Source organism: Schistocerca nitens, chromosome 2 (assembly GCF_023898315.1).
Source record: "Schistocerca nitens isolate TAMUIC-IGC-003100 chromosome 2, iqSchNite1.1, whole genome shotgun sequence".
Lineage (NCBI taxonomy): Eukaryota > Metazoa > Arthropoda > Insecta > Orthoptera > Acrididae > Schistocerca > Schistocerca nitens.
In genome coordinates, this window is record NC_064615.1 from 943,921,438 (window position 1) to 945,074,870 (window position 1,153,433).

Sequence of the window (1,153,433 nt, forward strand, 5' to 3'; positions counted from 1 at the left end):
GGTTCCTTTGAAAGGGCACGGCCGACTTCCTTCCCTGTCCTTACCTAATCCGATGAGACCGATGACCTCACAGTTTGGTCTCTTCCCTCAAACAATCAAGCCCAACCCTACTTGTGCTTCACTTCTCTGTACACTTTCAATATTCCTTGTTAGTCCTTCCTGGTTTGGGTCTCGCACACTTTTGCAATATTCTAGAATGCATCACACAAGTCATTTGTAAGGAAACTTCTTTACAGACTGATTGCATTTCTCCAGTATTTTACCAAAAAGCAGAAGTCTGCTACCTGCTACACCCACAACTGAGCCTGTGTGAGCATCCAATTCATATCCCTACAAAGTGTTACATTAATGTATTTGTATGAGTTGGCCAATTCCAACAGTGTCTATTGATATTATAGTAATAGGATACGACGTTTCTTCACCTTGTGAAGTGCACAGTTTTACATTTCTGAACATTTAGGGCAAGTTGCCAATCTCTACACCATGTTGAAATCTTATCAAGATCTGACTGAATATTTACGCAGCTTCCTTCAGGCAGTGCTTCATTATAGATAAATGCATTAGCTGCAAAAAGCCTAAGTTTACTATTAATATTGTCTGCAAGGTCATTAGTATACAACATTAACAGCAAGGGTCCCAACCCACCAGGTTAGCTGAGAGCGCTAATGCACTGCTTCCTGGACTCGGGTAGGCACGCTGGCCCCAGATTGAATCCGCCCGACGGATTACCGATGAAGGCCGGTGTGGCGACCAGCCTAGATGTGGTTATTAGGCTGTTTTCCACATCCCACTAAGTGAATACTGGGCTGGTCCCTACGTCCCGCCTCAGTTAACGACTTGCAGACATCTGAACATGTTTGCACTATTCCATGGATTACACTAGATGCAGACAGCTGGGGTACACTAATTCCATCCCAGGGGTTACAGGGTATTGACAGGAAGGGCATCTGGCCATCCCTTAAATTAACCTTGCCAAATCCGACCCTAACCATACCAACCCTGCAAAAGCACAGGACAAAGGCACAAGCAAAAGAAGATTAACAGCAAGGGTCCCCAACACACTTCCCTGAAGCACACTTGAAGTTACTTCTACATCTCTCAATGACTCTCCATCCAAGATAACATTCTGCTTCTTCCTTACCAAAAAATCTCCAATCCTGTCACAAATTTCACTTGATACCACGTACTATCATACTTTTGATAATAAGTGTAGATGTGGTACTGAGTCAAATACTTTTCAGAAAACCCAAAATACTCTATCTACTTACTGCTTTGATCCAAAGTGTTCAGTTTGTCAAGTGTAAAAAGTTCAAGTTGAGGTTCACATGAGCAATGTTTTTGGAATCCACATTGACTAGCATCACAGAGGTTATTCTGTCAGAGATACCTTATTATCTTTGAGCTTAGAATATGTACTAAGGTGTCATGGATACTGGATGGTAGCTTTGGGGATTGCATCTCCTACCAATTTTGTAGATGGGTGTGACCTGCGTTTTCTTTCAACTACTTGGCATGATTTTTTGTTTGATGGATCTACAACAGATTATCTACTTCTGCATCTACATCTACAGCTATACTCTGCAAACCACTATGAAGTGCATGGCAGAGGGTATGTCCCGGTGAACCAGTTATTAGGATTTCTTCCCATTCTCTTCATATATGAAGCGCAGGAAGAATGATTGATCGAATGCCTTTGTGCATGCAGTAATTATTCGAATCTTATCCACATTATCCCTATGTGAGTGATACATAGGGGGCAGTAGTATATTCCTGGAGTCATCATTCAAAGCCAGTTCTTGGAACTTTGTTAACGGACTTTCTCGGGATAGTTTACATCTACCTTCATGAGTCTTCCAGTTCAGTTCCTTCAGTATCTCTGTGACACTCTCTCATATGATCACAGAACAAGTTTATTGCGGCATTCACAAATTTTCAACGTTTTGCAATATATCACGATACAAATAGGTACTGATACAATCACTGAAAGATTACACGGAAGTAACGCGAACAGTAAAATATGCAAATCTAGAACTTTAAATTGGCACACAAATCTTGTACACTTGGTCTCACACAAAGCAAAATTCCAAATTTGGCTTTTATATGTAAATAAATGTGAGTATTGCATAGTTAAAAGAGGGTCTAACACAGCCACAAATTCATTATAGTGCGTGATACGGATTTTTATCTGTTCTCATACCTTTACACACTACCCATTTATAGAAACATACAAGCCCCCCCCCCCCCCGGTCTTTTTTTGCTTGGGATTTAAATGTTACTTGATGAAAAATGTATATGGCATATCTTTATCCCGTATGACTTGGATTTCCTGAAAATTTTGGTCATGGGGTGCAGAAAAATGGTTCAAATGGCTCTGAGCACTGTGGAACTTAACATCGGAGGTCATCAGTCCCCTAGAACTTAGAACTACTTAAACCTAACTAACCTAAGGACATCACAAACATCCATGCCTGAGGCAGGATTCGAACCTGCGACCGTAGCAGTTGCGCGGTTCCAGACTGAAGCGCCTAGAACCGCTCGGCCACCGCAGCCAGCTTATGGTATGCAGTCATCATGGCATTGGCGTATGCAAATTTGTGAGATTACACTTTCGCTACTTTAGTTATGGGCAGGTTAAACAAGAGAGCAGACAATATTGCCTCCTGTGTGAACTTATTGGTCACGGCACAGTCATACCACATATGATGGTTGAACAGCTATACAACTAGCCCACAGCAAACAGTTTACATTTTTGTCTCATGAAAACCTTCATTTAAAATTTAAAAAATAACCTACTGTCGCTAGAAATGGATATTACTGGGCTTATGCCGCATGAAATGCTGTTTGTAGAAACCTTCAATATTCAGACAGATAACAAGCTAAAACAGGGTCCGAAAGTCACACACCCAAAAGCTCACTTCATGGTCATAAAGGGTGTTTGTACAAAAGTTAGATGAAGAGCAAAAGTTAGTGTCTTCATCTTTATGTGTACCTATTCACCACCTATTATTCCCCTGCAGATTATTGGTTGGATTTCATCATTTTTGTCTCAAACATGTGATAATCTTGAATCAGCTCCATTTTTCCAATGTATGGTGAATGAGCAATCTGTGCTTATTTCTGCCTAAATAGGTGTCTTTGTTTGTAATCTGCTGTAAACCCAGAACTTTCCCAGTTAGATCATTCCTAAATCTGGTTGATCTTTCTCTTCATTGGACCATCTCTTCTCTTGCCTCCAAGTTCTTTCCCAAATCATATTTTAGCTCTTTTTTGTGGGCCTGTTCTTTTGAAGCTACCACAACATGTCAGTGTGGCCCCTGTACAGGTATTATTAAGGGATTGATTCACTTGGACAAGAAGCTGTAATTGGTAGACTATTATTATTATTATTATTATTATTATTTCTTTCTTTTCTCAGACATTAAGTCTGGTCAAGAATGGAAAGTGACGTGGACGCTGATCAAGCGTGACTTCCTTTTAACTGTATGTTATATGTTATATTGCATTTAGGAACTTTCGGGTAATTGAACATGTATCAATAATTACGGATTTCTGTAGTTGTATATATGAGTTTGGATGTAGCTGTATTACATTGATGTACTGGTGGATATTGTGTGGTATGACTCCTGTAGTTGATAGTATAATTGGTATAATGTCAACTTTATCCTGATGCCACATGTCCTTGACTTCCTCAGCCAGTTGGATGTATTTTTCAATTTTTTCTCCTGTTTTCTTTTGTATATTTGTTGTATTGGGTATGGATATTTCAATTAGTTGTGTTAATTTCTTATTTTTATTGGTGAGTATGATGTCAGGTTTGTTATGTGGTGTTGTTTTATCTGTTATAATGGTTCTGTTCCAGTATAATTTGTATTCATCATTCTCCAGCACATTTTGTGGTGCATACTTGTATGTAGGAACGTGTTGTTTTATAAGTTTATGTTGTAAGGCAAGCTGTTGATGTATTATTTTTGCTACATTGTTATGTCTTCTGGGGTATTCTGTATTTGCTAGTATTGTACATCCACTTGTGATGTGATCTACTGTTTCTATTTGTTGTTTGCAAAGTCTGCATTTATCTGTTGTGGTATTGGGATCTTTAACAATATGCTTGCTGTAATATCTGGTGTTTATTGTTTGATCCTGTATTGCAATCATGAATCCTTCCGTCTCACTGTATATATTGCCTTTTCTTAGCCATGTGTTGGATGCGTCTTGATCGATGTGTGGCTGTGTTAGATGATATGGGTGCTTTTCTTTTTCCAATTTACTTTCTTCGTATCTGTTGATGTTATGTGATCTAAAGGGTTGTAGAAGTGGTTATGAAATTGCAGTGGTGTAGCCGACGTATTTATATGAGTGATTGCTTTGTGTATTTTGCTAGTTTCTGCTCGTTCTAGAGAGAATTTTCTTAAATTGTCTACCTGCCCATAATGTAGGTTTTTTATATCAATAAATCCTCTTCCTCCTTCCTTTCTGCTTAATTTGAATCTTTCTGTTGCTGAATGTATGTGATGTATTCTATATTTGTGGCATTGCGATCGTGTAAGTGTATTGAGTGCTTCTAGGTCTGTGTTACTCCATTTCACTACTCCAAATGAGTAGGTCAATATTGGTATAGCATAAGTATTTATAGCTTTTGTCTTGTTTCTTGCTGTCAATTCTGTTTTCAGTATTTTTGTTAGTCTTTGTCTATATTTTTCTTTTAGTTCTTCTTTAATATTTGTATTATCTATTCCTATTTTTGGTCTGTATTCTAGATATTTATAGGCATCTGTTTTTTCCATCGCTTCTATGCAGTCGCTGTGGTTATCCAATATGTAATTTTCCTGTTTAGTGTGTTTTCCCTTGACTATGCTATTTTTCTTACATTTGTCTGTTCCAAAAGACATATTTATATCATTGCTGAATACTTCTGTTATCTTTAGTAATTGGTTGAGTTGTTGATTTGTTGCTGCCAGTAGTTTTAGATCATCCATGTATAGCAAATGTGTGATTTTGTGTGGGTATGTTCCAGTAATATTGTATCCATAATTTGTATTATTTAGCATGTTGGATAGTGGGTTCAGAGCAAGGCAGAACCAGAAAGGACTTAATGAGTCTCCTTGGTATATTCCATGCTTAATCTGTATTGGCTGTGATGTGATACTATTTGAATTTGTTTGGATATTAAGTGGGGTTTTCCAATTTTTCATTACTATGTTTAGGAACTGTATCAATTTAGGATCTACTTTGTATATTTCCAATATTTGTAGTAACCATGAGTGGGGTACACTATCAAAAGCTTTTTGGTAATCAATGTATGCGTAGTGTAGTGACCTTTCTTTAGTTTTAGCTTGATATGTCACCTCTGCATCTATTAGTTGCTCTTTACATCCTCGTGCTCCTTTGCAACAGGCTTTTTGTTCTTCATTTATAATTTTGTTCTGTGTTGTATGTGTCATTAATTTCTGTGTAATGACTGAAGTTAATACTTTGTATATTGTTGATAGGCATGTTAAGGGGCGATATTTAGCTGGGTTTGCTGTGTCTGCTTGATCTTTAGGTTTCAGATAAGTTATTCCATGTGTAAGTGTATCAGGGAATGAGTATGGGTCTGCAATGTAACTGTTAAATAATTTATATCTAAAAACAAAGATGATGTGACTTACCAAATGAAAGTGTTGGCAGGTCGACAGACACACAAACAAACACAAACATACACACAAAATTCAAGCTTTCGCAACAAACTGTTGCCTCATCAGGAAAGAGGGAATGGAGGGAAAGATGAAAGGATGTGGGTTTTAAGGGAGAGGGTAAGGAGTCATTCCAATCCCGGGAGCGGAAAGACTTACCTTAGGGGGAAAAAAGGACGGTTATACACTCGCGCACACACACACACACACACACATATCCATCCACACATATACAGACACAAGCAGACATATTTAGATGTGAATGTGTTGAGGTGAACTTCTTTAGCCAGAAATTTGCTATTTTATCTTTTCCAGGGGCTTTCCAATTGTGAGTAGAATTAATTGCTTGGGTGACTTCATGTTGCAAAATTATCACTTCAGGCATTTGTGGTATCAACTTGTATGTGTCTGTTTCTGCTTGTATCCACCGTGCATGCCTGTTTTGTTGTACCAGGTTTGACCATATGTTGCTCCAGAAGTGTTCCATGTCTGTTATGTTTGGTGGATTGTCTATTTTAATGTGTGTGTTATCTATTGTCTGGTAAAATTTCTTTTGGTTTGTGTTGAATGTTTGATTTTTTTCCTTCTATTTTCACTTTTTTTGTATCTTCTAAGTCGTTTGGCCAATGCTTGTAATTTCTGCTTCTTTTCATCTAATTGCTCTATCGCTTCTTGTTGTGAGATTTTACCTAACCTTTTTCGTTTTTTTTTCTGACATTTCATTTCTTATAAATTGTGTTAGCTGTCCAATGTCTTTTCTCAGTTTTTCTATTCTGATCTGTAGCCTGTGTTGCCATGCTGGTTTTGTGGGTTTCTTCTGTGTGTTGGTTGGTTCTGATCTCTGCCTAGTGTGTATATTAGTGTAGTGAGTGCTTATTATTATTTACCACCTACTCTCAGACATTATTATTATTATTATTATTATTATTATTATTGTTTGTCCCTCCTCGTTTTATGAATCACAGCTCTTAACAATGGCCCAAAATTCAACTGCACAAGATATAGGCCAGATGTGGGTTGAACAGGTGTACAACTGATATACAGAAAATAATTACAGTTTTAATCCCATGAAAACATACATTTCAAAGGAAAAAAAAAGAACCCCAATCGAAACTATATCAATCTTTAATACATTCAGCTGCATCGTATGGTGCTGAATGCTTCAACAAAAGAACTGGAAGAACAAGCTGCTGTCATCAAAATGAAGATGATCAGGTGGACATCTAGGTTAACACTGCATGCTCACATCACAAATGATGGAAGTTCCTAACTTATACAGAGTAATACCAATAGTAGGCAAGATGAGAAAAAGCTGTCTATGGCATTACACCAATGTTCTTTGAACATACAAAACAATAGTGACAAATACTGGTTTCTGTCTGAGAGTAGGTGGTAAACAGCCAGCAGGATGACCTAAGCAGTGATAGTTTGACACCCTAAATGAAGATCTCAGGCCTGCACCCTGATCAGGCACAAGAGCAGACGAAATGGCGGCAGTCAAAACAGTGGACACGGCCAGCATTCAGGAAGAGGAAGAAGAAGAAGAAGAAGAAGAAGAAGATAGTTCCTAAGAACTTCATCTCCGCTGCTGAGGAAGAAAAATATGATGGTTCTTAAGAACTCCATCTCCACTGCTTAGTCACATTCTCATATTACTGGTATGAGTAAGTATTGACGCTTTTGCTTAGTTACCTGTATCACAGTCAATACCAAATATTCAATAACTGCATGAAGTCTGAAAAGTCATCTTGCCTATAACTAGGTTGGGTATCAGAAGTATCAAATGATGCGCATGACTTAAACCCAAATGATGATCAGGGTGTTTTTGTTCAAATTCTGGTGTAGCTTGCTAATTCATTTGTTAACATATTGTCCAGCATTGATGTTGTTGCTAATTGCACCAAATCATTTCTCACATCCTTTGTACTTCCATGCCAGAAGATTTTATAACATTTTCACAGCAGTTTAGTTCCAGTCCATTTGCATATGGGTCAACATACAGACAAACTACTCTAGAAACATATGCAGCCAGCACAAATAAACTGCTTACTAAAGAAAGATGATTGGTAAGACAGTATAGTACTGAGGTTTACAATAAAAGCAGTTTAAGGTGAACTGTGATTTACAAAATTTGATTCAAACAATAAAAATAATTTCCATGTAGATTTTGTACTTTCACCTGGAGTTCATGTTCTGTTTTCTACTTCAAACTTTCAATAGCAAATACTATAAGACAAAAATTAAGAAATTAGGCATTTGTACCAACTTACCTGATTTTCTGTTGTTTCTACAAATTTATCTGATTATCTAAATCCAGCAATTGAAAATTTGTATTAGTGGTATATATAAATATTATTATTAGTTATTTATTTAGTTTCTGTTCCAGTGATTCATGTCACGAATACCTGTTGTTGTTGTTGGGTCTTCAGTCCTGAGACTGGTTTGATGCAGCTCTCCATGCTACTCTATCCTGTGCAAGCTTCTTCATCTCCCAGTACCTACTGCAACCTACATCCTTCTGAATCTGCTTAGTGTAGTCATCTCTTGGTCTCCCTCTACAATTTTTACCCTCCACGCTGCCCTCCAATGCTAAATTTGTGATCCCTTGATGCCTCAAAACATGTCCTACCAACCGATCCCTTCTTCTAGTCAAGTTGTGCCACAAACTTCTCTTCTCCCCAATCCTATTCAATACCTCCTCATTAGTTACGTGATCTACCCACCTTATCTTCAGCATTCTTCTGTAGCACCACATTTCGAAAGCTTCTATTCTCTTCTTGTCCAAACTGGTTATCGTCCATGTTTCACTTCCATACATGGCTACACTCCATACAAATACTTTCAGAAACGACTTCCTGACACTTAAATCTATACTAGATGTTAGCAAATTTCTCTTCTTCAGAAACGATTTCCTTGCCATTGCCAGTCTACATTTTATATCCTCTCTACTTCGACCATCATCAGTTATTTTACTCCCTAAATAGCAAAACTCCTTTACTACTTTAAGTCTCTCATTTCCTAATCTAATCCCCTCAGTATCACCCGATTTAATTTGACTACATTCCATTATCCTTGTTTTGCTTTTGTTGATGTTCATCTTATACCCTCCTTTCAAGACACTGTCCATTCCGTTCAACTGCTCTTCCAAGTCCTTTGCTGTCTCTGACAAAATTACAATGTCATCGGCGAACCTCAAAGTTTTTACTTCTTCTCCATGAATTTTAATACCTACTCCGAATTTTTCTTTTGTTTCCTTTACTGCTTGCTCAATATACAGATTGAATAACATCGGGGAGAGGCTACAACCCTGTCTCACTCCTTTCCCAACCACTGCTTCCCTTTCATGCCCCTCGACTCTTATAACTGCCATCTGGTTTCTGTACAAATTGTAAATAGCCTTTTGCTCCTGGTATTTTACCCCTGCCACCTTCAGAATTTGAAAGAGAGTATTCCAGTTAACGTTGTCAAAAGCTTTCTCTAAGTCTACAAATGCTAGAAACGTAGGTTTGCCTTTTCTTAATCTTTCTTCTAAGATAAGTCGTAAGGTTAGTATTGCCTCACGTGTTCCAACTTTTCTACGGAATCCAAACTGATCTTCCCCGAGGTCCGCTTCTACCAGTTTTTCCATTCGTCTGTAAAGAATTCGCGTTAGTATTTTGCAGCTGTGACTTATTAAACTGATAGTTCGGTAATTTTCACATCTGTCAACACCTGCTTTCTTTGGGATTGGAATTATTATATTCTTCTTGAAGTCTGTGGGTATTTCGCCTGTCTCATACATCTTGCTCACCAGATGGTAGAGTTTTGTCATGACTGGCTCTCCCAAGGCCATCAGTAGTTCTAATGGAATGTTGTCTACTCCCGGGGCCTTGTTTCGACTCAGGTCTTTCAGTGCTCTGTCAAACTCTTCACGCAGTATCTTATCTCCCATTTCATCTTCATCTACATCCTCTTCCATTTCCATAATATTGTCCTCAAGTACATCGCCCTTGTATAAACCCTCTATATACTCCTTCCACCTTTCTGCCTTCCCTTCTTTGCTTAGAACTGGGTTGCCATCTGAGCTCTTGATATTCATACAAGTGGTTCTCTTCTCTCCAAAGGTCTCTTTAATTTTCCTGTAGGCAGTATCTATCTTACCCCTAGTGAGACAAGCCTCTACGTCCTTACATTTGTCCTCTAGCCATCCCTGCTTAGCCATTTTGCACTTCCTGTCAATCTCATTTTTGAGACGTTTGTATTTCTTTTTGCCTGCTTCATTTACTGCATTTTTATATTTTCTCCTTTCATCAATTAAATTCGATATTTCTTCTGTTACCCAAGGATTTCTACTAGCCCTCGTCTTTTTACCTACTAGATCCTCTGCCGCCTTCACTACTTCATCCCCCAGAGCTACCTATTCTTCTTCTACTGTATTTCTTTCCCCCATTCCTGTCAATTGTTCCCTTATGCTCTCCCTGAAACTCTCTACAACCTCTGGTTCTTTCAGTTTATCCAGGTCCCATCTCCTTAAATTCCCACCTTTTTGCAGTTTCTTCAGTTTCAATCTGCAGTTCATAACCAATAGATTGTGGTCAGAATCCACATCTGCCCCTGGAAATGTCTTACAATTTAAAACCTGGTTCCTAAATCTCTGTCTTACCATTATATAACCTATCTGATACCTTTTAGTATCTCCAGGATTCTTCCAGGTATACAACCTTCTTTTATGATTCTTGAACCAAGTGTTAGCTATGATTAAGTTATGCTCTGTGCAAAATTCTACAAGGCGGCTTCCTCTTTCATTTCTTCCCCCCAATCCATATTCACCTACTATGTTTCCTTCTCTCCCTTTTCCTACTGACGAATTCCAGTCACCCATGACTATTAAATTTTCGTCTCCCTTCACTACCTGAATAATTTCTTTTATCTCGTCATACATTTCATCAATTTCTTCATCATCTGCAGAGCTAGTTGGCATATAAACTTGTACTACTGTAGTAGGCATGGGCTTTGTGTGTATCTTGGCCACAATAATGCGTTCACGAATACCTATGACTCAACATATTTTCTGTACGGTTAGTAGCAGTTTATTATTTTCATAATACTGTTATCAATAAATACTAGGCATTCATGGCTCCACACAGTGTAGCTATTGGATCAATTGACACATTTAAGGAAGCTGTACTTTGAGTACCTGGTTTATGTGCAGGTGAACTATACCAGTCACACATAACATGGCCTGTACATCTCACAGTGGTATGCCAAAACCTTTGGGATGTAGGATACTGCAGAGGATTGGGAATGTAAGGCTGAACTTTCATTAAAATTAAGTACAAACACTGCAGTCTTCTACATGTAATGATTTTCATAATATTGTTAACTCCCAGCATACCATTTCACAGTGGTTACTGAAACATACCCAAAGTTTAATGTGCCACGTTATCTTAAGGCACTTAGCAGTGCCCTGCTCAGGAACTTGTGTTCTCTCTGTCCATACCCTATCTTTACTGACTGTGTCCCTGAGGAAAGTGTACAGGACAGTCAGAGATTAGATTTGCAGTACTGAAACAAAAACAGTACTTCAATGTCTCATAGCCCATGTCCTCAAAGTACATGCTCACAATAGATTTTAGCCCCTATGGGGAAGTGATGGGGAGGGGGGAGGTAGGAGGAGGGGTGGCTGTCACGAGGGGATTGTGGCACAGTGAAAGTAGGAATGCCACAATGGCTCTAGGGTCCCATGCTTGCTATACACCCACCCATGAGAAATGAGCATGAGCTCGCTGGAGGAGTAATGTGGTTTTTGTAGTGTTGCAATGCACCATCAGAAATCAAATCTTACACTTGCAGCAAAGTGGAGTGTGTGCTTCTTTTAATGCTTTGAAATGAACTATTTACAGAGTGCACAAAAAAAACTTTACATTATCCTTACAAGCTGCATAATTTTTTTTTTATCAGATACTTCTTCCTCAATAATCTTTTGACCACAGGCATACTAAAAACAGGAACATGTGTAACAGAGGTAAAAGCATATCTGCAATAACATTGCAGTACAGTCTGCAGTGTCTCCAATGGTGACCAGGACAGTACAGCTTAAGTATACTGTACAGTCATAAAACATGCATTTAAGGCTCATTTCAAGCTCAGACAACATGTGTATTGTAAATTTATGGATTGTAAGTACATTAAGCTATCCATCAAACTGATGTACACCACAATGACATTATTCAACCACTACAACGAGAAATGAATATTTGCATCATGATAGCTGGCTGCGGTCAACAACACTAGCTGACGATCATCACCTGCAAATTATAGCTTGTCAGTGCCCTAGGGAGTATTCACCGGGACCTGCACTGCCTTTTTGGAGACAGCTGGCTAGGCTGTGTCAACCAAGACGGTACTCTACTATCCCCACATGGTTCCAGAATGACATTCTGGAAACATCCCCCAGGCTGTGGCTAAGCCATGTCTCCGCAATATCCTTTCTTCCAGGAGTGCTGGTTCTGCAAGGTTCGCAGGAGAGCTTCTGTGAAGTTTTGAAAATAGGAGACGAGGTACTGGCGGAAGTAAAGCTGTGAGAATAGGGCGTGAGTCGTGCTTGGGTAGCTCAGATGGTAGAGCACTTGCCCGCGAAAGGCAATGGTCCCATGCTCGAGTCTTGGTCCGGCACACAGTTTTAATCTGCCAGGAAGTTTATTATCTCCACATGATCCATCAGACCACTAGACAGCATCACAAACATCACTACAAATCTTCCCTTTGCCACACCAATGGAACACCTCCAATGGAACCTAGATCAATTGCATCACAATCTCTTCACCCAAGAATGTAGTATTTTCCTACAATTTTGCTGTGTAGGAATTGTATCGTAATTTTATGGTTGAAAAGACAACGAACAATGACAGAAGTCAATCGCAATGCATTGGCTTGAACATCCAGTGATGGGAGATCCTAATTATTAACTTTTTTTTTTCTTTCATCAGCAACTACACAGATAATAGGAATCAATCCCATTGCAGTTTGAATACGCTTTTGTGACATGGTAAAATGTATACATGAAACTTTTGAATTACTTGCATCTTTAAATGTTGCATAACTGGAGGATCTTTCCTTTGGTGTAACTCACACTAACTTGAAGGCACATTTCATTGTACAAGCTAGGCTGTGACTTCGTGGACTTACACCGTAAGGTTAACAACTGTAGGGTCATGCTAAATGGGTCAGGTGTGTACTACACATCAGAGGCTGTTACCCAGGGGGCTGAGTGTGTATGTAGTGCACAATAAGGTGACTCTCCATCCCGTACAGACAATAACAGCTGTAGGGTAACTTGAAGTATTAAATCAAGATTCGAAGAAATAGCCCCCATAGAATAAACAACTAAAAACTTAGTAAATCAACTGCTAAAGCATTTGCAAAAAAAGTACCACAGTTCGACGCAGTTCAGAAAAGCAGTGGAGCTCATATGATGAGAAAGTTTGCTAAAATATATAATTGACAGCAGTGAGTTGTTTTAGGTGAATCTAAGAGTGTATGTAAAGTCTTTCTGATGTCTGCACTTGATTAACTACTTACAATATTAGAGACTGGTATAAGGTGGCAGGGAACCTCGTGTTTACACAAACTTTTCACCATTGGAAGGACAAATAACTGAATGTAAATAACATCCAGGTATCAAAACTTTTCTTTGCTTTGTTCTTCTAACCATATATTAAGTTGTCTCTCTCTCTCTCTGTCTGTGTGTGTGTGTGTGTGTGTGTGTGTGTGTGTGTGTGTGCGTGTGTGTGTGCGTGTGTGTGCGTGGTGTGTGTGTGTGTGTTCCTGTTCACTTTCTTTCTGAACATACTACATTCACACTGAGGCCATTTTATGGCAACTAAATTATGACAGGTCCACTTATTTCTGTTTTGAAATACATTAATTTCCACAATATAAGCATATTAATGTTTATGTAAAGGAGTAATTCCAATTTTGAACATGAAAGATGTTAACAAACCATTTATTTTCAACAGGCATAGCATACTTTATTTACTGAAGTATAAATTGAAGTATAAATACTTATTATTATGAAACAAAACAATTACTTCACAGTCAATAAAAATCTCTTCAGTGCACTTCATGAGACATAGTCTCAGGTAACTCAGCCTTACAGTCAGCAGGATTTGGCCTTGCTTCATATGTACATATTGTTACTCCATGCCTGTGTGCTTCTGAATACTCTCCTCTTAGTCCGATGTAGTATATTTTTGTGGTTTCGCTTCCAAAATTCTTTGGGAAATGTAGAGTTAAATGATGAACAGAAGAGAACTTCACGACTCTGGAAAAAAAAGAAAAAAAAAAAAGATCAGATTAAAACTAATAAAAGCTCTTATGATTATTAGAGTATTGTCAGACCTGAATATGGATTTCAATCACTTTCTTTTATTTTATGCTTGCCTTAAGAGCATAGCACAACTCATCAAGTTGGTAAAAATAATAAATTTCACTTAACGAATAACTTTCTCACATAATAATCCAGTTTTACAATGTTGATAGTTGCATTTGAATTATTCACTAGTTTTAAAAATACAAGATCTCTGTCAAATTAGTCATTTCATTTACTATATGAAACGCTTCCACAAAGTTCCAGCTTATCTGCTGTTGAAGCAAGGTAAGTTAAAATAAAAAATAAAAACAGAAACAAATATGGATGACTAAATTATATGCTGATATTGAAAGAAACTTTCTTTCTGTGATGAAGTTAAAATGTTAGTTACAATTTAAACTCTGTACTCTGGTTTCAAAATGTGGTCTAGCAGATATTCTACTTTTACATCACTGTCGACAAACTGCGCTTTGCGCCACCAGACCTGAAGATGATTTAGAGCAAAAATTGAATGCAGTAGTTGGTAATACAAAGCTGTGATGTAGATGATTTCTGTCTATTTGTTATAACAAAAGACACATGATTCCCAACAAAAGGCATAAAAGTTATCAGACAGAAACTTGTTCACTTTGTATTAACCTAGTACTAAAGAAATTACGTGCAAATTCAACTCGCAACAGCAAACTCAAGTAAATAACAAAAGTATGTTATTATACACAGGTTTCATGTCACTGGGTGGGCAGCACTAGAGTGAAAAACATTCTAAAAGGAAGATGGGAGGCTGTTACTTATAAAGTTAGATACGCATGTAATGTGTTCACAATGGCAGGCTATGTGTAAGTCTGCGGCATAACAACGCCCCATACCACAAACCACAAATAAAGTAAAAAATATCAAAACAGCAGAAAGTGCTACAAAAACAAGAACAGGATGACATTCACAAACGGCAGCTAATATGAGCTAAAACCACAAAGACTGCACAAAAAAAAGAGTAGAAACAGGTACAAAAATAGACATTTTCATTAAAAAATCTAAATATAATTAAAAACATTACAACACTGGATGCAGTAAGAGTCTTCTCAGAAAGCAACTGAAAACAGAAGGCAGCAACAAAACAATCTTTGCATGTATTAACAGGTAAAATGGAAGAACTGAAAGTCAGAAATCAAGGAACGATCATGTACAGCACATGCATTCCAAATGTTCGCAGACATTAAAGCAACTGAGATGGCTTATGGTCTCCAAGCCACTCTGTTCTTAACAGTTTCTTGAGTCACTGTATTTGTCAACGACAAAACATCTCTGCTGAAGGTGGCTAATGGGAAATATGCAAAACCTACAAGAAGATGTACCATTCGTGTAGGTATAAATGGCCATACACAGCCCTTAGAATTCATTGTCTTACAAGAGTGTAGTCATAACGTCATTCTCGGATGGGACTTTTTTGAAAGCTTCTCAAGCAATTCTAGATTGTGGTCGCTCGAAGATTATGCTAGACGAGATGAGATACTGTGGACAGGAATATGCACATCCAAGTGTGTTGAGACTGTGTGTGCTGGATGAAGTGATCATTCCTGCAGTCAGTGCTAGAAAGGTAACTGTCATGTGTCATGTCATGCACAGGCCATGGATCTTGTAGTGGAATGTAGGAGAAACATGCCACTGAAGAATAACTTTAACACCCCAGCCTCTGGCGTCTCGTTTAAGAACAGATTCGGTGAATTGTGGTTTGTTAACTGTCACCAAGAACTGCAGATCCTTCCAAGACGCATGTTCGTAGCAAAAGCTGAGGTTTTAATTGCAGAACAGCTGAGCGTCATAGAAACTTCTCATGCCAAATCTGTGGGTGAAATTAGCGCTACCACTACGAGACAAGATCTTCTAGCTTGACTCTCACCAGATCTCACTAAGGAACAACAGAAGAAGCTACCTGTCATTCTTCAAGAGTTCTCTGAATGCTTCAATCCACAGGTGAAGAGCAAATTGGACAAATCAACAGTGAAGCACCAGATTAGCACTGGAGACCATCAACCAATAAGCCAGAGAGCATACTGCGTGTCAGCAATGGAACATCGAATAATTCATGATGAGGTAGAGAAAATGAAGAAGAATGACATCATTCAGCCTTCGCAGAGCCCATGGTCATCACCAGCGGTCCTCGTCAGGAAGAAGGATGGCAGTTGGCACTTTTGTGTTGATTACAGGAAGCTTAATAAGATAACTAAAAGGGACGCTTACCCTATTCCACAAACTGACGAAACACTAGATTTTCTGAAGGGGGCTAAGTTTTTCTAAACCATGGACATGTACTCGGGATACTGGCAAATCGAAGTAGATGAGGCTGATCGTAAGAAAACTGCATTCATCATCCTTGAGGGCCTGTATGAGTTTAAGATAATGCCGTTTGGTTTGTGTAATGCACCAGTAACTTTTGAATGGATGATGAATAATCTTCTAAGGCACCTGAAGGGTACAATGTGTCTTTGTTATTTAGATGACATTATAGTGTTCTCAGAGACATTTATTGAACATACAAAAAACTGAGGGCTGATGAAATCAGCAGTATACACCGGGGAAGCCTACATTCAAAGACTGAGAGCTGTTCTTAAGTGTCTCCAACAAGGCGGTCTGAAACTTAATCCAAGAAAGTGTGTCTTTGAAGCAAAAGAAATCAAAATACTTGGACACTTTGTGTCAAACAAAGGTGTGCGGCCATACCCAGTGAGTAGCTTCCTCCGATTATGTTCTTATTGCCGTTGTTTTATCAAATACTTTTGTATCAAAGCCAGGCCACTCCAAGAGTTGTTAAAAGCTTACGCTAAATTTATCTGGGCTGGTGCTCAACAAAATTCTTTCGATGTGCTCCGAAGAGCTCTGACGACTGACCCTGCACTTGGTCTGTGTGATGAGAGATCACCTACAGAACTACACACAGATGCCAGCGGGTATGGGATCGGTGCTGTTCTGGAGCAAATTTCGGATGGAAAAGAGAAGGTTATAGCCTATGCTTCTAGGACACTTACAAAAGCCAAGAGAAACTACTCAACTACAGAAAGAGAATGTCTTGCTGTGATCTGGGCCATGTGCAAATTTTGACAGTATCTCTATGGAAGGCCATTCACAGTTGTTACAGACAATCATTCACTTTGTTGGCTGACAGGTCTTAAGGATCCAACAGGACGATTCGCCAGGTGGGCACTACATCTTCAAGAGCAAGACATTACCATAGTGTACAAAAGTGGAAGAAAACACCAAGATGCCAACTGTCTCTCAAGAAACCCTGTGCAAGACCATCAAGACTTTGATGAAGATAGTCACTATCTCTTTGGACTCCAGGATCTCTCTGCTGAGCAGAAGGACGCCAAGATATCTCAAATTATGCTTGCCTTAAATTGGTCAGAGGATGTGAAAGGACAATTTAAAGTAGTTAATGGATTACTTTGCAAGAAAAACTTTGATCCATTTGGAAAGAAGTGGCTACCAGTGATTCCTAAACACATGCGCTTAGATGTTCTACAGAAATTCCATGACACACCTGAGGCTGGACATTTAGTATTTATTAAGACATACGATAGAATTCGCAAGAGATTTTTCTGGCTAGGTTTATTTAGGAGTGTCCATCACTATGTGTCGCACTGTTGAGAGTGCCAGGGGAGAAAGGCAGTTCCTCAGAAACCACCTGGCCGACTCATACCAATTCCACCAGCCGAAATGCCTTTCCATCGTGTTGGGATTGACCTCCTCGGACGAGTTCCAAAATCTGCTAGTGGTAACAGATGGATTATTGTTTGCACTGACCATCTGACATGCTATGCCATTACAAAAGCCTTGAAAACAGCTTAAGCATGCAAGGTAACCAAATTCATCGTGGAAGACATTGTATTACAACACTGTGCCCCAAGGTTATTAATTACAGATTGAGGGAAATTTTTTCAATCGAATCTTGTGACAGAGATAAACCATCGGTGCAACATTACCCATCACATGATGACTGCCTACCATCTGCAAACTAACGGGCTTACTGAATGCCTTAATAAGACCTTGGCCAACATGCTATCAATGTTCATCAATGTTGAGCAGAGCAACTGGGATGAGGAGCTATCTTTCATGATGTTTGCCTACAACATCACCAAACAAGACACCACAGGATTTACACCATTTTTCCTGGTGCATGGGTGTGAGGCGACTACAACGATGGACACTGTGTTTCTGTTACATCCTGATGATATGGACAATGACTACATTAGCCAGGTGTTAACCAGAGCTGAGGAAGCTTAGCAGTTAGCTTGACTCTGCACGCTGCAGGCTCAAGAAAAAGATCGCCAAAGGTGTGATGCGAGCCACTGCCCTGTTGTCTACCAGCCTGGTGACCTCATCTGGATCTTGACTCCAGTTCAGAAGGTTGGTCTCTCTAAGAAACTCCTCAGGCACTACTTTGGACCTTATAAGGTTGTAAGACAGTTGTTGTCTGATGTTACTTATGAAGTTGAAGATTTCAGCCCCAACACAAGATGACGAAAGATCAGAGATATGGTCCACATCCTTCGAATGAAGCCCTATAAGGATCCTGCAACCCTGGGTAAATTCGAAGCTCCAGTGACAGGCAACAAGTAGAAAGGTGACAAAGAGCGTAGTGGCAAAAGAAGTTCCAAGAAGATCACCGCCAGGGTGAGAATCAGTCATCAGCAGTCAGAGTATGCAGGTCCGATGACTTGTTCCCAAACTAGGACGATGTAACACCAAGCCACTGTTCTCTTAAGGAGGGATAAATGTCACAAAGAAGCTGAGTAGCACCGTGGTGTAGTGGTTATTATACTGAACTGCTGCATGGAGGGTCATGGGTTCAAAACTCACCTGGACTGTACAATTTTAATTTCCAGTACATTCTAGAAGTATCCACAAATTTCAAGAATCATTGTACTGGAATGTTCTGTAGCTGTATATATACTGTGTGTGTTCTGGCCGGAGGCAGTTTGCTCCACGCTCTTGTATGTGCAAGTGCTTAATAAACCTTCGTTAAGTGAAGTTAGTGTCTAATTACACCTTCTTCTACATGACAATATTATCTCACATTATGATAAGTAGTTCAATACCACAAAAAATGAAGCAATCAAACTAGCCTAAGAACTATTGCTCAATTGCACTACAAGTTCCTTAAAATACAATCGGTTTAGTCTTTCAAAAACTTCCTACTGAGCAAGTTGGATTCCGACCAAGATGGAGCTGCACTGATCAAATCTTATCTTTAACAACATTTATTGAAGCAGGATACCAAATGAAGCATTTTGGGATCACGTTAGATAGGACACTTTCTTATAAGGAGCATTTAACTCAACATCAGTTGCTTTCGTTGATCTAAGTGCAGCATATGAGACAGTTTAGAGGCATGGATTGCTTTATAAATTATCACAACTTGTCCAATACAGACGGATAACAAAACTAATTGATAACATGTTAACTGGAAGGACATTTACACTAACTACAGGAAAAGACACTAGTTGTCCAAAAGTATTGAATAATGGCTTACCACAGAGACCAGTTGTTAAATTTATATTATTTATTTATTTATTTATTGTTCTGTGGGACCAAATTAAGGAGAAGTCTCCATGGTCATGGAACGAGTCAATACAGGAAATTATAACACAATTGTAGAAACAGATAAAATGAAATATAAGAAACATATTCAGGCGACAAGTCGTAAGTTTAAACAAAGAAAATCAACAATGTAACACTGGAATTTGCTTAATTTTTTAGCTCTTCCAGGAGCTCCTCGACAGAATAGAATGAGTGAGCCATGAGGAAACTGCTAAGATTTTTGAGTTCTTGTGGTAGCTTATTGAAAATGGATGCAGCAGAATACTGCACTCCTTTCTGCACAAGAGTCAAGGAAGTGCATTCCACATGCAGATTTGATTTCTGCCTAGTAGTAACTGAGTGAAAGCTGCTAACTCTTGGGAATAAGCTAATATTGCTAACAACAAACGACATTAAAAAAAATATATACTGTGAGGGCAATGTCAAAATTCCCAGACTATTGAATAGGGGTCAACAAGAGGTCCTCGAACTTACACCACATATAGCTCGAACAGCCTGTTTTTGAGCCAAAAATACCCTTTTTGAATCAGAAGAATTACCCCAAAAGATAATACCACGCAACATAAGCGTATGAAAATATGCAAAGTAGACAACTTTTCATGTTGAACTGTCACTTATTTCCGATACTGTTCTAATGGTAAATAAAGCAGCATTTAGTTTCTGAACAAGATCCTGAACATGGGATTTCCACGACAGCTTACTATCTATCCGAACGCCTAGGAACTTGAACTGTTCCGTCTCGCTTATAATATGCCCATTCTGTCTGATCAAAATATCGGTTCTTGTTGAATTGTGAGTTAGAAACTAAAAACTGAGTTTTACTGTGATTTAGCATCAAATTATTTTCCACAAGCCACAAACTTATTTCATGAACTACATTACTTGATACTGTTTCAGTATTACACACAAGATCCTTCACTACCAAGCTGGTGTCATCAGCAAACAGAAATATTTTTGAATAACCTGTAATACTAGAAAGCATATCATTTATATAAATAAGAAACAGCAGTGGCCCCAGCATCGACCCTTGGGGAACGCCCCACTTAACAGTGCCCCATTGGGACTAAACATCACTACCACTCTCAATATTGCGGAGAATTACCTTCTGCTTTCTGTTCTTAAAGTAAGAGGCGAACCAATTGTAAGCTAATCCCCTTACTCCCCAGCTTCAGACAGTGTTGGCTTCGGTCACACAGCTTGAGGCTGTTGCCAATGGGCATCACTGTGGGGGTCCGGATGGGGGTTTGTCGGGGACGGCCAGCTCGTCCCACGCATCCCCCGATCGGACTAAGACTGTGGTTGCCCGGGATACTGCCCGCATTGAGGCTGATCCCTCACCTGTGGTAGAGTGGGAGGTAGTCTCAAGGTGTGGCAGGGGGCGAAAGACATTCCGGAGGGCTGAACGGAAGGCCTCTCCAGTTTGTCTGACGAACCGGTTTCAGGCTCTGTCTCAGGCTGATACTGATCTTCGGCCTGACATGGCTGCTTGTCCTGTTCCAGAGGTTGCCCCTCAGTCTGCAAGATCCGCGCGGTCGCAGAGGGTGGGCTTACTGGTAGTTGGGAGCTCCAACGTCAGGCGCGTAATGGGACCCCTTAGAGAAATGGCAGCAAGAGAGGGGAAGAAAACCAATGTGCACTCCGTGTGCATACCGGGGGGAGTCATTCCAGATGTGGAAAGGGTCCTTCCGGATGCCATGAAGGGTACAGGGTGCACCCATCTGCAGGTGGTCGCTCATGTCGGCACCAATGATGTGTGTCGCTATGGATCAGAGGAAATCCTCTCTGGCTTCCGACGGCTATCTGATTTGGTGAAGACTGCCAGTCTCGCTAGCGGGATGAAAGCAGAGCTCACCATCTGCAGCATCGTTGACAGGACTGACTGCGGACCTTTGGTACAGAGCCGAGTGGAGGGTCTGAATCAGAGGCTGAGACAGTTCTGCGACAGTGTGGGCTGCAGATTCCTCGACTTGCGCCATAGGGTGGTGGGGTTTCGGGTTCCGCTGGATAGGTCAGGAGTCCACTACACGCAGCAAGCAGCTACACGGGTAGCAGGGGTTGTGTGGCGTGGACTGGGCGGTTTTTTAGGTTAGATGGCCTCGGGCAAGTACAGAAAGGGCAACAGCCTCAAAGGGTGCGGAGCAAAGTCAGGACATGCGGGGACCAAGCAGCAATCGGTATTGTAATTGTAAACTGTCGAAGCTGCGTTGGTAAAGTACCGGAACTTCAAGCGCTGATAGAAAGCACCGAAGCTGAAATCGTTATAGGTACAGAGAGCTGGCTTAAGCCAGAGATAAATTCTGCCGAAATTTTTACAGAGGTACAGACGGTGTTTAGGAAGGATAGATTGCATGCAACCGGTGGTGGAGTGTTTGTCGCTGTTAGTAGTAGTTTATCCTGTAGTGAAGTAGAAGTGGATAGTTCCTGTGAATTATTATGGGTGGAGGTTACACTCAACAACCGAGCTGGGTTAATAATTGGCTCCTTTTACCGACCTCCCGACTCAGCAGCGTTAGTGGCAGAACAACTGAGAGAAAATTTGGAATACATTTCGCATAAATTTCCTCAGCATGTTATAGTCTTAGGTGGAGATTTCAATTTACCAGATATAGACTGGGACACTCAGATGTTTAGGACGGGTGGTAGGGACAGAGCATCGAGTGACATTATACTGAGTGCACTATACGAAAATTACCTCGAGCAATTAAACAGAGAACCGACTCGTGGAGATAACATCTTGGACCTACTGATAACAAACAGACCCGAACTTCTCGACTCTGTAAGTGCAGAACAGGGAATCAGTGATCATAAGGCCGTTGTAGCATCCCTGAATATGGAAGTTAATAGGAATATAAAAAAAGGGAGGAAGGTTTATCTGTTTAGCAAGAGTAATAGAAGGCAGATTTCAGACCACCTAACAGATCAAAACGAAAATTTCTGTTCCGACACTGATGATGTTGAGTGTTTATGGAAAAAGTTCAAGGCAATCGTAAAATGCGTTTTAGACAGGTACGTGCCGAGTAAAACTGTGAGGGACGGGAAAAACCCACCGTGGTACAACAACAAAGTTAGGAAACTACTGTGAAAGCAAAGAGAGCTTCACTCCAAGTTTAAACGCAGCCAAAACCTCTCAGACAAACAGAAGCTAAGCGATGTCAAAGTTAGCGTAAGGAGGGCTATGCGAGAAGCGTTCAGTGAATTCAAAAGTAAAATTCTATGTACAGACTTGACAGAAAATCCTAGGAAGTTCTGGTCTTACGTTAAATCAGTAAGTGGCTCGAAACAGCATATCCAGACACTCCGGGATGATGATGGCATTGAAACAGAGGATGACACGCGTAAAGCTGAAATACTAAACACCTTTTTCCAAAGCTGTTTCACAGAGGAAGACCGCACTGCAGTTCCTTCTCTAAATCCTCGCACGAACGAAAAAATGGCTGACATCGAAATAAGTGTCCAAGGAATAGAAAAGCAACTGGAATCACTCAACAGAGGAAAGTCCACTGGACCTGACGGGATACCAATTCGATTCTACACAGAGTACGCGAAAGAACTTGCCCCCCTTCTAACAGCCGTGTACCGCAAGTCTCTAGAGGAACGGAGGGTTCCAAATGATTGGAAAAGAGCACAGGTAGTCCCAGTCTTCAAGAAGGGTCGTCGAGCAGATGCGCGAAACTATAGACCTATATCTCTGACGTCGATCTGTTGTAGAATTTTAGAACATGTTTTTTGCTCGAGTATCATGTCGTTTTTGGAAACCCAGAATCTACTATGTAGGAATCAACATGGATTCCGGAAACAGCGATCGTGTGAGACCCAACTCGCGTTATTTGTTCATGAGACCCAGAAAATATTAGATACAGGCTCCCAGGAAGATGCTATTTTTCTTGACTTCCGGAAGGCGTTCGATACAGTTCCGCACTGTCGCCTGATAAACAAAGTAAGAGCCTACGGAATATCAGACCAGCTGTGTGGCTGGATTGAAGATTTTTTAGCAAACAGAACACAGCATGTTGTTATCAATGGAGAGACGTCTACAGACGTTAAGGTAACCTCTGGCGTGCCACAGGGAAGTGTTATGGGACCATTGCTTTTCACAATATATATAAATGACCTAGTAGATAGTGTCGGAAGTTCCATGCGGCTTTTCGCGGATGATGCTGTAGTATACAGAGAAGTTGCAGAATTAGAAAATTGTAGCGAAATGCAGGAAGATCTGCAGCGGATAGGCACTTGGTGCAGGGAGTGGCAACTGTCCCTTAACATAGACAAATGTAATGTATTGCGAATACATAGAAAGAAGGATCCTTTATTGTATGATTATATGATAGCGGAACAAACACTGGTAGCAGTTACTTCTGTAAAATATCTGGGAGTATGCGTGCGGAACGATTTGAAGTGGAACGATCATATAAAATTAATTGTTGGTAAGGCGGGTACCAGGTTGAGATTCATTGCGAGAGTGCTTAGAAAATGTAGTCCATCAACAAAGGAGGTGGCTTACAAAACACTCGTTCGACCTATACTTGAGTATTGCTCATCAGTGTGGGATCCGTACCAGGTCGGGTTGACGGAGGAGATAGAGAAGATCCAAAGAAGAGCGGCGCGTTTCGTCACAGGGTTATTTGGTAACCGTGATAGCGTTACGGAGATGTTTAATAAACTCAAGTGGCAGACTCTGCAAGAGAGGCGCTCTGCATCGCGGTGTAGCTTGCTCGCCAGGTTTCGAGAGGGTGCGTTTCTGGATGAGGTATCGAGTATATTGCTTCCCCCTACTTATACCTCCCGAGGAGATCACGAATGTAAAATTAGAGAGATTAGAGCGCGCACGGAGGCTTTCAGACAGTCGTTCTTCCCGCGAACCATACGCGACTGGAACAGGAAAGGGAGGTAATGACAGTGGCACGTAAAGTGCCCTCCGCCACACACCGTTGGGTGGCTTGCGGAGTATGAATGTAGATGTAGATGGTCCAACTTCTGCAGTAATATTTTGTGGTCAACACAGTCAAAAGCCTTCGTTAAATCAAAGAAAACACATAGCGTTCGCAACTTTTTATTTAATCCGCCCAAAACCTCACAGACAAAAGAGAATATAGCATTTTCAGTTGTTAAACCATTTCTAAAACCAAACTGTACATTCGACAGCAAATTATGTGAATTTAAATGCTCCAGTAACTTTGTATATACAACCTTCTCGATAACTTTAGCAAACACTGATGGCATAGAAATAGGTCTAAAATTGTCAACATTATCCCTGTCTCCCTTTTTATAAAGTGGCTTCACTACTGAGTACTTTAACCAGTCAGGAAACTGATCACTCCTAAAGGAAAAGTTACAAATATGGCGAAGTACTGGGCTAACATACATAGAACAATACTTCAGTATTCTGCTAGATACCCCGTCTTATCCATGAGAGTTCTTGGTCTTTAGTGATTTAATTATTAACTCAATCTCCCTTTTGTCAGTATCATGGAGGAGCATTTCAGGTAACAGTCTCTGAACATTTTTTTCTAAGAGCACTATATGATTCCCTGTTCGGACTAGGTTTCTATTTAGTTCAGCCGCTATATTCAGAAAGTGATTATTAAATACTGTACAGATATGCGACTTATCAGTAACACGGACATTCCCACTATGCACTGATTCTATATCCTTGACCTGTCTCTGCAGAGCAGCCACTTCCTTTACGACTGACCATATAGTTTTAATTTTATCCTGAGACTTAGCTATTCTATCTGCATACCACATACTTTTTGCCTTCCTAATAACATTTTTAAGCACATTACAATACTGTTTGTAATGGGCTGCTGCATTTAGATTTTGACTGTTTCTAACGTTTTGATATAATTGACACTTTGTTCTACAAGATATTCTTATCCCTCTAGTCAGCCACCCAGGCTGCCTGTTTGTGCTAGTACCCTGTTTTGAACGTTCTAACGGAAAGCAACTTTCAAAGAGCATGAGAAAATTCTTGAGAAAAGCATTATATTTATCATCTACTGTATCAGCACTATAAACATCTTGCCACTCTTGTTCTTTGATAAGGTTTACAAACGTCTCTACAGCAACTGGATCAGCTTTCCTAAACAGTTGATAACTATATTTAACATTTGTCACAGCACAAAAATCTTTTAGAGTTAAAATTTGTGCATCATGATCTGAAAGGCCATTCACCTTTTTGCTAACAGAATGCCCTTCTAGTAATGAGGAATGAACAAAAATGTTGTCTATGGTTGTTCTACTGTTCCCTTGCACTCTCTTTGGAAAGAATACAGTTGGCGTACGATTATATGAATTAAGGAGGTCTACCAGCATCCTTTTCCTTGCACAATCACTTATACAATTAATATTGAAGCCACCACATATAACAAACTTCTTGTATTTCCTATAAAGTGAACCAAGAACCTACTCTAGCTTTAGCAAAAATGTTGTGAAATCAGAGTCTGGGGATCTATAAATAACAACAGTTAGAAGTTTAGCTCCACTAAATTTAACCACAGCTGCACAACATTCAAACACCTTTTCAGTGCAGTACTTTGAAACATCAATTGACTCAAATGGGATGCCGTTTTTCACATACATGGCTACTCCCCCACACCGCAAAGAGCTCCTAGAAAAGCTGCCAGCCAACCTGTATCCTGGTAAAGGAAGCCTCTGAATTATCTCCTTATTTAAGAAGTGTTCAGATATACCAATAATTTCAGAGTCAACATCTATAAGCAGTTCACTAACTTTATCTCTAATACCTTGTATATTTTGATGAAATATACTAATTCCCTCATTACTCGGATACCTAAGCTTTGTCAAAAGCGGTTCCTTTGTTAGAGAGACTTCCCTTAAGCAGGAATACCTATCAGCTGACTTCAATCTAAAAAAGGTGCAGCTCCAACACCCACTACTGCAGGAATTTTCCCGTGAGTGATCCCACCATCCCCACCTATGCTGTCACCTATAAGCTTTGCCAACCTCCCCTTCCCACACCTGTTGAGGTGCAAGCCATGTCTAGTGAAACCCGTCCTGCTGATAGACTCCACCGACGCCACTGAAATGTGACCCATGCTTTCTGCCATCAGCGCACCCCCAAGTCTCGTGTTATTACGCCTGACGGCTGTATTAAGATGAGGCCGATCGTGATGCTGAAACAGTTCCACGAAATGCACATTTGTGTTGCCAGTCATCTATGTCATACTCCCCATCCCTATCAATACTATTACCAGCCCCACCCCCAATCACTACCTGATCCTCTTTAGTAAAATCCCTACATAGCCCCCCTATGTTAACAGTCACCTGAGCCAATCCTGCATTAGGCTTCACAATGCTGGTGACCTGGTACTCACTCCCCAACACTTCCTGCAACTGCTGGCCTACACCTCTGCCATGAGAACTACCTAACAGCAGTACCTTCTTCTTTCTCTTCGACTTTGCAACTGTCCTAGCCATCGCAACTGCTAAGGTCTGCTGCATACTTCCTACATCTACAGCTACTAAAGATTCCTCTCCACTAGACTCTGACAGTTGGTCATATCTATTGCAAAAACCAATAGTAAAACTGTCTGAAAATCTCCTCCTCCTAACAGATCTCTTGCCAACAGCCAGTTCCCATTCCCCAACCCCCTTCTCCCTCCTCATCCTATGTAGCTCCTCCAGTGCGTTTTTCAACTGCACCTGATGGGCACAAATCTCACGCTCCTGCTCCTCTATCAACTTACTCTTGCTACATAACCTGCAGTTCCAGGAGAGGATCTCACCAGAATGCCCACTGGCTTCCCCACTGCATTCCCCCCAGTGAAAATACTTCGAACAAGTCTCACACCGCAATCCACTACTCACGAACCTATGGCAAAGCCCACACTTCTCACTCATGGTAAAATTTTACAGTTATTGAAACAAGAAAATACTTTATCTAAGTTCCACTATGACAATAAGAACATGTTAAAAAATTGACTACAATAATCACAAACTTACTCTACAAGGGAAGTAACTACTATTATTAACAGTATTAATCAACAACAAATGAGAATATAACAAAAGACTAACACAGAAAGAAAATCAAACGTCTAATGAGACAGTAACGAAACTGAAAACAGTTCCCAAAAAGTTCTTCTTAAATTATTTCACCAGAAAACACCAAGAACACCGGTTGAAGACTACTAAAGTTCCTAAATAAACCACTATACACAAACAATTAATTAGTACTTAGCTTTCAATGCGCCGCTACAGCTGCAACTGGTCAGCGCGGAATGTAAACACAGGTAAGAGGTTAAGTTGCTCGATACGAAACACTCACAAATATCAGATCACAACACAAGAAAGGCAGAGGTGAATGAAGAAACCACTAAAAGTCACTTATATAATAAATATTATCACAAAAACCATTAAAATATGTATCGGAAACCTAAAAATATATAAAAACTTGGAGAGCGATCTCACACACAGTCACTCGCTTATGACGTCACACCAAAGATTCAACAAAATGGTCCAGACAGTTTGGCTATATGGATGACTCAGTCTTAGCCATACAACACAGGCCTTTGAAACAACTGAAGAAATCCTAAATTCTGATCTAGACATTTTAAGCCAATATTTCCATAAATGGAGGTTACAACCAAACTCAAATAAAACAGAAGTTGCCTATTTTCATCTGTCCAACAGATTGGCACACAGAGCTCTTGATTTCTATTTTGAAGGGAAAAAATTTCGACAGGCAGTAGACTGCTCCATTTGCACCATCAACAGAACAGACTCTGCTAACGGTATACTATGCCTTCCACATCGCTGGCAACGGGTTCTACACAACACTGGTGAATACTTTGATGGACAGTAACAGGTGCAAACATGTAACTCTTTTGTATCAGTTGTGAATAAATAGTTGCCACTATTTAAGTTCCAACCCTCGTATAATCAACAGTAGAGTAGTTTGCACCTGTCTGGCTTAATAGCCCACAAATAAAAAAGGTAGGTGTGCAAATCAACTAGGCTATGAGCATTGTTAGTAGGTCAGTACAATCGGCTCCAACATAATGGTTACCTATCTTAAGACACATTCCATCTCCTGATGTCAAATGGAAGAGTATGCTACTGCTTGAATACCAAAAGACTGCTAATAACACTGACACCCATACACTGAACCATGTGTTCCCGCATAGTGAAAAAGACTATGATCAAGACATCCCACTCTTCTCACAGCCACGACGCTCACGGAAACTGAATTCAATACCATCAATGAATAAAAATGCAGCTGGCAACATAACTGTCCTCTACACTGCCTGAAACTGCCATGCATCTGGACGAAACCCCTGGTTTTGACCAGCCTTGGACAATTTTGGATTACCCTGAACTGCATCTGAACAGGCCATGGAATATGTGCAGACACACACACTCACTCTAAAAGTGGGGGAAATATTTATCACCATCATTTCACTGTGGTGTGGAATGGCAGACAACTGCTCATGTCATACCAACATGTCCCATCCACGCCTACAAGAGTCCTTTTGAAGATTTCCTACCAGCATTGAGTAGTGTGATAAAATACACAGAACACTTTGATATCCATATAAAGCCGTTGTTATTTGTGCTATTTTATGCTGGAGAGCTGTGTTTAAATGTTGGTATGGAGTTGTTCTGTAATCTTTGTATATGTATTAGCATACGATAAATAATAAGTAATAAATTGAATGAGATAATGACTCAGATTCACTTTGTAGGAAGTACCAAAAAGTAGTTATATGTGGTGACTTCAATATTAATTTTGTATATGATTGTGCAAGAAAAAGGATGTTGGTAGATCTCCTAAATTCATATGATCTGATGCAAACTGTGTTTTTTTCCAACTAGGGTGCAGGGGAACAGTAGCACAGTCATAGACAATATTTTTATTCATACTTCATTACTAGATGGGCATTCTGTTAGTAAAAGGGTGAATGGCCTTTCAGACCATGATGCACAAATTTTAACACTAAAAGGCTTTTGTACTCAAACCAATGTCATATTTAATTACAAACTATGTAGGAAAGTTAATTCAACAGCAATAGAGAGTTTTAAAAAACTTGTCAAGGAACAAGAGTGGCAAGATGTTTATAGTGCCGATAATATAGACGATAAATACAATGCTTTCCATAACACATTTCTCATGTTCTTTGAGAGTTGCTTTCCATTAGAACATTCTGAACGGGGTACTGGCAGTAATGGACAGCCCGGTTGGCTGACTAGTGGGATAAGGATATCATGTAGAACAAAGCGTGAATTATATCAAAATGTTAGAAGTAGTCACAATCAAGCTACAGTAGCCCATTACAAACAGTATTGTAAGGTGCTTAAAAATGTTATTAGCAAGGCAAAGAGTATGTGGTATGCAAATATAAGAGCTAATTCACAGGATAAAATTAAAGTCATGTGGTCAGTTGTGAAGGAAGTGTCTGGTCAGCAGCAGAAAGTCGATGACATAAAGTCAGTTCGCAGTAATAATATCTCTGTTACTGATAAATCAGATATTTGTACAGTATTTAACAATCATTTTCTGAGCATTGCTGGTGAATTAAATAAAAATTTATTTTCTACAGGAAATCATATAAATTTCTTAGCAAATGCCTTTCCGAGATTGATGACTGAAATACTCCTCTGTGATACAGACAAGAGGGAGATAGAGTCAATAATTGAACCACCGAAGCCTAAGGACTCTCATGGTTATGATGGAGTGTCTAGCAGAATATTAAAGTACTGTACTGCACATGTTAGCCCTGTATTTAGCCATATTTGTAATTTTTCCTTTAGGAATGGTCAGTTTCCTGAGCGATTAAAGTACTCAGTAGTAAAGCCGCTTTATAAAAAGGGAGAAAGGGATAATGTAGATAATTTTAGACCTATTTCTATGCCATCAGTGTTTGCAAAAGTTATCGCAAAGGCTGTGTATGGAAGGTTAATTGATCATTTTATATCACACGATTTGCCATCAAGTGTACAATTCGGCTTTAGAAGTCGTTTAACAACTGAAAATGCTATATTCTCTTTTCTCTGTGAGGTACTGGATGGGCTAAACAAAAAGTTTCAAACGCTTGGCGTATTTTTTTATTTAACTAAGGCATTTGACTGTGTTGATCTCACAATGTTGCTCCAGAAGTTGGACCATTGCGGAATAAGGGGAGTAGCTCACAATTGGTTCACCTCTTACTTTAGCAACAGGCAACAAAAGGTCATTATTCACAATGTTGATAACGGCTGTGATGTGGGATCTGAGTGGGGTACTGTCAAGTGGGGGGTGCCCCAGGGATCAGTGTTGGGGCCGCTCCTGTTCCTTATTTATATAAATGATATGCCCTCTAGTATTATGGGTAACTCTAAAATGTTCCTGTTTTCTGATGACACTAGCTTGGTAGTAAAGGATGTTGTGTGCAACATTGACTCAGTTTAAAATAGTGCAGTATATGACCTCAGTTCATGGCTTGTAGAAAATAAACTAACGTCAAATCACAGTAAGACTCAGTTTTTACAGTTTCTAACACACAATTCAACAAAACCTGACGTTTTAATCTCACAGAACAGCCATATTATTAGTGAAACTGAACAGTTCAAATTTCTAGGTGTTCAAATAGATAGTAAGCTGTCGTGGAAAGCCCACGTTCAGGATCTTGTTCAAAGACTTAATACTGCCATTTTTACTATTCGAACGGTATCAAAAGTGAGTGATACTTTGACAGGTAAATTAGTCTACTTTGCTTATTTTCATTCACTTATGTCATATGGTATTATGTTTTGGGGTAACGCTTCCCATTCTAGAAGGATATTTTTGGTTCAGAAACAGGCGGTTCGGGCAATAAGTAGTGTGAGTTCACGAACCTCTTGTCAACCTCTGTTCACGAGTCTGGGTATTTTGACATTGGCCTCTCAATATGTATACTCCTTATTGTCGTTTCTTGTTACCAATATTAGTTTATTCCAAAGAATAAGCAGCTTTCACTCGGTTAATATTCGGCAGAAATCAAACCTGCATTTGGATCGGACTTCCTTAACTCTTGTGCAAAATGGTGTGCAGTATACTGCTGGATCCATTTTCAATAAGCTGCCACTCAAATTCAAAAATCTTAGCAGTAATCCACGTGCTTTCAAATTGAAATTCATGAGTTTCCTCATGAGTCACTCCTTCTATTCTGTCAAGGAGTTCCTTGAAAAATTATCTGATTCTTATTGTATTGCTGATGGAGTTTACTTAAACTCATGGACAGACTTTTTTTCAGGTTCATGAACAATTATTTTTGTGTGTTATTACTTTTATGTTGTAAGTTCATGTACTGACACGTTCCATGACCTTGGAGATTTGCTCCTCAATTTGGTCCTATGGAACTGTAAATAAATAAATAAATAAATGGCAGAAAAACCTGAAGAAGACCAGATGAAAGCAATGGTGTTCATGGATGACTTCATGATCAGGGGAGACAGGGAGGAGGAGATTCAGGAACAGCTGCATTATGAGGAAGAAACTATGAGACAGAACGTAATGAAATTTAATGTAAACAAATGTGTGGTTGTGGTTACAACTAGAAAGAAAGACAGACCAACTAGTGCAGTAAGGACTGGTGGTGAAAAATTGAGAAAGGTAGAAAGCACCAAGTACTTGGGAAATATGACAGAGGAAATGGGAAGAAATGAGAAAGAGATAAGTGAATGTAGCAGGTGGGCAGAAGCATTTCAAGTGTTAGGAGCCTGCTTGGGAACAAAGATGTCCCACTAAAAACCAAAGAAGTAATATATGGAAGTTTTTAAATCCCAATACAAACCTATGCATCCAAAACTACATCCCAACACTGACCTATGCATCCGAAACATGGGTAATTAAAAAGAAAGAGATGTAGGCAGAATTATGGGCATGTGAAATGAAGTTCCTCATAATTAAGATAGGAGTGAGAAAGAGAGAGAGATTAAGGTATGAAAGGGTAAGGGAAATGGTGAAAGAGGAACCCTAACAGAGCGGGACACAAACATCACTGCTAAGATGGTATATGCACTTAAAGAGAATCGAAAACAAGAGGACTCCCAAGAAGATACGTGAAATGGAGATGTGAAGGAAATGACCATGAGTAATACCAAGGGATAAATATAGTGCAATAACAGGACTAGACAGCGAAGCTTGTGTTTCTAACAGACCTAGCCTGGGGCTGGAAACTATTCAACATGATGATCATTCCCCCGCATTTTATAAGCAAATAAAAAGATATTCTGCTGTTGCAAAGAGGATGAATATTTTTGTATGGTGAAAATTAATAATTCAACCAACAAATGCACTACAAATTAATATATAATGATGTTTAGAGCAAAAACGAAATCTACTGTCCACTAAATTAATTTACTTTCTCAAGTAAGAGCTAAAAATGCATGAAACACATTTTCTTACTTAATTGAGTATTCTAACGTTCCGTTCTGGTCTGGATGAAGTTCAAATTCTTGATCAGGCTCTGCACTAACATCATCAAATGACATATTTGGACGATTCTTGTATCTGCAAAATAACAAAAACATGCATTGTACCATGTATTGATAAATTTTCATATGAAGCGTACAAAAAGTATACAAATAATGGCAAAATAAATAGAAACTATTATAAAACCTAAACTGTGGTCACAACATACAGCATCCTTTTTTGAAGATTGGGGAGGGGGGGAGGGGGGGGGCACAAAAGAGATGAGATCATTAAGTGCCTACATCTTGGCTTGAACTGGATTGTTTTTCAGGAAAAGCACTATGTTGTTCTTGAAGTTAATCAAACACATAAAGACATAAGTGGCATAATGAATTCTGAAAGTGAACTTAAAATGCTTGTTAAAGGCTAACAAAGTAGAAAGGTAAAATTAAAATTACAAAGTTCATCCTTTCTTATGAGGCCATTCAGTATGAATTTCAAGGATAACTGGCATCTGTGCTCGAAAATTAAATCTCCTTCACCATGTTACTGCAGCAAGTAAAGAATTCTAAAAGTTGTACAGTTATCAATTGAAGAGATAAAGTCTGAAAATGAGTCCGTAATCATATTTTTGATACTTTATTTTACAGGTCCGTCTTGATCACACAAACTTTTACACTTTACTATTACCAGCTTGGGCTACTGCCATCTTCGAATCTGTTACAAACAAAAACAGTGTGTAACCAACTAAGTTCAGTTTGCTGATGCTAAATCTATAAAAGTCCTGGTGCTACATAAGAAAGATAAGACGTGTTTACATGATTAACAGCCATGTATACCAGACATACATACCATAAAATATTCTGATGTTGTATAAATGTCAAACTAAACATGTAGGTACATAGTAAGTGCTGGTGATGCTCAGAATCTGTATAGTATTTATACAAGGAAACTGAGGCCAGCAGAGGTCATTATAGTTAGGGTACATGATTAACCAGTATCACAAATGTAATGGTTAAAATCCAGTATGCTTAGCCATTAATTAAAATTACTTCACACGGCAAAATAAGTGTCTGACAATAAAAGGTGTACTGACATACTACACAAGAAATTGGATCCATGCTTAAAATCCACCTAAAAAGTGCAAATACTAATAATGTGAAGCTCCTTGCCTGTCAAGGTAAAACATACAATTGCATAAAAGCCAGTATAAAAAGTATAAGATTAAAAACATCTATAAAATAAAATCTTCCAGCCTGACAGATCAATTACTGTAAATGTAGTTGTACAGTAATTAACAAATGGTAAGGTAATTAACCTGTACGGGATCTGCTAAAAACTTCAATAGCTAGATGACAAATGTACATTTAAGTCTAAGGGGTTAAAAAAATTAACATTGTATTAGAACGCAGTGCACCATCAGTGATTCGATACAGTTAGATAAAAAGCAATGTGGGGTTGCTTAACAGATGACTATGGTTGAAAATACTGCCCAACACACAATTTAGTGTGTTCCTACATTACGGTAACAAGTGTGGTGTACTTTGTACTCCATATCAATTTGTCACTTATCCATCACTTCAATAGAGGTGTATTTAAAAATACCTCATTTATTAGTATGATGTTATTATTTCAAGTTGCTTAATCGACAATCTTTGCTACATATGGCATGCTTGTAACAGAATTACATAATGGGATCCTTAATACATAAGTCTGGCAGCTGTATGAGATAAAGTATTTTGGTTTAATATTTATAATTAGATGGTTTCTTTAGTTAAGATCACAATTTCTAACTTTTTTATAATAAACAAAAATGTTTTATATTTTTTTTTTCTTGTGACATTGCAGATTCTCTTCCATTTACTCTGTCTATTTGTGAATCATGGCCACTACAGACAATGGTTTCTTCTCCTTCATCAGAACTGCTTTCATTCCCTTCTGAATGCTCTGCTTCAGCATTGGAATTCGTATTGTATAGTTCATAAAGTTTGTCAGTTGTCATGTTTTTATGCGATTTGAACAAGAAAAACATATTTTGTACTTTACAGACTATTTGAAATAAAACCAGGTGCAAGACAGTAGCTATATTGGTGAAAGTAGAAAAACTGAAGAGGAAATTCCACTTAAGCAACCAGATTTTTTACGTGAAATGTGACACACTCACTTCTAAACTTCTCACAGACGCACTTCGGGTGTTTGAGAATGCACACAACCGATCAGCACAACAGTCGAAGCAGTAATGAAGGAATAGCTGTTTGTCCAGACCTGATGAAGGATGTAAGCTCACAAAAATTGAACTCAGTTTTCATATGGCATACTTTATATGCCAGCATGCCCATACTGTCTCCTCATGACAAGATGGATGAGAGGAAGTTACCCTAGCCATAGAGAGGGATTTAATCTCCCTGAGGGAAGATGACCATCGTTTGTGCCACTGTGATAGAACATTGCTATGTATAGCAACACTGAGAACATTCAACGAAACAGAACAGCTAAAATGCCTGGGTAGTAAAGTTGCAGCCTTTGCCGCAACATTAGCAGCCTTCTTCCTCAACATATCCCTTCTCCCTGTTACATGATTTTTGGTGTTCCTTTTTTCATCCGCAGTGATTGAATGTGTGTGACCTTGGACTGTTAGAAATAATTAAAAATGTTACATGAAAGTACCTTTGTAAGAATGAACTGCTTTTGTTTCAAAGGAAATTATTTTCCCTTTTTCTGTTGTCAGGGAATGGCAACAGGGTTTCGTCATTGCATCTTTACTGTGTGATAGCTTATTCTACTTTTAAATGTGCCAATTTCCTGTTCAATACCTTTTCTATCTGCATCTACACCTATAATCTGCAAACCACAGTGAAGTGCATACCTATAGGTTCTTCCCATTGTATCAGTTATCAGAGCTTTTTCCCACTCCATGCATATATGAATTGTGGGAAGAATGATTGATTATACCCCTATGTGTGCATTGTAATTAGTCTAATCTTCTCATCATGATCGCAATAGGAATGATACATTGAGGGTTGTACTATATTTCTAGACTCTTCAGTTAAAGTTGATTCGAGGAACATTCTAAGACAGCTTTCAAGGTATATTTTGCATCTGTCTTCAAGAATATACCAGTTCAGTTCTTCCAACATCTCTGTGACACTATCCCATAGGTCAAACAAATCTGTGACCATTTGTGCTACCTACTTTGTACACATTCCTGTTAGTCCTATTTGGTGCGGGTCATGCACACCTGAGCAATATTCTAGGACTGGTCACACAAGTGATTTGTAAGCACTCTCCTTTGTAAACTGATCGCACTGTGAAATTTTACCAATAAACTGAAGTATGTCACTTGCTTTACCTACAACTGAAGTTATGTGCCTATTCCATTTCATATCCCTGCAAATTGTTATAACCAGTATTTGTACGAGTTGATTAATCACTGAAATCATAGGATAGTATGTTTTCTTCAGCTTATGCAGGCAGCCTTTGCACCACTTTGAAGTCTTGACAAGATCAGACCGAACATTTGTGCAGATTTTTTCCCCCTCAAACAGTACTTCATGACATATAACTTTATCATCTCTGCAAAGCCTATGGTTACTATCAATATTGTATGCAAGGTCATTAACATAAAACAAAAACAGCAAGCATCCCATCACATTTCATTTGGGCACACTTGAAGTTTCTTCTGCAATTATCGATGACACACTATCCAAAATGACATTCTACTATTACACCAAGAAATCCTCAATCCAGACACAAATTTTGCTTGGTATCTCATATGATCATATTTTCGACAACAAGCTTCGGCATGGTGTGTGAAATGCCTTTAGGAACTCAACAAACACTGCATCTACCTGACACTTCCCCCATGGTTTTCATAAAGTCGGGGGAGAAAGAATGAGTGGGTTTCAGCATGATCTGTTTTTTCAGAATGGATGCTGGTTGGCATGGAAGAAGTCATTTTGCTGAGATAATTCACTACATTTGAGCTCAGAATATATGCTGAGGTTCTACAACAAACGGATGTCAGGTATACTGGACAGTTGTTTTGTGGCTCAGTTGTGCTGCTCTGCTTGTAGATGGGTGTAACTGTTTGCTTTCCTTCAAACTCTGGGAATATTTTTTGTTCATAGGATATTCAGTATATTATGGTTAAAAGATGGGCTAACTCAGCTGCAAATTTGTTATAGAATCTGATACAGATTCCATTAGGCCTCTATGTAGAGAGTAACAACTACTAACCTGTTTCACACTGGTGTTACAGCATTGTATATATTAATATATTACTATGTGATGCCTCCATACATAACTCGTTCTTGTCATCTACCGTTTTTGAAGATGACTACAGCATCTTTGTACTCCTTTCGTAATCACACTTTAGTTGGACAAAAAAACCATGCACACAATTTTTTTCACATATCTATTTTAGATCCTTCAAGCCATATCTTCATGTCAAACATGCTATCTCACTAAAATTACTCTTCTTTCTTTTTTTTTTTTTTTTAATAATCTCTATAAAGGCATTATTTACCTCCTCATTCCCCCTCAAATAAAGCCTTTTTCTGTGTGGAACTTGTCTTTCTATTGCTGTTCTGTGTTGCTGAAATGAAATTAATCATGGATTAAAATAGAAACCTTAATGCACAAGCTTTTCGAAGTTAATTATCAGGTGCATTAGCACAAAACCTTACGCAAGCCACAATTTACATGAACATGCTGCATGTATCAAATTGTCTTTTACAGAGACAAGCTCCGTCTGTACATTCAGACCATATGCAGAATTCAGACAAATTTATTCTTATTCCTATTGTAAGTCCCCAATTGGCACCTCATTCAATTGCTTTTAATGCAGGATGTTCCAAAGGAAAGGAGTATTAAGGTTTAACATCCTGTCGACTTTGAGGTCACCAAAGACAGCATAAGCTCACAATGTTTCAATGATGGAGAATGAAGTCGGCCATGCACTTTTAAAGGAACCATCTGAGCATTTGCCTGGAGTGATTTAGAGGAAACACGGAAAACCTAAATCGGGGGGGCCTGACACGAGTTTGAGCCATCGTCCTCTCAGCACTGCAAACAGTTCTTCCCATTGTAGTTAGTTAATCATGTAAAAACAGCAGGTAGAAATTTCTCTGCAAACATTCTAAAAAGAGCCACTGAAACCATTTCCCAACAATCACATGAAAGAGGTACCACAATTAACGCAAAGGCCTTGCATAGAGATTAATGGAAAGGGTTCTACAAATAGAAACAGCCCCCCCTCCCTCCCCCCCCCCCCCCCCCCAGGGTGTGCAAAACCAACGGATATTATGCAATGTACAATCTTACTTCCACAAAACATTCAAATGAACAAATAATTAATTAAACAGAATAGCAGCAGTTAAAAAAACATGGCTCAAACCAGAATCCAGAATTTTTATGAAAAATTTCAATGTAATTAGAGATGATGAAAATAGATCATAAAGGAGGATGTGCAGCAAACTTTCTAAGAAATACTGATACCCATCAAAAAGTGAATTTCAGTACCATAATAGAACTGTAAGCTGCAGGGGTGTACATAAGCAAACCAACGAATTCTTCACCATTTTAGGTGTAGGCCTATGTTAACTACCAAAATTAAATGAGCATACAAGAAACACTGGGAATATCTACTCAATTCTGTGTGGATGACTTACATTATAAGCCACAACTTTAAGGCCCACCATATTCCATGGGAATTTCCATACAGAGATGCTACTGGAACTAATTCATAACTGTTATATAGGACAAACTGATTAGTAACAAGGAGACTTCAGAATGCAGAGATCATGTGTAGAACAAATCTTTAATCTGAAACTGGTAACTGTGTATCAAAAACAGAGGAGCAAGAATTTCGTACTCACATTTGGAGAATTCAAGAAAGTCTATGATTTAGTAGATAGATAACACTATTCCAAAGTTTGGAGGAGATGAGATACGACAGAAAATCCAGTGAACTAATTAAACAAACTTTAAGCAATACAACATCCAAAGTAAAGATCAGAGGAAAGCCTTCATAAACCTTAGACCTTGAATATCAAAACTGGAGTCAGGCGGGGAGACGTACTCTACCTTTTGCTCTTTAACTGTATATTTGATAAGGTGAACAGGGAATGGTCAATGGTGAGAAGAAATCCAAGGACTGATGGAACAAAAATCAGATGAAAGGAAAAAAAGGAATAAGGTTGATTGCCTGGCATTCACAGACGATACTGCTACACTGTCTGAATCATTTGATGCAAGGAAGGAAAAAAGATAAGAACTCTACGTGCCATCAACAGTGAGACAAGCAGCTGAAGCACTCCTATCAATATCTATTGATAAAACATTGTATATGACAAACATAAAGGCAGCTCTTAGATGGATAACAATAGGACGAGGGAAAATTCAAAAGGTGAAGAGATTTAAATACTTGGAAGAATGGGTGAAAAGTGGTCTAGCATAAAAACAGGCAATGAGAGCACGAATAAATAAAATGATTTTAGCATACAAACTAACTAAGAACGTCTACAATACGAATAACATTTGAGTCAATGCAAATTGAGACTTACCAGACAGTGATCCGTCCTGAAGCCTCATACATGCCATAAAGTCTGAATCTGGTAAGAACAGGCGTATTTAAGAGGTTAGAACCATGGAATGAAGGATACCCAGGACAACATAAGATACATCCAAGAACAGGAGATGCTCAATATAGAATGCAAGTGAACCAAGAACTGTATACCTACATAGAGAGAATCTTGGATATCATCATACAAAGAAGCAAGCAGCATGTTGTTTAGACACATTCTAAGGACTGACCAGGGAAGGCTGACACATCAAATAATACAGTTTCTGTTAAACAAGAGAACCAAAGTACATTGGATCTGTGAGATAAAAAGGCATCTGGAAGAAAGACGAAAACAGGTAACAAATATTTACAACATGGTGATTTTCATATAAAAATTTAGGCTTTCACTGTTTTCCAGAACAGAATTAGACCCAGGGCAACATCATCATGTACAGAAGAGCACGGAGTGTTGCACAATATGAGAATGAAGGAATACTGGACAAGGATAAAGACCAGAAGAAATGAAGCTAACATGAATTAATTAGGTCCCCAGACAGTCAAAATGAAAGTAGAAGGATTATAATATGGTTATAATTAATAATGGCTAACCAATGGTGATCCCTCCTGCAGGCAGAAGACCAACAGAATTCAATCTCATATTCATGTCATGAGATATTAAAAATGTGGCAAAATGAAAAGTATAGTTCTACTTCTTAAAATCAGATCACTATACTCAAACATTGAAGTTACAAGTGAGGCAACATTATTCCATAAATATTTAGCAACAGCAGTTGGAAAACTGGAAATACAAGGCATGTTTTTTAAGTAAGTACAGTTTTGCCACACCGCGGCCGCAGCGCTGCGGTCGGCATTCTGCGCATGCGCACTGGGTACCTACATGTGTTGTCTACACACTAACACCATTACAGTCTGATTCTTCCTTGTTTACATTGTGTACCGAGTGTTTAAGATGCCTCCAATAATCGTGAGTCTCACTGACTGTGAAGTATGGGCTGTTATAAGATTTCTTAGTGCTAAAGGCCTAAAAGTGATCAATATTCATCATGAGATCTGTGCAGTTTACGGAGAAAACGTTATGAATGATGGAATGGTAAGAAAGTGGGTGAGAGCATTTAAAGATGGCCACACAACTGTGGATGATGAACAACGGAGTGTGTGTCCTTCGGTCATTAATGAAAGTTTGGTGCAGAAAGTGGACAATAAGTTGGGAGAAAACAGACGCTTTACGATTTCCTCCTTGCGGGATGACTTTCCTAATGTTTCTCGTAGTGTTTTGTATGGCATTGTGACCGAGCACTTGAATTACCGAAAATTATGCGCACGTTGGGTACCGAAAATGTTGACTGATGTGCACAAAACCAAACATTCAGACATTGCATTGACTTTCCTTGAGTGGTACCACAACGACGGTGATGATTTCTTAAGCCAAATTGTTATGGGCAATGAAACATGGGTGGCCTATGTCACACCAGAATCAAAGCAACAGTCCATGGAATGGTGGCATTCAGATTCACCCAGAAAAGTGAAGTTTAAGCAAGCAATTTCTGCCGAGAAAATCATGTGCACAGTTTTTTGGGACATAAAATGATTATTGCTTCTGGAATTTCTGCCTCATAATGAGACAATCAATGCAGCAGCTTACTGTAAGACATTGTACAATCTGCGCTGTTGAATTCAAAACAAAAGACGTGGCAAGTTGAGCAAGGGCATCGTTTTGCTGCAAGACAATGCCCGTCCACATGTGGCGAATCAGACCAAAGATCTCATCACATCTTTTCGATGGGAAACTCGAAATCATCCTCTGTACAGCCCCGGTCTTACACCCAGCGACTACAATCTCTTCATGCACTTGAATAAACACCTGGGCGGTCAGTGTCTTCAAGACAATGACGAAGTCAAAACAGTGGTGATGCAGAGGTTAAAAAGTCAGGCGGCAGACTTCTATGAGGAGGGTATTCAAAAACTGGTACAACGTTATGACAAGTGCCTCAATATTGACGGAAATTATGTAGAAAAGTAGATTAAGGTACAGGCTTTCATGTAAAAATAAAATTATTGAGATATCTTAGCAAGTCTTTTTTTAATTTCAAAATGGTACTTACTTAAAAAACACACCTCGTATTATAGTAACAGCAGTTGGAAAGTGTTTGGGAGAGATACAGTAACATTATGCTAAGTTAAAAAGAATCTGGAGATTGTTTTAAACACTACAGTACTTTACTAGGCATGGCCCTGTTTCAGATGTTATGTCCTTCTAACTTTGAACCGACTTAACCAGCCAGTTATAGGAGAGCCTACAGTTTGACATGGACTCTGAGCCAGTGTGCAAAATCACCATTTTTCACATCAACAAACATTGCCAGAGGTGAAAGAAGTGCTAAGTGAAGGATAAAAATCCTAGGGTTCATTGGGATCGAACCCAAGACTTTTGGATTTTTAATCTGTACCTTATCACTGAGCCAATGGGCCACATGTTATGTTAGAAAGAGAAAAAGCTGTTTATCTGACAGTTTCTAGTCAGGAATGCTATAAAGAACTACCCACTGCAACTAACAATGCTGCACACAATTCTACCAAGACAGATAATAGTAATCGCAGACAGAAAACACGGAATACTCTGAGGGGCTCTACAGCTCAAAGATAGTAGCATCACAAAGACTTACATTAAGGTCCTATAAAAATCAACAAATCTTAGAAAATTATCCACTATACAAAGAGAAAAATGAAGGCTAAGTCAGCTATTAGAGAAGCATAAACAAGATCTGTGGGTTACTTGCTGCAACAGTAACATTATGAAAGTGTGGAAAAATTAATAGTGTTATAAAAGTGCTGGCAAGAAGATAATACTGATTCAGAGAGAGAGGATGTTCAGACAAAATATTAGATGGAATAGCATCTCCTCCTCTAGAAAGAGGTCCCATTACACATTTGACATGACAAGAACATTGGATCCACTTCCCAGTTGCGTGAAAAAAGTTAGAGTAGCCACGAATGCTATACACAACAGTAGCACCTGGTTTTGACGAAATCCACTACTCATTCATAATGAAATACACAACTCGTTGATAAGACATTTGCCCCACATAGCACCTGACATACCTCTTAAAGTTTTTAACAAACAGTGGAAAACAGAGAGAGTCATATATTGGAAACCATAAATAACATTGCCAATCTTGAAAAGTGGAAAGGATCCAAGTAATACCTCCAAATAGAGACCCACTGCTTTCTCACCATGTACTGGCAATACTCTGGAGAGAATGGTCAAACAATGATTAAATTGGTGGACAGAATTAAATAGATTATTCCCCAGAACACAATTTTCATTTTAAAGAGGGAAAATTGTTTCAGACAGTTTAACATTATCCTCCTCAGACAAAACTGCAGAGATAACAAAAGAAAACAAAGAGACTCTGTTGTTCTCTGATAACAATGGGGCCTACGATCATGTACAGGTTCCAATCTTGTGACAAAAATTCAGGTTATTAGGTTTTCCAGAGATAATTCATTTGTAGAATAAATTTGTATCTCATAAACTGTAAACTGTTTGTTAAATGCAAGCACTGACAATCAGGATTGAGATTAGGAACATGGGACTGCCCGAAGGTGCCACACTAAGTCTATTAAATTTACATAGGAGGAATAGAGATGTTAGTTCTGCTATCATCACATACGGGAGCCAAGTTTCCAAGTTGAACTGTTGTATTTAACCATGAACAGCGATGTCCTCAATATGTTGTAAGCATCAGTCATGGTCAGAATAGTGTTCTGTGTAGTTGCAAATGCATTATGTTGGAGCTATGTGAAGTCGAATAAGGGTAAACTGTTAGTGCTCGTATGGTGGATGCTTCTATAACCAAGCTCCAAGAGGCACCATATCAAAGACTTATATCGGATACAGAGAAAGTAGACAAACATTATCTGCTAAGTCACAACACGGAGAAAAGTATCTGTTGACTTATCATGACAGACAGTAATGGAAGAGGATTGTGGCAGAAAATAAGAAGACAACAGTTGCACAAGTCACTACAGAACTGAACATCGCACGCACGAACCCTGCCAGCGCCAAATCAAATCAACACAAAGGGAACTCTATAAGCAGGGAATTGAAGAGTGAGCTGGAATTCCAAAACCGCACATCAGTGATGCAAATGCTTATAACAGGAAAACGTGGTGCTAAAGTCATAAAGTCTGAGCTATGGGGCAATGGAAAAATGTCATTTGGATAGGTGAGTCTTGTTTAACACTGTTTCCCTGTTCTCTCTCCCAAGAGGGGAAGAGAGATCAGGGTAGGGGTAGGGGTAGGGGTAGGGGTAGGGGTAGGGGTAGGGGTAGGGGTAGGGGTAGGGGTAGGGGTAGGGGTAGGGGTAGGGGTAGGGTTAGGGGTAGGGTTAGGGGTAGGGTTAGGGTTAGGGGTAGGGGTAGGGGTAGGGGTAGGGGTAGGGGTAGGGGTAGGGGTAGGGGTAGGGGTAGGGGTAGGGGTAGGGGTAGGGGTAGGGGTAGGGGTAGGGGTAGGGGTAGGGGTAGGGGTAGGGGTAGGGGTAGGGGTAGGGGTAGGGGTAGGGGTAGGGGTAGGGGTAGGGGTAGGGGTAGGGGTAGGGGTAGGGGTAGGGGTAGGGGTAGGGGTAGGGGTAGGGGTAGGGGTAGGGGTAGGGGTAGGGGTAGGGGTAGGGGTAGGGGTAGGGGTAGGGGTAGGGGTAGGGGTAGGGGTAGGGGTAGGGGTAGGGGTAGGGGTAGGGGTAGGGGTAGGGGTAGGGGTAGGGGTAGGGGTAGGGGTAGGGGTAGGGGTAGGGGTAGGGGTAGGGGTAGGGGTAGGGGTAGGGGTAGGGGTAGGGGTAGGGGTAGGGGTAGGGGTAGGGGTAGGGGTAGGGGTAGGGGTAGGGGTAGGGGTAGGGGTAGGGGTAGGGGTAGGGGTAGGGGTAGGGGTAGGGGTAGGGGTAGGGGTAGGGGTAGGGGTAGGGGTAGGGGTAGGGGTAGGGGTAGGGGTAGGGGTAGGGGTAGGGGTAGGGGTAGGGGTAGGGGTAGGGGTAGGGGTAGGGGTAGGGGTAGGGGTAGGGGTAGGGGTAGGGGTAGGGGTAGGGGTAGGGGTAGGGGTAGGGGTAGGGGTAGGGGTAGGGGTAGGGGTAGGGGTAGGGGTAGGGGTAGGGGTAGGGGTAGGGGTAGGGGTAGGGGTAGGGGTAGGGGTAGGGGTAGGGGTAGGGGTAGGGGTAGGGGTAGGGGTAGGGGTAGGGGTAGGGGTAGGGGTAGGGGTAGGGGTAGGGGTAGGGGACAGTGAAACGCTGCTTGTGAGAGCATAGAGGAACGTGGTGGGGAGAGAGTAGGACAGCTAGGTGCAGACAGAAGGCAGGGGGTGGGGGCAGGAAGGAGAGAAGTCAAAGTATACTGTGGGTGCATTGGTGGAATAGAAGGCTGTGTAGTGCTGCACTGGGAGCAGGGAACAGGATAGCTGGGTGATGGACAGGGACGAGCGTAGGTTGAGGCCAAGGGGTTATGGGAACGTAAGATATACTGCAGGGAGAGTTCCCACCTGCGCAACTCAGAAAAGGTGGTGTTGCCAGGAAGGATCCAGATGATGCAGGCTGTGAAACAGTCACTGAAGGGAAGAATGTTGTGTTGTGCAATGTGATCAGCAACTGAGTGGTCGAGCTGTTTCTTGGCCACAGTTTGTAGTTGGCCATTTGTGCAGACAAGCAGTTCATTGGCTGTCATGCCCACATTGAACGCAGCACAGTGGTTACAGCTTACCTTGTAATCAGATAACTGCATTCGCAGGTGATAGGGATAGGTGATTCTTGTGACCAGACTGGAGTGGGTGGTGCTTGGAGGTTGTATGGATCAGGTCTTGCATCTAGGTACATTACAGGGATATGAACCATGAGACATGGGGTTGGGAGCAGGGGTTATGTACACTACTAGACATTAAAATTGCTACACCACGAAGATGACGTGCTATGGACGCGAAATTTAACCGACAGGAAGAAGATGCTGTGATATGCAAATGATTAGCTTTTCAGAGCATTCACACAAGGTTGGCGCCGATGGCAACACCTACAACATGCTGACATGAGGAAAGTTTCCAACCGATTTCTCATACACAAACAGCAGTTGATCGGTGTTGCCTGGTGAAACGTTGTTGTGATGCCTCGTGTAAGGAGGAGAAATGCATACCATCATGTGTCCGACTTTGATAAAGGTCAGATTGCAGCCTATCGCGATTGCGGTTTATCGTATCGTGACATTGCTGCTCGTGTTGGTCGAGATCCAATGACTGTTAGCAGAATATGGAATCGGTGGATTCAGGAGGGTAATACGGAACACCGTGCTGGATCCCAATGGTCTCGTATCACTAGCAGTTGAGGTGACAGGCATCTTATCCGCATGGCTGTAACAGATCGTGCAGCCACGTCTCGATCCCTGAGTCAACAGATGGGGACGTTTACAAGACAACAACCATCTGCACGAACAGTTCGACGACGTTTGCAGCAGCATGGCCTCAGCTCTGAGACCATGGCTGCGGTTACCCTTGACGCTGCATCACAGACAGGAGCGTCTGTGATGGTGCACTCAACGACGAACCTGGGTGCACGACTGGCAAATCTTAATTTTTTCAGATGAATCCAGATTCTGTTTACAGCATCATGATGGTCGCATCCATGTTTGGCGACATCGCGGTGAGCGCACATTGGAAGTGTGTATTCGTCATCGCCATACTGGCCTATCACCCAGCGTGATGGTATGGGGTGCCATTGGTTACATGTCTCGGTCACCTCTTGTTCGCATTGACGGCACTTTGAACAGTGGACATTACATTTCAGATGTGTTACGACCCGTGGCTCTACCCTTCATTCGATCCCTGTGAAACCCTACATTTCAGCAGGATAATGCAGGACCGCATGCTGCAAGTCCTGTACGGGCCTTTCTGGATACAGAAAATGTTCGACTGCTGCCCTGGCCAGCATATTCTCCAGATCTCTCTCCAATTGAAAACGTCTGGTCAATGGTGGCCGAGCAACTGGCTCGTCACAATACGCCAGTCACTACTCTTGATGAACTGTGGTATCGTGTTGAAGCTGCATGGGCAGCTGTACCTGTACACACCATCCAAGCTCTGTTTGACTCAATGCCCAGGCATATCAAGGCCGTTATTACGGCCAGAGGTGGTTGTTCTGGGTACTGATTTCTCAGGATCTATGCACCCAAATTGTGTGAAAATGTAATCACATGGAGGGAGACTCAGTGAAGAGATTCAGAGTGGGCTTAAGGATTTTAGGAGAGACTGGAGATCCTGTTGAATTCCTGGAATGGGGTCACTGAGGCAGGGTTTGTAGGTAGACAAATCTAACAGCTGGCGGAGTCCTTCCACCAAGTAATCCTTGTGCTTCAAAACCACAGTGGCAGAGCCTTTGTCTGCATATAGGATTATAAGTCAGGATGGTGAACTGCAGTTTTTTCTGTACATGTAAGGTTAGCTTGCATGCTGAAGGATTTGGGGAATGATGGAGAGGTAAGGTTTGAAGTCAAGAAATTCCAGAAAGTTAACAAGGGGTGATTTGGGGGCAGTGGGGATGGATTACATGTGGATGGAGGAGTGAAATGAGCCAGGCGGGTTAACTATAATATTCTTATAACATGAATAAAGAGTCTTGTAAACTTAATTACACTATAGGAAGAGTCAGTGCCGTGGGTAATTTATAAATCTGCATATTGTGGACTCTTTACAGGGAGTGCTGTTCTATGGCTGCTGACAATTATTTTTTTATTTTATTTCTGGTATTATACTAGTGCTAATCAGAATATATGTTGGGGTGCAGTCTCTTAACAAGCAATATGGCTTTTAGAATATATATGTTTAGCATGGTCAGACACAAATTTTTGGAAACAAGGTATGGCACGATTTCTTATACCACATTTACCCAAAAATAAGCTACACTTTTCAATCCCAATTTCAAACTTGAAAAGTTAGAGTGTGGCTTATATCCACTGCCTTGTCTTGTTACAAAGAATAGGTGTATAAAAATTAAGCTCATTTGCAACAGTGCAAATAGTGTCTGCAGCCAAAACTAGTGAAGAAGCACTTAATTGCACAACAGTGAGAACTTTTACCAGTGTTTTATTGGCATTACCATTTTGTAGGCCTATCAATATTGTTTTGTTAGCTTATAATTCAGTTTCAGTTGAATACTGGTAAGAAAGCCTGATTTATGACATTATGAGTGATCAATTAGAATGAAAAGCATTATCAAGCCATTGAATTCAGTGTAGTTACAATGCAAGCTTCAAACTTACAGTTGTGTGTTATGCCAAAACTACAACCAACAGAGAGGCCAGAGGAAAGTATGGACTGGATGAATCTATTTACAATGTTGGGATGCTTCAGAAGAAAAATGAAAGAAAGCAGTTTCAATGAGAAAATCATTCAGGCGACTGTAATGTGGCAAGTGTCCGGAACTTGAAGCTAAGGTTCTTTCATGCATTTAAGATAGGCAGGAAAACAGGATGCCTATCTCACGGGAAATCATCCAACTCAAGGCCTTGGAAATCACAAGAGTCTTAGACATGTCCCAATGAAATTATCGTGACAGTACTGGTTGGTGTCATTGGTTTATGGATAGAAATGGCCTTGCTCTCTGATGAAGTACTACATCAGCACAGAGAATACTAGCAGATTTCAAGGAGAAGCTAGTCAACGTCAAGTGTCATCCAGTTGCAAAAGTGTCACTCATAACCTTTTCATCAGATTGGGAATGCTGATGAAATGCCAGTATTTTCTCACATGCCGAGCAATATGATCATAGACATGAAAGGGACAAAAAGTATCTCATTAATAGGAATGGAGGAAAAACAGAATAATTGTGATGTTAGCGGTTACAGCTGATTGCGAAAGTTACCCCCTTATATCATTCTGAAGAAAAAAACTATGCCCAACAAGAACTTTCCTATGGGCTTAGTGAATCGCTGACAAGAAAAGGGCTGGATGAGAATGGAACTGATGGTGGACTGGTTGTCTACTGTCTGGAATCAGAGACCTGAGGCACTACTTGCTAAGAGAGCCATGCTAATTTTGGATGCTTTGAAGGGACATCTAACTGCTGAAGTAAAAGACTGCTGCACAAAGGACAGATCTTGTACTGGAGGACTGGCTTCAAAACTAGAGGTACTAGATGTGGCCATAAACAAACCCTTCAAGGACAAGCTTCCACAGTTGTACTCAGATGGACACCTGGAAGATGGCCATGCCCTCACACAGTCTGGCAACATTAAGAAGCTACCAGCCACACTTTCATGTGAGATGGTCCTCAATATCATCAGACTCCATCATCAGGGGGTTCAAGAATACTGCATACTGGATGCGCTAGCTGTCAGTGAGGATGATATACTATGGTAAAAGAATGAAAAAAAATGACAGGAGTGAGAGTGAGAATGATGAACTGAATACTGATACTGATAGTAATGAGAGCAAATAAGACAAAATACATTGCCAATGTACTGCGTCAAATCTCTGAACAAACGTTTATGGAATATACCTACATCTTACATACAAGTATGAACAAATTTTTGGTGACTTTCCTCCTCTCAATCAGTGTGCAGCTTATTTTCATGCAAAACCTCTTTTTTATTTCCTCCTAAAAATTTAGGGATGCAGCTTATATGAGGTGATGGCTTATTTTTGGGCCAATATGTATTTAGCTCTACATGTGAGCCTTACAGACCTTTTTCTGTGGCTAATTAGATCTGATTTGTTTGCTGCACCCAAATTGCTAATCCATAGTTCAAGAGTGAGGATAATAAAGCATGGTGTGCAGTCATCAAGACAACTGTGTCTTTGCAAAACTAGCTAATCATATTGATTGCAAATATATTCTTAGATAAACTACATTGAAGAAAGTCAACATATGGGTCACATTTCAGATTGCTTTCAATGGTTAAACCAAGGAATTTTACACTAAATTCTTTTCATATCATTTCATTGCCTATATGTGGTTTAATTTCATCACTGAATCTAAGTGTTGTTGAACTCCATGAGATATGTCTTACTGGTGGTAATGTTTATAAAAATAGGAAAACAGTAGATTGCTACTCATCACACAGAGGAGGCATTGCAATGCAGACAGGCACAATGAAAATCCTACTAAACATTTAAGCTTTCAGACAAAATGTCCTCCTTCCAAAATAGAAAACACACACACATTCATGTGAGCACAACTCACACACAAATGGCTACTGTCTCCAACCACAGCAGACTGTGCCTGTGTCGGACTTGTGCAGCAATCTGGGTGGTTGGTCGATAGTAAGGGGGAGGCATGGGGGTGATCAGTGGGAGGGACAGCACTTCAGGGGTGAAGGAAGATGTTCATCATGGTTGCTACTGGTTCCTGATATGGGGAGAGGAAGCTGGCGTCATAAAAAGCTCCTGATAAGTTAATGGTGAGTGGGGGGGGGGGGGGGGGTCATACCTCAATAATGACTTCTCTTTCCTCTCAGCTGGGACAGACTAGCTGCAAACAGTATTTACCAACAGTTTTTAAACATCAATAATTTATGTGGAACAATATTCATATAACTAACACACTTTGTTTTATTAAGTATTTTAAAATGTGTGATTTATAAAACTCAATAAAATTAAATTTCAATGCTAGGTTAAGAACACCTAATTCCCTGAGATTTTAAGAAATTCCTGAAATTCCGCAAGTTTTCCCAGGTATTTCCAGGTAAAACGTAATTTCCTGTGAATTCCAGGTTTTTGCAGAAGAACCACCACATGTTCTGCTTGTGCAAAGGTGCGAAAACATGGTGGGGACACGATGGACCGCTAGGTGCAGAGTTGGGAGGCTATGACTCAAAGAGGGGGTGCGGGGTGGGAGGGGGGGGGGAGGGAGGGAGAGTAAAGATGGAAAGAAAGGGAAAAGACTGCAGATGTGTTGGGAGAATGTGTAGTGAGAGAGTGGAAGCAGGTAAGGTGATATATATGTAGGGGAAAGACAAGGACTAGTGAAGTTTGAGGCCAAGGGGATTACGGGAACAAAAATTTTGTTGTAGGTAGAGTTCCCACTTGTGCAATTCAGAAAAGGTGGTGGTGATAGGAAGGATGCCGATGGCACAGGCTGTAAAGCAATCACTGAAGTTGCTTGGTTGGTTGGTTGGTTGATTTTGAGGAAGAGGACCAAACAGCGAGGTCATCAGAACTATTGGATTAGGGAAGTATGGGGAATAAAGTCGGCTGTACCCTTTCAAACGAACCATTCCAGCATTGGCCTGGAGTGATAGGAAGGATCCAGATGGCACCGGCTGTAAATTAATCACTGAAGTTCTTAGTTAGTTGATTTTGGGAGAGGGGACTAAACAGTGAGGTCATCAGTCCCATCGGATTAGGGAAGTATGGGGAAGGAAGTCGGCCGTACCCTTTCAAAGGAGCCATCCCGGCACTGGGTTGAAACAATTTAGGGAAATCAAGGACAGCCTAAATCTGGATGGCCAGATGTGGGTTTTACCCGACGTCCTCCCAAACGCGAGTGCAAAGTGTGTTAACCACTGCACCAACTCACTCAGTAACCACTCAAGTGAAGCACATCGTCAGCATGTTCAGCAACTGGGTGGGCCAGCTGTCTCTTGGCCACAGTGTAACAGTGATCATTCATGCAAACAGACAACTTGCTAGTAGAAAGCAGTACAGTGGTTGCCATTTAGTTTGTAGATCACACGACTGCTTTTGCAGGCAGCCCTGGAGAGACAAAGCGCAGCGAATCTGTTTCTGAACAAGGTCTCTGAAGTATAATTTCAGTATGTGAAGGCCTTCGTGAGACCCTTGGCATATTTGGAAGGGGACTGCTCTTCACTATAGATACGATGACCACAGCTGACTAGGATCTATGGAAGGGACTTCCTGGTATGGGACTGGTGGTAGCTGTCAAATTGGAGATACGGCTGATAGTTGGTAGGTTTGATGTGGATAGAGATACTGATTTAGTATATGGATCGAGATACTGATTTAGCCATCTCTGAGGCTTGTTGGGTTGTGGAGAATAAGGTAAAGTGACTCGGGAAGAAGCTATTGAGATTCTGGAGGAATGGATAGGGTGTCTTCATCTTCAGTCCATATCGCAAAGATGAATCTGAACTAGGTGAGGGGTTTGAGATTCTGGGGGTTAGAAAGGACTCCTCTTGATGGTCCATGAAAGGTTGGCAAAGGATGGTGCCAGGCAGGTGCACACTGCTGTACCACAGACATTTTTGTAGGTGGTGGATTCAAAGGAGAAGTAATTGTGGATGGTGACCTGGAAGGCAGTTGTAGGTTTGGAGTCAGTTGGGGAATGAGGAAAGGGAAGAAAGAGAGAAGGAACACAGAGAAGGAGAGAAGACTATAGACACAATAATACCTTCACTTTGACAGCTAATACCCGTCCCACACGACGAAGTCCCTTGCTTACAACCTAGCCACCTGTGGTCGTCACACCTGTAATGAGGAGAAGTTCCTCTCCAAGCATGAAAAGAGTCTCACTGAGGTCTTCACAGGTTGAATTACACTCCCAACCTTGTACAGAAAAGGATTTCTCGTGCCTTTCCTTTCCAGTCACCCACCACCTCCCAAAGTCCCAACATCCGACCACAAAGGAGCATTTCCCTCATGACTCAATACCACTCAGAACTGGGGCAAGCGAATCACATTGTCTACCAGGTCTTCACTAGCTAACATTGTGCCCTGAAATGAGGTATATCATACCCATTATCCTCTCCACCCCTCCCACAGTGGTATTCTGCCACCCCAAACTGTGGCCAAGAGACAGCTGGACCACCCAGTTGCCAAACATGCTGATGATGTGCTTCACTGCAGTGACTGCTTCACAGCCTGTGCCATCTGGATCCTTCCTTACCACCATCAGCTTTTCTGATTTTCACAGATAGGAACTCTCTCTACAACATATTCTTAGTTCCTTAGTTCCCTTGGCCTCAGCCTTCCCTAGTCCCTGGGTTTCCCTTACGTATCCATCCCCTTCCTTGCTCCCACTCCAGCATTATACATTCCACCAGCATATCTCCATTCCTTTCCCCTTCTCTATGCCTCTCCTCTCCCCTCTCCCATTTGCCTCTCCCCCCTCCCCCCAAATTGCTGCCTCCCTGCTCTGCAACTAGCAGTCTAACAAGCAGAACTACACCTTTCCCTCAGCCCTACCCTGCAACCCTTCCAGTTCCCACCCCATGCTACCTCCCTACCCTCCGCCAACCACTCCAGATTGCTGCGCACGTCCGACACATACACAGTCTGCAGTCAGGCCCCCATGGCTACAGACAGTAGCAATGTGTGTGTAAGATGTGATTGCTTGAGTGCGTGTGTGTGTGTGTGTGTGTGTGTGTGTGTGTGTGTGTTTTCTAGTTCAGAAGAAAGACTCTTTTTTCCTGAAAACTTAAATGTTTAGCAGCCTCTTTGTTGTGCCTGTCTGCAACTCAATGTGTGCTCTATGTGGTGAGCGGCAGTCTATCCTGTCATATTCATCCTGGACTTTCCACTGTTTAGTGCTTACTTTTAAGTGCCTTTCATTGAAGTACTGCACAATTTCATTGGTCACATTATTACTGTGAGCCTTTAGTTCATTAAATGATTCCTTTTTACACATGATTGACATTTCATCTGCTTACAGAACTACTCTGGAACTAAAAGAGCAATATTTAATATCATTCACATAAATCAAAAACAGAAAATCATCCAATACTGAGCCCTGTGGTGCCCCATATTTAATATCAATGTTTTTAGCATTGTGAACACTACTTTCAGTTTTAAGCAGTACAAAGTGTTTTTGGTTACTGAATTAATTAGGTCATAAGCTGTGCCTCTTATACCAGTATTCCATAGTTTATCCAATAGGATAGAAATGTTCATGTAGTCAAAAGGTTTCCCAAGTTTTAGGTATATAAATGTAACATGAATTTTGTTCTTGATGCCACTAATATTTCTTCAGTTAACTGAGTTGCTGCTATGGTAGTTGATTTACATTTTTGAAACCCCTTTTGATTTTCAAACATTTGATTGAGCTTGTAGAGAAAATTTATAATTCTATTATTTATGACTTTTTCTACTATTTTGGAAGAGACAGGATATATTGAGATTGGTCTGTAGTTTTCTATTTTGCATTCGTCATCTTTTTTAAAGATTGTTCTTACATGGGCTACTTTTAGTCTGTCTGGGAAGGTACCTGATTCTGTTGTATTATTTATTACTGAAGACAGAGGCACAGAGACATTATGTGTATACACTTTTAATACACTAAAACTGACGCCATCATGCCCTGCAGAACTGCAGGCTTTTACAGAGCTAAAGATATTCATTATACCTTTGCAGTTTGTGGAGGGCTAGATATATGCTATGCAAAGATGTATTGCCTTTAAAATTATACTTCAGGTTTTTTTTGTTTGTCACTGACAGCTTTCCTTACCGAAGGAAAGTATTCACTGCAGATGCTTGCAATTTCAAGTTGGTCTTTTATGTACATCTCATTGTGTTTAATATTAAAAGATATGTCTCTGCATGTTCTAAAACTGTCACTTCCCGGACACCAGCAGCAACACTGTGTGAAGATTGACACTTGTTTGCAACATAATTGCTCCTGGTCTGTATCAACATATTTTTATAGCACTCCTGAAAAGTTTGAAGGCTTCCTTAAACTCGAGATTTCGTTCAACAGTTGCACTACAGAGTAACTAATGTCCCCCTCGCTTCAATGAAAATATTATTAATCCAAAAGGGAAACATTCCACGTGGGAAAAATATATGTAAAAACAAAGATGATGTGACTTACCGAACGAAAGCGCTGGCAGGTCGATAGACACACAAACACACACACAAAATTCAAGCTTTCGCAACAAACTGTTGCCTCATCAGGAAAGAGGGGAAGGAGAGGGAAAGACGAAAGGATGTGGGTTTTAAGGGAGAGGGTAAGGAGTCATTCCAATCCCGGGAGCGGAAAGACTTACCTTAGGGGGAAAAAAGGACAGGTATACACTCACACACACGCACATATCCATCCACACATATACAGACACAATCAGACCTATTTAAAGACAAAGGGTTTGGGCAGAGATGTCAGTCGAGGCAGAAGTGAAGAGGCAAAGATGATGTTGAATGACAGGTGAGGTATGAGTGGCGGCAACTTGAAATTAGCGGAGATTGAGGCCTGGTGGGTAACGGGAAGAGAGGATATATTGAAGAGCAAGTTCCCATCTCCGGAGTTCGGATAGGTTGGCGTTGGTGGGAAGTATCCAGATAACCCGGATGGTGTAACACTGTGCCAAGATGTGCTGGCCGTGCACCAAGGCATGTTTAGCCACAGGGTGATCCTCATTACCAACAGACACTGCCTGCCTGTGTCCATTCATGCGAATGGACAGTTTGTTGCTGGTCATTCCCACATAGAATGCATCACAGTGTAGGCAGGTCAGTTGGTAAATCACGTGGGTGCTTTCACATGTGGCTCTGCCTTTGATCGTGTACACCTTCCGGGTTACAGGACTGGAGTAGGTGGTGGTGGGAGGGTGCATGGGACAGGTTTTACACCGGGGGCGGTTACAAGGATAGGAGCCAGAGGGTAGGGAAGGTGGTTTGGGGATTTCATAGGGATGAACTAACAGGTTACGAAGGTTAGGTGGACGGCGGAAAGACACTCTTGGTGGAGTGGGGAGGATTTCATGAAGGATGGATCTCATTTCAGGGCAGGATTTGAGGAAGTCGTATCCCTGCTGGAGAGCCACATTCAGAGTCTGGTCCAGTCCCGGAAAGTATCCTGTCACAAGTGGGGCACTTTTGTGGTTCTTCTGTGGGGGATTCTGGGTTCGAGGGGATGAGGAAGTGGCTCTGGTTATTTGCTTCTGTACCAGGTCGGGAGGGTAGTTGCGAGATGCGAAAGCTGTTGTCAGATTCTTGGTGTAATGGTTCAGGGATTCCGAACTGGAGCAGATTCGTTTGCCACGAAGACCTAGGCTGTAGGGAAGGGACCGTTTGATGTGGAATGGGTGGCAGCTGTCATAATGCAGGTACTGTTGCTTGTTGGTGGGTTTGATGTGGACGGACGTGTGAAGCTGGCCATTGGACAGGTGGAGGTCAACGTCAAGGAAAGTGGCATGGGATTTGGAGTAGGACCAGGTGAATCTGATGGAAACAAAGGAATTGAGGTTGGAGAGGAAATTCTGAAGTTCTTCTTCACTGTGAGTCCAGATCATGAAGATGTCATCAATAAATCTGTACCAAACTTTGGGTTGGCAGGCCTGGGTAACCAAGAAGGCTTCCTCTAAGCGACCCATGAATAGGTTGGCGTACGAGGGGGCCATCCTGGTACCCATGGCTGTTCCCTTTAATTGTTGGTATGTCTGGCCTTCAAAAGTGAAGAAGTTGTGGGTCAAGATGAAGCTGGCTAAGGTGATGAGGAAAGAGGTTTTAGGTAGGGTGGCAGGTAATCGGCGTGAAAGGAAGTGCTCCATCGCAGCGAGGCCCTGGACGTGCGGAATATTTGTGTATAAGGAAGTGGCATCAATGGTTACAAGGATGGTTTCCGGGGGTAACAGATTGGGTAAGGATTCCAGGCGTTCGAGAAAGTGGTTGGTGTCTTTGATGAAGGATGGGAGACTGCATGTAATGGGTTGAAGGTGTTGATCTACGTAGGCAGAGATACGTTCTGTGGGGGCTTGGTAACCAGCTACAATGGGACGGCCGGGATGATTGGGTTTGTGGATTTTAGGAAGAAGGTAGAAGGTAGGGGTGCGGGGTGTCGGTGGGGTCAGGAGGTTGATGGAGTCAGGTGAAAGGTTTTGCAGGGGGCCTAAGGTTCTGAGGATTCCTTGAAGCTCCGCCTGGACATCGGGAATGGGGTTACCTTGGCAAACTTTGTATGTGGTGTTGTCTGAAAGCTGACGCAGTCCCTCAGCCACATACTCCCGACGATCAAGTACTACGGTCGTGGAACCCTTGTCCGCCGGAAGAATGACGATGAATCGGTCAGCCTTCAGATCATGGATAGCCTGGGCTTCAGCAGTGGTGATGTTGGGAGTAGGATTAACATTTTTTAAGAAGGATCGAGATGCAAGGCTGGACGTCAGAAATTCCTGGAAGGTTTGGAGAGGGTGATTTTGAGGAAGAGGAGGTGGGTCCCGCTGCGACGGAGGACGGAACTGTTCCAGGCAGGGTTCAATTTGGACGGTGTTTTGGGGAGTTGGATCATTAGGAGTAGGATTAGGATCATTTTTCTTCGTGGCAAAGTGATATTTCCAGCAGAGAGTACGGGTGTAGGACAGTAAATCTTTGACGAGGGCTGTTTGGTTGAATCTGGGAGTGGGGCTGAAGGTGAGGCCTTTGGATAGGACAGAGGTTTCGGATTGGGAGAGAGGTTTGGAGGAAAGGTTAACTACTGATTTGGCGTGTTGTGGTTCCAGGTTGTGTTGATTGGAATTTTGAGGTTTTGGAGGGAGTGGAGCTGGAAGTGGGAGATTGAGTAGATGGGAGAGACTGGGTTGGTGTGCAATGAGAGGATGTTGAGGTTTGCTGGAAAGGTTGTGAAGGGTGAGTGAGTTGCCTTTCCGGAGGTGGGAAACCAGGAGATTGGATAGTTTTTTGAGGTGGAGGGTGGCATGCTGTTCTAATTTACGGTTGGCCTGTAGGAGGATGCTCTGAACAGCCGGTGTGGATGCAGTTCCAAACTGAACAATCCATTGCCCTCACCCACCTAATCCTTCACCTACACATCAACTCAGCCAATGAACACACCCGTCAACTCCTATCCTTAATAAAAGTCCTTAATCTTTCCTCTCCCACATCCACACCGGCTGTTCAGAGCATCCTCCTACAGGCCAACCGTAAATTAGAACAGCATGCCACCCTCCACCTCAAAAAACTATCCAATCTCCTGGTTTCCCACCTCCGGAAAGGCAACTCACTCACCCTTCACAACCTTTCCAGCAAACCTCAACCTCCTCTCATTGCACACCAACCCAGTCTCTCCCATCTACTCAATCTCCCACTTCCAGCTCCACTCCCTCCAAAACCTCAAAATTCCAATCAACACAACCTGGAACCACAACACGCCAAATCAGTAGTTAACCTTTCCTCCAAACCTCTCTCCCAATCCGAAACCTCTGTCCTATCCAAAGGCCTCACCTTCAGCCCCACTCCCAGATTCAACCAAACAGCCCCCGTCAAAGATTTACTGTCCTACACCCGTACTCTCTGCTGGAAATATCACTTTGCCACGAAGAAAAATGATCCTAATCCTACTCCTAATGATCCAACTCCTCAAAACACCGTCCAAATTGAACCCTGCCTGGAACAGTTCCGTCCTCCGTCACAGCGGGACCCACCTCCTCTTCCTCAAAATCACCCTCTCCAAACCTTCCAGGAATTTCTGACGTCCAGCCTTGCATCTCAATCCTTCTTAAAAAACCTTAATCCTACTCCCAACATCACCACTGCTGAAGCCCAGGCTATCCGTGATCTGAAGGCTGACCAATCCATCGTCATTCTTCCGGCGGACAAGGGTTCCACAACCGTAGTACTTGATCGTCGGGAGTATGTGGTTGAGGGACTGCGTCAGCTTTCAGACAACACCACATACAAAGTTTGCCAAGGTAACCCCATTCCCGATGTCCAGGCGGAGCTTCAAGGAATCCTCAGAACCTTAGGCCCCCTGCAAAACCTTTCACCTGACTCCATCAACCTCCTGACCCCACCGACACCCCGCACCCCTACCTTCTACCTTCTTCCTAAAATCCACAAACCCAATCATCCCGGCCGTCCCATTGTAGCTGGTTACCAAGCCCCCACAGAACGTATCTCTGCCTACGTAGATCAACACCTTCAACCCATTACATGCAGTCTCCCATCCTTCATCAAAGACACCAACCACTTTCTCGAACGCCTGGAATCCTTACCCAATCTGTTACCCCCGGAAACCATCCTTGTAACCACTGATGCCACTTCCTTATACACATATATTCCGCACGTCCAGGGCCTCGCTGCGATGGAGCACTTCCTTTCACGCCGATTACCTGCCACCCTACCTAAAACCTCTTTCCTCATCACCTTAGCCAGCTTCATCTTGACCCACAACTATTTCACTTTTGAAGGCCAGACATACCAACAATTAAAGGGAACAGCCATGGGTACCAGGATGGCCCCCTCGTACGCCAACCTATTCATGGGTCGCTTAGAGGAAGCCTTCTTGGTTACCCAGGCCTGCCAACCCAAAGTTTGGTACAGATTTATTGATGACATCTTCATGATCTGGACTCACAGTGAAGAAGAACTTCAGAATTTCCTCTCCAACCTCAATTCCTTTGTTTCCATCAGATTCACCTGGTCCTACTCCAAATCCCATGCCACTTTCCTTGACGTTGACCTCCACCTGTCCAATGGCCAGCTTCACACGTCCGTCCACATCAAACCCACCAACAAGCAACAGTACCTGCATTATGACAGCTGCCACCCATTCCACATCAAATGGTCCCTTCCCTACAGCCTAGGTCTTCGTGGCAAACGAATCTGCTCCAGTCCGGAATCCCTGAACCATTACACCAAGAATCTGACAACAGCTTTCGCATCTCGCAACTACCCTCCCGACCTGGTACAGAAGCAAATAACCAGAGCCACTTCCTCATCCCCTCGAACCCAGAATCCCCCACAGAAGAACCACAAAAGTGCCTCACTTGTGACAGGATACTTTCTGGGACTGGACCAGACTCTGAATGTGGCTCTCCAGCAGGGATACGACTTCCTCAAATCCTGCCCTGAAATGAGATCCATCCTTCATGAAATCCTCCCCACTCCACCAAGAGTGTCTTTCCGCCGTCCACCTAACCTTCGTAACCTGTTAGTTCATCCCTATGAAATCCCCAAACCACCTTCCCTACCCTCTGGCTCCTATCCTTTTAACCGCCCCCGGTGTAAAACCTGTCCCATGCACCCTCCCACCACCACCTACTCCAGTCCTGTAACCCGGAAGGTGTACACGATCAAAGGCAGAGCCACATGTGAAAGCACCCACGTGATTTACCAACTGACCTGCCTACACTGTGATGCATTCTATGTGGGAATGACCAGCAACAAACTGTCCATTCGCATGAATGGACACAGGCAGACAGTGTTTGTTGGTAATGAGGATCACCCTGTGGCTAAACATGCCTTGGTGCACGGCCAGCACATCTTGGCACAGTGTTACACCATCCGGGTTATCTGGATACTTCCCACCAACACCAACCTATCCGAACTCCGGAGATGGGAACTTGCTCTTCAATATATCCTCTCTTCCCGTTACCCACCAGGCCTCAATCTCCGCTAATTTCAAGTTGCCGCCACTCATACCTCACCTGTCATTCAACATCATCTTTGCCTCTTCACTTCTGCCTCGACTGACATCTCTGCCCAAACCCTTTGTCTTTAAATAGGTCTGATTGTGTCTGTATATGTGTGGATGGATATGTGCGTGTGTGTGAGTGTATACCTGTCCTTTTTTCCCCCTAAGGTAAGTCTTTCTGCTCCCGGGATTGGAATGACTCCTTACCCTCTCCCTTAAAACCCACATCCTTTCGTCTTTCCCTCTCCTTCCCCTCTTTCCTGATGAGGCAACAGTTTGTTGCGAAAGCTTGAATTTTGTGTGTGTGTTTGTGTGTCTATCGACCTGCCAGCGCTTTCGTTCGGTAAGTCACATCATCTTTGTTTTTATATATATATATATATATATATATATATATATATATATATATATATATATTTTTTTTTTTTTTTTTTTTTTGCTTGTTTAACTTTTGTACCTAACACTGGGCATGTGCCATCAAAACAGTAGTAGTGGTAGGCAGCAAAGCTATCTATCATTGTCAAACCATGGTGTGTGTGCTAATATAGTTTGTTGTTGTTATCATTATGCATAAAAATATCACGAAAATAAAAAAAAAAGTGGAAGAGTTTTGATGCTTTCAATAGCAATAGTTAGTGAGAAATTTGGCATTTGTCTGCCTGATCACTATATAACCACTTGGACAGAAAATCTTACAGTAAGTGGTTACAAATTAGATGTATATTCACGTAGATCCAAAATGGATATAAAGAGGTAGTTGTCATTTTCAGAAAAAATTACAAAGAAATTGGGCATGTGCAAATAAGACTTGCACACTACAGTTCCGTACAAACTTAATTATGTATATAGATAGTTCATCCATCCCAGGAATCCACACTCTTGGCCCGTTTTGCATGTTATCAGTGTTGATACTGGCAAAATACAGGTCCCGGGAAGTCCACGACTGTCCCAAAATTTCTACAGTAGTTCCTGAGACTAACTCAGACATACAAAAAGAAGCAAGCAGGGGGCTTCAGTTGATGCATGCAGAGAGAGTAGGTTTAATAAAATATTTCTTATTTACTTACTGACATGACTAAGACTTGCTTTTATGTTTGTGTGCAGTAATATTTGTATATTATGCTTTTGATGGATAATGAATTCAATGTAAAGCTCTAGATATTTTTACATGATTGTTGTTGTTGTGGTCTTCAGTCCAGAGAATGGTTTGATGCAGCTCTCCATGCTAATCTATCCTGTGCAAGCCTCTTCATCTCCGATTAACTATTGCAACCTATATCCTTCTAAATTTGCTTATTGTATTCATCTCTTGGTCTCACTCTGATTTTTACCATCCTCACTTCCCTCCAGTACTAAATTGGTGATCCCTTGATGTCTCAGAACGTATCCTACCAACTGATCCCTTCTTCTATTCAAGTTGTGCCACAAATTTCTGTTCTCCCCCATTGCATTCAATACCTCCTCATTAGTTACATGATCTATGCATCTAATCTTCAGCATTCTTCTGTAGCACCACATTTCAAAGCTTCTATTCTCTTCTTGTCTACACTGTTTATCGTCCATACAGATACTTTCAGAAAAGACTTCCTGATACTTAAATCTATACTAGATGTTAACAAATTTCTTTTCCTCAGAAACGCTTTCTTGCCACAGCCAGTTTACATTTCATATCCTCTGTACTTCGACCATCAGTTATTTTGCTCCCCAAATAACAAAATTCATTTACTACTTTAAGTATCGGCAAACCTTCTTCTCCATGGATTTTAATTCCTACTCCAAATTTTTCTTTTGCTTCCTTCACTGCTTGCTCAATATACAGATTGAATAACATCAGGGATAGACTACAACCCTGTCTCACTCCCTTCTCAACCACTGCTTCCCTCCCTTTCATGCCCTTCGACTCTTATAACTGCCATCTGATTTCTGTACAAATTGTAAACTGCCTTTCATTCCCTGTATTCCAGTCAACATTGTCAAAAGCTTTTTCTAAGACTACAAACACTAAAAATGTAGGATTATGTTTCCTTAACCTATCTTCTAAGATAAGTCGTTGAGTCAGTATTACCTTGCATGTTCCAACACTTCTACAGAATCCAAACTGAACTTTCTCAAGGTCAGCTTCCACCAGTTTTTCCATTTGTTTGTAAAGAATTCGTATTAGTATTTTGCAACCATGACTTATTAAGCTGACAATTCGGTAATTTTCACATCTGTTTTCACCTGCTTTCTTTGGGATTGGGCTCACCAGCTCATGGGTTGCTCTCCCAAGGCTATCAGTAGTTCTAATGGAATGTTGTCTACTCCCAGGGCCTCGTTTCAACTTAGGCCTTTCAGTGCTCTGTCAAACTCTTCACGCAGTATCATATCTCCCATTCCATCTTCATTTATGTCCTCTACCATTTCCATAAAATTGCCCTCAAATACATCGCCATTGTATAGACCTGTATATACACATTCCACCATTCTCCTTTCCATTCTTTGTTTAGGACTGCTTTACCATCTGAGCTCTTGACATTCATACAGGTGGTTCTCTTTTTTCCAAAGGTCTCTCTAATTTTCATGTAGGCAGTATGTATCTTATCCCTAGCGATATATGCCTCTACATCCTTACATTTGTTCTATGGCCATCCCTGCTTCGCCATTTTGCACTTCCTGTTGATCTTATTTTTGAGACGTTTGTATTCCTTTTTGCCTGCTTCATTTACTGCATTTTTATATTTTCTCGTTTCATCAATCAAATTCAATATTTCTTCTGTTACCCAAGGATTTCTACTACCCTCTCCTTTTTACCTAGTTGATGCTCTGCTGCCTTCACTGTTTTATATCTCAAAGCTACCCACTCTTCTTCTCCTGTACTTCTTTCCACCATTCTTGTCAATAGTTCCATAATGCTCTCTCAGTAACTCTCTACAACCTCTGGTTCTTTCAGTTTATCCAGGTCGCAACTCCTTAAATTCCTACCTTTTTGCAGTTTCTTCAGTTTAAGGATACAGTTCATAACCAATAAATTGTGATCAGAGTCCACATGTGCCACTGGAAATGTCTTACAATTTAAAACCTGGTTCCTAAATCCCTGTCTTACCATTATATAACATATCTGAAACCATCCAGTGTCTCCAGGTCTCTTCCATGTTTACAACCTTCTTTCATGATTATTAAACCAGGTGTTAGCTATGATTAAGTTATGCTCTGTGCAAAATTCTACCAGGCGGCTTCCTCTTTCATTCCTTACCCCCAGTCCACATTCACCTACTACTCTTCCTTCTCTTCATTTTCCTACAATCGGATTCCAATCCCCCATAACTATTAAATTTTCATCTCCCTTAAATATCTGAATAATTTCTTTGATCACATCACACATTTCTTCAATTTCTTCATCATTCACACAGCTAGTGGCATATAAACTTTTACTGCTGTGGTAGGCGTGAGCTTCGTGTCTATCTTGGCTACAATAATGCATTCATTATGCTGTTTGTAGTAGCTTATTCATGTTCCTACTTTTTTTTTTTATTCATTATTAAATCTACTCCTGCATTACCATTATTTGATTTTGTATTTATAGGCCTGTACTCACCAGACCAGAAATCTTGTTGCTCCTGCCACTGAACTTCCCACTATATCTAACTTTAACCTATCCATTTCCCTTTTTAAATTTTCTAACCTACCTGCCCGATTAAGGGATCTGACATTCCATGCTCCAGTCCGTAGAATGCCTGTTTCCTTTCTCCTGATAACGACGTCCTTCTGAGTAGTCCCCACCCGGAGATCTGAAAGTGGGACTATTGTACCTCAGGAATATTTTACCCAAGAGGACGCCATCATTGTTTAACCACACAGTAAAGCTGCATGCCCTCAGGGAAAATTACAGCTGTAGTTTCCCCTTGTTTTCAGTGTTCGCAGTACCAGCACAGCAAGGCTGTTTTGGTTAATGTTACAAGGCCAGATCAGTCGTCATACAGACTGTTGCCCTTGCAACTACTGAAAAGGCTGCTGCCCCTATTCAGGAACCACACGTTTGTCTGGCTTCTCAAAAGATAGCCCTCCATATAATAGTTACCTATTTTAAGGGTTGAAAATGCTTCTTATTTCCACATAGGCACCATCTTGGTCAATGCATTTTTGTAGATATTGTGCAGTTTTTCAATTCCCACGTCATACCAGCTCACAACCAAGTCCTTGAGGAACAGTGGAATCTCACCTTTCATCTCATCATCGGAGCAGAGCCAGAATCCATTTAGATCTTCCTTCAACTCAGGTAACAGCTGGTAGTTTCTCAGTGTCAAGTCAGGAGTCTATGGTGAGGGAGTGACAACATTCCAACCAATGTTTTGATGGAGATCGACAGTTTAACAGGCAACATGTGGGCATATGTTGTTGTGGAGAATGCTTATGCAAGGGCTAACTAACCACTTAACTAACTAATTGCAAACTAACCAACCACTGATCAATCAGTCCACAGGTGTTCTGCCAGTTCGTAATGTCCAACGGGCACAATATTTCATCAATGAGATATGTCACTATCATCAAATGTGCTGATGAACCGAGCTCCTGAGGGCACATAGCCGACTAATATCCCCTGTCGCCATCAGACACTCCATCCAAGGTCTGTGCTCACACATCAGCAGATGCGGAGACACTAGCATCAGCATCTGTAAAGGCACAAATGTAAGTTCTCTGTCCGCCCTATTCGCCAGATCATTTTGTTTGCTGAGAGTCTTCTTAATCAAACTTAGTCCTGCCAGCAGATATTAGTTGGCCGCACACCCTCAGTAACTCAGTTTGTCAGCATGCCTGGCAAGGGCAACATGACCAATCATCAATATATTTGCCCATTGGACTCTACGAACCAGCAGTACACCCGTGAGCTATTCGATCAAAAAATATGCCAGAGAAACTGAAGAATCTAACCAACCACTATTTTTTCTCTTACAGTTTTAGAACCCTTAGTCTGCATTGTTAATTAACTATGCAGACTAAGGGTTCTAAAACTGTAAGAGAAAAAATAGTGGAGTATGCTATACTATGACCTAAAACTCACCATAAAGAACAGTATAAACATCTCCAATAAGATACAATATGTACTACCAAATCTCTAGTCACAATTAAAGCATTGCAGTGTACAAAAGATAGCTATGTGTGAGAGATTATTATTTCATTGCCAGACAAAGCCTACTAAAACATTTCACATTCACAATTGAGACATTTCTACGAACAGACACACAATAAATATTGCCCACAAGGGAGAGAATGTTGGAGGAGAGGTAAAAGTGTAGACTTCCTGTGTGCAAAAGCTCACTAGAATACAGAATTGATAACATTATTAAACAAGCTGCCATTATTGGTATTATTATTCACATTTCACACCTGATAACATGACAATAATAGAAAAAAGCCATAACAAAATGGAAAGATAAATGAACAATAACAACTAAAGAGTTGTATGAACACATTCAACCTAATATTACAAGTATCCCACATGGTTCCACAATGTTCTGGGGATTGTGGACACAAAACACAGACACAATTAAACTGTATAAAATGGTTGTAAGAATAAAAATTAGAAGCAGTAGTCAGAGTCACTGTAGAGAATTATCTAAAAAAACTGTGTATCCTTACTGCACCAAATGAGTACATCTACCAATCTATTGTGCTTATCCATTACTAAGTATTTCACTAATAGTTCTATGTATAATCATGGGACAAGAGCCATTTTGGACTTACATTTACCCAGGAAAAACAAACAAAAAACTCAAAACAGCAAAACTCAAATATAATAAATTGCCCAAGCAGATGAAAAAAAATCACTAACATAAATCTGTTTGAAAAGGGTAATATTCTTCCTAAGTAATGCATGTCACATATTTAAAGATTACCTGAAGCACTCAGAATAGTGATTAATAACGAAAGAGCATAACTACAACAGCCAGTCACATTACAATACATGTTAACAATGTAATTCTTTTGCAAGAAAATCATGTGCCAAGATCAATCATGCAAGACAGTTATGTCTTGTCATTCTCCTGAGCTCAACATCTCACTCATTATACAGGGATGCTGACTCAGTTTTTCATGCGGACACAGAAGAGGACATGAAGTTGTGGATGGGTCACAATTGCATGTTAACATTCAGTTTTTCAGTTTTCTGAGCAAACTGGAGTCAGTGCAAGGGACTTGGCAGCATTTTCATGGTCCAGAAGTCACCAGCAAGTGTTGTTCATGTGAGGAATAATGAAGTGCAAAACTATTTTTCTTACTACAAGTCTCCGTAGCAAATTGTTTGTAAATCAAAAGAACACTGTATAATAAGAGCCAACAGAATGAGACAGTGCAGTTGTTAAGAGACTGACCTCATATCTGGGAGGGCAGAATTTGCTCTGTCTGGTCATGCTGATTTAGGTTTTACAAAGTTTTCCTGAATCATTTCAGGCAAATGTCAAGATGGTTTCTTCATCAAGGTCACTGCCAGCCTCCTGTCCTATCATAAAAGCACACCGATATATCCAGTGTGGATGTATATTTTGAGCTATTTATTTTCATTGAACAATGATGACAAATCTTGTATCATTGTGAGATGATCCTTGGATCAATAAATACATAAACAGCAGGAAGATTATAGCATCAATAATCAGTATGCAAGTCAATCATGGCGCTTTCCCATTTCACTTTAATTCACTGAAAATAAATGACACCAGTTTCTGTGACAGCAAAAATAGTCATTTGGAGATTTAAATCAAATTTTCTGCATTAATTGACTGTTTCATTAGTCATTAGTGGAATGTTTTATACATAACAAAGGAAAAAACACACACACTAGGTTTACAAACTGGTTTTCAGCTGTTACTTCACTCTCAGGTACAAACAAATATGAGTGACTATGAAATTTTTGTGCGTTCAAAGATTTTAAAATAATTCACCTAGATAACATCTAAGTTGGTTGCCAAAGATAACATTGTTAATGTCTGATTTAGGACTAAAATGAGAGGGAATTATTGTAGTGAAAATGTAATGTAAAACTATTTGGCTCAGATAAAATATGTGACACATTAAATAATTAACTGCATGACAAATTACATATAGTAAATTCTGGTGACATGTTAAAATAATCTTGTTCTTAAAATGTCCAATATTACAAACAGGTAAAATATTACATGTGAGACTGAACAGATAATTGAAACAGCTGTAATTATACAAAGTAAAATTTTGTAATAGGCAAGTGGAACAACAGTAACCGAAGAAAAAGAGGTCATGTGAGAAGCACAATACATACATAGTGTCCTGAATGGAATTATTAGCAGTATCTGCAGTTATCAGAACACTACTTAATCATTCAGTTCAAAGCTTGAGCAAGTGGACACATGTACTGTGCTGTAGTTTGCTGGACAACATCATCCTTATGTGATTGTAGAAGGAAGAAGTATACAGGATAGAGAAAATTTCTATTTGGAGTTACAAATTGCAGCTTGCTGTAAATGTAGAAAAATCTAAGTTAATGCAAACGAGTAGGAAAAACAATCCTATAATGTCTTAATACAATATTAGCGGTGTTCTGCACAACACAGTCACATCAATGAAATATGTGTGCATAACTTGAATGAGAATGAGCACCACAGGACAGTGGTAGGGAATGTGAATAGTCAACTTTGGTTTATTACAAAATTTTTAGGAAAGTATACTCATCTACAAAAGAGGCCAAATACAAAGCACTTGAGTAACCCATTCTTGAGTACTGCTCAAATGTTTGGAACCCTCACCAGGTTGGATTGAAGGAAGACATCGAAACAACTCTGAAGCATGCTGCTAAATCGGTTACCAGCAGAGTCAACAACACACGAGTGTTGTGGGTTGCAGAGATACTTCATGAACTCAAATGGGCATCCCTGAGGGGAAGACAACGTTCTTTTTACGAAACACAATTGCAAAAGTTTAGAGAACACATTTGCAGATCGCTGCATGACAATTCAATTGCTACCAATGTACATTCCACTTAAAGATCATAAAGACAAAATAAGATGAATTAGAGTTTCAATAGAGCTATATAGACAGTTGTTTTCCATCACTCTATTAGATGGTGGAATAGGAAATGGAATGAATAGTAGTGCTAAATGGTACCCTATGCCATATAGTGGCTTGCAGAGTAAGTATGTAGATGTAGATATGTTAGTTAACTTCCATTATTTACAGCTAGTTCATTTTCCTCCAATTTTGGATATTATGTAAGATTTTGTGTTGCATCTTGTAATTTTGAAACATATTTTATACACACAACACTACCGGAAACTTCTTACCCAATAGTAAAGACAACTCTTTTTGCTTTGGAAAACAGAAGAAAACCTCCATACACTTCTACATAAGTTTCCCAGTCATACTGTAATCATCAGTGGAGACTTTAATCATCCAACAATTAATTGGGAAAATTACAGTTTTGTTAGTGGTGGACATAAGACATTCTGTGGAATTTTATTAAATGCTTTGTCTGAAGACTACCTAGAACAGATAGTTAGGAACCCCACACATATTGGAAATACACTGGATCTAATGGCATCAAATAGACCTGACGTCTTTGAGGTTATTCACATTGAAACTGGTATCAGTGACCAAGACACGGTTGTGGCAGCAATGATTGCCAAAGTACAAAGGACAACTAAAACAAGCAGAAAGATAAATGTGTCCAGTAAACATGATAAACATCAGTAGTGTTATATCTCAATGATGAACTTGAAACTTTCAGCACAGGGCAGGAGCATATAAAGAAACAATGGCTTAAGTTTAAAAGAATAGTTGAGCACGAACTTAACAGATATGTACCCAGTAGAATGGTTCATAATGTGAGGGAACCTCCATGGTTTACAGTTACTGTAAAGAGGCTTCTAAAGAAACAGAAATTACTGCATAATAGGTGTAAAACAAAGTGTAGGCCTATAGATGGAGAGATACTGAATGAAACGCATTTGGCTGTCAAGAAAGCAATGTGTTATGATGCCTTCAATGACTACCACAGAATGACATTTCACAAAATCCAAAGAAATTCTAGTCATATGTAAAAGCTGTTAGTGGCACCAAAGTTAGTGTCCAGTGCCTAGTGAATGAGAGAGGAATTAAAATTGAGGATAGCAAAGCAAAAGCTGAAATGCTTAACTCCATTTTCAAATGTTTCTTTACAAAGGGAAACCCAGGAGAATTACCCCAATCCAATCCTCATATCACTGAAAGGATGAATGAAATAAGTATTAGTAAGTACTAGTGGCAGTGGTGTTGAGAAACAGCTAAAATCGTTAGCATTGAACAGAGTTCCATGCACCGATGGCGTCCCTGTCAGATTCTATACTGAATTTGCGGCTGAGTTAGCCCCTCTTCTAACTATAATCTACTGTAGATCCCTTGAACAAAGAACCATGCCCAGTTCTTGGAAAAACTCAGTACCACACCTACATTTATTGTCAAAAGTACAATCATATGGGGTGTCAAGAGAAATCTGTGACTGGATTGGGGACTTGTTGGTAGGGAGGCCACAGCATTTTACCTTGTATGGAGAGTGATTTTCAGATATAGAAGCAACTTTGGGTGTGCCCCAGGGAAGTGTGTTGGGACTCTTGCTGTTCATTTTGTATGTTAATGACCTGGCAGACAATATTAATAATAAAATCAGGCTTTTTGCCGATGAAGCAGTTATCTATAATGAAGTACTGTCTGAGAGAAGCTGCATAAATATTCAGTCAGATCTTGATAAGGTTTCAAAATGGTGCACAGATTGGCAACTTGTAAAATTTTGCCCTTCACAAAGTGAGAAAACATAGTATCCTATGAATATAATATCGGTGAGTCACTGCTGGAATTGGCCAACTCATACACACACCTGAGTGTAACTCTTCATAGGGATATGAAATGGATTATTCACAAAGGTTCATCATGGGCAAAGCAGGTGGTAGACTTTGGTTTATTGGTAGAATACTGGAGAAGAGCAATCAGTCTACAAAAGAGATTGCTTAGAAATCACTTCAATTTGTGGGAGTGTGTCACAGAGTCAATGAAGGAAATGGACTGGCAGACTCTTGAAGACAGATGTAAACTATTCCCTGAAAGTCTGGTACTCAGGTTTCAACAACTGGCTTTAAGTGATCACTCCAGGAATATACTACAACCCCCTATTCATCGATCAAATAGGGATCATGAGGATAAGATTAGAATGATTACAACATCCACAGAGGCAATCAAACAGTCATTCTTCCCACAGTCCATACATGAATGGAACAGGAAGAAACCCTAATAACTGGTACAGTGGGACATACCCTCTACCATGCACATCATGGTGGTTTGCAGAGTATAAATGTAGATGTAGAAGAATTGTAATAGTGGCAAATTCTATAAAGGCCAGTCTGGTAGGACAATACCCACCTATTTAAAGGATTGCCATAATAGCTGGAGATGTGGAAAAGGAGACTATTTTTGCAAAACACCTGATTAAGGAATGCCACAATTACAAGGCGCATTATGAAGTCTTACATTCATGAATGCAGGAAGATGAACTACCATGAAATTATAGAAATTAATAAACATATGTCCACTTGTCCAAGCTTAGTACTGAATGGTTACACACAGTTTCCCTACTCGTCAATTACAACTGCAGATACTGCTAATAATTTCATCCAAACCATTTTGTAACTTAAACCATCCTACTCATATGCCATATTTTTCCTTTATTTCAATTACTGCAGTTTCAGATGCCTGTTGGTTGGTTGGTTGTGTTGGGGAAGGAGACCAGACAGCGAGGTCATCGGTCTCATCGGATTAGGGGAGGACAGGGAAGGAAGTCGGCCGTGCCCTTTGAAAGGAACCATCCCGGCATTTGCCTGCAGTGATTTAGGGAAATCACGGAAAACCTAAATCAGGATGGCCAGACGCGGGATTGAACCGTCGTCCTCCCGAATGAGAGTCCAGTGTCTAACCACTGCGCCACCTCGCTCGGTTCAGATGCCTGTTAAGAAATTTTGTTTTGTACAATTACAGTTGTTTCACTAAGCTGCTTAGTCTCTCCTGTAGCATTTTACCTGTTTGTAATACAGACCTGCTAAGGACGATATTACCTTGTTCAGTTAACTCCTTGAATATGCCACTGAAGCTTACTACATGCCTGTATTGTTCCCCTTATTTTTCTCCTCAGAACAGTTGTTGTAATGTGTCATGTAGTTCATTATTGAAACTCTTTTTACCTGCTGATGACATGACGGCTGATAAGTGATTTGTAAAATAATACAGTTTGTTAAATATTGTAGAATGTTACACCAGTGTAGTGTGTTTTCTCATTCATAAAAGATTATTCTTTTGCATTAATAACAAACTGCGTACAGAGAAAATAACCTATAAAAATTGTGTATCTTGTTCCCCATAGGTTTAAAGTGAGTTTAAGAAGAATCCAGATCAAAGGTCTAGATTATTATTCCTACTACAAATCTGACAAAAAGTTACTGTTTCTTCTGTCCTTTTTCGAAAAGATTGCTATTTAACTGCCAAAAATGAATTCATCTCCCTTGATTATCACCAATCTTTTATAGCTGTAAAAGAGTCTTTCATTTTTTTTTTATTTTTTAAAATACTGTTAAACTGAAATTTGTACACATCAGAAATCTATGTGCTGTTTGTATATGTTTACAAATCTTTTTTCTCATTTTGAACAAAGCTGGGTTTTTGCTCAATGTAACATTGTAAGTGGCTGAATAGTCAAGTTACTGCAAGAAAAATAAATGATGCAAAAATTCACTTGCAAATCAGTGAGAGAGAGAGTGGCCTCTAGTTCCATGCACTACCTGTCAGATGATACTACAAGACCACTGCATACTGTGGACTAAGAAGACAGCAAAACCAAACAATCAACACTGGTTCCAGAATGAAATTCTCACTCTGCAGTGGAGTGTGCGCTGATATTAAACTTTGTGGAAGACAAACTTTGTGCCAGACCAAGACTCAAACTCAGAACCATTGCCTTTCATGGTCAAGTGTTCTACCGACTGAGCTACCCAAGCACAGCTACCGACCTGTCCTCACAGCTTTACATCCACCAGTCCTGAGTGAAGAGTCTCAATTTGGCATACAGTTTTAACCTGCCACAAAGTTTCTGATCAACATTTGCGTTCATACTATATGCTCATATCAAAGCACAGGTATACAATTTCATTGATCAGACTTTTTGCTTCAGTTGGGGTGATGTGATAATTCACACATAGTATTCAATACCATATTTTTAACTGTTGCAGTTATCTTTGATTGTACTTAATTAAGTGTCAAAGTGAGGTTGTCAGCGCTACTGCTGGTTAACTGAGCAACATAGACTTTACTATGTGTCTGTGTCTCTTTGTGTCATTTCAATATGTGATTTACGAATTTGAAATAAAACATAAAATACAGACAAGTGTAGTCTCTTCTTTCAGTCTAAAACTATCATAAATATAACATTAATAACAAATAGTTTGTTGTATTAAAAAATCACAAATATCTTACATTCTCAGTCGTGAAGGATGCATGTCTTGTTCTCCTCCAATAACAATCACTCCCTTCAGTTTTACATTTCCTGTAAACCTGCAAAAAAAAAAAAAAAAAAAAAAAAAAAAAAAAAAAAAAAATTGCTATTAACTATGCAGATCTCACGCATATCAACAACAGCATAAAATATTTGTTGGAAATTAATCATAAAACACAATACAAGCACAATTCAGTATTGCATAGAGTTTACCACGCCAACAGAAATAACGCATGTGGACAAATCAACATATGAAGAAGAATATTCTAATTCTCAGGTGTATATACTGATAAGACCCTTAAATGAAAGTCATTGTAACAGTTCTTCTGAAAAGTCTAAGCTCAGCAATTTTTGTGTTTCAGATAATATCAGATTGAGGAGACAAAAATGTCAATATAATTACTTACTTTTCTCATTTTCATTCACTAAAGTCTTATGGCAATACATTCTGGTGTAAGTCATCACTGAGGGAGAAAGTGTTTGTTTCACAGAAGTGTAATGCAAATACTACATGGTGTCCACTCTACAGCCCCTTGTAGACACATCTTTAACAATTCAGCATTTTGACACCAGCTTCACGGTATACTTATTCCTTCATGAAGTTTGTTGTCAACAATCAATTACAATTTGAAAACAACAGAAATGTTCACAAACATAACATGAAAACATGATTTATACTATCCATTACTCAGCCTTAGCTTCAAACACAAAGGCATGAGGCATTCAGCCATAAAAACCTTCAACCACTTACCCAGTGGTGTAAGAAATTTAATACAGACTACAATTAACTTCAAAGGCAAACTGGAATAATATCTGCTTGACAGTTCCTTCAACTCCACACAAGAATTTATGAATTTTTAGTAGTAGTAGTACATGTTTTTCAGCTAAAATCTTTTACATACCTGAAACTGGACTCAACACCATTTATGTCAACAGCATAATTTCAACTGCGCATTGCAAAAGAATGTGCAGTTTATGTACATTTGACTCAATGCAACCATTTCAATCTGACATTTCCATGTTAACAATACCATTAGGTACTGATTAGTGTTTCATTTGCATATAAGTCACAGGACTCCTGACAAAGCAGGTACCATCATTCATATATAAAGCCATCAAAATGTATCACAAACACAGAAACAACAGGCATAGCAACAGTCACATGTAACTCAAGATTCTCAGAGACATTTGAATTATTTGAAGGAACAGACACCACACAGATCCAGCAGCTGTGAGTCACTATATGTAAATAGGGGATCACTGCTATCAGCTGCAACGGATCATTAATCAGAATCAGCGGCGACAAGTGAAAATGTATATTGGACCAGGGTTCAAACCTGGGACCTCCTGCTTACTAGGCAGGTGTGGTAACCATTGTGTCATTGGAGAGACAGCATTATTTCAACTGCACGGACTATCTCGGTATGCCTCACGGCCAATCCACACTCTCATCGAGTGCCACCAATCTGTTGTCCCAGTCCATTATGCCCCTGTTTGCTACTTAGAGATTCCCACAGGAGGTCAAACAGATTTGTGCATTCACACTGAAGAAAGTGGATTCACTGCCCAGCTAGGCTTATCAACTATTTGGATGCACAGTGTCTGTTCATTCGAAAGAAGAGACACAACACAGATCCAGCAGCTGTGTAACACTATACGTAAACTGAACGGGGTACACTGCTATCTGGGACTTCAGATAGGTGGCGCTCGATGGTAGTGTGGATTTGCCATGAGGCATACTGAGATAGTCCATGCAGTTGCGATAACCCTGTCTCTTTGATGGTGCAGTGGTTACCGCAATTGCCTAGTAAGCAGGAGATCCCTGGTTCGAATCCTGGTCCAGTACACATTTTTGCTCATCATCACTGATTCTGCTTAATATACCGCTGCAACTGATAGCAGTGTTCCCTCTTCTATTTCAATTTACATATATACTTAAATTAATTTTAACAAAGAGAACCAGTAACAATTAAAACTTGAAAATGTCCAACAAACAGTACTGCAAAATTGTTCCTTCTGGTACCAAAAGGCAAAAACCATATGCTATGCACAAAAAATTCAAAATTCCAATAACAAGACATTAATGATTTGTAGAATTTTTAAATGAGAAACAAATACTCAACACGGCAAATTATATTCAACTCCCAGATGACAGTAACAGCGAGACAGATGATATTAAATTCATTCCAAAAATTCTTCCTAAAAAACGTTACTGTAAACACAGATCCAGTTTTTGTATACACCACCAACATGCATCAGTTTAGCCAAATCTCTAGCACATGAGATCTCAGAAATTGTAACAACACTAAAAAGAAGTACTCTTTCGGCTATCATAGTATTTCAACGGCTGAAAGCAAGGGGAAACTACAGCCGTAATTTTTCCCGAGGGCATGCAGCTTCACTGTATGATTAAATGATGATGGCGTCCTCTTGGGTAAAATATTCCGGAGGTAAAATAGTCCCCCATTCAGAACTCCGGGCGGGGACTACTCAAGAGGACGTTGTTATAAGGAGAAAGAAAACTGGCGTTCTACGGATTGGAGCGTGGAATGTCAGATCCCTTAATCGGGCAGGTAGGTTAGAAAATTTAAAAAGGGAAATGGATAGGTTAAAGTTAGACATAGTGGGAATTAGTGAAGTTCGGTAGCAGGAGGAACAAGTCTTTTGGTCAGGTGAATACAGGGTTATAACTACAAAATCAAATAGGGGTAATGCAGGAGTAGGTTTAATAATGAATAAAAAAAATAGGAGTACGGGTAAGCTACAACAAACAGCATAGTGAACATATTATTGTGGCCAAGATAGACACGAAGCCCACGCCTACTACAGTAGTACAAGTTTATATGCCAACTAGGTCTGCAGATGACTAAGAAATTGATGAAATGTATGATGAGATAAAAGAAATTATTCAGGTAGTGAAGGGAGACGAAAATTTAATAGTCATGGGTGACGAGTAGGAAAAGGGAGAGAAGGAAACATAGTAGGTGAATATGGATTGGGGCTAAGAAATGAAAGAGGAAGCTACCTGGTAGAATTTTGCACAGAGCATAACTCAATCATAGCTAACACTTGGTTCAAGAATCATGAAAGAAGGTTGTATACATGGAAGAACCCTGGAGATGCTAAAAGGTATCAGACAGATTATATAAAGGTAAGACAGAGATTTAGGAACCAGGTTTTAAATTGCAAGACATTTCCAGGGGCAGATGTGGACTCTGACCACAATCTATTGGTTATGAACTGTACATTAAAACTGAAGAAACTACAAAAAGGTAGGAATTTAAGGAGATGGGACCTGGATAAACTGAAAGAACCAGAGGTTGTACAGAGTTTCAGGGAGGGCATAAGGGAACAATTGACAGGAATGGGGGAAAGAAATACAGTAGAAGAAGAATGGGTAGCTTTGAGGGATGAAGTAGTGAAGGCAGCAGAGGATCAAGTAGGTAAAAAGATGAGGGCTAGTAGAAATCCTTGGGTAACAGAATAAATATTGAATTTAATTGATGAAAGGAGAAAATATAAAAATGCAGTAAATGAAGCAGGCAAAAAGGAATAAAAACGTCTCAAAAATGAGATCGACAAGAAGTGCAAAATGGCTAAGCAGGGATGGCTAGAGGACAAATGTAAGGGTGTAGGGCTTATCTCACTAGGGGTAAGATAGATACTGCCTACAGGAAAATTAAAGAGACCTTTGGAGAAAAGAGAGCCATTTGTATGAATATCAAGGGCTTTGATGGAAACCCAGTTCTAAGCAAAGAAGGGAAAGCAGAAAGGTGGAAGGAGTATATAGAGGGTTTATACAAGGGCGATGTGCTTGAGGACAACATTACGGAAATGGAAGAGGATGAAGATGAAATGGGAGATACAATACTGCGTGAAGAGTTTGACAGAGCACTGGAAAATCTAAGTAGAAACAAGGCCCCAGGAGTAGACAACATTCCATTAGAACTACTGACAGCCTTGGGAGAGCCAGTCCTGACAAAACTCTACCATCTGGTGAGTAAGATGTACGAGACAGGCGAAATACCCTCAGACTTCAAGAAGAATGTAATAATTCCAATCCCAAAGAAAGCAGGTGTTGACAGATGTGAAAATTACCGAACTCTCAGTTTAATAAGTCACAGCTGCAAAATACTAACGCGAATTCTTTACAGACGAATGGAAAAACAGACAGAAGCCGACCTCGGGGAATATCAGTTTGGATTCCGTAGAAATGTTGGAACACGTGAGGCAATACTGGTCCTACCACTTATCTTAGAAGCTAGATTAAGGGAAGGCAAACCTACATTTCTAGCATTTGTTGACTTAGAGAAAGGTTTTGACAATGTTGATTGGAATACTCTCTTTCAAATTCTGAAGGTTGCAGGGGTAAAATACAGGGAGCAAAAGGCTATTTACAATTTGTACAGAAAGCAGATGGCAGTTATAAGAGTCGAGGGGTATGAAAGAGAAGCAGTGGTTGGGAAGGGAGTGAGACATGCTTGCAGCCTATCCCCGATGTTATTCAATCTGTATATTGAACAAGCAATAAAAGAAACAAAAGAAAAGTTCGGAGTAGGTATTAAAATCCACTGAGAAAAAATAAAAACTTTTAGGTTCGCCGATGACATTGTAATTCTGCCAGAGGCAGCAAAGGACTTGAAAGAGCAGTTGAAAGGCATGGACAGTGTCTTAAAAGGAGGGTATAAGATGAACATCAACAAAAGCAAAACAAGGATAATGGAATGTAGACGAATTAAGTCGGGTGATCCTGAGGGAATTAGATTAGGAAATGAGACAGTTAAAGTAGTAAATGAGTTTTGCTATTTGGGGAGAAAATAACTGAAGATGGTTGAAGTAGAGAGGATATAAAATGTAGACTGGCAATGGCAAGGAAAGCATTTCTGAAGAAGAAGTCTTTTCTGAAAGTATTTGTATGGAGTGTAGCCATGTATGGAAGTGAAACGTGGACGATAAATAGTTTAGACAAGAAGAGAATAGAAGCTTTCGAAATGTGGTGCTACAAAAGAATGCTGTAGGTTAGGTGGGTAGATCACATAACTAATGAGGAGGTACTGAATAGAATTGGGGAGAAGAGGAGCTTGTGGTACAACTTGACTAGAAGAAGGGGTCGGTTGGTAGGACATGTTCTGAGACATCGAGGGATCACCAGTTTAGTATTGGAGGGCAGCGTGGAGGGTAAAAATCGTAGTGGGAGACCAAGAGATGAATACACTAAGCAGATTCAGAAGGATGTAGGCTGCAGTAGGTACTGGGAGATGAAGAAGCTTGCACAGGATAGAGTAGCATGGAGAGCTGCATCAAACCGGTCTCAGGACTGAAGACCACCACAACAACAACAACAACAACAACAATAGTATTTCAACAAAGGTACTAAAATCTTGTGAAAACTTGATAGCACTACAGTTGAGTTACGTTTTAAAGTGGTCGAAGTGTATTTCCTGAAAGACTGAAGTATGTAAAAGTAACACCAGTTTATAAAAGCAGAACTGAGCAAATGATCTCTAAATATAGTCTCATCTCCTTCCTTTACACATTCTCAAAATTTCTGAGAACATGGACTACAACAGAATATTGACCTATCTTTCCTAGAATAATTGTTAAACAACATCTCAGTTGGCCTCCATAAAGACTTCTCGAAGGAGAAAGCAATACTGCAATCTTAGTGTAGCTATGGGTAGTGATAATGTCAGGTAGTAGCATAACAAACTTGGCTGACTCTAAGGATAATGACTGCAAGAGAATGTGGCTGCAACCTTGAAACTAGTATCAAAGAAATAAATGAAATCAATAAATAATAAAAAAAAAAAAAAAATATAGCTGTGGAAACACTAATTCCAGAAAGATATATATCCTACAACTGTTTCTCTTAAAAATAAACAGGAACAATTACCTTTTGTCATTTTCTGCAATTGTAGATCATAAAATTCCACTATGAAAACTAGACTGTATAGCGATAAAGCCATTCCATTTTCAAGGACGGAGGCTTATCTTAACAACAGAAAAAGTGTCACATTAGCATTTGACGTAACAGGAATAAGACAAAACTAAACTCACAGTGGGCACATATTAAGGTCCAGTGTTTTCCTCACTAGTGTTTCTGATCTCATATAAATGATGTATTCAAGACCCTGGAGGAGTCTTTCAAAAACTGAATGTCTGCTGATGTCATGAGTATATTGCATAACTGATTACATGTTGTAGAAATTAGGATCGGTTTTGTTATAATACATAAACAAACACTGTCTGGATGACTTCTTTTATTACCAAACACTGGTTTCAATCTGGGCTGCAGAACATTGTCAGGTCTAGTTGGAATAGTAAAAAAGAGGCAATAACAACAAAAAATGTGAAAGTTTGATGATGTAATCACAACCATCAGAGTGAACAATTAACAAGAAAATATTATAAGAACCAAAATGTACCTGCCACTGCCAAGTGCAGTCTGTCAACTAATGTAAAATACAAAGGCTGTGGGTGGGGCAAAAAGTTTTAATAGTCATGTGACATGCACATGTGTCATAGGCTCATACATTAAAACAGCTTCAAAAGGATTTCTCCGTCACAAAATAAAATAGCTAATGAAATTAAGAATTAAAAAGACACTATTATTTATGGTGGTATCTGTGGGTTCTTATAATATTTTGTTGTTTATTGTGCAATCTCTGGTGATAGTGGTTGCTAATACTAAACTTTTGGAAATTAATGTTTTTTTTTTTTTTGCCCCCACCAAACCTGAAGATTATTTGCAGCACAGGTTGAAATCAGCAGCCGGTAATAAAAAAAGTCATCCAGATGAGTTTGTTTGTTTTATTGATAAGAGGTCCAAACAGATCCGTGTCAGACTAAGGAGAATAGTGGAACCAAGTTACGGCAGATTCAAACCAGAGAGCTTAATTTTTCATGTGCCAAACCTCATATTATGCAATTCCAAGAAAATCAAAATTATTTACGGGGATCAGTAGTAAAGATTGAGGGGCATACACTGGATGAGCTGCAGCATGTGAAATTCTGGGTGTCATGATGGATAATGAACTGCCATGGGATCAGCACTTGCATAAATTAACCAAAAAGCTCAGTTCTGTCCTCTTTGCACTTAGAAACCTTTATCACTGTGTTGACAGACAGAATTGCTAGCAGACTTGCAGTGAGTACTGTCCTATGGCATAATCTGGGGTAATACAGCCAAGATAAAAAGTATATATTTATTTTATAGAAGTGTGCAACAAGAATATTGTATACAATCAATAACCAAACATCTTGTAGAACCCTCTTCATGTATCTATGTATTCTTAGACTTACATGTCAAACGTGATGACTCCCTAAAGATATTTGTGATTAATAAGAAAAGTGAATTTAGGATGAACTCTGCAATTCATAACCACAATATTACAGGTAAAAGTAATTTTCTTACAGACCTTGCATCACAGCCTAGGATACAAAATTGAGTTTTATACTCAGTTGGGAAATTGAAAATTTCCAAAGAAACACAAAACAAAGTAAAAGAATACCTGAGTTTCTACTGTCCCTGCAGTTTATCTACATCAACGAGACTACTCTGCAATTCACTCTTAAGTGGCTGACAGAAGGTTCATCAAACCACTTTCGCTGTAATTGTCTACCGTTCCACTCTCGAACAGAATGCGGAGAAAATGTAGATTTATATCTCTCCATGTGACCTTTGATTTCTCTTAGGTGGGCACCAACAAAATGTATTCACTTCAGGAGGAAAAAAGCTGGAGATTGAAATATCGTGAAAAGATGTCACCGCATTGAAAAATGCCTTTGTTTTAAAGACAGTCACCCCAACTTGCATACCATATTTGCGACACTCTCCCCTATATTTCACAACAGTACAAAATGAGTTGTTCTCTAAATTGTTTCTATGTGCCCCATCAGCCCTATCCGGTAAGGAACCCATGCCACATAACAACACTACAGCAGAGGACACAAGCTTAGTGTAGGATGTCTCCTTAGTGGATTTGTTGCAGCTTATAAGTGTTCTGCCAATAAAATGCAGTCTTTGGTTCACCTACATCACAACATTATCTATGTGATCATTCCAATTTAAGTTGTTTATAATTGTTATCCCTAGGTATTTAGTTGAATTGACAGTCCTTAGATTTGTGAGATTACCGTGTGACAGCTCATTAGATTACTTGGACTCAGGGATGTAGAATCTGCAGAACTCTCATGTCTGTATTGAACAGTATCTAGACTACATCAACTGATAACGGTCTGTGTAAAGTAATGTTTTGTTGGAAGTATTGGATAAAAACAGTCACAGAGTAACATAAGAAAAGGAGCAGTGGCTTTTTCCAAAGCAGCTGTTTTTTCCATGATATAAATATATAAAGTAATCCAGAAGTAAATCCCATAATTTGTCAATGTGAGCAGATTACACTAGTCATAGTTTGTTGCAATATAATTCACAAGTAGTCAATAGTGGCTGCTTCTGCATGTTAGCCAAGGGACTTGTCATGTTGGTAACACTGATTCCTGCCCTATCAATGATGTTAAGCAATAGTGGGACTGGCAAGTGCTTCAATGGGTGATCATCTGAGGGAAACTGGATGCTGTTGGTTTTAATAACATGCAAGTTGCTGAAGTGGCATCCAATTAGAAGACTTGCACTAAATTGTGCTGCCGCATGACCTTTTCCTTCTGCGTCATGAACTTGACCACTCCTCATCTCTGAAGGCTGTCCTTCCTGACGGGATTTATGGAACAAGATGTGTGAACGAATGAATGAATCTAAGAGGACTTTTTTTCCAATTAAACAAACATTAACACACAAAACTGAAAGTCTATCAATTTTTGTAGCTAATATGAAATGAAGAGTTCTCATTAAAAGGTGTGTAGTTAATCACATAGAAGAGGCACATAAAAGAAAGTAATGGCGTCTATCATTCTATGTTCAAAAACTAAAAACAAAAATCGCCAATGAAAGAAATCTGAGATGCAATAATGTTAGTAAGGTAAGATGGATGATCTATCACTAGAATAGATGGAGTACATATATTTGTGTAGATTGTGCTGCTTTCATATTTGCTGTTTTCTTTCCTAATATAATGTGGCATTCCTCTGGGTCGTGCTACTCACTAACTCAGGTGAAATGCTAGATCTGAAAATTCAGGCCAATTACTTTTTCAGCATAATGTTTCCATAAAACCTAAAAATGAAACTGACCTTAAAAAACTACAGCAGAAGTAAAAGAGAAAAAGAATAAAACTGCTTCCAATACCATTTCTGAGATTTTGTTTAGGAATCTGTTGCGAAGTACACAAACATAAATCAATAGCCATCAAAAACTGGATAATACAACATTGCTCAGAACAGAAGCAAACAAAAGCACTTCAGTAGTTTACTCTTTGTTTGTTGCAACCTTGCATTAATGTTGTATATCTTTTACACAATGAGCACATAGATCAGACTGATAAAACAGATCGTGTAAGATTAACAGATATGCAGTAAAATATGAGCCTACGCATAACATTGTTTGACAAATAACAGACTTGAATTATTTTTCCAATATAATCTTTTGGCAGAATAGATAACCCAATGGAAATTATTATTGTTTGTTGGCTGCTTTCCCTAGCAGGTGAGTCATAACTACACTTGTCCCTTTCCTCATTACATTAGCTGTCTTCCTCCAATCCCAAGTGGAGTTGTCTCTGGGATGTGTAAACAAATCAAGGATGTACATTTAATTTAAGTGCAGTAACATTACATTACTATACTGCAGTGTTAATTCTAAATATACATTAACTTAAAACATTAAATTTAAGTGTTTCAGTTAAAACAGGCATAGGACGTTTCCAAAGAAAATTCCCTAATCCAGTCTTGAACTTCACTACATTACCTATGCAATGTTCAATAATCATGTTCTGGCAGATCACTGAATAGATGTACTCATGTATCTCACTACTTTCTGTACTAATGGTAATGCCCTGAGGTCTTTGCAGAGGCTTGTTTTTGTCCTAATGTTACATTAATGCTTTCCACTATATTTGTGAGAAGAGAGTTATTAGTAATGATAAAGGACATTAATGAATACTTGTACTGTGAAGTAGATGTCAAAATGTCCAGTTCTTTTAAAGATGACCATGTAATATGTTTTTGAGTTGACACTTGATTTAATTCTTCTAATACACTGCTGTATTCTGAAAATTGTGTCCCAATAACTTGAATTTCCCCAGAAAATGATTCCTTAACTCAGTGAATGGAAATATGTAGATTAAACTAGTTTCTTCACTTTTAATTCTCTATAGCACAAATTATGCATACTGTAAACACAGCTGAACCAAGGTGCTTTATTTATTCTACGCGGGGACATACGCAAATGCAACTACAATTGTGATAAATGTTTGAATCTTCATTTACTACATGGTACTGAAATTTCAGTTCCTGAATATTACATTCCACTCCTAAGTATGATAAAAAATAATAATTAAAGAAGCCTACCTGGGGACACACCCCTATGTTTTTCTGTATTTCTTTATATTATTTATTCCTGAGGCATTTTCTTCCAGTTTTATGCAGTAATAATGTGGGGAATATTTCAGCAGTCATCCATGGAAAAACTCAAAATCCTAATGAAAGTTACAACTCTCTGATAGGGAAACTATGCCCCAAGGCAATATTCATTTTCGCAACTGCTGATGAAGTTTCAGCATGTGATGCTTGTTTAGTATACAGTTGGCTAATCTTGGCAGACTAAGGACTCTACAGAGGCCAAGATTTGATACATGAGCTTTCACACTGTTGGTTTTGGAGGAAATCAATAACAGGAGAACTGATGCAGCTGACATTATTGTTACTCAATTTGAAAATCAGGTTAAACTAAGAGGGCAAGCAAAGAACACAACACTTGAGGATGAAGAGGAGACTGCATATGGTTTGCACTAGTTCACCCAAATAATGTTAGACCCAATACAAACACTGTCAAATCTTTGATTCAGATTTCCCATAAGTTTCATTTTGGCAACTTTATGTACTTTTTCCTCACAAACCACTGATATTATAGAACTTAAGTTTGGCATACAATTAGTCTATACTATAGTGAAACATTTTGTGGTTGTAATTTTGATTTATAACAATAGTAAGGCATTTAGGTATGAGAAAAGCCCTAAGGTTTTTTTTTTTTTTTTTTCACACAAATTTGAAGAGCTACAAAAATCTAGCAAAAGAAGATATCAATATTCTGTTCCACAAATGTTTGTAATAATGATATATCAATCCCTGTATAAAAATACATTAATTTTGTTCAGATAGATTTTTCAAAAAAGAAACATTTCTATTCACCTGGTTGAAAAACTTTCAATTGTTTGTAATTAAAAACTTTTCACTTCAATAAGCATGAAAATGTATGTGTGTATCTACTTAACATTCCTTAACAACTGTGCCAAATCTAGTTGCACTGCCTTGAAAAACTTTGGATTGTATTGCAACTGCGCATACACCCGCTTAACACTTTCTACTTTTTGTATTTAATTATCTGACAAACTTATTTTTATAGTTTTTGCAGTCCTGTGAGAAGTACTGAACTGTTTATATGGAGTCTTGTCAAAATTAAATGATAATCCAATTGTCTTGAACCATCTGCTGATGTTTTCAAATATTTCATTAGCTGTCTTTTCAGTAAGAGTGCTGGTACTATTTTCTATTGCTACAATTGTCATATCTCAAAAATTGCAAAATTTGCATATTCTGAAACTGTAAGTGGAAGATCATTTATGTACATCACAAACAACAAAGGATCCAAAATCTATCATTGCGGTACACCATGTCTGATTGCTTCAAATTCTGAGTGCCTATCATTATGTGATTAATAAAAAATTTCCAGCAATGCATAATTCAATCATGATTCACTTTCTTACACAATGTATCTTCTTCAGACTTGAGGAAGTTATACTGAATATACTTCAGGTGAAGCATCTCAAGAATAATTTAACAGAAATACCCCAATACCAGGAAAATTTTTATTTTTCTGAAAAACATGGTTTTGCACTTTGCTATCAACAGTTCATTATTTTCAGGTGTGCGTTTGCTTACTGAATATAATACATTAATTAAAAGATAGCATCCTGGGTCAGGAGGAATATTCAATACTAATCACTGGCTTTGACCACTAATATAATGTTAATTGATGCTGTGACATCATCTTTTGTAACATATTTTCAGAGCTTGATTGTTGGTGAAGCCAATGAATGTGAAAGCAAAAAGAACCCGGTTGTGGCAACAGACTGATCTGTAGTTTTGCCCAAGGTCTAGGATAGGTTTGAAGGTGAGAGTCTGGTTGTGAATTGGTGAAGCCAACAAATATGAAAGCACCAAACATCAATGTGGTGACAGACTGATCTATAACTTAGCCCCTTTGAAAAAATAGCCACTGATATCATGTTATAGTCACCATGTTGTTTACATCTGTTACATGTTTCCTACATCACTGGTCAAAGCCAACAACTAGTACTGAATACTGCTCTTTACCCTGCATTTTCTGAGGTAACTCCAACGTGACTCTGCTATATGTGATGACAAAAATTAAAAACAAATTAAATTTCAACTGCATTTATGACACAAATGTTGCACTCTAAGAGAAAAATATTTACTTGTTATTAATCAATACAAAATAAACTCCATGGAGGGGACGGCTTACATTAATTAAACTTTGAAGACTGAATTTTGTGTACTTACGGAATTTTGAACAGCAATTCTTCGTCAACATCACTTTCAACATACTGAGGGGAAAAAAAGAGAAATATTATTAGTGTGGAAAAATTAGGGATGTGGTTTTTACGTCACTGTGTGTGTGTGTGTGTGTGTGTGTGTGTGTGTGTAAAAAATTAAATATTAACTATATTTGTGACAAAAAAGGCATCTCCTTATGAAGTGCAAAACAGCAAGACTGACATGTGCAAATATGTGCAAATTTAAAAACTGCTTGAAATATCTGTTTTTCATTCCTCATTATTCTGACAAAAAAGTTTATTAATTCTGAAACAGATTCAACAGTACTTTTAAATGAGTGACCACACTGTAGTTAATAATGTTTCAGAAGGAGGTATTAGATGCCAATCTTTTGTCACATATACTCTTATAGTGTAGCTGTGAGAATGATGTGCACGGTAAGCAATCTGAAACTTTTACTATTTACATGTACATTGATATGTAGACTAACACTGATCACATCACGAAATGTACATGTTGTGTTTCCCATGATACAAGACATAAACGAAAGTTTCATAAAGACTAATGAAGCTCAGTTAACTGTGCCACAACATTTGTACTAAGTTTTTAACATAGTAATAGAAAATATAACATAACATTGACAACTTAAATATATTTAAAAATAGAGCATTCATATATCAAAATAATAACTGTTTAGGTTCAAACAGTTGCGCACAGAAAGCAGCCAAGGTAAAACAAACGGGGTCGACAGCAGCTACATCATTAAAAATTGTACAGAGAATAAGCACACTTTCATAAATACGTGCCTGTTTTTATCAAAAATGCATATTGTAATATAAAAATTCCAAATTAAGATTTCACCCACACTATAACAACCTGAAACAACTCAGCAGTAACAATCTCTACCTATTTATTTTGCCTGCACTATTATGTGAAATACCAAAGCAAACCACATTTTGTATTTGTTTCCTGAATACTCCATACAACTACAATCTTTAATCAATGAGAATTAAGCATGGCACATGCGAGCAGGCTATACTTTGCCTTGTGCATAGGAACTATATCACTATATTAGAGAAGGAAAGTTGCTACTCACCATATAACGGAGACGCTGAGTCGCAGATACACACAACAAAAAGATTCTCACAATTATAGCTTTCGGCCATTAAGGCCTTTGTCAATGATACATGCAAACCCTTGCAAGTTTTGTGTGTGTGTGTGTGTGTTGTTGTTGTTGTTGTTGTTGTTGTTGTTGTTGTTGTTAACAAAGGTCTTAATGGCTGAAAGCTATAATTGTGAGAATCTTTTTGTTGTGCCTGTCTGCGACTCAGCATCTTCGCTATATGATTAGTAAGTAGCAACTTTCCTTCTCTAATATTGTTACATTCCATCCTGGATTTTCCATTGTTGGAACTAAATCACTGATATAACTTCATTACCACCAATGTAACAGTAGACAGTACTTCGTTCTGTTCACAGACATTCTTATATCAACATCTAATCACATCATTGCAGTTTTGTGATAATGACACTTAATTTAGATACTGGACAATTTTCACAGAGATCTGCAAATTCTGTGCTTTCACTGCCAAGTTACTTTCCTCCTGATTTACACACTAATGACTGTAACTATGGCAATACCCAAGTGTAAAACATTATATGCTTACATTTAATACAATTGGTAATAGCTAATGTTTACATAACATCCAATTACAAGTCATGCTCACACTCAACTGGAGAAAAGGCATACATTTTCTCAGAATTTTCATGAGAATGTGTCATCCCGAACAAAATTTGTAGACATATGCCTTTCAGTTACAACACGGTAATATCTGCCAGGTCTGTTACAACAAACCAACATTTCACAGACACCCTTTCCTATTTCCTTCCTCAACATTTCCCATTTCCCCACTCACTCAATACATGCCTCCCTTATTTTAACAGTAGTTTGGTTTGTCTACTTTGACACTAATAAAAATGATCTACACAGTGATTTAGTCCCCAATGCACACTGCCTTCACAATGACCAAGTGATCATGCTGTCTTAAAAGGCACTTCAACAATTTCTTACACCTACTGCTGCAACACACTTACATCATGCATTTTCACATTACTCCCAACATAAACATTTACCATTAAACTTTCTATCCTCCTAGTAGCCTATATAAGATATCAAAGAACAGAACACAATTCATGTTACAGTCCAAGTGCCTCAAAATTAATATTACGAAAGTATACATTCCCAGTTGCAAGCACAGAGTGTATAAAATAGGTAAATGACATCTTTTTCCTGCAGTAAAACTGCTAGCCATCTAACACACCTGCAACCTTTTAACACTCCATCTACTCACAAAGACAACACTCCCAATTAACAAACTCAATGGAGCTTGTACCAGGTAAAGCAAATATACAAAACCTGTTGGTCTTTAACAACTGTTCAGTATTACAGACTAATATCTGTTGGTTTCTCTGTAGTTTCTCAGTGATAAATTTAACAAATATATTGTAGTAATGCCATCATTCGTCTTAGGAGCACATCTCACATTTCTAAATCAGGTAATACTTCAATTGTAACTATAGCCAAACAATGTTCGTGATCAATGATTACTGTTTATTCTGTTATTCTCCATCCCTTCCAAAACCTACCTATTGTGTGCCTCCCCCCCCCCCCCCAAGGCAAGATCACCCCTGGTTTTACACATTTTCATTCAACTGTTGCTTTTACTTCTCATATTACAGACACCTTCTCAAATGTGAAGCAGCTACACATCATTCACAGGCACGGAAAAAAAAAACACCTTGTGTATGACGCATTTATATCATACAAGGGTTATTCAGAAAGTAAGGAACGATCGGTTGTGCAATGGAAACCACAGTGAAAATCTGATGAAGTTTTGCACAGGTGTGTTGGGTAGTGTCCCTAGTATGCCCGTCAATCACATTACATTGTTCTTTTTAGTTCTGAGCACACAGGGAACACACAAAGATACCTAGAACAATAGTGTCTCCCGAGTACAAGGGCCTGGTGAGAAATTTCACCTGAAGCTATGCAACCAACACAACATAACTGTAATGCGTTTTCTTCAAGACAATTCTCAGCCGCATTCTGCAGGGGCAACGAAGATTCTCCTGCATAGTTTTCAATTGGAAATGTTTGATTACCCACAATATAACCCATAATTGTCTCCCTCCGAGTTTCATCTCTGCTCACATGAACTGCAGGCTATGAAGAAACATTTTGGCACAGACAACAAGCTGTAGGCCAGCGTAGAGAATTAGCAGAAAGCACTGGCAGCTGCCTTTTTGGTACAACGCAACAACAAACGTCTAAGTCAGATTGGCGACCACGGAGATATGTAGCTGGAAGTTGTAGCTAACTGTTGCAAATGAAACAGTTTTGATTTTCAGTGTGGTTTCCATTTCACAAGCCATCGTTCCTTACTTTCCGAATACCCCTCATAATATGATTCAGTATTGTACTGTCAGAATGCAATATAGATCATCTCTACCAACAACATAATTTCAGCTTCCTACTTGCCTCCAAACTACTTCAGTCAACACCATCCCCCCTCATATCCCACAATGCACACCTAATCAGAGACCTATGCTGCACCGCCCTCCCTCCTCCTCCTCCACACAATTTACAATTGCTTGTACATGCCTTTTGTTCCATTAACCTTTTCTTTCAAAGAATCTTACCTCTTTTCCTCATCTTCCTTCTATCCTAATAAGTCAATTGGATGCCTCAGAATTGTGGTACCCTTTCTCCTTGCTATTGATACAACTTTCTTGAAAAAATGGTGCCACTATTAAATAAAATTTTCTAGTTTCCTCTTGGCAATATTACATAAGTAGGCCATTAGCTGTTTTTGCCCCCTGCAACGTAATTGCTGACTTGAAACTCTTTCCTGGCTGTCTAAAATAATATTACAGGTCAATGTAATATTGAACACAAGCAGAATTGGAGGTAGTAAGTCATAACTCTTCAACAGAATGAGACAGTAAATAGTTTCGTTACATGATACTATAGGTGATGGGGAAACCTTATACAGCAGTGTTCTTTCATGTATAGACGTTGCAAAGCTCTATCACTCATTAAAATGATGAACATGCTGTTCCTAAATTCGCTCTTCAGAAGATATGTGCACACAGAGCAGATAACAAGACAAAACGTTTTGTACTACAGATAAGTCATGGTATAATTGACAACAGCTGACTGTCAATTATTCAAAGCATCCTCTCCAAGTTAGTTCAACTTTAGTCTCAGTAGACCACATTCCACAGAAAGGAAAATAGAAAATTCTGATACATCATCAGATCATTTACACTAACTATGAAATAAATATACCACTGATATTGAGATTCTGAGAGATTTATTTGATGCTGATAATGAATCACATACTAGTCGTCATGATGAATGTTTGTATGAGAGGGTGGGGAGAGAGAGATCCTTGTGTGCAGAATATTTTTAATATTTTTGAAGACCTGTAAGCAGCTATCAAAAGATCCAGTTCCAAGCCTGTAAAAAACCTGCACAGTACCAAATCTGAAATCATTTTCACACTACACTACATTTTTCCTTCCCCCGAGAGCTACGGGGGTCGGTGCCACAGCCCTCAGGTAATGTGAAGTTACCACTTGTTGTGTAAGCCTTTTCATCATACTGGTATAATACTGTGCATTCACTAGGTGTATCCAACAAAGAACTTAAGTTTTTCTTTCCGTGACCAGTCCAATGGGACAAGCAAATCTGATGTGTGTTTCACTCAGGCTGTATATAACTTAAGATTCAAAATATATGGAGATTTTATCACAAACAAATACAAAATTTTACTTTAAGCGCGCTTTTATATTTATAATACAACTGCATATACAGGTTACTCTTACCCAAGAGTTCCGAATAATTTATCTGTACTATTTACTAATTATCTTACTGCAAAATTACTCTCCCTTTTGACAATGTTAATCGTGCAGCATACTCAGTTCATAGTAAGTACAACGCAGAAGGAAGATTTAACCAGTGTACTTCAGCATTAAATTTATTAAATATTACCCAACATTATTTAAAAATGCTTATTTGGGCTGTGGCGCAGTGCCAATCTCAACTTCTAAACTCAATCGAAAAACAGCCGCAAGTTAGATTTAACATAAAATAGAAATAGGGATCAACAGGAATACGTTCCAAAGTGGTGTGGACTAATATATTAAACTGACATATGTCTTCCTTTAACGAAACTGTTACAAGACATCAAATCAAAGTACAGACTTGAGTACCGAAAACGTAAGCATTCTATTAATTTTATCTCTCACGTCATCTTAACGTTCCACACAGCCAGCTGATGAAAGATACTTATATAGCAATATTATTGATAGATGGATAAGGATCAAGTCTCACTGGAAGGTTACAACGACCACACTGTTCACACATGGACATACATATATATAGGAAACTTTTTATTGAGAAATCTAGGCACAACATACAATTTAATTCTGATGTGAGAGCGCTTAAAAATAAATATATTTAGTGTCCGCACTTGTACGTTTACGAGTCAATTAGCACGGGGACATTTACGGCAGCCAAAGTGCACTTTTAGTTGAATTTAACAACATAAATATAAGCACGGCTTCATAAATTTTAATTATATCTCGCGTAGAACGACAACTGATGCAAATTTTATACCTTTTCGTAATCTAGTCTGTCTTCCCAAGCTTTAAACACAGTTTTGCCCGACCCTTCAACCTTTTCATTCAAGCATTCCAGATTTTCTGTGTCTATTTTAGTGTAAAGACTATACTGCACTCCCATTTCCGGATTATCGTCAATTTCATGATCATGATCGCCACTGCAACTATGCGAATGCCGAGACATCGTGTTTTAGTCGGACCACGCCACCCACCCTGACACTCACAACATTCGTAGCCCTTCACAGCCAACATACACTATGACAAAGCACTCTCGAAGAGTCAAACAACCCATACATCTCGATTATCGCCAAGGATGTCATTATGTACACAGACATACACGTCTGTGATGTATGTCTGTGACCAATATTCTCTGATCATCTGTGACTGACACTTCGCTTGCGTCAAAATGTTCAAATGTGTGTGAATTCCTAAGGCACCAAACTGCTGAGGTCATCGGTCCCTAGACTTACACACTACTTAAACTAACTTATGCCAAGGACAACACACAAACCCATACCCGAGGGAGGACTCAAACCTCCGCGGCACCCTGCGCGGCTCGCATGAGACCTCGACGTCAATAAAAATAATATGTATATAACTGCGAAAACGAGACTGATATGTATTTATTAACTCATATGTCGCCACAAACAATAATTGTGATAATAATAAAATAAAAGGGTCATTCATTCCTACCGTTTTAAGCATTTGAGATAAAACAAGTTAAAACAATACACCACTGTGTGAAACATGTTACCTCAATACACAGCTGATAAATAAGCCTATAAATTCTTAGAAATGCTAGAACCACTCATCATTAAACCACAGTATTCTTCTAAACGCAAATATGTTTCGAAATTTTGAGTTTTGGAATATAGGCCATAGTCCTATCGCCGTCTGATTCCGATACGTACTGGTAGAAGCTTCTCCAGCTACCTCATAAGAAACCGAAGGAAACTTCATAGAGGATATTCTTTATCAATTGTGTGTGGTAAATCGCTGAGAAGTAAACCGACGTTTCAAAACATCGACGTTTATTTGTTACCGGTAGCGAAAATATGTACATACAAACACATCAGACAATATTTACAAGGCCTATTTACCTCATCCATTACGTTTATTCCTCTACATAGGAAATAACGTAATAAATAACTGTAATTTTCTCCTTCAATAAAACTGACTTTTTCACTCAGAAAAAGATAATTTAACGAAAATTGCTTCATCAATTTACGTCCTTATTTATGAACAGTGTAACCGTCAGCTCTATTCTGTTATTGTAAAACCTAAATCATTTTTCACTTTCATATTTCTTGTCTCACTTATGGAAGATCACTCAGGAAAAAATATCCAAGTTGTCACAGAAGATTTGCATTTTGTCATGAAAAAAAGAAATATAATGCACTAAAGATTAAGAAGAGTCAAAAGCACGAAATCTATTTAACCTATATTACTAAGAAAATATTGAGAACCCTGAACCACTTGTATGTTGCCTATCTAACACCTCCCAGGTGCAACAAAAATTTGATTTACAGTATTTCATGACATTAATGACCGAATTTAGAAAGTTTTAAATTCCTTCGTAATCTACTCAACAAGAGATATAATCCTACACTCTAATACAATAAGACGAATACCACAGTTAGAAACTGTGTGCTTATCTTGAGGCAGCCTAACTGACGGTGCGCAAATACCCTGACTGTCTTCACCCAGTATTTGAGAATCAGAGCACTTAGCGACTTCTAATAAAGTTTGCACATAATATCAAACCTTTGCAAAACGGTTTCTCGCTGACTTCCTTACAAAATGATGAAAGAAAAAGTTTGTCGCTTACTACGTTTTTGCTGTTCATACAGTGAAACTTCATTATCAAATATGACGTTTTAATTTATTACTTCTTTACTGCTGTTTCTATTTGCGATACAGTTTGCAGACAGTATCCACATATATCACTGAATGTACCTGCAAAATTACATCATTGTGCGAAACATAGTTTAGGAGACATGACGTTGTAGACTTTCGATGCGCAAAAAACTAACTTCTGCTTAAAATGAAGCGCAGTAAATCTTCAACATTAGGCATGACGTTTTAATATATTACTTCTTTACTACTAACTCTGTTTACAGCATATTTTGCATCTTTACTACTAACTCTATTCACAACATATTTTGCAGATAATATTTATATACATCGCTGAATGTACCTGCAAAATTATATCACAGTATGATACATAGTTTAGGAGGGTTGACCTCATAAATATTGAGATACGTGAAAAAGTTGCTTTTGATTAAAATGGAGTGCCAATTACCCAGACTATATTCATCATGTGTGTCACAATGAGAGCACTTAACGATTTCCAACGAACATTAAGTAAACTTCAAAAAATTTCTATCACAGCAACTAGTTTGTAAAGTAATCAGGCGTTTGAAGATATTTTACACATGGAAGTTAGATTCTTTAGAGAATCTGAGTTTACTGATGGACTACTGTAGCAGCAGTGAATGCATGGAAAATAGGTCAGCAGATGACAACACAGCTCCTCCACAAACGACACAAAGCTTGATGTGACATGATGTGTGACATTGACGGCCTAAATGAAATTCATAGTCGAATATTTTGACGTGATGTGACAGCAAATGTGATCAGAGCGTCCCACCATATTTACCATCTGAGCCTGCCTGCGGCTGACTGCTCCGTTCTGTTGTCCCACAATGCAGGAATGGAGTGCGTGAGCCACGGTGCGCCTTCGAGGCGTCTTTGAGCACAAGAACCAACAGACCTTGTGTTACAGGGAGATAGCATTGGGAAGGCGGGAAGAACTGACAACACAAGTACGGATTTGCTTTCTGAAGTGTCAGCACCACTCTGAGAATCATGAAGGTTTGATATGCTAGGAAGAGGGCGTTCTTGACCCTTTGTAAAGAAAATAACTCGTAATGCTTTTAAAATTATGATGTAACACAGTAATGCATAATACAAGAATGAACATAGCAGAAAAAAAACTTTTGTTTGTTTATACAATTCTTGCTTTCCTTTTTACAGTTCTTCATCCACAGTTGGAATATCGTCTAGAAATGTTCCAACCATCAATTTGTAACCCCTGTTTACTATTTTCTTGTTTGTATAATGTTCATGGGTCATTTTCCACAAACAAGGTCTTTCACTGTAGAAGTTTATAAGTTTTTCGATGTAGGCATTGGTTGACTCCTCCATGTGCTGCTGTCACATGAAATCAACGGAAAAACTCAAGGACTTTCTGCAAGTGGTTCTCACAGAAATCTGCAAGATAGCCAGTTCTAAAAGGTGCAGCTGACGACCTCAAAGTCGTGTCTCCATTAACACACAGGCATACATAGACTTCAGGTATTCCAGAATCCATTGGAAATATCTGTGCCCTTCGCTAAAATCCGCTTGTGTGTGGCCACTTAATACAGCCCTACACAGACAGTTCAGTGCAAGACACTGAAGCGTCCAAGTGTAAGCAACTCCCAATTATTTTGGTTTTCTTGTCAACGCTTTCGGCTATTGTGAGGCCAGACATGGTCTACTTCCAGGAAGTGGTTACTAGGATAGCGTAAAACATACGGTGTTCACGTCTGATTTTTTTCCTTTTTTTAAGGATACAAAAACCTCTCTGAAAGCCCACTAAGATGGCTTTTGAGTCCGGCCAGAGTAGCACTCGTCCTTGGATATCGAATAAAGAAAATGTTGATATAACATTAGTTAAATGCAGGAGCGTCTATGGCAGAGTCCCAGAATTAATCTCGCTTATAAATGATAACAATGCCCACATAGTACTAGGGACAGAAACTGGCTGAAAACAGAGGTTAACAGCAATGAAATTCTAAGCTCAGACTGGAACGTTTATCACAAAGATAGACTGAACTCTGTTGGTGGAGGCATGTTTATATTAATAATTAGTATAGTAATTTATGAGGTTTTAATTTACATACAAGCTATAGACTGGGGGACTCAAGTTGTTACGAGGGACAGCAGGGACAAATAATCAAGTGAAATTGTTAATAGAGCCTTATCGGAAAATTGTATTGAATAGTTCATCACAGAACCACCTCATGAAGATAACATCTTAGACCTGCTTGCGACAAATAGACCCGAACTTTTCGACTCAGCATAGATCAGGGAATCTTGAATTAGAGAATCAAATAATATGGCTGTTAACAGGAATACAAAGAAAGGCAGGAAGATCTTTCTGTTTAGCAAGAGACAGATATCAGATTATCTGACAGGTCATCACGAAAATGTTATCTCCAACACTGACAATGTTGCGCTTGTTCAGAGAAGCTGTAGAAATACAAAAACACGCGAACAGTTTGAACAAGAAAGAGGAAAGCCTTAAGGTCAACGGATCCTGGCTTCCCGTACTGCAGCGAACGACCGTCGCAGGTAGCAAGAGGAGAACCGCACCGGAAATGACCGCGGAGAAGCCCACGGACGTTGGCGCGCCAGGTACATACAGCCTGCGGCCGCGAGCTCGGCTCCAGTTCACCACCGGCAATGGAGGGTGAAGCTTTGACAATGCCAGCCACTCGTGCTGGCGAAACGTCAGAAAAATCATTAGATGAACGTCGGCCGAAGAACCCGAGACAGAAGCCAATAGGCAGTTTGTCAACAAGTGGCCACGAAAGCCTCAACAATTTTGCATCTAGAAATTCTTTTAACTTATTTTTAAATGTTAGTTGGCTATCTGTCAGGCTTTTGATGCTGTTTGGTAGGTGACCAAAGACTTTTGTGGCAGCATAATTTACCCCTTTCTGTGCCAAAGTCAGATTTAACCCTGCATAGTGAAGATCATCCTTTCTCCTGGTGTTATAGCTATGCACACTGTTATTACTTTTGAACTGGGCTGGATTATTAACAACAAATTTCATAAGTGAATATATATACTGTGAGGTTACTGTGAGGATCCCTAGATCCTTAAATAGATGTGTGCAGGATGACCGTGGGTGGGCTCCAGCAATTACTCTGATTACACGTTTTTGAGCAATGAATACTTTTCTACTCAACGATGAATTACCCCAGAATATGATGCCATACGAAAGCAGTGAATGAAAGTAGGCATAGTAAGCTAATTTACTGAGATTCTTATCACCAAAATTTGCAATAACCCTAATAGCATACGTAGCTGAACTCAGACGTTTCAGCAGACCATCAATGTGTTGCTTCCAGTTTAACCTCTCATCAATGGACACACCTAAAAATTTTGAAAATTCTACCTTAGCTACAGACTTCTGTTCAAAGTCTATATTTATTACTGGAGTTGTGCCATTTACTGTACGGAACTGTACATACTGTGTTTTATCAAAATTTAAAGAGAGTCCGTTTGCTGAGAACCACTGAATAATTTTGTGAAAAACATCATTTACAATTACATCACTTAGTTCTTGGTTGTAGCGAAATACAGGAATACCTTCTGAGGATCGATGCTTAGAACTGGGAGTGACTGTTGACCCTCAACGTAAGCAGCTGTAAGGTATTGCATATATATTGACATTTACTGTACGGAACTGTACATACTGTGTTTTATCAAAATTTAAAGAGAGTCCGTTTGCTGAGAACCACTGAATAATTTTGTGAAAAACATCATTTACAATTACATCACTTAGTTCTTGGTTGTAGCGAAATACAGGAATACCTTCTGAGGATCGATGCTTAGAACTGGGAGTGACTGTTGACCCTCAACGTAAGCAGCTGTAAGGTATTGCATATATATTGACAGGAAGGCTATTATATGATTACACAATTTCAGAACAATGACTGGAAGTAATTACGTCCACAAAATCTCTAGGGGTATGCACACAGGGCGATTTCAAGTGGAAAGACCACCTAAAATTAATCACGAGTAAGGCAGATGCCAAACTGAGTTTCAATGGCAGAATCTTCATGAAATATAGTCCATAACAAAGGAAACAGATTACAAACACACTTTTTTCGAACAATACTTGAATATTGCTTGTCAGAATTGGACCTGTACCGGTTAGAACAGACACAGGAAAAAAGAAACATGTTTCGTTATAGGTTCATTTAGTAAGTGCAAAAGCGTCACGGAGATGCTCAGCCAAATCCAGTGATAGGCGCTCCATGAGAGGAATTTTGTATCACAGTATGGTGTACTGCTAAAAGTTCAAAGAGTGTAGATTCTCAGATAACTCGCCAATGCTCCGTACTGTCTCTGTGAACAAGCGGTTATAATAGAGGGAACAGAAGAGAACACTTGATACTTGAAAATTTCTCTTCATTCTGGCATCTGTAACACATAGGATTGATAAAGAAAATACAGACGATTCAAAGAAGAGTGGCATATTCCATTACAGGTTCATTAGTAAGCGCAAAAGTGGCAGACACTACAAGAGAAGCAATCTGCATCGTAGTATGGCTTACTGTTAAAGTTCCTAGAGCATACGTTCCCAGAGGAGTCGACCAGTATACTGCATCCTCTTGAGTATATCTCAAGGAAGGACCATCAAAATAAAAGTAGAGAGTTTCGAGTCCACACAGAGATGTACCAGCATTCGTTCCTTCTGTGAGTCATACATAACTGGAGCAGAAAAAGGAGGAAGTGACACTTGTAGACAAAATACCCTCTGTGACACACCATAAGGTGGCTTGTGCAGTACAGATGTAGATACAGCCTGAACACATAATACGACAAATGTCTCCAGTGGTCATATTATGGAAATAGACTGCTGCATATTAAATAATGAGAGGAAAAATACAAGTTAACTTAAGCTGGATTTGCCAATACATCCTGCAGTTAGACAGCTGGATGACTTTACAATTGCTGGGCATACGCTGGATGAACTACAAAGAGAGACTGAATATCAGAAGAGAAGTTCCTTCAGCAACTTCTCGTTAAGTCATTACTCTTTTTCGATTTACATGGGCCCTGAGGTAGTGATTATAGTAGTTATATGTTGCCTAAGTAAATACTATAAACGTTGCAGAGACTGTCTTAAATTTGTGTTCAAGACAATGAATGACGATTGTTGTCAGAAAATACGTGTTAGGAAGACTGTTGTAAATCAGTGCTCAGATGGGGATGTGGTCAGGTATTGTCCTACTAGAAGGACATCAATAGAAGTGAGAAAATGATTTTTGATAGGTCTAGAGTGCCTGGTAGACGTGTGACAAGTCATGTCAGTGGTGGTGTTCCTTCTAGTGGCATAGCAACAATGGACAGACACAAAGTACTTTTCACCACACACCGTAAGGTGAAGTGCGAAGTATGCATGAAGATGTAGATTACTATTATTATTACTGTAATTATTGTTATCACCATTATTGTCACATATACATACATATCCAACAGCAAAGGTCCTGTACATGGGTAGGGAAGGGGAGAAAAGGTTGTTGGATACTGCTTACAACAACGATAATGTACAGGAGGTCGAGCGGTCAGGACTTGTAAGTGGGCATCCAGGGCTAAAAGGGCGCGCCTAGGGAGGAAGTTACCTGATTTAGGGCAGTCTAGGAGGTCGAACAATTAATTGAAATGGACAACGGAATGGGAAGCGGTTCACGTTAATTGATGTCGGTGGCCAGTCATGGATCGCAGAGCCAGAGGCTCTGTCTCCCAAGCCGGCCGCTGTGACCAAGCGGTTCTAGGCGCTTCAGTCCGGAACCGCGCTGCTGCTGCGGTCGCAGATTCGAATCCTGCTTCTGGCATGGATGTGTGTGATGTCCTTAGGTTTCAGTAGTTCTAAGTCTAGGGTACTGATGACCTCAGATGTTAAGTTCCATAGTGCTTAGAGCCATTTGAACCTTTTTTTCTGTGTCCCAAAAAGACGTCTGTTCTGCTCGAGGTCTGGATCACAAGAGAGCGAGGCAATTATGCTCTGCACTGCAGGATCCTCCAGCGTTCACACACGTGACCTGTACCTCAAGCACGCTATTGGCTAAAACCGATGATGTGAATTCGCTAGCAGTTTCAACAGAGGGCTAAAGGCGTCTCTTGTCAGCAGCTTTAACTGGACAGAACGCCTCGGTTCTGGAAGACAGGCAGCTTGTGTCACAAAGGCACAGCGTAAGTTGTTCTGGGAGAAAACTTACAAAAATTTCACTGGGATTTTGAAATAAATTTTTTAATTCAATTCCCTAAAATATTCCTTGACTGTCACCCTGCACAGTCCTCCCAAAGTCCAAGGATTAGAAAATGTATGTGAAAGAGAAAATAAGTTTCCCCGAAATTGGAGGAGGGAACCTATACTCATTTGAAAAAATCAGGAGCTAGTACAGTATGGCAAAATTTATCATGGGTTGTAGATATTCAATATAAATCTGTAGTTTTTCAGAGTGTAGTGGTTGTTGCAAGTTATTAGCTTTACCTGATTCCAGTACTAGTACCCTGCTGTGACACTTGAATACCTTGTAAAGCTTCTCCTAATAGTCAGATCAACTGTAGTAACAACCTTCCAGTATCAACAAAATCCATTGTCCTGAGAAATTTTCAAAGAATGTGTGCATGAGATCTGAGACATTCAGCACAGTTGCAGGAGAAGGCTTTCAAGCTCTTGCACAGACACTGCTAAAATACAGGAGAACAGTACCCGACTGCAGGTACAAGAGAAGTGCTTCCTCTCCAATCAACAATTTCTCACAATGTAATAAAAGTACTGTATAAGAGCTATTGTTGCCTTCAGTGCAATAACCATTGCCTTAGGACCGTTCTACAGTATACCCTTGAGGACAAATAGTTGCAGGTATATTTTCCAAATTTTTACGCACCATTGGAAGCAATGAAAAAGTCATTACATATTTAAAAAGAAGTTGGCCATGTGAAAGATGCACTGTTTCAGTGCAGGCCAATTTACACTTGCCATCCCATCACGTTACATCATGTCATCATGTCGAAACATTCTATGTGATGTGTTGGTAGCTGAGGTGGCCACTAAATACAATCAGACGTTTACAAAAAGGTAACATATTAATAAGTTTGATTACAATATGTAGATTAAATAACTGAGATATATGTAACTTGGAAGTGCTGTAAGATTTTCTGTGACGCTATGTTATATACAGTGAAAATAATGTTCTTGATAGAAACAAAGAGTATTGACTGCTGATACAATAAGATAAGACACAGTAATGCTCGATAACATCTTACTACATCAATGTAATTTCTTCACAGCAGTCTTCTGTAATAAGGTTGGTAAGTTTCTGAAGATTCACTGACTCTAGGGAGAAGCTTTGACTGGGGCTGCTTACAAAGATGCACCAGGCAGTCAGTGTCATAGGTATTGAGCGTATGCGAAATTCGCATCCTCTGGTGGCGTGTATACATGGCACACCCTCATCGGAGACAGCAAGCGATGGAAGAACAAGCTCTCCAGTGGCATGCTGGTGGGGTGTTTAAATGTGCCATCTCCTGTGTAGCTGTGAGCATCAAGCCAGGTGGAATCGATAAAGGTGGCATTGACACAGAATTCCAGACTCCAAAATTGAACACCGTAGTCTCAAGTGCCAGCAGACTTCCTGCACTGGTAATACCAGTTCCCATCAGATGAGCAAAGTTAGTCCTTTCGGACTTGGCTAGAACTTGGGTGGGTGACTGCCCAGTCTGCCAAGTGCTGTTGGCAAATGGGTTGCACTCAGCTTTTATGAGTCAAACTCAGGAGCTACACAATTGACAATTTGTGGCTCTGGTATCGTAAACTAATGTGCAGCCAGGAGAGTGATGTGCTGACCACATGCCCCTCTATATCCGCCTATATCCGCATCCAGTGAGGCAGAGGATGACACGGCAGCCGGTGGGTATCGTTGGGTCTTTGTGGACTGTTCTGGTGGTCATTAATTTAGTTCCGTTTTTTTTTTTTTTTGTTTTGTTTTTTTTAGTCCCGTAGTGCTGGTTCGGTCGACGACGAGGGGAAGTCTGTGTTACGCTGCTGTTGATACAGTTGGTTGTGGTACAATGTCAGATAGTGCCAATCAACCTGCGTTCTGACCTGACATTCGTCTTGTGAACCACCGAGAACTTATGTCAAAGGCCAGAGGTGGGATGTCCATAGGATGGCACAGATGGGTGCAGCACTGACCCTGCTGAGGACGCAGAAGGTTATATGGCTGACACAGATTCAATGTCCATGACTGCCGCCACTGCGAATAGTGACAGGTTGTAACATGCCTCTTCAATGCTTAATATTCAATTATCTGTCTTCAAACCAGACACTGATCATTATTTCGAAGTACACTGTATCGAATCCTGCACCCACATAAAAAATTCTAAGTTATTCTGATTATCTCGTTGTGGGTCTCATTGTCTTCTTTAGCGCATTACGCTGGTCACAGATCCTGTTCCCATATGAAGAATCATTAACTGATGAATGGGTTTTGATACTCAAGTGACTTCCAAAGATTATTAAATAAAATAAATTTTCTGAACATTCATGTAATTAGATTCAGTAAAATTTCACACTCTGAACTAAAAACATAATGTAAATCTGTCTTCAGCAGTTCTACAAATGCACACCAGCTTCATTTGCAAGAACTTCTCACGAAGACTATCCACTAACAACTACACTTCCTCCAAGATTGTCAGTTTATCACTATATTTCCGCCAAAACAGTCCATTTAGAACTATACTCGCGCCAACGAAGAAGAATGGACATAAAACATCTAAACCAAAATTTCCCACTCCGAATTCGGAGGAATTTACATTGGTCACAGCGTCATAATTCCCTCCCATGGTGGTTTTTGGGTCCTTGGTGTCATTCTCCTTCTGCTTGTTGGGTGGACCTGCAGTCGGTCCCGATTATCATTTGCCGCATGTTCGACTAGACTGCCAGCACATGGAAGCCCTGTGTGGAATATGCAACCAGTTGGTCCATTTGGCAACCATATGTGACAGTTGGCTTGCCACAAGCCAGTTGTCGGATGCACCTGTGTTTTCACTGGATTCTAGGGATGTTCTGGACGCTCTGTGCTGGTTGCCCTGGCATATGTTGCTGTTGTTGTTTGTGGATGGCATCCAGTCGAATTTCAAGTAGACACCGGTGCGACTATCACGAATTTGGATATGCACAGGCCCTTGGAGTGCCTGGAATGGCAGCATCTGCTATGTCAGGTTGTTTCTTATAATAAACAGCACATTACTCTGTAGGGGCAATTCACTGTCTCCGGGTATTATAAGAAAGTGGACCGGGCAGAAAGTTGAGAGGAACATGTTTCTACTAAGCCGCCAGTGGTAACTAAATTTTGTCGCACCTGCCCTGAGTAAGTGGGCCACCACTTTTGTAGTGATTCAGAAGCCTGACAGCACTGTGTATCTTCTCAAAAGTTTTAAACAGACAGTCAGTGAGCAATGTATTGTGGATTTGTATCCAATACCGCGACCGATGGAGTTGTTGGAGGACCAGCATTTTTCATGCATCAGTTTGTGTAATGCTTGCCTGCAGTTGCCTTTGGACACAGTTTCTCAGACCTTCTTGGTCTTCAACACCTCATTTGGGTATTTCCAGTTTAATCGCTTGCCTTTTGGAATCTTGTCTGCGCTGGGAATTCATCAATTGTACCTGAAATAGTTGATTAAGGAGAGTCCCTGTTGCGTCGTTTACCTTGCTGATATCTGGGTAATAAGCCCTACAAGAAAGGAGCATTTGCGAAACCTTCATTTGCTTTTCCAGTGGCTCCTGGAGAATGGTCTTCGTTGCAGGCAGGAAAAGTGCAGCTTTTTCTTCCCAGCAGTGCATTTTTGGGTCATGTGCTTAGGAGAGATGGGCTGGTCCCTACAGACACTCCACACATCAAAGCCATTGTCAATCTGCCAGCGCCCAAGAACCAGAAGGAGATCCAGTAATTTTTAGTAAGATTTCACATTATGCTCAGTTCATTTAATGGGCTGCACATATCTGTCATCCTCTTTACCAGCGTCGCCAAAAGACATTTAAGTTGGTCTGTTCTGCACACTGTCCATGATCTTTTCAGTTTCTCAAGCAGTATTTGTGCTCCACTCATCGTCACACTTCTTTTACGCCATGTAAACCTTCAAACCTGGCCTGTGATGTTTCCCAGTATGGTATTACTGCAGTCCCGCCAGATCAGCAGCCCGAATTATTCACAGGTGGAAAAGTACGCGCTACCTGTTATTTTCAGGGTTAAAAAGTTTCACGTTTCGTTGTATTGAGCCAGGTTCCTCCTCATCACTGACCATAAGTCACATACTTACTTACTCACTGGTCATACCGGACTCGAGAGTCCATTACTGCAGCAACGTATGTTCGCCATCTGTCCCTGTCTTGTGCTATTTCCTTCCATTCACCTTCAATACCTAGGCTCCTCAAATCAGCTTTCACATTGTCCTCCCATCTACGCCTCGGTCTTCCCACAGGACGTTTTCCTTCTAGGTGCCTTAATTGGCCCTCATCCCAAGCTGCCCAATTGGACTGCCCAGCAACTGTAGAGGTGGCCCTCTTTCTCAGTAGCTATTGATATGACATTCGTTTCTACTCCACCACCCAGCATGCCAATGGCGATGCACTATTGCAGCTACAAGTGGGGCCCAGTCCGGTGTTCGATCAGCAGGAAGCTTTTGTGTTTGCATTGGATGATTGCTTGCAGCAAACGCTAACGGATTTTCCACTGACAGCATAAGAGGTCGCGATCACCACAGCCAGTCACCTGCATTTCTGGAAAATCGTTTTGGTGCGACAAGTTGGTTCTCCAGAGAATATAACTTCGGGTGTGGATCTGGTTTGGCATACGTTTTTTTCTCCTGTATGATAGATTCAGTGTTGTGTATGAGGTCCTCATGCTTGTCACAAAGGAACTATACTTTTGAGTGGTCGCCGGCCCAGCGTTGTGTCCTCACATACTCCAGTTACTGCGTGTGTCACACTGCAGTATTATTTGTCTGAAGACACTGGTGCAACGTCATGTCGACTGGCTTAGTCACCAGTCGTGAAATCGAACATATAATGCTGGTTTGTGGGCCCTGTGCACAGGACCTGACTGCATCCCACAACAGTGTTCTCCTTGGCTAGTTCTGGGACACGCTTGAGACAGGGTGCACTTCAGTTTTGTGGGTCAGTGTTTTGGCAGCATGTGGTTGTTGGGGGTCGATGCTTTTTTCAGTTTCCCATACATGCCAAGCCGCCCTCTATGTCATCGACTGCCACTGTCCATGCGTTTTCAGTTATTTTTGCCTCTCTCAGGAACTCGTATCCAATAACAGTAGGCAGTTTGCGTCACGTTTGAAGATTTTTGCATTTTCAATGGTATCCGGCAATTGATTATCATCCTGTTTCACCAGGCTTCATACTTAGAGGTGGAGTACTTCATGCATATGTTCAAGACCCAGATTAAGAAGTCCGTGCCTGTCTCTTCCCACAAGGATACACTGTTTGGGCACAGTCATCCAGCTGGAATCATGGGTGGCTGCCAGGTGTCATTATGGTCTCCTGGTCAGCTGGGAGCCAGGATTGGTCTCATCGATGTTCCAGGAGGGTGGGGCGGGGGGGGGGGGGGGCTCCCACATCATGCAGCAGTATGCCTCGCCATTCCAGTCCTCTCTAAGCTTGTGTTGTCCTCCTGTCGCCTGCAGCCGTGGGCTCCAATGAGGCTCATGCCTGCACCTGTTGCTGTGGAACTCAAAGATTTTGATCCACTCTTCTCCACCTCTGCCTTCTCCTCACTTTCATCAGTGGTAGTGGCCTCACCTCTCCTGCTGCCGGTGGACCCCCTTTTGCTTCAGTCTCCGTGCCCTTCCACACTTCTGGTGGAGCCAGCAGTATCAGCATTACCTCATTCAGTAATCAGTCCACTGCTGTATTCTCCATCTGGTATTTGGGGCCCAAACCTGCCCAGTTTCGGCCCTACTGTCCTCTTCAGTGGGGGGATTTAGAACTTCACAAGTAGACATCACAAAGGAGGCAGATGAGCTGGCATGTGTAGCACAGCAGAATAAGAGCAAAAACCTGCCATGGATGGTGCATGTGACACATAGTATGAACAGACTTGCTAGCAGAAAGCGTTTACCTGTGGGTGGCAGTAAGCCAGGCAGGACAGTGGTTATGCTTTTCTCAACTACTGTGGACCTCACCTTGCATTTCGTGCTGAGTGCTCAGATGTTAGCTGTCCTTGCTAGCTGTGGGAGGAGTTTATCACCTTGCTCTTATCTATTTCCTGTAGACTGAAATGCATGGCACATTTTCATTTCCTCTCAAAAGGTTCTGTTCTCTGGTTATTACCAGGACACCACCAGGCCATGGAGTACCCATGTCGACATTGGAGTGTAACGGCATTGGCAGGCCTATACGGATAGTATTGAGATAAAGTCCCACTTTTTGCCTCAGCAAAAACTAATTTTTAGTTTGTCCAGAAAAATCCTACTTTTATTTTTCCATTCCAATCCGTGCCTAAAATAATATTGTCATCAACTATGGAATCAGAGGACACCCTTAAACAACCATTGTTAATTTTAAATTACAGTAATACTTGTTTTTTTCTTACTGCTTTATATATCTCCCAGTAGTTCATCTAATTTTTACCCCTATAACAGGTAACAAAATTTGGGCTGTGTTTAACTCTGTCCCTCAGTTTTTCAAAGATCTCACAGATGGGACTGCCAGTGTCAATTAAAAAGTTACTCTCCCAGTTATCAGTTTGAATGAATATGTATGGACTCTCTTGGATTTCACAATCACTTTTGTTTTCAGTTTCATAAAGAAGCACTTCCTGTATTATCTTGAGCTCTAAATTCTTTACCTCATATTTGGTTTTAAGAGCTTCTAATCTTGGTGACATGGCAGTCACAGGCATATAAATTCCCCTAGTTAATCTGAATCACTTTTTATGTTCCCCACCAGTTTCATATGTTCCTCCACATAGTTTTTGTAATTTAATTAATTTAGCTGTTTCAGTTGTCATTACTACAACAGTTCCAAGATAATCTCAATATTTCATCATTTATGGATTTTATATATCCCTTTTCATTCTTGAAAGTGTTCATGGTTTTACTGACATCAACCAGTAAAATCTGACACTCAAGTACATTCCTATCATTGTTCTGGCCTACCCTGATAGTTTCACTAGTTTCCATAATTACCTTCCTGCTTTAACTTCCACATAAATCATACTAACTAATTCCTCCCCTATTTTCAAAATCTTCACCACTGACCTCTTCACTATTATTATTACAACTCCCCAGTTTCAACATTAGAAGTGACAGGTTCACTCACCACTTACAACACTTTGTTATTCGTTAACATACATATCCCATATTCATTAAACTTAATGGCAGTTACTTCTTCTCCCACCAGAGCTTCATTATATGATTCACTGTAAAAATTTGTTAGCGTTTCTGCATCCAGTTGCACTTCGTCATTGTGAATAACTTTAATTTCTTTCTTCCCACACACATCAATATTTTCCTAGCAAAATATAGCATATTTTCCTAGCAATATATTTCCTATTCAAGTGGTATTCTCTTCTGTTTAGCTGTCATTGGAATCTCGAATTCTTCTCTTCTGCTATTCTTTCTTGTAACTTTTTACCTGTGTTGGTTATTTATACTTACCCCAAACTTACAGTCCCCCAATGGGACAACGTCCAATCACCATGAACATTTCCCACCCTCTTGTCTTCTGTTATCAAATGGTCTATTATTCCCTTCCCTTCATCTATTCCTGTTATCATGCTCTCTACACACACTGCTATTTCTGTCATTCCACTGAAAATATCGTCCCATACCTCCACCCTGATAAACGTTTCTAAAATTTCCTATTTCCCCTCCCATGGTTTGCCCCATTATAATTTTGGATCCAGCCCCATTATGATAACTATGACAATCAGTCTGACTTAAAGTATGTCTTTTATGTCTCTCTAGTGCCCCATCCAGCTTGTCAACATATTTTAGAAACACATCCTTACACTGATATTGTTAAAGAGGAAAATGTTTCACAAACTGACCAAGAACTGGAAACAAAGACTCACCTCAAATTACCTCAAGTGCTGAAATTGTGACCTTACCATCAAAGATAACATCAGCTGCAAAAGGAGAGGGAACATATTCTGCAAAGAGGAGGTATCAGCCACAGGATTACTAGTGTTTCGTGCATCAACAGCAACAGCGGTGCTGTTATCACAATATTTTTGTGCCGTGTACAGTTATCCATTACTTTATCTCTAAGCTCGGGCACTTTGCAAATGATATTTCCCCTATTTGTTTCAATTTTTCAGCCGTTTAAGTTGTTATGATTAGGAAATGTATATTGCAGCAAGCTAATGATATTTACAGCCACTTTTGACGCTGTTCAGATGTAGCCATGCCCTTGTTTTACTGTGCAGCATTCCTTGTTCATCTCCTGTACCAACTATTGTTTTGATCCTGCTTTTAGATTTGGCATTTCCAGACGCAACAGGAATCTTGATTAGTGAGTCTACATTCTGTTTGGTGCTTAATAGTGCACTTTCATATGTATGCTTGCATTCTTCAGCCACAGTCTCAACATTTTGTTTTTCCCTGCAATACTCATGTAAGTTTTTGCTTCATTGCCAAAACATTTCGTCTCTTTTTCCTGTGTACTTGTATAGGTGCCCCTGCATGTTTTGCAGAGTTTTCGTTACTGCCATCTGTGAGATTGTTTGGATTTATTTAGATCATAAGAATGATTTTTTTAAGTTTCATTCGATTGATTGCTGTTTACATCTGGATAGTATGTCACTTTAGAAGCGAGTTTTTGTTTATTTGAGAAGTGATTTGTACATATTAAGTCACTGCATGCATTTGTTTTAATTTTGTTGGATTATTTTCTAAGTACATTTGTACAACATCCTTCTGCACCGTTTTATTGTTGGCTGACAGTTAAATGTTTGGGATAATCGCTTGCTATCCATAATGAACTATTTCCTGAGGCTTGTTGATGTCTTGAGACCGCCGATGTACAACACTCTCTGCAAAGAGGTAACACCAGCAACTGCAGTGCATATTGTTCAGCTAACATACCTTCTCAGCGACCAATACAACCAATAATGCCACACCCATACTCTCCTTCACCTCACAAAGGAAAAGTCTCTCAGATGCAAATTACAGATGAACATAGATCTGTGGATGGTATCCTTAGTTTAATATTGACTATAATGGCGCAAACAAAATTAATGGCAGGTGAAAATACAGAATTTCAATAAATCGGAAAAACTATTGAACACCTTATAAAATAAGATTGCATTTGAAATTTTACAGCGGAATGCACGATTAGTAGTACCCAATAAAGAAAATTTGCTACAAGAACTACACTGAAATAAAGAAAAAGTCGCAGCACTCTCGGAAACATGATGTAAGTGTACTTCACGTACAGGATTCCCAGCACACAATGTCATAAGAAGGAAGAATGGATGGATGTGGAGGTGTAACAATTCTTGTCCAGAAGAATATTTATTACACAATTTAACCTATACAATTACCACTGAACGAAAAACTTCAAGTTGTAACAGTCAGACCTCAATCACATATGCACAGTTTCTCGTTAATCTCCGGTTACTGCCCGCCCAGAACTAGAACCCAGGAGAACATGGAGAAATATCTTTACTCAGGTGTAACCACAATAGCTGTTGTGTGGTGACTTTAATGCATATAATGTTGCATGGGAGCAGAGATATAGACGGATAAGGGAGACATCTGGAAGAGATAATTGAAGATTATGTGCTAGTACTACTTAATGATGGACACCTGCCATAATATCTAATCTGGATAGACTGCAGACAGCGGTAGACCTAACCATATATCCACCAGAATTAGCTGCCGTAGCTCAGTGGTCAGTTCAGAGTGATACACTCAGTTCAAATCTCCTCTCAATAGAAATTAAACTAGGAATAACCCCTGTAATAGACAATAAAGTAGGTGTAAGTAGGCTGTTTAGGTTTTTTTATTGGTAACGCCACCTCAGTATGAAAATCACCGGCTGTGCCGTGTGCAGTCTGTGGCTGCTTTGCATTGTTGTAATACTCAACCATTGTAGTGTTAGGCAGCTGGCTGTGAACAGCGTGTAGCGCTGGGCAGTTGGAGGTGAGCCGCCAGCAGTGGTGGATGTGGGGAGAGAGATGGCGGAGTTTTGTAATTTGTCATGATATCAAGGTAAATACATTGTTTGTTCTCTATTAATATCTTTCATTTGCTAACTATCCCTATCAGTAGTTAGTGCCTTCCATAGTTTGAATCTTTTATTTAGCTGGCAGTAGTGGCGCTCGCTGTATTGCAGTAGCTTGAGAGCGAAGATTTTTGTGAGGTAAGTGATTTGTGAGACGTATAGTTTAATGTTAGTCAGGGCCATTCTCTTGTAGAGAATTTTGAAAGTCAGATTGCGTTGCGCTAACAAAATATTGTGTGTTGAAAGTCAGATTGCGTTGCGCTAAAAAATATTGTGTGTCAGGTTAAGCACAGTTGTAAAAAATTATTAAAAGGGGACGTTTCATATGTCGACCCTTAGCCTAGGATACCTCACTGGAATCTTCTGATTTTTTCTTGTAGTTTGTGTAATTAGTGTAGATTTTGTTTATTGCTAGCGCGTAATTGTAGAGAGAATTTCCATTGTAGTTGTAGTTTTTCATTGTTGTACAGTAGAATAGTTGTGGCATGCATGTAGATTTGCACCAAGTATTTCGCAGCTGCAATTAACTAGATATTATTTTCAGTGTTATGTTAATGTGTTCTCTTATTTTTGCTCTTCAAATTGAGTTTTTCTGTGTTGTCGTGTGAAATACTGTGACAATAATGGCGTGTGAAAAACGTAACACTAGGCTCCAAAGTAAATTGAGAAATGACAGTGAAGACGAAAGCAATATGTTAGCGCCGCAGAATAATGAATTAACTAATGTTAAAAGTAGTAATTTGGTAATTGCGCATAGGGAAATGGAGCGGGTTGCAAACAATGGTGTAGACAGCGAAACAATTAGAGAACAGGGAAGCATTATCGATCGATCGGTCGGCAATAGCGCGGCTCAGGAATCCGAAATGACACGAGACGATCTCACAAATACTGTAGATTCAGGTTTTGGATCCTCACCGTTTTCTCAAATAAGTCAAGACACATTTTCTGCTTGTCAAAATGTGAATGTTTCCGGTGCAAATTCACTGCCGAAAAGCACTGAGGAACATGTTTCAGACACCAATGCATTGTTATTACAATTAATACAACAAATGGGACAAACACAGCAAAAGCTTCAAAAGTTAGACACAGTGGAACAAAATCAGAGACAAACACAGCAACAGCTAGACACAATGGAACAACACCAGAGACAAACACAGCAACAGTTAGACGCAATGGAACAAAATCTTCAAAAGTTAGACTCATTGGAGCAAACTCTTGAACAAACACGTGAGGATTTAACTACTGAGTTACATCACATTGAATCGAAATGTCAAAAAGTCTGTAATGACGTAAAAACACAAATTTGTGAGCATTTCCAACCTATTTTTTCGCGTCATGAAAATGCACTACAGAATCACGAAGCAGCCATAAAAGAACTGCAAACTACTGTTCATGAAAATCATGAGACCTTGCAAGCTAAATTTGACTCAGTTGCATCTAGCGATTCGGTTACGCAACTTGCAAAAACTCAGGAAAACCTGAAGGACACAGTAGATTCGATTTCAACACAAATGGACACTCTGAAACTTGGTTCAGAAAAACACACTGAGGAAATGTGTTCACTATCGGAGAAAGTAGCCGAACTTTCGGATCAGGTCACTAACTTATCTACAAAGGTAGATGATGATCTGAATGACACAAGACCTGTAGCCTTCACTGACACAGAAGAGTATGAACAAATTAGAAAATTCAAACAAAATCAAAATCAAATCAACACACAGTACAAAAGAGAAATCCGGGAAGTACAAGATCATTTGGCACAAGTAATACAAGAATTACATATTTCAGAGGACAATCGCGCTCCAATACAGGAAGAGGGACATAGAAATACGGAACAACCACAAAATAATAACACAGGACACTTCGGAAATTATAAAAGAAATTGGCAAGGCACACCGAATTTTGAGATGGAACCGCCGACACGACGTAACAATGACCGATATGCGACTCGCCGACATGATGACTTTGACTATAAGCTGTTCATTACTACACGTAAATTCAAAACGTTTAAAAATTCTGCCAACGACATTCATCCACAAGCGTGGCTCCATCAATTCTCTCATTGTTTTCCCCCCAACTGGTCATTAGAACACAGATTAGAATTTATGTGTGGCTATTTAGAGAATGAACCAGCTGTAAGAATGCGTTCGGTCATTCACGATTGTCATAGTGAAGGAGAGTTTTACCATGCCTTCCTCTCAGCATATTGGTCTCAAGCCACACAAGACCGAGTAAAACATGGCATCATAATGATGAAACATTTCGAACAATCTGAATTCTCCAGTCTTGTGAAATATTTTGAAGACATGTTGCACAAGAATCAGTACCTGTCAAACCCATACAGCCCCTCAGAACTCATCCGCATTTGCTTAATCAAACTACCTGAACATTTGCGACATATTATTTTGGCAGGACGTTGCAAAGACGACATTGAAGCATTTCAAGGACTCTTACAAGAACTGGAAATTGACACTGACAATCGCGGAACGCACGAGCACAACAATTACAGATCACATCCGTCGCAATTCCGCGATGAAAGAAATAATAACTGGACGCGACAAGGCTATTCTCACAACACAAATCGTGACCGAAACAGACACCACCCGTATAACAACCGTTGGCAGAGTAGTAATAATTACAGGGAAAGATCACCTCTCCGCGGTAATGACTATCACAGAGACAATCAGAGAAACAGACAATATGGGAACCAAAACAATTATTATTACGAGGGACAGAATAACTTTAGACGCAACGGTCCAGCGCGCAGTTACGATTCAGGGAGAAATTCTCCACCACTTAACCGACAAGAAAGAAACCACAGAAACTACCAACATGACGACAGACGATGTGATCGTAACGACAGACCTGAATTGCATCAGAACTGGCGGGATTTAAACAGGGCAGGGCCGTCTCGTCACGGTGAATTTGTAGAAATTAGGTCTCCAAACCCCAATAACGACGCGCGCCAACAAAGAGACAATAGGCAGTGACTCATACAGCTGGCAGCCACGAAACGCACGTGTGACACTAACGACGCAGCTGCCGTAGCAAGTAATTACGTAAAAATGGAAGACATTAGGGACATCTTACTCCAAGAACACGACGTAAAACATAACAACATTGCATATCCTGTGATTCACATTACAGTAAATGACGTAAAATTTACGGCAGTACTTGACTCTGGCAGTCCCATTTCAGTAATTAGTGAAACAGCTTTTAGAAAATGCAACATATCGAACGATTGCCCCACACTTCCGTTACGTAAGATTAAATTACAAGGTGCAATCTTTGGAAAAAGTGTAGATGTACGCCAACAAACCAACTTAGAATTCTTTTGTCAAAGCCACAGTTTCTTTATGAACTTTCTTATTGTTCCATTATTGTCGACGGAAATTATATTGGGAGTAGACTTTTTGAATGAATACAAAGCAATCTTAAACTTTCACGATGCTGAAATAAGTTTAGAAAAAGAAGGTAAGTCACTAGCTTTGAAATTTGAAGATTGGCTCTCAAACCATGACGAGGAAATTAATCGGCTTTACCTTCTGTTAGACAACAGTTCGGAATTTTCTACAGAACTAGACACTAACAATCACTCTGCAAGTACTGACAGGGGTGATATCGACGGCGCATTTGATACCTATGAGTTAATTCAGAATAAAATTCAAACAATTGAGAATTGTAATGACAATGATAGGCAAGACCTTTTTGAGATTTTACAAGCACATTCCACAGTTTTTACTCATAAAACAGGAACAATCAAGGGATTTCAATACCAATTTCGTGTTCGTGAGCATACTAAATTTTGTGTTAGACCATACGTAATTCCGGCGCATTATAGGGACCGTGTTAGAACAGAAATACAATCTATGCTTGACGAGGGCATTATTGAGCCTGCAGTAAGCTCATACAACAATCCATTACATGTTGTTGAGAAGAAAAATGGATCAATCAGGCTTGTCTTAGATTCGAGACAAATTAATACTATCATTATTCCTGAAACAGACAGGCCGCAAACGTTGGAAGAACTTCTTCAAAATTTCAATGGTGTAAACGTGTTGTCTTCCATTGATCTCAGATCCAGCTTTTATCAGATCGAACTTCATCCAGAATGTAGAAAATACACAGCTTTCCTTTGTTTCGGCGTTTGTTATCAGTTTCGGAAACTTCCTTTTGGTTTGAACATTTCTTCAGCAGCATTCATTCGCGGGCTAAATTCCATATTACCTGAGTTCTTAAAACGTCACATCACCTTATATGTGGACGATATTCTAATAGCAGAAGCTTCATGGGAACAACATAATCGCATCCTCAACAGTTTGTTACGTATTTTTGCAGAATCTGGAATTACAGTTAACTTGGAAAAGTCTGAATTCGGTAGGTCAAAGGTGAGGTTTTTGGGACATATTATTTCTTCTGAAGGCATTCAGCCGGATCCTGAAAAGTTAGAAGCAATCAGAGCCATTCCAGTTCCATCCACAAAAAGACAAGTCCGCAGTTTTCTAGGTCTCGTAAATTTTTACCGTCGTTTTCTGAATATGCAAATTCTTGTTACACCAAAACTTTGTTCTCTCACTGGAAAAAATACTATTTGGAACTGGGACGAACAAGCACAGTTGGAATTCAATTCTTTGAAAGAATCGCTACTTAACGCGCCAATTCTAGCTCATCCAGATCTGTCACAAGATTTCTGCCTTAGCACGGATTCTTCTAAAGTCGGTCTTGGTGCCCATTTATTTCAAGAAGCCACAGAAAATGACACTACTGTTCAGAAAACCATTGCTTTTGCTAGCCGAGTGCTAACAAAATCTGAAAAAAATTATTCCGTTACTGAATTAGAAGCTTTAGCTATCGTTTGGGCATTTAACAAATTCCGTTTCTTTCTTTCTGGTAAGCACGTAAAAGTATACAGTGATCATCGTGCATTACAATTTCTTATGTCTTCAAAATTAAATCATGACAGGTTAAAACGTTGGGCATTGTTTCTGCAAGAATTCCACTTCACAATAGTCTACATTCCCGGCAAAGAGAACATTGTTGCGGACGCACTGTCACGCGCACCGGCTGGGCTTGAGAAAAGTAACACAGAAGGCAACCTCGAGAAAAATTTCAGTATTCTTTACATTCAGAAAGTCGCCTTTGAAAACTTCATCACCACATCTTTAAAGGACATTGCTCATGAACAAGATAAAGATCCGATTTGGAAAGATATCAAAAGCAAATGGCATGAAAAGACACACACACAGATTCGGCATTATTATCTGGTTAGAAACAACATACTGTTCAAACGCTGCACTGTTGATGACAAGCTATGGGTACTTTGCATTCCTGACGATTTTGTTAATAAGCTCATTTGGTACATTCATTTCAGCTACGCACATTTTGGTCCACGAAAATGTTATCATATTCTTCGAACGACTTGTTATTTTAACAATATGGAAAAGAGAATTCGAAGAGTCTTGTTTATTTGTAAACTTTGTCAAAAGGCGAAACCATCTACTGTCTCACATTGTGCTCCGTTGTTTCCTATTGTTCCTTCTAAATTAAAAGAATTTGCTGCAGTTGATCTATTGGGACCCCTTGTCAGAACATCGAATGGATTTTCGTACGTTCTAGTCGCTGTTGAACTTACTTCCAAATTTGTTTCTTTCACTCCGTTACGTAAAGCCACTGGACGATCTGTATCCAACGCCTTTGTTAAAAATTTCTTACGTGAAGTTGGCCACGTTGCTAAAGTCATTTCAGATAACGGACCGCAATTCAGATCTGCTGTTTGGTCTCGCATGCTTCGCAACCATAAAATCAAACCTGTTTTTATTTCATTGTATTCACCACATTGTAACCCATCCGAACGGATTATGAAAGAAATCAATAAGCTTTGCAGACTTTATTGTCACAGAAAGCATCAGCATTGGGACAGATATTTACACTTATTTCAAAACGTGCTGAATGAAATGCCTCACGACTCCACTGCTTTACCACCTACTCTTGTACTGAAGAATGAAAAACCACCGAACAGAATCAGAGAACTTGTACCTTTCCCGAATACACGTAAACTTCGACACAAAGACATAATTGATTTGGCTCTTAAAAATATAAAATCTGCAGCAGACAAAAGGAGAAAACTACACGGAAAAGCAAATGCAAAGAAATTGTATATGGGTCAGAAAGTTCTCATTAAAGCTCATTCATTGTCACATAAGAAGAAACACTTGAGCCACAAATTCTTTCTAGTTTACAATGGACCTTACAGAATCCGACGTATACCACATGATAATTGCGTTGAAGTTGAAACTCTGCGTACTAGGAAGAGTAAAGGTTTACACCACATTTCACATGTAAAACCGTTTATTGAAAGATAATCTGCTTTTTTTTAATGCAACATTTTGGTTTACTTGCAAATACATTATGGATTCAAGGTGGTTTCTGAGAGATACCAGATGATACAGTGGTTAGTTTATGTGACAGCTACACGATGTTATCACGACGCTACTAATGAGTGACAGTTTACAATGTTGCTTTTGAGGTGTTTCTGTTTTATATTTGCACAGTTTTCTGAATTCTTTTGGAAAGTAAAACATGTTTTAGTATTTAACTTTTGTGGTATAGCAACAATGAGACAGCCTTTTCCGTGGCACAACAATACGTCACAGCACAGTACTTTCCTCATCACAACAATAAGCGTAATAACTAAGATATCTATACGCAAAGCATTTCACTTTTGTTTATCATCAGGTAAGTACATTGACTTCTGCAGAACTTAGCTTTCGGAGGACGATAATTACGACACTTCCACAGAATTATCTTACAGCAAGACGCACATTTAGCGCTACAGGACACGCATTTGAGAGATTAATTTTGTACTTAAGCCATTTATTTTCCAAGATTTTTGAATTGCAAAGAAAGTTTTCCGTGATACATTTCATTCCATTGCTGTAATTTGTAACACCTGAGGGTATAATTACATTTATCCTCAGGGGGGTACACGCTTACTTTGTGTACCATGTGTGTGGCAACCACAAGGAACCCTAGCTAATATGGTATTTGCTTATACAACTTTACACATCGGTACCATATTTCTCTAACACAGAATTACACAGCTATCTGATTATTTGACAGAGAGAGACAAACATTTTTTTACTACGTCAGTGACAGATGCTTACGTAATTACACAGTTTGATACCTTCACACTTATGAAATTGTATTTTGTCTGTACTTTGTAAATTGTTCATATTTTTTGGAACCATTGTGATACTATGAAAGCTTTGAATGATGTATTTGGTAAGGGAGCATGGTTTTAAAGTACGTTTGAGGCAGATGACACTTTTGACATGAGCAGAGAATTTTTTTTAGGTTTTGAAATTAGAAAGCTACGACGATTTTGAGAGTTGACTGAGGTGTTATGATGTTATTATTACGATGACTATGTGTATTATGCTGTTGCAGTATATTTATGATCAATAAGCTGATGCTATATGAGGAATTTGATTATGTGTCGACGATATGTATATGTATAATAAGGTAAGGAGTAATGAATAGTGATTAGGGCACTCTGATTTGTGGAAAACGTTGTTGGAAACCAAGATCGTACTTTAAAAGTTATGAAATGTGTGTAAATGCGTGAATGTATCACAATGCCGACGAAAATTTTTTTGGACACTGTTATATCAATAAGATTTTGTTTCTACAGATTTGCAACGCTAATTCTTGACCTGTGAAACATTTTTATATAAGACTGCCATTGTAGCAAACTGCTGTCGTAAATATTTCCGTACGAAAGTTAAGTGACCACCTGCACGTAATACGTCGTGGGCACACAGCTGTGTCAGACACCTGGGCGACGGCCGCCCGGGGGGGGGGGGGGGGGAAAGGCCATTAGCCTTCCAGCGGCACAGAACGACGGACGAACTTGAAAACGATGAGAAACATTTCACGGCTATTGTCGTGCTAATTGAGAGAAATGCCATATGGCGACAGAAATGCCTAATGAAATGACGAGAAATATTTTTACATCTGCACACCTGATTACGACAAGCGTCTTCCTACGAGAGTTGAGAGAATTTCTAACTTATGAAATGTCACATGACTATTGAATGATATTTTTATGCTTTGGTTTGCGTAATTGCTTATTTCATTTAATATCTAGTTTCTAGCTGCACTGCAGCATTGGTAAAAATAAAATTTTATAGATGTACTAATTTAAATATTTTCTGTCTACAGATCTATTAAATAATAATTTTGTAATCCACATTCTTAAAAAAAAGGAGCACTTGGAAAGGAAAGAACAATAAGAAGGGACTAGTAACAGTAACTGCACACATAATTTTCTTTTCAAGTATATGGTAATATTTTTTTTACAATAAGTTGTTGTGGTGCACCACTTTAATTACTTAGACATTAAGATGTGATTATACATTTCCCTTATCTGCATTGTTACCTTTAGTGTACTATTTTTTCTGCTTGAGCGTTGTCATGTTTAGATATAATTTATTGCTTTTGCTTCTGCTGTTTGCCAGGCATAATGTTACTGAATTTGACTTTGTATTACGCTGTTAAGCCAGTTTTACTAATGATTATTTTATTGTTTGCTGCGCATTGCCTCATATTAGTTGTAATGTTGAATTGCTTGGTAATTTAGATTTACTGTAGCTTGCTTTGCCAGTTTGAAATTTTTGTCATTGATGTTAATTTGTTATGTGCTGCTGCATTGCCTCGTCCCTTAGTTTAATATCTGAGCTCAGTAGATTTAAGTTAGCTTAAGAGGGAGTAGACTATATAAGAAACTAACTATGATGAATTGGAAGCAATGCATTGACAAGGTATATAAAAAAAAGATTTGGGCCTAAATGAGTATTGTACAATGAGCCATATTTATTTTGAAAGACTTATGGTTGGAATACAGAAAAGAGGTACAGATAGGACTTTTTGGGAATAATGATGAACACAGGGAGATCTCCAAGAACAAAAAAGGTTTTGTTCGCACAATACTGCAGTACCAAAAGTTACACTGAAAACGAACCCTATCCATTCCTTTTGTGTCAGCCCTCTATGTGTTTGTGTACCCTTGTGTATTTGTGTTTTTCCTGTCTTTATGTGTTTAGCTGATTAGAGCTATGTTGTAGAATTTTTCTAATACTATGTTATTTACTTGGTAAATTCTGTTTTGTTGCTCATATGTGGAGGTGATGTTTCAAAAGTTATTCTGATCTTTATGTAAGTACTTATGTCATTATTTTTGTAACACTGATGTATATGTTTATTTCTATTCTTTTGTAAAGCCCCTATTACTACGAATGTTATCTCTACTATTATGTTTTTAATGATGTTTTCTGTACCCTTGTAATTGTATTCTTATATTATAAAATTGTAATTGACACCAGGTCATCAAATTAAGTAACTTGTAAGTTACATTTCACTGCACACGTTTCTGTTGGTCATAGTATATGGACAATATGTGAGAAGTAGGGACTGTTAGTGTTTGTATGTGTGTTAATAATTCAGCAAGGGACTGGATGACAGCATTGCTGGTTCTAAGGACAATTCCAAAAACTTTGTGAGTGCACAAGTGATGGTTATGGACTTGCTACATTATCCGCAAGACTCTTCGATGGTGATTGTGCACCTGCACAGTCACAACAGATGGTTGCTGGCCATCTCTACAAGGACTACAGTGGGTCTGCACCTATGGTGGCCCACCAGTACCGTCATTTCTACAAGGACTACAGTGGGTCTGCACCTCTGGTGGCCCACCAATACCATTATTTCTACAAGGACTACAGTGGGTCTACACCTTTGATGACTCACCAGTACCATTATTTCTACAAGGACTGCAGTGGGTCTGCGCCTCTGGTGGCCCACCAATACCGTAATCTCTACCAGGACTACAGTGGGTCTGCTCTGTGATGACCTACCAAACGATACTCTTCAAAACTTCGACTGACTCCGCTGTGGGTTTGCTCTGTTGTGGCCCATTACCTGTCAGCATGTCAAGAGTCAGCACTGTCTTTCCGTTGGAAGGACAACGATACTTCTTCAAGACTGCATGGAAATACACTACTTCCGTGTGCATTTTCTTTTACTGCTCAGACTTTGAGAAAAACACTGCAATGTGATGAATGATCAGGACTGTCTTTATGGACTGTGAGAAAATTTTAGCTTTTGACCAACATTGTATCAATAAATGTGTGCATTTGATTTCTTAGTTATTGTAATTATGCAAAAATTTTTTCAAATCTGTATTGGGCACTGCCCAACCCAATTTGTGAAATTTTTTGTGGGGAGCATGGGGGCTATGTAAGTAGGCTGTTTAGGTTTTTTTATTGGTAACGCCACCTCAGTATGAAAATCACCGGCTGTGCCGTGTGCAGTCTGTGGCTGCTTTGCATTGTTGTAATACTCAACCATTGTAGTGTTAGGCAGCTGGCTGTGAACAGCGTGTAGCGCTGGGCAGTTGGAGGTGAGCCGCCAGCAGTGGTGGATGTGGGGAGAGAGATGGCGGAGTTTTGTAATTTGTCATGATATCAAGGTAAATACATTGTTTGTTCTCTATTAATATCTTTCATTTGCTAACTATCCCTATCAGTAGTTAGTGCCTTCCATAGTTTGAATCTTTTATTTAGCTGGCAGTAGTGGCGCTCGCTGTATTGCAGTAGCTTGAGAGCGAAGATTTTTGTGAGGTAAGTGATTTGTGAGACGTATAGTTTAATGTTAGTCAGGGCCATTCTCTTGTAGAGAATTTTGAAAGTCAGATTGCGTTGCGCTAACAAAATATTGTGTGTTGAAAGTCAGATTGCGTTGCGCTAAAAAATATTGTGTGTCAGGTTAAGCACAGTTGTAAAAAATTGTTGAAAGGGGACGTTTCATAGGGATAACTGCAGAATGGAGAATGAAAGAAGCACAATGGGAAGAATACAAGACATGGACTCAGTATCTAATTTCTGAGCAATGTATACATCACAACATAGAGGATGATTACAAATCAGCAGCTGAAACAATCATATTGGGGAAAATATCGATGAAACAACTGAAAAATCCAACCTTTTGTGGGATAGAAAATGTTCAAGAGCAGCTGTAGCAAGAAAAAACGCTTTGAGAGAATATCAGGCAAGTCAGTCACTAGATAAGTACTTACTATATAAGAAAATAGATTCAAAAGTGAAGCATCTTCTACAGAAAATGAAAAAAACAGTCCTGATCAGCATTTTGTAATTAAATAAAGATACTAATGTCACAGATACATGGGTATGTATCAATATAGAGACCAAGAAATTATCAACGTCAAAAGGATGCATGAATCACTCAGAGACACATTCCTAGACGAAGTAGCATCACCATCACTACCGCGAGAACATTTGGTGCCCAAGAATAACTGTCACATCTTTTTCTACTTTCACTATTTACAATAGAAGAATTATCGATCGCCTTAACTCATTCATAGAATACAGCACCAAGAGTGGACAACATTTGTTATACAACCCTGCAGAATTTATCTGAATCTGCAAACGGAAAGCTGTTTGAAATTTGCAGTCGAATATGGTTATATAAATCATTTCCTGAAGCTGAAAACAATCCTGTCAGAGGAACATCTGCAACTGAGCATTATAGCTGAGGTGGAAAATACCGCTTCAGTTGTAAGGCTCTTTTTATTTAAAACACGACTGGTGTCAGGCTCTTATATGCCCATCATCATCAGGTGTTGTACTGAAAATAAACAAGAAACCAGAGCTAATAATAGTTTTTACACGCAGTAGTACACATGAAAATGCAAAAAAGAAGTTCCATATAGCATTTTGGAAACCAGTGGTCGGGCTAGGTGCGGTAAAACCTAAGTCAATGACAAAATGACACCAGATAATACTATAGACGACTGCCTGCATAAAAGAATTTGCAACGAAGACCAGGACGCTTACACTTGGTGCTGCGATCCCGAGCGCAGCTGTGGGCGAGTACAGGACGCGGTTTATCACCAGCGAGTGCAGCGCACTGAGTTGTGTACACAAAGGGGAGAGCAAACTGGTAAACCAGAGTGGCAGAAGTACTGCCATGTGTTGACGAGTTGCCGAGAAGAACAACACGGGGCCAACTAGACCAGCTGGTCACAATTTGAATTAGTGATTTAATTCAAAATTTAAATAAAAACAAGACATTGAAGTTTACATGAGAAATGTGAAGAGTGGATTGTGAGTGGTAAAGAAACATATTCAGCAGGGGCAGTACAGAATTGTAGTAAAACTAATTGGAAGCTGGTGACATAAAATTTATGTATAAATCGTGAAACACAAATAAATTTTTCCCTTTTGACAAGTGGCATGCAAGTGTTTAATATATTGGTGATGCACATGGCTATGTGGAACAAGCACCACAGTCATGATTTAAAGGAACATATGTCTGTACCATTCGTATTAAATAGCATCTCTCTACTGAACAAAGTGGAAGGTAGCAAAACCTTACTGTCCACACTATCAAAAACTACTACACCAATTGATAGCTAACAGCAATAACAGTAAAGTGACAAATTAAAAGTGGGATCAATTTAACACCTGGAAGCTAAAAGCCGACAACTAAACGAGGCTTACATAAGATAAGACCTGAGACAAATTTTACATCATGAAAGACAGGTAAATTTTAAATTAGTCATAAGATAAAGAATTAAAAATATACAAACTTTTATTAAAAGAGAACATTTTACAGCTATGTAAAATAAACTGGATAGACCTTGCACAACTCACTATAGGAGATGGCATATGCTGTATGGTCGCTAAGCCTAATTAAGGATCACCAAAGCAATGGAGAAAAGCAATGACCCATTTAAGAAGTATACATGTGTAATGTACAATAATCAGAAACCAGAAGTGGAAGGAAATGAACCTCGACGCTGCTTCAAAAAAGAAAAGTTATTCAGCAGGACTGCGTGCTTAAGCTCAGTTTGCTCATTCAAAATGCCTGATGGATCACGATGTAGATAATTTATATTTCTTCTGTAATGTTTTAAAAATTGACCTTATATTGAACACGGAGAATGCTGCAATCCATGTTTGTATTTCAAATGAAATGATTATGATCCTTCAGGTGGTTAGTGAGGATGGATTTAGAATTGCCTAGGTCCTGATGCTCTCTGAACAGTATACTAAAGGAGCGGCCAGTTTAGCATACATAAGTGAAAGGACACCCCGTACACTGGATGCAATAGACATTCAAGTGTGCTTAGCGATTGTCTTCTCTGGTTTGATGGTGCCCAACAGGTGGCCAACTATATGGGGGGGGAGAGGGAGGGGGAAGGGAGGATGTAGAAGGCAGGAATAACCCCGATTTTTCTAAGCCATTTGCCGATCCTATCGGATATAACACCTACATATGGAATCCTGCTACAATTTTTTTAGAGTTATCATTACTAGTAGATGATAGGGTAATCCAGTACTGATCATTAGAAGCGGCTTTCGATTGTATTTCCTAGTGAAGGACATCAACAACATTTGGCTGGTAACTATTAGCATGTGCTATAAATTTAATAATATCCAACTCAAGCAGGTAATTTTGGTTTAAGAGAGGAATTCTATCCACACAGTAAAGCACTGCATGAAGAGCAGTCATGTTTTGTTGCTTTGATGAACTGAAGAGCAAATAATAATAGAACTAGTTGTGGCTGGTCTCCTAAATATATTAAATTAACTTTACCGTCTTGTTACAAAATTTCCAAATCCAAAAATGGGAGTGTAAAGCCAGAGTGGTAGTCCATCACACACTGAATCTTCGGGTGCATTTTTTTATACGAAAGTATGATGTCTTTGATGTATCTTTTGTAACATATGACTCTTTGAAGATGTTGTGGGTGGGCTGAAAAGAAATCGATGTCCAATGTGACTGATATAAATATTAGCTATTATACTGACAATGGCGAATCCCATGGCTAACCTGTCAGTTCGTCCTCATCTGGTGTCTTTGAAGGCAAAGTAGTTACGGTCCAGAACAATTCCAACAAACGAATTTTTTGTGAATCTAGACAAGAGTACAGTCATAAGTTGGATTCAATAATAGGAATCGCCTCTTTAATGGGGGTTTTCGTATATATACTTAAGATGTCCAGATTAGTTAGATTTGTGGTACTGTTACAGTCAGTCGTTTGAGGTGTGTAATTAACTCCTCTCCTGTTCGTAATGGCACAATCATCATGGAAAAAATAGTGCCTATTGAGGAAACTTTGCAGTTCCTAAGCCAATAAGTTATCTGCGACATTAATAGTGTTAATAGTTGGCCTTAAATGAGTCTTCGGCTTTTGGAGCTACACCACACCCCTTAAAGTGGATGTTCTCGGGTTCACTGGCATCAAATAGGGAAAATAATGCATCTGTTTCTTTAAGTGCCATATTAAATCTCTTAACGAACTTAGTTGTGGGGTTAAATGAGTATGTTCTGAAAATAGAGCTGGAAGGAAGTCCTGTGCTTTTTGTTTGTATTTGGCCTCATGTAAAACTATTGATGTGCAGCCCTTGCCCACCTGCCTGCCCACCCAGCTTCGTTTTCCTGAAGCTTCCTATTAATGTTGCACAAAATGGATTGGTCACACATGTGGACATACCTCTTATGGGGATTCCACTGTTCCTGATTTTGATGTTTTACTGTATCAAGTTCTACTGGAATGGCTTTATTCAGCTTTTGAGAGATGGAATTTTTTGTGAAGTTATCACATTTAGACTGCTCCAGGATAACTGTAGTATGGGCCACCAATGAAGAGGCCACATTTTGATTAAATGGGGAATCAATACTGTGGGATTAGCCCTTTATTTATAAAGCATATTTCTTTGCGAATAACAAAGATGCTAGTTTCTCAAACGTATGGTAGAAACTGAAATCACATTTAGGAGCTGCTTCTAAAACAGAGTCAAACCTCACACCTAATCTTTCCAGTTTCTTGACATGAGAACTAGTAACATTATCCTATAGGCAATCAATGAGATATATAATTTGCGCAAATGCATCGTCAAAAATACTGATAGAAAAAATGACCTTCAAGTATTACTTGGTTCTTTCAACTTGACATCAGTTATTGATTTTCCTAATCGGGTAGTACAGGAAAGCTGCACACTGACAGATAATGTTTTTATAGACCAAGATAAATTTAATCAAATAAAAACTTTTCCTGTGAAAAATTGTTTTTCTGATCATGGTCCACAGATAGTTACAGTATATAATGTACCTCTATAGATTAATGCGAAACAGTCGTCCAAAAAAGTGCATTCAGTTAACGATTTAAGAATTGCAAATTTTAAGTAAAGTTTGCATCAGTTAGACTTGGATGAGGTATGAAGGGAACCTGATGCTAATTTAAAATTTAACTTATTTCATGATACCTTTACCCCCTAAGAAAACAGAGAAACATAATTGTAAGAAACCACATTAAAACCTGTGGCTTACTACAGGGGATAAAAATATGTTGTAAACAGAAAAGGGAAATGTATCTTACAGCTAGAAGGAGTAATGCTCCAGAAACTGTCAGACATTATAAGAACTATTGCACTGTATGAAGAAAAGTTATTAAGAAGTGCAACTATATGTGTGTTATATCTGAAATTAGCGTCTCAGATAACAAATCTAAAACAATTTGAAATATTGTTAAAACAGAAACAGCGGAACCAGGAGCTCAGAAAGATTGTATTTCTATCAGAATCAATGAAACGTTTGTTAACAAAAGACAGAAGTAGAAAATATCTCTAATAAGCATTTTTAAGTGTTGTAGAGGAAATAGGATCCAGCTGTTCCTTAGAAAATGCAAGGCCATTTACAGAAGAGGCAATAACTATGCAATTTGATAAAGTTGAAATTCTACCATTCTCTCCTACTGAAATTAGGAAAATAATAAAATCACTCAAAAGATAAAGCTTGTATGAAATTGATGGCGTTTCCAACAGAGCACTAAAAGTTTGTTCCCAACAGATAAGTAGGATTCTCAGACATATATTTAGTAGCTCATTGAAACATGGCATTTTTCTGGATGGACGACAATATACAGTTGTTAAGCCATTGCTTAAAAAAGGTGATAGGCCTGATGCTAACAACTACCGCCCAAGCTCAGTTCTGACAGGTTTATCGAAAATTCTTGATAAAGTCGCTTCACATATTTGCAAAAATGGAGTCCTAACACAATGTCAGTTTGGTTTCCAGGAAGGTTTTCCAACAGAAAATGCTATATATGCTTTCACTGATCAAGTACTAAATGCTTTGAATAACTGAACATCACCATTGGGATTTGTGTGATCTCTCAAAGGCTTTTGACTGTGTGAATCGCGAAATTCTTCTAGATAATCTTAAGAATTGTGGTATGAGTGGGGCAGTGCACACATTGTTTAATTCATATTTAACTGACAGAATTCAGAAGGTTGAAATTAACAGTACAGATAGTCTGCAAAAATCAGCAAAGTCCTCTAACTGGGGAGGTATCAGGAATGGTGTACAGAGGGTTCAATCTTGAGCCCCTTATTGTTCTTAGTGTATATTAATGACTTGTCATTCTACACTCATGAAGATGCGAAGCTAGTTCTTTTGCTGATGATACAATTGTGGCAATTACACCCAACAAACAACAATTATCTGAGGAAATTGTAGATAATGTCTTTCAGAAAATTATTAAGTGATTCTCTGCAAATGGACTCTCACTCAATTTTGAGAAAATACAGTATATACAGTTCTGCACAGTAAATGAGATACCACCATTGATAAAAATAGACTTTGAATAGAAGCCTGTTGCTAAGGCAGCATTTTCAAAGATTCTGGGTGTGTGTGTTGATGAGAAATTGAGTTGGAAGAAGCACATTGATGATCTGCTGACAAGCTTAGCTTCACCTCCTTATGCTATTAGGGCTATTGCAAATTTTGGTGATAAACATATTGGCAAATTAGTCTACTGCGCCTATTTTCATTCACTGCTTTCATATGACCTCATATTATGAGGTAATTCATCATTGAGAGAAAAAAGTATTCAGTGCATAAAACTATGTAACCAGGTCCTGGATCCTACCCATGATCACCTTGCACAAATTACTTAAAGGAACTAAAGATATTCACAGTAACTTCACAATACATATAGTCACTTATGAAATTTGTTATTAATAAGACATCCTATTCCAAAGATAACAGCAAAGTGCATAGCTACAACACTAGAAGAAATAATGATTTTCACTGTTCTCAGTTAAATCTGACTTTGGCACAGAAAGGAGTGTGTTATGCCACAACAAAGGTCTTCAGTCATTTACCAAATAGCATTAAATGTTTGAGAGATAGCCAACCAGCATTTAAAAACAAATTAAAATAATTTCTGAAAGACAACTCATTCTCCTCAATAGATGAATTTTTAAATACGAAGTAGTAATTGTAAAAAAAGTTATACCATGTAAAGTGACCTTATGTTAAACTGACACACTTTAAACATAATTAACAAATGCCATAGTCATGATCCATAGAACAAGTATTACTTTAATATCATGTAATATCTCTTTAAACAAATGGAAAAACTGCAGGTGCAGAATAGTATCGATCTGTTCAATTACACTTAAATACAATTGTGAAATGAACAAGGTAAATTAATCTGAGTCATACATGAGGTCCTGCAACCAAAAAAGAACTTCAACCTGTGCAATCCATAATTGTGCCCTTGTAGGCCAAAAAGCAGGCAACTTGATATTAAAATTCCTACTGGAGTCACTAGGAATTAGCGAAAAAGTTTTGCTAGATATGGCTGTTGCTGATGGCTCCAAATTCACAGCTGTGCTTGTGATGGTATCCATTATGCCACTCTGAAGACACATTAAACTCGCTCAGTATTGGGGTCTTCTCTGCCAGCGGACATGCAGAGAAACCTGCGCAACACAGAAGCCCTACCACCTTAGCTGTATGGATTACCCAAGATCCATAAGAACAACGTTCCACTGAGACCGATCGTTAGCGCTCCTGGCTCACCGACATATAAACTGGCAAAACACTTGGCCTCTCTGCTCCAGCCACACGTGGGGAAGAACGACACATACATTAAGGACTCAGGACATTTCATTGAGGTGCTGAAGGAACTGAAACTTGCACCAAACGACATACTGGTCAGCTTTGATGTTGTTTCGTTATTTACGAAAGTGCCACTCAGGACGCTCTGGAGCACATCGGTTCCATGTTCCCGCAAACCATCAAAAAGCTCTTCCATGCATGTCTCACCACGAGCTATTTCACGTGGAATGGTGATTTCTACGAACAGCTGGAAGGCGTCGCCATGGGTAGTCCTCTCAGTCCAGTGGTGGCCAACTTCTTCATGGAACAATTCGAAGCACAGGCACTGGACTCGGCGACTTGCAAACCTAAGGTGTGGTACAGGTACGTCGATGATACTTTAGTGGTGTGGAGCCATGGTGAAGAACAGCTCGTTGACTTCCTAAGGCACTTGAACAGCCTCCATGCCAACATAACATTTACCATGGAAGTAGAAAAAGACAAGAAACTGCCATTTCTAGATGTGCTGGTCACAAGGGACGGCGAAAACCTGGGACACAGCGTGTATCGAAAACCGACACACACGGACCGATACCTGCACAAACTGTCAAACCACCACCCGAGCCAGAAAAGAGGCATGATTAGTACGCTCGTAACGAGAGCAGGACGAATATGTGAGCCGCAACACCTCAAACGAGAAATGCAACACCTGGAAACTGTTCTGAGGAGCAATGGGTATTCCACAAATTACATTAGAAGTGTAACAGAGCCAAACACTCGGCGAAGTAAGGAACCAGAAAAAGAAATGTCGGGTACGGCCTTTCTGCCATACATTCCCAGAGTGACGGACAGAATCGGCCGTATATTGCGCAAACATGGCGTAAAGACGATTTTCAAACCGACAAGGAAGATCAAAGAGTGTCTTAGATCGTCGTATGAGAAATGACCGCGGAGAAGCCCTCGGACGTTGGCGCGCCAGGTACATATAGTCTGCGGCCGCGAGCTCGGCTCCAGTTCACCACCGGCAATGGAGGGTGAAGTTTTGACAATACCAGCCACTCGTGCAGGCGAAACGTCAGAAAAATCATTAGATGAACGTCGGCCGAAGAACCCGAGACAGAAGCCAATAGGCAGTTTGTCAATATATACTATACTGTATGTATCAAAATACCTAATAGCTTTTCCTAGATTATTCAATTTATCAGACGATCTCAGTCTTACATTTGATCTAGTGAATACTGCTATAAAAATAATTGTACCTTTGTTATTGTCCATATAATAGTCCTTGAAACTACACTCCATCTGAAACACATTGCTATTAATAAAAGTTGTATTTATATTATCAAATCTATCACACAGCAGTATCTACTAAAATTCTTGCAAATCTCTAACAGACTCAGTTTTACTCATATTTCGTCACTGTCCAAATTTTCTCAAACGTGAATTTAGACATATCTTAGCAACAGCTTGTTTTCCTGGATTTTCTTTTATCTTATCATTATCAAAGTAAATACCTATTTTTTCTTTTATATATTTTATATACATCATATTAGTTTACAACTTGTGGGGACTGGATTCTAATTTTATTTTCATAAAGCCTTTCACATAACTTTTAGTGACACTCGGCTTTTATTTCTAAAATTCCGTATTTTGTAGATATCCAAAACTTTATATCCTTTTATTTACTTCATTGGGTGTCCAAGTTCCAATAAAACTTTCTTCATCATCACTGTGGTCACATTTATTCATTTGATCTTTTAAACATTTTACATATAAAGGAAACAACAGTTTTTCATTTTTATTAGTCTTCATTCATAGTGGTAAAACATGGTGATATAATACTGTAGAAATCAATACTTTACATTTTTAAGCCATTACCATTTTTTCCAATACCATTATGGCTTATGTATTTTTGTTGGGTGACCTACAGAATAATAATCATAATATTGTACAGTTGAATAAGGACTACATACATCAATATATTTTATTTTGTATTAACACTATGTGCTTTAGCTCTTTATGTTGGTGTATTTGTATGACCACCATGAAAAGCATCTCTTGGATTCAGTGGTTCGACGACTTCATATAAGTGTTTTAATTTCTTAAGTCTTTTGTACACTGCTGAGATAGTCCAATTACATTACCACTTCTCTACGAAATCATATCCAAAATTTTGTACTCCAGTTATTCTCGTTTCTGTCTTTTGATATGAGTCATCCACAGATTCCCGATTGTTGTTGTTCATCATTTCACTTTTAAAACATTTTTACAACCATGCCAAAAACAGCCAAGACATTGATAAACAGTATTGGATTCTTTATCAAAGCAATCTACTTTACCTCAGCTATATTTATTTCAGCATCCTATTATTTTTTTAAAATTTTTAACGAACCTATAACTTCTTTACTGTATTTTTCCTATTGTTCTTTATCCAATACAACAATTCCTGTATTAGGTGAATCTGGAGATCTGTATATAGCCACACAAACTTCGGCAATTGTTAAACAACAGACTGGATCTATATTAGTTATTTCTAGGAACTGTTTTCTTGCTTCTAAACAACATCTTCATAACATATCTACATCAGAATTACAGTATTCATTAATTTCTTTCTTCATATTGAACATACAATTTTCTATAGATTTTTGACTTTGGCCTTTGAGAAATAGTCGCTAATATTTCGATTCCATAGCTTCAGCCTAATAATATTTGATATCAGGAATTGGTACAACATAATTTTTATTTTCCTATGCATTCAATAAATAAATGAAGTAAATTTTATTTAGTTCATTCAGATTATATGTTTCTGGAAATTTACTTCGTTTTCTTGTATTAAATTCCTGCTATCTATATTTTTATGTGTAATTGTTGTATCTCCAATAACATTAATTTAGTTCCTGTGTAAATAGTATATGATTTTATTGGATTTTGACACAGTACTTGAGAATGAAAAGCGAATCATAATCATTAGCATAATGAGCAATATAGGTATAATTATTATGTTTATTAGATACCATCCACCTACAGAATTCATCATTTTTTTAAAATTTATCAAGAGTATCTCCAATAAAACAGTGATGTATTATGAGATTTGGAATATGTATTCCTTTTTCTTGTTGAGCTTCATAACCAAACCACGTGTATTTTTCAGCATAGGTACAAGGAATTCTCTTTCAGAATCCTTTTCTACAACACTTAAACTGTTTCCCTGTTCCTACATTATGAGACTTCAAACATTCAGAAATATAAGAAATTTTTAATTGTCATTTAAAAATAACATCCACTTTTACTACATTTTTTACAATCTTTGTGTATTGTTCACCAAATTATCTTTCACATACACCACCTTTTTAGATTTTGTTTTGTATATAACATTCATAATTTTCAATTTCTACTTGTAGATTACAGTCTGTGCATTTTTCGTATATGTTCTTTAGATCTCAGACAAATCCTTTTACATTCTTCCCATTTATAAGCTACATCACAGACTTCTTGTGCGGCTTTCATAATCACTCACTACTTCTCATAAGGTTAAATATTTAGACATTAGCCCTTTAAGTAACTCTGTAAATGTCTCATGTGGTCATGGACTTTCGATCAGAAGAGCATTCCCATTCGGGTTACTGAGTGAAACCGTTGAAAACGTGGAACAAGGCTCATTTAACCTTATCTTCCACCCAGTAATTTACAAAAATTAATTAAAAATTTAAATAACAGATCTGACATTGTCTTTATATATGGTGTTCTTGCATTTATTGAGTCGGCTAAATGTGAAGATGTCTTGGTAGCGACGTCAGCATGACGTCTGATGGAAGTTGCAGGACAGGTGTGTTTAGAGATGGAAAATGACCCACGTGGTAGTGTATGTGGCGTGGTAGGGATGGTCAGGAACATGGTTGATTCTCAGGTAGGAGAACGGCTGGACCTCATAGGGCCTCTCACAGGGCAGTGATGTGTGAACATGTAACACCCCAGAACAAGTATCAGTGCTAACCATTACTGATGAGAAAGTTCTATGAGAGTATGGATTAGTGCATATACTCTTCATTCTCACGCTACTGGTCTGAATTTATTGATTTGGAAGAAGTAATATAAATTTTATTACTCAATATTGAGATAAACTTTAGCCACAAATATCGATTCTTTTCTCGTTTATACATTTGTTTATCAATATCTGTGTACCATGTCCACACTCCTTGGTAAACTCTAGTGATAATTCTCGTACATGACTTCACCTTTTTCTCCAATGAAGCACAAAATCGTTTTCGAATATGATGCCCATGAGTATATCCTTGCTTATTAGCACACATATAACAACTCATGTGTCTCATCACTAGTTTATTTTTATGACACTGCACCAGCATGTGTCCATAATTTATTTTGTACCTGGAAACACACAAGACTCCACGTGAAGTGTGTTGCTGTTCACGGAATCCATCACTACTCTGCACTTCTATTAGTCTGCGAAATTAGCTTTAACCTGTAAGAATATAATTACGAATTTATCTACTTCCTCCCATTCTACACAAATTCATCCCAGTCTTTTCTCTTCATCATTTATCATACTTCAAATAATTACGATTTAATACCAAACACCCCACAACGTTCACACATATGGCTCTCAATCTGGTCCAGCATTGTCCTTCCAAATACTTTCGTTGGTAATTTATCTCAATAAAATTTCCTGGCACTCCACCCAGTGAACTGACTTTACTCTTTAAAATAATTAATCAGCTATATTGTTGTGTCATTGCTTTGAGTGTATATATATATATATATATATATATATATATATATATATATATATATATATATTCCTATGCCTTTAACATGAATATTTCCATGTACCTATTACTAACAACTACATGAAAATTGAAACAGATATCCAATGTAACCATAATTTTTACTGAAATTAAAAGACATCATATTTACTTTTCCTTAGGAACATACAAAACCACGTTGCTGAAAGGAAATATATATATTTACATTATCATTATAATTCATCTCTTATGGATCCCTGTTGACCCGTCATAATCTTACCTGAAATTATGAAAAAATTACTTATTTTACTATTAGAAAAATTATCTTCATTTTCTTATATTTCATCATTCCCTCAGGAATGAAACTTTTTTAAATCGTGATGTTGGCATAATCCCTTTATATTTCTGGTCTCAGGATGTTCTAATACATATGCTCCTGGATTTTGTGTCCTCATCACTTCAAATGGCCCTTCGTATATAAATTGCCACTTTTTATTTGTCTTCTTTAGCAGCAACACATGAGTATGTGTACGTAACAACATTAATCTTTCGCCAACGCCAAAGGATTGTCTGCGTAATATTCTGTCAAAATCTACCTTCCTCTTTGTAGCACTTTCGGTCAGATTTATTAAAACTGTTCTTATCTTATCTTGCCATTGGATTTCTCCTTCTGAGATCTTTGGAATCTTCTCTATCCATTCATTTCTTCCTCTTCTCTCGAACACTAGTTCAGCAGGTGTAACGTTTGTGGTCATATGAGGCAAATTGTTCATGATTTCCTCAAATGTATCGAGATATTCTATCCATCTTGTCTGCTTGAATCTACACTTCTGGAAATTGAAATAAGAACACCGTGAATTCATTGTCCCAGGAAGGGGAAACTTTATTGACACATTCCTGGGGTCAGATACATCACATGATCACACTGACAGAACCACAGGCATATAGACACAGGCAACAGAGCATGCACAATGTCGGCACTAGTACAGTGTATGTCCACCTTTCGCAGCAATGCAGGCTGCTATTCTCCCATGGAGATGATCGTAGAGATGCTGGATGTAGTCCTGTGGAACGGCTTGCCATGCCATTTCCACCTGGCGCCTCAGTTGGACCAGCGTTCGTGCTGGACGTGCAAACCGCGTGAGACGACGCTTCATCCAGTCCCAAACATGCTCAATGGGGGACAGATCCGGAGATCTTGCTGGCCAGGGTAGTTGACTTACACCTTCTAGAGCACGTTGGGTGGCACGGGATACATGCGGACGTGCATTGTCCTGTTGGAACAGCAAGTTCCCTTGCCGGTCTAGGAATGGTAGAACGATGGGTTCGATGACGGTCTGGATGTACCGTGCACTATTCAGTGTCCCCTCGACGATCACCAGTGGTGTACGGCCAGTGTAGGAGATCGCTCCCCACACCATGATGCCGGGTGTTGGCCCTGTGTGCCTCGGTCGTATGCAGTCCTGATTGTGGCGCTCACCTGCACGGCGCCAAACACGCATACGACCATCATTGGCACCAAGGCAGAAGCGACTCTCATCGCTGAAGACGACACGTCTCCATTCGTCCCTCCATTCACGCCTGTCGCGACACCACTGGAGGCGGGCTGCACGATGTTGGGGCGTGAGCGGAAGACGGCCTAACGGTGTGCGGGACCGTAGCCCAGCTTCATGGAGACGGTTGCGAATGGTCCTCGCCGATACCCCAGGAGCAACAGTGTCCCTAATTTGCTGGGAAGTGGCGGTGCGGTCCCCTACGGCACTGCGTAGGATCCTACGGCCTTGGCGTGCATCCGTGCGTCGCTGCGGTCCGGTGCCAGGTCGACGGGCACGTGCACCTTCCGCCGACCACTGGCGACAACATCGATGTACTGTGGAGACCTCACGCCCCACGTGTTGAGCAATTCGGCGGTACGTCCACCCGGCCTCCCGCATGCCCACTATACGCCCTCGCTCAAAGTCCGTCAACTGCACATACGGTTCACGTCCACGCTGTCGCGGCATGCTACCAGTGTTAAAGACTGCGATGGAGCTCCGTATGCCACGGCAAACTGGCTGACACTGACGGCGGCGGTGCACAAATGCTGCGCAGCTAGCGCCATTCGACGGCCAACACCGCGGTTCCTGGTGTGTCCGCTGTGCCGTGCGTGTGATCATTGCTTGTACAGCCCTCTCGCAGTGTCCGGAGCAAGTATGGTGGGTCTGACACACTGGTGTCAATGTGTTCTTTTTTCCATTTCCAGGAGTGTATTTAATTCGCGAAAAATTCTCTCGATCAGGTTCGCGCCCGGGTTGTACGTGAATGTTAATATTTGTGTGATGTTGGCTCGAGCTAATGCATGCCTCCACCTATAACCAGTGAAATTTGTAGCATTTTCAGATAACACTGCGTTCGGCTTTCCAACACGCAGAATGAAGTAATTGAATAATCGGTTCAGAATTAGCACTGCTGTAGCAGTGCTCATTGCATAGAATATGACATATTTTGTAAATATGTCCACGAGAGCTACAATGTAATTTACAGCCTCCTCTAGCCCTTGGTAATGGTCCATATACATCCACTGATAAAGTAGCTAGCGGCTTTTCCGGAATAATGGAATGTAACAGGCCTTTATTGCCTCTGTTACTTGGTTTTGTTTTCTGACATATTACACATTTTCTCAGTACTTTCCATACTTTTCTACTTAAATCTGGGAAGTAACAGTACATTCTCAGTTTGTTCACACATTTTGCAGCACCAAAGTGTTGTGAGTATATGTTAGTAACTTCTCCTCATATTCCTCAGATATACATACACACCAATTCTGACTCATATTATGCTGACTATGGAAGAGTACATCATTCACTAGTTTATAGTACTGGTTTATTTTACCTTCTTGTGGATCTTCTAATTTCTGTCGAATCTTTATCCACTTTGGATCAGTTTGTTGGAGTCTCATCATATCACCACGTAACTCTAAATAGTATCTTCGGTTTACTTGATCTCTCATCAATAATATTGGAAATTCATCTTCATTTTCGTCCAAGATGATGCGTTCTTCTAATTCTTCTGGAAGATGGGACAATGCCTCTGCTATTATATTCTCCTTCCCTTGTATGTACACAATATGAAAGTGGTACTCTTCTTCCTAATCTTGCATGTAATAGCTTACAAGTTTGTAAAAAGCTAAGAGCTTGATGGTCACAATACACAGTGGTTCTTGCTTCATATAAATAATAATTTAACTTTTTGAATGCCCGCACTACTGCAAGATCCTTTTGTTCCGTGGTAGTATACGATCTCTCGCAACTTGACAGTGCCCTACTAGCGAAAGCTATTGGGCAAAAGGTGGGCTTGTCATCTATTTTTCGAATTTGGAACAAATAAATGCCCAAACCAACACAAGAAGCATCTGTCCAAATTCCAAGGACATATCAGGATGGTACAGAATCTTTGCATTCGACGAAGCTTGCTTGATTGCTTTGAATGCTTGTTGACATTCCTCAGTCCAGTGCCAATGTACATAATTCCTTAATAAATTTAGTAACGGCACAGAATTCATCGACCGATCCTCTATGAACCGACGAAAAAACGATGCAAGACCTAAAAATCCTTTTAACTGCCTTTTCGTTCTAGGAACAGGAAAATTGTGTATCGCACATATCATCTTTTCATCTGATAAGACGCTTCTTGAATTTATTAAATGCCCTAAGAATTTTATTTTCTCCAGGCAGAAATGTGACTTTTGGATATTAGCTGTAATTCCCACACTATAAAATCTTTCTAATACTCATGTCAGTAGATTCAAATGTTCTTCTGAAGTATTTGTTGCTCTCAAGATGTCATCTACAAACAATGTAAGCTGACTCCTTTGCTCAGGTCCTAATGCTGGATCCAGTACAGATAAGAATACTCCTGCACTGATATTCAAACCCAACAGAAGAACCTTGAAATGATAACTTCTTCTGGCATATACAAATGCAAAATACCTTCTCAACTCTTCATATAACTTGACCTGCCAGTATGAATCACGCAAATAGATTGTTGTAAAATACTTCACTCCACTGAACTTTTGGTTTAACTAATGGATATTTTCTGGGTGAGTACATACTGGTACAATGTTGTTGTTGTTGTTGTGGTCTTCAGTCCAGAGACTGGTTTGATGTCGCTCTCCATGCTACTCTATCCTTTGGAAGCTTCTTCATCTCCCAGTACCTACTGCAAACTACATCCTTCTGAATCTGTTTAGTGTATTCATCTCTTGGTCTCCCTCTACGATTATTACCCTCCACACTGCCCTCCAATACGAAATTGGTGATCCCTTGATGCCTCAGAATATGTCCTACCAACCGATCCCTTCTTCTAGTCAAGTTGTGCCACAAACTCCTCTTCTCCCCAATTCTATTCAATACCTCCTCATTAGTTATGTGATCTACCCACATAATCTTCAGCATTCTTCTGTAGCACCAGATCTCTAAAGCTTCTATTCTCTTCTTGTCCAAACTATTTATCGTCCATGTTTCACTTCCATACATGGCTACACTCCATACAAATACTTTCAGAAACGACTTCCTGACACTTAAATATAAACTCGATGTTAACAAATTTCTCTTCTTCAGAAACGATTTCCTTGCCATTGCCAGTCTACATTTTATATCCTCTCTACTTCGACCATCGTGAGTAATTTTGCTCCCCAAATAGCAAAAATCATTTACTACTTTAAGCGTCTCATTTGTTAATCTATTTCCCGCAGCATCAACCGATTTAATTCGACTACATTCCATTATCCTCGTTTTGCTTTCGTTGATGTTCATCTTATATCCTCCTTTCACGACACTGTCCATTCCGTTCAGCTGCTCCTCCAGGTCCTTTGCTGTCTCTAACAGAATTACAATGTCATTGGCGAACCTCAAAGTTTTTATTTCTTCTCCATGGATTTTAATAACTACTCCGAATTTTTCTTCTGTCTCCTTTACTGCTTGCTCAATATACAGATTAAATAACATTGGGAATAGGCTACAATCCTGTCTCACTCCCTTCACAACCACTGCTTCTCTTTCATGCCCCTCGACTCTTATAACTGCCATCTGGTTTTTGTACAAATAATTGTGTTAATTACACGAGCATCGAGTACAAGACGTACATTTCCACCTGGTTATGGCACAATGAGAAGCGGACTGTTTGAAGGTTCAATTAGATTCCAATCTAACATCCTCTGTATTTCTTAGTCTACTGCATTGCATTGTTTCCAAGGAATGGGATAGAAACTATGGCACTATGTTCTGTGTGGCTTGACATTCAAATGACATATACAGGGTGTTACAAAAAGGTACGGCCAAACTTTCAGGAAAAATTCCTCACACACAAATAAAGAAAAAATGTTATGTGGACATGTGTCCGCAAACGCTTAATTTCCATGTTAGATCTCATTTTAGTTTCGTCAGTATGTACTGTACTTCCTCGATTCACCGCCAGTTGGCCCAATTGAAGAAAGGTAATGTTGACTTCGGTGCTTGTGTTGACATGCGACTCATTGCTCTACAGTACTAGTATCAACCACATTAGTACGTAGCATCAACAGGTTAGTGTTCATCACGATCGTGGTTTTGCAGTCAGTGCAATGTTTACAAATGCGGAGTTGGCAGATGCTCATTTTATGTATGGATTAGCAAGGGCAATAGCAGTGGCGCGGTACGTTTGTATCGAGACAGATTTCCAGAACGAAAGTGTCCCGACAGGAAGACGTTCGAAGCAATTGATCGGCGTCTTAGGGAGCACGGAACATTCCAGCCTATGGCTCGCGACTGGGGAAGACCTAGAACGACGAGGACGCAATGGACGAGCCAATTCTTCGTGCAGTTGACGATAACCCTAATGTCAGCGTCAGAGAAGTTGCTGCTGTACAAGGTAACGTTGACCACGTCACTGTCCTTCTCTCGGATAGTTTCTAATCCGAGAACACAGTCAACTATTAATTTATCTACTACTAGGAACGTGCATGTTATCGCTGCATTTCCTAGATCCAAATTTAGCATCGTCTGTGTCTTCACAAGTTGTTATCGTGTGCCAAATGCTCCTAGTGTTTTACAATGTTGTTTTATTAAACTCATTGATATTGCGTTTACTGATGCGCCCGTATCCAAAACTACCGTTAGTAGAATACCCTCTATTTCAACTTTCATAGCAGAAATTAGTATTCCGCCATACATTTCGTTGTGTCAGCACAAAGCTCCTCTTCTATTAATCTTCCTATGCTGTACTTCATCATATTTACATTCTTCTCATAGCCCCTATAACTTTCCTCGACCGCTCCTGCAGGGCACGAGTCGCTCGGAATCAGTTTTCCGAGTGTGATTCATTTGCATGAACTGTGCCCTCTCTCACTTCTGTAATAACTGGTGATTGTTGCCTCCACTCATTATCCATTGGCACAGAAGATTGTGTTTGCCTATTATTGTTTTGCCAGTTCGTAGAATTCGAGTTCACATTATAGCCTGGGTTGTCGATTCTATCTGTTTTTCCTGTATCTGAAATTGTTTCCATTACCGCTACACGGATTATGATGTTGGTCGTAATTATTGCAGTGCGGCGGAGCGTGATATGCATTTGTCTCCTGAATCAGCTGATTGCTCGCACAGCTGCCGTAAGTTTTATTCGACTGCTAGTATGTGCTGTGTCTGACAGTCTTGCCTTAATATCTTCTTGGATCAAATCAATGGAATCCAAGACTGACACGAATTCTTCTAAATTCTCCTCCGATGCGAGTATTAATTTCCCTCTCATCTCAGTCGGACGTTTTGTCTTCAGAATCCGCAGAATATCCTTCTCAAAGTATCGCCGTAGACTTCCTGTTTTTACACAGAACAGCGCCAGGTTAAAGACCTCTTTTCTTAATTGTTCCAGCACACCTCATGAACAATACCTAGCAAGAAACGACTTCTCAGATACCTCGTATGTTTCGCATGTATCCATCATATCTATGGCCCATAACACACCATCACCTTGAATATATCCTGAAACGTAACTGATTTTTTTTGCTTCAGTCCATGCCCTCGGTAGTACTCCACGATATCCTCCTATAAATAATACTGGGTTTATGGATTTCCTGTCAGGTGAGAATGTCTGAAACTGCCTATGTTTCAACAATTTTTCCTCCATTAGCATTGCAGCGCACACATTATTAGCTTGCGGCTCTGCATGCATACCGTTATAATTTATATTTCCCTCCAGCGAAGCACGTCCATTACCATAAGATGATTCATGGCTTGAGCCCTGTGTTCGCTCTACTTCACGTGGCTCATTTCTACAATCTTTTACTGCACCTCGCATCTGTTCCATATCTCTGGACATATTTTCAACAGAATGGACTATTTCGTCCTTCCATTGTTTAAAATTCGTCCCTAATTGTTCTTTTATCTCTTCAATGTCTTATCTAATATTTTTGGCAATTGGTAAGATGTCAATAGGCAATTTGCTTACCGTATCTTTTATACTTGTATCTACACATAGCATCACCTGGTTTTCCTTAGTGGATGCCTATTCATCTAACTTATTTGAGAAATCCTGTTGATGTTTACTGAAATTCTCTCATATCAATTGATCACATCCAGAAGCTATGGTAGTCACAGTTTCTGTTAATTCCACCACTAAAGTTTCTACTTCCTGCAGCTTCGATTTCATGTTTTGCATTTCTTTGGTAATGCTTTTGATTTCCAAAGGAAACTGCTTTTGCGTATCTTGCAACTCAGTTATCTCATTTGAGATTTGTTGTTGCTGGCTAACTAATGCCTGAATTGCAGCTGGCATATCTATTTGCTTTTGACACGAGTCTGCTTGCTTTTGTGATACTGTTCACACTACCAATGACATATCAATTTGCGTTTGTTACATATCTTCCTGCTTTTGTGGCACTGCTTGTACCACACCTGACACAGTCGTTACCGATACTGACAAAAGTCTTAGTTGTTCTAAGATTTGTGCCATAGGATTTGTCTCCTGTTGAGACAAAGCTGCTATCTCCTCTACACTCATATTTTCAACAATTTCCTGAACATCTAACACTTTCTCTTTATCCATTTTAAATTGTGATCTAGTTTTGACCATAACAAAATAAGAAGACACAAAATACCCATATGTTTGTACACACTTAATTACACTATATCATATAAAAATTCCTCCTGAAAAGAATGCACCAAATAAGTGTCTATGACTACTTCTGAAGAAAATATGGAAATGAAGCGAGTGTAGAACTATATTACACTATAAAGATTGAGACTATTCGGCTTAAAAGACCAGACTGAAGGGAGATTGCTGATAGTTGTGTGTGTTTGCCTCATCCACCTTGCAGCAATGTGAAGTTCTGCGGTGGGGAACAGGACTGCTCAGCTGACATGACTCCACCAATTATATTGTACATCGTACACATACACAATATATGGATTAGTACATGCACAAATTTATGAAATAGACACTCTCACACACACACACAGATATATATATATATATATATATATATATATATATATATATATATATATATATACACTCCTGGAAATTGAAATAAGAACACCGTGAATTCATTGTCCCAGGAAGGGGAAACTTTATTGACACATTCCTGGGGTCAGATACATCACATGATCACACTGACAGAACCACAGGCACATAGACACAGGCAAGAGAGCGCGCACAATGTCGGCACTAGTACAGTGTATATCCACCTTTCGCAGCAATGCAGGCTGCTATTCTCCCACGGAGACGATCGTAGAGATGCTGGATGTAGTCCTGTGGAACGGCTTGCCATGCCATTTCCACCTGGCGCCTCAGTTGGACCAGCGTTTGTGCTGGACGTGCAGACCGCGTGAGACGACGCTTCATCCAGTCCCAAACATGCTCAATGGGGGACAGATCCGGAGATCTCGCTGGCCAGGGTAGTTCACTTACACCTTCTAGAGCACGTTGGGTGGCACGGGATACATGCGGACGTGCATTGTCCTGTTGGAACAGCAAGTTCCCTTGCCGGTCTAGGAATGGTAGAACGATGGGTTCGATGACGGTTTGGATGTACCGTGCACTATTCAGTGTCCCCTCGACGATCACCAGTGGTGTACGGCCAGTGTAGGAGATCGCTCCCCACACCATGATGCCGGGTGTTGGCCCTGTGTGCCTCGGTCGTATGCAGTCCTGATTGTGGCGCTCACCTGCACGGCGCCAAACACGCATACGACCATCATTGGCACCAAGGCAGAAGCGACTCTCATCGCTGAAGACGACACGTCTCCATTCGTCCCTCCATTCACGCCTGTCGCGACACCACTGGAGGCGGGCTGCACGATGTTGGGGCGTGAGCGGAAGACGGCCTAACGGTGTGCGGGACCGTAGCCCAGCTTCATGGAGACGGTTGCGACTGGTCCTCGCCGATACCCCAGGAGCAACAGTGTCCCTAATTTGCTGGGAAGTGGCGGTGCGGTCCCCTACGGCACTGCGTAGGATCCTACGGTCTTGGCGTGCATCCGTGCGTCGCTGTGGTCCGGTCCCAGGTCGACGGGCACGTGCACCTTCCGCCGACCACTGGCGACAACATCGATGTACTGTGGAGACCTCACGCCCCACGTGTTGAGCAATTCGGCGGTACGTCCACCCAGCCTCCCGCATGCCCTCTATACGCCCTCGCTCAAAGTCCGTCAACTGCACATACGGTTCACGTCCACGCTGTCGCGGTATGCTACCAGTGTTAAAGACTGCGATGGAGCTCCGTATGCCACGGCAAACTGGCTGACACTGACGGCGGCGGTGCACAAATGCTGCGCAGCTAGCGCCATTCGTCGGCCAACACCGCGGTTCCTGGTGTGTCCGCTGTGCCGTGCGTGTGATCATTGCTTGTACAGCCCTCTCGCAGTGTCCGGAGCAAGTATGGTGGGTCTGACACACCAGTGTCAATGTGTTCTTTTTTCCATTTCCAGGAGTATATATATATATATATATATAGGGTGTTACAAAAAGGTACGGCCAAACTTTCAGGAAACATTCCTCACACACAAAGAAAGAAAATATGTTATGTGGACATGTGTCCAGAAACGCTTGCTTTCCATGTTAGAGCTCATTTTATTACTTCTCTTCAAATCACATTATTCATGGAATGGAAACACACAGTAACAGAACGCACCAGCGTGACTTCAAACACTTTGTTACAGGAAATGTTCAAAATGTCCTCCGTTAGCGAGGATACATGCATTCACCCTCCGTCGCATGGAATCCCTGATGCGCTGATGCAGCCCTGGGGAATGGCGTATTGTATCACAGCTGTCCACAATACGAGCACAGAGAGTCTCTACATTTGGTACCGGTGTTGCATAGACAAGAGCTTTCAAATGCCCCCATAAATGAAAGTCAAAAGGGTTGAGGTCAGGAGAGCGTGGAGGCCACGGAATTGGTCCGCCTCTACCAATCCATCGGTCACCGAATCTGTTGTTGAGAAGCGTACGAACACTTCGACTAACATGTGCAGGAGCTCCATCGTGCATGAAACACATGTTGTGTCGTACTTGTAAAGGCACATGTTCTAGCAGCACAGGTAGAGTATCCCGTATGAAATCATGATAATGTGTTCGATTGAGCGTAGGTGGAAGAACATGGGGCCCAATCAAGACATCACCAACAATGCCTGCCAAAACGTTCACACAAAATCTGTGTTGATGACATGATTGCACAATTGCGTGCGGATTCTCGTCAGCCCACACATGTTGAATGTGAAAATTTACAATTTGATCACGTCGGAATGAAGACTCATCCGTAAATAGAGCATTTGCACTGAAATGAGGATTGACACATTGTTGGATGAACCATTCGCAGAAGTGTACCCGTGGAGGCCAATCAGCTGCTGATAGTGCCTGCACACCCTGTACTTGGTACGGAAACAACTGGTTCTCCTGTAGCACTCTCCATACAGTGACGTGGACAACGTTACCTTGTACAGCAGCAACTTCTCTGACGCTGACATTAGGGTTATCGTCAACCTCGTCGTTCTAGGTCTTCCCCAGTCGCGAGCCATAGGCTGGAATGTTCCGTGCTCCCTAAGACGCCGATCAATTGCTTCGAACGTCTTCCTGTCGGGACACCTTCGTTCTGGAAATCTGTCTCGAAACAAACGTACCGCGCCACGGCTATTGCCTCGTGATAATCCATACATAAAACGGGCATCTGCCAACTCCGCATTTGTAAACATTGCACTGACTGCAAAACCACGTTCGTGATGAACATTAACCTGTTGATGCTACGTACTGATGTGCTTGATGCTAGTACTGTAGAGCAATGAGTCGAATGTCAACACAACATGGAAATTAACCGTTTGCGGACACATGTCCACAAAACATCTTTTCTTTATTTGTGTGTGAGGAATGTTTCCTGAAAGTTAGGCCGTACCTTTTTGTAACACCATATATATATATATATATATATATATATATATATATATATATATATATATATATATATATATATATATATACAGGGTGTTTCAAAAATGACCGGTATATTTGAAACGGCAATAAAAACTAAATGAGCAGCGATAGAAATACACCATTTGTTGCAATATGCATGGGACAACAGTACATTTTCAGGCAGACAAACTTTCGAAATTACAGTAGTTACAATTTTCAACAACAGATGGCGCTGGGGTCTGGGAAACTCTATAGTACGATATTTTCCACATATCCACCATGCGTAGCAATAATATGGCGTAGTCTCTGAATGAAATTACCCGAAACCTTTGACAACGTGTCTGGCGGAATGGCTTCACATGCAGATGAGATGTACTGCTTCAGCTGTTCAATTGTTTCTGGATTCTGGCGGTACACCTGGTCTTTCAAGTGTCCCCACAGAAAGAAGTCACAGGGGTTCATGTCTGGCGAATAGGGAGGCCAATCCACGCCGCCTCCTGTATGTTTCGGATAGCCCAAAGCAATCACACGATCATCGAAATATTCATTCAGGAAATTAAAGACGTCGGCCGTGCGATGTGGCCGGGCACCATCTTGCATAAACCACGACGTGTTCAAAGTGTCGTCTAAGGCAGTTGTACCGCCACAAATTCACGAAGAATGTCCAGATAGCGTGATGCAGTAATCGTTTCGGATCTGAAAAATGGGCCAATGATTCCTTTGGAAGACATGGCGGCCCAGACCAGTACTTTTTGAGGATGCAGGGACGATGGGACTGCAACATGGGGCTTTTCGGTTCCCCATATGCGCCAGTTCTGTTTACTGACGAAGCCGTCCAGGTAAAAATAAGCTTCGTCAGTAAACCAAATGCTGCCCACATGCATATCGCCGTCATCAATCCTGTGCACTATATCGTTAGCGAATGTCTCTCGTGCAGCAATGGTAGCGGCGCTGAGGGGTTGCCGCGTTTGAATTTTGTATGGGTAGAGGTGTAAACTCTGGTGCATGAGACGATACGTGGACGTTGGCGTCATTTGGACCGCAGCTGCAACACGGTGAACGGAAACCTGAGGCCGCTGTTGGATCACCTGCTGCACTAGCTGTGCGTTGCCCTCTGTGGTTGCCGTACGCGGTCGCCCTACCTTTCCAGCACGTTCCCAGTCCGTTGAAATTTTTCAAACAGATCCTTTACTGTATCGCTTTTCGGTCCTTTGGTTACATTAAACCTCCGTTGAAAACTTCGTCTTGTTGCAACAACACTGTGTTCTAGGCGGTGGAATTCCAACACCAGAAAAATCCTCTGTACTAAGGAATAAACCATGTTGTCTACAGCACACTTGCACGTTGTGAACAGCACACGCTTACAGCAGAAAGACGACGTACAGAATGGCGCACCCACAGACTGCGTTGTCTTCTATATCTTTCACATCACTTGCAGCGCCATCTGTTGTTGAAAATTGTAACTACTGTAATTTCGAAAGTTTGTCCGCCTGAAAATGTACTGTTGTCCCAAGCATATTGCAACAAACGGTGTATTTCTATCGCTGCTCGTTTAGTTTTTATTGCCGTTTCAAATATACCGGTCATTTTTGAAACACCCTATATATATATATATATATATATATATATATATATATATATATATATACAGGGTGTTTCAAAAATGACCGGTATATATATATATATATATATATATATATATACATATAAGGAAATCTTTTTAAGAAAATTCTCTGCTTCTTATTTATTTTTGGTATTTTTAGTTATGATTTCCAGTGATTTTATTTAGGTTTTAGCTTCAGTCTTTTAAAAGCTAAAGAATGTAAGCCTTTGGGTTTAAATACCACAGGAGAGCTTGATATACGTCCTGCAGCATCGATCTCACTGATATTCCTCGTCGAAAATGCTCCACCTGAAATCTCTGAAATGATTATTTCACTACAAGGATCGTTCGACACAAATAGATGCTAGGTTGTGTGATGCGTATGGATTGATGTGTCAAACTTTTTTATCAACGAAAATCTTATTGCCTCTGAAATACTCTCTCGAAGAATAATGACCGTGAAAAGATGCAGGCTCGCACTATCATTCCACACTACACCTCTAATCGATCTACGTTAGGTGATATCTGAAGAATGTTTGTCTAATCTTTTATAAATTGATAAATACACACTCTGATTGCGTATTATTTTCTTGAATTTATTTATTGTGCCATTGACTAACTTGACATTCACAATGGAGCTTAATAGCGTCACACAACAACAGAAAAATCTCTCCATCATAAAACACCTCCGATCTCTGTAATCACTTCACAGAGAGTCCTCAAATATACATCAACAACGCGTTGGTAGAATCAACGAGGAGGGTTGAAAACATGTGTCTGACTGGGATTTGAACCCAGGATCTCCTACTTACTAGGCAGGTTCTCTAACTCCTAAGCCACCGAGGACACATTTTCAACTCTCCCCATTGATTCTATCAACGTCCTGTATACAGCTGATGTTCACTGTAATTTCATTCTTCATGGCTGTCACTTTCCACCAGGGTGTCTGCTCTTTCAGACATGTCCAAAAGAAAAGACACCACACATACAAATAATTTCATTGACTTCAATGGTGCTACTGTAGCAGTTATTCCAGAAATGGTTTAATAAAATCATAACCTTAGTAAATAATGAACAAAATATAAATCTATCAGTTCTACCCATTCCCTGTAAACTGGAAATCAAAAAATAATCTAAATATTCCTAAGCAGGATACAGAAATTAACATAAATATAGGAGATGAATACTTCATCCTAATCATGCTCAGTTGTACGAGAACTTCAGTATTATTGGTGCTAATCGTACAGATTATCCAGCTTATGACTGAAAATCTAACAAAAAGTTTATTGATAATTATGTGGCAAAGCTAGTTGATTTTATAATCATAAAAAAGGAAATAATATAATGCCTAGAATAAAGCATATTTTTCTTTCATCATAAGCTTTGTTATACTTGACTTTATATCTTAATGTATGGACATATACTTCACAATGGTAAAACAAAGAGTAAGAAAAATAAAAGTGATTTATCCACTGAATATGCTCGGTGGTTTCTTTAGGAACTATAAAGAAATTTTACCAGAAGGGGATCTTACTGTAATTCTTGCTTTTAGTTCCAGTGCTGAAGATGCTCTTCTTGGATGGGCTGACTACAATGATTGTGCAGTTGAAATAAAAGATACACTTCCAAAGAAGGTGAAATTGTAGTAGAATCTATTGAAATTCTTGTTTGTGTTGTTAGATATTAACCAAATTATGAGCTTGAACAACAAGAAAATATACTGAAAAATCCTAAAATTCCAATATTTTTCTATGAACTGTAAACAGCTGAGGGTATCAGGATTAAGTGGGAAGAAAAATTTCGAGCTAGATCTCAAGAAATGGTACGACTCAATAAAATTTGATGTACCTTATTTCATTTTTGTTATGTTTCAGACTAATCGGAAAAATAACTAGTTGGCTGGTTTATCACTATAAGATCACATAAAGCTGCGTAATCTTCATTTGAAAAATGGAAGAAATGGAGTATTTTCTCAAGAAGCATGGAATTTAGAACCACCAGATAATGATTGGAAAGCCTATGATTCTTTTCTCGATTTTAAACTAGTTACTCACCTGCAAGGAGGAGTTAATATAAATTCTTCTACTTTCAAAAAAAATTATTCAATGTGTGTGATTAACATGACATGTAGAAAAAATATTGTTAATAGTCAAAAGACAACGATGAAATTGGTGGGAACATTTAATGATAAGGTGCCTAAAGACACAATTCTCTATAGAGTCACACAAAGTAAGAAAAATTTGACATGGGAGTCTCAACATAGTATATTAACTGAGAATTTTTAAACTGAAAACTTATTATTTTTCTGTATAGTCTTTTGCATGTAGATTATGTTAGCATTTTGAATTGATAACATTGGTTACTATTTGGCTGAGAAATTAATGAAAAGTCATTTATTCAAAATGGCTCTGAGCACTATGCGATTAGCTTCTGAGGTCATCAGTCGCCTAGAACTCAGAACTAATTGAACCTAACCAACCTAAGGACATCACACACATCCATGCCCAAGGCAGGATTCGAACCTGCGACCGTAGAGGTCGCTCGGTTCCAGACTGTAGAGCCTAGAAGTGCACGGCCACTCTGGCCGGCTCATTTATTCAGCCAGCTGGCTGACAGAAAATATTGTGTAGCTCCTGCCTCTAGAGTGGCTAACGACAGACTGAATTTTTTAGTGCTATCCACAGATGTCAGAAGGTTGCGCCGCACTCTCAAACTACAGTTTCCTGGACGTCTTTACCAGGTGGAGTTGGTCTAGGTAACTACTAACAGATGTCTCATTTTTGTTCTTGAATTAACTTTGCTCCTCAAATACCAACTGTATATACGATTTATTGACGTTATTTGCTTGCCCTGCAGGGGACAGCTGAATAGCTACAGGATTGGTTCGACCAACTGGTACTTTTGTTATGTGCTATCGTCATCCACTGTTCAGGCTCATCTGGAAGCAGATGAGGACATCTGCTGTAAGCATCTCCATCATCAACATACGTTTTTGTCTAGACGTTGCCAGAAGAAGAAGTTGAGTGCACACCGGTGAGCATTCAAGTCTAACTTCAACAGCGACTTTCAGCAAAAAATAGGTGGTGGGGTGAAATGAAATAAAGAGAGTTGGTGGTAGGGTTGCTTGAGGGAAGAGACCACACAGCAGGGTCATCGGTCGCATCGGATTAGGGAAGGATGGCGAAGGAAGCCGGCCATGCCCTCTCAAAGGAACCATCCCAGCATTAGCCTGGAGCGATTTAGGGAAATCATGAACAACCTAAACCAGGGTGGTCGGACCCTGCTGGTTTCCCTTCAAAAGGCTACAAAAGGTTTTGCTGGAATATTGTTGCCACTAGATAAAGGGAAATACACTCCTGGAAATGGAAAAAAGAACACATTGACACCGGTGTGTCAGACCCACCATACTTGCTCCGGACACTGCGAGAGGGCTGTACAAGCAATGATCACACGCACGGCACAGCGGACACACCAGGAACCGCGGTGTTGGCCGTCGAATGGCGCTAGCTGCGCAGCATTTGTGCACCGCCGCCGTCAGTGTCAGCCAGTTTGCCGTGGCATACGGAGCTCCATCGCAGTCTTTAACACTGGTAGCATGCCGCGACAGCGTGGACGTGAACCGTATGTGCAGTTGACGGACTTTGAGCGAGGGCGTATAGTGGGCATGCGGGAGCCCGGGTGGACGTACCGCCGAATTGCTCAACACGTGGGGCGTGAGGTCTCCACAGTACATCGATGTTGTCGCCAGTGGTCGGCGGAAGGTGCACGTGCCCGTCGACCTGGGACCGGACCGCAGCGACGCACGGATGCACGCCAAGACCGTAGGATCCTACGCAGTGCCGTAGGGGACCGCACCGCCACTTCCCAGCAAATTAGGGACACTGTTGCTCCTGGGGTATCGGCGAGGACCATTCGCAACCGTCTCCATGAAGCTGGGCTACGGTCCCGCACACCGTTAGGCCGTCTTCTGCTCACGCCCCAACATCGTGCAGCCCGCCTCCAGTGGTGTCGCGACAGGCGTGAATGGAGGGACGAATGGAGACGTGTCGTCGTCAGCGATGAGAGTCGCTTCTGCCTTGGTGCCAATGATGGTCGTATGCGTGTTTGGCGCCGTGCAGGTGAGCGCCACAATCAGGACTGCATACGACCGAGGCACACAGGGCCAACACCCGGCATCATGGTGTGGGGAGCGATCTCCTACACTGGCCGTACACCACTGGTGATCGTCGAGGGGACACTAAATAGTGCACGGTACATCCAAACCGTCATCGAACCCATCGTTCTACCATTCCTAGACCGGCAAGGGAACTTGCTGTTCCAACAGGACAATGCACGTCCGCATGTATCCCGTGCCACCCAACGTGCTCTAGAAGGTGTAAGTCAACTACCCTGGCCAGCAAGATCTCCGGATCTGTCCCCCATTGAGCATGTTTGGGACTGGATGAAGCGTCGTCTCACGCGGTCTGCACGTCCGGCACGAACGCTGGTCCAACTGAGGCGCCAGGTGGAAATGGCATGGCAAGCCGTTCCACAGGACTACATCCAGCATCTCTACGATCGTCTCCATGGGAGAATAGCAGCCTGCATTGCTGCGAAAGGTGGATATACACTGTACTAGTGCCGACATTGTGCATGCTCTGTTGCCTGTGTCTATGTGCCTGTGGTTCTGTCAGTGTGATCATGTGATGTATCTGACCCCAGGAATGTGTCAATAAAGTTTCCCCTTCCTGGGACAATGAATTCACGGTGTTCTTATTCCAATTTCCAGGAGTGTATAATGAGTTGGAATCTCAATTATTTTAAATTAGCTCTAGTGCACTCAAAATGTTCATTATTATCAACTTAAATTTTATTTCATTCTTGTGGGCTCAAAATTGTCCTGGATTTTGATACATAGTAATAAGTGGGTGCACTGAGTGCACTTGGAATGTTTTATAATGTAATACAATTAATTTAATTAATTCATAAAAAAGCTTATGCAATAAAAACGTGCCAAGGGCATCCAGTGTACTCACTATTATTGAGCTAGCAGGATTAAATAAAAAGAAAGATTTTGAGCTTGATATCGTGAATTACTACAATTCAGTAGACTCTGATAGGCCTTATTTCATTTTCGTTGTGTTTCAAACTAACCGAAGAAATAATAGTTGATTAATTCTTCGATATATGACCATGTTAAAGTTAAGAATATTTATATTAAAAATGGAAGAAATGAAATAGTTCGTCAAGAGATGTGGAATTTGGATCTACAAAATAATTATCTGAAGGCATATGATGCATTTATTTAATTTAACCGAGTTACACAATTGAAGGACGAAGTAGACGTAACTCCATTTCATTTCATAAGGAATTGTTATATCTATGTGATCAACATGACTCACAGAAAGAATATTGTTACCAGTCAGAAAACTACTATGAAATTATGTGCAACATTCAACTATAAAATACTGGAGGACACAATCGTTTACATAATTATATATGATAAGAAAAATATCACATTTGATAAACAACACAATTAACTGAGAATTTTTGAACTGAAAAATTAACTACCTAATGATATCCAATTTTATTCATCATTGTTTTTCTGAATAGCTCTTTTTATATAGATCATGTTAGCATTTTCAATTTTTAAAATCACCAATTATTAGCTGAGAAATAAACAAAAACCGATCTATTTAACTGTCCAGGTGGCAGCTGTTGCCTAAACTCTAACCTCTAGCAGATCTCTCAACTGTGTGAGCTGGAAATGGCTGACAAGGATCTCCAGCCAAACCTTCTGCTTTCCTCCCCCTCCTTATCACCATTCTTCACACAGTAGCTGTTGCTTGTCACACAGTTGCATTCACAGCACTGGCACACAAGGAAGTGTTTTAAATTATGATTACCAGATGTTATCTGCGTACTGAAGTTTAATACATGGTTTTTAAGCATATTTTACCTATTTCGTAACTGATATTATTGGTTTACACTTTTAACAATCACTATTTAAGTGTTGTGCTATCATTTTGTAAATGGTTAAAATTCATTTTGATAAGTTAAGACATACCATATATTTCGAGTGGCACAACGTTTGTAAACAATTTTTTCACTTATTTTTAATCAAGATTCACAATTTAAACTGAGAAACTTATGCTATTTAAGTCTGTTACTATCGTTTGCAATGTGTGCTGCTTGAGATATAAATGAAATTAAAATTATTGTTGCCTTTTGCAGATAAGCCCAGTGCCAAGGTGGATTCACTCATTCAGAGTTTCCTAGTGGCACATCATGGTTCGAACCCTGATCGAATAGTTGGTATTTTTTTAAAATCCTGGGTACAGTTGCCCACGATTTCTCTATATGAGACAGGAGGTTTTGCTGAATAAAAGAGTGATTTGAGTAGTAAATTTTGAACTAAAATTTTTTATTCGTTATGTTAATATTCCTTCTAACAATTTCAATTATTTTGAAGATGATAGTACTAGAAATGAAAAAGAACTTCAAAAAATTATGATAATGAAATTCATAACCTGCAATTTGTTTTAAAATTAATTCTAGTGTACTCAAAATAGATGTGGGTTTAGATATATAAATACTAAATGGGTACACTGAGCACAGATGGCATTTTATTGGACATTCTGTTTTGCAAAATTAATTTATTAAATTTAATTCCATATAAATTAATTTAAGAAATTTTATTTTAATTTTTAATTTATTTCATTGGCGAAAATTGAAAGAAAATTAATGTAATTAATTCATACTAGAGCAAAATTAATTTAATTAACTTGTCAAAAAATGGTGTGCAATAAAAAAATGCCAACTGTGCTGAATGTTCCCACTTACTTTTATAATCCTTCTGACACACCTCAAATCTAATTATATGGATCTTTCCAAGAAACAATCCATATTTGAATAAATACACTCCAAATTTCATCACTGTTTTAGAACTGTCACCTTTATATAACAAATCATCCTCAATTTCTTTGAAATTATGACCTCAGAGATTTACTGTTATTTTTAATATCGTCATCTACATCAAACTCACTAAAGGTTTTCGTCAGTTCAACTATTCTCATCTGTTTGATACTGTTCACCACTATGACATTTACCTTTCAGTTGTTTTATAAAAGTGTAATTAATTCTAAGTCAATAATTAGGATACAGCGTTCTATACACATTGGTAATCATTTTACCGAAGTTCTTATCTTTACTAATATTCTGCCATAAAAAGAAATAATTGACCTTTTCCCGTTTTAACAAGCAATCTACCCTCACTATAATGCCCGGTAACTAAAATATCAGGATTCTCACAGGTTCTATGGTAAGAAATTAAATTACAGCATTCACTGGCTGTCACGATTTCATTAATATTACTTAAGTCTTTAACAGTATCCTTGTGTATTTCCACAACATTTTTAGAATTACTAATATCCTCATCAATTTACAATGCCCCCGGTTCCTCTTTAAAACAAATATAATATTTCACCTTGTCATCATCTACCACCAAGTCATTATAGTGACCATTTCCCCTAATATCACGAACATGATCAGTAACTTCTTTCCTTACACTTTCAACATTGCTTGTACATCCAGTTACATTTAAATATTCTTCAATTAACATGGTGTTCACATCTTGCTTACGTTGTTCCTTCATCAGCTCTTCAGTTTCTAAATTGTTGTGCAAATCAGTTAATATTTTCTGACAATTGATAAGTTTCTACCCATCCATGAAATTCTGGAAAGGTAATCACTTACTCATGTTTCTCCTTAATAGATGTGTGTTCATTCCCTTTACCTGCATCATTCAGTTTGATTGCTTGATGCATTTGCTTTTCAACAGACAATACATTGATAGTGTGGTACACACTCCTTAAATAATTACTGATTATGTCTCTGGAAGTTTTATGTTCTACATTACTATCGTTGTTTCATGTATTACTATGTTCAGTCAACCTGTGGACTATTAATAGAGTGGACATTGTTTTTTACTGTTTGATATGTTGAGTGATATCTTCTTTCCATCTCATTGCCTCCCTGCCACTTTCGTTCCTATTATCAAAACCTCTGTTCCTTTTCCTATCCCAATTATTTCCCTGATGTACCCTTGGATAAAAGTTACTACCATTATAATTATTGTGTTCTCCTTTGACATGATTAGCGTTTCCCAAGGTTGGTTTCCTCACCTCTGTGGACAATTGTAGTGGTTGTAACGTTGTTTGTTCATTTTCTCCATAATTCTGTGTCGTCTAGCACATACACTAATTCTCACTGTATCTTGGATGGCAACTGTCTTTTCAAAGCATCTCTTAATGTTAACTCAACAGATGGTTTAAGTGTGCTAACTTCTTTTTTTTTATTTTTGGAAATCTGTTTTATGTTATCACGTTCTCCCTATAATATGATCCATTCGGAAATTCACTTTTTGTCTCAGACAGCATAGTTTATGATTGGAACTAATATAAGAACCCTTTTTCAAATTATGAGTAAGACATGTCTACAGAAAAATTTTAATTAGCTTATGACAATGCCTCATCCTCCAAATATTTTTGACAAACTTAATTTTCATTCTGTCACTCATATTAGGGACATTATTTTCATTACAGTTGTGTAAAACTTCGACAGTGTAAACTATTCTCATCTGTAAAGTTTTTCGCTAGAATGTTATGCCACATAGAACCAGTATTGTTGAAAAGATTTAAACTTGACAATACATCATCTTTAAGTGCATCGAATTTTTTAGCAAGCACATCCAAGTTGGACATATTATTTCTACTGGCTACTTCATCTGTTTTTTACTGTTTCACTAACTACTTTTACTTTTTCATCAAGATTACTGTCGACTGCTAAATTTGTTTCAACACTTGTTTCAACCTTATAAATGCAGGTTTGTACATTCTCATCAACATTTTTAATTCCTATGTAGTCATTTTCAATAGTAATTTTGTTTTTATGCCTATCGGTACCTATTTCGTCTTTCACTTGTTTTATTTCACTACCCAGGCTAGATTTTATTTCTCCCGTGTTTGTTTGTACATCAAAAACTTCTGTTTCCTCACTCCCAATTTGCTCCCCAAATTTGCAGAATTCATTGTGTAATGTTTCTACATATTGTCTCAGATTTGAAATTATTGTAGAATCTTTCTTTTGTAACATGGTCTGTTCAAACAGTAGTTCTATTGCTCTTAAAATTCCTCGTTTTTGAAAGTGGTTGATTAACTGTTTTTGAGAGTTCATCATTCCTTTTTTTCATAACTTTTAAAGACTGGTTTACAGACTTGACAGCTGCAGTTTGAGATGATTGTTCCATCATTTGCACCATGCTTTTTATGTCTGAATCCCTCCATTCTGCTGATTCAAACACCATATCTCCTTCACATGTTTCATCCAACTCCCACATGTCTACTATTTTTAAATTCCCTTCTGCTATAGGTTCTAACTTCAGGTCTGTAATGGTCATTTCGAGTAAAATTTTTCGTTACAAGTAAAATACAATAAAGAAACTATAAGAAAATATCATTTTGTCATAAACTTGTCCATCTGTTGCTGTTGACAATGTCAGTCTCTTTATTGTTCAGTATATGTCTTATATTTGCAGTCAGGCACCTCAACAATAATATTTTTCATCAGTTATTCTTGTAATACACACAGCATTTCAGTACATTTATACATTTATATCCCTGATGATGGCCGGCCATTGTGGCTGAGCGGTTCTAGGCACTTCAGTCCGGAACTGCGCTGCTGCTAATGTCTCAGGTTCGAATCCTGCCTCTGGCATGGATGTGTGTACTGTCCTTAGGTTAGTTAGGTTTAAGTAGTTCTGAGTCTAGGGGACTGATGACCTCAGATGGTCCCATAGTGCTCAGAGCCATTTGAACCCTGCTGACACTCCGTATACAAACCTGCTTATCTCATGTCTTCTCATTGAAGGTGGCAGTTTTTTTATTCAAATCTCACAATTTTGATCTTTTCATTTGTTTGTGTGACGTATATTAGCAGAAAGAGAAAAAGGTAGAATTGCTCATGTATTATTTTTGTAGTGAGAATTAGTTAATAATTATTACATTACTTAATTAGAATTCTTGATTCAGTGTGTTTTTGTTGTTGCTCAGGATCTGGTAGTATTCATCTGCTTACAGGAAGCTGTGTTTTCATTTTGAGATCTGTGCTCTGGACTGAGATATTATATACATCACTAAATATTTAATTTCCATACTGAAATGGCACATTCAGTTTCCCAATATAATAAAACTTCCCAGAACAACATTGCACATCCAGACCACTATATTACCGCAGTACAGCACAGATGCCGTACTACTACTTTTAAAGCATGCAAACAGAACTCACATGCAAAGTGGTCAGTGATGCTCATGTTGCATTGTCACTCACACATTATAATAACTAGTACATCGAAAGTTAAATTTATTAGCCAGTAACACTTTATAATATTTACATCACATACTTGCTTCAAATTATAATCCACTATTTATTTAAATAGTAACAACAACAAATTTGAAATATTTCAAAAGCTCTTTCAAAATTTGCGTGAACACAACTTTTCAAATATTGAAATATTTTTATATTATTCAGTTTAGCATACCAGCACATAAATTAAATAATTTTTTATAATTTGCTGAAATCAAAATTTATGTGGTTTCTGATGCATTTTTGTGTATCAGATAATCTGGTTACCTGACTGTACTGAGTATCCTAAATATATGCATGTATAAGGTTCTCTACATATTTGTATGTATTGAGAACTCCAACAGTTTGTACTGTATGTAATGCAAGTTTCAGTTTGTGGTGAAACTAGAGTCATTGACCAATCTCTTTACATTCCATATTTTAGGAGACGATTTTCGATTCTCTTCACAGACCTGCACATTCTGAAGCTAAATATGCTGTTCAAATGGCAACAGAGAGGTATGTACAGCCATCCTTAAACATGACTGCCACTTGCAGGTATCAGCTTGCTTAGTGTGCCAAACGGCTAGGGTGGATGCCATGTGCACAAGCCTGTAAGTACCTTCAACAAACTTACACAACATTTCATTCATATTGATACTGATTTGATAGGTCCCCTAGTTCAAGTGAAGGATTTCAACTACATTTTTAATGGAATAGACTGTTATCATACTCACTGTGCAGAAGCCATAGGAGAGGTTGGGGTAACCTGAACTTATAGATTAATTAGACCATTACATTAATAAATAGTTCTGGAGGGAAAATTATTTCTTCATGCCATAAATTTGTTGTCTTAATTTGGAAGTACTACTTGAACCTGTATAATTGCTGAATGTTAGCTAAATTTGCGGAATATAATGAGGAGCTTCACAGGAACACCTGCTAGTTTTCCAAGAATTATCATATAACACAATGCAGCATTGTAAGGATGACATATCCTTTGTCTTTTACTTTCTCCAACATCTTGAAACGATTTAGTGTCAGTGGTATTGAACCAGTCAATTCAAACATATTTACTGACCAAGATTTTTTTGTTATCAAATGCAATGGACAGATTTCTACCAATTTCGCGGCAAACAGCCGATGAGTCACTGGCAGAAGATGCTAGCAAACCTGCAGATGATAACATGGAGAATATAGGACATCAGACAAGACAGCAAACGAAAATTACACATCTGTGGAAGTTTGGGCTTATTCTAAGACTGGTGCAAGGAAAACAACAAGATAATTACACCACTGGCCATTAAAATTGCTACACGAAGAAGAAATGCAGATGATAAACAGTTATTCATTGGACAAATATATTATACTAGAACTGACATGTGATTACATTTTCACGCAATTTGGGTGCATAGATCCTGAGAAATCAGTACTCAGAACAACCACCTCTGGCCATAATAACGGCCTTGATACTCCTGGGTATTGAGACAAACAGAGCTTGGATGGCGTGTACAGGTACAGCTTCCCATGCAGCTACAACACGATACCACAGTTCATCAAGAATAGTGACTGGCGTATTGTGACAAGCCAGTTGCTTGACCAGATGTTTTCAATTGGTGAGAGATCTGGAGAATGTGCTGGCCAGGGCAGCAGTCGAACATTTTCTGTATCCAGAAAGGCCCATACAGGACCTGCAACATTCGGTCGTGCATTATACTGCCGAAATGTAGGGTTTCACAGGGATCGAATGAAGGTTAGAGCCACGGATCGTAACACATCTGAAATGTAACGTCCACTGTTCAAAGTGCCGTCCATGCGAACAAAAGGTGACCGAGACGTGTAAGCAATGGCACGCCATACTATCACGCCAGGTGATAAGCCAGTATGGCGATGACGAATACACGCTTCCAATGTGTGTTCACCGCGATGTCGACAAAAACACGGATGCGATCATAATGATGCTGTAAACAGAACCTGGATTCATCCGAAAAAATCACGTTTTGCCATTCGTGCACCCTGGTTCGTCGTTGAGTACACCATCGCAGGCGCTCCTGTTTGTGATGCAGCGTCAAGGGTAACGGCAGTCATGGTCTCTGAGCTGACAGTCCATGCTGCTGCAAACGTCGTCGAACTGTTCCTGCACGTGGTTTTTGTCTTGCAAACGTCCCCATCTGTTGACTCAGGTATCGAGACGTGGCTACACGATCCGTTACAGCCATGCAGATAAGATGCCTGTCATCTCGACTGCTAGTGATGCGAGGCCGTTGGGATCCAGCACGGCGTTCCGTATTACCCTCGTGAACCCACCGATTCCATATTCTGCTAACAGTCATTGGATCTCGACCAACGCGAGCAGCAATGTCGCGATACGATAGACCACAATCGCGATAGGCTACAATGCGACCTTTATCAAAGTCGGAAATGTGATGGTGCGCATTTCTCCTCCGCACACGAGGCATCACAACAACGTTTCATCAGGCAACGCCGGTGGACTGTTGTTTGTGTATGAGAAATCGGTTGGTATCTTTCCTCATGTCAGCACATTGAAGGTGTCTCCACCGGCCCCAACCTTGTGTGAATGCTCTGAAAAGCTAATCATTTGCATATCACAGCATCTTCTTCCTGTCGGTTAAATTTCGCGTCTGTAGCACGTCATCTTCGCCGTGTAGCAATCCTAATGGCCAGTAGTGTAATTTAGAGAAATCTGTTTCAGTTTACTAATATTTAATCAAACCAAGACCGGTTTTGGGATTTTAAAATCCTGTCTTCAGGTGTATGAAAGTATAACATACAAAGGAGAGAGAGAAGAAATATAATGCAACATACATGTAAAGATCAAAAGAGTAGACTGCTGAAACGGGGCGACTTACTTATTGTATTCAGTAATACATGACATTGGATCAGACCAGTCAGTGCTTCAATAATCGCATGTTGCTAGAATTAGAAAAAAGAAAAATAGGGAGGGGGCACTAATCAAACAGGCCTAAAAGGGTGTTAATAGAGGGGAACACAGAATGATAGCAGCGCCTCTAGTGGTATGGAGATGAACTAAAGAAAGGGCCAACATTACGGTTTGCATACCTCCTAGCTAATGTACGTTGTAGGTTTTTTTTCTTTTAATTTTAATCACAGTAAAAGAATTTAAACACAGCTATAGCACATTGCTGTACGGCAGTGACATACCCATTATACAGGAATACTTGTAGTCCAATTTAACTAACACAATTTTATTTACCTTCAGTTATTTAAACTATAAGCTTGTTTCGACTTGCTGTCAGTTTCAAGTGTTGCATCTAGTTCTTATGACGCACAAAACATCCTGGAGCTTTTATATGTTGATAGAAATCAATATAAGTGTGTCAGTTAACAAGTCTATTTTTGATGTTTGCGTCTGACAATCGCTGCTCCTATGATGTTTTCTTCAGCAGCAACTGACACACTTGTATTGATTTCTGTCAACATATAGAAACTCCAGGACGTTTTGTGCGTTATAATAGCTAGACACAACACCTGAAACTGACAGTAAGTCAGAACAAGCTTGTATTTTATATCACTATACAAGCTAAATAAAAATTGTAGCAGCTAAATTGGACTACTAATATACCTGAACAGGTATATTTGACATCTTACAAAAAAAATCTATTATTAAGAGAATAATCGGCAGTTAAAGAGGTTCAATTAAGAAATCTTTATGACAGTGTTAATTAATGAAGAATCATAAAATTTGTTACTACTATGTTCAGGACTGTAATCTCAGCAATTGCCCAGGAAATTTGCACTACTGACCATTAATTAGTTAAAAATTGTTCCTACATCTTACGACTGCACATGCTTCATCACAAAAAAGAAGACATCAGTATTAAGCACCAAAAATAGTAAAGGTGGATAAAAACAGTGACATGAAAACAGAACTTATTTTTTATTTCTCAAGCACACAGTAAAAATTTCACGATTAACAATGGTTTCATCAGATTCACTAATGATATTAGCAATTTCACAAGGAACACCTGCCACATGTTTTGGAAGCACACCCCCGTTTAACTTATGCCTAGTTTTATTTATAAAATCTTCTTCGAAAAAATGATTTTCACAAACAAAATAAGTAGCACAGTTCACATCAGGTGACAGTTTACAAACACTTTTCCACTTCAGAAGCAATTCTTGAGGTTGTTTTGCAAACCTGTAGAAATGCTTGTTGCTAACTTCCTCTGTTGAACCCATGTAATATCCAGATGAACAGCTGAGGAATTTACAGGAGTATTTTAACGTCAATTTGTTGTGTTGAATATTCTGAAAAAAACATAAAATTCTTCATTAAATAAATCTACTGCTGACATATCGAAGTTATTTAAATAAACAAACGGAAACCACATAGCTTAATTCACGATAGAAGAATATGTTTCATTTATAGGCTAAGAGATTATTTACTGAAAATTAAATGTCTTACATTAGGATTAATTGTGGACATTTTCCAGCAGGAAATCTCTTCAATTCCACAGTGAACTTAATGAAATTTAAAGCAAAAAACCTGTTTACAATGGAGACCAGTAGTATGTAAATAAAATAGTATGTAGTAAAGTAGTATGTAAATACAAAGACGCCTGTAACCGGCTAATTCAGTACGGAGCAAGACGATAGAATATCAACAACCGCCGTTGGACAGTTCTCATTGGTCAATTCCAGCTTCGTTTGACCCCTAGCGTCTCTAGTGGTCTGGGAGAAACTACGTGGCTTGTTACCTTTTCTCCCATTTAGCTTTCACCTCCGTGGAGAGAATATCACGACAATACAATGCATGCGTTATACACGAATGTACATGCACGCAGGTGAAACATACCATTTTCCCATTGGTTAAACATAAAATCTCTTAGATCCCTGAGATAGGAAAAAGATCCTGCAAGAATGGGACCAACGATGACTTTAGAGAATCGTTCAGCATGACAGAAGGGCAACCCTTCCACAAATTGCTGCAGATTTCAATGCTGGTCCATCAACAAGTGTCAGCATGCGAATCATTCAATGAAACATAATTGATAAGGGCTTTCGGAACTGAACGCCCACTCATGTATTCTTGATGACTGCACGACACAAAGCTTTACACCTCGCCTGCAGCCATGAACACTGACATTGGGCTGTTGATGCCTGTATTCATGTTGCCTGGTCAGACTAGTTTCGTTTCAAATTTTATAGAGTGGATGGACATGGACAGGTATGGAAACGCCCCTACGAGTCTGAACCTGCTTGACAGAGGGGAATGTTCAAGCTGGCAGAGGCTCTGTAATGGTGTGGGGCATGTGCGGTTGGAGTGATGTGGGACACCTGATATGTCTTGATATGACTCTGACAGGTGACACATACGTAAACATCCTGTCTGATCACATGCATCCATTCATGTCCATTGTGCATTCCTACCAACCTGGGCAATTCCAGCAGGATAATGCGACACCCCACTCATCCAGAATTGCTACAGAGTGGCTCCAGGAACACTCTTCTGAGTTTAAACACTTCTGCTGACCACCAAACTCCCCAGATATGAACATTATAGAGCAGATCTGGGATGCCTTGCAATGTGCTGTTTGTAAGAGATCTACACCCCCACGTACCCTTACGGATTTATGGACAGCCCTGCAGGACTCACAGTGTCAGTGTTTTCTCCAGCACTACTTCAGACGTTAACTGAGTCCACGTCATGTCACGTTGTGGCACTTATGAGTGTTTGTGGGGGCTATACTTGATGTTAGGCAGGTGTACCAGTTTCTTTGGCTCTTCAGTGTAGGAGTGAATGTGTGTGCGGAGGAATTTCGACAAGTAACGTCTGAAAAATATTGATGAATCATTTTTAGCAACAACAGGTTCCGTTAAATGGCAGTATTTTATTATTTAATGTGACAACTAAGCATGAAAATATGGAGAATTTAATACACTGTATTTTATAGAATCAATACAGGGCTATACTTACCACAATCGTTTCTTTCGTTTTCACCCGTGTCTTCAAAGCCATCGTTTAATTCATTAAATACCTCTGTCCAAGCATTTCTTGTAACTATTCAGTCCTTATTACATTCTTGAGATTGTCCCATAAAGTGGGTCAATCACGTATTAATGTAATTAGTTCTACCAAGTCTACTTTCACCACAAGAAAACAAATAAGAAGAAGTGTAATTTCTCACGAAAGTACGCGGAATGACTGCTATGACAACAAACGTCAAATATTGCCACCAGATGTGAAAGCCAACAACGCCCTGCACCCACCCATCCCTTGGTCGGCTTGGTTTTCCGTCTCCAGCAGCACGGAATAGTGTGTAGATACACTCTATACAGTGCCGGTAGCCGACTGGTGTAACTGCTGGCTTCCTCACCAGCAGCACGTACGGGGTTTGCCGTTTAGCCGGCCCAAGTGAGATGTGTCTCATTCAATGTGCCTCCTGACAGCCGTGTACCGGAGCCGTTTACACTTCTCCAGTTTCGTTTGATAGATACCATTTTATTGTAAAACCGTAATCGAATCGAAAGAATAAAAGCGTTTTAAATGACGTTAAACTTAATTGATTTAGAAAGGCTACTTATTGACTCGATAAAGTATTGTTTGTGTGTAATTTTACTACATTGATGTTGCATGAAATATCTAGTGTCTTGTAGTGCTTGATTATCAATCTTATCGGATGTTATGTATATCTTTCAGCTATAAACGGCGGCATGTAGCCGTTTTATGTGGAATGAAATGAGTGCTAGGAGTAACTATGCCTACATAAGAACGCTTCTCAAACGTTGCATTCGCGTACTTGCAGTTTCTCATGGTAGCGTGGCTCACTTAAGAATCCACACTGTCCATAAATTTGTAGTCGTCTGCTTGGGACATTGTCCTTCAGTCATCAGTGATTAGTCGGGTCAATATTATAGCATGTAATATAGATTTATACTACGAGCTTAATTTCAATTTCCCTAGAGTCTGTGAACTATTATGTACACTATGAGGTTTGTAGAAGCGTTACTTAGGTATATACGAGTTTATTGCTGACAATAAACATTTAATTATTTTCTTTCGCTTCCTGAAAAGGAAGTGGAGAGCAAGATTTTGTACTTGTGCTGATAGCGAACGGCAGGAAACTGCTACTCATGCCTATAGACTCGAATTGCCAACAGATGTCAGGTGCAACATGTTATGCAATCACGTTGCTATGATCCTTAATTATGGTAGCGAAAACGGAAACGACAAGGGGTTGTGCACTATCCCCATGACGTCGTCCCATCTCTAGCAGAGCGACCAATGAGCATACATAACTGGGTTGCCCTTCTGTCATGCTGAACGATTCTCTTCAGTCATCGTTGGTCCCATTCTTGCAGGATCTTTTTCCTATCTCAGGGATCTAAGAGATTTTATGTTTTACCAGCTTCCTGATATTCACAGTACACTCGTGCAATGGTCGTACAGGAAAATCCCCACTTCGTCTCTACCTTGGAGATGCTGTGACCGACAATAACACGATGTTCAAACTCACTTAAAACTTGACAACCTGCCATAGTATAAACAGTAGCCGATCTAACAACTATGCCAGACACTTGTTGTCTTATGTGGGCGTCACCAATGACAGCACTGTATTATGCATGCATTTGAATGTGCATGCCTATACCAGTTTCTTTGGTGCTTCAGTGTATTTATACTGTGAAGCCCAGTTAATGTTCTCGTGCTGTTAAGAGCGTCTTTCTTTAACAAAGTTGTATAGAATATCACACACCTTAACAATAGCAATGGCAAATTCGGGACACAATGTACAGTCTACATACGTTCGAGCCCTCAAGTGGCGATGGCTACAGATTCTTTTTGCAGTCATAAACTGTTATCCAGCAAATGGTCAGAGAAGGTGCATGTGCACTCAGAATACTTCATTAAAAACTAAAAAGTATGGTATCTTGGGAATTTTTGTGACAGGCAGACATTTATTAATATTCAGCAGTGACTTACACAGTTAACTTACTTGAGATATTGTCGAGTTACTATATTTACCGTAACTGCCGAAGCAACGTCGATAAATGGATGTTGTGAGTCAGCAACAGCCATTAACACTACAGATGCAAGTTCCTTGTAGTTGTAACAATGAATTACTCGGACGGAAAATACGAATACGTTTACTGTGGACAGCTCGAGCATAGTGAGGTAAATTAGTCCGTTGTTCAAATTTTTCAGCAATTTCCTTCCAGTGATCTAATGTGGGTACAGGGATAATTCGTGCCACAGAGACTGGAAACCATGACACATGGGAGTACACAGCGAGGGGCAAAGGGGGGGGGGGGGGGGGCGCGGCTGCCGCCCCCCCCCCCCCCACTAGAAGATATTCGCAGTTTTTCACTAGTTTGCTGTTTTATTTAATAAGAAATGTTGCATGTTTTCTCGGATTGTACAAGTGCATTCTTGTATTTAAAATGTTTATTAAAAGCAGTTTTTCACTGGTTTACTGTTTTATTTAGTAAGAAGTGATGTTGTCTCGAGTCCTTGTTTCCTGATACTAGTATGATCTGGCCCCTCCTAGTTCAGATCCTGGGTACGCCCTTGCCAGGACATACACTTCTAACAATTTTGCCGATACTGTACATATCGAGTTTGTAACTTTAGTGAAGATCTGTGATCGTACGTACAACCGTGAGCCATATATCTGATACAAACGTTCCAATCAATACAAAATGAAATTTATCAAACTTTGCCCAACAGGCATCATACAATCATTGTAAAATAGTATCGTTGCATTATTGAAATAATATCACAAGTAATAATGAGTAAGTCTCTTCCCAGGGCATGCTGTCATGAAGAAGTGGAAGAATGTCCCTTACTAATTACAAAAGAGTGAGAAGAAGCGAAGGTCTGCAAAACAGTCTTCTGGAACCAAAAGGAAGCCACCCAGAACTTAAATTTTGGGGGCAAACAACTAGAATTTTTGAAAAAACTATGGACTGCCGATCCACTGACCACAGCTTTACATACGATGCTCTAACGCCTACTGAACATTTTGAAAATGACAGTGAAGTAATACATCATCCCACTACAAGCGAAACACTCGAGGAAGAGACTGAAACATTTAAAAAACCAACAACCAAAAACGAAAAATGGAAACCGGAACCTGTTGAAGTAATTAGTGGTTCGAAATGAAAGCCATATCGGCAGAAGTCGTTTTTTAATGGGGCAATTCCATCCTTAGACGGTTTCGGCTATGATGAAGCAATGGAATTCTAGCTGAAAGTGCGACAAATAGTTTCTGAAATTAAAATGCGAAAAAACCAGTAAGTGCAAGTGTGGCTGCTTATGCCAACACATTCCATGGATGCAAATCACCCATAGTAGCCAGCACAGTAACCTATGTCTGGGTTTCCCAAACTATTCATCTGATGCAGCATTTTGAGACTCCTGGTACTTTGATGGTACAACATGATTATTTGGGAGGATAATAAAATTTTGAAAAATGAGAAAAACATGTTTTATTCGATCAGTACCCGAATTTTACATCATTACTAATAACAGTGAAATTATAATAATTTTTAAAAAAATTAGTATCTTCAAAACTTCGAAAAAATAAAACGCAATATTATTAATAGTTTTGCGGGGCACTTATTCACACCAGTGTTTTGTGGAGCACAGTTTGGGAAACTGCCCAACAGTCCTGCTAATGAGATTTTGCACATCTCTCATGTCATTTTGAAACCTCATCACTTGATTCACTGTATTTATATATCAAATATTTAAAGATTTTTTTTCTTAACCATCATTTTGCATTTGAGAGTTTTTCCTATTACAATATAGTATTTTAATATGTAACTCTTTTGTTCTTAAATATCTTTCAAATACATTGTATTATTAAAGTCTGTTGAAACTGGAATAAAAATTACAACAAAACTGAAAATATTTCGTTTCTTTTCACTAGGTTGGATAAATTCTCAGAAGGATGTGTTGGAGCATTGTACTGAATGCTTTGTTCTTAGGTGCAGATTGTCAAAAGTTTGCATACTGATCCTAAAATGGTTACAAAATTAACACCATAATTTCTCAAGTCCTAAGAAAACAGAAAAAATGCCTGAACTTCGTCTCTTCTCATGTTGATTGGCTGAACCCACGGCATCCTATTTCTCCTGGCTTCTCCAAAAGTCCACCTATGCCAGTAATTTGTTGCAACCCATTTGCTTCAAACTTTAGGAATGTCTGTATAAGTATGAATGTCTGACAACATTTAATCGTCGCTGCGGCCTGGGTGACCTGCCGGCACGTACTAGCATGCTGCTTACATGACATCCATGCAGATGTGAAAAGTGTCTACAAGGCAGCTGTGCACCCAACACCACTCTGTGGCAGCCGGATGAGTGTGAAACAAGTCTAAGGTTCTTTTATCACTTTACAGTTTTGACCGTACGGCAAAAAATCGAGCGGCGAAGGTCCTTTAGTGGAGTGAAGAAGAGCACGGCCCCTTTCACATTAGATGGTGATGGCAAAGTGCTGTAATCGTGACATGTATGAGCCATCCATTGCCACTGCCATCTCAGCGCCCGGGTGGCAACTGATAATGTTATGGTGTGTGTGACCAAAGAGACTGATGAACCTAAACATTACGATCAGCTGCTTAACAGTTTGGATCTCTTTTGGAATGAAATATATGACTGATTCTTCATATCAGGGATCCGACAGTTTGCTGGTAGAGTCTGCACAGAATATCATGGACGGTAGATGCACACAGATGGCAGTGATGTGTGGGGAGAGCGGTAGTGGTGGGAGTTTCGGGAAGGCGCTGTAGGGAAAGTGCCGTTCTAAACTGAAGCCTACACTCACATTTTTTGTAAATAGCAAGTGGGACCCCTCCACACCCACACTTGTGTGCTGATCATTCAAAATGATTTGTTACCTCTGTTTTGGTTAGTATCTAAAAAGATTTCTGCTGAAAATGCAGCGTTATTTTCATCTGACTATTACTAACTTTCAGAGAAGCATCATGCGTGGCGAATATTGAGTAAAACCTACACATTTCTCAAGTTGCCTCATTAAAAATTGCTTGTTTTGCCAAAACACAGCTAAGTTTACACAGTCTCACCTCACTAATATGTAGTGCACACGCAGTTGCAAGACAGTTCTGGAACAGTGGTTTATTAACTGTACTAAACGACAAAGAGGAAAAGTAAGGTCAGTACCTATTGAAAAAGCACATCCTCGGTACAAAATAAATGTATAATGTCTTCGCTTATGTTGTTCCAAAACCCATAGCATTCCTAGTTTCACCAGCTATCGATGGCCCTTAAAATTTTTATTCTTTCACCGAAAAAGTCTGTAGTTAGTGGAATAACGAGTTAGATACTGAAGGTTTGCGTAACAACCATATGGAAAAATACTTTCCTCTTTCATCAAAATTTCATTTCGATATCTCAAACTGTTTATGAAATACGATGAATGTTTTAGATGTTTTACTGTGGCTTTATTGCTGGTATGGTGCGATCGCAAATGAGTGTGCTACATCAGATGAATTTTCTGGAGATCAGTGAGGGATAGAGGTCTCCACCCAAGTCTAAGGAAAAAATGAATATGTTACCCAAATTTCATATGTAGCAACATGTTATGTAATATGAACCAAACGCAAAATCATAGCGACAACTAGTGACGATTTAACGAAACAATGGGCATATTATCATGTACCTGGCATATAAAGCTACAAGCAAAGCGAAAATGAAATCCTTTAACTGAATCGTTTCTGTTAAATTGTTTGGGAAAGATTGCATGGAGTGTGTCATCTCCAACCGGCCGGAAGGTGGCAGTCACTGTTGGCCTCCCCTTCAGATCATACAAATGAACTTGAGCAGTGCTTCTTACAAAAACTGGTCACTGCGCATCAGCCACCATGTCCTACACAGACTCTAGGTTTGTGGAGGTATGTGGCATTAGATGTTTATGCATGGGTCATGTAATTCACGTAAATAATGGGCCACTGATTTGTGTATGCAGTGATGGCACCCAATAGCAACCCAGATAGGTTCCATGGGATTTACAACAGGCGAATTTGATCCCTGAGATATCAGTGTGAAATTACTATATGCTCCTCAAACCACTGTAGCACTGTTCTGGCTCTAAAGTACGGACAGTTATACTGCGGAAACATGACATCAGCATCAGGGAAGACATCAAGCATGAAGGGATGCAGGTGGTTTGCAGCTGTCAATGAGCCTTCAATTACTACCACAGGTCCCATGCAAGTACAGGAGAATGCCTCCCATAGTATATATAATACTTCTACCACCAGCCTCCATCCACAGTGCACTGCATGTTCCGAGCCACCATGCACCTCAATCTGACTGATTTCTTGCCAGTATCAATATCAACAGGAAGCAGAAATCACTGAGATTCTCAATTCACAGGATGGATGAACTATCTATATACATAATCAAGTTCCTACGGAACCCTTATAGCACAAGCCCTACTCACACTTTGCCAATTATTTTTTCACTGGTAGTCCAATAGATTTCATTAATACAGGGATCCATTAATAGGTTTCCCTTTCCTACACTTGAACTCAAGCTTACTGCATACAGTGCAGCTGCATATTTCAAGAATCATAAAAATATATAAAAACAACATGCTGTGTCTGCATAGGCCACAGAGGATACCAGAAGTCACCTTTCAATCTCAGCAATCGTTTATCGTATCATGGAAATGAGTGGATGGAACAATACATAAAATAAGGGGAAGGGGAGCACTACTATGGGCTTTTGGAACCAACATGCAATACAGAATCAAGGGATTGGGGAAACTCTACCATCACAAGAATAAAAATAATATTCACACTACAGAAGAAAGCCATTATAATTATATTGAAAAAGAAGCGCAAAGAATCTTGTAACATTGTTTCAAAGATCTTAATATTTTTAACTATTCCAACCCCGTAAGTATATTCAAGACCATCGTGACTGCATTATGAGGTCCCACAACACTGGAGACCAATGAGACAGTTCATCTTCAAACACAAGGAACAGAAAACAAACATACATCTTCATGTATTCTCCGCAAACCACTGTGAAGTACACGGCAGAGGATTAAGTTAATGCAAGCACTGCCACGACAACTACAAAACAGACGATGTTCCCTGAGCCCTAATGAAATTTCTAATAGAAGAATAATTCTACAGTGTGGCCAATAACATGAGCAGACAGTGAGCAAAAGTTCACCCTGTGTATGATTAATTATCATAAGAAATTAGTGTCAAAAAAGTAAGGTAGAATTCAACAACTCGTGTAGGCTACAAACAAAGATAATATCATGTCACAAAACTGTAGTTTTTAAACTCTAGTACTGTAAAGCATTATGTAATGAAAATCATTGTGCACTATGTAACATTATGACATTATGTATGTGCTGTGCAAGCTGTTACAAGTATTTACTTTGTAAGCTGTTATATGTACATATTGTCTAGATTGTGATAATAATGATGTTTCCTATGTTACAACTACACTCCTGGAAATGGAAAAAAGAACACATTGACACCGGTGTGTCAGACCCACCATACTTGCTCCGGACACTGCGAGAGGGCTGTACAAGCAATGATCACACACACGGCACAGCGGACACACCAGGAACCGCGGTGTTGGCCGTGGAATGGCACTAGCTGCGCAGCATTTGTGCACCGCCGCCGTCAGTGTCAGCCAGTTTGCCGTGGCATACGGAGCTCCATCGCAGTCTTTAACACTGGTAGCATGCCGCGACAGCGTGGACGTGAACCGTATGTGCAGTTGATGGACTTTGAGCGAGGGCGTATAGTGGGCATGCGGGAGGCCGGGTGGACGTACCGCTGAATTGCTCAACACGTGGGGCGTGAGGTCTCCACAGTACATCGATGTTGTCGCCAGTGGTTGGCGGAAGGTGCACGTGCCCGTCGACCTGGGACCGGACCGCAGCGACGCACGGATGCACGCCAAGACCGTAGGATCCTACGCAGTGCCATAGGGGACCGCACCGCCACTTCCCAGCAAATTAGAGACACTGTTGCTCCTGGGGTATCGGCGAGGACCATTCGCAACCGTCTCCATGAAGCTGGGCTACGGTCCCGCACACCGTTAGGCCGTCTTCCGCTCACACCCCAACATTGTGCAGCCCGCCTCCAGTGGTGTCGCGACAGGCGTGAATGGAGGGACGAATGGAGACGTGTCGTCTTCAGCGATGAGAGTCGCTTCTGCCTTGGTGCCAATGATGGTCGTATGCGTGTTTGGCGCCATGCAGGTGAGTGCCACAATCAGGACTGCATACGACCGAGGCACACAGGGCCAACACCCGGCATCATGGTGTGGGGAGCGATCTCCTACACTGGCCGTACACCACTGGTGATCGTCGAGGGGACACTGAATAGTGCACGGTACATCCAAACCGTCATCGAACCCATCGTTCTACCATTCCTAGACCGGCAAGGGAACTTGCTGTTCCAACAGGACAATGCACGTCCGCATGTATCCCGTGCCACCCAACGTGCTCTAGAATGTGTAAGTCAACTACCCTGGCCAGCAAGATCTCTGGATCTGTCCCCCATTGAGCATGTTTGGGACTGGATGAAGCGTCGTCTCACGCGGTCTGCACGTCCAGCACGAACGCTGGTCCAACTGAGGCGCCAGGTGGAAATGGCATGGCAAGCCATTCCACAGGACTACATCCAGCATCTCTACGATCGTCTCCATGGGAGAATAGCAGCCTGCATTGCTGCGAAAGGTGGATATACACTGTACTAGTGCCGACATTGTGCATGCTCTGTTGCCTGTGTCTATGTGCCTGTGGTTCTGTCAGTGTGATCATGTGATGTATCTGACCCCAGGAATGTGTCAATAAAGTTTCCCCTTCCTGGGACAATGAATTCACGGTGTTCTTATTTCAATTTCCAGGAGTGTACATAGCTGTAGAGCAGGTAATTTATAGGACCAATAAAAATCACGATCACTCATCTATAGTGGACTGATGTGTGAAGCATTGAAATATTAACAGAAAACAGTACAATGAATACTACTTTCTGTTGCATGTTTCTATGCTCCACACATCAGTCCACTATATGTGAGTGGTTGCCTCAACAACCAACTTTTAATTTTTGGATCATACCAAATGATCACTCTTTGCATGTATTATCAACTTGCCATAGCGGAATGATATAACACACATTATCACACCAACCACCCCAGGTAACTGACTTACACTGTCTGGTTTCTCCTGAATCTCAAATGCTGAGGGAATTAGGACCATCATAAGGGGAAGAATGCGAGCTTCCAAACTCTGCTTCCTCCTACCAAAAGGAACTACTCAGGTGTAAACAATGTCAACCTGCATTTGAAACGGGTTGGGGTTGGGTTGTTTGGGGGAAGAGACCAAATAGCGAGGTCATCGGTCTCATCGGATTAGGGAAGGACAGGGAAGGAAGTCAGCCATGCTCTTTCACAGGAACCATCCCGACATTTGCCTGGAGCGATTTAGGGAAATCACGGAAAACCTAAATCAGGTTGGCCAGACGCAGGATTGAACCATCGTCCTCCTGAATGGAGAGTCCAGTGTGCTAACCACTGTGCCACCTCGCTTGGTGCATTTGAAAACTTGGAAGCTTAAACAGTTGGCAGACACCTTGGACAAATGTCAAATCCAAATCGTAGCTCTAAGGAAAATGTTTCCAGTATGAAAACCATGTTGATTCACTAAAAGATAGTGTTTATGAAGGTAAAACAGCCTTACAGGCCAAAGAAAATCTAACAGTACCTGAGACCACCTTTCTGGTACTAAAAAAGACAATTATAATGCCAGTTTTTGATTTTAACTTCAAATAGGAAAGAATCTCAGCACTTACTGTAAAATAAAGCACAAAAAACTTGTATTGACCAGCATTCACACCCCATAAAAAGTTATAAGAAAAATGCAGATAAAGACAAAGACTTCAGTGTGTTCTTACAGGAGACCACCAGGAAAATCTCAAAACATCATGTCAAAATCTTATTGGCTGATTGTAAGGTCAAGTGGACAGAATAACATGCCTTCCCACAGGACAATGCAGAACAAATCAAAACAAAGAGCATCTTATAGCTTTTTGTAAAGCCTTTAATTTGAATCTCTTGTTTGTGCACTTTGCAAGACATGCAAATAAAAAGAAAACTTGGAAATCATCAAATACTTTACCAGGTTAATTTCAAATTCGTCATTTTGCAGTCTCCAAGAAAATAATGCCTGAAATCCAAAATGTCAGAGATCAAACAGGAGTTTTTTAACTTGGATCATTACTCAATACAAATCAAAGGCCAACATATGTAGAAATAAATGCAAAGCGTTCCAAGTTTACACACTTAGTGTCTCAAACTGGACATCAGCATTCTCTTACAGGACATATGTAAGCAATATCTAAGATACTGACCATACCTTCCAACACACTATAAACATCAGCTCAGAAATTGAGACAGTCTCCATGAAAGAATAAAGACAGATGGTGTAAGACAACCTGTAATACAGAGATAGAGGACCAAATAAAAGTGAAAACAGTGGAAGATACGAGACTTTTCTAAAGAGACAGAAAATGAACTTCAAAATAATCTGCAAGGAAAAATTAACTTACAACAAAAAGGTTGATATAAATAGAAGGGGAACCTATCTCATTACCAGCCTCAAACAGTCTGTTTATATCGAGCTAATGGAACATTAGATATGAACAGTAGAGCGATTTGGATGTAACTGGCTTACTATTTCCACGACTTCCTCAACTGTGTTCCAACAAAAGAAACTTTGCCTTTAGAGAAACCTGTACCAAATCATGAATCAGAATCCCAAGAATAAAGGAAATAGCAGATATTGTCACATCACTTGAAAACACCAAAATAAGCAATAAGATGTGGAAGTTAGGAGGAATGAATTATTACAGAGGATACAAGTGTTTAATAGAGATAAGAGAAACTGGAATGATATCACAGAACTGAAAGCTTGCATTCATCCATTACCTACACAAAAAGCCGATAAGGCAGGCGGACCAACTACAGAGGCCTATCTCTTTTGCTGGTCACTTATGAAAGATTAGATTAGATTAGATTTACTTTCATTCCAATTGATCCGTTTCAAAAGCTCTCCTAAACTGTTGGAAACAGTTGACTTACCATACAACTGGCATCTAGCAAATAGGATTAAAAAAGGGTCGCTCATGTTCAGAACAGATATGAAGGTCAAAGACAGTATTAAGTATTCACCAATGTACCAGCATAGTTGTTGCCTTTGTGGAATTTAAGAAGGCCTATGACTGTCAATATGCAGATTGCTTTTGACATGATAGAAAGGCTCAGAGTGAACAGGAATATAAGAGAATTAATTTTCCAGATTCTTACAAATACACAAGTAAAATTTGTTCATGGAATCTCTTGAGGCTTTTGAGATACACACAGGTGTTCAACGTGGAGACTTTCCACCCTTACATCCCTGTCATTTAACTTAGTTCTGGGCAAAGTTACAAGAAAATAGCAAAAGGATGCCACAGGTATTAAATATAGGAAATTCTGGATGCCAAATCAATGTTAAATGTTTTGCATTTGCTGGTGATTTAGCAGCTGTCACTAATACTAATGAAGAAACTATATGTGGCACAGAAAAACTATGCAAGGTAGTGACAATGGCAGGCTTTGAGATATCTTATGGGAAAACCTATTATATAGACAATCTACCTCAATGTAGCAGGAAAGTTTCAATAAACATGGAATATCGTACAATTTTACAGGTTTCTTCCTTCAGCTACCTTGTAAATATTTTTATTTTGCTGGGAAACCATAAGTCGCACTCAGTATTTTATTGGCTGGTTTGGTCTTTAATTTAACAAGAGGACCATCAGAAACTCTGGAATTTGAAGTTGAAATACAAAAGAATGGGATAACACATATTTCAGAGACTGATACCTCTCTCTTCTGGAGAACCTGATACTAAGTCACTATATTTATGCAAAGTAGGTAAATGAAACGAGAGCATGCTGTAACCATGCTAAGTGGCTGATTCAAGATTGTTTACATACTTCCAATGAAATAATGATCATCTGTAATTGAATGTAATGAAAAATATTTTTTATACAAAATGACATTCAATGGACATAAAACAAATATTTAAACACCCATTTTTAAAATTCTTGCAGTACAAGACTATTAGTTCTTTCCATTTAGTTTAATGAAAACACCTAGGAAATATTTAAGCAACAAAATCTGATCCGTACTTAACACGTTATTCAATTTTTCAATATATATTATTGTGCAACCATAGTTTCTGTGTTTTGGCTATGTTAAATGATTTATTTTGAACTACATGTTATTCTTGAATGTTTATCCTGTTTTTAATCTAAATTATGTAATTTATTCTCAAAAAATGTAACTTTTAATAGAAATTATGAAAATTAACATTTAAAAAAATGTAAATTACTAGATTCTGATTGTATTATTAAAATCTATATGAGGAGATGCTGCAATAGCCACAAAAGAGGCCAGTCATTGGTTTATGTTTGCAAGATCAGAGTGTCATGACAATAACCAATTTTTCAAGAAAATATTTCATTTCGGCTACATCATTTCTATAGAAGAGGATTAACTGTGACAAACACAGTCTGAAAATTATGGCAAGTCCAGGATCTAATTTATGGGTGGAGCAGACTGCAGCAAACAGATACTCCCACATCTTCAACATTAAAACTTAAAAGCTGAGTCTAGTTTTACATGATCCATTTCAGTGGTTACATTTTACAGTTTAAAGTACAGTAGATGCGTGATTACATTTTATTAAGTTATTCACAAAATCATGGTACAGGATACAAGTTACAGGAATTGTTGAAGAAGTCTATAGTTTTTTGTTGTAATGATTTTTTTTTCTTTTTTTTTCTTTTTTTCAAGCACTGTAAAGTACAGAATATAAATATATTTTCAGTACAATATTGATTGATTGATTTTTATTTGGTCCCATTTGATTACATTTTGTACAAAGTGTGTGCTTGTAATATAGCACAAGTCAACTTAAACCTATTTTCTTGCAATATTTAACCTATATGTTACAATTTAATACATCAAAGTGGGAATACTTATGATAATGTTGCATACATATTTCACCCATTTTTTAGGTGTGGAAAATTATTTCCATACTAAATTATACTCATATTTACATATTTCTCTCAGTATTCATGTTCTGAAGTTATTTACATATCACAATATGTTCAATTAGTTACAGTACCTCTATAACGGTAATAGTAGCATTTTTCATCCATTGATACATTTACTCCTCTAAACTACAAAATTCTTTTTTCTATTAAATAATCCTTTAAAAGTTTTTGCAATGTCTTTTTGCTCACATTTTACTGTAAACTCTTTGGAAGGCACTTTATGAATTTGACACCTGAGTACTGAGAACCTTTTTCAGCAACTCGCAGTAGGTGTTGAATAGTTCTCAGTTGGCCTTAATTTCTTGTTTCGTATGTATGAATGTCTGCATTTCTTTCTAGTACTCAATTTCCTTTTATTAATGATATTATTGTTTTGGAAATGTATAGAGATGGAAATGTCAGCATTTTCAGACTATGGAAAACAGTTCTGCATGAGTCTCTCTGTTTCTTGTTCAAGATGGTTCTAACAGCTTTTATTCTAATGTAAATATTCTTTTTGTATTTTTGCTGCTGGAGTTTCCCCAAACAGTAATTCAGTATTGTAGGTATGGCTTAAATAGAGCATGGTAGCTTCTTGTTGGCACAATGTGCAAGCTGTTTCATAACAAATATTGCGGTGCTTAATTTACAGCAAATGTTACCTATATGTTCGACTCCACTGGAGCTTATTGTCAACTGCAATAGCCAAAAATTTAATAGAGGTAACTTATCCAGTCTTGTTTCATCTACGAATATATCTGTGTGTTCTTCCTTTTCTCTATATGTGAACACAATGAACATTGCCTTTTTTACATTTAAATTTAAGTCTTTCTGTATAAGCCACAGTACTGTGTTATTTATTGGCATAAACAAACTTCTTTCCAGTGTTTCCAGACTTCTTTCTACATTCATAAGCGTGATGTCATCTGCATGTAGTATTTTTTTTTAATCTGTCTCGTCATCATCATCATCATTTAAGACTGATTGTGCCTTTCAGCGTTTAGTCTGGAGCATAGCCCCCCTTATAAAATTCCTCCATGATCCCCTGTTCAGTGCTAACATTGGTGCCTCTTCTGATGTTAAACCTATTACTTCAAAATCATTCTTAACTGAATCCAGGTACCTTCTCCTTGGTCTGCCCCGACTCCTCCTACCCTCTACTGCTGAACCCATGAGTCTCTTGGGTAACCTTGCTTCTCCCATGCGTGTAACATGACCCCACCATCTAAGCCTGTTCACCCTGACTGCTACATCTATAGAGTTCATTCCCAGTTTTTCTTTGATTTCCTCATTGTGGACACCCTCCTGCCATTGTTCCCATCTCCTAGTACCTGCAATCATCCTAGCTACTTTCATATCCGTAACCTCAACCTTGTTGATCAGGTAACCTGAATCCACCCAGCTTTCGCTCCCATACAACAAAGTTGGTCAAAAGATTGAACGGTGCACAGATAACTTAGTCTTGGTACTGACTTCCTTCTTGCAGAAGAGAGTAGATCGTAGCTGAGCGTTCACTGCATTAACTTTGCCACACCTCGCTTCCAGTTCTTTCACTATGTTGCCATCCTGTGAGAATATGCATCCCAAGTACTTGAAACCATCCACCTGTTCTAACTTTGTTCCTCCTATTTGGCACTCAATCTGTTTATATTTCTTTCCCACTGACATTACTTTCGTTTTGGAGATGCTAATCTTCATACCATAGTCCTTACATTTCTGATCTAGCTCTGAAATGTTACTTTGCAAACTTTCAATCGAATCTGCCATCACAACTGAGTCATCCGCATATGCAAGACTGCTTATTTTGTGTTCACATATCTTAATCTCACCCAGCCAGTCTATTGTTTTCAACATATGATCCATAAATAATATGAACAACAGTGGAGGCAGGTTGCAGCCTTGTCTTACCCCTGAAACTACTCTGAACCATGAACTCAATTTACCGTCAACTCTAACTGCTGCATGACTATCCATGTAAAGACCTTTAATTGCTTGCAAAAGTTTGCCTCCTATTCCATAATCTCGTAGAATGGACAATAACTTCTTCCTAGGAACCCGGTCATATGCCTTTTCTAGATCTACAAAGCATAGATACAATTCCCTGTTCCACTCATAACACTTCTCCATTATTTGCCATAAGCTAAAGATCTGGTCCTGACAACCTCTAAGAGGCCTAAACCCACACTGATTTTCATCCAATTGGTCCTCAACTAATACTTGCACTTTCCTTTCAACAATATCTGAGAAGATTTTACCCACAACGCTGATTAAAGAGATACCTCTGTAGTTGTTACAATCTTTTCTGTTTCCATGTTTAAAGATTGGTGTGATTACTGCTTTTGTCCAGTCTGATGGAACCTGTCCCGACTCCCAGGCCAATTCAGTTATCCTGTGTAGCCATTTAAGACCTGACATTCCACTGTATTTGATGAGTTCCGACTTAATTTCATCCACCCCAGCTGCTTTATTGCACTGCAATCTACTGACCATTTTCTCCACTCATTTTCTCCATCATCATTCCTATCCCATTCTACCTCGAAATCTGAAACATTACTGATCATATTTTCACCTACATTGAGCAATTCTTCAAAATATTCCCTCCACCTGCCCAAGGCATCCAAAATACTTGTCATTTCCTTCTTACCTCCCTTTCGAAGACTGCTAATTACACTCCAGAATGGTTTTCCAGCAGCTTGACCCCTAGTCTCCAACCTGTTTCCAAAGTCTTCCCAAGATTTCTTCTTGGATGCTGCAATTATCTGTTTGGCTTTGTTTCTTTCTTCAACATAACTTTCTCTGTCTACCTGAGTTCTAGTATGTAGCCATTTTTGATACGCCTTCTTTTTCCTTTTACAGGCTGCCTTGACTGTGTCATTCCACCAAGCTGTTTGCTTCATTCTACTTTTACACACTACTGTTCCAAGACATTCTTTAGCCACTTCTAGTACTGGATCCCTGTACCTTGTCCATTCCTTTTCCAATGACTGTAATTGACTACATTCAACTAACTGGTACCTTTCTGAGATCGCTGTTATGTACTTGTGCCTGATTTCCTTATCCTGAAGTTTCTCCACTCTTATCCTCCTACATATGGACCTGACCTCCTGCACTTTCAGCCTCACAATCCCAATTTCACTGCAGATTAAATAATGATCAGTGTCATCAAAGAATCCCCTGAATACACGTGTGTCCCTCACAGCCTTCCTGAATTCCTGATCTGTTATTATATAGTCAATGACAGATCTGGTTCCCCTGCCTTCCCAAGTATACCAGTGAATGTTCTTATGTTTAGAAAAGGAGTTTGTGATTACTAAGCCCATACTGGCACAGAAATCCGAGAGTTGTTTCCCGTTCCTGTTGGCCTCCATATCCTCTCCAAATTTACCCATAACCTTTTCATACCTTTCTGTTCGATTTCCAATCCTGGCGTTAAAATCACCCATGAGCAGAACACTGTCCTTGTCCTTTACTCTCACAACTACATCATTGAGTGCCTCATGAAAACTATCCATCTTATCTTGATCTGTCCCTTCACAATGCGAATATACTGACACAATCTTAATTTTCTTGCTAGCCACTGTCAAATCTATCCACATCAGTCGTTCATTTACATACCTTATTGCAACTACGCTGGTTTCCATTTCTTTCCTGATGTAAAGCCCCACACCCCATTGTGCTATTCCTGCTTTGACTCCTGACAGGTAGGCCTTGTATTCTCCCACTTCCTCTTCTTTCTCACCCCTTACCCGAATGTCACTAACAGCTAAAACGTCCAGCCCCATCTTACTTGCAGCCTCTGCCAGCTCTACCTTCTTCCCAGAGTAGCCCCCATTGATATTAATAGCTCCCCATCTCATTACCATTTGTTTGTCAAGTCGTATCTTATGAGTCCCTGGTTTGTCAGTTAGAGGTGGGACTCCGTCACCTCCAAAGGTCCGAGGCATTTTGCTCTGACTGTTGCCAGCATCATATTTAAAGTACCAGGGAAGCAGGTTGCTAGCCTTACTTGGGTTTTACCCCAAACAGCTGAGGGACTAACCAGTGGATTTGGTAGTCTTTGCCGTATGAGCACAAAGGTGACCACGACTCAGAATATGTCCGAGATGCCCAGCCTTATTGCAAAGTAACTGGTATCCCGACTGTCGGGACCACTTACTTGGCCACTCATACGTTGCCCGTGGTTCATGAACTAGGACATGACTACAGGAACCCACACCATGAACCACACTGTCTCACTGACATCAATATTGTTTACAAACAGGTTGAGCAGATGAGGTCCAAGTACATATCCTTGAGGCACTCCGTACTTTATATTTCTGATTTCAGATCTGCATCCAGTTTCTGTTGCTGATGTATAATTTTATCCACTTGGCTGCACGTCCACTAATACCATAGCTTTCAAGTTTTTCTATAAGTTTAGTATGAGTGATTGTGTCAAATGCTTTAGACAAATCCAGAAACATAACACTCGCACACACACACATATCCATCCGCACATATACAGACACAAGCAGACATATGTAAAGGCAAAGAGTTTGGGCAGAGATGTCAGACATGTCTGCTCGTGTCTGTATATGTGCGGCTGGATATGTGTGTGTGTGCGAGTGTATACCTGTCCTTTTTTCCCCCTAAGGTAAGTCTTTCCGCTCCCGGGATTGGAATGACTCCTTACCCTCTCCCTTAAAAGCCACATCCTTTCGTCTTTCCCTCTCCTTCCCTCTTTCCTGATGAAGCAACCGTTGGTTGCGAAAGCTTGAATTTTGTGTGTGTGTTTGTTTGTGTGTCTCTCAACATACCAACACTTTTGTTTGGTAAGTTACATCATCTTTGTTTTTAGTATTTTTGAGAAACCAGAGACTAAAGACACTGGTCTCTAGTTATTTGAATTATTTTTGTCACCTTTCTAAAATATTGTTACTACTTTGCTTACTTTTAATTTTTATGGGAATAGTCTTCCTCTAAATATATTGCAATATCCAAAAAAGAGGTTTGATTATTTATTCATTCACATGTTTTATGAAATAATTTTATACTTCATCTTCTCCTACAGACTTTCTGGTTATTAATTTCTGGATTATTTGTATGAGCTCTGTTTTTGTCACTGGTTCCAGGAACATTGAATGGGATGGTTGGCCAAGTGTTGTAGCATGCTTCAACCACTGACGATTTGTTTCCCCCTTTAATTTTTGTACGGCATCTATAAAGTTGTTGTTTAGTACATGAGCAATTTTGGTTCCATCTGTAACTATGTTGTCATCAATTTTCATTGACTTAATAAAATTGCATTTTTTACACTTTTTTCACTATATCTTTCACTGTCAATTATATCCCATGTTGTTTCACTTTTTTATTTGAATTTGCTATGGCTCTTTTTCATTCAAATTGCTTTTGCTTCTCTTATTAATTGCCTGTACTACTTTCTGATACTGTTTGTGTGTCTCCATACCCCCTGCTTCTCTGAGTTCCTTCACTCTAGTCCTGAGTTCAATTATTTCTTTCGTAATCCATTTCTTACTGTGACCCTGCTTTTTTCGATAAGCTACTTAGGGGGGAAGACTACGGGAAAGTAATGCATCAGTGTGTTAAGAAATGCGTCATACTTCCCATTTGTCCCTTGTGCTTGCATTGTTTCAGCCCATTCTTCTTTCCTCAATGTTGTTTTGAAAATGTTCATATTCTGTGCATTGATAATCCTGGCTTCTTTCTTAACTTGCATTTCTTTTGTTCTTGAGCGCCTATTTATGTAAATGTGAATTATTAATTATTAACCCGTGATGGTCAGAGATTCGGATATATAGAACTTTTGCTTCACATTTACTATTTTCAATATTTGTGATTATGTTATCAATGATGGTCTGACTATGATCTGTCACTCTTGTAGGTACATCTGTTATTGTTTTCATGTTACACTATAACAATGTCTCTTTCAATTTTTGTTTTGTTTTTGATTCTTCACCCATATCTACATTATAGTCTCCACATATTACATCATCTTTAATTTCAATCTTCACTAATAATTTTTCTAGTTTTTTCTGAATTAGTTTCCAAACAGAGGTCGCTACTTTTAATTATACATATATTGCACAGAAAAAATATTATTACATTGTCAGCACAATTTAATAGAATCTTACCTTAAAGATAGACAACAATGCACAGAAGTTGTGTATGATAATGGAGAGGTAATTGCAAAAAGAAGATCAAAGATAAGGAACATAAATTTTGGTGTGCCACAAGGCTCTATCTTGGGCCCCTTCTTGTTTATTTGCTACGTGAATGATTTCCCAAAAGTATTAGACACCAGTCATCATATTACTATGTATGCTGATGACACCTCTGGGGTTTGCTGGGCACGTAGTAATGATGACCTAAATTCAGTGGTACAGAATTTTGTTGAAAAAGCCCAAACACATTTTGAAAAAGAAAACCTGAGGGTCAATATTAACAAAACTAATTTAATTTATTTTAAGACAAGTAGTTCAAATAAAAATACTGTTCTAAATGAGGACATTCAGGAAAATACCTGTTCAGAATGTAAATTTCTGGGGATATATATAGATGACAGACTTTCGTGGAATCAGCAAATAGATCATGTCTGTGGTAAAATAACATCTAGTCTGTATTTACTAAGGAGATTAGTTCAATATTTAGATATCGAAGCAATAAAAATAGCGTATTTTGGGTTGGTGTATCCCCATCTATCTTATGGAATTGTATTGTGGGGTGGGTGTAGCCAATACAATATAAAAAGGGTATTTGTATTGCAGAAAAGAGTAATAAGAACTATGGCAAAAGTAAGACCCAGAACTTCATGTAAAAACCTGTTTATTAAGTTTAATATTATGACTATCTATGCAGTATATATGTTCCAATCAATATTATTAGTGAAAAAAGACAAAAAAGTGACAAACAGGAATATGGAAATCCATGATTACAATACAAGACAAAAATCAGACTTTCATATGGTGAGCAGACGATTGAATCTAACAACAAATACCCCATTCATTAAGGGAGCAATATTTTATAATTCTCTGCCAAACAACCTGAAACAGCTTTCTGGTAGAATTTTTAAAAACGAGTTAAAAAAATGGCTTGTATTGAAGTGCCCATACAATATGGTGCTGACATGATTTGACCCCAGGAATGCTATATTAAATATACTTCAATGATATTTTACTTAGTAGCATGTAATCTATTTATATTGTGTATCAACAATCTGAATGTAATTATTATAACATTGCCCATGCATGTTAAATACATGTTTCGAGCTGTAAGATAAATAAATAAATAAATAAATAAATTAAACTGCTGCGAAGTGCATGGTAGAGAGTACGGCACATTGTGACAGTTATTAGGGCTTTCTCCCCTTCCATTCACATACGGATTGTTCGAAGAATGATTGCTCAAATGCCTGCGTGCATGCTGTAATTAGTCTAATCTTGTCTTTATGGTCCCTATGAAAGCAATACATACATGTTGGAATATATTCTTAGATTCATCTACATCTATACTCTGCAGACCACTGTGAGGTGCATGGCAGAGGGTGCATCCCACTGGACCAGTTATTAGGGCCTTTCCCCATCCCATTCATGTATGGAGTAATTATTCTTATCTTGTCCTCAAGATCACTATGTGAACGATATTTGGGGGACTGCAGTATATTTCTACAGTATCATTTAAAACTGGTTCTTGAATCTTAAAGTTGGTTCTAGAAACTTTCTAAGTAGATTTTCAGGGGATAGTTTGTGTCTATCTTCACGTGTCTGACAGTTCACCTCTTTCAGCATCTTCGTGACATTCTCCTGTGGGTCAAATAAACCTGCAACCACTCATGCTTCCCTTTTTTGTATCAATTCAATATCCTGACATTGATATTACATGAGACATAAACTGGTCTCCATAAATTCAGCAACAGAAAATAAAAAATAGCGAGGGCATTATACTGGTAACATTCTTCTCGAAGAAGTTCTTGTTATTATTAACTAAACAAGATAATTTATAACAGAGTATTCTGCCTATGTGCATCACACTGTCATGGCATTTACTCAGTCTCTGACTTGTCAGATGAATGTTACCACAAGCATGGATGTGGTGATTATGCAGGTCATTTGTTTCAAAGACATGGAGATGATTATTTACAAATGAAACATCCACTATGATGTATATGCATGGAACAGGTAAAATTGCTAGTTCTATTTGCAATATAAAATAATGAATGAGGTGTGGGCCCATGTAGATACTAGACAGGAGTATGGGAATAGCTATTATGGATGCTATGGTAATAATAAAATAGCCACAGGTATTTTTGTGACCACTCTTTCTAATGACATGTATCGAAAATCTCATCATCAGATTCAATGAAGGGAACAAACACCATACAATGTACTCAGTCAACTTATGTGCGCCGTATTGAATAGGCATTCACACCTACTCAGTAAAGCACATGTAAGATGACTCAGTACATTGTACCGTGTCTGTTCCCTTCATTGACTCTGATGATGATACTTTCGAAACACATCATTATAAAGAGTGGTCACAAAAATACCTGTGGCTATTTAGCTATTGTCATACCATCCGTAACAGCTATTCCCATACTCCTATCTATTTCCAGTTCTTTGAAGATTGGCTTTGGTAAGTGCATGTGGTGACCGTTGTATCATGATCATGAAAATTCTTTTTTGCATAACAAATGTTTACTTGTGTATTGACTGCCTGAAAGGAATACCATTTGAAATGACTGAGTTAACCAGCACAAAGTAAACAGCTCTAATGGCAGTCCTGTCACACCCCTGAATGAGAATGCTAAAAGCATTGTAGGGGATACTTAGTTTGCGCAGCAGTTTATCTTGATGAATATTATATTGTAGTGTCAAACAATGGAAAGTCCAGGACAGATAACAACAACATAGAAAGGATAGACTGTTACTTGCCAGAAAGAGGAGAAGTTGTGTTGCAGACAAGCAGAATAGAAAACAATACCACAAATGTTTCAACTTGAAAACAAAGGCCTTTCACACAATCACACAACAATAACTCACACACAAACATAGATACTGTCTCTGGTTGCTAAAGCCTGACTGTGACTGCGTCTAATGTGAGCAGGGAGTGGGTGGGTGGTGGAGAGAAGGAAGTGTCATGCAGCAGGGAGGAGGAGGGATAAGGATAGGTTTGGGGAAGATGCTAATGCCACCCATGGGAACATACCGGGATGTGGTGGAAACAGAAACAAGGCTGCTATGTGCAGCATAAAAGCTGAGGCTGGTGGGAAGAATCCAAATACCACAGGCTGCAAAAAATGTCATTAAAGTAAAGCACTTAGTGTAGGGTGGCACATTCAGCAACTGAGTTGCCAGAATTTGGGAGTGGATATTCATGTGGACAGACAGCTTGTTAGCACTCATGTCCATGTAGAATGAGGCACCAGCTTGTTAGTAGTCATGCCCATGTACAATGTGGTACAGTGGTTGCTACTAAGTTTGTAGATCACATGGGCGCTTTCACAGGTGACCCGGCCTTCGATAGCATAGGAGATGCCACTGAAAGGACTAGAGTAGGTATTAGAGGGAGTATGTATGGAGCAGGTCCTGCACCTAGGTGCATTGCAGATATATGGAGCAAGGGGTGTTAACGACCGTTCCGAGATGGTTACATCAGTTCCCATTACATCACCAAGTTAAGCACCATCAGGCGTGGCCAGTACTTGGATCGACGAGCATGCAGGTATGCCACTCACTGTTGGCATTTTCTCCTTTGCTCTTACGGTAGAGGTGACAGGAGGGGTGGTGGCATGAAGTCCTTGATCAACAGTCTTTGCACCAAACTTCTCCACAATGTCTCATGAAGTGAGGGCATGTGACACCATAGATGATGATCCATCTGTCGGATCGGGACGTTAAGTTCAGCGGCCCCCTTTGTGCGTTTTTAGAGTAGGAAGCTATGTGTAGGTAGCATGTTTAACCCTCTCCCATCTCTCATCATCTTCAACATGAATACGACACTACACTACACATGCACACCCGCCACAGTCATCTACATTTAACATGTACACTTACATACATAGCTCACATACTTCATGAAGGAAAGGTGCATACAGGCATGAAGGATAGAGGAAAACCTTTCCAATTAAGCAGCTGAATCTGCCCTTTGGGGTCACCCAGGCATTCATGCTATACGGCTTTAGTTTTACTTAGGTAAGGTGTTATGAGAAGGGGCAGAGTAGGTATAGACAAGGTTACTGCATACTTTTGGTGGGCAGCAGAATACCACTGTGGAGTTTAATATCATAAGCCAGTACAGAAGCCATTCATTGCTGTCAATTAAGTCCACTCTCATCAACTGTGCAGAAATACTCCAAGAGAAGACATTTACTACATCAATGAAAATAATCGATTTTTGAAAATATAATGTAACTGGACAGAAAAAAAATCTACTCACCAAGTGGGGGCAGGAGAAAACATATATGAAGGTTTTGTAAATGTGCAGGCTTTCGGAGTCAGCAGCTCCTTCCTCTGCCAGAAATGTTGAAAAGGAAGGAAGAGGGATGTAGGAAAGGGTGGGCAAGCTTATGGAAATGCGGAGAGTTCAGAAAAGTTGCCCACAACCTCGAGTCAGGGGAGACTTAACGGAAGGGATGAGGAGTGGTGTCTCCCTTCCTTCCCCGTCAACCTTTCTGTCAGAATAAGTAGCCACTGGTTCCAAAAGTTTGCACATTTACTTAATCTTTATAAATGTTTTCTTCTGCATTTACTTGGTGAGTAGATTTCTTTTATCTATCCAATTACCTGATAATAATACAGGAGGTTTGCATCATCAGTGAATAAAACCGTTCCCATTGCGGGTAGATTTTCCAGGAGGTCATTAGTAAAAGAGGAGGAGGGGGCTGGGGCAATGTTTGAGATCTGTGGGACTCCTTAGTTGGCTCATATTATACCTCTATGAGTTGTTCTTCCGTCATGTGTTGTTTTTTTGATCATCTGTTCCCTATTTGATAGATATAACTGAAACCACTCATTACAGGCTCATCTTTTATGATAAGGATCTAGTTTGTACAGACGTTGAATGAGATTGGCTAGATTAGATGCCTTTCTAACATCAATATCAAATGTAGTGTTTATTATTATTATTATTATTATTATTAAAGGCATACACAATGTTATGAGTAAATGAAAAAGATTTAATTTTCAAAAGCTGAACTGCTACGCGGTTAGTGGGGAGTTAATTATAAAAGATGAGCTTACTCGATTATACACTTTTTTTTTTATTTTGGATACAGTTAAGAAGGGAGGTAGACTGATAGTTGAGTTCATGCTTGTGGAATTATCTTGGAGTTCTTGACACTGACGGAAAATGTTAGTACTCGTGGGGCAGTTCATTATATTGGCTACTGGTAGTGGTTGTATTATTTCATTATCAACCTAGATAAAATACCAAGGCCAGGCAAGAGGAAGTTTTCCATATTCCTAATAATTAGCAGAGCCTCCTTGAGAGTTGTAGGCATTAGAAAAAGTTTCTCAGATCCTGTACACTTTCGAGGAAAGATTTTCATGATGGAGAGTGACAAGCTGAAAGACTGCTAGCTATACCAAAAAAAATTATTAAATGTGTCACAAATGTGTTTGGTATTTATTATTTGATCGTCATTGCACTGGGGAGATTCTGTCACCAGGTTGGGCAGTTGCATAAACTTAGAAAGAGTCATCAGACTTCAAAAGACATTAAGATCATGGGAAACCATTCTAACAAAAAAGCTATATTGCTCAATGTGAAAATGAAACAACACAAAGGAGTTCTTTTACTGGAAGCACTATATCCACGAGACCATATTTGTCGGAGATTGAGGACAGCACTCAAAAATTCGTAGGAAAACCGCTGACCTTACACTAGAAACTGGAATTTGGTGGTGGAGGCGAAAATCTGACCGTCAAGCGCTAATAGTTAGGTGTACTAACAACACATGCAAGTGACGCTTGTAGTTCTACAGGCACGTTCACAATATATCATCAACGTTTTGGAAACTACCGATAGTAACAAAGAACAGATTCACAGGAAAACTTCAAAGGAAGACTGGCGCGAAATAAAAGAATGGGGAAAAAAACTGACCATTCACGACGGTGCTTTTGGAGGCTAAGAAGGTAAAGACCATCAAGCCAGAACACAAGTTTAAAGCGCTCCTTGAGTGGGCGAAATGAAGACCAAATAACATGACGACTTGGGCTCTAAATCACAGCTAATAAGTCTATCCACACAGGATAGACGAGGAGGGCGGTTTGCAGCAGTTACTTTACGCAAGGAAGAATTACAAAACATCTAGTTCGCATAGTCTTCAGCTTCACCAACATATAGGAACGGCTGTTTTTTTTTCAGCTTATGAGTAAAGTTGAAGGTCTTTCTAACGAGCTTGCGTTTTCTACAACATCAAAAAATTTGTAGAGTTGCTTATCGTTAATTACACACAACGTTAATACTATCTAGGGATTCTCTTGTGTCCTCCAATCAAAGAATGGCTTTCTTGCTCTGTTCTACGTGCGCGTTAGTTGCTACAGATCATATCATTAAAACGATACATAGATGTTTTCTTTTAACCAGTAAGCTTCTCCAAAAAACGCACACTACGCAGCAATACGATTTTACCATAGTTTGCAAATCATATCATAGGTCATGTTAGTTGCCACACTGAGCGCTAAGGACATCCAAAGATGGGTTCCAACACAGAGAACATAAATATTTCAGCAAATTTTGGCATTTAAAAATTTTACTTCGTCAGAGAAGTTACGTAAATCAAGAGACGCGCAATTTATGACAGTGCCAATTACTTTGTTTTGACGAAAACAATAAATGCACATGATAGAGGTTAGGGTTAATACGCGAATATCGCGGCAGAGGGACACGTTGTCTTTGTTGTTGTGTAGATTTGTTAGTACTGTTGATACTTCCGCAAATCTGTCATGCTAAACTGTTCTTACATCAAACCAAAATGGCGTTTTTGTTTGTGACAGTATGTTTGGAGAGTGGCAGATAAAGAAATAAACAAACACGCATTTATCAGATGTACAAAACGATTACTTGTTTTAGAATAGTGATTCCGTCTGATTATGTTTAGTGCTGAAAAACTGATTTTGCAGTGTCAGGTTTTTGTTAATATATAAACCTAATGGACTGTTGCACCCACCTGAGGAATGGATCTTTGCGAAGTTAAGTTGACAACAAATATTAAAGAAAACTTGTCAGCATGATGTTAATTTGAATGTGACGAGTTGTGGAGAATAAGTGAGCCGTGTCTGTCCGTCGCTTGCCGCATGTAAACAACGATAGTGACCAAGAACCCAGGTGTTTAACGCGAAGTCAGTTTCTTCATTGGGAAGAAGGAGTAAACCATAATTATGGCCTTCAATGAGGTAAGGATAGCATACGTTTCACAGTGTGTTTTATCGTTAAAAGCAATGTAAATATTTTTCAGATGAAAGTGTGTGCATCTCCCCCTGTAGTTTCGTACTCCCTGTGAGAGAAAATTATCCACAGTTGATCGTGTATTATACTCCATGCAGCTATTGGGAAACACTGTGTGGCTGTCATTAGATTTGGCATTTTGTTATTACTGTTGTAATACACAAACTTTACTTAGGTGCGCTTCAGAGGGGCAGAAGTGACTTCTACCAGCATTTTTAGTCTCATAATAAACAGTTCTCGTAGTCGGTGAGTATAAGTGGAAAAGCCATTTCCATTCCCACAGAAAACGTAAGATTGGCGGTTAGAGTGTGATATTGGAAACTCGTACCGTCCCCACCCCTCCCTGAAAGATTAGTGTCGATCGAGGTTTAGGTTGGGTTGAAATGTTATTTGGTTGTCATTTTGTGAAGACGACGGATATTGAATGACAAAAAAGGCTGCGGTAATAGATTGACCTGTAGCGTAGCCAACTGTTTACGTTCGCACCATATTTAAACGCACTATTCCTCATCAAAACAAATACTGCAAGATACATTCAGAAAATGTGTGTTAGGTAATAGAGAAATCTCCGACGACTATGTAGACCCACATATGTCATGTACATGAACAACGAAAAATGTCGAGGAGTTCCACTACATAACTTTTGTTTTTCTTCAGAACCATCTGTCGACAATATTGGCCTTTTATATATAAGCAACTTGTCTATACTAGGCCTACTTGTCTATGTTGACAAAGTTACACCATTCATTTTGCGGAAGTGGTTTGTCAAGTACAGGCTGTTTTCTTCTAGGGCCTATATTTCAGTACATGGTGACCCTGAACTGTTTGCTGTGCAATCGTTACTTAGGTCTACTTTATAATAAGGAAGTACAAAAGAATAGTATATGGATTGTCCATTACCAGGATTGCCTGTACCTATGTAAGTAGGTACTGTTTTGTGCATTGAAGATATTAATCCCAGGTGAGGCTGTAACACAAATGCTCCAATTATGATTTACCCTCTCAAATAAAACCTCAAACAAAACTAAAACCAGAGCCAAATCAGATAAATAAAATTTTAAGACAGTAAATTCAAAGTTCTCCCTTGTCCCCATCTAAATATAAATGGAACCAAAACAGAACAACTAAACCAATGGCTGAAAAGAGCATAAACTCTCTCATCAGCTCACTCTCCCTTTCAACAGTGAGAATGAAAGATGTACATACATACATTCATTAATCCTTGTTCCATAGATCATGAATACGACATGTTTCATAATGACGTGGAACATGAAAAAAAGTACATTGTCTCAGCGTTTGTCCGCCCTGTCTTTTACATTAATTTATGTAGCGAAAGTAAAATTATAGATAATGTCCCTTTGTAGATATTCGAGTATCTTATATCTCGTTATCATGATCCCCAAATAATGTAGGACTGTGCAATGCAACTAGAAAAATTGTTAGCCTACTTATTTTTGTAGCATTTGTAAATTTTCTAGACAATTCCTGTGTCAGTAGCCTATTTTTTTTGGCCAGGGTGTTAAATAAAATACAACACATTGTCTACCCAAAAAATTCAGTCTGTAAATTTACCCATCAGAGTTTAATGAAAACAATGTTTCCTTTCTTCCAAACATTCCCATATAACTTACATGAACATCTACTTTCCACTTGTGTATGGGCAGTACTGACCTGTTACTATCCTAGCAGTGCCTCTTATTTCGTTTAGCATCTGCTGTCAGATGTAAGTGACAACAATTCCTGAAAGCTTGGAGCATTAAGCTACTCTAAAATAGATCACACTGATGTCTTACTTGAGTTTTCCTTAACACATGTACCACAGTTTCCCAGAATCCTCCTGTGCAGCATAGCACTACTGGATGTTTAAATAGGATTTTAATTTTACCATCTCCTATTCTTTATGGGCATTACCTTGCATTTTTGAAAATTATACTAAATCTGCTATTCGGCACCTTCCTGCGTTTACAATCATCCAGGAACAATATTTCTCTCTAAACAGCACCAGCTTCAGCGAGCAGTTTCTGTGTGCCTGTTATTTAAATTATCCTTGTACCATAATTATTTAAGCTGAATAATTTATTCTAGTAGCATTTGATGCATATTAGGCCATCCAATGTCCATCAAGTTATCAGTTTCTCACACAAATTTGTACAATTGTTTAAGCCATGTAATTATGTTAATTTACTAGTTGGTACAGTTTTTGTCATATGAAACTTTACAGCTGTTCCTATACAATTGTTAGAGGGTTGGAGTTGCCTTGACAAGAGACAGGTACAGGGTATGGGGACAGTATTGAGTGTAACATTAGGCTACAACAGCTAAGATTCAAAATTTTTTAGCTGGTGACTATAACTGGAAGTTTCAGATAGCCAAGACCTAGTAAGAAATAATTATATCACATAATAAAGAGTAAGATGGAAGTAACATTTGAAAGTACAATAGCATGCATATAATGTCACTGTTTAACAGATAAAAATGGAAACATTGATCACAAAAAAGTATAAATGCACCATTCTAAAGCAAAATCTGTAGAAGTATTGCAGTAGATGGGAAGAAAAGTAAGAGAATGCTGCGGAAGAAAAGTAAGAGAATGCTGCAGTTGTTCTAGTTTATCTTAAATAGATACCCTGTAGCAAAAATTATAATTGTTTCATTTCTTTATTTACTTTTATTTGTCTTGATTTGTCCAAGTATCATCTCACACTGACATAGGATTTGTCAAGGTAATGCACCGAAAATCAGTAGGTCACAATGTTCAACATACAGCATACATAACATGCTCTGTATGAGGGTAGTGGTCAGCCATGCCTTTAATTGAGGCACCATCCTGACGTTTGCTTTGGTGATCTAGGAAAAACCATGGTAAACCCAAATCAGGATGGCAGGACTGAGCAACTCAATCATCCTGAATATGAGGTTAGGGTCAAAACATCTGCATGGCTTCATTCGATAAATCCCTATTGCATAATGTTCCTTGATTTACAAACAGTTTGTTTCAAGTAACTTGTATTATAAAACATAGTTTCGTTCCTCACTTCTATGTAGCAATACACACACTGAGGACACCCTCTTAATTCTCCTGGATTGTGTAGATGCTGCTGTGCCCCCTCCACCAACTCCAGACTCCACTCCCACCACGTTCAACTGTGCACCTCAGTGTACCTGAAAAACTGAGGCTGCAAAGATTACTATCATGCATTTTGCATGTTGAGACATGATTTTGTTGTGAAAGCAGTAAACCATGATCATGTATGGAAATGCAACAAGGTGTTCTACTTATCCCCTTAGTACCCACAACTCTAACTCCTGTCGTAACCTTAATTGTATGGTATGCATTACTCATGAAGAACGTTTTAGTTACCATTTCAAACAGATGTGTTTTAGTAATGTACTTTTTTTAAATTTTATTTTTAATATAATTCCATATTGGCCCATGTTCTATGAGTATTTGTGGAACTATTTATGTTTTTCATGATATGCACTACAGATTGGTAGATTTAATCACTTGGTGCATCAAGGAATATCATTTGTTAAAATCTTTTTACAGTGAACCCTACTACTACTACTTCCAGTAATTTTTCCCACAGCTCTTTTCATCAGTTCAAAAACATTGCCCTTTTTTAAAAAAAATCCCCAGAAAATAATCCCATATTTAAGAACCGTGTGTACGTAGGCATATTATGTCACCACAAGACGTTGGCTGTTACAGGCTGATGCTAACACCCTAAGAGCATAACATTCTGATGACATTCTTTTTTCCAGTATGCTTGTGTGTTTATTTCATGATAGCTGACAATCAGTGTTCATCCTTAAAAATGTTGTGTTTTTTACAGTCTTTCATACCTAAAAACTTTGTGTCTTTTATATAGTCTATAGGTTTATGATCTCTGCCAAATGTGATAGAATTTCCCTACTGTATTCTGAAGTGCATGCTAATTGTGTTCTTTATGTTCAGCATTATTTGTCATTAGCAAAACAAACTTCTTCTGCATGTCTTACACTGTTTGGAAAGTGCATTCCATTCTGAGCTGCCAGAGATGGTGGTCTTGTGTGCATGAGGTAAGCTTGTGTGTGTGAATTCATTCACACAGGCAAGCTTTGTTAAGAACATAGTTGGACCATGTACACTGTCCTGAGGAACACCTGTGTTTATGTGTTTCTTGTCTGACAATTGTTTCATTAAAAATTTAGGATCAGCATATGTGTGAGCTATCTCCACCTTTAGCATCCTTTCTAACCACTCAGTCACTATTCCTCTTACAACCAGCACTTCTAGCTTAGTAGTATTTTGTAGTCAACAGTGTCAAGAGCCTTGGACAAGTCTAACACTCATCCCTATCAAGAGCCTCAGGTACCATTTTTATGGACTCTAATGGCTGATATTGTACTTCTCCCTCTTCAGAAACAAAACTACACTTTGTTAAATTATTTTGCTTAAAGCTCTAGCAATCCCTAATCTGCAAGTATGCATTATAATTACAAAACAGTTGATTTGCTTTTACAACACATTAAAATTTACATTGAATATAAATAATAATAATAATAATAATAATAATAATAATAATAATAAAGATAAACCTGATAAATTTGCTGTACCTGGGTTACTTGGATTGAGGTAAAAGTAAGGAACAAGAGGTTCCTTTGACACATTAATAAATATTATGTAAATATTTACCAGAGGTGCCTCTTTAAACCTCTGAGGGAACAATAAAGGTGAGCTCGAAAAGTGGATTGGTGGTTGTATCATACTATAAATCACAGAACACCATGCCCAGTACAAATCACAGTGAAATAAAAACTAGTATTACAGTGGGGTGCCAGACAAATATGCTCATTGTTATGATATTTTTATTGTGTAATCACATTCTCTCAAATAAGAGAAATGTAAATGCAAATAAGTTCTAATTTTTTAAATTAAAATATTTAGTTAGACATTCTCCAATACAGGCAGTTCTCTCCCGCATAACAATACACTTGGAGCTTATTACAATGAGTATTTTATTTTTATTTTTTTATTTATGTATTCGTTCTTAGACCACCCATTACAGCCGTTTTAGACATATCAAGAGTCATTACAGTACCAATATATACATATTTAAAACATGTGCTAACATGTACAAAGTAATATGGGATTAGGTGAGTATAGGGGAAATACTACACAAGTACTAAAATTCTCTCTTCAAGATATCTCTCCTTTGAAGCCAGGTAGTCATCAGTCTTCTTCTTCCCTCATTATCCCACCCCAGTATCATGTTTATTGTTCTTGGTTCCCCACTTCATCTTATATGTCCATACCATTGCAATGTTCTTTGATGCTTCATATCATATATTCCATCTTCCACTTTTTGAAATACGTATAGAAAAATGATACCATAAGATTTACAATTACATTATTGTACCAACAGATATGGACTATACAGTAAATAGTTTGTTCTTGTGATATAAAAATGGAGACATAATAAAGATAAAAAACAGAGATGTTAGTAAACAAGATATTCATTTTTCTTCATCATTGCAGAGTCCATTAATAATGGGCACTCTTCCATTTATAACTGGACACTGATTTTAATTCGGTGGTTAGATGCCCTTACTGTCACCTCAGTTCTCAAGTATTCTGATGAAGAAAAGTTGTCTGTACTATTCCTCTTTGAACAGTATAATGTTTGTTCCATGTTTCTTTCATGTCTTAATAGTTTCTCTTTTGTTTCTGAGAAAATCAGAATTTGCAACAGAAAATTATGTTTTCTCTCCAGTCATAAATGATCTCAGTCGGCATGCAACATCACTTAAATTGGAAAAAAAGTCTGCCAAAACACTTTTGTGTAATGTGCTTCTACATGGTAATGAATACAGAAAGTATTAAGGCGAAACATGTGTAGTCTGTATGTTCAAGAAGGTGCTGAGAAATGAATTGTGTAGAATAGAAACCAAATGATGAAGTGCTAAAGATTATATATGAAACAGTGAAATAAATGCTGAAAATTGACACAACTAATTACCCAGTATGTATTTGAAGGCAAATACTTGGAAGGAAAGTGACAGTGAAGAAAACAACCTCGAGTATGGCATATATAGAGAATTATGGACCCTCATGATACGAAATTGTAAAGACAGTTGTTTTTCATGAAGAAGAGACTGGTTGTGCATGACAGGGCATACCATTGTGAGTTTGGGGATGAATTATTGTTACAAATGATAAATGTAATAGTCAAAATTGTGAGTTTGGGGATGAATTATTGTTACAAATGATAACTGTAATAGTCAAAATTTGCCTGTTGGCATCTGTCTTTGGTTCTTCGGCTGACATTTGTTTGATGCTTTTTCTGGCATTTCACCAGCACAAGTGGCTGGCATTGTCAAAGCTTCACCATACATTATTGGTGCCAACTCACAGCCGCAGATTATATGCATCTTGCGCGCGAACATCCAAAAGCTTTTCCGTAGTCGTTACTGCTGTGGTTCTCCCCATGCTACCTGCAGTGGTCATTTGCTGCAGTACGGGAATCCATGATCCATTCACATAGAGGCTTTCTTCCTTCTTGTTGAACCTGTTGTCATGTTAGTGTATTTCTATAGCTTCCCTGGACATGCGAGTATGATCTGGATTTCAGGAAAGCAGATCCATAAGTGAAGCTATTTTCGTTTCTTTCTTTCTTTTTTTCTGACTGGTTTCATGTCTCACCACTAATTTCTCTCCCATGTCAACCTCTTTATTTCTGAATAGCAGTTGCACTGTATGTCCTCAATAATTTGCTGGCTGTATTTCAGTCTCTGTCCTCCTCTGCAGTTTTTATCCTCTGCAGTTCCTTTTATTACTGTGGGTGTTATTCTCTGATGCCTAAACACATATCCTGTCATCATGTCCCTTCTTTTTGTCAGTGTTTCCCATGAATTCCTTTCCTCACTGAATAGGCGGATAACTTCCTCATTCCTTATCTTGGTCTACCTGATTCTTCTGCAGCACTACATCTCAAGCACCTTGATTCTTGTTTGTTCCAGTTTTCCCATTCTCCATGATTCACTACCATACAATGCTTTCTCCAAATGTACATTCTCAGAACTTTCTTCCTCCAGTTATGGTCTATGTTTGACATCAGTAGACTTCTCTTGGCCAGAAATGTCCTCCCTGCCTGTACTAGTCTGCTTTTTATTTCCTCTTTGCTTTGTCTGTCACAGGTTATTTTGCTTCCTAGGTACCAGAATACCTTAAATTTGTCTACTTCACGACTCTAATTTTGCTATTAAGTTTCTCACTGTTCTCGTTTCTACTACTTCTCATTACTTTTGTCTTTTTCCAGTTCATTTTTAAATCATATTGTGTATTCATTTGAGTGCTCATTCCATTCAACAGATCCTGCAATTCTTCACTTTTCCTGAGGATAGCAATGTCACCAGTGAATCTTATCATTGATATCCTTTCACCCTGAATTTTAATTCCTCTTTTGAACCTTTCTTTTATTTCCATCACTGCTTCTTTGATTTGTAGTTTGAACACTAGGGGCAAAAGACTGCATCCCTGTCCTACGTACTTTTTAATCTGAACACTTCGTTCTTGCTCTTCTAATCGTAGATTCATTCTTAGTTCTTGTACATATTGTATGTTATCCAGATTGACAAAGCCAAGGAGCATATCACCCATATTGAGAAATCCAAGGAGCATCTTAATTTTTCTTTGTGTTGCTTCCATTATCCTTTGCAAATTCATAACTGCCTCTCTGGTGTCATTACCTTTCCTAAAGCCAAACTGATTGCTATATAACAGATATTCAGTTTACTTTTCTCTTCTCCTGTAGATTGTTATTGACAGCAGCTCGGACGTATGAGATGTTAAGCCGATTGTGTGGCAGTTTTCACATATATGTGTCCACGCTGTCTTTGCAAATGTGTGGATGATATTTTTCCGAAACATTGGTAGTACGCCGACAGTCTCATAGATTGTAAACACCAACGTGAATAGTTGTTATGTTGCTATTTCCCCAGATGATTTTAGACTGCATTATAAGCGTGCTTAATGAGAAACACTCTTCTCCTTGTCTCTTTACATATCTCACAAATTAAGTTTTTGATATTGTAAATAACTCTCCATAAGCATATGAAACTAGAGGCTTCAGCGATGAGTGGTTCTGCTCATCTGTCTCCAACAGGAAGCAATTGGTTGAACACACAACTCAACAAGAAAGAAAGTTCATTCAGAGGAAGCATTAGTAAACTGTGGTATACCACAGTTCTCCACCCTATGATCTCTCCTCTTCCTGCTGTACAGCGATGACTTACTCAAAAATTTACTATCCACAGTTCCTGTCTTAGTTGCTGGTGACACCAGCCTGCTCTTCCAGAACATCTCACTGGAGGTTATGATAACTGACAGCAGTGGAAGACTCCTGTTCGGGCTGTATAAGAATGAACTACTGCTAAATAGTATCAAAACAATACTCACGGTCTTTGGCCCCTTACGGGATCCACACTGAGCCCTTATCTCTTCATAATGAAGTAGCAGAGCATGTAAATGAAAAACATTTCTTGGGCTATGGGTAGACAACTCTCTACAGTAGCATGTGCACAAAGATAAGCTACTTAAAAGAATGTGCAGCTTTTGCCATGCCTTGCTACTTAAAAGAATGTGCAGCTTTTGCCATGCCTTGCTACTTAAAAGAATGTGCAGTTTTTGCCATGCCTTAGGAGTACTCCATCAAGGCAGTGACTTACTTACCTGTAGATCAGTTTATTTTGCTCTACTGCATTCTGTTATAACTCACATTCTACCCTTCTGTGACTATCACATATGTCAGTTTTTATGATTCAGACAAGAATCTTAAAGATAATTTAAAGATAATGAAAAATACACAACTTCACACTACTACAAGACCAGTACTCAAGGCTTTAAATATTTTACCTGTTCTGTATATCTGTATTCTCTAGATAATCTCGTTTGTAAAAAAGAATCTGCATAGCTTCCAATTGAACAGTGACATTCGTTGCCATCTCACTCAAACCCACAGTAACACCCACCTAAAAATTCACAGGCTAAGCAAATTTCACAATAGTTTGAGATATATTAGGAGCTTGCTTTATAATAAATATCCAACTTCTGTAGCAAGTAAAAGCTCTCCTTTAGGAAAATTGTCACAAATTTACATCACCAACTTAGTTTCTACTCCCTGTATGACTACTTGATGCCATTTTACGATACTGTGATGCTGTTGTTCTGTCTTACAACATATAGTCCTTATTTATTCTTATGATAATATAGTCAAAAAAGTGAATACATGTGCAATTGTTGTTGTTGTTGTTGTTGTTGTCTTTAGTCCAGAGACTGGTTTGATTCAGCTCTTCATGCTACTCTACCCTGTGCAGGCTTCTTCATCTCCAAGTAACTACTGCAACCTACATCCTTCTGAATCTGCTTAGTGTATGCATCTGTTGATCTCCCTGTACGACTTTACCCTCCACTCTGCCCTCCAATACTCAATTGGTGATCCCTTGATGCCTCAGAACATGTCCTACCAACCGATCCCTTCTTCTAGTTAAGTTGTGCCACAAATTCCTCTGCTCCCCTATTCTATTTAGTATTTCATCATTCGTTACATGATCTACCCACCTAACCTTCAGCATTCTTCTGTAACATCACATTTCGAAAGCTTCTATTCTGTGCATGTCTAAACGATTTAACGTCCATGTTTCACATCCATACATGGCTACACTTCACACAAATACTTTCAGAAAAGACTTCATGACACTTAAATCTATACTCAGGTTAACAAATTTCTCTTTTTCAGAAACACTTTCCTTGCCATAGCCAGTCTACATATTGTATCCTCTCTACTTCGACCATGATCAGTTATTTTGCTCCCCAAATAGCGAAACTCATCTTCTACTTTAAGTGTCTCATTTCCTAATCTGATTCCCTCAGCATCACCTGATTTAATTCGACTACATTTGATTATCCTTGTTTTGCTTTTGTTGATGTTCATCTTACATCCTCCTTTCGAATCACTGCCCATTCTGTTCAACTGCTCTTCCAGGTCCTTTGCTGACTCTGACAGAATTACAATGTCATCGGCAAACCTCAAAGTTTTTATTTCTTCTCCATGGATTTTAGTTCCTACTCCAGATTTTTCTTCTGTTACCTTTACTGCTTGCTCAAAATAGAGATTGAATAACATGGGGAATAGGCTACAACCCTGTCTCACTCCCTATCCAACAACCGCTTCACATTCATGCCCCTCGACTCTTATAACTGCCATCTGGTTCCTGTACAGATTGTAAATAGCCTTTCACTCCCTGTATTTTATCCCTGCCACCTTTAGAATTTGAAAGACAATATTCTAGTCAACATTGTCGAAAGCTTTCTCTAAATCTACAAATGCTAGAAATGTAGGTTTGCCTTTCCTTAATCTATCTTCTAAGATAAGTTGTAGGGTCAGTATTGTCTCGTGTCTTTCAACATTTCTACGGGATCCAAACTGATCTTCCCCGAGCTCGGCTTCTATCAGTATTTCCATTCGTCTGTAAAGAATTCGTGTTAGTATTTTGCAGCCGTGACTTATGAAACTGATAGTTCGGTAATTTTCACACCATCAACACTTGCTTTCTTTGGGCTTGGAATTATTATATTCTTGAAGTCTGATGGTATTTTGCCTGTCTCATACATCTTGTCTTTTTACCCACTTGATCATCTGCTGCCTCCATATTTCATCTCTTGAAGCCACCCATTCTTCTTATACTGTATTTCTTCCCCCATTCTTGTCAGTTGTTCTCTAATGCTGAAACTCTCGGCAACCTCTGGTTCTTTCAGTTCATCCACGTCCCATCTCCTTAAATTCAGATATTAGTGAATGTAAAAATGTGTATTCACTTTTTCTGCATCTAGCCTAATTTTATGTATATATTGCAGTACAGATCAGAGACAAAACTAATGTTGTGATCCTATAACACATAATTATTCCACAGTGACCCACATTGTAATGCATTTTAAATGTTAATATGGTTTACTGGACTAATAAACAATAAATAACATCAGAATATTTGGATTCAGGAGTGTAAATTTTGCCTAACCTAATATTAGTGTTGGATAGATTCTAATTGTGCCGGTAAATAGGTGGCTAATAGTGGTCTTTTAATTTTTTTTTATTATTTTATTTGAGAAATGCAGCAGCTGATTAGTAGAAGAGGAGGATCAGTGTTGATTTTTTTCTCACAAAATAGCTATTTTTCTCCAAATACACATATACAAAGGAATCTAGAAATAATTACACCAGGTGAACAAAAAATCTTTTTTGTTAGCTGAATGAATGATGTGGAACCCTACTAATTTGGACTCATATAAAAAATTGTTATAGTTTTTTATTAGCTGTTGTTTTGGGGATCACAATAATATAATATCACCAAAATGCAATATTTAAAAATGTTGTGTGAAGCTATTGCAAACTGTCTGAATATTTCCAGAATGAGATTTTCACTCTGCAGCAGAGTGTGTGCTGATATGAAACTTCCTGGCAGATTAAAACTGTGTGCCGATCCGATCCGGCACACAGTTTTAATCTGCCAGGAAGTTTCATGTCTGAATATTATTATTTTAAATGAAAATGTGATTTTAAACAAACTACATTTAACTTAATAACATATGTGCATATGAGAACAAATGAATACATCAAACATAAACATGGGCTCCTAAAGATGGGGTGCTTTCTCTTTGCTTGTCTACTGCGATCTTGTTCTGGGGCAGCTTGTAGCGATGTCCAACAGTAGTCTTCAAGCATAGAACAGTTCAGCTGTTCCTGATATCTTCATTCCATTGTTGACTTACCTTGGTGGAACCATTCATAAAAGTCATCATCAATGCACCAATCTTCCGGAAGATAAATCTAAAAGTGAGTGGAGAAAGTGCATTGTCAGTAATATGTTGCAGCCAAAGTGATGATACTTGTCCAGCAGGTTGTTCACCAGCTCAGGACAAATTGCAGATCTTCTTTTGCCCAAGACACCATGCACAGCACTTTTAAGTACTTCCCAAGCATGTTTCTGTTTGCTGTGGATGACTAATTTCAAGGCCAGTGAAGATTCTTTCCTTCAATTTCATCTTGCTCAACTGTGGAAATTTATCTCTCAGATACTTGAAATCATCTCCATCCTTGTTCATACCCTTAAAAAGTTCTACATGAGGCTAAGTTTGATGTGTAAAGGTAGCACAGTTAGATCTATCTACCAGCAGACTGTGCCAGATGGTCTCCTAACCAAGTCATAGTGTTTCCCTTGGAAACCAGTTTCTTCTGCTGTAATATGTAGATCCGCCCAGACTGCCCCATTCACATAGAAACAGCAGTAGTTTGTGTATTCCAAGTGCATGGCCAGCAATATTGTAATCAACTTGAAATCTCAACAGATTTGCCAGTTGTGGTCATTGTACGTAATGGTTTTCAGACATAATTTCATATCTGCACGTTTTTGCGTAAATGGACAGCATTGCCTACAGGAATTGAAGGCATAAAATTTCCATTAGGCATATTTGACAACATAGCTTTTAAACTAAGCATTGATGTATTGTGGCAGGTGATAACAAATGGATTGAGTACCAAACAGATGATAAATGACAGATTATTGCATGGGTAAAATGTAAGAATTGAAACATATTTACAGTCAAAATGAACTCTTATCTTTTGTTAGACAACATTGTCTTTGAGATGACTGTGTATCAGAGTGCACATACATTTCTGTACATTGATAGAACCAATATTTTTTTAACACTTGTGACGAAATAGACTGTCATTGGTAAAACATCTCGAGGCATTGTTCAGTAGAAACTCTTTCTTTTAGCACTGTTCATAGACAAAGTTTACGAACATATACAAGAACATTCAGATTAACTTGAAGAGTATAACTGGTTGTTTCTAACTCTTCTCACAGATACTATTCTCACTGCTTGCTGTGGTATGTAGCCTAGTGGAGAACTGACCTTGTGTCCATGCATTGGTCTGTTCCAATGCTCCAAGACAGGCCACAGACGGTGGTGCGGAGAACTTTTGTGGGTTTGTCTAACTACTCCCATCTCGCTGATGTATCCTGCCGTACTCCGATAGCAAGTAGCCCCTTAGTGGTGTCGATAGCAGGTGCCAATGCTACATCACGTGATGCATTGATAAATAACCTCCATTCTTCTTATCTTTGTACATTCAAAGCTGTCTTCAGACATTCAAGGTGTAGCAGACATTTAGATTATCCTTTTTAAAATATTGAATGAAATATGTTTCCTGTCTCCTGTATGTTGACATATTATTGTGTGGTTCTAGAAGATTTCATTGCTTCAGCCTAGAACCTAGGAGCCCAGTTTTGTTTTTTGGTAGGTCCATGTCTTATATTAAATCACTTAGCTCACCTTGAGTTAATCAATGTGGGTCACTACCTGATTCAGCTGCAAAACCAGTATCCTCTGATTTTGAAGCAAAGGGTTTTGGAAGGGGTATTTCCTGCATTTTATTTAATTAATATTTGCCCTCAGACTGTAATCCCCCGGCCAATTCAGTACAGGCAGATGATCCCCACATGAAAATGGATGGATAGCTAATGGGATATTGGGGTATACAATGTTCAGCCTCTTCTTTCTTGATATAACATTGTGTGAATAACAGGTATCATGGAAAATTGTAGTTATCTACAAGATTGATCAGCTCCCTCTATATCACAGGGGTGCCGAAGGGTATTGAATGTCCAGTTTTATTCATGCATCCATGTATATTTGCAAAGAAAGGAATTGCAGCAAAAGTGAGATGTGCACCATTGGTCGTGACCACCTAATTTCACACCAAAATAGTGGTGATAAGCTGCCTTCAGGAGTGAAGAAATAAAATGCTTCTATCTGGCAAATGACCCATATCCTCAAACACAACCAAATTAGTCAGAATGGTTTACACATTTACATGATATTATAGTGTTTTAGTTGAGAGACCGAGCGAGGTGGCGCAGTGGTTAGCACACTGGACTCGCATTCAGGAGGATGACGGTTCAATCCCGTCTACAGCCATCCTGATTTAGGTTTTCCGTGATTTCCCTAAATCGTTTCAGGCAAATGTCGGGATGGTTCCTTTGAAAGGGCACGGCCGATTTCCTTCCCCATCCTTCCCTAACCCGAGCTTGTGCTCCGTCTCTAATGACCTCGTTGTCGACAGGATGTTAAAAATCACACTAACACTTTTAGTTGAGCCTGCTCACAAATTCAGACCAAAACAACAAAAGAACATTTCTTCTTGTAGAAATAGTAAACAGCCAGTCAGTTGAAAATTGGAAGGTTTATTAAAACCCCTTCACCATGTTTGCAGTGTTTATAAAAAGTCTTCTTCAGAAGGAAATGTAAATAATTTTATCATGTTTTATGGCAGAGGCAGGCGAAAGGTGTCAGTCAGGTATAAAATTTCACATCCATAATAAATTGAAACATATACAACATGGTTGTTGTCATTTGATATTTCCCCATCCCCAATGTACACATAGTACCTTTGCCACTGATTGGATTAGATTAAATTCAGTTTTTGTTCCATCATTTGTCGGGAGAGTGTCAAGATGTAATAAACATGTTACAGCAAAATGGAAATACTAATATTTGCAAAATTAATACCATGTCAGAATGAAACATAGTTACACACTTTCAATAAACTGACCATACACAAAATACCTGATCTGGACTGTTGTGACCAAGTACTGTCAAATCTGAAATCTAACAGATATTTTTACTTAAGCTGGTCTAACATTTCCTGTTAAGATATTCATCTATAGAGTAGAAGGAGTTGCCGCCAAAAAGTCGTCTAACTCTGCTTTGTTTGACACCAAGTTTTTAATGGTTGCTGGCAATTTATTGAAAATGTTTGTTCCTGAATGTTGGACCCCGTTTTGGACCAAGGTAAGTGATTTTGGGTCTTTTTGTACGTTTTCTTATTCCTAGTATCGATATTATGTTTTAAGCTTTTGCTTGGAAATAGACATATTATTTGCAACAAATTTCAGTAAGGAATAAATTTGCTGAGAAGCTGTAGTTAGAATACCCAGTTCCTTGAAAAAATTTCTACTTGATGTTTTCCAATTTATATCACAAATGAGACTTATTATGCACTTTTACACTCAAAAATCTTTTGCTCGGTTTGACGAGTTACCCCAGAATACTATCCTATATGACATACTAGCATTAAAGTAAGCAAAGTATGCAATTTCTTTTATGTTTATATCTCCTACATCTGACATCATTCGCCTTGCAAATACCGACTTGTTTAAGCGCTTCAGCAATTCTGTGATGCGCTCTTCCCAACTGAATTTACGTTCAAGTTCCAGCAATTTAACACTATCAACCTCTCTTCTACCTGTGTGTTTTCATATGTTATACACAGGAAACCTCTTACAGGTTCTGAACTGATGGATCTTTTCAAAGTTTAATGAGAGAATATTAGCATCCATTTCTAAATCAGTACTTGACTTGCTAGTTACTGCATTGTAATCCAGTTGTCTGTATTTCTTCTGAAGGAGATGCTTTTAAAACCATGGTAAATGGGTTTTAATAAACCTCCCAATTTGCAGCTGATTGGCTGTTTACTATTTCTACAAGAAGATTTCATTCTACAGTTGCTGCTCCAACCATGTTCAAAAATTTAAAAGGAAATTTTTTTGTTTCAGTACAAGCAATCTGAAAACAAATAATTAAGTCAAGAAAGGTATATGTAAAGAACTAAATAAGGTATACATGATATTTTAACATAGTGTAGTTCCTCATGTTTATGTATTATAAAAAGAGAGTTATGTACTGTATATCAGAAATAAGAGCTAATGAGGCATTTTAAATATCAAATTCATTTTTTTTACAGTGGAGTCAGATTTTTATTGTTGTATGTGTTAAAAGTTTGAGTAGATTGGTGCTAGTCTTAATTTGTTGCCAATACACTTTACAGAAGTAGCCAGCAGTGGCTGCTTTGGCCTGTTAATGTATGAATTGACTCATTCTACATCCCTGAAGGCTCTCCTTCATTATGAGACTGACAGAACACAATGTGTGAATGAATGAATGAGTAACTGAATGAGTGAAGTTTTTTGAGTCTTGAAGGCTTATCTTCAGCTGCTTGACCTATAATTTTGTCATTATTTAATACATGGTAGTTCACTTCTATTAACAACACAAACCTGAAGTGCAGGTAATTTATATTGTAAAATCATAGATTTTGGATACTACATTGGATTTTCTGTCACTAGTTAACATTTTGAACACTTCTATAATATTATATTTGAAAAAGTACAGCTGCTAAAAAAAAAAAAAAAAAAAAAAGAAAGAAAGAAAGAAAGAAAAGAAAAGAAAAAAAAGAAAAAAATACTACTCCTGTAACACTATTCAGCTGCTGGTTTTATGTAATACTTCAAACAGCACATTGTCATACCAGTACTGACAGAGTTAAAAACTGTTTAATACAAACATTAGAATTTGCATAATTTACAGCCCTGAATTCAAATGTTCTTGTAAATTATAGAATGAGTAGCTAATAAGATACTCTATTACTTTGCCTTTGAATAGCCGGGGATTTTCAATTTGTTGCGTGTTATCGTTCAAGGCATACCATGATGCCAGTATATTGCTTGTACGTTGTAGCTACATCTGTATCTACATGCTTACCCTTCAAACCACTGTGAAGTGCATGGCAGAGGGTAGTTTGCCTTGTACTAAATTTGGCCTCCTCCCCGCTCCATTCATGTATAGTGCGAGAGGAATGACTGCTTAAGTTTGTAAGTGCATGTTTGTAAATTAGTCTAATGTTGGCTCTGTGGTCTCTACACATAAGGTGGGATATGTTTGGAGAAAAGTCCATTGTTACATAGACACAGCTGTTGATTTAGCAAAGAAAGGTGTATAAACAGTGCCCGCACCACTTCCCTATTACAGAAGCAGTGATAATATGAGATCAATGTAAACAGAAGATAAACTTAAATAACATTTGTCTTCCAACTGAACAACCGAAATCCACGATAGAGAAGTATAGTAAATATTGTAATGTGTAATAGATTCCTACTAAAACAAAGAAGGAAGCATTTTAAATATCAAATTCATTTTTTACAGTGCAGTTAGTTGCCAGTAATATGGCTTCTGCCCCTTAAAAGTACTGCAAAAACCATGAATTAATGATCAGCAGATAAAGTACGTGTCGGTAGCAGCTACTGTATCAAATGGGAACACTATTGTTAACCAAATGATCGATAGTCTAACTCTGATTAGCATACAAGTGACTAATGTGGGCAGTATGCTGCTGCCCAGATATGCAATGCAGCCGTAGCAGCAACAGCTATGTTGTTCAGTACTGGATGAACACACATGTTCTCTGTTAATGTGCAGGGTTGTGTTCACTTTGCAGGAATATGATGGTGTTATAACTTACTACTCAGTTTTGCTTAGTAGCTTCAGACATCGCTTTGTACAAGATAAATGTGCTGCACAGAGAATAAATTTCATTGTGAATGTGAATCAGAAGTTGAGTTACCAGTGCTCTCTACATCTGATGATGGTAACTGTAATACGATGTTGCAGGGACATAACAACAATGCAGAAGAAGAGAGGACATGAACAGTTTCATCCTGTGAAAGGTTGTTACTGTAGTAGCTGACTTGTAAGAAATTAGCTGTGTGTCTGTGTGTTATTCTTATCCAGATTTAATTGCCTCTTGGCATAAAAATTAATATTTGTTATTAAACTATGCTGATTTGTATGTCTCTGTTGCAAACAGTATTCTGTATTTTGTGTTTTTTTATCAAAAGAGTTTTTTTTCACTATATTAATAACTATTCATTAGTTTTTGTTTTCTGCCACTTCCCAGAAGGAAGTACACGGCTCAAAAAAAAACTCTGAACTGCTCACACAACTTGGATAGTTTGTGGTTTTTTTTTATCGGAATACTCTTTCTCTATACTCCTTCGGCCACAAGAAATCACTACATACAATCACCTATAAATGGTTCAAATGGCTCTGAGCACTATGGGACTTAACATCTATGGTCATCAGTCCCGAATCACCTATATAACTGAGTTATAAGTAGTCCTGCAATTGTGAATGGGTCTGTGCTGTTTAAGTATACGAGGGGCGTTTGAAAAGTCCGTGCAAAGTGCGAGAGATGGCACCACCGGCACATATCGAGGTCATTTTTAGTTAGTAGCATCTTTGGAAGGAACACACCTGAAATTTCAGCCAAACTGGTCTATTTCTTTGTGTTTGTGTGCGAATCAAGTAAGTCGAGTAACTGTCAAAAAATGGACAAAAAAGAATTTCACGTGGTGATTAAACATTACTTTATGAAAGGCAAAATGCCTTAGGAGACTAAAGAGAAGCTTGATAAACATTACAGTGACTCTGAACCTTTGATTAGAACTGTTTATAAGTGGTTTCAAAATTTTCAGAGTGGCCATGGGGGCACAAAAGATGCTGAACGTTTTGGACGTCCTGTGGAGTTTACGACTCCAGAAATCATTGATAAAATGCATGATATGGTGATGGATGACAGAAGAGTTATGGTGCGTGAGATTGCTAGTGCTGTGGGCATCTCGAATGAACGGGTACATAATATTTTGCATAAACATTTGGGCATGAGAAAACTATCCACAAGATGGGTTCCGCGATTGCCCACACTTGACCAAAAGCGGAATCATGTGAAGTGTTGCAAGAATTGTTTGCAGCTGTTCATGAAGAATCCACGGGACTTTAAGTGTCGTTTTGTCACTGTGGGTGAAACATGGGGTTTACCAAGGGAGAATCTGCACCAAGAAAGGCGAAGACCATTCCTTCGGCCGGAAAGGTTATGGTGACTGTCTTTTGGGTTTCGCAAGGGATAATCCTCATTGACTATCTTTAAAAGGGTAAAACTATTACAGGTGCATATTATTCATTGTTATTGGACCGTTTGAAAACAGAGCTGCAAGAAAAACGCCAATGATTGGACCGCAAAAAAGTCCTTTTCCATCACGACAATGCACCAGCGCACACCTCAGCAGTTGTGGTCGCAAAATTAATGGAAATAGGATTCCAACTCGTTTCACATGCCCCCTATTCTCCAGACTTGGCTCCCTCAGACTACTATTTGTCCCCCAATTTGAAGAAATGTCTGGCGGGACAAAGAGCTTATTCAAACGAGGAGATGATAGCAGCAATTAATAGCTATTTTGCAGACTTGGTCAATTCCTAATATTTGGAAGGGGTCAACAAATTATAACAATTTTGGGTGAAGTGTATAAGTCTAAAAGGAGACTATGTTGAAAAATAAAAAAGGTTTACCCCGAACACATAATTATTTTTTATTTTTGCACGGACTTTTCAAATGTCCCTTGTACAGTTCAGTATATTAACATGTTTCAAAGTATCATTTCAAGCTTAGGCTATTTGTGCATAGTCACTTACAACAAAAAGACCTCTTAGCATAAGAAGTTGCCTTCAGAATTGGCATAGAACACAGCATTGTAATTCAGACATTCATCCACTGCCATTAGATGTCTTACAATGAAGACATGCCTCATTCTCTTCACCTCTGATCAACACCTCCAGCTGATGACTATTGTCCCAAGCAGAATGCAACAGAACTGTGCAGTGCATTTTTTCCAGGCAACTGGGTGGGATATGTCAACCTTGAAAGTGGACAACGTTCTCCATACTGTCAGTCTGATCTCTAGGCATCCAATGCAAACAACAGTACAAACCCCAAACCTGTGGTGCATGAGTATGGTGGGCAAGGAAACACCTAAAATAGACAAATGGCATAGTGTTCCATTTACCATGTACAGAATTTGTCTGGCAGCTGATGATCATTCTAGACAAATGTAAAGGCAGTGAGGTACCAGGCATGTAGTTGTGCAGGTTCAGCCTGAAGATGGGACTGTCAAGTTTTGGGCAGATATCATGTGTGATCATTCACCCATTCACAGTTTGACAACTGTGCAATATTGGTAAGGATCCCCCAGTCTATTGCTCATTCCTACAGTGAACGTTTTATATAATTGCGTAGGTTTCCGCGGCCAGAGTCAGTCGACATAAAAGTTTTCTGGTTATGGTACCGCGTCATAATGTATAAAATTTTTCGGCCGTGGTTGCAGCGGCCTTCTTCTGGGTCTACTGGTAGACCCAGAAGGTGGCTGCTGCAACCGTGGCAGAAACGTTGGCTTTTTTTCTTCAGCAGCAGTAGTTTTATACATTATGACGCGATACTATACCCAGAAAACTTTTATGTCGAATGAACATTTTGGTGATGTGTTAGCCTTTCAATGTGAGCTTACCATGCCCACCACAGGAACACCTACCTCCAGGAGGTGGGAGTCTGCTGACATGAACCTGAGGATGCTTGGAATCACTTGAAACTTGCAGTGTGTTGTCGCATTTATTCCCTTCACAAGCTGGATGATGTCAGGAGGGCTGCCATCGAAGAGTGGGACATGCTTGACCGGCAATATATTGATCACATCGTGGACAAAATGCTAAAGAGGGTCCAAGCCTTTCACACTGCACAGGGTGGAGCAACACTGTATTGAATGATACCCAGCAGGATGATGATGATGATTATTAGTGTTTTAGGGCGCACAACAGCGAGGTTATCAGCGCCCGTTACCCAGCAGCAGACTTTGATTTCGTAGATGTGCCCTTTCGAACAGACTCCTTATTTTGGTTATTGTTTTGTTTTCATTTCACAGTAAAGATTTTTAAATTTTATTTTATTATTTTATTTGGCTTGTTTTTTCAGTACTGGCTCCTTTTAAATCTAGTCCCACACGTGTTCACAGATATAAAGCTGGCGCAAAACTTCTTTTGAATAGTTCAGTTTATATGAAAAGTGTTAGTAGGTGGACATTTGAAGTGACTCCGAAACTGCAAAGTAGGCAATGAAAAATAGCAGGCAGCACATTACAGTGAATGAAAGTAATCTTTTAACCAGACAGAATGTGGAGAATTCTCAGTGTAATTTAACTTTACTCTATAAAACCCTTCATTCAGGCACCTTTGATTTTTCTCATCAACATCTTTGGTGTTGCTGTGCTAATCAGATCATTTAATAAATACATCTCCACACTCCTCCCTGGGGTATCACGGACCTTGTAGTGGTAAGGTGGCTTGTGTATGTCAGTTATACTAACAGCCTTACCATAGGTGTAAAATGATAAGAGAGAGACCACACTAACATATGCTGCTTTTTCGGTAGATAAAAAGAGCAACAATCTACATGACTCACTGATCTGATCTTTCAAAATCTGTCAATATGACCATTCTGTGTTCGTATACAAATCTTATACCTAGGTGAATGAAATCATCATTAAACCATACAGTAGAGTTTCATGTCCTCAGAGAATATAACAACTCTTTCCCTAGGAATTGCATCTCTCCTGTATGGTTTAATGGTGATGTCATTCCCCTTCATAAATGATTCCAGAAGTAAAATCGTTCTCCATGTGGATCTTTTGATTTGAAGTACTCAGGATGATGCAATCACTGTAAAAAACAAATCTGTCATTCTGTAGATCCGATTGTGGATTGTCAGATCCCTTAATCATGTAAGTAGGTTACAGACATTGAAAGGAAAATGGGTAGGTTTAGTCGGAATCAGTGAAATGTGACACCTGGATGAATAAGACTTCTGGTCAAGTGAACTCAGACTTACCAAGACAAACCCAATTAGGGCCAATGCAGGAGGAGGTATAATAATGAACATAAATGTAAGACTGCAGGTAAACTAGTATAATCAGCATAATGAACAGATTATCACAGTGAAGATGGATATAAAGCCATGTTGCACCATTATAGTGCCAGCATATATCGTACAAGCTCTGCAGATACGACAAGATTGAAAAATTGCTTGATGAGATAACGTACATTATTCAGTAATATATATTATGTATATTATTCAGTAATAAAAAATTTAATTCCGGTAAGAACTGGAATTCAGTAGTGGAAAACAAAAGAAAAGGAAAAATAATAGGAAAACGTAGACTGAGGGAAAGGTATGAAAGTGGAAGATGCTAGGTTAAATTCGGCAAAGACCATAATTTAATCATTGCAAAGAATTGTTTTGACTATCATGTATATGTAGAAGAGAGTAGGAGACTCATGGAAGTTTCAAATGGATTAGTAAAGACATCCAGATTTTAAACTGCAAAACAATTCCAGGAGCAGATGTGGATTCTGACCATAATATATTGCTTATGAAAAGAAAATTTAAGTTGAAGGAATTGCAGAAATGTAGAAAATTATGGAGGTGGGCCTTGATAAACCTGATGTGTTCCAGAGTTTCAAATGGAGTATAAAGTTATGGCACACTGAAATAAGCAAAGAAACATGGAAGAAAATAAAGGAAGAAGCAATGATAAAAGCATGCCAGTTTTGAAAGCTGCTAAATTTCCAAGGTTGGTGACGCATTAACAGATGCTCAAAACTTTATATGGACCTCAAAAAAGCTCTATCCCAAAATCTGGCAAAAAATCCAGAGAGGTTCTTGTCATCTGTAAACTATGTAAATAGCAAGATGCAATCATTATCTGTGTTGTGTGACAGCAGTTATAATGTTACTGATAACAGTGCCACTAAAGCGGAGTTACTGAATGCAGTTTTCCTGAAATCTTTAACCAAAGAAGATGCAGTAAATGTTTCAGAACTTGGATCAGCAACAGCTGCCATAAACATGAGTAATTTGGAAGCAAAGCAACAAAAGTCACTAATAAAGGCAAGTCTTCCATTTCAGATTGTTTGCTGATAAATTTCTGTCGGGGAATGCTGATGAAATAGTTCCATTTTTAGTAATCACATGAAGGCCGGTTGAAGGCCCAAGTGACACAAACTGCTGCCTGTGGTACCGAGCTGTGAGGTGCACCAGAGATGACACAACTGTAAGATTTCTATACAAGACATATCATAATTAGTAGCAGCCACATGGGGCACCAAGCTGAGCTGCAAGATTTGTATACAGTGTGTAATTCAATTACTAGTGAAAACTGACATGGGTGAAAGTGTACAAGGGAAAAGGGGGGGAGGGGGCTTGGAAAAATGTCTATTATTGATGTTGTCTTGTGGTAGGCTTTTGGAAGATTCTGTGTTCTACCATTATGAAATACGTAGAAGGGAATGTTCTAATGACACATAACCAGTATGAATCCAGAAAATATAATTTTTGTGAAACACAACTTGCTTTTTATTCACAAAAAGTAATGTGTGCTATCAACAGAATATCTCCAATTGATTCCATATTTCCGGAAAGCTTGTACTCCATTCCTCACAACTGATTTCTCATCAGATTGCATGCTTACAGAGTATCATGTTAGCTGTCTGAATGGATTCATATTTCCTGCCAGAAAGGTCACAGTTTGTAATAATTGACAGGAAGTCATCTGATGAAACCCAAGTTACATGTGGTGTTCCCCAATGAAGCATTATAGGCCCTCTACTGTTCTTGATCTAGATGAACAATTAGGAGACAATCTCATCAGCTACCTTAAATTGTTTGCAGAAGATGTCATCGTTCACTGTCTAATAAAATAATGAGAAGGTTGAAATTAATTGCAAAATGTCTTGGAAAAGACGTTTGCAAGGTATATAAAGTGGCAATTGAACCTGAACAGCAAAAAGTGTGAGTTCTTCACATGAGTATTAAAAATATTCAGTTAATGTAAGTTATATGATAAATAACACATATTTAATATTTGTCCATTCATCTAAATACCTAAGGACTGCAGTTACAAACAACTTAAATTGTAACAGTCATACAGAAAATGTTGTGTGGGAAGTGAACCAAAGAGTGAGTTGAATTGGCAGAATACTGAGAAGATGCAACAAATGTGGTAAAGATATTCACTACACCATGCTTATCCGTCTTGTTGTGGACTGTTGTTGCATGGTATGTGATCCTTACTAGGTAGGATTGACAGAGGAAACTGAAAAAGTTCAGCTAAGGGCAGATCATTTTGTATTCTCACATATTAGGGGAGAGTGTGTCACAGATATGATGAGTGAGTTGCGGTGGCAATCATTAAAACATATACTATAGGGAAAAATGACCATCATAATAAAATAAGAGAACTGAGAGCTTGCACTGGAAGTTCATTTTTGCTAAATTCCATTCGAGACGAGAATGGTCAGAAAATGGTTCAGTGAGCCCTCTGCCAAATACTTAAGTATGAATTGCAATATAATCATGTTGATGTTCGTGTAGAACAGTTAGCTTTTAGAGGTGAACTAGCGAACTTAGCAGAAGAATAACTAGGTGCAGTAAGAATCATTGGATAATATACAAGATGTTAAATGTCAAACAGTAGAAAATCCGGGATGGAATTTAACAATATTACAAAAAGGAAGGTTGCTGCTCACCATATAGTGGAGATACTGAGGTGTTAAATGTAATTGATAAAAGGAGGAAATACAGAAATGCGACAGGCAAAATGTAATACAGAAATCTACAAGATGAGTTGAAAGATAATGCAAAATTGCAATGATAGAATGACTAGAGAAAAGCAAAGCTCTAGGAGCATGTGTTATTATGGAGAAGGTAGAAATTAAATAAACCTTTGGGGAAAACATATACAAGTGTATGGCTATCAAAAGCTGAGATGTCTAGCCAGTACCAAGTAAGGAAAGATGGTTGGGAATATACAGAAACACAGTTGAGGGTGTGAGAGGTATAAATGCAGATATTTTTACTTGTGGTATTTTAATATGAACACACATCAGTGTGCTGATTCCCCCCCCCCCCCCCCCCCCCCCCTCTGTGTCAGATGGTCTTCCCACAAGCATGTCACAAACTTTACCACCTGGTATTTTCTGCACGAGCATACTACTGTACCACTAAGGGTATAGATTGACCATTTTGTGTCCACTCTTCAACACTTGACCTGCTGGCCAATCATTCAGTACACACTGTCCTCAATCACCAATACAAATATCTCCACTTATACACATTACACCCTGTATAAAGCAAATAAGCTTAAAGATCAGTGCTATAGAATGGGAAGAGGAAGTAGATGAGATGAGTTATGCAGTGCAGTGAGAAGAATTTGGCAGAGCTCTGAAACATTCTAAGCTGAACCAAAGCACATGGAGTAGATGACATTTCCCACAAGTATTGAACTCCTTGGGAGAACCACTATTCCACTTGGTATGCATGATATATGACACCTACAAAATATCTCAGACCTTTATCTGTAGTAGTTGTAAATTTAGAAAAATCTTTTGACATTATTGATTAGAGTCCACTCTGGAATTCTGTAGTTATCAAAGATAAAATATAAGGAACAAAAGGTTATCTAGAATTTTCACAAAAACCGACTGCCGTTATAAGAGTCAAAGGACACGAAAGGCAGGCAGTAATTGAGAAGGGAGGGAGACAGGGTTATAGCCTGTCCTACATGTCATTCAGTCTGTGTATTGGAGGAGGAAAGGAAGGAAGATTAGAGTTTAAAGTCCTGTTGACAGTGTGGTCATTAGAGATGGAGCTCAGGCCCGGATTACAAAGAAATGGTGAAGGAAATCGGCTGTGTTCTCATCTAAGGAACCATCCCTGCATTTACCTGGAGCGATTTAAGGAAGTCATGGAAAACCTAAATCTGGATGTCTGGATGGAGATTTGAACCATTGTCCCCTTGATCTGTACATTGACAAAGCAGCAAAAGAAATTAAGGAGTGCTTTGGAAAGGGATTTACAGATCATGGTGGAGAAATAAAAACATTCATGTGTCCCATCACATTGTGATGCTGGCAGAGATTGCAAAGGAATTTGAAGATCAGCTGAATGGAATGGATAGTGTCTTTGAAAGAGTATATTAGATAAAAATTAACAAAAAAAACAAGGATATCTGAAGCAAATCAGGTGACATTGAGGGAATTTGATTGGAAACTGATACACTAAAGATAGTAGACGAGTTATGCTACTTGGGCAGAAAAATAACTGTACAGGATGGACAAGTGCCAAGAGCTACATTAAACCGGCCTTCAAACTGAGGCCAACAACTGAGAATGCCATTTTGTTTTTTGGAAATACATATGCATAAATACCACTTCTGCCACATTTCTGTTCATAATAAACAATTACTTTAATCTCCACGTGCATCCACATCTTCAGTGCATGCACTTGAGTCATCATGATAAAAGTTTTTACAGGATGGATACACACTCCATGGAAACCATTTGCTTCAGGCTACTCATGGTATGTGGTGATGACTCTTTTATAGTTATCCTTATACATTTCAAAAATGTGCCTTACTTACATGATTTGTAATACAGGCAGCCGTTAACCTGGGAGCTGTGCTCTTTACATTCTTGGTATATGGTCTTAGAGTGAGATAAAGAAAACTGCAAAATGACTTTGTAACAAATAGTCAAGATTTTATCACAATAATTCTTTATTTTATCATGATCAATTTGTATGTCATGTATTAATGTTTGAAATTAACATATCTCTCACTTAGATAAAATGTTTTGACTCTAAAGTCCAATGCATTACAGTGCAAATAAAAGGTCACGTATTTACCATCTCAAGAGTTTGTGTAAACCATCATAATTTAGACTTGAGCATGAACACATCTCATATGAGAGGTGTCTCTTTCATTATCATAACAACAGACGCGTTTCAAAATGATATTACACCCTATATTCAGCAGGTCAAAATAAGTCTTTGTATTTTTTGAACTGTGACTGATTGATGCCTTTCATTTCCAGTCTGACTGAAACAGAAATGGAGCTCTGTACTCATCATAGACCACCATCATAATGATCATTTCCTTCTATTGCTTTTCAGACCATGGGGCAATTACATATCTTTTCTTTTCAGCTCAGTCTTTTTCAGAGGCTTTTTTTGGTTTTGACTTCTTTCCAGGATTCTTTTGAACTGGCATTGATTTCACTGTACACTTCATTACTGTTCACAAACTACGTCTTGGAATCATTTGGTGGTGAAAACTTTGTTCAGTGTTGCTTATCCTAACTTCATTCTCTGGATGTAAACTTCTGAGAGTACTGTTCTGTAGAATCTGTTTCCCTTATTTCTTCTCTTCTTAAATATCCCCATTGGTGTGATCATATTAAAGAGAGAAACATAACTAAATATGCAACAAGTCCAAAAACACACAATGAACGGTGTAAAGTGCCTGTGGATGATATGACACATTATAGCACAAAAAGGAAGTGATATTACAGCAACCAGTGTAGCCGATATGTACTATAAATTAAGACAAATCACTACCTCCTAGAGCAAACAGTTCCTGAGTTGTCTTGTTGCAACTGAACAAGTACTCATGGAACCTGTAGAAATTACTTGCACAGTCAATTATTTCAAAATAAATTAAAAATACTTACTGTCACCCAAAATCGATGAAACATTCATCAAACTAAAGAGAAAACTCCAAACAACAAGTTTCCACAAAAAAAATAAAAATTGACATTTAATACCTATGCCAACTTTTGTACTCCCCTTAATAGGGTTTTTTACTAAGGTGCTGACATACCAAGCCAAGAAATTGGAGGATCCCTAAATTCAGTAAAATTAAATATGTATTTTATTAATAACTCTGTCAACAAATTATCTGTGTTGTATGTACAATTTCCCTGTCCTGTTTTTGATCATTTAACAGAAGCTGCTGCAGTGAGCAGAGGAAGCAAGTTCATCCAGCACACATATTGTAACAGGGAGAGGAGTGGTGCTGGGGAGATTAATTTCACTTACCTCACAACGTACGAGTAATACAAATGTACAATTTGCTTCATACCGAGTAGCTAAGAAAGCAGAAGTGATTCACATTTCAGTACATGTTGTAACCCTCCTTTCCTAATGAGTGCCCTGGAGTGACAAGTAAAAGCTTCGTCGCTCATTTTGAAATTAACAAACACATACTAGCAAGGCCATTCACACAAGAATCGAAGGACATGAAATGGAAGCAGCAGTTGAAAAGTGAGCGAGACAGTGTTGTAGCCTCTCCCCAGTGCTATTCAGTCTGCTCTGAGCAAGCAATAAAGGAAACCGAAGAGAATTAAATGTGAGGAAACAGTCGTTCAAACTTTGCAGTTTTGTGACAATATTATAGTTCCTACAGGAATGGCATGGGACTTGGAAGACCAGTTGAATGGAATGGTTAATGTCATGAAAAGAGGCTATAAAATGAAAGTCAACTAAAGTAAAACATGGTTAATGTAATGTAGACGAATTAAATCAGGTGAGACTCATAGAACTAGATTAGAAAATGGTGCACTAAAAGTGGTCGCTGAGTTTTGCTATGTGACCAGCAAAATAACTGACCATGGATGAAGCAGAGAACATATAAAATGCAGACTGGCAGTAGCAAGAAAAACGTTTCCGAAAAATAGAAATTCGTTCCATCGATTACAAACTAAGTGTTAGGGAGTCTTTTCTAAAGGTATTTGTCTGAAGTGTGACCTCGTATGGAAATGAAATGTGGACGATAAACAGTACAGACAAAGAGATAATGTGGTGCTACAGAAGGACGGTGAAAATTAAATCTCTGCATATAAAACGCAATGTCCTGATTGATTCACTGACTGTCTGACTTACTTGTCATCGCCCGGCCCAAACCGCTAAGGATAGAAACTTGAATTTTGGAGAAGGTAGGGATCTTATACTGTAGCCATTGTTTAAGAAGGGATTTTACGAAATTCCAGCCCAAAGGAGTGAAATAGGCGATGAAAGGATTTTTTTAATGTCGCTGTTAACCCTGTGGTGCATGAATTTCACTGCAGTGGACAACCTTTAATGGTCAATTCTCTGATGTATTCAATCAGTCATGAGGCTACAAATGCATGCAGGACATAACACCAGTAGGGAGTGCCCACTGCAGTGAACTGTGTGCATTTGCAGCCTCAGGACTGACTGAAAATGCCAAAGAAACGAACATTAACAGCTGTTCACTGTAGTGGACGCTATGCGCCACAGGGTTAAGGCAGTTTTGAAGCTACACCTACTAAATTGGTATTTGGTTTCTCGGCCAGAAATAAACATGTATTTCAGCAGTTTTGGAAGTTTAACCATATGAGGGAGAAATAGTGCGTGAAAGCTTTGTTTGAAAATACATCGTTATTAAAGAACTACTAACGTATTTTTGAAGTCACATCTATGAACATTGGAATATGACTTCTGGGTTACAAATAAAAAATACGTCTTTCAGTGTTTTTTGGAAAGTGAACCCCAAAGGTGATGAAATAGAGGATGAGACTTTTTATGACAATATTTCATTATGAAAGCACCTTTAAAGCTAAATCTATTAAATTTTAATTTTGGCTTCTCAGTCAGAAATAAAAAAAATACGTGTTTCACAGTTTTTCGAAATTCTGTCCCTGTGGTGGCGAAACGGGGGATGAAAGTTTTTATGGAAATAATGACATGAAATACAGATGTTACAAATGTTTTTGACAATGACGCTTAGTAGAAATTAGCTTATCGCACGATTAATTAAACATCGCATTACAGCCTACTCCGGACCATGTTTACGTTTATTAAGTATCTGGAGGCTGTGGGTCCCCACCTATACAAAATTTTATGGAAATATTTTATCGTGCAAACATTTTTGTAGCTAAATCTATGAATATTTGTGCTTGGCTTCTTTGTTAGAAATAGAACATACGCACGTCACTGTTTATGCAAATTCAACCCCGAAGGGAGTGAAACGTTTTATGAAAATATTTCAGCACGAAACCATTGTTCCTGGCTTGTCAGCTAGAGATAGAAAAATATGTGTTTCACTGTTTTTGGAAATTCAACCTCTAAGGAGGTGAAATAGCGTCAGATTGAGCCACTGACTCATCCTCACCCACACCAAACCGCTAAGGATAGGAACTTGAAGTTTGGAGAGGGTGGGGATCGTATACTGTAGGCATTGTCTGAAATTCCACTCCTAAGAGGGTGAAATTGGGGGTGAAGGCGTTCTCAAAGTATGTCGGTATGAAGGTAATATTGAAGCTAGAACTACGAAAACTGGTATTTGGTTTCTCAGTCACAAAATAAAAAATCTGTGTTTTAGCATTCTTGGAAATTCAACCACTAAGGGGGTAAAATAATGGATGAAAATATTTTTACAAAAAAATAATCACTAACTGCTAATGACTTTTTAAGGATACGTCTATGACAATTGCTATTCGACTTCTCTGCTAGAAACAAACAAAAAAAAAGTGTTTCAGTATTTCTGGAAATCAACCCCTAAGGGAGTGCAAAAGGGGAAGAAAATTTTTATGAAAATATTTCTTCTTCTTCTTCTTCTTCTTCTTCGTTTCACCCAACTTTGGGGTACGTTGAATCAATCACTTCTGTGTGTTCTGTGCCTTTCTTTTCGCCCAGTACTGCTTCATTCTTTCTGATCTTGCTTTTCTTTCCTCATCAGAGATGACAATCGTTCTTTTCTTCCTATTTTGGAGCTGGAATCCCTCTTTTCTGTCTTTGCTTATCATTTTTGCGGTCCTGTCTGTGAGCATTTTTTCTGTGATGTGTAGTTCTCTTAAGTCTTTCTCTGTTTGGATAAACCAATTTGGTTTGGATTTTTTATTCCTGAAGTAGTCAAACATTCTTTTTGTAAGTCTATTTGGGTTCATTCTGAGAATGTGCCCATAAAACTCAATTCTTCTTTTCCTCATTGTATCCGAAAGTTTTTCTGTGGTTTTGTAGAGTGTTTCATTTTTGGTATGAATTAGTTTGTCGTTATGAAATTTGGGGCCTAAAATTTTTCTCAATATTTTTCTTTCTTTGATCTCTAGCCTTTCAATTGGGCCATGGTTAGTGATAGATAATGTCTCAGCTGCATATAGTGCTTCTGGTTTAATGACAGTGTTGTAATGTTTTATTTTTGAATTCCATGAGAGGGACTTTTTATTATAAGTATTTTTAGTAAGCTGAAAGGTTAGTTCAACTTTGTTTCTTCTTGATTCTATTGCTTTTTTCTCAAGGGCGTTCCAGCTAATCCATTCACCAAGATATTTGAATTCTTTAACAATTTCGATCTTTTGGTCTCTTACTTTAAGATATTTCATTGGCTTTTTTATATTTGTGATTATTTTGGTTTTTTCAAAAGAAATTTTAAGGCCTATTTTCTCTGCTTGTTTCTGTAATTCGAGGATCTGTTCTTTGGCTTCTTCCCATGTTTCAGCTAGTAGGGCCATATCATCTGCAAATGCTAGGCAATTAACCTTGATGCCTTTGTTTTTTGTTCCTAGTCGGATTCCACTATTGATTTTCTTGTTCCATTCTCTTACTATTTTTTCTAGGGCACAGTTAAATAACAATGGAGAGAGTCCATCACCTTGTCGTACTCCAGTTTTTATCTCAAATAGGTCTGAGAGTTCTCCCATAAATTTAATTTTGGAGTATGTGTTGGTGATGGTTTCTCTAATTAGGTTTGTAGTTTTATTGTCTAGGTTCAATTCTTTTAATATGGAGATTAGAGATTCCCTGTCTATGGAGTCGTACGCCTTTTGAAAGTCAATGAATGTGATGACATACGCTTTTGCTCTCGATTTTTGGTAGGCCATAAGATTTTTGAGGTTTAGAATTTGTTCTGGGCAGGATCTTCCCTTTCTGAAGCCTGCCTGGTATTCTCCAAGTTGACAATCTAGCTGGGGTTCTGCTCTGTTCAAAAGGACTTTAGACAGTATTTTGTATGTTACGTCAAGGAGCGAAATCCCTCTGTAATTGTTGGGGTCTGTTCTGGATCCCCTCTTATGAATTGGGTGAATGAGGGCCATCTTCCATTCATCCGGAATTCTTTCTGTTTTCCATATTTCTTCAAATATGTTTTGGAGAGATTCTATGGCATTTCTATTGACATTTTTCCGCAGTTCAGCTGTAATTTGGTTCTCTCCCGAAGCCTTATAGTTTTTGAGATTCAAAATGATTGATTGTAGTTCCTCGACGGTGGGTGGTTCTGAGTTAGGACTTGTTGGAGTTGAGTTGCTGAAATCCATTTTTTCAATTGGTTCTTTACAGTTGAGAAGGTTTCTGAAATATTCCCTCAAAATTTTGCAATTATCCCTGTTGTTGTGTGCAATATTACCATTTTTATCTTGTAATTGGAGTGTCGGTGGGCTGTACTTGGTTATTTTTTGTTTAAACGTTCTGTAAAAGCTCCTAGTCTTGTTTTTGTTGAAGTCTTCGTTGATCTGCAAAAGGAGTTGATCTTCTTGTGCTTTTTTAATTCTTTTGAGGTTTTTACTCACTAGTTTTCTTACACTCAGGAAATTTTGCCTATTATATTCATTTTTCTGAGATTGCATCTGTTGCCATGCTTTCTTTCTTTGCTCAATAAGTTTGTCACATTTCTCTGTCCACCATGCGTGTTTTTTGATTTTGGTTATAGGTGCTATTTGTTCAGCTTTGGTTAGTAGGCTTTCCTTCATTTGATCCCAATTTTGGTTCCTTATATCTTGAGTCGCGTGGGGAAACTCCTTCGAATTCATTATCTTTTCTGGATCGTATCTTCTGCTTTTGGGTTTACTGTTTCTATCTTTCCTTTTGGGGATAATTTTGAGTTTTATTTTAGAAAGATAGTGATCAGAATCCAAGTTTGCTCCTCTGAGTACTTTGACATTTTGTATTTCTGTATGGTGTTTCCATTTTATCGCCACATGATCAAGTTGAAATTCACCCAAGTGTGGGTTTGGTGAGGTCCATGTCTTCTGTTTTCTGGGTAGTCTCTTAAAGGCTGTGGATTTCAGGATCAAGCCATGCGCTTGGCAGAGTTCTACTAATCTGACTCCATTTTGGTTAGTTCTATTGTGCGCTGGGTAGTTTCCAACAATATTTTTGTATTTCTTCTCTTTTCCTACTTGAGCATTGAAGTCCCCCGTAAGTATGATGTTGTGTTTGTCTGGGATCTTTTGCACCGCGTCATCTAGTTGTTCCCAAAAACGTTCCACCTTTTCCTTATTTTTCCTATTGTCTTCATTTATGGGGGCATGTGCATTCACAATTGTGTATACTCTATTAGCAGATTTAAAAGTGAGTGTGGAGAGTCTTTCCGATTGTGATTGAAAGCTGATAATGGAGTCTAAAATACTTTTATCTATTATAAAGCCCGTTCCGAGGTGGGGTGTGTTTTTCATTATTCTTTTGCCTACCTTTCCTTTGTATATTCTGAAACCTCCGGAATCAAAATTGTTTTCATCTATGTATCGAGTTTCTTGTAGTGATGTTATGAGTATTCTATGATGTTTGAGGGTATCTGTAAGATGTTTTAATTTTCCTGTTTTTAAAAGAGAGTTTACATTGAAAGTAGCTATGTAACTTGTTTTTTTACATTTCAATTTGCTTGATGTCTTATCATGTCCCGATTCATCTCTGTGCAATGCTGCAGACTCCCCAGAATCCGATAGTCTGCTTGCGCACCTTGGTGCGGTGGATTGTCCACCTGGGGTAATTTGTTTCACATTACACTCTTCCATGATTGATAGTATTATGTAAGGGGTGACTCTTCGAGCCACAAATTTACAACCACGGTTGTTAGCCCTGGAGGTTTTTCCCAGCCGCCCCTGACCTGGGGAACAGACGCTGACCAAAGACCGCCCAATGTGAGACAGTCGCCTTTGGATTTCTGGTCCTGTGTTGGTCCACGGGTGGTATTTTATTTCCCACGTACCCTACATATCTGTAGAGCTTTCCCCTATCCGCCACCTGGGGACGCGCCCGGTAGGGGAACAGGTTCCCCCTCGGGGAAAATATTTCGTTACACTAAAAAAAAATTTTTAAATTAATTTTATGAATGTTGGTATTTCACTTTGTGGTTAGATGTAAAGAAATATTTGTTACATGAAAATTGCTATGGAAATACCTCCACAAGAACACAAATCGCACGACTCACAAGAACTTTGCACTCCAGCTACCAGAATCGCTTTTTGGTAAGAAGTACATTCGGAAAAGACCTGCTTATATGGCCTTAATTAGCGTGAAAAACTTAGAAGATGTTCCAGTTTGTGAACAACATAAAAATCGGTTAAAGAAAACCAAAACAATCTGTGCAGACCATGCATTAGGAAATCAAAGAATAGTTATTTAATTAGTGGAAGTATGTGTGAGGGCAAAAAATTTTGTAGTCGAAGACCTTTGGCTTGAATTCAGCAAGCAGGTTCAAATCGATGTTGGGTGCGGTATACCTGCAGATATGAGAACATTTGCACAAGATAGACTAGCGTGGAAAGCTGCATTAGAGCATTTTTTGAACTTACAACAACAACAGCAACAACAAATCCCCTTGATATGGGTATTGCATCGCCGAGCAATACTTCAGTGTCACTGCCTGACAAAACGAAACACCCAAAAGACATGATCGGTTGTCAGTGTAAATTTGAGGTAGAGAACCTGGGGTCGGAGAAGCCATCGTAAGAAGATAATAGGAATAAAATCACATTGATGTGTACTTTTTATTTACATTAGTTACAGTTAACAGCAAATACCATCACTGACGCAATGAACGTACTATTTGTACTGAATCTTACAAAATGTGCTGAAACTGATGGCCATCAAGCTCAACACAAGCATGACATCGGCGAACAAGTTTCTGACTCACCCTGACAAGTATCCGGGAGTGTTTCGAATCACATCACAGGCAGCTACAAATCTGGCAACTAATTCAATCTCCATATCCACTTGGGTCTCATACACAAGTGACTTTCGATATCCCTATAGGAAATAATCAAGGGGATTCACGTCAGGTGATCTCGCAGGCCATGGAATGGGACCACCCCTTCCAATCCAGCGACCAGGAAATACAGCATTTAGATGGTGCGGTGCACCGTCCTGTTGTATCCACATCCTCATACGAACAGGCAAGGGTACGTTCTCCTGCAGCTAAGGCAGAACTCTTTGTACCAACCTCAAGTACAAATGACCATTCAGACGGCCAGGTAGAAGATATGGCCCAGTGAGATTTTCGCCTGCAATGCCGGCCCAGATACTCACAGCAAAACATATTTGATGGTGTGACTCGACTATAGCGTGAGGATTTTCCTCATCCAAGACATGGCTATGCCTGCTATTCGAAATGCCATCACGATCAAATGAGACCTCCTCAGCAAACAACACGATTTGTAGGAAATCTGGTCGATCACTCCATTGTTGGAGCAACCATTGGCACATTGAGACCCTTGGTGAAAAGTCAATCACGAGCATTACATGGACTCGTTGTGGATGATATGGGTATAGTTGTTGTTCGTGGAGTACTCGGCACACGCTAACATGTGCAGCGTCCATTTCACGTACAATACGGCGAGTACTTGTAGTGGGATCCGCTGCGACACGTTCCAAAACTTCCTCTTCAAAATCGGGTTTGTGAGTGGTCCTCCCTCCCTCGTCGATCGAGAGCAATACACTCTCTTCGTCCTGGATGGCGCCTGTTAGGAAATCGTTCCCTGTACGGCCTTTCAGCAGCGAGAGAATTTTAACGTACTTCCCCATACACAAGGTTCATTCAGTGAGTTCTGCGAAACCGTTCCGGTACTGCTCCATCGAATTGTGCTGTACGTCTCTGTATAGGACTGAGTAATGAATGGGCCTATCGTTGATTCATAGCACGTTCTGTCATGGAACTATGTAAATAAGATACAATATAGCCACCTTATGGACAAGTAAAGTAAACAAGGCCTCCGTCATGAGTTCCTAGTAACTAGGATCGTAGTCCTTGTTTCATTGCAGGAGGTAAAGAATGCACACGTAAAGAAACAGCACACAGTACATGTTAACTTGTATGCATGTTACACTGAAGCGCCACAGAAAGTGGTGTAGGCGTGCGTATTCAAATACAGAGATATGTAAACGGGCAGAATACGGCGCTGCGGTCGGAAACGCCTATGCAAGACAAGTGTCTGGTGCAGTTGTTAGATCGGTTACTGCTGCTACAATGGCAGGTTATCAAGATTTAAATGAGTTTGAGTGTGGTGTTACAGTCGGCGCACGAGCGATGGGACACAGCATTTCCGAGGTAGGGATGAAGTGGGATTTTCCCGTACGACTATTTCACGTGTGTACCGTGAATATCAGGAATGCGGTAAAACATCAAATCCGTGACATCGCTGCTGCCGGAAAAAGATCCTGCAAGAACGGGACCAAGACGACTGAAGAGAATAGTTCAGAGTGACATAAATGCAACCCTTCCGCAAATTGCTTCAGGTTTCAGTGCTGGACCATCAACAAGTGTCAGCGTGCGAACGATTCAACGAAACATCATCGACATGGGCTTTCGGAGCCGAAGGCCAACTCGTGTACCCTTGATGACTGCACGACACAAAGCTTTCATGTTGCCTGTTCTGACGAGTCTCGTTTCAAATTGTATCTAGTGGATGGACGTGTACGGCTATGGAGACAACCTCATGAAACCATGGACCCTGCATGTTAGCAGGGGACTGTTCAAGTTGGTGGAGGCTCTGTAATGGTGTGAGGCGTGTGCAGTTGGAGTGATATGAGACCCCAGATACATCTAGATACGACTCTTGACAAGTGACACATACGTAAACATCCTGTCTGATCACCTGCATCCATTAATGTCCACTGTGCATTCCGACGGGCTCGGGCAGTTCCAGGAGGACAATGCGACAAGCCACACGTCCAGAATTGCTACAGAGTGGCTCCAGGAACACTCTTCTAAGTTTAAACACTTCCGCTGACCACCAAACGCCGCGCGGGATTAGCCGAGCGGGCTGGGGCGCTACAGTCATGGCCTGTGCGGCTGGTCCCGGCGGAGTTTCGAATCCTCCCTCGGGCATGGGTGTGTGTGTTTGTCCTTTGGATAATTTAGGTTAAGTAGTGTGTAAGCTTATGGACTGATGACCTTAGCAGTTAAGTCCCATAAGATTTCACACACATTTGCACATTTGACCACCAAACACCCCAGACATGAACATTGTTGAGCGTATCTGGGATGCCTTGCAACGTGCTGTTCAGAAAAGATCTCCACCCCCTCGTACTCTTAAGGATTTATGGACAGCCGTGCAGGATTCATGGTGTCAATTCCCTCCAGCACTACTTCAGACATTAGTCGAGTCCATAGCACGTTGTGTTGCGGCACTTCTGCGTGCTCCCTGGTCCCCACACGATTATTAGCCAGGTGTACCAGTTTCTTTGCTTCAGTGTATTTGTAAATAAGCTAGAAAACAGTAATGCTAGACAAAGCGATAGCCAAATTTTTACTTCCGTATCTTCTCAGGCTGGTTTCTCTGACGCCAGGTTCCCTACCTCGAATTGTTCATTGGAGCAGTCTCTGTGCCCTCTTACATTTTTGCACGCTCTTACGGAAAGAACCTGTATAACAGGCGTGCAGTGTCATATGTTGAATGATTACTGTGAAGGACGTGGAGATACTGCGTACTTATGTGAGACAGCATTATCAGCACCTGGCAGATGGCCAAAGGGGACTCATTGTGGATCTCCATCTGACCGACAGGACGAGCCGTGCAATATCCAGATTTGTGGGGCATTTGGATGTGACAGTGGCCGGATGTTGGACTGCATGGGAACGTGAGGGTGGACATGCTCGTCGTTGAGGTTCTGGTCGACCATATTCGACCACCACAGTAAAAGCTCGCCGCACTGTGCACCAAGCCCATCGCAATCCCTTCACATCTGCACCTGCCATCCGAGAACAAGTAATGAATTCCAAGCAACATTCTTGTCATCCCGTACCGTTGGTTGGAGACTAGCAGCGGCCGGACTAGGTAATTTCCGTCTCCTGCGAAGGCTGCCGTTAACATACCACAGAACAGCATCGTTTGGAGTGGTGCCGTGACGCGGGAAGCATGGTGTGCTGACTAATGGTGTTGAATTGCGTTCACTGATGAATCGCGGTTCTGCACTTCCCCGCATGTCCGTCGTAGGGGAATATGGCGGCGAACTGGGAAGAGGCCCCATTCTTACGACTTTTTGGAAAGGCATACAGTGTTATTCCTGGCGTCATTGCGTGGGGAGCCGTCGGCATGACTTCGCGCCATGGCTGGTACTGATTGCGGAAACTCAGACGGCACAACGGTACGTCACGGACATCCTGCGTCCTCATACGTTACTTCTCATGCGGTACTATCACGCTGCCAATTTTCAACAGCAAAATTCTCGTCCATACATGACACATGTCTCTGTGAACGGCCTGCGTGATGAGGCACTCCTGTGTTCAGCAAGACCGCGAGATCTGTCCCCGAAAGAACATGTGTGGGACCGGCCCAGACGTGAACACCGTCCCAGAGCCATTATCCGGGATATCTAGGACTAGTTGCAACAGTTGTGGCCCAGATTGTCTCAGGAGAGGATACAACGGCCTTCTGACACCTTTCCCAACCGATTCAGTACGCGTGTAGAGGCCAGAGAGGGCGCAACGTCGTAATGATAGATGGGCTCATACTGCCAGGTTCTTTGTATTTTGTAATCAGTGAAATGATATCCTAAAATCTCTCAACCTGTGAAATTTCGCTTCTTCTCTCTTCCTCGATACTTCCCTTTTTTGTCGGGTATTGCTCACAGATTCGTCATCCAACAAAGAAGACTTCATGATACGTTGTTCACTGCTTTTGCAGTCGAATGTGTTCAGATTTGTTATTACTTGTCATTATCGTTCTAATGAACGTCAGTGACAGCCGCAGTGTTTCAGAAAAAGCGTCCTATCACAGTTAACGTTTATCCAACCGTGTAGCGGGTGCTAACCTGCCCTTGCTTCGTCGAACATGTTTCATTGCAGACGGAGGACACTCAGTAACTAAAAGAGGAAAAAAATGGTTCTGTCGACATAAGTCAATAAATTTTGAAAATGTCGAAGTTTATTATCACTCTGTAAAATTAAATTAAATATTTAGCTATGATGAAAAAGAAATGAAAATGTCTGGAATAGACATTGAGTATACTCGTGAATAGTATGCAGAACAAATGCGGAGCGTGCTGCGCCTCTTCCGAAATGTATAACGTTTTTGAGTGTTCTTCAACTAGACGAACTACTTCATTAGAAGCTTTCTCTTTTGTTAGCAACGCGTCAACGTTGCTGATACTATTAGCATTATGAGAACGTATAACATGTTTAATCTTGCGATTACTAGAAACTTTAAAAATGCGTAAGATTGTAGTCTTTTTTCACACGTTATTAACAGCGTTTATTGTGTGTGTTTGACGCGTTGTGATTAGCTGGTTTTCCTTTCCGATGTCGGCAAAGAGATTAGAGTGGAATTTGCAATACACATCCACTGGTCATACTTCTCGGCTTTGGTAAGCCCGTTTGAACAGTTACATTTTCTTAGTTGATGAACTTTATATTAACGTGGTAAGTAACTGTATTACTGTTTATAGTCACCTAAACGTAAAAAAATACATTGTAGCCAATATATGTCCGTAAACCTGTATCTTGTTGGGCACTGCACATTCCTCATTGACTGTTGGCAGGTAACAAAAACACTAAAGACTAAAATACAACATTTGCCAGTGTTTTAGGGTGATTGTTCCAAGTGACATGAGATCTATGTCTATGTTCTTTAGAGCCTAAACTTCAAAACCCTTATAGTAGTGAAATAAAGAGACAAAATTATTTCTGTTGTGGATACCAATAAAATAAAGAACACCCACAACTTCAGGCAGCTATCACTGAAAATGGGCGTCTTTTGTATTTGTGTTCTAGTCATTCTGCTAGCTAACACCGAGCGAGGTGGCGCAGTGGTAGCACACTGGACTCGCATTCGGGAAGCCGACGGTTCAATCCCTCGTCCGGCCATCCTGATTTAGGTTTTCCGTGATTTCCCTAAATCGCTCCAGGCAAATGCTGGGATGGTACCTTTGAAAGGGCACGGCCGACTTCGTTCCCCATCCTTCCCTAATCCGATGAGACCGATGACCTCGCTGTTTGGTCTCTTCCCCCAAAACAATCCAATCCAATCCTAGCTAACAAGTATTTTTAAAATAATCCTGAAGATGAGCGTTCTTCGTTGCCAAGAAAAAGTTGTTAAAACAAGTTACTATGACATGTTTATTTCCTCTTTGTTTTTAATAAACCTCAGATAAATAAAAATAGTCAGTCTGCCACGGAAGTCAATAAGCATTTTCTGAGCGCTTTAGCGACTTGCTGTTGTTAAGACACAGTGTTCGTAATCGGGAGGAGTGGGTTTCGAATCCCCATTCTGCGACCTGATTTGGGTTTTCATGAAAAGAACTTTTAAGTATAGCCCGAACCGTTCCTTAGGAAAGCGTTGTCTCCATACTTGACCAACAGAGCAAGTCACTGGTGATAGCAAAGAGATACTTCATTAAAATTGAGAAATATTTTCCAATTAACTCACTTTCCGTCGTGTACGTTATTTACGCACATAAATGATTTCTGGTGTACACGAGCGTCAGTACATCTTCATTTTACACAACCTCCGAACTATTTTCTCCGTTCCTAAAGCCGGGGCCATAAATCTGATGCATAGCTCCGAGCCTGCTGTAATATGTGCATTAGTTGTAAGCACAGATCTTATCGGTGCTGCCGCGCATGCAGGGATTCAGACGAAATTTATTGCTTCTGTAATACCTTCCAATGCAGATGAATCGTAGTCGGCAGTTTGCCATGAAGAAGCTCCTAAATTAGATGGTGGTGGGATGTTAGAGTGAATTCTCTGACAGACTATTTTTGTAGACAAAAATGTTACTTTTTTTACTCTGAAATGGAAGTTGCTTCTCGTGTAGAATCAGAGAAAATGATAATATGTATCATTGTGTGATATTCCTCCTATTATCACTGCCTCAGGTGTGACTTTGTGACTTCGTTGTAGTCTACTGGCCGAAACAAGCAGACGTTTTCCCGCAGCTACTCTGTCCTTTGTGTGTGTGTGTGAACGCAATATATGTCAATAAAGTGTTCCTGCAACTTCAGTGTGTCGCATAATTTCTGTTAAATCAGTTAGCTTTCACGATTACTTCCAAAATGAAAAGGATGGAACAGAAAACCAAAACTAGAGTTGTTATAGGGAGCACAGTATTGCCATATATTCCATTCACGCAAAAAACAAGCGAGACTAGCAGCGAGAGAAAGTCTGCTTGTTTCGGTCACTAGACTACAACAAAGTCATACAACAGTCTAACACACAGTCATGCTCATTTTAGTTATACAGTGCAACAGCAGAAAGCTACCCTTGCGAATACGATATCGAATGAGTGCAAATAGTATAGCTTATAGTGATTTGTAACATAATTTTTACAATAGGGAGCGTCTGTAGTAGCAAAAAAAATCGACGCTAACTAACAAATGATAACACATTTGTCTGTCTGTAGTTTCCTAAGGACCGTGCGAGACACGAAACGGTATATCACAGGACACCTTATTTACGGTTCTGTTGTAATGCATAGATATTTATTGAGGAATGTCGTTTTCTTCTAAGAACAAAAAAAAGAGGCTACCAAGAAGCAGAAGACCTGACCTTTTTGCGGACACGACGTATATGTACTCACTTAACGTGAAGTTTTCGTCATTACACTTCCAGTCAAATCTGTGTATGTGGAACGTAGGAAACTTGTATACAATGGAATACCTACATTAGTCGACGTACCAAATAAGCCACCACAACTGTAGCTGAGAAGTTGTTTGTATTTGGTGGTCCGCCTTCCTCGAGGTGACTTGTTTCACTCGTCTAGCGCGTACTTCCTCGGGGAGTAGGCCAATCACAAATTTAAATGGTTCAAATGGCTCATGAGCACTATGAGACTTAACTTCTGAGGTCATCAGCCCCCTAGAACTTACAACTACTTAAACCTAACTAACCTAAAGACATCACACACAGACTGTAGCGCCTAGAACCGCTCGGCCACTCCGGCCGGCGCCAATCACAGTACACATTTCAGCGAAATATAGGGAGTTTGAAAGAGGTTCACCCGATCTTATATATGAGTAAACTCAGAAACTTCGGATGAATTTTAACTTACGTTTGTTTTCGAAAGAAGCAGCCGATTTTCCACGGTTAAATTTTGCCTTCATATATATTCAACTTTAAGGTCCTATTTAATACGTGAAGACGAAGGTTTTCATTTACTTTCACGAATGTCCAATATGCCCTTCACTAGAAGCAGGTCCAACATCCAGCTAGTAATTAAACCTGTCCCATACTTTTGTGAACATGTGTGGAGTTAACTGCATTAGCTGCTGATGCTATGCGACGTCTCATTTCAGCCACAGTTGCTGGAAGAAGAAGCAAATGGTGTGTTTTACTATTTCCCTCCCGTCCCCAACAAAAACAATACTGTAGGATCATGGGGTCTTGGAGACGAGTGGTACAGTGCGAGATCTGTACGCCCCTTACCTTGTAGGAAAAGGATGTCAAACTCAGAGGCTGACACTGGCTATATAAACAAGGTTCAAGTTTAGGCAGGCTGCAAAGAAAAAGGACTTCAAGTTCAGTTTTCGTAGAAATGTGAATTCATTTAGAAAAAATATAGAACAAACCACAAGAACAGTGGTAACATTCGTTTTCTTCCTTACACTTGACGTCTCTTTTCTGCTACTATTTACCCAATTTCGGGCGAAAACGTATTCGCAGTAATTACTTTCGAAACTGCCGGCCGAAGTGGCCGTGCGGTTAAAGGCGCTGCAGTCTGGAACCGCAAGACCGCTACGGTCGCAGGTTCGAATCCTGCCTCGGGCATGGATGTTTGTGATGTCCTTAGGTTAGTTAGGTTTAACTAGTTCTAAGTTCTAGGGGACTAATGACCTCAGCAGTTGAGTCCCATAGTGCTCAGAGCCATTTGAACCATTTTTTGAACTTTCGAAACTGACTCAAGGTGAATGTCTGACGGTTTTGATCTGGCAGGAGATTTACTTCCTTTCATTATTGAAAATAGCTATTCCAAACATGGAAATAGTTTCTTATACAAATTTTTAAGAATTTTTAAACCTGACAGGTAGATATTTATAAAATTCAGGTACGCCAACATCACTAACTAGATTTGTTCGTGTTGCAAGACGAACTCTTCATTTATCAGCTGTTTCTTTTGTCGATAAAACTGTCTTACGTGCGAATGTTTTAACGTGATGACACATGTTCGTGGTGATCTGATCTTTTCCTTGAAGTTTCAGATTCAAATCATATACGGTCAATATGGGTAATTTTTTACGTCAGGGTATCTTTGTACCACTAACACATGGCTGATGTTCCACCTACTGGCATTATTTGGTTCTAAAAGTAATAGTTTTATTACTTCTGTGACGTCTAGAACAAAGTGATGCCAATGGGTGGAACACCAACCTTTGACACAAAAATAGTAAGTGGAACAAACATATCCCGACTGATAAAAAGTTACCCTGATTGATTGTAAGCATTTTATTATATCATTAGCATAGACACCATTTCTCGCCACACCTACTGCTGATTTTTTGAGCGTGCGGTACCTATACACCCGATTTTTTTACCTTTCCCATTGCATGCAAATGTCGGACGATGGTGCAATTATCACAGTTCATCACATTTGCCATTTTTCAAGTACACTGACGTGGGTCATTGTGAATTAACGCGTTTAAACGATGTTCATCAAACCCCGAAGGTTTCCTGATCGTGGAGAGTCACTAATGTCAAAACGATTCCCCTTAAAACGAGAAAACCATTTTCTTACCGTGCTCTGCCAAATGACATTATCCACATACACGGCGCGAATGTTTCTGGCGGCCTCCGCTGCTGTCATCCCTCTATTGAACAGAAGAATATGTCGGAAATGTTCCGATTTCTCCACTTGGTACGAGTCCTCCCTCGGGCATGGGTGTGTGTGTTTGTCCTTAGGATAAGTGTGTAAGCTTAGCGACTGATGACCTTAGCAGTTAAGTCCCATAAGATTTCACACACATTTGAACATTTTCTCCACTTGGTACTCCCTCTTCTAGCGTCCACAGCTCCATTCACTATCTCTAAATGACAGCATGTAAACTCAGATAGCAACAGTGAATTACGGTTCGAATAGAAATGACAATCTATAAATAAACCCATAGCAAGCGGGATACCAACATGCAAAACAAAAACACTACGAACTTATGCACCACCTAATACATTTGCTATTGTGCCTCCAAGTAGTCTGTAGTACGTGTATTATAATTCAGTTTGGAGCTCGTTTCTTTAATCATATTTACATTTCATTGCACAGCACATGTGCCTGTATGTTATTAGTCAACACATGAAATATTTATTGCAGGTACTTTCTGTGGTTGATTATTAACCCTTTACATAGTTACACTTTGGTCTATTAATAATATAAATGTATTAAATGGAGGTTGTTCGTGGCTTACTACTTCTAAAAAACATGCACAATAACGCATGATGATCCATATCATGTGGTTGCGTCTGAAACTATATACGCATTTCAGGACAGAGAACTGTAGGTGCCGCGAAATTAAGTGGATGTGTATGTTTTTGTATTGTTAATGCCGGAAGTTTTTTCATCAGCCCTTTAAAGACATTCGAACCCATTGAACAAATGTTTGCAGTGATATGATCTTTGTGCAGTTTCTTAATTAGATCTTACGCAAAATACTCTGCAAATACGGTATCAGAGGTAGTTGACAAAGCGCTGTTTCGGTTTTGTTAATTCGGTGCTAACGTGGCAAGTTTCGCTGTGCAAAAGGTTGGCATTCGTATTTAGCATGTTATGACTACCTCCTGCGAGAAGTGTGACTTAAAAAGCTAACTTCGTTTCACGATAATCCTTTCTTGTGCTCTTCAAAAAGTACATTTTATGTCTTTTTTTTAAATATTGCTTCGGTACATATGGAAAAGTGTGACGGTACCGCCACATAGCTGCTTCTGTGCGTACTCTCTCTGTGAAAACATTACTTCGACATCCTGCGAATTTTTGTGAAATATTAGTAGTGCCCCAGTTCACCTGCGCATTTAGCATGTTGCATGCATTATCTGGTGAACGAGAAGGGCAGATATCAGTTGTTCAGCGCTGGACTCAAAACTGCAGTTCATCGCGATCATTCCAGCCTATGACCTTTGGCCACATGATGCGTAACTGAGACATGTTCGTGTAACTTCAGCAGTTAGTTCATCAGTTTTGTAAAAGTTTACTGCCCTAGACAGGCTTCAGATGATATTAATTAGCCTATTTGATGTATAATACTGTACTCGTTTGTGTTTGTAAATGGTCACATCGTGCGTACATAATTAGTAAGATCGTCTAGCCGTGTTGTAGGTAACAATATCGCACTGACGTCGAGGCGGGACCATTTGTTGATGTAAATTTTATTTATTTCATCTGAATATGCATAGCGGCTTCGGTGTATCGCTATTCCGCCCCATTTATTCCCGTGACAGCGCGTTACCCGTTCACCGCAATAAAGGTATTCCCTACGGTCCTCATTTAGGCTGTACGGCGGTTATCCGAAAAGCTCATTTCGGGCGAACATAACATTTGTCATCTATTAAGGCGTTAGTAGTTCTTGTACATATTGTTTCGGCCTTCGTGTCTGTACGACACTTAAACAAAAGTATTACAACTGCGAACAACTTAAATTGGAAGGAACACAAAGAAAATTTTGTGGGGAAGGCTAACCAAAGACTGCGTTTTATTGGCAGGACACTTAGAAAATTTAACAGACCTTCTAAGGACACTGCCTACGCTACGCTTGTCCGTCCTGTTTTAGAATACTGCAGCGCGGTGGGGGATCCTTACCAGGTAGGACTGACGGAGTACATCGAAAAAGTTCAAAGAAAGGCAGCACGTTTTGTATTATCGCGAAATATGGGAGAGAGTGTCACAGAAATGATACAGGATTTGGGCTGGACATCATTAAAAGAAAGGCGTTTTTCGTTGCGACGAAATCTTCTCACCAAATTCCAATCACCAACTTTCTCCTCCGAATGCGAAAATATTTTGTTGACACAGATCTACATAGGGAGGAACGATCACCTAGATAAAATAAGGGAAATCAGAGCTCGTACGGAAAGATATAGGTGTTCATTCTTTCCGCGCGCTATACGATATTGGAATAATAGAGAATTGTGAAGGTGGTTCGATGAACCCTCTGCCAGGCACTTAAATGTGATTTGCAGAGTATCTATGTAGATGTAGATGAAAGTCAGAAAAAGTGGAGGATCTTATCAACAGACAATAGAAGGAGATATGAAAAGAACGATGCACTTTTTGCAGCAGTTGATCTCGCTCTCGTAAAACTGGGTTTATCCCGTTTTAACTTACCAAATATTTGACATTAAATTTTTATTTCGTTAACAGTAAACTTTTGATTTGAGTAACGGGTGATTACGACCTGCAACGAGCCAGTGCAAAGAAGTGCCTGCCGCGGTGGCCGAGCAGTTCTAGGCGCATCAGTCGGGAACCGCGTGACTGCTACGGTCGCAGGTTCGAATCCTGCCGCGGGAATGGATGTGTGTGATGTCCTTAGGTTAGTTAGGTTTAAGTAGTTCTAAGTTCTAGGGGACTGATGACCTCAGACGTTAAGTCCCATAGTGCACAGAGCCATTTGAACCATTTTTTTTCCCGAAATTTACAGTTTTCGTAGAATTGCTTGTAAGATCATTGAAGAGCATTGTGGAAAGGTCATTACCTTGTCTTATTATTATTATTATTATTATTATTATTATTATTATTATTATTATCATCATCTTTACTTTCTCAGACGTTAAGTCTGGTTAGGAATGGAGTGACGCGGACCTTTATCAAGCGTCACTTCCTTTTTGCTGTACGGTATATGTTATATTGCATTTAGGAACTTTCGGGTAATTGAACATGTATCAATAATTACGGATTTCTGTAATTGTATATATATGTTTGGATGTAGCTGTATTGCATTGATGTATTGGTGGATATTGTGTGGTATGACTCCTGTAGTTGATAGTATAATTGGTATGATGTCAACTTTATCCTGATGCCACATGTCTTTGACTTCCTCAGCCAATTGGATGTATTTTTCAATTTTTTCTCCTGTTTTCTTTTGTATATTTGTTGTATTGGGTATGGATATTTCGATTAGTTGTGTTAATTTCTTCTTTTTATTGGTGAGTATGATGTCAGGTTTGTTATGTGGCGTTGTTTTATCTGTTATAATGGTTCTGTTCCAGTATAATTTGTATTCATCATTCTCCAGTACATTTTGTGGTGCATACTTGTATGTAGGAACGTGTTGTTTTATAAGTTTATGTTGTAAGGCAAGCTGTTGATGTATTATTTTTGCGACATTGTCATGTCTTCTGGGGTATTCTGTATTTGCTAGTATTGTACATCCGCTTGTGATGTGATCTACTGTTTCTATTTGTTGTTTACAAAGTCTGCATTTATCTGTTGTGGTATTGGGATCTTTAATAATATGCTTGCTGAAATACCTGGTGTTTATTGTTTGATCCTGTATTGCAATCATGAATCCTTCTGTCTCACTGTATATATTGCCTTTTCTTAGCCATGTGTTGGATGCGTCTTGATCGATGTGTGGCTGTGTTAGATGATACGGGTGCTTGCCATGTAGTGTTTTCTTTTTCCAATTTGCTTTCTTCGTATCTGTTGATGTTATGTGATCTAAAGGGTTGTAGAAGTGGTTATGAAATTGCAGTGGTGTAGCCGATGTATTTATATGAGTGATTGCCTTGTGTATTTTGCTAGTTTCTGCTCGTTCTAGAAAGAATTTTCTTAAATTGTCTACCTGTCCATAATGTAGGTTTTTTATGTCGATAAATCCCCTTCCTCCTTCCTTTCTGCTTAATGTGAATCTTTCTGTTGCTGAATGTATGTGATGTATTCTATATTTGTGGCATTGTGATCGTGTAAGTGTATTGAGTGCTTCTAGGTCTGTGTTACTCCATTTCACTACTCCAAATGAGTAGGTCAATATTGGTATGGCATAAGTATTTATAGCTTTTGTCTTGTTTCTTGCTGTCAGTTCTGTTTTCAGTATTTTTGTTAGTCTTTGTCTATATTTTTCTTTTAGTTCTTCTTTAATATTTGTATTATCTATTCCTATTTTTTGCCTGTATCCTAGATATTTATAGGCATCCGTTTTTTCCATCGCTTCTATGCAGTCGCTGTTATCCAATATGTAATCTTCTTGTTTAGTGTGTTTTCCCTTGACTATGCTATTTTTCTTACATTTGTCTGTTCCAAAAGCCATACTTATATCATTGCTGAATCCTTCTGTTATCTTTAGTAATTGGTTGAGTTGTTGATTGGTTGCTGCCAGTAGTTTTAGATCATCCATGTATAGCAAATGTGTGATTTTGTGTGGGTATGTTCCAGTAATATTGTATCCATAATTTGTATTGTTTAGCATGTTGGATAGTGGGTTATTATTATTATTATTATTATTATTATTATTATTCGCAAAGCTCCCAGAGTGGAAGACGCTAAGTAAAGATTGTTCATTTTCTGTTCTTCTGGTTCTTTTTATTTGCCCACCAGTTTTTCATTGTTTGCGAGAATTTAGCTCTCCTTTCTTCGCTCCATTTTGTTCCAGTTCTTCAGGCTTTTGTCTCTGGTTTAACCTCCAATTTTTCTAATTTTATTCTGAAATTGTTCCTTACGTCTATTTCTTCTTTGGCGATTTTGGTTAATCCCAAGTCTTTTTTAACATTTTGGATCAATTCTACTCCATTAGCTGGGGACTCTACGTATTTTACTCTTCTTTTCGTTAATCTGTGTTCGGGAAGCCTCATTATGATCTTATGATCTGATCTGTGTTAATATTCAAACAGTCGGCTAATTCCCCATTCACTCTCGCTATCGCCGTGGAATCTGCCAAGGCTACCTTGGTAACAGAAATATGTTAGGATGGTATGCCAAGCTGTTTTAAATTTTCTAACATCTCTTCCCTAATCAGACTATTGAAGCCCACGTAGATATTGTTTAGTTCTATATTATCTTGTCTGAGTACGAATATCTGGCCCACGCTTTATCAGTTAAGCCTAAAGCCACACTGATAACCATCCAATACATCTTCCACATATGGGACTCGTCTGTTGTACAGGATTCCGGATAAAACCTTTTATGCCACATTCAACAGCGTGATGCTTCTGTAGTTGTACATTGTTCATTATAAGAAGAAACCTGATGTAAAGTTACACCATGTATTCGTCCGCGTTTGCTGGAATCTCATTGGATTTCATTTCACATGGAGGTCAAGCCAAGCTGCCTCGAGTACAGTCAAGTACCGTAATACGGATACGTTTTGTGCTGTGTGTTAACGCGCAACGAGAGTGTGATAATACGGGACAAATGGCGTATGTAACGTGGACAGCACTAGCTAGCCAGATGGTCCAAGTAACCTACAGTGACGTGAGCAGTTAAAGAGATGAATTAGGAAATTATATAGCTTCAATGCCATTTAATTTTTAAACAGAATAAAATAATATTCGGCAAAACTCTACCAGTACCGCACACTTCTCAGGGGACCAGACGGAAAGCACAACATTCTCTCGTTCGTAGCTAACATAGTATTGTAATTAAAAACAAGAGTGACGAAAATTCCTAACTAAAACACAGGATAATTTCCCTGTGTGAAGTATGTGTGACACAAAAGCATATTGGTAGGTTTTCACCGTATCGTTAAATATTGAAACCGCTTGAAGGTATTACAATCAGTCGCATGCTTATCTCTCAATTCTTTCCATATACGAATCCGAGAAATACCTTTCAGCACTGGAACTGTTATCTGCTGCATTGGCAACGAATCCATGAACAACAAGATCCACAAAGCCATCCAAGCGCTACATTTTCTTCTCTTCTTTTATGACGTGCCGTTCTGTATCCCGCCAGCGTTCGACTCTGACGTGTGACAAAGCTTCGTGCGTTAGTTCCAGTGCTTCTGGTAGCTAGATGTCTTGTTATTTCTTGCGACAGATCTCTTGACTGGGCTCCATATTAGTTCTGTTGGGTTCATACGGCAGTGGTTCGGTGATAACAGTAAAAATGCAGCTTTGAATGATGTAAAAATTATTGTTGTCCATGTTTTCACGACGCTTATTATCCTGCCTCGTATGAGAGCACATCTGTGGTATAAAACTATGGACATAGAACAAATGAAGAGAATTTGATTTCTTATTTTTATTCTGAAATTCTAATTTGTTATGTTTTCTTTTTTAAAACTTTTATTAACAATCTTTTATAAAATATGCAATGAAAACTGGAATTTTGCGTGCAGTTAGAAACAAGGAGACGTGCATTTTTCATTAAAATGATTAGATATGTGTTAATTAGCATGTATTTGGTGAATTTCGCGTTTAAAGCGCGTAGAACACCAAATTGAACGGAAGAAACAACCGAAGTGAGATTAAACCCACGATCCATGGATTACTGCTGGATTACCATTCTATGACGCTACCATTTCAGTTGTGCACCCCGTGTTAAACACTTATTAATTTTAGTAAATACAGTTCCACGGAAAAGTTCTGTAAACTTGCGAAAAACATTAAGAACAATATTTTTGTCGCCATTTTCTTAACGGTTTTCCGTGCACTTTTCACTACGAAGCAGGAAGCAACGTTAGCCATTTTCGTACTACGTACTAACAGCGTGACAATCGGAGCACAATAGTGCAGAGACTGCGACTTGATACAATTTTTTAAATAATAACTACATTGTTAAAATATGATTACGAGAAACATTGATGGCCGTCAATACATTAGAATATCTTACAATTTCATTTACTTTAACGTAGTAATAAAATATCTAATACGTAAGTAAAGCATACTTCCAAGAACACACCAGTGTACGTGTGTTGCTGCTGCTGACCAATCATAGCGTTTGTGTTTGTTTACATCAGGTTTGTTCTTATGATGAACAAAGTATAGAACAACATGCTTTGTCGCCTTTCTTTTTTTATGGGCTGGTTTACATGTACAATCCATTCTTCTGGAATTCTTTCTCAATTCTAGACTAAACAGATAAACTTATGTATCAGTTTGTGTAAAGTACAGTCTCCTCTTTAGGAGCTCGGCAATTACTTCATCGTTTCCAGGAGATTTTTGAGAATTCAACATTTTCTGTTCTTATACAAGAGTAGGATCTTCATTTTCGTTCTGCTGTGGAATATATCCGTTGCTCCCAGTCAGTGCGATCACCCTCCAACATATCTTTAAACTGTTACCGCTATCTGTCATCGCTTTCCCCTTTTATGTCAGCAAGTTTCCTCTTTATCCTCGCAGCCTATTATATTAGGTCTATACACTTGAGGTCCTTCGTTTAACTTATAAAAATTACTATTTTTATTCCTATTGTAATGCTCTTTCATATCTTGTATCATACTTTTTAAGGCTTTTCTTTTCCATCTTTTGCCTGTCTTTGCCGCATGTATCCTCTTTTAGTTATACGTAGCATGGTTAATTCTCTTATTTCGTGGGAGACATCTTAAGCTTGCTTCTTTCTTCTGTTGCACCATCTGCCTAAATTCATCATTATGCCATTTCTTGGTCTTGTAGATCACCTTATTACGTCATTTGCTCAGTTATTATACTGTTCTTAATAAAGTCCCATTCCTTATCTGTGTCATTATTGTGCGCCACTACCTGTAATTTCTATTTAATTTTTCTTCATTCCATTTCAGCATTTTCATAGTTTTCGCTTTATAGTTTATACGTCATAACAATCCGTTGCCTCATTTTTTCAGCTACAAGGTATTGCTCCGAGTCTGAGTTTGCTCACTGGAACGTGCATACATTTCCAATGTCACGTGCACTTATGTTTGATTTGTATCCTTCGTTCCAGGAATTTTCCAGGTCCCTTTTTTAAATATTTTTCTTGGAAAACATGTGCTATCTGCTTTAAGATCATTGGCAGTCGCGAACTAGACAACTGCCAGTCCACGAGTAGGCCTATTTGTTTCCTCATGAAAGCTTTCCTTAGCAGGGTCTTCTTTCCTACGCTTTGCGTTATAATATCCCAAGACTATTCTTGAATAATGTGCAGGTTCCTTACGCAGACTGGTGTAGTTGATAGTGGAACTATCTCCCAGATCCCCGTCGGATCCTCCACTTGGAGTATATATGTTTACAAAAGTCGTCGTATTATGGATTCTTCGTTTTATTCTGAATGCGTTCATTGTATGGCGCAAAGGCAAGGATAGATTTGCTCAGTTTTTTTGCTACAATGAGCCCAACACCATGATTCATCTTTCCCAGAGCCATGTAATGTAAAATTTTGCTTCTGAATCTCTCCTTTACTCTTCCGTCCGATCTCGTGGAAGACAACCAGTTCCAACACGCACTGCTCCCGATTGCAAAAGGGTTGTGTATATCCCACGCTCCAAATTTAAGAGTACTATTCGTATCCTTGTTCCTGAACTTATTTCGTCTTCGTGAGGACTCTCCGGCTTTCTGTTTTCAAGTTACTCGCAACAATAATTTTTTTTTCCAAGGCGGAGGTGTTGGCAATGCGCTCAACCCGCTAGGGCCATTTCTCCAGTTCTCGTTAGTCCTGACGACGTTTCCCTCTGGGGTTGGGTACTCAAATCTTCCACGGGGTTGCACAGCCTCTCAGGGTTCGCCATCTTGGAGGTGAGAGACGTGGTTGAGCAAGAGAGGCTATATGTCTTTATCCTGTCTAAAGTCATGTTGTACGCATCACTACCCCATCTGAATCCCAATCAGGACTAAGTATGAGTGTATAAATGAAATCGTTGATAGCGTGGCGTGCAGCATTTTCCCTGAAACAACATTGCCCTGTCGTAACATACATGCAACTACCAGATGAAAGCCAGGCAAATCCTTTTCCAGTTAACTGAAGTCGATGCAGTTTTGAGAGACATCTGAGAGTGGCAGTTAAACTAGTAGACTTGCAACCCGAAAATTCGGCAATTTACATAAATACAGAGTTCATGAGAACAGCAATCTTGTGCACATGAAGTAATTTTGAAAAGCTAGTTTTAGGATATATTCATCGTTGAAAATTTCCAGTTTCAGGCGAACTTAAAAAGACGATTGCAGTTTAGTGACTGATAATTTACGCACATAATGATGAAATCCTTCTGGCGAGAATTCTGGTGCGTAATGGTGTTGATGTTGATGAGCACACTCGGCTGTTCTATTTGACCATCACGAACTTTTTACACCAAGTTGAGTGTAATAAGCATTGTATTTCTGTGTAACGCGTCCTACAAACTTGGGTGAGAGATGGATCCCCACGGATCTTCAGAGATGAGATTTGGTGCGCATACTGCGGGAGCACCTGTGTCGTACACCGTTGGCCTATTTGGTAAGAAGTCAGCGTGGATGCCGGTGTTCGCAGAATGTTGACTTCACGGACAAAGGTCTGCAGCGATGTTGATGTCCGTGAGTGTATCCACAATAACGATTACATTGTGGGTTAAAGTTGAAGGACTGTGTCCATATTACGATTTTCGTCTGTTTTTGCGTTACAAGTGAACGATAATAACCATTATTATTGTGTAAGTCGTCGTTGTTATCCATTCGGGGCGGAAAGTCTCTATATTGGATTGAATCCGCACTATCCTGGAAACTATAGATGCATTGTTGAAATCTGCAGGATCTGAAAAAAGCGGCGTTGCGATCTTTTTTATTTTTGGCACAATTACACGTACATCCAGCTTCCTCCGTAACAGGTGATGCCTCTGATTCATTCCTGTTTTGTTTACATTGACGCCATGTACATAATTACCGAAAGCTGCCACAGAGCAAATGGAAAGCCGTTGTAGACACTCCAACCAATGGAATCTTCGCTTCATATTCCTACGTATGTGTTGCACATACGACATAAATTATTGTTCAGCAGAAACTCAGTGATGTTATCTATATTTCTCTTAAAATATTACAAGTGCATAATGCAACTCTTATTACATTGAGTAGAGCACCACGTTAACAAGATTTTACATTACAGTGAAATAACGTACAGGTGATAAACGAACTGTATGGCTAACATTTAACAGATGTAAGATACAACTTGTAACATGACTTTCATTTGACGTCCCAGTGTTCAGAAAATAATCTGCCGAAAATTTCACAAAATCCATTTCAGTAGTTACGACAGAAGTTGTAACTTGAAGAACCTATCAAGAATATGACAGACAATGCTGTATTGAAATGTTGCGGTGACCGGCGTCTACAGTGATAGCGTATGAAATTTGATCTACGAGATTCTACATTAGCTTACGAAAATTCAGGTCAGGTGCAGGCCTACGTCATATCTCCTGTGTGCCGAACTGGTTCAAGTGGTTTACAGTATTTTAATATCCACAGATTCGGTTAAAGTATTTGCGGCTACGGATGTAGCTCTTGCACATGCGGTACGAATAACATTTTTCTGTTCCGCACTAACCTCTGCCTATGGTTACGACGACCTAATTGAATCAAGACAGTAGCGTTTCAGCCTTGAGAAAAACAGAACCGCACTGCACCGTGTCGGGACGAGTCGCTGTCGCCCGCTGACGCACTCTTGCCCCTGGAGCAAGCGCATTGCAAAGCGAGTGACTGTGTTGTAAAACGTGGTGTTATTGTGCGGGCTCATGTTCCCGGCCGCTATTGTATTACAGGCAGTCATTAACGGATTTTTGGCTATCCACAACGTTAGATATTGCAGTATTTCATACCGTAATTCATCAATGGATTTCTTTATTCCACCAGCAGAGGAAGGTCGCGTACCATCGGATAGTGGATTGTATTGGACAAGAGCTGTTTTCTAAGCTTGATCGCTAGTGACAGCTCGTGTCGCCTCCCTGCAGTGCGAACCATGGAGGAAGCGATACCACATAATGCCTAATTCTGAATCTTCCTGTAACTAGTTATGTCTCCATAAGCGAAAATGTTGTATCCGACCTACTTAAACCAGCTAAAAACATTTTAAATAATTTCGAGAATGAAGTACTAAATATTAGATGGCTGTATGGGCATAGACCTAAAAGCCAATAAATAATCTTCATCTTCTCTTCAGGTATTAGGCAGGAATTGCCTGTTACGGTACCCATCTCTGTCGCAGTCTTCCTCTATCTCTTCTCCCATGACGCTTATAATTTCTTGCCTTTAAGGGAAGTCTCTCACTCTCCATTCTTTAGATGTTCATTCCATTTTCTTCTGTAATCTCGAATTTTATCATTGAGGCTATAGATTTCCAGTTCTTCTCTAATATCTTGATTTCTTAGCCTGTCTTCTCTTGTGCAACCATTAACACTTCCAAGTAATTTCATTTCTTGTGCCTGAATCCGGCTTTCTTGCTTCTAGGTAATCACCCATGTCTCACTTCCATAGAGCAGTGGCCGGCCGGTGTGGCCGAGCGGTTCTAGGCGCTTCAGTCTGGAACCGCGCGACCGCTACGTCGCAGGTTCGAATTCTGCCTCGGGCACGGATGTTGTGATGTCCTTAGGTTAGTTAGGTTTAAGTAGTTCTAAGTTCTAGGGGACTGATGACCTCAGATGTTAAGTCCCATAGTGCTCAGAGCCATTTGAACCATAGAGCAGTGTGGGAACTTTAACAGTTTTGTAAAATTTAATTCGAGTGTCTTTTCTGATTTTGTTTTTTAGGTTCCTGTTTATTGTTCCACATACCCGACTGAATGTACTAAGCTTAATTTCAATATCTCTGCTGTAGCCATATATCATTTCACATCCGAGGTAACTGAAATGGTTTACTTGCTCTAAAATCTGATGTATCACTGTTTTGGTTCTTTCCCCATGAAGGCCATTGTCTTAGTTTTTTCTTTTGAAATTTCCTTTTTGCACTCATTTGTTTTAGCAAGTAGATTCCTTTCTGAAGGTCATCTTTCTTATCTGCTAGGATCACTGCATAATCAGCATGTAGTAAATTATTTAAAAGTATGTTCCTATCTAGGTAGATGCCTTTCTGAAATTCTGATTTCCATATATGTATTATTTCATTAATGTAGATGCTGGACAAAGTTGGAGAGATGCAGCAGCCTTGTCGTACCCCTTTGTTAGTTGGTACCTCATCAGTTGTTTTACCATTGAGATCTAGAGTGATATTTGTGTCTTGATATAAACTTTTTTTCGCATTTACTAGATGCTTTGGATATCTGCGATTCGTCATTATTTCCCAAAGTTTCTGTCTATTGACATTGTCAAAAGTTTTTTTTAAAGTCAATAAAAGCAATGTGTGTTTCTTTATTATACTCTCTCCGTTTTTCTATTATTTGCTGTAGAATAAAAACTGCATATATTGTGGAGCGTCCTTTCGTAAAACCCATTTGTTCCTCATGCAGTACTGCTTCTGCTATGTTTTTAAGTTTTGTATTTAAAATCTTAGCATACACCTTGTATGCTGAGTCCAGTAAACTTTTTTATCTGTAATTTTGCATAGCCTTTTATCTCCTTTTTTAAAAATTGATATCACTCTAGCTGTTTTCCAGTCTTTGGGAATACTCTTCTTCTTCCAACATTCATTGAAGAGATGTAGGAGTCGTTGGTGAAGCATCATTCCTCCATATTTTAATAATTCAGCATTAATGCCATCTTTTCGTGTTGCTTTTCTGTTCTTAGGTGCTGTTTCTGCAGATGTTAATTCATCAGACTGTATTTCATGTAATCCTTTCTCATCTAGTTGTTCAATTTCAGTTTCTTGTACTGTATGATCATACCACAATTCGCTGTAGTGATTTATCCACTGTTCTTCTTCAGTACTATTTGTTTGTATCTTCTCTCTTTCTGTTGTGTGTAAGGTTTTTAAAACCTTATATGCCATTTGTTGTCTTCCGTGGATATCATGTTCGATGTTAGAAATAAACTTATCCCAGTGTTCTTGATGTGTTTTCCTTACTACGCATTTAGCGTTATTTCTTAGTAATTTTCCATTTTCATTACATATTGGTTCTCAGTAGTGGGGTAGCTTAAGTGTTTTATATATGCATCATGTTTTCTTTGACTGCTTTCATTATATCCTCATTCCAAATTTTTAGGCCTTATCTTTTCCGTTTTCTTTTCTTTTTTCTAAGAGCTTCTCCTGCTATTCTGCATGCAGTATTCTTCAGAGTTTGCCATTCTTCTTCTACATTGTTTTTATTTTGTAAGTTTGCTAGTTCTTCATTTAATCTTCTTTGGTACAGGTGTCTGATACTGTCCTCTTCAAGCAAGTATACCTTATAAACGCTTTGATCTTGTTGGTTTGTTACTTGTTTAGTTATTTTCTTCCATTTTGTAAAAACGTCTATTCTGGAGATTAGTAAGAAATGATCTGATCCTATATCTTGTCCTCTATAAACTCTTGTTTCCCTTACTTGGCCCACTAGTTTATCATCTACTAAGATGTAGTCAATTATTGATCTAAGGTCTCTGCTGACCCAAGGATACTCGTGTATATCCTTTTTCTTAAAAAGTGAATTTGTGATTTTTAAATTATTATAAGTGGCAAAATCTCGTAGTAATTTTCCATTTTCATTACATATTGGTTCTCCAAACGGACCTATAACGTTTGTTACTGGGATATTTGCTATTCTGTTATTGAAATCACCCATCATAATAATCTGATCAGTAGCACTGTATTTACTGTCTTCTGTAGTTCTTCATAGAAGCTTTCAGGTTCATATTTCTTCCCTTCTTCAGGTGCATATACACTTATAAAGGTGGCGTTACCCCTTATCAGTTTCAGCCTGACTGTTAGTATTCTTTCACTTACATATGTACAATCTTGAATGTCTTTTTCTCATTTTTTATGCAGGAGTAGTGCTACACCTTTACTTGCTCTTTTATGTTGTTCAGCACCACTATAGAATATAATGTAATTCCCTACATATTTATTTCCTCTTAATTTCTTTTTAGTTTCTGTGAGTGTTACAGCATCGATATTCGTGTCGCTTAGTATATTTACTAATTCTACCTCCTTTTGGGAAATTCCTCTCACATTCCAAGTTCTACTTTGATCTGTCCATTTATCCATTTTCGTTTGTCCTTTTTCATAGCCTTGTCATTTACCTTTGAGACCATCCTGTTTCCGAGGCTCATTTGGGTACTGGGAGTAGTCTGTGTTTTCTGAGGGTTGGTTACCAGCCATCTGCTCAACCCTCTTCTAGAAGGACCAGGATTTTCTTTCTGGGTTATCTCCTTTAGTCGATATGTTCCGGTTATTTAAAGGCGCCGGAAATAAGTTCGCCTTTCATCCTCTCCCATTGGCTTTGTAGCCTGTATCAATTGTGTGTCACACATTGTCTAGGGGTCTCAATACTCATGCCTTCTAGGATGTGGGAGTAGGGTTTGTTGGCAGAGCTGCATTGAAATCCTTAGGTCTGATTGATTTTTCAAATTTCAGTGGACATTTCCCAGAGTTTTCTTCCTGCATACAAGTATCGGCAGCCTGGGCAGACTCCAGGGTCCTTTGCCAACCTTTGATTGTTGTAGAATAGAAAAGAGAAATGAAAGACACCCTCAGGCCTCGAAACCTAATACGATTGGGATCGAAAGAGTAGGAGTTGGTCAAGGGAGGCCATAGGAAAGAAAACGGAAGAAGCATGAGACAAGTAAGTGGAAGTAATGTCAGACTTAGCTAAGGGCCCATGTGGTTGCCACCCACATACTCCCAAGACAGGAGCCCCCTGGGTGGACTACTCTTTGTGTGGAATCTCACCAACTGACCTGTCTGGCATGGGTGACCCTACCGGGAACACAGGCTCCCGCCAGCAAAGCTCAGTGGATCACTGATAAACACAAACCTCCCCCACCAACATTAATGTGGTAGTACTTGAGGAGAATAAATAAATAAATAAAAGAAGACTTAGAGAACAAGAGCACTCGCGCGACTTTGAATCCAAACAACAGGTGCGTTTCGAAGAGGTAACAAATCAGCTGTTCCTAGTAGTGAGCTTTTTAAGTGCGTGAACTTCGTATTGGAGTATTGTGTTTTGTTCGCAAGTATATCACATTTTATTGTTTTCAAGATTCAATTGATATTATTCTCTATATTGTTGGCTCTGCAAATGTCTAGCTCAAGTAATAGCAATATGGGTGCTAAACTATTACTGCGGTGCGTACAGATTGTATCAGGGAAAAAGCAATTTTGGGTTGTACCGGACAAAACAGCATACAACTTTATTTTTTCGATTTTTTTTAAACGGGCTCAGATGCTTATTTCAGGACATAAATTAGATGAAAATAAAGCAAAAGGAGCCGTATAAAGAGCCAGACTTTTTGAAATGACAGCTCGGGAAGCGAGTGAGAAATATTCAGTTTCAAGAAATACACCTACAGCTTCACTGTATACCGAAGAAGTACCCATGAAACCTCTTGTGGGAAATAATAAGCTTTTATCCCAGAACTTGCAGTGATTAGAAGGAAACAGTATTGTACGATCGTATTAAAAATGTAGATAGCTAGCTTGTGCCTTTGAGTAACGATGTCTTCTTAAATGTAGTGTACAAATAGGCAGACCATCTGAAAGTCAAGCATCGATTCAACGAGACAAAAATGAAAGCTAGTAAAGACTTTTAGTGTAATTTTATGAAGAGACATGAAGACAAAGCGTGAGGACAGCTGAATCCATAACTTTACAGTTGAGCAGTAGGTTTCAGCCAAGGAATAAGTTGACAGATTCTTTGACAAAGTGGGTGAGCTGACGCACAAGTTCTAGTTCATAACCGTTTAAAATCCAGTTAAAACTTTTTATGTCAGTGGCTATTTTTTACTCTTTACAACTTAATGTTCGATACGACACTGCAAAAATTTAAACGCCCAAGATGCTTGGGGTGAAAAAAATATTAAACAGTTAGCGAACATATATTCTTATGACCTTTCATAATTCAAACAAGGAACGTATTATAGTACTGTTTAGTGTGAAGAATGTTCCAATAAAACCTTCAGACAATCGTAATTTCGGTAATGCTTACTCGTACGAAACTACCCGACCTTCCCCTATCCTGTCTACGGCAAGAATTAAACATTTTTTGAAGTTTTTCCTTTGGAGTTTTTTGTTTGTGAATAGCTGTCATATTTCATTATCGTTGTCTTTTCATAAAATTCTCATTAGTTTACCACCAATGTGACACGTTAATTGAAAACGAATGTAGATGTATCTCAGTGTGAAATATGCGAGGAACGTTTTTAAGAAGTACCTTTTTTTAATTTGGCCACTGCAGCGCTACGGCCAGCAGCCCGCCATTGCACGGTAACATTCGAAGCTGTTGGCTATCCACGGACGCCATAACGGAAACAATCTTACTTATTTACGTTTGTGAGTATATATTTTTAGAAAACCCCAGTTAATTGGTTAGTTTTCTGAGAGGACGTGAAAACAGTTGTAATACATCGCCGGATTGGCGACGTTTAGAGAGAAAACGCTAGTATCGATTTAATCGTAAAAAATAGCTTATTTGTTAGTTTATGGAAAAATGTAGAATCAGAGCATCTACAGCCGTCTAAATTTCCAATTATTTTGTTTTAGCAGCCAGAGTCAGCGCTACATTACGCCATCTTCAGGATCCCTGACCGACGTGCAGGAAAAGTCCCACCTCTTGTCCAGTCAAAATAGGGTCCAGCATTCAGTGACTGGTATCCGTAGTTTTATTTTCTTCTTGACAGTGAATCGATATGTGAAGAAGAACAGTTTTCAAACTATTCAAGATAAATGTACAAAAGTGACATTCGAACACGTTTTCTTGAATAACTCGATAACTGTGGCTCCAGTGAAAAGGTATTTTAGTACAAACTACATTAAATTTCTTACAAAAATGTCCCGTTCATTTTTTCTGTAGGACTGATACGAGGTGTGATTGGAAAGTTTTAAGAATGGGCTTGTAATTGTACAGTGGTGTTACTTACATGTTACTGTGATGCATCTCCTTTAAAGTAGTCTCCGTCTGACTGAACAGGGCGACTCCAACGGTGTTTCCGCTTTTGGAAACATTCTGGGAATTTTTTTCTTGAAGTGTGTTAAGGACGCTCTCCGTATTTGCCTGGATGTCTTCAATCGAGTCAAATCGCTTCCCTTTCAGTGAAAATTTCAGTTTAGGATAGCCTACAAGTAGAAGTCCGCAGGGGCCAAATCAGGGGAATATGGCCGTTGTGGAAGCAGAGGAATTTTGAATTTGGTCAAAAATTCAACGATGGAGAAGGCACGATGAGCCGGAGCATTGTCATGGTGTATCACCCAACTCCTGTCTTTCCACAAGGCAGGCGTTTTCTTCCGCACCTTTTCGCGCAAACGCCCAAGGACGCATTTTTAGTATTCCTGGTTAATCGTCTGTCCTCCAGGGGTAAATTCATGATGCACAATACCGGTAAAATCGAAAAAAATCACCAACATTGTTTTCATCTTCGACCGACTTTGCCGTGCTTTTTTCGGTCGTGGTGAACCTGGAGTCTTCCACTGCGAAGACTGCACTTTGGCTTCAGGATCATATCCATATACCTACGATTCGTCACCTGCAATTGTCCTACTTAACAAATCTGGGTCATTTGTAGTCCTATTAATCAGTTATTGTCACACTTCAAGTCGGCATTGTCTCTGGTCACTTGCCAACACTTGTGGAATGAATTTTGCGGACACTCGACGCATGTTCAGATCTTCAGTTAAAACTGACTGAACGGCATAGAAACTTAAATTGAATTCATCAGCCATCTCCCGAATTGTAAGCCTACGATCAGAGCGCACTAAGTCGCGAACTTCACAACATTTTCATTCGTTTTTGAGGTGGAAGGACGGCTGGACCGTGGTTCACCTTCAAATGATTCGCGGCCATTTTTACATGTGTTGAACCAGACAAAAACATTTGGCTGGCTCATACAGTTATCTCCAAATGCTGTTTTTGATAGTTCGCAAGTCTCAGAAGCTGATTTCCCGGTTTTAAAACAAAATTTCACACAAACTCGTTGCTCCGTTTTTACGTCCATTTTCACGCAGACAGAATCCGGCAACAAGCCCTAACAGACCCGCTCTCAACCAGCTGCCACAACGAACTGAATAAAGGAAACGCAGTTTTCTGTCAGAGGGTGTTCAAGGACAAGGCAATGACTCGGTCCCCACCCTCCGTGTACCTGCCCGCCAAACCAGTAAGCAGTAACGGATCCATTCTTAAAACTTTGCAATCACACCTCGTAGAGAGCGAGAGAATATGAAAACCTCGCACGAGGTTTTTGAGGTGTTGCAGGTTGCATAAAAACTATCGGTAGGGGCAGCTGTATATCATTTTTATCTTTGTTCTGACATAGAAAAAGCGGGTGTTTCACCTCACTTGCACCAGTATGGTGCAAAACACTGCTGTGTTACATCGTGCGGAATAAGGTAAAACTTTTCAGCAGCGTCATGTAATTTTACGATTTATTTGTGAAAGAAGAGTTTACAGTAGGGAGTTACAAACTGCATATGTACTTAACAACTGTGAAGCGCTCCAGTGTATTAACTTGTGAGACAGATGTACGACAGTTGTCGGATTAGTCTACACCGCGTGTTCCTGGCTTGACACCTGACCGTTTATTTGACTTCGATCCCGAGGGGAAGTGACTGGACGTGGATGTCGCCCCTAACTGCCGGTGGGGCGTTGTGTGCAGCAACCCCTCGGAGAGAGTGCCTCGGGTTGCGTGGCGCACCCCCTCCCCCCTTCACCCCTCCCGCCGCCCACATCCGCTTAATGAGCCGTGCAGACTCCGCCCTGCCCCGCCCACACAGCCTCGGTTGTTTGCCAGGCAGCCCTCTGAGCGCGCCAGGCTGCATCTCTAGCGCGCTGCCTCCTCTGCTCCAGCCGTCGCTGCTGATACTGCTGTCTCTCCTCTCATGCGGCTCACTGCTCATCTGCTCTTTCTACCGCCTTTCCCTATATATATACTGTAAACCACTCTCAAAGTTCATGATAGAGAGTACGTCCCTTTGTATCAGTTATTAGGCTTTTGCCACGTCCATTCATCTATGGAGCACGGGAAGAATGAACATTTACATGTCTATGTGCGTGCTATAATTAATCTAATCTTGCCCTTACGATCTGTGTGAGACCAATATGTAGGGGATTAAAGTGTATACATAGCGTGATTCTTCAAAGCCGATTCTTGAAACTTTGTATTGTATGTAGGCTTTTTCGGGGTAGTTTACGTCATCTTCAAGTGTGTGCCAGTTCCGATCTTTCAGTATCTCTGTGAAAATCACCCACGGGTCAAAAGAAAGCTGTGACAAATCGTGCTGCCCTTCTCCGTATAAGTTCAATATCTTCTGTTAGTCCTTTTTGGTTGAGGCCCCACATACTTGAGCAGTGTTCTACGATGGTTCGCACGAGTGATTTGTAAGCAATCTCCTTTGTATACTGATTTCATTTCCCCAGTATTCTACCAATAAACTGAAGTCTACTACACGCTTGATTCACGACTGAGCCTATGTCATTGTTCCATCTCATGTCCTTACAAAACATTACACCCAAGTATTTGTACGAGTTTACCGATTCCAGCTGTGACTCACTGATAGGTTGCTAAATTTTTTGGCTTTGTAAACTGCACAGTTTTACTTCTCTGGACATTTAAAACAAGCTGCCAATCTTTGCACCACTTTGAAATCTTACCAAGGTGTGACTGAATATTTATGCAGCTTCTTTCAGACTGTGCTTCATTGTAGATAACTGCATCATCTGGGAAAAGTCTGAGGTTATTAGTATTATCTGCAAGGTCATTAATATACAATGTGAATGGTACACCCGAAGTTTGTTCTACCTCTGTCGACGCCTCTCCATCGAAGGCAACTTGCAACGCCCTTCCTACCAAAAAATTCTCGATCCAGTCACAAATTTCGCTTGATACCCCATACGATTGTTCTTTTGGCAATAAGCGTAGGGGTGGTACTGAGGTAAAAAATGTTCGGAAATCTAGAAGTACTACATCTACCTGACTGCCTTGATCCATGTCTTTCAGTATGATATGTAAAAAAAAACTGCGACTTGGATTTCGAAAACGTCGAAATCGATGCTGGATGACACGGAGGATGTCATTCTATTCGATATACCTCTTTATGTTTAAGCTTAGAATATGTTCTGAGATTCTACAATGAATGGATGCCAAGGATATTTGCACGGCAGTTTTGTGGACAACTTCTGCTGCCCTTCTTGTAGATGGGACACCTTTGCTTTATTCCAACCACCGGGCAGTACTCTGTGTTCAAGGGAGCTACGATAGCCACACGGGATTAGCCGAGCGGTCTAGGGCGCTGCAGTCTTTGACTGTGCGGCTGACTCCGGCGGAGGTTCGAGTCCTCCCTCGGGCATGGGTGTGTGTGTTTGTCCTTAGGATAATTTAGGTTAAGTAGTGTGTAAGCTAAGGGACTGATGACTTTAGCAGTTAAATCCCATAAGATTTCTCACACATTTGAACATTTATTTTTTATTCATTTATTTATTTTTGAGCTACGATAGACATAGAAACGGTGTGGTTACCAGGTATAATTTGTTTTCCTCCTAATTCGTTTGTATAAATAGTTACCAACCCATATCTCACGCTAGACATAGAAACTCGAAATAAATTGGGCTGGTTTATTCATTATTGTTCCCACAGAATAGACACTGACTAGTATTTTATTGTTATGCTGAAAAAAACATTTTGTTCTTTAAAGGATTAAAGGAGGGACTAGCTCAGCCTCAAGTCGAAAAGGTGTTTCAGAGGGCCCTGGGCTTTGTTCAGTTTTAACGAGTTCAGTTCTTTCTCAACGCCACCGATACTGATACCTATTTCAGTCATATTTTCAAAGGCACGAAAATTAAATTGGGGCAGTTCTCCTGGGTTTTTATTTGTAAAGGTGTATTTGAAAACAGAGTTAAGCATTTCAGCTTTCTCTTCACTACCGTCAATTTCAGTTTCTGTCTCATTCGCGAGTGACTGGTCACTAACTGGTGCCACTAACAGCCTTTACGTACAACCATAATTTCTCTGCGTTTTGTGAAAGATCTTTTGACAACATTGTGCTACTGTAGGGTCATTGAAGACTTAACGCATTGCTCTCTTGACAGCCAGAGGCGTTTTATTCAGCATCTCTCTATCTATAGCCTTATGGTTGCTGTTAGACCAATTATACAGTAGTCTCTGTTTGTTTAGAAGTTTCTTTACAGTGACTGTATACCATGGAGGGTCCCTGCCATCATGAACTGTTCTACTGGGCACATACCTATCCAGCGCATGCCAACTACTCTTTTAAAATTGAGAAAATTGAGCTGTAGTTCTTCTACATGTTACTGTCATGAGCTAAAAGTTTCCGGTTCCTTGGTGAGATACAACACTACTGCTTCTTTGTCTAGTTTGATGAACATAATAAAGCTTTCTACTTGTTTTAGTTGCCCTTTGTACATTGGTATTCATTGTTACTATAACAGCCTCATGATAACTGATACCAATTTCGATGCCGAAATAGTCAAGATGGTCAGATCTATTTGTTGCCATTAGATCTAATACAGCTCCATCATCAGAGGGTTTCTGTACTCTCTCTTCTAGATAGTTTTCGGAGAAGGCGTTTGGTAATGTTCCACATGATGTTTTGTCCCGCCCACTACTAGAGAAACCGTAATTATCTCATGATTAAAGTCTCCAAATGATTACAGTGTGTTTGGGAACTTGCGTGCAAGGGAACTGACGTTTTCTCTAAAGTTTTCATCTACATCAGGAGGTGAGGCTGATAGTTGATAGAAGGATCCGGTTATAATTTTATGACCATTCTTGATGCTGAGTCTTGCACAAGCTCACAAGCAGTTCGATTTCTGTCTCGGTGGATTTGAGTTTCTCGTCTACTGCGACAAATTCACACCTTCATTTTCCAACCTATCCTTTCGGTATATACACTCCTGGAAATTGAAATAAGAACACCGTGAATTCATTGTCCCAGGAAGGGGAAACTTTATTGACACATTCCTGGGGTCAGATACATCACATGATCACACTGACAGAACCACAGGCACATAGACACAGGCAACAGAGCATGCACAATGTCGGCACTAGTACAGTGTATATCCACCTTTCGCAGCAATGCAGGCTGCTATTCTCCCATGGAGACGATCGTAGAGATGCTGGATGTAGTCCTGTGGAACGGCTTGCCATGCCATTTCCACCTGGCGCCTCAGTTGGACCAGCGTTCGTGCTGGACGTGCAGACCGCGTGAGACGACGCTTCATCCAGTCCCAAACATGCTCAATGGGGGACAGATCCGGAGATCTTGCTGGCCAGGGTAGTTGACTTACACCTTATAGAGCACGTTGGGTGGCACGGGATACATGCGGACGTGCATTGTCCTGTTGGAACAGCAAGTTCCCTTGCCGGTCTAGGAATGGTAGAACGATGGGTTCGATGACGGTTTGGATGTACCGTGCACTATTCAGTGTCCCCTCGACGATCACCAGTGGTGTACGGCCAGTGTAGGAGATCGCTCCCCACACCATGATGCCGGGTGTTGGCCCTGTGTGCCTCGGTCGTATGCAGTCCTGATTGTGGCGCTCACCTGCACGGCGCCAAACACGCATACGACCATCATTGGCACCAAGGCAGAAGCGACTCTCATCGCTGAAGACGACACGTCTCCATTCGTCCCTCCATTCACGCCTGTCGCGACACCACTGGAGGCGGGCTGCACGATGTTGGGGCGTGAGCGGAAGACGGCCTAACGGTGTGCGGGACCGTAGCCCAGCTTCGTGGAGACGGTTGCGAATGGTCCTCGCCGATACCCCAGGAGCAACAGTGTCCCTAATTTGCTGGGAAGTGGCGGTGCGGTCCCCTACGGCACTGCGTAGGATCCTACGGTCTTGGCGTGCATCCGTGCGTCGCTGCGGTCCGGTCCCAGGTCGACGGGCACGTGCACCTTCCGCCGACCACTGGCGACAACATCGATGTACTGTGGAGACCTCACGCCCCACGTGTTGAGCAATTCGGCGGTACGTCCACCCGGCCTCCCGCATGCCCACTATACGCCCTCGCTCAAAGTCCGTCAACTGCACATACGGTTCACGTCCACGCTGTCGCGGCATGCTACCAGTGTTAAAGACTGCGATGGAGCTCCGTATGCCACGGCAAACTGGCTGACACTGACGGCGGCGGTGCACAAATGCTGCGCAGCTAGCGCCATTCGACGGCCAACACCGCGGGTCCTGGTGTGTCCGCTGTGCCGTGTGTGTGATCATTGCTTGTACAGCCCTCTCGCAGTGTCCGGAGCAAGTATGGTGGGTCTGACACACCGGTGTCAATGTGTTCTTTTTTCCATTTCCAGGAGTGTACTTAAATTTTCCCCTCTGGTACATCGTTGTGAATGCTTCGTCAGTTAACCTCTAGGATTTTAATAGTCTCGCGTGACGGGGCTTTTCTTTGGATCTTACACTGATACTTCTGGTTTGTATACAACTATCGTTATCTGGATTGGCTGAGGCTCTTCTAATGTGTGAAAAAGACACCTTGTGCACCCCACACATTGTCAGCTACCTGGATAGCAGCCTCTGTAGTACACAACTGACCTATTTAGGGATACCCTACAGTTCTTAGCCCTATGGTGCAAATCTAGGAAATCACAGCCTAGCTTGTCACAGAATCTTTGTAGTCTTTAGTTCAAGCGTTCCTCTTGGCCCAGAACCAGAGCGCCACAATCTGTTCTGGGGACAGTGCTGCAGATCGTGAGCTTTGTTGAAACTCAGTGAACAAGGCTGGATTCTCAACCTTATCCACTAGTCACTGGAGTGGTTCAAGTATGACCTCGGAGCACAGAGGACAGGGATCGTTAATTCCAGTGTGTGTGCCGCTATCTGCAGTTGGTTACAGTCTGTTCGCTCAGTGGCTGCCGAAATAGCCTAATTCAGCATGCTAAATAGGCTCCCAGACATACAAATTAAGTACTCCTGGTGTTCCTTCCACCTCTTGCTGCCATTTCCCTGAAGAATACCATTATTCGTTGTGCGTTTGAACTGCCGATAATTAACATACCCCTACGCATTTGCGTCTGTTTCCCCTTGACATAGGACACAGCAGGTTTCTGAACAGGGAACGTTAACCACGCTGGCTCAGTCTCGGTTTCAGCATAAGACAGCTCCTCGAACCTGTTTGTTTGGTGGATGGATGTAACATACTAAGTTCTCTCTGATCCCTGTGTCCCATGTACAGGACGTCTAGACCTACCATAGACATGCCACTCACACTCAAGTGGAAAAATAATGATGGGTTATGTATTTCCTGCAAAGAGACAGTATTCACAGGAGGGGGTAACACTTGAGCTACCCATTCAGAGCAGCTGCTAATCGTTTTACTGTAGTCAGGGCGATTTCCAGTTGCTTACGAATAGCAGCCAACTCACCCGACGCCTGATAATAGCAAACACTGTGGGCCTGCATTATGCTTGATATAATATCTTACAAAACAGAATTTATAGAGCCTAGCAAGAAGTGTGTGTGATTAAATATGTAGGTGATTGTGGGATACACAGGGTGCGAAATTTACTACGAAGAGCTGCCATCTGACTCGCATACGGCTGGGCACCAATTCGAACTGAGCGCGGACGACAAATACGCGTTCATTGTTCCATGCTGCCACATCTCTGTATCAGAGTTCATTGAGCCACTCGCTCGCCAACCCGTGGCGAGATGTTTTCAGTGCGTGAGAGATCGGTGAACGTGCTGGCCAAGGCACTAGCCAAACACTCTCGGCATCGTGGTAGGTGAGGACAGCATAGGCAACTTGCAGTCTTGCGTTATCTTGTTGAAAGATAACGTCACAGAGACCTCTGGAAAAGTACCGACCTGAACAAGTCAGAGATGTAACGGCTGCTGTCCAAATTACTGTCTCTTCGAACTAGAGGTGATCGTGGTGTGTGCCCAGTGGCACCCCAAATACAATCAAGCCAGATGATAGATCCCTATGATGATTAATTAAATCTGGCAGCATTTGTTCCACTCGGAGTCTTTACACATGGATAAGTCCATCGTGATGCTACGGATAAGTCCATCGTGATGCTATACGCAGAATTTAGACGTGTCCGAAAGAACAGGCACCACATATATAATTGTATAGATACGGTTTCACGGGTCTACGACTATTTCAATGCGAATGCATACCATCGTTCGTCTCGTTACAGGAATGCTGTTTGGCTGCAAGCAATGGGTAAACATCAGTGGTGAGCGGCATTGGGGAATTTGGGTCGGATGTGAAGTGCGTGTGGCTGCCATTCTAGAGAAGCGAGCATCCAGGTTCGAGTTCTGGTCCGGCACAAATTCCTAAGTGCAGCTGTTGAATTATTTCAAAGCCCAAAGCAGTTATGTCATACCCTTAACGTTAAACTGTTCTCGCCTCGCCTACCCATGTTACTGTAGCGGGTATTGTGCTTTTGTGTCTGTACATTTATTGAATTTCTATGTCTCAAATCACACAAAATAGTATTATGACCGGTTTCGGCTTCTTAGTAAGTCATTATCATCATAATATAATTAGATTATCTGCTTAAAAAGAAAGAAAAAGGCCTGTAGGAAAATACTAGGGAATTAATTTACTGATCAAATTGTCTTATATACACAACTATACCCACTTAAATACTTCACAGAGTAACTCGTCACTGAACAATAACAGTAATAGCTGAAACAGTGAAATAATCATTTCCATTGAGAGAATTTTTTTCATTATTTGGATTTTAGAAGAAAGCAAGAGGTAGAACAAAAAGCTACGGATAATATTATGTAGACGTTTATTCTTGTTGCTCTGCTCTTACGATTCTTCTCTTATTTCAGTTTCCTTCAGTTTTTACCATAAGATGATCTACCTCTGTGTCCATACTCCGCAAGCCGCTTAATGATGCATTGCGGAGGTTAGTTTGTGTAACATTGTCAATTCTTCATCCCCCGCCCTTTCCTGTTCCTGTCACAAATGGTGCGCGGGAAGAACTGTAGTTGGTAAGCCTCCATGTGAGCTCGAATCTCCGTAATTTTACCTTCACGATCGTTTAAGATTACGTGGGAAGAAGCAGTATATTAGTTGAGTTTCCTAGGAACGTGCAGCTACGCTCTCCGAATTTTAACAGTACACCGTGATGCACAAAGCTTCTTTTGTTGCGTCGGCCATTGGAGTTGGATGAATAACTCCGTAACGAAACGCGCTACTCTTTTTTGGAAATCTCTGTTTCCTGTATCTATCGTGTCTGGTACGGATCCCAGACTAACGAGCAGTATGAAAGTCTTGGTCGATTGATAGTTTTGTAAGCTACCTCTTTTTCGAGTGGATTCTTCCAGTAAATCATCCTGGCATCCGCCTTACCTGCAATAGGTTTTATTTGGTCGTTCCATTTTAAATGGCTCCGTACTCATAGTCCTAGATATTTTATGGGTGTGACTACTTCCAGTGATTGTTCTACAATCGTGTAATCGTACGCTGCCTAACAGAAAAGTTAAGCGCACAGAAGACATGCTCAGATGTCATTGTAACGTCGTACACGTATACACCATCCGCGGGTATGTAAATGTTTAGGTTTGCAATTCTCTGTGACAGGTGGAGCGGTCACCACAGTTCATTAATGGAGTTCCTGTTTAGTGTTGTAACCAGCCACTTTTAAAGTATATAAGGGGCTGCGAACAGCGTCAGAAGTTGAGTGATCCCTGTGGGGGACACAGAGATCCTGCATATTCTTGTGAGACAGCGTTATCAGCACCTTACAATTTGAAAGGGACCTGATTGTGTGTCTCCGTTTAGCCGGCTTATCAAATCGTGTAAAATCCAAATTTGTGGGTCACAGTGACTTGATGTTATTGTCTGCATGTCTTTCTATGTTTAGCTACAGTTTTCTAGCGTTGCGACTTCTATAGACATCAGCATCAACCACGAAAACCTCATGGAGCTTCCTACGTTCCACTGGTGAGAAAAGAAATGGTTCTGTGAACTCGTGCTGGAGTAACTCTCACGAGTAAAAATTTCTGTCCACCGTATTGTATTTCGGTAGGAACTTTCAGTCCAACAACCAGGTCACATAGCGGACCTGATATTACGTACGCTCATATATTGTTCGTTTACGAATCTGTATCGAACATCTTCTGGAAGAGAAGGAAAACGGCTTCACTGTGGGCTCGGGTATCTTTTCCCTTCAGAATCTTTGTCAAGAACATCCTTATTTTCTTCTTCTTAATCTTCTTCTTCTCCTGTGCCTTCGTCTCGCATCGGCGCTGGGTTGGCATGATTATTAACTGATTTGGCATGGTTAATTTAGGGGTAAGTGGGATACGCTTAGAATGCCGCCCCATTACCTCCCGGGTGTAACTGAGACAGGACTTGGGTACCAGCCCGTTAATCACCTAGTGGAATGCGGGATACCGCCTAAAAACGACATCCAGGCTTGCCGGCACACCGACCCTCGTCGGTAATCCGACGAGCGGATTCGATCCGGGGCCGGCGCACCTGGTGTCGTGTATTCTCCGCACTGTGAATTTTCCGCCCTGTGAAATTTGCGCCCAGAAAAGGTCGAGCAAGGGCCCATTAATCCCTGGGGATGCGAGCTAGCATGCTCAAGCTGTACGGCACAAGCCATACTATATGTTGCATATAACAATTTCAGTGTTATTAGTTCTGATATGTATATGTTTTTACGTAGAGAGTTCTTACTGATTAAAAGTAAAAAAAAAATGTTTCTATTAATTTATGCAGAAATTTGGTTTAGAACAAATACAAAGCGACGTTACCCAAGTGTAGCACAAAATAAGTAAATAAATAAAAAAGTAAGTTGTGGTCATGTTTTTGAAGGGTCATTCGTTGGCTGGTTCAATGCTGAAATTTGTTAAAATTACGTCAGAGAAGCCATCGACCCAGAGGATATGAAAGGAGGCGCAAAAATATTAAAGTTCAAAAGTGAATTTGTAGATGATTAAAAAATTGACGAGACTAACAAAAATGAAGAACCTATTGAGGAGGTCGTTCTTGATAAAACTGAAGGACTTAAACAAAACGAAGAAAATCTTACACATAACTGACATGCAAAAGAAGACAGTGTATTAGTTGAAGAAAGAGCGAATGGAGAAGAATCCAAAGAAAGTACTAGTAATATTTTCTTTTCTGACATGCCAGTGATCTTTGACTGTCTTGGAAATCTAACAGTTGAATCATCAAAATAGTAAGTGACAAAAAATTTAAAAACAAACATTACTCATTCGTTCTTGTTTAAGAGACAGTGAGATAAAAAAAGCGTTAACTAACAGTTAACGTCTGACTCCTTCTATATCAGCCACAGCGTGCGAATGTTTATAGAACTTGGATGGCACATTCAACTAAAAATCACAGTTTGTACTATTGTTGTTGTAGTCTCTTTACCACAGGCACGAGTTTGAACAACGCATATGTTGTTGTGGTCTTCAGTCCTGAGACTGGTTTGATGCAGCTCTCCATGCTACTCTATCCTGTGCAAGCTTCTTCATCTCCCAGTACCTACTGCAACCTACATCCTTCTGAATCTGCTTAGTGTATTCATCTCTTGGTCTCCCCCTACGATTTTTACCCTCCACGCTGCCCTCCAATGCTAAATTTGTGATCCCTTGATGCCTCAAAACATGTCCTACCAACCGATCCCTTCTTCTAGTCAAGTTGTGCCACAAACTTCTCTTCTCCCCAATCCTATTCAATACCTCCTCATTAGTTACGTGATCTACCCACCTTATCTTCAGCATTCTCCTGTAGCACCACATTTCGAAAGCTTCTATTCTCTTCTCACAACGCATATAAATTTGTTAAAAGTTTTTAAGCGTGGACAAGTCTAACTGTAAACAGAAATACCTTACCTAGACAGCACCTCAAACGGAAGAATGGCCCTATCGGAATTAGTAAATAAATAAATGATTTTGTGAGGATGGTAATTGGTGAGGATGACAGAAGTCCGCGTTGGGTTCCAAAACACACAGCTAAACCTCTGCGTAAATGCCAGTTTGCAGCAGAACAAAATATTCGACGTGTAGGTAACAAAATAGGAAATTAATACGATTCTGCGTGAGCTCGAAATTGATCACGCCAAATATCGCCAAGTCATTCAATAACTTAATATTTAAATACCTCAAGAGTCTCATCTTTGCATTATTAGTGCGCGTCTTTCTAAAGTGAAAGGGAACTCACAAAAAGCAAGTTTACATTCCAAAGATATGCTTAATTTTAGCTCAGTTTGTGATCATTTGAGATTTAGATTTCGCTCGGATTGTTGGTTACGGGAGAGGTGGGGGTGGTGGGGGAAGCTACTAGGACCTCTTTAAGGAACCTTCACAGCATTTTCTTAAACAGGGAAAACCAAATACAGTAGACTATGGACGGCCAAGTGATTGAGCCCTGGTTAGCCATTGCGCTAACCCGCTTGGTACGATAAAAAACAAATAAGACAGTGGATAGAACAAAATAAGACTTCACAGAGACTTTAGAAAATTTCAGTACATAAAGAAGATTCGGTTCTTTTCCAGCACCAGACAGTAGTCATTGTCAATAGACATATTTTCATAAAGGTGCACTTATTAAATACACGGAAATATTAAGTGGCATTATGTTCACAAATGTATAGTGTAGCTTAATTTTAACTGTTAATTTATAAACACTACTGTGGCATGTGACTAGTGGCGCTTTGGGTTTAGATGCGTTAGAAATCACATACCTAAACTTTTAAAAATAATCTGATTCCCATCGCACTTTATCCAGGCTTTGGACTGGCTAAATGGCAAAAGTAATTTTATTGTCATTTAGGCGTTTTTAAAATCACCTTATAAGCTTCGTTAAATTTTTTTTATTTTTTTGTATTTTTTAAGATTGCTATTTACATTTCATATATTTTTTATTTATATACATATTTCGATACATTATGTAGTCTAGTTTTTGAAGGTAGGAGATAGCCTTCAAGCAAGTCCTTATGTCACCATCATCCTCTTACTTTTTTCAGTATTTCCTCCAGCCTTTCATCCCGTTTCATGTACACCGTTTTCTTTCTTTTACCTTCCATACTCAGCTCTGTTCTCATTAATGCGCACGCTGAATTTTCTGCTTCTGTTTTCATGCAAGTGATTACATCACTAATTTTATGATTTGGTTTGCAAACCATATTATTAATTTGTTCGATGGAGCCGTTTGTAGCAGCTCCAATGGCTGATAGGGTTTTCTTCATTTTCCAACCATCTCTCTACAAAATAGTTGAAAAAGTCAGAAAGCCTACGAACATCCAGTGCCTGTGAATGTATCTCCAGCCAGCCATCACATACATCTTCAGGCCGTAGAAACGCCAGCGCAGCACACATGCGAATTTGTTGTCTCACTGCTTCATTTTCTTTATATTCGCGAGTGAGTCCAAGATCCTGTACTTTCTTCCAGAGAGACTTTCTCATGTGGCAATAGCATCCATGCACTTAGGAAGTTGGTAACATATGTATAATTGCAGAAATCGCTGCTGACTCAAAATCTACAGTCACACTTGCACGGTTCCATTCTGGAATATTTTCCAGCACATTTCTGAAAAGTCGGATGTATGTCTCTTTCCTTTTATTTGGTAATAATGCTGATGCTACTGGGTAGATATTAGTCTCATTTTTATTACTTCCAAAATCTGCATGAATTGTATATATCTGTGAAAACTGTTTGCTACAGCACTTGAACGTACCATCCATAAAAACGTCTCGTTTACTTCTTAGAGCCCCTTTCCCTGCTCTTCCACAGAAAACTATTATCCTGTGTCCTGATTTATCGTCGCTTAACAGGGAACTGCTGCCATCATTCATAGTTAATAGCTCTCCTTTAAGTTCAATCTCTTCTCTTGTCTCTGGATCCCTCTCACTTCCCTGCGACTTTGTCCTTTGCTTCTATAACACCCTCTTCGTTGTTCGCTGCTCTGGCATTTCTGTCACAAAGTCGTACCCTCGATTATGCAAGCTACCTAGCTCCTCTGAATAGCTTTTGGAAATAGACGTATTTTCCTCTCGTGCCCTCTTCTTTGCCTGGTTCAGAATCATCTGTACTTCCAACCTTGCGTCATTCGGAGCTCCACATTGATGCTCGTGCGTAAAGAGCACTGTAGAATCCTTGGTTTTAAGCTTTCCTCTGCAATACTTCTCTTTCTGTTCCGAACAGCGCAAAAATCACAGTCCCATCTTCCTTCGTTTTCTTCACTGTGTAAGAATAACCTTCATAGTGGCCAGTAGGCTTACCACCAGTTGTCGTTGAAACTTCCATATCACAACCATTGAGATGGCAATATCCAAGTGGCACGATGTGAAGTCTACGAAAACTAGAGCGATACTAACAGGCAGACGGGACTGTGCGGGCGGAGTTCGGCTGAGTACAGGGAACAGCTAGAGCAAGGTGATGAGGACGGTCCAGCTGCAGGTAGGACGCGAAACAATGGACGCATGTACAAGGCGGAGAGTTAGCAGATTTCTAGTGGGGCGGAAACTTCGCAGGGCGGAGAATTCATACATTCGACGCACCTCCCCGCCCGCCTCCTTGAAAGCTGCAGATGATGTCTTTCACACCGGATATCATATTTTCGTTAGAAAAGTTGTGCATTTCGTGAAGACATCATAGTTCTAAAGCTGTTTGAGAAAACTGATGAATGCTAGTTGATCCCCTACTCATCTGACATGTAACGTTTTGCATCTGTTATGATCTCTCAACGTGCCAGTTCCTATTCTGTACGAATTTCGTGGCATGCGCGCGAAGAACAGCTATCACCGGGACGTAAGATACGGGCGCTATTTCTCGGAAACGGCGCATCCGATGATTGAGGGGTGAAACGCCATTAAGGCAAACCAGTATCGTGATCAGAATGACGAACCTTATTATGCCTGGAAGCTGCTTTAAAACTGAGAAAACTATTTCTAGAATTATACCTGAGTAAATGGGAAAACGTTACTACCGCCGAAAAGTTCTCTCGAAACTAAACAGTTTTTCATCGAAAGAAAACATTCGTTACACGTTTCCTACGCAGACCATGGTTTCAGTCTAGCTTGGAAATCGGGATCTTAAAGTTCTAATCGAAGGGTTCGAGGTCGTATGTCATGTTCTCGGCGACTCTAAAATAGAGGACTTTGTAGCCTTTCCGCTAAAACTCGCAAGACATCCTTTGGCTCATTCTTTCATTTAGGTTTTCCTTAAAAAAAGATAGACGTTAAAATTCTACATCTACATCAGTACCACGCAACCCACCTGACGGCGTGTGCCCGAAGTGTACATCTGGTTCCACTATCTTTCCCACTCTTGCCTGTTACGCCGGCCTTGGTGGCCGAGCGGTTCTGGGCGCTACAGTCTAGAGCCGCGCGACCGCTACGGTCGCAGGTTCGAATCCTGCCTCGGGCATGGATGTGTGTGGTGTCCTTAGGTTGGTTAGGTTTAAGTAGTTCTAAGTTCTAGGGTACTGATGACCTCAGAAGTTAAGTCCCATAGTGCTCAGAGCCATTTGAACCATTTTTGCCTGTTACATTTACGGATAGTACTCGGGAAAAATGGCTGTAGATAAATCTTCATTTGGGCTGTAATTCCCCTGATTTTCTTGTCGTGCTCACTTCATGTGACAGATGTGAGAGGAAGTAATACATTGTTCTACTGTTCCTAGAACATACGCTCTCTGAATTTTAACAGCAAACCTCCTCGTAATGCACAACGCCTCACTTGTAATACTGGCCACTGTATTTTGTTGAGCATTCTCCTTAGCGCTCTGGCGCCGACAAAACGATCTCGCGACAAAAGGCGCCGCTCTTCGTTGTCTCTACGCTATCTCAGCTATTAATCCAACTTGGTAAGAGTCCCAGAGTAATGAAAAATACTGAAGAATTGGTCGAAGCAGTATTTTGTAAGTGACGACTTTCGTCGATAAATTACCTTTCCATAAGATCCTCCCAAATGGATATCAGCTTGCATCTACTTTCCATACAATTTTGTTTTATCTTGTTTTTCCACTTAAGATCGTTTCAGATGGTTGGTTACTCCTAGGTATTTTAAGGTTGTTGCTATTTTCAGTGAGTTGTCGCCAGTAGTGAAATCGAACAATATGACCACTGTATCCGATTATTGCAGAATTAATAGATGTCACAAAACCTCTCATGCAATATGTTTACATGCTCTCTCATATCCGGTTTCCCGTAAACCAGTACAGCTTCTGGTTGGCCATATAAAGGCTCCAGTAGAGATTTTGAAAACGTAGGTTGCCTGCCAGATTTCAGCTCCTGCGGTCAATATTCTCTCCATGTAAACGCTCTACTGCATTTTAGGGATGAAGCGGTGTCAAGTTGTGCCGCGCGGGATTAGCCGAGCGGTCTCAGGCGCTACAGTCATGGACTGTGCGGCTGGTGGTTCCGGCGGAGGTTCGAGTCCTCCCTCGGGCATGGGTGTGTGTTTTTGTCCTTAGGATAATTTAGGTTAAGTAGTGTGTAAGCTAAGGAACTGATGACCTTAGCAGTTAAGTCCCATAAAATTTCACACACATTTGAACATTTTTGTTGTCAAGTTGTTTTTTAAGATGTTGGGTAATGTGGACGAAGTGATTTTGCGTGGAGTGCAAGAAAAAATCATAGTGCTGAGTGAGTTCTTCATTTCATTCATTTAATTTAAGCATATTGTACCCACGAACTGTTACATCACATTACGAAGAAATACACTCTACGGAAAGAAGGACGCACCACGAAGGAATTACCCGAATGGGTCAGCAATCGGTAGATGTGATGTACATATGCAGACAGACAAATGGTTACAATTTCAGGATAATTGGATGATTTATTCAAGTGAAAGAGCTTCACAATTTGAGCTAGTCAGTAACGCATTGGTCGACCCCTGGCACTTATGGAAGAAGGTATTTGGCTTGGCATTGATTGATAGACTTGTTGGATCTACTCCTGACGGATATCGTGCCAAATTCTGTCCAATTGGCGCTGTAGATTGTCAAAATCAAGAGCTGGTTGGAGGGCCCTGCCCATAATGCCCCAAACGTTCTCGATTGGGGGTAGATCCGGCGATCTTGCTGGCCAATGTAGGGTTTGGCAAGCACGAAGACAAGCTGTAGCAACTCTCACCGTGTGCGGGCGGTCATTTGTTGCCGTGTGGTACTTTCGTATACAGTTGGTCGAAATTTGTCCCAGGAAGACGCAGGAGTTCCATACGTCAGTATAGATGATATCGATGTCAGTGATAAAGCAACATTAGTTGTAGTGACACTGATTCTCATACGTGGTAGATAACTTAGCTTATTTCTCATTACCCTTTGGACATTGAGGTGCCGTTCGCATGTTTCACTTAGGGCAGAGCATGTATCCCCGTTAAAGTAGTTGTACATTCTGGGGTCGGCGGCTGCTTTGATGACATAATAGTAGCAGGTACGTGCATGTGATAAGATTTTGGTTTCATCAAACATGTGTTGGTGAAGAAATTTGTAAAACTCGCGGTATTTAATGTGCCGTCGGTGCTGTGTCCAATGTTCTGAAATAGTATTGCTGTCGCATTCGCGAGGAATTTTAAGAATTTCAGGAACACGGAGACCAAAGGTTTTACTGGGCCACGAAAAGTACGTTCTCACATATCACTGTTCAAAACTGCGCTCGCGTGTGACCACGCGACGGATACGGCGACAGCACGCGGCACGCTTGCCGTTGCGACACGGCCTGCAATCTCCGGCTAAAAAGGGCCCTGGCCGCGCCTCGCTTGCATCACGGTCGGGAGCCGCGGTATTCGCCGGCTTGCAGAACAAGCGGCAGGAAATGATCCCGCGGCTGTAGTCAGCCTCGGAGCTCATTTCCTCCGGGCTTCATTATGAGCAACGACTTAGGTGCCGCCTCAGCGTTATTAATACTGCGTGAGCAAATACGTGGAGCTCGCCGGCTTGGGGTGCGCACGCTTGCACTCGCGTGTCCTTGACCTACAACACCGCGAGAGATGGAGTGAACATACGAGGGGACCTGTGCGTCACTGTTCGCTTAGATACGCCCTGATTTCTGCTCGAGAGACCTCCACTTGCTATGTCCAGATCCCTACACTGTGTAATGAACTTAAATGAGACATGAAAATGAAGTCTTTACGCAGCAGTAAACAGTTCATCGGTTGACCAAAACTCATTGCGGCTCGGTGGCTACTGGGTAAGTGACGAACTTCAAGGATGGTTATAAATGTCCCTAGAAATGGCGAAAGTGGTGGCTAATGTATTGTATTCGTACATGTGGTTACATATGATAGTACAGTTGAAATGTACAGGGTGATTTTGCTGCCTCTGTCTATGAGATTTCCATTCTCTCTCGTTCGCTACGTGCAAACTGTTATTCTTCAGGAAAAAAATGAATAGAACCTCTTTGTAGGAAATTTAATGTAGTTAAATTTTGCACTGGGATAAATTTTCGCTGGAGGCCATTGTTTACTAATTATTCAAGAAAAACGTACAAAAATGACCTTCGAACTTGTTTTTGTCGAATAACTCGAAAACCGTGGCCTCCAGCGAAAACGTATCCTACTACAAGATTTAACTTCATTAAATTCCTGCAAAAAGGTCCATCTCATTTTTTTGTAGGTTTAATAGTTTGCAGGTAGTGAGCGAGAGAATACGAAAATCTTGCGCATGGATTTTGAAGGCGTTGCAGGTAGCGTAAAACCCATAGATAGGTCCAGGTGAATCATCCTGTATATTCCACATGCCTCCCTTCCATGTCGGTAGACAATGACGGTTGTTCTAGCGAACTGTAGTGAACGCTTCACAATGTTTCTTCCATTATTTACGGGAAAGTTAAGGTAAATGTAAATTTCCTATGATATTGTTGGCTAGGATATCCCATGGGATAGGTTTAGCTGCCTGTTGGTGTTTTTCCTCCGGGCACATTGGCCCTTTCCCTTCAGGTATGTGAGATTTGTGTGATATGTGTATTTGTAGAGAGTAGTTGAGTGTAATGGATGCATGTGTAGTTTCTGTTGTATGACGATGATGACAATGATAGTGATGATGAGACAAGGTAGACTGTGAAACATGGTGCTGGCGCACTGCTTACTCCTCTCGAGCTTAACGCCCCCATCCGACGGACGCATCACCATCAACAGTGGCATATGCCCTCACTTCACTTTGTTGTTTGTGAGCAAGGACTACCGTGATAATCCAAATTAAACTTTGTTGGCAATTTCTTCGAACCGACAAAGCTTGTACCACGAAGAAGACAAGGAAACCAACATAAAACCTGCTAAGTTCGTGGTTTTGTAATTCATCACTGTGAGAATGACTGTTTTCAGTCCTATTGAAATGGAGTTATCTGCGTTCTGTGCGTTCATCGAAACTGCGCGCTACGTAGCGAATGGCGCAACTGGTATCCTACAGGATAATATCAGTCCGTTCCTCCTTCGTCAGTGAGATTTCTTTTCAGTTGGTTCACCTTCCTGAAAACGAACAGCCTCCATCATTCATTTGGAGACTTACGAGCCACCCTGTTCAAGTCCAAAGATACGGGTACAATCTCCAGTCGGTCGTTAGATAATTTTTTGTCACTTTCGCTTCTTTCATCTCTGGCGGTGATTTGCTTAAGTGAAAAATCCCTTCCTAACCCTGGCTTGCGGCCAACGTGAGAGGGTTAGTCCCCTTATAACTGGCTGGGTCAGTCAGTTCAAAGCTAGGTGAAAGCTACTGTACTTAATAAAGCACTGAGAAAGGAAAAAAAAAAGTTTTCTGAAATAAGGAATACCCTCCAGTTTAGAAATTTTTAGTGATACGTCAAAATTTCCCTTAAAAATATCTGTGGAAAACAATACTACACAGCTAAATGCAGACAGTTATATGGTAAGAAATTGGTTTGGAGTGAAATGAAACCTGTTTGAATAAAATCACCAATTAACACCATATTAGTTAGCAAAATAAATGTTTCACTCTGCAGCGGAATTTCGAAACTTCGGCTCAGCCACGGAACTTAACCGTTTCTCTGCCAGTTCACTTACCGACTAAGATACGCAGCAAGATTCGCAGCCAGTCTCACAGCTTAAGTTATGACAGTGCGTTTCTCATACGTTACAAGTGGCAAGGTTCCGGGTCCTATTTCCGGCCCGGCACACAGTTTTAATGTGCCGCGAAGTTTCAAAACAGCACGCATTCCGTTGTAGATTGAAGGATTCGTTCTGGAAAGGCAGTGACCGAGCGAGGTGGCGCAGTGGTAAGACGCTGTACTCGCATTCGCTAGGAGAGCGGTTCAAATCCTCGTTCGGTCATTCAGATTTTCCGTGATTTCCCGAAATCAATTAAGATGAATGTCGGGCATGGTTTCCGTGAAACACAATGACCGATTTTCTTCCTCAGTCCGCGTTTGTGCTCCGTCTCCAATGACATCATCGTCGACGGGACGTTGAGGCCTAATATTCGTTCCTTCCTACGTTGTGGCTAAGCCATTTCTGCGCAATATCATTTCTTCCAAGGGTGCTAATTCAAAAGAGTATGCAACTGATCTTCCTTGAAGTGTAGAAAGTGGAATGGGGAGGTTAGCTGAAGGTGCGAGAGCGGGTCGTGACTCGTGCTTGCGTAACTCATCAGTCGGTTAGAGCATTGCCCGCTGATGGAATGGCTCCGGGTTTTAGTCCACGTCATGCACTCAGTATAATTATTATTGCAACCAACAAACCAACCTACAGATTTATCTTTATAATTGATTTTCAATAATGAAGTTACGTTCTAACTGTAGGGGGAACCTCACAACGCTGTTTGGGGTTATCACTTTTAAATACGTATCTTGTTTCTCTTTCAACATTGCACTTAACCTTCACAAATGTCACCATTACTGCACTTACATAATTTTGAGTCCAATTACAATTCAGAGTATTTTCACATGAATACATTACTAAATTTCAGAACTCAAAATCTAGAATAGAATTGCTTCACTGTGTTTCCAAATAAGAACTCACTCCCATTCGTCAACTGTACATCTGTTGTTCCTACAAAAGTGCATTAACAAGCAGTTCAGAACTTTTCTCGCGAAAAAGAGTAATTTTCTTAGTGAAAACTCACAACAGTTACGACGAACTTTAAGTAATACTAATTTAACTTGAAAGTATCGGACGTGTGCTAAGGACGTTTACGTCATTTACTAGTTCTTGAATTTGTTAAAATGTAAAAAATCTTTCTCCAAAATTGTTTTAATTGCCTAGATCGCCTCCATATATAAAAATTGAAATATGATGACTTGACTAGTTTGTCATATCATTCTCGTATTAGATACAGGTTGAACAAAAACAGGATTTACCATTAATAACCGTACCATGCAGCACCTTTCACTTGTACAAGAGGCGAGTTAAGTGAAAAAAAATTTTAATTGTGTCAGCACAATGAAAGTGAGATTGGTTCTACACGATTGATGATGAAATCGTAGTCAAACGTAAAATATAAAAAGGCCGTTGTTACATCACGCAACTTGTCGACAGCAAAATAAAATGTTTGTGTCTCGAGTCGGATTATCTTGACTCATACGTATTACGAATAAATATACAGAAAGACTCTTTAATGCATGAGAACAAGATTGTAGAACAATCACTGGTTGCCGTTACTTTCATAAAATATCTAGAAGTATGGTACGAAGCGATTTGAAGTGGAACGACCATGTAAAATTGAGGCATTTAGAACCAAAAAAATGGTTCAAATGGCTCTGAGCACTATGGGACTTAACATCTATGGCCATCAGTCCCCTAGAACTTAGAACTACTTAAACCTAACTAACCTAAGGACATCACACAACACCCAGCCATCACGAGGCAGAGAAAATCCCTGACCCCGCCGGGAATCATTTAGAACCATAAGGGCCCAAATCACAAGCGTAAAGTTTTGAGAAAAGTGTCCTTGAAAATCAAATTTGTTGACAAATCGCCAGTCTCTTAGGACTGACTTGTTTTTTTACCAAGTATCAACACCATGTATTTCCTGCGGAAAATTTATGTACCTACTTTATGTTATGAAATTTTGATTAATGTTAAGGATCATATTAATTATTAATGTTTTTCACAACATTTTCATATATAGGTTTGCGACAGAAGTGTTTTTTTAAAGTTGCAAAGTTTGTTCAGAAATGTTCAAGTGTGTGTGAATTCTTAAGGGACCAAACTGCTGAGGTCATCGGTCACTAGACTTGCACACTACTTAAACTAACTTATGCTAAGTACAACACACACACACACACACACACACACACACACACACACACACACACACACACATATATATATATATATATATATATATATATATATATATATATATATATATATATATGCCTGAGGGAGGACTCGAGCCTCCAGCGTTAGAGGCCGCCCAATCCGTGACATGGTACCTCGAACCGCGCGACTAATTCGCGCGGCAATGTCTGTAAATAATGGATAACTAGAATCCCAAAGTAAAGAAAAGATGGTAAATGTACCGCACACATAATTATGATCTGTTACAATACTTCGCGTTTCTCGTTATTTTCATTAGGCACAATCTGTGGCTTGCGGATCAGATAAAACTGCCAATGTACATCCGGTTACGAAGTACTGCTACTGCTTACATGATGTAGTTACGAAATTATGTTGGCAACCCTAGATAACAATTGAGCAATACAGAGCAATATACGTATGCTTTGTCCTTTGGGCCCAAGTAGTAGTGAATATCGGAGAAATTGGTGAGACAGCTTTTCATGACTGTTCATGTGTGCAGTGTGGTCCTGCAGCATAGATGAAACTGGATCACCTTACGATCGAGGATGTTAGGTGCGTGCATACTTGTTACACTGTCAAAATAAACGACGGTGTGCTTTAGGTCCTCATGTTTATCAGTGTCTCTGTTAATCATTGGTATGACTGAGATTCTTAGGAAGAATCCTCAGAAAATGCAGTCTATCAACAAAGTAAGTACCTTATAAAACACTCTTTCGACCACTACTTGAATATTGCTCGTCAGACTTGGCTGCGTACCAGATAGGATTGATACAGGAAATAGATAAGATCCAAAGAAGAGTAGCACGTTTCGTCATAGGTTCATTTAGTAAGCGCGATAGCGTGATGGAGATGCTCAGCCAACTCTAGTGACAGACGCTGCAGGAGAGGCGTTCTGCATCACGATGTGATCTACTGTTAAAGTTCACAGAACGTACGTTCCTAGTAGAGTCAAGGAATATATTGCTTCCTCCTACGTATATCTCACAAAATGACCTCGAAGATAAAATTAGAGAGATTCGAACCCACACAGAAGCTTATCAGCAACCGTTCTATCCACGAATCATACGGTACTCGAACGGGAAAATGAGGAAGTGACACTGATACACAAACTACCCTCCGCCACACACCAAAAGACCGCTTGCGGAGTATCGAAGTAGATGTACATGTAGAATTAGTAAATGTTACTACTATGAATGTACATCTGCGAATCGGAATACTATCAGAAGACAATGGCATTCAGCCAGCTGGCTAGACCCGATGCATTACACGGTGCGCAAACAAGCAGCGCATTGAGGTTGTATATTATTCTCCCCCTCTCCCCTTATTGTTGTTGATGTATAAACCCTGTGTGGTGTTTTTTAATCACAGTTAGACCAACATAATTTTAACGGTACTAAGCGCTGATGCATGTGAGAAGTCTGCCGCTGTGTCACAAAGGGGACAATCGGCCAACCAGTTGCCTGTATATGCAATGTTATTGAGAAAGTAATTTCCGGCGCGGCGTAAAACACATCTCTGCGTGTATTGTTAACCAAGCGAGGTGACACTGGTCATGGCACATAACATACATTATGGACGACCTGGTCTCCAGTACCGTCCCGGACATCTAGATTTGGGTTTTCCATGGGTTTGCATCAATCGATAGTCGTATTTTACGGACCATAAGACACACTTTTTTCTTCGAATAATAGTCTCCAAAATTCAGGTGCGCCTTATACTCGAAATCAATATAAAAACGTCCTGTGTTCGATTTAAAATTCCCACCAGTCCTATGAATGGCCATAAATTCGACGCCGCGGGAAACCTACCTCTATCTGGCAACATTGGATTCAGCTAGCAGCAGCAGTGCACCGAGGCGACGAACATGAGTTGCGGGGATCCACAAGCTTGCTGACACTGTCTCGCTCCCGCCCCGCCATCGCAAACCGAGAACACTGTCTAGCCTATGATGCGCCATTGCACTCTACGGTGCCAGTTAGCTTGAACTGAAAGTGATTTGTGTTATCGGTAACAGTACAATATGTTTGTTATTAGCTATATTTGTAATGCAAAAAAATAAAAGGTATTCATATGATGCGGGTTATAAATTGAAGTAATAACATGGAAACAGAGCAGTTGAGCGGCATTTCGGCCCTCCACCAGCAGAAAAAAAATTCGCGATTGGCAGGCTGGTAAAGAAGGGCTTCAAAAAAAATCTGAGGTAAACCAATGTGCAAATAGAATACTGAACGCAAAGTGGCCAATACTAGAAGATGACATTGAAATAGATTCAAGGACATTGCAAGCTAGTGCTCCAGTGGAACCTAACAGACCTTAAAGTTAGAGTTGGTTGGTGCTACAGATTTATGAAGCGTCATGGACTTAGCATGCGAACCAAAACGAAAATATCTCAGAAAAAGCCGCACGAGTACGAAGAGAAAATACTATCTTTTCATCGCTTTATTATTCAACATCGAAAGAAAACCAGTGTGGAACTAACCCAGATAGCGAATAAAGACGAAAATCCTCTGACATTTGATGTGTCGAGTAACAGAATTGCTGCCATGAAAGGTGCTAGAACTGTAACTATAAAAACAAATGGACCTGAAAAAATGCACTACACTGTTGTGCTTTCGTGTTGTGCTGAAGGTATTACTAAATCCAATGATGATTTTCAAGTACAGAACAATACCAAAACCTTCTGAAACACCGCCAGGTGGTGGTGTTCACGTACATGACAAGGATGGAATGGACGAGGCTGGTATGAAATTATGGATTACCAGTTTGTGGGAGAGAAAGGAAGGTGTTTTATTGAGGAAGAGTTCTCTTCTTGTGCTAGATCAGTTTAGAAGTCATTTGAAAAATTCTGTGAATGATAAATTGAGACAGTAAAATACAGAGGTTGCTGTTATTTCGGGAGGACTTGCTTCACAATTGCAACATCTTGATGTCTCGATAAATAGACCGTTTACAGTGTGTAGAAGAGAGGTATGGAATAATGGATGGTGGATGAAACCCAACATTAATTCAAGCCGAAGGGATCCTTAAAACGGCTTCCAGTCAAACTAATGGGTCAGTGGATAGAACAGTCGTGGTCTAGAGTGAGTGAAGACACTATCGTTAAATCTTTCAAGAAATTAGGCATGAGTAACGCTCTCGATGGCAGTGAAGACCATCTTATACATCAAGAGGACAACGATGATGAGGAAGAGAAAGACAGGAGGAGGAAGAAAAAACTTCAGACGACGATTTCTAGAGATTTTAAAGGTCAGTTCGGTTTCATAAACGAAGAATTTTTTCTTAGTCTTGTTTTGCAGTCTACTAATAAAAATAGTAAAAATGTCATTTTTTTTAAAAATGCTTACTAATTAAGTTGTGTCCTATAGTCCGTAGTGTATTATAGTCCGAAAAATACGGTAAGACGAATGCTGGAGCGGTCCTTTTGAAAAAGGACACGTCTGATTATCTCTCTGTTCTCGTTCGTTCTGCGCTTTGTGATCCACCGTAGCTTCGTACTTGACGCGCCTTTAGCCCTAATCTTACTATTGATGAAAATGGTAGTGTGAGATGAGTTTCTGTACGTCTACGACGCAGAAATATGCCACATGTAATTGTAAATGTGTTAGTTGTATTATTATGATATTTCTGAAAGCTACATATAGAAATCGTCATAATGATGAGTGTGTTTTTCTGATCGTATCGTCATTCGCCTACAAGTCTTAGTCAGTCACTTTTGATGGTCGTTCTCTTGGCGATCTGCGTTAAGAATAATGCTTTGGTTGAAGGGAGACGGCTTTGTAGTGCCGTGACAGTAATATTATTAGTACGTATAGAAAAAGCTCCTGTTTTTACAACAGTGTTTCACATAATTTTGCCTTCATAATGCTGTATCTTTGTTCACTCTTTATACGTTGTAGCTGTGCTGTCTCCGAGTTTACCTTACACGTTCTCTGACTACTCAGACCTTCGGGCTTTCCAAGTTCGTGCCACATGCAACATTTGGAAGCACATTTTTAAGAAATAGAATAGGTATGTTGCGCGCTGCAAACTTACCTCCCTTATTCAGACTAGTATTGCCATTTATTTCATCGGTTTTCTGTCGGGCTTACGCATTCCAAAACATCGCGAATTTCTGCGCACTGTCGGCACTTGAGCAAAACGTACATTTTAATAGTGTTTTTTGTTTTGTAGGATTAAAGGCGAATGTTTTAGGTTAGGCTTTTCCTTGACCGTTATTGATATCGAGTGAAACGATGAGTTTACTGTACCTGGTCACAATTTATTTTATGTTCACTACACATTTTAGAGATTTCAACTTTTTTTTGGGGGGGGGTGGGTCGTGTTGTGTGCTAAAGTGATATGGCCTTGATGGCTGGATTTCATGGGTGACAGGTAAATTGGCAATCACTCTTTATTTAAGCATAATAAGGTCTGTGGGCCCTTAGGGGTTCGTCAGTCCTTCTGGGGTGGGGTTGAAGCAATGTGAGGTGTGGATTGATTTCATTTGACTTTCTTCAATCTTTTATCGTGACGCCTAGGCGATGACTCGAGGTACCCGGATACTGTGCAATTGTGAAGGGGCGACTGCCCCTGTGTAGCCCAAATGTTTTGTCGAAGGCCTCAGTGCATCCACTTCGACCAAACGTTTGCGTGTGTGAGAGATGATAAGTTCTTGGACAGTCGACACGTCGGGTCCCTGTCATTAGTCACGGACCCTGCCCCACCTGGGTGCCCAAACGAGGAGCCGACGATATCGATTTTTGTAAAACCTGAACTAGTTTGATGTTGGATACACACGCCGTCCCCCTAGGTGGAGCACCCACCCAACATGGTCGGAAGAACATGCCTTTGTAGAGGCGGAGTTTTGTACAGACTTTCATATGCTTGCTGGCCAAGAGTGGAAAGATTTGGTGGATCAGTCTAAGGATTTTCTTTCTCCTTTCAGTCAGGTGGAGTATGAAGAGGAACTTGCTGTCGAAATGCACACCGAGATACTTGACGCGGTTTGTCCAGGTGGTTTCTGTTCCGCTCAACACTTGCCTGTCCCTAAGGTGAGGTCTGCGACGTGTAAACATTATGGCCCACGCTTTTTCGACATAGAGTTGAATGAAGTGGTCGGCCGTCCAGTTTGCCAGGAGGTTGAGTTGGTGCTGCATCTGTTGATGACGGTGGTGTACATCGTTGACGTAAATTGTAAAGACTGTGGAGGACAGCGGTGAGCCTTACGGAATTCGTTGCTGCAAAGCCTTGATGGTAGATCGCTGCCCCTCAGTCTGCGCGTGGGTCTGCTCCTGAAAACTGAAGGGTAGGCCGAAAGTAGGACGCGAGTAGGAGCAGGTGAGGTAACAATCTCGGCACTGTGAATTTTAAAATTTTCGCGGCGAATTGACTGTTCAAACAAACTTCGGGCTCACCTGAAGATGACTGGCAGGGGCCCAGTTGAAATATCGTGCGAAGTATTGAACGACGACCGGCTGCAAGCCCGAAATTTGTTTGAACAATCTCGGTACTGATTTTAACGTAAAGGTACATCTAATAAAGAATATTAGTCAATGACAGATACGTAACGTTTGTTAAAGATGAGCACGTAGGAGCGAAGCCGGATGTATCAAAGCTAGCACATGCAAAATCTGTAGTGGCTCGCCCCCCTATGAAGAGGAAACAATGTTGGTAGGTCGTCAGTTCGCGAACAAATGGGCTGAATCTGGAGCGGCGCTCGTAGTGCTGCACAGCGCCAGCTAAAGGGCGCTGTCGTCGGTGTCGTAGTGCCAACCTAAGAACTTTTACCTACACTCTGGCGTCATAGCTATCGATACCACATATACTATACACCGATGCTGTATTGTTGGCACGGTTGAGGTTGTGGGCGATGTTTTCTGAGAACAGCAGCAGTTGAAGCTCGGAAGAGAGGGACAGATGGAAGGCAAACTGGTATACTGTCTCCAGTGGCATGGCTTTTTTTACATTACGTGCATCATGACGTGCACTTCGTACGTACAGTCCCTCTTCAGTTAACTATTCATTCATTCATTGTCATAGTTTGTGAGCTATTTTTCAATCAGGAGAACGCTCTGTACAAAGGAAATATAGACGGTATTGCGCAGAGCGATATGGAGCGCGCCGTTCAAAGCTGTGGCTTCTCGATTTGCGGATGGGAGCGACAGATAAGATAAGCAGAGCGCCGCAGCGGGAGGTGAGTGCGTCACCCAGTCGGGCCTAGCCCTCGTTCAGCGAGCCAGCAGCCGTGCCGCGCAACGCTACCAGAAGCCATGGGCGTCGATGAAGCTGTGCGGACCGCCACTTCGTTCTCCGCGCCCGCTAGCTCTGCTCCCACTCTGTCTTCCAGGAAGGCAGACCCTCGAGCCCTGAAGTATATGACGGCGCCGCCAAGCGGCCACGGCCACAAGGTGTGTGTGTGTGTGTGTGTGTGTGTGTGTGTGTGGGTGTGATAAGCAGTGCTACCAGTAGCCATCAACACCTTTACTTAAACGTCGTAGAACTTGGTTTGTCAAGCACACAGTGGAGAACATTGTAGAGCCAGATGTTGACTGTCTGCGCACATTATCGATAGATTTCACAATCGTTAGCTTATCTGTAGGAAAAAGTTTGCCGTTTTGCAAGAGTGCCCAATGGGTGATCATCACGCCTTCTAGATTGAAGTGAAAAAATAAAATGTCAAAACTCGAAATGACGCCGAGCAGAATATTGTTCTTTACATTTGCATGCTATCTAGGGAACAAATTTGTGATTACACGCCGTACCACCAACACGTCGTGAGTCATGCCGAAGAAATCTGAGATAGCAAATAAATGGAAAAAAATAGCAGTTAAGAGCGGTGAAATGAGTCTGAACGGTGGTAGTTGCAAACTAAAAGAATGCTTCTATAAAAGTGCTGTTTCATTTATTACGTTGCGAGTTGGGTTGCAACGTAGATTATCATCATAAGCCAACGGCTGACTGCCACAAACAATATTTGTACCATCTGTATTACACAGATATGCTTCATAAAGTTTAATTAGTTTTCGGTGCACTTATTTACACTCGAGACTTACGTTCCACAGATGGGATACATCATTTCAGTTCGCCTTAAACCGACAATGTTTGCACGCGTTTAACATTCGCAACTTTCGTTTTTCCAAATTTCATGTGCGGTGGAAACACTCCACTTATGAAAGTTCTATTACTACGTATGCGAAGACTTCACAGTAGTGTTTGTAAAACCGTCATGTATCATTTTCATTGTAATGTAGTCTATGTACAAATTCTTTTTCCATCTTCAGCTCTTGTTGTCCTGTCGTCCCCAGTGGCGTATAATGTTACTGTATGTTGATAATGTTTTTCCTTATGGATCGTCTAATTACAACTGAGTGAAACACAATTTTTGTGCCGTACGCGTTTCGCCTCTATTCTTTGCAAAGCATCTTCAGTGGCTTGGAATACGTACGTATTTTTGTTTATACTCTTTAGTTTACATTTGGGGCGATGTATATATAGGTTATAGACAGTTCTGGCAATTTGCTTTTGTATTGTATTATTACTACATCAAAGAAAAACAAACTGCCAGAATTGTTTATTACTATATATACTTCGTCCGAAATGTGAACTAAATAATATAATCAAAAATATGGACATATAACAGACGACTGAAGATGCCTTGCAAAGAAGAAAGTCGAAACTCGTATTGTACAAAAATTGTGTTTCATTCAGTGGTAATCAGACGATCCAAAAGTAAAAATTATCAAACAACGGTAAACTGTTTTCCCTTTATATCTTTTTGTCAGCATAGTAACTAACTCGAAACAGAACAGCGTTATTTCGTTGTCAGCGTGTGTTTAAGTCAGCCGCCAATGCGGGCACATTCTAGGAAATCTTGCCATATATAGAATCGTGTGAAAATCGAAAAACTCGCAACTCCATGGACGCAGTGTACCGTTGTGCAGAGAAATCACTTGTTTACATCAGTGAAATAAAGGGTAACAACAATATCAGCTGGGCGAAGGACTTGCGTGAGAAGGCGACGATTTCGTCCGCCCATTCAAAACGTAAACAGTAAACAAGAGAACCGGAAATGGCATAAAAACAGATATTCATCTTGATAGTCAAATAGCTGTCGTTTTACGTGATTAACATATGAGATACGAAGATCAAAGATTATTGAGTGAAAAGAAAAACAAATGGTAGACAACAGAAAGAAGGTGAAAGCAGCCGGAAATACAAATAGTCATTGACAAAGCTAAATCAAGCACGTTGCAGCATAAATTGGCGTTATCGTGGAAAGTGTAAGACACGCTTGAGTTAACCATTCGTGATGTGTGTGGTTTTTTTTTTTTTGTTTTTGTTTTTTTTTTTTTTTTTTCTTCATAGCGTAGTGCTGATATAGTCCAAGTGCTGCTAACAATAAAAATAAAGGAAAAGCTCTCGCGCACATAAAAGTATGTTTCCAGGAGATCAAAATTTGACTATGACACACTCAGAAAATATACTACAAGTTCTGTATACTGGTCTCCAAAAAGCGCACGTGGCAGATGATGTGTAACAAATAGGACTGTGCTGCTGTGTTTCATTAAAAGCGCCATCTTGCCTAGTACATGTCCGTTAATTATGTCCATGATCGCTTTTGGTGGTTCACTTACAGCTAAGTTAACGGTGTCGACTTTTTTGAAACAGAATACATACATTTAAGCTCGCTTTGTGCTACATTTGACAGCACAAGGCGTTCACCTGCCAGTGACATGGATCGCGAATTTCGAAGGTGCAGTATGCTGCTAGCATTTGAAACACAAAACGCGAGGCACACATTTCGATTTAATCACGTACTAGTAACAGTTTGTTTCATACGTTGGTCCGTGCTTATGTATCCACTTCAAGGAGTTGAACAGAAGCACAGAAACACCGCGAAAAGTGCATACTTCAATATACAAGAAGATGCAAGCCAAGTTGGCTGATTGCGCTGTTGTATTTGATGACCACGAACGACACCTGTGCAATGTCCTCAATACGTTGCAAGTCTCAGTCGTGCTGAGAACAGTGTTCTGTGTTGTGAATGCATTATGTCGCAGCTAAGTAAATTAGAACTTGGGCAGTTTGTTGGTTCTCCTATGGAAAGTGCTTCTGTAACCAAGGTAACCAAAGTGTTCGATGTTTTAAGAGACACTATATTGAAGATTTATACCGCATACACGAAAAGCAGAAAAAAACATCATCCGCTAAGTCACAACGCGGACGAAATTAAGTTCAAAAATGGTTCAAATGGCTCTAAGCATTGTGGGACTTAACATCTGAGGTCATCAGTCCCCTGGACTTGTTGTTGTTGTTGTTATTGTTGTGGTCTTCAGTCCAGAGACTGGTTTGATGCAGTTCTCCATGCTACTCTACCCTATGCAAGCTTCATCATCTCCCAGTACCTACTGCAACCTACATCCTTCTGAATCTGTTTAGTGTATTCATCTCTTGGTCCCCCTCTACGATTTTTACCTTCCACGCTGACCTCCAATACTAAATTGGTGATCCCTTGATGCCTCAGAATATGTCCTACCAACCGATCCCTTCTTCTAGTCAAGTTGTGCCACAAACTTCTCTCCAATTGTATTCAATACCTCCTCATTGACCGATGACCGTAGCAGTCTGGTCCCTTTAATCCCCCAAACCAACCAATACCTCCTCATTAGTTATGTGATCTACCCATCTAATCTTCAGCATTCTTCTGCAGCACCACATTTCGAAAGCTTCTATTCTCTTCTTGCCTAAACTACTTATCGTCCACGTTTCACTTCCATACATGGCTACACTACATACAAATACTTTCAGAAACGACTTCCTGACAGTTAAATCTATACTCGATGTTAACAAATTTCTCTTCTTCAGAAACGCTTTCCTTGCCATTGCCAGTCTACATTTTATATCCTCTCTACTTCTACCATCATCAGTCATTTTGCTCCCCAAATAGCAAAACTCATTTACTACTTTAAGCGTCTCATTTCCTAATCTAATTCCCGCTGCATCACCCGATTTAATTCGACTACATTCCAATATCCTCGTTTTGCTTTTGTTGATGCTCATCTTATATCCTCGTCTACTTAAACTAACTAACCTAAGGACATCACACACATCCATGCCCGAGGCAGGATTCGAACCTCCGCCTAGAACCGCTAGGCTACAGCGGCCGGCCGAAATTAAGTGTTCATTGAGAGTGACGGACGTTCATTGAATATGATTGTGACGAAAAATAAGAGGACGATAGCAGCAAAAGTCAGTGCAGAATCGCAATCACGAATCCAGTCAGCACCAAAACAACACGATGGCAGCTCCAAAAGCAGGGAATTGCAGGGCGAGCTGGAATTCGCTAACAGCTCATCAGTGATTCGAACGTGCGTAACAGGAACACGTGGTGCCGTAGACGTAAAAACCTGGACTATGGAAGAAAATCACTTGGTCGGATGAGTCTTGCTTCACACTGTTTCCGACTTTTGGCCAAGTTTACGTCCGAACAGTGAAACATACCGGGGGTTTGGCGATGAGGTGGGCAGCCATATCGCGGTTATTAAATGGGCCCCATGATTACTCTAGAAAATCGCCTTACTGCCAAAGATTATTTGATCTTTTTGGCTGATCCACCCGTCCCATGGTACAGTGTTTGTTCTACAGTGATGATGTGTTCCAAGACGACACGGGCCCTATTCGAACAGCTCATGTAGTCCAGGATTGGTTTTGTGGGCACAAGAATGAATGTTCGCATCTCCGCTGGCCGCCACAGTCACCAGATCTCAATATTAATGAGCCATTGTGGTGTGCTTTGGAGAGAAGGGCGCATGATCGCTATGACCTCCATCATTGTTATCTGAACTTGTCACAATTTTGCAGGGAGAGTTGTATAAGAAGATTCCCATGAAAACCACACAGGACATGTATTTATGTATTTCAAGGCGACTGTAAACTGTTTAATGCGCCAGCGGTGCTGTTTCCTACACCACTTGGTGCAGGGAGTGGCAACTGACCCTTAACATAACAAATGTAAACATAACAAATGTAATGTATTGCGAATACATAGAAAGAAGGATCCTTTATTGTATGATTACATGATAGCGGAACAAACACTGGGAGCAGTTACTTCTGTAAAATATCTGGGAGTATGCATGCGTAACGATTTGAAGTGGAATGATCATATAAAATTAATTCTTGGTAATGGGGGTGCCAGGTTGAGATTCATTGGGAGAGCCCTTAGAGAATGTAGCCCATCAACAAAGGAGGTGGCTTACAAAACACTCGTTCGACATATACTTGAGTATTGCTCGTCAGTGTGGGATCCGTACCAGGTCGGGTTGACGGAGGAGATATAGAAGATCCAAAGAAGAGCGGCGCGTTTCGTCACAGGGTTGTTTGGTAAGCGTGGTAGCGTTACGGAGATGTTTAGCAAACTCAAGTGGCAGACTCTGCAAGAGAGGCGCTCTGCATCGCGGTGTAGCTTGCTGTCCAGGTTTCGAGAGGATGCGTTTCTGGATGAGGTATCGAATATATTGCTTCCCCCTACTTATACCTCCCGAGAAGATGACGAATGTAAAATTAGAGAGATTCGAGCGCACACGCAGGCTTTCCGGCAGTCATTCTTCCCGCGAACCATACGCGAGTGGAACAGGAAAGGGAGGTAATGATAGTGGCACGTAAAGTGCCCTCCGCTACACACCGTTCGGTGGCTTACGGAGTATAAATGTAGATGTAGATATTAGGCATGGTAATGTCTTGTGTTTGAGATGTTTCCATATTTTTGTCCACAACTTGTTTGTAGTTTCGAGGAACTAAAATGACAACCTGTAACTTACTACGTTTACTATCAAATGTTGATTCATTAACAACAGTGAAATGCAGAGAGTTGAGGGAGCCATTGTATTAATCACAACAGGTTTTGTGACTGAGGTAGGTGAAGTTACATTGCAAAATGAAAAAAAAGCCCTGGCGATGTATGATAAGAAACAGTATCAGCTAAAAAGGAATCCATTTATTACACCTAGGATTCCAATGCTGTTAGTGTGATATTAATCTGCAGCAAAGAATTTAGGCTTCGGATTTGTTTACATGTAAAGAAGTCAGACTTTATTTCATTATCGCCAGCGGAACCCGACGGGCACTATCCAAGTACCTCCGTTTAAGATAAAATGGCGTGCTCATGTTATATAGAACACAAAATATAAATAAAGAAAATATATGCATGGGGGTAGGGACCTACATTGTTGACTAAATTGCAAAAATTTCTGCCAGTATGAAAATTCTTCAGCACCTAGTTGTTAGAAATAATGGCAACACGCTGACTCCCATCCAAAAGTAAATCATTACAGAGTTCACGGCTATCGTCCTAAATAACATCAAATTAAAAAGGGGGCCAGTTACTACAAATCTAATCAATTTGAAGCTTTCTTGTCACAAGCACAACAATAGCGTCATCCTCTCTTACCTGTGACCGAGCGAGGTGGCGCAGTGGTTAGCACACTGGACGCGCATTCGGGAGGACGACGGTTCAATCCCGCGTCTGGCCATCCTCTTCCCCCAAATCAACCCAACCCTTACCTGTGCCGAACAGCAGTTTTTGTCCTCAACGTTTCGAACTAAAAACAATTCGTAGCTATGATACATTCCACCATCAGACTTCGTTAATTTTAAGAAACTGGATTCAAATACCATCAATTATTGTTTGGTTTTCCGTCTTGAGTTTACTGTAATTAAAAGAAGAGTATTCTACGCAAGAGGCGTTTAGCTTTTATATATGTAGTGTGTGTGTGTGTGTGTGTGTGTGTGTGTGTGTGTGTGTGTGTGTGTGTGTGTTTAGGTGGGGGGGGGGCAGCGAGAAAAAAATGTGCGTTGGTGGGTGCGTGGATATAAGTATCGGTGTGAGTGAGTGTTGTAACTAGTGAAGATGTCTTTCAGCAGAGAGTGTAGGAGGGGTTGAAAAGTTTTAGAGATTGAGCTGAATTGGAAGTAACACCAATGCAGCGTAAGAAAAAGAGGTTTTATAAATGGCGAAAAACCGTCAAGAGTGAATGTGCTCTAAGTTTCATTCGATCTCGACCGCCGCCAACAACGAAGGAAAAGGCACTGGTTTGTAGAATATGTAACCAACAGCCAGAAACACCTTGAGTGAATTGCATGCCAACTTTATAAATGAATACTGCTTCTAATCTATAAAATCAAAATGTTCAAACATATTATGTATCCATATTTTCAGAATGAACACAAAAGATTCTTTGTAATAAAAGGGATCGCATGTGGTGTAAAGAATGCTCTTTAATTAGTTTCAGTAAACTCAAGACGGAAAAAACCAATAGTAATTGATTATAACAGCTGCTGCGGAAGATGACCATGCAAACAAACATATTATATAATTGTTATCTCTGGAAGAAATTTCTTAACATCAAAACCCTGTATTTTTTAAAAAAGAAAGATGTTTAAAAGCCTTCTTAGATGAAATTTATTAATGGGGACTGGTTTTTGCTACCTTAAAAAATTATGTGGTTAGTAATCTATGCCCCGAACTTTGCTCAATAAGGAAATTATTATCTTTACCAATGTTTGAACGAAGACATTATCCGCTCTGGGCTGTAAATTTCTTTATTTGTTTGTGCGACCGTCCACTTCAGACATTAGGCCATTCTCAACCGAAACCACCTATATGAGCACAGCCGGCTGCAGATGTAAGGAGAAGCCATCGAACTGTGCTAATTCATGAAAAAACTAAGAATTTAGACGAGAGACTGCAACACCAGATGAACAGATGCAACAACTTGTCGAATATGTTCACCTGATGTTGCAGTTTCTCTTCTGTGAAGTTTTAAAATTCATTCCATAGACAAGTTGTCTCAAGTGACTTCTCAGTATACTTACAGAGTACTTCACCCTAATGTTTCATTGAGAATGACCGGAAGGTCAAAACTGGACAGTGGCATATAAAAAATAAGAAATTTAAGTACTTTCACGTGAACATTTCATCGGGACTGTGGAACCTTGCTTAAAGAAAATACTTGTTACGATTCTTTTCTCTAACTAGTGTGGAAAACTAAATTACCTACACATCTCATAAACACTCGACGACTTGAGGATCCATAACGCATATAAGGTGGCATCTTGTATCTATAAAGTAAAATCATAACCACGTTTTCAGTGGGGTTATCAGTAACACAAATGGAAGGCTCTTTTTCAGAGATAAGACTGCTATTGATATGACAACTTAATGGCTCGAATTTGAGTAATGTCTGTTAAAAAAGTTGTGTTGCGAGTGAAAAATGTGTCACTTCATTATTGTTCCCTCTCCTATATTTTTCTTTAGTAACTGTTACCGTGTCGACTGTGAGGGAATTGCAAATGAATTATTTGTCTCAGTATGCTGCAGTTCGGGTACATAGGGACTTCAGAAAGTAGGTGACACATTTCGTCTCACTCCAATAGTGTCGCGGAACAAGATTGGCGCATTGGCAGAAGAGTGTACAACCCATGTTCCGGGCTCCGTACAGAGACAGTTCTGCTGCGATACGGATAACAGATGCATCATAGTGTAGGAGTGAAATGGCGCGGTAACTAGATACGTACTCCGCAGTTGAAGTACGCGGGATAGTACTATTCTTGTGCACAAAACATCTAAATTTGACAGATTCACTATAAAATTGTGACGATATACACACCAAATGCAATGTCGCATCCAACTGTAGTGAAATTTACAGGCTGTTCGTCGAAGGAGGCCCCGATTTCAGAATTAAGTGTATCGAAAACTTAAGATCGATATAAAAGTGCAACAAACTGTATGTTTATTGTGAAAGGTGTAAGAATTTTATACAGAAATTTCGAAACAGTTAGGAAGGCAGCTAGCGGATAGCGCTGTAATCACAGACTCTACCCTGCATTCTTGACCTCCAAGATCGCCAAACATGACACCATGCGAATTTTTCTTGTGGGTTTGTGTGAAGAAAAGTGTGTCCGTCTGGAAGAAAAGTGTGTTCGTCTGACCTTTATCTTGTGACTTAGGAGAAGTGAAGAACAGAATAACAGCCGCCATAACTTCTGTAAAAGCAGATACAGCGTGTAAAGCTTATGACGAATTTAGCTATTGTCTAGATGTTATTCGTACTGCTGCTGATGGACACACAGAACATTTTTAATAGAATAGCCCTCATCAGAGGACCAAAAGCCGGCCAAGGATTCCAAGACTGCTATGCACAGCAAATGGCTGAAATTTTTGTAATATATTCCTAAGATCCCCATCTGAAACAACTTTGAAAATTTTCGTGGTATCATTATCCGTTTCCAAGATATAGGCTTAAAATTACCGTACTTGTATACGTAAAATCCGCAATGAGGCGAAATCTGGGTAATAAGTAACCGCAGCAGATTGCTCAGATTTTAACGTTTTTTGTCCAGGTGTTTATCTCCCCCTTTTCAAAAATCTTTAACTGTTATCGAGAAACTCCTAAGAACTTGGTATTTGGCTACCAAAACCCACCCACGGATTCCGAGACGGTTATGCACAGAAAATGGCTTTAATTTTCACGGCGTATTCCTAAGAACTTGATCTCGAACAACCTTGAAAATTTTCTTCATATCTTAATCCATTTCCGAGGTATAGATCAAATTTACTCAACTTGTACAAGTAAAATACTTACTTAAAATCCGGTGTGAGGCGAAAATGTAGTTTATATCGTGACATGTAACGGAGAAATATGCTGTAAACCATCTACTCTTGTTATCTGGGAACCTCATGTTAAGTACAGAAGCACATGCAAATTGTTTTTGCACGTAAAATCCTGTCTGAGGTGAGCGGTGAGGAAGGGAGGGAGGGGGGGGGGAGCATAAAGAGAGAGAAAGTGGAAGTACGTGAAAGCCAGTGACAATGAAATCAAAAGTATATGACAGTGACAATGAGGAAGAGATGGGTAATGACAGTGAGAAGAAACAGCAACAGTAGTAAGGAAGGAATGAGATTGCAGCAAGAGGGAGAGTGTGACAGTGAGAGGAGACAGGAGGAGTAGGACACCGTTCGGCTTTGTCTGTGATACAGGAGTTAATATCAGAGAGACACAAAGAGATAATGACAATGGGTTGGGGTGAAAGATTGAGTATGGGCAACTGGGAGGTGCTGGGTGTGAAGATTTACAGCAACGGATTAGTGGGTGTGTGTAAGTTACAGTTAGGGGAGCTTGTGGGAGATTGAGGTTAGTTGCATGTTTAAAAAAGCATAAATATCTTTTCATGCCAAAATTTTTGTGAAAGATGCTGAGGAAGGTAAAATGAGGCAACTGCTACCCTACTTTTCAGTCTTTCTTTTAAATAAACAGGAACATACTTGCATTTTTTGTGCTCCGATAGGAGCATTCTTCCGCTGGTTTGTAAGATCTTCGAACTTCTTAAATGTAAAGTCGTTGACCGTGACCTCTGTTTTCCTGTGTAAACCCGTTGGTTGTTGTCAAAAGTTTGTGCTTCGGAAGTTATTAACATATACTGCAAAAAAGACAGAACATGGAAGTACCAACATAACATGGAAGTACCAATATTTAAAGTGGTGCATAATACACAGTTAAAGTGTAAAAATCGAGATATTTTTGTAAAATATGTGATTGGTGTAATGTGGAAATGGCAAGAGTACCACAGCTGTATGTAAATACTAAAATTCTTCACGATACATGTCACTTAGCATCTGTTTATTCATCATCATTTTATTTGTATTTTATTTAAACAGCGATTTCCAACGTTGAGCACTGAAACGTGTAATTGAACCTAAACAGCCACCTGAATGGTGCAAAAAACCACTTGAAGATGGCACAAGCTCGAAACCTGTCGCACTTTTAAATGAAGTCACCTTCTGTTGTGACTGCTGTTATTATTCTACACCCTGTTTTATGTATTGATTTTTAGTCTGCGCCATACAGCCAGCTCACTCCTACAGATAGCATATATTTATTGATTCATCACACATTACTTCTGTAACGATACTTACATACTTACTTTGTTTAAACATAGAAGCGACTATGTGTGTTTGATGTGGATGTACACTTACATATCAACTTATTTACGCCGCAAGGCACTATACGGTGCGTGGAAAGTACTGTACTTCATACCACCGACAGTATATCCGAAGAGCGCGTTACAATATCTGTGACCATGTGTTGCTGTCAGAGTTATGACACAATTTGGCAAAGGATAACCACGTCTTAAGCGCCGTAGTGGAGACAGCATAAGAAGCTCCATGACAGTTTGCAGCACTGTCGTCAGGATTTAACTTTGACGGTAATGGCTGAAGGCTAAAAAGTAATCGTTTACAGAGCTGTGACAACACCGAGGTGTTGCCATAGAGAGGTTTATAAAATCGCGATACATTATTGGTTGAAGCAGGCCCACGAAGCAGCCGCGCCCTGCCCACTACAGGGCTCAACGTACGCAGACTCAACTACAGGTACAGAGCATCCAGTCAACGGGCGGAGAGGAAGCTGTCGTTTCATAGTAGCCATTTGTCGAGACACGTCTTGCAACCCCGTACGAGAACAGAATTTCTCTCCCGAGAGAATGGACAAAGACCAGTTGTAAGGCGATTCCCTCTTTCTGGTCGTGAGCAACGTATTCATCCGTATTCTAAACTTTCCAGAGTCCATGCAAATGCGGAGAAACTTCGAATAATGCGATTATACTGTCATTGCTACGTCCGTAACAGTTCAACAAGGTCGTTAAGTGCTAATGCACAGTTCCTCGTCCTTTGTTACATTGTTCATGTAATTTTTTCCAAAGATTAGTATCAAGTAGCCACTTAATTTATTGTGTTACATGCTAATGCTCGCATGGTGTTTCTAATTGCTCCTACAGGGTGTTTCAAAAATGACCGGTATATTTGAAACGGCAATAAAACCTAAACGAGCAGCGATAGACATACACCGTTTGTTGCAATATGCTTGGGACAACAGTACATTTTCAGGAGGACAAACTTTCGAAATTACATTACAGTAGTTACAATTTTCAACAACAGATGGCGCTGTGATGTGAAAGATATAGAAGACTACGCAGTCTGTGGGTGCGCCATTCTGTACGTCGTCTTTCTGCTGTAAGCGTGTGCTGTTCACAACGTGCACGTGTGCTGTAGACAACATGGTTTATTCCTTAGAACAGAGGATTTTTCTGGTGTTGGAATTCCACCGCCTAGAACACAGTGTTGTTGCAACAAGACGAAGTTTTCAACGGAGGTTTAATGTAACCAAAGGACCGAAAAGCGATACAATAAAGGATCTGTTTGAAAAATTTCAACGGACTGGGAACGTGACGGATGAACGTGCTGGAAAGGTAGGGCGACCGCGTACGGCAACCGCAGAGGGCAACGCGCAGCTAGTGCAGCAGGTGATCCAACAGCGGCCTCGGGTTTCCGTTCGCCGTGTTGCAGCTGCGGTCCAAATGACGCCAACGTCCACGTATCGTCTCATGCGCCAGAGTTTACACCTCTATCCATACAAAATTCAAACGCGGCAACCCCTCAGCGCCGCTACCATTGCTGCACGAGAGACATTCGCTAACGATATAGCGCACAGGATTGATGACGGCGATATGCATGTGGGCAGCATTTGGTTTACTGACGAAGCTTATTTTTACCTGGACGGCTTCGTCAATAAACAGAACTGGCGCATATGGGGAACCGAAAAGCCCCATGTTGCAGTCCCTGCATCCTCAAAAAGTACTGGTCTGGGCCGCCATTTCTTCCAAAGGAATCATTGGCCCATTTTTCAGATCCGAAACGATTACTGCATCACGCTATCTGGACATTCTTCGTGAATTTGTGGCGGTACAAACTGCCTTAGACGACACTGCGAACACCTCGTGGTTTATGCAAGATGGTGCCCGGCCACATCGCACGGCCGACGTCTTTAATTTCCTGAATGAATATTTCGATGATCGTGTGATTGCTTTGGGCTATCCGAAACATACAGGAGGCGGCGTGGATTGGCTTCCCTATTCGCCAGACATGAACCCCTGTGACTTCTTTCTGTGGGGACACTTGAAAGACCAGGTGTACCGCCAGAATCCAGAAACAATTGAACAGCTGAAGCAGTACATCTCATCTGCATGTGAAGCCATTCCGCCAGACACGTTGTCAAAGGTTTCGGGTAATTTCATTCAGAGACTACGCCATATTATTGCTACGCATGGTGGATATGTGGAAAATATCGTACTATAGAGTTTCCCAGACCGCAGCGCCATCTGTTGTTGAAAATTGTAACTACTGTAATTTCGAAAGTTTGTCTGCCTGAAAATGTACTGTTGTCCCAAGCATATTGCAACAAACGGTGTATTTATATCACTGCTCGTTTAGTTTTTATTGCCGTTTCAAATATACCGGTCATTTTTGAAACACCCTGTACATCATACATCATTTTGCATATATACCATCACGTAGCCTGTGTTCTGCACCACATGGCGAAGTATTTGTAAATCTGAAATCCGACATACCTAATAAAGCAATGAACTATATACAGGGTAAGTCGAAAAGGACTTTACAACTTTGGAATGATATAGAAATGTATCGAGATAACTTACAGAATCGGTAGATGTGTGTCATTTTGTAAATGACAGCCTCAAGTTTCACATTAAAGTGTCAGATGTCTTTTTGTTTCGATGTGACTACCATTTGTGATGAACAACCCAACGGTAATCAGTTTCTTCCCAAAGTCATTGCAGGAGATAGGGTGTAACTTGTGCAACAGCAGCGTAATTTGGATTTTTAAGGTCAGCTAAATTGTTTTGTATTGGAGGAACGCACTGTCTTTAATGAAACCCCAGAGAAAGAAATCCAGTGGTGTCAAGTCTGGGGAGCGAGGTGGCCATGCGATTGGCCCCGCACGGACATCCATCGACTTGGGAAGCGATTATCGAGGAAACCTCGAACTTCCGTGAGGAAATGAGATGGTGCGTCGTCTTGCAGGTCGTAAACCATTCCATCTCGGTCATCTTCGTCGATCTGTGGAATTAGAAAGTTCTTGAAACCAAAACGACAAAGCGAGCACGCTCCGTATATGTGAAAGTTGCCATTTTAACTGTACACTACGCTGGCGCTCCTGGTGGCGAAATGGGGTACTGGTGCACTACCTGAATCAAACTTGAGGTAGTTTGCTACAAAATGACACATCTACCGATTCTGTCAGTTATATCAGTAAATTTCTGTATCATTCCAAAGTTGTAAAGTCCTTTTTGACTCATCCTGTAGTAAGTACGCTTTCATTTCCAGTACTTTACTGGGTTTTGCAATGAATTCTGCTCGTGATTTTTTCTTAATTTCAGTGTCCACTAAACTCCTGTTAGAGATAACGATGGTATCTGCCAGAAGAGAGAAGTAATATGATGCACTCGGTATAGGAAATGTAGTGCGGCGAAGGAACCGCCAGAGCACAAGCTGAAGCAATTGGGTGGAGGGGGGGGGGGGGGGGAGGCTGTGTCAGCAGCGCTGACAAGTCGCCGACTGACTGACACGTGTAATTTAAATCGGCTTTGCGCGGGGGGGAATCGTTAAGAGGCCATTGGTGAACTACGGAATCTGCGTTTTGCCAGTCACTCAGCCGTCTGTCTGACCGTAAATTCCGTCTCCTGCCTCAGCGGACACATCTCCTTTACCTGCCACATCTCTCTCGCCCCACTATTTCCTATTCTCGCTCGAACACCGGTCACAGAAACTTAAATAATTTACTACTTTCGTCATTGTAGTTTATCTGACAGCTGCTTAGTGTCATTTCGCCAGTCGACTCTTACCTGCTTTCAGTTTGACATAGACTGCATTCTGGATTGCACCTGACCCGCGTACACTCTGAGAGTATGAGTGTCACTTTAAGATTACTTCTGATTGTGAATCTAGCGTACAGTGATGCAAACATATTCGAAGGTTGTGAAAGAGGAAAGTTTCTGTCGTCCAACAAAGCATTGTTAGTCGATTCTTAGGCTTTTACATTAGGTACAAGTGTCAAACTTTTTGCTTTTTGTAAGATTTTTCTCCAGTTGAAGTGGCAGTTGCGAATTTTCCAAGCTTTAGCCTTTTATTTCGTCCTATTGAATAAATCTAAAGTCGCGCATATTAAACGACGCCATTGCTCATACACAGTGCAGCGCATACAAACTGAGATAAATTATATAACAAAAACATAATTGGGAGGCGAGTCTCTACATGTCTGGGTGGTATTAATGGAAGACTGTCTCCTCGTTGTAAGTCAAGATGAATAATCGAGATGATTAATCATGATTAAGTGCGACATCGGTGATAAGTAGTTGGCTACTTGCAGCACAAAACCTTTCGCTTCCTTGTGACGATGATTGACAGATAAAATCCCTGAAGCAGGAAAACCTCTATCGTCTTTACAGTACGTCGTTGAACTGCAAGTCCAACATCTACAATCTTATAAAAATACTTTCTCGGACACTTATGCTCACAAAAAAGTGACTAAAGACCTCTCATTTCACCACCATAGGGGATTAATACAGAGACGAAAATCGACAAATTTAGTCAGATCAAGTTTTCGTTTCTTGTTTCAAAAAACCGTTATAGCATTTTGATGGTACCTATGTATGTGAATGTGCCTTGCTGTCTTTGTTACTAATTAGACCGAGGCATTCAGAAAACATCTTTTATGAACTGAGTGCTTTCTGAACTTACCACTACTGATATATTGGAAAAGAGCGAACGCAGGCCAGCAGTCAGATGCCATAGATCTGTATTTCTGAAAGGTATTCGATACCGTATCAAAGTATCCACTGATTAATAAGATACGATATCTTCGCAAATGCACGATTCTCTGGGAAAAAAATATTTGATAGATAGGGTTCTCACAGAACGACGAGGATTCATCAATAAACTAAAGGAACATTCTGGAGTGCCAAACAAAAAGGAAAGAAGACTGGGTTTTAATGTTCTTTCAATGTCGTCGTCACTGGAGACGGAGCATAAACTCGTACTGGACAGTGGATGGGTTAGGAAAAAACACCCGTGGTGTTTTGAAAGATGTTACCTGGGAATTCATCGTACGTTATCTAGGAAATCTCATGAAATGTAAATGTGTGTAGCTGGACTGGGGTTAAAAGCCGCTTCTTCAAAATGTAAGTCCAATGCCTTAGCCACTGTGCACTCACTCGACTGAAGAGTAACATGGAAGTGTGGGTGGATCGCTGTTGTTATCATATGTAATATATCCAAAATCTCTGAAACACTGTGAGCAACGCTTCTGTTGCTTGTTTACAGGTCTTGCCCTCTTTACAGCACAATATCATCGTCGATTAATAGTAGGATGTGTTGGTTCATCTTCTGCATCTACACCCATAAGCTGCAAATCACTAAGAGATGGCCGACAGAGTGTACTCCTCATAGTAAACGTTTCTTGACTGTACCATTGACGTATAGAGTGCGGGAAAAATTATTCCTTGAATGGCACTGTACGCTCTGTAATTAATGTTACCTATGGGGCTGTAAATATTCCTAGATTCCTCATTTAATTGTGGTTCTCGGAACATAGTAACATTTCCTTTGCGTTGTCCCGTGAGTCAAACATGTGATCAGTCGTGCTTCTCTTCTTTGTACACGTTCACTATTTCCTGTTAGTCCTGTTTCTAATTAGTTTCACACACTGTAGGAATAAACTAGGTGGGCGCTTTGTAAGCAGTCTCATTTGTAGACTCATTGCATTTTTCGACTCTCCTACAAATAAACCGAAGTCTTCCACCAGCTGTACTGAAGTGTGTGCCTCTGTGGTCATTCCCTTTCATTTCCAAAAAAATTGTTATACCTGGATATTTGATTCCACTTCTGACTTATTGATGTTGTAGTAATAGTATGTTATTTTTCTCCGCTATGAAGTACACATTTCACATTTGTGTATATATTTATCAAGTTGCTAATCTTTGTACTACTTCTGTAATCAAGAACTGACTGAATATTCGTGCAGCTTTCTCCGGATTGTACTTCGTTACGCATCATCCTCTGTAAGTCTGAGGTCACTACTAATATTGCGGGCGGTCATTAATATACAATTTGAAAAGCGAGGCTACCAACACACATTCTGGGGGCACTTCAAAATGTACTTACCTATATGTCATTGATGATAATAATAATAATAATTCCATGCTACTCGACGGCCAGGTAAAGGTCCTTCAATTGGACGGCACTTCTGCGACTTGTGTGTCCCTGACCTACACCAGTAATCCTACCGAGGAAAGGATACCTGCAGTTCAAATCGATTCTGAAGTATGTGTCGTTTCTAGCAAATGTTCACATCGTTGAGAGGTGAAACCCAGGTTAAAAGCACATTGAAATATTCCGCTGTCCGACTGGGATTCGACCCCCTGACCTTTCAGTTTTCGGGCACGTGCCTTACCACTAAACCAGCAACCCCAACTACATGTGTCGATGGCTCACTATCCCAGATAACGTACTGAATCCTCCATACCAAGAAATCCTCATCCCAGTCACAAATTTCATTTAGTACCCTGTATGATCATAAACCCCTTAATAACGTTGGTGTGTACTGTTTCAAATACTTCTTGGAAATCAAGAAATACTGCGTCCGTCTGACTGCCTTGAGCTATGTGAGAGAAGCTTGAGTTGAGTTTCATGGAACCAATGTTTCTGGGATGCGTACTGGTTGGCTCAGTGTTCGAGATACTTCATTACCTACCTACATACCTCAAAGCATGTTCTAAGGTTCTACAAGATTTCATTGATATTATATTTCGAGGTAGATTTAAGTAGTTTGTACGTGATTAATTTATCTTTGTTACAATAACTATAATACTAGTCAAAGGTGATGCTAAATCGTTGGTGCGAATGTGTCTCCCGCGCTTGTTTTATATGATTCGATTTTATTCTTTCCTTTGGTCGCATTGGTGTCTGGATGTGGCCAGAGAGCTGTACGCAAATTTTTGTTGCTGCAGTAATCGTAAGCATCTAGTCGTACACATGTTAAACGATGGTGAATGGTATTGAATAGCTCCAATATAATTAATAATTCGTCGTTACTGATTTGTAGTGCACCATAGATTATCCATTGTTAATTAACACATGTTCTTTACTAAAACATTCATAATACACTGCTAGAAAAAAAAATGCAACGCCCTAAGGGATTGTACTCAGTGGCACCAGAGTAGAGTATGTGCATACTGAGCGGCTGTAGTATTAATGATTCATTTGTCACCGTCGTCGACGATCAGATGGCACTCAGAAGATCTGTCTGTGCATCCTCGAGTTTGCTGGGAGTAACTCTACTGAGATTAGAGGTGAAGAGGTTTTGCAACATTTCTTCTAGGGTACAGACATGCAGCGCCGACTAGTACGTGCTCTTGTTGAGCACCTTCAGCGTTAGAATGGCGTCGCATTGTGTTTCCCATCTATAACGAAATTAATTTCTATGTAACTCATATTTGCGACTGGGACAATACTGCTTGATACTCCTCTGTAAAGGAATATTTGAAAAAGGAGTTAAACGTTTCTGGCTTCGCTTTGCTTTCCTCTCTGTTTCGGATTATTTATCGTCCTTGTATCAGGATACCGAAGCGATTTCATCAGTAACGACTTCCTGTCCGTTAAAATTGGACGGCTAGAGGGGAAAAAATACTTGTATCATCGCCAAATGTAAACCACAAACTAGTCCGCTGAATCTGAATTCCTCCTTCCAAAGTCATAAGAAAATAAATCTGACGTACTTTCTGACCGAAGTTTCATTGTTTGCTGACTTTCTACTTTTTAGTTCCGCATGAACTTTTGGATTTAGTTTTGATACAAATTGGATGTTTTCCATCATCTCCAGATTAGCAACGAAATGTCAGAAAGTGTTTAACAAATCAACAGAGGAGGCCGGTGGTCGTGCAGTCTCGCAGCATAGATACCTTCGCAGTGCGACATCGTTTCCGCTGACCTAGCGACCTACTGCAACGTTCACCGTTCCCTTATAGTGCTAGTGATATCTAGGAGAGATAATTCTCAGTAGTTTCTGCGTAGAACGACCTTTCTGGACTAAAAATATGTATTTGATAGTTAGATGACTCACCATAAATGAAAACCATTCACAATATTTAATTGAAATACGAAGACAATATCGAATGAATTTAGGAGGCTAATTGTGTGTCACTCCACGAAGTATCTCGACTGTCACAGGACAGCCAGACGTAATCTACAATGTTGCCAAGTCCCAATCATTCTCGCAGCAGTTCAGGAGTAAAGCTTGCGCTTCAAAGGCTTAGCGGAAGCATCTCGCAAATTGGCAGATATCCGAAATACGAAAGGTGCAAGCAAATGTGTGAAATTGAACAGAAACAGTACACATTAAGAGCTGGGGAAATGAAATGAATGGCCTTACTCTTCATAGCTGTCATTATTTTATTTCTGTTTCATAGCTGTCATTATTTTATTTCTGTTTCAGTCTGTAGAATAACATAATATTCGTATGACAATCATCGAGGAGTAAGTGTTCGAAACGACTGGTAAATCAAGCTTATATAGGAAACTAATTTAGTGGTCTTTCTAATAAAGTACTTAGTGATAGCAAGTCCTTAAATAAAAAGAAGTTAATTAATTAAAGTACAGTTTGTTTACACACCGCGACTCACAGCATCATCTGGATACGATGCGACTGCAGAAATGGGCAGATGGTGCTGAAATCTACTGTAGATCTCTCACATACTGTGTAATCACAGCAATACACGCCCTATGCTTACACTTTTCTGTAGACGATTTAATTTCTTCGTATTGGAGCTGATAAGTAAGAGTTACAATCTCTCACAATATCATGCACCTCTTGCATCCCCAATACCCTGCCCACCGCCTACCTCCACAGTGGATTTCTTATAAATTATGATCCCACACACAGGGACACAGCAAAGTTTTATCTTCTCTCCGCATTCGAAATAAATTTGACAGTTCCGTACGGATTTCATATTTCTGTCGTGTCGTTGAAGACAGCCTCTGAACTCTAGTGTATGATCTACTCATTTTCACCTATCAGATCTGTAGGTACTGTATTGTCGGCTTTTTTATCACCCTGGACTTTTGTCACTGAAAGCACTGCAACTCCCCCATCGCAAATATTATAATATTTCCGGAAAACCCTCACATTAAGTAGAGAACAGACGACAGATGTACCAACTTATTATTAATGGCAGTATGCAAATGAATACATCCATCTTGCGTACCCTGAGCTAACTCGTTTAAATTACTGAAGCTCTCGCAGGTCGTCCCGTTGTTAAGTGAAATCACATTTCAGCTACGAAGAATAAACAACTCGGGAAGAATTTTTCTCCACCCATTTGTTCTTATAAGCCTCTAGATGAAATTTTACAAAGTAATTCGGCATTATCAAAGCAGTCAACTTGCTACTCGCCCAACATTCTGAATCGTGGCTGTCAGGGGACCTATGATTTGTTTTCAGTATAACACGTCATACGTGTAATTATTAGTCAGTAACTCTCGGATTTTGACCCAAAAGCCAGAAGAACCTTTTCCTACTTCGTTACAAATTTATCAGAATCCCCGTGGCACGAATTCTTTTCTGCCAGTTTCAGTTAATCCGATGATGCCAACATATGAAACAATAGAAAGTCATTCTAGGCTAATCAGTGCCGCGCATTCGAGGCTTTCTGGTGGTTTCAGCGAATTTACTCGTTACATGGTGGGGTAACATGCTCCGACGTGAATTGCTTTGTCGTTACAGTGGTAAATCATCATAAATGGTTGCAGATTTATGCCTAGAGTGCGGGTTCCTTGTTATCAGATTTTGCCGCTGGGAGTTCTCCTTTTACTCTGAAAATTAAGTGAACAGCTAAGGTAAAGGAGAATGTTGCGTGAGATGAACATCAAAGCCGGCCGCGGTGGTCTAGCGGTTCTAGGCGCTCAGTCAGGAACCGCGCGACTGCTACGGTCGCAGGTTCGAATCCTGCCTCGGGCATGGATGTGTGTGATGTCCTTAGGTTAGTTAGGTTTAAGTAGTTCTAAGTTCTAGGGGACTTATGACCACAGATGTTGAGTCCCATAGTGCTCAGAGCCATTTGATGAACATCAAACACATCCACCTTTCCAGTTCGACATAAAAAAAATCGAAAATAAGCGAGTAAGACTTTCTAAGCAAGAACAAATAACAGCAGTAATAATATTATAGTAATAATTAATTAAGTTTGGCATATTCCAACATTCAGTCTACACAAAAACTGCAATACGAAATGAGATTTTCTTTGAGACGGCATTACTGAATTTCATTGTGGTTCTTTCGAGCTGTGTAGGAGAAGGGACAATACAAATTATTTTACACAATCCAATTTTTCAGCGATGCTCCAGCTTGCTGTAAAAGTTGAATTCGCACTAGAAAACAAACACGATGTCACAGAGCTAGTGAAGCGCCGATGCGTAGAACATTCTCTCAGTGCTATAGTAACAGTTAACGCGGGAAGAATAGCATATTGTTGGCAGGGCGAAAGGTAAGAGGAATTGTAGCAATTTATAAGTAAAATGACTTTCTTGCAGTCACAAAATTAAATTTTCGCATTGTCACTTACTACGTTCAGAATGTTGTCACCTTTATGTTCAGAATGTTTCTTCAAAATTACAAGAAAATAGGCAATGAATTTGGAAGGATTGTTCAAGTCTGGTTCCGAAAGTTAGTAGACGATCACGGAGACGCCAAAAAAATCTTGTGATATTTCGAAGTCTCGGCTTTTCCAACAGGAGAAATCTCACTCTAGTGCTGCTATCCAAATCTGTCTAGGTGTATGCTACCAGACATCATATTGTGGGCAAGTTTCATTCAGTGTATATACCGAATACATTACTGACTTCACGTCGATTCTGCTTGATAATTAGAATTGTCTATGTTTATTGCCATAGAAAACATTGTAAAACTAGGTAAAGTACCCTGTGAGTTATGTAACAGTGTTGTTGTATGTTTATATGTGTAGTTGTGTAATGAAGATATAATTACGTCCTGATAATTACAAAGTTGAAAGCTCTTACGTAAAATTTTTGGAATGAGCCTTTCTTATGGTACGGATAGTTTAGCCACATATCTAGGGCTATAAAACGTCTATATCTCCAGCATCTCGACTTTTGCCAGTTTTTCTAAGAAACAGTTCACGTAAGGTAGAGCTAGTGCTTTGCAAGTGGGCCGCAGACAGAAAGAAATCTGAAAATTGCCTTGTACCATTGTAAAAGTTCATAAAGTATGAACTAATAGTGAAACGTAAACACCAAAAATGTGAATTACTATAGACACGTTGGTACTCAAGAATTACTTCGGACACACATCTGCTGTCATCTTACTGCAGTGCCCCCAGGGGCTCAGCATTCATTTGCTGGGTACGGGCTTGGCGACCCCGGGGTTCCTGAGCTGGGGACTGGTAAGCGCCGCCAGTCCCCTGTCACCGTAACCTCTGGGCATACTTCAACGACCACCGTGCGGCGCGGCGGTGGAACGTTGTGTGTCTCAGGGAATGGGGATCTTGGCTTGACCGCCCGGATCGCGAGGATGGAATTAACCTCTATAAAAAAACCCTCAATCTCAAGGTGTGCTGCGCGCCAATGAGATGCATGGCTGTTGAGGTGGAACAGTCGATAGCGGGCAACCTCTGGGGAACCTGCCGCACCTCAGTTGTATAAGGCTTACCTAGGCACGCGGGGCTCTGTCTAGGTGGACTTCTAGTTCCCTAGCTGCTCGTGGGACCGAGATGGATCCTTCGAAATCCTCTTTTCTTCCTCCCAGCGGAAAGGGTGGGCCGCTGGAAGGTTCTAACACCCAGTCTCTTAAGAGGGCCCGTGCAGTCAGTCCCCCTGACTCCGGCGCTTCTTTGAAAAGTCCAGTCTTAGGTAACAGAATGCATTCTGGTAATCCGAATGTGTTTCTCATTGTGAAACGGAAGGAGGGTAGTTTCGAGAAGGTTTCGCCCTTCTATATTCAAAAGGGATTGGAGGGAATCTGTGGCTCCTTAAAATCGGTGAAGCGCTTACGTAATGGGACCTTGCTAGTGGAAACTTCCACTTCTCAGCAAGCAACTAACCTCCAATCTGCTAAATGCCTTGGGGAGTATGCCATAGACACTGAACTGCACAGCACCTTGAACTATAGCAAAGGTGTTGTGACATGCCGGGATCTAGCTGATATTCCCAAGGAAGAACTGCAACGTGAGTGGGCTCCGGAAGGTATCGTTGATGTCCAACACATCATGAAGAGAGTTGATGGCACTATTGTCAAATCCGACTCCTTTATTCTGACCTTCAGTAGCACAAAACTTCCTGAACATGTTAAAGCTGGCTTCCTTCGCCTTGGTGTGAGGCCTTATTTCCCGGCCCCAATGCGCTGTTTCAAATGCCAGCGTTTTGGGCATACCACCTTAGGCTGTAAAGGTGAAGCGACTTGTGGAAACTGTGGTCAGACTGCTCATGAAGGAGTTGGTTGCTCGTCTCCGGCTAAATGTATTAATTGCTCTGGGAACCACCCTGTTTGGAGTAGGGACTGCCGCATATTTTTAGAGGAACGCAAGGTCCAGGAAATAAAAACAACCAAGCGTATCCCCTATGGTGAGGCCAAGAAGATTTATAAGTCGATGCAACCTCCCACATTTGCTACATCTTTTGCATCCCTGGTACAGAAGCCTACTCCAAAAGTCGATGCCTCAACGCAGACTGAGGTGGTGAGTGTTGGCACTAACACCTGTAGCTGTCAGTGCACTTGCAACGCAGCCAGTGTTCCGGAGCCAGTAGCCCCTCCTCGCACGGCAGACAAAGGTACAGTGGCGGACTTGGTCCAGCCCCTCGCGCCTCCACCAGCTGAGGTTGTCCCCAAGCCCAGTGCGCCAATTACCACTCCCACATCCGCTCCCCCAAAGTCCACCAAGCCACAGAAAGCTACTGTGCAGCAGCAACAGCGGGTCAAATCCCGTGGTAAACCATCTGACCATGCGGATGTTGTTTTACGCGAGGCTTCATCTGACTCTTCCCCAGAGTTGATGGAGTACGATGTATGTGTGGGGCAGTCATCTCGTCCCACGCCTGCCCCTCCACCTGCTGCGGTCTCCCCACCCCGTCGGAGAGACAGGATGAAGGTGCTACCCCCAACATAGATGGCTCCCATACTCCAGTGGAACTTGCAAGGGTTCAGGACGCATGTGGAGGAACTTCGTCTACTTTCTCAGGGTAGCCCACTGTGTCTCTGTCTCCAGGAGACGTATTTCCATCCATCATACCCCCCTGAGATACGAGGCTATACACTCCACAAAAAGGACGACCTGAGTGGAGAGAGAGCTAGAGGAGGCGTAGGTATTTTCGTCAGGACGGACTACCATTCCTCGCCTCTCTCACTTACGACGACTCTACAGGCCGTCGCTGTGTCCGTGCACGTGCGTCATCCATTGACTGTATGCTCACTTTACTTGCCCCCACATGATGCTCTTGATGAAGCGGCCCTCACCGACCTTCTTACACAGCTCCCCCAGCCATTCATTATTTGTGGTGATTTTAATGCCCACAATGTGCTTTGGGGCTCTGCAATTACCTGCCCCAGGGGTAGAGCAATTGAGAGGCTTCTTCTGTCATCCTGTGCCTACTTACTCAATGGAGGACAGAGTACTCATTTCTGCACGGCGACCGGGTCGTTCTCTGCCATTGATCTCTCGCTTTGCTCTCCAGCTCTTGCCGCCAGTGCTCACTGGGAAGTGGTTGCTGACTTGCACGGCAGTGATCATTTCCCAATCTGGATTCACCTGCCTGATGGCGTGGGGCCCGACAGGAGACCACCACGATGGGTGCTCAGTGGAGCTGACTGGACACTTTATAGCCAGTTGGCCCGATTCGAACACTGTGCGAATGTTGAGGTGTGGGTGGATCATATTACCAAAACGGTCCACCACGCCGCTGCAGCATCCATTCCACAGTCCACAGGCCACCGGAAAAGGCCACCTGTGCCTTGGTGGAGTGACGAATGCCGCTCTGCAATCAGGACCAGGCGTGCGGCCCTGCGGCGGTTCAAGTGTCGGCCGACTGCTGAGAATCTTGCAGCCTTTCGGGTGGCGAGGGCGAGATGTCGCCGCATTATTCGTGAGAGCAAGAAGAGGTCGTGGCAAACGTTCCTGAACACCATTAATCGTTCCACCAAAAGTTCCATTGTGTGGGAGACCATTAGGAGAATTTCTGGCAGAGGAGGGAGGTACCCCATAGCTGCTGTAATGAATAACGGCACTCTCCACACAGATCCGCGAGACATTGCCCAGACTATGGCGGCATATTTTGCGACAGTTACTGCCACAACCAGTCGGGATCCAGGTTTCCAGCGCCATAGAGCGGTTGCTGAGAGGTGTAGTCTGAACTTCCAGCCCACCTCTCATGAAGTTTACAACTGCCCTTTTTCTATGTGGGAACTGGATTCTGCATTGTCTGGAGCTCGTGACACTTCCCCTGGTCACGACAGGATCCATTACAGTATGCTATGGCACCTCACAATGCGCAACAAAGAAATCCTCCTCGCACTTTTTAATGCCATTTGGGCGTCGGGTCACTTTCCTGACGCGTGGCGTGAGGCAGTTTTAATCCCTTTTTTAAAACCTGGGAAAGACCGCACGAGCCCAAGTAGCTACCGTAGTATTGCCCTCAGTAGTTGCATAGGGAAGACCTTGGAGCGGATGGTCAACCGCCGCCTTGTCTGGATGTTAGAATCCCGGCAACTCCTTAGTCGCTTTCAGTGTGGGTTCAGGAGGTTTCGTTCCACCTTCGATAACCTTGCCCTCCTGGAGGCGGCTATACAACAAGCTTTCCTACGCCGTCATCGCCTTATAGGTGTATTTTTCGACATCGAGAAGGCCTACGATACCACTTGGAGGCGTCTCATCCTGGAGCAGCTTCACGAATGGGGTTTTCGTGGTTGTCTTCCTCTTTTTATTCAGTCTTTCCTCTCGCCACGATATTTTAGATACCGAATTGGTGACGTCCTGTCTGATCGCTTTGGGCAGGAGAATGGTGTCCCTCAGGGTAGCGTTTTAAGTGTGACTCTCTTTGCCATCGCTATTAATAGCATTACGTCCATAGTGAAAAGTCCTGTCCAGTGTTCTTTGTTTGTGGATGATTTCTCTTTGTTCTGCTCTTCTTCAAGCCTTGCAACGACAACTCGTCAGTTGCAACTTACGATTAGGCGTTTGGATGACTGGGCGCTGAAGAGTGGATTTAAGTTTTCCACCGAGAAGTCTGTATGTGTTCTTTTTAACCGTTCTCGTTCGATTTTCACCTTTCCTGAGTTGCGCTTGAGGGACACTATTCTGTCTTTTAAAGACACGGTGAGATTTCTGGGGCTCATTTTTGACTCGAGGCTCACGTGGTTACCTCATCTTAAAGACCTGAAACGGCGGTCGCTTCAGGCTTTAAGTATTTTAAAATGTCTTAGCCACAGTACATGGGGAGCTGACAGGACTTGTCTGCTCCAGTTTTACAGGGCGTTTGTGCGATCTCGGCTCGATTATGGGTGCACGGTGTATGGGTCTGCGAGGCCTTCTTACTTAAAGATTTTGGACGTTGTGCACCATGAAGGGCTTCGGTTGGCCACTGGGGCATTCCGAACTAGCCCCATACCAAGCCTCTGTGCAGAGGCTGGTGAACCGCCACTTCATATGCGGCGACAGCTACTTACGGTCCGCCAGGCGTATAAAACTTTGTCCACACCATACACCCCTGCATACCATACCGTTGCTCAGCCTCCTCTGGCACGGTTATTTCATAACCGGCAACGTGCGACGCAGCCCTATGGGATTCGCGCACAGGATTGCCTCGCTGCAATGTCTATGGCTGGTCTTCGTGTTTTACGTCGCGGTTGGAGCAGATCTCCCCCTTGGCTCCTCCGGAGACCCAAACTTATTTTAGATTTGACTCGTTTTAAGAAGGATGGCACGCCAGATTTTACATTCCAGTCACTGTTTTTTAACATTTTAGATGTGCATCACGGTTTCACTGTCGTTTATACTGATGGCTCAAAACAGGAGACTTCCCTTGGCTGTTCTGTGGTGTTCCCTGATCATGTTACCCGGATTCGCCTCCCTGCTGAATATACCGTTTTCGCAGCGGAGCTCCACGCGATCCTGAAGGCACTGGAGCAGATGAATCGTGTTCGGGGCGATCGATTTCTTCTCTGCTCCGATTCTCTTAGTGCCTTACAATCACTGCAGAACCTATACCCGACTGAGGAGATGGTCCAGCTGATACATGACCAACTGTACTTGCTCCAACGGCGGGGTAAAGAGGTATCCTTCTGCTGGGTGCCTGGTCATGTCGGCATATGGGGCAATGAACAGGATGATCGGGCTGCCAAGGCGGCCTGCAGAGAGCAGGATGTGGTCCAGTGTCCTATCCCCTTGCAGTCGGTCATCGCTGCCCTCCACAGGAAGAGCATGGAGTTGTGGGAGGACGAATGGCTGGCGGTGACGGCCAATAAACTGCGGTCGGTAAAGTCAACCACTCGGCCGTGGCGTTCCTCCTGCCGGTTGCTCAGGCGGGAAGAGGTGGCCCTCACACGTCTGCGGATCGGGCACTGTCCTGTGACGCATAACTATTTATTACGGCGGGAGGATCCTCCGTTTTGTGATGCCTGTGGTGTGCACATCTCTGTCCGGCACATTTTAACAGACTGCATTTTATACCGTGATGCAAGGGCAGAAGCACAAGTTGATGGTGATCTGCCCTGTGTTTTAGCTAATGACGAGACGTGTGTGTCTCGGGTTTTTAAGTTTTGTGATGTGTCTGGACTCTGGCCTAAACTTTTAGGCTGGAGGTTTTAGTGTATTGCAGAGTGGCTGACTCCTCCCTTTTTTTCCTTGCGGTCAGACAGCCACTTGCATCTGCTACATTGTTTTAGCTCCCTCTCTCATTTTCTTCCTGTGTTGTCCATGTTTTACTGCTGACGCCCTGCATCATCCCACGCTTCGGTGTGGGTGAGCACATATTTTCCAATTATTGTTCCCCGTGTTTTATGTTCCGTTTCATGTCAATGTTCTGAACTTTTTTTCTTGACACCCGTCTCACTAGGATACTGAACGGGCGCTGAAGACCTTGCTGTCGTGCGCCCACAAAACCCCTCTACTACTACTACTACTACTCTTACTGCAGTGGACAAAAGTTCCTCATTTCAGCATAAGCGGATAGACTTGTAATCCGTCAAATGTCACCATTTTTCGCTTTTTACGACAATATTATCATTAGATGTAAGCTGCCTAATTTTGTTAAAGGCAGATAGAGCTGTAATCCACAGTGGCTTAATTTATTTGTTCCTTAAGATAATATAAGTGATTTTTGAACACTAGTTTTGACGTCTGTATGATAGGACATTAACGCCATCGTGTCTTCAGTCATTGTTTTGTGACAGCGCAACCTCACGTAGAAACGAAAAAAAATATTCAAATGTCTGTAAAATCTTATGGGACTTAACTGCTAAGGTCATCAGTCCCTAAGCTTACACACTACTTAACCTAAATTCTCCTAAGGACAAACATACACCCATGCCCGAGGGAGGACTCGAACCTCCGCCGGGACCAAGCGCACAGTCCATGACTGCACCGCCTAAGACCGCACGGCTAATCCCGCGCGGCTAAAAACGAAAATGAATCAAAGTAAAACACCTGTTTATTCAAACTACTGGTCATTAAAATTCAGAAATTGAAAAAAAATATTGTAATGAACTGGCTGCTCATATAAATAGCTACTGGTGAATAAAATTCGGAATAGCTGAAAAGATATTGCAGTAAACTGATCATAAAACTTATCGTAACACACAGAGCCTGAACACTGACTTATTTCAGTTGACAGCAGACGATACGATTTAGTCTGCAAATATCTGCAGATTCAACATATAGTATTGTAGTCTTCTTTATGAGATATTGTTATTTGCCAAGACCGCCAGGAAGGGTACATCGACTACTGAAGCACAAACGTGTTTACAGTTTCAAAGTAAAAAATTATAGTTTTGAATTTTCGAGTTTGGAATTGTAAATATGATTGTGACAAAGCGTTGTGTTTCAATAGTCGGTGTGGGCACGGCTTTTTGTTATGTGACCTGAAGATGGCCATGTTACTGGTTGAAACTAAAAATCGATGCATCCTTTCGTGCGATCTTGACAAATAAAAAGCTATCATAAAGAAGACAACACTCGATTTAACATACTTACCACAAACATGAATTCTGCTGTAATTTTAATCGCATTTACAGCACAACAATTGAGATTTACGTTCGCTAAGTGAGATTATTCAGTTTGATACTGTCTTCAAGAGACGTCCTTTGAAATTTGCCTTATGTGGTATTTTGCAAACAGCGATAAAAGACTTATTTCCAGTATGAGAAATATTTATTTGTGTCAATTATTATGAAAAATTATTATTCATGGCATAAAAGGCGTAAATAATCCATTATTTAATGAAAAACCATGCTCTTGGGGTAAAGCTTGTGTCTTGGCAGGCTGTTTGAATATTACGATTTGCAGTAATTCGTACTTAATTCAAACTGAAGTGCAGTATGCACTACTGTTAAAAAAATTTGAGAAGTTGGGCAACAATAACGGGGAGCACCTGGATTGTCTACTGTCTGTCATTGCATCAGTTCGACCATAAACACACCACGACTTCGTCAACGCTCGCGACCGCGATCTCAAGCTTGCAAAGTGTCTCCAGAAGGACCACGGAGCTGTAAGGACAGTAGTTGGCATGTCTGTTTGTCGTTCCGACTTTGCGCTATTTGTGCGACCCCAATTTTCAGATAAAAATTAGCTGATCAACAGTATTTGTAGACTTTTTTTTACTACTTTTGGACTTGTCTAACATTTCAGGAGTTCAGATTAAGCAGTTTGTCCACATAGAAGTGACAAGCGTTTTTTACATCTCTTCATCAAAGCTAAAACGGTGAAATATATTCACATATCTGAACATTAATTTGCGTTCAGAGTAATAATTTATGGGAAATGCACAGTCGAATTCCGAAGGGGGGTAGTGGGAGTGCACAGTAATGCGATACCCTGTTGCTCGTATCACTTCCACAACGAAATGACAGTCTGCTGTGGATGATATTAAATCGTCTACCGAAAGGTGTAAGCATACAGCGTACTGCTGTGATGAACAAGCATAAGTGTCGGTTGCAACATAAAGTCGCGCAGGAGCCGTACAATCAGGATATGTATACTGAAAATTAGCTTCTCATCACTTTATGCGGTCGCTAACAACGACAAAAATTTGTTTATACGTTAAAAATTTGTTTATGCGTTTCAGGCACAGTCTGCCAACAGAACTTGATATAGAAGGACTTGATACAGAGTGCCATCCCACATTATTTCAGTCTTAACGTTGATGGTGAATTAAGATCGAAGTGACGTGAAACGATCTTACAGTTTGTAATGAAAACAGTCTAACTCTAGATCTTTCAATACAACAGACATTCGATAATAAAATAGACACATTGATGCAGAAAAAGTTATGCATTTGTACAAAAGCGAGACTTTTACTGCTTCTCAACATAATCCCCTCCAATATTAATACTTCTCCCAACAAAGAACTATTTCTTTATGACCTGATGCAAAGAAATCTTTGTTTTGTTATTTGAGTCACTTTCCCACAGATCTTTGTTTCATGCTTTGCCTTTTGGATTCTGGTTCAAAATGGTGAACCGAAGTTTGCCAACGTGAATAGAGAAACGTCGCAGTTAGATCATAGGCTCAAAGCGCGGTCCGTCGCGATCACCTGGGCTGACGCTACATCTGTAGAGGAAATAGAGTGCAAAACACCAGTGCAACCAATTCTAGAATGCTGCTCAGCGTTGGGGGCCCTTATGAAGTAGGCGTACCATCAGCCAACGAACGAATTCGAAGACACTGCTAGTATCGTAACTGGTCGGCACAGTCCTTACTAAAGTGAACAGAGGCATTTAGCGAAGTGAAAGAGAATCTGTGGAAGAAAGAGAACATTGTTCTTGCGAAACATTGTTGGGTAAATTTAGATGACCTGTATTCGAATAAGACTGTGTGACAATCCTGCTTCCAGCGTCGTACATCTCGCGTAGGAACCATGAGAGCAAGGTAAGATTGATAGGGCACATACAGAGGCGTAGTACGAAGCACCCTCCATCACGCGTTGTACAGTGACTTGCGGAGTATGTGTGTAGGCAGTGTGATATCGACACAATGGTCATATCGTGCGATCCACAAGTAGGATCACATCGTCCCCTAAAACAGTTCTCTGATGGCGAGAATTGCCGCCCGGTAAGGTGAGGAATCGCTATCTATACTTTCACACTCGGGAGCAAACGGCCGAACGGTCTCACGCGTGACCTTAAAATATGGAAGTCCGTAATTGTGCCTGTCTGGATTCTAGTCCGCCCCACCAGGTGGGCGCAGTGACATGGGAACATTTCATACACAAATGAGGGTTCTCCGTGTTTCACGTTCCCACAAGAATAAACGTCGTTCATTAATCGTAGCATATCATTCGCGATACATCGCTGAAATAAACATAATTCTAGTAAATTTTCCGTCGGTGCTTGACAGAACATGAAAACAACATTAAATAGGGAACGCCTTCCTAATGTTCTGCAAAATTTTGCCGCGATAAACTTCAGTGATTGGTCAAAGATGTCGGCTAACAGGTTTGATATGAACCAATTACTGTCTCCAATAACCGCGTTGCCGAGTGATGTGTTAAACATAATGTCTGTCATACTAGATGCACTTAACAGTGATGTTTAGTACGCCCAAGTTATCGTCAGTGGTGGCTTGTGGTAGAGTGGCATTCATCTCAAGGATCGATATAACCCTTATTAAGTCCTCCCGGAATAACAGCCGATACGTTGGTTATTTTATTGCGTATGACGCGCTAACATACCTAGAAGGATTTTATTGACACGATCGATATCACATTTCATCACCGATATGGTAAGGTTTTATAAATGACACACAACACTTTTCCACTTAATAATCATTCACACGTACGGTTTAGTTCTGGTAGTGGGAGATTTGTAATGTCTTTCTGTAATTTTGCCACTTCTCCTGTATAAGTAGTTCTTCTTTAAGGTCGGGAGCAGCTGCCTCGGATAACAGTGTGTGTGTGCATGTGTGAACTACTTTACATGGCTATAAATATCGTCTGTTTTCATGGAAATAATTACACAGAGACTCGCACCGGTCGTTGATTGAAAACCGATACGCCCCTTCACTCTTGGCACAGGTGCTTCAAAGCTAGCTCGCTCTCTCTCTCTCTCTCTCTCTCTCTCTCACTCACTCACTCACACTCACACACACACACACACACACACACACACACACACACACACACACACAGCAAATCTCCACCGATGTGACAGGCCACCGGCTCTCTGCTGCTACTCGAGCTGTGAAATCGTTTGATAAGCGATCCAGCACGCATTATTGTGCCTTCCGCAGAGCAGGCCTAGGAGCAGGCCGCGTGTGTGATGGCAGTCGCTTCGTGAAGGGCACCTCACTCCATGTTGGGGGTGGGGCACGCACCCTGACCTTCTGCTTTAGGAATGTTTCCATAACCCGTGACAATTACATAGGCGCAGTGCATGTCGTTTCCGATCTTTTAGTATCAGTCTTATATGGTACTGTATTAGAGCTCAGCATAGTTACATTTTTTCTTTCCTGTCTTGACCATTCGACCTCTTTCGTTCAAACTTTAGGAATTCTCTAACCGATGCTCTGTCTGGGCAAGACACACACTGTTTGATTTTTGCCACTATTTCTCTCATTCTACTACGAGGGTCACTCCAAAAGAAATGCACACTATTTTTTTAAAAATCCATCTTTTATTCTACATATTTGAAAGTTTTACAGTGTGTAGATACATCCTTTAGGAACAATATCTTCATTTCTACACATAATTTCCATCCCTCTCAACTGCCTTAACGCCATCTTGGAACCAGCGCCTGTATACCCGCACGGTAAAATTTTGGGCTAACCTGTTGGAGCCACTGTTTGGCAGCGTGCACAAGGGAGTCATCATCTTCAAACCTTGTTCCACGAAGAGAGTCTTTCAGTTGCCCAAAGAGATGATAGTCACATGGTTTTTTCACTGACATGTGGCCGTGCATTGTCGTGCAACAGCAAAACATCCTGATTTTGCCGATGTGGTCGAACACGACTCAGTCGAGCTTGAAGTTTCTTCAGTGTAGTCACATATGCATCAGAATTTATGGTGCTTCCACTTGGCATGATTTCGGCAAGAAATAGCCCTTCGGAATCGGAAAACACCGTAGTCATAACATTTCCAGCATAAGGTGTGGTTTTGAATTCTTTCTTTGGTGAAAGAAAGCACTGCACGGTAGCTCAGCTTGTTCGGTCAGAGGGTTACGTGCACTCTGTAATAAAAAAACTGAGTTAATCGATCATCAACGAACTTAAACGGATGTCTTACGACGTCCGCCCCGAGCAGACGCAACAAACAAAAAGCGAACAAAATTAGATTTAGAAAAAAAAAATGGTAAGGCGACCGCTGGAAATAAGCGCGAAATCCGAGTTCGAGTCTCAGCCAGGCACAATAAAAAAAAAAGAGGAAGTTCCATGCGGCTTTTCGCGGATGATGCTGTAGTATACAGAGAAGTTGCAGCATTAGAAAATTGTAGCGAAATGCAGGAAAATCTGCAGCGGATAGGCACTTGGTGCAGGGAGTGGCAACTGTCCCTTAACATAGACAAATGTAATGTATTGCGAATACATAGAAAGAAGGATCCTTTATTGTATGATTATATGATAGCGGAACAAACACTGGTAGCAGTTACTTCTGTAAAATATCTGGGAGTATGCGTGCGGAACGATTTGAAGTGGAATGATCATATAAAATTAATTCTTGGTAAGGCGGGTACCAGGTTGATATTCTTTAGGAGAGTGCTTAGAAAATGTAGTCCATCAACAAAGGAGGTGGCTTACAAAACACTCGTTCGACATATACTTGAGTATTGCTCATCAGTGTGGGATCCGTACCAGGTCGGGTTGACGGAGGAGATAGAGAAGATCCAAAGAAGAGCGGCGCGTTTCGTCACAGGGTTATTTGGTAACCGTGATAGCGTTACGGAGATGTTTAATAAACTCAAGTGGCAGACTCTGCAAGAGAGGCGCTCTGCATCGCGGTGTAGCTTGCTGTCCAGGTTTCGAGAGGGTGCGTTTCTGGACGACGTATCGAATATATTGCTTCCCCCTACTTATACCTCCCGAGAAGATGACGAATGTAAAATTAGAGAGATTAGAGCGCACACGGAGGCTTTCAGACAGTCGTTCTTCCCGCGAACCATAAGCGACTGGAACAGGAAAGGGAGGTAATGACAGTGGCACGTAAAGTGCCCTCCGCCACACACCGTTGGGTGGCTTGCGGAGTGTAAATGTAGATGTAGATGAATTTGCATGATGCCACTCCATTGTTTGCCTCTTCGTCTCTGGTGAAAAATGATGTAGCCATGTTTCATCACCTGTCTCAATTCTTCCGAGAAATTCATCTCCACCATTCTTGTACTGTTCCAAAAGTTCGCTGCATACCGTTTTTCTTGTTTCTTTGTGAGCCACTGTCAACATCCTTGGAACCTACCTGGCACAAATGTTTTTTAACGCCAACACTTTCAGGATTCTGCAAACACTTCCTTCCCCTATCCCAACGTAGCGTGACAATTCGTTCACTGTGATGCGTCTGTCAGCAGTCACCAATTCGTTAACTCTCTGCACATTGTCTGGAGTGTGTGCAGTACGAGGCCTGCCGCTGCGAGGACAATCCTCAATATTGCCGTGCCCGCTTTCATCACGTAACCTGCTTGCCCATCGACTAACTGTACTGCGATCGACAGCAGCATCTCCATACACCTTTTTCAACCTCTTGAGGATGTTTCTCACTGTCTCGTTTTCACAGCACAGGAATTCTGTGACAGCACGTTGCTTCTGACGAACGTCAAGTGTAGCAGTCATCTTGAAGACATGCTGTGACGGCGCCACTCACGGGAACAGGTTGAACTAAATTTGAAAACAAGTGGGAAGGATGTATCTGCACACTGTAAAACTTTCACACATGCAGAATGAAAACTGTATATTTACAAAAATAGTGTGCATTTCTTTTGGAGTGACCCTCGTAATATAATTAATATTTCTCTGGTTGTGTGTCACGTTATTGCTGGCTGGCAATATAAACAATGTCTTTCGCGATCGAACCTTTTTCCTTGTAACTTAAAAAACGAGAAAAACGTGTTGAGCATACGGAGAGAGGATCAGGGATTAACAGCCATCCCAACTCGCTTTGTTCTTGCGGAATTCTCAGGAATTTCCTCCGCTCCTTAACTTCATTGTGATTATATTGAGCTATAACACAATAACACACTTTTGAGCCTCCAAATGAGTCATGAAAACCATGGAAACTTGTCCGCGATGTGTCAGTTAATTCGTGCCCGAATTAGCCTGTAAGCATTAAGTAATTAAGTTGCGAAGCCGCTGCAGGTTCTAACGGAACGTGGAGATTGCGAAGATACACCCCGATCGTGATGTACGAGGTGCGGCTAGAAAAAAACCGGACTGATGCTGGAAAAACATTTATTTACAATTATTTACAATTTCATGTTATCTCCTTCAATGTACTCTCCTCCTTGGTCTCTACACCGCTCCATACGAATTTTCCACTGTTCATAGCAATGCTGCAGATCATTTTCGGTAAGTCCATACATTACTTCCGTCGCTTTTTCTTTTACTGCTTCAACAGTCTCAAATCTAGTTCCTTTCAAAGCTGACTTGAATTTAGGGAAAAGAAAAAAGTCACAGGGGGCCAAATCAGGTGAGTAGGGTGGATGATCTAAGATGGGAATGTTGTGTTTTGCCAAAAACGTCTTCACTGACAACGCACTGTGAGCTGGGGCATTGTCTTGGTGAAGGATCCATGACATTTTTCTCCACAAATCATTCCGTTTTCTCCGTACTCGCTCACGTAGGGTAGCCAGGACGCTAATGTAGTAATGCTGATTCACTGTTTGTCCCTCTGGTACCCAATCAATGTGCACAATCCCTTTGATGTCAAAAAAAAAAACAATCATCATTGCCTTGAATTTCGATTTTGACATTCGTGCTTTTTTTGTCGTGGAGAACCAGGAGTTTTCTAATGCATCGATTGGCGTTTAGTTTCGGGATCGTAAGTAAAAAACCACGATTCATCGCAAGTAATAACATTTTGTAAGAAGGTGGGATCACTTTCAATGTTTTCCAGGATGTCAGAACAAATCATTCTTCGGCGTTCCTTCTGTTCAATTGTGAGACACTTTGGAACCATTTTTGAACACACTTTGTTCATGTTGAAACTTTCATGAAGAATCTGCCTAACACTTTTCTTGTCAACTCCTGTTAACTCAGACACTGCTCTGATTGTTAAACGGCGATCTTGTCGAACAAGTTTACCGATTTTTTCAATGTTTGCATCAGTTTTTGCTGAAAATGGTCTGCCAGTGCGAGTGTCATCACTGGTGTCTTCGCGGCCATCTTTAAATCGTTTAAACCACTCAAACACTTGTGTTCGCGATAAACAATCATCGCCGTACACTTGTTGTAACATTACAAACGTTTCACTTGCAGATTTTCCTAGTTTGAAACAAAATTTGATGTTAACACGCTGTTCTTTCTGTACACTCAACATTTTCCGACGCACAGACAAAACGTCAACTACTTAAAACAGACGCCACGGGCAGACTGAGTGCAGGAGGCAGATGAAACTCGAGCAGTAGGCGGAGCGAGAGTCACGTGACAGGCCACGCGACTTTCAGCCTTACTGAATTCGTTTTATTGTTTCACCAGTACTAGTCCGGTTTTTTTCTAGCCACACCTCGTATGTTACCCATCTCTCGTGTTCAGCTCCAAGCGAATGTGACGTTTTTTCCTACTTCCCAATCCCCCGTCTCACCGACGTCACTTTCGACAGAGTTCAAACCATTTCTTTCCAAGAAAACAATCATTTTTCTTTTCGTTTTATCCTGAAAATTTTTAGAATTTTCTTCCACGTTCGGAACACATCGTCATATTGGTCAGTTTTACGATCGTATGAGAGATTTCTGACAATGCTAGACAAGGATCCCGTCAGTAGTTACATAGCTCTTGATCTCGCTTCTCAGTGACCATACATTTCGTGGCATGAACAGTAGGATGGGGGCGACATAACGCACCGCTGTTATTCTTCGTTTTCTTCAGTGTCAAATTTGGCTTTCTTCGGGATCCCGTCATTAATATTTCTTTTTGAATGAATTTGTAGAAAGTTGATACACTCATATACGGGTCGTCTTTGTCTCTTCCTCTAGCCAATCACATTGCTACTGTCAGGAAAATAATTTTTATGTTTGTATTTTATCCTCCTCCGATTCCAAGTAATGAACTGCTAGCTACCCATGGCCCTCAGGAATTTCGTGTCGTGCGGTAGGGCGTAGCGTCCGATCTTCACGCGGAGCCGGCAGGGTTGCGACAATTACTATGTGAGAGTAATACTGTACTGACGATGTCTTGTGGTTTCTGGTGTATGACCTCTCATCAGTTAATCATTAAAAAAATCGTTTGTGTAACTATGTCACAGAAGCAAAATAAACGAAGTCAAGATACGACAAGGCTTCAGAAAGTAATTTACACATTATTATGGCAGGCCATGTAGCTCTTATTGAATGCTGCATTACTCATCAAAATGACACAAACACAAGACACTATTTGGTCACCATGTCTATGTAAGTAACGGTTGGAACGTTCTACCAGTCCTTCAGTTCCTCGACGATAGATATCTGTTCGTTCATCACGGAGCCATTCGAGAACCACTGTGTGAACGTAATCGTCGCTGGGGAATGCGTTTCCCCCAGATTTCCTTTCGGCTTGCCAAAAAAATGGAAAGGACATGGTGCAAGACCTAAACTTCACTATAACCATCACACACGTCTATGCGGCCTTGGTGAAATTGTTGCCACCATTTCACTCTGGCCCGATGCGACGTGGCATTTGGTCCGTACACCGTTAGAATTTCAACGTAAATATATGTGGAGTTGGGACGTTTTATCCACAAGCATCGGGCTGTCCCGCGTACTTCCACTTTGGAGGACGTTTCCAGTTGCCATGCCATTTCAGTTGTACGCTGTGATGTACCTGTTATCCATACAGCAGTAGAACTGCGTGTGCAGAAAACACGGAACATACGCACATTGCGCCGCTCTTCTTGCCTAATAGTCTTAGCATATAACGACATGTGTTACTTCCTTGCCGAAGCCCCTACGCATAAAAAAATCAACAGTTTGAAGTGGATGGCGGGAGATAGACAGCAGCATTCTAAAGAACTGCAGATTGGAAGAAAATCAATCAATTCGCTGATGTCTCTGTTTTAGTGCTATGCCAGGTGCTACAGTTATACACTGGTGTGCAAAACTTAAGGGGCGAAATTTACTTTCGCATGATGTCTCACTGCCTAATAACATAGCTCGACGAAACTTGGACCATACATAGAAAGAGGTGCTACAGTGTAATACAGAAGGTAACTTGGGGGGGGGGGGGGGGGGGGACCGAATTGAGACGAACAGAAACGACCCAAAGACAGTAATTACGCTGAAGTCACCGCGATTTATGACATCTACATCTACATACATACTCCGCAATCCACCATACGGTGCGTGGCGGAGGGTACTTCGTACCACAACTAGCATCTTCTCTCCCTGTTCCACTCCCAAACAGAACGAGGGAAAAATTACTGCCTATATGCCTCTGTACGAGACCTAATCTCTCTTATCTTATCTTTGTGGTCTTTCCGCGAAATGTAAGTTGGCGGCAGTAAAATTGTACTGCAGTCAGCCTCAAATGCTGGTTCTCCACCCGAGTTCCTGAAGCATTTCTGTAACACTCGCGTCATGATCAAACCTACCAGTAACAAATCTAGCAGCCCGCCTCTGAATTGCTTCTATGTCCTCCCTCAATCCGACCTGACAGGGATCCCAAATGCTCGAGCAGTAATCAAGAATAGGTCGTATTAGTGTTTTATAAGCGGTCTCCTTTACAGATGAACCACATCTTCCCAAAATTCTACCAATGAACCGAAGACGACTATCCTCCTTCCCCACAACTGCCATTACATGCTTGTCCCACTTCATATCGCTCTGCAGTGTTACGCCCAAATATTTAATCGACGTGACTGTGTCAAGCGCTACACTACTAATGGAGCATTCAAACATTACGGGATTCTTTTTCCTATTCATCTGCATTAATTTACATTTATCTATATTTAGAGTTAGCTGCCATTCGTAACACCAATCACAAATCCTGTCCAAGTCATCTTGTATCCTCCTACAGTGACTCAACAACGATACCTTCCCGTACACCACAGCATCATCAGCAAACAGCCGCACATTGCTACCCACCCTATCCAAAAGATCATTTATGTCGATAGAAAACAACAGCGGACCTGCCACACTTCCCTGGGGCACTCCAGATGATACCCTCACCTCCGATGAACACTCACGTACTGGGTTCTATTACTTAAGAAGTCTTCGAGCCACTCACATATTTAGGAACCAATCCCATATGCTCGTACCTTAGGAGTCTGCAGTGGGGCACCGAGTCAAACGCTTTCCGGAAGTCTAGGAATATGGCATCCGTCTGATACCCTTCATCCATGGTTCGCAAGATATCATGTGAAAAAAGGGCGAATTGCGTTTCGCAGGATCGATGCTTTCTAAAGCCGTGCTGATGCATGGACAGTAACTTCTCTGTCTCAAGGAAATTCATTATATTCGAACTGAGAATATGTTCGAGAATCCTGCAACAAACCGATGCTACGGATATTGGTCAGTAATTTTGAGGATCCGTCCTTCTACCCTTCTTATATACAGGCGTCACCTGCACTTTTTTTCCAGTCGCTCGGGACTTTACGTTGGGCAAGAGATTCACGATAAATGCAAGCTAAGTAAGGAGCCAGTGCAGTAGAGTACTCTCTGTAAAACCGAATTGGAATCCCATCAGGACCTGGCGATTTATTTATTTTCAACCCATTCAGCTGCTTCACAACCCCAGGGATGTCTATCACTATGTCGTCTATACGGGAATCTGTACGAGACTCAAACGGCGGTATGTTTGTACGATCCTCCTGCGTGAAAGAGTTCTCAAATGCTATGATGATCCCCAAGACATTACAGAAGGCCGGACATGGTTCTTAATAGATTGTGTGAACACCACGGACAGTAAAACATGCTCTACAACGTGCTCCCATCCTCACTGTAAGGTTTTAAGGAGTTTTTATGATAGGACGTTCCCTTTCTTCACCAGCGTGGTTGGCAACGGCTCGATGGTCGTTGGAACATTTGCACGTGCTACGGTGCGTCACCCCAAAGCATCCCAAACTTCGCTCGATGGGACTGAAGTCGGGGGCAGGAGCAAGGCAGTCTATTCGCAGAATATCCTGTCGTTCTAAAAGCTGCACTGCCTACGCTTTTCGATGCGGTCGCACGTGGGCATCCCTAAAAATGAAGTCAGAGCCAAATGCACCTCTTAAAAGACGCATATGTGTTACAGTTAACGCGTGAACCGTGTTGGAGGTCAGTACATCCATGCAACATTATGCCTCCCCACACCGTAACACCTAGACCACCAAAACAATCATGTCCGACAATGTTGTTGGGTTCATTACGTATTCCCATCTCTCACCATGAGAGGTCACGTCCAGAATCACTACTCAGATTGAATCTGCGCTCATCCGAGAAGAGCACACGATCCCACCCCTTGTTGATCCAGTCTCTATGCTCTTAGCACCATCGCAAACGGTGCTGTCGATGTGCGTGTCTATAGAACACAACGCACTGGCCGTCGGGCAAAGAGACCACCCCCATGAAGTCGCCGCGCCACTGTGGAGCGTGAGACTGCGTACTTTGCTATCTTTTTAAATGCGGTTGCATTTGCTCTTTTGCACTGTTACACGATGTAGCGGCCATCAACTGGTGAAGTTGACTATAGTCGACAACCTCCTCTCCTTCAGGCAGCGATGTCTCTGATTCGGAACGTTCCCCTTGCATCTGAGTTGGGTTGGGTTGGGTTGGGTTGATTTGGGGATGAGACCAAACTGCGAGGTCATCGGTCTCATCGGATTAGGGAAGGATGGGGAAGGAAGCCGGCCGTGGCCTTTCAAAGGAACCATCCTAACATTTGCCTGAAGCGATTTAGGGAAATCACGGAAAACCTAAATGAGGATGGCCGGACGCGGGATTGAACCGCCGTCCTCCCGAATGCGAGTCCACTGTGCTAACCACTGTGCCACCTCGATCGGTCCCCTGCATTTGAAACACTGCTGTGAGCAATACACTCGTCGCACTTCATCTTTACTCCAGCTTTCCGATGCTTCTTTCCTGTGTGAAGTCATTCATATGTTGTACGCTGACCATGTTGTAATGAACACCACCCCAGTGCACAGTAATTGCCCGCTAATTGACACACATTGTCTTTTCCTGTTCCTTCAACTGCCTTGTTTTGCAATTCTTGCCCCATGTGGCGCTGTAGTTACGCTGACCTCACGCCATGTGACGTCCAGCTTTCTGTACACGACTGTGAGACCTCTGGCAACATGCTCCCGTACTTTCATTCATGTCCACCGAATAGTTAATATGTTAATTTACTTTATCTAGCTCGTCCTCAAGTTTTGCAGGGCAGTGTATATTACTACTTTAATCTTCCACTATATGCGAGAGTCACTGAGAGACGCGAGAAATGCGTGAGGTGAACTGCCTGTGGCCGCTCGTTAGTTCTCGAGTTAGGTGAAGCTTCTTACGGTCTGTAGCGGTGAGATCTCAGATTGACAGCTTTCTTGCATTGTTCCGTGGCGCCCCGGTTCTAGTCTTGCACGGACGAAACGTTACTCAGCAGCTCTGAGTGAAACGCATTCCTTCCGCTTCAGTTGAGTTTGCCCTGTAACGCAATAGCGTTACTGGTACGGGCGCCAGCTTGTTGCGCCAGCTTCCTGTGGGTGGCGTCTGCGATGACTTAGGTGAACCAGCTGACATGTGCCAGTATTATGAACTCGCATTCTGCGGTTTCTCGAAATCGGTTAATGCGAACGCAACCGTGGTCTTGTCCAAGATTATTTTGAAATCAACAAACTGGTCGACGTGGCGCAATAGTAAGACACTGGAATCGCATTAGGCAGGACGCGGGGTCACCGGCCTTCCAGAGACTGCTTTTCCGTGGTTACCCGAAAATACTTAAGGTGAACATAGCGATGTGTACTTTGGAAAGGAGACAGGAGATTTTCGTCTCTTTCCTTCAGCCCGGCTGTGATCTCTCTAATGACCTAATCATCGATCGGACATTAAACGCTATCTTTTCTTCGTTAAGGAAAAGAAACAAAAAAAGTAAAAACTCAGAACTTGAAAGGATTTGCTAATGTGAAGAGCTAACTAGTTTTTTTTCGTAGATACGTATTCTCGATGCACACCTATCTGGAAATAGCTTAGAACGCAGAAGCATACATATCACAGGATACGCAGACTGCATGTACAATCATGTGGGAGCATGACATTTGATAGATGTAAGGACATGTCATGTTCAACGATTCACAATGAGAATGGGAAGTTGCTTCAGTGCCTATCGACGCTGAGCACCCTTACCCGAGCATTACTCAGAGAAGAGCAATATCCGAAGGATTGAGTGGTCAGTGAATTCGGTGACTAATCTTACAAAACAAGTGCAGACAGTCGGGCTTGCCTCGCTATGTGAGTCACAGATTACTCTCGGGAAATTTGAAGACAGACAGCAATAGCAATGGTTCAAAATCTTTGTAACAGGCTGCCTGTGTTCAGTTTTTACTTTATCTGAAACAAGAAGTTTCATTGGTTCAGTCACTGCTTAGTGTGTTTGGTGCTCACAAAAGTGTAAATGACCCATGTTTCTTTCTGAATCGTATACTTTCATTCACATTTATTCTTTAATTTTTCAGGAAAACTGTGTTATATTCCGGGACTATCTAAATGTGTTTGGGCAAGGTACTTTGTTTAACAATGTCGTGGGCGATACTCGTAAAATGCGTGTTAGTGACGTCATTCTTTTTGTGTCTCGTTAGAGTGCAGGAAATTGCAGTTAGTCACCACGTTCTCTTTAGAGATGTGTTCAAAGGACTTGTTCTATCACACCGTAGGTGCACCAATGTCGCTTCCTGTTAATAGAAAACATTCGTTTCAGAAGGTCAATACTTTGTATGCTTGAATCCTGATGATCACTTTTCTCACGTAGCTGAAAAATTTTCATTCGTTAGACAGCGGTGAGCTGGTTATCACATTTCAGCCCATTGCTGTTACTGAGAAAGATAGTGGCTTTTGTTCCAATTTTATCGGCGCTGTTGTGTGTGAGTTTTATTTATTCGTGTTCCTTTAGGTGTACCTTTGTGTCTTAGAATATACGGCACGGAGTGCAACTACATCTCACTTCTGCAGACAGCGTTGTTGTGTGTTGCGGAAGATAATGCATCACTTCCGTTTCACCTCTTTTCATGTTCCATTCGTGAATGGTGAGGAAAGCACTTGCCGGTAAGTCTCTGTATGGGAATATATCTGATTGAGCGTAATTTCGTCGGATATACCTAGAAGGAAGTAATATGTTGCATGGCTGCGTGGAATGAACGTTCTCGGATTTTTGGCAGTACTTAAGTTCGGTTTTCACACAGCGGTCAATATTAAGGTTTTTTTGCTGGGTCTTAAAATTAATGAATGTGCGGTATAAATGTGAAGTTGCGTAATGGCTCGTATTGCACATTAGATTGTAAGTCTCCACGGGTGTTACGTATATCGCAGATAAGAATGCAACGGAATTTTGTTTCTTTCAAAAGCTTGTTTAAGCACAGACATGTGTGTCTTTGTTCTTCCTGTCTTGTAATACGTCTAATTAACTTTCTGCACTCTAAATCATGAAACTTCATGCTGTACAAGCTTCCACTCTGTTGTCCCCTACTGCGAACGTCTGTGAAATATGAGTAGAGAAGCATGTTTGTCTAAGAAGTGAAATACATTTCATTTGTATAAAATCAGTTACAACTATTCTTTTCTGTAAGACAAATAGTCCTGGTCGTGCAGCTTATTGCGCAACGCACAAGTTGACGCCGCGTCCACACCGGACGCGCCGCGCACAGACCCTCAGCGCGGAACGGAGCGGTGTGTTCGTAGGTGCGCAGCAGTGTTCCAGTGTACGCGCACACGCCAGTGTAGTAGTAGTAGTAGTAGAAGTAGTAGTAGTAGTTGTTGTAATAATGGTAATTTCATTCACCAGTGGATCACTTTTCCAAGGATATTGGGCATGTCTTAGAATTAAAATTTAAGAACAGTAAAAGTAACATAATTTGTACATACACCCATTTACATACTTACAGATCAAATTTGACAAGACGAAACTGAAAGAAGGAACTGAAAACTGGAAGATGAAACTGAAAACTGCAAGAGTTGCTTTTATTGTGTTTATTATAATCTGAACAGGGACAAACGTAGAAAACATCGTCAGTGGGTGACACCAGGACTGAAAATTCGAAAGATACATGGGGGAATATAGCCTTTAAGCAATGTATGTATCGGTAGTGATCAGTAGGGTATCAGTTATAAGTTTCGCTAACGACATAGTTATCTACGGCGAAAGCGAGGAAGTCTTACAGGCTACTGAGTACAGATTAGATTAGTGAAAACTTACCATCAAGGTTGTGGACCACGAAGTAGGCGAAAAGAAGAAATTCTGCTATCATGGAAGCAAAATAACAAATGATAGACGAAGCAAGGAAGACATAGAAAGCGGACTATCACAGGCGAAGAAGGCATTCCTGGCTAAAGGAATACTGCCAGTATCAAAAGTAAACCTTAATTTCGTGAAGCAATTTCTAAGGATGTATACAGTGTGATCAAAAGTATCTGGACACCTGGCTGAAAATGACTTAAAAGTTCTTGGCGCCCTCCATCGGTAATGCTGGAATTCAATACGGTGTTGGTCCACCCTTAGCCTTCATGACAGCTTCCACTCTCGCAGGCTTACGTTCAATCAGTTGCTGGAAGGTTTCTTGGGGAGTGGTAGCCTATTCTTCACGGAGTGCTGCACTGAGGAGAGGTATCTAAGCCAGTCGGTGTGACCTGGCACGAAGTCGGCGTTCCAAAACATCCCAGAGGTGTTCTATAGGATGCAGATCAGAACTCTGTGCAGGCCAGTCCATTACAGGGATGTTATTGTCGCGTAAGCACTCTGCCATAGGCAGTGCATTATGAATAGGTGCTCGATCGTGTTGAAAGATGCAATCGCCATCCCCGAATTGCTCTTCAACAGTGGGAAGCAAGAACGTGCTTAAAACGTCAATGTAGGCCTGTGCTGTGATAGTGCCACGCAAAACAACAATGGGTGCAAGCCCCCTCCATGAAAAACACGACCACTCCATAACACCACCGCCTCCGAATTCTACTGTTGGCACTACACACGCCGGCAAATGACGTTCACCGGGCATGCGCCATACCCACACCCTGCCATCGGATCGCCAAATTGTGTACCGTGATTCGTCACTCCACACAACGTTTTTCCACTGTTCAATCGTCCAATGTTTATGCTCCTTATACCAAGCTAGGCGTCGTTTGGCATTTACCGGCGTGATGGGTGGCTTATGAGCAGCCGCTTGACCATGAAATCCAAGTTTTCTCACATGCCGCCTAACTGTCATAGTGCTTGCAGTGGATCCTGATGCAATTTGGAATTCCTGTTTGATGGTCTGGAGAGATGTTTACCTATTATACATTAAGACCCTCTTCAACTGTCAACGGTCTCTTTGTCAGTCAACAGACGAGGTTGGCCTGTACGCTTTCGTGCTGTACGTTTGCTTCCACGTTTCCACTTCACTATCACTTCGGGAACAGTGGACCTAGGGATGTAGCAGTGTGGAAATCTCGCGTACAGACGTATGACGTAAGTGACACCCAATCACCTCACAACGTTCGAAGTCCGTGAGTCCCGCGGAGCGCCCCATTCTGCTCTCTCATGATATCTAGTGACTACTGAGATCTCTGATATGAAGTACCTGGCAGTAGGTGGCAGCACAATGCACCTAATATGAAAAATGTATGTTTTTGGGGTGTCCGAATACTTTTGAGCACATAGTGTACTTTTGCATCTCATTATTGTATGGGAAGTGAATTATAGACTGTAAGAAAATCGTAAAAAAGAGAATCAAAGCGTTTGTAACGTGGTGCTACAGAAAGATGTTGAAGTTAGGTGAGTTGATAAGATAAGGAATGAGGAAGTTGTGCGCAGAATCGGCGAGGAGAGAAAGACGCGGAAAACATGTAGAAGAAGATAGGACATGATGATACGACACATGTCCTGACACATGTCCTGACATGTGTTAGAACACAACGGATTAAACTCCGTGTTACTAGAGGGAGCTATAGACGGTAACGTAGGTGAAGACAGAGATTGGAATAAATCCAACAAATAATTGAGGAAGTTGGGTGCAAATGGTGGTCTGGGGTGATACAGAATTGTAAACAGGAGAGAAATTCATGGCGGGTCGCGTCAAACTAGCCAGAAGTCGGTTGATTCCCAAAAAACTGATGCAAAGTTTGTAAATTTTTATCATAAATTGACAGAAGACTTCGAACACTTGATCAGAAAATAACAATATTATCATTGAAGACGGAATATTATTAATTAATATATCTCTAACCTATAAGTTACATTAAGGATAGCCCACGACTTAATGTCGACGAAAAACGTAAGTTACATACTTCTTTTCGGGACACTACCTTCTAGTTTTGGTTCGGTAGCGAGAAGTCTCTTCCAAACAGAGCGAGCACGAACGAGCAGATGCTATTGATGTACCGACGCTGCGCGAAAGCTGTTCGTAGTTGCGCAGAACGGCGCGGTTTGCCGTCCACACTGGACGTGGCTTCCCGAGACAGGGAGGTGAGCTAGGCGCAGATGAAATTTGCACGGTGGATTAACGACCGCAGATCTGGTTCTCAGGCCAACCTGATAGTGGCTTTTAGGTGTTTTTCCTCGCCTAAGGAAATACGATACAGAAAGCAAAATTTACACCAAATACAGACAGACATGCACATTTCATCACTTGATTAGATTAACTGGCGACTGTGGAAGCAGGAATGTCATCCGGTGACGAAGTTAGATAAATTTGATAGGCTGTGAAAACATCAAATAGACCCCGTACGACGGAATAAAATCTAGGAAAGGCAGAGATCTACACGATAAACAACATAGCTTCCGCTCTTGCTACAGAATGCAGTACTCACTCACAAGCAACCCCTTAAGCGCAAGATCGCAAGTTCAATCTTCAGTAAGGCTCATTTGAAAGCGTTGTGTTAACAAATATGACAGGAAAAATATTAGCTGCTAATGACAAAAGATGAGTGACCAGGACGTGCAGACATCAATCTTCGATGGGATGTAGGTATTACACTTAAGTAAATGTACGTCGTCGGCATTGAAATAAACAACTAACTTGCATCATGAACACTGAATGAAAAATGGCGCGCCATACTGATCATAAAGGGTCACATCATCTAGATCGTAGGCGAACTCCGTGGGAGTTGCAAATCACGCAGAACGTTCATCTAGGTATCAATTCCTAAACAATGTATATGGAATCATATTGATGTTACGGGGTGACGAAAACTGATGGAATGTGTTAACTTACAACCAAATGCGAAACAGACTTTCGTGAAGCTTATCGTGAAACTGGCTATTCTTTAAGGCGTAGTTACAGATAGTGCGATAATATGTTTTGTAAGCACGGAAAAAAGAAACATCCAGAGTCTGTATTTGTTCATTGGCTCCAGGTAGTATGAATTGCAACGCACATACTTTTCAGGAGAGACAGTTTGCTCTAAAAGAGTGTCATTTTTATACGCAGATCAGAAATCAAGCAAAAGTAAGGTATTTTGACCTGCTAATGGCCAAAAGTAGCGATCATACTATAGTTGTTGTTCTCTTACGCCCATGATTGCTGTGACGTGAAAATTACCTAATGCCGTTGCAAGATCACGCTAACTAGAAAGAATCGTAAATCGTAGGGGGCAGAGCACCTCCAACTTCCCGCAGCACAATAAATAACTTTCTAGCCAAACCATCCAGGTTAACATCGGTACAATTATACAAATGCTTTAAGACATTGATGTTTGGCGGCGTAGTTGTATACGAAAAGACCTTGGTGTTAGTTGATCTTACATACAAATCTCTTGGTACCTCTAATTTTCAGGGCTCCTTTCGTATGCATTTTGTTATCAAATCCCGATTGATCGGAGTTGAAAACAAATCCGTTACTGAACAATGGGATAAGTTTGTTTATCTCATCTACAAATTTTCTGGCAGATTCCACACTTTGCTGTGCTTTGTTTGAAATTTTGTCATCTTACGTCCTCCAATTCTGTATAGCAATGTTCGAAGTTATGAAACCATGGGCTGATAGCCTTGAAATCACTGTAATCTATGTCGCGCCCAATTTTATGTGCATAACATGGTAGGTCACTACCACGCACATCCTGTAAATTGTATCGAGTATCCTTGTAACGCGCGAACACCAGTTTCTGTAACAAGTGCGCTTTGACTTCCCTTGGATATCCGTAGTTTTTCTTATCCATATTGCTGCGAACTTATTCGAAATCTGTTAATAATTGTTTTTTAACTATACTGTTGATGATCTATGTACGTAATTATGTTTAGTACCCGCTCCTTGGACAGCAATTGTTCTTTACTACGTTTCACTGTGGGTGGGACTTGTGGCTCCCTGTCCGACAAGGATGATGAAGTGCATGGCTCGACACCTGTTTCAGTATCACTTTCACTTGTTAAGCACGTACCGTCGTCATTGTATTCCTCAAGTTCATTGTCCACACAGTTAAGCGGATACGACACCACACATTCCACTGAAACGTTAATATTTCATTTGCCACTTCTTTCTCACTCTGCGTAATTCCTTGGGTTCTTTTCTGACGAAATGTCAACTTCGGCAACTTGTTGTGAATATAATGCAATGTTTGCTTAGTTTATCGTTGCCATTAGCAGCCAATATTGTAGTTGCATGGTAGACAATACGTAGTGTGTGTCATTCTAATTTGAGCATATTCCAGGTGTTGCAAACTGAACTTGTAAATAGGGCAAATTTCCTCCGAAGTTTTCACTGTTGAAAGTGCGTGGTGGTGTATACTTAAATAACACGGAAACGGTGTTCAGTAAGGTAGAAGCATATAACTCAGCGTGGTTCTCGTATTCCGTTAACACTGAAATTTGTTACGCCAATAAAGGAATATCTTTGTTTTGACAAGTTCTTATTTTAAGAATTTTTGCTGCGTTGGAATACAAACCCAAATCTTTGTGTTTCGCGAATGTTACTCAATGATGCGGTGTAACTTGTTCATATGTAGTCGTGGCTGCACATACATTTCTCTTGCTGCCCTAAATTAACTCTACCACGTCAAAAGGAAAATTAAAAGCATAGGTTGTATAGTATGACTTGTTAATTACTGCCATATTTCGACATTACTGTTGTTCGTCAAAGTTCAAAACCGCGTAATTTCGTGTCGCTGTGAGAGAGGATGTTTTTTTTTTTTTGTTTTTCCAATTTCGGTTGGAATTAAAATTCACGTCTGCGTGCAATATACGTCGCCATTCCCCTTGCTATTTCGGCGATACTCGGTGTTTTTCAGTTTTTTGTATTTTCAACAGATGTTAATTTTGCATACTGGTATCGTCACCACAAGCACGTTTGCTGGCTTTAGAGAATATTGCTTGCATAGAAGCCCGCGGTATTGTCTACTGAAGTTTGACAACGTCCCAATTTACCTTTCCCCCTCTCTCACTCAGCGGGAAGGGTATGGCACAGAAATAACAATAATTCCACCCTATTCACTTCTGGGATTTCATTTCTACGCGGCGTAAACAAATAGACGAGCGCTTTGTAATATAGTCACAATCGTTCCAAGCGAAACTGATTTTGTTTTCTGTCTGTTAACATTTATTGTTACAAAAATTACATGTTAAATGCGTTTGCTTTTATTAGACGCCCATTTTTTCACAGAAAGATGAAGAAAAATACTGCGTAAAATTTACAGAATATTTTTTGTTGTTATGAGCTGTAGCAGAACAGAAATTGATGTTAACCCACCATGAAAGAAGCACAATGCGAAAAAGAAAGGCCCATCGACGACGGCCCAAGAGCTGCGGTCGCACAAGGATAGCGAAGGAGATCGGCCCCCATCTTTTTTGGAGCAAGGCTCGGGGAATTCTCGTGGAGTGGCTAAATCCCGGTCCTGGGTAAGACCTTTCTATGTACTGCTGAATTGCGTCTAATGACGGACGCAGCAGCTGCAAACTGAAATCAGTGGCAGCCGCAGAGAGCTTGCAGGGAAGGTAATGATCTTCCGTGCGGAAACTGATTTGGTGACGGTATCCACCCTAGTCTATTTTGTGTCTGTCTGTGCGTAATCCCCTAATGCAGCCTACATCTGTTTGAACCAGCTTCTTGCAGACAAGTCTTGGCCTCTCTTTACAGTGTTAACCCCCCCCCCCCTCTCCTTCCCCTATTACCAAATTAACTCTTCCCCCATATCTCAGATTTTGTCTTGCCAGCCTATTCCTTTCACAAGGCTAGTAATGCCATAAAGCTCTTTTCGTCTGGATTCGATGAATTATGTCTTCATCCATCCCATCTTATCTTAAATATTCTTCTGTAACACCAAATTTCAGAGCTTATGTTCTCTTCTTGTTTGTACCGTTGCTGTCTATGTACCACTTTTATACAAGTCTGAACTCCAGACAATACGAATACTTTCAGTAAAGAATTAGTAACATTTAATTTTTTCCAATGTTAACATATTTATGTTTTTCAGAAAAGTTTTTCTCGCTATTGGCGGACCTCCACCCTTAATTATGTGGCTACTCAACACCTCGCCTGTTGCTTTAAGTAACTCATGTCATAATTCCCTCGGCAATACTAGATTTATTTTAACTATGAGGGTTGCCCAGAAAGTAATGCACCGCATTCTATTTCTGAGCCGAAAACAATTCTGCGAATGCGATACGTTACGTATGTATTACTTGAAGTCTCCTGAGTGAGCGCGCTAAGTTTCCGTCACTTCCGACAAATAGCGTAGCTGCAGCACAGTTTCAGAATGGCGTCTGAAGGTGATATGCGTTATCAGCAACGTGCCGTTATTGAATTTCTCACTGCAGAGAAAGAAACTGTGGGAATATTCACAAACGCTTGTGCAAAATCTGTGGAGCATCTGCTGTCGACAGAAGTACAGTGTCGCTGGGCACGGAGGGTGAGGTCATCAGAAAGCGGTTCGGCAGAGTTCCACGATTTTGCAGCGGTCGGGGAGACTATCCACGGCTGTCACACCTGACATGTTGCAGCGAGCTGATGTTGTCATTCGGGAGGACAGACGCATTACGACTCGGCAGTTGGCGCTGCATCTGTCAACCAGCCAGGGAAGCGTGAATGCAATTATCCGCACTCTCGGATATTCAAAAGTGTGTGCAAGATGGGTCCCGGGGTGTCTAACGATGGATCACAAATCGCACAGAAAAAACGTTTGTCTTGATTTGTTGCAGTGTTTTGAAGCTGAGGGGGAGGCCTTCTTATCCCGGATTGTAACAGGTGATGAAATCTGGGTTCACCATTTTCAGCCCGAAACTTGACAGTCGACAGAACAGTGCCATTCCGACTTCCCATAGAAGAAAAAAATCAAAGCAGCTACTTCCGTGTTCTGGGACTGTGAAGGTGAGATACTCATTGAAGCGGTACCATTCATTCAGAAAAATATGTCAACACGTTAGCAAAACTCAAGACGCGCTTCCTGCGACTTCGTCACTACAGCAACCCAGGAGATGTTTTGCTGCAACACGATAGCGCTTAGCCCCACACAAGTCTGAGGACTGCTGAACACATCGTAAAACAGGGTTTGGATAGTGTTACCCCATCCACTCTACAGCCCTGACCTAGTCCCATCGGACTTCCACTTCTTTAGGTCGTTAAAGGATGCAATTCGTGGAAGACATTTTGAGGACGATGAGGATGTGATACACACAGTGAAGCACTGGCTCTGCCACGAGGACAAGGATTGGTACCGACAGGGCATAAAAGCCTTGTTTCGCGCTGGAGGAAGGACACAGAACGGGATGGAGATTACGTGGAAAAATAGGGTGTGTAGATAAAACACCATTTTTTCGTGTGTGTTATTGTTGTTATGTTCAGTAAAGAACAGGTGAAGAAAAAAAATGCGGTTCACTACTATCTGGACAACCCTCGTACAAAGCGACATTAAAAATGACAGTTATTCATATATGACGTGAGACTCGATGACAATACTAATCATTATTGCTGACTAACCATAAAGAGACGTGATGTAACACATCAGCCAGCCACTATCAGTGACCAAATCTGAACTTTAAATTAGGTACACGAGGAAAATTTCTGTATTGGACCAGCGCAACTATCCATGAACTTTGGTTCCTGTTAACTAATCACGTAAGCTGTTGAATATGGTTTCATTCCCGAGTAACACTCATGAAATGACGTGATGTAATTGTTGGATGGCGATTCGAACACAGCACCTAATCAGATTATTATGTAAGCATAGAGTCCATATATCCAGGTTTCTCAACAGTCGCGAGATGTTTGAAGCTGCAGTGACGAGAAAAATGAATAATTTCTGCCTTCCCAGGATTCGAACCAAATCCTATCGCAGTTGTTCTCTAGCCACGAATGAACATTAAATATAGGTTTCTTTCACCAGAAGTGAGATGTGCGCATGTTTGAACTAAAAATGACGTGACGAAGAGTACATTAATGACCGGGAATCGAACCCCGCACATATCGTTGTTAACTACAAGGAAAGACGTTAACTATAGAATTCTTTCCCACCAGTAACTAGAAATGACATATTTGAACTTGAAATAATGTGATGAAAAGACCTGCGTCTCTCTGGAAGTGGAAGCCGTCACATATCGTTACTGCCAGTGACAGAAGAGACGTTAAAAATCAAAATAAATTTTGATCAACATTTAGGTGTGCTCTTGGTGAAGTCTGAGAGGACATTATGAAAATTTCTGTGCCGAACCAGGATTCGATCCCTGACGGGCGCCTTACGTGGAGAATTTGAGGAGTTTGAAACCTTGAGTAAACAAAGAATTCATTGCACTGTGTGATCTCGAGATGATCAAATTCCGCGAAACCAGAACCAATATATTCAACATCTCAAGCTAAAATAAGAGATAGAATACGTGCCCTGAGACCTTACATTGCGTTTGGTTCTTAACTAAAATGAAAATACTGGTGTAACAAAGGTTACTGGTGGCAGAGTTTCTATATGCTAGCACCCACGCCTCTGTAATGGCCCAACCTAACCTGGTAGTCGTAGCGAAGGGACATTACGTTTAATGTGAATTTGGAACCATGTGAATTTGGAACCACGGTGAAATCGTATGTTCGTCATTTGCATAATCGGTGGTAAGTGGGATCTACTAGTGTCTATTAAAAAAACTTCCCCTGAAATGGGATCGAACCCTGACCCTACGTAGGCCAACCTAGTATCAAGCCCCCAGAACACGGAACTGGACGTTTGGCTGAATCATGATTTTGTCGTAGCAGTGGTGCGCCAAACTGGGTGAGAATTCTGGCTTGCTGACTCCCTTGAGTGAATTACTTGATTTTTGAATCACTGAAATAATCGGTGATGTTCATTTTATTGTCTCTTTTTAAGACGCCATCCATTCTTTTCGACGTATCTTCCAAGTCATTTGGCGAATTTAATTCACACATGAAACTAAATCACTTCATATATATTTAATTACACCCAGAATGTGCGATTTTCCGGCTTAGCAACCTGTAATGTGGAGCAGTTTAGTATCCTCGTGAGAGGTAGTTAGCTGTTATCAGATATCTAACGTTAAATTACACTGCTAAACACTTTTTTTGCCAATGATTTTTAATTTCTTTTAGGAACACTTCGTATTGCTGAATGCGAATATGCCATCCGTTCTTGTACATTGGCTCCCGTTTTGTGGCAATTTAACGTTTATTCTGAATATAAACATACAGCAATATCACGTGTGAGTAGGCGTATTCTGATCACAAGTCACATTATTACTGCCTCAGATAACACCAAAATAACATGCTAAGTACTGTAATTAACTAATTATGTTGCATTACTTCATAAGAGTCAGAACAGTCCCTACATTCCGTGAGACTATAGCAATTACTCCTTCCTGAAACGATGTCTGTCTGATTTTCTTCTGTGTTGGTCTTCAAGACAGTCGCGTTGTAGGCACCGACAGTAGTCGGATATCATGTGTATTGTCCAATCTGCCTTGATAGCTGTCTTCCATAATCTGAATTTTTTCGTGGGACCTCTCCCCTTGCCCCACGCTGTAATCGCCTAAGCTACCTGGAAATCTTGATAAGTGTCTGTGGAGGAAATGCACTTCGGTACTCACATTAACACTCTACTTTTTAAAGGCTGTCAACATGTTCTTCACAATTTCTTTGTAATTGTCTGCTTTATGATTACCTAAGAAGTTTTTTACAACTAAGATATAACAACGCCAGGCTGACAGTTCAAAGTCATTCGTGAAATTTGTCACGTTGGAATCATTCGTGAGTTTGCGAATCTGTGGCCTGTCAAATACACCCAAAAAAAAAAAAAAAAGAAAAAAAAAAGTTTTGCATCTCCCTGGTTCTCAGAACTCCTGAAGATAGACGTTGACTGTGGATATCGTACCCAGGCATAGTCCCTTTGACTATTAGGAGGTCACTAAACCCGCCCAAAGATGTAAACAACTACGCATGAGCAGCGCCTATTAACGGAGGGGGTCCGACAGCCGATCAGTTCTAGTCATTCCACCAGGAAGGAGGTACACGGCTCGTGTTGTCTGTAATTCAACCATGCCTAGACGGTCAATACCGCGGTTCGATCGCGTCCGCATTTTTACCTTGTGTCAGGATTGGCTCTCAACAAGAGAAATGTCCAGGCGTCCCGGAGTGAACCAAAGCGATGTTCAGAAATGGAGGAGACACAGAGAGGCAGGAACTGTCGATGACATGCCTCGCTCTGGCCGCCCTTTGAAGGACTACTACTGCAGCGGATGACCGCTATCTACGGGTTATGGCTCGGAGGAACCCTGACAGCAACGCATGTTGCATAATCCTTTTAGTGCAGCCACAGGACGTCGTATTATGACTCAAACTGTGCGCAATAGGTTCCATGATGCGCAACTTCACTCCCGACGTCCGTGGCGAGGTCCATCTTTGCAACCACGACACCGTGCAGCGCGGTACAGATAGGCCCAACAACATGCCGAATGGACCACTTAGGATTGGCATCATGTTCTCCTCACCGATGAGTGTCACATATGCCTTCAATCAGACAATCGTCGGAGAAGTGTTTGGAGGCAACCTGGTCAGGCTGAACGCCTTATACACACTGTACAGCGAGTGCAGCAAGGTAGAGGTTCCCTGCTGTTTTGGGGTGGCATTATGTGGGCCCGGCGTACGCCGCTGGTGGTCATGGAAGGCGCTGTAACGGCTGTACGATACTTGAGTGCCATCCTCCGACCGATAGTGCTCCCATATCGGCAGAATATTGGCGAGGCATTCGTCTTCATGGACGACAATTCGCGCCCCCATCGTGCACATCTTGTGAATGACTTCCTTCAGGACAACGACATAACTCGACTAGAGTGGCCAGCATGTTCTCCAGACATGGACCCTATCGAACAAGCCTGGGATACATGGAAAAGCATGTTATAGTCTTAGGTGGAGATTTCAATTTACCAGATATAGACTGGGACACTCAGATGTTTAGGACGGGTGGTAGGGACAGAGCATCGAGTGACATTATACTGAGTGCACTATCCGAAAATTACCTCGAACAATTAAACAGAGAACCGACTCGTGGAGATAACATCTTGGACCTACTGATAACAAACAGACCCGAACTTTTCGACTCTGTAAGTGCAGAACAGGGAATCAGCGATCATAAGGCCGTTGCAGCATCCCTGAATATGGAAGTTAATAGGAATATAAAAAAAGGGAGGAAGGTTTATCTGTTTAGCAAGAGTAATAGAAGGCAGATTTCAGACTACCTAACAGATCAAAACGAAAATTTCTGTTCCGACACTGACAATGTTGAGTGTTTATGGAAAAAGTTCAAGGCAATCGTAAAATGCGTTTTAGACAGGCACGTGCCGAGTAAAACTGTGAGGGACGGGAAAAACCCACCGTGGTACAACAACGAAGTTAGGAAACTACTGCGAAAGCAAAGAGAGCTTCACTCCAAGTTTAAACGCAGCCAAACCCTCTCAGACAAACAGAAGCTAAGCGATGTCGAAGTTAGCGTAAGGAGGGCTATGCGAGAAGCGTTCAGTGAATTCGAAAGTAAAATTCTATGTACCGACTTGACAGAAAATCCTAGGAAGTTCTGGTCTTACGTTAAATCAGTAAGTGGCTCGAAACAGCATATCCAGACACTCCGGGATGATGATGGCATTGAAACAGAGGATGACACGCGTAAAGCTGAAATACTAAACACCTTTTTCCAAAGCTGTTTCACAGAGGAAGACCGCACTGCAGTTCCTTCTCTAAATCCTCGCACAAACGAAAAAATGGCTGACATCGAAATAAGTGTCCAAGGAATAGAAAAGCAACTGGAATCACTCAACAGAGGAAAGTCCACTGGACCTGACGGGATACCAATTCGATTCTACACAGAGTACGCGAAAGAACTTGCCCCCCTTCTAACAGCCGTGTACCGCAAGTCTCTAGAGGAACGGAGGGTTCCAAGTGATTGGAAAAGAGCACAGGTAGTCCCAGTCTTTAAGAAGGGTCGTCGAGCAGATGCGCAAAACTATAGACCTATATCTCTGACGTCGATCTGTTGTAGAATTTTAGAACATGTTTTTTGCTCGAGTATCATGTCGTTTTTGGAAACCCAGAATCTACTATGTAGGAATCAACATGGATTCCGGAAACAGCGATCGTGTGAGACCCAACTCGCGTTATTTGTTCATGAGACCCAGAAAATATTAGATACAGGCTCCCAGGTAGATGCTATTTTTCTTGACTTCCGGAAGGCGTTCGATACAGTTCCGCACTGTCGCCTGATAAACAAAGTAAGAGCCTACGGAATATCAGACCAGCTGTGTGGCTGGATTGAAGAGTTTTTAGCAAACAGAACGCAGCATGTTGTTATCAATGGAGAGACGTCTACAGACGTTAAAGTAACCTCTGGCGTGCCACAGGGGAGTGTTATGGGACCATTGCTTTTCACAATATATATAAATGACCTAGTAGATAGTGTCGGAAGTTCCATGCGGCTTTTCGCGGATGATGCTGTAGTATACAGAGAAGTTACAGCATTAGAAAATTGTAGCGAAATGCAGGAAGATCTGCAGCGGATAGGCACTTGGTGCAGGGAGTGGCAACTGTCCCTTAACATAGACAAATGTAATGTATTGCGAATACATAGAAAGAAGGATCCTTTATTGTATGATTATATGATAGCGGAACAAACACTGGTAGCAGTTACTTCTGTAAAATATCTGGGAGTATGCGTGCGGAACGATTTGAAGTGGAATGATCATATAAAATTAATTGTTGGTAAGGCGGGTACCAGGTTGAGATTCATTGGGAGAGTGCTTAGAAAATGTAGTCCATCAACAAAGGAGGTGGCTTACAAAACACTCGTTCGACCTATACTTGAGTATTGCTTATCAGTGTGGGATCCGTACCAGATCGGGTTGACGAAGGAGATAGAGAAGATCCAAAGAAGAGCGGCGCGTTTCATCACAGGGTTATTTGGTAACCGTGATAGCGTTACGGAGATGTTTAATAAACTCAAGTGGCAGACTCTGCAAGAGAGGCGCTCTGCATCGCGGTGTAGCTTGCTGTCCAGGTTTCGAGAGGATGCGTTTCTGGATGAGGTATCGAATATATTGCTTCCCCCTACTTATACCTCCCGAGGAGATCACGAATGTAAAATTAGAGAAATTAGAGCACGCACGGAGGCTTTCAGACAGTCGTTCTTCCCGCGAACCATACGCGACTGGAACAGGAAAGGGAGGTAATGACAGTGGCACGTAAAGTGCCCTCCGCCACACACCGCTGGGTGGCTTGCGGAGTATAGATGTAGAAAAGCGCTGTTTATGGACGACGTGACCCACCAATCATTCTGAGGGATCTACGCCGTTGAGGAGTGGGACAATCTGGACCAACAGTGCCTTAATGAACTTGTGGATAGTATGCCACGACGACTAAAGGCATGTATGAATGCAAGAGGACGTGCTACTGGGTTTTAGAGGGACCAGTGTGTAGAAAAATTCCGGACCATCACCTCTGAAGGTCTCGCTCTATGGTGGTACAACATGTAATGTGCGGTTTTCATGAGCAATAAAAAGGGTGGAAATGATGTTCATGTTGATTTCTATTCCAATTTTCTGTACAGGTTCCGGAACTCTTGGAACCAAGATAATGTAAGACTTTTTTTGATGTGTGTAAACCTGCTTTCAATGTTTCAGTGCTCAGTGCAGAAAAAATCTACAAAAGTATTTGAAGCAATTGCCTTCTTTATCTATGGCCTTGCTTCACCAGTCCTAGCTTTATGTGCAATGGAGGAAGAATTATTTTCTGTCTTAACCAACGGCTTCCGAATGATGTTGGCTGCACCTACAGGAAGACTTCCCCTTAAAGACCATGTCACTTTACTTTGCTCCAGTGATCTCGTTTAACTCTGCCGTTCCATAAGCATATAAAACAAGGATACTTTGTGTATCCACACTGATGCTCAAGCAAGGTGTTTGCCATCTTCAGATCACAACAAATAGACCATTGATGTTCATGATAGCGTAATTTTTGTAATATGATTTGGTAGTTTCATATTTCTCTTTCAGTTTTGTTGAATGGTCAGTGGGAATGGATGAAAAGATGTTGCCGTTGTGGAACAAGACACGTTTCAGACTTCTGGTGGAGTTTTCTATAAAAAGCAGCCAGTCTTTTGGTCGATATTCCTGTAACCCCCATCTGAATAAGTAGACCGGGAATGTTACTGTAATGTACATGTTCTTCGTCATGGTTGAAGTATTGCAGAAGATCAGCTTCCCTCGTACAGTAACCTGAAATTTTCGCTCCTGGACTAAGGCCTGGCCTTAGGCCTGGATGCCAGAAGTCCTGCTCCATTCTTTGACAAATTGAGATCTCGTATCAGATCAGTTACTTCCTCTTGAATGAACAATTTAGGTATAGAAATTTCTCCTCCATATTCACTTCCGCTGCTGATGCTATTTTTGCATTCCAAATCCCATACTTCTTCAGGTTATGACACATCACAAGTTCACTTAGTTCAGTAAACACTAGTATAGGAACTTCTTCACCGTGTGCCACAATTCTCCTAGCTGATTCTAAATTTAGATACTCCCATTTACGTTTTTTGAATCGATTGAAACCTTTGACATCTACAACTCGAAAGTAACAGTCATCGTGGTGGTTTTTTGGCTCTCGCCAGACCATTGTCACACTGAAATTTAAACATTCTCTTTGTCCACTTGACACTGTCGATGACGCTGTACACAATTTTAACAGACATTGTAGTGATCCCATGATCTATGCAAGATATACCCTCTTTACAAAACCTGTGATGTTCCGTCTTTGTTTCTGTAGGCAGTATTCATCACAAATATAACATAACACATTGGGGTTATTTATGCATCCTCTTCGTGAAGAACTAATATTTTCCTGAAACATAAAATAAAAATATAAAATAAATTTTAAAGAATTTAATAGAATATTAATTGTGAAACATTAAACAGTGTAAAAAGTTAGAGGCAAATAAAGATCAATGATACTGACGGAAAAGCAGCATCTATGGGAACATTTACCTAAAATCCAAAAACATAACTACCCTTAAAACCAGAGTTAATTCGGGAAAAGTAAAGCCATGTTTGGATTGAGAGCATCTGAAATATAATAAATGTGTCCGAATATCTTTGTAATAATTTTTTTTAGTGCTGTGTTATAATTGTGGTTTGATAGTGATGTGATCTATTTGTCAAGCTGTTGGTAAATGGATAAGCTTGGCCTGTTGTACCCCTGTCTGAGACAAAAAATATACAGGGTATTACGAACTTCTGGTACTTGCAGAGGGGAGCGAGTAGATAATATTTTGAATTGGAAACTATGTTCGGAAACGTTTTTACAATTCCACTCATTAATAGCCAAAAAATTACTCGTGTACTCGTTGTTGGGTTCTCTTCAATGTAACGCAATACGGCCTCTTCCAATTCGGGTGTGCAGCGTCTCCATGGAGCACCACAGTCACACTTACTGACGGTCGAGGTCCCTTTTCTGGAAACCGTTGCATAATTGTGGCGAAAGGGGAATGCGATGGAGTCGGATGTTCAGTAGTACGACCTTGATAAAGGCGACGAGCAGCTGTTCCATTACCGTGAGCTTCCTCATTCAGAAGAATCATGCCGTTGTATTCTGCAACCGTGTACTGAACCATGTTGCTCTAACACTCATAGGCACGTGAATGAGGCTCGAACCTAGTCAGAGTGTTAGGATAGACGTCAAATGACAGCAGCCGCTTCGACGTAATCACACCCCAAGATGACTACCCTGCCGCATACCTACCCAGCAAACATGTTGTCAAATGGCTGTAGCACGGAAACGGCACGTTTCCGGACGTGGGTTTCCATTCAAAATATTATGAACTCACTCCGCTCTACAAGTCCTAGAAGTTTGTAACTGAAATTTACGAATACCCTGTATAATTGTCACAGCTTGGTGTCGCGACGTCCCTCTCTCTAGTTTTGTGGTGACCCCATACCCTCCATACCACATCCGAATGACGCCATTGGAAGAGGATGACACGATGGCCAGTCGGCATCGCGTGATCCACTGGGCCTGACCTGGTCTAACGACATTAAAAACATGACAAACATCTTGGGATATTCGTCTAACCTCGCAACTTCTTCTGATGCCAGTTGGCTGGCACGGCGGAAAAGCAGAGCAAGGATTGGTGCTCGATGGTGCGCCACCATACCTAAACTGACTGACGCAGTGTTCACATTCCAGGCAGCGTAAATGGAAAGAACTTGCCACAGCTAGCGGGCGAAATAAATGTCGGTATCTCAGGTTAATACCCTGACCAGTACCAGACCACGGGAAGGCATTTACGACGTCCCTACATGCAAGGAGCCACTAATTTGTGTGGACACTGGAGAAATGTAGAAATCGCAACACAAATAAATGTAAGATCTATAAAATATAACAACAGAGATGTATTCTGAAGTCAAAACAAAACATGGTACTCTTAACCGAGGCCAGCCTCCACTGCCATAAACACATTCACAAAACGACAGATAGAATAATCATTGAATTAGAATTACACAATCTAATCGGAGAACACATCGGAAAGAAATTACTGAGCCGTGAGAACTATATTTAGGCAACAAAATGGCAGGGTGGGGGAGGGTTAGGAGGTGGCAGGCCTACAAGAACCTTAGTGCAAGGCTGGCGCTGATGTTCTCCAGTTGTATCGCGAAACACTAACGATCGCCAAATGACCGAAACGGCGACCGAATCCGAGCGTCATTAGTAAACTTTGCCCGAAGTAACAAACAGTTAAAATGTACTGCAGCATTGCAGGTGAGTGCCTGTAGCAAAGACGTTTTTGCAGATGAGGCGGCAGTTGCTGGTCCTTCCAAGATGATGTTGCAGAATGACCTGGAGCAGCGGCGTTCAGGGGTTTTGTTAGATGGCTCGTGCTTCACACTAGTAGTATGCCTATGGCTGAAAAAAAGTGGTAGTGCCAACATGATGGGTGGTCAAGCGGCTAGCTCTCGCCGGCTATGCCATCGAACTGGCCGCTTCCTTTTTGCCCCAGAAGTTTCCTAACTTGGGGCAGCCTCATCCGTTGGAACGGTGAGATTTTCCGTGTTAGTGCGCGTTTCAATACCAACAAGACGCCCGTTTAAACTGGATCTTTTTAACGGCCGTCGCCATGTTGAATAGTTTATTAATTCCTCTCGTAGCCAAAATCACTTTACTTATTTCGGTTCCTCTGTATGGAGGAAATTATTATTATAAGGTTTCGTTCCTTTTTGTAATTACTTTGATGCTTTAATTCGCGGCTGAATTTTTAGATACTTCAAAATAAAATTGATGCCCAAATTATGTATACAGCAGCAATTTGTTCCTCATTAAAAGATCCCGAAACTGTTACCTGATTTAATACTCATTAATTACTTCTCGACTCATATTCTGTTTTCGGCATTGCGCGGCCGCCCTCGTACTCGTCATGGCAGTGGCGTTCTCGGGAGGGTTCCTGACACGATGTGTTACAAAAGGTTAGCAGAAATCAACTTCCACGTAATGAATAAATGTCCTATAACACACGAAGGATAGAGACGGGTATAAATGTAGACGTTGCGCTTGCAGTAATGTATGGAAGCAGCCGGAAGACTCGTTCGTCGCACATGACGGGAAATGTTACACTTACTGGCCATTTCATTGTTACTTTTTAAGTTCGGTTGGACTTGTGATTGAAAGACGGAACTGCTCAGAGCAACTAGGATATAACATTAAAAATGCGAATTGGGCGTTCCAACGAGATGATATCCGTCGCCAAAAAGTTGCGGGAACATGATTTAACGTTAACAGAACCCCGTGGCTACTTCCGAAACAACTCCAAAAAGTCATCTACGCCCATCCTGTGGAGCGTTAGCTTTGACAGATATTAAACACAGAGTCCACGCAACAACAAAAGCTTATCAAATGTATCTAGGTACCGTAGAACGAAACAAAAGGCTGCAGTTGTGCAGAAGAGAGCAATGAGAAAAGTTTGTCGAAACCAAGCTTGAATAAACGTCTTGAGAACGCTGTATGAATTTCCAATTGAGATATTAAAAATTTGAGCCGTGATTCCCACCCCGAAACGACCTGATGGGAGCATAACAACATGCTGGAAGGTCTCATTAGTATATTACTCCTCCTGACGACGAAGTCGACGACACCAGTCAAAATAGGACACAAGTCGAAGGCGTATGTTACAAATTGTCTTATAATTTCCCGCATGCAACAGGAGGTCGGTGTAGCAATCACATCAATGAAAAACAAAACTTGATTGTACATGTGCATATTATTTAAGAGGCTGCAATAGGAATTGTACAGGTACTGCCAGTGCTCTGTAATGATCCGTTTTAATATGCACGAGTACCTTTGATATGTAAAACAGTGGATTTTGTTGTCAGAAAGCGATAATAATACGGAACCCTCAAAGCACCTAAAACTTAAACGACTGGGTCATAAGGAACTGTGTGGGTTTAATAGCTAATAGTGTGAGCTACGCAACGAAAAGTCGTGGGAAATGGAATTAATAAACGCTAATCCTCGTAACAAGAAAATATTCACTGGTCGTTATGATTGATATTCAACTGCGATTAACAACCAGTGGTATCTGCTGCTCTTTGCCAAATTGCGAGAAATGAGAATTCCAGGTTGTCTATGCAGTAACCTGAAGCATCACTACAGTTACAGAGTCGTGGGATTGGTCGCTCCGGGATACTCAAGGGACTTGAACAAAAACAAATGCCTTACAAGCCCTCGACGTATAGCTGCCAGTACGAGGCATGGCGTTAAAATGCGACATTTCGTTGAAAAGAAACCCAGCGTCCAATCTACACAAAGGCAGTTTTAAAATATGCAGTGGTAACTAGATATCTAGGCATTACTTAGGGTACAGACTATAATTAAAAGCTCACAACCATGTCGAATGTGTGAAAGGAACCAAAATTATGGTTATCATCGCCACAGTAGCCGATGTGAACAAGATTTCTCGTGGTGTACTACGTCTATACCGTGAGCAGTAACTAGAAGAAACGTTCACAATCATTCAGGGGTATAATACACTTTACCTTTGGTCATTATTCATATCCACTGTACTTACGCTAAATAAACAAATTTACTCGCAAGTACACATGTAGTGATGTCGCGACACCAGAGAACGTGATGTTTCCTTGCAACGATTGATATAATTGCTGACATGAAAAAGAACTTCAGTGGCAAAAATCTCTACCACACTCTGCGCCATAGTGAACAGTGTGAAGTCCTAAGCGTTCTAATAAACAAGCATCAGACTAAGAGATTCAGCTCCGCGTGGATTATGGTCCTCGTAGGAGTGATAATGATCAAGTGTCACATTTTCCCGGGTTGAACTTTAATCCAGAACCGTCAGTTATAATCAGAACTCGCACAGAATGCAGCACCAAACGCTGATCGTTTCTTAAGAAGGTCGACGTTCACAAAACATAGTGCTGAGACCATGGAAGGAAAGTATTCAGTCATTTGTTTTCGTTAGACCAGACTACACTGTTCTCCAAAACTTAATAACGAAAATAACTTTGGCATGATGCATCACTGCCGGACAATACATAAAAAGAACTGATACAGCATAATACAGAAGATAACCGAAAAAAATACACATTGAGACGAACAGAAATTTATTCAAAGATAGTAATTACGCTGCACTCATCGCGATTCATTTAATTACACAACAAAACACCCCTTATGCGTGTTCACCTGTTTTTAAACCACACTACCTAGATCTCGGATGGTAGAGTTCAAAGTTAACTAGCGAACTAAGTGGCGCAGTGTTCAATACTCTGGACTAACACTGGGAAGGAGTGGTGCTTAAATTCCTGTGCGGTCTTACAGTCAAGAGTTTTGCGTAGTTTCCCTAAATGTCCGGGGCAAATGTCGGGATGGTTGCTGTGAAACGGACCCTGCCATTTCCTTCCCCATCATTGCTCGAGCTGTGTTTTCCTTATCTAATGACTTCATTATTGACGGGGTGTTCAACCCATATCTTCCATAATAACTGCAGAGCAGTTGTGTTGCAGCCGAAGTGCAGACGTCACTGACTGGGCTCTTTTTAATTGCTGTACGTCTGCCCAGAAGCCACTGAGCACAGGTTCGCATGCCCGACATGGCTTAAAGTGGTTCTAACATTGTCTGCCTGGCGAACATTAATCACTTGAGGATGTTTTGGCGGTAGTGGTTCAAATGGTTCTGAGCACTATGGGAGTTAACATTTGAGGTCATCAGTCCCCTAGAACTTGGAACTACCTAAACCTAACTAACCTAAAGACATCACACACATCCATGCCCGAGGCAGGATTCGAACCTGCGACCGTAGCAGTCGCGCGGTTCCGGACTGAAGCGCCTAGAACCGCTCGGCCACTGCTGGCGGTAGTGGAATTCGATGTGGAGGCGTGGTTGTCCGAAGCCGTTTCTTATTCTTTTTGCCTTTGACCTTTAGTTTTAGTCATTGGAAACATTGACGAAGACGTTCCTTAAACTTTTAAGACTGTGGAATTCTTCCCAAACTGCGGCAGCTGTTTGCAATCGGGTATTCTCTGAATCAACATAGCTCCTCTTCGTGAGACAAATACCATTGCATCGTGTTTGAAGAGAATCTGATGAATTCCCTGGACTGACAAGCTCAAAACTCTCACCTGAATTACGTCCATTATCTTTGGATAAAATGTGTCCCAAAACCCGACAAGTTTTCTGCCATTCATTTCCAATGAGTTCTGCCTCAGCGAATAACAGCTTTGAGGACTGCCCTCGTGAGAATTAAAGGGTCTAGTAGTAGCAAAAGAAAGTCCTGCTTATTTTTAGTTAATACCAATAAGTGTCAATTCTTATTCGATGACGGTTTACGGAAAGCGTGTGTAAATAATAGCCGAAGCTCATTATTACTAACCTCCATCAACGGAAACTAATTTTTGCAGGACGTACCACGAACTGGAGATGACTGGATGCTGAAACTATTGCAATGTTTCCTGCGCATGCACGTACACTACTATTAGAACTAGTCGGAAACAAGTCGTGTTTCGTACTTTGTGTGTTGCAACAAAGAAAGTAATCTTTCTCTCTTGTGTGCAGTTAAGCACATTGTAAGTTTGAGGAAAACTAGAGATTGCTTGTGAAGCCTTTTGTCTGGTTTCTGCGAGAGAAACGGCTCTTTCCCGCGCTGTGGTGCATTATGCGGGAGGCCGTATTCAGCGACCGCATTGTCGAGGCGGAACCAATCGCGTGGCGCTTTTCTGCCGCCATGCTGCACAATAGCTGCCCGCGCAGAATTTCAGCCTCCGCCAGGAGGGACCTGGCACGCTAACCGACAATATTCCGCAGGACGCTGCTCTTTATCCGCGCCATAATTTTTGCTGGCATTTTCTTGAACAACCTTTGGCTTTTCTTTAAAATGTCGGCATAGTGCAAGTACGTTGGACTGGCAAATACGTTCATTCAGTTTGCCTGACTATAGATGAATAATTTTTAACTAGAAATTGGTTTTAATTAAAAAATGTTACTTCTGACCTCCACCGCATTATACTGAGATCGAAGACTTTCCATTGCAGACCGTTTCTCATCGTTGAATGATTCTCAGTTCACACAAATCTGCAGAATTTAGTAAACTGATAACGCTAGTCCGCATGGTATCAGATAACTGAAATTTAATGTGTGTTTTTAACTCCATTTCTTATCGTGTTTCCAGAACGGTTCTTAGTTTTTATATAACACGTACAGTTTTTTCGCTGTGAAAGCGGGTGCATTTTACGGACTTGGATAGGGAAACTTCACTCTACAGATTTGCAAGTCGTTGTGTTGGCGCAACTGGACCAGTTGTTTGTTTCTTTACTTTTTGCTAGTCAAATGAATGCAGTAGTATTTCTTGCACAGCAGTGATTGGTGTGTTTCCTCGTGGGAAGGCAGTTCTTTATACAACTTTTCTTCTAGAGGTGTTCTTTATTTTACTTCTGTGAAATACCTCTCCTACGTGTGATAATCTCGACTCGCAAATGTATGAACAGCCCTGATATTTTCTGTTACATTTGTGGAAACTTCACAGACTTTGTGAAGAAAGATTGTTACGCTTATTTTAAAGAAAGTTTGCTGTTATTGTGTTGAGAATTTGAGCTTATGGATTAAGGGAAAGAAATCATGCATGCCATTTGTAATTCCTTTGGTTTGGATGGAGCCGAAAGAGCACCTTAATGACTGTTACTTCTGTGTAGTCAACGTTCAGGGATGCAGTGCGAAAAATAAGAAACACGTCGTGTACCCAAATATTCCTTTTGCCATTAGGCCCTTTCCACATGGAGAGGATCTGCCTGCCCCTCTCCCACCAGTTGATTTTGAGACCAGACGGTTCTGAAAGTGATGCCGCCGAAGGTGGTCCTGGTAGTAATGATGATGACTACAGACCTCCACACGACGTTTAACACCACGACAGTTCTTCCAGAGTGAACTTAACGATCTAGTGGGAGGACTGATTTTACCTAAGGAATCTGTCGAATTACTAGGATCTCGGCCAAAAAGTTAGAATCTTCTGGGACCAGAAACAGTTTTCATGGTACAGACAGAGAGAAAAACACCCATATTCCGTTCATCATAAGAATAAACCTGATGTAAACAAACACAAACGCAATGATTGGTCAGAAGCCATAGCACACATACGCCGGTGTTGTTACGCACTTGGAAGTAAGTCTTACTTAAGTATTAGCTGTATCATCACTAAGTTAAGTTAAATGAAACTTTAAGAATTCAATTGTACTGACAGCCATCAACGTTTTTCTTAATCACGCTTTAGCTATGAAGTTTTTGTTTCAAAAATAGTGTACAGTCACAATGCCTGGAACTGTTGTGTTCTGATTGTCGCACTGTTAATAAGCAGCATGAAAACGGCTGAGTCTACTTCCTGTTTCGTAGTGAAACAGGCGTGTCGAACACGGTTAAAAAGTGCCGAGAAACTGGCGGTTCTCAGTGTTTTTCATAAATTTACAGAAATAATCGGCTTTGAAGTTTTTCGAGGGCTATGGTACATGGAGTTGACACATGCGTGCACATTAAATGCATAGCAGAATCGGTAATTTAGTAGATTAATAAAAAGTAGCTGGTTCAAATCTCGCCAGAGTCACTTTTTTTCTCTTTCAATTTGAAATACCTACCTATCCTAATTATAAAATTCATCATCATTTTTTATGAATAATGCACGTCTTCTTGTTTCTAATATCATATCGCACGCATATTCATATTTTCATTTCAAATATAAATTCTTAACTATCGATATTTTATGAAAGATTGTTAATAAAGCTTGCTTAAATTAAGGAAACAAGTCTAATTTTAAGGTAAAAATTGAAAACCAAACACTCTATATTTTGACTATGTCCATTGTTTTATACCACGGATGTACATAAGTGTCGTAGAAACATGAAAAACAATCATTTTCAAAGCATCGAGCATACCACAAAAGAAAAAAAATGGCTCTGAGCACTATGGGACTTAACATCTGAGGTCATCAGTCCCCTAGAACTTAGAACTACTTAAACCTAACTAACCTAAGGACATCACACACATCCATGCCCGAGGCAGGATTCGAACCTCCGACCGTAGCGGTCGCTCGATTCCAGACTGTAGCGCCTAGAACCGCACGACCACAACGGCAAGCATACCACACAAATGCTACATTTTTATATTTGCGGCTGTACCATTTCAATACGAACCCAACAGAACTGATCTAGAAGCGGGTTAAGGGATTTGGCCTGAGAAGTAACAAGGCTGTTAAGTTGCCATGTGTACTGGAACTAACGCACGCAGCTTTAACCCATCTCACTGCCGAACACTGGCGGGATATAGAACGGTACATCATAAAAGAAGAGGAGAAAATGTGGCGCCTGATAGGCTTCGTGGATGCTGTTGTTGATCGACTCGTTATCAACGTAGCAGATGACAGTTTCAGAAGTGGAATATATTTCCCGGATTCGGATAAGGATGGAGCTAAGAGATTACCAGGCAACTGACTGCAATTAATACCTTCAGTGATTTCAGTATCCAACAGTACGGTGAAATTCCTGCTGTATGCTTTTGCATCAAACATAGCTCGCTAGAAAAATTACTCTGTGTTTAAGTTAGGAATTTTCATCACTCTTGTTTGTAATTAGAATGCTATTCAGGTGAGAACGATAGCATTTTATGCATTCCGCCTGGTCATCTAAGAAGTGCGTGGTAGTGCTGGGGAGTTTTGCCGAATATTATTTCATTCTCTTTCAAAATTAAATGACATTCGAAGCTATATTGTTTCTTTGTTCGTAACTTTTTACTTTTGAACTGCAACTGATCACATCTTTGCAAGTTAGTTGGACCGCTGGCTGCCCCGTGCTGTCCAAGTTTAATACGCCAGTGAAACTGTTGTCCCGCATTATCGCTCAGTCTGTGTGCGTGTAACACAGCATAAAACATATCCTTATGATCGTACTTGACTGTACTGGTCACAGCTTGGCTTCCGCTCCACGTAAAACGAAATCCAATGAGATCCAAGCAAACGCGGAAGAATACATGGCCTGATGTTTACATCAAGTTTATTCTTATGATGAACAGATTATAGTTCCTTTAATCTCATATAAAAATTCTTTAGTGTACTGCAATTTTAACAAGTTAATGCAGTCCTGTGGAATTGAACATGACTCTAATCATTGTAGACTTTTTATAGACTCATCGAAGAGGAGCCTCAAGAGTGTGTTACTTCGCAATGGGAATATTTATCGATCTCTTCCTGTGGCTCATTCAGTTCTGATGAAGAGACATTTGATAACCTTGAGGTAGTTTTAAGAAGTATTAAATATGAGGAACATGAGTGGTTTATCTCTGGTGATTTCAAAGTTATAGGACTGCTATTAGGACAACAGGCAGGATATACAAAAATGCCTCGCTTTTTATGTGAGTGGGACAGCCGAGCGGAACAGAGGCATTGCAGTGAGAGAGATTGGCCAGAGCAGAGGCATTTCACTCCTGGAACTAAAAAAATCCTACACAGACCGCTTGTGGATCCCAAGAAAGTTTTGCTTTCACCACTACATACCAAATTAGGTTTGATGAAGCAGTTTGTAAAGGCTCTACCACAAGATGGGCCCTGCTTCAAGTATATTTTAATGAAATTCCTCCTCATCACACGAGAAAAGGTAACCGTCGGAATTTTTGTTGGTCCTCAATTTCGTAAATTAATGAGAGATGAGGAATTTGAGAAGACAGTGAATGAGAGAGAAAATAATGCCTGGACTTCCTTCAGATCTGTCACTGAAAATTTTTTAGGAAATATGAAAGATCCAAATTACAAGGATATTGTTGAAACCATATTCGAAAACTTCCAGAAGTCGGGCTGCAATAGGAGTGTTAAGCTTCACTTTCTGCACTCCCGTATCGATTATTTTCCAGAAAATCTGAGACACTACAGTGAAGAGCAAGGTGAACATTTCCACCAGGACATTAAGGAGACGGAGAAAAGATACCAGGGAATATGGATTGAAAATGACTACTGCTGGATGTTAAAAAGAGAGACGGTAAAGGCGGAGAAGACGGCGGGTACGCAAGGAAGTCAAAAAAGAGACAATTTGAAAATTAATGGACATCTTCTCTTTGCACTCTGTTAGCCCAAAAACAAATTTATAAATATTGTGGCTTTTGAATGTCTCAATAATGTTACGCGGGAAAAATTGGCCATTTTGTAACATGTTCGTTTGAAAAAATTAGTTCAATTCTTTGAAATTTAACTTCTTATTTCGTTTAAAAACCTGGCGTGATGGAACAAAACGGAAGTCATTTCTGGAGTCAGCATTAACAAATGATTCAAAAACACCTAATAGTGGCAAATCATCTGAGAAAAGTTCAAAAAATGCAGACTAGTGTAATCGGCTTGTACATTAGAATCCGATTCAGAGCACTAAAGCAAAACATTGCAACAAAAACTGATAGTGTCCTAAAAAATACTTAACAATATTCCACTTAACTATCAGTCCGTGCATACTTTGGTAGCGTACGGGGTGCTTATAACTACAGTTCCTCTACTTGAGAGGGCCCCCATGAAAAACGGGTGATCGTAGAACAGTGAAATTTTGTGGAAACGTTTGTAAGGCCTTGTGGGAGAGAAATAACGAGTAAACAATTGAAAGAAACACATTTAATTTCCACATGAAAGGGTAGCATTTGTTAATTTCATTCCACGTTTACGTTCCAGGTTACAAACGTTGCTCAATGCTGCGACCATCTGCATCCACGACATCCTGTAACAGCACTAGAAATTGCTCTGCTGCTGCCCGGAACAACGGTAGACCATGGAATGTTCAGCTGTCGTGACACAGCTCGTGCACTGCTGAAGGTCGCACACTGCGTCGAGAATTCCCAGCCACGGCAACAGTAACTTCTTCAACAACTCGTGGCGCAGTTGGCCGTCGGCCTCTCTCAGGAGCAATTACCAAACCGCCAGTTAGTGCGAACTTCCGAATTATGATCTTCAACCCCGGTGAGGGAAGAGGATCTCTCCGTATCCCTTTAATGCGTCGTTACTCGCGAAGAGCAGAGGCACTATTGTTGTTTGTTTTGATACAACAGCTTTACGAGTAAAGTCATGCTCACCTTGTCAAGACGCTTGTTGACTGCAACTGTAAAGCACATTGATGCTTGAATTTCGACCCCATGTCGCCGCATCAGTAGGGTCGCTTAACGGCTCGTCATGGCACTAATATTACTCAAAATTGTAACCCGACAGCGGACAGTCTGAACACCATTCCTATACACACGCTGGATCAAGTAACGAAAACTTAATTATAACCACCTTGTAACTGTTTCAGACAACTAGGTATTGCAACGGGTGACGTCTTCGACGAGGCCAATATTTCTACAGGTTTAACATTCAGTTACTTTGAAGGCACAATTGCAACGAGAGAGCGCTTCGTAAGGAAATTAATAGTCTCGGTAGGCAAGACTACGACGACCCGTCTCTGTTTATACATTGAGGTGACAAAAATCATAGGATACCTCCTAATATTGTGTCGGACCTACTTTTGCCCGGTGTGGACGCGGCATGTACTTAACAAGTCGTTGGAAGTCTTCTGCAAAAATTTTGAGCTATGGAGCCTTTATACCCGTCCATAATTGCGGAAACGTCGCCGGTACAGGATTTTGTGTATGAACTGATATCTCGAGTACATGCCATAAATGTTCGATGGGATTCAAGTCGGATGATTTGGGTAGCCAAATCATTCGCCCGAAATGTCCAGAGTGTTTTTCAAACCAATCGCAAACAGTTGTGGCACGGTTTAGTGGCGCATTGTTATCCATAAACGTGAAATCCATGAATTTTCAAACATAGGAATCACACTGCCAACCGATTCGCCGTGTGATTCTCATGTTTCAAAATCATATTCGTTTGCTGAGAGACCGCCTTGTCTGAAACTGTACTAAATCCATGAATGGCTGCAAGGGGTCTCCAAGTAGCCATCGGTTCAGTTGGACCAGAGGACTCAGGTCATTCCTTGTAAACACAGCCCACTTCATTATGGAACCACGACCAACTTGCACAGCGCCTTCTTGAAAACTTGATCCATGGCTTCGTAGCATCTGCCCCACACTCGAATCCTGCCATCAGTTCTTGCCATCTGAAATTCGGACTGATCTAACCAGACCACGGTTTTCCAGTCGTCCAGGGTCCAACCGATAAGGTCACGAGCCCAGGAGAGGCGCTGCAGGCGATGTCGTGGTGTTACCAAAGGCACTTTCGTAGGGCATCTGCTGCTATAGCCCATTGACGCCAAATTTCGCCGCACTGTCCTAACGGATACGTTCCTTGTATGTCCTACATTGATTTCTCCGGTTATTCATGCAGCGTTGCGTGTCTGTTAAAATTGACAACTCTACGCAAACCCAGCTGCACTCGGTCGTTAAGTGAGGACCGTTGGCCCGTGCGTTGTCCGTAATGTGAGAAATTTGGTATTCTCGGCACACTCTTGACACTGTGGATCTCGGAATACTGAATTCCCTAATTATTTCCGAAATGAAATGTCCCATGCATATAGCTCCAACTACCATTCGCATCAAAGTCTGCTAATTCCCGTCGTGAGGCCGTAATCAAGCCGGATACCTTTTCACACGAATAACCTGAGTACAAATAGCAGCTCCGACAATGTACTAGAGGAGTGGCTGGCAGTCGGTGAAAATAAGCTGCGTCTGGTCAAGGCCACCACGCGGCCATGGCGTACGTCCTACCAGTCATGCAGGCGGGATGAGGTTCTCCTCACTCGCCTCCGCATCGGGCACAGTCCCTTCACGCATGGCTTTTTACTCCGGCGGGAGGACCCCCCAATCTGCAGTGCTTGTGGCGTCCAGATTACTGTCCGCCACATTTTACTTGACTGTCTTTTATTCTCTGACCAGAGGGCGGTGGTTTCTTTGCCACCGGATTTGCCCTCTATTTTACAACATGACGCAACTACTGTAGTTAAGGTCTTACGGTTTTGCGTCCTGTCCAATTTGTTGCCTCGGATTTTAGGGAGAGGGTTTTAATGTGCTGCTGGGTGACTGGCTCACCCAGGTTTTAGGTAAGAGGTCCGCCAGTCACGATTCCCTCCTTGTTTCCCTTTGGTTTCTGTTCTCTTTTCCTTGTTTCCCTTCCTTTTTCGTGTGTTCCTTCTCCTCTTGTTTTGCCTCTGTATGTGAGGATTTGAAACTGCGTCAGGTCTGTCTCTTTTAGCCGTACTCCTTGTTCGCTGTCCGTCTTAGTCCCTTCACTGCATGTGTTCCTGTTTTTATGCGTTTGGGCGCTGATGACCCCGCTGTTTAGCGCCCGTAAACCTCAAACACACACACACACACACACACACACACACACACACACACACACAATGTACTGTCCTTTTATACTTTGTGTGCCCGATACTACTGCCATCTGTATGTGTCCATACCACTATCCCGTGACTTTTGTCACCGCAGTATGCATTTTTGTGTATAACTAGACATGTCCAATCAGTACTAAGATACCAGGACTAAAAAAAGCGCAGTGTGTTATTAGTAGATTACATGGATTTTCTGTTTTTCTTCAAACATAAGACATTGCAGCTCCAATGATCAGTGTATGCATTGTTGGCATGCTGTCCTATCGGAAGAAAGTAGGTAGTCCCGATTCGTGTGCTGACGGTTAAGAAATCTCAGGACATAGTGCCTGCATGCGGAAGATACTTTCAACGGAAGTTTTTACGGGAGAAAATCTCCACTGCAGTCTGAGGGTAGCAGGAAATCACGAGAAGGCCGGGACCATTTGCAAACTGCTTGCGGAGCGTGGATGCGTGCTGGCGGACACCGTGGGAGAGCGAAAAGGGAGATCCGCGCCGCCGGACGAGGCGACGCAAACTGCCTTCGTTACTACAGACTCACGCGGGCGGCAGCGTCACGAGGGGCTACCGCAACTGCCCGCGCCGCTCCATGGCAGACACCCGCAATGACTTGCCCGCGGAATGCGCTGCGTGACATTAGGCACGTGTGTTATTGCGGGTACCACGCGGCAGACACTGGGCACGAATGAAGACGTCGTTTCTAGAGCATGGTTGTTTAGCACTCAGAAACAGTCACATGGAACCTAGCGCCTACATGATTCCCGACCGCAGCTCTCTCCAGCGGTTGTTATCAGGCAGATCTGGCAAAACAAATATGTAGGTTTCCCAAACGAAAGTGGACACGCACTAAATAACTGCGTTAAAATACGAGCTAACCGAGTTTTCGACCAGATGTGTAACTGGATTCAGGACTTCATAACAGGTAAACTCGAAGACGTCGCCCCTTACCGGAACAAAAGCGACGGGTGTAGAGGAGTACCCCGAGGGTCTGTGATTGGACCGTTAATATTTACAATATGCAAAAAAATAAATAAATAAATAAATAAATAAATAAATAAAACAAGGAGAAAATGAAATGAAACTTCACGAGTCGAGAGGATTTGTAAGGTTATTACAGTATTTACGAAATCGAGTGAAATTTACAAATGACTTTGGTAGCATGAGTCCACATATCAGTGTGACGTTGCGCCTCCACTGGCTTGGATGCATGCAGTGATTCAATGGAGAAGGCTCTCATAAAGGCATTGTATCCTCTCCTGAAGCAAGCAACCCCACAACTTTTGTAACTGGTCCTTGATATCCTGGAAAGTGGTCCCATGCATTTCTATCTGACACAGATCTAATGAGGATCGTGCCGACGACGGGAGTGCTTCAGTATGACGCAGGCGGCTCATTGAGACAAGTGTCATAGGTGAACGAGCATTGTCCTGTTGAAAAATGGCATCATGATATTAGCGCCTGAGAGGTAACACATGAGGACGCAAGGTACTCGTGACGCCCCTGCGTGCCGTCATACTTCCCTCAGTCACTACCAGCCATATTAAGAGTGGGACCCCTCCACAGGTCGCCGCCATGCTCGTCGACGATGGTCGTCTGGGGAAGCGCAGAACCGCAGTTCATATCTGTACCCAATGCAACGCCTTAATCAGCGGACCATGTGTCCCGACCACGGCATCACTCCAAACGGAACCACTTGTATTGGATTGTTATATGCAGCTTACGCATGAGACGATAATTTCCTTTTCCGGCTGCTATAGGTGACCTACTAATGGCGCGGGACGACACAGAATGTTGTAGAGTCCATTAATGGTTCTCGGCTGGCAGGACCAGAAATTCAAGGGGCTACAATGGTCTTCGTGCACAAAACGGCGACCCTCCCTTGTGGTGGTCAGGCGTGATCAACGGAACCGTGATGACGAGTATGTCTGTCCGAATGCCCCACGAATCTGTATATTACACTATTAGACCAGTTTGCCAAATGGAGACCCACAGTGAGGCGTCTTTCAAACTATCTTGCAAACTCACGTCAGTCATTTGCTGATAATGCTGTCTCTCACGATTACGCGGCATCTCTGTGTCCTTCACAGTGATCACTCGACATCTGAAGCTCTTGAGTCCGCTTAATGTACCCTACCAGGCGTGGTCACAATAGTAAACACGGAAAACACTAATGCACTCTGGTGGCTTCTCTGTATGTTACAGGGAATTGCAGCTCTAACCATTTACGTACCCGCCGATGGTATGTATGTATGCGAAGTTACATTGACATCCAGTGATGTTTTCAGTGTCTTCACTTTTTTTATGTAGGCAATGTTCTTAAATTATGTAGTGGATAACGAAGGAAATTCCATGAAGCTGTGTGCAGATGACGGGGTTGTACATTAGAAGATAGCAGTGCGAAGAGACTGTAGCGAACTCCAGGAAGAGATGCTGGGGATTGATGATTGGTGTCTGAACTGGCAGTTTACTCGCAACTTAAATAATTGTAACGTACTGCGCATAAGTAAACGAAGAAATCCGCTACTGTACAATCACACAGTTGCTGAAAAATCACTGAACACAGTAACCACCAAAAAATATCTCTTAGTAAATGTCCGGAGTGACCTAAAGCAAAATGGCCACATGAAACAAGTAGTAGGGAAAGCATATGACAGGTTGAGGAAAATCTTAAGAAAATGTATTTCAGAAGTGGCTTACAAAACGCTTGTTCAGCCAATTCTTATGAGGATTGCTCATTAATCTGGGGCTCTTACCAGGTTAGAGTAATACAGGGTGTTACAAAAAGGTACGGCCAAACTTTCAGGAAACATTCCTCACACACAAAGAAAAAAAATGTTATGTGGACATGTGTCCGGAAACGCTTACTTTTCATGTTAGAGCTCTTCTTATTACTTCTCTTCAAATCATATTAATCATGGAATGGAAACACACAGCAACAGAACGTACCAGCGTGACTTCAAACGCTTTGTTACAGGAAATGTTCCAAATGTCCTCCGTTAGCGAGGATACATGCATCCACCCTCCGTCGCATGGAATCCCTGATGCGCTGATGCAGCCCTGGCGAATGGCGTATTGTATCACAGCCGTCCACAATACGAGCACGAAGAGTCTCTACATTTGGTACCGGGGTTGCGTAGACAAGAGCTTTCAAATGCTCCCCATAAATGAAAGTCAAGAGGGTTGAGGTCAGGAGAGCATCGAGGCCATGAAATTGGTCCGCCTCTACCAATCCATCGGTCACCGAATCTGTTGTTGAGAAGCGTACGAACACTGCGACTGAAATGTGCAGGAGCTCCATCGTGCATGAACCACATGTTGTATCGTACTTGTAAAGGCACATGTTCTAGCAGCACAGGTAGAGTATCCCGTATGAAATCATGATAACGTGCTCCATTGAGTGTAGGTGGAAGAACATGGGTCCCAATCAAGACATCACCAACAATGCCTGCCCAAACGTTCACAGGAAATCTGTGTTGATGACGTGATTGCACAATTGCGTGCGGATTCTCGTCAGCCCACACATGTTGATTGTGAAAATTTACAATTTGATCACGTTGGAATGAAGCCTCATCCGTAAAGAGAAAATTTGCACTGAAATGAGGATTGACACATTGTTGGATGAACCATTCGCAGAAGTGTACCCCTGGAGGCCAATCAGCTGCTGACAGTGCCTGCACACGCTGTACATGGTACGGAAACAACTGGTTCTCTCGCAGCACTCTCCATACAGTGACGTGGTCAACGTTACCTTGTACAGCAGCAACTTCTCTGACGCTGACCTGAGGGTTATCGTCAACTGCACGAAGAATTGCCTCGTCCATTGTAGGTGTCCTCGTCGTTCTAGGTCTTTCCCAGTCGCGAGTCATAGGCTGGAATGTTCCGTGCTCCCTAAGACGCCGATCAATTGCTTCGAACGTCTTCCTGTCGGGACACCTTCGTTCTGGAAATCTGTCTCGATACAAACGCACCGCGCAACGGCTATTGCCCCGTGCTAATCCATACATAAAATGGGCATCTGCCAACTCCGGCCGGCCGAAGTGGCCGCGCGGTTCTGGCGCTGCAGTCTGGAACCGCGAGACCACTACGGTCGCAGGTTCGAATCCTGCCTCGGGCATGGATGTGTGTGATGTCCTTAGGTTAGTTAGGTTTAACTAGTTCTAAGTTCTAGGGGACTAATGACCTCAGCAGTTGAGTCCCATAGTGCTCAGAGCCATTTGAACCATTTTTGCCAACTCCGCATTTGTAAACATTGCACTGGCTGCAAAACCACGTTCGTGATGAACACTAACCTGTTGATGCTACGTACTGATGTGCTTGATGCTAGTACTGTAGAGCAATGAGCCAAATAACACAAGCACCGAAGTCAACATTACCTTCCTCCAATTGGGCCAACTGGCGGTGAATCGAGGAAGTACAGTACATACTGACGAAACTAAAATGAGCTCTAACATGGAAATTAAGCGTTTCCGGACACATGTCCACATAACATGTTTTCTTTATTTGTGTGTGAGGAATGTTTCCTGAAAGTTTGGCCGTATCTTTTTGTAACACCCTGTATAAGAGATAGCCAAAATCCAGTGGAAAGCGATGCATTCGTCAAAAAAATCATGTAGTCGGCGGGCGGGTATAAGATAGTGGTACGAGAAGTACCCTCCACCACACACTCAAAGATAACTTCCGAGTGTAGATGTAGTGTAGATGTAGATGAAGAACTTCATCAGATATTCTCAAAGATAGTGGAGATAATGAAGGAAAACATTGAGGAGGTATCAATTCGTTCGAAGGACTTAACAGGTTGAAAAGTGATCTTTCATAATATTCGCTTTATTCCCAGATGAAATACTGTTGTTAACATATTTCAACAAGTAAACTAAGTTTCGAACATTGGTGAGTAGTTAATTTTTTTCCCGACCAGGAACTGAACATAGATCCCTTAGATCCCTCATTGAGCAAGTAGTAAGTTATCAATTGCACTATGTATTCACATAATATAGTCGTTATCAAAGAGATTAGTTTTACCTTGTTTGTCTCCATAGCTCCCAACTTCATGTCAAACGAAGTTTTCATTCTCACATAATCAGCGGAGATGCCCTCAGACAATGGTTCTGTTAAACATCTGGAGCGGTATGCATTCCCGCCTTATACATTTATACCTAAGTATGGTAACATTTTAAACCACCTACCTTCTGTTTCGCAACGTTTATTATACCGAATCTCACCAAAACAAACTATCAGAGAGGTGTTTTTAGGAACTTTGTATTAAGAACTCGCGAAAGAATGCGAACTGCACTTGGAGAGAAACGTAGGACTGGAGTGTTTTCCCAAAGGGTAACTTAAGTGACACAAACAAAATCTTTATCTCGATCATTTTATTTCCTCTAATGCAAATTATTTACCTAAGCATATGCCTGATTGTAATTAACTCCTCTTCCATTTCGACTAACTTATTTTCAGATACTAGGGGATGTGAAGTTTTTGTCTATTCAAACTTCTTGCAGCAAGCAAGGTGCGAGCGTGGAACTAACTGAGCGTGCCCCATGGTTTGAAACCACTGAGTTCCATCAGTTCGATAAACCCAACTTTCATTTACCTCGGCCGGAGTACAGACGTGGCAATAACTCTGTCGTGGCACTAGCGCCTTCAACAACCCTAGCCATGTTACACTAGCCAGTCAGGGGCTGAAGAAATTGACAAGACCCGTGATGAGTGCGAAGTCTCACATAACAGTACCAATAGCAATTTCAGTTTTGAGCTGAGAATTTTTAATTCTCATAGCCTGGCGTCAACACACATTGATCACACAACAGCCGATCCTTCAAGTCGCCAGTCAGTAACGCCGTTTTTAACACTTGCGTCAGCCAGTAGGTCTCCAGTAATACATTTCGTCGCGAGGGTTGTAGCTTCGAACTCTACACGTTGACTGCGGTGCAAATAAGTGAGCAGCCATCCACATTTGCTGGGCGTAATGAAATCTAGGAAGATGGTTACCATATGGGTACTAACGGCTCAATGGTTTGAACGCCTAGATTGAACTTCGAGGTCTATCGCTGGTTGGTTCCCTTAATCCCCCACCCCCTCTCGCCTCGTCCCCACTCACAGATATCATGGCGGAGACAGCTTCTGCAGCTACGTATGACAAATAAGTCTCGAGTACTTCAAAGCTTCAGCGACCAGTTAGTGTATTTCGACGTTTGAAAATTCGAATAAAATCTCTAGTAGTAACAATAATGTACGTAAGTAAACACAATGATTAGGGGCTCTGTTGGCAGTAGCTGGAGTCTTCACACCCTAATGCATTCTTAAAGTCGGGGATCAAATATGATTCTGCAGTAGTAGTCAATTGTGCATTGTGCTGTACCTAATTCGTGGTATAAGGTTACATGTATCGTTGCTATTTTCACGATTGTCCCAAATCTTAATGTAAGTAGGTGGTCATCATTGTACAGAAACTGAACAGCGAGCAGTGCTTGTGGTGTTGGAAGATGTCTTTAGAGGAAGAACCCCTTAGCTGTCGCACAGAAAGGTTCTCTGGCTAGCAGTGGAGAGCGAATTGTGATGATATACGATGATTCTGTTGATGTGCGTTTATTGCAGTAGTTACACACTGAGGTGACAAAACTCTTGGGATACCTCCAAATATCGTGTCTACCTCATTTGGTCCTGCGTAGTGCAGCAACTCAACGTGACATGGATTCAACAAGTCGTTGAAAGTCCCCTGCAGAAATATTGAGCCGTGCTGCCTTTGTAGCTATCCATATTTACGAAAGTGTAGCTGGTACGCGATTTTATGCACCAACTGACCTCTAGATTATGACCCATAAATGTTCTATGGGATTCATCTGCATGGCCAAATCATTCGCCCGAATTGTCCAGAATGTTCTTCAAACCAAACACGAACAGTTGCGGCCAGGTGATGTGGTGCATGGGTATCCATAAAATTTAAGTCCACGAATGGCTGCAATGGTCTCCAGGTAACGGAACATAATCATTTGCAATCAATGATCGGTTCAGCTGGACCAGAGGATTCAGTCCATTCCATGGTAAATGTAGCCAACACCATTATGCAGTCACCACCAGTTTGCCTTGTTGACAACTTGCGTCCATGGAGTCATGGTTTGTGCGCCACACTCGAATCTAACCATCAGCTCTTACCATCTAAAATTGGGACTGATCTGACGAGGCCACGATTTTCCAGTCGTGGTCACGAGTCCAGGAGAGGCCTGCAGGCGATGTCGTGCTATTAGCAGGCACTCGCGTTGATCGTCTGCTGTCATAGGCCAGTAACGCCAAATTTCGTCGCACTGTCCGAATGGATACGTTCGTTGTACGCCCCACATTGACTTCTGCGGTTATTTCTCGCAGTGTTGCTCATCTGTTTTTGAGAACTGTGTCATCACCGATATAAAACGCGCGCTGCGACGCAAAATGAGTGAGGATGATGTTTATTCGGTTTTAGAACGATAGTGTGGGCAGTCTTGGTGGTCCTCTACAGTGCCCAGAATGATGCTGCCACCATCTCCCGTCGATAGCTTTATATATAATATATATATATATATATATATATATATATATATATATATATATATATATGCCTCTGCAAACAATTCGCAAGAAGTCACAATAAGAAAGCATTATTCCTCTTGCTCAGAAAAATGAACAAGAAAATCGTAACGAATGTGCGTCAGCCTTGGTGCTCCATTGTGCCTTTAATCTGCAAAAATAGATTGTCCAAAGTGTCTCAGTGACACACATTAAAAGTTCAAAATCGTATATTTCTGTCTATAAAGTGTTCCATATCAGAAGAGTTGTTGATTTTCTGAAATCATGTACGTTTTAGCGGTAGTTAATAGATATTTGTGGTAACAAATCTTAACATTTTTAGATATTAATGACTTGCGTGAATGCCTGTCCACATTTACTTATCTACCAATGGTCAAAATTTAGTAATATCTGCCGGTCGGATTGGCCGAGCGGTTCTGGGCGCTTCAGTCTGGAACCGCGCGACCGCTACGGTCGCAGGTTCGAATCCTGCCTCGGGCATTGATGTGTGTGATGTCCTTAGGTTAGTTAGGTTTAAGTAGTTCTAAGTTCTAGGGGACTGATGACCTCAGACGTTAAGTCCCATAGTGCACAGAGCCATTTGAACCATTTTAGTAATATCTACGATGGGTCCTTTAACTCACGTGATCCATAAATATTTACCATAATAGGTCATTCAGTTCTAGATTAACTAAAACTTCCCATCTCATGCAACATTTGATAAACTGTGCTGACCGAATCGACACTATTGTAATGGCGGAGAAAAACTGCTCAGATTAATTAGCGCCCACAGAACTAGGTTTCTAACATGTACAGTGCATTCACATTCAGCATGCGTAATCTGGCTAGCCATACTATTTACTAAGAATTAAGCTCTCTTGTTTCGGGTGACAGCGATATTCTTCTCAGCAAAAACATTCTTACTTTCGTTACGGTGCGATATCTTTATCAGCGTATTTGGCGAGCTCTTTCCAGATGGTTTCAGAACGATTCATTATTGATTCGTGTGGTGTTGCCATGCCATATCGTTTTTCGATAACGGAGTGACGCAAGGTTTAGGAATGTTCTTCAGCTGCATGTAGAGTTCATCGACCCCTACGCACAGTGTTGCAGCTCGTGGTCCCAATTAAAACTAAGACACCTCTAACACTCTTAACACCATCTTACTTTCATGATTCTTTTTTTATGCTGTCCATTGCCTTCCCAGTAGTTACATATTTCTCCAGTAATGGTTTTACTAGGAATGACTTGAATCATTCACCAGTAATCAAACTCGCAACCCGTACTTTACCTAATCCTTTACGTAACTTTTCGCGTGGATTGTTTGAAATGTTGAAGGTATCATCAGCTACTTCCTATTCCGCAGAAAACTGATTGTAAAAGCAGTATTGAAGTTGGTATACCGCTAATTGATGTAGAAGTATGCTTCCTAGCGGATGTGCAATAAATGATACTAAGGGCTCGTGTGTGCCGAGAACTGATGGGTAACTCCTTGTGTGTGGATCTCTTGGGTTGAGTTCTTCGTTTTATTATTTTTATTTCTGTTGCATCAGGAATACCACAACCCTGGCATCTGCTTAATTCTCAGGTAAAATCTGCTAAAAACCTCGGTAAGTGTCTGATTTGCTTCATAGTGTGGAAGCAATCTAATTTATATTCTTTATGCAGTCAACACGTGAAAGGTCCTCATGATATGCCAGGGAAGGGCAAGTGTGGTTGACTCAGAGCATTTCAGCTCTGACATTTATGTCGACCATCGATACTGTACCGTCTGTAATTTTTAACTTCTCGGACTTGAGATGCACATAAATATTATCTTTCGTTTTGTAACTTTTATAATCAGTAATAATTTTGTAAGTGTCTTTTCTGAAGCTATGTAATTATGTCTTATGTATGTACTAAATTGTAACGAATATAACTGGGTCATGTGTAGGAAATGTGATATTGTATAAAATAGAGAAGCTGGAAGGAAGTGCCTTCGCTACGGAACGTTTTAGGAGTGAATGTAAAAGATGTGGCGCGAGAAGTCTTTGTGGCGTATACAGACTGTGGCTAGCCTTCGAAGAGTCAGAATCCCTAGTGCTCAGTGAGGCAAGAGTTTCTGGGACAGTAGATTAAATAAGTCTCGGATGTGAATTGTTATTAGTTGTAGTACCATGACATTTATTAGAGAGCTCTGATACCTGAAATTCCGACGCCAAGACGAAATGTTCAGAGCATAGTACATTGGGAGCCATGATTGCATCATACGACATTATTCTATAGCCAGAGGTGATGGTCAGTACACCACCCACTTTCAGGCAAAGTTTCGTTTTGTGTATACTTCCATGGGCCAGTATTTATTGAAGCGTTCACATTATAGTAATTGTATACTAGATTAACGCCCGCTGCTTCGCCCTCGTGTATTGTATGGTCTGCACAGATCGTTTTGTTTTTCTTCAGTCGATTTTTTTATGTTCTCAAATTGCAACACCTTCTAAACTTTACATGTTAATTGAGGCCTTAGAAGGATGGTCTATTCCGAATGTGCCTCTGACCAAAAAGCGATTTTGGTAGCTAGAGTCCAAGGTTGGTGGGCCACACCTTTTGCGTTGATGTGGCGATATTTCCATAGAACTTTCGTGCCCTAACACATATTTCTTTATATTTAACCGAGATGTGAAACGCCAGTTTTCATAGATTTACGTTTCAATTTTTTTAATATAACGAAATATCTTCTTAGAAACGTTCATCCCATGTGTCAACCCAAGGAGGTTTGACTTTTCAAAAACAGTGAAACCCTTTTTTTTTCTCATTTCTAACCGCGAAGCCAAATACCAGTTTTCATAGATGCAGCTTTAATAACTTTTACTTTAAAAAAAGTTTACCCACTGTTTTGCTCCCTTAGTAGTTGAATTTCCAAAAATTCTGAAACACGTATTTTCTTTAATTTCTGAGTGAGAAACCAAATACCAATTTTCGTAGTTCTAGCTTCAAAATTGCCTTAATAAAGACATATTATCAAAAACCTTTTCACCCCCTATTTCAGCCCCTTAGGAATGATATGTGATACAATCCGTTCTTAAACGGTGCCCATAAGTGTAAGTTCTACACTCTCTCCAAATTTCAAGTTTCTGTGGGTAGCGGTTTGGTCTGGGCCATGATGAGTCAGTCAGTCAGGACATTGCCTTTAATACAGGGTGTCCCACTCAAACCTCCCTGATTTCAAAGACCCAGGGAAAAAAAAAAAAAGACCACAGTAGATACGACAGTGAAAAATGCACCACATTGTAGAGCATCTCAAAGAATTACTTTATTTATCATCAATACACCTCTACATGTGAACCATTTGTAGCACGAAGAATATCGAGTGTATATTCAATTTCTTGGCAAGTTCTTTGTAACATTTCCTCTGTTATTGTTGCAATCGCATTAGTGATACGATGTCGCAACGTAGGAATATTGTCCACTTTGGTCGCATACACGCGGTCCTTCATGAATCCCCACATAAGAAATCAAGTGACTTAATGTCGGGTGAACGTGGCGGCCAGGCAATGGGTCCTCAGCATCCGATCCAACGATTGCGAAATTTCCTATTCAGGAACTTGCGAACAGCCGTTGACCAATGCAGCGGAGCTCCATCTTGTTGAAAAATGATGTTGGGTTGCAAGTCTTGTATCTAAGGGTACACAAACTGCTCCAACATGATCTGATAACACTGCCCCATTCACTGTTTGTTCCGCAAAGAAGAACGGTCCACCAATCCTGTCGTGCATTAGCCCGCACCACATAGTTTAGTGTTATCACGAACATGTTCAATGACAACGTGCGGATTCTGTGAACCCTTCCTGATAGATGAAAGGTTGCCTCATCTCAGAATAAACTCCTTTCAGGAAGCTGGCATCCATGTCAATACGCCGCAGTATATCCGCAGCAAATTGTTGTCGGCGTGATTTGTCGTTCGGCGTCAGATGCAGATTTTGCACTTTGTAAGCACACAGACGAAGACGCTGGTGAACTACACGATGCATTGTTGATCGAGGTACATCAAGTTGCCTAGATGCTTGCTGAATTGATGTACGTGGGCTTCTGAGAAATGTTTGTCTGATGCCCTCCACTGTCTCTTCTAAAACTACATAACATGCACTGCCAGAATGTTCCAGAACACTTCCTGTTGCCAGAAACTTCCTGTACCGTTCCTTAATTGTTTTCACATCAGGTGGATCACATTCATACACACGACGAAAATTTCTTTGCACAGTAATCGGCGATTTTGTTTCTGCAAACCACACTACTGCTTACGCGCGCTGCTTTGGAGTCGCCATTTTCACTTCATGCGACCATGCTGCACTCTGGCGACGATACTTGGCACTTCTGACGCGGAAATATAAATCCTTTGAGATGCTCGACAATGTGGTGCATTGTTCATTGTCGTATCTACTGTGGTTTTTCTCTCCCTTGTCCTTGAAATCAGGGACGTTTGTGTGGGACACCCTGTATATTAAACTTTCTATAGGAAAGAATATAAAATCACCCATAATACAGTGATAAGTAAATCAATACTGGGCCATAAAAGCTTAAAGGCCTACAACATTTCAACTTCTGTAACAGGTCTGTAAATGGCGCTTTTGTGTGTTTATGTGTATATGTTGTTACAGTTTAGTGTTGAAAGCGTTAGTCATAAAGTCAGCTAGTAGAGAAAATAGTTTTAGGATCCTCCTGTACGTTGTCAAGTGCATCAATAAAGTGAAGGTTAGTGTAAAGCAGAGTTGACTATTCTTGAAATTTTTGTGCTCTTGAAATTATGAGGTGCAGTAACTTTCCTAAGCTGTAACAGATTCAGCCCCCCCCCCCCCCCCCCACACACACACACACACACATACAACTCATGAAGTGCGCAGTGTTAAGGCTTACAACCAGACAATATAACTGGTGTCTGTATTAGTTAAAATGATAGCTTGGGAACTATTTTAAATTTTCTGTTTTTCAGTAGTGAATTTTAGGGCTACCGAAGTTTTACTGCTACCTCACATCCTAACTGTCAGTACTTTTCTCTGGTTAAGTGGCATATTGTAATCAGAGTTATTCTTCACACGTTAATGCAAGTAGTGTACGTTAGTGTAAAGTAGTTTGTTGCCATTATATTTAAACAAAAAGCCGATAAGTTCGTGACTGGTTACTTTCCCAATGCAATCTAACGTTTATCGTATCTAATTACCTGATAGAGCCCTTGTTGAAGTAAAGATAATTCAGCAGCTAATTTTTATTTTTTGCTTCACGTTCGCTTGAAATCACTTTCGCCTAATTAGGCTGGCGACCGTTTTTAAATTTGCGTGACCATTTATTTTATTTCTTCAACTATATGCCTTAGGTCCTATTCCTACTGGAATAATATTGCATCCTTTCAATAAATAACCTTTCAGGATACAGAATATAGTCCGATTAGTTTCCATTGTCATACACGATCACGATCAAACATCAAACATTAAATCTTGTCAAAGGGGTAGATAGCATTGTAAGTTGGGATCACTAGTATTAATAACCCCCTGAGGTGTTACAAAGCGACGAAGCTGACTGGATGTTTATAAGGTGTTGCCTATCAGGAGCAGAGAAGGCACTGGACGAACATCCACGCCTCACACAAGAGTGAGCGGATTTGAAACGAAATTAGCAGCGCCAAGTGGTGGTTCCGGCAGATATTCTGTATGTATGCGTTGCCGGGGGTGTGCACAAGTTTTTCGGCCCCCCTCTTTCACTGCACGCTGTTGCAGATGGGACGCTACATTTGTCACTACGTTGTCAGTTACGATTGCATTGCGGCCGGGAACATAGTTGCTCGCGTCATGGTGGAGTGGATGCGAGTTTTCTGATTAGACAGATCATCTGGCGAGATCACATGACATGAGCTATGACTGGCTTACAAAAGCGCGTCGCAATCTAAATTTCTATGCTTCGTAAAGTAACATGAGTTGTTTAGTGGAATTCGAATTTATACCTTCGTAACACGAAAATAAGCAGCGTACATGCTGCTGCACATTAAAGATCTTTCGAAGACTTGTTTTTTTTTTTTTTTTTTTTTTTTTTTCTCTCGAGTTTCATTTTCTAAAGTGCTCGGAAATTCTTTGTCGGTGTATAAAACCATAAACAGTCAAAGGATTGATAACTTTTACAGTGCTGAGGAAAAGTATACTGTCACTTAACACGGAAAAACAGCATTTTCACCCGGGAGGAAGTGTATTTTCAATCGGGAAATCCGGGAATTTTGTTTCCTTGTCCATGTATACACCCTGTATGAGTACTGTGTACCTCCATTCATAGAGACATTCATCGAGAGCGTAGAAGAGATTTATATTGGCCACTCAGATTTTCTCCACAGAGCTGTCAGCAGCATTTCCCGCATTTCAAGTAAAAATTATCCTGCTTGGAAGACAGTTTCCTAGAAACCTTTTTATATCATACAATCAAAACAATTTCTCAGGTGGAAAGTATGGTGTGTGTGTGTGTGTGTGTGTGTGTGTGTGTGTAAGTGCGCGCGCCATTATATGTAGGCCTAACTATCGATAAAGCACGTAGTTTTACATTCTCAGCTGTGGGTGTAGCACTAGGAGTCGTTAAATAGGAAGGGAATAGAAGCTTGTGAAATGTGGTGCTAAAGAAGAATGCTGAAAATTAGATAGGTTGATCCGATACACTAATGGAGTAGTACTGAATCGAACTGTGGAGAAAATAAATTTATGACGGGCACAACCAGACCGAAAGAAGGGATCGCTTATAAGACGCATACTGAGGCATGGAAGAATTGTCAGTTCGGTAACGGAGCAAAGCATGGAAGATGGAAATTACAGAGGGAGACCAAATCTTGACTACAGCAAGTAGGTTCCATGTTGCAGCAGTTACGTGGAAGTGAAAAGGCATGCACGGGATTGACTGTTGTGGAGAGCTGTATCAAACCAGTCTTCAGACTGAAGGTCACAACAACATTATTTTCATAGTTTTGAATTCCATGTTGCTCCCTATCCGCGACAAATCACACACCCAGCTCGTTCCATTTGTCTGGATTATACCGCAGAGATGACGTATTTCTTATCACTTGGCGCAGGCAATGTGACGTTTTGGTAAATTAGGAAAGACATCGTTCGTAGCACTACTTCAGGGCTTTCACGATGTGCAATTAATCTGCTGTAGCTGTCTTATTTTAGGAATGTATGACATTTTTTTGGGAACGAGGAATACAGCCAGGAGCCCAATGCAGAGCCATTGAAGGGTTGTCAGTGTTAAATTTCTGTATTAAAAATGTGTATCGGAACCCTGCCAATTTTCCTCGTCATGTGCGCGCGCTTATCGCTTTTGGCTGCAACCACAAAAGGTGCAAGCGCGAGAATCTTGTTGATCCTCGCTGGCAGGAAGTCGCGCAGCACCTCTAAACAGAGGCTATTTGCACCGTGCACATGTCGTTCTTAAAATGAGAGAACGCTCTAAGGTTGGCCAGTCAGTAACATGTCTCTGTGGAGAATCCGTTCATGGAAATGTTTACTATTTTTTGTTGCCCAGTACGCGAGAATACCACCTGCCGACGTATGGAAGAAAACACGGTGCATCACAGGAAGATCAACTGAACCAAGTCTGGTAAGACGCGTAGACGTTACGTCAGTCGTGTCCTGGCGGCCTACTTCGGACTCTTATTTCGCAAATGCTGCAGTCACCTGTGCGTGAACTAATACGATAGCGATTCCGTTCCCGGGTCGAGCCGGCTTCGTTCACGGACCTCTGTCTACCGCGGTACCTCGGTGGAAAATTACACCAAAGTGCAAAATAACTTGCTCATCTCCGAAATTTTAAGCCAGATACTAAGGCAGAGTTAGCCGTGTTCGTCTTCGGTGTTCGCATATCGATATTCGTTTTAAAGCAGCAGCTGACACTCAAATTTCCACCCCAAAACCATGCCATTCACCATCTCAGATTTTTCAAAATTATCGTACCGTCGAGGACCATGATGTAAGATGTTCGCTGCAGTTATGTGACTGATGACCATGTAAAATAAGTTTTTTGTTTGGCTGTTTCTGCGCAGTGATGGCTTTGGAAGAGAATTCACTCGTGACGTTCTGCGACAGGCCTACTACTAACCACTGCTGTGTTGAGACCACCAGATATCATTATAAATTTTAGATGCATATTATTAGCGGAATTGTCGACTTGGAGAGCCCGTGCGAGACCGCGAACTGCCTATGTGGACGAAAAGGCATTCAAATTCCGCTTGGGTTGTTCATGTTTTCCTGAACCGCACCAGATGCATACCTGGACGATTCTTTGTAAAGTGTCATTGCTTTTTCCTTTCTTCATCGTGTTTAAAATTGAATGGCATCACAACCCACTAGTACCAATTTATTTCAAGCAGGTGTAGCAAGTAACTGGATTTGCTGTCTCAGACCATCTTAAAATAGGAGCGACAGTAACCTGTTAGTATGAGACTGACGTTTACGTTTATAGCCGAGGTGGATGTCCTGTCGGAAAAAACGTCGATAGAAATATGAATAGGAAACGAGTGTCGTTGGCACTGCAGTGCTCAAGTCATGGGAGACGGAATGATCGTCACACGCCAGTGACGCTGTAAATAGATACAATGATTTAGACGGCGACCTTTCATTGTTGACCGAGAACGAACTCAGAAAAGTAAAATAAAGTGTAGGATTTGTACTATGAAGGCAAAGCTGACCTCAACCAAAAGGTTGGGCTGGTCACCGCGGTGCTTTATTGGCATGACGCTGTTGGAGATACTGCTCTTGTCAGTATCTGACCTTTGAACTGATTCACGTATTCAGTGATAGGGGGACCTATAACTGACAGCGGTTTTCGCTGTAACAGATTATTGCCAGAGGTGAAAGAAGTGACAGAAAATATTTGAAGACGAGCTGGGGATGAACAGCATCCCTCTGTTTTTAGCCTGGCTTCGGGCCACCTAACCACCTGTAGTTTGGATCCGTAACCATGTTTATGGAGTTTGCAAGTTCATATATTTCTAACTGATATTTTATCGATTATTAAGTAAACATCTTACAGTCATATGTTGTGAATGAAAGTCGTGTAAATAGTTTTACATCAACGTCATTACGTTATGTCGAGCAAGACTGGAATCTCTTCATTTCTAAATAATGGGCATATTCTAACAATTCATCATATAAAATCAGTTTTCATTGCTGTGCTGCAGTTAACGATGTTCCTGTCATATAACTGTAATCCGATGCTCGTCAGATAGACGGTTTCTCTCTTTCTTTGTCTCTTTTTATTTTTTTCCTGTTCGGGAAACTCGTTCATGGCTTGTTTATTATTTGCTACCAGCCAACGCGCCGCTGCATGTACCTGCTTCTTTTCTCCTCGCCCTAGAAAATGAAATGTCAGGTTCACGGGACTTCTACGTTACTCGATTACTTTAGACTTTTTTGCGCGGCTTTCAGGTTCACGATTGCTTTACCTTCGTTCTCAGCAGTACGCGTCTGCATTCTGCTACTGTGGTTGACAGTGCAATCTATATTCATTTTAAAATAAAGAGAACCATTTCTGATTTTTGTTTCTTTATTTGTTGCAGGTAAGCAGGCACCCAGTTACATGCTGGTGGGTGAGTTTAAAATAATAATTTTCCATTACAAAGACTCGTCGATATTAATGAAGGAACATTCGATGTTATTGTTTAGTGCACGTTGTTTATGATGAGCATTCTTTTACAGTTGCAGTGTTGTCACATGTTAATTATGTTGTACTTTCATTTGTCAATCATATTATTTTAAACAACTAGTGGTACTAAAAACAAACATAACTGCAAAGCGGATGTATCTTAACCAAGCGCGTGGGCTGGATTTGGGTGGCTAATGTACTGTAGGTACGAGGTTGTTAACACCTCGTAGGAAATCCTACTTGATCTTAACAGCGTTATAATTTAATTGATCTTAGCGTATTTCTTATTTGTACCAGAATGAATCTTTTGCACACTGAACCGGACCATAGATGCTGCACCAGATCTTCGCCACCTTACGAGGAACACTTAACCACGTGAGTCATACAAGCCACCCAACTTCAGGTTTCAATCCCTCTTTCGTTCTTTACCAAAAATCACATCACAGCGCCAAACCTGTCATCTGTTCTCCAGTTCCACGAAAGTGAGTACCATCGAAAAAGTGAATTTTCACCGCCATTATTTGTGCGAGCATGGGAGATGACTGATAAGGAATCCCTTGAGTGTGAGGTCGCAAGATTCTTCAGTAACGCTCATTTGAAAGTGTTAACAATTACGAAAGAAAAAATTAACTGCTAATGACTCACCATTTGCACCAGGAGAGCCACAGAAAATGAGTGTCCAGGAGGTGCAGCTATCAACCTTCTGTGGGTTGTAGTCATTACACTTCACAAAATGACGGTCGTCGAAATTCAAACACACGACTGACTTGCATCATGAACACCGAATGAAAAATGGCGCGCCAGAGTGATCACAAAGGTTCGTACTATGTAGATCGAAGGCGAACTCCACAGGAATTACCAACCGTGTAGAACGTTCGACTAGGTATCCATTCTTGAAGAATGCATATAGAATCCTATTGGTATAACGGGGTGATGAGAACTGACGATATGTGATGGCATGCAACCGAATGCGAAACAGTCTGTCGTGGAGCTTATCGTGGAACTGGCTAGTTGCAAATAGTGCGATAATTTGTTTTATGAGCACGGAAAAAAGAAACTTCCAGAGGACAAATTTGTTCATTGGTTCCAGATAGTATGAATTGCAATGTTACATACTTCGCAGGAGATACAGTTTCTTATAAAAGAGTATGATTTTTATATGGAGATCAGAAATCAAGGAAAAACAAGGTATTTTGATCCACTGTTGGCCAAAAACAGTGCTCATACCATAAATGTAAATGAATTCCTTACTGACCGATTGGATGTGTTTGCTTATCTCATCTACAAATTTTCGGGCAGATTCCGCAGTTTGCTGCCCATCATCAAGGCGACACTTACTTTGAAATTTCGTTATCATACGTCTTCCAATTCTGTAGCAATGTTCGAAGTTACGCATCCGTTCACTGCTTCCCTTCAAATCACTGTAATCTATGTCGCGCGCAGTGTGATGCGCATAACGTAGTAGTTCACTATCATGCACATCATGTAAATTGTATCGAGCATCCTTGAAACATGCAAATACCAGTTTTTGTAACAAGAGTGCCATGTCCTCTCTTGAAGACCCTAGTTTTTCTTATTCACTACACGATCATATTGTTGCGGAGTTATTCGAAAACTGATCATAATTTTTTTTTTCTCTCCATGCTGCGGATGATCTTCCATGTACGTAATTATGTTATTGGAGAACGATTGTCCTTTACTACGTTTCATTGGACGAGGGATTTGCGGATCGCTGTCCGACAAGGATGATGATCTACGTGGCTCGACACTTGTTTCAGTGTCACTTTCACTTGTTAAGCTACTGATGACCTCGCATGTTAAGTCCCATAGTGCTCAGAGCCACTTGTTAAGCACGCATCGTCATCATTTTACTCGTCATGTACATTGTCCTCAGAGTCGAGCGTATACGACACCACACATTCAACTGAATGATATTTGCAGAAACGCTAATATTCCATCTGCCACTTCTTTCTCACTCTGCGAAATTCCTGGGGTTCCTTTGTGACGAAATTTCAACTTCGGCAACTGTTGTAGATATAATGGAATGTATGCCATGTTTATTGCTGTAACTGCTCTGTTTTGTGTCAACACCACTAGCACTGTAGCGCTATTGTGCGTTACTCGTCGGCTAAGCAGTTCAACTACGCTTCTTAGCTTCAAGCTGTGCTCACCATTGGATACCTTCAGTCCCACCCCCTGTTGCCATTAGCAGCCAATATTGTGGTTTTATGGTAGACAATATGTTGGACGACGAATGCCGTAAACATCATTGGCCTTTTGCGACCTCGCAATCAAGGGGTTCCTAGTGAGTTAAGTCTCCGATCGCGTCTCTGTTACGACAATGTCCTATGTTAAATTGCAAATCTCTCAGCAGTGTCTCATGGAATAAGGGTGATACAGTTGATAGTGATCCGTCTGTGGGCTGGCGACTTAAGCTCGGAGGTTTGTTACTGTAGGATTATATTATTTGCCGGCACCATTTGTACCGCCTGTCTTCCTTTTTATGTACTCATCAGTCAGCCACGCTGAGAAGATATGCCACCGAGTGAGGCGGCACAGGTGGTAAGACACTTCAGTTGCATTCGGGAAGACTGCGATTCAATCCCCCGTGCAGACATGCAGATTTAGATTTTCCATAGCGTCTCCAGATCTTTTAAGGTGAATGCCGGTATAATTTCTTTGAATAGGGCACTCGATTAATAGTCAGTGGTTCATTCAACTTGTCAACCTTCAACTCAACAACTCTTGTATATCACAACGCGGTATACAATGACATTTTCGTCGAAGCTGTCTTAGTCAACATCACTGCCACATTGTATTGATCTCTGATATGGAGCTCGAGTGGCACTTGTATGGATTCAACAGGGGTAGTACGTACTTTGTCTCGTTAGCTTCGGGTCTTTTGTTGTGCACTAGTTCCGAGAATTGCGTGTCCAACTAGTCAGAGTTGTAACTGGTAAGTGTCGGTTGCTGATAAGTGATGGCGTCAACTGTAGTGTAGGGTTTCTGTTCTTTTTAACTATGATGATGAAGATGATTGTGGTGGTGTTGGTGGTGATGCGCGGAACAGGAGAAGAGGGGAAAGGAGAGGTTAAATCCCGACAGTGACACTTGGCGTACATCTGTCGTTAGCACACGTGGGACAACAAGCTCAGTGATCCATCCAGCGGACGGACCCTCCTTATACAGGTTGACATGCTCTCATAAGACTACAGAGACATGCGGGATTTTACGGACGATATTGGCGCGCGATCTAGTGGTCGGGAATAAACTGTCATCATGGTCCGCAGCTCGAAGTCGTGCGGTAGCGTTCTCGCATCCCACGCCCGGGTTTCCGGGTTCGATTCCCGGCGGGGTCAGGGATTTTCTCTGCCTCGTGATGACTGGGTGTTGTGTGATGTCCTTAGGTTAGTTAGGTTTCAGTAGTTCTAAGTTCTAGGGGACTGATGACCATAGATGTTAAGTCCCATAGTGCTCAGAGCCATTTGAACCATTTTTGAACACACACAACCGCGCGCGCGGCTGCATCGATGCTTTCAAAATACACACGTTTCATACACAGTATTAACCAAAGACTATTGTATCTTTCCGCACAAGATGCGAGTCAGCGTCATTTACACAGTTATTATAGTCACAGAAATCGGCTTACATTAGATAAGCTTCGTACAACATTGCGTGAAGCCGAATTTTTAAAATGTTGTCAGTTAATCGTTGCAACTGGGACACCAGAGTCATGATTACAGCAGCCTTTGGCAGTGTAATGGCATGGCGTAGAGGTTAGCGTATAAACCTGACGTGTTGAGTGTCGAAAGTTCGAATCTCGTCAAATACAGCGAAATTTTTTATTTGTTACATCTAATCAAAAGACTTTGCTTATCATTTTTACACAGTTAACTGGTTTAAATGTAATATTTCTATTTCTAAAATTTTTTCTGTATAATTTACTAATAATAATAACACTTTCCCACTTCTTTTTTATCATCATATTAACTTTTTTATTTGCTCTTACATTTTCCTGTCACTCTTTCGTTTGGAATCTGCTTGTGTCGCATATAATCTGCAATCAAGTGCCAACCAGAACTGCTCATCGGTTGGTAACGCGGCATCCCGTGTTGGTAGTGTGAGGATAATTTCAGGTAGTCAGTGACAGCGAGAGATTATAGTTTGCTTTAAGCGATAAAACAGAATTTTTTCTGTGGAGGATGGCTATGCAAACAAACATATTATGAATTTTTTCTGTCTTAAGTTTGCTCGTAGAACTTAGCCTTAAACGCCGTGAACAAAGCGATCGTGGTTTTAGTTCTGTCGCAGATTGTTGATCGCCGTTTTCTCGGGTACATTGCACATAAAAAAAAGAGGTTGCGATTAGCTTATGATATGAATTTAAATCCAGGGCTAGAAAACGCGTCGTCGCCGCAGTTTAGTCAGCTATCAACAGAGCATCTACCATTTCCGTCATACATTGAGGCAGCCGCTTTCAACATTTCTCCTCGTTACATTAACAACATTTGTGAAGTGACCCGAAGTGGTTTTGTATTGCCTATAACCGAGCGGTAACAGGCAGCGGGTGTGGCAACGTTATAATGACAAGTGAAAGAAGTCAACAATCGAATAATTTTAATCGGACTATAGTGAAGAAAATTTCTTTTGAGCACCTTGATTCGAACTGCTCGTCTCGGAGTCGAGCGCCATGTCTCGACCGTACGTTAACGAAATCAGCTAATAGAGGCGGCTAAAAGAAAAAGTGCCTTTCGTAAGCTTTTAAAACCACATTTGCCTTTTGCGCTACATTTGATGTTCCTAGTACATGTGGTACCTAACAAGAGAAGTGAAAGACACAGAAGACAGCACACGCCCTCGGCGGGTATGTAAATTATTAGGGTTGTGTTTCTTTGCGACTGCCGGCCGAAGTGGCCATGCGGTTAAAGGCGCTGCAGTCTGGAACCGCAAGACCGCTACGGTCGCAAGTTCGAATCCTGCCTCGGGCATGGATGTTTGTGATGCCCTTAGGTTTAACTAGTTCTAAGTTCTAGGGGACTAATGACCTCAGCAGTTGAGTCCCATAGTGCTCAGAGCCATTTGAACCATTTTTTCTTTGCGACTGGTAGGACGACTACCAGATTGGATTCGTGTTGCTCGTGTTTAATGTTGTTATCAGGCCTTTTAGGGCGTATAAGGGATATGAACAGCATAAGATCTTGAGTAATCGCTGGAGGGACACGAAAATCAGCAAATGACTGAGCTTGAAAGAGGCCTTCTTGTGGGTAGCCATTTGGTCGCTTTGTCGAATTGTGCAATATCCAGATTTGTGGGACATTGGGTTGTGACGGTGGCCCGATGTTGGACAACATTTGAACGTGAGGGCAAGAATTATCATCGTCAGGGTTCCGGTCGACAACATCTGACCACCATAAGAGAAGAGGGCCGTATTGTGCCCCAACCACAGCCCGTCACATCTGCTCCTGCACCCGAGAACTAATAATGCAACATCCTGTACCAGTCCCTACCACTAGCAGCAGCAAGAGCAGGAAATTTCTGGCCCATGCGCAGGCTGCTGTTAACACAACACAAAAGGCTGCTTTTGGAGTGATGTCGTGACTGGGAAGCATGGACTGCTCATGGATGGCATTACATTGGATTCAGCGATGAATCGCGGTTCTATGCTGTCCCCATGACCATCGACGGCGAGTATCGGAAAATGTCATTTTATTTCAAAATTTTGGAGAAGCACAGTGGTTTTACTTCTGGCGTTATGGTGTAAGTGCAGCTTACAGTGATTGAGGGAATTATGACGGCACAGCGTTACGTCATGACATCCTGCGTCCTCACGTGTTATCTCTCGTGCGTCAGTATTGTGGTGCCATTTTTCAACAGATCAACGCTCGCCCACACACAGGACCTGTCTCTGTGAACTGCCTGCGTGATGCTGAGGTACCCCTGTGGCCAGCAAGAGTCCCAGATCTGCCCTGATAGGACCAGCTCTGTCGTCAATTTCGTCTCAGTGGCAGTTCCAAGGACCAGTTGCAACACTTGTGGGCCATCTTGCCTCAGGACAATATGCAATGGCTTTATGACACCTTTTCCCAACCGAAACGGTTCATGCATCCACGCCAGAGAGGGTGCAAGGTTATACTAATAAATGAGCTCATACTACCAAGTTCTTTGTAAATTTGTCTCCGTTTTGTAATCTGTGTAGTAACATCACATTTCCTTTCAACCTGTGAAGTTTCATTTCGTTTGTCCCTCCCCTTCTGTATGCTTATCATTTTTTGTCAGACAATGTATTCGTTGGAGCATTCAGCGAGGACCTTCACCGAACTTTCATAGTATCGCCCACGGGGAAGACTCTTCAGTCATCGCGTTACCTACTGTCTGCACGTCAGACAGCGTTATCTGCTGGAAACCGCTGAAAAATGTAAGATGCATCGTTGGTTGGATAACGCCCTGGTATAAATTTGGGCTTGACATCCGTTTTATTGAATAAGACGATACGATTTGAGCTATCGTTTCAGACCGAGGCACAAAGAATCCTTGCACGGATACCCTGAAATGAATATTAATGTTATCGATGGACAGTTCTTTTCATCTGTAAAAGCATTTTCACACTCCGTAACTGTGGTGCTAAAGATTGACGCGAAATTTTATCCACAACACATTTCGACCTCCGAGAACTACTACTTCTTTTTTCAGATGCATTTATGCGTCAGTGGGGCTATTATTTTGAAACAATTTCAGGATGCATGGACGGTCCCTTTTAAAGGATACAACCAGTTTCATTCTCCTTCCTTGCCCAGTATGAATTTTACCGGGCGCCTAAGGATTTCGACGTCGACGGGGCAGTAAACTGCACGTCGGATGATGCGACGGGGCAGTAAAACATTGCACTTGCAGGCAGCAGGAACGATGTTCAGATAAAGCTCCGGTTGTTCAACTTACAAGGGTTTATTTTGCTTTCCGGTATTTTCCAGAACATCAGATCTTCCGTGCACCGGAGATGGGAGAACTGCATCTCGGTCCGGGTTCGTAATTTCGAACACCTACTTTGATAACGGTCGTTGTCTGTTTTTATTCGTATTTCTTGGTTTCTGCTGCACTAAGCATAATAAACACGTTTTCTCCTCCTGTTCATGCCCTTCCTTTTTCATGTTTTGTGTCGTGATCACTGCGCATGGAAGACGCTTCCGACCATGCATTGCTATGTGATTTTCCATCATCTAGACGTACTCTATTTCTCCTGAAGGTTTGTAATACCCTGTACGTCAGTCCATTGCACGTGGCATGGCCCAGTCGCCTTCACATTGACTCCCTCTATTTTATATGATGGAACAACACCTTATGGTTAATAGGTGGCGAATTGCATATCTGGCAACGTATATGATGGAACAACACCTTATGGTTAATTGGGGGCGAATTGCATATCTGGCAACGTTCTTCGTTGACGTTGAAACTATCTCCCACACCTTACCATACTGAATTTCTGAATTTAAGACTGGGGGCAAAAAGGGCGTGCACGATCTTATTGATTAGGAAGCCCTGTGGGTGGTTGAGGTGATGTGACTTCTCCATTTTTTAATACCGTCCGTGCCACATGAATTACGGAGGGATATTACTGCAGTCATCCAGTTGATTTCAGTATCTCCTTAACAACTCGCAAGCACTAATGAACGTGGACGTTAGTGTTGTTAACATGTTGGTAGTGGGGCGAAATTTTCAGTGACAAGGCACACTAAGGCTTACGAACTCGGCTACCAAGTCTTGTAGCATTACGCCTCTGCCAACACAGTACTAGAGACTGACGGAAATGGTCTAGACTATTAAGGGACTCAAGACGAGCGCAGTTCAAAATACCCGTCCGGCGTCTCCAGAGTAGTTTTTCCTTGGTTTCCGTAAAACAGCTCAGGCCAGTGTCCCAATTGTTCCTTGATGTGGCGACACTAACTACCCCCCTAATCCTTTTTCGCCCCTAATGACCTTGCTGTCAGTGAGGCTTTAACCTGCTCTGCTTTACTATTCTGTACAACACTAGTATATCGTTCGGCAGGCTCCATAAACGTACGTGGAGAATTAACAGTGGCCATAGTGCCACATAATTTTTTAAATTAATGTATTGCTGTACGTTTCAAGAATGTTTTACTCATATAAAATTTTTGAAAACATTATCAGCTATCTTTATAATTAAATATATATAATTAAAAAACAGTCTTGATCGCAAATTTCTTTTACCGGAGTGACCGGTTTCAATCCTTAAGGATCATCTTCAGACTCCAGAACGGCAGGTGGACTTCCATGGAGCAACCTGCGCCGACCACGACTCTGAACTGACTGCTCAGTTCAGCGTCTTGGGTCGGCGCAGCTTGCTCCATGGAAGTCCACCTGCCGTTCTGGAGTCTGAAGTTGACCCTCAAGGATTGAAACCGGTCACTCCGGTAAAAGAAATTTGCGATCAAGACTGTTTTTTTAATTATATATATATATATATATATATATATATATATATATATATATAAGTTTTATTCATTGTTGTTTTTTTGTTGTTGTTTGTATCTGAAAACAAAATATACCGAAATATTCTAACATTAAAAACTGGATAACCTGTGAATTATGTCTAGTGTAATATTGACACAGGGCGTGTAATATTGACACAGGGCGAGAAAGTGACGTCGAATAATGTTGGTTGTAGTGCTAATAGTAAATGACGACGATGTGATACTGGGCTGCATGTCGTTGATTGTGGAACTTCACGATACAGTTTGGTGAACACGCAAAGACACAGGGTGTCTACAAAATATCTTTATATCTTAAGACTTTAATACCTTTAAAACTATACTAGATATTAATTGATGGTTTTCAACATGTCGTACGATAACTCTTAAAGTTTCGTTTCCTCATTCGTACACATCAGTGTGTGCGCGCCTTTAGTGGCTCGGATAATGTCTAGTCTGAATTCCGTTTCTCTGCACGGACGATTGAAGATCTCCACGGTGACATGATCAGATGCATCGCGATTTTGTGCCGTCAAGTCGTAGGTCTCTAGCCTCGGTTCGGTACACAAGGTGCTCAACAAAACCACACTGGAAGAAGTGTGATTGTGTGAGGGCAGGGGATCATGGCGCCCATATTGCCTAGCATATCCACTGCAAACTGTACCTGCGAGGTTCGTCCATAGGCATTAATGCCTAAAGAAGCTGCACCTCGTAGGTATATAGCAGTATCCTCTTATGCAATACGTTGTGTACTGTTAATCGTCTCATTTGCAACTCTTTGGCCCAGTCCGCTCCTATTTTGTCGGACTCTCTGCTAACGCCTGCCGTACCTTCTCCACGTTGGCGTATGAAACAGATGGTGATGCCCTCTTTTGAAGGGGAACACTACCCGTTTTCGTAAATGACGTATGCCAAGCCCGAATAGTTTGTCTGGACGGTGGTTGCCTTCCATATCGTGTTCAATAGTTTCATTACACTTGGACATCGGACGTCGTCTGTATGAGCCAGACCGGACACTGAGCTTTCTCCTGTGGCGTCCACTTTTTATCAGGTTTTCAAGTTCAATTTCCCTTCAAAATTGTGTCACCCGGAAGGTAAAAAATTAAAAAAAATTGTATTATCAAATGTTGAAAACCATTTGTATCTATTATAGTTTTGAAGTCTGAGGTTGTAAAGATACTTTGTGTACACCCTATATTTTATGACTAGTTAGTATGTCGCACAAATTATTTAACAATCTTCTACACTAATAAGTCTCTAATAAACATCTCTTTCGCTAGTAACGGCCTTATCCCATTAGTAACACCGGTTTCCGTACGATCACCGAAGTTAAGCATCGTTGAGTGCGTTTAGTACTTGGGTGGGTGACCTTTCGGGGAAAACAATGTGCCGTTCGTTTTAGGGACACGCAAGTCCGAAGTGGCGCCAGTTAAAAGACTTGCACCAGGCCGTAATCCCGCACGGCATTTTCTTCCCTCTTTTTGCCATTGTTCGAAAGAAACAGTAAACGAAGAATGGTAAGACGATTTGCACCTCTTTACACGAAGTGCAGGATGGGCAGGAGCCACCTTCCTCCACGGCTGTTTGCAGCCTGCTCGACGCGGCGCGATGCTACGACAGGGAGGCCCGGCAGACGCGTGCCTGCGCGCGCACGGCCGCCTCCGCACGCAGCTCGCAGCACGCCGCGCGTGCGCCGCCTGCGTAGGCCGCTGCGTGGCGGACGAGGCCGCGGTCCCGAGATCGATACCTGGCGCACTGCACCAGCCTACGGCGGCGCCCACCCACTGACGAGCTGCCCCCTAAAGATTTCCTGCACCCCTGCTTGCCAGACAGCGGGCTGCTTGCCTCGTAACGAGACTTAGTAGCGGCCGGCACTACTGTGTGCGGTAGAAGCGGTCACGTGACGGAAAATTTGCCAGCTCATTTTGCGATCAGCATGGTGACAACTTACGCGTCACGACTGTCTCACTCAGTACTTTCGCATCTTAAGATCATGTAGCGCTGCGTGGAAATCAAACTGTTGTATTCTGCTTCATTATTTCAGTGACCATCGCCGATTAATATTACATCGTCAGTCAGCGTTTTCCTTCTGGTTTTGGAAACCATCTAGGAAAAGACAAATGTAAACGAGACATTCGTTGTCCGCGTATCATATACACTGCCTGATCAAAAATGTTCAGACACCTGTCAGTGAAGGTTAATATGGGCTCTGTCCACTCCCCTTGCCTTATGACGGCTTGAACTCTGCTGCGTCACTTTCAATGAGATGTCTGAATATATGCGAAGAAAAGGCAGCCCATTCTTCCTTAAGAGCCAAAACCGTAGAAGATAGTGATGTTGCACGTTGGCGTCTGGAGCGAAATCTATGCTGTAACTCGCCCTAGGGGTGTACAGTTGGATTCACGTAAAGACTCTAGATAGGCAGGTCCTTTTCGGGAATGTTATTGTCCACAAACCTGTGCCTCACACGTGGAATGAGCATCGGTGGTCGCGAGACCCCTCGCGGGGCGGTGCGGCCGCCACTCCACAAGTTCTTTAACGCCATTACGGCAACTTGCGAGTGAATGAGAATGAAATGATGATGAAAGACACACTACACCCAGTCATCTCGAGGCAGAGAAAATCCCTGACCCCGCTGGGAATCGAACCCGGGACCCCGTGCGCGGGAAGCGAGAACGCTACCGCAAGACCACGAGCCGCAGACTGCCTCACACGTGCTGCTTAATAACAGGGTGCATGGTCATGCTGTTACAAACAATTATCGCCTCCGAACAATTCCTCTACTGTTTGTAGTGCACAATGCTGTCGGATGTATACTACATATTCACCAGCATTTGGCGTTTTCTTATGAGCATTAACGTTATCACACCATAACAACGAAAAATATGCCCATACCGTAACACCACCTCCTCAGCACTTCACTGTTGGCAATACATATTGCAGCAGGAAACCGTCTCCAGGCATTCACCGAACCCAAATCCTTCCATCGGAAAGTTACAGGGTATAGCGTGATTGATCTTTTCAAATCACCCGTTTCTAGTCATTCACTTTCCAGTGGGGGTCACACTGTACACCACCTCAAGCGTCACTTAGCTTTAACTACGGAAATGGCTTATGAGGACCTCCTCGACCATTATATCCCATTCTTTTTAACTCCCTACACACAGTCATTCTGCTAGGTGGGCTGCTGGTAGCACTCCGGAACTCACAACTGATTGCTTCCTCTGATTTCGTGCTATATTTTACAGCTACCCTTCGCGGTACACGACGATTCCTGTCCGTCAGTACATGAGATCTACCTGGGCTTGGTTTGACTGTGGTTGTTCCTTCGTGTTACCAAGTAACAATCACATCACCAACAGTCGACTTGGGCGGCATTAGAAGAGTGGATTTCTCACTTAGGTGACCTCCAATGACAAGTGCACTGAACTGTCCTGACTGACCCATTCTGCTTATCTTCTGACAATTTAATACTCCCCGCCTCCTCTTATGCTGCCGGGTCCGCCACTCGAGACATCCAACAATGAACTCCGCGTTACATCGGGGTGTCTGGATACTTTTGATCGGATAGTCTGTTATACAGTATAGCCATGCTTTTATGTTCCCAGATTTAACATTTTACCACTGTTTACAGTATTTTTATCGGCCCTTTGAAATTTTCTACGTTCATAATCTTAGTTAAGCTGTTGTATTTGACTACGAAGGGCATCTTTGCAATGTCCTCCATACGTTGCAAGTGTAAGTCGTGGTCAGAGCAGTGTTCTTTGTAGCTGTGAGTGCATTATGTCGGAGCTAAGTGTATTCGAACATGGTGACACAATAAAACTAATTGAAAGAAACTTGCTGACTTACAACAAACTACCTGTAGACAATATTAATGAAACAACTAAAACACTCAAAGCAATCACATCCCAAAATTTAGTTTCAACTTGGAAAGGAATTTTACTTACAAGAAGATACGCTTCGAATGGGATCCTTAATATCAGGAACACTGGCAAACATATTCATCAACCACATAGAAAACAAAATCTTTGATACAGTTATCACAAAGAAAGGATATAAAATTGTTTACTGGTACAGATATGTGGGTGGCATAATCTGTATGGTTTATGAACTGACGGAGAAAATTGATAGCATCATACAGGCATAAACAACATACACAAAAATATTCAGTTCACCATGGAAAAAGAAACACAAAAGCAAATACATTTATTGGATATAACAGTAAAGAAATACAACAGTAAACACACGTTTGACATCTTCATAAAGCCAACAGCCACAGATACAATTACACACGCTTCATCCAACCACCTGCAAAATCAAAAATTAGCGGCCGTACAACACATGTTACACAGACTAAATAACATCCCACTCAGCAGGGAAAACTATGAAAAAGAATTACAAACGATACGATTCATAGCCACAAACAATGGTTGCAACACCCATATAGTACAAAACCTCAACCAAAAAATTAAAACACAACTAAAGAAAAATGAAAACAAGCAGAGAACACAAACACCAAAGAACCCCACATATAATACAGCACACATGGAAACACGAAACAATAACACTCATGACATGACTAATAGAAAAAAATGGTACACTCTTACTTACAAACACAAAGCAACACACAAGGTAGCAAATATATTAAAGAAACAGGGATTATACATAGCTTGCAGAACAAGAAACACATTACAGTTACATTTACAAACAACAGACAAACCATATAAATACAAAGGAGCACGTATATACCGGCTAGAGTGCCATAAATGTAAATCAGTATATCTGGGGATGACAAGCAGGAACTTCAAAACCAGACATAAAGAACTCATAAAAAGCTGGAAATAGCCATTCTACTTTCGCCGAGCACCTAACCATCCAACATGGAACGTGAGAAGACAGTTACCAGAGGGAATAATCACAAAAAAGCTCCCTACATTGCAAGAATACTTTCACATACAAAGAGTCATTGCTATCGAAAAGAACGTACTCAGTGACCAATTCCATATAAGCAATAACTCTCTGATCATGATAGCCACCAAAACAATAACAAAACAGAGATCCTAAATGTAACCAGAATAAATTATTAATGAACCTTCCTCCTCCCCTTTTCAGTCTCTCTCTCTCTCTCTCTCTCTCTCTCTCTCTCTCTCTCTCTCTCTCTCACACACACACACACACACACACACACACACACACACACAAGATAAAACTAAATAAAAAAATCACACTCTCAAGAAAGGATGACGCACACACCAAATGAAAAGTATCAAACCACACACATAACACAAACAAAAGACGACAGACACATACACAATGACAGTTGGCAACTCTACAGAGCTAAACACACATATGTTGATAACAAAATGGAAAGTGCAAGTGATATGAGCGATGTGCTGTATCAAATATGGGTAAAAGAACGCTGGAAATCGACCAACTGGAGCCTGGAAACTAACGAATACATCTCCAGGGCCACACGCATGAGCTAACAGCGCTGTAAAATCTTAACACCGAATTATAATTTCACATCACGAAATTTGTGCTAAGAAAGTTGATTGTAACCTAAAAAGCAAGAGAAAAACACAAAAAAGGAACATAGCAACATATTGTAACTACCACATAGCACGTTTATTATACGTATAAAAAGAAACGTGTTGCAGGCCGCTGAAGATGCTTCACAAATAAAAAAAAGCGAAATGCGTATGGCAATAAACAAACTGCCTTCAGTTAGCTGCATAGACAGAACACACCTCCACGAATGGGGAAATTGTTGGTGCCCTATGGTAGATGCCTCCTTAATCAAGGGAAGTGTTTGGTGTTGCAACAGGCACCGCATCAAAGATTCATACAGGGAAAGGGAAAAAAAACATCATCTGCTAAGCCACAACGCGGACGACAGTGTGTGTTTAGTGTAGTGACGGGCGGTCATTGAAGAGGATTCTGACGGAAAAATAAGACGACGTCCAGCAGAAATGAATGTCGCACTCGCGAACCCTGTTAGCAACAAAAAAACATCCATAAGCTGGGGACTGGAGGGCGCGCTGGAATTCGAAAACCACTCATCACTGATGTAAATGCCCGTAACAGGAAAACGTGGAGCCCTAACCATAAAAAACTGGACTATGGGGGAGCAATGGAAGAAATTAGTTTTGTCGTATGAGTCTTGTTTCACACTGTTTCCAATTTCTCGAAGAGTTAACTTCCCAACAGTGATAATGATGATATTTGGTTTTGTTGGGCGCTGAACTGCGCGGTCATCAGCGCTCATACAAAGTCCCAACTTTTCACGCAGCCGGGAATCGAACCTGGGACTCCGTGATCCAGAGACAGCAATACTAGACCACGAGATGCGGACTTCCCATCAGTGAAACATGGCGGGGGATCGGTGATGATTTGGACAGCCGTATCGCGATATTCAATGAGCGCCATGTGTGCTTTGAAAAGTTACATTACTGTCGAAAATTATGTGACCATTTTGGCTGATCCGGCCCATCCCAAGGTATAATTTTTGTCCCACAATGGTAATGCTGTGTTCCAAGTCGGCAGGACCCCTGTTCGCACAGGTCGCATAGTCCGGATTGGTTTTGTGAGCACGTTGAATTGTCGCTTCTCTCTTGGTCACTACAGTCACCAGATCTCAATATTACTGAGCCTGTGTGGTCTTCTTTGGAGAAAATATACCTGACCGCTATCCACCTCCATCATCGTTACCTGAATTTGCCACTGCTATTTTGCAGGAAGAGTGGTAGAAGAGTGCCTTGTAAACCATGCAGGACGTGTATTCAGGCATTTCGAGACCACTGGAAGTTGTTTTGAAGCCAACTGTTTTCGTACAACGTATTAGGCATTGTGCCAACACCCTTGCCGCAGTTGTAACACCCGTTCTCGTCAGATCACCGATGTTAAGCGCTGTAGGCCTTGCCTAACAAAAAAGGGTTCAAATGGCTCTGATCACTATGGGACTTAACTTCTAAGGTCATCAGTCCCCTAGAACTTAGAACTACTTAAACCTAACTAACCTAAGGACATCACACACATCCATGCCCGAGGCAGGATTCGAAACTGCGATCGTAGCGGTCGCGCGGTTCCAGACTGTAGTGCCTAGAACCGCTCGGCCACCTAGGGCGGCCCTTGGCTAACACTTAGGTGGGTTACCTTCCGGGTCTGCCGATTGCTGTTGGCAAGAGGGGTGCATTCAGCACTTATGAGACCATTTCAGGAGCTACTTGATTAAGAAGTAGCGGCGCTGGTCACGAAAACTGACAGCGGCCGGGAGAGCGGCGTGCCCGCACATGCCCACCCGTATCCGCATCCGGTGATGAAGAAGGGCAGAGGATGACACGGCGGCTGATCGGTACCGTTGGGCCTACAACACCTGTTCGGACGGAGTTTGTTTATTAGGTATGGTAATGTGTTGTGTTTGTGATGTTTACATATTTTTGTCCACCCTCTGTACGCTCATGAGGCGAACTGTGTAATTGGCACAAAATAATGCTGGCATGGCGTTGGCCTTCAAGTAGTGTTCACAGGCGTTACGCGGTTGAGCCCCAGAACACCTAGTCCTGAATCCGTAGAAGTCATTACTTGCTGGAACTATTTGTCGTTATTGCTTTGTTTCCTTATTTTGCCAACCTAACAATAACTGTACTTGTTGTTACCATTAAGTTGTGTTCACGTTGATTTAGCAATCGGAGTGTTTTGTTGTCTTAAACTTTAGTCCGAACGGAAGGAAACTTGGGAATGATGTAAATAAGAGCTGTGGTTGCACCACTGATGGATAATATCTACACACATAACGTACGACGTACGTTCGAATCTTCGCTAATGTGGTACATCTTGTGGAAAATGTAGGAACTACAGGGGATTTTGTTGGGAAATTACATCTTAAAAATGCAATAACTCTGATTTGCAGGGAGACTTCATCGAGCTGTTAACGATCTACTTTTTTCGGGATATGTACCGATTTATGAGTTAAACAACGATGTATACGATGATTATTGTCAGACACCTCGGCCGTTGTTGCAGAATACGTTACGGTTTCCGAGGTGTTGGTTAGGTTCAGACCTGATCTGACCTGACAGAATGGATAAAATTTACCTGCCCATTACGTTCTATGTAAAGCCCACAGAATTATACAGGGTGCTACAAAACGATACCGACATGAAAGGGGTTTTAGGAGGGTATCGTAGGGAACAAATTGAGGGTAAGCTCTCATGTCTGGAAACGTCATCCAACGACGCTATAGAATTAGGCAACCTTTCCTGCAGCAAACGTGACTTCGTGCACTGACGGACCGTAGACAGAACGTCTCACAATGTTGTTTGTTGTTCAGTGACTGCAGTTGATTGCCACGATCGCCGGTGGAGAAAATGGAGGTAGCTGCTGCGTAGACAGGCCTTGTCTCCTATGAATGCGAAGCTCTGTGGCCTCGGTGGATGACGATTTTAAACATGGGTTTCCACCCGCCGTTTATTTTTCTTCTGTGTACCGAAAAAAATTGGGAAAATTTAGAAGGTTCCAGAACAACAGTAAACTGCAGTTGGAAACCTATGTCCGAAGCTGGCATCCACCGAGGCAACAGTGTGTCGCATTCATAGGAGGCAAGACCCGTGTATGTAGCAGGCAGCTCCATCTTCCCCACGGGCGTTCGTGGCAGTCAGTCGCAAACACTGAAAAACAAACAACTTTGTTAGAAGTTCGGCCTCCGTACAAAATCAGGTTTGCTGCCGAAGGGGCAAGCGCCGACGCCTATAACTTCGATGCACAGCACCGTCGTTGGATGAGTTTCCGGACATCGGTTCCTATCCGCAATTTGTTCCTCACGGCGCCTCTGCAACCCCTCGAAGTTCATCAGTGTCGTTTTGTTACATCCTGTATATCATTATGCTGCCACGTACGAGGAGTGACTGTAAAATACCGGGACTGATGCCGTTAGAGCGTAATTACGCATGCGCCGAAGATGAAAGACCAGTAGCTGTGAAGCGTGAAGTTTTCTCAGTCGATGCGACATCTCTGGTGCGTATAGACAACTCAGTGTGGCCGTGGCCTTCGTTTGTGTAGGAGCTGTTATTTTGTTTTGCAGGAAGAATGATGAGAGTAATAACAGAACAACGAATTGTGAAGTCTAACATGATGCTTAGAAAAACAGCTACTGAAACCCATCGTCAACTAAAAGAAGTGTTTAGCAAAGAATATTTATCATGTACACGAGTTTTTGAGTGGTTCAAGGTTTTCCAAGATGGCCGAGAAGACATTGATGACGACTCACGCCCGGGAAGCCCTTCAACATCAAATGCGGATATAAATATCGAAAAAGTAGCTAATGTAATTTGATGACCGTCGGTTGAGTATTCGATCGATTGCTGAAACTGTAGGAACAGACAAAGAATGCAATAGGCAAATTTCACGTAACCAATTTAAAGTGAGAAAAGTGTGTGCGAAACTGGTGCCGAAAATTCTCACGATTGAACAAAAAGGAGGCTGTGAAAATGTCTGCACTGACACTGAATATATTGAAAATTATTCTGATTCCTTGGAAAGGATGACAACATGTGATGAATCTTCGATTTTCACTTATGATCCAGAAACTAACGGCGAATCCATGCACTGGAAGGGACTAGCTCCACCGTGAGCAAAAAATGCTCAAATGTGCAAATAAACATTCAAAGCGACGATGATGTGTTTTTCGATATTCATGGAGTTGGTATCTTGAATGGTTCATGAGGGTCAAACTACTAATCAGCATTATTACCTTGACGTTCTCGCCGAACTCCGTAAGAAAATAAGAAAAAACGACACGAATTGTGGAAGAACAAGTAATGGATCCTGTATCATTACAACGCACAGGCTCATATCGTATTGTCTGTTAAGAGATTTCTAGCTAAGTACAGCATCACATTAGAAGACCACCCACTTCACTTGCCTGACCTAGCATCGTGTGACTTTTCAACTATTCCCCAATGTCAAATCTGCATTAAAGGAAACAAGATTTGAGTCAGTTTAAGCAGTGATACAAAAAGCGGCACGCGTCATCAAGGTGCTCAGAGAGGACGACTTTCAATACTGTTTCCATGAATGGAAAATTTGCGTAGAGTGTTGTAGAGATAGGGGAGGGAAGTGTATTGAGGGTGACGCAAGCTAGATGCGTGTGTTTTGCAAATGAAATATTTTACAGCGATATATTTTCATACACGATGACCATCGAAAGCAATTCTCTGGTTGATTTCCCCATTGTATATAATCAGCCAACATCACTCCCTGTCAACTGCTATCCCATATTTCGAATTTCGTTCTTAAAAAACCATTTGTATTGTACGAGGCATTAAGTTTTATCTGAACACTACGTATACCTATTTCGTACTGTTTAGTGTAATTCATTTTGTAACTGACGTCCATGTAGTGTAATTGTTTTTGGACTTCTGAAAATTTACCAAATGCATCAGTGAATATAATAAAAATATATATTTCTGTTGCTTGTGTAGACATCAAAACTTTCGAATTTATTTAGAAACTAGGAAACAAATTAAAAATATTCACCAGAAGGAATTTAAACCCGTTCCATTTTATAATCTTTTGTAGCAAAATAGAAACCTCCAATTACTTATTGAAATGTCAAACTTAATGTAAAACCAGTAGTTTAAAATTAAAGGCGAATAAATTAATTAATAAAATATCTTATTGAAGTTTACAAAGAGCTATCTGAATATTCGGCGTTGCTCGGGCATGTGTTTACTACGGTGTTCTGTTAGTCCATCTCCTCCTCCATCCCCTCTCTGTCCATCTCCTCCACCTCCTCTCGCTGTCCACCACCTCCACTCCGCAGTCTTTGTCCACCACGTTCACCCCACACTCCCTCCTGTCCATCTCCTCCCATCCCCTCCACTCCACCCGCACTCTCTGTCCATCTACTCGTACCCTCTCTCTGTTAATCTGCTCCTTCCCCCCCTCTCTGTCAGTCTGCTTCTCTTCCCTCTGTCCGTCTCCTGTCCCTGTTATTCCGTCATCTCCTTTTCCCCTTCTCTTTCTATTTACCTCTCCCTCTCTTTGTCCATCTGCTCGCCCCTCTATTTTTACTCATCTCCTCCTTACCCTTCTCTCTCCATGTTATCACGCTAACCACAATAGAAAGCTGGTGGTTCCTACACCCATAGTATTTCTTTCCAGATGGTAACTAATACGTGTACCAAATTTGGTTGAAATCGTACCAAGGGTTCAGGATGGGCTTTCTACCAATGCCATTACCCACATGTGCAAATGTCAAATATATTTCATCATAATATGACATTGTTGTTGTTGTCTTCAGTCCTGAGACTGGTTTTATGCAGCTCTCCGTGCTACTCTATCCTGTGCAAGCTTCTTCATCTCCCAGTACCTACTGCAACCTATATCCTTCTGAGTCTGCTTAGTGTATTCATCTCTTGGTCTCCCTCTACGATTTTTACCCTCCACGCTGCCCTCCAATGCTAAATTTGTGATCCCTTGATGCCTCAAAACATGTCCTACCAACCGATCCCTTCTTCTAGTCAAGTTGTGCCACAAACTTCTCTTCTCCCCAATCCTATTCAATACCTCCTCATTAGTTACGTGATCTACCCACCTTATCTTCAGCATTCTTCTGTAGCACCACATTTCGAAAGCTTCCATTCCCTTCTTGTCCAAACTAGTTATCGTCCATGTTTCACTTCCATACATGGCTACACTCCATACAAATACTTTCAGAAACGACTTCCTGACACTTAAATCTATATTCGATGTTAACAAAATTCTCTTCTTCAGAAACGCTTTCCTTGCCATTGCCAGTCTACATTTTATATCCTCTCTACTTCGACCATCATCAGTTATTTTACTCCCTAAATAGCAAAACTCCTTTACTACTTTAAGTGTCTCATTTCCTAATCTAATTCCCTCAGTATCACCCGATTTAATTTGACTACATTCCATTATCCTCGTTTTGCCTTTGTTTATGTTCATCTTATATCCTCCTTTCAAGACACTGTCCATTCCGTTCAACTGATCTTCCAAGTCCTTTGCTGTCTCTGACAGAATTACAATGTCACGGCGAACCTCAAACTTTATACTTCTTCTCCATGAATTTTAATGCCTACTCCGAATTTTTCTTTTGCTTCCTTTACTGCTTGCTCAATATACAGATTGAATAACATCGGGGAGAGGCTACAACCCTGTCTCACTCCTTTCCCAACCACTGCTTCCCTTTCATGCCCCTCGACTCTTATAACTGCCATCTGGTTTGTGTACAAATTGTAAATAGCCTTTCGCTCCCTGTATTTTATCCCTGCCACCTTCAGAATTTGAAAGAGAGTATTCCAGTTAACATTGTCAAAAGCTTTCTCTAAGTCTACAAATGCTAGAAACGTAGGTTTGCCTTTTCTTAAAACAAGGGAACCTCCCCATCGCACCCCCCTCAGATGTAGTTATAAGTTGGCACAGTGGATAGGCCTTGAAAAACTGAACACAGATCAATCGAGAAAACAGGAAGAAGTTGTGTGGAACTGTGAAAAAATAAGCAAAATATACAAACTGAGTAGTTCATGGAAAGATAGGCAACATCAAGGACACCAGGAACGCAGGAGCGCCGTGGTCTCGTGGTAACGTGAGCAGCTGCGGAATGAGAGGTCCTTGGTTCAAATCTTCCATCAAGTGAAAAGATTAATTTTTTATTTTCAGTTTATGTGACAAACTCTTGTTTTTTCATCACTTTTTTGGAAGTGATTATCACATCCACAAGAAAACCTAAATCGGGTGAGGTAGAAGAATCTTTTTACCCATTCGCCAAGTGTACAAGTTAGGTGGGTCGACAGCATATTCCTGTTATGTGACGCACATGCCGTCACCAGTGTCGTATAGAATATATCAGATGTGTTTTCCTGTGGAGGAATCGGTTGACCTATGACCTTGCGATCAAATGTTTTCGGTTCCCATTGGAGAGGCACGTCCTTTCGTCTACTAATCGCACGGTTTTGCGATGCGGTCGCAAAACACAGACACTAATCTTATTACAGTGAACAGAGACATCAATGAACGAACGGACAGATAATAACTATGCAAAAATAAAGAAAGTAAAATTTTCACTCGAGGGAAGACTTGAACCAAGGACCTCTCGTTCTGCAGCTGCTCACGCTACCACGGGACCACGGCGCTCCTGAGCTCAGAGTGTCCTTGATGTTGGATATCATGTGCATGGACTACTCAGTTTGTATATTTTGTTTATTTTTTCATAGTTCCACACAACATCCTCCTGTTTTCTCAATTGATCTGTGTTCAGTTTTTCAAGGCCTATCCACTGTGCCAACTTATAACTAAATCTGAGGGGGGTGCGATGGGGAGGTTCCCTTGTAAGATGAGTCGTAAGGTTAGTATTGCCTCACGTGTTCCAACATTTCTGCGGAATCCAAACTGATCTTCCCCGAGGTCCGCTTCTACCAGTTTTTCCATTCGTCTGTAAAGAATTCGCGTGACTTATTAAACTGATAGTTCGGTAATTTTCACATCTGTCAACACCTGCTTTCTTTGGGATTGGGATTATTATATTCTTCTTGAAGTCTGAGGGTATTTCGCCTGTCTCATACATCTTGCTCACCAGATGGTAGAGTTTTGTCATGACTGGCTCTCCCAAGGCCATCAGTAGTTCTAATGGAATGTTGTCTACTCCGGGAGCCTTGTTTCGATTCAGGTCTTTCAGTGCTCTGTCAAACTCTTCATGCAGTATCTTATCTCCCATTTCGTCTTCATCTACATCCTCTTCCATTTCCATAATATTGTCCTCAAGTACATCGCCCTTGTATAAACCCTCTATATACTCCTTCCACCTTTCTGCCTTCCCTTCTTTGCTTAGAACTGGGTTGCCATCTGAGCTCTTGGTATTCATACAAGTGGTTCTCTTCTCTCCAAAGGTCTCTTTAATTTTTCTGTAGGCAGTATCTATCTTACCCCTTGTGAGACAAGCCTCTACATCCTTACATTTGTCCTCTAGCCATCCCTGCTTAGCCATTTTGCACTTCCTGTCGATCTCATTTTTGAGACGTTTGTATTCCTTTTTGCCTGCTTCATTTACTGCATTTTTATATTTTCTCTTTTCATCAATTAAATTCAATATTTCTTCTGTTACCCAAGGATTTCTATTAGCCCTCGTCTTTTTACATATTTCACACATATTTAACAGGTGCATATTTCAGCTGCATCTCTAGCGAATTTCGTCCTGCCTTTTCATTGTCTCACAGCTCAATTTTTATGACGTCGTATTTCCTAAATTATGTGATGTACAGTAATATAATTTTGCAGATACATTCAGTGATATATTTGGAAATTGCATGCGAAACGTGTTGCGAATAGAGTTAGTAAAAAAGATGTAATAAATTTAAATGTCGTCCATGAAACGGCAGATTTTTCACTCATTTCAATGTTTATGACGTCATATCTCCTGAACCATGTGTCGTAAATGATTTATTTTTGTAGGTATATGCAGCGGCATACGTCTGCGAAATGTGTTGCGAATAATGTCAATTGTAATCAAATAATAAATTAAAACGTCATACATGATGCCGCAGTTTCTCACACATCTCAGTATTTGACGTCATAACTCCGCAACTATGTGTTTTACAAGAATATAGTTTTGTAGATACATTCAGCGACATATATGAAAAGTGTCTGCGAAATGTGTTGCGAACAGAGTTAGTAGTAAAGAAGTAATAAATTAAAAAGTCATGCTTCATACTGCAGTTTTACCGAATGAATAGCGTGAATCTGTAAATAGCGTAAAGGTATAAACTTTACACCTTTCATCATTTTGCAGGGTTATCAGCGAGAAAAAGTTTCCGAAAGATTTGAAATATGTACAAAGTGTGTTGCAAGTCTCTGCGTGTTTTCATTCTCAAATACTGGATGACTTAAGTGTGGGTCGTGGGCTACACAACTTTTTCAGCCCCGCCTCTTTGATCGATAGGTGATTCTTAATTCCACAGTGATTATATATTTATTCCAAAAGAGGGATCTTTGATCGATAGGTGATTCTTAATTCCACAGTGATTATATATTTATTCCAAAAGAGGGATAGCTTCTTTCAGCTGGATTGACGCTTCATTTTCTTGACACGCAGACGGAGATGGACACTGTTACACCTTAAAGCACCAGTCCGATATATATCAAACTTTGTGGAAGTATTCGTCACATCGTCCATCGACTCGGATTACTTTAGTTGCGAACTTACTTATTTTCCTGCCCCCACAACCCGCAGTCGGTTTTTTCCGCCTCGTCAAGTTGCTTCCTCCAGAGCTTTCAGCCCTTTGCTTCTTCTTCCCTTGCTCCAAATATGTGTTTCTTGCCCACCTGGACTCTCCACCGTATGGCAGTCTCCCTATAAGACTTCGTCTTTCGGGTTCCGTCTCTGACACTTGTCTCAGTCTTGATCATAGCTCTCTTTTACAGACGTGGCTGGACCATTTCTATCTCCTTTTCTCAGCCTTCCTAACAGCATGTGGTTCATTATAGACCTCCTGAGCTCCTTTTTCTTTCTTCTTTGATGTTCTCCTCCCGCATGCTCCAAATATCTTCCTACTACACTCCTGGAAATGGAAAAAAGAACACATTGACACCGGTGTGTCAGACCCACCATACTTGCTCCGGACACTGCGAGAGGGCTGTACAAGCAATGATCACACGCACGGCACAGCGGACACACCAGGAACCGCGGTGTTGGCCGTCGAATGGCGCTAGCTGCGCAGCATTTGTGCACCGCCGCCGTCAGTGTCAGCCAGTTTGCCGTGGCATACGGAGCTCCATCGCAGTCTTTAACACTGGTAACATGCCGCGACAGCGTGGACGTGAACCGTATGTGCAGTTGACGGACTTTGAGCGAGGGCGTATAGTGGGCATGCGGGAGGCCGGGTGGACGTACCGCCGAATTGCTCAACACGTGGGGCGTGAGGTCTCCACAGTACATCGATGTTGTCGCCAGTGGTCGGCGGAAGGTGCACGTGCCCGTCGACCTGGGACCGGACCGCAGCGACGCACGGATGCACGCCAAGACCGTAGGATCCTACGCAGTGCCGTAGGGGACCGCACCGCCACTTCCCAGCAAATTAGGGACACTGTTGCTCCTGGGGTATCGGCGAGGACCATTCGCAACCGTCTCCATGAAGCTGGGCTACGGTCCCGCACACCGTTAGGCCGTCTTCCGCTCACGCCCCAACATCGTGCAGCCCGCCTCCAGTGGTGTCGCGACAGGCGTGAATGGAGGGACGAATGGAGACGTGTCGTCTTCAGCGATGAGAGTCGCTTCTGCCTTGGTGCCAATGATGGTCGTATGCGTGTTTGGCGCCGTGCAGGTGAGCGCCACAATCAGGACTGCATACGACCGAGGCACACAGGGCCAACACCCGGCATCATGGTGTGGGGAGCGATCTCCTACACTGGCCGTACACCACTGGTGATCGTCGAGGGGACACTGAATAGTGCACGGTACATCCAAACCGTCATCGAACCCATCATTCTACCATTCCTAGACCGGCAAGGGAACTTGCTGTTCCAACAGGACAATGCACGTCCGTATGTATCCCGTGCCACCCAACGTGCTCTAGAAGGTGTAAGTCAACTACCCTGGCCAGCAAGATCTCCGGATCTGTCCCCCATTGAGCATGTTTGGGACTGGATGAAGCGTCGTCTCACGCGGTCTGCACGTCCAGCACTAACGCTGGTCCAACTGAGGCGCCAGGTGGAAATGGCATGGCAAGCCGTTCCACAGGACTACATCCAGCATCTCTAGGATCGTCTCCATGGGAGAATAGCAGCCTGCATTGCTGCGAAAGGTGGATATACACTGTACTAGTGCCGACATTGTGCATGCTCTGTTGCCTGTGTCTATGTGCCTGTGGTTCTGTCAGTGTGATCATGTGATGTATCTGACCCCAGGAATGTGTCAATAAAGTTTCCCCTTCCTGGGACAATGAATTCACGGTGTTCTTATTTCAATTTCCAGGAGTGTATTTTACTTTCAAAAACCATTATCTTTCTCTCTGTATACTTACCTGTTCTCCCTACTTCTGCCACACATATTAATATTGGTCTAATAAGAGTTTATATGTCCTTATTTTAATTCCTCTTGGAAAAAATTTTGATGTCAGAATTTGTTGAGTGAATATGACGCAGTGGATGCCATTTTGATCCTCCCTTCTATTTCTTCTTTTTCATCATTGCTGTCGTTTACTGCCACCCTCAGATACTTAAACTCATCTACTTATGGATTTCTTTTTCTCAGCATTTATCTCTAATCAAATTTCCTAACGTTTTTAAATAGCTTGCTTGCCAGTTTTTTCAGGTCTTCTATATTATCAGCGACTAATGCTACATCATCTGCAAAGGCAGGTACACTCATTTTTGTTTTTTGTGCTGATTTTCTCATGTGCTGCCTTTGTTACATGTATTGGTTCCTGCATTATTACCTTGAACACGAGTGGCGATATTCTATCTCCTTGCCAGACTCCAGTTTTATGTCAAAAGCCTTGAAATGTTGCCTTCCATTTTCACTATCGCTTTCGAGCTTTCCAGTTTTCGTGGTTAACCACTTACACTGAGACTTTTTCTTCCTCGCTAACATTAGATAGAGGATAAGCAGTGTTCCATATCTTTATGTGAACACTTTGATGGAGTAATTGATAACTGTTATATAAGAGCTTTTAGCGAAAGGAAGGCTACGAAATTTGCAACAGTAGTCTCTGGAATTTCTCTTCCTCACAGGTCGAAAAATGGGTACATCGTTGTCTTCGTGTACAAGTTATCGAATATCAAGTGATTTGAGATCTAACTTGGCAACTTAAGAAGTTGACGTATTGCGCCACATAGAGCTGATGAATACAGGAAAGGAATCCGTCAGACCATTAAGATAGCGGCTGTGAGCATTAAGACACACGAATGCTTCGGCGCAGATAATGTTTTGGCTTCCGAGATAGGATAAGCAAGATAAGAGAGTGTCATGAAAATTAATACTCAGGATAGATAGCAGCTAAGGCCGTCAAGCCACGGCTGTTTTCTGTGAGTTTATAAACAGACTATCCTTGCTTGAAGCATGTTTATTTATTATGACTCACGTATACCTAACAATTCGTCGCAAATTTCATCAAGTTGCATCACAGCTTCAGAAACGGAAAGAGATCTCGCATGTCTTGACTGTATCCTCTTCACACAACCTTTGTTGCTGCGGCAACCTAAGAGCTTCGTGAAGAATCTACGTTGTTGATTCAGTCTCGTTAAGATCGATTATCAGTCCCAAAATTTCTGTTACGGGTTTTATGCCCCAATAAAGTTCACTCAGGTTTCATGAGGGTGCATACTCTTTTAAATTTTTTTTTCACTTGTTAATCAGCATTTATCGGTTGACTGACACACAACGAAAGCTTCGTGCAGTAGTAAGTAATAATTAGGGTGTTATTGATGTCCTAGAATTTGTGAATTTTGGAGGTGCGATAGAAGAGCACGTGACTGTTACCATAGTCTCCCACGTGTCCAGTAACTTTGAGAAATGGCGAAAAGACTATATACCAAACAAGGTAGCGGCCAGAACACAGCCTTCACGAACTCCTCTTTGCACGCCTGATCCGTTTGCTGTGCAAAGAGAAGCTCGTGAAGGCAGTATACTGGTCCCACCAACAAACACACAAGGACAGTCAACAACGGCCTATGAACCAATGCCTTTGGTCTTTACTTCATTCTTCGAAGTACTAGTTGCTCCAGTACTGAAAGTAATATTGCCAATAGCTTTGTAAACAGTAGCGCGGGAGCGCCGGCTCCTCCTAAAATGATGCATGTCTGCGAGTTGTTCAGTGCAGTTCCTTGCGAAGCACCCCGAGCTGTATTGACAGCACATCCTTCTTCGGCATATTCTTACCGCACTTCTCACAGTTGCTATCGGCGAAACAAACCTGGCAATCCGTTTACATGTCAGGGTTGACGGAAACCTTACGCCATCTCGATACCGTACTCAGATTACGGCGCTGTCTTGAGGACTTAATTTTTATTTGCTGGCAATGCAGCATTCGTAGCACATACACAGGCCACCTTCATAGGTTTAAGGACAAAACTGCTATTGCGTGCAAGCTCTTCTCTACCTGCCTGGATAGCCTTTGCAAATTAAAGTGCCGCTTCCGGGACGGGGAGGTGCGCAGGCCTTGGATCGAATCCATTTGGCGGGTTATCGACGAAGTTTGGTGCGCTGGCCAGCCTGGATGTACTTTAGGCGGTTTCTCACATCCCTCTAGATGAATACCGAGCTGGTACCCCCGTCCCGCGTCAGTTACACGATTCGTAGACATTTAGAAAACTTTCGCTCTTTTTTACGTGCGTAACACTACACACAGAAACTTGGGGTACACCTTTTCCGTCGCGGGAGGTAACGGGGTGGCGACAGGAAGGACATCCGTCCACCCCTTACATTAACGACGCCAAATGCGTTAATAACCGTGCAGACCCTGCGCCGATGAGGGACAAAGGCCTAAGAAAAAGAAGCGACTCTTCCCTATGCCTCTGAATGTAAAGAAGACTGGTTATGGCGCAAGGATGAACAGATATACATGCCATAAGATTGCATGGCTCCTTGTTGAATGTAGTCGACAATTTCTGCTACCTCGGTTCGCTACCAAGCATGTGTGTTGAACAGCCACTTGTGAGGCGCCGAGATTTGGACATCACATGCTGTACAAGAACACCTTGCATCTGCGGTCCTTACGAAATATTCTAAGCGTAACATGAATGGACCCTGTAACAAAAGAGCTGATCTTGAATACTGCGAGGCTACCGAGTTTCACCAGCACCCTTACAGAACTTCACCTATGGTGTCTAGGACATTCACATCTTATGGACCGCTCTTGCCTTCCCCGAGGCACTTGCTAAGAGATTGGTGGGAAGACCTGCATGGAGCTTTAAAGAGTATGAAGCGTTTAATATATACTGTGACAAAAGGGAGGAGCTCGCTGAAGACTGGAGTAGATAGAGAAAACTCGTCAAGGACGACAGCAAGTTACATGACGGCGCCTGGCTTAGCAAATTAGCTTGTAGACAAGCGCCTAAGACGAACCTCTCTTTCAGGGTAATATACACTTGCCATACCCGTGGACTCAAGTGGGCTCTCGCATCAGACTCCGAATCAAAGTGTTTTCGTGCTTCTACTTGAATCTTCCATTAGGAAATATAGGCCATTTATGGATTGAGTGATTGATTCAATTACTGCACAAGCGAAAATCATATTGGGTGTAGAAAATTATCTGCTACCAGTCACAATAAAAGGTTATTTATTTTCACACGACCGGTTTCGGGCTTGCGCCCATCTTCAGGTGTTTATACATTCATGTACATGTACATGTACATGAAGCACCATTACCACAGCATAGCTGTAATAATGGTGCTTCATCTTTATTGATCTCCAAAAGTACAAACATGTACATGAATGTATAAGCACCTGAAGATGGGCGCAATTCCGAAACCGGTCATATGAAAATAAATAACCTTTTATTGTGACTACACCCCATAAAGGAACAATCACGGAGTTCGACAGCATCCACTATGGATAAAATTCAGAAAATCATATTGTTTTCCCTCGTGGATGGTACATGCATATAATCGATAGAACTATATCATAAAGACAAGACGTTGTTTAACGTTGTTACCAAAAATCTCGAAATGTTCTTGAGATGCTTACTTCAGATTTTTAAACGATGCTCTGACAGACAGTCTGTCGGACTTAGGCCATATATATTAAACAACCATGTACAAGTTTTCTGTTAAATTGACTGTGCTGTCTGTTTTAATAGAATTCAGGACAGTTGCGTTTATGGCTTATTGACTTAATGATTAGAATAGTACTACGGGGTCTGAATCGTCCGAAAATTTGTTATCCTACCCGTTCTCAGAATAAAATTTTGCGAACTAGTGTCACTGAAGCTACTGTTCCCACAGATCCAGCAGCTGGTGAGGTCTCTCTCTCGTAAACCAGTAATCCCAACCGATTCAGTCATTCGTTTTAAGCGGTTTCAGTACCCATTGAAGGTTTCGTTTGCAACAACAATAAAGAAGTCTCAGGGTCAGAGAGGGGATGGAGGAAATGGACATACAGAGGCGGAGGGAGGAGATGGACAAAGAGAAGGTGAGGAGGAGGAGGTGGTGGACAAATAGGGGGACGGGAGATGAATAGGGCGTATATCCAATTCCCATACATATTCAGGAAATGCCGGGTTCCCTGGAGTACTGTAATTTAATAATGTGATTCTTTAGTACGAGCAAGAAGTGATAGGTAGAGGTGGAGGACTACAAAATGACTGTGGACTTTTTGATACAGACTTGGCGCCACTTCACTTTAGCGGAATCCCGACGAGAACGAAATCTCGGTTGCGGAATCTGCCAAGTGTAATAACTGCCAATTTATGATTTCATTTCGACAGAAATTGGAGTTAATGATCGAACATCTAACCTTTGAATCTGTCGAATATGTCAGGATTTCGCAATTGCACGCTCTGTCGAATATGTCGGGATTTCGCAACTGCACTCGAAAACATGTGAATCGCGAGCGTTATTACACGACGGTTTACTTACCACAGGGAAAATGTTACTTATAGTTCTTCTTTTCCCTTTGAACGATCCCTGCATTTCACTTAACGCGTATCTAAATTTTTACATTTATGTAGTTCATACAGGTCTGTATTTTTTAAATCGACCTTCCGTTGTTGACGCGTTCCCTGCTTCTTGTTTTGGGTTAAAATGTATCTGACTGTACAGCAGAAGCATCAGGGAATGTCCTGGAACATACACTGACCAGCCAGAACATACGACCACCGACCTACTATCGATATAAATCTGTCTCGGCGATTAGCAGCGTCACCTGAAGAGGAAAGACTGCTAGTCAGACACACGCACGGTGCATGTAGGATCAGTGAGTATGCTGCCCGTTTGTGGAATGGGGAAGGTGGCTCGCTCTAGCTAAGTTTGACCGCGGGCAGATTTTGATGGCGTGGAGGCTCGGCACTAGCGTTTCGGGGACTGCACGACTTGTCGGGTATTCAGGGAGTTCTGTGGTGAATGTCTTCAACATATGGCGAAACTAAGATGAAACCACGTCCAGACGTCGTGGGGTTGGGCGGCAACCCCTCGTATATCGTAGGCTGAGCAGACTGGTAAAACTGGACAGGCGATGAATTGTGGCGGACCTATCATAAGACTGTAATACTGGGCGGAGTGCAAGTGTGTCTTAACGCACAGTGCACCGAACACTCCTAACGATGGTCCTCCGCAGCCGACGACCCTTGCATGTGTCAACGTCAACACCACGACATCGACAACTACGACTGCCATACGACGACGTGATGCCGCTGTTATCAGTGCCAAAGATGAACATACCGGCTATAAGGTAGGGGGTCATTCCATATTTTCAGTTTTCCGGAAGGATTTGGAAAACCTTCCTCACAAGCGACCTGTTATGAAATTGCGTGACTATCGTCTCTGTGGTGCGACTGGAGTCGTGACTTCCTGTCTGAAAGATTACAGTTCGACGGAAAGTCTTCGAGTAAAACAGAAATAATGTCTGGTGTTTCCCAAGGAATTGTTGTAGATCCTCTGCTGTTTCTGATATGCATAAAGTCATAATCGATTGAGTATACAGTCTAACTAGCATTCTTGCGTTATTTGATGATGTTGTCATTTACCGTCTTGTACATTCATCAGATGATTAAAAGAAATTGCAAAACGATTTAGGTAAGATAACTCTATGGTGCGAAAAGTAGCATTTTTATTCTAAATAATGGAAAGAGTGAAGTAATCCACATGAGTACAATATATATATATATATATATATATATATATATATATATATATATATATATATACGCTAAATTTCGGTTACACGATAAGTCACACAAATCTAAAGGCTGTAAATTCAACTAAATACTTAGGGTTTGCAATTACGAATAAGAAAACATAAATAATGTTTTGGATAAAGCAAACCAAAGATTACGATTTATTGGCAGAACCCTGAGAAAATGCACAGGTCTACCAAAGAGATTTCGTACAGTACGCTTATACATTCTCTTCTGGATTATTGCTGTGCAGCATGGGATCCCCTTCAGAAAGGGTTGACTGAGGACATCGAAAAAGTTCAAAGAATGGCAGCTCGTTTTGTACTATCGCGAAATAAGGGAGAGAGCGCCATGGATATGATAACTTGAATTGGGGTGGCAGTCATTAAAACACAGTTTGCCGCCTATCCAGTTTTACCTGGCTGCCCAACCTGCGACGTCCGACATTCGTAATGAGGGGTGGCCGCCCAACCCCTAGACGTCTGGACGTGGTCCCACCTCGGTTTCGCCACATGTAGAAGACACTCACCACAGCACTCCATGAACACCCGACAAGTCATGCAGATTCGGAAACGCTTGTGCCGAGCCTCCGTGCTATCAAAATCTGCCCTCGATCAAACTCAGGTAGATCGCGCGCCTTCTCCATTCTACACGCGGACAGCACGCGCACATATGCTAGAACCACCGTGCGTGTGTCTGAACAGCAGTCATTCCTCGCCAGGTGACACTGTTATCGCCTGGACGGGTTAATGTCTGTAATAGGTCGGTGGTCATAATTTTCTGGCTGATCAGATCGCGAATCTCTTGCCCAACGTAAAGTCCCGAGCGACTGGAAAAAAGCGCAGGTGACGCCTGTATATAAGAAGGGTAGAAGGACGGATCCTCAAAATTACAGACCAATATCCTTAACATCGGCTTGTTGCAGGATTCTCGAACGTATTCTCAGTTCGAATATAATGAATTTCCTTGAGACAGAGAAGTTGCTGTCCATGCATCAGCACGGCTTTAGAAAGCATCGCTCCTGCGAAAAGCAACTCGCCCTTTTTCACATGATATCTTGCGAACCATGGATGAAGGGTATCGGACGGATGCCATATTCCTTGACTCCCGGAAAGCGTTTGACTCGGTGCCCCACTGCAGACTCCTAAGGTACGAGCATATGGGATTGGTTCCCAAGTATGTGAGTGGCTCGAAGACTTCTTCAGTAATAGAACCCAGTACGTTGTCCACGATGGTGAGTATTCATCGGAGGTGAGGGTATCATCTGGAGTGCCCCAGGGAAGTGTGGTAGGTCCGCTGTTGTTTTCTATCTACTTAAATGATCTCTTGGATTGAGTGGATAGCAATGTGCGGCTGTTTGCTGATGATGCTGTGGTGTACGGGAAGGTGTCGTCGTTGAGTAACTGTAGGAGGGTACAAGATGACTTGGACAGGGTTTGTGATTGGTGTAAAGAATGGCAGCAAACTCTAAATATAGATAAAGTAAATTAATGCAGATGAATAGGAAAAAGAATCCTGTAATGTTTGAATACTCCATTAGTAGTTTAGTGCTTGACACAGTCACGTCGATTAAATATTTGGGCGTAACATTGCAGAGGGATATGAAGTGGGACAAGCATGTAATGGCAGTTGTGGGGAAGGAGGATAGTCGTCTTCGGTTCATTGGTAGAATTTTGGGAAGATGTGGTTCATCTGTAAAGGAGACCGCTTATAAAACACTAATACGACCTATTCTTGAGTACTGCTCGAGCGTTTGGGATCCCTATCAGGTCGGATTGAGGGAGGACATAGAAGCAATTCAGAGGCGGGCTGCTAGATTTGTTACTGGTAAGTTTGATCATCACGCGAGTGTTATGGAAATGCTTCAGAACTCGGGTGGGAGTCTGTAGAGGAAAGGAGGCGTTCTTTTCGTGAATCGCTACTGATGAAATTTAGGGAACCAGCATTTGAGGCTGACTGCAGTACAATTTTACTGCCGCCAACTTATATTTCGCGGAAAGACCACAAAGATAAGAGAGATTAGGGCTCGTACAGAGGCATATAGGCAGTCATTTTTCCCTCGTTCTGTTTGAGGGTGGAACAGGGAGAGAAGATGCTAGTTGTGGTACGGGGTACCCTCCGCCACGCACCGAGTGGTGGATTGTGGAGTATGTATGTAGATGTAGTGAGAAACGTTCCAAAACGGAAGACTCATGCTTAATGCGAAACTGCTGTTTTTAATTTTTTATAACAAAACTAAAGTATTTTCTTCAGATCTAACTGTAGCTGTGGATGTAATCTTGCTTCAGGTACATAATTGTTTTCATCTCTGTCGTAACAGATAACTTGTTTCGGATGATCGTTGCCTCCTGGTGTATTGCTTCGATCAGTTGCTTGACTGCCATCCCATGTGGACGGGTCGACACAGCTCAGCCAAGTTCAGTCGCCTTCATACCTGTTGCTCGTACAAGTTGCTCTCGTGTGAAAACGGAATTCGAGTTTCTTCGGGGCAACGATCTGTTCTGAAAAACTTTGGACAATCTTGAGATGGAGCGGCAGCAGCGCTTGTCTTTCAGCAGGTGATGACAAGCAAAACAGGAATAGCCTGATGGAACTGTAAATAAGACACGTCGTGGCAGATAGGGGTGGTCCTCAGTTGGCAGCGCTGTGGTGCAGGTGCGTCCTTGCCAGCCACCGGCCACTCGCTAAGTGCTGTGCCAAGTGGCCGCTGCCTAATTGCCGCGTTAAACAGGTTTACCAACTGACTGCTGCTCTTTACTCACCCACTTAGTTCACCACCTCCCAGCAGTCTCAGAACGACTTGACGCGCCGCCCCGCTCTGCCCCGCCCGCTTTAAGCACTTTCGTTTTACTAACGGAATCCTTTCGCAGCAGGCACCGAACTTCTTTTTACCTTCTTATTTAATTCCATATCTATTATGCGTGGTTAATGAAGAGGAACATTTGCTGACACTTCTACGCATCTACTGGGCTCATTGGAAATTTATCTTTGTGATTTTCACATGCAAAGTATCATTTGCGTTGATTTCCTGTTCTCTTCCGCATAATACTTCGAAGAGCTTAACTACGTACAGGCACCATCTCTGTTACCAAGAAAAAAGTGTTTCCTTACATATGTTCTGGAAATAAAAGTATTTTAGAACACATTTAAGAATCCAGAATGAAAACAATAGTGGCATGTAGTTCTTTCCGTCTACAAACAATCCTGTCGAAGGAACATCCGCAACTGTACATTATGCCAGAGGTCGAAAATACCGCTACAGTGGTAAGGTTCTTTTATTTAAAACACTACCGGTTTCGGGCTCTTATACGCCCATCTTCAGGTGTTGTAACTTGGTGCTGTGGCCCCAAGCGCCGCGGTGGACGTGTACAATCTACAAAAATATTATACAATCTACATAAAATTATGCGTTGACGAAGTTGCAAAGATTTGTGCTCATGGAGAGTGCTCGCGCTCCTGAGACGAAGTAAATATTCTAGAATTTGAATCGAAAACAGCTGCCAACATGAGTAACGTAGAATTAAATATCCTCGGCGTAGTGAAGCAACGCAAATCACTTAATAAAAGCAAGTCTTCTGGTCCAGACTGTATACCTATTAGGTTCCTTTCAGAGTATGCTGATGCATTAGCTCCATACTTAATAATTATATACAGCAGTTCGATCGACGAAAGATCCGTACCCAAAGACTGAAAAGTTGCACAGGTCACACCAATATTCAAGAAAGGTAGTAGGAGTAATCCACTAAATTACAGGCCCATATCGTTAACGTCGATATGCAGCAGGTATTTAGAACATATATTGTGTTCGAACATCATGAATTACCTCGAAGGAAACGGTCTATTGACACACAGTCAACATCAGTTTAGAAAACATTGTTCCTGTGAAACACAACTAGCTCTTTCTTCACATGAAGTGCTGAGTGCTATTAACAAGGTATTTCAGATCGATTCCGTATTCATGGATTTCGGGAAGGCTTTTGACACTGTACCACACAAGCGGCTCGTATTAAAATTGCGTGCCTATGGAATATCGTCTCAGTTATGTGACTGGATTTGCGATTTCCTGTCAGAGAGGTCACAGTTCGTAGTAATTGACGGAAAGTCATGGAGTAAAAGAGAAGTGATTTCAGGCGTTACCCAAGGTAGTGTTATAGGCCCTTTGCTATTCCTTATCTATATAAACTATTTGGGAGATAATCTGAGCAGCCGTCTTCGGTTGTTTGCAGATGACGCTGTCGTTTATCGACTAATAAAGTCATCAGAAGATCAAAACAAACTGCAAAACGATTTAGAAAAAATATCGGAATGGTGCGAAAAATCGGCAGTTGACCCTAAATAACGAAAAGTGTGAGGTCATTCACATGAGTACTAAAAGGAACTCGTTAAACTTCGGTTACACGATAAATCAGTCTAATCTAAAAGCCGTAAATTCAACTAAATACCTAGGTATTACAATTACGAACAACTTAAATTGGAAGGAACACACAGAAATAGTTCTGGGGAAGGCTAACCAAAGGCTGCGTTTCATTGACAGGACACTTATAAAATGTAACAGACCTACTAAGGAGATTGCCTGAACTACGCTTGTCCGTCCTCTTTTAGAATACTGCTGCGCGGTGCGGGATCCTTACCAGGTAGGACTGACAGAGTACATCGAAAAAGTTCAAAGAAAGGCAGCACGTTTTGTATTATCGCGCAATATGTGAGAGAGTGTCACAGAAATGATACAGGATTTGGGCTGAAAATCATTAAAAGAAAGGCGTTTTTCGATGCGACGGAATTTTCTCACGAAATTCCAATCACCAACTTTCTCCTCCGAATGCGAAAATATTTTATTGACACCGACCTACATAGGGCGGAACGATCACCACGATAAAATAAGGGAAATCAGAGCTCGCACGGAAAGATATAGGTGTTCATTCTTTCCGCACGCTATACGAGATTGGAATAATAGAGAATTGTGAAGGTGGTTCGATGAACCCTCTGCCAGGCACTTAAATGTGATTTGCAGAGTATCCATGTAGATGTAGATTTCTCAGCGCTCCTGCTTCCCACACCATTGCGCTATTCCGAACAGGGCTGAGTGAGACGGCTATATGCCGAAGGCTTAATACGCTTCAAACTTAAGAAGGCGTGTTTGCAACGCATTGCGACTACTTCTAGGTGGCGGGCATAAGGAGGATTTTGTCACTAGTGTTTACTTTCAACTTTTTAGTTTTCTACCAAAGCAGTAACAATTCAATAAGTACATTACACAGTGATAATACACTGAGCAGAACTGTAAAAAGCCTTACATGCATTTATTTAACGTTTGAGTTGTGATGTTCATTAAGTGTACACATTTCGAATTTTGGATATGGAATATATGTGTAACTATGGTTGGTAACACAAACACATTGTGTTACACAGATTAAACTCTGTTAAACCCAAACGTAGGCGCGACTTTCTCAGCTTCATAGAACAAAAAAAAGAACTGTCTGCGCAATCGAGGATATTGCTCTTGGAGTAATAGTGTATAAGAGTCTTGTAAATTCCTGGATTGGACAATCCGGTCATTGCTACTCTGTACCTCTATCAGCTCAAATTGAAGGTAATGAGGAGGACATAGCAGCCAAAAGCGAGGACGGTCAGACTCTTGGTTTCTCTTTCAGATGGTATGATGGAATGTTTAGACTTTTGAAACTTTGTCAGTCATGTGTGGCCCACAAATGACTGCCCACAAATGTGTGGGTTCCGGAAAATGTTCCATGTCATGAATCTAAAGCTGGTTTTTCCATAGGATTAATTTTGTTTGATGGCATCGGTCTTGTCCGGTATGATGTAACCAAATGATTCTCCTCATGCGTTAAAAGATTTAATGAAATTAAATAATTGGTGATGTCGACCATAAAAGGTTTTGTCATTGTTCTGTTTACCCTGAACTCCGTTTTTTCCCCTAATTGCCACCTTAGGTTCTGCCAGCATTCACTCTCGTTCACCTGAAAATAAGTGCATCATATCATCTTTGTGGCTGGTGTTGTAATAATGTTCCAGTGAATGTTTTTACAGCTCTTAATAGCGCGATGGCGTATGAAGCACTTTGCACGGCCTTGAAACTGTACGAAAAGGAAAGCAATTCCAATTTATCTTTGAATGATATGGCTTTTCTATTTTTTGTACAAGTGGGTAGACACCATAGGATTTTTAATGCAGAACGTAAATCTATCACAGTAGGTATTTGACGAAACTGAAATTACAACATTTGTCGCAATCAAGCATTGAAGTAAATCAATGGCGACAAGTGAAAATTTGTGCCGGACCGGGACTCGAACACAAATTTTCTGCTGTATTTCGGCTACCCTAGTACGCTTCACATCCAACTCATATTCCCAACTCGTCGTGTGGTATCGATAACTAAGATGCCACGGCGTAGGTGCAAGTTCGTAGGTTGGCACTACGACACCGACACCGACGACAGCGGCCTCTAGCCGGCGCTGTGAAGCTCTACGAGCTCCGCTCCAGATTCAGCCCATTTGATGCCGAGCAGACGACCAAGCAACATTGTTCCTATTTCATGGTGGGGAACCACTACTTGTAACTTTGTAACTTGATGTACAGCTTCGCACCTACGTGCTCATCTCAGCCAAAGTTAAGTAAAACCACTTTTAATTGCATACCGAAGCATTTCACCTTTTCCTGCTCCTACTCACTTCCTACATTCGGCCTACGTTCAGTTTACAGCAGCAGACCCACGCGCCGCCTTCCAGGCGGGATACAAAACGTCGCATACTACATACGTAGGTCCCCTGTTCATTGCTCGCACCCTCACGGTCATTCCTACAAGAGGTCGGACGAAGATTGAATCTGCGCTGAATAATCTTCAGTTATCGTCCAGCTGCACATGTTCATATGTGTTTCTTTCGAACAAGTTGGTAATTTGGGTTGGACGTGAAACGTGCTCTGATAGCCGAAACTGGTAAGATGACCGCTCGTGTAAAAAGGAAAATCCAGGCACGAGTCCCGGTCCGGCACAAGTTTTTACTTTTCGCCATTGAATTTATTTCACTTTCCGATTGTGGCTGATGTCGGAATTTCAATTTCGTCATATATATATATATATATATATATATATATATATACACGATTGTGGGATCAGAAGCAAATGGTGTCTGTTCATTCGAACATGTTAGAAAGAACACACACTACACGTTTAAATAATTAGTATTGTTAGCAAACTGTGATAAGCCGACTCCCTCGCTCTAGGGGCGTTCGGCTGCAGCCTTTTTCCCTTTCCTCCTCGCCTCTCAGCTTCGCTCGCCGTTGCGCTCGTAACGCTGCAATCTGTTGCAGGATTCGTAAACTGATACGTTGCAGGCGCCATGGGTACGACAATTTCTGCTTATTTTGACTATATTCCTATTAAAACAACTTTGTGACTGAAATCTTAGTGAGTTGAGTGGATGGCGAAGTTTAGCCAGTTTTCAGTTCTTAGTCGAGCGCCATTTGTTGAAGCTATGGACACCGAGCGAAGTGCCGGCCGAAGTGGCCGAGCGGTTCTAGGCGCTACAGTCTGGAACCGCGCAACCGCTACGGTCGCAGGTTTGAATCCTGCCTCGGGCATGGATGTGTGTGATGTCCTTAGTTTAGTTAGGTTTAACTAGTTCTAAGTTCTAGGGGACTGATGACCTCAGAAGTTAAGTCCCATAGTGCTCAGAGCCATTTTAACCATTTGAACCGAGCGAAGTGATGCCACCCAATGGTAAGACACTGGATTCGCATTCCTGAGGAAGGCGGTTCAAATCCTCGTTTTTCCTGGTTTCTGTAAATGCCGTAATGCAAATACCGGGATGGTTCCTTTGAAAAAGGAAACGCTCGATTTCCTTCCCCAACCCGTCCGTGTTTCACGTTTGTGAAGACTTGGTCGCGAAACCCTAATCTTCCGTGCCGCGCGGGGTAGCCGTGCGGTCTTGGGCGCTTTTTCACGGTTCGCGCGGCTCACCCCGTCGAAGGTTCCAGTCCTCCCTCGGGCATGGATGTGAGTGTTGTCTTTAGCGTAAGTTAATTATTTAGTGTGTAAACCTAAGGACCGATGAGCTCAGCAGTCTGGTCCAGTAGTACTTACCACAAATTTCCAAAATTCACCTAATCTTCCCGTCCTTACTTTCGCGAGTTACTTATTTCACAAGAGGCTTCTATTGATTTTGGCGTACGGGTTTGATTTTTGTCTTTTAACTGTGATTACAGTACTAAATGAATAAAATGCACTGAATCGATGGAAAAGAAATCAATGAAGATGCGACGACATGAAATATCAGTGCAGAATGTTCACATATGTTGGACGCTCAGTATAATGAATTTCGTGACTGCTAATGTGCTATAGTACGAAACTACCACATATTAGCTGTTAATCGTGGATTTTATAACACGTGCAATAGCTTTCGAGCTTGTACTGTCATTTCTGCACCGTGGGTTTACTATGTCGTGCTTTGTTATTGCTGTTTGCTGTTGAACATTTACATATTCTTATTAATGTGACGTGTTTATCCTTACATGATAGCGCCAAGGGGCTCCTTATGGTTGTAGAGATTTCAGTGTCCACCAGCGCAGGGTTAAAAGCTGCGATGTTTACTTACCGCCGTGTAGCTATGTGGGGCAATATGTAACATACAAATCTCCCTCTCTCATCACACAAAGTTTACCGTTCTGACGAAGCAAACGGAACCTCTGCTGCGAATACTGTCAGTAATCACGCTCGTTATCGCTGATGACATTTTCGGTTGACTACATGTATAACAAGTAGGAGAATATAGTGAAATATGTGTTTACGGACGGTAAGGATCTTGACTAAGAACTCTCTCTCCGATGCAGCGAATCCTACAACCTATTTTGCAGCTTTAAGAAGTACTTACCGGCCGACATAAAACGATACATCTAGTGGTTCCCAAGCTTTATAAGACCATTACCCATTAGTGCAGTTAGATGTTAGCTATTCCCCCTCCCTCGCCGTCATCAACATTAACACGTAACTACATAACGAAAAAGAATTCTTTGAATATTTGCATTTTTGAAATGACGAAAGATAATAATTTAGTTTTTGTAGATTTTTGTATTAAACCCCGAACTAAGGAGCAGTGAGATAATTGGTACTGTTTATTTCTAACGCACTTTTTTTATAAAATAATGAAGCAATTTTCAGTGCATAGCGAGTGCTACCTACTACTACTCCTGAGAAAAGAAAGCTGATGATGCACTTAGAGGGTGGACACTTATTACAAAACATGCTTCGTATGCACCACTCCTCTCCCTAGCGGCAGTTGCCTAACCCACATCCTGAATCCCCGTTTACAATTAGCCAATTAAAATGTGTACACTGTACTTACGCCTACTGTTTGAGTCACTTGATTGCGGGACTCCTTACTTCTGAACTGGCAGAAATTGGAAGACTTCGGGTTGTCAGTGTTTTGTGCCTGACCACTAGCACTAATAATAATAATAATAATAATAATAATAATAATGTGTGCCCTACTGCAGTGCAGTGGCCATTATGTAGTTACTGTTGTGTTGTGCTGTCCTGTCATTTAATTCGTTTCTTGTTGCGTAGTGATTAATGAAGCAGTTTCTAGTCTATCGCGGGAATGCCGTACGATTTTAATGAGATATTTAAGCACATGTGATGTATGCTCAGTTTTACTAGAAGATGCATGGTACAGAGTGCGAAGTATGTGTCCTGTGAAGAGATGATGATCATACTTTAACAAGCTATAACCTCCACCACATTGTCACCCGTTACTGCTGCTGTTTGAGGAAAAAAATGTAATTATTGTCAACTTATGCAATAGTATTAAAGTCCTGCTAAATAGTGATGTTAGTAATGATGCATTAAAAATAATTTAGGTTTGAGACCGCTTTTGTTTTTACCCTCGAGGTTTGTTAGCCCATATGTTGCCTTCCTTGTCGCTAGAGTCAGCAAGTCAGATTTCAGTCAGCCGAGTAGAGGGAGATCAGTAACCTTCATTTTAATTATCCGCTTGGAATCGTGTTGGTAGAGGAAATTTTCATCGCCAGTATTTGAACGACAAAGAGAGGAGAGGTGGTGGTTGGGGGAGGGGGAATACATGAAGTTCCCATCACTAGATATTGCAACACAACCTCGGCTTAAATTGCAAACGTCTCCGTCGTGTCTGGGAAAACAACAATTTTGAGAATAAACCGTCCGTTGTATGGAGCGTCTCTCTTGGAGTACTTCCAGAGAACACGCCAGACGCCAGCATACTCTGTAGCAAAGCTAAAGCGGCAAGTGACAGACGTCAGCTGTCAAGTAACTGTAAACGGACTGTAGTACAGTTGTTTTGTTATGAAACAGATTGTTTGAAAGTGCGACCTAGTGACTTAACTGATGTATTAGTTTCCTGTATGGAATGGATGGTGTAAATAGACTAAATAATATTAAACTGTTGTTAGTGAAAATCTTACATTGAGAAAAAGTTGGAACTGAATAGGGTAGGACCGCCAGGTCTTGATTTAAGCATTGTACAGACTCAAAATACGTGCAAAAGCAAAAATAATTTTAGTCGTAAATTGGTTCCTGCTTTTAATAAATGCGCGGACTGGCTGCGTGGATGTGAAATAAGAAACGTTTTTTTCTTTTACATGTGTCCGGTAATGAATGTTGCGTCCTTGCACCACAGGTGGAGTAACAGACATTAAACACGTAGCTGATAAAGTTAAAAAGCATAAATTGCGTGAACTACATATAAACTGTAGCATCGAGTTTGCTATGCTTGGCAAAGTCGATACAAGACGTCAGCTGGATACACTTTACGGAATGAGGATTAAGAATTTTAATGAAGATCTTTCTGAGAATCATTACATACTTAGCAAGTTGCAGACTGTATCAAGTTCTGCGGGAAGTTTGAACTTGCACTAAGGGCATATGACGGAACAGATACTTCAGAGAAAACTGTTATTTTTCTGGGTTTGGTCAATCTAGTGACAAAACAGGGTTCTTCTACGTTGAAGGAACATATTGGAAAAACCAGTAATCGTGTATTGTTGGAACTCAAAACAAGTCCGAACGAGGTGCTGGACTCTATACAAGCTTTTGTCATCAGCTGATTTATAAAGAAAAATGGCAGAGAATTTACTTTGCGGCTGAAGTTGATGAAACGACATTTCATAAACTTCTCAACAAAGACCAAGAGTATCTGGTTTATCTGGAATTTTTTCAGTGAGGCTACTCTGCGACATTTTGTTTAATTAGCTGAACGTATAGATATTGACAGTGTGCTCTTAAGAATATTTCTAATTTCAGGTCAGCGATACAAATGACGAGAAATTCTCGTGATCTCGACCATCATTGGTATAACGGGAATAGAAATGAAGAAAGCGCCGACCCAAAACGACTCCCGCCAAACTGTTTGCAAAGGAATTCTGTGAACTTGTTACAGCTAACAGTGCCGAGCGTTTCGTATTTAGCATCTGTATTATTTCACCTCAGTTGGTTTCTAACACACACGCCATTAATCCCTGACAAAGAATTTCAGACCACAGGTAAATTGTTTGACTTAAACGAAGGTACACTGCTGTTGGGATTACTGTTATATACAGTAGAAATGATTTCCAAACTGAAAACGTAGCTTTAACAGTTCTGAATTGTGTCTACGGGAATAATTTAGAAATTGTTTTACCGGAATCAATGTAACGCCTACGAATTATTTGTACAATACCAGTGACAACAGCGGAAACCCTGCGGTGTTTTTCCGCACTGAAAATAATACTTTCCCTAGAAACACAGTGAAAGAAGAGAGACTGAGTGCGTTAATTATGTGCTCTATATAAGAACACTTTTGAATGTGAATAATTTTAATGAGCTTGTAATTGATCACTTTGCTGAGAGGATGGAGAGGAGAATGGACTTAGTCTGTAACTCTATAAATTAAGGTAAAGAACGTCGTTTTAATTTTATTTCTTAAGTTAATTTCTTATATGCAGAAAGTATTAAAAACTATATATTTGTGCATATTGTTTTATACTTTGACATCACCTTAAATGAAGGTTTAAATTACGTCACTTGCTAATACACTAAATACTATATTTTCCTGTTCAAGAAATGTTCTGAAGTGACAAAATGTTGTATGCAATTAATGGAACAGACGTACGTCCATTTTAATTTACAGCCCAACGGCCGCCTCTATAGGAGGGACATGGTATTAGTACATCGCCCTCCTGGCCGTTGTCGGTTTACCACACCTTTGGAACCGCTACTTCTGATTCGAGTAGCTCATTATTTGGCATCTGAAGGCTGAATGGACCCAGTTCAAATTGTTCCTAAGGAAAAATCCCTTGGCAGTGCCGGGAATCGAGCCCGGGTCCTCTGCGTGGCAATCAGACGCGCTGATTACTCAACTGCGGAGGCGGACTGTTATAAAGCATAAATAGCCGCAATTATAGATTATCATTCTAATAGCCATTTTGTGTATTCGAAAATCGTATTCTTTTTCTGTACATTGGATCCTTAAAATATGATTGCAGGGCTAAGGTTTGAATGCATACGGGAGTTGCGTGTACTTAAAAAGCAGTGTGTTATGATTCTTCTGAGGGCATAGCATGCTGATGACACTCTCTTTATTAGTATATATTTGTGTTCATTGCACTTTAGATTGCTGTTAGCATTCATCCCTAAACATTTTGTGTTTGTTATAAAACTTATGGAGTTACTGTCTACACTTAATGTTGTTGTTGTTGTTGTCTTCAGTCCTGAGACTGGTTTGATGCAGCTCTCCATGCTACTCTATCCTGTGCAAGCTTCTTCATTTCCCAGTACTTACTGCAACCTACATCCTTCTGAATCTGCTTAGTGTATTCATCTCTTGGCCTCCCTCTACGATTTTTACCCTCCACGCTAAATTTGTGATCCCTTGATGCCTCAGAACATGTCCTACCAACCGGTCCCTTCTTCTTGTCAAGTTGTGCCACAAACTCCTCCCCAATCTATTCAATACCTCCTCATTAGTTATGTGATCTACCCATCTAATCTTCAGCATTCTTCTGCAGCACCACATTTCGAAAGCTTCTATTCTCTTCTTGTCCAAACTACTTATCGTCCACGTTTCACTTGCATACATGGCTACACTCCATACAAATACTTTCAGAAACGACTTCCTGACAGTTAAATCTGTACTCGATGTTAACAAATTTCTCTTCTTCAGAAACGCTTTCCTTGCCATTGCCAGTCTACATCTTATATCCTCTCTACTTCGACCATCATCAGTTATTTTGCTCCCCAAATAGCAAAACTCCTTTACTACTTTAAGTGTCTCATTTCCTAATCTAATTCCCTCAGCATCACCCGACTTAATTCGACTACATTCCATTATCCTCGTTTTGCTTTTGTTGATCATCTTATATCGTCCTTTCAAGACCCTGTCCATTCCGTTCAACTGCTCTTCCAAGTCCTTTGCTGTCTCTGACAGAATTACAATGTCATCGGCGAACCTCAAAGTTTTTATTTCTTCTCCATGGACTTTAATACCTACTCCGAAATTTTCTTTTGTTTCCTTTACTGCTTGCTCAATATACAGATTGAATATCATCGGGGACAGGCTACAACCCTGTCTCACTCCCTTACCAACCGCTGCTTTCCTTTCATGCCCCTTGACTCTTATAACTGCCATCTGGTTTCTATACAAATTGTAAATAGCCTATCGCTCCCTGTATTTTACCCCTGTCACCTTCAGAATTTGAAAGAGAGTTTCCAATCAACATTGTCAAAAGCTTTCTCTAAGTCTACAAATGCTAGAAATGTACGTTTGCCTTTCCTTAATCTTTATACTAAGATAAGTCGTAGGGTCAGTATTGCCTCACGTGTTCCAACATTTCTGCGGAATCCAAACTGATCTTCACCGAGGTCGGCTTCTACCAGTTTTTCCATTCGTCTGTAAAGAATTCGCGTTAGTATTTTGCATCCGTGACTTATTAAACTGATAGTTCGGTAATTTTCACATCTGTCAACACCTGCGTTCTTTGGGATTGGAATTATTATATTCTTCTTGAAGTCTGAGGGTATTTCGCCTGTCTCATACATCTTGCTCACCAGATGGTAGAGTTTTGTCAGGACTGGCTCTCCCAAGGCCGTCAGTAGTTCCAATGAAATGTTGTCTACTCCCGGGGCCTTGTTTAGACTCAAGTCTTTCAGTGCTCTGTCAAACTCTACACGCAGTATCGTATCCCCCATTTCATCTTCATCTTCATCCTCTTCCATTTCCATAATATTGTCCTCAAGTACATCGGCCTTGTATAGACCCTCCATATTATTTTCTCTGTTGGAGCAGAGATGCAGATTTGGTTACGCATCCTATTTCTTGCTTTATCTTCAGAATTGGATTAATCCAGGTTGACCAGTCGTAAACATCTTATAGGACTTGATTTGCTTTCTGTCTCAGCCGATTGACATAGATTAATAACAAGTTTGGTTCTAAAGTTCTACACTTAAGATTATTTGGATCTGATTAGTGTTTCACCAAGCCCCTTTTTATTTCTGTCTTCTGTACGATGTTTTCCAGCGAAGATCGAAACTTTTCGTTGTTGCCTTGTCTTGCTTCTAACGTTCCTAGCTTTTTAAGTAGCGAGTTTCACCGTCATCAATGTCGTGGGTACCCTGTAAGAAGAAGGGATAGGTTGATAGGACGCACTCGGAGTCATAGAGGAATAGTTAACTAGTGGTGAAAGGAAGGGAGGAGGAGAAATTGTAGAGGAAGTCCGAGGTTCGAATACAGACCGGAGGTTCAAAAGGGTTTAGTTTGCAATAGTTATGCACAGGCGAATAGACTGGGCAGGGTAGACTAGCGTGGAGAGCTGCATCAAACCAATTTTCAGTAATGTAGGGTTTAAAACCAATAAACTCCTGTGCACAGGAGCAGAGTATAAGTAGGAGAAACTGAGTGTCTGCTGTAGAAATGATTGCCTTGCTTGTGGGCTGCGGCGCACGCGCCTCTGGCGGCAGTTGCGCGAATTATAAATTTTAATACCGCGGCGGGATCTGGCTTGTGTAACTGGCGCCACCGGGGGGGTGTGTCAACAAATGAAACGATGCGCTAGCGCGCGCAAATGAAACTGCGGGCCACTCCCGCCGGGATATACTAAGCACCGAGGCGGACTCATGTGGGAAATGTTGGCGGGTCACTGGAACTGCCGGCTCAGAGAGCGGGGCGCGCCACGTGAGGACGCGGATGTGTCATAGGTCAGCCAGACTGGGAACGTTTTGCGTAGATTGTGGCTAGAGTTTGCAGTGGGCAAGAGAAAGGGTGCTAAACGAGTCTCTAATATGGAAGTGGAAGACGGAAAAGCCGAAAAAAAAGACGGAACACGAAGAGAGACATATGACCATCAGGCATAGTTAGCAAATGTGAAAAGTTAAAGGTGGAAGAGGAGGGGGAGATTCGTAAGCTAGTGGACGATAGGCGACAATTTTGTTATCATGAGCTGAATTTACCTGATAGATATATGATTTGTGGCCTGAAGTATAGAAGGAAGAGGTTCACACGGATGAACTGGAACATGGGGCACAGCAGGAGGCAGCTGGAAATCCCAAAGATAAGTGAAGATAAAGCAGAATGGCGAAAGAGGGGTTCTGCTGTTAGGTAGCAGTCACTGGAGCGGGGGGTTGTTTTGCTCATTGTAATTAGGCGGCAGAAAAGTTTCGACTAATGTATAAGAATTTTAGCTATTAAGATCGCCTAATTGCACTTGGGAATGGTGAAAAAATCTTGCTTAAGAGCATAAGAATAGCAACAGCTATTGTGTTTTATTTGAAGTCCTTGTTAAATTATTCTGTAAAGCTAGAAATCACGCATCAGAGCGACCTGCTTTGGAGAGCTGCGAGACCTGACGTTGATGCTGATCTGATGCTTCCATGCAAGATGCTGAAGGAAACGAACACATTACTCCCTTCCGAGATATATATATATATATATCTTATTCACTTTAAACAAGTTTGGAAAAACTATAGAAATCTTAAAAATTTTAACTGCAGGAGAATTCCAAAAGAACCACTTTTGTCCGCAGCTCGTGGTCGTGCGGTAGCGTTCTCGCTTCCCACGCCCGGGTTCCCGGGTTCGATTCCCGGCGGGGTGAGGGATTTTCTTTGCCTCGTGATGACTGGGTGTTTTGTGATGTCCTTAGGTTAGTTAGGTTTAAGTAGTTCTAAGTTCTAGGGGACTGATGACCATAGATGTTAAGTCCCGTAGTGCTCAGAGCCAAAGAACCACTTTTACCAATCTCGTTATTAAGTTTAACGTGCATTGTTCATCTCCATCTATATGCATACTCCGCAAGCCACCGTACGGTGCGTGGCTGAGGGTACACTGCACCCTGTAAATTGACGAAAATAGAAAGTGTTACACTTGGGGCACCATTCCTATGTTTATCAGAGTTTGTGGTGTTCGTCACATGATGAGTCTTAAATCATTAAACATCCATTCCACTCGGGACTGATGCCCATCATGGTCACTATCGTCAGTATGAGACGTGACTCTACAAACACTATCCCTGAAGTTGAAGAGGTTTGAAACTCGAGGCTCATTGCTTCATCTGGCGTACGGTAGATCACGTCCTAGTCTCCTTACCGTAACGTTTTCCTGAGTCCACTTCGTCACCACTCGTTGTATAGTCATTGCACTACAACCAATGGCCTATTTTATCTGTCGGTATGAATCCCCCATATATCTCGTGCCAATGGTGCCACTATTCTGAAAGTCTGAAAGATGGCAATAAGCTGAAGTAGCACATCCTATGTCCACCTGAAAAGTTCCTGTGACATAAAACGCACCCAATAGCCTCATGTACTGACGTTTCTCGTCTGTATGATCTGTAAGTAACTAAATTTAATTAAATGTCATGTGAATATTGGGAGTAGCGGGTGCTGCTTGTATCGAATTGTAAATTATCTTGACAAAATGCCAACTGAGATAAATATTGGGCGAGTCGGTGAAGATTACGAAAGCGTATTTGAGACTGACTCCAGCAGCTGGTATTGCACATCCAGTCGAAAATATTTGAAGGGAAAATAGTGAAGAATCCTAGTTACGGAGTTTATAACGTCCTATAAGTTAAGCCTCAGCTTGAGTGTCAGTCATTTTATCCGGCCACCGGCTGACGTACGCCACATGAGGAGTCTCAAACTGTCTCAGTATCTCATGTGAAGAGCTCCATCCTAATGTGAGAGTGCGCTGTTTTTGCGCTCTGAAGAATTTTTCAACAGGAATTATATCAACTATACATTATGGCAAACGATACATACGAACAATCTCCTGTGTTTCGGCATCACATACCTGTTCATCCGACGAGTTTGCACTCTTTGCAACTTCAGAAGGTTTCACTTTTGTACCTGGTGTAAGTGGTTACTCCAGTTGTTGGTTTTTGCGAATTTCGGCGGAACTTTATAGTTATTCTGTAAACAACTTCGTTAAATTTAGTTCTCCTGCTGACTGTATTGTATTGATAGTACGTATTCTGTTGCTACATATATCGTAGTGTGTGTGTGTGTGTGTGTGTGTGTGTGTGTGTGTGTGTGTGTGTGTGTGTGTGTGTGTACGCACATGTTCTTGGAAAGACACTACTTCCAGCTTCCAAGCTCGGTTTTGAGATTCAAGTGCACGTATACCTGCCATTGCGATGCGGCAACGGAATATTTAAATATCAGTCTCTGCCTAATCAGATTATATCTCTCCCGCAGTTAACGCACGCCGTGCGCATCTACATAAAAAATGTGAAGACGTCTTATAACTGACTTTAACGTTTGACGGTTTGATGACTCGATGTCATTAGCAAAGGCAGACATAAAAACAGCGGAAAGCTCTTTCCAGCAGGATGCTTGGTGAGAGTCGCATACGCCGTAAAAGCCCACAAAACACTACGGCAGCACTAAACTGCCGCCACTGCAGCGGCGTCTTAGTCCGGTGTTATTCCTCGCCGCTGGGCGCAAAAAATCCACTTCATGGTTTTATATTGTACATTCAGGAATACTTCCATTTATATTGTATTGGATGTCTGTCTGAGACTGTTTTCGGTTACTTATTTTAATGCTGACATAGTGATGACTTTCGAAATTAGTCGAACGTTTCAGCATTGACCAAATAAATTGAAGCAATATCGAATAAAAACATTAGTCATGTGTTAATAGTGTCTTAGTATAAGGGGCGTTCAAAAAGAAACGAACCGGAGGCATAATTACAGAAACCAGTACCTGTGTGTTAGAAGTATTGACCCTGACTGTAGAGACAGTTGTCTCACTGTGACCCTAGGCGGTGAATGGCTGTCTCATAAAATTCCCGGGCCTGCCATGGTAATCATTTCCGCACGTACAGCTGGACGTAGTCGTCCAAGGTGAATCGTTTGCCCCTCAGAGCCTTTTTAAGAGAACCAAAAATGGCCCCCTTCTGATTCACTCCGTGCAGCACGGGACAACAGTGAATGCACAGCGTTACTCGCAAACCTTGACCGCCCTTCGCACAAGCGATCAACCCCCCTGCGGGTCCGGGGATTAGAATAGGCCCGAGGTATTCCTGCCTGTCGTAAGAGGCGACTAAAAGGAGTCCATCCCCCTCACGGGGGTAGTTAGCGCCTGCGTCCGGAGACGGACGGTTTCACGACCTATAATCGTGGTCTTTTTGGTTTTTCACTTCTCGTTTCTTCCTTCCTTTTGTTGGTTCCTTTCTTTGCTCTTCTCCACTTCACTGTCTTCCTTACTCTTTCCCTTGACTCCTCCTTGCCTTCTCATTGCCTTTTTCTCCTTGCCTTCTTCTCCTTGCCTTCTCCTTGCCTCCTTCTCCTTGCTTTCTCATTGCCTTCTTCTCCTTGCCTTCTCTGGTCTCCGCCTCGGCGTTTGAGACAGTCTGTCCTCTCTCTCCCTCTCTCTTCTTTTTCCTCTTCTTCCTTCCTCCCTGTGCGTGTCTGAAGGCCGACCCACGCGTTCGCACGCGTAGCCGGTGACGGGGTAACGCGTAAGTCCCCGCCCTGGGTAGACATGTAAGGCACGCGCGTACCCCCTGGTAAAGGCCAGGCCCGGGGAGGGGTGATTGCCTGAGCTGATACCTTCTGACCATGCCGATTGGTCCCTCCGTCTGTTTCTCGGGAGGTGTGACCTGAGGTGTAAACATTCACCTAAGGCGGGAGTGCCCTCTGAGAGGGTCCCCACAAGGAAGGAGCGCGCCATCGGAGACGCTGGCAATCATGGGGGATTCCTCCGCAATGGATTCTACTCCATCGCTTTCGACTTCGACCCACAAACGGAAACGTGACCAGCCGACAGTGACAAAAATACTACCGCCTGCCCCACAGTTCCTCGTAGTTTCTCGATCTGAGGACGGAAAGGATTTTTCCTCTGTCAACCCTTTCGTTATCCAGAAGGGCGTAGATGCCATAGCCGGATCTGTCAAATCTTGTACCAGGTTGCGTAACGGTACCTTATTACTAGAAACTGAGTGTGCCTTTCAGGCACAAAAACTGCTTCGGGCCACACTCTTGTACACGTTCCCTGTCCGGGTGGAGGCCCACCGCACTTTGAATTCGTCTCGTGGTGTAGTCTATAGTAGCTCTCTCGACGGATTGACTGACGAGGAGCTTCAATCTTTCCTCGCTGAGCAGGGCGTGACGGCTGTCCATCGGGTCATGAAAAAGGTCAACAATGACCTTGTACCGACCCGGACACTTTTCTTAACCTTCGATAGTGTTAAGCTGCCATCGCGCATCAAGGCGGGCTACGAGGTTATTTCTGTTCGCCCCTATGTCCCGACACCTACGCGCTGCTACCAGTGTCAGCGTTTCAATCACACTCGACAGTCTTGTTCCAATGCGGCTAAATGTGTCACTTGTGGCAGGGATGCCCATGAGGGTGACTGTCCACCTCCGTCTCCTCGTTGTGTGAACTGTCAGGGTGACCATGCCGCATCCTCCCGCGACTGTCCTGTCTATAAGGAAGAACGCTGTATCCAGGAAATTCGAGTCAAAGAGAAAGTGTCCACCTCGGCTGCTCGCAAGCTATTGGCTAGTAGGAAGCCCACGCTGCTCCCAGCGGGGAAATACAGCACTGTCCTCGCCTCTCCTCGGACTACCCGGGAGGTAGCAACCCAGACATGCGATCTGACCTTCAGCACCACGGTCGTCCGTTCGGCCAGTGCTAAGGTCGCGCGGTCGACGTCTCCTCTTCCTCCCATCACCCCACAGACACCAGCCACTTCCTCAGCTTCTGCTCAGTCGAAGACCCCGAAGTCAGATGCACGGGCCTTCAAGAAGGAACCATCCCGTGCAGACTTCCTCCGTCCCTCGACCTCCCAGCCTTCGACCGGTACTTCCACCAAACGTCCTTCTAAAAAGGCGCATAGGAAGCACAGTTCTCCTTCTCCGCCGCGGCGCCTTTCTTCTCCTGCGCCACCCAGCGGTTGCCGCCCCAGGCCGTCATCCGTTTCGCCTGGCCGCACCGCTGGTAGCCGAACATCTGGCCGTTCACCGGCGGAAGAAGCTCCCCCTCCCGGCCATCCTCCTGAGATGGCCGATGACCCTATAGACCCCATGGACGATGACTGTCCGCCTCCTGCTAGCGGCGGCAGTGCTCGCTCGAAGCCAGGCCCTAAGCGGCCTTCGAGGTGACCCCTTCTCTCATCTTCCTTTTCTTACGATGGCACTTATTAACTGGAATATTCGCAGCGTTCGCTCCAACCGAGAGGACTTGAAGTTGCTGCTCCGCTCGCATCGTCCGCTCGTCGTAGCCCTCCAGGAAACGAAGCTACGCCCATGCGATCACATTGCCTTGGCACACTACACCTCTGTGCGTTTTGACCTACCCCCTGTGGTAGGTATCCCAGCTCATGGAGGGGTTATGTTGCTGGTCCGGGATGATATTTTGCTACGATCCCATCACGTTGCACACCGGCCTGCAGGCAGTTGCCATCCGCATTACTCTCCCCACTTTTACGTTTTCCTTTTGTACCGTTTACGCTCCATCGTCATCTGCCGTTACCAGGGCAGACATGACGCAACTTATTGCTCAGCTACCTGCACCATTTTTGTTAACTGGAGACTTCAATGCCCACCATCCTCTTTGGGGCTCTCCAGCATCCTGCCCGAGGGGCTCCTTGTTAGCAGACCTTTTCAACCAGCTCAATCTTGTCTGCCTCAATACTGGCGCCCCTACTTTTCTTTCGGACACATCTCATACCTATTCCCATTTAGACCTCTCTATATGTACTCCCCAACTTGCACGCCGGTTTGAGTGGTATGCACTTGCTGATACATATTCGAGCGACCACTTCCCGTGTGTTATCCATCTCCTGCAGCATACTCCCTCTCCGTGCTCCTCTCGTTGGACCATCTCCAAGGCAGACTGGGGGCTCTTCTCTTCCAGGGCGACCTTTCAGGATCAAACCTTCACAAGCTGCGATCGTCAGGTCGCACACCTCACGGAAGTCATTCTCGCTGCTGCTGAATATTCCATCCCTCACCCTACTTCTTCTCCACGTCGCGTACCGGTCCCCTGGTGGACCGCAGCATGTAGGGACGCTCTACGTGCTCGTCGACGTGCTTTACGCACCTTTAAACGCCACCCTACAGTGGCGAATTGTATTAATTATAAACGATTACGTGCTCAGTGTCGTCGTATTATTAAAGAAAAGAAAGCCAGCTGGGCTGCTTTCACCAGCACCTTCAACAGTTCTACTCCTTCTTCTGTTGTCTGGGGTAGCCTGCGCCGGCTATCTGGCACTAAGGTCCACTCCCCAATTTCTGGCTTGAAGGTCGCGAATGAAGTCCTTGTGGCCCCTGAGGCTGTCTCCAATGCCTTCGGCCGCTTTTTCGCCGAGGTTTCGAGCTCCGCTCATTACCACCCTGCCTTCCTCCCCCGCAAACAGGCCGAGGAGGCTAGGCCACGTGACTTCCGCTCCTCGAATTGTGAAAGTTATAATGCCCCATTCACCATGCGGGAACTCGAAACCGCACTTGGCCGATCGCGGTCCTCCGCTCCAGGGCCTGATTCTATTCATATTCAGATGCTGAAGAACCTTTCTCCTGCGGGTAAAGGTTTTCTTCTTCGTACATACAATCGCATCTGGATTGAGGGACATGTTCCCGCATGCTGGCGCGAGTCTATTGTTGTCCCGATTCCTAAGCCGGGGAAGGACAAGCACTTGCCTTCCAGTTATCGACCTATCTCGCTTACCAGCTGTGTCTGTAAAGTGATGGAGCGAATGGTTAACTCTCGATTGGTTTGGCTGCTCGAGTCTCGACGCCTACTTACCAATGTACAATGTGGATTTCGAAGGCGCCGCTCTGCTGTCGACCATCTGGTTACCTTGTCGACCTTCATCATGAATAACTTCTTGCGGAAGCGCCCGACCGCGGCTGTGTTCTTTGATTTGGAGAAGGCTTACGACACCTGTTGGAGGGCGGGCATTCTCCGCACCATGCATACGTGGGGCTTTCGCGGTCGCCTCCCTCTTTTTATTCGTTCCTTTTTAATGGATCGACAGTTTCGGGTACGTGTGGGTTCTGTCCTGTCCGACACCTTTCGCCAGGAGAATGGGGTGCCACAGGGCTCAGTTTTGAGCGTCGCTCTCTTCGCCATCGCGATCAATCCAATAATGGATTGCCTCCCAGCTGATGTATCAGGCTCCCTTTTCGTGGACGATTTTACCATCTATTGCAGCGCGCAGTGTCCACGTGTCTTGGAGCGCTGTCTTCAGCGTTCTCTTGACCGTCTTGACTCCTGGAGTGTCGCCAATGGCTTCCGTTTTTCTGCCGAGAAGACGGTCTGTATTAACTTCTGGCGCTACAAAGAGTTTCTCCCACCGTCCTTACGACTCGGTCCCGTTGCTCTCCCACTCGTGGAGACAATCAAATTTTTAGGCCTTACCTTTGACAGGAAACTTAGCTGGTCTCCACATGTGTCATATTTGGCCGCCCGTTGTACCCGTTCTTTAAATGTCCTCCGTGTTCTCAGTGGTATGTCGTGGGGAGCGGATCGAACCGTCCTCCTTCGCCTATATCGGTCGATCGTCCGCTCCAAGCTGGATTATGGGAGCTTCGTATACTCCTCTGCACGGCCATCCATCTTACGCCGCCTCAACTCCATACAACATCGGGGTTTACGACTTGCGATCGGAGCATTTTATACCAGTCCCGTAGAGTGTCTTCATGCTGACGCTGGCGAATTGCCACTCACCTACCGGCGCGATATACTGCTTTGTCGGTATGCCTGTCGGCTACTGTCAATGCCCGACCATCCTTCTTATCGTTCCTTTTTTGACGACTCTCTTGACCTTCAATACGGGTTGTATGTCTCTGCCTTGCTACCCCCTGGAGTTCGCTTTCGTCGCCTCCTTCAACACCTTGATTTTCACTCCCTGCAACCTTTCGAGTGGGCGAGAGCCACACGCCACCTTGGCTCCAGGCTCAGGTCCGCGTTCACCTCGACCTCAGCTCGCTCCCAAAAGAGGTCACCCCCGGTTCGGTCTACCACTCCCGTTTTTTGGAACTTCGTTCGAAGTTCAACAACATGACTTTCATTTATACAGATGGCTCTAAGACCAATGACGGGGTCGGGTGTTCCTTTATTGTCGGGGCACAACGTTTCCAATACCGGCTCCATGGCCATTGTTCGGTCTTCACAGCTGAGCTCTTTGCCCTCTACCAGGCTGTTCTGTACATCTGCCGCCACCGACATTCTGCTTATGTCATCTGCTCAGATTCCCTGAGCGCCATCCAGAGCCTCAGTGATCCGTACCCGGTTCACCCTTTCGTACACCGGATCCAACGCTCTCTTCAGCAGCTGGTGGACGTCGGTACGCCGGTTAGCTTTATGTGGGTTCCTGGCCATGTCGGTATCCCTGGGAACGAAGCTGCAGATGCCGCGGCCAAGGCTGCGGTCCTCCAGCCTCGGACAGCTTCTTGTTGTGTCCCTTCGTCCGATTTTAGCAGGGTCATTTGTCGGCGCGTTGTGTCGCTGTGGCATGCCGATTGGGCTGCACTTACCGACAACAAGCTTCGGGCCTTAAAACCTCTTCCCGTGGCTTGGACGTCCTCCTCACGCCCTTCTCGGCGGGAGGAGGTCGTTTTAGCAAGGTTAAGAATTGGACACTGCCGGTTCAGCCATCGCCATCTGCTGACGGCTGCGCCGGCGCCGTTCTGCCCATGTGGGCACTTGCTGACGGTTCGTCACATTTTAATGTCCTGTCCCGATCTTAAAACACTGCGCCTCGATCTTAACTTGCCTACTACTTTAGATGCCATTTTAGCGGATGACCCACGAGCAGCTGCTCGTGTTCTTTGTTTTATCAATTTGACAAACCTTGCTAAGGACATTTGATGATGTTTTTTAATCCTATGCCTGTCAGTCTGTCTTTTATTGTGTTTTCCCTTTTAGTTGTTGTTGTCAACTTGTGCCTCGCGGTGCATTCTTAGAGTAGTCAGGGCGCTAATGACCATTGAAGTTGTGCGCCCGAAAACCACAAAAAAAAAAACAAAAAAAAAAAAAACAAGCGATCAAATCAAAACGACCAGGCAACCTCACCCGTGGGGTCATTCTGCTCCACGACAATGCAAAGCCTCATACGGCCAACACAGTCGCATCACTCCTGCAGAAATTCAAATGGGAGGTTCTCGGCCACCCTCCATACAGTCCGGACCTCTCTCTTTGTGATTACGCGATTTTCGGTCCCCTTAAAAAGGTTCTGAGGGGCAAACGATTCACCTTGGACGACGACGTCCAGCTGTACGTGCGGAACTGGGTAACATCGCAGCCCCGGGAATTTTATGAGACAGCCATTCACCGCCTTGTGTCACAGTGGGACTAGTGTCTCAACAGCAGGGGTCAATACTTCTAACATACAGGTACTGGTTTCTGTAATTATGCCTCCGTTTCGTTTCTTTTGAACGCCCCTTATATTACTGCAGACCGTCCAGAGTGTCGTCACTGTGGTTTTAGGATTGATGACCTGAAACTTAACGCGTCGCAGCATAGTTGTCACTGCCACTCAGTCTCGTTAGTTACAGATCAGAAGTCGAATCCCGGCCCGGATGTAGGTTTACTCTAATCTTACCTCACAGAGATGCTTGTTCTGTCTTAACCGTAGAATTCTTCGTGTAATTACAAACTGAAAGAGAAAGGTGGCGCAATTGGTAAAATTTTGTACCAGAAAACCGAAGAGCTCTTTTTCGGGTTCCACACCGCCCCAGGATTGTAATTGATAGCGTGGTTTATTGGATAACTTAAGAATTGTCTGCGAGGAAAAGTAAAACAGTTGTTCAGCAGCGTCCAGCATCGACTGAAGTAACAAGCAGTCACATTCTAATGTGATGAAGGTATTAGCAGATTGCATGATGTTGGACCGTGAAGCGTGCCGGAGTGGATAAATTAGTAATAGTGCAGCCTTTGAAAGACAAGATTCGGATCTCGAGGCCCATTGTGGCGCAGTATCGTGTCTAGTACTCCATAATTTGCTAGCGAAAGAATAGGCATTAGTTTTCCATAGTCGACTACTGTCTGGCTTGTCAACGGCACTGTATGAAACAAGATTAGGATTTTTTGTTCTTCATGCTTTGCTAATGTAGCTGATACAGCGGCCGTGTTGACGACATAAGCGGGCCATATATTAAGGATTCAGTCGCAGATGTCAGGTTCTAGGCTCAGCAGCCGGTTAAGATCAGAAGCGCACAGAAAAGCCAGTTAATTAATTTGCCTGACCTTCAGCGCATTTTGTTCCGTAGGATCCTTCCTGACAACTTCCTACTTTGTCAGCATCATACGAGGCTGCCGGTGGGGTATTACATTAATATACGGGATGTACATAAAGTCCGGGAACACTTTCAAATCTTTATTGCACAAGAACCAAACTTTGAACAGATATCATACACATGTCATTTTGAAGAGAGACCCTGAAAGTTTTTTTCATGTATACCGCCACAGCGTAGTTTGGTAATTGGCCGATAGTCGGCGCTAGTCGCAAACATGGCGAGTTCAGGTGCGGAGCGAACTGTCTCTGTGTTGGAGTTCGACAGAAACAAGGGTGCTACAGCTGTTCAGCGGATATTTAGAACCAAGCACGGTAAGAAGCCACCAACAAGGAAGGCCATTTACTACTGGCACAACAAATTCGTTACGACAGGGTGCTTGTGCCCGGCAAAGAGAAGCGGACGTCCCGTTGTGAGTGAAGTGAATGTGGAACCTGTACGAGAGACATTTATAAGGAGTCCAAAGTAGTCGGTGCGTCGTGCATCCCGAGAAATCGAAATGGTTCCAATGATAGTGTGGGAAGTCCTGCGACAGAAGCTGTCTATGAAACCATTCATATTGGAGCTAATGCAGAAGCTCAATGACGACGACGACAACGACGACGACAAGACAAGCGGCCGTGCTACAGAAGGGGACAGCTGTTTCATGAAATGGCCTCCCATATCACCAGATCTCACTCCTTGTGACTCTTTTTTTTTGTGGGGACAGCCGCGCGGAGTGGCCGCGCGTGTAGAGGCGCCGTGTCACTGACTGCGCGGCCACTCCCGTCGGAGGTTCGAGTCCTCCCTCGGGCATGGGTGTGTGTGTTGTTCTTAGCTTAAGTCTAGGGCCTGATGACCTCAGCAGTTTGGTCCCTTAGATATTCATACACATCTGTGGGGACACATTAAAGACTTGGTGTATGTGCCGCCTCTACCGCGTGATGTAGCAGAACTCTGGGTGAGAACACGGGAAGCGACTGCCACAGTCGACGATGCCGTACTGGGACGGGTATGGCAAGAATTCAATTATCGTATTGACGTCTGCTGGGTCACTCACGGTTCGCATATCGAATGTTGGTAAAAAAAAAAACTTTCAGAGTTTCTCTTCAAAATGCTATATGCATGACATCTGTACAATGTTTAATTCTTGTGCAGTAAATAATTGAAAGTGTTCCTGGACTTCATGCACCCCTGTATTTCCAGTTCGCTGAGTATGCGTTCGTCTTGGCATCCGTTGAACTGACAAGAAGTTCTGTCATTATTCTACGAATTTTCCTGTCGCCTAGATCTTGTTCCAGGAAAGGACTGCCTGTCGAAAAAATATTGATGCTTACACGTTGAGCCATATTTTTTCTTGCATACAGCCAGCCATTGTGTGTTGTATGCAGGCATACAAGTAACGTGCCTTTGGAGGCACGAAATGGGATTGTCGTAACGTGCGGAACATCTTGACCTGGTATAATTACACGCAAAACCATTATAGAAAACATCGTAGTTTGCTATGACTATTTTGGCACATGTTCATCACTTGCTGATTTATGTAGCTGAAATTTTTTGTATATCGACGTTTAACACACTATTGTAAAAAGTTACATAAGTCTCTGTTCAGTGTTATAACGTTTCTCGCTGGTAAGAGTTGACATAAGTTGATATTTCGTTTCGCAGCAACACCACTTTCTGCAGTAATTCCGTGGTCTTCAACTGTCTGCGAGGTATCTGAAGGAATATGGTCGAGGTCTTCTTCGGAGTTGCATAAAACCATCTTAACTCGATACAGGTGTTGGTAGTAACTCTCATGGTTGACTTGTTATTTGGAAGTTAGTTATTTCATGTGCCGTGGATCATAGTGGACCTCATGCTAGTATGTAGAACGAGTCAGCTTTCCAATTATAGTACATGTTCTCAGCAGAAAACATTGCAACATGTTGCCCATTTACATGATTTCGTTTTTTTTTTTTGTCATTCACGCTTAGTTATGTTCAGTCTCTCTCTCTCTCTCTCTCTCTCTCTCTCTCTCTCTCTCTCTCGTGCGGTTCTAGGCGCTTCAGTCTGGAACCGCGTGACCGCTACGGTCGCAGGTTCGAATCCTGCCTCGGGCATGGATGTGTGTGATGTCCTTAGGTTAGTTAGGTTTAAGTAGTTCTAAGTCCTAGGGGACTGATGACCACCGATGTTAAGTCCCATAGTGCTCAGAGCCATTTGAACCCCCCCTCTCTCTCTCTCTCGCTCTCTCTCTCTCTCTCTCTCTCTCTCTCTCTCTCTCTCTCTCTCTCACACACACACACACACACACACACACACATACACACACACACACACACACGCACACACCCGCGCGCGCGCGCTTCGTGTCCCAGCAAGGGTACTCGTTCTAAGCAAAAAAGTGTAGTAAACATGGGCTGTAAACTTCATAGAGAGCCCATTTTTATTAGACTTCCTTACTTCGAATAATCATTGCCGGCATTCCTTGAAGATTGACAAATCCTCCTGGACACGCTGTATATGCTACTATACGTTCATAAATTATTCTATGAAATAAAAGGCTTTGTCAAGCAGATACGAATTGAGTTTCTGTTGAAATTAATTCTCCAGTTACATTTATCATACCAAGGGTGTTTTAACGGCTTAGGGAGCGTGCAGCGTAAGCTCTCCTCTCGCTTTGTCATGGCTAGTGTAAAAGAGCAGGACTCGCAATGGTTCACATCCCAACGATCTGGTTCCTTTTTAATAGGAATTCTTAGCTGCTCCGCCAGATGCTAACGAGAGTATTAACATTTCATGCGAATGATCTTCAGTTACCATACAGTGCGTCCGTAAAGTCTCTCCGTATCGGCGAGCTCCGAATGTCTCACCTTGCGGTGCGCGCAAGGTTGGCAGCACGTTCATGACTGTATAATCTAGGGGTCGGATTTCACTGCAAGTGGCTGCAGTTATGTTGGGGAGATGGGATTTGACGTTTTTACAATTAAAACAATGAAATTAATTACATTAATTACAGCTATATACACAGTACTCACCAATGTTTTCCTATTCTTTGAAGGCATAGTTCAACACGTTTACATTTATTTGCCATTACCAGTGTTTCACGTGTAATCGAATAAAAATGATCAATTATCGGTGTCTTCAGTTCATCTATTGTCTTTGGCTTATTTTGATACACAAATGTTTTAGTCGCACCCCAAAGGAAATAGTCGAGTGGAGACAAATCCGGTGAGGGCGGGGGCCAGAGACCTTCCGTAATTACTCTGTCTCCAAATATTTCATCTAAAGGTCACAGGTACTGGTGTGCTGAATGAGCAGTAGCGTTGTCTTGTTGGAAAAATGCATGATTAGTATAATTTTCGTTCAGCAGGGCAATAATAGATAAATTATCTGGAACAATAGACTTTGGAAGCGATGATAGTGTGGATCAAGAACTGATCTATAATTCACGTTCACCTTACGGCAACCCACACTCCTATTTTCTCTACGTACAATTGCCTTTCTCGTAAAACATGTGGATTTTCTGATGACTAAATTCGTGAATTTTGGTAATAAATGTAGTCAGATTGGTGAAATCAAACATTATCAGTTAAAAATGTTCGATTTAAAATACCAGCTCCATGTCGGTTAACAAATCGATGAAAGCATTCACAGTACGCTATTCGTTTCGCATGGTCCATGCAATGTAATTGTTGCACAGCGGTAATTGTATACCAGTTCTTTCGTTATGGCCTTATGTGCTGTCGTACGATAAACTTTAGCCTCTTTCGATAATCTCCTCACTGATTTTATTGGACGCTCTCTGCAATAGTAAGCATTCTCACTACACTCGGATTACATAAGAACTAAACGATTACACAGCTAACAGTTTCAACACATGCGCAACACTACTACCCTCACCCTACCACTGCAGGTCCACGGAACACGTGTTGGCGAGACTTGAAAGTGCTGCTAACCTTAAGCGCCCCTAAAGGCGAAACACACGAGTGTCACCGCTGCGGAGAGGTGCTGCCAACCTTAAGCGCCCCTAAAGGCGAAACACACGAGAGTCACCGCTGCGGAGAGACTTTGTGAACGTACAGTATTTTATCTGACAGTCCATTATCGACAGTACCTCCATTGATGTAAAACTGCGTGACTACTAGCTTCAGTGTAAGGCTGTAAGCTGACTTTTAACTTCTTCACCCTCTCGGAAATGCTTTCCTCTCATTACCCTTGTCCGTCGTGGCAAGGAATGAAAAGAATGGTTTGGATTTAAAAAGAACCTTGCAAATGTTCGAGTAAATTGTCATCCCTGATTCAGTCACTCATTTCGACCATACGCTCGTGGTTGAAGTTAAACCTTGCAACCGCGATGAAAATGGATGTTATTGGACCAGAGGTTTTGATGTTAGCAAAATCTTGCTTGTCCTCTGTGAGCCGGTACTCCGTCTCTCAGCTTGTCCTCGAGGAAATGTTCCACGTTTGTCTTTTCGCCTTCCTTTCTCTTGTTAATCGATAGCTAAAACCAATTTTAATAAATACAAATATGTAGCTTCTATCAAGCCAGCAACTGAGCAATACGATGCTGGGCGACTCAAAAATGGTGATGCACATATTTAACTCGTTTCTAGTTTTTTTTTCATATCGTTTTATTTAATGATTTCTAATACACTCGCCAGTATAACGCAGACCTCTGGCAGATTTTAAGTGTTACATCGACAAGCCCTCCACGCTGAAGTTGTTTGTGAGTCTAGTTCAAAAATGGTTCAAATGGCTCTGAGCACTATGGGACTTAACATCGGTGGTCATCAGTCCCCTAGGACTTAGAACTACTTAAACCTAACTAACCTAAGGACATCACACACATCCATGCCCGAGGCAGGATTCGAACCTGCGACCGTAGCAGTCCCCCGGTTCCGGACTGAGCGCCTAGAACCGCTAGACCACAGCGGCCGGCTGAGTCTAGTTCGCCGAACATTAACGTACACGCATACGTGCCATTGCGAACACTTCTCGTTTCTCTACAATTTCCTAGCATTCAGCTTGAAAGATTGTGTATAAAACTGTGCATAGCGTGGCCCGTGCTACCGGTCGTTTTCGCTACTGGATGACAGTACATCCGTTCAGAGTTGCAGCCATTAAAGTGACGAAATGTCTTGCTGTCAGCATTGTGGAAAATGTTTCCCACCCCGGCGCACAATGGGCCCACTTTCGTGCTGGGATCAGCATCTGGCTTCTTTGACAACACTACCGCCGGTACCCATAGCTCCGTCCTACTGCACAAAAATTGCTTGCTTCTTGCGACCTCATTGTGGTATTTTTGGAAACCGAAACAGTCGCAGTTTTTTTCATACTGTCATGTATTACTCATTAAATGATTGATTTGCGAGAAAAGTGATATAATTGTAAGCTGTGGTTTACATTTATTCTACCTTAGAGTCACGGCCTAACACGTAGTTATTTGTGCAACTACTACGACTTCACAGGCTGTGGGACAGGTGAAGCTACTATGCTTGTATTTCCAGAAAGGTTCTCCTCCTTCATTCACCAATACACTTCGGTTTTTTCTGGAATATGGAAACGTGAAAAGGGGTTAAGCAATGGAACACTGCATGTTGAAGACAAAATGCCGTTTACGGCTGTGAATGTCTTAATTTATTTAATTTTCAGAACCCAATGTAATAAAGATATAAATTTTCAACTCACGTGTACAACTCACAGGCGTTTAAAGGTGGTTTTCCAACAACCGTTGCACTTCGAGCTGGATGCATATGATTGCACAGTCCAGTCTGTGTATTCAGTTTATACCCACATCAACTGCTACAGCTCAGGAGTTGACAGTGCTGATCCCATCAACAGTCTTGACCCGGAATGTCAATCTTTAATGATGTGCCCCAAGAACAAGAAATTGAGGGACGTGATGTCCACTGTAGGGGTTCTCCCTCGTTCCGTCCCATTCATTGTCAAGTGCAGAAGAGTTAAGATCACCCGACACCTGTTTCAGTGACTGCCAATAAAAATAGTTCGACTGCTTATAAATGGTAAAGCAAACACAGTGGAACGAAAGCGATCTCAGCAAATGAATTCTACAACAGTTGAAAATAAAGTGAAGGTTTGAAATTGGTCGGATAAAACCAGCGTTGAACGAACAGAAAACCGCTGTGACTACATGTGCTGGGCTAATGAAAACCCACGCATTGCTAAAGAGAAGCATGTTAGTCTACAAGGGATATAAATTTTGCGAGATGATTGAGCAGGCCATACTTCTTTGAATTGTCACAGGTGATGTGACTCTTACCTTGAAACGTTGTAAATTATCCTTTCTGGAATATAAGGCTTTTTTTATCAGTGAAGATTGTTCCTGCCAATATGATGCGGCGTCGCTTCATTTTCGAGTCTATACGAGGGCAATTCTCGGTCGCACGTTCCCTGCGAATATGGATAGCACGTTCCCTGCGAATATGGATAGGACGAGGGGAAAATGACGAAGTACTCGGCTCGGTCAGCGGATTTCGCACGCAAAGAATTTTGTCTTTCTAAGTTTTCATGATTTGACAGATTTATTTTTGTGGCTGGATGTCCTGCCACATTCGTCACTTAACCTGCCGGTTTGTGTATCGTATTTTATAAGGCGAAGATGTAGGACCAGCGTGGCAGTTGCCTAAAAGAGCGTGGAAAACCGCTTACAAACCACACACTGGCTGGTAGGTGTCGAAGACAGAGGGCCGTTAATCCGCCGCGCGGATTCGATATGGTCCTAGCTCACGTCCCTGTCTCTCATACTATCGCGCTGCAAGTTTAGCGATACAAGCAGGCCAATTTTAATTAAGACATGGGACGCCCAAAAACAACAACCACTGGAGGGAGCTGATCGAGAAGGCTTGTGATACTGTTCTACCATAAACAGTGCAATTCGTATGACCTTAGTTTTATGTGGAGGAATCTTCAGTTCGTACTTAATACGATAAATATGGGTATCTGCAATTTATCTTCATCGTCTGTCGGCAATAATAGCAGAGAGAATGGTGTTTACAGTAATAGTTGTTACGTAGCCATTGCTTTAAACAATCCTTTTATGTACTCCATATGTGTGTTAAAAATAATGTCCACTCTTATCATACTCCTTTCCTTTTTTCTTTGAATAAATCTTGCTGGTATTAAATCACAGTGGTTGTCTTCTTATAAAATGCTTTTATGGCTTCTTCCTTGTGCTTTGAGTTACCCTTTTGTTACGGTCTTTCCCAAAATTTTGATCCATTTGTTGACAAATGCCTTTAATGCACAGCATACGACATAAATGAATATATATTTACATATTGTAAATTTGTGCCAGACCGAGACTCGAATGGATTTGGCTCTTATGACAAGCTGTGGCCTAAACAATTAGGCTAGGCGAGCGACTCAAACTATCATTGTCACTGCTGTTTCTACCTACGACTTCAGAACACTACTACCAGAGGTTATCCTACGCACTATGTGAGAAAAGAAGCGCTGGGGAAACGGAGTCTGTGGGAGCCGTGGCTTACCTTAACATAGGGGACGTGTCTGAATTTCGCTGTCGCTACACATATTCATTACATCACAGGTTCAGAATATCTGAACGTTTTGCATTGTTTTCATTTCATGTCATTGCGTCTTTATTGGTTTCATCGCTATTGATCATTTCATTTCAGTATATTTAAGTAATCCCATATCACACAAATCATTGTACGCGTGACGACGTCTCCTGACTTCCTCTTCTGCAGAGAAACAATAGGTGATTTTTCTGTCTGCCTTGATGCAAACACGTCGTTTATTATTCGCAAACAAGTCTCGGCGATAATTTTTTTTTAATTCTTCTACTTTTTCTATACCTGCATGTCACTACTTCGATGGACTGTTGTACTTTCCTCGCACATCATGTCATGTGCTGGCTTTTGTTTACTGTGGCCTTCAGTGAAACAGTGTTTATCAGTGACATTTACAGCAACATAAAAGTCGACCAGCAGACAGGCTTGATTAACCGCTCTTTTTAGCAGAAAGACTATGTTATCCTAGCAAATCGAAGCCAACACCTGACATAATGCATGAGGAAAGCACAACAGATTATCAAAGTAATGACGTACGTGGAATAATGAAAGTAAAAGAATAAAAAACCTCCTGTGATGCCGAGTTATCGCTGAAACTAGGTTGAGGATGATAAAGTTTTTTCATCAAGGCGAATCCACCAATTCCATTATTTCGTCAGATATGCGTTGAAACGCATGGATCCAAAACATCTGCAAGACTCCATTTTTTTCATAGGTCATTCTATGTTTATTGACCTCTGAGGAACGCTTGCAAGTTTAATCTGCAATGCATGGCGCTCTAAACGAAACTTCCAAGTAACTGTTATAGATTATTTATTATTCTGTCTATCATGACATCGAAATTTGTATTAACAGTTACATGCAAGTAATTTATTTACGATAGTTATTGACTGACAGTATCGACACACTACGGCCATCGTCAAAAATATAAAATGACCACAAGATTTACGTAAGGCTCAGAAGTGACTCATCAGTGTCTTTAAGCTGATACACACTGAGGAGCCAAAGAAACTGGTATACCTTCCTAGGGCTCCCGCGAGCACGCAGAAGTGCCGCAACACGACGTGGCATGGACTCAACTAATGTTTGAAGTAGCGCTGGAGGGGATTGGCACCATGAATCGTGAAGAGTACGAGGGTGTGGAGGCAAGGCATGCCACATATGCTCAATAATGTTCATGTCTCGGGGGTTTGGTGGCCAATGGAAGTGTTTAAACTCAGAAGAGACACTCTGTAGCAATTCTGGACGTGTGGTGTGTCGCATTGTCATGCTGGAATTGCCCAAGTCAGTGGGAATGAACTGTGGGCATGAATGGATGCGGGTGATCAGACGGGATGCCTACGTACGCATCACCTGCCAGAGTCGTGTCTAGACATATCAGGGGTACCATATCACTCCAGCTGCACACGCCCCACACCATTACAGAGCTTCCACCAGCTTGAACAGTCCCCTGCTGACGCGTAGGGTCAATGGATTCATGAGGTTATCTCCATACCCGTATACGTCCTTCCACGCGATGCAATCTGAAATGAGACTCGTCCGACCAGGAAACATGTTTCGTCATCAACAATCCAATGTCGGTGTTGACGAGACCAGGATTCATCAAGGGTACACGACTGGGCCTTCGGCTCCGAAAGCCCATATCGATGATGTTTCGTGAATGGTTCGCACGCTGACAGTTGTTGATGGCCCAGCATTGAAATCTGCAGCAATTTGCGAAAGGGTTGCACTTCTACCGCGTTGAATGATTCTTGTCAGTCGTCGTTGGTTCCGGCCTTGCAGGATCTTTTTCCAGCAGCAGCGATGTCGGAGATTTGATGTTTTAGCGAATTCCTGATATACACTCGTGAAATGGTCGTAGGGGAAAAACCCACTTCATCTCTATCTCGGAGATGCTGTGTCCCATCACCCGTGCACCGACTATAACACCACGTTCAAACTCACTTAAATCTTGATAATCTGCTATTGTAGCAGCAGTAACCGATCTAACAACTGCGCCGGACACTTATTGTCTTGTGTAGGCGTTGCGGACCGCAGCGCCGTATTCAGCATCTTTACATATTTCTGTATCTGAATACCCATGGCTATACCAGTTTCTTTGGCGCTTCAGTGTATGTAATAGCAATAAAGTGATGTTTGTACTTGTTATAAGACATTTACTGTGTTTATCTTATGGGTCTTTTATCACTTGGCGATCACCGTAGTCGATCTAATCGGTCGTGAATAAACAAATTTCGTGCAGCAGGCACTGTTTTGCGTTTATTTAATATTATACTGAATTTATATTGCGTTAATATACTTAAGTCAAGCTAACTGATAGTTGTAACCATAGGTAAGGCTTGCAGCTTTGTTATCACACCTTAAGTATAGAGTATGTATGCACGAACAAGTGGTACTATTTAGGGTCAGAATGCAGCCTATTCTCCTTCTTTTGGTGTTACTGGGAGCATATTTTGCAGTTACCAATGTACAACGCAGTAGATGTGAGCTGACTAGCCTATAGAATTCTTAAGTGCTTTTCGTGTTTGTGACGTAGAGTAGTTTAGTTCCTGACCAACCAAAAACTGTTTTGTGTCTGTTGCTAGAGATAACTGTGATGTAATAAAATCACACATTATTTGAAAAACTTTTTTTATGGTGAAGCGTAAGAACAGGAAGATATGAGGGACAGTGATCTTACTTTCAATTACTGTTAACAATAAATTAGCCCGCATCTCGTGGTCGTGCGGTAGCGTTCTCGCTTCCCACGCCCGGGTTCCCGGGTTCGATTCCCGGCGGGGTCAGGGATTTTCTCTGCCTCGTGATGGCTGGGTGTTGTGTGCTGTCCTTAGGTTAGTTAGGTTTAAGTAGTTCTAAGTTCTAGGGGACTGATGACCATAGATGTTAAGTCCCATAGTGCTCAGAGCCATTTGAACAATAAATTAAAATAAGACAGGGTCACAGTGAGTGTCTTGCGGACATTTTAAATGTTTCATCAGCTTAGCACCGAGATGACATAATTTTGATTAAAACTATGGAGAATCAAACTGTCTTGATGATAGACAGTATCGTACCGACATTTGGTACGTCTTTTACATAGGTGAAAGCAGGTCAGCTCGATTTCGTCAGCACTGAAAAGACACGCGCCCATGTTGAAAGAAGGTGCTTAATGGGCTAAACGCATTCATTAACGCTTCCGTCACAATGCTAACGCCTGTGCGCCTAGCTGACCTACAGAGTTATTGGTATATACACTGTCCGTCCAGAAAGCTCCGAAACTGGTTTTATTCCTGGCGTATAAGCCATGCTAGGGCAATAACTGTGGTGGCAGCTTCAACTAAATGCAGTAAGCAAGAGATGTGAATTCGCTCAGTCAGTTGTGAGCAGGTAGTATTCAGTAGTCTACGTGCAACCGTAATGTGTCAACGTTGTGTCACAGATGCCGGTGGAGCAACATTTCTAAATCAAGTATTCACGACATTCTACAAAATGTTTTGAAGGAGCGAAAAGTGTGCGCAAATTTTGTTCCGCACAGCTGCACTCCTGAACGAGAACAACAACGCGTAGACGCCTGCCGGGACTTCATTGAAATTCAAAACGCAGACCATTCTTTCCTGGGAAATATCATCACGGGCGGCCAGATGGTGTTATCTGTACGAACCTACCACAAAACTACAAAGTGCAGAAATTCTCAACGACGAAATAACACACATTCAAGCCTATCGAGTGAGGTGGAGCAGTGGTTAGCACACTGGACTCGCATTCGGGAGGACGACAATTCAAATCCACGTCCGGTTGGGGATGGTTCCTTAGAAAGGGCACCGCCGATTTCCTTCCCCATCCTTCCCTAATCTGAGCTTGTGCTTTGTCTCTAATGACCTCGTTGTCGACGGAGCGCTAAACACAAACCTCCTCCTCCACATTCAAACCAATGTGGCGTGCCTGTTCAACATCCCAAAGATGGACCTTCTGATAGTTCCATATGAATTTTGTGCTCAAATGGGGGAACACCTGAAGCATAAGCCTGCATTTTAACTTTTCTCTATTTAATATTATTCTTAACGTATGGGCCCAATAGGACCACGCGAGGTACAATCAATCAAGTGTCGCTTTTGATAGTTTGCCTTCCTTTGTGTTCAAATTTGTGTCATCCTTTCAGAATGAAGTCTCTTTCTTTCATCAGACCACGATGTTCCAGTCCGTTTTCTGATTTCCCTCCGACCAACTTTCTAATCAAATATCTTTTGTCTGAATGTTTTTCTGTCTGTAACGTCTGCCTGAGTTATACCGGCAGCTTTAAGATCTTCCTTAATCGAAGCGACCCATTTAATTGGCTCAGTTTTGGCCTTACTTCTGTTATCGTAGAATTCTACTATTTTTTTGTCAACCTAGTGGTTGCCATCCTTTTAATTTGCCCACAAAACTTAAGTCTTCGTCTCCTCAATTCACCATGTAGGTCTGTATACTCTTTTATTTCCTTATTTTTTCTCACCCTATAAGTTTCTTCATCAGTAATTTTGGGACCTAATATTTTCCTTATAATCTTTCTTTCTTTTGAATTTCTTCAATATCCCTCTATCTGTGTAAAATTAAAGTTTCTGCTCCATAGAGACATTCAGGTTTGATTGCAGTGCTGTAATGCCTAAATTTACTGAATTTAGAAAGTGATTTTCTATTATAAATATTTTGTGTTAATCAGAATGCAGTTGCCATTTTTTGACAGCGAACTTCGTTTGCAGCTTTTTCCAGACAGTTTTTTTATATGGTTTTCCCGAAGTACTTAAATTGAGAAACCCTTTTGGTACTTGATTGTTGCATGTCGTATCTTCCGTTTTTCGAACGATACTTGTAATCCTAATTTTTCAGCAACTTCTTTAAGAATTGTAATTTGTTTTTTAGCTGTGGTAAAATCCCTATTTAAAATTGCCAGTTCATCTGCAAAGGCGAGGCAATCTAATATTACTTCTACTTAATTTGATTGATTGATCTATATTTGACTCGACTTTTGCTCTAGCCGTTCTGTAATTACTTTTTTCAAAACACAACTAAACAGTAATGGGGAGAGTCCATCTCCGTGTCTAACAACAGTCTTTATATCAAATGGTTCAGAAATTTATCCCAGGAATTCAAATTTAGAGCTAGTGTCGGTTAACGTTTCCTTAATCAGTTATAGTTCTATTATCTAGCCGTTGTTCCTTTAAAATTGGAAAAGATTCACGACCAACTGAGTCGTAGTCCTTTCTGAAATCCACAAATGTACATATAGTATTGTTACTAGAAATCCTTTGGTGCCTGAGGATTAAGTTTGGTGTAGAGCCTGCTTGATATTCGCAAATTTTAGGTTTTAACCGTTCTTGGGTTCGGTCAAGTAAACATTGCGAGAAAATTTTGTATGTGACCTGAGAAGAGACGCCGGCCTGGGTGGCCGAGCGGTTCTAGGCGCTACAGTCTGGAACCGCACCACCGCTACGGTCGCAGGTTCGAATCCTGCCTTGGGCACGGATGTGTGTGATGTCCTTAGGTTAGGTTTAAGTAGTTCTAAGTTCTAGGGGACTGATGACCTCAGAAGTTAAGTCACATAGTGCTCAGAGCTATTTGAACCATTTTTATTAACATCGGTTCTATCTTCTTTTATGCAATGGATGAATTAATGCAGTTTTCCAGTCCTCAAGTATTTTCTCAATTTTCCAGATACATCCTATTAGTTTAGTGATCTCTTTTATATTGTTAGGGCCAGCTGATTTTAGTAGTTCTGCAATTATACAGTGTTCTCCGGATTCTTTATTGTTTTAAGTCTCTTAATTTGTTTAGTTATTTCGATTACGTCAGGTTCTTTAGAGTTAGGCTTGGTGTTATTAGTTTGCTACGCTTGAAATTTATTTGCTGGCTCTGGGCAGTTAAATAATTTTTCAAAATAATTAGAAAAGACGTTACAATTTTCCTGGTTGTTAAGAGTCAAAGTGGCACTTTCATTTTTGAAGCAAAGACTTTGAGGTTGGTAATCGGTTATTTTTGTTTTGAATGTTTTATAAAAGTTTCTTGCATAATTTTTTTGGAAGTCTTTTTCGATTCCTAAAAGTTGGGCACTTTCGTAGTTTCTATTAGTCTGTCGGATTAACTTTTCTTTTCGTAGAGTTAGAAAGGTGGTGAACGTATTTTCAGTTTTGTTACTATTCCAATTTTTGAATGCCACTTGTCTAGACTTAACTGCCGTTTCATAATCCGCGTTCCACTAAGGGTGTTTTTGTTTCTTTCGAAGCGGAATTAAATTTTTTACTGTTTTGATGAATTTTTCTTTTGGGCCTTGCCAATTATTGGATTGTTTTTTGCCAGGTTCGCTTGTTAGAGTTGGGATTATTTTATTGGTGTCAATTTTTGGGATATCATTTTTTTGTTTTGACAAGTTATTGAGGTTGAAGTTTTCCCTTTATTTGCGTTAAATAATGGTCCGAATCAATATCAGCCGCTTTCCTAATTTGGACATATATAATTTCTTTGTAGTTAGCGTATGAAATTGGTACATGATCGATTTGAAAGTCCCCAATAAATGTATTTGGTTTCCGTCAAGTTTTTTGTTTAGAGTGGTTCTTTTTAAAATGTGTTGACATGACTTTAAAGTTAAAATTTTTGCTCGTTTCAACAAGTCTTTGGCCTTTTTGGTTTGTACATTTATGCGCAGGATATCCACCCACCATTTTCTTATACGAGGTGTGGCTAGAAAAAAACCGGACTAGTACTGGTGAAGCAATAAAACGAATGCAATAAGGCTGAAAGTCGCGTGGCCTGTCACGTGACTCTCGCTCCGCCTACTGCTCGAGTTTCATCTGCCTCCTGCACTCAGTCTGCCCGTGGCGTCTGTTTTAAGTAGTTGACGTTTTGTCTGTGCGTCGGAAAATGTTGAGTGTACAGAAAGAACAGCGTGTTAACATCAAATTTTGTTTCAAACTAGGAAAATCTGCAAGTGAAACATTTGTAATGTTACAACAAGTGTACGGCGATGATTGTTTATCGCGAACACAAGTGTTTGAGTGGTTTAAACGATTTAAAGATGGCCGCGAAGACACCAGTGATGACACTCGCACTGGCAGACCATTGTCAGCAAAAACTGATGCAAACATTGAAAAAATCGGTAAACTTTTTCGACAAGATCGTCGTTTAACAATCAGAGCAGTGTCTGAGTTAACAGGAGTTGACAAGGAAAGTGTTAGGCAGATTCTTCATGAAAGTTTCAACATGAACAAAGTGTGTTCAAAAATGGTTCCAAAGTGTCTCACAATTGAACAGAAGGAACGCCGAAGAATGATTTGTTCTGACATCCTGGAAAACATTGAAAGTGATCCCACCTTCTTACAAAATGTTATTACTTGCGATGAATCGTGGTTTTTTTACTTACGATCCCGAAACTAAACGCCAATCGATGCATTGGAAAACTCCTGGTTCTCCACGACAAAAAAAAGCACGAATGTCAAAATCGAAATTCAAGGCAATGATGATTTTTTTTTTTTCCATCAAAGGGATTGTGCACATTGATTGGGTACCAGAGGCACAAACAGTGAATCAGCATTACTACATTAGCGTCCTGGCTACCCTACGTGAGCGAGTACGGAGAAAACGGAACGATTTGTGGAGAAAAAAGTCATGGATCCTTCACCAAGACAATGCCCCAGCTCACAGTGCGTTGTCAGTGAAGACGTTTTTGGCAAAACACAACATTCCCATCTTAGATCATCCACCCTACTCACCTGATTTGGCCCCCTGTGACTTTTTTCTTTTCCCTAAAGTCAAGTCAGCTTTGAAAGGAACTAGATTTGAGACTGTTGAAGCAGTAAAAGAAAAAGCGACGGAAGTAATGTATGGACTTACCGATAATGATCTGCAGCATTGCTATGAACAGTGGAAAATTCGTATGGAGCGGTGTAGAGACCGAGGAGGAGTGTACATTGAAGGAGATAACATGAAATTGTAAATAATTGTAAATAAATGTTTTTTCCAGCATCAGTCCGGTTTTTTTCAAGCCGCACCTCGTATTTTTTCTCTTTACCTAATTGAGTATTAAAATCACCCATTAAAATTTTAACATGGTTCGAGGGAATTTTCGAGATGATGCTCTCTAACGTTTCCCAAGCTTCATTAACTTCAAGTTTTTTACGGTTACCCTCATTGATTGACATATGCGCATTAATTATAGTTTATGCTTTATTTGCGCATTTAAGAGGAATTGTCATTAGTCTTATTAATGGATTTTACCTCCGTTATTGAATTTAAAATATTTTTGGAGACTGCAAAAGTAACTCCCAGATGTGGTGTATTATTAAGTATTCTTTTATCAGTTTTACTCTTAAAAAGACTATAATTACCGAAGTCAATGGTGTTATTGTCCGTCATTCGTGTTTCTTGGAGGGCAAAAATTTGAATCTTCTGTTCTTTAATGTATCTCCCAAATTTACGTTGTATGCTAAGTGTTGCAAAAAATGTATATGTTTTGGTTTTAAGTTGGCCAGAGGACTCCGACTTCCTCTGTTGACTCACATAGCATTTTAACCTGGCCTTCCTAGAATCTGAAAGATCAGTTGCGCCATTAAACTGGCGGTGGCCCCGGGGTAATATTGTGATTATCAAAATGCTACATGATAATTATATCTGGAATGAGGTGGGGTTGAGTAGACTCATTGAGTGAACTAAGAGTATTAAGACTGGAAGGGTTAGTTCCAGAATATAAATTTCAGCCGCACCACTGGTGAACAGACGCTGACCACTCTGCCGCGTGCTACAAGACAGACGGAAAGTGGATTTGATTTTTTCTCTATTTATTGTTAATACAGTCTCGAAAGTTTTTGGTCTGCCCTGAAGTTGTGTGTGTGACGTTCGCAGACAACTTACTTAATTCTAAAAGACATTTAGGCATATTTTTATGTTTTGGGATTGTGACCAAATCAGCAATGAACTCAAAATAATAGCTCTGTTTTTTATTAACGTCTTAGATCGAACTAAATCGAAGTTACCACTTAATACGAGATACGCCAGTGTTTGGATCTGATGCCAGTCGGTTAGGCCTAGTGCATCTTCAAGACGATGGTGTATTTGTTATTACAGAATATGCATTACGCTACAGATGGGATACACTGGCAGAATAATGGACTTAAAAACTCATGTGGGTATTGACTGATTGGGTTCACACTTCAGCGGCAGTGGTTTTGGACTGAATTAATTGCATACATATAAATTCGACCAATGTCTTGTGTATGACATCGTCATTACAGTGTAGACTCGTAACCGTGCAGCTGTTCATTCGCGGATGTTGCTGATTTATTATCTCGCATGATCTTTCTAGCGCTACGTTGCTTTTTTGTTATTTTGGCCAGAGCTGCAAAATCGTTCAGGACTGTCCGCCACCGACCATACGTTTGATAGAGGGAACCACGTAGAAAATGACAAGCCTCGCCGTTATTCGTCCTCTGCTTTGAACTACATATCCTTCCCTCGCTTTCTACCACATATTTGGCTGTCGAAAGAGTGGCGCAGTGGTAAAGGCAGTGCTGTCGAGGAGCGGGGTTCGAATCGCCTTTCGACCATCCCGATATAAGGTGAATGACGGTACGGTTCCTTTGAAAAGGCTGTTAAACTCCAATCTTTTCTTCATATTTGATTGATTGACTTATACTGCCGTCGGAGCTAGCCAGAGGAATGCCGAAGAGCCAAGCCAACGTAGAGGTTTCCAAACGTAGTATCAGGTTGGCAGTTGCTTTGCTGTACTCCGAATTGCATTTGCTTTTTAGTGTTGTCCTTCCGGGAGACCAAAGCGTGAAGACAGTACTCACCAAGATTAAGCTGCTATAATTAGAACATTAATTTGTGCCACATGTTACAAAATTATATATGTAATGGAAAGAGAAATTACAGTAATCCATCCAGCTATGCTGTTGGAGGCCGCTCAGTGTCCATCGTTGCGTGACATCTGCGGTTGTATTGGTTTGTGTCGCTCTCCCGCTGCCCGTGTTGGGGTTACGTGTGGTTTCTCTCCGTTTGGCGCGCCTAGACGAAGAACTGCTCTCCAGGCTTTCGGCGGATTTCGCCGCCGCGCGCTCACCGCACCGGAGGAACTGCGAAAGCGCGACCCGCCGACGGGCCGCAGATGCGTGGCGGAAGGTCGCAGGGCGTTGCGCAACGCGGAGGGAGGTGTCTGCGTCAGTGGCTGGGCTGAGGACCGAGGCTGAGGAATGCGCGCTCGCGGATCCATCCAAGGCTGGCGCGCTCTCCCTCCCTCCCTCTCGTGGAACTCGGCGCTCCACGTGTCACGCTTCTCGCGGTGTATCGTGCGTGCGACTGACTGACTTCCTGGAAAAGAAAACATCGCTGCCGTTGTCACTACGGCAACCCTGCTACTTGTGGACGCTGTCATAAACCGATACCACTGCTCGGCAAGCGGTGCATCACGTGATCCATCTCTTGTTCGTGGAGCGACTCAGTATATAGTTTACAGAATGCTAATTAGAAAGTTTACTAACAAAAGAACCTAGATAATTAATAAAACACGAAAAATATTGTGAGAATATACGAATAAATAAAACGATACGTACAAAAACCATCAACTATTGCGAGGAATTCCTGTACAGAAAGAAGTAGTATCAATCAACTAAACCATTCAGCTTCAGCTTAAGATTTGAGGACTTAAAAGTTTGTCTCAATTTTTTCGGTTCTTTGAAAATAAAACCTGTCGAATAAATTGCATCTTTGTTACTAGTGCTTTCTGACCAAGGGTGTATCGTTCTTCCTACTACAGTTTGCTGAATGTGTGGTTCAATATCTCCTGAAGGAGTCAATATTAACATGAGTTGAAAAAAGGAGTTTACTGTTTCTCCTCACACTTCATTGTATTTCACACGGTTCACAGATTTAAGCCTCCAGCATCAGGTGTATTTATGTGAATTAACACGACACGTAGTCGTATATGCTGTGTTTACGACGTTGGGGTGACCTTCGGCAATGTCACCAGTGGTCACTGTTCCTTCTGTCGTGTTACGTCACGTTCATCACCACATGCACTTCGTAAGTACTTAACCTAAAATGTTCGCATTGAAAGTGAGTCAGTATGGTCAACAACAAATCTCCTGAGGTTGTATAGGTACAGAGATGGCAGGGTTAGAATTCCGATGCGCAAAATCAATAGCCCACATTAAGATCACAAAGTAACTCCACAGATCTGCCCGAGTGCCCTTTTCAGAGCAGTGGATTTATCGGGTCCAGCTGTTATTGATAGACCGTCGCCATTGGGTTAATACTGAAAGCAGATACTGACAGAGAAGGAGAATCCATAATATTGGTTTTGTTATGCAGCCTCGATTATATTTCGGCAGCGCTCAGGCATCCAGGGACAACAGTGGAATCATGAAGAAGATCCCAGCAGGGGGTCGAAACGACGAGCACTGAGGAAGTTTGAAGAAAAGTATGACGCGGCCTAACGACTCAGAAGTTTTTAACGTCAGATGACATGCGAATAATATCACTGAATAAAATATTAGTAAATCCCCTTAAAAGAACACACCGGTCGCTTTGGAGCATGGTAGATGGTGCGGAACTAGTATCAGGCGTATGTTATAGCGGCCAAGTGTGTGTGTTTGTGTGTGTGTGTGTGTGTGTGTTTGTGTGTGTGTGTGTGTGTGTGTGTGAGCGAGCGCGCGCGCCATTCACTCGGATGGTATCAACGTAGTAAAAATGGTTCAAATGGCTCTGAGCACTATGGCACTCAACTGCTGAGGTCATTAGTCCCCTAGAACTTAGAACTAGTTAAACCTAACTAACCTAAGGACATCACAAACATCCATGCCCGAGGCAGGATTCGAACCTGCGACCGTAGCGGTCTTGCGGTTCCTTTAACCGCACGGCCACTTCGGCCGGCTATCAACGTAGTAAGCCGGGTTAACGTAGATACGTTACAGAAGGCAAAATGAATTTGTCAAATTGGGGCGTGTCCTTGACCACACTGTGAATGCTTACGCGCGATGTGTTGGTGTATCAGGGCGAACTGTCGAACCTGTCTACAAGGAATTATTGTACACTTTTCGCAGCCGCGTAACATGGCATAAGAACAGTGAGCGTAAGAAGATCCTAACGGACAGGCACCGGCGACTAGTGTCAGGCCTTGTCAGTAACAATCTGTTTCAAGTCCGTCAGAAACTGCTGCTGGTCCGTAACACTTCCTACTGGCTCATACTGAACTAGAACTGTCGCGGGTCTGTTCAGTAGTAACTTCGGCAGTCGCATGGCATATGCAGGGTGTTTCACGATTTCAATTACAGGCCTCTAAGACTTGTAGGGAAGACTTATTAGATAAAGTTTGAAGACTGGATCATTTCCAAATCCCCCGCTTCACGGTGCATACACACAAAGGAAGGGAGCTGCTCTGACCGATGTGCTCTACAAAGGCTGCTTCACATGGCGAGCCTGCTGTTCGTTGCATAAGGTGTACCTGTCACGCATGCTTTCATACACACGGTCCGCATATCCCTGTGTGTGCTGAATAATTTCCGCTGCCGCAAGGAGTTAGTCTTCCGACTGTACAGGAGTTTCATACACAAGACTCTTCATGTGGCCCAAAAAAAAAAAAAAAAAAAAAATCGAGAAAAGTTAAATCTGCTGACCGTGGTGGCCACATTTTACGCTATGTTTTGTTGAGATGTTCACAGACGCAATGTGCGAAAAGCGCGGATGCGTCATCATATTGCAACTATCTTCGCTCAGGGAGTCACAGTGATAAATGTTCCAATAACTCCACCAGTACCTCCTACAAGAATGTGGATATTTGACATCCCAAATCAGACTATTTCGACAGTTCAAAACAGCCTCTCGGGTGAAGTGAGCTTGATCCCTAAAAAAAAGTCGGGCATGTCTATGCAATGACGTAGAAACCACGTAAGCTATAGCGTAAAATGTACCGGAGCGTTGCATGTTCAGTCTGTCGGTATTGGGGGAACTTGCTGATCATGCAAAACATGCCAGCCACTCGTGTGGGGCACGTCCGTGGCATGGGCAATGTTTCGAGTAATCGTCGTCGGTTCGTCTTCTACGCGACGAAGGACGTCCTCTTCAAAGACGAGAGCGCGGCGCATGCGAGGAGCAGCACAGTCAACCCTCCTACTAGCGAACGTACCAGTTTGTGGCAGCCGTTGTAATCTGAGGAATTTTGTATGTGATGCGATCTGAAAAACGTTCTTGATACAGGGGTTGTGCTGCTCTCCCATTACGTCCAGTTTCGCCGTAAATTATTAACGTATATGTGTAATGTTGAAACATGTATTACGCCATTCTTTAGTGCCTCGATCGTCTTTACTGCTTAGTGACGGGCTGACAGATGAACAGAATGCTGAAGCTGTATCGTAAACACAGACACGTTATGTCAGGGGACTGTACGCACACCGTAAAGCAGGAGATTTGGAAGTGATGTGATCTTAAAACTTTATATTCGAACGGTACGTTTTCGGACAGGTTTTCATTTCACTAGATTTGTATCTGCTAGGTATCCTGCCCAACCCTAAAAGCCTGTAACAGAAATTGTAAAATACACAGTATATTTTAAAAACACAGTACCTTAATAAGCCAAAGAAAGATGTTATAAATCCATGTTTTCAAAGTGTAAATTTAAATTTGCATGTTCACATGTATGTGCAAGACAGTAGTTATCTTTAACGAGTATCGGCTTAGTTTTTGTCATCTTCAGTGAGTTTTTATTTTTGAAAATATGGAAAAACAAATGTCTACTGGCAGATTACAGTGATTTGTGATCAAAAGCTTCGCAAAGCTTTATCACTTATGTTGACACTTCATACAAAACCACGGGGCAACATTCGCAGTTGAAACCAGGAGTAAGTTTTATACTGCTTGAAATCAATTACCGCAACAGTCTGTGGTAATTCTCAAGTGTCTGTGGTTTCTTACTCTTCCATTCAGCCTTGGAGGTGGTCACAGGGTAACGTCCGTTTTTCTAACTGCCACCTGCAAAAGCGTTTCTTTGTAAGTTCCGCCATACAACTGGACGGGAAGTTTTCCACGCCGATTCAAAGGCTCCTCCCACTAGCCGCTTCAACACCCTCCTCCTCTGTCCTTTCCTCTTCCATCCAAGTTAGGTGGGAGGCAACTGAAGGAAAGGGCTTCCACGATTTTAGTGAAAATCTTACACTTCCTAGCTATGTGTAAGGGAGACTGTCAGTGGATCCGCAGCCATACGTACAGGACTTCCGATTACTTGCTGCCGATGGCAACGTAGTGTCTCTGCTCTAGGAATTTCAGGGCATTGTTAGTAACATAGACATCAGAAACGATTCTATAAACATAGAATTTTGTGCTGCAAAGTAGTAGCAGAAAGGAAAACTACAGTTTATCGCGCTGTCGACGGCGAATTCATTAGTGAGAGGGACACTGGCTCGGATTTATCAAGGATGAGAAAGGAAATTGGACCTTTCCTGTTTAGAGATATCAACCGTAGAAATCAACGTTAGCAATTGAGGAAGTCCACGGAGAGCGTTATTTAAGTGTTCAGGCGAGTATTTGAAGCAGCTCCTCTATGAATGCTTTACGGCGAGCATTTTAAGCGGAGTGACTTAATTACCATAGAGTACATCTTATCCAAATTCCAGAGAGAATAAAAAGTGAATTGTTATCCACAGGACAATTATCCAGCTTGTAAGGTCTTATACGGTCGCGAAATTATGTGAGCTAGATAAGAATTGAATTTTATTCTGATTTTGCTTCCCTCTCAAGTAATTATAGGTCGGTACCTAAGTGTCCTCCACCCTAGGGCTTCTAGGGTGGAGGTTTTAATGTGTTGCAGAGTGGCTGGCTTCTCCTTTTTTATTCTCATGGTCAGCCAGCCATGGTAATCTGCTTTGTTGTTTTAATCTCTTCATCCCGTTTCTTGCGTTTCTGTGGTTCTCTTGTCCCCTTTTGTCCAGTTACATGTTTGTTGCCCTTCATCGTTCTTGTGATTTTTCCTTTCATTCCGTTTTGAGTTGTCAGTCTCGTTTGTTTTATTCTCACACTTGTGGTATTGTTTTATTTGGAACAAGGGACTGATGACCTCGTAGTTTGATCCCTTTCCCCCTCTTTTAATCCAACCAACCTAAGAGGATGTCAGACTACAAATCCGAAGATCCAGGTTCAATCGTCGGTCTCTCCTGGGATTTTATTCAGTCATTTATCACTTTTCTCACATCTGAGAATGATTTGTTACTGTGACTGTCAGCGTGTACCATTGTTCTGAGCCCACGTCAAACATCATTCGCGTTATAACTGGCTGGATACGTCAGCTGTGTAAGGTCGGAGAAAGAAAGGGGCATATCTTTTCCAATAGGACCAAGCATATTAAACCACTACGATGTCTAAACTGGTTGATACTAATTAATTCCAAATCATGGTTCAGTGTGTTTTCAGGGCGTTGGCCATGATTGTTTGATATTGGTCCTTCACCTTAAAATACGCTATATTTTTAACCAAAAGTAAATAAGTGCTACATTTTCAATACTGCTGAACAACTGATCCTTTTAAAGTGCCATACTTAGAACTTGCTACATTATATGACTAGTTCCAAAACAAATAATATTGCTATCTTCCGTTTATGTGCATGATTCGGTAGAATTCACGTAAATCATACTATTTTGATCAGCGCCACAGTTCCAGCAACTAACGGCATACTGCACAAAACAAAAATTTCCTGTATGACCGCGGTCTACTGAGGGTGAGCCTGCCTGTAGTGGCTCGAAAGCAGCAGATGGCAGAAGGAAAAGTTTTAAAAACATCACAAAGCGACTGGTCGTAGCTTCTACACAAATAATGTCCGGTGTTTCGAGAGCACGCTATGCGGTACGGGCAAATGTAAATGGTGGCTCGGAGACCATCTCACTCGTTTTCAGTAGCGGGAATTCGTATTTGTCGCTGCTTGCACTACTGTACTCTCTTGTTAGCGCTTGCCTGGCTTATAAAAGATTTAACAACAGCACCTCTGTCACGAATGTTTGTATATTCCTGTCTCATAGCAATAATTTGTTTGGCAGTGCGTTCTTTATGTACATGTTAAACTCAGCAGTTATGTTTATGGCAATTAATTTCTTACGGCGACATTCTTCTTTAACACCTCTCACCCGCAACTATCACTGTATTTAGCTTTTCTTCCATTATTTTGTTTAAAAGATCAGCCGAAAGAAAAGATATGAAAGAGCTACAAAGAAGCAGAAAACAAGCTCCAGAAATTAGATAACTGAAGGTGGCCTTTCCTTGTGTTTTCTTAGTTCCCAGTTGTATTAGGGTACATCAAGGTTCGGTCTGTCTGCACGTTTAGAACTGCAGGGTCTGTGAATAATACGTGGAGTCCGTGGTTTTTGTTCAAGAAGTTAATTGTTGTTTCTTCCTTCCTTCTTGGTCACGAGTGCCCTTTTTTGTTTTCTGTGTTACTCTATCAAATATGTTAACTTATTTTGTGTTTGTCTTTTGCCTCTGCGTGAGACACACGGGTAGTACTCCCAAAATCTCCATCACGGTATCCATGTTAATTTCTTCGTGCCTTTACCGAATCGGTGTTAGTATCCGTCACCAGCGTTCGTTGTATCCAAGAACTCTTGCAAATGGCTGTTGAGAACACGACACCTAGCTATTAATCACTGCCTGTCAAACTGTAAACAGCAAGCGAGATATAAGTATTATCTCGCGTTAATAATCTTGTTCGTTTTCTATTGGATAAACTGCATTTTCGGACGTTCCGTAGTCGTTAGAGTTGTGGAAAGCAAAAATATTTTTTTCGAGCTTGGGCAATAAGGGAACAAGACAAATGTTTTATTCGCGTGTAAAGCATAACGCACTGCATTAGCGCTCAGTTTTGCCAGAATTTGGACGCCGCTACAGTGTTGCAAGAAGCCGTGACCCGCTGTGTTGCCTGTTATCCTGCTCACACTCGCATCGCTCCACTGCTCGTGTTTTTGGCATTTCGCTCCATACTTGATGAGGACAGGCGTCCGCCACTGGGTTCTGTACGGCATGCGCCACGTTAGAATTTGAGCTGTGATGTTAGTTTAAAGGGCTCTTGTTGCATTCGCCGGACCAGGCTTCAGGCGCATATGATCCTAGCAAAATTGTGAGACCCAGCGTCCTAGCCGTGCTTAAGAAGAACGCAGATGTACCGCATCTCTTCCTCTACTTCGACAAAACAACTGTGGCATTGTACAGTCTAAAATATCATCTCATTCAGGAACCAAGAGTTATTGATAGCACTCCTCTCGGTATCTCTTGTGAGAAATCCTCTTCTCTGACAGCATACCAATATCACTACCCCATCTTCATAGTTTTCCCTCCTGCCCTTTTTCCGGCCGTCCTAGCTCTATATGTATTTTTGTTTCTCGTTCTGACACAGTTCAATTTTGCATATCTGCCGTTCAACTGACTTCTCTTTTCCCACTTTTTCTGCCTCTCCTACTTCGTCTTTGCAGTATTTACACGTTTAGCGGTGTCTACGTCGTCATATCTTGAAGTGCAACTTTTCCTGGTGTCTTCCTCTCCTGAACAGAAGCCGACAATATTCGAGTTCTTGTTAGCGACGTAGTGCCATCAGTTTCCAGTCTGTAGGCATGACCTAAGGCCTCGATATCTGATTCTCTTACTTACCACTGTCACTATTAGTCTTCTATAATTATTAATTAATTGGAGAAAATACAGTTTCAAAAGATATACGTCGCCCCCGTCGCCTTTTGCGTCTTTGAATATTACTTAAAAATGAATACAACACACACTAACAAAAACTTTCAGTAGGGTTTCACAAAAAAAATGACGCTTTTTGTAGTAAAGTACAGATTTGCAATCCCATACTGAAACCTGTTGCTATTCGGGCCATAAATACGTTTAAGTCCGTGTGTACGGTAATTTTATCTCATTGATATCAATCGAAAAGTAGAATCAAACTCTGACCAAGATTCGTGTTTGTTTACTTGAGCCATCCTGATTTGGATTTACCATCGTTTTCGAAGTAATTCCAGGCAATTGGTATGGGTCCTTTCAGTAGGTCATGGTCATTAACTTCCCCATTATTGATCTTTGGTGTTTCGCAAAATGAATAAATTGCAATTATTACTAATATTGCCACTGTTATTGTGATTTTGACATTTTATATTGTAAAGTTTTTTATATTTTTTTCTTTAAATTCATCTGGTTACATTATGTTCACTTCTGCAATTATATACACCATGTACCAAAAAGAATCATCCGATTTGGCACTCTGTATTTCTGAAACTATAAAATTTTGTTTTTTGATGAGCGGTAAATTCAATAAGTTTTTTAATTCCTTTTCATAGGTGTTCAATATGGCTCCCGTGAGATGCACGGCATATGTCAATGCGGTATTCAAATTGTTCCCGCACTGCAGCGAGCATGTCTTGAGTCACAACTTCCACAGCTGCTGTTACGCGATGCCTCAGTTCATTCATTGTTGTTGGTAACGGAGGCACATAAACAGAGTCTTTGATAAACCTCCACAAGAAATAATCACATATAATCCGGCCCGGTGTCCTTTAAGGCCAGTAATGTAAGGCTGAATAATTTGGTCCAGAGCGACCGATCTGTAGTTCAGTAATCCTTCGATTTAAAAATACCCGCAGTTCCAGATGCCAGTGTGGCGGTGCATCAATCTGTTGGTAAATGAAGTCGTTCGAATTAGTCTCCAACTGTGGAAAAAGAAAATTCTCAAGCATATCGAGATATTGCTTCCAGTAATAGTGCTCGGCATAGAGAAATGGACCATATACCTTTTCCCGTGAAACTGCACAAAACACATTAAATTTTGAAGAGGCCCTCTCATGTTGTACAACTTCATGTGGTTGTTCCGTACCCCTATATTATCACATTATAAGGGTTCACCTTTCCATTTAAATGGAATGTTGCCTCGTCACTAAACACTAAGCGTGGAAGAAAACTGTTATCTTCCGTCTTGCCAAGAACGAAATTACAGAACTCCACACGTTGTTGTTTGTCATCATCACGAACAGCTTGCAGCAGCTGAATTTTGTATGGTTTCATGTGTAAACGTCGAAGCAACACGCGCCAGACGTACATTGATGGCATATTGAGATGTCGAGCTGCACGGCGAACTGATTTCTGCCGACTCCTTGTGAAATTATGGCGGATGCGTTCGACGTCTGTCAGACACTCAGGGACGGCCCGGCGATTTGCCTTTACACGAACAACCTGTTTCTCGGAATTGTTCATGCCATCGTCTAATGCTCTGCTGTAGGAGGATCCACACCGTACCTAGTACGAAAGTCAAGCTGAACAGTTTTTACTGACCCCCACTGCGCAAAACGTAGGACACACAACGCTTTCTGTTGTCCCGACACCATTTTTATTAGAACTGAAGTGGGCGCTCACTGCTGCTACCTAGCAGGAACCATGTAAAACTCGAGAGCTTGCTCTTTCCAACGGTACGTTGTTCAGACACACATCTCAAATAACATAATATCTCTGATTTTCTAAAATCGGGTGATTCTTCTTGATACACCCTGTTTTCCCCTACCATCTACATAGAGTTCAAGTGAAATAAAATTAAAAAAAAAAAAACAGTTTAATTTCACTTATAAATGCACTGAAGCGCCAAAGAAACTGATAAAGGCATGCGTATTCAAATACAGATATATGTAAACTGGCAGAATACGGTGCTACGGTCGGCAGCGCGTACATAAGACAACAAGTGTCTGGCGCAGTTGTTAGATCGGTTACTGCTGCTCCAAGGACAAGTTATCAGGATTTAAGTGGGTTTAAACGTGGTCTTATAGTCGGCGCACGAACGATGGGACACAGCATCTCCGAGGTAGAGATGAAGTGGGTTTTTCCCGTACGACCATTTCACGAGTGTATAGTAAATATCAGGAATCCGCTAAAACATCAAATCTCCGACATCACTGCTGCCGGAAAAAGATCCCGTAAGGACGGAACCAACGACGACTGACGAGAATCGTTCAAAGTGACAGAAGTGCAACCCTTTCGCAAATTGCTGCAGATTTCAATGCTGGGCCATAAGCAACTGTGAGCGTGCAAACTATTCAACGAAACATAATAGATATGCGCTTTCGGAGCCGAAGGCCCATTCGTTACCTTTGATGACTATACGACATAAAGGTTTACGCTTCGCCTGGGCCCGTCAACACCGACATAGAACTGTTGATGACTGGAAATATGTTGCTTGGTCGGACGAGTCTCGTTTCAAATTGTATCGAGCGGATGTACGTGTACGGGTGTGGAGATAACCTCATGAATCCATGGATCCTACGTGTCAGCAGGGTACTGTTCAAGCTGGTGAAGGCGTGTGCAGTTGGAGTGATATGGGACCCCTGATATGTCTTGACACGACTCTGGCAGGTAAAGCGTACGTAAGCATCCCGTCTGATCACCCGCATCCATTCATGTCCGCTGTTCATTCCCACGGACTCGGGCAATTCCAGCAGGACAATGCGACGCACCACACGTCCAGAATTGCTACAGAGTGGCTCTAGGAACACTCTTATGAGTTAAACACTTCCGCTTGCCCTCAAATCAACTTCCCGGACATGAACATTATTCAGTATACCTGGGATGCCTTGAAACGTGTTGTTCAGAAGAGATCTCCATCCGTCGTACTCTTACGGATTTATGGGTAGCCCTGCAGGATTCATGGTGTCAACACCCCCCCCCCCCCCTCCGCCCCAGTACTACTTCAGACATTAGTCGAGCCCCTGCCACGTCGTGTTGCGGCACTACTGCGTGCTCTCGGGGACCCTACACGAAATTAGGTGTAGCAGTTTCTTTGGCTCTTCAGTGTATATTGTAAGTGTTGTGTTTGTTTCCCTATAATAATAATAACAGTGCAGTAATCTCTTTGTTGCGTAGAACGATAAAATTGAGATCACCTTGTTAGACGTAAGGACGTTTATAAAGGCCGCAGTGTCAGAATGCAAAAAGACATTGTAATATCTGCTTCATTGTTTTGAAGCAGCCTCATCCTGCGGATAAAACGTGTCGCATTTCTTACAAAATCAGTTATTCGTGTACAGCAGAAAACTGCTCATTTCTTGCATTACTTTCAGTTATTACCAACTGAGAACTTTGTAGCGCACATTTGTGCTAATTATGCATATTATTTCTCGAATTCAGTTTTCCTCTTATGTAGTACCAATAAACATTCATAAAAGTCATCGTAAATGCTACAAAGTTGTGGTTGCCCCATATTTTTTTGTTTTCGAACTGTGTGTTGTGGTGTGGAAGCTCTGATGGTAGGGAAATGTGAAATTAATGGGGCATATGTACGAAGTTTTGTTTGTGATCCTTCAAGACAGAGTGTCGGTCACATCGACTGAACGCTTTGACGAGCTAGATGACGAAATTTGATCAGTAGACGTTTGCAGGAGACGTGTTTGTGTTCGTTTTAGGATTATTTGGTAAACTTTTGATGTAATTTGAGGTAAAGTGTGAGCGGTGTATTCGACTTAAATGGAAAAAGAAAACTTGTGCGCTCTGGATGTCTGGACATTTGTCGTTGCATAAGCCTTTATGACTACCGTATTTTTGTTTCCGCGTTCCCACTGACGAATAAATTACGCTCACTGTTGTGATTTTTGTAAAAATAAAGGCGTAAACTCACTCCTGGCGAAGCAATAAGCTTTGATTCGTGTTTCATGTTTGTGAGAACTGTACGCGAGCTATTCTTCTTCTCAACGGAAAACTAGGTTCAAGTAGCTTTCGTAATATTTTCAGGAACTGTCGTGCAGCGCAGGTGAAGCTTGCGATCATTGCTGAATTACACTGCACAGCTCTCCTCAGTTATTTCTAATACCAGTACGAAGCCTGTAACTTTCGTTTTATATGAGCGATTGTAATCAAATTGTTAAGCAGAAATATTGAGTTATTATTTGGGTTTTTTGGTTTCGTATGCCCTTCCTTCATAAAACTGCCTAACCGGAAATTTTCGTGTTTGTTCTAAAAGCCGTCAGTGCTTTCTGAAGTTTGCGTGTCTACTGTTACTCGTCGTCACTTCCGAGTGAGGTGGCGCAGTTATTACAGCAATGAACTCGCATTCGAAAGGACGACGGTTCCAAACCCCGTCCGACCATCCTGATGTAGGTTTTCCGTGATGTCCCTAAATCTCACCAGGCAAATGCTGGGATGGTTTCTTTGAAAAAGACACGGCCGATTTCCTCCCCCATCCCTTCGTAATCTGAGCTTGTGCTCAGCCTCTGATGACCTCTCTCTCGACGGGACGTCAAACTCTAATCTTCCTTTCTTCTTGGTCACGTGTTTACCCTGTTTTGTTCTACGCTACTGTTTCAAATGTATTTGTTCATGTTGTTTTTGATAACTACTACCCGTTTATATTCGTTCTGTTTCCTGGATTACGAATCGCATTCACAATTCGCGTAGTTTCTTTCTGTACTTCAGCAAAACAAATTTTTTTTATTCCATATAGAATATTTGTAAGTGCCATTGATGGAAAATTTCTGAGGATTTCATTCTTTTACTTCCTAATCGCCGTTAAATCTTATAAACCACTTAGTTTCCAGGGAGACTAGTTTGTTTAAATGACTGCTCCACATACGAAGAGTTCAGTTTATCCGACTGGTTTTACTGTCGCGTGTAAAAGAATGCTTTATGTTCGTTAACCAGCCACCGATGTATTATTTGTTTTTTGTTAGTATGTTAAAAAGACTCCTTTAGTAGGATCACATCAGATCAGTAGGATCACATCAGATCTTATGTACCTCACTGCTGAAATAAAGGTTTCTCAGAGAAGTACGGATTTTGGCACCATTGTATTATACTTAGTGACGTGGTAACACGATGCGTTTTCTGTGTGCGCAAATTTGGTACGCAGATGCTAACCGATAAACATGGTTTGCGTCAAATGTAATTACAAATTCCATGGAATCAAATAGTTTATTTACTACTTCGTGCGGTTCTAGGCGCTTCAGTCTGGAACCGCGTGACCGCTACGGTCGCAGGTTCGAATCCTGCCTCGGGCATGGATGTGTGTGATGTCCTTAGGTTAGTTAGGTTTAAGTAGCTCTAAGTTCTGGGGGACTGATGACCACAGATGTTAAGTCCCATAGTGCTCAGAGCCATTACTACTTCGTAGATTTTATTTCGTGGTTTGCTGCGCCAATGCCTGTGACGAGACGACTGCAACACCAAGAAAGATACTTTTGTTTAAAACAAACGCCATACGACAGATTATGTGCAATTTTGAAACAGAACTGTACGTGATACCTGAATTAAGTATCGTCTTGAAGCCCTCCTCCCTTCCCCCACGGACATCAGTGTAACGTCGCAACATGGTATCGGGGAACACCTAGATCTATTCCTGAGGAATTCCCTCCAAGCGATTCGCGTGACAGCCCAAAACGCATCAGCTGTGATTGCTGCAGGACTATGGAGAAATACCGTCCCACCATATACCTGATTTTGTTTTCGATGGCCAGTATGTCAGATGAATCCCCAGACCCGGAGTATAGGGTGCCCCATTTCCTTCGAAAACAGTGTGACCACCCTTCTTCACGCGTGTCTGAGCCTGGTCTTGCTGAAATTTGGAATCCATAGTCACATAAAGATTGGAAGCTACATCATGCTCTAAAACTGATTGCTCTCAGTATGTAGTAATCGAGATAGCACACTGTTCCCAGCGGCGTTCCAAACTGCCACAGTTGACGTTTGTCCGCTATATCACCCAAGAGGGCAGGCCAGAGTGCTTGATTGCAGTCATTATTGTAGCGCGTAACATGAATACTGCCATCACGGTATAGGTTGACGCAGAAGTAATACATGTAGGTACTGTTATGTAGGAACTTTCAGTGGGGTTCTCTGTACCCATGTACGACACATTACGAATTGAAAGATCTGTGGGTTGGTTATATGCTCGGTAATGCAGTTTTGTTTTTATTCATGGGTCGTAATTGCGACCTCCCTCAATGATGTAAAAATAATCATTTTTACAATTATAGCACATATTATCAGTGACTGTGTAAAACTACTTTTTTTACCCCTCTATTGAGTAGCAGGAGTTGTCAAGCGTATATGTTTCATCTTATGTTTGTAGTATACAGTCAACTACTGGCGTAAGCCGTACATGACAATCATTCCAACTACAAACAAGATACGGGGCTTGATATAAATTTTATGCTGACCTTACGTTCCATTATTATAGTGCACTGTTATGAGCTATTCTTCAAGAACAGTGAGCCTTGTTTTTAGACCAAAGCACTCACTTAGAATATAAGGCAAAATTGGCGATTTGTGCTGTGTTTAGATGAACCTGTTTGATTATAAATTTATTCCTCGACCCAGCGTTCCAAGTTAGCGGCATACGACCTCCAACAGGACCAATCTTCGGATTGACGCCCGCTTTACTACTAGGTTGGTTAGGCAAGGGTTTAGCATTTCGTCCAAGCTTTTTGGTTATACGTTGACATATATTGGTGACTGGAAAACCTAGTAGTAGAAAGACACTATTCTGAATTGTGTTAATATGCAGACGATGTCACAATTTTAACAGAGAAGGAGAATGACTTTCAAAAAAGAGTTTATCTCATAAGCAAAATGGGCAAAGACTATAATATTATATCCACAAAGAAGACTAAAAAACATGGTTCAAATGGCTCTGAGCACTATGGGACTTAACATCTGAGGTCATCAGTCCCCTAGAACTTAGAACTAGTTAAACCTAACTAACCTAAGGACATCACGCACATCCATGCTCGAGGCAGGATTCGAACCTGCGACCGAAGCGGTCGCGCATTTCCAGAATGAAGCGCCTAGAACCGCTCGGCCGCACAGGCCGGCGAAGACTAAAACATTCGCTTTCACAGGACGGAGCCCCTTGAGAACAAAAGTCGTGGGAAACAATAAGCAGTAGAACACGTCAGCCTGTTTGATTATCTGGGAAGTGATTTCACATACGATTATGAAAAGATAAAGACAAGTAAGTAGAAAAGTTTGGAAACAAGGCAGAAATAACACGAATGGAGTTTTATAACATAATGGCCGTCGTCCTGTTATTCCGCGGAAGTGGGGTAATTTACAAACGAGTAGAAAGTAAGGTCCAAGCAGCTGAAATGAGATTTCTTAGGGCTGTGAAAGGCTGTACCGTAGGGGACAGGTTAAAAAAGCAAGGAATTAAGTATATTAACATAAGAAACAGAATTGAAGACAGCAGAAGAAAATGGAGTGAACATCTAGACAGAATGAATAGTGGCAGACTACCTTACATAAACCGAAATTATAGTCTGGTAAACCGAAGAAGTCGGGGATGGACAAGGAAGGCAAAAACCTAATACTGGAATGCCGAAGAACTGCACTTGTCACTCCTGTAGACTTCCAGTACATAGATGCTGCATACAACTGAATTCACTAGTAGTGAAAGTTTATTTTTTTCCCAACATCATCCGATACTTCCGATACTCTTTCTTACATTTCTTAGAGTTACCATTGGTATCGAAACATGGACACTCCATGATTTGATCACGCTGCGTGATCAGTACTTTCACTTTCACTCATTATTTAAATAAACGTATAACTACAGTAGGAGGGTGGCTTGTACGAGCCGAAACTTCACTTTGTGACAAGTCAATTTCCGTAGGCCGATTATTCGCCCCTGTCCAAACTGACTCACAAGCAGTTCGACGTCGGTAAGATATACCACCGCTTGCTTTACATTTAGAGTTTGTTTGACGGCTCTCCGTAAACTGAGCTTTACGTGACACTGTTTTCATCCTTCGAGTTTGCCATAATTCTGGCCACTGTTTTTGGGTCTTGAAAGTTTTCGCAAACGTTAACGCATTACAACTCATCTTTCATATAAATTGTCCCATGTGATGTACGAACAAGTTCAAGATTCATTGAATGTTATTGATACCATGCCTTCATCGTAACCATGGCATAAAATACTGCGTTCTAAGAGGGATACAGACGCATACACAAGTAGACGCTTCGGCTTCTACATACGATTCTGTCGTGGCGGTGAGATAAATGCTTGCATTAAAGAGTGTATCATGTTTAGCCGCCAGTTATCTGACTCACTACGCTTTTAGGTAATAGTACTCTGTGAGAGGGGTGGTTGTGGGGTGGTTTGAATTGATTTACTTGATTGGAAATACATGTGTGCAAGCTGATGAAGTGACTAAACACATCGAACACAACTTGCTTCGTGACGGAGCTCAATCGCACTGATCTCACACTACTTCTTTGTTTCTTATCTTGAGCTGTATAAAAAATCAGGGCGTATGTTTTCCTTGTAGCATGCTACAGCTCATTGGCACTGTGATAACAAAAGTACGAGACGTGTTGTTTGAAAAAATAATCGTGCCCTGTCATAGCCATTGTGATTATTTTCAAAAATGTATAAATCTCTGACGTGTGAACATTTATAAACAGTTATTGGTACAATTACTACGAGTCTTAACTTTACTACTTTGGCTTCACTCTCAAAAAGTTTCAGGTCCAGTCCTGTCGCTCAGCGAGAACACTGGTATTCAGTTAAAAGCTAGAGATGTGCAGCATATCCAAAATGCTTAAAAATAGGTTCTTCTGTTAACTAATTGCTGATATGGTGGAAAAAGTTATTTACCAAATAATATTACAAGTCTAAAGGTGATATGTGTTGGGTAAAGTGATGGTCAGTCTTGCTACGTCACACAGTGCATAAATTGTTACTAAATTTGGCATACATACAGCGTATTGTTTCTGATTTTGTTGGTATCATTCGGATTTTGTTTAATTCTCGTTAAAGCGTACGGGTTTCAAAAGCTATGCCTCATTTGGATTTGTTCTTTGAACATGTAGCATGCACGATTGTATTGTTGTGTTTGTGGGAGTGTGTGCGTGGGGGGGGGGGGGGGGGGTTTGCCGTGTGTGTGTGTGTGTGTGTGTGTGTGTGTGTGTGTGTGTGTGTGTTTTAGAGGGGGGGAGTGAGTGAGTGAGTGAGAACGAGTGATAATGAGTCCAAAATACAGGATCGTTAATTGTTTCATCAACAAAGTAACTATAGATTGGTTAACATCATCATCCTAATTACGAGGGGCATTCAGTAAGTAATGCAACATATTTTATTTCTGAAAGCAGTTTGGTTCTATTCAGGATTCCAGTAAACCGTGTTATTCCCCACTCTTTTGGCTACAAAAACCCTTTTTTTCCAAGATAATCGCCTTTCAGTGCGACAGTCTTACATCACCTTCCTGGAAGGGCCTGTATACCCGCATGGTACCACTCTACTGGTCGACGACGGAGCCAACGTCTTGTTGCACCTTCCATCAACGACGTACCTCTTCCTGCGGAGTGCATCCTTCATTGGGCGAGACAGATGGAACTCGGAAGATGAGAGATCCGGCACGCGGGAGATCGGACAGGTTTGTGCGACCTCGTTGCGATGATGACAGACGCCTCGCCAACGACTCAGCATGCTTTTGCTCACTGCAAAGTCTCTTTAGACGTTGTGCAAGCACCTATGTATATCTGCGATGCTCTGGTTTTCCGCTGAAAGAAACTCAGTGGCAGCACTCTGCTTGGAACACACCTCCGTTACAGACGCTAGTTTGAAGGCTACATATAGCACCGCCACCCATCGGAACTTCATGAAATTATAGAGGATCAAGCGATAGTATTACCCAGTGTCTCTCAATCAATTCCGCCTTTTTTTTTTCAGCCGAAAATGGCTGAGAAAAAAGATGTGTCGCATTACTTATTAAACGCCCACGTATATTGGAGTAAGGAATATTCGGTGATCTTTCTGGCTATAAATCCAAACTGATTAAGAAATGTAGTTCAACTAGGATTTGATTTCTCTTTTTTTCGCAGCATTTTGCTGTGAACTGGATTGTGTGCCCTTCGTCTGACACGTACCGATAGTCTATCGCATTAGATGCACGTATATAATTAACTAACATGCTGATGGTCTCCTTGACATTTGGACTAAGAGGAAAGGTTAGTTTATAAAATTATTGTTGTTTTTAAAGGTGTTTTCCTTCCTGTCAAAGACACGGAAAGCGTTCAACGTAGCTGTTGGCCGGCCAGATCATGTCTAACGCATACTAGAATGTTTCTTGTAGCAAGAGAGCCATTTTCTTCTCTCCAGCTCTGCAGTGCTGATATCGAATATACGAGGTGACATACAGTACGCAACATAAGCTCTAAACGTGAGTAAAGTGCGTACCAAGATGGTAGTTTTTTTACTCCGTGTCACATTCCAAACATAGAAAATAAATAACTGCTCAGCAATAGCTTCAACAAAAATTACTGAGGCTGGAAATAGCAAGCTTTTCAAGAGAACTTTTTCCCATTGTGTATCGCTACTGAAATGATCGAGTAAATCATTTCGCCTTTCGTTAAAAACTGATGTGACGTAACATACTGCCCTGTCGTATCCATGTCAAATTGTTGTTGAAAAAAGCAGCACTTAAGAAAAACCTGATGCTAATTAGAAAAGTACTGCACAGGCATGACAGAGCCTTCGTGATTAGTAATTTTACTATTTCCGAATCAATGTATATTTGGCTAAAAGTTAACAAATGGCTCTGAGCACTATGGGACTTAACTTGTGAGATCATGTCCCCTAGAACTTAGAACTACTTAAACCTAACTAACCTAAGGACGTCACACACATCCATGCCCGAGGCAGGATTCGAACCTGCAACCGTAGCGGCTGCGCGGTTCCAGACTGTAGCGCCTAGAACCGCTCGGCCACTCCGGCCGGCTAAGAGTTAACACAGTGCAGCAATCGTGGGTCGTGCATCAAATGGTATTAACCCTATGCAGCAATCGTAGGTCGTGCATCAGATGGTGTTTATACTATAACATCGTTTTTCTTACATTGTATAATAAAATACGCGACTTGCTTCGCAAACAATCTACCGTGTTAACGATTGCTGCTCTCGGATCGTTATTCTGTGCGGTTTCCATTCTATCTGTTGGGAGGCGCTGCGGTCGAGTTTTCCATTATCGCCAGTGATTGATGCTGCGGAATAATATAGGCATCGCTCAGTCTAATGGAGGTTGCGGAATGCTACCGATATGCATACGCACCTGTCAACAGGAGCAAACATAGCTCTACAGAATAGCAATCGCTTTGCAGAGATATATTGCTAATAAAGCGGCGCTCTTTGCAATAGACTGATAGGATGGGGGCTACAAATCCTTCTTCCTCTATCGCGATTTAGGTTTCCCATCGAATATGTAAAGCACCCCTTCAAATAGACTACACCGCATTTCCTTCTTCCAACCTTGTGCAGTGTTATTCAGGTTCGCTAGTGATAAGTATCTAATGGGGCGTGAAACTAGCCAGCCTTCTAACATTATGAACGTAGAATTCCTGTTTCCTGAAAGACACCTTTCTTTTCGCCAAGAGTGTACGTCTCCCTGCAACAGTATTTATTTAAGCCACTAATTTCCGGATTGGATACGAGGCCACTATCGAGTGCATTTGTTCATAAATATGTTCTTATCTTCCAAACAACAATCATGGCATCATACCGTGCGGCATGTCATACAGCGTTGTTCACACGTCAGACCATAAAATCGTAATTACAACACAATTAGTAAACATGAAGCGTGAGGCGATATTTAAAACTTCCCTGGTGTATAGAGTGTTTCAAGAAACTGCATTGTAACTAGGTGCTACGATCTTTCGGCGCACAGTTCTCGCGTGTATACTCGCATGTTCTTTTTTTAAAAAAAATCATTTTTTACTTCGATGAACACTTTTGAGCTGTTAATTATGTTGCCTCACTTCCACATGTGTTCGTATATCAAGCAGGACGTGATGATGAACCTCTGTGATAAATTATAACTATGGGGCGGAAGTATATTAGAAATCGGAACATTTTATTTTAACGCAAAACCTCTGTCACTTGAGCCATCCGTCTCGCCTCAGTCACCAACACAGAGCTTCTGTCTGCCAGTATCTCTCTCCAAATTTTGCAAACAAACCATAAACTCACTCAAGAAAAACTTCATGAAAACAGCCAGGCAGGCGAAATATAGTCGAACAAAATCGGTTATCATTCTGTAATATTGCAATACTAAAACAGTGAATGCCATGCAAACCAGCAACATGTATAGTAACAAGACTGATATCCACGAAAGTACAGGTGGCAGGAAACGCCTTCTGACAGCTCAACTTTGCCTTAGTGACAGACCGATAGAGTTAGTGCAGTGTTTAAGGCACTGCACACGGATTCGGGAGGAGCAGAGTTCACGTCTTTAGGTTTGTTGTAACTTCCCTACGTTGATGAGGTCTTATATCTACACTATGTGATCAAACGTATCCGGACATTCCCAAACACATACGTTTTTAGTATTAAGTGCATTGTGCTGCCACCTAATGCCAGGTACTCCGTATCAGCGACCTCAGTAGTCATTAGACAACGTGAGAGAGCAGAATGGGGCGCTCCGCGGAACTCACGGACTTCGAATGTGGTTAGGTGACTGGGTGTCACTTGGGTCATACGTCTGTACGCGAGATTTCTACACTCCTAAACATGACTAGGTCCACTGTTTCCGATGTGATAGTGAAGTGGGAACGTGGAAGGACACGTACAGTACAAAAGCGTACAGGCCGACCTCGTCTGTTGACTGACAGAGAACGCTGACAGTTGAAGAGGGTCGTAATGTATAATAGGCAGACATCTATCCAGACCATCACACAGGAATTCCAAATTGCATCAGGATCCACTTCAAGTACTATGACAGTTAGGCGGGAGGTGACAAAACTTGGCTGCTCGTAAGCCACACGTCACGCCGGTAAATGACAAACGACGCCTCGCTTTGTGAAGGAGCGTAAACATTGGATGACTGAACAGTGGAAAAACGTTGTGTGGTGACGAATCACGGTACACATTGTGGCGATCCGATGGCAGGCTGTAGGTATGGCGAATGTCCAAGGAACGTCATCGCCAGCGTGTTTAGTCCCAACAGTAAAATTCGGAGGCGGTGGTGTTATGGTGTGGTCGTGTTTTTCATTTAAGGGACTTTCACTCCTTGTTGTTTTGCGTGGCACTATCACAGCACAGGCCTACATTGATATTTTAAGCACCTTCTTGCTTCCCACTGTTGAAGAGTAATTCGGGGATGGCGATTGCATCTTTCAACACGATCGACCACCTGTTCATAATGCACGGCCTGTGGCGGAGTGGTTACACGACAGTAACATCCCTCTAATGGACTTGCCTGCACAGAGTCCTGATCCGAATCCTATAGAACACCTTTGGGATGTTTTGGAACGCCGACTTCGTGCTAGGCCTCACCGACCGACATCGATACCTCTCCTCAGTGCAGCACTCCGTGAAGAATGAGGTGCTATTCCCCAAGAAACCTTCCAGCACCTGATTGAACGTATGCCTGCGAGAGTGGGAGCTGTCATCAAGGCTAAGGGTGGGCCAACACCATATTGAATTCCTGCATTACCGATGGAGGGCGCCACGAACTTGTAAGTAATTTTCAGCCAGGTGTCCAGATACTTTTGACCACATAGTGTATATAGTACCTTTCAGAAACACAGCGTTAATTTCAATATTCATTCGTGTTCAAACCGAACGTGTACTCCGACTCTAATGACCTGGATGTCGAAGAGACGTTCAACCATAGTCTTCCTCCCAAAGTGACTCATTATTCAGTCTATGCCGTTTCAGCTACAATTTTGAGGTGCAATTATGGTACAGCTATGTTCTTTAATACGTATCCAATAATCTATTCAGTTTCACTGTCGCCAAGTAAAATACCACCAGACTGCCTAAATGAGAAAACTTCAGTGTTCGCGTGTGAAACAATAAATGGAAACATTGACGTAACGACCGTCTGTCACTCAAAATTTTTCCCAAATTACTCTTTTTCCAGGAAATATGTTGTCCACTTAGGTCTTGCTTCTCGTCATCCATAAACAGTGCTGGTGCAGGCAGTTGTTCTTCGGAGCAAACTTTTCGGTCCTCATTGTGGAATGTGGGGCTCGTTAATACGAGGCCCCTGTATGTCCCCAAATCGACCCGCCGTCATCCTTAGTTACGATCGCAGTGATCACTCTCGTCATCGAGATTGAACCGTTGATCAATGAAAACGTGTCTCGTGGTTGGATGACTAACATTTCTTGTAACACCAGATCAATCGTCGTGTCTGGATACGGCACGCACCAAGCCACTGACGCAGTGAGGGCAGTATTTTATGCAATGGGCTCACCTATACTTCCGTGGAACTTGTAATAGTAATCGAAGGCACCATGAAAGCTGTGGACTTAGTGAACATTATTGGGAACCACCTGCATCCTTTCATTCTGTGTGTCTTCCCTGACGGCGATGGTGTCTTCCAGCAGGATCTGTCGCTGTCAAAAGGCCAGAATCGTGCTCTACCTGAAATGCTCTCGGGTGCCAGCTCCGCGCCCGTACCACTGGCGAAAATTTAGATGCGTAACCTGTGCGAAGACATCTGGTGCAACAAACTTCCGGAAACCTACAAAGACTTGACAAACGCATGCAACACTGAACCGCTGCTGTATCGCGTTCCCAAAGTGGACCGCCACTCAGTTAAGCATACAGTCGTAATACTTGACTCATCAGTGTATTTAATGCGTTAATTTTTGTAATATCTGCATTTATCCTTCACATGTTTCAGTGTTGAACGAGCGAAATGGCAACAGTATTTCCCAGTAGCAGAGCTCGTACAGTCTGGATTGTTGTCCGTTTGAGTTGTCAAGTCGACGCATATGAATATTTATCCAGCTACTAGCTGCTTCCACCAGAAACACGGCCACAATCACCTTATATTGTGCTCTAGAGAAGAGTGCTATATTTACACGAAGCATCTCTGCTTAAGATATCAGTTACTACGTTTATTAGGGGCTCCTAAATCCAGTTTTCATAAACCTTTTTCCCCAACACCGCTTCTGGATGGGCATGTGAACACTTCAGTGTCTATTCTTCTGCTGTTGACATTTAGTCCCCGCTTCACCGGTTCCTTAATTTTCAGGTTCCTACTTTTTTTGTTCTTTTTTTAGGTGTGGCGTGACAAGGCGCCTGAGGCCGCGCGGCAAACAAGAATACGGGCACAGAATTTATTTTCCAGCAAATGGTATACCACCGCATTATCATCTCCGTAGGAACGTACCGTCTTGCATTGGACGTGTTGGAACAATATCTTGACCACCACGATCACCTGATTACGCCCATACTGACTTCTGTTTGTGGGGTTGCATTAAAGATAGTGTGTTTGTTCCTCCGCTTCTGGAAAACATCGACGAGCTGCGACAACGGATAAGCGAGCAGTTACCACCGTACATGAAGACTTGCTTCACTGGGGATTACAGATTGGGCTTTTGTATTGGTACAAAAGGAAGGCACAACGGACATTTGTAAATAAAACTTGCAGATTCGCTGCACTCACTGCTGTATGAAACATTTGTGTAAGTTATTTAGCATGTTCACTATTAAATGTTACGTTTGTGTAACTAATTTATAGGCAGCCTGTACAAACATGACAACGGAAACCTATTCCCAAAATTCGATTTTCGTCTTCTGCAAATGTAGACGTGGTGCAAGTGACGCCTGTGGCCTCGGTAGACGTTACGTAGAGACACCGTTCTCGCCTTTCCCTTTCCCCTCCTCTCACCTACAACTGTCACAAGCGGCTGCAGACACGTATCGCTACTTCTGCTGCCCGTGCTGGTGTATCGCAGCCTACCAGAATAAAGACACGAATAGCCACGCTGTTTTCGCCATTCGCGTCGATTGCTGCTGTTTGTCCTTTGTGGGAAAGCATACAAACAACTCGCAGACTGACAGTGCCGGATGTGGGCAGCCTCTATCTCCTACCGCTGGCAGAAGCTAAATAATAAAACTCGTGATTGCCTATCATCGACTTCGTTCTTAACCAAAGAAACGCCTTACTGCTTATCACGTATAGCTTACTCAGTGCAGGTTAATACCGTCGTGACTTGTGCTACAATCGTTATTTCATCGATGCTTTTGTCTTCGTGAGACTTACTGTATGCGGAGGTATGTCCGCAGTTCTGGCCTACTCTGGTTAACGTTAATGTACATGGTAGTGTTCTTGCACGGCGCAGCAGCTCGAGGGAAACACATCTTTTTGCGTTAGTGGGTTGGAGGGAGCTACTGTCCGTTCGTATGAAACGTTTGTATTGGTTTTCATGAATTACGGAAAGTATGAGGAATCAAGTTAAAAGTAGCAATAAATAAAAACTTTCTGATTTGTTGAAGACATTCAATTTTTGTGAGGACGGAAGAGGACGTGGAAGAGCAGTTGTGACGGATTGGAAATTATCTTGAAAAAGGGGTTATAAGAATGGAAGTATTAGGAAGTATTTTCTGAAGGTATTTGTGTGTAAACAGTTTACGCAACAAGATAATAAGAGGAGCTTTTCAAAAGTGGGCCTACAGACGAATGATCGAAGATTAGACGGTAGATCGAATAACTAATGAGAAGGTACTCAGTCGAATGGGGGAGAAAAGAAACTAAAAGAAAAGAGCGATTAATAGAGCACATTATAAGCCATCAAGAAATCGTTAATTCGTTCTTAGAGGGATGTAGTTGTAGAGGGAGACCATTGCTTGAACACAGTGAGCAGGTTCAAATGGATGAAGGGGGGAGTAGTTGCGCATAGATGAAGAGACTTGCATAGGGTAGACCGTTGTGGAGAGCTGCATACAACCAGTCTTCGGCTTGAAGACCAAACACAAGAGAAATAACTAACTAGAAAAATGATATCGAATGACCACATCACTGCATTCACGTATCCTATAGAAATGATTGTAAAGCTCTTGGCAAAGGCTACATTTAATTTCGCCAAATACATTTAGGGTGTTAGGGTTTCACCTGTGCATGAAACACGGCAGAATGGTCAGTTATATGCCCTGATGCAATTTAATTTATCTTGTCGTGTGAAGTATACATATCACAAGTTATTGACGACCAGTTTAGGATGACAACCCCAACTTTGACACGGAAATTCTACAGGAAGTTTAGGAAGGTTTCTCGAGGAGTATGTACTGATTTACAGCGTAAACCTGAATCTAAGATGTTAGTAGTCGTAGTATAAAAATAGGGTACAAATAGCATGTAAGAAAATAAAAAATAATTCTAATCGGCTTTAAGTGCTAAAGGCCTCGTTTGGTGTATGCATCAGCATTCAGAGGTAATCATTGCTGTGCGTGAATATAAGAAGCATGACGTGCAGGTGACCTGAATGTAATTGTTTATTCAACGGTAGCATCCACAATTGCTGATTTGGGGACGGATTCTTTGCCTAAAGGTACCTTAACACTGAAAGCCAACTCCAACAAATTCGGTAGGCAATGGCTTTCAGCTCGAAGTTTGACTTAGTTTTCAACTGTTGTCAACGGTTGTTTGAAGTCACGAATCAGAACAACTAGTTGAGGGAAGTTTTGTCTCGAGTTTGTAGTTATGATCAATGAGCAAAAACACGAAAGAGTTATGTGACTTGCTCATGCGCATTTGTCGTGTCGTCTGCTTTAATTCTTTCGACAATGCCAACTAACGAGTCGTCAACAGATCCAACAATTCAGTTTTTGCTAGAAATTTAAATGAGGAAACCTCTGTAGGATCCTTCTGATTCAGCATATGGCAGATACAAAAGCAAAGATTTGTTGAAAGAAGTTTCGGATAAAATTGGTGTACCGCTTGTCGCGTGTGAAATGAAATGGACAAATATGAAAACACAGTACAATTGTAAAATGGTCAAAACTATAAGTGGGTCTGGGACAACTGAGATCTACGTTCCGAAATGGATATTTTACGAGCATATGAAGTATTTGGAAGGCGTGAACAAGCCAGGAAGAAAAATATTTACAGTCGTGAGTAAAATGTCATTCACAAGCATAACTGAAACTGTAAGACTTTTGGTCGGAAATTTTGTAATTACAACTATATTTTCACCGGAAATTTATATATTTCTCTTGTCATATCATTTTGTCAACATCTGATATAAAGTAGTAACAAATAGCAAATCTTCACAGTCAGAATTAATTTCCATTGCTTTTCTATAACAAAGTTTGCCAAACTCACAACAGCAGCAAGTACAACACATGTATGTTTTTGTTTGTTAGAGTTGGTTTGCGGTGTGAAGGTACCAAAGTATTGCGAGTTGTTAATTTTACATTGTTTTTGTGCTTTTGTTTGCGTACTGAACATAACGGCCCACCTTCAGATTTCCACCACAGTAGGCACCGAAAGACGGTACAAAACTTTGCACTTGTCCTATTCATTTTCTACCAAAAGGAGAAACCTGAAACGCTACCCAGTGCACAGCAAGAAATATCTTCCTACACTGAAGCGTATAAGAAATATTATGACTCCTATAATTTTATATTCAGGTTTAGGCTACAAACTAGTGCAAAATCTTTGTAAAATCTGTGTGAAGAAGTGGTAATTCTTAATTACTGTTTGCAAGCATTTTACCAAACTGATTATGTAACTAAATTCCTTGTGAAGTTTGAACATTAATGTTGGTAACGTTAGATTTTGGCTATATCTATGTCTTTTGATAATGGACTGTCGCCATTCCAAACTGGTTGTCAGTAAATGGTGGTGTGTGAGTTGTAATGTATACTACATACTGTATTTTGATAATTAGCAGTTGCTCTGTGCCATCACAAACATTATTATAAAGGAAATAAAATGATCGTATGACATAATTATCCGTGAGATGCCATCTGAGGTTGTTCGGCCGCCTAGTTAAGGCCTTTTTATTTGACGCCACTTCGGGTACAGCTGTGTAGGTGGCATTGGGGTACTCCTAATGTTGAAATTGGAAACGAACCTTTCAGTAAGCGATTTTTTCGAAATAATAAGACATTTCTTCGATCTTCATCGAATACATTCTGTTAATAGGGCTGCACAACTTAAGTGTATTTAAAGAACAGCATCATGGAAGCACCAAAAGCTGCTGATATGCACCTAGTACTCGTAAGGAAAACAAGCACCAGCTGATTCAGTCGTCAGTTTTGCGATATGGTTTTTGCGAGGCAAAGTGCTGAACATTGCATTACAATGAAGGACTGTCGACAGCGGTGTATATTGTGATACCTTTCAAACGGTATGGAAAAAGTAAACAATGACTTACGAAGGCAGCGCACAGCATGTAAAACCTGGGTTGTTCTGTAACTACAATGTATCGGAATACGAGCGAAACCGGTTGTTGTTAGACAGCCAAATGCAACAATATCTGTGATAAAAATAATGCAGTTGTCGCTGATCTATTTCCACCTGAAATCATGTGAATGTTTCAAAAATAAACAAAAGCGACGGTGTTCTGGCGGCAGGAGAGGTGAATGCTAGGATGAAAAATAACATCCCCATTGCAGTAGGATCGTTGAGAGGGTCATTCATAAATTCGAATGGGTGCAAATTAGGAAATTTTGCCCCTTTAACAAACCTAAGATAATAACTGTACTGCTCGAGGATCAAGATCTGCTATCGATTACGTATCCATAAATGTTAAAAACAAAATAGTTCCACTAGTGAAGGGTACCAATGTTTTAAGAGGCAGTGATGCATCTTAAGATCACTATCTGGTCAGATCGGAGTTGGAATTACTGACCCACTGGAGGAAAACGGGAGATAAAAAGAAAACAAAAGGTAGGAAAATCTGAGATTCTTATTACAGGAGCGTATACCGCTATTGTATCAGAGCTGGCTTACACAATATCTGATTACCAGTGGATAAACAGAGGGACAGAGATTGAAACACAGTGGAATAACATTAAGCAGTGTATACGTAAAAAAAGCAGCTTCAGAACTTCTTGGAACAACAAAAGGAAGACAGATTTAAGACTGGACAACATAGCATTGATTACACAAAAAGAAATCAGCTTATTTACTTTTTTAAAAGGCCAAACAGAAAGATCTGAAACCTGATTTGAAGAAAAGCAATAATATAGCATAACACCGTCGTTTGAAGAGAGAGAGAGAGAGCTGAGACTGATTCATTAAAAATATAGGTAACGATGTGTTTCGACGGTATATGAAACTATGAAGTACTTAGTAAGAACAGGTTTAAATAAGTGTTATTGAAGAAAGAACTTTGAAAGACATTACATAAAGCTAGGTTATAATGAATAAATAGTAGTGGAGTGAGAGGTTTTATTTTTTTTTTTATAGAACATATTAGGGTAGGCCCACAGACAATGTCACAATTGAATGATATGATGGATTATATCACAATTGAATGATATGATGGATTTCAGCATTAAAAGGACTTACCGATTTCTTTAATATTTGTTGCTATCAAGGAAGACTACCAGAAACATGAGAAATATAAATAATACTATCTTTACAAAGATGCCATATAGCCAGTTACAGTGGTTTAGGTATACTAAACAGTAGGTGCACATTATACTAACAAATATAAAGCATTATAGAGGTATAGAACAAAACGGAACTTGTTGAAGAACAGAATTGAGAACAGAATTGTTGTAGGAGGAGACACATTATAAAAAATATTAGGAAATTATACAATACCAGAATAGTGATTTACATCCCAAAATCAAGTGGTGAACAATTAATTACGCCTGAAGGTGTCTAATAGGCATGTAGCCTTCCACCTACCCTTTTTATCATACCTATATGTACGTATAAACTCAACAAGCTACTTTCAGTGCATTGTGAAATACAGCTCGTACTAGTATTAGTGGTTTCCTGCACGACTCCATTGAGCATTGAGCGAGAGAAAAATGCCTCTCCATATGGCTCTGTACGCGCCCGAATGTGTGTATTTTATTCTCATGAGTCCTGAGCGAGGCAATACGAGCATGGAAGCACTTGGTCGTACTTTCTTCCTCGAATACAGGTTCACATATTTTACCGAACAGAGTTTACGCTAGCGTTTTGTATGCTATTTCCGTTTCGGATGTATTGCATTTTACGGAGAACAAGTTCAGCAAATCGAGGTCTTCCATTCACCTTCAGTAATACCGATCTGACGTGGTCGTCTCATAGTTAGACGAAGCCTTACGAAGGAGCAAAATTTATTTAAACACATGGATGTAAGCGTAGACGAAGCAGGGTATTATAGGTACTTATTGTAAACGATCTTTTAATTGTAGTCGACGCTGGATACAGACAGCAGTTTCCTACTCATAAAGTGAATCACATCTACTCTGACACAGTAGAGGCTAGTAATCTCGAAATAACAAAGCTAAAGGAACTATTACCCATGTGTATCACAAATATCTATTGACAATAATCCCGCGGATTAAGTTACTCATTTTAGCCTAAATAGACAACGATGTCGGTTATTGCTATGACCATGATAAACATAAAAAAGTGAATATTTTTTTTATGTATATCAGTTTCAGGCCACTCAAGTGGTATGGTTACCGATTTAGAATTATTACCAAGTCGTTATCGGATGATTTGAATACGTAACATAGCAACTCCTCAGCTGAAGAAGTTCAAAGAGACGCTGTGTGCAGAGCAATTACACGGAGTCAACAAGGGGAAACAAGAATGGAAGCACAAATAAAATTCTGCAAGGTTGTGACTGTTCACGTACTTCTTTATAGAAACGAAGCACGGATAATAACCATAGAGGACGAATGCCATATGGAGGCAATAGGGATGAAACACCTTGGATCAATCAAAGGATACACATTTCTGTATGAGTCACGAAACAATGTAGTCAGAGAAGAGTTTAAATTTTTAACGTCTGCGATAAAATAACATATGGCCAGACAAACAGGAAAGAGCATTCATGGGGGATGATAAAGGGCAGGACCTCAAACTTAGTAATACAAGCCAGTGCCTCGAAGTGGTATCGGAAGATGTAGAAAGAGATGGGAATAAGGGCATCTAGAATGAGACATATGATCGAAAATTCCTTGAAAGTAAAGAAGAAGAAGAAACCGTCGATCCAATACTCACTCGAAAACAGGAAGAACATTTAGATAGAACCCGCCTGCTTATCTTTAGCCAGACCTATTCCTACAGTGGTGGAGAGACTAAGACGGGTTTCTCATAACCGCTGTTTCCGTAATCTATTACGGTTATACTGGAGACGGTCCTGTTTGTTCTAACTAAGTTATTATTAGGGTCTGTTGAACTTCTAAATTGTTCTGCAGATTTGTAACCAGTTGCTGATAGCTCCGTGAATTATACCCGACGTGAAATATGCCCGAGATCTTTCTTCTAGAAATTTGTCACCTCTGCTCCGCCTTTCAGTTTTCAAGGAAAACTTCTGTTGTAAGGTATTACAGAAATTATATACATGCCACTGCTCTAATTATTGGTGACGAAACGGTCATGTAATGAAACTGTAAGTGATTTCAATGATTGCATTGTGCCATTTGAAACTGATCCATCATTCTATCACAAAATTGGTCACAGTTTTTATTTGTTGGACAAATACGTCGTTCGACATTATGAAGTGGCCCAGCTAGAGACTTCTGTGGATCAGAGGCTGGACGGCGTAGAGGCTGGCGATGTAGCAGTGAGGTGTGCCAGCGCGCAGGGTGCATTTGCGGGACGTGCTCGGAGCCCATCAGCGCTGTCCGGCCGGCTGGTGTCGACAGCGTTACATTCCACTCGGAATGTGTTTCCGTCCAGGCCGGCCTGGGCTGTCAGCCGGCTTTCTCGTGTCGGGAAACTGTTACGAAACGGTACACCTACCGCTTTCGGCGCCCACAGTTTACGCTCTTGGCAGTGCCCGCTCATCAAACTCTGAACACAGTAGCCCCTAAAGTAGCCGTCTTGGATTTTATAGCCGTTTGTCTATATAGGTAGTCGCCCTCGTAGGTAGCTCAGATTTGATATTTCTTCTGTACGTGTCGCAAAGTTTCAGTTGACGGGAGTACTACTGGGCAATAGGTAAAGAGAGTTAACGCGTCAGGATGCGCAGAAACTGAGCTTTATTGTACTCTTGCCAGTTATTATTTTTCTTATTATCAAACTGTTTTCCCCGTACACATAGCCGGCCGCTGTGGCCGAGCCGTTCTAGGCGCTTCAGTCTGGAACCGCGCTGCTGCTACGGTCGCAGGTTCGAATCCTACCTCGGGCATGGATGTGTGTGATGTCCTCATGTTAGTTAGGTTTAAGTAGTTGTAAGTCTAGGGGACTGATGACCTCAGATGTTAAGTCCCATAGTGCTTAGAGCCATTTGAACCATACACATGACAACAAACAACAGCGGACAGTCACATTTTCACCTCAGGTAGTACATTCTGCAGTTTTCAACAGTAAAGCAAGTGTGTGTACTAAAACTTGGAATGATTTGCATATCTTCAGAAGAAATTATCTGATATGTGTCAACACTTAACAAACTGAGTCTGCCGTAGCCACGGAGACACACTCTTTAGTATTTTATAATGCGTTTAACTGCGAGCCAAACTATGTCGCATTTTCAGTAATAGGCAGATTCGTAGTCTACTGAAGAGTCACATTTGAATAACTTCAAGGGAAAGAGAATCACGCGACACCTCTGCGAAACTATATCGAAGATTTAATTTTTATTCTTGTGTTACCTACTGATAACTCAGTAGGTTAACTTTTTACTGACTGAAAATGTTAAGCCAACAATAATTTTTGATGCGTCGGTAATAGTCTGCCAAAGATATTTCTCGTAGAATCGGAGGTGTTGCTTTAAACTGTATTACAAAACAACTGTGTGGAGTAACATCTTCGGTTGTTAATGTTAGAAGTAAGCATTGAAATAATTCTTTTCAACATTAGTAATGTCACGTGGGGCTAGACAGTTAATTTTCATTGAAATGAGCCACATAAATTTCCATTTAAATGAGCCGCATAATTGGGCTACATGGATTCCGATTTCTGCAAAGGTGGCGGTTCTGTCTCTTTCGATTTTCTATTACATGTTGCTTTCTGTTTTGGTCTTATTGCATATTTAGAGTATATCTTTCAGATGCTTTAGGTTCTAATGTGCGTTAACTGATTTCCAATACTTAATACAGTACTCTCCTTCACTAAATTTTTGTAACATATTGTTCCATTAAAACTTTTGCGAAAATATGTACTATGCCTTCACTACATGTTATGAAACATACTGTTGCATTAAAATTTTTGCGAAAATATTCGCTATTTTGGTGCAGTTTAGCAGCTGTATTCCTCCATGCTGCACCCTTCTTCAAGATGTTGTTATAATCTCCAACGCCTGTATCGTGCTTCGTCACGTCTCGGATAATTTTTTCTGTTTGCGCAATTTCCACGGTGTGAGCTAAGCGCTCACCGATACGACAGATCTGCTTCCCACCGATGCTGAATCAGCCGTCAGTGTGAGAACACAGCAAAAAATGCGCCTTTAGGAGCTCAGCCGCCGACCGTCGCGGAGGGCTGGTGGCCGCGTTAAAGCTGCTCGTTATATGACCGACACGATTTACTAATGAGTATTTCATCGACGCAGCCTGGCCGCCGCGGCTCAGGGTCGCAGGCCGTGACCGCAGACCGCGTTCTTTCTGGCCAGGTCTTCAGTGACCCGTGCGGATGCCAGTATCCGTGCATACCGCCGCACCACAACTCGACACTTGCCCTACAGCTATCGGTGAGCTTTGGAAGTGCAATGATTGAGACTCTTGGGTGTTCAAAAGTATGCTTAAGATGGGTTCTTCGAATGTTCACAAGAGACCACTAGATTCAGAGCAGTCATTTCATGTGAACTGTTGGAGCAGTTTCAGGCCAATGGAGACGCCTTTCAGCACGTATCGTAACAGCTGACGAAACCTCGGTTTTTCAATTGAGCCGGAAAAAAGTAGTCACTAGAGTGGCACCATCAGCAATCAAAAAAATGAAGAAATTCGAGGGAGCTGGCTCTTCTGCCAAAAGATGTGTTGCCAAAAGGATCAGCCATTAATTCAGAGCCATATGTGGAGACTATGAACAAACTCAAGAACCGTATCGGACGTGTGTCGATCTGACATGAATGGAAAAGAATTATTGCTCCAAAACGACAGTGCACGTCCACACGCAAGTCTCAGAGTCCGGTAACACATCGCCAAATTGCGCTGATCATCATTGCCCCATCCATCCGATAGGCCAAGTCTTGCACCCTTCGTCTTTCATCTGTTTGAGCAACTTTAGTATTCTCTATGTAGGACACTTTGAAGAGAGTGAGAGTGTAATTCATGCATTGGAAACAAGGCTACGAGCGCAGGACAAGGGTTTTTCCCAACAGGGAATATATGCTCTTACAAGACGCTAGCTTGACGCCACTTAATTAAATAAACGATTCATAAATAACTAATATTCCCGATAACCAGATACAACTTCTGCAGGTAATGTAACAAGAGTCGATCGCCACTTTTAAATAATGATTCCAGGGCTTTGCGTACTCGAGTTGGGTGTATGTAGATTGAAATCAGACCATAATACGGGACGGGTTCGGCTCCCCGGGAGTATATTTCGCTTGGAGTATGGTCAGGTAAGCTAGAGGCTAGTGGACAACAGGAGTTCCGGTTAACAGTTTAGAATGGATGGAGTAGTTTGACATGGAACAGATTGCTCCAGTGTGTGTGCGTCAGAGGTTTTAATGTGCACGTATGTTGTCAACATCGTGCAATTACGGGAGTCCAGTTGGAGCACAGTCTGTATAGTTGATCGTACAACGAAGTAAACAATTAATAACGAGAGACCAGATCCTGCAAGCTGAATTCTAGTTGGGGTAACTTGAAAGTAACTTCTATAGAAGGATTTAAGGACACTACATTTGCATTTTCGAAAAAAAGTATTCTAATTTCATGTCGCAGGAAACGTTTCGGCTCAGGCTGAATTCATTACAGCAGTGAAAAATTTTACATGCATATTATACCCACAAGCTCGTTATTGCTGAGAAATGGAAGAATAATTACTGATTTCGATCCGTTGCGCCTACACTTGAGGAAATAAGCCCTTGTTAACCGGCGCATTGGCCAAGTGGTATAAAGCATATTATCAGATTGTAGTCAGCTTCCCTGCATTTCAAATCGCACTTCTGTCAATAGTTTTTACTCTTTGGCAAGAGAATGAAAGCTCTTGTGAAATTTATACATTGTTATTTTAAGCAAAACGTAGGAAAAATGTTCAGCTTGCGTGACTTGTATCGATGTTTCTTTCTTTCGATAACTTTAAAACATAAGTATGAATTTTTAGAATAGTCACACACTTCCTGAAACACCTCAACATGTGTGTCATCGCTGTAGTGCCATAAAAATTCGTGGACTTCTGCATAAGCAGTTGTCAGCCCCAATATTTCACACAGTGTTATCATACGCATAGTATACGTCCAAAGCAACTTCCAAGAAAAGTGTGTTCATACTCGTACCTGAATATCTAATGTAAAATGCGTGCATTCAGTGAGCTAGATAAAAAGCATTTGACTGCTGTACCTGCTTCTATCATGAAAGCAGCCAATGCACTGTCAAGGCTTGCCACAACAAAAAGGAAATGAATCAGTCTTCGAGAAACCGTCTACGAAGTTTATATAAAATTTATTTAATTTAAAATAACAATGTATAATTTTTGTAACTGCATTCATTTTCTTGCCGAAGATTAAAAATATTGCAAGAAAATCATTTCACACTTAAGCGCACTCGGAAGTTAACTTGCCTAATGCAGACCATATAGACATATACTATTTATCATTGTGCCAACTAGCAAGGTCTTTCCTCGCAGTGGTTAGTATACTGGACTCGCATTGGGGCGGACGACGGTTCAAACCCGCATCCGGCTGTCCTGATTTTGATTTTCCGTGATTTCCCTAAATTGCATAAGGCAAATGCCGGGATGGTCCTTTGAAAGGGCACGGCTGTTTTCCTTCTCTATCCTTCCATAATACGAGCTTGCTCTCCGTCCCTAATGACCTCGATGTCGACGAGACGTTAAACGCTAATCTCCTCTACCACCTCCTCCGGGTCTTTCCTCTTTAAGTGTATTTGCAAACAGTCAAAATCACTAATTCTTCATTTGCTCGGAAACTAATAGGTTGCTATGCTGATATGCGTAAACAGAACATAATTTTTCGAATGTTCTAACTATTGCAGTTGGTGCTAAAGTGATCTTCCGATATGACGTTTCATTTCAATATTAGAACTGTGTGTGTTGACCTAAACGTTTCGTCGTGATTTAATTGCAAACGGCTGCCCTAATAATATGCAGAAGCTCGTATACCTCGATGTCCGCAGAGCCAGGGCCTAGCCTCGTAAAACGGTGCAGGCACCGTTATAATGCGATGTACGGGAATTCCTGCTTTTGAGGCATGCCCAAGGTGTCTGAGTGGAGGGCCCGTCCGTTAATGATGTTTTTATACGTGCTGGTCGGGAGCGGCAGTGACAAATATAACCCTTTGTGAGCGGTGGGCGTAAGGCGTCGCAGGTGATGGCGCGAGGCCAGAGGTCCGGGTTGCGGTGACGCGAAACCGACAGGTCACATTCCCTGTCTGACCGTGTCTTGCCTGGCGTCTGAGCTTGCAGCTTCTCAGAAGAGCTCCTGGTGGTCGAGTACTCTCTCACGAGTCGCTATGCACGACAGTCGTAGCATTTGCAATATCTTTCAGTGTCGAGAATAAAACAGAGACGCTAATGAGTAACGATCGTCACTATTTTTAGGTATTCACTAACTGTTTGTACCTTTGACTTGTAAGCCGCATGTGCCTATGCTGGCGATAGTTTTGTAATGCACAGTCGAGAACATCAATAAAGAAAAAAAAGAGGGGAAAAAGGTATGAGGGTAGATGATGATATTTCGTTGATTACAAAATGGAGTCAAATTTACAAAGAACTTGGCAACACGAGCCGGCTTAATAGTATAATGCTGCTTTCCCGTAACCCGGATTAATACACCGTTTCGGTTGGGAAGGGTGACACAAAGTCGTTGCATCATCTCCTGTGGCAAACTGGACCACAACTGCTGTAACTGGTCATTGATATTGGCACTAGTTCAGAATTGACGTTGGAGTTGGTTCCATGTCTCGATAGCTTGCTGGCAACTGGAGTACATCAATATCAGACAGACAGTTCATAGAGATTTCAACAGAAAATGGAGCCACAATTCTGTCCTATGAGAGGTAACAAACGAGGACGCAGGATGTCGTGACGTACCATTGTGTTCAGTCACTACGAGCCATGATGTGATGTCATACCAGATGGCTCCCCACACCATGACGCCAGAAATAACACCATTGTGCTTCTCCAGAACCATGGAAGAACATGACATCTCCCCAGATCGCCGTCATACTAGTTTACTATGTTCATCAGGGGTAGTTTTGAACCGCGATTCATAGCTGAATACAGTGCGACGCTGTCCATCAGCAGTCCATGCTTCTCAGTCAGGGTACCACTCCAATCGCAGCCATTTGTGTTGCTTTGTTTAGAGACGGCTGCTAATCTCCGACCAGTGGTGCGAGATGTCTTAGGATGTTGCAGGTGTTATTAGTTACTCTCGGATGGTAAATGCAGATATGAAGGAATTACCATGTACTTGGTGCCCAGTACGGGAATCCTCTCTTGTGGCGGTAGGATGTGGTCCACCGGAACCTTGACGAGAAATATGCGTGCGCTCACGTTCCCATGCAGTCCAACAAAGGACCACTGTTGCAACCGATTGCAACCGAATGCAAAGCCCCACAAATCTGGATATTGCACGATTCGACCTGCCAGTGAAAAAGGAGACCAACAATGAGCCTCTTTCAAACTTTGTCAGGTGCTGATAACGCTCTCCCGCTCGAGTAGGCAGCATCTCCGTGTCGTTCACAGTGTTCAGTGAACATCTGGCGCTATTTACGCCTGTTATATACAGGATGGTTATAATTAAACTTTCGCTACCTGAGCTAGTGAAGACGGGAAACTTTTTTACCGTAGGGGTACCCAACATCATAGAGCGAGGTGGCGCAGTGGTTAAGACGATCATAGAGCGAGGTGGCGCAGTGGTTAACACGCTGGACTCGCATTTGGGGCGGACAACGGTTCAAACCCGCGTCCGGCCATCCTGATAGGTTTTCCATGATTTCCCTAAATCGCTTCAGGCCAATGCCGGGATGAAAGGGCACGGCCAACTTCCTTCCCCATCCTTCCCTAATCCGATGGGACCGATAACTTCACTGTTTGGTCCCCTCCCTCAAGTCAACCAATGAGACTGTGTGCTGCAGGATTTCCGTTTTTGTAGTTTTCGTTTGGTGACTAGCGTTAGGCGTCAGTAATGCTTCGGTTACGTAGGGCTGAAACACAAACATCAGTGTGCATTACAGTTGCAGATAGTCAACATGGGTCTGGATAAGGTGAGGAGATATGTTTTTACTTTGCGTTTTTTTAATTATAACGTTTTTTTTTTATGAAATGGCGGTTTTTAGCGCTATATGATACATTTGTGTTGTGTTTTTATTTTACTACAACGTCCCACTTTTTGTCGTTACAAATCAAGTTTCGAATAAAAACTGAATTAAACACTAACAACTTCAATTTTGCTACAAATGCTGTTTATTTTTAAGTAACGTGCAGGAGGACAACTATGTAAATCAAAAATGTTCCGTTGGCTACGCAATTTCTTATGTATCCTCGCTCAGTTTCTAGACAGTTCAGCGCTTACCTTTCCTGAGGGGTCTAGTATGACACAGCATGCGCAAAAAAGCGATCGAAATGAGGTAACACCCAATAAGTATGCAACACACCTAACGCACACGTAACGCGGCTAAGATCTTAACTGACAACTACCGTCACCTACACTTACTTATGATAGTTGGCGGTAGCCTACGGTAGTTCGACAGCTCTACTCGTTTTTCATGGCGGTCCTCTCGAGTAGCGAAAGTTTAATTATAACCACCCAGGCCTGGTAAAAACACAAACAACACTAACGCAGTCTGGTGTCTGTTTTTCCTGTCTCAGAGATTAGAAACTCTCATTATTATTTTCGTAATTCTACAATACGAGCTGCCCTTCTTTGAATTTTTTCGATGTCCTCTGTCAACCCTATCTAGTTAGGATCCCAAAATGCACAGCAGTACTCGAGAAGAGGAAGGACAAGGGTATAGCAGGCTGTCTCTTTAGTAGACTAATTGCATCTTCTAAGCATTGTGCCAGTAACACACGTCTGGTTCGCCTTCCCCACAACATTTTCTATGTGATCGTACCAGTTTAATCCCAAGGTATTTAGTTGGATCAAAATCTTTTAAATATGTGTGATTTATCGTGTAACCGAAATCAGTGAATTCCTTTTAGTACTCGTGTGCATGATGGCACTTTTTTTAATTTTTGAGTCAAATGCTACTTTTCGACGGAACAGATATTTTGTGTAAAGCTTTCGTAGATGGTTTTGTTTTTCTGATGATTATATTAGACGGTGCACGACACCATCTGCGCCGGCCGCGGTGGTCTCGCGGTTAAGGCGTTCAGTCCGGAACCGCGCGACTGCTACGGTCGCAGGTTCGAATCCTGCCTCGGGCATGGATGTGTGTGATGTCCTTAGGTTAGTTAGGTTTAGGTAGTTCTAAGTTCTAGGGGACTGATGACCACAGAAGTTAAGTCCCATAGTGCTCAGAGCCATTTGAACCATTTTTTTGACACCATCTGCAAACAATCTAAGAGCTTTGTTCGCTTTGTCTCATAAATCATTTAAATAAATTAGGAACAGAAGGGGATATTGCACTTTCTTGGGGAAGCCCAGACATCACTTTCGTTGTACTCGATGACGTTCCGTTAACTGCTACAAAATATGATTTCTCTGACTGGCAAGTTCGAATCCAGTCTCACAACTGCTACGACACTCTGTAGGCACGCTGTTTGATTAGAATGCTCTAGTGAGGATCAGTGTCAAAAGCCTTCTGGAAATATGGGGTCAAATAGGGGGTCCACATCGATAGCACTCATTACTTCGTGTGAAGAAGGAGCGAGCTGTGTGTCACAATAGTTATATTTTTTGAGTCCGCCTGCTTAGCTGAGTGGTAGCGTGCTTGCCTACCATGCACCTGGCCAGAGATTCGATTCGCGGTCGGGCAAGCAAGTCGCCCAATGTGGCGTCGAGTGAAATAAAGACTTCCACTCGACGGCCGAACCACCCCGGACGGGGCCTCCCGGCTCACAATGCCACACGATCATATCATTTTTTAAAAATATTTTCTGAATCAGCGTTGACCAAGTGTCAATTGGTTGTTTTCTACGAGGTAATTCATAATGTTTGAACACAGTGTATGCTCCAGACTCCTATTACAAATCGATTGGGATTTATTGCTCAGTACACATAGTTGTCTGCTTGCCATACAGCATACGATTACCGACTTTTGCCGGGAATGGGTTTGAAGGTACAGAGCGCTAAGCCAACTCATTCAAACATTTTACATGTATTAATCTTTATTGATGATCCCACAACTAGCTACGTAAATAGACTGCTGTATAACACTCAAACCGTGAATCAGTTCTATTTCACCCCGTTGTGAACTGACATTTATCTTACCCGGAATTTTCATTGGTTTTATAATGCCATGCACACAAATGCTCCGTTAATTCTGTGTTAGGCAGCTAAATCCGTTCCACCTGCGTAGTTAAGAGACACATTGATGATGATTATGATGATGATGGTAAGTACTCGATCAATATTCAAGAAAAACCGCAGGATATTGTAAAATGCAGTTTCCTTTGCAAAGACGCACCATTTTCCCACAATTGCCCCAACAAATGGAAGTCTTCTGTTCGTTATCCCTGCAAATGATTTTATGCCTTATTCCATTTCGTGTCCCTTTGTGGCATTATATTTAGCCGCCATGAAGAGTCTGTCGCCGTCATTCTAATCATTTACTGCCGCTTTTTTTCGTATTCTCATGTCTTTATCCCCTTCAAGACTGACTGGCATTTAGAAAAATAAATAAAAAAATGTGTCAAAGGAATTGTGGATTTTCTTTGCAGTACGCATTTTTTTCTTGTAGAAAAGAGCCACATCCATGAAAGGTTCTGAGGAAGCCGAAACATCCTTTGTGTACGTTAAGTTACGTTTGCTTTGTGTCACGTTTCCTGATTCTGTTTAGCATTCGATAACGAGTCTTCATTACACTCCTTTTTCAGGAAAGCTTTTTTCTCGGTGACTAATTCAGTTTAACATTCGGTGCTTTTTCATTGGAGCTATATTGAATCCTAGTCCCATATTCGGTGTACTTCAAGTCCAGCTATCGGAAGTTACATGAAACAATGGACAGTTGGCACTTGGATCGCTGTTATTACACTGGAAACTAGAGAATAAGAAGTTGACAGCTGGTTTACCGGCTGTCGGATTATACACTCCTGGAAATTGAAATAAGAACACCGTGAATTCATTGTCCCAGGAAGGGGAAACTTTATTGACACATTCCTGGGGTCAGATACATCACATGATCACACTGACAGAACCACAGGCACATAGACACAGGCAACAGAGCATGCACAATGTCGGCACTAGTACAGTGTATATCCACCTTTCGCAGCAATGCAGGCTGCTATTCTCCCATGGAGACGATCGTAGAGATGCTGGATGTAGTCCTGTGGAATGGCCTGCCATGCCATTTCCACCTGGCGCCTCAGTTGGACCAGCGTTCGTGCTGGACGTGCAGACCGCGTGAGACGACGCTTCATCCAGTCCCAAACATGCTCAATGGGGGACAGATCCGGAGATCTTGCTGGCCAGGGTAGTTGACTTACACCTTCTAGAGCACGTTGGGTGGCACGGGATACATGCGGACGTGCATTGTCCTGTTGGAACAGCAAATTCCCTTGCCGGTCTAGGAATGGTAGAACGATGGGTTCGATGACGGTTTGGATGTACCGTGCACTATTCAGTGTCCCCTCGACGATCACCAGTGGTGTACGGCCAGTGTAGGAGATCGCTCCCCACACCATGATGCCGGGTGTTGGCCCTGTGTGCCTCGGTCGTATGCAGTCCTGATTGTGGCGCTCACCTGCACGGCGCCAAACACGCATACGACCATCATTGGCACCAAGGCAGAAGCGACTCTCATCGCTGAAGACGACACGTCTCCATTCGTCCCTCCATTCACGCCTGTCGCGACACCACTAGAGGCGGGCTGCACGATGTTGGGGCGTGAGCGGAAGACGGCCTAACGGTGTGCGGGACCGTAGTCCAGCTTCATGGAGACGGTTGCGAATGGTCCTCGCCGATACCCCAGGAGCAACAGTGTCCCTAATTTGCTGGGAAGTGGCGGTGCGGTCCCCTACGGCACTGCGTAGGATCCTACGGTCTTGGCGTGCATCCGTTCGTCGCTGCGGTCCGGTCCCAGGTCGACGGGCACGTGCACCTTCCGCCGACCACTGGCGACAACATCGATGTACTGTGGAGACCTCACGCCCCACGTGTTGAGCAATTCGGCGGTACGTCCACCCGGCCTCCCGCATGCCCACTATACGCCCTCGCTCAAAGTCCGTCAACTGCACATACGGTTCACGTCCACGCTGTCGCGGCATGCTACCAGTGTTAAAGACTGCGATGGAGCTCCGTATGCCACGGCAAACTGGCTGACACTGACGGCGGCGGTGCACAAATGCTGCGCAGCTAGCGCCATTCGACGGCCAACACCGCGGGTCCTGGTGTGTCCGCTGTGCCGTGCGTGTGATCATTGCTTGTACAGCCCTCTCGCAGTGTCCGGAGCAAGTATGGTGGGTCTGACACACCGGTGTCAATGTGTTCTTTTTTCCATTTCCAGGAGTGTAGTACGAGAATTTTTCGAAACGAGAATAAATCTGTCAGGCATCCTAGGTTTCAATTCCAGTATGTGCCTGTTGGAGTTTCTAAACACTAGGCCTCTCAGGTAAGGGCTGTTTCAATTTTAACGTTGTATCATTTACATTGTTGGGTTGGATGTGGTCCCGTTTGTAGATATTATTTAATACCGTATGTCTTGGAACGGGCGGTGTAGGAAGAGAGTTAAACAACAATGAAATTTTTGTCGAACCTATTTAATCATCAGTTGTGCCATCGAGTGGTGTTTATATAAAATTAAGTAATGAAATACTAACAGAGGAAGTAGTACGTAAGGGCTCAGACTGAATTTTTTGAAGGATTATTGCTGTTTAACAGTATTATTATAAGTCTCTGTGGCAGACTGGTCGTAATAATTAATATCAGTTGAAAATAGAGATGAATATTTTAACAAGATGAAACGAATTTCAAATAACACCTTGGCATAGAGTGAAAAAGCAAAAATGAATCAAATATTATTTAGCTCGATACACTCGAAAGTTATACATAAACGACAATTTCCACCGACGGTCCTTCATCGCGGAACCCGTCAGAGCGTTTGCTAAATTTCAAATAATTAAATAAATATTACGTACATTTCGAAAATATGGAGTGATCGTAGTTATTCTGTTGTGTGCTGTATAATCGTGTTACGTCAAGACTCGGAAATAAAAGACAAACAGGCTTGTTAGCGTATAACGCCACAAGAATATAACTCAATGTTTCAGCACGGGTGAACATTTCGTGTTATTTTTCGCGCACTGCGATCGCCGTGATGAAAGCCCTGAGAATTTTATGCCAGTAAATATTTATGCGTTTGTTGATAAAACCGTAGAAATGTAACGGTGGCGCTCAAGTTTATGCCGCAAAAAAAGCCATCCAGGTGTTGACTGGAAACATAACTGAGTCGTGTCTTGTTTATTCTGAAGGCACAGCATATGATTTTTACTTTCTGAAATAGAGATATGTTCGTAATGTTAAGAAAAGTCGCATTTTTTCCTGTGACGTGGCAGAAGACCGTATACTGCTTCATACAGAAAAAGTCCTTAAGAACAAAAATGCTAGTAGTTGTCGGCAGCAGGTACGAGAAGCTTGATTTCTGGAGGCGATCGAAAAACACTTCTAGATTCACGTTTCTCATAATGTCGTTGTTGTTGTGGTCTTCAGTCCTGAGACTGGTTTGATGCAGCTCTCCATGCTACTCTATCCTGTGCAAGCTTCTTCATCTCCCAGTACCTACTGCAACCTACATCCTTCTGAATCTGCTTAGTGTATTGATCTCTTGGTCTCCGTCTACGATTTTTACCCTCCACGCTGCCCTCCAATGCTAAATTTGTGATCCCTTGATGCCTCAAAACATGTCCTACCAACCGATCCCTTCTTCTAGTCAAGTTGTGCCACAAACGTCTCTTCTCCCCAATCCTATTCAGTACCTCCTCATTAGTTACGTGATCTACCCACCTTATCTTCAGCATTCTTCTGCAGCACCACATTTCGAAAGCTTCTATTCTCTTCTTGTCCAAACTATTTATCGTCCATGTTTCACTTCCATACATGGCTACACTCCATACAAATACTTTCAGAAACGACTTTCTGACACTTAAATCTATACTCGATGTTAACAAATTTCTCTTCTTCAGAAACGCTTTCCTTGCCATTGCCAGTCTACATTTTATATCCTCTCTACTTCGACCATCATCAGTTATTTTGCTCCCTAAATAGCAAAACTCCTTTACTACTTTAAGTGTCTCATTTCCTAATCTAATCCCCTCAGCATCACCCGATTTAATTTGACTACATTCCATTATCCTCGTTTTGCTTTTGTTGATGTTCATCTTATATCCTCCTTTCAAGACACTGTCCATTCCGTTCAACTGCTCTTCCAAGTCCTTTGCTGTCTCTGACAGAATTACAATGTCATCGGCGAACCTCAAAGTTTTTACTTCTTCTCCATGAATTTTAATACCTACTCCGAATTTTTCTTTTGTTTCCTTTACTGCTTGCTCAATATACAGATTGAATAACATCGGGGAGAGGCTACAACCCTGTCTCACTCCTTTCCCAACCACTGCTTCCCTTTCATGCCCCTCGACTCTTATAACTGCCATCTGGTTCCTGTACAAATTGTAAATAGCCTTTCGCTCCCTGTATTTTACCCTTGCCACCTTCAGAATTTGAAAGAGAGTATTCCAGTTAACGTTGTCAAAAGCTTTCTCTAAGTCTACAAATGCTAGAAACGTAGGTTTGCCTTTTCTTAATCTTTCTTCTAAGATAAGTCGTAAGGTTAGTATTGCCTCACGTGTTCCAACATTTCTACGGAATCCAAACTGATCTTCCCCGAGGTCCGCTTCTACCAGTTTTTCCATTCGTCTGTAAAGAATTCGCGTTAGTATTTTGCAGCTGTGACTTATTAAACTGATAGTTCGGTAATTTTCACATCTGTCAACACCTGCTTTCTTCGGGATTGGAATTATTATATTCTTCTTGAAGTCGGAGGGTATTTCGCCTGTCTCATACATCTTGCTCACCAGATGGTAGAGTTTTGTCATGACTGGCTCTCCCAAGGCCATCAGTAGTTCTAATGGAATGTTGTCTACTCCCGGGGCCTTGTTTCGACTCAGGTCTTTCAGTGCTCTGTCAAACTCTTCACGCAGTATCTTATCTCCCATTTCATATTCATCTACATCCTCTTCCATTTCCATAATATTATGTGTACGTAATCGGAAATAGCATTTGGGTGAAATTTTTGAATTTTTGTTTTCTGTTTCAGGTAAGAGACTGCAGCAACACTAAATCACAGTTGGCCCGTGAGAAAGGACAGCATTGACATTTGCTCGTTTGCGGGAGCCGTTAGGTTGAAAGGGTAAGTGTAAAGTTGAATCCCTGTCGACAGATGGATTGAAACACAGGTCACACAGCACGGAAATCTTATTTTACCGTAAATAATATACGCCCACCAGTGTCGCCACTAAACTGAGGAAAACTGAAGCGGACACACGTTCTTCACGCTTATAAAAAGAATCTCCGGTACGCTGCTTACAAAATGAACTCTTAGTAGCTGCAGCGCCCAGAGTTTGTTGAACATGGAGAAGCCTAGACGTGTTTGGCTCCTCGTTCATTTTTCGTGTCTTCATACAGCGTCACCGTATAACCGTGCACCTTCTCGAATCTACTGCAGCTACAGGAAAAACTTCGGACAGGAAAATCACTTATCAGTTTTGCACCTTGATATTCTCACACTAGACATTAGCGACAAATGACATATGAAACTGCAAATAATGTAATCTGTAGGCCTATACATTTCATACTAGCATTTTTCTTAAAAATTTCTTTCTAATCACGAAACATTTAGATCACTTATCCTCAAGCTTCTCAGCAGCTACATAACATTTTGTCTATGTTAAACATTCGGTGGTGCTGACGATAACAGCTTTGCCCGCACTTTTGACTGTGTCACTTATGCTATAGTAAATCTAGCCCACTTCTCCACACTGAGTTCATATTTGAAACGATGCATAATATGTAACTACTTATGGATACCTCTTTGCCTCGGAAGCTTACGCGTCCCAGGAAACAAATTTCCTGAGAGAGTCTGCGATCATTGTGATATAAATATGAATAAAGCCGTCTATATCGTATAATATCTCCCTTTTTGCCTGTGCCATATTCTGAATATGATATTTGGTACGCTGTTGGTCATACAATATAGTGTATTTGGTTCTATTTGTCCGCCTGCTGATGAATAAAGAGTTCGCATGTTTGCTTATTAAGAAATTCGATAAATGACTGTGTGGGCTTGGTGGCTTGTGGGGCGCTTCTGTAGCTTTATTAAACATAAAACATAAGTTTCTCTAACTTTTTAACGGTCGTTTATGTCATTATTTCTTTACGTTCAGACCCAAAGGATTAACTTTTTTAGTAAATTTTAGCGCCAGTTTTCAGAGATCAGCAGCACTATGTCCGGACCGCAGACGGGATCGCAAGCAAGCATCCTTTTGAATACTTCTGATTTTTTACCTTCATATCAACAGGACGGCTCGGGAGGTGATAATCGATCAGTTTATTTTCATATTTGCAACGTCCATAAAAGGGAAACAAACTTGAGGACGATATTATAGAAAGAGGAAGTAGGTAAAGATGAAATGGGAGAGATGATACAGCGAGAAGAATTTGACAGAGCACTGAAAGACCAAGTGGAAACATGGCCCATGAAGTAGACGATATTCCCTCAGCATTATTGAGATTCTTGAAACAGCGAGCCATGAGGAAGCTGTCACACTAGTATGTAAGATTTATGAGACAGTAGTAGTACCGTCAGGCAGCAAGAAAAAATGTAACAGATCCAGTTACAAAGCAGACAGGTGTTTACAGGTGTAAATATTACCACACTATCAGTACAGGCACCAATTATATACTGATGAATGGAAAATCTACTAGAGTTCACCTCGTGGAAAATCAGTTTAGGTTCTCGAGAAATGTAGGAACACGCGAGGCAGTACTGACCCCACCACTTGTCATGAAAAACAGGTGGAAGAAAGGCAAACCACTTTTATAGCTTTTGTAGATCTAGAAAATGCTTTTGACAGTGTTGACTGGGATACAGTCTGAAATTTTGAAGGTAGCAGCGATAAAATACAGGGATCGAGAGGTTATGTACAACTTGTACTCAAACCAAAGTGCAGTTATGAAGAGTCGAAGGACATGAAAGGGAAGCCGTTGTTGAGAAGGGACTGACATAGGACTGTAGTCTATACCCAAAGATATTTAATTTCTACCTTGAGCAACCTGTGAAGGAATCCAGTTACTTGGCAAGGGAATTAACATACGAGGAAAATAAATAAAAAATTGAAGGTTTTCTAATGACATTGTAATTCTGTCAGACAGCAAAGGTCTTGAAAGAGGAGTTGAATGGTGTGGAAAGTGTTTTGAGAAGAGGTAAAAGATGAACACCAAGAAAAGCAAAACAAAGATAATGTAGTATAGTCGCATTAAATCAGGTAGTGCTGATAAAATTAGGATGTGAGACGCTAAACGTAACAGAGGAGTTTTGCGATTTGGGCAACAAAATAACTGGTGATGGCCGCAGCAGAGAGGATATAAAATGCAGACTGCAACAGCAAGAAAAGCATTTCTGAATAAGAGAAATTTTGTAACATCGAGTGTAGATTTAAATGTTAGAAAGTATTTTCTGAAGGTATTTTTCTGGAGTGTAGCTACGGTTAGAAGTGAAACATGACGATAAACAGTTTAGACAAGAAGAGAATAGAAGCTTTTGAAATGTGGTGTTACAGAAGAATGGGTAGATCACGTAACTAATGAAGAGGTACTGAATCGAATAGGGGAGAAATAAATTTATGGCACAACTTGACCAAAAGAAAGGATCGGTTGGCAGGACATACGCTGAGCTATCAAGGGTTGGTCAGCTTGTTGGTGGAAGGAACTGTGTTGGGGGGGGGGGGGGGTGAAAATTGCAGCGGGATACCAAGGATTGAACACAGTAAGCATGTTCAGATTGATATCGGTTGCAGAAGGTATAAAGAAGGTATAAAGAGATGAAGAGGCTTCCACAAGATAGAGAAGCGTGGAGATCTGCATCAAATCAGTCTTCGGACTGAACACCACAACAACACACTTCATCAGATGATCAAAACTAAGCAATTGTTAAATAACTTTCCGTGTCAGTATTAATAAAAACACTGTCTATGGGTGAGGCACAAGTTTTATAGAGAGTAACATTGAACGCTGTTTTACAGTTTCTGAGTTTTTATCTGATGGTGGTAGTAGCCCAACTACGTAATAAATGAAGAAATATACTAAACGATTTAGACGACTTTATTAATGAAACATCAAAACGGTTATCATAAAAAGTGTCCTTCCAAATACCGAATGGCGTATTGATTAAGCGCTACAGTCTGGAGCAGCGCGACCGCTACGGTCGCAGGTTCCAATCCTGCCTCGGGCATGGATGTGTGTGATGTCCTTAGGTTAGTTAGGTTTAAGTAGTTCTAAGTTCTAGGGGACTGATGACCTGTGATGTTAAGTCCCATAGTGCTCAGAGCCATTTGAACCATTTGATTGATTAAACTATTGGACTCGCATTCTAAGGACTCTGGTTCAAATCCTCTGCCAGCTTTAGGCTTGACTGAATTTCCGTAAATCCTTTCAGATGGTGCTTTCGAAAAGTCCACGGCCGACTTCATTCCCAATTCTGGTCAGTTTAAAACTTGTACGCGGTATATCATTCCCTAGTCGTCGACTGGACGTTAAACTTTAATGTTTTTCTTCTTGTACAGGAAAAGTAGCGTGGGCAAGAAGCACTTTGAGTGAACTTCTTGTGAGTGAAGGTGTGCAGTTATCAGGTGATTGTCATTTACTAAAAGCGCCTTTCGGGTAAGCTATTCAAGACACGTTGTTTCACACAGAAACGGTCCATGATTGTTTGTGGTCATTTTAGTAGCGTTATTTTCCTAAACAGTCTGACGATCGAGGGGTGAGAGCTTACTTGGGCCCATCACGTTGCAGTGACAGTCACGCCGAGTGGACCAGGAACGGCGTGCGAGCGAAAACCATCGGATAGCAGGTTTACTGCGTGCGTATCGGCTCGTAAATCAGGCGCTTATTGCGGTTCTCCGGGTATGGGTTTTGGCGTTGACGGCTTAAGCCGAGACAGCGGCGCATCCGCGATATTGGGTTTTGGGATGGGGGAGCGGGGGGAGGGATGACCCTAATTTTATTTGTGCCGCCGTGGGCCGGTCCGAGCCTTAGGCGCAGAATGCGCATATTGCAGTGGCCGGCTGCCAGGGCCCGGGTTGCGGTAAGAATGGCTTCGCATTACAGTGACACCCAGCCAGCGAGCCGCGTTTATATCTCCAGTCGCACGCGAGAGCTGAGTGGATATCTGTTTCTGGCTGCTCGAAGTATTCGCTCATCGCTATCTTGTAATACTGATTTCGGCTAGGTGTGAGAACTACAACAGCGAGCAACGAAATCTGCGTCCGACAGATGACGGTATCTATAAAGATTGTTCAAATATCGTGTAAAGATAAAATGACGAGTAGGCTGCAAACCCCACAGATTGTAAACACCGGTTTCGCTGAGTCACGTGACACGCCGAACTTTTTCCATTAGCCATTGTGGCAGGAACTTTCTCTCTGCAACACGATAGCTATGACTGTGCATTACGTCGTTCAAAGTGCGAGTAAGTGACGTACGCCAGAATTAATTTCATGTACAGATGAGACGCGTGCGACTGAACGGCCGGCATGTTAGACGTGTTATGTGTTGCTTGGATGTAGATCCCAGCACTACAGGAGACGTTTTTCTTGGGGGGGAGGGGGGGGGGGGAGAACTGGAACGGATTGCACTCTGACTCGATATGTTAACTGAGATGTTACTTGCAAGAGGTGTAGCTTCTGCTAAGGATCAGGGAGCTGGCGACGCTAGGGAGAGCGGTGTGCTGACCGCGAACGTCTCCATATCACATCGAAATGACTCCGTTTTCAGAGGATGGCACGGCTGCCTGCCTTCAGGGTCTGGTCACGAAGTTACAGAAATTAGACTTGGAATGTGTGGATGTTTGGCAGAGGGGTGTCTGTGGCGGGACGCGCGAGGCGTTCCGCCGGGTGCGCGGAGCGCGGTGTCGTCTTCAGCACTGCTCTGCTCTTCACGCCTCTTCCCTTCTTTGTGAGATTCTGGCCTTTGCAGAGTCCCGCCCGTGACCGCTGCTCCGGGCAACGGAGCGCCCGCATTTGGTTTCTCTCCCACCGGGAGGCGCACTTTATCTTACTGCTAGCCTCAGCGGCCGCTCAACGTTTGTGTTGTGCTCATTCCGAGTGCGCTGTTGTAAAATAGGTATGTTTGATGCAGCTGTCCAAACTAAACTATCCTGTGCAAGCATCTTCATCTCTGCATAAGTACTGCAACCTAAATCCCTTTGAAAGTAGTTATTGTTTTCGAGCCATTGTCCCCTTCATAGGTGCCCGTCCCATGGGATCAGTGGTGGACCTTTCATTAATTTCAGAACTCGCACGTATGTCTAGAAATGATTGTTTCTGATCATACTCAGTCGCATATTTAGTATTACCGAACGGAAGGGTAAACATTGTGGCTGTAGTAAACAGTGCAGTGTTCGGTTGTCAGGTTGTTCACGGGAAATTATACAGTTCTTCCTGTCGTGGCGGCAGTTCGTCGTTGTTCTGCAATATTCGAGCATGTGAACCTGTACATAACATTTCCGAAAAAGAGTACTCGGTCTTTCTGTATTGCTTCCTTAATGAACTATACAAAGGGGCAGGTTCAACACCCAGAACAGTAGAAACATTGCTGAAGCATACTTCCCCGACACCCGTCCACAGTTATAACAGCAACAGCCCTTTCGCCTCCTGCAGATCTTAATCTCGACAGTACGCTTGCGTTTGCCCTGCCAATCAAGCTTTGTCTAGACCAGAATCAGATTTACACGGTAGATTGATTGCAGTAGAGTGAGAAGAAATACACTCAAGCTATACTGTAGAAGGGGGTCCAAATGCAGAAGAAATACAAATTTCTACAGTGGAAGAGAGGAAAAATGGTGAAAAAGGTGTGTGGACTTTTTGCAACAACGTATATTGTCTTACACCTAATGGGCTGCAACCCAGTGCAACATCGAGTCATAGGCTTGTGAGTTCTGTGGCATAGGTGCCACGGGTACACAATAACGTAGCGTATCAGGGAGACGAGACATTTCAATTCAATCCTAGGTTGTCAAGAGTTCGTTCTACAGACCAGTTTGATGGTCGTTTTCGAATCGTTCCTACATCCATATGTATATTAATAATATAAAAAAGTGTACTTCGGGTTTGGTAAAGAAATGTGCTTACGTTTAAGGTGTAACAACAATACCTTCAAAAACATATTGACTGAGTAACTGTTCAAAAAAAAGTTCAAATGTATGTGAATTCCTAAGGGACTAAACTGCTTAGGTCATCAGTCCCTAGACTTACACACTACTTTAACTAACTTATGCTAAGAACAACACACGCACCCATGCCCGAGGGAGGACTCGAACCTCCGGCGGGACGCTGGATAACTGTCAACGCACCCTAAGCTTTGTGTACTTCCTGTCGAATTTATTTCTTGTGGCAGAACACGTTCTCAAACCCAGCTAATCAGTTAAAATGGCTTTACAGGAATCTTGCGCCTGCTTGGATAAATTTCTGCGGATGCCCATGGTCCCCCTTTACAATTTTTACCGCCCACACACTTCCTTCCATTACAAGATTGACGAGTCCTTGATGCCTCAGCATGTGTCCTTATCAAACAGTCTCCTCCTTTAATCGGGTTATCATCAGTTTTTTTTCTCTACTTAGATTTAGTACCTCCTTATTAGTAATTAGATCTACCTATCTAATCTTCGTCGTTTCACTGAAGCTCCCATTTCGAAAGATTATTTACTCTTCTTCTCTAAACTGCTTGTCATCAACGTCTCACTTGCGTACAAGGCTGCATTCCAGATAAGTACCTTCAGAAAAAATTCCTAACGTATTGCCTGAGCTATACTTGGCAAACTTTTGTAAATGGACTACGTCTGCTGTGAAATGAATATTTTACTGCATTTAAACTGCAAGGCGCAAGGTTAAAGATTCCAGGATTGCCACAGTTACTTCCATGAGTCAAGTATCTTTATTCAGAGGCGGCAAGGGGAAGTGTGTATCCTGTATATTGCTCCGTGCACCAGATGTTTGTCGTTTTTGAGTAAAGATAAAGAGTACATCAGCCTGAAGTCTAAGTTTTATTTCAGCACCTCAGTTCGTTAGGATGTATGGTTCCTATTGGAGGTAACGTGCCCTTGTCTTCCTCTGATCTTTGAACTTTGTAAGCTTTCGTTTTATTGGTAGACGTACAGATTAAAGTGAACTCCGAACCGCGGTTCAGCTTGATGTCTTGCAGACCTGTGAGCCACACTGAATTATTTTTATTATTATGACATCACCAAATTATAACCGATGACGAAGAAAAGCGGTAAGTGACAGAAAAAAATCCTTAAACTAATCCCTGATCAAGGATTTAACCTGCGACCTGTAGTATAGTAGGCTGACAAATCCCACGAAAATTTTAGAACTGATATCATAACGTTATATTCACGATGTATTGACAGGAAATGAATGCTCGTTATTTTGTAGAATTAAATTTTTTCTTATTCATTCATCCAAACATGTTTTTGTTCTTCTGTGCCATGTTCAGTGAGTATAATTTTATATCCGGAAGTTTAAAAATATATTTGAAAAATAACAGTAATTACTTCTTCCGAAAATTAAACAGTGCTCATTTTTGGTTTTACTGTTCTAATATTGAACATTGCTTTTGACGTAAATTACTATTTCATTCTTCGCTGTAGAACATTCGTGCGTTTTACCCGTGAAGCCGACCATTGTGTCTAACACGATTAGGGAGTTTGAGGAAATTAATAATCGATTTTTACGGCGTGGTGTCGAGAATTTCTTCAGAATGCCCAGAATTTTGCGATGTTATTGTGTTCATGTACATGATCGTCTCTTGGCGATATACTCAAAATACTTCAGTGTGGAACGCCATGAGATTATGAATGGGCCTCATGCTAAGGTTTGCCCCTAAAATTCCTTTTATAGTTCTAAGACGAGTCAAGGACCATATTTCTTTCCTCAATTTACATCTCGCGTGACGACCGTGCAGTAAGATATTGTAGGAATTAGGGTGTATGCTATGGTCTGCCAACAGCCGCTTCAGCGACGAATGGGAGTGGAAAATAGTACTGGTACACTGTATACGTTACACAGTGTGCTGTACCGTACTTAATGCGAATAGATGCAGTTGTAGGAAAATAAAATTTAAAAAAAAAAAAACGAGCACACTTAGCGTTATCACGTTCTGAACTCAGAAGCATTAATGGGTCCGAATTAATCCCAAAGGCAGAAGATAAAAAGATACCGACTTTATAACATCACCTTGAGACTTGGACCTCTCCGTCCAAATTCGTGTCGGATCGCTTAATATGCGTCGGACGGGCTAACACGTAGGAAATATAAGTTGATGAAAAGAAGCAGAATAGAAAGACTCAAGACTAAATTTTTATGCGTGTTTCCATCCAAAATGCTGCGCTGTTGGCTAAAACTCAACAGGAGCCTGTTTGCAGATATGATTTCATTGGAGGAAAATTTCATCATTTGGGTCGACTTGCCGCATATTCCCGTGTGGAAAGTTGCAGGCATTGCGAGTTAATATTCATGAGCAACAGCTGTTGGTTGATCATTAGTGTTTCGGTTCCATTATCAAATCGACCGCGTGCTGTGCAATGGCAGAATTAATAATTACTACTCCTCTGGGGCCACCAGTGCCAACTGCATTAGCTGAAACCGTCGAGTTCGTCAAATTCATTTAATGTACGTTTCTCAGATCAGCTGTAGCCACTAGTCATGGTTATTCTGGTAGTGTTACCGTGGGTTTTTGAAGTTTTCAACGCTTATCCGTGTGAGACTTTGACTCATTCTATTTCGTGCCTTATATGCAACTGGGAAGTGCATGTCGACTGAACTACTTCATACTAGTCAAAATATCTGTCGTTGTTCCAGGGCGATTGCATCCCGTCTATGTAGCCGCAGAGGTTACCAGCGCGCCTGTCGTTTGGAACTAGATCCATATGTAGTGAGTTCGAATCCTGATGGCGCTAGTTGTATAAGAAATTGTCCGTCAAGGGGATGAGAGTTTTTGGCGTATGCTTCGTGAACTCCGGATCTCGCCACAGTGCGCTGGATTTAATCTCAATAATCTGAAACGTCTGCTCAATGTCTCGTGGAGCCTTCTCTATCTGTTGAGTAGCAGTCATTTTTATATTGTTATCAGAAACAATAATAATGAACATATGAATCGCAAGACAAAGAAATTGCTAAAAAAATGTCCAGCTGAAAGTTTTGCAGCAAACAAGAAACTTCACGGAATGTAAGTGCAGAAACGTGTAAACGCCAAGGGTGACTGCCTACAGAGAGATCAGTCGGTGTTGATTTCATTTACGTAGACAGTGAAGACCCCATATTTGCATCGAACATTGAAATCGCGCCAACCCAACATTTTTAGGAATATGTTCTTGAGTAAGTTTCGAACGTTGATTCAGATTGTTTGCTATGTGTCTTGGAATTATCAACCCTTCACTCCACCGGCTTTTTATGAAGTAATTCATCCGACTTGGTACTCCAGTTACCGTAGTTACTGGTGTGTAAATCTTGTCACCACCGGATCGCTTTGAATGTACAGATCGTTATTGATACCGATTTTATGATTGTATAGCAAGTACTGTGTACTATCACTGTGGTGCGTGTAGTGATAATCTTTCTTTTTTTTGTATTACCCTACATTTTTCTATCGATGGGAGAAACGTGCATACACCAGTATCTTTGTTGCTCACACCACGTTCAGCTGATTCAGTGAGGAAGGAAATTGTTGACAAATTCTGAAAGGAGGATATCGTTGTTCCTCATGTTGAACGGCTTAGAATTAAACGGTGTTTAGTATGGGTGACATACGTATGCTGTTTTGTGACCAAAACAATATGTATCAGCAATTGTTTGACTAAACGTAATAAACTGAGGTAAGTTCTTTATAAAACTAGTGAGATGGGCTACAAAGAATTTCATATATTTTTACATAGGTTCTGAAATAGCCGAGGAAATTAATATCTGTCTGAAATAATAAATACGTTACCTTCCTGAACGCTGCGCAGAGTCATATACAAACGTTCTGCCCTTGTGATTGGGGGGGGGGGGGGGGTCAGAGGAGAGGAGTGGAGAGAGAGGGGCTAAGACGGTGGCAGCCGTCGAAGTTGTCCGCCAATCTCATGGTACTCGAGTATTTAAGACAGCCCATGGTGCGTCGTTGTACTGTTCATTAATGACACTTTCATCTAAATCAACCTGTACATCTGTACGTCATACGCCATACGGCGCATGGCAGAGGCACACAGTATACCAGCATCAATTTTCTGCCACCTTCACGAATGGTACGCGGACTGAAAGATCGGTCGGTATCCCTCTGTATAAGCGCCAATTTCTCCATTTTAGCGTTGTAGTCATTACGCGAGATGTATTTTAGAGGAAGCAGTATCTTTCTAGACTTAACCCGAACTTATTTTGTGTGTTTCAGGCTCTTGGCGATTTACAAATTCTTTGTTGCGACGTCTACAACTGCAATGTGTTGGTTGTCTGTGCGATACTCTCACGAATCGTGCAGCTTTTCTATCTCTCGCGTTAGTCTTAACTTCATGAGGATTCCTAAGCAATGAACAGTACTCAAGAAATGATCGAACAAAGTTTTTTTTTGCACGCAGCATCTTTCCTGCCTGATTTTACACTTAAGATTCTCCTGCTAAATCTGAGTCTGGTATCTGCTGTCCCCAAGCCTCGTTTACATGCTCTTTCCAGCTAGCAGACTCCTGGGTACTATAAGATTGTGACAGATTCTTGTAACTGATCGCCGGTCATTTAGGCAAACGATGGGGGATCTTTTCGCCTACCTACATGCATTGCATTATATTCATTTGTGTTTAGACACAGCTTCCAATCTTTGCACCTGACATTGATCTTATGGAAGTCTGTCTGCGTTTCATTAGAAAATTTCTAATTATGTCATTCCATTGTTCACAGTAGTGTCGTCTACGAGCATCCTCATATGGCTACGACACTACTGTGAACAATGGAGTGACATAATTAGAAACTTTCTAATGAAAAGCAGACAGACTTACATAAGATCAATGTCAGGTGCAAAGATTGCAAGCTGTGTCTATACACAAATGAGTATAATATAATGCAATGCATGTAGGTAGGCGAAAAGATGCCCCATCGTTTGCCTAAATGGCCGGCGATCAGTGACAAGAATCTTACCACAATCTTCTAGTACCCAGGAGTCTGCCAGAAAGAAAAAGTGAAGGACCCAGAAGACATGGTCAGATGTCAGCGTAACTTCGTCCACATACACCGTACCGGCGGATATATAAATGGTTACAGAGTTACAATTCTTTGTGACAAATATATCGGCCACAAGAGGGCATTAATGTTATTACAAGGGCTGCTAGGGCCGTCGACCAAATCAGGTGTTGAGTGATCCTGTGAAGGACAGTGGCGCCAGATACACGTGTGATACAGCGTTATCAGCCCATGTCGGAGTTTGGAAGGGGTCTCATTGTAGGACTCCATTTGGCCAGTTGGTCAAATCGTGGAATGTCGAGATTTATAGGGCATTCGGATGTAACAGTGACCCGCTGTTGGACTGCATAGGAACGTGAGGTCAGGAACTCGTCGTCACGTAAAAGCGCACTGATGAGGCTGAAACTTCAGCAACATATCTCTGGCTAATAGCAGAAAAGAAAAAAAAGTGTGTTTTGCTCAAGGCGGATCTCCTCCAAAAACAAATTTAGTTGTATTAGTCTTTGTGTAGTAATTTAGAGCCCAGGGGCCGAAGAGGACATGAAACTGTATTGTCAGCAGCGAGTACTATGAATTAACATGAACGTATAAAATACGAATCATACAATCTTGATCAACCCCTGGGAGTTTTGGGATAGGGCTCCGACTCACCCTACGTATCCGAGTCGTCGTTCCGGACAGATATGAGCAACGTTTCGTACTGCGACGGAAGGTTTGTTTTTCATTGCTCACCACAACAGCGAAACTGGCTATGTTACCGAAGCACCACGGCCCTCGTGCCTTTTCGTGTCTGTTTACGTTTGCATTCAGTTTCAGTGTAAACGTTCTCCTTGAACAAGGGGTGCAGATAAAAGTTACCCGTGTAAGTATAAAGGAAATACAGTGAAATTACAGAAACGAAGTGGTAAAATAGACTTACATGTATTTACAATGAAAAGACAGTAAACAGTACATTTATAGATGTTGAAAGTGACCACCTGAAACATCGATACACAGCTGTGCACGTCTTAGCATATTCAGGCGTAAAGTTCGGATATGGATGGCGGCAATTCGCGGCTGATGTTGTCTTTCAGTGATTGTGTCGTGTGTGGATTTCTTTCGCAGACCTTGCTCATCAAGAGTCCCTACAGAAAAACAATCACATGTTAGATCCGGCGAACGTGGTGGCCATATACGTTTGCTGACCGTTCGTTCCTCAGTGAAGACATAATGGAATCGTTCCAGGGATACCTTAGGCGTGTGGCATGTTGCCCCATCTTGCTGGAAGAAGCAGTATCGTCTTTCACATTCAGTGAGTTGAACACAAAATGTGTCAAAAATTTCCTTATATGCAACCGTGTTGAGGATCGTGTCAAAAAATATCGGTCCAATGAAGCGAGTTCCTGTTGCACCACCGACGTTTTCATCATGTAGTTGTTGCTGACACACAATGTTAGGGTTCTCTGTTGTCCTGTACCTCGTGTTTTGAGAATTCACATGATCGGAAAGATGAAACCGTCTTCATGACTCATTAAGTAATAGAAAGGCTCTACAAACTACCGTTGTGTTCTTCAGAAACCACGTGCAGTAATCTACACATTTTTGACTGTCGTCCTCCAGTAATTGCTGCCCAACCGTCACACGATATGGCTTCAAATTAACACCATCCAATGTCCACTGGTAACTCCTCCTACTAATAGGTCCCTGTTGGGCCAATTTACGTGTTAAACATCTTTGACCACTGAATAATTCTTCGGCGATTGTCTGCAATAATTTCAGGTGTACGAACTGAAGGAACTACATTTTGCATAGATCCATAGGTGCGTCAGTTTTAGTACATACTCTGTATTGCTCTCTTTGCTGGTAATTCTCTATTCAGATACTTGACCCCGACACTTTCGCGAGTTTCCTTAATCGAACCTTTCACTCATGCTGTCACAATTCCAATTCTTTCTCCTATCGGGAAAGTCGTTCTGCAGACCGCAAAAAGAAACGTATAACTTCACTGATGAAATGAACTAAAATGATGACAGAAGAATGCTAATATTTCAGAAGTCGAAATAGTGCATTCACTTTAAAAGGGGAGGCGGGCAACTTATCTGCGCCACCTTGAACATAAAAAGCCCCGCCGACAGTAAGAGCGTAGCACCTGTTGCATTGCTCTGAGATCACGTCCTCACGTACGACGTACGGAAAGGTGCCCGATGCAGCGCAAGTGAATGGCACCGTGCAGTGACGATATTGACAGAAGTTGCCTTCGGTGAGAGTGGCGGATGAGACGGAATTGCAGAGGCGCTCGCGATGCTGTGGCCGCCGCCATCGATTCGTCCTCAGGCGGCAGGGCAGCCCACCCACACGATCTCCTCTCTCAAGGATGTCTTGTACTTCGTTCTCAGGTCAAGCCTGTAATTGATGTTACGTCATCTGGTTCAACTGTCAGTTGCCGTAGTTCTCTCGAGAAGTTCTCGAGCTGCACCGTCTGTTTGTATTGTGTCTCGCAGATTACACTGTTGGAACTTGATCTGCAAGTAATCTTGGATGTATGTGTGTGATATATGGAAAACGGTCATTTGCTGTTCCAAACGCGGTATTTTTTGTAGGCAGTCTGCTTTCTGCTGTTGCGCGATAATTTTACATTTACGTCCACATCCATACTCTGAAAACCGTTTTAAAATGCATGGCGTCTGTTAGAATTTTCTTTTACCGTTTCATTTGCGTATGGTGCTTGGGAAGAATGACTGCTTCATTGCGTACTATAGTCAGTCTAATCTTGCTTTTGTGATCTGTAAGAGAGCGGTATATTCCTAGCTTCCTCAGTTTATTGTTGTACCTGGGAATTTGAAAGCAAGCTTCCGCAGAATAGTAGGCGTATATCGTCAAGCGTCTGTCAATTCGAGTTTTTCAGCATTTCCGTGATGCTTCACCGTGAGTCAAATAAACGTATTACCATTCAGCTACCCTTCTCTGTATACGTTGAATATCCTCTCTTAGTTGTAGTTGATGCTGGTCCCACACACTCCAGTAGAATCATAGGATCGGTCTCACGACTGTTTTTGAAACAATCTGCGTTGTGGACGCATTACATTTTCCCAGTACCCTGTCCATGAACCGAAGTTTGCCTCCTGCTAACCTACGATTGAGCTTATGTGATAATTCCATTTTATATCCCTACGAATTGTGCTGGTCTGATTCCATTAGCGACTCATTGTTGTTGTTCTCACAGTATACTGGGTTTTTGCGTTTTGTGACTTACACAATTTCTGAACATTTACAACGAGCTGCCAAGCTCTTCACCACTGTGAAATCTTATTAAAAATCCTACTAAATATCTGTTCAATGTTTTTCAGACAGTACTTCATTATAAGTAACTACATCATCTGCAAATATCGTTCGCTAGGTCATTAATATAGAACATAAACAGCAAGGCTCCCAACACACTCCCCTGGGGCACACCCGAAGGTACGGGTACATCTGTCGATGACTGTCCATGCAAGATAACGTGCTGCGTACTCCCTACCAAAAAATTCTCATCCATTCACAAATTTAGCTGGATACCCTGTACGATTGTACTTTTGGTAATAAGGATAGATGTGATATTGAGTCAGATGCTTTTCGGAAATCGAGAAATACTGCATACTGCGCAGTTTGAAATGAGAAAGTGCGAGTTGGTCTTCATATGCTAAACGTTATTGGAATCAGTGCGGTTGGCATGTTGGAGGTCATTCTGTTTGAGGTTCTTATTATATTTGAGCTCAAAATATGTTCTAAAAGTCTAAAACAGTTGTTTGTAAAGGATATTGGAGGTAGCTTTATGGTTCACTTGAGCTACGCTTCTCGTTAGCGCAAAGTTTCTTGTTAGTGAGATCTTCGGTTTATTATGGTTAAACGAGAGATGAGTCAGCCGCAGATTTTGGAATCTGATTGGGATTCCATCTGACCCCGATGACGTGTTCGATTACGGCAATTTTAACTGTTTCTCAACGCCGCTGGCACTAATATCTATCATTCCACTCTCTGTTTCGCATGTAACTGTAAAACAATCACGTATCGACAGGGTGCAGATACTGCAAGAGTATAATCGACGGCAATAAGTGGAGACAGGACACACTTGGAAGAACTTAGTACTACACTGGTATCCAAAATTAAAGCAACATACCGCTATTTCCCCGTCCTGTGTCTAATTCACGATATAATCATACATATTGTCAACAGATGTCGATACGATCGTGTTCTGCACGGAAGATGACATTCCAGTCAACGGACAACAACGCCAACGATGACATCAGGGCACCTATCAAACAGGGTTGTGAAACTTCCTGGCAGATTAAAACTGTGTGCCGGACCGAGACTCGAACTGGGACTCAGGTCCCGAGTTCGAGTCTCGGTCCGGCACACAGCTTTAATCTGCCAGGAAGTTTCAAATCAGCCCACACTCCGCTGTAGAGTGAAAATTTCATTCTATAAACAGGGTTGTGTTTGCCGGATAGTCACACATGCACAGTCAATGTGTACACAATCACACACGGTGCAGTATGGCACAGAGGAGACCCCTACCACACTCTCGTCGGTGGAGGCCACAGGAAGAATGGAAGCAGGAGAGTAGCGAAATGATTTGTCCCGATAGCTTAATGTGAATCGTTCTGTTGTTTCTCGGATGTGGCGACGTTTTATAGAAGCGAAACTGTATCCCGAAGACCAGGGCGGGGCCGACCACGTGTGACATCAGAAAGAGGGCACCATTCTGTGGCTGTAAGGGCACGACGGTACTGCCTTAGTACTGCACCGCAACTGGCATCTGACCTCTCAGCTTCCACTGGACGTGTTGTGTCGAGGCACAAACGGTATACAGAAGGCTGCAACAGAGTGGTTCAAAATGGTTCAAATGGCTCTGAGCACTATGGGACTTAACTTCTGAGGTCATCAGTCCCCTAGAACTTAGAAGTACTTAAATCTAACTAATCTAAGGACATGACACACATCCATATCCGAGGCAGGATTCGAACCTGCGACCTTAGCGGTCGCGCGGTTCCGGACTGTAGCGCCTAGAACCGCTCGGCCACCCCGGCCGGCTGCAAAGTGACCTTTGATGTCGGAGACGTACTGTATGTTGTACTTCTTACGAGTCTTCACAGGAGGGAACGTTTAGAGTGAAGTCGTCAACATGCCACTGAACGGTCGAACAGTGGGCCAATGTTCTTTTCACAGATGAGTCCCGATTTCGTATGGAGAGTGATTCTCAACGGATTCACATCTGGAGGTAACATGGAACACGATTTCGAGACCCAAACATTGTGGAAAGAGACCGATATCAAGGAGTGTCCCTAACGGTGTGGGCTCTTCATGAAATCGTTCCGGTGACTCATAAAGGCTTAACTTCTGGCAGGCAACGTAACGAGATCTTGGGATCTCATGTGCGGCTGTTGCGAGGGGCTGTGGGCCCAGATTTCGTATTGATGGAAGATAATGCTCGACCTCAGAGAGCACAGATGATCTGATGTTCTCTTGAAAACGAAAGATGTTGCACGCATGGCGTGACCTGCTCGCTCTCCCGATTTCAGTCCCATAGAGCATGTCTAGGGGAGCATGTCACTAGGGAGACGGATTGCATCACGTCGACTCCACCAACTATTCTCTACGAGTTGCGGGGAAGAATGGGCGACATTTCCTCTGCCTGTGACTGATGACATCATTCACAGAATGCCCTGCCGTTGTCATGCCTGTATTGCTCCCAGAGATGGTCACACTCCATGCTGAGCACATTAAACAGTTGTCGGAATGTGTGTACAAATGTGTTAAGGTGGCAAAAATTAAGAACATTTTTGTGTACCGTGTTGCATGTTGCAGTTGTTGCAAACTTCGCTATTAATTGAACCTCTGAATCTAATACTAAGTAACTAAGCTCAGTGTAAGCCAATAAGGAAATTATTCCTGTAAGTTTTGCATCGTTGGCTTCCACAATATTTATTAACGGATCGTATTATCAGTACATCACTGTTCAGAAATACCGGAAACGGTTCTGTTGTAATCATGGAGTAAAAGAACTTGAAGACTTTTTTTTCCATCTAGACAATTACTTGGTTCCATTGGAGGCGGCAAGCTCTTGTCTTTCTTAGGGTCAAAGTATGTTTATCCCGCCACCAGTTATGGCGGTTCTAAGGTTAAACATGAATCCCGAACCATGGTCCGGCTTGGTACTTTCCAGGCACATAAAGAAATCCAAATCACGTTTGTTCAGTAAAATAGCGTTCCTTATTTTTAGAAAGTGACCTCTAGTTGAATTTTTATAGGTACTTTCTCTTTAGACCGATATGGTAAATTATTCTGGTATTTTTACACTACGTAAATAATATTTTTCCACTGTGTGACTCATTACATGCACTCCTCTACAGAGCTGCCATGGAAAAATCATGTTGTGTCTATCTGTTACTCAGTTATACGTGAATGATACTCTTCACACGTATTCCTTAGTTGTTGCGTGTGATTATTGCGTTTTATAAAATCTCCTGTGCAGTTTCCAAAAGGTTTTATGTAAGAATGTGGATAAGGTTGTATCAAACCTTCAGACTTTCGCGCCCGAAATTTATGTTTTTGGTGATTTTTAGAGTTCCGGACCTCAATTGGTTAAAACGGAATCCTAATACGTCAGTTTGTTGTTTTCTCAGAAATGGGTAGACGTATCAAGTTGAAAATTATGTCACTTCCTAAGATCTTAGTCTCTCGCTGGTGTAGAAAAGGGAACTTCTAAGTCAGTGCAATCAAAAGTTACAGCTATTTATGTCTTATTTTGACGTTCCCGAACTCGCTCATTAAAGCCTGTTGCATACTTACCGTTGACGTAGAATTCAGGAATTTGGCAAGAATCAAGGTTTCACGGTACAAGTAAAGAAAATTTGTAATTACACCTCACGAAACAAATATTTCTTTTGTTGTTTGTTATCCGACGTCAAATGTGAAATTATTCTCGAACGTCTTGGAATCCCTGGGACCGATATTTGTCATTATCAACACCGATAACAGACAGAAATCTTAAGAGATTCTCGATTCCCGTAATGGATGAACTGTCTGTACACTTAATTATTTTGTACAAATCCTTTAGTGCGCGAGCCCTACTCGCACCTACCCAGTTCTTTTTTTAGTGGGTATTGCGCAGAGGTCCATGTAAGAAGAAAACGCCGTTTTCGGTTATTTATATTAAAGAATTACCACAGTTGGAAACCCTTTTCCTTTGTGTGCGCTGCTACTGGCGAGACCAACCATTGTAAAATCGCCTGTAAGTTTTTAGTCTTTTTCACCTTAATTTGATCCAAATAATAAAGAGTAACAGCTACTTATTCGCATTCAGGTAATACGATAGCGTTCCATTATATCTGACATGTGATATATCACTTATCGCTGTTTACAGGGCGTTGAATAGAAATTCGCGCGAATCATGTGATGTCGTGTGACACACAGCCTCAAATTCCTTAAGCAGCCGAGAGATAAGTTCCGCATTTAATCGACCAAACTGTGGCGAACGTCATGCGGTTTATAGAGCACACCAGGCGCCTCGTGACCGAGGTAGCTAAGGGAAAACATCCATAAGAACGATGATGATGATGATGATAAGGTTTTGTGGGCGCACGACAGCAAGGTTTTTAGCGGCTCTACGAAAATGTAATGAGAACTGTGAGCAAAAACACACACACACACACACACACACACACACACAAAAGGAACCAATGCGGCATTCGCCTTAAATGATTTAAGGAACCGGAACCGTCAATCTGGTTGGCCGGACAGGAATTTGAAACGTCATACTGCCGAATGACAGTCCAGTGGCTAAGCCACGGCGATAGCTCAGTTGGCATCGAACTGCGCACAGCACTCGGACGTACCAGTCGTTATTCCCACGACGTTGCCAGATGCGTCTGCCGACCGTTGCAAGAATTGAGCTTGGTCACATGAGAAGGTCAAGTCACGACGACAGTAGCAGAAGAGAGAGTAATGAGAGGGAAGGGTGAGAGAACGTCTTTTGCAGCTATTTAATTACGAGGGCAGTTCAATAAGTAATGCAACACATTTTTTTTTCTCGGCCAATTTTGGTTGAAAAAACCGGAAATTTCTTGTGGAATATTTTCAAACATTCCCGCTTCGTCTCGTATAGTTTCATTGACTTCCGACAGGTGGCAGCGCTGTACGGAGCGGTTAAAATGGCGTCTGTAACGGATGTGCGTTGCAAACAACGGGCAGTGATCGAGTTTCTTTTGGCGGAAAACCAGGGCATCTCAGATATTCATAGGCGCTTGCAGAATGTCTACGGTGATCTGGCAGTGGACAAAAGCACGGTGAGTCGTTGGGCAAACCGTGTGTCATCATCGCCGCAAGGTCAAGCAAGACTGTCTGATCTCCCGCGTGCGGGCCGGCCGTGCACAGCTGTGACTCCTGCAATGGCGGAGCGTGCGAACACACTCGTTCGAGATGATCGACGGATCACCATCAAACAACTCAGTGCTCAACTTGACATCTCTGTTGGTAGTGCTGTCACAATTGTTCACCAGTTGGGATATTCAAAGGTTTGTTCCCGCTGGGTCCCTCGTTGTCTAACCGAACACCATAAAGAGCAAAGGAGAACCATCTGTGCGGAATTGCTTGCTCGTCATGTGGCTGAGGGTGACAATTTCTTGTCAAAGATTGTTACAGGCGATGAAACACGGGTTCATCACTTCGAACCTGAAACAAAACGGCAATCAATGGAGTGGCGTCACACCCACTCCCCTACCAAGAAAAAGTTTAAAGCCATACCCTCAGCCGGTAAAGTCATGGTTACAGTCTACTGGGACGCTGAAGGGGTTATTCTGTTCGATGTCCTTCCCCATGGTCAAACGATCAACTCTAAAGTGTATTGTGCTACTCTTCAGAAATTGAAGAAACGACTTCAGCGTGTTCGTAGGCACAAAAATCTGAACGAACTTCTCCTTCTTCATGACAACGCAAAACCTCACACAAGTCTTCGCACCCGAGAGGAGCTCACAAAACTTCAGTGGACTGTTCTTCCTCATGCACCCTACAGCCCCGATCTCGCACCGTCGGATTTCCACATGTTTGGCCCAATGAAGGACGCAATCCGTGGGAGGCACTACGCGGATGATGAAGTTATTGATGCAGTATGACGTTGGCTCCGACATCGACCAGTGGAATGGTACCGTGCAGGCATACAGGCCCTCATTTCAAGGTGGCGTAAGGCCGTAGCATTGAATGGAGATTACGTTGAAAAATAGTGTTGTGTAGCTAAAAGATTGGGGAATAACCTGGTGTATTTCAATGCTGAATAAAACAACCCCTGTTTGAGAAAAAAAATGTGTTGCATTACTTATTGAACTGCCCTCGTAATTATTATAGGTCGACGGGAAGAGAGGATACAAGGCAGTGGCGAGGCGAAATAAGATTAGGATATCTACTCCAGATTGGAACAAGGAAGTAGTTACGCTTTCTATCGATGAGACAGTTCTTTCGTTGATACTGTGAACTGCAGTAATCCTGTGGAAACTAGATTTGTTATGATGGCTACAGTCTTATTCCCGATAGGTCAGGAACTCAAATGAAGTGTAAATATCAGTTAAGGTCGTACTGCATACCTGTTTTGACTGTTTTTCAACAAAATCGTCTTGGCCATTTAGACATTTGTCCTAACCGTGAACCAGTTTTCCATTTCTCTCTGCAAAACACGTTGAACATTCGAGCCATATCATTATTGTGCCCTGCAATTCCTTTAAGGGACGTGAAACGTCGTCAGCCTAAGTTGGACAGTAGAGTAGGCGACGCATCACCTCCTCTTCGAAACCAAGGTTATTCTATATAAGTTCGCAACATCGAAGAGTTGGCTTGCTGATGCGTTGGCTTGCGGTCGGCCATTGTCGTGCCACAACAATAAAGGACAGCACGCCGCCCCTTGTTCTGAGTGGCTCAGCTTAGCCTTCGCCGTGTTACTTGTGCAGCATGCAGCCAAGGTTATTGTCGTCACCAGCTGCGTGAAGTCGTGCTTACTTTCAATGTAGTTTAGTTACAAGAGGTGTCAGTACGTAAGTGAACGATCAACCGAAGTAACTGTTATGTTACTCCAATAATTCAAACAAGACTCTCACTTTTTTTCACTTTGCTGATGTCGACATTTTGATGGCAGCATATGTACAAATAATTTATATGGTTACATAACGATCTTCGTCGTTTGTGAATTTGGAACTGTTCCCAACCGATTCAGTCGAAGGTGACAAATATTACTCAACACTCGCGCTGTGCCGGCGGCCGCTAAACAAATGAATAAATCTACTTCTTATCCATGTAAATCACAGACCGTTGGAGCAAAGATTTTTTTCTTTTACAGAAAAACTAATGTTCGCAAGCACCTCCTGAGGTTCCCTTTTGACCACTCTCCCGTTGTAACAGCTGTTAAAGAGGAAGCTCAAAGGTTAACTAATTTATCGATTTATTATTATTACTGTTGTTGTTGTTGTTGTTGTTGTTGTAGCTTCTTCTTCATGTCTGCTGATCTTATACCTTGAGAATGAGATTCAGAAATTGTAATTCAGTATATCGTATTTTCGGTGATAGTCGTGGAATGTTTTTAGAGTACTAAAGTAAGCTACACTCCTTTAATCCTCAACAATATGATAAACAGGAGTTGTAAGTACTTTTTATTCTGGTTATGGGAAATACAGAGTTGAAAGGTAGCTGCGACGTAAAGTGATCGAATTATAAAAACGTCTATTTTGTAGTGTGCTTGTTCTTGTAAGAAAATGCGTCTCGTGATTTAATTTTTCTCTGTCTCTCTCTCTCTATCTATCTATCTATTTTTTTCTGCACTGTCTCCAGTTCTTAACGCTCCATATGTCTTCAATACACATCGACTGCAGCATTGCTTTATTTTTGTAGTCAAATTATTTTCATTTCTCCTTATCGCTCCTTTAGGAAAGTTATCTGTGGGCCTCGTGTTTTAATATTTTAACTATTCGTATGTTGTGTTCCTGTGGCGCCTGCCGTTGTCTGGTGTACTAAACTGCCTAAAAACAACAATAATTGCTGCAGAAACACTATGGTGGTTGACGAAATAAAGCTCGGGTGAACAGCCTGGTATGAGTGTGCATAGGACACATGCACACTCATACCAGGCTGTTCACCCGAGCTTTATTTCGTCATAAAATACGCCTGGAGAAACTGAAGAATCACTATGGTGGTTAATCAGGCGTTGAGATTTTTTAAAACATTTATGTTTTATTCTGCACATTTAAGGTATACAGAGACAGAACGTGTAAAAAAAATATGACAGTACCTCGTCGACTCCACCATGCAGGATCACTCAGTCATTAGTTGGTTCTCTCGATCACTTTACTCCACATAATTCGAAATCGGTTCGTCGCACTGTCTCGTATACTAGCGCTCTCTGCTTTAATCTTTTACAAGCTGATCGAAATACAGTGATAAACCAAAGCATTATGACTACTGTCCACTGCCACATCGAATGCAGCCTCCAGATCGAATGTAGCCTGGTGGCGCTGAGGGCACATCAGGCGGTAAGGAAAGTATGTAAGCCAATGCTCTGATCTTCTCCCAGTTACCTTCTTTCTCCTCTCCTTTCTTTGTGAGACAGTCGCTTTCTTCTCCTTTATCATCATTAATCGTGTCCTACTGTGCTCCTATTTCTCTTCCACTTGCAAACCTTTCCTCAGCGTGGAGCTCGGAGGCTTGCCCCATTTGTGGAAAAAGATAGGCGGCGACGTGTCGCAGATCTAATGACAGATTACAATGCTGTTGCAGCCATTAGTGTTTCAGAGGACAGGATTCAGCTCACATTGTTGAACATATAAACTCCTGTGTGTTCCCACGTTGACGCAATGACGTCGTCAACTATGACTGCAAGTGAGCACGGAATCATAGGATTATCCATAATTCTCTATTATTCCACTCCGTAAAACCGTGCGGGAAAAACGAACACCTATATCTTGTCATGCGAGCTCTGATTTCCCTTATTTTATGATGATGATTGTTTCTCCCGTGTAGTCGGCGTCAACAAAATATTTTCGCATTCCGAGGGAGAAAATTGGTGATCGAAATTTCGTGATAAGATCCCGCCGCAACGAGAAACGCCTTTGTTTTAATGGCGCCCACCCCAAAACCTGTATCATGTCCGTGACACTCTCTCTCCCCTATTTTTCGATAATACAAAACGTACTGCTCTTCTTTGAACTCTCTCGGTGTACTCTGTTAATCCTATCTGTTAAGGATCCCACACCACGCATCAGTACTCCACAAGAGGACGGACAAGCGTAGTGTAGGCAGTCTCTTTAGTAGATGTGTTGTATCTTGTAAGTGCTCTGCCAGTAAATCGCAGTCTTTGGTTCACATTCCGCTAAACATTTTCTCTCTGTTCTTTCCAATTTAAGTTGTTCGTAATTGTAATTCATAGGTATTTAGTGGAATTGACGACCTTTAGATTTGACCGATTTGTCGTGTAACCGAAGTTCAACGGATTCGAAACTTCCTGGCAGATTAAAACTGTGTGCCGGACCGAGACTCGAACTCGGGACCTTTGCCTTTCTCGGGCAAGTGCACTACCATCTGAGCTACCCAATTACGACTCATGCCCCGTCCTCACAGCTTTACTTCCGCCAGTACCTCGTCTCCTACCTTCCAAATTTTACAGGAGCTCTCCAGCGAACCGTGCAGAACTAGCACTCCTGAAAGAAAGGATATTCCGGAGACATGGCTTAGCCACAGCCTAGGGCATGTTTCCAGAATGAGATTTTCACTCTGCAGCGGAGTGTGCGCTGATATGAAACTTCGTTCAACGGATTCCTTTTAGCACTCATGTGGATGACCTCACTCTTTTCATTATTTAGGGTCAATTTCCAAGCCTGATGTCCTCCCCAGCGGTGATGGCGTCTTCCAGAGGGAAAGCTGTCCTTTCCACTAGACCAGAATCGTGCTGTAGTGTTTCGAGGGTCATTGTGGTGAACGCATGTTGATGTTTTGGCCAACAAATTCATCCGTTGCAAAACACCTGGGACCTGGTTGGGCGCCAACTCAGCGCCTACAAACTTCCTGTCCGTAATTTAAGGCAGTCGTCTGACGTGTGCAAGACAATTGGTGCTACGTACTTCCGGAAATCTAGCAAGGACTTTCGAATCCATTCCACGCAGAATAGCGTTCTAAAGATACATCAACACGCTGCTAAGGAAGTCATTTCTTGGCTCATTAGTGTATATCTCTCTATGCAGCTAAGCTGCTGGGTATATCTTAAAGTTTGGAGCGATCTGTACTGGCGACCCAAGGTGGCTACAATAATAACGTTATTACGTATATCTTTGGGTTCACGACTGACGTATAAATTGCAGATAGAGCGCAGTATGACATGCACCTATTATAAGTGATATTTCGTAAAAATGTCTCCCGTTTTCGCATTTTAACATTAGTGTCTACGTGTTGCTGTTCCAGAGGGTATGTTTTTTCTGCAGAGCGTTTCAACTTGATCTGAGGTGTTTTCTCACAGAGAACATCGAGTAGTATAATCTACCGACATTGCATTCAACAGTTCGCCCTTTCCTTCCGGGAGGTCGAGCGAGGTGAATAGTGCTTATCAGACTGGATTGCGGTTCAAATACTCACCCGGTCACCCAGAATTTGGTTTTCGGTAAATCACTTAAGGGGGGTAGGACGTCAAACGGGCTGACTTGGGGCAAGAGAGGCACCAGAGGACATTTTAATTTCCACTGTCTATACCTTTACAAGTAAATTCATAAAACTTTCTCAGCATGACCAGGAAGGATTCAGCATTCGCATTCGCAGCAGCGGAAGTTCAAAAACATAACAAAATAATTTTTTTTACATGTGAAATTTCATCATTTTTTCACTTACTATTGGCTGCATTTGTTGCTATAGGTACACTGTTCTTCATAAGTAAGAGAGACAGTTCGATGAATTTTGCACAGCATACAAACCATACTTTCAGGTGTCTGAAACTCTAGAATCTATTTAATTTACGAAAAAATGAATGAGCTGTTACGTTTTAAACTTTATGTTTAGAAAAAATCAAATTTTGTAGTTAATTATCTCAATTTTTACCACAGGTTTTAATAGATTTGGAAAATTTTAGAGTTTCATACACCTGTAAGTATGGTTTGTATGCTGTGCAAAATTCATCAAAGAATCTCTCTTACTTGTGAAGAAAAATGTACCTATAGCAACAAATGCAGCCAACAATAAGTGAAAAAATGATGAAATTTCATATCTAAAAAACATTTATTTTGCTATGTTTTTGCACTTCCACTGCTATGAGTGTGAATCCTGAATCCTTCCTGGTCATGCTGACAAAGTTTTATGAATTTATTTGTAAAAGTATAGACGGTAGAAAATAAAATGTCCTGTGGTGCCTCTCCTGCTCCAAATCGGCCCGTTTGACGTCCTACCCCCCTTAAGACGAATACCGGGATGATTCTTCTGAAGAGATCGTGCCCCGTCGATAATGGCGTTATCGCCAACTGGATGATAGAATGTGTTTCGGATGGCTTGCTAGTGTTGCGTCGTCCGTGTTGCGCACAAGCGTAGTGAACGTTTCCCTCAGTAGTGGAGCGGCAGGTGGAAGCGCGGCTCGCGTGCCTGCGCGGTGACGCGGGTGACGTGGGAGCCCTTCCGGTGTCATTACGGGAGCATTGTCTCGCCACGGGCCACACCTGCCGATCGGCCCAACTGGGTCGCCCTTCCGCTGCCATTTAAGCGCCCTGCCGCCGGCGCGGCACAGCTGCCTGCTCTTTGTCCTGGCCGCTACGTTACTGGCAGCACGGCATTTTTCCCTCTTATAAAGATACCTCTGACCTACCGAGGTTTCACCTGCCTGTAAAAATAGGCAACCCTACCCAGAAAGCCTCCGTCAGAGAAGTAATGGCGGTGCCACGAGATGCCCCTCATCCTACCCTCCTTTCTCTTGTTCTCGAGGGGAAGTTTCCCTGCTGCCGTCGTCGTGGTCCAGGAGATGGGCTGCGCCCGTGATTTCACTACGCCGTGCAGTTACTCCATCGTTGGGGCAGGTAACATCAGATTGGCGAACCCAGATCAGTCCCTGATACGCAACACTATTTGTAAAAATTGATGTCTACAACAGTACTCCGCAAGCCACCTTATTGTGTCTGACGAAGGATTCTGCGAATGCGCTACTTCGTAGCATTCATGACTTACCAATCCAAATCGCCAGTTGCGCGCGGGGAGAGCGCCTCGTCGAGAGTCCGGACGAGCTCGAACGTCACTGTTTTTTTTTTTTTTTTCCTTTTCGCGACATGTACACTACTGTCCATTAAAATTGCTGCACCAAGAAGAAATGCTAATGATAAACGGGTATTCATTGGACAAATATATTATACTAGAACTGACATGTGATTACATTTTCACGCAATTTGGGTGCATAGATCCTGAGAAATCAGTACCCAGAACAACCACCTCTGGCCGTAATAACGGCCTTGATACGCCTGGGCATTGAGTCAAACAGAGCTTGGATGGCAATTGGAGAGAGATATGGAGAATGTGCTGGCCAGGGCAGCAGTCGAACATTTTCTGTATCCAAAAAGGCCCGTACAGGACCTGCAACATGCGGTCGTGCATTATCCTGCTGAAATGTAGGGTTTCGCAGGGATCGAATGAATGGCAGAGCCACGGGTCGTAACACATCCGAAATGTAACGTCCACTGTTCAAAGTACCGTCAATGCGAACTATAGGTGACCGAGACGTGTAACCAATGGCACTCCATACCATCAAGCCGGGTGATACGCCAGTATGGCGATGACGAATACACGCTTCCAATATGCGTTCACCGCGATGTCGCCAGACACGGATGCGACCATCATGATGCTCTAAACAGAACCTGGATTCATCCGAAAAAATGACGTTTTGCCATTCGTGCACCCAGGTTCGTCGTTGAGTACACCATCGCACGCGCTCCTGTCTGTGATGCAGCGTCAAGGGTAACCGCAGCTAGCTGATAGTCCATGCTGGTGCAAACGCCGTCGAACTGTTCGTGCAGATGGTTGTTGTCTTGCAAAAGTCCCCATCTGTTGACCCAGGGATCGAGACGTGGCTGCACGATCCGTTACAGCCATGCGGATACGATGCTTGTCATCTCGGCTTCTAGTGATACGAGGCCGTTGGGATCCAGCACGGCGTTCCGTATTACCCTCCTGAACCCACCGATTCCATATTCTGCTAGCAGTCATTGGATCTCGACCAACGAGAGCAGCAATGTCACGATACGATAAACCGCAATCGCGATAGGCTACAATCCGACCTTTGTCAAAGGCGGAAACATGATGGTACGCATTTCTCCTCCTTACACGAGGCATCACAGCAACGTTTCACCAGGCAACGCCGGTCAAATGCTGTTTGTGAATGAGAAATCGTTTGGAAACTTTCCTCATGTCAGCACGTTGTACGTGTCGCCACCGGCACCAACCTTGTGTGAATGCTCTGAAAAATTAATCATTTGCATATCACAGCATCTTCTTCCTGTCAGTCATCTTCGTGGTGTAGCAATTTTAATGGCTAGTAGTGTAAGTGAAAGGAAGTACGTGTTGCACGACGTTCCGTGGAACGTACACCACGTAAGTGTAATAGTAAACCTCTCCATAACGCAAATTATCTCGCTTGTAATTTATGCCGTTTGAATTTGACAAGCATTTTAGTCATATGATATTATCAAAAAACCGTGACGAAACGGACCGTTCTACGCACCTTTCCTGTTTCCTTTTTATCAGGCCCGAAAAAGTTCCCAGACTGACAAGCAGTACTCTATACCGAGACGCATACTCCTCGAACCTAGATATTTTACCGTAAGCACCGTTTCCAGTCCCATTACCTAAAGTAAACGAACAGTAATATCTCTTTTGGACGTTTACAATCAATGCATTTCGTTTCTACAAGTTGAGGGTCAACGGTCAGTCCTTACATCAACCTTCGAGTCTGTATAAGTCATCCTGCGTTTCGCTGTAGTCTTCTGGGTTTGCAGTCTTCCTGTAGACAACAGCATCTTCTGCTAACAACCTCAACGAGCTTCGAATGCTGTGTAGCAGACCGTTTTCAGATGTGGAAAATAATAGGCGATGCGCTTCCCGCTTAAAATCAGGCATTGAATTCCAGCCAAAAGAAAGTCCTGAATCCAGTCGTGTAGCTGGTCCTTCATCACACAAGGTTGTACTTTGTTCACTTGGCGATTGTGCGGAACGTGTACATCCGACTCGTACATTCCGCCTGAAAACTAACCTTTCAAATTAGACTGTTTACTGATGGCGATCACATACTTTCACCGTGATTCTATTCATATTTAACATTTCAAAGATAGAAATTTTGATGCATATTTGACGTTACATGTTGTAAACTGGAGACCAAGTGATCTTTGTGGACATCATGGCAGGTTATATATAAAGCTAACGCTTCGTGGCCTGCTGCCGATCGTTAGATGGTAGCTAATAGCAGAGTACACAGAGTGATTTTGCAGCTGTTAGTATGTTTTCCAACATTACTTTCTTAAAAGCTTTATAGGCGACAAAAGTGCGTTGTAGCCAGTAGATATTACCATGAAAACAAATGCGGTAGGTTTTCGACGACCGATGTGTTTTCGAATACTTATTTACCAGATGTCATGCGGACTATGTAAGTCTAATCGGAAAATGCAGGAAGGCACTGAAAGTGTTTTTACGGGATTCTCAATGTGCTATCTTTCAACTGGTTTGTGTCCTAAATAAACTCGACAAAGCAGTATGTAGCGGCGTAGCTTTCGCCATGTCTCTCTCTACAAACTAGGCACTTTAGGCGCTGTGTACTTCATTATACATACTCATTTTCGTACGATAACCAACAAGCAACTTGACATTTGGATCTGTTTTTTTCTAACAGCTTCATTAAGGACTGAGTGTCAGTTTCACTTATAGAATAAGTAGTTCCAGGTTCTCCAACCGTATTTATTGTTGCGTGAGGACGGAGACTTTATACATACGAAGGCCGAGGCGTTGAGCCGCCTTCAGGCACCAGTACGGAAAGGTCAGCGAGCTTGTGTGAACTTGTAGCGCAGTACTACAGCTTTATATAATGAATCCTCTTGCAGTATTTGCTCTCACTCGTCTTTAATTCTTTCAGCAGCCTTTCTCGTTATTTCGCAAATGTATGCGTGGCAGTAGTGTAATGGAAACCTTATATGACTTGACAAGTATTGGACTTGACTCGTTTTACAAGATATTGAGATGCAGTTATTTCAGTCGGTAGATTGAGCATGGAACTTAAAAAATGGTTCAAATGGCTCTGAGCACTATGGGACTCAAATGCTGTGGTCATAAGTCCCCTAGAACTTAGAACTACTTAAACCTAACTAACCTAAGGACAGCACACAACACCCAGCCATCACGAGGCAGAGAAAATCCCTGACCCCGCCGGGAATCGAACCCGGGAACCCGGGCGTGGGAAGCGAGAACGCTACCGCACGACCACGAGATGCGGGCGCATGGAACTTACTTATGTACCCTGCGGGTCATATACAGAGATACATCCACTTTCGAATTTACTGTATCAGAAATGTAGCCACAACTTACGCGTATTAGCTTTCAGCAAATTTTATGTAAGCGAAGACCTGTATAACTCTAATATTTATGTCTTATTTCGTGCTTAATTTCGGAATGCGTAAATATAAACGGAAGAGAGAAATATCCAGTTTCCCTTGCAGCGTATTCAGGACACTTCAGTCTTGCGATTAGATACTGGCAGTCCATAACATAGGCTGCTTGGCTCACAGTTCAAGCACAGCCTGTCGTTATATCTATGATTTTCATCTAATCAGTAGATACTGTTTCTAATATCAGGTACTTGGAAATAAGCGAAATGTGTGTTTTACTTTGTTTAGTAGTTGTAGGTGATAAAAATGAGTTTATTTACTTACTGAACATTCTTCGACGTTGGACACAATACGAGGGGTGTTCATAAAATAACAGGACTGATGCTGCCACAAGTGAGTACGCATGCGCCAAAGATGAATGACGACGACCTGTGAAGCGTGAAGCCTTCTCAGTCGAATACGGCATCTCTGGTATCTGTAGACAAACCATTGTGGCCGTAATCTTCGTTTGTGTAAGAGCTGTTATTTTGTTTTGCCGGAAAAATGATGAGATTAATAGGCCTAATAGAGGAACGAATTGTCATGAAGTTTCACATGAAACTTGGAAAAACTGCTTCTGAAAGATATCTTTTACTAAATGAAGTGTATGGCGAAACTATATATCACGTACGCGCATTTTTGAGTCAAGCCATTTCCAAGATGGCTGAGAAGACGTTGAAGGTGACTCACGCCCGGGACGCCCTTCAACATCAAAAAATGATGAAAATGTTGAAAAAGTAGCTAGTGTTATTCGATCTGACCGTCGGTTAGTTTTCGATCAATTGCTGGAACTGTGGCAACTGACAGAGAATGCGTAAGGTAAATTTCACATAACCAGATTAACATGAGAAAATTGTGCACGAAACCGGTGCCGAAAATTCTCACGATCTAACAAAAAGAAGCTCGTGAAAATGTTTATACTGACACTTTAAATACCACTAAAATGATCATAATTTCTTCGATAGAGTGATAGCATGTGAAGAATCTTGGTTTTGCACTTATGATACAGAAACTAAGCACCAGTCCATGCAGTTGAAGGGCCCAACTTCATCGAGAGCGAATAGAGCTCGAATGAGCAAATCAAGATTCAAAACGATGATGACTATTTTTTCCGACATTCATGAATTAGACACTATCATGTATGAGGGACAACCGCAGCCATATGTAAACATCTTCAATAATAACCTCTTGGCTGCTCTGTCAACAGCAACAACAACAGATTCCAGTCCATTGATGCAGTCGAAGGAAAAGCGCTCGATGCGCTTACTGACATTTAACGTGATTAGGAACATAGATCAGTCTTGGTCTTGATTAACCAACCTTCAGGCATTCGCCTTTATAGTAAGCATTATGGGAACTCCCAACCCACGGCGATTCACCTCCAACCCACGGCGGTTCACCTATCATCCTCGGAATGGCCCTTACTGTGTCAAGTTTACCTCACTATCATTCGGAATTGCTGTTGATTTGCTAGGTCCTCAGTAGACACAATGACCGTCACGTACACAGTCTGCCCATACGTGACGATGTTGTTAAGCAAACAGGTCGTAATGTAATTTGAATTTCTATTAAGAGCCGGCTCCTTATCTTCCTCTGCGCTAAACAGCTTCTGCGGAAGAACATGGATTTAAGCTTAAAGGCTGTAATGGTTTAATTTTTATATTTATGGTAAGGAGTAAGTATATTAAATTTCCAACGTAATATGCTATTGGGTTTCAGGATACTATTAGAGCGCTGAAACTTGTGTAGTTTAAAAGTGTGGAGGAGAAAGTTTTGGATGATAATTTTTGCCGCTGTTCACGACAAAGCACTGTCTGTGTGAATGGAAACCATTAACAGTTCGTTTCTGTTCGAGGAGGTGACAGGGCCATAGGCTCCAAGCACAATAGTCGCGAGAACCAAACTGGGGGATAAGGGTGAGTGACGGTGGGCCTGCCGGTCGCTGGGATCACCATTGGCACAAGAGAGCTGTGCACGGGTTCCGCTCCTGACGATCTTTGCGACGGAACGCGGAACACCTCCCCGCCACCCTTTTCTCTCTCTCTCTCTCTCTCTCTCTCTCTCCCCCCCTCTCTCCCTCTCCCTCTCCCTCTCTCCCTCTCTCCCTCCCCCTCCCTCCCTCCCTCCCCGGCCCCCCTCCCCTTCTCCCTCTCCCTCCCCCCGCCCCTTCCTCCCTCCGTCCTTCCCCCTGAGGATGTATACGCAACGATGCTGCCACTCCGGTCATATATTCAGTTCGCCTTGTCGGTTGTTTACCGTGATATCGTCCTAGTTTATTCGAAGTTCTGTACAGTTAAATTCTCTGAAGAAACTGAGTGTGCGAAGATGATGAAGACTGAATGAGACGAAAAGATATCGCTGAAAATCGTTCAGAAATTCTGAACTTGCAGTTGAATGAGCATTTCGTGATTTGTTCCCCACTTAATCAATCCAGTGAATTTAATTTACATTATTGTGGCAGGCCGGCCGCGGTGGTCTAGCTGTTCTGGCGCTGCAGTCCGGAACCGCGGGACTGCTACGGTCGCAGGTTCGAATCCTGCCTCGGGCATGGGTGTGTGTGACGTCCTTAGGTTAGTTAGGTTTAAGTAGTTCTAAGTTCTAGGGGACTTATGACCTAAGATGTTGAGTCCCATAGTGCTCAGAGCCAACCATTTATTGTGGCAGGGTAAGCTACTGATCTCCACCAAAACCTAAACTCTGTCTCCATTTTGACGTACCCCGGGCGAGAACCTCTGCTCTGGTTGTAGCTTCCGGAAATGATAGGTGTAGACATAAGTGAAAATGAAAGTTGGTTAGGCCAGAAGGCGTGCTGATATAAAAACAGTATCCCATTTGTGTGAGAGTGAGGAATAAACTGGCCCTGGCCATACTGAATGAATCATTCCAGTTTTCACGTGAAGCTAGTTTAGGGAACCAATGGAAACAGGATGGGGGTTTCATAATGTTCATCCCGGATTAATCCATGTCAGAGTAGGCGCGCTTCTTCATTCGTTACGACAAACATCATTGCATCTGAGGTGAGTCTCGGGACACAGAAGCTAGCGCGCTCGATGAAAGCTTGCAGCAGTTCAATCTTGAGCTTGATGGCATTCCTAGGCCTCTGCACCGCCTTGCCGAGATCTGTGGAAAGTATGCGGCGCGCAAGAACGACTCGGCCTGCCAGGGACAGGAAGAAAGATGTTTTTGCGCCGCAGGAAATGGAAAGTTTCATTCATCGTGGACGGCGCGGTACCACTTCTCCGATTCCCTTCCGGCGCAGTTAGAAAGCGACAGGAGCAGCCAGACAGACAGCAGCCGCCGGAGCCGAGGAATCTGCCTGCAGCCGCCGCTTCCCGGGGCTCCCTCTGGAGCCTGCTTCCTCATGCACTGCACTGTAGATGCCACGGTGTGGTCAATGTCGCAAAATGCAGATCTAGAATATTAAGTAGTTCGTAGAATTAGGGACAGCGTTTTACGTCCGTGCATTATGACCTGTTCAGAGATCGAAAATCTCGTCCGCAGAGATAAAAATGTTTTTTTTTTGTCCAAGTATAGCTGAAGTGAACTTCGGCGGCTCGCTTGGTGCGTTCGTGAGATCCAGGAGGCAGCAGACAGTGGTAACCAGTTTGATAACCTATTTATTCTTCATGAATTCACTCTTGTATTGGACAAGCTTCATGAAGGAATTGAAGAGATCCTAGCAAAAAAAAAAAAAAAAAAAAAAAAAAAAAAAAAAAAAAAAAAAAAAATCATCAAATAGGGAAATACCTTCGAGTGCGGCTCAGGAGAGTACTGGAGGACGAGTTACTACATATGTAAATGACCCGGTGGGTAACGTCGAAATGAGGCTTTATAATTGTCTGAGCGGTAAGTTACGTATGTCGTCCCACAGTAAGACCGCTGCACAACAAGAGTGGCGCATGTTGTCGGTTTGTGCTGCGGCAGCATAACAGGTGCCTCACAGTCTCGAGTGAAGTAGCATCGCAGATGGAAACGTACTCCAAAGTTGAAGTATATGAGACACTGCGATTCCTATAGACAAAACGCCTAAATCGGATACAGATTCACCGTGAAATTCTGGCGGTGTATGGACCAAATGCAATGTCGCGTCCAGCCGTAGTGAAATGGTGCCAAAAATTTCACCAAGGCCGCACAGATGTGGGTGACGCTGGTCGGGGACGAAGGCCGTCTACATCGACCACAGACCACAAAGTCCAGGCAACCGAGTAACTGATTCACAGCCATCTAAGATTATTCTACGATGAGATCGTTCGCACAGCGGTTCACGAATGGCTCCGTGACAACCGTAACAATGTGTAACTTACTTTTTGAAATCCCCTCGTATACAAGGTGAGAAAAATTGTGTCACGAAATTTTGACCCTGGATAGCTGATGTCAGTAGGAACCAAAATAACTAATGTTGTGTAGGTCGACAACGCACCATTTTTAAACTACGGAAATTTGGCGCCACGGGCTCCGATTGGCCGTGGGATTGCCCTGTTGCCGTTCGTCGGTTGATGGGCACATACGAACGTCCCTCACCCCGTCACTACCCTAACGTTGATACGCACACGTGTCGAAATGGTGTTGCTGTTTGTCTCCACCTCGCGTCAGAGGCATTCACACGTAAGATTCGCTGCGGAGCGCACACGCGTCACGTGGGATTTAGTCATACAGTAAGCATGGCGGCACAGTATTTGTTTGAAGAACGAGATATGGTTTTTGTTTATGGACTAACCAGCGGTAATGCGATTGAAGCTCGTCGGCTGTATGAGGAACGGTCCCAGCAAGACGCCACCCACACCCGCAAACGTTTACAGCAATTTACAGGCGACTTGGCGAAACAGGCCCGTTAGCCATTTTCAGGGCCGACACAATTTGTAAAAGATATTCTGTACGCGAACTAACAACTGTTGACTGGTTAGTTATTATGAAACTACAGTGGATGTGTCGGGACCCCGGCGGATTCGCATCCAGAGTGGAAGGCTGGCGCGCTACCACCGACCGTGCGAGCCGCCTTGGATACATCGCGATCTCCGGCAGGCAAAGCATTCGCGGTCATGCATTGTCCAGAGCATCCGACAACAGGGCAATCCCGCAGCCAATCGGAGCACGTTGCGCCAAGTTCCCGTAGTTTAAAAATTGTGCGTTGTCGACTTGCACAACATTAGTAATTGTGGTTCCTACTGGCATCAGTTATCCAGGGTTAAAATTTCGTAACACACTTTTTCTCCATCGTGTATACTGTATAGGCAAATCGCAACACGAGAAAGTGTTAGACAGTTGCAGGTGGACCTGCGGAGAATCAACGCTTCATGCAGAAATTGGAAACTGACCTTAAACGTAACGAGTCTAACGTATTGCGTGAAATCAGTCGCAATGGTACATTTTTATTAGATTGAACCCTTGACGACGAATCACTACAAACAGTTAAAACTGTAAAAAATCAAGGAATATACATCTGGGGCAGTTCAAGGGTAACGTCTACATGAAGATAATTACAGGAAACAAAGAGTCACTCTGAGATTCCTGGGGACACCCTAAGGAAGTGTTACAGAACGTTCATTCGACTAATTCCTGAGCGTTGCTTGCCTGGAGGTGACCCTTACGACGTATGATCAATAAAGAATATAGAGGAGATTCAAAGAACAGCTGCGCATTTCATCTTGGGTTCATTAGACCGCGCGAATTCTTCACGAAAGTGCTAATTTCCAGTGAAGGCGCCGCAAGGCTTATTGTTAAAATTCTGAAAGAACACCCGCAAAGAAGGGTCAGGCAAGAGTGTAATGTTAGTGTGTCGTTCATGTATTATACGAAATAACCTTGAGGGTGAAATGAGAAGTGGAGCTTACAAGAAGGCTAATCAAGAAAGGTTCTTTCCGCACGTCATTTGATAATGGTTTGGAGGAAATGGTGGAGAATTGTGTGTGATGTAGGCCTAACTCTCCGCCGCATACATAATGTACACACTATAATGTAGTTTGGGGAATATAAACACGTGGAGGAATTTTTGAAGAAAGAGCACAAACTAAATGTCCCACTGTGAGCCAGTGGAGTCCATTCTTTTCCTTATGTTGTGAGAACGTTGCGTGTTTACCGCCATTGAACGTTGACATAGTATTTTTATTTGGAGCGCACATGAAATTTTCATACTAATTTTCCACGCAGCTGTGTTTGTTGTTTGCTTTATTTGCAGCCGTTTTCAAAGCTTTTCATGACTTTACACTCAAGCACTTAAGCTCAGCTATCGAAATGAAATACGCCCGCAAGTTTATGTTGTAGCTGTACAACAGTATCCTCTTACGTAGTAGATATAAGATTTTCAAGTTCGCATATAGTGCACTGATTTACAAAGTTGATGTCGAACACAACGACTAACAGTGTGTTGTAGTGGTGGTATAGTATGCGGTAATGCCATAGTTACCGGCGGAAGATGGTAACAAAGTCTCGTATGAATTTTGAAGTAGTAGCTGCGGAGCTGTTTAAACGGCGTCAGGATTAATGTGTGGTGCGGAACAGTTAGGAAACACGCACGATGCGTCAGTCAGTAATAATCCTCTGAAGGCGTTCCATTCTGCTCGTCTGCAGCAACGGCCTCGTGAGTCACGACTTGACAAGTGCCAGGCATTGCCGTTGCTAAGTGTTCTTTGTCTCGTCCTTGGAGATTATTGCTGCCTGTTCCGTGTTGTCCATTTAATGTATCTTTATATTCGCTTGCTCCGTTCCTTTTACCGGTTTAGTTGTTCACACTTCATCCAATAATCAGCAGTTGCTTTTTCTCTTGGTTGTATTTGTCGGTATGAAACTGTTAATAATCGCCGATAACCGAATCGTATCTTATACTTTTCGTGCAGTTTGTGCACCACAGTTTCTAAGTACACTACTGGCCATTAAAATTGCTACACCACGAAGATGACGTGCTACAGACGCGTAATTTAACTGACAGGAAGAAGATGCTGTGATATGCAAATGATTAGCTTTTCAGAGCATTCAGACAAGGTTGGCGCCGGTGGCGACACCTACAACGTGCTGACATGAGGAAAGTTTCCAACCGGTTTCTCATACACAAACAGCAGTTTACCGGCGTTGCCTGGTGAAACGTTGCTGTGATGCCTCGTGTAAGAAGGAGAAATGCGTACCATCACGTTTCCGACGTTGATAAAAGTCGGATTGCAGCCTATCGCGATTGCGGTTTATCGTATCGCGACATTGCTGCTCTCGTTGGTCGAGATCCAATGACTGTTAGCAGAATATGGAATCGGTGGGTTCAGGAGGGTAATACGGAGCGCCGTGCTGGATCCCAACGGCCTTGTATCACTAGCAGTCGAGATGAAAGGCATCTTATCCACATGGCTGTAACGGATCGTGCAGCCACATCTCGATCCCTTAGTCAACAGATGTGGACGTTTGTAAGACAACAACCATCTGCACGAACAGTTCGACGACGTATGCAGCAGCATGGACTATCAGCTCGGAGACCATGGCTGCGGTTACCCTTGAGGCTGCATCACAGACAGGAGCGCGTGCGATGGTGTACTCAACGACGAACCTGGATGCACGAATGGCAAAACGCCTTTTTTTTTTAGGATGAATCCAGGTTCTGTTTACAGCAAAATGATGGTCGCATCCGTGTTTGGCGACATCGCGGTGAACGCACATTGGAAGCGTGTGTTCGTCATCGCCATACTGACGTATCACGCGGCGTGATTGTATGGGGTGCCACTGGTTACACGTCTCGGTCACCTATTGTTCGCAGTAACGGTACTTAGAACAGTGGACGTTACATTTCAGACGTGTTACGACCCGTGGCTCTACCCTTCATTCGATCCCTGCGAAACCCTACATTTCAGCAGGATAATGCACGACCGCATGTTGCAGGTCCTGTACGGGCCTTTCTGGATACAGAAAATGTTCGACTGCTGCCCTGGCCAGCACATTCTCCAGATCTCTCACCAATTGAAAACGTCTGGTCAATGGTGGCCGAGCAACTGGCTCGTCACAATACGCCAGTCACTACTCTTGATGAACTGTGGTATCGTGTTGAAGCTGCATGGGCAGCTGTACCTGTACACGCCATCCAAGCTCTGTTTGACTCAATGCCCAGGCGTATGAAGGCCGTTATTACGGCCAGAGGTGGTTGTTGTGGGTACTGATTTCTCAGAATGTATGCACCTAAATCGCGTGAAAATGTAATCACATGTCAGTTCTAGTATAATATATTTGTCCAATGAATACCCGTTTATCATTAGCATTTCTTCTTGGTGTAGCAGTTTTAATGGCTGGTAGTGTACTTTTCGTGCAGTTTGTGCGTCACAGTTTCTAAGTATTTTTGAAGTGAAAACATGACCGGCTGCAGTATGACTTTATTTTGTTACATCAAACACTATGCTCACTTCATGTGCCCTTCCAGTTTACCAGTGTTCGAGGGCATGCTGGAATGTAATGCCTCCGATGTTTGTATCTCAAAACTCTTAAATCTTTAATCTTCATGTCTACATATTTGCAATTTTCTGTCGCTAGAGGGTTCCGAATTGAAGCATGTAACAAGGCGCTGCGTAACGTAAATACGTCGGTGTGCGTTAAACATCGTGCCGTAATCGAGTTTCGAATTCGATGAGCTCGTCCACACATGCAGCACCCTCTGTTTCACCATGACAATGCCAAACGACACACGAGCGCTGCGACATCTGCAACAATCCGACGCCCTGGGGTCACTCTCATGGGTTGTTCTTCAAAGAGTACCGACTTGGCCCCCATCCGATTTTCATCAGTTTCAAGAATTTAAAGAACACCTTCGAGGACTTGACTTGATAGTGATGAGGTCTAGCGGTTCTAGGCGCTCAGTCCGGAGCCGCGCGACTGCTACGGTCGCAGGTTCGAATCCTGCCTCGGGCATGGATGTGTGTGATGTCCTTAGGTTAGTTAGGTTTAAGTAGTTCTAAGTTCTAGGGGACTTATGACCTCAGCAGTTGAGTCCCATAGTGCTCAGAGCCATTTGAACCATTTTTTTGATAGTGATGAAGCAGTGCAGGCAGAGGTAAGGTTGCTTCGTCAAGATCAAACAGTCTCCACTGACGGTATGAAAAAACTGGTCTTTCGTTGGCAGAAATGTGTTCGTTGCCAGGGTGAATGTGTTGAGAAATGAATATGACATGAAAAAAAGGAGACGTTGACTGTCAGTGAAGATAGTTTTATTTAGCAATATTTAAGTGTGTTCACACAAAAATCGGAGGCGTTGCTTTCCAGCACGCCCTCGTAATTTGTGTGTTTGTGCGTGTGATTTAATGAATCTATTTTCGTGGTAGCCATTAGTTAATTATTCTTGAAAAAGCTAAGACACTGAAATGAATAAAAAACTTTATTGTAATCTTCGCCTACAGTCTTTTCAATAATGTATTTAATCCTCCAATGTACAAATCGAAGCAAATCATCGTCTGGGCATCAGTTGGTTAGCGAAGGATCTTCATTGTGATATCAGCACTCTAGAAACGCGTGTCTGCCAAGTTTTACGTAATAAGTCTTTGTTGTAAAATTTAAAAATCCCTTAGACAATGCCAATTATACAGGTACATCTACAAATGCTCATCGATGTTTAATGATAAGGGCCTGATTATAAACCCCTTAAAAACAGCGAAATGTGTAACCATTTATGATCTAAAACTTATATAAATATAACTTTAAAAGTAAAATTAGACTTTATTTAAAAATATTCGTGTTGATTTTTTTGCACCGTATATAATACACAATTCAGTTCTGAAAAAAAATTTAGTATAGTATCTACTTTTCGCAGCATTTGAAACTGGCTAGCACTTATTTTTGAAAAGTTTCCTGTGTCTGAAAAAAACATGCAGTACATTGTAATCAATAACACCTATCCAAACAATAAAACCATGTTTTTACTACTACACACCATAAGTTAAGTATTTCAAAAATTAGTTAACACGTCCTAATAATCTTCTGTTTCCGTAAAGTTGCATTGGATCAGAAGGTGCATTTTCAGTTTTTCTTTTTCAGAGATGAACTGTTATTCGTGAGAATAGTTCTGTTCCTGTGGAAGCTCCTGTCCTCATAACAGGACGTTACAGGAGCACATTTGAAGGCGGCAACATCACTGCAGGCAAGCTTCGGTCATTGGTTTTGCGCATTGTGGAATATGAAGGCTCCCGCTGGAGAACACTTTGCAATTTGTTGTTCAATTTGTCAGCCAGATGACCACCAGTTCGACCCAACTCGTTATAAACATATTGCACAATATCAAGGGCTTCACACAGTTAAATACCAGCAGCTTCCAGTCGTCTGATGGCTTTTGATACCACTGAAAAGTTGACTTTCATGTACATCAAGTTTTCAGACAAGGTACCTAGAAAGACCCCTATCACAGTTTTGAAAGCACTTGATTTGTCGCTATCAGGCTCACAATTTTGTGTCTTTATGTTTGTGACGTTGGTACAGTAATACTCATCAACATTAAGCCAAGAAACCCATTGTGTCAGAACAGGCTGAGGGGGGAGGGGCAGTGGAAGTGTTTGTTCCCAGAATTTCTGCACCCGTATTGGAGTTTCACATAGATTTTCTTGCGACAGGAAATTAATTTGTCTACATCAGGATAATTTAATAGCACCTCTTCTGCAACTCTGTCTCACGTATGTGGAAGGTAATCACACACCATACTGGGGAACAGAATCTGAAGCCTCGTGGCAATTTGAGCCATATTTGAGGCACTATCTGTTACAAGCAGGAAAATGTTGTCTGTGTTCACACCACCCTGCCACAGTAGTTTCATAGAATTGTCAAACAAAATAGCAGTTGTCGATTTGTTTACTCTCTCTACAGTTTCGCATGTTAGGAAGTACATTTTTTAGAACATCAACAAATACATTTGCAGCATAACGCCCGCTCACAACGGTGGTTCATCTATGGGCACTCGGACCTTTTGATCAGCAAAATTAATTCGTATTTTTTTGAGCATCTTCTCGTAGTTCTTTCTCAACATAGATTTATTCGGAACTGTCTGAAGCGTGAATCTACATTTTCTCGGATGGGACACTGCAAGACACCAACATAACGCAAAAGTCCTTGGAGAGTGATTGCATGGTTGAAGATGGACCTGTCTGCTCCAGTAACGCGTCTGTCTGCAATCATTTTCAGTATTTATCTTCAGACAACTGCTGTGTTTGACAGTATGACAGTGTTGTTGCAAGTTAAAGCGCTTTTCTGAACGAACTGTAACGTCAAATAGTTAATACCAGGGTTGAATGAAAAGTAATGCCTCCACCTTCGGTAACTGGTTTTGGATGGGGATATTTTAATAAATCAAACGCAGAAATAATCCTTAGAATGTGATCTGGAATTACCAGTATTCACTTTTCCACATAATCACCAGCCAGTTGGATACATTTCCGCCAACGACGAACTTTCCGCCAACGACGAACTTTCCGCCAACGACGAACTTTCCGCCAACGACGAACTTTCCGCCAACGACGAACAAGTTTTCTGAAGCCGTCACGAAAGAAGTCGACACTCTGTTTCCGCAACCAGTCTCACAGTTCTCTCAACGTCTTCATCAGAAGCACCACGTTTCGTCTCCTGTCACAATTGAGTGGAGAAAGGCGTCACCTTCATTCTCGTAACGCGAGAGGAGTTCCTGGCAAATTTCAAGTCTGTGCGCTTTAATTTCAGAAGGCAGCGTCTGGGTACCCATCGTACGTCTTCCGATAGCCAAACAAAGCAATAATGTGAACCACACGTTCTTGTGAAATGCCGATTGTGGTTGCAGTTTTTCTCTGAGTGATACGACGATCGTCCTGAATCAATATGTCAACATTTGCTTGTGAAACTCGGTGGTTGCTGTCATAGGACGTCCAACTCTTTGTTTTCACGCAGGTCAGATGTTCCCGCCTCAACATCTTTAACTTACTCGCCCAACGACGCACAGTACTCACATCAACACAATCACCATTAACTGCTTTCATTCTCTGATGAATGTCCTTTGGGGTGACACCTTCTGCAGTCAAGAATTCAATGACTGCACGTTGTTTAAATCGCATTGACCGATCGTCTGCGCAGGTTTCCATACTTTACACTGTAACAACACAACCGTTCAATGCTGTGGCTTCCCGCCAACTGGAGCCGTAGAGAAGAGGCTACGTAACAAGCCAGTACCTGCCGCAATCCAATGCTGCCAACTGTTGAAGAGTTACGAAGGTGGAGGCATTGCTTTTCAGTCAACCCTCGTAAAATAATGTTTCTGTCAGTGCTGAAAACTTTCTCTCCAAGCTCACGAACTAAACTTTGCAACTTCATTCCTGTTTTATTTTCGGCATGTTGAACCAGATTGAGTTTGTATTCAAAATGAATAATGTGACCCATTTGCGATATTTATTACGCCGAAAGCCGCCTTTGTTGACTTCGAGAGCGTTTTCTCGACCCCACGCAAAAAGAAGCATAGTAGTTGTGTTTATTTGTAACAATACCTCCTGAAACATTTTTGGTATAAGTTGGCCGAAGTGTGACCAATTATGGCAAAAATTGGGCGAAATATGATCTACTACTAAAAAAGATGTGAAAATGACTATATGTAAACAATAAAAAACATTTTTCTACGCGTCACTGACTGGATCGTGCATAAATTATTGTAAAATTCACCATTAAAATTCATTAAAAATATGACTTGTCATTAAAATCCAGGCCATATTAATGATTCACGGCATAGGATCACAATTGCTCATTATATTTAATTTGTATCACTTATTTAAGCCGACTAGATTAAGATTATGATGATGATGATGATGATGATAGTCGTTAAACATAGTAGTATTTCAGCTTCCTCCCATTTTTTTTTTCAAGTTGTATCCAGTAATTTCTACACTAATACTGCTGAAGCTCATTACATTGAGTAGGGTTACTGAGTGTTTATACTACTTCCACGAGGCAGGTGCTTTGTCATCCTCAGGAACGCTATAAAGAATTTCTGCAATATTTGGTACGTGGAGGAGCTTCAAACTTAGCGGTTGTACAGTTCTAAAATTCAGTGGTGAAGAAACTCGTCGAATCTTGTACATGATGTGACGATGTGTAATCGTTCGGGAACAAACTGAGTATTCATTCATTTGTTCAACATACAACGTCAACGAAAAAAAAAATACAAATTAAAATACCAGTGGAACGAGAGTACCATCATTCTGACGCAGAGATACCTGTCATATTGGAAACGGATTTCTGCTTGTAGCGTGCGTGTGCGTGTGCGTGCCTAGAAGGTATGTTCTTTAGTCATGCACAGTATTTCGGCCACAGATGTGGTCGTCTGTCTCAATTTTTAGTCTAGAGAGAGAACATCTTACAATAAAATTTTTCGTTGTTCACACTGCTTCAGATCGGAGTTATTATTCGTCAGAAGATGACTGACTTCGTGTAGTGAAGTTTGCCTCCTTTACAGCGACATTTAAGATTGTCATTGGTCGAGTGATGTCGCATAGAATTTTAGCTGCTGTTGGCGGTATGACGTCACCGGATACGCATGCGCAAATGCAGGAATCCAGTAGTGTGGCTGGCATGATGCCTCCCCTCTCACTGTGAGCTTCGATTGGAGAACGGAGACCAGCCCCCAGAATCACCAGTCTCCTTAGGAGTTATGAAAACGCTCGAACTCAGTTCTACGCACCACTCTGATTATAATCGCCGTATCTGCTCTCCTGGACTTTAACTTACTGCCCCTGATGACACATGTTGGCCAGTCCTCGAAGTAATGTGCACGAAGTGGAGTGATCAAATCGGCTGAGCACCTGAAAGCATAGCTTTTATCTTATCGTCGGAAAACCTTGGAAATCACAACTTCTGACGTTGCTTGGTACTTAAATTTAAATGAATTGTATTTGCTCTTCTGGTGTTGAGGCCAGTGGACCGCGTCGAATAATAGTGCATCCGACGTTGGGGCCGATATTTTGTTTGCTTTCCAACTTTAAAGGACGTTGTCTTGCGGAGAGCATTCAGCTGAGGGAATAATATAATAGCTTACATATTCTATGTCATTGAAGAAGAGCCCGATGTAAGATTACTCATTGACAAACCAGAGAGTAGTTTTGAACCCTGTAGTTTACGTATTTAAGTTGGGTGTGTCAGTCTGTTTGTACACAGAATGACCCAAACTTTGGGGTCAGAATTGTGCAGCCGATAGAAGACCCTTAGCTGAGTATTTTGAGATAAGGATTCAGTCGTTGGAAAAATGAATATTTCAGGCGGTATGAGGTCTTGAGTGAGCCGTGCATATGAGGCACATGTTTGTAAACAGCCAGAAAAAAGTAGGTGGCTCTTCCTTGCAATGTGATGTGACGTGCGCACGTTGGAGCTAACCACTGTTTATAGTTAATGACTGGTGGTCGAAAATGGAAAATTATCTACTTATTGTAGGAACTTAGAGTCATGCCTCCAATGTATGGTGCAGCAGATAGTGGTGCCCGTAAAACCGAACAAATGAAAAGAAAAATGTTTCGCAACAGGCCTCATCTTAATTGAAAGGAATTCTTTCGCTGTAGCCAGTAACTTATTAAAAACTGGATCGATAAGCCACACATAGCTGGTCAAGGATCTCGACAGTGAATTGTTCTTACAGAAGAATGCACGGAAGACGGTGTTCGATCACGCCTATGTGGATAATCAACAGGCACCCGTCGATTTGTTCGTGAAGTTCACACTTTGATTATAGTTGTTGTATGGAGGGCACTGTTGGAACAAAAACTGCACCGCTGTCATAAACAAGTGTGCAAGCAAATTATTTTTAATCCGAGGTCAGTTCTGTCAATGGATAATCCAGAACAGTATGGCAGTGCCGAACTAGTCACTGTATTGTTCCCAAGTGAGTCCTATTTCAGCAGTCACGGTGTCTTCAGCTGCTACAAACCACGTGATCGACTAACAGAACATCGTTGGTTTGTCTACCTCAGTTGCAAGTAATATTATATTAACCGTTTGTGGGTTAAGTCTGTGTGCAAGTGAATAAATGCAAATTTCATTTCGCCAAACTGTTTCGCGTTAATTTATTGATATGTCTTCGGTGCCAGAAATACATACACATTCTCACTTAAGTGCAGCTGAGAAGTACATAGCTCAATATTTGATTTAGGAGCGCTGCATTTAAGTTAGGATGTGTACGTATTTCTGGTCACTGAGGTTGTCTCAGTAAATTAAAGCGAAATGCATCTGACAAGAAGAAATGTTCATTTACTCAGTTGCACTTACATAGACTTGAAGTAAAAAATCTTTAATATGATAAGAAGTCCTTGTTTCCTGGCGCCCCGACTGAATGCTGAAGGTTACCTGGCGTTTGTTATAGGTGTGCTGTTGTTGGAGAATCTAGATCTGGTTGTCCAACAGAGGATGTAGTTCTAACATGACGTGATTTAATATCCGTTCATCCGTATATTTTGTGTGTACTTGAATCAACGAACTCAGTTACTTAGATGGCCTTGTTTGCATATATCGTAGTAAGTTTAATTTTGATATCATAATCTCGTTCAGCGCCGAGTACTTCACAGTTAGATAGCCCTGTTTGCATATATCGTAGTTTAATTTTGATATCATAATCTCGTTCAGCACCGAGTACTTCACAGGTTGTTCTCAGACTGAAATGTTCTCTCTTATGAAACTAAAAACTGCGAAGAAAAGAAGGCGGTTTAAATGTCGTTAGAAGCTTTTCTACACAAGGCAGTCAGTAAAATGAATGTCATCTTTTGCTCGTAATTTCGTCAACGGCCGTGCCAGTGTGGACACACTAGTTCCTGTCAAATCATCGAAGTTAACGCATTGCCGGACGTGTCCAGTACTTGGGTGAGTGACCATCTGGGTATGCTGTGTGCTAACAATTTTCCCTTTTCCTTTGTCTTTACGGCAGAGGGAAGAGGAGGGATGATAGTGTAAAGTCCCTGACCACCAATCTTTGCGCCAATGTCCTATATTAGATTCCAAACCTCTCATTAGTTCTCGTGAGGTGAAGTTAGGACATGCGACACTGTTGATGGGGTGATCCGCCCGTCGGATGAGGACGTAAAGTTCGGCGCCCCCCTTGGTGCTCTTCGGTAGGAGGAGGCTATGTGCCTGCACCGGGTTTCACCCTCTCCCTTCTCTCATTATCTCCAACACACACACACACACACACACACACACACACACACACACACACACACTACAGTCTACTATACTTAATAGATGTACTTCGGTACACAGCTCGTACTTCGCGTCGGAAGGATCTCTGCAGGCGCAAAGGATAGGAAAAACCTTTCCATTAAGGCAGCTGAACATCTACTTCGGAGTCTCCCAGCCATTCATGCTACAAAACTTTAATTTTTACTCACTTCTTCACAATAGGACACTGATAATGAACTGGGTGCTTGAATTGAAACAATGTGCTAAACTCGAGTTTGCTGCTTAGGCCGCAAACATTTCGGATCGGATATTTTCTGTCGGAAGAACCGAATAGGTGAGATTTGCAGTTCCATGCAATTTTATGGAATGTCTCTGCACAAAACAACTCGATGAGAAAATCGTGAGCATTTTTGATTGCGAATAGCTGATATTAGTTCCACGACATTAGAGGTAAAACATTTGTTTTGGTCCCGACACGACAGCGTTTTCAGTACGTAGCGCTCGTCGCCATCGGTGTACAGAATGATTAGCGTAATATCAATTATTATTTATAGGATTGGGACCCAAGGGTCCTTATACCCATCTACATAAACATTTCATGTGACTAGCCAAGCGCCGGCCGCGGTGGCCGAGCGGTTCTAGGTGCATCCTACCTCGGGCATGGATGTGTGTGATGTCCTTAGGTTTAAGTAGTTCTAAGTTGTAGGGGACTGATGACCACAGATGTTAAGTCCCATAGTGCTCAGAGCCATTTGGACCATTTTGACTTGTCAAACATCACAATAATGGGGCAAAGCATTTACCATGGAGGCAGTAAAAATCCTACAAAGTGACACGGTACAATTGAGTATATAACCATGTATTCAAGTTGTGTGTTACAAGGGCTATGTCATAATTAAATTGTAAACATCGGCAGGTTTGCAGTGATCCTTGTGCATTGATATTGCAGTACATACGTAGTTAGTATAAAAAGAGCAAATGTTATTTACTGCTTAGAATATTGTAATTAGGCCAACAACATTACAATTTAAAGTCTTACAAACAGTATTGACAGTAATGTTGACCTGTAACCTGCCTGAATTTGTGAGAACGATGGTTTTGACGTTGTCAGCTTCAGTTGGTATTACTGGCATGGTAACAGCGCCAGTGTAGGATGATTTTGTTTGTGCTGGTCATTGTTAACAGACGTGGATACTTAATGAATGAATGTGTCGGTTGAGTAAGGAATTTTGGTGTAACAGCTTTCAGGTATGGAACGGATCTCGTCTGAAGCATTTTACAACCTGAAGCATGTTGAGATATGTAGATGCTGCATGATGCTATATGGGGTAGGAACACAGCATGACTGCTAGCGTTATAGACTTGTAAAGGAGAAGACTGTTTTTCCTATTTAGGGACGACTTTCTGTCTAGTAAATGACGTAAGGCAGCTAATACACTGAATTGTTTGCTACGTCGGTTATGTGTTTCTTATGTGTAAGACGTTTATCCAGAGAACTCCAAGATGTTTGGCAAAGTGAGTCCAAGGAATGCTTTCATTGAATAACAGCAGTGGCGTTTGTAAATCCTGTCTTTTTCTTGCGTAGAACTTAGCTTGTCTTTTTCCTACATTTGTTTTGAGCCACTCATCCGTAAACTACTTTTAAAGCAGTAGCAGAGCCCATTAGGGTTTGTCTGGATGTTCAGTACATTATTGTCGGTGCAATACATCACTGTATCACCAGCGAAGGAAGCGATGTTTACTGAATGTAATCCGTAATGTCAGATAAGTACATGTTAAACAGTGTAGGTCCCAAAATGGGACCTTGTGGTTCGCCAGCGCTTATAGGGTAGACATCAGAAGCAGTGTCGCCAGTGAATACAGTAAAACTACAATCTTTAAGACACGAACTAATTAATCTGACAACATACCGTGGAAATTTTATTTTTATCAACTTGTATCATTGTGCCATACCTGTGGAAGTTTGAGCAAGACCCAAGTATACGACTGTCGTGGAAATAGTCATTATTTTAGCTTAGTATTTTACATTTGCACACAAATATTCGCGACGCTCGAATGAGAACTACCTCGTAGCAGCTGTCTGCCGTGCGGCATCGGATTGATGCGGCGGAAAGTTGCGTGCGCGGTATCGAGCGAAGCCAGAAAACACGTTGCCGTGCCGCGGCGCGCTGCGTATATAATAAAAACCGCAGGCGGTGTCGCAGCCGCGAGGCCTCTGCGAGGGGGCCAGTGCCGCGGGCAAATTAATAAACGTAATTTGTTCCGTCGGATCCTGTAAGAGACCAATATCATTCACAATTTAATTAAACCGACTGCTGGAGATTAAGGACACCCCGCAGCAACAGATAAAGGGCCAATGCCGGCAGACTACGATCCCGCGTCACAAGACAAAGCGATAATCCTCCAGTTTAACATACAAGCGCGCGCATTGTCTCCTTTTGTTTCACGGCCAGATGCGTCTGTCTCTCTCCTCCCCCCTCCCCCTTGCCTCCACCTCCACAGAAAATTGAAAGCTGTCAAGGTTTCCTAAGAGAGTACGACACGGGGGATGCAGTATTTAAAAGAAACAGTTATGAATTATAACTTTCCTTTTATTATCTGGTCACCGTTGGATGAGTACTAGTAGACTCATAGGTGTTCGTTTAACCGTTGTGAATGAATGGAAGACGTATTCTGGGAACAGCTGTGAAAGTACTTTTGGTGCTTTCGTAGTGCACATCTATTCAGGCAGGCAAAGAAAAAGATTACTTTAGTAGTCTCAGAGTGTATTAAATTTAACATGTATTAAAACTGAGAACAAATCAAGAAATCCGTATTTTGTTCTGTTTTGGCCAAAAGCTAAGATAACGCCTCGGGCTACATTTGTCACTTGCGATTTTCGCTAAAATATCAAAATTCTGTGGAACGGTTCTGGACAATCTGCTTTTCAGGAAATGAGATACAATACGCTCCTCGGAAAGAAAATGACACTTTTGAAGGAAAATATTTGAATTTAATAAAGAAACGTTAAGATGGTTACGGCAATAGAACAGAGAAACATTTTTCGAAGGTATCATTTTAATCAGAAAATTATTCTTCTAAATAAAGCAAAGAAGTGTCTTGAACCGATCTATAGATAGAGCATTTTAATAGTTTGACGAAAATCGCACCTGAAAAATGACTGCGTTGCTGTTTTTGGCGTCCTCTACCTCCACGTTAATTTTTTAAATAAACAAAAGATAACAGTAAGAGAACAAACTAAAACTGCCTTCTCTGTTTTTGTAAAATTTATTGTATTTTCGTAAATACCTTACTCTGAAGAAGCGACCACTAAAAAATAAGTCGCTCACTCTTATTGCGGAACAGTTTTTTGAAGACTTGTAATTTGGCGAATTGATACTAGTGTACCGTTAACGCACTACTGGACAGGACTGGTTGCGTCGCATAGAACTAGGCTGCTCTCGGCCCTCTCCAATTTTCGCTTTAACACTCGTGGGGAGTCTCTTAGAGTACGAACGGCGGAGCCTTGTGTGTCAGCGTTTCAGTCCTTTAGCTGGTCTACAGCGCCTTTCATTCGACGGATTGCTTTCGTTGGCTATCGCCGACAAGCACTTCGTCTATTTTATCTCGGAATGAAGGACGTATTGGACAGCACTTTCCTCTGATGCGTTCTTATCTTTCTCATTATCGTCTGAAATCACAGATTTTGTTACATGTGATATTTATGACTATGATATCGCACGGCAATCTTGCCCAACCGAGCCAACGACCGTGCCACGTCTTTTTGCGCAGTAATGTTAAACTATGCTGTGGACGTGAATGTGAACACGATGTTTTCCATAAATGTAGGGAAAAATCGCAGAAATAATTATCAGTAGGTGTATCGAGAGTGTAATGTAACGCAACCGAAGAGGAGGATACACGTGAATGAAAGCCGAAAATACGTCTAACATGGACCAGTACCCTGCGCTGTGTTGGGTAAGGAGCTCAGGTACCAAAGAAGCTGGTTGAGTATGCCCAAATTGGTGAAATTAGCGCTTGCTAATAACGTAACAAAAGTGTTGGTTTAAAGGAAAAGTGACTTCTCTTAAGAAATTCATAGTAGTCGTTTTCCGATCTCAGACAATCTTTTTAGAGTATTTGGGTTAATTCCAAAGATGGGATTTTACGATCTTTCTCTTTTAAAGAAAGCTTAGCGTAGCAGTTCACTTTTCGACGAATAAGTTACTGTCGACAGCTGAGAATCAGTCACAACAAATGGGTGGTTGCAGATGTGGCGTACGTAAATGAAAGAAAAACTTGAGAACTTGGAAGATCCGAAATAAAGGTTCCTTTGTGTTAACTGAATGTGATAAAGAAAATATTTATGCTGTAAAAAAACGATTTCTACGAGAAAACTGCTTTATTTCGAACTAAATTGTGGTTAGTGTTTGCGTAGGGTCAGTGGTTTCACACACGTCTTGCTTGGCAGTTTTTCTCCGTTTCCTTCCTTCCTTCCTCCCCCCCCCCCCCCCCTCCTACTCCACACTTGCTACTCGGCCACCGCTGTTCTCATGTAGATGACTGAAACGTAGTTGAACCTTTCGCTCCGGCTAAGAATGCGTTGTTCGTCAGCATGAAGTCTGCTCTTCTGAACCGACTCGAAGACATTTCACGACTTTGCTTCCTTCGCTTTTTAATGATGTTACAAATTACCACAATAATTGTTTATCGCTGTAATACGCAATTTTTTTATTGTCTGTTGTTTTAGATATAATGTATTGAGCGTTTCATCTTCATCATTGCGAAGACAGAATCAAAGAAGTTAGGATTTAACACAAAGCCGACGACGATTTCGTTAGAGACGTAGCACTATCTCGGATTCAGGGAGGAGAATCACCCTTGTCCTCTCAAATTAACCGTACCTTACTTTATCTGTAATGCCCGGTGGGGATTTAAACCACCGTCTTGCCGAATACAAGTCAAGTGGTCTATCTGCTGTGTCACCTCTCACGGACTTCTGTGGTGATAATATTACAACTTATAAGAGGGATCGGACTTCAACATAGTAAGCGTGTCACCAACGCTACCATTGTTCAGGGAGGCGCCGCGCCGTCTGTCCACAATCCATTCTCATAACCGAGCGTTCCCTTTTGCATGTGTCTGATGATGTATCGGCACGAAGTGTCACTCCCTTAGTCGACTCGTCTCCAAATTCCTAGCATTTTTTTCTTGGCTGTCATTATGGTTAGAAGACGCGTCGCCTGTGCGTATCGGCCTCCCGTTAGCAGCCAACTGCTTGGCGCGTAGGCTATGTGGTAGGCGCCATACGCGCTTCCGCGAGCGCTGTTACGGAAGACAGCTTCATACTTTGGTTGTGCCCACAGTCGCTGCAGGCTCAAAATTTTATTTGGGTAATAATTTCAACATTTGTTATCATCAAAGGTATCCCGATTTTTCCCATATTTTAGTAGGCAATGGATGTATGTGGTAAGTGTATCATTACATGAGCAGGCGCACTAACTGTGTCAACTTTTGCAATATACCAATCACCATAATAGCGTGTCATTTTTCGTGGAAAAGAGAAAACTCGTTTTGTGATGCACTTTTTTGAATACTGGCAAGCTTTGAACATAAGTGGAAGTTAGTCAGTAAACAAAGATATCACTTGTTTTTATGCTGCTAACCGAAGCAATTAACGAATTGTGTACGAGCTTAGGAAACTGAGTTGTGTAGTCGTCATACTTAATGCTGCAATGACTGAGCACGTTCCGGTAGTTGAGACAGTTTAATGTTGGTTCTCTAAGATAAGATGTGTCACGTGTTTTTTATCTAACATTCCGCTCTTTACTGATTCCAAAAACTACATTGCCCAGCGCGGAGTTTGCGAAAGGTATTCGTACAAGGAAACGCCTTGATCAACGATTTCAAGCTGATTTCTGCTACTGCGTGCCACGCTGTGTGAGATTGTGCAGAATTCTGAGAAACATTTGTGTTCGTTTCATGTGTCACCATTTAGTGTTTTAGCATTATGCAATCGTACCACAAAAACTGTTTATCGGCTTAATATGCATTTTTTTATTGCCCGATGTTTCAGACATAATTTATTGAACGTTTCATATTCACCGTAGCGAAGACAGAACAAAGAATCGGAGTGTAAGTGGCCCGTTGTCTGGTTCAAAATGGTCTCTAATCCTTGTGCAACTAGCGTGAATCATTCAACGTTTTATTTCATCTTTAGAGAGCCAAATCTTAAACACCACATTATTGTATCTGTAGAACATTCTCGGTATGTCTGCTACGTCAAATTAGAAGAGAACTTCCATCGTTTTCGTCACGAACAACTGACCGTCGCCATGCTGCTAGAGATCGTGTCGATGTCTGCGGTGCCAGATGCTTTTGTCGCCCGTTGGAACGTAAGCAGACGGGTGAATTTCTCCGTAATCTTCCAACATCGAGACGATACCATATTTAAATATTCTAGTACCTATTAAGATTACACACTTCTTCTGCTGTTCCTTAATATTCTGACCGTCAGTGTCAGTGTTTTACCTATTGTCCACCGACATAACTCAGGGAACAGTAAGTCAGCTCGTGTTATTTCGCGTACTTGTCGACATTTTTCACTGAAGCTGCAGCATTGTTCTGTTTCTGATCACCTACCGTGCGGTGTCTGTCTCGTTGTTCCGTAACCTCTTTCGACTTTTAAACTTCTATTCTATAGATGTTATGCTGACATACATAATATACGGCACTTTTTTAGATACCACACTTTTATGCAGTCTAGTTTTTAGTACTGAAGGCAGTTCAGTGTCGGTGAACAATCACAAAATATTTCTTTATGTGGTAGTGGTCTTAGGTGATTTTTTAATGATTTTAGGAGCAAGATTTATATAAAAATATGTACCCGTATCCAAAACGTACTTTGTTCACTTGGCTTCAATTTAAGGACTAAAATAACTAATTATGAAATATTCTCTATTGTAATAAATAGTAAAATGATCATTCAATAATTTCCATCTAAAATAACAACAACAATATTCAATTATATTTTGTAATATAGCGAACCATGTATTCTGGTGGTCACGAGTGGCTGCGCACTGCTACATTGACTTGCTGATATTTTTATAGTGATGCCCAACGGTTGGCAGCATTTGCGCGTGATGAAAAGGTTGAACATTTACAAGTGTGTAGCTCAGGTTCGCTTAGGGAAGAAATACTTCTGTTGCAGCTAACAGACTGTAAAAGTTAATGTACACAGTTGTAGCCAGAGGGTCTGAAAGGGTTAAGGAAAACGCCACGACGGTTCCTTCGCAAAGACATGTCTGCATCTTTCCCCACAACACGAGGTTGTGCTCCATTTCTAATGACAATATCGTCGACTGGAAACACTAATATCGCTTCCTTCTTTCCCTCTTTACATGGCGATCCCAATCAATCATACTTACAATGTTGGAGGCGGGCGCAGCGACTAATACACTGAGGTAACAAAAGTCATTGGATAGCGAATAGCACATGCAAAGGTAATGGTAGTATCGCGTACACTGGATATAAAAGGGCAGTGCATTGGCTGAGCTGTCATTTGTACTCAGGTGATATAGGTGAAAAGATTTCCGACGTGATTATGGCTGCACGTCGGGATTCAACAAATTTTGAACGGGGATGATAGTTGGAGCTAGACGCATGGGACATTCCATTTCCCAAATGGTTAGGAAATTCATTATTCCACGATCCACAGTGTCAAAAGTGTGCCGAGTGTCAAGACGGACACCGCAGTGGTTTACGGCCTTCACTTATTGACCGAGAGCAGCGGCGTTTGCGTAGAGTTGTCACTGGTAGCAGACAAGCAGCGCTGCATTAAGTAAACCGTAGCAATAAATCAATGTGGGATGTACGACTAACGTATCAGTTAGGACAGTGCGGCAAAGTTTGGCGTTAATGGGCAATGGCAGCAGGCAATCGACGCCAGTGGCTTTGCTAACAGCACTTCAACGCCTGCAGCGCCTCTCCTGGGCTCGTGACCATATCTGATGGATCCTAGACGACTGGAAATCCATGGCCTGGTCAGATGAGTCCCGATTTTAGTTGTTAATAGCTGATGATAGGGTTAGTGTGTGGCGCAGATCCCACGAAGCAGTGGACCCAAGTTATTGAGAAGGCACTGTGGTAGTTGGTGGTGGCTCCATACTTGTGTTTGTGTGGTGTTCTTACATGAATGGACTGGGTTGTCTGGTCCAACTGAACCGACCATTATCTTGAAATGATTATGTTCGACTACTTGGAGAACATTTGCAGCCATTAATGGGCTGTATGTTCCCATACAGCGACAGAATTTTTATGGATGACAATGCGCCATGTCACAGGGCCACAGTTGTTCGCGATTAGTTTGAAGAACATTCTGGACGATTCGAGCGAATGATTTGGCCACACAGATGGCGCTATATGAGTTGCATCGAACATGTATGGAACATAATCGAGAGGTCAGTTCGTGCACAAAATCCTGTTCTGGCGACACTTTGGCAATTCTGGACGGCTATAGAGGCAGCATGGCGCAATATTTCTGCGGACGACTTCAAACGACTTGTCGAGTCCATGCCACGTCGAATTGCTGCCCTACGCCGGGCAAAATGCCCGACATGATAAGGGGAGGCACCCCATGACTTTCATCACCTCATTGTACTAATTATTTCGGTTTCACGTTCGGTTCACATTTTTGCGTGTGAGAAGCACAACAGTGCTAGTTTTCTTTCCACCGATGTTGACGTGTTAGTCATGCTCTGCATGTATTTAGTGCAGTTTTTCCGATTCATAGTGAAAGGTACAGCACTGAACGCACAGTTCCGCTTTTGTATATAGTAGAATGTGTTTCAGTTGCTTGTAATTGTATTATAGAATAACAACTTTCCTGTTTTAAAACAGCTATGAACTGTACATCAGGATGCCACAAACCGAAAATATACGAACAGCGGAAAGTTACCATTGCACCTAGTAGCCGTTCAGTGTTAATCGTCCTCAAGTAAATATTTTCTCCGTATGTTATCACGAAAAAAAGGGCAAGAGTAGTTTGTCACTCCGCTGTAACATCAGTTGAATTTTATAATGGCTTTTGTTTTACGGTCGGGACGTTATTGACTTAGAACAACGACATAAGGGTTCACATCCACCCGGAGTCATCATAAAATTCTACTTAAAAGGAACATATTAATTTAACGTCCCATAGACAATGAGGTCATTAGGTAGCGCCAAAAATTTGGATTAGACAAGAGTAGGTAAGGACTCGACTTTGTACTTTTCGGAGGAAGCGGGAATGCACCTTAAAGAAACGGTTTATTTTGAGTGTTTACTTTCAGCCTTTCTTTTTCCTGGTCCTATCTCGGGTCTTCAAAGTATCGGCATGTTAATCTGGTAATCTGGATTTGGCAGTGTTAGTGGTAAAGGGTGGTGGTATGTACTCCCTGTCGCCGCCGCTGTCGCTCTCCTCCCGACGGTATTCCTCTATCCCAACAATCTACGTGTAATATTATCCGTTGTGAACGTTTTCTAAGTGTCTTTGAATCGTGTAACAGAGGCGAGACGTGACTACCAGCCCGGTATTCACCTAATCGGATTTGAGAAATCAACTAAAAACCATATGCATGTTTGTTAATCCACTGGACGGATTCGATCAAGGACCCGTCTGCCTGCCCGAATCCCGGAAGCGGCCTGCTAACGTACATAGCCATCCGTACGGGTCGGAGTATTTGCTTTCACTGTAGTACCAAATTGTACTTCGATATTATCGCTCAGCAAATACTAAATATTTACAGAAGCTTCGTTACGCTGCCTGTTGCCTAACTGACGATGTCATATGTTACATAAATGATGGATATGTTATTCCTATGATGTTGCTGCTGTTTCTATACTTCTTTTGTCCTGCGCGAGACACGTTAAACTATTCGTGACGTAGACGATATTGGGAGCAATATTAAGAGCGCACAATAACTTCTTACTTCTTGATGAGGTTGGTAGACGTGCAGGGATCGCTGGAGGTGAGACAAGGGCTTGTTTTCGATCAGTTCTAGCCATTGTTAACTGGCAGTAATCTTCTGGTAACTTTACACGGTATTAATTTATAATTAAAAGCAACAAGGATTCAGTTCCCATTACGAAATGAACTGAAATGGTGGTATGGCATTGATGGGCGGGAGTCCCGACCTTGGGAATTTCGGCCACCAAGTTGCCGCATTGGCGTCTTGTGTGTCGATGATGATGATGATAACACAATACCCCGTCACCGAGCAGAGAAAACCTCCGACTCCACCAGGAATTGAACTGTGGCCCCCTGCATTGATCAGACGCTCTGATCACTCAGCTAAGGGGCCGGGCAATTTCCCTTTTACAATCACTTAAGCGGTCGTTACCCCCGTGTCCCGCTTCTGATTTCATACAGGTACACAACAGGCACTTGTATGTTTCTTTCATTTTCTGCCTGCCCTGCGAGCCTAGTCTACGTGGGTAAGGGGGGGGGGGGGGGGCAGCACACACCGTTCAAAGTGGGAAGCTATTGCGCGCGGTTAATATTCGCTTTCGGCTAGCTTCAGTGAGTGCTGCAGTGGTGAATACTGATAATCTGTTTTACGGGAACAAATAATTACCACGTTAACTTCTTGTGTAAAGCGGCAATATTTGGCGCCGGCAGACGCAACAAGTTAAACACAGTCAGCGACGGCTCACGTCTCCGACGTGAGAGAAATATACGTTATATCGCTTTCCCACCAAAAGCTGTAGAGCTGACGGCTTACGTTGTACGTGTTAGCAGCTCGTTCTCAACGAGGAAGTTAGCGGAGCTGTCGCGTTAATATACACAAATACTGGAAAGCGGAAGGTTAACGCTCATCCCTCAGCGACAGAGAAATGCTACAGCGCATCTAGGAAACTTGGACTGTTAACGAGCTGGTGTGCGACTGCTGGAGCCCCAGCTGACAGGAGTGTGCCTTATTCGTATCGTGAAACAACTCACAAAACAATATTCGGAACCTTACGTTGTGCTTCTTAATCTCCATCGACGTACGAGAATGACAAATAGCAGCTCCCTCGGTTATTTTTATTTTTTATTTTTTTTATAGTAAGGCTACGACGTAACTTTGTAATGCGAAAAAATTGCTCTCCCTCTAAATACCAGTAGTTATTTATAAGCGCCATTAGGCTTCGTTAGGAGACATGGCGAGAGCTACAGGGAGATATTCTACCAAGAACCAACAGATACAGATAATCGTACATCCTTACTGGTGCGGAAGGTGATTAGAGCTCTCCTCATTATTTGTCATCGCAAGCAAGTGAAGGAGCCCAAGCAAGTGAAGCAACCAAGAGTGAGAATCCACAAGCATTTTAAATATTGACCTTGAGTACAGTATGTAAGAAATTGTGAATTTTAGAATGTGTTATTTGCCTGATTTTGCAGGTGTATCTTGTTAAAGCGAACCGGAGTATAACTCAACGAAATCTTCGCGTCCTAACACTCGTTCAGTCTGATAAAGGTGTAGGAAAATTACAGAACTATGTAGCTAGAGGTTCATACGCGATTCTTACATTGTAAGTTTTAACTGGACGCAACCAGTAGTTGTACTCAATCTAACTTTATCCGCATACACAACACGAACGTTTCGGAACTTATTTTGGTGTTATAAATAAGCTGAACACGTAGAAGCGCTGTCGTGTCGTGAGTGAAAGTTTCGCTTTAAATTTACAGATCTGTGTTGCAGATAGAGTACCTACCAAATTGCAGTAGCAAACTATAGCTGAAGATAGTTAAGTAAATAAATTGGTCGTATTCGCTTAGGAGACTCATTTTACGGGTCTATAGAAGAAAAAAGTTTGTGAACCTGAAAATAAAGTGTGCAGATGCTAACCTAAATTATTGCATGCGTAGAGAAAACGGCATGTAACATTTTATGGGCAAGTCAGTAAAGAACCTTGTGCGCCTTATGTGATATCCACTTACGTGTAAGAAAATGTCTTAATTATTTAACTAATCGATTTTTCGTTTTTGTTTTCTTCTGAAATAATTTTTACGATGTACAGGGTGTCTCAAAAGAAAGTTTATATTTGAAGAGCTCTCTGCACATGCGCAACAAACCAGAGGAGAGTGGGAGTTAACGTCTATCGCTTGTTTGGCCTTTAGGAATTCAGTCGATGTGGAGGCTTCTCGGAAGCGGACTGCGTGTTCTGTGGGCGAGAATTTTACAAAAACGGTGGTTAGGGGACTGTAGCACGGAGGAAATTGTGCAGTGATCGTGGATTGGATAGTGTAAATGATGCTCTAAGTATTCCCCTTACCTGGAAATGGGTCAGAATGTTTGAGGAGACCCTTTCAGCACTGGCCAAACCGAAATCCGTGCGACTAAGGCCATCAAGAACGGGCGACTCCGTGGAGAGTGTAAATCGATCTGTTCGTTCCGACCATAACCTCTCAATTCGTGAGCGTGCAAGCTGTTTGAATGTGAATAGATCGTCACTGCACCGAATTCTTAAAAAAAGACCTTAAACCGCATCGTAACAAAATCCAATTAGTGCAAGAATTAAAGCCACAGGATGCCAGACATAAGCAGCAATTCGTCAGTGATGTGAGTGAATGCCCTTCACTTAACAGCATCTTGTTTTGTGACGAGGCTCATTCTCACCTGAACGGTCACGTCAGTAACCAAAATTGCCGCTACTGGATTGCAGCGAATACTAAAAGGAAGCGTGAGAAACTCCTTCACTCGCCTAAAGTTACTGTATGGGCTGCGATGTCGGCTCGACGAATAATTGGCCCGTACTTTCCCGAGGACGGGAGCGATTGTGCAGTTACGGTGAATTCGGAACATTATGTGACGGTGTTAAATTATTTTTTGGTATCTGAATTACAAAACTATCCCGGTTATAACGAAAGAACACGGTTTCAGCAAGACGGAGCCACAGCACACACGTCCAATGTGTCTATAATTCGAGTTCGTGAAATTTTCCCTGGCGAGTTGATCTCCAGGTGGGCTGGCATAAATTGGCCGCCACGCAGTCCAGATTTTTTTCTTATGATGATATGTCAAATCTAAAGCGTATATAAAATATCCGTAGCGAAGTGGCAGCCATCCCAGTGTCTACGTGCCTAGCCGTCATGCAGAATTTTGTTCATCATTTAAATGAGTGCCATAGGCGTGCTGATTTGCATTTAAATGACGTTGTTTTTAAGAAATAAATTCCTAAACTGTGTATTCCAATAATAAATAAAGATTTTATTTTGGTACATCAAATATAAACTTTGTTTTGAGGCACCCTTTATTGGCTCATCATTAAACCGACATTCTGGGGAAACTATCGCATTTACGAAAACGCCCGATTCTACTCGTTAGTCGGCAGCTTGCTGTTGACGTCGGCTCTTGTAGGTAATTGCAGAGGCGCCGGGCGTAACTGCACGCCAAAGCTTGTTGCAACGGCCGTCAGAGAAACCTGGATCCCGATACCAAAGAATAATACAGGATGGTGCAAATAAAAGAGGACAGAGTTCCAGGGTACAAAGAAACATAGCAGAGGAAAGGAAATACCATACTAACCTGACTATAGCAGATGTTGAAAGTGACCGCCAATCAGCTCTTGGCACTTTTGGGCTCTGGTCAGAAAGTTGCTGAAGGCGGATCGAATCTGGATTGCTGGAATTGCTGCAATCTCATCCGAAATGTTCTGCGTCAGTTCTTGAAGACTATGAGGACTTCGACACCATTAAACTTCTCGGCAAACAACTGACCACACCTTTCCCATGATTTCCTTGTAACGCAACTTTTCACAACGAACACTCGCTGCGCCATTGTGAGTACCATCGTCCCCTTTTCACTGCTGCACTAGGACTGACACAGCCCGCAGTACTCTCCGAACCGGTGTGGATCATGTGGCGAGCGTACACGTGGTGTGCACGTTACGGAGTGTGATAATACGCATACAATCACGTTCAATCGTACCCACTCATCCGGGCCACTTTTATTTGCCCCATCCTGTATGCGCCGACGCCACCCGATGGCTGAGTGCTGTCGTGATTGAAATCGGATGCGAACCTGAGAGGAATCGCGAATCATTTGTCGTGTGTCAGGAGTGAGGTGCACCTCCGGGCTGTAGAGGGGTTGGTCGCGGGGGCGCTCGTATCATTCTCTATTAGCAGCGTCACGGACGTTGACGTATGATCGCTCTAAGGGGCGCGCCGCGTCGCCGCTGTTATCTGTTAAGCCAGGTGCGCGTGGGGACGCACGTGGATATGTGACATCGTCTAAAGGGTTTTCGCCGTTCGCAGCCTGCGGTTGGAGCCCCTACACCGTACTCAAACTTTTAGAGAAAGCCGCTATTGCATCGCAGGAGATAACAGTGACTTTATTTTATAATTCTATGAACAAAACCCGTTCTAGATCAATTTTTTATTTTATTGACTGCTTTCGTTAGATCGTTGCTTCCGGGACGGAGAAATATACCGGTCTCGGATCGAACCCGCTCGGCGCATCAGCGACGAGGACCGGTGTACTGGCGGTTTTCCACATCCCACTAGGTGAATACACGGCTGGAACCACGCTCCGCCTCAGTGCTTGGTTCGAAAACATTCTCACACTTTCACGTGGAGTAACACTAGATGCACACAGATTGGGTACACAAATTTTGTCCCGGGTGAGAGGGCGAGCATTCGACAATATAATACATGAGAGAAATATATAAGTAAACTAACCAGACTACCTAAAATGTCGGACGGTCAACCCTTCCCCCCTCCCACGCCGTTAGCTGAGAAATCATTCAAAGCTCCGCGATGACACTATGTGATCAAAAGTATCCGAACACCCCCAAAAACATACGTTTTTCATATTAGGCGCATTGTGCTGCCAGGTACACCATATCAGCGACCTCAGTAGACATTAGACATCGTGAGAGAGCGATTGTGTGAGGTGATTGTGTGTCACTTGTGTCATACGTCTGTACGCTACGTTTTCGCACTCCTAAACATCCCTAAGTCCATTGTTTCCGATGTGATAGTGAAGTGGAAACATGAATGGACACGTACAGCACAAAAGCGTATAGGCTGACCTCGTCTGTTGACTGACAGACCGCCGACAGTTAAAGAGGGTCGTAATGTATAATAGGCAGACATCTATCCAGATCATCACACAGGAATTCCAAACTGCATCACGATCCACTGCAAGTACTATGACAGTTAGGCGGGAGGTGAGAAAACTTGGATTTCATGGTCGAGCGGCTGCTCATAAGCCACACATCACGCCGGCAAATGCCAAACTACCCCTCGCTTGGTGTAAGGTGCGTAAACGTTGGACGACTGAACAGTGGAAAAACGTCGTGTGGAGTGATGAATCACGGTGCACGATGTGGTGATCCGATGGTAGGGTGCGGGTATGGCGAATGCCCGGTGAACGTCATCTGCCAGCGCGTGTAATGCCAACAGTAAATATCGGAGGCGGTGGTGTTAAGGTGTCGTCGTGTTTTTCATGGAGGGGGCTTGCACCCCTTGTTGTTTTGCGTGACACTATCACAGCACAGGCCTACATTGATGTTTTGAGCACCTTCTTGCTTCCCACTGTTAAAGAGCAATTAGGGGATGGCGATTGCATCTTTCAACACGATCTCATAATGCACGGCCTGTGACCAAGTTCTTACACGACAATAACATATCTGTAATAGCCTGGCCTGCACAGAGTCTTGATCTGAATCCTATAGAACACCTTTGGGATGTTTTGGGACGCCGACTTCTTGCCAGGCCTCCCCGACTGACATCGATACTTCTCCTCAGTGCAGCAATCCGTGAAGAATGAGCTGCCATTCCCACAAGAAACGTTCCAGCACCTGATTAAACGTATGCCTGCGACAGTGGAAACTGTCATCAAGGCTAAGGTTGGGCCAACACCATATTGATTTCCAGCGTTACCGTTGGAGGTCGACACGAACTTGTAAGTCATTGTCACGCAGGTGTCCGGACACTTTTGATCACATAGTGTATGTGAAGGTCTGACACGTATTTGTAGTTATCATCTTGGTAATTCATGTGCGTATGTGGTTCTGGTGCATCTGTTACAAACACAAAAATAAGAATGAAATGTGCGTAGCAATATAAAGGATGAAGCTGCACCATTTTATAGTATCGTAGTTATGTAACAAAGGTTACCTACATTCACTACAATCATAACCAAACTTCTTAATTTGGTTTTAATAACGATTGTAATATAATACAGTGGAAGACAAAAACTTAAACCAATATAAAATATAGCACCTAGTCAGATAATTGTCATTGTGCCATGTGCATGGAGGTACACCGTCTGATCAAAAGTATCCGGACACGTAGTAGTGTACAATAATATGGATTGTGCCCTCCCTCAATTTTATGACGGCTTGAACACCACTGGGGTTACTTTTAATGAGGTGTCCATATTTCTGTCAGCCCACTCTTTATCAAAAGCCGAAAGCAGAGAAATTAGTTATGTTGAAACCTGGGATCTGGAGCGAAGTCACGTTCAAACTCATCTCAAAGATGTTCCATTGAGTTCAGGTCAAGCAAGACACTGGGTGGGCCGATCTATTTTAAGAAGGTTGCTGTCCACTGTCTCGAAGAGGATAGTTTATGACGGAGTGCACTGTCTTGCTGATACAATCGGTCATCGTCTCCGAACTGTTCCTCTGCTGTACACAGTACACAGTTCTGTAAAGTGTGTTCATATTACTCTGTATTTTGCGTTTTCTTAAGCGCAGCAAGGGGACCACACCCTAACTACGAAAAATAACGCCATACCTTAAAACCACCTCCTCTGTACTTCACTATTGGCACTACATGTGACGACAGGAACGAGCCGGCCGGAGTGGCCGTGCGGTTCTAGGCGTTACAGTCTGGAACCGAGCGACCGCTACGGTCGCAGGTTCGAATCCTGCCTCGGGCATGGATGTGTGTGATGTCCTTAGGTTAGTTAGGTTTAATTAGTTCTAAGTTCTAGGCGACTGATGACCTCTGAAGTTAAGTCCCATAGTGCTCAGAGCCATTTGAACAGGAACGTTCTCCGGCCATTCGTCAAACCCAGTCCCTTCCATCGGATTGCCACAGGGTACAGCTTGATTCATAACCAAAGGTATCATACACTGCAGCCATTCACCCTGGCGTGCCCTCATTTGTGAGTAATTGACGAAAAATTTTGTGTGACACTCAATAGCGTTAACAAAGTTATATGACGTAGTCTGGTTACATGGTGTAGTCGATGGGATAGTAGTATCACATATGGTGATGGGTCTGAATTTCGTCATGTAAAATAACTTTTTTAAAGTTTTAAATCCTTATCGAATATTTTTATTCGATTAATCGATTTGAATGTAATTTTTTATTTCTATTTCTTTGTTATATCAATTTAATCCTTATATCAACTTCATTTGCTCTCGTTCTTCTTCCTCAAATTTTATTTCCACATGAAATCTTTGTCCACGTGTTTTTAACTAATTTTGTGTGTTAATTTCGACTTAATTTATTTTGTTTTGTCATCGTGTTTTTTTTGTCCATGTGACTGCTTTCATTATATCTATTTCTCATTGTGCTCGAATTTCGTTTTACTTTTAAACGCGTCTTTCATTTAAATTTTCATCTACGTTGTTTAGTCCATAGTGCAATAGGAATTTATGATATGTTTTAAATGTTTGTATGACGACTACATACGAAAAAATAAATTGCACACTTGGCAACGAAAAATACATCTCTCACACCATTGCACAGTCAATGTAAATAGATTATTTCGTGTTTTGTTTTTTAACTCGTAGATCAAAATGTTCAAAAACTTGAGTGTTATAATAGATAAATATAATTAAATTCACATTCAGAAAAATTCCGATTCGTAAAAGAATGATATAAAGAAAAAATGAAAGAAATGGTGATTAAAATGATATGACAGAGGAATAGAAATAAACAATTACATTTGAAACAATTAATTGAATTAAACAAATGATCATTGCCAACTGGACAAAAATTTAAAAATAAAAAAAATATTTTACTTGATGAGATTTGAAACTGCAACCTCTTGCATATGAAGCTATTACCCTATCCGCTGCGCCACACAACCATAGTATGTAATATTATTTTCAACACTGTTGAGCACCACGCAAAATTCCGAAATATTTTTTGTCCGTTACACGCAACTGAGGGCCCACCAGGGTGAATGGGTGCAGGATGTGACCTATTCTTGTGAGTGGAGCTCAGTCGTTCGTGGTATTATAGCGAAATATCCGCCCACTACCTCCTGCATAACGTCATCAATAGCCAGTGTAGAGAGCTGTTGTTATAATGTGCGATAACTGTTCGTAAATGTATATTCGAGTTGAACTCACGAGGGCTTAAGTCAGGGGAGTGCAGTAAGTGGTATAGCACTTAGCAGCCCCATCAGTCAAATGGTTCTGAGCACTATGGGACTTAACATCTGTGGTCATTAGTCCCCTAGAACTTAGAACTACTTAAACCTAACTAACCTAAGGACATCACACACATCCATGCCCGAGGCAGGATTCGAACCTGCGACCGTAGCAGTCGCGCGGTTCCGGACTGCGCGCCCAGAACCGCTAGACCACCGCGGCCGGCCCCCATCAGTCAAACAAATCAATAACAGCTTGCATTGTACGTGCTTGAGCATTGTGCTGAAAAATGGTCAGGTCCTGCAGAAAATGTCATCACTCCTGTCTCTAAGCTGGTCGTAGGTTGTGTTCCAAAAATGAACAGCATAGAGACAGAAGTGATGACACTTTCTGCAGGACCTGACCATCATTTTGCAGGACAATGTTCAAGCACGTACAGTGTAAGCTGTTACTGATTTGTTCGACTGATGGGGCTGCGAAGTGCTTTACCACCTACTGCACTCCCCTGACTTAAGCCCTCGTGAGTTCAACTCGATTTCTAAACTGAAGGAAACACTCCACGGTATTCGCTACAAATTCGTCGGGCAATAGACCGCGCCGCTCGAACTGTCAACACAACTGGCACTGCTAAAGTATCCTACGACTTCCACATCGCTGGCATCGCTGGCAACGGGTTATATACAATGCTGGTGACTACTTTGAAGCTCAGTAAAACTTTGAAGCTTGTATCTATTTTGTACGAGCTGTAAATAAATAGTTGCCACTGTTAAAGTTCCAACACTCGTATAAATACAGTAAATCTAAAGCAGCGATAGTCAACCTGGTCCTGCTGCCCACTTGTGGGCGTTCATTTCATTGTGGGCGGTAGGCGATATGTGTTTTGAAAACATTTTCATTGATTTCATAAAATTTTGACAAATTAAAAGTTTTATTATTATTATTATTACTATTATTATTATACACGTAGTCGACCCTTTGTGGATCACGTGAAGCTTCTACAGTTCTTCTGCGGTTTTTCTATGAGACCTTCATTTCCTCGCTCATGGCTTTCTTCCTTTCATCCGTCCACTTTGTACCGGTCTTTTTGGCTCTTGTCTCTGGCGGAACCTCCCACTTGTCTATTTTTCTTCTGTATATGTTACGGTTTGCAGTGTCCTGAATGGTGAGTTGAGCATCAGTAAGGTCTCTTTGTACTTGTTCGGCCCATGTCATACCTGTAAGGTTTTCAGTGGCTGTGGGTTTCTGGCGTGTGAGTGTATCTCAGGGAGCCTGTGTATGTGTCCATAGAATTTAAGGCACCTTTTTCTAATGTCAGCGGCAATATTTGAAATTTGCTCTGTAGTTTTGTTGGTTTTCAGTCTACACCCAGCTTCAGTTTTTTGTGGTCCAAGGATTTTCCTAATGATCTTTCGTTCTTCTTTTTGTAGATTTTGTAGTAGCATCTTGTTATGGAGTGACAAGGTTTCTGCTGCGTATTGCACCTCTGGTTTAATTACAGTGCTGTAGTGCCTGATTTTTGCATGCATGGACATGCACTTTTCGTTGTAAAGTTGGTGTGTACGACCGTAGGTTCTCTTTAGTTTCTGTGCTCGAGTTTCTTGAGATGTTTTTTTCTAGTCCAGTGGATTCCAAAATTTCCCCCAGGTATTTAAAATGTTTTAACTTGCTCGAACTCTGCTTTGTTATGAAGTAAAGTTTCTTCCCTATCTTTTTACTGCTGCTGTGGAACTGGTGGGCGGTTAGAAAATTTCTCTTGGTGTATGGGTACGTTGAGACAGTGTGGCGCAGCAATCGCATACGTAGTGTAACTGAGGCGGAATAAGGGGAACAAGCCCGCATTCGCCGAGGTAAATGGAAAACCGCTTTAAAAACCATCCACTGGGTGGCCGGCACACGGGACCTCGACATTAATCCGTCGGGCGGATTCGTGCTGGGGACCGGCACGCCTTTACGCTCGGGAAGCAGCGTGTTAGACCGTGCGGCCAGACGGACGGGCTTACTAAGAGTAAATTAGCCTGCGCTAAAACGGCGCATAACAAGCTCCATTGTCGCTGTTGGTGTCTGGGTTCAGTTGTGGCGTTCTCAGAAACACTGTCATTAGTTTTGCACATTGTAGAGTATCCAGAATACCGCTGGTAAACCCTTTCGCAATTTGTTGTTTACTTTGTCAGCCACATGAGTAAAACCTCTACACAACTCATTATACTCATGTTGTACAGTATCAAGAGCGTCACATAGCTAGATACCAGCAGCTTCCAGTCGTGTGATGGCTTTTGATAACCGCTGAAAAGTTGGCTTTCATGTACGCCGATTTCCAAACAAGGTATCTGTAAAGATCTCTTTCACAATTTTGACACCACTTGATTCATCGCTATCAAGCTCACAATATACCGTCTTTATTTTGGTGTAGTTGGTGCAGTAATACTCACCAGCATTAAGCCAAGAACCCCATTTATAATTGCGTAGGCTTCCGCGGCCAGTCAGTCGACATAAAAGTTTTCTGGGTATAGTACCGCGTCATAATGTAAAAACTACTGCTGCTGAAAAAAAAACAACGTTTCGGCCACGATTGCAGCGGCCTTCTTCTGGGTCTAATGGTCAAAGACCAGAAGAAGGCCGCTGCAATCGTGGCCGAAACGTTGGTTTTTTCCAGCAGCAGTAGTTTATACATTATGTCGAAAAAAACCATTGTGTCAGAACAGGCTGAGGGGGAAGGGGCAGTGGAAGTGCTTGTTGTTTGAATTTCTGCACCCGTAGTGGAGATTTCACATAGATTTTCTTGCGACAGGAAATTAATTTGTCCACATCAGGGTAATTTAATCGCACCTCTCTGCAATTCTGTGCAAGGCAAGTGACGTACGCCATAGTGTGTAGTGAATCTGAAGCCCTTTGGCTGTTTTAGCCACGTATGTAGCACGAGGTGTTACTAACAGCAAAACATTGTCTCTGTTCGCACCATCCTCCATCCTACCACATAGGTTCGTAGAGTTGTCAAACAAAATGGCAGTTGTCCAAGTTGTTTCCTCTCTCGGGAGCTTCACACGTCAGCAGGAACATTTCTCCCGACTCGTCAACTGTTAGAACTCCGACAACAACATTTGCAACATGACGCCCACCCCCATCGATCGTTTCGTGTATGTACACCCAGACCTTTTTTTCACCAATACTCTTTCGTACTTTATTCTTAAAAAAATCGAGTTAGCCAACATTGCTAGCAATTCTTTTTATTACTATGACCAGTTTCGACAGATCTTCCCTGTCATTATCCGATCTTGTAACATTATTAATTGTACATGCTTGTTACAATAGATGTTGCATCAAATATAACGTGGGTGGGAACATCTGCATGTCACAAATAAAATAACACACAATTAAAACATACAACATGTTGTGCTGATGTCCCAGCATACACCAACCGTCTGACACCAGAATGTCGAAACCTGTCTTAGTAATAAAAATAAATACTATCTATCTTATCTAACATGATTCTTCAACTTTCAGATTCCCCCCCCCCCCCCCCTCCCCAACTGACGCAGTGTCAAATATATATAATTCGTATTTTGTTGAGCTCCTCCTCGTACCACGGTGCTAAATAGTTCTTTCTCAGTGTAGATTCATCTGAAACTAGATGTACTGTATACTTCTCAAAGAACTGTCTGCAGCATGGATTCTTCAGCTCTCCAATTGGATGTTGCAAGACACTATCATCTATACACGTCTATGGAGAATGAATGCACTATTGAAGATGGACCTGACTGCTCAATTAACACCGTTTCTCTGCTGTCATTTTCAGCACTTCTTTTCACACAGCTACAATGTTGGTGGTGTTACACCGTTGTTACACATTAATGCGCTTTTCTGCACTAACTTTCACTTCGCATAGTTTACAAAATAATATTTCCCCGTCAGTGCTGAAGAACTTCTCTTCAGAATTACGAACAAACCTTCGCAACTTCATTGCTGTTGGCGCACGTTACTTTCGGCATGATGAACCAGTTTGAGTTTGTATTCTAACTGAATAGTGTGATTACGTGTTCCATGTTCATTACGTCGGAAACCGCCCTTTTTGGATTTTGTCGCCCCCGCGCAACAGTGTCTTAAACCAGGGAACTGATTTGTGTGTTATGTTGCTTATCTATTGCTATAGTCCTGATAAAGCTTAGCATTAATTGTAATGTTTATTTATAACAGTACCACCTGAAACATTGTCATGTGAGCAACATTTTCATGTTTTTATCCTCGTAACCTACGTTTCTAGCATTTGTAGAATTAGAGAAAGCTTTTGACAATGTTGACTGGAATACTCTCTTTCAAATTCTAAAGGTGGCAGGGGTAAAATACAGGGAGCGAAAGGCTATTTACAATTTGTACAGAAACCAGATGGCAGTTATAAGAGTCGAGGGACATGAAAGGGAAGCAGTGGTTGGGAAGGGAGTAAGACAGGGTTGTAGCCTCTCCCCGATGTTATTCAATCTGTATATTGAGCAAGCAGTAAAGGAAACAAAAGAAAAATTCGGAGTAGGTATTAAAATCCATGGAGAAGAAATAAAAACTTTGAGGTTCGCCGATGACATTGTAATTCTGTCAGAGACAGCAAAGGACTTGGAAGAGCAGTTGAACGGAATGGATGGTGTCTTGAAGGGAGGATATAAGATGAACATCAACAAAAGCAAAACGAGGATAATGGAATGTAGTCGAATTAAGTCGGGTGATGCTGAGGGAATTAGATTAGGAAATGAGACACTTAAAGTAGTAAAGGAGTTTTGCTATTTGGGGAGCAAAATAACTGATGATGGTCGAAGTAGAGAGGATATAAAATGTAGACTGGCAATGGCAAGGAAAGCGTTTCTGAAGAAGAGAAATTTGTTAACATCGAGTATAGATTTAAGTGTCAGGAAGTCATTTCTGAAAGTATTTGTATGGAGTGTAGCCATGTATGGAAGTGAAACATGGACGATAAATAGTTTGGACAAGAAGAGAATAGAAGCTTTCGAAATGTGGTCCTACAGAAGAATGCTGAAGATTAGATGGGTAGATCACATAACTAATGAGGAGGTACTGAATAGGATTGGGAGAAGAGGAGTTTGTGGCACAACTTGACCAGAAGAAGGGATCGGTTGGTAGGACATGTTCTGAGGCATCAAGGGATCACCAATTTAGTATTGGAGGGCAGCGTGGAGGGTAAAAATCGTAGGGGGAGACCAAGAGATGCATACACTAAGCAGATTCAGAAGGATGTAGGTTGCAGTAGGTACTGGGAGATGAAGAAGCTTGCACAGGATAGAGTAGCATGGAGAGCTGCATCAAACCAGTCTCAGGACTGAAGACCACAACAACAACATCCTTAAACACACCACAAGTATATGTATTTTTGACACCAGTTGGCCGAAGTGTGGTCTGTTATGGCAAAAGTTGGCCAAAATATGACCTATTGTGATGAAAGACGAGTAGGGCCAAAGAGAATGGCTACTACTGACGTAAAGGCCAATTATTATGTGATCACATGAAGTTCTTAATATGTTATTTGAACTCCCAAAATTGATGGGTCTTCTTGGACGCTCCTGTAACGTAGAAACCAAGCTATGGCGTTTCATAAGGTTGATAGTTTCCGACAGTTTTTATTTTGCGAAGACGAAAGCAGAGCTCCGTAGGGACAGGCAGTGTTACTTTTGGGGTGTGAAGTAGCGTCAGACTGCTGAAAAAGATAACTGAAGACTGAATTTTAATCTATGCGTAAATGCCTTTTTGGTGCAGCCTTGTATAATGATAACTGTTGTCGCAGTTGTGATGGCGCAAGCTAGTCTTACGATACAGCTAATGGCTGGGATTAACTCTTCGCCGTCAGTCACCAGTTAGATGACATGGCTAATAGAGATTTGGCCGACGTAATGTATCTGACCAATCTGACCAGGTTTGATAAAGTGGAAATAAATTATATTATCGCCATGGAAATTGAAATGTTTGATTTTGTCTTTCTGTTGTGATTTGAATGCCAAGTTAAACTGTAGGTCCCCTTCAAAAAGTTGTGTAAGTCCTTTATGCTGAAGGAAAAGAAAGGCGAACCACTTTGAATAGCCCGCATCTCGTGGTCGTGCGGTAGCGTTCTCGCTTCCCACGCCCGGGTTCCCGGGTTCGATTCCCGGCGGGGTCAGGGATTTTCTCTGCCTCGTGATGGCTGGGTGTTGTGTGCTGTCCTTAGGTTAGTTAGGTTTAAGTAGTTCTAAGTTCTAGGGGACTGATGACCATAGATGTTAAGTCCCATAGTACTCAGAGCCATTTGAACCATTTTTGAACCACTTTGAATAGGACGATGCACTGTATTTTTTTTTTTCAAACCAACCTTCATTCAGTAAATAGTTTTACTTTTTTTGTTAGTCCCTGAACTATTATGCCGAGACTTTTCCATTCTGAGACTACAGAAATATTGCAAGGAAGTAGTTTCGAATCCGTGAGGAGAGTGATCGCAGTGAATGATATCTGCCTTAGAGTTCGGATATTTTTGTTTATCTGGGTACAGCGAGCACAGGACATAAGTCGTTGATACAGTACTTTTGGGAAACTAATCTTGTCTCGCTGATGAGAACGGAGCTAGCGACCCTAAACAATTTGACTGCTGTAGGAGTGTAGGAAGTTGTTGAGGTGCTCGTAGTAAATCTTTACTTCGCTGATCGGGGCGTAATTACTATCTGCAGTTAAATCTCTTCACCCCGAATTATTATGGTAGATGAGGAGATTGTGGTGGTGGTGGTGGGGGGGGGGGGGGGGGGGAAGAATTAACAGAATCGGATGCGGGGTGAAATCGATTGAAACAACAGGACATAAAACCAAACGGGAACAACAAACGAACACAATAAACAAAATTTAAAATAAACACTTGCCTAAGGAATGTTATAGAAATGGCACAGAACACAGAATAAAACAACACACTATATCTGCTGATAAAATCCGTATCGAATTTCAGGATAAAACATTTAAGAAGATTACTATGGTTACGTGATCAGTTAATAATAATAATAATAATAATAATAATAATGGAATACTCAACCACTCTGCAACATGCTGAAGTCTCCCTCCCAATGTTTTGTGAAGGAAGGCAGACATCACAAATAGCTTAATATCCCTGACACACCCATTGAAGATTAAAGTAATGGCCAGACACAGAGCAGCCATCGGATGTAGTTAGGCACCAGCGGCTCGTGCAGCTGTGGTCTGAAGAACTCTTTGTGGCTACTCTGAATATAACTTGAACCTCTATATAACGTGAGCGAACGCTCGCAGGGTTTTTATCATACCGCATCATAAAGAAATGCTGATGGATGTGTAAAATGTGTACTTTTTGTATAATGAATGGAAACTTTAAATGATAAAAGTACTGATAGTATCTGATTGCAGTATTAGTGGTGAACTTAAGGGACACGTCATGAACATGTGGGACATGTCACAGGATGTAAGTTAAAGTATATACCATAGGAATGTTAGTAAGAAGCGATATATTGTGAAAGGTTCACGTAAAATCAGTATTAGGGATGGCAAATGCACGGCTTAGATTTGTTGGTATGGTTCTGGGGAAATACTGTATGGGTCTTCTGCAATAGAAATCGCACGAAAGACTTTATTGTGACCAATTCTAAAGCACAGTTCCAGAGCTTGGAGTCGTTGTTAAGTAGATGCGACAAAAGAAATGGAACATATTCGAAGACGCGCTGTTAGTATTGTAACAGGGTGGTGTAGCCCATACGAAAGGCAATAAAAATTCTGGAGGAACTTGAATGGAGATCCCTGGAAAAGTGACGACGTAGTTCTCGTGAAATCATGTTGGGTAAATTTAGAGAACACCTTTTTCAGGAAGACAGATGAGTTCTCTCATTCAATTTTACCAGTTGTAGTGACTTCAAGCGCAGGCTTTGCAGTTGTGTGAGTCAATGTCTTCAGTATAATCTTCCACCTGTTTGGAAATTTCCAAATGTATCTGTGTGCGCCTATCTGTCCTTTTTTCAGGGCAGACAGTTCCAAGGTACTGCAGTCAGAGGGCGTATGTCTCTGCCTGGGAAGCTCCGGATAAGCAAATACGTTGTACATCTTGCATTTTTTTAAAAATGAAGATGATTTTAAGTGTCAAATACCTTGTTTTCTGTATTATCCTTTGAGTGGAAACAAGCGAAGGGCAGTGAGTCCTGAGAGCTTCATTGTACAAACCTTTACAGGCCAAGATACTTACCAACAGCTTGCTGCAGAATTCTAGAACATATTCGCAGTTCGACTATAATAAATTTCCTACATACCAAAAAGCTTATGTCTACGAATCCGCACGGTTTTAGAAAGCATCGCTCGTGTGAAACTCAGCTTGCCCTTTTACCACTATGGATGAAAGGCAACAGGCAGATCCCATATTTTCAGATTTCCGAAAAGAATTTGACACGGTACGTCACTACAGACTGTCACGTAGGTACGAGCACACGGAATAGGTTCTCAGATATGTGAGTGGCTCGAAGACTTCTTAAGTTATTGAAACCAGTATGTTTGCCTCGACGGCGAGTATTCATTAGAGACGAGGGTATCCTCAGGAGTGCCCCAGGGCGGTGTGACAGGACAGCTATTATTTCCTATATACATAAACATGTGTGGAGTGCACATGGTTTTTTTTAGATTAGATAATTCCCTCCCTAGGCCCGACAAGACGCCTCCTGAGACGCGGCAAGGTAGGAGTAGGCAAAATGCAACAGGGAATAACAATATTAATGTGCTAATAGTAAACTGCAGGAGCGTCTATAGAAAGGTCCCAGAACTGCTCTCATTAATAAACGGTCACAACGCCCATATTGTACTAGGGACAGAAAGTTGGCTGAAACCAGACGTAAACAGTAATGAAACCCTAAACACAGATTGGAATGTATACCGCAGAGACAGGCTGGACAGTGAAGGGGGATGTGTGTTTATAGCGATAAGAACTGCAATAGTATCGAAGGAAATTGACGGAGATCGGAAATGTGAAATGATTTGGGTGAAGGTCACGGTTAAAGCAGGCTCAGACATGGTAATTGGATGTCTCTATAGGCCCCCTGGCTCAGCAGCTGTTGTGGCTGAGCACCTGAAGGATAATTTGGAAAATATTTCGAGTAGATTTCCCCACCATGTTATAGTTCTGGGTGGAGATTTTAATTTGCCGGATATAGACTGGGAGACTGAAACGTTCATAACGGGTGGCAGGGACAAAGAATCCAGTGAAATTTTTTTAAGTGCTTTATCTGAAAACTACCTTGAGCAGTTAAACAGAGAACTGACTCGTGGCGATAACATAGTAGACCTTCTGGTGACAAACAGACCCGAACTATTTGAAACAGTTAACGCAGAACAGGGAATCAGCGATCATAAAGCGGTTACGGCATCGATGACTTCAGCCGTAAATAGAAATATTAAAAAAGGTAGGAAGATTTTTCTGTTTAGGAAATGTGACAACAAGCAGATTACAGAGTACCTGACGGCTCAACACAAAAGTTTTGTCTCAAGTACAGATAGTGTTGAGGATCAGTGGACAAAGTTCAAAACCGTCGTACAATATGTGTTAGATGAGTATGTGCCAAGCAAGATCGTAAGAGATGGAAAAGAGCCACCGTGGTACAACAACCGAGTTAGAAAACTGCTGCGGAAGCAAAGAGAACTTCACAGCAAACAGCCAAAGCCTTGCAGACAAACAAAAATTACGCGAAGCGAAATGTAGTGTGAGGAGGGCTATGCGAGAGGCGTTCAATGAATTCGAAAGTAAAGTTCTATGTACTGACTTGGCAGAAAATCCTTAGAAATTTTGGTCTTATGTCAAAGTGGTAGGTGGGTCAAAACAAAATGTCAGACACTCTGTGACCAAAATGGTACTGAAACAGAGGATGACAGACCAAAGGCCGAAATACTAAATGTCTTTTTCCAAAGCTGTTTCACAGAGGAAGACTGCACTGTAGTTCCTTCTCTAGATTGTCGTACAGATGACAAAATGGTAGATATCGAAATAGACGACAGAGGGATAGAGAAACAATGAAAATCGCTCAAAAGAGGAAAGGCCGCTGGACCTGATGGGATAACAGTTCGATTTTACACAGAGTACGCGAAGGAACTTGCCCCCCTTCTTGCAGCTCATATATATATATATATATATATATATATATATATATATATATATATATATATATATATATATATATATATATATATATATATATTGCTTTTTTCCCTCCGTTTGCAAGTGGTACAGGAAAGGAAATGGAATAGTAGTGGTACAGGGTACCCACCGCCACGCACCATTCAACAGTTTCGAACAAAGGCTGTGCGACTGCTATGCTGCCTTGTTCGAATTTATTGCATAGTGATCGTGATAATGAAATCAGACACATTGAGGCAACTACAGAGGCATATCGATAGTCATTCTCTCTCGCTTAATACGGTCGTGGAATAGGACAAGGAGTCGCGAATATTAGCACGATGTATCCTTTGCCACGCACTCTTCAGTGACTTGCGAAGCATAGATGTAGAGCTCGCAGATTTTTTGAGTGCCTTATTTAATAGAGGCTTTCTGTTCATCTTTCGCGACAGACGGCGGCCGTCGCCCGAGGAGCGAGGCATTGACCTCCGTCGGCATTGTGTGCGTGTGTATGTACGGGTGGGTGGGTGTTTGCGTAAGGGCGAGCGGCGCGGCGCCGTCGCGTCCAGCCAGCATCACGGCGGCGCCGGCGTCCAGTTTTCAGGGTCGTGGGCGTGTCGGGGGGAGGACGTGTCTGCCACGTGCTGGTCCAGCGCGCAGGCGCCGGCGCCGGCGCCCGCCACCCCAATCAATACGGGGGCGCGAGAGACGTCCGCCGCGCCGCTCCGCCGTCTCGCTTGTTGCTAGCCGGTCGGGGGCGCGCCTAGTCGACGTCCGCCAGCGGCAGAGCCGGCAAGTAGCACGGGCGGTCGCGAGAGCCGCACGGGCACGTGTCCGCCAACAGCGCGCCTCTTGGGGCAGGTCCGCCGCGCTGCCAGCGGGCCCAGGTACCGCCGCCTAGCCTCGCTCACTTCTCGCCTCGCCTCCTGTTGACACTCGCATGCGCTTCTGCTGACCTTCGCCAGAATAGATCGGCGCCACCCCCTTTGGCTGGCGGTGCGACCAGCGCCCTTTTACTTTCCTCGTCAATAAGCATGCTCTCTGCTGGTCGCTCTGCTCGCCATTCACTTCCCTCGATCGTATATCGCTGTTTTTCCCCATCTGACGAGAGCGGCAGCGTCGTTTATTCCGATGCTTTACTGCGAGAGGATGGATCCCACTCCCTGGGGTTTGTTTCAAATTTGCCATATGTTAAACGCGATGGTTCAGGTGGTGCTTGATCTCACTCGATTGCGATGCGATTCTTGGCGGCTTAATTTAAATGTCATCTGCTGTTTGCCTCAGAATAAGATTCAGTCCAGACTGACCAGATTTCGCTGTACGTGACTACGACTACGACTGCTTCAATTCAGAAAATGATTTGTTGTTCACTGATTGCTGAGTCGATTCCAATGTCATTATTTGAACAGATAATGAGAATGCAGCCAACTGCAACGTGGCGGGTATTTCGATTCTCGTGACTCATCCTCTTCGATATTTCACCCAGTGTTGTCGATGAAGCAAACTAGCACCTGCTTCTTCGTTTCTACCCAATTTAACAACTTCGAACCTACGAGTACACCACCCCTGCAATTTTATTTTTTATTTACTTATTTTTTATGGTGTGGTGCTATGTACATCTTCCGATATCGGATTAATTCGCGTATTTTTTGGCTGGGTTTGTCTGTTTTCACGAACGTTTGCGTGTATGACAGTGGATGACGCCACATGGTTTAATTTCGCATTAAGTATTAGAGTGTAGTCTCCTACTACGTCTACATCCATTCTATGTAGCGAAGTGTACTCAGTGTACCAGTATCATACACAGTCTCCCCCCCCCCTGCCCCCCCCTACCTCCCGCCATTTATTTATACTACACGGGAACAAAGACTTCAGTACCCTTCTGTATTATTCCGAAACTCTGTCAAATTTGGGTCGCGTTCATATATGATGGAGGATGTAGTGTTTTCCGGGACCAGGCTTGGAAGATGGACTCTGGGAATTTTGAACTAATGCCGTACACGTTTCTTTTTGTCTCTCTCACTGAAATTTATTGAGCGTCTCTGTCGTGGCACTCTCGAGCTGGCTATAAGCAAATCCTGGGCGAATCGTCCAACTCTTCATTAATATCGCTCTCTCTCATGAACACATCTTGCTAGGAGTCTCACACTGGGGAACAGTACTGAAAAGTTGATCGAATAAGGCTTTGTAAGCGACTTCTTTCGCTTGTGAATTATATTTTCTTAGTATTCTTCCAATAAATCTGGGATTGATACTGCTTCAATTCAGAAAATGAGTTGTGGTTCACTGATTGCTGAGTCGATTCCAGTGTCATTGATCGACCAGAAATTGGGAATGCAGCCAACTGCAACGTTGCGGGTGTTTCGTTTCGCGAGACTCATCCTCTTCGTGCTGCCCAACGAAAATCTCTTCGATCAAAAGTTAAGTCATATCACATCTCTCAGATATTACTCAGTTCAGAACTGTCTAAATAGAATTATGGTTAACTCCCATATTTTTTTAGCATTATCTGTAAATATGCTTTTACAAGTCGTTGTCACGAATACGGTGTTTGAAAACAGCCGCTACTTTTATTTTGTTTAATCCGTAATAATGACTTAAGCCCGCTGGTCATCGTTGAAGTATACGGCTCTTCTCGTTCTGAAAGAGACGGAATCTGTTAAACAAGAAATTGAGCTGCGCTGAAGTCCAACATTGTTCTGCATCGAGGAATCTATAAGAAACCCCGGTTTGTTTCTTCACTTTCGGCAAACTAAGCAATAACGTGTCGCGAATTGACCTTATTTCTGATTTTAATCCCTATTTTTTTCAACGTTCCTTATAGATCTGTAACAGTTTCTCACAGTTCGTCATGGTGTCCATCACACGCGGCCGGCCATTCATTTTGCAGGGTTGTTTTGTTTCAGTAACCTATTCAGCTGACTGCATTTTGTTGCAACATATTATTCAAAACTTGCCGATCTCCCCCTTTAATCGTCTACTAGGCGGCGTGTGGATCTTTCGTACGATGGTGCAGTTCCATGCGATGTGAAGTCTCGGTGATACACAATCAAACGCAAAGTAAGTGCTGCTTCGATCGAACCGCCCTCAAGTTCAAGGATTCCGCCGTCAACGTCGGAGGTCGGGACAACTGTTATCGACCAAGCAGCCGGTACATTAAACTGCCCGATCTTTTCACGCCGGGGCTCCGCGATGTAGGCCTGAGTGTTATAAGGCGACCGTCCATGACGAGTGCCTCCATCGTTTTAATCCCAATCAAATCCATTAACGTGTGGCAAAACTGTCCGAAAACGGAAGCGTGAAAATTTCCTCAGTGCATACTGAGAACGATGTAACTGTCTTCTACCTATTTCTGTAGTCCTTCCATAGGATGGTAACAGTGTTGCATAAATTGAGGCGTACCGAGGAAAGCGTATTCATTACTGTCACTTATAAAATCGTTTTCTGTCGAAGTTAATGAAGGTAGTGATGTCCTCATCATCGATAAATTTGGTCTCGCGCGAAAGCTTTGGATTTTAATTTATTTTTGAAAATGAAACGTATACGACATTAACAAAACACCAAAATGTTTAAAAAACTGCTTTACGTTTTATTGACGACAAAAATGTCGATAACATCCATAGTCATTGAACACGTATAAATTTTCACAGAACTATAAGAAATTAAAAAAGTCTACGGTTTGAAAAATTTCTGTCTTCCCGACAAACTGAAATTATCACTGAAACCTTTCAGTCGACTAACTTACAACCAAATTTAGTTTTAGGACGTGGACAAATTCGCTGCACTAGCAAGTTTCTTGTCTCTTGCCTCTTTACTTTGCAGTGGTATTTGAATATCATGTATGTTCGATACACGATGCTTCGTATGCCACATGACGTTGCAAAATTGAGATACTCTGGCTGTCATCGTATGTCTGTTCGTTAATGAGGGCGGGGCGACTGGCTTTGCTTGTGTACTGTGCGTTGATCTGAAATGCACTATGCTTGCTATTCGGAGATTGGAAATGCCTTGGGTAGTCCTTTTTGTCGGCGTTACCTTCCCTTTCATTCTCTCCATTTTATCGACAAAACTTTCACCGGGAACTGTAACTTCAAGTGTAAAACCTCTTCAGGAAGCTAGGAATTAATTAAATTGTCTAAAAATAAATGAATGGATCGATGCAATGAAATCAGTGAAGATGTTACGACATGTAATGGTATCAGTGCAAACCGTTCAGATGGGCTGAACGTTCATGATAATTAATATACTTGGTGTTGTAGGAGGAATAGTAAATATTTAGGGATATAAAAAGGACCATTATTCGAAGCAAAAAAGTGTAGCAAACGTGAGCTCTAAAATGCAATGTTATGAGTTGTGAGCACTTCTTCCTCTTCGATACTGCAAATAAATCGCTTCTACTGCAAGCCGTCTGCTTTCCGTATTTTGAGATGTGGTAATATGGAACAAACGAAGAAAAAAGGCCAGTAAACATTTGCTTTAACGAGCATACTAAGGTAAGAACACTTGTTCGTCTTCGCTACTGTGAATCACATCTTTTCTGCTGAACAAGATCTCATAGCTCTTAAGGTATGCAATTTAGAGCCCACGTTTACTTGTCTTTTTTGCTTCTGATGCTCGTTCTTGTTACATCCCTGAATATTGACCACTCTTTCTGGGACATCCTATATAATGGCAACTGAAAAATTGTGCCATACCGAGACTCGAAACTGGATTTCCTTGTCATCGAGACCAGCCTCCAGGCGTGACTCAAACTGTGTGTGTCACTGATGTTCCGGCGTCGGTTTCGGAACATCGACCCCGTTCCCCCCCAGTGTTGCTGTTCCCATGTACTACGCGGGAGATCACTTGTATTCAAAAATTGTAGATGAAAATAGGGATAATGGAAGTTTGAGATGTTAGTAAAAATGAGGTAAAGTGATATCTGTCGTCCCTATTGAAAACTTTTCTTTACCCTGGCAAGATTTCTGGATAGTGCAATTCATGCAGTTTCTGTTCAGTATCTTTAACATGAACAGGATGGGTTCCGGTAATAAAAAACTTCAGAATAAAGTTTCTTTTCTAACCTATGTGGTTACGTTTCTCTTTCACGCAAGCAGACTTCTGGAATTTGAAAAAGAACTTGCGGAGTATACTTCTGGCTATCATTACGTCACCATATTACTTATAATACGTTTGCGAAACGTAGGCGTTTATACTGTTGATAGCTTTGCGAAGACGCTAGGACAGTGGACGATTTTGTTCGCAGATATTGTTTCCGTAGTTTTAGTACTTTCTGATTTGGAAGAGCAAGTGATCTCTTGTGTTACAAATATGTTCTGCCCTTGCCACCATTCGCTCATTACTAGTACTATTTCGATACTGTTTTACAGTAATAACATTCAGTAACAAGCCGTCCTTAAATTAGCCGATATAGTACCCAAGGTAGTTATATATTTTATCTGTAATTATTCTCTGGGACGAAACACTCGACGGCGTTGCAGGCGATGGAATAGTAAACTTCAGAGCCACGGGTTTATGCAGATTCTGAAGGACCAGCAAGATAAATAGCCTAGCGTAAATGAATATGTCCCAGAAGCTGTGCGACGTTCCTCCGCCAAAGCTGCTAAACTTCCACAGTAACTCAGCGTAAACGACATTAACGACCGGCCCTTTAATGTCACGGTCGCTTTGCTGATCGTTAACTGCTTCATTATGCCACTTAATTGTTTGACCTAATTAGTTAATTAATAAGTTCTTGATTAACGTTGGTGCCGTACCGCAACGAATAAACATCGTGCAAGATGTTTAGGGACGAGGCGTGCGTCACGACCCGAGAGAAGGTGTTTCGTATGGGGGTCTCTTTAGATACTGCTGGATCTTACGAAAGAATCTTGCGTTATTCAGAAACAAGGCGGTCGTTTTCGTGTGGATTACACTGCACTGTACAATTTGAAGACAGTGAGAAGGAAGGCAAGTTAGGGTTTAACGCCCTGTCGCGTCGGCGATGAGAGGTTATTAGATACTGCTGAAGTACGGACCACTGTATCGGCTGTGCCTTTTTCAGAGCAACCGTCCTGGCTGTATCGGCTGTGCCTTTTTCAGAGCAACCGTCCTGGCTGTATCGGCTGTGCCTTTTTCAGAACAACGTCCCGGCATTTGCTGGAGTGATTTAGCGGAACTTCGGAAATCCTAAGTCAGGTTCTCCGGACGGGGATTTCAACCGGCACCCTTCCGAATGCGAGTGCAGTATCTTACCATTGTGGTGCATCGCTCGGAGAAGAAATTGTGTGGAGAAAGTGTGTTGGAGGGAGGGAGAGCGAGTGGGAGAAGAAAGTGTGAAATGGATCAATAGAGACGAATCAGGTGCTCAGTTTCAGAAGGATGTAGGAAGGCAGGCCATTTACCTTTTTCGCTTATTAACGCTATAGACCAATTTGCAGGTTTATAAACCTATAAAGTGAGCATAAATCGTTACGAGAAGATGAAGATCGAAACTTCTGAATTTTCATGCTGTAGCTGAATATTGAAAATGTGAGGAGAGGAGACATAAAAGTGTTTCCGAAGTACTTTGTCGATATTTGACGTAATGTATTGCCACAAGTATTGAATTCTTCTGTTCAACAGTACCCTTTGCTATCGATTTGAAATGTCAGCACTGTCGCACTTTCCTCTGTATTCCCACCTGTTACATAAAATGCAGTTATACATTTTATCACCGAGGATTGTAACTATTATTCTACTCTGCTACCATTTATACTGGGAGAGATTTACAGCTTTAGATTTAACTTGATATTGCTAAATTCACTTGATTTGTTGCGTCTTTTCACATCTCCAGTGCCTCTTGTTGCAGCAAAATTATCTGATCAACTAGTTTATTGCCGTCAATACAGCTTATTAAATAAAATACATTCGGGTTTTGTTACAAAATTTTAACAGTACAGATATCTAGTGAAACCTAAACGTTTTAGATCTTATATTTCTGTTTCTTCTACAGCATTTCCTCACCACAATGATCTCACTTTATGCTTATGTTAAGGACACTTCTGTATGGTCATTTTTAAGTATTGACATCTCTTCGCCAACATGACTTCATTTAGCTGACGTACCACAGTCTTGTTAAAATATGAAACTGATTGCGTCATGCTATTTGCTAACTTCATATTAGAAACCGTGCACGTTACTCTTGTATCGTGACGTCTGGGTGTAGGCGAACAGTGAATTGTACATATTGGGTTCGTGAGGGAAAGTTTCTTATTGACCGATACGGCCTGCCACTTCGGCCACGCCCACTCCATAGGTCGCGCTCTGGATCACACATGCGAGCACTTCTCTGGCCACCTCTGCCTCAATCCACAGCTCGTTTCTGCTTGTTTCCTTTAGCAAACTACAGACTATCTATTGCCCGCAAGACAGTGAAAACCAAGCCGAAGTCATGCACAAGTATAATATTCCTCGTTCGTTTCCCCCCAAATCATTGTTTTAAAATCGCTGAAGGACGCATTTTATCACTTTTTCTGATAGCACCACATATGTTAGGCCTTTATTTATGCCAGTTCTCCAGTTTAACTACGTCAGTGTAATATTGTGAAATTGCTACCTACATAACTATTGTAACAGACGCAAGACAGTCGACCCACCACATTTTAGGACCTGCATGTCACTACAAATATGTTCAACGAAGTCGTAAGATACTGGCACGAATTATTTACAGAAGAGTGGAACAACTGATAGAAGCTGTCCTTGGAGAAGATCAGTTTCGGTTCCGGAGAAATATTGGAACACGCGAGGTAATACAGACCCTAGAACTCATCTTAGAAAGTGGTCGAAGAAAAGCACACTTACATTTATTGCATTTGTAGATTTTGAGAAAACTTTTGACAGTGTTGACTGGAATCCACTCTTTGAAATTTTGAAGGCAGTAGGAGTAAAATATTGGGAACGAAAAGTTACTTAAAACTTATAAAGAAATCAGAGTGCAATTACAAAGAGTCCAAGGGCTTTAAAGGGAAGTAATAGTTGAGAAGACAGTGAGACAGGATTGTAATCTATACAAAGTGTTATACAGTATGTTCCTTGATAAAACTGTGGAGGAGACCAAGGAACATTTGGAAAGGGAATGGTGCGTAAACAGCTATAATGTCCTTATTGTATCAGCTGAAGTGGCACTACGTCAGCCATAACGGAATCGCAGGACAGAAATTTGGAAATTTGTGGTGAGTTCGTGTGGGACCAAACAGCTGAGGTCATCGGTCTCTGGGCTTACACACTACTTAATCTAACTTAAACTAACTTACGTTAAGGGCAACACACACACAACCATGCCTGAGGGAGGACTCGAACCTCCGACGGGGGGAGTCGCGCGAACCGTGGCAAGGCGAGTTGACCACGCGGCTACCCCACGCAGCTAGCAGGACAGAAAAGGAGTAAAAGATTATGTGGATGCCCTATGAGTTTCATGTAGAACAGAGATCTCTGAATACGTCAAGAGACTCGAAAGATTGCCGTATTTCTGCACAGTCTGTTCTACTTTTTTTCTGGCTGTGGGTTTCCATCAAGTATCCATCAGATTTTGTCTGTAGTTATGTGATCCGTCAACATTTAATGTGACAATGTGCGTATAGTTGGTGCTTGTTGTTTGCTGTCATGAGTGATCGACGACTGCATGTTGCGGTTTGTGGCCTGCATTTTTTAATTCATTGGCAGTTCTGATCGCAGCCTCGACCTTCTCATTCGCCGCGCACTTCGAAGATGATGATGTGAAGCTGTTGCAGATTCATAATATCCATTAACAGTTACAGCGGGTGAGCTCCCAACTATTGTGGGTAGATAATAGTACTCGATAGCACCTTAATGGCAAGCTATAGTTGCAGTGATTCGTTTTTATGATGGCGTTAGTGTTGGTGACTTGTGTTTTTACAGCAAAAACGTTTTGGTAATCGCATAGTGTTGTTTTTGTAATTCCGAGTCATTAATTTCGGACCAGTGTGCGTTTCGAGACCGACTTTTCGCCATTGAGTCGTTGTTGTGTGCCACATTAACTAGCATTGGTTTTACCTTCACCTCTCGCGCGTGCAAGATTTTACGGTCGTTACGTTTTGGCGATCAGCGCGAATTACACGAATTGTGCTTTGTTCTTTTGTGGATGATCACCTTAATAAACAGAGATTAAAAGTGCGATGAAAACTGCGTCATACATGCGAGATATAGATAAAAGAAAATGATGGTTCGTCGGTTGTTTGAAATTCTAAATTTGTTCGCAGCGCCCTCTGCTTGTAGTTAACAGAGGCCATTATCAGTGTAGTGTGATTTACATATTATGAGATAAATTTCTGTTAATCTTACACAGAACGAGATGGTGCAGTGGTCAAATAACTGGACTCGCCTTCGGGAGGACGGCGATTCGAATCCCCGACATTCCATCCAGATTTAGGTCTTCTGTGGCACTCTAAACTGATTAAGACAAATTTCGGAATGTTTCCTTTGGGAAGAACACGTCGTATTTCCCTCCCTGACCTTCCCCTGATTCGTCCTTCTGCTTTCTCTAGCGGCAGCGTCGTCCAAGGATTGTTAAATAGTAACTTTTCCCTTTCTTATGTTAAAATCAGTAAGTTAGTAACTAAGTACCAAGTGAGGTGTTCGATGATTTAGCCATTGGATTCGCATACGGGAGAATGACGAGTAAAGCCGTTTTTTTTTCCAACAGACGGATACTCCTGATCATCCCACCGATCTATACGCTTCCTTCCGTGTATCGGTGCTAACCGACAGTTTTAAACGTTTCCTATATTTCGATGTAGCAAAATAATTCGTTCTTAAGGCAATAGTGCTCTTCCGCTCTTTCATCTGTTTACTCAGTGTGATAGCAACTCGCAAGAATGAAAGAAAAACGTTGATGGATATCGTCACTTGGAGTTGTCCGATGATGTCCCATACGTGCTCGATTGGGAACAGATTCGATAATCGAGAAGGTCGAGGCAACATGTCGACACTCTGTAGAGCATGTTGGGTTACAACATTGGTATGCGGACGAGAGTTATCCTGTTGGAAAACCCCAGACCATAACTGCAGGTGTAGGTCAGTGTGTCTAGCATGCAGACATATTGATTACAGGCTCAACTGGCGTTCTTCTAACCAACACACGGTCATCACTGGCACAGAGGCAGAACCAGCTTCCATCAGAAAACACAACCGATCTCCACAGTGCCCTCAATGAGCTCTCGCTTGACATCACTGAAGTTGCAAACGGCGGTGGTTTGGTGCCAAGGCAGTGAACGCTACCGGGCGTCTGGCTCAGAGTTGTCCTTGAAGTAACCGATTTGTAACAGTTCATTGTGGTATCAACTGATGCTCGAATAGTTGCTGCAGACGCAGTTGGATGCGCCATAGCCATACGTCGAACACTAAGGGCTTCCTTCTCGGTAGTCTCAGCCGGCCGAAGTGGCCAGCGGTTCTAGGCGCCTCAGTCTGGAACCGCGCGACCGCTACGGTCGCAGGTTCGAATCCTGCCTCGGGCATGGTTATGTGTGATGTCCTTAGGTTAGTTAGGTTTAAGTAGTTCTAAGTTCTAGGGGAATTATGACCTCAGATATTGAGTCCCATAGTGGTCAGAGCCATTTGAACCATTTCTCGGTAGTGCCACGTGTCCGTCCGGAGCCCTGTTCTCTCGCGACTGTACATTCCTTTGATTAGCGCTGCTAGCAATCATGAACAATGGCGACTTTCCTGCCAAGTCTTTCTGTAATATCGTGGAAGGAATATCCAGCATCTCGTAATCTATTACATGACTTCGATCAAACTGAGTGAGGTGTCGATAATGGCGTCTTTGTCGCCTTAAAGGCATTCTTGACTCATCACGTGCAGTTGAAAGCTAAATAACGCTCACAACCGTTAGAGCAAACCTGATTTGCATCCTAATAGTGACACTATTAGCGCCACTGTTGCGCAACGGGTGCCACATTTGAATAGACAGCATCTTTCAGATGTAGAAACACGGCTACCAACTGTAGTTCATCTCGCACAAATCCTTCTTGGTGTTTGGATTTTTTTTTCTCCAGTCAGTGTATTCTTCTGTTTACTGACCTGTATTAAATTACTGTCTTGTTCCTCAGATCTATCGTACTTTTTGTTTTTATTTCCGTGTATGGATTTGCTTCTCAACAGTTTGTTTTATTAACGTTTTTTAGTCTTTGTGCTCTGTGCGCAGTGAAAACTAATATATTCCTTCTTTAAGTAGACTTTCCATCAAAATAACACCTATATCCTACATTTCCTAGTGATGAACAACCAGCACATAAAAAACGACGACTTCTTTTAGAAAAAGAGATAGGATAGCATAAGGATAGGGATGAAAACTGACCCTGTCCTATCAAAGCACCGACTCCGCCATTCCTCGTATTCGATTTAGGGAAACCTTGAGCAGTTTACATCTGGATCAGGATGGTCAAACAGGCTTTTGTGTTCCCCGCAAATTCCAAACACGAAACCAGCGCCTTGACTTCTATACCACCTTGCTCCATCGATTTGGCGGTACATTCGTGGCAAACGGGAACAGCGTGCTTTACCAAACGTTTTTAAGCACTTTTCTATATTTGCCTGTGTATATGAAGTGTGATCAGTATGGAAATTATTTTATAACGGTGCTTTTATTTATTGTACTACAGTTGTAGACAAATGCACTCAAGTGGTTTTTGGTTTTGGCGTGATCCAGTGTTAACGCCAGTTTGCGACATTTTGAAATAACTGGATATTTATGATAATAACCAATCATCGAAAGCGTGGAGATGCGTTGCATATGAAACACTGGCATTTAATATGACATAAGTTGAATATTTTCGAACGGACCAGTGGTTCTGAAAGTGGCTTACATGCTAGGTATCAATATTTTCAGTACATTATCTCGTATATGTTAATCGAAAATGATATTGATGAAATTTATCCAGAAAAATTTAACCGTTGTATGTAATATATCAACACAGCAGTATCGGTCTGGCTTATAAACAGAGCATATGAGCGGGTCGTAACGTACTTGTTAAACAGTCGACGTTTCCTTCGAGAGTGAACAGGATGAGCAAACACGAACATCCACCGAACAGCGACAAACTGTGAGCTCGGGTTGGGTTAAAGCCCTGTTGGATTGTAAAGAACGTAACAGTACCTGTACGTACGTTAGTTTCTAGTTTCCTGTCACCTTTATTGACTTGGAAGTATGTGGAAAATTGTCGAGTGGGTTCCCCATGGCAACGCACTGACCTTGAATGTGCGTTAGGCTGCTCTCCCAGAATGTAATAGTTCATTCTCTTCTTTACGGTATAGAAGCGATGGCACTGTGTACATGGGGAAGGTCCTTGTGAAAAACATATTGAAGCAACTTTCCATAGATGCTAATATGAACGAAGCAACGAGTACCGCAAAGACTGTTCTTGTTGAGTGAAATGCGTCACAGATTGCGAGTTACGCCTCGTTAGTCAGCAGATACGGAGCTTCGTTAGGTTCTGACCATAGGAGTAGGTGCGAAAAGGCAGCTTGGATAGTCTACGATTCTCTGCTGGCATTTAATACTTGTCGCATCTCTCTCCACCAGACTTCCACAGCATTAAGCATTTGCATTTTTGTTTTTGGGGCTGATGGCTACAAATGAATCTTTTGATAAGCACGCGTTGTAGTAGTTTTTTCGGCACTCAGTTAATTCGACTTCATAGTTCGAAATTATCAAATTATCTAGTATCGACGAGGTGAAAATTATCTGTAGCGCTCTCTCTCTCTCTCTCTCTCTCTCTCTCTCTCTCCCTCCCTCCCCTCCCTCCCTCCCCCTCTACCCTCTCTCCACCCTCTCTTCTCCTCCTCCTTATTTTTTTCCCGTTGTACTTGGAATTTCCACTTTAAGTGTGGCGTCGGTTAGGTTTCAAACCATTGTCTACTACCGAGAGCCCTGTAGCGGATATAACTTCGGACATCAAAGGGAAAAGTCAGTGTTTGCACGTACACACTGATGCTGTATTACTGTAAGGTGCATAGAGCAATTTTTAAAGCACGGTAAAATAAACCTCAACCCTTGGTGAGTAGTACAGGTATATATTGTTTCGATAAGCGCGCGTCAGTCTGTCTTTTCTACTACTGCGGCTGTGACGCACACCGGCCAAGGACGACAGGCATTCTTCCCGCCGTGGCTTTGTTCGCCTGCTGCCGGCCTTTCGCAAGCCGCGACATTTTGGCGTGTCTCATATTCTCTGGAGGCCCGCCAGGCCTCCAGGGGTCATCCAAACGCGCGCCAGTGGACCAGCCTCGTGGCCCATCAATAACTTACGGCGTCTCGACGTCGCCATGCAGGGTGCTGCTATTGTCAGGAAGCTAGTCGGTTTTGTGCTTTGTGGGCTGCAGTGTAATTGCGACAGCAGCAATGAAGCGATGACTGAAATGACCTTTATGCCAGAGATGTTCAAATTCCGTCTTCGAGAATTGTGTGCTTCCTGTCGTGACGTGATGTAAATTAGCGCCTCCATGTGCTCTTGGGGTCTTTGTGCACGTAGTTTGGATCAGAGTCCAAAAAGGTGTGTGGCGAACAAATTGCTGATCAACAGGCGTTTTTGATGTGATATTCATCGTCCTTCAAAGAACACTTGCATTTCCCTCGTCACTTGTGGCTTGGCATTGTCCTGTTGAGATACGGCATGCCGGCCAGTGTGGCCGAGCGCTTCTAGGCACTTCAGTCTGGAACCGCGCGACCGCTATGATCGCAGGTTCGAATCCTGCCTCGGGCATTGATGTGTGTGATGTCCTTAGGTTAGTTAGGTTTAAGTAGTTCTAAGTTCTAGGGGACTGATGACCTCAGATGTTAAGTCCCGTAGTGCTCAGAGCCAGATACGGCATGCGGTGCTCCTTGAAAGAGGGGCAATACGTAGGTCACTAATGCATCGATGATTAGCGGCTGCTGTGCAGATTGTCCTCAATACATCCGATCAGAGAGCACATGTTGTATCAAATAGTACCCCATACAATCAAATTTATCCTTTTATCGGGTGTGCTTCTCAACATTATAGTAGACTGGACCGTTCTCACTGAGGCATCATTGTAGGAAACATTGACACATTATTCGGATTCCCTAGCTAGTGCCGGCCGAAGTCGCCGTGCGGTTAAAGGCGTTGCAGTCTGGAACCGCAAGACCGCTACGGTCGCAGGTTCGAATCCTACCTCGGGCATGGATGTTTGTGATGTCCTTAGGTTAGTTAGGTTTAACTAGTTCTAAGTTCTAGGGGACTAATGACCTCAGCAGTTGAGTCCCATAGTGCTCAGAGCCATTTGAACCATTTGAACCCTAGCTAGTGTCCTGCGTTGATGCAAGGTCTGTCTGCTTGATTTCTTCCCGACATAACTATCAGTCGAGTGATTCCGTATGTTTGAGACCTATCACTTGCGTGCCCTCCTTGATGTTCTTTAACGAACGCTTCATAAGGCGGCCACGCGGTCTGACTCCGCGTGGTTCGTAATGGAAGGCCCTTTTTGCCATGGAGTTGTCGACGCTTCGGGTGACGTGTCCACCTAAGGCATATTTATCTTCATTTGTTGATGAGTGATATCACTCGCACCCCCTTTCCTTAAATACTCGTTTTTCTTAAGCTCCAGACAGTGGCACACATGGACCAGTGCAACATTTCCACTTCCATTCTGTGTAGCATATATTTGTGTTCATCTGCTACTGCCTAACATTTTAGTTGTATGAAAGTACTGGGCGGTTGATATGTTTGTAAACTATATCCTTAGATGATTGGATATTTTGTTTTTCGAGGACTGGGCGCCATTTCAGTCACCCATCATTAACTCATGCTGAAGCAAGTGGGGACGTCTCGCCATGCTGTGCAATATAAGAGCACATACATTTTAAAATTGTACAGATATTCATGTTTCTTGATACGGATCTTCGAGTTGCTGTTGCTTAAATGATTCTTCCAGCTCAGTGTCCCATTTTTGACATTCAGGCGGGTTCAGTCGGTGAGAAATACATCGTCAGCAAGTGACATAGTCCAAGGATGAAGTTTCTGGGTACCTGCTGACACCGACAGGAACAAGTGGGGTGAGAGCGCAGATCCTTGGCGCATAGGCGGCAGCCTCGTATGTTTGTGGTTCTCACACAATGCAAGCTTCCAGTATGCCATACAGCAGACGGTTTCAAACAGTCAGTGAGTACAGGTTACGCTCTTTCAATACGTCAGGATCAAGCAAACAACGTGGACAAAGCGCCTAATGTGCGTTGTAGTCACACGTACAATGTAGCGGTCGTCCGTACTGTGGTCACATCGCGTGGTCGTGTCCACTCGTCGCTGAATTCAGTCCTCCTCTGTTCACTGTCCTCCTCTGTCACTATCGTAGCAGCATGTCCTACGCTAACCGTAATGTTACGGTGGGGCAAACAATTTCATGGAGATCGATCATTTTGTCCCCTACCAATAAAGATTCCAATATTGCACCCATGTTGTCGATGAAGCAAATTAGCACTTGCTTCTTCGTTTCTACCTAATTTGACAACTTCGAACCTACGAGTACACCACCCCTGCAATTTTATTTTTTATTTATTTATTTTTTATGGTGTGGTGCTATGTACATCTTCCGATTTCGGATTAATTCACGAATTTTTTGCTGGGTTTGTCTGTTTTCACAAACGTTTGCGTGTATGAAAGTGGATGACGCCACGTGGTTTAATTTTGCGTTAAGTATTAGAGTGTACTCTCCTACTACGTCTACATCCATTCTGTGTTGCGATGTGTACTCAGTGTACCAGTATCATACACAGTCCCCCTCCCCCTGCCACCCCCCCGCACCATTCATTTATTCTATACGGGAACAAAGACTTCAGTACTCTTCTGTATTAGTCCGAAACTCTCTCATTTTAGGGTCGCCTTCATATATGATGGAGGAAGTAGTGTTTTCCGGGACCAGGCTTAGAAGATGGACTCTGGGAATTTTGAACTAATGCCGTACACGTTTCGTTTTTCTCTCACACTGAAGTTTATTGAGCGTCTCTGTCGTGGCACTCTCAAGCTGGCTATAAGCAAATCCGGGGCGAATCGTGCAATTCTTCACTAATATAGCTCTCTCTCATGAATATATCTTGCTAGGAGTCTCACACTGGGGAATAGTACTGAAAAGTTGATCGAATAAGGCTTTTGTAAGCGACTTCTTTCGCTTGTGAATTATATTTTCTTAGTATTCTTCCAATAAATCTGAGACTGATACATATCTTCGCCAGGCGAAATACCATGTGACTTCAGGTAAAATATAAATTTTATTTTACGTAGACATGGGTGTATATTACCGGTTCATCAGTTTAATTACTCATGGTTGGAAAATACTAGCTCGAATTGTTTACAGAAGAATGGAAAAACCTTACAGAATCCGACGTGAGGGGGGTATCACGTTGGGTTCTCAGGAAATGCAGGCACACGCGCGGCAATGCTGATCCCGCCACTTATCTTAAAAGGTAGGTTGAAGAGTGGCAAAAACGCATTGTAACCTGTCGCCAGCGTTGTTAAATCTGTACATTGAGCACGCCTTAAAGCAAGCCAATGAACAAATTTGGAAAGGTAGTTAAACTTCAGGGAGAAGAAAGAAAAACTTAGCGCTTTGTCGATGTGCCTTAGAGGAGCAATTTAACAGAATGTATAGTGTCTTGAAAAGAGATTTTAAGGTGAATATAAACGAAAGTAAAACAAGGGTAATTGAGAAGAACTCTTTAGAATTAGAATAGGAACTGAGAACTGAAAGTACTGGATGAGTTCTGCTATGTGTGCAGTAAAATAACGTAGGATAGCAGAAGTACAGGGGATCTAAAGTGCAAAAATGGTTCAAATGGCTCTGAGCACTATGGGACTTAACATCGGAGGTCGTCAGTCCCCTAGAACTTAGAACTACTGAAACCTAACTAACCTAAGGACATCACACACATCCATGCCCGAGGCAGGATTCGAAGCTGCGACTGTATCAGTCGCGCGGTTCCGGACTGAAGCGCCTAGAACCGCTCGGTCACCACGGCCGGCTGTAAAGTGCAGACTGAAAATAACAGGAAAAGCATTTCTGACAAAGATAGATTTGAAATTACCTGACGTCGTTAGAAGGAGAGCGACCTCAATGTCCAAGTAAAAAAGCGTCCAAAATAAAAGTTTTATTGTCCGTATCGCAGTTGATACCTATCCTGATTATTAGTTTTAGCGAAGTTATATTGCCATCTTCAGATCATCGGATACGTGAATTATAAAGCCTCTTCGTTTTCAGTGGCCAGATGGCAATGTGCCAGACGTAGATGCTTTGTAATTTACTTTTCTGATGATGTAAAAGGCAGTGAACTTTGCTGAATCTGGTAATCGGGATATGTATCAAATGGGACCTGAACAATAAAACTTCTATTCTGGAAGCTTTTTTACAAAGACGAATTTGTTAACATGTAATATAAATTTAAGAATTAGGAACTCCTTTCTGGAGATATTTGTATAGAGCGTAGTCTTGTACGGAAATGAAACATGGACGATTACCAGCTCAGAAAAGGAGAGAATAGAAGACTTTGATATGTGGTGCTACAAGATGAATGCAGAAGATTAGATGGGTAGGTGGTGTATCTAATGAGGAGGGACTGCATAGAATTGGGGAAGGAAACTTACGGTACCATTTGACTAAAGGAAGAGATCGGTTGATAGGATACATTCTGTGACGTCAGGGTCGTCAGTTTTGTATTGCTAAAATTGAAGTGGAAGATAAAGGGTTGAATACAGAAAGCAGGTGCAAATGGATTTAGGTTGCGCTGTGGCCGTTGCAGTTGTGATGCAGAGATGAAAAACCTCGCCCAGGATAGACTGGCGTGGAGATCTGCATCAAATATGTCCTCGGAGTGAATACGACCTCATCAGCGTATCGAATTTGTGTAAGTGTAGGCTGAGGTGCCAATATTTGTATCAGATACTGATGGTACGGCGGTCTTTTTGCATTTCGTAACAAGTTTCTAGAGCTGCCGCCTCTATATACAGAATTTAGTCGTCAGCGAGTGTCCTCAGAGGGCTAGAGTTCCGCCAAGTCATTTGCATGCACCGTGAACAGCAGCGATCCTTTCACGCCAGTTGCTATCTTTGTCTGTGCCTCCCGTTCAAGAAACACATACTAAGTTTTGTTCAATATTAAGTGTCCAGTGCAATCGATTATTCTTTCGGATCTTCCGTGTGATTGTGTTTTGTTTTGTAGGCAACGATGTGGAAATGTATCGCAGGCTTTCTTCAATCGAGAAACGCGACATCAACCTAACGACGCCATGTACTCCCTTCTGGATTTCGCGAATGAACAGAACAGACTGGGTTTCACAGGAATGATATCTGAAAAAACCGTGTTGATCTATGCAGGGAACAAGGTCCGTCTCCGGAGAAGTTGCCATACACGGTCGCAATATATCTTCCGTAATTCGTCAGGAAACTGACAGTAGTCATTTAAGGCTATATTACTACACACTTGTTTTGCAGTCTTTGTTATTGATTGGAACAACCTGCCCCTTTTTCCAGGCACATGAGACGCTCCCTTGATGCAGCGCCTTAGGGGAAAGATGCTGGAGTAGTGACCAGTTCCGTCGCAGTGCAGCACAGGATGTATTTGGCACCCCACCAGTCATTTCTTTATGTGTCATATTCTGGTCTTTTGCTGGTTCCTTGTTCTAATGAGACGGTGTGAGTGACGTTTCACAGCAGAGTATAGTGTTTGCCCCGAGCCGGCCGGAGTGGCCGAGCGGTTCTAGGTGCTACAGTCTGGAACCGCGCGACCGCTACGGTCGCAGGTTAGAATCCTGCCTCGGGCATGGATGTGTGTGATGCCCTCAGGTTAGTGAGGTTTAAGTAATTGTAAGTCTAGGGGACTGATGACCTCAGAAGTTAAGTCCCATAGTGTTCAGAGACATTTGAACCATTTTTTGTTTGCCCCGGCCTCGCCTGGTCGTTCGTTCCCCTGCAGTCGTCTGTCTCATCGCGTCGCGTGCAGTCAGGCGCTTGTAATTGCCGCTCGGGCTGATTGCGGCAAGCCGTGCCTGCCACGGGCAGCCACAACCACCACTGCAGCACAGGGAAGGCAGGGATGGGCTGGCCAGTGTGACACGGACTCTCAGCCCGCCCTGCCGACGGCTCTAGTTCCGTTTACGGCCCCTCACGGATGGTGACTGCAAATGGGTACCACAAACAAGGGAGAAATCTCTGTTTTTAGAAACCTCTGTCGGGCATCCCCAGCTCAGGTGGTTATATTAGCTTACTACACCAGTGTTACGACCTCTTATCTGGAAAGTAACATGCGTTACGCTAGATGTAAAATACTGGAATAGTAATAAAAAACGGTGCATTTTAAAAAATCGCTAAACTACACCTTTGAACTTCCTTCAACGTAATCACCATTGAGATTTAAGCATTTACCAGATTTGTTCACGAGTTGAGAAACTACCGCTGCATAAATTTATGCCGCCTTAGAGTGCAACTACTCCTTCACAGCGTCTTGAAGTTCTTCCTCGCATCTGAATCATTGGAAGCCAAGCCACTGTCTATGTGCATCCCCGAAGAGTAACATGAACATTCTTACAAAGTAAGACGTAGTTTTGACATGCAAACGCCAAAATATCACGATAGACCATTAGAGTTGATGATGTGCAACTCGGTCGAACAAATACCTCCTTTCACCTCAGATGGCAAATACCCGGCCGACACAGACAAGAGTTGCACAAACGAAGCCACCCTATTACAGGAAAAAAATGCTGCTTACGTCAGGGAATCTAAATGAAGAGACAAAAATATATTAAGAGTTGTGCCGGGGGCGTGGACTAGTGCTCCATGCGACAAGAGACGTCTGGAGACTTTTCAGATGTGGTGCAGGAGGAGCATCGAAATGATCTCATAGACAGAAAAGCTCACAGTTCACAAATTAAGGAATTCTAAGAAGAAAAGGTAAAAAAAAAAGTCTCTGCTGCCAACAGTACAGAAAAAAAAGACATCAGTTAATTTACCAGCTCTACCTACACGATAGTTCTCTTGTTAATGCAGTGGAAGGGGTGATTCAAGACAAGAGAGGAAGAGGAAGACATAGAGTGCAATATTCCGGTCAGATCAGAGACGCTGTAGGCTTAAGCTAATATGAGGAAGTGAAGAAACTAAGAGGGAACTGAGAGGTGCGGAGAAGAATAATTGCTTCATAACTTGGTGAACAGAATGGATATTCCTACAATTCGTCCATAGCTCCCTCATTCTTTCCATAAGTAAAGCGATTTTGTGAACATTGATATTTTTTTTCTCTTTTGAAATGGTGGGCTCTTACACTTATTTTTCCATCTGGTTCATCAGGAAGACTTGCCTAATATACACGAACTATTCAGTGCAGTGTAATCAAAAAGAAGAATCTTATTGCTGCTCAGCAAACGGTAGGCGTATAATGCGTCTCACTTTTTTCCCCACTGATTTCAGCCACTGTTGTTGCAGAATGATAGCATATTGTTGGACTGACTGCTATGGAATGGATTAAAATACCCCTTATTTCATTACTGCGTAGTTTGGCGATGAAGCCGTTTTCAAATGATTGTATAATGTAACCCATCAGATTGGACATATTAGTGGTTATATTCCTAGGATTCATAATGTCACACAGTGCTGAAGACATGGGCGTTGGACGCACTTTAAAGTTAAAGACATGACTCAACATGTTTCTTGAACAGCAGCGATGTAGAATATCACTAGGTGGATTGCTTTCTGCAAATATCTTCACTCTCCGATTCTGTTGAGAACTTTCCCATTTTTTATCTCATCGTCCATGTCTCAAACGCTTCATTCTCTTTCTTCGATTTTATCACATCTGTGCTCCAGGTGAACCTCACACACATTTCTTTCTCTTGTCAACAGCTATGTTTAATACCAGTATAGCAACTTTGGCGATGAATGCCTTCTTCTTTTTTGCTATTCGGCTTCTTATGTCCTCTTTACTTCACCTATAATGAGTTGTTATGCTTCCAAGGAAACCCTTCACTTGCTCCACTACGAGGTTCCAGTTGTGCAGTTCGTTTGACATAAATCTCATTTCTGCTGTTCCTTACTGCTTTCGTCCTTCTTTAGTTTCTTCTCACTCCATATTCTGTGCCCAGTAGACTGTTCGTTCCGTTCAGTAGGTGCTGTAATTCTTCTTCACTTTCACAGAAAATAGGAATGTTATCGTTGACATCTTTCCATCTTGTTTTTAACTATACTTTTGAAAGTTACTGTTGTTTATTTAGCACTTCTCTATCGGTCTTCCGTTCTCATTATTCCCTCTTGCATCTCGTACGTACTGTATATTGTCGATCTTTCCATTTAGAGTACTCATATTTTTCTGTACAGTCGTACGCTTTTCATAGGTCAACATGCAATTATCTTGATTTTTCGAAACATTTGCTTCCATTATCATGCTCAACGTCAATACCTTCACTCAGGTGCCTTTACCTTCCCAAGCTAAAACTCTCAATTTTCGAAAGAAGTACACAAAATCTCTATTAATTACGTATTCGTGCGCTTGCACACAATGTTGTGCAAGGTTTTGTTGTGAAAGGTTTTAACGGGCAATTTTCATGTGTCGTGGGCAAAGTCTTTGACACCCTCCGAATTAGTCCTCCGAGTAGCGGTAAATGCGACGGCAGCAATATCTGGTTTGCTGGGGGGTAACGGCTCCGTCAAAGGGCGCAACACAAAGGGCCGCAGGGCTCTCGTGCCGGCGCCTTATTTACGCGGCCCTCTGCTCCCTCGCGCGGCGCAGCGCGGCGTGGGGAGCGGCCGTGCATGCAAATGACCCGTCCTAAGGAGCGAGGCCCTTCAAGGGGACCCAACTACCGCTGTAGGGCCGGCGTAAAGGCAGGCAGGCAGGCCAGCCGGCCGCGGCGCGATTGCCTCGCAGCGTGCAACGTGGCTGCTGGGAGACGAAACAACTGCAGTGGTGAAAGATGAAAGGACAGGGCCTAAGAGCACAAGCAATATGCCACAGGTTGGGTCGCCAAAAGTCTAGCGGGAGCGCGTTTTCTCACATCTCATGTAGCGGAAGTGTCGTACTGTAGTGTTCTAAAGTACTGCCTTCCTAAAAGCTGCAAGTTGAACTTCAGAAACGGCGACTAATAGAATTCCTCTGGGGCAGCGAATGCCGTACGCACACCTGTACTCAGAAATCGGAAGCTTACGACCAATTCATCTCCGTGTCCGTCTCGAACATGCGTAACAAATATTTGAGTCGGTGGTAAAATGTAGTCTCGCAGTAAACGCGGATTTCACACCCCATAAGCTACTCAGTGGGTTAAAGTAAAGGAAACTTCCGATCTTAAAGATGTGCCGGAATTAACAAAAAAGATGGATGTTAGCAAGAAATGTCTGCGATCGCTTTCCCTTGCACAACTGGAGGCAACTTGCTTACCTCGTGTCTTCTAAAGTTGTCCCGTGGCTGTTGTCCCGCTTGGTTTCTTCTCCGTAGGTTCAAATGGCTCTGAGCACTATGGGACTAAACTTCTGAGGTCATCAGTCACCTAGAACTTAGAACTACTTAAACCTAACTAACCTAAGGACATCACACACATCCATGCCCGAGGCAGGATTCGAATCTGCGACCGTAGCGTTCCCGCGGTTCCAGACTGTAGCGCCTAGAACCGCTCGGCTACTCTTGCCGGTCTTCTCCGTAGGTCGCGACTTCTAACGCTTGTGCCATAAATAGTGCGTAACAATGTGAAAAGTGGGTAGGTTTAGACGCTAAGCATAATTCGAATCGTGCCAAGTAATTTTGTTTTATTTCATTAATCGCAAAATTAGTAAAACGATCTCTAGAGCCAGTCTATCGTTAATACTTAAAACAAGTTTCCTGGCCATTAATCGTTAGTTCCCGAACACCGCAAAAGTCACAAAAATGCTTCACATGATGTTAGCGTCAAGATGAGAGCGCATAAATATCTTTTTCGAGGTACTATAACAATTACTTCCGTCATTATGTGGAGTTGCACTTAACACACTAGTTCACGTATTTCCACCTCGAAAACAACCGTAGACTGACTTGAATCGACACAACATCGCAAAAGTACGTCATCCGAGGCAATTCCTCAACAAAATGTTCCGTCTTTACATGAGATCACATTTTACCTCCTCAGAAATACCCGGTTATAAACTATCTAAGCAGTTTGGTACTTCTCAGGGCGACTTGTGATTGGTCCATCCTTTCCATCTGTAAGCGCTGACAGTAACTAAGATTTGTTATTATCATTTCCTGATGAACAGAGTAATATTGAAATTATTATTAACAAGTTGTCAGTGCACGTAACGGCATCAGCACGGTTGAAGCTGTATATTAAAATTTAAACAGTAAACATAAATAATAAAATATTTTCTACTTGGCGCCAGCGTTGTAGATGAATCCCCATTGTCTCTCTGCTCCAGTAAGATACAGCTTTTGCTCGCCCGACCGTTCTCAGCCTATGTGACCATCTGGCGTGTCGTTCGATGAGTTTGCCTTTTGATCCTACCTACTCGTTGGCCTCCCATAGCAAAATATTCCTATACATTGCATTAAAACACAGCAACAAAGTTTAATAATGTGAGCAGCGGTGTGGCGTAAACGCCACATATGAACAAAATCCGAAGACTGTTGCTCTTTTAAGGGAACACTTCTATGGGACTGGCGCCGTACTGGATATGCCGGGTTCAGGGAGACCAAACACGACTTCATACATAGTAATTGATGGTTTCAGAATGGTGTCATTCTCCACACGACCGAGAACAATGGGTGGGAGGTGCTGGTATTAAAGCGGCCTCTCTGTAGTGGTAGGTATCCGCAATGAGCTTCGGGCAGTTTTCACCATTGACGCTATCATCAAAGAAGACATGTCCAATGACTCCTTGGTACGAAAACACCTCGGACTATGAGGCAGAATCTTTTCATCATCATATTCAGCTACCGCCTTCGGATTCAAATCACGCCAGTGATCTCAATTTTGTTTGTGTACGCGACGAAACAGGTTGTGGTCTCATAAGTCCACCCAGCGCACAGTACCAACTAAGGGTCGTCTTGCAGACTCCTCTTTAAAAATCTGTGGACGGTGATCACGATCACTGAGTCTCGGAAGAATTGATTTCAATTTCCTATCTTCCAGGGTTCGGTGGATACTGTCACTGCTGCGGTGTGAAGATAGTAACTCCTCCTGCAACAGACTTATTTTCGAACGTTCTGACGGATTTTAGTTCCTTTCGACGCGGCATATCCACTACGGTACCATTGCATCGAAGTGCGTTGGTGTTTGGTTTTGATGCACCCGATCTTTATTCAAAACGCATACACCGATGGACTTCTGCACGTCGTCTGTTGCTGAATACAGGCGTACGCAACGCATTCGTTGCTCCAGAGAAATCCTACTGTAATCGCCGCGCCAGAAATTCAACCTGTGACGTTCAGTAAAAGAGTATTTTTGACATTGCAGTGTGACATTTCTGCTACGTGCTACGAGAAAAACCTGTCAGAAAATGCACTTTGTAGCGATTCAGTCAGTAGAAGGCCTAGAGCCTGTAATAGTTGCTTTCATACCTGGTTTGATTAGTAGCAGAGCTTCAGGCGTCTTTACTCATATATAAAGGAGACAGCGTATAGAACATTAGTGCGAGCCATTGTCGAATACTGCTCGGGTGTTTGCGATCTCCATCAGGTGAGAAAGTCTTAGAAGCAGTTGAGAGGCGTGTTCCTACATTTGTTACCGATCAACACGCAACTATTACGGGGAAGCTTCGTGAACTGAAATGGAATTTCCTTAAGGGAAGATGACTTTTTTTCCGCGAAATACAACTGAGAAAATTTAGAGAACTGGCATTTGAAGCTGACAGCGCAACGATTCTATTGCTGTCCAGGTACCGATTCCAGGTACTGATTCACAATTAGAGTAACTGTGTGTATTTTTTGCTTCCGTGCCAGAGTACCTTGAGATACCTAAACAGTAAGTATTTTCCCTGAATTTAAAATTGTTGTCATTGTTTATATTAGGTTAGTCGTTCATGTTCACAGTTTTCATGGCAAATGTCAGCTGCAGTAGGAGGGGGGTCGCGAACACAGTAAATCTCGTTCTCACCAAAGAGCCTAAGCCAAGAAACAGCTATTAAGACACCGCCGAGTGACGTCTTTTCCTGTGTGTGGCAGGCGTACTCGAAATGTACATGAAGGAGTTACAAAAAAGCTTTAATACTTAGAGAATAAAAGGAAAATATCAGCCAGTCATTTACGCCCAAATTGTTTTTTAAGTATATCTGTGAAGCTAACTGCTTTTGAGTGCTGCTTCTTCATATAGACGAACCCATTTTGGGTTAGTAGTGATTTTTTTCAGACAGATTGTTCAGCAAATGAACTGTTTCAGTTCTTGGCGTCTTCAGAGTCATCGCCGTTATTCTAGAAAGCGCCGCTGTCGGCGGCAGTCTCTGACTGACGATTTCAGTGAAAAAGCCGACTGTAGGACGCTGGAAGAATTCATCTCGAACGGATACAGCGACATAGGTGGCGGAGTGGTAATAGACTGGGACTTGCATTCGCGAGGACGGCGTCTGAAATCCCTTCCATACTTCCAGATTTAGGTTTTCATTTGCTTTGCCAAGATCACTTAAGACGAGTGGTTTCTTCGAAAGGGCACGACGGATTTCCTTTCCCATTCTTCTACAGTCTGAAATTGTGCTTCGTCAGTGATGCCTTCGTCGTCTACGGAACATTAAAATTTTCATTCCTTCCTTTTCTAGAACTGAAACCCAGATAGTAAATTACCATATCTTCAATAACCGTATCCAGTAGCTGATACTCCAGCTTCTCGCATAGAATGAAACGTATTATTTTTCTGGCATGTAGACTTTCGCCTGATAGTTCTTTTTATTTCTGAAAACTGGAGTGATACTTAATGCTTCTTGTTTCACAGTCATATGCTACGACTGATTGCATGCGATGGTTATAAAGACATACGAAGAAAAGTTCCAGAAGGACTAGACCTAGTAAAGCTCTATGGTTTTCAGCCAAGTTTTGGATTCCTAACAGCTGTGTTTTTACCGTGTCCTGAGTCCTTGCCTTTGATTCTGGTTGAACTTTATTTTTCTTCTTAACGGATGAAGTGCAGTCTTGCCGATTTTACTGCTCTATCGGGAAAAAGATGATACATGTAAGCCGTAGAGTGGCGCGTTCCTACTTTCCCCTCCCTTTTCTTTTCTTGTTTTGAGAAAGTGGATGATGCTATAAATCGTTGAGATGTGTAAGTGAAATCCGATAGACTAACAACCATGTTACTCGCCTGGTTTGCTTTAGCTTCCGCTGTAGAGAATTTTATGGCTTCTTTGATCGGTAAGTAGTCCAACAAATCATAATGCACTGGTATGCCTCGCTGTAGGTCGTGGGTTTTGTGTGAACGTGAACGGACTTCCTCATACACATTTATAAAGTTGAAGTCATTTAAACGCTGCTACAAGATTTACCCCATGATCGTTCTTTCTGGCACTGACTTGGACTGTCTGTTGGCATAATGGTTCTGAACTCACATTAATTTGTAGAGCTCCGTCCTCTACAAGTGATAGGGTTAGTCAATTCATAGGAGGAAGGGAGAGAGCACATAAAGTACGACTATGCTTAAAAAAAGGCTTTGGTGTTCAGATCTACCGTCGAGAATATTTTTTGCTACATTATTATGTCACACGCCCCGTCATAAATGGTCAAAAAAGGGGGACCAAGAAGTCAATGCGATCCACGAGAGTGGAAGAGTGTCTCTTTCCTTCGCGTTGACTTAGTAAAACAAGGATGAACATATCAGTTAGGTTCATCTGAAGCTGAATTACTATCCACGTCTTCTGCCAGCTCTTAGGTAGCTGTCTTAATTTAAAAATCATTTTTTTGTAATTGGAGATATTAGCTTCACGGAAGCTTTTGAAACCGCAGCAGTGCTCTGTCTTGTCATCAGACGATTAACACTGACACTAACAAAACTGCTAACCATTCCATTATTTGTTAGTCGTGCTCATCTTCTCACACATGGGTTAATGTAAGCTCGGCGTCGCCTGTGGAGTGCTGTATTTACTATTTAAATGGCAGCCGATGCTTTCCTTTAGCACCTCATTTAATTCTCCTCCCGCACGTTTGGTGTGTTGATAGTTCGTCTTATGTAAACATCAGGTCCGCGGCGTGTGTAATTTCTCTGTGGCCATTTTCTTCTTTTCCCCGAAGAGTGGTACAAAAATACATTCGTGTATCATGTCGTCTTTTCGCACTTTCAGGCTTGTTGTACGACAGTACGAGACGTCAGTTCTTTCAGCGCGTTAACAGGTGGCGGGAAGCTGAAACTGCAGTAAATAAAGCCCGGGGACTCGTGATGACAGAGACAACGGAGGGGAGCGGGGGCTCGTTAAACTGCGCTGGGAAGGGCGGCGCTGAACTTGGGAAAACATTTTAATGGCCGCCCTCCCGCACGGATAAGCTCCGCGAAAGAATGTGTCGTCTCCGGGGGCCGCCGTAATGGCCCGGACAGCAGAATTAACGACCGGCATTTTGCCTGCGCGGTAAAAGCTCCCGACACCTGCAGCGTGGAGAAGCGTGCGTGCGTTTTTGTCTCATTGTGCGATTTTTGTTTCCATAGAAACAGTCCTTCAGTAAGGAATTGTGGCGTTAAGTGGTGCTTATCGATAAGCAGCTCTTTCAAGGCGTAGCGAGAGAGATTTGGAGGCAACACCAAGAAAGAATAACCTAGAATCGAGTACCCTCCGTACGCTGGCGCCATTTCCGGGAAGATCGAGAGACTGCCACGAAAATATGGTTTGCAATGTATGTCGTTTTCTCCAACGAAATAAAGAAGTCTGGTATGCAGCGTGGAAGGTAATGTAGGGCTTTCAAAACCAGATATACAGGGTAAACATCAATAAAACTCACAAATTGCAGGGACGGATTCTTAGCTGGAAATGGAGGAAAAAATATCCTGTGGGCAGGTGTCCGGAAGTGCATCGTTGCCACGATAGAAGGCGCTGACGAATCAAAGTTCCTCTGACCATGGCCGGCCGCGGTGGTCTAGCGGTTCTAGGCGCTCAGTCCGGAACCGCGCGACTGCTACGGTCGCAGGTTCGAATCCTGCCTCGGGCATGGATGTGTGTGATGTCCTTAGGTTAGTTAGGTTTAAGTAGTTCTAAGTTCTAGGGGACTGATGACCACAGATGTTAAGTCCCATAGTGCTCAGAGCCATTTGAACCATTTGGACCTCTGACGATGTGTTCCTTGTGTGTTGCAGGCTGTGTTATTGACGCACCGTACTCTAAGCAGCAGAATGGTGCGGTATTCATGTCGTAAACAAGGCCGAGATGGTGCTTGTATACGGTCAAGCAAATGGAAGCGGTCGCGAGACAGCACGGCTATACCATACCAAGGACCCTGACATCACACAACATTTCAAGCCCTTTTTGGGCGTTTGCATCATCATGGGATCTTTCAGGCAGGGATGTGGCGGACTGTTTGTACACGAGATTTGGAGGACCGTGTTCTACAGTATATTGAGACGAACTCGAGTAAAAGCTCAAGGCAAGTGGCCCGCGAAAATGGTGCAAGCGAAAGTACGGTTATGTGTACCGTGCATGACAAACGCTGTTACCCCTATCACCTGCAACGAGTGCAAGGGTTATCAGCAGCAGATTTCCCTCCACGGGAAGGATTTTGTCGATGGTTTTTGCACCAGACCATCGTAATTATGGGATATCTGTCATCAGTCCTCATAACTCAGAACTGACATCATCAGTTTGCGTAATCGTCATCTGTGGGCTACAGACACGGCACGTCGACAGAGGAACTTCCATTCGTCAGCGCTATCTACCGAGACAGCGATGCATTTCCGGGCATGTATTCCTGTGACCTTTTTTCCTCCCTTTCCAATCAGGAATCAGTCGCTGCAGTTTTTCGGTTTTATTAATGTCCACCCTGTATACTTCATATCATGCGAACATAGCACGTCCTATGTTGGATAGCCTGTTAATAGCTGTAGAATGAATGTGAAAGGCACTCAAGCATTACGCAAGATCTTTTTTTAAGACCTGCTGTGGTTTAATAGGCGTGTTAGGAAACTTACGTAAACAAAGGCAGCTTCATCTCAAATTCAAGATAAATACCTGTTAAACAGAAGCCGAACAAAGCGAAAATGAGCATAAAAAGAGCAATAAGACAAGCGTTAAATGAATTTGAAAGTAAAATTTCGTCAATCAATGTGACTAAAAACCCTACGACTGGCTCTAGTTGTGACTCATTAATCCTGTCGTCCAAGTCATTTACGCTTTTACTTTTCGCGCGACATTCGACGGCAGGTGCTAGTCCACGCCAGACTGAAATTTTCCGTGGACAGGACTACAGGCGATGCATTTCCATTGGGCACTAACGAAAGATGAAGGCAATGATTCAACGCACCTTTTGCATTGATAATTTGCAAGCGACATTATCATTACTTGCAGGTTCAGCTTATCTGAACATTTTCATCGATTCATCCATTTCGTGAATCAGTGCATTTAATTCCTTTCCAATGTAAGCGTTGTAGCAAGTTAATCCGAGATGTTCTGTCAACTCCATTCTCGCAGCAGTGTTATATCCACATTCCCCGTGGGAAAATCTCTAGGAATAGTCATCCGAAAACATAGGTGGAAACGTAGTTAAAACTTTTCAAAACGTAACATCTGCGAGGCATTGCTGCCTGATGAAAACATACGAGCACACGTAATATCAGATCAGGTGTGTGTTTAGGTTGAATGCTTCTATCAAACAAAACCAACATGTGATTCTCAACGGAGAAAAATCTCCAGGCGTAAAAGTAATTTTGGGCGTACCGCAAGCGACTGTTATAGGACCATTGTTTTTCACAATACATGCTAAATGATGTAATGAATAACGTCGGAAACTCCATAAAACTTTTTAGGGAGGATGCTTTGTATCCACTGAAGTCGCTACCAAAGAAATTATGGCAGCGAATTGCAGGAAGACCTACAGGGGATCGACGCTTGGTTCAGGGATTGACAATTGGCTCTCAACATAAAGAAATATAGCGTATTGCGTATAAATCGCCAGAAAGATCCATTATTATATGATTACATGATCTCAGTACATTCACTAGGAATAGGCACTCCCACAATATAACTAGGAGTACGCGTACGGAGCCTTTTATAGTGGAAAGTCCGAGATAAGGCTTATGTCAACTGAATTTTATTGAAAGAATCCTCAGAAAATCTCCGCCCACAAAGGAGGTAGCTTACAGATCTCTCCTTGAACCAAAACTTGAATACTGCTCATCAGTATGGGATCCATGCGAGATAGTAGTGATAGAGGAAATTATCCAAAGGAAAGCACCGAAAGCGGCACTGAGACGCTCAGCTAAATCCAGTGATAGGCGCTGCAAGAGAGGCGCTTTGCATCGCGGTGTGGTTGACTGTTAAAGTTCGGAGAGCTTATATTCGTAGAAGAATAAATCCAGGTACTGCCTCCTGCTATGTATATCTAATGCGAAGGCCGTGAAGGTAAAATAAGAGAGATTAGAGCTCAAACGAAGGAATACCAACAGTAGTCTTTCCTGCGAACCATTCGCGACTGGAACAGGAAGAGGAGAAGTGTAGTGGAACACAGAATACCCACCGCCGTATATCGTAAGGTTGCTTGCGGAGTATAAATGTAGATGCACAAAGTGATTCTATAGGAAGAATGAGTCACAAGTGTTACTTTACTTGATGATAAAGGAGAAACCATAAATAGCCATTATTTATCACATTTTAAATTCACCACAATGTGTTTCGGGTCCTTAGCTCCATACACAAGTTGCGTAAAAGTCGTGTGTATCTTGTTTTTTGGAGTTCGTTTGTTAATGCGTCGCTTGAGGACTGACAAGACACTCCGAAAAGCATTACCGTGAATTACGATAGTGGGAATCAGTGAGCTCTATCGGTTTTTTATTCTCTCCCATTGTGAGTTAAAATAAATAAACACGCATATGACTTACGGCCTTTTGTTTACCTTTGAAATAAGTATCGTGTGGCGTTTGCTCATATCCAACACATTAGAAACAGCACTCCATATAATACATTTCAGTATAACAGCATATTGCATCATCATCATCATCATCATCATCAACGGTTTTCAGCACCAGGCTGAGTCTGTTTGGAACATAAGTCTCGCCATCTAGTCCTCCTTTCCGACCATCTTTTCTATGTTCACCCTGGTCCACTACTCGCCTCTTCTTTTTTTCTCAGCGCACTCTTCCACACCATTCAGCCATCTATCCGTTGGTCTTCCTCTTCGTCGTTTCCTCCGCATCTCCATGTAGTGTATCTCGTTAAATCTAAGTTTTCACCGATACTGTTAGGCTACCTGCCTCTGTTTCAAGCTTTCGCCGCCTCCCAGGAATACCAATAAAAGACTGCATGCATCTTGTTATCAGAGTTACTTGTGTGTGAAATCAAGAAAAATATGATACGCCGTATACTGGTTGAAATTTTCAGCCATCGAAACAAGTAAATACAGTTAACTACCTCATAATCGTGTGAGAGTTACGCCAGTGCAGGACACAAAGTTACACGAAGTGTATTGCGCCGCAACAAAGCATGTCGTAGCTACAAATTTAATTTTGATTGATCGAGTTGAAAAAGCTCGGTTTTTAAGCTGTGTTTTTCATTCGGTTCTCGTAAATGTCGCGATAAAAGTGATCGCGTTATAAAACTTTCCGTATTTAAAATCCTTTTTCCTTCTGTTCTGAAACTTTTTTCGCTTCTGAACTGCAAGCTCGTTATAAATTCCACTCGACGCGTGAGCAGAGCTTTAAATTATGCACAGATGTACACCACTAACTTTCCTCCATTAGCCCAACTTCGTGCCCGAGTGAACCAGCTGCCGGAGAACAGATCGCGTGCAGAACTTCGGCAGTTCCGTTTTTCTGTAATGCCGTCGCTTTAATTTGCACTAGTCGTGTATTACTCATCTGAGATTAATAACGAGAGCAACACTATTGGTACCAGTCCTCCTGTTCTCGAATCCATGTTGCTTGACATGTAAGCAACACACAACGTAATTCACTGTTGCAAGTGTCTAGAATCGCCTGTCTACGTCATAACTGCTGTAGGAAATAAGGAAAAGAGTCTGTCCGTTGCGTCGACGATGGATTGATCAGTGGCAGGATGTAAGCTCGGTTTGGGCTTTTCAGCCATGTCCTTCTGTATCTGCATGACTACTCAGCAGTTCGCGCATGTGTATTCGGCAGACGGTTCATACAACGACTTTCAAACTATTTCTCGACTGTTTTACTCTCCAGTAGCACCAGGGAAAAATGAACTTCGAAATCTTTATGTGCGAGCTGTGATTTCTCTTTATTTATTACAAAGGTTATTTCTCTCTGTGTAATTGAGAGTCAACAAAATATTCTGGTATATGGAGGGGAAAGTTGATCGAAATTTCGTGGAAATATTTCGCCCCAACCAAAACCCCTTTGTTTTAGTGATTGCCTCCCGAACTCGCATATCGTATCCGTGACAATCTCTCCGCTATTTCGGGGTAATACTTGAAGTTTTTCTATGTTCTCAGTTAATCCTATCAGGCACGGATCCCGTGCCGCGCACAAATACTATAGTATAGTGTAGGCAAGGTCTTCAGAAGATTTGTTGCATCTGCTAAGTTTCATTATATCCCTTGTGGATGTTGAATTACGACTGTGATTTAAATTGGCAATTTATTACCAGATAAGTAGCCCATCGTCTAAGCATTCGCCAGTAAAACGCAGTATTTGGTTCAAATTAGTGTGATTTAACGCAGTTATTTTAGTTGACATGTGGATGACATCACAATTTTTATTGCTGAGGTTCAGTTCCTACTTTTCCAGCCATGCAGATATCTTCCCAAATTGTTTTGTAATTCGTATCAATCGTCAGATGACTATAGTAGGTGGTAAGTGACGGTATCATATGCAAACATTGTAACATGGGCACTCAAACTGACTCCTAAATCGTTTACACCGATGAGTGCAGCAGAAGACCTCTTCCGCTACCTTGGGGAACCGCGGATATAACACCAGTTTCATTTGATGACTTCCCGTCAATTACTACGAACTGTGATCTTTCTGACACGAAATCCCCAATCCAGTCGCACTGTTGAAACGATACACTATCTGATTAGAAGTCGCTTATGAGGCACGGTTTCAAAACCCTACTGAAAATATAGTACGGACACGGCTTGAGAGCCCCTGTCGATAGCACTCATTACTTCTTGTGAATAAAGAGGCAGTTGTGTATCGTAAGAACGTGTAAGTTGTGTAACGTCAGCACGCCGCTTCCGGGATTCGGGGAGAGAACCGGTCCCGGATCGAATCTCTCCGCCGGCCGGGGTGGCCGAGCGGTTCTCGGCGCTACAGGCTGGAACCGCGCGACCGCTAAGGTCGCATGTTCGAATCCTGCCTCGGGAATGGATGTGTGTGATGTCCTTAGGTTAGTTAAGTTTAAGTAGTTCTAAGTTCTAAGGGACTGACGACCTTAGAAGTTAAGTCCCATAGTGCTCAGAGCCATTTGAACCATTTTTTTAAATTTCTCCGGCGGATTAAGGCATGCGATTGTCGGGCTGATACCCACGTTCCGCCTCAGTTACACTTTTCGCAAACATTCCGAAAACATTCCTACACTTCCACACACGGGATAACACTAACGCGGACAGACGGGGTACACACATTCCGTCCGGGAGTAATGGCAGTTTTAGTTTCTTAGTAAGGCGCAGATGGAAACAACAGACCGATAGTGGTATTTTATGCGCTGTGTTAAAATATTATAGAGTTTTGCAACAAATTTTACAGCAAGGTTCGTTTGAGTAAATCACCTGACAGCTGTCATTGTTCTTACGTTTTAGCTGGAGAAGCTTAAAGCAGTTAAAGGCCAAAATTGTATTAGAATGAAATTTTCAGTCTGCAGCGGAATGTGCACTGATATGAAACTTCTAGCAGATTAAAACTGTGTGCCGGAACTCAGGACCTTCGCCTTTCGCAGGCAAATGTTCTGTCGACAGAGCTACTCAAAGACGGCTCACGACCCGTCCTCACAGCTTTACTTCCGTCAGTACCTCGTCTCCTACCTTTCCGACTTCAGAGAAGCTGTCCTGCGAATCTTGCAAGACTAGTACTCCTGAAAGAAAGGATATTGCGGAGACTTGGCTTAACTCCAGCCTGGGTTATGTTATCAGAATGAAATTTTCACTCTGCGATAGAGTGTGCGCTGATGTGAAACTTCCTGGCGGATTAAAACCATGTGCCGGTCCGACACACAGTTTTAATCTGCCAGGAAGTTTCAAATTTTACAGTAAAATGTATCGTCGTAAAAGAAACAATGCGAACAGGAGCGGATTACCCTGTTTCAAGAGGCCTGAGCGGTCTGTAATTCCGTTAATCGGCTAAAGAAACATTGTCTGATAAATGGAGCGTGCTGTAGGTGATTCATATTTATTTCACAACCGCTATGTCACGCCACGATGACGCAAACTGAACGTTTGTGAAATTTCCCGGCTTTTTCAGTAGTATGGCGTATCGGGATTCGAACTCAGAACTGTGCTGTTAGAGGGCAATGCTCTCACCACTGAACTATCCAAGGAAGACCCAAAACCTGTCCTTAAAGCTCCCAGTCTGCTGGTACCTCACTCCTGTTTTCGCAACTCCTCCAAGTCTGTCATATATGGTTGGGTGGACACTCCATAAAGAAAAGATATGACGGCATAGGAGAGAGGTAATGGCATAATCAGTTTTTTTTGCTAAGCCGATGGTAGTGTCAATGAAGTCAAAGGTCCGTGAGAGCTGTCAGAGGGTAATTTCTTTCGCTACACAGATTAGGATATTGTACTAGCAGTTGACAGAGCGACTCCCCAAGTTTCTGCCATTAGCCGGCGAGAGGGGCGTTGGAAAGTGACGAAACATACAGTGCTCTACGTTCCATAATCGAGTGCGTTTGGCAACCGTTTTCGTAAAATATCTCGAAATAAAGTTTGTATGTTTTCGTATGTTTCAATAGAATATAGATGACATTTTCATAACGTTGTGTTATGAGCTATATGTACATTACGGGAACGTTTTATATCATTCTCAGCAGACGAAGTAGTAAGCATATTGACGAAAAAGAAAAGATACTACTTTCACATATGGCATGTAAGATGAAAAAAGAGGTGGGGCCAGTGAGACTGGTACAATAACGTCCCGATTATGCACCAAAGATGAACTCGAAAGCACAGAACTAACCGCTTTGTTCAGTTTCTCATACTTGGTCGCATATACTGCCACTAGCGCATCTGTTCCGAATGCCAGTGTCCGTCGCTGCATTAGTTCGAAGCGAAGGCCTCAGTGCTGACGCAGGTTCTGTGGGTCGAAACTACGTTCACGGTGAAGGACGCTAGACTTATGAAAATTTTATTCGCTCTGCGCTCGGTCAAAGCATTCTTTTCTGAGTATTTGCCCCTTCGACTGTGGGCAAGTGTGGAAACTTGAAACGAATACTGATTTATGTATACCTACGGTCCCAATATTATCTTGTCACCCGACTCCGTAACCGAGGTTGCTGTGCGGGTGTGCTCGACTCTGAGGTAAGCCTTTTCGATTGCTGGTGGTTATTGACATGTTCATTAGCAGCATTTTGTCGACAAGAGGAGGGGGGAGTTGGCAGCGTATATTTCCTGATCGCCAATCTTTGCACCAATGTCCTGGGTTAAATACCAAACCTCGCCGCAGTCTCTCTTGAAGTGAGAAGGTAATCCGTTCGTCGGATCTCGGCCTCCACTTTGGTGCTATTTGAGAGGAATGGTTTATGTGCCGGCACCGGGTTTCGCCCTCGGCCTTCTCTCACCCTCATCATACAACACAAACCTAACATTACGCTATACACGCGTCCACTTCACTCACCTACAAATAAACATACGGTGCAACTGTCGCGCGTCCGCAGGGCAAATGCACAGTGTGCGCCGAGGAAGAACACCCTTTCCGAGAGGCGGCTGAACCCGCACTGTGGAATAACATAGTTAACAATGCCGTACAGCATTTACATTATCGTGTCTCTTTCTTTGTACATTTTACTGCTATGATTCAAGATTTACATACGTATTTTAATTCCCAAAGTGAAGGAAATGCGCCGTCCCATACGTGGAGTGAAATATCGTGGAGAGCGATGGAAAGTCCCGTATGATGCACCAATGAAACGACCTCAACAACATCAAACAAGTCCGGCGCGTCCAATGTATTTTTACTCCGTAATTTTTTCCCCACATCTCCAAAATGGTTCTATTCCTGAATATCTCTCTCTCTCTCTCTCTCTCTCTCTCTCACTCACTCACTCACTCACTCACACACACACACACACACACACACACACACACACACACACACACACACACATATACACGCACGCTCGAGGGAGGATTCGAACCTCCGACGGCGGGAACCGCGCGTACCGTGGCAAGGCGCCTTTGACTGCGCGGCTACCCCCGCGCGGCTGAGCGCAAGTAAATGTGGTTGTATCGTCGTCACGGATTAACAATAGTAATTATTATTAATTTAATGATAATTTGAGAAAACTGAATTCTTATGTTCAAAGACAGGCCGTGACAAAGATCTCACAGCTAAATCGTCTCTAAAAAGTAAAAAAATAATTGAGATTAGTCCAAAACCTCTTCAACAAAAAAATAAATGTCAAGACAGACCAAAATTCGTCACTAAACACAGTCATAAAATCATAAGTCGTCTATGCAAGAGAAACACTGGCAGTTGAAGAAATCAAAAAAGAAGAGCGAAAGATCATTATGAAAATTGTTCGAGCAAGTCATGGCCGTGACGGTTACAGGCTAGAATGAAACAAAACAATAGAAAAGTTTTGAAACGCCGAAACTGACATTAAGAAAAGACGAATGTAATTCTTTGGTCATATCAACAGAATAACACAAAAGCAGCTGAAAAGCAGCGCGGAGTGGCCGAGCGGTTTGAGGCGTCCTGTCGCAGACTGCGCGGCCCCTCCCGCCGGGCCGGCCGGTGTGGCCGAGCGGTTCTGGGCGCTTCAGTCTGGAACCGCGCGACCGCTACGGTCGCAGGTTCGAATCGTGCCTCGGGCACGGATGTGTCTGATGTCTTTAGGTTAGTTAGGTTTAAGTAGTTCTGAGTTGTTGGGGACTGGTGACCTCAGATGTTAAGTCCCATAGTGCTCAGAGCCATTTGAACCTCGCGCCGGAGGTTCGAGTCCTCCCTCGGGAATGTGTGTGTGTGTGTGTGTGTGTGTGTGTGTGTGTGTGTGTTTGTGTTGTTCTTAGCTTAGGTTAGTTTAAGTAGTGTGTAAGTCTAGGGACCGATGACTTAAGCAGTTTGATCCCTTACGAATTCACACACATTTGAACATTTGAAGCCGAAAAAAAGGCATAGTGGATGATGTAACATCACTTAAGAACTCACCATCTTAGTTGAACGAAATCCGGAAGGGAACTCAAAAACGCAAACTTACGACCAACCGACATTTTACAAAGAGACGTCTTCAGATACAAATAGATAAATGGGCAGTGGTTAGTCTACCACAACATTACTGCACCTGGCAGTGAGAGCGCTTCGGACGGCTTTCCTTCCGTTTTTATCGTGATATTTCGCAAGTACACGCTGAAGCTCTTAACAGTGTATGCACAGCTGACCTGAAAGCATCGACAGTACGATGCGTTTTCTATTTCACCCACGTAACTGTTTCCGATAGCGGCGGCGGGAGACTAAGTGCAACAATATCCTGCTTGTGTAGTACATCATAGCAACCAAAACAGAAACTATGCAGACCAAAGTGGTCAGAACAACGTAAATAAGCCTTCTCGGGAAGAATGAAAGCGTATTGGAACAATAAGAGGAACCTAAAAACGGTTGGTTGAGTTATTTGCTTAACGTCTTCCATTTATCGGGAGAATTCGCTAATAATGATGATGATGATAATAATAATAATAATGAAGAAGATAGGTGGTGGATGCGTTACATTGTGGCTATATCACTCAATATATAGTAGCTCCGGTTCTTTGAAAGGGAAGTTGCTGGAAGTCACACTGATAAACACGTCCATAATTACCTAAATTCAGTTGTTTTTTCCGATACTTGTGACCTGTAAATGCTCTTCGACAGTGAAGGCTTCTTGGTTATCTCCTTCGGTTGTTCTCCAAGTATCTTGTATTCCATAGTAAACATGTAGGTGAAGTGGGCTTTGCTCGATAGGGACTGTCAGAACACATGTGTTCTCTGGCTTCGTTGCTACTCGATCGTATTCAGATGTCACGCTTCAGATGTACGACACGTATTTTATATACCAACGCCATAATCAAACGAATCGATGTGTTGCCGTTATGGCTTATTCGCTGAAGTTTACTTTGTGTAGAGGTCATATTGTTATCCTTGTGCATGCGCAGAGTCCGAATTCTCCTACTGCTCTAAATGACACAATTGGGTCCTCATCGTTGACAGTGCTCCGTTTGGTCACTAGCATTACTTGTGCTTCACCGCTGACGTTCGCTTCCAGTTGACTCGTCATTTAATGTTAGTTGCCGCTGCTACGGAGACGTTTGTGTTTTTCGCATGCGATCCTCTCTGTCTTATTTGAAAGCATGTCACCTTTCCGAATTCTGACAGTACGGTCTGAGTGTAGGAAGTGGATTGTAGCGCCAGAGCTGTAGCGGAGCTGGTGGAGATTTGCAGTGAGTGCGGGCTGTTGGGTAGGGCGACGGGAGTCGGGAAGGCAGCAGGTGGTCGGTCCGCGGTGGGCAGCCGGCGAGGCCGCGGGGGCAGGGGGCGCGCGCGGTCGTGCAGGCGGCGTCTGGCGGCGCTGCTGCTCGCCCTCAGGAACATGGTCCTGCACACGGACAAGCCGCAGCAGCGCGGGCTCGGCGCCACCGCCACTGCCGGCGCCAACGCCAACAACAACAACCCGGCCGCGGCCGTCACCGCCTCCGCTCTGGTGAGTATCGCTTCAGCACTGCCAGACCGCCGCTGAAGGGCTGTGTTTGAACGCGACTCGATCTGTTCGAACAGTTCACGTTGCATTCCGGCCAATCTCTGGTTCTGTTCGATCTTTTGATCGACCTGCAATCTAGTGACTGTGTTTGGTACTATCGCAGCGACCTTTCTTTTAGCGTTGTTAATGCACTATGGATTTTAATAATAAAAGTAACGGAAACATGGATTGAAATATCGTCTATGGTCCACGTAATACTTATTAACAGCGACAATTAATAGGTAACTAAAAAAATATTTCAATCACGATACTCATAAATTCTCGAACTTTCGCCCGTCCTTGTGATGTAATGACATCTGCTGGTACCATCTCTTTGATGGGTCTTGCCACGGTAATTCATTCACGCGATAAAAATTAGCCATTTTATTACGATATACCGGGTGATCAAAAAGTCAGTATAAATTTGAAAACTGAATAAATCACGGAATAATGTAGATGGAGAGGTACAAATTGACACACATGCTTGGAATGACATGGGGTTTTATGAGAACCAAAAAAACTACAAAAGTTCAAAAAATGTCCGACAGATGGCGCTTCATCTGATCAGAATAGCAATAATTAGCATAATAAAGTAAGATAAAGCAAATATGATGTTCTTTACAGGAAATGCTCAATATGTCCACCATCATTCCTCAACAACAGCTGTAGTCGAGGAATAATGTTGTGAACAGCACTGTAAAGCGTGTCCAGAGTTATGGTGAGGCATTGGCGTCGGATGTTGTCTTTCAGCATCCCTAGAGATGTCGGTCGATCACGATACACTTGTGACTTCAGGCCAATAATCGCACGGACTGAGGTCTGGGGACCTGGGAGGCGAATGACGAAAGTGGCGGCTGAGCACACGATCATCACCAAACGACGCGCGCAAGAGATCTTTCACGCGCCTAGCAATATGAGGTGGAGCGCCATCCTGCATAAACGTTGTACGTTCCAGCAGGTGTTTATCAGCCAGGCTGGGGATGATGCGATTCTGTAACACATCGGCGTACCTCTCACCCGTCACGGTAGCAGTTTTGCTGTCGAGCGCCATCTGTCGGACATTTTGTGAACTTTGTTTTTCTTTTTTCCCTAATAAAACCCCATGTCATTCAAAGCATGTGTGTCAATTTTTACCTCTCTATCTACATTATTCCGTGGTTTATTAAGTTTTCACATTTATACTGACTTTTTGATCACCCGGTACTTCGTTCGTTCGGCACTTGATTATTGATTAATTTTCTGGATTGTTTCATCTGAATGTTGCCGTCTTGTGTCAAAATTAACATTTTGTTAACTGTTGTACGTGCTATTTTAATACGTGAACAGGGATAGAGTTGTCATTTGTGACCTACTTGGTACATAATTACGGCCTCTCATAAACAAAACAAATATTGTCTTGGGTTCAGTCAAGTTATATTTTTTGAAGACAACATTTTCGCTCTTTTTTTTACCTTTACTTAAAAATCACATTTTTTTTCGTATCCACACATACCGATAACATACAAGAATCGTAAATTTGTTCAGTCACTGTAAGAGTTTGTGCAGTAGTAGGGTGTAACGCTATTTCGTGCAGTGTTTCACCAGCGTGTCAGATTTTAAACAGAGCCATAACGTAGTGTAGGCCTAGTTCGTAGTTTCTTGCGTAAGGGAGGATATTAGTGTTTAACGTCCCGTCGACAACGAGGTCGTTAGATACGGAGCACAAGCACCATTTAGGAAAGGATGGAGAATGAAATCGGCCGTCCCCCTGGCATTCGCCTTAAACGGTTTTGGGAAATGACGGAAAACCTAAATCTGGATGGCCGGACGCGATGCCAAGCGATGTCTTCGGATGTTTTGGACATGAAACCTGTAGCAGCAAGGTTTGTTCAAACATTGATGAATTTCAGCCAAAAAGAACATCACGTGGACGTCGCTCAGGAAATGCTGAATGAAGTCGACAACGATCCAGAACTTCTGAATAAAGTTATAATAGGTGACAAAACGTGGGTGTACGCGTATGATGTCGAAACTAAGGTCCCCTTATTCCCAGTGCAAACTGCTTGAAGAGCCAAGACCGAAAAAAACTCGACCAGTTCGATCACATGTGAAGACTTTTCTCACTGTTTTCTTCGATTACAGTGGGATAGTGCATCTTAAGGTCGTATAGTCATAAGGAATACTACCTGGAAGTTATGCGCCGTTTGCGTGAAGCAGACCGAATAAAACGACCTTGATTGTGGTAAAACCACTCTTGGTAACTGCATCACGATAATGCTCCCGCTCAAATCTCAATGCTTCTTTGTGATTTTTTGCTAAAAACAAAATCGTTATTATCAGCCACAAAAATCGCCGAACATGGGCTCCTGCTACTTCACCCTATTCCCGAGGCTGAAGAGAATCATGAAATGTCGTCGTTTTGCCACCATTGATGAGATTAAAACAATAGCTGAAGGAGCTGACCCCATAGCGAAAAGTAAGTTCCAGAAATGCTTCCAAGATTGGAAAAATTGCTCTCAAAAGTGTATTATATCTGAGGGGGATTACTTTGAAGGGGACGAAGTTGATGATGAATAAATAAAGATTCTTTCAGAAAACAAAAATTCTCATTACTTTTGGATCACTTCTGATACATGTGTAACAATGAAGCCTCGCACACTGCGGGAGTGAACCTGTAACCACGCCGCAAGATCGCGGCGAGAGATTTGTGCTCGCCTACCATTTGTGCTTGGCAGCGATCTCGCCAGTCTTCGCAAAGCAGCAGCAGTTGTGAAGGAATGGGACAGTGCGTATGTGTTCACAGCAGTTAACGTCAGTCACGGATGCAGACAGTTTAGATGTAGAATTGTTTATCTAACAGGATAAAAAAAATGTTCAAATGGCTCTGAGCACTATGGGATTTAACTTCTGAGGTCATCAGTCCCCTAGAACTTAGAACTACTTAAACCTAACTGACCTAAGGACATCACACACACCAATGCCCGAGGCAGGATTCGAACCTGCGACCGTAGCGGTCGCGCGGTTCCAGATTGTAGCGCATAGGACCGCTCGGCCACCCTGGCCGGCTCGAACAGAATACTCTGAAATATGGAACACATCTCGCAAGCAGTACGTTGATGATAAGGATGAAAAAGAGAACCGCGTGGTTTCAGGTGTTTGAAAAGTTATGTGAGGGTACTACAGCGAAACCGGATCAGGAGATAAATGATGTGGATATTACTGTTAAAATGTTTTGTGGCGTTTTTTCTCGAACGTGACCATTAAAAATTTTAAACAGCCCTATCCATCAAATTCTTTGCTTTGCAGAGAAGACCCTTTCATTTGAATGGATAAACCTCCTGTCTGTAACATCAACAAATTTCCGTCTTTTACAAATGTTTGTATTGCTGTTGTCAATCAGCATTTTACATCTTTCGTGCTCCCGTCATCAGTTATTTTGCTGCCCAAATAGCAGACCTCATTCACTACTTTTAGTGTCTCATTTCATAATCTAATTCCGTCAGCATAACCTGATTTACTAGTCAGTTCGCCGGCCGTGGTGGCCGAGCGGTTCTAGGCGCTACAGTCTGGAACCGCGCGACCGCTACGGTCGCAGGTTCGAGTCCTGCCTCGGGCATGGATGTGTGTGATGTCCTTAGGGTAGTTAGGTTTAAGTAGTTCTAAGTTCTAGGGGACTGATGACCTTAGACGTTAAGTCCCATAGTGCTCAGAGCCATTTGTACCAACTAGTCAGTTCATTTTTAGATGTACTAAGGAAATGCTGTACATTTCAAAATTATAGTGAAGACTTCAAACAGTAGGAGACCAAACAATATGAATGGTTTCAAGAATTTTCACTAATTAAAAAACTGAGACAGGGTTAGGATTGTAACTACTCCAACATTAACGATAAACGCCCTGTGGCAGTGTAATTGTATTTAGAAAGATTCCGAGATATTGCCACCGGCAACAATAAATAAGAGGTGCGAAACTGATCCTTGCAACGCCCACGGAAACCTACACCGAGGAAGACAGGAAAAAAAATTAGAAGCTACGTAGATCTAAAGTGAGATTATAATCAAAACACTTCAAGTTTCCGAAGAAATAAATGTTTATTTGTGTTAGTTAAAATTTGTCACGTCCTTCTGGTGCTAGCTGAAGGCTCAGTGAGCTCACAATTAGCCAGAAAATTACCTCACGAAAATTGGGATAAGACTGAGACTGGTCAGAATTCCACTCGCGCACATCGAAAACACACTTGGCAGTTGCTTAAATATTTCCACGCGTATCGATCATCTTTGCAACAGAAACCGGAAACACGCCTTTTCTTGTCTCGCCGGAAGCAAAAATCGTTTTACCAGAACTCGGCTATCTGTGTGGCCAGACCAAAAAAAGGGAAGAGAAGCCTGTCCTAATCAAAATTTGAAACAGATGACTACTCCTCCGAAACCTCGTCTTAACAAGCTCTGACGTATGTTCAGGTAACATTATTTATCTTTTCAGAACGGAAACAGGAACTAGTTTATCTGACTTATCTGAACGAGATGCCAAGGATATGGGACCGTCGTTGTGCAGTTTGGCAAATAAATCTCTGGGTCTTATGTGAAAGAGAAGAAGAGACTTGTGAGCTCGTTTGCGGGCAGAGGATGCTGGCAGTGAATGGTTGCTGCAGCACCCTCGTGATCTCGTGAGCCGCCCCAGCTTGCGATGATTCGATCGCTGGAGGAAAGAGAGTGGAAACGGGAGGGCCACCTCGTTCGATATCTCGTCTCGCACACGCACCGTGGCTCGCCGGCAGCTACTTCAGCCTGCGACTCCAGCGCTTTGCCCGCTGTCGGCGCCTTTGTCCGCGCTCTCCGCAGGCGGTATCGGACAGCCGTCACCGCGACTACCTGACGGCAGGGGGCGCGCCTCATACAGTGCGGCCGCAGCCGGCGTCTGTCGCGCCCTTTGTGCCGCTCTCTCCTGCTCCGAGAACAAAGACCAAGGCATCTTCTTCCCCACTCGGAATCTGGCGCCTCGTAATTCACTTTGATTTCTGCGTCGTCACGCGGTGAATGACCTCCAGATTTTTCATCTTCTTTCCCATATTTGACGGCCCTCGAGGAACGGGTGGACTCTTTTTGCTTCAAAGTTTCCTTCTTTCGTTCATTGTAGCTACAGCGTACCAACAAAATACCTTGCTTTTCTTAGTCCTGATATCGTTAGAAAATATTGATTTACATGTAAATACGTAAAACTGAAACCAGTCACTTTTTTGAATAGTTATGTATTATTCCATGAATCGGTTTTCGAACCTCTTTTCAGGTTCATCTTCATATGGTTTTCTGGAAGTTACATCACTATTTCTAGCATAATGCTGGATGCTGGCTTGCGACAGTAGGGCATTTTTTTTCTGTTAGTGTCCATTTGTCTGCTTTCATTTTGATGGCACGCTGGTACATCACTTGACACACTGTTACACAATCTGTCTACATTTGCACTGTAATAGCGGAACTTTGCCAGCATTCAGCATGTGCTACACAATAGTTAAAATTTGTCACGTCAACCCTGGGTACGTAGCATGGTGTTTACTTTCTTCCACACGCGTATTTACTTAAGTGTATACTGTTCAAATGTCTCTGAGAACTATGGGAGACTTAGGTCAACGATGTGCGGATACTACAGGTCTTCAGTTCGTGCCAGCAGTACACTATCAATCGGGTGTACTTCAAAGAGTGCGTTATTCCTTAAGCCGTAAGGCAGAGGGATACATCGTCATGAATGGTCATCAGTCCCCTAGAACTTAGAACTATTTAAACCTAACTAACCTAAGGACATCACACACATCCATGCCCGAGGCAGGATTCGAACCTGCGACCGTAGCGTTCGCGCGGTTCCGGACTGAAGCGCCTAGAACCGCTCGGCCACCGCGGCCTGCGTTTACTGTTACTGCACTGTTCTGTACGTACAAATGATGTGGTACATCTACATTTTCTCTGTTCCCCCAATTGTTAGCAATGGAAGCCTACTACTTGACAAATGAAATCGCAAATATGTTATTAGTCGACAACTGAAATGGCGAATATCATATGCTACCATGGTTTAGCAAATGGACGTAGCCTGCGAGCCTGTACCTCGTACGCTGAAAAATATCCACAGTGCAGAGTGCCCTCTGATAAGCTGTTCGGCAGACTTTTCCAGCGTTTGAGGGACACAGGTACCCTTGGACCTCGGAGGACTTACCAGTGGAAGGCCCCACACAATCCGCATGCCTGACTTGGAGGAGCATGTGCTACGTTCAATGGAAGAAAACTCTGGGACCAGCGTGCGACGATTAGCAGCAGCAGGAGGCGTGTCTTATCACTCTCTTATCTGGGGCGGGTTCTTCATGAACAATTGTTGTACCCGTATCATCTACAGCGCGTTCAGGCCCGAAGACCACAGGATCATGATGACAGACGGTGGTTCTGTCAATGGCTGTTGCAGAACTGTGCCGCAGATCCACTGTTAACATCCAAGATTTTATTTACCGATGAGGCAGGGTTCACAAGAGATGATGATGATGATGATGATGTAAATTTCCATAACCAACATGTATGATGGGCAGATGTAAATCCCCAAGAAATTCAGGAAAGGGGGCACCAACAACGATTCTCACTCAACATATCGGCAGGCGTACTTGGCAATAGACAGACAGGGCCATACAAAGGTTAACTGGGGCGCATTATCTGGATTTTCTCATCGATGTATTGCCTGCCTCGCTCGAGGCTGTGTCATTGCAGCAACGAATTCAAATGTGGTTCATGCATGATGGCGCACCAGCACACTTTCTTCACGATGTACGCGAACATCTGACACAGAGTTTAGGACCACTGGATTGGTCCCCAAACCTCAATCCCATAGAGTTTTGATTATGAGGCCACTTGACGGAATTGGTCTACGTCATGCCAGTCAACGATGTGCGGATACTACAGGTCTTCAGTTCGTGCCAGCAGTACACTATCAATCGGGTATACTTCAAAGAGTGCGTTATTCCTTAAGCCGTAAGGCAGAGGGATACATCGTCATGAATGAACGCAACGTTGAACACTTTCTGTAAACACATGTTTATTATAGAAAGTATGCGTTTCCGGACCCATGTTTATGGGACTTACTTTTCTTGTTTTAGTGAGCACTACGACTCTCAAAGTATTGGATACTTTTTTTTTTCAACAACCTATATGTTTCATTGAGGCTGCTCGTCTTGTGATACTCGGGTATTTTCATCAGTATCCGAAACCTAGTCGTAACACTAAAATGAAAGCGTATAGGATAAACTGCTACATAGCGTAGCACAGCGGGAAGACGGGCAGGCAAGCAAGACTCCTGTAGCTTACTTGGGTTAGGCATAGGTTGCTTGAATGGGAGTAAAGCAGCCTGCCTGTCTGGGAACAGGGAAGCATTGGCAAGTTAAAAGGGGAATGTGTACACCTCCGCTCTAGACTGCGCTGTGACTTTGGAACGGCACCTGTGCCGGCGCAGGCCGTCACGTGCCCGCCCAGCAGTTGTGCTCCGATCTAACAACGGGCCGGTCCCCGGAGACATTGTGGTGGCGGCGGCGTCCGTGGCAGGGCTGATTACAATTAGCAGCCTCAGCCTGAGCCCCTGGCTCTGCCGCGGCTCTCATTATTGGGAGTGTCTTGCTGTGGCCAGCGTCTGCCCGAGTCGGCGGGAGGCCTGGCTTCATTAGCCACCGGTTCTCATTAGGCGGCGAGTAATTGCGCGTTATGGGGCGGCCGCGCCACACACATGTGGCCCGCGCTTCCATCCGTCGCGGACCGGTGCCCCGAATTGGCCGTTCTCCGTCGACGGTATTTATGATCCTGTTCAGAATTCTTGTGGTTCACTATCTTAGCTTTCCTGGTCTCCCCGATATCCTTTTGTGTGGAAGAAGACGTCGTCGAAGCACGCAGAGGTGGGAGGGGGTACCATCGAATGCAGTAGTGAACTCATACACTCAGGTGACAAGTCATGGTATAGCTGTATGCACATATACGGATGGCGGTAGTGTCGCGCACGGAAGGTATAAAAGGGCAGTGCACTGGTGGAGCTGGTGATTCATGTGAAAGCCGGCCGCGGTGGTCTCGCGGTTCTAGGCGCGCAGTCCGGAACCGTGCGACTGCTACGGTCGCAGGTTCGAATCCTGCCTCGGGCATGGATGTGTGTGATGTCCTTAGGTTAGTTAGGTTTAAGTAGTTCTAAGTTCTAGGGGACTGATAACCACAGCAGTTGAGTCCCATAGTGCTCAGAGCCATTTGAACCATTTGATTCATGTGAAAAGTTTTCCGACAGGATAATGGGCGCAGGACGGAAATTAACAGACTTTGAACACGGATGGTAATTGGAGCTAGATGCATGGGACATTCCATTTTCGACCTGGTTAAGGGAATTCAGTATTCCACGATCCACAGTGTCAAGAGTGTGCCGAGAATACCACATTCCAGCCATTAACTCTCAACACGGACAACGCAGTGGTCTACGGCCACAGAGAGCAGCGGCGTTTGCGTAGAGTGACCCTAGATGACCGGAAAACCGTGGCGTGGTAGACGAGTCCCGCTTTCACTTCGTAAGGGCTGATGATTGGGTTCAAATGTGACGCGAACTTTTACAAAGCTATGGACCCAAGTTGTCAGTAAGGCTCCGTGAATATGGTGGTGGTTCCATAACTTGTGAATGGATTGCGCCCTCTGGTCCAACTGAACCGATCATTGCTTGTAAATGGTTATGTTTGGCTACTTGTAGACCATTTGCAGCCTTTCTTGGATTTCATGTTCCAAAACCTGGATCGAATTTTTATGGATGAGAATGCGCCGTGTCACTGGGTCACCCAGACCGCCCGAATATTTATGGGATGTAGTCGTGTGATCAATATGTGTACACAATCATGCACCGACAATTATGGACGGCTATAGAAGCAGCGTGGCACAGTATTTCTGAAGATTCTTCCAACTAATTGTTGAGGTGTACCGTAAGTCTCTAGAAGAGCGTAGCGTTCCAAAGGATTGGAAAAGGGCACAGGTCATCCCCGTCTTCAAGAAGGGACGTCGAACAGATGTACAGAACTATAGACCTATATCTCTAACGTCGATCAGTTGTAGAATTTTGGAACACGTGTTATGTTCGAGTATAATGACTTTTCTGGAGACTACAAATCTACTATGTAGGAATCAGCATGGGTTTCGAAAAAGACGATCGTGTGAAACCCAGCTCGCGCTTTTCGTCCACGAGACTCAGAGGGCCATAGACACGGGTTCCCAGGTAGATGCCATGTTTCTTGACTTCCGCAATGCGTTCGATACAGTTCCCCACAGTCGTGTAATGAACAAAGTAAGAGCATATGGACTATCAGACCAATTGTGTGATTGGATTGAAGAGTTCCTAGATAACAGAACGAAGCATGTCATTCTCAACGGAGAAGTAGTCTTCCGAAGTAGGTGTGATTTCAGGTGTGCCGCAGAGGAGTGTCGTAGGACCGTTGCTATGCACAATGTACATAAATGACCTTGTGGATAACATCGGAAGTTCACTGAGGCTTTTTGCGGATGATGCTGTGGTATATCGAGAGTCTGTAACAATGGAAGATTGTACTGAAATGCAGGAGGATCTGCAACGAATTGATGCATGGTGCAAGGAATGGCAATTGAATCTCAATGTAGACAAGTGTAATGTGCTGCGAATACATAGAAAGAAAGATCACTTATCATTTAGCTACAATATAGTAGTAGTATAGGAGTAGGCATTAGGAGTGATTTGAAATGAAATGATCATATAAAATTGATCGTTGGTAAAGCAGATGCCAGACTGAGATTCATTGAAAGAATCCTAAGGAAATGCAATCCGAAAACAACGGAAGTAGGTTACCGTACACTTGTTCGCCCACTGCTTGAATACTGCTCACCAGTGTGGGATCCGTACCAGATAGGGTTGATAGAGAAGATCCAACGGAGAGCTTCGCGCTTCGTTACAGGATCATTTAGTAATCGCGAAAGCGTTACGGAGATGATAGATAAAATCCAGTGGAAGACTCTGCAGGAGAGACGCTCAGTAGCTCGGTACGGGCTTTTGTTGAAGTTTCGAGAACATACCTTCACCGAGGAGTCAAGCAGTATATTGCTCCCTTCTACGTATATCTCGCGAAGAGACCTTGACAATAAGATCAGAGAGATTAGAACCGACACAGAGGCATTACGACAATCCTCCTTTCCACGAACAATACGAGACTGGAATAGAAGGGAGAACCGATAGAGGTACTCAAGGTACCCTCCGCCACACACCGTCGGGTGGCTTGCGGAGCGTGGATGTAGATGTAGATGTAGAGTCCGTGCCACGTCCAGTTGCTGTATTACACCGGGAAGAAGGCTGTCACATTATTAGGTGTCCCATCACTTTTATTACCTCATTGTAGATTTTGAAGAAGCGACTAACATTAATAAAGCTTGAAATCTTTTTAATCTAATATATTTGGTTGCAAGTCCATCCCGCAGTAACTTATAATAGATTGCTATTGGTTTTTCTGTACTAAGCTTACTGATATTAAAAAAATATTCTGACGCGTTTCACTTTTACTTATAAAGGATCTTCTGTGGCCAATCTGGAAATATGGGTGCATTTATGGTACTTTACATCACTTTATTTCCTTATAAAGTGTTTTACCGCTTCTGGACATATTCTACAAACCAATGAATTTGTGGTCGTTTTTAGCGGATGTTGAGGTCGAAACAAACTTGATTGCACATTCATTTTTGACAATTTGTCGCTTTGTGTATGTGCATCCAAGTTTCTTTTTACATAACCTCCGCTAACAACGAAGAAAAAATTAGTGGTTCTTTGAATATTGAAACAGGACGTAAAAATACCTTGAGCAAATGATACACCTGATGCCGTGACCCAGAACAGGTCCGTTCCCCGGGTTGCACGAAGACGTGGCCTGCGTAGTGCAGTCAGGACGTTGACGACAATATTCTTGTCGTCGGGTGAGGCCTGCAAAGTTACCTGTAACAGAGTGATAAGGAGAAAGTCTCCTAGGACGCTTAGAACAGGAGCTTTTGGAACTTACAGGATAAGTTATGAATCGTAAGAAGTGAATAAACGTGCACAAACTTCAGGATTCAGTTTTAAATAATTTATTTGCCCCATTGTTTAACATTATTACGAGAGATATCTTTCAGTGGCTGTGTATCTTTGCAAATCAATGAGTGCATCCTACCACTTTACAAGTTACGCCTTTCCAGTAACTTGTGGTTCCTGAGCTCTATCGTGCTCTTGTCAGAGACGAGCGCTCTGATAATAACTCATTCGACTATACACAAACAAATACCTTAACCACAATAGGAGAAAAACGCAAAACAGCATTTGGTCCTCTTTATATACTAATAGACAGAAAATTTCAAATACTACTCGTTGCTACTATAGACAAGCTCGGTAGTGGTTGTTCTTCTCTAAGAGGCAGAAAACTCAAGAATGTTAACATTGCTAGATTCAACTGCAGCAGCATCAAAGTTTCACTCTGTAACAACTTAAGAGCCCGTCTTACTGTCGGGTTTTGCAGTATGCGTCGTGAGAACTGAGACAGAACTAAGTTTGTGAGTCGTCTCCTGGTTTCAAGAAATGGCGGACTCTCCCTTCCACATTAGGCAAAGGAATGCTACCTTTATCCCTTATGCGCTGTTTGATGTGTGGTTTACCGTATGATTTATGAAGAAGAGATCGCCCGGAAGTAGCTGTTTCATCAGACGCCATCTGGTGTTCTGGATAACATCAAGAAAGGAGAGCCGCTAACAGAAGCGATCGGAAGTAAGTTACCTTCGTATACGCCATCCGTGTTCGTTTTATAGCGTTTACTTTCTGGGTCAGGGCACTTCCTGCGCTTCCCATTTCTCGAGGAATAATAATAGCTTCTCGTTTTACTGGCCTGACCTTTGATAGTCCATAAAAACCAATAAGGCTGTTGAAAGCGATTGTGGTGGCTTCGCCGTTTATTCGTCACCAGTGCAGTGTTTTAGTTCTCACTGTGCACCCTCGCCTGTCATACCTCATCATCCCACTTTAACATCTTGTTCCGCAATTCCATTGCTCTCTCCGCTTCAGTATACGTCCTGAAAATTGCAAGCGCGAACTATTATGTTGGACGTCTGCTGCTAATCATGCTGCACTCTTACAGTCTCCGGTGTTTGTATTTTCTTGTAGGACATCCGCATATTTGTGGACCCGTTTATCGAAGTTGTACAGCAGTTACAGCGGGAATGTAGATGTAACTGCCGAAAGAACCGAACGAGATAACAGTGACAAATAATGTACCGACGGGTGTATCTACGCTCATGTAGGTCTTACGTAATTTGTCCTGCACGACAATTTAGTGGAGAATTGGATTCAGCGGAGTTGCAGAAATATAAATACGATACATTTTCGTTTCGAATTTGTGTTATAGGATGCTTTCCCCAAGTTGTTGAGCAGTGTAGATCATCAGGCGCAATGTGTGTCTGGCATTGACAACAGCACTCTGTCGTGATTGGTTCAAAATTTGACAGAGGGAGCCATTTTCATTCCAAGCGCACGCAGCAAATGAAGGACTAACTACAAGCTTCCATAGTGACTATTATTCTCTCTTGTGTAAGAGTAATCGTAACGTGTTGGAAATGCCATGTAGAAAACATTTTATCAGCAAGGAAGCGAAACAAAAGACGCAGCGTCTCGCGTAGTGTGTACATCTCCTCGTACTTCAGTTGTTCGAGATGTCTTAACAGCGCTTTTGCATGCAAATGTGCAAATTCTTTGTTGAAAGGTCAATAGCTCTAATTTTTGTGTGGGGAAACATAATAGGTCCTCCTAATAGGGGCTCGAAATACCTGAAAAGATTGGATCAACAGGACTATCAGACGGTTCGCTGACGTTGCTATTGTCTGTGGTAAAGTATCGTCATCGGTCGGCCATAAGGAAATACAGAAAGAAAAGGCAAAATTTCTATTTGTTGTAATGGTTAACAATTTCTTTTAAATGTTGGTAAATGCGAGACAATGCCTGTAGCACAGAGAGAAAGAACTCAATTGCATTCGATTAATGCCGAGCATTTGGAGCACATATATTGTCTAATTAAATACCTAGGTGTGTCACCAACAAGCGTTAGTATCAGTATTATGGAAGGCGAATGGTGGACATAAGTTATTTGTTGGGAGGTTTCTGGAGAAACGCAATGCATCTGTAAAAGACATTGCATACGAGGCGCTAGTATGACCAGTTCTAGAGTACGGTTCCAGTGTTTGGACTCTTTATGAAGTAGGCATGACAGAAGACGTCGAAAGAATCCTGATGACCAAATACGATCATAAAAAAATCGATATAGCCCATACGAAAGTGTAACGTAAGTGCATGGAGAAAGTTGTGAAATCGTAATCCTTTGGAAGAAAGACGGCATAGATGCCCCTGCTGCGTATATTTAGGGAACCTGTATTTGAACAAGGCTGTGCCAACACTGTACACGTCTCGTATAGGGATCTTGATACTACGAACGGAGAGATTAGTGTGCATACAGAGGCGTATAGACAACAACTCTTCCTCGCTCCGTACACGAAAGAAATAGGTCACACTGATAATCGCTAATATTAGTACGCTGTACTCTATTCTGTGCACTGTTATGGCTTACACAGTATATTGTATATACAGTGTGGAATGGATAACGGAGGAATACCAGAATTATGTTATAGAACAACTGGAACAAAACAGATAGGGAATAACAAAAAGATGATATAGACGAGAGTATTTTTACTAAAATGTGAACTAGAAGATGACGAGTAATTCTTCGCTGCAGGCCAAATGGAGACACGCTATTGATAGAGTTGGAACTATGTGGCTGTAACGCCTTAAAAATAGAGGAAAAAAGAGTATCAAATAAACTGTATGTTTGAACAATATCAGTAAGTTGGTAAACGAGCTGGGGCGGATTGTGCTTCAACAAAGCCGATGAAATTACCTAAACCATAACTTATTTAGCCACATTGGCATTTAAACTCGTTGTGTTGCTCTCTAACGATGGTTAAATATCGCTTTCGTAAATAACACTGCCACTGCACTAACATTTTTCTTTCCGAGTACATTGCGCGTGATGATACATGTACACTATTTTTCATCAGTGTTGTTACACTCACACTGCACTAGCATTATTTTCCCCATTATATTGCACGTGGTGATACATGTACACTATTTATTGTTAATGTGGTTACCTTTCAATATGTAAACTAAAATGGTCTTCATGACACAATGTCGTCAAGTTCATTTTAAAGACATTTCTGTTTCCTATACTCTGCAACTACAAAGCAGTGAATTTTTGGAAGACTTTGTTTTGTGAAATGTTGATTTCATTTGTGATGTCTACGAGACGAGATACTGGCAGAAGTAGAGCTGTGAGGACGGGGCGTGAATCGTGCTTGGGTAGCTCAGTTGGTAGAGCACTTGCCCGGAAAGGCAAAGGTCCCAAGTTCGAGTCTCGGTCCGGCACACAGTTTTAATCTGCCAGGAAGTTTCACTATTCGTTACGTTGAATAAAACACATAATTACGGATATTTTAGATTTACGACGCGTAAAGTAGATTTCGTATATTGTGGTAGATCAACCGCTGTCGTCATTGGTTTTCTTGTAAAATATAAAACGTTCCTACAAAGGAGTGAGTTTAATAGTGGTTTAAAATAAAGTTTGGGCAATTTTTTGATTTTTCCACGGTGTTCTTTCCTCCTCCCCCTCCTTCTTCTTTAATGCATGTCTTTTCGTTGAAATTATTAGTCTCTCCACCTTTTCTTGGATCTTCCTAAAGATCTTCTGCTGACTGGGTAATAATGCATCATTAATTTTATTTTGGTATTCTGTCGTCTCCAATTCTAATGACATGGTCCTTCCAGTTGTTCCTATATTCTTTACTCTGTTCATTTAAGCTTGTCACTCTAAGTTCTTCTCTGACGTCAGCATTCCTCCATAAGTAAATTTACACCGTTTTGTATTACATGCCAAGCATAGCTGACGAGATTTTCCAGCGCGGAAACACCATCAGTAGAGGCCTATTAAAGGCACCTGTTTCATCTAGGGCCTGGCAACCTTTTGTTGTCGTGGCGCGAGCACCAGGTTAGTGGATGAATGGGGTGGAGGGTCGAGAACAATGCTTTCTCCCCTCCCCTCCCCTCCCCGCACCCCCACACCCCTCGCTTGCAGCGGGCCGAATGGCAGGACAGTGGCTCGTTATATACATACAGGGCCGCCGCATTAACGGACGCGCCGATGATATACGGCGGCACAGGGGTAGGGGCCCGGCTTGTGCAGACGCCACCGCGCAGTCTCTATATTCTTAGAGCTCACACCAGCGTGTGCATGAAGCACACAAGGCGCCGCATAACTTTATTGTCTTAATAAAAGGACAACAAGCAATGTGTACAATGCTGATTTTGATTGATTTCGTCAAAAACTACCAATAAATGTTGCACCCAGTGTTGAAAAGTATGTCTGCTTTTAAGACTCCCTCATCGTGAAACTGAAGAGTGATTCATTGTTGTATCGATGACGGTCTTACTTTGTCCCCAGCCAGAGGATGAACACCCAGTCAATGAGTGGAATCGCCCACTAGTGTTAAGTATCTCGGACCGTGCTGTCCATAGTGCTTTAAAGTGGAGCCCTGGGGACTGATGACCTCAGAAGGTAAGTCCCACAGTGCTCAGAGCCATTTTTTTCGTAAAACCGAACAGAAGAGAGAGAGAAAAATTTTATGTGGGACGGTGGTGAGGATCGAACTGAGCAGTCTCGTGCGCTATCATCTACGCTATGAAAACAACTAACACTGATAGTATCTCGCAGTCTTCTTGAATTTGCTCGGAAACGGCACAACATATCTAATTTTTTTTCTTAACGGTTATTTCTCACCACAACCTGCAATGCAACACCCTTGCAAACTTTACAGACTGTTCCTGACCACCCTGTATGTATGATCTGATCGATTCACTAAATGCTAATGCTGAAGCAGTGTCTGGGCAGTTCCTGCCACAGAAGTCACAGTCATAAATGGCAGCTTTTATATTTTCTAGTAGTCAGCGAGTAGAACGAAAATGACAACAGTAATGTTTGAATTACTCGCGAAAACATCTCAGAACTCTTAACTCGATCGGCAGTCAGAAATAGGGAAATCGAGTAAAAATGACTAAAAATAAAATACGTTATACACTTCCGACGAGCGGGTCGGCGGACCAATCGTCCTGCGTACACCGCTAACCTCAGATAAGACTCTCACCATCTTTTTCAACGAACGGGATTTTTGCACGTTACAGCTGTGTGTGTGTGTGGGGGGGGGGGGGGGGGAGAAGTTGGGACGTCAACGTTGGCAGAGAAGATCTACCGAGACTATCAGAATTTAAGTATCTACAATATCCAGCCATGACCAGGTTACAGACGAGGTCAACGCAAGGACGCAGGCAGCCTGGCAAAGGCGTCACCTGCGATTGCCGGATTACGGACCATCTGATGTCAAATATCTATCGGTCTGTCATCTTTACAACACAGAGTCTTGGCTAGCTGCAGGAGAGGCAGAAAGACGATTGGGGGGGGGGGGGGGGGTAGTCATGGAGACTAAGATGTTTAGATGGACAAGTGACATCACTCTACCGGACCACGTTTCGAACGTCACTATCAGGAAACGTTGAGGGGTCGCAGCAGTTCAGAAGAAAATGCGGGGAAGCCACCTGCAATGGTTTGGATATGGGCTGCGCCCGAAAAGCGATGCCATTGCAAAAGTAGTATACACAGTGGAGGTCATGGGAAAGAGATCCAAGGGACGACCAAGACAGCGCTGGGCTGACCATCTGCACAACGACCTGAAGGCTGTAAATCTTCGTCCAGACACGGCCCACGATCGAACAAAATGGAGACAGCGAATCCAATCAGCGTACCCTGCCACCAGAAGGGACAAGACAGCAGGGTGGACCTCCGCAATGTCTTTCCAATATACGTCGTCAAGAAGCGGGGTATTCTGCGGAATACTAGCGTAAAATGCAAAGCTACTACAGAATAGGACACCACAGAAGCGTCAGTATACTTTGGATACCGCGCCTCCAGAAAACTGGCAGGGTGCTGACGCGGGGAAGCGTTTCCGGCGAGCAACCGCTGCTTCGCGACTGCCGAACGAGCTGTGGGCAGCGCGGTTGGCGGCACTGCCGTGGCTGCATTGGCGGCGCCGGAAACGCTTAGGCCGTTATCGCTGCGCAGCGCTGATAAACGGCGTTATGGCGGCGCACGGAGCCGGCCGATACGCGGGCCCCGGGCACACGACACACCTGCAAGCTGAGGCCACAATGCACCTCTCACCACCCGCACACAGGAAAACAGTGTCTGTGAACCTCTGGGAGACTGCCACCTTCTATACGGAGAATTGCTTCCACAAATAAAAGTCACTTTTTATATAAAAAATACGACAGAATGCTTTTCCGGTTTTCACCCACCTTCAGGTGGCGTAATACGGTTATTACTCTACAAAGCGAACCGTAGACCACGTTGTAGTTGAAACTAACTTCGTGGTCTCTCTGGGTACGGTGTGGTGTGGGTTTGAGTGGCAGGTGTCATATCTTGCAGCCATTGACCATGGTGGACCTTCGTTTGCGCGTAATCGACAAAACAGGATTTCAGAAATCCTTTAAGGGTCTCTTGTGAGTCTAAAATAGCGCTCATTCGAAACTGGCACTGTAGCCCAGTGGTTAAGCTAGTTAACTGATACGCTCCAGGTTCAGTGTTCGAAATCTGTCAGTTGCAATCAGCTTTCTTTCACATATTTATTTAAACCTCTGAGGTTGTTTATTTAATTAATTGGTTTAGATATTTTTTTTCATTTCTTATCCCTTGATGTACCATCTTTATCACTGTATTCACGTTTTATTTGCTCTCTTTTAATTTTCCTTTTATTTTGTTTTCATTTGCAGTTTTTGCCCATGTATATTTTGTTACGTATTTGTTGTTGTTGTGGTCTTCAGTCCTGAGACTGGTTTGATGCAGCTCTCCATGCTACTCTATCCTGTGCAAGCTTCTACATCTCCCAGTACCTACTGCAACCTACATCCTTCTGGATCTGCTTAGTGTATTGATCTCCTGGTCTCCCTCTACGATTTTTACCCTCCACGCTGCCCTCCAATGCTAAATTTGTGATCCCTTGATGCCTCAAAACATGTCCTACCAATCGATCCCTTCTTCTAGTCAAGTTGTGCCACAAACTCTTCTCCCCAATCCTATTCAATACCTCCTCATTAGTTACGTGATCTACCCACCTTATCTTCAGCATTCTTCTGTAGCACCACATTTCGAAAGCTACTATTCTCTTCTTGTCCAAACTGGTTATCGTCCATGTTTCACTTCCATACATGGCTACACTCCATACAAATACTTTCAGAAACGACTTCCTGACACTTAAATCTATACTCGATGTTAACAAATTTCTCTTCTTCAGAAACGATTTCCTTGCCATTGCCAGTCTACATTTTATATCCTCTCTACTTCGACCATCATTAGTTATTTTACTCCCTAAATAGCAAAACTCCTTTACTACTTTAAGTGTCTCATTTCCTAATCTAATCCCCTCAGCATCACCCGATTTAATTTGACTACATTCCATTATCCTCGTTTTGCTTTTGTTGATGTTCATCTTATACCCTCCTTTCAAGACCCTGTCCATTCCGTTCAACTGCTCTTCCAAGTCCTTTGCTGTCTCTGACAGAATTACAATGTCATCGGCGAACCTCAAAGTTTTTACTTCTTCTCCATGAATTTTAATACCTACTCCGAATTTTTCTTTTGTTTCCTTTACTGCTTGCTCAATATACAGATTGAATAACATCGGGGAGAGGTTACAACCCTGTCTCACTCCTTTCCCAACCACTGCTTCCCTTTCATGCCCCTCGACTCTTATAACTGCCATCTGGTTTCTGTACAAATTGTAAATAGCCTTTCGCTCCCTGTATTTTACCCCTGCCATCTTCAGAATTTGAAAGAGAGTATTCCAGTTAACGTTGTCAAAAGCTTTCTCTAAGTCTACAAATGCTAGAAACGTTGGTTTGCCTTTTCTTAATCTTTCTTCTAAGATAAGTCGTAAGGTTAGTATTGCCTCACGTGTTCCAACATTTCTGTATTTATGTATTTATTTCGATTTAATTTCTTCCCTTTCGTAATTTTATATTTTCGTCCATATTATTACACAAACGATGCGAAAGAAGGCCTGAATGCGTTTAACGTTGCTTATCTACAAATTGATGATTTGTGTGGAAGGCCTCGGCGGCCAATGTTATCTTAAGTACAATTTTATTAAGATATTTCGCCCCTGGTCATGTGTTCTGAAGACCAACGTCCTGGACACCATACGTGGCCTTCATCAGGATAGTTTATTTACTCTTTAAATGTTAGATATAATTTACGTTTATTGGAAATTTGTGGTGAGTTCCTATGGGACCAAACTGCTGAGGTCATCGGTCCCTAGACTTACACACTACTTAATCTAACTAAAACTGACTTACGCTAAGGACAACACACACACACACACACACACACACACACACACACACACCCGAGGGAGGACTCGAACCTTCGACGGGGGGAGCCGCGCGAACCGTGGCAAGGCGCCCTAGACCACGCGGCTACATTATTTAAACACAGCTTAGACCATTATGGATCCACCACCAGCTTGCACTGTGCCTTGTTTACGGATTGGGTCCATGGCTTCGTGGAGCTACACTCGAACCCTACTATTAGCTCTTACCAACTGAAATCAGGACTCATCCGACCAGCCCACGGTTTTCCAGTCGTCTAGTGTCCAACCGATAGGGTCAAGAGCCCAGGAGAGAAGCTGCAGGCGATCTCGTGCTATTATCAAAGGCACTCGCGTCGGTCGTCTGCTGCCATAGCCCATTAACGTCAAATTTCGCCTCGTTGTCTTAACGGATACGTTCGTCGTACGTCCCATATTGAATTCTTCGGTTGTTCCGCGCAGTGTTGGTTGTCTGTTAACACTTACAATGTCGCTGTTCTCGGTTTTTAATGAAGGCCGTCGGCCACTGCGTTGTCTGTGATGAGAGGTACTGCTGGAAATTTGTTGCCCTCTGCACGCTTTTGGCACTGTGGATCTCGGAATATGAGTTCCCTCCGATTGCTTCAATGGAATGTTCCATGCGTCTAGTTCCAACTACCATTCGGCTTTAAAAATTTATTAATTCCCATGTGCGGCCCTAATCATATTGTAAACCTTTTCACATGAATAACTTCTGTGCAAATGGTAGCTCCGCCATTGCACTGCCCGTTTATACCTTTTGTGCGTGATACTACCGCCGTCTGCGTGTATATATATCGCTGTACTATGACTTTTGTCATCCCAGTGTGCAGCACGTTTATAGGGTGGTCAGAAACAGTCATAAATCTTAGAAAGGTTTTGCAGGGTAGGTTGTGCTGAGAAATAATTGTTAACAACAAAATTTGATGGTTGCGCTGTTTCCGAGTTAGTTAGCATTGAAGCTAGCCAATCAGCCCATTTCGCGCACAGGTTGCCCCTCAGATACACTGTCAGTTGTTCGTATAGTGTAGATCAGGGGTTCCCAACAAAATTTTCTCGAGGACCCCCTCATCGAGCATGATTGGTACCTTGTCATATCACAGTTTCAAGTACCTAAAAAAGCCAAATTAAGAGTCTTTTTATAAGTTTTCTATTTTTGGTACTTAGAAAAAACATTGACATATTGATTATTGAAAAAATATTGAACAACCAAAACAAAAAAATATGTTATCATACGGAATATATTACAAATGATTGAAGTGATTTCACAGCTGCCGGCCGCTGGTGGCCGAGCGGTCCTGGCGCTACAGTCTGGAACCGCGCGACCGCTACGGTCGCAGGTTCGAATCCTGCCTCGGGCATGGATGTGAGTGTTGTCCTTAGGTTAGTTAGATTTAAGTAGTTCTAAGTTCTAGGGGACTTATGACCTCAGCAGTTGAGTCCCATAGTGCTCAGAGCCATTTGAACAATTTTTGATTTCACAGCTCTACAATAACTTTATTATTTGAGATATTTTCACAATGCTTTGCACACACATACAAAAACTCAAAAAGTTTTTTTAGGCATTCACAAATGTTCGATATGTGCCCCTTTAGTGATTCGGCAGACATCAAGCCGATAATCAAGTTCCTCCCACACTTGGCGCAGCATGTCCCCATCAATGAGTTCGAAAGCATCGTTGATGCGAGCTCGCAGTTCTGGCACGTTTCTTGGTAGAGGAGGTTTAAACACTGAATCTTTCACATAACCCCACAGAAAGAAATCGCATGGGGTTAAGTCGGGAGAGCGTGGAGGCCATGACATGAATTGCTGATCATGATCTCCACCACGACCGATCCATCGGTTTTCCAATCTCCTGTTTAAGAAATGCCGAACATCATGATGGAAGTGCGGTGGAGCACCATCCTGTTGAAAGATGAAGTCGGCGCTGTCGGTCTTCAGTTGTGGCATGAGCCATTTTTCCAGCATATCCAGATACACGTATCCTGTAACGTTTTTTTCGCAGAAGAAAAAGGGGCCGTAAACTTTAAACCGTGAGATTGCACAAAACACGTTAACTTTTGGTGAATTGCGAATTTGCTGCACGAATGCGTGAGGATTCTCTACCGCCCAGATTCGCACATTGTGTCTGTTCACTGCACCATTAAGAAAAAATGTTGCTTCATCACTGAAAACAAGTTTCGCACTGAACGCATCCTCTTCCATGATCTGAGCCGGCCGGAGTGGCCGAGCGGTTCTAGGCGCTTCAGTCTGGAACCGCGCGACCGCTACAGTCGCAGGTTTGAATCCTGCCTCGGGCATGGATGTGTGTGATGTCCTTAGGTTAGTTAGGTTTAAGTACTTCTAAGTTCTAGGGGACTGATGACCTCCGATGTTAAGTCCCATAGTGCTCAGAGCCATTTGAACCATTTTTTTTCCATGAGCTGTTGCAACCGCGCCGAAAATTCAAAGCGTTTGACTTTGTCATCGGGTGTCAGGGCTTGAAGCAATTGTAAACGGTAAGGCTTCTGCTTTAGCCTTTTTCGTAAGATTTTCCAAACCGTCGGCTGTGGTAAGTTTAGCTCCCTGCTTGCTTTATTCGTCGACTTCCGCGGGCTGCGCGTGAAACTTGCCCGCACGCGTTCAACCGTTTCTTCGCTCACTGCAGGCCGACTCGTTGATTTCCCCTTACAGAGGCATCCAGAAGCTTTAAACTGCGCATACCATCGTCGAATGGAGTTAGCAGTTGGTGGATCTTTGTTGAACTTCGTCCTGAAGTGTCGTTGCACTGTTATGACTGACTGATGTGAGTGCATTTCAAGCACGAGATACGCTTTCTCGGCTCCTGTCGCCATTTTGTCTCACTGCGCTCTCGAGCGCTCTGGCGGCAGAAACCTGAAGTGCGGCTTCAGCCGAACAAAACTTTATGAGTTTTTCTACGTATCTGTAGTGTGTCGTGACCATATGTCAATGAATGGAGCTACAGTGAATTTATGAAATCGCTTCAATCATTTGTAATAGCCCTGTATTTTTTATTCTAATAGCATCTTGCGGACCCCTCTGGCATAGCTCGCGGACCCGTGGGGGTCCGCGGACCACCTGTTGGGAACCACTGGTGTAGATGATAGTGCACGAGACCGCGCAGCCCTTGGCTCGATTTTGATCGTTACTACCGTCCCATGTGCAGCTTTTGTATCGCTCTTTTGTTTAGTTTTAGGAAACCAAACGAAGAACGTGTTTGGTGACACCGTATATGGCGCGAAAAACACATAAGGCACTGATTTGCAGACAAATGGTAAACTGTACGCCGGAAGGATGCCTCTTTCGTTCGTCACACGTTATGGGTAAAGGAAAATTAGGAAGTTCGTGGTAAGTTCTTATGGGACCAAACTGCTGAGGTCATCGGTCCCTAAGCTTACACACTACTGAATCTAACTTACACTAAGAACAATACACACCCATGCACGAGGGAGGACTCGAACCTCCGACGCGGGAAGCCTTAGATCACGCGGGTATAGGTAAAGGAACTCGGCCGCTGTTTTTCTTGGAATACTTTCCGCTGCCTAGCATGAATACTGTGTGCTGTTGAAGCGTCCGCGCTGACATACCCAGCCGGCGGTGACGCAGGCGTATTCAGAGTCGCACGCCGCGCTAGTCAGCACCCGCGACTGCGCGCCCGTGTTTGTTGGCCGGCTCGGCTTTCGCGGCTGTCGCACGCTTTAGCCTGCGCCGGCGCGCTTTCTCTGTCTGTGGGCGCGGCCGGCGCGCTGCCATTGTCTTTACCCTACTGTCCTGTGCCATCTTCATTCCCGCCCCGCCCCGCTGCCGCACGTCTATTATTAGCGACTGCTGCCATCTGTTGCGCTTTGACAACAGAGCCCGCAGACGCGTCTGCGCCAGTTTTCTCTCTCCGCTATCGTTTCTGCATGGACGTGAAATGGAAATAATGGTACCGATTCCACTGTCGTGCCCGCTTTTGGCCTGTATGTTAGCAGTGAATCTTCTTTGCTCGACAGTAAAATTCCTTTGTATCCGAGACTACTTGCAGTTTAATTCCGATATGATTATAAATCATTATCGAACGACTTCTGTTGTGGGGACCTCTCCGTGGAGAATGTCTTAGTTGTCGGGCTAAATTTACTAAGGTGTTTCGTGGTTTTCCGTAATTTATTCCTGATAAATGCCGAAGGTCACATGATGAAGAATGTTCAAAGCTTCCGGTATTCGGTGGAGAAAGAAGAGAAGCTACAGACGGGCAAGGGCATAATAGACGGGTTGCAAAAATCGCAGAACCTTCGATATGTTACAAGGACTATCTATGGAAACTATAAATATTTTTTAGGAACGTAAAATTCCTACGTTATATTGCGACAATCAAAAATACCGCATTATATGCATCCTAAACAACTACCGTGGACAAGACAGCCTGTGACCGACTGAAGGATGAGGACGGAGGAACAAAAAAATTTGACACACATTTGTCACACGAAAAAAAGAGTTGAAGTGATAATACACTCCTGGAAATTGAAATAAGAAAACCGTGAATTCATTGTCCCAGGAAGGGGAAACTTTATTGACACATTCCTGGGGTCAGATACATCACATGATCACACTGACAGAACCACAGGCACATAGACACAGGCAACAGAGCATGCACAATGTCGGCACTAGTACAGTGTATATCCACCTTTCGCAGCAATGCAGGCTGCTATTCTCCCATGGAGACGATCGTAGAGATGCTGGATGTAGTCCTGTGGAACGGCTTGCCATGCCATTTCCACCTGGCGCCTCAGTTGGACCAGCGTTCGTGCTGGACGTGCAGACCGCGTGAGACGACGCTTCATCCAGTCCCAAACGTGCTCAATGGGGGACAGATCCGGAGATCTTGCTGGCCAGGGTAGTTGACTTACACCTTCTAGAGCACGTTGGGTGGCACGGGATACATGCGGACGTGCATTGTCCTGTTGGAACAGCAAGTTCCCTTGCCGGTCTAGGAATGGTAGAACGATGGGTTCGATGACGGTTTGGATGTACCGTGCACTATTCAGTGTCCCCTCGACGATCACCAGTGGTGTACGGCCAGTGTAGGAGATCGCTCCCCACACCATGATGCCGGGTGTTGGCCCTGTGTGCCTCGGTCGTATGCAGTCCTGATTATGGCGCTCACCTGCACGGCGCCAAACACGCATACGACCATCATTGGCACCAAGGCAGAAGCGACTCTCATCGCTGAAGACGACACGTCTCCATTCGTCCCTCCATTCACGCCTGTCGCGACACCACTGGAGGCGGGCTGCACGATGTTGGGGCGTGAGCGGAAGACGGCCGAACGGTGTGCGGGACCGTAGCCCAGCTTCATGGAGACGGTTGCGAATGGTCCTCGCCGATACCCCAGGAGCAACAGTGTCCCTAATTTGCTGGGAAATGGCGGTGCGGTCCCCTACGGCACTGCGTAGGATCCTACGGTCTTGGCGTGCATCCGTGCGTCGCTGCGGTCCGGTCCCAGGTCGACGGGCACGTGCACCTTCCGCCGACCACTGGCGACAACATCGATGTACTGTGGAGACCTCACGCCCCACGTGTTGAGCAATTCGGCGGTACGTCCACCCGGCCTCCCGCATGCCCACTATACGCCCTCGCTCAAAGTCCGTCAACTGCACATACGGTTCACGTCCACGCTGTCGCGGCATGATACCAGTGTTAAAGACTGCGATGGAGCTCCGTATGCCACGGCAAACTGGCTGACACTGACGGCGGCGGTGCACAAATGCTGCGCAGCTAGCGCCATTCGACGGCCAACACCGCGGTTCCTGGTGTGTCCGCTGTGCCGTGCGTGTGATCATTGCTTGTACAGCCCTCTCGCAGTGTCCGGAGCAAGTATGGTGGGTCTGACACACCGGTGTCAATGTGTTCTTTTTTCCATTTCCAGGAGTGTATTTTCATATTTTTTGCACAGTCAACTTCTTTATTCTCTGTTAATAACATGATTTCAGCCCTAAGCCATTATCAAGTACAATAATGTTGGGTATAATTAGTCTTCATTAAGCGAAGTCATCTTCACGATCCGTTGAACTGGGCGTCTCGCGCGTGGATAAGTACAAAATCAGTAAAAAAAAAACATAAAACAATTGAGCCACAGAATGAACATCGATACAGTAGTGAACATGTAAATTAAGCCTTAAGGCTGAAAACATGATAGTAATATCAAATAAAGAAGTTGTACAGTCCAATGGCGGAAGTATCATTCAAATAAGAAGTGTCGATACATGGAATGTTTCCGTTGCTGTATGTTTAATATTTATTTATTTATTATGTCTTGATGGTGAAGTATTACACTTTGCACAGTTTTTAGTGCCAAGTTGTCTGCGTCTGGCTCAGAGATGACGAAATGTAGACTTATAATTCTTGTAATAGTCAATGCAGTCCGACGCATATACAACCAGTTGTGGAACTGAGAAGTTAAAGAACCCATTAAAACAATGGTATCTTCGAGACGGCGAAGCTCTTTCATGCATAGAACATGTTACACTGACAGAGATAGTATCTACCCTGAAACAATTCCAGACCCATGTCCAGCGTCGAATCGCTTGAATTTTCACGCGGCTTCGGAGAGCAAAGAACAAAGGATCTTAGTTCGCTGCAGACTTACCTGGAGTTCAAACCTTTGAATCCCGCCTGAAAGGCGGCGCGTGGGTCTGCTCCTGAAAACTGAAGGGTAGGCCGAATGTAGGAAGTGAGTAGGAGCAGGAAAAGGTGAAATGTTTCGGTACTGCGTTTAAATTTTAAATCACCTTTACTATAGGAAGAATTAGGATTACATTAGGCTTACGTAACTTTGGCTGAGATGAGCACGTAGGTGCGAAGCCGTACATCAATCAAACATCGGCTAGAAGGTACAAAGGCAAAATCTGTAGTGGCTCGCCCACTATGAAATAGAAACAATGTTGCTTGGTCGCCTACTCGGAATCAAAATGGGCTGAATCTGGAGCGGCACTCATAGAGCTGCACAGCACTGGCTAGAGGGTGCTGTCGTCGGTGTCTGTGTCGTAGTGCCAATCTAAGAACTTGCACATACGCCGTGGCATCGTAGCTATCGATACCACACAAACCTCCGTCTGGACAATCTGATTTACGTTCTGCGTGTATCTCAGAATCGTTTGAGGCGAACACTATTATGAATTTACACATAATTTACACATCTAACGGTTACTTTTATCCTTAGTTTTTTCCAGAAGCGTTTCGAATAACTATCTTCATCGCCATAGTTGTCAGTGGAAATGAAGACGTCATTCTTGGGTTGACATCGAGGTCATTAGAGATTGAGTACAAGCTCGGATGATGTCAAGGAATTTAAGAAGTACCTTGTCAGTGTGGTGTGGCTTACATAGGACAGACCACACGCACTGTGCAAGAGTGCTGCGCTGAACATCGTCGTAGCACTCGCCTTTTGCAACCAAGCAAATCTGCTATTGCACCACACTGTGTTTACACTGGACGTTCAGTGGAGTGTGATAGAACTGTCATTCTGACAATAGCAACATCTTTTTGGGACTCGTCTTTTTGGGACTCTGTTATTAAAGAATCCATGGAAATACTCCTGACGGAAAATCCGATGAACCGCGATAATGGAGACCGGTTGGATAGTACGTGGAACCCATCATCATCATCATCTTCTTCTTCTTCATCTTCTTCTTCTTGATTTGTTCTAATCGAAGACGATAAGAGTGCGCCAAGTTCCGCGGTGCCACAAGCGAGGGCTCTGCCGCAGGGAAGTGTGGCCCGTCTGTCAACTTGATTTTGACGTATGCGCGGAATACTCGCAGCGCGGTATAAACTGAGAAACGAAGAAAGTCTTCGTCAATCTTCGATGGCTTACCGGAAGGTGACTGGCAGAGGCCCAGTCGAAATATCGTGGGATGAATTAAACAACGACCACCCGCAAGCCCGAAATTTGTGTAAATATAGTAAGTAACGTTCGGAGAAGTAGTAAAGAAATCTGCATGAAATTATGACGTGCAGAGTTTCACAATTAATATTTCTGATTAAAACTTTCCCTTCAAAAAGAACTCCACTCGCCTGAAGTAACTATCGGGCGACTGCGTAATTTAAATCGTTCGATAATAAAGAATGGTTGGAGGTCAACTTCCATATGTATATAAAGGGAGCACTTATCATTGGTTGATCGTAGTTGGCCTGTTGGACAGATGCTATTCTTACAAATGTATTCGTGAGTGAGAACAGTAAACTACTTGCCACTTACATTCGCTTAATCGTGTCCTCCTAATCTGGCATAGTCGTTAAGCGGTTTTTTGCTTTTTTCGTATTCTACACGGTATTAATGCTTTTTTTTCTTATTTATCTAAATATCGATGTCGAAAATGCCCCACCGGATTACATACTGTTAAGCTGGTGAATATACTACCACCTTGTAGCTTCCCGCGCCTAATTGCAGCAATGTTGGGAATTAGAGGGTCTTCTCGGTACTGTAGCCCTTTTAGATTTCCAGACTTGGAAAGAAATTTTGAAAAATTGTGTAAGAAATTTCACCTTATGCGAGGCGCTATTAATATATTTATTGTGCTTAAAATAAACTGGCGTGAAAACAATTGGTAGGTTGCTCCGAGTTACCTAGCATTGGTGTTAGCCACTCAGGTTGTCGCGTGCACAAATTCGAGCAGCGTAACTAGCTCTGCAGATGACGAAGAAATTGAAGAAATGTATGATGAAATCAAAGAAATTATTCAGATAGTGAAGGGAGATGAAAATTTAATAGTCATGGGTGACTGGAGTTCGGTAGTAGGAAAAGGGAGAGAAGGAAACGTAGTAGGTGAATATGGACTGGGGGGAAGAAATGAAAGAGGAAGCCGCCTGGTAGAATTTTGCACAGGGCATAACTTAATCATAGCTAACACTTGGTTCAAGAATCATAAAAGAAGGTTGTATACGTGGAAGAAGCCTGGAGATACTAACAGGTTTCAGATAGATTATATAATGGTATGACAGAGATTTAGGAACCAGGTTTTAAATTGTAAGACATTTCCAGGGGCAGATGTGGACCCTGACCACAATCTATTGGTTATGAACTGTAGATTAAAACTGAAGAAACTGCAAAAAGGTGGCAATTTAAGGAGATGGGACCTGGATAAACTGACTAAACCAGAGGTTGCACAGAGTTTCAGGGAGAGCATAAGGGAACAATTGACAGGAATGGGGGAAAGAAATACAGTAGAAGAAGAATGGATAGCTTTGAGGGATGAAATAGTGAAGGCAACAGAGGATCAAGTAGGTAAAAAGACGAGGGCTACTAGAAATCCTTGGGTAACAGAAGAAATATTGAACTTAATTGATGAAAGGAGAATATATAAAAATGCAGTAAATGAAGCGGGCAAAAAGGAATACAAACGTCTCAAAAATGATATCGACAGGAAGTGCAAAATGGCTAAGCAGGGATGGCTAGAGGACAAATGTAAGGAAGTAGAGGCTTATCTCACTAGGGGTAAGATAGATACTGCCTACAGGAAAATTAAAGAGACCTTTGGAGAGAAGAGAACCACTTGTATGAATATAAAGAGCTCAGATGGAAACCCAGTTATAAGCAGAGAAGGGAAAGCAGAAAGGTGGAAGGAGTATGTAGAGGGTCTGTACAAGGGCGATGTACTTGAGGGCAATATTATGGAAGTGGAAGAGGATGTAGATGAAGATGAAATTGGAGATATAATACTGCGTAAAGAGTTTGACAGAGCACTGAAAGACTTGAGTCGAAACAAGGCCCCAGGAGTAGACAACATTCCATTAGAACTACTGACAGCCTTGGGAGAGCCCGTCCTGACATAACTCTACCATGTGGTGAGCAAGATGTATGAGACAGGCGAAATACCCTCAGACTTCAAGAAGAATATAATAATTCCAATCCCAAAGAAAGCAGGTGTTGACAGATGTGAAAATTACCGAACTATCAGTTTAGCTGCAAAGTACTAACGCGAATTCTTTACAGACGAATGGAAAAACTGGTAGAAGCCGACCTCGGGGAAGATCAGTTTGGATTCCGTAGAAATATCGGAACACGTGAGGCAATACTGACCCTACGACGTATCTTAGAAGCTAGATTAAGGAAAGGCAAACCTACGTTTCTAGCATTTGTAGACTTAGAGAAAGCTTTTGACAATGTTGACTGGCATACTCTCTTTCAAATTCTGAAGGTGGCAGGGGTAAAATACAGGGAGCGAAAGGCTATTTACAATTTGTACAGAAACTAGATGGCAGTTATAAGAGTCGAGGAGTATGAAAGGGAAGCAGTGGTTGGGAAGGGAGTGGGACAGGGTTGTAGCCTCTCCCCAGTGTTATTCAATCTGTATATTGAGCAAGCAGTGAAGGAAACAAAAGAAAAATTCGGAGTAGGTATTAAAATCCATGGAGAAGAAATAACTTTGGGGTTCGCCGATGACATTGTAATTCTGTCAGAGACAGCAAAGGACTTGGAAGAGCAGTTGAACGGAATGGATAGTGTCTTGAAAGGAGGATATAAGATGAACATCAACAAAAGCAAAACGAGGATAATGGAATGTTGTCGAATTAAATCGGGTGATGCTGAGGGAATTAGATTAGGAAATGAGACACTTAAAGTAGCAAAGGAGTTTTGCTATTTGGGGAGCAAAATAAGTGATGATTATCGAAATAGAGAGGATATAAAATGTAGACAGGCAATGGCAAGGAAAGCGTTTCTGAAGAAGAGAAATTTGCTAACATCGAGTATAGATTTAAGTGTCAGGAAGTCATTTCTGAAAGTATTTGTATGGAGTGTAGCCATGTATGGAAGTGAAACATGGACGATAAATAGTTTGGACAAGAAGAGAATAGAAGTTTTCGAAATGTGGTGCAACAGAAGAATGCTGAAGATTAGATGGGTAGATCACATAACTAATGTGGAGGTATTGAATAGAATTGGAGAGAAGAGAAATTTGTGGCACAACTTGACTAGAAGAAGGGATCGGACATGTTCTGAGACATCAAGGGATCACCAATTTAGTATTGGAGGGCAGCGTGGAGGGTAAAAATCGTAGAGGGAGACCAAGAGATGAATACACTAAGCAGATTCAGAAGAATGCCGGTTGCAGTAGTTACTGGGAGATGAAGAAGCTTGCACAGGATAGAGTAGCATGGAGAGCTGTATCAAAGCAGTCTTAGGACTGAAGACCACAACAACAACAACAACAACAACAACAACAACCAGGACCAGTGTCGTGTAGCTTGTTCTTCGTTTGGTTTCCTCAAACCAAACAGATGTAGCTTTTGCTCACGTAGCTTAAAATTATCACTTCCGAAACAGGCAAATTTTAGCTTGTAATGAACATTCGAACAAGTCGCAACTCACGCACCCACAGATGTCAGAGCGTCACCACATTTTAGCACGTGCAACTGCTTGAATTTGCGCGCGGAACGACCTGAGTGGCTAGCTTTAGTGCTAAATAACTCGGAAACGGCCCAACGTATCGATTTTTTTTTTTCCTTAACAGTTATTTCTCATCACAAACTCCCCTGCAACACCCTGACAAGATTTTCAGACTGTTTCTGAAGTCCCTATATATATACGAGTGCCATGTAGTGCGAGTACTGTGGTTGGCAGGATTTAGCGTCGACCACCACTGCAGCGGTGCATTTCTGCCGAGCGGCGTTCGCCGGCCGTATGTCAGGGGTCGCGAACGTTCGCGTGTGGGCGCTGTTTTATCGGGCGTCCATCCGCCAGCAGAAGGCCAAATATAGCCGGCGGGCAAGGAGAGGTGAGGTGGCCCACCGCGGCGGGTCTCGCCAGAGGCAGAGGCACAGCCCAGAGCCCGGTGATCGATCGCGCCCCTAGCGATGGCACTGCCACTGCGAGCCGTCAGCTTCCACCAGCGGCCGTGTGCGCGTGTGTGTACTTCCAAATAGATAAATAGATGGTTTTTATGCCACGATAGGTACTTAAAAGTCGCGAACCATGACCGCAGTTCAGTCGTCATCTCACTTTTCGATTATATTTCCTCTTATGCAAATTCTCTCTGTTGGTGTTCACTTACGTTAATACAATTAACCCTCGTTTATTTATAATGATCTGTACAGAAACAGATACATAACTCCATGTGTTAGTTTATGTCATATTAACTCAACATTGTTTTTCATACAGCGGGATGAAAAATTCTCTAGCACGTAAATAGGACAGTGGGAAAAGTACAAGTTCCTGCGTAAGTACACTGTATTGTAGGCACAAACGGAAGGGGCGAGTAGAGGACAATGAAACAAGCAAATAATGCTAATAACATAGATCCAGATACGACGTACGCACTAGTGCATTCATGCCAATGTAACGACGCTGTTAATGTACGTTCGGAGGACGTTCCCTGTGGTTGAAAGGATGCGTATGTGGTACATGCATGATAGTGCAGTGACACACTTTCATGTTGGGGAATACGCAGCACTCATCTTCGACAACAAGCGAGTCGGTTGTAGGTCCGTTGAACCTTTTGCATTTTTATCTATGGGGATACTTAAAAGAATTGGTGTACTTCATATAGCGTCGATGAACTCTGGGGACGGCCTCTAGATCGTTGTCATTGTATTCTGAACACGCGTTGGTATTTTGAAAGTGTACAGGCATTGAAGACAAGATACGCTGAAGCACTCCGTCACGTGAACAGTGACCATGTGGAACACTTGTTGTACTGTGTTTGTCCTCTAGTGCATATCTAAAGTTTAAATCCTCGAGGCTCTGTTATAAGGTGTTTATGTACTCTGTCGTAATTTTCGTATCGGAGAAACCATTCAATTCCGGACTTAAATTTAGTGGCATTACTCGCTTGTTTCATTGCCCCCTTTCGTTTGTACCTATAATCAATTAACTGCAATCACTTGGAATAACAAAATGACTATATCTCAAGAAGCAGTATATCCAACTTTCAAGTGCAAGTACTATGTATTTCAATAATCATGTCTCTCTTCATATTTACGACCTCATCAGTTAAATCATGTGCCTCAATATTCGAACCTAGAAAGTCTAAACAAACTAAGATGAAAAATAGAAAACAAATATTATGGAAAAATAGAAAAAATGAACTGTAAGAATACGGAATTAATTAATTGATATCACACAATCAAGAAATACTGCAATCAGTTTACATCTGCAATGTGTTACCATGTTTTCGTAGACAAAGTATTGAAAATGTAAAAAAAATCGTGTTATCTGCACCAACACAACAGCCCGTTGCTATTACACAGAGGTGCCAACATAATGGTACGATATGTACACAAGATATATAAGGGCAGTGCATTGGCAGAGCTGTAATTTGTACTCATCTGAATCATGTGCAAAGATTGCAGACATGGTTATGGTCGCAGTATGGGAATCAACAGACTCCGAATGCGGAATGGTAGTTGGAGCTAAAGGCGTAGCACATTCCACTTCGGAAATTGTAATCGGATTCAATTTTCCGAGATCCACAGTGTCAAGAGTTCACCGAGAAAACCAAATTTCGGGCATTACCGCTCATCACGGACAACGGAGTGACGGTTGGCCTTCTCTTAACGACCGAGAGGAGCGGCGTTCCCGTAGAGTTGTCAGTGCTAACAGACAAGCAACACTGCGTGAAATAACCGCAGAAATTAATGAGGGGCGTACAGCGAACGCATCCGGTAGGACAGTGCAACGGAACTTGGTGTTAATGGGCTCTGGCAGCAGACGACTGACGCGAGAGCCTTTTCTATCAGCACGACATCGCTTGCAGCGTCTCTTGGGGGCTCGTGACCATATCGGTTGAACCCTAAGCGACTGGAAAACCGTGGCCTGGCCAGAAGAGTCCTGATTTCAGTTAGTATGAACTGATGGTAGGGTTCGTGTGTGGAGCGGACCCCACGAAGCCATGAGCCGAAGTTGTCAACAAGGCACTGTGCAAACTTGTGGTGGCTCCGTAATGCTGTTTATTTACATGAAATGGACTGCATCCTCCTGTCCAGCTGAACCAATTATTGACTGTAAATGGTTATGTTCGGCTACTTAGAGACCATTTGCAGCCACTCCTGGACTTCATGTTCCCAAACAGCATGTCACCGGGCCACAATTTTTCGCAGTTGGTTTGAAGGACATTATGGACAATTCGAGGGAATGATTGGCCACCCAGATTGCATGACATGAATTCCATCGACCATTTATGGGACATAATCGAGGGCTCAGTTCGTGCACAAAATCTTGCACCGGCAACACTTCCGCAATTATGGACGGCTTTATAGGCAGCATGGCTCAGTATTTCTGCAGGGAATTCCAGTGGCTTGTTGACTCCATGCTACGTGGAGCTGCTGCACTACTTTTGTCACCTCAGTGTAAGTAACGTTTCGTAAAAACACGTGTCGTTATTACGGCGCGGGGCGCCAGGCTTTGAAGTACGCCATTATTTCGCATTTCCATCGTAGTAGAACGAATACATAAGCGTCCGTACCATGTTTGCAATGTTCTCGATGTCCACACTTATCTGAACGATTAGTGTGTAACGCCTGCGTGGTTCCCACGCCTTAGTTACGTGCATGGCCCGCACCATTACATAGTTAACAGAATATGAGCATCCAAAATAGCTAAATAGATACTAGACTTTATGGGAAGCTTCCTAGCAGACCGAACTAGGTATGTAGTTCTGAATGGGGAGGTATGTTTGCAGTAGTTGGCGTTTGGCGTGCCTCACAATGCAGATAGTACCATGCATGAAATAGGTCGCTTACAAAATTCTCGCCCAGTCAAAACTTGAGTACAGTTAGTCAGTTTGGAAACTTATGAATTTAGGTTAACGGAAGAGAGAGAGAGAGAGAGAGAGAGAGAGAGAGAGAGAGAGAGAGAGAGAGAGAGAGAGCTGCACGATTCGTCACGGATTTGTTTAGTCGGCTTGTGTCACGGAAGTAACAAGGTTCTCGACGCAAGGAACCTCCATCACAGAGGTAGTGCGTGAACTGGGCTTTCCTCGTCCCTCCCTGTGCTCGCAACTTTACAAGAGAAACGGTGTGCATCACAGAGAGCCCAACTAGCGCGAACCCCGGTTCCGGAATGAGTCACAAAAAGTACTTCCTCCACCATACATCTCGCGCAGTGATAAAAGAATCTGAAGCGTACCGAACACCTACCTTTCCTCGTATCACCTATGAAGAGAATAGCAGGCGGAGGGGGGGGGGGGGATGGTACTGCTAGCGCACATACAGTCCGATCGTGGAACTAAGATATTGACGTAGATCTTTCAGCAGCTGGAACTGTTGAGGCGATATGACTTTCTAGTTGCCGTCGCTCTGAACACTCAACGGCCATTGTTCTTTGGCAATGTTTAAACGAAATTATTATTAAAAAAATCTCTCGCTCTACGCCTATGTTAGTAGTTCAGTTCAGTAAATACTAATAAAAATGTGTATGGTTTTAAAATTATTTTCAAGTGATTAATTTCAAGTTTCTCAGGTGCTCTGTTCTAACGTTTATCAGATTGACATTCGCTTGCTGTTTAACATATCCAAATTGTATCTTTCGATAACCATTATTGCCGATATCGCTATCTTTTTTATAATTTCCAATAAATTTCATGGATTTCATGACTATAAACTCCAGATATTTCATACCAAATAAGAAACACTATGGGAGAGGAGAACAACAGACCTCTAGGCCTTAAGAATAAGTATGATGATTTATTTCATGCATCCGACGTTCCGTGTGACGCTACTGTTTATGTGCTGTATAAGTGTTTTTATATTTTCTTTTTATTCACGAGCAATGTAACTAATACTTACTGATGTAACTGAATTATTATATATGAGAAAGAGAATGGTTCGGCGGCACAGTGGAGCACACAAGGCGGAGAAGAGGCGTGTTGACTCGCGGCTAAGTGGTGGGTGCTCGACGCACGCCACGCTCTTATCACCGGGCTCTCCTCGTGCCACAGTGTAATGGCTGCTTGTTCAGTACTTAAAAAAAAAAGACTAAACTAAATTCCGTCCGAACAGGCCATGAAGGTCCAACGTGAACTAAATTCCGTCCAAACAGGCCATGAAGGTACAACGGTACTGCCCGGCCGCCGTATTATCCTCAGCCCACAGGCGTCAGTGGATGCAGATATGGAGGGGCATGTGGTCAGCGCACAGTTCTCCCGGCTGTATGTCAGTTTACGAGGCCGGAGCCGCTACTCAAGTAGCTTCTCGTACGTGGATTCGGGGAAAATTGTCACAACGTGAATCGCCTGCCGTGTACAGCAGTGTATTGACGACAGGAGTCACTGTCAATCTTGCGCAGTCCAATGATAAAATTTTTAAAAATATAGTAGTGTTTTATTTTTCTTGTTTTTAGTTTGCTGTATCCTAATGTAACAAAAAACACGTCAGCACCCAGCTTGTTTTACGCATATGACGTTTAAAGACTCATTATTTAGTGATACGATTTACTTTTTGTTGCGTTTATGGTGAGTTTTTGATGAAAAAGTCAGAAAAAACTTTATAGATTTCACAAAGAAACTAATCTTCCCATACTGTGAAAATGAAGTTCGTGATAAGTCTTGAGTACAGAATAAGGGGTATATTGTGTGTGTCTGTTGGACTTATCAGAAAACGGTCAAAAAGAAAAGCGCACCTATAAATTTAGTGTTTTAGAGAATGTTTCATTTATCTCTAATAAGGGGCATATTGTGTGTCTGTTGAACATATCAGGAAATGGTCAAAAAGAAAAGCGCACCTAAAAAGTTAGTGTTCTGATGTTGTAGAGAATGGTTCATTTATCTCTGCGACATGTTTTCTTACCCATCCGAAGCGAAATTGAAAGAAAACGTATTTGTTGGACCTGACATTTGGAAAATGTTCGTCGGTGACGGGAAGCCTTCTGTACGATTCGAGGAGGTTCTTATTGACTTTTTAGGCAACAAAAGAGTCCATATTATATTTATGTTGTCGCCAATAAGCTGGAAAATATTAAGAAAATGTTTGATGAGAATCAAGTTTCACTTTTTGAACAGTCTCCTTGAGTTTTTCCCTCCAAGTTTGGGTGATATGTGTGAGGAAGAAGAAGAGCGCTTTGGTGAAGACATCAGAGTAAGGGAGAAACGCTATCGGGGCCGCTGAGACACCAGTATAACGGAGAGTACTTTTAATCACTTCGTAATATGTCTCTTCTAAATTTACAACGAGGTCACATTGTGACAGAACTGCACTTGATAGGAAAAAGAAACCTAAGATCGGATATGCATTCATTGGCCAAAATTGAGTCTAGGGATCAGGAAGACGGGAGGAACATCGCTACTGGATGTTCGAATCATCTGAAAATGTAGTCCTGTCACATGACCCTACTGCTATTAAGCACACAGGGAACGCCACTGAAGAAGATGTGCTGTACTCCAGTTGGATATAAAGATGTGCAGTGGCTCTTTATACTGTTGCCTGTGAAAGCATTCTACTTTGCCTGTTGATGTTGCCAAAAAATTATTTTCGTTGGATGAAAGTGTTATAATTTCTTGAAAACTTTTTTTTATTCTAGCCTTGCAACCCGTAATAGTGTAAGTAGGTGGTGTCTGGTTTCAGTAGGTGTTAAGCATCTTCACGTCTTTGCTCTCCAATATGCCAACGTATTTTAACTGCATATTAAAAATTTGTCAGCGCTGCCACTGTTGGGCACAGATGTCTGAAGATAGTAGTCATTAATTGAAACGGACTACGTTATTGTATTCCGCGTCAAACATAGGAACAGAGGACCTCTCAAGACGAACAAAGGACATCTATCGCTCAAATGGCTCTGAGCACTATGGGACTTAACATCTTAGGTCATCAGTCTCCTAGAACTTAGAACTACTTAAACTTAACTAACCTAAGGACATCACACACATCCATGCCCGAGGCAGGATTCGAACCTGCGACCGTAGCAGTTCCGCGGTTCCAGACTGCAGCACCTAGAACCGCACGGCCACCGCTGCCCGCTAAAGGACATCTCAACGATTCTTTGTTCGCTCGTATGCTCCACAGTGATGATGTCACGCTTCATGTGTTAAAAACAGGCCCAGAAATTTCGCGAGGGGATAGGAAGGTTATTGCTGTCAGGTTTCAGAGAACTGAACAAGACACGAAAGAAGTCCTCACTCATGGAGAATTGGTGCAGCAGGGAGCGTGCGTACGCAACAATTTCTGGAAGGCAGAAACCGGCTTTGCTCTTCCGTTCTCTCTTCGTCTAGCGCTGGGCCCTTGTTATCAGCAGGAAGTCCGTCGTTACGTCAGGGGAGGCGACGCCAAACTCTTCCTTCTACGTCCCCGCCTCTCGCGCGTGCCTTTCGCAGCTCGGCAACTTTTAGTCACTTGGTAGTGTATTTTCCTCCCTTAAAGGCTTCGTTACAGATTATCTTCTCTGGGCCCTCGGATAACTTTTTGAAATCTGTTCTGCAAGGAAACGAGTCTTGACGCCGCCTCTTTACATGCAGATTCCCTGTTTATCTGAGCTCCCACAGCCGTAACAAACCTTGAGGTCTACCATCGTCGTTTCCACCTGTTCAGCGTGCGGAACTCTCTCTCTCTCTCTCTCTCTGTGTGTGTGTGTGTGTGTGTGTGTGTGTGTGTGTGTGTTGGGGAGGAGGGGGAGGGGGAGATACCAGGGCGCGGCACCTGCAGCTGCTTCTGTGGGAATTCAATTTCCACGACTCCCGCAGCGGATAATAGCGGCCACTCTAATGAAATTCCTGCTGTGGGGCGAGGCCGCTGCCGCGGCGACAGACGGCAAACTTGCTGTGCCGAGCGGCCAGCTTGCCTTCCCGCCCTCGCCTTGATCTTCGAGGCGGCTTCTGACCACTGCACGGCCAACTCTTGCCAGCGTTCCGCTGCCCCTATCATTTGCTCCTCGTGCTTTGCGGATCTTCTGTTGGTTTTGCTCCTCGTCCCTTCGCGCCCCCAACTCCTGTCTTCCTCCCCCCCCCCCCCCCACCACAACCATATACATGTGCGGGCTCGTTACCTTCACGTTGAACCAGTGAAAAAGAGACCATTACGTGATCAAGATCTAATAGTGCGGTACCTGTCAAGACATTTTCCGAATGCGGTAAGTGTACGTGAATGCGATTCAGCAAGCGCCCATGTGGTCAGATGTCATTGCTTACACAAGTTGTCGTTACAATCGTTTGGCGCCATCTGTTAGCCGATAATAAAAGTAACAGGACACTGATTCATTTGTCACTTCCGAGTTGACAGCCGTTTTAGCTAGTTGTACTTCTTAGTTTTCGCGGAGATATAGCAAACTGGAGTATCGTTCATGATTGGCCGTTTGCTTTTGGCTGGGTAAACATGCAGCGAGATTAAAGGGAAAATAGGACGCTGTTTATGGTCATCTTTCAGCGCCAGTGACAACAGTGAGATATTGGTTCAACGAATTTAAACATGGTGGTGTATCCAGTTTAGATGGGGATAGCAGAGGAGATCCGGTAGTAGGCAAATCCAGTAATTAGGACAGCAGGCGTTACAGTTCTGACTTGTTAAAGCGTGTGGCGCCCTGTCTTTGAGGTCTCCTTGACGTTATTTCCCAAAACCAAAAAGGCACAATCATACGTTACCCGTGTAGTCCTGACGTCTCTCTCTTTACAAGGAGAGTATTTGCTAAAAGAATTACTGTAGGGAATGGATTAAAGTTGTGTATCATCGTCGGAGGAACTCCAGTGCTTTACAAATGCAAACTGTTCACAATGAGGAACTTCTTTGCGCTTCGAGGAAGGACCCCAGAAATTTAAAACTCGATCGTGGAATGCGGGAATTTAATTACATATGTCAAGGTCTTGCTCTGTTTCAGAATGGGGCGCGATTCCTCGTAGGTATATTGTGCTCGGTAATTGACTTAAGTAATTTGAAGCTCCTGTAACAATCTAATATCGTAAATAAAGTTTTGAATATCAATAACGTTAATATCTCCATCGTAATAATATCGGCGAAGGCTGTCGGCCATTCTGTACTATTCCTTTGATGTGACGTCACTTTCCATTTTTGTAGTTCTCCCTCATTCGTGTTTTACAGATTGTAGGTAGATAGTGGCTAATGATTGATAAATATATCGAGTATGGGATTTTTAAAAAATGTAACAAGAAAACCTACTGAATGCTACGCGGTGTTCGAAAACTAAAAGCTGAGATACAAAAAGAAACAAATTAGAAATCAGATGTCCAAGTTCGGTCGGCTCGTATAGACGGCCACATACAGCTGGCATCTTCGAAGCATCTACAGAAGGTATCTTTACATAAATTCTCAACCTCCTCTATTTGCAAAGGTTTTCCTTTACTTTCTCTTCCTCTCTAATAACCTCCCCTCTTTGTGGATCTGCAACGGAGAAAAGTAGTTTTCTGTGTGAACGTGTTCATATCACGTCAGGCGTAGCCAATTTTGTTTCGTTGCACCCAAGTGGCCCGGTTGGCGACGTGTCGCTTCTCCGACATTTCTGGCAGATGCCCGAACCTTCCCCTGAGGAAGATATCCGACTACCTGATAGAGTTCCACCCACGGGAAATCTTGTAAGGGAGTGAACGGCGTATTTGAGAGCTTTAGTTTGTACCCAGACTGGATGTTCGATATACCGTCAGCTGCGTTACCCCGGACTGCTATCGCATACGCCATAACTGGATGCAGTAGCGTCTTACGAGGCACCTCAAAGGCCTGTGGGATTATTGGTGTCGGGTTAACAGGTGCCTACCTGGCGTAGCCCACCAGTGGTCTTTGCCGTGTTCCTTGTAGGTGCAAGGCGATAGTGACAGGCAGGTATTGTGCCATGCTGGCACTTAGCACGCGTAACTCCCACCTCCCCCGCGCCCCAACATCTGGTGGTTACCAAAATATGATTTTGTTCGCTCTCTATGTATGCCTAAATCATAATTTTCGCGCTTGATGGGTTTTTAGCTCTCTCAGGAGCTATGGGCTCAATTATTCTTCCTATATAAATATGTCTGGATGACATTAATGTCATAATAATAATAATAATAATAATAATAATAATAATAATAATAATTATAATGTCGTAATAATAATAACAGTAATTTCTAACAAATATTCTGCAGTATGGTAATACAGTCTTCCGACTGAAGATGACAAGAACAACAACAATCCGTCACTTTTTATTCATCCTATTTATTAGAATGCTCTTTTCTAAACTAAGTAACGCGTTTTTATGGTACTGTTACCATGTCACAGTAATATACTGCACTTAATAACAACGGTACGTTGATTGTATGGTGCGGCCCTCCAACGCACGACATAGTTGTATACGCGGACCAAAATGCATAGAAATTAGTACGCGGACGCACTCTCACACAGACTACTGGCGTGCAGTCAGCAACAAGTTAACAATGCCAACTAGGCTTAGCTACATCGGAATGACAGTGTGGTTACACGCAGAGCAGACCGTTGCGGCCATATCTGTGATTTTATAGCCCTAGTATGCGCTGGTGGAAAGTCAGTAACTGTACCTCGTTAATTTTAGAAGGTTGAGTAGTTTAAATACCTGGTGATTTACAACGTTGATACCTAGTGCGAGATTAAACCATGGGTATTGGTAGCCAATAGAGCTTATTTTACGCTAACAGAACTTTCTTCTAGATTCATATCTGACAATCCTAAATTAATCATCTATAAAACCTTTAAAAGACTAGTGCTCACATATGCCCTAGAAACTTGGTCATTAATAGTAAGCAATACCAGCGTCCTGGATGGGTTTTGAGAGGCAAGTACTCCGTATAATAATTGACTGCTGCTGCCAATGAGGATGGTGGAGATGGTATGACAATGACTTTATATCATATATAAAGAGCGACCTATCAGAAACATAGTGAAGTGAACAAGACTGAGGTGGGCAGGAAATATGACACGGTTGGTTGATAGAGAGGTGCCAAAAGAGATACTGTCCAGAAAGGTGAAGACGCTGCGGCCAACCGAGAACCGGGTGGACAGACAGTGTCGACGGAGACCTGCGAAGAACGGAGTGGCATTTCCCAGTTAGAGAAGTACACTTACGCCCAAATGGCAAATATTCTCGTGTATTGCCCTGCGGACAGCACCGCAAGGACAATACTCCGTCCGTGTGGAGTAATAAATCCAGACACACCATTAAGGTCATCGACGTTTGTACGAAACTGGAACATTTACGGCAAACAAGTATGACATCGACGACCAACGCAACGTCAGAACAGCAACATATGAGAAGGAATTACTGAAAATCACCATCGATGCGCCGCGAAATGGCACACGCGGAACTCAAGATGGGGTGTTTCTCGCCACGTATACATAATGTAGAGGGATGGTGTAGGGTTGAGAAACGGTAATAGTCCTCTAATTCTTGTCCTATGTAACGACCTCGTTGTCGAAAGTATTCGACAATGGAATTTACGACCTTCTTTCAAGTGAGTGCTAACTAGGCTCCTGCTTGGATTGTGTTTCAATTCCTGATGCACTAGCGTCTTGTGGAGGTGTTTTGGATATAGGCAAGTTACAGCTACGTGCTTTATGGTAATAGCGGTAGAATGGGTTGTGTTGATGCAGAGAATGGCGGGGCGTGAGCACAGAGAGGCGGGGACCGCAAATCAGGAGCGCGCAGTGACCGAGTGGCCGCTTTGTTCCGCCAGGCTCTGGCGGCCGCCTGTGGAAGGAAGGAAGCGGCGGATCGCCGTCTGGTACACGCGGCTCCTCTTGCCAGCCAGCCGCCACCAATCAGGTTTACATAGTTTTTTTTAATGGAATTGTCTTTCAAGTTTTACCATGTGTTCACCACATAAACTAAAATCCGTCCGAAAAGACCTCGGAAGGTCCAACGGTATCGACCGTCCACCGTGTCTCCTCAGCTGATAGGTGTCAGTGCATGCACACCCCTCTCCCGGCCATTGTCAGTTTTTGCAATCGGGGCCGCTACTTCTCAATCAGATACCTCCTCAATTGGTCTCACAAGGGCTGACTGCACCCCCACTTGCAAGCAGCTCTCGACAGACCGGACGGTATCTCATCAAACTGCTAGACAAGCCCGACGTCGCTTAACTTCGGTGATCTGACGGGAAACGATGTGACCACTGCGGAAAGGCCGTTGGCTATATCCACCTCATACTTACATAAAATATACAGGTATTGACAGAAAATTTGTCTTATAATATTTGTTGGTAGACAAAATTTACATAGTTGCAGATAAACCAATGTCGCATAATAGTGGTAAACTCATACGTTTTAGAACACTTCCGTGCAGTCCATTGTCAGTGGTGTTTTAGTCTTCGGTGTGAATATCTGCGTCAACAGTGAATCTGTATATCGCGTGGAAAAGTGTGTGCTCCGGTGTTGCTAACAGAGCCGCCACACAGGTTGCCAACGGATGACCAAGCTTCACAAGTTGTTGTAAAATGATTATAGTACTTTCATCGAGACTGAGACAGCCAAAGAAATAGTGCTCTGCGTCCTCTTCTCCACAAGAGCAGAAAGACGTCTCTACGACGTGCAGCCTGTGAAGGTATTTACGGAAACAACTGTCTGTTGCACAGGCGCGGTGCATAAGCATCAGAATTGCATGAGATTTCGTGAAATAGGAGACCGACAGGTGAACTGTTGTGTACTCTGTGCCTTTTTGTCGTGTTGTTTCCTCCCATTCCCGTTGTCAGTCTTCTTCAACGATGCCTCCATGTAGGACGTATCGGTACTCCTTACTTGGGACTGCAGTTCAGGTGGCATGACGCTGCTAATTCCCTTGTCTTCATGCGCAAAATAAAATAGTATATCAACATGAAGAACTCTTAGGCATAATTTCATCCAGTAGACGAATGTTTAATACTTTCTGTGAAACTGCAGTGGTTGCTACGCCTTTACTATAAAAACAGCCTCATTCGCGTTTTATATTGATATTATTAGCGCTTTCGACCAGTAGAAAAGGACTGAATTGTTCAACACCTTCGATTCAAGCTACATCCCGTACTTCGATGTCAACAGTTTATTCGGGTTCGCCATGCAACAGTTTCTGCTTATTAGAGAATTTCGGTGGCTGACTCGCGCTGGTATCGACGGAATGGATTTTTCAACTGCAGCAGATGATTCTGGTGTCGGATATGTCTTAGAGTTATGCTTGGCGTATCAAAATAATTTGCTTGACGAACGCAGCTATTTGTTATTGTATCCAGACCAACAAGTTCCGCAACATGGTTCCCATACCTAACTGATGACAAACATGCTATCCTGAGGCGTGCAGTGCGCGGGCGAGAGGGCTCTCATTGTTGATGATTATCTGACGTGTCTTTATGGCATTGCAGATATGTTTTACATGTGATGCGCCAAGTTAATTTTCAGTCAGGAGGATACGGGCTTCATACTGTAGCCCAGCTGAAAATTGGTGTTTCTCATCATGATAGTAAACAGTTCATTTGTTGTGGCGAAATTGAAATCCTGCCGTGCTCTTGCTCTTACCGTTCAGTGGTTTCAAAATTTTCGGAGTGGCCATATGGGCACAAGTGATGCTGAACGTTCTGGACGCCCTGTGGAGGTTACGACTCCAGAAATCATTGATAAAATCCTTGATATGGTGATGAATGGCAGAAGAGTTAAGGTGCGTGAGATTGCTAGTGCTGTGTGCATCTCGAATGAACGGGTACATAATATTTTGCATAAACATTTGGACATGAGAAAGCTATCCGCAAGATGGGTTCCGCGATTGCTCACGCTTGACCAAAAACGGAATCGTGTGAAGTGTTGCAAGGATGGTTTGCAGCTGTTCAGGAAGAATCCGCAGGACTTTAAGCGTCGTTTCGTCACTGTGGATGAAACATGGATACATTACTATACTCCTGAGGCCAAACAACAATCTAAACAATGGGCTACCAAGGGAGAATCTGCACCAAAAAAGGTGAAGACCATTCCTTCGGCTGTAAAGGTTGTGGCGACAGTCATTTGGGATTCGCAAGCGATTAATCCTCATCAACTATCTGGAAAAGGGTAAAACTATTACAGGTAAATATTATTCATCGTTATTGGACCTTTTGAAAACCGAGCTGCAAGAAAAACGCCGGTGATAGGACCGCAAAAAAGTCCTTTTCCATCACGACAATGCACCAGCACACACCTCAGCTGCTGTGGTCCCAAAATTAATGGAAATAGGATTCCAGCTCGTTTCCCATCCCCCCTATTCCCCAGACTTGGCTCCCTCGGACTACTATTTGTTCCCCAGTTTGAAGAAATGGCTGGCAGGACAAATATTTTATTCAAACGAGGAGGTGATTGCAGCAACTAATAGGTATTTTGCAGATTTGGACAATTCCTATTATTCGGGGGGACTCAAGAAATTAGAACAGCGTTGGACGGAGTGTGTAAGTATAAAAGGAGACTATGTCGAAAAATAAAAAAAAGGTTACCCCAAATCGAAAGTAGTTTTTATTTTTGCACAGACTTTTCAAACGCCCCTCGTAGTCCTGTATACGGGCACATAGCCCACCAGCAACACAGTTTTTATGGACTGGATAATTGCGGGCGTGTCGCCGCTGTGTCATGTAGAAACGAACACAACTGTCCTCATGGCAACTGCAACAACGTGAGGCTTCCGGGCGTCGCTTCATTTGAGAATCAAACACAACAGTCCAGGACAATAGCAGCAGTGAGTTGTCGTCATAGGAAACTATGGCAGCCGCCGCTGCGGCGAGCGGAGCCCGCCTCACCTGTAGGTGTGTTTTCGTTGCCAGTAGGAGGCGGTACAATCACACCACGACATGCTTTCACCTGGTCAAGCGCCCAAGAGTAGGCCATGCCATATTCCATCGCCGCTGCAGTATGTCGACGCACAGCCACAGTCAATCAGTTCGGTCTTTGCCATAGAACCAGCAGCAGCAACAGTAGTTCGGTCCCTGCCACAGAGTTAGATTCTGTAGCTGAACCGAGATGCAGTCCAGCCGCCGATCCAGAACCACGTCGCCTGCGCTGTCCTACAGAGCAGCCAGCCGATTTATTACGACCCTTCACTTCGCTGACCATTGACCTCTCTCCCACAGTTTACAACTGTCTATATGGAAAAAGATGAAAAAGCACCGCACACAACTCGTTACTCTGTGGATATCAAACCACATGTCTACCCTTATCGACCCTTGGACTCACGACAGCAAAAAAATCACGTCTGCACTTGTGCGACATTTACACAACCTGCTCACACTTGTCTACAGCTTTCCAGCTCGCCTTAGTTCCCAACATATTCTAGACAGAAAGGGAAAGAGTACGGACACAAAACCAGGAAAAACCGAAACAAGGACCTCACGAGCAGTTTCAGTAAGCAGGTGCTGCTACTTATTCCATTGCCAATAATCGTAGCAACTGTGCCAGTCCCACTGCTGTCACCAAAATGAAGCGGTGCAGCAAGATGTACGGTCGCATATCGTGCCAAAATGTACAGGCCGAAGATGCAAAAACCGCTACGGATGGGCGAAAGAGTCGTTCTTCGAGTGTCAGGATGGTCGCATGTATGCCAGAGTGTGGTGCGTCGAGGGGCAGTGACCGCTACGTTGGGATGGAAGAGTTGTTCTTGCTGTCAGGGCCGTCTGCCCGTCGTGGGACTGATGGGTTGGGAAGGGCTACGGAAGTCCGTCGGAACTGAAGGTGCCTACAGCAAGATAGATGGTATGCATATAAAGTCTTTGTTACTGCAACTAGCTACGGCAGTTACATATGCGCACTCTCATCCGGTGACGCGGTCCGACGTCGATCCTAGGCGTCGAAATATCTCGAAAACGACAGTTATTACCCCAGCATCCAGGGCTTTACGATAGCTTTTCTTCACGCTGACCTAATGTGTGACACTTCAGCAAGTCGGCTCTGCAGGATGCTTTTACTCAGAAGAAATGCAGAAAAGCTCAGAACCAAATGTAGAAAGCGATGCAGAAGAAGACGTAATAGGAGTGTTTAAAAAAACTGTATCCTGGCGCCAGTGTATGCAGCTAAAAGTGCTCTTAAGTATAAATGAGTGGTTAGAGCTCCAAGGGTTCTGCAGTACCCAAGACGTCAGGTAGAGTTATACCCTTCCTCATTCCAGTCTTCGCAGGTCTCTTAGCAGTGGGTTCTCTGGCTGATGGTGCTGCAGCCATTGCCAGGACAGTCATATAGGTTTGACAACTTTTCCAGGTCACCCAACTATCCATTTTCTACTGATCTGCAAGAAAACTATGCAAAAGACATATGTGGATTATCATAAATGAGATCTTATTTATAGATTTTTGTCAGGTAAGGTGTTCTTGCAAAGCTTTGGGTACTTGGGTGACTTGGAAAAGGAGCCAAAATTAGGTAGATGAAAGTATAGTAACCCACATTTCGTACCTATTTGATGTAGGAAATAACACACGATTTGCGATAATCTGTATATATATATTATCCACACTTCAGCAATGGTACGTAGCACGCAATACATCAACAAAAAAAGAACCATTGGTTCATTTTTCACAGTATTTCCTGAATAACTGTTTCTGTTATGCCCTAAATTTTGCATGTATTTCCCTCAAACTGAAGGGAGCGTCACAAAACTTGGGTAGTTCATCTATAAATTTAGCGTGTATGGACTCCATAACTGTAGGAATCGTCTTTGGTACTGCATTGATACATCAGCTAAAGCACTGTTCTAAATCATCTACATGTACTCTACACACAGAGAGATAGTGCATAACGTCATTGTATACAGCTCGAACACACGTTAGCCATCGCTACTCTCTCTGACATGAGAGATATCACCATCCTTAATTCAGGTAAGTTCGCTACAGTAGGGTGTTGGAAATAAATGGATCAGTCTCGAGATTTCACCCTGAGCACTGCGGCATTGTACATTGATGTGGTAGATAGCATCTGACCAGCACAGTAAGGGAGCTGATCAGCACAGTAAGGGAGACAGAGATGGGTTATACTAACTCGTCATCTTAGCATTGATGTAGGGTAATCCTCGCATTCAAGCTCGGTAAACCACACTTTACCACTCTTCGTTGCATTTTCGACCTCCGTCACAACACGCCAGTCACTATCTGCTGCTTCTATACCTATATTCAGACACTTTGATCCATTAACTTTAAATTATGCATGTGATAGTGCACAGGGAGCAGTCGGTATCTTCCTATCCACCACGTCTACACTCTGTCCTTTGCAGTTCTACACTCACCTCACATTCCTGGGATGATGGGTATGTCAGAGCCCAATACTGATCTGCGCCATGCTGCATGAGACCCCCAGTACACTTCTGCGAGTCAGGGACAGGCTGGGTGTCTTCATCGATGAGCGGAACAGGCAATAGCAGATCATTGCCCTGCTCCAAGATGCTGACAAGGTACACTGCAGGATTCCACATGTTGCCAGTTGCTGCAGATCCGGGCACGCTGGATGCCGCTTACAGTCCTGACAAACTGGAGGTCACCTCTGCAGGTCCAGATATGCTGGAGACCACTGAACAAAGAAGAAGAAGAACCGTTACATGTGGGACAAAGAATGGATCTAGATATAGAAGAAGCAATAGCAATAGCAAAGAGTTGTAATTAGTACTTACCTCTTCTGCTTCCTTCTTTTTTGCTTGGGAGGGGGGAGGGGGGACACACACTAGATGATCTCGGCTGCTGCTGCCGACGCCTCATGATCCTTTCACTGACTGGTTCCGGGGAGCTGCTACACTCACCTCTCATTCCTGACGTCACGATCACCTGATCGGATGCAGCGTTACCGTCAGTTTCTATGTTCGTGGTTGACGCCAGTTGAGTTTCCTGTGACTATTTCTACCTGTGATAATGTTTTTAACTACCCATTTTTTCGCGATATGGGAGACGTACCATCAGTTTCACTGTGTGGTTAAAGCAGGACATCTTCCAAAAATTTTTGTAGCGTTTTCTGTCGGGATAGCACCAGTTGTGGTGCTGTGTATTGAGTTATTCGGTTGATGATCTGCAATTAGGATACAGACGACTATTTCCGCCAAAAATTTGAATTTCGAGCGGTATTGCGAACTATGTCACACACCTAGGCTGTAGGATAATTGCCAGTTCTGTCCCCAGCCAAAATTTTGAATTTACCACTAATATTAACCCCAAAAATGAAGAAATAAAATTTCCCAACAGTATAATGCCCAAAATGAAGAAAATAAACTACTCTATGTCCTTTGCACCAACAGCTCAGATCACTCTGAGCGATTTTGCCTGCTAAATTCCAATTGTGGGAAGTGGGGGGGGGGGGGGGATGGGAGGCAGGAAGGGGAAAACCCATGATGATGTCACCTGGTGATGTCATCAGTACGATGTTGCCACATCTACACCAGGGGGAGAATTGGGGGAGGGTCCACCATCTTGAATAAATTGAATCTGTCCTAGAACTCCCTTTACCACACTAATTACGAAAAATGTAAATCATTAATTTAATGCCAGATCTACTGCTTTACTGTGAAGAGTTCTAAATAATATAGCAATAATTTGTTTCTAACCATCTGTAATGTTATTCTGTGGACAAACACAAGGTCACCATCTGCAGTTAATCATGAAATGAATTTGATTCTTCCTAGCGACAGTAGATATGGCTGAATGCGAATTTCTTAACACAAACTTCATTTGTAATCTATAAACACGAATCAGGCATGAACTATGGAAAATTTTTAAGTTTTACTACGTTATCCGTTTTTCCGTCGTTAATCGGCGCTTTTGCTTTAAATCCTTTGAAAGATGAAACACAAAGACCTCGCGTTTTAAGAAGCAATGAATGAGCTTGCCGTTCTGGCAATTTCCGCAAATAAATATCTGTCTTTTCCTCATAATACATTCATTCGATTTAATAATATTAAGCTGTCTACATGAATGAACATAGAATCATGAGGTGAATTTTAAGATATGCATAGGATCAAAGGTTTGTATTTTCTTGTATTTTACATGGTTATATCTTTTGTATATACGCATGTACGATGTTGGAGTATTTTTAAAATTTACTTTTAGCTTCAACGCTTTTCACATATTTCATTGTGACCTCCACGAGACACACGATAAGCATCTAGCGAGTAGTAACATTCGTCTCATGCGGTTCCGACATGTCTGCGTTCATAAATTTTGACAACATAGTCCACGGAGAGCAGCGACCTGATTCTATATTTAGAAATGAAGTCGGTTTCGGCTTATCTACAAGCTATCTTCAGAGATTTTTGCCCTGCAAGGGTAGGAACAGCAAAGTTACAAACTTTACTATTACATATGGCCTTAAATAAGATACAGAAAAGCTGTAGTAAAAATTACGGACAGTATTATTGTACATGGCGTTAAAAACGGGCCAAGTAAACTTCTAGTTTGAATGCGGAAATTAATGTACGGCAAGCGTCTATCTTCATTCAAGTAGAATAAATAGCCTTTTGGAATCGCATGTTATCTTATTGAAACATGCTGTGCATTAACCTTCAGCATTGTGATTGAAATATACTGTACTCTACTATTTCGTTATAGCACTGCCTGTACCGGAGATAGTTAAAATTGTTGTTGCTGTGTCAACGGTCGGGATGGCGCAATAATTTCTATTCCATTAGACTCTGCTGTGTAGACTCTGCTGTGTCAACGGTCGGGATGGCGCAATAATTTCTATTCCATTAGACTCCGGTAACGGAATGGACTTATATTTATACGTTTTGGATGTGCTGACGTTGATCTGCTTGCTACTGAATTTTTGGTTGTGAGTAATTAATTTTCAGTATTTGGCCTGTACAGTGCCTGAATACATGCTTTAATTATTTTGTTCTGAATCATTAATTATTGTTTGCACGTTTGATGTTGATGTAGACACAGCTAGGTACGGAGTCGTGGGACGAGGACATTTGGGTTGCGGAAGCGCGAGTATTGCGCGATAGCACCGCGCCGCGCCTGTACCGGCTGCCAGCTAACGAGCTTTCTGTGTCGTGTTGCAGGTGAGTACCGCCGCCGATACGAGCTTGGCCCCGCCCCGAAGCGCCGCCGGACACAGCACAGGTAGGTGGGTGGGTGGAGGTGAGGTGGCGAGCTGGGCGCCGGCTATCTGCTGAGGTGAAAGCTCGCCGCCGCCTTCCGTTTTTCCGCCGTCCGCCGCCTCCCTCGGGGCGAATGACCGCCGTTCAAAAACACCTGCCCAGACCCTCCGCCGCCGCGGCCTGCTGTTTTTCGCAGCGGCTGCCTACCTGTTGGTCGCTTTATCACTGGCGCTCCAGTTTTCCTAGAGGCAGTGAGCTGGCTGTCCGCTTCCGGGAAGGGTCAACAATTTTCCTCAAAGGAACAGTAACCGTGATCGTCACCAAATTACCGGAAGATTTCTAGCGATCGGTATTGTTGCCGGGCTTCCATCGTTTCCACCTCAGCTAGAGAGGAAGAGAGGTTTGACAATTCCTTTACGAAGTTCTCGGGGTATTAAGTCTGCCTCTTTAGTTGAGAGATCGCAACTCGCTGTACTACTCAGGCACGGATTTATGATTTTTTTGTTGGACGGTGGCGAGGGGGGGGGGGGGGCGACAGGGTGTCATGACCCCTTCTCCAAAAATAAAGCAAAAGCACTGCATTAAGCATTGATGTAAGCAAATTATCATGACAGTATTAAAACATTTTATTACTGTTATGAAAGCTATATGCGTCTGTGGCACATTACATACATGCTGAAGGCAATAAAGTTTTGATAAAATAGAGAAAAGGTACAGTAAAGTCCCTGTCGCAAGCCCGTGACCCGGCTGTATTGACCTAACTGTAGGTAGGGTATGGACTTTCTTCGCTGTGGCACGAGGAATGGGGAAAGATGGCTACCGGCCGCCTTTTACCGCCGGGAAAGATCATCGGTAATAGCGTGATACCAGGCTGAATGGGCCTGTGACCGGCCTGGAGGGACTGGAACGATAAAAATTCCCTACCCCTATTCAGGGTTGAACCGGGCACCTGGATGGCCGGCCTCCAGTTCTCTACCCGCTGGACCAGCACGGCCACTTTGTTAAAATTCATGAAACAGAACTTTTTATATAACGAAGCAGGATCGGCACATAGCCGCTCCTAAACCTCAAGGTTGTAAAGAAAGTGAAATAATATCGCTATAGCGGTCGTCACGAATATAGGCACCTCAAGATCATCTCACCGTCTTACAGCATTTAGTGATAATTTCAGATGTTAGTAAAAATTCCGAAAGAAATATTATACATCTTTATTTGTTGTCTGGAGTATGATTGAGTACTTTCCAAACGAAAATTCTTGCCAGATTCTACGAAAATAAATATATAAAAACTAACGTTAAAAAAATTTGAAAAATATTTTTCTACTTCAGTCTGTAGAAGAAAACAGAACCACTGACATATTTGACCTGAAAATAATATATGAACATCCTGAAAGTTTATAGACGCACGTGGTACATATTTTATCGTGAAGGCATAAAAGCATCTCGACAGAAAAGCATCTCGACATAAAAAATGAAATACCATAAGAGTTGTGCATCTGGCCCGTCTAGGTAACGAGAAATTTCGTCGCTGATGAACTTACATTCTGTAAAAAACTTCCAAGAAAGTTGTTAGGAAAACAATGACATTAATTTTGATAACATCTGAGACAGCATTATGCTGTCGTGCCACGTGTGGACTCTATTTTATTTACGAGAGACACCGCGTGGGACAGCGAGCGAGTATTTATGTGCCAACGCCAGGAAATTTTGAAAATTTGTGGTAAGTTCCTATGGGACCGAACTGCTGAGGTTATCGGTCCGTAGGCGCACACTCTACTTAATCTAACTTTTAACTTACGCTAAGGACAGCACACACACCCATGCCCTAAGGGAGGACTCGAATCTCCGACGGAGGGAGCCGCGCGAACCGTGACAAGGCGGCTAGACCGCGACACCGCCTGCATTTTAGTTCCTGATAGGACCGAGAATATTCTCTACCTCTTACTGACCCCTCATCACTACAACCATCACCCACATCGTCGTCATACACTATACGAAGGTAACTGTAGCTACTTTCAGGCCAATATTTCCGTTGAAATGGAGCAGAATTTGTTTTGGAGTGTGTTGTTTTGTGAAACACAAGTTTTGTTGAAGTATACAAGACTGTTGTCTTCAGCACGCAGTAAGTGCACTTTACACAGAACTTCGTTCTTGCTATTGCAATGCCACCGCATGCCATTAAAAAATTTTGCCCATCATACTTTCTGATTCAAAAACAGGGTGAGCGGAGTAGGCAAAGAACGGATGTCTCTGAGTCAGAATAATATTTTTTTTTTTTTTTTTTTTACGTAGGTCAATCTGATATAGAATACAATCGATTAGGGAATCCTGTAAGGTTTTGTTGTCGTTTATAAAATTGAACAAAATTCATCATTATCCTTCGCTTCTTCAGTGTTGGTCAGATCAGTAAAAAGATCTTCAGTACGTTCGATAAGACCATTTGAGATTGCTTTCATATGTCTTTTCGCCCTTTACGCACACCAACTAGCACTACATATGGGCTCTTGTTCCTGCATTTTGCTCACTACCAAACACATGTCAGTGGACCGTCCCGTGGAAGACTGAAACCACACGTGAACACACAACATTGCACGGAAGCACAGAACATTCACCTGACGCTGACCTAATACACTGTTAACAGTGAGGCGGGCGAATCACTGCGCTTAGCACCAGCGGACTGCAGAGAGCGGATGTGACCTTGAGGTGTCTAATTTCGTGACGGCCACTCTAGTCGTTATTCGGTGAGTGTCTCGTATTGCATATACCTTGTCAATATCGTGACGACTGGACATCTGTAACTTAATTTTTTTAAAAGGAAACTGTCAACCTTCAAAGAAGACCGTCGGTGTTGTTCAAAAATTTCGACAATTCTGAACAATTTCGAAACTCGATTAAAATGCAAGTCGCGGGGTCTTCCACTGTCGTCACAATTTTGCAATATACCAAATTCTTCACATAGCAGCGCAGGCAGTAATCTGCAGGTGTCTGTGTACATCCAACAGGTCGTCGTCCTTTTGATGTTGCGTTCACCACCAATTGCTGCATCAAGTAAGCTAAGGGAGAAATGCGTGTGAATTTAGACTTCCTCTGCGTTTACTGCTGATGAAAAATGCAAGGGATTTCAGCCGAGAGACAGTGTTATACTCGATAAGTGTGACATACGCCGAAAGGTCGTACTTTGAAAAACTCTAAGACTTTTGATCAATGCTCGCTTGTGTAACCTCGATCGATGCTTTCCACTACATGTGGCCATTCTCAGTGCTTAGCTCCTGCTCTGACGCACGTGAAGTTTAAGTCAGATCCATTGTAGCTGAGTCGGTCACTAATTTTGTGATGAAACAAACACACACACACACACACACACACACACACACTTGCCAGTGTCTCTGTACCCCACCTCCCAGATTCTTACTTTGTGGCTGTTCATTTTTCCACTTAAATGAAGTGTATCTCTACACTGGACAGTAAACGTGAAAGAAACATTTTTAGCCTTCGTTTTCTTGCCTAGTTTCCAGTACGCTTATCATTTAAGATGTATTGGCCTGCAATATAATGAATATGTCGAGACTACTGAAAATTTGTGCTACAATCCAGATTTCCGGATAATCGGGAGCTGTGACAACGAAAGTTCAAGTCGCGACTGGTCGCATTCTCAGATAGCCGAATCGTAAGGTCGTCTGTTTGCCAAAAGCAGAAAATCCAGGTTGGAGTGGCAGTTAGGCACAAATTTTTCGGTTGTGGCTAGTCGTTATCTTCAGACTCTGTTTAGTTGTATGTTTGACTGTATGCGTGTAGGTCGACTAAAAATGATCTTTTGATCGAAAACCGTCTCGACACTAAAAATAATTTCCTTGCAGCAGCTTTTTGATGGTTAATAACGTTCGTGAGATACATTTATAAAAGGTACAATCTCTTGTCAGTCTCTATCTCAATTGACTTCTTTCGCTTCGGGTTTTTGAGTAAAGCACACGTGCACCACTTTGATCACCCCTCTGTGTGTGTGTGTGTGTGTGTGTGTGTGTGTGTGTGTGAGAGAGAGAGAGAGAGAGAGAGAGAGAGAGAGAGAGAGGGAGAGAGAGAGACTGCGCACGCTCTTCGATTGTATTTTCGATTCAATTCCGGAGAATCGTGCCAAGTTATTACGCCGTGCCTTCAGAAGCCGGCGCCGACATGCGTGCGCCCGCTTAACATTATCGTAATTACAAGGCGCGGCGCGCCTTGCCGCCAGGTAGACGGAACTCAGCTCCAAGGTCGGGCTTGTTAGGAGCGCCGTGTGTTGATCTGGTCTGGTCTTCCGCCGGAACGAAACGGCGCGGCGGAGGCGGATAAAATCTGGAGCGCCGTAACGACGGGCGCGCCGCAGTGTAGTGCCACAGCCGTCACGGACCATCGCGCCCGCTGCCGCTGCTTCCAGCGACACTGCCACGCCACCAAGCCTGTCAGCACGCGCCGCGTCCTCCGCGTTTGGCGAGCGCCACAAATTGGAAATTTGTAGCCGGCCGTTGTGGCCGAGCGGTTCTAGGCGCTTCAGTCCGGAACCGCGCTGCTGCTACGGCCACAGCTTCGAATCCTGCCTCGGGCATGGATGTGTGTGATGTCCTAGGTTTAGGTAGTTCTAAGTCTAGGGGTCTGTTGTCCTCAAATGGTTAAGTCCCATAGTGCTTAGAGCCATTTGAACCATTTGGAAATTTGTAGTAAGTTCCTATAGGACCAAACTGATGAGATCATCGGTCCCTAGGCTTACACACTGCTAAACTTACGCCAGGGACAACACACACACACACACACACACACACACACACACACATGCCCGAGGAAGGAGTCGAACCTCCGTTGGGGGAAGCCACGCGAACCGTAGCAAGGGGCTCAAGACCGCGCGGCTCCTGACCCAGGTTCGTTGAGAATCATATGATGTTGCAGTGCCGGTGTTGTTAAAAAGAACGATGCTAGGTTTCTTCTGACACGCATGCATGTCAGAAGGAACAGTCACTGCGCCGACTATAGCCATTATGAAATACACGAAATCTATCCGTGCACGACTCACGGCCAGTCCCAAACTTCTATGTGTCGTCGTTCCTGCGTCACAACTTGTACAGACATTATGTAATTCCCTTACAGGAAAGGACATATTAACTGAAAATTTTAATTGAAAGTCGCTGCTTGGTATCAGCGGGTCACGCATGCATGTCGAAGGAACAGACACTGCAGAGACCACAGACGTTCTGAAATACGGGCATGCATGTCCGCAAGAACATTGCAGCATTCTTCTTAACAACAAAGGCACTGCAATGTCGTATTTATCCGCTGAAACCAGGCAGCGACTTTCAATTAAAATCTCCTCCCCTCTACGTGAATTACATAATGTCTGTGGGAGTACAGGTTGTGACGCAGGGACGACGATATATGAAAGTGTGGATGTGGTCTTGAGTTGCATATGGATAGCCAGAGTGGTTAATGTGATGCGCGCGTAAAGGGGGAAATCTGGGTTCGAGTCCCGGTCCGGCACAAATTGTCATTGTCGTCATTCCCTTATACAGTTGACGGTTGTTCGTATTCGCAGATGCGAATACATTTCATGTATTTCATCGAAAATCTCTCGCTTAGCCACTTAACGATGTAGAGCAGTGATAGGTCATTGTCGTACACGGATCTGGGGACTTCATAGAGTCGATTGAAAGATAGTAGAATTTTTACTTATAATGTCCTATCAGAAGTACCGGCAACCTTTATGAAATGCTTAATTGACCACTAGATGTCACGAGAGGCGTACACCACATATAAAAGGAAGTTGAGAGTGGTGGTGTTATAGAGAAGCAGAATGGGTCGGTCAGGAGACCTCAGTGACGTTGAACATGGAACTGTCATTGGATGTCACCTCAGTAACAGATCCATCGAGGACATTTCAATCTCTCTAAAGCGGCCTAGGTCGACTGCCGGTGATGCGACTGTGAAGTGGAAACGTGAAGGAACAACCACAGCTAAACCGGGACCATGTAAACCTCAAATACTGATGGATGCGGTCCGTCGAGCGTTGCCGAGGGTGGTTGTTAAAATTACAGGAACACTGTGGAAGGAATTATTCCCGAGTTCAAACAGTTACCAGCTGTCCAACTGGCACAGTGACTGTGCATAGGGAGTTAAAAAGAAAGGGGTACAGTGATCGAGCAGCTCCTCATAAGGCAAACATCAGTGCTACGCGACGCTCGAGGTGGTGCATAGAGCATCTCCATTGGACAGTGGATGACTGAAAACGAGTGATTCTTAGTGATGAATCAAGCTGTACCCTGTGGTAATCCGATAGACGGGTTTGTATTTGGCGAATGCGTGGAGAACTTTACCTGCAATCATGTGTTGTGCCAACAGTGCAGTAGGGAGGAGGCGGTGTTAGCGTATCGGTGGGTCTTTCTTGGTTAGAGTGCTGTCCCCTCATTGTGCTTAAGAAAACTTTACACGCGGTCGGATGTGAACACATTTTACACAGTAAAATTTACAGCATTGTGTACTGCGTACAATAGAGGAACAACTCGGAAACGATAATTGTATCACACACCCTTTCATAAAGCAGCATTTATGAGGCAATGGTCTGTGGACAATATGTCGTTCTCGTCGTCTTCATCTTCAGTCCGTAGACTGGTTCGATGCAGCTCTCCACGCTAATCTATCCTGCGCCAGCCTCTTCATCTCCAAAAAACTAATGCAAGCTACATCCTTTTGAACCTGCTTACTGTATCCATCTCTTGGTGGTCTTCGTCTACATCTTTTACTTCGCCTCCCACTACATTTCAATCCAATGCTAATTTACTGAACCCTGTATGTCTCAGAATGTGTCCTATCAATAGATCCACCGAGCGAGCTGGTGCAGTGGTTACCACTCTGGACTCGCATTCGGGAGGACGACGGTTCAAATCCGCGTCCGGCCATCCTGATTTATGTCTTCCGTGAGTACGCTAAAGCGCTTTAGGCAAATGCCAGGATGGTTCCTTTGAAAGGCACGGCCGACTTCCTTCCCCATCCTTCCCTAATCCGATAGGACTGTTTGCCCCCCTCCCACAAACACTACAGACTCCCCCCCCCCCCCCGATTGTACTCAGCATCATTATTTATATGATCTACCCATGTAATATACACCATTCTTCTGTAACATCGTATTTGAAATGCTTCTCTTCTGTTCGTTACTGAACTATTCACCGTCCACTTTACACTTTCATGCAGCGCTGTACTCCAGTCAAATACCCCCCGAAAAGACTTGCTAACACTTAATCTATAGTTGATGTTAACAAATTTCTGTTATTCAGAAACGCTTTTCTTGCCATTTACAGTCTACGTTTTATGTCCGGTCAGTTTCGGCCATCATGTTATTTTACTGCCAAAATATCTGCCCGTCATAGCTGAGTGGTCGACGGCCCCGGGTTCGATTCCCGGACGGGTCGGAGATTTTCTCCACTCGGGGACTGGGTGTTGTTTTGTCCTACTACTTTTAGTGCATCGTTTCCTAACCTAATTCTCTCAGCATCGCCTGATTTAATTCGACTACATTCCGTTACTCTTATTTTGGTTTTGGTAATGTTCATCTTTTATCCACCTTTCAAGACACTGTCCATCCCGTTTAACTGCTCTTCCAAGTCATCGGCAAACAGCAAACTTTTTATGAACTTCAATTCGTTCTCCAAAGCTTTCTTTGATTTCGTTTACTGCTTGCTGGATGTAGCGTATGGCTTCTGTACAAATTGTAAGTAACCTTTCGCTCCATATATTTTGCCCCTTCTACCTTCAGAATTTTAAAGTGTGTGTCCAGTTTTGTCAAAAATCTTTTTAAATTTATAAACGCTACAAACGTAAATTTGCCTTTTAGCGGTGTCTTCCAATATAAGTCGTAGGGTGAGTATCGCCTCACGTGTCCCCATATTTCTCCGCAGTCCGAAATGATATTCCCCGAGATTGGCCTCTACAGGTTTTACCATGGACAGTAACATTCCTGAAAAGAGCTGGCATGCCCCGAGTTCCGACATGGAATGAGGTAGAACGGCGACTTCACTCCAGACTCCAGCAGCCTACATCATTACCTTCTCTGCTTTCGCCTTTTGAGGAGGAATGAGCTGCCGTTGCTCCACAGACATTCAGACATTTCATTGAAACGGTCTCCAGAAGAGTTCGAGTCGTCATGAAGGCAGAGGGTGGGCAGTAAGTCTCCGTATACTTCAGATAGTGTCTGTTTTAAATTTTTGCAGCAGAATTTAGGAGAACAGTCACATGGAAACTAAGGTTCGAAAATTGCAAGAAATTGTAGAAATTACAAGCTATGTGTACTATGAGAGTACTTTTCAGCTGCTTACGTGAGAGCGTGCTGACGTGGACGGGCCTGCGATCAGGCCGCCAGCCAGGTAAAGTTGCATGTACACAGCCGGACCTATTTGCTGTCAGCAATTCCAACATGGTTCGTAAAACCACAGATAGAACTGGCAAACCATAGGAAGATGACTAAGACAAGACAGAAGTGAGAAAACCCTTCATTATTTAAAAAAATAAAAACTGTTTTTCCGAACGTAAAAAAAAAACAGCATTTCCCACTTTAACACGCTCTTGCAGCCATGGTTTGCAGGCCAGTGTTGGCAGTAGTAGTTTATAGTAAAATACTGATGATTGTGACTGCACACTTCGGTTTCATGTTGTGTAAATTATGATGTTATTAAAGTTGGGAGAATTCTTTGCAATTGTAGCTCGTTAGTGAATTGCCCGTAAACGTATTTCTTAAATTTCTGGGTAGAAATGTCGTAGTTTGATTATGAGTTTGTGAAGCTAACGAATGTGTTATTAGAATCGTTACACACACACACACACATACACACACACACACACACACACACACACACACACACACAAAACAGTTCCATAGTTACATCATCTACGTTCTCTATGCTAATCTCTGCTTTCCCACTTTTGTCTTTATTTTTCAGCTTTGTAATATGATTGAAGGCGTCAATAACATGAATATCCGCGACCAGAACCCGCTATTCTCGTGGAGGAGATGATAGTACTCTACTGATTTTTCTTTATACTAATTGTTTCATGCTGGTAATGATGTCAACCATTGTTCGGTTTTGAGGCTCGTATCTTCGCCATGTTGAAGACATCATTTGGCTATCGGCGCGGTATCGCGTTATTAATCCCTATTGACCGATTGATGGGCAGTAGGAACTTCAGCAAATGCTATTAAACGTAAGATTCTAGGAACTTCCGGACTACGGTTAAAGAAACTTAATCGACATGATGGTGAATTAAACACGTTCCACCAGTGTCCCCCGTCACGCCGGTGGCAGCGCAGTGCTAGCAAGCTGCATGCCATCCGTCTATCGGCGGATCGTTTCGTTAGTGTCGTGATGCAGCCGATTGGACAGAACAGAGCTACGTTCCGCACAGTTGGTCCCTCATCAGATTTTCGCTCTAGCGGCACAGTTACCTGTTCTGCGCAGTGGCTGTCGATGAGAAGACGCCTGCACAGCATCGTATTTCAAGTTCGCTGAGCTGTAACAAGATCGCCGTCTTGTTCAGCATTCGCATTGTTCTGTTGCAGTGCTCGCCAATTCTGTGAGATCGGGTGGTAAATATGTGCTCGATCTCAGCTGGAAAAATTCAGGTGATACCGATGTTTGTTACTTGTCGTCGTACATAATGGATTTCAGATTTTCTTTCAGACATGAGACGGGAATGTGAGAATCATAGTAGTTCATCTGGAGCCGAAATTGATGTATAATCTTTATCGTGAATATAAGTTGATAGTTCATAAATTCAAGTTCAACACGACGTGATGTATCGCGCTACTGAATATACATCGTTACAACCTCAGATTAGCATTTGTAGCTTCGACTTTTGACGGCTGAGCAGAAATTTAAGACGCTCACAGACAGAAACGTAAGTGACACAGAGTCGCCAATAATGGTTATGAGCCTGTCGTGGTACTGGTAGAGAAATATGCAAATGATGAAAGCGATATCGAAGCAAGGTTGTGTACCGTTTATGACACTGTTCCTGTTCATTTGTCTGTGTTATATTCTTAACTATTTTCATTCGTTATCGCTGCATTCTGTCGTGTTTACACGGCACTTATTTCACGTGAAACGACAGTACACTGTCACAAATTCACTTAGGAGTGTTGAGTAGAGGTAACGTAAAACATAACCGCGCAATGTGTAAAGTATTATCATCCTCATCTTTAATTAATTTGCGTCTCTAGACGTTCTCCCTAATCACCTGATTTTCTCAAGGTTTATGCCATCCTCAAGTGAGCTGGGCTAGAATTGTAGGACTTTTTCTCTCTGTAAGCAAAATCTCAGTGATTGAGTGAGGCAAATAATACCTAGTTAGGAATCTGTTCACGTACAACAAACAGATCGTGATGTCTGAGCGGGGGACCTCGGGCAGATGTTTATGAACTTTTGCCAAGAATGAAGGCTTATTATTTGGGACCACTGGAAGACGGCAGCAGTTTTAATTCTTAGGTTTACTAGCTATTGGGCCTTAGAATCTGTGACTCAACCTAAAGCGGACCAACGACATCGCCTATTACTTTTGCAGTGAGTATGTAAACATAATGTATGGACGGTAATAGTAGGGTAATCCAGAAAGCAAGCTCCTGTAGGAGTGAAAACATGGTTGCCTGTAAAGGTCCATTGGAGCAGAATTACTCCAAAACATATCCGTCACAGGAATTGAGGCACTAGATAGGTAAGCAGTAGTTGATTAAAATTTTCAAATCTGAGCGTCAGCGCGGAAGCCACAACTTGTGACACGATTGTGTTATCGACAATACGCGAAATTAGCAGGCAGAGATGACGATTTGCCTGTGTCAACAGGTTCGAGCAGCTCGTCCTGTAGTTTGGTTGAAATGTCGTCACATTTGTGAAATCAGGGAAATAGTTGATTGTAGCATACATTACTGATGACCAGGGCAGTTCTTCTTCTTCTTCTTTGCATTAGTAAATCTCGAGTTTGCGAAGAAAACTGACAACGTTATGTGTCTGTTAAAGCATTCGCTTGGAATCGGTCAACTCATACGAGTACTTGGGTGTAATAATAATTTGTTGGGATATGAAGTGGAGCAGTCACGTAGGCTCAGTCGTAGGAAAAGCAAGACTTCGATTTATCGATATAATACTAGGGAAACGCTGCTAGTGTACGAAAGAGACTGCTTACTAAACACTCGTGCGACCCGTCTCAGAATATTCCTCAAGTTTGTAGGATCGTACCAGATAGAACTAACAGCGGGTAATGAACGTGTACCGAGGTGGGAAGCACGAATGATAAAAAGTTTATTTGACCCACGCTACAGTGTCGCATAAATGCTGAAGAAACTGAACTGGCGGACACTTCAGGATACAAGCAAAATATTCCATCAAAGCCTTCTCACGTAGTTTCAAGAATCAACGTTAAGTGAGGGTTCTAGGAGTGTACTGCAAACCCCTGCGCATCGCTTCCGTACGTACCATCAAGACAAGATAACACTAAATACATCGCACACAGAGGCATTATGGGGGTCATTTTTCCCGCGCTCCATAGGTGAATGAAGCGGCAAGAAACACTGATACATAGTACTATGGGGCGTGCCCTCTGCTATGCATTTCAAAGTGGTTTGCAGAGTATAGATGTAAACGTAAATTTCCTTCCAAGTCAAAGTTAACGGTATTATTTATGTAAAGAAATCCACAAGACATGACATTTGGGACTGTTACTCTTATGGATATCCGACGGATATGTTCAGTATACCGGGTATGCTCAAAAAGTATCGAACCTTCGTTTGGCAGAAATACATTTATTGATTTGGAGGTACAGTACCTTAATCCATTTCGAAGTTGTCTTCTTGATAATATACACCTTTGCCCAGCACTTCCGGAACGCGTTTTTTTTGCAGTAGAGATCAGCCGGTCCATCGGATTGCAATTGATGTCTTATTTTGACTCAGATCGTGTTCCATTCAGGAGCATTTTTAGCTTGAGAAATAGCTAAAAGCCACACGGAACCATATCCGGGGAGTAGGGAGCCTGACTAACAACAGGTTGTTGTGTTTAGCGATGGAAGCTTTAATCAGACGCGCAGAATGAATTGGTGCGTTGTAATGGAGCTGCGGATTACAAATTGTCGGTCATAATTGAATGTACCGATTCAGTGCTTACTTCTATATCGTTTGCAAGTTCTCGTACTCTGGTAAGATTTATCTCCATTACTGAAGTTCGCACTTGCTCGATGACGTTGTCATTTCCGCTTTTTGAGGCTACACCTCAACGCGGTTCGCTGCCCACTGGTGTGACTAGGTCTTTGAAGCGGTTGTATCTTTCCTTCACCTGTGAGTTTCTTATAGCACCTTCCTCGAAAGCCTATTAAATCTTACAAACCGTTCCCACTTGCGTATCACCAAGCTTTCCACAAACTTTGATGCAGTATCGCTGGTCAGTGTGTTCCGTCATTTTACAACTTACTGGAATATGACGCGCGTTCCATAAACGTCCTCACTCCTAGGTCGAATACCAACGACTGACAGTTTCCGCTGGCGGAAAAAATTTCATCGCTACGCATGAATGTTTCCACCAAATCTCTACCGAGGAAAGTCTCGTGCACTTCTTTGGTATACGTGGGAAAGTAGTAGTTTCGATACTTCTCCAAAGCATCTCGTATGGCCCTCGATTTTGTCGCAGAATCACGTTTTGCGAATCTGCTATTTTGGCTTGTTCGGCGAGGGAACAAAGAACTCGGGAAACAACCAGAAAAATTCTAAGAATGGGTCTTAGAGTGAAGTGTATTGGCGAAACCAAGCGAAACATAAAAAGGAGAGAAGTAAGCAGTACTAAACTGTTTTTTGGCTTCATATCTGTGATTTTTTTATCTAAACGTTAACAGAAAGTAGGTACTCTCATTATCTCAATGACACGACAGTTTTTTTCAGCGTTTCTGCGTAGATTAAAAAGATGTGATTGGCGATTTACTGAGTCTGTGGCCCGCTGTGGTGCCTGTTGTGCAGACGCAGGCTAGAGATCAGAAAGGAGCTTTGTATCTATCTACCTATCTGTCTATCGCTTGTACCTTATCCCGCGTTGCGCAGGGTCGGTCATGGTTAATCGGATTTGGCATGTTAATTGTGTGGGGTGGCCGGATGACCTTCCTGCTTGGGTTAAACTGCTCTTAAGTTACCTAAAAATGAATTATGATAAACCCAAGATCATGATGGACGAATGAATGGACAGTTGAGGAAAATAGATCTGTTTGAAGTACGCATCTGCAAAGGATCACAGAATATATCGAACTGGATCACATTGGAACTATGAACGGAAATCTAAAACCAGAAATATTTCCACATATTAAATTAGACTGGCAAGATTATGGAAGATACTTTTCAGTTTTGAAGTCTACTATGTCGACTGAGCTGAAGAAAACGGTTTTTAAGCAATATACTGCCAGTAAGAAGTTATGGTTGTGAGACATGGACGTTAAATGAAATTATTGTTATAAAGCTATTAGAAACCGAAGAAGAATGGAAATATCATTGTTGGGCTATACAAAGAAAAACATGAGGAAACCAGTTGATATCAGACGAATGACAAAGATTAGTGACAAAATGGAAAGAGTGGATACCTTGAAATAACACTGGGCTGCTCATATCGCTCGAAGAAAGGATGGCAGGTGGTCAAAACAAGTACCAGACTGGAGACCAGTTTACCAATAAAGACCAAAGGGAAGATAATCGGACAGATGAGACAGAGAGTTAAGGAAGACAGGCGGACTGAATTGGCAACAGGAAGCTCAAGATAGTCAGAAATGGAAGAACCTTCAAGTATCGTATGTTACATGCCGCCTCAAAGAGACACAGCATCAGGTGACAGAAATATGTAGAGCAGAGTGAATTTTGCGTGACCTTTAGGTCACTATAAAAAACGCAAATAAAGCAGAGCTACGTGTTGAAGGTAGTATTTTGGTAAACGCTATCGTTACTGCGTAAAAATATTGAGAAGTACATTGTCAGATTCATAAAACAGGCCAACGATGGAAAAACTTTTTGCTGAAAATACCTTATTCTTATGTTTTTTAGGGTGGGAAATGCAAATATGATACTTAAAAAACTGTATCACCCACCATTTCTTCACATTTTACAGTTAAATTTATTAAAGTAAGCGATTTTTTAAAGAATTTAACAGCTTTTATATAGTTAAAACAATTTAAAACGGAGGTGTAATGAATGTAGATGACGGTGGTAGCACTGCTGAAAAACATTTGCTGGCAAAAAAGGTGATTCTATTTTTGTGTTAACAGATGGTGTTTTGTTTACTGTCAACCTAACCTCACTTTCCCGTTTCCTGTACATGTGCTCAGTACAATGTCTAATCGTGGTTGTAAAAACTCTGCTGACAGTTTTTGTTATATTTGTGGTGAATTTGTGATTAAAAAACACCAAAGAAACATTACAGACTTTGTGAAAAAGGTTTATCTATCATACTTTGGATCTAAACTTGGTGATCAAGATAAATCTTTGGCGCCGCATAAGGTATGTTATGTGTGTATTGAAGATCTGAGAAAATGGTCCAAAAAGATAAAAAAAAAAGCCTTTAGATTTGCTGTTCCTATGATATGGAGGGAGCCAAGAAATCATTCCGATGATTGCTACTTTTGCAGTGTTGATATTACTGGTCATAATTCGAAAAATAAGAAGGTTTATTAAGCTACCCTAACTTTCCGTCCGCCATCCGTCCAGCAGGGCGTGGTGTAGATTTGCCGGTCCCTGAACCACCAGATGATTTAAATTCTATTCCAACAGAAGAATTTTCTGATGTACAATCTAATTTAGATTAACCAGATGATGATGAATTCCATTGTAATAAAGAAAGTCTAGAGCCCGAATTGTTTACTCAGACCGAGCTTAACGATAAGAAATGAACTTATTGGCAGTTGGAACCAACATATACATGTATAGAAAGAGAGACCAGCAATTTTCCAAGATTTTTTCAACAAGAAGGTGATTTAGTACACTGCTCAGACATTCCCGGTCTGATGAATGAGTTTGGTGTTGAATAAAAAAAAGGAAGACTGGAGGCTGTTTATTGATTCATCCAAAACTAGTGATGGAAAAATCGCTACCAAGGCCGCTGGAACACCAGCATGATGAGGGAGCACTGTTGGTCACTTCACCGAGAAGTTCAGCAACCGACTCATCGTAGAAAAAGCTACACAAGAAGCTTCAAAGAAAAAAAGAGAAAGAAAATACAAACCAATTCCAGCTGACAATGAAGCCTCTATTAACACATATGATTGTTTTAAGTAGCTTACTGTAAATACAAACGATGCTTACGTTGTAACAAAGCGTTTCATTAATTTCCCCGTTTACCGTATAGCATAGGGTTTTTATACTGTATAATAAAAAAGCATATTGCTCGAAAACTATGGGTGATACAAAAAAACTAAGGCTAGATTTGGATTCAGCTCATAAAAATATAAAGATAAGTTATCAAAGTAAAAAAGTTTTTCAAATAAAATTTTTCGTTGACCTGTGATAATCTTTATAAGCGCTCGTAAAGAAACTGTTCGTTTGAAAACTTCAATCCTTTAGCATCGTATAATCTCACATTGTAACTTAATAATGAATTACAGTTATCTTCCTCTTGTAGATCATAATTATGATATTTCGAAGTGAAGAAGCCGACACACTTGATTGATTGTAAGAATTTTCTGCGGAAAATGTGGTCGCTTGAGACTTTTAAGTTCAGTGCAATTTTTTGTCATACGTTACTGTACACGAAATGTAACCATCATACTAAAAGTGTTCATAAGGTTGGAAGGAGAGCCATATCATACTACAGTGTGGAACAAGTATACCGGTACCTCGTAATTACATATAGGGTCGGTACGCCTCTCAGCGCCATAGTCGAAGCTGTCCTCTCAAGCTGTGGTGGATTCATTTACGTGTTTTGTGTCTGCTTCTTACGTCATTTATCGCATCAGTCACAATTGCAGTCAGAGTTTGTATTCCAGTAACAGTGTCCTCTAATATGGTTAAGTGAAAGTGAGATGCCTGTGTGTTTTATTAGCGTACGACTAATGAACTGGACTGATAATGGAAGGGTCATGAGTTCAGAAACACAGCCGAATATTTTTAGCTTATTTTTATTTTTTAAGAAAATTATGTTCTCTTCAAGGTCATAGACTTAATGGTTCTCATTTTAATAGTATTAACCATGTAATCAGTTTAAGTTACTCAAACTACTTGTTTCATTAAATTATTTCTATGTGAATGAACGTAAAAAGCCACGAATTTATATTAAGAATTATTCTTTCGGTTTAGTCGTTGATCGTTGTATTAAAACGAAATTAGTATTTGTCTAGGCTAAAAACATTGTGAATATTCTTTAGATGTGACTGAAATCAGAAAAACGTAACATTTCATTTCATAGTAACATCTTAATAATTTTTGAGCTATGAAAACCAGTTTTCCGGAAAATAAAAGGAGTACTTTAACTGTTGAGTTATTAATCGAAACTGTCTTAATCTACTGCCTCAAAGAAGGAACGATGTCACTTTTTGACGCATTCCACAGTTCGTGAAAAAGGGATAAAGTGATACAGTGATATTTACAACAAAATTAATTGATAAAATGAAGAAAATGTCCTACATAATTTGGCTTGCGCATTGTAGTTTCATCTCCACTTCCATGTAAACATACTTAAAATGGCCAGAAAATGTGCTGTGGTGGCAGATCTCAGCGTCACACTTTAGATCATTTTTTTTATTTTTTCGCGAAATAATTGGTTACTTTGCGGCACTTGTGTGAATGAACGCGCCTACAGCAGCTGCAGCCTCAGCTCTATCCTACCCTGTAGCTATGAAGACGGTGACGACCGTCTGTAGACACTTCTTTTTGTTGGTGCAGACGTAACTATCGATCGCATGAGCATGTGACATGTTGTGTACGAGCCAGTAATTCCGCACCCGGCCAATGACATGGGGATCCCTCAATCACAGACTTGTTTTTAATGGAAGTGTGGTTAGGGGCTGTGCTTTTCTGGGGAAATGGTTCAAATGGCTCTGAGCACTATGGGACTTAACTGCTGAGGTCATCAGTCCCTTAGAACTTAGAACTAGTTAAACCTAACTAACCTAAGGACACCACACACATCCATGCCCGAGGCAGGATTCGAACCTGCGACCGTAGCGGTCGCGCGGTTCCAGACTGTAGCGCCTAGAACCGCTCGGTTACTCTCAGGGGAAATCAAGTGGCATGTAACCTCGTTCAGGGGGTAATGTTGTCAGAAAGTTTGCGAACCACCGGTTAAGAGGCAATTGAATACGTATTTTTGCGTGATTCAGCACTTATCCGTCACACACATGTATGCCATTTGTAAATACTCGAGCCAAGTGTAGAACACCAGTAGGTCGAATGTCGGCGTAGCCTCCTGTCCCCAGCAGCGGAGGCACTCAGAGCGAAGTGCGGTGCAGTGCGCTGGGCTGGCGACCTGTTGCGGGCGATAGCAGCCGCATTGTTTGTTCTCGTCCCCTCGTGCAGTGCCGACCGCGCCGGGCGGGGCCACCGTCAAGGTTATCGCGGGTTCCCACTCTGCCGGCGCTATTCATTTAGCCGCTCTACAAGTGGCGAAGAGAAAAGAGTATTCAGTTGTGAAACACGTTTACTATATATTATACATATAGAAAAAAGACCTCGGTAGTACAAAAATACGACTGATCGAAATTCTCTCTCTCTTTCATTCTCTCTCTCTTTCTTTCTTTCTTTCTTTCTATTACTCTTCTGTACCAGCTGCGGAGATTCGAGCTAAGCACAAGAGGCGCGATGGGCGGGTAGAGTGGGCGATGTGTTATGTATGCCCTAAAGGGCTCCGTGTGGCACTCCAAAATCACTAATCACTGCACAATCCTTTAGAAACAATTCTATTTGTGGAATGAAGACTATGTAGATCACGTTACAGCCTTCGTTAGATCTCGTCAGTGTAATCAGAAGTAAGAGACTGTAAAAATAGATCGGGCGAGTAGTTTCTGTATAACCAAAAAAATTGCCAGAATCACAGAAGAACTTTTTAGATTCCTAGACTGCGCAAATGAGAAAGCCATACCCTTTAATGAGACGTATCGGAGTCACCTTTGTTTTGTGATATTATACTCTCTGCCTCTATCGGGGGTGGGGGGTAATCCTCAAAAACTAATGGAAGAGCCGCAGCATAAGAGTGCTATCCAGAGTAACCCCTCAGATATTATTGATGTGCCGTATTTGCTAATTACGTCGCTTGCCATGCTATATTAAATTTTCGAAACGTCTGGTTGTACTTAAGGTGTAACGAACACAGTTGGATTTTAGCTGGGTTTGAACGAAGCTGATTGTGAGAATAATAGGCACTTATATCTCTCATTGCGTCTGTCAAGTGGGTTTTAAAACGTTGAAAAGATTTCTCGTGACCCGATAACGCCAGACCATTGGCATAAAGGAAACTACTTAATTGTGAATTTCCAACATAACGTAGGATCGAAGGCCATCAGCTTGACTTACAATTTTTTTAAGTTTGTCACAGATGCGTTCAAAAATTTTTATTTGTGCTGATAGTGGACAGTATAGTCCGTAACTAGTTACCGCAAATAAAATTTTTTGAATGCAGCTGTGTCTCAAACTGGACTGTTAAATAAATAACAAAAAAATAGCAGCGTACTTGTGTTCGCCAGAAATGTTGATCATTGGTATAGACGTTGAATATAAATGGTGGAAGGACATTTCCTTCTTATTAATGAAGGAAGTAAATTTTCTGAGTGAGTCGCTTGCCATATATCTCTATTGAAAACGTCGTTTCGGCTATTAACATCATCAGATCAAAGCTTAGAATTTGTCACACGAAGTTCGGTGTCCGTATCAATAGGCTTAGATTTTATTTATTCAATAGGCTGAACTTTGTTTTACAAGTTCTGATCTGCTGATGCAAGTAATCGAAACGACAGATATATTGAGCGATCTAGACTGCTTTATTCACAAAATTCACTTGATTCTTAGAGACAAAAATAGACGTGTTGGGATGAAGGTAGGTGACGTTACAGAGGAGCGCTGGGATGGCTTATAGTGGTATATACATTTTTACCGAAATGCTCAAAGACGATTTGCACCAATTGCAATCGAATGTGGGCTTAGATCCACGCGGTGGTGAGAATCATAGAATAAATCTTACGAAACCATACGAAATCTCTTTTGAAATAAAAAGAAAAACAATAACCAAAATAAAGGCAGTCGGTTGTCAGTTCAAAAGTTCATGTCTCTGCTCAACTGTGCAATCACAACCTGCTGCTGAGTAACATATCGTCTTATTGCTGCAATCCGTTCTCTGTAACGTGCTTGTATCTTCCCTGGCTCGCTGCCCACTACGTGGTCGAGGCGTCACTTCTCTAACCTCTGCTGCTCTTCGACGGCGAACCTCCTGAAGTCATCCAATCTATGGAAAGCGTTCCTCCTGGAGGAGAGGGTGCGGTGTCGTCATCTGTTGTCTTCTTGAAAGGTGAAACCATGGTGGAAATGTGTAGTAACGATCGAACGATAGATTGGAAAATCTTCTTCCTTTCAGTTGACTGCGCTACTTCCCTGTTGAGCCCGTGGGTGTGCGTGCACGCTCTTCGTGTGCATTGGTACCTGGCCGCCGCCACGCTCCCTTACGACTGTCATCGGGCGTCAGGGAAAACTTAACTCTCGCCGCTGAGCAGAACTCAACGCCAGTGACATTGGTTCCATTCCAGGTACCAGGGGTTGTTCGTAATACATGCCTGGAGGCCAGATTAGCCACCTGGAGACCGTTGTATACTCTATGGGTCGGCACTGCTCTTCCAGTTGCTTGTATGCGCCAGATTCATCAGTGTTCTTCTCGGAGTACCCTGGTATCCATTTCGATGTGCATAATTTTATACGGTACAGTGAAATTTTATTAATAAATTTTTTTGTTATGAAATTATATCTATATACTTAACAGTGCGAATCATGACGGCAAAAATCTGTGCCAGACTTGTTTGCAATTCATTATTCGGTTGAGAGAGAGAGGTAGGTAGGTAGGTAGGTACGAATTCTGCAATTTTGTTTCATAGAATAACATCAGTAACTTGATCGTTGGCTCAATACTTGAGCCTTCAAACATATTTAAACTGCAACGTCAATTTGTGATAATAAATGAAAATTAAATGATTAATCCTGTTCTCATTTGGCAGCTTGATCAAGACCCATTGTTCTGTATTTAAAAGGTTATGATATCTCTCCATCGAGCGAACACTGCTGCTGAGAGAGAGGAATTTTGTGTTTTAAGGAAGTTACTTATATGTTCATCCTCGCATGCAAGCAGACATAGACTGCAGACTTGCGTATATAGCAAAAGAAACGAAGTCGTAAGAAAAATTCAGATCTCAAGCTTGTATTTCAGATATTTATTCAATTTTTATTGGTCGTGCCGTACCAGTTCATAAGAGGGTGATGTTGGCCACGGACGCTCACAACGACACAGACCACCTGTGTTTTTATGTTTCACGATAGCATGTGGAACGATCGAATGACGTCGTTTTAATTTACGGCAGTTCAACGGCAACTTCCCATGCTGACAACTCATCTTTTAGTAGGGTGGTCCTGCGGGCATGGTCTAAGCTTGATACTTCTCTTAGAGGCAGATAGAACATTTTTGTTGCAAGTCAGATTTTCAGAAGAAGAATAAGACGTATAAAATGCAAATTATTTATGGTAAATTTCGTTTGTATGTCTACTGCGTAAATGTTACACCTTTCGTATGTCATGTATTTGTAGTATTCGTCTGAAATTAAAAAAAAAATGTGATTGAGTACTGACCGCTCCAGTGTTGTTCTTCATAGTAGCAGGACGCTGCATTTAATGCTCCCAGGATTCTGTTTCTCGCATATTTACGATTCCCTCCAGAATACAGAGTGCAATTGAAGAAGTCCGTGTTAAAAAATAAAAATGTTGTCATACCTGTTACGCAGTTGCAGAGAAGCGCGACACGGCCTTGTCTCGAGGAATGCTGTTTTGGATTACAAGCGACAGTCACCACAGTTACGTAACACAGTGTTTGAGACTTGTGACGAGCATGAGTGTGGAGCTAAGGCAAAATAGTAAACAGACTCAATAGCTTCCAGTGAATGAGATCCGTTTGTTCGCGGCGTACACGCCGATGTATTGGGTACAGTCTGGAAATATGTGGTGTGGTCGGATGCAGGTAAATACACCGATAGCGCTTTTTTTTATCGTCATTCATGAAATGAGCGCTTGCCAAAAGAAAAGTTACTGGACTCAGAACGATGCGTAATGACTTAGTGCAAAGATCGACGTACCAGTTTGGCCATCAGCGTTGTGCATAACCGCTTATGGATTCATTTCTTTGCAGAATTGCGTATTTTTATATCGAACATCATGACATACCTGGAACGAAATAAACTGACCTTGGAAATCAGTACGGATTCCGAAAACATCGACCATGTGAGACTCGACTAACACTCTTGACAAGAATTTCAAAAAGCTTTTAATTCAGTGTTCTGTTGACGCGTACTAAAGTAACTATGTTTCTGTGCGATATGTATCCAGGTTTGCTATTGGATCGAAAATTTCCGGTCAGGCAACACACACAACCTTACTGTGAATGGAGCATAAGCTACAGATACTGATTAATATATGATGTGCTGTTGTTGTTGTTGTGGTCTTCAGTCCTGATGCAGCTCTCCATGCTACTCTATCATGTGCAAGCTTCTTCATCTCCCAGTACCTACTGCAACCTACATCCTTCTGAATCTGCTTATTGTATTCATCTCTTGGTCTCCCTCTACGATTTTTACCCTCCACGCTGCCCTCCAATACTAAATTCCCAGCAGTTTGGATTCCGTAGAAATACTGGAACACGTGAGGCAATACTGACCTTACGACTTATCTTAGAAGAAAGATTAAGGAAAGGCAAACCTACGTTTCTAGCATTTGTAGACTTAGAGAAAGCTTTTGACAATGATGTGCTGTAGGAGAGTGCAATAAGGCCGTTGTTGTTCTTGTCACGAAGTAATGGCTTAACATATTTTAAGATCTGAAGCTTTTCACAGACGACTGAAATATCTACGAAGAAATTATTTCTATTAAAATTGTAGCAATATCCAGTTAGATCTCGACAAAATACCGGGGTGGTCCAGACACCGGCAACTGACAAGTGCAAAGTTGTGCACTTCACGAAACGTAAAAGCGTGACACCCTCGAGTACCAGATCAATGACATAACCAGAGCTATTCATGTCATACGAATATTTGCAAGTAACAGTGTTTAGAGATACAAAGTGGAGCAACCTCATAGACTCACAGTCAGTTACAGATGAAGCCAACAGCAGGCTAAGATTCACTGATCAGATACTAGGAGATTGCAGGTTACGTACCAAAGACAATTTTTATAAACAACTGGTGCGGAAATACATGAATATTCCTCAAGTGTATGGGACACACAACAGACTGGACTAATACGGAATATCGGTTGTTTCCGTAGTAGGGCGGTGCGGATTATAATCCGGTAACGAATGAACCTTTACTGCATAGAATTGCGAGAAAAGAAATTTGTGGCGTAACTTGAGTAGAAGAAGGGATACGTTGACAGGTCACACCCAGAGACATTAAGAAATAGTTAAGTAGTGATTAGAGAGAAGTGTGCGGATTGAAAATGGTTGTGACAACAAGGATGGACTAAAGAGAGGTGTTTCAGATGTAGGTCGCAGTGGTTATTTAGACATTGCACAGGACAGATGCTTCATACCAATCTTCGGAATGAAAACTACAACAGTTTTCTTAAGTATGCTTATTTTTTCCTTCACGATGTAGGTTTCACAGTGTCAGAGTTATGAAACTAATAGCTCGTACCAACTCATCGTATTTCTAATATCACTGGACAGAGGATATTATCTTAGCCCTCGGTTGTACTACTTTCTTTTCACCGGTGTACCTCGGTTCTTAATCTCTAGAGTAATCTCGAAGTAATCTGGAAATAACGCCTCAGATGGCAGACGATTATTTACTCCCACGAAAACCAATAACGCAATTTTTGTTATATTTCTTAGTTATGTATAAATACTTCTGAAGTAGTTTATGACATCGTATTTGTTTGGGTAACTTAGTGACTGTTCGAACATGAAAATAAAGCTTGTAATTTTCGCTCATTTGATTTAGCGACTTCCGCGTGTATCTATTTAACTACCAATACGTTGTGCTACCGTCATATGAAGGATTATAGCTTTGTGGTCAGTTTTAGTTACTTCCATCCTGTAATCTTTCACGGTGCTCTTACGTTTCCTAAATGTCTTGGTTTCTTTCTAACACGAAAAAATTGTTTCGTTACAATCACGTGTTAATTATAGTTCATTGTACTCAGTAACATAGAGTTACGTCTTCCTTCTTGTAATCAGTCGTATGTGCTGTTATGAATTCAGGTTTCCTTTGATTTTTTTTTCCACTGTTGCTGTTCTACACTTTTAAAAGCTTGTTTTCGGTTGTCTGATGATGGATATGAAGGTTGTACGTTCTTCATACAACTCAAGTCAGTAACATAGGTCTGCATTAGCTTGTAACTTTGTGTCATTCAAGAAAGTATGATAACCAGATTTAGCAGTATTGACGTGTCAACGATTACGGCCAGCAAGCGTGTTCTCATTACGTTCTGCTCTATAGTTGGAAATTGTTTTTCTGGAGATTGAATTACGGGGAGACCTTGCCGAGGGACTTCGCTAATTTCCTCTGTCCAGTGACATTAAAATAACAATGTAGAGGTAAGAGCTGTCAGTTTTCCGCACTCACGCAGCGGACTCGCCATCTTCCGGTTGTTGTTCTTTGGTCTTCTGTCTGGGGATTGTCTTGATACAGCAGTACACGTGTATCTACCATGTTCAAGTCTCTTCACTTCCCCATAACGACGGCAACCTACATCAATTTGTAGCTACTTACTGTAGCCCATTCTGGGTCTCACTCTACCAATTTTTGCCCCGCACACTTATTTTACTATTACTAAAGTAACTATTTCTTGATGACTCAAAATGTGTGTTGTCAACATGTATCCTCCTGTGCTTAAATTATGCCATAAATATCTCTTCTGCTCAATTTGATTCTATGCCTCTCCATTGGTTATCCTATTTACCCCATTTGATGGCTCAAATGGCTCTGAGCACTATGGGACTCAACTGCTGAGGTCATTAGTCCCCTAGAACTTACAACTAGTTAAACCTAACTAACCTAAGGACATCACAAACATCCATGCCCGAGGCAGGATTCGAACCTGCGACCGTAGCGGTCTTGCGGTTCCAGACTGCAGCGCCTTTAACCGCACGGCCACTTCGGCCGGCTACCCCATTTGATCTTCAGCATTCTTCTGTAGCACCATATTTCAAAAGATTTTATTTCCTCTTGTCTGTTTACACTTTTATAAAAGGCTACATTCCAGATAAATATCTTGCGATAAGACTCACGAACACGTAAATTTATATTCGACATTAACAAAATTCTCTCATGTAGAAACACTTCGGCAAACTTCAAGAGTTTTTATTTCTTCTCCCAGAAATCCAATTCCTTTTCCAAATTTCTCCTTCATATTTGCCAATTTACGTTTTGGAAATCCCCTTATACGTTGTGACACCCTCTCGTCGCTGAATTCACTTCCCCAGACAAGGATTGATAGAGGTAACTTGCTCCGATTTCACAAGAAGATCCAGGCGCCAGCCTCCATTACCGGGGAGGTTGCCTAAACGAGATCTCAACAACTCACATTAGGCCATCTGCCAAACAAGTCGAGCACTCTTCCTCTCCTGTCAAGAGAGTAGAAGGGCTCCGCTTAATTATTTTACGAGCTTCCGAGGGTTAGTCAACAGTAGGGGGCGTCGATCGCTCCTGCCGCCCATTTTTTTCTTCCTTGCTCCCTGTGCAGTGGGTGGGCCGCAAGAAAAGTGAAAGAGGCGACTGGCAGAACTTTATTCTGCCGTCGGAGACCGCAGGGAGTTGGGAAGACTCCGGGAAGACTCTATTTATTCGCTCCCGGCTATCCATCCGTCCATTGACGTTTACATTTTTCCTCCACTGTGCCGCGGCGACGACGAAGACGACAGAGAAGGAAGATAATGAAGAATAGCAGAGAGTGTGGGGCGAAAATTCCGCGGCCGAGCTAAAAGCGGAGGGTGGGGTTGGCGCTCCGTGATTATCTCCGCGCATAACGCTGGCAGGCCAGCCGACAGGACGAATTCTGTCGACGCGAAAAGTAATTCCGCCGAAATATCGACCCCCCCCCCATCCCTTGCTGCCACCGTTCCCATCAGCCCCCTACCACGATCCGTAGCGCCGCTCCCCACCAACCCTTCATACTGTCGGCGCAAATGAGGAATGAAATGACGGTCGCTGGGAGGGGGAGGGGGGGGGGGGCGCTCGCCCTGCCTCGACTCCTACACCCGCTGCTCCTTCCCGCAGTAGACGCGCAGCTTCGCCGATACCGCTCCTCGAACGTCGTTTCGCGATTCGTTCTGCGTACATTATTGTCTCCTCCGGAATCTGTATTATTCCGCTGAATACAATACGACTCGCCAGCTGCCTCCTCTCCCACGTCCTGTTGAGGTACCACAGAACGCGTACAGCGAGTCCACTTACGAGTTGGCACACCTGCCGCTTATGAAAAGCTACGCCGTTCGACCAATTTTTTTTTTTTTCTTTTGTTCCGCGTTCTGCAATGCGCGCTCAACCTTCATTACTCCGGATGCAGCAATGAGCAGAAATGTGCCACAATGAGCGGTGATGTCTCTAGCATAACATCTGCGCTGATCCAGTATGCGCCGTAGCGAGCAATTAATCTGGATACGTGAACAGCGAGGTCTGAGGGGACATCTCGTAGCGAATATTTCATACGGATACGTGAAGGGCTAGGTCTGACGTGCCATCTCGCGCTCATCCAACCTCGTCGATTTGTCGCTTGCACAAAATTGTAGTTCAGTAATTTACATAGATTCACTGGACTATGATTTTATCAAGAACCAGTTGTTACTTTGCTACGATGTACAGAGACACAAGAAAAATACAAAAACACAAGAACCACTTTTACAGAAAAGAATAACGATTCCAATTAGACAAGTTGTGGGCCTTAGTGCTACATAAAGCAAGCAGCGCCTCTTCTCCTCTACTACAACCTCTATAACACACGCCAGCGCGACTCCGCTATGTCAAGAGAGATCTGATGACGTCACTGCCAGATCGCTGCGTCGATACGTATAAACAGTTCGGCTTTCCGTTTTTAAGTGCGAAACTGCTATCTGAGTCCGTAAAGACTCTGTGAATGTATCCTGCATTAGGAGACGAAACGTCAATCACATAAATTTGCCGTGGGCCACGGCCTGTTGCCCAGGAACTAAAATTAACAAGATTGCCGTTCAGTAAATTTAGGGAGAAGTATTTCAAATAAAATGTGTAGAAATTTTATTATTCCCATTGTATATTTCACGTTAGCACTTTAAAGGTTAGGGTATAATCGATTTTGACGGAAGGAAGGAAGGAAGGAAGCCAGCCATTTTCGTGCTTCGACTTCATTTGCGAATGCGACGACGTGTGGATCGACTGCTTAACGTCGATACGGATGACAATTTTGCATTGAACCAGGGGGGGAGGGGGAGGAGGGCAAAACAGTCGTCTGCTTATCCAATAAACCAATGATTGCTACTCCTTCCGAATGGAAGTCCAGCGTCTTATGCAGTGCATCACTTTACGACAGCCCTATTAGTTTTGCTTAGCCTGTTACGTTTTGAATGCGGTGATTACATATTTTTTCTGATAATTACCGCTTGGCAGTATCCTAAAGTGTGTTTGAATAAGAGTGATGTTTAGTTGTTTCCCAGTAGAAATGCTCCGATAAAGCATCGTTGTTTGAGTTGGTATACTTTATGGGATGAACAGTTACAGTTACCACGTTTACACATGACACAAATTGCGGAAGACGAAGTCGTGTGTACATGTTAGACATGAATCAGTTTTCTATCCCGTTCAGTTGCCGTTTTTTTCCCGCGAGTGGCGCCTGCCGTCAGCTGTCCCGATTTCGTCAGCACGATGTAGTGAGATTATAAATATTGAGATTTTAATTAAAAAGAGTGTGCGTTTTAAATGTCGATGTTAGTGATCTCTAAAAGAGGAAGTGGAGATTGTTTAAGAACAGTTATGTTAAAAGGTTACCTAGCCCAATTGATGCATGAGAAAAGACACATTTCTATTCCAGTGTTATTGGTATTAGCGATATTTTGTTACCAATCATTGACTGAAAGCGTTTGCCGCCAAAAGTGAGAGTGGGTAGGTTGAATTATAAGTTAGCCAGCTGCGAAGGATATAGAGTAGTTGCGAAGCAGTTTGATTTTGCTAACTCAGCAAATAGATCAGCAACTATTTATCCTCTCCTACCTTGTAAAACTAAACTTTTCGTCTCCTAAATACTTCTTCTTTATCTTCACTCTACACGAAATTGCTTCATCTACACTAACTAAACTCATGTTCAGAAATAACAGAACACTTTGAACGACTAGATATAGGAGGTTCATATTCACAGGATATGTTCTGCGGAAATGATTAGCTTTTCAGTCACCTCGGTACAGCATGTGTCGTGTTGCCTAGTAAGCACGGGGACCGCCGTGGGCCCTAATGACTTGTTCCACGCATGGTGGCGTCGACGCCTGTAAGGCGCGAATGACGTCTTATGATATAGCCATCCGTGCTGCATTCACCTGGTTCTGAAGTTAAATTGTTGTGGTTGGCACCGGGTCACGGCGCTGCACCCGTCGTTGCGCCATATCTCACACATTCTCTATTGGCGACAAGTCTGGTAATCTGACGGGCTAAGGTATAAGGCTGACAACCTGTTAAACCATTAACGCACGTGTTCGAGCAACATGTGGTCGCGCATTGTCTTGCTGAAAAATGGCATCTAGGGTGTTGTGCAGGAAAGGGTATGGCTGCGGGTCGCAGGATGACATTCACTTAGGTCACACTGGTCACAGTGCCCTGAACACACACCAGCTATGATTTTTGGTTGTACCCAATAGCAGTCCACACCATAAGGCTTTGAGTTGGCACTGTATGTCTAGTGCGAATGTAGACACTGTGATGCCGCTCGCCATGTCTGTGGTGAACCAAAATGCGGCCATCATTTTCAAACAAAAGCAACACTATCTGATGCCAGTCCCAAGTGACGTCGTTCCATACACTATTGCGGTCTATCATGTTTCTGCAGCTTCGTCAAAGGTAGATGGAAAAGTGGACGACGCGCACGTAACCCATGCCGTAATAAACGGCGACGGGCTGTCACCCTTGATAGTGTACGATGTGTTCCACTGTTGCGTCGGAGCCGTGAAGGACGCAGATCTATCCTGCAGCGGCATTCGGATGCGGTGTCAGTCTTCTCATGGGGGGAGGGGGGGATTAGTGCTGCGACCTGGCCCATCTCATCGTGTTTGCACACACCCGTTGCACTGCTGGAACACTTAGTCCCACACAAGCAGCAATTTCCCGGATGGATGAATCACATTGCCTCATGCCAATAATGCGCCCTCTTTCAAACTCACATTTCGCGCATACGTTTGCGATGCATTCAGCGCTTCTGTTCAAGCCACAGTGATCCATTACCTTCGGTTTATAGCGACAACGATAGCCGCTGGCACATTTTACCGGTAGATGGTGCTGCACCGCGTTATCGATGGTGACCTTGAACCCGAGGGCCGTCATGTTTCAAATGCTAATCATTTCTGCCGGACTTACTAATGTACATGTCGTGTGAATATGAACGTCCTATCTCTAGTCAAGGTTCCCCCCCCCCCCCCCCCGAACATAAGTGCACATTTTAAAAAGCGAGTGGTGACGTGACAACCCAGTGACGAATACAAGGCCGTAGAATGTTTGGATACATATATGTTCTAGAGGCTAATGCCTTGCGATGCAGCCAGTATCTTCAGTCGTTGGTTTTTCGTTTCAGTTCCATTTCTTTGTCACATCCTATCCTCTCCTCGATGTCTTCCAAGTACCTCTTTCTAGGTCGTCTTTTTCGTTTCTTTGCGAGCTGTTTCCTTCAAGAGTGTTGTGTCTGATTATGTTAAATAAATTTTATTGTTCTCTTTCCCATTCTCCTTAAAGACTTCCAGGTTTTTTTTTTTTTCGTCCAGCTGCTTCTTGTCTTTTCCGTTATATCCACATTTTGTTTACATAGAGTGAAAACCGATTGTGGATGCTGAAATCCGAGAGTAACACCCGCTTTTCCAAAATCGGTATTGTTTACGTGACGATTGTAACACACGCTTTCAAAAGCAATTATATTTTCATTGACGTATCAATTTTACAGATATTCGTCATTTTCCGTAAAAACTGTAGTTCTGTCCACTTTGATAACTTACCGATCTGGTACTTATCTGGTTGTATGTTGGCTTCTTTTTCTTCTTCGGGCTGTAACTGTTTTTCCGAGTTGTTCCTGTGCAAAGAATCTGGGACCTTGCAAAAGTGTAATAGCTCAATGGGTGAATTTTGCTATTAAATAATTAAAGGTCGTTAATTTTATTTTCTACTTTTCTTTAACACTCAAACAACTGGTTCACAGTAATCATAACTTTCACAGTGGTATAATTTCCATCTAGTCAAAGCAGCTACAAAATTCCATCTTGGCGCTACAACTGCACAAACATGTCTTGACTCTTTTCGTCTCTTCCATCTAAGCGAGAGGGATCACAGAGGTTACAATAGTAGGCACTGGCAATGAAACTATTTATACTGAAGTTACACATTCTGTTCGTAAATATAACAAATTCAAGGAAATATAAAATTTAAGTATTTAGATTTCTTGTTAATTTACATCAAAACTTTTCTCATCGAATGCAGTAGTTCCAAATGCATATCATTTACATATATTCGTTTTACGCAAGTTTCGAAGGGTTCTTAATATCCATTAGACAACAAGAACCAGAAGCGGTATTGGAAATTTAGTTTACGTGAAACCTTGTGTGGAATCCCACTTACATGTAGTTTGTGTGTGTGTGTGTGTGTTGGAAAATCCTTTGGGGCGGTTGGGCGGCTCTGGCGAGCAGCTGCCGGCTCTGCTTCTGCTTAGGCAGTCGGCGCGCGCTGCGTAACGGTGGGCAGCGCGTGATGGCCCGCCTAACTGTAGCGCTCTGTAAGGGCGCTCGCTGCTTGGTGTCCGCCTCGCCTACTACCCAGTCGGCAGTCGTCGCTCTGCTGCTTCAGTCGAGGCCCCTCTGGGCTCCAGAATAGACGGGGTCTCTGTTTGGTCTCCTTCCTCTCGTTACAGTTCAATGTTGCATGTAACTCCGTGTGATCCTTCTCCGTATATTATATTCGGTGCAGAAGTCTTTGTTGGATACGGTCCAGTCGGGATTGGAACGCCCTTACTTTCCTTTCAGAGCTTTTGACCAATTACATAGCCTTTGGTGGTAGTATTGTACGATGTGCATAGTGTTTTTCCGGCCATGGGGGATAATAGAGAACGATGTGTAAGGTGCCTTTTCGAATGATATCCTAGCATATACGAAACCGTGGATCTCAGGATACGGCTCCTCACTTTGGTGGTGGCTAAACAGTTCAGCCACTCTCAACCCAAGGAGCACTTCATAGTAAAGTGTGGGTGTGACAGTCTCAAAATCTATCCTTTTTGCCTGTTTATTCATTACGTGTCTGAACCGCTCCGCCTTATAAAATATGATAAAAATTAAATCATTGTACAGATGATCAATTTCCACACTCAGAAACATCAAGATTTTTTTGTTAAAAAAAAGAGCTGAATTTTACTTCTTATGATAGTATTCTATCAGCGTTTCTGCATTGTCCGTTGCTAGCAGTAGGTCCATCTTGTCGCGTGGCACACTATTTCTAACCCAGTTTAAAATATGGTACATAGCATTTTTTCCGCACACACACACACACACACACAGCATCTTGCATCTTCTAGTATACCCCATTTAACATAATTGTCTTTGGATCTGCCCACTTCAGTCCACAGTCTGTTAAAGGTTCTCCAACCATACTCATGTCCTGGAGCGATTTCTTTAGTGGGTTTAAAGCACTTGCTCGTGTTACCCAAAGCTGCTTTCCATTCGTCATTAAGAGCCTTCCTATGGTGACTGTGCAATCTCTTGTTCACTGTGCATAAAGCTCTTTCTTAATCGAGCACTTAATAAATTCAGTGTTAGTATAGACTTTTTTCTCTTCTGATGTTCGGTGGAGCAATTCCCGTCACGAGATAAAGGTTTCCAAGTTTGGTAGGTTTCAGACAGCCCGTGATGATCCCACAAGTGTTGTTGGGTAAGATGACAGCATTCTTGGAATGGATGAAGAGAGCTCAGACTAGGCAAATTACAGAGTATATCAGTGCAAGAGCTTGAGTTCGCATGGTTGTGAGGCTTGCTCGCCAAGAGGAACTGACGGGTTTACGAAGTGAGTAGTTTCTCGTGTAGACGTTCTGTTTCAAGTTTTTTAAGTCTCTAAGATGAGGGATCTGTGAAGGGTGATACCTGCCTATGTTGGTAACCTGTGTTTTATGGCATGTATGCGTTTAAGGCGGTGATTTCCTTCCTATTACCTATAGACTCAGCACATTAGCTGGATACTAGATTACAGCTTCCCCAGGAAAGATGTCGCCAGTTTCAGCTTTAGTGTCTTCTAGGCCAAGATGCATGTTCTGTTATGAGAGGACAACTGACATTCCGAATGGAGGCCCAGTTTCTGCAGCCGCCCCGTAGACTCCGTTAATGTTACACTAGTGCCTCCCACCTCTGTTTGACTACAGATTCGAAGATACATTTCCCAAGAAAACAAAATGCGTCTAGTCCAACACATACTACACGTGCTACTTTCCAGTAGATGACTCCATCCGGTTGACGTCTCATTTTTAGTGTCTGCAGAAGCGTCATACGAACTTCCTCGTGATTATTGGTATTCTCATCTTTTGAATTCTGCTCCATAATAACGTGACACGTTCGTCCTGTTACTGCGTAATGTTTTCGCAATTCATCTTTCAGTTATGAATAACGGGAATTCATGTAGTTAAGAAACCCAACGAGCTGACTAGGCGTCCTAAATCTCAGAAAACGGCTCTGATGCTATTATTACAGCTGGTGACGGACCGACATTAGGACTCGATACCCCACAGTGTATACAGCAAGCGCATTTATCGGGATCAGGGATTTTCAATTCTCAAGAGTATTTCTTGTTATGTTGATACCGAATGATCAGTGAAGACTTGTTCAAATGTGTGTGAAATCTTATGGAACTTAACTGCTAAGGTCATCAGTCCCTAAAGGTACGTTGTCCAAGAAGCGACGCACACTAGCGCCTGCGACGGGTCGCTACGTGACGTCAGAAGTTGCCTGCTCGCGCATGCGCAGTTCGAGTTTGGGATGCGACGCGCGACTGTTGCGGCAGCTGCCGCAGCACTGCACCAGTGAGCAGTGTTGCGACGGAAGTCGGACGACACAAAGACGTACGGCTGCCAGAAAGACGTCGAGCCAGTCAAGGAAAACTGAAATGAGCCACTCACAGGATGTGATGCTCTGTGAGCTGGTCTCGCAACATCCTTGCCTTTACCATTTGAAGAACCCTAAATTTTTCAGGCCTGTTATGAAAATCATATAATCCATGCAGATGTAGAATTAGAATGATGAAAATGAACTTGAAGGTCAATTTTCGCATTACTCTTTTTTGTGACGATAAAAATTGAAAACGGCAAGTACATTACAAAATAAACAATCTAAAGTACAACGAGAAAGCTACATTTTACAATACCTTCACTTCGAAAGTAAACGGTAGATTGGTGTCTTGATGATACCTTCTAGTTGTGAAAAACCACCACCAGATTGTTGTACAGCTTTCTGTAATCAATAGATGTTCGTTTTTGAGGAAGGCGTTTCTCAACAGATGGCGCAAACAGTTTGCTGCAATAAGTAATTTGTCACATTCACTTCAATTCATTGGTAGAAGATGGTGCTCAAAACACTTGTGCCAAAAGTGCACTACTGTTTTACAAGGCCCTTCTGGTCTGACAGTTCACAATTGAAATTCGTCTTTTGTAAATCCTGGAGTCATCTTTTGAGTGCAGCTTGGCAAGATTAAATGTTCATGTCATCCATAACGATGTATGCTGTCAGAATATTTATTGAAGTTCATTTGGATGGGAATAAAGAATCAGTCGGCTTTGAAAGTTGCCTTAGCTTGTTCCAAAAGTTTCTGCATGGGAGAAACTGACAAGTATAATTTGGGGAAATTTTGTGAACAAGCACGGACATTATTTCTTCCACATTTCTGCTAGTGTATACTGTAGACGTTCAGAATGAAAATTCTAGATGTTTAAGGTGTAACCCTATATTGTTGTCAAGAACTTGAAACAATGCAATGACGCTAGCGTGCGCTTATTGTTAATAAACTTATCTTTCATTGGAATTTTAGGTGAAATGTGCAAAAACATATGGAGGAATATTCGGGACTCGTATCAGAGAAATAAACGAGAAAGAAAGCTTGGAACAGGTTCAGATGCCTCAGCAAAACCAAGAAAATGGGTTCTGCTTGATCACTTGGCTTTAAGAAACCTACATTTCGTGGCATTTTAAATGAAATTGTAAGAGCATATGGAGAAATATTAGTAACTCATATCGGAGAAATATATGACATAAAATGGTTTCATTAGGTCCAAATGTGTCAGCGAAACAAAACAAATGCATTCTCTATCGTGTGATGACCACACGATTCTCGTTGCGCGTCGACAGAACTGGCGGCTAGTCGCGACGCTCCCGGAGATATATGAGCCCAAATCTCGGAAACGGAGATCGATATCATTCTGATCTCAACTTTAAAAATAATTTCGATATGTTAGCTTCTTTTCATCGGCAATGATGTATGACCTAACGTGAACCATACGTAAAGTAGCCAGCGACCACATTTTTCACTGTACACAATTCAAATTTTATGCAGTAGGTTACTTGTAAATTAAGTATCGGAATAACTGTGACGAATATCGGAAAAATAGACACCTCATTATCAAGCTGTGATGTGAAACTGTAAGATACGCAAACATCAATTTTTTGTGCCTTTTACTTTCCTCACAATTGATAGAGAAGTAATATACAGCGAAAAAAACACGCAAAACCGGAAGAGATACTTTTAAATTTTTTTAAAGTAAAAGGAGAATCTGTATCGAAAAAGTAACTCTGGGAGCCGATGTAACTTTGTTGCATTAACATACAGTATTTTTTACAGCAAGAAAATCGGAATTGTTATTTTTCTTATGTATTTGAATCCGCCGCCGCCGACCGGAGCTTGGGAAACGGCGACGACTCCAGTCGTGTTGCGGCCGTGTCGCCGTCTGCCAGGGTGGGAAAAGAGGAGGGGGCAGCGTCGCAGTCGCAGCCAACTGTCGCGTCTTGCACAACGTAACTTAAGCTTACACACTACTTAACTTAAATTATCCTAAGGACAAACACACACACCCATGCCCGAAGGAGGACTCGAACCTCCGCCGGGACCAGCCGCACAGTCCATGATTGCAGCGCCTTAGACCGCTCGGCTAATCCCTCGCGGCAGTGAAGACTTAATTACGAAAATGAAACTTCAATCTGCTTCTGGTTACATAAACAATAGTTCTTTGAAAAATTTCGAGACCGGTATCAAGAACACAGCCATGATAGTTCAAGCGGAGGAGGTCTTCATCAGTCGTGAGTCGAATGAAATGAGTTATCAGCGTATTGTACATTTGCACATTTTCCATGCCGTTTAAGAAACCATATACTCTTATTTGATGGCGTTGCATCAAGTCGCTTTGCTTCTACAGTCTCACAAATATGTTCGAAACTATTTTGCTCAAAATTCTAAGATGCTGTGTACTTCGTTTCATGGAAATCGTGAATGAACCCTTCCGCTGTTCTGTATCTTGTGTCCAATTCTTCACGAACTTATGCAGTTGAAATAAAGATTTTTCAGGTGACCTAGTGTGAATTTTTTGCCAGAATGTTAGCGTTGTTGTACCTGGAAGAACAGGTGCATTTTATAGTGATATGGGCAATAGCAAAAACAGCTGTTCTAGGCACGAGTGTATTTTACTGTAACTGCTTAAAAACGATAACTGTTTCATTCCTGCATAAAAAGATGACTGTTTTCGCGTTAGTCATTTAAAATATTGCTTTTAGACTTTTGAAAGTATTTCATGATCTACAAGATAACTTGTTGATCGTTTGCTTGTCAGTTGTGTTGCTTCGTTCAGTGCCTCCTTGTCATTCTATACAGAATCTCTATCCTAAGAGACGTCTCACGTATTTTCCTCTGCTGTTTCGGCATACCCTTTCAATTTAGTTTTTGCAATGTGTATGAGGACTCAGCTCAAACAAATGTATCCACTTGTTCCGTGCGACACCCTTCGTCAACGGAAAACGTCGGTTCGTTTCTCGTTACAAACAAGATTTTTTCAAAGCGAAATTCCATATGCGTATTCGATAGATCTGTGCCAAATTAGTCTAGTGCGATACTTGATTTAACGACCCGTTTTAACGTAAAAATGAGAAAACAAGGCGACTGGAAATGACATTGCAGAACAGATAACACCAATCTTTTTGATACAGCGACAGTGTGTGGCGTGAGAGCCTCTCTTGGCAGTTTTTTTTAGCGCAGTTGCTGATTCTGGTCGCCTTTCCCCTCAATTTCGGCTTATTTCTTGGATTTTTTCAGCACCATCGTAAACTGGCGCTACGTCACTGTACTTCATTTTCCAAGATATTTGTGATACATTTAAGAAAAGTATTCGGTTCAGTTTTAAAAATCATACTCTATTTATATGGCAGTGTAGCGTATTAACCATTAAGAAAAATTACTGCCCCAATGCATACTGTCATTTGCCGGTAACCTCGTTCAGTATGGTGAAACTATCGCGTAATGGAACTAGCATACGTCATCCGCGACTGACTGTGTAGCTGTATTGCATAGGTATCGGTGAACACTGCAGTTTGTGGAAGTCAATAGAGGAGACTTTTATTCGGCAGTGACTGTCAAATAGTTGAGGGTTTAAAATTCCTGTAGACTATTTGGCTTTCCACTAAACTGGTTATCGTGGCATTCAGGTAAGGTTGCAGCGACGCTGTTTCCGTTTCGTCGAACTTTCCGTCCGTGCTCGTCATTTCGAAACCTTTGCCGTTCCAATCCACTTCTCCCATTGCCTCACTCTCAGTTACTAATGTGTTTTGTGTGTTTCTATATACCTGAGTTCAGCTGATGGCACGTAGCTCAGGACAGCAGATTGGTATGTTCGTGTCGCCCGTCCCCTAGTGTTCAAATTCTTTCGACGTAAATGTTGAAAGACGAAGGGGGTTAAACGCCTCAAGTTGGCAGTGCCGAGTGCGGTAGGAGCTCCCATAATTTATCTCGGGCCGCCCCACTTCCAGCCTGGAACCTGGGGCTAATGTACGCTAGGCTGCGTCGTAAGTTGTGCCGATACGGGCTCCTGTCCGCTCCCTCCGTTCTTGGAACCGGGCCACCGGGCCGCCGCCCAAACTCTTCTGTCCGTCTTCGCGCGTCTTGTGAGCATTTAGCGGCATCACAGATACATCATGCTCCATGTCAGCTCGGCGTGTCGCTGCCGACAAGGCACTTTTTATTGCTCTACCGTTTCTCTGGCTTTAATTTCAGTTTCCATTTTTTAAACGAAAAAATATGGCCCTTCCTGAAAAATACCTACCCAGGGAGATGTCGTGAGGTGGGAGTCCTACGGTGTTTAAGGCGCTAACGTAATTTTGTTGTATTCATTTATACACTCACCAGCCAGTACATATGACCACCTACCTAATAGCCGATATGGTCGCATGTGGCACGGATAACAGCGGCGACGCGTCGTGGCATGGAAGCAGTGAGGCCTCAGTAGGTCGCTTGAGGGACTTGGCACCACATCTGCACTCACAAGTCACCTAATTCCCATAAATTCCGGAGAAGTGGGCGATAAGTTCTGACGTCACATTCAGTCCATCCTAGATGTGTTCGATCGGGTTCAGATCTGGTGAGTCGGGAAGCCAGCACATCTAGTGGAACTCGCCACTATGTTCTTCGAACCGTTCCATCACACTCCTGGCCTTTGGAAATTGCGCATTATCGTGTTGTAGTAGGGAAACATGATCTTCATGAAGGAGTGTACGTGGTCTGCAACCATTGTGCGATACTTCTTGGCCGTCGTGGTGCCTTGCACGAGCTCCAGTGGACCCACGGATGCCTGCGTTAAAGTTATCCCGAGCATAATGGAGCCGCCGCCGCCTTGTCTCCGTCCCACAGCACGGTTGTCAAGGAGCTGTTTCCCTGGAAGACAACGGATTCGCGCTCTTCCATCGGCATGACGAAAAGGGTACCAGATTTCATCAGACCATGCAACGCTCTGCCACTGCGCCAGCGTACAGTGCCGAGCGTCACGTGTCCATTTCAGTCGCAGTTGCCGATGTCGTGGTGTTAACGTTGGCACATGCATGGTCGTCGGCTGCGGAGGCCTGTCGTCAGGAGTGTTCGGTGCATGTGTGTTCAGACACACTTGTATTCTTCCAGGCATTTAAGGCTGATATTAGTGCCGCAACTGTCCGCCGCATGTTCTGTTTTACCAGTGTGCCCAGCCTACGACGTCCGACATCTGTAATGAGGGGTGGCCGGCCAACGTCACGACGTCTTGATGTGGTTTTACCTTGGTTTCGCTGCGTGTTGAAGACACCGCAGCACTCCTCGAACATCCGACAAGTCGTGCAGTGTCCGAAATGCCCCTGCCGAGCTTCTGGGCGATCACAATCTGTCATCGGTGGAACTCACGTAGACCGCGCGTCTTCCCCATTCTACACACGGACAGCACGCTCACTGATACTACATGCACCGTGCTTATGTCTTGACTAGCAGTCATTCCGTGGCAGGTGACGCTGCTGTCGCCTGGACGGTTTTATATCGATAGTAGGTCGGAGGTCATAATGTTCTGGCCGATGTATGTACAGTGTGCGTGACTTGGTGGCTTCGCGGTGTGATACGCAGACCACAAACTCAGAGGTTCAAGCTTCAGTAGCCACTCGGACCAGCGATTTGACCTGTCACTAACCATGTCATTTAGCTCTGGCATTGATTTGTATAGCGTATGTAAGAAGTGCCACGTTGGATCAAGGTTTAGAGTCCACGTTAAGTATCGATTCCCGTATAACTCACCGCATAAGTTTAGCTCATTGGTCGGAGGAAGGATAGGTGTACTGTACCACCTACAGTCAAACAATGCCTATTGCAGCCCTGTGGTGCTTCGGATTGGGTGTGTGAAATCATGTAAACCGCTCTCGAATGAAAACGAGTGTCACTGATCAGTAGTGAATTGAATGAAACCTTGAAAAATACCCGTTAAGTTTTAGTTCTTACAGACGCAGTGCAACATTTTCTCCATGGAAACAAATACCGAGAGATCGAAGTGAATGGGAAACTTAATGATAAAGCTGATCTGTTGTCCTTTAACAGAATATTTTATTTGATAATTTACAGCCGATGCGTACCATCTTCAGAACTCCAACTGGTAAGGCCTTCATTGTGAAATCAACAAACCAGAAAGGGATATCACATACCTGTGAATCTTACTGATCTATATCACATGCGAGCCGGCCGGAGTGGCTGAGCGGTTCTAGGCGCTACCATCTGGAACCGCGCGACCGCTACGGTCGCAGGTTCGAATCCTGCCTCGGGCATGGATGTGTGTGATGTCCTTAGGTTAGTTAGGTTTAAGTAGTTCTAAGTTCTAGGGGACTGATGACCACAGATGTTAAGTCCCATAGTGCTCAGAGCCATTTGAACCATTTTTTTATATCACATGCGACATCGCAGTGATAAATCTGTTGTGCATACGCTTCAACGTGGCAGTTTTAGGCGGGTCATGTTTTGGATAATCGTTGCGTAGGATACCGCTGAGAGTCGGGCATGAAGAACAACCGCTTTTACGACAATGCCAACTTTAGCAACAACGCTTTAGCAGTTACCGAATGCTGTTTGTACTCCGCTTTGCTTTGTATTGTGCGTAGTTCATTGTAATCTTATTTTCAAAGGATTGGAGAGACTAATCATGCGCCACAACATGGTTCGAGTACAACCCTAACAACACCAGAAGGGATCGGAGATCCATATGACCATTATATGAGTTCTGAGTTTCCAGGAGCACAGAGCACGGACATAGGCTGTTTGACTGCGAGGAGGTGGGGCTTTTCCCAGTCCGCTCCTCGCCTCTCGGAAAGTGGAAATTCTTGCTAGTTTACGATCGCCGCCGATTACCTTGTTATATGTCCGCATTCTAGAATGGCTCTGAGCACTATGCGACTTAACTTCTGAGGTCATCAGTCGCCTAGAACTAAGAACTGACTAAACCTAACTAACCTAAGGACATCACACATATCCATGCCAGAGGCAGGATTCGAACCTGCGACCGTAGCGTTCGCTCGGTTCCAGACTGTAGCGCCTAGAACCGCATGGCCACTCCGGCCGGCTGTCCGCATTGTACCACATGTTGTTTACCCTTGTATATTTCTTTGAAGTTGTTTACCAGAACTATATGTTTATTTGTGATTGTCCGACTGACTTAAATGCTTGATAAATAAAGTGCCGTGAGTGACTGCAGGATAAATGTAATGAGAGCTCCAATTCGTCTTGTTTGTTACGCGTCTTATAAAGTATTTCTTTGCCGAAAATGTGTCTCTAGACTTTAAGAAGTCAGCAATGTGTTTGCAGTTAATTCTAGATAGACTATTTTGTCCGATTATGTTACGTGAGAACTTGAAACTGTGAACGGCGCCGGCATTCGAGCAAGGGTTTTTTTTTAAGTTTTTCCGTGAAGCGTGCTTCGATGGCGTAACTGGTAGCGCACTGCCCGTGGAAGTCGCGTACCGGGGTTGAATCAGTGTACTACTCACACATCTTTGTTCCTTTGTTCACTCGAACAAATCGGAGCGTTTGCAATCGTCATGTAACGTTTCCAAACAGCACCGCATTCACGCTCACTGCAGTTCCGCACAAACTCACATTAAAGTCGAAATCTGACACCCAATAGAAGCTCGGAAACCTGACACTCAGTCGAAGCCCAGAACGTCTTCACCCACTGTACAGTGAGTGGTATAGGTTTCTTCGTACCAATGTTAGCGAGTTTGTGTCTTATTCGATCCGTGTCGAAAATCGTTGGTATATTGTCACCTAATTTCAAACGCTCAAGCGTAGTTACTTAGCGTCGCTATAGCGTACGATCTCTTGAGTCTCACAGCTCTCCCACAGTTACCACAGGCTTGAAAATCGTTCAGCGAGGAGAAAAAAAAACAAAGAATAGATAAAAAGAACTATCATCGTTGAGACATGTGAAAACTGTGTCTTTCTCACCAGACAGGGAAGGATTCACGACGTTGCTGAGAAATATACTTTTGTGCTGTTCGTGAGCGATAAGACGCATTGCTGTTCTAGAATGAACTAATCATGTCCAGTTATCTTCTTTTTGCTCAACAATTAATGGCTCCCTGATCGGAGCGGAAGTTTACTTACGTGACGGGCCTCCGAAATCTCATTTGGAAAACATTTGTGGAAATTACCACTGATTTGACCTTCTGACTGCGGTAATAGACACTAATACGTTTCCACACTGTGTGCGTTGCACAGAATGTTTGAAGTCGTTCTCCCATTAACCAGAGATGACACTATTAAGGCGACAGTCGCACGGACACTTAAGCTCTAGAGCTGAGACACACTCGCATTCGGGACAGCGGATCAAATCCCCGTCCAGCCAGCCACACTTTGGTTTTATGTGATTTCATAAAATCGATTAAGGCAAATGTCGGGATGGTTTCTTTCAAAAAGCACATTCGATTTTCTTCCTAATCCTTTCCCAATCCAAGTTTATGGTTCGTCTGTTATGACCTCGTACGAGAGTCAATCAAATGCAAAATGAAAATGCTGTAATAGCACTTCATGCGGCTGAAAACTTCTTTTGACCTGATCTCTGTCTGTATCTCTTCGTGTCAAAGTACCTCTTGCACCCAACGTCCCTAATTATTGAGTGTGCTTATTCCAGTCTCTGTCTATTCCTACATTTTTTCATCTCACCGGCTCACTCTGTTACCGCGTAAATTATTCCCTGATCTCTTTATATATGTGCTGTTATCATCGCCTTTCAGCTAGTTAGTTTTTCCACGTATTTCTTTTCTCGTCGATTTTGCAGAAAAACTTCTTTTCTTACCTTGGTAAGAAAGTTTACAGGATCCTTCTGTAATACTGCATCTCAAACAAGTAGATGCTCTTCTTTCCGGTTTTCCCACGGTTCACGATTAAATTCCATGCTGTGCTTCATATGTATATGATACTAGTAAACTTATTAGTCTCAGTGCTCAGTAGATCGTTCATTCCATTCAACGGGTCTCGTAATTTTTTACTTTCGCAGAAGATAGCTATGTTACAACATAATTCTTTCACCTTAAATCATAATCCCCCTTCTGATAAGGATCGTTTGTGCGTTATTCGCTATTCACTGTTCACCGTTCACTCAACCGACACATCATTGTACGCCTTATCTCCCCACTCTGTGTTGTCGCCCTGCTAACGGCTGCTCTTCCTGACTCGGCTTCACACGGACCCTGCATTCGAACGCTGAGCTTCGAGACTGTCGAGTTTCTGACCTCGTAGCGTGGAAAAAGCACGTTGGGGAGGCTTTCCGATAGTGCAGAACAATATCTGGCATGTTACATATTCCGTACGTGCGCTTAAACATAGACCAATGAGATGGAAGAACGCTACGTACATCACAAGACGCCAGCTGTCTTCAGTACCGAGCCACGAGACGCCCTTTTGGCTTTCAGTTGAAGGCTGTATATGTACAAGCCATTTCTAAGCACCAGCATATTTTAATTTATATACTGTAAAGATTCTGCAACTGAATATGAGAAGTGATCAAGTAAGACTGACCTTAGGGGTTTACTGAAAAGAGAATAATGAATTAATTTTTATCTTATATGTTGAACTATTGTAAAAGTGCGTCGCATTATGGAACTTTTGTAAGCCGTTGTCCGTATTGACTACACTTGGTACTTCCCTTTTTGCCTTACAACATGTTCATGGATATTGAAGTTTTTATTTATGCACACTACAGACAGGACAACATGACAAGCTTTTGCGCACGGGAGGATATATGCATTTTAAAAAAAGTAATGTAGGAATTCGTAAACATTATGATATGCGACCCAGATACAGCCGACAACTGCCGCTGGAGCGCGCTTTGATCGCGTATACTACGTTTAAGTACACGTCGCATCGTTTATGAGCGTTCAACTTCACATTGAACTCTCACGTTCAACTGTTCGCCATCAATCTACGCTTGAGCCTTTCACTGCAGCATGAGAGGCAGTCTTTCACTACGATAGGGTGTTAGACAGGAGGCATTACGAACGGTAGCTCACTCGTAGGCCCGCTTCTAGCCAGCGACTGTTGATGGCGCTGTAAGCTGACACTTAAGATGCAACGTTATTCATAGTTTGTGGTGCTGCTCTGTAGAACGCTGCTATTTGGAATCAGGACAAAGAGCACCGCCGTTAATCACCTGTAAACAACTGCCACAACAGGCCTTCGCTGAAATCTAGATAACTATACAAATTGTACTCGTAGGCCTCTTGTTGGCGTAGATTTATTTTTTATTGTCACACATCTCAGCCTTTCGGGATTTTAAAGACAATATTATAGTTCGAGGTATAGTTGCTCTTGTGACACGGAAAGGATATTACAACACAAAGGTCGTTCTGTATTTTATCAAATGACGGTTTCTCTTTTTGTTTCTCTCTTTTTTTTCAGTGCTGGGCCTGCCCGTTTTCAAGAAAGGCCATCAAACAGATGTGTACGATTAGAGGCCTGTATCGCTGACGTCGTTCTGTTGTAAATTTATGTAACATGTTTTACGCTTCACGTATTGTGACGTTCTTGGAGGACGAAAATCCCCTTTTTAAAAGCAACATGCATTCCGCAAATACAGATGATTCGAGACTCAACTCGCTCTCTTCGTCCGTGATACACGGAGCGCCGTAGGCAAAGGCGCTCAGGTTGATGCTGTGTTCCTTGATTTCCGGAAGGCATTCAATACTATTGCGCACTGTCACTTAATGAACAAAATACGAGCTTAACGAGTATCGGACCGTGAATACATGACTTGCTTGCAGATAGTACCCGGCATATCCTTAACGGAACAAAATCGACAGGTTATTCGGTCGCTACTTTTTACAGTTTACATTAATTATCTATGGGTAACCTTTGAGGCTGCGTGATGATATTCGCGGGCGATACTGTTGCCTATAGGAAGTTGGCAACACCAGGAGACTGTTGTAGCGACATGCAGGAGGACTTGTAAGGGGATCGACGATCGGTGCAGGGACTGGCAGTTGGCCCTGAATGTAAACAAAAGGTTCAAAGGTGTGTGAAGTCTTATGGGACTTAACTGCTAAGGCCATCAGTCCCTAAGCTTACACACTAATTAACCTAAATTATCCTAAGGACAAACACACACACCCATGCCCGAGGGAGGACTCGACCTCCGCCGGGATCAGCCGCACAGTCCGTAAACAAATGTAACGTGTTTCGTATAAAAAAAGTGAACAGAGCCACTGCACTTTGTTACACTGTTCGTGAAAGATCACTGGAAACAGTAAATACCGTAAACAGTCAAATACATATTGACAGCATGTTACACTCGAGTCAAACCTTTCATTGCTGTAGACAGTTGGCAGCTCGAGCTGTCAGATCTTGTAAATAATAGCTCATTTAACAACTGCAAATAAATACTGACATGATAAAATGAAAATAACGCTACTACATAAACATGAGCTTATTGAAGTTATTTTGTGTATTCACATGAGAAATGGACAGGATGTACTGGGAAGTATAGTCTTGTCTGTAAACTGAAAAGTAAGCAGCACTAAAAATAAATAGTGACATGATAAAATGAAAATAACGCCACTACGTAAATACGAGCTCATTGAAGTTATTTTGTCTACTCACATGAGAAATGGAAAGTATATACTGGGAAGTATATTCTTGTCTGTAAACCGAAAAGCAAGCAGCACTTGTGGTAGTGGAAGTTGTCTTTCACGGAAGAACGCTACAGCTACGGTACAGGATGACAATCAGTTTCCCCTCTAGTGTTGTAGAACACTGTGCAAACATTTTGGTAGATTCTGGCAGTAGTGTATCGAAAGCAGCTGCCGCCAGAGCAGAGCGCCGCCCACTCGCTGGAGGGAGGTCACGGCCGCCCCCGCAGAATTGTCAACTGCGCTGCCATCGCAGTCGCAGCCGGAGACATCGCTGACAGTGGCATTCCAGTGACGACTTCTTCGGTCCTGCTCTTCGCGCTGTCAGCAATGCCGGACGTCTACTGTCTCGCATGAGAGGCAACTGGACGCCTCCACCAAACTGTTCTTGATGTTCTACGGCCGTGGGCCATAACAAAGAAGTTAATAAACAACACTGTGGTCGTGCTGATGTCTCATTCCACTCTCCACGGGTGACAGTCAAAGGGTCATCTAACATGCCCATGTGCGTTTCTTGCCTTGCATTACGAGCATAAGTAATTCAAATATGTATTCCATGTAGTGTTAACGCATTTTGTGGAAAATAAACGCCTCTGCGCCTGTCTGCACATTTTGTCGCCAGTGATTGTTAAATGCAAGTTGCGGAAGGGTCAATATAACTTTGTGAGACACTTTCTAGTTGTTAACTTTCAGTCTGCAGTTGCATAAGCAAAGAAACTTTACCTAGGTTTCGGCTATATAATGTAGCCTTATGCGCGTGAGGAGTAATACAGACTTAAAACCAGAAAATGTAACTGAGATTACTATGGGAAATAGTTTATTACAATAATTCGGACTATTGTTCTTGTGGTCTTCAGTCCTGAGACTGGTTTGATGCAGCTCTTCATGCTACTCTATCCTGTGCAAGCTTCTTCATCTCCCAGTACCTACTGCAACCTACATCCTTCTGAATCTGCTTAGTGTATTCATCTCTTGGTCTCCCTCTACGATTTTTACCCTCCACGCTGCCCTCCAGTGCTAAATTGGTGATCCCTTGATGCCTCAGAACATGTCCTACCAACCGATCCCTTCTTCTAGTCAAGCTGTGTCACAAACTCCTCTTCTCCCCAATTCTATTCAATACCTCCTCATTAGTTATGTGATCTACCCATCTAATCTTCAGCATTCTTCTGTAGCACCACATTTCGAAAGCTTCTATTCTCTTCTTGCCCAAACTACTTATCGTCCATGTTTCACTTCCATACATGGCTACACTCCATACAAATACTTTCAGAAACGACTTCCTGACACTTAAATCTATACTCGATGTTAGTAAATTTCTCTTCTTCAGAAACACTTTCCTTGCCATTGCCAGTCTACATTTTATATCTTCTCTACTTCGACCATCATCAGTTATTTTGCTCCCCAAATAGAAAAACTCCTTTACTACTTTAAGCGTCTCATTTGCTAATCTAATTCCCACAGCATCACCCGATTTAATTCGACTACATTCCATTATGCTCGTTTTGCTTTTGTTGATGTTCATCTTATACCCTCCTTTCAAGACACTGTCCATTCCGTTCAGCTGCTCTTCCAAGTCCTTTGCTGTCTCCGACAGAATCACAATGACATCGGCAAACCTCAAAGTTTTTGTTTCTTCTCCATGGATTTTAATACTTACTCCGAACTTTACTTTTGTTTCCTTTACTGCTTGTTCAATATACAGATTGAAAAGCATCGGGGAGAGGCTACAACCCTGTCTCACTCCCTTCCCAACTACTGCTTCCCTTTCATGTCCCTCGACCCTTATAACTGCCATCTGCTTCCTGTATAAATTGTAAATAGCCTTTCGCTCCCTGTATTTTACCCCTGCCACCTTCAGAATTTGAAAGAGAGTATTCCAGTCAACATTGTCGAAAGCTTTCTCTGAGTCTACAAATGCTAGAAACGTAGGTTTGCCTTTTCTTAATCTTTCTTCTAAGATAAGTCGTAGGGTCAGTATTGCCTCACGTGATCCAACATTTCTACGGAATCCAAACTGATCTTCCCCGAGGTCCGCTTCTACCAGTTTTTCCATTGGTCTGTAAAGAATTCGCGTTAGTATTTTGCAGCTGTGACTTATTAAACTGATAGTTCGGTAATTTTCGCATCTGTCAACAGCTGCTTTCTTTGGGATTGGAATTATTATATTCTTCTTGAAGTCTGAGGGAATTTCACCTGTCTCATACATCTTGCTTACCAGATGGTAGAGTTTTGTCAGGACTGGCTCTCCCAAGGCTGTCAGTAGTTCTAATGGAATGTTGTCTACTCCCGGGTCCTTGTTTCGACTTAGATCTTTCAGTGCTCTGTCAAACTCTTCACGCAGTATCATATCTCCCATTTCATCTGCATCTACATCCTCTTCCATTTCCATAATATTGTCCTCAAGAACATCGCCTCTGTACACACCCTCTATAACCTCCTTCCACCTTTCTGCTTTCCCTTCTTTGCTTAGAACTGGGTTTCCATCAGTGTTCTTGATATTCATGCAAGTGGTTCTCTTTTCTCCAAAGGTCTCTTTAATTTTCCTGTAGGCAATATCTATCTTACCCCTAGTGAGATAAGCCTCTACATCTTAACATTTGTCCTCTAGCCATCCCTGCTTAGCCATTTTGCATTTCCTGTCGATATCATTTTTGAGACGTTTGTATTCCTTTTTGCCTGCTTCACTTAGTGCATTTTTGTATTTTCTCCTTTCATCAATTAAATTCAGTATCTCTCCTGTTACCCAAGGATTTCTACTAGCCCTCGGCTTTTTACCTACTTGATCCTCTGCTGCCTTCAATATTTCATTCCTCAAAGCTACCCATTCTTCTTCTACTGTATTTCCTTCCCTCTTTCCTGTCAATTGTTCCCTTATGCTCTCCCTGAAACTCTGTACAACCTCTGGTTTAGTCAGTTTATCCAGGTCCCATCTCCTTAAATTCCCACCCTTTTGCAGTTTCTTCAGTTTAAATCTACAGTTCATAACCAATAGATTATGGTCAGAGTCCACATCTGCCCCTGGAAATGTCTTACAATTTAAAACCTGGTTCATAAATCTCTGTCTTACCATTATATAATCTATCTGAAACCTTCTAGTATCTCCAGGGTTCTTCCATGTATACAACCTTCTTTCATGATTCTTAAACCAAATGTTAGCTATGATTAAGTTATGCTCTGTGCAAAATTCTACCAGGCGGCTTCCTCTTTCATTTATTAGCCCCAATCCATATTCACCTACTACGTTTCCTTCTCTTCCTTTTCCTACTGTCGAATTCCAGTCACCCATGACTATTAAATTTTCGTCTCCCTTCGCTACCTGAATAATTTCTCTTACCTCATCATACATTTCATCAGTTTCTTCATCATCTGCAGAGGTAGTTGGCATATAAACTTGTTGTACTGTAGTAGGCGTGGGCTTCGAGTCTATCTTGGCCACAATAATGGGTTCACTATGCTATTTGTAGTAGCTTACCCGCACTCCTATTTTTTTATTCGGACTATTAATGGCATTAAAACCCTAACCTACTGAAATTATCGTTGCTTAAAAGGACAATTGTCACATACAGGTTAGCGGTTAGATATACAATATGTGATCAGCAATTAATACGTAAGAAAACCAGTAGGTTGTATGTCATATCCAGCTACTAACGTAGGTAGATCATATAAAGTAATGGATTTATCGGACAATAGGTGCGTGCAACGCCACAAAACATTATGAAGCTCTTAAATATGAATACGTCATTTGGTGTGTAACAAATTGTGAAACAGCTTTGAACATAGGTTAGTGTGTTAAATGTACGGTGTATAATCGGGAAATACCCGAAGATACTTATAAGAACAAAAAGGCTGTATGTCGTAGCCAGAGCTCTTAAACCAAGAAGCTAAAGTTTGACAAGGCCAATATCTAGCATGTTTTAATTTTAAGTTTATATTGTGACATTTCCGAAGAAGGCTACATTATTATAGCCGAAACCTAGGTAAAGTTTCTTTGCTTATGCAACTGTAGGTTGAAAGTTAACTAATTACATTTTACAATTGCTGACTCTGCTGCACCATGCTAAAAATACTCTGTAGTTGCTTTTTGCGACCCAGTGCGGTAGGTAAAATAGGGAATTGCGTGCTCTTTCCCCATTTTGTAGGCCTATGAAGGAGGTTAGTGCATGGCCACAATCCGGCCATCTACCTTTCCACACACTTCTAACCTCAGCCCTGCCTTTCCACTGTGTTACACCCACAGAATACAGTTTATCCCTCAATACGGTTCTACTGAAGTTTGATGTGGTACGAACATTTAATATTTGTTCTTAACCCAATACATTTAACAATAACAATTAACATGATTTTTAATAATTTGCTATTCTTCCGTGTACTGCAACGTGGAAACTATGAGTCTCAGAAAAGAAGGTGTAGGACGTTTTCATGTAGGAAATTCAGTGAAGTTTGATTTTGTGCTGGGAAATATTTTTGATAGAAGCCGCGGTTTTAGAGTTACTCAAGAAAAATATAAAAAAACTACCTTTAAACTACCATTAACCCTCCATGTTCACACCTCACTGGTCATGATTTTTAGTAAGTTATTCATTACACTCTCCCCTACCACAGCACAAAAATTTGCTACTATATGAGTTTTTCCCTGTTTTTTCTTCATTGAGTGGATTAAAGTAGGGTTAACAGATTAAACAAACAGCGTTGCAGTTCGTTACGGGATCGTTTAGTCTGCAGCAGAACGTTATGTGGAAGCCCAACAAACTCCAGCGGCAGACATGGTAAGGGATCGTTGTGCATCACGAATACGTTTCTATTGAAATTACGAGAGCTCACGAGGCATCATGTGAATTCCTCCCATTTACGCCTCGCGAAGTGATTGCGACGAGAAAATTGTCACAACCGTGCATCCGCTCAGCAGTTCTGCCTCGGCCAGTTGCCCGCCCCTTTCGTCCATTCCGGCTGGCATGCGGCGTGCTCGTTGCCTGCTGCAGTAGCACCTGTAAAACCAGAAGGAGCGCGTCAGGCATACTGTCAGTTAACAGCATTCACTTACCATCTGTAGTATGTGGTTTATAGTCTGTTCAGATTACTTTAGGTCTGACATTTCGGCAGTAGCACATGAAGGCGCGGAGCAGAGTTGACCTTACATTTCATCGAACTCGCTCAAACAGGCAAACTATTCTCTTCATAAATATGGAACTTGGATCAATATGTTTCACCTAAGCTTCATTTACGGAAACACATTATTAGGACATTATAAGGACAGTTTGCGAAAACGCATTTTCTGACGATGTTACCGAGGTTTCGATACGCCGGGAACATTTTTGTTATTGAAGGTAGGTGAACAAATTAAGCGAATGAAGTCTTAGGAGTACATAAAATGTTCATCTTCTCCAAACCGAAACTTTGTCAGCGTTTAGGCCGGCCGGGGTGACCGTGCGGTTCTAGGCGCGAGACCGCTACGGTCGCAGGTTCGAATCCTGCCTCGGGCATGGATGTGTGTGATGTCCTTAGGTTAGTTAGGTTTAAGTAGTTCTAAGTTCTAGGGGACTGATGACCTTAAAAGTTATGTCCCATAGTGCTCAGAGCCATTTTTTGCCAGCGTTTTTTAACACGAGATGATTTCAGTTAAATATGACGCGTTGTTGTGTGTTTGCGCGTCAAGTTCAAAGCGGACATCCATATGGTTTTGTTACAAGAAGCGGATTGATAGTTTATAATTAACCTGTTATTAATTTTTATGATCTGCCTACTTAAATGAAAAACATTACTTCATTATTGCAGCAGTTATGTTGCAAACAGTAATACTTATTTTGTGTGATGTAGACTGAATCCTTGAGACAATCGTCATTAGGAGTTGGTTGCTGGTAAGGCCTTCTTATTAAAAGCTCAGCATTTAGGAAAATATACTTTTGTTAGGTATGTACTTACCGTTGTAAATTACACACTTCAAACACGTGGATGAATTCGCCTTTTCTTCATTTCTGTGGTAACCATGAGAAAGCTCCATTGACATCGCTTTCGTCGCTCTGACGTGCTTGAAGCGTCACTTTACCTGTCACTGTTGTTACGTAACGAAATGAAAAAAAGAGAAAAAAACTGTGTTTGGCTGCCTTGAAAAAGATCTGAGTCCTTGAGGGCGACCAATAACTGTGTTGTATTTTCCTTTCTGTGATAATGATCATAAATATGACGACGAACCGCACCCATAGCAAATGATTCTGTAATGGTAATCCGCTTATCCATAGAAAGTTTTTTTTCCTAAAGAATTTCAAGCATCGACGTTTTTGAAATTTCCTTTGATTTCTCGAACATTTCGCTGCCAATTTTCACAATCGTTTCAGAGTTGCAGTATTTCTAACTATTACATTGTTAAAGGAGAGCTTCGAGCGACCATTAAATTTTTCATTCTCTAAGTAGGCCATTTCTCTCGACTGATCTCTTACGGCAATCCCCCGACGACGAGAACGACGCAGAACGTTTTCGCTCATAACTTTCGACGAACTTTCTATTTACATTTTTCAATACCGCACTACAAATAACTTTAACGACAAATAAAATTAAAACTCCTGCAGTAGTAAAAACAACAAACAAAATCACAACGTGAGACGAACACGAAGGAGAGCAAGCTGCTTTAGAATTCAGCACAATGTGGGGTGGGAAGCGTTGTGCCCCCCTCCCACTCCCCCCCCTCTTCCCAATTACTTACGTCGTAGGTGTCAATGCAAAAGTAGTTTTGACCAGACTGTAGTCATTGCTTGGTGCGCTCGTGGCGCCATGTGTGAGGCACGTGGAGACCGCAGCGTGTGCTAGCGGGAGCACGGAGCTGCTGGCCGCCGGTATCTGCCGGAACAGATTGCATTCTTCCGGAAAGCGAACGGAACGCGCAGGCGCACTCCGCCATCCGAGACGATGTGTGCCGGCTTGCCGTTTCCCGATCACGCCCTGTAGACGCGGTGCTGGCCAGTTGGAAACGCCACATTCCGCGTTGCGCTTGCGAGCCTTCCTTTCCGCAGTTTTGGATGGCGGAAAGACTGCCGTTTTTGCGCATTGCGGATTCAGTCTCGCCTCATTGCTAGTGCCAGACGCCAACACAGCAGCGTTGCACGAATCACTGCCACTGAGTTTGTCGAGATACAACAGACTCATCACAGCTTAACGACACAGTTCGAAGTCAGAAAAGTTCGCACACTGCAGTCTGATTTGAATAGTTGATATGTGACCTTCAAGATCGAAAGTTTCGACGTTGTCACGAAAAGTGCTGTAGCCGGTCAGCTGCCAGAGTGCTTCACACTGTGCAGTGATAGAAAAACAGCTTTCATGTCTCCTTGTTACAGAATCTGAAATTCACGTATGGCAGAGGTCTCTGTAGTGTCTCCAAACACATCGAAAATTTGTTCTCAATTTTTGTTACGGCCGAATCTTTATACATTTATTATATTTTACATGCCGAATTTTCCGGTCGACGTACAACCTCAGCCCCACAAAATCATAATGAAGTGCCAAGGTAAATTCTAGCAAATTTCACTTGATTCTCCCCTAGATCCTTGCGCGTATGAAAGCTAGTGCTAGACTCCGTAGTAGGCTGCCGTAACTGTTCACCCGTATCCGCGCAGGGCGCTTTCGTGATTTGTCAGTCAAGCCCGCCAATCAATCGTAACATTAAATCAATTCTTTTATTAATCTTTACAGGTCAATTTTGACTAAATTAGGTTGTACTTATATAGATATCATTGTGGACAAAATGCTCAACATTGTCATAATAGCTTCTTAATCATTTTAACATTAAATATCAATACTAGATGTTTTTAATCTTGGCGTCAAATGCAGTAACTGATATCCTGCTGTCTGTCGACGCTCCAGGACAAGGAAGCATACCCGCATGGTTTTCTCCACGCTTCCTGTTCATATGCCACGGCACTTATGGAGTGGGTAACCTCTCGTTCGTACCAGATCGCATAGCTACAGCAGCGTAAGCAGTTGATATGATGGTCCGTAATGTAGCATAAACGCCACACTTGGGAAAATGGTGTTTTTTACTATTTTGTTGTTGTTTAACATGTAACATGTATGAAATTCTCCTTCAAAAATTATATTAAAATTCTCGTATGATATAGATCTACACAACGTTTTCACGCATGTCAAATCCGTGTTATTAATTTTAATGAGGATTGGAGTTACGTTTTTTTTAATAAACAATTTTTTTCTCCCATGAAAGTTTTCTGTTTGAGAAGATGTGGGCTCGATGCTTGCGCACCGAAGTGGCAACACGATGGTAGCCGACCATGCTAGACTTCCATTGCTGAGTTGCTGGCGGGAGCAGTCCAGCACGCGCTATCTGTCGAATGCCTACTGACTTAGATCAGAGTATAATACACCATGATAAAGAGTTCCTTACCAATGCCCACAACTCTCGTTTATTTATGAAGTCGTGTACATAATCTCTCAGGTGTGTTATAGTGTCATTTATTTTAGCCGGCCGGAGTGGCCGAGCGGTTCTAGGCGCTACAGTTTGGAACCGCGCGACCGCTACGGTCGCAGGTTCGAATCCTGCGTCGGGCATGGATGTGTGTGATGTCCTTAGGTTAGCTAGGTTTAAGTAGTTCTAAGTTCTAGGGGACTGGTGACCTCAGAAGTTAAGTCCCATAGTGCTCAGAGCCGTTTTTTGTTATTTATTTTAGTCAAAGACAATGTAAAACAATAATTTCCTAGTTTTGCACCGAACCAAAGATAACTGCACAGCGGAATTAAATTAGATCATTTGTAGTGACTGCCCAAAGATATTTTAAAGCACGTGGTACAAGCTAACAGGAGGAAGGAGAAATATGAAAGTTGTTTTAATCCGTTCAACTCTTGTGGAAGGAAGTTTCAAAAACAAGATTTCACAAACATTACAGGGCTATTGGGTGTTTTAATGTTATAGTGTCGCCGTGAATTGAAATGGCTTTAGGTATGTATACTTAGTTTTTATCGGCTGATACACAGTGCAGTAACGATGGGAGGCAGGAGAGTTGTAGGCGACATAACCTGTTCCCGGAATGCGATGCTTTCAGATGCGGAACAGTGTGTCAGCAGCACAGTGGCTGCGGCTTTGTGTGTGCGCGCGCGTGCTTCCGGGAAGGGGCAGGGGGGACGCCGCAGAGCCGGTTCCAGGCGAGCGCGGGTTGACCTCGGGCGGGTGACCGCGGGGTCACGCTGCGCCATCTGGCCCGTGACGTGACGTGACGTGACGTGACGCGATGGGGTGGGACGGGAGCCGCCCTGATTTATAGACACCTTGTTTGCTGCTGCCGGGCCGGGCGGGGCGCCTCGCCAGCCGTGAAGCTCGGCAGGTCGCTACACATGGCCGCTCGCCGTGTGCAAGCTCTGCCTGTTCAGGTGATGCACAAGCGTCTGCTCTGAGGGGTCTACACGAGACAGACACGTGCAGTGGGGCGTAGCTTGGTACTTCAGGTCGCGGATCATTTCAGAGCATGCTCACCTGCATGAAGAATACCTGATATTCTCAACGTGTTCCCAAACGTGGACCAGTTCTGTCCGAGAGGAGCAGGACAAGTAGATGTAGTCGAACACAGTTTTGCTGGTTTTTGTATTCAAGCTTTCAGGAGCACATGCAATGGGGCGTAGCTTGGAACTACCGGTTGCGGATCACTTCAGAGCGTGATCACCCGAATGAAGAATATCGGATATTCTCAACGTGTACCCAAACGTGGACCAATTCGGTGCAAGAGGAGCACGTGAGGAGATGTGGTACTGGAATACAACTATGCTGCTTTTTGTATGTGAGCTGCCAGGAGCTATTAGAAACGTAGCGTTTTAGGAACGCTACTGAAAGTTCCTTTCGCCCATGCATCGAAACTTCTGTGGCGTCGCGTGATATCATACTCGCGGTCCCGGTCAGAATACACGCACGTTAGGCGATGTACGGCATGCGAGACAAATGACACAACGTCCTGCCACCACAGATTTAATCGTAAACCTTTATTGCAGGACGCGGATAATCCTCGCCACTGCTTTTTATACAAAATCAGTATAAATAAGGATATCCAGCCGCACTTGGACAAGCGGGACAGGATTAGGCTTCTCACTGCTCGAAAGTCAAAAATACTATAATAATAGAACCACTTTCAGAAAGAGTCTGTAATCGGACCAGTGAACTGTAATATTTTTGCCGCTAATACACGATCTTGTTACATTAATGTGACAACGGCCTATATTGGACGTCAGTATGCAATAACCACTCACAGATGGGAGGTGGCAGCACTATCTGCGGAGGGTATATAAAGCATGTCCGGGGCTCGTGGAAAACTAAGCAGTCGTCGTCGTAATACGTAAATCGGAGCGATTTATCTGACGTCCATAAGGGCAAGATTGTTGGCTTTACGGCCAACGGTGTAAGCATTTCCGAAACGAATAAATCTGTAAACTGTTTGCTTGCCGCCATTAAAGTATACGTCTATGACAAAATGACGGCATCCAAAACCGGCGCCGAGGCAACTGTTGCGAGAGAGCGCTGCAATAGCATATCCCGTTAAAGAGCACCTCGCATGCAATAGTTTCTGAGAGCTCTCCAATCTTGTTGCAAATAATTAGAGTTGCAGTTGTCTGTGGTAAGTAAAAGTCACCATGGTGCATTAGTTCTGGTCGTGTTTAGTGTTCACGTGGAATGGCGACTTCTACGAACAGCTGGAAGGCGTCGCCATGGGTAGTCCTCTCAGTCCAGTGGTGGCCAACTTCTTCATGGAACAATTCGAAGCACAGGCACTGGACTCGGCCACTTGCAAACCTAAGGTGTGGTACAGGTACGTCGATGATACTTTCGTGGTGTGGAGCCATGGTGAAGAACAGCTCGGTGACTTCCTAAGACACTTGAACAGCCTCCATGCCAACATAACATTTACCATGGAAGTAGAAAAGGACAAGAAACTGCCATTTCTAGATGTGCTGGTCACAAGGGACGGCGAAAACCTGGGACACAGCGTGTATCGAAAACCGACTCACACGGACCGATACCTGCACAAACTGTCAAACCACCACCCGAGCCAGAAAAGGGGCATGATTAGTACGCTCGTAACGAGAGCAGGACGAATATGTGAGCCGCAACACCTCAAACGAGAAATGCAACACCTGGAAACAGTCCTGAGGAGCAATGGGTACTCCACAAATTATATTAGAAGTGTAACTGAGCCAAACACTCGGCGAAGTAAGGAACCAGAAAAAGAAATGTCGGGTACGGCCTTTCTGCCATACATTCCCAGAGTGACGGACAGAATCGGCCGTATATTGCGCAAACATGGCGTAAAGACGATCTTCAAACCGACAAGGAAGATCAAAGAGTGTCTTAGATCGGCGAAGGAGAAAAGAGACCCACTTGCAATGTCGGGAATATACCGCATACCATGCACATGCGGAAAAGTTTATGTCGGGATGACTGGACGATCCATTAACACCAGGATCAAGGAGCATAAGCGACATTGCAGATTGGGGCAGGTGGAGAAATCGGCCGTGGCAGAACACGCACTGAATGAGACCGACCACGTAATAAAATTCGCCGACACGGAGGTTCTGGCTGTAGAGAACCACTATCACACGCGCTTGTTCAGAGAAGCTGTAGAAATACAAAAACACGCGAACAGTTTGAACAAGAAAGAGGAAAGCCTTAAGGTCAACGGATCCTGGCTTCCCGTACTGCAGCGAACGACCGTCGCAGGTAGCAAGAGGAGAACCGCACCGGAAATGACCGCGGAGAAGCCCTCGGACGTTGGCGCGCCAGGTACATATAGTCTGCGCCCGCGAGCTCGGCTCCAGTTCACCACCGGCAATGGAGGGTGAAGCTTTGACAATGCCAGCCACTCGTGCTGGCGAAACGTCAGAAAAATCATTAGATGAACGTCGGCCGAAGAACCCGAGACAGAAGCCAATAGGCAGTTTGTCATTACAAAAGTTGATTACACAGTGTTCAAGAACGTTAATTACGTTTCAGCTTTTATATGAAACACATTTTTTAAATATCGGGATTTCGGAGATATTCCCTCTAATCCTAATTGCCAAATTGCCTTTCGTGTTGTTTTACACCGAAAAAGTGAAATTGGGCAAAGAAGAAAAAATGTATATTGGGTTATTTTGACTCGTTTACATACCCGCCAAGTTTCATCAAGATCGTTTGTTTACACCTGGGAATGTTCCCTTCTAAGTGTTATTGAAAGAATATCCTGTATATGGATTGCTCCACAGTTTGTATTACATATTTGATAAGGAACATTATTGTACACCGTGAGCTTGAAACGCATTTAAGTGCCGGATTATATTCAAACATATAGCCCATCATCTGTGACATCTTATACACAGGATAAACAAACAAGTGTTCGCATATCGATATCGACAGCACATCATCAGTTTGTATGCACTAATGTAAAAACATAATATTACATGCATACAGTGCGCATCTAAAGCAAACGAAATGCCTGTCGAACGTAAAATGATTATGATGGTCAAAAATTATGTCCATTACGAAACATAGAATCCCGCGAATATTTAAAATCTAATAAGAACGCTGTACATAAACATGCCTACATGAACACGATAAGGTCCATCGCCTGTCTCACCTCTACGTCACACAGCTCGTCGTATGTACATATTACAACTGTGAAAAGATGATCGCCACGCGTCCTGGCCGTATCGTTAATTATGAAAAGGTTAAGGAACCTAACAGATATATTTGATACAGCGCTGAAAGCAGTATATCTTCAAGTTTTACTCCCGCCTAACACAGTTCCCGACGTTTCTGCTAGGTGGCATACGCGAATGAGTTATTCCAATAGTCATCACGGAGACGCATAAGGGTGCAGAGCGCGCACAGTGTTGTTTATGGTTTCATGAATCCAAATGCGCTACTACGGTTCAGAGATAATTCGTAACTAAATATCGCAAGCCACCACTTCAGAGACAAACTATTATTAATTGGCACAATCGTTTCACCGAAACTGGCTGTGTATCAAATGGGGCGCTGGGTCATGGTAGCCAGTTGTGTTTGTTATGTAATGAACGAACGGTTCAGTCCCTCCAATGCAAGACGTAGCGCAGTATCCAGATCGTATAACTTCATAACTGAGGCATGCCTTAGATAAACACAGTTGTCACTAATGCACAGTCATCATACACTGTTATAATAGAAAGTGTCACACCAGTAACGGAAATATTTGGAGGAGAACGAGTTGGATAATACTCTGTAATCATCCCCTGATTGATGTAGCGCTCTGCACGACATATTTCGTCCCAGTCGAACTCGGGAATTGGCACTTCAACACCCTTCGGTACATTTTCAATTTCCATTCTCGCATGCAAGCCCCAGACATGATGTGCTTCTATACCAATGTATACACGTTTCGTCCCACTGAGATTTAATTGTGCGTGGAAGTGAAAAACATGGGTAAACTCGATGCCTTCTTATCCACAGCATCTGCACTCTGTTGTTGCTCTAACACAGGGGTGTTCTGATGGGATGTGTTGCATGTGGGTGATAAGTACTGTCGTCCATCTTGACGTTGTTTAGGGCCCCTAGCAGCAGCGTTCGATATGTGGGGGGCAGATCGCGTGTCCTCATCATACAAATCGAGAAGTGTGACGGAGAACAGTAGCTCCTTGTCCTGCTCCAGCAAGTGGGCTATGTGTGCTACGGGATCTCACGTGATCGCTACAGGTTTAGACGTGCTGGAGGTTGTTACCGCCACAGGTCTAGAGGCAGCTTCAGGTCTCGACAAGATGATAGCCGAGGTTGTTACAGGTCCTGACGTAACAGAGATTGGCATATTGGCGCTCGACCCTGCTGGCTTGGATGTATTGACGGCTACTGCTAAACAAAGAGGAGGAAGCATTAGACGTGGACTAGTACACGGAAACAATGAATAATAATAATAGTAATAATAATAATAATAATAATAATAAAGACATCGGGCAGCTAACACAATTTATAAGAAATGAAATATCAGACAAAAAACGAAAAAGGTTAGGTAAAATCTCACAACAAGAAGCGATAGAGCAATTAGATGAATAGAAACAGAAATTACAAGCATTGGCCAAACGACTTAGAAGATAGAAAAAAGTCAAAATAGAAGGAAACAAAACCAAACATTCAACACAAACCAAAAGAAATTTTATCAGACAAAGATAACACACACATTAAAATAGACAACCCACCAAACATAACAGACATGGAACACTTCTGGAGCAACATATGATCAAACCCAGTACAACATAACAGGCATGCACAGTGGATACAAGCAGAAACAGACACATACAAGATGATACCACAAATGCCTGAAGTGATAATTTTGCAACATGAAGTCACCCGAGCAATTAATTCTACGCACAATTGGAAAGCCGCTAGAAAAGATAAAATAGCAAATTTCTGGCTAAAGAAGTTCACCTCAACACATTCACATCTAACTAAATTATGTAACAGCTACATTGCAGACTCATACACATTCCCTGATACACTTACACATGGAATAACTTATCTGAAACCTAAAGATCAAGCAGACACGGCAAACCCAGCAAAATATCGCCCCATAACATGCCTACCAACAATATACAAATTATTAACTTCAGTTATTGCACAGAAATTAATGACACATACAACACAGAACAAAATTATAAATGAAGAACAAAAAGGCTTTTGCAAAGGAGCACGAGGATGTAAAGAGCAACTAATAATAGATGCAGAGGTGACATATCAAGCTAAAACTAAACAAAGGTCGCTACACTACGCATACATTGATTACCTAAAAGCTTTTGATAGTGTACCCCACTAATGGCTACTACAAATATTGGAAATATACAAAGTAGATCCTAAATTGATACAGTTCCTAAACATAGTAATGAAAAATTGGAAAACCACACTTAATATCCAAACAAATTCAAATAATACCACATCACAGCCAATACAGATTAAGCGTAGAATATACCAAGGAGACTCATTAAGTCCTTTCTGGTTCTGCCTTGCTCTGAACCCACTATCCAACATGCTAAATAATACAAATTATGGATACAATATTACTGGAACATACCAACACAAAATCACACATTTGCTATACATGGATGATCTAAAACTACTGGCAGCAACAAATCAACAACTCAACCAATTACTAAAGATAACAGTAGTATTCAGCAATGATACAAATATGGCTTTTGGAACAGACAAATGTAAGAAAAATAGCATAGTCAAGGGAAAACACACTAAACAAGAAGATTACATATTGGATAACCACAGCGACTGCATAGAAGCGATGGAAAAAACAGATGCCTATAAATATCTAGGATACAGACAAAAAAATAGGAATAGATAATACAGATATTAAAGAAGAACTAAAAGAAAAATATAGACAAAGACTAACAAAAATACTGAAAACAGAATTGACAGCAAGAAACAAGACAAAAGCTATAAATACTTACGCTATACCAATATTGACCTACTCATTTGGAGTAGTGAAATGGAGTAACACAGACCTAGAAGCACTTAATACACTTACACGATCACAATGCCACAAATATAGAATACATCACATACATTCAGCAACAGAAAGATTCACATTAAGCAGAAAGGAAGGAGGAAGGGGATTTATTGACATAAAAAACCTACATTATGGACAGGTAGACAATTTAAGAAAATTCTTTCTAGAACGAGCAGAAACTAGCAAAATATACAAAGCAATCACTCATATAAATACATCGGCTACACCATTGCAATTTCATAACCACTTCTACAACCCTTTAGATCACATAACATCAACAGATACGAAGAAAGTAAATTGGAAAAAGAAAACACTACATTGCAAGCACCCGTATCATCTAACACAGCCACACATTGATCAAGACACATCCAACACATGGCTAAGAAAAGGCAATATATACAGTGAGACGGAAGGATTCATGATTGCAATACAGGATCAAACAATAAACACCAGATATTACAGCAAGCATATTTTTAAAGATCCCAATACCACAACAGATAAATGCAGACTTTGCAAACAACAAATAGAAACAGTAGATCACATCACAAGCGGATGTACAATACTAGCAAATACAGAATACCCCAGAAGACATGACAATGTAGCAAAAATAATACATCAACAACTTGCCATACAACATAAACTAATGAAACAACACGTTCCCACATACAAGCATGCACCACAAAATGTACTGGAGAATGATGAATACAAATTATGCTGTAACAGAACCATTATAGCGGATAAAACAACACCACATAACAAATCTGACATCATACTCACCAATAAAAATAAGAAATTAACACAACTAATCGAAATATCCATACCCAATACAACAAATATACAGAAGATAACGGGAGAAAAAAGTGAAAAATACATCCAACTGGCTGAGAAAGTCAAGGACATGTGGCATCAGGATAAAGTTGACATTATACCCATTACACTATCAACTACAGGAGCCATACCACACAATATCCACCAGTACATCAACGCAATACAGCTACATCCAAACGTATATATACAACAACAAAAATCTGTAATCATTGATAGATGTTCAATTACCCGAAAGTTCCTAAATGCAATGTAACATATAACGTACAGTTAAAAGGAAGTCACGCTTGATCAAGGTCCGCGTCACTTTCCATTTTTAACCAGATATAACGTCTGAGAGAGGAGAGAGAAATAATAAGAATAATGCTACCCAGAGAGAAAGATATGATATGGGATACTTACTTTACCATTTCCTCATGTTATGCATGGCAGCTTTGCTGTTGATGCTTCATGGTTCTTCTTTTTCTGCTGTTTCTGACTGACTGAGCAAGACCAAGGTCCCAGAGCTGCTGAGCTGGATCTATATCTCCCCCCCCCCCCCCCAATGATGTCACCAGATACTGCCATCCTACTGGCTGAAATCTAACACGTGACTGGATTAAGGGTTCCTATTGGTTCCCACCATCGCCCGCCCCCCCCCCCCCCCCCCGCCCCCAACATCTTGCATTATGTCACAGAACGGATGACAGTCCGGACCCCGTGGTGAACACACTGGATGGTTGTACTGCATCAAATTGTTTAAATAAATAGTGCATGAAAAATAATAAAGACTTAGGTTAGTGGAGGTGGTCTAAATGCCCTTTCTTTCCTGCCATTTTCTTAGGTTGGTAGAGGTAGCCCAAGTGACCTTTCTTTACCATCAAAAAACAAACTTCCCACCAGTTCCTAGGATGAGGTGGTTGTTGAGTGACTTAGGTTAGTGGAGGTAGTCCAAGCGACCTAGCTTCCTGTGATTTTCTTAGGTTAGTAGAGATAACCGTGGTGTGATGCATTATCCTTACGGAATTGCAACTTCCCACCATTCCTGTGGGAGGGGAGGGGGTTAGGGTAGTGGAGGTCGCACAATTGACGTATCTTCCCTCCTGAATCCGCCATCTTAGATGACGTCATCGCCGCCATCTTGGATGGAGTCATGCACTGTTGCCAAGGCTTCATGCCACCATCTTGGATGACGTCATCGCCACCATCTTGGATACATCTGGCAAGAATGCAGAGTGCACCAGAAACATCCTTGTCCCAATACTAACAGCAGGCGCGTCAGCCTGTCGGCTGAGAGTAAAATGAAAGTAAAATCGTCGGCCCTATTAAATTGCAAATCGACGAACTAGTGCTACAAACACTCTTGTGACCCCACGGTGTGTTACGGCCGCAGTCGGTAAGCACGAGTGTTTGCGGACAGACAGGCGGCTCGCACACCCCAGCTCCCCAGCAACGAGGAAGTGCGGTGTGGAGCGGGGCGTGACGGGGCGGCTGTTGCCGTGGCGTGGCCCAAATGAAATTTCCCGTGCGACGCGTGACACAGCCGCAATGCAGGGGACCCCACGACTGCGGCCGCGCCAGCCAGCTCCACTCTGCGCCGCATCCCACAGTATCGTTGCTGTTGTAAACCCAAAAATTCTCTGCCTTTCTGTGTGGTAACTATAAAAAGTACCCAGGGGTCATGGAAGACGGCAAATGTACCAATTTTAGATAGGGGACACGGGTCCAGAAACGACCGAAACTCAAGTAACGAAGCCGAACGTGTTGTGGCCTAATTGGGAAAGTTCGAACACGAGGAGCTACGAATTAATGTTCGTACGATCTAATAACTAATTCATCACGTTCACCAACATATACGAGAGTCGCCCAGAAAGTAGTACCCCAATAGCCCGCGCCGCCTACCCATCCTCCCCGCAACCCCAACCTCCGTCAGCCGACAACAGTGTCTCCCTCTAAAATAAGCAATTTTGGATTCTACACATTTTTTCGTGTGAAGCTCATTTTTCGAGTTATTCTGGTTCTCAACTTAAAATTTACACCCTGTATATCGCGCGTCTCCCCTAAGAGTCGTGAGACGCATTTTCTCTGGTGTTTCGGCAGATATTTGGTTTTGCATTGTGTAGCTGAAGTCAGTCCAAACTGTTACTACTGCTCAACACGTCTTTCATACTGTGCCCAGTTTCACCAGAAAGCGTCGGTTTGTTTCCCATTGCAAACAAAATTATTTTTAAATCTGACTTCCAGAGTTTTTTTAATGTTGTGCCAGCATGTTACTTCGAGAAATCCCGGGAGGGGTGCCACCGACCGTAGCTGCTGAAAACGGCGATGCACCAGGCAGCGAAGGATTTTCTGTACTAGAATTTCCCCGACGTCACTCTGCAGTGTGGGCGCAAAGAGCTTTCTGTGGCAAGTTCAACAACACACCACCAGATTACCATTCGATAGACAGCTCCCAATGAACCCTAGTCCGGTACTTGTTTTGTATACTGTAAAGTACGAAGAATAAAAAGCAATCCAGCAGCGACTGGGTAGCGCTGCTTGCTTGACGGTAACAGTCAGCTCGGGCCAAGCCAGTGCTGTCGCTGCTTGAGTACTTGGTTGTTCTTCGCGTTTTACTGTCGCTGTTAATACATATCGATAAAACAAATATCGCACTAGACTAATCGTGGACAGCTCTATCGAATGGGCACGTAAAATCCCACTTTAAAAACCATTTTGTTTGTAAACGTAAACAAACCGACGCTTTTTGCCGACACTGGGCGTCGCATGAAAGACGTGATGAGCACTATTTTTTGGGCTGGCTCCAGCTACATAATGCAAAACCGAAAGTGCAAATGTCTGCTAAACACTAGAGAAAATGTGCCTGACGATTCTTAGGAGAGAGACACTCTATGTATTATTCGAAGTTTCATGAATGCGCTTGCAGTATTTCCGTTTCCTCCGAAATATAGCGTAGCTGCAGCAGTGTTTCAAAATTACGTCTGTAAGTGATGCACGTTACGTCTGTAAATGATGTACGCTACAAGCTGCATGTCGTCACTGAATTTCTCGCTGCGGAGAAGGGAGCTGTGGTGAATATTCGCAAAAGTTTGTGTGAAGCCTATGTAGCTGTCGACAGATGTACAGTTGGTCGCTGGGCACAGAGGGTGAGGCCATCAGAGTGCGGTGCGGCGGAGCTCCGTGGTCTACAGGGAGCTGGGAGACCGTCCGCGTTCTTCAAATGTGTATGAAATCTTACGGGACTTAACTGCTAAGGTCATCAGTCCCTAAGCTTACACACTACTTAACCTAAACTATCCTAAGGACAAACACACACACACCCATGCCCGAGGGAGGACTCGAACCTCCGCCTGGACCAACCGCACAGTCCATGACTGCAGCGCCTGAGACCGCATCCGTCTGCGGCTGTCCTGTCAGCCCTGACGTGTTGCGTCATGCTGGTGTACACATTCGCGAGGATCGCCTCTGTACAACTCGTCAGTTGGCGCTGCTGCTGTCAATGAGCAAAGGAAATGTGGATGCAGTTATTCAAAGGAAGTAGGAATGCAATTATTCGTGCTCTTGGATTGTCAGAAGTGTGTATAAGATGCACTCCGCACCGTCTTACGGTGGAACATAAATCTCACCATTTTGACAGCGAAACAAAAAGACAGTCGATGGAGTGGCGTCATTCTCACTCCACACGACAGAAGAAAATAATTCAGAGCAACTGCTTCCTCCGGTAAGATCGTAATGCTTGTATTTTGGAACTGTGAGTGTGCTATTGTATCGATGTGATCCAAAGGCAGTAATTTCAGTTCGGAGGCACACGTGAACACATTAACCACAGACAGTGCTACCATATCCGTCACTTTCCATTTTTAACCAGATATAAAGTCTGAGAAAGGAAAGAAATAATAATAATAATAATAATAATAGTATCACAGAGTTCTTATCGTGTACGATATAGGTGGCTGTTCCGTTGCGTACTTTTCGCTGACTCGCCATCCGTTTCCATTTGGGAACGTCACAGTGTTCGCCAGGGAGCTATTTATTTTGAAATTAACTTTCCTGTGGACGTAAAGCTTACATCCAGGTGACACGCATTTTAAGCGGCGTATTGAGGTTTCTGCAACATATCACTAGAATACAGAGCTACTTAACACGGCAAAATGAAATGTAAAAAATGTATTTCGCCAATCATCAAATTTTATTATGATTATTTTGGCACTTGTTCATCAGTTACTGACTTAAGTTGTATCCTAGTTTAACTCTGTACGGAGAAGTTGTGTAGATCCCGTTGTCGTTTATCACTAACAGGTGATTTCATGGTCTTTAGCTGCATCCGGGGGGCAGCCGAAAAAAACATGGCTGAGGTCTTCTTCGGAGTCGCAGATATCGTAGGGAAATGGGACTGCACTGAGTCGGTTTGCTTACAGAACCTACGATGATTAAATCACATTGTGACACTTCTCTGTTCTGCTACAGCTGATTTTTTTCACACCAGGGATTTTTTGGTGGATTAGGGAGCACAGATGCATAATCTTATCCCTTACTATCAGGACAGATGCGCCCTTATTAATAATTTAGGAAGTCGTAGATTGGTAGTTTTTTCGTATGCCACTAATCCGGCGTACACTCTTCTTTAGCCCGCAGCATTGGCTTATTAAGTGCCCTTCATTCCACTGTGAATCTACGCACAGAAGACGTTGACGATTCTGGCTTGAAGTTACTATATTGCTTCTAAGATGCGGTATGCAAGATAATTGTTTCTGTTGTTTCTGTGATAATTTAATAGTATCGGCGTCGACCGCCAGTCTGATAGTATTATAATCGAGCTCTGCGAGATTCCTTTTTCGTAAGTGAATCCCTCCAGTAGCGCCGAGACTTCATTTGTGGGGATGGATGCCATTGCTGGAAGTTTCAATTTGCCTCGTCGTTGTGCCACACTATCGACATAATGCGCTACTTATCGCAGCAGAATTCTCCGAACCGTAACTATAGATCGATCTTGTGGGGAATTATTCGGATAAATTTTCGGCTAGGTTCTTCTCATTTATTTATAGACGATAGAGGTATGTGTATGAAGTTTAGCTCTGCTGTGGTACTTAAGTACGGGATTTCGAATCAGCGCGAACTGTGGAAAAGCTGCAGAGCTTCTCTGTAGCTGCAGGACGTCGTACTGTACAACCGATAGAGAGGGAAATTTCCTGTTAATGCAAAACCTGTCAAGGTAACACTAGTTCTTGAGTTGTTGGATCTTTGCTGTTAGCGTGCCTTGTGTAAAATGGAGCCGTTTTAGCAGTAATCAGTAACACCTGTCATTCCTTATTCTTTAAATACTCGAACTCCCATGTTTAAACCAGATTCAAAAGTCTGATTAGTTTACAAATGAGCTGTTGTGTTAAATATTTGACGTTGAGCACGTAAAATCCTTACGGTTAAAGACGCAAAACTAATTATATTGATTTAATTACTTTGGAGTTATTCGCCCGTAGTTTAATGAGGCAAAATCAAAACAGGAAAAATTTGGAAAACGTTTGTGAAATTACGTTTAAAGTTTGTTGGAAATCGGTAAGTGCTCTCATTCTCAATACTGTACTAATATAGACTGGGTAATTCGCGGGCTGTGATTTACGCTGCCTCCAGACACATACACAGTTTTAATACTTGACTTATTCAGTTGAACGTTTCACGTGAGCTTGTACGTCTGAATGAGTAGGTTACAACATTTTCAATTTTTAAATTCGGTTAATATTACATGAAATACTGAAAAACAAACTTTTCTTGCCCTTGAAAGCCGTTAGATAGGCAAGTTGCGGCTGGGACGGGTAACCGGTTTAGCTGTTTAATAGCATAGATTTGTCGCCGATCAGTAGTAATTTTCGCCATTATTGTTTGAGCTTCTGCTATGTTGACAGAGAGTTTGGTTGTGTGTATTGCGGGCGGGCGTAGCGCCAGGCGCTTCGTTGCAGCGGCCACGTACAGCCGCAGGCCTCGTCTGGCGGCCACCTGTTGCCGCGGGCGAAACAGCGTTGCGTAACCGCGACCAGCTGGCTCACTCACTCACCACCTCACCTCGCCTGCTCACTCCCTCACACCTCCTGCACTCCCCTCCTTCCTCACTAGCCGCTTTGTTTCCGCTACTGTCCCGGACGAACAATTGACATTATTCTGGGATTCGCTGGCGAACGCCTCATAGTGCCGCCAAGTATTCCGTGTAACATGATTGTATACCTCGCAGCATCGTTAACAGCGGGCCCGGATCTAGGGGGAGGGGGAGGGGCAGACCGGGGTATCTGCTCCGGGCGGCAATTTCAGGGGGCGCCAAATTTATGTTCTTGAAGAAAAAAACCTTGTTTCACAAAGCGGCTAGCATCCAGCGCATGTTGATCAATCGATTATTCATGTGATTTTGAAACGCAGCCCAGTATATTTTCGAACAATTTTGAATACATTCGAAGTTGATTTCTGAACGAAAACGCGTTGTAGTACCACGCAATGACGCCTAACAGGAGAAGAAACGTGGGATAACTGAACCAGTGATTCTGGCTGGGTTAGTAATGTTAAGCGGAGAATAAATTTTGACAATGGCAGGAATGGTTACAGAATTAGTGATGACAAGGTTGATTGTTAGAACTAGGATGGAGAAGAAACTGGGACATCACTCAGATTATATGGAAGAATATTACGATTCCAAATTTATATAAAAATTTCTCGTTACTACTTTTATATCTCATGCTTGAGAAACCGGAACGTATAAATGAAATGTGAAACTATTTCCCAACATAAAACTTTTTGCTTACCGTAGGCCTAGTAGGCATTTGATATTGGTACTTTGTGAATTATATGCTATCGTGTTATTAATATAAATGATGTACATTAATATAGCCATTTGTGCCGAAAGAGTCTCGCTTATTTGTGCGCGTGTTACATTTGGTGCAACATTAGAAAGACCTATTTCGTTTTATCTGAGAGACAGTGACAAAATCGACGTAATCAAATCGAGAAACCATGCCAGTTTCGGATACTATTCGTACTAACAGCTTCTTCAGTATTAGACAAGGACATTTTGATTTTTCATGTAGCAAAACGTTTGACGAACCTCGATGAGGTAATAGATTCTTTCGCAAAAGGATAGCACGACGTGTAAAGCTGTAACAAGATAAGTGAGAAAAACATGCTGGGACCTAAGATTGAAGAAATGTGTACTGTCTTGCTTGACTCTTGTCTTTACTGGTTTTATGTTTTCTATGTTTAATTTAATGTCACAAAAAAGGGAAAGTTGTTAGCTAATAGGCGTTAAAGAGTGCAAATTTTCTGAAGAGTTCCTATTCTTTCTGTCAGAAATAATCCCATCCAGCATTAAGTGTGAGATTTTTTTCAAGGGGTGTAGGATTTCAAACAGACCGACTGGGAGGAGGAGAGGCACCGCAGGACATTTTAATTTCCACTGTCGTGAATATAGGTTTGATGGCTTCCATTACAAAATATACGCGTTAGAATTTCACAGAGGGAAATACAGTGACGTGCGGTAGAAGAATGCTGTGTGAGAGGCGTGGCACTGCACTTTGACACACTTAAGACCAAATAACATGTCTTACATTTCTTCGGACATATATGTTTTATATATCAAACTCTACAGAAAGATGAACACGTTTTCGAAGAATCGATTCCTGTTTTTAATTTTTGACGTCTTATCTCAAACGCTCGTGGAGGGGGGGAGAGACTATCAGGCTTTTGCCCCGGTTCGGAAATATCGTATATCCAGGGCTGGTTAACAGTGAAACAATCGCTGCACTCCTCTGTATGCACCATACCGTTGATCGCCACAGCAATTTAGCAACTTTTCATCAGTCGACTGCGAGAAACGAGGCCATATGGAATCCATGCGAGAGACTGCCTTATATGTGGGTTTCCCTTATTTCAGAATTCTAAGCCAAAGTTGAAAGTCGTTTATCTCTGCTTTGGCTTCCTCTGAGTCCCAGAATAAATTTACATTTAACATATTTTCAGGAGGAATATACTTCAGATTTAGTTTTTATGTGATTGTTTTATAGCATTTTATGTTGTCACCACAATTTTAATTTTGTGTGGCAGGTTCGAGTTGATGCACATATGTTGCCGTAGTTATTTGAAGATCAGGAGGCTTGCACAAATAGACTGCTGAGGAGAGCTGCATCAAACCAGTCTTCGAACTGAAGGCAACAACAATAACAACTATTCATTATTATGTAAATTGAAAGTGGAAAGGGAGAAATGAAAGGAAAGAGAAGGAATTAATGATGTCAGCTGCATCGGGACCTAGGCGGAATCAACGGCGACGGGTAAAAATTTGTGCCGGATCGGAGCTCGAACCCGGGATCTCCTGTTGCCACCGGGACACTGTGCTTATCAAAACTGAGTGGACAATCTCGCCACGCTCCCCGGCTAACCCAAACTCCTACCTAGCGCCACGTTTCAAGGTCCCCGTCCGTATCCTCCGTCTACATCTGCATCTGTATGGATACTCTGCAAATCACACGTAAGTACCTGGCAGAGGGTTCATCGAACCACCTCCACAATAATTCTCTGTTGCACCACTCTCGGAACAGCGCGCGGAAGAAACGAACGTCTATATCTTTCCGTGCGAGCTCTGATTTCCCTTATTTTATTACAATGATCGTTTCTCCATTTGTTCGTCGGCGTCAACAAAATATTTTTCTCTCTCGGAGGAGAAAGTTGGTGATTGAAAGTTCGTGACAAGATTCTGCCGCAACGAAAAACGCCTTTGTTTTAATGATGCCCACCCCAAACCCTGTATCATATCAGTGACAATCTCGTCCCTATTTCGCGATGATACAAAGTGTGCCGCTCTTCTTTGAACTTTCTCTCTGTACCCTGATAATCATATCTGGTAAGGATCCCAGACCGCGCAGCAGTACTCTAAAAGAGGATGGACAAGCATAGTGTAGGCAGTCTCTTTAGTAGAGCTGTTGCATTTTCTGAGTGTTCTGCCAGTAAAACGCAGTCTTTGGTTTGCCCCCACCCCCACTTTTTCTGTGTGTTCTTTCCAATTTGAGTTGTTCGCAATTGTAATTCCTAGGTATTTATAGCTTTGCTGCCTCTGGATCACGGGGTCCCGGGTTCGATACCGGCCGGGTTGGGGATTTTTTCTGCCCGGGGACTGGATGTATGTGTTGTCCTCATCATTTCATCATCATCATCATCATCATCATTCGTGACAATGGCTAGATGGGATTGCGTAAAACATTGGACTGTGTCAAAAGTGGGACTTTGTACTGGTGCTGATGACCGCGCAGTTGAGCGCCCCACAAATCAAGTTGAATTTACGGCCTTTAGATTTGACTGATTGATCGTGTAACCGAAGTATAAGGGATTCCATTTAGCATTCATGTGGATCACCTCACAGTTTTCAGTATTTATGATCAATTGCAAATTTTCGCACCATACGTATATTTTTTATAAATCGTTTTGAAATTTGTTTTCACCTTCTGATCAGTTTACTAGACGGTAAACGACAGAATCATCTGCAAACAACCTAAAACGGCTGCTCAGTTTGTCTCCTAAATCATTTACACACATAAGAACAGCAGAGGGCCTATAACACTACCTTGGCGAACGCCAGAAATCACTTCTGTTTTACTTGATGACTTTCCGTCAGTTACTACGAACTGTGACCACTCTGGCAGGAAATCACAAATCCAGTCACATCACTGAGACGATATTCCATAAGCAGCAATTTCTCTGCAAGTCGCTTGTGTGCTACAGTGTCAAATCCCTCTGGAAATGTAGAAATACGGAATCTATTTGAAATACCTTGTCACTCAAAATTTCCTGTGAGTAAAGAGCTAGTTGTGTTCCATCAGAACGACGTTTTCTAAATGCGTGTTGACTATGTTTCAATAGACATTTCTCCTCCACGGTCGTTAATAAGAAAAAATAACAACAACGTTGACAGATAGTAACAAGGGGACGCCCATGGTTCTTCACTCGTTTTCCCTGACCACGACTTCACATTTGGCCGCTCTAGCTGGTTTACTGTATGTAGCGCAGAACTCTGTACAATTTTGAAACCACTGGAGTAGATGTGTCACCAAGCTCTGATTCTCATTTTGCTGGATACCGGGGCATGTGGGGATCTGGAGAAATCAGGAAACAGACCAAGCAGCTATGAAGGCCTATATAGAACACGTAAGAAAACGTGCCATTGCCCATCTCGCTATTGAGACACAGAGGCATGCTACTGCGAGAGGAGGAGTGGCTGGGAAAGGGAGACAGTGAGTTGCAGTTGATGAATGCAACTATCCGACCTTGGCGTACGCGGATGAAATAATCCTGACTCGACTCCAAACACACTATTGTCCATTAACACAAGAAGTGACACTCTAGCGAGGTAACTCCCCCAGCCCGGTTTTCCTGTGGCATACAGAGTGCATTTTATATTGTGATGAGAGGACTGAAGCAAATGTAAGAGGGGGCCTACCCTCCATTTTACCTGACAACGAGATGGGTGTGGTAAAACTTTCGAAAATCTGTTTGTCTGGAAACCAGCCAAGATTTTAAGCTGCTGGCACGTTACAGAGTGTCTGACAAGACATTTTCTTGATCCAGTGATCATATACTCAGTTATCATCGTCATCTTCATCATCATCATCATCATTATCATCATCGTCATCAATCTGCAAGAGTAGTTTCTTTTGCTGCGTACTGTGCTTCAGAGTATTTCATCGGAAAAGAGAAAGCTTGAAGGACTCGAGCAAATTTAATGCCAAAACTCGTCCTCTTTCTGGCAGGCGAGAAAAAATGTCGAATGCCACAAAAGTTTATCCAGTTTCCTATACGGATTTGCGATACAATCAATGCTTTGTATTTTGTGATTGTGAAACTATGCCGTGTTGGTTTACTTTGTCGCCGGTCGCTGTGGCCGAGCGGTTCTAGGCGCTTCAGTCTCTAACCGTGAGACCTCTACGGTCGCAAGTTCGAATTCTGCCCTGGGCATGGATGTGTGTGATGTCCTTAGGTTAGTTTGGGTTAAGTAGTTCTAAGTTCTAGGGGACTGATGACCTCAGACGTTAAGTCCCCTAGTGCTCAGAGCCATTTGAACCATTTTTTTTTACTTTGTCGGATGTTTACCGTGCCTAATAAGATCGCCGGGCCCTTACTCTCATCAGAACACATACTGATACTTTATTAGATGCAAATGCATGTTTCTACATAGCAGGTAATGGCTACACACGTTTGAAATAGTATTATGTTCAAATGGCTCTGAGCACTATGGGACTCAACTGCTGAGGTCATTAGTCCCCTAGAACTTTGAACTAGTTAAACCTAACTAACCTAAGGACATCACAAACATCCATGCCCGAGGCAGGATTAGAACCTGCGACCGTAGCGGTCTTGCGGTTCCAGACTGCAGCGCCTTTAACCGCACGGCCACTTCGGCCGGCAAATAGTATTATGTAATTCTAACTAATTTGCTTAAGCAGCTGGCAGAAGAAAAAGGAATCTTACGACAAAAACGAAGCGGCTGGGGGAGAAGCGAGACCAATGAGAGATTCAGAAAAAATTAGGCATTAAGTAGAAACATATTGTCTAAGGTTTCAGTTCTCGATATTGTGACAATATAGCCGACTATGCAGCACCACACTAGCGCTCGGCGCTCTTTTCCGAGGTAGCCATTTTGAAACCTGGAGGAGGAGGAACAAGTCCACTAAAAGTTTTAGGTTGGAAAGGGAAGGAAGGGAAGACGCATCGTTACCGATTGTCTGACATTGCGGCAATTTGTTTTGGGTCATCAGGCTCCCTATGAATTCTTCTCCCATGCCAATTTCTTCTTCTCAGAGTCACACTTTCACCCATCGTCATAATTATTTATTGGTTACATTCCAATATCTGTCTCCACCTATAGTTTTTCCTTCTACTGCTTCCTCAAGTACCATGGACATTATTGAATGATGGCTTAATACATGTCCTATCATTCTGCGCCTTCTTGTTTTCCACAGGTTCTGTCTTTGCCGATTCTGCGGTGAGCTACTACATTTCTTATCTTACCAGTCCACCTGATGTTCTACAGTCTTCTGCTGCACCACATCTCAAACGCTTCGATTCTCTTCTTTTTCGGTTTTCCCACAGTCTATAATTCGCTTCCGTGCAATGCTATGATCCACATGCAATACCCTGGATTAAATTCTAAACTTTTCCCCTGTGTAACCGAGCGAGAGAGCGCAATAGTTAAGACTCTGAACTCGTATTGTTTAGGCCAGCGGCTAAAAGAAACGTTCGGCCATTGATATTACATGGTTTCGCGTGATTTCCCTAAATCGCTTAAGGCGAATGCCGCAGCAGTTCTTTTGAAAGGGCACGACCGGTTTCGTCTTCCACCCTTCCTCTATTCCATCCAGTTTGTGCTCCGTCTCTAGCGACCCCGTCGTTGAATGGTTGTTAAACCGCAATCTTCCTTCCTTCCTTCTTTCCCAACCCGACTGACTTACTCAGCTAGTTATAGGAGGAACTACGGTGTGACGTTACCCCTAAACACGATGCAGATTGACATTTTTCAAATTAATAAACAAAATACTAGAGGTAAAAGAAGCGATAAATGACAGAAGTAATCCTTGGGGTCGACTGCAGATTCAATAGCAGACGTGATGAATTCTTCTCGGGTTATCAGCCGAGTGGCAAAGATGATGGTTACCAAACTCATTGAAACATTGCGACAAAACGAATCCACCAATCGGCTGATAACCCGAGAAGGATTCATCAGTGGAATACGCTGAGAAAGACTGAAATCGCATAAATAGCAGATCTTTCTATGTGGAGATTGACTTTTTGCCACTGACCACACAGTGTTATCATACCTGTAAGCATGGACGCCGTATCATCCTTACCATATTATCGAAAGAAAAGAATCTTCTTCTTCTGCGTTTTACCGTTTCTGCTACGGGATCGGCATTGTTATACGGGTTTTGGCAATGTTCGTCGGAATTGGTGGCCCGATGTCCTTCCTTCCTAATGCCACCACACCGCACGGGACGGTATTCGTGTACCACATTCGTCTGCATTGAGAATAAATTTGAGTTAAACTGTGAGAGCGCTTTCTAAACGTTTGTGTAGAGTCTCTCTGAAGCGGGACGTGGGTACTAGCGTGGTATTCACCTAGTTGGATGGGGGGAAACTGCCCAAAAACCACATTCAGACAGGCTGGTTCCACCAGCCCTCGTCGTTAATGGGCGATACGGATTCGATCCGGGGAAAGTACACTTCCCAAAATTAACGCTCTTAGCTATCCGAACGGCTCTATCGTAAGAAAGCATAGGCTTCATAAATCGATGCTTTGAGGTATCGATACTTATCTTTGATAGAAAGATTATGCACATACAGACATTTTTCCACCACTGGTCCGTTTACGATAGAAGGGCGTGACACGAACTGAAAAAAAAAACCATAACTCTGCAATTTGTAAAAGTATTTAAAGTGAAATCTCCCCCAGATCTAGCTTATCATGATAGAGCACCTTGCTAAGATACGATTTCCTACGAGAGCTTTTTAATTACCGTAATTTTTAAAACTCGATTATCTAAAAACTACATTTTTTTATTTATCAGCAGTAGACGGGACAATACACTGGATTGGTCGGTCAAATAATAATGTTGATAGTGAGAATTTTTTCATATTGCGAGGAGAGCTGAAGGCGGTATTGCTGTTGACATCGAGGAATACAAGGTACTTGTCACAGCATAAGTGGGAACTTCGGATCTTAGGCGATCCTGCAGCCGCGCATAGACATTTGTGCCAGGAAATCCCCAGTTGAGAATTCGGCAGGTGGAGTACCCCACGCGTCCCTGGGAGCCCGCCCAGTGTCCGCTACCCATGTCTTGAGGCAGTGTGAAAGCTTTCTGCCGGCCGCTGTGGCCGAGCGGCTCTAGGCGCTTCAGACCGGAACCGCGCTGCTGCTACGGTCGCAGGTTCGAATCCTGCCTCGGGCATAGATGTGTGCGCTGTCCTTAGGTTAGTTAGATTTAAGTAGTTCTAAGTCTAGGGGACTGATAACCTCAGATGTTAAGTCCCATAGTGTTTAGAGCCATTTGAACCATTTTTTGAAAGCTTTCTGTCGACACTGGACAGTAAACTAAAATTATACCGGTAAGTCACTCCCATATATCAGAACCTTCAACCTCCTTCCAAAAGTTTGTAGTGCCCGCTTTTATTTATGAAATAAATATCTGAACTGATGCATAACGGTGAAGCTATATGTATCAGTCATGTCACACATGTTTGAAGTATTCCCCGAAGACTTCTAATCTTTTAAACAGTTTTTACACTCATTTCAATATTATCTAGTTTATCGAAATACGGAAAGTTTCAGTTTTAGTAGTGTCATTCTGTCTGTTTATATAGTAATTCTTGCAGTTGAACTGCTTGAAACAACAGTACGAAGAGAAACAAGTAATTCGAATTACCGAAACAATGGTGTTCCAAGCGAAAGAACTGGGAACGAAACACTGCCAAGATTAGTGTAGCGTCGCATGTGTCCGCGTACAGTCTGTCGCTCGTTCTGTTGTTGACCTGTTGGTGCTCGCGCGTTCGCTTGTTAAAAATGCTGGAACTGAGTTATACAGCCAAACCTTTGGATAAATAATGAAAATTAAATTAATAGATTCGAAGACATTCGATACGATACCTGCTGTATGAGTAAAATATTCAGTTGAGAGGTATCAAGTAAAGAAATATCGGCATCGGGATCGAAATACTGGTTACCCAGAAGTGAAGATACTTTTTCCGTTTCCTATCTGTGAGGAATAACACGCAGTCGCTGTTGAAATTGCCTGTTATCGTTAAGCGTGTTCTCGGGGTGGTAATATCGCAGTACGAAGTGTACTTTGCCCACGGCCGTCGTGATTTCGTCACTGGTGACTGGCGAGGCATCGGGAAACGCCGGCCCACAGCCTTTTTACGTTTATGGTGGGGCGCTATATCTTTAGAATGGAAATGAGACCTGCCCGCATATGTTCAAAGGTCTCCGACCCCCGTTGCTTACAGTACAATAGGCTGCGTGCCACACACACACACACACACACACACACACACACACATACAGGGCCAGCGCGGCGGTCGTCAGCGGTCGGCGGCGCCGCACGGCGTGGGCTAGATTGATAAGCTGGGCAGGCAGGCTGCTATCGCCAGCAGCCGCTGTCTCGGCCGTTTTGCTGTCACCTTTCCTTCCCTGAACTCAGCTCACCTCAACTCTGCCCATTATCAGGTAGGCGTTTCCTGGAACGGCTTTCACCCATTTCCTGTGGCCATATTGCTGCAGAACTCCAACGGGGGCTGATAGCAGCACGTAGCCGTAAAAACTTCTCGAATGATTCTGTCGCGAATAGTAAAACAGTCTCGGCTGTCGTTCTTCTACAGAGAAAAGATTTTTTTTTTCCAGCTGCCTCTTGACGACCTGTGACGTGAGAACACATTTCCCTTTTTAGATAGACAGAATTTCTGTGCAACTTCCTCAGAAATAATGCATTGCCACTCTATCAACTACATTTTTATTTCCTAAGTTTATTGCAAAAACAAGACTAGAAATCGTTGTTTTTTGAAGGAAGGGATATCATGCACCTCTCCGTCATTGCAAGGAAGGTGATATCAAAGTCATGTTACTGCTACTGAAAAGAATACACGGAAGGTGGCAGTGTGAGGCAGTGGGACGAAAAGATTTTTGGCCTCACGAAACTCATCGTTTGTCGTGCTGTTCGTTCATACAGGGTGTAAAAAAGCTACCTATACAAAGTGTTGGACTGCTTAGAGGAGATAAAAAAATGTGTCTGAAATCTTATGGGACTTAACTGCTAAGGTCATCAGTCCCTAAGCTTACACACTACTTAACCTAAATTATCTTAAGGACAAACACACACACCCATGCCCGAGGGAGGACTCGAACCTCCGCCGGGATCTGCCGCACAGGAGATAAAAAGAAATAGTTTTTTCAGGTTATATCAATATCACATGTGCACCGTTTCTCCATTCGGGTTATTTAAAGCTTTGGACGCTATTGATCTCCAGAGACGGTGTTCAAACTGTCGTTTGAAGAATATTGTTTTACAAATGTTGTTGAAAATGCCGTCCATTTACAATAATGCTCAATTCGCATCTGCGTGCTAGTAATTGTGTAACACACTCAGAACAACCATGTGTTGCACGAATAATGGGTGCAGCTTCAGTCAAACGGCAACCAGCTAATTCGGTGGCGTGGCTACCGGTGTCCCACACCCCTAACGCTTCTCGCCCCCACCCCCGCTGTAAAAAGAACTCAATCGGAGTGAGATCGGGAAAACGTGGTGGGCACGGCAACCGGCCCATCCATCCCAATCCAACAACTGGGGAAAGGTCTAAATGTTGTCTGGCATCAACGGAAAAATGTGGCAGGTCGCCGTCATGCACGAACCATAACAGTTTCTTGACTGCTAGCGGGACCTTCTCCAATATTTCCGGCATACTTCACATAGAACGATATGGTAATTTGCTCCACCGAACGTGTTAGGCAGGGAATAATGCCAAGCCGGATGGTCGTGAACAACACTTGCTCACATATTTATGGTAAATCCCTATTGATAGTAAAACACACGAGTTCTGTAAAGATTTTCGAACTCACAGACATTGGCGTCCGTGGCTGTTGAATATGCCTTCCCTTGTGAAGGCAACGTAAACAAAATACATGTTTGGAAGACAGGTTTGTTTACAATTTGGTGTAGATACCACTGGCAGAATTCCACACGTTGGGGAAAATCATCAACTGATAGGTCTTGTATCATATGATATTTGAATATACACATGTCCGTGGAATGCAGGACGTTCCACACATTGGCGTTGGATGTACTTAGTTCTTTGACTATGGTTCGTGCTGTAACACAGCTTCTTCAAACTGAACTGCTCGCACACTGCTAGGTGTATCAGTCTCCTGTCAGATTCTGTTTCAAGAGGAGGCCATTCAACGTTAGAAAGGTGACATCAGTTGGTAACCTTTCGCCTCGAAACAATTCTTGATACAGTTGCCTTGTTGCTCTACTGTTGCATCGTGCCTCCGCATAAGTAGTGGGCCTATGTTCGGTCTGGGCCATTTTCTAGTGTGGGTTGCCTACATCAGGGGCAGGTATGCACTCAGAGGCAAACCTATTGTTCTCCTTTGATTGACAGGTCCTCAGCCTATTGCTCTGTTAAGTGGTTTTCCATGTCATGTCACCACACTTAAGCTATTGTTCCCCCTGCACCACTCTCGCTCCCCTAACCCCCTCCCCCCTCACTGCTACAGGTACACTTTCAGGTCTGAGTTATTGGAATAGGCCCCCCTCTCACTCTTATCAATTTGATTGACTACTTGATTAAATTGATCAATTAGTTAACCTCTCTGGTGGGAAAGTGCCATGCCTCCGTGCCATGCCTCCCAGGTGGTCAGTTCAAATTTTATCAGATTTTCGCGAGTTCCACACCCACCTGGACTTGGAAGGAAATAGTTAGTCTCCACCACAATCCTCAACCGACCGCCACGACCCCCTACCAACCCATGTTGTTGGGCTAACATACACTAACGTGCACAGTGCATGACTTCATCCAAGATGGCGGCTATGACGTCAGCTGATGACGCAAGTACCGTTATCCAAGATGGCAGGAGAGTGCCATGCCTCCTTCCCCCGGAAAAATGGCGGGGAGTTCAAATTCCAACAGGACAATGCAACCTCTACTAACCTAAGAAAATGGCGGGAAGATAGGTCAATTGACTACTTAATTAAATTGATCAATTAATTAACCTCTCTGGTGGGAATGTGCCACGCCCCTGGCAGGAATTTCAAATTCCACCAGGACAATGCAGCCTCTACTAACCTAAGAAAATGACTTGAAAAAAGGGCACCTCCACTAACCTAAGTCATCCGACCGCCACCACTTCCTAGGAATTGGCAGGAAAAAGACTCAGTTGATCGATCATTTGGAGGGTTGATCGATCATTTGAAGGGTATTCGCTTGCTCTGTATGGAATATTGTTTAAACAATTTAGACAATGTGTGGAACAAATGGAAAGTGTATATTGTTTATTTATAAAAAATTCAGTTTGTGGAGATTGGATTTCTCTTGCTTATCATTCTCTGCTGTTTGGAAACATCTAGGTCTTGCAAGGAGCAATTACATACCCCTGAGTGCATACCTGCCCCTGATGTAGGCAACCCGAACTAACAAAGTGGCCCAGAAAGAACATAGCCCCACTACTCCCATTAACGAGTTGCAAGTCTGCTAACCGGGTTACAGGATCGTTATTTATCAATAACCTGTAAATACGGCAGAATCTTTTATGTAAACACAACTTAGCAGTGAGAATAATAATACGATTGTTTATCCAGAAACTCGGACACTGCTAGCAGTAATTAAAATTTACGCTCGCTGACAGTAAAGTGCAGTTGTTTTGTAAATCAGATTCTAGTGTCAACATGTTGCATAGGAAGCAGGCAAAACAACTGTGTACGTTGACCTAAGAGAAATCCAGCGTCCTAGCGGGGAAACGGTGCACCTGTGATTAGCCTCACATAAAAGTGTTTCTTTTTATCTTCTCAAATAACTACAAATTCGTATACGTAGCTTTTTTACATCCTGTGTAAGAGTTAGGGTCTAAGCTGTAAAGGATATGGGAAAGATTGTACACAGCGATCAGATCGTAAAACAGTGTTGTGAGGTAACTGACCGCGAAATAGAAAACCTTCTAAAATCGGTCAGCATTGGAAAGATACATGGACCGAATGACGTAACCATGAGACCCTACAGAGACAATGCGAAAGGACTTGCTCCCATTCTAGCAATTTATCTAGGTTGCTGGAGTAACGTAGAATACTAAACGATTGGAAAAAAGAGTCTGGTCATTTCCGTTTTCAAGATAGGCCTGTATCGCTGAGGGCAGTCTGTCGTAGAAGTATGCTCCATGTTTTATACCGACAAGTTACGAAGTTTTTGGAGAACGAGAATTTCTTCTGTAAAAATCAACATGGATTCCGTGAAAAGATATGTTGCGAAAAACAGCTCGCTCTGTTCAGTGAAATGCAGAGCGCGATAGACAACGACGCCCACTTTGATGCCGTGTTCCTCGACTTCCGCCATTAGACATACTTCCTCATTGTCTTTTAATGAACGAAACGCGATCTTCCCGATTATCAGAGTAGATTTCTGACTGGATTTAGGAATTACTACCAGGTGAAACTCAACGCGTCATTCTTAACGGGACGGAATTGATGAATGTAAAGGTGATTCCAGGAATACTCAAAGATGCGCTATAATAACGCTACTGTTTACCGCATATAAATATGTACAGGGTGTACATTAAGTCCGGGAACACTTTCAATTATTTATTGCACAAGAACTAAACATTGTACAGATGTCATACATATCGCATTTTGAAAAGAAGCTCTGAAAGTTTTTTTTTACAAACGTTCGATACGCGAACCATGAGTTCCCGACAGACGTCAATACGGTAATAGATTCTTGCCATACCTGTCTCAGCATGGCATCGTCGACTGTGGCAGTCGCTCCCCGTATTCTCTCCTGGAGCTCTGCTACATCACGTGGTAGAGGCGGTACATACACCAGATCTTTAATGTGTCCTCACAGAAAAAAGTCACACTGAGTGAGATATGGTGATCGGGGAGGCCATTTCATGAACAGCTGTCCCCTTCTGTAGTATGGGGCTGGAAGAGAGAGGGGTGTGAGAAAGATCTAATTAAGAACGACAAGACTGACCATGGGATCGTTTAGTAAGCGTGAGAAGTGTTATGCAGACGTTCAACAAACTTCAGTGGCAGATGCTACAAGAGAGGCGTTGTACAACATCGAAAGAATTATTGCTGAAATTACGATAACGTCCCATGAAGAGTAGGGAAACATATTATTTCTCACGAAATAGCCACGATGAGAAAAAACACGAATTAGAGCTCTTGTTTGTCGATGGTCTTTCTTTCCATGCTCCATTCGCAAGTGGAACAGGGAAACCGGGAGGGGATAATGGGACCAGAAGTGTAAGTTTCTTTTTCGTGTCCAAGTGGTGAACATTTCATATTTTTCTAGTACTGAATCTTCTTCCAAGTTGTAGCTTTGTGTGCAGCCCAATTTACACTGCGCCTAATATTATTCCCCGAGTATCCTCAGGGAAATAGAATTAATGTTTGTTCTATGTTCATTGTGGAGAGAGAACGCATGCTTGCTAGGAACACGGACTTCATCTTTTGTACATCGTCATATGATTCGTATTACAAGGAAAAACCAGCTTCGGTTTTTTTGCTCCAGTGAGGTGTCTGGAAGGGAGGGGGTGGAGGGACGGGTGTGTAGTGGTGGCGCATAATTGGGGCGGATAAGGGGACCGTTGCTGCCTAAGGTCCGTAATAAACTATAGATGGAAGTGTGATCCAGTTAATAGAGTAATCTATTATGAGGATTAGATGCTCATTAATTTCGAACCCAAAGCTAACATCACCTGAATCTGACAAAATATTTCGGTACTATGTCGATGGGATTTGGGGACCATAACCAATTCACAAGGCACAAGAACTCGGCAGTTAACTGTAACAAGTTCTTTAAGGTTCTTAAAATAGACCAAGAAGTAACAGAAATGCAGACAGTTTTCAACAGAGAGGTAACTGGGAGTCATTTCGTAATATCATTTTCCGACTCAGGTAGAGCTGCACTCCCTCTGCTCTTGGCCTTTTAAGTGTTACTGTACAGATTTACCAGACATTTTTAATGAAGAAATACACAGTTAAAAGACTTGTTGAGAAACGCAATCGTAAGCAAGAGATGTTATGTTTTGTCGGGTTAAGTGCGTGAACGGGGAATAGAATGTAGGAAATAGATGTTGGGAGAGGAAAGGTGTGAGAGTGGGACTTGAACCGCGCCTCGATAGCTCAGCCGCTAAGATCGTTTCACCCCAGTGGACAAGGCCTTGGTTCGAATCTTGCTCAAGTACGCAATTTTAATCTTTCAGTAAACTTCAGTTCCCTGTGGGCTTTGAACTCATTAAGACGTGAGGTGCTTCCGTACGTCGCGTGTCTAGACATGACCGGTACCGTAATATCAGGAAGTACTGTAATACATACTATCCTTTCTGATGAACAAAAATCTTTCTTTTGACACGATACTTGACCAAAATTACCGCTCCGTAATTTTTGATAGTAACCACTGTATTTTCTAGGCGATAATAAAATATTTGAAAGCTCAGTACTGTGTTACGAGTGAGAGGTTCAGATCGTACTTGATAAGAATTTTGCTTTGAACAGCCCCTCGGCATTTTATAGGAAGCGCGCCAGGGGAAACTACGCCGAGATTTCTCTTGCACAGCATTTCGGCGTTCCAGCGTTAGGTAAGTTCAAAGTATTTCATCGTTACGTAACACGTTTCTCGCTGCAAAGCCGTAACTCGCTGCCATGGCTCGGCAAGTTCTCCGCCGTTGCGCCCGGCTGCGTAATTCGTAATTGTCAGACCAGACTGCTGTGGAAAGCGCTTTACTGTGTCATAAGAAATCTGTGTGGCTTTTGTGCGTTCGTGTTATCATGAAAAACTTTATTATCTGTGTCTCTACACGATTACCCATTCAGTTAATATCTACAGAGATAATTAGTTAATCGCTTAGTCTATGTTAAAATTGTAACACATGAGACAGAATTTTTTCTCTTGTTTAAAATCTATTAATTATTGTGATTAATCGAAAACATTACAACCATAGTGTTCACGTAAATGTCAGGTGTCAGGTTTCAGGTTTAACCGATGATCACAGGCACATACTGTGCAGTGATAAAGTACGTGGTGCTTAATGTTTGTCGGTATCTCTGACCCGATTTTTGAAGGCGCAGTTAACGGTATTGAAAACAATTCCTTTGCCATTGAAAAATCCATTCAGTGTGTGTTCTAATAGAGAATATGAAGGTCATGTTGATGTATCAGAAAGACAGTGAGGAAATGCGAAAGGAAACTCTATCCGGCACAAATGGGGACTGTTAGAAGACGGTCTGTTGGTTGGCAATGGTTCAAATGGCTCTGAGCACTATGGGACTTAACATCCTTGGTCATCAGTCCCCTAGAACTTAGAACTACTTAAACCTAACTAACCTAAGGACAGCACACAACACCCAGCCATCACGAGGCAGAGAAATTCCCTGACCCCGCCGGGAATCGAACCCGGGAACCCGGGCGTGGGAAGCGAGAACGCTACCGCACGACCACGAGATGCGGGCGTGTTGGTTGGCAAGCAGCTATTCTAAAATATATTAATAACCGACACAGAAAAAGACGACGAGATGGTGAAAAATATACATCAGTTTTCGGAGAACTGAGTGGTAACTAATTTGTTCCTATAAAGCCTGAAATGCCATTTCCATAGTTAAAAACGTGTTCAAAAATGCCCTGAAATACAGCTACGAGGGCAGTTCAATGAGTAATGCAACACATTTTTTTTCTGAAACAGGGGTTGTTTTATTCAGCATTGAAATACACCAGGTTATTCCCCAATCTTTTAGCTACACAACACTATTTTTCAACGTAATCTCCATTCAATGCTACGGCCTTACGCCACCTTGAAATGAGGGCCTGTATGCCTGCACGGTACCATTCCACTGGTCGATGTCGGAGCCAACGTCGTACTGCATCAATAACTTCATCATACGCGTAGTGCCTCCCACGGATTGCGTCCTTCATTGGGCCAAACATATGGAAATCCGACGGTGCGAGATCGGGGCTGTAGGGTGCATGAGGAAGAACAGTCCACTGAAGTTTTGTGAGCTCCTCTCGGGTGCGAAGACTTGTGTGAGGTCTTGCGTTGTTATGAAGAAGGAGAAGTTCGTTCTGATTTTTGTGCCTACGAACACGCTGAAGTCGTTTCTTCAATTTCTGAAGAGTAGCACAATACACTTCAGAGTTGATCGTTTGACCGTGGGGAAGGACATCAAACAGAATAACCCCTTCAGCGTCCCAGAAGACTGTAACCATGACTTTACCGGCTGAGGGTATGGCTTTAAACTTTTTCTTGGTAGGGGAGTGGGTGTGGCGCCACTCCATTGATTGCCGTTTTGTTTCAGGTTCGAAGTGATGAACCCATGTTTCATCGCCTGTAACAATCTTTGACAAGAAATTGTCACCCTCAGCCACATGACGAGCAAGCAATTCCGCACAGATGGTTCTCCTTTGCTCTTTATGGTGTTCGGTTAGACAACGAGGGACCCAGCGGGAACAAACCTTTGAATATCCCAACTGGTGAACAATTGTGACAGCACTACCAACAGAGATGTCAAGTTGAGCACTGAGTTGTTTGATGGTGATCCGTCGATCATCTCGAACGAGTGTGTTCTCACGCTCCGCCATTGCAGGAGTCACAGCTGTGCACGGCCGGCCCGCACGCGGGAGATCAGACAGTCTTGCTTGACCTTGCGGCGATGATGACACACGCTTTGCCCAACGACTCACCGTGCTTTTGTCCACTGCCAGATCACCGTAGACATTCTGCAAGCGCCTATGAATATCTGAGATGCCCTGGTTTTCCGCCAAAAGAAACTCGATCACTGCCCGTTGTTTGCAACGCACATCTGTTACAGACGCCATTTTAACAGCTCCGTACAGCGCTGCCACCTGTCGGAAATCAATGAAACTATACGAGACGAAGCGGGAATGTTTGAAAATATTCCACAAGAAATTTCCGGTTTTTTCAACCAAAATTGGCCGAGAAAAAAAAAAGTGTTGCAATACTTATTGAACTGCCCTCGTATCTACGTTGGGTATCCCTTCTGCTGAGCTTTGAACGTAGTAATCCCTGTAAATTTACCAAACATAAAATTGGAAGCACCAAGCTAAATACAGTTACAAAGTAGCAGGGCCTGTGTTATTCAGAAGTACGATGCGCAGGAACATTGCATGTTATAGTGACTGTGACTTGACGGCCGTTTGTGGTGTCGAATAAACATTTGAAATGTCATTCAGTCACTCCTTCATTGCAGTTATGTCGAAATACAAAATATTTCGTGTTACTTCCCCAATACAAGGTCCTAGATTCTCGATAAATATTGTGTTTCTGGACGGAATATATAACGTACGTGTGCAGTTGTGACACAAGGACGACGACATGTGAAAATTGGGTCTGGCTGTGATTCGTGCACGGATAGGCGAAGCGTTTAAGGCGACCGTTCGTGTAAAGCGGGAAATCCGGGTTGGGGTTCCGGTCCAGCACAAATTTTCACTGTCGTAATTCCAATATACAGCCAATAGTGGTTCATACTCGCAATTGCGAATACATTTCCTAAAAATACTGATAGTGACAGAGAAAGATCAACAAAGAAAGCTGCGGCCAGTGTCTTATGGTGCTTCAAAGGCGTACTGCAAGTTCAGTTTGTGGAACGAGGTGCAAGAATGAGTACGGCAGTGTTAACAAAGAAACGTTAAAAAAAAGCATCGAAGCACAGTCCAAGGCGAATGACGAGGCGCTTTGTGTCCTTTTCTGTCTCTCATAATTACAGTGGAATCAGGAAACGTCAAAGTTTTTTATTTCTTGTACCTGAACTTAAGTTCCCAATCCAAATTTGTTTGTGGTTTCGTTCACAGCTTGATCAACGTGCATGTTGAATTATTTGGGATGGCTACATCTACATGATAACTCCGCAGTTCACGATTATGTGCCTGGCAAAGGATTCATTCAACCACCTTTAAGCGACTTCTCTGCCGTTTCACACTGGGAACAACGCGCGGGAAAAACGAGCACTTAAACCTTCCCGTGTGAGCTCTGATTTCTCGTATTTCAGTATGATATTATCATTTCTCCCTATGAACCTAGACACCAACACAATATTTTCACGCTCTGAGGATAAAGTTGAAATTTTTTTAGAAAGTCCTGCCGCAACGAAAAACGCCTTTGTTTTAATGATTGCCACCCCCAATTCGTAAATCTTATCTGTGGCACTCTCTCCCCTATTTCACGAAATACAAAACGAGATGCCCTTCGTTGAACTTTTTCGATGTCTTCCGTCAAGCCTATCTGTTACGGATGCTACGCCGCATTGTAGTACTACAGAAGAGGACGGACAAGCGTGGTGTAGACAATCGCCTTAAGGGGATACGGAATCACCTATCCCCGCAATGTTAATATATGCCTACTATAGGGAACATTTTCTCACAAACTACTGGAGACAGAGAGGTAAAAATTTTACTGTATGTGCATTCATATGTTACAACAATACTGAAACAACAGTTTATTGTCAAAGTATTTTCTTACAGAGATATTGTACATTGATTTTTAAGTAAATTTTTTCCATCGCTTTTTACTAGACTATCACCCCTAAGTCTTTTGTAAATCAAGTAATTAAAAAATCGTTGTTTCAGTATGTAATAGGGACCTATGTCACTACGTCATAAAAATTTCAGACTTCTAGGTTGAGCAGTACCTGAGATAATGTTCCTAGATGAAGTAAAAAGTAAACTTACGGGAAACGGAGAAAGAAGATTAAAACATTCCTGATCCGTAGCTAATACCCCCTTCACAGTCTTCATAATCATCTTCAAGTCTTCTTTTGGCACCCCTCTGCACCTGTCTTGCTTTTTTCACTAATGTCTTGATTATATTATCAGCATGCCTTAGTCTGTGCTGATCTAAAAAGAACATAGCACGTACCGTACGGGAACCAACACACATACCCAACTTTTGAAGGACCTGGCATTTAGTTATATTTCCAAGATTGAAGGTTGCCACAGCATCATACACACCAAAATGTAGTGTATTAATTCCGACAAACACTGCTTTTGGGAGACGATGCCATATCACACTATTCAAGCACTCGTTGGGGTTCTGCGTTTTTCCGTGAAGACATTTCATCAGAAGACTTCTGTCAGCCAGATCTCTGAAAATGGGCTTTATTTCTGCCATGATGGCTGATGGTAGACTGTGGTGGTGAATGTATTTCTCTCCTGTTGTTAGTCCCCTATTGTATTTACACCAGCTGTTTTCACCTTTGGGGCACAAACCATGTTGTGGATGCTCATCCGTGGATGCGGTGTGGAAATATAAAGCCCATATAGCTCTCCTCATTTCTTCAAGATTGCCTGTATTTTGCCTGATTGCAAGGCCATAGCAGTTCTGAATGTGGTCTATTATGGAATCAGTCAATCTTCCTCTGCCATCCAAGGTTTTCCCATCATCTAGTTTTTTCCCTTTCATAACTGATTTTAACCTTCTCAGCCTGGCACCCATTCTCTTCTGCACATGTCCTATACATTCAAGTTTGCTTATATTTACACTGTTCCCATATGGTTTGCTTTCCAAAACTTCTTTGAATGCTTTAGAGTCACCATCTCCCAGATATTTGACATAGCGAACATTATACCATTATATAAGCGCAATACCCGATCTCACAAATATATAAAAATAAAATAGTTATAATTGTAGTAGAGCTATGTATGATACGTCATTTTAAAGAGGAAACATGGCAGAATATAATACGCCAATAAAAAAAAATTCGATTTTTTAACCCAAAATCCGATTCCGTATCCCCTTAATAGACTTGTTGCATTTTTTACGTGTGCTCCCAATAAATCGTAGTGTTTGGTTTGCTTTGTCCAAAACATCTTTGTAGTCCCTCCAATTTAAGTTATTCGTAATTGTAATCCCTTAGTATTTGGTTGAATTTACAGCCTTCAGATTTGTGTGATTTATCATGTAATCAAGTTTAGCGAATTTCTTTTATTTCTCATGTGGATGAGTTTACACATTTCATTATTTAGGGTCAGTTTCCCTTTTCGCGCAATACAGATATTTTGTCTAAATCATTTTGCAGTTCATTTTTGTCACCTGATGACTTCACAAGACGATAAATGTCAGCATCATCTGCAAACAGTCTTATGGAACTGCTCAAATTATTTCTTGAGTCGGTTATGTAGATCAGGGACAGCAGAGGACCTATAACACTACTTTGGGGAACTCCAGATATTACTTATTTTTTACTCCTTGACTTTCCGTCTGTTATTGCGCATTGTGACCTTTGACAGGAAATCACAAACTCAGTCATACAACTCAGACGATACTCCATAAGCACGAAATTTGACTAGAAGTCGTGTGTGAGGAACGGTGTAAAAAGCCGTTTGGAAAAATTTTGGAATCAATTTCACAACCCCTCTCAGAAGCGCTCATATTACTTCGTGAGAATAAACAGCTAATTACGTACGTTTCACAAGAATGATATTTTTCTGAATCGTGTTGGCTACTTGTCAATAAATCATATTCTTGGAGACAATACACAATGTTCGAACACAGTATACAGTATACAAAAAGCCTACCGCAAATCGATGTTAGTGATACAGGTGTGTAACTCAGCGGATTTCTCCTGTTTCCTTTGGTAGTGATGTGACTTATGCAACTTTCCAGTCTTTGGGTACGGATTTTTGTACGAGCAAGCGGTTGTAGTTCGTGATTTGAATTCTGGAATATTTACTTCATCTTCTTTTGTGAAGGAATTTCGGAAAACCGTGTTCAGTAACTTTGGTTTTGTGGGAGTGTCATCAGTAACATCACCATTGTTATTTTGCGGTGAAGGTATTGATTGCGTCGTGCCCCTGGTATACTATATATACGACCAGAATCTCTTTGGGTTTTCTGTCAGATTTCGATAATGGCGAAGAATATTAAAAGCCTCTCGCATTGGAGTATGTGCTAAATTACGAGCTTACGTAAAACTTCGTCAGTCTTTGGAATTTTACGTTCTTTTAAATTTGGCATGCTTTTTTCGTTGCTTCTGCAGCAGTATTCTGACATGTTTTGTGTACCATCGGGGATGAGTACCATCTCTTATTTATTTATTTGGCATATGTGTCTCAGTTCCCGTCGACACGGTTTCTTTGAATTATAGTCACGTTTGGTCTACGCTTACGCAGTCAGATGGAAGGAGAGAAGACTGTCTCTTAGGAAGGCGTCAAGCTAATTTTTATATCCCTTTTTAAATAGACGTATTTTTCTTTCCTTTTCCTTGGACTCTTATCAGTGCAGTCTGGTGCCTACAACTTGTAGATAACTTTTAGCTGATGGTATCTTATCCCTGATAACTCAGCAGTTTCGTCGAATGAGTTATCATTTTCCCAGTAACCGAATCGAATCGGCGTCGTGTGTGCGTGGAATGTGATCAGATGGGACATGGAGAAGTGCAGTCACGTCGACGACGTAGGCGGTCGGCGCGAGGCGACGCTTATCGCGCTGTGAGCAGCTGTTGGCAGCCCGCGGGCACGGCAGGCAGGTAGCGCGGCAGGTAGCGCCGTGGCCGCCAGAGGGCAGTGGCGGCGCCGTCACGTCACGGCTGGTGCTGACCCACAGCTGGGCCGCCAGCAGCCAGCCAGTCAGCGGCGCGCCGTGTCTGCAGGTAGCGTGGTGCGCGATCGCGGCTGTGGGCTTGCGCGTGCCCTCACTGTGTACGTGTGTGTTCTTCTGTGAATCTGACGCAGTGTTTCGAGAATGTAATTCTCCAGGCGGACCAGCCAGTTTCACTCGTAGGTCTCCACACCGAAACTAACAACTGCGTGAAATGACGGTGATTCTGCTGTAGAAGTGCCCACCATTTGTACTGCACCACAAAGGATTCAGCTACGGAGGCAGTCCAACACTGTAACAGTATAGCCGGAATGTGGTTGATAGATCCAGTGTGCTAAGGTTTGCGAGGTTATTGCTGCTGCCGATTACGCAGCTGTGTACAAGGAACCTATTATCCGTTCCGTCAACGTTTATACTGCAGCATTAGCAAAGGAAAATACCTGTAAACAGAAATAGGAAGACTGTAGGCCCTTTGGAGCTGAGCACTCGGAGTGGAGGCCAGGCGTGGTAGTGTGTGGTGTGGACGAGAGTGATGGTCGCGTCACAACAATGAGGGGCACGTCGGAGTCTAACGGCAGCAGCAACGGAGTGTCCAGCCGGCAGCAGCAGTGGAGCCCGTCCGGCGGCGGCGGAGGCGGCAACCTGCGCTTCTGGCAGTCGCAGCACGCGCATGCCCCGCCGCTGCCGCCCCCCAACAGGAACGGCGCCGGCGCCGGAGGCGGACCTTTGGTGAGCGACACCCACACAGCGTGCTCTGGTCAGGACGCCTTGCATCTACTTCTCTGCTCCGCAAGACATTGTACGGTGTCTGACGGAGGGTGTGTATTGTACGAGGGTCATTATTCCCCTCCCTTCCACCCATCCCCTGCCGATTCCATACACGGATGTTACGCAGGAAGAAAGACTCGGTACATCTGCGCAAGCGAGTGAGGCTGTCATCAGCCCCAAGGTTGGTTTCAAAACCGCAGTGATGTACAAGCCATGGTCTGCATCTACAGCTATACTCCGCAAGCCACCTTACGGCCTATGGCGGAGGGTGCTTTGTGTATGTCAGTTCCCCCTTTTCATTTTCCAGTCGCAACTGGTTCTCGGGAAGTGATTGTTGATGAGCCTAAGTATGAACTCGAACCGCTTCACCTTCATGGACACTGCGCAATGCACACGAAGAAGGAAGCAATATACATAGTGTTCGGAAATTTCCGTTACATACTTTTAGGACTTGTAGAGGGGAGTGAGTACATAATATTTTGAATAGGAACCCACGTTGAGAAACGTCATCCAACGACGCTGCAGTGTGTCAAACTTTCAGGCCCCGGAACCTATAAATGTATGTATTATACAAGATCATTCCCAGGTGATGTTACAAACCGTCGAGGATGATGGAGAAAGTTGAATGTATCAATTTGAGATAACGGTCCCTCTACCGGAAACGAACGCTTCAACAGTTATCATCGAAAGCTATTCTGATATCTTCGATAGTGGAATAAATGTACCGGTAATGTTGTTGCTAAGATGTATGGTAGGCAGTTTTCAGAACTGTTAGTATGGAGCAAAACAAGAAAAAACTCTAGTATACATGGGCTCTAAAATGCATACTTAAAGAGCTATGTGCATTTTTTCAATAGACGAGATGTTTCACAGTAGCGAAGAGGAATAAGTGTTCGTAGCTCCTCATGTATGCATCTTAGAACCCATGGTTACTGGACATTTTTCTTTGTTTCGGTCCATACTATCACCTCTGAATGTTGCTTACCCAACAATCTTGCCAACATCAGTACCAGTACATGTATTCTACTGTCAGAGGTATCAGAACGGTTTTTACTTTTAAATTTCGACTCGTTAGCTTCCGGTGCATGTATCCTAACTTAAAATTGATACATTTATCCTTCTCCATCATCCTAGACAGTTGGTAACGTCACCACGGAATCACCCAAGTCGCCGGCGCCGGTGACTTCGTTAGCTTACATTTCTCGCCATGGGATCCTGTTCAAAATATTATTTACTCACTCCCCTCTACAAGTCCTCTAAGTTTGTAATCCAGAATTTACGAACACCCTGTGTATTGACTGACTCTAGGAACGAACACTCTAAGTACGCGGTCGGTAAACCACACCCCCATGCTACAGAAAATCCGAGCTTGTGTTCCATCTCTAATGACCTCACTGGCGACGGAATTTTAATCTTTCTTCTTTCCTTCACATCGTCTTGCAGCGCCTGCTGCTGGAGTTGACTGAGCATCTCCGCGACGCTTTCGCCCTTACTAAATGAACCCGAAACGCTCTGCTCTTCTTCGGATATTCTCTATTTCCTCCATCAATCTTATCTTGTATCGATGCCAGTCGGACTAGCAGTATTAAAGTTTTGGTCGGAAAAGGGTTTTGGAAAAGCTAGCACCTTTGTGCTAGGAATACATTTTCTGAAGATACTTCCAATGAATCTGTCTTGCATCTGCCTTGCCAGCGATTAGTTTTATGGGGTGGTTCCACTTTAAATCGTTCCCTACGTATACTCCTAATTATTTTATGAAAGTAGCTGTTCCCAGTGATTGCTCTGCAGTGTTGTGTAATCATACAGTTACCAGTTTTCTATCTGTTACGCAGTACGTTGCATTTGCGTATGTCGAGGGTAAGCTGCCAATCCCTCCACCAACTGTCGAGCCACTGCAGGTCTTCCTACATTTCGCTGCAATTTTCTAGTGTTGCAACTTCTATACAACAGTAATATCCGCGAAAAGCCTCGTGAAACTTCCGACATTATCTACTAGTTCATTTATATATATAATGTGACTTTTCAACGGATTTCACCAGCCAGTTACAGTGAGCCTATAGCAGAAAGTGGACCCTGAACCGCGGTGGTTCTTGTCGTCCCCAGAAGTGAAAGAAATGACGACAAATATCATAGGACCGTCAGGTATCGAACGTCGGATCTGTAGATTTCTAGTCCGGTATTTTCACACTGAGCTACGGAACCACAAATATGGGTCCAAATTTATCCAATTGTAGCAACTAGCTCTGCAGATGACGAAGAAATTGAAGAAATGTATGATGAAATCAAAGAAATTATTCAGATAGTGAAGGGTGACGAAAATTTAATAGTCATGGGTGACTGGAATTCGGTAGTAGGAAAAGGGAGAGAAGGAAACGTAGTAGGTGAATATGGATTGGGGCTAATAAATGAAAGAGGAAGCCGCCTGGTAGAATTTTGCACAGAGCACAACTTAATCATAGCTAACACTTGGTTTAAGAAACATGAAAGAAGGTTGTATACATGGAAGAACCCTGGAGATACTGAAAGGTATCAGATAGATTATATAATGGTAAGACAGAGATTTAGGAACCAGGTTTTAAATTATAAGACATTTCCAGGGGCAGATGTGGACTCTGACCACAATCTATTGGTTATGACCTGTAGATTAAAACTGAAGAAGCTGCAAAAAGGTGGGAACTTAAGGAGATGGGACCTGGATAAACTGAAAGAACCAGAGGTTGTACAGAGTTTCAGGGAGAGCATAAGGGAACAATTGACAGGAATGGGGGAAAGAAATACAGTAGAAGAAGAATGGGTAGCTTTGAGGAATGAAATAGTGAAGGCAGCAGAGGATCAAGTAGGTAAAAAGACGAGGGCTAGTAGAAATCCTTGGGTAACAGGAGAGATACTGAATTTAATTGATGAAAGGAGAAAATATAAAAATGCAGTAAATGAAGCAGGCAAAAAGGAATACAAACGTCTCAAAAATGAGATCGACAGGAAGTGCAAAATGGCTAAGCAGGGATGGCTAGAGGACAAATGTTAAGATGTAGAGGCTTATCTCACTAGGGGTAAGATAGATACTGCCTACAGGAAAATTAAAGAGACCTTTGGATAAAAGAGAACCACTTGTATGAACATCAAGAGCTCAGATGGAAACCCAGTTCTAAGCAAAGAAGGGAAAGCAGAAAGGTGGGATGAGGTTATAGAGGGTCTATACAAGGGCGATGTACTTGAGGACAATATTATGGAAATGGAAGAGGATGTAGATGAAAATGAAATGGGAGATACGATACTGCGTGAAGAGTTTGACAGAGCACTGAAAGACCTGAGTCGAAACAAGGCCCCAGGAGTAGACAACATTCCACTGGAACTACTGACGGCCTCGGGAGAGCCACTCCTGACAAAACTCTACCATCTGGTGAGCAAGATGTATGCGACAGCCGAACTATCAGTTTAATAAACCACAGCTGCAAAATACTAACACGAATTCTTTACAGGCGAATGGAAAAACTGGTAGAAGCTGACCTCGGGGAAGATCAGTTTGGATTCCGTAGAAATACTGGAACACGTGAGGCAATACTGACCTTACGACTTATCTTAGAAGAAAGATTAAGGAAAGGCAAACCTACGTTTCTAGCATTTGTAGACTTAGAGAAAGCTTTTGACAATGTTGACTGGAATACTCTCTTTCAAATTCTAAAGGTGGCAGGGGTAAAATACAGGGAGCGAAAGGCTATTTACAATTTATACAGAAACCAGATGGCAGCTATAAGAGTCGAGGGACATAAGAGGGAAGCAGTTGTTGGGAAGGGAGTAAGACAGGGTTGTAGCCTCTCCCCGATGTTATTCAATCTGTATATTGAGCAAGCAGTGAAGGAAACAAAAGAAAAATTCGGAGTAGGTATTAAAATCCATGGAGAAGAAATAAAAACTTTAAGGTTCGCCGATGACATTGTAATTCTGTCAGAGACAGCAAAGGACTTGGCAGAGCAGTTCAATGGAATGGATAGCGTCTTGAAAGGAGGTTATAAGATGAACATCAACAAAAGCAAAACGAGGATAATGGAATGTAGTCGAATTAAGTCGGGTGATGCTGAGGGAATTAGATTAGGAAATGAGACAGTTAAAATAGTAAATGAGTTTTGCTATTTGGGGAGAAAATAACTGATGATGGTCGAAGTAGAGAGGATATAAAATGTAGACTGGCAATGGCAAGGAAAGCGTTTCTGAAGAAGAGAAATTTGTTAACATCGAGTATAGATTTAAGTGTCAGGAAGTCATTTCTGAAAGTATTTGTATGGAGTGTAGCCATGTATGGAAGTGAAACATGGACGATAAATATTTTGGACAAGAAGAGAATAGAAGCTTTCGAAATGTGGTGCAACAGAAGAATGCTGAAGATTAGATGGGTAGATCACATAACTAATGAGGAAGTATTGAATAGGAGTGGGGAGAAGAGAAGTTTGTGGCACAACTTGACCAGAAGAAGGGATCGGTTGGTAGGACATGTTCTGAGGCATCAAGGGATCACCAATTTAGTATTGGAGGGCAGCGTGGAGGGTAAAAATCGTAGAGGGAGACCAAGAGATGAATACACTAAGCAGATTCAGAAGGATGTAGGTTGCAGTAGGTACTGGGAGATGAAGAAGCTTGCACAGGATAGAGTAGCATGGAGAGCTGCATCAAACCAGTCTCAGGACTGAAGACCACAACAACAACAGCGTCTTAATCTTAACGCGAGATACACGTTCGTTGAATTAATACGGCCCTTGAATCGTTTCGGAACTTCAGCCGTCGTAAGTTTGCTATTACAAGCTTTCCGCAGTGCATACCAACCCTCTTACAGCGTCGCTCACTGCAGTTAGTTAAACATTTCCGTCGTACGTCACAGTCACGCTCACTGAACAAACATGTGACAAATCGTTCAGCACTACTTCTTTCTCCGGACCGAGATTATTCTCACGAACTCGATTTATAAGCGACCCCTTTCGAGCCTGAATTACACATCTTCAGGATTGTTCCAATAAATACGAGTGTGACATTTGCCTTCCTTCCTCAAGCTTAGATTTATGAAATCATTTAGTCTTAAATCGTTCCGATCAGCATCTCGTAGATACTTGAAGATTGTGACTAGCTCCGGTGATCGCCGGTCGCGTCCAACGACAACGGGCCTTTTCGTCCATTTATGCTCTTTACATTGCAAGTCTTTATGTTTACAGTCAGCTGGTTAGCTTAACACCAAGTGCTGAACCTGAAATTTTGTTCAAGTGATGAAAAGATAAATATTTTGGCTTAAAACGAATATGCAGTTTTTAAGAGAAATGCAGCTCTTCTATTGGCAGGAAACTACAATGTACACTTGCCCTCTTCTTTTCGTCTGCTAGTTGTCACTCTTGACAGTCTATACCTCTACCAGTCTGAGAGCAACTTGACGTTCTATCGAAAGACTAACTACATGTTACACGCCGATACAAGTGTTTGTGCCTCGCGTAGCGCATACTGCATACTTATATTTGTATCTGTTTATCTTGTACCTGGATATATGAAAGTTAACGACCATCGTAACCAGTAGCACAACGAGACGAAGACTGCCCGCGTAGTGAAGACACTCTTCTGAGGATTATCAGCGACCACAGCCGTCCTGGAATGTCCCCCATTTGTGTTCCTGCCACTTTGTATGGATCTTCGATACGACGTAGTTCGGAAACTAAGTCTTCCTTACTGTCTATTCATCGGACTTCATGTGCGTATGTGCCCTCGAAAGACTCCATGAATTTCCTAATTTAATTACAGTGAGCTTATGTTGCGTTTAACGCTTCTCAGCGAAACTGTTTTTCTTTGGTTTAGTGCGCTAGTTGTTAAAAGTGGATACTACTCCGTTAGTTGTAATGTGACACTTTTGCTAAGGCATAATCTTTTTGCTGGTTATTCAGTCACGGAAGACGTGGAGAAAAATGTCTCCCTGCCATCTGAAAAAGTACTAGGAGTCTTGTTCTCTTAAGGCTTGTCGAATCCAGCGGAATATACCTTATACCTGTATAACTCTCATTGGACTGTTCGGCTGGCAGACAATGTTCTTATAGCACTTCTTTGTACATACTTCTGAAAATGGAATTTAATCTTATCACGCGAGTATTTTCCGATAGTTAGGAGTACTCGATAACGCCAAGAGTGTTTAATTGCTTTTGAGATCGTCTGGAAATTTACTGAAAACGGCAAATGTGATTGGGTACTTCGTATGTTTTACTCGTTAGAAGCCGCGTAGTTTCAACGCTTCTGTTGTCGTCCTGAAGAAGACTCCACGTCTGGCACCTTTTGCCATCCTGGTCAGTGGAGATATGGCATAGATAAGTGTGCACGGACGTGAAGGGCCGGTAAGAACCCATTATGTAGTATAAGGTAAGCTGTGAAGGAAAGCAATTCCGGCAGATGCCACACAGAAGCTAGCAGAGTTAGCTAAGTGCATCCATCACCACTGGAAAATACTCATACTGCTTGTTTCTGCCATCTCCTCACCATCCTCCCAGGTGTAAGCTTCTAGTACTGTTCAACACCAGTTGGTCTTAAATAATGAAGAAAGATGTGAGTTACCAGTTTACCAACCTATGATAAGGGATTCTTCCGCATAACCGACAATACCCTATTGTTGCTCGGTATTTTGTGTCTGATGGTGTAATCGTTAACGGATTCTTAAACAGTTACAGAATTAGCATTCTGAAATCAACAGTATACTCTTTTCCGTCTTCGGACCGTAAAGCCCGCTCAGCTTCTGCAAGTCTTCTGATTTTTATCCAGAAATATTCAGAATTTTCATTTGACTGATTCGTCTGTTCACATTTCCGTAAAGAAAATAACTGGAGAGCACAGCATATATGTCTTTAGGAGGGCCGTAAGCTGTTTGACTCTGCAGGAATGCGGTTAGTCCTTCGTGCAACAAGATGGATTGACCTCGGACGTATTTGGTCAGTCAGTTGCGTGCACGTTTTGCAGTGTTCGTGTAGGCTCTCTGGTAACGATTTAAACTGTACGGTCTTGAAACCATTAAACTCAAGAGGATAAGAAAGAATGTTTGAGTTAATGATATTATTTGTTATTTGTAATGTATTTCTGCAAAAGAACTCGACACAGTCGAGTTTTTGTACTCTTGTCTAATTTGGTGAAACTTCGCTTGATTGGTTCTGATCGTGCAACATTATGTTTGTCACAATTACGAGTCACCCAAACATTTTGGTTTTCATTGCCTTCGGTGGGTTGGCGTCAAACTTTCTTCGATATCATTAGGATATACCATGACAGGGATAGGTGCAACTATCGTCCGTGACCTATTGGAAGTGTGTCTCATGGCTGAGCCCCGGAGTAGTTTTCAGAAATTACTGGAAGCGTAAATCGGTATGACAAGATGAGTATTCGAACTCTTCTCCTTCCGAAAATGAACTAAATATCGTGGCCACCTAAACATCTCCAGCGTTTTTGCAAGCCTTACGCCTGTCGCGTTTTATAGTTTTCTAGACCCTGTTTTGTAATTATTGTTGCTGATGGTCTCCCTGTACCGTATCATTTGCCCTGTAGGGCATTACACTGTATTACCACCCTGCAGGGAGCCATATGAGTATCGGGAGCTGCCCATTTCTTCCAAAAAACGTCATAATATTATGCCACTCGGCCGTGTCTTACTGTCAACTCAAGGATCTGCTGATGGCAGTTAGGGGTAGTTTTATTTTTCACCGACGAAACTCAAGGTCTTAGGTGGTGTTGCGGGCTGTAGCTACTGTCTGCCAGGAATATTCCACAACACAGTTCGCACGCGGAAAATGAGTCAAATGGACGGTGATCCACTATCTGGGGTAACATGCTGCGCCATTTCGTGCTGAAAAAAGATGATGTAATAAAAGCATTTGATAGTTACCTGCCGCGCGGGACTAGCCGAGCAGTCTAAAGGCGCAGCAGTCACGGACTGTACGACTGGTCCCGGCGGAGGTTGAAGTCCTCCCTCGGGCATGGGTGTGTGTGTTTGTCCTTAGGATAATTTAGGTTAAGTAGTGTGTAAGCTTAGGGACTGATAACCTTAGCAGTTAAGTCCCATAAGATTTCACACACATTTGAACATTTGATTTTTGATAGTTACCTCAGTCATTGTTGATTTATTGATGAGCTGACTTTCGTTTTCTAGCTTCTAAACCTGGACAACAGTAAACGTAAAGTTAATGATATAATAAGAGATACTGACTACAGAGGAGGGATCACACCCACTCAAGGCAACTTGAGCGCAAGGCACATCAGAGCAGCAGTACATCCAGGCCTGTTTTTAAATGCAATCATCTCACTTGTTGGATGCTGCCGTGAGCGTCTGAAGAGCGTACGAGATCAACAGAAAAATAAGCCTTAACCTGCAGAATGAACGAGATAATCTCTTACCGCAAACCCAGTCTCGTCCAATTTAATCTTCTGAACAAAGTCCTTACTTGTTCCCATGTAGGGATTATAATATATACCTGGCGTCATCATTTACAGACAGTTCTTGAAATTTCGTTAGCAGACTTTTTGCGGGTAATTTGCGTTTATCTTAAAAGTCTCTGCCAGTTCAGTTCTTGGAACATCTGAGTGTCACTCTCCCACGTGTCAGACAAACCTGTGACCATTCGTGTTGCCCTTCTGTGCCCTGCTAGTCCTATTTGGTGTGGGTCCCTCACACTTGAGCAGTCTTCCAGGATGGGTTTCCCGAAAGATTTATAAGCATCTCCTTCATAGACTGATTGCATTTCGCTGGTATTGTACCAATAAGCTGAAGTCTGCTGCCTGCTTTATCCACGACTGAGCCTATGTGACCGTTCCACTTAATGTCTCTATTAAGTGTTACACCCAGGTATTAGCTAATTGTTAACAGAGGGGCTAACTTAGCTGCGAATTGGGCATAGAATCTGATACGGATTAATATATGGAATCTAAACCACAGGAAATAAAAGCACAAGAGTTTCCATAGATCACAGAATCAGCAACGATAATGAGACAAACATAAGACTGAAAATGAGTATGAGGTGAATCAGCGTTGTTGGATCCAACGACAGTTTTCAGTTAGTGAAAACACAATGTGTACGTAACAACATGAAACGGCAAGGGCCCATTAAAAATGCAATGTTGATTCGTACTACGCACACTCTCCATGCATCACATCACATCACACAGCGCTGAAGAGACGCCAAATATGCACACACTTCACCTTACGTATCTGCATTTCCTGCAATCAAATTCGTTTCTTTCGCTTATAATTACCTTGGTCTCGAGTATGTGTGCATTAAGCACGCGGGAAACGACTGATTAATGCATAAAGGAAGGGTTCAGTTTGGCACTTTCAAATAACACTCTTAATGATCTGAGGTTGCTTGACACACACACACACACACACACACACACACACACACACACACAAGGATGTGGACAAAGAAATTACGTGGTGCAACTGAAAAAGAACATTTTTCTTCAAAATTATATTATTTTCTGTTGTCTCAGGTCCCAGTTGAATATAATTTTTATGTATCTATATGCAAAATTTGACCCCCAATTACGCGAATTCGACATTTAGGGTTATCACTCTGTCGCACCAATTGCTTAAGTCCGGAGTATTGCTTTATTTACAAATCCAGAGATCTGGATTTCAATCCTCGATTGATCCTAAATTTTTTAAATGTCAATCTATCACATCTTCCATTTCTGACAATAACTTGTTAATAAGAAATAGCAGCGAGTTGCATCATGGTTCGGAGTCGACGTTAAACTGTAGCTCCCCTAATAATCGTTTGAGTAAACCAGTTCAGGTCGGAAACCGGCAAGAGAATACCACTTGCAATAAGACCATGCTTAGTTCAGCAGTGTGGCGATGAAACCAGCGTCCGGCTCGATGACGGCTTACATTTCTGTATTAGTAAGTCACAGAGCAATATTTTGAACAAGGTTTCAAAAGTTATACGTGTTCAGACAACAAGTTTCGACCGAGATTTTTCGGGAAGTTTCTCTTGCTTGTCACATTTATTCCGTAACTGGAATCACCTTTCAGATATTTCCAGTTGGGAACACCTTTGCCGCACTCCCAGACTAATGACGTTTGACCGAAGAGAACGAAGTTAGGCAACAGCCAGCCTGGCAGTCCTGTCCTCATAAAAAAGCAAAGAACGCATGCACATTATAAAAAAGTGTGTACCACATGTCCTCCTGAACTACTGGATCGATTTCGACCAATCTTGGTACATATATCCCTTACTGTCGGACAACAGTCGCTGTGGGGATAATATCCAGTTCAAGAGATGTGACGTCATAAACATTGAGATCCGTGAAAAAATGACGCGTTATGCATGAAGTTCTAATACATTTGTTATTTACTCCTAAGACACTCGTACAGTCGTGGCAGCTTGAGGATATCCCTGACTCCTGGCAGCGTTTTTTAACAGTTTTTAGCTGCGAAGCGGAACCGGCTGTAGCCGAAAACAATAGTCGTCTACAGAGATTGAAGAGGCGTCGCTTTAGAGACGTTGACAAAATCGCGTTGTAGACACGCGAAGCAGCTACGCCCGGCTACTTGGACATGTAACTGGAAATATTGTTTATAATCAGGTTCTGAATTAAACAGACATTGCATTTCTACGTTTATGCATATTTTTTTGTACGACTGTTTCATAATTAAAAAGTGTTTTCTCGAATACAGGGAAATGAAGTTTTTTTTGTTGAACTATAAATACAGTTAATTTTTTTTCGTTTTACAGGGCAGTGTTGGTTTTTTTCAGGTAGTATTTTTGAAAAATGTGAATTCCTTAAGAAGAGAGTAGCTCTGGTAACTGCCCTAAAAGTAACGTGTAATTCAAGGCGGAATTTAAAGTGAAAGGTATGATATTAGGATTTTTATTTTACTAGTGTAAAAGTCATCGTAGTTAAAGTGGCAGGTTAGTGGCACAAACAGTTGGTTTGATGCAGAGGCCAGTATGCACAATGGCGTTTATACACAGAACGGACCCGAGCGGAGACGGTGACGAGTGTCGGACAGACGGAGTTTGTGTGTGCTCTGCGGCGGACCAGCCTTGCCGCACGGCGTCCTCGTTGGCCGTGGGCGCATGCCAGCACGATGTGGCACGCATTTCCTTAGGCGACCGTTGCGAGACCCTGGGCTCTGGTGTCTAGGCCGGCGGCCCCGTGCGGCGTGAGACGGGCCAACGTACCAACGTCTCTCCGACTTACCATCTGACGACAACCTGGCTACCAGAGGCTTTTTATAATTCTGCGCTGCGTTCCAGGTGATGCTGCGACCTCGTGATTAAACGGACGAGAGATGCCGAATAGGCTTACGCACGCAACGTGTTTTCGTTGCAATGTAGTGTTGTGCGCCATATAAACGAACTAAGGAAGATACGTGACCTTCTGTGATGTTTATCTCGCTTTTATTTTCGATGTCTTTGAGTTCAGTGTTTTCCTTCCTTTGCAAAGACAAAGGAAATTTTTCTATGGCTAAAGGTTTTCTATGGAAATATACTGTAGTGTTTCGCGGCTGGTATTTCTAACAAACAAAAATTCACAGCAAGTGGAGGGTATAAAAATGAAAGCTCTTGGTGTATGACTGCGAACTGCATGTGAACGCTTGCCTGTCGTGGACATTGTTCCTCATCCGTCTCTGAAGGATCAAGCCAGTGAATACAGTGGCAGACGTAGTCCCGCGAGTTACAGCAAAGCGCGCTGAAGTTGGCTCAATGAAAGAAAGTCACCTAATTTACTGTAGTGTGGAATTTCATACAGACGTTGACGCAGCCATCTCGATTTCCTTATATCATCATACCTAGGCGCCAGGATGTGACTGCCTTCATAGAAGATCTCTTGCCTCATTCTGGTCTAAGATTATTCGCCGAACTATCCCAGTGAGCGACGGTAGATCCTCATGATCGGCAACATTACAAGTACTCGTTAGCAAAAAGTGTAAAATCGAATAAAGTAGAGACAGTGTGTGAATGTAGACTTCCCCGGCGCTTACGAAAAGCTGTCGGGCTTTCAGCCTGGTGATAGCGTTGAGATAACCGCGACATTCCGAAGAGTACCATATTATCATCTTCTGGCGAAGTGCTGAGGTATACAGGGACATCCACAATATGTCCTCACTTCGCGACATCTTGATGGTACCATGACACTCGTCGAAACATCGTGGTATCTTAACTATACCACCTACATGGGAACTCGAGAGCTTACCATCGTAAGTACAGCGCGAGATGCTGATGGTGTATGACACTCTTCTAAACATCGCGGTATCTTAATAATACCACCTATCTGGAAACTCGAGGGCTTCTGGTCATAAGTACAAAGAATATTTATAAAGAATCTGCCGGTTCTATTAATTCTCTGGTTAGCTCACCTCACACGAAGGAATCTTTCCGTGTGACATAGCATACTTGGGACTAGAGTAGCAAAAACTACCGTGAGCTATCGTAAGTACGCGTAGATTACGGTAGTTTTCCTGGTAGCTTTTGTCTGTTCTAACCGTGTTGCCTATATGTTACGTATGTCGCATACCTGTTGGGCGCTACCTCATTTCGATCGCTTTGTTTGCGTGTGCGATCTTTGTTTTACTAGGTCCCCCAAGAAACCGGAAGTGGTGAATCGTCTAGAAACTGAGTGCTACGTAACCTACGGAACATTTCCTTTCTACGTAGTTATCCTCCTGTCTCTTACCTAAAATAAACAGTATTTATATCAAAATTGAAATTGTTAATGTTCATTCGGTTCCTTTCGAAAATTATTGGTTTGCAACGTGAAAAAATAAAAAGGATACACATTTATCGTATAACGGTTGAAAATGCACTTTTCTAAAAGAAAAAAAAGGAAAACAAAAACATGTGAAACATCGCTTTAATTTTTAGTTTAGCATATGCAAAACATATTTCTGTTATTCCTACACAACTTTTGCACGTATCAGTCGTAACAAGAAACTCTTGCCTTTGTTCATTATGAAGAACGTTGTATTGTGTACAAAATAACAACAATAATTATACAGAATTTTTTGTGTTTGTGCATGTAAATTGTACTTGCATCAAAAGTAATTGTTTTGGTTACATAAAAACGCAGAAGTTTCTTGATCAACTAATTTATTTATTTATAAAATGAAATTAGTATTTTGTAAGGATGTAAAATAAGCAGTGGACTAACACTGAACGATATGCGGCTTTAATTATGTCAAAAAAGTAAGCAAATAAAAAAATAAAGATAAGTAATTGGTTCCAGTTCCTCTCTTATACGTTCATGTTTTCTCCCCTACCAGTGCTACCAAAACTATCGAATTGAGAGTTTGGTAGTGCGCAACTCTACGTGGCACTAACCTTAATGCGCTTCCTTGTATCCAGCAACTGAGTATTTGTACGTTCCATACAAATCTCCAGAGTACGCCCATAGAACAACATCGTCGATGAAACCATAACACCGCTGATTTCTCTTCGCGTCAGATGTGAATTCCTTTCCTTTTTAGAGAATGAATTTCTGCCTTTATAGCACACTTGGAGTTCCCGAATGAGAGGCTGCGTGTGGAGGAAAGTTAGCTTATAACGGTAAATGCAGGGTGCAGTCGGGGGAATAATGTAAGTCGTTGTGCCATCCCAGTCCACCACGAAACACGATTACATATATGTGTTTATTTAAATATGCACTTTTTCTTTACCGCCGTAAATTGACTGTAGCATAGTACGAGCTTTATGATCTGAGTGTCAGTTTTACCCTACTGGAAATCATTATTTGTCTTTCACAAGTGAGCATCCAGAGTTTGGTGGCGAGTGCATTTTACTCCGTTATCAGTTGCCATCTTTCCTGTTGCATTCGTTGACGGTTTGTGAGAATAAATACTCCTGTGAATCACCCTCAATTCCTCTAAAATTTATAGTAGTCGTCATTATATGATTTACATGCGTTAAGTGCTAACTATTACTTCAGTCCATTGAGAAATTGTGTTTTTAAGAGGTAGAGTAATCTTCTCAGGTGTCTTCAACGCATTTGGCTAAGCATTTTCCGGTATCGTTGAGGAAACCACGGGCACTGTCGCTCCGGCTGGAAAACGCCTCTCCCTTTTGAATCTTCTCTGTGTCCTGTTAAAGCTATTTAGCGGAGCACTGAACAAGAGAGTGTAACGGATGACAGCTTTGCCTCGTGTATCCTTCGTACAAGTGCACCACTTTCCACGCTTCCCATCAAATGTCTGCCTAGCATGTGCCTCTTTCACAGCTGTACCTCGGTGAGTGTTCATTCCACGTTGCTACGAAGGGTATCACTAAATGCTTCATCCATTTCACTGACTCTTTTTCCTTGCGTTTGATGAAGTGGATCTTCTCGCCGGAATTTCTCGGATTTTCTCAGCAAGTTATGGGGAATGTGCTGTGCTGTACTCTATGCCCGCTGTGCCGACACACTGGTTTAATGCTGCCGGAAATAGAACGGAATAGCTGCTCCGATTGTAAATTGCTTTCGACCCAACGTGTCGGATATTTCGTTAGGGCGAGGCAGTTGGCAAATGGAAGCAGTCTTCTGTTTGCTATCACATGCAGTTGAGACCAGAGAACGATTTAATGAAAATAAGCCGATGCTACTGAAAAATCAATGTTAATGCAGACGTTCCGAGGGAATACTACGTGCTATATATAGCGCTCACTGCATTTATGGCTTAGTAAAGATATTGTGTTGTTCCACAGAAGCAGCTTGTGAAACAATCTGTAGGATACAATTTACCGTCTTATTAACCCCTCAGTTGTGGCAGCACACTCGCGTTAGCACACACTAAAAGTATTTTCAGCTTGAAGTCAGCGAAATAAAACTGAAGCTAGAATTTGTCACACTCTACACTTACTGGTTGGTTGTCGAAAAAAAAAAAAAATGGTTCAAATGGCTCTGAGCACTATGCGACTTAACTTCTGAGGTCATCAGTCGCCTAGAACTTAGAACTAATTAAACCTAACTAACCTAAGGATATTACACACATCCATGCCCGAGGCAGGATTCGAAACTGCGACCGTAGCGGTCGCTCGGTTCCAGACTGTAGCGCCTAGAACCGCACGGCCACTCCGGCCGGCCGTTGGTTGTCGAAGCTGGAACATTACTTGTTAGAGGAGGTTGCAGACTAATGTATTGTGCAGTAGCAGGTAGTAACGGAGAGACGAACGAAATACAAAGAAAAGTTTGTGCAAAGGCCGTGAACCAACATTTTACTACTTCGTACTGGATCTTAGGAAAAAAACAAAAAAGGTAGATGGTATAACATTATTCGTAAGAGAGTCTTTCATACTATTGTGATGTGCAGCAGCATGCAGAGTCCGGAGAGCCGAATGAAATTACAGAAAAAGGATTCTCAACAGGCGTTGATCTACCGCTGTAGGCAGAAAATTACGCGGTCGCTTGAGTTACAAAGAGATGGCAGTCACAGGAGTACTGAATAAATACTTGATGACGTTTACTGCTGTCGTGTTTGCACTTGGGAAATTCTTCTAGTGCGTGTGATGGATCCCATTGCCGCGATAGCGGAAGTTCCGTTCTTGGCTCCACGTCGCGATGCAGGTGCTGGCTATTCAGTGGAGTCAGCGCGTAAAGCCTTCAAACCGACTGTGTTTGAAAATTGTTTGTAAAATTAACTAAATTACTCATTCTATCCTGGTCGCATAGTCGTATCGTTTGGAAGAATCTGCAGCCATACAAGTGTAATATTCTTCTTGTTACGCATTTTATTTAGTGTATAGAGACGTGAGTACAACGTCGAAGACTTGAGTAGGATTGATTTAGTTAGCATCAAGAGAATGCCATACAAATTTGAATCGAACTACACGCTAGAACTTTATGAACGTCTGCTGCTGCTCCCTGGCAGCGCTTGTGGCATGGCGAAATGTATTACACACCCCATTTTGTTGCTTGATTACCAGTCACATGGCATTTGAAATAGTAAAAATGATACTGAAAATACATTAGACGTATTTTTTTATTCCAGTTATTTTACTGTCTCGGTTTTATCAAGAATAGGCAGAGTGTATTCGGGATCTGAACTGATGGGAACGCCTCATACAGAAGGGATGGGCTGGAGGCATAGAAACAATTTCGTACAAAATAAAACTCGTAAGTATCGAAAAAATGTGTTCATTAACCACCAAACATAGTAACTCTACCACTTTATTACAGGTGCCTTCTGAGAGTATAATTTGTTTGACATTTATTCTTACAGTTTTGTTGTCAGGCAGGTAATATTCAGATAGATGGTATCTTTCTTATATTTACATTTTTGGTAGTCTTCGGCATTGACTGGTAATGTGAGGAAAAAAGCAGTCTGAATTAATGGTACACCGATACTGGAGTTTGTAGAACCCAGAATTACGTGGTATTTTCAGTTGCGAAATCGCCACTACTACGAATGAACCGCTTCTGCAATAAAAGTAGTGATTCTGTTGAGAACAACACCCACTGAAATCGTACAAGGGTGACAGACTTCTCCCAAATGCGAATCATGGTTTAGGCTGTGTAAGGTGTGGTTGGTTACACCACAACTTTCGATGCGGCATACGTTCGCATTGAAAGTAACATGACTATTAAGTTAAATGAACTCATTTTTGGTGATAGTGAGCATTTAATGGTTTTGGCAGTGTCCGCAGAAGGTCCCATGTGACCTCCGCAATAGTGTGGTTTGAACATTCCCGAACAATTATAGTTTGCGTAGAAGACAATCCCATTTTACTACACATTGTAGACAAAAAGCCTGTTCTCGCTCCATCTAGACAGCTATTTAAAATTTTCGTTATCTTCCGCCGTCTCATCCCCCTTACAGGCCGCTCTTGTGTTGGTATCACGAGTTTCTTTCTATCTTTTACAAATTGTTTCTTTTCTTGCTTGGTCTGTTTTGTGTTAGATGTGTTCGCATTTTTCTCTGAAAGCTTGTAAATAATATTAAAGTCCCTTGTACACAAGAGTAAGACTTGCGTTGGGTGTGTCGCCGTGAAGCCTCTTGCCTTGCCCGTTTTGTTCCAGTTTCCTTGTCTAGGCGAGTTACTTTCAGCTGCGTAGTCTCAACTACCTACTCAAAAGAATTCGAAGAAAGGAAGTTAGGAAGACACACTCTATCCTCGAGTTCTCTAATTACATTGGGATCGAAGAGAACTAGAGATGGTGCAGAGGGAACCGCCTCAAAGTAAATGTATAAAGAGATCGAGTCAAGACAGTGGAGAAGGCCCCACTCCTACTCCCTGGACCTCTTGCTTCACAGGTTCTTCGTTATATTCTTGCCACTTCACCGTCTGGTTGGACCCTTCATCGGGCACCTAGAGGACGCGCTCTGTAGATGTCAAGGTCATCCTCCAGTAAGTAACGCGCATCAGTATGTGGGAGAATTGGTACTGTGCTTTTTTGCGCCAAAGTTGACTGTCCTCCACATGTAGTGGGTCGTACTAATGTGTCCAGTCATTGTAGTTGTTGCGTGCTTGCCGGAAAATAGCAGTTTACTCTTGGCTAGCCGCAGAGGAGATGCTCGGGGCGGTGCCCGCTAGGGTAGAGGACGTTCTGCAGTCAGTGAGCGTCGAGAGGCGCGGCGGGCTGCGTATAGCGTATTTAAATGGGGCCGCTGGCGGCGCGGCGCCGTTACTTGTCGCGTCGCAGCCGTGGAATGCACTCCGCCAGGAGGAAGCGGCTTTCCTCACCGCCCGCCACCGTCCTCGACCTGTTTTCGCCGCCAGCTGCTGAGTTATGCTGTGCTGGGCCTGGCCGCCTCACGCACCTCGTCTCCAAAACACCTTTGTTTCCATTTCCTCCCCGAAGTTGACTGCCAACTGCAAAAGGTTGTTGACACTCTACGTCACATATAAAGCAGCATGCAAGTATGCATGTGTGTCCAGATTCTCCTCCAAACTCCTGGATCGATTTCAGCCAAATTTGGTGCATAAACACCATACTTCACGAGTATCAGCATTATGGGGTTCCTAGCTCTAATATCAGCGGAGATACGGTGAACGCGTGTCCTCTCAGCCCCTGGCGTACAGGCTACCCGGCACTGTAATTGTGTGTTGTTGCAGTAACATCGTCCTGCCGTATAGACCTGCTTTGCCAGACAGCCTGCATGTCAGGGCAAAGAAAGTATTTTGAAGCGCGCACCCCCACCCCCACCCCCCTCCTTCCCACAATGTGTAGGATGCTCCTCACAACAGGTATGTTATGCGGGAGTTATATCAGTGGAGGGTGGAGGAGGAGGAGGAGGAGGAGGAGAAGAAGAAGAAGAAGAAGATTGATACAGAAACGGTTGAGGTGAGAAGAACAGGGAGAGATTGTGGAGGAGAAAATTGATTTAGAGAGGGTCATAGGAGATGAATAGGGAGTGGTAGGGAGGAGGAAGTGGATAGAGTTAGGGGGCAGCAGGAGATGGATAGGAAGATGGGGATGGGAGGAGGTGAATAGGAAGAGGGAAGGAGATGGGCTGACAGGGGGCAAGTAGGAGATGTACAGAGAAAGAGCGGTGAAGAGTATGATCAAGGAGGAGGAGAGGGGCAGAGGTTGAAGAAGAGATGTGAGCATTATATGTGACATACACGTATGTGGGTGAAGTGGGGAGGATAAGCCTGGTACACTGATACGACAAAGCATTGTGACCACTTCCTTAGTATCGTATTGGTCGTACTTTGGAACGCAACACAGTAGCGATTTTGCGTGGAATGGATTCGACAAGTCCTCGCCAGGTTTCGAGAGGGTGTCTACCCACAAGGCAAAAATGGTTCTGAACACTGTGGGACTTAACTTCTGAGGTCATCAGTCCCTTAGAACTTAGAACTACTTAAACCTAACTAACCTAAGGACATCACACACATCCATGCCCGAGGCAGGATTCGAACCTGCGACCGTAGCGGTCGCGCGGTTCCAGACTGTAGCGCCTAGAACCGCTCGGCCGTTCCGGCCGGCGGCCCACAAGGCAAGCAATGCCAGTAAATTAAGGGCCACCTGGCGGAAAAACCGTCCCACGTGTGTTACCCGAGTTTGATACCAGGCGAATTGGTCGCCAGACCACTGTAGCATGACTCTGGCTTTATGACACGGATGGTGCTGTTGCTGGAAGATGGCACCACTGTCAGAGAAGAAATCAAGCCTGAAGAGTTGCAGATCGTCCACAGTTATGTTCAGATAGTCAGTAGCTATCATGATGCCTTCGATTACTACCACTGGTCCCCATGGAAGCGCAGGTGTATGTACGTCATAGCTGAATACTGCCCCCACTGGACTGGTTATTATTACAGTGCATGTTTCAGGCAGCCGTTCACCTGGATGACGATGCATCAAGACACGGAAATCGACCTGGTGTAACAAGAAACGAGATTCGTCCGACCAGGCAAGTCGTTTCAATTGATGCACGGTCCGAACTCGATGATCCTGTCCCCAATGCAGTCGTAACTGGCAATGTTCTTAGGTCAAGGCCGCCAGTTCTACCTTAGAGATCGGAACATATGGTGATTAGGCGTTACGTTAAATTGTGTCAGAGTTGTATGTTATCCATGTGAATATGAATGGGTAGTTACAGGAGCAATTATTTTCTGGGAGTAGTCACTTTGTTGGCTTCATTAGGGGAAAGGATTTTGTTCGCCAAATCCGAGCTTAGAGTGAGCCTTGGGGAAGTTCTCACTACATCAAATATTCATAGGTTTTCCAGTGACGCCATGGAAGCTTTCGTAGCTGCCACTTTGGGGTATTCTGATGCGAGTTGTTTCTGCCGTCAGACAGCACTGAATAGAAGATTGTTGCTTGCTGTAGAGGAGTCTGGACCATTGAAAGTGCACGTGTGCGAGATGCAAGCCAATCATTCTGCAGCATATGCGTTTACATCTGAGCTGCTCTGTTGGGCTATGCAGTTGCACTTTTACCGAAGTGCTCTCCGTGTCCATTTGACGAGTTACTATGTATCGTATTCAAACGCGTGTTTGCTGTGCTAAGTAGGTTTGAAATATTTATCGTCACCTGGTTTATTTTTAGAGAGCTCATCTGATGATGGCAACTTTCTAAGAAGTCGAAACGAGTGATGATAACATGCGTATGATCTGACGCTCGAAAAATAGAATAAAATTTTGTTTACTAGGCGGTCACTGTGTCTCCTTAGACAGTATCCTGTGACAATATAGGTAATGAGGCTTACGCTGAACATACGAAATATGTTCAAATACCCTCAAAGAAAGGCACATTTGAGTCATTGCCAATCAACACACATCGACATTCGTTCCTTCCATTGCTCCACTGATTTCAACATGGTATTTTTCGTGAGAGTGCGCAGGAGCTCCGCCGGTTATGCCTTCTGCGACAGGCAATAACAAATTGACCAGAGGAGCGGATTAGTTGGTCGATCTCGTTGAAACACGTGACAGTGAAGTACACACTCGGAGGGTCGGAAATAATGTCATACAAATTACGCCACTACAAGTACAGAACAGTGGAAAAAAATGTGGGAACACCAAAAAGTCATTACTACGCCTAACACGATGTAGGAAATCCTTTAGTTTTCAAAACTAGATCCAGTAGTCTCGGGATGGATAAATACAGGTCTGTATAGTTTTCAAGGGGTCGTATACCATTCTCCCTGCAAAATAGTGGCAAGTCCAGGTAACAATGATGGAGGTGGATAGGATTACGCAATCCTCTCTCCAAATTAGACCACTTAGGCTCAATAATGTTAGGTCTGGTGACTGTAGTGACTAGGGGTGGTGCGACAATTCACCATCGTGCTCGGAAAACCACTCGTGGACGATGCGAGCTGCGTGAACAGAGGCGCTGTCGTCTTACAACACAACATTACCATTGTAGAACAAACCATGTACCGTGGGATGGACCTGATCAGCCAAAATGGTCACATAAACCTTGGCACTAATGCAACGCTGCAGAAAAGCCATGAGGCCCACAGACTACCACGGTGCGACTGCCCAAATCATCATCTAACCCCCGCCATGTTCCAGTCTTGGGACGTAGACTTAGGCAGAAGTTGGAAACAGTGTGCAACAGACTCATCTAAGTGACTTTCTTCCACTGCTGCATAGTGCAGGTTTTATGGTTTCGGCATCTCGTCTTCCTGTTAAGAACATTTACATCAGCGATGCGTGGTTTTGGAATTGCAGCTCACCCTGCAATTCCCTGCTTCTGACGCTCCCTTAGATATGGTTCGTGTGTGCGACATTCACTTCTGCAGTGAATTTTGCAGCTGTCGTCCCCTATTTTTCGTCACAATCCTGTTCAATGACCGTCTGTCGTGATCACTCAAGACACGATTTCCTCGGCGGTGTGACTTAGCGGATATGATTTTCCGCTTTCCCTGTCATGCGGTATAAATCTTCAATATGATGCCTCTTGAAACAACAAACACTTCGGCTACTGTACTGGCCGCTTCCCGCTTCTCCTTGTTGATGGCGACAAATAGCCGATTCTGCGAGGTTATTCGATTTCACGCACGCAGCCACTGTTCGGCGTGATGATATTAGTTGCGTCGAGTTACGCGTGAAAGTATTCGTAGCAATGGGGAGTTAGCAACAGCCAAGAATAATAATCATTCGTTGCGGAGGCAAAGAAAATACTCTGAAGTTGTAATATGTGCGACACTACTTGTAAGTAAGTCGCGTGGATTTGCTATTAATCGCAGCACGTCATAACCCCTAGGCTTTGCCGGCATAAACTTTCGCGCTACGGGAAACGCCGCAAGTACACCCCACCTACGTAACTTAAGAAATTTATAGGGAACAAATGCTGAATTACTGAAAATATTACTTTATGCTTTCAAATGGGTCATTAATCCATTAGTTTATCGTATAGGTTCGTTCAGAGACTATTTTACAATTTTGTTTCATAGCAAGACTAACCGTATCGGAGCAGTATGTATTCTCATCATAGAAACTCGTTCAGTTAATAATCCGTTTATCAAAAAACGAACGGTATTGCTTTCTCTCTTAAATAACATAAGTAGTGCTTCTTTATTTATCAGGTGAATCCTGTAATATTTGAAATTAAGCTGTAATGGTGGCTGATGGCCGCAAACCAACGCTACTTTAACGACAGAGCTTTGCAAAGCTAGAAAAAGATCTTATTAGTCAATTCCCAATCACAGGAGGAAAGTGAAGGTAATAGAAAGCGTGACAACTTGAAATTGACATTTGATGTATTATTCGAATACACATGCTACACGCAGCTTCAACAAGATGATAATTCCATCGTTTAAATAGATACGCTACTACAGAGAATCTCTCTCTCTCTCGATCGCAGCAGGCGAATCAGAATGGACATAAAAGTTGACACATAAAAGAGAAGGTTTATAATAATCTCTGACATTACTTTCAACGTTCTGTGATACTACTGTCACAGTCATACGACCTTTTTTAGCACAACACACTACCGTTTTTACGGAAGCACCCACCATACTTAGCTCTCCATAGTGCACTCACAACTACACAGAACACTGTTGTGAACACAACTGACAATTGCAGCGTGCTGAGGACGTGGCGCAAGTGCTGATCGCGGTCAAATACAACAGCGCAACGTGTTGGCTTGGGCGGAATCAGCATTTGTGTTCAAGTATCCATTTCTGGCGGTGTTTCCACATTTCTGTCCAATTCTTAGTTTTTTAATAATGCGAATGGTCTCGTTTCTTTTGTACCGACGTAAAACCAGGGACGTCTGTTGCGAATCCCACAAACCTTGCTTTCACCTCTTAGAAAAATGAGCGCTTTTATACTTTTTATGAATACGACTTCTTGGAACAGTGGTTGATACACATGATTCACCTCTTACACATTAAGGTAAAAATTTTAGTGGCGTTTGTTTCTATGAAACGCCTGCTTGCCGTCTCGTAGACTCACAACGAACCAGAATGCAGCGCTGTCGTCGAGGCAGAGGTAGTGTTAAGTGTTACAGCGCCGGCTAATATATTCTTGGCCGGCAGGAAGTGTTGCTGGACAGAGAATGTGGGCGTTTGTGTCCTGCCCGGGGTATAGCGGCAGTAGGCGTCCGTGGTCGTGTGGGGTACTGTGCGGTGCCTTGCTGGGCTGCGCTACGCCGGCGGTTTTTATTGCCACACAGGCTGCCTGTAGTCTTTGTGTTTCGCCACCGCCCGACGGCGAAATTGCCAGCAAAGAAAAAATTGTGTTCCCGCGCAGGCTTTCTCGACGTGACTGAGCTTTTCACTCAGCTCCAATGAAGAACACCCGACTACGGTCATCTTACATAGAAGACGACAAAAACGTGCACCTAGCGTCGTAGCTAGCACACGCATCACCGAATCCGAGCCTGTGTTCCGTTTCCGTCCTTAACTACCTCGTCGGCGACCGATGTTAAACCCTATCTTCCGACTTAACAACAGCTTATGCGCCACGACGCACGCCGAGTGTTGACCATCCCGTTTCCAATAAAGATAGTTTGACGAAATCGTGTAGCGTCGGTAGAGATCTCTATGGACTGCTACGTGTACTGACCCTGTAATCACGTGACAAGTACTTCAGCCAACCCGAGTTAAAACTGCTTAGTGATTACATAATCAGGGAACCAGTGTTCCGTATATCTGTGATGTATCTCCACGCGCGGCTGTCGGTTCAGTTTCCTACAAATCCGGTAGCGGAATGTAGTGTAGGAGACAGGTGTTGTAGAAGTTTTCCCAGCGTTCAGCGCCATCCTTTCATCCTGTTTAAACTAGGTAAGGCTTTGACAACAGAGGCACCTGCTGCGCCGTAATTGCCTTGTCAAAAACAGCTGCTCATGTTAACTGGTACGTGAGATCCAATATGTCAGTAGCGCTTAGTGCTAATCATTTCAGTAACAGGCAGGAATCGAAGAACCGCGTGAATGGCAAGGAGAGGTGTTTCAACTGCTTCAACCAGGGGAGCCGTTACTCTCTGGGTGCTTTCATTGTCTTCAGCGCCATCGAATTTGCAAGAAATTACAACCGTGATTTTATAGTACGACTGTCGACTTATATGACTTCCTTGGTTTGAAAAACTTTTTACTTAAGTTCCTACTTGCCTTGGCATTATGCCGTTAAGTTCTTCATGGTTCCACACTGGACTCGCATTCGGGAGGACGACGGTTCAATCCCGTCTCCGGCCATCCTGATTTAGGTTTTCCGTGATTTCCCTAAATCATTTCAGGCAAATGCCGGGATGGTTCCTTTGAAAGGGCACGGCCGATTTCCTTCCCAATCCTTCCCTAACCCGAGCTTGCGCTCCGTCTCTAATGACCTCGTTGTCGACGGGACGTTAAACACTAACCACCACCACCATCTTCATGGTTCTAGCGCATGCGTGGACGTCTAAGAACTCTAGTGTCACCGCGTAAGAGACGAATGTTTCTTTAACACAGTTTGCAGTCTCGTCATGTACAGTAATTTGATTGTAAAAATAGTTTATCATCGGTATCTGTAGGGCTAGAAATGTAAGTAACTCTCAATTTTAGCGGATTTACATTAGAGGAAAGTTACCAAACCTATGTTAAAAGTTAATGCACAGGCACAACTCGCGACCCGCGTTCACAGCTTCCCTTCTGCCAGTACCTCGCTCCTAGTTTCCAAAACTTCACACAAGCTCTCTCTCTCTCATCAGTGAAACATAGTGGCGAAAAACCGTTAAAAAGCTGCGAGAAACAGATTGTGATTAATGAGTTCGAAAAGTTTTTTTCTAAAAATCCATCGATACCTCAGAAATAGAGAGCTTAATGGTAAGTAATTTCATTGTTCTTGCAGATTATCGCAATGTAATTTGAAGTTAAATCGTTTTTAAAATCACATGTGCATCAACTGGTAAGGATGTGTGCGAGGTACGAGGTTGTATCAAATGTTTCAAATGGCTCTGAGCACTATGCGACTTAACATCTGTGGTCATCAGTCCCCTAGAACTTAGAACTACTTAAACCTAACTAACCTTAGGACATCACACACATCCATGCCCGAGGCAGGATTCGAACCTGCGCCGTAGCGGTCACGCGGTTCCAGACTGAAGCGCCTAGAACCGCAGGCCACACCGGCCGGCGAGGTTGTATCACAGACGCACTGTAGCCCTAACAGATTAATCGTAAGTCCATAACTGTAATCATGAGGGCGTGATTTACATTGTGCGGAAAGGCAACTCCGATGAGGTAACAACAAACGTGGGAGAATACATAGCGCAGTTCTTCCTTGCAAGTTAAACCTGGCATGAACAGTGTATGGCTTGCCGTTGGCGTGCTACGCGCTGTTGAAGCAGCAGCGGCTAGCGCCAGCCGCCGGCCAAGGGCAGCGCGGAATTCCATGGCCGACCGCCAGCTGTCGCCGTGTCGCGCCCTCACGTGCAGTCCGTGCCGCGCACGCTCCCTGCCTGTCTCCGGCCGAGGTTGACAGGGACTCGGGAGAAAGCAGCTGTCGCCTCACACCAGCTGTCCAGAGCAGGGAAACTGCCCGCCGTATTCAATTAAGTGGGCTCCCAGCTGAACGTCAACATTGACGACACCACGATAGGCCGGTATTACACTATCAAATTTCTTTGTCAAAGATTTGATGAAATATTCGTCAAATTTGTTTGACAAAGATCTTTGATGTGGCGCTAAAAAGGGGTATTACACTGTCATCATACTTTTCGTCGAAGTTCAAGATGGCTGACAACAACAACTTGTTATTAACCGCAGCAGTTGCATGTGCCACAATTGCACTGTGTGCACACGCGGAAGAGAAGCTGGGGGGAAAAAGGAAACGTACCTGGGTGAAGCCGTGGGTTTTACGACGAGACGGTAAAAGCATTCAACAAAACTTATATGAGCTTGTACTGGAGGACGTCAAGTCGTCCATAAATTACTTAAGAATGGATGAGCATACATTTAAGTATGTGCTCAGTGAAGTGTATCCTCATATCACAAAGCACAATACTCACTTAAGAACTGCTATATCTGCCGGGCGGGGTGGCCGAGCGGTTCTAGGCACTACAGTCTGGAATCGAGCGACCGCTACGGTCGCAGCTTCGAATCTTGCCTCGGGCATGGATGTGTGTGATGTCCTTAGGTTAGTTAGGTTTAATTAGTTCTAAGTTCTAGGCGACTGATGACCTCAGAAGTTAAGTCGCATAGAGCTCAGAGCCAAGCCTCCAATCTTCTTAATCTATTTTTGTATTCAGGGTGCCTCACGTTGTAAAGCGCCTCATCAGCTTCATTCATCTCTGCTAATTTTGTAGTTGTCTATGCACACCAATTGTATTTGCCGGCAATGCTTATAAAAACACTACAGATCATAGGAAGCTGCAGAGATGCTAGCGCTCCTCGTGGTAACATGTCACATTGCAGTGAACAGAACACAAACGACTTTTATGATTAAATCTACAGCGAGGTCCTAGATTTGATGAAATTTATTTGACGACAGACGAGATTTGACAAATTGCCCTATTACGCCATTAGACTTCTTTGACAAAAATATTTGACGTATCAACTTTGACAAAGAAATTTGATAGCGTAATACCGGCCTTAAGAAGAACCATTGGCAAAACCGCAATCCAACTCTTTGCGGTCTTTCGTCCGGTCATATTGAGGGAGCTATCGCCTGGACAAGTAGCATCAAGATTGAAGTCTTAGGACAGCAAGACACAAAGAATCAGGTCACATAAGAAAGCAGATCCCGAGATCTGGGGCCAAGTTTTAATGTCGCAGATTATCGTGATCATAATTTACAAAGTAAGCCTAGTACAGCACTGCGATGAAACTAGCCACTCAGTCGTCATCACTAGCCACTAAATGGCCGCAGACTTTCGAGCGTCCAAACGCTACTCGATTTCACTCAGCCCTGAATTTACGTTCGTAGGAGCTGTACCTTCGTATCATACAGTACATATTGAATTAAAAGAGCATGGACAGGGTGTCCGTATTGTTAAACTTAGTATCCGAAAGCCACGGGAAAGGTTATGCCATTTGAAGTGCTGTATATGACGCACAGATGTGACTAAATGATTCGGCGCATGGCGCTAAATAGACACTATATTTGAATAGTCTGTTACAGATATATGTTTAATGAACATGGCAGCACCTCGCGAGTTAATCGACTGTGAACGTGGATTAATAATCAGTTTAAGACGCTTGGGTCATAGTATATCCGAAGACGCAAAAGACTTTGTTTTCGAGGTCAACAGTGACAAGGACGGGTCTTCGGCATCGCAGACGCAAGATTTCCACACGCTTAAACCTCCACATCACAAATGTTTGACGTACAGACGTGACGTCATCTCACAGGACCATACGGTCTACTGCAAGTCAGATGGCCGCCAATTTGAAAGTGGGACGGTCCGGAAGCCGTTTCTACCAGGCTGTACGGAGATTAACGCACCACGGAGACTTCAGCAGTTGGCGACTGACTGGTGTCCCTTTGGCGTCCCATGACATTCGGACACCCCGTGTTCTGTTCCAGTTTAAGAGAGAGGACTAGTTAACTTAAAGCAGAAAATACTGTTGAATACTGATAGGAGTTAACATATTCATCCTATCATTTCCCTCGTACCTCTCATACTGCTACACCTCCTCTGAGCGGTCCAGCCGATCTTAGAAGGGAGATGTCCCCATTGGTGGGATCGACGATTGAAACCAAATATACGGTGATGTAGGTAAAGATTCCAAGTATCACACCCCGCATCCGTTCACCCTGCTGATTCCTCGTTTGCAAGTAATTGACGAAAAAGAATTTCGAAATTTTGCGTGAAGCGTAATAACGTTAAAAAAGCCGTAATACGTAGACTGTTTGCGTGGTGTAGTGGATAGGATAATAGCGTCACACGCAGGCGGTTATGGGTTCGAATATCGTCAGGTGCAGTAAAGCTTTTTAGTTTTAAATCTTTACTGAAATGACTTTGATCATTATTTTTATTCAATTAATTGGTTTAAATTTAATTTTTGATTTCTATTTTGTTGTCACATCATTTTACTCACCCTATGTACTTTCCATTTGTTTCATTTCCTCTTTATGTCATTCTTTTTCCAATCGGAATTTTTGTGAATATGAATTTAATTATATTTATCTGTTACAATAATCAATTATTTGCAAAATCCGATCTACGATTTAAAAAACACAAGACGAAATAATATATTTGAATTGACTGTACAGTGGTGTGAAAAATGTATGTTTCGGTCCAGATGTGAAATATTTTGCACGATAATTGTCATACAAACATTATTTTAAAACACAATCCATATACCAGTTGTGCTGTGGACAAAATAACGCAGATGAAGATTTAAAAGAAACAAGTTTTATAAGTAGAACGAAATTAAAGCAAAATGAGAAATAGGTATAATGAACGAAATAAAGTGGACGAAAAAACAGGATGATAAAAGAAATTAAATCGAAATTAAGACACAAAATTAATCAAAAATACAACGAAAAAGTGGAAAAAGAGTGATAGGAGGAAAAATACGAACAAATGAAGAAGTTGATATGTGATTGAAGTTACGTGACGAAGGAATAGAAATGAAAAATTACATTTAAATCAATTAATTGAATAAAAATGGTGAGCAGTCATTTCGATAATGATTTAAAGGTAAATAATTCGAACCCACAACTTCCTATATTGAAGCTGCTATCTTACCCATTACACCACGCATAAACGCTATACACTGTGTGATCAGAATTATCCGGGCACCTGGCTGAAAATGACTTAAAAGTTCGTGGCGCCTGCCATCGGGAATGTTGGAATTCAATATGGTGTTGGCCCACCCTTAGCCTTGATGACAGCTTCCACTCTCGCAGGCATATGTTCAATAAGGTGCTGGAAGGTTTCTTGGGGAATGGCAGCCTATTCTTCACGGAGTGCTGCATTGAGGAGAGGTATCGATGTCGATCGGGGAGGCCTGGCACGGAATCGGTTTTCCAAAACATTCCAAACGTGTTGTATAGGATTCAGGTCAGGATTCTGTGGAGGCCAGTCCATTACAGGGATATTATTATCGTGTAATCACTCCGCCCCAGTCCTTGCATTATGAACAGGTGCTCGATCGTGTGAAAGATGCAATCGCCATCCCCGAATTGCTCTCCAACAGTGGGCAGCAAGAAGGTGCTTAAAACATCAATGTAGGCCTGTGGTGTGATGATGCCTCGCAAAAGAACAAGGGGTGCAAGCCCCCTACATGAAAAACACGACCACACCATAACCCCACCACCCCTGAATTTTGCTGTTGGCACTACACACGTTGGCAGATGACGTTCACCGGCATTCGCCATATCCACATCCTGCCATCGGATCGCCACATTATGTACCGTGATTAGTCACTCCACACAACGTTATTCCACTGTTCAATCGTCCAATGTTTATGCTCCTTACACCAAGCGAGTCGTTGTTTGTCATTTATCGGCGTGATGTGTGGCTTATGAGCAGCCACTCGACCATGAAATCCAAGTTTTCTCACCTCCCGCCTAACTGTCGTACTTGCAGTGGATCCTGAAGCAGTTTGAAATTCCGGTGTGATGGTCTGGATAGATGTTTGCCTATTACACATTATGACCCTCTTCAACTGTCGGAGGTCTGTCAGTCAAGAGACGACGTCGACCTGTACTCTTTTGTGCTGTACGTGTCCCTTCACGTTTCCACTTCACTACCACGTCGGAAACAGTGGACCTAGGGATGTTTAGGAGTGTGGAAATCTCGCGTAGAGACGTATTACACAAGTGGCACCCAATCAACTGACCACGTTCGAAGTCCGTGAGTTCGGCGGAGCGCCCCATTCTGCTCTCTCACGATGTCTAATGACTACTGAGGTCGCTGATACGGAGTACCTGGAATTAGGTGGCAGCATAATGCACGTAATATGATAAACGTATGTTCTTGGGGGTGTCCGGACGCTCTTTATCACATAGTGTGTATCCCAAGTTTTTTTAAATGCTATTGAGCATTACGCGAAATTCCAAAACTTTTTTTCGTCAATTACTCGCAAACCATGGCCCAGCAAGGTGAAAGGCTGCAGTGTGTGATAACTGGGATCTTTACCTACATAACCGTGGTTCTTGTTTTGTGATCCCCAATGGCTGTACTCTTAGCGTGCTATTCTCCTGCGGCGTATGCATGTAACTCGCTTCATCACTTCAAGCAGTGAAGTTACGACTTCGAAATCCCCTCGTCCGTGGAATGATAAGAGACACTTTTCGAAGGTATAAGCACCAATCAACTGTGAAATTTTTGAAAGAACTTAACACCAGTTCCACCCCAATCCAGTGTTGTGCTCCGTCCTGTAATGATCTCGTCGTAGACAAGACATTAACCCTAACCGTCACACCTTCCTTCGTTTCTATCTTGTTACCATACCTACGAAGCATAAAAATAAGTGTTGAGATGGAGGCTCTACCACCTTTCACAATGGAAAAGTACTAAAGTATACGCGTTTGATGATCGGAATTATTGTACAAGAATCTTAGAAAAGCGGTAAAGATAAAAATGTTATTTGTCTCATTTGTAAGGTTCTTGTGCAATAATTCTTATGATAAAGGCTTATTCCTTCTAAATGCGTCAATTTAAGTGCTTTTGCATCTTGAAACACGGTTGCACCTGCTCTTTAACATATATTTTAACAACCAATACCTCCCATCCTAGGCCGGCCGGTGTGGCTGTGCGGTTCTAAGCGCGTCAGTTTGGAACCGCGTGACCGCTACGGTCGCAGGTTCGAATCCTGCCTCGGGCATGGATGTGTGTGATGTCCTTAGGTTAGTTAGGTTTAAGTAGTTCTAAGTTCTAGGGGACTGATGACCTCAGTAGTTAAGTCCCATAGTGCTCAGAGCCATTTGAACCATTTTGAACCTCCCATCCTTATGGATAAAATCAACGCATAAAGAATGCTCCCCTTGTCCGTTAATAATATTTTTTTTCGCCCAAATATTATATTTAGGAGTGAAGGCAATGTTTTTCTGTTCAAATGACTTTTTACAGAGTTGTTTTTTGACTCAATACTAAAAATGTCTTAACGTATATTTCTATACAGCCTGTACGTGGATCACATTTCATTTTAGTATACATATGCCAGAGACTGTTTTGTTGCTGTATCGTATAAACAAGGCAGGGAACCCATAAACCGTCAATGTTGTTATACATTTGCTCAGAGCTTGTAAATGAGATATTAATGCGTGTAAACTTTTGCGAACGGTAACACTGTCTGAACTCTGTGGCGTGAAGAAAATAAATACATAATAAATAAAATAAAAATAGGCACATCGAACCATTTTCATGTTTCGATATTATAGCACTGTGAAGCTTTGGAAGGCAGAGATCCAGGAAAATAAAAATTTTTGGTGCGTGTAGTCTGCAGGTTCCGTAGTGGCTGACTCTGATGTTATTTAACCATGAATTCCTCGTGTGTAACGAATCCACAGTGATTGAGTGTTGTGAGTTACACGCAACGCTGTAATTGTTCGATTTCCATTTTATAACTGCAATGTCTTTTATCTCACGAAACATTAGAAAAGATAGAACGTCATTACATTTCCTATGACATAATGTATTCAAAGCATAAGACGCCAAAGAAAAACTTAGTTCTTATAATGTACAGCAGTGAGTGGATGTGTTGCATGATAGGAGTGTAGGAAATGAAAATAATATATTTCAAAAAACACTTGTCGCTGATATGTTACTAGAATTGTCGTCAGTATCTATGCGTTGGACATGTTTTGTTTCCTGGTCACACTAACGTACTTGCAGGAGGAACGAACAGTAGCTGTAGAGTATACCTTAAGCGTAGTTCGCAGGTTTGTCTTAAGTGATAGACGCTAGTAAATACAAGAAAGAAAAAATCTCCGAAAAACTGTGTAAAGATAACGTCAGTGACATTGACAGGCCATACGCCATTGCGCTGCGTGGCCAGAAGATGACCGGGAAATTTGCAGCATTGGTATACTTTGGCAGCGGTAGTCGTCGCGAGCACCTTCGGTAATATTTTTTCACATTGTGGAAACCTATCTAGCTCGTATTCCACTTACAGCCAAAGTCGCGTAAGAGCGACAAATCAGAAACACTTAGAAATACGTGTGCGTGCTGAAGGTCGGTGTGAAAGCCTATATTGTCCACTATACAGAGCCGAAATGGCAACGTTTCTCCGGGGGTACCGTGTGAACGGCTGGCTACTTTCTTCCTTTTTTTTTTATTGCGCCATTTGAGTTTTAACGCGGATATCCTCCAGGAAGGCACACAACAGCATGGCGCCGAGTGTCCTTCCGCGTTACAGGTGGAAGTCCAATGAAAACGTGATGGCTGCTGGGGGGTGGGGAAGGGGAGGCGCCACACCGCAGTTCCGCTGGAGCGAGGGGGGGAGTTACGTTCTCCCTCCTCTTTCTGTTGCAGCGCAGCCGTTTCTGTCGTTTTGTTTCTCGCGGGGGTTAGCATACGCTTTACAGGCTTTCTGTAGCAGTAAAGTGTGGTGTTTCGCGGAAAGAAGTGATTCTCATTTGTGTTGACGAAGCATTTCCGTAATATAGCGTGTTGATTGAACTTGTTGCACACTTTACGAAGAGTGCGTACAATAAATTGAACATTCTTGCTGTATTCATCTCTTAGTCTTCCTCTCATCTAATCTTCAGCATTCTTCTGTAGCACAACGTTTCAAAGGCTTATGTTCTCTTCTTGTCTGAACTGCAGGCTACACTCCATACGAATACTTTCAGGAAAGACTTGCTAAAACTTAAATCTATATTCGATTTTAACAAATTTATCTTGCTGCGAAACGATTTTCTTACCATTGCCAGCCTGCGATTTAGATCGTCTCTCTTCGGCCATCATTAGTAATTTTACTGCCCAATTAACAGAACTAATCTACTACTTTCAGTGCCGCATTTCCTAACCTAATTCCATCTGAATCAGCTGATTTAATTGGATTGCATTCCATTATCTTTGTTTTGCTTTTGTTGATGTTCATCTTACATCATCCTTTCAAGACACTATTCATTCTGTGCGGCTGCACTTCCAAGAACTTTGCTGTCTTTGATAGAATTACAGCGTCGTTGGCAAACCTCAAGGTTGTTTTAGCCTCCCTGAACATTAATTATTTCTCCAGACGTTTCTTATATTTCTTTACTGCTTGCTCAGTGTACAGAATGAATAACGTCGAAGGTAGACTTCAACCCAGTTTCACTCCCATCTCAACTGCTGCCTCCCTTTCATGCTCTTCGACTCTTACAACTGCCGTCTGGTTTCTGTGCAAGATGTAACTAACCTTTCGCTACCTGTATTTTACTCCTTCAACCTTCAGAATTTTAAAGTGTGTGTTCCAACCATCATTGTCAAAACTTCTAAGTCTACAAATGCTATGTTCGTAGGTTTGCCTTTCTTTAACCTCTCTTCTAATATAAGTTGTCGGATCAGTATTGCCTCAGGTTTTTCGGAACCAAAAATGACCTTTCCTAACTGTTTTTATCAGTTTCTCCATTCGTCTGAAAGCAATTTGTGTCAGTATTTTTCGATTATGACTTGTTAAACCGATAATTCGGTTACATTCATATCTGTCAGCACCTGCTCTCTTTAGAATTGAAATTGTTACGTTAATTTGGAAGTCTGGGGTATTCCATGGGTCTCATACATAGTGCACACAAGACAGAATAATTTTGTCATGGCTGGATCTCCCGAGGATATCAGTAGTTCTGAGGGAATGTCGTCCACTTCGGGAGCCTATCAGTGCTCTGTCAAATTCTTTCGCACAGTATCCTTCTCACGTTACTTCATCTACTTTCTCTTCCCTTTCTATAACATTGCCTTGAAGTTCGTTTCCCTTCTATAGCTCCTCTGTATATTCGTTCCACGTTTCAACTTCCCCCTCTTCGCCTAGTATTGGCTTTGCATCTGAGCTCTTAATATTCATACAGCTGCTTCTATTTTCCCCAAAAGCCTCTTTAATTTTCGTATAGGCGGTATCCATTTTTGCCCTTGTGATACACGCTTCTATCCATCGAACCTAACGGTAAGAAATGTTGGAGCACGTTTCTGAATTACTTCGCTATCTTCCTTTAATCCGGCCTCGTGGCAGTCTCAAACAATCGAGCAGTATTCATGAATGGATCGCACAAGTGTTCTCTACGTGGTCTTCTTCATTGATGACCTGCGCTTTCTTAGAATGCTTCCAGTAAGCCGAAGTCGACCATTCAGCTTCCTACAACCTGCCTTATGTTCTCTTTCCATTTCATCTCGCTTTACATCACTACGCTTAGATATTTAATCTACTCGATAACCTAGAATGTGAAATACTAGAATAATATTTACGTCTTATTTAGAGTAGATTGGTGAATTACATATTAATCAGTTAATGTCTCAAGAAATTAGCTGTAATGAAACCGCCTGTCAGACACATTTATTTTGAATTTTTGAACTTGAGTTGTGGTATGTTGCAGTTTATAAGCCATAATCTCTATAGCTCTTGCAGCAATTGGGTATAACATAGCAATGTTCACTCTACGATAGTGTTTCGTTCGATACTACGTTGCCAAATTCCCACCACAGCATCAGAATAGGAGTAATTACGAAAAGCTGACCGTGACCCGTCCATCATTCTGCTACTATTAGGCTGAGTGTCGTTGTAGTTATGCCACATGCAAGTAAATATGTTTGCGAAAAAGGAACTGCTCGAAACGGCACACTTTTCAAGAAACGAGTGTTCAGTTCAATTCTTGGGCAGTCCGCCTAATGATCATTGCAGATATTGCCATCATTAAGTTATTGTTGGCATGATTGGATGCACGAAAAAATTACTAGATAAATTACTGTATTGAAATTTATGTGAATAAATTTTCATCTGGATTCCAGTTTCTATATTCATATTTTTCTACCTACATGTGTCATGTGGCAGACTACGATGTAGTGCTAAGGGCAGTTATCTTGAAGACGAGTCGTAACTCATTTTATTCAGATATCAGTCAAAAACAAACATTGCATTTAGAAACAAGACAGGAGCCTGAATTCGTTCTCGGATCAAGTGGACTGCACGAAATGGCAAATGGAATAAGGCATAGGAGAAGCCTTCTTTAAGTGATGCGATTTTGATCAATATCGTCTACTACGAAGTCCACTGTCATTTCATTTAAGCAGAACGGCCGTAGCTAAATGCGTTATTAAAAAGTTAAATATTTTGGGCTACACAGTAAGTTATTCTATAAAGCAAACAGTATGTCGAAGTGTAAACCTCGATATCAAGTCGCAAAACCATTGTTGTTGCGTGCTATGTATATTTTATTTCTAAATAAAAAATGTAGCTACGCATTTCACGCCTCATCTCATCATCAGTTGATCATTCAGAAAACGTGTTTCATTGTCTCGCTAAGCTTAATCTAAACTGCGTGACGTTAAGGATGCACCATTTTTGTGGAATGTTGCTGATATCTTCCGGAATATTTCTCGCCTAATGAATGAAGGCTGTGAACAATACTACTGCCTAATAAAAAATTACACTTGTAAAATTCATACCTCTTGGTTGTGATTTTCGTTTTGCGTTTGATAACTTCACTTACACACTGTCGTTGCATGATTGTAGTCAGACCCGTTAAGTTCTTTCTGGTGAGGCATATATTGATGCAAACGCTTGTAGTTTTGATTACAGCACTTTACAGATGCGGCGTCAGCACATTCGAGTCAATGATTAGTAAGCGTGGTGCACAAAGAGGTTGGTCTTCGGATGCCGATCACTTTCACACTGGCATACAATTTACGTTTATATCAATAATTGGAAATATTTTCAAATTGTGAAAGACGTATTTAATAGATGGGGAAAGATTAAAACTAAAACTGTATTTTATTGAGATTGACCATCAGTGTGATGGAATCGTCATGTAGTCAAACGTATGTGCAATGAAAAGATTGCTTTTGCTATTTACAAGAACATATCGTACACAAACAAGTTCTAAAAGTTTCCAATACTTAAACTATTTTATTGAATATGAACGTGTGATGTTTAAGTGCCAAAATGTCAGCAGATTTTATTAATAAAGTCAAGAAAATATAACACACGTTTCCTACGAGAAACGGGTCTCATTTCGCACGAATTAGATACCATGATGTAGACAAGATGCATCGTGCAATAGCTTTAGCCATCTAACGGTTGTGTTCTGCAGATGAACGTGGGGAGGGAGCCCTTTTGTGTGCGAAGGCGACCTTCTGGCAGGGCGTGTCCCGCCGGTTATTGGCTTGGCCAGCTGCCCGCCACAGCACACGGAAAAACTAAACCTTGCCGCCGCTTGCTGAAGGCAATGCGCACCTTACGGGGACGAGCTATCGCCAGCCGTGTTAATCGCACTCCTCTAACGTGTTTCCAATATAAGGAACGGCTGACGACGCAGCCTCATGAAGGCAGCCGTTGGCACTGCTTTGTCAGGGTGTCAGTCGACGCGTGGCGCGGTGACAACCCCTGTCACGTCACGTTACGATAGTCGACTGGATCCTCAAGTATTATTTCGCACACACTGCTTTGAAGACTCAACGGGTCTTGGCTCGGGTCTTTCATGGTCAACGAGTGTGCAAGTGGGAGAAAGTGAATTAGCATTGATTTGCTCGCAGTACCGAACTGCGAAATTACTTCTGATGCGTAACGTCACTTCGGCCTGGTGACTTAATCTGTGCAGCGTCACTTACTTAATTTAAAGTGAACGTGTTTCATTTTGTGTGCTGGCTGATCTGCCCACTGTGTGCTCCAGCGGTGAGACGAGACTGGTTGCGTGTTCTGTTGTAGGCTCTCTTTTATATCCGATCCCCTGCCCTCATTGCTCGGTAAGGGATTTTCATTTTTTGTACTTATGTCCAAGAAGTGACTCTAGATAGTCATAATAAATTTGCGAAGATCCAAGTTCAGATATAAATCTGGTCGTCGTTCATAAGAGTATGCCTAGTGTTAAACTACGCAGTCAGATAATGTTTTCAACAAAGACACTGGAGATTTCGTGTCCAGTAAATATTTAAATGCCTCATTACCTACAGCACGTTTCATTTTGACAAAAAACTGAATGTATATTTTGTAGAACACACTTTTTTAGTTCCGTGTTAAAGAGCACTCTGTGAATGATGACAGATGTCGACGCGGAGAGTGTTTCACCCGCCTACTTGTGCGTTATTTTTGGAAGTGACACTGCCTACAAAAATTGCAAGTCACTCCAACCTTATGGCTCATGCATTCTATTTATGCGGGAAACGTTACCAGCGCCGGCCGGAGTGGCCGAGCGGTTCTAGGCGCTACAGTCTGGAACCGCGCGACCGCTACGGTTGCAGGTTCGAATCCTGCCTCGGGCATGGATGTGTGTGATGTCCTTAGGTTAGTTAGGTTTAAGTAGTTCTAAGTTCTAGGCGACTGATGACCTCAGAAGTTAAGTTCCATAGTGCTCTGAGCCATAAACGTTACCAGCGGAGGAGTACGTACATACGAGTGCACTAATGTATCATAGTCCCTCAAGTAAAAATGTACAGAAATTTATCGGCAAATTTCGCGCGATACCAAGTTTTGTAGTTGTGCCAATTCATAGTGGCTGTTTTTCCTGACTAAACTTGAATCCTCGTTTTTCTTCTGGTGCAGTTATATTCCGATTTACTCTTCAGAATGTTGTTGTTGATGATACCGTGTTAAAATGTCTGTGATTCTACGTGACTCTTCCGTTTAGACACTCAGAGATGCTCGTAGATGGCGTAGTTCCGCTAGGACAATTCACGGTCTAGAGTTAAGTGCACCTTAGGCCCTTTAATGTGACTCACTAATGATCAGTCAGCCGCGGAGGAGAACTCAGTTAATACAACTATAACGTTTCCAGAATGAGATTTTCACTCTGCAGCGGAGTGTAAGCTGATATGAAACTTCCTGGCAGATTAAAACTGGGTGCCGGACCGAGACTCGATCTCGGAACCTTTGCCTTTCGCGGGCAAGTGCTCTACGAGACGAGGTACTGGCAGAAGTAAGCTGTGAGGACGGGGCGTGAGTCGTGCTTGGGTAGCTCAGTTGGTAGAGCACTTGCCCGCGAAAGGCGAAGGTCCCGAATTCGAGTCTCGGTCCGGTACACAGTTTTAATCTGCCAGGAAGTTTCAACTATAACGTTAATTGAGGGATCGCTATTCCTGTCTCTAGGTGCAACAGTTGCTTTTACGGGTGAGGTTTCTGTAGACAAGTAATGATATTATTAAGGGACACAAAAGCGCTATAAAACTGTTGATGTTTTTACCAGAACCGAAAAGGATTCATTTCTGTGATCGAATATGTGATTGTAACACAGTTTTTTTGAAGAAATATTATATTTGCATTTCTTTCACAGCTGTAGTAAAAAACTACAGATCTATCATTAATCTTGCATTTAGTAGATATATTGATACCCAAACACACACAGGCACACAGCCTAATAATTTTGATAGGTACATATATAGTACATTACGGAAAGCTGAATGGCGGATACTATTTTCTGTGTCGTGTCCCCTTTCATGTGAAGTAGACACATCACTGCATTGTTATCGTGTGGTTTATGTTCTTTCGCTGTCATTCTCTAAACAGTTTTCGAAGTTCGATTGGCATCTTTTTCCACCACGTGAAATCATTGCTGTTGAAACACAATCATCGCCTGGCTGCTGTCCTTTTTTCATACCTCGTATGACTTTATGCACATCATTTGGCTTTACTTCTAGATTTCCGTTATATTAAACATCTAGATGTGTATTCTGGAAGCCACTATACAGCTGATCGAAGAGGGAATTACGTACTAACATTAGCGAATTCAAGTCACCTTCCGTTCACTCACTGAGTGAAGGAAGGGATTTGCCTGAAACCTTTCTCTCTACGCGCCCGTAGTTGTTTTTTATTCCTCACATGTTCCCTACGCGCGATACACAATGATGACAGTACTTTTATCGCTCAGTCTTCATCGAATAACTTTTTTAAAAATTTGCCCTTCATAGTTTCGTTTGAACAACATCTGTCTGAAATAACCTTTGTTTGTTTTACTGCAGTTTCAGTTACAGCGAGGTGGTGCAATGTTCCCACACTGAACTCGCATTCCAGAGGACAACGGTTCAAAACCGCGTCCTAGTATCCTGATGTGGGTTTTCCGTGATTTCCCTAAATCGCTCCAGGCAAATGCTTTGATGGGTCCTTCCTCATCCTTGAAACCATCCGAACGTGTGCTCCATTTCTAACGATGTCGATGTTGGCGCAACGTTAAATCCTAATCTCTCCCTTTGCAGTTTCAGGTGTTAAGTTTGGTTCCCAAACTGGCTGAATTTGTAATCTTTATTTGTATTACTTCAGTGTGGAATGACCAAGCAGCTGAAACTACACTAACACGAACAACAGGCTTTATTTCCTATTTATTCTATTCAAGTTTAAGTTGCACAAGCGTCTCTGTCACACTTCAGTGTTGGCTATACCGACCTGTGACGATTCTAACGGCGCCTCTCTGATTTCGTTCGATGCGGGTGTCGTGTTTAACTGAGGGACTCCAAACGGTGGAGGATTATTTCAGAATTGATCACAGTAATGTGTTTTGTGCGGTATCTTTCATAGAGGCATTGCACTTTCCACAACCGTTCCATTCGCTTCCCTACCACTCATTTTACACTTTCCTCCTGTGTAATATGTTTTCTAGATATTACCCGTGCGTACTTAAATGATGTGACATGCTCAAGACGTTCACAACGAATGTTGTAATGGGATACTGTCGGTTTCCTTGCCATTCTTATCTTAGCTACCCACATTTAAAATATCCCTTACGAGACATGGAAATTTCGTCCAACTCTTTTTGCCTTTCCTTACAGTTCTTTGCTACAGACAACATCATCCTCAGTTCCCATGTGGAGATAACGTAGTCGTATCCATCATACGAAACGATCTACAGACCATCTTTTCTGCTTTTAACGACGCACTGTTTCAGCGTAAACGCCCAACCAGTCGCTTTTATAGTTACCGTTCATCGTTTTCAGGCGTGTTTCGCAGAGCGTCATCCTCAGTGGTAGTTTTAGTCTCTGTTATGTCCTAGAAAATTGCCACTGAAGATCAACGTGTAGCTCTGCGAAACGATCCCGGAAACAAACCGTTATAAAAGCGACAGGAAGGGCGTTTATGTCGAAACGGCACGTCGTTAAAAAGCAGACAAGACGGTCAGTTTTCACTGTCAATTGCAAGCAGCTGTACGCGCGGTGAGTGCAGCGTCCTGGTACTGAATGTGTCAGTGGCCGCAGAGCAGTGGAGAAGAGTTGCGCTCAGAAAACGCGAGCGCAGAAGTCCGTGTGACGAGTCATTTTTTAAAGGACGCGAAGTGTTTCCCAGCTGTGGGGCTGAACTGGGTCGTGGCGGCTCGAAAAGCTCTCGCGTTGTAGTGTAGTGTGTGGCAGCGATACAGGCGTGGGCGGCGGCGGCGGCGGCGGCGGCAAGAGCCGGCATTCAGGACGCAGAAAGGTCAGCGCCACAGCACAGCACAGGCACACAGGCCGGCTGGCTTTCGCTTTCTCGCACGACCGCTCGCTGCTCGGCCGCAGTTACAGCACCGCGCAAGTAACGCCGGCCGCCGGCCAGCCTTCTCTCCTGTGGTCGCTGCCTGGCGCCAGTAATGGGGTGACCGACGCTCCCGACTTCATGGGATGTCCCGTCTTATAACAATATTTTCTTAATCCTCCGTGCTCCCGTATTGACCTCTTGCTTCTCCCTTATGTTTTGTCAGTGATCACTGTTTTAAATATTAATCCCGTGAAGTACTGTCGATAGTTCAAGCTCCCTGACCGGCAGATCTCGAAAAGTTTTCCTATAATAGTCGATACTATACTCGACGTGGGCCTTTTTTCGCTTCGTGCTTCTACGGAAAAAGACAATTTGGCTCAAACGAATACGTGGAGAGGAGAAAGATTGACATAGCCTAGAGGGGTCCTGTGTAGACGGGGCAATCTCTCCTTGTTTCTCGTACAGTACTAACAACTCATGGATGTGCTCGCCTCGTACCGATCAGCAACTGTGGTACAAAGAACACACGGAAGTACAAGGAGCAGGGAAGAAGGATTATAGACACGTTCATATTTACGTGCTCTCGTTATGTTATTTATTTTTCAGTTGACTCACACAACACAAGAACATTGAGCAACGCTTCGAAAGAGTTCTTTCTCTAATGAACAACAAGTGGACTATTCAGAGAATCAGGCTGATTAAGTCGGAGCTTATGATTGAAATCAATGTTGATTATAATTTCAGAGACTATTTTAAATTTGCACAGTAAGATAAAAGTTGGCAGGGTTCTACAGCTTCTGTCAGGGCACACCTGACAAAAAATGTCTCTGAGCACTATGGGACTCAACTTCTGAGGTCATTAGTCCCCTAGAACTTAGAACTAGTTAAACCTAACTAACCTAAGGACATAACAAACATCCATGCCCGAGGCAGGATTCGAACCTGCGACCGTAGCGGTCTTGCGGTTCCAGACTGCAGCGCCTTTAACCGCACGGCCACTTCGGCCGGCTACACACCTGACATTCGTGTACAAATTTGTCAAATTTTATTGTTGTTATATTTGTGTATTATATGCGATGAAAAAATAAATTGTTTTGTTTGAATTAGAGAATTAGATTAAATTCACTTTTCTTTGCCGAATTTCAAAAATGAGGGCATGCTCGTAGTTGTGGAACATGTCAGAAAACGTAATACAACAAATACATTTAGGGGTATCAAAAGTTTGACATCACTGCCATCAAAGCTTCTTCGTATTGTGTTTGGTATCCATGTTAGCTATGCAGCCCATTAGGTATCAGTGTAAAGGGGACGCATGGACTCCGTTTACGGATAGTTCAGTACGCTGAGCCAGATGGCAAAGTGATGGTTTTTCTGGGTGGATCCCTGTCAGTAAATTCAACATTTGTGAGCTGCGGGGCGACAAAGACCATGGATCCACCTCAAATTGATGACTAACGGTTTCCGTAACTAATTGTTATACCAACACGTAATGCCTGATGTGTAAAAAAGGAGCTTCCGGTGCTGTGGCCTTCCAGGAGGTTTTTTTAATTATTTAGGCATCTTAAAGCGTCTGTTTAACGCTTTTTTTCGTCAGAGGTACCGGTACGACTTACCGTCATGTACCGTCACAAGTCAAGCGCTGCCAAAACACTATGTGACGAAACATTGATGCCATCCGTTTTCATACTTCGACGCTCCAGAGCGCGCAAACTGTGTATTTCTGTGTAGAGGTTCCATGTGATCAGTAGATAAATGAACGGTTAAGACTACAAAAATATGGTGTACACGACATCTCAACAGTTCCCTCTGTAATGGGGCCGAAAAGGTCAGAGTTACGTCAAGAGCTTTCTTAAATCGCGCGTATTCTGACTGTATTATTCGAATAAATGCAGAGGACGCTTTTGACGAGCAGAAATGTAAGATAAGGAGAGCGTGTTATTACTTGACTCGAAAAATGCAAAGGGATCTTCCTATCTCGAATATTTCATTACAGTGCTCTCAAGCATAAGAATAAATTGGCACTTTCCCAACTATCTGTGTGCGCACGTGCATCCAAAATTCGTTTGTGGGATAAAATTCACAAACAGAAACCGTTCTGAGTTGAAGGCAATACGGAAGTGACCGTAACAAAATGGTTCAAATGGCTCTGAGCACTATGGGACTTAACTGCTGAGGTCATTAGTCCCCTAGAACTTAGAACTAGTTAAACCTAACTAACCTAAGGACATCACAAACATCCATGCCCGAGGCAGGATTCGAACCTGCGACCGTAGCGGTCGCGCGGCTCCAGACTGTAGCGCCTAGAACCGCTCGGCCACCCCAGCCGGTTGACCATAACAAAAAAGTCTAGCATAATCGAAGGTGGGTGAAGGCCGATGTACGAATACCGACCGAGTAGCATCCAACCTCTGTTTCATAAAATTGAAGCTGCTGTATACAAGGAACTATTTCACCCCCACAGTCCATTCTTCCTTTCGAAATTTCGCTGCGCTAACATAATTAGTCAAAATGTAAAATTTCTCTCCCCGTTGCGAGTGACAGCCATTATCCTGCTGCTAGGTGCAATTAGATTGTTTGGGCGTGTACTGTTTGTGTTTTATATGTCTGTCAAAGGAATCTCTATAAGGTGTTTGCCTTTTTTTGTAAATGAGATCGTGTCGTTCCATAGAAACGTTTTCCTTTGATGTTACGAGCAAATAATTAGTCGCCTGTAGGTGCGCCAGCACCTGTGGAAAGCGTGATAGCAATCAAGTTTATACGGTCAGATTCTCTCGCAAAGGCTTATAGAAGTACAGGCGATACGCCAGCCGGTTACCGCGTAGACCGAAACTGCAAGCGAAAACTGCGGATATTTCTTCAAAAGTATGAAGTAAAAGAATTGTTAATATAACTCTGCAACTAATTGACAATCTAACAACTTGGCAAAAGAGAAACATCATTTTACGCTTCGTTAATGTACATTCTGTACTTTAGGAATCCAGTGAGTCGTTTTCATTACAGAATATTTAACGTTTATAAGTTTTGCAACGTCGTACCATTACAGTTCACTGCAACAGTGCAATAATTTAAGGTATTCATGTATTGCCGTATCTCGTGTTTCTCCCCCTTCTCTGAATTCAAAGTTAGAGTAATGAAAAAGGGTTAGATCCTCGAAAGGCAGATTTTATTTAATCTGTTCAAGTGTTTGTAGCAAATAACAGCATTCAGCATCTTTTGCCATGACTGTTACAGAGTTGTACCAGGTGGTTCGTTAAAGTCGATGATTAAATGAATAATTTCATGAAGTGATGATCTTCTAAAAGACTGCTGTGAACCAAAGTTCATCTCGCTAATTTCTCATACCCAGGCGGATTTCAACATTCATAAATGTTCATCTAAAAGTAGCAAAAGAGTTTTGCTGTTAGGGCAACAAAAGAAATGTCGACGGCAGATAATGTAAACTGCACACAGCCAAGAATAAGAAAAGCTTTACTGAAAACAGATGAATACGTCAACATCCAATACAGATTTAAATGATAGAAAATCTTTTGTCATTGCCTGATATGGGAGCGGCCAACGGCCTTGCCGCAGTGGTAACACTTCCCCTGGTTTCGAGCTAATCATTCCGTCTAAGAATGTCATATTTATCTTTTTTATTTTGTACTTTTTCTTATCGAATCGATTGGAAGCTCAGTTGACTCGCAATTTCTCCTGCCAAACTCATGCAAAGAGAAATGTAATGACACTGACACATTTCTATTTCGACTGGAAATGCGGACGGACGCGTTGTAAATAATTAAGTTACAAACATCATCTTTGTCAAGTCGAATGTTGTATTGGCAAGTAATTGTAAAAATATTTACGAATAATAAAAATGGTGGGTCTAAAATTTTAGTACTGGTGTGGGGTATGTCACTTACTTCACAACAACGTGATTGGTAAACCAAATCTGTTTAGAAACCTGTTCAAAGAAGAACAAACAAAGTCGTAAGAAAAGTCATTAGTACCGTAAAAAGATGAGCTGATGAGGAAAGGAATCGCAAGGGATGACCAAGTATGTCATACACGCTGCAGATTGTGAGTGATGTTTGATGTGCTACCTATGGGGAAATGTAGGCAGACGAGCGGAACGGCGTAGTGCCGCAAACTGACTTAAGGGTTGAACACACAAGAGGAAGAGGCACAGATTGAAACATCACTGTCCACCCGTTGCCTAGCAGGTGACATGAGGCTCATAGAATGTGTAACGTGGTACACCAACCTGCAGCGAGCTCAGCAACTTTCAGGGTCAAGACTTTGCAGAAACTGAGCCTGCAATGCACGCCACTTGTTGAAAACTGAAAGGGTTCATTTATTACCCAGTGGACAACTCAAAACGTTTTGACACAATGAAATAGTAAGATTCCAATTTCCTTACAGCATTAAGGGTTGGTCTCTTATCCTCTCGGATAGCCGTGAGCCCAAAGCGCCGCATCCGGGACGGGTACGTGCGCCGAACCCAGATAGAATCCGTCCGACGGATTAACGACTAGGGCCGGTGTGCCGGCCAGCCTGGATGTGGTTTTTAGGCGCTTTCCTGCATACCACTAGGTGAACAAAGGGTTGGTATCCATGTACCGTTTCAGTCACACGGTTCGCAAACATTTAGAAAACTTGTAATCACTTCCACGTAAATCACACTGCACACAGACAGTCGAGGTACACATATTCTATCACGAGGAGATAACAGGTGGCGACAGAAATGGTATCCGGCCAACCCTTAAACTGAATCCGGAAATAACCATGGCGACCCTGCACTGGTTATTGACAAAGGCACAAGAAAAATAAGATTAATAGAGAGTCTTTCCCTAACGACGTTTCGAAGCATATATGCCATTTGCTGTCGTTGTAACCTCTTCGTGTTCATGCGTCAGTACTGTCAGCGTTTTCTCGAACTGAAAACCTCTTTCTCTGATCGCGTTTTCGCTGTAGTGAACTAGAGGACGACGATGTAGTTGGTTAAAACAAGAGTTCCCTTTATAGAGTTATTATGTAGCATCTGCAGTTTTAAGTCTAAATGTTGTCGCTGTTGAACAGATTGCTTCTCGATACAGATCATTTTTTTGTATACATTTTTTACACTTGTGCGATATCAACGATATGTGCTGCCGGTCTTATTGGATACAGATTGCATATGACCGTTTTCGACAAACTAATACCGCATCTTAGAATCTTTATTGTGGTGGATTGACTTCAAGTTAACTTAGCCTGAAGTCTGCCTTATTCCTTTGCACGTCATGATTTCTGACCTATAGAAAGATATTTGAGCATTTTGTAACGTGCTGTACTCGAGGGACAGTTTGCCTTTCGGCTAAAGAGTGAGCAGACTTCTAAACACAAAGAAGCGTTAGGACTTGATTGCTGTGTGCGTAATGGATAATAGTGAATGGAGGCAGCAGTTCCCTGCTGTGGCCGTAGGTGATAGCTTACGTCATTTTCTCTGGCGGTAACGGTGTGTTCGCCTACAATGGCTGTGGGCTTCCATTGTTCTCTACGCATAGAATTGTGGTTAATCACTTCAGTTTTACAAATCAACTGGACATTGTTAGGATAGGAAGGATGAAGCCCCAAAAGCACTTGTAAGTCTCAATTAGGGTATCTGCGAAATGTGAACCGACCTGATAGTTGTAGTACTTTAATTGAATTCTCATTGTGTCCTCGGTCTATAGCAATTGCCTCACAGTAAGTCATTGCGCGGAGACACGATACTGCAAGCGAAAACTGCTGATATTTCTTCAGAAGTGCGAAGTAAAAGAATTGTTAACACAACTCTGCTTCTATTTCACATCTTTGTTGATGGCGTCGGTACGCACAACAAAAACTACGTTTGCATGCGTTCTGTCAGCGCAGAACGCTCAGCAGTTGAAGCCTTTCTTTCTGGTTATAGTGTTGTGCAGGTCATTGTGGTGCGTACTTCATTTTTCCGTAGATTGTACCATCTTCAAGTCTAAAACTTTGGAAAGATCCCTCGGAATAAGGCTGATAGTTTCGTCAGAGATAATTGTTTTTCAGTATTGTTCTATTCAACAGCGAAAGATAAAAACCACTGAAGTATGAAAGTTTTGTGAAACAAGTAAAAGAGGTTTTAGGCCTACAGCATCCATTATACTCGTATACTCAGAGCGCTTACTAGATAGAGCTCTTCACTCAGTTCTGAAGGCCACGACCTGCCAGTAACTGGATGGGTTGGGAATGTCAGCGATTATATTCTGTAGGCAGTGCTGCCACATTGGGATCATGCTCATCTTAATGCTTGACCGAGCTAGTTGGCGCAACAGAGGTTGTGACACTGGACTCTCATTTGGGAGGACTAGGGTTCACATCCTCGTCCGTCTTTACAGATTTAGGTTTTCTGTGGCTTCCTTGTATCACTTAAGGTGACTGCCTGGTTGTTTCTATTGCAAGAGGGCACGACTGATTCTGCCACAATCTGAGCTGATAGAACATGTAATCTTCCTATCTTTATTATTTCTTAAGGTGTTCATTAAGAGAGGACAACCGCGTACATAGAGGTTTTGTCTGGTGAACGTAAACTTGCTTGTTTTGTTGAATATAGTTTTGTTCTCATAATTTAAAAGGAGTGAAGGTTGATATCCTGTGTGTTATGTTGACTTTCTTTCAGGGTAAACAGTGAAACATAGAACCAAGAAACTGAATTACTGTTGCCTGAAAAACTACGTCTTTCAGTATCTCAACGACAGCAAGCATTATGCTAAAGTGTATTTTATTGGAACGTTACAAAAGGCTACGTAAAAGCATATGTGCAAAACGAAACTTCTTGCAAGATTAAAACTGTGTGGCAGACGGGGAGTCGAGCCTGGGACTTTAGCCTCTTGGGACGAGTACTCTTCCGACTGAGCTATCGACACGTGACACTCGACCGGCTTCCACAGCTTTACTCGTAGTTTTTACTTTAGTTTTTCATGTGCAGAGCTGGCAATTTTTCTGCCCAATACTGGGCTTAGTCTAAAGCCTCAGGTTTGTCTCACCAGAAGTTGCCTAGCAAGCAATGTGCAGGATAATTTCAGCATGTTAGAAGACGTTCCATGTTTTATATTCCTCCACAGTCGCACTTACTGTCATCAGCTTCTGATAGGCTCCATTATAGAACCTCATGACAGCTTTACACTGAAGTGATGAAAGTCACAGAATAGCGACATGCACGTACACAGATGACATTATTATGAAGTACACAGGGTATAAAAGGGCAGTGCATTGGCGGAGCTGTCATTTGTACTTAGGTGATCCATGTGGAAAAGTTTACGGCGTGATTAAGCCTGCAAAAAGTGATTAACAGACTTTCAGCGCGGAATGGTAGCTGAAGATGGACGCATGGGACATTTAATTTCAGATATCGTTAGGGATTTCAGTATTCAGGAATCCACAGTGTTAAGAGTGTGAGAGAATACCACATTTCAGGCATTACCTCTCACCACGGACAACACAGTGGCCGACGGCCTTCACTTAACGACCGAGAGCAGCAACGTTTACATAGAATTGTCAGTGCAAATACACAAGCAACGCTGTATGAAATAACCGCAGACGTACAAGGAACGTATGCATTAGGACAGTGCGGCGAATATGGTGTTAATGGGCTACGGCAGCAGAGGACCGACACCAGTGCCTTTACTAACATGAGCAGCAATGCCTGCCCTGAGCTCTTGGCCATATTGGTTGGACACTAGATGACTGGAGAACCGCGGCCCTCTCAGATGAGACCAGATTTCAGTTGGTAAGAGCTGATGGTAGGGTTCTCGAGTGTGATGCAGACCCCACGAAGCAATGGACCCAAGTTGTCAGCAAGGCACTGTGGAAGCTGGTCGTGGCTCCATAATGGTGTGGGCTGTGTTTGAAACGGATGGTCTGGGTCCTCTGGTCTAACTGAACCGACCATTGAATGGAGATGGTTATGTTCGGCTACTTGGAGACCATTTATTCTCAAACATCGGTGGAATTCGTATGGATGGCAATGCGCTATGTCAGCGGGTCACAGTTGTTCGAAGTTGGGTTGAAGATCATTCTTGACGATTCGAGCGAATGATTTGACGTCCCACATCGCCCGACATGAATCGCCTCGAAAATTATTGGAAATAATCGAGAGGTCAGTTCGTGCTCAAAATCCTGCACCGGCAACACTTCGGCAATTATGTACGGCTATAGAGGAAGCATGGCTCAGTATTTCTGCAGGGGACGTCCAACGACTTCTTGAGTCGATGCCACGTCGACTTGCTGCACTACGCCGAGAAAAAGGGAATCGGACACAAATTAGGAGGTATCGCATGAGTTTAGTGACTTCAGTGCACAGCCTCCAAACTTTGCAGAAGTTTTCGTGAATACCTTGCGGGTCAGGCACGCCTGGAACAAACGAAACTGGGGAAACATGGCGTAGCCAGAGCCTGGGGGATTGTTTCCAGAGTGTAAATTCGTTCTAGGAACATTTCCAAAATATATTCTGTCTTTAACTCAAGCGTTCAGTAACGTTACTATGAAAAAATCCACTCTATTATCTGTTTTTAGATCACGCAACGTATATATTGTTACAGGATAATTCGTTCGACGCAGTATCGTCACTGGTGTCAAAAACGAGACCACATCTAACTGTACGCGCACTATACAAAGAATAATCAGTACATAGACTCTGAATTGCGTACTTCCAGTGCAGTCTTGCAGGCTTCTGATTAGTTTGCAGCCATTGTTTGAAAAGCCGTCGCTGGCGGCGTTATCATTGCACGTCATTGTCCCGCGACACACCACCGGCACGCGGAGGCCTGCCGCCATTATGTGCGCGCGCCACGGCTGCAATTTAGGTGCTCTCCGACCCGCAGGCAGCGGCAGCTTGGAGTGGCAGTGGCGCGGGCTCGGCCGATTAGCTCGCGCTGTGTGTCAGGACGAGCGTTCCGTCCAATTTCACGGCCCGCTGCCGTGGGACAATGCGGGGAGTCGGATGCGACGGCCGGCTCTGACATTGTCACCGCCCGCGGCCGGTGCACTCGTCTGGCTGAGCCGGCCCGCTGTTGCATCGGCGCCGCCGCTCGTGCATCTCCCGTATCGATGCTCCGCCTCTGGAGGAAGGGACCAGGTCATTCGGCGCTTCCACGTACCCATGTTCTTTCGTGCACCAGTTTAGCGCCCCATAACTGCGGCTCCCCCCCTTAAAACTATATTTTGTGATTTTTTAATACACATTTACAAACTTAATGATTTTGTAATTTAGCTTAATAAAAAGTGAGTCATTATTGCTTCCGTAATGTTACTAAATAACAACAAAAATCTTATTAACTTTTAATGTACCCAGCAAATCGTACCAGCTGAAATTCTAGTGACAACAAAATTTCATATCCCGTCCATCTTCGTTACTGGCTTCCTCCACCACCGCGTCTCTCTCTACTATTCATTCGACAAAAATCTTTGGTCAGATGGCTTTGCATCAGCACCCTCTTGCCGACCTTTAAGATCCTAAAATAACACCATACCGAAGTATTACGTTGATGTACAAGTTCGTATCGTTTTTGATTTCTCTGTTCGTATTCCGATTGCTGCGGATTTATTTATTGCTTGTCATTCTTTATTTGTAATTCACTTTTGCTATTTGAGTTTACAAATTATCATTTGGAGATAGCGAGTGGAGGTGCGGACGCTAGAAAAGGGAGTGTCAAGTGGAGAAATAGTAACATTTCCGACATATTCTTCTGTTTAAGTTCAGTACGTGGGTGACAGTAGCGGAGGCAGCTAGAAACATTTACCCCATGAATAGGGATAATGCCATTTGGCTACAGCACGGCAAGAAAATTGTTTTCTAGTCTTAAAGAGGATCGTTTTGACACCAGTGACTCTCCACATGATGGATGACCTTCGTGGTTTGATTAAGAACATTAAAACTCATTAACCCAAGCGGTCTGTGTCAGTGTACTCGAAAACTGGCAGTTTTGATGAACTGTGATCATTTCACCATATTCGACATTTGCATGTAGTGAGGCATGCAAATCGGGTTTATGTGTACAGCATTCTCCAAGTCAAAAATTTAAAAAAAAAATATCAGCTGGTGACCATATGTGCATTTCTCCTTGCTCGTCATCCGTTGACTCGTTAACAGCACCGACCATTCCTATCCTGAATCATTACTGGTGACGAGAAACAATGTGTTTGTGCTAATATAAGGAAAAGAAAGGAATGGTTGAGTTCAAACAAATCAGCAACTTTCCTTACAAAGACCTGAGTGCATCCACAAAAGGTAATTTTATGCATCTGGTGGAACAGCGACTGTGTGGCGTACTACGAATTGCTTCCCCGAAGTGTGTAACCACTGCTGACATTTATTGTCAATTATTGAAACGTCTTGCAGATGCAATTTAAGAATGACGACCAATAAGATTGCCTGAAATGATGCTACACCACGATTGTAGCATTCTGCTAGACTGTCAGGAAACACTATGCAGGAGTTGGTTGGGAGGTCATTCCGCACTCGCCTTATTCACCCGATCTTGCGCACTCAGATTTTCACCTTTTTCCGCTCTATATCGAACAAAGGGACTTCCTTTCCAGATGAAAGTGCGCTCCGAACAAGGCTTGACGAGTTCTTCGCCTCAAAACCACATTTCTACAGTCGCAGAATCTGAAGGTTACTCCAGCGTTGTAAAGCTGTTTTAAATAGTGATGGGGAATATATTATTGATGATTAAAGTCTTTGTTGTGTGTATCTGTCAAACTTACGAAAAAACGCTACGAACTTATGAACCAACGTAACAGCTGACAAGAACTCCATTGTTGGAGATGTGCGAGCTATGTAGGCGGCAGCTGTGTGAACCCAGCTCGCTCTGCCACTTAAGCGATAGACGTCTGTTCGGTAGTAGTCATTTCTCTATGATGCTACTTGCGCGAAGTGGCACTGTGCCAGAAGCTTGCCTTCTTGTTGTTGGCAGAAAATAGGAATGGATAGGAGAACTCACGTTCCTCTCGTGGCTAATATTGAAACCGGTTTTTTTAACCCCTTCTGTGCCTTCGCTCGTGGTAGCGGCCTATTTCGCCAACCCCTGGTACGGACTTACACTGGAATAAAGACTACGATGTCATTAGGGACGAAGCACAAACTCGTATTGGGGAAGGATAGCAAAGGAAACAGCACGTGCCCTTCCGCAACCATCCTGCATTCGCTTTAACAATAAAGGGAAATAACGGGAAACCTGTATCAAGATGGGGAGGCGGGGACTTGAGCCACCGTCTTGCAGAAAACCGAGTAGAGTGTGTGACCACTGCCGTAGCCGCCTTGCTCGCTGCTCTACTGTATCGTTTCTACATTCCGCCCTGTCTACTCTCAACCATTGCCGCCGTCGGGATTCCGTGTTCATTTGACGTCCAAGTTACGATATTTTGGCTAAACTTCTACGACGAGAGTGCAACATTTCACACCGCAATAAGTGTGTTGAAGTCTGGTGGGCTTTTCAAATTTATAAGATAGACCTGTTAATCAATGTACAGCCATGTTAATCAAGGAAAGTGGAAGGAAAATATTCCTGCCTAATGAGCGATTATGGACGGTCAAATCGATTAGTGTCAAAGTAATACAGATGTTAGATGTTGCTAAACTGAGTATCTTGAAATGAAGAACTAACGATCGGAAATGAATGAATAGTGTTTTACTGATTTAAACAGACCGCCTCCTTAGACGAGTGGGTAGTATTTCTGACTTCGGTGTGCAAGGACCGGGGTTCGATTAACAGTACCTCCTTCTGGTTTTATTAAGGTAGGGAGGTCTGAACGGGTGTTCTCTACCGCGTGAGGCCAGATGAGGAGCTGCTTGAATAAAGAAGCAGCGGCAGCATCTGGAGAGCTTCTGTGAAGTTTGGAAGGTAAGAGGCGAGGTACTGGCAGAAGTAAAGACGTAAAGCCGTGGGGACGGGGCGTGAGTCGTGCTTGGGTAGCTCAGACGGTAGAACACTTGCCCGCGAAAGGCAAAGGTCCCGAGTTCGAGAGTCGGTCCGGGACACAGTTTTAATCTGCCGGGAAGTTTCATATCAGCGCACACTCCGCTGCAGAGCGAAAAAATCTCTCTCTTTTCTCTTTATTTTTAAAAAAGCTTACATCTGTCTGAGACGATAGATGCGCTACTTTTCAAGTTATGGGTGAGTTTGGAAGTCGAAATTCAGCAAATTTTTCGGTGTAAAATTAATTTATGAAATTTTGTGTTTGCTTACGAAATTGCGACATAGATGTGTTGCACTACACTTCAGTCTGATTCGAAGATACGGCGACGATGGACTCAAATCGTTGATACTCTCCTTCGGTTACAAGTCAGGTGTACCAATAATAGTCTCTCCGGGGTGCAGATAGAAATGCTAAACGAATGGAGTAGCTGTATGTGCTACGAAACACAGCCGAGTCGGAGTACACGTAAGAAGTAATTTTTTGGTACGATATAAACGATATTGTCTTTCCTTGCTATCGTTGATGGGATGGGAGCGATGAGCTGATGTGCAGTCGGTGGAGGCGAGGCTCCCGGACCTATGTTAGAGGTGCGGTGGACAGGCTGCCTTTTTGCGGCGGTGAATCAGCGCCGGGAGGAAGCCCGCCGACCGCCGGCCACGGCTCGGCTCGCCTCGCCTCACCTTGCCTTTTCACTGTGCGATGCGATGCGGCGCGGACACGCCCAGCGCTGCGCGGGCACCGCCAAGGACGCCGGGCAGGGGCAGCCCCGCTCTGCACGCTTTTCTCCTCTACTTCTCGCACTGGGTGCCCGTGTACATCGAAATCTTTCGTAACGTATTGTAGTGGGTACTTTTCACGGCCGCCTGTTACATTGCGCTTTGCTGCGCTCTGCTTTGAGCGCCAATTAAGTATTGTCGCTCTACATCCACATTACGCACGTATACTAGATACTACAGTGAATTGTGTATTAGGCCTTCTTCCCTTTCCATTCGCACGTGAAGAGCAATAAGAGCCTTTGCTTAAATAGCTCTGTGCGCGCGGTAGTCTAACTTAAAGAAGCGTATTCACAGTTGCGAATGTGAATGACCATCGACTGTAGATTAGAATGACGACAGTGATAATTTGTGTCGCACCGGGATTCGAATCCGGGTGTCCCGTTTTACGCGAGCACTCACCTTAACCGTTCGGCTATCCGTGCGCGAATCACGGTCAGACCAGACTTCATATCTCGTGGTCCACGGTTCACAAACTTCACCCGTCCGGGAACACTTGCTCAGAGGTGACAAAAGTCATGAGATACCGATATGCACATGTATAGTTGGCGATAGTATCGCATACACAAGGTATAAAAGGACAGTGAATTGGCACAGCTGTCATTTGTACTCTGGTGGTTCATGTGAAAAGGTATCCGACGTGATTATGGCCGCACGATGGGAATTAATAGACTTTGAACGCGGAATTGTAGTTGGAGCAAGACGGATGGGTCATTCCAGTTCCGAAATTGTTAGGGAATATTCCGATATTCCAGAGTGTGCCGAGAATACCAAATTCCAGGCGTTGCCTCTCACCATGAACAACGCATTGGCCGACGGCCTTCACTTAACGACCGAGAGCAGCGGCGTAAACAACAGGAATCAATGTGGGACGTATAACGAACATATCCGTTAGGACAGTGCGGTGAAATGTGGCGTTAATGCGCTTTGGCAGCAGACGACTGACGCGAGTGCCTTTGCTAACAGCACATCATCTGCAGCGCTTCTCCTGGGCTGATGACGATCTCGGTTTTACCCTAGACGACTGAAAAACCGTGGTTTGGTCAGATGAGTCACGATTTCAGTTGGTAACACCAGATAATTGTTTTCGAGTGTGGCGCAGACCCCACGAAGCCATGGACCCAAGTTGTCAACAAGACACTGTGCAAGCACGTGATGGCTCCATAATGAAGTGGGCTCTGTTAGCATAGAACTGTGGAACTGACCCATCATTAACTGGAAATGGTTATTTTCGGCTAATGGGAGACTTTTTGCAACCATTCAAGGACATCACGTTCCTAAACAACGATGGAATTTTTATGGATAACAATGCGCCAAGCCACTGGACCACAGTTGTTCGCGATTAATTTGGAAAACATTCTGGATAATTCGAGCGAATGATTTCGCCACCCAGATCGCACAACATGAATCCCATCCAATCCTGCACCGGCAACACTTTAGCAATTATGAACGGCTATAGAGGCAGCATGGCGCAGTATTTCTACGGGGAACTTCCAACGACTTGTTGAGTTCATGCCGTATCTACTTGGTGCACTACGCCGGGCAAAAGGAGATGTGACACGATGTTAGGAGGTATTTCATGACGTTTGTTACCTCAGTGTATTTATTGAGAGTCGAGGGTTTGGTATTGCCGAATAAATAAGAAAAAGATGCCCGTGTTATTTCTTAAACGTTCGAAGTAGGGCTTTGCGAAATAATTTGCCTTTGTCTTCAGTCTTCTATCACTTCTGGTTTTCATCATCTCCTCGATATCTCTATATACATTCAGTAACCCCCTTTAGAGCTACTTGCTTTAGCCCCCACACACTACAGAAGTATTCTGCCATGGATGTATGACTGAGCCCATATCGTAATTCGATTTCATGCCCCCACAAATTTCTACACCCAGGTATTTCTGTAAGGTGACACGTTCCAGTAGTGATTCTTGAAATTATTCCTAAACACAAGGAGCCTGAAGGTAAACCAATCTCCTCCTCCTCCTCCTCCTTCTTCTTCTTCCTCCTCCTCCTCCTCCTCCTCCTCCTCCTCCTTCTTCTTCTTCCTCCTCCTCCTCCTCCTCCTCCTCCTCCTCCTCCTCCTATTCCTTTTCCCATTTCTTCTATTGGGGGTCGGCATTCTTATATAGGTTGAGGCAGTGTTAGTGGCAATGTTGATGATATTTGTATTATGGGCTTTAGGCCATGGTCCAAATATCAGCAGTATGGAAAATATCAGTCCTGAAAGCCTGCATTCTAGGACTGGTGTTTGTGGCAGTAGGTGTTGAGATGCCCTCCTGGCTGCCCCACTTCCACCGGGCCGGAATCTGTGCACCCCATCCGTCTGCGTTGCGAATAAATCTGTGTTCAGATGTGAGAACTGTTTCTAAATGTTTGCGTAGCGTATATCTGAAGCAGGACGTGGGTACCAGCTCCGTATTTACCTAGATGGATGTGCGAAACCACCTGAACAGACTCATCGGCTCACAAGCTCTCGTCGTCAGTCCGCGCGACGGAGTCGATCTGGAGTAGGCCTCACCGTATTCCGAAAGTGGCGCTTCAATGAGCTCGGCTGCCCGGCTGGTTACTGATAGCTATCAGTTTTATATAGCGGAGGATATGTTTAGAAGAAATAAAAGTGCTCAATAGGAAATAACCTACATTAAATGCGTTAGGAATTCGTATTTTCTGTGGAAAAGATAAATTAAATATTTTCCTTCTACATCCCGGAGAGCAGCTTGCTCTCGGCAGAAGATTGTATGTTAAGTATTCCATGCGCGCCGCTGAATGAAGTCGCATGTGGCGGTATGCTGTACACGTTACAGATGTTCCTCTAGGTTGCAGCCGCTGGCCCTGGTAGAAAGCGAATGCTCTCCCCTCATTGTATCGTCAGCTACCATTGTGTGCCTCGCCGAGGTTGTAAATGCATTAGCTACTGGTACTTGGCTGCTGGCCAGTTGACGTCGCTCTGCGTCGGCGGGGACTGTCAGTAGGCGAAGATCAGTTCTGACCTGGCGTCTAGCACGCGGCAGAAGATTTCGAAGACCAACGATGGGTTACATCAGAACAGATGTCTGACTTCTTATTTGCGCAGTCCTTTTTAACTGTTTAGTGTTCTCTCTAATATACTTTACGGGGCACAAGCTTCTTTTCATTTTTGTGCTGTTGGTCAGAAATAATACGTTATTCAGTCGGTGGCGGAAACTTATGCTCGTTCAAAATTCTCTCTTATCCAAGTTTATCATCGATTCACTTCCGTTCCCCGCAGTTTCTTAAATTTCAACAGGTTGTGGAAAAACCACTGCAGGCAGTTGCTATCCGTTTCCAGGCGTAATATCTCCTCATACACCGAACACGGGCTGCCCATGACGTAGTTTCAAGCGTGACAGTATTGTAGGGGCTATGTAGCTGACGAAACAGCGGTGTGATTTATTTAATTGCTCCCCACACCATAGAAACAATGAAAAGAGTTAGATGAACAATTATATGGCCTAAGATGAAAAACCGCACCCCGTGTCGTGAAATCTCTTTACTCACACAGCAATTGCAGTGGAACGAGGAATGCTGCGGATGTTTGCAACTGTACCCGGCCACAGAAGGTCAAGGGATTCGGCAGGAATGGAAAAAGGAGCATTGGCAGACTACGACTTTATGGCTGCCTTGTCGAGGAATTTATGGGGATGTATTTATGATTGCCTTGCTAAAAGCAGAACTCAGTCAGCAAGAGAGGCACCACAGTATAAAATACCATTTTACGAAAGTTGCAACAATCAGAAGAAAGGACGCGGATGAACTCCCACGTTTGGGGAATGTGTACTAGAGTGTACCAGTAATGAGTCAGTATTGCAAAGGCGTGGCGTTCGCGATGGGCTGAGACAGCCTCCTCTTTTGCGCTCGGAATAGTGGAACGCCAAACTCGTAGTGAAGAGGCGTCAAACAAAGTGGGTACGCACGAGACATCAGTGTACGAGTGAGAAACGGGCAGAATGATAGCTCTCCGGGAAGTTGTTTCCATACTGTGACATTTCTACTGGTACAGACAATGTTGCTAATATAGTATAGGGTCCAGAAGGTAGAAAAGGGTTAATCAGCGATGAAGAGACCGTGGCCGAGCAATATCTGCAAAACTGCTCAGGTTCCCATGGACACATTATCTCCGTCCCTGATGTGCTGACAGTTGCTTCAGCGTAACCGCATGTCGTATATACTACAGTGGTGACCGCCTTGCGATCACTACAGCTACGTATGTATTGGGGACAGTCTGAACACAAGGAATGCTGTTTTAAAGAGTCCGAGTGTCTACCTCTACTTCCGTGAACTCCACATGCCGTATTTTAGGGAGAATGAGCAAGCTCACTTCGATTCCATTTTACGACATTTTTACGTCGTGGTTGAGTTACACAGCGGTTCAATCTATATACTACAGTCCCGTATAGGTCACGTTTTATTCTTTAATGTAAATCATTTGTATGTTTTCTTGCAGATGATCTATTCTTTTCAGTGGTATGTGTCTGTCTTGGTGATGTACTCTCGTCAAACATCAGTGTATATGCTTCGACACAGGTAAATGTGATCGCCACGGGTCTGAATCTGGACGGACGATGACGTGGAATTCTGTCACATTCCGTAGTCTAGTGCCTTGAGAGTCCGACAAGGGGATAACGTGATGCCTTAGATGGCTTTCCTTCTTGTGGAAGATACTACACATTCGCCATTTCAGGAACATGCTTACGGTTCTACCCCTTCTTAGAGAAATAAGCTTTGCGTATGATGTAAGTTTTTCTGCTTTCGGTGAGAGTTATATTTGCAACTAAATGTTGCTCGGAAATGTAAAATAGTTGTATCTTAAAGCATTTCGTAGGATAGTGCTCTCTCTAATATACCTTACCGTCAAAAATCGCTAATCAGTCTTATACCCCAAGTATGCCTTGTACATCTAAATGCTTTTATAGGCCGGGTCGTCTTAGCATTATTTCAGGGAATATGCAGTTATCTTCTGTGAAACTTGTGGCACAGCAGCTTACAGGAGAACGTACAGCTTAACATGGAATTCGGACCGTTGTGCAACTTGGAATTTTTTACATACGCAGAGCAGTATCAGTCACGAAAGATGTGTTGAAGACTACTTGCAGACCGACTACGTAACTTGTGTATTTGTAGTGCGTTAACCACACAACCGTCAAACCGCACAGTTTATCTACATTCACAACGTTTCCGAACTGAAACCTAGAGCAAAAACAACGAAAATAAATTGTTATTTACAACGAAAACGCTCGACTTTAGACACAGTAATATGGTATTTTTTGTACATACTCCCGACTGTTGCAGAATGAGTGAGTGACAAGCTACGTTTAGCATTATTTGTTGAAGAGAAGTCATTCGTCCATTTATAAACATACTGATTCATGTAAATAATACACATCGCCTATTAATAATTTGTGTTTCTAAGATCATAACACTATAGCGTTATGATTAAATTTCGAGAAGATGTTGCATGCTTCATAAATAACGTCGTCAACTACAACTACGTATTTCACTTCTGGGAGAAAATGTTAGAAGAAAGGCCATTAAGAATACCATCTAACTAAGATGAGTAGGGGATTTAATTATTTTTGTGACAGAATCAAATAAAATTATTCTCTCTCATTCTCTCTGTAGTTATTACTCACATATTTTGAACAGGTTCTCATCGATTATTGTGACAATGTACCGATAGTGGAACCAGAAGGAAGTAGTTGCATTTGTATCAAGGGTGTAAGACACGGAGCACTAGTTCAGGAGCAGGAATAGTGAGATTGTATTGGGCTGCACCACGGTGGAGGGACAATTCAGAAAATTGTCTGAAATATCCATTTTTATTTTGTGCACTTTCTCCCATTTTTCTTTTGTAGTACGGTGTCTTTCCATATTAGTCTAGTGTAGAGATGGACGGCACCATGAAGATTCATAGGTGTGATACGTTGCAAAATAGTAAGTGGCAGCGTGGTTATCGTACTGTGATCTTGAGCTGTCTCAGAGACAGCAACTGAGTATAATCCCAGAAACGGACAAAATAATGTTCTGGTGTACACTTGAATGTCGTAACTTTTCTTCCTTGATTTTCGTCTTTTGAGAACTACGTGATATTATTAATGTTGAGACGCATCCATTTAACGTGAAAGCCCTATAAGCTAAACGATATGTTTATAGATGGCGACTCCCATCGTTCGATGACTGCTAAAGTAGGCCTTTGCGTACCTCTGAGAATAATATCAGGTAACTGGTTGGTGGTGGTACATGTCGGGAATAGTACGGATCATTAGCTAAGTTTTCGAATCGAGTATATCAGTTAGCACGAAGGGCACGTGTGTACGGCGCCACAGCAGCGGTGTGTTGTGCCTGGGAGGAGACGTGAACGGACTCGTGAATTAGGTGGTGTACGCTGATCTTTACACAGGCGCCCTGGAGTTGAGCAACAGTTGCCTCATCCTGTCCCGCAGCCCACTGCAAACACGACCGTGCTGAACCGTGGAGCGGGAGGGGGAGTGGCTGGCGCAGGATCCGCCTGATGCTGGAGTGGCGTGTTTGCTGACGACGTCGCTGTTTCCAGAGGCTGTAGGCTGCTCCTCTCTGCATGCTGACGTCAGCCCGCAGCAGATCTTCGGCAGCGCTGACGCTGCCTCGCCGAGGCCGTGTTCCTCACGCAGAACAGACGTCACGATGGCCGAGTTCATTCCGTCCCTATCGCGTTAGATGCACCTATTTTAAGATTTGCTTACGTTGATTATTACTTCCTTTGCGTTACTTCCTGTCTGAAAGTTGCGGGCTCGTGGAACACATACAGTAGTTCATTAATTGCTTTCCATTATTTTGTTCTAGACGAATTCAACAGTTTGATACACTAAAGGATTTAGTCAGTACAGCCTCCCCCCTCCCCCCCCCCCCAACCACCACCCATACCATAACACCACCTCCCTCCTGTTGCACTGTTGACACTACACGTGATGGCAAGTAACGTTCTGCAGGCATTCGCCAAACCAAATGCTCCTATCGGATTACCACAGGCTGTAGCGAGATTCATCACTTCAGATCACTCGTTTACAGTCATCCACTGTTCAGTGGCATCACTCTTTACGCCACCTCAAGTGTCACTTAACACTAAGGTTACTAAAGTCATGGGATACCTCCTAATCTCGTATCGGATCTCCTTTTGTCCGGAGTAGTGCAGCAACTCTTCGTGGCGTGCACTCAACAAGTCGTTGGAAGTGCCTTGCAGAAATATTGAGCCATGTTATCTCTTCATCCGTCCAAAATTGCGAAAATGTTGCCGGTGCAGGATGTTGCCCACAATTCTTTTAAATATTTAATGCTTCTGACTGCTTGACGTTCTCGTCATTTCGAGCGAATACAGGCGTTTGTGTAACTTGTAAGGATATGAGATACCTGTTACACTTGTAAAAAAGTGTAACACATCTTGTGATTTTTAGATTAGTTATTTACCAACTCCGGTGGATGAAGTACTCTTTATCAGTAGCGCTTTGCTAGTCTTTAAGATTCATTTTTTCACTCACGAAGCGAGTAAAAGGAATGAATACTTTTCTCTGAGTGGGCGTGGTAAACACTGTGGCTATCAAATAATAACGAGACGAAAGAAATCACAGCCGGTCTTTTTTACAATATACTTAGTTTGGAATTTAAACACTTTGAGACAACTGTGTCATTTGAATTCAGAAGTGACTGTAATCAGACACTTTGTCCTTCCACTGCGCGTTTCTGATGATTGCAGCTCCATCGCCAGGTGTGTTTGTGTAAAACTGACGTAACATTGATGAATTATACATAATGTTTTCAGGACGGCCTGTGCCACCGTCTGTTAGTGTTAACAGGAGGGTTTTCCGAATCGTGTTGGCACTGTACTCGTCGCTGTCCCAGAACACAATCTCTGTTTATGTGAGTGAATGAAAGGTGAAGTGCGAAATATAAATCGGAACTGGTAGTGCAGCGTTTCACCAGTGAAAGTCAAGGTGTATGTTGCGCAAAAAATGGTACATACAAACCATGTATTTTACGAGGACTGTTCGGAAAGTAAGGAACGATACGGAAAGTAAGGAACGATAGGTCTCAAAATGGGAATCACAGTGAAAATCAAAACTGTTTTATTTGCAACAATTAGCTGCACCTTCCAGCTACTTCTCTACATAGTCGCCGCTCCGACTTTGACATTTGTCGTAGCGTTGTACCAACTTACCAATATCCTCGTCATAGAAGGCAGCCTTCTGTGCGTTCCGACAATTTTCTACATTGGACTGTAGCTCGTTGTCTGTGCCATAATGTTGTCTTCATAGCCAGGGGTTCATTTGAGCAGACATGAACATCAGAGGGAGCCAGGTCGGTGCTGTATGGTGGGTGATGAAACACTTCCCATCGAAAACGCTGCAGGAGCCTCATTTCCCCTGCAGTCTGCGGCCGAGAACTGTCACGAAGAAGGAACTGCATGACAGTTATGTTATGTGGGTTTGCATGAAACCAGGCGAAATCTCTCGCCAGGGCCGGTCGGTGTGGCCGTGCGGTTATAGGTGCTTCAGTCTGGAACCGCGTGTCCGCTACTGTCGCAGGTTCGAATCCTGCCTCGGGCATGGATGTGTGTGATGTCCTTAGGTTAGTTAGGTTTAAGTAGTTCTAAGTTCTAGGGGACTGATGGCCACAGATGTTAAGTCCCATAGTGCTCACAAGGGAACCTCCCCATTGCACCCCCTCAGATTTAGTTATAAGTTGGCACAGTGGATAGGCATTGAAAAACTGAACACAGATCAATCGAGAAAACAGGAAGAAGATGTGTCGAACTATGAAAAAAATATGCAAAATGTACAAACTGAGCAGTGCATGTGCAAGACAGTAACATCAAGGAGAACGTGAGCTCAGGAGTGCCCTGGTCCCGTGGTTAGCGTAAGCAGCTGCGGAACGATAGGTCCTTGGTTCAAGTCTTCCCTAGAGTAAATAATTTACTTTCTTTATTTTCGCAAAGTTAATATCTGTCCGTTCGTTCATTGACGTCTCTATTCACTGTAATAAGTTTAGAGTTTAGTATACGAAAGGACGTGCCTCTCCAATGGGAACATCTCACGTATTTAATGCACTCTTGTCCAAAGTAGCGAACAGTCAACTGCCAACCAGGAAGCCTCGTTAGCAGGGATACCCTCTCTTCCGTGCGCTGTAGTCGACTGACGTCGTGTGTTTCGATGTTTGTTTAGGTGTAGCGTCCCCATACTACGTCGCAGTTACGTCGCATCGGACGGACAGATAATAATTGTCTAAAAATAAAAAATTAAACTTTTCACTCGAGGGAAGACTTGAACCAAGGACCTCCCGTTCCGCAGCTGCTCACGATAACCACGGGACCACGGCCCTCCTGATCTCAGAATAACCTTAATGTTGCATATCTTTCGCATGGACTACTCAGTTTGTATATTTTGCTTATTTTTTTCATAGTTCCACACAACTTCTTCCTGTTTTCTCGATTGAGCTGTGTTCAGTTTTTAAAGGCCTATCCACTGTGCCAACTTATAGCTAAATCTGAGGGGGTGCGATGGGGAGGTTCCCTTGTCAGAGCCATTTGAACCATCTCTCGCCAGGCACCCATACTTGGCGGGAGGTACTGTTTTCTAGGCATCTTCATGCTCTCCCTGTTCTCTCATAACAGAGAAGAGCGACGAGACGCTATCTACGGGCATACCGAAGACACTGCCCAATACATCTGTGCAAAACTTCATCGGATATTCACTGTGGTTCCCATTTTGCGAGCAGTAGTTCCTTATTTTCCGAATAGCCCTCATATGTTAATTTTAAATAAGTCCACCTGATAGGTACTCAGCCAACAGTGAGTGGGAGAGAGTGCTGTCGGTGACATTAATTCGGCTTGTCGAACAAAATTTTTGAGTGCATGAGGGTAGTACGTGACGTGTATCTGAAGTGAGTGCTAGCAGTCCGCCGCTTATCGCGTCGCTCCACCTTGCCCCACGTGCTGCCAGGTGTTACATTGTAAGGTAGCTCCTGCAGCAGCGAGGGGCCGGAAGCGGCGACAGCGGGCTCCGCTCGTTACGTCTTGCCTCCCAGCTGTAATCCCGGAAGTGAAAGTCGCGTCCACGGCGGGCCAGCGTAATACCCGGTTTCATAACCGGCCGCTGCGAGTGGTTGTCATCTATTGACGAGCGTCTCACCGTGAGACCGCAACTGCGGCCAATTCCAGAATGTTGCTCCAGCGCTTGGAATCGTTATCATGTACACGGTATAGTCCACATGAAGGTGTCACAGAAGTGCTCGAGTAGCGTAAGTAAAAGTCCTTGGAAGAAAGACCAGATAATTCTCGCTAGACTCAGTCGGATAAATTTGGAGAACTTCCATTTCAAGAAGACTGTGCGACCTTTACGCTGTCACCTTTTACGTCTAGGGATCGTGAGAAAAAGGCAAGAGAGATTAGGGGGCGTGAAGATTTGTATACGAGTAGATAATCAGTTTTCCTTCGCTCAGTACATGAATGGAATAAAAATAAAAACTGATAATTGTGGGACGATGTACCCTATGGCTTGTACTGTACAGTGGCTTGTGGAGTATTTACGTGGATGTACTTATTCAAAAGGTGTCGCATCTTGACGTTTTTCTGGTGCTTCGCGTTCTTCCACGTTCGTTCCCTCACTTCTTCCTCTTACTTATTGTTTTATTTTAATCTACAGTCCAAACGTAGATCCTTAAATTCATCCTGTCCATTGTAGACGATGTTGAGCGCTGCAACTATGCTGTAAATTAATGATAATGATAGCAGAAGCAACAACAAATTTCGTGTTTTATTTCGTGGAATTTAGTCTAATCGTAATGTTGACGTTTACAGGCAGTTATAACGCAATATTCGTACAGTTTATGTAGAAAATTGCGGTCATGAAGAAACAATAAATTTATATGGAGTCGGATACTGAAGTTGTATCAGAAGTGTGCTTAGTACTGAAATGTAGAAACTATAATAATGTGTGAAATATTTTCGTGGAATCTTTTTAAGTTCAGTTCGTATCAAAGCGCGCAAGCAATTTTTAAATTATTTTTTTTTAAGAATAGAATAGGAACTTTTGAAATGTGGTTTTACAGAAGGATACTGAGCATTATAGGTGTGGATGAAATAACTAATGGGGAAGATGTTGAAAGGAACTGGGGAAAAAGAAATTTCTGGCACAATCTGACTGGGATGTGTGTGTGTGTGTGTGTGTGTGTGTGTGTGTGTGTGTGTGTGTATGTGTGTGTGTGTGTGTGGAGGCGTGGGGGTTAAATTTGTAGAAGAAGAGCGAGACTTGTAATAAAGTAATCAGATTCAATTGGAGTGGGTCGCAGTAGTTATGCAGAGATGTAGATACTTGCGCCGGCCGGGGTGGCCGAGCGGTTCTAGGCGCTACAGTCTGGAACCGCGCGACCGCTACGGTCGCAGATTCGAATCCTGCATCGGGCATGGATGTGTGTGATGTCCTTAGGTTAGTTAGGTTTAAGTAGTTCTAAGTTCTAGGGGACTGATGACCTCAGAAGTTAAGTCCCATAGTGCTCAGAGCCATTTGAACCATTTTTAGGTACTTGCACAAGACAAACTAGCATGAAACGACGACATGGTAAGCGTAGTAGACCGGACTGTTGCCACTATATAGAATATGTGGAAAAGAACATGAAAAACGCATTACTGGCCGTCAGAATAGTGCTCTTCTCTAGGAGGAGACGGGCGACAATGAGTGCTGGATAACAGGTTTGTTTAGTCGAGACTTTCAGCGGAACATCGAAAAAGTTGAATGAAGGGCAGCTAGTTTTGTATTATCGCGAAATAAGAGAGAGAGAGTCACAAATATGATAAGTGACTTGGAGTGACAAGCATTGAAACATAGGCGTGTTTCATTGCAGAGAGGTCTATGTATTCACGAAATTTCGATCACCAACTTTCTCCTCGGGATGCCAAAATAGGTCTATGACTCACATCTACTTTGGGAGAAGTGACCATCGTGATAAAATACGAGAAATCAGAGCACGAAGGGAAAAATTGAGATGTTGATTTTTCGGGAGTGGAACAGTCGAAAGTGGATCTCTGTACCCCCTGCCAAACACTTCAGTGTGCATTGTACTGTAATCGTGTAGATGCAGATAGGAAAAAACTAAATCATTATGGGTTTGCGAGTTGTAATTTGGGCGAGATAAATGCTATACAGGTAGCCGTGCGATAGGTCGATGGAAACGGAGGACGATCGTAGAATTTGTGGCGCGATGTAAACGAGTGTTTGACAGCTGAAAGGCAGCAGCTGCGAGGTTGGCGCTGCTCGAAGCAAGTGCTGCGCTGCGGCTGGTGGGTCGCCTCGCCGCTCGCTACAGCTAGGCCGTCCACTGCCGGCTGTCCCGTTAGCCCTGTGCGCCGCGGCACGCTGCCAGGCGCCAACCAGCGACCACAAGCTGCCGCCGTTATCTCGTGTCTGCTGAGCACGGCTACGGACCTCACCTGGCGTCCAAGATAGCCAAAACCCTGAGGAGACAGGGGGTTGCAGTCGACTTCATTTTAACTTTTCCCAGCTCCATCTAATCAAGTCTTTCCTTGAACAAAACGGTTCTTCGTCTTCTTCTTCCAGTGTGTCTCCACAGTTCATAGTGAACCTCGCCTTCTTAAGTAATTCTCCGCCAGTCATCACGATCCAACGCTCGAACTTTCCATATACCCTACATCTCGCTTTCTGCGGGTAGCCTACTCTAATTGTCCATCTGGTTCTCGGTCGACCACGTCCTCTGGATTTCCATGTAATATCCTTTTACCTATTTAAGTATCACTTGTGCCTTGTTCATCTCAATGAGTCTTATATCGCTATTTTTGTAACTAGTGGATCTTTACATACGATGTTCATTTAGTGATTATACCTCCTCTTCCATCTTCCTCTTTCACACCTTGGCCCAACGATTCTTCGAAGTACATTTCTCTCGAAGGAATCAAGCATTCTAGCCTGTTTTGATGTAAATGACTAAGTTTCTAAGCCGTATATAATTACTGGTCTTATAAATTCAGATGACAAAACTCATGGGATACCTCCTAATATCGTGTCAGACCCCCTTTTGCCCAGCGTAATGCAGCAACTAGACATGGCATGAACTCAACAAATCCCGCGCAGAAATACTGATCGATGCCAAGGTTCCATAATTGCGAAAGTGTTGCTGCTGCAGGATTTTGCCCACGAATTGACCTCTCGATAATGCCCATAAATGTTCGATGGGATTCATGTCGGGCAATTTGGATGACCGAATGATTCACTCGAATTGTCCAGAATGTTCTTCAAACCAGTTACGATCAATTGTGGCTTGATGACCTGACATTGTTGTTTGGGAACACGAAGTCCAGGAATGGCTGTAAATGGTCTCCAAATAGGCGAACATAACCATTTCCAGCCAGTGATCGGTTCAGTTGGACCAGAGGCCATAGTCCATTCCATGTAGCCTAAACAAAGCTCACAACATTATGGAACCACCACCAGCTTGCACAGTGCCTTGTTGACAACTTCGGTTCATGATTCCGTTGAGCTGCCATCAGCTCTTACCAACTGAAATCGGGACTTACCAGAACAGGCCAATGTTTTCCAGTCGTCTAGGGTCCAACCGATATGGTCACGAGCCCAAGAGAGGCACTGCAGGCAAGTCGTGCTACTAGCAAAGGCACCCAGGTCGGTCGTCTGCTGCAATAGCCCATTAACGCCACATTTCGCCGCACTGTCCAAACGGATGCGTTCCTTGTAGGCTGCACTTCCATTTCTGCGATTATTTCACGCATTGTTGCTTGTCTGCTTGGATTGGCAACTCTACTCAAACGCCGCTGCTCTCGGTCGTTACGCGAAGTCCATCGGCCACTGCTTTGTACGTGGTGAGGAGCAATGCCTGAAATTTGGTATTCTCGGCACGCTCTTGTCACTGTGGATCTAGGATATTGATGGTTCAAATGACTCTGAGCTCTATGGGACTTAACATCTTGAGGTCATCAGTCCCCTAGACTTAGAACTACTTAAACCTAACTAACCTAAGGACATCACGCACGTCCATGCCCGAGGCAGGATTCGAACCTGCGTCCGTAGCGGTCGTACGGTTCCAAACTGAAGCGCCTAGAACCGCACGGCCACACCGGCCGGCTCGGATATATCCGGAAAGGGATGTCCCATGCGCCTAGCTCCAACTACCATTCCGCGTTCAAAGTCTGTTGAATCCCGTGGTGTGGCCATAATCACGTCGGATGTCTTTTCACATGAAACCCCTGAGAAAAATTACAGCTCCCCCAATGCAATGCTCTTTTATACCTTGTGTACGCGATACTGTCGCTGTCTGTATATGTGCATGTCGCTATCCCACTTTTATGATCTCAGCGTGTTTTATAAATGATTTATTTGGTGATTCGAATCAAGCCTCGAGGAAATAGTTATTTTAATTCGAAGAAGGATATGTTCACTGCTATTAATATCTTTTTAATTTGATTAGAGCTGTCATTTGACTGGGTGACTGTAGATCCTAGATATTTAAGCTGATCAACTCTCTCAGAAGTGTCCAGAGTGCATGTTCTCTTAACTGGCTCTCCCACCAGCATATTTTTGGGTTTATATTCAATCTCTTATTCTATCGGCTTGTTCAAGTTCCGTGAATATTTTGGTCATTACCTTCAGAGTTCGCGGAACTGTCTGTGTCATCGTCGTAAACAAGTATCTGCACTTGCTCGTCTCTGATGAATTTGAATTAAATGGCGGGATGACAGTTCAATTCTCCTTCTTCTTATCAAATTGTGAAATAATAACTTTTGTTATGTACACAACAAATTTCACTGCCATTGTTAGGGTAACCGCGCGCGATGAATGTTAGCACTGTACTTAAAGTTGGTACTGTCATCCCCATAATTGACAACATTGCATTGCAGTTGAAGTTGCAGTAGGATGTGTTACCTGAAAAGGCAGACCGAGCTCGATCGTGTAGCCAGTGTGTGTGTGTGTGTGTGTGTGTGTGTGTGTGTGTGTGTGTGTGTGTGTGCACACTCCGGTGTTAACGAGTAGGGCGCTGTCAGCAGCTACTAATACAAATCATCTCTGCCCAGTTGCTGAAGACTAGCGTTTAGCCTACTTTTTCTGCTGCTGACGACAATTTGGTGGCAGATTTCGTGCAGTTAATCTGTATTGCGAAGTCAGTTCCTTAGTCCGTTGTGAAAGTGCTGTCGTCGATTAGCCCAAAATTCTACTATGATGGGTCTTCGCTTGCATCGTAACTCTGATACCACAGCTTTGTCATCTGTCGACGCATTTATTGACCAGTAATCAATATGCGCTATTATCTGCCGCCTTTCATTCAACGTAACAACACAAAATCCAGAAGACGTAATTTTTAATCATTGAAAACGAAGCACTCACCATCCTGTTACAGCGAACAACTGTGTACAAATTTCTAAATAAGATCCTTCAGTTATCTGTCTGAACTATGCAGCGACCCTTGTCGATAGTTACAACACATTTCTTGCTAAATCTTGCTTATTGAATACATGATAAACTGGCTCTGAGCACTATGGGACTCAACTGCTGAGGTCATTAGTCCCCTAGAACTTAGAACTAGTTAAACCTAACTAACCTAAGGACATCACAAACATCCATGCCCGAGGCAGGATTCGAACCTGCGACCGTAGCGGTCTTGCGGTTCCAGACTGCAGCGCCTTTAACCGCACGGCCACTTCGGCCGGCGAATACATGATAAAGATAGAACAGTCAAATGTCGGCTGGCAGTGTTGTTTGACAAGAATACTATCTACAGTTAATTGCTTCACCAGCACTGATTCTCCGTGTGACGTGCAAATGTTCATTTGAGATAAATTCAGTTTAGATGCTTTACGGTCACTTTTTTCGTAAAAGTTCAGTTTCGTAATTGTTGTATAAATTCGTTCTTGATCATCCCTCTGTTATAAAAATTTCTAAAACGTAATCGCTGTGACCTGTTTCTCACCTTCCATGTTGACCTCTGTACGACAGTTCTAGAGAAACAACTGCTTCATCATATTTATAGCTCGTCTACAGACACTTAAATTAACCGTTTTACATTTGGTTTTCTCTCTCTAGTGAAGGCACTCTAATCCTGTTCAGCAGCCTTTATTGTGTCCCTGCTCCATATTTCACATACAATCATCTTATAAGGTGTAAATATCTTTGAGGCATATTAGTTTAATCGAACTCACTATCGTAGCTTCAACTTTTAAAATAATATAAAAAATTGCTGCACCGGAGAAGGTAAACTGCTTTGATCGAGTGTTCTCTCCTAAAACAGGGAGCTGTCCATAATTTCTTTCAGTAAGAAGCATCACCATCTACAGCAATGCGAGCGGGTTCGCATTGAGAAAGCTGTTTCTTTGCACGCCGCATTTGTAGTTGTTGCTACTGAGAGAGGTTTACATGAAAATGCGAGGTACTTCAGTACGATAGCTCAGAAGTGACGGTAACTGGGCGATACTGTCGCGTTACCGCCGGATCGTGGCCGAATTCGGCCGTAGATGAAGGGTGGGAGAAGGCATCTAGCTCATCGCCACTCGCGAGGCCTCTCCGGCTACGACCCGCTGATGGCGAAGTAAAGCAATTGGCGATTGCGCTGCGCCTCGCTCCGCACCCAACTGCGCCAACGAGGAAATCGGAAACCCATCGCGCTTTCCGGGCCTCTCCAGCCCAGGCTGGAAATTGCCCCCATGCCGTCCTCACCTCTTCCAAGTCGATCGCCCCGCCCCGCTCGGTGAATCGCCTGCGATCGACCTCGAGTAAGACCTGCGCTCAACTTCTGGAAACCGCGTGCGTTTGGTTTCAGCACCACAGGTACTGGTTCTGTTGGGGGGGGGGGGGGGTGGATGCGCTCGTATTCAGTCACTTATAGGGAGACAAAACAGTGAACTTACGACAGAGATATTGACTAGATGCTAGAAGTGTCCGAGTCGACAGCATGCGATACTTCCGTGCGCGGCATTCGCACCCGATCAGGCGTTCATATGGCTTTTCGGGGTAACGGCGTTAAGTGCCAGAGCGCGACACCTACTCTCCAGTATTGGATGAAACGACGAGTATACGTCACGTGCCATTCAGTATTTGCTACGTGCCAGTGTCGTGTTGTAGACGTTGCTCTTTGACTATTCTACGTTTGGCAGACGACAAATTGTGCTTCCCCTTGCTTTCTGATTCGCGTGTTATTGCCTTTAGCGAATACATAGTTCGTTCCAGCAACCACCTGAGCCGGTCAGGAGCTCGCTGATAGCTAAAAGCGAGGTCTGAACTTCCCTGTTTGTCCACGGTTCCGCTGCTACCTTCAGTCGTCTGTATGCTCGAAGCCACACTGCTGCAGTTTCCGACCACTTCCATGCGATACCATCTTGTCAGGTAGTATATTTTTCACATTCGCTAGTCATTGCCAGAGATGAAAGAAGCGACAAGGACTAGAAAAACGTCCTACGACTGGCAGGGCATCGAACTCTTCAATCTGACACTTAACCACTCAACCACAGACAATTACGTATAGTCGGTTGTAGTGACTTGCCAAAAAAAAGGAACAAAAAACTTGTGTAGCTTTTCGAAACGTTAAACGATAGTGAGTATTGTGATATAGCTGAATCCCTGCAGGTAGAGAGAGAGAGAGAGAGAGAGAGAGAGAGAGAGAGAGATGTTTCAGTTGCGGCTACACCACATGTTAATATTAATGCATCAGAAGCGATTTTTCTTTGATTGGTGGTTGTCGTTTTCCAGTTAAAGATACGTTTCTGTTTTCAAGGACCACATCATTTACTGAATTTGAAACGTAGTAGGTATCCTCATATGTTTTATTGTGTACCCTATGTGAAGTAATTTTTGCTTACATCAGTAGAACTGACTACGGACTTTCTCGAATAACACTTTCAGCAATTTGGAAACGCTAAAACACTAAAAAAAAAAAGGAAAAGTTACCATGTTTTCTGATGAATGTTGGGCCTGTTTTTCCTGTAGAAATTTGTAATTTGATACTGATGAAACACAGCAACCAGACACCCATTATATCGATGGTGTGACTAACATATCGTTCAGCGCTGAAGATGTCTCACGATCGGTACTGGCAAGTATCGCGTCGCGTCTGAGAGTTCCAGAGAAGATAAAATGCTTTGATCTACTGTCGTCCGTGGCGATATTCAAGGGAACTTCTTCCAGTTCAGAAGTAAAGCACCTCTCCTCAAAAGTATTTTTCGTTACTGCTTCTTTAAGGTAGCTTAGCTGCATTGCAGGTACCCATCACCTCTTCAGTAAGAGTAAGACGCATCACCGCCTACCGCTGTGTATAATCGTCGTACGTGGAGAATGATTCCGTGTTTCGGCACAGTCTCTACTTAATTTATTCACAGTGACCCCGAGCAGCAGTATATTCGCCTAGCTGCTTAGGATTCCGTGGTCGACAGAGGACAGACTGTGATGGAAATTAACCACTGTGTTCTGTTGTGGTCTGATGCACTGTAGTAGAGGCTGTAGTGGCCCCGGTTAGCGGTTGCGGTGCAATCGAATCGTGCGTGCCGCTTGAAACGAGGACGCACCGCTTAACGCCACACGGCACACATCCTCTCAATTCATATTCAACCTCACTACGAGCATGTCGTGGGACAAGGCTACATAAACAATTGTCGATAAAAAGCGGACGATATATTTGTGGTTAGGGTTTATTATTTCGATTCGGTAAGACGTCCCGCCGATATCGGGATCATTAGAGATGTAGAAAAAGATCCAGGTGAGAAAGAAAATTACCTGTAGTGTTGCTGAATGAGCTATCCTAGCGCTTTCCCGAAGTGATGTAGGGAAACTAAGGGCGACGTAAATCAGGATGACCAGCGAGAAACACCGCTTCTTCCAAACACGAGTCCATTGTGATCTTCAGCCAGGAACTTACCTAATTTAGACACTCGTTCGGTTGCAGCTCTGTAGACGCATGTAGCCCTAAAGCCGATACAGCTGCTGATATATGACATAAGTTGCAAAAACAGGCAAAAATATTGCTGGCGGTACTGCACAGCAAAAGCCACATTTCATAATTATACTTTGAATTTTGACCATTCATGTAAGGTTGGTTGGTTGGTTGGTTTGGGGAAGGAGACCAGACAGCGTGGTCATCGGTCTCATCAGATTAGGGAAGGATTGGGAAGGAAGTCGGCCGTGCCCTTTCAGAGGAACCATCCCGGCATTTGCCTGGAGTGATTTAGGGAAATCACGGAAAACCTAAATCAGGATGGCCGGACGCGGGATTGAACCGTCGTCCTCCCGAATGCGAGTCCAGTGTCTAACCACTGCGCCACCCCGCTCGGTTATTCATGTAAGGAAAAGTAGAAAAACTCTTGGAAATGTACGAATTCATTTCGCAAGACACGTGAGACCAACAGCTTCTAGCAAAGGCACCCAGGTCGGTCGTCTGCTGCCATAGCCCATTAACGCCACATTTCGCCGCACTGTCCAAACAGATGCGTTCCTAGTAGGTTGCACATTGATTTCTGCGATTGTTTCACGCAGTGTTGCTTGTCTGCTTGGATTGGCAACTCTACTCAAACCCCGCTGCTCTCGGTCGTTACGCGAAGTCCATCGGCCACTAAGTTGTTCGTGGTGATGGGTAATGCCTGAAATTTGGTATTCTCGGCACGCTCTTGTCACTGTGGATCTCGGATATTGATGGTTCAAATGGCTCTGAGCACTATGGGACTTAACATCTTGAGGTCATCAGTCCCCTAGACTTAGAACTACTTAAACCTAACTAACCTAAGGACATCACGCACATCCATGCCCGAGGCAGGATTCGAACCTGCGACCGTAGCGGTCGTACGGTTCCAAACTGAAGCGCCTAGAACCGCTCGGCCACACCGGCCGGCAGGAAGATAGTGAAGAGTTTATGTTGTTCAAGAGGAGGTACCCGAGAGGCTCTCACTCCTGGGCAGCCATCACCCGATCTAGTACTACCCACCGTCCGAGGACGAAGACCTCAGCAATATTTTGAGCCTCTCGGCCTCAGATGACGTGATCCTACATCGAAGCTAGGTTACTCTATACGGCAGCGTGTGCTGTCCTTTATTTCTATATTTCTCTTAAAATCTAATTTTACTCTCTAATAAACATTTTTTTTTCGTGATACTTCTGTCATAAAAATTTATTCGTTATTCTATGTTCCTGCCTTTACTTGTGCCGCTGTCGCCTGATCTGCTACCGCTACTACTGCCGTCTGACTCGGTAGTATTGTTTGTGGAGTCACTTGTCGCCTGTGCCCGTTACCGCCTTTACTGTCGTCGCCGCAAGTACTCTACATGGATGCTCGACATATTGTGCCGCACGGTAGTTGAGATCGGTCCACAAGGTCTGGCCTCTAAGTGATTGTGATAGTGTGATAGTCGTATTTCCCGCAAGCAATGGTCATACTGTAGAAGTACGTGTTCTGGGGTGCATCTATCTCCACACTACAATCTGCCCCCTGACCGAGGTTGACACGCAGCAAATGAATGGCGCATGGTCCTTCACCGGCTACGAAATGGGACATGCCCGGACTAGGATTGAAACGTTTCATTCTTAATCACTCTTTGATGTTGGGGAAGAATGCTTATACCCTTCGGGACTTTTTGCATGTTTCCCACTCCCTCTCCCAAGAATGCACTCTCCAGGTTTGAGGTACAGCTCCTCGAATCGGTCGCAGAAATTGTTTTCCTCTTTGGCGTGTGCATTTTCCCTGAAGTTTCTACATCTATAAGTAAAACCTGCGGACCAGCAGGTGTACGGTAAATGATAACCAGTGACAACCTTGAGCATCGAACTCCGCGTTCGGCCGATGCGACGCGCAGTATTGCAGTGTAGAGGTTGTATTTCACCGCCCTAGTGTCTCACTCGTGCTCTGCTTCCACTGGATACCCGATTCCCTACCAGACGGCACGTCACTGTCTGCCGAAGAGTCCAGTGGTACAGACGCATCGTTGGCGCCACGTCAGCAGTGTGCCGCACTGTGGAATACATGTGCGTCGCAGCAGACTTGAGGAGGCACATCGCCAGAAAATTAGATGTTGATGCGAACAACAGTCGAGATGAACTCGCAGTCTCTGACGGCTGTTTGGATGACGCGTCAGTCAAGATTTCCTCACTTCGCATTTCAAGGCCAGCTACAACGCTGAAAGTACATTCAGATATCTCTGGTCCATTTTGCCGCCCACTGTAACACATCACCCCGTAGCAAGTGTAATTCCGGATGCGGCAAACCGCGTTAATCGAGTTAGAACATGGACCCGCGTTGAAGCCCGTGACTTGAGCATAAGGCGGCGAGTAGCGTCGGCTGTGCGTAGTGAAATGTTAAGCCGCTTCCTTACGCGTCAGAAGCGATCGACAGCGAGCGATGTCTGTATACGCGACACTCCAGCAAGAGGCGGCAAAATCGGGCGATATGCTCGGGTGTCCTGCGTGCGATGACGGAATTTTAATATAAAGGCATAATTTCTCACTAGGACTATCGTTTCCTTACAACGTTCGTTATTTTACGTTACGACAGAAATCTCGACCTTCACAGAAATGTGGCTCTTGTCAATTTCATCGGAAGTTTCTTTCTTATATTATGCAGGTAAGGTGGTGTCCGTTGCATCCCATCGTAAACATACTTCTGATTCGTCTAAAAACAAAGCCAAATGGATAAAAAACAAAGCCAAACGGACAAAACACTTTCTCAGTTATGACTTTGTTTCAGTAAATAACGTCGTTTAGTTACTACATACAATTCAAGTGCGAATCCAGCCAAGACATATAAGTGTCTCATTTTCTATTTTATTTCGGCCGATATTATTTTTATCCGTCAAGAAGAATATAATAATTCCAATCCCAAAGAAAGCAGGTGTTGACAGATGTGAAAATTACCAAACTATCAGTTTAATAAGTCACAGCTGCAAAATACTAACACGAATTCTTTACAGACGAATGGAAAAACTGGTAGAAGCCGACCTCGTGGAAGATCAGTTTGGATTCCGTAGAAATATTGGAACACGTGAGGCAATACTGACCTTACGACTTATCTTAGAAAATAGATTAAGGAAAGGCAAACCTACGTTCCTAGCATTTGTAGACTTAGAGAAAGCTTTTGACAATGTTGACTGGAATACTCTCTTTCAAATTCTAAAGGTGGCAGGGGTAAAATACAGGGAACGAAAGGCTATTTACAATTTGTACAGAAACTAGATGGCAGTTGTAACAGTAGAGGGCAATGAAAGGGAAGCAGTAGTTTGGAAGGGAGTGAGACAGGGTTGTAGCCTATCCCTGATGTTATTCAATCTGTATATTGAGCAAGCAGTAGAGGAAACTAAAATTCGGAGTAGGTATTAAAATCCATGGAAAAGAAATAAAATCTTCGAGGTTCGCCGATGACATTGTAATTCTGTCAGAGACAGCAAAGGACTTGGAAGAGCAGTTGAACGGAATGGACAGTGTCTTGAAAGGAGGATATAAGATGAACATCAACAAAAGCAAAACGAGGATAATGGAATGTAGTCGAATTAAGTCGGGTGATGCTGAGGGAATTAGATTAGGAAATGAGACACTTAAAGTAGTAAAGGAGATTTGCTGTTTGGGGAGCAAAATAACTGATGATCGTCGAAGTAGAGAGGATAAAAAATGTAGACTGGAAATGGCAAGGAAAGCGTTTTTGAAGAAGATTTGTTAACATCGATTATAGATTTAAGTGTCAGGAAGTCGTTTCTGAAAGTATTTGTATGGAGTGTAGCCATGTATGGAAGTGAAACATGGACGATAAATAGTTTGGACAAGAAGAGAATAGACGCTTTCGAAATGTGGTGCTACAGAAGAATGCTGAAGATTAGATGGGTACATCACATAACTAAAGAGGAGGTATTGAACAGAATTGGGGAGGAGTTTGTGGCACAACTTGACAAGAAAAAGGGACTGGTTGGTAGGACATGTTCTGAGGCATCAAGGGATCATAACTTTAGCATTGTAGGGCAGCGTCGAAGGTAAAAATCGTAGAGGGAAACCAAGAGATGAATACACTAAGCAGATTCAGAAGGATGTAGGTTGCAGTAAGTACTGGGAGATGAAGAAGCTTGCACAGGATAGGGTAGCATGGAGAGCTGCATCAAACCAGTCTCAGGACTGAAGACCACGTTTCTGTCTGTTTTTCGCATATTTTTTTGTTTTTAATTACGATAAAATCACTTGCTGGCACACCATGTCGTGGACTGAATCAAGTGGTAACAGAGCTTTCGTCCCATCGTAAAGACCTGGGTTGCTGGGTTTACGCTTACTACGGGCCATGGAGGAAGCGTGAAAGACGATTTAAAGTAACGGGTTTAGGAAACTCGGAAGTTAGTGCTATCGGGCTGTTTAATGAGAGGCTGGTATGGTAGTTTCATTGAAATGTTGCCCATGAGATAATGGCTATATAACTCTCTCTCTCTCTCTCTCTCTCTCTCTCTCTCTGTGTGTGTGTGTGTGTGTGTGTGTGTGTGTCCACGATGACGTCAGTGGGGGTACTGTTATCGGCCGTCGGCGTCTATGTGTTTGTTTGAGGCATTACGCTCCTTTGCTCTCACAACATAATTTCATATGCCTTTTCGGCTAATTGGCTTTGCGAAACTAATTTGTAGCGCGCTGTGAATGGGCAAACTTTGAACGCGGTTCTGCTTACCGGTTTGTTCCGCCATCCCGGACGTACGGCTGGTCGCAGCCTTCATTTAAAAGTAAAATGAAAACACGCTTTGTGATAGAGTATGCTTTAAACTTGATTTAGTGAATGTTTCCAGTTGCATTTGATAGAATTATAAGCGAACAATTCGCAGAGAAAGTGAAAACAATAGTTGAGCAAAATAGATGAATTCCGCTAGCAATTGTTACGAATGACACTACTTTTTCATATTCGTCCTAGTTAGGAAATTGTGTAGAAGTCTGCAACAAAGGAAGGAAGATTAGAGTCCCATCACGTTGCTCACACACACAAACCGCGCGCCTCTGCATCTCAGAGACTTTCAAAGGCAGCTATGAACATGGCTTCAACTAAACAAAACGTGTTGGCCGCAGTCAGTGTTGGTTTTTTTTCCCCTTCACCAGTTTTGTGTAAATAGGTTTTTCACATTGTTCTATCTTGGTACTCCGTACTTCTTATTTTCTATAAACAACGTTCAGTCACTTGCTTAGTAGTGGTGTTTCATATAGGAGTTCCATTCTTGGGAAACACACTATCTCAAAAACAAAAGACATTACTGACTGCATTTCTGATGAGCTGACAGGAAGAAGAACGAACTGGCAGACCTAAAATCTGCGCAGGCGACTGGCACACACGCTCCGGCCTGGATACCTGCACGAGTAGAGCAATCTAATTTGTATTTTCTTCGGTCTCCTGTACAGTCGGCTTAACCTCTCGTCCCTTACGCAGTCAGTGGAGACGAAGAAGAGGAGCGCCATTTTGGCAAGAATAGGGCGGAAAATCGGCCGCAGCCTTTTCAAACATCCCGATGTAGAGGACCTATGAATAACCAAAAACTGAATGGCTGAGCACTATTTGAACCGTTTTCCTCCAGAACATTGGAGATAAATGTCTTTACGGAGTGGAACATATTAGTAAAGTGCTTTAAAAGCAATTACATCAGAATTTCATATGAACATTGTTGGAGCTTGAAACTTGTTGTGGACTAGAAAACAGGCGGTTACAGTGACGAGAATACTCGGTTGTTTGCAGATAAACTTCGGGCTCGGCATTGTACGTTATCTACCGCTGCGCAGCGTGTGTTTTGAGATAACATGAGTGGCAGGGCAAGTAGAATTGGGGGACGAGCCCACGGCGCAGCTGCTGGCTGTGCTCCGGTGATTCAGCGGAGAGGCACCCGGGACACACCTTGGCGGCGATGTCGCGTTTGGTCAAACCTTCCACGTTGGGCGCTCTGACTCACCTGACCGCCAGGTCACACTCGCGCTGCGTGGGCAGCTGGTCGCGAAAGCAGACTACTGCACTAGACGGTAGCAAAGCCAAGAGCACCATTCGCGGATCCCGGGGGAGGGGGCGGGGGAGGTAATGAGGCCCCAAAGATCATTTGAATACAGTGTTTGTGTATTTACATACATCAGCGTCCAAGATTTTCTTTTCTTCCTCCCTTCCTCCACCTCACGTCTCGTTCCAGTCTGCAGTTGTAGAACTCGACAAAAATCAGTAGCCTTCGAACAAATAGCGTATTTGTATTATCAGCACTCGCTCGGCGATCTGTGAATAGTGCTGAGCGAGTGGTACTCCCGCTCGAACGAGCTCGAGATTTCTCGATAAGCCCCAGAGCTCGATTACAGTATTGAGTGTTGCTACAACAAACGCACCACATTTGACTCATCGCGTTGTTAGAGCAAGCGATGGCGAAAAACTATAAGACTGCCACAAGGAAAAAATGTAGCTCTGCTTGAAGTTTGACAGTTTAGTTTAGTGAAACACCGCTGGAAATGGTAATGGTAATAAATCCTACCGCCGTACAAACTGTTAGTGTACTTGAACTGATTTCAATAAAAGGAATCATATAATATTTACGGAGACCATATATAAACATTTATGTTGATTTTGCTATGTAAAGCAAACAGTCAAAGCCAAAGAATTCTTTCGAAGCTATTACTCGATTCTGAACCCAATACTGTGTTTTATATAGTCATTGGAGACTATAATAATTTACAGAGTAGCTGCTCAACATTTCGACCCCTTTTCACATATTATAATAAAGTGTAAAAATATTAGTCAGCTTCAAAAGAAGATAGTAACATTAAGGTGAAACAAGATAGAAAACTAATTGGGAACTGAATGCATAATAAACGAAATAAATCGTATTAAATTGACTGTAATTGCAATCGCGAGAATAAAGGCCAGGCTCTACAGAGATAGTACCAACAGACGTCACTAGATCAAAAGACGAGCAAAAACTGGGCAATTAGATTAAATCGTGATGTGATTCTTTATTTATGTATCAGTGACTGTGTTCACATCTGACGTGCACACTGTGAGATACTGCGGTACATGTTTCAATGTTATTTTTGTTATTAATAACGCAATGACAAGTCATGGAGATAGTGTAATAGAAGTCGCTGATCGTTCGGTGATCAAAAGCTAGAGCGAAGCCCTAGCATTCTAGAGCTGTGGCGTCAACTGCACGAACTTTCGAGCAGTGGCCAAGCACAGCACCGCCTGTAACATAGAGAACTAACCATTGAGAACTAACAGCATGAATTCGATTGTTGAGCCTGAACGGCTGTGTAGACGACAGCTGTACGAACCAAGCGCACTGTTGCCACATGAGCTATGTCAGCCATTGTGGTAGTAGTTGCGTTTTTATTATGCAACTTAGACGAAATGACAATGTGACGATAGCGTGAGTTTAACCCTGAACTCATGAGGTGACTACTCTGTAATCTATATTACGATGTGAGGTCGCTGGGACCCCTGTGTTTAAACCGATATTTAAGGCGTAAATCATTTCAAAATTAAATTGTGACATTTATTTTGACAGTTATTTAAGTGATCAACTAATCCTTGTTGATTTTACTGTACTAATCAAAGCCTGCAGGTCTTTAACCTTTTCTGACACATAAGATACTTTCGTGTGGTTTTTTAAGTAGTACACAATAACGAATTGTTAACGGTATTGAATTTTAGTTTCTGTTAAATTTTAGTATCTCTGTAGCATGTAAATTTTCACATAAAACAAAATGCCAGGGTTTAAACTTGCACGTAAAAATTGCCGTCATGGATACAAAAAGAAAATCTGCAAAACGGAAATGAAACGATGGGGTCTACATTTTTTTTATCACCACTCAGAACGCATTTGATTTTACTAACACTTGTAAGTCTGTTAGTTTAGAAACAGAAAGTTACCACATCACAGATGTGAAGATCTTCCTCTGAATGATCATCTTGTTAGCTAGCAGACATGTGATCACTGGCTATTGTAAAATGTCGTCTTCTTCGTCTATTTCTTGATCTTCCTCCATCCACCGACAAACAATTTCATAAAACTTCCTGTCAGATTAAAACTGTGCCGCACCGAGACTCGAACTCGGGACCTTTGCCTTTTACGGGCAAGTGCTCTACCATCTGAGCTACCCAAGCACCCGTCCTCACAGCTTCAGTTCTACCAGTACCTCGTCATCTCATTCTGGAAACATCCCCCAGGCTGTGGCTAAGCCATCTCTCCGCAATATCCTTCTTTTCAGGAGTGCTAGTCTGCAAGGTTCGCAGAAGAGCTTTTGTGAAGTTTGGAAGGTAGGAGACGAGGTACTGGCAGAATTGAAGCTGTGAGAACCGGTCGTGAATCGTGCTTGGGTAACTCACATGACAGAGCACTTGCCCGCGAAAGCCAGAGGTCCCGAGTTCGAGTCTCGGTCTGGCACACAGTTTTAAACTGCCGGGAAGTTTCATACCAGAGCACACTCTGCTGCAGAGTGAAAATCTCACTCTGGAATTTCATAAAACTTAGTATCGTTAAAACTGACAGGTTCCTGCGAACATATTTTGTACTATACTGAAGAAAACAGGTACGTACTTCACGAAGCACGCTCGAGACCCAGCATGTATCAGTAACACTTGTCAAATATAAACAACGAAAGCAATAATACAGCCGACAGCAAAACATTGTAGGGTAGGCGATTTAAGAAGGAGTATTGAAGCATTTCGCCTGAACTGATCTTCGAGAGCTAGTTCGAAAGTTTTCGCATTCTGAGAGACCACCTCTTGAGTTAAGTGTTACGAATCGCGAGTCGAGGGAATGGCTTCTTGTAGGATACGAGAGCTAGCAGAACTCACGCAACTGTGTCGGTTAATTCTTAAACCGCCTTTCTTCCTTTTTGTTTGCACCCTTGTGGGGGCCTATCTTGCCACCCTCTGGGCACGGCCGTGGTTGCCCGGCGCACAGTGGAGCAGCTTCTGTAGGAAGCGGCGGCCGGTGGCAGGTGACCGTGGCGTGGTGTTCCTGTTCCGGTTCCCAGCGCGGGGCTCTCGCAATGAGACCGTTCCCACAGGCCTCAATGGGTGCACGATTAATGGCCAGCCCTGCCGCACCCCTCCTTACTGGAAGCCAGGGGAGGCTGCAAAAAGCCGCCGCCACCCCCTTGGCGGCCGCGCCAGATCACCGCCTTCAAACCGTTCCCGGCGCGTCCGGTTTTTGCGCTCTGGCGGCGCATGGCGGTCACAGATCGCCTCTCCTGTGTCTTCCTTCTTCTCCACTTCTTGCCACAGTCCACTTTTGCTTTCCCCCTCGCATGATATCGCGCTGCCAGCTGCGTCCACCCCTGATCACACACCTATGCGGTGTAATCGTGTCTCAGCTTTGAAAAAGAAAAGTTGCATAGAAATTCCGCCTTATCCGTGACGTCATTAATTTGTTTTTCCTGTAGTAGAGGAGAGTTACTCACGCAACATGATCAGTGCGCTGCAGAAGTTGTTTTTAAAATATACGTAAAAATCACTTACGTAAAATACAAAAAAAAGTAAAAGAAATTGTCTCAATGTTTTAAATATTTGGCAACGGCCTTGCCGCAAAGGTAACACCGGTTCCCGTCTGATCACCGAAGTTAAGTGGTGTGGATGGGTGACCATTCGGTCTGCCGAGCGCTGTTGGCCAGCGGGGTGCACTCAGGCCTTGTGAGGATTCATTTGACCACGTCACGGTTTTTCAGTCGTCTAGGATACAACCGATACGGTCATCAGCCCAGGAGAGGCGCTGCGGGCGATGTCGTGCTGCCTGCGAAGCCACTCTTGTCGACCACCTGCTGCCGCAGCTCATTAACGCCAAATTTTGCGGCACTGTGCTAACGGATACGTTCGTCGCACATCCCACATTGATTTCTTCGGTTATTGCATGCAGTGTTGATTGTCTGTTAGCACTGACAAGTCTATGCATTCGCTGCTGCTCTCGGCAGTTATGTGAAGGCCGTCGACCACTGCGTTGTCCATGGTGTGATGTAATGCCTGAAATTTGATGTCGGCACTCTCTTGACGGTGTGAATCTCGGAATATTGAATTCCGGTCCCGGCAGAGGTTCGAGTCCTCCCTCGGGTATGGGTGTGTGTGTTTGTCCTTAGGATAATTTAGGTAAGTAGTGTGTAAGCTTAGGGGCTGATGACCTTAGCAGTTAAGTCCCATAAGATTTCACACACATTTGAACATTTTTTATTGAATTCCCTAAGTATTTCGGGAATGGAATGTCCCATGCGTCTAGCTCCAACTACCATTCCGTGTTCAAACTCTGTTGATTCTCGTCGTGCGATCATAATCGCTTCGGAAACCTTTTCAAGTGAGTACAAATGACGGCTCCGACAATGCACTGTTCTTCTAGACTTTGTGTACACGATACTACCGCCATCTGTATAAGTGCATCTCAGTGTACCTGCGGCGGGTTCGTGAGTTTGCCGTTTACAGTAATGACATGCCATGAATTTCAGTGCGCATTATTGGAAAGAATTTGCGCCACCCCTCTCCTCTCCAGAGAGAAGAGAAAACGAAGTGGTCTGCATAACGATGTAGATGGAGACCTTTTCGGCGTAGACTTAGAGGACAAATGTGGCGAAATTGCTGAATTGGAACAAGGTTGCATTTTCGAAGAGTAATTACCGCTTGAGGAACCCGCCAGGGTAGCCGAGAGCGCTAACGCGCTGCTTCCTGGACTCGGGTTGACACGCCGGCCCCGCATCGAATCCGCCCGGCGGATTAACGACGACGGCCGCTGTGCCGGCCAGCCTGGATGTGGTTTTTAGGCGGTTTTCCACATCCTACTAGGTGAACAGCGGGCTGGTCCCCACGTCCCGTATCAGTTACACGACTCGCAGACATTTGCAACACATTCACACTGTTTCACGATTTACACTGGACGCAGACAGCTGGGGTACACTAATTCCGTCCCGGTGGGTATGGGGTGGCGGCAGGAAGGGCATCTGGCCACCCCTTAAAATTAACCATGCCAAATCCGTACTTAACTCTGCCGACCCTGCGCACAATGCGGGATAACTGCAGTAGCGAAAGAAAGAAAGAAAGAAAGATTATCGCTTTAGGATGTACGCATGTCTGTGAATCGCGTGGCTGCAAATGGGTGAGAAATTGAGATGACTGTGGTGAGTATTGCGGTAGCTGAAGTGTGCTGAATGCGGAGCACACCTCCGGTGTGTTCCGGTGTGCCGCTTGCCGGAAGCACCGCTAGCCAGTCTGTGCGTGACGCCGTGTTTTGCGCCGGTATCGCCGCACAGCCCGGTGCAGCCGGTTTCGCGCGGACTCGAGATTTGCCGGTTTGGCGAGTTGTCAGCGGGCAGGCACGCCGTATAGTAGCCCTGTGCGCGGCAGCGCTGGCGTGGCGCGGCGCGTCGTATAGGCGCGAGACAGGTCTAGGGGGGCGAGGACTGCCGGGGCACGTGTGCGCAGTAGCGGAGCAGTGTGTAGCTACCGTCTGGGCTGCTTGAGGCAGAGAAACTGTGCAGTTTCTCTCAAGCATATCACATGTAGCCTATTTCGTCACCAGCCGAAATTCTACTACACCTACACTCCGCAAGCCATTTTATGGCGTGTGGCGGAGGGTACTTTTGCCACAAATGTAAATTCGCGATTTCCTGTTGCACTCGCAGATGGTGCTGGGGAATAATTACTGTCGGTAAAGCCTTCGACACACAGGACGAGTTGGTTAACGTTGATGTGGAGGTCTATGAGTTTTGTGACGTTACTTTTACGGTGAGGAGTTATTTCGTCAAGCAAAGCACAAAAGAAGTTCTGCGATATTTCGGACACATGTCACGTAAAGTGCAACCAGTAGGAAGCAAGAACGCCCCCCACGTCACAAGCAGAAAGCTTGTGGCCCGCAGAAAGCAAGACGCCATATTCTATTTGTTGTGTTCAGTAGAAGTGGGTTTTATGTTACACCACACACCCCATGAATATATGCTGTTTCATATCACCGGCATATTGAAAGTCTTCAGAACGAACGAGATTCGTTGTACAGAACGACAGGGAATCGTTAAAAAATTTCCGTATTTAATTATTATTGCGTTTTAACTCACGTGCTATGAGAACAAGCCGTTTTAAGGCAGCGTCACATTGCAGATTCATGGAAAGCGTGTCGTTCTTGTCGGGGGATTTGTTATAATTAAATGAAAGTTCATACCGCTTCGGTCATTAAAGCCCATAGAAGAGTATAATATAAAATACAAAGGTTATCATCATGAAGCTGCAGCCTTGTGTAGTTAAGTAGAGACACCGCGTTGTGGAACGCCTCGATCAATAGAGCGTTCCGTTCTTGTCGTATCTAATCTTTTTTTTTCCACTTTTGCGTTTTCTAAAAGATTGTGGGAGTTTCTTCCGAAATTAATAGATATAATTTCTCTAATACTTCATGTTATGTAAATGTAAGTGCGTTCTCTGTCAGGGTGAGTTTGTTCGATTTGGTGAAATTTTGTAAGTTATGTCTTTACTGACTGGACTTGTATGTTTCCTTAATGCCTTATTAAATTTTCACGGATATTGAAGTTTTTATTTGTGCATACCGCAGAAAGAACAACGCAACTAGCGTATGGACAAGGGAGGAAATGTGCGTTTTAATAGAGCCACCGTAGGAATTTTATAGACGACGATTTTGTGAACAGACTGTATTGTTTGCGAGCCAGATAAAGCCAACTGCCACTGGAGAGCAGTGAGAGCGCAAAATCACGTTAACCAAATCGTCCCGTATGCCGACGGCGCTGTGGCTCCTGACGTCGGATATCCCCTCTGCGTGCACGTCCCGTATGCCGACGGCTTAAGCCACCGTGCGAAATCGAATTTCCTTGCTATTCCCGTCGTGATCATTTCGCGAGTTGTCTGTTTGGGAGGAAGTCACCTCTCTCTTATTGGAACGTACGTCTCGGAATGTTAACAGTGAAATTCTGCTTTGTACACCGACACCTGTCCTGCAGCGACTGACGCATGAGTTCGCTGAGCATCGTCGGAATGCTTTTGCGCTTAGTGAACAATCTCGTCATGAATCGCTTCGCTCTTATTTGGACGTACTCTACTTTTTAAATTAGTTCCACGTAGTAAGGGTCTCATACCGACGAGCAAAAACCAGAAAGCGGCCGAACGAGGATTTTGGAAGGTACTGCGTTTGTGGGTGAATTACACTCGCTTAGTATTCTTCCAGTGAATCTCAACCTTACAGCTGCTCTTCCTAAAACTAATTTCATGTGGTCATACTACTTCAAATAGTACCGAACGCCTGCTCCTAGACAATTTTCTTTTGTTGGTGTTTCCAGAGATTAATCGCTGAGAGTGTAATCGAACAGTGACGAGTTTTTCCTCTTGTTTTAGCATATTGCGTAACATTTATTGATTCATCATATAATTTTCCCGTGAACAGTAACGGCCTCACAATACTCCCTTAGCGTTGTCCCGAAATTACTTTTACATTCAACCGTTTTGCCCCATTAAGAACGATATTTTGAGTTACATCTACTACGAAGTCCTGTATCCAGTTACAAAGCGGGTTTGATATTCCGTAAGCTCGTATTTTGCTCAATAGGTGCCAATACGAAACTGTATCGAATGCTTTGCGGAAGTCAAGGAGCGCGGTATCAAGTTGAGAGTCGTAAACTATTGACCTTAGGATCTCATGGACGCGCAGAACGAAATGAGTTTCGCAACTTCAGTGTTTGCGGAAAACATCTAATTTGCTACTCAGATATTTTCGGTCTCCAGAAAGGTCATAAAACGAATGCATAAAACTTGTTCCATAAACGTAGAACATATTGAGTTCTAGGCCACGGCTTACAGCCACGCGGCACACTTTATTTACTTTATGGCCAAATAAGCTTTTCAGTATCTTTAACCTTTTGACTTTTTATCGGAAAAAGTGTTCATTGTTGCAGACACCGAATGATTATAGCATCACCAAAGACCGGAGGGTAGAAAAAGTGCAGTTTCTGGTTCTGGTAACAGTTGTTAGACTTCGTAAATTTGTGGGAATATCCGTTTTTATATGTTCGCCATTGAATACGTATCACATGTGTTGTTAAACCGGGTACGATGCACAGGCACTCCTCAAAATCTGGGTATAACGGATCTATGTGGAATTACGTTTACTTTTGTCAGTTTGGCGCTGCAGGTTAACTCAGTCCGTAATAACAAGACCCGTCAAAGGCAAAGGTCCGCACTGAAACGTGTAACATGTTTGATCATTTGGAAAATTGCGTGTTATTGAGCATTAAATTCTAAGTGAATTTAAAACTATATTCGAAGCATAAAAGAACCTGTCTCTTCTCTTGAAATATATATTTCACTCTAAGATTGTCAACTAATAGCGTGTGCCATGTTTCTTCAGCCCCTTTGTCATTTAAACAGCTGTCCGCGGAGTCACGCTACACCATAGTGTCGCCGCTCAAACCGGCGCAGTCTAGGATTCAACAAAAATGCTCATTTTAATAACAGCAGAACATAAATTAAAAATGTAAAAATAACGAAGAACAAAACTCAGCAATTTGCGTGCAAGAGGCCAGACCATGAAAGGGATTAGCATACGCGATAGTTGTATTGCGGCGACGTCGGATAGCAGCCACTAGGAGAGAATCGTGCGGTATCGACCTGCGTAAGTCTTTTTGACTTTACTGTGTAACTGGGGTGGTTAATCGGAATATTAATACGCTGTTCCCTTACCTCGAGACATATTCAATGAACAGAAAACTGTAATGCTTTTTATTTATAGTACTTAATTACATCGGAAGTAAGAGAGTTCATTTACAAAGCTTGTAGAAAGTGCCTTGCAGGATCGGCAATTGTCTTTTCTTTGATAATATTGGTTCTTAATGATACACTGGTCTTATAATTACTAAATATTAATAGAACACACAAGAATGGGAAATTACTATTTTAAGTCAGTTCACCAATGTTTAACTCGCTGTTTTATAGAGATTGCAAATAAAATACAAAGAATTCTCCTTATCCACACATCCTCTATATTTGTTACACAACACCCAGTCTTCTTCAAATGACTGCAAACACGCAATGCACTTTTCAGCCTCTTCTGTTGACCAGTTATTTCCAGTAAATTCCAGTTTTCTTCGCCATTTTGTAATTGGCTTTCCATGACCACTCGTGGCGTGTTTATTTTATTTTGGAGCACCCTTAAGTTCAGCTTTCTTCAACTCTTTTCAGACTTCATTTTTTTTTCTGCTTTTAATTTCTCCCCTCGGTGACTATCTTTTTCTTTTCTAATTGTTGAAAACTATCCAACTGCCTCCCTCGCATTCATTTTGTTAGACGTAACACTGCCCACAGCCATTTTCATGCACTCTTCATTCCAATTTCCTCTTAGTTTTTTCTCGTTTTTCGCGATTTCAGTTTGAATAGAAAGAAGAAGAAGAAGAAGAAGAAGAAGAAGAGTATCGTTTAAAAAGACAATCGGATGGCCGGTACTGCAAGACAAGCACACGGTTGGACGGAGTCGTACTGTACCTTCCTTATATAATACAGATAACTGAAATATAGCAACTCAGAGCAGACGAAGCACTGAAGAGAGGAAGAAAATATCCAATTCCAGTGCACGTGGATACACGAAATTGCTTCTGCTTACTGTACACTTCTGCCATTTGGAGGCGGAGAGAGAGATCCCATAGTGCTTGTGCTGCACCTGTTCTCCATAGATGAAAATTTACGAGCCAAACAATACCGCTTTCTGATTTTTCTTATATGTAATTTTTTACTCTAGAGATTGAAGTTTCTAATGGTTAACACTACTGGAAGAGTGGAAGTAAAGTCGTCGTGCACGAAGACTGTCGTTATAAAAGTTTCGGATATTGAAAAATGCTAAAGAAGTCGTACACAGCTTCTGGATGGGAGCAGTCTACTAGGATGAAGTCTGTGACGAAGTAGCGGATTAACGCATTTCTATTCAATTCCCTGTATCGCGAAAAAGAGGAGAGAACTTTAAAGTAATGCTGATCTCTCTTGGTAAAACACGGTATAATTTTCCGGTTGTATTGACGAGTGGAACAATCGATGTAATCGCATGAGACCTCCGTAGGTTACAAAGCCTTATCCCGCTCGCCGTATCCCTCTCTCACACACTCTCTCTGAAGAGAGCTCTTTCAATTTTGTTTATCTGGGCAATCTGAAGAGTTTTATGCGCTATTGTGTTTCGTGATAGATATACGTTTGTATCTGTTGAAAAAAGAGGAATTAATCAGAGCTGTGTCTTGTTCGATCGGTTGGAGAACAACTACCGAAATGGCGCTAGTGGCGTATGTTGGCGGAACACAATGGCCAGTGCCGAACAAAGCGCACAGGCGCTGGCCCCAGTCGCGGCCCCTAGAAAGGGAGGCTCCTAAATTATTCTTTCACTGCAAAGCAGCAGCCAACGTCGAAACGTGGAACGACTAGTGGGCAAACAGAAGAGGAAAATAAGAGGAGGCACACCACGGTCACGAGTCGACGTTTCCGGATATTAGCAGCGAGCCTGCTCCAGCTTTTCACTAAATCGAAACAGTACAAAGGAGACAAAAGTAAATAAAAGCACAACATACTCGGAACCAGTGCGTTGCGTATACAATGGAGAAGCTGCATCTTAGCCGAGAAAGCAACACAGGCAAATTTCTGAGTCGCATGCGGTTCACGGTGTGTTATAGCCTACGTAAAATACCTGACGGATAACGACTGAGAGGATATTCGCAGGCAATGCAACTGTGTACAACGAGGCGACATAGCTACCTGTTGTGAATCTCGAAGGTAATCAGGCCTGTTGCAAGCACTGGCAGCTGACTCTAAATAAAAATAAATGTAGGTTTCCAGAAATTACTACAACCAGTCGTCTTTCGTAATGGTAGAGTGATAGAGATCCGATATTGTTTGACTGCACGGTCACTGGAATCAGCCAGAGAAGTGGAGCACACTATTTGATCGAAAGTATCCAGACACCGCTATGTAATGCGGAATTGACCATTAGATGTAAAGACCTGCGAACCCGACACTAAGAAAGGAGGCAGGGAGTATTGTGTTGTCGGTAGGGAAGGCAGTAGCAACGGAATGGATCGGCCAGGAGAGCTCAGTGACTTCGAACGTGGGCTTAGCCGATGGATGTCACCTGAGTAACAAATCTGTCACGGACATTTCAGCCCTTCTAAAGCTGCACAAGTCGACTGTTGGTGATGTTGTGAAATGGAAACGCGAATTACCAATCACAGCTAAACCAGGACCAAGCAGACGTCATGCAGTGACTGACAGGGATTATCGAGCATTGCGGATAGTGGTTGTAAGAAATCGGACGAAATCAGCGTAAGAAGTCACTTGCGAGTTTCAAAGTGCTGCCAGCAGTCTCACAGTGACTGAGCGCAGGGAGTTAAAAGAATGTGGTACACTGGTCGAGCTACTAATCATAAGCCACACATTTCTGTGTGCGGTGCTAAGCGACGCTTGAGGTGGTATGAAGAGCGTCTTCACTAGGCAGAGAATGACTGTGAACGAGTGATTTGTAGTGGATATGTTTGGGTTTGACGAATGTCTAGAGACCGGTACCTGCCATCATGTGTAGTGCCAGCAGTGAAGTACATACGAGGTGGCATTCTGGTATAGGAGTGTTCTTCGTGGTTAGGCTGTGGTCACCTTATTGGGCTAAAGAAAAAGCCAATTGCGAAAGGATGAACACATTTTAAAGGATTATGTACTGGTTACTGCAAAGGAACAGTTTGGAGACGATGATTGTTATCACCATGACATTGCACTCTGACATAAAGCAGCATCTGTGAGAGAATTATTTGAGAACAGTAACACTCCTGAAATGGACTGGTCTGCCGAGAGTCCTGGCCAGAACCGAGTGGAGCACTTTTGGGTTATGTTACAGCGTCGACATCTCTAGCGTCCAACACCACTACCATCTCTGTTTTCGGTTCTTGAGGAAGAATGGACTGCCGTTGTCCACGGACATTCGGACACCTGATTGAAAGTGTCCACAGCAGAGTTCAAGCCGTCACAGAGGCGAAGGGTGGACGCATCCACTATTAATGCCTACTAAAAGGTGTACTGATACTTATGATCAGATAGCATAACTGGGAGTGCCTGTCTGTAGCGATTTAAAGTAGAATGAGCACATAAATCTTGGTGAGGGTAAAGCAGCTGTGAGAGACTGATTTACTGGAAGAATTTAAGTGTAATTCAATACGAAATAAATGGTTACAAAACCTTCGTCCGAGCAGTTCTTGAATAACATTCATCTGCCTGCGACTGTCGGCAGTTTGGACTAACAGTAGAGATAAAATATTCAAAAACTGCATTTTCCTCTTGGGTTTGTTTATTCAGCCTGAGACTGCCACAGGAATGGGTGAGACGTTACAGAAAGAATTGTGCCATGTCAACAAAATTCCGAGTGCCCCGTTACAGACGAGATGAGAAACAGACTACTTCACCAAACATGTATCTCGTGTAACAAGCAGCACAGTCTTTCCGCGTGTCATCAGCGATCGGAATAGGCCGGATGAAAATTATGCTCGTACACTACGTATTCTCCCCCACACACAGTACGATTGCTTACGGAATACAGCTGTAAATATGGGTGCTGCTTTAACTGCCTTATATACCACAGTACCAAAATCCACGACTACTTCTGCTGTGTTAAGTCCGTGAGTCTCATAACAATAAACGCAAGCCGTCACGAAACATCGCCTGTGTTTAATTTTAAAATCTGCCGAGAGCCCTACAGAAACTACGATAGATAGCGAGGTACACCCAGAAAGTAAATTCCCATCGTTATTTCCTTCCGCGGAAGGGCTACAGTCGCAGTTTTGCGCTTGCGAGGTAGTTGTTTTGGGTCACGGAGAAGGAGATGACAATATTTTCAGTTCTCTGTGTCCTCTTTATGCTGTATAGTGCCTGTCTAGAATGGCGAAGTTGATTGAAAATTTCGTCGCTTGTGAGATTAGATCTGTAATTCGTTTCTTGAATGCGAAGAACACCAAACCAGTCGACATTCATGTACAGACTTGCGAAGTTTACGGAGGAAATGCGATGAGTGATTCAGCCGTAGAGAGATGGGTTCGAAATTTCAGTGAATGAAATGACCAAAAACAGTTTTTCGATAACTTTGTGTTCATTAGGTGCCAAAAACTTACAGTATGTTCGGGGAGTGCACTCGAGCTTTGATACATTACTTTTATCAAACCCTCCTGTAGAAAAGACAGCCAATGGAATGTAGGCGCACAGTATAACCAGTAAAGGCTAAAGCCATAGACACAACATTCTTCATGTGCATTTTTTTAGCGCCTGGTGAAACAATCAGATCAGTTGTTGACTGTGAGACGCATATGAAACTGCGTTGCGGAATACATAATAAACGCCGCGGAAAGCTCACGAACAACATGAGTTCACTCGTAACAGTGCCCGACGTCACACTGTGAACAAGACCCAATTCTTATCGGGCTTTGGCTGGAGACAGTTTGATCACTCTCCGCACAGCTCTTACCTCATCCGTAGCGACTTCCATCTGTTTCTGCACCTGAATACGTTCCTTGGTGATCATAAATTCAACAACGATGACTAGCTCAGGGAATAATTACTAAATGTTTGACAACACAGGCAGCAACGTTCTGTGAAGAAGGTAAACAAAGACTTGTGCCGAACGTACTCGACACGTCATGCATTTGTCAAACATTGAAAGGCTTTGATCATACACTGCCCTCGTTACTGTGCCGATACCGTTGTCGTCATACAGTACGCATAAAATTGTTGATTATCGTATTTCATGATGGCGTTCTTTTTTCGTTTGTTATCCGCACTCAGGGTGCTTTGCAAGTATCTCGTTTTCCCCATTATTGCAGATTTTCTTGGATGTTGTCGACACACTATAAAAATTTGCTCTTAATTTCTGTGTCATTCTATACCTTTAATTCATTGCTTTAAGACCCTAAGTGTGGAAAATCAAGAACAAGGAAGAGTATTTCCGTAAGTGGAATCTATCCTTCGTGCTGACGCAACCGAACCAGTTCGTGACGCATTGCTTAAAGTACGCAGTTGTGAAGAGATGTTCTTTTCCTTCTACAAAGACAAACTGGTTTACTGTGTGCAGGAAAGAGCATTCAGCATTGAGAAGCAAGGTAATTGTGGCTTTTAGTTTACGATGTCAAATGCGAGAAAACTTGCGCACTTACCCACGAGCCTGTGCTGGTGTTAGCACTCGTTCTAAAACTGCACAGCCTGTGTGATATTTGAAGAGATACCGGACGATATATTACTTTTAGCATATGCTACCGAAATGAACAACGTGAAATTGTTTCACAGCGATTTTTCTCGTCCTTTAAGAGTTGGCACAGAATACTTGAAACGCTCCCTAACGTTGCAAGGAGCGTCGTTACAGAGAATAGTAGGAAGATCAGCCTTCAACTTCCCATGGACGACGAGTAGTGAGAGGTAGAATACAAACTCGAATTGGAGAAGGATTTCGGTGGAAGTTGACCATGTCGTTTTGAAAGGAACGGTCGCTACGTATACCTCAAGCGATTTTAGAGAAATCACGACGTTCCTAAATCTGAATGACCGGATGGGGTTCAGAACCAAAATTCTCCCGAATGCAAGTCAAGGATCTCACCACTCGATGAGTCCATATAGTGAAGAAGGAAAATATGATGTTTCTGTTAAGTTGTGCGTTCAGTAGACAAAGGGAAATAATAATAAACCTGTGAAGAAGAGACTTTTCAAATCATATTCACATGAGAAGGGCTGTGAACGTGTGATTTTTAATGTATTGATAGCCATATGATGCAACTTAACGACCAGTATCTCACAAACAAAAGTGTGAGAATACTAACGTATTTTTGCCAGTACAAAACTCTTCACCAGTCAGCAAAATTGGAAGCTTCGTAAACGTTCATAGCATGTCACTCAGATTGTGGCGCGTTGCACATCCGAGATATTATTAACTCGTCACCGATATTTCAACTGACAACCTTTCAGCCATTGTCAAGGAGAGTCGGTTGCAAGATTTTTAACGGAGTTTACACCGCAGTGTAAAGGTCCATCCCATGGCATTGTTTTGATTCGCCATTGGTGATGCTGTGGCCCGAAACGACAGGACACCTGTTTACACTACTCTCGTCATCAAGGAGTGTTTTTTATACACGAGGATGAACTGCCGCGTCTCCTCTAGCACCAAAATCACCATACCTCGATATTGTTGAACCTTCGTGCTCTGCTTTGGAGAGAAGACTGCGTGATCGCTATCCGTCTCCCTCATCGTTACCTGTACTTGCAACAATGTTACAAGACTAATGATACAAAATTCCCTTTAAAACCATACAAATCCAGTATTTATCCATTCCGAGGCGAATGGAATCTCTTTTGTATTCCAAGGAGTTTCCTACCCTAACTCAGGCATGGTAATGCGTTGTGTTTGATGTTTCCATATTTTTATCTATCCTGTTTTGTCGTACCTAAATGGGTACGCCAGAGGCTCTGCAAACGGATACTTTCTACTTCCGGAGCAAAATTTTATGAATTAATGGGCTATATACGGAGACGGGTGAGGAAGACTTGGTCCCGCAATTGTGACGGGAAAGAGGAATGCCACACACGGATCATTTGTTTCACGGGCCACAGCATGTTGTTCCCCAGCTGCAGCCACTCTTCCTCGCATTGATGCATGACCTGGCTCAATAAAAGAGTTACCATCATTTAGGAATATGACACATTGTTCAACTCTTGTCCCATCAACACGCCTCATTGACGGCTCCGCCAGAGTTCCCGATTCGCTCCACCCGCGGGTGCCACGCTACGCAGCTGAATACAGCGTGTTCCCCCTGCTGTTGAAGCAGAAGAAAAGTGTCCTGTACGTTATGTACATGTTTTTTGTTGTTGCTGGAGGTGTTTGTTAAAGGGCCTGTAGAGCACCGAGAGAATCACAATTTTCACAGTAGGCTGCGTACCAGTTACAGATAACATGTGCAGGGATTCAGGTCTCAGCAGAACAGCATTCCGTGGAAGTTAACAGAAAGGAGCGCATCATCCCTTTCAGGTTGTTTTTAGAAAGTTGCCAGTATCAATTGCGGTTTCGTAATTTGTGCAGTTACTGAGTGATATCAGCGAGGATCTTTGTACGTGTTTCTGATTTGTTTTTAATTTTGTTAATGCTGTCAGAAGCTTCATATTACGAGTTCAGGGAACGATAGGGAAGTATGAGTTACGGAACAGAAGTATAGCGAAGTTACAGCGTTTTTAACACGAATGTGTATTGCAAAACACAGCGTATTAGTAAGAATAATTTAGTCGAGAAGCGGGCAGCGTCAGTTGCAGTAGGATTTGCTGATTTGAGGTCTTGTAGGCTGCAGTGTGCGGGACAGACAGGGCAGGAATACGTTTGGCTTCCGGGATCTCACCGCTGCTGCACAGGTCAGACGCTACTGTGATCTACATTTTGTGACGTTTGCTTTGGACATTGTTTTTCCTGTCATTAGTCTGGCTAGTGATTGCCAGACTACATCTCTACTTTAGGCTGAATTTAGGGCTAGTAATAGTCCATTGCTGTGAGGAAATTATTTCTTGATTTCAGCCTTAGGGTTCCCGTATAGCGGGTGTTGTAAAGACGTTGAGGACTCGTCACTCTGTAGGCATTTGCCTCACGTGGATTTGTTGACGCAGAGCTTCCAGCCAGGTGACGTAGCTTGTCTGTAGGAGTCAGTGATCGGTTTGCACGTTCCTTTGGGTACGAAATCAACTTGTTTAGCGTGGGCGAGCTCGTACCAAATGGGGGAGGTATATTCAGCGTCGGAGTACCAAACTGCCACTGCTCTTCTTTTCAGCATACAAATTTGAAATTTGACCTAATTAATTTCTGGAGGAGATTATTTCTGCCACTGGTATTGGCACAGTGCTCCTCATACACCAGGACACTGTCCAGGATAACACCCAATTATTGTGGGATAGGTACAGCGCTCCAGCGGCATTCGTCTCCATGTGACCGGGCATCCGTCTCGGTGCATGCCTCTTGCGGAGATGAAAGGCAGAAACCTGAGTTTTTGTGCAGTCAGGCTCGAAAGCTGGTTCCGGACGTACAATTGTTGGAGCGTCTCTAGGGCTTTAGTGAGCCTCGGTTCGAGCTCTCACCTGTTGAAATGAGCGCACTTGCGGCCCGCCGCTCGCGCCTCTCGAATGACCGACACCCGCGAAAGGAGGTGGTAATTACAAGAAGAGGCGGGGCCGCGGAAACAGCGGTTTTTGCCGCAACTTTAACTGAAATCGTGACGAGGCCCGCGAGAAGAAGGAGCGCGCCGAATCGCGGCGCAGCGTGCCGCGCTGGGGTCGGGACCGCCTCGCCTGCCTAGGCGCTGGTACTCAGGCTGCCGAGAACATGCCGGCCCTCGGTGGGATGTCCGAGCGCGCGCGACTTTCACACCCACTTCTGTCTGTTGCTGCGGTCGGCAAGTGTCGCGCGTTTCTCCGCTTTGCACTGTTGGCGAAACAAGTCTGTTGCCACTCTGTGAAACCGCAATTACATATTTTGAATTTAGTTGCTGAAGGCGGGTGACTCGGCAGTAACTTCACATGAACCCTAGAGTTGTACACCAGGGTCGGTCTGCCCCTGGAGGTTTTTGTTTGTTACTGTGCAAGCGCAACCGCACTCACACAACCTGCTGCCACATGTGTAAATTCAACGTTGAGTCAGACTTAGTAGAGGACGGACGTTCGAAGTCGTGAGACATCGTTGTTTAATTATTTTGTCAAAAATACGTTACTGGCCATTAAAATTGCTACACCAATAAGAAATGCAGATGATAAACGGGTATTCATTGGACAAATATATTATACTTGAACTGACATGTGATTACATTTTCACACAAATGGCTCTGAGCACTATGGGACTTAACTGCTTAGGTCATCAGTCCCCTAGAACTTAGAACTACTTAAACCTAAGGACATCACACACATCCATGCCCCAGGCAGGATTCGAACCTGCGACCGTAGCGGTCGCGCGGTTCCAGACTGTAGCGCCTAGAACCGCTCGGCCACTACGGCCGGCCATTTTCACACAATTTGGGTGCATAGATCCTGAGAAGTCAGTACCGAGAACAACCACCTCTGGCCGTAATAACGGCCTTGATACGCCTGGGCATTGAGTCAAAAAGAGCTTGGATGGCTTGTACAGGTACAGCTGCCCATGCAGCTTCAACGCGATACGACACTACGAGTAGTGACTGGCGTATTGTGACGAGCCAGTTGCTCGGCCACCATTGACCAGACGTTTTCAGTTGGTGAGAGATCTGGAGAATGTGCTGGACAGGGCAGCAGTCGAACATTTTCTGTGTCCAGAAAGGCCCATACAGGACCTGCAACATGCGGTCGTGCATTATCCTGCTGAAATGTAGGGTTTCGCAGGGCTCGAATGAAGGGTAGAGCCACGAGTCGTAACACATCTGAATGTAACGTCCACTGTTCAAAGTGCCGTCAATGCGAACAAGAGGTGGCCGAGACGTGTAAGCAATGGCACTCTACACCATCACGCCGGGTGATATGCCAGTATGGCGATGGCGAATACACGCTTCCAATGTGCGTTCACCGCGATGTCGCCAAATACGGATGCGACCATCATGATGCTGTAAACAGAACCTGGATTCATCCGAAAAAATGACGTTTTGCCATTCGTGCACCCAGGTTCGTCATTGAGTACACCATCGCAGGCGCTCCTGTCTGTGATGCAGCGTCAAGGGTAACCGCAGCCATGTTCTCCGAGCTGATAGTCCATGCTGCTGCAAACGTCGTCGAACTGTTCGTGCAGATGTTTGTCTTGCAAACGTCCCCATCTGTTGACTCAGGGATGGAGACGTGGCTGCACGATCCGTTACATCCATGTGGATAAGATGCCTGTCATCTCGACTGCTAGTGATACGAGGCCGTTGGGATCCTGCACGGCGTTCCGTATTACCCTCCTGAACCCACCGATTCCATATTCTACTAACAGTCATTGGATCTCGATCAACGCGAGCAGCAGTGTCGCGATACGATAAACCGCAATCGCGATAGGCTACAATCCGACCTTTATCAAAGTCGGAAACGTGATGGTACGCATTTCTCCTCCTTACAAGAGGCATCACAACAACGTTTCACCAGGCAACGCCGGTCAACTGCTGTTTGTGTATGAGAAATCGGTTGGAGGCTTTCCACATGTCAGCACGTTGTAGGTGTCGCCACCGGCGCCAACCTTGTGTGAATGCTCTGAAAAGCTTATCATTTGCATATCACAGCATCTTCTTCCTGTCGGTTAAATTTCGCGTCTGTAGCACGTCATCTTCGTGGTGTAGAAATTTTAATGACCAGTAGTGTAGTACAAGAAAAAGTGTTCTCTGCCACACACATCACAGTGATTCGCAGGTTTTAGCTGTAGGTATAGAACGTCGAAGAGAGGGAAAGGTACAGTTAGTGGTTGACTGGAGGTTAGAAAAGTTTCAGGTTATTGTACATTTCACAGCATTCATATTGAACTTGGCGAAGAAAATTCCAGTGAAGAAATATTTATTTCTGCAGACTATGAGATTCATACTGCCCCACCTATGGAACGCAAAACAACAGCGATTCTGCGCGGCATAGATTCGACAATTATTTGGTAGGTATAGGGGTGTCAGATGTCTGCACTAGGTCACTCAGTTCCCATAAATTATTGGCCGTCGGTTTGTTGAAGCAGAGCTGACGCTCTACAGCGTGCCAGATGTGTTCTGTATGTTTCAGATCAATCGAACTTGGTGGCCAAGACATTCAAGTGAGTTCACTGTCATGCTGCTCAAACCACTGTAGCATGATTGTGGCCTTGTGACACGGGCAGGCTCCCTGCTCTTCGAACAGCGCTTCGCCTGGCTGATGGCGTATCCGGACACGACCACCAACCTCGTGTAATAGGGCACGTGAATGATCTGACCAGACGGCACGTTTCCATTGACCCACGATCCGATCTCGATGATCCCTTGCTCTTCGCGCTCATAATTACGGACGCCAGATTAGGAACTGGTAATGTTACTCTTTTGCCGACCCTGTTGTTCAACAATGTGCGCTGAACGATGTTCTCCGAGACACTCGAGCCTGTACGAGTATTGTAAATCATCGTTAGGCCTGCCACAGGTCACTGCCCACCCTGCTTTATAGACAGGGCAAGTGCCCGACTTCCACGACGTATGGTGAGATGTGGACGTTCAACACTCTGTCACCCAGTTGTGGTCTCACGATCCTTCAGCCACTTCGCTGAGATGCTCACGACAGCAGCGTGCGACCAGCCGACCAGCTTCCGACATTTCCATTCACAGGCGCTGCGTTATAACAGTGTGCCATTGTCAGTCAGTATGTCAGTGGTTTGGCAACGGCCTTGCCGCAGTGGATACACCGGTTCCCGTGAGACCACCGAAGTTAAGCGCTGTCGGGCGTGGCCGGCACTAGGATGGGTGACCATCCAGCCACCACGCGCTGTTGCCATTTTTCGGTGTGCACTCAGCCTCGTGATGCCAATTGAGGAGCTACTCGACCGAATAGTAGCGGCTCCGGTCAAAAAAAAAAAAACATCATAACGACCGGGAGAGCGGTGTGCTGACCACACGCTCCTCCTATCCGCATCCTCAACTGAGGATGACACGGCGGTCGGATGGTCCCGATGGGCGACTTGTGGCCTGAAGACGGAGTGCATGTCAGTGGTTTCCGCTATTTGTAGGTCGTGACGTCGCTAGAATAATCCCCCTTTACGTGTCTGCTCCACATACATACGTTCCTTACTGCGTCACGTGTCAGCAACGCCACTTGGTGCCATTCAGTCTCGCGGTGCGCAGCTGTCATTATGTTTTGATTCATCCGTGTAATGAAGTTACTATTCCGTATACTGCGGAAGCCATTAGCTTTAAACGATACGTGTAAATGATTAACGTGCTACCCAGTGGCCAGTACTCAGTTAGTACTTAGCATACAACAAAAAATGTCATTCATACTGTTCGTGTTCGTGACTTCCGTAGTTACTATACACCATTAAAACTACTTCATTAATCTGCAACCAAGATCCAACGAGGACAGCTCATCGGACGGTAACGCAGCAGCTCGTGTAGCTAGTGTGAGGATTGTTTCAGGTACCCAGCGATAGTGAGATATTACATTTCGCATTTAGCGCTTAAACTGAATTTTTTCTGTCTTGATTTTGCTCTTAAAGGTTAGCTTTAATTGCCGTGAAGAAAGCGATCGCGGTTTTACTTCTGCTGCAGATTTCTGACCGCCGTTTTCTTGCATACATTGCACATCACGAGGTTGTGGTTAGCTCAGGACATGAGTTTAAATACAGGGCTACTAAACGTGTCGTCTGCCGCAGTTGAGTCATTGGTCACTCAAAATCAGCAGTCGACAGCGCATCTCGCATTTCTGACATACCTCACGACAGCCATTTCCAGCATTGCTCCACGTTACTTATTAACAGCAAATTGTGAAGTGAACCGCCATGTTTGTTTGTCATCTGTAACCGAGCGGTAGCCGGCAGCCGATGTGGCAACATTGTAACAGCAAGTTACAGACTTCAACAATCACGTAATTTTAGCCAAATTCTAGTGGTCGTCTTTAGTCGGGCTTATATCGGTGCTGTGCACGCATCGCCATGAGGCACGGCGCAGTCGTTGCTGGCGCGACGCGGCCCTGCGCCGTGCACGTGTTCTTGGTGAGTAATCCGGTTACCAGCAATCCTGTTATGGGGGCGGCACTGTCGGCATAATGCTGTTTGTATAATACAATTAGCGGGCCGGCGGCGTGCGTACCGCTATGGTGCGGCGGTGTATTTTCGTTGCAGCCGAGTCGACTTGGCGGCGTGAGAGGGGGAAACCCTAGCCGGCGCGCCTGTCGCTTCCGCATCCCCTCCGAGAGCTGTAGATTCTGCCGCAGCTCCTCGACACAGCGCTGCCAGCGCCAACTTCGTGGTTCGCCTCCTAGGGGGTAATCTACTGTTTGACAGGACACTGTGTCTATCACCCACGCCCGGCAGGCTTGTCAACATCCACATTTTTTATTCAAGGGTAGTGTTGCCAGATTCCCCGATTTTTGTGGGTGTTGATCAGTCTGCCGTATGTCTTACGCAAAATGTAACTGTCTAGTGTGTAGATCTGCGTAGTCTGCGTTCAATCCCAGACAGGTACGGAGATTTCTTCTCGCTTGAGGCCGTCCAGGACGGACCAGGTCCACTTGGGCTGCTGCCAGGTTCAGTAACGGCGATCTTTCCAGGGGAAGAAGGTCAACTGGGGCGAGTGACTAGCCACCCCTGCCCCTCCTAGTGCCGCGGTGGAGAGAAGGGTGCACCCAGTCCGATAATCCGTTCACTGGCTTGCACCGTAGACTTTACTCTTTTGGCCACTGCTAGAAATTCGAAATATAGTGCTTATTCACTCCAAAATCAGCCAAGTACACGAAAAGTTCCGAAATGAGTTTTTGAACTCGTCTGTGGCGTTAACCGTGAAACAGGAATAAGGTACGCGAGGAGATCGCGACCAGCCGATGAACTAACAGAACTAGTCAGCGCGGGCCCGAAATGCGCGTTTCAAACACATTCAGCCGCGCGGACTCCATTGTTGTATTATTACCACTAAGCCGCTGCTTCCTGAACAGTGTTTCATGCTCCCTCCTCTCTCTCTCTCTCTCTCTCTCTCTGTCCGCAGCTCCTGGTCGTGCGGTAGCGTTCTCGCTTCCCACGACCGGGTCCGGGTTCGATTCCCGGCGGGGTCAGGGATTTTCTCTGCCTCGTGATGACTGGGTGTTGTGTGATGTCCTTAGGTTAGTTAGGTTTAAGTAGTTCTAAGTTCTAGGGGACTGATGACCCTAGATGTTAAGTCCCATAGCGCTCAGAGCCATTTGAACCATTTCTCTCTCTCTCTCTCTCTCTCTCTCTCTCTCTCTCTCTCCTCCCTCCTCCCCCCCCCCCCCTTGCCCTCTCGCCCATTGACCGACTGTTGAACCAATTACCTCTGACCTGCTGAAGCGTGTCGGAATTTTTTTATTAACAGCCCTAACTTACATTTTTGATGAACAGAAGAGTGCTTTTGACTGAAGATGTACTAGTGAAGAGCTGGCGTAAAATAACGTTGCCCCTGTGCAGAGGCGTATTTCAGAATTGAGAGCCACACCTCGTTGCCTTATTTCTGATGTTGAAGACAGGCTTATGCAGAGTGGGAAAAAAAAACGACAAACTGGGGCAGGTTCTAATGTAGATTGGTATCTTGAAGAACAAATTGAGAATAGAACCTGTGTCCGGATACGCCACCAAACGACGCTGCAGTTACAGGGGAAAAACTTGTTGCTTCGGTACCTCTACGGCAATAAACTTCATTTGCAGCGCTGGCGGAACGCAGGCCGAACACCTCGCGCTGCCCGTGACAGTGTTCTGAACCTTAGGTGGTGTCTGATTCGTGCACGCCTCTCACACCACCACCGTAGCGACCGCTAAGAGCGTGACTGCAGGGGCGCCAGCGCTACAACTCACGTTTGCTGCCGAAAGGGTAGCTTAGTGGCAGGCGATGGTCCCTTATAACTCTTGACGCTTTGCTGTGTCGTTTCCGAACACAAGTGTCTGTTCTCACTCAGTTTGTGCCTCCAGACACAGTCTACGCTTTAAAAATAGTCGAAATTTGTCGGTGCCAAGCTTACTGTTTTCGCATTACCAAAATGCTTTGTAGGTCTCTCGCTTATTTTTCCATGCACTTGATCAAGAAGAGTTTGCGTATCACCTGCGAGTCTGTTTTTCACACTTCGAAGGATAATCAGCATGAAGACATTCTTTTGAAAAAAAAAAAAAAAAAAAAAAAAAAAAAAAAAAAAAAAAAAAAAAGACGACTCTGTCAACAACCTATCCCGCCGATGAAATTGACTTTCACTTTTGCTCGCGCGCGCACGCACGCGCACACACACACACACACACACACACACACCACCTTCCGCCCCCAGTTTTGAAGGGCGCTTGTTTTCTGCCTTAAGGTGACGAACCGACAGGAACAAATCGGGGTTCTCGCAATTGATTTGGTCAACAAACCAAACGTGCGCCATCCGTCCTACACAGAGTTTTCTCGTAGGAAATTCTACGTACATGTAAAATACATTGTGCGTTTGCTTCTTACATACTTATAGCGTAAATTGTGTCACACATATTTAATCACGCATCCTGCACCACAATATTGCGCACTGTCCAGACGTTACCAGCTGTTGTTGCTGATGTGACACTTGTTCATAATGTTCATCTTCCAGAGAAACAGCGGCGATTGAATCCACCACTCGATTCTTATATCTCTAAAAGCAAGGTGCATACAACTCACAAACCTCCATCTACCTAAAATGAATTCCATTGCCGGTAATTCGTTCAAAAGAAATTGTCGTAACAGAGCCGTATACGACATTTTTACACGCTACATGAGTACCTTACGAAGCCGTGTGTGCCAATACCAGTACTACTTACTGCCGTCGCAGGTAGGCCGTAGCAAATCGGCCACAATGGGCCCCCACCAAGGACCTATCAAATTCAAATGTAGTGGCAGAAAAAGAAAGGAAAATTAGTAAGTCTTGACTACTAAACGAATCGCCATGACGTAATTCCAAACCAAATATCACACAAAGAGATCCTGATCTTCGATTTATAACATTTTGTGAGAGTAAGTACTTACAGGAAGCACCAGGTATATCTGATAGTATAAGAAGCCCCATCAAGAAACAGGTATAGCACATTGATGGCTACTGCACAAGCTAGTCTCAGGTGGAGCATCACCTACGAAACACTCTCTTTTGCCTCTCCGACCCGTAGTGATCTTCTACTACTTGTGCCACCTTTCTTTTTCCCACTGAGATGCACAAACAATATGAGACACAGGTCAGAAGAATGTAGTTCACTATTTCTCTTGTAAGGGAAAAGAGTACAGTTTCTTAGACCTCTCCGAATAAATGTTGACAGGCCTTTCCATTTCGATCTGCTTGCATCACTTGTTCATGTCACACAACGACATTCCCAGCGAGGGGCAGGTGTGGCAAACCGGCATCCTGCTTCTCCAAACATATAGATATATCATTCCGAAGAAAGCTACAGTAAGTACGGATACTGACTGGCAGCAAATGCACCCAGAGCCCCCTGTCGTGAGATCTCAAAACTGTTTCGTCATCCGCCACGATATTCTCTCTCCCCCCCCCCCCTGTAGCTCAGATTCTCGGTATGCCCTCGATGCTACCTCGTATTGCTCGCTTGGGACAATTTCTCTCTCTGCCGGCTGCCGGCCGTTGTGGCCGAGCGGTTCTGGGCGCTTCAGTCTGGAACCGCGCGACGCTACGGTCGCAGATTCGAATCCTGCCTAGGGCATGGATGTGTGCGATGTCCTTAGGTTAGTTAGGTTTAAGTAGTTCTAAGGTCTAGGGGATTGACGACTTCAGATGTTAAGTTCCATAGTGCTCAGAGCCGTTTGAACCATTTCTCTCTCTCTCTCTCTCTCTCTCTCTCTCTCTCTCTCTCTCTCTCTCTCCCCCCCCCCTCCCTCGCTCCCCCCCCCCCTCTCTCCCTCTCAACAATGTGACAAACGTCCCTGAATTGAACACTAATCTGCATGAACGTTTTTATATTTAGAGTCACCTTCCATTCAATGCCCGTAATTTTGAATCACATTAGGTATTTGTATTTGGCGTGAGTTTTCATGTGGGAGTGTTTCTTGCCACGTAACAGCTACATTTGCAAACAGTAGTAAAATGCTCTAGCCATAGTATGCTAAGTATGTTATTACTATTAGAATAGCACTGGAACCTGCTCCCTTCTTGGAAGTAACATCAGTCCATTCTTATTTGGACCTGATGTTCTTTCATTAAAATGCAGTACGGCTGCCGTTTGAGTGGTGATAATGTTCGATCTAAATTTTCCGCGTCTTTAATACGACTATACCGAAAAATGCTGGTCAGCTCTCTACCTTAATGATCAGTGACATACGCTGCACGGAAAAAGTAGTTGGGAGAGCGTTGAATCTAAGAGGGAGCGCTTTTGGCACTAAAGATTAATGTGTTCTCTCGCGCTTAGCTGATTTTCATCATCAGTAGCTCTTACATCTAAATGCCTTTTAATTTCTCCCGCTTTGGATCGTATCAGAGACAAATTATTTTTGAACCATTAACTATTGATAAAGCATCACAATCTCTCGTGTATTTTTGTCTGTTTGTCTTTGGCAATTTTAAATATGGCCGCAAAATACGTTTAAACTTTGTTATTGATACACCTATATGCCGCGCATCTTCTTCTCTTCCCTTTCAGTATGAACGATGTGGTACTCACGGGTCTCTAATCCCATGAAATATTGTTATTAAATCTTGGAGGACATTTACCACATCTATGTACCCGATGTTTTACGTACTCATACAGTGCATGTTGGGTTATACAGGGTGGGGTAAATAAAAGCGGCCCAGAGAACGGAATTCCAGGGTACAAAGACACACAACAGAGGAAATTAAAAACACTGTACTAACCTGACTATAGCAGATGTAGAAGGTGACCACCATTCATCTCTTGGCACCTTCGGGCACTAGTCAGCAAGTTGCTGAAGGCGGATCGAAGCTGGATTGCTGGAATTGCTGCACTCCCATCTGAAATGTTCGGCTGCAGTTCTTAAAGACTGTGAGGGTTGTTGCGATACACCTAAACTCGAGGGCCCCCCACACGAAGTATTCGCACATTGATGAATCAGGTGACCGGGGTGGCTAACTAGGGCCGCCACCAGACTGACCTCTGCTAACAACTCTGTCAGGCCTGAAGATTGTGTAAATGTGCTCCAAGGTTCGGCCGGCTGTATGGACAGTTGTTCCATCCTGTTGTAAGTAACTGTAGATCTTTTCCTCCCCACAAGTTCACGTCCATTTGCATCCACTCGTTCGGGCCACTTTTATGTGCCTTGCCCTGTACATGTGAGTTTAAATTTATAAATTCCTCTCGTCTGCTGACAATTCAGGCAGTGTAGTGGACGTTTTGCTATTACGGTAACTCGTTTGGTTGCAAATCGACAAGTACTTACTCTTGGACTCTTTACGATATCCGACAACTGTTTATTTTTTATATGGTAGAAGAGCTATTACAAGGTATCGCTTCCTATTATCAATTATCTCGAATTTAAACCTCATCCATGTTCAGGTATGAAGAATCAAGTAATTAGGTGGGGGGATGGAGAGGAGGAGGAGGATCCATTACTCCATCTTCAGAGAATGTGGGTAGAGCTCGCGTGCCAACTCGGGGACTTCGATCCGGTCAGCAGTCACTCATTTTTTGCTTGACAGCCGTTTAAAGCTATTCGCAACAGCTTCGCGGAATCGCTACCCATGCACATCGGCGGCGCACTGGACTCTGGCGGCTGTGGAAAGTCTTCGCCAGTCTATGCCTGGCGTGCAATTCACATGCGCTGTTTACGTATCTATCCACTGCCATGCAAAGAAACGAACAAACTAACGGGAACATTACTCGGTATATAGAAAGAGTGAGCCTTTGGTTATAGACACTGCATTACCTTCCCCAGGATAGGGCGTTCAAATCTCTGTCTGGGCTGCTGATTAAGGATTCTGTGGTTTATTTAACTCATTTAGACAAAAGCCAAGCCAATCCTCATTTAACTCATTTAGACAAAAGCCAAGCCAATCCTCTTTACTATGTCATCAGTGACTTCCTTCCCCATCCGTATCCAAATACGTACAGTATTTCTTTGTCAGTCGGTCAAATTTCTCGCAAATTGTCAGGAATATTCCTCGCTTTAAGACTCTTAACTGAATTAACTGTGTTCGAGCAGTGTTGTTCTTGCTGTGAAATCTTGCATTTCCGCATGTCGACAACACAAAACTGTTACACTGTGTAGCGATCGTAAGAGATACATTCGCTTCCATCATTAAGTTTACCTAATAGGACAACTACTAAGGATGTACGAATTTCATATTTAGCTAACCAACAGAGTAAATAAGGAATCGTAATTTCAGTAACCAAAAAGCGAAGGTCTTCGTATGCAAGATAATTGTCAGAATGCAGAAGATATTTTTCTTTAATAAAATAAACGCATATCTGAAAAGGACGTTATCGGGACATCTAAAAATAAATTGTATGCCATAACTTCGTCGCATCGCAATTTTTATATCTTTAGTAGGGTGTGTTATTATTGGAGTAAAAAAGAAAGGAAACTTGTATCGTCGTACATCGCTTATTATTTCTGTTAAGGAATTTTAATCTTAGCTGTAACTGATTGCTGGTAATATCACGTCGTATCGCCATATATCTCCATATATTTATGGTTTTGAGCGGGCTATCGTCAGCATCCACTGCGCTACCATTGATACACCACTTACATATCTTGACGCATTAGTAAAGTACAAATTGGATGAAATTTTCGTCTCCTCTTTGTAGCCATCTGTTATTGAATTGCAGTTATTTTGGGATTGTGTTTATCGACTTGTTGGAAAATAGCGACGCTCTAGCAACCCTTCAGACTTTGTACGTAACATAAAATAGGAAAAGTGTCGTGATAGGTATAGCCTTCAACTGTTCCATTAAAGATTTTGAATGAGGACCTCTATCGTATGCTATTTTGCTTTATGATTTCTGTTTGTAACGGGCTCTTTTAATTTCAAATGTGCATTCACAAAGCGGCACATTCCATCTAAATTTTCATCAGGAAGAGAACTCAGCTGGGAGGTCTGTAGACATCATCTGATATTTTGCGTAATAACTGGTATCAGTAGACATCATCTTATTTGTAACGAAAAAACTGGCGTACCACTTAGTTGACGATGTTGCCTACTCTTAAAGTTGAGATTGTTAACCCTACCTCTACATGAAGGACCAATTAATTGTTACAAACTAGCTGGCTGTATTTTATTACTAGTGACATACCTTTCTTGACATGACATCTTTTCTAATTGCGTTTTGTTTTAATTTCTGTTGCAGAAGGTGGACCCTGAGCTGATATTCACAAAACAGGAACGTATCGGAAAGGGTTCGTTCGGCGAGGTGTTCAAGGGGATTGACAACCGATCCCAGCAAGTTGTCGCTATTAAGATCATCGACCTCGAAGAGGCCGAAGATGAGATCGAGGACATTCAACAGGAGATCATGGTGCTGTCACAGTGCGACAGTCCCTTCGTCACCAAGTATTTCGGCTCCTACCTCAAGGTAAGTAAGCCGGTGTGAGTCCTAAGAACATTTAGTTCCTACAGTTAGTCTCTCTGACCTGCGTGGTATAAAACTAATCGGTTTTGTAGATGGCGACCGTAGGTGAAACCGACCACCGTGTCAATGCTGTCTGCATTTTGGTATCAGTTTCAGAACAATGACGAGACGAAATGAGTCCGTGACAACCACTTTCGAAACAAGTCGGTGCTACTAACACCAATAATACACACCAACAATTAGAGATCTGCCTCATTTAACTTGTTCAGCGTAGTACTCGTAGTTAGTCTTAAGTCGATATAGTTCCCTGCCTCTCTTTTATAGCAGTATACGTTATGCGCCCTCCCCAATCTCAATACATCAGCTATACGGCTAAAATAGTTGTATGTTACTCCAGAAATGTCTGATGTCTTGTACATTGATATGTTTCTTTTCGAAGCTGTCGCGCATCGTGTTACTCTGGCGTACTGAATAAAGAACTCAGATAATAAAAATCTCAGATTTTTGTGTTGGCACTTTGATCTACGTATATCAAGATATTTGCATGTTGTCCCACAACATTAAAAATCGTGTAATAAGCCTAAGGAGCCGTTGACGTCACCCTGAAACCACAGAGAGAATGATGTACTTTTGGTTTCAGAATTAAGAGTGGTTTCCGATGCCATTCTGCGTAAAGGTGTATGACCTTGCAACCATGAAATTAGGTACTCTATAAATAAATAAATAAACACAACACAACCAGTAACTGAACTTTGTTTTTCACTTGCAGGGTGATTCGGAGTCTTCGCTCCATCAGTAGGTGACAGTTTTGGCTTTTACTTCGGCACCATTCATTGTTCCTAGGAAACCAATGGTTTGAGAAATTTCTGCAGTCCTGTTCAAAGGCATTGTGTATTTCCGACGACAGATTAGCATTTTACAGTTTTGGTTTTCAACTTGGCAGCATTGCTACCAAGAACGCAATGCAGATGTCCAGGAGTGCAGCAACTTCAACACGGTTGTTCTGCTCAGTAAACATCCACAAATCTCATCTGCAGATGGAGCAAAGCCTCCGAAGAACATTGTAGTTTAAACATACAGCTTTGGAAGCAGCCTATAAAGCATCTCAATGAGTAAAATAAAATTACTTCCGCAACACACAGGCTGTTGACTGTTGAACCATTAAGTCACACTTGAAAGATATCTCAGAACAACTGGTGCTAAATGGGACAATAAGTAATAGTAAAGCACTATGCCGTTTCATCGGCCATAAGTATATGGATCCTTCCCGATATAGCAGTAACATTAAAATGGAGGAATGTTCGCGTGGACGCGCAGTATCTCTCGAAGGGGCAGAGCCGTTAAATCGATTCAATACGAAACGGCACAAATTTGCGAACCTTATCCCTTTTTTGATCGGGCCAGGAGAACTGCCGTACTTCAGTGCGACTCGTTAAGCCGTACACTGCGGGGCGGTGCTAGAGGGAAAAAGAACGGCGGCTGCCGGTAGCAGGTGGCCAGTGGTCGGCTGGGACCTCAGAGGGTTGGAGGGAGGGAGGGCAGTCGCGTCGCCCCGGCTCCGTGCCAAGCCAGCCGGTTATTTGCTCGCGCGTTAATTTGCTGCCCGTGTGCAATTAACGTGGCGGCAGCGGCGGCGGCCCACCGAGGAGCTGCCCTCCCAATTAACTTAACTTACTGTTGTAGCCGTCTTGTCTTTCACGTCTTTACGCCAAAAGCCAAGCCTGTATGAGTCGTCCCGGACTTTCGTCCTCAGTTGAATTATGTCACATGGTTCTTGTATTTCATCACGGCGAGTTCATAGAAATTTCAATGAGCAGTTTTCATAACATGGTCCTCCCTAAAGCCGTCGGCACACGGACCTTGCATCCGAACGTTGAGCGTGCCCAGTTTCTGACGTCATAGCGTGGAATAGCACGTTCGGGAGTCTTTCCGAACGTGCAGAGCAATATCTGGCATGTCATATTCTGAGCGTGCGTCTGAGCGTTGACCAATGAGATGGCACAACGCCACCTACGTCACACGCACGCCGTCTCCCTTCAGTACAGATTTGTAAGGCGCCATATTGACATTCATTTTAAGCCTATATGTATATATGCCGTTTCTGAGCACCAGCAAATTGAGAATCACTAGAAAACCCGTTGTTAGTTATGTGATTCGTTCCAATAAATTAATGAGAAACATCACATTCGTAGCAGAAGAATTATTGTAACGAGCGTATTATAAGAGTAGGTTATTTGAAGGCAGCGACACACTGAAGATCCACCAAAAACACATTGTTCTTCGTACAATTTGTTAGAATTAAATTTCAATTAATAACATAATTATCTACGATTCATATTTTTAGCAGGGGGTAGCACAATATTTTTAAGACATTGGATCCTGTTGTTTGTTTAGCGTAATGAGTAGCGTGTCTGTCCAATTGTGTCTTTGTTGGGGATGTGGTTCGCGTCTTAACACTCCCAAATTTTTCCCCCTAACATTCGCGTTTTTATTTATTTCTGATACTTTATTATTAGTTTAATATAAGTATATGCTATAATATTTGATGTTATATAAATATAAGTTCACCTTTTTTTGAGGGTGACTTTGTTCGATTGGCTTAATTACAGGACAGCTTGCGCTACTTGTATAAAGATATTTTGCTTCTTTTTCTTTTACGCTTCGTAATACACATGTTGCAAAGATTCTGCTACTGGGTAGGAACAGTGATCAAGTAAGACTGACCTTGGGGTTTTACTAAAATGTGGGAATGATGAAATGTTTACCTTATGCGGAGAAGTATTCCAAATTTGTAACGCACTGTTTGTAATGGAACTTTTATAAGCCTGTGTCCTTATTGATTGGACATGGTACTTTCCTTTTCGTGGGCGATGGAGGAAATGTGCGTTTTAATAGAGCGAAAGTGGGGATTTTTCGCGCGCCCGTTGAGTAAACAGTGTGATTCACGAACTAGAAACATCCCTCAAATTGCCGCTGGAGTGTGTTGCGATCGCGTATCCACGTTGGGGCCCACGTACCGTATGCACAAGTCGCATCGTTCCTGAGCGTTCAGCAGCACGTTGAAATGGCACGCTCAACGTTAACGTTCGACAGCACGGTCCGTGTGCCGATGGCTTTACCGACTGCCGAGAGATGTCGTGAAAATGGTGTGACGTATCATTCCCGGTCCGGCCTGTGTTGCTCGCCGAATGGCTATTGTGCCCAGCAGAGCCAGTTTCCGGGGAAGGCGATGTTCTCCAGCTTAGGAGTGATGGACCAGTCGTTCCCTAATCCTCCCAAATGAGTTGTCGCCGCAGTCTGCATGGCTGGCTGAAAGGTTTGCCATTTCCCATGACTGCCGCTGTTGTCCGACACCCGTTGTGGTAGAACTTCTAAAGCAGCAACTTGCAGAATCTTAACTAGCGGGAGCAGGAAGTGGCCAGTGCCATTGCCTTTGTTTTGCTGCAGATTCTGATTAGCTGAAAGATCTATATGCTAAACACAAGGATGGTGTGTGAAGTCAGTAAGAAAAGCAAGAAAAATGTTTGTTCCGTGTACGGCTCACCTTACTTCTCGCCGTGTCTCCTTTGAGGGACATACACTTAGTCCAGCGATCCTCCAGTTTTTTCATTCTGCCGGAAAAATTGTCTCTCGTGACTCGGCAACATATTCGTTCACAGCAACTATCAGTTTCTCATTTGATGAAAATTTCTTCCCAGCGATCCGAAGTTCCAAGTTAGGGAAGAGCAAGAAATCACTTGCGGCTAAGTCTGATGAGTGGGGTGGATGAGGAACCAATTCAAAGCCGACTTCATGCGCTTTCGCTATTATTATCGCCGATTTGTGGGATGGTGCACTATCCTGGTGGAACAGCACTTTCTCGCGGGCAAATCTCGGTCTGTTTCGGCCAACGCAAGTTTCAAATGATCCAGTAGTAAAGTATAATAGGGTCCACTTATGGTTCTCCCTTTTTCGAAGTAATCAATGAGGATTATTCCCTGGGAATCGGCCGGCCGGAGTGGCCGAGCGGTTCTAGGCGCTTCAGTCTGGAGCCGCGCGACCGCTACGGTCGCAGGTTCGAATCCTGCCTCGGGCATGGATGTGTGTGGTATCCTTAGGTTAGTTAGGTTTAAGTAGTTCTAAGTTATAGGGGACTGATGACCTCAGAACTTAAGTCCCATAGTGCTCAGAGCCATCCCTGGGAATCCCAAAAAACAGTGGCCATCATCTTACCAGCTGACAAAATGGTCTCCGCCTTTTTCGGTGCACCTTCACCAGCCTTTGTTCATTGTTTTGTCTGTCGTTTTGCCTTTGGTGTGTAGTGATTGATCCAAGTTTCATCAACACTCATAAATCGGCGCAAAAGTCTTGCGGATTGCAGTTAAACATCGCCAGTCACTGTGTTGAGATGTTATGCCGGATGTGCCTTTGGTCGACTGTTAGCAATCGCGACACCCACCTCGCACACAGTTTCTTCATAGCCGTGAAAGATATTGCGCACTCGGTCAGTTGAGATGTCCACAGTCTCAGAAACCTCACGAATCGGCGCTCTTACTTTACGATGTGATTGATTTTGTCATTAGTTTCCTTTGTGGTGCTCTTAGTTCCACGGCTGGAGAGTGCTTCGTCTTCTCTGCTTGTCCGACCTCGTTTAAATTCATTAACCCAAAAGTAAATGTTCATGGTCTTCAATGATGGAGCAGAGTCCGTGTGAACTCGATCCCATTCAGTTTTGATTTGTGCGGCAGTCCAGCTCTTCAAATGAGAATGTTAAATAACAGCACGAAATTCGGTTTTCTCAATTTTCAGTCGCAGTTGACACACTGACCAATTCAGACGGCTGTCAACAGTGAACAGTAAGCTTTGTATTGTGATATACCAATCCTTGGTATAATCAAGCTAACCAACCATGAAGGCGCAACAAAAGTGTTTCACTCTTTCTTGGAAATTTACCAGTCATATCAAGCCACCCTTTCAATTTCATGGATCGGTGTGAACCACACGAAACCAACAAATCACTCGGCAGCGAGGTTAGGTAGGGTATCGTGGACCCTGTGAGCCGGAGGTGGATTTTAAAAGAGTTGGTTGTATGAAGCCGAGAGCGAGTGATCTTCAGTGCTCAGTATAGCCGCAGAATGAATTTTTCACTCTGCAGCGGAGTCTGTACTGATACGAAACTTGCTGGCAGATTAAAACTGTGTGCCGACCGAGACGAACTCCAGACCTTTGTATTTCGTATGCAAGTCTGCCCAGGCACGACTCACGACCGTTCCTCACAGCTTTACCTCCGCCATTGAGCACTTGACGCGAAAGGCAAAGGTCCCGAGTTCGAGTCTCGATTCGACACACAGTTTTAATCTGCCAGGAAGTTTCATTTGTATAACTCTGCCGGCCGGAGTGGCCGTGCGGTTCTAGGCGCTACAGTCTGGAGCCGAGCGACCGCTACGGTCGCAGGTTCGAATCCTGCCTCGGGCATGGATGTGTGTGATGTCCTTAGGTTACAAAATTGTTAAGGCTTTCGTGGCCACTTGTTGACAAACTGCCTATTGGCTATCTGGTATTGGGCAGATGAACGTCGGCCGAAGAACCCGAGACAGAAGCCAATAGGCAGTTTGTCCTTAGGTTAGTTAGGTTTAATTAGTTATAAGTTCTAGGCGACTGATGACCTCAGAAGTTAAGTCGCATAGTGCTCAGAGCCATAGAGCTAGTATAACTCTATTGCTGTTTCTGAGAGAAAGGGGCGACTTAATGAGTTAACTTTTGCTAGGTGGACAGAGAGACATAAGCTAGCTGGAGCTAGTGATTGATAACAACGAGGCGCCTTCGCCCTGTTCTTATAAAAGACTAAAAATTCCATGTATTCCAGTGGAAACCTGTGGCGTTTTCGCCTTTCTCTCTTTTAACTGTAGACTGTTGTCCCGTGTTGTTTACGGAGGAGGTGGTGGTACAATCCGGTTGCAGACAGTGTAGTGACTGCTTGCGTTGCTCGCTTCCAGATAAAGTGATCTAATCTGAGAGTCTTTTGAAAGCAGTTACATTGTTACAGGGCATTGATTACATACATGTAGGTGGCGACAATTTTAACCGTCACACGCAGGTGAAAGCGATTCTGGCTAGCCTTATTTAGCGTTAGAGTGCACAGGATGTGACGGGTATAAGTGCAGATATTTTTATATGTGGTACCTTAAAACGCACACGCATCGGTGTGTTGATTGTTGTTTCTTTGCGTCGAGCAGTCTTCTTACAAACACACCACAAACTTTACGATCTGATGTTTTCCGCACGCTCATACTGGAGCGCTAAGTGAACTGCGCGTGTCAGTATAGATCGACCATTTTGCGTCCACACCTGACCTGATGCCCAGAGGGAAAATATGCATTAGTGGCTTGGTCTTGCCACATGTGTTTGGAGGTACTAACCGACCTAAAAATATACGACTTGTAATGTCTATAATTAGTAGTCGGCAAATGATTTAAATACTGATGTTATGTCGTTAGTACATCGTTCTCAGTTACCAGTAGAAATATCTGCACTTAAACCCTTGTCACCCTTTATGTGTAGTAGGAATAACCGGGGTTCGCCAAGAAATGTTTCTGAAGAAGCCTGTAGAGTAATACGACGCGTAATTTGTCTTTGTCAAGCTTGTAGCACGGCGCTAAGTTGCGCGGATACTTGCTGCGCTCGGGAGTTGATTCGGACGCATCCTACAGGACGAATAGGAGCAAATCAGCGTCAGCGTGACTGGCCGTCGTGACTTAGAAACGAGACGCCCAACTATCCGACTGACGGCTACTGAAAGCATGAAACTCTCCTCCTATTGCAGGCTTTGTTTTTCATTCGCATCACGCTTTATCACATTATCAAGCGGGAGTAAAATTAAGGGAGGAGAGGCGATAGAACAGCTCTGCTTAAATCAGAGTCGACTGCAGGTTCAGTTAAACAAATATATTTTACCCTTAACACATTTCCAAGAAGATTCATACATTTTATTAATTAGAAAGCAGTGACTGGCGAAAGTGCAATTATTGTTGGTTATCGACAGTTTGGGGGCCAGTAGAGAGCCGTTGGTCAGTAAGAGAAGGCGAATTATTGGACAGTGCTGAAAATATGGTAATTATCAGAAATTCCGGGTACTCGAGAGAGATTCTGCCCAGCGGTGGTAAACGGCAGTAGAACAGCGGAGATTACCTTAGCGGTGGCATAGAGGCCTCGGTGGCCCAGGGGCGGTCGTAATTTTGAGTTACCGTCGTACTTCTCTGATGGTCGTGAGTGCAACGAGAGTGTAAACTGTCTTACCCAATGAAATCAGCAGCTTCCCCAGAACGCCAGAGACTATAAGCTCCCAAGTAAACCACTACAACACGGCACCTGAGTTCTAGATTCATGTGTCCTGGACGATGGCTATTAACTGCGGAAGATGCGTGTTGCATGTAGATCATCCACCAAACTGAGATCCTTTTCAACATATGGGCACTCAGAGAAATCAGTCGACTGTCCAGACGGGGACTACTTTGTACAGACAATCTGAGAAGGCTATGCAGACCCATTAAGTTGCCTGACACTGACGTCTTATAAATATTTTAAGCCACCTCTCCGATGTATCGTTGAGCGAGGCACCGCTCAAGTTCCCAAATCGGATTCACTTTTATCAGCAAACGCCATCTTAGTGAAAATTACCAACTTTTTAGTGGAATGGAATAACGACCCACAAAACTGATGGAAAGCTCCTTTTGTACTTGCGTGTCCTCATTACCTCTTTAGTATACCCCCGTGTCACACGTAAAATTAATAACAACAATTAAACACTCATTAAGATTTCAAGTTTCTAGGTTGTTTCTCGCTTCAAAGAGTTCCTGTGCTTTAATTGCACTAATTATTTTCCTGTGTAATAGAAATAAAAATGTAAAATCGTTGTGTCTGTGTGTCTGAAAATGTCAATTTCCAAAACATCATGAATTTTCAGCTAACTTGAGCGTAGCTTGGGACAACGTATAAGCTTCATTAAATCAAAATCGGACCACAGAAGAAAGATATCGTAATTTAAAGTTTTTATCTCTATGAAGAATGTAACGCAACGTAGGGGATAGATACTCTTTGAAAAAGCTGCTTGCTTTTTTACTTTTGAGCTGTATCGTATTTGTGAAGATGCTTTTATTGATTTATATGTTCTACGTAATAAGATTCATCATATTGTTGTTGTTGTGGTCTCCAATCCTGAGACTAGTTTGATGCAGCTCTCCATGCTACTCTATCCTGTGCAAGCTTCATCATCTCCCAGTACCTACTGCAACCTACATCCTTCTGAATCTGCTTAGTGTATTCGTCTCTTGGTCTCCCTCTACGTTTTTTACCCTCCACACTGCCCTCCAATACTAAACTGGTGATCCCTTGATGCCTCAGAACATGTCCTACCAACCGATCCCTTCTTCTAGTCAAGTTGTGCCACAAACTTCTTTCTCCACAATCCTATTCAACACTTCCTCATTAGTTATGTGATCTACCCATCGAATCTTTAGCATTCTTCTGTAGCACCACATTTCGAAAGATTTTATTCTCTTCTTGTCTAAAATATTTATCGTCCATGTTTCACTTCCATACATGGCTACACTCCATACAAATACTTTCAGTAACGACTTCCTGACACTTAAATCTATACTCGATGTCAACAGATTTCTCTTCTTCATCATAATGAATACAATGCTTATACAGTCCTCGACGACTTTAGTCCATACTTCTATTATTAAATGCAAAAGTAACACCTGTTACGATTTCACAACTAAACTGCTGCAACGATTTAGATGGTATCGGGTACGGGGATTGCTTGATCCCTGAGGAAGAACATAGGCTACGATAGGAAGTTAAAACAAAGAAAAAAGACCCTTAAGTGTGCGACGTAGGGGATGGAGCATTTTTCACATCAGGGAATGTAAGTTACAAAATTATTGAATTTGTTGCATAATGTGGATGTTTTATGACGTCACATCATGCAGTGGGATAATTGAGTGGTGATGAGGGGTGAGGCGCACCACTAGCTATGCATACCAGAACAGGCAGACACGTGAGGGCAGCTGACATTATTTTCACGTATAGTAGCTTAGTTTCTCACCATCACCCATCGTAAAAAAACTACGTATGCGAGCGCAGCCGAGGATAACAGCTAATTATTTAATAAATTCTGCCACCTTTAATGAATGTGGCATTACAGTGGTAACATAGGTAAAAGATGTCAATGTATTTGTATATGTCAACGTTATGTGCTATACCAGATGGGTCGCAAAGTTAGGTTGGAGAGAATGGGAGAAAGATGGCACTTCGATTTCCCACAGAGGGCTTTTCAGCATTAGCACCATGCTTAGCTTGCATTTACCGTGAATCTCCCCCCCCCCCCCCCCACTCCTCCTCCCCACCCACCCCCGTGTGAAGTTCCAAGAGAATGGAAAAAAGTGCATGTGATTCCCGTGCGTAAGAATGATAAAAGAACGGAATCACAGAATTACTTATCAATATTCTTAGTTTTTGGTGCAGAAGTCTTGAGCGTATTCTTGCGGAATACGTCTGTAGATTTGTCAACATGCTTACCGGCCTAATATAAAGGAACTGACTGATATTGTTGGAAATTTGTGGTAAGTCCTATGGGACCAAACTGCTGAGGTCATCGATCCCTTAGCTTACTCACTACTTAATCTAACTTAAACTAACGACAACACACACACACACACACCACACACCACACACACACACACACACACACACACACACACACACACACACATGCCCGAGGGAGGACTCGAACCTCCGACGGGGGCAGCCGCGCGAACCTTGACAAGGCGCCCGAGACCGTACGGCTGTCCCGCGCGGCGATATTGTTTCTTCCTGTAGATGCTGTATGTAGTACGTTGGTAGGAAATAGGTTAGCGAAATAACAGCCACAGTTTTTTACTTCTCATGTATTATAATGAAGTTTTTCCACGAAGAAGCGACGGAGGAATCATGTTGCGAGATAATGCGTTTAACAAATGGGGAAAAACTCATAACACCGAATTACAAGACCACGTTCCAAGAAAGCGGCGTGCATCTGTGAAAGAAATCACGTACAGGACGCTAGTGCGACCAATTCTAGGATATTGCTCCAGCGTTAGGGGTTCTTATGAAGTAAACAGCACAGCAGACACTGAAACATGCGCTGCTACAACTCTGACAGGTCGGTATAGTTCATACGAAAGTGAAACAATGATGCAGTGGGAATGTAAGTGGGAACTGTTGGAAGAAAAGCGACGTTGTTCTTGCAGAAACCTGGAGGCCAAATTAGGACAACCGATATTCAAGAAAGCCTGTGCGACAATTCTCTTGCCACCATTGTACATCTCCCCTAGAGATCATATGAAAGAAAGAAGGATGCAGTCATCTTCCCACAGCTGAATTCTCAAATAAACCACAAAGTCGCCAATATTTATTTGCAGTGTGGCTTGCGGTGTGTATTTATAGGTGAAGATTTCTATCCAAACGAGTCCATTAAATGCTTTGTATACACGATTTGTTTGCATGTATGGCAGCGCACTGGCATTCTGCCCAATACCAGATAGCACTGCTTTCCTTTACTGTTGTCTATTTCGGCCTGTCCTAATACATGAACGGTAATTCAGGGTTGTGCAAACAAGATACGTGTTTACACTGCGACTGTGGCTGAATTGTCGCTGGGCAGTATTTTTGCGGGCTCGTTTGTCGCAGTAGCTAACCGGAAACTGCGCGAGCTTCCGGCACGGCACGCAGCGCTGCATCGGACCGCGGCGGTGGAGCAGGAAGAGCGAGCGGTTGCGACCGGCTGCAGCCCAAGGCCGCGCCGGCCCGCCGTCGCCCACTGCAAGGTCACGCTATACTGCCTCTGCCACTGCTGGCTGGCCAGCATCTACAGGGCAAACCAGAGCTTCACCGACAAACTTCCAAGAGGTTCTTCCGGGATACCTTATGAGTATTTTGGTGTAATGGTCTAATAATGCAATTATAATTTATTCGGTTTGGTACCGCACTTACCCTTGTTTCTATGAAAATACCTTCACAGATGTGATGAAGCCTGGAACATTCAATAACCAAAGCGTACGGCCCACAACACAGGGTAATACAACAAAGCTCCGAAGAAATACGGTACTGTAATGTGGTTGCCGTCGCTGCAGGACCAACTCAGCAAAGCGTTCATTGTGCCGGTCTTCCATTCCATTCATTGAACCTCCGTACACGAATACGTACTGGCCAACTCTTCATCAGTAAACCGATCCATGCAGCTGTGTATCATTGTTAACGTGCAACACTACCGGAAAAACAAACGCAAGACAGAACCGAGCAGTACTGAATGTAAGCTTGAAGGCGAAGAGCCGGCCGCGGTGGTCTCGTGGTTCTAGGCGCGCAGTCCGGAACCGTGCGACTGCTCCGGTCGCAGGTTCGAATCCTGCCTCGGGCATGGATGTGTGTGATGTCCTTAGGTTAGTTAGGTTTAAGTAGTTCTAAGTTCTAGGGGACTTATGACCACAGCAGTTGAGTCCCATAATGCTCAGAGCCATTTGAAGGCGAAGAGTCAAGTGGGTACTTCCGTTCTCAACAGCAGGTACCGTGAGCAAATGTAACAAGACACACAACGCTAGTATGGACATTTGGTCTGTTCTGCACTATCTTCGGTGCAACACAGATACAAAGCTGGTTGGGACAAGAAAGCAAAAGAAATGCAATTGCCCTATAACGAGCCGTGGATCCATTATATAAAAATACTCAGAAGGTATCCCAACAACCTCTGAAAGCTTATCGGTGGAATTCTGATTCACCTGTATATAACTATAGCCCTGCCTGCCGCCACGGTTCAGGCGGGGATATCGGTGATCGAAGTAGAATGGCAAGAGTTACGTGTGAGATTCTACACATATTTTGAGAAAGAACTTGCTTTCCTTGTAGTAATAATTTATCATAGCTCACTGGAGCAGCGAAAGGTACCTGGCAACTGGATAAAGGCGCAATTCGTTCCCATTTTCGAGCGGGTCGTGAGACAGATGCACGTAATTATAGGCCCATATCGCTGACGTCAGTTGTTGCAGAATTGTGGAAAATTTTTTTATGCTATCGTATTATGACGGTTTTGGACAACGAAAATATCTTCTATAAAACTCGTCATGGATTCCGAAAACAATGGTGTCGAGGCTTTAAAACTAGCCCTACAGATTTATACCATGAAGAGCTGAGTGGCGGGTCCAGTAACCAGACCAATGATACCTTGCAACAGCACTGCGTTCTGATCGACGATTGAAGATTGATGGTCTGGTTGATGAATTTCTCCGTGTCTGACGCACCAATACTTACACGAGTGTCACAGAAAAGTTCATATAACGCAAACTGTACGAAAGAGGGCGTTGAAAATCCTCGCCGATAAACACAAAGAGCAAAAAAACGACAAAGTTAGTACTTCCGCTGAGCAGTGTCCCATCTTATCAACAATGCGTACTGCGAAATTGAAATGATTACATAACACCTATGCTGCCATAACTGCTGGATAGGTTGGCGTGTGACTTGCCCGAAACCTCTTAAACTTCCGCTCTCGTTAGGTCAGCGCGTATACACGTTTGAAGTGTAAAAGATTCAGTTTTGGATTCTGAAGAGAAGGAACCGACGCAATGCGACGCGTGTCATCACCAGTCCAACCGGCAGTACATGTCGTAGGACCGTCGACGTAGACAGATGCACACCCATTACAGTTCCCCAACTATCAGTCAACGCCGTGGACAAAACTGTACAGCCCGTTACAGCTATGTGGACACCGTGGCGACCATCCCATGTCATGGTCGCACCGTCATTGTATACAGCCCTTCTCTTCCACTGGTTCCCTACAAGCACTGTTGCTGCTTTTCCATCCCCGGTATAAGCCAAGTACCACTGTATGACAAATTCGTTTCCGAGAGGCCGATCGTTCCGAAGCGTTCCAAGCCAACCGCGTGTGATACTGTGCCCTTTGAGGTCGGTGAAGAATAGTGGCGCTTGGTGTTTCCACATCATACGGCATTGATACTTATAGTCTGATTAAAATTACTTGATAGTTTATGTCTGTCACTTGCCGCTACAGTGTTGCCACATCGGCTGCCGGCTACCGCTCAGTTATAGGTGACACTCAAAGATGTCGGTTCACTTCACAAATGCTGTAATGTGTGACGCGGTGCAAAGTAAGTGACCGCCGTGAGTTACACTATGTGATCAAAAGTATCCGGACACCTGGCTGAGCCGGCCGCGGTGGTCTCGCGGTTCTAGGCGCGCAGTCCGGAGCCGTGCGACTGCTACGGTCGCAGGTTCGAATCCTGCCTCGGGCATGGATGTGTGTGATGTCCTTAGGTTAGTTAGGTTTAAGTAGTTCTAAGTTCTAGGGGACTGATAACCACAGCAGTTGAGTCCCATAGTGCTCAGAGCCACACCTGGCTGAAAATGACTTAAAAGTTCGTGGCGCCCCCCATCGGTAATGCTGGAATTCAGTATGGTGTTGGCCCACCCTTAGTATTGATGACAGCTTCCACTCTCACAGCCATACGTTCCATCAGGTGCTGTAAGGTTTCTTGGGGAATGACAGCCCATTCCTCACGGAGTGCTGCACTGAGGAGAGGTATCGATGTCGGTCGGTGAGGCCTGGCACGGAATCGGTGTTCCAAAACATTCCAAACGTGTTCTTTACGATTCAGATCAGGACTCTGTGGAGGCCAGTCCATTACAGGGATCTTAGTGTCGTGTAACCACTCTGCCAGTCCGTGCATTATGAACAGGTGCTCGATCGTGTTGAAAGGTGAAATCACCATCCCCGAATTGCTCTTCAACAGTGGGAAGTAAGGAGGTGCTTAAAACATCAATGTGGGCCTGTGCTGTGATGGTGCCACGCAAAAGAACAAGGGGTGTAAGCCCCCTCCATGAAAAACACGACCACACCATAACACCACCGCCTCCGAATTTTGCTGTTGGCACTACACACGCTGGCAGATGACGTTTACCGGGCATTCGCCATACTCACACCCTGCCATCGGATTGCCACATTGTGTACCGTGATTAGTCACTCACACAACGTTTTTCCACTGTTCAATCATCCAATGTTTACGCTCCTTACACCAAGCGAGGCGTGATGGTGGCGTATGAGCAGCCGCTCAACCATGAAATCCAAAATTATCTCACCTCCGGCGTAACTGTCATTGTACTTGCAGTGGAACCTGATGCGGTTTAGAATTCCTGTGTGATGATCAGGAGACATGTCTGCCTATATTACACCTTACGACCCTCTTCAACTGTCGGCAACGTCTGTCAGTCAACAGACGAGGTCGGCCTGTACGCTTTTGTGCTGTACGTGTTCCATAACATTTCCACTTCACTGTCACATCAGAAACGGTGGACCTAGGGATGTTTAGGAGTCTGGAAATCTCGCGTACAGTCGTATGACACAAGTGACTGACCACGTTCGAAGTCCATGAGTTCCGCGGAGCGGCCCATTCTGCTCTCTCGCGATGTCTAATAACTACTGAGGTTGCTGATATGGAGTACCTGACAGTAGGTGGCAGCACAATGCACCTAATGTGTAAAACGTATGTTTTTGGGGCTGTCGGGATACTTTTGATCCCATAGTGTATGTCTGAAATACAACATGCTCTGTAAAAAACTAATTCTAAGCGGCCGATGTCCAAACTACGGCAAACGACGCGTTTTGTAGCCCTAAATCTTAACATTTACGTCCTAATCTAACCATAACCTCGTGATGTGCAGTGTAGCCGAGAAAACGGCGGGAGAACTAAAATTACGATCTTATTGTTCATGGAGATTAAAGCAAACTCAAGACAAGAAAAATCAGTTTCAGCGCTAAAAGCAAACTGTAATATCTCGCTATCATTGGTTACCTGAAAATATCCTCAGTCTGGCTACACGAGGTGCCACGTAACCAACCGATGAGCAGTCCTCGGTGGCACTTGGTAGCATATTATAGTCGACACAGGCTGATTCCAAGCGAAAAAAGAATGACAGAAAGAAAAATAAGAGCAAATAAAAAGTGAATACGACGATGAAAATGATGCGGCAAAGACTAGAAATTTTGAAAAAAATCACATCTAAACCAAATCAAACTCTTTATTTAAAATTTAGAAATTAAAAAATCCACTACAGATGATGAGAGTCGAACCTACAACCTTTTACACGCCACAACGTTCCATTGCTGTCTTCAGTCCAGAGATTGGTTTGACGCAGCTCTCCATGCTACTCTATCCTGTGCAAGCTTTATCATCTCCAAGTAACAACTGCAACCTACATCCTTCTGAATCTGCTTAGTGAATTCATCTCTTGGTCTCCTTCTATGATTTTTATCCTCCACACTGCCCTCCAGTACTAAATTGGTGATCCCTTTATGCCTCAGAACATTTACTACCAACCAATCCCTGCTTCTAGTCAAGTTGTGCCACAAATTTCTCTTCTCCCCAATTCTGTTCAATAGCTCCTCATTAGTTAAGTGATCTACCCATATAATCTTCAGCATTCTTCTATAGCACCACATTTCGAATGCTTCTATTCTCTTCTTGTCTAAACTATTTACCGTCCATGTTTCACTTCCCGTTACCGTGATATATTTATGATTGTTCTGGCTTACTCGCAAGGATGTTACGGTGATGTATTTATGATTGTTGTGGCCCAGTCTCAAGGATGAATTGCAACCTTCAAAAATTTGGCATGACGCAATGCCGTGCGAAGCTTATCTAATGTAAGATCTGTGTGACTCTGATAACTGTGTGTATGATGCTGAATCGCGCCTTTTGTGTAAGTATCCAGTAGTGTTTGGCGTGTGTATTTCATTAGTATCCTTGTGCGTGCGTGTGTGTTTGGTTTTTGGTGTGATTGTCATGTGTTTTGAAATACGAAATGATCTGGATCCAAACACATCAAGAAAGAATGTCTGATAAGGTATTAGAAGTGAACTGACGAATTGTTGATAGTTTGGCAACGCAGGCGGTTCGGTCGTGACGTTGAGCGTTGATTGGAGGTAACCAGCTCCAGTGTGTTAAGTGTCAACTATGAAGTTACAACTAACCTGTTTCATAAGGAATCTCCTGCAAAATAGAAGATTTTCTGTTGAATTCCAGGGCAAAAGAAGCAGATGGAGATCACAGAAAAACGGATTATCCCAGGGAAGTGTGCTTGCTCCAGCTTTGTTTAACATCTATACAAATGATCAACCGCTACCTGAAGGAACACAGAGTTTCATCTATGCAGATGATTATGCTATCACCGCCCAAGCCCGCTACTTTGAAACCGTTGAAGAGAATCTGTCCAAAGCATTGAGAGAACTGTCAGCTTACTACAGGGAAAACCAGTTGAGACCAAACCCTGGAAAAACACAGACTTGCGCTTTCCATCTTAAAAACCGGCAGGCGGCTAGAGCCCTCAAAATCACCTGGGAAGAAACATCACTAGAACTACGTACGTATCCCAAATACCTAGGGGTCACCCTTGACCGTGCTTAACATATAAGAGGCACTGCCTAAATACCAAGCAAAAAGTGGCAGCCAGGAACAATATCATCATAATGCTAACAGCACAACGTGGGAGCACACGCCAACACTGTGAGAACCTCTTCCCCTACATTGTGTTACTCTGCCGGAGAATGCGCAAGCCCAGTGTGGTTCAATTCTTGCCATGCCAGAACAGTAGATGTCGCTCTTAATGATACTTGTCGTATCATCACCGGGTCCCTGAAGCCTACTCCTCTGGATAAACTGTACAAACTCGCGGGAATTGCAACCCCCCGACATCCGCAGAGAGGTAGCAGCAAAAAGTGAGAAGAAAAAATCAGAAACTTCTGAAGCCCACCCGTTATATGGCTTTCAACCAGCAAACCCACGTCTAAAATCCAGAAAGAACTTTCTCAGATATACTGAGGCTCTAGTTGGGGCACCACACCAATGCCGAATCGGACTATGGCGTGCAAGGCTTACCAGTACTGTGGGATGGATTGCACCAAGCGAAAGACTACGACCCGGCTACACAGAGAATTGGGCAGTACCCACTGTCTACTGCAGTTCACGTTTTCAGTCGATGGTGCAAATAATTCTGGACAGACTGAAGAAATATCATTGCATATGCTCCAAAAGAGCGACATTTTAAATCTTCTTTGGTCGTCAGAAACTCTGCATAGACCTCATATTTGTGTTTACGGCAGGTGAAACAAGTGCAGTGGCGTCATATCAAGCGAACGTGCACGCCATCCGATAACGCCCCAACTTCCTCTCAAGCGACCAGGAAAGAGCTGGGTGAGCGGGTATTCAGCCGGACACCCATCGTGCTGCTACCCTCCATGTATCTACGCTTATAGGAAAGCTCGTAGCACTTCGCTAAGAAATTGTATGTATCTTCTACCCTTTAAGATTTGTTCAGTGAAGCAAGGACCAGTCACGTGTTGTTGTTGTTGTTGTTGTTGTTGTTGTTGTTGTCGTCCTCAATATGAAGACTGGTTGATTCAGCTTTCCATGCTACTCTATCCTGTGCAAGCCTCTTCATCTTTATTAACTCTTGCAACCTACATCCTTCTGAATCTGCTTACTGCATTCATCTCTTCGCCTCCCCTGTACGATTTTTACCTCCCCACGCTTCCCTCCAGTTCTAAAGTGGTGATCCCTTGATGTCTCAGAATTTGTCCTACCGACCGATCCCTTCTTCAGGTCAGGTTGTGCCACAATTTTTTTCCTCCTCAGTTCTGTTCAGTACCTCTTGATTAGTCTAATCAGCATCACCTGATTTAATTCGACTACATTCCATTATCCTTGGCTTGTCTTTTGCTGGTGTTCATCCTATATCCTCCTTTCAAGACACTGTCCATTCCGTTCAGCTGCTCTTTCAGGGCCTTTTCTGTCTCTGACAGAATTACAATGTCATTGGCAAACCTCAAGGCTTTTGTTTCTTCTCTCTGAATTTTAATTCCTACTCCAATTTTTTCTTTTCTTTCTTTTACTAATTGCTCAATATGCAGACTGAATAACATCGAGGATAGACTGTAACTCTGTCTCATTCCCATCTCAACTGCTGCTTCCCTTTCATGCTCTTCGACTCTTATAATTGCCGTCTGGTTTCTGTACATGTTGTAAATAGCCTTTCGCTCCCTGTTTTTTTTTATTCCTGCAACTTTCAGAATTTCAAAGAGAATGTTCCAGTCAGCATTGTCTCTAAGTCTACAAATGGTGCAACCGTATGTTTGCCTTCCCTTAACCTATATTCTAAGATAATCAGTTACTTAGACTCCAATAACCCGCACCAACGTCCACACTGCACTGCCTCTCATGCTCAGCCTGGCTCAGCCAGTGTGGGTTAGTTACTGGCCCAGTAATATTTCTTCCATTCATCGTTCCATGATTTGTAAAGCTAGTTTCATTGGTATAGATAACTCTTATAAGAAAGATCGTATAGTCTTGTTGTCGCATCAGAATCGAGCAACATGCATGCTCGTTTCTTATACGTAACATTCCAGAGTCCTTCCAGCAGCAATTTTTTGCATATTTGCTGCGTTGTCATTGTTGCTAAAGACCGTATGTCGCGATATCTTTGTGCGTACAGTTAAGCCGTTCCCTTCGCGTTCCTTTTGCAGTCTTCGCAGGGAAGTAGAATGTCTAATTTCTCGTGGTTAGTGAAAGCCATTTACTTTTTCAAACTAACTAGAACTCGACACTCCTGAACGATACAGGCAGAATGAAAGCCCCGTGTGCTCTGTGCCCCTTTTTGTACCGATTTCGCGGGGGTGCACTAAACAGTTCCCTGCTCATCCGATCTGATGTACTTCCTTATTGGATTTGAAATCTCCAACGTCCACATAACAAAGCAATCAGTTTCATGTTAACTGCAGATAATTTCTAAGTTTTTAAATATCAAATTGAAGTATGAAATGCCGTTGAATTCGTCTGTTTTAGAGCTACGATACTAGCCGCACATATTACTGTAGTTGATGCTAACAGCTTTGTAACTAATATAACTATGAAAAGAGACTATACTCGTGTAGTCACGACTTTCTCAAAATTGATCTGGATGAAAACGGAATTAAGGTACCTTAAACGGCTCCGGAAATATGTGAGGTGAACAGCTAAGCTAATCACCCTGTGTACAGGGTCTCCCAAAATAATGTATACACTGTTCGAAACTGAATTTCTCTTTAATTAGAGGAGATAGAAATAACTTTTTGTGGGTAATAATTCAGAAGACGTCGAAGAACTTGGCAATGCTTCCATTTGCTACAGAATTGGAAATAAATATGGCGTTATCGTTTGAAGAACAGAAGCGAATTCTAAAGTGTTACTGGAAAACAGAGAATGTCAATGAGATTCGACGATGTTGGAGAGACGAATTAAGAACATCACCACCTTCACGGTTAACAATTAAAAGACTCCGAAACGTTTTTGTAGTCGATGCTCTGATGCATGATGTGGAGAAGAGGCGTAGCGGAAGAGAGAGTCGTTCAACAGACAACAAAAGGACTGATGCAGTGTTCAGGCGTACACACAGTCCCCGAAAAAGTATGTGGGGCATTCTGTCATGAGACTGCGATCAGAAAACCACTGGTCCACAGGATTTCGTGGAATGAGAGATGGAAGCATTAAATTCATCTGCTTCTCCTTGCCCTGAACGAAGATGATCCCGATAGTCTAACTGATTTTTGTAATTGGTTAATCAACGTGTGCGAAGAAGAGAATGTTTCCAAAATCTAATTCTTTGGCCGGATGAAGCGACTTTTAAATTTAACGAAACAATTAACAGCCGTAATTGTGTGTACTGGGCTACTGAAGATCCGTACGTAACCGAAGAAACACTTCTTAATCTGCCATAAGTACCTGTCTGCTGTACTCTGTTGTCTTGAGAGCTAATGATGTCTTAATTCTTCGAAGGGACTGTCACAGGTGATTCTTACCAGAAATATTGCTCTTGATAACTCCAGGCCTCACCGACATTTTTGACGTCAAGATTGTCACTTTCTCATGATGGGCGGAATCACACTTTCAACTTGGTGTGAGAGAAGTTGTCAGTCGCATTTTCTCTTCGAGATGGTTAGGACGAAGAGGAAGTGTTATGGAGTATCGATCTCGATCACAGCATTTGACCCCTTTTGACTTCTATTTTTGGGATACTGTCGACAACAAAGTCCACGCTGCAAAGCTGCAGACATTGTATGGTCAAATAGAGCAAATTGAGCAAGCCTATGATGCTAGTCAATTAAAAAGTATACAATTGGTATATCGCTGCGTTCCAAGTCGTTGTCGACGATGCGTTGCGCTAGAAGACGGTCACTTTAAACAGACCCCACAAGTAACGCTGTAATGTAGACAGCACCAAAAACTTTTCATTTCTATCCATTTAAATCAAAGAGGTATTCAGCTTAAGAGAGTGTATACATTATTATGGGACACCCTGTATACAACGTACTGCGTATAAATAAGCGGAAAGACCCGCTGTTGTTTAATGTACGATTTCCGAACAGCCACGTCCATACAATATCTGTGACTACGAGTACGGAGCCATTTATAATGGAACAACCACATAATACCAGTCGCAGGTAAGGCAGATGCCAGGCTGAGATTCATTAGGAGAATCCTCACGAAGTGTAATCAAAAATGGCTCAAATGGCTATGAGCACTGTGGGAGTTAACATCTGAGGTCGTCAGTCCCCTAGACTCAGAACTACTTAAACCTAACTAACCTGAGGACAGCACACACATCCATGCCCGAGGCAGGATTCGAACCTGCGACCGTAGCAGCAGCGCGGCCCTGGACTGAAGCGAAGTGTAATCCATTACAAAAAATATAGCTTATAAAACCCACGGGTAACTCATTTTTGACCATTGCTCCTCCGTCTGAGCTCTTGCCATATAAAAAGGAAATAAATGTCGTGTGGCTAGGGCCTTGCGTCGGGTGGACTGGTCTTGTTTTTAGTTTACGCCACCTCGGCGACTTGCGTGTCGATCTTACCAGACGGAATTGATAGACGAAAATAGATCGGACTAAAGGCAGAGCACACGTTTCGTCATATGTTCGTTTAGTAAGCTCGAAAACGTCACGAAGATTATCGGCGAATTCCAGTGGTAGACATTGCAAGAGAGGGGTTGTGCATCGCGGTGTGGTTTAGTGTTGAAATTCCGAGAGCGCAGGTTCCCAGAAGAGTCAGTAGTCAAAATATAGCTACGTCGTACATACGTCTCGCAAAGAAGACGGTGAAGATAAATTTAGAGACAGTTCATCTCGTACGGAGTTCCCAGCAGTCGACCTTCCCGTGCATCATTTGCGCCTGGAACACGAGGGAGAGAGGGGAAGTGAAAGTGGTATTCACCGTAAGGTAGCCTGCGGAGGATACATGCACATCTGTCAACTGCCTTAATCACGTATTAAAGGCACACTTTCGTACATGTCCCCAAGTGTGAGTTCAATTGGGCCTTTCTTTGAGAGAGTTGAAAGTCCAGTATAATTGTAACACTTCTTGTGTGTTTCTTCCTAAGGGTTGTTGTCCGCCTGTTTCTTAATGAAACATTACGATTTACGAGGTAATTTCAGTTCCTTTCCTACTCTGGGGAAATGTGGATTGTACTCTCTACAAAGAATCAGTTAAGGATGCTTTCGTGGGACGAGATTTCCGAGTAATACTTTAGGTATGTCCTGATTGTCCAGTGTCAGAAGCGAAGACGTTCGGCAAAAATTGAATGTCTTTTGCATGAATGAGAAGATGGCGTTGTTGGGCCTACAGAGAGAACTGGAAACACCACACTGACAGACTGGAGGATAAGAGATGCTCCAAGCGAATCCTGACATACAAGCTTGCCGGTAAGGGGGCTTAAGGAAGCTAGTGGATAAGGATGATCAGTGATCGGAATATTATATATGGAGGAAGAAGAAAATAAAAGCAATTACCGTATTTTTTTAAAAGTAGGTTCATGCACTTGTTTGTTATTTCGGTAGTTCTTGGAGACATGAACAGAGTGATATAACACAGGCTGATGTTTGGAGTGAAACGTTTCGTACAAAAATAGCCTGAAAATGTGATACTCCAGTGAAATCTTAAACTCCAATTATTAACAAACACTATATAAGGATACTCCACTACCCCTTTAAGAACTATTGAAATGTGAAACATGTACGTGGTTCGATTAAATAAATGATGGTTGCTTCAATATCTTGGTAGACAAAAAGTTAGTGTGTTAACCGTTTATATGTAACGGACACACAGTTCTGCAAATATTAAATGTGCTTCAGAAACACCAATTCCGTTTTCCTTGATTCGGTAAAGTTACAGAAATCCGTTTATAATGACCTCTTGTAGCCCGGAAAAGTCAAGGAAAAATTGTTTCAAAAAATTGGTACCGTCTCATTGTAAATCAATAAGCTGATGTTCCTTATCCCAGTAATAGTTGTGTACTTGTATCTTCTGCTGTATCGTTGAAAACTGACGGCACCAGGCTGGAAAGCACAGCTTTCGAACAGCTACATTTATCGTTTCCTTCGCAATTCGAGGTTTAATTCACTTTCTCATCGTGACTTTACCGAGAAACTCATTTCGTTTGCTTTCTGCGTCTTTGATGGCCTGCTCCTCAATAACAGCCTTCAGAGTTCTCGAGAACTGCCTTCTCTGATACTTTTTATATTTCCCGTCACACGAATCTTGAAAGCTCGAGCTACCGTACCGGTTACTTGAAGGTAGTAAACAAAGCGTGACGTGTACACTGGCGAAAACACAGTCGAGGAAATTTCCTGCTCAGTTTGCTCTCCAGATACACTAGCCTCATGCTATCGATTTTTTCCAATCAAGTATTCGGTCGTCCTGTACCGCGGCGTTATAAAGTATGGTGCGTTAGTGGAAATCTTAGCGTAGAATCTTTCTGTCTGTCTACTTTCACAGTTTTTGTCCTCTGTATGTAATCTTCGATGTTACGCAGCAGCTAGATGATTATGCGGGCTCGCCCTCACGGAGTAGTAAACTCTTCACTGGTCATCGGATTTCATTTCGAAGCGGGGCTCATCATTGAAAACAATTCTACTCTTCTCAATGAGATTCCGAGCCAAAGACGTGTCTGGAGATGCCAACCTGACTGTCGCCCGCCATGCTGCCCGACAACAAGTAGTGATGGTCCGGGGTGCCATGTCGTCCGCAGCACCCTTGCAGCACAGGACAGCGAGACGTCGACGATGTTTTGCGCCCCGTTTTCTCCCCTTCGTGGCAAGCAATTCTGGGCGTAAATTTCAGCAAGATAACGCCCACACTCATACGGTGAGAGTTTCCACTGCTTGCTTCGTGCTTGCCAAATGGTAGGCAGGGACCTCCAACCAGCTCGGGATTTTGACGATCTAACGCACCAATTGGACAGAATTTGGCGCGACATACCTCGGGGCCAACAACTCTATAAATCAATGCCAAGCCGAGTAACTGCTTGCATAATGGCCAGAGGTGAACCAACGCGTTATTGATTTGCCCAATTTGTGAAGTTCTTTCTCTAGAATAAATCAACCGACTCCTCTTAAATTGTAATCATTTTGTTTGTCTGTACATGCAATTCACATCTACCGATAATTCCTTCGTCTGGCGTCGTTTTTTGTCTTAGAGTGAACTTGCAATGACATAGCTTCATACTGGTAATGCATCTTAAGCTCTTAAGTATAGATACTGAATATTTGATAACATTTGGCACTTTGAAACAAGCGATAACAGAATCCAAAGAAAAGGTCACCCATCTCTTCGTTGATTAGGAAAAAACAAAGTTAGTGTATATAACAGAGGGACTCTCGCTAATAATCTTCCATTTACGTAACGGCGTTTTGTAATTAAATGTATCCATTGTATCTAACTTCGCCCCGACACCAGCTAAAACTTGTTGCTACTCCATGGTACATAGTTTACCAAATGCTGATTAGAAAACGTATAAAGTAAACAATTAAAGAATTAGTACGACCCAAAAGATTGTGAAAGAGTATACCAGTAAATAATACCTTACAGAGAAAACCTGCCAACTGCGACTATCTCCCGTGCAGGATAGAGGGAGTGTGCGTCAAGGAAACCTTTTGCCTGGATTTGAATATTTGGGGTTTATCAATCAACTTGTTCGGTTCTGTTGGAAGCCTATTGAAAATGAAACCTGCCGAATAGTGGATATCCGTTATCGAAGTGCATGGCGTTTATCCGTATTCCCTGAATGAGTGTTGCAGTTTCTTCAGAATGAGTCGGTCCTGTCAACGACAAATCGCACTTGGAACAAATGTTCATGGATTCCAAACACCTGAACGATGACATAAACGAAATTCGCGAACTGACGCTGCATGTCAGTCTGACCGCTCGTTTCTGGTCTAAGAATGTTCTTGGTGAGGCCACATAGTTACCCAAAATACAACAGTATGCTAGATAGCACAGTGAATAAAAGGAAACACGTCTTCTTATTAGTGTGAGAGATAGTGAAGATTATTGTTATCATGAAGATAGCAGCATTCAGTTTCTGGACAAGACCTTGAATGTGGTTCTTCCAAGAAAGCGTTCCATCCACCCACTCACTCCGTCTTCAGGCCACGAGTGGCCTACCGGGACCATCCGACCGCCCGCTCTCCCGGTCGCTACGATGGTATTCGTGACCGAAGCCGCTACTATTCGGTCGAGTAGCTCCTCAGTTGGCATCACGAGGCTGAGTGCACCCCGAAAAATGGCAACAGCGCAGGACGGCCTGGATGGTCACCCATCCAAGTGCCGGCCACGCCCGACAGCGCTTAACTTCAGTGATCTCACGGGAACCGGTGTATCCACTGCGGCAATGCCGTTGCCTCCATCCACCCACAGTTCTAAGAATTTAATATTTCTTTAATTAAAAATCAATTTTTAGTATAACGGGTTTTTACATGAGACTAAGGAGTAAAAAATAATTTCTCGTAGCCATATAAAGATTCCTAACGCCATATGCATATGCCTGGAAAATTTGTGACTATGGACTCTTAGTTGCTATGAAAATACTTGAAACACTTAAAACGAAAAATGTAGGGCGTAAGCATTAAATAATAGTTTTTATTTAAATAATTTTGATGCCGCGTTTAGAAAGTGTTGTTAAAGGAACTCACAACTTGTGAATTATGAGTCACATCATTGCCATGTAGTTTAATTGGTACGGATGCAGACAACAATAGGACCTTACTTGTTAGCGTGGTCGTGCGGTAGCGTTCTCGCTTCCCACGCCCGGGTTCCCGGGTTCGATTCCCGGCGGGGTCAGGGATTTTCTCTGCCTCGTGATGGCTGGGTGTTGTGTGATGTCCTTAGGTTAGTCAGGTTTAAGTAGTTCTAAGTTCTAGGGGACTGATGACCATAGATGTTAAGTCCCATAGTGCTCAGAGCCATTTGAACCATTTTTTTGAACTTGTTAGCTGATATGCTTTGGTAATTGCTCAGAAGGTGTTTTAAAAAATTCTTCTTTAGACAGGTGGCTGGACAAGAAACTTGATATGAAGCTCGTTGTGACTCTGTGGCATTTCCTTGTCAAAGATTGTATTTACAAATTAAGTTTACGCAACTTTCTTGTTTGACTTTTGTTAGTCCGTTTGTTGCCATATTTTTGTTACGACAATTTACGGGACAATACGCATAGAAAAATGCGTTTAGAACTCTTATGAACTTACTAGTATTTTTTCCGACCTATGGGTTATGGAATACATATACCATTGCGTAAATATGGTGATGAAGCGAAGTATTGCTGTCAAGTGGCATCTAAAATTCCCACCAAGAACAGGAAGCTACGCGTGATTTATTTCCGACGGAACATGCATGCAGAAAAACCTAGCCTTTGTTATACCTTTCAAACCGTCAAACACATCAGCAGAAATGAACAAACACAACTTCGCAGACATTTCGATGACGCTGGCTGTTGCCCTCAAATGGCGCACGGGATTCCTACACAGGACGGGAAGTTTCCATTGCCGGCGAAAGATGCACTCGCGAAATACACACGTTCTGTGCGCTGTTGGAAGCGTAGTGCGCATTCGCAGAGTTGACACGAGAAAAGCATGGTGCGCTCCTTACACGTGGAATAGCGGCCCGTGGCCCCGCGGCAGACAACTGCGACCGTCCTTGGCGGCCAAGGCCGCCTCCCCGAAACCGGGACGCGGCTGTCCTGCTGCCGCTGCTGCCATTGTCTGCACCGTTACCCTAGCTGCGCCAACCGACCCGTTACCGAGCCCAATAAAACCGCAAGCTCCAGTGCACATGGCACGGCTTTACAACTGCGAATTCCACACCATCGTTTATCAGAACTGTAGCACCGAGAAGGATAAATTTCTTAGTCACTTGGCTGCCTCTGAGTTAGGGTTACCATATTTCCAAATGAAAAAGCCCAAGGGTATTACAGTCAAACTTCTTATGAACCACAAACCTTCTTACCTAACTTTCTCTTGCCTTTGATGACATCATAGTATCGAGAACAAGCGAAATCTTTTATAGTTATAACTGAAGATAAACAAATTCTTTACACATTGCACAGAAAGTCTATTTCTCACACCAGTCCAGCATATATTTAAAAAAAAATCAACTAACGTTTCATCCCTTCTAATAATGTTCAGTCTGCAACCGCGAGACCGCTACGGTCGCAGGTTCGAATCCTGCCTCGGGCATGGATTTGTGTGATGTCCTTAGGTTAGTTAGGTTTAAGTGGTTCTAAGTTCTAGGAGACTGATGACCTCAGATGTTAAGTCCCATAGTGCTCAGAGCCATTAATAATGAAGTGCTGAGCGCAACAACAGTTGAAAATGCGCTGCTAAGTTCCTCTGTAACATAGCGACTACCGAAACTATATGAACTGTTTAAGTCTCTCTCTGCAATTGCAGCAGTTGAACTATTAAGTTTCGTCCCATGAAAAAATGAGCTAAGTCTCTTCGATATAGCATTAAGTCGACTGTGAAGTGGTAGTCTCTCATATAGGACCTGTCCTCCTAGATAAATACGCGTTCTCTCCATGGACAACTGTATGCTTAAACTTTAGTTATAGTTATTCTACATGCTCCTGTCCATAGGTAAATATTTCCAGTTCCTCCTTACCAGATATATCTCGACTGCCTGTTATCTACACTACTGAAAATGTAAAGAATTTTAGTTGTCATTTGTACGTCAGTAATATTAACTGCATGTTTTATTCGACGTGTTTGACACTTTTAATGAAATTAAATACAGTTTAGAGATATAAATACTCATTTAATTACAGTTTTTTAATTTGGTTTAACATAGTAAGGTACAAAAGTAAGTGTAAATACGTACGTAATTCTCTAGCAATGTCAGCTACGGGGAAACAGATGCATTGTACATGTTGTGTACTGAAACCCAGCACCTATCGAAATTCGTAGCAAAAACTTCCAAGTGTTCTGACGTTTAAGCTTAGTAACCAAATGCCCCGAAATTTTCAAAAAATCATATATATACGGACAACAATCGACATGCTCATACACCATTCTCTGGGTTGCTGATCCAGCATACATCATGGGTATGGGTGGTGATGTTAAGTCTAACCTCCAAATCCTTCGGACAGTCCTGTCAGAAATTCCAAGCGCAACACACTGCCTAAGCGCTGATCTCCGGGGGCTTCTTCCCACAGCAATTCTTACAGGTTCCACATTCTCGGGAGTACGCACTGTCTTCAAAGCGCTCGGAAACGACGCTGAGCGGCTACACAGCTACCGCTTTGGTAGCACGCTTTCACTGCAAACGACCGGTGTTGCTTAGTCCACTGCTCCATGGCTACTGAAATGCTTTTGTGTTGGAGAACGCAGTGGGACCTTCGTTACTCCGCCTCCCCCCCCCCCCCCCCCACTACTTCCAACGCTTCCACGCACTAATACGTAGTGCAGGTTTGACTACAGCACCCTTTATTAAAGCCACAGTGACAGAAAAGAAAGAAAAAAGAAAAAAAAGCTGCAGCACCATTCCCTAGCGTAAGACAAAAATACCTTTCAAAACCATGAAAGAATATCTAGAAGTGAATCAAGCTGAAGGTTCCCTTGCGTTATTTTTTCCAACCATTGTGGGGCCATGTCATATTATACCTGAAGTGAGTAAGTTCACAGACTGTGATGTTGCCAGAAAACTTTAAATACATAAAACTAAGTATAATACAGTTACGAAACTTGGACTAAGGTCCTGTTTTGTGGAAAATCTGCGGCAAGCTATCGGGACAGCATGTACAGCGTCCCAACAGATGAATCGACAGACATCAGAGTGAATTTTGTTTAGGAATAACAGTAATTATTACAGTGCTGCAACCAATGCGATCATTTCAACATTTCTTCCTTAATTTAGGCGACATCGAGCATTGTAATGCATCGTCTGTTGTAACAGCTATTAGAGAGACGCTCCAAGAATAGCAAATTAGATCTAAACAAGCTGCAGGGTGTAGGCACAGATTATGCGGTGTTATCAGTGGTGTCCATCAAATTTTGAAAAAAGACATTCCGCATTCGATTCTTATGCTGTATGGATGCCTAGTGTACCATGGTCGAATGTAGAAGTGAAGAGACTTTTTAGCCAGATGAAAATTATTAAAACTAAAATGAGAAACAGAGTGAAACCCGAGGTAATGAATTCGCTCTTGTCAGTTGAGCATGAATGACAAGGAATAATGTTGCGAGAATTATGAACTGCCGTAAGAACTGCCGAGGCGGATTGGAACTGTTAAGCGTATAAAGCATTTGAATGTACTTCATCCAGTACTACCTCTGCCTTTGATGTGGAATCTTCTGTCGAGGATAACGTTGATAATAACTAGCTCTTCATTTTCTTGTACATAAATTCCCCATGACACATTTCATGATACTTTTCTAGCCTTAAACACAAAGGATAACTTTAATTTGTTACTTGGCGCACACTCGAAGAAAGATTGCTTACATCCAACAGAAGCTTCCAGAACCGCTTTTAAAGGTAGAAAAGATGAATTTACTTCAGGCTCCCCATGTAGACATTACGCTAAATAAAATCGAAAAATAACAGTGTACGAGCAGTCATTCTTCCCACGCCCCATCCGTAAATGGAACAATAAGAAACCGTGGCATGCTGTAGAATAAACATACCCTGTACCACGCGCCTTACAGTGCTTTGCGAAACATAAAGGGTGGTCCATAAAGAACGCAACCTTTAAAAGGTCCGATATTTCTGGTCTAGTTAGTTGGAAGGGCTGAACGTTGCACGAATTTCATCTATTTTCTTTGTGGTTAGTAATGGTGCGCTTAACGACGGAACAGCGTTGTTGTCGTAGTGTAAACTTACTACAAATGTTCAAATGTTTGTGAATTCCTAAGGGACCAAACTGTTGACGTCATCGGTCCCTAGACTTACACACTACTTAAACCAACTTGCGTTAAGGACAACACACACACACACACACACACACACACACACACAACCTATGCCCGAGGGTGGACTGGAACCTCCGGCGGGAGGGGCCGCGCAATTCGTGACATGGCGCCTCTAACCGAGCGGCAAACTTATTACAAAATGGTTCAAATGGCTCTGAGCACTATGCGACTTAACTTCTGAGGTCATCAGTCGCCTAGAACTTAGAACTAATTAAACCTAACTAACCTAAGGACATCACACACATCCATGCCCGAGGCAGGATTCGAACCTGCGACCGTAGCGGTCGCGCGGTTCCAGACTGTAGCGCCCAGAACCGCTCGGCCACTCCGGCCGGCAAACTTATTACAGATGTGGTGAATGTTGTGCAGAGACTGTTCGCAGATTCCGTGGAATGTTTTCTTAACCTCATCCACAAAATAAACAGACTGTGATAAAACTGCTAAATTTGATAAAAACGTTTCAGTTGTGCACATTAAACCGTCGGGGCGTCCTGATGTTAGTTGTTCTGAGGAAGACATAGACGAAGTCTTAATGTTGCGGTACGCTTGGTGAAATCTATTCACTGACGTTCTCATAATAGGTTGTATATTACTAAACATCTAACTCTGGTCATGGTTCACGATCCCGGTTGCAGGTTGCATATCTAACGGTTTCCAGTGCCAGCAAAAATTTAATTTTCAGTATGTCATGCAATTACTGGGAGACAAAAGTTAACATTGTAAGACAGATATTACATTTAGAAACTGTATGCGTGTCTTGAAGCTGCCTAACTTACGGCGCGCAATACCCGGAATTCATTCATCCAATATTTGAGAATGAGGGCACTTACTGACTTTCAACAAATTTTAAACTTAATTTCAGATCTTGTCTATATGTTTTCTCGTCTACGTGTTTAACGTCAAATATATAACACATTATCTCAAGTGTAAAGTAATTAGACGTGTGAAGCTAACGTATACGTGGGAGCTTGATTTTCCAGACTGTTTGGTTTACTGGTATTCCCAGAACCAGCATACAGCGAATTCTGATAGAAGATGTGCACCTGTAGGCCTGTAAAATCCAACTGATACAAGAGCTGAAGTCAAACGATCACAAAAAGCGCCGAGCACTTGCACATAATGTGCTTGCGAAACAATTGTATTAAATGCCTCCCTGAACAAGCAAACTTGCAGGATCTGGGACACACAAAACCCTCTATTAATTATTGAGAATTCATTACATCCACAACGAGTGATGGTGAGGTGTGTCATTTAGGCTCAGGGCGTAATTGGGCTCTACTACTAAGAAAATATCGTCGAGCAGGCATTAACAGTGGGCGACGAAGGCTGCAGCAATATGTTAAGTAAGTTTTTGTGGTCTGAGCTGTATCACATGAATGCTAAAGAGGTTTAGTTTCGACAATATGGCGCTATCTGTCCCACATCGATTGTAACAGTGGACTTTCTAGAGAAGTTCCCTGGCCGGGTTATTTCTCGCAACGGTGACGTGAATTGGCCTCCCAGATCTTGTGATTCGACACCATGTGATTTCTTTCTGTGCGGGCATTTGAAATCTTGTGTGGTCCCAACGAACCGCGATCACTTCGGGAGCTCAAGGCCGAGATTGAGCGAGTATTTCAGAACTAGAGGTGTAAGTCAGCCGAAAAGTCATGGAAAGAACGAAAGTGTGTGCATAGAGTTGTTGAGGGCATTCGAGTAATATATTTGATATATAATCACATCCAGCCAGTGCGATAGTATGTAAATTTGTTAATTTCATCGATAAATTTGTATGTTATTACGAATACAAAAGTTGAGTTCTTTATGGAACCCGCTTTAGATGTAGACTTTGTACTCGCCGATGAGCGTCGCTTCATTTGGGGCTAGTGATGCCTGGCTAAACACCTCTGTACCAAATCGTCGGCGCCCTTAGCGGTAACCACTAAATCGGCGAGCTGTAGATCGCGAAGCGGTTCCTGGCACGCTGCTTTGTCTCTCTTATATTGAAAATGGTATTCCGTCGCTCGGCCACTTGATCATGACGCGTATAGAGCACTAAGTAGCATTTGTCGGCCTAGACCTGCGTTCGACAATGTTAAGCTGTGCAACATGTTCGAAAACCTCAGAAAAGTGTATACGCTATATAGAAAGACCAATATGACTAAGAACCAACAGGGTACAAGAAAAATGGAAGAGCAAGAACAAAGCTCAGACGAAGGATTAAAATTCAGGAGGAAAGGATAGCAGTAAGAAGATTCACTGTTGACATTGCTGTTCTGCGTGAAATTGAGGAAGAATTGCAGGGCCTGTTGAATGGGGAGGTTTTTCTACTGAGCGTACAATATGGATTCAGAGAAAACAAAGCAAAGCCGAAATGTTAAGTAGCAGCGTAAATGAGATTAGCGACAAACTCAGCATAACAATTTGGGGACCGTGTGGTAGGCGAACTGAACGAATTCGTCTACCGTAAAAACAAAGTGACCCGGATGGGCAAGGAGGGTGCAAGACGCGTATAGCGCAAACAAAGAGAGCATACCTAGCCAAACACAGACGCAACTTGTGAAAGAAATTTCTGAGCTGTTCCTATGATGCAGTTGTGATAAAATCGAAAGAGAAAGTAACCGGTGCATTTGAGATGTGACCCGATAAGACACGAATTTGCAGAATCGGCGAGGAAAGGAGAAGGGAGAGGGTGGTAGGACGTGTGGTAAGACATCATGGTATAATTTTCATGGTACTAGAGAGATTCTTAGAGGACAAAAGTTGTAGAGGAGGACAGCGACTGGAATGTATACGACAAATAATTGAGGATTTTGGGTGTCAGCGCTACTTCGAGATGAAGAGATTGACTCAGGATACGAGATAGTGGCAGGCACCAACAAAACCGTCAGAAGATGGGAGTCCCCTTCTCCTCCACAACAACAACAACGGTCCCCTTTTAATTTATTTCATTTACTTCTGTCCCACGAGATTTTTAAATATTTTTTTGTACGCCGGGGTGGTGGTTGTCAGCACTGAGTACGGCGGTGTATGTGTGTCCACTGGTTCTTGCTTCTGTGGCGGCTGGGTGCGAGGGCGCAGGATTGGGCAACATGAGTTAGCCGCACAACCACTGTGCATGTCGCCACAGCTGTGCCACGCCGTTCTCTCTCCACAGTGAGCGTTGCGAAACGGGCGGTGGGCGAGGGGTGTCACGCCGTGGATAAATGGTAACACATTGGACACGCGCTCGTTAGAAGCGGACTTCAAGTATCTGTTTACTCTTACTGATCTGTGAGTTCTCGCTATCCCCTTAATAGACACTGCTTCCGATTTGCCATGAAGAAGGGAAAAAAAGTTTCAGGTGAGTGTACGCTCCTGTGTCACTATACACTGATGAAACCAGAACAACAGTAGTCCGCCTCGGTAGCTGCGGGGTCAGCGCGGCAGATTACTAACGGAAGGGGCCCGGGTTCGATTCCCGGCCGGGTCGGAGATTTTCTGTGGTCGGGGACTGGGTACTGTGTTCGTCCTTACGTTTGTATCGTCATTACTGACACGAAAGTCGCCTCAAACACACTGTCATATCGTCTTTCCACTATTGAGGTGGCTGTCTAGAGACGAACCGAAAGTCAATAAAATTGGGGAAAAAATCGAGATCAATATGATCACTGCCCACCGCGAGATTCGTTGGTGCCTGTTGACATTGCAGGCACGTGACGGGCTAAGGAAAGACTATAAGCAGAGCACTATGGTTGCTTATAGCGGCTGTAGCTGCGGTGTTAATGGTATGAACAACCCCCGTCCCATTTGGAGTACAGTACTGACCTCATTTCATGGTCTTTAAATCTTTGCCTACCGTAACCATTTTGCGGGAATTCTCTCGGTAATCTCCATGGTTCAAATGGCTCTGAGCAGTATGGGACTTAACATCTGAGGTCATCAGTCCCCTAGACTTAGAACTACTTAAACCTAGCTAACCTAAGGACACCACACACATCCGTGCCCGAAGCAGGATTCGAACCTGCAACCGTAGCGATCGCGCGATTCCAGACTGAAGCGCCTAGAACCGCTCGGTCACAACGGCCAGCCAGTCCCCATGTTAGTGCTTCTGCCAGAGCCTCAAAGCGCCTTATATTGCTGCATAGCAGATTAGTCCCTCATAGCCCTGTAACTATCTAAATATGTACAGTTCTTCTTATAAGTCTGTAATTTTTATGAATCGCTGTCAGGACCGGCTTAAGACACAGACGACAGAAGCATTCGTTTGTGGCAAGAAGCTGAGAGGGGCGCCAGAGGCACTCCTAGTGCGAAATTTGTACTCAGGGTGTATCGTAATTGGTAACGAAAACAACCCATTTCCGCACTAGATTTAGATTTACTGTTAAAGGTCTTACTAAGAACCCAAAGAACGGTAACTAATCGGTGAGGGAGGAAAGGAAAGGGGGAGGGCCAAATGACATAGCACTTTTGTGGAAGAATGTCCTTGAACTCGCCCCGATTGCTTTTTAGTTTTATCGAAGATGGAACGACAGAGAAATGTGTATTGGAAATGGAACACTTTACCGGCTAATATCTCCTCCTCCAGCGCCAATATTTCACTTCTAAATGGGTAATGTGCCACCTTGTCGAAATAGAAAGGATTTCTTATGGGGCAGGGAGTATCGGCAGGAAAACAGAATAAAAAGGATTCTATATTTTACAACCTGCCCAACGCCAGCGCAGTATCATAACCGTGTGCCAGGCACATTTCTTGGTTTTGCCACTGAAATAATAAACATTTTAAATAAACTGTCTCTCTAGCGGGAGAAACCGCCTTAACAGCAGATGCAAAGTGTCTGGTGTTTCCAGAATGAAATACTAGTATCATCCAACCACCGAAGTGACACAGCAGGAAAACGACGATCCTACAGTTGCTAGAGGGGAAAATACCCATTCTCTCCACATTGGGTATAGAAGCCAAAAAAATTGTTTGAGATCATGTTCAACTGTCTGTATTCTGTTGTGTTATAGTGTACTGACACTCGTAACTGAACGCTAATCATCAGTATTGAAAGTGGGTTGCTTCGTTATTGATATCAAAAACTGATAAGTGACTGCTTCCACTCATTTCAAGTACACCACGTTTTCATATATCTTGAGATTTTTACGAAACTTCCCACATTTCATGCTCGCCTAACTTTTTTTTCTCATTTCTAATGATTGGCATGACACCTTTCAGCAACATAATGCAATCGTCAGGTGTAGGCAGATTATTTTCGAAACCCGTCGTTTCCGGCTAGTTACTGGAAATTAAAGGCTGGCCAGGTGCGAATGGGACTCGCTCTCTGAGTGTTTCCTTTATAGGCATTTCATCCATTTTCGGAAAATGAGAATCTCAACGAGTTTTGCCTGTTATCGGTACCGATACTGACAATATATCGGTCCCGGGAATTTCAAGACTTTTAGAATGTTTTAATTATGACAAAAATATTTCTTGTGTGATATAATTACAAATTAACAATTTTATGATTTTTTCCTTACTTGTTCCGTGAAACACTGGTGTTCAACATCCTTCGTTTTTTGAAGCTGTTTCGCCATTCATTATGTTGAGAGTAAACATTAAAACCACTACGTGGTGTGGAGGAACGTGAAGAAATTTCCAAAGTGATACGTTACGGCTGTAGTTTAGAGAATTCTAAAAAGCTTGGAGAAGATGGCTAGCAAAGCTTTTTGGGTGATGAGTGCAACTATCTTTTCTTTGTGTACATGATCTGCTGTATGTCGTTGGTGTAAACAACTGCTACAGAGGTACTTAATATTGCCACCGCATAGAGGCAGTCTCTTCCCCTTCTTCAGCGCTTGGCTATAATCTAAAGGGTTAGGGTTACCAACAAACTTTTGTACGCTGTGAATGAAAATGTTAAACAACCATTTAATACAGAAATGCTTCAGTCAGTAGCTGCCCCCCCCCCCTCTTTTTTTTAAGACATCTTGGAAGTTGCAGTTAAGCACTTAATTCTAAGATTCACTCTTACTAGGACACCGTATTGCAGTTTAGCGTTTCACACACTTAGACTGTGTGAAGTCTTGAGTGACTGAATAGGCATTGCCTGGTTTCAGACATTAGGCCGTAAAACTGTATTCGTCAAGCGTTGTACGGTCTTGGGACATAGCTACGACTGCCATTAACTTACAAGCTCTTCGCTCCAGGCAAAAAACCATATTATTTAATTATGGCGAATGTATTACCCCGTTGCTGCTAAGCAGCAAAGATTTTGAATATGTTAATACGAACGAAAAAGGATGATTACACACATCACGGTCCTTAATCGCGTAATTTGCACATCCATTACAGTAGAAACACCTGCAGAAGTGAGTATTAATTAAGGGTATAACAGATATGACAAACAGCATTTTATTCTGCGTCGTGAAATCATACTGTACAAGTCTTGGCGCAACAAGGAAGTCAATGAAAGCGAAAGTTCCTAGCGCCTTGATCACTTTTCGCACGTTATGTAAGGAGAGCGAGATGGTGGGGAGGGGGTGGGGGTGGGGGGGTACGTTACGGTACCGATGTCTGAATCGGACTTACAACTGAAAGACGCTGTTGGTTTTTAGGTAACAAGAGTTTATACGCTACCATATCACTATTTTTTTTTCTCGCCAGTTTACATACGAACTAGGTGACACACACACAGATAGGTACGTTGCTAAGTGTATTCTCTTCCTTCTTTCGTAGCTGCGGTACGTCGTGAACTGGCTGCATATATGTTATATATGCACTAGACTATCGTCCTCATGGTCTTCATTTCATTGGTATATTGGCGGCTAAATAGATTCTAAGCCTCGTTTACGATGTAATTGACCTTTTTCTTGACCCATTGTTGGCATTTAATTAATTTAGTGTATAAAATCAACTGTTTGGTTGCCCTCTTCTCATACTTAACGGATAGCCACCTTCAAGCTTGTATAATAGAGGTTTCAAGAGCTATGGAAATTGTCCACAGTTCATTCTACATTCCTGCCTTTTGCACTTATCTGAAACAGATCATTTTTGCTAACACTAAATGTAATTGTCACTGTTTTATACATAATTATTTCAGATTAATGATGGCCCAAGAGTGCACTGTTAAAGCAGACAGTTTCTGTAGTAGAGTGCACTAAATTCCCGCCTTTGACATGACCTATATTTTAAACATGCCACTATCAGTTAACAGTAGTTTCCCTAATATGGGATGATTACATGAAAGCACTGTTGTGGGAAGAATCAAAACAATTACATATTTTGGAGTATGCATTTGGAGTGTTTAAAAATGAAATGACTAAATAAATGTAGGTCTAATTGTCAGAAATGCAGGTGCCTGAGGTTCATTGGAAGAATCCTAAGGATTTCCAGTTAACTAGTGACAAAGGAAGTTGCATACAAAACCCACATTCAGTTTATGCTCGAGCAGTGTTTATCAGACCGATAGTCTTATGTGATACATTTAAAAGATGAGGTAGACAAGATATAAAGAAGAGCAGTACTTTTCGCCACAGAGTTGTTTAAAAAGGTTCCGAGTTCCATGGAAGCTTCCACCCAACTGCAGTGCTACAAGAGAGGCGTTGATGCAATAGGGAGAGTTTAACTATTGAAGTTCCAAGAGTGTACATACCAAAGAGGTTTGAATAATATGTTACTTCTCACATACTCCCCTACTCCCACATACATCTAAATTTGGAGAAATTCAAGATTATAGGGAGGCTTAGCAAAGTTGCTGTTGCTGCCTGTTGTTCACGGATGAAGCAGGAAAGGCTGGTAATGAATGTGGTGTGCGAAGTATCCTCTTCTCCTCTCTGTAAGATGCATTGTGGAGTGCATATGTAATTGTTGCATGTGAAATCATCTGTGTTTGGAACAGTGAATAGTGCTGTGATGCGTAACCCTAGTGTGAGGTTTCGACTGATGTTACCCACTACATTAGCAGCAATATTGCAATTGGTGATGTTTGTTATAATGTTTCCAGGATAAAGATAACAGAGACGTACATTAGCAAAGTAAGCGTTATTGAAAGCACTCATTTTAACACCCTGTAGCAGCCTGGTATTGTAACTGTAATATTAGTCAATAGGAAAGAGATTCGGAGACAAGCAGAGCTAAAAGAAAATGCCAGCCTGCTTAGAGTTTAGATGTGAAATGTTCTAGTTTGGAATGTGGTCCTCATCATACGTGCTGGTGTAGATGATTCCTGGCACATTTGTAATTATATGAAATTCCTCGGATTACAAATTACTTAGAACAAGAGATACATTTTCATTTTATTTCTATCTCTTCCATTAGGTGTTTAAGAGGAGATAACAGACAATGAAATCATTGTAGGTTACCACAGGGTATTTTAATGAAAGTACATGTATGGTTTGACTTGATATTGCTGGAAATTCTATCCTGACACGCACATGGTGTGAATTATAAAAATATGGATACATGATATCATCTTATTTAAACCCAATCACCAATAAGAAGTCTGAAATTAATGTTTTTTTTTGTTTTCATACTTATGTGTCACTTTACAGTTTCATGCAACCTTTTTTTTCACTCATTACATACTAGTCAGTACTTTGACAGTATAAGAACTAAAAAGAAAAAAAATGGCAAGTACAAGTTTTGCAGTTATTAGCTAGTGTGTATGTTTGTTCATAATCAAGCACATGCCCACTTTAAGTACATACAAAGTGCTAGCACAAATGTTGTAATCACATCTAATATTCAGTATAGTTTCGTGTTGCTGTCATAAGTGGTTTGTTAACTTTGAGGTGATAAAAAAGTGAACATTGCAATTCACTCAACAAGTAAATATCTTAGCTGCTGCAAGCTCATATATTTTTAACAACATAATTAAAAAATATATTTTGTGGTTTACTATGCCGGCACACATTATGATAACTAATAGTAAGTATTTTTAGCCTTTGATTTCTAAATTAAGTCTTTACAGTTACTATTAGTGCAGTATTGCCTGAAGATACTATTGTTATTGTTTGTGCAGGGAACAAAACTATGGATTATTATGGAGTATCTTGGGGGTGGCTCTGCCTTGGACCTAATGAAGGCAGGCAGCTTTGAAGAGATGCATATTGCTATTATCCTACGTGAAGTTCTCAAGGGTCTTGACTACCTCCACAGTGAGCGGAAGCTTCATAGGGACATAAAAGGTATGCTTGCTCAGTTAAATATAATGAAGGTAGCAACAGACTCTGTTATTAAAAGTACTACTACTACTACTACTACTACTACTACTACTACTAACAGTTGTACAATAAGTTCAGCCATTCCTTCCTACCTTCTGTTATAAATTTGTTACATGTAGGCCCTACCACTTGCAAATTTCTTTATAAATGCAAGAATGAAACTGATTTAAGATGCAGAAAGCTGTACACGTTTTGCAAAAAAAAGGGTGGGGGGGGGGGCGTGGAGAAGGACCACTGTCTGTGTTTAAGAGGGGATGGGGCATTGTGATTTGTAACATTTGCTGTTCACTTTGTCTAACACTGTAAGTCAAAATTAGATATAATATAATACCAAAATCAAATACATATTAAGAATAAACTGACTTTGTATACAGAAACGACACGAGACACAGATTTAGTAATAGAAAACTAATTGGACAGAAAGTTGTTGTTATATTGTTCACATTATTTGCAGCTGCAAATGTTTTACTGAGTGAGATGGGTGATGTGAAACTCGCAGACTTTGGTGTTGCTGGTCAGCTGACTAATACCACAAGCAAGAGGAACACATTTGTCGGAACACCATTTTGGATGGCACCGGAAGTTATAAAACAGTCTGCATATGACTCAAAGGTAAATTTTTGTGTTTTAGGTCTTCATAAAACACAGTTAGTGTATTTATAGTCCCTTATTTCAAGAGTACAATTATATGTTAAATGCAATAACAATGGGGCTATCATTGATGAACAGAACGGAGCTCTTAAGAAAGGAAGGAAACAAAAACCCATATGAACTTAGGTACATTTGAGAAATAAGAATTTAAGCTAACATTCCTTGGAGCACATCCATTCATGACTGATTGTTAATCTTGTGTATGATGACCAATACAGATTTGACTAATTATGACATTGTTACTGTCAGTTAACAATTATCCTAGGAATATTCAAAGTATTTTATGAACAGTCTTTTATCACAACTTTTCTGGCAGTTCATGTAATCAATTCTATTCATTTATAGAGTGTTTGTTAGTATTTTGAGGATCATAGGCATATCAAAAACTGAAATACACACTGTTAATGTCCCACAATAATATATATTTTATATTTAGTTGTGAACTGACTTTCGACTTTTTAGGCCATCATCAAACAACTTAAGAGTGAACAGATTGTCCACACATCAGTGAGAGCTTATAGCTGTACAGAGATTGTTATTTCTAAAGAAATGTGGCCATTTACAACAGTGTACCTATACAAATAAGACAAGCATGTTGACGTACACAAAGAAGATAGGAGCAAATAAACCTGACTTTACATTATGCTCAAAGGTTAAAAGTACACTAGTATGAAGGTCAAAACAGTACACCACATGAGTACTGACACAGACTAGTATGTTATATGGATGAAAATAACTGGTGTTTTAATAGTATAACTATCCCCTACTCCCCACACGATATTCCATTGACTCCTTCCCCATTTCTGCTCTCCCCCCCCCCCTTCCCCTCCTCCCCCCTCGGTCTTTTTTAACCTGTTCATCACATTCACCAGTCATATTTGCCCATATGACATAGTAGCCTGTGCCAGTACTCGCTTGGTGTACTGATTTGGCCTTATAAATACTTATATTTTTAATATTCGAGTGCAGTGTAATATATTATTTCCTTGTTCATCATTTTCGTGTATTTCAGTATGCTTTTGTTTTTTGTATAAATATGGAGCTGTAACATGATTACATACCTTTCAAAATGACAATCTTTGTATAGCTATTAGTTCTCACTGATTTTGTGTGGACAATCTGTTCAGTTTCAAGTTGTCTGATGACAGCCTAGAAAGCTGAAAGCCAATACACAATGTCGGCAAGAAGAGTGAAGGGGTCGGGACAAGTTTTCAAGTTGTGGATCATTAATTAATGTTGTTTGTGTCATAAGCAAGCTGAGAACTGCACCTCAAATGTGCATTCGCAGCATGGGCATAATCCAAATAGAACTTGTTCAGAATTAAAACTTGGCAAAACAACAGTTCATTAAAGTCCATGTTGTGACTGCTCAAGTCGTAGATGTTAGATAAACAATGGAAACAGCCTCTCAACATCTAATGGAGGCATATAGTGGATGGTTACATAAACAAGAACTTCAGCATGCACCAGCATCTTCTGCTTGTGGCTAGCTACTGCTCAGTGCCTCTGCTATGCAATGAATGGTTGTCTTTACTCATTCTTATATTTTTCTCCAACAATCTCAATTAAATGTGATGTGTCTGAATTGCAATACTGGCTGTTCCTTCTGTGATTTGAGCAAGTCATTAGTAATTCTTTGTGTACAATGCACTGTAAATAAGAGCGTGAAAAGCATTTGACAACTAATGGATACCTATTGCTTGTAGGCTGACATCTGGTCATTGGGCATAACTGCAATTGAGCTTGCTAAAGGGGAACCACCAAACTCTGAACTACATCCAATGAGAGTGTTGTTTCTGATACCCAAAAACAACCCACCACAGCTCACAGGGAACTACACCAAGCAGTTCAAGGAATTTGTAGAGGCATGCCTTAACAAAGATCCAGAAAATGTAAGTATTCCTTAACATCCATATTTATTTGTAAAGCATAGTATGATTTTGTGACTCATATTTCTGAAAGTTGGTTTGACTGACTGACTTAGTTATGCATGAATGAAGAAATGTAAAAAAAAAAAAAACCTTGACATAATGAATTACTATTTCTGTGATATGTGCCTTATCACCTTATTATAGGGAGATATCTTTGAAATACTGTTTGGAAATGCCTTGGTTGTAAGGAAGTTAAAGTAATTAGCAGTGTAAGAAATTCTGTGAAAATGATCTTTGAAGATAGACATTCCTTGGTAATGCATCATTTGTTGGCAGAGCCCTGCAACATTGATTTAAAAGAAAAAGGAGAGCAATAAAGCCTCCTGTTGAAAAACGTGTCTCGTCCACTTTTAGTTTCCTCTGGTTTCACCTCTCTCAGGCTGTCATATAACAAAATTGTGAATAATCATTATCTAAATATACAAGGTCTGTTCAAAAAATTCCAGAATATTCGTAACCCCAGTGGTGTGTTGTAGCAAAATGCTGTTGGGATCCTTGCACACACCTGTGTTTAATGTGTAACTGCCAGAAGTTTCATTGCTGTATGTCTGTGTCGGGCAGTTTGAGAATTTATAGATGGCAGAGTTAGAGGAGCAATGCGTCTGCATTAAATTTTGCATGAAACTCAAGAAAACCTTTACAGAGACACACCAAATGATGCAGTAAGCTTAAGATATACTCGATTTTACGAGTGGTTCACATGGTTTAAAAATGGCCAAATGGAAGTTAAAGATGACTCTTGTTCAGAATGCCCTTCGATGCCTACTGATGACACTCGTGTCAGGAACATCAATGAAATTGTGTGTCCCAATTGAGGAGTAACTGTTTGAGAGATTGCAGAAGAATGTAACATTTCAGTTGGATCATCATGAAGTCCTGACACAGCATCTTGGAATGGATGGTGTTGCTGCCAAGTTCATCCCAAGGGTCATGAGTCAAGACCAGAAAGATCTTCACCTCACAATCTGAATCTGTAAAGAGTTTTTGGATCGCACAAATAAAAACGACATGTTCCTCAATAGAATCAGACTGGTGGTGAGACGTGGGTCTACTGTTATGATGTTGACATCAAGGTTCAATCTTCACAGTGGGTGGGAAAGGATCTCAAAGACCAAAAAAAGCTCGTCAGGTCAGGTCAGATGTCAAAGACATGCGAATAGTTTTGTTTGACTTTGAAGGATTAGTTCATCATGAATTCGGGCCACAGGGACAGACTGTTAATCAATGATACTATCAAGATGTGTTGCGGTGCCTGTGAGCAAATGTGAGAAGAAAATGGCCTGATATGTGGCAAGACAATTCATGGCTCTCGCATCACAATAACGCACCCACCCATTTATCCCTAATAGTGTCTGACTACTGCACAAAAAAAGAAATCACTGTGCTGCCTCATCCTCTGTACTGTCCAGACCTGGCCCCTGCAGATTATCTTTTTTTATTTCCAAAGTTGAAAACCCCATTGAAAGGACAAAGATTTCATGTGATAGACAAATAAAAGAAAATTCTCAAATGTGGCTTTGCGCGATCCACCAAGAGGCATTCCAGGAATGCGTCTGGAATTGGAAGCAGTGTTGGAAACAGTGTATCAATGAAAGTACTTCAAAGGAGATGATGCACATTAAGTAAAAGGTAAGTGTAGAAAAATTTTGTGGACAAAGTTCTGGAATTTTTTGAGCAGACCTCGTATATCATTCATTGCATTTTTAGTGTTATTTATGTTCTACTTTCTTTCTGATCCTTTTCCCCCTTCCATCTCCTCCCATAGGCTCGAAACAGTGAATTGACTGTATCGTACTTACTTCAAATCATAAAACTCACTCACAGATACATTGAATCTCGAGAGCCGTACTGAAATAATGCAGTTTTGAAAAATTATAATGAATGTGATGTCATTTCTCTCAAGTCTGGTCATTTTCCCCCGTAGCCTTTAATTTGTTGTAGTTTTAGTTAAGTATTGTAACATACATACAAAAGTCTGAGCTTATATGAATAAAAACATTTTTTGTATTTTTTTATAGAGGCCAACAGCAAAAGAACTACTCAAATTCCCATTTATAAGGAAAGCTAAAAAGAACTCTTATCTTATTGACCTAATTGATCGCTACAAAAAATGGAAGTCCCAGAGAAGTGAAGAGAGTGAGACTGAGTCAGAAAATTCAGATTCGTAAGTAACATAGCCATGTACAGTGCTTTTGTTTTCATGATGTATGATTTCCTTCTTCCACAGTTTTGAGATGCTGTTTAATGTATGAATACTTACAACTTGTGTTAGTTCAAAGAGATTATACGATGAACATAACTAAAAGTAATTTGATAGTAATGGAATATAGTCAAACTACATCAAATGGAGCTAAGGGTGCTAGATTTTGAAATACAACATTTCTTGTAGTAGATGATTTTTGCTGTTTGGGTAAAAATATAACTGACAACATCAAGAATAAAGAGAACGCAATATGCTGACTGGCAACAGAGAGAAAAGTGTTCCAGAATAAGAGAAATTTGTAAACATCAAATGTAAATTTGAGTATATTTGTATGGAAGTGATTCATGGACAACAAGCAGTACAGACAGGAAGAGAATAGAAGCTTTTGAAATGTGGCACTAGCACTACAGAAGAGTGCTGAAGATAAGATGAGTAGATGGGGTAGCTAACGAAGAGTTACTGAATAAAATTGGGGAGAAAATAAATTATGGAACAACTTGACTAAAATAAGGAATCAGGTGGTAAGACACATCCCGAGACATCAAGAAATAGTTACTTCACAAACAGAAGGGTTGCCATGAAAAGAGGATGACAAGTTTTATGCCAAACATAATGTATTGAGGAGCTGTTTGAAGTCATGTTGGACATTTGTGAATGGGTCATAGTGGTAACATTTATAAGTGGATATGTCAGAAAAATGATGAAAATCCGCAGCCACATGGTCAGTGCAAAATTCATGGCCACTATATTGGAGATTTTGTCAGCAGGAAGAGTGATAGGGTCGGAACTAGTTTTCAGGTTTTGGATAGCTGCCCTTTCCATAGCTGTGATGTTGAACTTAACGGTAATGGATTATGGGAAGGAAAGTGAAGCCTGGTTGGAGGTAGGAAACTTCTGAATTGTTACCATGGTTTGATAGGATAGGATGGTATTAGCATCGGGTTTGGAAAAAGGATGTAACTGTTAAAGACAAGATTCAGTGTACGTGGGATGGCTGCAGCCAGATGAGTGGGTGGTGGAAAAATGCTTACACTGAAAAGGGATAGGTTAAGAAAAGCTCCTTATGGTTAAACCTGTGGCTGAGGCTTCTGCAGGTGCCCAGTTTTTAGAAGATGGTATTATGACAGTGTTTTAATTCTGGAAAACATTGCTCATGTGAAACTTAACTTGCTCTTTTCTCACAAGATATGCTGCAAACTATGTATAAAAAGCAAGAGGCAGATTCCATATTCCTATATTTCGGAGAAAATTTGACACAGTGGCCCACTGCAGGCTGTTAACGAAGATCCAAGCATTCAGAAGAGATTCCCAGATATCTGAGTGGCTTGAAGACTTCTTACATAATAGAACCCAGTATGTTGTCCTCAATAGTGAGTATTTATCAGAGACAAGCCTGAGTGCCCCAGGGAAGTGTGATAGAAACACTCTTATTCTCTATATAAATAAGTGATCTGATGGACAAGGTGATCACATCTGCAACTGTTTGCTGCTGACTCTTTGGTGTATAGGAAGTTGTCATTGTTCAGGACTGCAGGAGGGTATAAGATTACTTAAACAAAATTTCTAGTTTGGTTTGTAAGTGGCAGCTTCCTCTAAATGTAGAGAAATGTAAGTTAATGCAGATTAGTAGGAAAAACAGCCCCATTATGTTCGAATACAACAGCATTGGTAGTGTGCTACTTGGCACAGTCACATCAATCTAGGTGCGCTACAAAGCAATTTGAAACTGAACAAGAATGTAAGGGCAATAGTAGGGAAGATGAATGGTTGACTTCAGTTTATTGAGAGATTTTTAGGAAAGTGAAGCTTATCTTTAAAGAAGACTGTGTATAGGATACTAGTGTGACTCATTCTTGAGCAGTGTTTGAGTGTTTCGGATCCCCACTAGGTACGATTAAAGGAAGACATAAAGCAATTCGGAGGTGAGCCACTAGATTTGTTACCGGTAGGTTTGGTTAATGGATAAGTATTACAGGGATTCTGCTGCCAATGTACATTCTGTGTAAGGACCATGAGAATAAGATAAGAGATATTAGGGCTCACATGGAGGCAGATAGAAAGTCGTTTTTGTCTCTATTTTTGCGATTGGAACAGGAAAGAAAATGATAAGTAGTGATACAAGATAACCTCTGCGACACACCAAAGAGTGACTTGCAGAGTATGTATGTATGTAGATGTACAAAGAATGTTCAGTGGTAGCGTGTTTTATTGTGCTGAAAACAGATTCTTCAACCAAGCTGCCCACGTGTGTTTAAAGCCAAACACACTAGTGTGCATCCCCCACCCCCTAACTCCACCTCCTATTGAGTAAAGTCCTTCATCGATATCTGGTGAATCCTAATTTCTTTGGTGTAAGTCAGTAGTATTAATATGTTGGAAAAACACTGCAAACCTCATATATCACTGAAAGTGTTCCCCCCCTCCCCCTGACAAACTAAAAAAAAAACACTGATCTTTGTGTTACAACTTCTTTCACTATGCAGTACTGTTAATAATACAAAGTTTGGGTATTTTAGACCATAAAATTATAGTGATACTACCTTGAGCAGCGTCTGTTTAGACTCTATTCAGGTGACTGTATTTCACAGACTACATATTCGTCCTGTTTATATATGTTCACTACATTGGATACTCTGTTTAAGGTAATGTTTGTTTTATATTGTGTTCTTCTTCATTACCAGTTTGTTTGATTTTCAAAATAGGGAGGAATCGAAACAGGACAGTGACCTCGATGAGCCATGGATCATGACTGTCAAAGGACCACATTCCATTAAACCTCCTGCTGATGAACCGGCAAATCACAAGATTCCTCAGAAAGTGCAGAATGGTTCAGGACCACCACTGACGAAATCACCTCCTAAGGATTCAAATCTCAATCATTATCGAACTGATAAAGCTGCACCAGTAAGTATTGTGCATTTGTTAAACAACGTGTTATTACAACTTAATAAACTAGTGATTGTTTTTGCACCTAGTTTGTGACCTAAGTTGTTGTTTGCTTTTTAAATGCATACTCCTGTAGAATTTTGAGTTTATCTTTGCATATTAGAGTGTAACATATGGTTTCTGTTCTTGAGATTGATTACTTTTATGGTTCTGTGGCTCTGCTATGCAGAGGCATGAGAAGGTGATGTATGACTTCTTCTTCTTCTTCTTCTTCTTCTTCTGCAGTGGGGCAGGTGCTGGAAGAGAGCTTCATTTGCATTTGTGCCAGCACATATATTCACATACCCCTGATTTACATTGTAGGACAGCACATAATTAAAGTTCTCATAAGGAAACCTTATTTGTTCCTTCTTGCCAGCCCCCCTGTACTCCCTGACCTCCATGGCACCACCAAGCCATGATGCCAGAGCATAAGTGGGCCTCCGCAGCAGGTGGAGACTTGTATACCTCACCACACCTTGCCAGTGTGCTAATGTAACTCCCTTTTTCTTTCATCAGCCTAGGGGGATGAAAGTGGAACATGTTTAACTACAATATGGAATGAATAATAGTATAAAAGATCACAAATATATGTCGTCTTCTAGTCTCATTCCTGAAGTGAAAATTATTCAATATTATTCGATAGTTTTAGGTGATGTATGTTGATGTTGAAAACTGTTACTGTATTATATTTAGAGTTCATCTATTTCTATGCATCAGCTAACGATATTTGCTATTTTTTTGTTCTTAAACCTTGCTTTATGATATTCGTTATTTAAATGAGTACAGCAATAGTAAAATATTGAAATATGTTGCAGTCACGGCCACATTCCGCTGCTCCAGCTGTACCGGTAGACAACCGGAAGGACAGGGACAGCAAAGATTTGCATAGTCGAGAAAAGAGAAGCTCCAAGGAAGCTAGTCCTCTCGACCATCGGGGAGACCACGCAACAGATAGCAGTACACCTGACAAGAAGGCTGTCCGCAGGGTGGAGGTGGAACCGCGACCACGGGATGTCAACACTAATGCCAATAGTAACAGTAACAGTAACACAAGCAGTAGTGGTGGCAGCAAGGCGGGCCACCCACACCCTCGATCTCCGTGCCTCTCCGGTGTTATCTACCCTCTCATTTCAGAGGTACAGCTTATTGGGATTCACATATATTATTTTTAATGAGCAAATGAAGTAGAGGTCAGACTTCTGTTGCATTGTTGATTTAAAACTTTTGTCGTGGACATATTTTGGTCATTGTTTTTTTACCTTTGATTATAATGTTGAAATGGAAATAATGTCAGATATGTTTACAATTGTTATTATAAAGTTAAAATGATACTCTGTGCTTTGGCACTAACGGTGACGTTCCAGCTCCTGCTCTGCCATTTTAAGCTCACTGCGCATTCGGCCACAGATACGCAGATGCTCGAGACATTGATCGACAGAAAAGAAGTACAGTCTGCCTGAATTATGTCTGTGACTGTGTAATAGATCCATGCTGGGGTGACAGAGCACCACTCTGAGCTGCTTTGTTACAGCATCTTTGTAAGTTTGTGACAGAAAGCATCAGATTTCATGACTTATCCAAGCTAAAGCCGCTATCGCTATGAAATAAATTTGTTGCTAAGTGAATTTCAATTGCCTCTTTCATCATCAAATCTTAGAAAAGTGATGTATACGCTAAAACTTGGATGTTTTTCTACAACATAAACTGACCAATATTAAGGTGTGTTCTACAATAGCCGATTTATTCCATTTACTCAATTAAAATACAAGGTTTTCTACCAGACACATCATTCGAGAACTAAGAGTTCATCTTATCATCACATATTAAACTATTGCAGCTGAGGTCAACAATTTTACATTGTTTAATAGATTGATGTACGTGTCATCTTACATTTGCTGATAAAGTGTGGGATATTGAGATCATATGCATATTTATTTTGAAGAATTCGGGAAGGTAGGTAGTGTAAACGATACTTGCACTCCAACAGGTGTGAGTTTTCCTGACACGCAGACACGCCCGATACAGTATCAACCTTGCTTGAACAATCATGCACGTTAGAGCAAGGGATAAGTGAGTATCTATGAACTAACTCCCTCAAAAATCTGTTAATGTTGTTATCTTACAAACTCTTGTTTATTTGAACATGTTTGCTGTAAAAGTTCTCATATATGTATGGATATCTACACGAACATATACGGTACTTTTTAAGTAAAGTAGTTAACATTGAAAGGTGAAAATTTTGCCCTTCAAAAAACATCAATTCATTCTGAATGCAAGTCAGTATTTTATTTGATTATGAAATACTGTAATGATTTACCAAGTGAGCTGCAGAAGAGAAATTTTGTCACTGTTCATCTATTAGAATACTGGGTAAAAACATTACCACTTTCTGATCACCTTGAGAACAAGATGGTGACATTCAGATGAAACAAGAAAGGAAATTACCACAGAATTAAATGTCTAAAAACACAATAAATTGTGTTAAACTGACTATGATACCCCAAGAACAAACTACAGCGGCAAGACCCGTCGTGGAGATGGTACCAACAGATGTCACTAGATCACAGAACGAGCAAAAGTTTGAGAATTCTGCTGAATTGTGAGTGCGCTCTTTTATTTACATATTAGTTAGTGGTGTTATATATGGCCTGCAACCTAGAAAATATTGCTGTCAGTGTTTCACAGTTCTTTGGCATAGCATTGCAGGAGGATGGAGGGGGAACAGTGACACCGGCTTGGCCAAGAACTAGGATGAATGTGGGGAGGGAAGTAGTGAATGGACAGCAAATTATGACATGCTGTCAGCCATGGGAACCTGTATCACTGCAGTTTGCCCCAATCTATATGAATTGACTTTAAAATTGGACAAATGCACAACAATAGTACACATTTCTGCAAAAGATAGTAAAAGTCTAGATGAGGCCAGTGGCCTACTTACATGTTTTCTGTAACAGTACTGACAATGCTCAGTCTGAGGTTAACGGGAATGAAAGGAGGTGTGTCAACTACTGGTTCTGTGCAGCCAATGAGACAGCGACAGGCAGACTGTATGTTTGGAAGCAAGAAACATTGCAACATTCTGACATCAGTATGAAAGCAAAATCTTGATATGTATTCAGCAAAAACAGTTGCGTCCTCAGGTTCCACTGTAACCACAATGCTTAGATATTGCAATGTTTTCAGAAGAAACTGAGAAATGTGTGTGTCAATGAAGATATAATTTTCACAACTGTTCTATTAGGATAATTGTGATGATTAAAACTAATGTTATGCAACCAACAGGCTTAGTAAGAAAAAAGAAAAAAAGTGAAGATAAAGATTAATGTAAACCATTTCTTTTTATTTTATTTCTTCTTGTATGATCAAAATTTAGGCAATCAATAAATTGCCTAAGTTTAAAATAGGTATAATTCTAATGCTTTAGGCAAGTACTTATGTCAGTAAAACGGTTTGTAATTTTGATTAGTCAGAACATGTTAAAATAAATTTTTCTCAAGGTCATCTTATGCTTACGTAAATGCAGTATTTAACTGTAAGAAGCAAGTGATACATCAATATCCCAGCAAGTGATACATCAATATCCCAGCATGGATCTACTGTGCAGTCATTGATATAATCAATGAACATTGTACTTCTTTGCTGCCACTCAATGTCTCTGGCACCTTTGTATCTGTAGCTGCACATGCACTTACGAGGTTGATGACTTTAAGAGGATGGAATGAGTGCTGTAGTCTGTCTTTCAGCTCACTCTGAAGATGGCTGAACAATATACAGCTTAAATATAAAGAAGTGAAATTTATGTGGCTACATGCCAAAATTTAATGGACCATCATATAGCTTTAAATGTTTGTGAAATGAACTAGACATTTGTTTTTGCTCTTTTGGCTTTAGTCTAAATTTAACGTATTTGACAACTCCTCACTTTCTGTTTTAACCCAGTTGCTACCATTGTGCATTGGTTCATGAACATAGATGCTATTGAACGCTACCTTTCCCAACATCCTTCTGACCCCTAAATCCAGTACCTCATTCCCGATACACTTTACCAACTTTATCCTAAACCACAACTACTTCTCCTTTGAAGGGGAGGTATACGAAGAAATCCATGGTACAGCCATGGACACCTGCATGGCACTCTAGTATGCCAACCTGTTTATGGGCCATCTGGAGGAGACCATCCTAGCCTCCCAAAATGCCTGTTTCAGGTTCATTGATGATATTTTCATGATCTGGACTCGGGTCCAAGACACCCTATCCTTGTTCCTTCACAACCTTAACACTTTCTCTTCAGTCTGCTTCAGCTGGTCATCCTCAACACGGTGTGCCACCTTCCTAGAGGTGGACCTCCTACTCCTCTCTGATGGCTCCATCCACACCTCTGTCCACATTAAACCCACCAACCATCAACATTGCCTGCATTTTGACAGCTCTCATCCATTTCACACCAAAAAATCCTTCCCATACAGGTTGGCTACCTGGGGACGGCATATCTGCAATGACAAGAACTCCCTCGCCCTGTATGTGGAGGGTCGCACCAAGGCCTTTACAGACAGGCACTATCCCCAGACCTAGTCTGCAAACAGATCTCCCATGCTATTTCCCCCTCACACCCCCAATCCTCCCACCACTTCCAAGAGCCAGTCACAAAGGAGTGCCTCTTACGTCACCCAAAACCACCCTGGTCTCTAACAACTGAACCACATCCTTTGCCAAGGCTTTGATTACCTATCATCATCCCTGAAATGAGGGACATCTTATCCGAGATCATTCCCACCTCTGCTAAAGTCATGTTCTGTCACTCTCCCAACCTCCACAACATCCCAGTCCATCCTTATGCCACTCCCAATGCCAATCCCTTGCCTCAACCACCGTACTCCTGTGGAAGACCCAAGTGCAAGACCCACCCAATCTACCCACCCACCACTTCGTATTCCACTCGTGTCACAGGTTTATCATACCCCGTCAGGGGCCAGGCTACCTGTGAAAACAACCATGTCATTTACCATTTCTGCTGCAGTCATTACACAGCTTTTTATATTGTTATGACTACTGACCAGCTGTCCACCAAGATGAACGGTGTAACCTCCCCACAAAAAATGAAAGAAATTTATTTAAATGTTTATGGGCATCGTGCTAAACGTAACCTCCCAGAAGAAATGAAAGAAAAGTCTATGATAATGAAAATGAGCCAAATGTTTGGTCCCCACAAAAATTATAGAATAATAATGACCCAAATGTAAACTCGACACAAAAATTGAGAAATGAACATTAATCATTAAATCCACAATAATAGGGCAGCATCGCTGACCTTAGGCCCTGTGCAATAATTAATCTGATAAATTGATTCTGGGAGGAAAGGCATAGGAAATATTGTTTCAATTGGAATGATTCTTTTTTTTTTTTTAAACGATTGCTTTGAAAACAAATTATTATTGGGGCATTTCTTGAACAAATTAATTACAATTAACATATGTTACATTATCAGATGTGCGCAATGCTGCTTCATTACCTTATTTAACAATATACCTCGTGCCGAACCTTGACCAGAGACCCATGTTGACGCCCGCCGACTCCTCACACACAACATCCGACTGAGTCCAACTCACAACTGTTCCTCGCGACTCCCTACACGCAACTCCCACTCGCAACTGCCTACTCGCAACTGAACCTGCCAACTCGCTACACGCAACTTAACTCTCGCGCAGTCAAGCGCAGACTAGCAATGATAAATAACTCTCTGGTCAGAGATTCTGTCATGCCTCGCCATCGCTGTTAATGAATACACTGAACACATACGTGTTTCATAACCCTCCACTGGGAGGGGGGCAAAAATTTGGCAGCGATGGTGAGTCATTTGGACTTGCTATGAGCAACAAATTTTTTCTTAACTGATTAACTTTACAAACAGATGTAGAACATGAAGTAAATATGGTGCACATGCACCGAGTACAAAACATATTAGGCAATAACAAAATATATATACAATGAGTACAGAACATATCAGCAAATCAGAATGCACATACAATGAGTAGAAATCATGTTAGAAGAATGACAAAAGTGCACACACACTGAAAAACTCTTTAGCATTTTCACAACAAATAAACGTAATGGCAAAAATCATGTTGACAAGTGACATAAGTGCACATGCACTGTAGTTCAGAATATATCAGCAAATCACAAAATGTATATACAATAAGTAGAAATCATGTTAGAAAAATGATAAAAGTGCACTCGCACTGTAGTTCAGAATATATCGAAAAAAATGTATAGGCCATGAATATAAATCATGTTAGCAAAATTGATTTTCACAATGTTACAAGAATTAGGATAGGAAAGGGAAGGATTGCATCATGGTTGTAGCACTTTAGGTGCACGCAGCTGCACTGAAAGTCCATATCTTTCTACTGTAGCACAGCACCAAGTGAGACAATCTGAAGCTCTTTTCCCAGTAGTATTTATCAGCGTAGCCAAGACACTGAAATGTCGTAGTAATATTCCATGTTATCATTTTAGCAGTACATTAGGTACACCAAACAGTGGGACCATAATAACATCTCCATCGCTCAAGGTGGTGGACAGCATGTTGTGTCAACACCACGTTCTTGTAAGGTACACCAACGTAGAATTAGTGCAAAAACCAAATATAGTGCTCCATGATCAAGAGGATATACAGGATAAACGGATATTGCAGTAATTCAGGGTAGTTAGGCCAGAAGGTGAAGGACATTAAGTCACATATTAGTCTTCACTGAGAATTACATTAGTAGTTTGCGGCATTCATTGCCTAGTTATTGAACATTTCTGTACCATGTATGTAGTATTACATAATAATGTTCATAAATTGGCGTTTTACAGAGAACATTGGCACTTATTGCCTAATTATAAATCATCAGAAGTCATTATATTCATGTGGTGCTTTACAGAGAACACTGGCACTCATTTCCTAATTACAAGTCATCAGAAGTATTAATGCTCATGTGGTGTTTTACAGAGAACATTGGTCATTTCCTAATTACAAATCATCAGAAGTCATTACATAATAATATTCATATAATGATTTAAAGAGAACATAGGCACTCATTTCCTAATTACAAATCATCAGAAGTATTAATGCTCATGTGGTGTTTTACAGAGAACATTGGTCATTTCCTAATTACAAATCATTGGTACTCATTTCCTAATTACAAATCATCAGAAGTCATTACATAATTCATATAATGATTTACAGAGAACATAGGCACTCATTTTCTAATTACAAATCATCAGAAGTCATAACTTAAAAACAGGAGGTAGTCAATAACATAGTATTACAGAATAATGTTCATAATTAATCATTGCTCATATCAATACAGTAATCAGTAGCAGTCATTTCCCAGTTACAAAGCATTATTATTCATTATGCAAGTGACATACTATTCAGAGCTGAGCAGTATTACTCAGAACTTTCTTAAACTGGTATCATTATTTGGGACTGGTAATACATTTTTTGTTAGCAATGCATTGCGTTGGGTAATTACAGGGGAAAGAAAAAAAAAATTGCTTTTGGGTTGTTGCTGTAAATGAAAATGTGTAACTTCATTCGTCATGAGTCAGCTGTAGCAAGATTATGAAACAAATAGAGTATATGTAATCACATTCATAAGTGACACAGGTTTAATGACCAACTGCTTATAGCACATTAATTTCATGAATAATTTCTCCTGCAAAAAATACAAAATGGATTATTAAACTGAAAGAAGAAACGCATTTTATGCTGAAAAGTAGTGAACTTCGAATTAACAGGTAGTGAACTGTGTATAAAGATGTGTTCCATAGCTGTCCTTTCCAAAACCTTCAGTCATTATACCATGCAATATAACACCTGCTGTCAAAGCGAACTGCAACAAATACTTAAATAACTACATAGCATGAATACATAACTTCCACATTATCCTCATCTGTAAAGAAAAAACTTCATTATCCATCATTTCATTATCTATATTATCATAACTCCATTATTATCATCACCTGTAAAGAAAAACTTCACTATCCATAGTAGCATATTCTTCATCATTATTCATCAGCATTCATTATCATCTGCAAAAAATTCACTTCATTACTCATTATACAACTATCCCTTATCTCTAGTATATTCCATCACTAAAACTAAGATGTGTAGTTCTGTCTGACAGCCTGCATCAATCGCCTTGTATTCTGAAAGAAAAAATTAGTTAAGACTGCTATTCTACGATGTATATAGTATATTCTTGTTAATGCTTGTTAATTCTGATCCTTTTACTCCTCCTCATAAGGTTTTTGCATCTTCTTTCGTTTATTCCCTAGGTGAAATTCCCATTTCTGTTTAATTTATTTCCTTTACACGTTATTTCTTTCTGAAAATGATGAACAAAGCTTAATGTCTTGCATTTAATTCATATACCTATTAGATAAAAACTGGTTTATAGTGATATAATTAAGCATACAGCATAGCATGACACAAAACGTATTATGTCAAAAATCATAGACAGTGTTCAGATGCAAAAAATGTACACAGAATATCATAATGCAGCAGCAAAAAATGTAAAAATAGTCACGATGTTGAGATATCGTAGGGCAAAAATGTCAAAGTCAACTGCTGTTTGCTATATCTTAACTATTTCATCATGCATACAAACAAACAGGAAAACAATCATACATACATTAAAAAATGGAAAATGCGCACGGTCTGATGTGTAACGACAAGAAAAGCGACCTGCTAACCTTACCTTGCCGGGCACTTGCCAAGAAAAAATACGTTAATCATCAGTAAGTAGTCACATAAATATATTTGCATAAGAGGTCATAAAAAGTGTAAGTTTATTTGGAAAAATGTGCACGGTCTGATGTGTAACGACAAGAAGAGCGACCTGCTAACCTTACCTTGCCGGGCACTTGCCAAGAAAAAAATACGATAATCATCAGTAAGTGTTCATGTGAATGTAATTGCATAAGTGGTCATAAAAAAATTAGGAAATGGCATTACAGTGTGATAAATCATAAAGTATTTTCATTCAATAAAAGGTTTGACGTTCGACACGTGATGGTTTCCTTTCGATTTTCTGGTTCTCAAAGTTTCGATGTGTACAACATTGGGGTGAGGAATGCTGCGAATCCGATATGGACCTGCGTATAGAAGTTCAAATTTACTGCACCTACCTTTTACTTTGTTGGATAAATAGTGTGTACGTACTAATATCTTCTGTCCAACGTGAAGGTCACGTCGTGTACAAACCTGTTTTTGTTGTCTTCTCCGGCGCTCTGCGGCACGTTTGATGTTGTTCAGCGCAATGTCAATTATTTCATGGTGTCGTAGTCGACGAGATGTAGGAAAGTTTACTAATTCTGTAATTTTGTTAGGTGGTTCAACATTTTTCAGTAAACAAACGGAGATAGCATAGTGGATTCATTTGGTATGGAATTAATTACATCTTGGAATGAGAGAATGTGTGTGTCCCAATCAATATGTCTTTTGGGGCAGTATATTCTACACAGTTTACCAATTTCTTTCATTAATCGTTCACAAGGGTTCGAAGAAGCATGGTACTTGGATATATAGATCGGAGAAATGTTTCTAGCTTGTAACATGCGTGTCCGTGTAGCAGAACAAAATTGTGATCCATTGTCGGAAATTACTTTCATCACATGCCCTACATGAAATAAAAAATGTTTCACAAATGCTTTCGAAACAGTTTTAGCAGTAGCTTTGCGTAACGGAGTGAAGGTAACAAATTTTGAAGTGAGTTCAACAGCGACAAAGATGTAGCAAAAACCTCTATTAGTTCTCGGAATTGGACCAAAAATGTCTACAGCGGCCATGTGTCTTAATTTAACAGGTACAATGGGATATAATGGAGGAATATGAGAAGTTGTGTCTGACTTAGCTTTCTGGCAGATTTTACATGACGCTAAAACTCGTCGTACACGTTTCTCCATGTTGGTAAAATAACAGTTCTGTCTCAGTATAAGAAAACATTTTCTAGCTCCGTAATGTGCATAACTTAAATGAGTATACCAGATTAATTTGTTAACAAGCTCGTCAGGAATGCATAATAACCAATTGTTGCTGTCAGGATGAGAGCGGCGAAACAGAATGTCATTGCGTACAGTGTAATGGTTTCTAATCGTAACATTATTTCTATCTTGCCAGAGGTGTTTAATTTCTTTCCACACGTTGTCTTTATTTTGCTCTTTTGCTATGTCCTGTAATGACGACGAAATAAAATTTTCAAATGCAACTTGTTGAATGTACATGACGCTGAAATTTGCTTTGCAGAAGTTGGTTGTGATGTCTTGCTGATTGTAGCTGAGAGAACGAGATAGTGCGTCTGCTATAACATTTTGTGTGCCGGGAATGTGAACAATTGTGAAATTAAATTCCTGTAAATAAAGCTTCCATCTGCTTAATCTGTCATGTGTGAATTTAGCTGAAAGTAAAAATTGTATCGCTCTGTGATCTGTGTAAACGGTGGTATGTCTGCCATAAAGAAAGTGCCGAAATCTCGTAAAAGCCCAAACAACACATAACGTTTCAAGTACTGTAACGGAATAATTTCGTTCAGCAGGTGACAAAATGCGACTTGCAAATGCGATGTTTTTAATTACTGTTGAGCCATCTTCTTCAATTTCCTGAAAAATATGTACTCCTAAAGCGGTGTTAGAACTGTCGGTGGCAATGGAAAAATTTTTGATAAGATCTGGGTGCGATAAAAGTGGTGCATTCAACAAAGCATGTTTCAGGTTCATAAATTCAGAATGTGCTTGCTTATCCCAGGACCAAATAGTGTTTTTACCTGTCAATTGTCATAATCTAGGTGTGTCTAAAGCAGAGTGATGAATAAATTTACGAAAAAAGTTAATTAATCCCAAAAAGCTGCGTAATTGTTTTTTTGTTGTAGGAACAGTAATGTCACGTAGAGCTTGAAGTTTTTCCGGATCAGGCGCAATGCCTTCTGCTGAAATTACGTGTCCAAGAAATTTTACAGAAGTTTTGCCAAAATGCGATTTACTGAGATTATCTGTAAGTCCTTGAGCATGAAAAGTTTGCAACAGTTGTTCTAGAATCAGATTGTATTCAGTCCAGTTAGCTTCTGCAATAAGAATGTCATCTACGTACGTCGTGATTCTGTCTTTAAGTTCTGTTGGAAGTATTGTATTCAAACCGTGAATAAGAGCTGCTGAAGAAATAGTTAAACAGAATGGTAATTTACAAAATTGATAACAGTCACCAAAACAGAGAAAAGCTGTGTACTTTCTGCAATTCGGATGGAGCTGAATTTGCCAAAATCCCGATTTCAGATCTAATGTAGAATAAATAGCAGTACCATGAAATTTCTGTAGTAGTTCTTCTAATGTCTGTGGGTGATCTGTTTCATTAATAATTATGTCATTGATGTGACGTGAATCAAGTACGAGGCGAAGTGAGCCATCCTTTATGTTAACAATATGTAGCGGGTTTATGTACAGACTAACTGCTGGTTCAATAATTCCTTCGTCAAGCATATCCTGCAATTCTTTCTTAACCTGTTCTCTATGGATATATGGAATGGGATAATGCTTGGCTTTAAATGTGTCGTGCTGTTTGACTTGAAATTCATACATAAAACCGGACATAGTACCAGGAACATTGTCAAAAACTGGAGCTTGCTGTAAAAGAATTTTGCGTAATTGCGTGCGTTCGTCGTCTGTATTTACACTGCTTTGTTTAACTTTATCAGAAATCATCTGCATTACGTCGTAGTCAGCTTCGTCTGGAATATTATAGTTATGTACGTACGTATCTGTGAACAATGTGGAATTACAGTCTATGTTACGTGATGCGGAAATGACCTCTGTGCGATTGATTAATTGTTTGTTCTTCTGCAGATAGTGAGTGCTGAAATTCTATAGCAAACTGTATATTTTCATCCTTCAACATTAAATAGGAATTCTGAAAATCGATAACTGCGTCGTGTTCTACCAGAAAATTCGTACCTAAAATAACATCTGTTGTCAGTAAAGGAACAATCCAAAAATTTTAGTGAAATGTGTGACCTGCAATGCAAAATGATAAATGTGTCTGTAATTTAACGTCTACTCCTTTACTCGATACTGCTCCTTTCACTTTCGTTTTGCCTAATGGTAATGTAGGATAGGCATTCTCTTTGTTACACTCGTTGAAAGTTTCTTCATTTATAACTGACATAGGTGATCCGGAATCGATTACTGCTGAAAATTTCGATGAACCAATTTTAATCTCGATGACAGGATGTGAAATGGTTTTCTGAACAACTGGTCTTTCCTGTAAAAGAGCGTCTCGGATGTCGTCAAAAGTAATAACATTTTCGTGATCAACATTCTGCGTGTCTAAAGTAGTGCTTGTGTTACTGGAAGATGCGATCTGTACAGTATCTAGTCAGATTCTATCTGACGTGTTATTATTTTCTGGAGGATGTGGCATTTCGACTATTTGAACTGTTCTGTTATTTCTTCCAGACGTATTACGTTCTGGATGATATCTACTGTCGGGTTCATTCATGAGTATATGTTCTTGCGGATGATTTTGCTGTTGGTAAGACCGACTGTTATTATACACTCCTGGAAATGGAAAAAAGAACACATTGACACCGGTGTGTCAGACCCACCATACTTGCTCCGGACACTGCGGGAGGGCTGTACAAGCAATGATCACACACACGGCACAGCGGACACACCAGGAACCGCAGTGTTGGCCGTTGAATGGCGCTAGCTGTGCAGTATTTGTGCACCGCCGCCGTCAGTGTCAGCCAGTTTGCCGTGGCATACGGAGCTCCATCGCAGTCTTTAACACTGGTAGCATGCCGCGACAGCGTGGACGTGAACCGTATGTGCAGTTGACGGACTTTGAGCGAGGGCGTATAGTGGGCATGCGGGAGGCCGGGTGGACGTACCGCCGAATTGCTCAACACGTGGGGCGTGAGGTCTCCACAGTACATCGATGTTGTCGCCAGTGGTCGGCGGAAGGTGCACGTGCCCATCGACCTGGGACCGGACCGCAGTGACACACGGATGCACGCCAAGACCGTAGGATCCTACGCAGTGCCGTAGGGGACCGCACCGCCACTTCCCAGCAAATTAGGGACACTGTTGCTCCTGGGGTATCGGCGAGGACCATTCGCAACCGTCTCCATGAAGCTGGGCTACGGTCCCGCACACCGTTAGGCTGTCTTCCGCTCACGCCCCAACATCGTGCAGCCCGCCTCCAGTGGTGTCGCGACAGGCGTGAATGGAGGGACGAGTGGAGACGTGTCGTCTTGAGCGATGAGAGTCGCTTCTGCCTTGGTGCCAATGATGGTCGTATGCGTGTTTGGCGCCGTGCAGGTGAGCGCCACAATCGGGACTGCATACGACCGAGGCACACAGGGCCAACACCCGGCATCATGGTGTGGGGAGCGATCTCCTACACTGGCCGTACACCACTGGTGATCGTCGAGGGGACACTGAATAGTGCACGGTACATCCAAACCGTCATCGAACCCATCGTTCTACCATTCCTAGACCGGCAAGGGAACTTGCTGTTCCAACAGGACAATGTACATCCGCATGTATCCCGTGCCACCCAACGTGCTCTAGAAGGTGTAAGTCAACTACCCTGGCCAGCAAGATCTCCGGATCTGTCCCCCATTGAGCATGTTTGGGACTGGATGAAGCGTCGTCTCACGCGGTCTGCACGTCCAGCACGAACGCTGGTCCAACTGAGGCGCCAGGTGGAAATGGCATGGCAAGCCGTTCCACAGGACTACATCCAGCATCTCTACAATCGTCTCCATCGGAGAATAGCAGCCTGCATTGCTGCAAAAGGTGGATATACACTGTACTAGTGCCGACATTGTGCATGCTCTGTTGCCTGTGTCTATGTGCCTGTGGTTCTGTCAGTGTGATCATGTGATGTATCTGACCCCAGGAACGTGTCAATAAAGTTTCCCCTTCCTGGGACAATGAATTCACGGTGTTCTTATTTCAATTTCTAGGAGTGTATGTACGCTGAAAATTTTGCTCATTATTTTTACGTCTGTCGTGATTGTCATTCCTATACGGTGCATTGCGATAGGAATTGAAATACTGTGTTTTCTGTACGTAGTTGTTCCTTTGCTGCCGTGCGTTACTATTTGTTGTACCAGGGACTATACGTCCACGCGGCGAAACATTAAAGCTTGGTTGACTTTGTGCATTACATTGTTGGTTAGGCATGCTAACCGGCTGATTTTTCATGCTGTTGCGGTGAAAAACGTCTATTATTACCAAAATGTGGTTCCTGTTGCTGATAATTTTGACGATATTGATAATTAAAATTTTGTCTGTTATTAAAGTTCTGGTGGTTGTCATTCCTAAAGCGTCTGTTACCTTTGCTATTGAAATTACGTGGCTGATCGTAATTGCTGTACGTTTGCTGACCTTGGTTATTATAAGAAAAATTTTTGTTTATAAAGGAATAATCTGATTGCTGTACTTCCAGAAGCTGTAACAGATCTCTGAATGCCGAAATGTTTTCCTTTTGATGACCCGTTAGAAGTGACACTCTTAATGATCGTGGTAATTTAGAGATACATAATTGAATAAGTGCAGATTCACTGTATGGTTCACTTAGGTATTGGTTTTGTTGGACCATATGCTCAAAAAATTGTGTGACACTGGGAAAATTTGAGTTCTCATAATTTGGTAAACTAATTAATTGATCTTTAATTCCACGCTGTGTCGTCTTCGACGGAAAAGTATTCTGAAACTCTTCTACCGAATAGCATTGCCTCGCGATCGGTCTCATACGAGTTGCCGGTTTGCCTTCCAAAAAACTGCAAATAAATTCAAGTTTATGCGTTACGGGCCAAGTCGGTGGAAAAGCAAAGCTAAATTGTTGTATCCAATCCAGTGGGTGAATCTGTGTTCTATCATTTTTAAACACTTTAAATTTTCTCACTGACAGAAAATGTTTGTAATCAAAATTATCGTCTCTGTATGACGCAACCGGTTCAGGATTGTATGAGAATCTGTTGGACTGTGGCTGTTCGGAATCTAAGTCCCGTACTCTCTGTAGATTACCCAAATTATACGCGCTGCGTGAGTCTGACAAATGTTCACTAAGTGGCGTCTGCTGTGATGTGTTAAACCCTGAAACATTTTTTATCTCTGTTACCTCTTGCTGTAAACATGACAATTTTCTACGTAAGGTGTTATTAGGTGAATCGATCTCATTGATTGTCTGTTGTAGATTTTGGAATTCAGGTGTTTGGTTAAACAAAATCTGTGCAGTATCGTCTGATTTGCTGTCATTATTACTTTCAATAATATCAATACGACTGGCCAATTCATCACATTTTTCAGTCAGTATTTTTACCTGACCATCAGTTTTAGTGTCAGACGCATTAATCTGTTTTTGCATTTTACGTGTGGTTTCGTTCAGTTTTTTAACGTCAGCTTTGATGTCATCAGAATCATGTGTTAGTTCTAATTGTTCGAGTCTGTCTGTCACTCTCTGTTGTGTATGTGTCTGTCTTCGATTCAAGATCGGAAATTTCGTTACGTAATTCTGTGTTCGACTGTTTGATGGTATTAATTTCATCGGACATTGAAGCAATATTGTTGTCTACGCATGTTTTAGCTTTCGCGGCAATTTACGTTTGTTTTCTTGTCTCTGTGCTGTGATTGTTTCCATTACTTGTCGTTTTACTTTATTCTGATCCTGTATAAATTTACGGAAACGCGTATCACTGTTTTGTAGGTGTTGATTAAAACGTTCGTCAATTTGTCTGTTCTGTTGTTCGAATTTCTCGTCTACTTTTGCATCCAGTGTGCGCGAAAGTTCTGCTGTCATTACTTTAAACTCGTCGCGTAATTGTGTTGCTTTTTTCAGACCATTGTTTACCGACTGCACTAATTTCCTCTCTAAGGCCGGTATTACACTATCAGATTTCTTTGTCCCATATCTTTGTCAAAGATATTTTATAGTGTAATAGGGACTTTGTCAAATGTCGTCCAATATTTGATCAAATCTAGGGCCTCGCTGTATATTTGATCAAAGAAACCGCTTGTCTTCTGTTCACTGCAATGTGACATGTTACCACATGGAGCGCTAGCATTGCTGCAGCGTTCTGTCGTCTGTAGTGTTTTTTATAACCATTGCCGGTAAATACAATTGGTGTGTGCTGACAACTGCAAAATTAATAGAGATGTCTGAAGCTGATGAGGCGCTTTACAACGTGAGGCACCCTGAATACAAAATAGATTAAGAAGATTGGAGACCTGACCTGACCTGACCTGACCTAACCTAACATAACATAACCCTCTCCTGTGTCAAGGAATCGGAGTGTTACAGTGAGCCTGTCTTCGGAAGATGTAGCAGTTCTTAAGTGAATATTGTGCTTTGTGATATGAGGATACACTTCACTGAGCACATACAGAAATGTATGCTCATCCATTCTTAAGTAATTGATGTACGACTTGACGTCTTCCACTGTAAGCTCACGTAACAAGTTTTGTTGAATGCTTTTATCGTGTCGTTGTAAAACCCACGGCTTCACCCAGATTAGATTAGTTTTTCGTTCCATAGATCCGTGCTGAGGAGATCCTCGTGAATGTGGACCATGTCGATTTTTTTAAAGCTGAAATAACAATACTAATAGTATGAATAAATACAATACATCATTTGTTTGTATTAAAAATTTCGCCAATGGAGTAGAAGGAGTTGGCCAGTAGTAAGTGTTTCAGGCTCCTTTTAAACTGATCTTTATTTCTAACTAAATTTTTTATGTTTCCTGGCAAAATATTGAAGATGAGTGTTCCTGAGTAGTGGACCCCTTTTTGAACTGAAGTAAGTGCTTTTAAGTCCTTGTGCAGATCATTTTTGTTCCTGGTATTGTATGTATGAACTGAGTTGTTTGTTGGAAAAAGAGATATATTATTTACGACCAATTTCATTAAGAAGTAAATATACTGAGAGGCAGTAGTTAGTATACCCAGTTCTTTGAAGAGGTTTCTGCAGGACGTCCGTGAATTTACTCCAAAAATAATACGTATTACACGCTTTTGGACTCTGAAAACTTTTGTTTGACTTCAAGATTTATCCCAAAATATTATCCCATATGCCATTATGGAATGAAAGTAGGCAAAGTATGCAAGCTTTTTCATTTTTATGTTGCCTATGTCTGCTAACACTCGAATTTCAAATATAGATTTGTTAAGGCCTTTCTGCAGTTCTGTGGTGTGCTACTCCCAACTGAATTTATTATCAAGTTGTAATCCCAGGACTTTTAAGACTGTCAACCTCGTATGTATGGTTCCATTTTTTCCCCCACTTCTTTTCCTTATGTGCACACAATGCAATTGGGGTACTTACAACTGCTGCGGTTAATAACAAGTTGTTGTCAGCCATCTTGAACTTTGACGAAAAATTTGATGACAGTGTAATACCCCTTCTAGCGCTACGTCAAAGATCTTTGTCAAATATATTGGACGGAATATTGGATCACATCTTTGATCAAATCTTTGACAAAGAAATTTGATAGTGTAATACCGGCCTAAGTGTTACTGTTGTAGCTGTTTGCATATCCCTTAATTCTTGAGCAACAGATCTAATTTCCTCTCTACCTTTCCTAGCACAGGTCTCAATTTCCTCACGTAATTGTTCCTTAGTATCATGACACTGGGCGGCAACGGCTCTAATCTGTTCACTAAGCTGTCTGGAATTGTTGTCTAATTTTTCATTAAGGTGTTTGTTCTGTTCATTAAGTTGTTTGAAATCTTCACTAAATTGTTGTTTGAGATCTTCTTTAAAGTTGTGTTGTTTTTTATCTAGCTGTATGAAATGTTCATTAAGTTGTTGGAAATTTTCATTATTGTTGTCTAGTTTTTCATTCTGTTGTTTGGAATTTTCATTAAGTTGATCGAATTTTTCATCAAATCGTTGTAGCAATAGTCCCACAATTTGATCCAAGCCAATATTACCTACTCTATTCTCTATACTGTTTGATGGTGTATCTGCAATTGTCGCGTTTCGTGTGACCATTTGGTCATTCTGTAATTTACAAAAAGGTTTGCCAGTCGGATGAACACTGTCAGTCACTATTTCGGAGTTAAATAAATCCGTCCTACTTTGTGTATCCTGTTCATTTTCATTAGACAAATTTGTCTGTTCATTACTTAAGTTTTGCAAACCGGTTGTGTTGAGCTGGGCAGCGCTCATTACAACAGAATGCCCCGCGTCATCAATTGTCGTCAAATTAACAGAGGACACAATTGAATTCGTCTGTTCATCACTAAGATCAAAATCATTATTAGTGGTCGGTACGTACTGATTGTCACTAAATGGAGGATTGTCATCATTACATTACGTGTCACAAGTACTATCGGTCAAGTTGTTTAATTCGGTTATTTCACTCATTATACCTCGCGATGCACTATTCAGTCTTTCGCGGCATTTTTTTACACTAGTCACAATTATTCACAAATGAGACAAAAACAATGCAAAATCCAACAAACACAAATACAACAAAGAGCAACGAATTGCCGATGATCTGAGGAAAGAAAGTCACAAAATTAGTAAAAGCGTTGCGCCAAATGCTAATTATATTAAATAAATAAGAGCAGATATCTAGCTACTTTTCAGAAGATTGTCAAAGAAATACGATCCTGGTCCGGATGTCGCCATGTGTAACCTCCCCACAAAAAATTATCGATAACAATTAAATGTAAATGGAGCCAAGTGTAACCTCCCCGTAAAAATATGAAAATGAAAAGAATTGAATAGAATTGCAAATAGTTCCAAATGTTAGCTTCCCACAGTAATAAAACTCAATGATAATAAAAATGTGCAAAAATGTTAAGTCCCCACAAAATTAACGTTATGGTGAACCTGATAAATTTTATAAGGGCAGCTGCGCTGACCTTAGGCCCTGTGCAATAATTAATCTGATAAATTGATTCTGGGAGGAAAGGCATAGGAAATATTGTTTCAATTGGAATGATTTTCTTTTTTTTTTTAAAAAACGATTGCTTTGAAAACAAATTATTATTGGGGCATTTCTTGAACAAATTAATTACAATTAACATATGTTACATTATCAGATGTGCGCAATGCTGCTTCATTACCTTATTTAACAATATACCTCGTGCCGAACCTTGACCAGAGACCCATGTTGACGCCCGCCGACTCCTCACACACAACTTCCGACTGAGTCCAACTCACAACTGTTCCTCGCGACTCCCTACACGCAACTCCCACTCGCAACTGCCTACTCGCAACTGAACCTGCCAACTCGCTACACGCAACTTAACTCTCGCGCAGTCAAGCGCAGACTAGCAACGATAAATAACTCTCTGGTCAGAGATTCTGTCATGCCTCGCCATCGCTGTTAATTAATACACTGAACACATACGTGTTTCAACGGCCACCCCGCAAACTGAGGCCAAGAGCAAGGTGGATCACCCTATGACACAACATGCAGCTGAATATAACATGCTTGGTTTCAGTGGCTGCTTCACAACCCAAGCCATCTGGATCCTTCCCTCCACCACCAGCTTCCGAACTACGCAGATGGGAATTATCCTTACAGTGCCTTTTCTGATCCCGTACCTGTCTCGGCCTCAACGTACATTAACATCCTGTCCCCACAATCTCTAACCATCACCTCCTCCCCATTCCCATCTCATACACTCTTTTGTTTGCCACCCTCTGCCAATACACTTGCCCATGTTTCCTTCCTCCTCCCCATTTTTGCTCTGTATTCCCCACCTCCCGGCCCCGCAACCTTCTGACACTGCACCTATTGACGTTCTAGAGCCTGCACACTCCACCAGACAGCACTTCTCCTGCTCCCTTCTGTACACTTGCCCTTCCCCACTCCCTTCCAATGGCTGCTACCATTCCATGTGATAGTTGCACTCTCGTCCGAGCTGCCAGAGTTGGCACTTCTGTGCGTGAGTTTTGCTTGCTTGTGTGCTTCACTCTTTCCGATGATGGCTGTGGCTGAAAGCTTATGTGTAAGTGTCTTTTTAATTGTGTCTGTCTTCTCCTACATTGCTGATATTCCTAGCTGGAATTTCCATTGTTTGATTATACCATTCTTCTACTATTAATGTTGCAGAACATTTGAATTACCCCATTGATAACTGTGTGAAATGACTGTTTTGATGTAATATGTTAATAAATACTTAGCTGATGTTTTTCCTGTAGTTCACTGTTTTTAATTTTCTTTCCATGCTTTAAATTTTGCTTGTCCACTTATCACTGGCCTTTGTGTTTCTTTTTATTATATGAAATAATTTCGCTTTTTAACATGAGGTAACAAATTCACAGCTGTAGCGAAAGTGTGCTACACATTTGCTGTTTATTGGCACTTGTTTAAATGTTGATTATATTTCTGTTAAAACTGTCTGTAAGTTGAATAGATAGAGGTCATTAAGCTGGTACCATTGTTTCAGTTACAAAGACGACATCATTATAATTCTCGTGGACCTGAGTCACCACACAAGGCAGATGCAATAGAAGAACTTAAAAATGCTTTTGAACTGGCAGAAAGAGCTAGTCCAGGAATAAGTGATCTTTTCATTCGAGAAATGGTCCAGAAACTTCTCCCAACAGTTACGGAAACCAGGATAAAAAGTGTAATGGATAAGATCACAAGGTATTTACCACTCTTTAATAGTACCAGATAGTTTTATATGAAAATAAATTGTTTTGTTATTTGTAGTGTATTTTTATGTTTAAGAAATATTTTCTAATTTAGGGGTGAGTCACATGTAGTCCCATTTTAGTCCAGGCTGCATTGTCCAGCAAGTTTCCAGTGAGTAGATTCCATCCCTGATGTATTCAAGTAGATCTGCAGCCTACAAACTATTAATGCCATAATCTATTGATTGAGCTTAATTTTTTTTCCAGCTACAAATTTCTTTGTATATGGGTTGAAGGCAGGTGTGGGATACTATTTGTTTATCTGTTTTTTAATTCTCATTCCAGGGCTCTTCCCTCATTTTTTTTTATTCTGGCTCAAAATACTTCCATTGTATTTGTCAGTTAGTATTTCATTCTTTAATAGGAAAACATTACAATGACTCCCTTATATATATAGCGTGAAACCAAGCGTAATATTTCTGGCATATGTCATGAAATTCGCCTTTTTTGGGCACAGGGATTTCACCCACTTAACTCTTGCTTTATATCTGGTGTGAAGAGTGAGCCAGCATTTCATAAGCAGCAACAGATAGGTGCACAAAATCAGTTGCATATTTTTGATGGTCCAGATGTTTATTGAGAAACTAATTTTTCCATTTCCTTTTGATCGGAAATCAGCAGATGAAGTAGCCTTCATAGATGCTGTGGTATTAGAAAAACTGAGGCATTTGAAGTTTGAATTGCTACAAGGCAAGGATCTTTCTTAAAAGTAGTTCTTGCCGTGACACATGAATATGCTTTTTGGTATCCGTGTGCTTGTGTGTGATAATGTGTGTGTTATTGCTGGAAAAATAGCTGGTGCCGAAAAGCTAGTGTGATGCTATTTTCTGTTACGTGTTACTGTGCTCCACACATCAACCCACTATAGGTGAGTGGTTGTCTTTCCCTTATTTCACGTATTGCTCCATCCAGTAGTTTCTGTTCCTGTTATACTTTAGAATGAGAGATGTACAAAAAGCCATGTATGTGATACAAAAAGTCATGTATGTGAAACTGTTTGCAGATACTTTATGTATTCACTATTCCAGCATATTGGGAAAAAAGAAAATTGCCCAGCACCATCATAATTCTAACAGAAATTTTCCCTTTGCTCATATACGCTTAATTCTGTATGAAAAAATTGACTTATGAATGCACACCACTAGATTGACCATGATCTCGAAAAACAATTTGATGTTGAAATCTTTAAAACTAAGACTGAAATGTTCAGTTTCATGTAGCAAAGATCTGATATGAAAAAAAGACACTGTGATGGAAAATTTGAATTTGGAACATACATTAGCTTTCTGCTATTTGAAATGTTAGGTTTGGCTTGAAAAGAATAGTGACAGTACTGTAAAATTTGATGGATTTGCAAGTATATGTGGCCCCTTTGTACGTTTATAAAAGATAAGGCCAGAGAAGATAAAAGAGAAATGTTGTACAGTCATGGCTTTCCCAGTACTTTATTATGCAGATGGCCTCAATGCGCAGAAATGAAATTTCTGTGACAAACTGGAGCTTACACATAAGGAGACCATATGTCAAATAAATTGGTGGGAGAATAGCCATAACTAGGTGTAATGTAAGGTGTAATTTAGTACCAAAAGATCAGATATAAATACTTGCACAAACTTCCAAAATTAGCATTAATTTACAAGTGGCAGGTAAGTGAGACATAAGAAGGCCTAAGAAGAAATGGACACACAGTGTGTGAAGATAGTACAGGTTTAAAACCTAATTCACCCTTTTCTAACCACTTTCTTAATTCCCCTTTCCATTCCTCCATTTTCTTGTTCCACTCCACTCGATTACATCACAGAGTCAATGCACCAAGTATTTTACTTAATTTCTCTCATCAGATCAAGTTCAGTAACAAATATATCCAGAAAGTGCTGTCATCAGAAGAGGGAAAAAACATTTAAGTGACGTACTGAATATCTTACAGATATGAGTGCATATAAAAGAATGACTGTTTTGCATTTGTTTTAAAATACAGCACACCGCTTATGAATTATAGAGAGAGAGAGAGAGAGAGAGAGAGAGAGAGAGAGAGAGTGTAAGCTAGTGGTTTAATATACTGATAGTCAACAGTGAACATTAATTCACAGTGAAGTGTATGGTCCACAAGGAGTTATTCCGGAGAACATCAGTTGGGAGATGCTAAGCTTGATGGCATAGTGGTTGAGGCAGTGATCTTGCATTTGGGAAGTGCAGGGTTCAAATCACTGTCCAGTTGTAGAGATTTAGGTTTTTGCTCGTTTCTCCAAATTGTTCAAAGCGAATGCTGGGATGGCTCCTCAGGAAAGGCTCCCCTTCCAACTTCTTGTGCAGTTGGACATGTGGTCTGCCTCTGATGACATAAAATCATTGATGGAATGTTGAACCCTAATATTTATTCCTTCTGAAGTGAGTGAGAGCTTTTAAGGACAGGAAGAGCACTACACACAGCAAATGTCTGTGATTATCTGTTATTTGATGAGAACAATTGATAATAGATACAGATGATCTGTCATAGAATTTTCACTGATTTTGATGTCAGTTGTGCATGTATGAATTATTAAAATGTGAACTTACCTAAGTCAAACTTACAGAGGTTTTCAAAGGTGTTTTTCTGGGAAACACAAAACAAAATACCTTGACAGTATCAATACATTATGGGGTGTTTTAATAGTTAACTTAATGTCAGACTTTTGTAGCAAAACAGTGACATTGATGATTTTCCAGTGTTCTGACCGAAATAAATACAGTAGTGTAGTATTTTGTCTTCAGAAGTTCTGATGTTTTTTGATGCTGAAATCACATACTGTGGCCGAAATCCAAGCCCTCATTGAATCTTTTAGATAGTTGAAGTTTAACCATCCTCTTTGATATAGATTTTGGGTTAATCAACTGACTGAAATTTTTCCTTCATTCACTTTTGCATTCATTAAGGATTATAAATAACTGGCTCCTAAGGAATGATTTCACTCACAGATGACAGTATTCTAGTTAGGGATTACAAATCCAAAGATACATATGATAACTGCTAAAAGACATGGATGTTGTCTCAGAAAGCAGAGGAACATACTGTAAATATTATAAAGTACCGTGAAAGAGCATGTACAACGTACTAGATGTTTTATGTGCTTTTGGCAAATTAACCTTGCTTTAAGTGTAGCCTTTGTACTTCTTTGAAAATTATGAGTATTATGCAAGAACTCACTCATGACATTTAAAATTTAGTATGTGTTGTTCAAAAATGAACTCCAAAACAAAATGGATGCCTGCATATGCAAATGTATATATTAGAAAACACACCTATACAAACTTTTGAAGCTAAACACAGCAAGTGTACCTGCTGGATTCCATCCACTACACAATAATATTACAAAATAAGTAATATTATATTGTTTATAGACTCATTGCCATTGCAACACCCAGAACTCAGTTCTTTTATTAAAATAACATGCATAAATGGACTAGAAGAAAGCCACAGGTAACACCACCTTTCTATTGCATAGCTTAGAATAGGGACAGGAAAATTTGGTATAAAAATAACATGAAAAATAATGTGAAATAGGCACTTTTTAGGGAGGACAGCGATTTACTCACATTATTAACTGTTTATTACTGTATGTTGATATTTGATTTTGATTTGTTTTCATGAAGATGAGGGTCACATATAATCTTAAAATGACGGAGATGGCCATCGAAAGCTCGAAGAATTTATTCGAATTGATGCGGCTGGAAAACCGAGAACGTTTTATTCATGTATGCAGTCACGAAAGACTCCGAGGACATTTAAAATGATGATTTATTTCCTGCTTATATAGCTGTGCTTCTAGATGTTATGTCAAATGAAAACACACTACTTCCAATTAAGTCTATTCCAATAACAGTTCTAATCACCATGTATAACTACTACCTCTATTCCAAGTTAGAAGAATTTGAGAGATTGTATCATTAATCGGAGACAAGTAATTTTTGGTGATGAAATCAGCAAGTTTTTGGGAAATATGGAAGGGAAAATACTTCACTCACAGGGGAAGGGAGTATTGAAACACCCTTGTGTGCACCTTGAAACTAGGCTGAGTAATATAATGGTCACAAGTCTTTGCAAGACAGTGGTCACAGTCCTAGGTTCCTGTTTCAAACACATGATTAGAATGATGAAACTATGTCAATACTGATGACAAAGACCAAACTTAGAATGGCAAGTGTCAGCCATGTAGATATTTTGAAAGGATACAAATATATCTTCACAATTTAATGGTAAATCAATTTTCCATGCCAGCTGCAATTGAGGATATTGTCAAATGTCTCGTGTTTTAAAGAAGGCAGTTCATCACCAGTCTTCAAATATAGATTGTGGGTGGCTGCTTTGACACTAGAGTTAAGTGTTGATGGATCAGTGATATAATGTCCCAGAAGAGAACTTTGAAGTTATCACAGTGCTTTCTTTTGAAAACTTTCAACAGTGCATGGTTGTAGAGCCACTTTTTCTGTAATTGGTTCAGTTAATCAGTTTAAGGCAAATGTTTTCAGTTGTGTATATGTTTAAAAAAACTGTGATGTCACTAAATGTAAAGTACTTCATATCAAACGATGGAAAATCCAGGATGGAATGTAACAATATTATGAGAAGGAAAGTTGCTGCTCACCCTATAGCGGAGGTGCTGAGTCACAGATAGGCACAACAAAAAGATTTTCACACTTAAAAGCTTTCGGCCAATGGCCTTTGTCAACAATAGACACACATACGGACACACACACTCACACAAACGCAACTCACACTCATGACTGCAGTCTCGGGCAGCTGAAATCACACTGTGAGCAGCAGCACCAGTGTATTATGGGAGTGGCGACTGGGTGGGGGAAAGGAGCAGCCTGGGGCAGGGAGGGGGAGGGATGTATGGTGGGGATAGGCAGTGGGGTGGGGACGGGTGGGGGAAGTAGCAGAGAAGGAGAGAAATAAATAAATAAATAATAATAACAAAGGTTGAGGTCAGGAGGGTTATGGGAATGTAGGATGTATTGCAGGGAAAGTTCCCATCTGCGCGATTCAGAAAAGCTGGTGTTGGTGGGAAGGATCCATATGGCACAGGTTGTGAAGCAGTCATTGAAATGAAGGAGATTATGTTTGGTAGTGTGTTCAGCAACAGTGTGGTCTACTTGTTTCTTGGCCGCAGTTTGTCGGTGGCCATTCATGTGGACAGACAGCTTGTTGGTTGTCATGCCTACATAGAATGCAGCACAGTGGTTGCAGCTTAGCTTGTAGACCACATGACTGGTTTCACTGTGAATAGAAAGAATAGAAAAAATACCAATATAATAGTGTTTGTCATAATTAAATTTTATTTTTTGAGGAGAATCAGTTACTGTTTTAATTATTGGAGCATTTACTTATTCGTGTTCAGGAGTCAAACTGTGTAAAATGAATGTAGGATGTATCTTTCTCTTGGGTAAGATGTTTGGATAATATTACCAATCACATATTTTTAAAGTTGATTCCTTTTTTACTAGTCTCAGGATGAAAAGAGAAACTTTTTTTAGATTCTGTGTTCTCACATGTCAGGCTGTCCTTACGTCTCACTTTTTGTTATGAGACTCCTGGGCTGATTTTAATCTTTAATTGCTTAAAACACATGATACAGTCTCCATAATCAAAAATTTTGTTGCCAGGTCATTTAGTAGGTGTTCTACAAATATAAAAATTCTGTTTGATTAGTGCACTTCTTGCTATATGACCATTTCTTTGCACACAAATAAACCAACACAGCTTTGCAAAAGCATCACACAGTGTGGTATTGTACTCAATGACACCAACACTAGTGGCTGAAAGTCATTGCTAAACTTATCTCTGGGTGATCAACTGATGGCTATAAAGTTAACGGATCTTTTAGCATACTCCATATCATATATTACATGTTAGTTGAACAAATCAGAATTTTAAATTGTTTGTGTTGGGCACAGACAGGGCACAGACAATCTTTATTAGTAGGTGCATTTTTCTTATTGAATAGAAAACTTTAAAAGCATTTGGAGCAGATACATGAGAGTTTCATGTTTAGATAGTTAAATAAGAACTACAGATTTATATCACTAAATTTCAGGCATAGAGAGCTGTATTTCCTGTGTCAAGTTCATGTTCCAGTAGTAAAGTATTACATAAATCAAAGTATCATCTACGTTAAAATACTAGATGAATTGTGCTTTTTTGATCGAGTGTTGATGCTTGTGACCAGTGATATTTTACATTTCCCACACAGTTTGGTCTTTCACACCCATGTTACTGTCTGTTTTCCATTGATTCTGTCTTACGATGATAACTTACACACACACACACACACACACACACACACACACACACACACACACACAGGACAGAGTGAGAGAGAGAGAACATTGATGACTATGGTGTTATCACACATAGTAACAGCCATTGTGCAGTGGTGCTGAAACACATTGTTGTGGTGGAACAGATACCCAAGCAGATGTATCTTGTCATTTTTTTAAACTGTTACGTGAGAGATTAAGAAGTCATTTATTCAGAGATAAATTCTTGTTGGTAGTGTTCTACCTTCTTAAAATGTGACTTACAGCAATATTTCCTCCTGCAGCAGGGAACAGCCACATCACACATCTTTCCCTCTTCTTGATTTAGTACAGTCAGGGATGATTCATGAGAGTGAGTCACTTCATGTAGCTCAAGTTGATACAGCTATGTTGAATCAATGTTTGTGAAGTTGACTGTTGTTTATTAAATAAAACACACCCCACTCAAAAGAAATCCAAACAATTAGACTAAGTTAGACACTGTTGTATCTGTTGGCTACATGTATTTCTTGAGTGAAGACTCCTGAATGAATCGTCTTACAGGTGAAAGCTGATCCAATCTTAATAGTGAAGTGCCTGTGCTGCTATGCGTGGCATACATTGTTACAGTATCCCAAAGTAGAAAACACTGGTTATTAGAAATTGTCATTGGGCTCCAAGTCAGACTTTAATCTCCAGGAATTTTTTTAATTTCTGAATCTCTTATACTAATGACGGATTGAAGCCACGAAAAGTGTAATCACCAACTGTAAAATGCAGTAACTTCAGAAACCAAATTGTGCTCAGATCCAATTTGAAATCACAGAAACGTATTGCAAGAAAAAGCTCAGGTTTCAGTTTGATGACTATTGGTGATGGGTAGCTTAGGGCCAATATGATTTTGGTCCTTTCTTTGCTTCCCCTCATATGCCTTGGTGGTTTTTATGTAGTTTCTGTGTAACACACTCTGGAATTTCCACTTGCTGGAAAGTCGTGACATCATGAAGTCCCATGTATAACAGTTTATATTATTAAATAATCTAGTCTTCAGTCTGAAAGAGAGAATATGCTTGTACAGTACCAAAGTGAGAATATGCTTGTACAGTACCAAAGAGAGAATATGCTTGTACAGTACCCAAATTGTGGAGGGAAACAATTTTGGTCCCTGTCCTTAAACCAAGGAAAGACAGAACATGCTCCAACAGAAGCAATGCCACCATTAACAACCTTATCTTTTAAGAGAACTGTACAACAAGTATTCCTACAAAATTAAGTGGTATTTCATTTTAGTATGTATAAATGTTGCAACTCTACTTGCAGGCACATTACACTTGTACAGCTCCATCAATGGAACTTTCATGGTTGGCTGCCTATATTCATATAGTCCACACTGCTAATGAATTTTTAGGTGCTCTGTTGGTGAAGTTACATCATAAAGATTTGAACTGGTGAATGAGGTCCCACAAAGAATGTTCTTTTGGGTAATAATAGTCCTTAAGTTTTAAACATAATTTCTCCTACAGATTGAGGTGTTACATATGAAGTGTGGATTGTGCAGTGTAGAAACAGTGGCATAGTAGCTCTCAGTCACTAAGTCATTCATCATAAATACCCAATTTCAGTTATGAATGCCACATGGTGTTGAACGTAAGGGCACAGCTATGAACACTGAGGAAGACGTTATCTTTTTCATAGTGTTCTTTATGAATTTGCGTTGGTTTTTACATGTTCATTTTATTTTCTTTGTCAATTCCAGACACTCATTATATTTTGAATGTAATGTAAATTATGATTTGTTAGTATAATTTATTGTTGTGGTATTATACTGCTAATGGAGCACATTCATTGAAATTTACAGGCAGTTATCAGCAATTTATAAAGGAGGTTGGCCAGAGTAACTGATAATTCTAGTTTTGTGATTTGACAGTAAGAGGAAAAGTAGCAGGAGGTGGGAGGCATTCTCTTCCTTATTTTCACATTTCTTAATCTTTGCAGCTTTGTTGTTAACTTTGAAAAAATATTGTAGTGCACCAGCAAAAATACACACTGCTAGTAAATATTTGACACTTTTGGCCATATTATGTCTCTTTGGGTGTAGGTTTTTTTTTATGAATTTTATATCCTTCCTATAGCTCCAACCTCCCTCCTGCACTTTTCAGTATATTTTATTTTGTCAGTAATGTAACATGAGGTCTTTTCTTCCTGTTGCAGGGACTCCACATAAACGTGTTGGCTGCCTGATAAGCTGCACATTGCAGCAGTTCATCCAACTCAGGTCCTCAAAATGGTTTTTACTACAAATACCATTGAATCTTGTATAAAGAAACGTTCCTTAATATCAGTTACATGTTTCAAAATATGGAATTTATTTATGATGAATAGACAGACAAATAAATATTTATATTTTGACTTTATATTAAAATTAAACCTATTAATTTGTGCTTGATCCAAATGCAAACATCGAAATATCAAAATTTAGAATTTATGTAGTAATTTGAAAAATTATTCTGAAATTGCATTTATTTCGGTGATCACCCAAATAAGTTTTCCTGTCAAAGCAAAACATTCTATTCAGTAGTAGATTTGAATGTGACTGAGAAGCTAAGAATATAGAAGCACCGAGTTGCCGTGGTCATGTCGAGTTTTGTGCTTCTGTCTATAATTTTTTATATCATATGTTTGATTAACTTTCTTGCTGCTTTCAAAAAATGCAGGAGTGAGTTAAAAGCAGATATCTCTGACTTCTTTCAGTGTTTGAGAGCAAAGACATTTATTTTTGATACTGGCTCAACATGCATTAACACTGTGTTCATTTTGTGTGCTTCACATGTTTTTGGATGCAAAAACTTTGTAAATATTGGTATGTAGTGAGATACATATGAGACAAGTATATTTTTCACATATTGAAAAATAAGAGATTTGAATCAGAGTGATTGGCAGGTTTTTCTTCTTTGCATATTTGACATTCATTCTTGTGAAAGCATGTAATATGACCAACACAGACATTTAAAAATGTTCAGTCTGCAGCAGAATGTCATTAGTATTCATACATTATATTCAGAATATTTACAGTGAGAGTTGAACAAGAGAATACAGCCATGTTTATATAATTTTGAGATTCTCAGAGCTTTGGACATCTAAAACGAGTTTAATGTGTAACTTGGTAGTATGCAGAATAATAGAAAGTCATAATGCATATTACATGATGTTATATATGTATAGTGTATTTTATGAACTAATGAAAGTAAAAGAATAAGAATTTGAAGTGTTCATGTTATTGCTAGAATGTCAAAACCAAAAAACTTAAGAATAAAGGTCAATAATTGAGCCAAGCTACCATTAGTTGAAGTAATATTCAGGTTGAGGTGGGCATAAAACTACTGACAATCCACTCTCAGGAATTTGAAAACTGAGATGCTCTTCTCAGGAGAGAAATCAGAAAATGTGACAGAGCAAAAAGAACAACAAGGGTGGCTTGCTTAACTGTGTTGTGTGTGCTTGATTTATCACTCTTTGTGTCATCTTATGTCTTTTGTTCTCTTCATCTTCTGAGAAAGGGTGCCTCAATTTCAAAAGCAGTGTAAGTAGTTAGTGTTCCTGCCATCAACACATTATTATAAGTGATCAGTCACGTTTACATTTATTTGAGGATAATTTAGTGTGAAATACTAAGAAATGGCTGATCTGTTCATCAGTACCTAATTTTTTAATTAATGCAGTGGTAAAACATATCATAGTGAGACAATAGAATGAGTAGACAGGTGATTTTTGAAGCTGGGAAAGAAGAGAACTCCTCAAAATCGTAGAATGCCATTGCTGTGCACCACAGCTTATCCAGCTAGAAACTGATAGTAATGATTTCTAAATACAGTTTCTTATCTTTAGTAGTTTTCTTAAATAATGTTGTCTTCCTGTTTTCTGTTTACAAAGAAACAATTTTTGGTAAAAGAGAGTGTGGGAAACATAGGGTTGGATTGTTCAAGTAGATGAGGAAAGACCAATACACAACTCACAGATGAAGTTTTGATTGAGAAGTAGGAAACACTAAGGGACTTGTTGGTTTGTTAGCTGGATGGTTCTTCTTTGAGTAATGAGAGCAACTTTAGTGTGAATGTGAATGCTTTTCCCCCCCCCCCCCCCCCCCCCCATTGCAGAGTGGCTGCAGAAGTGAGCATGTCTCTGTAAATCTGTTGCATAAGAAACGGAAGAAAATTAATAATTTAACCAATGTTGATTGTTCTTTGTTCAGAACTTCATCTGTAATTTCAGAAACCTATGTATTGTGCAGTATTATGTCTCTGTAAAGACTTTATGGTAACTTGTGTCCACATTTTAAAACTATGTATGTTAGTTACGAGGGAGACCAATTGCAGAACGCATTTGTACCTCCTCGGGTATTGCTCACATCATTTTAAGTAAAAATTACTCGCAGTTTTGTGTATGTTGATTATTATGTACAGTAAATATTTTTATTAGACTACTTTAAATTTCCGGAAATTTTTGTTTCGAATTTGGTATTTCGATGTTTTCTTGTTCCAACTGTACTAAATTCTATTTGTAAGTATTTTCTATTTGCCAGTAGTGGAAAAAAATCTTGGAACTAAGAAAGGTATTGTAGACTTGATTAACTATATATGGGAAACCAGTCATATAATGTCACTGAATTTCGGAGGGTGCCTCATAAGCTCATGCCCACTCTTTACAGAAAATATAGTTAATTTTTTGCCACACTCAGTTTCTTTACTTTTTTTGTAACAGTCAGTTTTCTGTGTGTGTTTAGAGTAGAGTAGAGAGAGAGAGAGAGAGAGAGAGAGAGAGAGAGAGAGACCTTTCTTCCATGTATTAATGTAAATATGTAAATGTAGATTCAGACTATTAGGGAGACTTGTCCATATTTTTTTTCTTATCACAAAACTGTATTTTTTTAGGTGATGTAAATATAATCTAGAGAAATCACCAGATGTTTGTTTAGTATGACCACAGACTGAATGCTGATCATCTTGATGTGGAAATGTGGGAACTAGATCAGTGTTTTGATAATATAGATTTCTGCTTAAGAGAGTCTTGCTGATTCGTGTCACTACACATATTCAGTTAGTTATTAGCCTGCAGACTAATGGAAGATTCTTGAGAAATGTGATTTACTATCAGATAATAATTTTGTTTTCATTTTACGGAAAAGAGGATTGTTGTTATATGTCTATTCACACTTACGTGATGCATTAGAGTTCTGTTAGTGTAGTTTCTCCTGTACTATTACACAGAATACTGTTATGTTTTATGTGTAAAAAAGTCTGTGTGTTTACACAGCATGTAAATGATTAAAATAGCATAAATTGGAGAGTACAAACATGTTACTGACAGTTATTCCACAAGTCAACTCTTCATAGCCAGTGTGTGTGTGTGTGTGTGTGTGTGTGTGTGTGTGTGTGAGAGAGAGAGAGAGAGAGAGAGAGAGAGAGAGAGAGAGAGAGAGAGAGAGAGAGTTTGAACAGTTCTGTCTGAATGCTTGTGTGAATCTTAAACAGCAAATAAAGGTAGTGGCTCTCTTTATCATTGCATATGCTAAAGACCAACTCTGCATTGCTTGATATGGACCACTTTCCAGTATTATTGAAGAAGGAACATGTGATAGTTGATTATAAGCCACATTCTGCCCTTGGAAAGTGCCAATGAGTGATTCCATGCATGTGTGTACAATGTGAATCATGCAGCTGTTGACACTGAAATGTAATTTTGTAAATACGTAATTATAATGTTGATTATTTTATTGTGTATGCAGTTTGTGAAAAAAACAGTATAATGCAGTGAATAATGGTGATTGTTCTTTATGTACATGAAGGAATTATGCAATTTCTGTGATAAAAGTGCAAGTTTACAAACTTATGTAATGTCCTGTGGCCCCCCTGAGAGTAACATCTTAATATTTTCCTTTAACATGTACATACATTAAAGCTGAACTTGACACACTGTACTAAAACATATGCTGTATTGTTGTCAAGTTTGCACTTAACTGAAAAATATTCAGTCAATCGTTTTAAAATACAAATTATGATTTTTCTTCAAGGCAGATGCTTTAATATTAAATGTTAAACTTGTACACTAATTATTGTTGAAGATTAATTGTTTATGTTTCTCTCCATAGGAGAAGTTCAGACATGGATAGAAACTTGTAGCATTTGTCATGATTGTGGATTTTAACATCTGTAAAGTTCATTACTGGGTGATTCCTGTACACTAAGGTGAATATGTAACACAAAGTAATCTTGAAAACAAGATCTGGTTGTACAGAAACATAAATAAAAATAATAAATTATGTGTATGACCAACATGTGTAGCATTTATTTATTTTGTGTAATGCTTTGTGCGGCCTAGTGGTTACACAGGTGTCCGGCTACAAGTCCTAAGGTTTTTGATTCCATCCTCAGTCTTTCCCAGGGTATGTTGTCAGTTATTGTGTCTTTCATCTCTGGCATTTATTGTATATGTGAAAAATACTGAGTTGCCCTATAATTTTGAATCAAAATTTAAATGTAGACCACCTTTAATCAGGTGGGTAAGCAAGTTCAGAGGTTGGGAGAAGGCAAGGGCATGCCATGTCCATCAGCACCATGCCTACTAAAATGCTGTGGTATTCAAGCCAACATTAGGTCCAGAATACATTTAAAGAAAATGGTATGGAAGGAAGAGAGAAATGTAAAAGTACTGTCTTATAGAAAAATGAGACTACTAAACACAATATTTTTAAAAATATTGGAACCATCACTCAGCAATTACACTGACAGGGACAGTATAATCCTATGCATCATCCATTCCATCCATTTTTCCCATGTATGTTTTTAGGGCATTTGTGGGAATTTTTATGTATTTGTGGCCTTTTTTGCATATTTTTATGTAATTGTGTATATTTTTGTTTATCTGTAAATATTTTTACATGTCTTTTTCTGATATTCAGCTCCCCTCACAACCTCCAACACATTCATTTGTTCATTTTCTTTGTCATTTAAAATTTCCCCTATGCCATACCTGCCACAGTGAACTGCTGTTCCATCTTTGTGTATCAGTTCAGAAAGGTATCCCTGTCCCTGGCTAAAACCCAGTCCCACGCCCTGTTCGTTAAATGATATCTAAACCATCGAATCCCCCCTCCCCCAATGGCCTCACCATAAAAATTCCTTTCTGTGGATTCCACGCCTCCTTTCACAATAACCTTAATCTTTCCAGATACTACCAGTCCCTGCCTCTCACAAGTCTGGTACTGCAAACACACATCTTCATGATGCAGGCATCCCCAGAACCAATTCTGATCCCTTTGCAGATACTGCTAGTGTGCAATCCCTACTACATGCATCACATCACAGAAATGGAATCCCTTGCACTCCAGTATCTGGAAGAGCATTCCAGACACCACCTATGTAAGTTATCCAGCCCACTGACATCCTACTGCACTAACCTACCCATTCCCCCAGAGTTCCTTCCTGTCAATTCCTCATAGCACCTAGACCCTGCCTAGCTGACTTTTCAACTTGCTACATCTCCAAAAACTCCCAGCCAGTACTTCACTATATTCAGAGCTGAAACAATCACAGAACACTGTTGTTAACCTTTCCACCAAAATCCTCAGCCCTACAGAAGTTTGTCCTATGTCAGGCCTCACTTTCAGCCCTACAGCCAAATCTAACCATGTTGAACTTCTCAAAGACTTACTCTCCTTCTCCCAATCCCTGCAATGGAAGCACTTCTTTGCCACCAATCCCTCCAGCCAAAGACAACCTAATCCCAACATTGAACCCTGCTTCTCCCAGTTCATACCATTATCCAACTTTGAGCTTTCCCTCCTCACACCTAGCAATCCCCTGATAACCTTCCATGAAATCCTTACTCCATCTTGGCCTGACCATCCTTCCACAGGTCCCATCCTGAGAACACCAACCTTATCGCAGAAAAAAGGACAACCATACGCAACCACAAAACAAATCTTGACCTAATCGTACTATCTGCAGACAAAGGTTCCACCACTGTCATGAATCACATTAACTACATGGTGGGAGCCTCTGCCAATTGTCTGACTACTCCATCTATAAACTCGGCCAGAGTGATCCCATCCCAGAAAACCAAAATAATCTCCAATGCCTGCTTAAAGCCTTAGCTCCTTCCTAGAACCTCTCCCATGAATCTATTTCTAACCTCACCTTTCTGACATCCTGTGCACTCACCTCCTACAGGGTGTCCGACAAAAGGCATTCGAGAGGGGTCCGCGGTTCATGCAGCACATTTGCCAGCTGTTGCCGCTGCGTCTGCTGGTTTTTGCTAAGTGTAGTTCTTGGACACAATAATTTTTGCATGTCCCCTACAGTGTGTGACTGAGTGTACTGTTGTTTTGAGTTTTTTTGTCAAGTTTCACCACTGCAGAGATTGTCAGTAGACATACTATTGCAACTGCACTGAGTCAGCAGCTTTCCCTGCTTGTCTGTCGCTGGGCCTGATCCTCGGACAAAAACACCATGCATGTGTATTCTATACTGTGTGACTGAGTGTTTGGGTGTTTGCTTTTGAGTTTCCTGTTGAGTTTCCATTGGGTATTGTGTACACAAAGGATCAACAAGTTTTTCTTGTGTTGAACTACGTAAAAACAGAATCATATGTGGAATGTCGGCTTGAATCCATATGAAAATTTCCCAATCTACATGTTCCCAATAATTCAAAAATATGCAGATTAGGGAAAAAATCTCAGAAGGTCTGGATCCGTGTTACAGAAATGAAGGCCCAGAAAACCTAGTGTCTTAACCGAATATAAATTAGATGAGAGAGGGGATGCCTTGAAAAGAAGTTTGAGAAAATCTCTACACCGTTTGGCACTTCAGATTGGTGTGCCAAGAGCATCTGCTCACAGAGCTGTGCACAAACTGAAACTGAAACCATACAGAATAATGGTAGTGCATCATCCGAGGAACTCGGATACTGTTGCTTGATGTCATTATTGTAACTGGCTGTCACAGAGTCTTTATGATGGGGAAGATGATCCTGAGATACTTCTTTTCTGACAAAGCATGGCTACATTTATCAGGGTACATAAATTATTAGAGCAATGGATACTGGAGCTCCGAAAATCCTCATGAATTACATCAACAACCTCTGCATGATGTGGATGCAGGAGTGTTTTATGCAGTTAAGCAATACAAACTGTTTTTGATGATAGGATGGTTGACTTACCTCCCCGTTCTCCAGATCTAAATCCGTGTGATTTTTATCATTGGTGAATGTTAAAAGACAAGGTGTAAGCAACCAGTATCCACATGCTCGAAGAGTTGAAAGACAGGGTTTGGCTAGTCATTTCCCAGATTTTGGCGGCCGAAATTCATCAAGTGTTTGCTGATGTGTTCAGGAGATGTCGGGCTGCTCTTACCATAGAGGGACATCATTTTGAGTAACTGCTGTAAATAAAGGTAAGCTTAAGTTTGATGATCAGATGGCAATATTGTTTATGCTTAACACATGGAAGTGTGCTTGCACCCGACTACTGTCAGGTTATTGTCTGAGAGTTGGGTGTGGCAGCTGCCAGTGGGTGTGGATGTGGTGGAGGCCATGCAGCTCGACTCAAAGACCCTTGCTGGGCATTTTTCACAAGACAACCTGTATGTGCTCCCCAAGATCCTCAAATCCAACAATCCTGGACACCCCACTGTAACTGGTTATAGTGCCCCGGCTGAAAGAATTTCGGCCCTCATTGAGCAATACCTCCAACCAGTAGGCTATAATCTAGCCTCCCACACCAGAGGTAACTAACCACTTCCTTCAGCGACTCTCCACTAACCCCACCCCTTTATATCTTGGATTCCTACTCGTCACTGTTGACACCACTTCCCTATACGCCAACGTCCCTCATGCCCATGTTCTTGCTGCTATTGAACACTACCTCTCCCGCCATCCTTCACACTTTAAACCATTACCTCAATCATAATAAACCTCACTTACTTTATCCTGACACACAGATACTTCTCCTTTGATGGAAAAGTATACAAACAAATCTGCAGCACAGCCATGGGTAACTGCAGGGAACCCTCCTATGCCAGCCTGTTTATAGGCCATCTAGAGGAAACCTTCCTATTCTGCCAAACCCTTAGACTGGTTCAAGTTCATTGGTGACCTTTTTATGATCTGGACTCAGGGCCAGGACACACCCTGATTCCTTCACAACTTCAACACCTTCTCTCAAAAACTGCTTCACCTGGTCCTCCTCAACAACTCTTGCCATCTTTCTGGATATTGACCTCCTCCTGTTAGATGGCTCCATCCGCATTTCTGTCCACATTAAACCTGCCAACCACCAACAGTACCTGCACTTCAGCAGTTGCCATCCCTTCCACACCAAAAAATCCCCCTGCATAGTGTGACCATGGCCACCTGAGGACGTCATACGAGGAGTTACAAAACTCCCTTGCTCAGTATGCTGAAGGTATCACAAAGACCTTCACAGACAAGCACTATGTCACAGACCTAATCTGCAAACAGATTTCCTGCGCTGTATCCCTACATGCCCTAATCCTCCCACCGTTCCAAAGAACCAGCTTCAAAGGAGTGCCCCATTCATCACCCAATACCAGTCTGGACTTGAACAACTGAACTGCATCCTCTGTCAGGGCTTTTCTTATCACTTCCAAACTGTGGACAACAGCAAAGTGGACCACTCTGTGCAAAAACATGCAACTGAACATAACGTGCTTGATTTCAATGATGCTTCACAACCCAGGCCATCTGGATCCTCTCCTCCACTACCAGCTTTTCTGAAATTTGCTACTGAAATTATCCTGGCCTCAACCTATGGTAACCTACTGTACACACACCCTCCGCCCAACAGTTTCCAACCTCTGTGCCCTATCACCACCTCCGAATTCACATCCTCTCAACCTCATTGTGCACTGCTGCCTGCCAGTGCACGCACCAGTCTTTTCCCCTTCCCCTCTTCACTTTTTTCCTGCTCCCCATTTCCCTCCCCCTCCCCCACAGCCTCTCGAAGCTGCCCCTGGCAACCTTGTCCTGCCACCTATTTCTTGCACACTCTGCCAGACAGTGCTGACTCCTCTTGCCTCACCCATATTCCTGCTATCCATCCCCCTTCCCCAACCCAATTAGGATTGCTGCTTCTGCTTGACACAGTACTGTTGCATTCTGGCCAGAGATATCAGTCATGTGTGTGGGTATGCTTGCTTGTGTGAATATTTTTTTTTCTGAAGAAGGCTATGGCTGAAAGGTAAATGTGTAACAGTCATTTCATTGAGTCTGTCTGCAACTCACTGTGTCACGTTTATGGTGAGTAGCAACCTCTCTTGTTCATAATATTGTTGAAACTTTAAAAAAAATTGTGGAAATAAAAGTTAGTTAACAGATGAAGAAAAGTTCTTAAATGTCATGCAGGAGTTGGCAAAGACAGCAAGCCAATTTAGCAAGTACTGGAGGTTTTTATTGAGATATTTCTGTTAAAAAGTTAAAACCAAAATTGTAAGGGAAGAGAAAGCCATGGACATACGGAAAATATTTTTTAAGATGGTGAGTATTTCCAAATCCTTTTAAAGGCCTGAAAGTATTTTTTTGAATGGAATCGAGCTATTGTAGTTTTAGGAATGAGATCAGAGTTTGCAGGAGGGAGGGAGAAAGGCCAGAAGTCATAAAACTCTTCAGCTCTGTGTTATACGATACCATGGTACACTGAATCCTTTAATGTACAGCTAAATCATCATGGTAGTTGTGTCAGAGTGAAAGTATAACATTGGTTCAGTTATGAGCATCTTCCAAACATTGAGGCTTTTGTAAGTGATACTGAAAAAAATTGTCATAAAATTTGTGAAAAGGGAAAAAATATTAGCTGTTTGGGAAGGGAGGAGAAATGAGTGTTTTTGAACTTAAACACTTGGAAGTTATTGGGAAAAAGATGAAAGGTTTTTATGACTGCATGCTTCATTCCCTTCTGTGATAGTAGAATATCTGTGGAGATTGTTTTCTTGCATGTTGTGACTGATTGTTGGTAACAGCTTCATAAGAGAGTTAATGCAGTGTGAGGTAGTCATTTCTCTCTGCAACCTAAAGAGCTGTCTCCAACAGATCATGGAATAGATACCATATAGAATTATTCTTGTTTTTGACATGAAGGCATAAGTATGTTGTTGCCCACAATGGGAAAGTAGTTAAATGTAGCTGTTTGATAACACAAGTTCAAATCATTGTGTTTACCAAACAGTTTTGTAACATACATTTTGTTTGTTGATTTTTATTGTGTTTACCAAACAGTTTTGTAAAATAAATTTTGTTTGTTGATTTTTCCACAAGTTATTGTTAAGGAGGAACTAAGGTTTTACTGCAGTAAAGAAGTGTATTTGATGTGTTTTACCCATGTTTAGTGAATGTCCACTTGCAGATGACCAGTTTATAACATCCAAGAAAGTGCTGTTTACCTTTTGTAGCACTGAGAATAATGCTTACATTTTCAGCAAAAAGAGCTACTTCAGTTACTATACATGTATGGAGTATTACCACAGCACCCTTGCTCTACCCAAAAAGACCAGTAATAAATTTAGCCGTGTACTTCTGAACAACTTCAACATCTTCCTGTGATCTGATAAAGTGGGAATTGTGAACACTCTAGTACTACTCAAGAATGGCTAAATACAATTTGTGGTGGGTTAAAGGGCAGGGCAGAGGGAACAACTATCAAACACTGGATGAGTATAGTGTGGGTAATTTGTAGCCCATTTTAAGCAGAAGCTATTTTTCGTATATCTAAATGTCTGATGTCATAACTCCTGAACTGTATGTGCCAAACAGTGATGTAATTTTTGCAGAGACATACAGTTGTAGATGTGCATATTGACTGCAAATTGTGTTGTGAATAGAGTTGATAATAAAAAAGTAATAAATTAAGACATCATGCTTGATGCTGAAGATTTACTGCATGAACAGTGAAAATGTAGTAAGTGATAAACTTTTTTCCTTTAATCATCTTGTGGGGAATCTCAGCAAGGAAATGTTTTGCAAAGACTTGAAATTATGTATATATTTAGTTGGAAGTCATCAGGTGCACTCAGTCTCATATAATGGATGGATGAAGTCCGGGTATTTGTGTGCCATGAGATATGCTGCCCCACGACACCTGCACTGTTTCTAACTGTAATACTTGCCTTGGAGTGTTCAAGTTTTAACATAAGGTTATATCTCTTTAAGAGTAGATTATGACAGCATTTAAAATTTATAAATTATGCTTGTAATTACACAAAGTATCAAAAATTTTTTGCCCCTTGTAGTCATTAGGTAGGCAGCCTGCAATTGCAACAGGTTTCGGGTTCTGGGGTGCTCACTTAGTAGTATAGATCACTTTGATTAATTCTGTTGACGTTTCATCGGATATACATAATTACCATTTTTACAGCTGGCCTGGAGTAAACAGATTAGCAACAATTTTAATTATAATTAAAAGTTTGAAATGAAATTACATCTTGGTATACTTTTTATCCTAAACAGGAAACTTCAGTAGTCAGTTATTTTTGTATAGAAAGCGTAATATTCTCAAAAAGTGCAAGGTCTGTCCTTGGCCATTAGTAGTGAACTTTGGGCATTCATGTAGGTCAGTAGCCATCTAATAGGACAACCAGCTAAGTGTTCATTTGTGCCGACAGCTACTTGTTCACCCTAACTGCGATGTACATACATGGCAAAAGGGTTAAATGCAAAACATTTGTGATATTAGTTCTACAGATGCTCTTTAGGTTCCAGACTGGATGACCATATTGAGGATTTAGAGCCTCCAATGAGCGACACATCACAGGTCGAAGATGATCAGGTCAGCTGCTCTTCAGCTTCATTACCTGCAGGTTTCTGGAAGTGGCAGTAATCAACGGGAGTCTTTTGAAGGTGGCAAAGATGCCAATGTTTGTGACACAGATAAAGCAGATGAAGTGAATAAATATCCCTGAATGACAAGTAAAATTAGGTGACTCTGTGTTAAACAATCTCAGTGTGTGAGATGGATGTTCTGTCATGACTTATGAGTTCCAAGGTTGTGGGAGCAGCCACTACAGTTAAGAAAGAATTTAATAATGCTGAGCAAGCCTCTTGTTTCAATAACTCTTTAAACATGTGTACTTCGACGTGTTCTGATGTGCAATTTGTGCAAAACTCAATTAGGACCATTACGGAAGTTGTTTCTTTTTTGACAACTTTACCAAAAAGAAATACTATATTCATAAAGCATGTAGGAAACCAACTACTCTCCATGTGTAAAACAAGGTGGGTGGGAAGGCATCTGTCTGTAGCATCTTTTCTAAAAGAACACTGAAAAAATCGTATCACGCCTGAGGAAATCTCGCATTGGTCACATTTTTCAAGTGACATCTCTAGCATAACAGCTAAGACTCTTTTTTTACATCCTGTCAGTAATAGAGAATTTATAGTAGTTCTTGTGTGCCTTGCAGACATGCTCAGCCAAACATTACCTCTCAGAAGATTTTTCCGAATGTAGACTATTGATGATACTTCCTGGCAGATAAAACTGTGTGCTGGACCAAGACTCAGTCTTGGGACATCTGCTGCAGAGTAAAAATCTCATTCTGGAAACATCCCCAAGGCTTTGGCTGAGCCATGTCTCCACAATATCCTTTCTTTCAGAACTACTAGTTCTGCAAAGTTCGCAGAAGAGCTTCTGTGAAGTTTGGAAGGTAGGATACGAGGTACCATCTGGATTAAAGCTATGAGGATGGGTTGTGAGTTGTATTTGGGTAGCTCAGTTGGTAGAGCACTTGCCCATGAAAGGCAAAAGTCCTGAGTTCGAGTCTCGGTATGGCACACAGTTTTAATCTGCCAGGAAGTTTCATATCAATGCACACTCCACTGCAGAGAGAAAATTTCATTCTGGAGACTATTGATGTTAACAAACCTACTGAGGCCTTGACCAGTACTTTGACAATTTGGAAAATAAAGTGAGAAATGTCGTCGTAGAATTTAACTTGGTGTACAAGTAAGTCAGAAAACTGGGAGACATTATGGGAAGCATGATTTAGGATGACTGTCCTTATCCTTATTCTTGATGCAATAAAGACCAATCTAGAAAACATAGTCTCTTAAGATATTCTGAGTCTCTACAATTGCAACACATTTCTAACAAAAATCTATCATCTACAACAAGGTCCTTGCAGTCAGTGATTAGGGATGCAGAAACTCTGGATACAAAGTAATTGGGAAGATGAAATTGACTGTATTTGTAATCTGAAGGCAGAGCTCAATCTGTGGGTGGCAGAATGGAAGATGGAAGATGCAAACAAAACAATTTTGCCAGGCTATGTAATGGGGTGTTTGCAGTCTTCAATTAGATCTTTAATGCTGTTCCTTTCTTCTCTTCCTGAGCCAACAACAACAGCAGAAAGCTCTAACTTGACACTGAAACTCCTTATGACATTGTTGAGAAACCATTGTGGACAAAATAGCGTAAAAGAACTTGCTTCGTTGTATATTCATAGAGATATCACTATTTACAAAGAAGAAATTACAGACTGGTACACTGAAAAGAATAGAAAAGATAATTTTTCTTAAGTACAGAAAATATACACTGAGGTGACAAAAGTCATGGGATAGTGATATGCACGTATACAGATGGCTGTAGTATTGAATACACAATGTATAAAAGGACAGTGCATTGCTGGAGCTGTCATTTATACTCAGATAAATCACGTGAAAAGGTTTCCAATGTTATGGCTGCACAATAGGAATTAACAGAGTTTGAACACAGAATGGTAGTTGGAGCTACATGCATGGGACATTCCATTTAACAAATTGTTAGGGAAGTAAATATTCTGAGATCCAGAGTGTGAAGAGTGTGTTGGGAAAACCAAATTTCAGGCATTACCTCACCACAGATAATGCAGACGCTGATGGCATTCACTTAATGACCAAGAGCAATGGTGTCTGTGTAAAGTTGTCACTGCTAGCAGACAAGCAACACTGCATAAAAAAACTGCAGAAATCAGTGTGGGATGTACTATGAATGTATTCAAGTGTGGCATAATTTGGCATCAATGGGCTATGGCAGCAGACAACCAATGTGAGTGCCTTTACTAACAGTACATCAACTGCAATGGTGCTCCTGGGCTCACGACCCTATCAGTCGGACCCTAGACAACTGGAAAACTGTGGCCTGGTGAGATGAGTCTTGATTTCAGTTAGTAAGACCTGATGGTTGGGTTCGAGTATGGCGCATGGCTTATGAAGCCATGGACCCAGGTTGTCAACAATGCACTGTGCAAGCTGGTAGTGGGACCATAATGGTGTGGTCTATGTTTACATGTAATGGACAGTATGCTCTGATCAAACTGAACTGATCACTGACTGGAAATGGTTATGTCCAGCTACTTGGAGATCATTTGCAGCAAACAATTATGGAACTGTTATGAATGACAGTGCACCATGTCACCAGTCCATAATTGGTTATGCTTGATTTGAAGAACATTCTGGACAGTTCAAGCTAATGATTTGGCCACCCATATCACCCGACATGAATCCCATCGAACATTTATGAGACATAATCGAGAAGTCAGTTCATGCACATAGGGGACTTCAAACAACTTGTTGAGACCATGCCACATTGAGCTGCTACACTACACCAGGCAAAAGGATGTCGGAAACAATGTTAGGAGATATCCCATGATGTATGTCACCACAGTGTAATGCCCATTGTTCCACTGTGATGTAAAAAGATAGAGGAATTAGCATTCAAACACTTAAACAACAGTTTTATGACTTCTACAATTTTATACAGAAACTGGAAAAAGCCAAATCGGGTGCAGATACAGTTGAAGCACAAAAGATATATACTATATGGGTAGAGAACTAACATTAAAAATATAAACACAGTAAGTTTTTTGATAACAAGATCTATGCCAGATTTTAACCACTTAGTTCAAGTAAGCTTTGAGTTAGGTTAGTAGCATTCTGTTTACACTGTAATTTTTTGGAGGTATTAGTCTCAAGTACAGTGTTTTACTAATATAATTAATATGGGTACTGCATTTTTTCATAACAAAATGAGTATCATCATAATTGTATTGAAAATAAAAATTATTTGCAGTTATATTCAAGACTTAACAATATTATTTCAAAGATTTAAGTACATGCTTTTATAAACTGAACTGGCATAAATGTAACTGTCAACAAATTAAAAACAACAATTTTATGAGTGTTTTATTCTAATTTCAATTTATTTGCTTTAATTTGCGTAGCAGCTCTGTGTTGACAAAAGGCTCATAGAGCTCATGGTTGTGTGTTAATAGTTATATAAATGAAGTTATACAAAAAAAGGAATGCTACACATAACAAGAAATTTAAAACATGTTTGTCTAAAATAAAGTATATTTTTGTCCTGCTTTGATATTTTAAAGTATCAAAACAGCTTAAAATAGCAGTTTGTGAAATTTTTCCCCTCTTGACTTTCAATAGGAGGACCCCTGGATCTTCTCTCTCTTCCAACCAACCACCCCCACCCACAAAATTTCATTAATCCGCTACTGCTTCCCACACACAGTACAAATCACCTTTCCACCATTCAGTCTACCGAAAGATTACTCAGCTATCTAGTGTAGCCAGATAACTTGTGACTATCATACATAGTCCATTTAAAACAAATCTCCTCTTCAGCATGTGACACTAATATTAACAACACCTAAAAATATACATATAAACACTATACTCTCTAAAGCTTACAGTACAAAAATCAAGAAGTGAAAGCAGTCCTATTCCTAAAACTACCTGCTTCTAAGCAACTCCAAGCACTGTACTTAATAGAAAGGAAAACAGGCCTTTCGATCAAAGTTGTGCTTGAGCAGCGGAGGCGCGGGTATCACTGGTGAAGCGTGCTACATGTGCTTGACCAGAAGAAGAGCTGTGAAGCTGTGCTTGGACTGTGGTGTGACACTAAGCAAATTGTCATGCATCATTATTATGACACAGCAAAGTTGTCTTGTCCTTGTGTCACAGAATGGGCAGAAATGGGCAGAAGAAGAAGGCAGACACAGAGAAGAAGACTTCGACTGCTCAACCCAGCAGGAATGTGGAATGGAAATACGAAGAACGTCATTCACCTGTCCCCCCTCTGTATATTCAGTGCAGTAAAGGGTTGTGGACAAAGCAGCCAACTGCTGCAGGGAAGAAGTAGGCGTAGAGTCCCTGGACTCAGATGCCATTGTCCAGCTGCAGGCAGCAAGTGTGGCTGACCACTGTGCACTGAAGAGCGCTGTGGCCGCCTACATTGTTGATCCACCTACTGCAGAGAAGATGATCGTGCTGAAACAACATGAGAAGCAATCCAAGGCCCTGATCAGGGGGCTGCCTTGGATATGTGATAAGAAGACAGTCCAAGAGGGGCTGTCACATGCTGAATTCTGGAGTGCAACTACTAAGCTGCACAACTGGAGGAAGAGGCTGCTGCTGTACATTGTCGTAGTGGGAACTGTGACGGATGGCAGCTACATCATTGGGTTAAGGAAACTCTTAGGATTTCCTGTGACAACCAAAGGTCTCCCCCTAGGCATGGACCCTAAGCCACAGTGCTTTACGTGCCTGCGGCGGGACAAATGTAGCAAACTGGCGTGGCTGCCCGGCTTTCGCCAGTGATGGCCACACTGGAGACAAGGTGCGAACCAAGAAGACACGACGATGGCACCGTAAGTGCCGCTGAACAAAGACACAACTGAAAGGAGAGAAGACAGCCTACTGCCCAAGGGCGGCCAGAATATTGCACCAATGAGAGTGGCATGGGGGACCGGCCACCGGTGGTAGCACGGCAGGCACCGCTAGTGCACGCCATACTGGCAGCCGCAGTGGAGGAAGTAATTGTGGCCTTCAAACCACCATGGACGCAGACAGGGCAGCTTTTAAGGCCATCCTGACTGCAGATACGGAGGAGGCATGCAGCCAACTGCGGCAATTGCACTTGCAGATGGGGCACGACATCTGTGCGGACGCCTTAGGCGAAGAGAAGATGCCTGCTGCCACTCCCCTTATGGAGCAGCCAGTGGAAGGACACACCGAAGAAGAAGACAGAAGCCGCCGAAACAATGCCAAAGTCCATCGGTTCTGAGCAGCTCTGCATCGACAAGTGGACTACCAGAGTGATCAGGACGCTCGAGGGCATGGGCTATATCATCTGCTACACAGGGAAGACTCAACTGCAGCCCTAATTGAGCCTGCCAGCGGAGCCAATGAGTGAGGAACGTTGCCGCTACATGACCACACATCTACGAGCGCTTGGCTTCGTCGCTCGCCCACCAGACACCGATGGACAACCTGGGCCTTCCCCAGCACCAAGTCACCACTGACATGGTGCAGCAGGGGTCTCTCTCAGCCCCAACTGCAGCACACTGGTCTGCGTCACTGTCATGGACTGATCTCTTATGATGAACATGTAGCATGACATGGTATCTGTTTGTGTGATACCCACTTCTAACTCAACCCAGCAAGACATCCACTACTGCTCTTACTACCCGACCTAACTATCACAGAGGTTTTCTCCCCGTGGCTCTTGCCTTGGTACTTTTTTCCCTCTCTCCTTCAAACAGCTACCCTTTGTTTGACTTTTGACCCAATCTATCTCTAGATGAGCATGTATAAATGGTTAATCTTAACCAGATATATGTAAATATCGCAGTACCCACATCCTGCAACATGTCATTTTATTGAAAACTAATCCTTATGCTGAGGTGCCAGTAGACCTAGACCTTTTGAGTTGGCCATCATGCTGGTGTGGAGGTGGAGGGGCTAAAAAAAAAAAAAAAAAAAAAAAAAAAAAAAAAAAAAAAAAAAAAGAGAGAGAGAGAGAGAGAGAGAGAGAGAGAGAGAGAGAGAGAGAGAGAGAGAGAGAGTGAGAGAGAGAAATACATACCTCTGTCAATCTGTCAATGAATAGCTAGGAATAGCTAAGACACTATAACATAGTAGTCTGACTATCACTCCTCTATGTATCACAGTGCCTAATCAAGGAGACCAAATAAAGAGTCCTCAAATCACAAGAAAGGGCATTCCTATGAAAGATAGTGGGACCAAGTGTACTACTAGATTGGAGATGCAGTTACAAACCCAGTCACCAACCCTACCAAACCAAAGACAACCTCACAGATACCATCAGAAGAAGATAACTAGCCTTTTCTAGTCACCTGTGCAGAATAGATCCCCACAGACTGTCCTGTAAGATCTTCAGAGTAGCCAATATGGGTGTTGTTGTTGTGGTGGTGGTGTTCAGTCCTAAGGGTGGTTTGATGCAGCGCACCAAGTTACTGTATCCTGTGCAAGCCTCATCATCTCCAAATAACTACTGCAACCTACATGCTTCTGCATCTGGATACTGTATTCCCTCTATGATTTTCAACCCCCACAATTCCCTCCAATATTAAATTGGTGATCCCTTGATGTCTCAGAATGTGTACCTTTCAACCAGTCCCTTCTTTTGGTCAAGTCGTGCCACGAATTTCTTGTCTCCCAATTCTATTCAATACCTATTCATTAGTTACATAATCTATCTATCTAATCTTCAACATTCTTTATAGCATCCCATTTCAAATGCTTCTATTTTCTTTTTAATCAAAATATCCACGGGTGTACTGCCGGTCTATAGTGTCCAACAGGCACAATATTTCGGTGATCATACATGTCGCCATCATCAGGTGAACTGACGGACTGAGCTCCTGTGAACGTGCCGGCACGGACATCCATATGCTATGGCTGCTCAGAGGGAACTGGGTTCGGTCGCGGCAGCGGCCGATTTAAATACCCTCCGCCCGCGGCGTGCTCCCTCCGCCATCCGCGCCCCGCGCCACGGTCGCGCGGTGGAACAGATTGCAACAGCGTCACAGTGCCTAATCAAGGAGACCAAATAAAGAGTCCTCAAATCACAAGAAAGGGCATTCCTATGAAAGATAGTGGGACCAAGTGTACTACTAGATTGGAGTGGGTGTGATGGCTCTGTCCACTGTGGTCGTCACAACTATACGTTTGCTCAATTTACTCTTGATTAACCCAATTGCTGGTTCCCAAGCCTTGCTAAGATTATAGCCACAGTCACGGTTTATGAGGTCGTCATTGGTGCGAATTTCGATGGCCCCTCTAACAACGCTGTCCCAGTATCTCGACGTCTGTACCAGAATCCTCGTGCGGTCATACTCCATGGCGTGATTTTCTGACAAACAATGTTCAGCGACTGCCGACTTGCTCGGATACATCAGTCGAGTGTGCCTCTGGTGTTCACGGCATCGATCCTCGACGGTACGCATCGTCTGACCAATATATGACTTGCCACATTGACACGGAATCTGGTACACGCCAGCCTTCCTCAAACCGAGGTCATCTTTGGTGCTCCCCACCAGTGCACGAGTTTTATTCGGAGGATAAAACACAGTTCCGACCCGGTGTTTCTTCAGAATGCAGGCGATTTTCCCCGAGAGTGCACCTGTGTATGGAATAAATGCAGTGCCTACCTCCTCCCTCGTGACTTCATCCATCTCAACAGGTTGTGCTGCAGTGGTTGGGTGGAGAGCACGTTGAATCTGCCACTCTGAGTACCCATTTTTTCGAAATACAGTTCTCAGATGTTCCAATTCCTGGGGTAGACTCTCTGCATCGGAGATAGTGCGCGCCCTATGTACTAGAGTTTTAAGTACCCCATTCCTCTGTGAAGGGTGGTGGCAGCTGTCTGCATGCAAATACAGATCAGTGTGCGTTGTCTTCCGATACACCCCATGACCTAGGGTGCCGTCAGCCCTTCTCTTGACCAAGACGTCAAGGAAAGGTAATTTACCCTCCGTTTCAGTCTCTATAGTGAATTTGATGTTGGGGTGTATGGAGTTTAGATGTGTCAGGAAGTCAAGGAGTTTATCCATACCATGTGGCCAGATGACGAACGTGTCGTCCACGTAACGGAAAAAGCAAGTAGGTTTCCATACGGATGACGACAGGGCTTCCTCCTCGAAGTTCTCCATGTACAAAAAAAATGGGTACTCAGAGTGGCAGATTCAATGTGCTCTCCGCCCAACCACTGCAGCACAACCTGTTGAGATGGATGAAGTCACGAGGGAGGAGGTAGGCACTGCATTTATTCCATACACAGGCGCACTCTCGGGGAAAATTGCCCGCATTCTGAAGAAACACCAGGTCGGAACTGTGTTTTGTCCTCCGAATAAAACTCGTGCACTGGTGGGGAGCACCAAAGATGACCTCGGTTTGAGGAATGCCGGCGTGTACCAGATTCCGTGTCAATGTGGCAAGTCGTATATTGGTCAGACGATGCGTACCATCGAGGATCAATGCCGTGAACACCAGAGGCACACTCGACTGATGTATCCGAGCAAGTCGGCGGTCGCTGAACATTGTTTGTCAGAAAATCACACCATGGAGTATGACCGCACGAGGATTCTGGTACAGACGTCGAGATACTGGGACAGCATTGTTAGAGAGGCCATCGAAATTCGCACTAATGACGACCTCATAAACCGTGACTGTGGCTATAATCTTAGCAAGGCTTGGGAACCAGCGATTGGGTTAATCAAGAGTAAATCGAGCAAACGTATAGTTGTGACGACCACGGCGGACAGAGCCATCACACCCACGTCATCTCAGACGCTGTTGCAATCTGTTCCACCGCGCGACCGTGGCGCGGGGCGCGGACGGCGGAGGGAGTGCGCCGCGGGCGGAGGGTATTTAAATCGGCCGCCGCCGCGACCGAACCCAGTTCGGATCTCCGTGCCGGCACGTTCACAGGAGCTCAGTCCGTCAGTTCACCTGATGATAGCGACATGTATGATCGCCGAAATATTGTGCCCGTTGGACACTATAGACCGGCAGCACACCCGTGGATATTTTGATTATCAAATACGCCGGGAGAAACTCAAGAATCATACTTTCGTTTTGTCTAAACTGTTTATCATTCATGTTTCACTTCTGTACATGGCTACACTCCAGACAAATACTTCCAGAAAAGATTTCCTGACATTTAAATCTATATTGGATGTGAACAAATTTCTCTTCTTCAGAAATTCTTTTCTTGCCGTTCTCGGTCTACATTTTACATCCTCCCTTCTTCACCCATCATCAGTTAATTTACTGCCCATCTAGCAAAACTCATCAACTACCTTAAATGTCTAGTTTCCTGCTCCAAATATTTCTTTGATTCCCTTAACAGCTTGTTCAATGTACAGACTGAATAAAATCGGGCATAAGCTACAACCCTGTATCGTCATGCCCCTTGACTCTTATAACTGCCATCTGGTTTCTGTACAGATTGTAAATAGCCGCCGGCCGAAGTGGCCGTGCGGTTAAAGGCGCTGCAGCCTGGAACCGCGAGACCGCTACGGTCGCAGGTTCGAATCCTGCCTCGGGCATGGATGTTTGTGATGTCATTAGGTTAGTTAGGTTTAACTAGTTCTAAGTTCTAGGGGACTAATGACCTCAGCAGTTGAGTCCCATAGTGCTCAGAACCATTTGAACCATTTTTTTTGTAAATAGCCCTTCACTCCTTTTATTTTACTGCTGCTACTTTCAGAATTTCAAAGAGAGTAGTCCAGCCAATGTTGTTAAAAGCTTTCTCAAAGTCTACAAATGCTATAAATGTAGGATCGCCTTTCCTTAACTTATCTTCTGAAATGAATCCTAGGATCAGTATGTCCTTGCATGTTCCTACATTTCATCAGAATCCAAACTGTTCTTCCCCGAGGTTGGCTTCTACTAGTTTTTCCATTCTTCCATAAATATTCATGTTAGTATTTTGCAACCATGTTTTATTGAACTGATAGTTCAGTAATTTTCACACCTGTCAGCTTCTGCTTTCTTTGGAATTGAAATGATTACATTCTTCTTAAAGTCTGAGGGTATTTTACCTGTCTCGTACACCTTGCACATCAGATGGAAGAGTTTTCTTGTGGCTGGCTCTCCCAAGGCTATCAATAGCTATGACAGAATATCATCTCCTCCCGGAGCCTTGTTTCGACTTAGATTTTTCAGAGCTCTGTCAAATTCTTCTTGAAGTATCATATCTCCCATTTCATTTTCATCTACATCTACTTCCTATTCTATAACCTTATCTTCTAGTTTATCTCCCTTGTATAACCTTGTATATACTCCTTCCACTTTTCAGCTTTCCCTTCTTTTGTTAGTACTGGTTTCCCATCTGAGCTCTTGATATTCATGTAGCTGCTTCTCTTTTCGCAAAGGACTCTTTAATTTTCTTGTAGGCAGTATCTATCTTTCCCCTAAAGAAATATGCTTCTAAATTCTTTCATTTGTCCTCTAGCCATTCCTGCTTTGCACTTCCTGCCAATCTCAATTTTTAAACATTTGTATTCCCTTTGCCTGCTTCATTTGGTGCATTTTTATGTTTTCTCCTTTAATAAATTAAATTCGATATCTCTTGTGTTCTTCAGAGATTTCTACTAGGCCTTGTCTGTTTACCTATTTAATCCTCAGCTGCCTTCACTATTTTATCTCTTAAAGCTACTCATTTGTCTTCTACTGTATTCATTTCCCCTGTTCTACTCAACTGTTGTCTAATGCTTCCTCCAAAACTCTCAACAGCCACTGGTTATTTTGGCTTATCCAGGTCTCATCTCCTTAATTTCCTAACTTTTCCAAATCTTCCACTTTTAATCTACAGTACATAACCAACAAATTCTGCTCAGAGTCCACGTCTGCCCTTGGAAGGTCTTACAATTTAAAATCTAGTTCCTAAATCTCTGTCTTACCATTATATAATCAGTCTGAAATCTTCTGATGTGTCCAGGTCTCTTCCATGTGCACAACCTTCTTTCATGATTCTTAAACCGTGTTAGTGGTGATTAAATTGTGCTCTGTACAAAATTCTACCAGCAGGCTTCCTCTCTCATTGGTTTCCCCAAGTCCATATTCACCTACTATTTTTCCTTCCTTTCCTTTCCATACCACAGAGTTCCAGTCCCCCATCACAATTAAATTTTCATCTTTTTTAACTATCTGAATAGTTTCTTTTATCTTGTGATATGTTTCTTAAATCTCTTGATCATCAGTGGAGCTAGTTGGCATGTAAATTTATAATACTGTGGTAGGTGGGGGCTTGGTATTTATCTTGGCTATGATAATGTGTTCACTATGCTGTTCATAGCAGTTTACCCTCATTCCTATTTTCTTATTCATCATTAAGCCCACCCCTGCATTACCCCTATATGATTTTGTATTTATAACCCTGTATTCACTTGACCAGAAGTCCTGTTCCTCCTGTCACCGAACTTCACTAATTCCACTATATCAAACTTCAACCTATCCATTCCCCTTTTTAAATTTTCTAACCTACCTGCCTGATTAAGGGCTCTAATGTTTCTCTGTTCAACCCATAGAATCCCAGTTTTCTTTCTCCTGATAATGACGTCCTTCTGAGTAGTACCCACGCAGAGATCTGAATGGGGGACTATTTTACATGTGGAATATTTTACCCAAGAGGATGCCATCATCATTTAACCATATAGTAGAGCTGCATGCCCTTGTGAAAAATTATGGCTGTAGTTTCCCTAGCTTTCAGCCATTCGCAGTACCAACACAGCAAGGCTGTTTTGGTTGATGTTGCAAGGTCAGTTCAGTTAATCCTCCTGACTGTTGCCCTGCAACTGCTGAGAAGGCCGCTGCCCCTCTTCAGGAACCACACGTTTGTGTCAATAGATACCCGTCCATTGTGGTTGCACTTACAGTACCGCTATCTGTATTGCTAGGTACGCAAGCCACCTCACTGTTAGCAAGGTCCATTCGGGTGAGGGGGGGGGGGGGGGTGTAAGGTCACTGAATGCCTGTGGTTCAAGAGAATATTGAAAGACCTTGGAGAACTTCACACTAGGCAAGACATAATAAATAACAAGGGTTACTGCCATTTAACTATTGAAACAAGACCAGGAAATGGACCAATGAATCTAAGAGAAAGTTCAGCAGGAAAATGAAGGAATACTGGGCTAACAGAAAAGCTCAAAGTACTAACAGTAAAACAGCTATGTAACTGCACCAAGAACACCAGAAAAGGCAGACAACAACTGTACAGTAAAAATGTAAGAACATGGTCACAGTTGGTCCCAATAAGTAAAAAAAAGTAATGTTACAACTGTACAGCAAACTTATTAAAATTTTTGTTTGTGTTCTCTTACAGCCAATGCTATTATAATGATGATTACCTAATGATGCAGTGAAATCAGATAAACAGTTTACGACTTGTCACTATTTCCACTTACCATTGCACACATTTTGTTATTAAAGACAGGAATTTTCGGGTTGACTGAAAAGAAGTACAGGAGTTTGTATCTCTTGTAGTTCTTCTCTGATAATAATGAATTTATTAAAACTAGTAGGGAACACTTCAGTTTTGTCAAGTCATGTGAAAGAGTATTTACTAAAAAAAAAAAGTTCAGGCATGCAGTGGTGGTTCTGAAGCTTCTTGAACTTTGCCGGTTATCATACTGGTGCCACACTGATAGTGAATTCTCTATTTTTATTTTCGATACTTGCGGAGGCCACTGCCATTCTTCATTCCACGCTTTCTGTGCTGAAGTTCTAACTCTTTATAGGAAATCGGTAGCTGAGATTCCTCAATGGCTATTTTATACATTCAGAACGGTTTCCTTACTTAAAACACCCAATAAAATAAACAAAATTGTAAAATTTTTTTGTTTATTTATAGATGCAATCAGATTCTTATGACACATTGATTGTGTCTATAAATAAACAAACAATTTTTACAAAATAATCAATCACTCACTCCATGGACAAAATGTCATTTTTTCCAAAAAAAAAAAAAATAAGAAAAGGTGTAAAGCACCAATTACAAAATTATTTAAGCACTGTTAAAACTGTCTGAACTCTCTTGGAACAGTCTATATGCCAGGAAAGTTTTAAATTTTGCATTGACTTATTCCTGCTTCTGGAGATTGCCACCCATAGAATCTAATCACCCATCAGTTAGATCTCTGTCAAAAATCTGACAAGACTGAAGAATCTCGCTGGAGGTTTCATTCCATATGCATTTGTGTTGCTCTGCATTACTATATGAGGTGCTACCCTTTCAAAATATCCAAAAATTTCATTGTACCAGTCAAACCAGTAGCAGTATAACATTCTGCCACTAGATGACTTGAGGTACATGCTTAGCTACTGCAGCACAAAGTTGCATCATCTTTGGCGCATGCAGCTGTGAGTTGTAATGGTGCATGTCAGGACATGTTCCAGTGCTTCTGCAAATTGTAAAATGGATAACATGAAGAAGCAATGGATTTGCATCAAATTCTGTTTCAAATTGAAGAAAACTGCAGCTGAAATACACCACATGATGGCAGAGGCATTCGGTGAGAGTGTACAGAATCAAGCAAGAACATTTGAGTGGTTCAAGTGCTTCAAGTAAGACTGAGAATCTGTGGAAGATGACAAATGTCGTGGTTGACCAGCAACATGCACAGCATCAGAAATGATCATGAAAGTACATGATGTGATTCATGGAGACTGAAGGTAGACAATTGACAAAGTTTGTAACACACTTGGGCTGTCATCCTATGTTACATGTCAATGAATTCCAGTTGATGAACTGAACTTGAGACAAATTGCAGGGAAGTTTGTTCCCCACCTTCTCTGCATCGACCAATGAAACCTTAGGATTCATATGTGCACTGAGCTGCAACAAAAAATTTGAGAGTGTCCAAAATTTTTATCCAGAGTCATAACGGGTGATGAATCTTGGTTCTACAGTTATGAGCCTGAAACAAAGCAGCATTCATCTCAATGAAAAATGCCATCTTCTCCAAGGTTGAAAAAAGATCAACAAGTTCACAGTAACATGCAGTCAATGCCAACCATTTTCTTTTTGACGTTCAGAGAATAGTGCTCAAGGACTTTGCTCCACATAGTCAGACTGTCAACAGGCAGTTTTACTGTGAGATTTTGAGGCAGCTGAGGGAAAACATTCAGTGCAAACTGCCAGATTGATGGCAAAAGAAAGACTGGCTGGCGCACTATGATGATACACCCGCACACAGTTCACCGATTGTGAAGGAATACCCGGTCAAAAACAACATGGTGACAGTCCACCCCTTCCCTGCTTGCCAGACATAGCTCCATGCGACCTCTAACTGTTCCCAAAGATGAAAATTTTGTTGAAAAGGTGATGTTTTGACTCAATTGAAGACATCCAAGTGGAACTGCAATGGGTCCTGAACACCCTTCACACTGCAGATCTCCCGGAGTGCTTCCAAAAATGGGAACAATGCTGGGATTGTTGTGTGCATGCCTGAGGTGATTACTTTGAAGGTGACAGAGGACATTAGGATGTAAGAACAGTTTTCTGATATTTACAATGAAATTCTCAGATATTTTGGTCAGCACCTCATGTAATGGACCTTCTCAGCTATCTGGACTACGTTACTTACCATTCATTGAGACATCCCTCATGTAAATTCCAGGGTTTCATTGAACCCCAATTTTCATCCAGTCTCTTTACAGTTTGACTTGATAATAATTAGCTAAGTTCAGAGTCACTTTTCAGAGCAGCAAGGTTATGAACTAACACTGTATTTATGAAAGTGACAAACTTGCCAGTGAATGAATTTACATTTTGAATAGAGAAGCATGTGAGATGCAAGGATGAAGCAAAAGTGATTACATTTTTGAATCAGTGGAAATAGAAAGCAGAACCAAATGTAGATTGTAAAGCACCAGGCTTGATAGACAGTTGTTCTGATGACACTGCACAAATAGCCCCACGTGGTGCACTATAACTAGTTTTGCCAGTGTGAGCCAGTATTCATTTAGGGTGCTGAGCTGTTGGCCATATCAATGTAACGTACTCCAGTCAAGCTGGCAGGCCTGTTAGTAACTCTACAGGATAGCAATAACACCTCTGTCATGCTGTCTGAATTTTGATGCACACCTGGTGGAGAGGCTAAAACCACAACTGTCCTCTCTCACCCTCACTCCAACTTCATATAGTTGCTAATCCTCTACTAAATAAATCACTTATATGTTACTTTTATTATATGCTTTCTCACTATTCCATTTCCATATTCATTCTGCATTCTTATATTTCCAGTATGTGACTCATCTTACTACCCTTTTACACTAGCTCACTTTTGAGATTCTATATTCACAATTGAACTTAACCACCCATTCAAACGTCTTGGGTATTATACACCCACATAACCTTTTTGGTTGTTGGCTTTGTCATCACTATAGTGTGATAGTGTGCATCATTTCAAAGGCACCTGTCAACACAGCAGAGAAAGAGAGAGAGAGAGAGAGAGAGAGAGAGAGAGAGAGAGAGAGGAGATAGTGAAGTGTGCAGAGGATGAGATTATTTTACACGTGGTGGGCAGAGAAAGAGAGAGAGAGTGAGAGAGAGAGAGAGAGAGAGAGAGAGAGAGAGAGAGAGGAGATAGTGAAGTGTGCAGAGGATGAGATTATTTTACACGTGGTGGCAAAGACACTTTCCACATTGCCAAATGTTGCAAAATGTTGCTTAAAACAACAATTAATAAACTGTTATGCCACTGAAGTGTGGCCATGCTGCTGACTGGAGGAAATCAATTATCCCCATCCAACACTATTCACAGCAAGGCATCCAGGGAAAGATATACCTCTGCTTGGGTGCTAGAAGTTGTTGGAGCCGGGTACACTGAACACTTCAGACCTGAGCTGTCTTCTGATGAGATGTGGACTATAATGCCTTTGGAAGAGGAATAGTTATTATTACAAAAGACCTTTTATTTAGTGGAAAAAACTTCTTGACTATCTTTCTGTTTCTAACTATGAGTTTTATCACCATTTACCAACACCAAGCTATTTACATTGGAGACCACAGGCTCTCTTTGAGATGATATTTTCTTATGGTTCTCTCCCTTCTTGGTTAACTGGCCTAGAATATCATTCTCAAATGCTGACATACTTACCTGACTTACCTGTTGTTGTGGCCACTACACATATATCATCGGAGGCTCACCTTCTCTTTTATATCCTGCTACCTTTTAAGGTGCAAGATATGCATCCCACTCTATTTTTTTATAATACTGTCAGTTATGGTGGTTAATGGCAGTCTCTTGTGTCTCCTTCTTTAAAGAATCAACCTGACTAGCTTTATGAATATTCTACTTAACAATAGATAAGCCATATGCCTCTGGCTCTATCCAGTGGGCTGTGTAGATCCACAGCCAGCAAATACTGCAAAACATGTGATATTATTGAATGTAATTTGATGTGTGCCAATGGCATAACAGTTTTTAACTTTTGGCAGCAATTGAAGGTTTTTAGGACATTCTTAGCCACCAAGAAGATTCTTTCATAATAACAGTATTTTTGGATGTGCACATAAAGTCTTATGGTGAAAGTGGACATATCACACATTAATGTAACATGTAAACACCTTTGTACTCTGATCATGTAAATATAGTGAGCCATGTGATGAATCGACCTATTGCACCAGAATTTTGTGCTCGCTTATCTTTAAATAGAGGGTGTCCACAGGTGACTTCTAAGAAGTCTCTGGTAAGCTCATTCTCTTGCAGACAGTCCAGTGAGGAGGCAGGTCGTGCCTAGCTGGAAAACCCATGGGACATGTGGAGCACCTGGTGGTTTGGGGTTGGCAGCTGTGCTTTTGAGAATGGGCATGTGGGCCATATTCTTAGGTTATTTCGGTTTAAGTAGTTCTAAGTCTAGGGGACTGATGACCTCAGATGTTAAGTTCCATAGTGCTTTGAGCCATTTGAACCATTTAGTATAGCCTATTGTTTGGTGTTGAAATGGAACAAGTTGTTATCCTACAAATTGTAGAAAAGGTGGTGCACTTTACGCTGTTTGTTGTTGAAACCAAATAAGTCATTGACTTATTTCTTTTCAACACATGCTGCTCATTCCCATGCAGAATATGTTTTCCTCCAATATTAAACATTGTTGAGGAAATTGTCCACTTCCTTTGTTGTGGCACTAACAGTCACTGTTAATGTTCACTGAGTGGCAGTTGGTTGTGGTACTATGGCTCCAACAAGGAAGAATAGTAGTGCAGATTATGACAGAAATAAGGTAAAGACATCTTGTACCAAAGGACTGACTTATCGAAATTACTGAGGATTTTATGTTCCAGGAAAACCAGTTAGAGAATCTAGCAGGCAACTACCAGTCTTTCTTTGAACAACCATTGGAAACTGTATAGATGTAAATAATATCAATATTACCAGCAATACTAATCTTACATTAATTTCCTTTCAGCTGCAGAATGAAATGTTATGACTCCATTGATGTAATTTAATGTAATAATGTTTTGCCAAGATTTCTTGATCTTCCTACCAAAGATGCCCAGGACTTACATCTGCAGTGCCTTATTGAAGCAAATGAAGTAAAGCAGAGGTGTCCTCAGAAACCTGATCCAGAATGTTGTGAAAACTCTAGTGATGCAATGTTTCTTTATCATATAATGCTTGAAAGTGAAAGTAAACTGGTTTGCAAGAAACTTTCCTGAATATACATGCAGTGATGAATTCACGTGTGTTTCAAATCTGTGTATGATGGATTTGTAAGACATACATTTCACTTAAGAAAAAGACATGAGCCCATCATTCCAGGATTAATAGACAGCATTCCAACAGCCTACCCAATGTACCAAGTACCTATTTCCAGAATGAAGATGGAAGATGTGAAGAAAGTCATTGAATATGTTGTTATATTTTGTCAGACCATGCTAATGTATTATGAACTGTTCATATGATTAAATCCTAAAAAAGCAAAAATATGTTTGTAAATTGCTGAAAGCAAATTAGTTAAGAAACTTTGAAATCATTAAATATCAAAATGATGCACTCTAAGTTGATTATTTCTCTCTCAATAAAAGCAGAATGAAGTCACTTTCAGTTCTCAAAAATTCCAGTAATGTAGCAGTAACACATACGGCAATATTCAGTTTTTTGTTTCTCCTGGAAAGTGTAAAAAAATGACTTATTTGGTTTCAACAATTGACGATTCAATTGGTTCTGCAATCTGCTGTGTGTGCTGGAGTTCTACTCTACATGCCACTATGGGACTGCAAGCTGCATGTTCGTATGTCTCTTCATTAACACCTGGTGAGGAGCTTTGGAGTGGTCGCTTATATTTAGCAGCACAGTGGTTATGTTCTATCTGCAGTTACAACATGTTATACCAGCTGAGTTCCTCGCAAGTTGCACTAGCTTGGATAAAGCATTTAATTAGGCGGACCTCTGAGAGAAACCAATACCTGCTAATTAGCATCTTGCTATTTAAATAATTTGATTTGTTTGAGAATGTTCAGCCTCCCATGGTGAAACTTCCTTCTAATTACATGCTTGCTGTTTATTGGATGGATACTCTGGTGAGACGAATGGACAAGGACATACAATCTTACATGCAGTAAAATTTGCCATTGTGACCAGTGTATAGTTTTGGTGTGAATTTTAATGCTGCACCTGTGTTCTTATGGCCATCAGTGCGGAGTTGGCTCAGTCTAGGCTCTCTTAAGCATTAACGAGACTGCTTATTTAAGACCAGTTGTGTGGGCCTTGCTCCAAAAATTTTATACTTCTTGTAAATGAAGCAGAATTGTATTAACTTATTGTTGCTCTCTGTTATATCACCTGGTACCATGAACATTTTTTCCTTTTCCTTTCTTACAGTGTAAAACAGAGTGGTACTGGAGGAAGGGGTACAGCTAATCCTTAAATTTAATCCCCAGAGTCTGAGGTTCAGCTGTTTGTTGACATGCTATAGTGTACGTGTTAATTTTATTATGTTTGTAATAAGAGCCTTGTGTATGTTTTAGAAGTAGTTAATTTGGGGTACATGGCTTTGTGCTTGTGGAATGTCATGGGTTCTGCTGCCCACTGTGAACCACATATAATACTGGAAAGTTGCTCCAAATATATTGTAAAAGTTTCACCTTCAAATTTCTTATTACAGTTGCTGTATTTGTCTTTTCTGAAAACATTCTTTAAATTGATTTACATGTGCCCAGTTAAGGTTCAGTTGGGTGTTACAATGAGATAGTATAAATTTTTTCAGACATTGCTGAAAGATTTTAAGAGTTGTTAGATATTATTTAAAGGCTATAACATTAAGATTATGTACTGGTATGAAGTCAGAGCTCTGATCTCATGTTGTGCTTGTGGAGAAGCCATCCACTTATAATGATTCAGATCATTTGGTCTCATTTAGTCAGCAGTATAGAAAGAATAATGCAAGCTGACATGAGGTGAGGGTGAAAAGAGAACTCTCTTAGGCTGAGTGTTGTTTCTGATCCCAAGAATGTTCCCTTTTGCAGTGTCAGCCACTTTAAGGAATGTTGTTATCACTGTGGATAGCCAGGCCACCTTGCTCCTGATCATCAAGTTTGGTGGAAAAAACGAGCAGCTGATGGCAAGAGAACTGCAGGCAAAAATCATGAACCAGTTTGCGCATTACTAGACTCAGGGAGTAGTATTTCACTATTATATCACAAATGGTACATTAGGTCTGATAAGTTTGTAAATTTCCTGAATTACAAACTGTCATAAGGACTTGCATTGCTGCTAATGGTCAACAGTTAGTTTTGACAGGGTGGTTGAATGCCCTTTGTAGAACTAGAGAGTTTCCTTGACCCCTGTAGATGTTATAGTGAAGAGATGAGTACTGATGTTTTGTTATGCTGTGATTTTGTGAAAAAGACTGGTTAATTCTGGATTTTTCACATGAGGTTTTCTATTTCAAGTTTTGCCCTTCAATAAAGTTCCATTTTCATTGGCATGCTAATTTTTTGGGCATGTCTTCTGTATTGGGTGTTCACAGTGGCTTCGATGTGGACCTCTTGTCCAGGGAAGAAGCTCAAGAGTTACTCTAGTTGTTGAAACAGTTTCTGGGGGCGTCACCAATAAAATAGAATATCACATCCACTTGTTGGATGAACTGTGAGTTAGACAATCACCTTACGGGCTGTCACTCCAAAAAATGAAGGTGTTGAGGGAGATAATTGGGAACATGTTGCGTGAGGACACCATCTGCTCTTCTACTTCCCATTATGCCTCTCCTATATTTTTGGATGCAAAAAATAATGGAGGTGGGTTCAGGCCTGTAGTTGATTGTAGGGCTTCGAATTGTAAGGTAGTTTTGGAGTCCATACCCTCACCTGACTTACCCATTGTTTTACTAGTTTTGCTGGAGCTCAGCATTTTATTGTACTGGACTTGAATCAAGCTTATTACCAGATGCCCCTGGCAGAGGAATCTGAGGTGGCCACAGCATTTACCATGCTGTTTAACAGTGTGCCTTTTCAGTTGTCAACTGGAACTGTCATTTTATTTAGGCTTCTTGATTCAGTGTTGTGTGATATTGAGTTCCAATTCATGTATAATTGTAAATTAAAGGGGGATGACTACTATCAGCTGCAGTGGGACATTAAGTGGAATCAGTGACAACGCACTGAAAGAATTGACAACAGTTTATGTATGGTTACGAACACAAATACATCAAACCTATCACTCCCACAGGGCACAGCCTCATCAAAGTCACCCTCAGTGCTAGACGTGAGGGTTTGTGTGTTCCATCAAAACTGATGTCATTGCTGGCAGTAACTGGCAGGATCACCAAAGCCGAATAGGCCTTGACAGAGGAGCCATATGAATTGTGTCTCAGGTGGGGTGGGGATGGAGTGGGGGCTGGGGGACTCTACAGGTTTAGGTATAGTAAATCCCAGGTATAGTAAATCCCAAGGGAAAATCTTGGTTCTCCTGGATGGGGGTTGGCTTCAGAGCTAACAACCCCCATCTTACAATGGAATTGTTGCACATATCTCACATCGGCCTCAGAAGGATACAGGCTACATGTTGATGACCTGATGAGGAAAAAGGTTAATGAGAAGGAAAATGGATATCATGATAGCCACAAGGAATGTGAGAACACTCGAGAGACCTGGAAAATTGCTAGAAATTAGGGAAGAAATAGACAAGTATAGAGGGAAGGTAGCGGCATTACAAGAAATACGAATGAAAGGACAAGAATAATAACACTGGGGAGCATACAGGTCATCATGATACCAACTGTCTTATACATAGTCCAATGAAGGGAAATATAATTTGTTTCAAAGCAAGCAGTGATAGGTTGTCTTCCTTGATGTGTAGGGCAAGATTTCTTAAATTACAATTATGTGTGCCTGTTTCCCTATGGAGGATGCAGATGAAGAAGAGAAGGATGCATTTGATTCCAAACTAGAGGAGAAAATCTGAAAAGTTCAGAGGCCTGATGTGAAAATGATCCTTGGGGATCTGAATGCAAAAATAGGGAAAGAAGAAGGGTGAGGAAACATAATAGGAAAAGAAAAACTGCATGAAGACAGTAATGATAAAGAACTAAGGCTGATAGACCTCACCAGTGGGGAGGAGATGATAATAAAAATTACACAGTACCCAAGGAAAGATATTAAGAAATGCACTTGGGCATCACCAGATTGACTTACAAGATACGAAACAGACCACTTAACTATAGATAAGCAGCACACATCTGACATTCTGGAAGTTAGTAGCTGTTGAGAGGTGGACAGAGACACAGATTATTGCTTAGAGAAAATCAGATACATAAACAGAACTGGCAAGAAGTAAAAACAGTAAAGGGGGAAGGGGGGGGGGGAGCACTCCATCTTCAGGCCACGAGTGGCCTACCGGGACCATCCGACCGCCATGTCATCTTCAGAGGAGGAGGGGTGTGGGGTCAACACACCACTCTCCTGGTCATTATGATGGTATTCTTGACCGAAGCCGCTTCTATTCAGTTGAGTAGCTCCTCGATCGGCATCACGAGGCTGAGTGCACCCCAAAAAATGGCAACAGTGCATGGCGGCCTGGATGGTCACCCATCCAAGTGCAGACCACGACTGACAGTGCTTAACTTCAGTGATCTCATGGGAACTGGTGTATCCACTGCGGCAAAGCCATTGCCCTGGGGGAAAAATCAAAACATAATATGCAGTAGAAGTCCAATAGTCTGGTGTGTTTGGAACTGGCCTGTGTCAGATTACCAAAAATTTCAGACTATCACGTTGTTCCTCTTATTACTAGTACAGGCTAAGTTGTACAGCAAAAACAGCTGTAATATTGTGTTTTGCAGTAAAATGTTGATTGGTAGAATCATTAGGTTCATAACTTAGCTCAAAATTAGGCTCATACCAAATATTTGTTCAACACATTTGACTTAAAAAAATCTTGAACATATTTTTGTTTTTGAGATTGTTGTTGCTTGGCATAAAAGCTATGTCTAATGATATGTAAATAAATAAGTTCAGAGACATTATAGTTAGTGTTACACTCAGCAAAAGTGATGAATTTATTTAGGGAGTCGCAGCTTCTGCCCAGATATCATCTCCTTTTCTTCTGTTTCCTCATCTGAGTCATTCTCTGTAATATTGCGTATAGGCTGAGGGTTTACTACACTTTAGATAATGCCCTCATTGTTTATCACCTGCTCAATATGTTCCTCTTCAGGTACATTTTCCAAGGGATTGTTGTTGGTTACACTTCTAACAGCATCCAAAACTTCAGACACTGGTTTAGTATGTTCTTCCTTCATGATAGTCTGTGCTGATGAATCAAATGAATCAGATGTAGCATCTGCAATTGGCCAAAGTTTTCTCCAGTACTGCTGTAAAGTAACTTTTTGTATTTGACTGAAGACAGCGTGACAGCATAGAGGCGTCTGGTACATTAAACATTTTTGAAAGTAAGTTATATCACTCTCAGTGTTTAATAGGCCATGAATGAAAGAGCTCCTATATGAACATTTGAAGTTCAGGATTACCCTCTGATCCATTGGTTGAATCAGTGATATAACAGTAGGTGGGAACAGTGTAGCAAATATGGTTCCAGAAACTAATATGCTCCCAGAAACTAACTCAGCTACTACTAGATGTGCTTTGCAGTTGTCCAAAATAAGAATGGCTTTGCTCTCTTCTGGCAGACCAAAGGTTTTGAAACTTTCTTTGATTTGTGGCAGAAAATGATGAAAACAACCTGTTTTTGAAATCGGGGCAGTCATCTGTGCATTTAATTGAGTGTCATAATAAACAGGCAAGTTTTTAACATTTTTAAATGCTTAAGGTTTTCCAGATTTATCAATTACAAAAGGAGTTATTTGGTGGCTGCCAGACACATTAGCACATAGCAATTTTTTGTTTTTAATGACCCTTTAGCTGCCTTTTCCCCTTCCTCAGCTAGTGTAGATGCTGTTAAGCACCAACATAGTAGGGCTGTTTCATCAGCATTGAACTTCTGATCCACTGTTAGATTATTATCTGTGATTGTTACTTCAAACTCGTCTTTGAATTTTTCTGCTGGGTCTTGATTTGCTGAAAATGCTTTTCCAGTTAGATCAAGTCTTCAAATTCCATTCTGAAACTTAAAGTTTCAGTGCCAGCCATCAGAAAAATTACGTTCACTGTCTGCAACATGTAAATCTTGCCCAAATTTCTTTGACTCTCCAATGAGCAGTGGCCCCATTACAAGCTTTCCTTTGGAGCATACTGCACTGAAACATTTGTACAATATGCTATCTACTTGAAACTAACTGGCAGATTAAAATTGTGTGCCGGACCGAGACTCGAACTCGGGACCTTTGCCTTTCACGGGCAAGTGCTCTACCAACTGAGCTATCCAAGCATGACTCACACCCTGTCCTCACAGCTTTACTTCTGCCAGTACCTCGTCTCCTACCTTCCAAACTTTACAGAAGCTCTCCTGCGAACCTTGCAGAACTAGCACTCCTGAAAGAAAGGATATTGCGGAGACATGGCTTAGCCACAGCCTGGGGGATGTTTCCAGAATGAGATTTTCACTCTGCAGTGGAGTGTGCGCTGATATGAAACTAACTGGCAGATTAAAACTGTGAGCTGGACCGAGACTCGAACTCGGGACCTTTGCCTTTGCTCTACCAACTGAGCTACCCAAGCACTTGCCCGCGAAAGGCAAAGGTCCCAAGTTCGAGTCTCGGTCCGGCACACAGTTTTAATCTGCCAGTTAGTTTCATATCAGCACACACTCCGCTGCAGAGTGAAAATCTCATTCTGGATGCTATCTACTTGTTCTAGTTTTTTTGTCTGGAGGCCAGTTTTCCAGCTGTTACTGATTGTGAAGCAAATTTCATGAAGTTCACCATTTTGTTTTTTTTTTTTATGTCACAAATGGTTGATGAGTCAATATTAAATTCATTCATCAAAATATTTCTATTTTCACCTTTCTCCAGGCATTTGATGATTTCCAGTTTCTGGTTGATGGTCAGAGTTATGTGCTTAGGTTTCTCTCCTGATTTAGAACTTGAAGAAGATTTTGATGTTGAGAAAATTGTCACTTCTTAAATTTCAATAAAACTTCCACAGGTCACTTTGATGTTTACATTCTCCACTGTAATGTGGATCTTATTTCATAAGAAAGAATGGCAAATCCACTCACAATCAAAAAAATGAACTGAATCTGTGTGTGGTGACAGTGAAGATCAGCTGAATAAAGTCTTCACACTTCTAATTGATTCTGAAGAATGCCAATTGCATGTAACAGTAGCAGATACATAGTGGACACTTCCAACTGGTTCCAAACCGGGCACTGTGCCAGACCATCAGGTGTTCCAGACTGTTGGACGCTAGGCGAATACAAGTCTATTGCAGAAACTCCCAAAATTAAAGAAAAGCAGGGAGAATACAAGGAGAAATTAGAAGAAATTTCTAAGACACTAAAAGACACAGGGAAGGAAGGGGATTTGGAAACTAAATGGGAGATACCAAACACAGCAATCAGTGTAGCTTCAAGGAGAGTAGAACACAAAAGAATAGTTAAATGGTTTGATGAGGAGTGTTCACTTGTAATCCAAGACAGAAATGAAGTGAGCCAAAGAATGTTGCGAAGAAAATGAGACTCCCATTGGAAAAGTATAGACAGAAGAGGAAACGAGTGCATAAGTTGTGCAGGATGAAGAAGAGGCAGTATGAAAAGAGTAAGAGAGAGCAGTTGGACGAAATGAGGGACAACAATGAGATGCAAAAGTTCTATGAAAGATCTAGAGACATGAAGGGAAGATGCTAAGTGAGAGCAATCTTCTGTAAGGATGATTATGGAAACCTAATCTATATGCTGTATAACAATAAGTTGTTTAACATTGTTACCAAAAATCGTGAAAAGGTCTTGACTAATTTACTTCATAGTTTTACTTGACGTTCCAATAAACACTTATAGATAGACTGACTCACAAGGAAGGTCATTTTTTATAAATATTTAGTGGAGATTGGCTGAACTACAATGAATTAAAGTCCACCACCACTGTGGAAACAATGGCATTGTCTCTAATGGCACAGGTGCTGCAGAAACTCCATACAACAACAAAGCTTGAGCAGAATCCGAGTTGGTCCTGGAGATAGAGCAGTAAAATGTGTGCCTCTTAACCAAAAACTCACAGGATTGAATCCCCATTGGACTACAGATTTTTCAGTATCTTTTAACCTAGGATATGCCTCTCAATGATGGATAGAAGCAGAATGTGTGAATAGGTGTATCTTTCATTTGTTAGAAGCCGAAGGTGGTTCAGATTCTGTGGTAAACTGTAGGTGTCATTTTCAAGATTACTGTTGTAGACAGGCTCAATGGTCTCATGGTAAAGTGCTTGCTTTGCAATGAAACATCGTGGAAACGAATCCTGGTTGGGCCATGAATTTCTTTGTCTTTCTTTTTTAACCTGAAATTGTGTCTCATTGGTATGGAGATTTGCCTTTTCCCAGCCGGATAACTGGCTAGGGAGATACAATTCACCAAAGTGACATCCAACTGAAACATGCCAGAACACTGAGCTACATGAAAGACTCTATACATATACACATACAGTCTCCTTCTTTACAAGTTATAAGTTAAAGTCCTCTGCCACCCTTTTCTGTTTACATATGGAAGCTAATTGCAGGAACTACCATAGGGATCTTGATAAGGTTTTCACTAATAGATACATTGATTCATGAGGAAGGTTCATGTATGTAATTTATGAACATTTTGTGCAAATTTGCTGAGCTATGATGAATTACAGTCCATCACCACATTTTTCTGTCTGTATGTGAAAGCTACTCTTGTGAACTACTGTACAGTTTTTCATATTCACAGCCCACTGGCATGACTACCCTGTTGTCAAATGACTAGCCTCATAGCCTTTGACATAAGGCTTACATTGTTAGTGGCATATGATTGGTCAGTCTGCTTACACCTGTAAGCACTGCAGTACACCAGCAAATGGTGTGTGTTGCTTAAATGATTTAATTTATATGAAAGTCATGATATTTAGTTATCTAAAATTGTTCTTTGATTCTTAAGTTGGGGTTGGGTTGTTTGGGGGAGGAGACCTGACAGTGAGGTCATCGGTCTCATCAGATTATGGGAGGGTGGTGAAGGAACCATCCCAGCATTTGCCTGGAATGATTTAGGGAAATCACGGAAAACCTAAATCAGGTTGACTGGATACGAGATTGAACCGTCGTCCTCCCAAATGCGAGTCCAGTGTGCTAACCACTACGCCACCTCACTCGATCTCTGATGCTTAATCATAATTCTATGCAGTTCCCCTCAAACAAAATTAGCACTATGCCAGACAAATCATTCACCTGTAGATACTTTGTGCTACCCATGTGAAGCCAGGGCATGTTGCAAGTACATACGGGGGCAAACCGGAATGTAAGTTCTGATCGGTTGTGAAATGGAACAGCTGTGAAAATCCAATGAAGGTTGGCACTGATGTGTTGGGCAGTGTCTCTAGTATGCCTGTTGATCATATCAAGTCACTCTTTTCAGTTCTGAGTGCACAGTAAACACGTAAAGCAGCCTAGAAAATAGTGTCTCCCGCCAAGTATGAGGGCCTGGTGTGAAATTTCACCTGAAGCTGTGCAGCCCATATAACATAACTGTCAAGCACTTCCTTCTTCAAGACAATTCTCAGCTGCTGCATTTTTGAAGGGAAATGTTTGATCACCCACAATACAGCCCATAATTGGCTCTCTCTGAGTTTCACCTGCTCACATGAAACACTGGCTACGAAGACAATATTTTGGCACAGACAACAAGCTGTGGACCAGCGTAGAGAATTGGTGAAAAGTGATGAGGGTACTAGAAAATTGGTACAACACTATGACAAATGTCTAAGTCAGAGCAGTAACTTAGCAGATAAGTAGCTGGAGTTGTAGCTGACTGTTGCAAATAAAACATTTTTAATTTTCACAGTGGTTTCCATTTTGCAGCTGATCAGAGTTTACTTTCTGAATACCCCTTGTATATAGTGTAAAAAGGGGAAGCCTTGTTAGCAAAAATCTTGTAAAAGTTCTTTTCAAATTTACTTCAAATTATTCAATTACTCTCTAATAAGGGGAAACATTGTTATCAAAAATCTAGGAAAGACCTTGATTGATTTAGTTAAGATTTCTACACAATACTCTAATAAATTGTTAAGAAAAAATGCTATGTTGCACTATTTCCAAGTTATTTAGCAATGAAGCAATGAAGTTAGCCAATCAAGTTGTCACAAGTGCAAATTCAAGCAGCCTGCCAGAGGCGGTGTCAACAAATGTATTCTTCTTCTTGTTTCCTGAAACTGAACAAACACAGCTTTTGTCCACCTAGCTTAGATTTAACACCAAAAAGGGCACATTTTAACTGGAAATGAGAATTTCAGCAGGTGGTTCCTCATAGACCCGCAGATGTCTGTGCATTACTGCCTTTTAGTGCATGCATGCACTTGAATTTGAATGTGCAATAACCTGATTGGGTAACTTCAAAGCTAAATCACTCAGAAATGGTGCAAAGTACCAAATTTTTTCTTAACAATTATTTCTCACTACAGTCTCCCCTGCAACAGCTTCACAAGCTTATCAGACTGTTTCTGACCACACTATGTTATAGCATAATGTTGTTAGCAAAAATCTCGAAAAGTTCTTGACCAACTTATTTCAGATTTGCACACGATACTCTGATAAACATTTGGACAGACATAGGCTATATATATAATCAGCAAAAATCTCAAAAGTTACTGACTGATTTCCTTCAAATTTTTACACATTGCCCTGATGCTTGTCCACCTGCTTAGCTGAGTGGTTATGTGGTTATGTACTTGTCTACCATGCAGTGGGCCCATGTTCGATTCCCAGCCACATTGGAGGCTTTCTATGCTCGTGGACTGGGTGTTGTGCCCCTGGGGGAAGTGTGATAGGCCCACTATTATTCTCTGTATATGTCAATGATCTGACAGACAGGGTGAGCAGCAAACTGCGGCTGTTTGTTGATGATGCTGTGGTGTTTGGGAAGGCATTGTTGTTGGGTGACTGGGAATATGCAAGATGACTTACGCAAAATTTCTAGTTGCTTTGATCACTGGCAGCTTGCTCTAAATGTAGAAACTTGTAAGTTAATGCACTTCAGTAGGAAGAACAAATCCATAATGTTTGAATACAGGATTAGTTGTGTGCTGCTTGACACAGCCATGTTGATTAAAGAGTAAAGGAAGACACTGAAGCAATTCAGAGGTGGGCTATTAGATTTGTTACTGGTAGGTTTGATCAACATACAAGTTTTACAGAGATGCTTCAGGGATTGAAATGGGAATCCCTGCAGGGAAGGCAACATTGTTTCAAGGAACACTACTGAGAAAATTTAGAGAACTTGGATTTGAAGATGATTGCAGAAGGATTTTACTCCCACCAACATATATTTCACATAAGGACCATGAAGATAAGAGAAATTAGGGCTCCTATAGAGGCATATAGACAGTTGTTTTCCCCTTCCTTTACTTGTGAATGGAAAGGGAAATGACTGGTGTTGATATGTGTCCTCCGCCACACACCACATGGTAGCTTGTGGAGGACGTATGTAGATGTAGATGGAGGTGAAACTTGAAACAATGTTAGCAAAATTCTCAAAAAGTTCTTGAGTGATTTACTCAAAATTTTTGCTTGATACTCTAATAAAACTTCAGGCTGATATAGGCTATTTTACACAATTCACACCAAGTGAGGCAAGTTGTTCTCCTTGACCAGGACATAGCTGCCTATCTGGGGCTTCATGCTCCTTCTGATTTCGATTTACTGCATTGCTGGAGTTGATGGATGTACCCAGTGGACCACCTCCTCCAAAAGGACTGATGCAGCTGCTGTACAAGTTGCCACCTGTGCAACCTGTTGGCAGGAATCTCAAGGATGGAGGGTTTGGGATGGGCACAAAGTGGCTGTCCAATGAGGAAATGCCCAGGAGTGAGAACAGATGGAGAATCTATTTCATCAGAGAGAGCACACAACGGCCTCAAATTTAGGCACACTTATATCTGAGTTAATACCATAGTTAGTTCTTCGAAAGTCAGTACTGTATTGCCAATGACACATTTGAGATGTGACTTCATACATTTGACTCCTGCTTTCCACAGTCCACCAAAGTGAGGGGCACGAGGTGGAGTAAAATTCCAATTGATACCCTCTGAGGTCAAAAAGTTCACCTCACCTTCAACTGCGGCATCATTGCACAAAAAACATTTAAGTTCATTGTGTGCACCTATAAAGGTTTTCCTCTTCTCAAAATCAATCTTCAGAAGACAGCCAGAAATGACTGGTTACTAAGTCGCTAACTAACTCTAGATGGATGGCTTTGGTTGCCATTCAAATGAATAAGACAATGTAGCCCTCAGTAGTAACCTTACACATTTTTCCACCATGCTTCATAGTAACAGGCCCTGCACAATCCACTCCACAGTGCTGGAAAGGATGAGACTGGTTTACTCTAGATGCTGGTACTTGACTGCAGTCTGTGACTTGAATCTAAAGCACTTCAAACATTTCTCAATAACTTCTTTGATGGTATTGTGCCCAATGGAAATCCAAAACCTCCTACACAACATGTTCCAGCAAAAGCTGTGACCCAGCATGCAACAGATTTTCGTGTTCATAGATGACGAGAATTTTTCTCAGGTGATGTTTAGGAGGTATGATAATCAGATGTTGCTCATGACATGTTATGCCAACATTCATTAACCTCCCTTCCACTTGCAGAATACCTTCTGCATCAACAAATGGATGCAAATCTCGTAATTTGCTGTTATGTGGTATAGAAGAATTGACCATTAACAAAGTGATCTCACGAGCATACTTGCCATGCTGAACCATGCCAAAGGCCTTTTTGATGGCGTTTTGTCATTCTTGTTGGGAAAGGGGACCAGTTATCCTGTTGCTTGCCACACTCTATTGTTGTTAGCAAACCTCAATGCATAAGCCAAAACCCTGTAGGTGTTCTTGAATGAGGAGTATTTACACAGCAATTCATCATAAAGCTTAATAATGGAAGTCACAGATACTTGCACACACCTTCTTTCATATGCGTCTTCTCCCACAAGTGAAGGACAAGAAGTGCTGTAGCCATGAGGTGCCAGACCACCACTGCACAAATGACCTCAAATGTGCTGGATTAATGCCACATGGTAAGTGATCAGCAAGATTGTCTTCTGATTTGACATGTCTTCTGTTGGGAACTGCACTCATGTCCTGAATTTCAGAGACTCCATTGGCAACAAAAGTTTTCCAGTTACTAGGACTGTGCTGCAGCCAGCAGAGAACTATTGTGGAGTCTGCCCACAGACGGATATCACTGTTATTTACAAAGACCAAGGCATTGGCCACCTTATGAGTGAGTTGAGCAAGAAGCAGAGCACCACATAATTCCAGTCATGGAAGAGATTTCAGTTTGACAGGAGCTACATGACATTTTGCTCCAGCCAATGAAACTAAAACCTTGTTGTTGGAAAGAACATATCTGATTTATACAGAAGCATCATATGCCAACTGTGAAGCATCACAAAAATCATGAATTTCAAGTTTAATGCATTGAGGACAGGGAACAATCTTCCTTCCAATCAAACTACCATTTAGGGAAGGTAGTTGCATGTAGAGGACATTCCATTCATCAATTAGGTTGGATGGGAGAACTTCATCCCAATCAAGGGTTAGTTGGCACAAGCACTGCAAGAATAGCTTGCATCTTATGACTGATGGACCCAGAAGCCCTAGTGGGTCTAAAATAGATGCTGTTGTAGACAGAACATTACACTTGGTAATCATTGAGCACCGATGACTCTTCAGCTGTATGTGGAACTGGAATGCACCAGAGCCAGGGTGCCATAATATTCCTAACATTTTTATGGTTTCTCCACCAGTAAGCTTACAAGGCAAAGGGGTTTTTCTGTTCTGCAGTGGAATTTTTTCCATAACCTTGTGACCATTGAAACACCATTTCCTCATAGGAAACTCCCCTTGAAGCAAGTAGTTGAGTCAGCTGGTTTTGTAGTTCCTGAGCTTCAGCTTCTGTAGCTGACTCATCTAAGAAGTCATCCACATAAAAGCTAGACAACAGTGCTTGTGATGCCACTGGAAACCTGTTTTGATTTTCTATGACCAACTGTTGGAGACACCTAGTCACAAGAAAAGCAGCAGGAGCAGTTCCACAAGTGACTGTAGGCAATATATATTCTTGCATTGGTCCAGACAGTGATATCTGCCAGAGAATTCTCTGGAAGTTCCTATCATAACGAATGAGAGACACTTGGCAATACATTTTTGTTATGTCAGCTGACAGAGTCACATTAAAGGATCAAAATTTTATAATAATGGAAAATAAATCTGGCTGGATGATGGGACCAACCATCAATATACTGTTGAGAGACACTCCATTAGAAGTGGCAGCAGAGCCATCAAACATTACCCCCAACTTAGTAGTGGAGCTGCATTCTTTGCAGACAGCATGGTGTGGAAGGTAAAGGCTTGGACCAACAATATCCTGAGAATTAGAGACCTCCATGTGTCCTAGTTCAATATACTCATGCATGAATGCAGCATATTCCCCCCTCAAGTTCAGTGGCCTCTTAAATCTCCTCTCAAGATGCTCCAGCCTCCAAGAGTCCTGTTCTCACGATTCAACTAAGGGTTTACAGTCAGGTTTCAATGGCAGTCAAACCACAAATCCTCTATCTTCATCTCGAGCTGTGTTGTGCTGAAAGTGAGTCTCACACATTTTATCTGGCTTACTCATGATTTTATATAATAGAGGGAAACATTCCACGTGGGAAAAATATATCTAAAAACACAGATGATGTGACTTACCGAATGAAAATGCTGGCAGGTCGATAGACACACAAACAAACACAAACATACACACAAAATTCAAGCTTTCGCAACAAACTGTTGCCTCATCAGGAAAGAGGGAAGGAGAGGGAAAGACAAAAGGATGTGGGTTTTAAGGGAGAGGGTAAGGAGTCATTCCAATCCTAGGAGCGGAAAGACTTACCTTAGGGGGAAAAAAGGAAAAAAGGACAGGTATACACTCGCACACACACACATATCCATCCGCACATACACAGACACCAGCAGAATTCCTTAACTTCATTGACTTCGTGACCATCAATCCTGATGTTAAGTTTCTCGCTGTTCTCATTTCTACTACTTCTCATTACCTTCGTCTTTCTCCGATTTACCCTCAAACCATACCGTGTAATCATTAGACTGTTCATTCCATTCAGCAGATCATTTAATTCTTCTTCACTTTCACTCAGGATAGCAATGTCATCAGCGAATCGTATCGTTGATATCCTTTCACCTTGTATTTTAATTCCACTCCTGAACCTTTCTTTTATTTCCATCATTGCTTCCTCGATGTACAGATTGAAGAGTAGGGGCAAAAGGCTACAGCCTTGTCTTACACCCTTCTTAATACGAGCACTTCGTTCTTGATCGTCCACTCTTATTATTCCCTCTTGGTTGTTGTACATATTGTATATGACCCGTCTCTCCCTATAGCTTACCCCTACTTTTTTCAGAATCTTGAACAGCTTGCACCATTTTATATTGTCGAACGCTTTTTCCAGGTCGACAAATCCTATGAAAGTGTCTTGATTTTTCTTTAGCCTTGCTTCCATTATTAGCCGTAACGTCAGAATTGCCTCTCTCGTCCCTTTACTTTTCCTAAAGCCAAACTGATTGTCACCTAGCGCATTCTCAATTTTCTTTTCCATTCTTCTGTATATTATTCCTGTAAGCAGCTTCGATGCATGAGCTGTTAAGCTGATTGTGCGATAATTCTCGCACTTGTCAGCTCTTACCGTCTTCGGAATTGTGTGGATGATGCTTTTCCGAAAGTCAGATGGTATGTCGCTAGACTCATATATTCTACACACCAACGTGAATAGTCGTTTTGTTGCCACTTCCCCCAATGATTTTAGAAATTCTGATGGAATGTTATCTATCCCTTCTGCCTTATTTGACCGTAAGTCCTCCAAAGCTCTTTTAAATTCCGACTCTAATACTGGATCCCATATCTCTTCTAAATCGACTCCTGTTTCTTCTTCTATCACATCAGACAAATCTTCATCCTCATAGAGGCTTTCAATGTATTCTTTCCACCTATCTGCTCTCTCCTCTGCATTTAACAGTGGAATTCCCGTTGCACTCTTAATGTTACCACCGTTGCTTTTAATGTCACCAAAGGTTGTTTTGACTTTCCTGTATGCTGAGTCTGTCCTTCCCACAATCATATCTTTTTCAATGTCTTCACATTTTTCCTGCAGCCATTTCATCTTAGCTTCCCTGCTCTTCCTATTTATTTCATTCCTCAGCGACTTGTATTTGTGTATTCCTGATTTTCCCGGAACATGTTTGTACTTCCTCCTTTCATCAATCAACTGAAGTATTTCTTCTGTTACCCATGGTTTCTTCGCAGCGTACCTATGTTTTCCTTCCCAACTTCTGTGATGGCCCTTTTTAGAGATGTCCATTCCTCTTCAACTGTACTGCCTACTGCGCTATTCCTTATTGCTGTATCTATAGCGTTAGAGAACTTCAAACGTATCTCGTCATTCCTTAGTACTTCCATATCCCACTTCTTTGCATATTGATTCTTCCTGACTAATGTCTTGAACTTCAGCCTACTCTTCATCAGTACTATATTGTGATCTGAGTCTATATCTGCTCCTGGGTACGCCTTACAATCCAGTATCTGATTTCGGAATCTCTGTCTGACCATGATGTAATCTAATTGAAATCTTCCCGTATCTCCCGGCCTTTTCCAGGTATACCTCCTCCTCTTGTGATTCTTGAACGGGGTATTCGCTATTACTAGCTGAAACTTGTTACAGAACTCAATTAGTCTTTCTCCTCTTTCATTCCTCGTCCCAAGCCCATATTCTCCTGTAACCTTTTCTTCTACTCCTTCCCCTACAATTGCATTCCAGTCGCCCATGACTATTAGATTTTCGTCCCCCTTTACATACTGCATTACCCTTTCAATATCCTCATGCACTTTCTCTATCTGTTCATCTTCAGCTTGCGACGTCGGCATGTATACCTGAACTATCGTTGTCGGTGTTGGTCTGCTGTCGATTCTGATTAGAACAACCCGGTCACTGAACTGTTCACAGTAACACACCCTCTGCCCTACCTTCCTATTCATAACGAATCCTACACCTGTTATACCATTTTCTGTTGCTGTTGATATTACCCGATACTCATCTGACCAGAAATCCTTGTCTTCCTTCCACTTCACTTCACTGACCCCTACTATATCTAGATTGAGCCTTTGCATTTCCCTTTTGCCTTATGCCCTCTTAAAATTCATTTTTTCACTTTTAACTAATTACCATTAACATATGTGGGTATAATCTGCATTTTCATAAAAGAGAAAGGTTGGCCTTCATTTTTAAAGAATATACCACCAGATCTAATTTTGTGCTTAGTTTTATGCATGTAATTGATTTTATAATTTATTTCAACTATTCATAGTTAGTATCTTTTGCTATAGGGTGAATTGTTTCGTAACTTAAATTCTCTTGTTGACTTATAAACAAATATAAATTCTGTACTAATTGTAACATTTGGAGGAACAACTAATAGTATTTTTAAAGGATATATTTGGCTCTATTCAAAAACATGTTAGCAAAGCCAGCCCTTAATTAATTCCAAAGTAATAACACTTTTGTCAATAGTCTTGTTTGTGTAACGATATTTGTTAATTTCATGATTTAAACAAATAATTTGGCCTAATCTTGTAGTAAAAGAAACTGTTAAAAAGAACCAATTTTTTAATGTATTCTGTTAATTTAATGAGTTAAGTTTCAATGGTAATTTCTGTAAAATAAATTTCGAACAATGTGTAGTTTCAGTACCTGTTATTGTGAGGATATACAAGAGCCCGATTTTTGGGCCCGGGACAGTCAGTCCATGGCCAAGTTTCAGACAAGAACTTGTATTGGTTGGATCAACAACAATGCATCCATGAAATATGTGTAACACAATTAGGCCATGTGTTAAGACAATGACAGTGTCTTTTCAAAACATATCTCAATTTATTTGAAAGACTGTGCATAGTGTGGTTAGCTTTTTACTGCTTGTAGATGTTCAACAGTAAACTATTGTAGCAGTATGTAGATGTTTGCCTGCAATCTATTAATGAGGCTTATCGAAAGTTAAACAATAGTGCACCGGCCATACAACTGTGTAATATTGGTGGGCACGGGGGTTGTGAATAGAGAAAGTAAAGGCCTGTGAAATGCAACAGTGCATCTGTTGGCTACATCATTTACAGTAGACAGTACAGCACTTCTACCCCCTATTTTTTCAGCCAGTACGTTGACACCAAGGACAATCAACGAAGAAATAAAGAGGGCGAACGTCACAGGTGGCTAGTGTTTCTGCAGAGCTGTTGTCTGTCAGTACTGCCTCAGGCCATCATGTACATCTATTAATCATTATGAATATATGACAATGACTGTCCGACAGAGGAAGTGGTCCCACTACATCAAGATGAAAATTGGCAAAGCGTGAAGAAGCATCCGGGAACTCTCTGATTGGGGAATGAACGTGGTGGGTGATTTTGCAAAGTTGGCAATGCTGGCAAGTTCTTGTCCACTCGTCGCAGTCTCTTCCTGTCCCTGGTCACATCAAGCACTGAGATACTAGCTTGAATGTTGACCAGAATCCAGGATGACAAAGATAATGTAAGATCTTGAACACTGTCCTACAAAATGCAATGGCATGATCTGCCATGTGACACCTCACAATACAATTTCATGCCCTCACTGGGCATGTCAACTAGCTAATGAATTCCAATTGGCTGTACTGCCACAGGTAGCAGGTCTTGCTGTCTTTCTTGAAAATGTATGTTAAGTCCTTGTAGTTGGTGTATATCACAAATTCTCTTGCCTCGAATCAGAAGTATTTGATTACTCGATATATGGCTAAAAGTTCCCAATCAAATTTGGTTCTATTTCCTAGGAAGGTGATAGCTTGCACAAAAAATAAGCCAGCAGCTGCCACACGTTGTTCACCCCCCCCCCCCCCCCCCAGGGGTCCACAACTCTTTTGTGGATACGTGCGTAGCGAGCACGGGACCCCGAGCTAATGTGGCCCTCCTTCCTTTCCAGGCTGCATACCCTCCCTTTCCGCATCCTTCCCCGTCCCCCATCTTCGCCCCCCCCCCCTCACCCCTCACCCCTCACCCCTGGCTCTTTCCTTCCCTTTCTCCCCCTTTGGGAGTATGGTTTGTGCCTACGTCCGGAGACGGACGCTTGAAACTGTTACAAATTCCTTGCTTTCTACACTTGCAAGTCTTCGTCCTTCCTCTGTCCTTCTCTTTTCCTTCCCTCTTCTCTTTGCCCTTTTCTCCACTGCGGCATTTGAGACCCCTCTTCTTTCCTTTCCCTTTCTCTTTTTTCCTCCCTGTGCGTGTCTGAAGGTCAACCCACGCACTTCCATGCGTAGCCAGTGACGGGGTAACGTGTAATTCCCCACCCCGGGTAGACAGGTAGGACACATACGTACCCCCTGGTAACGGCCAGGCCCAGGGAGGGGTGATTACCCGAGCTGATACCTTCCGAAAGTGCCGATTGGTCCCTCCGTCTGTTTGTCGGAGGGGTGATTACCCGAGCTGATACCTTCCGAAAGTGCCGATTGGTCTCTCCGTCTGTTTGTCGGGAGGTGTGACCTGAGGTGTGAACAATCACCTAAGGCGGGAGTGCCCTCAGAGAGGGCCCCCACAAGGGAGGATCGCGCCATCGGAGACGCCGGTAATCATGGGGAATTCTTCCGCAATGGTTTCCTCACTTTCCACTATGTCTGCTCACAAGCGTAAGTTCACTGAGTCTCAGCCACAGACAGTTCTTCCATCATTGCCACAGTTCCTTGTTGTTTCTCGGTCTGACGAAGGTCACGACTTCTCCACGGTCAACCCTTTCATTATTCAGAAAGGTGTCGATGCAATTGCAGGACCTGTAAAGTCTTGTTCCAGATTACGGAATGGCACCCTGTTGTTAGAAACAGTCAGTGCCCTCCAGGCACAAAAATTGCTGCGTACCTCACTACTACACACCTTCCCTGTCCGGAGTGGAGTCGTTTATACACGCTCCCTCGATGGATTGTCTGACAAAGAAATTCAGCACTACCTGTTCATAGGGTTATGAAAAGGGTTGACACGAACATCATTCCAACCTGCACTGTCTTCTTGACATTTGACAAAGTTCAACTCCCATCGAAAATCAAAGCAGGCTATGAGATAATTTCCGTTTGCCCTTACGTCCCAAACCCTACGCGTTGCTATCGGCGTCAGCGGTTCAATCACACCAGGCAGTCCTGTTCCAATCCGGTCAAATGTGTTACGTGTGGCAAGGATGCCCATGAGGGTGCTTGTCCACCTCCATCCCCTCGCTGCATCAACTGTATGGGTGACCACGCTGCTTCCTCTCGAGATTGTCCCGTTTTTAAGGACGAAAAGCTCATCCAGGAAATTAGAGTAAAGCAAAAGGTGTCGAACTTTGCTGCTCGAAAATTATTCGCCAGTCGACGGCGCACCGTGCCTCAGACAGGAAAATACAGCACTGTCCTTGCTTCTCCTCGGCCAACAAAGGAGGCGGCCACGCAGACTTGCGACCTCACCTTTAGTGCCACGGTCGTCAGATCGGCCAGCGCAAAGATCGCCCGTTCAACCTCACCACTTTCGCCTGCCCACTCTCTGGCTCACCCTTCGTCGAGTTCTGCTAAATCTCGAGCCCAAAAGTCAGACACCAAGACTTCGAAAAAAGAGCATACTCGTGAAGAGATTTTATGTACCGCAACTTCCCAACCATCGGTTCCTCCTTCCTCTAAACATCATACTTCCAAGAAGGCTACAAAGAAACCCAGTTCCTCTCCTTCTCCGCCAAGGCGTGTCCCATCTACAGCACCACCTAGCGGAAATCGCCCTCGGCCATCTTCTGTGTCGCCGAGGCGCACTGCTGGCAGCCGATCAACCGGCCGATCGCTGGTGGCAGGAGCTGCTCCTGACCAACCTATGGATCAGGATCTTTTGCCTTCGGCTGAATGCCATTCCATGCTGTCGGTCTCAAGCTCTGAGCAGTTGTTGAGTTGACAGCGACCTTGGTCACATTCCTCCATTTTCTGTTCACCCTATGTCCATTATCCACTGGAATATCCGCGGTATTCGAGCCAATCGGGATGAATTGTCGACCTCTTACGATCCTACTCGCCGGTCATCTTCTGTCTTCAGGAAACAAAGCTGCGTCTCCATGACCACTTTGTTCTCCCTCATTTTCAGTCCGTCCGATATGATCTCCCCTCTGTTGAAGGCACTCCAGCACATGGAGGACTCATGATTCTTCTCCATGAAACTCTCCATTATCACCCAATCCATTTAAACACTTCCTTCCAAGCTGTCGCCGTCCGTCTTTCCCTTTCCGGATACACATTCTCTCTTTGTACTGTATACATTCCATCGTCCACACCAATGACACGAGCTGATCTCCTTCATCTTCTTGGTCAGCTTCCACCCCCATATTTGCTGGTTGGGGACTTCAATGCCCACCACCCACTTTGGGGATCTCCACATCCTTGTCCACGTGGCTCACTATTGCTAGACGTCTTCCACCAAGCAGATCTAGTTTGCCTCAACACTGGGGTCCCTACAATTTTGTCTGCCTCCACGACAAGTTTATCTCATTTGGACCTTGCGGTCGGTACTGTTCCGCTAGCTCGGCGCTTCGAATGGTTCGCCCTTGATGATACACACTCGAGTGACTACTTTCCGTGTGTCCTTAGACTGCAGCCTCAACTGCCCTACATGCACCCGCGACGCTGGAAGTTTGCCCAAGCTGATTGGACACTTTTTTCGTCTCTAGCGACATTTGATGACCGTCACTTTCCCAGCGTCGACGATGAGGTCACACATATTACCGACGTTATTCTTACAGCTGCGGAACATTCAATACCACGCGCCTCCGAATTTCCCCGGCGCCCCCCAGTTTCTTGGTGGAACGAGGCATGCCGTGACGCAATACGTGAGCGGTGACGTGCTCTCCGCGTTTCCCGCCACCATCCTACTTTGGCCAACTGTATCCACTATAAGCAGTTCCGAGCGTGATGCCGTCGTGTCGTCCGTGATAGCAAGAGGGCAAGCTGGAAATTCTTTATTAGCTCATTTAACACCTTCACTCCATCCTCGGAAGTTTGGAGTCGGCTTCGACGGTTCTCAGGCGCACCTAGTTTCTCCCCGGTCTCTGGGCTCACTGTCACACATGACACATTAGTGGACCCCATCGCAATTTCTAACTCGTTGGGTCAGCACTTTGCTGAGATTTCGAGCTCTTCAAATTACCCGCCAGCGTTTCTCCCGAAGAAACGTGCAGCGGAAGTGCGACCTCTTGTTTTCTCCTCTCAAAATTGCGAAAGCTACAATACTGTTTTCTCCATGCGGGAACTCCAACATGCACTCTCTTCTTCTCGCTCCTCCGCCCCAGGACCGGATGGTATCCACGTCCAAATGTTGCTGCATTTATCAACCCATAGTCTGCGTTACCTCCTTCGCCTTTATAATCGAATTTGGACCGACAGTACTTTTTCCAGACGATGGCGGGAAGCTATCGTAGTTCCTGTTCCGAAACCTGGAAAGGACAAACATCTCCCCTCTAGCTATCGCCCCATTTCTCTCACGAGTAGTGTCTGTAAGGTTTTGGAGCGTATGGTGAATTACTGTTTAGCGTGGTGGCTGGAATCCCGCAGTCTTTTAACACCTACCCAATGAGGATTCCGAAAACATTGTTCTGCAGTTGACCATCTTGTTGCTCTCTCCACTTATATCATGAACAATTTTCTCTGGAAACGCCAAACAGTAGCAATATTTTTTGATCTGGAGTGAGCATACAATACCTGTTGGAGGACAGGCATCCTCCGCACACTGTTCTCTTGGGGCTTTCGAGGTTGGCTGCCCCTTTTTCTTCACGAATTTATGGCAGAGCGTACATTTAGGGTGCGGGTGAACACTACTCTCTCCCGTACTTTCTCCCAAGAAAAGGGGGTACCCCAGGGCTCCATGCTGAGTGTTGTACTGTTTGCCATTGCCATCAATCCAATTATGGATTGTCTCCTTCCTGATGTCTTGGGCTCCCTCTTTGTGGACGATTTTGCGATCTACTACAGCTCTCAACGGACCAGCCTTCTTGAACGACGTCTTCAAGGATGTCTCGATCGCCTCCACTCTTGGAGCATCGAAACCGGCTTCCGTTTTTCTCCCAGTAAGACCGTTTGTGTTAATTTTTGGTGACGTAAGGAGTTTCTTCCGCCCTCCTTACATCTAGGTCCTGTCAACCTTCCGTTTTCAAACGTCGCTAAATTCTTGGGTCTTATGTTTCACAGAAAACTGTGCTGGTCCTCCCACATTTCCTATCTTTCGGCTCGCTGTCTGCGATCCCTTAACACCCTCCGTGTCCTGAATGGTACCTCCTGGGGAGCGGACCGAGTGGTCCTTCTCTGCCTCTATCGCGCCTTAGTGCGCTCGAAATTGGACTATGGAAGCATAGTCTACTATGCTCGGCCGTCTATTCTTCGGCGTCTCGACTCTATTCACCACCATGGATTACGTTTAGTGTCTGGAGCTTTTTACACCATCCCTGTGGAAAGCCTTTATGCTGAGACTGCTGAACCTCCGCTGTCCAATCGGCGAGCAGTCCTTCTGAGTCGTTATGCTAGCCGTCTGTCTTCCATGCCTGCTAATCCAGCCCATGCCTTTTTTTTCGACGCCTCCTTTGATGTAGGGTATGCAGGCCGCCCCTCCTCCATACTACCACCGGGAGTCCGCTTCCGTCAACTGCTCCATTCTCTTTCCTTCCGCTTTCCTAAAACCTTCTTGACAACTTGGGGTACAGCACCACCTTGGCTCCGACCCCGGATCTGCCTGCTCCGTGACCTTTGTCAATTTCCCAAGGATGGTACCCCTTCACTTGTTTATCGTCGGGCATTTGCTGCTCTATGTGCACAAATGACGGACGCCACATTTATTTACACCGACGGCTCGAAAACATCGTTAGGTGTAGGGAGTGCCTATATTGTTGGCGACACCCAAAATCCCTTTTGGCTTCCTGACCAGTGTTCGGTTTATACTGCGGAGCTTTATGCTGTTCTCCAGGCTGTCCACTACATCCGCTGCCATCAGCGGATACAGTACGTTATCTGCTCAGATTCTCTCATCTCTCTCCTCAGTCTCCAAGCTCTTTACCCTGTACACCCTCTGGTCCACCGGATTCAGGACTGTATGCGCTTGCTCCACCTGGGGGGTGTCTCGGTGGCGTCTTGGTGGCGTTCCTCTGGCTCCCGGGACACGTTGGTATCTGTGGAAATGAGGTGGCCGGTATTGCAGCCAAGGCTGCAGTCTCTCTTCCTCGGCCAGCTATTCAATCGATTCCCTTCGCCGATCTACGGAGCATTTTATGTCGACGTGTTGTTCATTTATGGCACACGCATTGGTCGACACTTACCCATAATAAATTGCGGGACGTGAAAGCTGTTCCTTGTGCTTGGACCTCTTCCTCCCAAACGCGTCGTCGGGAGGAGGTAATTTTAACTAGACTCTGGATAGGGCACTGTCTTTTTAGCCATCGACATCTTTTAAGCGGTGATCCTCCCCCACTCTGTCCCCACTACTCTCAGCTGTGGACCAAAGACACCTTTTAATTGAGTCCCCCTATTTTAATCCGTTACGCTCCCGTCTACAGATATCGCCTGATATATCGTCGATTTTAGCAGATGACACGCACTCAGCCGACCGCGTTCTCAAGTTTATTAGTGCCAGTGAAATGACGTCAGTCATCTGAAGCTTTTTTTGGGGACAACCAACCCCTTTCTGTAGTGGATTTTTAAGTCTTCCTTCTGCTTTTAGTTTCTCCAATTTTATGACTTTCGTTCCCATTGCTGCTGGTTTTCAATTTCGGTTTTTTACTGTTTCCTAAGTCACAGACCGGGCGCTAATGACCATAGCAGTTTGCGCCCAAAAAAAAAAAAAAAAAAAAAAAAAAAAAAAAAAAAAAAAAAAAAAAAAAAAAAAGTTGTTCACCCATTGTTGGAGGGCTGCACCAATGGCTAATTGAGTGACATCCACCACTAATACCAATGGAGCTTCAAGCTTGGGGTGCACCAGCAGTGCTGCTTGCACTAGGCCCTTATTGATTGCTTCAGAATCCACTTTCATCTCCTCAGTCCACTGCACAAGAGAACAGTTCTTAACCTTGAGACCAGCCAGTACTGCTGTCAGTGGCAGCAGTAAAAACTGAGCATTCCTAAGTATTAACATATTTCTTGTATTGTAGGCAGCTTAGGTAGCTGCAATACGGTTCAGCCTTCTCAGTGAGTGGTAATGAGCCTTCTGAAGACATTTGATGACCTAGTAATTCAACTTCAGGTTACCCAAATACATATTTTGTCATGTTTTACACCATGCCATACTTTTCAAAATGCTTAAAAACTTCTCTTAGGTGCCAGTTATGTTGATCCCTGGATGATGAATACACTAACATGTCATTCAAATAGGAAATACAAAAGGTCAGCCTATGCAAGACAGAATCAATGAATTGCTGCCAAGTTTGTCCAGCATTACTTAGGCTGAAGGTCATAAACTTGCTCTCATACAGCCGAAATGGCATAATAACCGCAATCATCAGAATGTCCTCTTTTACCACAGGAGACTGGGTATACACCTTTCCATAGTCTATAGCACTGAATATAGTAGCTCTGTGTAGCATATGGTTATATTCTCTTAATAGTGGCACCAGGTAGCGATCAGGCACAGTTCGTGAATTGAGCATTCTTTAATCACCACACAGAGTCCCTCACCTGGGCTGCTGGAAGGTCAAGTGATACCTTCTCACAATATCGTCTCAATTTCCACTTTAGCAATGATGAGGCATCTTAGAGCCAATCTTCTCAGCCCTTAAGACACAGGTGGCCCATCTGTGGTTTTTATATAGTGGCGTGTATCATGCAAAACTTGCTGTGGCATGCCTGGAGGTCTTGTTAAGGTTGAGAACTCATGCAGCAGTGTGTGGTACTCCTTGTCCAAAGCCTGAGTGACACTGATGTCATACATACTGGCATCACAATGGTACCCAGTGGACATGAGCATGGTAACATTGTCCACTAGGTGAGCATTTGCTATGTCCAGCACTAACTGATAGTGAGCTAGGAAATCAACACCCACGACTGCTTCAGCCACATTGGCTGCAGTGAACTCTATGTGAATTGACAGCAGAGTCCCACATTCAACTCTTCACGCTGCATGCCATATGTCACAATTGCTGAATTATTTGTGGTGGGCAAGCTAAATGCAGTGGATGCCATGACTGCTTCAGCCACATTGGCTGCAGTGAACACTATGTGAATTGACAGCAGAGTCCCACATTCAACTCTTCACGCTGCATGCCATATGTCACAATTGCTGAATTATTTGTGGTGGGCAAGCTAAATGCAGTGGATGGTTTGTAACAGTGCAGTTACACTCTGGGATGGATGGTAAGGTCAGACTCTGTGTCTACTTTGGTGTGATACTATGTTGGTAATAAACACTTAACAGCAAGTAGTTGGTCAGTCGTTGGTGCCTATGACCAACTACCATTTGCATTTGGGTAGGTGCAGGGGCTAGTGTGCTTCTTAGCCTGCTATCCAAATCTTCTGTGGTACCAGAAAGTTGATGGACCAGTGTCTGATATGGACTGAGTTGAGGAATGGCTCCTAAATCGCTTGTGGCTACATCCTCTGTAGTGACTAGGACCCCCTTGCAACATTGATGTGCCAGTCTGTGTGCTCAGTGCATCAACTTTCGAGGACAGAGCATCATAATTTGTATATGAGATGGGAAAGTTCATGGCCACACCACTACCAGACATTGTCAGAGTACGAATCTGTCTGTTGTTTCAGAGTAATGGCTTCTTGGATGCGGAGACACCTGTGACATGATGACTGCCTTTACCTGTGGTGGCAGATGGCTGCTCCATAGAGTGCAGAGGTGACTGTCAGGCAATGTTCTGATGCCCAACTTGCTGTGGAGATGACACAGGTAGTGGGCCGGTTTTCTGTTACCTATGTGGTCCTGAGTCAGTGCTTGTCTGATACTGTTTTCCTGTGACACTACAACTGTATGAAAAAGCTTAGTCTTTAATCTTTTGTGGGTGTTCTCTGCTGGTGGAGCTGTGATTACATCCTGAACTTCAGAAGTGTAGCATTAATTGAGCTGACTCATTATCAATGTAAATTTAGTCACATCCACTGTAATTCCTGCATAGCGAAAGCTGGCCTCAACCTGGGCAAACCAGAGAACTGGATAATGCAGCAAAAACAGTGAGAGGTGAATAGCCAGTCAGGATATTGCAGGCAGTTCCATTTTGTAATCAATATTATTGTGGGACCAGTCTTCTAAGAACTGATCATGTCAAGGTCACGACTGATGGGAATATTAGATCATGTAGTGCCACCCACACTTAAGTGCTCACTCATACACTGAGAACAGGCTTGAGCATTTTTATTAATATTAAATTATAGAAGGGAGTGAATCAATTGTTATAGGCGACTTGTCAATACATAGCAAGGTAAAAGAACAGAATAAACATAAAGTAAAAGAGTTACAACTTCAAGGAGTAAGTAATAAATGTAAACACAGTGCTCCAAGTGATGGATGCAAACTTAGCAGTTGACACTATTCATTTGTCATTGCACAGTCACTCAACTCATGCCATAACTGTATCTCTGGATAGTGAGGACAGAGCTAACACATGCAACCATGGCAGTTGACGTGTGTAATGGTGACTACATATGCAAAGGTCATGAAGACACGGATACTTCACATGTTACAGGCATCTCCAGCTGATATAATTCTGCCACTAATGTCATGTTTCAAATTGATATATTTGTCCGGAAACGTTTCGCCCAAGAACTGACCAACAAATAACCCAGTGTGGTGGTGCACCATCTTGTTGAAACAGTACCTGTCATTGAAATTCCTGTAACTGAGGTGTGACTAAAAGTATAGGCATATTTTCAGAAGAGATTTTCAATTAAAATTATGGTGCCAAGGTTATATGCATGTACATATTGTGACAAACTTTTTATGTGCATTGTTAGTGTAGATTCTGTCAAAGGAATTAAAAAAACACAAACAGAAAGCCCAATGGGTTGCCAAGAACAATGGATTCCTCATCTGCTAGATGGAACTAGAAGATTTCAGGGATCTTTGCACATTAAATCAAGATTTGCATTGAGGATCATTCAAAATAACAATGTATGTCTTTCTAAAAATTTCAGCACTATGTTTATACATTGATGTCACATTTCCTGACACTTGAGCATAACAAGCCATATTAAAATGTCACATTTTTGGGAGATGTATGATCAGTACTCAAATTTCGTCTGATGACTCTATGTCACTAAGGGGAAAAGAAGAAAATGTGCAACCGACAGTTTGTTAAAACAGTACAAAGGAGCCGAGATATACTGAGAAAATCGATCAGCCACCAGCCAAATTTCAGTTTTCCCTATTTGTATGATAAATTTTACCAACCAAAGGTGTCAAAAAAGTAGGACCTACCTGACATGTGCCAGTAGATCCCAACTGAAAAACAGAATTTCTATCAGCAACTACCAAGTAAACACCATTAGTAGATTTGTACATGTGTGGAAAATCCCATTGATTGAGAATCTTTGTAAATGTAATGGGCATAGCAGCAGTCACAATGAACAGTAATAAAATATTATGCAGAACAGTCTTGATTGGATAAAAACACTTTCATTCATAGGCGGTGACCAGTTTTGATCAAATGTGGATCACCTTTGGACCATATTCCAGTGATGTATTGTGGAGGCAATGGCATGGAACAGTAACTGTGGATATCACCCACTGATGTTGACTGCTCCACCTGCAGCAGTTGACATAACATTCAGCTGAGAGGGAAAGGCAGCAAGTGCCCTGGTGAGACTAATAATGCATATTATGTTTGTAAGTATTTACTGTGCAAACATTCTACAGCAAAGGCTCTCGTGGTGTCCAAACTGGTCATGGTAATAAGAGCTCCAAGGTTTAATAGTTCATGTTGTCTACCACTGGCACTTTCACCAATTCTTCATCTTCTATGGTCACCATTCAAGTTGATGTTTGGTGAGTGTGTCCATTTGTATTATTGAATACATTGCCGCAATTTATAAAACTGACTATATTATGTTTTACCAAAGGCTCTTTTGCACCACAGTCCTAAACTACTGGCCATTAAAACTGCTACACCATGAAGATGACGTGCTACTGAAGTGAAATATAACTGACAGGAAGAAGATGCTGTGATATGCAAATGATTAGCTTTTCAGAGCATTCACACAACGTTGGCACCGGTGGCAACACCTACAATGTGCTGGCATGAGGAAAGTTTCCAACCGATTTCTCATACACAAACAACAATTGACTGGCATTGCCTGATGAAACGTTGTTGTTATGCCTTGTGTAAGGAGGAGAAATGTGTACCATCATGTTTCCGACTTTGATAAAGGTTGGATTGTAGCCTATCGCGATTGTGGTTTATCGTATCGCAACATTGCTGCTCACGTTGGTCAAGATCCAATGACTCTTAGCAGAATATGGAATCAGTGGGTTCAGGAGGGTAATACAGAACGCTGTGCTGGATCCCAATGGCCTCGTATCACTAGCAGTCGAGATGACAGGCATCTTAACTGCATGGCTGTAACGGATCGTGCAGCCACGTCTCGATCCCTGAGTCAACAGATGGGGTCGCTTGCAAGACAACAACCATCTGCACGAACAGTTGGATGATGTTTGCAGCAGCATGGACTATCAGTTCGGAGACCATCGCTGCGGTTACCCTTGACACTGCATCACAGACAGGAGCGTCTGTGATGGTGTACTCAACGACGAACCTGGGTGCGCGAATGGCAAAACGTCATTTTTTCAGATGAATCCAGGTTCTGTTTACAGCATCATGATGGTCACATCTGTGTTTAGTGACATCGCGGTGAACACACATTGGAAGCGTGTATTCGTCATCGCCATGCTGGCGTATCACCTGGCGTGATGGTATGGGATGCCATTGGTTACACGTCTTGGTCACCTCTTGTTCGCACTGATGGCACTTTGAACAGTGGATGTTACATTTCAGATGTGTTACGACCCGTGGCTCTACCCTTCATTCAGTCCCTGCAAAACCCTACATTTCAGCAGGATAATGTACGACTGCATGTTGCAGGTCCTGTACTGACCTTTCTGGATACAGAAAATGTTCGACTGCTGCCCTGGCCAGCACATTCTCCAGATCTCTCACCAATTGAAAACTTCTGGTCAATGGTGGCCGAGCAGCTGGCTCATCACAATACGCAAGTCACTACTCTTGATGAACTGTGGTATTGTGTTAAAGCTGCATGGCCAGGTGTACCTGTACACGCCATCCAAGCTCTGTTTGACTCAATGTTCAGGTGTATCAAGGCCGTTATTATGGCCAGAGGTGGTTGTTCTGGGTACTGATTTCTCAGGATCTATGCACCCAAAATGTGCGAAAATGTAATCACATGTCAGTTCTAGTATAATATATTTCTCCAATGAATACCCGTTTATCATCTGCATTTGTTCTTGATGTAGCAATTTTAATGGCCAGTAGTGTAGAAAGATGTAGCCTGGCTGAGCAACTCTTGCCATTTCAGTTAATATCACATGTATCAAAAATGTGTTGTTCTGTTACATAATTTAAGACACATATGCAGTGCTGCTGTGTTACACTGTCCTTTAACAATTCAGATTGTATGTTTGATATAAACAGTATTAGAGTAAGGGATATGATACGTAATGGTCTAGAAAAGTTTAAAATGTTTGTTACTGAATGAAGAAGGCAGTTGTCTCAACTTGATTGCCTAGAAAATGTTTGATCTTGTACTATTGTAATACAAGCCTGGTTTTTGCCAGTGTACTATCATGAAGTGGCATTTGGCTTCTCCACTTTACTTAGTTGCTTTCATGAAGATTCTCTGTCAAAGTTATGTGCATTTCTTGATATGCACACTTTCCTATGGAACACTAAACTCAGATGGCATATCTTGTTATTTGTGCTCTCAGTGTGAGTTGTGAATGAGTGTCCTGAACATGCTGTCACATTGTGATCAGTAACAGCATCTGTAGGTATGCATTGAATGATTTGGACACCATGTCTGGGCGATTCTGTTCTTGTTTGGAGATATACATCTAGGAAAGAGAGACAACCTTTCTCTGTATATATGGTAAGATTAGTACTGGGTTAAAGAGAACTAAGCTGATTAAAGATTAAAAATGACTTCTAAGCTATTCCAAAATAAATTGCTTCATTACTTTCTAATATATATTCATTTATCAGCCCCCTCTCCCCCTGCCTACTTAAGGCCACACAGCTTGGCAGTTATCAAGGTGATGTCATAATAAAAATGGCAAAAAACACAAAATGTGCAAGAAACATATTGTATTGTTGTGTAAGGGAAGTTTACTAAGTTATTACTTGTTGAAGTGCTTTGTACTTGATCTCTCCAGGTACACAAATAATACCTGTCTCTGAAGCAATGAGAAGTGCATTTTGACTCAGTAAATTCACAATAAACTAATAATAGACAGAAATGCCCTTTTTGATACAATGAATCACATTGTACATCCTATAGATAAGTGGCAGTTACACAGAATTGAAATAAGCAGACAGCAGGTTGGCACTGTTTGGAATCAGCCTGGTAGCTATTACACATGGAATGGATTTTGGAAAAGAAAGTAACTGCTGTACTATAACTAAAGACAGCCAGTTCATGTCTCAGAAGTATCTTGTTGAATAGTTTATACCTGTATACAAATATTCAGTGGTGTGCACAAGTGACTGTCAAAAACTGGTAAAAATCTCCAATCTGTTAATTTTAACAGTAAGCGGTAGTGACAATCTAATTACTGTAGTCATCAGACCAATTATCAAGTGGCTAATGCTTAAAAGAATAGTTTATCAAGAACTGGATACATACATATGTGGTAGAACAGTTCATGATGAAAGGAACCTTCCCTGGTATGGCAGTGAAACTTCTAAAGGAATCATGTATATTGCATAATAGTTGGAAAATAAAGCATTGGGCTACACGCAGAGAGATGCCAAATGAAATGTTGACTGTCAAAAGGGTGATGTGTGAAGACTTCAATGGCTTAATGAAAAATCTCTCACAAAATCCAAAGAAATTCTGCTCATGTGTAAAAGACATCACGGGCACCAAAGTTAAATGTTTAGTTTAATGTATGTAAGGCATGGAAGTTCATTTAATCAGACATTGACCTCTTCATTTTATGTTGCAGTACAGCCTTGACAAGTTAAATTTATCAATTTTTTATGTAAAATCCAGACAAGCCATGATCAATTTATTGTTGAAGCAAAGTGGGTATACAAGACAACTGTGTGTGTGATCCTAAGACAAGCTATTATAAGGGGTAGTCAAAGGTAAATGAAACAGATGGATGAAAGTAAGTAGACTGTTTATTATTTCAAAAGTAATCCCTATAACCATTAATACATTTATCCCACAGTGAGACAAAGCAGTCAATGTCCTCATGGAAAAATGTTTGCGGATGCCTACGGAGCAATGTTTGTACTCCGGCATGCACCTCTTCATCCGAAGAAAATCAACAGCCACTAATGTCTTTCCTCATGGCTGCAAAAATATGGAAATCACTTAGGAAGAGAATGGCATTGTAAGGAGGCTTCCCATGTAAACTACTGCAGTGTAGTGAAACCAGTCACCCACCCCATATTGTCCTGATGTCTTCCCCTGTTATTTCCATATTTTTTTTCTGCCCTAAAGAAAGACATTCATGGCTGTTGATTTGCTTTGGAGTAAACTGCAATTACAGCTCAAATCCTTGTAAATTCACTAGTTGAAAACAATGAGAGTAGGAGTGTTAGAAACGGTGAAGTTCAGCTGGGATTGTTATTATTATTATTATTATTATTATTATTATTTTCGATTATTCCCATTTAAGAGAGCGTTTGAACTTGAATTCCTTTATGATGATTGTTTTTGTTTTTTCTGAGCCCAAATTTTCTTCATGTGTTCACTGTGTTGTTTCTTTCGCTCCGCTGTCCATTTGCATCCTGGTCTCCTCTGTGTTGTGGTGTCAAATTTATGTTTTTTGATGATGTTCCTGAATTCAGTTCTATTTTCTGCATCGTTTACTGTTATGTGTGCTTGTCTGAGGTCCTCTTCTACTTCTGTTATCCATTTTGTTTTTCCCCAACCTGAGTTGATGACTTCAAGAATTCACTTTGAAATTCTGTTTTCATTCATCCTGTGGATATGTCCATAGAACTGCATTCTTCTTTTCCTTATTGTATCCGTAATCTTGTCTGTGTATTTATATAATTCTGATGTTGGTCTCTTCTTCCCGACTCCTTGTTCTTGTATCGGGCCAAAACTTTTCCTGAGAATTTTCCTTTCTTGTTTCTCTATTTCTTTGATTTTAGTTTGCCCACCTATTTGTGTTGTTTCAGATGCATTCAGTGCCTCCGGAAGTATGACAGTGTTGTAGTGCCTCAATTTTGCGTTAATGGATATGGACTTTTTGTCAGCTGGGATTGTATATACTTTTTACATATTAATGTGGTATTTTTATGAAAAAGATAGATTTCTACTCACCACACAGAGGAGGCACTAAGTGACAGATGGACACAATTTAAAAAAAAAGCTAAAAATTTAAGTTTTCAGACAAGAAAACACTTTTTCTAAATCGAACCCCCCCCCACACACACACACTATTTTCCACCCTGGGATTTTTTCCATTATTTCCATACAGAATTTTTAATGGTTTTCAGATAAATTAATACATTATCTTGCCAGAGAGATGTTTTGGAGTGCAAAATACTGAAAATATGAGCATAAAATATGGATGTCACATTGTTTTTACTAAGTGTTGTGTGTTTGTGCCTCTAATGTTTGTATCAGTAAGAACCTGAGTTTGCCGATATATAGACAGTTAATAGTGGTTTGTGTAAAAAGAAAATGCTTTGTGTGAATGTTGGATAACAACAGCTGAGTAGTATAGAAGGATGATCAATGTTTGTTTTCAAAGCAGTTGTTTTTTTTGCATACATTCATGTGTAAAGTAAACTAGCAGCAATTGCCTTGATTATCAGTTTGAGTAGTATACTATACAATAACAGGGGTAACTTCTGCCTGCTCTAATGTATAACTTGTCTTGTTCCATATCTCTGAAGGGTCTCTTTCTAAATGGTATTGCTGGAACATGATGGGCAGTGACTGGAGTGTTTAATGGCTCAGGAGAAATCAGAAAAATAAGTGCTGGAACTTTATTCTATGTCTTATACTGTGTCATGTGAAAATGAAGGCAAGTTGAATTTTTTAAATTTCTGTCTGTTAATGTATTCACATATTATAAAAACAAATTCTGAACTAGGATAAAAAATAATGGGGAGGGATAATTTTGGATTGAATCGAAGGGGAATGGAATATTTGCTGAGGGACATACAGTAATTAATTGTGTTAAGAGAAAATAATAACAAAATTGGTAAATTAAAAGACAGGCTGAAAAATGTATGGAGTAGTCAAGTACTGGAAATAAAATATGAATTGTGTAGTCAGTTATAAGATGTGAATAATAACATATGAAAAGTTTGTGACATTTATAATGAGAAATGGGAATAATTTCCTTTAACAAATTTTTATAGTCTTTTAGTCTTAGCACTAATGAACATCCAGATATTTCATGCTATGAAGAATCCTACCCCAGTGAGACAAGAGGTAAAGCTTTAATTAATTCCCATGTAAGTCCAATTACTTTCACACAGAATTCCCCCCACCCCCCACAGCAACAAGGTTCATGGGATCGCTCTCCTTCTCGAAGAAGAAACTATTAGTTCTGACATCTAGGCTGGTGTACTGATAATTGTATAGTTTTCTTATGAGAGAACATATTTAACATGTCAGTTACATTCTTTGGCATATAAGAGCACAATTTGCAGGTTATTTGCTTGGTAGCATTCTACCGTAATGAGACGTTAGAAAGTGGCACTGGAACAAGAATCCTAAGTCATATAAAATGCACATTCACTAAAGAAATGCACAAGTACATTTTTGTATAACAGTTACAATGTTTTGCCAAGAATACAAAATCAGATAAATGAAAAGGTACATGTAGTACTAAAAATAAGTTAAATGGAGGATAACAGACAACAACCCTCCTGTGAGGCAAACTACAAGTAAACAACATTACATGACAAAGAAACCAAAACATGATTAGCTTTTGAAATAATGCTTTTTTTGTGCTGGCCTGCATGAATGTTCCATGTACTTGTGCTTTAAGTCTGAGATTGCATAACATTCCAATTAAGCATATACAGAAATAAAAGTCACTGCAAAAGTGATAACGTTTATTACTTTCATTTCAGAAATTCATCATAAACAAATAATGTAAAATATAAAATCAGGAACTACAGTCTTGATTTCATCAGTCTTTGTCATCTTCCTTTGCAGTCTTTGTCGAAATTTATGTCAGAAAATTCATCAATGGAAAATCCAGGATGGAACATTACAATATTATGAAAAGGAAAGTTGCTATTCACCAAATAGCAGAGATGCTGAGTTGCAGCTGGCACAACAAAAAGACTGTCACAAATAAGCTTTTGGCCAGCAAGGCTTTCATCAAAAATACATGAAAGACACACACTTTTATGCAAATGCAATTCACACACACATGACTGCAGTCTCTGGCAACCGAGTGTGGCTTCAGTTGCCAGAGACTGCAGTTACGTGTGTGTGAGTTGCATTTACGTGTGTGTGTGTGATCTATTTTTGATGAAGGCCTTGAAGGCTTTGCTGGTCAACAGCTTATTTGTGACAGTCTTTTTGTTGTGCCCATCTGCAACTCAGCATCTCCGCTATATGGTGAGTAGCAACTTTCCTTTTCATAATATTGTTATAAGCCTTATTAATGTAGTAAATGGCATACTTTTGTCTAGACAAACAAAGGAAATAAAGTATAAATGTCCTCTTTCTTAAAATTGGAGTGAGTCAGCTGAAAAATCTGGACACCTAGAATAGAAGCTGTGACAGTGTGTCATGGCATTGCCAAGAAGTATAAAAAGTTGCATGTTTCTGTTTCTCAATAAAGACAATGTGTACACTTTCATTTGCAGATTTCTTATGAGTTCTATTATAGTTCAGCGATGACAAACACTACATGAAAAACTGTGACCATCTTTGGATTACACGTGGAAGACAGCTCTATTCATTTCTTCATATCTGTAGTTATCACAGCTGCAGTACACCTTTCATAAATTAATAATTACTGAAGATCACCTTCTTGGTGAACACAGATTTCTCTCTCTTTTCTTTATTTTGTTTTTGGTCAGATAAACTGCTGCAAGTGAGCAGAGTTACAGAAAGTAACACAGATGTGATTGATAGGATAATGCCTGGCCCAGCCCTTCCCTGGAACTGAGAATTACTTGGCTATGCAAAAATTGTACAGCCAGATCAGTATGCAATGTGCTAGATATACAGCTGACATTTGCATCACACATTATGTGACTGGTTAGCTGCTGATGTGGTATCTTATATTGTTAAAACTTGTTATTAATGCGCTAATTTTATGTCTCTTTTGCTGAGCAATATATGTTCTGCACACGAAATAGGAATTTTATTTTAATCAGTACCATATAGCATCACTATCTGTTTGTTACAACTTGGAAGAAACAGACAAATATTTAAATGTGTAGCCATCAGAAGATATCTGAAGCCTCAGCACTGTTCATTCTTTACAATGTATGAAAGAAGGCATGCTGATATGGATCATTAATTGATCATCCTCTTTGTATTTAGAGGCACTGATTTCACATACAATGGCTTTACAATGAGGTTCCGTCAGTGGAACAGAAATTTTGACACAGGTGCTTTTGGCACACACACACACACACGCAAAACAGTTTTGGAGATGCACCATTGTGACAGATGATTACTCGCAGATGTAGTAGGTGCGGCTGTGGCGGCACCAGTCACACAACAGCCGCTCATGCAGCCAATGGCATCGACACTTGTGTGCTAGGGGCCTGCGTACGGTGTGGAAGCCACGGCCACAGCACAGCATGGCACAGTTGTCGGCATCCGAGCAGCGGCGCCCACGCGTCCAGCTGCACAATGGCGGTGTCTCATCCAGGTACAACAGCTGCAGCTGCCTGCCAGACCAGCCTGTCAACACAGTTTGTAACACACTAACATTGTTGTATACTACAGGAGAATATGACATACACAAATAATATAGAACATGATACATTGGTGTGTTTTATATTCGTAATTTAGTTTTTAATTCCTATATTTCCTTTTAGTTTTGCATTGATACTTTTCAATTTTTTGTTACTTCTGTGTAAATATTCTTTCATTTATACTCATTATTCAGTAAGTGGAGAAGTTAATAAAGATGATCAAAAGAAATGTATTTTTAACATCACTTAATAATCACTTTTTAACATCACTTAATAATTTTTAACATCACTTAATTATTTTCTTAAAAGGACATTGTTAAGAATATTTATTACCACCAATATAAATACAATGTACTTATATCTTTACTCTGTTAACACATTTATGGCATAGAACTGGCTGACTGCAGTTTGCACATGGACACTCATTGTTGAGAAATTTCTGCATGTTGCTGACATCTATAAATATACTACATTCCAACAGACCTACCTCCATACATTTTTATCGCAATAAAATTATATTTGACAAGTCTCGAAGTTTTACAGGCTTTACCTTGCTCCAAGATTTGGTAAAAATATCTACTACATTGTTTTCTGGATCTATTTTACACATGAGTATAACTCCACTCATATAACAGTCATTTACAAAATGGTTGTGTATCTGAATATACTTTGAACTTTTAGTAAAGTTACCAAATCTGGCAATACTGACTTCATGTACTACCTTCATATGCTTCTAACAGGTTCATCACACTTTGCATCAAAAAGATACAAAATATCCAGAGTTAACCTAATCTCAGTGACAGATTCTGACAATGCCACATACTTAGTAAAACTTAACAGTTTCTTAGATTTGCAAAATATTAAATTTCTAAATGATCTAGTTACATAACCTGATCTAAATTTACAATCTACTCAATCACCTGCCTGATCCACATCTACAAAACAATTTAAGAGATCACTATTTTCTGTCTTTCTATATTTTAACTTCAAACTTTTGTTTAATATAAATATTTCAGTACTTACAAAGCAAACTTAAAGTGAGTATCATTGTAACAATTAACACTTAAATCTATATTCAATGTTAACAAACTTTTCTTCAGAAATGAGTTTTTTGCCATCGCCAGTATACATTACACATCCTCTCTTCTTTGGCCACCATCAATTATTTTACTGCCCAAATAGCAAACCTCATCTACTAGTTTAAGTGTCTCATTTCCTAATCAAATTCCCTCAGCATCACCTGATTTAATCCGACTATATTCCATTATTCTCGTTTTGCTTTTGTTGATCTTCATCTTATATCTTCCTTTCAAGACCATGTCCATTCCGTTCAGCTGCTCTACCAGGTCCTTTGCTGTCTCTGACAGAATTACAATGTCATCGGCGAACCTCAAAGTTTTTGTTTCTTCTCCATGGATTTTAATTCCTACTCCAAATTTTTCTTTTGTTTCCTTTACTGTTTGCTCAATATACAGACTGAATAACATCGGGGAGAGGCTACAACCCTGTATCACTCCATTGCCAACCACTGCTTCCCCTTTGATGCCCCTCGACTCTTATAACTGCCATCTGGTTTCTGTACAAATTGTAAATAGCCTTCCGCTCCCTGTATTTTAACCCTGCCACCTTTAGAATTTGAAAGAGAGTATTCCAGTCAACATTGTCAAAAGCTATCTCTAAGTCTACAAATGCTAGGAATGTAGGTTAGCCTTTCCTTAATCTTTCTTCTAAGATAAGTCGTAAGGTCAGTATTGTCTCATGTCTTCCAACATTTCTACGGAATCCAAACTGATCTTCCCCGAGGTCGGCTTCTACCAGTTTTTCAATTCGTCTGTAAAGAATTCGTGTTAGTATTTTGCAGCAGTGGCTTATTAAACTGATAGTTTGGTAATTTTCACATCTGTCAACACCTGCTTTCTTTGGGATTGGAATTATTACATTCTTCTTGAAGTCTGAGGATATTTCGCCTGTCTCATATATCTTGCTCACCAGATGGTAGAGTTTTGTTAGGCCTGGCTCTCCTAAGGCTGTCAGTAGTTCTAATGGAATGTTGTCTACTCCCGGGGCCTTGTTTTGACTGAGGTCTTTCAGTGCTCTGTCAAACTCTTCATGCAGTATCATATCTCCCATTTCATCTTTATCTACATTCTCTACCATTTCAATTATATTGTCCTCAAGAACATCGCCCTTGTATAAACCCTCTATATACTCCTTCCACCTTTCTGCTTTCCCTTCTTTGCTTAGAACAGTGAATCCCATACTTCAGTGAAATTTGCAGGGGTTCAGGATGTATGTGGAGGAACTTTGTCTACTATCTGAGGGTAGACCACTGTGTCTGTGTCTCCATCTCCAGGAGAGTAATTTCCATATGTCATATACCACTGAGCTTTGGGGCTATGTACTCCACAAAAAGGAAGATCTGAGCGGGGAGAGAGCTAGAGGAGGAGTAGGTATTTTATCAGTACTGACTACCGCTCCTCACCTCTCTCCCTTACAATGACTTTACAAGCAGTTGCCATATCAGTGCCATTGTGTCATCCATTGACAATATGTTGCCTTTACCTGCTGCCATATGATGTGCTCGATGAAGAGGCTCTAAATGATCTTCTTACATACCTCACCCACCCCTTGATCCACTGTGGTGATTTTAATGCACAAATGTGCTTTGGGGGTCTGCAACTACCTGTCCCAGGGATAGAGCAGTTGAGAGGCTTCTCACATTGTCATGTGCATATTTGCTAAATACGGGACAGAGCAGGCACTTCTGCACTGTAACTGGGTCATTCTTTGCCATCGATCTCTCGCTTTTCTCTCCAGCCCTTGCTCACATGGCTCAACGGGAAGTTGTTGCTGACTTGCACGGCAGTGATCACTTCCCAGTCTGGATCCACTTGCCAGATAGGGTGGAACCCAAAAGGAAACTGCCACGAAGGGTGCTCCATAGGGCAGATTGGATGCTAGCCCAGTTTGAACATTGTGCTAATGTCGAGATATGGGTGGATCATATTACCAATATGATCCACCACGCCGCTGCCGCATCCCTTCCACAGTCCACAGGACAACAGAAGAGGCTACCTGTCCCTTGGTGGAGTGATGGATGCCATCTGCAATAAGGACTAGACCTACGGCTCTGTGCAGGTTCATGCATTGGCCAACTGTGGAAAATCTTGCAGCCTTTTGGGGGGTGAGGGCAAAGTGTCGCCAGATTATTCGAGTCAGGAAGAAGTGATCATGGCAGCAGTTCCTGAACACCATTAATCATCCCATTCTGTTGTATGGGAGATCCTCAGGAGAATTTCTGGGAAAGGATGGGTTCAGGAGATATCGCTCCACCTTTGATAACCTGGCCTCCTGGAGGCAGCAATGTAACAGGCTTTCCATGCTGGCATCATCTTTTAAGTATATTTTTTGACATCGAGGAGGCCTATGATAGTACTTGGAGGAATCTTATCCTTGAACAGCTTCATAAATGGGATTTTTGTGGTAGTCTTCCCATTTTTATTTCGTCCTTTCCCTCACCACAGTATTTTTGATACCGAGTTGGTGACGTCCTATCTGATCACTTTGAGCAGGAGAATGGTGTCCCTCAAGGTAATGTTTTAAGTGTAACTGTCTTTGCTATAGCAATTAATAGCATTACGTCAGTAGTGCAAAGTCCTGTCCAGTGTTCTTTGTTTGTGGATGACTTCTCAGTGTTTTGCTCTTCTTCCAGCCTTGCAACGACAACACATCAGTTGCAACTAACTCTTCGACATTTGAATGGATGGGCATAGAAAAGTGGTTTTAAGTTTTCAACCAAGAAGTCTATGTGTGTTCTTTTTAGCTGTTCTCATTCCATTTTAAACTTTTCTGAGGTGAGGATGAGGGTCACTGTTTTTAACTTTTAAGACACAATTAAGTTTCTGGACCTCATATTTGACTGCAACTATATGGTTGCCACATCTTAAGCACCTGAAGAAACAATTGCTTAAGGCTCTCAGTATATTAAAATGTCTTAGCCCCAGTACGTGGGGAGCTGACAGGACTAGTCTGCTTTGGTTTTACAGGGTATTTGTGCAACCTCGGCTCAATTATGGGTGTACGGTGTATGGGTCTTATTTATAGATGTTGGACATGGTGCACCGTGAAGGGATTCAGTTGGCCACTGGGGCATTCAGAACAAATCCCATACCAAGTCTCTGTGCAGAGGCTGGGTGCTAGGTCATGTAGGGATATGGGGCAATGAGTAGGCCAATTGGGCTGCCCAGGAGGCCTGCAGAGGACAGAATGTGGCACAGTGTCCTATTCCCTTGCAGGCTGTCATTTCTGCACTACACAGGAAGTGCATGCAGTTGTGAGATGAGGAATGGCTGGCGGTGATGGCCAATAAGCTGCAGTTGGTTTAGCCAACAACCCAGCTGTAGTGTTCCTCATGCCAGTTGGTCAGGTAGAATGAAGTGACACTCATGCATCTTTGAATTGGGCACTGCCCTCTCACACATAGCTTTTTACTATGGCAAGAGAATCCTCTGTTTATCCTCTGTTTTGTGATGCTTGTGGCATGCACATCTTTATCTGCCATATTTTAATGGAGTGTATTTTATTCCATGATGCAAGGGCAGAAGCAAATATTGGTGGGGATATGCCCTTTATTTTAGCTGATGCTCTCTATTTTAGCTGATGTGTCTGGACTCTGGCCTAAAGTTTTAGGCTACAGGTTTTAATGTGTTGCAGAGTGGCTGGTTCCTCTTTACCTTCTAGCAGGCAGCCACATCCATGTGCTATATTGTTTTAGCTCCTTATACCACTTTCTCCCTGTGTCATTAATGTTTCACTACTGATGCAGTATGATTAAATGATGATGGTGTCCTCTTGGGTAAAATATTCCGGAGGTAAAATAGTCCCCCATTCGGATCTCTGGGCGGGGACTACTCAAGAGGACGTCGTTATCAGGAGAAAGAAAACTGGCATTCTACGGATCGGAGCGTGGAATGTCAGATCCCTTAATCGGGCAGGTAGGTTAGAAAATTTAAAAAGGGAAATGGATAGGTTAAAGTTAGATATAGTGGGAATTAGTGAAGTTCGGTGGCAGGAGGAACAAGACTTTTGGTCAGGTGATTACAGGGTTATAAATACAAAATCAAATAGGGGTAATGCAGGAGTAGGTTTAATAATGAATAAACAAATAGGAGTGCAGGTTAGCTACTACACTCCTGGAAATTGAAATAAGAACACCGTGAATTCATTGTCCCAGGAAGGGGAAACTTTATTGACACATTCCTGGGGTCAGATACATCACATGATCACACTGACAGAACCACAGGCACATAGACACAGGCAACAGAGCATGCACAATGTCGGCACTAGTACAGTGTATATCCACCTTTCGCAGCAATGCAGGCTGCTATTCTCCCATGGAGACGATCGTAGAGATGCTGGATGTAGTCCTGTGGAACGGCTTGCCATGCTATTTCCACCTGGCGCCTCAGTTGGACCAGCGTTCGTGCTGGACGTGCAGACCGCGTGAGACGACGCTTCATCCAGTCCCAAACATGCTCAATGGGGGACAGATCCGGAGATCTTGCTGGCCAGGGTAGTTGACTTACACCTTCTAGAGCACGTTGGGTGGCACGGGATACATGCGGACGTGCATTGTCCTGTTGGAACAGCAAGTTCCCTTGCCGGTCTAGGAATGGTAGAACGATGGGTTCGATGACGGTTTGGATGTACCGTGCACTATTCAGTGTCCCCTCGACGATCACCAGTGGTGTACGGCCAGTGTAGGAGATCGCTCCCCACACCATGATGCCGGGTGTTGGCCCTGTGTGCCTCGGTCGTATGCAGTCCTGATTGTGGCTCTCACCTGCACGGTGCCAAACACGCATATGACCATCATTGGCACCAAGGCAGAAGCGACTCTCATCGCTGAAGACGACACATCTCCATTCGTCCCTCCATTCACGCCTGTCGCGACACCACTGGAGGCGGGCTGCACGATGTTGGGGCGTGAGCGGAAGACGGCCTAACGGTGTGCGGGACCGTAGCCCAGCTTCATGGAGACGGTTGCGAATGGTCCTCGCCGATACCCCAGGAGCAACAGTGTCCCTAATATGCTGGGAAGTGGCGGTGCGGTCCCCTACGGCACTGCGTAGGATCCTACGGTCTTGGTGTGCATCCGTGCATCGCTGCGGTCCGATCCCAGGTCGACGGGCACGTGCACCTTCCGCCGACCACTGGCGACAACATCGATGTACTGTGGAGACCTCACGCCCCACGTGTTGAGCAATTCGGCGGTACGTCCACCCGGCCTCCCGCATGCCCACTATACGCCCTCGCTCAAAGTCCGTCAACTGCACATACGGTTCACGTCCACGCTGTCGCGGCATGCTACCAGTGTTAAAGACTGCGATGGAGCTCTGTATGCCACGGCAAACTGGCTGACACTGACGGCGGCGGTGCACAAATGCTGCACAGCTAGCGCCATTCGACGGCCAACACCGCGGTTCCTGGTGTGTCCGCTGTGCCGTGCGTGTGATCATTGCTTGTACAGCCCTCTCGCAGTGTCCGGAGCAAGTATGGTGGGTCTGACACACCGGTGTCAATGTGTTCTTTTTTCCATTTCCAGGAGTGTACAAACAGCATAGTGAACGCATTATTGTGGCCAAGATAGACACAAAGCCCATGCCTACTACAGTAGTACAAGTTTATATGCCAACTAGCTCTGCAGATGATGAAGAAATTGATGAAATGTATGACGAGATAAAAGAAATTATTCAGGTAGTGAAGGGAGATGAAAATTTAATAGTCATGGGTGACTGGAATTCATCAGTAGGAAAAGGGAGAGAAGGAAACATAGTAGGTGAATATGGATTGGGGGGAAGAAATGAAAGAGGAAGCCGCCTTGTAGAATTTTGCACAGAGCACAACTTAATCATAGCTAACACTTGGTTCAAGAATCATAAAAGAAGGTTGTATACCTGGAAGAATCCTGGAGATACTAATAGGTATCAGATAGATTATATAATGGTAAGACAGAGATTTAGGAACCAGGTTTTAAATTGTAAGACATTTCCAGGGGCAGATGTGGATTCTGACCACAATCTATTGGTTATGAACTGCAGATTGAAACTGAAGAAACTGCAAAAAGGTGGGAATTTAAGGAGATGGGACCTGGATAAACTGAAAGAACCAGAGGTTGTAGAGAGTTTCAGGGAGAGCATAAGGGAACAATTGACAGGAATGGGGGAAAGAAATACAGTAGAAGAAGAATGGGTAGCTCTGAGGGATGAAGTAGTGAAGGCAGCAGAGGATCAAGTAGGTAAAAAGACGAGGGCTAATAGAAATCCTTGGGTAACAGAAGAAATATTGAATTTAATTGATGAAAGGAGAAAATATAAAAATGCAGTAAATGAAGCAGGCAAAAGGGAATACAAACGTCTCAAAAATGAGATCGACAGAAAGTGCAAAATGGCTAAGCAGGGATGGCTAGAGGACAAATGTAAGGATGTAGAGGCTTATCTCACTAGGGGTAAGATAGATACTGCCTACAGGAAAATTAAAGAGACCTTTGGAGAGAAGAGAACCACTTGTATGAATATCAAGAGCTCAGATGGCAACCCAGTTCTAAGCAAAGAAGGGAAGACAGAAAGGTGGAAAGAGTATATAGAGGGTTTATACAAGGGCGATGTACTTGAGGACAATATTATGGAAATGGAAGAGGATGTAGATGAAGATGAAATGGGAGATAAGATACTGCGTGAAGAGTTTGACAGAGCACTGAAAGACCTGAGTCGAAACAAGGCCCCGGGAGTAGACAACATTCCATTAGAACTACTGATGACCTTGGGAGAGCCAGTCATGACAAAACTCTACCATCTGGTGAGCAAGATGTATGAGACAGGCGAAATACCCACAGACTTCAAGAAGAATATAATAATTCCAATACCAAAGAAAGCAGGTGTTGACAGATGTGAAAATTACCGAACTATCAGTTTAATAAGTCACAGCTGCAAAATACTAACGCGAATTCTTTACAGACGAATGGAAAGACTGGTAGAAGCGGACCTTGGGGAAGATCAGTTTGGATTCCGTAGAAATGTTGGAACACGTGAGGCAATACTAACCTTACGACTTATCTTAGAAGAAAGATTAAGAAAAGGCAAACCTACGTTTCTAGCATTTGTAGACTTAGAGAAAGCTTTTGACAACGTTAACTGGAATACTCTCTTTCAAATTCTGAAGGTGGCAGGGGTAAAATACAGGGAGCGAAAGGCCATTTACAATTTGTACAGAAACCAGATGGCAGTTATAAGAGTCGAGGGGCATGAAAGGGAAGCAGTGGTTGGGAAAGGAGTGAGACAGGTTTGTAGCCTCTCCCCGATGTTATTCAATCTGTATATTGAGCAAGCAGTAAAGGAAACAAAAGAAAAATTTGGAGTAGGTATTAAAATTCATGGAGAAGAAGTAAAAACTTTGAGGTTCGCCGATGACATTGTAATTCTGTCAGAGACAGCAAAGGACTTGGAAGAGCAGTTGAACGGAATGGACAGTGTCTTGAAAGGAGGATATAAGATGAACATCAACAAAAGCAAAACGAGGATAATGGAATGTAGCCAAATTAAATCGGGTGATGCTGAGAGGATTAGATTAGGAAATGAGACACTTAAAGTAGTAAAGGAGTTTTGCTATTTAGGGAGTAAAATAACTGATGATGGTCGAAGTAGAGAGGGTATAAAATGTAGACTGGCAATGGCAAGGAAATCGTTTCTGAAGAAGAGAAATTTGTTAACATCGAGAATAGATTTAAGTGTCAGGAAGTCGTTTCTGAAAGTATTTGTATGGAGTGTAGCCATGTATGGAAGTGAAACATGGACGATAACCAGTTTGGACAAGAAGAGAATAGAAGCTTTCGAAATGTGGTGCTACAGAAGAATGCTGAAGATAAGGTGGGTAGATCACGTAACTAATGAGGAGGTATTGAATAGGATTGGGGAGAAGAGAAGTTTGTGGCACAACTTGACTAGAAGAAGGGATCGGTTGGTAGGACATGTTTTGAGGCATCAAGGGCTCACAAATTTAGCATTGGAGGGCAGCGTGGAGGGTAAAAATCGTAGAGGGAGACCAAGAGATCAATACACTAAGCAGATTCAGAAGGATGTAGGTTGCAGTAGGTACTGGGAGATGAAGAAGCTTGCACAGGGTAGAGTAGCATGGAGAGCTGCATCAAACCAGTCTCAGGACTGAAGACCACAACAACAACAACTGATGCAGCACTTCATTCCGTGCTTCTGTGTGGGTACAACCATTGTTTTCCAGCTTTTGTTACCTGTGTTTTACATGCTGTTTTATCTTCCTGTTTTGTGTATTTTACTGACACTCATCTCAATCTGTTTCCACACGGGCGCTAAAGACCTTGCTGTCATGTGCCCATACAAACATTTTCATCCATCTTTACTTCTCTCCTAATGATGTATGCTTTTAAATCTTACAATTGTCCTCTAGCCATTCCTGCTTAACCATTTTGCACTCCCTGTCACTCTAATTTTTTAGTTGTTTGTTTTCCCTTTCGCCTGCTTCGTTTGGTGCATTTTTATATTTTCTCCTTTCATCAGTTAAATTAAACATCTCCTGTGTTATCCAAGGATTTCTACAAGACCTTATCTACTTACCTATTTGATCCTCTGCTGCCTTCACTATTTCATCTCTTAAAACTATCCATTCATATTCTACTGTATTCCTTTCCCCTGTTCTAGTCAACATTGTCTAATGCTCCCTCTGAAACTCTCAACAACCTCTGGGTCTTTCAACTTATCCAGGTCCCAACTCTTTAATTTGCTACCTTTTTCTAATTTCTTCACTTTTAATCTACTGTACATAACCAACAAATTGTGGCCAGAGTTCACATCTGCCCCTGGAAATGTCTTACAATTTAAAATCTGGTTCCTAAATCTCTGCCTTATAACTACATAATCAATCTGAAACCTTCCAGTGTCTACAGGTCTCTTCCACGTGTACAACCTTCTTTTGTGATTCTAAAACCAAGTGTTACTGGTGACTAAATTATGCTCCATGCAAAATTCTGCCAGGTGGCTTCCTCTTTCACTCCTTTCATATTTACTATTTACATCTTTTAAAACCTAGACTTTTTGAAAGCTCATCAAAACAATCATACCAATCTCTGACTTTCTCTGAAACCATTTAATGCCTTAAATATCTTACAAACAGTGCCTGTTTTGTTCTCGTATCCTGGAGGTTGCTTTACATAAATTTCTGAGAAAATTTTAGCATTTAGAAATGCAATCTGTTCATACATTTGTGCTACAACTAAGCACTTTTGATAACAGTGTGCCCGCATCTCGTGGTCGTGCGGTAGCGTTCTCGCTTCCCACGCTCGGGTTCCCGGGTTCGATTCCCGGCGGGGTCAGGGATTTTCTCTGCCTCGTGATGGCTGGGTGTTGTGTGCTGTCCTTAGGTTAGTTAGGTTTAAGTAGTTCTAAGTTCTAGGGGACTGATGACCATAGATGTTAAGTCCCATAGTGCTCAGAGCCATTTGATAACAGTGTGACAACAAAAGTTTCAGTGTTTGAGTTGTAGCAACTGGTGAATAAATATCATCCACAATTTCTCTTTGTTGAAAGCCCCTTACAAATAATCTTGCTTTACAAGTGTCTGAAGCTTTTGCACTCAGAATCACTAAAATGTTCACTCCCCAAATTAGAGTCCCAACACTTCAATACACATGATGCTCGCTTCCACAGTATCAACAAGTGTGGTAATGATAACTTTATTGTTCATCAGTACTCTGTATCCAACTTCACTGTAGCCTGTTAAAATTCCAATATCTGCTTTGCAATCCATCTTTTACTTTCTCTGTTTTTCTGGTGCATGTACAAAAACCTAATTCCATACAATTTTAAATGTTTAACATTAGGTTTCTTCCCAAACAATATCAGATATGGAGTTTTCCTTTCAATAGTGCTAATTAAAGTTCTGTTTTTAAGATAAGCAGCTGCACAAACTAGTTATCATATTACTATTACTTCAGATAACAGGCGTCATGACATATCCATTATCAATATACCCATGATCAACATGTTTTATCTTTCAGATGTTCCATACAATCCATATACATAAGGAGGACACCCATTTAAAATGATTCTTTCAATGGAAAATCCAGGATACAATGTAACAGTATTGTAAAAAGGATAGTTGCTACACACCATCTAGCGGAGATGCTGAGTCGCAGATAGGCACAACAAAAAGACTGTCACAAATAAAGCTTTTGACCATGAAGGCCTTCATCAACAATTAGACGTAGACACACACACACACACACACACACACACACACACACACACACACACACACAGATGTGTGTGCGCAAGCTCAAACACAACTCACACACACAACTACAGTCTCAGGCAACTGAAACCACTGTGGTTTCAGTTGCCTGAGACAGCAGGTTTGTGTGTGTGTGTGTGTGTGTGTGTGTGTGTGTGTGTGTGTGTGTGTGTGTGTGTGCCTATTGTTGACAAAGGCCTTAATGGCCGAAAGCCTTATTTGTGACAGTCTTTTTGTTGTGCTTATCTGCGACTCAGCATCTCCACTACATGGTGAGTAGCAACTGTCCTTTTTATATTATTGTAAAATGATTCTTTCTGCCTTATAAGCTGATAAATATCTGAATTTAAATATTTCTTCCCTTCATGACTTCTGAATTTCTTAGTAGTTTTACAATTTAAATTTTCAGTTTCATTAACATATTCCACAAAACAATCATCAACAAAAGTGAGGTAGTATCTTTCTGCATAAGAACTGTGAGCTGAGCCAGGTCCATTTTGGAAGGCAAATTTGATACAAAGGCAATTTTGATACAAACTTTACACTTCGTAAAGTCTCATTCTGAATTTATTAGCAGTCCATCTGCTAACTGATGTTTACACAACATATTCAAATTGTTAAAATTTAAATGTCCAAGAGTATGATGCCATTTCTCTTATGACATACTATCCTTACTGCTCATACTATTTACATTAATCTCTCTTCAATAAAATCTGCGTGTCTTTTTGTTCAGCTCATCTTCTTTCAAAGCAATTGCAAGTAATTTACAGTCTTACCCAAAAAAATTTGAGATGTCGCATGTAGCTAACAATTTTATGTTTTTTTATCACTTTAAAAAAGTCAGTCAACTTTCTCTCCATGTCTGTGTAATATACACGTCATTTCAGTTGAAATAATTTCATAATAAACTGGAAAATAACTAATTATATTCCCAATTTTTGTAGTTTGCAAAACTTTACCATCTGCAATTTTTGCATTCACAGGCTCTTTTAAGTTAATACACCCAGAACAATGGTTTTCATTATTAACAACATGATCTGTGTAACTACTATCCAATACCAAATACATCTGTATGTTTTTACCTGACTCAGTATTATTACATGTTGTCATGGTTTGTATGTCCGTTTCAGTGCTGCTCATGCCATTTCTGTCCTGTTGATACCCTCAGCATACTTGATGTCAACCACCTGTTGAGCAACACTGTTTATTTTGACCATGTGACCAGTTGTTGTACCCCCCCTCCCCCCCCTCCCCCCTGCACACTATTTGTTTTTCCCATGTTGCCAACTGCTGTGACTTTTGAATTTCTGATGAAAACTGAAAAGTGTGAGATAATAAGACTCTTTGGTCAGTGGTTGAGATCCTATGAGAAAAGCATATCTGATACTTACAGTCTGCTGTATGCCATTGTATTGTGTACATGGATCTTGTTGTATCTCCATGTTAAGCAATAAAGTGTGTGTGAATTCCAGCCATTTGCTCTCTGCATTTCATTACATGGATTCTGACCAGGAATTCTCCAGTAGTGACCTTACAGCAAACAGCACCTGGTACAACTTAATCAGTGCACTTCTCCTCATTGCCTTCACCTAAACAACGGAGCCATCACATAACTGTGACTCTCATGAATAGCAGGTATGCTAGTACAACTTAATCAGTGCACTTCTCCGCATTGCCTTCACTTAAACAATGGAGCCATCACATAACTGTGACTCTAATGAATAACAGGTACAAGAAACTGATTGTCATGATCCTTTGTATAATGTTTCTCATTAACCAGATCAGCCTTCAGTACATGTGAAATGTGCAAGTGATATGCTGTTGTTCCATACTATGGACTACAACAATGATGCACATGTGCAATGGCTTCCAACCTCCTCATTGATTTTTGTGATGACTTCAATGCTCTCTCACAGCAACAAGTCAATATTCCACCAACTATTCCAGGTCTCCATAGCAGCAACTCACGTGATTTTACCTGTACTTCTGAGTTGAGTGCAACACAGCTAGATTCATTCTTAATGTCAAGCAGTGCTCAGCCAGCAGACCCATGTGAGAAGATTCTCAGGTTTCCATCTGCGATACGCATGGTCCCATGGGTTCCATCTGCAACTGTCTCCCTCCCCCTGCCCCCCTCTCAGACCACGCAAACCAGCACATCAACAACAAAAATTTTTATGGATCATGTATACAACAAAGTTTTCATCCTCAGCTATTGACATTCTAACCAAAATGCGTGGCAACGAGTTTCACAACTATTGACTTCATCCTAGAAAGCCCCAGCATCTTTGATGACACTTCCATGTATATCACCCCATTGAGAGAAATAAGGGAGCGTGCCCACATCATCTGTGATGTTACACTAGCACCTCTGGCTGATGGCAACTCTGACACTGCCAAAAAGGTACTGCTCCACCAGCTGAAAATGACACCAGAGCAGCAGTTGCAACAGGTAATTTATGAGGACACGCTGGGCAACAGAACACCATCTCAGCTTTGCACACATCTCCATACATCTGTCTCCCTGTCTCTCAAACGAGACATTTTGCTTTGGATGCTATAGGTTCCTCAAACTGCTGCCACAAATGCAGATGGCAGTGATCTCACACAAACAAGGGATGATGGAATGCTGATTTGCTCTAACTGACAGCCTTTTTCTGTCATGCAGCAGCAACAGTACATAAATGTACTAGACAACAATGACCACTATTAGTATATTCCTAGCCTGCTATGCTGCCAGCAGCTGGTAGTAGCCAATATGAACTCAGTGGCTCCATACACTCATGAGAGCGACACTACTAAACTACACCAATGGGGCTGGGCACCTTTGGCCAGATAGCCTACCATGCCCTTGACAAACAATAACATTCTTCACACAGGGAAGCTGCCACAACCACAGCTGTGTTGGTTCCACACTCGCGTTAGTGACCAGGCATGCAACTGGTCCACACCATGCCCTCACCCAAACACCAGACACAATCCAGTTCACAGCAAGCAATTATAATGATACAGCCATCCCCAAGATTATAATGAAGTGACTGATACCTCCTTTTTATATGCATCTGGGTAGTTATCAGACAATACTGTGCCTCCTAAGGTCTTGTATGTGTATCTTTATAGGTATCGACCTATCCAATTTGCTAAAACACTGAATACTTTTGTGAAAAGATATAGAATATTCTGGAAGGACGCATATTGTCGTAATTGTCAATAGATTGTTGTCATTAACAAAATTATGTACAAATGGTAAATAAAATATCTAATTGTGAAATTGAAGTAATAAATATATAGCAACAAATGTTAAGAGGCTGTGGAAATGTTGGCATAAATAACTAATGCCTCTAATTACCACAACTGCACTTGATGAATGAGTTAACACAGAAAACCTCATTATTTTGAGAAACAGCTTAAAGCAATGTATTTTCATTTGTTATCTATTTTTATGCCCTCCTCAGTAATCAATATTCTTTGTAATTACATTTCTAATTAACCCTCCAATTGTTTACACCACACAGCTTATCGATTTCCAGAATTTGAGGCCTTATTTGTGCATTGTATGTATGTAATTGGATAAAGTGTGAGTTCTGTACTGCCACTGAATGTTAGTAACCAAATCCAAACTGTAATAAGTTATGTAACTAAAATAATACAAGTAACATTATTGTAATTAAAGTTCAGATTGATTTTCTCGTGGAAAACCACAGGTATTACTACAAAAAATTATGTCATTTGATATTGTATTTTATACCTTATTTGGCTGTAACATCAGTTTCTTTACATTTTGTAAACTTTAATTGTAACATCAAAATTGTAAAAAATCAATAATAATGGGTAATTTTGAGATTTATTGTTAAAATTTTATATAAAGCGATGCTGCAAGAAAGTCAGTCAGAGAGTGTTTTGTTTACGTGTGGAGTGTGTAGTTTTGTGAAGCTTGAAATTTTTGTTTTCAATCATTAATGAATCCCATGCAAACAAAATTTAAGTTACATGTTAACAATCTGAGGGGAATGTTACTTTTGGTGGAATTGAGCTGGGATTGACGCTTGAAATGTGGACCTATGTTTAACAAGTGACTGTTCCAGGTGAATGTAAGATGACTGCCAAGCAAAACTTGTTTTGAAAAATTTGTTAGGGACGCACAGAATGAATGGATGTTACTACATGGGAATAGTTGGTGTGGATAAAAAGGACCAAATTCTCAGACAGTATTGTCAACCATCAGATTAGTAACAGTTTTTTTTAAATAGTTCTGTGACAGTGACAACCATTCATGTGGGAAGTTTTTAATTTTGCAATTTACTATGGGTGACAATGAAAATATAAAAATGAGTGAGGAAAAACCTGTAAGCTGTGAATCTGCAGAAAACACTTTGGACCTAGGATCAAGTATCAGTGAACTATCGTCCAGCAATAATCCAAGTGTAGATCAAAGTTTTGGTGGAGAGGGTTCCAGTGAAAATGTTGCCATGAGTACTCCAATTACACAGGGAAAAGTAGGCCTAGGTAATTTGTTAATGTTATTAATGCAGCATATGAAAGAAACAAAACGACAGATGGGACAGATTAGGCAGGATATTGGTCAGCATGGTCGACAGTTGAGTTAGCAAAATCAACAGTTAGGACAGGAATTAAGTGAACAAATGGCGGAATTAAAGAATACTGTACTGAACATACCAATCAGATAAAGGAAATCTAGGAGAGTTTGGCAACACTAAAAATTACTGTTGAGACAGGACAGGGTGAACTCAATACTCGTGTAGGAGCAGTGGAGGAACGGGTTGATGTATTAGAAACTAATTTCACACAAGAGTTGTCCAAAAATGAGGAGAGATTTGAAGAACTAGACAAACATGTAGAAGTAGAAAATTCTAAACTTAACATAGAGATTGTTCAGAATAGGAGAATCTTAGAAGAAAAAAAGTAGAAACTTACAAAAGGAACTCTGAGCTAAAACTTATAGACATTTACAATCAAATAAGTAATGTAGAACTGAAGTGTGATGAAAAAATTGATTTGTGTGAAAATAATGTAGTAGATTTAAGTAAGAAATTTGTAGAATTACAAGAGGGTGTAGCTCAAAGAAATTTTGTCAGCAATATTAATTGTGTATGGGGTGGTGTATCTTTAAAATGCTTTCCAGGAGATGGGAAATTGCATCCCATTGATTTTTTGCAGCAGTGTCAAGATAATTTTAGTAATGACATGACAGAAAATGTTAAGATTAAATTTGTTAAGTGATTTTTGGATGGTGAAGCAATCTCATGGGCCAATTGGAATGTAAATTCTACCATGTCATGTGATGAATCTGAAAGCAAGTTCTTAAATAAGTTTTGGTCAGAATATCAGCAAGCTAGGATTAAAAGTAAGTTTTTGAATGGTCAAAGGAAAGTTGCTACTCACCCTATAGTGGAGATGCTGAGCTGCGACAGGCACAATAAAAAGTTCACACAATCATAGCTTTCAGCCATTAAGGACTTTGTCAGCAGTAGACACACATACACACACACACACAAACACACTCACGCAAGCGCAACTTGCACACACATCTGCAGTCTGAGAGAGCTGAAACTACACTGTGATCAGCATCACCAGTGCACGATGGGAGTGGCGACTGGGTGGGGGTAAGGAGGAGAGTGAGGTGGGGGAGGGTGAGGGATAGTATGGTGGGAGTGGCGGACAGTGAAGTGTTGCAGCTCTCTGAGACTGCAGATGTGTGTGTGCAAGTTGCACTTGCGTGAGTGTGTGTGTGTGCATGTGTGTATGTGTGTCTACTGCTGACAAAGGCCTTAATGGCCGAAAGCTATGATTATGTGAACTTTTTGTTGTGCCTATCGCAGCTCAGCATATCTGCTATATGGGGAGTATCAACTTTCCTTCCCTCGTATTTTCCATTGTTTGATTTTTGAATGGTCATACGTATAGGGAAGGTGATGGTAGCTTGAAGTGTTTTTGTGAAAACCAATTGCCGAAATTAGTATGCTTAGACAAATCTTTTGATGAACTAATACAAATAGATGCCTTAAAAAGGAGATTACCAAAAAGAGTACAGTGGGAGTTGATTTATGGACCAGATGACTCTGTAGATCAGTTCTTGAGATATGTAGATAAGTCTTTGAGAGAAATGAGAGGTTAAATAATGGCTGATTTGGCAATCAACCATCTGGGGGATGGAATCAAAGCAGGAACCAAGGCAGGAGTGATAATGAAAATCAGAATGATAATAGTGGTTACAATAGGAGTGATAATAGATGGATCAAGCATAGTAATGGGAATGGGAACAGACGATATGACAACAGGGAGAGACCTTGAGAGAATAGTAACAGACAATTAGATAATCACCAATCAAGACAAGGCAATTTAAACTGACGGACACCTCATTGGGAGCCTGTCAGTATGGGGTGAGAAATAATACCTAATTCAGGCTGGACACCACCGGCCTAGAGACATCAAAAATAATTACTTAAGACAGAGTAATTGAAGATATTGGGGTGGAAATGACAGAACTAATGTAAGAAGAGCACATCAAATTAGAAAATTACAGTTTGACAGGAGATTCTGGAAAACTATGAATGAAAGTGTTGAAGATAGAAGTAATAGCATCTGTAAGAATGTTGAAGAGGTTCTGTTAGAGGAGGAAACTATCTCAAATCTATATAATCAGTGTGGTGAAGAAGTTTGCAAAGAAGATGTTGGTTCTGATAATAATCTTGTTGAGTTTGGATTAAGTAAATTAATGGTGGATGAATCTATCCCTGTTAAGCACTTAAGGGATGATACTTGTACTAGTGTACTTATCAACAATTCTGGTGATCATTATGAAGATGTTGTAGAAGTGTCTAGTACTGGAAATGATAACACATGTGGTAATATTGATAGTGAAAGTGTCAGTAGTAATGATGAATGAGATGAAGAATTAGATGGCATGGTGTATATGGAGGTTAAAGAAGATCTAATTAATGGTGAAGATGATGATGTAAGTAGTATTTGTGAAGAATATGAGAACCAGATTGTGCCAATGGAAACTAGAAAGGTATCATCAGATAAGGAACATGTGGACAGCCATTATGATTAGGTGTGATGATAGAAACTTTATGGAATACTTACAAGGCTTATAGTGACAATAACAGAGTAAAAAGGGTCATCAAGATTATTTGCGAAGAACTGCATTCCAACTGGGAAGGTGTAACCAGTCAGCAGGCTTACAGTGAGATCAGTTCTGGGAAAAATAGACAGTGTGTAAAAGAGGGACACGACAGCAAGCAATCATCTGATGTAGCTCTGAGTAAAATACAGACAAGTAAGAGAAATTGTGCAGACAAAAATCATGTAAATGACTTGGACTTTAGAGACATTGAGGATGATTTGTTGCATGAAGATGAGGAAAGCAGGAAGGAAAAAGCTTTAGGTTGCCCGTATATACGTATAAAAGTTGCAAATTATGAGGGAGTTTGCCTCTTAGACACATGTAGTCTTGTTTGTGCCATTTCTGATAAATTTAGAGACCAGATAAAACATAGTGCTGACTTTGAAGAATATCCTGTTATTGGAAGCAGAATTAAGGGAGCAACTGGGAGGCACAGCAGAGTTGTAAACAGGCAAGCCTTAATATTTTTTACCATTAATGATGTACAGTATAACCAAGGATGTTTTGTAGTCCCTGACCTCAATGAAAATATTTTGTTCAGAATGAATTGGATACAAGGAGTAAATGCAGATGTTGACTGGAATAACAAAAAGTTAAAGCTTACCAACCCAAAGACAGATGTAACACATGTGACTGAACCAATCATCCAAAATTGCCTAGAGAACAATTGTCAGATTATAAGAGTGATATGTGTAAATGAAAAGATCGACTTTAATGAGGAAGACAATGAAGAAGAATGAAGTGAAGACAAGTATGCTGAATTAATGGCCACCAAACTAAAGGAAGCAGAGTCTAGATAAAGAACAGACAGATCAATTAGGTGGTTTGTTACGGGAATACAAAGACGTGTTTAGTGAGAAACCTGGAAAAGTGAGAAACTATGAATGTAGGCTTAATCTAAAACCTCACTAACCATTTTTCATCAAACCATATGGAGTACCCATCTGAAAAAGAAAAGTCGTGGAGAAAGAACTACAAAAGGTGGAAGACTGGGAAGTAACGGAAAGGTGCAATAGTGCATACAATAACTGGTTGGTGGTAGTTTCCAAACATGATGGTAAAGCAAGATGTGTGCTCAATTCAGGACATTTAAACAAATACCTTGAGAGGAAAACTGATCACCCTGAGAACATAGACAAGTTATTACATAAGTTTGAACATATGAAGTACATGTCTAGTTTAGACTTAATAGCAGATTTCCGTCAGGTACCATTGGAGATTGAGACCAGGAAATATACCACATTTTTGTATGGAGGAAGATGTTATTGCTATTGTGTTGCACCATTTGGCCTTAATGTATCAGTTGCAGGATTTATCCGAGTTTTGGATTTTGTTCTAGGAAAAGAACTCTTAAGCAAACTAGTCCTTTATGTTGATGACATACTTGTAACAGGAAAGAGTTGGGGAGAACATTTATGTTTGATGGGTGGAGTGTGTTACAGATTGAGACAGGGAGGAATGTCATTAAAACTAGAGAGGTGCAAATTTGGGATTAAACAACGCAAATTTTTAGGCAATACCATCTCAGAAGAAGGAATCTCACCTGATGAAGAAAAACTTGAAGCTGTTGCAAAATTTCCTGTGCCCGAGACTAAGAAACAATTTAAATCATTCTATGGAGTTTGTGGCTACTACTGTCAGTTTGTCTTCAACCAAGCTTTAAATGCACCATGTTTGAATAGCTTGTTGAAGAAGAACACCATCTGGGTATGGGACAAGGATTGTCAGGAGGCATTCAACAACATCAAGAAACAGATGTGCAAGTGTAAAATGTTATACAGACCTGATCTTACATAGCCATTTTGCATTATGACTGACAGCAGTGACTACAGACTGCGAGATCATTTGTTCCAAGAAAAGATTGTAAATGGTGTGATAGAGCACAGATCAATAGCTTTTGACAGTAGAACTTTGCAAACACAATAGAAGGCATATATTGTCGCTGAAAAAGAATTGTTAGCAGTCTATTGGGCTTTCACCAAATTCAAGAATTACTTATTAGGACATCAAGTAGTAGTATACACAGGCCATAAGGCTTTAATCTATATACAAGAGTGTACTTTGCATCACAGCAGGATAACCAAATGGGCACTATTCCTCCAGTATTTCAACTATACAGTAAAGTATATAAAAGGTGAATAAAATCTAATTGCTGATGCTCTATCAAGATTGCCAATGGGAAGACAAGGTGGGGGCAAAAAAAAAAAAAACAGTGATGAGTGTGAGAGTGTGAAAGAGAATTACAGATTATGTATTTAAAAGAGGTGAAAGATGAGAATGAAATCAGGAAATTTTGTAATGACATTCATAGATATCAGAACCATGATTCCAACTAGAAGTTAGTTAAAAGTTACCTGGGTAAGAGAGGATACGAGAAAGTAGAGCAGTGTTATAAAGTCCAGGAGAGTGAGGAAGTAATTATCTACATGTGGCAGGTGTCAGAGAATAAAAGTTAGTAATCAAACCTGCAAAGGATATATGCAAAACAACTTGCCAAAAGAACAAATACAACTTGTATCAGTTGATCTTTATGGATCATTGCCTAGGGCTAAAGGAGAATTTTGTTACATATTTGTCATGGTGGATCTTTTTCAAAATTCATTACTGTATTCATTAAAGAAAGCAACAAGTAAGACCACCATTTTGAAAATTAGGAGAGACTATTTCACAAAGATAGGAAAACCAAAGAACATACTTTCTGACAATGGAGCACAATTTACTTTTAAACTTTGGACAACATTTATTGAGGATGAGAACATAAACCATTTTCTGATATCTGCTTATCACCCATCAAGCAATCCAGATGCACATTACATGAGACAAATAGGGAGATTATTTAGAACTTATTGAAACAAAAGTCATGTAAGTTGGATAGAGTATGTAGACAGCTTTGAAGATATACTGAACAGCTTACAGCATTCATCTACTGGGTTTTGCCCATATGAAATAATGTATCACAAGAAACTATCGAATCTGATCAATGAATTAATTGAATTCTCAGTGTGTAAAGTTATGTGTCTGCAGGAAAGAGAAGAAATAGTCAGAAAAGTAATGGAACAACAGGGGAAACTGAGGAAAAACAAACATGATAAGAAATTGAAACCTACAAATTTTAAAATCGATGATCTGGTCTTGGTGAAAACACATGAAAAATCCAAAGCTATAAGCAATGAATTAAAGACATTCTGTGACATCTATATTGGTCCATTCAAAATTCAGTCTATGCCACACCAAATGCATACAGGTTAGTGTATCCAAAGCCTGGAAGGTTATTTGGTTTACATAACATAACTAAACTGAAACCCTACAAGCAATGATGTAAAAGTCCTCAGCAGGACACCACATCTTTGTGTCAAGTGTGTGGCGAGCACTAGGTCTCCGAGCTATGTAGCATTCTATTTTCTTCTTTTTGTTTTCTGGTGCTACATCTTTTACTCATCTTTAAACCTGTAATGAAGTTATCTCTTACTGTAAATACTATCCAGTCTCTGTAGTATAAGTTTTCTGTATGTAATATGAATTTTTAGTGACATTATTTGAGGAATAATTTGAAAATGTGAACTGTATACTAAATCTGACTTTCCTACAGCAGTGATTGATCTATTTTTGTAGTTATACTCTGTAGAGCATGTACTTGATTTGTGGGTGCTTCTTTGAGAATTACAGACATCATCATGATTTTATGAGATGTGCATATGGACTATGCTAAGATGTACACATGCTACTAAATAGACAAGTTGCACTGTGACAAAAGACATTTTATGAAAAGTTTATCATTACACGATGGTGTAATGAGGAACAGTCTGATAGTTTATGTTTGATATGATAAAGAGTTAAATGAGATCTGGGGGATCAAATATACTGTATAGTGGAATATACTGGAATATTAATCAAAAAGAAAGGATCCGTATATAATTTATTTTTGTTTATTGGCTCTGTATATAGCTAAATCTTTATAGTTTAGATGTGCTTATCTTTGTGTGATTTTGTTTATAAATATGCTAATAGAATAGGATAATATGTGAATGATTTTGACATATTTATACCTGATGTGACCTTAATTGTAGCCTGCACGAGTACTTTGAGTAATGAGTTCATCCTTGTTCCTATCTAGAGAACCGTATCCAACATCCTTACCTGACCTGAATGTAAAAAATTAAAAAACTGTAAAATTAATAGTGGATTGTGCTATTGCAGTGTAGAGACTGCCCAAAAAAGAGAGGTTGCAGACACAAGATGGACAGCACAAAAGGACTGATGATTGTGAGCTGCCAATACCTTAAGATGTGCAATGTGAAACAGAGACTGGAGTGACAGCTAAGGAAAAAAAGTTTTTTTGATTGTGTGTAGGTATTTAGCAGCCATTCATACAAGTAATACTTGTAAGAGTGGCTGCAAGGGGGGGGGGGGGGGTGAATGGGTGCATAATGATACAGCCTTCAATCGTCAATAGATTGTTGTCATTAACAAAATTATGTACAAATGGTAAATAAAATATCTAATTGTGAAATTGAAGTAATAAATATATAGCAACAAATGTTAAGAGGCTGTGGAAATGTTGGCATAAATAACTAACGCCTCTAATTACCACTACTGCACTTGATGAATGAGTTAACACAGAAAACCTCATTATCTTGAGAAACAGCTTAAATGTTATTACCAAGTGATGTATTTTCATTTGTTATCTATTTTTACGTCCTCCTCAGTAATTAATATTCTTTGTAATTACATTTCTAATTAACCCAAAACCCACCAATTGTTTACATCACATAACTTTTCAATTTCCGGAATTTGAGGCCTTATTTCTGCATTTTATGTATGTAATTGGATAAAGCGCGAGTTCTGTACTGCCACTGAATGTTAGTAACCAAATCCAAACTGTAATAAGTTATGTAACTAAAATAATACAAGTAATATTATTGTAATTAATGTTCAGATTGATTTTCTTGTGGAAAACCATAGGTATTACTACAAAAAATTATGTCATTTGATATTGTATTTTATACCTTATTTGGCTGTAACATCAGTTTCTTTACATTTTGTAAACTTTAATTGTAACATCAAAATTGTAAAAAATCAATAATAATGGGTAATTTTGAGATTTATTGTTAAAATTTTATATAAAGCGATGCTGCAAGAAAGTCAGTCAGTGAGTGTTTTGTTTACGTGTGGAGTGTGTAGCTTGGTTGTCAATAAATTTTGTGAAGCTTGAAACGTTTGTTTTCAATCATCAATGAATCCCAGGCAAACGAAATTTAAGTTTCGTGTTAACAATCTGAGGAGAACATTACACAATGATGCCACCTACAGTTAAAACACACGAGCTAAACTAATTTTGTCCTAGTCCTATGTGACAGTGGTAGATTTTACATGCTAGATCACTCATCAAATCAATACTTTCTGATTGGTACTGGCTTGGAAGTGAACAAAATCCCCAGGGAGAACTCAACAACAGAGCTTACTATACTGACTGTCCAACTATGTGCTGCAATCTATTCTCTTATCAGACTTTATGGAACAGTCATACACATCAGAGACCTTGGCCTGTATGACAAATTTCCATGACAGTTTTTGGTCACTAATATCCAACAACCTGTCTTGGGCATTATTTCCTCCATCACTTTCATCTCTCCCCAGATCTGACTTGAGGAGTCCTTATGCAGATTGATAGTGGAGATTGTGTACCTGACATCACCAATAGTTTGCCTCTGTATACACAGTCACCTTCAGAGAACACTGGCCTGCTAGCATCTTCTCACATGACACACACAAATGAGACGTCAACCATTATGGCATCAACAGTGGGCACACATGTAAATCCGAGACAGAAAGCAACACCTGTTCCACCACAGACACAGGTCAGTATGATGAATTTTTCTCACAGTGCAGATGCATCCTCTGTGTGTGACCCTCCTGCCCCTTCAACAGGTAACTGGCTACAATCTGTGTAATGACAGTGCTGTTGCATGTCTACTGTTACTTTTAGTAACAATCAACAGTATTGTTTAAGACACAAATTTTGCAAAATTACAATAGAATATTAATATGCAGAGATAAACTGTGACAGCATAATTTAGGTATATTATTTCCTGATGGGTATGTATAGGCAGTTTGTGAAGTAAACAATTTAGAAGCGTTAAAGAAGACAACATTCAGAAATTAACAATGCGATTTATGTTTGATTAATTTATAAGCAAAATATACATTTTGTTGTTTTCCTAACATAAGCTGGAGTTACAAATTAAATATGCCTTCGTTTAGTAGTAGTCACATAGTTCAAAATAATTTCTAGAGCTACAAACCTGTTTATGTTTACATTTATAACAAAGGACTGCATAGTCTCTCTTTAACTACAAACAATGTTGCAAGTATTTTCATTGCTGATCTATTATACAGTAAACTTTGATGAAATAGTGCATACAACATGAACAGAATATGAGGCAAATATAAATTCTAGTGACCATTGATAGTCATTAAAGAATTTAGCTAATTACTGGCTTCAGTGTTAACAAGAAATATCCCTGCCAATTACAGAGTCTGGATTTTAAGTGTACTTGAATCTCATGTAGTTATGAGCTTTCTATTTGGCTTCTAACCAGAACTTCCTTATTAACTGCTGTGTAATTCACATAGTAATTAGTATCAAACTGCAATATTTGAATGTTTGACAATAGTTTATATGTGTATCTGAGGCTCAAATTACAGTTTTGAGGATGTTCTGTAACAAGGGCTCGTCAATATTTCTTCCTCCAGCAGCTTCAGTACAGCCAACTAAACCATAACAGTTTGCTGTGCAATCTTCTTCATTTTTAAAAAATATTTTATCTGTGTTGGTTGGAAAGTAATGGATCACCTACCTTACCTATATTAACACTTGTAGCAGTAACAACACCATTTAGCGACATGTGGCCTCCCTTCTGCCAGCTCCCATCAAAAGCTATGGACAAGTACCTGTCATTACTTTCAACAACAGGTTCCTTAACAGTGCCTTTCATATGTTCTTGTGCTAAATCTTTAGCAGAAGACCCTATCTTTAGCAGAAGACCCTATTTCAAGGGCATATTTATCAAATTTTGAGGATGGACTTAGGGGGCTCATCACGGCACACAACTTTACTCCTGTGCCCTGCTCTTACATATGCACCATAACCCAAAAATCAATGTAATATTTACACAATAATTACATTATATAGTTTAACTGTACCTGCAGTACCATGCAGCTGTGAGGAATTGGGGGAAAACTAACCTCCATTTACAATATTTATGTATCAACTCTAACTCACAAGCAAGTCCTACATATTTGTTTGATTCCAATGAAACACTATGTTTACCATACTGTTTGCAGCATACATAGTTCTCCAAACTATCTGATAACAGAAATACATTAATGATCTCATATTTTGTAGTGCCAATGCTCGGTTTTTTGTATTGTTCTTCAGATGCTCAAGTCACCTTTCTGGAGCACTTTCGGTTGTAGCAATAGTGTCATAACTCAACACTTCACTCTGTAGAGGTTATATATTACTATGACATAAAATGATGGAGCAGATAGTGAGTTAGAACAATTCTGAGTACCCTTTAGCTACTTGCACCACTCTTTCGAAATCCCTTGAAACTAGGTCCTGGCATGTTGAAGGGATAAAATAACGCAGACTCCATAATCAAACTTTATGAGAGGCTGTCCATATTCTAGCCTTGAAGTTTATATTGGGAATGCCTGTCACAATGGTCATGGGAAGTTAAGAAGACAGAACATTTGATATGTATAATCAATGACATTATGATGTTTTCATTTTAATCACAGGAGATACATTAAGCATTTAATGTAGTGCCGACCTAAACTTGCTAGATGCTAGAGTGCAATCAAACTGAATTTTTAGAGAACAAAATTTTGCACACAAACACATAATAAGTAATTTAACACTTGGGCTACACTATAGGCCAGTCTGTCACCAAAACTTATATTTAATTCTCTCATATGTTGGCTTCACCAACTCACAACCAGATTGATATCTTCTATCCTATTTTAGGCTTTGGACTACACTACATATCGATCTGTCACCACAACTCAGATTTAATATTTGCATTCGTTGGCTTTGCCTAACATAACCAAATTGTCACCTTCCTATCAACCTAGACTTGGTGGTACACTACAGATCATTCTGTCACAACAACTTAAATTTTTAAATTCATATTGATATTTAAGTAGAGAATTATGGAGAACTTCAATAGCAAAACAATGATGCCTTTCATTTGCACATAACATTATTAATTTTTGAGTTACGAGTGTTTTTTTCTCCGTTACATGTGAGATGAAAGCTGATACCATTAACACAAGCCAAATGCTTTGATAGTGTTAACATAAGGCGAATGTATTCAGATCATCATGATATCAGGGGAGAGAATTTCAACTAACACCACCCAGACATACCACCCACTATGCCCAGTATGTTAGTGAAACTTCTCACAAAATTATAAGAAACTGAAACTGGCTCTGTCACAGACGAAACCAAAAGCTGGCTGATTGAAAATGGCTATAGATGAAGCAACATTGGTCACTTTTCTGGCATCATTCAATATGATTGCAGACAGCAGTACTGAATGCATAAAACTGGGTCAACTGTATATCAATAATGACAGTTTTTGCCACACACAAATGACATACTTACAAAAACCAAATGTTACAACATCCCACTGATGACAATTCAGTTTGCAGAATGGGTTACACAGACACTGGATGAAAATGATTGTTTCACCTGTGACCTACTCTTTTTGGATGAAACGAATTTCTGTATGAAGGGGTGGGGTAAATAAACAGAATCACAGACACTCTTCAGATGTCAATCTTCAGTGGATGGATACATCAAAGATAGTTGGCACAATGACCTGAAATATGGAGTTCTTATATTAGTGGACCATTCTTCATTCAGGGTACACTAACAGCTGACCATTATCTATATCTGCTAGATGAAGATGGGCTGCGAACTTTTTTTCAGCACAATGGGGCCCAACATAATAATGAGCCAGCTGTCTGGATAATCTAAATATCTTGTTTCTCCGAAGATAGCTAGGTCATAGTGGTCTGGTGGAGTTGTCACCACATTCCTTCAGTTTAAGACCACTAGATTTCTGTCTGTGGGAGCTTGTGAAGGAAATTATTTGTGCAGTGAAGATCAGAATCCTGGCACATTCCAGGGAGTGGATTGTTGATGCTTGTGTCTGCATCCTGGTACATGAGTTGGTTAAAGGCCATGAGGACTGGATGAAGCAGATAAAAATAACCTTACAGTAAGTTGGACAACTTGACAAGCACATCCTGTTTGTCCACTGGGACATCTTGAGCCCTTTTTTCCATATTTTTGAAAATACTCATCACACAATATACTACACATCACAACAGGTATCATAACAATTTGAAGTTATTGTTACTGTGTGGTTGGGAAAGTAAAAATGTGTATTAGTTTCAGTTTTAATACTTGTTCAAAGTTATGCTATCATTCATATTAACTATAGAGCAGTCTTAAAAGCATGTTATTTTCTTTATATTTTACCTACCAAAAGCAAATCCAATGTTAATAAGAAGTCAAAACAAACAGGGTCAGTTCAGTATTGCACGTTTACTTCAAAGTATCGAGATATTTGTATCAAACTGGAATTCAAAGCTATCATATTAAGGGAATATAAATACAGAAAAACATATTTATTACTGTTAATTCTTAATAATATATATTACAAATAAAAATGTGCAAATTTTCCTATAAACATAACAATACACTTTTTCTAATACTGTAGAGGACATAGATTCTTTTAAAATCTTCATTGATGATCACAACAGGAGTTCATCACTGATATGAAAAGTGCACCTTTTTATTTACAGTATCCTTAAAGTAATAAATTTCAGCTTCCATTTCTGGCCATGCCCAGTGTTTTTCTTTCTTAATCATGCAAGTTATTCAGAATATTATCAAGCTGCCTTGCTCCTATACTGCACTGACTTTTCCAGAACAGCATTTACCCTCATATTCCGAAATGACAATCATTTACATGAAAGTTCTCTTCAAATATAAATAGTTTACTGAACATATCAGTTAATAATAATTCTTTTAGAACCTTATCCTCTCCCAATGAAAACAACATGACAGGTTTACAAGTTTCATTTGAACATGCATATTGCTGTTTACATCTAATTCAGCTACATCACTGAAACTTGCTGGAGCATCTGTAGGCATAATAAATTTAAACAAAGTTCTAACTGTTGCAGCATGAGTCCTTACACCTCCTCTCATTTTCAGTCCTGATTGTGGTTGTGTTATACGGAGTTTGATAAACCATCAGTTCAGTCTCTTCTTTCACCTTTCGTGTTTGTCTCCATGTCACTACTTAGTTCCTCATTCTCATAAAATTCTCTGACATCTTCTGCAGATACACTCATACTTGGTTCTGTCAGCAACTTACTCTGTTTGACAACCTTCATATTCAGAGCTGACTGTCTTACTGTCTCAGAATATTTCTAGGATTCAGTTTCAACACTTCTCATCAGTTACAGAAGACTCATTTCTAGCATAATAAGGGAGTCATTGTAAGACTATCACAGTTCACAAGATATAGTCAACATTTCTCAAACAGAATGAAATTTTCACTCTGCAGTGGAGTGTGCACTGGTCACTGGTGTGGAACTTCCTCTCAGATTTAAACTGTGTGCTGAACCGAGGCTTAAATTCAAGACCTTTGCCTTTCATGGACAACTGCTCTATCAAGTAAACTACCCAAGCATGACTCATGATGTGTCCTCATAGATTTACTTCCACCAGTACCTCACTTCCTACCTTCCAAACTTCATGGAAGCTCTCCTGAGAACCTTGTAAGACTATCACTCCTGGAAGAAAGGATATTATGGAGACATGGCTTAACCACAGCCTGGGGAATGTTTCCAGGATGAAATTTTCAATCTTGATTCTGGAAACATCCACCAGCGTGTGGCTAAGGCACGTCTCCACAATATCCTTTCTTCTAGGAGTGTTAGTCTTGCAAGGTTCACAGAAGAGCTTCTGTGAGGTATGGAAGGTGGGAGACGAGGTGCTGGTGGAGTTAATCTGTGAGAATGGGTCATGAGTCATGGTTGGGTAGCTCAGTCAGTGGAGGTCCCAAGTCTGACTCTCAGTCTGGCACACAGTTTTAATCTGCCAAGAAGTTTCATTTCTCAAACATTTTTATTAGGAGATTTGTAGGAGCTATTTGTTCACTTAACTAGAGGGCCTTTGCCAGTAGGCCACTAAATGTATCCTTTGGAAGACACTGTTTCTTCTTTCCTTCTGGAGTCTTCCTCCAATGAGAAAGAATATCTCTCCATTAAAGAAGAAAATATGCCACATCTAGAGGCTGCAGAAGATGATTAGCATTTGATGGCAGGCAAATGAACTTAGTACTACTTTGCTCAAACAGAGCCAAATTTTTCATTGAGATGTAAGAAGGGAGATTATCACCAATAATTACTCTCCAGCCATCATTCTTTAAAATGAAGGGGAGGAAGGGAGCTTGAAACCAGTCATCGAACACACACTGTTCCATCCATCCACTGCCAGATGAATTCGTTCATGTTCCAGAAGGTGAAATATAAATCCAGTCAGCCTGTTTCTGCTTGTATTTGAAACTAAGACACGGAGGAAGGAATTCTCCTACTTCATTACCACAGAACATGACAGTAAACTGTGATTTGTAGGTGTTTTCAATTATCTTAGCATGTTGAAATATGTTACTGCTATGTCATGAAACCAACTTTTCATAAAACTGAAAACGTTTTCAGCAGTTACACCTCCAACTTCATAATTGTATTTTTCTACAAAAGTGTTCATTAATCATAACTTACAGCAGAAAGTTCCTAGAAATACTTGAGAAACACAGTTCTGAACTGTGTCTCTCTAAAACTGCCTTTCCCCCATCTTATGCAGGCATTTTATCTTTAAAGCTACCTACTTTTCTTTTACTGAAGTCAAGATACAGTTGATTTTGGAAGACCCAAGTCAATGATAGTAATACAGTGTTCTATTTAGTAATCACAGTGGGCCTTCCAATTTTACAGCTGTGCTTGTTTTTCAATTTGTTGGTAATGGTTTGTCTTTCAATGTAGTATTTTTTGCAGCTTCACTCTGGGCAATTTGTCCAGCATTAATTTCTTATAATGTTTTTCATAGGGTTTTATTCCAGTAATGGGGCTTTGCACTATATTTCCGAGAACCTGGTTTGGAAGTTTTTTTCTGTAGAAGAAAAACATAGTAAGCTTACTGTACTATTTCACTTCATGGACAAATGGAGGCTTCAAGTGAACATTGAAGATTATATATTACTGACCTACAGTAATGTTTGAATAACTTAGAACTGAGTGACATAATAAGTTATGTAACTGTCTGCAGCAAGTTTCTTTAATAACTGGAATATGAATCTCTGAATCTGTATTCAGATAAGTGCCCATATTGGCAGGCTCAACCATAAAAAAAGCAGGTGATTCATGCTGTAATAAGATATTTTCTCAATATCAGTGTTAAAGTTTGTTAATTTATTATTGTAGTTTCAATTTCAGATAGTGGAGAGATTGAAAGAATGTATGATGTGATGAAGGAAATTATTCAGACAGTTAAAGGAAGAGAAGGAAAAATAGTAGGAGAACATGGATGGGGGGAGAAGAGAGGAGGGAGGTCAGGGGAGGGGGTAGGAAAAGAAGACAAAGCCACCTGGTAGAATTTTGATGTAAGAAGAAAATATGAAAATGCTGAAAATGAAGAGAGAATAGGGAATACAGATCTCTGAAAAATGACTTGCCAAGAAGAACAAATTGGCTAAGCAGAATTGGCTGGAGGACTACTGCAAGGCTACAAAAGCATATGCAGCTAGAGGATATATATAGAGAATCTATATAAAGGAAGCATACTTGAGGATGATATTGTAGAAAGAGAAGAGGAAGTAGGTGAAGATGAGATAGAAAGTGTGATTACTGCAAGAAGAATTTGACATGGCACTGAAAGTCCTATGTGGAAACAATGTCCCTTTCAATTAATGACAGAGAGCGGGGGCATTTGTCTATAGTTATCAGAGCTAACAGACAATCAACTTTACATGAAATAAGCACAGAAATCAATGTGAGACATTGATCTCTGAAAAATGACTCGCCAAGAAGAACAAATTGGTTAAGCAGATTTGGCTGGAGGACTACTGCAAGGCTACAAAAGCATATGCAGCTAGAGGATGTATATAGAGAATCTATATAAAGGAAGCATACTTGAGGATGATATTGTAGAAAGAGAAGAGGAAGTAGGTGAAGATGAGATAGAAAGTGTGATTACTGCAAGAAGAATTTGACATGGCACTGAAAGACCTATGTGGAAACAATGTCCCTTTCAATTAATGACAGAGAGCAGGGGCGTTTGTCTATAGTTATCAGAGCTAACAGACAATCAACTTTACATGAAATAAGCACAGAAATCAATGTGAGACATACAACAAACCTATCCGTTGAAAGAAATGTTGTGTGGCTAGGGCCTCCCGTCGGGTAGACCGTTCGCCTATCCGTTAGGACAGCATGATGAAATTGGGCATTAATGGGCTGTGGCTGGAGATGAGCAATGCGAGTGCCTTTGCTAACAGCATGACATCAACTGCAGTGCCTCTCCTGGGCTTATGACCATACTGGTTGGACCCTAGATGACTGGAAAACCATGGCCTGGTCAGATGAGTCCCAATTTCAGTTGGTAAGAGCTGATGGTAGGGTTTGAGTGTGGCATGGACCCCATGAAGCCATTGACTCATGCTGTCAACAAGGCACTGTGCAAGGTGGTAGTGGCCCCACAAAGGTGTGGGCTGTGTTTACGTGGAATGGACTGGGTTCTCTGGACCAACTGAGCTGACTGTTGACTGGAAATTGTCATGTTTGGCTATCTGGAGGCCATTTGGAGACGTTTATGGACTTCATGATCCCAAACAACGATGAACACTGGGTGACAATTATTTGCAATTGGCTTGAATAACATTCTAGATAATACAAGTGAAAGCTTTGGCCATTCAGATTGCTCAATGTGAATCCCATCATATGTTTATAGCATGTAACAAAGAGGTCAGTTTGTGCAAAAAATTCTGCACTGGCAACACTTTAGCAGTTATGGATGGCTATACTGGCAATATGGCTCAGTATTTCTGTGGAGGACCTCCAATAACTTGTTGAGGCCTAGATGTGTCAAACTGGTACACTACACTGGGCAAAAGGAGATCTGACACAGTATTAGAAGATATCTCATAACTTTTGTCACCTCAGTGTAGATTACAAAATCAGACACTAAAATTTTAGCTGAGTTTTGCTATTTGTGATGCACAGTAACTGATGATGACTAAAGTACAGATGATACAAATTGCAGACAGGTTAATTTTCTAAAATTTATTAACAGCTAATATAAATGTAAGCATTAGAATGTCTTGTCTGTAGTTATTTTTCTGGGATGTAGCCTTGTGTGGAGGTGAAACATGGATGGCAGGCAATTCAGACAAGAAGAGAATAAAAGCTTTGTGTGGTTCCATAGAAGACTACAGAAGATACATGACTAAATCAAATAGCAAATGAGTTGGTACTGAATCAAACTGGAGAAGAAGAAATTTAGTATAGCTTGATGGAAATAAATTACAATGACATGAACACCCTTAGCTGCTTACAGGCGTTGACTTACGTCAACAGGGACAGATGAAAATGTGTGCCCTGACCAAGACTCGAACCCAGGATCTCCTGCTTACATGGCAGACACACTATCCATCTGAGCCACCGAGGACACAGAGGATAGCATGAAGCATGACTGCAGAGATTTATCTCTGGCACACCTCCCGCGAAACCCACATTCTCAACGCATTGTCCCGCACTACATTCGTAGTGCCCCCGCCCATTATACTCATTACTTGCGGCGCGTTGCCGATTCCCGTAAGAGTTCGAGCACTGTTTGTGCATCCGCACAGAAGAAGAAGATGGTCAAGTGGCCAGTGAGCCTTATATATATATATATATAAAGAAAGATGATGAGACTTACCAAACAAAAGCGCTGGCAGGTCGATAGACACACAAACAAACACAAACATACACACAAAATTCTAGCTTTCGCAACAAACTGTTGCTTCATCAGGAAAGAGGGAAGGAGAGGGAAAGATGAAAGGAGGTGGGTTTTAAGGGAGAGGGTAAGGAGTCATTCCAATCCCAGGAGCGGAAAGACTTACCTTAGGGGGAAAAAAGGACGGGTATACACTCGCACACACACACATATCCATCCGCATATACACAGACACAAGCAGACATTTGTAAAGACAAAGAGTTTGGGCCAAACTCTTTGCCCAAACTCTTTGCCTTTACAAATGTCTGCTTGTGTCTGTGTATATGCGGATGGATGTGTGTGCAAGTGTATACCCATCCTTTTTTCCCCCTAAGGTAAGTCTTTCCGCTCCTGGGATTGGAATGACTCCTTACCCTCTCCCTTAAAACCCACCTCCTTTCATCTTTCCCTCTGCTTCCCTCTTTCCTGACGAAGCAACAGTTTGTTGCGAAAGCTAGAATTTTGTGTGTATGTTTGTGTTTGTTTGTGTGTCTATCGACCTGCCAGCGCTTTTGTTTGGTAAGTCTCATCATCTTTCTTTTTAGATATATTTTTTCCACGTGGAATGTTTCCCTCTGTTATATATATATATATATATATATATATATATATATATATATATATATATATAATGGGCGGGGGGACTATGAATGTAGTGTGGGACAATACATTGAGAATGTGGGTTTCGCGGGAGGCTTGCCAGAGATAAATCCTGCAGTCGTGCTATCCTCTGTGTCCTCGGTGGCTCAGATGGATAGAGCGTCTGCCATGTAAGCAGGAGATCCTGGGTTCGAGTCCTGGTCGGGGCACACATTTGCATCTGTCCCTGTTGACATATGTCAATGCCTGTAAGCAGCTAAGGGTGTTCATTTCATTGTAATTTCATTCTAACGAGCTGCGTGGTCACCGATGGTATCTGTTCTTCCGGACATGTCCAAAAGAAAAGATACCATTTTAATATATATATAGTTAAGGCTCACCGGCCACTTGACCATCTTCTTCTTCTGTGTGAATGCACAAACAGTGCCTGAACTCTTACGGGAATCGGCAACGTGCTGCGAGTAATGAGTATAATGGGCAGGGGCACTACGAATGTAGTGATGTAGTGTGGGACAATACGTTGAGAATGTGGGTTTCATGGGAGGCGTGCCAGAGATAAATCCCTGCAGTCGTGCTATCCTCGGTGTCCTCAGTGGCTCAGATGGATAGAGCATCTGCCATGTAAACAGGTGATCCTGGGTTCGAGTCCCGGTCAGGGCACACATTTTCATCTGTCCCCGTTGATGTATGTCAAGGCCTGTAAGCAGCTAAGGGTGTTCATTTCGTTGTAATTTCATTCTGATGAGCTGCATGGTCACCGATGGTATCTGTTCTTTTGGACATGTCCGAAAGAACAGATACCATCTTAGTATATACATTGATGGAAAGAAGTTGTCGGTGAATAGTACACATCCTGAGGCATTAAGGAGGTGGTTCAAATGGATGTTGATTTGGTAGTTATGCCAAGAGGAAAAGGCTTGTTCAGGACAGACTAGTGTGGAGAGCTTGGAATGTATCTGGGGGTAGGCAAAAATGCAAAATTCTTTACTTAAGTAGTTAGCCCAAATCTTTGTTATATCTCACTATATGAATAAATATGTGTAATACATGTGATTAAACAGAAGTTGTTATTTAATTCACTGTGTTGTAACTACAGAAGCATTTCTTTCAAGTTATTGTCAAACGCAATATGTATGTTGAACATACAGCAATAAAGGTTCACCATCTCATAATTTATTTTGTGACAGAGGAGGCATTCAGAAAAAAATTAGAAGCCACTATTTATTTAACAACTGTAGTTTTCCTTTACACAATTTGTTAAATATAGTGAGTGAGATACAAATTTAAGAAATTATTAGGATTATGTTAGAATGTTTTAGACTGAAACTTAATATTCAGTATTTAGTCATAAGTATTCTGAATATAAAAATGCATTAAGTTTTGTTAGAAACATATAATTTAAAATGGAATAATTCCATGTAAAGAACACGATTTACAAAAAATTAGTCAACAGATAAAATTTAATTGTATTAAAATTCCAAAAACCTCATTTGAAATGTTATTTTTTACATATGAGAGAAAATCATTTTTGTTACAAATGCTGCAATGAAAAAGAAGCAGAAGTAGTTATCAAACCAGTGTGATATTTTAATTCGTCATCATTTGCATGTAATGGATTGAGTGAAGGTGGTGATGCCTCTCTGGAAAACTGCCCCAAAATCAGAAGTTTTTGAGGAAGAAAGGGACTGGCAGGAGCACTGGTAAAGTAACTCCCCAAAGAACTGAGCCCTTGTTGCTTACATGAGCAAACAGTTTCCTGGTTTTGACCTGCCATGAAGACTCTTGAGAAGATTAAACAGAATAAGGGCAGGAACAGGCCACTGTAAAAGCTTAATGACAAAATTGGATCTTGTAAGTGATCCTTTCCATGAGGGTGGTGAACTTCAAACTATGGACCTTAACTTAAATAGTTTAATTTATGATTTCAAAGGAGGAGCAATTAAAAACATCCAAAATGTCTCTGGAGAAGCCTTCCAGTGTCTGAATAATCTGCAGTGCACTATTTGACTACAGTGTGTGTGGTGTAATTCTTGCCTCATTAATAGACTACTGATTTTTTTAAAAATAATTGCTTTAGGTTAAGAAATTTGCATTAAATTTTGCTTAAAAATGGAATAAAGTGCAGTAACAAATTTGAAATTTTGACTGTCACTTTTGGCAAATTAGCTATGAATCAGACAAGAGTTTAAGAGTACTGTGAATGTTTCAGAGAAGGTGGAGAAGACACTGAAGATGACAACTACCCTGGACACCCTAGAACATTGTGGAAGAATAAAAAAAAATAGCTCTGGAAAATTGCCAAATTACAATCAGTGAGGTTGCTAATGATGTCTACATATCCTATGGCTCATGACTAGCAATTTTTTGATGTTTTGGGCATGAAATGTGTAGCAGCGAAGTTTGTTCTGAAGTTGTTGAATTTCGACTAAAAATGATGTTGCATAGACATTGCTCATGAATTGATGAATGAAGAGGGTAACTATCCAGAACTTCTAAAGAAGGTGACAAAACGTGGGTACATGGGTATCACATCAAAACCAAGGCCCAGTCATCACAGTGGAAACTGTCTGAAGAGCCAAGACTGAAAAAAAAAGAAAAAAAAAAAAAGATTGACAATTTCAATCACATGTGGATGTTCTTCTCACTTCTTTCTTCAGTTACAATGGGATAGTGCATTATGAATTTCTGCCTTCTATGTATGGTGAGTATGGAATACTACCTGGAAGTTATACACCGTTTGTGTGAAGCAATCCGAAGAAAACAACCAGAATTGTGTCAAAACCACTTGTGCAAATTTCGTTACGATAATGCTTCTACTCATATCTTAAAGCTTGTTTGTGGGTTTTTGGCAAAAACAAAAAATGTTATGTTGCCTCAGCAACTGTATTCACTGGACATGGTCGCCTGCAACTTCTTTCTATTCCTGAGGCTGAAGAGAACCATGAAAGGACAGCATTTTGCCTCTATTGATGAGATAAAAACAGGGTTGCTGAAGGAGCTGAACACCATAATGACAAGTGAGTTACAGAAGTGCTTCCAAGATTGGAAAAAATGCTAGTATGAGCGTAGTGTATCTGAGGAGAAGATTCTTTAAGAAAAACAAAAATTCCCATTACCTTTTGCTCACACTTTGTGTGCATGGCTGCACACACACACACACACACACACACACACACACACACACACACACAAAAAAGTGTTTCAAATTCTAGAACAATACATTAAAATTTCTAAATAATTTAAATAACAAATATTATTCTATTCTCATTTTATAATATACCACCATACTAAACTTGCAGTTTTCAAAAACATATACTTTTGTTAAAATTAATGCTCCACTTAGAAAATTATAGTAATTAAAAAAGTGTATGCTTCAAGAAGCTTCATATGTCAAAAATATGTTATAAATAGGAGAAAACACACCAACTGCCTTGTTATGTTATGTTACGTTCAGGCTATTTATTGTTATCAGCATGTCACCCATCTCATACTCAGTTTTATAATATGCTGTGGTGAGTCTTTTTAATGTTCTTGTGATGTGTAATCACACCATGTAGTGCTGTGAAAAGTTGTTTGGATGAAAAACATCAAAAAATGAAAGGCAGCTGAATAAAGATGGAAAAAAGTGGAGTAGACTCAAAAGTGTAAGAAGAAAGAAAGATAATGGTTATGTTGAAACATATTTTTGTTCATTTCAATGTACATGTGGGTGTTCCAGTACTATACCATTGTTGGAAACACTAGAAACACACTACTGAATGGTTAACGCTTTATTAGTGACCATCTTTACACAAAGATCATGGTGGATAACAATGACAACAACACAAAAACGTGGCAGACAAGGGCACACACTGCAAAATAATCAAAGGAGTTAGCCCTTACAGAGGTGGTAGTTGACACATACTGAGTTGACTGCCACCGTAGAGCCCCTCCTGGTAGTGCGGAGCCCAGCAGAGATTGTGGACAAGCTCCCGATGTGATAAGAGCTGGTGTGACCAGCTGTGGTGTAGCTGTCATGGGAGGGAAGGCGAGGCTGGACTGCTTCTCTGTGAGAAAGAAGGAGGTGAAGAAAGCAAGTAACGTTGGTGCCAAAAAGAGAGGCAGAGGGGACCAACAGCATGGGGTGAAGGATGTGAAGGGGGGGGGGGGGGGGAGTGGGTTGAGGACGTGGAGAGGAGAAGGATGGCAATGGTAAGCTGCCTGTAGGAGTCTATGAGACAGTAATGTTGGCCTCATCTGTGGAAGGAGGTAAAGGGTAATGTTTGAGAAGGGTAATGTGGGTAGTGTTGGGGTCATCAAAGGAGTGGGGAAGAGTATGGAGAAAGAAGAGGACATCATTGTGGATCTGGATCAAAAGATCTTTGGGAGTGAATGGCGAGACATTGATGGAGAACATGGTGCTGGTGAAAGATGAGCCATTAGAATGAGCACACAAGAACCATTTGCTCCGAACACAACACTAAGGGAATCACTGTAGCACTGAAAGGGAGGGGGGTCAGAAGAAGTTGCAAGAATCAGTGCACTTTGACCTAACAATGGGTTGTAACACTCAAATGGAGTAGGTTCAATGGATGACGGGTCATGCAAGGCGGTGTCATCAATTGCATAGGATGGTTTTAACCTGTGCTAGGATACAGTTTTTGGTTTACTGTTGAGGAGAGTAACAAAGGTGTTGTTAGAACATGATAGTACCTTGTGAGGGCCCAAATAAGGGAGCTGCAAAGCCAAGTGAACAGAGTCATCACAGAGCATGACTTAGTTGCAAGTGGTGAGGTTGCTGTGAAAGAAGGTATGCAGTGCTCTGTGGGCATGGGGCACACAAATGTGTGAGATCTGTGAGCAGATGTGCTTGACTACTGCAGGTAGACCAGAGGGGAGAAAAAGGTTGGAGTCCTCGGCATACTCTTTGAGAAGGATCAAAGGTTTGCCATACTGTATCTCAGCTAAAGATGACTAAGGATCCTGTTTAAAGGCGGTACAAATGTCCAAGAGGACCAATGGCAACACTTCCTACTAACCACTAGTGCGATACATGAGCACCGCTTTCAGAGTGCGATGCCAGCATTCTTCAAGTCCATTATTTTGTGGATGGTAGGCAATGGTACAGAACTTAGGAACGCCACATAGATTACAGAGCTTAGCAAAAAGGAGCAACTTGAATTGCCGATGCTGATCAGTGGTGATTGAAGATGGGCAGCCAAAATGGGCCAGCCAGGTGTGAACAAAGGCATGGACTACTGAGTTGGCTGATATGTCAGCAAGGGGGATAGCCGTCACCCACCTACTAGTCTGGTCAATCACAGAAAGAATGAGTTTGAAATCTTCCGAGGGAGGTTGGGGATCAACTATGTTGAGATATACACTGCGAAAATGTCCTTTCGGGATGTCAAAATGTCGAAGATGAGGTTGTGTATCTTGACTGACTTTGCTACTTTGGCAGCAAATGCAGCCACATGCGCAAGTGCGGCAGTCATGTTTGATATTCGACCAAACAAAAGCATTCAGTAAGCAGGCTTGTGGCGGCGTTAATGTTGGGTGGGCCAGGTCGTGAATGGCATTGAAGACTGCGTCGTAGGGCAGAAGGAACTACAGGACATAGTGTGTGGGTAGAAGTGTCAAACAACACTGGAGTAAGCTGATTCAGGCAGGCATATACACTGATCATCCAAAACATTATGACCACTGCCATCCCGACATTGGATGCCACCTGGTGGTGTTGGGAGCACGTGACGTGGTAACAAAAATATGTAAGTGGAGCAGACATGGATGGGGGACCATCCTAGCGAAATATGGGCTGTAAATCGGGAAATCCCTTGAGATAAGATATTTTGACAAAGGACAGATCATTATTACCCAGAGCCTTTGAACGAGTAACTTGAAAACGGCGAAGCTGATCGAATGTTCACATGCTGCTGTCGTGAGCATTTATGGAAAGAGGTAGAACAGTGAAACAACCACTAGGCACTAAATTGTTGGTTGTCGACGACTCTTCACAGAGCTTGGGGTTCGGAAGCTCGTCTGTTCTGTAAAGTAGGATAGATGGTGATCTGCGGCATCTCTGCCAAAAGAGTACAATGCTGGTGAACGCACAAGTGTTTTGCAGCACACAGTCCATCATACATTGTTGAACACGGAGCTTCATAGTAGACTAGCCCTACGTGTTCACATGTTGACCTAATGACACTGTCAGTTGTGATTGCATTGGGTATGGGACATCAGGATTCGACTGTCGACCAATGGAAACCTGTAGGCTCTTCGGGTGAATCACATTTTTGCAACACTGGAACTATGGTCGTCTCCACAAACGCTGTCATCAAGATGAACGGCGGCTCAAAACGTGCAGTGTGCCACAGACGCAGTCTGGTGGGAGCAGTATTACACTATGGGAGACACTCTCTTGTGCTTGCATGGGACTTATGGTAGTAATCGAAGGAACGCTGACAGCTGCATCACTTAATGCTTGATGTCTTCCCCGATGGTGATGTCATCTTCAGTAGTATAACTGTCCATGTCTCGAAGCCAGAACCATGCTACAATGGTTTGAGGGACATTATATTGAACTCACGTTGAAGTCTCGGTGACCAAAGTCGCCTGATGTAAATCCGATGGAACCCATCTGGATCGCTATCGGGCGCCATCACCACATACGCAAATCAGAGGACCGTTATTTATTCAAAGTACGTTACCTATTCATGGGTGTCTAATGCCACATACCTACACAAACCTACCAACAAACTGTTGGATCCCTGATACCCAGAATCAGTGATGTATTTCATTTCAAAGGCAGACAAACAAGTTATTAAACAGGTGATCATAATGTTTTGGCTCAGTAGTTAGATGAGTCATGTAACCAATTCCATACATCAGGGTCTTGTTGCTGCAAGTGAGCCAGCTCGAACAGTCGAAGGGGCCAAGTAATGGAGTGAATTCTCAACATGTAGTCCACGACATTTTCAGGACCTTTGATGTAACGGGCGTCTGTAATGTACTGAGAAATGAAGTCCATATGTTGAAAACGACGAGGGAGAATGTCGGTAGCAGGGTTATTTAGTGCCTCCGCAAGGGGGCAGTGGCCCATAAAGATGGTAACCTCATGACCTGCAGTGTCTTCTCAGAAGCATTTCACTGCCTCATAGATGGTGTATCACTATCTGTCAAAAACAGACCGTTTGCTTTGGGAGGAAGACGCTTTCTTGGAGAAGAAGCAAAGAGGCTGTGAGATGTTGCCTATATGTTCCTGAATGATGGCGCCATTACAGGAGTCACTAGCATCAATGGTAATAGAGATACAAGCATTGGTAATGGAGTGCATGATTGTGATAGCATTGGACAGTACGACCTTGAGATTTTCAAAAGCTTGTAACATAGCATCAGAACCACTCTTCGTGATCTGGAAGTGTGCTTGCCTACTAAAGCATCCATAGGAGAGGCTTGAAATGAGGTGGCCTGCAAAGATCACCTGCAAAGATCATGTCAGGTCCTAGGTAGTAGCAGGTCAGAGATGAAGGCGACACGATCAGAAGTCGGACGAATGCCCTTGGTGGTAACTTCATGACCAAGGAAGGTGATGCTATGCGGAGAAGTTGAGTTTTATCATGATTAATTTCGCAAGGACTTGTAACACATGCAGTAGGTGTTTCTCATGTACATCATTGGAAGAGAAAAAGATAAGGATATCGGGCCAGACAGGAATAGCAGAATAACAGCGGGAAAAGTATAGGATTAATAAAGATCTGACAAGTTGGATGGCCGTTTTCAATTCGTAGGGTACGAAACAATATTTGATTGGGCTGAACAATGTAATGATTGTCGTTTTAGGGATGTCATCAGCTTGCGTAGGGATTTGATAGCCTTGTGGCAGTCTATGAAGTTAAACACAAGTGCACTATGCAGCTGTTTTGCAAAGCCTTGAATGTGCGGAATTGTACTGGACATGCCTTCAGTTTGCAGTAGTCTCTGCACAACCTGTAAGTTCCATCTGTTTTAGGGACCAGGTGGACAGGTGAAGATGAATACTAGAAGAACAGTTCCTGCACAGTGGCCTTAACTTGGCACAGTTTGTTAGCTGTGTCACCTTGCCTTGGAACTGACAGGAGAGCCTTCAGTGGTCATTAACCTATGACAAGTACTGTTTGAATTCGCCCTGAGGTGTGAAGAGGGGCTGAGGACATAACATGCAACACTGATACAAGAAGAGTCATTGACCTGTCGAGTCTGCAGGATGGCAGCTTTTGTGTCATCAGATGAAGTTGCTGCAGGTGGTATCAGAATGTATAGAGCACTGACCACATAAAGTGCACGTCAGGTTGTCTGAAGCATCCATGATCAGCTGAAGAGCATGTTGTTGCCAGCATGAAGGATGTCAGTGTCACAATGTTGGAGTAAGACATGATGAGGGAGGTAGCGAGTTGAGGTGTCAGAAGTATAGACTTGGATGATGGGTGGACAAGCGTGTCACAGCGAGACATGGGGAGCTAAGAAATCTGGTATGTGTGTGCCAGGAGTATGATGCAACAGTGCAACAGACTGTATGTCCTATGAGAAGCCAAATAGCTTAAATTAGGCACTTCTGAGGACAGAGTCTTGAAGTCTGCCATGTTGAAGGTCCATGGGAACTGCAGATTTGGGGTGAGCTGAAATTGTGGCACAGCTCCACAGTGGACTTTGATATCTGAATTATTAGGTGCACAGAATGTTTAGATGAGGGCATGATGCCCAATGGAGTGAGAGCTGTTGGGATAATGCTTGCATCCACTCTGGTGTCAGCAGGAAGCATGTATTTGTTAAACTGTCGAGCATGTAGAGGCATCCAGATGCAAGGTGATCATTGTATGATGATTGATTTTGAAGGCAGTGCCCTGGAGAAGAAGTGTGGGACATGGGGCCTACTGCACATGGAGGGTTGCAGTTATGAGGGTGCATCTCTGGATTTCATGTGTAACCAACACCGCGGGTAAGCAGAGTTGGGAGCAGGACGTAAAGTCACGACATCTGCCGCCACACTGCACTGGAAGCCATTGAGAGTAGAAGGTGTGGAGTAGGGGACAGGAAGTGTGAGATGTGCGGCTGGTCTGCATGTAGGTGGCTGCATTGTCCCATAATGTGAAGTGCGAGATCCTACATGATCTACTCTGGGTGGGTGAGGAGGAGGGGTAGGCATTTCCAAAGCATGACTGCCAACATAGGAAGTAGAATCCCTTCTTATAGACATGACGAACTAAATGCACACTATCCACATGTCGAAGTGTATGTTTCAGGGGTTCTGTAGACAAAGGTAAGAACTACAGCTGGATGTCGTATGGAATCCTGATGATCCAAATGGGCCACCAGACAGTGTCTGACAGGGTATTAAGATAGACAATGGCACATAGACTTCTACTATGGCTGACTCCGTATTTTTGCCACTTTGGAAACCAAACTGTGATTCCCTTAAAAGATTGCATTTATTCAGGTAATTCATTAATCTGTGGAAACCAAACTGTGATTTGCTTAAAAGATATTATTTATTCAGGTAATTCATTAATCTGTCTTTTGTAATTGCTTCTATTATTTTTGAGAATGCTGACAGCAGGGAAATGGGCCGGTAATTTTCTATGTCTTCTGCATTACATTTCTTAAGCAAAGGTACAACTCCTGCCTGTTTTAACTGCTCTGGAAATGTCCATGATGTGAAGGATTCATTTATTATATTTGTTAAGGGGCCTTGTATAATACCTGTGCATTGTTTCAGTATACACATTGGTACTTCATCTAAGCCTACTGACTTTTTATTTTTTAGTTTTTGAATTGTTTCACTGACTTCATTCTCTGTGGTTAGAAGTAACATCGTTGTATTTAGTGCAACATTATTTACAGGAGTTATATTTGTTTGGGGGAATTTTTGCTGTAACTTCTCTACAACACTTGAAAAATGCTCATTTACATAGTTTGCTAAGTGCTGTGGATCATTTACTACTTTATCTTCCTCCCTTAGCAGTATGTTATTCTGCATTTGTTTGCCTCTCCCCATTTCCTTCTTTATAACATCCCAGACTGTTTTGCTTTTATTCTCTGCATTGTATGTTATTTTGTCATTAAATGACTTTTTGTCATGAAGTGCTTCCTCCAGTGAATGAGAAAGAAGCTCAAAAACGATCTGCCTCACACTGAGGTATCTGGGGGGAGGAGGTTGAGTCAGGATTATATTGCTAAGTTAAAGGTCAGAGTGTAAGTGTCTGATGAGGCATACAAATTGTGAATTGTCATCACTGGTGATGCTGCTACTTTCAAAGTAGAGTTCTCCAGGTTGAATCATATGAAGGGGCTATCCTTGTTGAGGGGAGGCAGCTTAGGAAAGTGGTTGGGGGGGGGGGGGTGTTGTAGCCCAATCCAGCACCGGAACATAAAATTGTGTACTAGGTGAGGGCAGTATGCTCAAGTGAGCTAGGGCTGTGTGCGACAACAGTATAATGCCCAATGTTTGGCTGTAGTGGGTGGGGGGATGAGGGGGGGGGGGGCATTTTGGGTTGTCACGCCTCACAGCAGATGCAGTAGACATGGGCACAAATGTGGATGCTGCGGAAGACAAGATTGGCACAGGAGGAATAGCTGTGATTGTTATATCTTGAAAGAGTCTGGAATGCTCAAACTGAGTGGATGGGGCAGCACTGCCTGAGGGCTCAAAAAATGATACAGGTTTGGAGGGGTACATACTTGCATACTGATGCCATGATCCTGTTCGATCACCACTTGCTCAGTCTGAGCATTCATTGCACTGTGACCTGAAGCATCTGAAATAGTTGCTGTCGGTGGTGGAACCCAACGTGGGTATGTGAAGGTGGCGTGAGGGGCTGTGAGTGCATAATGGAAAGCAGTGTTCAACATAGTTGCAGCAACACTCTGCAATGCACTTGAATATGGAGGTTGGCACATGATATCTGACGTATCATACTACGAGGAAGCACTAGTTGTGGGAAACACTGTTCACAACAAACAGTGACGATCACTGTAGAGTCAGCATGACACAGAAATGCACAATAACAGGTTCACCACTTTCGGTACCCCAATACTATGCCATAGTTGGAAGTACTAGAGACACAGGATTGAATGATAAGTACTTTATTAATAGTGTCTTTATGCAGAGATTGCAGCAGATAACAAGAATGACACAAGATATTGCTGACAAGAGTGTACACTGCAAATCGAACTGAGGAAGCTAGTCCTCACAGAGGTGGTGGTTGACTTGTACTGAGTATGTGCAATTATAATAATCCTCAAGCTCATCATGTTAATGTATTTGTGTATTTATAATAATTTTGGGGGCTTATTCATGTTACTGTCTATGTCGGATGCAATTGTTTTGGAGGTCAGTAAAATTCATTATATATATTTGAATTAAGTGAACATGTGTGATAAATTTGCACAGCTGGTATAGGTATATCAGAAGCTTTGTTGGTACAATGAGACAAGTCAAAAATGAGTCAAATGAACTGCTTTGCATAATGGTACATTTGAAGAAGTTGAGGCTGACTTGTCTCTATAAATATATGTGTAGAGGCATATAGGAAAGAATTAACTTGCTTGTTGTGAGGTGGTAATAAGATAACTGAGGGAAGGAACATTGATAGGTAAGTATATGCATGTGAACGTTTAATGATATTAATAGGTTTATTTGCCATTTGTGAGTGAATTAATTGTTCATGGAAATAGCAGAAAGGAGTAGGTTGTAAGATACTTCTCAGTATTAATTTTGTGTACAGAATGGTATATGAATCTTTAGGAAAATTTATGGTTTACTTTATTTACTTGAATAAATATAATTGTACGGATTCTTAAATATAGGAATCTACATCTGAGAATTAATTTTCTTGGCACGGGAGGTGGAAATATCTGTATGAGTTACTGATCTGGTAACATTTTGGGAGGATTAGATGGCATGACATAGGATATGTTTAATCATGACATGTTTGCATTTGATATGTGTGTTTTCGTTTCACTTGTATAAACCACATTTGAGAACTGATCACAGTGGACACAGGGTGTTCCAGAGAGGGTTTTGATAGCCTGACTACTGGGAGCCAGAGGTCTGCATTTCTAGGCAATATTTTACTTATATTTGTTTGTATTTGATATATGGTTTGGCTGATGATGAGTGTACATGACTGCTGGTGTGCTGACAGACTTTGGTGACTCAAGAGTTTGATGACTGTAAATGATGGATGCCAAAGAGCACTGATGTTCTCATTATGTGTCACTGTCAAGTAACATAGCTCATTGAAACTTGGACCATACAAATGAGGGGCGATTAAAATGTTTCCGTTTGAGGAACCACTCTCTGTCTTCCACGCATCCCCAATCCGGGATGGGGAGGGGAGGGGAGGAGACAGGAAGTAGGAGCTGTTGTCAGTACCTGCATTCTACTCTAACTCAGGTCTACTCCGGGTCTTGGGAGCCATCGACGACACATGCACAGACACATACACACAGAAAACAGAGTAAACGCACTGCAACTGTAGGATATGCGGTTGGAGGTGACTGGATGCATTTAAGTACTGTGCTATACTATACCATCCAACCGAAAAAAATAGTGCATTTGCGCTAGGTGTTGACAACTCTACTACATTTACAAGCAATTTTAGAATTCGTGGCGAAAAGTAACGTTAAGATCGCATAAAAACGCATAAAATCGATAAAATTACGAAAGATGACGGAAGATACGTATAAATTGATGGGAACATACACCAAAATGCGGGAGAAATTGAGGAAGTACTTGCCTGTCTTCTGCTTGGCGCGGGAAAAATCTTGTACATGGAGACGAGTTCAAAAATGGTTCAAATGACTCTAAGCACTATGGGACTTAACATCTGAGGTCATAGTCCCCTAGACGTAGAACTACTTAAACCTCACTAACCTAAGGACATCTCACACATCCATGCCCGAGGCAGGAATCAAACCTCCGACCGCAGCAGCTGCGTGGTTCCGGACTGAAGCGCCTAGAACCGCTCGGTCACAGAGGCTGGCTTGGAAACGAGTACGCAGCCATAAGAAGCATACGAGAAAAATACACTCCTGGAAATTGAAATAAGAACACCGTGAATTCATTGTCCCAGGAAGGGGAAACTTTATTGACACATTCCTGGGGTCAGATACATCACATGATCACACTGACAGAACCACAGGCACATAGACACAGGCAACAGAGCATGCACAATGTCGGCACTAGTACAGTGTATATCCACCTTTCGCAGCAATGCAGGCTGCTATTCTCCCATGGAGACGATCGTAGAGATGCTGGATGTAGTCCTGTGGAACGGCTTGCCATGCCATTTCCACCTGGCGCCTCAGTTGGACCAGCGTTCGTGCTGGACGTGCAGACCGCGTGAGACGACGCTTCATCCAGTCCCAAACATGCTCAATGGGGGACAGATCCGGAGATCTTGCTGGCCAGGGTAGTTGACTTACACCTTCTAGAGCACGTTGGGTGGCACGGGATACATGCGGACGTGCATTGTCCTGTTGGAACAGCAAGTTCCCTTGCCGGTCTAGGAATGGTAGAACGATGGGTTCGATGACGGTTTGGATGTACCGTGCACTATTCAGTGTCCCCTCGACGATCACCAGTGGTGTACGGCCAGTGTAGGAGATCGCTCCCCACACCTTGATGCCGGGTGTTGGCCCTGTGTGCCTCGGTCGTATGCAGTCCTGATTGTGGCGCTCACCTGCACGGCGCCAAACACGCATACGACCATCATTGGCACCAAGGCAGAAGCGACTCTCATCGCTGAAGACGACACGTCTCCATTCGTCCCTCCATTCACGCCTGTCGCGACACCACTGGAGGCGGGCTGCACGATGTTGGGGCGTGAGCGGAAGACGGCCTAATGGTGTGCGGGACCGTAGCCCAGCTTCATGGAGACGGTTGCGAATGGTCCTCGCCGATACCCCAGGAGCAACAGTGTCCCTAATTTGCTGGGAAGTGGCGGTGCGGTCCCCTACGGCACTGCGTAGGATCCTACGGTCTTGGCGTGCATCCGTGCGTCGCTGCGGTCCGGTCCCAGGTCGACGGGCACGTGCACCTTCCGCCGACCACTGGCGACAACATCGATGTACTGTGGAGACCTCACGCCCCACGTGTTGAGCAATTCGGCGGTACGTCCACCCGGCCTCCCGCATGCCCACTATACGCCCTCGCTCAAAGTCCGTCAACTGCACATACGGTTCACGTCCACGCTGTCGCGGCATGCTGCCAGTGTTAAAGACTGCGATGGAGCTCCGTATGCCACGGCAAACTGGCTGACACTGACGGCGGCGGTGCACAAATGCTGCGCAGCTAGCGCCATTCGACGGCCAACACCGCGGTTCCTGGTGTGTCCGCTGTGCCGTGCGTGTGATCATTGCTTGTACAGCCCTCTCGCAGTGTCCGGAGCAAGTATGGTGGGTCTGACACACCGGTGTCAATGTGTTCTTTTTTCCATTTCCAGGAGTGTATATACTAAGATGGTATCTGTTCTTTCGGACATGTCCGTATTCTTAAGAAAGAACAGATACCATCGTTGACGATGCAGCTCGTTAGAATGAAATTACAATGAAATGAACACCCTTTGCTGCTAACAGGCGTTGACATATTTCAGATGAAAATGTGTGCCCCGACGGGACTCGAATCCGGGATCTCCTGCTTACATAGCAGACGCGCTATCCATCTGAGCCACCGAGGACACAGAGGATAGCGCCATTCCAGGGATTTATCTCTGGCACGCCTCCCGCGAAACCCACATTCTCAACATATTGTCCCGCACTACATTTGTAGTGCCCCCGCCCATTATTCTCATTACTCGCGGCGCGTTGCCGATTCCCGTAAGAGTTCGGGCACTGTGCATTCGCACAGAAGAAGAAGATGGTCAAGTGGCCGGTGAGCCTTAACTATATATATACTAAGATGGTATCTGTTCTGTCGGACATGTCCGAAAGAACAGATACCATCGGTGACCATGCAGTTCGTTAGAATGAAATTACAATGAAATGAACACCCTTAGCTGCATGCACAATACGTCGAGAATGTGGGTTTCGCGAGAGGCGTGCCAGAGATAAATCCCTGCAGTCGCGCTATCCTTTGTGTCCTCGGTGGCTTAGATGGATTAGCCGACACAGTAGCTCAACGTGTTCGGTCAGAGGGTTACGTGCCCTCTGTAATAAAAAAAACAGAGTTAATAGATCAATAACGAACTTAAACGGTTGTCTTACGACGCCCGCCCCGAGCAGATGCAACGAACAAAAGCGAACAAAATGAGATTTAAAAAATTAAAAAAAAAGATGGATAGAGCGTCTGCCTAGTAAGCAGGAGATCCCGGGTTCGAGTCCCGGACGGGGCACACAAAAATCTGTCCCCATTGACGTATGTCAACGCCTGTAAGCAGCTAAGGGTGTTCATTTCATTGTAAATACGAGAAAAAGTTGACATGGAAGTACTGGAAACCAGGGAAACAGTCATCTTTCGTCGACAGAGATAAGACTGTTGGAATAGAATGTTTTAACGTGGATCATCGCGAAATGTAGAGTAATAAATTTATATACGTCGGATCATAAGCCCAGGTGGCGCCTCAAGTTATCGGCACCCACCTTATAGATTTTTATAAAGTGTCCTTAGCGCTGTAATACCAGCTTGGAGTGCAATATACAACTACAGAATGGATCGCGTGTTTGACACTGTTTAGGTGTTTCAAAGCCTAACAAACAGTATTTCAAATGTGCTTCACTGTATTCTCCACCACTCACAACCTTGCGCTGCCAGCTAACAAATACATCACAAACAGTTGTTGTACAGTTTTTTTTAACAACAGTCTACTGTATGTCTACTGAAGTGATAGTGATATATGCAAGTTGACTGCTGTTTTTGATGCTTTCCTGGAAAAGACACTCTAAATTGAGTTACACCTGCGTTAAAGGATGATAGAAAGTGAATGGATTGATCGGTTGAGATGGGGTTGTAACGAGGAATGCTTTAATGGTAGACTGATGATGCATTCTAGAGAGATGGAGATGTTGCTGCTGGCCATTTATCGCGCATTTAACCATTTTTTCCGTTGTTCTCTCGGGGCGTATCAGTTGAGTCGCATAACCTCCATTCGAATCATATACAATCAAGTGTTCTGTGTTTAGCTTAGGGCACTATCTATCTGCGATCGCTAACAGCAAATCTCACCGTACCACAGTCATCAAAGAACTTCCAACTCATGTGTGATGAAACAGGCCCATCTATGGAAACCTGTTTCAGTACCCTCCTCTAGAGGAATGAAGATTTACTTAACATGCTCTATTCCCCTGCTGCATCTTGTGCATAAATCGAGTATTCAATTTCATATAGGTACAAAGCGACTGTTACTATACTTTTCATGTTCGTTCAATCCAAAATGCATGAATGTGGATCATCGGTGAGAGGCCAAGTCTTAGGATTTTTTAGTAGGCTGGTGTATAAGATGCTGAAATATTCTCATAGAAAATCAAACAGCACATAGCTAAGTCAGCAATATGACCGTATACACATGGAAAGATGTGGAAAAATATAAAAATGTCGTAAAATCGGTCAAATTCGAGGAAAAATTAGTATAATCACGAAAAAATGATGTGACATATGTAACTGAAGGAAATGCGATGAAATATGTAAAATCACGAAAACTTAGAAAAATTAAAGGAATTGACTGAGAATAAATAAAATTAGAGAAAAATACCATGAAATGAGTACTGACCAAAATTAACAAAATTGCGTGTTCTGGAGAGTGAGAGTGGACCGATGCTACAGATACACACTTAATAGTGGAAAGACGAGGCATTCTAGAGACGTGGCGTCAAGACGAAACGGCAATATTATCCTGCACATGAGCAATACAACCTAACATCGGACCATGGCTTCTGTGTGCAAGAGGAAGATAACCAGCGGCGGTGGTACGCTGCGATAAGACTCTTATGTCTTCTGGCTACTGAATGTGGTATTTATTTCCTCGCAAGATGTCACTGTTTCTTCGTATGCGTTGTCGGCTGCCAACGATCATTTTAGAGGACTGTTGTGAGCGTATCATAATTTCTGTAATCGGGCTTGAACTCTGTAAACAGCAGGCGTCATAAGCCTCTGGAAATCTATGTAGTGTTTGTGGTACAAAGAATAGATGTTTTCTTTGGTGTGCAGGGTAGCAGTTTTAACACTTTACAGTTTGTCACCATAGTTTATCGTAGAGAAACTTACAGGGAGAATGTATGGCATGTGCTGGAAATACATTTCTCACGTTGGAATATTGACAGCGTTGGATTCCACACAACTAGTACGTCGGAAACCACTTGGCTTTAACATTATAGCGTGCTTTAAGTGCATTCCACAATCATTTTTCTCTTACCAATACATTCTTGGTTCTGACCCCAGACACTAGAACAATAGAACTGATAACGCAGTTGATTTACGTAAAATGCTTCAACCTCCGTCCGTCTGGAGCTCCATCATGTATAAACCACACGTTCCTTCTTCATAAGCGCCTGTTATATCATCACAACACTCTCATATCTACACTACACCGATAAGGGGTGCAAACCTCCTGGGCATGTGCGCATCTGGAGGGATCTTGTTCATTTGAACGGGCGCCATGAGTAAGACTGGTGCAGAGCAGTCTTCGCTGAACAGGACTTATGGACTCGGCTCGCTCTGTTCATTCATGAGACGTCGAGTGTAGACTCCTACATCTGGCCAGCTGCAAGTTAAACTGGTGACAATGTTGCAGCGAGGCTTGGTGAAAAACAATGGAAGGAGATATTTCAGTCTCTAACTTTATCCTAAGAATGCCAAAATAATCTATGACTTCCATCCACACAGGGAAGGATAAGCAATCGTAATCGCAAATTACGCACTATGATCAAGGTGCTAGAAATATGTGGATCGGTGTAGGATGCTGTCTGGTATACTTTGCTCGAGAAATAACCACGAATGGAGGTACTGCACAGTCGGCTATCTAAATTCTCAATCTACTATATGGTACTCGCAAATTAATGGAGGGGTGGTTTAGTGGTGATACAAATATTCGGAAGCATGCTGTCGTGTCACTGGTCGGTGTTGAAATTACGGATAAAATGGTGAAATTGCTAGAACTGATCGCTCTATCAGCTGAGGTGCTTATTGCAGTACATTGTCCCACATCAACGGTGTTTTTTTGCTGCCCACCCATCCATTGGTACGCTATTGATTACCACATAATGAGTTACTGATGCCACTTGTTTGAGATGGAGAGAGAGTCTTTGTGGAAGCAACACTTTCTGGGAATGGTCAGCGTGAAACAGTAATTACATACATGACTGCAGTATGAGCAATCAATCGAAACCGAACTCTGTGACCCCTGCTACCACATCACTGTGAAACGTTAGTTTAAATGTAGGGGTCATCAATAATCTTCAGGTAGCTGTTGGGAGATGCTTCACAATGCCACAAAATTCTTCCAGTTTCCATATGTCGCGATGTCTTCCACATTTGTGTCAATAAGAAACACAGCCTCTGTCTTTTGTTTCAATCAAAATAGTTCAAATGGCTCTGAGCACTGTGGGACTTAACTGCTGTGGTCATCAGTCCCCTAGAACTTAGAACTACTTAAACCTAACTAAACTAAGGACAACACACACATCCGTGCCCGAGGCAGGATTCGAACCTGCGACCGTAGCGGTCGCGCGGTTCCAGACTGTAGCGCCTAGAACCGCTCGGCCACTATTGCCGGCTTTTGTTTCAATCAAACTGTGTGTTGTGAGAGCAGCAGCAGTCTAATTTACACTGTGTGAAGTCTAGCTGTCTGTGGGAGGTAATGGATCGAGACATGTTAATGACAGTTTGGCACGTGACACAGACCGCGAAGTCGTGGTGGAAAAACAAAATGTATGGCAGTGTACAAAGCTGCAATAAAACACTGCTTGAATGTGTTACAGCAAAAAAAACGATGTATCAAACAACAACACAGGGACCCTCTCTTGTGACTGATAGTCTGTGGGATATGATTCTTCTACAGTACGGGCGATGAAACTTTACATTGGTTTGTCAAAGAAACTTCGATCACTGGCCACTGCTCTAAAGGACCAATACATGTGTATTTTATAGGATCACCATATATGGTCAATGTCAACTCGCAGACAGTATTTGTTTTCGATATATCAGAAGAGAGAGATGTGGTAAAATCTTATCGAGTCTCTAACGGGTGACGTCAGTGGAGTTTTTATAATTTGTAGTTTTTCGTTGTTGGATGGTACACAATAACGAGGACAGAGAGAATGTTTGGTTGAAAGACATGAATGCACTCTGAGAGACACAGATTTCCTTCGGACGGCAGTACCTGTACCTAGTTTGGAGATGCACCGCAATGCAGTAGCAAAACCCTTGTCCTTCTTCCAGTTCCCGTAATTGTTCATACTGTCTTTTCTACTGCCTTGTGTGGCAGGAGAAAGCTTCATTTGGCACTAGCCTTACATATTGTACACTGTTGGCGGAGCTACAACAAAATGTTCCCATTTCCACCGAGTGGTTAAAACATGGTCCTGTCGCATTAATTCAGCTCACCCTGTTTCTCCAAGGGATGCAGAAGGTCTTAGATGTAGCGCTCTCTGACTTAAATTGGAACGATCACATGGACAAAGCTGCAGGGAGCACAGGTGAGAGAATGAGGAACAGTTACAAGATGCAGGGAGACTGTCTACAAAGCCACGCTGCAGTTTTGCTGTATGGAGTCCTTAGCAGATACGTTTGAAACAGGTGACTCGTTTTGACATATGAGAGTGACACAAATATGATTCACCAGTGGCTGTAATCATTAAAAGACAAGTACATAGAGTCTTAAAGTAGTAAAGGAGTTTTGCTATTTGGGGAGCAAAATAACTGATGATGGTCGAAGTAGAGAGGATATAAAATGTAGACAGGCAATGGCAAGGAAAGCGTTTCTGAAGAAGAGAAATTTGTTAACATCGAGTATAGATTTAAGTGTCAGGAAGTCGTTTCTGAAAGTATTTGTATGGAGTGTAGCCATGTATGGAAGTGAAACATGGACGGTGAATAGTTTGGACAAGAAGAGAATAGAAGCTTTCGAAATGTGGTGCTACAGAAGAATGCTGAAGATTAGATAGGTAGATCACATAACTAATGAGGAGGAATAGAATTGGGGAGAAGAGGAGTTTGTGGCACAACTTGAAGAAGGGATCGGTTGGTAGGACATGTTCTGAGGCATCAAGGGATCACAAATTTAGCATTGGAGGGCAGCGTGGAGGGTAAAAATCGTAGAGGGAGACCAAGAGATGAATACACTAAGCAGATTCAGAAGGATGTAGGTTGCAGTAGGTACTGGGAGATGAAGAAGCTTGCACAGGATAGAGTAGCATGGAGAGCTGCATCAAACCAGTCTCAGGACTGAAGACAACAACAACAAACAACATAGGGTCTAACGCAAGTGTGTGGTTGAATGGATAGACTTGATTCCAAATCACAGACAGCATTTCTCCCCTCTAGCTATTCCTATTTAAGCTAGCCCGTGAGTGTATTCCGACTGGTGAAAAAAATTACTCGCTGTGCAAAATGACTCTCTAGTTCAGTTTAATTAGCGTATCAATTTGACATCAGTGACATGCTGCCTGGCGGGTGGAAGCAATGTTTAGGGTACTACAGATATGATTCAGGAGTGGGAGTGGCAATCAGGCAGTTTTTCGTTGCGGCGATATCTTTTAACGAAATTTCAATCTTCCACCTACACAGGGAGAGATGACCATCGTAATAAAATCAGACGTATTACCGAATTTATAACGTGATATGTTGTATAAATTTGACATTTACAATTTATTTATGCTGTTTCCTTAAGAGACTTTGCATGTGTCGAAGCACTTGGTTACTTTAAGAGAGTTCTCAAGTGAGGAGGCATCCTCTGACAGAGGTAGATCTTAGCACTCTGTCGTGAGCCAAAATGAATTTAATATTCTAGTCCTGTGATGCAGGACTTAACAGATATTAAGCTGATTAGAACAGATTTATTTCTATCTGATGAAAGTATACTTAGAGGAAATATGGCCTATGCGATACTGTTAGAGGAGTTTCACAACAAGTAACAATACCTTAGCGATGTGAAATGCGTGTATGCCCCAATATCTTCTGCGTTCATCAATAACATGTATAAAAGGGAAAAATCTATATTTCGTGTGGGAAATTCGAGATGTTTGGCCAACAGCATCACTGTCTCAGATAGGGTAAAGTGGATGTCTTAAACAGGGGGGGGGGTTCTATGTCAGGGTGGAATTTGTTAGAACTACTGTATACATCCAGGCTGCAGCTGTTTGTTCCACAGTACACAGCGGCTGGCGGCATTTGTTTTACTGTGTGCCTTGGCTGTCAGCAGAAGTGGTCATGAGGCTTTGGCGACCAGAAGTTGTGGATTAGCTCAACCTGCGACAGGCGGTTGGCTGTAAGGAATATGCCGACCTGTCTGATTTTAGAATGAGATTTTCACTCTGCAGCGGAGTGTGCGCTGATATGAAACTTCCTGGCAGATTAAAACTGTGTGCCGGACCGAGACTCGAACTCGGGACCTTTGCCTTTCGCGGGCAAGTGCTCTACCAACTGAGCTACCCAAGCACTACTCACGCCCCGTCCTCACAGCTTTACTTCTGCCAGTACCTCGTCTCCTACCTTCCAAACTTAACAGAAGTTCTCCTGCGAACCTTGCAGAACTAGCACTCCTGAAAGAAAGGATATTGCGGTGACATGGCTTAGCCACAGCCTGGGGAATGTTTCCAGAATGAGATTTTCACTCTGCAGCGGAGTGTGCGCTGATATGAACCTTCCTGGCAGATGAAAACTGTGCGCCGGACCGAGACTCGAACTCGAGACCTTTGCCTTTCGCGGGCAAGTGCTCTACCAACTGAGCTACCCAAGCACTACTCACGCCCCGTCCTCACAGCTTTACTTCTGCCAGTACCTCGTCTCCTACCTTCCAAACTTAACAGAAGTTCTCCTGCGAACCTTGCAGAACTAGCACTCCTGAAAGAAAGGATATTGCGGAGACATGGCTTAGCCACAGCTTGGGGGATGTTTTCAGAATGAGATTTTCACTCTGCAGTGGAGAGTGCGCTGATATGAAACTTCCTGGCAGATGAAAACTGTGTGTCGGACCGAGACTCGAACTCGGGACCTTCGCCTTTTGCGGACAAGTGCTCTACCAACTGAGCTACCCAAGAACGACTCACGCCCCTTCCTCACAGCTTTACTTCTGCCAGTACCTCGTCTCCTACCTTCCAAACTTAACAGTTCTCATGCCCATGGCAGTGAGGGGTGGTGAAATAGTGTGTTGGGTGATTGGCGACAGAAGCGGACGTATGTGTTGTGTGAGAGAAGATTCAATATGATGAGTGTTTGCACTGCATGTATTGATAACATCCGAATTCCTACCAACCCAATCATCCCCGGATGCCCTCCACAGCTGAGGGTGGTGCACTGCGGCATACATGCATGTCCACAATTGCGGTTGTAGCCGTAAGGGGATTGACACACTGCATGTGGACCTCGGTACATTGGTGTGTGGGATGTGCAAGGGTTTCAGAAATCTCCAACATCTAGGCATGACAACTACTGCTATGGACCGGAGTGTGTTTTACATGTGCTTCTCAATATCAGACAGACTATTTGTTGTTCTTACAATCCTATCATGCAGTAGGCCCTTCCTCCTTCCGAATGTAGCAGAGAGAACCAATTTAGGAGTTCTATAGTGCTTTAAAAAACAAATTGCGACATTAGATTTCCGATTGATGAATTTATTGTTTCCAATAGTTGTACTGTGAGCATGCATCTGTTCAGTTCCTCTCGCAAATTGTTTAAGGACACAACATGCAACTGAGCAGAAATTTAAAATTTTCAGCTACCCCCAATGTAATGGATTTCCTACCAAATGACCTAACTGTGTCAGGATCCACTGATAGTGGGCAAGGGAGAACAAATCCTATAGGGTTTGGAAACCGGGTGGTTGCAGGATCGAATTTTGCCAAATATTCCAATTCTAGTAGCCACCAATAGGAACCAAGGAAAAACACACAAAGGGTATTTGATTTAATTAATTAGTCAGTCGATCTATGTATTTTGACAGAAATTTTTTCAGGTATCGATATCAATGGGTTGCCTCCACCTGAGGCTTTTGTTTTGGGATTAGTGCAGTACTTCATGTAGATGTGGAGCAGCCGACAGCTGACAGCAATGAGCCAGCCTGCTAGTGTTTCTAAGTCTCTCCGGCGCGCCCCGACTCGGGGCTGAGATGTGAGACAGTTTTTCAGATATGTTTAAACGAGCCGTGTCAATGTAATTACGTGTTTCCTTACACAATTGGAAGGACAAAGCGCTACAATAGTTTAAATATTCCACACACAGCGATCAATTTCCAGTCAAATTCTTTAAATAAATTATTTTCCACACACCTCCTTGTATTCCATAAATGGTTTAAATAAACAATATTCCATACACTGCAGTCAATTTCCTGGCAATTTTTTTTAAATACATGAATAAACTATTCCAAACACTGTCTTGCGTCCCAAACACTGTTTAAATAAATAACATTCCCTACGCTGCAATCGATTTCCTACCAAATGGCCAATCAACCTACTCTTCTTTTCCTCGATTTCCAGGAGCAGGAGGGAGGGGGAAGGCTGGGGGGCTTCCAAGAGGAGGAGGAGGGTTAATTAATTGAGTAATTTAATTAATTAGTCAATCAAATTGTTATGGAAAGCCTGCTTTTGTCGGCGAGAGGAGTTCCCAAAGGAGTGGGGGAGGAGGAGAGGGAGGAGGAGGGGGAGGAGTAGGAGGATGTGGGAGGAGGGGGCAGGTGACATGGAAAACCACTTAACCAAACAATAGATTAAGGAGGATGGATTATCCCAAGGGGGTCAAAATCCACAGAGCAGAACAATAGGTTAAGGACCTGTCAATCAAAAGAGAACAACAGGTTTGCCCCTGAATCTATACTTGCCCCTGAATGTATGCTGCCTGCACTAACAAAGTGACCTGATGGTGCCATTGCCCCACTACTGACATTATGTCCCACTTCACAGTAACTGTGGCAGTTAGTTCTATTACTTATTGTCAATGGTTTCCCACTTCCATACTATTTAATTTTTTTTCTTGAGGAAGCTATTTACCCAGCCTCATGTAATGAAGGATGTGACTGTGTACATTTACTTACTTTTCTTTGATGCAGCTTCATCCTCTTTCCTTTCCTAACCAATGTACACAGGGTGAACATTAACAAAACTGACAAACTGTAGGGATGGATTCCTGACTGGAAATGGAAGAAAAAACGTCCTATGAACATGCCTGGACAAACACAAACACCATCTCGGTCTCTTCCCAACCTGAATACCGGACCATTCTGCAGTGTACAGTACACTGTCAGTCATGTGGCCTATAACGCACAAGGAACACATGGCACATGGTCAGGGGAACTTTCAGAGCCATCTACCATGGCAACGATGCATTTCTGCACACATGTTCATAGACCTTTTTTCCTCCATTTACAGTCAGGAATTCGTCCCCGCAGTTTGTCGGTTTTATTGACGTTCACGCTGTATGTATGTCTGTAAGAGGGGAGATACAAATGTTTGGAACTCCCTCCTTTGTAGACAGTGAGTGTCCTTCGTTAATGGGGTGTAATACCAACTTAACTATAATATTTAGACTCGTTGGGAGGAACCAGAGACATAGCTGAAGCAGGAAGTGCATGTTCTGCGCTAGTTCAGAATGCAGGTATTGGCAACGCTTCAATTTCCTGTCCCCTCCCTGCCCCGTTTAGGGACGCCTGGGAGACAAAGTGTGATCCCTCAAACGGAAAATTTTTGATCGCCCCTCATATGTATGGTACAAGTTTCATCGAGCTATGTTACTCTGCAGTGACCACATCATGAGACATACCGAATATCCGTCTGCAAAGCATGCGTTTGATACATATTTATTAAATGAAATTAATTACAATGACAGTGTTAAGCTATTCCTCAATGCCTTTTTCTAACAACTAATTAATATATGGAGCTGTGTTATGGGAAAAATCCGATGAAAGAAAAGGCAATGACAAACATTTGTGGTGTCACAACTAATGTCTTTCTAAAAGTAAAAGTACCAACAGTTACATCCCTCTTCATTCTAAACTAGCTTGGTGCACACAAAGGAAAACAAAAGTATCGTGCTACAGTCTGTTCATCACCATGACACATCATAGAGAGCAGATGGATTAACGAACTGCCAGACAAAAAAATCAACACACACACACACACACACACACACACACACACACACACACACACACTACACACACACAAACCACCACCAACACAAGGATTTACAATTATTTAACATTACCTACATGCCCGTGCTCCACAACTGAAGTAACAAGTGGGCCTTTGTTTACCGTCGCTTTTTATGGTTCCATAAATCAGTCGGTAAAAAAGGAACACTTACAGGATCACTTTGCCAATAAATTATTTTTTCCTAGCCAGGAAATCAAATATATATGAAATCTTTCGAAAGACGCAAAGCAAATTCGTTAAGTTTTTAATACATAAAGTGAAATCAGTAAATCCGTTAATGCTAGCCAAGTAAATTCAGTGTTAGTTTGTGTTTATAAAGATAATATAGCGGCGCTTAATTCTGTCATTGCCGTAAACTTCCGAGAATGCTTTTGTCACTGAGGTCAATAAACTAACGGCGCCAGGTATTGGCTCTTTGGTGTACTCGCCGTCACTAAGATAAACATTCGAGCTTCTAAACTGAACAGACTCCTAAATCTTTAAATTACGATAGCTTTTTTCAGTGATTCGATTTTGATGAAATAAAGCCTATATGTTGCTCCTAGCTGCGTTAAAGTTACGCTTGAAAGCCCCATGAAAATTTGTTTAGTAGTTTTAGAGATTAGCGTATTCAATTAGACAGACAGACCGACGGACACGACGGTTTTAAAGTTTTATTACTTATATAGCTGCAAAGTATTTGCTATGTCATTTAGTTCTTTCAGAAAAACCAAGCACAAATGCCTTCGAGAAAAGGCATTTTATTCAACAGAAGAATTGTGCACCAAGTGATGTTTTGATATTCAAAGACTGTTACAAGTATTCAGCACATTCCTATGGAAGTGGATTGTATAAAATTAAGAAAATCTTTTTATCACTATTGTAATAAATTGAACTAATATTTCACATGTTGTAGCTCTACTCCACCTTCTCCCAAAGCAATCAGAGAACCCACAGTTATACGGGAAGATTGTAGTTTTGTAGCTTATAAGAACACTCACACATTTCTGGTACATTCTACAAATGTTCAATGTGTGCGTTCTTGGTCACCCAGCACGTATCCAAACTCTAATCCAGTTTCGTCCATTCGTTCACTTGCACGTTTTCGTCACTGCCCGTCGGAGCAGCAGTGATTCGTTCCTGCAGTTCTTGCAGTGTTGTTGGCACTGAGGATGCATAAGTTTTGTCCTTAACATAATTCCACGGGAAAAAATCTGGCTTGTGATCGTCCGATCTGGTGGGGCAATGGCAACAGAGGAACATCACCTAGACCAGCCCGCCCTACCCAGCGATGTGGCAGCTCTGTGTACAGAGAAGTACCGCCAATTGTGCTCTAACGGAGGGAAGCCCCATCCTTTTCAAAGATGAAAGTCGGGGAATCGGCAGTCAGTTGCGGCAACAACTACAACTGCAACATACTCAGGTATACGGAATCTGTCAGCGTCTGCTTGATGAAGAATAAGGAGACATATACCTTTGTGTTGGAATGGGACAGAAGACGTTTACTTTCGGCGAATCCCTTTCCAACTACACATGGACTGCAGTACCACAGAGAAAGAATTTAGAGATTTAGTTGACAATGGAAGAGCAAAACATTACAACGATCGACACACGTGATTCAGTGTTCAGAACATCAAAAATTATTTAGAACTAAATTTGCAGGTATGCAACACGTGAAGAAATGCACGCTTTATTCCACTGTCAGTTGCAACAGTTTTCGATGAAACTGAACGAAAAGTATGGAGACTTATATATTGCTGCAAAGTATTTTGGTTAAATCAAGGGGCATGCCTTGGACGATTTTTTGATTTAAAACTCGCTATTATTGAATTTAGGAAGGATAAAGAAGTGCAGAAACGAAAATCCGAACTTCCAGAATTGATTACAGACCTCGCATTTTAAGTGGACTTGACTGCACACGGCTCACAATAAGACACTGCAATGCGAGAAGTAACTTACTTTGATTTGATGGGGGTACATTTAAAAAGAAAATCACATTACAGAAGAGACAAATTCTGACACACACAGTCCAGTTCCCTAAGCTCACAGGTGTTTAAAAAATGCGAGGGTTAAGGAATTGGGCCACGAAAGAATTACAAGGATCGTTTTCTAAGCGTTTTGAGGACACTGTCAATCTAAATCCGTTTTCTAGCTGTTTTCGAGAGCGTTTGCCGTTTCAGTTTAAAGTGCCCCTGTGCACATTCAGATGTAACTTATTGACCTGCAAGGTAATTCCCTTTTTAATACCAAATCCTTTTACGTTAAAATGTCCAGCAGATCTACATTCCTTTCCTCAGGTAGAGTTTCCACGCCTCCATAATGCGCTTGCAAAAGTTCTACAATATATCGATCGATATATTTGTGTGAAAGACGTTCTTCTGATTATGAAACTAAACAAGTCATCATTACGTGGGAACTTGAGTGTGAAAATCTATGAAACTGTCTGCGTATGTCCGTATGCCGACAGTTCGTACCAGATAAAAATTATGTTATGTCTTCAGCATGCCAAAAATAATTAAATAATACTGAAAATTTGTTTCCTTTGTAAGCTATGTTGTTGAGAAATGTGAAATATAAAATCAAGGCCTAGGCAGAGCGTTGCACTGCCTTTTTAAATACTGTGCACTCACCGTTTCCCATTGTCCCCCCTCTAACAATAAGTGGCGTGGCGAAGGGGGAAGTCTGTAGCGAGGTTGACACGGGAATGGTCTAATAAGGCATGTGGAAACGTACCCTGAAATTTTTTACACAGGAAAAAGACATCGAAAGAAATGCACTGACAAAATTTTAGCTGCTAAGAGGCTCTACAAATATTTTGTAAAAAATGTTGAAGTTATCCATTTTTTCCGTGCGAGACTCGGCGGATCACTCACGCACCGCCGCGTAGCGGAATTATCCAGAGTTCATAGGCACCAATTTTAAGCACCTAAAGTATGGTTTACAATGGAGCGAATGGAAGCGAACACGTATGAATGAGCATTTGCAGAAAATTCACTACCATTCGCTTGTATACGGGTAGAATCGTTTATGTTAGAGGGAACGAAAGAGAACTCGAAGTAGCGAACATCACTTATGAACGCTGTGTTATTAGATTTTAGTTTTTGGAGCTAATGTTCGGCATACAGGATACAACTCTACTTTGATAGAGCCACAGTGCGAAACTTTGCTATTCAGTGAGGATTACTTTGCATGGGAGCACACTGTTCTTGATGGAGTATGCAATGTGTGCTCCCATGTGACATGTGTAGAGACCGTGCACTTTACATGGAATTGCATCTCCATCTCTCCTTAGCACTGGTCTAAAATTTTCCTTATATATCGGCTGCCATTTTTGCCTGGCTCATCATTACCATTGAGGGGAAATTTATAAACAGAACACTAAGTACCGACGTCGAGCATCATCTCAAGAGTTGACACAGCTAGCTAACATTTCTACTGAGCGTGTGAAGTCTAATGGTCATATTATTTTTCTTTTTTTGTGTGTGTAAACCAAAAATGGTCTAGTGGCAAAGCGCGTGCTTCGTGATCCAGAGAGCGCGGGATCAAATTCCGTTCAGATGATTTTTAACCGAGCATTCACTTCTCACAGATGTTGGAGAGGCTACGAAAGACATGTGGTTCGGATTCCAATTTAAACTGCAGGTCTCCATTTTCCGCTTAGGTACCTCGGGAAGGTTAGGGACACGTAAGTAGCTGCAGTGGAGTCTAGCTGAAAGACCTGCAAGATGCCTACTGGATACACCAGACAGAATACTCTTTTGCTCGCGTTTGTTAGCTTGTTTGCTCCGGTGAAAACCTGGCTTAAACTATACATTTTTTTGAATAACTTCATATCGACAGTTCAATTCTTGCAGACGTAGTTCTGATAAAAGTGGCTAGCAGAGAAGATAACATCGGGGGATGTTTGATGCCACAGACGACTTCCGTCAATGAGGACATGTAATTTGTTGAAATGAAATGTGTCTTGCAGTACTACATTTTATAACAATTCCTGTAGACCGTTCCTTATAATAATGTTTGAATGTTGTACATTTGACTATCTGTGAAACAGTTCTTTGTTTATTCCCTGTAGTCGTCACAAAAATGCGAAGTGTCTATTGAATGACAAAAAACAAACATTTTTCTTGCATCAGGCACACTGGACAAAGGAAAAGTTAATGCAGTCAGGCACTTCGCAGTAACCACTAGTTTTATTTAGAAAGAACCGGGATGGAGACAGAAATGGTCCCGGCCGTCGTCCTGCATATTGCGCTGCATGATCAAATTCGTAAAGCGTGGCGAACAAAACTGTAATGCACAAATGACTGGAGCTTAAGAATACTGTTCCGCTCATGAACTTGAAATGAGAGAGGTATTGGAAATTATGTCGTGTGATAATTTCCTGAAAAATGCTTTCCACTGTCGAAAAAATTCTTTACCGAGAGGTTGAATCACACTAGTAGTTCCAGGTGGAATCCACATTACATCTACAGATTTTCCGTCGTCCTCCACAAGAACAGAGGCGTCGTTATGTCCAGACCACGAATCGAACAAAAGCAATGAATTAGTCTCTGCAGCTGGTAGGAATACGTTTCGAACAACATACTGAAAATCATTCTTTCTCACTTATCCAGATTTTGATACGTCGATTACAAGACTTTTGCAACTAAACAGTCCATTTTTTATTTTTTTATTTTTTTGCTCATAATTTGCCTTCCGGTTGTTGGAGACAGATATACAGCTGCGGAAATAGTAAACCACTCATACTTACCATTGGCGTTATCGTATGTCAATGAGTCATTGCATTCATTGATTGGGCAACCGACTCCGTCTTTTTTTCACCTCCAAATGATAAAGTGCGGTGTGCACGCAATACTTTCAGGAGACCTGACTGATCAGCGTTACGAACAGCAGTTGCGGGGATAACAGCAAGTTTCGTCTTTACGTCTGCTATGAATTTCTCTATAGCATTGTCTACCACAGGCAGCTGCCCTACATGTTTGCGTAGCAAACTTGGTAATTTTGTGACTTCCTATTCTGTAAGATTTCTTGAACCTGCGTAGCCAGATCGACGAAGCCTGGAAATTAGCAATGTTGGTGGTGCGTAGCCTCTCACGAGCAGTCCTAAATCTTTCGAACAGTTTTTCATTCAGATGGTTTCGGGTTTCCGTTTGGCTTATATTTCTCACTTCTTTTAATTTATTCTTCTTTTTGTACACTTCACGCTCCGATTTTACGTAACGAAAACGCCTTTGCACACTGTGTAACTTCAAGCGTTTTTCCCTCCTTCGTTTAGCCACTATTTTACTGCCTTTTCTTTGTCGCTGAAAGCTATTGCGTGCGTGTTTTTATTAGGCTTGGAAGGTATTCTTTTTCAGAACTGTTACTGGCACAACTGACTTCGTCCGAACCACAATTCATGGAATCGTCTCAATTATTTCATATTTCTTCTAACGTATCCACAATTTCAAACAAAAAGTCTATATTATTCGAATGAATGTCAAGGAAATCAGCTCACAAATTACACATATTTACGTCCTCAGGAAAAGTAGGTGATTTCGGCTGGAAACCACGTCATTCATATTTCATCTCTGCTAAGTTGACAACGTTATTGGATTCCACATTACTGTGAAACTGGAAGAAAGAAAAGGTACTATTAGCAGGCATGCCTTACGAAAGCACAATAAATATTAATTCAGCTTTATCTGTATTGTCAATACTTACCAATACTGCAAAAAGCAGTGCCTAGTTGCGCATGCGCAGTTGCTACAGCATCGGCAGGGGCGTACATTTTTACCGCCGCCTGGCGCGCTACGAATTTGGCAATTTTCAGCCTTTTTTTAAAAATATTTTCAATGCCTCCTAGCAGGTAAAATTTTGACAGTGCATTTCTTTCGTTGTCTTCTTCCTGTGTAAAAAATTTCAGCGCAGGTTTCGACATGTCTTATTGGACCATTCCCTTGTGAGAACTAGGGTACACGTGCCAGGACATGGCCTGTGAGTCGAAATCTTGGCCAATCTGTGCTGTATGTTAAGGCATACTTTTTAATTCAGAGCATATCTGGAGTTACCTTCATGGGTAAACCGTTTTCAAAACCTATTTAGGATCTTACAAGTTGAAAGGTGGCAACAGTGTTGCAAGCCGTAAGAGTGCTCCACTGAATGCAGCAAGTATGGCTGTGCCAGTGGCGGAGGGTAGGCGTGGTGAGGCGAGGCGGCTCACCGAGTGTCCTGTGGGCTCGTCGCAGGTCGCGGTGCGAGTTGGGGACGAGCAGCAGCCGGGCCGACAGGTAGCGTCGCCGCAGCGCGTCCGCGGTGCGCGGGAAGGGCGCCAGCCGCCGCCAGCACGTCTTGGCCGCACAGGACCCCGACACGCCGTGGCAGCGGCACGTCTCCTCCAGCTGCTCCTCCACCACCTGCGGGACAACGTGCACGTGACGTCGACTCGTGCAGCCTCTCAAGGAGGTCCAGTGGGGGCTGTAATTATTGTATTGATATACACGCTAATGGGAAAAAAAATTGTTCCAATTTTCGCCACCAGGAGTAAATCTGGCGCTGAAGCCTGGAGATACTGACAGGTTTCAGATAGATTATATAATGGTAAGACAGAGATTTAGAAACCAGGTTTTAAATTGTTAGACATTTCCAGGGGCAGATGTGGACTCTGACCACAATCTATTGGTTATGAACTGTAGATTAAAACTGAAGAAACTGCAAAAAGGTGGGTATTTAAGGGGATGGGACCTGGATAAACTGCCTAAACCAGAGGTTGTTCAGAGTTTCAGGGAGAGGATAAGGGAACAATTGACAGGAATGGGGGAAAGAAATACAGTAGAAGAAGAATGGGTAGCTTTGAGGGATGAAGTAGTGAAGGCAGCAAAGGATCAAGTAGGTAAAAAGACGAGGGCTAGTAGAAATCCGTGGGTAACAGAAGAGGTATTGAATTTAATTGATGAACGAAGAAAATACAAAAATTCAGTAAATGAAGCAGGCAAATGGAATACAAAACGTCTCAAAAATGAGATTGACAGGAAGTGTAAAATGGCTAAGCAGGAATGGCTAGAGGACAAATGTAAGGATGTAGAGGCATATATCACCAGGGGTAAGATAGATACTGCCTACAGAAAAATTAAAGAGACCTTTGGAGAAAAGAGAATCACTTCTATGAATATCAAGAACCAGTTCTAAGCAAAGAAGGGAAAGCAGAAAGGTGGAGAGAGTATATAGAGGGTCTATACAAGGGCCATGTTGAGGACAATATTATGGAAATGGAAGAGAATGTAGATGAAGATGAAATGAGAGATATTCTGAGGCATCAAGGGATCACCAGTTTAGTAGTAGAGGGCAGCGCGGAGGGTAAAAATCGTAGAGGGAGACCAAGAGATAAATACACTAAACAGATTCAGAAGGATGTAGGTCGCAGTAGGTACTGGGAGATGAAGAAGTTTGCACAGGATGGAGTAGCATGGAGAGCTGCATCAAACCAGTCTCTGGACTGAAGACTGCCGGCCGCGGTGGTCTAGCGGTTCTGGCGCTGCAGTCCGGAACCGCGGGACTGCTACGGTCGCAGGTTCGAATCCTGCCTCGGGCATGGGTGTGTGTGATGTCCTTAGGTTAGTTAGGTTTAAGTAGTTCTAAGTTCTAGGGGACCTATGACCTAAGATGTTGAGTCCCATAGTGCTCAGAGCCATTTGAACCATTTGAACTGAGGACTACAACAACAACGTGAGTGAACAGCATAGCCGACTGAAAAGTCTGGGGACAGGCCCAATGCCATTAAAGAGTGTAATGAAGAAGATAAAGAAATTCGAAAAGACGGGTGGACTTAGTATGGCACCTGGAAGAGGACGGCGTCCAATCCCAGAGGCATTTATTGACGCTGTTGCTGTTACTGACCATTCAGCAGGTGCTCCAGGTAGTGCCAGTGCTAATGCAGTGTCTCGAAAATTGTCCATCCCACTGTCAACAGTGTGGAAACTTTTGCATTCTATTTTACACTGGTGCCCGTCCAAGATCCAGACAGTGCAGCAATTGAAACCTCCTGATCCACAGCAATGTTCTGAATTTGCTCTTAGGTTCCTGGCATGGATCAAAGTTGATGACTCCTGTCATAAATCAAAGTTTATGACATGTGGCCGAGCAATATTGTATGGAATGATGAGACTGATTTTACACTACAGGGTGCAGTGGATACACAGAACTGCCAAATTTGGGATACTGTTAAACCGTGGGTCGTGCATGAAGAGCCATTGCACTCGTCATACGTAACTGTGTGGTGTGAATTCACAAGCACCCTTATTCTCGCACCATTCTTCTTTGAAGAGAATGCACCCAGAAGGCCAGTCAGGTGTAGGGTGACGTCTGCGCATCATCGAGATCTCCTTCTATAGAATGTAAGTCCTGCTTTGGATGAGGAGAACTGTGTGGAAACTACTGTTTTCACGCAAGATGGGGCAACACATCATATCACCCTCCCAGTGAAAGATATAAAGATCTAATTAATGCAAACTCCAAGAAAATATTATCTCCACAGATTTTCTAGATGTATGGTTTGTAAGATCACCCGACATGAATTCATGTGACTCTAGGCTGTGGGGATATATAAAAGAACGTGTTTACCAGAGACACGTTAGGTCTGTAACCGATCTGAAGACCAGTGTTCACAAACACGTTGTCCACATTCCACCGGAACTGGTGCGAGCAACTGTTGATCTCATTTTACGTATGCAGAATCTCGTCATTGGTTCCACGCCCATACTGAACAAACTGTTTAAGTGGCGTTTTATAATCAAATCAACATCGTGCCTATCTCACTTGTTTTACCTTTTCTGCCCACGTCTTGTTCATAATCCGTTACATATGGAAACATTTATATACTTTTTCCTTGCATTCACAGCGCCAGATTTGCGCCTGGTGGGCAAATTTGGAACTAACTCTTACCAGAGTAAATGGGTTCCACATTAACGCATTAGAATATCTACAAGTTTCGCTGCCGTGAGATAACTGTAGCCCACACTGTACTTCTGTGGGTATCTGCACTTTAATTACAAGCACCCGGTACATCTACATAGCTCAGCCCCTTCGGTCGATATGAAGAGCTCCGTCCCTTGTCTTTCGTGACTTGTGGCGTCACGAAAGGAAGGACGTATAATTCTATCATTAATATTCACTCAGGTATTTCTTTTAACCATTTCCGCTGCTGGCTTAGTGAATACATTATAAGTTTATAGTTTAGTTAGTGTAACCAAATTCTGGCAAGGAGAAATATTACGTAATTTGCTTAGGTGGATAAACAGCAATAGTACAGAGTAACAGCAACATATATACAGACAGAGTACCAGAAGGAATGGTCAGTACTCAGGGATGTGAAAGGAACGCTTATTTGAAACAAAAAAAACTTCATATGGAGATATTTATGCTCTATTCCGAATGGTTACGAAGATAGAACACGGTTAATGTATATTTGATTTTTGGCTAGTGGCGTGTACGATTGCCTCTTACCAACCCTACCTCTTTGACATTTTATTCTAGCTCAACATATCTCGTTGCATTCAAATTCTTTTCTCGTGGTGTCTTCCTGTCATACGAATAGAAGTGGACCCAAAATTGAGCCCTGTGGGATTCTCGACCTTTTGGATACTGTTTGACTTACTCATTGCAACTTATTGTATTCTGTTTGTCAATAATATGATTCAGACCAGTTGCGTGTGAAGCCACCAGTCTCATAAATAACTATGTGTATTAAATGTATTCTATCTCTGAAACGATTCGTAATAGGCCACATGTCTATATGAATTTTTTTGCTTCAAAAGAGCGATCCTGTCTTACTCCTGAATATTGACATTATCCTAGGACACCCTGCGTATGATTCCACAGAACAAATTTTCTAGAACACTGAATAAACATAAAAACAGTATAAGCTAGGCGCAAATTCCTAAAATTTAAGTTGTAATTACCGAGACATTTAATCAGCACATTGCCTGAACGGCCCTTTCACTATCAGCGACCAAAACCATTGCTGAAAAATCTTTTGTAAATTACTTTGTAATTATATTTTTCCCTGAGATATTTAAGTCTCTTCTTTATCTACGATAATGATTAAGCAGGAGAAATGAAATAAAATTTGTACTGCGGCAGGGACTCGAACCTGGGTCTCAAGCAAGGAGACCCGGGTTCGAGTCCCGTCCGCAGCACAAATTTTAGTTCATTTCTTCTGCTCCAATCATTAAATTACTTTAAATAGAAATCCCACTTGATTCTGCATTCAAAAAGTACTTTGAGTCACCCGCAGAAGACGTTACCAGCTGCTACAGGATCCTCACACAATGCGTCTACCTTTTGTTCGCGGCATCACTCGGTCGACAGACCACGCTGGCCGTTTGCTAGCACCTCGTTCCTGACTGTTCCCGTTTCTGCCCGCGGGAGGCATACAGCTGACAGTTACTGCTGACCCTGGCTCCAAAATCTGCCACAGCTTCTCTGGTCAGCGATTGTGAGTGCAAACACAGAACCAGACATACACAACTCCGTTACTTTGAATCTACCGGCAGGATTGTTAAAGATAGCCAAAAAAGAATTCCATTCCTATTATGATAGATTCTGGAGGGAGTTAAAAGAAATAGTTCGACTGCCTGTCACCATTCATGAAAATAAGGGGTTTTATGCAGAGCTACACAGGAAATTGTCCAAAGTGATTGAAGAGAAACATACAACAAGAAATGTCTAGTGAAAGGATAATGCCTGCTTCAAGTGGTATACTCTAGTAGGGTTTGTAGCCTGTAAGTAAGAATGCACGGCATGAGTCTAATTATTACATACAGGTATGTTGTGTTTTGATCCTGCAGCCACTGTGAATCAAGACGCAAAGGAGTTAATGACATTAGCTGCCAGTGGCCACTGATTTAAATCGAGGGGAAAAGTCGAAAATTTGTGCCAGACTGTATTTCGAACCTGAATCTCCTCCTTCCTGGGTGGACGTGCAGACCACTGCGCCATCCAGACACAGCGGTTATCTCAACTGCACTGCCTACCCTAGCACGGCTCCCGCCAAATCCAAATTCTCAGTTATCTACACACTACTGATGTAGCGCCCCTTGCCCATATTATCCTCATTACTCGCGCCATTTCGACGATTCCCGTAAGAGTTCGAGTCTGGCCTGCAACCACACTAGAGGGATCATTGGCCGTCCTCGCTGAATTATATTCGTGGTGTCGGTACAGAAAGCATCTGCAGCGATTCGGAACAGCTGACTTCCGCTACCGGCAATGAGTAGAAGATGTTAACCACGTGATATTTGGTTGTCAATGACGGAAACATGCGACGGACGCCCTACTCGTGCTATTGAAGAGCATGGGACATAGCGGACCATTCAATGGGGAAACATTCATTAAGGGAGCGAATATAATAATTTTCAAACTAGAATCGAATTTTCTTTCGGCCCAAGGAAGTGGAATTCTGTCGGTGTCTATCTCTGTCACAGAAGAGAGGCGAAACCCTTCCCCGAATAAACGTCATATTTCGCGAATATATGTCGTACAATGATATAATTTTGCAGGAGCGTTCATTAGTGTATCTGTATACAGTCTGCAAAATGTGTTGTGCGTAGAGTTAGTAATACAGAAGTAATAAATGCGATGCAGTTTTACTGCATAAACAGTGAAAATATAATAAGCGATGAACTTTTTTCCTTTCATGATTTTGTGGTGGGTGTCAGCGAGAAAAAGTTTCGGAAAGGTTTGAAATTATGTGTAATGTTTGTAAGAGGCCGCTAAGTGCTCACATTCCCAAATACTGGATGAATATAGTCTGGGTAATTTACGTGCCATGAGTTACACTGTGTTTTAACGTAATATTATAGCTCTTAATGAGGAGATTATGACACCATTTAAAATTTTTAATTCGATCAACGACTGTATGAAATACAGGACATCAAAATTTTTGCTACCACCAGAAGTTACGTACGTAGACAACCTGTAATTGGGAATGTACCCAGGATTACCCTTTTGGTAGTATACATACGATATTTTGAACAAAGGTTGTTTTATCACATGATGGAAATGGCGGTATGAATCAAAGCGGTTCAGAAAATAATTAAGAGCAGTAGTGAACAAAATCGCATTCTCAGTTAGCTCGAGCGCCATTCATTCATACGATGAATAGGTCTTCCACTGCTTGGGCTGTGGATTGGTTACACGGATGGCGACAGGATACCGAGATTCAGTAACGTGCGCTGCGGAGGCAACTCTGAAATCACAACTTCCGCACGTCTCTACATGTGTACTCCCCAAGTCGGTGTCCGGTGTGCGCTAGTAGGTCCTCACGCCTTCTTAGTACATTCGCCGATTTTGCCACATATGCTGCGTTTGAATACGACGAAATACCTCGAAGAAAACGACCTATTGACAGTCAGGAAGGATTCAGTAAATATCGTTCTTGTGAAACAAAAATAACTCTTTATTCACACGAAGTAATGAATGCTGTCGACAGGGGAACACAAGCTGATTACATGTTTTTGAAATTCAAGAAGACTTTTGACACCATTCCTCGCAACCGTCTTCTAATCACGTTGTGTGTCTATGGAGTATAGTGTCAGTTGTGCGACTAGATCCCTGATTTCGTGTCAGGAAGTCTACAGTTCTTGTTGATTCACGGGAAGTTGTCGAGTGAAACAGAAATGATATCTGGGGTTCTCCAAGGAAGTGTTGCAGGCCCTCTGTTGTTCTTAATCTACGTATAAAAGATTTAGCAGACGATTTGAGGAGCCCTCTTAGAGTTTTTGCAGATGATGTCGTCATTTACCGTGGAACAAAATCATCAGAAGATCAAAACGAATTACAAAAGATATATAGAAGTTATCTGCACGGCGTAAAATGTCGCAACTGGACTTGAACAACAAAAACTGTGAGGTCCTCCGCATCATAACTAAAATAATCGCATTAAATTTCGGTTACACAACAAATCACCCTAATTTAATAGTTGTCGATAAAACTAAATACCTAGAGATTTGAAGTACGAACAGCTTAAACTGGAAAGTTGACAAAAGGAAATGTTGTGTGAAGACGAACCAAAGACTGCGTTTTATTGGTGACCTCTTAGAAGATTCAACAAATCTTCCAAAGATACTGCCTACACTACGTTGACAATCCTCTTCAGGAGTACTGCTGCACAGTATGGGATCTGTATCAGATAGGACTGGCGCAGAGCAACGAAAAAGTTCGAAGAACGGCAGCTAGTTTTGTATTATCGCGAAGTGGGGGAGAGAGTGTCACCAATATGATAAGCGAGGTGGAGTGCCATTCCTTAAGACAAAGGCCCCTACTGTTGCAGCGAGATGTTTTCACGAAATTTCAATCACTAACTTTATCCTCCGAATGCGAAAGTATAATATTGACTCACATCTGCAAGGGGAGAAACTGCCATCGTGATAACATAAGCGAAATCAGAGGTCACACAGAAAGATTTAGATGTTCATTTTCCCACGTGCTATTCCAGAGTGACACGGTCGAGAAATAGGCTCAAAGTGACTCTCTGAACCATCTGCAAAGTTATTTAAGTGCGGACTGCAGAGTAGTAATTTAGATTTTGATATCGGTACGAGGCAAGAAAAACTGTCGGTACCCCTCTATAAAACGCCAAATTTCTCTAATTTGAGCGTCGTGGCCTTTACGTGAGTTACACGTTGAGAAAGTAATGTATTTCTTGAGCACTTCCGGAACGTCGTCCTTTGGACTTCTGTGCGGCCCTCTGCGATGTATGATCTCTTTCCTGTGTTGTCTCCCGCTACAGTTCACACTTCAAAAGGACGCAATAATTCCAATTGCAAAGAAATCACTTACTGACTGGTGAGAAAATTACCGAACTATCTGTTTAATAAGACATGGCTGCAAAATACAGCCGAATTACTTACAGAGAAATGGAAAAACTGGTGGAAGCTATCCTTGGGGGAAGATCAGTTTCGATTTCGGAGAAACGTAGGTAGCCGTGAGGCAATATTGACCCTACGACTTCTGTTAGAAGATGGGTTACGGAAAGGGAAGCCTACGTTTATAGCATTTGTAGGCACAGAGAAAGCTTTTGACAATGCTGAGTTGAATAGAACCTTCAAAATTCTGAAAGTAGCGGTCTTGAAATAGAGGAAGCGAAAGGCTATTTACTGCTTGTACAGAGACAAGACAGTAGAATCGATGAGCATGCAATGAAAGCAGTGGTCGAGAAGGAAATGATACGGGGTTGTAGCCTATCCCCGATGTTATTGAGTAAGTAAATTGAGCAAGCAGTAAAGGAAATCAAAGAAAAACTTCGAGAAGGAATTAAAGTTCAAGCAGAATAAATAAAAACTTTGAGGTTTTCCCATGACGCTGTAATTCTGTCAGGGACAGCAAAAGACTTGGAGGAGCAACTGAACGGTATGGACAGTTTCTTGAAGTGAGGATATAACATGAACGTCAACAAAAACAAAACAACTTTAACGAAATGTAGTCGAATCAAATAAGGCAACGCTGATGAAATCAGATTAGGAAACGAGGTACTAAATGTAGAACATAAATTTTGCTATTTTAACAACAAAATAACTGATGATGGACGACGTAGGGAGGATATAAAATGTAGACTGACTGCCAATGGCAAGAAAAGCGTTTCCGAAGAAAGAAAATTTTTTAACGTCGAATACATAGTTAAGTGTTAGGAGGTCTTTTCTGAAGGTATTTTGTTTCGAGTGTAGTCTTGTGTGGAAGTGAAGCGTGGACAGTAAACAGTTTAGACAAGAAGAGAGTAGAAGCTTTTGAAATGTGATGCTACAGAAGAATGTTGAAGATCAGATGTGTAGATCACGTAACTAAAGAGGAGTTACTGAACAGAACTGGGAGGTACTGAACAGAACTGGGGAGACAAGAAATTTGCGGCACAATCTGACTAGAAGAAGTGATCAGTTGATAGGACACATTCTCAGACATCAAGGGATCACTGATTTAGTATGGGAGGGAAGTGTGGGGGGTAAAAGTCGTAGAGGGAGACCAAGAGATGAATACAGTAAGAAGGTTCAAAATGATGTAGGTTGTAGTAATTATTCGGATATGAAGAGGCTTGCACAGGATAGAGTAGCAAGGAGCTGCATCAAACCAACAAAACAGCAACAACAATTCGTTGTTCAGCTCACCGACGTCTCCAAAGTTTTATTAGCTATTTTCTCCGTTCATCTTCGACACTCACTGAGAGATCTATAAATTTATTTGACAAGTCTTCATTTATGTAAACATAGTGTGTGGTTCGTGCGTCAGATACGGCCGATAGCCTTCCTTCACGGTGAGAAACATGTCCCGTGTGAATACTGCTTAAGTGATCAATTTCGCGCATGTATTACGCGTGTTTAGCATTCGCGTATTCCATCTGTGTCTGGCCTCACTTCCCACTCACCCCTTCCCCTCCCTGCCCCTTTCCTGACATGCCTTTGTCTCGATTTATGTGGCCATTCCAGCTTACATAGCTTCGCTCCGGACAGGTACTTCCGGATACTTGAAGCTTGTGGTTGATTCCTGTGGCTCATCGCCCATCACTTAGTCAAACAAAACCAGTTTTTTTCACCTTTTAACGTGCGTTACATTATGTTTGTTTCTGCTGAGAGTCAGCTGCCAATCTTTTGTCAGGCCAACAATCCTCGATCGCCTTGCATTCGCTCTCGTCTTCTACCGAACACTTTTCGCTACATCCGCGTCACTTAGCTGCTCAAGATATTTAAGCACTTGCGCATGCTTTCGTAATGCAACAATAAGTCTGTATTGTAAATGATAATAATCGTTCTAATTACAACACAATACCTAAGGCTTCGCCGGCCGCTGTGGTCGAGTGGTTCTAGGCGCTTCAATCTGGAATCGCGCTGCTGCTACGGTCGCAGGTTCGAATTCTGCCTCGTGCATGGATGTGTGTGATTTCCTTAGGTTAGTTAGGTTTAAATAGTTCTAAGTCTAGGGTATTGATGACCTCAGATGTTAAGTCCCATAGTGCTTAGAGCCATTTGAGCATTTGAACCTAAGATTTCGTTTTATATTCCTTCAAAAACCGCCGGACTTTGTACGGATAATCGAGAACCCGTATAACCCACACCTGGGTACGGCATCTCTTGTACACCATTTTCGTATCTGTACGACGGTCCAACGTACCACATGCTCTGCGCTCTTCTCAGGTGGAGTATTTTGGAAATTTTATTCACGCTGGATCTTATGGAACTCTGTGGCTGCTAAGAATTGTTAGTGATGAACGGAACCAGCCGCAAAAACTTTTAAAGAGCTTTGTTTCATGCCGGACTGAAGAGCCTAGAACCGCTCTGTCACAGCGGCCGGCTAGGATCACCGAATACTACACACTAAACATAGAAGTAAAATGAGCCAGTTCTCAACAGGTACGGGTTTCTGGACATATAACTGTAGGAATTTTTCTTCTACTTTTGACTAACACCACCTTCTACTGGAAAATGTGATACGTTTTGTAAACATCCTTTATGTTCCAATGGACAGCTTTTGTTGCTCCCGCCCCTATGCCTTTTCAGGACGATTTAGAAACTGATGCAGTCCATAACAGGACAAAAATACAATATTTCTCATGTCTGTTGCAGCCTCAGACGTATGTTTACTATTCAATGTTTTTGTCTACAAACAACGAAACGACGTCCACTGAAACGAGTTGCAGGAGCGGGTAGCATGCTGCTGACGACACATTACTGTAATCCGGAGCGTTCGACAATGTAAAATGGTACAAGATATTGGAGATAGAAGTAAGCTATAGAGAAAGATATGTAGAAGAAACAAGAGGGAACAATAAGAATGCTAGAATAAGAACGATGTGTTCGAATTAAAAAGGGTGTAAGACATGAAAGTAGTCTCTTTCACTCCTACTGTTCAGTCTGTACATCGGAGCAGGAATGACGGAAATAAAAGGAAGATTCAAGAGTGGGATTAAAATTCAGGCTGAAACGATATCGCTGATAATATTCGCTGATGACATTGCCATCATCGTTGAAAGTGAAACAGAATTGCAATATTTGTTGAATGGAACGAACAGTCTAATGGGTAGAGCCTGTGGGTTGAGAGTAAACGGAAGAAAGACGAAAGTATTGAGGGGTAGCAGAAATGACATGAGTGGTAGATTTAACATGATAGTTGGGGATCAAGAAGTAGATGAAATTAAGAAATTCCGCTGCCTTGGAAGTAAAATAACACATGTTGGACGAAGCAAGGACGCAAAAATCAGATCAGCACAGGCAAAGAGGGCATTCCTGGCAAAGAACAGTCTGCTAGTACCAAACATCGGTTCAGAGGAAAAAATTTCTGAGAATGTACGGTTGAAGCACAGCATTGTATAGCAGTGAATCAAGGACTATGAAGAAACGGAAAAAGAAGATAATCGAAACGTTTCATGTGTTGTGCTATGGATGTAGAAAATTAGACGGACTTATAAGATATGGAATTAAGAGGTTTTCCGTAGAATTGCCGAAGAAAGGAACATATGGGAAACACTGACAAGAAGAAATGGCAGTATGATAGAACATTTGTTAGGACTTCAGAGAATAGCCGTTATGGACCTGTAGGGGGTGAATTGCAGATAGAGGAAGACAGAGATTGGAATACATGCAATTAATGATTGAACACAAAGGGTGCAATTGCTACGCTGAGATGAGGAGATAAGCACAAGAGAAGAATTCGCGGCGGGCGACATCAAACCGTTAGGTGACTGAAAATATATACGCTCGCGGGTGCGCGCGCACACACACACACACACACACACACACAGACACACACACACACACACACACACACACTCATACAAAAATTTCCAGTTGCAAATAGGACACGCGCACTGAGGGTTCCGTACAAACTTAATTATAGACAGTTCCCATGCCGGTAATCTAGAATGTCGACGATTTTTGCCTGTTATCGACATTGATACTGGCAAGAGACCGGCCCCGCCTCGCGGGGTAGGCGAGCGGTCTGAGGCGCCGTTCACGGTCCGCCCCCCCCCCCCTCCTCGCCGTCCTCCCTCGGGCATGGGTGTGTGTGTTGACCTTAGCGTAAGTTAGTTTAAGTTAGATTAAGTTGTGTGTAAGCTTAGGGACTGATGACCTAAGCAGTTTGGTCCCATAAGACCTTACCACAAGAGACCGGCCCCAGGAATTCCAGGACTTTCGAGAATGTTATAATTTTAATTTTGAACTCGGATAATGAATGGGACAAAGAAATATTTTTTCGTATGATATAATTACAAATTAAAATTTTTCTGGGCTTTCCCTTACTTGTTCTGTGAAACAGTCCGCCCCCGGGTAGCTGAGTGGTGCCGGCACGGTAGCTCAGCGTGTTCGGTCAGAGGGTTTAACTACCCTCTGTAATCAAAAACTGAGTGAGCGGATCGAGTAACCTGAGTGGGTGCCATCGGACGTCCTCCACGAACAAATTCAACGAACAGTATAGAACAAAATGAGATATTAAGAAAAAAAAAAAGTGGTCAGCGCGACAGGATGTCAATCCTAAGGGCCCGGTTTCGATTCCCGGCTGGGTCGGAGATTTTCTCCGCTCAGGGACTGGGTGTTGTGTTTTCCTAATCATCATAATTTCATCATCGACGCACAAGTCGCCGAAGCTGCGTCAAATCGAAAGAGCCTGCGAACGGTGTACCCGACGGGAGGCCCTAGTCACACGACTGTGAAACATTGCTTCTTGCCAAATTTAATGATTCTACGCCAACGAGTACCCTAGAGGTGTTAATGAGAGAGTATGCAAGTATCAAAATATGTGACATAAATGAACGTATCTTTTAACTGCATTCACTTACAGGCTTCAATTTTTTACGTTGCCAAGGGACCACAGACCTTAGTATGTGACATAAATTTTAACTTGATACATTTACCCATTCCCAAGAAGATGGGTTTTTAACAGTCGGACAGACAGACTAAAAAGAAAAAAAGAATGGAATAGTTAGCCATCTGAATACGGGCGTGATAGCCCACAACTGGTAATGGAGTAAAATAATGCTTTTTAAAGTATTTGTTTCGTGGTTGCGTTCTTCACCAACAATATACTTAAATCTCATTTATTGTTCCGTCTCAGTTGCACACTTTTAATTAGATTACATATTTCGATCACACTGGATCATCTTCAGATCTATATAGTTGCGTCAGATCTGAAGATGATCTAGAGTGATGAAACATGTAATCTAATTAAAGGTCTGCAACTGTGACGGAACAATAAATGAAAATTATCTTAAGTATCAATAGAATTGCTGAATCTCTCACGACGATTAGGTCGCCTGTAGTGAAGTTCTTAAGTATTTGGGCCTTCATTTTACCATCGTCCGTTTCTTGCATGAAATCCGCTAAATGTTTTTGATGATTCAGGAGAATCTGCGTGACGGGCGTGAACAGCAGAAAGAGTCGAACAGATTGGGAGGTAGGGAGTGTGCTTCTCGACGGGGAGACAGGCAAATGGCATAGCACCGCCGCATTAGCACGCCAGCTGAGGCCGGGGCTGGAGGGTGAGGGGTGGCGGAGGCGTGGGCGGCTCTGGGGTGGCGCCCGCCGCGTGGGAACGGAATGCGCCCGCAATGAACACTGGAAGCGTTTTATTAGGACGCGCCGTTCGCGCCCGCCCAGATAAGATCGGCGCGGAGACAATGGCCGGCGCGCGCTGATGGATTCCGTACGACGCGGCCCGCCGACGGCCAAATTAGCCGCCATTAGATGGACGCATGCCAGCGAGGGCGCAGGGGGCGGGAACCCCGAGGCGCGAGCCTGCCGGCCCTCTTCCGCGTTCACACGGCCGCGGCAGCTACAGCTCGTCTCGCATGAGTGCCACCGAACCTTTGTTTACATAGTGTTCTCTGTACTACCTGCTGTAAGGGGGGCCAATACCCGTGGGCAGAATCGTGATTTTTTTTCCGTGCTGACCATTACGTCACTGTCGACTAGGTGACAAGGGGACCGTGCGAACTCCCCGTCATCGATTTGATTTATAATGACAAGATGCGTCGGTCACAGCTATGACTTCAGCATACCTAAAGAGTAAGGTGTAACTTCCAACCGTTTTCGAGGAACCCACCGATTCCATAATCTACTAACAGTCATTGGATCTCGACCAACGCGAGCAGCAATGTGGCGATACGATAAACCGCAATCGCGATAGGCTACAATCCGACCTTTATCAAAGAAGGAAACGTGATTGTCTGAGGTGTGGGGTTGATCTATTATTCTGTTACTCCGCGCAACGGATTAATCTGACATGTACCCTTTACCCTGTGGCTCCTGCAAGATGCAATTTCCACCCCCACACTACTACAGAAGTCAGACAGACGCTCCTAACGTTCTAAAGAGAAATGCCTGAAAAACTTTCAGCAATAAATATCTTCTGGAGTCGTCCGCTGTAAGGAAATGACACAAAAATTCACAAAATTTCTTACGTTAACTAGTGGGATACTTGGGTACTGGAGTAGTGTTAGTTAGTGTAAAAAAATCATGGAACTAACGAAAGTTATTATTTATTTTGCAAAAATTCTGAGAAATCGCAATGACACCTTTAGTTATGAATTGAACAAGTTATATCCTGGTTCTTTTCGGAATGTGAAGTTACCTTTCAAGGATTGGATTCGCTAATGAAATTTCTACACAAAGTTTAAGATGGTAGTTAACTTGGCAGAATGGCTGAGAGGCACGCCTACTCTACTTGAATAATTATCCTTTAGAATGTTGTTAGGTACGGTGGAGGCTGTCGCGTGTGAAATGCAGTGAAGTGTACTGTTGTGGAGGAAATATGGGGCTCGCAATAGCTGTAGCGCACAATACCGTAAGCTGCGATGACTGCTGTCTGCGCCGCTCGCTGCTGACAAATAAGATAACTCTCGTTCTATCTGGATTGACCTTCGCCAATCAAACTCTAACTTTGCCTTGATGAAGTCAAGGATTTCTATTCGCCCCTAGTCTAACTATTGCCGTGGTACACCGGTCAGATAACCAGTCCACCGCGATGCCACTCAAAATTCGCTCGCAGGCGTTTAACTATAACTCTGTCCGTTCACACCACACAATAAGTGTGTCGGCCAACACAGGGAACAACACGTAATCGCAAGGACTCAATATAGAGTCGCCCTTTGATTCGCTCTCGACGGAAGTGCTCTCCCAGAGAAGTACTGAGGAGGGACTTGTTCCTCGCTCTTTCGAGTACACGTACGAGCGCGCACGCTCTCGTTACGTGTTCTCGCTCCAAGAGCGACAACGGAACGGCGCCTCTCCACGCCAGACGTGAAGGGGTATATCTTTCGGTCTCTTCCATTATTCCTTCAGCTCAAGGCGTCAGAAATATCGTCTGCCAATCAGCATTGCTCTTCTAAAACGGGAGAATGGCGTTTCGTTTAAGGCGACCAATCCGGAAGCTTGTAGCTTTGGCGTTTGGCGTTTGCTGTCTCCCTGTGAAAATCTGTGAACTGCGTGCTATGTGTAAAGAATGCGTAGGCTGGCCGCTCCCACACAATGTAGTGGAATTTGCTTTTAACATGTCGTTGTTCCCCCCTTTCCACTCGGGCCCACACTGTCCGCTACGGGCGGTCACCGGCCGCTATGGGCTGGGTCGTCCTCTGAAGGGCCTGGCGTCCCTTGTGCGGTCTCTCTCCCAAACTAAAAGCCTCTGTGACCGTCGTGTCTGGAATGTATGTGTGCACGCCAACCTCGAGTATTTCAACCACGGTGCGCTCACTTGTCAATTGCATATCGTTTACATGAATTCATTCAACATTGACTTTGTCTTATCGAGTTTGAGTTCGAATGAAGCGTCTTGATGTGCGGAATATGATTGTGAGGGCGGAACATGTAAGCAAGACCGTGACGTCTTACAATGGTACGCATTTCTCCTCCTTACACGAGGCATCACAACAACGTTTCACCAAGTCAACGCCGGTCAACTGCTGTTTGTGTATGAGAAATCGGTTGGAAACTTTCCTCATGTCAGCACATTGTAGGCGCCAACCTTGTGTGAGTGCTCTGAAAAGCTAACCATTTGCATATCACAGCATCTTCTTCCTGTCGGTTCAATTTCGCGTCTGTATCACGTCATCGTCGTGGTGTAGCAATTTTAATGGCCAGTAGTGTAATATGAAAACTTTACAGATATTTATACACACTGACGGAAGGAGTTCTGCGACGTAACCGAAAGTTGGTAGGCGTGTTTCTACAACTGAAATATGATATCTATTCTAATTTCGCGGCAGTCGCAGAAGAATGGCGCTAGTAGCGCCACTATGAGGATGTAAATCAGGTTTGATTTAAAGACGCGCTGTGACGATCGTGAGCGTTAGTGATCTTTGAGCTTGGACGTGGTGAGTTGATGTTAGTCAAAAGTACCTTTAAGGCGACATAGATGCCATTATCAACATCTCACTGAGTTTGAACGAGGTCGTGTAATAGGGCTACAAGTAGAAGGCTATTCCTTCTGCCATATTACAGAAAGACGTAGCACAAATGAAGCCACTGTGCATGATAGCTAGTAGAGGTGGTCACGGGAATGTACGGTCGCAAGAAGACTGGGCTCCGGACGGTCACGTGGCACTACCGAGAGGGAAGACCATAGCGTTCGGTGTATGGCTCTGGAACGTCGTACTGCATCTTCAGCAGCACTTGGAGCCACAGTAACATAACGAAGTGTTATAAATCGGTTGATTCAACTACAGCTCTTGGCTAGACGCCCTGTGGGTCGCATTCTGCTGACCCCAAACCACCGGCACTTGCGACTTCAGTAGTGTCAAGCGAGAGCTCACTCGAGGGCAGTGTGGAGGTCTGTTGTGTTTTCTGATGAAAGCTGGTTCTGTGTCGGTGCAAGTGATAGCCGTGTGTTAGTTAGAAGGAGGACAGTAGAGCGCCTGCAGCCAACTTGTCTGCTTGCTAGACACACTGGACCCACACCTGGAGTTATGGTCGGGGGTGCGATGTCCGTATAATAGCAGGGGCGCTCTCGTGGTTATCCCACGCACCCTTATTGCAAATCTGTGCAGCAATCTGGTGATTCTATCTGTTCTGCTGACATTCATAAACAGCATTCCATGGGGTATTTTCCAAAGGATTAACGGCCGCCCACATACCGCTGTTGTAAACGAACATGCTCAGCAGAGTGTCAACACGCTGCCTTGGCATGGAAGACCACCAAATGTGACTGCATCGAACACGTATGGGATATCATCGAACGACAGCTACATCGTCATCCAGAAGCAACATTACTCGTCTGTCTATTGACTGACTAAGTGCAACATGCATGGAACACCATCCCACAAACTGACATCTGGCACTTGCATAACACAATACATTCACGTTTGCATGCTTGCATTCAACATTCCGTCGGTTACACCGGTTATTAACACTTTGCCGTCGGCACGTCTCGTACAAAATGGCTCTGAGCAATATGGGACTTAACATCTTAGGTCATCAGTCCCCTAGAACATAGAACTACTTAAACCTAACTAACCTAAGGACATCACAAACATCCATGCCCGAGTCAGGATTCGAGCCTGCGACCGCAGCAGTCCCGCTGTTCCGGACTGTAGCGCCTAGAACCGCACGGCCACCGTGGCCGACGTCTCGTACAAATTTATTCGCTTGCCGCCGGCAACGCTAATTCGGATTACTTGGCTTGTCGCCTGCTGCTTGTCACCTTTCCGTTGATGAAAAGCTTCAAACACATGGACTTTTGCGTGCTTTAATTTTTCCGGAAATCCTTTATTTTCCCGTATCGTTCCACAAACTCGAATTTTCTTTTCAAGTAACTTCTCTCCATGTCCTACACTGTTATAATAATTAACCATGTAGAGGTGAAGCCATTTTCCATAAGAAGGTGTCAATAGTTCCATCACTGTTTTTGCTAAAGGTTGTCCAGGGCCGGAATGTATCTTGAATGAGGAAATGTATCCGGTACTCGAATGACACAGCATCCGAATGAGTATGCAATATTTTGTAATTTTCGACGGATTGCAAACTTTAAAACTTAACTGTCCACGCCACGGTATCATTCCTTCATCAACTGAGATGTTTTGACTTAGATTAAACGTTTCTTTAAACTTTTTGGAAAAATAATCAATTACGAATTGCACTTTAAAAAGACGGTCGGTATTATCCGGTTTATTGTTGCTGTCGGAAAAATGTAAAAATGATAATATTTGTCTGCGTCGGTTGTGGGACATCGTCTTGCGAAAAATCGGTGTGTCTATCAATGGATTCGTTGACCAGTAATCATCGATCCTTGCGTTTTTTTACAATTCCCATAAGGATAGCAAGCCCAAACCATTTTCTAAGTTCGGGTCCCGTAACGTCGACAAATGTGGCATTTTTTAAATCCAATTTCCTTCTATTGCAATTTTGACTGTAATACTTGTTGGTTTCGTTGCTAATATATTGAAATAGATCGTTCCCAATATATAATTGTACGATATTCACGACCCTCTGTGTATCTTTGGGAAATATGTGTGGACCCGGAGATCCTTCAAATTTATTATTGGTCCTCAGTAAATCATAGTCTGTCTTCTTCGTCTGATTTATCCGAATCAGTTGGCAACCGTAGCGTTCGCCGAATTCTTCTTGGACGTCATTCACTATTTTCCGACGATTCTGCTTCACTTTCGTTTTTTTGATATCCAATGTCTTCTTCCCATTCGGCCAAGTCGTCCGGAACGTCAGACAAGACGTTCGCGCATTCATCGTAAATAATCGTATCGTCTCTTTCGTCAGCCACGATGAAAGTGGACAAGTACTCATAAAAACAAAAAAACTTGTTGACGTGTGTAACTTACTGTTTCCTAAACAAGACAATAACAGAATGAAAAAGATACTAAAGTGCTGTCACCGGCGGGCCGATGTAGCCGAGCGGTTCAAGGCGCTTCAGTCTGGAACCGTGCGACCGCTACGGTCGCAGGTTCGAATCCTGCCTCGGGCATGGATGTGTGTGATGTCCTTAGGTCAGTTAGGTTTAAGTAGTCCTAAGTTCTAGGGGACTGATGACCTCAGATGTTAAGTCCCGTAGTGCTCAGAGCCATTTGCTGTCACCGGCCACTGAGCGATACTATGCTCACGACACCACTGTGGTGTCGCCGGCCCCTGAGCGATACTATGCTCACGACACCTCTCGACGTCGCGATGGACGCTTTTCCTGTATCTTCTACATTGGCAGGCAGTACCAACGGACGATGGTCGTCAGCAGATGCAAGCCGTCTATCCCGAGCTCATGGTTGTTGATCAGGGAGCTGTACCGACCTCCGCTTTTCTGCCATCTGGCCTCATGTCAGACGACGCCGTCCGCTATGCGACGTGGAACAACATGTTAGGAAGCAACGATCACCGAGGAAGCGGATGAGACGGCACCGTACCCCTTCTGGTGAGTGCCTCCATGGATGTGTGCACAGGATTACGACCCTTCTATGTCTTTACTCCATGAAATGCTGTATGCTGTGGACGCTGACGTTGCCCTGCTTCAAGAGGTGCACGTTGTAACCACTTGTGCTCCCCATGACTTTATGGCACACATCTACCATCCTTCCCCTACTGGTAGTGGAGTTGCGATCGTCTTACGTGATGGTACCCTCACTGATACAGTTGCCTATCTTTCTGATGCCAGAGGTATGGCTCTCATATTTAGTGACGTCAGGATCATCAACGTCTATGTGTCTGGTTTGGGTCACCGCCGCGAACGTTTCACTTTCTTCTCCGAGGCGGACACAACTCTCTTCTTTGGACGGCACAATGCATTAATCATGGGACACGACTTCACCCAGGGCAACTGTCTCATTTCTCTGCGTGCGTGGCATTGGAGGCGGTTGTCCAGCACCTCAACCTTGTGGGCTCTTGATCGCCATTGTGCAATTGTCTGCAATCTCAAATGCAGACAATTTTTCCCCAGTTTTATTTGTAGTGTCTTTCGTAATCCACCGCAGCGGTGCGTTGCTACTGCAGTAATTTGGCCCTCTCCTTTTGCACTCTTAGTAACGGTTATTCTCTGGCTGCTGGAATGTTCTTCTCTGAGAAACTATGCGTCGATATTCACATCGAGTGTGACGACTTGCCGCTACCTCCTGTTATTTTATTTAAAAAATAAATGATTTAGTAAGACAAAATAAATATAAATAAAATTTGAAATAAAAATAAAGAAAATCATTGATGTATTTTGTACCTCTTCTCCACGTTCCGTACGCTTTCCTTGGTTCCGGAGGGAGGGAGAGGGACATGGTAGCCCGGTCCCTGGTTGGGACCCCTACTCACTTTTCCCCACCCCTCTCCCTTTAGGTGCAGGAAGGTTCCTTTCGAAGAATAAGAATAAGAAGAAGAAGGCGTGTTAAGCGGTTAGTTTTAGGAGCGTGAGGTCCATGGATCGAGAATCCCTCCTTGCACTTTTTTCTTCCCACGTAATTATTATGACTAGACAATCTGTCATTATTGAATGATTGATTTATTATTTTCATAATCTTTATCCTGGAAGAAACAGAAAAAAATTCGTAATGAGACTAGAAAAAATGGTTACATAAGGACTTTTAAATAAATCAGTATAGTCATTCTTTTATATTACTTTATCGACATGTGTAGCAGGTATAATGTGTAACCTATGGAGCACAGTACGAATCCGGATCATACTGATCACAGAAACATAAGAAATAATAATTATTGCGACAGTAAGCACTTGTAATGAACGCCGAATCTTTGCACGTGCATGGTTTTTTAAGTGTGCCTGTTGCAAAACAAACTCGGGTTACATTCGAAAGCGGTGTTCGGTCATCACACAATTTCGTAACGTACCACACAATCTGTTCTAGAATTACATGGGCATGAAATTAAAAAAAAGGATATCGCAAGCGAGTTTCGATCCGCAGACCTCGAACTTGTGAAACTAAGCGCTTACTCGATTGGCTGCGAAATCCTTATACACACACATCAAAAAAAGTTTTGCATCACCCCGGTTCTCAGAACTCTTGAAGATAGACGTTGACTATGGATATTGTATCACAGACACAATCCCTTTGAGTGTTCAGAGATGTCACTAAACCCGCCCAAAGATGTAAACAACGTTACACGAGGAGCGCTTATTACACAGAGGGGGCCCGACAGCCGATCAGTTCCAGTCTTTCCACCAGGAAGGAGGTACACGGCTCGTGTCGTCAGTAGTTCAACCATGTCAAGATGGTCAATACCGCTGTTCGATCGCGTCCGCATTGTTACTTTGTGTGAGGAAGGGCTCTCAACAAGGGAAGTGTCCAGGCGTCGCGGAGTGAACTAAAGCGATGTTGTGCGGGCATGGAGGAGATATAGAGAGACAGGAACTTTCGATGACATGCCTCGCTCAGGCCGCCCAGGGGCTACTACTGCAGTGGCTGACCGCCACCTACGGATTATGGCTCGGAGGAACCCTAACAATAACGCCTCCATGTTGAATAATGCTTTTCGTGCAGCCACATGACGTCGTGTTACGACTGACACTGACAGCAACGCCACCTTGTTGAATAATGCTTTTCATGCAGCCACAGGACGTCGTGTTACGACTCATACTGTGCGCAGTAGGCTGCATGATTCGCAACCTCACTCCCGACGTCCACGGCGAGGTGCATCTTTGCAACCACGACACCATGCAGCGCGGACCACATGGGCCCAACAACATGCCGAATGGACCGCTCAGAATTGGCATCACATTCTCTTTACCGATGAGTGTCGGATATGCCCTCAACCAGACAATCGTCGGAGATGTGTTTGGAGGCAACCCGGTCCGGTTGAACGCCTTAGACACACTGTCCAACGAGTGCAGCAAGGTGGAGGTTCCCTGCTGTATTCGGGTGGCATTATGTGGGGCCATGGAAGCCCTGGTGGTCATGGAAGGCACCGTAACGGCTGTACCGATATGCGAATGCCATCCTCCGATAGTGCAACCATAGCGGCAGCATATTGGTGAGACATTCGTCTTCATGGACAACAATTCGCGCCCCCATCGTGCACTTCTTGTGAATTACTTCCTTCAGGATAACGACATCAGCATACTCTCTTGACATGAAGCATATCGAACATACCTGGGATAAATTGGAAAGGGCTATTTATGGACAACGTGACCCACCAACCACTCTGAGGGATCTACGTCGAATCACTGTTGAGGAGTGGGACAATCTGGACTAACAGTGCCTTGATGAACTTGTGGATAGTATGCCACGACGAATACAGACATGCATCAATGCAAGATGACGTGCTACTAGGTATTAGAGGTACCGGTGTGTACAGCAATCTGGACCACCACCTCTGAAGGTCTCACTGTATGGTGGTACAATACGCAATGTGTGGTTTTCAGTAGCATTAAAAAGGGCGGAAATGATGTTAACGTTGATCTCTATTCCAATTTTCTGTACAGGTTCCGGAACTCTCGGAGCTGATGTGATGCAGAACTTTTTTTGATGTTTGTACCAGCGACCGTACGAAGTATATGCGCTGGCGTAAAATGTTCAGACTTGATTTTCTCGAAAACGACTGCTAGTTACATATATTGAAGTCCTAGCCGTGCCCTACACAGCCTGCCAATATGAGTAAGTTCGGTGAGGGGGCTTCGTACGGTGCACTTGTCAGCACAGTTCGCGCGCACTCTTACGTGTCGAAGCGAGTAAGTTTTGTCTTGTTACTCTTCGTTTTTATGTACTGTGGTGTTGGTTCGTTCTGGTTAACATTAATAATGCCAAACTGGACTTTGACTGTATCTGAACACTATATTCAGAAAACTAATCATAATTTTCCAAATGCTCCAGGAACATGTGGTCAGTAGGTTCTGCTCCGTAGAAGAAGTGATGTCATTACCGTTAAAAATGGTACATCTGTAGCATAACATTAAGGAGGGCGTTTGTTTACGAGATCTCCAGACGCTATTCTTGAAACGTCTACAAGCGTAGATCTTAAAGTTGAATGCATTGCTGACGCAGCACGTTACTAAAGCCATTTCTGCTGCCGTTCCATAGTCTAGTCAACATGACTTGTAGCACAAAGAAATGATAGTCGGAAAGCTCGTGAAACATGTAAACGTGCGCTTTACACACTACATTCGCTGTCACCGAAGAAGAAAAAAGTGGAACAAAGTACAGAAACAGGAAAAAGGCCTTATGAAGGATGAAACTTGAGAAAGGAATAACGCTACTGACAGAAAAAATAAGCGTTTAATAACAGGAAAGAATACACTGAGGCCGGCCGATGTGGCCGAGCGGTTCTAGGCGCTTCAGTCTGGAACCGCGCTACCGCTACGGTCGCAGGTTCGAATCCTGCCTCGGGCATGGATGTGTGTGATGTACTTAGGTTAGTTAGGTTTAAGTAGTTCTAAGTTCTAGGGGACTGATGACCTCAGAAGTTAAGTCCCACAGTGCTCAGAGCCATTTGAACCATTTTGAATACACTGAGAACAGAAGATAAATTACTGCCTCGTGCATTATGCAGACTTTAGTATTGCGCCACACAAAAAACACTTAACGCCTCTGTGATGAGATCTTAGAGGACTTCGAGCTGATGCTATAACACAAACAAAATATTAGATCACTTCATCATAACTTGAACATCATGAAGAGCTTAACTTCGTAACATTCCACGCCCACTGGAATATCATGTAGATTTATTACTGTCAGTTAACACTAACGTATCACTTGATACAGTCTCTTCTTTCAAAGTACAGTTGACTGTAAACCTTGCTTCATACGTCTGTCTAACACAGCTCTTACACTGCTGGCTCGGTAAAGAGGCGATGCTGTCGTCTTCGGCGAAGACTATGCTGAGCGGCGCCCCTCTCTGACGTAAGCAAACAAGCTCCAACGGTGGTACATGGAACTCTTGAGGGTTGCCTACACTTGCGTCTCATCATTCGTCGCTGCGCCTGGCACGAGGCCCACGAGAAAGACAGGGCGTGACACTGCAGGTCTTACGAGCGCCGGCTGCCGTCTCAAGAGGGGAGCGAGTAACCATTTCATACGAGTTTAAATGCATACAAGTTCTCGATAGCACACGACAATGTTAAGACCTTTATTCGGTACCTTTTCAATTGAATATTGATTTCCTGTTGGCCCTGCGCTGAGCCGATCGTTCCCGAAGTGTGGCGGAAAAGCCTACTAGTGTGACGTCAGAATTTCGTTGCAGGGCCCATATACCTCATTGGTCCCGGTCTGGCAGCGACTGTGCTTACTTGTTCCGTCGGAACTTGTCACGGAACTTCGTTCTTTGGATGATACTACTCAAAGTACTACAGATTTTGCAAGAAGTCTTTACAGACTTACAAATATCTCGTCAGATGGAAGAAGAGAACCCGTAGGAGTTGGGAAGTTGTAAACAAAAACCTTGCTTTTAGACTCTTTGCGCAGAAAAAATTATATTTGTGTAAGTAACATCGTGATCATTACCACGATCTTCAACTTAAAACATATGGATATATGGAACTTCCTGGCAGATTAAAACTGTGTGCCCGACCGAGACTCGAACTCGGGACCTTTGCCATTCGCGGGCAAGTGCTCTACCATCTGAGCTACCGAAGCACGACTCAGGCCCGCTACTCACAGCTTTACTTCTGCCAGTATCTCGTCTCCTACCTTCCAAACTTCCCCCAGGCTGTGGCTAAGCCATGTCTCCGCAGTATCCTTTCTTTCAGGAGTGCTAGTTCTGCAAGTTTCGCAGGAGAGCTACTGTAAAGTTTGGAAGGTAGGAGACGAGATACTGGGAAAAGTAAAGCTGTGAGTACAAGCCGTCAGTCGTGCTTCGGTAGCTCAGATGGTAGAGCACTTGCTCGCGAATGGCAAAGGTCCCGAGTTCGAGTCTCGGTCGGGCACACAGTTTTAATCTGCCAGGAAGTTTCATATCAGCACACACTCCGCTGCAGAGTGAAAATCTCATTCTGGATATGGATATATTATTGTTTACGGTGTCATGCTTGGATTTTGATTAATATATGCCGATAACTCTCAGGCTTCTGTATAATTATGAGTAAAGTAATTGGAATTCCGGTGTTTTCTTGTTACTTGATATCTCCATGAAAAAGATGTTAAACACTGTTGCCAGTTTCAACGCACAAAATGCGTTTACTACACTCAAAATATTGTTATTGTTAAGTGTGCAGTACTACTGAAAATGAAAGGCCGCGGGTTAGATAGAAGTTAAGTAATAGAAAATATTGAGGAATAACATATATACGTCAAGAGCAGTCGCAGCCTACAGTTTCACGAAAAGGTAAGCAACAAATCAGTTTCGTATCCGTAGGAAGTACATTCACTAGGTGTGTATGTTAGCTTCTCTCGTACCCATAATTCATTACAGTGCCTTTCAGTTTCGTAAATGAATGTTAGTTTAATCATAAAGCACTAAGGTGGAAAAATGTTACATTGCCAGTAAACCATCGTAAGTTTTACTACACCAAATTTTATTCAAGTGGAGTCATAATTTATAGGTTGTGTACTAGTTAATTGCAATTATTAGATATCCAATGGTGCTTCACACACAAAATAAGCACAAAATGTACTGCTTTATAGCCCATTATGACAATTTTTACTGCTTAAAATGTTATTAGAAAAGAAGTTATAATTTATCTCATGCACTAGTTACAAATTATTATAATTACTAGCTTAGAGCCCGTTGCTTCGCTCGCATAGACTGTAGGCCTGCAGAGATTGTTTTGTTTTTATTTAATCGAATTTTTATGATGTTCATTAATTGCAACACCTTCAAACTTTATCACGCTAATTAAAGCCGTATAAGCATGGTCTTTTCCGAATGTACTTCTGACCAAAAAGCGATTCTGAAAGCTGGAATCCAAAGTTTTTGTTAATCATTCCGTTTGTGTTCTTGTGGAAATATTTCCATAGCAACTTTCATCTCTTAACAAAAATTTCTTTATATCTAATCGAGAAGTGAAATACCAATTTTCATAAATTTAGCTTTAAATTTTTTTAATGTAACGAAATATTTTTTTAAAAATTTTCATCCCCTGTTGCATTCATTAGGGGTTGCATTCCTAGAAACACTGAAACTCGAATTTTTTATTTCCAACCGAGACGTCAAATACCAATTGTCATAGATGTAGCTTTAAAAGTTCTTTAGTAATTATTTATTTTTAAAAGAAGCGTTCCTCCACTATTTTACCCCCTTAGTAGTTGAATTTCCATAAAAGCTGAAAGACGTACTTTTTATTTACATAGTTCTAGCTTCAAAATTCGCTAGCAGCGGCACACTTGCAAAAAGCCTTTCATCCCCTATTTCAAACCCTTAGGAGTGGAATTACGGACAATCCCTTCTTAAAAAACGCCTACACTATAAGATCCAGTGGTTACGAAATGTTGTTGTCATTCTTAGTTTTCTCGAAGGACAAAATGAGCATACTTTTCTCGCTGAAGTGGTTGTTGTTTCCACTAAGTTCTCCGTTGTCTGTGTCTTTATCACCTTCTTCAGGCAAATCACGCAGTATGTTAGCTTCATGGTCAAACTCAGCGCCACCCATATCGTGCTAATTTGAATAGCAAAAGAAGACATTAGCACTGAAGAGGGTGAATGTAATATAAACTAACACTCTTTTAACTGTGACTGCTTGATATTTCACCTAAGATGCCACACAAAGATAATACCTAAGGGACAGAAAACAGACAAACCATTACTAAATATTCTTAATATTTACGACAAGAGCGCCAGTTTCAGCGGACTGATGGAGTCAGGCAATAAATAATTCAGCCACTTTTAAGAACAATGTTTGCCGTGAAGGTACTCAAGAGCACCTGTCGCTCATGTGTCGAGGCTGGCGAGAACCAAGAAGAGATAACACCTGAAATCGTAAATTTTACGAGGGTTTATCAATCTAAGGTTAAGCGGGAAGTGGCACACTATAAAGTGAGAAGACGTCTCGCCGTGCTAAGTATCACACCAGAAAGTGACAAGGCGTTTCGCGCTGCTAACGCATCCCTAACAGTGGCGTCAAGCAAAAACGCGCCATCTCTCCCGAAACCAATGGCCTAACCTTTTACGTAGTGGTCTCGGTCTGCTGCAGCCGTTATTGGGTGCCAGACATAGAGTAAGAACATCTATGCAGTAAGCTTAGCGTGCTGGGCATGTAGCCAACATCGAATCGGGATTGCCATGTTGATTTCAGTGTAACGCTGTGTGTGAGAGCGTGCGTACAAGGTTTCAGGACTTTGTTTACGTTTTTATCCACAGTTCTCATTTTAGTAATTTTACGATCTTCCTCCCTACTCGTCTCATTACACTTCCTGTTGTGCGCCCTCAAAATCTCATCACCACCATTCTCATCACTGTTATTTTCTATTTTGCAGAAATTTAAAGATACACATACAAGCGGCGTTTGAAAAGTCCGTGCAAACATAAAAACTACTTACGTGTCTGGGGTAAACCTTTTTTATTTTTTGACAGAGTCTCCTTTTAGACTTATACACTTCGTCCAAGGCTGCAAAATAGCTATTAGTTGCTGCAATCACCTCCTCGTTTGAATAAAAACTTTGTCCCGCCAGCCATTTCTTCAAATTGGGGAACAAATAGTAGTCCGAGAGAGCCAAGTCTGGAGAAGAGGGGGGGGGGGGATGTGAAACGAGCTGGAATCCTATTTCCATTAATTTTGCGACCACAGCTGTTAAGGTGTGTGCTGGTGCATTGTCGTGATGGAAAAGGACTTTTTTGCGGTCCAGTCGCCGGCGTTTTTCTTGCAGCTCGGTTTTCAGACGGTCCAATAACGATGAATAATGTGCACCTGTAATGGTTTTACCCTTTTCCAGATAGTCGATGAGGATTATTCCTAGCGAATCCCAAAAGACTGTCGCCATAACCTTTCCGGCCAAAGGAGTGGTCTTCGCCTTTTTTGGTGCAGATTTTCCCTTGATAACCCAATGTTTAGATTGTTCTTTGGTATCAGGAATATAATAATGTATCCATGTTTCATCCACAATGACGAAACGACGCTTAAAGTCCAGCGGATTCTTCCTGAACAGCTGCAAACCATCCTTGCAACATTTCACACGATTCCGTTTTTGGTCAAGCGTGAGCAATCGCGGAACCCATCTTGCGGATAGCTTTCTCCTGTCCAAATGTTTATGCAAAATATTATGTACCCGTTCATTCGAGATGACCACAGCACTAGCAATCTCACGCACCTTAACTCTTCTGTCATCCATCACCATATCATGGATTTTATCAATGATTTCTGGAGTCGTAACCTCCACTGGGCGTCCAGAACGTTCAGCATCACTTGTGCCCATATGACCACTTCGAAAATTTTGAAACCACTTATAAACTGTTCTGATCGAAGGTGCAGAGTCACCGTAATGTTTAGCAAACTTCTCTTTAGTCTCCTGAGGCGTTTTGCCTTTCATAAAGTGATGATTAATCACCACACTTCATTCTTTTTCGTCCATTTTTTGGCAATCACTCGACTTCCTTGATTCACACGAATGCCAGATACAAAGAAATAGACCAATATGGCTAAAACTTGATGTGCGTTCTTTCCAAAGATGCTACTAAGTAAACATGACCTTGATACGCGCCGGTGGTGCCATCTCTCGGACTTTACGTGGACTTTTCAAACGCCCCTCTTATTTGCTCTGGATTTCATATTTTTTATAGCAACATCAGCGGTAAATAATTGTCGCTGCTACGGACGAAAGTAGTAGGATTGAAACGTCCCTTTTTATGAGCGTCTCTGAGCTATTTTGGCGTCGTTGCTCTGGGCGACGTGCGGCGCGCGAGACCAACTACGCGGCGTACTGCTCTGCGGATTTTATATGAAAGGTTTATTGGCTGACTCGGATTAATTCTTAGCCAGACATCCTTTGACCTGCAAGGCAGGGTTAAACTTTCCACCACTCCATAGTCAATAACTAAGAGCCCTGTGCCAATCGAAACACTTTCAGAAAGACTCCGAGGTCCGACCACTGCTTTTTATTTATTGTTTTATTTACACGTCAATTTCCGTAGGACCAAATGGAGGAGCAAATCTCCAAGGTTATGGAATGTGTCAGTACACGAAATTACAACATAAAATTAATAACAGATAACAGATAAAAATAAATGTTTATGAACCCGAAAAAAGTCAGGCCATAAGTTTAAGTAAACGCAATCAACAATACAATAAGAATCAGCTTAATTTTTCAAGGAACTCCTCGACAGAATAGGAGTGACCCATGAGGAAACTCTTCAGTTTCGACTTGAAAGCGCGTGGATTATTGCTAAGATTTTTGAATTCGGGAGGTAGCTTATTGAAAATGGATGCAGCAGTATACTGCACGCCTTTCTCCACAAGAGTTAAGGAAGTCCGATCCAAATGCAGGTTCGAGTTCTGCCGAGTATTAACCGAGTGAAAGCTGTTTATTTTTGGGAATAAGCTGATATTGTTAACAAGAAATGACAGTAAGGGATATACATATTGAGAGGCCAATCTCAAAATACTTTTGACTCGTGAACAGGGGTTGACAATAAGTTCGTGAACTTAGATCACTTATTGCCCGAACCCCCTGTTTATGAGCCAAAAATATCCTTTTAGAATGGGAAGAGTTACCCAAAAATATAATACCATACGACATAAGCGAATGACAATAAGCAAAGTAGACTAATTTTAGTGTCGAACGATCACTCACTTCTGATACCGTTCGAATAGTAAAAATGGCAGTATTAATTCTTTGAACAAGATCCTGAACGTACGCTTTCCGCTACAGCTTACTATCTATCTGAACACCTAGAAATTTGAGCTGCTCAGTTTCACTAATCATAAGCCCGTTCTTTGAAATTAAAATGTCAGGTTTTATTGAATCGTGTGTTAGAAACTTTAAAAACTGAATCTTACTGTGATTTAGCTCTAGTTTATTTTCTACAAGCCATGAACTTAGGTCATGTACTGCACTATTTGAAACCGAGCCAATGTTGCACACAGCATCCTTCAATACCAAGCTAGTGTCATCAGCAAACAGAAATATTTTAGTTACCTGTAATACTAGAGGGCATTTCATTTATATAAATAAGGAACAGGAGCGGCCCCAGCACTGATCCATGGGGCACGCCCCGCTTGACTGTACTCCACTCAGACCCCACATCACAGCCGTTATCAACATTGTGAATAATGACCTTTTGCTGCCTGCTGCTAAAGTAAGAGGTGAACCATCTGTGAGCTACTCCCTGTATTCCGTAATGGTCCAACTTTTGGAGCAATATTTTGTGATCAACACAATCAAATGCCTTAGTTAAATCAAAAAATATGCCAAGCGTTCGAAACCTTTTGTTTGACCCATCCAGTACCTCACAGAGAAAAGAGAATTTAGCATTTTCAATTGTTCAACGACTTCTAAAGCCGAACTGTACATTTGATAGCAAATCGTGTGATATAAAATGATCGATTATCCTTACATACAAAGCCTTTTCAATAACTTTTGCAAACAGTGATGGCATAGAAATAGGTCTAAAATTATCTACATTATCCATTTTTATAAAGCGACTTTACTACTGAGTACTTTAATCGCTCTGGAATATGTTCAAAGCTAACATTTCAAAACACCAGCTGGCTCCTAGCAATGTGTCCCGGGCGTTTTTCGAGATGGCCTGCGTTGGACATCGAGCGAAAGCAAAGACGGTGGCTTAACTTTTGTAAGCAGTCGGGAGCGGCAGTTTCATACTTGGCAAAGGTCCATCGAGCCACCTGACATTGCTCTGTCCCGTGCGAGGCCCCCGAGAAAGATACGCCGCTGCATATACATCACACCACGTGACGCTACATGTATTACGAATACCGGCAGCCGTCTCGCGCGGGGGGGGGGGGGGCGAGTTTCTATTTCAGACCGATTAATAATTCTTAACTACACGTTTACATACATGCTAGCTCTCGATAACAATGACATAGTTAAGACCTTTAGTGAGTACCTCTTTCATTGACACGTCGGTTTCACCTGGGCCCTGAACGGAGCCGAGCGTTCGGGATAAAAAAATGGTTCAAATGGCTCTGAGCACTATGGGACTTAACATCTCAGGTCATCAGTCCCCTAGAACTTAGATCTACTTAAACCTAACCAACCTAAGGACATCACACACATCCATGCCCGGGGCAGGATTCGAACGTGCGACAGAAGCGGTCACGTGGTTCCAGACTGAAGCGCCTAGAACCGCTCGGCTACCATCGGCCGGCGTTCGGGATAGATGGCAGACAAGGTGACTAGTATGACGTCGCAAGTTCGTTGCAGGACCCCTATTTTCGTGAGCCGCGGTCCCGTGGCGGGTCGGAGTTGAGCTGCTCAAGTTTCGTTTCTCGCAAGCGTCACTTTGGCCCTCTCTGGAAGTTTCCAGACATTGCTACTGCACCTACACTACGGGCCATTAAAATTGCTACACCACGAAGAAATGCAGATGATACGGGTATTCATTGGAGAAATATATTATACTTGAACTGACATGTGATTACATTTTCACGCAATTTGGGTGCATAGATCCTGAGAAATCAGTACCCAGAACAACCACCTCTGGCCGTAATAACGGCCTTGATACGCCTGGGCATTGAGTCAAACAGAGTTTGGATGGCGTGTACAGGTACAGCTGCCCATGCAACTTCAACACGATGCCAAAGTTCATCAAGAGTAGTGACTGGCTTATTGTAACGAGCCAGTAGCTCGGCCACCATTGACCAGACGATTTCAATTGGTGAGAGATCTGGAGAATGTGCTGGCCAAGGCAGCAGTCGAACATTTTCTGTATCCAGAAAGGTTCGTACAGGACCGGCAACATGCGGTCGTGTCTTATCCTGCTGAAATGCAGGGTTTCGCAGGGATCGAATGAAGGGTAGAGCCACGGGTCGTAACACATCTGAACTGTAACGTCCACTGTTCAAAGAGCCGTCAATGCGCACAAGAGGTGACCGAGACGTGTAACCAATGGCACACCATACCATCACGCCGGGTGTTACGCCAGTATGGCGATGACGAATACACGCTTCCAATGTGCGTTCACCGCGATGTCGCCAAACACGGAAGCGACCATCATGACGCTGTAAACAGAATCTCGATTCATCCGAAAAATGACGTTTTGCCATTCGTGCACCCAGGTTCGTCGTTGAGTACACCATCGCAGGCGCTCCTGTCTGTGATGCAGCGTCAAGGGTAACCGCAGCCATGGTCTCCGAGCTGATAGTCCATGCTGCTGCAAACGTCGTCGAACTGTTCGTGCAGATGGTTGTTGTCTTGCAAACGTCCCCGTCTGTTGACTCAGGGATCGAGACGTAGCTGCACGATCTTTTACAGCCATGCGGATAAGATGCGTGTCATCTCGACTGCTAGTGATACGAGGCCGTTGGGATCCAGCACGGCGTTCCGTATTACCCTCCTGAACCCACCGATTCCATATTCTGCTAACAGACATTGGACATCGACCAACGCGAGCAGCAATGTCGCGATACGATAAACCGCAATCGAGATAGGCTACAATCCAACCTTTATCAAAGTCGGAAACGTGATGGTACGCATTTCTCCTCCTTACACGAGGCATCACAACAACGTTTCACCAGGCAACGCCGGTCAACTGCTGTTTGTGTATGAGAAATCGGTTGGAAGCTTTCCTCATGTCAGCACGTTGTAGGTGTCGCCACCGGCGCCAACCGTGTGTGAAAGCTCTGAAAAGCTAATCATTTGCATGTCACCGCATCTTCTTCCTGTTGGATAAATTTTGCGTCTGTAGCACGTCATCTTCGTGGTGTAGCAATTTTAATGGCCAGTAATGTATACAGTCAGAACACCGTGCCTGACCCAGCAGTCAGTCAGTGAGTCAACACCTGTTGTCGATGGCAGGGACAGCTATCGATGGCTGGAGCGTTTTTATTCGAAGTGACGCAACTTGTAAACCGAGAAGATTTTATTGATGCCTCGTAGCACCCAACGCCAATAATCTCCAACAACGGAACAGGAATTCGTTCAAAGCAAAAAGGTAACGAAGGACACATAAAGACCACACCCAAATTTCTACGGAAAATAATATCATTTAACGGATTCAATGAGAACCTCGTCAAGTCTGTCAGTTTACCTGTACACCGTCGTCCAGCTAGCTGGTTGACCCCACAACCTACTCGTAATTTGAGCTCTCTGCCCACTGAGTGTCTGCACACTCGCTAAGCGGCGCATTTGCCTAGAAAACCGGAATGATTTAACACGAAATCCACGATCGCGCTCAGGAACGCACTTTTGGGGTCTCTGAAAATTCCATACTGCGAGAAATAACTCGACTGATCATGAAATATTACATTCTCCCGACTTCTGGGATGCTCTACGGCACCACCAGCTCCGTCCCAGAGGGCACACTATTAGTCCACTTCGCGAGCTTCCAAAACGCTCAACGAAAGGACTCAGTATTTAGGCCTTCCAACCCGTAAGATTCAGGAATAGAATATAGGCATTTTCATTGGCCATTTTCTGTCCTCACTAATAGAGCTCCGCTGAGGTAGTGCTTCCTGTCGGGACATTTAGAACTTTTCTCCGCATAGAATTTCGAAAACTACTGGCCCCCATGGGAAATCACAAATCTAAAAGCCAGTGATGGAGCTTCCGAGACGCGTGGGATTAGCCGAGCAGTCTAAGGCGCTGCAGTCATGGACTGTGTGGCTGGTCCCGGCGGAGGTTCGAGTCCTCCCTCGGGAATGGGTGTGTGTGTTTGTCTTTAGAATAGTTTAGGTTAAGTAGTGTGTAAGCTTAGGGACTGATGACCTTAGCAGTTAAGTCCCACAAGATTTCACACACATTTGAACATTTTTGGAGCTTCCGATCACAACACGTTTAGGAGGACTGGCGAAAGACGGCCCTCACTCCCAGGCTGGAGAACACCTTCCCCCGTACTAGTTCTGCCCGTCACAACAGCCACTGAAACTAGTAAACTAGGCGCAGTCCGAAAATGACATGTTGCAGTACATCAAAAATCGAAAATTTGCTTTTCATAGCTCGCTACAACGAATGTCTAATTGTAGATATCATATGGTAAAAAGTACTTTATGTGTTGAAAAACATCAAGGCACAGTGTATAACAGAGCTGAAATCATTGGGCTAATTTAGTGACCGTATGGCCACAAATTTACAAATGTTAGGTCAATTCGGTAGTGTGGGAGTGCACTGCTAGTCAATACACTGATTTTACTCGCATACGCGTTTCGAGCCAATGACGTGGAGAATGAGAATCCGTAAGGGTAAATGAAGATTAAACACATGGTACCAAAAAGCAAAAACGGGTGACATTCGCTTCTAAAAATATTTCAAAATCACATAAATCGCTAATTTTTTTTCATAGATGAAAAATCAATGTTTTTCGGGACATTTGCACTTGGGCTTACTAGGAAGCCATTTCACAATTCCGCCGGATCATAATTTACTAAAACGGAAACTCGACTGTACGATAAACCTAAAAAAAACAGCGGTGGCTATTCTTTACTTTTCTGTGACAAAAATAGCGACATTTGAGCTGAGACACTTGTCGCAATCCCGCGAAGTTTGCTTGCATTTGCCTCTGCAAAGCTTTCAGCCAGTTTCATTCCAGAAAACGAACACAGTTTGTTTGGATGTTTAGGAAACTTGTGTACAATATCTGCGGTGCGTTTGAGTGTGATCTGTTATGCTAGCCACCCAGTGGACTTCAAAGCCTGCAGAGTGGTTACGACGAAATCTTGCGGCTTACCAGTCACGTAGCTTTGGAGGCATTGTGTGTTGATAGCAAAAATTCTACTTTGTGCATATGAATTCTTGCTCCATAGATATTTCTACTCTATGTTGACAGCCAAAGATCCTTGTACTTAATTTCATACATAATCTCAAGATGGCGGTCACGCTCTGTCATTAGAACGAAAAAGAAAGTGCTTTCTGATTCTTCGCCCACTTGGGTCTATTACGTAAGATGTTCCAGATAACTACGTATGAAGAAAATGAACTGTTTGAAAACTAGTGCAAAAACCATTGACAGTTCTGCTATAATGTTTCAATACGCTAGTTTCATCCAGACAATGACACACTGGCAGAAACTTGAGTCTGTATTATTTCACTTAAAACAACGTGCAACAGATATAGATAAATTAGGTACTACATAGTCAAACTTTTAAGAAAGTGTAATTCGTAAATTCATGTGTCATAAACATTCCATGTAGCTGTTAATATTGTTTGGTTAGACCTGCCACTACTGATGACATAATTCACGAATAAACTAAGAAATTAGTCGTTAAACATAAACTGATATTGAAATATGCAAAGGAACTTCTCAATCTAAAATGCAATAAAATTTTACGTGTTACATTTGTGACAGCAAGAGCCGACAAGTGCGAGAATTATCGCACAATCAGCTTAACAGCTCGTGCCCCAAGTTGCTGACAAGAATACTATACAGAAGAATTGAAAAGAAAATAGAAGGTCTGTTACATGACGATCTGTTTGGCCTTATTAAACCACCAGGTGGTCAGTTCTGACGTTGTGGTTCATAATGGCAGCAAGATTGAAGAAAAGTCAAGACATGTTCATAGGATTTGTCGTCCAGGAAAAAAGCGTTCGACAATGTAAAATGTTCGCAATTTTGAGAAAAGTAGAAGTAAGCTGTAGGGAAGGACAAGTAATATACATTATGTACTAGAACCAAGGGGGAACAATCAGAATGGAAGGCCGAGAAGGGCGAAGTGCTCGAATGAAAGAGGGCGTAAGACGGGGACGTAGTCTTTCGCCCCTACTGTTCAATCTATACATTGAAGAAGCAATGATGAAAATAAAAGTAAGGTTCAAGAGTGGGATTAAAATTCAGTGTGACGGGATATCAATGATAAGATTGGCTGATGACATTGCTATCCTGAGTGAAAGTGAAGACGAATTAGAGGATCTTTGTGTGGAATGAACAGTATAATGAGTACAGAATATGGATTCAGAGTAAACTGAAAAAAAGGTGAAAGTAATGAGAAGTAGCAGAAATGAGAAGAGCGAGAAACTTAAAATCAGAATTGGTGATCACGCAGGAGACGAAGTTAAGGAATTCTGCTACCTAGGCAGCATAGTAACCCATGACGGACGAATAGAGGAGGACATAAAAAACAGACTAGCACGGGCAAATTGTGCATTCCTGGCCAGGAAAGTAAACTGCTAGCAAAATATTAGATCTTAATTTGAGGAAGAAATTTTTGAGAATGTACATTTGGAACACAGCGTTGTGTGGTGAAACATGGACTGTAGGAAAACCGGAACAGAAGAGAATCGTAGCATTTGAGATGTGGTGCTACAGAAGAATGTTGAAAATTAAGTGAACTGACAAGGTAAGGAATGAGAAGGTTCTCAGCAGAATCGGTGAGTAAGGAACATTTTGATAACACTGACAAGTTTAATGGACAGTATGATAGGACATGTGTCAAGACATCAGGGAATAATCTGCACGCTAATGGACGGAACTGTAGAGGGTAAAAAGTGTATAGGAGGAAAAAGATCCAGCAAATGATTGAGGTGTAGGTTGCAATTTTTGCTCTGAGGTGAAAAGGTTGGTACAGGAGAGCAATTCGTGGCGGGCCGCATCAAACTACTCAGAAGACTGATGATTAAAGAAGAAAAGGGGGCTTGGTGCCTGTGTTCAGATAATGCTGAGTTAATTGGAGCTACATGCAAGAAACATGGAGTCACATGGTTGTCATCTTGGCACTTGTTTAAATTACCTGACACTATGTTTCTCGCATGCACGCCCTGTTAACACTTCATTATCTGATGATGATTATATCGAAACCCATCTTTCAACAAATCAGTCATCGCAAAACCTGTGACTTCTGCATATGTTTGTAGTGTCTATATTAGTACCGTTCCAACGTTTAAAAATACTAAAAATGGCCGCATACCTCTTATATGACTTTACGTCACAGTTAATTTCTTTATTAAGTTGTACGCACTATATTTGGCTCCACCACCTAATAACTGTAAAGTAACGTCGTTTTATTGAATGTGTATCGTTGACAAATTCTTGTTCTGTATGCCCTACGAAGATACGGGACCTTAGGTTCCCCGTGTAAAAAATGTCAATACAATTCGCAGTGTTACACTTATTACCCAAATCTCAACGTCCTGTGTTAGAAGTAAAAATATGGTCCCCATTCCTGTTTCTTTTAGATGGAAAGAATTATATCAGACAATCTGCTTTACCCGCTAGCGTATTTGTGAAGCAGCATCAGGGTAACAGGTCATTATATGTGATTGTTTCCCTGTACATTTGCTTTGTATTCCCTTCAACGTGGTAGCCTGATGATGATAAATTATGCAAGATTACGGCTGGAGGAGATTGTTTGGTTGCTCTCTTCGATTGATAGGGCCCAATGCAGTTTAAATTCCAGAATGAGATTTTCACTCTGCAGCGGAGTGTGCGCTGATATGAAACTTCCTGGCAGATTAAAACTGTGTGCCCGACCGAGACTCGAACTCGGGACCTTTGCCTTTCGCGGGCAAGTGCTCTACCATCTGAGCTACCGAAGCACGACTCAGGCCCGGTACTCACAGCTTTACTTCTGCCAGTATCTCGTCTCCTACCTTCCAAACTTTACAGAAGCAGAAGTAAAGCTGTGAGGACCGGCCGTGAGTCGTGCTTCGGTAGCTCAGATGGTAGAGCACTTGTGCGCGAAAGGCAAAGGTCCCGAGTTCGAGTCTCGGTCGGGCACGCAGTTTTAATCTGCCAGGAAGTTTCAGATTAAATTGTTGATGAATATCAAAATTGAATAACAGTCAATTTTCCTAGGAGCTGTTCTTGCTAGGAGTTGGGTGGTTAGTTGCTTGGTTTAAGGGGGCAGGGGGCAGGGGGCGGGGGGCGGGGGGGGGGTGGGAAGGGACATTGCTAGGAAACTCTTACGATTTAGAGCTTTAATAAAATCAACAGTCAACTTTCAATTGTGGTCTATTATGTTCTGTCTGTTTGCAGTAAGAAATTTCGTAAATTACTTTCTGCATTTATTTTTTTGTTTCTTCTACATTTGCATTGTAATGCTGGTGATCGCAAAATACTCGATCGCGAGCTGCCAATAGCTTGCAGAGACTTTTCAGTAGATCGCGATAAAGTTCAGGTTGGCTAACCAGGATTGCTCCATTCTTCTCATACCGCGAACATGACTGCTTATTTTTCCCGAGCAAATTCACTGTTAATCAAGAATACTGCGTCGTCAGCCTCACAGTTGATTGTATACGTGTGGGGTTGTGCACTTACTTTTTCGTATGTGTGCTGATCAGCCAGAACATTATCACCACCGACCTACTGTCGATATAAACCCGTCCAGATTATAGCAGCGTCAGCTGGCGAGGAATGACTGCTAGTCAGACACACGGATGGTGCATGTAGTATCGGTGAACGTTCAGTCCGTGTGTAGTATGGAGAAGGCTCGCGATATATCTAAGTTTGACCGAGGGCAGATTGTGGTGGCCCGGGGGCTCGGCACGAGCATTTCGGAAACTGCACGACTATTCAGGTGTTCGAGGACTGCTGTGGTGAGTGTCTTCAACATGTTGTGAAGCCAAGGTGAAACCACTCCAGACGCTGTGGAGTTGGGCGGCCACGCCTCACTACAGATGTCGGAAGTCGTAGGCTGGGCGGACTTCTAAAACAGGGCAGGCAGCGAACTGTGGAGGAACTAACATCCGACTTTAATGCTGGGCAGAGTCCAAGTGTGTGTGAACACACAGTGCATCAAACAGTCCTAACGTTGGGCCCCCACAGCCGACGATCCATGTTAACATTACGACATCGACAACTACTTCTGAAACAGGCACATGACAATAGGCACTGGACGTTGACGCTGTGGCCGAGCATTGCATGGTCGGATGAATCCTTCTTCATCATGCCGTTGGAGGGCTCGAATATGTCGACTTCAAGGGGAACAGCTCCTTGACGCCTGTACTTCGGGACGGAGACAATCTGGCGGCGGCTCCATTGTGCTCTGGGGAACATTCATGTCGGCATCCGTGGGTCCACTGGAGCTCATGCAAAGCACTATGACGGCCAAGGCGTATCGCACACTGGGTGCAGACCACGTACATCTCTTCATGATGATTATGTTTCTCAACGGCAGTGGCAGTTTAAAACAAGATAATGCGACATGTCACATGGCCAGGAGTTTGATGAAATGGACCGAGGAACCCAGTGGCGAGTTCCAGTTGATGTACTGGCCCCCAACTCATCACATCTAAACCCGATTGAACACATCTGGGATGTGATTGAATGTAGCGTCAGAGCTCTTCGCCCCCCTCCCCTGAATTTACGTGAAACACGAGGGTCACTCCAAAAGAAATGCACACTATTTTTTAAATCCATCTTTTATTCTTCGTGTTTGAAAGTTTTATAGTGTGTAGATACATCCTTTAGGAACAATATTTTCATTTCTCCACATAATTTCCATCCCTAACAACTGTCTTACGCCATCTTGGAACCAGCGCCTGTATACCCGCATTGTAAAATTCTGGACCAACCTGTTGGAGCCACTGTTTGGCAGCTTCTACGAGGGAGGCATCATCTTCAAACCTTGTTCCACGAAGAGAATCTTTCAGTTTCCCAAAGAGATGATAGTCACATGGAGCCAGGTCAGGACTGTAATGCGGGTGTTTCAGTGTTGTGTGATCGCTTCCATGGTTTTTTGATTGACATGTGGCCGTGCATTGTCGTGCAACAGCAAAACATCCTGCTTTTGCCGATGTGGTCGAACACGGCTCAGTCGAGCTTGAAGTTTCTTCAGTGCCGTCACATATGCATCAGAATTTATGGTGGTTCCACTTGGCATAATGTCCACAAGCAAGAGTCCTTCGGAATCGAAAAACACCGTAGCCATAACTTTTCCAGCAGAAGATGTGGTTTTGAATTTTTTTTTTTTGCTTGGGTGAATTTGCATGATGCCACTCCATTGATTGCCTCTTCGTCTCTCGTGAAAAATGATGGAACCATGTTTCATCACCTGTCTCAATTCTTCCAAGAAATTCGTCTCCACCATTCTCGTACTGTTCCAAAAGCTCGCTGCATACCGTTTTTATTGTTTCTTTGTGAGCCACTGTCAACATCCTGGGAACCCACCTGGCACAAACCTTTTTTAACGACAACACTTTCAGTATTCTGCAAACACTTCCTTCCCCTATCACAACGTAGTGTGACAATTCGTTCACTGTGATGCGTCTGTCAGCAGTCACCAATTAGTTAGCTCTCTGCACATTGTCTGGAGTGTGTGCAGCACGAGGCCTGCCGCTGCGAGGACAATCCTCAAAATTTCCGTGCCCGCTTTCATCACGTAACCTGCTTGCCCGCCGACTAACTGTACTGCGATCGACAGCAGCATCTCCATATACCTTTTTCAACCTCTTGTGGATGTTTCCCACTGTCTCGTTTTCACAGCACTGGAATTCTATGACAGCACGTTGCTTTTGACGAACGTCAAGTGTAGCAGCCATCTTGAAGACATGCTGTGACGGCGCCACTCACGAGAGCAGGTTGAACTAAGTTTGAAAACAAGCGGGAAGGATGTATCTACACACTGTACGACTTTCACACATGCAGAATTAAAACTGTATTTTTACGAAAATAGTGTGCATTTCTTTTGGAGTTACTTGTGTGGTGCCAGCTCCCTCCAGCGACCTACCAAGGCTTCATTGCTTCCAAGCCAAGACGCGTCGCCACTGTTATCATTGTCACAGATGGGCATACCGTCTATTAGATAGCTGGTCATAACGTTCCGGCTGATCAGCGTATATCACACATTTGCTAATGTGGATAGTTTGATTTACGCACTGGTACTGAACTAGGTTTGTTCTAATGATAGCGTGTTCAAGCAAAAAGCAAAAAGTCTTGTCACTTTCATTCGGAATGTGAAACCGATTACTTCTTTATCCAGGTAAAGGACAAATGTGTGTGTTTACTGTGCTAAGCAAGTGTATCAGTTAGGAAGATAGGGAACGTCGAACGTCACTTGAGAACAGTTCACTCAGAGATTGAAAAGGATTACCCACTGGATTCCGCTCTCAGGAAAGAAAAATTTAAATTTAATGTTAAACCTTTTTAAAAAAGATAGACAAGAATAAAGTAGCAACTGAGGCGTCAAACACTTTCGTGCAGACTAAGAAACCGTACGAAGATGGTGAATTAATCGAAACTGCGTTTTCTGAAGCTGCAGATTCATTATATGGTAATAAAAAAATAAAATTGAGATAATATCTGCTACTAAATCTGTACAGCTTTCTGCAGAAACAGTAATGAAGAGAATTGAAGCTATAAGTTGAGACGTTGCTTCGCAACTTAAAACTGACGTTGACTGCTGGAACTGTTTTTCGATACAACTTAGCGAATCGACTGATACGTAACGGGCAATACTGGTTATTGTAACAAATACTAAAGATTGCCTTTTTTATTCCAATGTTACATTATTACAGATGTGTTTAAAGTGTCTGACAACAAATACCGATGTATTTCAACTTATTTATTGAAGTTCTTTGAGTTTTCGGTTTTCTCTTACATACATTTCGATGTATTTACATAGGTTGCCATCATAATCTCTTTTCATTGGTGCCATCTGAGATGATGTATTTACAACTCATAACGTCTTATACTGTTAAGCAATTGATGGGTATGCCTTCAGATATACATACATTTTATCTCCACTCAGCTTCTCCACAGACCAATGAAGGGTATAAATATTTTGTATTTTATTGTAATCGATATTGTCTTTTATATGTCTGTAATACGTTTAAAATTATTGATCTCCCTCTAAGAACGTTTATGTTAAATTTTCAGAGATGAATTATAGTCTGAAGATGATCTGTATAGTCTGAAAAGGGTCACCATTAATAAAACATCTTTTCTTTTGCATGAACGATTATTTTATCACACTTGAATTTAGATTGCCGTTATTACAAATCATTAACTATGTGTCTGTACAGGGAGAACCCTCGAATGATTCCAAGGCGCCTTTGGGCGGGGAACCCCTCGACGCCCTTCAGCAGAATCGCGCTACGCCGGGAGTGTCAAAGTGGTTGCCTACTTGCAGGCACCTAAGAATCAGTCAAGGGTTGTCTCTGCACAGGTACATTTTTATGTGCTCAACAAAAGTGTGTGGGTGGTACCAATGGTGTTACCGAACTGGTGGCTGGCGTCTTAGAGGGACTCTGCCATTTCGTTCACGTATATGTCAATGTCTCAAAAACCCTCCACTCCTCTTCCCATTATCACGCCACGTGAAGGAGCGAAACAGGAGGGCTGAAAAAGTGTAAAAACTGAAACGTCACAGGTTTACGCTTTATTTAACTGGCTGATTAATTTCGACATGTTTAATAATTCATTTTACGCCGGGAGCGTCCTTTCAATGTTTCGTCTAGCTAATTAACCTCTGGATTCAAGAATGCTTACATGTATATTTTTTCTTCTACCTACTCTCTCATTCTTTGATCCCATGATGTATGTGGATGTATAAACGTAATTATGCATGGAATATATAATAATCTTTGTTAGTCAAAGATGGTAGCAGTAGAGTAGTTTAGCACGAACATAACGACGTGAGCACATTCGGCAGAGAGTTCGTGATTCCAAAGATAGTGGGGATGAGCAGGGCAGAGTCTGTGAGGTTGCTTCTCACAGAGGTCCTACCCCCACCGCCAGTTTTTTGAACGGTTGGCGGTTGGTCCTGGAACGCGCCATGTTAGGACACTCTGGGGCCGCCGATTGAACGAGACTGGACGCAGGGGTACGGCGCTCGTCATTGATGGTGAGAAAAGTTATTCATAATGTAGGTTTTTTGGGGTAAGATTGCTGAAGCACATTCGGGTGTGAATTAATACCGGGAAACGTTCAGCGATATTTTATTTGTAGAAATTTTTCAGATTAATGGGTTTCAACTAGCGAACTTAGGTGCGAGGTGATTGAGGGCATGAACCAACGGTTCTTGTTCTTAGGTCAATAGCGGATAGGTTCATTAATGTTTCATTTGTTGCATAGTTTCGTTCTGGATACAAGCAATATAAATTTTTCATGATTCAACCGTTTATTTTACTCGTTTCTTTGTTGTCGAACTTGGCCACGTGTTGCCAACATTCATAACGGTAGTCACTGGATTTGACATTCGTTAATCATAGTATGAATAATGTGGAGTCATGAAGCCTGGGCTGGTTTGCCCACGTTGCATTGCGGCAGTATAGTACGCGGTTTCAACATGAACTTATCCGCATGGTACTGCATGTGTAGTAACACAAGCAAAGTTTGAGAGAGTGAGGTAATATCCTTCCCTACTCCGCTCGTTAAATAAGTGTGATAATAACTAAATGGTTATAAGAGCCCACCATTCAGCAACATTCATTTTTACCCATTTTAATCATTAGTAGATGTAACTGGCGACGAAGTGTTGTCCATGTTTCCGGTATGACGAGGTGCAAGAATAGTGAATAGATTTCATGTATGTTTTGTCACAAGGAGTAATAGTTTCCTTAAATGTTTTGTCACAGAGAGTAATAGTTTTCTTAAATGTTTTGTCACAGAGAGTAATAGTTTTCTTAAATATCATCGAAATAAATCAGAATGATATTTGAAATCCTCTCTTAGCATTATTTAGTATCCTTCATCCATACCACTTAGATAATGGCTATATTCTATGAATTTTCAATCCAGGCATATCCATTGTATGCATTTTGCACTTCATCGACTAACTGAATTTATATTATCAGAAAAAGAAAGTCTTACCGTCCCTAATGTGCACGTATTGTTCCACGGCCATTTACCGATGTTGCGTTATCTGTTGCTTCATTTTTAAATTAGAATACTATCTTTTCTAGCGGGTTTGATTACCCATATCTCAATTTGTCGGGCCTAATTGAAAGAATTAGACACATAGCGGTAGAAATGGGAACCATGGAGCACTGCGTCCGCTTATATTAAAGGGAGATACTTCTTACATGAAAATTAATCAGCTTAACAAACAAGGGGTAGACTTTCAAAACCTTTTGATACTTCGGATCAGATTCCGATGTCGTAGAACTGTTTTGAACGGTCCTTAGTGGTCCAACCCCCTACAACAGAGCAAAAATTAAGTACGTGCTACACTGCAAAGGAATCAGGAGACGTTCTGTGCGGCTGTAGCCTCACGATGTCCATGGAGAAGGATGGAATCGTCCGAACGGTGTCAGCGGTGTCAGAGTTCCATAATACCGTCGCCATTGCTTTATACCGGCTGGGTGTGCGGCTTTGACTTTTTTCTTCGGAGGAGAGGCGGTGTGGCTTTACTCCGTGGAGTGCCGGTTTGTTTCCGGTTAGAAATGATGAAATGTCTCATCGTCTGTGACGATGTTCGACAAAAAAATTGTCACGATCAGCCTCGCAACGCGGAAGAAATTCGGCACAGATGGTCCTACGTTGTTCTTTACCGTCTTTTGACTGATGAGGAGGAACCCAGAACGCATACAGCTTAGAGTACCCCAACTGGGGGACGAATGTGTCAGCACTACCAACAGAGACACCCAGTTGTGCAGCGAGGTCTTTGCTGTGATCAGTCTATCACCTGAAATGAGAGTGTCCGTCTTTCCAAAATTGCAGGAGTCGCAGCTGTGTGCGGCCGGCGGGCACGAATGATCGGGCAGATTTGCGCGATCTTGTTGCTTCACTCAACGGTTCGCCGTGCTTTTGTCATTGCCAGGTCTCCGTAAACATTCTGCAACCACATGTGGTATCTGCGATGCTCTGGTTTTCAGCCACAAGAAACTTAATGACAGCTCTCAGCTTGGACGTACCTCCGTTCCAGACGCCGATTTGAAAGCCACGTATAGCGCCGCCATCTATCGGAACTTCATGAAACCGTGTGGACTGAAGCGAGAACATTCCACGATGTTCCGTTACAAATTTCACATTTTTTTCTACCGCTGTTTGCCGAGAAAGAAATGTGTTCCATTACTTTTTGAAAGCCTCTCGTAAAAATTTAATTGCCGTAATCCGTCGTCTTTGGCATCTGATACAGAGAATAAAGAAAAAAAACAAAAAAAATTGTATCAATATGGATATCTACAACACAACGTTTGTGATAATAACGTAGAAACTTAAGTTTAATTACATTTGATGGGTCCACGGGAACAAAAGGATAAGTCAGTTCTTTTTAATTTTTCAGGAAAGAAGATTTTAAGACCAAACCTTCTGTACCAAATGCAATTTTTAGCCAATCCTCTTGAAATTTATGTTTAGCGTATCATCATTACTTATAGTCCTTAGATACCTCTACTAGGTATTTGTGTAAACGTACTGTAACAACCTAAAGAAAATATTATATCGAATAACTTCAATTTTTTGTATGGAAAAAAGGGGTAAGTCATCATAAAAGGGGGAATCTCAGTAAATCTCGCCAATTCGTTAACTTCGTTAAACCTAGCACAATTAGAACTAACTACCAGTATTATTTAAGATGTCATTAAAAATGTAACAAATGAATGTGCAAAAAATTATTAGCTATGAAAAAACCATAGAAGTCATAAGATAGAAAATTATATACTAGAATGAATTCTTTATAAACAGAACAAAAGTTTGTAGGCCCAAACAACTTCTTTGTAAACTACGTTCATTCGTTGTTTACTCATTTCCGCTCTGGGTGTGCTTCTTAGCACTGGCACTTATTGGTTTTGGAAAAACATTGTCATCTTGATGACACAGTTTCTCCTTACGCTTTTGTCCTTTTTCCAGTTTTGGCAGCTGGAAAAAAAACTTCCTAGCCTCTTCTCCGCAAAACATCTTTAACTGTTGTATGTCTGCATACTTGTCATAAGTGCACCTACAACAAAAACACCTTCTGGTAGGTTTCTTAAAAAGTAAATGTAGGTGTAGTTGTTAACAAAATTTAAAATAAAAACTGTTTTAAGTAAATAATACAATGATGATGATGAGGTCCCATACTCCGAAGAGCGTAGGGGACGATGCGAGAGACCTTCACCGCTGATTAGGCAAGGTCCTACCAGAGGTGGTTTGCTATTGCCTTCCTCCGACCGTAATGGGAATGAATGATGATGATGAAGACGACACAACAACACCGAGCCGGGAATCGAACCCGGGACCCCGTACTTGAAAAGCTAGAACGCTACCGCAAGACCACGTGCTGCGGACAATAATACAATAAAAATGATGATAAAAATAAGGATGAAACAAAAAACACTCACACTCATATGCATAATCAGATAGAAAGAACTCTCCTTGAAGCTTGTTGATAACATGGCGATCCCAATGGTCATGGAAAGTACTTATGTATTCCAAAACTCGGGGATGCTCTTTTGCAGCCACTAATTCTCTCACTGGTCTAGAAGAAAATGGGCATTTCTTGAAATATAACTGATCGAGATGTGTACACCAATCTCTTAAAAACTCCCTGTCTACTTCGATAACATGAAAAGGTGAGGGTTCTGCTCTTCAACTCTGTATTTCCTCTATCCAGTCTTTGGGAATTTCAACAAATTTTTTGTTGTTGTTGATACTAGCCACGTTACGATCACATTCGAGATACGAGTGGCCACGGATTGGAAAAGTCATTTTCACATGCTCAAATCTCTTGACGTGATGAACGATGTAATGCAGCGGGCTGAAAATAGTCCAATTCTTGTTATGCCCCCCTCCCCCCCCCCCCCCCCCAAAGAGTCTGAAAATACATTTAATTTTCTAACAGATGGATCAAGAATTGTCGTCACAAAAAGGAAGAGACCTCATTAGACCCTTCGTAGGCTACTGTTTCATCAGACACGAAGAGATATGATTAATCGATTGACAATACATGAATATTAAACACGCACAACGTTAACTGTCTATTATAGTACATGTCGTTAGTTGTGAAATTACGGATAGGTAAGTTCTTCTGGAAATCCATTGTAATACTTTAACATTCTTTTGGTGCCCTGCTGTTTGCTTTAGAACTTATTTTACGAGCATAAAACATGTCAGATTTTAATAAGTGAAGTTTTTCACCGTTGGCGGTTGATTTTTTTTTTCTGCATTCGCCCTTTCTGAGCGATTTTCCGGGTACAATTTCAAAGAATGTTCAACGGCTCGAATTTCGGCAGCATACCTATCACAGTAACTACAAGTGTCCATTCTATGGTACCCGAAACCGACGTTAAATTCTGTATTGAAATCAAGTCTATATTTTTCATACGACACAGATTGAGTAGCGTATGATTTCTTAAATAATTCATACATCTTACTGATGTTTGGATCTGGTGAGAGATACACTTTCTTAGAGGTTTTCAAGCTCTAATGGCTTAGTTTACCTTTAAACGAACTAATGTGTTGGCAAACTGTGTCAGTGCCCCCGATGTCACACGATGTTTCCGATTAGAGTGTTGGCCTCGACCATCCTTAGGACTCACACCTTTTTTCAGATAACGTTGTATTACTTCTAATTTTCTTTAGGTTTCCATGAAAAGATGTGAAAGCTTTAGGATAAGCAATTACTTCAGTGACGGAATTCTCCCTCTTCACTCTTACACAATGTGAGTAACTGTGTCACGAAATTTAGCTTAATTTTCTGGTTGCCTAGGCCTCCTTTGCGATATACTACTTACATTAATTAGGCCTGCTAAGTAAGCTTTCTGTTCATTCACAGTCATTTTGTTATAATTAGATATAATACACCCACGTTCTCTGTCAGTGGTGGCCGGCCGAAGTGGCCGAGCGGTTCTGGGCGCTACAGTCTGGAACCGAGCGACCGCTACGGTCGCAGGTTCGAATCCTGCCTCGGGCATGGATGTGTGTGATGTCCTTAGGTTAGTTAGGTTTAATTAGTTCTAAGTTCTAGGAGACTGATGACCTAAGATGTTAAGTCGCATAGTGCTCAGAGCCATTTGAACCACTTGTCAGTGGTACTCCGAAAACATTTCAACCTGGAACATTTAGAATCTGGCCCTAATTAATGGGTGGATGATGAAAGTTTTTTCTCACATCGGAAAGTCGACCTGTTCTCTTCCTTTTCTTCGTTGAATGTGTCAGCTGGCTGAATGTGATACTTTACTCATCCTCATTTTCCATGTTTACTTCCACAGTTCAGTTAAAACGAACTAAACAGTTCACACAACACACAAAGCACTAACTTAACCTCTCCAACAGCACATGCTCAACACTTGATAATCATAGATAATGGAAATGGAAATGCCAAGTGGCTAGGACCTCCCGTCGGGTAGACCGGTTGCCTGGTGCAAGTCTTTCGAGTTGACGCCACTTCGGCGACTTGCGTATCGATGCGGATGAAATGATGATTATAAGGACAACACAAGACTCAATCCCTGAGCGGAGTATATTTCCGACGCAGCCGGGAATCGAACTTGGGCCGCCTACTCCCTTTCTTCGTAGTTTCACATTGCCTTATCTCCTTTTTCCCGTGGACGCTATATTTTTAAACCGCTGTAACTTCGAGACTATCCCCCTTCTTTCCACGAAACAAAAACTGTTAAAAGCAGCTTGTTGAAAGCTTTCTGAAACTGTAATAACCTAAAATTTCATTTTTTTGACTTAATCCCTTTTTCCCGTGGACTCTTCATTTCTATACCTCAATATCAGATGACACATATGTCAATTATAAATTATCAATGATATCGAAATCCATCTTCATCTAGAAAACACGCAATCCTACATCACTTACTGCTCATTTAAGAGAATGCAAGCATTTTATTATGGATATAGCAAAAAAATCACCATTCTATACAAAGCAGAAAGTGGTAGGTTATTGAATATCCTAGAAGACGTTGAGATATACTCTCAAATGGTAAAAAACCTTGAGAACATCCTTAATGAATATATATAGTTCCGAAAGATGATGTATGTACAGAACTTGAACCGTGTTTTAACCAAGTAGGTACTGATTACAGTTTCGTCTATCTCCAGTATGTAAAACTGAGTAATTTGACATGATATGTTAGTTCATCATTACATCTAAATCCGAGTTGACAAGCTCGTTATACGATAGATACAAATCACGTATTACGGCGATCTTACTCAGTATGTTATTCGTGACAGTTAACATCAGTTTTTATCTCCTTATATATACTAGGGTTGATTGAAAAGTAATGCCTCCACCTTCGTAATTGTTCAGCAGTTGGCAGCATTGGTATGCGTCGGGTACTGGCTATTTCCGTAGCCCCTTCTCTACAGCTCCAGTTGGCGGGAAGCCTTAATATTGAACAGTTGTGTTGTCACAGTGTAAAGTATGGAACCCTGCACAAACGGTCGGTCAGTGCGATTGAAGCAACGTGCATTTATTGAATTCTTGACAGCAGAAGGTGTCACCCCAAAGGAGATTCATCAGAGAATGAAAGCAGTTTACGGTGACTGTGTTGATGTGAGTACTGTGCGTCGTTGGGCGAGTAAGTTTAAAGATGTTGAGGTCGGAACATCTGACCTGCAACACAAACAAAGAGTTGGACGTCCCGTGACAGCATCCACCGAGTTTCACAAGCAAAATGTTGACAGATTGATTCAGGACGATCGTCGTATCACTCAAAGAGAAATTGCGAGAACAATCAGCATTTCACAAGAACTTGCGGGTCACATTATTGCTTTGCCACCACAGCAGAACCTCAGAGACTCAATCTCACCACCTACGGCATCCTCCATACCTCCATACAGTCCAGATTTAGCACCGTCTGACTTCCATCTGTTCCCAATAACGAAAGACGATCTGCAGGGACATCATTATGCTTCTGATGAGGACGTTGAGAGAACTGTGAGACTGTGGTTGCGGAAACAGAATGTCGACTTCTTCCTTGACTTCTTTCTTGGCAGAAATGTATCCAATTGGGTGGCGATTATGTGGAAAAGTGAATATTGGTAATTAAAGATCACATTCTAAGGATTATTTCTGTGTTTGATTTATTAAAATATTCCCACCCAAACCCAATTAACGAAGGTGGAGGCATTACTTTTCAATCAACCCTCGTATTTTGCACTTATGTACTTTGTATGTTGTACCTATACACTGTAACTGTCCGAGCATGATATTTACGCTACTGGTCATTAAAATTGCTACACCACGAAGATGACGTGCTAGAGACGCGAAATTTAACCGATAGGAAGAAGATGCTGTGGTATGCAAATGATTAGCTTTTCAGAGCATTCACACAAGGTTGGCGCCGGTGGTGACACCTACAATGTGCTGACATGAGGAAAGTTTCCAACCGATTTCTCATACACAAACAGCAGTTGACCGGCGTTGCCTGGTGAAACATTGTTGTGATGCCTCGTGTAAGGAGGAGAAACGCGCACCATCACGTTTCCGACTTTGATAAAGATCGGATTGTAGTCTATCGCGATTGCGGTTTATCGTATCGCGACATTGCTGCTCGGGTTGGTCAAGATCCAATGACTGTTAGCAGAATATGGAATCGGTGGGTTCAGGACGGTAATACGAAACCCCGTCCTGGATGGCAACGGCCTCGTATCACTAGCAGTCGAGATGACAGGCATCTTATACGCATGGCTGTAACGGATCGTGCAGCCACGTCTCGATCCCTGAGGCAACGGATGGGGACGTTTGGAAGAAAACAACCATCTGCACGAACAGTTCGACGACGTTTTCAACAGCATGGACTATCAGCTCGGAGACCATGGCTGCGGTTACCCTTGACGCTGCATCACAGACAGGAGCGCCTGCGATGGCGTACTCAACGACGAACCTGGGTGCACGAATGTCAAAACGTCATTTTTTCGGATGAATCCAGGTTCTGTTTACATCATCGTGATGGTCGCATCCGTATTTAGCGACATAGCGGTGAACGCACATTGGAAGCGTGTATTCGTCATCGCCATACTGGCGTATCACCCGGCGTGATGGTATGGGGTGCCATTGGTTACACGTCTCGGTCACCTCTTGTTCGCATTGACGGAACTTTGAACAGTGGTTGTTACATTTCAGATGTGTTACGACCCGTGGCTCTACCCTTCATTCGATCTCTGCGAAACCCTGCATTTCACCAGGATAATGCACGACCGCATGTTTAGGTCCTGTGCGGGCCTTTCTGGATACAGAAAATATTCGACTGCTGTCCTGGCCAGCACATTCTCTAGATCTCTCACCAACTGAAAACGTCTGGTCAATAATGGCCGAGCAACTGGCTCGTCACAATACGCCAGTCACTACTCGTGATGAACTGTGGTATCATGTTGAAGCTGCACGGGCAGCTGTACCAGTACACGCCATCCAAGCTCTGTTTCACTCAATGCCCAGGCGTATCAAGGCCGTTATTACGACCAGAGGTGGTTCTTCTGGGTACTGATTTCTCAGGATCTATGCACCCAAATTGCGTGAAAATGTAATCACATGTCAGTTCAAGTATAATATGTTTCTCCAATGAATACCCGTTTATCATCTGCATTTCGTCTTGGTGTAGCAATTTTAATGGCCAGTAGTGTAATATACAGGGTGTCCCTCCTAAGAGTCGTCAAGCGCATTTTCTGTGATGTTTAACAGATACCAGCAATTTCGTTTTTACTGTGTGCGGCTGGGGTCAGTTTAAATACTGCTCATCGAGTATTTCATGCGACGACTAGTGTCAACACAAAACGTCGGTTTGTTTCCCATTGCAAACAAAATCATTTTTTAAGCGGAATTTTACGTGTCGATTCGATTACTTCTAGTTTAGTGCGCCATTTCTTCTTATTGGTATGTATTAACAGGGGCTATAAAACAGGGAGAATAACCAGTACTCCAGGAGCGACTGAGCAGCGGTGCTCCATGGCGATAGCAGTCAGCACAGGCCATGGCGGTGCTGTCGCAGCTGCAGTGCTGGTTATTCTCCCTGTTTTACTGCCCCTGTTAATACATACCAATAAGAAGAAATGTCGCACTAATCTAGAAGCATCGAATCGACACGTAAAATTCGGCTTTAAAGATAATTTTATATGTAACAGGTAACAAGTGGACGCCTGCTGATGACTTTGGGCGTCGCACGAAATACGTGATGAGCACTATTTTTTTGGGTTGACAGCCACACATTGCGAAAGCTAAATTGAAAGTAACTGTCCAAACGCCAGAGAAAATGCACCTGATGGCTCTTAGGTGCATGGCTCTGACCACTAAGAGACTTAACTGCTGAGGTCATCAGTCCCCTAGAACTTTGAACTACTTAAACCTAACCAACCTAAGGACATCACACACATCCATGCTCGAGGCAGGATTCGAACCTGCAACTGTAGTGGTCGCGCGGTTCCAGACTGGAGCGCCTAGGACCGCTCGGCCACATCTGACGGCTCTTAGGAGCATGTCAAAGATGTGTTTAAATATGGTGAACAACATGGATAACTAGAGAGATACAGAGGATCTTTGGCCTATTTGTCAGTTCCATGTCTACGCTGTATGACAGCTGTGTCCACTGTGACCCAGAAATGTCACCATTTAATAGTTGACAGCTGTAGGATGCACACACGTCGATCTGCGTACCATGAGGTAGGACGGGATTTATATCTAAGAAATGATAATTAATCGAAACCCTCAGCTACCGACAGGTGTTGTTGATATACCTCAAATGGGACAGCAGAAAATGAGTGCCCAGACCGGGACTCCAACCCGGGATCTCCTGCTTACATAGCAGACACTCTATCCATCTGAGCCACTGAGGACAGCGCGACTGCAGGGACTTATCCCTTGCACGTTTCCCGTGAGACCCACGTTCCCAACTGTCCACAACCAACATTCGTAATGTTCCTAAACGATATCCCATTCATTGGGAATGTGGGTCTCATGGGAAGCGTGCAAGGGATAAGTCCTTACAGTCGCGCTATCCTCTCTGCCCTAGGTGCCTCAGATGGCGCCGGCACGGTAGCTCAGTGTGTTCGCTGTTCGCTCAGAGGGTTAGCTGCCCTCTGTAATAAAAAACCGAGTCATCGGTTCAACACTGAACTTGAACGGGTGTCCTGGGACATCCTCACCGAACAAATGCAACGAACAACATAGAACAAAACGAGAACTAAGAAAAAAATAAAATAAAAGATGGATAGAGCGTCTGCCATGTAAGCAGGAGATCCCAGGTTCGAGTCCTGGTCGGGCACACATTTTCAGCTGTCTCATTTGAGGTATATCAACAGCACCTGTCGGCAGCTGAGGGTTTCGATTAATTATCATTTCTTTCTAGTGAAGCTGCATCGTAATCATTGGTATCAGTTTTTCGGAACAGTTATTATCTTCATATTGATATCTAATCAGAATCACATAGACATAGCTGTAATTAGATTTTAAATAACTGGGGCTGTATGTTTTCTCTATGAATATCGATTTTGACATCATAGACAATTTACATCAGAAACACGTGTCAGACAGAGGTACATAATATGTAAGTAAACTTGCGTTTCTACTTTTATGTATAGAGATATTATGTTGTAGATACATCGATATGCATACAATTGTTTGTTTGTCTTCAACATCAAATGCCACTGATGATGGGTTCTACTCCCGAATACCGGTTTCGCAAATAAATAGTTTACATTCTAATTATTGTGTTTACAAGACCTTTTTTTTTCAAAAATTCCAATTTCTTCCTCGAATTAACATCTTTGTTCGTCTTCTTTTGGTGAAGAATTATTCACATTTTTCGTACGGTAGTCTTCTTCTTACGTCCCACTTGCTTCATCCGTCACACGTAATTTCGCTTCAGACGTAGCAGAATTCCTTCGTTCTCCCCAAATTTTTTATTATGTTTTTCGCTGATCTTATTTCTACTTCTTTTCAATGCTTTCGTTTTTCTTGTACTTTGCTCTCAATCGACAGTCTGTGATCATTCCATTCAACATGTCTATTAGTTTCTCACTTTCACAGAGGTTGGCAACGTGATCTACGATACTCATCGTTGATAACCGTTTCAGTCTTAGTTTCAGATGCCTGCGTGCCGGTTAATAAGGCCCCTCCGGACGTCAAACAGTGTCGTTTCCGACTGGCCGATCGCCTTTGTGATGTCAGCCGTGGGGAGGCGGGCGAGCCGACTTGCGGGTCGCCTTGTGCCGTCGTGAAATATCGGGCGCTACCTGATGATAGCGGCAGGGGTTACGGCCGGAATGTTCCCACGCGCTGCCCTCTCTGCTACCGACGCGGCGTCCACCTCTGTCGCATTCCCTGCACCCAGCCAGCTTGTCTGAGGCCTCGCCAGTGCTGCCACCACACAGTAACAAAAGGAAGACCTATTGTTTCACTTCATCTCCCGTCTGGCCCGTCTACTCAGTATTCCACATGATCTCCCAACTGTAAAATCTTCAAAGGCATCAATATTTTTCTTGTTGGCTGCCCCGCACGTGGAAAATCTAAAGATAATTTCATAATATCGTTCGTGACAGAGCTCGACATCACGTATATCGCTTCGAACAAGGCTCTGACGCCACGTCATACAGTCACTAATATTCCTTTGTCAATTACGTTTTCTAATCTTCGGATTTGTTGCCTATCTTCATTTGTATGGTCAGGTGCCCATAGTTGCTGTATAACTAATCGAGATATGTCAAATATGACATTGCAACTACTAATTATTGGCATTTATTTTATAAAAGATAAATTAAAACAGTTATCTGTTTCAGAGAAGTCCAATAAAGAAAGGATAACAGCACTTTTTCAGAGCTTCATCGGAGAGATCTCATCATACGTCAAATAAATTCACAAAGTTACTCACTCAGTTTACAATTATCCGATGAAAATGAGGCATTTCCTGGAGGATCACGTACATCTGCTCGATCACAAAGTATATCTGAAGTTCCATTACCCTGTTGCGTTTTTCTGTCCGTATTGGAGCAAACCTGTTTCGGCCATCTGTATGAATCCAGTCACGAGCGGACCAGATGCGTTGTGTCACAGATGAGTTGCACATTTAAAATCCTGGGTACTATAGTGGACAAAGGTTGCTTAGTGCACAGCTTCATTTTCCGCTAGATTGACACGCGTGGTTCGAACCGGCCCATAGACAATATTTCGAAAAAAAAAAAAAAAACCAATATCAGCCCCACATTCTGATATATTTACCGCAATAGTTCCGGAACGAAGATGAAGCAAATTACCCATTTGCAGTAACAGCCCCGCCCTTATACCATGGTTCCAGAAGGTTTGCCACTGCATGGGCCATATTGTACGTTCTAACACATGAAAGGGAAGCAGTGGTTGGGAAGGGAGTGAGACAGGGTTGTAGCCTCTCCCCGAAGTTATTCAATCTGCAAGCAGTAAAGGAAACAAAAGAAAAATTCGGAGTAGGAGTTAAAATCCATGGAGAAGAAATAAAAACTTTGAGGTTCGCCGGTGACATTGTAATTCTGTCAGAGACAGCAAAGGACCTAGAAGAGCAGCTGAACGGAATGGACAGTGTCTTGAAAGGATGATATAAGATGAACATCGCCGGCCGGAGTGGCCGAGCGGTTCTAGGCGCTACAGTCTGGAATCGCGCGACCGCTTCGTTCGCAGGTTCGAATCCTGCCTCTGGCATGGATGTGTGTGATGTTCTTAGGTTAGTTAGGTTTAAGTAGTTCTAAGTTCTAGAGGACTGATGACCTCAGAAGTTAAGTCCCATAGTGCTCAGAGCCATTTGAACCATTTTTTTTAACTTCAACAAAAACAAAACGAGGATAATGGAATGTAGTCGAATTAAATCGGGTGATGCTGAGGGAATTAGATTAGGAAATGAGACACTTAAAGTAATAGATGAGTTTCGCTATTTGGGGAGCAAAAAACTGATGATGGTCGAAGTAGAGAGGATATAAAATGTAGACTGGCAATGGCAAGGAAAGAGTTTCTGAAGAAGAGAAACAGAGAAATTTGTTAATATCGAGTATAGATTTAAGTGTCAGGAAGTCTTTTCTGAAAGTATTTGTATGGTGTGTAGCCATGTATGGAAGTGAAACATGGACGATAAATAGTTTGGACAAGAAGAGAAGAGAAGGTTTCGAAATGTGGTGCTACAGAAGAATGCTGAAGATTAGATGGGTAGATCACTTAAATAATGACGAGGTATTGAACCGGTGAGAAGAGAAATTTGTGGCACAACTTGAGTAGAAGAAGGGATCAGTTGGTACGACATATTCTGAGGCATCAAGGGATCACCAGTTTAATATTGGAGGGAAGCGTGGAGGGTAAAAATCGTAGAGAGAGACCAAGAGATGAATACACTAAGCGGATTCAGAAGGATGTAGGTTGCAGTAGGTACTGGGAGATGAAGGAGCTCGCACAGGATAGAGTAGGATGGAAAAGCTGCATCAAAACAGTCTCTGGACTGAAGACCACAACAACAACAACAACACATTGTCTGTAGCCAGGCTCATCATCCGTTGGCATGTGCACACGTGAGTTCTCGGGAGGCCACAGGCAGAGGAAGAGCCCCGGATAATTTATAATAAATACGTATCATTGCAGATTCTTAATGCCTGGCTCATTGGTCAGTTTATTATTGTGTCATCAATTTTATTTTGAAGTTACCTAAACTTTAAATACAAAGCAATCCATTATTAAAAATTCAGAGTGAAAAGACCGTACAGACAGATTCCTGACATAGTGAGGAACAGTATTTCTGAATCTAATTTCGGATTTTGTAATTTTTAGAGGATTTCATTATCTGCTCAAGACATCAACAACCTTTAAATTCAGATAAAAATTCGAATTTGCTGTTCTTCTTTCTGCAGGAGGCGCAGTAATACAAAGATAGTTGGAGTCAATGCAGGATGTGAAACGCCTGTGTACAGAAGAGGTTGTCGGTTATTTAAATCCTAGTAAGCAGTTTTTGGCCACCAATCTTCCCGACCGTTGATACTAGCGCTGTTTTTCTAAGTCGCAAACTTAGCGGAGTGTCCCCACTCCTAGGTTACAGAGCTACAGAGAGCATCTACCCCAGCCCCAGCCCCGGATTGCTGGCTTCTCTTCATACCAATGGCAGCAGCAAGACGACTGCGACGCTAACGCTCTATGCTCTTGCCACTTGCTGCCTTGATTCAGAATTCAGTTTGCCTGCTCATTACCTTGAGCAGAAGGCAGTTATGTCGCTGCCGTATAGACGTCATCATTTTCGTTTAGTGTCAGCAACTACTCTGCACTCTTGTCGTGACATGATACCCTCCGCCATGGGATAAACATTCATCTCAACCTCCCGCAACCGCCTATCCCCACTTTGTCGATCACTATCTCTTGGGTTCAAATCTCCAGCACCTCAGTAATGCAGGTGTCATTCAGTCCTGATAATTTTATACACTGATGCCTCCATTCATTGATTGCCAAATCTGTGTGTAGGTTGTATACCGTACAGTCACATTAACGTGACCATGTGTCACTCCTCCCCCCCTCCCGCCCATGACCGCCGCCCCCGCCCATGAACATGGACCCTGCCGTCAGTGGGGTGGATCGCGTGACTCAGCGATACAGATAGTCGTACCGTAGTTACAACCACAAAGGAGTGGTATCTGTTGAAAGGCCACGCAAACGTGTGGTTCCAGAAGAGTGGCAGCAGCCTTTTCAGTAGTTACAGAGACAGCAGTCTGGATGATTCACATAAACTATGTGATCAAAAGTATCCAGACAACCCCCAAAAGCCGGCCTGAGTGGCCGTGCGGTTCTAGGCGCTACAGTCTGGAACCGCGTGACCGCTACGGTCGCAGGTTCGAATCCTGCCTCGGGTATGGATGTGTGTGATGTCCTTAGGTTAGTTAGGTTTAAGTAGTTCTAAGTTCTAGGGGACTGGTGACCACAGCAGTTAAGTCCCATAGTGCTCAGAGCCATTTTTGAACAACCCCCAAAACATATGTTTTTCATATTACGTGCATTGTGTTGCCACCTACTGCCAGGTACGCCATATCAACGACCTCAGTAGTCATTAGACATCGTGAGAGCAGAATGGGACGCTCAGTGGAACTCACGGACTTCGAACGTGGTCAGGTGACTGGGTGTCACTTGTGTCATACGTCAAAAAATGTTCAAATGTGTGTGAAATCTTATGGGACTTAACTGCTAAGGTCATCAGTCCCTAAGATTTCACACTACTTAACGTAAATTATTCTAAGGACAAATACACACACCCATGCCCGAGGGAGGACTCGAGCCTCCGCCGGGATCAGCCGCACAACCCACGACTGCAGCGCCCTAGACCGCTCGGCTAATCCCGCGCGGCTGTCATACGTCTGTACGCGAGATTTCCGCACTCCCAAACATCCCTAGGTCCACTGTTTCCGATGTGATAGTGAAGTGGAAACGTGAAGGGACACGTACAGCACAAAAGCGTACAGGCCGACCTCGTCTGTTGACTGACATAGACCGCCGACAGTTGAAGAGGGTCGTAATGTGTATTAGCCAGACATCTATCCCGACCATCAAACACGAATTCCAAACTGCATCAGGATGCTGTGCAAGTACTATGACAGTTAGGCGGGAGGTGAGAAAACTTGGATTTCATGGTCGAGCGGCTGCTCATAAGCCACACATCACACCGGTAAATGCCAAACGACGCCTCACTTGGTGTAAGGAGCGTAAACATTGGACGATCTCACAGTGGAAAAACGTTGTGTGGAGTGACGAATCACGGTACACAATGCGACGATCCGATGGTAGAGTGTGGGTATGGCGAATGCCCAGTGAACGTCATCTGCCACCGTGTGTAGTGCCAACAGTATAATTCAGAGGTGGTGGTGTTATGGTGTGATCGTGTTTTTCACGGAAGGGGCTTGCACCCCTTGTTCTTTTGCGACGCATTATCAGAGCACAGGCCTACGTTGATGATTTAAGCACCTTCTTGCTTCCCACTGTTGAAGAGCAATTCGGGGATGGCGATTGCATCTTTCAACACGATCGAGCACCTATTCATAATGCACGGCCTGTGGCCGAGTGGTTACACGACAATAACACCCCTGTAATCGACTGGCCTGCACAGAGTCCTGACCTAAATCCTACAGAACAGCTTTGGCATGTTTTGGAACGCCGACTGCGTGCCAGGCCTCACCGACTGACATCGATACTTCTCCTCAGTGCAGCAATCCGTGAAGAATGGGCTGTTATTCCCCAAGAAATCTTCCAGCACCTGATTGAACGTATGCCTGCGAGAGCCGGCCGTTGTGGCGGAGCGGTTCTAGGCGCTTCAGTCTGGAACCGCGCGACCTTTGCGGCCGCAGGTTCGAATCCTGCCTCGGGCATGGATGTGTGTGATGTCCTTAGGATAGGTTTAAGTAGTTCTAAGTTCTAGGGGACTGATGACCTCAGATGTTAAGTCCCATAGTGCTCAGAGCCATTTTTTATGCCTGCGAGAGTGGGAGCTGTCATCAAAGCTAAAGGTGGGCCAACACCATATTGAATTCAGCATTACCGACGGAGGGCACCATGAACTTGTAAGTCATTTTCAGCCAGATGTCCGGATACTTTTGATGAATTAGTGTATTTGGCCTTGTAACATAAACCAAAACGGCCATACCGTGCTGATATTGCGAACGGCTGAAAGCAAGGGGAAACTACAGCCGTAATTCTTGCCGAGGACATGAGGATTTACTGTATAGTTTAATGATGATGGCGTCTTCATTTGTAAAATACTCCGGAGGTAAAATAGTCCCCCATTCGGATATCCGGGCGGTGGCTACTGTGACGTCCCTTCCCTCCTTCACTCGCCCGGAAGAGACGCGACTCGTAACGATGTTCGTCCCCGTCGGTGTGACGTGGAACAGCACCTGTAACTCTCCTAAGAACACAACTCCTCGAGTGGTTTGGAAATATTCTGTTATCTGTCCGCAACAGTCTCCTCAGTTTGTGCGAACTGTTAAACTGCAATCATTTATTTTTATTTTTATGCCCGGTTAGTTCCGTGATGAAATAAAATCTTGATTCTTGATTTCATCATTACGGTCGTTTTTCACATCATACATAGCTGTCCACTATTTCGTTGCTATGCCGTTGCTACGTCCTTTATTAACAACGGTCCGACGTAACTCCAGAGATAACTGATGTTGGAGTAAATGTTTTGTTTTAATACGCCGTAATACTGGTTTAAACTAATCACTATTCACTGTCCATTATTCATGTATTCACTTAAAAGTTTAAAGATTGAATCGCCGTAAATTAACACACCTTGTACTGTCCGTTTAATGAGTTAAGCGACACCTAAGATTTACCTTTTGATTCAGATTTTATTGCTCTTTCTGTAATTAATTGTTTGTCCTTACAACACACGCACAGCGATACCTTATTCAAGATTAACTTCTGTTCAGTTCAGTAATCGTGACGCTGACAACAACTTTTGACTAATCGGCGTACGTGTCTTTCTTCGTGTCTTCGTTTTATTGAGTCCTTCTCAAGACTACGAATTGTTTGTCTGTCGTTGATCCATTGCTCTCAAGGTTTGTAACTGTTCATCAGTACGAAGGTTAAGTCCGATACGCCAATATCACTCAATTGAAGTCTAACACTCGTCTTACTATATACCGTCGCGTTGAGAACGGTAAAGATTAACTTTCATCAGTCGAATGACTGAGCAATACTTCAGTCTCTACCTCACGAATTGTCAAACTTCCAAAACTGAAACAATCTAATAGCGTTTGCGTCCAGACAACTATCGCAAAAGTACTCTAGAGCGACTAAAGAGCAACCAACTAACTGAACATTTCCATATCCGAGTTGCATTGTAGTCGCATTGAATTTCCTTTTCGATGCGGCTACAACTCTCTTACATGGTAAATGTTTCTTTGAATGAATTAATTTCTTGGATTAAACCTTCGTTCATATGATTTTGAATTTATTCTATAGATGTTTGATAAAGAATCTATGATAATCTTTTCCTTTTATCTCCCATTTTTTGCATGCTATTCTCAGTATTTGAATAATATAGGTGTTAATAAAAATATTACCAGTGTAGATTTTATCGTCAGTAGTTGCCGTCACTATCAAGGTGACGCACTTTCCTACTTTAAGTTTCCACAATGTTTGTTAATTGGGGTTTTCTGCCCCTGGGGCGTTACACTACTCAGCAGGATGACATCAACGGGGAAGACAAAACTGGCTTTCTTCGGATCGGAGCGGGACTGTTAGATCCTTAATCGGGCAGGCAGGTAAGAAAATTTAAAAAGGGAAATTGATAGGTTAAAGTTAGGTATAGCGGAAATTAGTGAAGTTATTTGGCAGGTGGAACAGGATTTCTGGTCAGGTGAACACGGAGATATAAACAAAAAGTCAAATAAGAGTTGTGGTGTCACCGCCAGACACCACACTTGCCAGGTGGTAGCCTTTAAATCGGCCGCGGTCCGGTAGTATACGTCGGACCCGTGTGTCGCCACTATCAGTGATTGCAGACCGAGCGCCGCCACACGGCAGGTCTAGAGAGACTTCCAAGCACTCGCCCCGGTTGTACAACCGACTTTGCTAGCGATGGTTCACTGACAAAATACGCTCTCATTTGCCGAGACGATAATTTAGCATAGCCTTCAGCTACGTCATTTGCTACGACCTAGCAAGGCGCCATATTCAGTTACTATTGGCATTGTAAATAATATACAGACAAGAGCGACGTTCATCATTAATGGATTAAAGTTAAGTATTCCACCAGCTACGTCCGTTTTTCTAAATTCTAATTTCCTTGTACTGTTCCAGACCTCACGCCAGCCTGCGTGAGCTAAAACGCGTGCATTTCGGCCTCCTCTAGTAACACGGTGTTGGCTCTCCTGCCAACGACAACAAGAGTAATGCTGGAGTGGGTTTAATATTGAAAAAGAAAATAAGAATATGGGTAAGCTACTGTGAACAGAATAGTGAAAGCATTATCGTAGCCAAGATAGACACGAAGTCCACACCTACCACAATAGTACAAGTTTACATGCCAACTAGCTCCGCAGATGACGGAGAGATTGAAGAAATATATGATGAGATAAAGGAAATTATTCAGAGAGTTAAAGGAGACGAAAATTTAATTGTGATAGGGGATTGGAATTCGATATTAGGAAAAGGAAGATAAGGAAAGATAGCAGGTGAATGTGAATTGGGGGAAAGGAATGAAAGAGGAAGCCGCCTGGTAGAATTGTAAACAGAGTATAATTTAATCATCGCTAACGCTTGGTTTAAGGATCATAAAAGAAGATTGTATACGTGGAAGAGCTCTGGGAGGTTTCAGATTGATCATATAGTGCTTAGACAGAGATTTGGGAACCAGATTTTAAATTTTAAACCTTTCCATGGGCAGATGGTGACTGACTACAATATATTGCTTATGAATTGTAGATTAAAACTGAGTAAACTGGAAAAAGATAGGAAATTAAGGGGATCGGACCTGGATAAGTTAAGAGTTTCAGAGGGAGCATTAGGCAACGGTTGGCTAGAATAGAGGAAAACAATACAGTATATATAATCTATAAAAGGGAGATGAACTTGATAGCAATATTTTAAAAATGGAAGAGGACGTAGATGAAGAGGAGACGGGGATAAAAAACTGCGAGGAGAATTTGACAAATCTCTGAAAGATCCAAGACTAAACAAGGCTTCGGGGGTAGACGATATTCTGTTAGAACTACTGACAGCTTTGGGAGATCCTGTCGTGACAGAACACTTCCACCCTGTGTGCAAGATTGAAACTTCTTTATTTAAATGAATGTGGCTGTACTTAAGTTGCTGAACGACTGAGACCCACAATATCCTAGCGCAACCCAATCTGACTGCTCAAAAAAAGATAACCTGACTTCAAATAATTAATTCAAAAGATAACCTATACGTTTCATTAAACACTTACCTCACAAAAATCTTCAATACGCGAACTACTGCAATACAGCGAGCGTCAATACTGCCAGCTAAACAAAAGATTCTAACTACTAAAGCCATTAACTACTAATAGGCATGTGGTTAGCAAAGGAAAGATTTTGTTACAAACCAAATAATGTATTTTTTACTTTAATAATGTGACATCCAGTTCAAACACGAATATAACTCGTCATTGACATCCAGTACAAAGGTATATAATCATGAATAACATTCAATCTCCAAGTCGAACATGTATAGATCGTTAGCCTACGCTAACACTTCAGACCTCTACCCTCCATCAATGCTAACTTCTCACATCTAACATCCGTCATTGCTGGCTGTTCACTTCCAACTGCCTAACAGTACTTTCATCACTGCTGGCGACTAACTTCCAACTGCCCAACACCACTGACGATTAACTTCCAACAACGAGTCCAACCAGCCACAGAGTCTCTTACAAAGAAAGCGCAGTCAGAGATCCAATGCAAAGCGGTACACAGCGCTGCCAACACAAAAGCAGCCCACTTACAAGATGTATGAGACTGACGAAATATCCTCAGACTTTAAGAAGAACGTAGTAACTCCAATTCCAAAGAAAGTAGTAGCTGACAAGTACGAAAATTACCGACCTATCAGTTTAATAAGCCATGGTTGCCAAATAATAACTCGAATTCTTACAGTAGAATAGAAAAACTGGTAGAATCCGACCTCAGGGAAGATCAGTTTCGATTCCTTACAACTACTGGAACACGCGAGGCAATACTGACCCTACGACGTATCTTAGAACATAAGTTAAGGGAAGGCAAACCTATACTTACAACACTTGTAGACTTAGGGAGAGCTTTTGACAGTGTTGAGTGAAATATTCTCTGCGAAATCCCAAAGGTAGCAGGGGTAAAAATGCAGGGAGTGAAACGCTATTTACAACTTGAACAGAAACAAGACGACGTTTATAAGAGACGGGCTACGGGTGCAAGGGGGGGGGGGGGGGAGGGGAAGGCAATGAAAAGGAAACAACGGTTGAAAAGGGAAAGGAGACAGGGTTGTAGTCTATCCCAGATGTTATTCAATATGTACACTGAACAAGCAGTAAAGGAAACTAAAGAAAAATTTGGGATAGTAATTAAAGATCAGGAAGAAGAAATAAAAACTTTGAGATTTGCCAATGACATTGTAGTTTTGTCAGAGAGCAAAGGACTTGGAAGGGCAGTTGAATGGAATGGACAGTGTCACGAAAGGAGGGTGAAACATGAACGTCAATAAAAGCAAAATAAGGATAATGGAACGTACTCGAATTAAACCAGGTGAAGCTAAGGGAATTAGATTAGGAAACGAGACACTAAAAGAATATTACTGAATAGGATTGGGAGACAAAAAATTTGTGGCACAACTTGACCAAAAGAAGGGATCGGTTGACAGGACACATGCTGCGATATCAAGGGATCACCAGTTTAGTATTGGAGCGAAGTATGTGGGATAAAAATCGTGGAGGGAGACGCAGAGGTGAGAGCAGTAAGCAGATTCAGGAAGATGTAGGTTACATTAGTTATTCGGAGATGGGGAGGCCTGCAGAGGATAGAGTAGCACGGAGAGCTGCAGTAAACCAGACTGAAGACCACAAGAACAACAACAACAACCTGTCAAAAGCCAGAATAGCCATCTTTTGAAGCTCATGCCACAGCAAGACGTGCAAGGAGGTAGTCAAACTATTCTGTAGGGCACTGGCAGGAAAGTGGAACAATGCCGCCTGCATTTCCACGGCCACTTGTCTGATGGAGCATAAAACGTGATTCACCTGAAAAGTCCACATGTCGCCAGTCGGTGGACGTACAGTTGCGGTACTGGCGTGCAAATTCCAAACTTCATCGCCGATGAACGGCAGTGATCATGGGTGCCTGCTGCTGAGGCCCACGTGCAGCAACGTTCGCTGAACAGCCAGTATCCCCTTGGCTTTCTGGGCGGTCAGTAGCTCGACTGCCTGACATCTTTCGCCTGTACACATCTCCGCAGCCGTCATTTACCCTTGTCATCCGGCACCCGCGGTGCACCACAGTTAACTCGGAGCCGATTGTGGATGGCGGCATTTTGCCTTGCACAGTATACTTTGACAACAGCGGCATGCAAACTATTTACAGACTTAGTCGTTTCCGAGATGCTTCCACCCTTGGCCCGAGAGCCAATGATCATGCCGTTTTAGACGTCAGATAAATCACTGCTTCGTATGGCGTGAAACGTCTGAGCCGCGCGCGGCTCGTGTTCATGTCATTTATTGTTTGTCATCTTCTATTACGGTACTGCCGTCTCGTTTTCTTATTCCATTTACTGGCGTCACAAACTACCTGCCTTATTTGCCCGTGAGCGGCAGCAGCAGAGCGTATCGATAAGTGCACCATCTCTGGAGCAACCGATAGTATTTCCGGGTTTTCGTGTGTCTGGCAGTCAGTTCGGGATGGACCAGCAGTGCAGTCGGGACGCAGCGGCAGTGTGGCGCGGACAGCCAGTGCTCGCCGACCGCTGGCGACACACATGAACTGTCCGACAGAAGGAGATTGAAGCGGGACGACCGTTGGTTGGTCGATCGGTTGGTCTTCTCATCGGCCGACGTACATTTGGTCCTCTCACCGTTTCCGGGCCTGGGAGTTGGTCGGTTGGCGTGGAGCAGTGAGGAATCTCCGCGGCGCGTAGTTTGGCCAGGCCTGCTGGCGGCCTCTATGCGGTGTCGGAGTGTGTGGTGCTGTTCCCATTGCTAAGAGGTTCGTGGCTCACCGATCCTGGACATGAAAGTTGAGTTCTGACTTAATCTACCAGCAAGTCACGGCTGTTCACATTGTGTCGTTTGGAGTTTGCCGTCGGCTGTTGGGATGTTCCCGCGAGCAACAATGTGTGTTTTCAAGCTGGCAAATTTTAGCCACCCTCCGGTGTAGTTTAACTATACTAGGTTATTTGAATTGAAGTGCACCAGCGGAATCTTCTGCCTTGAGGCCGTTACCGATCCGGTTACCTGCCCTGGCCGTTGACAGAAATTCAGACAGTGTATTTTCCTCATCATGATGTCACTGTCCAGCACGGTGTGTAGTTTGACAGCTCAATGTATAATTGGTTGCGGGCGCCAATACCTTCTACGTTGTTCTATTGAACTCGATGTTGTGTGCTGGTTGGGTGAAGTGGATGTTATCTTGTCGGTGGATCTGTTGACTGTCTGTCACTTGGGTTGTCGTCGGATCGACAATGGTTGGGCCGACTGCCTGTCTAACCCAAGCAAGCGTTAGTGTTTGAATTCCAGGCCGACCCTCGGAACTTCTGAGCGCCCTTGGGTATACTGCCTTTTCTTGTTTGTTCTTATAGTTTGTACTTGTATGGCTTCTAGCCGATTTTAGATTAGGGTTGTTTCGCCCTTAAGGCGTCAGATGGTTTGGGCCTTTAGCCTAATTTAAGAACTGTCTTAGGTAAAGCCAATGGCATTTTTAAAATTAATGTTATTGAGTCTTAAGTGTTGGCCCCTCAGCCGATTTTGAATTTAAGTTGTTTGCTCTTGAAGTGTCAGATTCTTTGGGCCTTCAGCCTAATTAAGGAAGATAAGGCTTTGCCTTTTTAATTTCTGATTTTGGTTGAGCTTTAAGTTATTGGCTTTCACCCGTTTTTAAATTAAAGTGCTCTTGCTCTTAAGGCATGAGATTTTACGGCGCATTCAGCCGCTAATTAAGTTCCAAAACTAAAGCTATGCTTTTTAAAATTTTTCTTGGCTCTTGTAATGTATGGTCAAATAAAAGGTTGCATGCTCTGGTGTAACTGACAGCCGCTTATTTTGGCCCCTTTCCACAACTTAAACTACCTGTCCTGTCCTGCGGGTTTAGCAGGGCGTCTCAACGTCTGAAAGCAAACTCGCTGCAACAACGTTATATTCTGGGGAATGATTTCGTGGCATTCCCTGGGTGATGACGTCGTTCTGGAAGCCTCAACGGATCAATACATTTGTGCATCTATTCTTGAGGACCATGTCCACCCCTATACGCAGTTTGTTTTTCCTCGGCGCGATGGCGTGTACCACCAGGACATTGCAGTATGTCACACAGCTCACAGTGTACGGGCGTGGTTGATGAGTTTACCGTACCCCCGTGGTTATCATACTCCCCTGTGAATGGCTATTACGCGTTGACGTCGAACACAGGCGGTCGTCACGTTAGTGTGACTGGACCGTGTATTAACTCCTCAGTTGAGGCTGCTTTGGACTGTATGTTAATTTATTCTGGTTGAATATATACGACTGTCAACATTAGTGTTAAATTTCCTGACCATCTTCCTCGGTATGCTAATTCATTGGGATCCCCTGTCAGTAGGAGCGAAACTGATTGCCTTCCGAAAAATGGCTCTAAGCACTATGGGACTTAACATCTGAGGTCATCAGTCCCCTATAACTTAGAACTACTTAAACCTAACTAGCCTAAGGACATCACACACATCCATTCCCGAGGCAGGATTCGAACCTGCTATCGTAGCATCAGCGCGGTTCCGGACTGAAGCGCCTAGAACCGCTCGGCCACAGAGGCCGATTGCCTTCCGAGACTGTGTTATATTGCAGTAAAATCGCCGAAGCCTTCAAATTTCTGTTGCAAGAGGTCGAGTCAGTTCCTACGGCTTGGAATTTCTGCGGGAGCAGGTTGCAACAGGCTGCCCGGTGTTTTAGACAAGCAATGGGTGTTGAACAAGATTCATTGCAGGTATATAACTGATTGGTCTTACGCAGAAATTTTGTACTCTCTCTCGGCAGTGCCTCCAAATTAGTTAACATGACAGGGAAAAGCTCACTAACTTCCGACAAAATGGTACTGTCTGCATCTGTTCTTGTTACAGCGTTATGCATAGGTTTCAATAATCACAAAGCCTCTTCCAGTTTCTGCCACGTCTCATCCTCTAGAATGGCAGTCTGCACAGTATTTTCGAACTACACATTAGGAATAATAGAAATCTACATCGACCGCAGTCGGGGATTGAAATGAATTCAATGGGAAAAACCGAAAATTTATGCCGGAGCGAGACTCGAACCCGAATTTCCCACTTTACGCTAGCGCTCGCCTTAACCGCTTCGGCTATCCGAGCACGCCTCCCGTCCAATCCAGATTCCCGAAAATTCTAGCACACTACTTACATAGCGCCTCCTCACACTTACAGCAAAAGTTGTTTGTAGTATAGCTTCACACTCCATAAATAAGTTATTAAACGTATTGCTATAGCCGCCCATCGCGTTCGATATGAATGTTTCAGCGTGACAGAGTTATGCACAATATTTCTCTTTCCTCTTAGCCTCCACTATTATGCTTGGAACATGACTGTACTCTAAAGGTTTAATTATCTTATTGGCTATTCTGTTATGGCCATGAAGAAATTGTAAGATATAACGTATTTTATTGGTAGGTCGAGGCAGCGTGCTGCACAGCCTACGTTGGTGATATATAAATATAGTTGATGTGAAATATTGTCTGCTGCCATAATATTTCGAACATTGTCATAAAAGAAGCGAACGTTTCATTGTCTGCCTCACTTATAACAGCGGTGACAGTACCCACAAAATATTTTTTGATTTCCTCTCCAGGACGAATTCTCTTGTGAAATACGGGTTCCGGAGTGTTTATTATGAAATAAACCACACTGTGATCCACAACATCCGTCCAGGCATCCAAAATTAATGCAAGCGAATGTGTATTCTGAATCTTCTGCATAACAGCTGCCTGCATACGTTGGTACTCAGTGTCTAGGAGTCTTCCTCTAACTGCATCACACTTTAGTGGCTAACAGTTAGGTCGTATCTTCTAGAAGTAATCTCACCATAAATTTGGATTCTATCAGTGAAGGTTGTACACCTGTTGTAGTCACCGCTCTTGCAATACTTTCGTCAACTTGGTAGTCAGTGACAGTTGGAACAGATGGAACGAAAGACGTTGGGGGGGGGGGGGGGGGGGGAAGGAGGAAGGGGGTAGAATACATTATTTAATTAAGATGCCTCTGCAGATCATGACGTGTTCGCTAATGTAGGAGCTGTAGGCACAACGCTGCTCCTTTCAACTTCTATTGGCGACTGTCTCTGTTTCTTTCTTGTCGTAAGTTTGATAAAACCATGAGTTTAATAGATTATGGACGTACCTGACATTCCTTGAGATGCTGGCGCAGCTGCCACGCCAGAGCATAATGATAGAGCGTGTCGCAATGTTTACATCTGGTTTCTGTTTTCCCATCCACAGTTCATGTTTCATTTTGATTCTGTACAATATGACGAGGCCGCATTGGTGCTGCATACTTGATACCCAGGAAGGATACAGACGTTCCACAGATTTATATCGCTACACAATGAGTAAACAAGTACAGCTTTGGATATAATGTTCTGCCTCCAGTACCTTCTCTCTCTCGCACTTTCTGTAACGAGCATTTCTCCGTCTAGGGGTTTCCTACCCCCAGGACACATCGGCCTTGCAGGTTGCAGCACTTTAGGCACCTAAACAAACCTGTTATAAAACCGTTTCAAGTCACGCCTATGGTAGTTAAACCATTCAGTTCATATCTTCAGTCCTACACTATACACGGACACCTAATACTGCAATAAAGTAAGGAGACGCATTATGCAGAGCCGTGGAAGAGAATAGCACTATCAAAAGACGGGCTAATCAATGCGCCATAAAAAGAGTGTGGCGTTCGACATTACGTGAATGAAAAGGCATTGAATAAAAGTCTAGAAGCATTTGTATTTATTTTATATTATACATAGGTCTTGTTGTTCGTTGTGTAATTTTGCAGTGGATGGTTAACAGTGAATGCTGTTGTGTGCAGGCAGAAGTTGTTTGCGACATGAGGGGTCGCAGCGGTGACACTAACTCGTAGCACCAAGATCTTCACAAGCAGCATGCGTCAGTCTCGAGAAAAGAAGCACTCCATTTTATTTGTTTGTTACACGAGAGATTTAGAGGTAGGTGATACAAGTGCCAATACTTTCCAATTTACATACATGAAGGACTTCCGTTCCGGTGTACATTTGTTGAAAGGTGATGTAACGTACTTAGTCGTAGCGGTTATACCTATTAATAGTCTTTAAAAAAAGCAGGGCGACACGTTGTCTGTGCAGAAGTGTTGTAGGGTGAAGTGGTATCACAAAGCAGTCATTCTGACGCTACCGAAGCAATTACAATTATATCGATTCCCACCACAACACAAATTGAGAGGATTAGTCACCTTATTACCACATATTTCTTTTTTACATTTGCCTCATTCCTGTTACATTAAGGTTACTAACATATAGATTATTGCGTTTTCTAGACGTAACATATAACACACTAATTAGGGGTGCAGGTAAACCAGATCTTTGAGAATCACGCGCCGAAGGGAGACGCATCATTATATTGCAGAATTCTGATGCGCATTTGCCGTGGAGGATGGGTGAAAGAAACGTCAAATAGCATAAAGTGTACTACATGCATGGATATGCAAACGACTAACATTTAATCACAAGTGCGCAAACTATGTGGGAATAGCGGCCTCTACATTCTGTCTATAAGGAAAAAATCACGCAAGCTATTTCTTATTCATAGATCACATTTGTGAGAAGAGCTTGTCATATCTCGTGTAAAAAAGTGGAACGGCTACCAACTCGTGTCAGAGTACAACAGCAGACACCCTCACTTTCAAGATTCACAGAACCAAAACACACACATCAAAAAAAGTTCTCCATAACCTCGGTTCCGAGAGTTCCGGAACCTGTACAGAAAATTGGAATACAGATCAACATAAACATCATTTCCGTCCTTTTTATTACTCATGAAAACCACACATTGCATGTTGTACCACCATACAGCGAGACCTTCAGAGGTGGTGGTCCAGACTGCTGTACACACCGGAACCTCTAATACCCAGTAGCACGTCCTCTTGCATTGATGCATGCCTGTATTCGTCGTGGCATACTATCGACAAGTTCATCAAGGCACTGTTGGTCCAGACTGTCCCACTCCTCGACGGCGATTCGGTGTAGATCCCTCAGAGAGGCTGTGGGCCACGTCGTCCATAAACAGTTCTTTTCAATCTATCCCAGACATGTTGGATAGAGTTAGTGTCTGGAGAACATTCTGGCCACTCTAGTCGAGCGATGTCGTTGTCTTGAAGGAAGTGATTCACAAGATGTGCACGATGGGGGCGCAAATTGTCGTTCATGAAGAAGAATGCCTCGCCAATATGCTGCCGATATGCTTGCACTATCGGTCGGAGTAAGGCATTCACTTATCGTACAGCCGTTACGGCGCCTTCTATGGCCACCAGCGGCGTACGTCAGCCCACATAATGCCACCCCAAAGCAGCAGGGAACCTCCAACTTGCTGCACTCGCTGGACAGTTTGTCTAAGGCGTTGCCTCCAAACACGTCTCCGACGGTTGTATGGTTGAAGGCATATGCGACACTCATCGGTGAAGAGAACGTGATGCCAATCCTGAGCAGTCCATTCGGCATGTTGTTGGGCCCATCTGTTCCGCGTTGAATGATGTCGTGGACCTCGCCATGGACGTCGAGATTGAAGCTGCGCATCATGCAACCTATTGCGCACAGTTTGAGTCGTAGCACGACGCCCTGTGGCAGCACGAAAAGCATTATACAACATGGTGGCGTTGCTGTCAGGGTTCCTCCGAGCCGTAATCCGTAGGTAGCGGTCATCCACTGCAGTAGTAGCCCTTGCGCCTGAGTGAGGCATGTCATCGACAGTTCCTGTCTCTCTGTACCTCCTTCATCTCCGAACAACATCGCTTTGGTTCACTCCGAGACGCCTGGACACTTCCTTTATTGAGAGCTCTTCCTCGCACAAAGTAACAATGCGGACGCGATCGTACCGCGGTACTGACCGTCTTGGCATGGTTGAACTACAGACAACACGAGTCGTGTACCTCCTTCCTGGTGGAAAGACTGGAACTGATCGGCTGTCGGGCCCCCTCTGTGTAATAAGCGCTGCTCATGCATGGGTGTTTCCATCTTTGGGCGGGCTTAATGACGTCAAAGAGACTGTGTCTGTGATACAATATCCACAGTCAACGTCTGTCATCAGGAGTTCTGGCAACCCGGGTGATGCAAAACTTTTTTTGATGTGTGTATTAAATTAAACAGACAAATAAAAGAAAACTTTGTCCGAGCACTGTTCATTGCTTTTCCCGAAATGTGATAAGTTGTTGAATACTCAAAACAATCATCAGTATTCTCCTCTTGATTCAATTTTTTTTGGTATGATATTGTAATCGAGTACCATACAAGTATCTGGGCATTAGCAATACTCAGTGCTTAAAGGTGAAAAGTGACCTGGAGAACTCAGTTTATCGTGTGACGTGGCCAATTTTCAAGGGCCACATGGAGATAACGGCATATTATGTAAACGTAAGAAACCGATCAGCTACTTTCTATTTTTACTGTAAACTGCGAATGAATTGTTAAGTTTCAAGTTTTCTCCTTACAGGCCTATGACATCGCAAGTTTGTTGTGGCTCCTTCCGATCTTAATCTTTCAAAGCAAATGGAGCATTGCACTTCACTGATACCGCACTTTGTAAAATACTTCAAGACTAAGGATGGTGTCATTCCGTAATGCAACTAATGTCCGACGACAACAGCGAGATTTTATCATAGAGACGACGTACGGCAAGTCTCTCACACCGCATGTACGTGTGTATCATCCAGTAGTTCACGCAACATGGTGAAAGATACATTATTATCTCAGAATTGCTGAACCAGTTCTTATGCCACGTGCTTGTTGCTCGTTTCTGTCAGCATCGATATTAAATAGCACAGTTCGCATTTCCTATTTTCTATAACAGAATATTTCACAGAAACGGAAATTTTACGAGTAGTAGTTACAACTCTTTAAAATATCTTTATTTAAAAATAAAAATTTTTAGCACGGCTGCTATGGTTAATTGGTATTTAAGATTTTTATCAGTAAAAAATAAAAAAAAACAGCTGCAATAACCGAGACCGAACAAATACGGAAAAACACCGGTTATTCAGAACTAAAATACCGGTATTTGTTTTAAACGATGCGGTTTTCCCATCCATGATGCGTAGAAACGGTTGAATATTACGTCTCACTTGGCTGCAGTTCGTTGGTTTCCTCTACATCATGTCCTTCACTTTGTTTAACCACTGTAGAAACAGTATCCAGACATCCAATAAATATTCTGTAAATCATCGGGAGTTTAGTAGACTTTATTTCTTCTCGTTTTTCAACTACGAGGGCTATTCGGAAAGTAGGGAACGTTTCCGTCTGACGCTGCTAGGCGCGCGCCGATCGCGTGTATTTAGGTATGTGCGTGCTCGGCAACTCAGTCGGCATCCATCCGTGACACCGGGAACGTCTCTGCTCGTCTGGTTTTTTTCGATATTCGAATTTGAAATGTGCGCTGCAATCGGAAATCCCGCCAGTTGTGAGGTGCGGCCTGTGTTACGGTTTTTATTGGCAAAAAACCTATAACCTACAGAAATTAATCGTGAACTGTGCGAAGTGTACGGAAACAACGTAATGAGTGAATGTTCTGTCCGGAAATGGTGCAGTCGGTTTAAAAATGGCCAAACCAACGTTCATGATGAAGAGGAGAGTCGACGCCCGAGCATTGTGACTGACGATCTTGTTGCTAAAGTTGATGAAACTATTCGTGAAAACCGTCGCTTCACAATAACGGAGCTTTCGCTTTCTTTTCCACAAGTTTCACGGACTTTATGGTTTGAAATTGTCACTCAAAAGCTAGATTAACACAAATTTTGTTCACGATGGGTGCTCAAAATGCTTACAGAGCACCATAAAGGACAGCGAATGGGAGTAACGTTGACATTTCTGGAGGCCTACCACAAACATGGTGATTCATTAGTGGGTCGAATCGTAACCGGTGACGAGACTTGGGTGAAACACGTCAATTGCGAGACAAAATTATAGTCCATGGAGTGGGGGCACACAAGGTCCCCCCAAAAACCAAGAATTTGTTTGCAAACCTTGTCAGCAAGGAAATTGATGGCGACAGTGTTTTAGGATAGGCAAGGTGTGTTTCTTATTCATTTTCTCGAACGTGGAGCAACCATAAATTCTGCCCGGTACTGTCAAACTTTGCACAACCTTATAAGAGCAGTTCAAAACAAACGCCGAGAAAAGCTGACGTCAAAAATTTTGTTTTTGCACAGCAATGCCCGACCTCACACGGCAAACCGCACTAAAGAACGCCATAATTCATTCAAATGGGAAATTTTCCCTCATCCGCTCTACAGTCCAGATCTTGCAACAAGCGACTTCCACTTGTTTCCCAAGATGAAGAACTGGCTTGCAACGCAGCGCTTTGATGACGACGCGGAACTCCAGGCAGGCGTGACTCACTGGCTGAAGTCTCAGGCGGCAGAATTTTACGTCGAAGGCATTTCAAATGTTGTCCACCGCTATAAGTGCCTCAATGTATTTGGTGACTATGTGGAAAAGTAGTATGTCAGTCACTCTTTCAGATGTATATAATAAAATGTATTTCTTGTACTTGTTTTTTTTAATGTCAATACGTTCCCTACTTTCTGAATAGCCCTTATATAATTTCTTTCTTTCGCTTACGCCATAGTCCCGCAGCGATCGCAGGGTCGGTGTGGTTATAATGGATTTGGCAATGTTTGTGGTACGGGTGGCCGGATGCCCTTCCTGCCGCCACCCCATACCACCCAAGATGGAATCAGTGTACCCCAGCTGTCTGTGTCTAGTGTAAATCGTGAAATAGTGCGGACGTGTTTCAAATGTCTGCTACGCATGTAACTGAGGCGGAACGTGGGGACTGGCCCGGTATTCACCTAGCGGGATGTGGAAAACCTCCTAAAAACCACATCCAGGCTGGCCGGCACACCGGCCCTCGCCGTTAATCCGCCGGGCGGATTCGATCCGGGGCCGAAGCCGCACACAGACTTCACGCTTATGTCAACTGATTTGTCCACTTACAGCCCCTATCTCCGCTAGGGCGATCCCCTGTCCGTGTCTCCGTCGCTTACGTACTTTCCTTACAGCGTCACGCGCCCGCAGCGCCTCCAGGCGGCTTCCAGCGTTGCGTCGGGCGTTGGTCATAATGTTTTAGTTTATCAGTGTGTCCGAAGGAACATTGCGTCGAAATTCGGAGTAATGGAGGCACTTCTATATCGTATTTATCCGCCGACAGCGGGAGAGCAACTTTCAAGTAAAATGTCACCGCTGCACGGAATATAAATAACGGATGTACTACTACAGGTTTTAGACACATGGTTGACGACATATGGAAGTTTGGATCCAGCCGTGAGTCATGCTCGAATAGCCAAATGGTCGCCGGTACGGTGGCCCAGCTTGTTCGGTCAGAGGGCTGACTGCTCCCTGTAATAAAAAAAACTGAGTAAGAGAATAGAAGATCAACTTGAACGGATGTCATGTGACGTCCGCCCAGACCAAACGCAAAGAACAGTATGGAACAAAATGAAGCGAAGTAAATAATAATAATAATATGGTAAGGCGACCGCTCGCGATAAGCAGGAGATCCAGGTTCGAGAGCGTGTCCGGTACAAATTTTCATTGTCATCATACCATTGATCATTGTCTATAATCGCAACTGCGAATACATTTCATATATATTTAATAACGGCTGTAGTCGCCGCAGTGCCTCTTCTTAGGAATAGCGCCAGATCTGGCAAGTACAAAGGGTGGGGTACAACCGTAATGTTGTTTTTTGCCAAAAAGATCCTGGTGAGCAAGGACATGTGACAGGACGCTTTGTCGTGATGAAGCAGCTAGTTCCCTTGACGCCAAAGTTCCAGCTGTCGTCGCCGCACGTTTTCACGGAGCCGTAACAAAACGTCACAGTAGTACCTGGAATTCACTGTTTGATTGGGTGGGACGAACTCTTTGTGCACAGTTCCCTTGGTATCAAAGAAAACGATGATCATGCTCTTCACTTTGCTCTTCACCTGCCTTACTTTTTTGGCTCTTGGAGAGCCTGGGCTCTTCCACTGGGACGATTGTTGCTTTGTCTCTGGGCCATAACCGTAAATCTAGCTCTTGTCGCCGGTTATAACCTGTGACAAGAAGGTTGGATCATCAGATGCGGTCTGACGAAGGTCTATGCACAATTCAACACGCTGCGCCTTCTGACCGGCAGTGGAGATCCCTGGCACAAATTTTACGGCGACACGATTCATGACCAATTCATCAGTCAACATTCGTTGAGATGTCCCGTAGCCAATACCCACTTCATCCGCAAGGTCTTGAATGGTTCGGCCTAGATCCGCACGAACCAATTATTGAAGTTTGGCAACAATGTCTGGCGTTATGCGGCTAACGGGCCTTCCAGTGCGAACATCATCTTCGATGTCAGTAAGGCCGGCCCTGAACCGAGCATGCCACTCAAACACATGCGTACGGCACATTCTCTGTCCCCCAAACGTTGAATCATTGCGAGGGTCTCCGTAGCACTTTTACCGAGATTCGCACAGAATTTGATACACACGCGCTGTTCTGTTCGCGGAACCATCGTAAAATCGCCACACACCAAACACAGAGTATTACGGAAATCACTATCGTCACGCAACACGTCCTCCCAACTGAATGCCACTCCGCACACTGACTCATCAGCTGTGCAGCTCTCGCCACCTAGCGGTGGAAAGATCTACTACTCCTACTTTCCAGATGGCAGCACCAGTCCCGAAAATTTTAGGTTCCACCCCGTACATGTGCACCAATGAGTCAAAACATTATGACCACCTGCGCAATGCCTTGTCTGTCCGTCTTTGGAAGAAAACACATCACTGGTGCTACGTATAAGGAACCCGACAGTTTGTTGGTAAGTTTATGGACGTTTGTGGCATTAACAATTTAAGTTCAGGTCATGTAATTCGCATAAATAACGGGCCGCTGATTTGTATACGCGGGGATGAGGCCCGATGGCAACACAGACGGATTCCATTGGATTTACATTAGGTGAATTTGGTCGCAGAGACATCAACGTGATTTCACTATAATGCTCCTCAAACCACTGTAGCACGGTTCTAGCATCGAGATACTGGCAATTATGCTGCTGAAATGTGACGTCAAGTGGTTCGCAGCTATCAGTGTGTCTTCGACTGCTACCACAGCTAGCGCAGGAGAACGTCTCCCATACCTAATACTGCTTCCACCAGCCTGCGTCCGTGGCGAACTGCACGTTTCGAATCGCCGTTCACCTCGATCACGACGTCTGTGAAGATTACCATCGACGTAATGTAGCAAAAATGTAATTCATCCGCAGAGCCAACAAGTTTTCATTGATCGATGGTCGATTCCTGATGGTCCCGCGCCTTCTGCAATCTTAATTGACGGTATCGTTGGGTTAACATGTGAAAACATACGGATGGTCTGCAGCGAGCTCCATGTTCAACAATGTACGATGAACGATGTGCTCCTGAACACTTGTATGTTCACCATCATTGTGCTCTCTCTGTAGGGATGCCACAGATTATCATCTGTTCTATCTTACAGAGCAGACAAACCTCCAAACCCCACGTTCTGCGAAGAGTCGTGGACGTCCAATTATTTAGCGCCTAGTGGTAGCTTCACTGTTCTATCCCTTTCCGTAGATGCTCACGGGAGCAGCACGTGAACATCTGACTAGCTTCGCCGTTTTAGAGGTACTCGTTCACAGGCTCTGCATAATAGTAATCTGCCGTTTATCAAAGTCGCTTATCTCAATGGATTTTCCCATTTGCAGCCCATATCTTCGTTAGCGTGCCCGCAACGCCACCAAGCGACGTCCAGCGTCTATATGGACACTGGCCATAATGTTTTGGCTTATCTGTTTATGTCCGAAGGAACAATGCATCGTAATTCGGAATAGCACGGGTACTACAATATCGTATTTATCCGCCGACGCTGGGAAAGCTACTTTCAAGTAAAATGTCAACACTGTAGAGGAATATACATAATGGATGTACGAGTGCAGGTTGTAGTCGCTTGGTTGACGACACATGGAAGTTTGGGGTCTGGGAGAGAGTCGTGCTTGGATAGCTCAAACGGTAAGGCGACCGCTCGCTATAAGCGGGACATTCGGGTTCGAGTCCCGATCCGACACCAATTTTCATTCTCGTCCCTCCATTACGCAACTGATGGTTGTCTATATCCGCAACTGCGAATACATTTCATTTATTTCATAACGACTGTTTCTGCAGTGCCTGTTCCTTCCGTCATGCGTGAATGTTAAAAATGGTTCAAATGGCTCTGAACACTATGGGACCTGACATCTGAGGTCATCAGTCCCCTAGACTTAGAACTACTTGAACCTAACTAAGGACATCACACACATCCATGCCCGAGGCAGGATTCGAACCTGCGACCGTAGCAGCAGCGCGGTTCCGGACTGAAGCGCCTAGAACCGCTCGGCCACATCGGCCGGCTGCATGGATGTCCGAAGGAACATAGCATCGTATTTCATAATAACACAGGTCCTTCTTCTTCTTCTTGCGTTACGGCCTCTTTTGGACTACGGGTAGCCCCTTCATGGACTGCATTTTCCTCTTCTTCTCCCAGAACCTCTTCATTCTTTCTCTTCTTCTCTCCCGCTCCTCTTCCGAGATTTTCAGTGTCCGTTTCTCCTGTCGACTCCACTGGTGACACTCTAATCTTGTCCTGTATTTTTCTCTGTCATTGATCTCCGGCATATTGGTCAGTGTATATTTGCTCCTCCAATTTTCCTTTCCTTCTACCTTGATCCCCAGTTACAACCAGTCCTTCCGAAGTTCAACAACCCACTTGTTTCCTGTCTTTCCCCTTGTCCTCCCTGTTTTTTCCCACACTCAAAAATGGCTCTGAGCACTATGGGACTCAACTGCTGAGGTCATTAGTCCCCTAGAACTTAGAACTAGTTAAACCTAACTAACCTAAGGACATCACAAACATCCATGCCCGAGGCAGGATTCGAACCTGCGACCGTAGCGGTCTTGCGGTTCCAGACTGCAGCGCCTTTAACCGCACGGCCACTTCGGCCGGCTTTCCCACACTCACTTCGTCATTCTGTCCACACTTATCCTAACTACAGCAAACCTTGCCCTTTTGTGTCTGATTTCCCCGGATATTGTCCTCATGTTCCTGTACAATTCTTCCCTAGGTCTTCTCATTCACCTGTCTCCACCTCTTTTGCGACCTAGTATTTTTCTCTCTTCTTTCTCTAGTTGTTCTGCTCCATTTCTTGCTAGTATCATCGTCTCAGCAGCATATAATACTGCATTCCTCACCGTTGCCTTGTAGTGGCTTATCTTTCCGTCTGTGGATATATTCTTTTCATTTTATATCTCGCTCGTCCTGCAGAAAGCTGAACTCATCTTCTGTATCCTCTCTGTTATTCCCTCCTTGCTCCTGTTACTTCCTGTTTAAATTCTCCCAGGTATTTAAATTTGTCCACCATTTGCACAGTGCCTTCCGGTGTTTCCCACTCTGCAGTGGTATTTAAAGTCTTTGTCTTGTTTTAGGCGATCCTCAGTCCCACCTTTCTGGCTACCTTACTTAAGTTGTCGAGTTGTGTCTTTGCGTCTTCTTCCGTCTCAATTACTACTGCTATGTCATCTGCAAAGGCTAAGCAGTCAACTTGAGACAAGTCGACATTTTTGTCCTACAATATTGTATCGCATTTGCCAGTACTCCGTAGTATCACCATCTCGCGCCTCCTGGCAGCACCACTACTATGTGTTTTGCCCACGTCGTTTCCGTGTCACGCAACCGGCACACGGTACGCCAGACGTCGCTGCGCGCTTAAGGAACGTGTATCTACATCTACATCTACATCTACATCCACATCCATATTCCGCAAGCTACCTGACGGTGTGTGGCGGAGGGTACCTTGAGTACCTCCATCGGTTCTCTCCTCTATTCCAGTCTCGTATTGTTCGTGGAAAGAAGGATTGTCGGTATGCCTCTGTGTGGGCTCTAATTTTATCCTCATGGTCTCTTCGCGAGATATACGTACGAGGGAGCAATATACTGCTTGACTCCTCGGTGAAGGTATGTTCTCGAAACTTCAACAAAAGCCCGTACCGAGCTACTGAGCGTCTGTCGTGCAGAGTCTTCCACTGGAGTTTATCTATCATCTCCGTAACGCTTTCGCGATTACTAAACGATCCTGTAACGAAGCGTGCTGCTCTCCGTTGGATCTTCTCTATCTCTTCTATCAACCCTATCTGGTACGGATCCCACACTCGTTAGCAGTATTCAAGCAATGGGCGAACAAACGTACTGTAATCTACTTCCTTTATTTTCGGGTTGCATTTCCTTAGGATTCTTTCAATGAATCTCAGTCTGGCATCTGCTTTACCGACGATCAACTTTTGTATGATCATTCCATTTTAAATCATTCCTAATGCTTACTCCCAGATAATTTATGGAATTAACTGCTTCCAGTTGCTGACCTGCTGTGTTGTAGCTAAATGATAAAGGATCTTTCTTTCTAGGTATTCGCAGCACATTACACTTGTCTACATTGAGATTCAATTGCCATTCCCTGCACCATACGTCAAATCGTTGCAGACTCTCCTGCATTTCAGTATATTTTTCCATTGTTACAACCTCTCGATGTACGACAGCATCAACCGCAAAAGCCCTCAGTGAACTTTCGATGTTATCCACAATGTCATTTATATATATTGTGAATAGAAACGATCCTACGACACTCCCCTGCGGCACATCTGAAATCACTCTTACTTCGGAAGACTTCTCTCCATTGAGAATGAAATGCTGCGTTCTGTTATCAAGGAACTCTTCAATCCAGTCACACAATTGGTCTAATAGTCCATATGCTCTTACTTTGTTCATTAAACGACTGTGGGGAACTGTATGAAACGCCTTGCGGAAGTCAAGAAACACGACATCTAACCCGTGTCTATGGCCCTCTGAGTCTCGTGGACGAACAGCGCGAGCTGATTTTACGCGATCGTCTTTTTCGAAACCCATGCTGATTCCTACAGAGTAGATTTCTAGTCTCCAGAAAAGTCATTATGCTCGAACATAATACGTGTTCCAAAATTCTGCAACTGATCGACGTTAGAGATATAGGTCTATGGTTCGCACATCTGTTCGACATCCCTTCTTGAAAACGGGGATGACCTGAGCCCTTCTCCCATCTTTTGGAACGCTACGCTCTTCTAGAGACCTACGGTACATCGCTGCAAGAAAGGGGGGCAAGTTCATCCGCGGAATCTGTGTGAAATCGAACTGGTATCCCATCAGGTCCAGCGGCGTTTCCTCTTTCGAGCGATTTTGTTTTTCTATCGCTCTGTCAACTATTTCGATATCTACCATTATGTCATCTGTGCGAAAATCTAGAGAAGGAACTACAGTGCAGTGTTTCTCTGTGAAATAGCTTTGGAAAAATACATTTAGTATTTCGGCCTTTAGTCTATCATCCTCTGTTTCAGTACCATTTTGGTCACAGAGTGTCTGAGCATTTTGTTTTGATCCAAGTACCGCTTTGATATAAGACCAAAATTTCTTAGGAGTTTCTGCCAAGACAGTACATAGAACTTTACTTTCGAATTCATCGAACGCCTCTCGCATAGCCCTCCTCACACATTTTGCTTTGCGTAATTTTTGTTTGTCTGCAAGGCTTTGGCTATGTTTATGTTTGCTGTGAAGTTCCCTTTGCTTCCGCAGCAGTTTCTAACTCGGTTGTTGTACCACGGTGGCCCTTTTCCATCTCTTGCGATCTTGCTTGGAACATGCATATTGTACGATGGTTTTGAACTTTGTCCACTGATCCTCAATACTATCTGTACTTGAGACAAAACTTTTGTGCTGGCCGTCAAGTACTCTGAAATCTACTTTTTGTCACTTTTGCTAAACAGAAAAATCTTCCTACCTTTTTTTAATATTTCTATTTACGGCTGAAATCATCTACGCAGTAACCGCTTTATGATCGCTGATTCCCTGTTCTGCGTTGTTTCAAATAGTTCAGGTCTGTTTGTCACCAGAAGGTCTAATATGTTATCGCCACGAGTCGGTTCTCTGTTTAACTGCTCAAGGTAGTTTTCAGATAATGTACTTAAAAAAATTTCACTGGATTCTTTGTCCCTGCCACCCGTTATAAACGTGTGAGTCTCCCAACCTAAGGGCATCACACACATCCGGAATGAAGCGCCTACAACCGCTCGGCCACAACGGCCGCCTGCACGGATGTCCGAAGAAACAAAGCATCGTATTTCAAAATAGCACAGGTCGTACAATATTGTACCGCATTTGCCAATACTGTGTAGTATTACCTTCTCGCGCCTCCTGGCAGCACCACTACGATGTGATTTGCCCACGTCGTGTCCGTGTCACGGCACCGCCACACGGTATTGCAGACGTTGCTGCGCGCTTAAGGAACGTGTAAATGACCAGTTAGGGCAGGGGGCGGCCTACCTGCATGCCGACGGCGAGGTTGTGCCGCAGCACGGTCTCGCGCGCATCTGCGGGCTCGGTGGCGGCGCCCGCGGGCAGCAGGAAGCGCCTGGCGAGGCGGCGGCCGGCAGCGGCGACGGCGCCCTCGGGGCAGGTGCCGGACTCGCGCAGCAGGCGCCGGCTGTCGGCCGTCGCGGGGCAGCCGCAGCGCCTCAGCTGGCCGCGCGCGCACGCGCGGGACACGGCGTCGGCCAGCGCCGCCCCAGACACCGCCTGCAGCGCCGCCGTCTCGCGGAACTCTGCGGCCCAACAGCGCGTCCTCCTGTGGCAGGATCTCGACAGTTCTGCACGAGGGAGCCCCTACCGCCAAAGAGGTTTCTAAAGACGGCGCACGAGCTCGGAACGGGGCAGGATGGGAAAGGAAATCGGCCGTGCCGTTTCAAAGGAACCATTCCGGTATCTGCGTAAGCCATTTAGGGAAATTACGAAAATGACGTCTCAAAAATGAGATCGACAGGAAGCGCAAAATGACTAAGCAGGGATGGCTAGAGGACAAATGATGTAGAGGCACATATCACTAGGGGTAAGATACTGCCTACAAGAAAATTAAAGAGACCTTTGGAGAAAAGAGATCCACTTGTATGAATATGAAGAGCTCAGATGGAAACCCAGTTCTAAGCAAAGAAGGGAAAGCAGAAAGCTGGAAAGAGTATATAGAGCGTCTATACAAGGGCGATGTTCTTAAGGACAATGTTATGGAAATGGAAGAGGATGTAGTGTAATTAGGCTGTTTACGTTTTCATGTTGGTAACGTCAAGTAACGCTCTGTATGAAAATCACTGGTTGTGCTGTGTGCTGTCTGTTGGAATATTCGCTATTGTATAGTTGGGCAGTTGGATGTGAACAGCGCGTAGCCTTGCGCAGTTGGAGGTGAGCCGCCAGCAGTGGTGGATGTGGGGGGAGAGATAGCAGAATTTTGAGAGCGGACGATCTGGACGTGTGTCTATCAGAAAGAGTACATTTGTAATATTGGATATCATGAACTGATATATATATATGATGACTTTTGGACATTATTAAGGTAAATACATTGTTTATTCACTATCAAAATCTTTCATTTGCTAACTATACCTATCAGTAGTTAGTGCCTTCAGTAGTTAGAATCTTTTATTTAGCTGGCAGTATTGGCGCTCGCTGCACTGCAGTAGTTCGAGTAACGAGATGTTTGTGAGGTAAGTGATTCATGAAAAGTATAGGTTATTGTTAGTCAGGGCCATTCTTTTGTAGGGATTATTGAAAGTCAGCTAGCACTGCGCTAAAAATATTGTATCTCAGTTTAGTGTTGATAAGAAATGTCTGAGTACGTTCAGTTCTGCTCAGTTGTTTGAAAATCAAATGAGTTAAGAGGTTTATCAGCAATGTAAATGGCTCTGAGCACTATGGGACTTAACATCTATGGTCATCAGTCCCCTAGAACTTAGAACTACTTAAACCTAACTAATCTAAGGACATCACACAACACCCAGTCATCACGAGGCAGAGAAAATCCCTGACCCGCCGGGAATCGAACCCGAGAACCCGGGATCAGCACTGTAATTCATAAATTTTTTTAAGGGGACGTTTCAGTAGATGAGGATGAAATAGGAGATACGATACTGCGTGAAGAGTTTGACAGAGCACTCAAAGAGCTAAGTCGAAACAAGCCCCGGGAGTAAACAACATTCCATTAGAACTACTGACAGCCTTGGGAGAGCCAGTCGTGACAAAACTCTACCATCTAGTGAGCAAGATGTATGAGACGGGCGAAATACCCTCAGACTTCAAGAAGAATATAATAATTCGAATCCCAAAGAAAGCAGGTGTTGACAGATGTGAAAATTACGAAAATATCAGCTTAATAAACCACGGCTGCAAAATTCTAACACGAATTCTTTACAGACGAATGGAAAAACTGGAATAAGCCGACCTCGGGGAAGATCAGTTTCGATTCCGTAGAAATGTTAGAACACGTGAGGCCATACTGACCCTACGACTTATCTTAGAAAATAGATTAAGGAAAGGCAAACCTACGTTCCTAGCATTTGCAGACTGAGCGAAAGCTTTTGGCAATGTTGACTGGAATACTCTCTTTCAAATTCTGAAGGTGGCAGGGGTAAAATACAGGGAGCGAAAGGCTATTTACAATTTGTACAAAAACCAGATGGCAGTTATAACAGTCGAGGGGCACGAAAGGAAAGCAGTGGTTGGGAAGGGAGTGAGACAGGGTTGTACCCTATCCCCGATGTTATTCAACCAGTATATTGAGCAAGCTGTAAAGTAAACAAAAGAAAAATTCGGAGAAGGAATTAAAATCCATGGAGAAGAAATAAAAACTTTGAGGTTCGCCGATGACGTAATTCTGTCAGAGACAGCAGAGAAGCTGGAAGAGCAGCTGAACGGAATGGACCGTGTCTTGAAAGGAGGATATAAGATGAACATCAACAAAAGCAAAACGAGGATAATGGGATGTAGTCGAATTAAGTCGGGTGATGCTGAGGGAATTAGATTAGGAAATGAGACACTGAAAGTACTAAATGAGTTTTTCTATTTGGGGAGCAAAATAACTAATGATGGTCGAAGTAGAGAGGATATAAAATGTAGACTGGCAATGGCAAGGAAAGCGTTTCTGAAGAAGAGAAATTTGTTCACATCGAGTATAGATTTAAGTGTCAGTAAGTCGTTTCTGAAAGTATTTGTATGGAGTGTAGCCATGTATGGAAGTGAAACGTGGACCATAAATAATTTAGACAAGATGAGAATGTCAGCTTTCGAAATGTGGTGCTACAGAAGAATGCTGAAGATTAGATGGGTAGATCACATAACTAATGAGGAAGTGTTGAATAGAATTGGAGAGAAGAGAAATTTGTGGCACTACTTGACTAGAAGAAGGGATTGGTTGGTAGGGCATATTCTGAGGCATCAAGGGATCAACAATTTAGTACTGGAGGGCAGCGTAGAGGGTAAAAACCGTAGAGGGAGATCAAGAGATGAATACACTAAGCAGATTCAGAAGGATTTAGGTTGCAGTAATTATTCAAAGATGAAGAGGCTTGCACAGGATAGAGTAGCATGGAGAGCTGCATCTGACCAGTCTCTTGACTGAAGACCACAACGACAACAATGAAAAATCTCTACCTGGGAGACCGGCAAGTAATTGAACCGTCGTCCTCTCGAATTCCAGTCCAATGTGCTAACCACTGCGCCGCCTTGCTCGAAGGCATCTTTCACTAGTAATCAAAAGGTCGTCAGTCACGGGTCCAGTCCCTGTCATTGTGTTAATTTTTGAATAAAAATCATCAGCAATGGCAGCCGAAGTCTTCAGTAGTGAGTAGCCACCTACCGTCTGCTTAACGGCCTTGTCAGAGAGGGCGGAAGGGCAGACTGAGGTGAGTTTGTGACATTTGTACGGGCACTTGTGCGGAGATGAGATGTGGTGACATTTCTACAGAGGTTAGGACACTTCAGGTAGTGGACCTCGGAAAAGGCTGATCCAGAAGTAGAATACATCGGCCTGTCCATTGCTGCCTTCGCCTTGCAATTGAGAAAAGTGACTTTTTGCACCAACTCCCAAACCTCCAGATGTCAGACGTTAGACGCTCATATCGGTACCAAACACCTTGTATCAAGAGAGTATCAACGAAAACAACGATTTAGTCCGTGCTATATACTGTCATCCAGTAGAACATTCGTAAACTGTAATTAAAAGAACTACGGAGAACAGGAAAATCGTATCTGTGAATAATTGTGTTCATCTCGTGTTGGTGAGCTGGTAGATCGCAAGTTCGTCATCCCACAGGTCACGCGGTCAAACCCCGCTGATAACTTTTTTTAACCGTTTACAGGTGAAACTGTTATATGGGAGAATATTTTCCTGATATATAAAAGGACTTTTCGGAGTGGGTAGCAATGTTCTTTTGGCAGTCTGCTTTCGCTTCGTTAGTTGAAAGCAGCAAACCTATAGTGTACTTTTGTATAGATAGGTGTGGTGTTCCAACGGACATTCTGTCGAATGAACAGTTTGGACAGGTGTTCATACTTCATGCCAATCTTAAAAGTTATTTAGAGCTGTTCCAGCTGTCTACGATTTACTACAGAGCAAAAAGCTAGAAATATACGATCTTTTTGTGTGATTATTAAAACGAACTTCTTTGGAAGGAATATTGCGTCTCTCATGATGAAAATTGGTACAATCCAGTCAGCTAGAAGTTAGTTTACCAAAACAGAGATTAGGAGTTGCAATTATTTTAAGCAGTGCTTGTGGGAACAGGCAACAAAGGCAACAAAGCAATACACTGTTTCGTATCAATGTGCTCAGTTGTAGCATATGTCCTCTTGGATATGTTGGATGATGGATGGCTGTCTATTTAGGAGAGCTCGTCTGAAAACCATAAGCTTCAGGACTTCTACAATTATTTCTGGACCAGTGGCACGATAACAAGCAAACGCCAAGAGATATGTCGAATTGCAGTGGCAGCCGCCATAGCACTAACAACAACGTCTCTGAAGGCGTTAATATCAATAGTTCATCCAAATGTTTACTCATTTGTAAAAAATCAACGAGAAGACGCCGAGTACCATGGTAACGAGTTAACCAGTTTGAACGATTAATTTTAAATTTCGATAGGAAAAGAAAAAGGAGCCAACAATTAAGACTAACAAAACTGCTGCGAAGGCTTTAAAAAGAATTCAAATTGACGCCAACTAAAGACTATTCACACTTGAGCGGCCTATAGAAAGAAATGGCAGCGAAGAAGAAAACGTTACAACAATTGTAAATTATATAACTACTGAAAAGAGGTTTAGTGTACGTCATACTTGTTGGCAGTGCTATGAATAAGTTTAATACGAGACGAAATTAGACTACGTCTTCCTGGTTTTCTGTAGAAGAGTCACACTTTCTCTAAATGTCTCCTGAAATTTCTAAAATATTCGCTAATTAAGACCGACAACTTTACATCAAAGGCCATGCATCTTTTAGGGAGTCAGCCGGCCGCTGTGGCCGAGCGGTTCTAGGCGCTTCAGTCCGGAACCGCGCTGCTGCTACGGTCGCAGGTTCGAATCCTGCCTCGGGCACGGATGTATGTGATGTCTTTATGTTAGTTAGGTTTATGTAGTTCTAAGTTCTAGGGGACTGATGACCTCAGATGTTATGTCCCGTAGTGCTCAGAACCATCTGAACCATTTTGAACCTTAGCACACCACTAGAGGACACAAAACAAAATTTCATTTCAAGAACGGCGACGAGGTGTTTTTCGAGTCGTACCGATTCCTGAACAGTGAAAATGGAATTTTCTACGTCCCAAGTCTCCGTCAAGTAATTTGTCACTGGGAAAACTGTGTCCTATTGAAGGCTGAGTCTGTAGAATTGACCACCACCAGTACCAAGATTCATGCTCACATCTTCCTTCTTTCGAGGTGTTCGCAGTCCGTAGACTAGTGGCTAGAGTTACTGCCTGTGGATCACGGGGTCCCGCTTTCGATTCAGGGGTGGGTCGGGGGTTTTCTCCGCCTGGGGACTGCGTGTTTGCGTTGTCCTCATCATTTTATCATAATTCGAGAATGTGGCGAGACTGGACAGTGAAATGATTGGGACTTTGTGGGGCCGCTGATACCGGCATAGTTGAGCACCCCTCCAACCAAATATCATCTTCTTCCCACGTGATAATAATTTATTTGCAAAATACGTATCAAGTGTATTCAGATCCTCGCTCACGACGCCCTCCACCATCTGGACGGTGACCTCCGTGAAGTGGCGGCGGAGTCATCAGCTTTGAGTGTCACCTCCCCCCCGCCTCCCCGTCTGTCCTATCCTTTTTAAGAGGGTGAACATCGCTGCCGGCAAAGTAGCTTGTAGCTGTCGGCAGAGAAGTGCAGAGCGGCTCTGCACCTAGTGCCGCGGGAGTAAGGTACTGAAAACTTCTGTTAGATAAGTAAGGTAGAGATATTAGGCCTATGGGGAAGTGAAATGTACTGGTGAACAGAGGTGGAGATACCAGGACAAGAATAGGAATTGATTATTCTTTGTCTAGGCCTGTGGTAAATCGCACCTAAAATCATTTTCAGTTCAAAAGATACGTATGAAATGGGCTGAAGGATGCAGGCCCTACTAACCATGATGCAAACAAATTATACAGCGCCGGCCGCTGTGGCCGAGCGGTTCTAGGCGCTTCAGTCTTGAACTTCGCGACCGCTACGGTCGCAGGTTCAAATCCTGCCTCGGGCATGGATGTGTGTGATGTCTTTAGTTTAGTTAGGTGAAAGTATTTCTAAGTTCTAGGGGACTGATGACCTCAAATGTTAAATCCCATAGTGCTCAGAGCCATTTGAACCAAATTATACAGCGTATCCCAGAAGGAGAGGTCAATAATCAGAGAAATGACAGGACCGCTCATTTATAGCAGAGAACTTTCTATTGACATGAGCTTTGTTCCACGTGGTTTCTGTGACAGAACAGATTTAATGTACTTGTCGATATGCGTACTCATTTGAGAAGAGTGAACGACAGAACAGAATTACTCGCATTTTTTTTTAAATTCGTATGTTCTACAGCTTGAGGACGTTCCTTTATGCTCACGGACTGCAGTGTACTTCCAGAATGGCGGAGCCCCTCTACATTTGACCAGCCGTGTGAGGAAACATCTCAACCGGACTTACCGTAATCGCTGGCCTGCTTATAGTAGTACAATTAACTGGCTGCCAACATGCCTGACCTTGCACCATTAGATTTTTATTTATGGGGTAGGGTTGGATGAGGTCTGAGGTGTACAAAAGAAAGATGAATACGGGATATGAAGTACGTGGTAGCATCCTCGACGTTGCTGCCCTCAACAGGAAACGTGCAAAGGCACTCAGCCAAGCGACACAGTGTGTTTTCCCAAAAGTGGACAAATACACTGAAGGTGACGATGGAGTATTAGAATATTTATTGTGAACTGTACAACGACTGTATTGTGACGTGTACGATAAGGTTTAGAAATGAATGTGTTAAAATATGTACGTATTTTACAACTGATACTGTGTAAAACGCATGTTGTAATATTTACTAGTCCGCTGCTCGTGGTAGCGTTTTTGCTTCCCGAGCACGGGGTCCCGGGTTCGATTCCCGGCGGGGTCAGGGATTTTTGGTGCCTCGAGATGACTGGGTGTTGTTGTGTCGTCTTCATCATCATTCCCATCACGGTCGGAGGAAGGCACTGGAAAACCACCTCCACTAGGACCTTGCCTAGTACAGCGGTACAGGTCACTCGCATCGTTCCCCTACTCTCTGTCATGGAGTATGGGACTTCATTATTATTAATATTTACTAATTGTTCTACATGCGTAAACGTAAAACTATATTGAACTTTTTACTTACCAAAGAAATTCGCCAAACAGCTGTGCAAACTGAGAAGTTATTTTATTTTATTTTCTCTACCGGTTCCGGCAATTCAATATGCCATCTTGAGGCCCCCTATGCACTTCTAAAAATGATCGATATTTGCATACTGGGGCCAAATGTTTCTGGATGCCGTGAATTCTCAAGTGCTTCCCTCAAAGACTTGACTGCAACTCAACTCCATATGGCATATTGAATTGCTGGAACTGGTAGCGAAAATAAAGTAAAATAACTTCTCAGTTTGCACAGCTGCTTGGCGAATTTCTTTATTCAGTTTTTGGCCAGCCTCTGTTCTACGTCCAGAATGGATCAACAGAGATGTATTGAATTACACACAAAATAAATAACAATCTAAATTAAACGTGTTCCATCCCGGAAACCATTCAGATTAGGACTGTGCTGGCGTAAGTTGTCGCCAGCACACCAGGCGGCAAAGACGTTGCGAGAAGATCGCTAATAGACACGAGAGCAAGTGAGCCTATCAGGAGAGAGGCCAACGACAGACTCGCAAATAACGCGCCGCCAACGCCCTCTCGACTGCCAGTGTTTGCATCGCTGTCGCGGACCTGAGTCAGCGAGTCGAGTCATCAGTCGCAGCTAGCGGGATTCGCAGCCGCAGTTAGTTCAGCTTGTATCTCAGAGACAGGCAGTATCTAACGATCACAGTAGTGTACATAGCGGCAGTTGTACTTCCCCAGCAGTGAGGCCAACTTGGACATTACAGAAGAGCTTGTACCACAACATCTGGACTATCTTAAGTAACTTCTTGTTCCTATGAATAAAGAACCCTGTTAATACATGCGAGCAGTTTGTGTTAAAGAAGAGGATACCGGCAACCAAACAGTACCCTCTCTTTGCTACCCCTGGTACAAGCCTACAGTGACAACGAGACGACACAAAAAGGACATATGGCTCAAATGGTTCAAATGGCTTTGAGCACTATGGGACTTAACATGTGAGGTTTTTATTTAACAAAGTACTGCACTGTAGTTCCTTCTCTAGATTGTCGCACAGATGACAAAATGGTAGATATTGAAATAGATGACAGAGGGATAGAAAAACAATTCAAATCGCTGAAAAGAGGAAAGGCCGCTGGACCTGATGGAATACCAGTTCGACTTTACACAGAGTACGCGAAGGAAGTTGCACCCCTTTTGCAGCGGTGTACCGTAGGTCTCTAGAAGAGCGTAGCTTTCCAAAGGATTGGAAAAGGGGACAGGTCATCCCCGTTTTCAAGAAGGGACGTCGAGCAGATGTGCAAAACTATAGACCTATATCTCTAACGTCGATCAGTTGTACAATTTTGGAACACGTATTGAGTATAATGACTTTTCTGGAGACTAGAAATCTACTCTGTAGGAATCAGCATGGGTTTCGGAAAAGACGGTCGTGTGAAACCCAGCTCGCGCTATTCGTCCACGAGACTCAGAGGGCCATAGACACGGGTTACCAGGTAGAAGCCGAATTTCTTGACTTCCGCAAGGCGTTTGATACAGTTCCCCACAGTCGTTTAATGAACAAAGTAAGAGCATATGGACTATTAGACCAATTGTGTGATTGGATTGAAGAGTTCCTAGGTAACAGAACGCAGCATGTCATTCTCAATGGAGAGAAGTTTTCCAAAGTAAGAATGATTGCAGGTGTGCCGCAGGGGAGTGTCGTAGGACCGTTGCTATTCACAATATACATACATGACATTGTGGTTAACATCGGAAGTTCACTGAGGCGTTTTGCGGATGATGCTGTGGTATATTGAGAGGTTGTAACAATGGAAAACTGTACTGAAATGCAGGAGGATCTGCAACGAATTGACGCATGGTGCAGGGAATGGCAATTGAATCTCAATGTAGACAAGTGTAATGTGCTGCGAATACATAGAAAGAAAGATCCTTTATCATTTAGCTACAGTATAGCAGGTCAGGAACTGGAAGCAGTTAAATCCGTAAATTATCTGGGAGTAGGCATTAGGAGTGATATAAAATGGAATGACCATATAAAATTAATCGCCGGTAAAGCAGATGCCAGACAGATTTTTTGGAAGAATCCGAAGGAAATGCAATCCGAAAACAAAGGTGGTAGGTTACAGTACACTTGTTCGCCCACTACTTGAATACTGCTCACCGGTGTGGGATCAGTACCACATATGGTAGATAGAAGAGAGAGAGAGAGGATCCAACGGAGAGCAGCGCACTTCGTTACAGGATCACTTAGTAGTCGCGAAAGCGTTACGGAGATGATAGATAAACTCCAGTGGAAGACTCTGCACGAGAGACGCTCAGTAGGTCGGTACGGGCTTTTGTTGAAGTTTCGTGAACCTACCTTCACCGAAGAGTCAAGCAGTATATTGCTCCCTCCCACGTATGTCTCGCGAAGAGACCGTGAGGATAAAATCAGAGAGATTAGAGCCCACACAGAGGCATACCGACAATCTTCCTTTCCACGAACACTACAAGACTGGAATAGAATGGAGGACCAATAGATGTACTCAAACTACCCTCCGCCACACACCATCAGGAGGCTTGCGGATTATGGATGTAGATGTAGAGGAGGTCATCAGTCCCCTAGAACGTAGAACTACTTAAACCTTACTAACCTAAGGACATCACACACATCCATGCCCGAGACAGAATTCGAAACTACGACCTTAGCGGTCGCGCGGTTCCAGACTGAAGCGCCTAGAACCGTTCGGCCACAGCGGCCGGCGGGCATATGGCCATATGAAATTTTTTGCTTCTTTCTCCTGGGACGTTCTGTACAAAATGTTTTAATACAATAACGGCTCTGAGTACTATGAGACTTAACATCGGAGGTCATCGGTCCCCTGGAACTTAGAACTACTTAAACCTAACTGTCCTAAGGACATCACACACATCCATGCCCGAGGCAGGATTCGAACCTGCGACTATAGCAGTCGCTTGGCTCCGGACTGAAGCGCCTAGAACGGCTCGGCCACCGGGGCCGGCAATACAATAATAATATAGTCGTTGTACTGTGTTTATTATTATTAAAATCCGTGAAACAGGTAGCTGGTTAAAAGTGAGGGTGACGGCAAGTTATATTTGGAAGGGGGGACGGATAAGTACCGAACTGTGACACTCCAGTCTCCCCCCCCCTCCCCTCTTCAGAGCCGAAACCAACATCTCAGACCTGCTACGCTGTGTGCTATTTGGAGAGGGCAGTTATAGGAAACTTGAGGATTTGGTGTATTGACCAGGAGTTCCTGAGAGCTGGTTCTCTCTGGTGAGGCATGAAGTCAGACATGCGCGCTGCTGTTTCTTCAGGTGGTGATCAACTTTGTTTAGCATTTAACTTTATTTTAGGATTTGTCCCGAGATACATGACGTGTACGTACGCTTGGCGAAGACGGATTGTCCGGCTATGCTGAGGGAGCAGTTCCAGCGGTCGTAGCGGAAGGCGGCGCGGCAGCCGTCCAGCGCGCGGCCGCGGGCCTCCAGCAGCACGGCGGGCAGCGCCGGCTCGCGGCGACACAGCGAGGCCTGCCGGCGCGTCGCGGGCGGCGCCGGCCAGGGGCAGCGCCCGCGGGCGGCTCCGAGGCGGGCGGGGGCGGCGTCCGCCTGCTGCTGCTGCTGCTGCCGGCCGCTCAGCATCGCCCGTACCGTGCGCGCCGTCGCAGATCTCCTGGCGGCACGCGTCGCTGCGCTTTCGTAACGAGCTGACAACTGGCTTCAGCCTCTCTGGACGGAGTTTAATGTCAGGAAATGGGTGGCTATCACATTGTTCTTGTCAGGCAATGCAGAACTGGATACCTGGACAACCTCTACTTCATATCATAATGAAACTCGTCATTGTGTCACACTCATTTCATTGTGGAATATAGACTACCATTCTAATGTAGAACAACATCCACCAGTATACAGGGTGAAAAGTATTTAAACCGTCAAACTCTGGGAGGTTGTAAGGAACTTTAAAATAGATATTTTTCCCTAATGTAATTTTTTCCTATGAGGAGTATTTAAACCGGTAGAGGAAGATTTATATGGCGACAAATTAATTGAACCAACAAAAAGCCCAGAGGGGACGTATCTAGGGATCGAGCAGGCCATGGTACAGGACCACCTCTGCCAATCCACGTTTCTGGGAACCGTCATGTCGGAACCACATGCGTTGTCCTGTAGGGAGCGGGACGTTTCCCAGCAATTCCGGCAATGCTCTGGCTTTTTTTTTTTTTTTTTTTTTTGGTCATCAGTCTACTGACTGGTTTGATGCGGCCCGGCCCGCCACGAATTCCTTTCCTGTGCTAACCTCTTCATCTCAGAGTAGCACTTGCAACCTACGTCCTCAATTATTTGCTTGACGTATTCTAATCTCCGTCTTCCTCTACAGTTTTTGCCCTCTACAGCTCCCTCTAGTACCATGGAAGTCATTCCCTCATGTCTTAGCAGATGTCCTATCATCCTGTCCCTTCTCCTTATCAGTGTTTTCCACATATTCCTTTCCTCTCCGATTCTGCGTAGAACCTCCTCATTCCTTACCTTATCAGTCCACCTAATTTTCAACATTCGTCTATAGCACCACATCTCAAATGCTTCGATTCTCTTCTGTTCCGGTTTTCCCACAGTTCATGTTTCACTACCATACAATGCTGTACTTCAGAAGTACATCCTCAGAAATTTCTTCCTCAAATTAAGGCCGGTATTTGATATTAGTAGACTTCTCTTGGCCAGAAACGCCTTTTTTGCCATAACGAATCTGCTTTTGATGTCCTCCTTGTTCCGTCCGTCATTGGTTATTTTACTGCCTAAGTAGCAGAATTCCTTAACTTCATTGACTTCGTGACCATCAATCCTGATGTTAAGTTTCTCGCTGTTTTCATTTCTACTACTTCTCATTACCTTCGTCTTTCTCCGATTTACTCTCAAACCATACTGTGTACTCATTAGACTGTTCATTCCGTTCAGCAGATCATTTAATTCTCTTCACTTTCACTCAGGATAGCAATGTCATCAGCGAATCGTATCATTGATATCCATTCTTCTGTATATTATTCTTGTAAGCAGCTTCGATGCATGAGCTGTTAAGCTGATTGTGCGATAATTCTCGCACTTGTCAGCTCTTGCCGTCTTCGGAATTGTGTGGATGATGCTTTTCCGAAAGTCAGATGGTATGTCGCCAGACTCATATATTCTACACACCAACGGGAATAGTCGTTTTGTTGCCACTTCCCCCAATGATTTTAGAAATTCTGATGGAATATTATCTATCCCTTCTGCCTTATTTGACCGTAAGTCCTCCAAAGCTCTTTTAAATTCCGATTCTAATACTGGATACCCTATCTCTTCTAAATCGACTCCTGTTTCTTCTTCTATCACATCAGACAAATCTTCACCCTCATAGAGGCTTTCAATGTATTCTTTCCACCTATCTGCTCTCTCCTCTGCATTTAACAGTGGAATCCCCGTTGCACTCTTAATGTTACCACCGTTGCTTTTAATGTCACCAAAGGTTGTTTTGACTTTCCTGTATGCTGACTCTGTCCTTCCGACAATCATATCTTTTTCGATGTCTTCACATTTTTCCTGCAGCCATTTCGTCTTAGCTTCCCTGCACTTCCTATTTATTTCATTCCTCAGCGACTTGTATTTCTGTATTCCTGATTTTCCCGGAACATGTTTGTACTTCCTCCTTTCATCAATCAACTGAAGTATTTCTTCTGTTACCCATGGTTTCTTCGCAGCTACCTTCTTTGTACCTATGTTTTCCTTCCCAACTTTTGTGATGGCCCTTTTTAGAGATGTCCATTCTTCTTCAACTGTACTGCCTACTGCGCTATTCCTTATTGCTGTATCTATAGCGTTAGAGAACTTCAAACGTATCTCGTCATTCCTTAGTACTTCGTATCCCACTTCTTTGCGTATTGATTCTTCCTGACTAATGTCTTGAACTTCAGCCTACTCTTCGTCACTACTATATTGTGATCCGAGTCTATATCTGCTCCTGGGTACGCCTTACAATCCAGTATCTGATTTCGGGATCTCTGTCTGACCATGATGTAATCTAATTGAAATCTTTCAGTATCTCCCGGCCTTTTCCAAGTATACCTCCTCCTCTTGTGATTCTTGAACAGGGTATTCGCTATTACTAGCTGAAACTTGTAACAGAACTCAATTAGTCTTTCTCCTCTTTCATTTCTTGTCCCAAGCCCATATTCTCCTGTAACCTTTTCTTCTACTCCTTCCCCTACAACTGCATTCCAGTCGCCCATGACTGTTAGATTTTCGTCCCCCTTTACATACTGCATTACCCTTTCAATATCCTCATACACTTTCTCTATCTGTTCGTCTTCAGCTTGCGACGTCGGCATGTATACCTGAACTATCGTTGTCGGTGTTGGTCTGCTGTCGATTCTGATTAGAACAACCCGGTCACTGAACTGTTCACAGTAACACACCTTCTGCTCTACCTTCCTATTCATAACGAATCCTACACCTGTTATACCATTTTCTGCTGCTGTTGATATTACCCGATACTCATCTGACCAGAAATCCTTGTCTTCCTTCCACTTCACTTCACTGATCCCTACTATATCTAGATTAAGCCTTTGCATTTCCCTTTTCAGATTTTCTAGTTTCCCTACCACGTTCAAGCTTCTGACATTCCACGCCCCGACTCGTAGAACGTTATCCTTTCGTTGATTATTCAATCTTTTTCTCATGGTAACTTCCCCCTTGGCAGTCCCCTCCCGGAGATCCAAATGGGGGACTATTCCGGAATCTTTTGCCAATGGAGAGATCATCATGACACTTCTTCAATTACAGGCCACATGTCCTGTGGATACACGTTACGTGTCTTTAATGCAGTGGTTTCCATTGCCTTCTGCATCCTCATGTCGTTGATCATTGCCGATTCTTCCGCCTTTAGGGGCAATTTCCCACCCCTAGGACAAGAGAGTGCCCTGAACCTCTATCCGCTCCTCCGCCCTCTTTGACAAGGCCGTTGGCAGAATGAGGCTGACTTCTTATGCCGGAAGTCTTCGGCCGCCAATGCTGATTATTTATCAAAATTTAGACAGTGGCGGGGATCGAACCCTTGACCGAAGACGTTTTGATTATGAATCAAAGACGCTACCCGTAGACCCATTTAATGGCCTAGGTAACAGTTACGGCCCAATTAAACAGTCCCCAACAACACCGCCCCACACATTAACGAAGAACCGCACTTGATGAGCGCTAATAACTGTGGCATGTGGGTTATCCTCACTCCAAACATGCGAATTGTGCATGTTGAAGACTCCATCACGCCCGAACGTTGCTTCATCGGTAAACAACACAGAGGATGGAAATGTAGGATGCATTTCACAGTGTCCCAGGTACCACTGCGAAAGCTGTGCTCAGGGTGGATAATCAACTGGTTGCAGGTTGTGGACACGCTGTAAGTGAAATGGACGTAACACTTGCTCTAGAAGGACTGTTCTTTGCACGAGTGCTGATTGAAGGATCCCGCTCCACATACTGCAAGACAGCTTCCTCAAATTCCAACGTTCTTACCGTGCGACGGCGTCCCTGTCCAGGTAATCTGCTAAATGACCCGGTCTCACGCAGACGTTGATACACAGCAGCAAAGGTCGTATGATGCGGGATACGGCGATTAGGATATTGTTGTTGATAAACGCGCTGCGCAGCTCGTCCGTTGTGGTGCACTACGTAATACGCACCAAGCATGTCAGTGTACTCTCTCCAGGTGTATCTCTCCATTAGCAGACAGAGACAATGCACTACTACACTGGTGGACAGCAGTTGTCTACAACTGAAGAGCGTAATACGCCCTCAAACAACTGAAGATCGTAATACGGCCTCTAACAAGTGAAGAGCGTAATACGACCTCCACCGGTTCAAATAACGCTCATAGGAAAAAACGACATTGGGGAAAAATAGTTGTTTTGATGTCCCCTACAACCTCCCAGAGTTTGTCGGTTTAAATACTTTTCACCCTGTATACATCAAATATCTGTAATTTCTAACTGCTGTTGCACATCTACATCTATACTCAAGAGCCAAAGAAACTGGTACACCTGTCTCTTATCGTGTAGGGCCCACGCATAAGTGCCGCAACACATCGTGCCATGGATTCGACTAATGTCTGAAGTAATGCTGGAGGAAACTGAAACCATGAATCCTGCAGGGCTGTCTATAAACCAGTAAAATTGCGAGGGAGTGGAGATCTTTTCTGAATAGCACGTTGCGAGGCATCCCAGATATGCTCAATAATGTTTATCTCTGGTGAGTTTGGTGGTCAGCGGAAGTGTTTAAACTCAAAAGAGTGTTTCCTTTGAGCTACAGTGTGGCAATTCTGGACTTGTGGGGTGTCGCATTGTCCTGCTGGAATTGCCCAAGTCCGTCAGAATGCATTTTGGACATGAAAGGATACAGGTGATTAGACAGGATGTTTACGTACGTGTCACCTATCAGAGTCGTATCTAGACGTATCAGTGGTCTCGTATTACTCCAACTGCACACGACCCTCACCATTACAGAGCCTCCACCAGCTTGAACAGTCTCCTGCTGACACCCAGGGTCCATGGGTTCCTGAGATTGTCTCCATACCCGTACACGTCCATCCGCTCGATACAATTTGAAACGAGACTTGTCCGACCAGGCAACATGTTTCCAGTCATCAACAGTCCAATGTCGGTGAAGAAGGGCCCAGGCGAAGTGTAAAAATTTGAGTCGTGCTGTCATCAAGGCTACACGAGTGGGCCTTCGGTTCCGAAAGCCCATATCTACATCTACATACATACTCCGCAATCCACCATACGGTGCGTGGCGGAGGGTACCTCGTACCACAACTAGCATCTTCTCTCCTTGTTCCATTCCCAAACAGAACGAGGGAAAAATGACTGCTTATATGTCTCTGTACGAGCCCTAACCTCTATTATCTTATCTTTATGGTCTTTCCGCGAAATGTAAGTTGGCGGCAGTAAAATTGTACTGCAGTCAGCCTCAAATGCTGCTTCTCTAAATTTCCTCAGTAGGGATTAACGAAAAGAACGCCTCATTTCCTCTAGAGACTCCCACCCGAGCTCCTGAAACATTTCCGTAATACTCGCGTGATGATCAAACCTACCAGTAACAAATCTAGCAGCCCGCCTCTGAATCGATGATGTTTCGTTGAATGGTTCGCACGTTGACATTTGTTGATGGCCCAGCATTAAAATCTGCAGCAATTTGCGCTAGAATTGCACTTCTGTTAAGTTGAACGATTCTTTTCTGTCTTCGATGGCCTCGTTTTTGCAGAATTTTCCCGGCCGCAGCGATGTCGGAGATGTTCTACCGGATTCCTGATTCCATGGTACACTCGTGAAATGGTGGTACTGGAAAATCCCCACTTCATCGCTACCTTGGAGATGCTGTGTCCCATCGTTCGCGCGCCGACTACAACACCACGTTCAAAGTCACTTAAATCTTGATAGCCTGTCGTTGTAGCAGCAGTCACCGATCTAACAAGTGCGCCAGCCACTTGTTGTCGTATATAGGCGATGCCGACCGCAGCACCGTATTCTGCCTGTTTACATATCTCTGCATTTGAATACGCAGGCCTATACCAGTGTCATTGGCGCTTCAATGTATATATCCATGACTACTCTACAGTTCACACTTAAGTGATTGGTAGAGGATCATAGAATCACTTTCAGACTATTTATCGATCGTTCGACACTAGAATATCACGTGGGTAAACGATCATCTAAAGCTTTCCGCTTGAGCTCTGGGTTATAGTGATGAGCCAAAACGAGCCAAACCATTATGGCCACCTCCTTAATAACTTGTTTCTCCGTCTTTGGAACAAAACACAATACTGTACATCCGT

General features: G+C 42.2%; 3 protein-coding genes, 1 long non-coding RNA gene, 1 other non-coding gene and 2 pseudogenes across 7 annotated transcripts; 4 read left to right on the forward strand and 3 right to left on the reverse strand.

The window, feature by feature from the left end:
- Positions 1-13,655: 13,655 nt before the first annotated feature.
- LOC126234726 (PITH domain-containing protein GA19395) lies at positions 13,656-91,067 on the reverse strand. The gene is made up of 5 exons (XM_049943474.1): positions 90,790-91,067; positions 85,116-85,159; positions 72,401-72,478; positions 32,999-33,103; positions 13,656-13,974 (listed from the first exon to the last, which is right to left on the reverse strand). Exons 1-5 carry the CDS (start codon positions 90,976-90,978, stop codon positions 13,764-13,766), a joined length of 627 nt encoding a protein of 208 aa, XP_049799431.1. The 5' UTR covers positions 90,979-91,067; the 3' UTR covers positions 13,656-13,763.
- Positions 91,068-276,673: 185,606 nt separating this feature from the next.
- LOC126237272 (serine/threonine-protein kinase 26) lies at positions 276,674-926,414 on the forward strand. Of its 3 annotated transcripts, XM_049947202.1 has the most exons (11): positions 561,559-561,663; positions 599,490-599,727; positions 846,667-846,891; positions 885,198-885,363; positions 885,854-886,011; positions 887,757-887,942; positions 890,000-890,145; positions 892,887-893,088; positions 893,928-894,248; positions 913,558-913,760; positions 922,295-926,414. In XM_049947202.1, exons 2-11 carry the CDS (start codon positions 599,617-599,619, stop codon positions 922,305-922,307), a joined length of 1,731 nt encoding a protein of 576 aa, XP_049803159.1. In that variant the 5' UTR covers positions 561,559-561,663; positions 599,490-599,616; the 3' UTR covers positions 922,308-926,414. The 3 variants fall into 3 exon arrangements, with proteins under 3 accessions (XP_049803157.1, XP_049803159.1, XP_049803156.1); XM_049947200.1 differs by lacking the exons at positions 561,559-561,663; positions 599,490-599,727 and adding an exon at positions 276,674-276,856; XM_049947199.1 differs by lacking the exons at positions 561,559-561,663; positions 599,490-599,727 and adding an exon at positions 738,960-739,645.
- On the forward strand, positions 377,132-377,251 carry LOC126238116 (5S ribosomal RNA; annotated as a pseudogene).
- Positions 838,080-838,196, forward strand: LOC126237599 (5S ribosomal RNA; annotated as a pseudogene).
- Positions 926,415-957,694: 31,280 nt separating the features above from the next.
- On the reverse strand, positions 957,695-957,769 carry Trnas-uga (transfer RNA serine (anticodon UGA)). Its single transcript has one exon. It is a non-coding gene; the product is annotated as a tRNA-Ser (tRNA).
- Positions 957,770-987,325: 29,556 nt separating this feature from the next.
- LOC126234727 (uncharacterized) lies at positions 987,326-1,011,622 on the forward strand. Its single transcript, XR_007544766.1, has 3 exons — positions 987,326-987,392; positions 988,472-988,662; positions 1,011,372-1,011,622. It is a non-coding gene; the product is annotated as an uncharacterized LOC126234727 (long non-coding RNA).
- Positions 1,011,623-1,017,509: 5,887 nt separating this feature from the next.
- LOC126235464 (protein Wnt-4-like) lies at positions 1,017,510-1,147,219 on the reverse strand. Its single transcript, XM_049944186.1, has 6 exons — positions 1,147,157-1,147,219; positions 1,146,964-1,147,108; positions 1,136,219-1,136,496; positions 1,054,382-1,054,574; positions 1,026,772-1,026,935; positions 1,017,510-1,017,629 (listed from the first exon to the last, which is right to left on the reverse strand). Exons 1-6 carry the CDS (start codon positions 1,147,217-1,147,219, stop codon positions 1,017,510-1,017,512), a joined length of 963 nt encoding a protein of 320 aa, XP_049800143.1.
- Positions 1,147,220-1,153,433: the final 6,214 nt, after the last annotated feature.

Excerpts from the sequence above, each read along its gene's own strand:
- LOC126235464 (XM_049944186.1), bottom strand. The coding sequence starts at position 1,147,219 with ATGCTGAGCGGCCGGCAGCAGCAGCAGCAGCAGGCGGACGCCGCCCCC. Across the intron at positions 1,136,497-1,146,963 it reads ACAATCCGTCTTCGCCAAGC|AGTTCCGCGAGACGGCGGCG; the intron begins GTACGTACACGT and ends GTTGGGCCGCAG. Across the intron at positions 1,054,575-1,136,218 it reads ACCTCGCCGTCGGCATGCAG|GTGGTGGAGGAGCAGCTGGA; the intron begins GTAGGCCGCCCC and ends GTTGTCCCGCAG.
- LOC126234726 (XM_049943474.1), bottom strand. The coding sequence starts at position 90,978 with ATGTCTCGGCATTCGCATAGTTGCAGTGGCGATCATGATCATGAAATT. Across the intron at positions 85,160-90,789 it reads ACAGACTAGATTACGAAAAG|TATGTTGAAAGTGATGTTGA; the intron begins GTATAAAATTTG and ends TTTTCCCCTCAG. Across the intron at positions 13,975-32,998 it reads ACGTTAGAATACTCAATTAA|AGTCGTGAAGTTCTCTTCTG; the intron begins GTAAGAAAATGT and ends TTTTTTTTCCAG.
- LOC126237272 (XM_049947199.1), top strand. The coding sequence starts at position 739,466 with ATGAGGGGCACGTCGGAGTCTAACGGCAGCAGCAACGGAGTGTCCAGC. Across the intron at positions 885,364-885,853 it reads GCTTCATAGGGACATAAAAG|CTGCAAATGTTTTACTGAGT; the intron begins GTATGCTTGCTC and ends CATTATTTGCAG. Across the intron at positions 887,943-889,999 it reads TTAACAAAGATCCAGAAAAT|AGGCCAACAGCAAAAGAACT; the intron begins GTAAGTATTCCT and ends ATTTTTTTATAG.